Genomic DNA, 1,042,950 nt, shown 5'->3' with positions numbered 1-1,042,950 from the left:
CATTACCCCTATGCTGTAGAAGTTCACAGGAGCAGATGACTCCTTCAAGGGCAAAGGGTGTGGGTGTGGGTGGGAAGGGGACAACAGCAGGACTAGTTTGGCCAGAAGGCATTTGCAGCTCATAGAAGTAACAGTCATTCCTCATTCTACCCCCACCCAGGGTTCTGTCAGGCTTCACATGTCTGACTGTAACTTGGAAAGACTGTGGCTCAGATGTGGTAGAGCACTCCAGGTTCAATCCCCGGCATCACTAAAATAAAGACAGTTCATTTAAAAATGGTAAAATTCTGATTTTGCATATCTATATCTACCTCACATACACATCATGTATCTTTACCATTTATACTCTTCCTTTCTGTCAGTACAATCGAGGTGACTAATACTATTAAAACAGCACAGTTAAAACAACAGTCAATGCTGCATCATTAGAATTAATCCATAATTGACCCAAACCTGGAGGGCACCAGGTTGGGGAAGACTTGTGTAGACAATGTTGAGCTAGCAGGACTGACTCCATATGTTTCTTTATTCCAAAGGTAACGGTGGTCGTGGGGAAAACTGTGGCCCTCCAGATGTTTCTAGATTGCAACTCCCATCATCCCTGACCATGCCACCCTGGGCGCCTTTGGGAGGAAGGGCAGGACAGAAGTTGAAAAAATATTATTTATTTATTATTTCAGTTTGCCTCCTGCCCTTCCTCCCAAAGGAACTCAGGGCAGCATAGTCATCAGGGATGATGGGAGTTGTAGTCTAACAGCTGAAGCAGCCTTTCCCAGCCAGTGTGCCTCCAGATGTTGTTGGACTACAACTCCCATCAGCCTCAGCCAGCATTGCCAATGGTCAGGAAAGATGGGAATTGTGGTCCAACAACATCTGGAGGCACATTCGTTGGGAAAGGCTGAGCTGAAGGGTTCCCACCTTGGCTGTAGTCCAATGGTTTCAGGGAGAAGGGTTTGTGCCTCACATCAGGAAGGGCAGCAGATAGAGTAGCTGTCAGGTGGTACAAACTTGGTCACTTTATTCAACGGACCTAATCCTGAAGAATGGAGATGAGGCAAGTAGTAGCCAGCTTTATGCCCTGCAATATCACAAGATCAGGTTGCATGTTAAAATTTCATATACTAGCTTGCAGAAAACAATCAAGACAGATAACAATTATTAGCAAATACTCTTGATTAATTAGTGTGTGTGCTACTGAGCAAGAAACAGGCGCATCCCATTGCACACCAGAGATAATCTTTAAATCAGAGCACAGTTCAAAAGTTCAGGCACATCTTTTCTAATTAATCCTACCAATAGCAGTTTCTAAGTTCAGTGGTTTCCCAGGAAATGTCCCAGTTTTTCAAGCAGTATCTTCATCGCCTATAGCCAGGAGAATCTTGTTATATATAAACAAAATGTGTTTCTTCAAAGTAAAGCAAACTTTGATTAGAGACTGTGTGTGCTTGGCAAAAACATCCAGTATATTCTGTAAGCTTTTCAGCAAACGAGACGAGGCAGAAGATTCTGCCTTTTAGGTCAGACACAGGGCAGCCAAGTTAGGCCCTTACGTAGGTCTTTCACATGAATATATGACTTGGGGATATAGTTCCAAATCCGCACACTGACAAGCCAGGGTTTATTCTAACATCCAGCTAGACACATTTTGTGCAGTGTTAAAAATATTGCGCAGTGTGAAATAAGTTTTTGTGCATTTGAGTATATGGGATTTAATAAGGAGCTAGGCAGTTCCTAAAAAAAGAAATAGATGAGAAAAAGAAAAAGAAATAAGAAAATGAAGATAAATACTGGTTCCTTTCAAATCTTCATAACCTTCGAATCATAGAATTGTAGATTTGGAAGAGGCCTATACTGCCGTCAAGTCCAACCCCCTGCTCAATGCAGGAATCCAACTTGAAGCATACCTGACAGGTGGTGGTCCAGCTGCCTTATATTAATAGTCAGTGCTTTTTTGGTAAAAAAGTGAGGTGCTGGTACTCATATCTTGATAAAAGTACTGTGGGTGCCCGCACAAAATGGCTGCCACAGGCAGCAAAAAAGAGGTGCTGGTCCTCCATGGCAATGAGTATTGTCACAAAAGGAGACCTGCTAATAGTATATTATGGGACTAGTTCAGGAGCAGGCAGTGTGCTGGCTGCTTGTGCAGTATGAAAAAAAGCATAGCATAAACCTTCTGACAAGCTATTGTAAGAGAGAAGAAGCTGGTGTGGGTGGGTCTGCATTTAAAATCCATGAGGATCCATGAATATTTATGCCTTGGATCCACACACTGCACAGGATCACTTCACAGTCCAGTCCAAGGGCACCGAAGTAAGCTGTGATTAGGCAGTGGCTGTGGGGCATCTGAATGTAAGGCTGCATGAGGATTTGTGCCTTTCCTTTCCATCATGGTAGCAACACAAAAATCCCTAATTTTTAAGATGCAGTCCACAGGTGTGGGTGTCAGCAGCAGAGTACCGTCTACAGTTCTGGTCACTGCATCTAAAGAAGGGATATTGTAGAGCTAAAGAAGGGCAAGGAAAATGATGAAGGGTAGGGACTGGAGAAACCCTCATGTGAGAAAAGGTTACAACAGGGCTTTTTAGTTTAGAACAGGGGGGCAGAACTTTTTTCAGCTGGAGGGCCACATCCCCTCAAGAGCAACCTTCCAGGGGCCATATGCCAGGGGTGGGCAGGGCCAGAGGCACAAAGAGGGTGAAGCATTGGATGAAACTCTTACCTTTGTTCAATAGGCTGTATTCCAGCGGCACCTACGTTAGAGGTTTCTACACCCACCTGTCGCCCTCCAAGCAAGCAAGAGGCATCGTCACAGTTCATCCCAGCCAGACAAAAGCACTTGAGGAGGGTGCAGAGCAGGTCTGGGGAGGTTTATGGCCTGGAGACAATCCTGGGGGCTGAATAAAGAAGCCCTTGGGCCTGAGTTTCCCCACCCCTGATTTAGAAAAAAAAGGCAAATAAAGGGTGACGCAATCAAGGTGTATAAAATTATGCATAGTGTGGAGAAAGTGAGCAGGGGAGATTTTTTCTTCCCTTCTCATAATAATACTAGAACCTGGGGTCATACAATGCAGTAAAATGCTGAGAAATCCAGGGCAGGTCAAAGTATGTACTTCTTCGCACAGTGCATAGTTAAGCAGTGGAATTCGCTATCACACGATGTAGATGGTTTTAAAAGGGGATATGACAGATTCATGAATCGATGGTTACCTGCCAGGCTGTATGTAAGTATGTATTTTTACATTTCTATCCCTCCATTCCTAATTGGAGCTCAAGGTGGCATACAGGCTTTTCCCGCTCCTCATTTTAACCTCGCAACAATCCTCTGAGATAGACTGGAACTGGCCTAAGGTCACCCAGTGAGCATCATGGCTGAGTGCAGATTTGAACCCTGAACTCCCAGGTCCCAGTCCCACACTCTAACTGCAACACCAGACTGGCTGGGTACTACGTCCAGTATTGGAGGTGGTATGCATCTTTGAATACCAGTTGCTGGGTAGCACAAGAGGGGAGAGTACTGTTGAACTCATGTACAAGTTCAAGGTTCTAGTTTTGGTGTGCAAAGCCCTATACAGCTCAGGACCAGGATACCTGAAAGACCGTCTTACCCCTTATATGCCCAGTCGATCACTGAGCTCTGATACCATCTTATCAGGAGGTTCGTTCTGCACAATATAGGAAGTGGACCTTTAGTGTGGCGGCACCTACACTGTGGAATTCCCTCCCTTTGAATATTAGGCAGGCGCCATCTCTGTTATCTTTTCGGCACCTTTTGAAGACTTTCCTCTTTCAACAAGCCTTTTAAGTTGAGACCTATCCCAGTCTGCAATTCTGACACAGCTTTTAATATCTTTTCTTTAATAATAATATGTTTTTAACCCTTTTTTTAAAAAAAAGATGTTTTTAAAGCTTTTTTAAAAAAATGTTTTTAACATTTTGTTTTAATGTATTTTAAGGTCTTTTTATGATGTTTTAAAGTGTTTTTAGCATTTCTGTTTGCCGCCCTGGGCTCCTGCTGGGAGGAAGGGCAGGATATAAATCAAATAATAAATAAATGTACAAATCCTGAGGATTCACATACATCTATGTTTTTGTGCTGTGGTGGTGTCACAAATTGCTGGATCCATATTGTCTGCAGTGCAGTCACTGGTTATGGATGCTGAGCTCTGATAAGAGAAATTTGAGGCTGGGGGAGTGTCTTCTTTTTAAAATAGTGAAGATCCATCCATGAGAAGCAATGCATCGAATCTATGTGTTTGCACCACACAGCTTTTTGAGTCATGGCTATGAGCTGTAAGATGGTGGATCTGAGTCTTCTGCATATAAGTATCATGAGATTTGAAAAGGATCTGTGCAGTTCTTTCTTAATTCAGCTTTTTGCCCAGAGAATATAGTAAAAGTCAGATCGTTTTTACCCAGGGCTCCTCCTTTGTGGCTAAATAATGCTTCAGCCCTTTCAGCAGATCCTGGTAAGGTTTCAGTGATCATCCTTTGAACCCTGGAGCTTTCCCCTGGGATAACATCAGCAGCAACTGCAGGTTAGCCTAGAGGGAGTGATTCTGAGTGAACAAGGCAGGTGGCAGGCGTACCTGGGGTTGAATAACACAGTGGAGGTTGGCATGTGTTTGGACGTATGAGGGCAGATTTGCTCCCTAGAGCCAGATATGTGAGCAAAGAACCTCATCTGATTTACAAGAGATTTGGCTGAATTTATGAGGGTTTTGTATGAAGGTTTTTAATCTATGCTTTGGCAGAGCCTTGCTGGAGATCAAGACTTATTTCCCTCCTAGGGTTTTGCAGATTCCACATCTCCACACACCCCCAAACCCCCAATTTTCTATTTTAAAATGTCACAATGAGTCACAACTGGAGAAGAATATTATATGGAGTAGGCCAAATTGTGCTAAACAGTGAAGAAGATATGCCTCTTGCTTTGATGTGTAGCAGCATCTGCTTCCATTACTTGTTAATATCTTTGATGACTTGTTAGATGCTGTGCAGCCTACAGAAGGCCGTGCTTACATTCTGTGGTATAAGACTGAGATAAGGTGGACAAGGGTGAGGGCGGGGAAGCTTAAGGCTATTGTATAGGACATCTGAATGACTGCAATTCAATTTTTTTCTTCAAATATAATCTTCCCAAATAAATATAATCTAGAATACCTTGGAATGTTATAGGTGTTCTCTCAGGAGCATCCAGGTAAGGTTTTTCCTATAGTATCCAGGCAGATTCAGTTGTCTGAATAACCTGGGCTTGCCTTGTTTGGTAGGCATTTATGACTTGATGTGTGCACCTATTTGCTCTCTGGTTTTGGCACACCACAAACTGTTTTAAGACTAGGGTCGTATATGTAGCATACATTTAGAGCACTTTTATACCACTTTAATAGTCATGGCTTCCCCCAAAGGATCCTGGGAACTGTAGTTTAAGGGTGCTGGGAATTATAGGTCTGTGAGGTCGGCACTGTTAACAAATTACAGGTTACCAGGGCTCTCCATGATAGTTAAAGTGGTATGTTTAATGGTGTGGATGTGACTCAGGTGAGCTAAGTACATTCAGTGCCTACAGTTCTAAGATGCCACAAACTAAGTACATTCAGTGCTTGCATTTGTAACCTCATAGTATCAACCCATCTTCTATAGCCCCAACTGGCTTACTTGTCATTAAGCAAGTTGCTGTTCTATCCATAATGTGTATCATTACACACTATAATATATAATATAATATAATAATATAATATAATATAATATAATATAATATAATATAATATAATAATATAATATAATATAATATAATATAATATAATATAATATAATATAATATAATATAATATAATATACAACGCATTGCTGTATATTTAAAAGTTTCTAGTCCTGAAGGGTGTGAAGATAGGCTTGAAAGTGTGTGGGGGCAATGCTTGATGAAATCTCAAAAGCCCAGAGGTGGAGATGAGCAGGATTTCCAGTAGCTGGGGTGGGGTCTTAACCATTCTGTTTATAATTTTGCCCTTTGCCAGGAGGCAAATTCTATAGTTGTGAAAATCCCCAGGGCAACACTTTTCCTGTGTGCACATCCCTTGGATCTGATATATACGGTGAGTCTCTCTGAAGTGCTATTGCCTAATGTCTGAAGATGTCTCCTGTAATTAACCAGAGATCTGGGGCAAGGCTGGATTTCACAGAATTAAAATATTTTGAAACCTGCATCATATCTAGCAGACCCTTTGGCCTGGTGTTGCAGTTTGATGTGCTGAAGAGTCGACCAAAATGTACCTACTTCCTTCCTGGTACCAAGAGATGGGAGGAAGTAGTGCAGTCTAGTTGTTAGAGAGTTGGATTCGGAAGTCTGAAATGCAAGGCGTAGATCATATATATTGCGTGTTTTAAAACTGTGTCTCTGTATTACACAAGCTACAAACATGACAGTTGTGTTTCAAAACTGGGGGTGCAAGAGGAAAAATCCTAACTGGATGTGGCTCGCTTTGGCAGATAGGAAAACGTATTGTCTGAACATAATGTACAAAGTAACCTTGGAGGAAGTATCTTCTGACCTGTGTGTCCTGTCTCTGTAATCATAAGGATGAACTTATGGAAGGAAAGCACTCAGCATATGCTCAGAGACACACTTCTTGTTGCCTCAGATATTTCAGAGGATAAGACTTTGCATTATAAATACATTTGGAGGTTGAGCCCTAATGCAGCCCTCAACTCACTGCCTCTTGGCCTTCAGTCCCTATCTTGCAAAGAGGAATAATAGGAAATTGATTCAAACAGTGGTTGTATGGAGTTGAGTGTTCTTCACCTTGGGCTTTACAGACGTAAGGACCATAGCTCTGCACATAGAAGGTTACAGGTCCAAGTCCTAACATCTCCATTTAAAAGGATGCCAGATAGCCCATGATGTAGAAGGCCTCCCTCTGGCCTGAAACCCTGGACAGCTGCTGCTGGTCAATGCTGGAATAGGCAAATGTTGCATGTTCCCTTTAAAGGATATTTGGGGAATATCCCATGTACCTGTTTACCATGATGTAACTTCCTAATGGGTGGGGTTACTTACCTGACTTCCTCCTCCTTTGTCCTGGGGGATTTTTGAATATTCTCCATTGCTGATCTATCCACCATTGAGAGAGGCCGCATGGCACAGATGCTGTCTCTGAGAGCATCAATACTAAACCACTAAAATGAACTGAGACTCCTATTTTCTTTCTTCTAAGCTACAGCCTATGTTTCTAATGAGGTTGTAAGTAAACATTCTTTTCTTTTACCTAAAAGATTGTCTGTTGTTGTTTATATAGAGAAAGGTGGGTCCGGTTTATTCTCATTCTGCTGCTTGTGTTTTATATCTCTGCTAAGAAATAGGACCACCAAAACTTAGTTCCTATTTCTCTCTGGTATTTTTATAATACCGAACAGTCAACAGTAGACAATACAAGCCTTGATGGACAAATAATCTGCCCTGGTATCAGCTTCTTTTGTTTTTTCCCTTGGAGATCAGAATCACTGGGTGGGTCCAGTTGCTAAAATCCACCCGTCCCTCTCTTTATCCCATGCTGGCCATTTACCCATCTGTGTAGCAGAAGGGGACCACAATGGGAAGGAGCAGTGATGGTGGTGCATTGTCAGGACAATGCAAAGTTCAGCTTTGGGATGGGGTTGGCACATTGTACAATGGAGTTCTATTTCCTTAAATATGGAAATTTCCTTTTCTCTTCGGTGTGGTGGAACCTGATGGTTGACAGGGACAGTCAAAGGTCATTAATACCACTGCTTTCTGCTGGTGAAGGCCTCTTGCAGATACCTTATTTGGTCCCCAAGCCTCAGGTTCCCCATCCTTGTTGCAAGGCTCACGTTTCAGCTTATTGGCTCCCATCTAACCCATGCCCAAGCTCACACCAACGCCTGAGCTCTTCTGTCACCTCACCTGACTTATAGTAGAGAGACATACTTGTGGTTATGCTGCCTCCAGTGCATCTCCACCTCTCTTTTCTGAACCTAGGGACACACAATGCTAGTCAAACTCCATCTTCTTTGTTCCAAGATCTTGGGAGTTGCAGCTCCAACGGGTTCAAATCCCCACACAGCCATGAAGCTCACTGGGTGACCTTGGGCCAATCACTGCCTCTCAGCCTCAGAGGATGGCAATGGTAAACCACCTCTGAATAACGCTTACCATGAAAAACCCCTATTCATAGGGTCGCCATAAGTCGGGATCGACTTGAAGGTAGTCTATTTCCATTTTTTATTATTTTTTAAGCTACTTTGTACTTTGATGGGAAAATGGAATAAAATGTAAGGGCTGACATTCCTATCCCTATAACCCAGGGCCAAATGCACTCTTTCCAGGCCATGCCCATTGGGTTGCAGCTCCATTGGGTTTTACCTTGAAGTCAGCTTCACACAGACTTCTAAACTGATTGACCATCAATCCTGTTGCCACTCCAGGTGTGTCCCGTGAAAACACTTTGCTGTAGGCTCAGGCAGACACAGGGATTGGCCCAATGCTTTGCTGTGGGCGGTCCTAATCAGCAGTGGGGAATTGAGATGGTCTCCGTACTTTTGAAACAACCAGTGTGCACGTAGCCTTAGATGGAGAAATGGAGCTGACTGTAATTGGCAGCAGGATGGTTTTGTTTTGTGAACAGTTTGAGATTCCCCAAGGAGAGCTGCCTTGGCCTAAAACTGTGAAATGAATGGACACTGGGCACATCCCTAAACAAAAAAGGGAGGAAAACCCCACACAGACACCCCGGTCCTGATGTGAAGGAGAAATGAATGTTCAGCAGCCCCCCCAAGGTACCATGTAGAAGCTCAGCCTCTTCTCCCCTCCCACCTTTGCCCTTCGTTCTGAAAGCACCACAGAGAGTGTCTCTCTCTCTCCCACTCTTTCTCTTCCCCCCCCTTCACTGCGCTATTCTTGGCATGGCCTTGCCTCCCTTTTAACTGTGCTTCGTCTTGAAGAATTGATCTGTACACTCTCTGGCTTGATCAAAGGTTGACATGTGGGTATGTGCTTAGCACTGCCCTGTCACCGCCTGTTCTTTGCAGCCTCAATAATTCATCACAGGAGCCTGGAGAAACAGTGCCAGGCAAAACGGAGGGGGCAAAGCGGGGAGGGGGCGACTCTTTCTCTCCCCCCTCCCCTTTCTGCTGGAACCCGGTACAGAGGAGAGCTGCCGATAGGTTATCGCTTGCCTGTCAATTCATTAAGCTGGGTCCACCTTTAATTGGGTTTTACACGCTATGTTGCTTCTCCGGCAAGTTTTTTTTTCCTTCTTCCTCCTCACTCTCCTCCCTTAGTATCAAAAAGTAAAGGCTGTTCTCATCTCCCCGTCTCTCATTAATGTACTGGCAGGCTGAAATATGCATTCATGTTTAAAAGAAGAAGAAGAAAACGGCTTGTTTATTTATTTAATACATTTATATCCTGCCTCTCCAAAGCTCGGGTACAGGCAGTCCACCAGATAGTGCAGGCCCAAACTGTTGGACCCAGAAACACCCTGGAAGCCGGTATCGCTGGTATAATACAGGTGTTGTTGAAGCTGGCCACTGTACAACCATCAGGACTCTGGCAGCTGCATTTTGAACCAGCTGAAGTTTCTGGGCCATCTTTAAAGGCAGTCCCATGTAGAGCACATTACAGAAGTTTAGCCTGGATGTGACCAGAGCATGGATCACTCTGGTCAGGTTTGCTCTCTCCAGAAAGGCATAGCAGCATTGGGGTGCCAGCCAAAGGTGATAGAATGCACTCCTGATCTCTCCCCCCACATCAAATGCCCTTCTTGAACTTATTGGTCTTTGCTTCCAGGCATCCAGAGTCAAGGGGGGGGGGAGAAGAGAAATAGAGGCTTTCCTCTTGGATTACAGACACTCACTTAGTCAATTTCGCTTTCCTGCCTGCAAGGCTACTCTCTTTGAGTCTTGTCAATTTCAACCACAGCCTGCAGGTTCTGGGCAGCCCAGCTGAGCTGAAAAGCATACAGTTGCAAATATGGCAAATACAAGCAAAAAACCCACAGGAATTATTGGCATATAAGTGGTTTGCTAGAGCGTCTCAGCCACCCGCAACTATAGAGACTGGTGGTCTACCTTCCTAGACATGACACATCGTTACTTGCTGTTCTGGAGAAATAAGTGGAATTGCAATCATGTGTATCTCCAGAAACGTTAATATGTGTAAAGGTAGAAAAGCATACAGTTGTTTTTGCAAAATATCGCAAATACAAACAAACAAAAATACAGGAATTATAGGCGTATAAGTGGCTTGCATGTTTCTTTTATCAGAGGGAACACCACAAAGCCTGTGCTGGTCGCTTCAGTGCAGATTGACACGACAGCATGCAGGGCTGTTTGCCCGCATTCCCTGCCCGAGCCAAGAGCGGCCACCCGTGGGGGGGGCTGTTTGCTTCCCTCAGGGGCAGCATTCCTGCCACCGAGCCGCATAATGGTCCGGGGCTGAACCCTGCAATGAATGAGCCCAAGGGTTATGGGGGGATTCGCCCGGCGATTACAAGCGCTGATCCCTTGCACTGCCCACAATCCCCCTGGACTGTCGGGCACCTGGAGACACCCCCCCAGCCGGCACTGCTCCAGAGTGGTGAGCAACAAGGAACTCTATTACAGCCACTACTACCAAACCATCAGGAAATTCAAACTTTCGCGCTCATACGTTCAAGCGCATGCGCCTTGTTGTGCTTTGTTGCAAAGGGGGAGAGGAGCATACATCATATTTTTGTGGACCAATTGGCTGATAGGGGGAGTGTTATGGGCAGAGCTGGGAAAAAGCGAGAAGAAGTACGGGTCCACTTGCTACATGTGTGGGTGCAAAAAAGCGTTTTTTTTAATTGGGGAAGAGCAAACAAACAAGCAAAGTGAGGACTGTCAGATGACGAACTGGATATGGAAAACGTGGATTATCCCGCTCCGTTTGGATGAGCCCCCAGTCAGCACTGAATCCAGGAATAGCTCTTGACTTGGTCTTTCAGGGGGACCACTACACCGTCCAGCACCAGCTGGGGAAAATAGTTACTACTGTTTGTAAAATGTAGTTTGATCCTAATTTTTTCATTAATTTCTGCATAGGTTGATTTCCTTTGTTTTCTCAAAACTTGCTGATTTAATTGACTCAAATGTTAATTCATGGGGGTGGGGTGGGGGTACAGGGCAAAAGTAGAGCTTTGCGGTGTCCAAAATCTGTTCATGTAAACTGTGTGAACTCTGTCAAAATTGGTTTTCAGGTGATATGGAAATTCCCTTTGTGGTGGTGAACCTGTGAGATCTTGTTCTGACATGCAAATCATCACTTGATGTTGTCTAATCCTCTCAGTGACTGCATGTGTAACCAGTCTTTAGCTGTATGTTAAAAGTATGATTTAGATTTTTAAAAATGCCCAAATCGGTATTCTTTTCACATTTTAGTTCAGTTTTGTCCATCATTATGAGATGCCAAAGAATATTCCCCCATATAAAAATTGACAACTATATTATAGGGCTTTGTCATAGCTGATTTTCTGTATGTGTACTGTAGTGACTGCATGTATATATCTGATGTATTAACTGTGACCTCCATCCTTGCCACAGTCTGAAGTGGTACAGTCTAGGCACAGGATTCCCTGCTCTTAAGGTAGCCTACTAGGCTCAGGTCTGTTTTGTTTGGGGAACCACACCCTTGCAAAGCAACAAGGCTCGGTTGTGGAGGTGACAGGGGTTGTGCAGCTGTTATGGAACATATGTTGCTTTCCCGGATCTCTGAGGCAATTTGGTAGCTGACTCGAGGCTGGCTCTTCGCTCACACAGTTTTCATTAACCTACCTGGCTCATGGGCTCCTAGGAGACTTGCAAAGACAGCTCCTTAGATTAGGCTCTACATTCATTTGCTTCCTCTAGTTTGGGTGAGAGCTAAATTTGCTTTTTGATTGGAAATGGCATGCACACATGTATGTTTGTGGGGGGTCCTTGGAATAATTCTGTTAGTGCATGCACATAGTTGCACCTGTTTACTCTGGATCAATTAATTTGGAACCACTGTTGTCTATTGCTCCCTGAAGAGCCCAAATGCTATTAAGAATGATATTTTACACATAATGCATGGGAAGAAAGATGGGAAGATCTACTTTTTTACTGCCCTGAGTGTCAGTACACAGGGTGGCATTCCATGCTAGTCCTACTCAGAGCAGTAGACCTACTGACATTAATGGGCGCAAGCAACCTAGGTTCATTAGTTTCAGTGGGCCTGCTCTGAGTAGAACTTAGTTGTATACAATCCTAAAGCAGTGGTGGGTGGTGCCCACTGGGACTAGTGGAGCAGATGGCAGAGAGACCAGCAGGAGGTGGAGCCAATGTCCCCATCCTCCTCCTCCCTGCTGAGTTCTACAATTGCAACACTGAAACTAAAGGAGGGGAGGCTGACAGCCAGAGTCATCCTCTGGACTAGATGTAAGTAAGAAGGTAGGCAAGGGGGGGCTGGCTGAGAGCGGATTGAGGTTGGTGGGGCAGTGCCCCATTTGCCCTAATCGACCCAGCCTCCACTGCACTAAAGTGTGCTCAAAGCACAAGAAAGGGCATATCAGGGGAAAGTGAATGTCTGTCTTGCACGGCCACTTTTTAAAATAACTAGAATCTGTACGGTTCACCAGTCACCAGTGTGTGCTAAACTGATAAAGCAAGAGTGCACACTCAGAAGCTTTTAACAGCCAAGTCGTATGTAAATCTGTGTTAAGTGATCCAGAGGTTGCGTGTGATGATTCAAGAGGGGGAATTGAACCTATTCAAGGGGCAGCGAAAAGCCAAAGCCTTCGGCCAATATGACTGGGAAGAGATTAATTCCCAGTCTAAAATATGGCAAGCAGTTTCAAAAAAGTTTGGAGCGGGTGAGGTGAGAGGTATAAGAGCTTTTAGCACTAGTAGTCACTTTTATGCAACACGTTGGCTCTGGTCTCTCAGAGATGTTGGGTTCCCTCTTTGCAATACAGCCTCCAAACACACATTTTAGATCTCATAATCAGGAAGAGATGGCAAGTGAAACTCGTCCTATTCCCTCCTTTCTCCTGTAGCAGTCTGTTCTTTCCCTTCCTTTGCCATACGCCTAGACATGGGCAAACATGTCATTTCAGTTTCTTTCAAGTTTCTCACTTTTCCAGTCTTCAGTTCTCCACATTTCCACATCAATTTGCAATTAAAAAAAAGTCCTCAAAAATTTACTAGCATTTTAGTGCAAATTTCTCCTCATATACATATTTTTGTATTCCATTTTGCCCAATACACACATTTTCGCAAAACAGTTTCCCCTAATCTAATGCACTTATATGCACACTGTTTCCTAGTCTATGCATGTTTTTCATATTACTTGGCTGGAGAACGGCATTGCATCATTCAGAGAAGTGCAAATTTCTAAAGATGGCTGTGTTTCAGTGTGCATCTTGTTCCAGAAACTGTGAATTAGGTCAGCTCACTTTTAAATGAGGATTGAATCAAATTTCTCCCCCATCCTTACTGTCCTGCCCAGAGTAAGAAGCATGGAACGGAGGCGAGACTGGAATCAATTCTTGTTTTATTAAAGTAACATCAAAGGCACTAACTAGCTCACTGCAATCCCTAACTAACTACTCAGGCTTACTCTGCAGCATGTAAGGGAAGTTGACTCAGCACCCACAACAGGGGTGTGTGGGCTTATATAGGGAAGGTTTTCGCTCTCAACTCTGATTCCTGCATGGTGCCTCTTTTCTTGGCGTCGCGCACAGGGTGACAGAGGGCGTGCACATGTCTGTTCATCAGACAGTCTAGACTCCTCAGGTGCCAGCTCCATTGAAGGGGGAGGAGACGTTTCTGGCGGGGAGGCGTTTGAAGGGCCAGCCAAGGACTCCTGGGGTGTGTGTGAAGTTGCTGCGCATGTGAGGTCTTGCTCCAATGACTGTCCTGGGACGCTCGGTAAAGGAGGGGTCTCCGTGTGAGTGGGCGACATTCCTGTGGGAATCGGAGAGCGGTTGGGCATGTCTCCTCCCTCCAAATCTTCAGGAGCATCCTCCCCATCTGACATCTCTCCCATCTGCGGAGCTGGGGATGTGCACTCCCCCCCAGAGTCACTCTGCGCTGGGAAGGGATCCTGGGGCTCCCCCAGCCCTGGATCCAGGCCCCCCTGGGTCCCCTGGGTGTCGACACTTACACATACCAGAAGGCAGATGAATGGTAGGGATGGAAAGAGCTGTCAATTTTGGTTACCTCAGTTTCTCATTTTCCTAATCTTATATTCAGTTCTCTACATTTCTGCTGCAATTTGTGATTTAAAAAAAAACCACATGAAAATTCAGCATTTTAATGCGAATTTCTCCTAATAAACACATTTTTGTAGGCAGCTTAGACTAATGTACACATTTTTGAAAGCCATTTCTCCTAATATAATGCATTTTTGTTGGTTAATTTCATTGATATATTCATTTTTATGCACACTCTCCCCTAACATGCATTTTTGTAAACATTGTTTTGTTGATGAACTGCATCGCAAAATTCAACTAAGTGCAAATTTTGAAGGTTGCTTGTGTTTTGGTTTGCTTATTGTTTCAGAAAGTGTGAATTCAATCAATTCGGCTTGAAATGCAAATTGAATCAAAATCTAAGCCAGGGCTGTCTTTTCTCCAATTGCATAGGGAGATTTCAAGGTATGTGGCTGGTGTCTGACTTGTGAGATGGCAATCCTACTCAGTGGCAAAAAGAAGAAAGGTCCCTTCAAATGGCAGGGGATCTCCTTCCTAACTCAATTATTCCATAATTTTGTGTTTAAAAAATTTGCACATGTAACTGTGCTATTGGCGGCCACACAGATTTTCCATTGTATAATGAATCCTCAGCTTGCCATTCAAAATAAGCCTTCCATTAACTTGAATGAGGGTTTCATGTTAGATAGCCAAGTGTCTTTATCCACAGGAAGACAACAAATGACTTTAATGTGTACTGTTGCCTAATATGTTCCAGAGCATGGACATTTTGACTGTAAGGATGGATTCTCTGTCTGAATACCCAGAATTTATTCAAGTTGTTGAGTGGGGGGGGGGAGAGAAGGGGGTTCTAATGACGATTTGGATGAATGACATTCAGAAAATAGATTACAGGGCATGTAAACGACACCAAGTCAATGCAACATGTTCACTGCCTGGTATAAAGTTCAGGATGTCTTCTTTTGGCATTGGCTTTGCATAATTACATGCCACATCCACAGAAATGGATTAGCAAAGCATAAGTGCTTTCCCCTAACCAATATAGCTTTGTATAATTCATTCAAGTGAAATAATGCAATAAATGGCGGAAGAATTAATAAAACGAGAGTGGCAGTCTTCAGCTTACTCAACAGTAATCCCAAGTGGCTTATTTCAGCCACAGAGAGAGATTTATTCTACTATATCCCCTGTGCACAAAGATTGTCAACCCTCCTCACCCTGCCCCAAACACAGGCATCTACTGACCAGCCACAACCTCTGTGCCACAATCAGACAGTGGCTACATTGTAGGAAAAGTGTGGTGTCAGACTCTAGAGACCTAGTTTCAGACTCTCACTCAACTCTAAAGTTCACCAAGGCTAAGCTACTGCACAGGATTTCATACACTGAAAGCACAGCTCCTCCTTCCCCAACTACAAGAATCCTGGGAACAGTAGCTTTCTTCACAGACCTACAATTTCCAACACCCTTAACAAAGTACCATTCCCAGGATTCTTTGGGGGAAGTTGTGTGCCTTAAATGTTGTTCTGAGTTCCAGGGAAGAAAAACAGGATAAAAATGTAAGAAGACAAACAAACATTATGGTCCAGTAAGCCAAGCCACACACCACCAAGCTGAGGTCATGCTTGTATACGTGCACTCATGTACAAACACACACACACGCGCGCATGGGAAATCTCATAAATAGGTCTTACGAGAGGCCTTGAATGGATGAGTGAGAGCATTCCTGAGGAGCTCTGCAAGCCTTATTTATGTCTGGAAGCTTTTTTCTTCTTTTGCCACATGGGGGCCAGCAAAGGACACATTGCTGGATATTAAATGTTGAATCAGTGCTTCTGATACTGCCCCTCCAAGACTTATGGCTGGCTGGCAGTAATAAGCAGGGGCAGGCTACTGGCCTGTACCTTAAGAGGAGGGCAGACAAGGAATCTAAATGATGACCCCTTCCCTTGGGTGGAATATGACCAACAATTTAAATAACTGATAATTTGCCACTCTTTAAGGGTGCCCACCATCACTTTGTCCAGACTAGTGCTGAACTGCTCTTAATTAAGCCTATTCCGTCTTGTTCTGTGCTCAGGAAAAACCTTGTCCTCCTGGTTTGTGGCATCCTTTTATGTGCTCCAACCTGCTTGACCTCAGAAGCAGCCCTGGCTGCTATGAATTGACACCATTATGGGCACCCAGAGCTGCTGCTGTATAGCATCTTGATAACAAGGATGTGAGTTCCTTTCCATGCACCACCCGGCATCCTTGGGCAGCTGCTGGGGTCCCAGTGGCCCTGCAGGATCCACTGCTGATGCTGCCTCTGTCCACCCACTGTTTTAATTACAGTGTCTCCAATGTACCGATGCTTTGGGGCAATGTGATTGCAGCCACCCTACCATCACATGTAAGCCTGCTTGGGGGTAGGAGGCGGGAGGCAACACTGCTTTTAGGAGGTGACTCACTTGGCACTTTGTTGGGGACCCCTGAAACTTGGAGCTGACCTTGCCACCTGGTGCCAATTCCCTCTGACATTTCCCCCCCTGAACAACTGGAGGGGAGCTGAGATTCTCTCCTGTCTCTTGCCCCAACTCAGCTGAACTCCAGGCAGATCTGTGGGGGAGGTTCCTGGTGGCGACAGTTTTCCTAGGACATGTCACAGCCCTGCCTCCCTGATAGACAGTAATGGACAGATGGACACGAAGTCTACTGGGTGCTTCACTCCCAGGCCCGACAAGCAGCAGCCTGGCTGGCACTGAGTAGCATACTGGCTAAGCAGGTTGATGCCTGCCAGTCTTACTACAGCTCCCCAAATGCCCTTCAAGAGTTTACAGGATCCTCTTGGGCAGCCTGGAAGGACAAGCTACAAGGAGAGAGAAAAAAGAACAATGGGGCTTAATCCCATCCATTTGTGTTTAATGCAGCACAGGAGGAAAGGTCCACTGCAAACAAGGGCAGTCATTATATGACATGGGCTCTGACCTTGAGCTTTGAGATGGGAGGAAGGGAGGTCAATTTGTCACTTATAACAGGGAAGAAATCTCCCCCACTTCTGAGAACCACCAGCTCCAATTCATGATGCGCTGAAAATGGATCGTCCTGGCCCTCATCCTCCACGCTGACAACATGCTTCTATTATCTGTGCCAGGGATGGGGAAGTTGTGGCCCTCTGGATGTTGCTGGACCACAACTCCCATTATCTCTGGCCACTGGCTGTGCTGGCTAGTTCTGATGGGAGTTGGAGTCCAGTGACATCTGGAGGGCCACAGACGCTCCCCAACTCTGCTGTCTGCTCTCCTTAATGCTTCTAATTTTTAGCCTTTTCTTTTTCTTGTTAAATTCTCTTGTTTATGTTTGCTGCCTTGGGCTCCTTTGGGAGGAAGGGCAGGATATGAATGCAATACATCATCATCACCACCACCACCACCACCACCCAGCCTGGCAAAGTCTGCTTGTTAACTCTTGTACCTGCTTTCTAAAGTGGCATCATATTTATTTAAATAAAATATTTTTAGCCTTCCTTTTAGGGTCAAGGCTCTCAAGGCAGCTTCCCTGTATAAAAACACAGCATGCAGCCATAATAACCATAATAATGTCTCTATATAATAGCAAGGGAAGTGTTGAATAGTAAAATTCCAATAGACCAGCCATATCACTAGTAATAATGTTCAGTCCAGACAATAAGGATAAAACCAGATAGGATAGTTAAAACTATTTTAGCAACATATCAAGCAGCAGCAAGATAAAATCTTTTTAAGAGAAAGCAGTTCTAAACAAGTGGGTCTTGGCCTTTAAAGCCTGTTTGAAGGTTTGTCACAATGGAGCCATGTGAACTTCATTTGGACTAGAGATCCACAGGTGTGGGGCCACTGCTGAGAAGGCCCTGTTCCTTGTACCTGCCAAAGAAATTGATCTTACCAGAGGTTGCACGAGGAGAGACTCCAAAACTGTAGTCAGTCAGATATAGGTGAAGGCAGCCCTTCACATAATCTGGTCTCCAACCATTAAAAGCTTTAAAACGTGAATATCAGTACTTTGAACTGGACTTGGAAATGCACCAGAAACCAGTGCAAATGGAACAATTTTGGTGTCATATCTTCAAATTGCCTACCCCCCCGCCCAGTTTTCCACCAGTTGAACTTTCAAGACAGCCGTCAAAGGAAGACCAAGGTACAGCGCATTACAGTAGTCCCACCTGAACATCTCTAGTGCATGGATCACTGAGATCCATCCTCTCAAGATAAGGTTGCAGTTAGAGTACCAGCCTAAGCTAGGAAAAATCCCATAGGCCACCACCACCTCAGCTTCTAAAGATAGTGCTGAGGCCAGAGGCCTCTTCTGGACTTCAAAAAGAAAGTTTGAGGCTTCTAACTGGAACGGAGCATGTATGCCACTCCACCCCAACGTTCATATGTACATCAGGTGTGCCTGCTGCACCCTCCCAACTTTCCTGTACTGAGCAGGAAGGTCTAGAGGAGACTTAGGCTGAACATACTTAGAAGCCTCCCTGTGATCAGGAACTGAACACAGGAGCTCCCTGTGATCAAGAAAGCCTGTAACCACATCCAGTTCAGCACAGGAAGATTGAGAGTGGGCATGCCCAATGCATGTACCCCCCACCCCAGTCTGAGCCTCACAATGTTTTGAATGCTTGAAAAGGGCTCACGCGGAGTCCCAGACTGTGTAGTTGAATCTTCAAGAGGAGTTCAGCCCTGACTAATACCCACTGCAAACCTCCATGCAGAGCAGCTGGTTTCTTCATTCACTCGCAGCACCTCTGCCTTATCTAGATATTGAGCTTCCTTCACATCATTTGCTTCTCTTCTAGGAGATGGAAGGGTATGCTGAGTAAGATTTCCATGGGAAGTGGCCCGGAGAGTTTACTCATCTTCACCAATCTCAGGGGGGCGGGATTTCCTCCCAAGGCAAATACTAGTTTCAGAGGAGGGATTTTCCTCAGGACTGCATCAAGTGGAGGAAAGGGTTAAATTCCCTTTCTCTACACCTGATCTCATTAATCACCCCCCACCCCCACCCCCCCAGTAAAAAAGCATTTAATAGCATTGTCTAGTTTTACCCTTAGCTTCCCAGAGGCATCTGGCTGGTCCACCTTTGGATACATGATACTGAAGTAGGCTAGATCCAGCAAGGGTCCACTTCAGCTTTTTCTAGGATGGCTGGGAATAAAATAGTTGGGGTGGGACTGAAGTGAACATTTGAGGTGTAGTGGGCTGACAGGGTAGGTGTGACAGGCCTTGCTGTGTGTTGCATGTAAAGTGCAGGGTGGAGGCACCAGTTCATCTGGGACTGGCTCCTGCCTTGGCTGGCACTGCTTAAGATGCAGCCAGCACTGTCTAGGTGCCTGTCCTTGTCACAGCCAATTAGGATCAGGGCAGGCAGAACCACAAGGCCCCGAACAACATTGGAGCTGGCATCCCTGCCATATGAATATTAAAGACCCTGAGAACCTGGGCCCATCAAAATAATTGGGGAGAGAATGATAAGAGCGGGGAGTTCCATAATTAGAGCCTCCCCTAACTACTTTTGATTCCCTTCAACCTGTTGATCACCCTGCCCTCGCCTCACCCCACACGCTAGCTCTTCCAGTGCCCACCATCCTAACCACCTAGTCCTTCCTTTCCTCTTGTCCCACTGCCCCCTAACCTAAGATCCCAGCTCCTCTGAGATCCCACACTCCTCCTTCCCGCACATCTGCCCTCCCCCCCTCAACCCTAGCTTTAAATTCTTCCGGCAGCCTGAGTTGTTTTGGCTCTGCAAGCAAAATGAATGTCTTGCTACAGAAAGGGGCAGGAGTTGGGCTCCACTTCCCTGAATGGGAGAAAGTTTACAGGGTCTGTTTTCCCTTGTGATGGGAGCGCTGGAGAGGTTTGGGTGTCTGTGTAATATCTGTTTGTTTGCACATATGTGGTTTGTGCAATGAGGAGAGCAGGCAGGAATAGGTGGTAGAGCAGTGTTGGTGCCCCTCCAACATGACAGATCACGCTTTTGGACCGGCAGCAAAAGTCAGTCCTATCTCCTCTGCTAGCCATGTGTCAACAAAGACTGGGCTGAAAGAGCCCTCCTGGATTAGAGCAAAAGTGCATCTAGCCATAGTGACCAACCAGATCCCTCTGGATCTGGGAAACATCTGTGGGAGAGCTATGGGAAGCCTGTAAGCAGGACACAAGTGGCATGGCCCTCTCCCACTGCTGTTCTTCAGTAACTAGCATATTGCCTCTGATCCTGGTATGGCCAGCATGACGTAACAGTCATCCATAGCCTTATCCTCCATCAATTTGTCAGATCTCTTTTTAAAACTGGCTGGCTTGGTGGCCATCACATCATCTTGTGGGAGCAAATGCCATAGTTTAGTGCTGTGTGAAGAAGGACTTACTGTTGCCTGTCCTGAATCTCCTGCTGTCCAGGTTAATTGGGCAACCCTGGATTCTAGTACTATTGGAGAAGGAGAAGCAGGTTTGGGGGTACTGTTAACAGGCAGCAAATAATCAAATCATTTTGGGGAACAGTCAAGAGAGAACATATATATATTTGTTAAGGGGAATGTAAGTTGAGCTGTTTATGTGCATAATAGCTGGCCATTGTGCACATTCTCCAGGCCTCATGGAGAATGTGCACATTAATGTTCCATGAAGAGGGAATTGTGCATGTTTCCTGATAAATATACATAATCTCCTGGGAAATATGCATATATTGCCTGAATTTTGTACATTCTCCAGTCATTTTGCATAATCTCCAACAGGCCTTGAGGAATGTGCATATATCGCCTGAATTCTGTACATTCTCTGGCCATTATGGCAATATATGCACATTCCCCAAAGCCTTTTGGAGAGTATGCATAATGACTGGAGAATATACAAAATTTAGCCAAGATATGCACATTTTCCAAGGCCTGTTGGAGATTATGTATATTGACTGGGAAAGATGCACAATTCTCTCTTCATGGAAGGTTAATGTGCACATTCTCCATGAGGACTGATGAATGTGTTTAATGGTCATTTACTATGCACATTAACCGCTCAACTTACATTCCCTTTAACACACACACATATATAGATATCGATATATATATATATAGATTATTTTACCTTACACAGACATCAATCACTTCTAAAGATATACATCTCTCAAGACAGTTTTAAAAAGGGATTTAACAAATTAATGGAGCATAAGGCTATTGGTGGCTATTAGTCATGGACTATGGTGGCCATATATTACCTCCAGGATCAGAGGTGGAATGCTAGTTGCTGAGGAACAACAGCGGGAAATACACACTTCAAAAGAAGGATAATCAAAACAAGTGTTCTAGTGTGGATTAATTTATCACAATTAAACTAATATCAGACCAGTCAATTATTCAGACCAGTCAATTTACATTTACCACCATCAGGTGAAAGGCGCCATTTGCATCTTCTGCCTCAGGCATCAGAATGTCTCTCCCCATCTCCCCATCCCGAGTAGCACTTTCTCCCTGGAGGGGTTGTCTCCACCTCTTGCTGCTGCTGCTGTTGCAATAATCAGGGGATATAAATGCATCAAGCTGCCAGCACCCAACAGAACTGGATTATATGCTTTAACTCTGGCAATATTGAGACTTGCCCTTGATGCGAGAGATGAAACCTCAGTTTAAAAACACACACAGAGAGAGAAGATATAGAAGAAAAGCAAAACATTGTTGTTAATCAATCAAATTGTTATTATTATATTATTAACAACAACAACAACAAATTTATTGCCTGCCTTCACCATAAGGTCCCAGGGCAAGTTGCAACAATTTAAAATATAATATTAAAAGCAGTTTAAAACAAATCAGAGCCACAGGAATAGGGTGAATAGATCTTTTAATCCCACTTCATTCCACACCCACCCTAGTGGGTCTTCCTGCCATTGCAAAGGGTCTGCCAAGTGGTGCCAGGTAGGCCAGTTCAGGCTTAGAGATCTTCCTTTGAGTTCCCAAATCAAACTTTGAAAGATAGTGGGTGACTGTGTTATATTTGTGTGTGTGTGTCTGTGCTGTTCTAGGATAAGGGCCATGCCTTTTTAAAATGAGGGCTAACTGGTCATCTTAATTTGGCCCATACCTTCACACACACACTCTCACTCACACACTTCAGCAAGAGAGGCAGCAAGAGAGTTGCTTTCCTAACTAAAAGAAACAGCCTAGTATCGTCTTGATCCTTCCCCTCCCTTTTCTCCCATCTTGGCAGAGAAGAAAATGAATTTTCTGTGCTGCTACTTGAAATGGAAATAGAAGGGCTCACCACATAGGGACAGTTGCTCTGTCAGTGCTTACGAAACAAATTCAGTTGTACTTGACCTGGACATTTTTCCTGGTCCTGTTTTGCTCACCACTTTCTTCTCTTAGCCAGAGTGGGTGGATCCATCCTTCTCCTCCCTGCCCCTCTTTCAAAACAGGAATATGGAATGAGAATTCCAATCTGCATTTTGCTGGTGTGAAAATGCTCTTTTGCCTCAAACTGTACTTGCTATCCCATGTCCCAGTTCCCTCCCGCTCCCCGTCTTATTTTTACATTTGAAGAGGGACAGGGAGAACTCCATTCAGTTCACATTGAAAGGCAAGCTTACCAAAGCCAGGATGGTGTAGTGGACTATGACCTGGGAGACCAGGGTTCAGATCCCCCACTCAGCCATGCAGTTCACTGGGTGACGTTGGGCCAGTCACTGTCTCTCAGCCTAACCTACCTTACAAGGTTGTTGAGAGGATACAATTGGGAAGGGGGAAGCATGTTTGTACACCACCTTGAGCTCCATGAAAGAAAAGTGGGATATAAATGTAATAAATAAAAATGATTTGCACTTGCTGAAGAATACCTGAATTGAAACACAGGTATGCTTTGAAATTTGCCCTTGTCCGTATTTTGCAATGCAGTTCTCCAGGCAAGTAATGTGTACAAAAATGCATGTCCTAGGGTAAAAATGCATATATTAATGGAACTAACCAAAATGTGTTAAGAGGGGAAATTGCTTTGAAAAAATGTGTATATTAGGCAAACATTTAAAGAAAAATGTGCATATTAGGAGAAACTTGCACCAAAGTGCAGATGAACATTTATGAGGACTTAAAAAAAAAATCATGAACTGATGTGGAAATGTGGAGAACTAAACTTTAGACTGGAAAATGAGAAATGGAAATTGACAGATTCACCCATCCCTACATTTGTACATCACCCAGATAGCTCCTAGGGTGGTTCACACACACAGAAATACTCAGAAGCTCAGTCAACCACAATTAAAAGCAGCAGTTAAAATAGTTTAAAAATCAAGACAAAAAAAAACCCTGGGAGAACAGAAACTTAATTGTTTGGTGGAAAAGATAAATCAAAGGGCACAAGGTCAGCCTCCCTATGCATGGGAATCCATAAGTGGGGTTGCATCACCAATAAGGCCCTCTCATTTTTTTGCCACCCACCTCATCTCAGTTGGCAGAGACACCCAGAGAACAGTCTTTCCTGATGACCTCACATGCAGGCAGGTTCATGTTGGATCAGGTGTATTTTAAGGGACTCAGGTCCCAAGCTGCCTGAGAACTGTGTTTGCAAGCAGACTAGAAGCCAGTGCAATTCTTAAGCCCTGGCAACCATATAATATGTAACCCATTCATACAAGCAGCCTACCCAAGGACAGTGATGTGAGAGAATAACCCAATTGTGCAAAGCCCCTTAAGCTGCTCTCACTGTTTCTTCTTGGCATGGCTTCCTATCTATTTCCCAGGAGCCGTCTGATCCTTCTGTTTGCAGAAACAGTAACTGAGCCCTGATTTCAGTGGAGAACGGGGAACCAAAGATCTGTAGCTGGATGCCGAGGCTGGCTTGTGGTCAGAGCAGCGCAGCAATCTTGACTTCATGAACACCCCGCTAATAAAGTGGCCTCGCCACGCACACCACTGTCCCTTGGAAAAGCAATTGCGGCCTGTCCAGCGGCTCTGTGCTTCGGTTCAGAGTTAGTGAGCCAGGTCTGGGCTTCTAAGTCATCCTGCCACCTCTGCTGATTCTTCTTGATTACTGTAATGAAACGGTCAAAGGGTTATTCAACAACTTGCTCTTGATCTAAGGACGTGGGGCTGCTATCATGGCATCACCCGAGCCCCTGCCAGGCCCTGTAATAAAACAAGCTGAGAGAGACGCAGCAGCCCATCCCTTGCCATGCTGTTGGCCTCAGGCATGGATCCCATTGCCAGGAACCAGCACCTCAGTGCAGAAGAAAGAGGCTTGTGCATGGTAAATGCTGAGCCGTTGCACTGATCTCCTCCTCACTTCTCCAAAGGCCTGGCTGTGCTGGCAGTGTGGGTAGAACTCTGGGTTTAAACCAAGGACACCTGGGTTTGCATTCTTCTTGCAGCAGATAGTTAAATGATGGAATTCACTCTGGCAAGAGACAGTGACGGCCACACACCAACTTGGATGGCTTTAAAAGAGGATTAAACACATTAATGGAGGATGAGGCTATCAATGGCAACACAATGGCTATGCTTTTCCTCCACAGTTGGAGGCAGCATGCTTCAGAATACCACAGGAGAGGAGAGTGATCTGGCACTCAGGTCCTGCTTGCAAGCTTTCCGTAGGGGCATCTGGTTGGCCACTGTGAGAACAGGATGCTGGACTGGATGGGCCATTGGCCTGATACAGCAGGACTCTTTTGACTTTCTTATGAGTTCATGCTCACTCATGAAGCTCAATGGGTGGCCTTGGGCCAGGCATTTTCTCACAGTGTGACCTACCTTCCAGGGCTGTTCTGAGGATCAAATAGAGCAGGACTCGGGCCTCTCCCCAGGTCACACCCTTGAGTACTTTTGTCAGGCTGGAATGTCTCGTTGAACTGTGATGATGCCTTTTGCTTACGATGGATGGATGGATGGATGGATGGAGGTGTATGTCTGTAAACCTCTGGCTTTTCAGTGGCTGTAATGTGGCTTACAATGCATTGTAAAAGTTACACTCATTGCTCCACCCACTTTTGCTGACTGGTCCCACCCACTTTTGCCTCTACCACCATTGGGACTCACTCCCAAAAGATTGCTCATGATGGAACATGGGCCTCAGGCTGAAAAAGGTTTCCCGCTCCTGAAACAGAAGTACTATTTTTAATATCTACTACATGAAGATGCTCATTTGGAGATTTTAGCTGCAGATTGATGACACTCAACCCCATCTCTCGTTTTCATCTGATCCTAGGAAGGCAATTGAAGGCATGAACTGCTGTTTGTCAGCTGTGAAGGACTAGATGGGGTACAGCATAGGGTTGCCACGTCTAAGGTTTTTGCCAGAGCCTCAGGTTTTTGGGAATCCTCTCTGGGTCTCCAGGTGAGTCACCTTAATCTCCGGACTCTTAGGTTTCATTTATTAAAAATTAAATTTCTAAGTGGTCTGGTTCCAAAAATACAAACCAAAGTATCAGCCCCCCCTGCAACTTCTGTTAGTCCCAGCTGATCTAATCTCTGCCCTTTCAGGTTTTTAGCCAATAAGCGAAGTCAGGGTTGTGATTGACAAGGTTTGTTGACCCCAGGTAATAGCTAAACTCACAGTTTCCTTTTCCTGCTTGTCTCACATCAGGAATTCAGTAAATATTAACTAATATTTATTTTTTATTTATTTATTCGATTTCTTAGTCGCTCATCTGGCTGGCTACCCAGACACTCTGAGCGACGTACAAATAGGCAAAAAACCTTGCAGTTTAAGAACATACCTATATTTCTATCAAATTTTAAAAAGCAGGGAAATTGGGTAGCTATGCTAAACCAAAAATGGTTCTTTACATCTGGAGGAAGCTCCAAACACACACCAGATGGGAGACCAGAGTGTAAGTCAAAACCTTTATTGATTACCAATATCTTTTGCAAAAGGAGACTAGGTTGTTCGGCTCATGCCTGAAAACCAGTCTAAAGCATGATTACACAGGTACAAGTGATATATGCTCTCAAGCCCTCCTAACACAGCCCCTCCCGTCTTGTCAGTAACTTTCCAAGTTTCTCCATTGTCTTTCATTGAGCCAGCGCCCTGGCCTTGATCGCTCATCCGTGCTGTCTCTACCTCCTCCTCCTGACGCGATACATTCCAGCCCTTATCTACTTGGATAGTATCCCGTTACATGGGATGGGTAAGCTAGCATTTAAGTATCAAGCACCAAATGAACATTTGGCAACCACAGGCACCTTAGGAATTTTGTTTTTCTGGTTCTATGTTATATCAGGTTAACACATTATGTACTGTGTCAAATTAACACCATGTGCACTACAATTCCCAAACTATGCTATAGTGAATACATCAGGGGAGACCTGACCTGTCTGAGATATTGTACTACCCTACAATTTTGTCAAAACGCACACACAGTTGTAGATGGCAGGTGTTGCCACCACTCACCATATGCTCAGAGGCACAGGAAGTGGATTGGACTGTGAAAAACCAACCCAAATTGTGTTTGCATTTTGACCAATTTGTAGGGCAATACAATATCTCAGAGAGGAGGTCAGGTCTCCTGCTCCCCTGATGCATTCACTATAGCTGCCCAATTTCCCTGCTTTTTAAAGTTTGGTAGAAATATCTGTTGACTATAGGTATGTTCTTAAACCCCAATGTTTTTTTTTGCCTATTAGTGAATTTCTCTGCTTTTTAATCCGGGAGGTAAGAAATGGGATCCAGTTTGCTGAGAATGGATTGATTATTTGCATGCTTATTGGGTTCAGTGGGATTTACTCCCCTGCAATCATGCTTAGGATAGGTGAAACTGAGCACAGGGGGGATAGGGAGAGGAGGAGGGGAATGGGAGCAGACAGGAGGGGGAGGAGGAGGGCAGGTTTGATCATTTGCATGCTTATTGAGTTCAGCGGTATTTACTCCTGTGCAATCATGGTTAGGAAAGATAAAACTGGCCATGGGGAGGGGAGAGTAGAGGGAAGGACAAAGGGGGGAAAGGGGAGTAGAAGGAGGGGGAGGGGGAAGGAGGGGATTGGAAGGGAAGGGGCAAAAGGGAGGTGATGGTAGGGGGAGGAGGGGAGGGCAGGTTTGATCATTTGCATGCTTATTGAATTCAGTGGGATTTACTCCTGTGCAATCATGCTTTGGATAGGTAAAACTGACCATGGGGGAGGAGGAGGGGAGGGGATTGGAAGGGGATGCAGGAGGGGCGAAGGAAGAGGGAGGGAGGAGAAGGTGAGGGCGGGATTGATCATTTGCAAGCTTTTTGAGTTCACTGGGATTTACCCCTGTGCAATCATGCTTAGGATACGTGAGACTGACCTGGGGGTAGGGCAGGAAGAGGAGGAGGAGGACAGGAAGGGTAGGAGGTTTCATTTTTAAAAAATTAAATTAAACCAAGGCAGCTTATAACAAGAAATAAAGCCATTTAAAATCCAATAACCATAAAACAAGTATAAAACAGTTGCAAAACAGCTTACCATGGCATGATTCTGAATTTTGGTTTGGGTGAGTGAAGTTCCTTATCATTGAATGGCAGTTCTGTGCATCCTTCCCTGTCTGAGTAAGCCCCATTGAATACACTGGGAATTGCTTCTGTGTAAACATGCATACGATTGTACTATAAATATCTTTACAGGTTTTGTAAATAATAAACATCTTTTACATTCATGCTTATATAAATATTTCTTCATACTATGTGTTGATATGTATCTGATTTCACACTATGGTTGTAAATTATTATATACAAATTATTATTTCCTCTACATTTTAAATGTGCCCTTCCTTGGGATGGCCATGGTCCCTCAATGTTGTTTTCACCCTGAGGGGCAGATTAGGCTGAGAGATGGTGCGTAGTCCATGATCACTCAGTACACTTTGTAGCTTATTTCCATTTTAAAATTTAATTAAAATGATTTATATGCAGGCAAAGTTTATGAAGTAATGCAGCTCCACATAATACATTTAAAGCACATCTAACTCCCATTTAAAGCGTGTGACGTCCCCCAAAGAATCCTGGGAAGAGTAGTTTCCTCCTCACACTTATAGTTCCCATCATCCTTAACAAACTACAGTTCCCAGGATTCTGTGGTGGGATTCACATACTTTAAATGCATGTTGAATGTGCTTTAAATGCATTGTGTGGATCTGCCCTAGTATGCCAGTTATTCGTTAGTGAATTGAAAAGAACAGTTTTAAAAGGTACCTTTTAAACAGGACTGTAGCTCTGTAGGGCACATACTTTGCTTGCAAAGGTCCAAAATTCAATCTCTGGAAGAGACTATTGCCTGGAATCCTGGACCGCCAATGCTGCTCCATGTCATCAGTCCTGAGCTAGATGATACCAAATGGCCTGACTCGGTATAAAAGAGGGAAAAGACCCAAGGCCCACAGTGGCTCCAAAATTTATTTATGTATTTTATTTGCAACATTTATATAGTGCTTTATTGTAAAAAACCTCAAAGCGGTTTATAGAAGGAATTAAAATAAAATTATTGGCAAAATCATTTAAAGACAGGTATTTAAAAACATTCAAAATAATCAAACCAACAATGAGTTAAAAACAGATAAAAAAACATAATAGCATCAACATGCCTGGGTAGGCTTGCCTAAACAAAAAAGTTTTTAGCAGGTGCGAAAATGAGTACAATGAAGGCGCCTGCCTAATATAAATAGGCAGGGAATTCCAAAGCGTAGGTACTGCCACACGAAAGGATCAATTTCTTTTACAAGAGCAGAACATGTACTATGTGGAACCCGTAACATGGAAAGCACACCCTGAACTTGGCCTGGTAGCAAATCAGCAACCAATGCAGATTTCAGAGCAGAGGTATTATGTGCTGATAGGGTCTCACTCATGTCAGCAATCGTGCCGAATTGTAGCCCCCGGGTCAGGTTGTGCTGCACGGGGATTTCTGTGACCTTGGCTGACTGGCTGCCAGGGTTTTTTTTAGTTTTGGTTAGGAATCATGACTGGTTGTGGGATGCTGAGTTTTCTGTCTTACTCTAGGAATCTTCTTGTGGCTGGTATGGTACTGCATTTAGGAAATCATCCCTGTCTTTTCTTTTTCTATTTGCATTTCATATACCTTTGACCTTACCCCCTTACATCCATAGAAGCAACAACAGTGGTTCCATGTGCTCAGCTCAACTCCCTTAAACCCACTGATGATGCACCTTGTTATATGCATGATGGTTTGTTTCTTGCCCAATAGTGGTGAAAGAGAATTCACATACTGGGAAGTTTGGCTTCAGTTGCTGTTATTCTGTCTGTGAAGGTAGACCAAACCATGTGTGTTTTCTCTCTGTCAGTTATTACTGATTGGAATTGGGTTGGCTGTCAAAGTGAGTTTATAGCAGCCCATGGAGTAGGCAGGAAAGAGTAGATAATCTTCTTAACTCTTACTCATTTCTCACACCTTTCTCTTCAGTGAAGGGTCAAGTCTGTAAAGAAGTTTAGAGCAGCCACGTTAAAAGGCAGGCAGGGCATTCCAGGCAGGGGGTTGTCAACCTTGCTTTGATATGGAAATCATTGTAGAGGATCCCTAGTCAAGCCTTACCAACAGTACAATCCTAACAATATCTACTCAGAAGTCCTGTTGAGTTCCATGGGGGCTTAGTCCCTTAGTAAGTGTGTTTAGAATTGCAGCCTTCAGGGCATCCATCTTTACTCCTGAGTGCTGCCATCTAACATCTCCACAACACTAGGCTCTTTTCTTCCTATAATGGCCTTCTGGTGATTGGCCTCGCCAGAGGGCACTTAAACCCTTCTTGCCAGAAGCAAGTAGACTAGATTAAATGTTGCTTACCCAGGCTGTCTAAGCAGGTGAGAAGGAATGATCCTGTCACTTCAGCTAGACCTGGCAACACCCTCATTTAGCTAAGATTTCTATCTTAATTCCCAATCAGAGAAATTCTTTTGTTTGAGTGGTATGCTCCAAGCAACTGTGGGTAATGCTTAATATATCATGCTTAATTACATCACTAGGGCCCACCCGATGACATCACTAGCACTCGCCCCTGAAATCTGAGGGCTTGAGATGCTTCTGATCCGGCAACCGTAGTGCAACAAGCTGGAACTTAATCAAGACAAAACAGTAGTACTGTTGATAGGTGGACCACGTGACTAAGGTCTGGGTTTATATCCAGTTCTGGATGGAGCTGGACTCCTCCTGAAAGAGGAGGTACATAAATTTGGGGTACTCCTCGATCTGGCACTCATATTCAATGTGGATTGTCAATGCCAATGGATGCCTTTTGCCAATTTCTGCTGATTGGCCACCGACACCCCTTCCCGACAAAGGCAGACCTTTCCGTGGTCATTCACACTCTAATGACCTCCAGATTATTTTGTAACCCAATCTACATGGGGCTGCCCTTGAAAAGAAACTTCAATTAGTGCAAAATGTTGCAGCCAAAATACTGATTGGAGCTAGTAGTTCTGATTTTATCACAGCAGTTCTATGTGATTTTCAATGGCTGCCTATTAGTTTCTGGGCATCCCTTTGAATGCCAGTTGCCAGTTGCTGGAAATTACAAATGGTGAGGGTGCTGTTGTGCTCAGGTCCTGCTTTTGGGCTTCTCATAGGCATCTGGTTGGACACAGGGAAAGCAGGATTCTGGACTAAAAAGAACATTGGCCTTGCAACAGGTTCTTGTTATGCTGTGGAAGGGCCATAGGCATCTGCTTTGCATGAACAAGGTCCCAGGTTCAATCCCTGGCATCTCCAGGTAGGGCTGGGAGAGATTCCTGCCTGAAACCCTAGAGAGCTGCTGCCTGTCAGTGTAGATAAGACTGAGCTAGATGGACCAAGGCATCTTTCTGTGTTCCTGTGTTCTTATATCACACTGTTTGCTTCCTCTTTTCTACCAACACCCATTCAGAGTGAGAGCAATACTGTATGGAAAGCATTGCCGTTGTGTTAAATTAGCATGTTTTGCTCTCAAGGACATTGTCATGGAAACTTGATTGGCTATTTGGAGCGATGACATCATCAAATTCACTGTGTGATCTCTGATTGGTGGCAATTAAATAGTGATAAAGCAAGTTCCAATTGAGGGTTTTTTTTTTAATGATGCTGATACATTAGTAGTGTAATATTTGCAAGATTTGAAATGAACCACAAATGCTGGTTAGAAGGAACAAACTTTACTTCACAGTGTGTTGCTGCATAACCAAAAAAACTCTACTTTCGTTTTCCTACTGGTGCCTCTCCCAACTGATTCCCCCATACAACTATATCTAATTCACTTGAGTTCCTACTCACATTACAAGTAGCATATTGGGGAGACAGTGGCTTGTTACAGATGCCACACACACACACACATTTATAAAGGAGAGTGTGATATTTTGGCCCCCTCAAAATGACACCTTTTATTCCCAAGACATTTGTGCAAGCCCTAGCAAGTTAAGGCTAGTGTAGGCTTAAATTGAAGGTCTCTGCCATGAATGAGCTCTATTTACTAGAATGCTTCTTTAACTTCCCCTCTAAAATTGCTGGGTTCTGAATTGGCTTAATTGAGTATTTAATTGCTGCCATTGCATGGAGGGCCAGTGTGTGTGTGGAATGCCTCTTCATATAGAGGGTTTCTCACATAACCTCCATTGCTTGTTGGTTGAAAATAAGTACACTTTGATTTCATTTTGAGTAAGTATGATAGATTGTGACTGCTCATATTTATTGAATGTAGCACTCATTATTCCAATGACATCATGTTGGATGTTGTTTTTGTTGAATAAATCTTTTACTGTGACTTTATGTGAATTTAGTAGGTAAGTGAATGGAATATGCTGCATGAATATATGCAGCTGTTTTGTACTAAGTCAGACCATTGGTTCATTTCATTCTCACCCAATATTGCTTATACTCCAACAAGGATGGATTTCTGCTTGTCCTGCTACCTAAGATTATTTCAGCTGGAGACTGAATAGAGATTGACCCCAAGCATGCAAATGTGCCCTGAGCATCAGTTCTCTCTCCAAATGTTAATTTATAACATAAAGTAGAAAGGGATTTTATTATATTTTTTATCCTGCCCAGTGCTGTAACTAGGCAGGTGCAACAGGTGCACAGGCATAGGACGAAGGGGCCCCTGAAATGGATTTGCTGAAATGAAAATTATATATAAACAATTGTTATATCGTATTTGTTTTATTATTATTTCCCCCCCCCAAAAAAAATTAAGGGGCCCAAAAATAAAACCTTGCACAGGGCACATGAAAAGCTAGTTATGCTACTGATCCTGCCCTACCTTCAGAGACATCAACATGGCATACATGGCCCCCTGCCACGTTTTATACCCCCAACAACCCTGCAAAGTAAGTTTAAGGTGACAGGAAGTGATCACTGCCAGACTGTTGCTATGTTCAGGTGGGATTTACCCTCGTACAGGGACATTCAGGTTGTGCAATTGGGAGGTCTTGCACAGCAAACCTGCTTCCCCCAAAGATTGGACTTCTTACGATAAGGAAAGTGACAGGGGAAATGCACTGGAAAGTGTAGGATTTTGTTGTTGCTATTGCTGCTGTTGCTTAGTTTTACATCCTGCTCCCCCTCCCAGAAGGAGCCCAGGGCGGCAGAAAAACTGAAAACATTTGAAACATTTGAAACATCTTTAAAAACATATTTAAAAATAAATCTTTAAAACGTACACACACAAACACACACACACACTAGTTCTAACCAGATGCAGACTGGGATAAGGTCTCTACTTATTTATTTATTTATTGCATTTGTATACTACCCATAGCCGAAGCTCTCTGAGCAGTTTACAAAACTTAAAAACATTAAAAACAAATATACAAATTTAAAAACACATTTTTTAAAAAAGCAATTTAAAAACACATGCTAAAATGCCTGGGAGAAGAGGAAAGTCTTGACCTGGTGCCGAAAAGATAACAGTGTTGGCACCAGGCACACCTCATCAGTGAGATCATTCCATAATTTGGGGGCCACCACTGAGAAGGCCCTCTCCCTTGTTGCCAGATTCCCACCTTCCCTCGGAGTAGGCACTCGGAGGAAGGCCTTAGATGTTGAGCGTAGTGTACAGGTGGGTTCATGTCGGGGGAGGCGTTCCATCAGGTATTTGTGGTCCTAAGCTGTGTAAGGCTTTATAGGTCAAAACCAGCACCTTGAATCGAGCTCGGAAACATACAGGCAGCCAATGCAAGCAGGCCAGAATTGGTTTTATATGTTCAAACCAACTGGTCCCTGTTACCGATCTGGCCGCTGCATTTTGCACAAGCTGCAGCTTCCAAACTGTCTTCAAAGGCAGCCCCACATGGAGCGCATTGCAGTAATCTAACTTGGAGGTTACCAGAGCATGGACAACTGAAGCCAGGTTATCCCTGTCCAGATAGGGGCGTAGTTGGGCCACCAACCGAAGTTGGTAGAAGGCATTCCGTGCCACCGAGGCTACCTGAGCCTCAAGTGACAGAGATGGTTCTAGGAGAACCCCCAAGCTACGAACCTGCTCCTTCAGGGGGAATGCAACCCCATCCAGGACAGGTTGGACATCCACCATCCGGTCAAAAGAACCACCCACTAGCAGCATCTCAGTCTTGTCTGGATTGAGCCTGTTTATTAGCCCTCATCCAGTCCATTATCGCAGCCAGGCACCGGTTCAGCACATTGACAGCCCCACCGGAAGAAGATGAAAAGGAGAAATACAGCTGCATGTCATCAGCATACTGATGGCAACACACTCCAAAGCTCCGGATGACCGCGCTCAACGGTTTCATGTAGATGTGGAACAGCATGAGGGACAGAACTGACCCCTGTGGAACCCCATACTGGAGAGTCCAGGGTGCCGAGCAATGTTCCCCAAGCACCACCTTCTGGATCTGACCCGCCAAGTAGGAGCGGTCCACCGCCATGCAGTCCCTCCCACTCCAAACTCAGCCAGTCTTCCCAGAAGGATACCATGGTTGATGGTATCAAAAGCCACTGAGAGATCAAGAAGAATCAACAGAGTCACACTCCCTCTGTCTCTCTCCCGACAAAGGTTGTCATACAGGGCGACCAAGGTTGTTTCCGTGCAAAAACCAGGCCTGAAACCTGACTGAAATGGATCCAGATTGGTCTCATCCAAGAATGTCTGGAGCTGGCCTGCAACCACTCGTTCAAGGACCTTGCCCAGAAATGGAATATTTGCTACCCGCCTATAGTTATTAAGATTTTCTAGGTCCAGGGAGGGTCTCTTCAGGAGTGGTCTCACTACTGCCTCTTCCAGGCAGCCAGAGAGGCATTAATCACTTCCCTGGCCCAGCCGGCTGTTCAATCCCTGCTTGTTGAGCCCAGGGGTGGCGGACCCAGCCTCCTTCCCAAGGAAGGAGGGGAAAGGCATGAGTTTCAGAAGCCTCAGCCGTTAGGGAGCATGGACGATCCAGCTGTTGTTGAGTCTAACCCTGACCTTGGGGAAGAGAGCGAGTCGCCCGCCCCGCCAGTTCCTGTGGCTGGTCCTGCCCCTCAATGGAACAGCGCTCAGCCCCCCTGCACTCCCACGGGACTGTTGGGGGATGCTCCTGAGAGAGCAGACACTCCTCCTTCACCAAGCAGTATCTTAGAAACGCCCGACGCTTCCCCGCCCTCCGCTCTCCTGCCTGCCGATCAGGAACCTGTGCTTTCCACTGAGCCCCCAGAGACTCGCCCCCCCTCACCGCGCTCACGACTTCGGGAGAAGCGGACAGGGCAGAATGAGCCGTGTGTGCGATAGAGTGAGAAGTTATGCCCCAAGACCTCTCCTATTTGGGGCTACCGCGCCCGGAAGTGGGCACTGAGTCAACTTTCCTCACAAGTTGCAGAGCATGTCTAGAGTGCAGTTAGGGATTGTAGTGAGTTAGCATAGGGGTTTCTATGAGGCGCACAGCCTTTGATGTATCCATTACTTTAATAAAACAAGAATTGATTGCACCCTCGTCTGCGACTGGTGGTTCTCGCTCTGAACTGGACACTGCTAGCTGTTATTAGCCAAGAAGGGCAAGGATCCAGCACAGAAGTGGTTGCACGAACCTGTCCAAGCACCTTGTCAACATCCTCAAGCTGCACCAACTGAAACTCATCCAAAAAATTGGGACAAGGCTGTGCTCTGGATACCTCGCTTGATTCACCTGCTATAACACTGGAGTCTAAGTCCTGGCGGATGCTAAAGATTTTATCCTGGAAGTGCCTAGCAAATTCATTACAGCGTGCCTCAGATGGTTCTACCATGTCCTTGGGGCCAGCGTGTAATAGCCCCCGGACAATTCTGAAGAGCTCAGCTGGGCGGCAGATTGATGATTTGATAGTGGCAGCAAAATATTGGTTTTTTGCTGCCCTCACTGCCCCTAAATACAGCTTACCATAGGCACTTACCAGTGTATAATTGCATCCACTAGGAGTTCGTCTCCATCTGCACTCAAGCCATCTCCGATATTGTTTCATGGCTCTCAGCTCTGGGGTATACCATGGAGCCGTACGAGCTCTACACAGGAGAGGGCGCTCAGGAGCAATTATTTCTGTATTCCACAGTTCAACCCGGGTTTCGACAGGAGCACCAGCCCTATCAGCCGGAAAACTCCCCAGAGCCCTTTAGAAACCATCCGGATCCATTAGTCTCTGGGGGCGGACCAACTTAATAGGTCCCCCACCCTTGCAGAGGGGAAAGGCTGCTGTAAGTCTAAAATTCATCAAGCAGTGATCTGTCCATGACAGAGGGGCTGATGTAAGGCCCCCCACATTCAGATCACCATCTCCATGTCCAGTTGCAAAAACCAAGTCTAGAGTATGCCCTGCTACCTGTGTTGGGCCAATGGCATATTGGGACAGTCCCATGGCCGTCATGGAGACCATGAAATCCTGAGCCGCCCCGGATAAGGTGGCCTCGGCATGGATGTTGACATCCCCCAGAACCAACAGTCTGGGGGATCTCAACATTACACCTGAGACTACCTCCGTCAGCTCAGCTAGGGAGTCTGTTGGGCAGCGGGGTGGGCGGTACACCAACAGAATCCCCAGTCTGTCCTGGCTTATTGAAAACATTTGATGCAACATAATCTAACGTCCCCACAAACAAATCAGAATGAATGCTCATTAAGTGTCATCATCATCTAAACTCATTGCAAACAAAATAGGAGGAATGCTTAATAAACAGGTCATCTGGAAATGATGAGTGACTGACCTGAGATAACCTAGTGGACTTTATGGCTGAGCAAAGACTCACACCCAAGTCTCCCTGGTCCAAGTCTAACACCATATCCCCTACATTAACTCATCCCCGCACTGGGGAATTGAACAATAACAGCAAAAATAGAGAGAGAAATATTCCTCCATTGAGGCCACCTTCAAAATCAGCTTCAAAATTCAGCCACTCCTTCTTCCCAGAAGCACATATTATACTTTGTCAGACAAATTGCTTGCTAATGGCCTAGAATGATAGGTAGTGTGGGACTAAGCAATGACCACGTAACAATACAAATCCGTGTTTTTAAAAAATTTCAAAACATAGCATATCCTAGCAAAGGAGGGGGTAAGGGAAGCTATAATTCTATCATTCACACAAGAATAATTAGTGTGTGCTTCCAGCAATTTGCTCATTTATATAAATGTTAACAGTGCTGCTTTTTTTTGCCCCATGTGCCCCCCCCAGATCTCTGACAAACACAATAAAATGTTAAGAATAAAATCATTTGAAAAAAATTCAATAACTTACTACAAGCGACATAATCATAACAGCCTGTGTGGTTCCAACAACATCAAAAGCACATCTAAGCAAACATATGATGGGAGGAAGCAGCTAAATGAGCCTCTCAAGGGAGATCCAGAGCATAGGCACCACCACCGAGGAGGCCCTGTCCTGGGTATATGCCAAGCATACTTCTGGTAGTAGCAGAATGTGAGGAGAGCTTAACAGGCAGGCAAAGTCATGTGGGAGTAATCGAGGTGCTTTTGCAAAGCAGATGTGCCCATCTCTGTCCTGCTCACAGCTGGTCTGAAGATACCCATCCTTGCCAGACATCACTGGCAGAGTGGAAGTGCACAGAAAGACATCATCAAATTACACATTTATTGTTACAAGGATGGGGGCTGGAAGAAATGATCTGCTTGTCTGTTTCGGGGCCAAATTTAAATTGTTGGTTTTGACCTTTAACCAGAGATGGGCAGAAGGTAGATCAGGATCTACTGGTAGATCTCTGGGTGGTTTGCAGTAGATCAGCAAGAGTTTCTGACTCCCAATTGTTTAACAACAAACTGACTTCTCCCATCTAAATTAGGCAGTTGAATGAAGAAAGCTAACTGGGGTGGACTTTTATGTGAAAGGATTTTCAGGTAAGTTCAGTTCTGTTACTGAAAACAAATTCTTAAGTTCAGAATGTGTTCAGAAGCACCCTGTTTTTGAACATTTTTTTAATGTATCTTCAGCAGCTGACTCTGGTTAGTAGATCTTGAGATTCTAGTAAATATAAAAGTAGATCTGACGAGGCTGAAGTCTGCCCACCCCTGCCCTACATGGTTTGAGACTAGGTTATCTGAAAAAGTATCTGCTCCCATATCAGCCTGCCCAGATTTCAAGACCAGCATCTGAGCCCCTTGCACTCTAGCCTGTCAGTAAGAGATGTCAGGCTGATGAATACTAGGGACAGGGCTCTTTCAGTGGTGGCCTCATATTTGTGAAATCATCTCTACCAGGAAATAAGTGCAGCTTCATCATTGACAGTTTTTAATAAAAAAAAGATGTTTTTATTTCAACCTGCATTTTATTAAATTGCTGTGCTATGGATCAACCACTGCAGTTTGTTTTAAAGGGGTAATGCAGTTTTAATTTGATGGCTTTTAACGTATTACCTTTTGTTGAGGAATGTATACTGTCTAGCACAGGGAATTGTGCCCTGAAAGGCAGTCTAGAAATCTTTGAAAAAATAAAATGATCATGGAGTTGCAGCCGATTCTTGTAACCCCTACTTTTGCCACCAGATCTTCAGTTGGAGCCCTGCTCTGTATGCTTATGCTGGCCTTCCCCAACCTGGTACCACCCAGATGTTGTTGGATTACAACTCCCATCAACTCCTGCCAGCACAGCTAGTAGTTGGGGATGTGGTCCAAAACACTGGGAGGACACCAGGTTAGGGTCAGCCACTGTGAGAACAGGATACTGGACTAGATGGGCCATTGGCCTGATCCAGCAGGCTCTTCTTATGTTCTTATGTAAGGCTGGCCTATGCCTTTGGAGGCCAAATTGGCAGTTATGAGGAGGTTTCTCCTGCAGGGCCAGCGCCAGAGGGCAGCCAGGTTGGGCACCAGGCAAGGGCTCCTGCAGCACAGAGGGCCCCCTGAAGGTCCCTTCCTTAGGGTGGGAGGGTGGCGCTCCTATTCCATGATCCGCGCCAGCATCAGGCCCTGCAACCCAGCATCGGACCCTGCTGTGGATCACAGAGAGTTCCCAGGCACTCCCCCAATACAGATAGTGTGGGCGTCAATAAGCCTGCATGCACACTCCACCTACCTCTCCTATCAATGAATGCCATGCACACTGTGCACACAACGCTTGCCATTACCCAAAATAGCAGCAGGGGATTCCCTACGGGGCTGATGTCCCTGCCACCTTCTCGGTTGATGGCAGGCATGTGCGCTACATACACACTCCATTCACATGACACAAGAGGTAGATGGGCTTATTAGCCCCACATCACCTGTGGGGGGAGGTATTGGGCTATGGCATTGCAGGCCCAGGGGAGGCTGGTGCCCAAGGGCCCAGTCATGCCTAGCACCGGCCCTGCTCTCCTGTCATAGAATATAGTGGCTGCTTGGTCAGCCTCCCTCCCTTCAGATTTCAGAAGGGCTATAGGTCCCCAAGGGCTCTTTGGAGAGCTTTTACTCATGTCCTTACTCTAGTACTCCAGGACTTAGATAGGAGTCTGATTACTCTAGCTTTACTTCTGAGATTGTCTAAACTAAAACACACAATAAATTAGTAGAGCTGCCACCAATTATCAAGTAAGCAATCAAAACCCTTAATAGCTATGAGGAGTAGCTATTTCAATTTGGCAAATTACAGAACTATAGTCTCTAACCAACCAGCTTCTCCCCACCCCCACCCTTCTCATCCTCCTCAGTCATTTGACCAAAAGGACAAAGGAATTAATGTGGGATAAAATAAGCTTATTAAGAGTGTCCCCAGATCAGATATGGATTATTATTTAACACCCCACACAGAAAGTAACTAGAGGATAAGACTTTATACATCTGATAAAGTGGGCTGCAGCTCACAAAGGCATCTGCTGCAATTAATCTGTTAAGTCTCTAAAGCGCTGCTGGATTCTTCATTATGTTTGCTGCATGCAAGAGGCTCATGTGGCAATCTGTCTGGAACAGAACACAAAGTTGCAGTCAAAGAAATAAAAAGTAAAGCATTGGGTTGTATTCGACTAAGCCCTACTCCGAGTCGGCCTATTGAAATTGATGAACCTAAGCTAGCCATGCTTATTAACTTAAGTGAGGACGCCACAGACCTGAACTTACAAGATCTGAACAGGGTGGTTCATGACAGATGCTCTTGGAGGTCGCTGATTCATAGGGTCGCCATAAGTCGCAATCGACTTGAAGGCACATAACAACAACAAAATTTATATGTATAGATGTTGCTGGTATATTAAGATGGTGGGTGGGAGCGGTCTCACCTGCACCGTACCCAGCTGCCCTGTGCAGGAGATCTGGGTCCCATCACAAAAGACTTGCAGCTCGCTCATCTAGTTTCTAATTTACATGTGCTAGATGACATAGGCAGGCATTTGTGTTGCTTATGTGATTGCAGATCCACAGCAAGAAGCAGTTTCAGATCCATGCCCCCCCCAGCTTCCTCAATAGACAGATCATTGTAGAATTCAGTTAGTATAGCATTGGCTTGCTCCAGACTGAAGCCACCTTATGTTCTTAAAAAGAAAGTGGATGTGGAAACAAAGCAGCTTTCCCCAATGCCATGCCCTCCAGATTTCACTGAACTCCAATCTCCCCCATCAGCCCCAGCCAGCATGGCCAGGGATGATGGCAGAGGGAGTGGCGGGCCAACAACATCTGCGGGTCATGTTGGGGAAGCCTGGTGGCAGAAAGCCAACCAGAAAAGTTAAAAACAATTCCAGGGGTGGGGCAGGCAAGATGGTTCTTCAGTTGGAAGGTTCTTCAGTTCTTCAGTTGAACGGCACCGGAGCTACAGGGGGGCCCTCAGCCACCCCTCCGCTCCCCTTCTGTGATCCATGGGGGCCCCCACTCCCCCACCTACCTGTCTGCTGTCTTTTACCATTGCCCTTAACGAAGATGGCGGCTGCACTTTCCCTAAGGTCCTGAAGCCTCTGCCGCCATCTTAGTTGATGGCAGAGATGCGCGTGTGCAGCACGCACGTGTGCCATCAACAAAGATGGCGGCAGAGGCGTCATCCCCTTAGGGAAACTGTGGCCGCCATCTTCATTAAGGGCAATGGTAAAAGACAGCAGACAGGTAGGTGGGGTGTGTGGGGGCTGCGTGCATGTGTGAGTGTGCGTGAGAGCGCATGCACACACACACATGCCGGGGCCCAGGGCAAGCTGATGCCCAAGGGCCCCAGCATTCCTGGAGCTGGCCCTGCCACTATACTCCCAGTCTCCAGCAGCAACAGCCATGTCATCTTTTCCCTGCAGGCCCATGTACCAACATACGGTGTTAGGTGTGCATTTTGAAAGCTAACAAAGGTGTATAAAATAGGATAGGAGAGAGAAATTGTGTGCAAACTGGCCCTCATGGTAGTTCTACAGGTCTTTAGTCCCTGTAATAGTTCTACGGTTCTGGAGCCACTGGTAAAGTGGGTTAGTTGGGGATTTATAGTTTAATTTTACTGCTGGGATAAATGCACCCTAAAAGAAGCTGTCACCATCGACTTCAGGGATGGGGGAATGCTAGGCCCTTCAGATGTTGCTGGACTACAACTCCCATCATCCCTGAACATTGGTTGTGCTGGCTAGGTCTAATGGGAAATGGAATCCATCAACATCTGGAAGGCCACAGGTTCTCCACACCTGATCTACTGAGCGAGCAACAGAAACCCTTAATAGCTATAAGGGGTAGCTCCTTCAGTTTTAGCTCCTTCGATTTAGACACCTACTTAGGTTGAATTAAAAGATCTGCCCGCTTCCAGTCGCTAATGACCCAAATCTCCCACAGGGTTACTATACTGTTTCTCAATAATTTCACCAAAAGGGCAAAAGTATTACTGTGAGACAAGATAAGGCTATTAGAATCATCCTAGATCAGATTCATGGATTTAATCAACCAAGAGGTCTACTTTTTAAAATTTCAGACACATAAGAAGCTGCATTATAGCAGACAGATAATTTGACCCAGTAATGTCTAGTCCAGGCTTCCTCAGCTTAGTGCCCTGCCCTCTAGATGTTTTGGACTACAGCTGTGTAGTTGACCTGTTCCCTCAGTCAGTACTTCCCCCACCCTCCCTGACTCTCAAAAACCTGAGATCTGTTGTGGCCATGTGTGCACCTATTAGTTTACCTGTCCAGGTGCACCTTTTATTTTTAAAAAAACTATGCCAAAAAGCATAGGCAGTTGTCTAAAATTTTCTTGAGTAGCCACTAGCCAGTCATTTTATGATTGTTCTGTATTGCTTTGAAAGGTTTTCTATGTTGTTGTACACCACCCTGATGTTTTGCAAGAGGGCAGAACATAGATACTTTTATAAGTAAATAAAATAAACAAATATAAGTTTTATGATATACCAGATTTGCACAGAAGAGAGACTTATACTTTGAGCCTGGAAGGATAAACACCCACCATCTATCACACAATGGTCTGTCTGGGAGGGCTTCACTGCTCTGGCTACATTTAATGTATTTCTTATGGACATCAATGTTGTGCGAATATCTCCTTGGATGTCTGGAATGCTTATATTAACTTATATGTTTAACTTATAAACATTTTATAAACATGTTTATGTGTTGTAAATCTTTCTTTCCCCTTCTGATACTTTTTTTAAGCAGTTAGGCAGAGCTTACTTAGGTGTGACTGCTTTTATTTGGCAGGAAATTAATGCTCATTTTTAAAAAAAAATGTTCTGCAATGGCCAACTGGTTTTTGACAATAAACTGTTATATGGGGAGTATGTATCTTTCCATCTCCAGTGTGTGTATATGGAATATTTCCAACAACCTTGTGAGGTAGGGTTGGAAACCAAGGCAGCTCACAACAAGAACTAAAGCCATTTAAAACCCAATAACCATAAAACAAGTATAAAACAGTTGCAAAACAGCTTACCGTGGCATGATTCTGAATTTTGGATTGGGTGAGTGAAGTTCATTATCACTGAATTGCAGTCCTGTGCATGATTCCCTGTCTGAGTAAGCCCCATTGAATACATTGGGACTTGCTTCTGTGTAAACATGCATAGGATTGCACTGTAAATATCTTTACAGGTTTTGTAAATAATAAACATCTTTGACATTCATATTGACCCTCCGTGGCGCAGAGTGGTAAGCGGCGGTAATGCAGCCGAAGCTCTGCTCACAGCCAGAGTTCGATTCCAACGGAAGGAGGAAGTTGAATCTCCAGTAAAAGGGGTTGAGGTTCACTCAGCCTTCCATCCATCCGTGGTCGGTAAAATGAGTACCCGGCATATGCTGGGGGGTAAAGAAAGGCTGGGGAAGGAACTGGGAATCCCACCCCATATATACGGTCTGCCTAGTAAACGTCACAAGACATCACCCTAAGAGTCGGAAACGACTCGCACTATAAGCGCGGGGACACCTTTACCTTTTTGACATTCATGCTTATATAAATATTTCTTCATACTATTTCTTGATATGTATCTGATTTCACACTATGGTTGTAAATTATTATTTACAAATTATTATTTCCTCTGCATTTTAAATGTGCCCTTCCTTGGGATGGACATGGTCCCTCAATGTTGTTTTCACCCTGAAGGGCAGATTAGGCTGAGAAATGGTGCGTAGCCCATGGTCACTCAGAAAACTTTGTAGCTCATTTCCATTTTAAAATTTAATTAAAATGATTTATATGCAGGCAACGTTTATGAAGTAATGCAGCTCCACATAATACATTTAAAGCACATCCAATTCGCATTTAAAGCGTGTGACGTCCCCCAAAGAATCCTGGGAACAAACTACAGACCCCAGGATTCTGTGGTGGGATTCATGTGCTTCAAATGTATGTTGAATATGCTTTAAATGCATGGTGTGGGTCTGACCTAGTATGCTGTATATTCATTAGTGAATTGAAAAGAACAATTTTAAAAGATACTTTTAAAAACAGGACTATAGCTCAGTGGAAGGGCGCATGCAAAGGTCAAATATTAAATCTCTGGAAGAGATTATTGTCTGGAATCCTGGAGAGCCAATGCTAGTCCATGTCATCAGTACTGAGCTAGATGGTATCAAATGGCCTGACTCGGTATCAAAGAGGAAAGAGACCCAAGAGCCACAGTGACCCTGAAATTTATTTATGTATTTTATTTACAACATTTATATACCGCTTTATTGTAAAAAACCTCAAAGTGGTTTATAGAAGGAATTAAAACCATAAGATTATTGGCAAAAACAGGTATTTAAGAACATCCAAAATAATAAAACCAAGAATGAGTTAAAAACAGATTAAAAAATAATCGCTTCTACATGCCTGGGTAGGCTTGCCTAAACAAAAATGTTTTTAGCAAGTGCCAAAATGAGTACAATGAAATTGCCTGCCTAATATAAATAGGAAGGGACTTCCAAAGCATAGGTGCTGCCATGCTAAAGGATTGATTTCTTACAAGAGTAGAACAAGTACTATCTGGAACTCGTAACATGGAACGCACACCTTGAACTTGGCCTGGTAGCAAATCGGCAACCAGTGCAGATTTCAGAGCAGAGGTATTGTGTGCTGATAGGGTCTCACTCATGTCAGCAATCGTGCCGCAGGATTCTGCCCTACAGCCCCCTTACAGAAGTAAGTCCTGTTGAGTTCCATGGGGGCTTAATCCCATAGTAAGTGTTTTTAGAATTGCAGCCTTCAGGGGCATCCATCTTTACTCCTGAGTGCTGCCATCTAACATCTCCACAGCACTAGGCTCTCTTCCTATAATGGCCTTCTAGTGATTGGCCTGGCCTGAGGGCACTTAAACCCTTCTTGCCAGAAGCAAGTAAACTAGATTAAATGTTCCTTACCCAGGCTGTCTAAGCAGGTGAAAAGGAACGATCCCATCACTTCAGCTGGACCTGGAAACCCCCTCATTTAGCTAAGACTTCTATCTTAATTCCCAATCAGAGAATCTTTTTGTTTGAGTGGTATGCTCCAAGCAACTGTGGTTGATGGTTAATGTATCATGCTTAATTACATCACTAGGCCCCACCCCTATGACATCACTAGAGCATGCCCCCATGGCATCACTAGGGCGCACCCCTGAAATCTCAGGGTTTGGGATGCTTCTAACCTGGCAACCCTACCACACACCCCAGTGTGAGGGATCATATGGGTACAGAGCAAGTGAGGGTACCATGATGGCCTCATACAGTGACCCAAAGGCTACACAATAATCTAAATCTGCAATCCTATGCACGATTAAGTGGGAGTAGGGGAGCACACTGTAGTGCATACTGTTGACTAGATATTCATAGGATTGCATTGTAAGACAGCCCATAGCATGATGCCTCTACCACTACTACTCCCGATCAAACAAGGTTGGCATCTTTTGATTTCAAAAATTATGCTAGGGGATAGAGCCAGAGCAGCAGCTGGTGTCTAGTGATGAGGCCCAGCATAAGTTTGCCAGTTTGGCAGGTGACAGTACTGGTTATTTGACAGAGGTCAGCACACTGTTTTGTGCAGTGCTTGGAACGAACTCATTCAGATTTAAGTCATTCGCAAAATTAGTTCAAAAATCTCTGAATTACACCTGAAAGTAGTTCATGTAATTTCTGGATGAACTGAAAATGAAGTTCCTTTTGCAGTGGAACATTGGGCAATTTTAAATACAATTCAATTTTAGTTTTAATTCATATATGCATTTTTACCTATCTGAAAAGTGTTTCTTCTGTTTCAGTGTAAAGATCATGATTGTTGGGAAAAATGAAATAATTGTTCACATTAAACTGTGTGTGTGTTCTGGCATTTTCTTAGTCTTCTTAAGTAAATATTTTATACTTTTAGCACAGCAGCTTGCAAAATTCTGAAGGCTGCAACAAATGCTGAGGGCCATATGACATGAATTATGAATTGAACTGGAATGGAATTAGTTCCTTTTTGGGGGGGATTAACTTGAACTAATTTATTTTTGGAGAGGGTGAATTAGAACAAATTCCTTTTGAAAAGGAACTTTCCAAATACTGGTTTTGTGTCCACTTGTCAGACTGGTAAAATACTACTAACCGCAAACCCAATTAATCCATGTGGCATCAAAACAAATGGGGCAACTGAGTTGCTAGTTTTGGCTGTTGCAAAGCATCTGGGAATTGGGGTATCTCTCCTCTCCCCTCCCCTCATCTAACAACATTTGGGCCCAAATTACTCAATTACACATTCGTTGCCCTCGGTAAATTCTGGATGGATTGTTCGTTTACCTACAGGCTAAGATAACTCTTTCCTCTCATTCTCCCTCTCTCTGAGATATGCCAGGCAGCTTTTAAACGGCAAACCGTTACAATTTTCCACCTCATTTCCCATCTCGTCTACAGTTAATTTTTACCAGCCCTGTCTATTTATTTACTAGCGCCGCTCTGGATGGGCGTGGAGGTGGGGGAGAGAAGGTGTCAGCATCCAATTTGCTGCAGCTGGAGTGGGGTGTGTGTATGGAATGAGGAGGGGGAGACTGTGTGTTCAGGAAGGGGGGGTGGGGAAGGAAGCCAGCACCTCCCCACTTTAATTTAACAAACTGAAAAGAACTTAATTAGACTCATCTGGAAAATAACAGTCACGTCAGGCTGCTTCCGAGGGATGCGAATGGCAAGGCCGGGCCGGGCTGAGAAGACTGAATGAGCCACTGGGGCCTTCCGAGCCCTGCCTGCTCTCCCTTCACAGTCTGCAGGCTGTTTGCCTTTCCTTGTGAAGGAACAGAGCAGATGTCCCTCATTATAGGCAGGGCCTAATTGGATTTATCAGCAGTTAATAGGAAATTAAGCGCTAAAGCTTCAGAGCAGCCCTGTTGGGGAGGTGGTTATCATGGGTGCCCCAGGAAGCCATGTCCTGGGGCTGTGTGCATTTCTCGCCGCCATTTTTCAGGTTGTCTGCTTTTCTTTTCGACTGGCCCCTGATCGTGTACCTTGATCAGTAGACATTAAGCCATGAAGCTCACGGGTGACCTTGGGCCAGTTGCTGCCTCTCAACCTACCTCACGGGGTTGTTGTGAAGAAAAAATGGCGAGGGGGAGAAACATGTATGCCACTTTGTGCTCCATGGAAGAAGGGTGGGATATATATGCAATAAATAAATAAAATATAAGGTTTAACAATTCCATGCTAGGAAAATCTTTGCCTGCTACTTCTTGCTGTTAAAGGCACAGGAGTTTATATGGCTGCGTACACACCATACATTTAAAGCACATGGTGTTCCCCAAAGAATCGTGGGAACTATGTTTTGCCCCTCAGAATTTCAATTCCCAGCACCCTTAACAAACTACAGTTTCCAAGATTCTTTGAGGGATGTCATGTGCTTTACATGTATGATGTGCACTCAGCCTATATATTCCCCCCCCCTTTTCATCCTCCTCGCTCTTTTTAAAAAAGCTTTCTAGCCCATATGGCTAAAAAGTTAAGTTTGAAAAATATGTGGACGTTGCTTAGTGAAATTTCAGAAGCCAGAGAGGGACTAAACAGAGATCCCAAAGGTCAGAGAGAGTGGGCCATCAATGTATTGCACAACCTCCACACCCTACCCCCACAAAAATTATTTGCATATTGATTAGTTTGAATACTTTATTCATGTCTCAACACCTGACCTTGGAGAGAGGGCTTCCATGTTATATCTGTGTTTTTAAGAAAGGTTGCCAATGGAAGCAAGCAGCAGCAGTGCAAATTCCTGCTGGAAAAGTTATAAGGTACTGTTATACTGGAACCAGGATGTGTTGTCTGTGTAGAAATGGTGTTCGTCAGCTCAAAAACTGGGATAAGGGGGCCTGATTCATGTAATCCCAGGGCACATAAATCCTTTGACCCACCCAGTATGTCAAGGTTGCACAATTATTGGAAATTCATGTGGATTTTGCAAGAAATAGTGAAAAGATTAAGTCAGCCCTGGTTTTAGTTGCTTATGTTTTTTTTTTAATCCCCTTGGATTTTAAATATGTGTATATTGTCTAGAAGGAATCATTCCACAACCATGCCCGTAGTCTAGAAAACCATTTTGTCATCCTTATCTCTTAACATGTAACAAACAGCAGCTGGATTTGGCCTGATTTCATGGTGTGTGAAAATTCCCCAACTAACATGCCATTCTCATTCCCCTCCCCAACACACACAGCAAGCCCTGCTTTTAAAATCCCTCCCAGCCCATCTCCCCATCTCTAAGCCTGAACCCACTTGATTAATCACCCCTATTTCTCTTGACATCTCTGTAAAAGGTCAGGAGACATTGCAGGTAATTGAAAATACCACACTGGAGGCCGATCTATACATCATTAAGGGGCGCAATTAGCATCTGCACTTTGGAAAAGGGTTGTAGGGAGGGAAAGATGGCAGGAGGGGGGTGGAGAACAGGGAAATAAGCACAATGCCATATATCCCCTCTCACATTTTCAGGGGTGGGGAGACATTATACATAAAGTCAGACCTACTGTTAAGACAAATGGGACATTTCATATTTGCACCTGAAATTTAGGTGCTTGCCTCACTTCCCATGGCCAACTCTTGAATTCCAGGGAGAATTAATTGATTAATTGGTGTGATTAGCTGATTGGCAGCATGATGTAACAGACTGAAAACAAAACTCTAATTTAATGAGGTCTGGCTGTCGACTTTCCCACCGACACAGCTGGAGTCTGAAGAGTGGGTGGACAGGCCAGTAAATGAACGTGAAGGGCTTAACCAACCAGCTATTTTTAGCATATCCAAACACGTGCAGCCATTACTCAGGGGGTTCAGAGGTTACCCCTGTGATTAGTATCTAAAGCAGCCTTTCCCAACCAGTGTGCCTCCAGATGTTGTTGGACCACAACTCCCATCAGCCTCAGCCAGCATTGCCAATGGTCAGAAAAGATGGGAATTGTGGTCCAACAACATCTGTAAGCACACTGGTTGGGAAAGGCTGATCTAAGGGTTGGGGAACCTGTGGCCCTCCAGATGTTGTAAGACTTCATAACTAGTGTCCTTGCCTATAGGCCATGCTGTCTGGCGCTAATGGGAGTTGGAATCCAATATTCCTGATCTAAGCGGTCGAAGGTGGCTGGGTGGGGACGGGGTTCTTCAGCATGGCCATCAGCACAGCTCAGCCCAGAGGCCTGTGGAGGGACCACAAATATGACTGTCCTGCCCTTTTCTTTCCGTGAAATTATTGCCAATTGCTAGAAGGGACTTACTTGCTTTGTGTGCAGAAGTCTCCAGATTCAATCCCCAACATTTCTAGATAGGGTTAGAGAAAGACCCCTGCCTGAAACCCTTGAGAGCCACGGCTAGTCAGTGTAGACAATACTGGGCTAAGGCAGCCTCTTGTGTTTCTAGGCTGTGAAACTACATGAACCATAAAGCTAGAGGGATTCTGAGATGCTCCGTTAAAATGGGGTGGGGTGGGGGTAGCTTATATGTTATAATTGAATCATTTATGATACTTTTTTTTTTGCTCGTGAGCCATTTGGGGGCCATGAGGTGGGAAAGTGGCTTATAAATAAATAAACAAATTCTTCCATCAGTTGGCAGCTGCAGCTTTCAAATAGCACAGTTCTAACTTTTGAGTTATTTACAGTGCCTTGCAAAAATAATAGACCCCTGACCAATGCTCTCATATTACTGAATTACAAATGGTACCTTGTAATTTCATTCTGTATGATATTTTATTTTGAAACACTGAAACTCAAAATTAATTATTGTAAGGTGACATTGGTTTTATGTTGGGAAATGTTGGTAAGAAACATAAAAAACTGAAACATGTTGCTGGTGTGAGTATTCAACCATCCCCACATTAATATTTAGTAGAGCCACCTTTCGCTGCAATAACAGCTTTAAGTCTTATGGAGTAGGTATGTACCAGCTTTGCACACAGTGTTGGAGGGATTTTGGTCCATTCTTCTTGGTGGATTCGCTCCAGGTCGTTCAGGTTGGTTGGACGTTGATTGTAGACTGCAATTTTGAAAGAGCTCCACAGATTCTCAATGGGATTGAGATCAGGACTTTGACTGGACTACTGTAGGACATTCACCTTTTTGATCTTGAACCACTCCAATGTTGTTGGCCTTGTGCTTGGGATCATTGTCCAACTGAAAAGTGAATTTCCTCCTAAGCTTGTTTTTTAGTGAAGCAGGTTCTCTTGCAGTATTTCCCTGTATTTTGTTCCATCCATTCTTCCTTCAGTTTTAACAAGATGCCCAGTCCCTGCTGATGAGAAGCATCCCCACAGTATGATGCTGCCATCACCATACTTCACTGTACAGATGGTGTGTCTTGAGGCATGGGCAGTGTTAGGTTTTTACCACACATAGCGCTTTGAGTTTTGCCTAAAAAGCTCTAGGTCTCATCTGACCACAAAACCTTTTCCCACATCACAGCTGGGGTACTCTCAGGCCTTCTGGCAAACTCCAGACACGCTTTCAGATGGTCCTTTTTGAGTAACGGCTTCTTTCTTGCCACCCTCCCATACAGGCCAGTGTTATGCAGAGCTCTTGATAGGGTTGACTGGTGCACCATTACTCCACTCCCAGCCACTGAACTCTGTAGCTCCTTCAAAGTGATTCTTGGCCTCTCTGTGGCTTCTCTCACAAGTCTCCTTCCTGTTCGAACGCTGAGGTCTGAGGGATGGCCTTTTTTTGGCAGTGCCTGGGTGGTGTGATGCAGCTTCCACTTCCTGGTTATTGATCCAACTGTGCTCACTGGGATATCCAAAGACTTGGATATTAGTTTGTACCTTTTAGTCTATGCATTTGTATTATATTATCTCTCACTTCTGTAGAATGCTCATTTTCCTTCAGAGCCACAGCCTGACCAATGATCCTTCAGCAGTGGGGGTTTTTTCCTGAGAATGTGATAGCAACTTTAACTGTTCACAGGTGGAGGCCAATGGTAAGGTAATTGTGTTATCGATAAGGCAATTTCTTTTATCTGTGTAAACTGGGAGCTTCCATAGCACAGGGGTTGAATACTTATGCAAGCAACATGTTTCAGTTTTTTATGTTTCTTACAAACATTTCCCAACGTAAAGCCAACGTCACCTTACAATAATTGATTTTGAGCTTCAGTGTTTCAAAATAAAATATCATACAGAACGAAATTATAGTGTACTATTTGTAATTCAGTAATATGAGAGCATTGGTCAGGGTCTGATTACTTTTGTAAGGCATTGTATATATCTGTAGATTTTAAAAAAATACACAATTTACTCACAAAGCCATTTTTTCACATAAAAGACTTTGAGAACTTTAACCACACATACACACAGACACATATGCACCTCTGCCGTAAATTCTAGTCCTTTCTTGATTTCCTGTTGAAATAACCCAATGAGTACTTCTATATGGAAATGAGCGCCAAGGCTTCCACAGTGGGTTATCTGCAAAAAGGGGAGCGCCCATTCACCAATAGAGAGGAAATATCAAACCCCTCTTCTTCCCACATTGCAGTGAAGGAGAGAGAGAGAGAGAGAATAACCACAAGCCTGGGAGCTGATTTCCGGATAAATCAGCATAAATGTAATCTGCATATTCATGATATTTATCCACAGGCTGTCCTCTCTTCTCAGATTAAATGCCCCTTGGGGAGAGATGAGGGCTTGTTATATCCACTTAACTTTCAGAGATGGGTTTCTAGCAGAGGGGGTGGGAGGTGGGTGCTTTGAAGATGTAACACTATCTGCTTTAGATTCCTAGGCCAAGAAAGCAGATTTTCTTGCATCTTCTTGAGGCTCTGGTTTACACTACAGTAGGATGACCATTAGAGCAGAATGAAATTTAATTCCAAATTTTCTCCTCAAAATGCTGTCCTCACAACAACCCTGTGAGGTGGATAAAGCTAAGAGGGAAAGTCACTGATCCACGGTTCTCTCAGTTGAGTAGGACTTGAACCCGGATCCTTCCAGTCCTAGTCCCTGCTGCAGCAGCCTTCCCCAGCCTAGAGCCCTCCAGATGTTGTTGAACTACAACTCCCATCATCACTGACCATTGGCCATGCTGGTTGGGGCTGATGCGGATTAGAGTCCAACAGCATCTGGAGGGCCACAGGTTGGAGAAGGCTACTCAGTGCAATTCTTCATGCTGTCTTTAGTATTACAAAACTAGGGTAAAGCTTTAGAAATAGTAGAAGCTTCCATCACTGGTATAGGGGATTAAAAAGGAAACAAATGACTATTAAATGCTATTTTAGAATCTTCCAGGTGAAAATAAAGGTTCTCCTAGAGGGGAGGGGGGAAGACCCTCCCCTATCCTATGCAAATTCATACCACCATTGGCTGTTGTTGTTGTTTTGTCCCTTTCCACAATGTGACATTGTACTTCCTATTTGACAGCTGCTGTCATATCTGACAAAAGAGCCTGGACCAGGAAGGAACTTTGATGCTAAAGATGTGCCATTCAGCAACAACACCAAATGACCTTTGCTGGCCAACAGTTCCAAGCTGCTAAGACCTTGCAGGCAGCAATGTTGCCTGGCTGACTCTGTCAAGCTGAAGAAAACATATTTTTAAAATAAAAATAAAAACAAGAACTGGTTCTCCAAACGTTTTATACATCACTGTCTGTGTAGCACAGGCTCTCCTATCCAGCTAGCTTCTTCTCAAGCTTAAACAGTACCAGAGAGTCCTTTCTTATTGCCAAGATTGGCAACTGGAAACCCCAGGTCACTTCTCACCTGCTAGGCATGTCATTGGCATCATCCATTGCAAAGCCAAGTTGAAGTTTTCTCCTCCTGGCCTTGACCACCCTTTTTAGATACAGAAAAAGAACAAAAAGGAGATGTGGGTGTGGGCATCTACAGCCACCTCAAAATGGCTTCCAGTAAACCTAATTGCTAACATTTTACAATAGAAATAAGGAACTGGAGGCCCCAAGGACAAATCTGCTGCTCTGAAATATACTGGCTACCTCCCCAGCTACCAATCTAAAGATAAAAAAGTTGTGTGGAATAAGTTATGGCTCTAGCAATAGGACTTGGTGGTAGTATAGCTGTCCTACCACGCTCCTCAAAATGGTCTCCTAATTGCTCACCAGAGTCTTAAAAGGTACCTCATCACACTCACACTAACAGCATGGGTAGGATTGCCATTTTTTCCTCTGGCCCCTCTCTGTTGCTCAATCCTGAACAGCAACTCAAAGCAGGGGTGGTTAGCCAGCAGATGTTGTAGCACAGATGATTATCTGACCTCCCGGCAGATGAATCATAGAATCGTAGAGTTGGAAGGGGCCTATAAGGCCAGCAAGTCCAACCCCCTGCTCAATGCAGGAATGACTTGCTACTGCTTAGCTTGCCAGGAGAGGTGAGGTTGCAGGGAGGGCAGTGTGGTACAAATGTTCCAGAAGCACAATGCAAACACACCACCAGGAGTGCCGAATTGGCTTGGCTGGTGAGTTTGCACCACACCAGCCTCACAATCGCCTTGCTCCTCCCCCTCTCAGAAAATAGTAGTGACTCACCTACTGGGAGGTAAGGTAACTGCCTCCGTCTCACTATGCCATCTGTTACTGGTTATTGGACTCAAATTCCCACCAGCTCCAGTCAGCATGGCCAATGGTCAGGGATGATATACCTACAGTTCAACATGTGGAAGGCCACAGTTTCCCCCTTCCTGATCTAAAGTTTCATTTGCTGTTTTCTGCAGATCAAAACTGAAATTAAAGGTACAAGAGCAGATCATACTGTGCAGGTATTTTTTGGTTAGGTGCAATATTAAGCAATTGTCTGTACTTCAAACTTAAGCCAAGCTGGCCTTGTAAGAGACACATGAAATAACACACGAGATACAGGCCTCTTATCTAGAAGGGCCTCAAAAACACTCAATTTACATTGGGTGGTATTCAGCTAAGTCCTCAGAATGGACTCACTGAAATGAATGAACCTAAATTAGTCGTGTCTGTTACCTTCAATGGGTCTACTCTGAGTAGGACTAGCACTGAATACCACCTATTTAGGTAATTATAGTGAAATCTTAATTCTGTCAGTTGCTATCTAAAAGAATTGCTTTGATCTTTTAAACATGCTGTTATAGTATGCGATTAGGCTATGATTGCTAAATATTTATATTATCTTTAATATAAAATGTGTTGATATAATAGATAGCTTCCATACATTTATGACATGTTAAATTTTTCTTCAATAATTTATTGGAGGAGGATGCGTCACTTTTCAGTTTCCTCATAGGTGCCCAAAATGTGACCAACCCCATCCTATCCTCTCCCTCACAATGTTATGCACTCCTGCCTAGGGATGGAAGGATCTGTCAATTTCTGTTCCCTCAGTTTCTCTTTTTTCTAATATTAAATTTGGTTCTCCACATTTCTGCAGCAATCTGTGATTTTTTAAAAAAAATCCTCCTGAAAATTCTTCAGCATTTTCATGCAAATTTCTCCCAATAAACTTTTTAATGCCGTTTTGGCTAATGTACACATTTTTGCGAGCAATGTATCCTAATATAATGCATTTTTCTATGTTACTTTCACCAGTATATTCATTTTGTAAACATTTTCCCCCAATGTATGCTTTTTTGTAAACATTACTTGGTTGGAGTACTGCATCGGAAAGTTAAAATAAGTGCAAATTTTGAAGGGTGGCTGTGTTCCAGTTCTATTGTTTCAGAAAGTGCGAATTTGATAAATTTGACTTTAAATGTGAACTGAATAGAATTTCTCCTCCATCCCTAGCATGTGTACTCACACACATATGCGTGTTTCGGGAATAAGGGCTTATTTTAAGCATTTGTTTGCTTTTAACATCATTTCATGTTTAATTTTTTGAAGCAAAGGAATATGTACTTTTGACCTGCCTCCTAATGTGTAGGCCTAGTTAATCTACAACTAGAGTTGTATAGCTAGTACAGGTCTGCAGCACAGATTTTTCCTAAGCCAAGGGAAGAAAAGGAGTAGGAAGTCTGGAGGCTGGGCTATTTTGAAGGGACAGCACACAGATATTTGCTATGCCTCGATATAACACAGGAAGAATTGCACCTCTGCCCATGATCCTAGCATTGAACTTCATCAGCTGTGCCCAGCTCTGTCAGTTCCCCTACATGGAGTCATATCCTGACACACTGACATTTACACTCCTTGCTTCATTTCTGTGGACGCTTCTCCGTCTCTCCACCACTGTTACACCTTGTCCTGCTAAGGGTTGCCAGTTTTTAATTTAAACAAAGACAAAACTCCTAAGCAGGGGCAGGAGGGCAGGGCCTGGGCAGAATCCGGTGCCTGAGAGAGCGCAGCCTCGAGGAACCTAGCAGGGTCAGGGTGGAGCTATGGCAGACTCTGGCAGGTCAGACTTTGGGGCATAGTTAGAACTGCACCTGGAGGGTAAGCATGGGGGAGAAATTTGATGCAATTTGCATTTAAAGGCAAATCTATCAAATTTACACTTTCTGAAACAATATGAGAACCGAAACACAGCCATCCTTCAAATTTCGTACTTTTCCTAATTTTGTGATCCAGTTCTCCAACCAACCAGAGTTAACAAAAATGCATATATTAGGGGGGTGTGCATAGAAATGAAGTGGAAATAACACAAACATGCATTATATTAGGATAAACTGCTTGCAAAAATGTGTACATTCATCAAAACTACATACAAAAGTGTTTATTAGGAACATTTGCATTAAAATGCTGAAGAAGTTCCATGAGGATTTATTTTTTTAAAATTGCAAATTGTTGCAGAAATGTAGACAGCTGAATTTAAGGCTGGAAAAATGAGAAGCTGACAGAGCCAAAATTGACATAGCAATGTAGTAAGTTGCCTTATACTGAGTCAGACCATTGGTCCATCTAGTTTGGTATTGTCTACACTGACTGGCAGTCGCTCTCCACGGTTTCAGAGAAGGGATCTTTTGCAGCACTACCTGGAGATGTCAGGCATTGAACCTGGGACCTTATGCATGCAAAGCAGATGTGCTACCACTGAGCTATGACCCTTCCCCAAAAGGGGGAGTCCCTTCCGTACCTAGTGAATGGCTATGTAGGAGGTGGATGGAACTCATTGCCTTTTTCAAAGCCCATTAGTGGCCTGGCAAAGCTTGTTTTGATTAGTCAGACCTCTAAAATACTATCTGGTTATCAACCATAGTCCCAGTAAAATGTCTGAGATGCTTTTTATCCAGGATATTGTTCCGCTTCCCTTCCCCAAACGGCTTTGCTTTTCTGTTCTCTCTCTTCCCACCCACCCCTTCCTGGTGTTCCTAGACCAAAAAAGTGTGTGAAATCTGGTGATGCTCCTGTGATAGGTTTGTGAGCACATTATGCTAACAGGATTGAGTGGGGGAGAGACGGAGCAGCTCCAGGGGGTAATACAAATTTCACCACCCTGGCACTTAAATCTCAATCCATGAAAGGCCTATTAGTCTAATCACAGTGCTTCCCTGCCTTATATCAGCTGAAATAGCAGTTTTCTGTTCTCCCTGACAGATCAATAGCAGCAGGATAATAAATATGCCCAAGCGCTTGTGTCCAAATTTAATTTCCATTACAAGGCCCAAGGAAAGCAGGAGCGATGGAGCCTTCGCCAGGGATGGGTCTCATTGCGCCCAGCACTTGGATTTTCAAGCTGTTTCATGCTTTTGTGGCCGTGTTTGTGGGTTTTATGGTTTTTCTTTTTCTTTTTTTTCTTTCTCCTTGTCGCTTCTTGCAATGTCTTTATTAGACTCAGGGAAGGAGAATAAATGTGATGCTGGTGCGTCTGGAAGAAAACACACAGCTACAAAAATACATCGCTCAACTGATTTTGATGCTGGCAGTCCAAACGCATATCACGTCCTCTGCCAGTAGGGCCAAAACCCCAAAGTACTAATTTTAGCCCCCAATTAATAAGCTTTGTGTGAGATCTGAGATGCTGGGTTGAAGGGGAGGGCTCAGCTGCTCTGCAACCTAGTTGTGGACCAGAGCACACATTTCAGGGTACTGCCAAAAAAGAGTATGCCTCTGATGAGTTCTTTGCCTTTCCATGCTCCCCACCCCTGGTTACATTTAGCAGTTAAATGGTGTGGAGCACCAGTGTCACATTGTGAGTGTCCTTGGCCCTGCCTTTGAGTCTCTATGGAGACTCACAATGCAGAATACCACATGGAAAGAGTTTCTACACTGGGGGAGTGGAGAGCCTGCTGAAAGGAAGCTGTCAGTGGTAGAGACCTTGCATGCCAAAGGTCCCAGATTTGATCCTTGACATCTATAGTTATAAAGATCTTTGGTGGGTGGGGGAGGATCTCTGACTAAGGTGAGACGGTGACCACCCATGTAGTGCAATGGACAGAGTATGAGACAAAGACTGGGGAGACCTGAGTTCAAGTCCATGCTCAGCCATGATGTTCACTGGGTGACCATGGGCCACTCACTATCTCTCAGCCTAAGCTACCTTGCAGGGTTGTTGTGAGGAGATGTACATTTTCCTAAGCACCCTGGAGGGCAGGGTAAAAATGTAAGAGACAAAATAAAAAGAGCTTACATAGCATAATGGCTAAGAGACTAAGGCTACAATCCAATACACACTTACTGGGAGTAAGTCTTATTGAACCCAGTGGAGCTTTCTTCTGAGCAGACATGTATTGGATTGCAGCCTGAGCTAAGAGGAAATTCCTGGTTCAAATCTTGCCTGGGCCATGAACTGACTAGGTAGCTTTGGGCAAACTCTTAGCTTCAGTCTCCCGAGCTGTGATAACGGGGATGATAACACTCACCTACCTTACAGGGTTGCTATAAGAAATACAAGATAAATGTGTATGAGCAGGTTTGAACACTTGAAAGCATTCTACAAACGCTAAGTAGTATTAAGACTTTGGAGAGCCCTTGCCACTCAAAACAGACAGCAGTGAATTTGACTTGAGGTGGGGAGAGGCAGAGCAACAATCTTTGATGGATCCCTGGTCTGTGTCTGGTGACAACCTAGCACCTGCTGGTTGCTGAGATACTTGCAAAGGGACTTAGGATAGAGCAGCCTTTCCCAACTAGTGGGCCACCAGATGTTGTTGGACCACAACTCCCATCAGCCTCAGCCAGCATTGCCAATGTTCAGGAAAGATGGGAATTGTGGTCCAACAACATCTGGTGGCCCACTAGTTGGGAAAGGCTGGGATAGAGACACACTTGAGGTTGTGCTGGCTTCCACCCCCTTTTACTCCAGAACCTCGGAAGTTGCAGCTTGGAAGTTACAGCTTGAAGTCAGGCTAGAAACATACTCGCTGTTCTGCCAGTTCCAGTGCGTCTCCACCTCTCTCTTCTGAAAATGGGGGCACACAATGCTAATCAAATCCTGCCCCTTTTCACTGTAAAAGCTGGTGGGAGCAGCTTGGGTGCATTTTTTTTTTGGCTGTAAACATGCTAGTCAAATATAAAAAAAAAAGAGAGAGAGAGAGAGGTGAACTGGAGACACACTAGAACAGGCAGAAGAAACACACTCACTGTCCTGCCCGTTCTAGTGTATTTAATTAATACCCTTTAATTCAGCTCCAAAGAGATTTCGCAACTCATCAGTAGATCAACCCGTTCCCCCTCCAGGTGTAGCTAATGGAAATGCTTTGAACTGGCTAGTATGTTTACAGCCTCAGCTTCCCACAGACTTCAAAACTGATTGGCCATCAACCCTTTTGCCACTTCAGGTACGTCCAATGAAAACACTTTGCTGTAGGCTCAGGCAGACACCGGGATTGGCTCAGTGCTTTGTTGCGGGTGGTCAAAATCAGCAGTGGGGAAGGGAGATCAGAGTCATTTCAAAACGCAGCCAGAGAAAACCATCTGGCTGCTTTTGAAGCAACTAGTGTGTCTGCAGCCTTAGTTGGAGCTTGGCGTGATTTAAAAAAAAATTACATTGTATACCCTGCCTTTCCTCCGACGAGCTCAAGGAGGTGTACATAGTTCTCCCCATTTTAACTTCACAGGCACTCTGTGAGGTCGTGTCTGGCCCAAGGTCACCCAGTGAGACTCATGGCTGAATTCGGATTTGAATCCTGATCTCCCAAGTCTCCCACCATACAACTTCTCACGTTCTTAAGCAAGAGGGCAGATGTACCATCGTGTAACACAGATCAGTTATGCCATAATTCCTAAAAGATCCCAAATATATATGCACTCTCTCACTTTGTGGCATTAAAAGAATCTTGCGGCACCATGGAGGTTGCAGAAAAAATTAAATAGATCTAGATCACACAAGACTCTGTGTTGGCCACTGGTAGGGAAGAGGGGGGAATTTAATTCAGTTTGCATCTAAAGCTGAATCTATCAAATTTGCGCTTTCTGAAACAATATGAGAACAGAATCACAGCCATGGCTCAAAATTTGCACTGATCCAAATTTTGCGATGCAGTTCACCAAACAATGTTTACAAAAATACAAGTATTGGGGGAAAGTGTGCATTAAAATAACTATATTAGCGAAAAGAACATACCAAAATGCATTAGGGGAAATGTGTTGATTAGTCAAAACTGCATACAAAAATGTGTTTGTTAGGAGAAATTCACACTAAAATGCTGAAGAATTTTCATGAGGATTAAAAAAAGTAGCAAATTGCTACAGAAATGTGGAGAACTGAATTTAAGATTAGCAAAATAAGAAATGGAGTGAGCTGAAACTGACAGACAGGCTATGGCTCCATGGGCCAGGGCCAGGCATGACTGTGTTCTTGGGCACCAGCCTGCCCCAGGCCCATGGAGCCATAGCCCAACACACACACCCCAATACAGGCGGCGCGGGGCTAATAAGCCCTCCTGCATGCCCCACCTACCTTTTGTGCCGTGTGAATGATGTGCAAACGTAGCGTGCGTGCCTGCCAACAATCAAGATGGTGGCAGGGGCATCAGCCACTTAGGGAAGCCTGTGCCCCCATCTTGGATGATGGCAGGCGTGCATGCACAGCATTTACACTCACAGGAGAGTTAGGAGGGGTGTTTGGGCACACTTATTGAAGCCCGCGCTGTCTGTATTGGGGGGGTGCCTGGGAGCTCCCTCTCTGCTCTGTGACAGGGTCAGGTTGCAGGACCAGATGCTGCTGCAGATCACAGAACAGAAGTACCAACCTTGCCTCCCTCTGGCGACGGCCCTGCTGACAGATCCTTCCATCCCTCGTCACTGGTGTATCATCCAGTCCCTGATGGGCCAATGGTCTGAGCTTCAAGCCTACTCATATGTCCAATGCATAAGGACTTATAGGGGAACAAGTGTGGCTTTAGGAAAGCTGGAACTCCAGCCCTCTTAATCTGAGCTGTATCAAATGCTGCCCTCACGTCTTCACCATTTGTAGGGCAGAAAATTCTCTGCATGCTGAAGGAAAGATACTGGTGGTCCTTGGATCAATAAGAGGATATGGAGTCATCAAAGGGAGAGGAGAGGATGGGACGAGGCCGCGCTTGGACAGCTCCGTTACAGCTAGTAATGACCAGTACTGAGTCCTGCCTGAGGCCCCTGGGCCCAGCACTGAGCTCGTTAGGGAAGTTAATGAAGGACGGAAGCCAGCAAAGCCCCTAGCTATTTGCTCAAAGGCACTGAAACTTCATGTGTCTGTTTACTGGGTCTCAGAGGCTGAGCAAGCTCTCTTCCACCCTCCTTGCATGGTGTGCTGAACTATATGGTGAGCGTCCTGGAATGCACAGCTGAATGCAACCAGGGAAGATATCTAGGTGCATTTGCTGAAGTGTTTCGATGGTGGTTCACTGCTGAAATTATGGCTGTAAACACACTCATCGCCAGAACAAAGCCTTCCTATTAGCCATATGTGGAGGCGGAACGGGTTAATCTGCCGATCAGTTGCGAAATCTCTTTGAAGCCGAATAACAATAATAATAAAAAACACTCGAGCGGCTCCCACCAGGCTTTACAGTAAAAAGGGGCAGGGTTTGACTAGCATGGTGTGCCCCCGTTTTCAGAAAAGAGAGGTGGGGACACACTGGAACCGGCAGAACAGTGAGTGCATTTCTACCCTAACACAGGAAATGCCCATAAGATGGGGTGAGGAGGGTCTCCCCACATACTCTGTCTGGGGCCATCAGAGTCTCCCAGAAGTAGCAATAAAACAATGATGACGTTGGGTTGGAGTTAGTGTCTGAGTTCTCCAAAGGAAGAACAGGGTGTTTTATAAAACTAAAATTTCCCCTTAGAGAGGCTCTGGGAGATGAACTTTAGTGTAAATGTCCTCTCTTATCAGGGGAACTGTGCTTCAGTAGAGAGGGCTTTCTACTGGAGAATTTTCAGCACACTTACAAACCTACAATTCCCAGGATTCTTTGAGGGAAGCCATTGTAATTTAGCTAGAATGAAACCAATGTGTGTTTGCACTGTAGGCAGTACCTGAATTGGGAGACGGGGGATGGTTTTGAAGGAAGTGGGATGGTTTCAGAGTTGGGGGGGTAAAGGAAGTGCGATGGGCTAGGCCAGACTCAATAATGTCCACCTCAAAAGAAGTGGAATGGTGTCCCCTCACCACACTTTGGCCCCATCTACACTAAACATTTAATGTAGTAGCATACCACTTTAAATAGTCATAGAATCATAGAGTTGAAAGGGGCCTATAAGGCCATCGAGTCGAACCCCCTGCTCAATGCAGGAATCCAAATTAAAGCATACCTGACAGGTGGCTGTCCAGCTGTCTCTTGAATGCCTCCAGTGTTTGAGAGCCCACCACCTCCCTAGGTAATTGGTTCTATTGTTGTACGGCTCTAACAGTAAGGAAGTTTTTCCTGATGTCCAGCTGAAATCTGGCTTCCTGTAACTTGAGCCCATTCTGTATCCTGCACTCTGGGATGATTGAGAAGGGATCCTGGCCCTCCTCTGTGTGACAACCTTTCAAGTACTTGAAGAGTGGTATCATATCTCCCCTCAGTCTTCTCAAGGGTAAACATGCCCAGTTCTTTCAGTCTCTCCTCATAGGGCTTTGTTTCCAGTCCCCTGATCATCCTCGTTGCCCTCCTCTGAACCAGTTCCAGTTTGTCTGCATCCTTCTTAAAATGTGGTGTCCAGAACTGGACGTAGCGCTTAAGATGAAGCCTAACCAGTGTCGAATAGAGGGAAACCAATACTTCATGCGATTTGGAAACTATACCTCTGATAATGCAGCCTAAAATAGCATTTGCCTTTTTTGCAGGCACATCACACTGTTGGCTCAAATTCATCTTGTGATCAACAACAATTCCAAGATCCTTCTTGCATGTAGGGTTGCTGAGCCAAGTATTCCCCATCTTATAACTGTGCATTTGGTTTCTTTTTCCTAGGTGTAGAACTTTGCACTTATCCCTGTTAAATTTCATTCTGTTATTTTCAGCCCAAAGCTCCAGACTATCAAGATCCCTTTTAATTTTGTTTCTGTCTTCCAAGGTACTAGCCACTCCTCCCAATTTTGTATCATCTGCAAATTTGATAAACATTCCCTGCACTTTATCATCCAAGTCATTATTAAAAGTCATGGCTTCCCCCCCCCCAAAAAATCCTGGGAAGTGTTTGTGAAGATTGCTGAGAGTTGTTAGGAGACCCCTATTTCCCCTCACAAAGCTACAGTTCCTAGAGTGGTTGAATCATACATTCCTCTTCCCAGGGACCTCTGGGAAATGAATTCTGGCTATTTTGCCTCTCCGAGCAAAGAAATCCGAGTAAGCAGAAAACCTACTGGAACAGATTGGCAGGTATCCCTGATCCCACATAGCTCTGATCCCTTATTTCAGATCCACAGTTTCAAAATACGGAATATCCCTTATTTTAAGCAGTTCGTCTACTCATCTTCGGAAATTTAATCCGGCAGCCCCTTACTAGGAGGAAGAGGGTCTGCATAGCTCAAGGAAAAGTTTTCCCTAACAACACAGTTTCCCCCAGGGAGATCAGATGTATTTGCATGCATTATCAGACCTTATGATAGGAATTTTGCATATGCTAACAGAGGGCACCTGTCCCTGTGCTGCCCCAACAGGCGGTGCCTTTTGATAAGGGACTTGCTAGAGATAATAAAAAATGTAACACAGGATTCAGAGCAAAAGGTGTTGGGGCGCAAGATATAGCCACTTCCAAATGACATACTCCAAATTACTTTCTACCACCCTCCTCGATGTTAGGATATAGCAAAATGACGTCTGAGCAAAACAAGGAAAGGAGTAAAGCTGGCAGGATGGTAGCTGTCATCATGCCACTATTTAATTAATTATTTATTTAAAATATTTCTATCCTGCCCTTCTACCCTACAATAGGGCACACAGGGCGGCTACAATAAAATAGCACACATATATAATAAAATACACAATAAAAACACAAACATTACAGTAAATTAAAATGCATAAAATACAATTAAAATACATAAAATGCATTATGCATAGACATACACACGCATACAAACATACATACATGTATACATATAAAAGAGAATAAAAGAACTTAAAACATAAAAATAAAAGATAAAAAACTTTAAACAGTGTCAGACTGACCCGTCAGTCCCAACCAAAGGCTCTCCAGAACAAAATAGTTTTTACAAGTTTCCGGAAAACCATCAGGGAGGGAGCAAAGCCGGCTTCTTGGAGCAAGGAATTCCAAAGTCTGGGAGCCACAGTTGAAAAGGCTCTCTCCCTCAATCTATCTTATTTCATTCCAGGCACACAGAGGAGACCAGAGGCAGATGATCTTAAATCCAGGGTAGGAGCATATGGATGTAAATGGTCCCTTAAGTACACTGGTCCAAGGCCATTTAGGGTTTTAAAGGTCAACACTTTGAATTGGGCTTGGAAACAAATTGGGAGCCAGTGGAGTCAATAAAGCACAGGGGTGATATGCTCCATGCGCTGTGCTCCAGTTAACATTCTGGCTGCTGCATTTTGGACCAACTGTCGTTTCCGAATCGTTTTCAAAGGCAGCCCCACGTAGAGTGCGTTATAGTAACCAAGCCTCGATGTCACCAATGCATGTGTCACTGTGGCCAAGTCAGCTGCTTCCAGGAATGGAAGCAGCTGGTAGACCATTTTGAGATGGCCAAAAGCACTCCTGGCTACCGCAGCCACCTGATATTCCAGCAGCAGGGCAGGATCCAGAAGACCTCCCAAACTGTGGACCTGCTCTTTCAAGGGGAGTGCAACCCCATGCAGGACAGGTTGAAACCCTATCCCACTATGACCCAGAACAGGTTGCTATCCCCTATCCCACTATGAGAACAGGATGCTGGACTAGAAGGCCTTTGGCCTGATCCAGCAGGGCTCCTCTTACGTTCACACGTTCAGTGCTTTGAGGAAGTCTAAGATGAGGACGAGAATCAAGTTACCTTCCTGGGAGAGCCATAAAGAACCTTTGGCAATTTCTTGTGTGACCTCCTAGGCAGAGAACATGACCTTACCACCATTCTCGGACTCAGAGGGTGAATCGCCAGCAGCACTTCCATCTTTTTAACCTCATAGAAACCAAAGGATATGAAACCAGGCTAGGCGAAGCAGCAGGCTCCTTCAAGGAGGCGGGGCCTAATGCAGGGTAGGCCTTGCCAACTTTTATTGTGCTTCACCTCTCTGGTGAGGCGACGTCTCCCCATTTATTTCAGTGAGGGGAAAGCTGCAACCCCAATGCTCTGTGTTACCATTCCCTGAACATACCCATTACCTGATGTGACTCTTCTTACCTAGGGAGTGATTTCCTCATGTCATTCCTTGCTTTGGACTGCAACAGTGATGCCAACATTCTGGAGACGTCTCTACCATGAGGCAAGGTGATGTAGCCAGCTCAGTGGATTTGGGGTGCATTAAAGGGCAATAGAACAGGAGACAGACCAATCTGACCCACGAGGTGCTGGAAGTCAGTTTTTTTGCATGTCTCTCATTCATTTCCATGCAGCTTATACAGGAAAACGTCTCCGTAGGTTTCCCACCATGGTAAGTAGGTCGGTGGGTGCCACTTGGCTTTTCTGCTTCAAGCACCAAAAAGTCTTGGGGTGAGTGGCCACAAGAAGTGGCTGCAGGCCTTTGTAATCCCTGGGTCAGAGAGTTGAGCCGACTTGTAAGCAGCTCAAGTGGGAACTGGGGACCAGAAGCCAGAGATGGAAGGTCAGAACCAGAGAATTCGCCAAGAGGTAGTAAAGGCAAAAAGTCTTTATAGCCCTTCCTGCTGAGATGAGTCAGCAGCCCTCCTGTGTAGGTGGAGGAGTCACCTGGGAACCTTTTACTACCTAGAGTAGGGGTGGGGAGCCTGTGGCCCTCCCTCTGAAAGTAGGCACCAACTCCCATCAACCCCAACCAGCATGGCCAATGGTCAGGGATGTTGAGAGATGTAGTCCAACAACATCTGGAGGGTCACATCTCTGACCTAGAGGGAAATAGGCCTGTCATCCTGATGATTTACCATACGGGGAGCTGTGCACAGACATAGGTCTCTGGTTCTGCATTTGGCAACTCCTGATGTTTTGTGTTTTTCAGCTTCGTAAGAGTTTAAGAATGTCCCTCTTATTCTGATTGTACAAAGGGTTAGTGGGTGTTAACATCTTCCCCAAGACCACAAAGCCATCTTTGGTAAAGTTCGGACTTCAGAAGCAAATCTTCCAGCTCCCAGTGCAGTTCTCTGTCCATTAGGCCAAACTAGTCTGGTCATCAGACTGTTTTTCCCAAAGCTACCCGGTAGGATGGAATGATTTCTCTGCGTTTTTGCAAATCTAGCTGGAGTACTATCTTATGAAGTATTTTAGGGGAAAGGGAAAGGATCTGCTTTGCATGTATGTATGTATGTATGTATGTATTTATTTATTTTCATTTCTAGACCGCCCATAGCTAATAGCTCTCTGGGCGGTGTACAAAACAAGATTAAAATACAATATAGAATAAAATCAGTAACAGAGGAACACATTGAACTAAAAACATTAGACATAAAGCATTAAACATTAAAACATTAAAATGCCTGGGAGTACAGCCAGGTCTTAACCTGGCGCCTAAAAGAAAGAACCGTAGGCGCCAGGCGTATTTCCTCCGGTAAGCTGTTCCACAATTCGGGGGCCACCACAGAAAAGGCCCTAGATCTAGTAACAGTCCTCCGGGCATCCTGGTGAGTTGGTACCCTCCTGTGTAGGTGGAGGAGTCACCTGGGAACCTTTTACTACCTAGAGTAGGGGTGGGGAGCCTTAGATACAGAACAAAGTGAACGGGTAGGTTCATAGCGGGAGAGGCGTTCCACAAGGTATTGCGGTCCCACACCGTGTAAGGCTTTATAGGTCAACACCAGCACCTTGAATCTAGCTTGGAAACAAATAGGTAGCCAGTGCAAGCGGGCCAGGACAGGTGTTATATGCGCAGACCGATTGGTCCTTGTCAACAGCCTGGCTGCCGCATTTTGCACTAGCTGAAGTTTCTGAACAGTCTTCAAGGGCAGCCCTACGTAGAGCGCATTACAGTAATCCAGTCTAGAAGTTACCAGAGCGTGAACAACCGAGGCAAGATCATCACTGTCCAGATAGGGGCGTAGTTGGGCTACTAAGCGAAGGTGGTAAAACGCATTCCGTGCCACCGAGGCCACTTGAGCCTCGAGCGACAAGGAAGGGTCAAAAAGGACCCCCAAACTACGAACCTGTTCCTTCAAGGGGAGTGTAACCCCATCTAGAACAGGATAAGCATCCACCATCTGAGCAGGGAAAGAGCTCACCAACAGTGTCTCAGTCTTGTCTGGATTGAGTTTCAGTTTATTAGCTCTCATCCAGTCCATTATCGCGGTCAGGCAACGGTTCAGCACATCAACAGTCTCACCTGAAGAAGGTGAAAAGGAGAAGTAGAGCTGCGTGTCATCAGCGTACTGATGGCAACGCACTCCAAAACTCCTGATAACCGCACCCAGAGGCTGCATGTAGATGTTAAAAAGCATGGGGGACAAAACCGACCCCTGAGGGACTCCACAATGGAGAGTCCAGGGTGTCGAGCAATGTTCCCCAAGCACTACCTTCTGGCGACGATCCGCTAAGTAGGAGCAGAGCCACTGCCAAGCAGTGCCCCCAACTCCCAACTCCGCGAGCCTCCCCAGAAGGATACCATGGTCGATGGTATCAAACGCCGCTGAGAGATCAAGGAGAATCAACAGAGTCACACTCCCCCTGTCCCTCTCCCGACAAAGTTCATCATACAGGGCGACCAAGGCTGTTTCAGTGCCAAAACCGGACCTAAAACCGGATTGAAACGGATCCAGATAATCGGTTTCATCCAAGAGCGCCTGGAGCTGGCCGGCAACCACCCGCTCCAGAACCTTGCCCAAAAAAGGGACATTCGCCACCGGTCTGTAGTTGTTCATATAGAAGGTCCTAGGCTCAATCCCCGGTATCTCCAGGTAAAGATGGGAGAGACTTCTGTCTGAAATTCTGGAAACCTGCTGCCAGTCAGTGTGGACAATACTGGATGGACAAATGGTCTGACTTGGTATTTATTATTTATTTATTATTTGATTTATATCCTGCCCTTCCTCCCAGCAGGAGCCCAGGGCGGCAGGAGCCCAGGGCGGTATAATGCAGCTTCCTATGTTCAGAGATTATGTGTGGGGTTGGGGGGAGTTGAGAATGTATTTTCTAGGAATCTGTTGGGTATTTATTCCACGTGGCTCTGAAATATAAGGTGCCCCCCTCCCCAAACCCTTCAATAACTAGTCTTCTGGAAACTGAGGTACCAGTGCCAGATCTGTCTTCAGGCCAATCTTCGGTCTCATTTGAAAGTGAGTTAGAATAAAATAAAAGCCAGAAGGATCAACCTTCAGCAGCTGGGAAGTTGGATGCTGAATCCCTTTTTATCTTGCACAGATCATAGAATAATCGGAAGCTCCTGCATACTGCGATTGCATTTCACCCCCCTGGGCTAGTGGGGGTTGGCTGCTTCTTTCTGGGTCCCCCCTCCCTCCCCTGCAATACAAATGTAATTGTTTTTTGTCCAGAGGGGAACGGTGTGAAAATAAGAATCCGAGGTGACCGTGTGTGCTTTATTTGGGTTGTTATTTTTCCTCGCCGTTTTCAATGCATTAAGAGTAGCATATTCGTCGCCTCAATAATCTCCTTCTATTATTGCAAAAACCGTGGTGTCGGGTCCAATTACATCAAAAGAACCTTTCAGTGTTTTTTGAATGGGCTAGGAGGGAGAAGAGTGGGTGAAGAAAAAAGAGAAGAAAGCAAACATGATGGGAAATAAGTCCAAGAACCCCTTGGTTTGTTTGTGTGTTCCCTGGGCCCTGGAGCGCATGTGGGAAATTGATGAAAGCATTTTCACATAGCGCAGGTGGCAGGGATAAATATTAACCTCTCTATTGCCCCCCCCCCTTATCTTTCCCCAACTCACAATTCCCATCTGGCTGCCAAAAACACAGTGCCCTAGGAGCCATCTCTACATTGGAAGGTCTACACCTAATGTGCGTGCAGATGAGGAAAATCTGCTTCAGGAAGGGGCGCGTGCATGCTCTTTAGGTTGTTTGCTAATCTAGTGCAATTTTTTCCTTCTACTAAAACTTTTTTTTTTTTTGGCAAAGCGAGCAAAATTAGATGGTTCCCAGAGCTCTGGTCTCATAAGAACAGAAGAACATAAGAAGAGCCTGCTGGATCAGGCCAGTGGTCCATCTAGTCCAGCATCCTGTTCTCACAGTGGCCAACCAGGTGCCTGGGGGAAGCCCGCAAGCAGGACCCGAGTGCAAGAATACTCTCCCCTCCTGAGGCTTCCGGCAACTGGTTTTCAGAAGCATGCTGCCTCTGACTAGGGTGGCACAGCACAGCCATCATGGCTAGTAGCCATTGATAGCCCTGTCCTCCATGAATTGGTCTAATCTTCTTTTAAAGCCATCCAAGCTGGTGGCCATTACTGCATCTTGTGGGAGCAAATTCCATAGTTTAACTATGCGCTGAGTAAAGAAGTACTTCCTTTTGTCTGTCCTGAATCTTCCAACATTCAGCTTCTTTGAATGTCCACGAGTTCTAGTATTATGAGAGAGGGAGAAGAACTTTTCTCTATCCACTTTCTCAATGCCATGCATAATTTTATACACTTCTATCATGTCTCCTCTGACCTGCCTTTTCTCTAAACTAAAAAGCCCCAAATGCTGCAACCTTTCCTCGTAAGGGAGTCGCTCCATCCCCTTGATCATTCTGGTTGCCCTCTTCTGAACCTTTTCCAACTCTATAATATCCTTTTTGAGATGAGGCGACCAGAACTGTACACAGTATTCCAAATGCGGCCGCACCATAGATTTATACAACGGCATTATGATATCGGCTGTTTTATTTTCAATACCTTTCCTAATTATTGCTAGCATGGAATTTGCCTTTTTCACAGGTGCCGCACACTGGGTCGACATTTTCATCATGCTGTCCACTACAACCCCGAGGTCTCTCTCCTGGTCGGTCACCGCCAGTTCAGAGTTCTTAGGGCACCAAGTCAGTGTTGCTGTTGAATTCTACCCCAGTTGGCATCTGTGCAGGAACTCCATGTGCTGGTGAGGGTAGAAGGATTTTCAGAATGGAATCAGGACCCGCTGCCCTGTAGCAGGTTCCCTACCAATTCCAAAGATATCTGAAGTGTCCCTTGGACCTGTGTAGACTAGGGATGAATTGATCAGTCTAAATTTGGTGTATGTCAGTTCTGAATGTGTTCATAAGTCCATTTTGTCCCCATCTCCACATCAATCTGCTATTTTTTCTTTAAATGTTGATGTTGTTATGTGCCTTCAAGTCAATAATGACTTATGGCGACCCTATGAATCAGCGACCTCCAATAGCATCTCTCTTGAACCACCTTGTTCAGATCTTTTCAGTCCAGGTCTATGGCTTCCTTTATAAAATCAATTTATCTCTTGTTTGGCCTTCCTCTTTTTCTACTCCCTTCTGTTTTTCCCAGCATTATTGACTTTTCTAGTGAATCACGTCTTCTCATGATGTGTCCAAAGTATAATAACCACAGTTTCATCATTTTAGCGTCTAGTGATAGTTCTGGTTTAATTTGTTCTAACACCCAATTATTTGTCTTTTTTGCAGTCCATGGTATGCGCAAAGCTCTCCTCCAACACCACATTTCAAATGAGTTGATTTTTCTCTTATCCGCCTTTTTCACTGTCCAACTTTCACATCCATACATAAGAGATCGGGAATACCATGGTCTGAATGATCCTGACTTTAGTGTTCAGTGATACATCTTTGCATTTGAGGACCTTTTCTAGTTCTCTCATAGCTGCCCTCCCCAGTCCTAGCCTTCTTCTGATTTCTTGACTATTGTCTCCATTTTGGTTAATGACTGTGCCAAGGTATTGATAATCCTTGAAAAGTTCAATGTCCTACTTGTCAAAGTTGACAAAGTTACATAAATCTTCTGTTGTCATTACTTTCGTCTTTCTTCTTTAAATACTGCACAAATATTTGCATTATTTTTGTATGCATTTTATCCTAAAATCTGCATTCTCTGCATTTATCCTAAATCACATATTTTAATCTACATTTTAACCTTATATGCATTCTATAGTATTTTAATATATGTATTTTATAGTATTTTTTAAAATCTGTGAACTGTTGTAAAATGTGAAGATGTTTTTAAAAAAACAAAAACAAAGGATAACTCCATAATGTACAGATCAGATCAGTTTGCTTAAAAATGCAAATGACACAATATCCTCAAGCATCCCTACAGTAGACACCACCACAGCCACCATCTCGTAAGTATCAGGGTCTCTGATGTGACACAGTGCCAGCGGAAACTTCTGAAGGATTCAGAGACCTTGGATATTAGAATGGCTATCCATAGTGGATTTTAGAATCCATTCTTTACTTTGAGTAGAGTGTGGAATGGCAACATTTTGCTCTTCACCAATGCTTTTTAAAGCAAAATTGCCTGATTCTAAATAACGAATCTGAGTGACGGCATACATTTTTAAGGATAGGGGGAAAGGATTGAATGGCAGAGGGGAGAGGGCTTGTCTGCAGTGTCTAAACGCATAGAGTTAGGGTCCTGGATGGCACTGAATTGTACCTAATAAAATGTCCACCCATCCATCTGTCTGCCCATCACACTGGTGTCCCGTGGTGCCTCCAAGGAGCTTGGAACAGCATATATGAGGGGTTTGTGATGCAGGATTACATCAAAGCAACTTCTCTTACTCTGACTATGGGAAACAGGAGCCATGTCTCTGGATGCAGAAAGCAACTGGCAGCTGAGCCCACCTGCCCTCTGTGCCGTGGCAGAATTCAATGGCAGGATAAGGTCAGGATTGTGTCTGTCTGTGTTTTGGAAGCAAAGGTCAGTTTATAGAACTGGGTTAGCTTGTTCTGTGAGGAGGGAGAGGCTTGGAAAGTATCGGCTGAACTTGAACAGCAACACAGAAGGATAGAGACACCAGTGAAGCCAGGTTCTTTAGGGATCATGCTGAGGTGCCTCTGTGAGTGTGGAGACTGACACCCCTGCCTGCTTTGTCTCTCACCAGCTCAGACATTACACTGACACCTCTGCAGAAGCAAAGAAGCAGCTGTTCTTCCAGCTCATCAATAATCAGAGCTGGAGAGCAGGGATAGGGTGGGGTGGGATTGGAGCATTGAAGGTGGAGCAGGGAATTAATGTGCACAGAGAGCAGGCCTGGGCCTGGGACTCACTCCTCTCCCCCAGTGCTGGAAGGGTTATCAAGCCTGCTTCCCTACAGCGGGGGACGCTGGATGTCATCTCTTCCTTATTCTGTTTAAAAAAGAAAGAAAATGCAGTAAGCTGTGATTCTGTTAAGTTTGGCTCCATGTATACTTCTGCTTTGCTCTCTGATGAATTTGGACTGTGAAAAAGACCAATAATTGGGTGTTAGAACAAATTAAACCAGAACTATCACTAGAAGCTAAAATGTTAAAACTGAGGTTATCATACTTTGGACACATAATGAGAAGACATGGTTCATTAGAAAAGACAATAATGCTGGGATAAACAGAAGGGAGTAGAAAAAGAGGAAGGCCAAACAAGAGATGGATTGATTCCATAAAGGAAGCCACAGACCTGAACTTGCAGGATCTGAACAGGGTGGTTTATGCTATTGGAGGTTGCTGATTCATAGGGTTGCCATAAGTTGTACCCGACTTGAAGGCACATAACAACAACAACAATGGTATGGCAGAAAGCAGTCACTTCATTCCTCCAAGATTGTTTACCTTAGAATTAAGTCTGAGCTGAATTTTTCTGGAGTTTTGTTTCTCAGTCAGTAAAGTGATATTTTGGGGAGCGTGATGACGTTTTTTCTCCCAAAGAGTCACACTTCTCCTTAGAAATGAAACTGCCTTTTGTTGAGGAAGCACTTGCCCAGAGAAGCAGAAGGGCAGGGGCAGCCGTATCGTGCAGCCAAGGTGAAGCGAGTTGCTTCAGGGGGTGGAATTTAAGGAAATAGATAGGCAAAGGAGGCAGGCACTGATGTCTGAATGGTGTAACAAAACGTTTTAATAGTGTTGGCCTTAGCAGTGGGAGCAGGGACTTGGTGCTTTGCTTCAGGCAGCAAAATTGTCTTGGGGTAGCATAGCAAAAAGGCCCCCTTGACTAGGGATGTAAGAAGGCATAGTTTTTCATTTCACTGTATTCATCACATGCAGCAATGTTCCTGTACCACTGCAGTTCATCTTCCACCCAGAATCATGCTATTCATCTCACTGTCCACTGTGGCGAAATTACGTAACTCACTTAATTTACGCAATCAATTACATTGATTATTTTTATTTATTTATTTATTTAATTACATTTCTAGACCGCCCTATAGCAGAAAGCTCTCAGGGCGGTGTACAACAAATAAAATCACAATTAAAATATGAGCAAGTGTGGAAAATATATATATATATAGTACAATTATAAAACATTAATAAAATTATGTTGCCATTATGGTATTCCACCCCATTTATTTCAGTGCAAACAAAATTCAGTGCAAAGGGTGGGAGAACGTAATCAATTATGTATCATTTGTGGGCTGAAAGCAACAACAATAGCAAATACTGATCATATTCACTGGATTGATTTTCGTTCAGGGACAAATAAGTGAACATCTGCAATTTCCGCTCCTGTTTCCATTTTCCTCAGTATTCTCCAACATCCCGACCTTTGAGCTCCATATCAAGAGAATATCCTTTTCTCCCAGGTATTTTAGCATGTGTTTTTAAATTGTTTTTTTAATTTTTTTTTTTAAATTTAAATTGTTTTTTGTCTTTTAAAATTTGTATATTTGTTTTTATTGTTTTAATTGCTGTAAACCGCCCAGAGAGCTTTGGCTATGAGGCAGTATATAAATGTAATAAATAAATAATAAAAATAAATAAATAAATATCAAGATCAAATCCCTTCAGGTGACTGCTGTAACCACTCTTAAGGGAGGCTGTCCCCAACAATGTCTCCCCATCTTAGTAAGCATCAGGATGGGGATCTGATCACACTGTGCATACAACTCTGGGAATTAGAATCATAGTGTTTGAAGATACACCAGGAGGTCATCTAGTCCAACCCCCCAAAAAACCTAATGCATGAAATCCACTACTAGTGCATTCCTGATAAGTAGCCATCCAACCTCCGTTTAAAAGCTTCCAGTGGAGGACAGTCCACCACTTTTCTGAGGCAGTCAACTGCACTGTCAAACCCAGGTCTTTTACCTGGTTTATCTGTGCTTCATGGTTTTAAACTTTGTATGGTTTTTAAAATTGTATATTTGTTTTTAATGTTCAATGTTTTTAATTTTTGTAAACCACCCAGAGAACTTTGGCTATGGGGTGGTATATAAATGTAATAAATAATAATAAACCAGCTTGCAACATCAGGGAGTTCTTCCTAATGTTTTTACTCTGCCCATCTTTTAAAGTGGCTGCAACAACTACTTCAAACTTCCCTGTGCAATATGTGGTACCCACCAACAGTTTTGACTCAGCCACTAAATAAACCCCAAATTGTGTGCGTAGTCTGCTGTGCACCTCATCACTTGGGGAGGTGGAGTTCACACTGCCTTTCGTGGATTCTCAGGGCGCCTGTTATAATCTGATTTCTGCCTCCACAACAAGATGCGTAAACAGGAGCTGAAGCACACGGTAGACAGTGTTAATTAGCTAAATATTTGGAGATGACTTGATGAGGCACCTGGAATCTTAAAACAGACGCTGCCAGGATTGTGAGCGCTGCTGGGGCAGGGATGGGGCTTTCAGCTGTTTGCTTATTTCTGGGTTTTACTAATAGTGTCCAGGGACTTGGTGTTAATTAACATCATAGAGTGTGATTTTGAACCTTTCGCTGCTCGGTACTCCATCACAACACAGTTGTCACTAATGCACCTTGGGGTTCATCCTCCCAACATAAATGGAGGAATGCCAGGAAGGAACCAGGGGTAGGGAACCCGTGACCTGTAGATGCTGATAGACTGCAGCTCCCATCAGCCCCAACCAACAAGTTCATGGATGATGGGAGTTGTAGTCCAGCAATATATGGAGGGCTACAATTTTCATACCTCTAATCTGAAGAGACAAGAGGTGGAGCATCTCAAAATTAACTGCTCAGGGCATATCCCATAAAGGAGGAGAGAAGTGAATTGGGTATTCATCAGAGCTTGCTTGGAAAAGTTACTTTTTTGAACTACAACTCCCATCAGCCCCAGCTAGCGTGGCCACTGGATTAGGCTGATGGGAGTTGTAGTTCAAAAAAAGTAACTTTTCCAAGCTCTGCATCAAATACATATCTGATCCCCACTGCCTAGGTACAGGGGACCCTGAGATTGCTCTTAAAGGGGGTGATTTGATTATTGGTGCTTCCAAAGTAGTGCTTATTGAGATACTGCAGCTTCTTGTGCATGCAGGTTTTTCACAGCGCCCACATGACATTGTTGCATCGGTAAGCCAATCTGCATCCCCACACACGCACATTTAATATGGATTTACCCTTCCTGTGGAAAATCCAAGAAGGCTAAAAAAAAAAAAGAGCACAACTTGTTGCCAGTGACCTGCTTGTGATATCTGAAAGACCTGTTTGCAGTGTTAAGCCCCCATCTGGAGCACCCTCCATCTCTGAAAAAAAGCATTGGGCCTAGACAATACTTTAATAGAAGTCTCCCTCTGTATTGCATGCACACTCCTCTGGACTCCTTAGAGAAAAGCAGAATACAAATTTAGTAAATAAAGATATGGAGGTTTGAATACATCTGTCCATGCGACTACTAATCAGGCCATTCCAGGGCCAGCAATAGTGGATTCTAGAGATGATGCTGGTGAAGTTCCAGGCTTGGAAAAGAACTTCCAGCAGCTCTTAAAAACCCCAAATTCTGCTACAGCTTGGATTAAAATCTGAGCCAGATAAGAATTCCTGACTCCTCAACAAGATGATCAGGGAAGGCTGGCAGTGACTGTAAAGTTTGTTTTATTTTATTTATTTATTATTACATTTATATCCCACCTTTTCTCCAAGTAGCTCAAGGTGGCATACAAATACTGTTCTCCCTTCTTCCCCTCCTGATTTTATCCTCACAACCCTGTGAGATAGGTTAGGCTGACAGACAGTGACTGGCCCAAGGTCACCCAGTCAGCTTAATGGCTGAGCAGGGATTTGAACCCTGATCTCCCAGGTCCCAGTCTGACACTCTAACCACAACACCACACTGACTTGTCTTGTCTTGGAAAATAAACCGAGTTTCCAGTATTTTCAGAAAAAGCTCAGTTCTTTAATTTCTGATGCTGATGTTCTTCCACCCCCCACTCCCAAGATGCTTTTTGTCATTCAGAAAAGCTTCCACAGAAGGGTGCAGTTGATCAGGGCTGGTGCCAAAGGGCGGCCAGGTTGGGCCCTGGTCAAGGGCCCCTCGATAGGGTGGGAGAGGAGTAGTGCTCCCCTTCTGCGATCTGCGGCAGGGTAGCTGCTGCGGATCACAGGGAGGGAGCGTGCAAGCCACCCGCCTGTTCGCTGGCTCCACCTACCTGTCTTTCCTGTCTTTTGTGGCTGCATGCACTGTGCGCGCAGGGCTACCATTAACCAAAATGGCGGCCGAGGTTTCCCTAAGGTGCTGATGCCCCTGCCGCCATCTTGGTTGATGGTAGGGATGCACGCACATAGCACCATGCGTGCCATCAACCAAGATAGCAGTGGAGGCTTCAGCCCCTTAGGGAAACCTCGGCCACCATCTTAGTTAATGGTAGCCCTGTGCACGCAGCATGCACAGCTGCAAAAGACAGGAGAGACAGATAGGTGGGCCGTGTGTGTGTGTGCCGGGGCCCAGGGCAGGCTGGTGCCCAAGGGCCCTGGCATACCTGTTGCTGGCCCTGCACTTGATAATGGATATCAGACAGTCCTCCTGTACTTCATGCTCTGGACCACCAAGAAGAGTGTACCCAGCTGCAAGAACTTCCTACAGCAAAGCAATGACCACGTCTTAATTGTTCATGTGGGAGAGTTCTCCAGACTTTCTTTTACAGCAGACTGGCACAGGTGTACCTTTTCTGGTGGACATACATGGGATGTCAAGGCCTTATTGATGCAAAAGTGCCACATGTTTTCAATGTGCACACCTACACGCATTCCTCTCTCTTTCCAGGCTTCTTCAAAGGTCACCAGCATAACCCAATGAAAGTCAGTCATGACTACACCCCATTGAAAGGCTTGGGATGAGTAACATAAGCCATGGTTAAGATTTGCGAACTGTGCCACGCATGCCTAGGAGGCAAAGAGTTCAAGGTAGCACCATGCTAAATTGTTGTGCTGTTCAGAGACCTTGTGTTTAAACTGTATGATCCAAAGGGTTTCCCCCTCCCCTTAAATTAATTGCCAGTTTTTGCTGCTTGCTGTAGCATGGAGAGCATAATGAAAGGCCCAGACTGTGGCACTCCTACCACTGTTGCCTCTGTCTCCCTCTTTGGTGATGACGTCTGCAAATAAGATTGCATTGTTTCATGCAGCCGGTCAGATACTTGTAGCCCTGGACTGATCTTACACAATGATGTATAACAGGGTTGGGGAACCTCTGACCTGGGGCCAAATATGGCCCTCTGGGCCTTTCTGTCTGCCCCTTGGGACTCTCCCCAGGCTACACCCCTTCCTCAGCCACATGCCCTCTTGCTGGCCCTACTTTGCACTCTCCTTGAATGTTGCTTGCCTGGATGGAGGCTAGAGAGGGGTGTGTGAGGGTGTTCACCTTATTATACAAAGGTAACATTCCCATTTGTTGCTCTGCCCATTTTTGCCTCTGGCCCTGCCCACCACTAGCATGTGTCCCAGAAAGAAATGCAGCCCTTGGACTGAAAAAGGTTCCCCAGTACTGATGTGTAATGTTTTGACATCTCCGCATTTCAGGAAATCAAACCATCCAGCCAATAGGATACCAGCAGCACACATAATGCTGTTCCATCCTGATAGATTGGCATCAAGATATTGCTGAAGGATCGTGCAATGCACATCATGGAAAGAAATGGTATTTTGGAATGGCCACAAGAACGTAAAGTTGAATAAATAGGGTGGTAGAAATGGAAAGTAAAAACACAATTAAAAAAAGCAATAGATGCCTGAGCTGAACCGGAGGATAAGTTAGCACTTGCATTCGGTTTCAAGAGTCCAGACGTGCAGTATGAGATGTGATAACAGGGAGCCCAAAACAGGGACTGCATCCAGTCCCCAGCGTATCTGGGGTTTGGAAGGGGGGCAAAGGGATGAGGACTGGCTTCTCAGTGGTTTTGAATCAGCACCTTCCTTTTTGCTAAATTAAGCACTGGAGAAAAGGAAGTAGGTTCAGGAATTGGAATCAAGGGTGGTTGTCACAGCAGATGGAGAAAGAGTGACTGAAGGGTATCGGGAGGAGAGCCCTGAGCGGGGAGAAGGAGGATCACCAGCACAATTAAGGGGTCAGAGAGCATATAGAGCAAGGGCGTCACCAACACTCAGGATGGGAATATGGAGTACCCCTGGGAGAAATCTTAATGTTGGAGGTGAGCAGTGAGGGTCAGAAGGCGGTGTTTTTGCCTCTGCTTCCTACTTCCCCAGGCCCTGGTAATGACAAATGTCAGTTTCATGCAGTCTGTGCCATGTGTCAGGAGCCTGGGCTGTGGGATCCCTGGCTCGCACAAAATCATTATCTCAGGATATAAAAACTGAAAGACTGAGAGACAGAGCTCACCTCCCCTGCTTCTATCATCCCAGCCCATGCCGTGTGAACTAAATCCATCCTAATTATGGCTGATTTGCATGGGGAGATGAAAATTAATCTAGCCTAAGTTCTGGGCGTTTAGTGATTCTGCTTGGGCTTGTTAGAAGCATTTTTTTTTTCCCCCAAGAAGGCATGTTTGTCTTGGGGGGTGGGGGTGGGACTTCTTCATTGCACAGCCCGTGCACTGGGTACCCCGTTCCAAGGGTGTGCTCCAGTTTCCATCAGAGATCAATCCTTGTTAATTTCCCCAGTGGGCATTTCTTCAGAGAGTAGCTGAGACAGTTTGTGTGCAGAAGTGGAGGAGCAAACATAGCTGCCCAAAAGAGAGGGATATGGTTCTTCCAGGGCTGGGGAATTGGGATGAGCATAACTTTTGGAACTGAGGACAGGCATGACCCATTATCCACCACACTCAAGGAAATTTTGAGCATGTTATGTTAAGCGCTGCCTATTTATTTATTTATTTGGTTTATTAGTCGCCCATCTGGCTGGTTGTCCAGCCATTCTGGGCGACGTATAAAGCAAAAACATACAAAAACATCATAACATCAAGTACTGAAAATCTGAACAATAAAATAGAACCTAATTCTGTCCTTGTCCGAAGCCTCCTTACTCTTGCCCAACAACGACAGAGTAGACCCAGTAATGGTGTTAGTGGTGGTCAGCAACGGTGTATGGGCTGGGGGCCGGTATAGGCGGCAGCGTGAGGTTCCTGCATGATGACAAGGGACACAGGCCGGGCAGTGGAGGGGGGCTCCGCCTGGCGCTCGTAAGTCACGGTGAAATGCAACTTGTCCGTGAAGCGTGCAGCAGGCCATCACCGCACATCACCTGCCACTGCACAGCCCCGCCCCACCGCCTCCACCGTGTTCCAAGCCGCCGCCCATGGCCTCCCATTCCCATCGCCCACCAAGCAGAAAGGGTCGGCCAGAAACTCGTCAATTGTAGGCACCAAGATGGACACAGGCGCCCAAGTCGACAGAGCTCCCATATCCGCAGGTGTCCAGAGAGTCCGACGTCACTGAGCCCAAGCAGCTGCAGGTGCCACCACCACACCGCCAGACGCACGAGGGACATACGAAAGCATGATTCGCCCGCTCGAAAAAGTCCAAGACAAGACCACGGGGCAGGCAAGAGACCGACCAGAACAACCCAGCAGCTCAGAACATAGAAAACGCTGGATTGCAAAAGCGGAGAGGCGGAGACGCTAGGGAGCAACCATACCTGACATAAACAACGGCACAGCTCTCAGTGAATGGCTGGCATTCGTTCTATAAGTGCGTATGGCAACAGAGCCCACACATCCAAACTCATTCATGGTTTGGGGACCTTTGATGCTCCCAGAGCTTGGAAAAGGTACATTTTTGAACTACAACTCCCATCAGCCCCAGCCAGCATGGCCACTGGATTGGGCTGATGGGAGTTGTAGTTCAAAAAAGTAACTTTTCCAAGCTCTGGATGCTCCACAAATTAGAGGGAGCCTCCAGCTGACAAAGCATCTCTGTGAGTTAAGCAGCAGAGCAAGTTCAACAGCAGGGCGAGGAGGCCAGGGCACCCCACTCTGCCCGTCTGTGCCTTGACCTAAACAAAACCTAAATTTTAAATAAAGTAACACAATAAACTACAAAAACAATTAAACAGGTAGGAAGCCAGCAGGGGTGTGGGGGCTTTCCAGTGTTTTGAACAGTCTGCCTGTTGGAGAGAAGTTGTGGGTGTGCCCTCAGTGCAGTGAGCTCCTGACTCTCTGGGAACAAGTGTGTTTCCTTGCGGCCAAGGTGGCTGACCTGGAGAAACTGAAAGAGGCAGAGAGGATTGTGGATGAGGCCTTTGGGGACATTATAGGCATGTCCCACTGCCAAGATGATAGCTCCCCTGCTATCATGGAAAATGAGGGCCTCAGGGAAAGAGAGCATTCCTCCGAGGAAGAGGGAAATGATCCCTTAGAAGGGACCCATTCCTTGAGGGATGAGAAGATATCCTCTTGTGCCGAGGCTACTTCTCCAGGGGGTGGAGGGATCCTAGTAGTTTACATGACATTTGAATGACAAAAAGAAAAAAATACAAGGAATATTAGTGTGAGACAAAAAGAAAAGCTGGTGAGTATAATTCTGGAGATATTCAACCAAAAACATTCCTCCACAGAGAGTCATGGGTAGAGAGAGGACTCCAATCATCTTTGGTCTTTGCAACATAGCTAATAAACAAACCATTTATCTTCCTTTAATGAATCACATCATTTTCTTTGCTGTTGAGTTTCTCCATAAGGACTGTTGCCCAGATCTGTTGATACCATTCCTTCATTAAGTCATGGTCAACCGGTTTCCAGCGGTATGCAACTACAATGTGGGCTGCTACGAAAAAGTAACCATTAACTCTTTGAAATGTAGAGCCTCACTGTTCCCAAAATATTGAAGGAAGGGTCACAAGTGGATCAGGTGTTATTTGCTGCTCCGTAATGAGGCCAAATTCATGAAATATTTTATCCACAATAGTCTGGATGACCGGACATGTCCACCACATATGGAAGTAAGTACCTGTCCCCCCACACCCAAATGTATCTTTGAATTGTGATAATGTTTCTTGCTTGTCTGGATGGAGAGGAGTGTACAAGTGTGTATAGAAACTAGCAGAGCTTGGAAAAGTTACTTTTTTGGACTACAAGTCCCATCAGCCCACTCCAATGGCCATGCTGGCTGGGGCTGATGAGAGTTGTAGTTTTAAAAAAGTAACTTTTCCAACCTCTGGAAACTAGCCTACTGTACAAAGGTAAAATTCACATTTCGTTCTGCCCTTTTGTCTCTGCCCTTGCCCACTACTGGCATATGGCCCTGGAAGGTTGTCCAGAATGACACTTGGCCCTTAGCTTGTAGAAGGTTCCCCACCCCTGCTAGATGTACATACTTTGGAGTAAGCATGCATAGGCTGGGCTGCCCATCCTTTTATGGTTCAGATTTGGAGGGCAGACAAACTAATCTTTATTTGGCATTAACACTGCCTGTACGCTTGTTGCTGTGCTCCCCATAAAATGAGCACAGCCTGTACATTTATGAATTATGTACACAATCTGATTATTAGAAAGGCACTGTGAACATCTGGGGGTTCTTAGATGGGGAGGCAATCAGGAACATTTGCTAGGGGCCTGGCAGATGTGGGGGACCAACCTAACTGTGCTTGTAAAACACACCCAGTAAAAACCTCTCCTGCTTGGGGAGAACTCTGAAGGTGCTGATGCTCATGATCTGGCTGGCTGACAGTTGAACTGATCTATGTTTTCACATTTGAAGGCACAGATTGGGCAACAGGCTCAGTCCATGCTTTCAAAGGTGTCCTTCCTCATGTGGAAGGGTGCCCAGAGCTGATAAGCTTCTTACCTGAGAAGGGAAAGATTTTTTTTTTATCATTAATTTTTATTCAAATTTTCAAACAAAACAAAACAAAACAAAAAAGAAACAAATTAAACAATAAAATAAAATGTTGACTTCCGATTTGTTGCAGATCAGTTATAGGTCTATGATATATAACAAACCTGTCTCTTAATACATTACAAAATCACTTTCCTCCAGTAGTTATCTTAATTACCGGTAATCATCAAATCTCATTTATTCTTTCCGCAAAAAGTCAAAGAGAGGTTTCCACTCCTTGAGAAATATATCCATCGATTTTTCTCCAAATAAACATGTCAATTAATCCATCTCATCAAGTCTGCTAGGTCCAGTAATTTCAATAGCCATTTTTCCATTATCAGCGTTAATTCTATCTTCCAACTTCCATCCTTGCACCCATAATAATCTTGCTGTCATAGTCATAGTCATATAGTAAGAGTCTGATGGGAATTTCCTTCATCACAAATATTTCCTTGCCATCAATTCTGAATGTGTTGCTGAAATATTGTTGTAAAGTCATATCTCTGTTCCTCTTTTTTACGAAATGCACTAGCACATCTCTTGAGAGTTTTTCCATTGTCACATATCTGGAATTAATTCTATAAATTTTCTCTATTTCAAGTTCCATCAAATCATTCCAGTCCAGAAATTCCATTGAAACATTGATAGCTTTATCTCTGATATCTTCATCAATTTCTCCAGGGACAACGCCGAATTCCAAACAGTAATCTTTATCTCCAGGATCCACAAATTCCAAATATTTTTCCAGTTCCACACTTGATATATCTGTTCCAATCTCCAGGACTTGCATCTTCCCTTCAATTTTTGCCATAAAGTCCAAATCTTTTTCCAATTCCACATTTGATATATCTGATCCAATCTCCAGAATTTGTTCCTTCCCTTTAATTTCTTTTTCATCTTCTATTGCTTGTCCATCTGCTTCTTTTCTCATATAATCCTTTATTTCTTTCAACTCCTGTTTCACTTTACCAAATTCAGTTGCCATCTCTTGTCTACTCTGTCCCAGTTCTTGTTTCGTTATCTTAATCTCATCCATTATCTTCTGAAACATATCCAGAGGGGAAAACCCTTCCAGGGGTACATCCAGGGTCTCTGCCACTTCTTTGATTGTCATTCTTAAAGCCGAAAAAAAAAACCCTTCAAATTTCCAATATAGCCACAATTCCCAAGCAAAGAGTAATTTGCTTCTTTTTCCAGCAATAAGGGAGTTAATATTCCAGGCCTGTTGACATCATCTGGCCAGCACAGTTCTTATCTCCCGCACGTCCAAGAATGCAAAACAAATTTGGTTCACAGCGCCGAACAATTAGTAACATACACGAACAGCAGATTCGTCTAAAGAAAGTAGTCCAAGAAAAAGTAGTCCCAGACATATATCAATCAAATAATCATCTAAATCAGATTTTCTCTTCGGGTAAGTTGCCCCTCATCCGTTTTAATCTTTATAGTTTCCAAATTCAGGCCAGCTTTTTGCCATAAAAAATAAGATAAGCTTTTTAAATTTTCTTTCCTCCTCCTTAATTCCTTGTATAAAAGAGAGAAGTGTAACTCACCCAGGTATCTTAATTGCTGATTCTTAAACAAATCTCTTTTACTGTAGTAATTTAAGCGAAATGATAAGATTAGACAGAAGAAAGCTTGCCCGTTGTGGATCGTTTAAAAGAAAAAACGTCTCGCTTTTTTCAGCCCAGCTTGCTGGAAGTCCTAACTCCGTCCTCGGCTGCTAGGTATGCCTTCTTTTCCAAGGGAATTCCTGATCAATTCTAGCCACCGACAGCCCAACGAAGTCTTTGTGGATAATCTCTTCGGTTTACCCTTGCCTGGGAGAACATTTATACCCAGAGCTTGGAAAAGTTACTTTTTTGAACTACAACTCCCATCAGCCCAATCCAGTAGCCATGCTGGCTGAGGCTGATGGGAGTTGTAGTTCAAAAAAGTAACTTTTCCAAGCTCTGTTTATACCAGTCAAAGTTCCCTTTTGACTGATTTTAAACTGAAAAAAGCTTCCTCTGAGACAGAGCTCATCTCAGAGGCAGCCACAGGTGGAGCAATCCTTCCAGGAAGTCAGAGAAGGGAAAGATTTGAAGGTGTGGATCAAGTGGTGGACAGCTGGCCCAATCCACTCCTTTAAAAATGAAAGCAGCTCTGGTTGGCTGTTAGCTAGCCTGGTCCAGGCCTTCAAAGCTCTCCTCAAAGGGGAGGGGGGCGCAAATGCAATTCAAGAAGGGATAGGTTTCCCACACCTGGTCTAGAGGAAGGCAAACCTGACTGGGCATCATGGAGCAGAGACTGTCCCCAATGCAAACCAGTTATAGTGCCTGGGGGCGGGGAACAAGCTCCCAGCCCAGTGATCAGATTGATGGTGGTGGTGATGACATCATTTCCTCCAATCCAGCAAGGGAGATCTCCATGTCTGCAATGAATACTGAGGCCCTATTAAAAGTGGTTTGATGGATCTTCTATTGTGAACGGGACTGTGCAGCCACAACTGTAATCCGCAACTAGGACTCAGTTGGAGCAGCTATTTTTATATGTCTGTTTATACCAGCTTTCTTGACCTAATAAGGCCCTTATGGTGGTTCATGATAAAGTTTCATTAAAATACTAACATTAAAACCCAAACCCATCACAAAACAGCCAGAAATTATTACCAATTAAACCAAGACGGGGGGGGGGGGTCAACAAAGTAGATTACAGTAAAATACGGTCGAATGAATACAATTAAGCAGCAGCAAGAAGAATAAAGGAAATGGTTCAATTAGCCATCTTTGCTGGTCTACGACCGAAATAAATAAATTCATTCATTCATTCAATTAGCCATCTCTTAAAACCCTGCAGACCCAAATAGTCTTAATCACTTTTTTCTAAGGGTGAAACATACTGATTTTAATTCTGTGTGAACTTCACAGGGTCTGTACAAGGTGTTCTCTAAGCATTATCGACGATGTGTTTCCATTTTGTTTTATTTATGGGGTATGAGAGTCATAATGACCATAGTAGTTGAAAAAAGCATTCAGTGTTCTTAATAACTACTCTTGTAAAAGTCTGAAGGGAACCCATCTGAATATAGGCATCACAACCAAGAAATGTAGGGAGCTGCGTCACCTATTGAACCTTCTCGTTGAGTACTGCCTAAGCTGGTTCACAGCAGCTCTCCAGAGTTGCATACAAGGGTCTTTCCCAGACCTGCTTGGAGAAGCCAGGAATTGAACCTGGTAATTGGAACCTTCTGGCAGAGCTTGGAAAAGTTACTTTTTTGAACTACAACTCCCATCAGCCCCAGCCATGCTGGCTGGGGCTGATGGGAGTTGTAGTTCAAAAAAGTAACTTTTCCAAGCTCTGCCTTCTGCTTGCAACGCACATGCTCTGCCACTGAGCTATGGCCCTTCCCTTCTTGGTTGGCAAAGTGGCATATACATTTACTGAAATAAGAAAATGAAACAAAGCGCTTTTGCTCTATAATAATATCTGACCTCTTATTGTAAAGGCATAGGGAGCAGTCTTTGGTAATTGCACAATGCCTGGAAGCAATGGAGAGAAACACAAAATAAGGGCTTGTCCATATTTGAGACAAGCTGTTAATCCACATTTTCCTCATTTGAATTAAACCGAAGGAGTCCTCCACACACGCAAGTGTTTGAATCTGTATATGAGGAGCAACTTTGGTGTTTCCCATTCATAACAGTAGTGTTTCCTTTTGTATTTGTCCCTGCCATTTATTGATTCCGTTATGCCCCAAAGTACCGACAGGACATACCCACAGATAACTGCATGTGCATCTTGTTCTTTAAAAAAAACAATTCCCTGTTCAAGAAGTATGCAACAGCACAGAGTTAGGCAATTGTAAATGTGCTTGTGCAGTCTTCTGGTTATGTGCAAATCTGAGGGATCAAAAGAATATACATATGCATGTGTGTGTGTACAAAATAAGTAATCACACTGGAGTTCACTTGGCCAAAGACAGGTGATGCTGCAAACTACAGCTTGATTAGAAGCAATTGTGCTGGGTGGACGAGGTACAGAGCTAGCGAGTGAGCAAGGCTGGTGTGCAGAAAGCAAGGGAGCGAGGCAGGCAACCAACTGACCTGCCAATGTGAGTGGCCCAGCATCAGGCAAATGAGGCAGCAGCAACGCCTGGCATTTGGTGAGGGAGACGGGGTTACCTGTGGTTGTCATTCCTGGGGTTAGGTGATGGGGTTGGTGTGTGAAGCAGACGGGTTGCAGCCCCTATATGGCTAGTGCCATTTGCTTGTGCAGTTTTCTGGTTTTGTGCAAATCTGTGGGAGCACACCGGAAATAGTTATGATCACAGCCAGAAAAGAAATGAAAGCATTAAGGAAGCAGTGGTCATGTGAAGGGGAGTAACAGACAGTGACAGTTGATCCATCCACCTAAAAACATCTAAACAAATTGTTTGCAACCCTGAATGGAATGGTTTGGAGCCCAATTTTCCCCAAGTTATCAGATTATCCCCGTATCAAGTAAACCCAAACTTACAGGGGAAAAGCATCAAGATTAGTGTTGTTTGAGGGTAACGTCATGTGGACTTCACAAATTAAATGGGAATGCAAACAGCTGCAAACACAAAGGAAACTCCAGTGTGGACAAGCCCTAAATCTTGTAAATCCCAATTTCTTGAAGTGCCGTCCTGTAATTTGCCTGCTGTCTGCAGGTGGCCCTCTGTGGTCCATGGTATGTAAGTAGATCTGACTCAGCAACTTTATAGGACCAGGAGGAACCCTATTGGCCTCTTGTGTCACCTGATCCCAGCTGAGCAGTGGTAGCTGCAAAGCTACCCTATGGCTGTATGCAATGGTGGCACTGATGTGCAGCCAAGAACAGTCCGGTAGCCAAGGTAGAGCAATCTACCATGGTGATGCAGCTCTCTGAGCACCCTGCTGCTAAAACCACATTGGATGCAAGTGATCGTCTCATCTTCACTATATAGACTGCTGCTATACAGGGAGGAAAAACATTAATTTCCCCTAAACTGTGATAATCCCTCTGCAGGAAAATGCACAAAGTCTTTCATAGACTTGAGATGGGCTTGACAGAATAATAATTATTTTTGGTTGTGTGGATCCCCCACCCCCAGTGTTGCATTACTGTTTCTGGTCAAATAAGGTGTTCAGGTTTTCATAGTATTTGGCCAGAGATAATAAGGGGATGCATACACCACAGGTAGGGATGGGATTTGTTGGCCTGGGCCACTTCAGCAGCATTCCATTGATCTAACAGGCCAGAATTGATTAGTTTGTTCTTTATCTGCTATCCGCTGCTTTTGCTGACCTGTTTTTACTGACCCTCCACCAAAATATTGATATTAATATTGATATTTTGAAATATTAATATTTTGATAGGAAATATTGATATAATTATTGTTCTTCATATCGATATTTTAGAGGTGGGTTTTTTAAATTAAAAAATCATTTTTGAAAATAGCCGCAGAAAATCTCTACATAAACATCTGATTTGCAATGATAGAGAATAAGCGAATTAATGGAAAAATTCGGTACCAAATCCGAATTGGGGGGAATTATAGCACATCTCCAACCACAAGTAATGGTGGTTCTGTCATCCCATTCTCAGCCTAGTGGGAAAGAAAAAACACTGTTCTCTATCACTAACCGACCTTACAATTTGTTTGTTGCAAGAATACAGGTTGGTAAACTAACATGAAGAGTAGATGTCAACATCATGTACTCATGGCAAGATGAACACACATTTCATAAGTAATACTATGCAGCGTAGTTTTTCCTACACAAATTTATCTGTCTAGGAAGAACAGCATGTAGAAAATGGCCCTATGTCATACTATAGTACGGCTGTTTGAACCCAGGTAGACTAATTCCTACATCAGTAGCTGGTGGTCTGCTGGTACAATAGAATCACTAAATCTTAAAGAGTTGGAAGGGACCTTGGAAGTCTTCCAGTCCAACTCTCTGCTCAGGGAAAGATCTGCAATGGAGGATGCAACTACAGCATCCCTTACAGACGGCTTCTGCTTAAATACCTCCACAGCAAAGCAGAGTCCACCACCTCCTGAGGAAGTCTGTCATACAGTCAAAGAGCTGTTACCTTTAGGACATTTCTCCAGCTGTGTAGCTGAAATCTGCTTCCATTCAATTCTACTCCCATCCTTTGGAACAACAGAGGACAAATCTGCACCTTTTCCTGGGTGAAAAGCATTTCAGATATTTGAAGATACCTGTCAAGTTGGTTTATATTGTTGGGTGTAAAGCACCAGTTCTTATAACCTGAACCAATGAGGGGCAATAGACAGAAAGACAACTTATTCTTCCCTCACTAATTCCTTCATTAGGAACCACTTGTTGATAAGTAGATTTTCCTCTCGGGTTTTACTTCCTTCCTCATGACTCCTTAATGGCCACATGTATGTCTCTGTGCTCAGCATGGCTTTATTTCCCAGGTGTAATAACCCTTCTGAATTCTTTCAACCACCAGTCATACCAGACTATTCATTTCTGCACTCCACTGCTATATACCTCTCTCTCTCTCTCTCTCTTCACAGCGTTCTTTTAAAGCCAGCTCACTTCCCCCTTGGCCAGTCCCTATCTCTCAGCCTAACCTACTCCACAGGGTTGTTGTGAGGGTGGCATGGGCTGGCAGGAGGAGATGATGTCCATTGCCCTGAGCTTCTTGGAGGAAGGGAGAGATTTTTAAAAATGTAATGCAACAATAAATTAAACTAATTAACTTGCACTGTCTGATAGCTCTCTAGGTATGGAAGCATCCCTTGGATACCAATTAAGATTTTCTGTTGAGCTGGATATATTTATTTCTACAAGCTTGTGCCAAGAGTCTAGACTGGAAAGGATCTCATCTTCTTTCTCCCAGCTGGTACATCAGATACCATCCTTTATCATTATAAAGTGGCAAGACTGCTTTGGACAGATGTGTTCAGCAAGCTGTCTGGAGACCATTCTCTTCCCCGCCAGAGAGTTGCAAATGGTTTGAAATCACCAGTCATTGTGCTTACACTGCCACCTTGCATAAACAGGGTTGGCAGGTTTTAGTATTGTTTCAAAAACCTGCAGAATCTGATTGGGCAGAGATGAAAGTAGGAAGGAAGAAACACTTGTGCGTAGACCACATTCAGACCACTTTCAGTTCTTTTGTAAACTGTTCGTCACCATCTGCCCAAATCCCATCTATCACATTTGTGCGCACGCCAGGGTCTCTGGAACTTAACCAGGGCGTTTGTAAGAAATCTGAGGATTTGCTCTTGTATTACTATGACACCTACTTCTGGCAGTAGTTGAAAAGTTTGCATTTCCCCAGTGGTATTTTTAAAAATCCTACGTTGATGGTAGTAGTGCTGCTGCTAGGAGATCCAATTTGGCATGACTGGCTACCTGGCAGCCATATTGGCCACATGTGGCTGCCAAAACAATTTTATCTGGTCTTGGTATGGTAGAAACCTTACCTACAGTTTCACACATAGGGAAGGGGAAGAATGTTCCACATTGCGTTTTGGATTTCAGTGTAATGCCCCATCTATGCCCAAATGTGTGTGCACCAAAACTGCATAGTTCTCCCTTCTAGATGGCACCATCTTTATTATGGACCACGCATGAGGAGGTCCGTTTGTGCACAACAAATACGTTTTTGACCCCAGGAAGCATACTCTGTCTACAGTGAATATCTAGAGACGGTGTGGGGAGCCTTTGGCCTCCAGATTTTGATGAATGACGTCTCCCATCAGCTCTAGCAAGCATGGCCAATGGCCAGGAATGATGGGAGTTACTGTTCTAGAGAATAGGCCCCAAAGATACAGGAACTGGTTATTCCTGTTCTCCTTTGGGATCCAGCATCAAAAGGATTTCGTGGATCATTGTGGAATTAACCACCTGCATTTCCTGCCAATGACTGTGGGATAGCCATTCCCTGCCTGAAGTGCAGTGAATAGGGAGAGGGCCTATTTTCATAAACATCTCAAAACCAAGAGGAAAAGGGCCTGCCTATGCCACAGTATTATTTAACAGGAACATGATTCGTTGGTTGGTTGGTTGGTTGATATCCCATCCCTCCTCCCAGAAGGAACCCAGGGCAGCAAACAAAAACACTAAAAGCACTTTAAAAATCTTAAAATGAAATACTTTAAAACATACTCAAAGAAAACATCTTTAAAAACATATTAAAAACAAAACATCTTTAAAAACACAACTTTAAAAACATCTTAAAAAACAATTCCAGCACAGACGCAAACTGGGATAAGGTCTCTACTTAAAAGGCTTGTTAAAAGAGGAAGGTCTTCAACAGGCACTAAAAAGATAACAGATATAGCGCCTGTCTAATGTTTAAGGGGAGGGAATTCCAAAGTGTCAGTACCACAGCACTAAAGGTCTGCTTCCTATGTTGTGTGGAACAGACCTCCTGATAAGTATAAGGAAGCCCTCACCTGCAGAGCACAGTGATCAACTGGGTATATAAGGGGGTCCAGACCTTGGAAAAGTTACTTTTTTAAACTACAGCTCCCATCAGCCCCAGCCAGCATGGCCACTGGATTGGGCTGATGGGAGTTGTAGTTCAAAAAAAGTAACTTTTCCAAGCTCTAGGTAAGATGATCTTTCAGGTATCCTGGTCCCAAGCTGTGTAGGGCTTTGCACACCAAAACCAGAACCTTGAACTTAACCTGGTAGCAAATGGGTAGCCAGTGCAATTCTTTCAGCAGCGGGGTGACATGTTGGCAATACCCTGCCCCAGTGAGCAGTCATGCCACTGCATTTTGCACCAGCTGCAGCTTCCAGACCAACTTCAAGGGCAGCCCCACATAAAGCGCATTACAGCAATCCAGCCCAGAGGTTACCAGTGCATGGACAACAGTAGTCAGGCTATCCCGATCCAGAAACAGCTGCACCTGTCTTACCAGCTGAAGCTGGTAAAAGGCCCTGCTAGCCACAGAGGTCACCTGGGCCTCTATCAACATAGATGGATCCAGGAGTACCTCCAGACAACAAACCTGCTCTTTCAGAGGGAGTATGATCCCATCCAAAGCAGGCAATGGACCAATTATCTGAACTTTGGAACCACCAACCCACAGCGCCTCCATCTTGTTAGGATTCAGACTCAGTTTATTGGTCTTCATCCAGCCCACCACCGAGTCCAGGCACTGGTCCAGGGCTTGCATGGCCTCTCCCGATTCAGATGCTAGAGAAATAGAGCTGGGTATCATCAGCATACTGCTGACATCTCCCCTCAAATCTCCTGATGACTGCTCCCAAGGGCTTCATATAGCGCCTCACACCAAACCTGCCAGGGGATCGAAAGACAATCATCCAATGATATTATCTGAAAATTCAAATCCTTACTTGGTTGGGGAACTGCATCACAAAACTCAAAGTGTGCATTTCAAAAGATATTTGCATTTTGGTTCCCGTATTGGTTCAGGAAGTGTGAATTAGTTAGGTTTGCCTTGAAATGCTAACTGAATTTCTCCCCTGTCCCTTACACGGAGTCAGGCCATTGGACTATCTAACCTAATACTGTCTACTCTGGCTGACAGCTTATGTCCAAGGACTCGGGCTTAGGGAATTGCTATCTTGGGCTTCCTACCTGAGACACCCTTTTTAAGAAAAGAGCCCAGGGACTGCCTTAAGCATGTCCTCTACCCTTGAGTGATGGCCCCTCCCCACAAGCGCGTCATACTTCTGGTTTGGTAGCACAGTAGAAAAAGTCTCGAGACAGAGGCTGGCCGAGACCCTCTTGATGTTGTTTGCCTTTTCAATTTCTTCTTCTTCCATCAGTTAGAAAATTAGATCAGGAGAGGCACTCGGAGTGAATTTACCTAGATTCCAAAGGCAGAGCCCCTTACACATTCCAAACAGGAGGTCAGGTGGAGGGGGGCTGGGTAGGGGAGGAAGCGTGGCAGAATGACGGCAAGCCTTGCATGCCAAGTAGCCGCCAAGTATTTTCATTCTAGGTAAGGGCTGGGTTGCGCCCTCTTCAGAGACCTTTTGGCAGCTGGAAATATATGCACTCCCATGATTAACTCCTTCCCTGTGCCTGGTGCATTTCTGAAGCACTTCATTTGTATGGGATGCAGGCATTCGGCCGCCTGGTGCTGTTTATTATCATAACGCTTCATGAAAAATTAACCGGTGGGGGTGGGGGTGGGAGGAGGACTGGAGACTGCTGGAGTCGGCCACACCGCCTGGGGAAGGGATGTGACTTTGATCTTGGCTATGATGGGGAGGGAACATGGAGCACTCGAGGACCCAAAGGGATCCATATTCGGTGGGGGTAGGAGCGGGGAATCTTCTGGGGCAGCAAAAGGGCAAGCAGCACCAGGGGCAATGGAGAAGAGGATAGGCAAACGTTAGTTCTGTGAAGAATATGCAACTTGGTAAAAAAAAAAAAAAGGAAATATGATGACGATGACGAAGAAGGAATGGAAAGTTTGAACAAACTAGGCAGCTTCAGCTTCTGGATGAGAAGAATAGCACAGCTACTGTGCAACACTTGCAGCAAAATGTGCAAAGCTGAGGCAGGTTCTTGCCAAATAGCAGTGTAACGGCCTCACTACATGTTATGCATGGTGCATGGTCTTCTTCTTTTAAGGAGTGAAAATCCTTCAGGACATCCATTTAGTAAGGGGAACACTTCAAGTTGACCAAGTGGCCATTTTGTGTACATGCAATGCTTTCTGAGGCCCATTCTCCATACCTCTACTAGTATTCTCCATACTAGCTCTGATCTGGCATCAGGAGCTTGATCATGAGCTTGCAGCCTCCCAGTGGACGGTTGGAACTGGGACCTGAGATCGCATCACCCAGGTCAACAGGGCCTTAGGCTGAGGGTACCTTTGTCTGTGTTTTCCAGGAGAGGGAGGGGAGGGAAGGTATGCGCTGGAGACTAGTAAACCAACTGGCAAGTCTCCCAAAGGGTTTGATTTGTAGGTGCCCTGAACCTCCTTGAAGATATATGTCTTGGAAGATACAATTAATCTTTCCCTTTTCTAGAACAAAAGATGCAGAAGACAGGGGTTGTTGGGGATGGCTTAAAGAGACTGAGTCTCAGGTCTTTTGCACCAAGTGTAGGATCTCTTGCCATTTCCTATTTTTAAAAACTTTTTTTAAAAGGTGTTTTTTCAGGGTGGCATTCCTCCTGAAAGTCTGCAAATATTATGGAAATTTGTATCATGGGCCTGTCTTTAAGAACCTAGCAACACCTCTGCAGGATGGAATAAGGGCATAGTACATCACCCACCACTTGGCCCAGCATTCCTCCTGGGTACCTTGCAGCAATGACAATGAGAACAATGTTGAAATTGATTATGGAAAGGGAGCCTTTGCTTCAGAGGGGAAAGCTGGTGTGTCAGTGAGAAACACACACACTGTTCTGCCGGTTCCAGTGCATCTCCATCTCTCTCTCTCTTTAAAACGGGGGCACATAAGGCTAGTCAAACCCTGCCCCTTTTTACTGTATAACCTGCTGGGAGCTGCCGGAGTGCTTTTTTAAAAAAAAATTCAGCTTCAAAGAGATTTCACAACTGATTGGCAGATCAGCTCATTGCCCCTCCAGGAAACTTTGTTCTGGTGGCTAGTGTGTTCACAGCCTCACTTTCTGTGTGTCAGTTCCTAATTGCATCTGTTTCTTCTAAATCCAATGTTTCCTCAAGAGCTAAAGCCCAACGCGAAGGGCCATCTTCTCTTGTATATTCCTCCCCAAGAGCTTCATTCAGCATCCAAGGCTCTGCTTTGGATTTCCCTGCAGACTGAGGTATGGTAGATATCTATGCAGAGCAGGGCCTTTTTGGTTGTTGAACCAGCCTTGTAAAGTACCCCCACTGGGGAGATCCGCATGAGCCCATGCTGAATACGTTTAGATGCTAAGTGGCTGAAGGGCTTCTAGGTTATTATTCCTCTCTCCTGCTTTTGTTCCAGGAGTTGTTTTCCCCTTGAGATTTCCTGTTGCCTTGTTTTTATTATGTGCTTCTTTGTTTCTGCTCTTAAATGCTGCTGTTTCATTGTTATTATGATCTGTAGTTTGATTTTACTGTTGTAATTTTCATTTCGTTTCACTTATGTTGTAAGCCACTTCAGTTTCTGTTCAAAGAAAGGTGGGGTATATATATATATACACAGTACAGGCGGACCCCGCTTATACGGCAGGTTCCATTCCGGACCCCTGCCGTAAAGCAGAAATCGCCGTAAAGCAGAACCCCATTGAGTATAATGGGGCGCATTGTGGGAAAATGCAGCGAAAATGCCACAAATGTGCAAAATCGGCTTTAAAACGGGGAATGAAAGCCGCCACATTAGCAGAACGCCGGGAAGCGAAGTGCCAGGAAGCGGGGCCCTACTGTATATAGTTTCCCACTAAGCAATACTGTTTTTTCCTTGAAAACACATGCTTAGACCAAACAAGAACCAGTACCTAACCCTCTCTTCCACCTTTTCTCCCCCCTCCCCATTTCCCTACCACCACCCACCTCTTTCTCCCTACATAATGCTTACATGTTAAAATGGTAAAAACCATTATAAACAATAAATTAAAAAGTAATTGTTTGAAGACAGTGCCAGACAGAACATCCCAATAGATTTTTTAAAAAAGTTGTGAGCACAGGTATGGACATTCCCATTACAGCAGTTTTAGCACACACATTATATGAGGATGAAATGTTACACTGCCAGTATTAGATCAGGAGTTGCCTAAGTAAGGGGTATTCATTGTGCAGAATGACTCCAGGAGCAATTTTGTACTACAGGTTACCAGGAATGGATCTTAAAAGATCTGACTCCAGTGACAGCTCCCTTGATAAATCAAATCTGGAAATTGAAGTACCTCCATCCTCGCTAACACTACAGGGATGGCATGATTTCAGATGGGACATTTCTGGGGTACCATATGTGGCTAACTGGATTCTGTCATCTGGAGCCAAAGTTCCTGAGATCCATATCCACTAATGACTGGCTGTCAGACAACTCAAGACATGTTGGTACTCCCTGCTGAACGTTATAACAAACCAAGGAATTGACCGTTTGCTGCCCTTTAAATGGTGCTCACAAAATCTGCCAAATCCAGTCTGCTTAATGGTATGGCCAGTCCTTGCTCCACTTCTTTGTTGTTCAGCTCTTGCTGCCATTAGCATCTTTGCCCAGCTGAGCTGTTCACTACTTACCTTGTGGGCCAGGGGTAGTCCAGACATACTCTAAAACAGGAGCCAGCATAGGCCCAGCTTCCCACTCTGCCACAAATAGCACATGGTCACGCCACTAATAGCACACATATTGCCTCCATGTTCAGTTACCTTCCCCCACTCCTGCACATGAGTTTCAAGAAAGCAGTTTGCCTTTAAATCACTGCTAGTGCATGTATACATTTTTTAAAAAAAGAATTTATGTCTTTAAGAAACAAATTTTTTAAAGCTTCTTTGACATCACAAGCCTCCAGCCAATTGGCACAACACACAGCCAGCTTCTGCTGCAAAGTGGCAGGACTACCATCACCCTGGTTGATCCTATAGAAAGACTGTACTTCTGTTAGCAGGGTGGCGAGTGAGCTTACTTAATGGAATGCAGTGACTCCTGTTATTAAAGTATATCTGTACCCTCCCCTTGATCTTCCATACAGTGCACTCCTGTGCACGCAGTACCCAGAAGCATGTCGGGCCCCACCCCCTTGGAAACTTTGCCTCATGGATACCTCCACAGTAGGGTTGCCAGGTTCTTGGCCTGAGACTGATCCTGCATCTTTAGGAGAAGAGAAAGTCAGCCAAGTGCAGGTGTTCTTGCAACTCTACAATGGGAAAAACCACAAGGTGGAATTCTCCCCCCCCCAACTTTTAAAGATACAGAAGACCTCTTGGAGGCCAGGCCTGGCAACCAAAAGGTCTTCTGTATCTTTAAAAGTTGTGCAGGGGGAAGGGAGAATTCCACCTTGTGGTTTTTCCCATTACAGTGTTGCAGGAACACCTGCACTTGGCTGACTTTCTCTTCTCCTAAAGATGCAGGATCAGCCTCAGGCCAAGAACCTGGCAACCCTACTCCACAGATAGATGAAGTTTCACACACCATGGAGGCCTGGCATGCTTCTGTCAGTGGTGGCTTTGGAAGGGCTTACGGCAGAACACATGCAGCCTCCAACTGCTGAAGGGATGGGCGAGTGCTGAGGAGGAGGAGGAGGTGGAGGTGGTGATAGTGGCGCTGATGGGCCCCTGCAGCAACAAAGATGGGTGCTAGGAGAAGGTGAGCAGGCCTGGCGCTGGTGATGGTGAGGGGCCCACTGTGCCTGAGGACCTATAGAAACCTGGAATCGGCCCTGAATGTAATGCTATATCAGGGTCCTGTCAGCACAAGGATTACCGCTAGCACAATATGACTTTCCTCTCTTCTCTCCCTGTGCCCCCTAAATCTGTTCTAGGGGTCCCCCCCCAACCCTCTGGAGCATTTTTGGGTAGAGTGAGAAGCATGGGGGGCAGATGTGTGAATCCCATTGTGCTAGTGGTAATACTTCCACTAATGGGATAAGTTAGTAAAATACTGCCCAATATTAGTTATTTGCCTATATTTAAACCTGAATTGTCCCCAGTAGCACAGAAAGAGGAGCTTCGGAATCTGGTTTTAACTGCAAAAGCATTGCACGGGCAAGATGTGCAGTATCCTCCCCAATACACATGTGTAGTCTGACTGCCCCACAGTTTCCTATACTGTTCCTCCTCAGCCAAGCAGTAATGCCAGAGGTGATCTCAGCTAGACAAGAGAAATTGTGGGGATCTGCTGCGGGTATTACACACATGATCTTTTGCTGTTAATGAAGAGAGTTGCTTAATGCAGCAGAGTTCATTAGAGATATAAATCCAGGGTGGGCTTTTTCAGGAGCAGTTGGATTACTGCCTCTTTCAGGGTGGATGGAACAACACCCTCCCATAACGACGTGTTGATCGCACCCTGAATCCACTTAGTCAAACCCCTTCAAAAAGCTTTAATAAGCCAAGAAGGGCAAGGGTTGAGAGGATACATTGCTGGCCGCATTGTCACAAGCACCTTGTCCATGTCATCAGGCCACATTAACTTAAACCAATCCCAAGAAGTTGCATCAGTTGTTGCACTGGACAGCTCACTGGGGACTACAATAGATATAGATGTGGCATCAAGATTGCTACGGAGGCAAGCAACTTTACCGTCAAAGTGCCTTGCAAACAATTCACAGTGGGCAATATTGAAGATAAGCAAACTGCAAGTGAAATGCGGGAAAGGTTGAGGCAAGTTTTTCAACAAAGCACAATGAATACTCTAGTTTTCTTGATGCTAAAACTCTGTAACAAGAAGCTTAAAGATCCAAATAAACTATCAGAGCATATGAGCTCTTTCTTGGGAACAGGAAGAGAATTGGAGCAGCAGGAGATCAATTTACCTGAGGCAGCTAAAATTGGCCTTTGCCTCCAGAATATGAAGGAATAATTAATTTACTTCAAGTTAAAGAAAATGTAACTTTGAGTTTTGTCCAGGAACGTTTGCAATAATTTAATTTAACAGATACAAAATGATGAAACTAAAAGCCAAGCTTACAGAGTGACTCAAGGCAAGTATTGTTCGTTTTGTGGAAATAATCAGCATTCAAAAAGTGCTTGCCCTCACCTGAGAAAACCGCTTAAGGGCAAATTCCAAGGGAATGAGTCAGCAAGACCAAAAGACAAAGAGTAAGGGGGAATGCCTCTCCAGGAAATAATTTTGGAAAAGGAAATAAAATAAGTACTGCAAAAAAAATAATTTGTAGAGTTGATCCAAACCAAGCTCAGAACAAGATTTACATAGACAGTGGGGCAACTTCACATTTCTTCAACAATTTGGATATTTTCTCAGATATAGATATGGATTGTAAAGTCCCAGTTTATCTTACTGATGGACAGTGTATTTATACACAAAGAAAAGAGACAGTTCATTTAAAATGTAAACTGGGTGAAAAGAGCCCCAGTGATGTGTGCATTCCTGAAGCTTACTATGTGACATCTCTACAGAACAGTTTAATGAGTATAAAAACAGCTACAAGGTGAGGATGCAGAGTTTTGTTTAGGAGCTATCATTGTTTTGTGTTCAAAGGAAGAGAACTGCTTATGAGAGGACTTTTAAGTAATGAAGACCTTTATGATGTAGACTGTGTGAGACAGCAAGCTAATGCTACTAAAGAATGTCTTCAGAAAGGCTGCATGGGCTTGTGGCATTGCAGATTTGGCCATAGAAATGTTGAAAGCATTTCAAAACTTGTGAAATACAATTTTACAAAGAATTTAGATATATAAATGTGCAAATCTGCGTTCAAGTGTGTTGATTGTGTTAAAGTGAATGCAACTAGAGCCATCTGCTAAAGTGCAATCAGAAAAAACCCTGGATTTAATCCACAGTGACATCTGTGGACCCTTACCTGTAATGACACCAGGAAGGAATGTTTACTTCCTTACTTTTATAGATGATTTTTCAAGATATGCCTACACTTACCTCCTTAAAGAGTAAAATGAAGTTTTACAAAAGTTTAAAGAGTATGTGGCCAGAATGAGCAATACATTTGGCAGAAAGCCCAAGACTCTGTGCACTGACAATGGTGGTGAATACACACGGAAAGATATTGAAGAATACCTAAAGGAACAAGGCATTAAACATGAAAAAACTATACCCCAGAACAAAACAGAGTGTCAGAAAGGAAAAATAGAACACTGTTAGAAATGACAAGGAGTATGCTTCTCAATGTTGGACTGCAAAACAAATACTTGGGGGAAGCAATCATGATGGCCACTTACTTGCAAAACAGATTACCCACTAAAGGCAGAGAAGCAACACCAACTACCACCCAGTTGCAAATACTCCCTTTTTAGGGAAGGTGATTGAGAAGGTTGTGGTGCAGCAATTGCACGTACAGTAGGGTCCCACTCATACTGCAGGTTAGGTTCCAGACCCCTGCCAGAAAGTGAAAACCGCTGAAAAGCAGATCAGCTGTAGCATGGGGGTCTGGAACCCAACCCACTGATCGCACCAGAGGAGGAGAAGATCAGATCTTCCCCTCCTCCGGCGCAATCAGCTCGAGCAGGATTCTGACCACCTCCGAGGAGAAGATCAGCTGTAGCATGCTACAGCTGATCTTCCTCTCCTCCGGCATGATCAGCTGGAGTGTGAGAAGCTCCAGCCCCCCTCCAGCTGATCGCCCTGCTGGCGCCATATTAACGGAATGCCAAGAAGCGGGGTGCCGAGAAGCAGGGCCCTACTGTACTCTTGGATGAAACAGATTATCTTGATCCATTCCAATCTGGGTTCAGGCCTGGTTATGGTACTGAATCGGCCTTAGTTGCCCTGATGGATGACCTTTATTGGGAGAAGGACATGAGGAGTGTGACCCTGTTATTCTTACTTGATCTCTTGGCATCTTTTGATACCATTGACCATGGTATCCTTCTGGGCTGACTTGGTGAGATGGGTATTGCAGGCACTGTTTTACAGTGGTTCCAATCCTATTTCCAGGGCAGTTTTCACAGAATAGCATTGGGTGATTGTCTTTTGGCCTGCTGACAGTTGTGTTGTGGGGTGCCATAGGGCACCATCTTGTCCCCAAAGCTGTTTAACATCTATATGAAGCCAGATGGAGGCGCTGTGGGTTGGTGGTTCCCAAGTTTGGATAATTGGTTAGTTGCCTGCTTTGGATGGTGTCATACTCCCTCTGAAAGTGCAGATTCATAGACTGGAAGTGCTCCTGGGTCTGTCTTTGTTGCTAGAGGCCCGGGTAACCTCTGTGGCTATGAGTGCCTTTTACCAGCTTTGGCTGGTAAGACAGCTGCAGCCATTTCTGAACCAGGATAGCCTGACCATTGTTGTCCATGCACTGGTAACCTCTAGGCTGGATTACTGTAATGCGCTTTATGTGGGGCTGCCCTTGAGGTTGGTCTGGAAGCTGCAGCTAGTGCAAAATGCAGTGGCACAACTGCTCACTGGGGCAGGGTATCGTAAACATGTCACCCTGCTGCTGAAAGAATTGCACTGGCTGTCCATTAGCTACCAAGTTCAAGGTTCCGGTTTTGCTGTGCAAAGCCCTGAAAGCTTGGGACCAGGAAACCTGAAAGATCATCTTACCCCCTTATATACCCAGTCGATCACTATGCTCTGCAGATGAGGACCTCCCACACAGACCATCTTATTAGGAGGTTCATTCCGCACAACATAGGAAGCGAACCCTTAATGTAGTGGCACCTGTCCTTTGGAATTCCCTCCAATGTCCAATGTCCAATGCCAATATTAGACAGGTGCCATCTCTGTTATCTTTTTGGCGCCTACTGAAGACCTTCTTTTTTCAACAAGCCTTGTAAGTAGAGATCCTTGTAAGTAGTATCCCAGTCTGCGTCTGCATTGGAATTACTTTTTAAGATGTTTTTAAAGCTTTTTAATAAATATGTTTTTAAATATGTTTTGTATTAACATGTTTTTAAAGATGTTTTATTTTAATATATTGTAAAGTCTGTTTTTATGATGTTTTAGAGTGTTTTTAGTGTTTTTGTTTGCTGCCCTGGGTCCTACAGGGAGGAAGGGCGGGATATAAATTTAATGTATCAAACAGGCAGTTCCATGTTTAACAACATTGAACTGCTGTCATAATGTCTCACTTGGTTTTGAGCTCCCGAGGAGGAAAATGTTGCATGATCTGACTTCTTTTGATGTCTTGGTGAAGAGAAGTGCGAATCTCGAAGGATGTCTGTGTTTTGATTAGCATCTTGTTTCACAAAGGACAAATTAGGCAAGTTTGCCTTTAAATGCGAACTGAATCGAATTTATTCTCCTCCGCCATCTCTATACACAAGACATGGGAGACATGAGTGCAGCATCAGTCAGGCTTCCGAGGGAGGACAGTGTCATGGGGTCTGCTCTTTCAAGTTGCAATAAACAAACTTGAGAGGGTTCTGATGAGAGTGTCAAAGATAATCAAGGGTTTAGGGAACAATTTCTAGGAAGAGAGGCTGAGGGAATGGGACAGGTTTAAAATGCAATCATGAGAGGAGAAGGACAAAGCCCAGTGGACGTACACTGCAATAAGAGATATAATTCAGAGCTATACCAACCCCAGTGCTTCATCCAAATGCTTTAATTTGTATTCTTAATAACAGCACAGTCCTATACATGTTACTCAGAAGTCCCACTGTATTGATGGGACTTACACTCAGGTAAATGTGCATGGGATTGCAGCCCTGATCTATTTGCTTACTTGGTTTTTAATCATTTTATGATTGGCAGTTGCCTTTTCAGGTGGAGGATTTGCATAATGGGGAAAGTAAGTTGTGACTTGCAGAAAACTGTGGAGCAAAAGATGTATGGTGGAGGGGATACAACTGGTTATGGCCAATGAGACAGACTGAATGGCCTGTGATAAGTGAAGCCATCACTACCACTACTGGGAGTGCACATCAGTGACTTTCTGGGCACACACCTGGCATTCCTAAGCATTTAGAAAACATGTTTGGATGTTTTCCTCTGCACACATGAGGACTATGTACTTTAAAAAAACTAGGTTGCTCCGCCCAGGATTCCACAGGATTGCCTAGATTCTATTGCTATAAACTGTTCATACTTAATTATATCCAGCATTAATCATAGAGTAGACTTCAGTACTTACATCCACTGATTTCAATGGCTGCACTCTGACTAACCCTTCCTACACCAGGCTGTGTGGTGTGTGGGTTGATTTGAGTGGAGGTGTGCTTTGGCTCATTTCCCCTGGCTCAGCCAGCTGCTGGTTGCTGACAACAGAGTGTCACAAGTGCCACTTGTCAGCGCCGACCTCCGCTTTTGCACACACTGAATTTGCAGGTGGGCAGGAAACCCACTGGCAGTATCCTTGACAGCAGAAATCCCCCTAACTGGGCATTCTGAAGGCAAGGAGGGAGAGGGGCAGAGCTGGCCTGGATATGCTGGATTCTAAGTCAGTCTCATAGCCTTTGCTGGCCTGCATGGGGCCTGATCTGAACCCAGTCCCTGTGCTATCCTGGAGCTGGAGCAGGAGTATGGCCCAATCGTCCTGCCTTCTTCCACTACTGCTGCCATGAGTGGTTGTGAGGCAGATGCAGTGATGGTTCTGGTACTCCACAAAGCCCCACAGGTAGGGGGTTAGGACTGCAGTCTTAGTTAGTTATCATCCATCATGCACCTTCCTTCAGAGGCCTTTCTCTGGGCACCTCCACCAACTGAAAAATGGTGGGTGATAATTGGGGAGACAATCTTTTTGGTGGTGGCACCCTGGCTGTGGAATTTCAGCAAGCCTACCCAGATATGTAGTTATCTATATTAGGTTTAAAGGTTTTACTAATTCTCTCTGTATTTTATTGACAATTATCTTATGTATACTTGTGGGCTGTGATGTTCGTACCGTATGTGCAAGGAGCAAATCTTTTAGTGTGGCAGCTTCTATACTTTGGAACTGTCTGCTTACTGATGTTAGGCAGGCACCCTCACTATATGTTTTTGGATGCCTGCTGAAAACGTTTTTATTTCAGCAAGCCTACCCAGAGATATTATTTAATTATCTGTATTAGGTTTAAAATTTTATTGATTTTTCTCTGTGTTTTGACAATTATCTCTTGTATACTAGTGGGTGGGTGTTTGAAACGCTTTTTGGGTTTCGGCTGTGTTTTATTGATAATTTTATTATATACACCACTTAGAGAGTTTTGTGAGTAAGCAGCCTATACATCTTTCTCAATAAATAAATTGCATGAGTGACACTAACAAACCTTGTGAGTTTCCCGCATGTCACTCCTAAAGGTTATTTTTACTGCCAGAAGTGAGAGAAGACTAGGTTTCAGCACCTCTCATGTTGTCTAGGGATTTTAGCTGGTGCCCTCTGTCATGCAGGGATACAGAAAGCTACTCCTGTGAAACTCCTTCTCTTGCACAACTTGTCAGTGCCCTGCCTTCCTTTGCATCTGCTCAACCCAAAGATAAAGAAAGCAGAAAACAACCATTAAAAAAAAAAAAGCATTTTATGACTCTTTCTGTTTGGAAATTTAGAACTTTTACAGTGCAATCCTGTACCTGTCTACTCAGAAGTTAAACCCCATTGAGTTCAATAAGACTTACACCTAGGTACATGCGTATGGTCAGGGTTGCTAGTGCAATGCTCACAGGCACCAGTGCACCTGTCAGTACCCACTTTGGTGCTCTGCAAGTTCCCCAATAAGTACATCTCATTTTCTACTCTTTTAGATATGGCAGCCATTTTGAGTTATGCTATGCCCCGGTGGTGGCCATTTTGTGGCTGGCACTCAAAACACTTTTTTTCAAAATTCCAAAGGTGTCCACTGGCCCAAAAAGGTTGGTGACCCATTGTGTATAGGATCCCAGTCTGAAACACCATTCTTCACATTACTTGTTGAAGCATTCTTGTCTGATACCTGATTTGCTGTTCTTATCCGAGTCTTGTTCATTCATCTCCTTACAGATTTCACACCATCCTTAAGATGCAGTTTAAAAACACAGAAAGCCTCTGTTTAGGTAAACTGTTCTGACCAAGAAGCAGGTTGGGGAACCTTTAGCCCTCCAGATGTTGTTGGACTGCCAGATCTTACCAGCCCCAGCCAATATAGCCAATGGTCAGGGATGATGGGAGCTGAGGTCCAGCAACATCTGGAGGGCTGCAGGATCCCCATCCCTAGACTACACAAGTGTAGATTTTGTTATTTATTTATATTTATTTGTAAATATATTTGTGCACCACTATTTCATTAAAAATATCAAAGCAGTTTACAGTAAGTTGAAAACAACCACCATACAATAAAAACATTAAAAATACAATAAAAACAAAGGTTAACTATTGCAAAAATACATCTTCTTAATTGCCTGCATAAGCCTTGAAAACAGAAAGGTTTTCAGCAGGCGTTTAAAGGTTAAAACAGAAGGCGCCTGCTGAGTCTCTGTTGGCAGAGCATTCCAGAGAACTGGGCCGATGACACTGAAGGCTCAATTTTGTGCCAATGTTAAATGAGCTTCATCAACTCAGGGGACCAAGGCCACTCCTGCAGATGATCTCAGTGATCTAGCTCGGTTATAAGGGTCCAGTTGGTTCCTAAGATACCCTGGATCTAAGTTGTTCAGGGCTTTGTAAATTAATACAAGGACCTTAAACCCAGGTTCGGTAATGGATGGGCAGCCAGTGCAGATGATTTAGAGTGGTGTCACATGTTTTCAGCCATGTGCTCCCATCAGCAGTCTGGCCATCACATTTTGCACCAACAGCATCTTCCAAACCAGGGCCAATTTTGTTTGTTGAACAAAATATGTATGCTGCTTGATTGTGAGAAGTCTCTAAGTGGTTTGCAAAAAGATTTTAGGTAATCAGACAAAAAAAAGCATAACTTGTACAAACACAGTTGCTGGCTCAGCAAACTAGAGGAGAAGCTAAACCAGAGCATGGGGCATGTGTAATATGCATTACTGTCTCCTGTGCCCTGGGATAATGCTCTCAAAATTTAGGCTTGACTTGGGGGACACCCTTGTCAAAAAGATTGGTCACACCACTAGTTTTAATTCATCCTTGGATGAAACAAAATGTCTGTGGAAGTTCCTTTCCATCAAGGCAATGCAGTTGTTCTCAGAAGAATCGCCTTGCAAAGAAAGGCAGGCAGAGCCGTTGGGCCTACTGGAGCATTGGGCCACACGCACCTAGCCAAGGCTGAAGGAGCAGGGTGGGCGGGGGTGGGAAGGAGCCACTCTCCAACCTTCGTTCCCCTTCGCAGTGATGGCATCTCCGTTAAACCTGGCTGCACCTGTCTGTCAGGAGGAGAAAGGACATGCAGAAGCCACCAGAAAGGTGACTGCTAAGTGACAGCCACCCCCAGGAAAGCCTGCGGGGGGATTTCAGCCTGGCTGACAGGCACCCAGACCTTTGATACAACAGCTGTGGAGATCGGCATTAGCAAGTCAAACGAGGGACAGAGTAGGGAGGATGGACAAATATAGGAGGGTAGAGGAGGTGGAGGTGCTTGGACAGAAAGAGGGTAAGGGGTGGTGATGGCAGATATGGAAAGCTTTAGTGATAGTTATTAGAAGCAGTTTCCATACAACAAAAGAAAGGGGTTGGACGGGGGGTGAAGAGAGGAAACATCCCACAAAGGCATATATTTGAGTGTCATGTTGTAGCAGTTAGACTAGAGTTTCAAATTACGATCAGGGGGACTTGGGTTCAAATCCACACTCATCCACAAAGCACTCTGGGTGACCTTGGGGCAGTCACATTCTCACTCTAACCTTTCTCACAAGGTTGTTGTGAAGAGTGGCAAAGGGTGGGTTATAAACAGATAAATCCTTCTGTTCCAGTGTTTGCCCTAAAACAAAACCCCTGGTCTAATATCTGATAGCCCTCGCCTTTGTTCTGTGACCACAGTACCAAGTTGGCCACATCTAGTGGCAGGATTCTGCAATACTCCTAAATCAAAACCACACAAAAAACATGCACCTAGTTAATCCAAATTCTGCCCCAAGAAGCTGAATTCTGTGACCTCTCTCTGAATTACATAACTAGAGCAGATTAGCATAATTTCGCTTCAGCCATTTCTGTTGTTTTTGTGTAATTTCTAGTCATGGAAAGGGTACTTATTGGAGCTCTGCCCCCAGCTATTGAAAATCATATTGGCATCAGATATTGCTCATCTACTTCCAAGCTAATGTTTGGCACCATAAGGACTAGAACAGCCTTTCCCAACTAGTGGGCCACCAGATGTTGCTGGACCACAACTCCCATCAGCCTCAGCCAGCATTGCCAACGGTCAGGAAAGATGGGAATTGTGGTCCAACAACATCTGGTGGCCCACTAGTTGGGAAACGCTGGACTAGAAACTTGCTCTTTTTTAAAGAAAGAGAGAGAGATGAAAGCAGATGTTTATTAAGAATCTGAATTTATAAACCTACTACTACTACATGTGCTTTGTGCTTTGCCTCCACTCCCAGAGGATTGTAGGATACACACAGTCCTGTTTATGGAGATTTCCCTAGAGATTCAATGGACATCCTTCCTCCTTATGCTCCCCAGATGAGAAAAGTGATCCTTGCTGGCCTTGAGCTTCTGAGGATGGACCACAAGCTAGCATTCTAGGGGACGTGTGGTGAAAGAGAGGACCAGTCGGGGTTCTGATCCAGCACATTCAGGAGATCAGGGCAGGCAATGGATTAGCAGTGTGGTCCAGGGTGAGCAAATGGGAGGAAACTTAATAATTTTTTATTCAGTGAAAATGCAGGAAGAAGCGGTGCAGAATTTAAGGATCAATAAGATCATATGCTATGAGATAAGGAGATGGGATACAGCATACAAGAAATGGATGAATCGGTGAACTGTAGACTACACAGAATGGTGGAGAGATACGTAGGCCATAAGAAGAGTCCTGCTTGATCAGGCCAGTGGCCCATCTAGTCCAGCATCCTGTTCTAGGGATGGGATCCACTGGCCAGTGCCAGTTCGAAAGCATTCAGTTGAGTTAACAAGATCGTTTTGATCTGAGTTTGTTCTTCATCCGCTAGCTACGGCTTTTACCGATCTGGTTTCTCCTCTCACACACAAAAATTGATATCAACAATTTTAAAGGAAAATTGATAATTTTAAAGGAAATGTTGATTTTTTTTAAAGAAAATCCTACACGAGTACAAGTGGAAGCTGCAAAACAGCACCACGAGAATTATTTGGACTGACCCCAGAGTAGGATTTCTGAGGTAGGGCCAAGTCAGAAAAAGAGAGGTGCTTTTACAAAAAGCCTCCCCTCACGCAATGTTTGGGGGAATGCAGTGAAACACTTTTACCCCCACCAGCAGGGAGGAGGATGGTGGTGGAGGGAAACGACAACGCTACAATAAGGGAAAACTAACAAAAAGCAGTGAACAGGCTTGAAAAAAGTGACCGTTAAAGGGCTATTTCGAGGAGCCTTCTCCAACCTGGTATCTCCCAGAGGTTCTTGGACGCCCAGCTCCACCCCAGGCAGTGTGGCCAATGGTCAGAGATGATGGGAGCTGAAGCCCAACAATATCTGGGGGGCACCAGGTGAAGGCTGATTGAGAGAATATTTTGCTGTCGTTTTGGGGCTCCCCAAAAAAGAGGCAAATATTCAGCACAGTCCTAACATCATAACGATACCGTTTTTGGTTCCTTGTTAGCGCAACCAAGCCTCAAACACCATCACATAAAGATTCACAACACATCTGATATCGCCTTGTTTGCTCTCCAGAGGCCTAGTCCCTGTCTGACTCAAACCATTCCACAAATTCCCAGTTCCCACCTCCCAGCACACCCTCTGTCCTCTCCACCACCGCATAATGTCAAACATGCAATTAAACTGGGTTGGTGCACTCCCTCCTTTGCGCTCCTACCCGACGGTGTGGGAGGAGCAGACTTTCCCCCTCTGTGTGAGAGGTTTTGTTTTCCGATGGGTTTCTTCACTGCTGTTCCCCCCCCCCATTTTTTTGCCTGTGTACCTTCAGTAAACACTCAATTAGGACCATACGACTGTACCTGTCTCCCAGTAGCTGCTGGTAATTATGTAGGTTTTCGATGTCAGCGCAGCAGGGAAGTGCTATTAGAGCTAATTAAAGCGTCTCCCAAGCTCACCGAGTCCTGAACTCCTGCAGCTGTATCTGGTGGCATTTCGTGAACAGCTGCAAACACTGTCAGTCCCATCATCCTTCTCTCTGTACCACCTCCCCCCTGTCTCTACCACCATCAGCAGAGGCGTCAAAAAACCGTTCAAAGAGAAAGGCCTTAGAAAGTCATTTCCCACTCCCCACCCCACCCCCCAGGTAGGAAGAAAGGTGCACAGAGGCGGCTAAATATTTCATAGAGGATGCACCATTTTAAAATTTGAAAGCACTTTGGGATGGCTGTCGAAGGACAGGGACTGCCTGGTGCTAGGCCCAGCATGCCTCAAAGGCAGTTCCTAGAAAGACTTTGCTCAAGGAAACGAAGTGTTTCCCTCTCATTCAGGAATACTAGCTCTTGAGGGCATACAAATGAATAAGCAGCAGGTTCAGAAGCCAAGCCTGATGGTTGCACGTCTCTCTGGGAGACTTTTTGGCCAGTGAGGGGTATGTGTAAAAATGCTTAACTAACTAAGAATCTATTGCTTCCAGACAACACATTATTAATGTGTGTGTATGTTAGGTGTGTGAGTGTATTTATTGCCATAAGATGTAGCAAAGGCCAAAAGTCTAACAGAATTCAAAGAAGGACAGATAGATGCAAATGCATGGATGTCAGGTCCTTGAAAGCAGAGGTGCTGCATGCATAGAAATCTGTCCCAGCATGTGTATTCCTGAAGGCCAAACTGCACGCGACACGCATCTTGTAGCTTGACCTTGAGTGCAAGTTTTTACTTACAGAAAACAGGGAGGCCCAGTCAAAATCGCAGAGTGGTGGAAAAGGGGAGATTTAACCCTTTGCCTCTTGCTACGGTCCTGAGCAAAGTGGCACTCCCACATCACCTGCAATTTGCAAATTTGGGGGTGGAGGAGAGACAAAGCTCCAGTAGGAGTGAAACGGAACTTCCCCCCCCAATGCAAATTGTCGGTGCAGGACATCCAATCTGGAAGGTACCACAACTGGGGACCAAGGGTTGACGTTTCTACCCCACACATACACACATGCCAGGGTCTCAGGGGTGGGGTGAATCTGTCAATTTCAGTTTCTCTCTGATTCTTATTTTTCCAATCTTAAATTCAGTTCTCCACATTTCCACATCAATCTGCAATTTTTAAAAGTCATGAAAATTCATCAGCATTTTCGTGCCAATTTCTTCTAATATCCCCATTTTTGCAAGAAAATTTCTCTAATATAATGGATTTTTGTATGTTCATTATGTGTCTCTATGCACAATATACCCCAGTATATCAATTTTTGTAAAAATTTCTTGCCTGGAGAACTGCACTGAAAAAATTGAGAATGTGCAATTTTTGAAGAATAGCTGCATTCCGGTTCTCATATTGTTTTGCAAAGTGTGAATTAGTTAGGTTTACCTTTAAATGCAAACTGAATTGAATTTCTTTCCCATTCCTAGTCTCAATTGAGACTAAGCCCCCTGCACCTGGCGTATGTGAATGAAAAAGGTTGCACTAAAGGGCAAATTCCATTATAAATCTCACATATATTTTGGCCCTAAGCAGCTCCACTTTCAGTGTTTTTAAAAGCCAAGTTTCTAGTCTTCAGTAATTTGGCAATAAACTTGAAACCACTGCTTGTAGAATATTCTTTCCCATCCCCAAATGGGTGATGAATGAATATGAATGGGGTATTTAAAACTGTACCCATTCATACCCATTTGTTGGTAATTCCATTTGCTTCAGAATGAATGAATGAACCAGCTTGATTGTGCATTTGATATTTCACTTGTGGGTTCTAGGGATGGATTCCATTTCCCAAAAGGTTCTGCTCTCAGGTCAGTACTCAGTAGAGATGAGGTGGTTTATAAATGACCTCCTTTTTTATCTGTTGCAGCACATGAGGGGGGCATCGCTGCTGTGCCACCTCAGAGCTGTGGTGGCGCTGCCACTCACCAGGAACAGGATGGGTCGGGGTAGGACGGTGGTGAGGGTGGGAGAAGCAACTGGGTAAGTGGTGAGTGCAGATGCATGCATCACCAGTCTGATGCTCCCCCACTCTGGCAAGCAGCAGCCCACTGCAGCTGGGAGGACTGAGCAGCGGCAGCATATGCAGCCCACTGCATGAACAGTGGGGAGGAGAGCCTGGCTGGGAGTCCAGAGTCTGTGAGTTCAAATCCCCACTCGTGTCTCCTGGGTGTCAAGGGCCAGCTAAAGATCACCCCCACAGTAAGTGGCTCAGGAGCTATGTGCCTTGCCACCTGTGCAGCTGTGGGCAAGCTGCATAGTCCCAAGGAGCCCAGTTGCCCCCCAGCTGGCAGTTGCGGACAAGGAAGGGGCTGGCTTGTGCAGGCCCACGCCAGCTGGGGAGGACTAGCCTCAGAGGGAGGCAATGGTAAACCCCCTCTGAATACCGCTTACCATGAACACCCTATTCATGGGGTTGCCATAAGTCGGGATCGACTTGAAGGCAGTCCATTTCCATTTCCATTTCCATGCTCTGGCCTGGACCTGGGCTACAAAGAAAGTTTCCGAAACAGTGGAGCACAGCAAGGGAAGGTGGGGAATAGGGGTGGGGAAGAAATCCAATTCAGCTCGCATTTCAAGCCAAATCTATCAAATTCACACTTTCTGAAATAATATGAAACACAGCCATCCTTCAAAAGTTGCACTTATTTGAATTTTGTGATGCAGTTCTCCAGCCAAAGAATGTTTATAAAAATGCATAGGGGAAAGTGTGCATAAAAATGCATATATGAGTGAAAATCACATACAAAAAGGCACTAAATTAGGAGAAATTGCTTGCAAAAATGCATACATTTGTGAAAACCGCATACAAAAATGTTTATTAGGACTAAAATGCTGAAGAATTTTCAAGTGGATTTTAAAAAGATATTTGGACATTGCTGCAGAAATGTGCAGAAACTGAATTTAAGATTGGAACAATGGGAAATGGAGAGAACAGGAATGGACACATCCTCCCATCCCTAGTGGGGAAGAGGAGAGCTTAACTCCCCACAGCTGTCTGCTCCTTTTTACGAGGGGTTGTTGGGGGGAACAGACACACACACACTCACCTGACTTCTACCCCTGATCAGGGTAAATTCATCAGTTATGGCCCTGTGAGCCCCATCTCTGTAAAATGAGAATAACAGTGGCCTACCTCACAGGACAGGTGAGTGAAAGAACACCATACAAACGGGAAAGTATTTGCATGCTAAAATGTATTATTATAAGGGCAAACTGCATATCAACATCATGCACATGCATGGAAGGAAGCCCTGGCAATGTTTTTGTTTTTAAATGAAAAATAGCCTAAGCTGTCATTTTGAGTTGAGAAATAGGAAGGAGGTGAGGAGTTTGAACCTCATCCCTGCTAGCCATTTTCACATTTAAAATAATCTCCCAGCTGTTTCTCACACTCCCCCATCCTGCCAAGGATGAAGATGTACATTTTAATGCCCACCTGAAACTCCTTGGGGGAAGTCAATTCTTAGCAAAAAGAGACTTAAGGACTTTTCTCTTTCTACCATCACTCCTATCTGTTTTTCCTATTTTTAATTGTACTGAAGGTTTAATTGTTGTAAAGTGCATTGGGGAACCCTCTTAGGGACAAAAAAAAACACACCCTGTGTGTAAATAAATACACAATTGCAGCTTCCTGCAGTGGCTTTTCATTTAAAAAGAAAACATTTATTAAAATGCATTGAGATTTTGTTACATAAGTTTGTGGGCAACGTGCCTCTTGCCCCTCGGGATGGGGAAGAAATTCTGTTTAATATGCATTTAAAGGCGAATTTACTTCATTTGCACTTCCTGAAACAATATGCAAACCAAACTGCAGCAACCCTTTGAAACTCGTCCTTCTATGAATTTGGCAATTTTACCTAGCAAAGTAGTGTGTACAAAAATGCATTTGCTGGGATAAAATGTGCATAAAATGCAGCTATTCATGAAAATAGTATATAAAAAGGCATTAGGGGAAATTGCTTGCAAAAATGGGTATATTAAGAGAAATTCACAATAAGATGCCGATGAATTTCCATGAAGACTAAAAACAAAAAACATAATAGCAAACTGATGTGGAAAGGTGGAGGATCAAAAAATTAGACACTAAGAAAAACTGAAATTGACAGATTCACCCATCCCTATTTGCCCCCCTGCGTGATTAATGATTAACTGAACCAGCCTTTTCCAAATCTAAGATTCAGAAAGGGTAGCAATCCTATAACTTATACCCAAGAGTAACTCCCACTGAACACAGTGCCACTTCCTTCTGAATAGGAATGCGTAATATTGCACAGTAAACTCCACTGGCCCACTTTCTGTCAAGATTCCTTGCCCCCAAATCTCAAAATACCCCAGTACTTGAAATACTCAGCTCAAAATGATAGCATGCCCATTAACCAATGGCTTGCTAAATAATACACAGTGAAGATGTTTTATCAATCCATGTTTCCCCTACTTTAAATTAAAGCTGAGGATGCTGGGTGCAGAAATGTTTTGTCAGTGAACATTTTTGGACAGTGTTCGACCAAGCCACTCAATCTATCTACTGTAGGACTCATATAGGACATGGAAAACCTGCAAGCAGGACATGAGCATAAAAGTCCACTGTGATTCCCAGCAACTTACTCAGAGATGTGATACCTCTGATACTGGAGGTAATATAGTCAACATGATTAGTAGCCATTGATAGCCTTATCTTCCATGGATTTGTCGAATCCCCTTTTAAAGCTCTCTAAGGTGGTGGCATATTTTGTAGTAGCAAATTCATAGCTTAATGATGTGCTATGTGAAGTGGACAGTCAAATGCCCCGGGCAGTTCACAAGTGGGGAGTGATGAGAGACTCAACCATTACCTGTTGCTTGGCCCCTGAAAGTATAAGCAGAAGTATATTATCCTTGTACATGGAGGTTTTCTTACAGTAAACAGATTTCCAGGAATGCCTTGCTACCTCTTCTATACCTTCAAATGTCAGAGATAAGATAGTGAACTAGAGGACCCACAAACGCTTCCATGTCCTCACCAGGGAGCCCACCTGATCTTGGAAGGGCTGGTAGTGTTATCCAGATGAATATCCTTTCCTTGCTGTGTGCCTCAGTTTCAGTGCATTTAAGAGGCCAGATAATAAATTCCCATCTGACTTGTGGGACTCGTCGCTGCCGCTAATGCTTTTGTCGGTTTGATGCATGTAGACATTCTTATTATTTCTGCTTGTGTTTTGGAACCAAGGATAATTAAAATAAATTGCAAATCTAACTGTTTTCTGGATGCATTTCATGGATTTTATTCCCAGACAGGGGGAACGGACAGTGGTACCTTGGCTCCCATGTGAATTTTAGAATTAATTTCCTTTTAAAGTGACAACAGTATCATTCTCAGATTTCCTCTGAGTTTATCCCATTGGACTGGGTTGGGAAGAATGGGCATATCAGAAAAAGAAGCATTCCTTACAGATCCATTCTTATGGAATTTAACCCTCACCTGCAGCAGGGAAGCTCCTGTTCCCATAGGGTAAGCAACGTCATTTATAGGTGTTGTGGTGCAGAACAACCACCAGGGGGAAGCACAAGACAATGAACAAGTCCTGACAATGAACCACAGTTAGTTACCCCTTGCCGAAGATGGGGTAAAAGAGCTGCTGTTCACTTTATGCAACCTGTGATACACCAAGGATGGTTAGATGTTTGCTGCTAGAAACATATAGGTCCAAGCCTCATCGCACATTCACTCAGCAGCTGGGGCTATGCACTCATAGACCTGGTCAGTGTGCCGATCTACTTGGTGGGAAAAGGACTGCAGGTGGGCAGATGGAATCCAGCCTCTTCCCCCCCTCCATAAACAAATAAACTGATTGGGGCTACGCATGCACAGCCCAGCTGCGGGATCAGGCTAAAAACAATACACACACAGCATCTGCTTGTGTGCATACTTATTTCATTCTGCTACGAAGACTTCTGTGGAAGCCTGCCTCTGGGCACATATTCCTGCAGCCAGAGTAGCTGGATAAAGTGTGAAGGGGAGGTATGTTTCCAAACGCAGAGTGGATAGGCATCTGTGTGTCACAACCAATTCCTGATTGTTTGGATACACCTCCCCCTTCACACTTTATACATTTAGTGTAAAATATTTACACATTCAGCAAACACCAGAGTATCCTGCAATACTACATAAATGTGTAAAACAGCTCTCAGCTTCCTGTTGTAGAGTAAAATAACATAAGCTCCATCTGTTCTTCTGTTGGCCTTGAGCAGAGCTCCGACAGAACTCGGTAAATTCCCACAATTTCTTGGATTCCAAACTTCAGAGCAACACAAACAGCAACTGTCTGCTCTTAAATACAAAAGCCACAACTCTGAGAATATATTTCTCATGGTTAAGTCCCATCTTGTTGCTTGCAGTATGACTTAGCTACAGTTTAGGTTTTCTTGGATTGTAGTATTCAGCAGGAGGCCTACTTTTTTTAACCAAAAACTTCCCTTGTAGGAATGGATTAAATTTGCAGGGAAAATGAAAGATTGTTGTGTGATTTTGGCAGGGACTAGACCAGCCCTCCCTCCACATGTTGCTCTCTGTTCCCTTGCCAGTGAGATTCCAAAGGATGGAACACTGAATTAGGATACTCAGTTTTCCCCTCTGTAAAAAAGGAATCGGTATGAACTCCAGCAGGCAAAGTTTATCATGCTTTTCTGATAATCTTTTCTCTGCACAACAAGAGAAGCTGCACCTTCTGGTATCCCTCCTCTGCACAACGTTTACAGATACAAAAGCCCCAATAACATAAGAAAAGCCCTGCTGGATCAGGCCAATGGGAAACCCAAAAGCCAGACCTGAGTGCAAGAGCACTCCCTCCTCCTGGGGTTTCCAGCAACTGGTATTCAGAAGCATACTGTACAGCCTCTGACTGTCCTCCTTTGCACCCGAGGCCAGTGGTGGGGAACATAAGAGAGCCTGCTGGACCAGGCCAATGGCCCATCTAGTCCAGCATCGTGTTCTCACAACCAGATGCCTATGGGAAGCCCACCAACAAGCAGGACCTGAGCACAACAGCACTCTCCCCAGCAATGGGCATTTAGAAGCGTCCTGCCTCCAACTGATTTCAGCCCAAGGGTGTCGGAAGGCAGAGCTGGGGTCCCAATCCCGGGGAGCTGGATCCCGGAGAGTTGGGAGAAGAGTATTCGGATGGATGGCAGAGGGAAGGGGGAGGAACTTCCTCCCTATGGAGCGAAGACGAAACAGAGGAACTGCCAGTGATAAGGTCGCTTAGCAACGGGGAGCCTGAGCCCTCCCTGGACATTCTCATGCCTCCCCCTCTTTCAGGCTCAGAGCAAGAGGGGGAAGAGGGAGGGCTGCTCACAGCCGAAAAGCGGGGAGGCAGTTTACCATCAGCTCCTCCCCTATCCCCCATCCTGGAATCGGAAACTTCAGAAGAGGAGGGGGTGATGCTTCCCCCCTCACCGCGCACACGCAGACAGCTGAAAAGACAGGAGAGAAGGGGGGGAAGGCGGGCAGTACCTGAGGGGCAGTTAAGGAGGAGCGAAAGATTGTGTGCCCGTTTGGCCCCTTCTTAAAGAACAGGCGGGAAGAAGTCCCTTGCTCTGTCAACTTTCTCCCAATGCCGCAGGACCTGTATCCCTGTATTGATTCATGAGAAAACGCAGTCTTTGTTTGGACATTACCCTAATAAAACACGAATTAACTACAATCGTTGGTCTGGTTCCTGAGTCACATCCTGGGCCTGACAGCTTGACAGAGCCACCTAAATCACCCTCAATGCTCTCTTCACTTGACTGGGACAAGATGTCAAAGGGAGCAGCGGGGGGGACGAACCCCACTTCTGAGACGGAAGAAGTGGAACTCCTGAGGACTAAGGTAGCTGATTTGCAGACGGATGTTCAAGCCCTGCTAGCAGCAGTCAAGGCGCTGAAGACGGATAATCAAACCTTGAAGGCCACGATAGACCAGATGCGAACAGCCCCTCCAGCTGCCGTAGTAAAGGTTCCCATTGGATTGCCCCCAAAATACGCGGGACAAAGTGATCAGTTGGCAACCTTCGCGGCTCAATGTGAGTTATATCTGGATGTCAGGCACACGGAATTTCCAGACGATGGGGCTAAAGTAGCTTTCGTGATTAGCCTCCTGGAGGGAGAAGCTGCAAAATGGGTGACTCCGTATCTCGTGAGAAAGGATACTGTCTTAGGAAGGTACAGAGGAATTATACAGGAGATGACCGAGATGTTTCAAGACCTGCAAAGGGCTGAAACAGTAGCACGGCAACTAGGCGCTCTGAAGCAAGCTAAAGGGACTGTTTCCGAGTACACTAACGCTTTTAAAATTCTGTCCCAGGAAACTGGTTACAATGACGCCGCCCTGATGTTTATGTACCGGAGTGGATTAAATGCTGAAATCCTGGATGAGTTGGCCAGGACCTCCCCCCCCGCTGACCTACCAGAGCTCATACGGCTATGCCTACAGATAGATCACCGGATGGAAGGAAGGCGCCTGGAAAGGAAGCAGGAGGTCCCGAGATACTCAGCCTCGGCATCCCGCAACAAGACCCTTCCCACTGCAGGGATGGCAGGTAATGCAACTGAGGGACAGGGAGGGGCTAGGCCAAGACTGTCGGAAGAAGAAAAGGAAAGATGACGCCGGGAACGTTTATGCTTTTATTGTTCAAAGCCGGGCCATGTGGCCAGAGACTGTGGACTGAAAGGGGGGAAAGCCGAGCCGTCGGGAAACTAGAACACCCAGTCCACGTGCAGGCCGGTGGACTGGGGGCAGCGCTGTATAAAGGCCCCCCAACGATCCAACCTCCCTCAAAGGGGGTGTTGGTCTTGCCTATTTGGATTACAACTTCCAGAGGAGTGGTGTTTAATTCCACTGCCTTAATTGACAGTGGAGCCTCCACAAATTTTATTGATGCAAAGTTAGTCAAGTGTCATGGAATTTCCCGGTGGAAACTGGACGCTCCCCTAGCTGTGGAGACTATCGATGGGAGACCCCTGAAGTCAGGAGGGGTGACACAAGCCACGGAGGAAGTGAAACTTCAAATCCCTGGGCACGAAGAGTTCATTTTGCTATACGTGTCAGATCTCTCAAACTTTGAGGTGATTCTGGGAATGCCCTGGCTCGCAAAGCATGAACCCAAAATAAGTTGGAAGGAAGCGGTGGTGTGGTTCACCTCACAGTATTGCCAGGAGAACTGTCAACCTGAAGGAATCAAGAACACCTTAGCGGGGGCAGTGCAAGAGATCGAGCAAGTGACCCTGCCGCCAAAGTATGAAGAATTCAAAGATGTGTTTGATGAAAAAGAGGCAGAGACTTTACCCCCCCACCGCCCTTACGACTGTGCGATTGATCTAGTGCCAGGAGCCAGCATCCCATCAGGGAGAATCTACTCTCTCACAGAGAATGAGAGGGAGGCCCTGAAGGAATTCCTGGATAAAAACCTGAGGCGAGGATTCATACGCCCCTCACAATCCCCTGCTGGAGCGCCACTATTGTTTGTGAAAAAGAGGGGGGGGGAACTCAGACCCTGTAACGACTATTGCGCATTGAACCAGATCACCATCCCCAACAGCTACCCGCTGCCCCTGATCTCAGAGTTCCTGGACCGACTGCGCTCTGCAAAAATCTTCACGAAGTTGGATTTGAGAGGAGCGTACAATCTGATCAGAATGAAGGAGGGAGATGAATGGAAAACAGGATTCTTGACCGCTTACGGACAGTATGAATACCTGGTCATGCCGTTCGGGCTTTGTGGAAGTGCAGGAATTTTTCAAAAATTCATGAACGACGTGTTTAGAGACGTTGGACACGTATGTAATCTGTTACTTAGATGATATCCTGGTGTTCTCAAAGAACCAGGAAGACCACGACCAGCATGTGAAGACGGTGTTGAAGAGACTGAGAGAAAATCACCTGTATGCTAAATTAGAGAAATGTGGATTTGACCTCAAGTCTCTAGACTTCCTTGGATATCGAATCTCAGCAGAAGGCGTGAAGATGGACCCAGGGAAAGTAAGCTGCATATTGGACTGGGGCCAACCTGTCACCAAAAAGGATGTACAACGGTTTTTGGGGTTTGCCAATTATTACAGAAAGTTCATTCCAGGGTTTTCCAAATTAACAGCTCCTCTGACTGACTGTTTAAGGGGGAAGAAGAAGTTTCAATGGACAGAGAACGCCAACGAGGCCTTTGAGGAGCTGAAGAGAAGGTTTGCTACTGAGCCCATTCTGCGCTTTGCTGATCCGAACCGCCCTTTCGTAGTGGAAGCAGATGCTTCAGATTTTGCCATCGGGGGGGTCCTGCTACAATTAGACCAAGAAGGGAAGGAGCTGCACCCCTGTGCGTACTTCTCTCGGAAGTTAAAGCCTGCAGAGAAGAACTACACAGTTTGGGAGAAGGAGCTGCTGGCCATCAAGGACTCTTTTGAAAACTGGAGACAATACCTAGAGGGGACCTCTCATCGAATTGAAGTGCGCTCCGACCACAAGAATCTTGAAAGCCTCCAAACAGCCAGAATTCTGAACCAGAGACAGATAAGATGGTCCCAGTTCTTCACTAGGTTTAACTTCCAGATTACTTACCATGCCCAAGCCAAAAACCAGAGAGCGGATGCCTTATCCAGACAGCCACAATACAAAGAAAGTGAATCCGAGGACCAGCCTCAGTACGTAATCCCGCCAGAGAAATTAACGTTGGGAGTATGCCAGCCTTCATGGGAAGAGGAACTCAAAAAGGCACAACGAGAAGATGCAGACATGCTAAAATATCAGCAGGAGACGGGACAAGGTCAAGACTCAGAAGTAACCTTTCACTGGAGAAATGGACTGTTATGGTTCAAAACCGCCAGATATGTGCCAGAAGGGGAATTAAGGCTCAGAATCCTATGCCAGTGTCATGATTCCATCACAGCGGGACACTTTGGGATTTACAAGACCATTCAGAACGTGGCCAAGGACTTCTGGTGGCCTAAAATGCGTCGGGATATTGAGAGTTATGTAAAGTCCTGCTCTGTCTGTCTGCGGACAAAAACACAAACAGGGACACCAGCAGGACTGTTACAACCGTTGCCTGTCCCACACGAACCCTGGAAGGACCTCTCCATGGATTTTATAACTGATCTACCCAAGTCCCAAGGAATGACAGCCATCTTAGTAGTGGTGGATCTACTTACCAAAATGGCACACTTTCTTCCTTGTGCAGGGGCCTTAGAGGCTAAAGAAATGGCCAAGTTATTCATAAAAGAAGTCTACTGGCTGCATGGATTGCCAAACAGCGTAGTCTCAGACCGAGGAACTCAGTTCACAGCCAAATTTTGGAGAGCAATGTGGAAACAGTTGCAGACAGAATTAAAACTCTCCTCCGCCCATCACCCCCAGACAGATGGGCAGACGGAACGCTTGAACGCTGTTTTGGAAAGATATTTACGAAGTTATGTGTCCTATCAACAGACTGACTGGGTATCATATTTGCATTTTGCAGAGTTCGCCTACAACAATTCTCTGCACTCCAGCACTCAACAAACCCCGTTCTTCGCTAATTATGGATTCCATCCTAAAGTCTTTCCAAGCAGCTCAGAAGGAATGCTGGTACCGGCAGCTGAGAACTTCCTTAAGGAATTGCAAGCGGCTCAACAGACCCTGAAACAGCAGTTAAACGAAGCCAAAACGGAGTACAAGCGAGTTGCTGACCTGCACAGGAAGGAGGGCCCCCCCCCTTCAACCGGGAGACCAGGTATGGCTGTCCACCCGCTTCCTCCAGATGCCGGGCAAATGTAGAAAATTACAAGACAAGAGGGTGGGTCCTTTCGAAATAGAAACTCAAATCAATCCTGTGGCGTACCGACTGAAGCTGCCTGACACGTTTAAAATACATCCTGTGTTCCATCGATCCCTCTTAACGAAAGCCGCCCCTCCCAGTGAGTTACGGCCGGAGGAACCTCCCGGAGCTCCACTCCTGGTAAGTGAGCAGCTTGAGTTTGAAGTTGAGGAGATCTTAGATTCCAGGATCAGACGCCACAAGCTGCAGTACTTGATTCACTGGAAAGGCTATGGGGTGGCTGACAGATCATGGGAAGATGCAGCTGATGTGCATGCTCCAGAATTGGTAAAACTTTTCCATCAACGTTTTCCCCACCGTCCCAAGCCAGACAAGGGGAGGGGGGCACAGCCTGGGAGGGGGGATGGTGTCGGAAGGCAGAGCTGGGGTCCCAATCCCGGGGAGCTGGATCCCGGAGAGTTGGGAGAAGAGTATTTGGATGGATGGCAGAGGGAAGGAGGAGAAACTTCCCCCCTTTGGAGCGAAGACGAAACAGAGGAACTGCCAGTGATAAGGTCGCTTAGCAACGGGGAGCCTGAGCCCTCCCTGGACATTCTCACGCCTCCCCCTCTTTCAGGCTCAGAGCAAGAGGGGGAAGAGGGAGGGCTGCTCACAGCCGAAAAGCGGGGAGGCAGTTTACCATCAGCCCCTCCTCTATCCCCCATCCTGGAATGGAAACTTCAGAAGAGGAGGGGGTGATGCTTCCCCCCTCACCGCGCACACGCAGACAGCTGAAAAGACAGGAGAGAAGGGGGGGAAGGCGGGCAGTACCTGAGGGGCAGTTAAGGAGGAGCGAAAGATTGCACGCCCGTTTGGCCCCTTCTTAAAGAACAGGCGGGAAGAAGTCCCTTGCTCTGTCAACTTTCTCCCAATGCCGCAGGACCTGTATCCCTGTATTGCTTCATGAGAAAACGCAGTCTTTGTTTGGACATTACCCTAATAAAACACGAATTAACTACAATCGTTGGTCTGGTTCCTGAGTCACATCCTGGGCCTGACAAAGGGCTGCATTTCCTTCTGGACAAGCTCCCAAGGGGCACATGCCAATAGCTGGCGGGACCAGAGACAAAAGTCGGCAGGGGAATGCATGTAAATTAAGCCAGTTTCTACACACGTTCACACATCTGCCTCTGTTCTCCATCCAGGCAAGCAAGAGGCATTCTCGTAGGGTTGCCATATTCCAGTTCCACAAATCCGGGCAGGTTAATTTGGATATTATGTAAAGTATTTGCATATTATGCAAATTATTTGCATATTATTTGCATATTATGCAAATATTTGCATATTAATACTTGGATTGTCCAGTTGTTTTGTTTTTGTGCCTAGGAATTACCACCAAAAACTGGGGAAAGATGTGAGAAATCTTTTCTTTAAAAGCAACATTTTTAGCCTTAAATGCCTAGACTCTAGTTTCCAACACTATGGAGTATTTATTGATTGATTAAGAGAATTTATATCCTGCCCTTTTGCTGTTAAAAACAGAGCTCAGCACAGCTTACAAATATAATAAAAACAATAAAAATACACAATCAATATAAAAACATAATAAAAACACAAAATAGCAACAAACATAAAGTAAGTCAGGGCAACAGTACGGTTAACCATATACGATATATTTCAAAGATGCGGTGGGTGGAGAAAAACAAGAAGCCAAAATGTTAGGAAAAGGAGTCTTTCACACCACATGCTCAGTTGTAAATACTGTTGCAGCAAGCTTTACAAGTTCCTCCAGTATTCCACTGGTGCAGGCACTCAGACATTCAAAGTATCTGTATGTTTCTTAGGTTTTATAAAAGCAGAGCTTTGCTTAACTCAAAATTTCTTCTCCCTTTGATCAACCACATCTACACAGGTTCCAACTCCATACTCAAAATGAAACTGAGCCTGGAAGTGTACAACAACCCCCCACACACCTTGCTAATTAGATTACCAATGCCAGGATGTCTGTCTTATGGACTACTCTCCTGCTCCCCCCCCCCGGGCATCATGAAAGACCCAGTCCTGGGCTCAGAAAGAAAATAAATATCTGGTCCTCTTCAAAGTATTGATAAGCCTCCTGTTTTCATTGAAATAATAATTATAAATTCTTGTTCTTATCACTAATGGGAGTTAATTATCTTGCATATGCTGCTGTTGCTTCTATAGCTGTAACGGAGTGAGGTTAAAGATAAGTGAAATGCAAATAGGAAAAAAACAACACAAAAGGCAGTAACACTTTCCTAAGTGTAATACCATACCAACCACAACAAGATTCCTATGAGTAAGGCAGAAAACTAAGCATCTCACAACCAAAAATATGATAAATGAAGAAATATTTATATAAAAGCATGACTATCAAATATATTTATTATTTACACAAACTGTAAAGATATTTATAGTGCAATCCTAGGTTTATTTATTCAGAAGCAAGTCCCAGTGTATTCAATGGGGCTTACTCAAACAGGGACAGAAACTTCATTCACACAACCCAAAATTCAGAATCATGCCACTTTACGCTGTTTTGCAACTGTTTATACTTGTTTTTATGGTTATTGGATTTTAAATGGCTTTATTTCTTGTTGTGAGCTGCCTTGGTTTCCAACCCTACTTCACAGGGGTGTCGGAAAGATTCCATACACGCACACACATACGCACACACTGCAGATGTACATACAGATGTACACTGCAGATGTACATACAGCCCATATAATAGTTTATTGTCAAACCAGTTGGTCATTGCAGAAAAATCAGTATTAGTTTTTAAAAAATCAGTATTACTTTCCTACAGAATAAAAACTGTAATACCTAAGTAAGCCCTGCCTACTTGCTTTAAAATAGGACTGGAGGGCACAAACACAATTCTTTTTTACATTCACTCCAAAGTCCCATTGATTTTCAACACATTCATAACCATGTCTACTCAAAAGTAAGTCCTATTGAATTCAATGGGATTTACTCTGGGCATATGGGATTAGTATTGCTTTTACAAAAAGCAAGCATTGGGAAAGTTTTCAAAACACTGCCCAAGATCTGACTCCTGCACAGAAGAGGAAAAAAAACTGAAATGTATATACTTACCCAATTTATGAGATTTCAGATAAACAGGGGGTGAAACTACCATTTTGTTTTCTAGACACTGCCTAAGGTCAATGAAACTGAAACACAATCCCTGATTGGCTGCAATCCTGAACGGGCGGGGTTAAAGCTACGAAGTGCTATACAGTACTGTTTAAAAAAAGATTTAACAGTTGGGGGCGGCTGACGTTTTTATGTATATCTCGAGAACCGGACCACCTAGAAACTTAATTTTTTTTTTAAATTAAAGCTGAGAATCCGGGCCACCTAAAGGGCTAGCTGGGCGCCGGGTGGCATGCATAGAATCCGGGTAAAACCCGGCTAACCGGGCAATATGGCAACCCTACATTCTCGGAGTTCAAGGACACATTCCAGCCAGGCAAAAACATTCATGGGGTGAAGCAGGGCCAGGGAATGATGTGGCCTGGGGAAAGTGGGTCTGGCCTGGGGAGAGTTTAGGGTTGCCAGGTCTCAATTTTTTGCCTGGAGACTCCAGGTTTTGGGGGTCTCCGGGTCACCAGGTGAGTCACCTTAATCTCTGGACTCTTAGCTTTCATTTTTAAAAAAACAATTAAGTTTCTACGTGGCCTGGTTCAAAATATATAAATCAAAATGTCAGCTGACCCTCCCCACAACTTCTGCTAGTACCGGCTGCTCTAATCCCTGCCCTTTCAGGTTTTTAGCCAATACGTGAAGTCAGGGTTGTGTTTAGGGTTGCCAGGTTCTTGGCCTGAGACTGATCCTGTATCTTTAGGAGAAGAGAAAGTCAGTCAAGTGCAGGTGTTCTTGCAACTCTGTAATGGGAAAAGCCTGGAAGCAAGGGGTCTTCTGTATCTTTAAAAGTTGTGGAGGGGGGAGGGAGAATTCCGCCTTGTGGTTTTTCCCATTACAGGGTTGCAAGAACACCTGCACTTGGCTGACTTTCTCTTCTCCTAAAGATACAGGATCAGTCTCAAGCCATGGACTAGGGTGATTGACAAGATTTGTTGACCTCCTCCATGCAATACCTAAACCCCATTTCAAGTTCTGAGAACAGTTTCCTTTCCCTGCTTGTCTCACATCAGGAATTCAGTAAATATATAGCTTTCAGCAGCATAAAGAGTTCTTTCTCTGTACAGGATTGGGACTTGCTTCTGAGTAAACATGCATAGGATTGCACTACAACAGAAAATCACAGCAGGATCTTGGTGGGTAGACACAGTAAACATTTTAGTTATAGTTATAATAAAAGTGTACATGCGGTTTTTTTAATTACTTCCAAAAATGGCATATTATACATTTTATCTTTCAAATAATTTTTGAACAGACGTTTTTAAAAGTGTACATGCTGCAGTGTTATACTTTTCTAATTAAGGAGTCAAACAAGTTTAACTTTTACAGGACTGTTGTAGAGGGCAATTTATTTGTCTTATTCATAACCTGTTTTGAAAACCTTCCCAATATGAAGCTTTTCTGGGAGTAAAGCTGCAATGCTAATTCTACATACCTGGAGGTTAACCCCACTGAATTCAGTAGGAGCTACTTTTGAATAGACATGGTTAGGATTGTGTTAAAAATCAATGGGACTTTTGAGTGAACATAGAAAAGAATTGTGTTGTAAATCTTTCTCTCCTCTTCCGATCCTTTTTTTTAAAAGCAGTTAAGCAGGGCTTACTTAGGTGTCACTGCTTTTATTTGGCAGGAAACAAATACTTTTTAAAAAAAGAAATGTTCTGCAATGGCCAACTGGTTTTGACAATAAACTAGTATATGAGATGTATGTATTTTTACATCTCGTGTGTGTGTGCTGAATATTTCTAACAACGCTGTGAGGTAGGGTTGGAAACCAAGGCAGCTCACAACAAGAAATAAAGCCATTTAAATCAAATAACCATAAAACAAATATAAAACAGTTGCAAAATAGCTTAATGTGGCATGATTTTAAATTTTGGATTGGGTGAGTGAAGTTGCTTATCACTGAATTGCAGTCCTGTGCATGCTTCCCGAGTAAGCCGCATTGAATGCATTGGGACTTGCTTCTGTGTAAACTTGCATAGGATTGTACTTTACAGGTCGTGTACATAGTAAACATTTTTGACATTCATGCTTATATAAATATTTCTTCATACTATGTCTTGATATGTATCTGATTTCACACTATGGTTGTAAATTATTATATAAAAATTATTATTTCCTCTACATTTTTCCTTCTTCCTTGGGGTGGTCATGTTTTCACCCTGAGGGGAAGATTAGGCTGAGAAATGGTCTGGAGCTCATGGTCACCCAGTAAACTTTGTAACTTATTTCCATTTAATTAAAATGATTTATATGCAGGCAAAGTTTATGAAGTAATGCAGCTCCACATAATACATTTAAAGCACATCCAACTCGCTTTTAAAGCACGTGACGTCCACCAAAGAACCCTGGGAAGTGTAGTTTCCTCCTCACAGTTATAGTTCCCACGACCCTTAACAAACTACAGTTCCCAGGAGTCTGTGATGGGATTCATGTGCTTCAAATGTATGTTGAATGTGCTTTAAATGCATGGTATGGATCTGCCCTAGTATGTTGTACATTCATTAATGAATTGAAAAGGACAATTTTAAAATATACTTTTTTTAAGAGGGCTGTAGCTCAATGGTAGGGCACATGCTTTGCATGCAAAGATCCCAAATTAAATCTCTGGAAGAGACTATTGCCTGGCATCTGGGAGAGCCAGTGCTAGTCCATGTCATCAGTACTGATCTAGATGGTATCAAATGGCCTGAGTTGGTATAAGGCAGATTCCTTTGTGCCTAAAAGAGGAAAGAGATCCAAGGACCACAGTGACTCTGAAATTTATTTATGTATTTTATTTACATCATTTATATATTGCTTTATTGTAAAAAACCTCAAAGCGGTTTATAGAAGGAATTAAAACAATAAAATTATTGGCAAAATCATTTAAAGACAGGTATTTAAAAACATTCAAAATAATGAAACCAACAATGAGTTAAAAACATATTAAAAACATAATAGCTTCTACATGCCTGGGTAGGCTTGCCTAAACAAAAATGTTTTTAGCAGGTGCCAAAATGAGTATAACAAAGCGCCTGCCTAATATAAATAGGCAGGGAGTTCCAAAGCTTAGGTATTACCACACGAAAGGATTGATTTCTTACAAGAGCAGAACAAGTACTGTGTGGAACCAGTAATGTGGAAAACGCACCCTGAACTTGGCCTGGTAGCAAATCAGCAACCAATGCAGATTTCAGAGCAGAGATATTATGTGCTGATAGGGTCTCACTCATGTCAGTAATCATGCCACAGCATTCTGCATGAACTGCAGCCCCTGGATCAGGTTGTGCTGCATGGGGATTTCTGTGACCTTGGCTGACTGGCTGCTAGGGTTTTTTTTAGTTTTGGTTGGGAACCCTGACTGGTTGTGGGATACTGAGTTTTCTGTCTTACTCATAGGAATCTTGTTGTAGTTGGTATGTTATTGCATTTAGGAAATCATCCCTGTCTTTTCTTTTTCTATTTACATTTCATTTACCTCTGACCTTACTCTCTTGCATTCATAGAAGCAACAACAGTGGTTCCATGTGGTCAGCTCAACCCCCTTAATCCCACTGATGATATACCTTGTTATTTGCATTATGGCTTGTTTCTTGCCCAACAGGAAAGAGTAGAGAATCTTCTAAACTCTTATTCATTTCTCATACCTCTTTCTGCAATGTAGGGTCAAGTCTGTAAACAAGTTTGGAGCAGCCATGTTAAAAGGCAGGCAGGAAATTCCAGGCAGGGGGTTGCCAACCCTGCTTTGATATGGATATCGTTGCAGATAGTCAAGCCTTACCAACAGCACAATCTCAGACATTCTGTTGAGTTCTATGGGGCTTAGTCCCTTAGTAAGTGTGTTTAGAATTGCAACCTTCAGGGGCATCCATCTTTACTTCTGAGTGCTCCCATCTAACATCTCCACAACATTAGGCTCCTTTCTTCCTACAATGGCCTTCTGGTGACTAGCCTGGCCTGAGGGCAACTCTTCTTGCCAGAAGCAAGTAGGCTAGATTAAATGTTCCTTACCCAGGTTCTCTAAGCAGGTGAGAAGGAATGATCCCGTCACTTCAGTTGGACCTGGAAACACCCTCATTTAGCTAAGATTTCTATGTTAATTCCCAATCAGAGAAAAAAAATTGTTTTTGGAGTGGTATGCTCCAAGCACCTGTGGGTGATGCTTAATGTATCATGCTTAATGACATCACTAGGGCCCACCCCATGACATCACTAAGGCCCGCTCCTGAAACCTCAGGGTTCGGTATGCTTCTGACCTGGCAACCCAAGTTCTGGGGGCCAGACTGAGAGGCCTAGAGGGCCACTTTTGATCGTTGGGCCTGAGATTCCCCAACCCTGCCCCACAAGCAGATCACTTCAACAATGTCTGAAAACTGGGACAATACATTGGAGACAGGGAGAGAGAGAGGCATTTGGTTTCCTCTTTCAAACTTGGAAAGAGAATAACGTTTCCATGCTAATAAACAGAAGTTTAACCACCTATCTTTCCCAAGAAAAAGAAAGCTGCAGTTTTGCAGTTTTGAAGTTTCATCCCTTAAAGAGGATGGTTAATTGGCACAAACTCCCTACGAGGCATGAGGCAGCCTCAGGTAGCAACGAAGTGGTGCTTTAAAAAGGAAGCTGCATTTAACAGGCTAATTGGCCCATAATTATTGCTTGGTAGTTTAAAGGCTATGAAGGGATGGGGCGAGGCTTGGCAGGAGCAGAAAGGAAGCCGTCTCCTTTTAGAAGAAAAGGCCTCCATGCCTTTTTCTGTGCATCGTGCTGCCGGAGCTGTGAGAAGGGGAAGGAAGGCACTGACGTGACACAGTCAAATGTGTGACAGCACTAGGTCTGCTGCAGTGCAATTTGTTACCTTGCAGGCACCTGTGATATGACAGGGGGAAGCTTGCCATGCAATGTTGCACCACACAATGGCAAGCAGGGCTATGCAATGCTGTGCAGAGGAACACAGTGTGATAGAAGGATGCAGTTAAAGGTGAACTCAGACATATTGATCAAATTAATACTCTTAAACTCACATTTTTCATTCTGCTCTTCCTGCAAGGAGCCCAGGTTAAGGTGCTTTGCTGCTCTCTCGCGCTCTCCTTGTAATATCACTGTGAGGTAAGTTAGGCAGAAAGACGGTGATGGGCCTGAAGCCACCCACTGAATTTTGAGGGTGATTAGGAGATTTGAACTTGAATCTTCTTGGCCAAAATCTAACACTTTATCGGCTGTAACACATCACATAGCAGGTTCTTCACTCATGGTGTGAAACGGGCTTTGCAATTTACTTTGCAAAAACTTAGTTGTCAGCTTTTAAGTGACTGCTCTGTGTCTCGCTCTGGGTTGTTTTTTTTAAGTGGCACATGTACATTTATGAGTTCATCCTTCACCATATTTGGAAATATACCAGAGATTGGTGAGAAGGAATATTGGTGACATCACAAGCACTAACCAATCATTGCAGTCCATAGCCTGCTTGACATCCCTTCTCTCCCACTGAAATGGAATCAAGCAGAAATGCTGCAAACAGGTTTTTACAGAGCTTACCCCAGGGGAGAAACAGTTGTGTTTGGAATGAACGTTTGTGAGGGCACTTCCAAACAGCCCCTACCAGTAGTGGCTGGTGAGGCACCCTGGGTGGGGCTGCAATACTCTCCCGGCTTCCCAACTCTGCGGGTCATTGCCACTTAGGGGGAGCGAGAGGGAGAGGGAGAGGGGTGATGTGTAGGGAGCTCAGCATGCAGTGGTGTGTGGCAACAGACCCAATCCGACACTGCTTCCGCTGTGTGTCACACCACACCAAACTCCCCGCGCCTTGCCCCTCTCAGTAAGCAGCAGTAACCCGTGGTGTTGGGAAGCTGAGACAGCAATGCAGCTCCACCAAGATGGTCCCACCAGCAGCCACTGGCTCCTACTTTGCTCCAAGTTGCAGTCTCATCTCTGCAGTGTCATAAAACGCAACACAAAACAACAAAGATGCACTTCCCCTGTCAGGAGGGCGGCTCGTGGCACCGCCCCGCTGCGCTGGCTGCTCCTGCAGCTGAGCTGCTTCCCCTAAATGTTGGAACAGCTTGGCGAATTCTGAACTATTCTGCACTTGCTAACATTTTCCTCTGGTGCAGCCTTTCAAAGCGGCACCTGTGGAAGTCAAGTCAGGGTTTATGATGACTGTCAGTTTTTGCATAGGGGCTGATTTGAAATACCATATTCATCACAACTGCTGGGAAGCAAACTCCCAGCCCTTACATGGGAACCTTCTGGCTCAAGGGTCTTCAGTGGTGGTGGGCTGCTGTTTGCTTTCAACCAGGCATTTAGGGGGCAGGTTGTCGGCTGGGAATCCTTCTCTGGTTCAGATTCTAATCTGAGCCAACTAACAATTCAGGAGGTTCTAATGTAGGGATAGGGAGCCTGTGGCCCTCCAGTTGTTGCTGAACTCCAATTTCCATCAGCCCTAGCCAGCATGGCCAATGATCAGATGGGAGTTGTATTCCAGCAATATATGGAGATCCACAGATCCCCCATGCCTGTTCTAGTGATCACTGCTCCTTTGAGCTAAATGTTACTGAGTCCCTGAAGCTCATTTCTGCGTCCAAAGCTAGCAAACTTCACTGGCATCTCTAGTTTTAGGCGTTGTGTCTTCATTGATTAAAATGCCCACCTTACACTGCTTACGGTCCACCTGAAAAGAAGTGGGATGACATCCCACTATGTTTCAAGTACTGGCCTTTTCCATTGCTGCATTAAACATCCCTAATAAGTAATCCACAGCCACTGTGGATGCATCTGAGGAGCCATTAAAAAGCCAGATGGTGCCAATTCTGATTAGAAGGATCCCGTTGAATGGATGGATCTTTCTAATCAAGAGCTGCACACCAGCTGAATGGAAATGCTTATATCTGGAAAATGCAAAGGCTTGAAAGGTAAACAACTCTCCGTGCTACCCAGTGTCTCTGTATCAACACTGCAGTTGTGCAACATACGATTAAGTGCGAAGGAAAACAAATTAAAATTCATTTAAAAGCAAGAATGCTATATAAATAGATTGTATTTTGAAACCAAGTAAAATTAGAAAAAGTGTCATTTCAAAATGAATGCATCAAATTGGGAGCGGGGGGAGGGATCTCAATGAGTTGATAGAAACCTAACTCCAGGAGTGAAGGAACTTCCACTCATCTATTTCACACTAAAAATATGCTGCCCCTGCATTGGTGGCTTGCAAATCAGGTAGTAGTCACATTTGACCCATGTCCAGTAGTGTAGTGGCAAATTCAGAAGTGCAGGGTCCCTTACAATCATAGAATTGTAGAGTTGGAAGGGCCTGTAAGGCCATTGAGTCCAACCCCTTGCTCAGTTCAGAAGTCCAGCTTAAAGCATACCTGACAGGTGGCTATCCAGCTGCCTTTTGAACACCTCCAGTGTTGGAGAGCCCACCACCTCTCTAGGTAATTGGTTCCACTGTCATGCCACTCTTACAGTTTGGAAGTTTTTTCTGATGATCAGTCGAAATCTGGCTTCCTGCAACTTGAGCCCATTATTCCGTGTCCTGCACTCTGGAATGATCGAGAAGAGATCCCGGCCCTCCTCTGTGTGCCAACCTTTCAAGTACTTGAAGAGTGCTATCATATCTCCCCTCAGTCTTCTCTTCTCCAGGCTAAACATGCCCAGTTCTTTCAGTCTCTCCTCATAGGGCTTTGTTTCCAGTCCCCTGATCATCTTTGTGGCCCTCCTCTGAACCTGTTCCAGTTTGTCTGCATCCTTCTTAAAGTGCGGTGTCCAGGACAGAGCTCAGATCAATGAGTTGAGAAGGCTCTGATGGCTTCTTCCCAGAAGGAATCTCACACACACTCAGAGAAGAAGGGGCTTCTGGGTAATGATGGAAGCCACAAGGGATGGATGTGTCATAGATGCAATTTTTAGGAGCCAAAAAATTGTGTAAGGCATCCATTTTGGAATCTGGAGTTTGGTATGGAATGTAGAGGCATGGGCGGGAGTGTAGTGGCTGCTGGTCCTGCCGGGTCATTGATCCCTTACTTTTCTGGGAGCTGGTTCCCAGGCGGATCCCTATCTCAGTGTCCCACAAGCCATCAGAGTGGAAGCAGGTGAGTCACACACCTTCCCTTTCATGCTGTTTGTAGGGACATCTGTTGTGGGGAAAGGTGCTCCTTCTCAAGCAAAGCCAAGCCCCTCTGAAAGGAGCTCAGAGACGACTGGCAGGCAAGCCCAACCCTTTTGGTGCCTGCTTTCCTGCCTTCTCCTTTCAGAGCATCTTCAACAGAGAATGCTGGAATCCTGTCCCCTCCAGACTTTCAAAAGCTCTCTTTCCCTGCTCCTGCCTGCACGTGACTACCGGTGACTGCCTACAGCAGCAGCAGCAGCTGCATGCTTGCTCACCGAGAGAGCAAAGCCTTATGCAGACAAGTGCAGCAGCAGCTCTGCATGCAGCATTATTTCCCCCAATGTCGACAGGCTCTGCTATACTGAGGATGGACACCAGTAGTGGTTAAACTGCATGCAAGAGGAGGGAAGAGAGTACACACACACAACTAAAGCGATTCTCCTCCTTCGCTCCTCACTCTTTTCTGTTGTAAACCCCCACAGGCAAGTTAGCAAGGGGCAAGGCTTGCCCTCTACCAGCCCACAGCTTGGAAAAGTTACTTTTTTGAACTACAACTTCCATCAGCCCAATCCAGTGGCCATGCTGGCTGGGGCTGATGGGAGTTGTAGTTTAAAAAAAGTAACTTTTCCAAGCTCTGCACCAGCCCAACAATAATAAATTAATAAACACTACACAGTATGAAGAGGGCTTCGTTGCTGGAGCTCATTGCAGTCTCTTCCTCCATGGGGAACCGGGTGGGAAGGGAAATGGGTGGGAACTAGTGCTGTCTTGCTCTGCAAGCGACACCTGAAGGGAGAGGGGAGCGGTGGCAAGTGGGCAGCTTCTGCCAAGAGGAGGTGGGGGCTGGCTGGAGGTTGTGGGAAAGCCAGTTACTGCTCAGGTTTCCTCAGGTTGGCTTTTATCCCAGCCCAGGCTATGGCGTTGTCTTGGAAGTAAGCCCTACGGTGGTCTGTAGGACCTGTTTTCTGTTATGCACACTTCTTTCCAGCGGTAAAGGATCACACATGAACTGTAAGGGTGTCTAAGACTGAATCCAGTCTCCCCTTTACAGGAGAGAGGGAGACTTTCCATATGCACAGTGTGTGGCATCATCTTCAGTGACATCCATCTAGCCTAGAGTTGCCAGGTTCTTGGCCTGAGACTGATCCTGTATCTTTAGGAGCCTGGCCTCCAAGAGGTCTTCTATACCTTTAAAAGTTGTGCAGGGGGAAGGGAGAATTCCACCTTGTGGTTTTTCCCATTACAGGGTTGCAAGAACACCTGCACTTGGCTGACTTTCTCTTCTCCTAAAGATACAGGATCAGTCTCAGGCCATGGACCTGGCAACCCTAATATACAGGTAGGGCTGAGAAAAGACTTTGCCTAATGTCTGGGGAGTTTCTGATACCTAAAAGCATAGATTGGATCAAATGTTGGATTACTTTGGGCTGGAAAGGCACACATTCATATCGCTGGGCATTCAGGAGGCTACTAGGTGGCTTGAGCAACTTTCTCTCTCATCCGAACCTACCTCACAGGGTTATTGTGAAGATCAAATGAAATAACCCTTTGTATATGGCCCCAGGATCAAAATAGATGTCAAAACAGATGTCAAAATAGATTTCGGTCTCCCAAAGTCTGATTGAGTAGCTGGGGTATGGGGACATTTAGAAGGCCTTTTCTGTGGTTGTACCCCAACTGTGGAACAAAGGACGTTCAGCTAATGCTGACACCACAGTCTTTTCAGGAAGACATTTTTATTTGCTCATGCATTTTCAACTTTTTTGGGGGGGGCAAGGAACTACTCTTTGCCTTATAGTTTTATGAGAACATCAGAACTCTACTGGATCAGGCCAGTGGCCCATCTAATCCAGCATCCTGTTCTCACAGTGGCTAACCAGATGCCTATGAGAAGCTCACAAGCAGGACATGAGTGCAAGAGCACTCTCCCCTCCTTAGGTTTCCAGTATTCACAAGCATACCACATCCAACTATGGAGGCAGGGCATAGCCATCATGGCTAGTGGCCATTGATAGGCCTTATTCTGCATGAATTTGTCTAATCCTCTTTTAAAGACATCCAAGTTGACGGCTATCACTGCCTTTTGTGGGAGCAAATTCCGTAATTTAACTGTGTGAAGAAGTATTTTCTTTTGTCTGTCCAGAATCTTCCAACATTCAGCTTCATTGGATGTCCACGAGTTCTAGTGTTATGAGAGATGGAGAAAAACTTCTCTATCCACATTCTCCATACCATGCCTAATCTTACACATTTCTATCATGTCACTTCTCGCTTGCCTTTTCTCTACAACTAAAAATCCCCAAATGCTGCAACCTTTCCTCACAGGTTATATTGTTTGTTTATAATTTGTTACATTTCAGTTTTAGTATTCTATTACTAGAGCCAGTGTGATGTAGTGGTTAAGGTGTTGGACTACGACCTGGGAGACCACGGTTTGAATCCCCACACAGCCATGAAGCACACTGGGTGGCCTTGGGCCAGTCACTGCCTCTCAGCCTACAACTCCCATCAGCCCAATCCAGTGGCCAAGCTGGCTGGGGCTGATGGGAGCTGTAGTTTAAAAAAGTAACTTTTCCAAGCTCTGGTAATGTGGCATCTTTTAGTGGTGCAGCTTCAGTTAGAAAAAGTGCAGCAAAAGCTTTTGGGTTACATAGAAGCTCATCTTGAGTCAGAAAGTATTAACTCTCATGTGCTTGTATACTCCTCTTCTCTTGTTCTGAGGGGTAGAGATGGGAAGAAATGTATCCAGCTTGTATTTTAATGTAAACCTAAATTTGCACTTTCTGAACCAATGCATGAACAGAAACACAACCAAAATTCACACTCTATTTTTTGCGATACAGTCCCCCAACCCAAAAATGCATTACAGTGTGTCTATTTGGGGAAAGTGCCCACACAAAAATGCATTGATTAGTGAAAATAACATACAAAAATGCATTTTATTAGGAATCATTGCTTGCACTTGGAAAAATTCACTCAAAAATGTGTACAATTTTTTATGTAGACTTGTTATTGTTATTTTGTTATGCAAAAATGGTCCAAACTGAACTTTGAAGACTGGAAAAAATGAGAAAGCAAGAAAAAGTGAAACGGAACGTTTCGTCTACCCCTACCCTGAGGCCAATTTGACAACAGTTGCCTCTACCAGATATTTAGCTAAATGTTAATGTACAAGGAGTGCCGTGTTAATGATGTGCTCCTCTTCCACTGTCAGAGGCAGGATGCAGGGTGCAAGATTACAGAGAGGCTGGCAGTTGCTTTGTTCGCTGTGCCACCAGCTGCTTGAGTTTAGTTCCCTTTCCCACAGCTGCTCCCTTGCTCCCGGGGGGGCGGGGTGGGGGGGAGTCAATTGCAGGGGATGATGAGCCAGTCGCACAGAGACTCCCCATTGATTTCCTATTATGAAGTTCAGTAAGAAAAATGACATTATCTCGTTACGGAACCAAAGCTCTGATTTGTCACATTCCATTCGTGTCCTGGCTGGAATAGGAATTGATTTTGCAGGCTCCAGCACCATATTACTCACGGGCAGGGCAAGTGGTGGCTGGGGAGGGGAGGAGATGGAAAGGGTCAGCGAGGCTAACCGGCCTCGCTTCTGGATAATGGAGACCTAGAGTGACCCACGGCGAAACATCGGCGCCATGCGCTGGGAAATGGGCGTCTAGATCTTGTCGGCCTCTCCCATGCAGACGGGGCAAGTGTGTGGGCAGTGAGCGAACGAGCTTCAGGGAAGATCATGTTTACAAGAGCAGGTCTAGGCTAATCTGGACAGAAAGAGGGAGATGCTGGTTTCAGGTCACAGGTCACATTTTAGAAGCATTACCTAAGCATTGGTTCTCGGGAAGCTGCCTTATACGGAGCCATTGGTCCATCTAGCTCAGTGTTGCTGACAGTGGCCAGCAGCAGCCCTCTGGGGTTTGAGGCAAGGATTCTTTCCACGCCGTACCTGGAGATGTCAGAGACTGAACCTGGGACATTCTGCATGCACAGCATGTGCTCCAGAGCTGGGCACTTAGAAGACGCAGGGCACGGACCCACACATCTGCAGAGCCCTTGCCTATGCTAGTAGATGTGTTTGGTCCCAAACGGAAGCCCCGGAGCTAATAAGGTGGCTGGGGTCTCAACAGCAGTACACTCTGCAGCACCCCCAGTTTTCCTGTAAGAAAAGGGGCAAGATCTGAGGCCCAGTATAAAAGAATGAGGGTTAGGCCTTCAGGACCATTGAGAAAGGGCAGCTGTAGCTCAATGGAAGAGCATCTGCTCTGCATTCAGAAGGTCCCAGGTTCAATCTCCACTATCTCCAGGTTGGGCTGAAAATGTCCTCTGACTGAAACTCTGGAGAGCTGCTGCCAGTCAGAGTAGACAATACTGGGCTAGACAGAGCAATCGTCTGACTTAGTAGAAGACAATTTCCTATGTTCCTTCCTATCCCAACGATGCCTCTGATGTGCTCTACCACTGAGAACCAGTGTGGTGTAGCAGTTAGAGTGTCAGACTGGGTTCAAATCCTTGCGTGGCCATGAAGCTCGCTGGGTGACCTTGGGCCAGTCACTGCCTCCCAGCCTAACCTGCCTCACCGGGTTGTTGTGAGGATAAAATTGGGAAGGGGAGAACCATGTTTGTATGCCACCTTGAGCTCTTTGAAGAAAAGGTGGGATATAAAAGTTATCATCATCATCATCATCATCTGCAGCCCTTCCCACCTTCCCCTTCCTAATGGACCTGCTAAGCCCTAATCCAGATGCGTGGAACCTTTCGCCCTCCAGATGTTGCAGACTACAGCTCCCATCAGCCCCAGCAAGCAAGGCCAACGGCCAGGGCTGATGGGAGTTATAGTTTAGCAACAGCTGGAGGACCAAAAGTTCCACACAACTGAGTTAATAGATACCACACTATGGGATGTGTGGGAAAGAATTTTCTTTCCAGTCACATTGTTTTGGGAACATTTTGCTTTTTTAAAATCCTTCCTCTCTAGTGTATGGCTTGAATCATCTGAAGGTATTTGCTCCGATAGACCTTTTGGGGCAATGCACAGTGCATCTGCTTTGGTATGGGTTTCAGGGTCAACCTGAAGGGGTGAGGTTGATGCTCTTGCCTTGCAGAGGAGGCTGACGTTGGTGCCCTTTTACCCCTTCTTGTCTGTGATACTGTGGATGCCTCTGAACTAGTTCCATCTGCCCACACAAAGCTGGAAGGGCAGGAGGTTGGCAATGCAGGTTTGAGGAGAAAGTAGGCACTGCAACAATTACAGAGACACCCTGTGTGAGACCGTGAGGACTTCACTGGAACTGGCGGCGTGATGTGACCACTCCTATCTGGACAAAACGAAAACTAGCAACAACGTGAGTAGACCAGTACAAACTCTAAAGGTCATGCCCATTTCAAAAGGCAAATATCAAGGGCTGTAGCTCAGTGGCAGAGCATCTGCAGAAGGCCTCTGTTTCAAAGTGCAGCAGCACCCGGTAGAGCTGGGAGAGACCACTGTCTGGAACTTGGAGGGCTACTGCCAATCAGTGCAGACAGTACTGAACTAAATGGACCAATGGCTCTAAATCAGTATAAGGCAGCTTCCCATTTTCCTCATTTCCCAATGGCTCACAACTGATGCTCCTCACAATATAACCAGTACTTTCCCTGTGCTTGTCCTGTATTCATCCTTGTCTGCAACATGGATGAAGGTGGGAAGGAGAGAACCAAAACAGGCAAGAATTGCCTGTCTAGATGACCTGTAGGAGGATCAGCAGATCCACTAACAGTACTTCCATCTTGTCCAAGAAGATCATCATAGCTATTTTAGAAATGGTAGTTGGTCACATTAATTTTACACAACAAAGCATCCCAAAGAAGGGAAATGTTATCTTTAAGTGATCAAGTATTGCCTATCTATCGATCTATCGATCTAATCGGTCTTGGAGATCCTGAAGTCCCCAGTTTAGAGTTCAAAACACTTCCAGCTGTGATCACCTTACTTCTGAATCAACACGGTGACGACTGCAGCCCAAGTTATCAGGATCCCTTTTGCAAAATATAAATCCTTAATAGGATTCAAATCAAAATATTTGTGAGCATTTGCAAACACATACAACCCCTCCCCACCAAACCCCCAAATCTTAGCCCTGAGCTAAGGGCTACTGGGAACAAGTCTAGCAAGATGGAATTCTAACCAAAGGTGTTTTTTAAAAAAAATGAAACTGGGGGCTCTTCACAGGATGCATATGTAGACTTCTGAGTTACACACAGACCTGTTTGTCAGGCAGAGTGGAGATGCATATATTTCATCTTTTGAAAATGAAATTTCAGTAACACAGACAATTGCTGTGCTGGGCACACAATAAATGGCACAATAAGAAAAGTCATTCTTTTTCTTTGTATGTGTGGATGGGTGAGGTTTAGCATTTGCTCAAACGCCACAGATTGGTATATCAGCCATGTACTTCTTCAGATATTGATTCATTAACCGTACGGTTCTAGTTGTAATTGGAAGAGGGGAGAGCAGTGGGAGGGGGTAGGGAAGTGGGTGAGAACGTGCATATGTGTGAAATGTATGTGTGTAAATGGGTGTGTGTGAAATAAATTATTAACAACCAAAAAAAGGAGTTATTTAATTCTGATTCAATATGTACAAAGCCAAATGGGAGCTGGGGTTGTATCCAATGAAGTCATCTCATTTGCACAAGGACTTCCACTTGTGCAACAGAACTTCCCCCTACTTCTTCTCCCCCATGCCCCCCCAAATCTGTTCTGTGTTTCTCCCCAACCCTCCAGTGCAAATTTGGGGGAACAGGGAGAGGAGAGGGAGGGAAAATTCCATTGAGCAAGTGGAAGTCCTTGCACAAATGGGATGATACAACTCTTACAGTGCGATTGTGTTATCATTATCATTACAATCAGCAGTAGCAGTACTATGATTCAGAGGTAAGTGCCATTGTTTCAATGGATTCTATGCAGCTTACTCCCAGGTAAGTGAGTATAAGTTGCACCCTTAGGCCACTATCCCACCTACCTGGGCATAAAAAAAATGTACTGCCTTCAAGTCGATTCGACTTATGGTAACCCTATGAATAGGGTTTTCATGGTAAGAGGTATTCAGAGGTGGGTTTACCATTGCCTCCCTCTGAGGCTGAGAGGTAGTGACTGGCCCAAGGTCACCCAGTGAGCTTCATGGATGTGTGGGGATTCAAACCCTGGTCTCCCAGGTCGTAGTCCAACACTCTAACCATTATGCCACACTGGCTCTCACACCTGGGCATAAGACCCATTGAATTCAGTAGAGCTTACTTCTGAGCAGGCATGGTTAGGACTGTGGCATTTAAGTTGAGGGGAGCCCTTCATCAAGGAACTTTTTTTATTAAGTGTTTGATCATTTACAAACAAAGCAAAAATATTCTCCTCTAGTTTTAAGCTTATTTCCACGTTGATGACGTTTCTGAATAGGGAGCTTGAATCAGAGTGGCTCTAAAACTTTTTATAACTCAGTCTTGTTCCACATAGTTCAATGGGCTTTACTCCTTGGAAAGTGTGTTTAGGATTGCAGCCTCAGATGAGTGATAGATGAATCTGCTGATTTCGGTTTCTTTCGGTTTCCTCATTTTCCCAGTCTTTAATTCAGCTCTCCACATTTCCATATCATTTTGTGATTGATTGATTTTTAAAAGTCCTCTTGAAAATTCATCTGTATTTTAGTGCACATTTCCCCTAATATATACATGTTTGTATGCAATCTTTTCCAGTGTAAACTTTTTTTTGCAAAGAAATTTCCCCTTATATAACACATTTTTGTATATTATGTTCACTATGATATGCAATTTTATTCATATTTTAGCCTAGTATATGAATGTTTGTACATGTTACTTGGCTGGAGAACTACACTGTAAAAGTCAGCGAAGACGAATTTCGAAGGATGGCTGTTTCGGTTCATGTACTGTTTTGGAAAGTGCAAATTAGATAGATTCGCATTTGAATGTGAACTAAATTGAATTTCTCCCTCTTCCCTACCTCAGACTATACTTTTTTTTACTATATTTGGTTTGGTGATGTAGCACTGAAGGCTTCTGAATCACACAGAATTGTTCTTTGAATCTCAGAAGCTAGCTATCCTACCCTACCAGTGACGAATCTAATAATATTTTCACCATTTTGAATCCTCTCCCTCTTTGGGGGGGGGGTGAAATGCTAACCACTCCTTTAACTAGAGATGAGGGAGAAATTTGGTTTGGGATGAACCAAATTTGCGGTTCCGGAAACAACACACAAGCTGAAACACAGCCATCTGTCAAAATTTGTTCGTCTCTGAATTTTGTGATGTATTTCTCCAACCAAAATTGTGTACAACAAAGCCTATATTCGGGGAAAGTGTGCATAGCAGTGCATATATTGGTGAAAAGAACATACCTGAATGCATTCTACTACAGAAAACTGTTTGTAAAAATGTGTATATTAGGAGAAATGTGCACTTAAACACTGATGGTTTTTTGTAATGACCTTTTAAGAAAAAAAAAATTGATCCAGAAACATGGTGGGTAATCATGAGAAACACGGAGAAACAGAACTTGACAGATTCATCCCTTTCCCTGCCTACAAATACTATGGGTTACCTTGTACACTTTGTAGGAACATAGGCAGCTACCTATACCAAGTCATTCATTCATTTGTCCATGTCATTCAGTGTTGTATACACCACCTTGCAGTGGCTCTCCAAGATTTCAGACATGGACTTTCCCAGCCCTACCTGGACAAGGCAGTGATTATATCTGTTGTATCAAACCTAGGATGTTGTAGAGCTGGAAAAGGTTCAGAAAAGGGCCAACAAAATGATCAAGGATCTGGAACAATTCCCCTATGCGGGAAGGTTACAACATTTGGGGCTTTTTAGTTTAGAAAAAAGGTAAGAGTAGACATGATGGAGATGTATGAAACTATGTATGGTGTGGAGAAAGTGGGTAGTTTTTCTCCCTCTCTCATCATACTAGAACTCAGGACCATCCAATGAAGCCGAATGTTGGAAGATTCAGGACAGACAAAGGAAAGCCATTTGTCATACAGCATACAGTTGAACTATGGAATTTGCTCCCACAAGAGGCAGTGATGGTCGCCAACTTGGATGGCTTTAAAAGAGGGTGAAACAATTTCATGGAGGATATGACTAGATAGGATTGCTATATTCTGCCTCCACTGTTGGAGACATTCCTCTGTATACCAGTTGCTTTTATGCTCAGCTTCTACTTGTGGGCTTCCCATGGGCACCTGGTTGGCCACTGTGAGAATAGGATGCTTGGACTATTCTTTTGATTGATCCATCAGGGCTATTCTTATGTTCTTATCTTGTCTTATCTCTTATCTTGATCTTTTGCTTGCAAACCTATGTGCTCTACCATCAAGCGATGTCCCTCTGCCTTTTATAAGGATCGCTATAGTTTGCTCCTTTTCCTCCGTTACCCATCAGGACACTGTGACAGGTAGAAAACACTGCTTTCTCATTCAAGGTCTGGATATTTGGGGAACCATCCTAACAAAATTGGAACATGTGCTAGCACCACTGGACACTCCTCAGCAAACTCCGCAGCACAAGCTACCCTAGAAGTGCTCTGTTGTAACAAGGTACAATAAGGTCACTGAACATTTTCTAGAAGACTGGTGTATTTTTATTTTCCAGATAGAGTATAAATAGTTACTCAAGGATAGCCAGGAATGCTTTCACAAAGCAATCGCTCTAGGTTGTCACAGAGCCCTGCGGGTTGCTCCAAACCATCTATAACACAAACGGATCCGGGTCTGCTAGTTCTCGCATCTCTTATTCCACTCTCAATCCTCAGGTGGACAAATGACAAAGTCAGAAGGAAAAGTGTTCAAGGCAAGTTGCAGCCATATGGGAACTAGCCATGTAATCTGTTGCTTGTTTGGCTGAGTGGTTGAAAGTGACCATGTGCAGGGTTTGTTTGTGACTTGACTAATGACTGCCATGTGTCTAGAAAGACACGCAGAGGCCAGCTAACCCTTGAATTATAAATGTGCACCTGTGTGCATGCACATATGCACGCACACACATAGACACCAAAATAAAGAGAGATAATGGAAAAGGGTCCATCTCTGCTGCAAGGGAGAAGCAGTGCCACCACTGAAATACTTCAGAGCGTTTGGGTCAACTATAGACACATGACAACAGTTTTATCCTAACCATTCTTTTAGGCTTATGGGATTCTGGATCACATTAATCAAACCCGCTACGCAAACTCATCCAGGGAGCTGCAGAGTATGTTTTTACACTGCAATACTCCATTTTGTATTCTCATAATATTGTCTTTTTAATCTTCCTCCTGCCAAGCCTTTTAATCTTGTCTCCATATCCCAGATAGCAGTGCATCTTCAAGCCATACATGCACAAGAAATGATTTCTGCCAAGCTTCGAACACTCCAAGCCCTGTGCTGCGGTGTACACTCAATCAAATATACATGTGTGCAACAGTGACAGAGCCACTATTTCTGCATCTTAAACATTATGGGTCGTATACAGTGGTGTCACTTGATTGACTGTAAGGCTTCTGGCAGTGGAATGGGGGAGGGAAGCAATTTTCAGCTATTCTCCCTTCCCTTAAATCTGCTCTGGGAAGGTCCCCCAATCCTCTAGAACAGATTTGGTGGGATGGGGGCTGCAGTTGGGAGGTGGATTGCCAAAAATTGCTTTCCTCCACTGGAAACCCTGTTTTGGATGCAGCCAAATGACTCATGCTGCAGTGTGGACCCTGATCAAAAAACACATTTAAAACTATTTCTGGGCCCTGCATGCACCTGTTACAGCAGTGATCCTTAAACTGAGAAGCAGGCCTCCCTTGTGGGGATGAAACATCTAGGAGAGGGGGGTTCAAAATCCCAAAGATCCTGAGGCAGGTGGAGATCTGAGAGGGCAGTGGCATTCCAGAAGGAGGTGGTGACATTCAGGCATGTCTGGAGGAAACTGATTATGTGGATTCATTCTGGTCTGGCTTCAGGTCCAGCCATGGCTCTGAAACCACCTTTGTCACCCCAGTGGATGATATTTTGGGGGAGAGATAGAGGGGAGTGCAACCCTGCTTGTTTTCCTTGACCTCTTAGCAGCTTTTGATAAGGTATCAATCTTTCTGGAGTGGCTTAGGGAGATGGGCGTTGGGGGCACTCAGTGGTTTTGTTCCTTTCTGCAGATCTGTTTCCAGAAAGCAGTTATGGAAGGCACTGTTTGGTGCCATGGGCGTTGTCCTGTGGCACCCCACAGGTTTCCATCTTGTTCCCCATGCTATTTAACATCTATCTGAAACCCACTGGGAGCTGTTATCAGGAGATGTGAAGTGTCACCAAAATGCAAATGACACCCAGCTCTATCTCTCTGAGCCATCTGAACTGGGAGAGGTGGTGAGGTGTTAAACTGGTGCATGGAGGCAGTGATGGGAGTGGTCCAATAAGCTGAATCCTGAAAAGACAGAAGTATTTTCCAATGTGTTCCAAATTCTTGAGTCTGGGAGGAGGGGAGACGGCTTGTTCTGGATGTGGTTGCACTCCCCTGGAAGCAGCAGTTCTGTAGCTCGGGGGTACTCCTGGTTCCAACATTGTCACTGGAGGCTCAAGTGGTCTAGGTGGCTAGGATTGCCTATTTCCAGCTACAGCTGGTTTGCCAGCTCCCATAACCTGTGGAATTCCCTTCCCACAGAGGTGTGTCTGGCACATTCATTATGTATTGTTCATCATATGATGAAGACACACCTCTTCATCCTGGCCTTTGACACCCCATTTGTTTAATTTATATGCAGAACATATCATACGGAAAGCGAGATTGGACCAAGATGAAGGTGGTGTGAAAATTGGAGGGAGAAATATCAATAATTTAAGATATGCAGACGATACCATATTACTAGTAGAAACTAGTAACGATTTGAAATGAATGCTGTTGAAAGTTAAAGAGGAAAGCACAAAAGCAGGACTACAGCTGAACATCAAGGAGACTAAAGTAATGACAACAGAAGATTTATGTAACTTTAAAGTTGACAATGAGGACATTAAACTTGTCAAGGATTATCAATACCTTGGCACAGTCATTAACCATAATGGAGACAATAGTCAAGAAATTAGAAGAAGGCTAGCACTGAGGAGGGCAGCCTTTAGAGAATTAGAAAAGGTCCTCAAATGCAAAGGTGTATCACTGAGCACTAAAGTCGGGATCGTTCAGACCTTGGTATTCCCAATCTCTATGTATGGATGTGAAAGTTGGACAGTGAAAAAAGCGGCTAAGAGAAAAATCAACTCATTTGAAATGTGGTGCTGGAGGAGAGCTTTGCAGATACCATGGACTGCGAAAAATACAAATAATTGACAGAACAAATTAAACCAGGACTATCATTAGAAGCAAAAATGATGAAACTGAGGTTATTATACTTTGGACACATAATGAGAAGACATGATTCATTAGAAAAGACAATAATGCTGGGAAAAACAGCAGGGAGTAGAAAAAGAGGAAGGCCAAACAAGAGATGAATTGATTCCATAAAGGAGGCCACAGACCTGAACTTACAAGATCTTAACAGGGTGGTTTATAACAGATGCTATTGGAGGTTGCTGATTCATAGGGTCGCCATAAGTCGTATCCGACTTGAAGGCACACAACAACAAATATTCTCTTGATTGTAATGTCTTAACTGTTTTTAATATTGTATTTTTAAATTGTTGTAACCCTCAGACCTCATGATGAAGGACAAGTAAGAAACACATTATTGTTGTTGTTAATAACAACAACAATGACAACAACAACAATAATATAAAAGCAACTTCCAAAAACTCAAGATCTGTGCAATCCCTGAACTTTAGGAGAATCAGTATGTCCAGAATAGTTTTGAGAACATTTCTCATAAAGCCTGGCAAGTATCCTTCTCCTCGGCTACTGTGTGTATCGCACGAATTCACAGATTCACTAAACAAGAAAGCACTTGTGCCCTAAGCATCTGAAGCCTGATTTAAACATGGCATTGGGAACATACCAAAACATGCCTGTATAGCACACCAGGTGTCTTATTTTAAAACCCAATTACCCCACTTAGTTGTGTAGGGTAGCATCTCAACAAATCACCCATATCGGCAACAGATCCCTGGCATGCTCCTGCTGCGTGCACAGGCAAGGCAACCCAGTTTAAAGGATTTCCAGATGAGCAGCTACTGTATACTAGGGTGTTGCAGCAAAAATAACAAAGAGCCTTGTGGCACTTTAAAGATCAACACATTAACCATGGCATAGGTTTTCATGGACTCGAAGGCTTGTGCCTTAATGTGCTTTAATAAGTGTGTCAGCCTTTGAGAGGCCACAGGACTCTTTGTAATTTAAGGAGGCACTGGGCACAAGGAATGCTGCATAGGCATGGTGTTTTGTATGCATGCCCAGCAGCACATTTCAATTGGCCATCAGCTTTTATTTTTTAAAAAGGGTTTCTAGCTCTTTTGGATAGGGAGAACAGTCTGGACATTCCAGAAACCAAAGGTTTTAGGTCTGGGGTATCTTCAGCAAACATGAGAGGGGACTTCAATTTCCAGTGTCTCTACTAGGGATGGGCAAATTGGTCAATTTTGGTTTCTCTCAATTTCTCATTTTCCCCCAGCCTTCAGTTCAGTTCTCTACATTTCCACATCAGTTTTTGCATCCAATTTTGCCTAATATACACATTTTTGCAAGGCATATTTCACCTGAGACATACATTTCCCCTAATATAATGCAGGTTTGTGTATTATGTACACTAATATATGCATCTGTATGCATCGTTTACCTCAGTGTATGCGTTTTTGTGTCTGTTATTTGGCTGGAGAATGCACTGTAAAATTTGGAATTTCGAAGGATGGTTGTGTTTCAGTTTGTGCATTGCTTCAGAAACTGCAAATTAGGTACATTTGCCTTTAAATATGAACTGAATCCAATTTCTTCCTCATCCCTAGTCTTTGCTATCTTAAAAACTGATTTGTATCAATGTTCGCTTTTAGATTATGCTTTTCTTGTGCTGATTTGTATTGCTTACAACTGGTTTTATTGTTTTAAACTTTGGGTTGGATTTTGGATTTTTAATCATTTTTGTAAGCCACCCAGAGGCAGTAATGATTTCATGGGTGGAAATTAATGCAATCAGTCAAGAAATACAGTGTAGCCCTTCCACTGCCCACGTTGTCCATCTATTCCACACCTCTTCTTATTTTCCCTTTGGCATCCCAGCACTTCTTTGAAAAACTAAATCCTGTGATCATAAACATATGGCAAAGATGGGGAACTTGATACTGGACTCCGGTTGCCCCTAATAATTGGCTATGCTGGCTGGGGCTGATGGGAGCTGAAGTCTAACAACTTCTGGAAGGCCACAGGTTCCCTATCTCTGGCATATGCAAAGCATCAAAACTCAGGATTGTCAGTCCCTCTAGGCAGGGCCTGTCCTCCTCCTTCCCCCTTTTTTGAGGCTTACATTTGCTATATAAAGTGCCATGCATATTATTTATTTATTATACATAATAAATATACATGCACTCAATTTATTTGCATAGTGCAGAAATTGGAATTACCTGGGTGCAGAATCTGAAGTTGTTGATTTATCTGAATACAGACAGCTCTCATTACTAATTTTTTCCCCCAGCAGACAGTCGGATTGCTAATCCCAAAGGATAGGAGATGTGAGAGTAGGTAAAATGATAATAAAAATAGGTTAAATGAGGCAGTATTGAAAGACAGAAAAATCATCAATGTGTCTATGAAGCAAGCTCGGATCAGTCACTTACAACAGCTTTCTTGAGACTTCATTGTATCTCCTTCCAGAAGAAGGGTTGTGTGAAACTCAAATGCTTGCATACTCCTGCAAAAAAATGGAAATGGACTGCCTTCAAGTCGATCCCGATTTACGGCGACCCTGTGAATAGGGATTTCATGGTAAACTGTATTCAGAGGGGGTTTACCATTGCCTCCCTCTGGGGCTAATCCTCCCCAGCTGGCTAGGGCCTGCCCAGCTGTCTGCACAAGCCAGCCCCTTCCCTGTCTGCAACTGCCAGCCGGGGGGCAACTGGGCTCCTTGGGACTATGCAGCTTGCCCACAGCTGCACAGGTGGCAGGGCACGTAACCCCAGTGCCACTCACTGTGGGGGTGATCTTTAGCTGGCCCTTGACACCCAGGAGACACAAGCGGGGATTTGAACTCACAGACTCTGGACTCCCAGCCAGGCTCTCCTCCCCACTGTGCTATACCAGCGGTTACTGCATACTCCGGCAGCAACATACATTTGTCCAATAAAAGCTATTTTACCTGTTTTGTGTCTTTTACAATGAACTTTTACATGTAAATGTGGGGTGGCTGGGAACCAGTGTCCATCTTGTAGGGGGTTTCAGGGCGCAGGGTAGCTCTAGCCAGCTATCCTGGGAAAGCAGGGCTCCACTACTGGATCTAGAGAAGGGACAAGGAACCTCGGGCACAGGGGCCAAATGTGACCCTGCAGGTTTCTCTATCTGGCCCTTGGGAACTTTCCCTGAACCACACACCCTCTCAAGCAACTCCCTCAGCAGCTCTGTTTCACAGCCTCCTTGAGTGATTTTGCTTGGCTGAAACATGTCCCTGGCTTCTTCTTTGCCTGGATGGGGGATAAAGAGGGGCGTACAGGCATGGGTAGCAAACAGCCTGCTGTACAAAAGGTAAAATGCACATTCAATGGCTCCTCCCCCTTTTGCCTCTGGCCCCACTCACCACTGCTATGTGGCCTCCAGAAGGTTGCTTAGAAGATCATGTGGCCCTCGGGCAGTGGAGGCTGGTCCATGAGAGCAAGTGGGACACTGCCCCACCAACCTTAGACAGCCTTCAACCAGCCCTCACCTACCTGCCTGCCTCTTTACGTACAACTGGTCCAGGGGGTGGCCCTGTCAGCTTCCTCCTCCTCCTTAGTCTCAGTGTTGCCCCTTGGCAAACTCAGCAGGGAGGAGGATGGGGACAAAACTAGGATTAGTTGGCGCTGCCTGTCCTTGGCTCTGGCTCCACCTACTGTTTGGGCGCTCTGCCTTCTGCCCCACCAGGCCTAATGAGCACCGGCCTTCCCTGCCCTCGGGTTGAAAAAGGCTCCCCATCCCTGATGTAGAGGCTGTCTGGAAAGCTAGCTGAGGATGTGGATCGCCAGGTAAAGACTCTGCAGGCTGTGGCTGCAAGGACAGAAAGTGAAGCAATCCTTGATCCACCCTGAAACCATTTCCCGTTGTTGCCTTTTGGGGACTGGTAAGGCGAGATGGGGCTCAGCACCCTCACGCCGAATCCACTGTGACAATGAGACCGATTGCTACGGTGCTTATCTTTGGTGTCAAAATGACCTGACATGTCACATTAAAGACACATGGGAGTCACTCCCACAGAATAAATGTGTGTCTGCATTAAGGCTGAGTTACTGCAGGCAGCTGTCAGAGGTGAGCCAATCCAAACAAGAAGCCGTCTATATCCCTTTCGGATCAGGAGCACCTGTCAGGTGGGCGGGGCCAGTCCAGAGCCTGAGACTACTTCACTGCCAGGAAGATGTTCCAAGCTGCAGTTCTGAAAGCTCACCGCGTGGGGCAGCTGCCCACAGAACCGAAGATTCACGGATCTAGTCCTAGCAGCTCCTATGAGAGTCTGCATAGATTGCAGTGTGTGATGCTACTACATGTGTGCAAACGGAGTCACTTTCAGGTTATAATCTGAACAAACTTGTTGATATACCAATGTTATATGTATGGTGTGTTAGCAATCTACATGCAGGATGCGTGCAGATTCCTAAATGGGATTGTCATGTGTGAAGTGCCTCTTGGAAGGTCAGAAATCTAGGAGGTTCTAGAACACTCAGAACTGGTCAGGAATCAGAGAAGGGCATGAATAATAGCTTATTCTTTGGGTACAAACTTTAAGGTGATGTGATAACACTTTAAACATCCCAGTACACTCAGTCATATTGTTTCCCCCTGACCCAGTACAGTCTCTGGTCAAACAGGTTTCGCAGGTTTTTGAAGATTACAAAAACCTGCTTAATCTAATTGACTAGAAACTATAGTGGGAGAGATAAAATGGACATCTGCACTTGGGTCAGTGATATCTCTATACGCCATCATTAAAACTCTGGCAGGAAAAACAACACTCTATTACCTATTCCCCACCTCAGATTCATAAAGTGGATCCAGCCATTGAGATTATGCAAAAAAGGCTGATTATGCACAAAAATAAAATTAAAAAGTAGTGATCTGGGCACAGCATTTCCTCTTTATTTTAGGATGTTCTCTCATTATTTTTAATTTGCCGTCAGGGCCTACGTGCAGATGCCAGAGTGTGTGACCCTTGCATTACAGAACAGGAATGCTGTGGAGAGGTGTGAAGAGTTAATTCTAACAGCACAGAACTTCGAAACTGAGTCACGTGGACTCTGCGTGCATTTTCTCCTTGGAAGCTATACCCTTCATTGGCAAAGTTGAGGGGACGGCAGCAAATTACCACAAGTAAAGAGCGGGGGGGGTGATGGAGGGGAGGGAGGAGAGCTGGGAAAAGAGGAAGAAGACAGCAAAGGAGAAGAATTCATAAACTTTTCTGGCAAGAGGTTCAGAGGTTCCCCCCTCCTTTCTTTTTCTTCTTTTGTTTCATGACATATAAAGACTGTCAAAATAAGTAATTAACAGCAGGGGTAAGGAGAAACTTCCTTGCACAGCTATAATTGCCAGGGAAAAAATAACGCTCTCCTGTCATTGCTGGGGCCCAGGCATGGGGATGATGAGGGGGGTTCGTTGTTTTGCAATCAGCACCTCCGGAAACGGCCTAATTGCCAAACCAGATGAAGGTTATCTGAAGGTCAATGTGGAATCCCTGCCCCCTGCAGCACGTTGTCAGGAAGAAGAATGAATTTCCTCCCCTCTCTGCCTTGCATTAATTTATATCTGGTGGCGTCCTTTAAATGTGACCAGAAAGAGAAAAAGAAACCAAGAAAACAAAAGTGGGTTGCAGTGGCCAAACTATATCTGGATGATGCTCTCCATGGTGGACCTATTCAGGGTGGAACCCAGCAACTAATGGGAGGAAGGTGCAGAAGACTGCAGGCTGCCTTACACTGAGTTCTTATTCCGCAGGTCCATTAGCCTCGTATTATTTACTCCAGGAATGGGGAAGCTGTGATTCCATCAGCCCCAGCCCACATGGCCGATGGTCTCAGGGATGATGGGAATTGTAGTCCAGAAATATCTGGAGGACCACAGGTTCCCTATCCCACATCCCTTTGAGGTGTTTCCCCAAACTGCTACCTGAGATATTTTAAACTGGAGATGTGAGGGGCTGAATCTACCTAGGACCAGTAGTGTAGTGGCAAATTCAGAAGTGCAGGATCCCTTCATGATAGCCACACCACACCCCCTCATAGTCACACCCTCTCTCTCGCTTGCTTGCTCTCCATCATCACCTCCACAGTCATCAGTCCTTCCCACGCACACATTCTCCCACAATAACAGACGTCCCTAGGAGCCAATCAACATGAAAGGAGGGTGTATTAGCTACTGAGAAGAGCCTTCTCAATGGCTGATTCACCTCTTTTCACTCTGATTGGCTTCAATCAGCAGGAAAGGACAAGGAGGCATGTTAGAAGATTCTATTCAGTGGCTAACACACTCTTTCATGCTGATTGGCTAGCTGGACACTGGAGACATAAGGACCTGGCTGGAACCCTGCTCCCCAAAAAGTAAGGTGTCTAAGACTCCCCCTCCCCCAAGACTCTGGAGCACTACATCCCTGCCTAGGACATTCTGTAGACTAGGTGCGGGGACCTTTGGCCCTCCAGAACAGTCCCAACAAAGATGGCCAGTGGCCAGAGATGATGGGAGTTGTAGTTCAGCAACATCTGTAGGGCCACAGGTTCCAAACACCTGCTGTAGACAGAGCCCCACCATGGGACCTGAATGTATATCCCCATGAGGCAGACAGCAGTTTCAGGGGGTGAGAAATGACTCAAGGATGAGAAACTCCCTTCCCCCGGTGCAGTTGTCCCAATTGGGTTTGGGGCCCTTGCAGTTGCTTCTGACCTTAAAAAATGTGGGAGATGTGGCAGTCTCTTGTATATTGTCTAATTGCACCCTGATTGGGTGAGTAGAGCCAATGTTATTAGATCTTCAGCCCTTCAACTCAAATTCACTGCTCATCAGGGATTCTGTAGGAAGGATTCTACAGCAGCAGTTCCCAATTTTTTTTTCTCCATGGACCACGTGAAAACTGCTGAGGATCTTGGTGATTTTTCTGCCTTCTGTAGCAATTGTAATGTGCTGTGCTAGATACTATCACTTTTAATTGTATTTTTGCAGACACGCGGTGTAGCACCTGAATGAAGCTTGCAGACCACCAGTGGTCTGTGAATCACAGTTTGGGAACCCCTTCTTCTAGAGCATTTATCTTTAGCTGTTAGGTTTGGACTCGCTACTAGTTCACAGCCTGACAAAGTGGGCCACATCATCAGTACTACCACTGTACAAATATATGGTAAAAAAAAGATTGTGGTGATTCTCCAACTTTTTCAGATTCAGAACCTACCTTGAGCTTAAACATGCATTTGGGGACCCCCTTTTTATTTTCTTATTCTTATTATTCTGGAGCATTCAAGAGGAGCGACAAAAACTATTTTTACTTTGACAATCAACAGAAAGGGCAGGGCAGATAGCTCACTGCACTGATGGGACAGGGAAAAGTGGCAGTGGGTTATCATTGTCCAGTCACAAGACAGAATGGGCGGGCCTAGGGCTGAGTCAGCAACTCCACTAGCAAGTGTTTTGCCTCCCACTTGGAGAATCAACAGTGATTAAAACTCATTTCTCTAGCTTTGGATCATATATTGGCAGGCCTGTCAGTGGTGGGACCTTTTTTTTGTAATGCTACAGTAAACTATAGTTTGGCTGGCTGCTTTCCATAACTCAAGCAAACTATCAGATATCCAAAATCTCTCTAGTATAAGCATTCCCAAACTGTGGTCCGTGGACCACCAGTGAGCCATGAGCTTCATTCAGGTGGCCCACGGCATGCCTGTGGATTGGTGGCTGAAGATGGGAGAATATTTGCATTAAATATTCATACTGATTTCTTATGGTGTTTTCATTTTTTAAATTTCTTACATATATATATATTATTGTGTTACAATTTGAAATGAAAATACACTTAAAAATCACACTACATGTAGCACAGTGCATTACAATGGCTACAACAGGCAAATAAATCATTAATTATCTGCCAAGACTCAGCAATTTTCAAATGGTCCATGGACAAGAAGGTTTGGGGACCACTAGTCTAGTGATTATGCTGTGAGAGTGCATCTCCACTTGGGACTATAAAGGGAAGAAAAATAACTGTACAGAGACACCAACAAATGCCATTTCCCGACTTTTCCAAGGTCCCGCCAAGAGTGCAGAAGAAGCCCAAGTTTCTTTGCTACCATCAAAATGCAATTGACTCTGAGACAGCTTTGTATCCCTGATGGGCAGCTCATGAGCTCGCTCCCAATTCCACATAGACAACAAAGGCTGTGCAAAAGAATACAGCATTGCCAATGCACCCGCGTCTTAATTCCGCAAGTAGCACTGCAACTAATGCTTTAAGATAAGGAAGATTTGCCGGATTGTTATTTCACAAATGAAATTTATCCCAGCCAGCTCTACTTCTTCCTCATGGAAGTGCCCTGCCTGGATCACACATAGTAATTGGATGCCCGTGCCATCGCTTCTGGGAGCTATGTGAAGGTTTTATATGGGGCAGCTGGTATTTTCAAAACCAAAACTAGACTCAAATCCTATAAATTGAATGTTAAGGGTTTATTGTATCTAAATTCAGCAAATTTGCATATATTTGCTTCCTTTGCATAATTTAGTGATCTCATGAAGCTGGAAGTTGTGTCAAAATGACCCAGTCATGTGCTTGGGAGCCAATCATGTGTGACTTTTTCATGGAATTGACATGGGCTCTCTACCCATGCATTTGGGACATGTTGACGTTCTCCTAGCCCAGTGGGATGTGCTCATGTACAAGTGGCTGCCACACAGTGGGGAGATTATTTATAGGGTACATTATGCTTCTTTCACCTCTTTCTGTTCTATACTCTATGTTCTATGTTCCCAGCTTCTCCTGTCCCAACAGGAGACTGAGGGCTATGCTCATACAAAAAGCCAGATATTGTGCAGAGACTCTTGAAATCGCCCCATTAGGACAGCAGATATCCTCACCAAAAGGTTTGTTCAGTGGCCACTAAGGATGGGAGGGAAATTTGATTCAGTTTGCATTTAAAAGGAAACTTACCTAATTTGCACTTTCTGAAACAATACGTGAACTGAAACAGAAGCATTCTTTGAAATTCGGACTTCACCAAATTTTGAAAGGCCATTCTCCAGCCAAGTAAGGTGTACAAAAATGCATATACTAGGGTAAAGTGTGTATATAAATGTATATATTGGTGAAAATAATGTACAAAACCACATTATATTAGGGGAAAACTGAAAATGTGTCTATTGCACAAATTGCTTACAAAAATGTATATATTAGGGGAAACTTGTGCAAACATGCTGATGAATTTTCATGAGGGCTTAAAAAAATTGCAAATTGATGTGGAAATTGGAGAACTGAACTTAAGACTGGAAAAAATGAGAAACTGAGAGAACCCGAAATTGACATATTTGCCAGTCCCTAGTGGCCACAGAATGATGGCTGGCTGTTGAAAGAGAGAAAATGGAAAACTGAAGTAGGAACCTGTAATGGAGTGACTTAGAGGGGGGCATGGCTGGCTGGAACCCTGAACAGGAGCAGTTGTTACAGGCCCCACTTTGAAGGTTTCTAACTCAAGTTCCAGTCATGGACACAAGCTGACCCTGCATATGCCACAGAATGAAGTGGCAGAATGCTGAGGTGGTGGAATGGACTGTACCATTCAGTCTTCAGGTGGGGAATACTACTTTTGAATGGTTTCCCATGTAAATAAAACTAGCACACTGGGGAGAAAAAGATGAAGCCCTCCTGTACTGTTTTGTTTTTTAATGCAGGAAATATTTGATGTAGGGGGCATGCGATCTCCCTACCTGCAGTTTGAAGTGGTACAGTCCATTCTGCCCCCTTCAGATTATATTACTGCTTTCAGCTGTGTGTGTATAAACCAGCCAATCATAGATAATGGCTTCATGAGCAGTTTGGGTGAATTCCCATGATCCTGTTGAACCTGGCTTAATTCCAACACCCCACACCTACTCTCCTCATCTAAGCTGTTCTGGGGAGTATGCCTCTGGCTACTCACCTTCCAATCTTAGCAAGTTAGTGTCTTGCACCCCCCCTCCCCCAAGTAGCTACTTTGGGGGGGGGATGAAAGAGAAAATACTTCACCAGCTTACTAAGGTCAGTGTTCCCTTTTGTGGACAGTTCTCAGGCATCAGTGTTAAAAAAGAAAAAGGAAGGAACATGCTGGGTTGAAACAAGAGAATGATTTTGCAAAGCAGAATCCATAGCATGAACGAGGACAAAAAGGTTTTGGGTTGCTGCTGAAGGCAAAAAGGTGGGGGCATGGAGATAAAAGGCAGCTTTGTGCTAGCAATTCCCTAACGGTGCAACCAACACCAAGATGGTTAAAATATTTTAAATGGCTCAAAGCGGTTTAATACCAGCAAGCCTTTCATGCTCACTGAGTGTTTCAAAGCATTTTTTTTAAAAAAAAATTAAGCATTTTCCTTTAGACTACCTCCCTAGGTGATCTAAAACAAAGTGCTTTAATGTACAGAACTACAAACACAGAAGTTGAATGTTTACAGTTGTTTCCATCTCCCCACTTGACTGAATGGAATGAAGTTCCAGGGGCAGGCACTTAACACAGTCATTCTCCTTATAGGAGAGAATACTGCAGGACCGATATATGGTGCATTTGCTAATATTGATTTGTTTTACAGATATACAAGTTGAGCATGAGGGAATCAAGCAGACATGCAGAGAATGCTCATTATTAAAGAAGCATCAGTTCCCCAGAAGCAACATTGCAAGCTGCCTTTTGCCAGCCAGCTGTATAGACACAGCTTCCTGTCTTTGGGCCCGTCCACATGGCAACTTACTGTGAGATTGGTGCTACTTGTATCCCTGTTTAATTTGAAGGATTCACATGATGTTACGGTCAAGGTGAAGGTATGTCACTGCTTTCCCCTTTAGAAAATGAATGGAAATGGACTGTGTTCAAGTCGATTCCGACTTATGGCGACCCATTGAATAGGGTTTTCATGGTAAGCGGTATTCAGAGGTGGTTTTACCGTTGCCTCCCTCTGAGGCTGAGAGGCAGTGACTGGCCCAAGATCACCCAGTGAGCTTTGTAGCTGTGTGGGGATTTGAACCCTGGTCTCTCTAACCACTACACCACACTGGTTCTCTTATTTTCCCTTTAAATCGGTATTAAACCAATCCACTGAAAATGCGAAAAGTGACAGAAAAACCATCTCTCCTTTGCTGCGCTCCTCCCATGTAGGCACTTTGCTCCGATGTTTTTTGCTGGGTGGGTGGATCATCACTTCAGATGCTCCCCTTTCTCCGCCCACTAAACTCTGCATGAATTCCATTTTTGCTCCCATCAGGTTAACCAGCCACTTCTGGTCGCTCTAGCCTTCTTTCCCTCCCCCTTTTCCCCCTGTTAAGTTCCTTCCCTCGCTCCTTGAAACCAGCGTGACAATCAGAAGCCAACACCCACTGGAGCAATCCAGAAATGAATTACAGACTTGCTGCAGTTAGTGAGGGAATAAACTCAAACAAATGAAAATGCATATAAATGAAAGTGGAGCTGGAAATCTGTATTAACAATAAGTCTTGCTTTGCTTTGTTTACCCAGGACCACCTGTGACTTATAGAAACCGCAGTTTTGCATGTCAGTTCCTGTGGAGATTTTTTGGCGATGGCTGTAAGAAACTTAAGTAGCCCCAGGACCACCCCATACTGTAACAAAACACCATGTCTTGAAGGTGGGAGATAGACTAATAACGTAGTTGTGTGTGTTCCTTCCCCCCCTTTCCCCCTGTTAAGTTCCTTCCCTCATTCCCTGAAACCAGCGATCAGCTTCCACGTTATTTGTGCTCCCCTGTCTAATGGTCAATGGACCCCCCCCAATATCATTGTATCACCCAATTACCGATGTGACAGAAGGAGCGCATGCACGCACGCACACAAACACACTCTTCCACTAAAAATTGCATTTCATATGTACTTAATAAAACACGGGGGGGTTGCTAGAAATATATCAAGAGGAAATGAAACTAACAGAAAAAGAGTTTTCGTTTCAATTGCACCCCCATGCTCTTCCAGCTTCAGCGTGCAATTGACAAGAAAAATGAAACAACCCCCTCGCCTTCTCCATTAGCAATACTCCAGATGGAGTAAATATGTAAATTTGGGGGAGGGGCCACAAAGAAACAGCAATACTAAACCTTTCTGTAGGAACACCAACTATGTGAATGGAAAACAGTGGATTGAAAGGTAGTGTGAAATCTATTGTGATGGCAAAAGTTGTGTCTTTAATCCAAAGTTTACCTCCCGTGTGAATCAGCCCTTCTTCACTGGCTAGATCTAAACTGCCAAAACCGTTTCTGTCAGACACATAGACACACACAAGCAAGCAGAGTGCGTGCAGTACTTAGTAACCACCAGGTACCCAAGACCGTCAAGCAGGCACCAAGCCACAGAAAAGCCTAGAGATGATTATCTCACTTGAAACTATGCAAAAGCATCCCCCTTGCACCACATTATAAAATGAGTATCCATGAAGGACAGGCTATGCCTTGGGGTTAGATAGCCATGGCCATCCTGACAAAATCTCTCATGGGCCTCTGATTGTCAGAGACTAGGGATGAGGGAGAAATTTGATTCAGTTTGATTTAAACCTGAATTTATCAAATTATGCACTTTCCAAAACGGTATGAAAACTGAACATGGACATCCTTCAAAATGCGCATTTATCTGAATTTTGCAATGCAGTTCTCCAGCCAAACGTTTACAAAAATGCATTATATTAGGAGAAATTGCTTGCAAAAACATGTACATTAGTCAAAACTGCCTATAAAAATGTGTTTAAGAGGAGAAATTAGCACTGAAATGCTGAAGAGGATAAAATTCATGAGGATTAAAAAAAACACCAGAAATTGTTGCAGAACTGAACTTGACTAGAAAATGAGAAACAGAGAACTGAAATTGACAGCTCTTTCCATCCCCCTCGGGGACATCACTGATTTAAGCCTAATGGCTTGTCAAAGCAGCAACACAACTCTGTATGCAGCTGTCCTGTCTGGTGAACCAGTACAGATGTCCTTTGGGTCATCGTTTAGGGCAGGAATGGGGAACTGCAGAACCAGGGGCCAAATGCAGCCATCCAGGCCTCTCTTTCTGGCCCTCAGGACTCTGCCCAGTCCACACCGCCTATACTCAGGCTACCCACTTCCACAGCCTTACTCTGTGCTCTCCTCAAGTACTTTTGTCCGGCTGGAATGTGTCCTTCAACTATGATAATGCCTATTGCTTGCTTGTAGGGCTGTGGCTCAATGGTAGAGCGTCTGTTCTGCATGCAGAAGGTCCCAGTGGCATCTCCAGGTAGGGCTGGGAGAGACTCCCTGTCTGAAACCCCGGAGAGCCGCTGCCCGTCAGTGTAGACCAGCCTTTCCCAACCAGTGTGCCTCCAGATGTTGTTGGACCACAACTCCCATCAGCCTCAGCCAGCATTGCCAATGGTCAGGAAAGATGGGGGTTGTGGTCCAACAACATCTGGAGGCACACTGGTTGGGAAAGGCTGGTGTAGACAACAGTAGATGGGCCAGTGGTCTGACTCAGGGTAAGGCAGCTTCTCATGTTCCTATGGAGGGATGCGTGTGAGGTGAATGTAGAACGTGCTGACTCTTATCATACACAGTTAAGTCACACCTGTTGCTCCAGCCCCTTTGCCCTCTGGCCCCGCACATCACCAGCATGCAGCCTCCTGAAGGTTGTCCATGTGGGCATGCAACCCTTGGGCTGAAAGGTTCCTTTCCCCTGTTTTAGGGCTATGAAGTATTCCCAGGATCTGGGCCAACCCTACATACCCACAGTGACCATTGGATCCTCCTAGGCAGGATGGCTTCCTGTCTGGAATTGCCACCTTCTTGGCTCTGGTGTGTTTTGGCTCCAACTCTTGACTTTGTTCTTCAGTTCTGACTCCCATCTCTAGCACTAATGCTAGCTCCCTGCTCTTGGCTACTCTCTGACCACTGCCTTTAGCTTAGCCCTGACATTATGGCTGCGTACACACCATACATTTAAAGAATCCTGGGAACTGCAGTTTGTTAAGGGTGCTGGGAATTGTAGATCTGTGAGGCGCAAACGACAGTTCCCAGGAAACTTGGGGGAAACCATGTGCTTTAAATATGTAGTGTGCATGCAACCTACCTCTCTCTGGGCCATTATTTTCCTTGCTAAACTTAGTAGGGTCACCTCTAGACTGTCAGTATTTTGTGGGAGGGATTCAAGCACATTCCAGGAATTTAGGTTTGCAGAAGTGGATTAACATGCTGCTCTGTCACTCTAGCAAAGGAGCAGAGAACCTTTGGCCCTGTAGATGTTGCTGAACTGCAACTCCCATTAGCCCTAGCAAAATGTAAAGGGACCCTGCCTTAATAGCTTAGATTAAAATGGGTTTAACAGTTATTCCCTCTCATCATGGAATCCTGGGATCTGTAATTCTATGAAGTGATTTTTTTTAAAAAAATATCTTAGTATACTATAATTCCCAGTGTTCTTAACAGTGACTGTTAAACTGCCATGAGTGGAAGTTGCAACAAAACGTTGCAGTGTAGAGTACTCATGCTCAGGGTGTCAACCAACCAGCCATGTCGACTCTATTCCGTTCTCCCTCCCCCCTCCAGCAGTCAGCATTCCATGACCACTGAGTCCTTATTGGGGCATTATATGTCCCCCCCCCATTTCCCCCCCATAATTCTGCAAAATACGATGTTCCCACAAGCCTGCTGAGACCTTCTTCTTGGGCGTGGATGACTACATAAGGATCAACACTTGGAAAATGGGTTTGCTACTAGTATATATGATAAAGCCAGCATTATGTGCTCTAATGCCCTCTGTGTCTAATAATCTGATGAGCAGGCTGGCTTTGCTTCTCCCTATTCCTGTAACATGGAGCGGTCTTTCAATGCCTGATTGAGTTTTCTTTCACCTGTAGGAGTCATAATTCAGTTAGGGCTGAGTGAAAATGGAAGCTGCCTTATTCCGAGCCAGAGCGCTGGTCCAGCTAGCTCAGTATTGTCTACACTGACTGGCGGCAGCTCTCCAGGATTTCAGACAGGCTTGTCTCCCAGCCCTGCCTGGAGTTGCCAGAGAGTGAACCTCAGACTTTGTACGTGCAAAGCACACGCTCTACCATTGAGCTACGGCCCTTCCCATAGAGGGCTGCACACCCAGTTTCACAGATGACATATCTACATAGCAGCATTATCATGAACCAGAAAGAGTAGGAAACATACCTGCACACATCCCATGGCTGTGTTTGGACATTAAGCAAAATCATTAATGAAGCCTAAAAAAATTAGGCTTGAACCAGGGATTGTCTGAATGCAATGCAGATGCTCTAAGTTATCCCCCCCTCCCCGAATTGGGAGGGGGCAGTATTTTGTCAAATATTCTTGGGCAGGGGAGATGAAATGTGTACATTATTTTCTCTCTCTCCAAAAATCCCCTTTTGAGAAATTTAGGCTCACTTAATGTTAAATGAAACTATTGTTAGTTTGTCTTGTGGTGGATGAAGGAAACGACGGCTTAAGAGAGGAGAGACTGGAAGCAGAGCTTGGAAAAGTTACTTTTTTTGAACTACAACTCCCATCAGCCCCAGCCAGCATGGCCACTGGATTGGGCTAATGGGAGTTGTAGTTAAAAAATGTAACTTTTCCAAGCTCTGACTGGAAGTAGTAGAGTCCAGTCTATTGCTTCCTTCAACAGCATTACAAAATAATATTAAACAATATTAAAAATGGAACCACAATTCCACACAAAATTAATGGATGGCAAAATTGGAGAGGCCATTTCACTGAGTATTCCACAGGGAAGGGCTGAAATTCTTCACCAAAGTTCAGGAGGGACTTGAAAAAGCCCCCCCCCCAACACACTCACAAATGTCAGAAAAGTCTTTCCTGGAAAATTTTGACTCAGACATCATTTCGATACTCTCTCCAAAGAGAGTTGCCCTTAGCAGCCATGGCCTATGCTATTATTAGTTTACTCAGCTACCTGGTAGAAATCCTCCTCTTCTCTTCATCATTTTTACCCTTCTTTGATTAATATTCCTTCCAAGTACCTTCCTCCTCCCTTGGAAAAAAAAACAACATGAAGGGAACATTAATCAAAAAGTAAACGTGATGAAGAAAACAAGAATTTGTGAATATTAAATATGCGTGCTTCAATAAAGAAATGGGGGGGGACATGTCACCCCTCCAAAATTTGAATGGGGAGAATAGTTCTTCCCAAATGGATCACAACCTGCCCTGACCCTTGTCTCTAACTCTGACCCCCGTGACAATGCACACACAGAGAGACACAGGGACACACACACACACTCTTCCTTTTTAAACAAAATAATTCAGACTAGCATACAAGTCATGTACTGAAGAGCAGAGAGGCACCTTAAAACGCTACCAAATGTACCGTAGCATCAACCATCTTCTTGCATCTATCCGTACAAGTGCATGCTTGTTTCTCGCACATCTGGCTTTTACAGCAGACTGCTAAGGTGACTAATTGCAATAATGTCTTTTATAGAGCTGAGAGGTAGCCAGTGTGGTACCCTCTAAATGTTGCTAGACTACAGCTCCCATCAGCCCCAGCCAGCATCGCTGATGGCGATGCATGATGGGGGTTGTAGACCAGCAACATCTGAAGGGCACCTCATTGGCTAGCCATGATATAGATAGATGTGTATAGGACTTAATGTGAGTAGCATGGTGTCACTCAGTCTTTCTCCATGCCAGAACATTTTACCATCTGGTTTTGAGTATGCACAGGGGAGCCATTTATGAAGGACAGGGAGGGTCATCATATCCTTATTAGAGAGATCAGGAGCTGCTAAGTCTGTGACAGGCCATCTGTTAGGGATTCTGCAGCAGATGAACATAAGAACAGCCCTGCTGGATAAAGCCAGTGGCCCACCTAGTTCAGCATCCAGTTCTCATAGTGGCCAATCTGATACCTATGAGAAGCCTGCAAGCAGGACCTGAGCTCAAGAGCACTCTCCCCTCCTACAGTTTCCAGCAACTGGTATTCAGAAACACACTGCCTCCAACAGTGGCAGTAACAACATAACCATCATGGGTCAGTAAGAATTCCTGCACTGACTAGATGACCTTTGGTGTCTTCCAACTTTGCCATTCTATGAAATGATTTATTTATTTAGCAGTTTCATCTTGAGTTTATTCAAGAGCGAGCCCTTAAATCTTGTTGAAAATCTTGCCTCCTGTTGCTGAAATCTCATTGCCGCCCTGCCACTGAAATTTAAGGCGCCCCCCTCCATTGTGTGCAGAGTGGGGTGGGTTGCTGTTACTGGGTAATCCTAGTCAGGTCCCATGCACCTAAGAAAAGGGGGGCAGTGCTCCCTGTCAAGTATGAATCCTTGTACCTCCCAGTTTGGAACTGAAGCACTGGATACCATGTGTATGTGTGAAAGTTGGCTACAGAGGGTCCAGAACCACCATGGCAAGCTGCAGCCCAGTTATACACAACAGCTAAGCATGGGAGTAACCCCACAAGTAAAGGTACTCACAACTGAAATGGTGGGATCAGGACGTATCATTTTCTTATGCTGTTGTTCATGACATATTCCTACAATATTCCAACATCAAAACAATTCATTCTTATTCCTCTCTCACATCTAACAATAGGACTTACAAGCACCATGCTATTAATGTGTCTAATTAAAACAGCACTTAATTTCATAACATTAGACTGTAATGTGCCATCAAAGCGATGTAATTGATATAAGCCTTATAATGGATTCTAGGATGTTAATTTTCAGGGATGTATTTACAGTGGGGACAGAAAACAATGGTACAATGCCACAATAATACTGTTATTGAGCAAGAAGAATCTTAATGCAGTGCCTGCGCCAGAACAAATCAATCAGTTTTACAGCAGAGTTGCAATCAAATTATGGGAATCTCACATTCAGCTTATGAGTTGACCACCTATCAGATGGCCAAGTGGGTCATGAAATCTATTTGTGCAGTAGGTATGGCCATTGCACTGATATCCACAAGACCCTATTGTACTTTGTTCCACTCTTTCTGATGCCCAGGGCTACGCATTCACCCTGCAGTTGCTGGTGGTGCATAATTGGCCCTAAAGTAATAGTTTTCAAACCATGTTCTCAGGGAGCCCAGGGCTTCTCCGAAACTAATCAAGGATTCTTCTAGGGATGGGCAAATCAATCTAATTCTGGCCCTTGCCACGTTTTCATGTGCTCCCCCTTAAGTCCATCAGTCCTGTTTCCACATTAATGATATTGATCCTGCACCAAATGTGCATTTCAATATGTATGAAAATACGTATTTTTAAATATGTTTTCTCAAAATATGCATCTCTACACATATTTTGATACTTTTTTTCCTTTTTTTGGTGATAATGGCTTCAGAACATCAGAGAAGGGTAAAAGCTGGTGGATAATATAAGTTCTGATTTGCCCATTAGTCCAAGAAGTGCAAATTGGGTCAGGTCATACTGGAATTCACAAAGATCAAATTCCTTAAGCATCCTAGACTCCTCAGGGAGAAAGCTAGTAACAGCCACCACTGATCTGCTGCAGTGTGCAGTCAAAGCGGAATATCTTGACCATATTCTAGGTCACACATGAGGTCGTGGTGTAGCTCAATGAGCCTGGCCAGTGCCCTGCATGAACTGAGTTTATGGCTGCGTACACACCATACCTTTAAAGCAGATGGCTTCCTCCCCAAAGAATAACGGGAACTGTAGTTTGTCAAGGGTGCTGGGAACTGTAGCTCTGTGAGGGGTAAATCACAGCAACCTCGGAAATGCAGAGGGTTCCCCATTCTGTAATTGTTTGCAATGGATTCTTCATTGTAAAATCACAATGAAGTGGGCCACTTCAAGTCTTCCTCATCTTCCTCTTTTTTCCTTTCTTCCATTGTTTGCAGCTGGTATTCATGGACCCATCTCGCTTTCCACTCTTACCTTTATTCCCCCCTCATTTTATTTCTGCAAATCTTGAGGTGCAGTCAAACGGCTATTCTCCATACATGAAAAGGTTGCCTTCTCTACCATTTCCTTTCTGCCCCGTTCCGGAGTCCTCATCACCTGGGCTCAGTTTTCCCCACTCATAATCACTGCACACAATGCCTTATCCATCTCATCTCTTTCCAGCCCTCATTTCATTTATTCTTACAGTTTTGTTTATTTAAAGCAGGGATGGGAAACCTGTGGAAATCCAGGTGATGTTGGACTACAATACCTATCAACCCTGATAATCAGCAATGCTGGGCTGATGGGAGTTGGAGTTGAACAAGAAACATCTGCAGAGATACCGGCTCCCCATCCATGATTTAAATGCTGCAACCATTCTGCCACTTCCCTGACAGGATGCTGCCCTTGTGCCTGACAATATGTTGCATTTCAGTGGGTTGTTTGGGAAAGAAAGGGATATATACATATATACTTTTTAACTTGAACAATTTGGGAAATATGGAAGTCCGTTTTAGTAAACTTGCATTTGCAATTGCCCTGGCTTGAAATTATGTGAAAAAACATTGCCTTTCACATAGTGCGTTCTGCCAATTTATGTGAAATTGCAGTTGCCTCAGCTAAGGTTGCTAGGTACATCAGAGGGCTTGTGGCACTTTGAGAAAGGAAATGGTCTTTTTAAATCAAACATTTCCTAAAAAGAAGTCAGTGAACTCTAACAAACTTTTCCATATGTCTTCCCACACACACATTCACAGATACTGAACTTCACCGTTTTACCTGTTATTTGTTGGTAGTGTAGTACACCACAGCAAAGTAGTTGTGGATGTTTGTGGGGAAAATACTGTTTTCTAAAAGAACAGCAGCAGCAACAACAAAACCTGACTCCCGATCTTTTGAAACATAGTGCAGGGCGGCTAGGCAAACTTGCACATAAAAAGGTTTCCTTTCTCTGGTTGTATATTCTGTCATTTGTGAAGATGTAGTAGAGGCTTTAGGCCAGGGATGGGAAACCTAGATCCCTCCAGATGTTGTTGGACTCCAACTCCCATCTTCCCTAACAACTGGCTGTGCTGCCTGGGGCTGATGGGAGTTGGAGTCCAACAACATTTGGAGAGCCAAAACTTCTCCATCCCTTTAGGGCATTGTTGGGTAAAAACTGGTTTGTTTGTTTTTAATTTGACAAGATATGTGTGTGTGTGTGTATGTTTATATTTGGAGTTTAGTCGACCAGGTCTTGGGGGGATCTGAGACCCTTTACTTGTTTGGGAGCAGTGTCCCAGCAGGGTTCCTATGTCTACAGCACCTATGAGCCAATCAGTATGAAAGCTGAGTGTGTGTTAGCCATTGAGAAGAGTCTTCCAATATGCTTCCTTGTCCTTTCCTACTGTGGGAGCTAATTAGAATAAAAGGAGGTGAGTCAGTCACTGAGAAGACTCTTTTCAGTAACTAACGCTCTCACCTTTCATGCTGATTGGCTCCTAGGAACGTCTTTTGTTGTGGGAGGTGTTGATTCAGCAGCAAAAAGAAGGGGGGAGATGGTTGTGGCTATCATGCATGGACTTTGCACCTCTGAATATGCTACTTCACTACTGTTTGTATTTGATAGCTTTCATTAAACATATCAGAAAGAGTCCCTCACTTATCAGGCATATCCACTCCCCAGTAGACCTCTGAGCCTCTATATATGATTGAAATACCTTGAGTAGGGATGGGCAAGAATTTAGATTCAGTTCACATCTCAAGCTGAATTTGTCACATTCGCACTTTCCTAACAATATGAGAAACAGAACACAGCCATCCTTCGAAATTCACACTTATTCAAATTTTGTGATGCAGTTTGCCAACCAATGTTTACAAAAAGCATATATTAGGGGAAAGTGTGTGTGTAAAAATGAATATATGAGTGAAAATAACATACAAAAATGCATTATATGATGAGAGATGGCTTGCAAAAATGTGTAGTTTAGTCAAAACTCCCTACAAAAATGTGTTTATTAGGAGAAATTCACACTAAAATGGTGGAGAATTTTCATGAGGATTTTTTTTAAAAAAATCACAAATTGTTACATAAATGTGGAGAACTGAATTAAGACTGGAAAAATGAGAAACTCAGAGAACTGAAATTGACAGATCTTGGCGCGTGTACTTTCAACCTGGGGTATCATGGTGGCCTTTATCACCCTACCAATGGTATGGAGAATCTATACCACCTGCCAGATACAGATGTGAATTAAAATATGTGGTAAAAGTATCATCTGTATGAGCTCAAGGGATGTTGGCCTCACTCTTCCAGTAAAAACAACAACAAATATCTGAGTAGCACCTTACAGCAGGTGTGGGGAACCTTTGACCCTGCAAATGTTGCTGAACTATAATTCCTGTCGGCCCTGGCCATTAGTCATGTGTGCTGGGACTGACGCGAATTGTAGTTCAGCAAAATCCTAACTACAGGAAACAGGCGTAGCTTAGGTTGGCATAAGTTACTCCTATTCCAAATTCTGTTCAAGAGCCTCTAGGAGGGACTGTTGTCATTTGAGCTGGCAGGTGAGTGTGGGCCCGAGTTTTGACTACTGGGCTCTAAGTCACATGACCAAGCTGAAGAGGGTTTGGAACAGGTGTAAGTCTTTCCTTGCCTTGATCCACCATGCTACTGGAACACCCCTTTTGGGGAGCTCTGTCGGCTGAGCCCTGGCCGAGCCAAGGTGAGGAGACTTATGCTGGCTCAGCTGGGAAAGCCCAACATCTGCTGAATCCAATTTTTTTCACCCTGGGTTGCTGCTAATCAAAGAGCTCTGTAAGTGATGTAGATAAAAAAACAGATACAATTAACAAAACAATTAAAAAACACAAATATACACAAAGCCATCATCATTAAAACAGATAAAATTAGTAAAACGTCTAAAACAAACATAGATAACTAAATTGTACTGTATGTCTGGGTAAGCTTGCTGAAACAAAGATGTTTTCAGCAGTTGCCTAAAACAATATAGTGAGGGTGCCTGCCTAATGCCAACAGGCAGGGAGTTCCAGAGCACAGGGCCTGCCACACTAAAGGATCGAGTCCTCACAAATGTAGAATGCACATTATGTGGCACTTGCAAAAATGCAAGCTCTGGAGATCAAAGTGATCAGATAGACACATAGGGACAAGGCAACATGCTACCATACTAAGGTCCTATTCTGTACCTATACCTATACCAATTTAACAGACAGATTACACCAGTCTTTCGTGGAAAGGGTGGTGAGGTTGAAGTTTGTGGTTCAGAGGGTATATCTGACCCAGGCTGAGGCAGACTTCCTGGGGTTACCTGATTTGGGAATCAGGAGATGGCAATTCCAGAGACACAGGAACATCACACGATCCCTTAAGTAAAATGGTCCCATTAAAAAAATAGTATGAGCTTTCTGAGCCTACTTTTTCAGATGCTAAGTTGAAATAGTTAATATTGTTATTTATTACCTCATCATCATCATCATCATCACTACTACTACTTAGTGAGAGAATTCCCAATTTCTATTTATTTATTTATTTATTTATTTATTTATTTATTTATTTATTTCTATCTCACCCTTCCTCCCAGTAGGAGCCCAGGACGGCAAACAAAAGCACTAAAAACACTTTAAAACATCATAAAAACAGACTTTAAAATATATTGAAACAAAACATGCTTAAAAACATTTTTTTTAAAGCTTTAAAAACATCTTTTTGTAAAAAAAAAGCTTTGAAACATATGAAAAAGCAATTCCAGCACAGACACAGACTGGGATAAGGTCTCTGCTTAAAAGGCTTGTTGAAAGAGTAAAGTCTTCAGTAGGCACCGAAAAGATAACAGCTTGTCTAATATTTAAGGGAATGGAATTCCAACGGGTAGGTGCTACTACACTAAAGGTCCGTTTCCTATGTTGTGCAGAACGGACCTCCTCTTAAGATGGTATCTGCAGGAGGCCCTTACCTGCAGAGTGCAGTGATCAACTGGGTATATAAGGGATAAGGGTCTATGTAAGGGTCTTTCACATATCCTGGTCCCAAGCTGTATAGGGCTTTGTACACCAAAACCAGGACCTTGAATTAAACCCAGCAGCTAATAGGTAGCCAGTGCAATTATTTCAGCAGCAGAGAGACATGTTGGCAATACCCTGCCCCAGTGAGCAGTCTTGCCACTGCATTTTGTACCAGCTGCAGCTTCTGTACCAACCTCAAGGGCAACCCCGCATAGACCGCATTACAGTAATCCAGCCCGGAGGTTACCAGTGTGTGGACAACAGTGGTCAGGCTATCCCAGTCCAGAAACGGCTGCAGCTGTCTTACTAGCTGAAGCTGGTAAAAGGCACTCCTAGCCACTGAAGTCTCCTCGGCCTTCAGCAGCAAAGATAAATCCAGGAGCACCCCGAGACTATGGACCTGCTCTTTCAAAGGGAGTACAACCCCATCCAAAGCAGGCAACTGACCAATTATCCAAACTCAGGAACCACCAATTCACAGCGTCTCCATCTTGTTAGGATTCAGACTCAGTTTATTGGCCCTCATCCAGCCCACCACTGAGTCCAGGCACTGGTCCAGGCTTGCATGCCCTCTCCCAATTCAGATGTTACAGAGAAATAGAGCTGGGTATAATCAGCATACTGCTGACGCCTCCCCCCAAATCTCCCGATGACCGCTCCCAACAGCTTCATATAGATGTTACACAGCATGGGGAACAAAATGGTACCCTGCGGCACTCAACAGGGGGTGCCTTTCCATGTGGCATACATAGAAAGAAACAGCTTCAAATGATGCAGACCAAACACATTGGTTAATGAGAAGAAGTGAAGGAAAAATAGCGGGGAGCAGAGAAACAAAACACAATTATGCATTCACACCCTTGGGTGTTGCACTCTAGCTACCTTGTTCAAAAAGGCCCATCCCTCCAAGGATTATGGTCCTATTGTCTCCCCCAGGAGCCTGACTGCAGAAGTGAATGTGAGCTGTGACAAATGTTTGCTTCCAATCCCTTCCCCCACTTCCCACTGTTTTTTGTCCTAGCCAGTCTTGGAGCCTCACCAGGACAATATCAACCAGGGAAGGGGGCATTGCAGTCAACAACTGCAGGTAGAGGCAGTCCTTGAGTTATGGGAGAAAAGGAACATAGAAAGCTACATTACACTGATTCAGGCCCATCTAGCTCAGTATTGTCTTTACCAGTAGTATAGTGGCAAATTCAGAAGTGCAGAGTCCCTTCATGTTAATCACAGCCACACACACCCTTATTTTGCTGCTGGATTGAGAATGAGATCCTAGTTAATGCCTTCTCCCACAACAACAGATATCCCTAGGAGCCAATAAGCATGAAAGGGGAGAGTGTTAGCTGCTGAGAAGCTCCTCCTCAGTGACTGACTCACCTCCTTTCACCCTGATTGGCTCCAATCAGCAGGAAAGGACAAGAAAGCATGTCAGAAGACACTTCTCAGTGGCTAACACACTCCCCTTTCATGCTTATTGTTTCATAGGATGCTGAAGACATAGGAACCCTGCTGGGATCCTGCTCCCCCCAAAAGTAAAGGGTCTAAGACCCCCCAAGACCCTGGATAACTACACCACTGGTCTTCACTGACTGGCAGCAGATGTTGCGCCCCAGGCGCAAGGGGAGTTAGATCAGGGAGAGGAGTCAGATGAGGACAAGGTCCCTGGGGACATTGAAGGAAGGGGGAGTGCTGCCAGCCCACAGACTTCTTCGGCCAGCCCTCCCATCGAGGCAGATTCTGCTCCACCTGCGAGCTCCCCGCCTGAGCTGTTGGGAAGCGACCCCTCACATGCGCCACCCCCACAGGAATCCCCACCTGGCACTTCAAAAGCTTCCCTACCAACCAGTTTCCTGCTCCCTGAAGCCGAGCTCTCACCTAGCGAAGCCCTGCTGTCAGATGGACCGTTGGAGGCTCCCCCCCCTCACCCCACACGAGACGGCACGAGAAGAGGGAGTTTCAGAGGGTGGAACTTCGGAGGAGCTGGCATTTACGGGCAAAGACCTCTACTTAAGCAGGTGCCCACCCAGACTCTAGTGCTGAGTCAACTCTTCCCACACGCTGCAGAGACTGTTTAGGTAGCTTAGCTAGGGAAAGTAGTGAGCCAGAGTAGGGAGGTTTATGAAGCGCACTGCTTTGGATGTAACCGTCACCCTAATAAAATGAGAATTAAACCAAGCCTCGCCTCCGTCTTGTGTCTCGGGCTCTGGGCAGGACAGCTTGACTCAGCTATCACCTCCCTTCACCGATGCTCCCATGACCAACACCATGGAGGCTAGTGCCGCTGCCGAAGGGGGACTTCAAGGAACCGTCGAAGCCTTGTACACCCAAGTCCAGAATCTCCAGGCAGTAACCCAGAATCTCCAGCTTGAGAATCAAAACCTTTGAGCCCTGATTGCCAAGAAGGCGCAGCACCGGCGGCTGTGCCACCCATCAGAGTTCAGGCGCCAGTGGGACTACCTCCTCGCTATGGTGGCCAGAGTGACCTGTTTGCCATGTTCCTTGCCCAGTGTGAACTATACATATGCATACGTCAAGCCGAGTTTCCGAATGATGATGTATGTCATGGCCCCGTCAGAGGACTCATCAGACGAGGATGACTCGGGAGTAACAGCAGCAGACCCAGAAGGAGAAATGGAGGAAACTCCTGAGAACCCAGCTCCTTCTCCCCCTCAGCTGCAGAGCACCCCAGACACAGCTGAAGCCCTTCAGCCAGACGCAGCCAGTGAACAGGATACTCCCCCCTCACCTGCAGAATGTAGACAACAGAAGGTCAGGCAGAAGAGGGGCAGGCCTGTCCACTTAAGGCCAAAACGCTGATGGCTCACACCTGCTGACAAACCTGCTCCTTAAAAGTCAAACCTTGGCTTCAGCTTGTTGTTGACTACAACGTCAGGCGTGACCACTGTGTGTCTTCCTATCCCCTGAACCTTGACTTGGACTGATCTCTCGGCAAACTAGACCCGGACCTTCACTGACGTCTCTTCTGGATTTCTGGCTTGGCACGTAAGCTTTGAACGGCCTCTGCCCTTATCTTGCTTCCTCCTTGCTAGCCTGGCAGATTTATAGCCAAGCTGCCGGCTGAGGACTTACGGCCTGGCAATTACCAAGGAATCTCCAGCCCTGCCTGCACCCCCACCGACACTGCTGTCTCAGTGAAGAGCTGACAATGTGAAGGTGGCTTTTATCATCAGTCTCTTGGAAGGAGAAGCAGCCAAGTGGGCAACCCCTTATCTGGTGAGAAACGACCCTGTCTTGTGTCAATATGCCGCCTTCGTCATAGCCATAACAGAGATGTTTCGTGACCCTCAGCGTAAATAAACGGTCGCCCACCAGCTAGGAGCCTTGAAACAGGGGAAGGGCTCTGTGGGGACCTATACTAACATGTTTCACATCTTAGCTCAGGAGGTGGAATACAATGACCCGGCTTTGATGTGCTTCTACCAGAATGGGCTTAGCCCAGAGGTGCTGGATGAATTGGCGCACACCTCCCCACCCGGCAGCCTGGCAGAGCTGATTCAGTTATGTCTGCAGATAGACAGTTGGATTGAAGGTCGCTGCTTGGAATGCAGGGTGGAATTTCCACGTTCTCAGGCTCTCCCACCTCTCCCCCAAGTCCGTTTCCCGCCTAGCGTGGGAACCTCGACTTCGTCAGGGGTGGAGCCCATGCAGATTGGAGGGGCTAGACCACACCTGTTGGATGAGGAGAAGGAGAAGCGCAGGAAGGAGGGTTTATGTCTTTACTGTGGGAAAGGGGGGCACCGGCCCAAGGATGCCCCTCCAAAGGAGAGAGAGCTCTGGTGCAGGAAAACTCCAAATCCCAGCTCTCATAGAGGCCCAAGAGTTGGGAGCAAAGCAGGCACCACGGCCTCGCCAGCAACCCCTCCCGTCACAGCCTGCCCTTCACTTGCCAGTTCAGCTGACCTTTCCCTCGGGGCAAAGTCTCCAGGTCAGTGCCATGATTGACAGTGGAGCTGCATCAAGTTTTATGGACTGGAATTTCGCTCAGGAGCATGGCGTGCCTACCCAAATGCTCAAGCAGCCATTGTCCATCTAGACCATTGATGGGCGGTCTCTGAAGTCAGGAACTGTTACCAGGGTGACAGAGATGCTGGGAATGGAAATCCTGGGACGTGTGGAGAGACTGTCATTCTCCATGGCTTCCCTGCCCCACTTCCCAGTGGTGTTGGGAAGCCCTGGTTGGTTCAGCACAACCCCACAATTTTCTGGGATGAAGCGGTGGTGGTGTTTACCTCAGGATATTGCCATCAGCACTGCCAACCATTGAAGAAGCCTCCCCCTGACATCGTAGCGGGAGTTGCACCGCAGGAGGGAGTCGCCCTGCCAGCCAAGTATGAGGAGTATCGGGATGTGTTTGACAAAAAGGAAACCGATCAGTTGCCCCCCCCCATCGACCCTATGACTGCGCCATAAATCTGATGCTGGGGGCATGTATCCCTGCAAGATGGATTTACTCCTTGTTGGAACTGAAGCTGGCGGTGCTAAGGGAATTCCGGGAAACTAACCTGAAGAGGGGCTTCATTCGACCCTCCCAGTCTTCGACCAGGGCCCCTTTGCTGTTTGTTAAGAAGAAGAATGGGAAGCTTTGCCCGTGTAATGATTACCGAGAGTTGAACAAGATCACCATTCCCAACAGCTACCCCCTGCCACTCATCACGGAGATGCTGGAGCGACTGCGGTCGGCCAAGATTTATACCAAGCTGGATTTGAGGGGAGCTTACAATCTGGCACAAATCAAGGAGGGGGATGAGTGGAAGACAGCGTTCAAGACACAGTATGGACAGTTTGAGTACTTGGTCATGCCATTCAGACTATCCAATAGCCCAGGGGTCTCCCAGAGCTTCATGAATGACATATTTAGGGATTATTTGGACCAGTTGATGACTGTGTATCTGGACGATATCCTAATCTATTCGGACTCCCCAGCTGAGCATGAGAGACACGTGCGGGCGATGCTACAGCGTCTCAGGGAACATTATCTCTATGCCAAGCTGGAGAAGTGCGGTTTTGACTTGACCACGCTGGACTTTTTGGGGTATCGCATTTCTCCCACTGGGGTGGAGATGGACCCAGGCAAGGTCCACTGCGTCCTCATGTGGCAGCCTCCCATAACAAAGAAGGATCTTCAGCGGTTCCTGGGGTTTGCCAACTACTACGATCGGTTCATCGCTAATTACTCTCACAAGACTGCGCCCCTCAGAGACTGCCTAAAAGGCTTGAGTCCCTTTCACTGGACTGACGCTGCGCAAGGAGCCTCCGAAGAGCTGAAGGTTCAGTTCACCTCAGGACCCATACTGCAACACACGAACTCTGCATGCCTTTTTGTGGTGGAGACAGATGTGTTGCACGTGGCCATCAGTGTGGTGCTTTTACAACCAGCACAGGGAGGGGATCTGAGACCATGCACATACTTTTCGTGGAAGTTGACAAGTTCAGAGCAAAACTATACCAAGTAGGGAAAAGAGTTGCTGGCCATTCGAGATGTGTTTGAAACTTGGCGACATCTTTTGGAAGGAGTGCAGCTCGAGATTGAGGTGCGCACTGATCATTGGAACCTGGAGACCCTCCACACTGCCCATAAGCTGAATCAGAGACAGGTGTGCTGGGCTCAGTTCTTCACTCTCTTCCACTTCAAAATCCATTACATCCCTCAGGCGTAGAATAAGCGAGCAAACGCTCTGTCCCGCAAACTGGAATACCTGGAGAACCCGACTCCAAGACCGCCGCAACTGATTATACCCCTCAAGAAGATGGTGGCAGGGGTGTGCCAGGACTCCTGGGTGGAGGACCTGCAGTCAGCGCAAGAACAAGATCTGTTTGTCAAGGAGAAGTGCTGAGAGCTAGAGGAGCAGCCTACTGGGAGTGCAGAGGGCTTCACGCTGAACGGGGGTGCTGTATCATCACGACACTATGTACGTGCCCCCTGGGAACATGAGAGCCAAGGTCCTGTGCCAGGGTCATGACTCCCCCACTGCTGGGCCTTTGGAGTCTTCAAAACCTTGCAATCCATCACCAGGGAGTTTTGGTGGCCCCAGATGAAGCAGGAGGTGGACCACTATGTCCAGTCCTGCCCTACCTGTGCCAGAGCCAAACACGTCACAGGATGGCCAGCAGGACTCTTAGAGCCACTCCCTACCTCCCAGGGTCCTTGGCAGATGGTAACATTGGACTTTGTCACTGACCTTCCCTCCTTGCAGGGGAAGACAACAGTGTTGTTGTTGTTGGATGCTTTTACTAAAATGGCTCATTTCATTCCGTGCTCAGGACTCCCAAACGCACAAGACATGGACCAATTGTATGTGCAGCATGTGTACCGGTTGCACGGCCTCCCAGAGAGTTTAGTTTCGGACTGAGGCCCACAATTTATGGCTCGGTTTTGGCACGCCTTGTGGCAACTCCTGCAGAGCGAACTCAAACTGTCATCATCTCATCACCTACAGGCGGATGGATGGTCAGACCGAGAGAGTGAATGCCACGTTAGAGCAAAATCTCTGCTGCTATGTCAACTACCAGCAAGACAACGGGTGTCCTTTTTGCCCTTAGCGGAGTTCGAGTACAACAATGCAGTGCACACTACCATGCAACAGACTCCATTCTTTGCCAACCTGGGATACCACCCTTGAGTTTTTGCTACCCCACACATCAGCCCCACCATTCCGGCAGCTGAGGACTTTGTGCAAGAGCTCCAGGCAATGCAGCAGCTGTTGAAGGAACAGTTAGAGAGGGCGAAAGTGGACTATAAGAGAGCTACAGATCAACATCGACAGGAGGGGCCCATAATCTGTGTGGGAGACAGGGTGTGGCTGTCCACGCATTAACAGCCTACACGGGCGCGCTGCCACAAACTGAAAGACCGAAAGGTGGGTCCCTTTGAGGTGGAGGCTCAGGTTGATTCACTGGCTTTTCTTCTGAGGTTTCCTCCCTCCTTCAAGATACATCCAGTGTTTCATCGCTCCCTGCTTACTCTGGAACATCCTCCGGATCCCCACAGAATGCCAGAGGTGCCTCCACCCCCCATTGCGGTGAATGGGCAAGAGGAATATGAAGTGGGGCAGATTTTGGACTCGCAGAAGCACTGAGGGCGGCTTCAATATTTTATCCACTGGAAGGGGTACGACCAGATAGAGCGTTCGTGATAATCAGCTGACAACGTCCATGTGCCGGACTTGGTGAGGGAGTTCCATGATGCTTACCCGAACAAGCCCTAGCCCAGGGGGTGGAGGGAGATGGTGCATGGAAGGGGGGATGATGTTGCACCCCAGGCGCAAGGGGAGTTAGATCAGGGAGAGGAGTCAGATGAGGATGAGGTCCCTGGGAACGTTGAAGGAAGTGGAGCGCAGCCAGCCCATCGAGGCAGATTCCGCTCCACCTGCAAGCTCCCCGCCTGAGCCGCTGGGAAGCAACCATTGCTTGGGAATGCATTGCGTTGGGAAGCAGCTGTTGGAGGCTCGTCCCCCTTCACCCCACACGAGATGGTGCGAGAAGAGGGAGTTTCAGAGGGTGGCACTTCGGAGGAGCTGGCATTTACGGGCGAAGACCTTCCCTGCTTAAGCAGGTGCCCACCCAGACTCTAGTGCTGAGTAAACTCTCCCCACACGCTACAGAGACTGTTTAGGTAGCTTAGCTAGGGATTGCAGTGAGCCAGAGTAGACAGGCTTATACAGTGCACTGCTTTGGATGTAACCATCACCCTAATAAAATGAGAATTAAACCAAGCCTCGCCTCCGTCTCATGTCTCGGGCTCTGGGCAGGACATTAGCTCTCCAGGATTTCAGGCAGGAGTCTCTCTCAGTTTGGAGATATCGGGCGCATCATCAAGCTATGACCCAAAAGGTGGAGAAGCCTTAATGAAATCCATAAGCACACCTCTTGAGTCCTCCAGATTTTAGTTAAACCATGGGCACCCCTGTAACCTTTGAAAAGCAGTAGCAAATGCACCATTAGAAAAGGGGTATCAGGCCCTCTGCCCCCCATAATTCAAGCAGTGGGCAGAGGTAGGGTTCAGCATGCGCATGCATACCCTGACCGCTGTTTAAGGAAGTCAGAAGAATCTGTTGAAAACACACGGATTTCCTTCCATCCACACATTTGATCTCCACCATGGCACATACTCTTGCTATGAATGCTTTTTGCATTAGTTCTCTACAATGAACATTTTTTTAAATAGGCGCACATTATACATATTGGTGTATATATTGATGTATAACTGCTGCAGTCCAAACAGATGCCATATGGCTTTTCTTTTTTTCTGAAGTGTTGTTAATCACTAGGGGTAGCCTATGTCCACTATTTATTTATTTATTGAAGCATTTATAATACGCACTTTCATAAAAGTATATCAAGTCAGGGCACAATGTACAAAATTGTAATAAAATCAGTTAAAGCATCCATAAAAATATCAAGCCTAACCATGTTTGTTCAGAAGTAAGTCTCACTAAATTCAATGGGGCTTACTTCCAGGTAAGGTGGGTCAGAGTGCAGCCTTAATCCACTACCGTGATTTCTTTTTTAAAAATTGGAATGCATTGTTCATTTCTGTTCTTTTTACATGGAAAGAAGTGTTCTCTTTAGTTACCTGTAGATTTTATCTGTGCTCCTCAGTTATCTATTGATGGCTAAGATATGTATGCCTATGGTGTGCTATGATATATGTAAAAAAATGCATTAAAAATACAACAAAATGGAAAAAAAGACTTCTGTAAAATAAACCAATTGCTGTGGAATGGAGAATACCAGATGAAACTGCATGTGAATGTCAGAACAGAATGAGGCACATCTGTACATCTCTGCCACTGTTTCTCCACTTTAAATCCTGTATTGTAAATTTAGTAGCATCCAATGCTGTTCTGACACATAGGTCTGCATCTATCATGTATGAACCAGCACTTGGCATGAGACCCCCTTCAACAGCATGACACACATAGAGTTAATCACCTCAACAGTCCAGGCATCTACACTAGGCCCATAACCAGACTCCCCCCTCTCCCCCCCTCCTTCCACTGCACTGCCCCCAGGCTTTGCGACTCAAGAGCCTTGTTTCCAGGGTATCAAGTCGACAGCTCATTAACTGTGTCTCTCACATGAGATCACAAGCAGGGCAGGATGCACGATAAGCACAAAATAGTGCTTCAGAGCTGAGCGATGATGATGCTGAGCCATGCAACCGTCAGTGCCAAGATGGACTATAAATCACACACACACACACACACAGAGGAAGCTGGTCTGGGTCTCAGTGTTGCAGGGGACTGCGCAAGGCAAGGCCATGATAGCACTAAGCTCTGTTGGGCTAAAAGTCAAGGTATAAATTAAACAAACAAGGAACTAAAGCCTATTTATGTGGGGCTCATCTACACAGGGTTTTACTATGCGTCTGGTGCTACTTGCATCCCCTTTTAATTTGCATGGTTCACATGATGTTACTGGCAAACAGAAGCTATCACAGTTTCCCCCTTGTAAATCGTACTAAGCCAATCCTCTGATAATCTGAAAGGGAAGGGGAAAAGTCTTCACTCCATATCTCTAGGGCTTGCAGATGCTTTGCTCCAGTGCTTTTAGGTGGGTGTGTCAATCGTTCCCCTCTCCATACCTATTCCCTCCTCCTGCATTCTTTCATTTCCTTTCCTGTGGGCTGAAGAGAAACTTCTGCTGCTTTCTTCCATTCTGCAAGCTCCTTTTATATCGCTGCAAACGGTGCCTTTATTTTATTTCCCCCCCTAACTTGTGCACAAAAGCATAACACTGCTCAAACAAAGATTTGTATTTCATCTGTATTGTACCAGTGAAAATGCAAATATACACACTTCCAGGTTGTTGTTTTTAATGAAACTTACTGGTAGAACAAATTGAGCATGCTCGGTTGCCAGGTAAACAGAGGGAGTGGAAATCTTAAATTAGAGGGTGTGGTCTTTAGGAAACTGCGTGATTGATGCTTCCTCTAAAGTGTGACTAGAAAACACAATGTTTGCAGCTGGCATTGATCCCTTATTGTAGATGGTGCAAAGAGAAAATGGAGGTAAAAACAGTGTCTTTAGTACGAAGTTATGTTCCCATGTGGATAAGCCCATGGTCTAATCCAGCCTTTCCCAACCTTTGGGTTCCCAGATGTTGTTGGACTACAACTCCCATGAGCCCCAGCCAGCATGGTGGTCAGGAAAAATAGGAACTGTAGTCCAGCAACATCTGGGGACCCAAAGATTGGGAAAGGCTGGCTAATCCAACATGAGAGGAGATGAAGTAGCATAGGGACAAGCGCATTAGCTCAGTGCCCTCAACCTAGGGTTGCCATATTGCCCGGTTAGCTGGGTTTTACCCAGATTCTATGCATGCCACCCAGTGCCCGGCTAGCCCTTTAGGTGGCCCAGATTCTCAGCTTTAATTTAAAAAAAAAATTAAGTTTCTAGGTGGTCCGGTTCTCGAGATATACATAAAAACGTCAGCCGCCCCCCCAACTGTTAAATCTTTCTTTAAACAGTACTGTATAGCACTTCATAGCTTTAACCCCGCCCGTTCAGGATTGCAGCCAATCAGGGATTGTGTTTCAGTTTCATTGACCTTAGGCAGTGTCTAGAAAACAAAATGATGGTTTCACCCCCTGTTTATCTGAAAATTTCATAAATTGGGTAAGTATATACATTTCAGTTTTTTTTCCTCTTGTGTGCAGGAGTCAGATCTTGGGCAGTGTTTTGAAAACTTTCCCAATGCTTGCTTTTTGTAAAAGCAATGCTAATCCCATATGCCCAGAGTAAATCCCATTGAATTCAATAGGACATACTTTTGAGTAGACATGGTCATGAATGTGTTGAAAATCAATGGGACTTTGGAGTGAATGTAAAAAAGAATTGTGTTTGTGCCCTCCAGTCCTATTTTAAAGCAAGTAGGCAGGGCTTACTTAGGTATTACAGTTTTTATTCTGTAGGAAAGTAATACTGATTTTTTAAAAACTAATACTGATTTTTCTGCAATGACCAACTGGTTTGACAATAAACTATTATATGGGCTGTATGTATTTGTACATCTGCAGTGTCTGCGTGTGCGTGTATGGAATCTTTCCGACACCCCTGTGAGGTAGGGTTGGAAACCAAGGCAGCTCACAACAAGAAATAAAGCCATTTAAAATCCAATAACCATAAAAACAAGTATAAACAGTTGCAAAACAGCGTAAAGTGGCATGATTCGGAATTTTGGGTTGTGTGAATGAAGTTGCTTATCACTTGAAGTTGCATTTCTGTCCCTGTTTGAGTAAGCCCCATTGAATACGCTGGGACTTGATTCTGAATAAATAAACCTAGGATTGCACTATAAATATCTTTACAGTTTGTGTAAATAATAAATATATTTATAGTCATGCTTTTATATAAATATTTCTTCATTTATCATATTTTTGGTTGTGAGATGCTTAGTTTTCTGCCTTACTCATAGGAATCTTGTTGTGGCTGGTATGGTATTACACTTAGGAAAGTGTTACTGCCTTTTGTGTTTTTTTTTCCTATTTGCATTTCACTTATCTTTAACCTCACTCCGTTACAGCCATAGAAGCAACAGCAGCATATGCAAGATAATTAACTCCCATTAGTGATAAGAACAAGAATTTATAATTATTATTTCAATGAAAACAAGAGGCTTATCAATACTTTGAAGAGGACCAGATATTTATTTTCTTTCTGAGCCCAGGACTGGGTCTTTCATGATGCCCGGGGGGGGGGAGCAGGAGAGTAGTCCATAAAATAGACATCCTGGCATTGGTAATCTAATTAGCAAGGTATGTGTGGGGTTGTTGCACACTTCCAGGCCCAGTTTCATTTTGAGTAGGGAGGTGGAACCTGTGTAGATGTGGTTGATCAAAGGGAGAAGAAATTTTGAGTTAAGCAAAGCTCTGCTTTTATAAAACCTAAGAAACATACAGATACTTTGAATGTCTGAGTGCCTGCACCAGTGGAATACTGGAGGAACTTGTAAAGCTTGCTGCAACAGTATTTACAACTGAGCATGTGGTGTGAAAGACTCCTTTTCCTAACATTTTGGCTTCTTGTTTTTCTCCACCCACCACATCTTTGAAATATATTGTATATGGTTAACCGTACTGTTGCCGTGACTTACTTTATGTTAGTTGCTATTTTGTGTTTTTATTATGTTTTTATATTGATTGTGTATTTTTATTGTTTTTATTATATTTGTAAGCTGTGCTGAGCTCTGTTTTTAACAGCAAAAGGGCAGGATATAAATTCTCTTAATCAATCAATAAATCAGAGCTTGGAAAAGTTACTTTTTTAAACTAAAACTCCCATCAGCCCCAGCCAGCATGGCCACTGGATTGGGCTGATGGGAGTTGTAGTTCAAAAAAGTAACTTTTCCAAGCTCTGCAATAAATACTCCATAGTGTTGGAAACTAGAGTCTAGGCATTTAAGGCTAAAAATGTTGCTTTAAAAAAAAAGATTTCTCACATCTTTCCCCAGTTTTTGGTGGTAATTCCTAGGCACAAAAACAAAACAACTGGACAATCCAAGTATTAATATGCAAATATTTGCATAATATGCAAATACTATGCAAATAATTTGCATAATATGCAAATAATTTGCATAATATGCAAATTAACCTGCCCGGATTTGTGGAACTGGTAGGGTTGCCATATTGCCCGGTTAGCCAGGTTTTACCCAGATTCTATGCATGCCACCTGGCGCCCAGCTAACCCCTTAGGTGGCCCGGATTATCAGCTTTAATTTAAAAAACAAATTAAGTTCCTAGGTGGTCCGGTTCTGGAGATATACATAAAAACGTCAGCCGCCCCCCCGACTGTTAAATCTTTCTTTAAACAGTAGTACTATAGCACTTCGTAGCTTTAACCCCGCCCGTTCAGCATTGCAGCCAATCAGGGATTGTGTTTCAGTTTCATTCACCTGAGGCAGTGTCTAGAAAGCAAAATGGTGGTTTCCCCCCCTGTTTATCTGAAATCTCATAAATTGGGTAAGTATATACATTTCAGTTTCTTTTCCTCTTGTGTGCAGGAGTCAGATCCTGGGCAGTGTTTTCAAAACCTTCCCAATACTTGCTTTTGTGGGGGTAAAAGCATGCTGATCCCATATGCCCAGAGTAAATCCCATTGAATTCAATAGGACTTACTTTTGAGTAGACATGGTTATGAATGTGCTCAAAATCAATGGGACTTTGGAGTGAATGTAAAAAAGAATTGTGTTTGTGTTCTAACTCTTTCTGCCCCCTTCTCCAGTCCTATTTTAAAGCAAGTAGGCAGGGCTTACTTAGGTATTACAGTTTTTATTCTGTAGGAAAGTAATACTGATTTTTTAAAAAACTAATACTGATTTTTCTGCAATGACCAACTGGTTTGACAATAAACTATTATATGGGCTGTATGTACATCTGCAGTGTGTGTGTGTGCGTGTATGGAGTCTTTCCAACACCCCTGTGAGGTAGGGTTGGAAACCAAGGCAGCTCACAACAAGAAATAAAGCCATTTAAAATCCAATAACCATAAAAACAAGTATAAACAGTTGCAAAACAGCGTAAAGTGGCATGATTCGGAATTTTGGGTTGTGTGAATGAAGTTGCTTATCACTTGAGGTTGCATTTCTGTCCCTGTTTGAGTAAGCCCCACTGAATATGCTGGGACTTGCTTCTGAGTAAATAAACCTAGGATTGCGCTATAAATATCTTTACAGTTTGTGTAAATAATAAATATATTTGATAGTCATGCTTATATAAATATTTCTTCATTTATCATATTTTTGGTTTTTGGTTAGGAATCCTGACTGGTTGTGAGATGCTTAGTTTTTTGCCTTACTCATAGGAATCTTGTTGTGGTTGGTATGGTATTACATTTAGGGAAGTGTTACTGCCTTCTGTTTTTTTTTCCTATTTGCATTTCATTTATCTTTAACCTCACTCCGTTACAGCTATAGAAGCAACAGCAGCATATGCAAGATAATTAACTCCCATTAGTGATAAGAACAAGAATTTATAATTATTATTTCAATTAAAACAAGAGGCTTATCAATACTTTGAAGAGGACCAGATATTTATTTTCTTTCTGAGCCCAGGACTGGGTCTTTCATGATGCCCGGGGGGGGGGGAGCAGGAGAGTAGTCCATAAGACAGACATCCTGGCATTGGTAATCTAATTAGCAAGGTATGTGTGGGGTTGTTGCACACTTCCAGGCCCAGTTTCATTTTGAGTATGGAAGTGGAACCTGTGTAGATGTGGTTGATCAAAGGGAGAAGAAATTTTGAGTTAAGCAAAGCTCTGCTTTTATAAAACCTAAGAAACATACAGATACTTTGAATGTCTGAGTGCCTGCACCAGTGGAATACTGGAGGAACTTGTAAAGCTTGCTGCAACAGTGTTTACAACTGAGCATGTGGTGTGAAAGACTCCTTTTCCTAACATTTTGGCTTCTTGTTTTTCTCCACCCACCACATCTTTGAAATATATTGTATATGGTTAACCGTACTGTTGCCGTGACTTACTTTATGTTAGTTGCTATTTTGTGTTTTTATTATGTATTTATATTGATTGTGTATTTTTATTGTTTTTATTGTATTTGTAAGCTGTGCTGAGCTCTGTTTTTAACAGCAAAAGGGCAGGATATAAATTCTCTTAATCAATCAATAAATACTCCATAGTGTTGGAAACTAGAGTCTAGGCATTTAAGGCTAAAAATGTTGCTTTTAAAAAAAAGATTTCTCACATCTTTCCCCAGTTTTTGGTGGTAATTCCTAGGCACAAAAACAAAACAACTGGACAATCCAAGTATTAATATGCAAATATTTGCATAATATGTAAATAATATGCAAATACTTTACATAATATGCAAATTAACCTGCCCGGATTTGTGGAACTGGAATATGGCAACCCTACCTCAACCCCATCTCTGGAGACTTTTCTACCTGTGTGGACTCACTACACAGTTTAGAACCCTGGTACTGTGGGAGGTGACGAGGATGTGGAGCTAGCATGCATGGTCATCCCTGCTTTCCCACCCCAGTTAGTAAGACTGTGGTCACCTCCATATTGTCAGTATTTTGCAGGAGGGATTCAATTGTACACCAGAAATTTAGCCTGTGAACACACTAGTCACCAGGTCAAAGCATTTCCATTAGTTGCGATAATCTCTTTGAAGCTGAATTAAAAAACAAACAAACACTCAAGCTGCTCCCACCAGGTTTTACAGGAAAGGGGGGGGGGTTGACCAGCATTGCATATCCCCGTTTTCAGAAGAGAGAGGTGGAAATGCACTGGAACTGGCAGAACAGTGAATGTGTCTCTACCCTTACGTTTGTGTGATTAAAGTGGATTAAAGTGCTCTGGCATAACAAATCCCACCTTTTGTGTGTGCGGTTAGGGAAGCGAAGGGGAAATGTACTAAAAAGTGTGGGATGAGCTACTGACGATGAGAAAATGTATAACCTCCACTCAAGTAAATCAGGATGAATGTTTATTGTCATATAACCCCACCCCCTGCAAACAAACCTGAACAAATGCTCAATACAGAGCAGACCTGAAGGAGCAAGTTCCTGCACATGTTAAAACCAATACATCACAGAGAGAGAGGGAGAGAATGATGTGCTAATCTTTTTCTCCAGTGTACTAGTTTACTAAATGCAGGGAGGTGGTGTTTTTTGGGGGGTTATTGCTGTTGTTATTATGAATAGGGGAGCATTCAAAAAATATGACCCCCTTCAACTGGAATCGCTAATGTGGTGTGGTCCAGAATTTTACCACCTCATTCCCTGTGACATTCAGAATAGCTCTTAGGCCGCTTGGAACATTTGGGGATTGGTTTTCAGGAAGAAGCCATAGAGTGGTTCTAACCTAGGCGATGCCTGCTCGAAAATGCTTTGTGCTCTGAAAGTTAAAATAAAATTGAAATCAGAAAGGAGGAGGAGGAGGAAGCAAAGAAAATAGTTTGTTCCACCATTGGGAGTTATTTATCTGAGGATCCTTGTTAATGTTGGGGTGTGAAGCTGCTCAGCTGTGTCCTGTGGCCCTCCCTGTTGTCTCACTGGCTTTGTTAATTCCATGTGCCCAAAATGAAGCATGTGCAATGTATAGAACAGCACATTTCTCCAGGGACCAGGACCTTTGTGACATCCCAAACAGATTCTGTTCTTCCTTCCGTTCCCAGTTCTGGGAGGGTAGCAAGCTCCAGTGGGATGGAGTGGGGTCTGGGAGTCAGACCTTCTGGGCTTTCTCTCTGCCTGTGCCATGAACTGCTGATTGACCTCAACAGGATCTGCAAGACAGGGATAATAAGAACTGTGTCTCCCAGTGGGTTGTGTAGTTTTGCTAATGAAGTCTGTGAAGTGCTTTAGCATCCTCTGGAGAGCACAAGGGGAAGCAAAGGGTTAGCCCTGGTTATTTATAGTCTTCACATTTGCATAAGCACTTCTATATATCTGTGGGTGCACGTTTTTTCTCTTTGTGTGCATTTGGGTGGCTTGTGATTTCTCTCCCTCTCTCTTAGTTTTTGAACATGCCTATAGTGTATACATAGTTTTGACTGGGGTTTTCCTTGTGTGTGTGCATTTACACTATTGCCAGTGTGAAAGAAAGAAAGAAAGAAAGAAAGAAAGAAAGAAAGAAAGAAAGAAAGAAAGAAAGAAAGATTGAAAATTTGAAATTAACTGCACTCTAGACAGAAATCCACAGTTCTTTACTGTTGTTACTGCAAACAGCACCTTCAGAAGAAATATTAACCCTGCACATCATGGTCTCTGCCTGGACCAGGCCTCCATGCAGGCAACAAGCATTTTTTAAAACAACAACACTGCCTAATGCTTCAAAAGAAGTCAGATGACACCTAAAAATATGGGATATTTAAGGGCCATATTATGTGAGAGATATCTGTTATGTTTTCGGCGCCAGGTAAAAACCTACCTTTTCGCCCAGGCATTTTAAACATTTTAAATTTAATATTTTAAACCTAATATGGATCTTAATTATAAACTCAATGGCAACTCTATTTCAGATTTTTATCATGTTTAATGTTTTTATAATTGTACTATATTTTTCACACTTGCTCATATTTTAATTGTGATTTTATTTGTTGTACACCGCCCTGAGAGCTTCCTGCTATAGGGCGGTCTAAAAATGTAATTAAATAATAAATAAATAAAATAAAATGTGTGGATCTCCTGAATTTGACTCAAATCAGTGAAGGAGTTGGTTAACTCTCCCTGGCCCCCATGGCAATGCCTCAGTCTAAGCTGACCCAGAGTCAAAAAGAAGAAACACTTCTGTACATCAGCATTTGCACATATGTTCATCTATGTATATGTTCTAGTGTATGTATGTGCTTCCATTGTTTTGCACTTGGGCCACATCTGCACCATATATTTAAGGCACTATTATACCACTTTAACAGTCATGGGTTCCCCCAAAGAATCCTGGGAACTGCAGTTTGTGAAAGGTGCTGAGAGTTGTTAGGAGACCCCCGCCCATTCTCCTACATTTCGCAGAGTGGTTCAACATTCAATCCCTCTTCCCAGGGAACTCTGAAAATTGTAGCTCTGTGAGGAGAACAGGTGTCTCCTAACAGCTCTCAACACCCTTAACAAACTACAGTTCCCAGGATTCTTTGGTACAACCCATGACTGTTAGAGTGCTATACCAGTGCTTTAAATGTATAGTGTGGATATGGCCTTAAACATATCCCTGCAAATTTTTGCATGTCTGTGTGCTTGTCTGTGTAGAGTACATGTATGCTCTTCAGTGGGTGCTGCATATGTTCTCTGCGCTCACATTTGCAGATGTGTGCTTCCTAATGCTTTGCACTTGTGTGATGTGACAATGTGTTCTGCTTGGCACAGATCTCTCCCAGCCAGCGCTTCTGACACAATGAGGGAAGAGGCTATTATGTTTATTAAATTGTATTGAGGCTACATTAAAGCAATTGGCAGCTGGGAAGCCTGGTTATTTATGAAATGTGCATTAGGAAACACAGCTCCCAGGGCTGGATTTTTGCTTCTGAGAATATGGGGGGAGGGGGAAGGGGTGGGAATCAATATTGCCAGGCACGAGCCAATCTGTTTTTAATTTGATATTCACTTACAGAGAACACCGCCTGCTGATTTCTCTTGATACCAACAACAGCAGCTAAATAAATGAACCTTCTCTGGCCAGCCCAACACCCTCCTGCTCACCCAACATCCACTTTTGATGATCCTCCTTAGCGCCACCTCCATGCTTCTGGGGTGCCACCTTTAAACTCTGTCCATACTCTTCTGTCCCAACACATAAACTTTTATATCAACGCAGCCCCACATTACATACCAAAGAATAGCACAGCTCTTCTACTGGAGAAGACCCATGGAGGGCATGGTGGATTCATTTGCAGTGGTAATTCTCAAAACAAGAATACATTAAACCTTGTGGGCCCAACAAATGGGCCTGGGCTAAGGGAAGCCAATCTCACATCATAAAAAAAAAGTGGATGCAGATCTGCGCAAAATTTACCTTTGCTAATATATATATATATATATATATATATATATATATATATATATATATATATATATATATATATATATATATATATCTTAAAATACATTAAAACAAAACAGCATTAAACAGCGTTTATATGGAAGGATTCATTCTTTACAATCCCCAGACCACTGAAAGGCTGAGGAACTTCAGCCTGTGAGATTAATGCAACCCTCCAGGCTATAGGGGATTGTAAAGAATGAATCCTTCCATATAAATGCTGTTTAATGCTGTTTTGTTTTAATGTATTTTAAGATCTGTTTTTATGATGTTTTAAAGTGTTTTTAGTGCTTTGTTTGCCGCCCTGAGCTCCTGCTGGGCGGAAGGGCAGGATACAAATTAAATAATAAATAAATAAACCTTCCTATATGTTACGATATTTGAAAGAGGCCCTGCTCTGGGTCCTTTTTCCAGCAGGTGATCATTACTGCAGGGCCTTTGCAGAAGTGGCACTGTCCTTCTGGAACCAACTTTCTCCTCTACAAGATTCCCAATTATTTTCAAGACGTGTGTTAAAATGTTGGTTTTTTTACCAGGTTTTTGAGGGTGGCTAAGAGAGGATAGCTCCTCTCTCTTGAATATTGATTAATTGGTCTTGCAGGGTTTTTGAAACACTGGTTTTATCAACTGATTTAACTGTCAGTTCACTGTTCCCTGAATTCTAATATACTGTTGTCACATTGTGTTTATGGCAAGCTGCTTTGGGAGCCACTGGCTGAAAGGTAGGGTAAAAATATGATGAAGAAACACACTGTTTTAATGGGGCTGTAGTGGTGTAGATATAAAAACTATATTCACCAGGATGCTCATTTGCATTACATATGCCTCCCCTCTGTTTTCTCTTCCATATGAGCACCACAATCAGATGTAATATAAGTAGTGGAGAAAGACTGAAAGGCAATTTAAAACCTCATGTATGAAAATGCTCACAGCCCACCCCACATTTCAAGCTCATGTTTGCTGGCAATTATAAGGAGGAGGGTGGAACAGACCACCATCAAAAATCAAAGGCATTCTTTGGGTAAATGCATACTAATAGTGTAATCATAAAACACTTCATTAGCAAACATTGTCATTGGTGTCACGAATAAAGAGCTGCTCCGGGAAACAAAGGCAATTTGCTTGGATTTTCTGAGAGATTGGACCCTGAGTCTTGCCTAATGGGAAAAAATCCCAGGGATAGAGACATATTTGCAACATCCCTGTTCTTGGGAAGTACTTAAAGGAGGAGCTTAGTACGAGAAAGAGACTCATCTAAAAGAGGAGAAAAATGCCCAGTGAATTGATAGTCACTGGGGAGTTGAAGGCAGAGTGAGCTGCCATGGCAGAATTAGAATAGGAACAGGATGGAATGGGGGGGGGGAGAGGAAGAAAACTGGGTGTCCTGCAGCTGGCCCAACATTTTCTTCCTTTTTTCCAAATGAAGCTTCAGAGAAAGCACAGAACAAGCAGAGACCAACATGCGCACATGTGTGTATGTGTCTTCTCTTTCGTAGCATCTGCACAGTACTTTGGGGTGCAATTCTATCCACGCTTCCACGGAAGTAAACCTCACTGACTTCAATGGGGCTAAATTCTGAGTAGGCACCCATCAGATTGCGCTATTAGAGTGTTCAAAGCACCTCTTAGACAATCTTTGCAACAACACAGGTAGATCAGTATTCTTTTTCCCATATTGCAATTGGGGCGGGGGGGCTGATGTCCCCTTCCTAACTTTTCAATCAGCCCATACCTTTAGTGGCGATCTGCAGAAATCACCACGTGAAGCTTTGAATCACCTGCTGATTTCTGCAGATGATCAAGCAGCCATTAAAGGCAAAGTAGCAGAGAAGGCTGTTTTCTTTGGGTCAGTTGGCTCCCTCAGACTGAGAGATAGTGGCTTACCTAAGTAAGCTGATGGCAAAAAGGTGAGATCATCTGACCTAAGGACATCCCAGTTTCTATAGCTCCCTATGCTGGATTAACCATAATGCTAATAAGCACTTCATGTGAATGGGGGTCCAGCTAAACTGGGACTCCTAGGCCCACAGGGAAGCTGCTTTACAGCATATACTTTATCCTGGGCTGTAGCTCAGTGGAAGAGCGTCTGCTTTGCATGCAGAATGTCCCAGGGTCAGTCCCCAGCATCTACAGGTAGGGCTCGGAAAGATGTCTGTCTGCAATCCCGCCAGTCAGAGCAGACAATACTGAGCTAGATGGATTGATGGTCTGACTCAGGATAAAGCAGCTTCCTATGTCCCATTTAACAGAGAACGCTGCTGCTCATAGCATACTGTGCGGTGTCCATTCGCTCACTCACCAGACATAGGCAGATTTTAAATACTAAGGATAGCCTGATCAGCAGGGGGACCAGAATATTTTCTGAGAATGCCAGAAGACAAATTGGATAGGATGGAGAGGATGTCTTTGTCTGGCTCTTTGTGTGTAAACAACAGTAGATGATACGTTGTTATTTGCTGTATGGGGGAGGAGGCAGAATATAACCACCTAGTTCATTGCTATTGGTCATTTCAATATAAAATTGCAGATACACCTTTTTAATAAATATAAAATACTGAGTGCAGCAAATGCTGTAATCTCTGATACATGTGTCTACCAATATACTTTTTTAAAGTTTATGCAACACTTTTGTTAATATACGTATACAAAACAAGCAAACACATAACAGTACTCACCCCATCCCCAGAAAACCTACCCCCTCCAATGACACCAAACCCACAAGAAAAGAAGAAGAAAAGAAAGAGGATAGTACGAAAGAGAGGAAGAAGGAGGGGAGGGGATGCAAACTGCAAGTGAGCGCCAGAAATGAAGGGGGAGAGCAAGATCCAAAGGGCTGAAAGAATTCAGACCAATATCACTGAATGGAGTGCTAGAACAATACTACTTGTGACATTAATACAATGTAAGAAGGAACAAATAACCACAAATTTCTATTTATTACATAGCAAATGACATGAAACGTCACAAATGCAGGGGTAACCAACATCATGCCCTCCAGATATTTTCAGTTCCAACTCCCATCTTCCTTGGCCATGCTGTCTGGGAGACTGATGGGAGGGCATCGTTTGATCACCCCTGCATTGAACAAATCTGTTAGTCCACTCTTTCCATAAACCAATGGAAGGGGGAGATTGGTGGATCCAAGCCTCATTGGCCAAATTACTAATCTCTTTCTGCCTCCCATTGCTTTTCCTAATCTTGCCTCTGCCTTTCCCTGCCTATCCAGCCTCCTGCTGTCCTGTTTTCCTCCCTCGGCAATAACAATCCATCATCCTCAGTGACAATATAGCATTTGTAACTTGCAGGTGCTGCTATTGCAATTTCTCTACCTTTCCTCTCAAAATTCCTTGGCCCTGTCGTATGTTTGGGAGGAAGATAATTCTTGGTCTTCTAAGCTCAACCCAATGGCCCATCTAGCCCAGCATCCTGTTCTCACAGGGGCCAACCAGATGCCTATGGGAAGCCCACAAACAAGACCACAGCACAAGGGCACCCTCCCCTCCTGCAGTTTCCAGCAAGAAGCAGAGCACAACCATCATGGCTAGTGAAACCAGTAGCATTTCAGAGAAAGCTGCGTTGGAGGACCCAGCTTACAGCATCCTACCTAGCAACTTAAATTTTGCTTCCAGGACCTCATGTCTACATCTTCCCATGTCATTGGTGCCAATATGCACCATGACCACTGACTCCTCCCCAGAACTATCTACCAGGCTACCTAGACAATGAGTGACATCTGCAGCCTTGGTGCCAGGGAGGAAATTAACCCTATGATCTGTAAGCCCATCACACACCAACTATCTATGTTTCTAATCAAATCACCCACTACCAGGTTCCCTCCACTTTGAATTGCATGGGGGCTACAATTGATGTGTGGCTTGGCTACCCTTTTCTCAAGGCAGATTGTAAAAATGTATGTGAAAAATTAAACCTAGGCAGTCCCAAAGTCACGGCAGCCATGCTGAAGAGATCTACAGGTGGGTTAGGCTTGGCACATCTCTCCAAGGGCCCCTGTTTATTTTGGATCCCAACCACTGACAAAGTGGATTATCCTGAAGCTGTGTTAGATAGTATCCCTGACATGCTGGACCCATTGTTTGTACTCTGATTTCTGTTATTGTCCTAAAGCTATCAGGGGGTTGGCCAAAGAAACAGCACGGTGCCAGGTTGAGCCCCAATGATGAATGGGTGGAATTACTCTGATAATAGCACTTTAAATGAAGGTGCCACTTGGAGATGATGTATTTCTGTGCACAGATGATGGATGCAGGCAGATTCTACTCCTCATTGCCAGAGGCTGTGTATGCTAGGAAACAAGTTAGCAGTGGGACAGGGAGAGAGGGAGCAACAGGGAGGGGGAGCTGGATGGGATTCCAGATCCTGGGATTCCCTTGGGAATCCCTTCCTGGACTTGCCTTTTGCGGTGATTATATCAATAAGTGACAGCATAGACATGCAAAACAAGTACTACAGCATATGTGGGAGAGGACATTGTTAATCTTTGAGTTCATACAGTGATGCTGGGATGATACTGTTAATAAGTGTGTGGCATAATGGCATCTGAGCTGTGCATTTGATAGCTAGCACATGGGCATCAGTACTGTGTTTAATACATGACAGCAGTAGCAGCACATCAAGTGCTCATTGCCATGGTCTTTGCCTGGTCTTCACAATGTACAGCCAGGTAATCAAGTGAGCGCAGGCAGGCACATAGCAATAAATATAGGCAGGCAGGAATTCAGCAGACACAGAGATGTAAGCTCTGGGGTTTATATAGGAGGAAATGGGAAGTGATTGACTGCTCTTGATCACCTGACTCTGTGGCTAAGAGGGCTGCTATTGGTCAGAAATCATGTGCAGTTCCCCATTCTGACCAGTTGCAGTGACAATGGTGTTGGTGATTGAAGCAGATTTCACCCTTCCGTTTAAACTGCTTTTTGAGTCTCTCTCTCTCTCTCTCTCTCTCTCTCTCTCTCTCACACACACACACACACACACACACACACACACACACACACACACACACACACACACACACTGGTGTGCATGTGTGAAGGATAGAAATGCAATTTCAAATGTGACTGTATTGGATTTTTAATCAATTAATGGTCATGGAAGAAGGTGGCTTTACTTCAGCCATTGGTGTCACCTATGAACAATGGCTTCTGTCTGAAGTGCACTTTTAGTCCTCCACTCATAGTGTTTTCCTATAGTTTTGTACACACCCAGGTTTGCCTTTCACACCAAGGCAGAGGTTTGCCTTTCATCTGTATAGAAGGGGGGAGAACAACCTTGTCAGTTTCACTGATACAGATTAACTTCTCTGCCAGCATTCTCAGGGGTCTGGTGAAATTGACACACTATAGGAAAGCCTTCTCAGGGTCCCCAGCCTTGGCTTCTGACTGTCCAAAGAAGGAAACAATAAAATGATAGCGCTTTGTCAGTTTCACTGGACAGTGATTATGTCAGGACATGGGATAAGTTTTATTACACATTATGAAGAACTCAACATGGGGATGCTGTTCTGGGGCAGCAAGCCCTATGTTATGATCACACTTTCTGGGTCAACCAGAAACATACATGGATCTGAATTCCTTCTTCCCCAGCTTCCCCCCATCACCCTCAAATTCACATGTATGCATTTTTATTTATTTATTTCCTCATGCTTTTATCCCACCCTTCCTCCAAATGGAAGCACAGAGCAGCAACATAGATACTAGGGGTGTGCATTGGCTCTGTGTGTGGGCTAATAGCAAGGTACAATGGAGTGATTCAGGGGTCTCCCCCCCAAGTCCAACCACAATGTCAACAACATACACACACCAAGTTGGACCAGGGCCACCACAAAGCTTCAAATCACTCTGTCTTTCTGTGCTTTTCTGTGCCATATGCCACTCTATATTTTTGTATATATATATATATATCTGTTTCTCTAGGTCCGAGATCCACTGTGGCGTAGTGGTTAAGGTGTTGGACTATGACCTCGGAGACCAGGTTTCGAATCCCCACACAGCCATGAAGCTCACTGGCTGACCTTGGGCCAGTCACTGCCTCTCAGCCTCAGAGGAAGGCAATGGTAGAACCACCTCTGAATACCGCTTACCATGAAAACCCGGTTCATAGGGTTGCCATAAGTTGGAATCGACTTGAAGGCAGTCCATTTCCACTTTTTCCCCTCTAGGTCCATGGAGTTTGTAAAATGTGAGGCTGTCCAAAATGTTATCTGCAAAGCACTGAAGAGGTCTGGTTTGTTTTGTGTTTGTTTTGTGAAAACAAAGCAGCGGAGGATTTTTTTTTTTAAATGTGAAAACTTCATTTAAGTTTTTTTAAAACCCTACATTGCTCTGCTTCAACAAAAACAAAAACAACCCCCCCACACACAAAGCTTTTCAGATCTCCACAGGCAGCATTCTATTTAGCCTCACATTGTAAGGCCTATTGGGAGGCCTGTAAAGCCTATCAGAGGTCACAAACAACCACCAGACATAAAGGACAGCATGAGACTGCAATGTTTTTAAAATGTACAAGCAAGAATACATACCACCTCTTAATTGTTTTAAGGTAAGAAACAAACAAACACCTGCTTCCCCCCCCCCTTTATGGAGGAAAGTGAATCCCTTTTACTTCCCCCATAAAAAAGCCCCTGGACTAGGGTTGCCAGGTCGGAACCATTCAAAAACCTGAGAAAATGGAGGCGGTCCCTAGTGACGTCACAGGGCGGTCCCTAGTGACGTCACTGGACGGTCCCTAGTGATGTCACGGGGCAGGCCCTAGTGACATCACGGGGCGGGCCCTAGTGACATCATGGGGTGGGCCCTAGTGATATCATTAAACATGATACATTGTATCAACCACAGTTGCTTGGAGCATACCATTTAAAAAAAATTCTCTGGAGATTAAAATAGAAATCTTACCTAAAATAGGGTGTTCCTAGGTCCATCTGAAGTGACAAGGTCATTCTTTCTCACAAGCTTAGGGTGATGCAAAATGGAAATGGACTGCCTTCAGGTTGATCCCAGATAGGGTCTTCATGGTAAGCAGTATTCAGACAGAGGTGGTTTACTATTGCCTTCCTCTGAGTCTGAGAGGCAGTGACTGGCCCAAGGTCACCCAGTGAGCTTCATGGCTGTGTGGGGATTTGAACCCTGGTCTCCCAGGTTGTAGTCCAACACCTTAACCACTACACCACACTGGCTCTCTTATAGGTAGGGGGGGCGGTAATTGCAAAAGCTTTTTGTCCTGCCTGTTCTTTTTATAGATGCTGACATACATGGAAAGCTGAGCCTGATGTGAGGTGAAGTGTGGGCTGTGGAAGCACCCCACACTTGTAAGCTGCAGTCTTAGGTTTGAACTCATTGTTGGGGTTTCAATGACCCTTGCCCCTCCCAGCCTATGCAGTTCAAGCAAGGAAAATGCTGGGGATGGGCTGATAGCTCAGTGGTAGGTCCCAGGTCCAATCTCCAGCATCTACAGTTAGGGCTGGGAATGTCCCTGTCTGAAATCCTGGAGAGACGCTGCCTGTCATTGTAGACATTACTGAGCTCAATGGACGAATGGTCTGACTCGGTATAAGGCAGCTTCCAATGTTTGTTTATTATTTACTTATTAAATGTATATGCCGCCCTTCCTCCCCACTGACCTTTATGCTGCGGCTGACCTTTACTCAAAATGACAATAATAACATTCCAGCTTTACTCAGAAAAATCTAGCAACCAACCCAGTTTTCTGACTTTTATACATACCGACAGGTTTTAATGGGGGCTAATGTTTTCCTACTTTGGACAGAGAGACAGAGAGCCCCCCACCCTGGGGAAATAAGGGAAGGGACGTAGTTCAGTGGGAGAACATCTGCTCTGCATGCAGAAGGTGCGGGTTCAATTCCAGACATTTCCAGGTAGGGCTGGGAGAGACTCCCTGTCTGAAAACCTTGGAGAGCCACTGCCAGTCAGTGTAGACAATATTGATCTAGACTTGTCATAATGCAGCTTCCTGTGTTCCTATATTCCTAAGATAATGAGCCTTTAGCATTCCTGTAAGATGGCACCTATGATGAGACTCACAGCCTCTTATTAATCACAGCCTTGCTAAAGCTCATACTCAACATAGTTGCCTTCACCAAGCAGTAAAACTGTGGATCCTGCATCAGATTCCACAAAGCAACTGCATGGGGCCCTCACCCCACCCTTCAGTCCTAGGCTGCTTCTCATTTAGCTAACTCCAGCTAAAAAATGCCAGCTCCTTGTTGACCATTGAACCGCACTGTCACTGAGTCTGTTTTCCATCAAGTCTGAAAAACTGTAACTAGGGGGAGTTATGTCTTTGCCCAGTCTGGGAACGGACTGCCAAGGCCGTTGCTATGGTAGCCATCGCGATAAACTGGGAAAAGTTCTAGCAGCTATCTGTGTTAAGCTGTTGTCTTCTGTGTATTGCCTCTGAACTGAGAGGTTGTCTTCTGTGTTTACCTTTGGAGAGAGAGGTACCAGAAGGGGGGTGACTGAAGAAACTCTACATGTATTTACTCTTAAGCCTTTGGCCATAATGTCTTAATAAAGACTCTTAACATGCTCTAATGCTCTGAAGAAGTTTCTTGCTCAACTTAACTCCAACGTAATGTATGCTGTTTCACGCAACAACGCACACACGTCAACAGGGTTATGGGCCCAGATCCACAGCGCATTACACGGGAGTAAGTTGCTGGTCTGAACGGCAGACGGAGTTCCAGAGGGCAGCTTGATTGATTGTACCAGACAGAGGTGAGCAACATGGCTGTAAACCTGTCTGGGGGAGGCTTGCCAATGGAAAGATTGACGGAAAAGAATTATGGCAGCTGGAAGCCGAGGATGCGGGCTTTGCTGATAACAGAGGATTTATGGGACATTATAGATGGACCACCCCCGGCGGTATTGACCGCGGCCTGGAAGCGTCGAGACCAGAGGGCGCAGGCGTTTATAATCTTGGCTCTATCGGATTCTCAACTGATGTGTGTGAGAGATGAGCCGTCGGCTAAACAGATGTGGGACGCGTTGCAGGATTTGTCCCAGGAATGGCAGCGGAGGCAGAAGGCGCAGAGAGCCGAGCTGATGGAAGCTGTCAGAAGCAAGGAGGAGAAAAGTGCCGAACCGGAGGAGGCAGCCGAAAGCAAACAGGATTACAAGCATCAAAGGCTGAAGGCTTGTTATGCCTGTGGGACTCGTGGGCATCTCCAGAAAGACTGTGCAGTCAAGCGAAACTCCAGGGACGGAGGCTTGAAGCAGGGAAGTGTGAACTTTGTTTGTAAACAGAAGCCACAAACTTTAGCACCTGTTAACTGGCTTGTTGACAGCGGGGCAAGCCATATATTAATTAAAGACAGAAGTTTGTTTTATGCTTCAGAAGAAGTGCAGGATTTTGTGCAACTTGCTGATGGATCACAGAAACGGGTGGAAGCCCGAGGACTGGTGAGATTTAATAAACTTGGGATAATGTCAGAATGTTTGTTTGTTCCAGAATTGGCTCATAATATTTTATCAGTTCAAAAACTGATGAATTCTGGGTATTGTGTAACATTTGATAGAGGAAAATGTTTTATGCAGAGAAGAGGCAAAGTTGTCTGTCAGGGTTTTATGACACAAGGGCTGTTTAGAATGACCGTGGGTGTGAAGTGTGCTGATGCCTTGAGTTTAATGGGGCGGAGAGAGAATGACGGTCAGAGCTGTAAGAAGACAGCTGTTAAAAGCACACAGCCACAGTATTCATGTAATGCAGTCAGGCTGATGCCTAAAAGAGTGCATCGCAGCCGAGTTTACAAGCCACAGGGTAAGAGACGTGGCAAACGTGCGCCTAGAGCACAAGAGAATGCATATTTCAGAGTTTGGTGTCCAGAAACACAAGCGCAACCATTTAAACCAGATCTTGACATAAATCTGAAAGGCACGGAGACAAAGAGTCTGGTTTTGTCAGGAGCAAAGACAGGAGGTCTTGAATGTTTTGTGGATGCAGATCATGCAGGGGAGCTGAGCAGTCGTAAGTCAACCTCTGGCATAGTTGTGATGTGGCACGGGTCATGTATTGACTGGAGCAGCAAGAAACAAAATGTGGTGGCAACCTCAAGTGCAGAAGCAGAGTATGTGGCTCTATCACAGACTTGTAATGAGCTACAATGGTTCTCAATGCTCATGCAGGAGATAGGCATTGATATGCAATTTCCGATTACTGTATATGAAGACAATCAGACCTGCATCAAGATAGCCACATCAGAAGCTCATACCAAAAGAACAAAACATATTAGTGTCAGATACTTTCACGTAAGGGATTGTGTGCAGCAGGGGTTTGTTAACCTGACATTTTGTGACACTAACAACATGGTGGCTGACATAATGACCAAGCCTTTGTGTGAGGAGAAATTTGGCACACTGGTGACAAGGCTTGGAATGAGTTGAAATTTGATTGAATAAAGTTCTAGCTAAATGTACAGAGATGTTCTGAAATGTACTGTAATGTACTGAGATGTAATTTGGAACTGTATTGCAAGGTGTATTGGAGAAATGTATTGTTGTTATTGTTGTAATGAGTTACAGACATGATGGGAAAAAGGGGGGATTGTTGACCATTGAACCGCACTGTCACTGAGTCTGTTTTCCATCAAGTCTGAAAAACTGTAACTAGGGGGAGTTATGTCTTTGCCCAGTCTGGGAACGGACTGCCAAGGCCGTTGCTATGGTAGCCATCACGATAAACTGGGAAAAGTTCTAGCAGCTATCTGTGTTAAGCTGTTGTCTTCTGTGTATTGCCTCTGAACTGAGAGGTTGTCTTCTGTGTTTACCTTTGGAGAGAGAGGTACCAGAAGGGGGGTGACTGAAGAAACTCTACATGTATTTACTCTTAAGCCTTTGGCCATAATGTCTTAATAAAGACTCTTAACATGCTCTAATGCTCTGAAGAAGTTTCTTGCTCATCTTAACTCCAACGTAATGTATGCTGTTTCACGCAACAACGCACACACGTCAACACTCCTTCCCTTCTCCTAGAGTGCAGTGTACGGGTAGGTTCATATCGGGAGAGGCGTTCCATCAGAACCTTGGCTTCCTCTGCGTCATTCAGCTTTCCTCCACTTGCTAAAACTCAGGCCACATTCACACCACACATTTAATTCACTATTAAACTGCTACATCACACAATAATTTGCACTAATTAACTTATTTTGTAGAACCCAAACTTTCTTGTAGACCTGAAGGAGTTTCATAGGCAGTAATGCAGGGGCCTAGTGGGTAATCCAGACCTGCACACAAGTATGCCACAATGCTGCTGGAGTAGCCCTGTTGGATCAGAGTAAAGGCCCTTCATATCACAAGCTATATGGCTCTGTGTACCATTTGCTGGGAATCACAAGTGGGGACAGTGGTGCTGCACTCGAGTCCTGCTTGTGGGCTTCCCACAGGCATCTAGGTGGTCACTGTGCAAACAAGATGCTGGACTAAATGGGCCTTTGGCTGATCCAGCAGGGCTGTCCTTATGTTCTTCAAACCCAGCATCCAACCCTGGCCAGTCAAACGCATCCTGTAAGCTCACAACCAGACAGCAAGGCGATAGACCAGGGATTTGCAAACTCACCACCACCACTACTTGAACATTACTGAGGGTCTTGGCAGACCACTTAATGACTTTTTTGCCTGCTGAAGCAATTGAATGGTTTTTAATTGCATCAAGATGAAACGTCTTATAAAAGATTATACAAAACAAGAATAATATTTTATAATGCTTGGGAAAATAGCAGGGAGTAGAAAAATAAGAAGGCCAAACAAGACATGGATTGATTCCATAAAGGAAGCCATATGATTCCATAAAGGCATGCCTACCAAGATTCTGCTGTGCGTGCTTCTTGAATGTTCTGGACCTCGTCCCAGCTATCTACAGCAAGATAAAGGTGGAGGTGATCTCCCTGCCTTCCACCCTACCAGCCCCATGGGCACCAGCCACCAATACTACTCTGTGGCATTGTTTTGAACCTTGTAAAGATATTACACTACCAGTGCTATAATAAACAGTTAAAACTATATTACATTTCATAGGAAAGATGAATGCCCTTTGTGTTGTGCTAGAGTAGACTCTCTTTCCTTGATTAAGAAAATGCTACTAACCACCAGGGAATAAGTTGCATGCTGGCCTATTTGAGTCTGGAAAATTGGGTCTGTTCTGCCAGATACTGTATTTTTATTTTATTGCACATGATATTTTATTGCCTGTAGTTCTCAACATTTTTTCCCTAGCAGTTAGCAACACATTGTTTCACTGCCACAGAAAAAGAGGACAACTAGATAGGTGGTTTTCTATTTTATTAATAGATTTGAAGGTCAGAGCATCAAAATGGTAATTTCAATCAGGGCTACTCTAGTGGTTCAACAGACTAATGGAGCTACAGTAGGCTGTAGATCTTAATGCACTCAGGAGACTGCAGTCTAATTGTGAGGTTATGCAGCCATCTCCCTGAGGTTCTTCAGCCCCTCTCTGAGTTTATGCAGCCCTGTCCCTGAGGGTTCCTCAGCCCCTCTCTGAGGGTTCCTCAGCCCATCTCCCTGGGGTTCCTCAGCCCATCTCCCTGGGGTTCTCGCCTGCCTGCCTGCCTGCCTGCCTCTCTCTCTCTCTGTCCCTGCAATATCCCAAATGGCTTCCCCTCCCCTCTTTGGGGGGATTTAACTGTGCAGTGGATCCTAACTTAGCAGCTTCTAAAAACCTCTGGTTTCTTCTGCATTAGTGCTCCTAAAGGATTCCCTCCACAAATCTCAGGACTCCACCATTAAAGACATAGGGCTAAAGTCATGCTTAAATTAATTTGAATAACTGCCCCCAATAGCCAACCTGTGTTCTGTGTAAGAGAAAAGAGCAACCTCTCCATGTAAGAGGATTCTGTTGTCTCTAACAGCGAAACCCCTCTTGCTTGCATCCTGTTAGCGTCTCTCTCTCTCTCCTCTCTCTCTCCCTCTCTGTGCGAGGGCCTACCAGGCCTGTTCACCCCAGAGCATGGGCCTAGCTACCAACGAGACAAGCCGGCCTCTAACAAGGCCTTCTTACTTGTGTGGGTGGGAGCAGGCAACGAGCCGAGCCGGCCTCTAACAAGGCCTTCTTACTTGTGTGGGCGGGAGCAAGCAGGGGCCTTCTTACGTGTGTGGGCGGGAGCAGACACCTCCTGTCTCTCCAGTGGTCCCTGACTCCATGAGAAACGGCGGGAAGGCGGCCAGCCACAGCCCAATGTATGCATGTGTCAATCACGCATGCGTGGCTGAGGGGGCCAATGAAAAGCCGGAGATCATCCAGTTTAAACAAAGTATTGCCGGAGGCCGGAGATGGCCCCCTTTTGCCGGAGACTCCGGCAGAAAACCGGAGACCTGGCAACCCTACCCTGGACCTATTTGTCTGCAATTTGGCTGGCTTAATCCAGTGTGGACCAGAGAGCCAGTGTGGTGTACTGGTTAAGGTGTTGGACTGCGACCTGGGAGACCAGGGTTCGAATCCCCACACAGCCATGAAGCTCACTGGGTGACCTTGGGCCAGTCACTGCCTCTCAGCCTCAGAGGAAGGCAATGGTAAACCACCTCTGAATATTGCTTAGCATGAAAACCCTATTCATAGGGCCGACATAAGTCAGGATCGACTTGAAGGCAGTACATCATTGTCATCAATCCACTCTAGAGGGCTCCTGTGCCTGTACATTTCATCCACTTTGACCAAAAGGGGAAAACATTATAGACGTTTTCAGATTTCCCATTAAAGTGAATGGGGAAACATGGTGCTTTGGCTTGGAACCCCAAACACAGATCAAATCGGAAAGAGGATCAGAAACAGATCGGATTTTCTAAACACACACACACACACATACAGAGACAAGGCATATCTTGGGGCCTCTGCACACTCCTAATATATATACTGCCTGACTTACTAGTGCATGCAGATATCCCTTATCCTTTTCATATAACAGCCAGGTATAGAAACCAAAGTGTGGAAGGGGCATCATGCCCTTTCAGAAAGTTGCAAAAGAGTAGTGAGGATATGAAAGCAGGCAGATGAACTTAGAGTGCCAGGCTGGGAACCAACCCTGAAATTTTCATATGGGATTGTGGGGAAGGGCTAACAAGGCTGCGACCCAGTTCTCTGAACTGCTCAGAAAACCATGCACAAGCACTCCAGTGAGGGGGACTTTGAGTTTCTATTAAACCTCAGCACAGCTGCCGGCTGTGTACCTTTGATTTGTATTTTTTTTTAATTCTCTTCTTCCTGTTCCCCCAAAGAAAGAGGGCAAAAAATACAGAGAGAGAGAGAAATCTACAGAAGAGGAACGCAATTTGATGCAGTATCTCAGCCTTCGCCCGCCGCATTGCCGGGATTGGAATAAAGAATCTATTAAAATAACAAAGCGAAAACGAAAGGGAGGGTGGAGAGAGAAATAGACGTACACACAGCACAAACAATAGTCAAATTGGATTTGAGATAGCAACAGGCACGCGGGCAGGAGGGCTTCGGGTGCAGCGAGGGGGTGGGGGGAGACAATAAAGATGGGAGAGACAAGCTTGAAAAGCAAGCTTCTCTCTGGCTAAGGTGGCCATAGGGCCAGGTTTCAGATCTGGAGATAACAGACTGTGAACCCTTCAGGGATAGGGAACCGTCTCTTTGATCTATAATTATAGTTGTATGTATAATTGTGTTACTTACCCTGAGCCTTTGGAAAAGGATGTGGTCTCAGATTTATATATAATTCTCTAACTCACATACCTTTTTATTTTTAGCCTGCCCTGAATGAACACATGCAATGGAAAGCAAATTAAAAAGCAAACATAAACATCACTTTAAAAAAACCTAAACACATAAATAGGTATTAAATTCCCCAGTCCTTTAACTCAGGTGTGGGGAACCTTTGGCCCTCCAGATGTTGCTGAACTACAACTCCCCATCAGCCCTTGCAAGCATGGCCAATGGCTAGGAATGACGGGAGTTGTCGTTCAGCAACTTCTAGAGGGCCAAAGGTTCCCCCATACCTGTGCTAGCTGAATCCCAAAAGACAGGTTAAAAAGGAAAGATTCTTTGGAGTCCTGTAGTTGTGTGGCAGATGACAAGGGTGTCACTCTAATCCTTATGGTACGCAGAGAGAAAAGTCAAGAGCAGGGTTTGCCAACTTGTCTCCTGTGAGCACCATGGCTCCTGAGAAGGCCTTCAGTGGTGCCCCAAGCAGGAAGCCCAAAACCAGAGCTTTCATTTTTTTAAAAAGTAAATCTCTAGCCCTTCGAATCTCTCTAGTTTGCCTTTCCTTTTCCCCTAACAACAAGGATGCATCTTCCCGTTGCTGGGCTGTCCTGAGATCCAGTAGTCAGATATTTTTGCAAACACAATTTTCACAATAAGTTGGGTGAATGTTAAAGAATCCCCTCCCCCAAAAGGCAAATGTGAAATCCTTGCAAAGAGGCTTAGGCTTTGCAGGAGCTAAAGACTAGGGGCTCATTAACAATTCACTGTATAATTAACTTACTCTTTGTGTTATTTAGCCAATGAGTGATATCAGAGCTGTGATTGATAAGTGAGTTGTTTGAACATGAGGCAATAAGAATCCCTGGAGTCCTAAAGACTGTTTTTTTGATGGTGGTGGGGAGGTAAATTACCGACTGCTCCTGTAGGTCCCCACTGTGATTCTATGAGATCAAAGGCTTGTTTTGTGCTCCCCCAGCAACCCTGTCTGTCCATTATTTTTTTCATTACTTAATTTTACCATGAATAATGAATGATAAAATAATGATTTAAAACTGTGCATTTATCATTCATTATTACATTCAGTAATGAAAAAATTAATGGAAAAAATTAGGGGGCTGGAGGAGTAGCAAAAAATCTTTTGGAAAGCAGGCTTGAGTACTGCCAATTCTCACCACACCCACTTTTGCATTTTGACCATGCCATCTTTGACATGTGGCCCCTCCGAGGGTTGACCATGGGTCAGTGTAGCCCTTGGGCCAAAAACATTTAGCCATCCTTGACTTAAAGCATCCTGGGAATTGCAGTGTGATGAGGACATGAAGAACTACTAGAAATCCCTGGTCCCCCTCACAGAACTACAGCTCCTGGCACACTCTGGGGTGACGGAATAAGATTATAAAAGCAATTGGGGTGTGGATTTGCCCTGTTTTGTGTATCCAAAGCTAGGAGACAGTATGAAATTCTAAACCATCTCTTTTGTTGTTGTTATGTGCCTTCAAGTCAATTGCGACTTATGGCAACCCTATGAATCAGCAATCTCCAATAGCATCTGTTATAAACCACCCTGTTCAGATCTTGTAAATTCAGGAAGAAATTGTCTGCTTCTTTCAAACACCCCAGAAAGATACCTTCTTTGAGGCACTGGGACATGCAGATTTCTTACTAACATTTGTATCTCACTCTTCCTTTGAGATTTACAGGAGATCATACCATTTTCTCTTCATGACATCCCTGCAATGTAGGTTAGGCTGAGAGATCATTGGATTTCCCAAGCATTTCAACCCAGGCCACCCTGCTCCAAGTCTACAACTCACAGCCTCTTAGATTATTTAAAGGCAGTTAAGAGGGGGGTCACCAAATTGTTGCCTGCAGGCACCATGGCACCCACAAAAGCCTTTAGTGGCACAACCCAGAGGTAGTCCAGAATCTGAGCTTTCATTTTTTTTTTAAAAAGTAAGTCTCTAGCCCTCCTAGAAGGAAAGTTGTAGAATAAAACATGCAGGCACCTTTCTAAGCTATATCTGTGAAATTAGCCAGTCTGGCTGATCCTGCCTGTCAGCCAATCAGTGAAGTCAGAGTTATGATTGATAAGCAAGTTGTTTGGACACCAGGCAACAGGAATCCCTGGAGTCCCAAACAGCTGCAGTTTTGCCCTCTCTTTTAGAGCACTTTTTCTGCTTCTCCCCCCCCCCCAGTTCCTTGGATAGTCTTAGGGATGGTCAAATCTATCATTTTGGTTTCTCTCAGTTTCTTTTTTTTTTTATAATAATTTTTTATTATTCAAATTTTTATAAAAACAAATACAACAAAAACAATACAACAGAAAAAAATAAAATAAAAAGAAAAACTTGACTTCCGATTTGTTACAGATCAGCTATTATATAATATATATCAAACCTGTCTCCTAAAACATACGAAATTCACTTTTTTCCAAAGTCTATCTTAATTAATCGTCAAATCCCATTATCATCATTTCATTTTTTTCTTTCAACAAAAAGTCCAAAAGAGGTTTCCATTCCTTAAGAAATGTATCTGTCGTTTTTTCTCTAATAAGACATGTCAATTTGTCCATCTCAACTACGTCCATTAATTTCAATAGCCATTCTTCCATTGTTGGTATCGATTCCATTTTCCACTTTTGTGCATATAGTAATCTTGCTGCCGTGATCATATATAATATTATTCTTCCATATTTCTTTTCCTTTTGTTTATCCATAAAACCCAATAAAAAAAATTCTGGTTTTGACTGAATATTTATCTTTAAGATTTTTTGCATCATCCTACCTATCTGTGCCCAAAATAATTTTGCCTGTTTACACAACCACCACATATGATAAAAAGATCCTTCTTGTTGTTTACATTTCCAACATACATTAGAAACATTACTATACATTTTTGACAACTTTTCTGGAGTCATATACCAACGATACATCATTTTATAAAAAATTTCTTTAAGATTATAGCATAATGTAAATTTCAAACCTTTTTTCCACATATTTTCCCATTGATCCATTTGTATATTATAACCAAATTTTTTTGCCCACTTAACCATACACTCTTTTACTTGTTCTTCTTCCATGTCCATTTTTAGTAAAAATTTATACATTTTTGCAATTATGCATTCATCATTTGTACACAAACCTATTTCAAAATCAGATTTATTTATTTCAAACCCATACATTTTCTTCTCTATTTTAAATCTTTCTAACAATTGTAAATAGGCAAACCATTGTGAACTATATCCTTCCTTTATTAGTTGTTCTCTCTCTTTCATTATATATTCACCATGCACATTTTCTAATAGTTCTTGGTAAGTTAACCATTTCTCTTTTCCAGCCATTTCTCTTCTATAAAATGCTTCTTGACTTGAAACACATAGTGGTATTTTCGAAAAAAACCTTGTTTTGTATTTATTCCATATTTTCAACAAAGGACGTCTTATAAAATGATTATTAAAATCCATATTAACTTTTACTTTATCATACCATAGATATCCATGCCATCCCCACTTCAGGTTGTGACTCTCCAAATCCAATAATCTTTTGTTCCTCAATACAATCCATTCCTTTATCCAGACTAAGCAACAAGCAGCAAAATAAAGTCTCAAATTTGGTAATCCCAGCCCTCCTCTTTCTTTGGCGTCCTGTAATAATTTAAATTTAACTCTTTTTTTTTCCACTGCCAAACAAATTTAGAAATATCTTTTTGCCATTGTTTGAAAGGTAGATCAGAGGATATGACAGGTATTGTTTGAAATAGAAACATCATTCTCGGCAATACATTCATTTTTATTACAGATATTCTACCCATTAATGACAACTGTAATTTATCCCATTTTAACAAATCTTTCTTAATCTCTGTCCATAGTTTTTCATAATTATTATGAAACAACTTTGAATTTTTATTTGTCATAATGATACCTAAATATTTCACCTTTTCCTCTATTTTAAAACCTATCTTCTCCATTAACTCTTTTTGATCTCTTAAAGATAAATTTTTCACCAACATCTTCGTTTTTTGATTATTGATCTTAAATCCTGCTAATGGTCCAAATTCTTCTAATTTATCCATCAATACTTTGATTCCTTCCAAGGGATTTTCTAATACAATTATCAAGTCATCAGCAAATGCTCTCAATTTATATTCCTCTTTTTTTATCTTTATTCCCGAAATCCTTTTGTCTTGCCTTATGTCTCTAAGCAGCACTTCTAAAACCAGAATAAATAGAAGGGGGGACAATGGACATCCCTGTCTTGTACCCTTTTGTATTTCACATGAGTCCGTTAAATCCCCATTGACAATTATCTGTGCCTTCTGTGATGTATAAATCGATCTGATCCATTTTATAAAATTATCTCCGAAGTCCATTTGCTCTAGAACCTTAAAGATAAATTTCCAATTCAAGTTATCAAATGCTTTCTCAGCATCCAAGAAAATCAAAGCAGCTTGTATGTCATTTTGTTGTTCTAGATATTCCAACACATTCAAAACATTCCTGACGTTATCACGTAATTGTCTTTTAGGTAAAAACCCCGCTTGATCTTCCTGAATAAATTGTTGCAATATTATTTTCATTCTTTCAGCCAAAATCATTGTAAAAATTTTATAGTCATTATTCAGTAAAGATATTGGCCGATAATTTTTTGTTTTAGTTAAATCCTGCTCCTCTTTAGGTATTAATGTTATATTGGCATTTTTCCAACTATCCGGTATCTTCCCCTCTTGTAAAATAGAATTCATTGTATACTGTAAAGGTAGTAAAAGTTCCTCCTCCAAGCATTTGTAATACATTGCTGATAGTCCATCCGGTCCTGGCGCCTTTCCTAATTTAATTTTACTTATAGCCTCAGATATTTCTCTTGACGTAATAGGACCATTAATAGCTTGTCTCTGAAGATCTGTAATTTTAGGCAAATTCTGTTTGGATATATACTCTTCTATTTTTTCTGAGGGAATTTCCTGACACTTGTACAAAGTTGAATAATATTGAAGGAAAACCCTTTGGATTTTTAAATTGTCTGTCAACATCTCATCTCCTTCTTGTATCTTTAAAATAAGATTTTTTTGTCGTTCTTTTCTTAATTTATATGCTAGCAATTTCCCCGGTTTATTTGCAAATTCAAAAGTCCTTTGTTTAGCAAAATTTAATTTCCTTTCAATTTCTCTAACTGTCAACATTGACACTTGTTTCTGTAACATTTTAATTTGATTTACAGTAGAAGCTTTAGTTGGATTCTTTTTCAATTCTTCCTCTTTTCGTTTTATTTCTTCCAAGATCAATTGCATTTTCTGTTGTTTCTTCTTTTTTAATTCAGAATTACATTTAATAAAATATCCCCTCATAAATGCTTTACTTGTATCCCAAACAATATTTTCATCTGTTCCTTTATGTAAATTGTGTTCAAAAAACTCTTTTAATTTCTTCTTACATTCCTGCACTATTTTATCATTCTGTAATAAAGATTCATTTAGTCTCCATCTAAATCCAAGATTTTTTTTTTAAGTCAATATCACTGGATTATGATCCGAAAAGGTTTTTGGTAACACATCCATCTTGGAAATATCTTTCACTAAATTTTTAGACATCCAAATCATATCAATCCTCGAAAATGTTTTATGTCTTTCTGAAAAGTAAGTAAATTCCTTTGCATTGTCATTTATATATCTCCAAGCATCCACCAATTCTAAATTTTCCATCAATTCGAAACAGATCTTCGGCAATTTGCCCTGTGTCTCTTTAATATTTTTCTCAGAAAGTCTATCCATTTTTGGTGAAATTACCCCATTCCAATCACCCACGACACACCAATGATCATATGCAAACTCTGATAATTTTTCCATAAGTCCAGTATAAAACCTTGTTTTATCTTCATTAGGAGCATAAATGCCCACTATCAAAATTTTTGTACCCTGAATGGTGATTTCAACTCCCACAAATCTACCACTATCATCCAATAATATCAATTTAGGAGACAATTGTGAATTAATATAAAGAACCACACCATTTTTTTTTAATCCTGCCGAAATAAATTCTTCACCCAAATTTTTACAAATTAAATATTTAGAATCTTTCTTCTTAATATGAGTTTCTTGTAAACAAATTATATCCAATTTTAATTTTTTCAAATAATGAAATACTTTCTTTCTCTTCTGCGACGAATTAGCTCCATTTATATTCCAAGTTAGATATTTGTAATCCATTTTTAAGCATGTATTTTAGAAAAGTCTGTGCCTGTTGCTCCCTTTGATCCATCATCATCCTTTTCTTCCTCTACCTGTTTCTGTTGACTTTGTTTCCCAGGAATTATATCCATATCTTTGAGTTTATCTTCTTCCATGTCTTTTGAAGCTTTTCTCAAGAAATCCCTTGCTTTTTGAACAGTATTTAATCGATACTTCTGTTGTCTAAATGTAAAAATCGAACATCCCATCTAAACTGAATTTTACATTGTTTAAGTTTTTCTGTGAAGAAAGCGTAATCTTTTCTCTTACGTAGAAGCCTAACAGGAATTTCCTTCATCACCTGTATTTCTTTACCGTCAATTTTGAAGACATTGTTAAAATGATGTTGCAAAACCATATCTCTGGTCCTCTTTTTTAAAAAATAAACAAGCACATCTCTTGGGATTTTTTTTATTGTTGCATATCTGGAATTAATTCTATAAACTTTGTCTATTTCAAATTCCATCCGATCTTCGTTCCTGTCAAAGGATTTTGCCAAAACATTAACAATTTTCTCTCTGATATCTTCACCTGTTTCCTCAGGAATTGCATGGAATCTCAAGCAATGTTCTTTATCTCTAAGTTCCATAACAGCAATATAGTCCAATTTTTTTTTCCAATTCCATATTTGTAATATCTATTCTATTCTCTAAGGTCTGCACCTTATCTTTAACATTTTTTACATCCTGTGTTAATTGCCCAATGTTATTTTTAATCTCACCCACTTCTGTTTTAATATGATCTTGTAAATCTTTAAAATCCTTTTTCATATTGCAAAATTCATCTTTAAGTTGTTGTCTGTCCTGTTTCATCTCTTGTTTCAACTCTTGTTTAAAATCACTAAATCCCTCCATAATTTTCTGGAACATGTCCATCCCTTCCTGTGTATCAATTGAAACTCTTCGCTCCAAAACTTTGGCTGCTTTCCTAGTTGTCATTCTTGAAAAAAAAAAACCTTTTCTATTATTAGCCAATGTAGAGGTAAACAGTTTCTTTTCTCCCAGCAACAAAAAAGTTAATATTCCAGGCCTGTTTAACCAACACAGTTCTTATCTCCAGCACATTCAGGAATGCAAAACAAATCCATTTCTCAGCATCCAGCAGTTAGTAAGATACACGAACAGCAGATTCGTTCAAAAAAAAAAATTTAATCCAAAAAAAAAATTAAAAAAAATATTCTCAGATATATTTCCTTCAAATAATCAAATCATCTTATCTAATAAGTTGCCTCTTATCCGTTTAATCTTTGTAATTCCAGCTTTAAGCCAGCTTTTTGTCATAAAAAATAAAGCAGTTTCTTTGAATTGCTCCCTTCTTCCTTAGCTTTGTATAATACGAAAAAAGTGTGACTCACCCAAGTTTCTGAGTTGCCGATTCGTAAACAAGTCTCTTTTACGATAGTAATTTAAGTTAGTTGATAAGATTTAGACAGAAGGAGGCTAGCTCGTTAAAAACGTTTTTAAAAGAGAAAGAAAAAAAGTCTCGCTTACTTTCAGCACAGCCTGTTGGAAATCCAGACTCTGTCTTCCGCTGCTAGAAATGCCTTCTTATCTCAGGGGGATTCCTGATCAAATCTAGCAATCTACAGCTCGACAGAGTTCCATGGATAATCTCTTCGGTTCCTCTTTTATCTTGGAGAACATTTACGCCAGTCAAAAATTCCTCTTGACTGGCTTTTAACTGAAATAAGCTTCCTCTGAGATAGAGCTCACTCAGAGACAATCACCAGCCAGCACTCCTTCCGGGAAGTCGGTTTCTCTCAGTTTCTAATTTTTCCACAATTGAGTTCAGTTCACCCCATTTCCACATCAATCTGTTTTTAAAAAAATATAAGTCTGCATGAACATTTGTGTTTCCAAGCTCATTTCTCCTAATATATGGATTTTGTATGCATTTGCCTAATACTTTTGCAATACATTTTCTCTCATATAATGCATTTTTGCATGTTGTTTTCAGTAATATACACAATTTTGTGCACACTGTCCCCTAGTATTTTTTTGTGTGCAAACGTTTTGGTTGGACAACTGCATCACAACATTCAGAGAAGTGCAGATTTCAAAGGATAGCTGTTCTTTGGTTCATGTATTGGTTTGGGAAGGACAAATTAGGTCTGTTCCCCCCCAGCCCTAGCTGCTCCACAGACAAGGAGTCTCATACCTATACTGGGCCAAAATTAAAACATAAAAAATCATTTATACCAGGTGTGGGAAACCTTTGGCTGCCCAGATGTTGTTGAACTACAACTCCCAACATCCCTGGCTATTGGCCATGCTTGCTAGGGCTGATGGGAGTTGTACTTCAGCAACATCTTGAGCACCAAAAGTTCCCCATACCTGTTTTACACATTACATGTTGACCACCAAGTGTATATGTTTTGGAGAGCTGCACCCAATCCCACCTTTCTGACAAATCCACCTGGATAAATACATAAATTTGCAAGCATATGTTTGTTGATTTCATTCATTACATTTCTGCATATACACATGACACAAACAGATACACTTCCAAAAGATAATATGTGAAGTGGCCATAAGGGCTGCTTTCAGTGTTGCTTTTATACTACTCCTGTCTTAAATAAGAGTATAGGAAAAAGACAGGTTGGGGTAACCTGTCCCTCCAGAGTATTCATACTGTCAGATGTGAATCCTGTAGTCCTTCCACAAGGCAGGATCTACTCAGTATCATCATTATCACAGTCTAACCTGTGGATCATTCATCATTCTGTAAATTCACTGTTCAGTCATTTATTTATTTATTTTAAATCCAGTCTACCATTCTTGATAGTCTGAGCACTGAAACAAATATTTGGAATTATTCAGATATTTGCTGACTGCTTCAGGTTCACACTTGAAAATACACATTCCAAAGTCACACTCCAGTGGCTGCCTTAATTTGACTTTAGTGTAACATTTCCTAAGTGTCTTTGAAAAACATTTGCCATTTAGTATTTCTCATGTTGCCTGATTATATTATTTCTCATAATGTTACCTGTTAATCCCCCACTGTGTGAAGGATGACGATCTGAAGTAGGGAGGCTCACAGAGGCTCCTCACACAATTTAGAAATCTGGTTATGCAGGGTTCTAAATCATGTGCAGAGCTCCCCACAAGTAGAGGAAGCTCACTGCATCAGACCTTTACTTTCCATGAGTTGGGAGGATGGAGACAGGGAGCAGAGCTTAGTATAATTATCCCTACTCAAGTTTTACCCCAAGTATGGGAAATCTGTGGCTCTCCAAATGGGTCTGCAACTCCCATCATCCCTGACCATTGACCATGCTGACTGGGGCTGATGGGAGCTGGGAGTCTAACAATATCTGGAGGGCCACAGGTTGTATGCCAGACTAGACTGCTTCTATGCCAAACTACTCCAACAAATTAACATGGAAAACTTTATTGAATTGCCAAGCATTGAATATTAATATTTTCACACTAATCAAACTAACGACTATTCTCAATTGAAGCAATATCTATTATAAGGCCAATCACACAAATCTATACTGAACAGTAAATTAATTAAAACAAATTGCCCTAATGAATATCACTTACTGAGATAATGAACAGATAATGCCAGATACGCTGGATTAACCAAAACCATGATTTAAGTGAATTTAGTCACAAAATCCACCAGGTGTAGCTTTTTGCATTACTGCAGCACTGATGTGGGAAAACTTATGGCTGAAATTCTCCCAAAACTACAACAGCCATCTAAGGATCTGGAATAGACACCCTGGCTCATTTATTAACCCAAATTGGGAAATAGCTTGGTTTATTCTGCGCCCAGTTCTAAATCAGCTATGCCCCTGCTATGCAACAAGGTCTGATTCCTCCCCTAGTCTACTTACTGTGAACTTCCAAAGCCCCCTCCCTCTTCACTATATTTTCAAACAGAGAACAGCCATGCTTCTTTCTCAGTAGCTTCTGGTGAAACCTAAAATCTATTTTGCATTTAGCAAGATCGAACACAGGCTGAGGAACCAGTGGCCCTTCCAGATGTTGTTGGACTCAGGGATGATAGGAGTTGGAGTCCAGCAACATCTGGAAGACCATGGGATCTGACATAATTAAAAGCACAATGCAATATATATCTAATCAGACATGTAGGGCTCACTCTTAAGTGTGTATAGAACTGCAGCCCATGTCTGCATAAGGCATTCTGTACTCCATCTTAAGACTGCAACAAACTATAGACTTTGGGGCTTTTGTCCCCATCATGTCCATAATCATATTTTTCCCCTCTTCTCTTTCCTCCTCCTCATTTATTTCTTTTTTAAACTAAACGTCTAGCCTAAAGAAGAGTTTTGGGGGAATTGAAAGCTTGCTCACTATTTGATATTTTAGTTCAGCCTTTGCCAACCTGGTGCCCTACCCCAGTTGTTTTGGACTACAATTGCCATCAGCCCCAACCAACACGGCTGCATGATGGCTGGGTCTCAGTGAGTTGCAATTCCAAAACATCTGGAGGGCACCAGGTTGGTGAAGTCTGTTTTACTTGGTCTTAATGAAAGAGATTACACACATGCCTCAGCTTTTATTTCCTCGCAGTGTTGCATTTGGGTGACACTGCGACTTCAGACTAACATTAAGGGACATGCATCCTCTCTGGATGCTTCTTTGTAACATCTGAATTCCCTGTCAATTCCTTGTGGGGTGGAAAATCAATTCCATGTGGAGTCACTAGCCAGCCAGCCAGCCAGCCAGCCAGCGAAGCTGGTTTCTTATCTCTACCATGTCTTACAACCCTCCCTCCGTCCCTCTCCCTCTCCTGCAAAGTCCTTTGGGAAGCTCTGCTGAATGAATGTGCCTCCAACAGAAGCTCATTTCTCTCTCTGAGAGCCGGTGGCAGCTCAGGAATGAAGTGCAATTGCAGAGCAAGGACGGACTCATCAAAACTACCATAATACGGACAGGGGCGAAGCGAGAAAGGAATGAGGGGGGGAGAAGAGGGGAGGAAAATCAAAGAAATATTAGTGCTATATAATAGCCAATACTCAATGTGAAATAGGAGCTAGGGAGGGTGGCTTTATGAGCTCCTGACTGTGGTCGAAAAAAGAACTAGAGGCAGGTGCACAGGAGGAATGCCACATCTCCATCTTCCGGATGAGACAGGGAACCGAGTCCCTCATTATTCGGGATCATCAAAGACACTCTCGTACTTATTGCTCAAGTCAGGGCAGCTAGCGCTCTGAATACAAGCAGGGCGAATGGAGGAGAAATGACAGGCTACCCAAGTTTCCTTCTTTTGTGAGGGTAGCAGGGGAGAAACCATGATCCGGAAGATGGTTTTCCCAGGGTGAGGCTCATCTTGTGCACTCCAAGTGTGCTGACCCCTGCAATTTCCCCAAATGTGGGAAACTCAACGGTATAATTTGTGGTAGTGGGGGACTGCGTTTGCACTTAAAATATTTTGTACATCGTCTTGAGACGTATATGCGGAAGGCAAAATAACAACAACAGAGTGCCCTTTGAATCATTTTGCTCACATGTTCTGAGCGGGGAGTGGGGCCACATCAGTTCACCCCACATTCCCCTTTCCCCCTCCAAATGTTACATGACTTGCCCTCATTGCCTGCGCGCACTGAACATAGATGCATGAAGAAGGGATGCAGGATGCCACATGGTCCAGAATGCTGCAGAATTGGGGTCCAGATTGCAGGAAAGCTTACCCACATAGAGCTGGATGTGCATAGGCTCCTCCCCCACCACACACCTTCAGATGTTCCTGCACAGTGCGCAGTCATTGTGGGGCTGGGGTTGGAAGGAAGGGTGACATCAGGGACAGAGACTAGTTGTTGCAGCCCCACTCTGTATTCTTACATTGATAGCATATGGGCAAAAAAAGTCTGCAAGGACCTATCGCAGAAGAAACTCAGGTCATTTTTTTAAAAACCATGCCCACTTGCCGATCACCTAAAATCATCTGATGGGTGGGTGACATCACCTGATGGGCGGGGTTCAGTTCTGCTCATTTCAGTAGCATACGCCACTTCCTTGCAGGGAACTGGTATACACAGTTGATCCATGCAGAAAGTAGGATTCATCAGTTGACGGGGGGTGTTAAATCTTAGTGGATTTGCTGTGGGCACCAGTTCCCCACAGGGAAGTTCAGCACCCACCTCAATCCTACATAAAGCAGGATTTAACATCAGCTGATCAACAGGGGGGTTAAATCAGTTTATCTGCAGGTGCCAGTTCCCTATGGGGATCTGGTGCATGCAATTGATGCCTGCAGAAAGCAGGATTTAATTCATAACAGTAGGTTGACCCCAGTGGGGTGAGGCATTGTGTTCTGGAATTATACCTCCATAGACAGTTTTATATCCAATAAAATGTGGACCAACAGCTGATGAGCGGGAAGTTAAATCCTGCTGGGTTGGCTGCACATGCCAATTCCATCTTGCTGGGTTGGCTGCGCATGCCAGTTCCGCACAGGGAATTCCCGCCCGCAGCTCAACCCTGCAGAAGCAGGATTTAACGTCTGCCCATGAACTGATGAGCAGTTCAACTACCTCCCACAACCCCAAGGGCCAACTTTGTGTGCCCATCTGAAAATGTGTCCTTGAACTGTAATAATGCCTCTTGCTTGCCTGGATGGAGGATGGAGATGCAGTGCGTGTATAGAAACCTCTGGTTTTTGCATGGCTGCAACGTAGCCTATTGTACAAAGGTAAGAGTCACATCCATTGCTCTGCCCGCTTTTGCCTCTGGTTCCTCCCACCCCTGGTTCCCCACAAGGGGATGTGGCGCCTCAGGCTGAAGAAGATTCCTGGCTCCTGGACTAGAAAAGCAATGCCATGTGGAGGTACCAGCCAGCCAGCCAGGTTCATCTGCCACAAGCATGGAGCAACTGCAGGGGCAGCCCAGGATGTTTTGCTGCCTGTGGGGAGGCATTCGATGGGGCCTCCCCTGCCTCCATTCCCCATGCAGAACATCACTGGCTGGCAACTGGACCTTACTCCTTTACTGACAATGGGGCAGTAAATGAGGCAGTCTTCCCCTCAGAGCAGCAGGCCAATGGGGGGGTATGTAAGGCTAGACACATGACACGCAGCACTCTGTTCCCCCTCTAACATCTTGTCATGACTTGCTCACTCCTCTATTTGGCATGGGCTCTCTGACCACTAAAATAAATGCTACAGTGCAGCAGCAGTGGGATTAGCATGCATACTGTGAGCAGACCAATGCATGCAGGGGCAGCGTGTCCGCTGGAGTGTATGAGGCTCCCTCTCCGCCTGCTCCCTCAGGCAGACACCTTTCTCAGAAGCATTACCTGTGAGATAACCAGCAAGCCAGGCTGATACCACTGAGGTATACTACGCACTCTCTGAATGTAGAACAGTTTATAAATTCTGAAATAAAACAAAAATAAGTAAAACAAGTAAGTCTGGTGAGGAAGGATGGCCACACCTTTGACTAGCATTTCAGAAAGATGGGAGCTGCTCCAGAAGTGGGAACGGCCTGGGAGCTGAGGACGAATAGCCCAGGGGACAGCCACTACCACCTTCCCCAGCATCTGCTGAGGCAGCCATGTCATCTGCCTAATGATAGGGCCGGCCCTGAATCGGCCACATGTGCCTAAAAACCAAAGGGATGTGTATTCGGCATTAATGCACAAAATGAAACATCTTCTCTCTACTGCAGCCCCATCCCTCAGCCCAAGCCGTCAATGGAAATAAATCCTGTTAATTCACTGTTTAATTATTGCCTACTGCTTTATTGTTTGTTTGCATTAGTTCATATGAATTTTTTATTATTATGAGACAGAAAACAAGCCTCCAAGATTTACAGCGTGGGGATCCCATTCTGGAGCAAGCCGAACTAAATAACAGAGGAGGCAATCGGAGATTCGTTACATAGAGGGAGGAGGAAATAAATAGTCATGAAACAGAACCTGATGGCTCACTGTTTGAAATATATCAACGGAAAGGCTGAAATGCCAGGAAGTTGTTTATGGAGTTAAAGCAAACTCAGTTGGTTTTCTGTGTTTTGATGCATCTAGGTCAGACAGCCGTTTTCAAGTTTCTCCCATCAGGGAACCCTTTCCACATTGACGTTTCTGTCAAGGAACCTGGCATATTTGCCATTGAGTCCCTGGGCTTGTCGGTGGGGCTCTGATTCTCACTTAGGGCCTGAGAGGTCTGGGGTTCAAATCCTGGACAAGCCCTGCTTGTGAATAGAATGGCTACCTCTTCAAGTAGCACTCACAGTGTCACATGGACAGGTCCTTCTTGGTCTCTAGTCTTATGGTTGCCCATTTGTATCCCTGCCTCCCCCGGAACTGCAGCCAAAGAGATAAGGGAGGCTGCACCTTTATAGGAGGGGCCATGAAGCTAACTGGGTGACCTTGGACTAGTCACTGTCTCACAGCCTAACCTACTTCACAAGGTTGTTGTGAGGATAAAATGGATGTGGGAGAACAGTGCCATGTACACCACCTTGAGCTCCTTGGAGGAAAGGTGGTATATGAATGTAATTCAATAAATAAATAAATAAAACCAATGGCAGGGGTGTTATTAGGGGGTGGCTCAGAGGGTGTAAGCCCCAGGTCTTTTGCACCAGGCCCTAGAACTCCTGTCACTTTGCCCCCTATTTTTTAACTGCCCCAAACAAAGGTTTGGCACAAAATTTGATTCAGTACACATTTCAAGCCAAATCTATCAAATCTGCACTTTCTTTTTTTTTAAATAATTTTAATTCAAATTTTTCAAAAGACAAACAAAACAAAGTCAAACAACAAAAACATAACAATACAACAAAAGAAAAAAATAAAATAGTTGACTTCCGATTTGTCGCAGATCAGCTAAAAGTATATAATATATATCAAACCTGTCCCTTAATATATACATACAGGATCACTTTTCTCCATAGGCTATCTTAGTTAATCGTCAAATCCCAATATCATCATTTTATTTTGATCTTTCAACAAAAAGTCTAAGAGAGGCTTCCATTCCTTAAGAAATGTGTCTGTCGATTTTTCTCTAAGTAAACATGTCAATTTATCCATCTCTACTAAATCCATTAATTTCAATAGCCATTCTTCCGTTGTTGGTGTTGATTCCATTTTCCACTTTTGTGCATATAATAATCTTGCTGCCGTAATCATATATAATATTATTCTTCCATATTTCTTTTCTATTTGTTTATCCATAAAACCCAATAAAAAAAATTCTGGTTTTGACTGAATATTTATCTTTAGAATTTTTTGCATCATCCTACCTATCTGTGCCCAAAATGATTTTGCCTTTTTACACAACCACCACATATGATAAAATGATCCTTCTTGTTGTTTACATTTCCAACAAACAAATCTATCAAATCTGCATTTTCAAAAACCATATGAGAACTGAAACACAGCCATCCTTTGAAATTTACACTTATTTGAATTTTTTAATGCAGCTTGCCAGCCAATGATCACAAAAATGCACATGTTAGGGGAAAGTGTGCATAAAAATGAATATATTGGAAGAAATAACATACAAAATTGCATTATATGATGAGAACTTGCTTACAAAATGTGTGCATTAGTCAAAACCGCCAACAACAATGTGTTTATTAGGAGAAACTTGCACTAAAATGCAGGGGAATTTTCACGTGGAAAAGAAATCGCAAATTGCTGCAGAAAAGTGGAGAACTGAATTTAAGTTTAGAAAAATGAGAACTGAAATTGACAGATCTTTCCATCCCTACCCCAAACACTCTACCAGCTCATCTGTCAACCACACAAGACCTCAAGCTGAATTATAACGAATCAAAGGAGTTTTTTTTAAAACTGAGCTTAAAATTAAGTGTGGTGTGAGGGACAAATATCATTTGTCTATATCTGTATTCGATTTGAAATAGTCTTTTACATGTGGAATTGTCTGTATATATGGAATTTTTAGTTGTTTTTCCATATGGAATGATGTTTGTTTTGATGACTGATGCTTTTTCACAGCACGAAGGTGAGTGCTATTTCCTACTAATGACTGTTGAGATCAAGCTGCTGTTAAAGGTATCAGAGGAGGAGCCTGTAAACAGTAGGAAACCCTGTTGCACTGGCATGATTATGCAAGGGGATGGTATGTTTAGTTTTGCATTAGATCCTTTAACTAAGGTAACCCAGCCACTGGGAGCTTGGATTGAGTCTTTGGTAACTCTGCTTCTTGGGGTGATCACAGAGTCAGCCTTCCCAGGGCATCCCAACAGTTGCATGGAAGCAAGCCTCATCCGTCCCCTCAGAGCACCCCAATAGAATGTACTTCTAGTTAGACTCAACCTAAATCATATGTGCAGCTGATCTTGCAATACTGTAAATTGTTATTCCCCCTTTCCTGTCCAAAGGCCATAGTAGCAACCCGAAGCAGAGTGGTATTGTTATTATTGTTAGTCGCTTTTCTGACCAGATGATCCAAAGCAACTTACATAAGCAATTAAAACAACAAAGTCCATAAAACGTAAAAACATAAATCAAAACAAACACAGTCAATACAAATAAAGGGCAGGTATACCAGTCCCGACTCACTAAAAGAGGTCATCAAGGGCCAAAGGGTCTTTGTTTGGCACCTAAAAATAGATAAAGATGGTGACAGGCATGCTTCCCTGGGGAGAGAATTCCACAGCTAGGAGGCCATCACAGAAAAGGCCCTTTCATGTGTCACCACCCTCCAAACATCCTGTGGAGGGGAACACGAAGAAGAGTCTCTGATGACAATCACAAGGTCTGGGTTGGTTCATATAGGAAGAGGCGGTCCTTGAGGTATTGGGGTCCTGAGCTACTTAAAGCTTTAAGCACTCTGAATGGAGCCCAAAAACTAATTGGTTGCCAGTGCAATCATGCCACCATTGGCGTTATATATTCAGACCAACTTATCCCGGTCTGTGATCTGGCCACCAAATTCTTCACCATCTGCAGTTTTCGAACTGTCTTCAGAGCCAGCCCCATGTATAATGCATTGCAGTAGCATAACCTAGAAGTTACAATAGTACAGACATCAGAGAGGGGCATAGCTGGGCCAACAGCCAAAGCTGATGGAAAACACTCTGAGCCACCAAAGCCACTTAGATTCAAGAGACTGTAATGGATCACCTCCAAGCTACATACCTGCTCCTTCAGAGGGAGTGTGACCCCATTCAGGGCAGGGCACATCTCATCCATGCAGTCCAGGGAACCACCCACTAACAGTGCCTCAGTCTTATCTGGATTAAGTTTCAATTTATTGGCTCTCATCCAGTCCATTACCGAAACATGACACCAACCTAGTACATCCACTGCCACACCGGCAAATGTAAAGGAGGAGAGCTGTGTGTCACCAGCATATTGCTGACAACATACTCCAAAATTCTGGGTGATCCCATTCAGTGGCTTTATGTAGACGTTAAATTGCATTTGGTATACAATCGAACCCTACAGAACCCCACACTGAAGGTTCCACTGGGCCAAACAACATTCCCTAAGCATCAGCCTCTGAAGATGACCATCCAAGCAGGGCTGGAACCACTGCAAAGCATTCCTGCCCACCCTCAACTTGGACAGCCGCTCCAGGAGAACACCATGAGATCAAGGAGAATTAACAAGGGCACATGCCCCCTATCTCTCTCCTGACATAGGCCATCATACATAATAATTATATTTACTAAATAATAATAATTCAAAAGGAGCCCAGGGCAGCTCTAAGCAGCTATGGCTGTCCCTCCCCTTGCAAACATTTTATTTTGTTATGAAGTGCATCGTTTATAGAACTTTTTTGTCACATTAACAACATACAGCAGGGGTGGGGAAGCTGTGGCCCTCTTGATGTTGCTGGACTCCCAACTCCAGACAGATCCAGCCAGCATGGCCTACAGTCAAAGATTATGGGAGCTGCAGTCTAGCAACTTCTAGAGGGCCACAGGTTCCCTTACTCTGCATTGCATGGTACAAGGATAGCCAAATTCCTTGTACCTAAGATCACAGCCCAGGAATGTAAAATAGTAAAAAAGAGGACCATCACTGAGCATGTGCAGAGTATGTTTCCATTACTAGTAAGTGTCCATAGTACACCCCCTACATTGCGTACTGTGGAATTGGGGGCAAGGCTTCCAGTCCAGCCAGAAAGCACGCTTTTAGGCACCTCTCTGTTTAGAAAGAAAGTACCACAAGAAAGAGTGTCAAAACAAAGATCTTCATGGAGCCAACAGTTGCTAATGCAACGTGGTTGCCATTACCCCTTCTCCCTTTCAAACTATGCTCATTGATTTCCCTGACATTCTCCCCACACAAAACATCCTCATAGTCCCCATGCCTCTGTCTCTACTCCTCCAAAATTCCCATTACAGGCATAGAGAAAGGCAGGATCACTAGCTAATAATGTCTGCCAATCAAGCTGCTGTTAAAGACACAAGAGCAGAGGCAAGTGAAAAAACAACCGTTTAGCAAAGCAGCAGACCCTGTTTTTTCTTCCATCAGTCCCTTATTCACCCCAATCATTCCTTTAGTTGTTGTTGGACTCCAGCTCCCATCAGTCTCAGCTCTTAGCCAGCATTGTCAGGGATGATGGGCACTGTAGTCCAACAACATCTGGAGGGCCCAAGATTCCCCATTTCTAACTTTAAAAGATCTCAGATTACATAGCTGGGAAAGGCCTCTACCATCCCTACTCTAAACCCCACTCCCCTCCTCAGGCAGGACTAGGAATGGAAAGATCTGTCCATTTCGGTTCTCTCGCTTTCTCATTTTTCAATCTTAAATTTACTTCTCCACATCTCTGCAGCAATTTGCATTTTTCAAAAAAAGAAATCCTCATGAAAATTCTTCAGCATTTTCGTGCAAATTTGTCCTAATAAACTCATTTTTTATGACTGACGTATACAGTTTTGCAAGAAGTTTCTCTTAATGTAATGCATTTTTGTATGTTATTTTCACCGGTATATTCATTTTTATGCACACTTTCCCTAATATATGCATTTTTGTAACCATTGTTCGGTTGGAGAACTGCATCACAAAATTCAGTTTCGTGTGAATTTTAAGGATGGGTGTGTTTCAGTTCTCACATTGTTTTGGAAAGTGTGAATTTGAAAAATTTGGCTTTAAATGCAAACTGAACTGAAATTCTCCTGCATCCATAGTCAGGACTGTCTCATTTCAAGGGCAAGGGCAAAGTTGTTGATTTTGATGCCATGCATATTCTGACCCAAAGAACTGCTACGGTAGCCTGCATTTTTCTTCTACGGCACATAGATATTTTATTACAGAAATATGGGCAACAGAGATTCCCTCTTCTTCAGAATACTGAGATGCTCCCTGTAAAACAGGGGCCTAGAGGAAGTGCCTCCTGCCCCACTGTTGTCAGTGCCACCACTTCTGACTCTTCCTCAAAAGTACGTGGCCGGGTAAGGAGATGGAGAGGAAAGAGGCAGACGACTCTATTGTACTTTTATGAGTTCTTTTTTAGACTAATCACTTTGCTCGCACTCCCCCAAAGCTTTCGCATGAAAACATCTTAATTACTAAATTGCATTGCAATCAACAGAGTGTGTTTCTCTTTTCCCTGACAGCACAAACTGAAGAGCTTCCTAACTCTAGGGAAGCCTCATGATAGCAATGCCTGTTTAGGGTGCCCAGTTATGCATTGCCAAAAAAAAAGAAAGGAAGAATTTGCATCACCTAAAATGAGGACAAAAGAAGACATCTATTTCCATTACATTTTCATATAGTAAACTCAACTATAGAAATAATCACTATAATTTAAGTAGAAATATAATCCATTTTGCTATAGTGGGGTAGACACCAGGTGACTTGGGTGGCTGCTCAGTCTATTGACCAGGTGCTGTTGTTGATGGGCAGCTTCAAGGTGTCTCCTGCTCTCCCTTCTCAGGGTTCCTTTTCTTTAAATCAGACTCAGAGTGGACACCCTTCAAATAGAGCAGTGATTCTCAAACGGTGCGCCCAGGCACACTGGTGCACCCTAAGAGGTGGCTAGGTGTGCCTCAAATATTATGAAACTATATTTTAAAAATGAGAAGAAACCCATTTGTATAGGGTAAGTAATAGTTTTCTATAATTTATTTTTATTCATAGTTTAAAATATATTAATATATTTTTAATTTTGTACACGAAGTGCACCAGAAACTTTTTATATGTTTTACAGTGCGCCGCAAGCCAAAAAAGTTTGAGAACCACTGAAATAGAGGATACCTTCAGAGGGCTGTCAAACAAATGCCACTGTCAGCTTCCTTGGAGGCAGATTTACATAACACTGTTATGATACACACAAAAGCAGCCCTGATTGTCCTCATGCCGCCCCTACGATGGAAAGGGCCAACATCATGTGTGAACTGGGCTATCACAGAGCCCACACAGACCAGCATTTTATATTACAATCTATTCTGCACCGGTACTTGACTGTGCTACCGGGTGTGTAAGAGCTCATCACAGGGTAGTTTGGCTATTATTATTATTATTATTGTTATTATCTGCTGTTCACTGAAAGGTCCTAGGTAGTTTTGCAATTTAAGATGCAACATTAAAAACAGTAAAGAGGTGTGTCTTCATCTGTTATTGGCTAACAGACAGTCAGCAACATTTCCCATAGTCTCAGAGGCAGAGCTTGGAAAAGTTACTTTTTTGAACTACAACTCCCATCAGCCCCAGCCAGCATGGTGCTGGCTGGGGCTGATGGGAATTGTAGTTCAAAAAAGTAACTTTTCCAAGCTTTGCTCGGAGGTTGTGAAATGTACCACAATGATCACAAGAATTATACCGGCTATCCACAATTACTTGGTTCACACATTGGCTTAGATCCTAAGATAAGTTCTCTTAAAGATGTTCACACAGGTTACCATCCCATCCTCACCCCTGTAGCTCCTTCAGCTCTCTGAAAACCTTTCTGGGAGGCCAGGGACAATGTGAGATGAGGCACAGAAGGCTGATTCTTCCCAGTAGCTAACACATTTTCCTTCAGGGGTGTAGTCATGTGGGGTCTCAGGGGGTCTTAGACCCTTTACTTCTAACATACTTCCTTGTCCTTTCCTGCTGACTGGAGCAAATCAGAGTAAAATGAGGTGAGTCAAACACTGAGAAGACTCTTCTCAGTGCTAACACTCTCCTCTTTCATGTTGATTGGCTCCTAGGCATTCTCAACCCCATAGCAAAAAAAAAAGTGGGGAGAAGGCACTGCTATGATTAACATGCAGGGACCCTGCATGTCTGAATTTGCCACTATACTACTGCTCCCCTTTCATGCTGATTGGCTTGTAGGATGCTGGAGACATAAGGAGCCTACTGAGACCTACTGCTCCCCAAAAACTAAGGGGTTCAAGACCCTCCAAGACCCTGGACGACTACACCCCTGTGCATGACTTCACAGAAGAAAAGTTTCTCAGTTGCTCCTCCTCTGGCAGCTGCTCCCTGTATTTTTCAGGAGGGCCATCCAATCCTCCAGAGAGGTTTTTTGAATATTGGAAGCAGTGGTGTCATCAGGACTTTGGGGGAGAAGTGCAGCCCCCCCCACTCAGAAGAATGATCAGGAGGGCCCCCAAACACAGCAGGTTTGGCATCCCACACTTTGAAGTAAGTAAAATAAAGGTGGGCATAAGACTATTAAGTTTAACATTACCAAACGGCAGCACTAGTTGCAGGTAGAAGAGAGAGAGAGAGAGAGAGAGAGAGAGAGGTAACTTTCCTCCTGTGAACTTTCCTAAGTAAACTTATCTTAGGATCCAAGGCATTATATGTATGTATATGAGTGAGGCAGGAGGTTGGTCAGGATTTAGTTGTGTCTAAAAAAAGAATGTTAACCAGCTAAAAAGCTTGGTATACAAATGAAAACAGAGATCACTAATTGAGGATTTGGTGCCTTTAAAAAAAAAGCTAAACGAGTACTCAGGTAAGATGACACATGTGACATCCCTTAATTTCATACCTAGGTTTCTAAATGACAGCCCAGAAAAATGCAATACTTTGTGTTTGTTACACCAACTTGTGGTGGCTCTCTCTCTCTCTGGGAGCAATCCAGTCCCAAGATCCACTGGGATGACAGGAATTTGGGATAGGCACATCTCCAGCTGAAGTTTCCCATTCTGGCTCAGCTGGAAATACACTCTGGTGTAAGTCCTCCATCCCAGTTCAGCCAGAGCTCAACTGGAGAAAGTCCAGCAAAAGGGGCATTTGGGGATGTGGCAAAGGCGTGGCAGGGCAGGGGACACTTACCCTGATTCCAAACTCCTTTTAGCTCTGTCACATGACTTAGCAACCCCGTGGAAGTCACACTGGCGAAAAGAACGGTGTAAGCCAAACTCTATTTTAAAGGCTTGTTTTCCCTCTGCAAGGCTGGGGGGGGACGACGACGCTCAGACAGCAATAGCCATGCTCCTGGAAGCAGATTGAAACAGGGGCAACTTACTCTGGCTTAATGTAGGCTGGTGTCAGTTTTGCTAGCTTCCTATAGTGTGGATTGCTCTGTTCCCTTCCCCCCATCCCTCTACCAAGAATGCTAATTGGTAGGTGACCTCTCCATGGTGTTCTCCAACTCCAAGGAGAGTTGGGAAGTTCAGGACAGCTTTTAGAGAGGGTAAAGCTCCTTTTGGAGGATTAGGGCACTGGAGATTTTATAGCATTTTCATCATGTATTTATAAATTTAAAGGCTGAGCAAGCATTATGGAAAGGCACAGAAGCAAGCACACAGCACAGTATCCTAGTCGCTAAGCAGTATCCTAGAACTGAACACCCCCCAGCTCTTCCAGCTGACAACTTGATAAGACTCAAGGTATATTCCAGATGCTTACAACAAAGGGCCCCCTCCCCCAACACTGCAACCTATTGCCCATTAGTGCCCATTGCCAGGCATCAGCTTCTGGGCCATAACAAAAACCATTTTGCATGAACAGGACAGCATGGCTCATAGCGTTAATCTGAGGACTGGGCCCTAGTATTGCACATTGCTAGAAAACCCTCAGCTAATGGGAAATCACTGTGCTATAAGAATCCAGTTTAATAACCTCTCAGGGATGAGAGGCAGGTGGGGGCTCCTGTCAGGGTGGGGGAAGGGTTTTTGAACAAATGGATGTACGGGGATGTCAGGTGTCAGGGAAGCTGTTGAATCCGCCAGCATCTGAGCAGTCGCATCTCCCATTAATGAAGCACTTCATCACGGTGCAGGGAGAGGAGTCCCAATTCAGGATGATATATTCCCAGCGACGGCCTGGCGCCTGCACGAGCTATGATTCTCCTTCATCTTGAATAATATTTTTGGAAAGGCTGTAAAACATGCCACTCGGAAGTGGTTCTGCGGAGAGAACGCCAGCACTCCTAGCTTGGCAGCCGGCCACAGCAGTGGGGTCAGTTGGCAAAAGGACTCAAGGGCAGGTGTGCAGTGTGGAGGGGAGGGTGCAGGGCCAGCCCAACCGTTAGGCAGAGTGAGGTATAGGGATGGGCAATCGATCCATTGTGGTTTCTCTCCGTCTCTCATTTTTCCAACCTAAGTTCAGTTCTCCACATTTCCACATCAGTTTGTTATTTTTTAAAGAAAACCAGCATTTTAGCCCAAATTTCTCCTTATACACATTTTTGTATGCAATTTTCCTTAATGTATACATTTTTGCAAAACATCTCCCTCATTTTATGCAATTTTGTATGTTATCTACACTAGTATATGCTTTTTTATGCACACTTAATATATGCATTTTTGCATGCGTTACCTGGCTGGAGCACTGCACTGCAAAATTTTGTGGCTGCATTTCGGTTTGCATAGTGTTTCAGAAAGCACAAATTAAGCAAATGCACCTTTAAATGTGAACGGAATCAACCTTCCCTTGTGAGGTGGCTGCCTCAGGCAGCTAGTTTTGGGTGCCACGAAAGGGCAGTAAATTACAATTTATTTACTATAGTTGCACTTTACCGCTGGGATGAGGAAAAGAGAGGCTTGTGGAGTTTCTCCCTCAGGTGCCAGAATAACTCCACTAACCTTGGGTGCCATGCACCTTGACTGAGGGGTGGGGGGTGGATGGAGGCTGCTGCTCACCTCAGGTAGCAAAATGTCTTGGGTCGATCCTGAGATGGAGGCAGCCAAGCCAGGCTTAGAGTGAACCAGTTACAAAAGCTCCAGCAAATGCCAGCCCTCAGCCGCAGAACATAACATAGAAGTGAGCATCCATGTCATTGGGTGGGTACAGCAGAGCTGGGCGGTCTGCAGTCTTATTAGACCTGCTTTTTTTTTTTTTTTTTTACTAGCACCCTAAGATCTTCTCTAGGTTTTCATTGGTTGTGTTTCTTTTAAACTGGTTTTAATGTAAGTTGCTTTGGGTCACTTCTGTGAGGAAAAGCAACTAGCAAATTAATTAAACAAATAAATAATAAGTCTTCAAACCAGAGCCTGGTACAAATAGAATTAAAGAACACATCCTGTGCACATTCTGAGCCTAGGAATCTGTTTTAAGTATCCAAACGAAACTGAGCTCATTTCCCTTTCACACAAAAGACAATTCCTAGTTACTTTACTTCATTTCAGTAGCTGAACTTGGCAGGAAAAGTCTTTTGTTGTTGCTATTGTAAAACAACTGGGAATCAGAAACCCTTGCCAATCTACAGCAAATCCCCAAGACATGTATCAGTAGATCCTGATCTATCTTCTTCTACTCACCTATGATCAGGGCTTGCCTTTCCATTTGGCAAAATGAGGCAACTGCCTCAAGTGGTGGGGATGGGGTAGTGACAAATTTGTGCCCCTGGGTCTCCTCTCGATTGCCTGGCCGGCCAGCCAACCCACCTACCCAGCTCTTCAGAACTCTCCAAGTGCCACATCTCCACAGTTTGCTTTCAGGAAGGAGGTCCTTCCTCAGAGCAAGGCACTCTGAATGAGGTGCATTTCCACAGTGGCTAGATATTCTTTTTTTAAAATTAGCTTACAGTTACTGAACTGACTTTTAACTTTTCACTAAATTTAAAAGAGAATTTCTACCTTTAGCGGAAAAGCTGTGGTGGTGCAGTCACTTCTCCAGGCCCCTTTGCTCAGAATGTCTCGCTCTGAAGGAGGACCCTTTCTTCAGAGCAAGGCTGAGAGGATAGGATGGCGACAGACTGCCAGCACCGGCATCAGGTTAACAGCGACAAGGTTCTTTAAAACTCTTTAAACTCTAACACACAGTTGAGGAGACAGAGTGAAGCAGCAGCAGTGAGGGGGCAGGGTCGGAAGAGAGAGAGAGAGAGAGAGTAGGGGGTGGCAGCAGAGCTGCCCACTTTGGGTAACATCATGTCTTCCACCAGCCCTGCCTCTGATCTACAGCATGCTCCAGTCTATCCAAGATTGATCAGACCAGATTGTTTCAGACAGTGCGAATTAGGTAGCTTCATCTTTCACTGTAAATGGAATCAAATTTCTCCCCCATCTCTAGCAGACAGACAGGTCACCTGGTCACAGTCTTCCCCTCTATGGTAAGATCTATTTATATTTAAATTATATTTTCCCCTAAATTTGCATCTACAGATATAAATGAGTATGGGCAAATTTTATCCAAATCTATACTCTCTTTCTTCCTCTTTCTTTTTGGCAATTCATTTCTCCTTTTCTAGCAATGAGTCAGTTCCCCCCCCCTCCCCATGAAGGGATGTGGTGGGAGGAGTGCTAGAGATGTCTAACAGAGGCGTCTCCCCAAATTAGACTTCCCAGGATTGTTTGAGGGGAAGGCATCATGTCAGTGAAACTGATATATTTTTTAAAGTGTAACTATGCCTGCACAAGGAGGCTCGGGTGCTGGGCAAGTGTGAATGTCTAGAGCCAATGTGGTGTAGTGGTTAGGGTGTTGGGCTATGATCTGGGAAATCAGGGTTTGAATCCCCACTCACCTATGAAGCTCATTGGGTGACCATGAGCCAATCACCGTCACTCAGCCTAACCTACCTCACAGGGTTGTTGTGAGGATAAAATCAGGAAGGGGAGAACCATGTACACTACCTTGAGTTCCATGGAGGGAAAAGTAGTACAGAAATGTAATAAATAAATAAAATTGATTCCATAAAGGAAGCCACAGACCTGAACTTACAAGATCTAAACAGGGTGGTTCATGACAGATGCTGTTGGAGGTCACTGATTCATAGGGTTGCCATAAGTCGTAATCGACTTGAAGGCACATAACAACAACAACGTCTCAGCTTTTGCAGCAGGGCATGATCCTTTGCCTTTGCTGCCAGTCACCACCACAAATGCTGCAAACCCACCAGACAGAAGATTGCCGGTATCATATATACTTGCACCTCAAAACATAACCCACAAGGGGAAGTTCCTGGCATGAATGAAGGCTGTGCAGTAGCACAGCATGCCAGGTAACTTATTCATTCTTGTCCATGCCTTGTATAATTGGCAGGCCCCATCATTATGCATAGCAGCGGTGAGGAACCTGCGGCCCTCCAGATGCTGTTGGACTGCAACTCCCATCAGCCTCAGCCAGCATGGTCAAAAGTCAGGGATGATGGGAGTGGTAGTCCAGCAATGTTTGGAGACCCACAGGTTCCGCAGCCCTGATATATAGACTCCTATCTCTGTAATACCAGTGTTACAGGTGAGTACACAGATGCCTTATGGTAAGGACAGGCAGGTGGTAGCGCCTGAGACCAAATCCAGCCTCCAGGGTTTTGGCTCTCCATATGGATCCAGACCCATATGACCCATCCCCTTTTCTTCTTGAGACACGTGCAAAGGTCTCTCTCTCTCTCTCTCTCTCTCTCTCATTCACTCACTCATTCACACACACACATACATACACACCACACACACACACCACACACAGACCGCACACTCTAGCCCAGCTTGGACAGCAACAGAGGCCCTGTCAAATTTCATTTATTTACAACTTTTTTTATCCCACCTTTTCTTCTTGGGGTAGTGTATACTGTTTTCCCTCCTCCAGTCCCTTGTATCATCACAACAATCCTGTATGGTATGCCTGGCCAATCCCATGAGCATCATGGCTAGTAGGGATTTAAATTCATCTACATGAAACCATTGGGTGCAGTCATCCGGAGCTTTGGAGTGTGTTGCCATCAGAATGCTGATGACACGCAGCTCTATTTCTCCTCTTCATCTTCTTCAGGTGGGGCTGTCAATGTGCTGAACCGGTGCCTGGCTGCAACAATGGACTGGATGAGGGCTAATAAACTGAGGCTCAGTCCAGACAAGACTGAGATGCTGCTAGTGGATGGTTCTTCTGACTGGATGGTGGATGTCCAACCTGTCCTGGATGGGGTTGCACTCTATTCCCCTCAACATAGAACAGACATTCTTGAACAAGTTTTTATTTTAACCTGGATGGTTTCTTTCTCTTTGCTTGCAAAAACTGCTGTCTGAAGGGAGGATACTGGGGAGAGTGAACCCCTGATCCCAGGCTAGGAACATAAGTGAAACCTCTCTGCACAGACTGAGAGATGGAAACATCATGGAGTCAGCTCACATCGCCTCAGCCCCAACATCTCTGCATCACATGTGTGTGTGTGTGTGTGTGTGTGTGTGTCGGGGGGAGGGCCCAAGTGCCTGTTTCATGCCATTATTTTCTCTGACATTTTCCTCCCCCACTCCCAAATCTCCCCCCCACCCCGCTCAAAGCATTTCCCTGGGAAGTGTATATTTTCCCCTGACACCTCTTTTTTATTTATTAGCCTGCGGCTGGTGGCAGTAATAACATCCCTTGGCTGTGTACGGATCAGGCAAGTGAAGAAAGAGCAACGCAGTCTGCCCCACCCCACCCCATCTGCTCTTTCCTTTCATTCATGACAGTGACATTTGATAATAGCAGATGGGGGTTTCGGGGAAAGGAAAGGATTGAGAGTTGTAGCCAATGCTAGTGCTACTCAGAGTAGACCCATTGAAATGAATAGACCTGAGTTAGGGTTGTATTCAACATAGCATTAAGCTGAAAGTTCCCTCAGTGCAAGCATTTCTTCTTGCCCAAGCGCCCCTTAAATCTCTTCTGTGGGTTCCCCAGAGGAGATTTGGGGGTTCCCCAGACCAGGGGGAGGAGAGGAGGGACTCCCATTGTGTTAGTGGTAATCCTTGTGCTATTGCTTTTATTTACTGGAATACCGCCCTTCGTCATGTCTATTTATTTCAGTGGGTCTGCTCTGAGTAAGACTGGCATTGGATATAACCCATAATCTCTTTTTGAGTTATCATGCTGTGGTTGTTGTCTGTTTGTTTTTTTTAAACAACTTTCCCATTTCAAGACCATTTTGGAACAGACTACAAAAGCTGGACCATTTTTAACCCTGGGCTGAACAGTCTTATGGGGAAAGCCAGATGATAATGTGTACCACTTCACTTACTACAAAGTGTAGTAAGCTGGCCCTACTGCATTTTAGGGGTCCTTCTTGTTCATTCTACCAAGCGGGGCCCTGGACATCTGCCCCAAAGTCCTGCCCTGATGGTGCCACTGGCTGGGCACAACAAAGGGCTCCAATCTGGGACAATTTTCTTTAGTTATGTATTTAGTGCAAGCCTGCAAGTCTGGTGTCTGGACACAGATGGAGACTGCTTCCTTGCTGCATGCTTCTCATGCCCCACCTGTACTGCATGTTTCTCTCTCTCTCCCCCCCCAATATACCTGTCTCATTTTCTAAACTAAAAAACCCCAAACATTGCAACCTTTTGGGCTAGGCAAGTTGTCCCTGCCCCTTGAGCTTGTTGGTTGCCTTGCCCTTTTCTCCACCTTTCCCAGCTCCACAATATGTCTCTTCTGCATCTTTATTAAAGACTAGCAAAATGCCTGACCTTATGCCAGACAGAGTATATGTAAGACTTGTATGTATCAGCGGGAGAACATCTGCTTTGCATACAGAAGGCCCCAGGTTCAATCTCTGGCAAATCCAGGTAGGGCTGGAAAAGATCATTGCCTGAAACCCTGGAGAACCACTGCCAGTCAGTGTAGAGAATACTGAGCTAGGTGGACCAATGACCTCATTCAGTATAAGGCAGCTTCCAATGTTCCTGTGTGGAAGGGACCCCTGGATAGGGATGTAGTTCATAGTTTGATGCTGGTTCAATTGTCATTTTGATGAAGTGGCAGCTCACTGCAGCCCATTGTTATCTTCTGCTTTTCCCATTTCAACCTTTTCCATTGGCAAAAAAATGACATTATTGTTTTCCGTTTTTCTAACAGTGGCCTGTGATTTTTTAATTATTATTCAAAAGTAAATGAGCCAGGTTATTGCCCATCAAGTAGACATCTTGCCTCAGGGTTATTGTCGGTCCAGGGTTATTGTCTGAGTTTTTCCCCAACAGCTATATGATGTAATTTTGAAAGTTGAAAACTGAACCTAATTTATTTTTGAGCCTTGAGTACTACTATCTGCTGAATTCTTGCACTTACACTTAGCCTGTTTTAAGTTAACCGTCTTATTTTGCTTCCTTCCCCTCGCTCCCCACAGCTTGGTGAGTTTTTCAGTGTGCTGGTGGCAAGATACTCTTTGCCCACCTGAGGCAACAGACTAGCCAAATACATAGTCAACTCACTTTGACACATTGAGCCCCTTCCTCCCATGGGGCTCTTCATCTCATGGATGCTGAGCAAGTTTTGCCTCTACCACAACATATATCCCCTCATTCATTTACATAGTGTCCCTGATTGCAGCCCAGATACTTTGTCCCAGGGGATTCAGTTGGATCCAGTGATAAGAGTCTGCCCTGTCTCCTTAGCCCACCCTTTCATCTGCATAACCCCACCCTTTGTTCTTGGTGACACTACCGTGTGACGGAACCCAGAAATTGGCTTCCATAGGAGCTGTGCCCCCCTTTGCATCTACTTAACCTAACAGTTGGCTTATTGAAGTTATATCATTGTCATTGATTTTGTCAAAGAGAATTTAGCTAGAAAGAGTCTCCCAAAGCAATGAATGCTATTGATGACAAGTATAAAATCAAATGACCCTTGCCAAATGGCATACATTTGAAATCCCATTGATCAGGGTTATTATTGAGGGGGAGTTTTGTTTTTCGGGTCATTGGTTCAATATCAAAATGACACCCATCCCAAATCTATTTTCCTCTAGTTGAAGCTCAGTATTTGTTGTGTGTGTGTGTGTGTGTGTGTGTGTGTGTGTGTTGCTGAGGTCAGACACAGTAATTCTTTCATCTCTGGAGAAAGATTCTCAAGTTGTCTCTCGGCTTTTTTTCAAACTGCTGAGCCATCAGATCTCAAAGGTAGCTCGCAGCTAGGAAGGGAATCCATAAAAGAACAGAAAATTCAAACAGATTCCATTTTGCCTGTTATTTATTGCATTCCATATTTAGGAAGAAGGGGGAGGGAAGGAGGAGAGAAATGGTGTGTGTGTGTGCGTGCATCCACCTGTATTTGCGTATTTTCTACTCAGCTGTTTCAAAGTTGAACTGTAAAAGTTGCTCTTGAAAGCATTTCCCTCCCAAGGAACCAAAGAAGTGCTCAGCTCCCCGTCTGTAATTAACAAAGAGGAGGAAATGACTGGGCTAAATTAAAGCAGATCTTAATTATAATAATTAACAATGGAGGGCACAGCTGCCTGGGGTTGTGGGTTAGCACACAGGAAATAAAAGCTTCTTCTGTGGGTGCAGAGGGATTTCAGAGCTGCAAAGTTAACTACTCTGGTTCGTCCTGTGGTCTTCTCTCACTGTTACCACTACCACCAACTCTTCCCCCTCCAGTGTCCCAGCATCTTCTAAGAGGACATTAAGCAACGCAGCCAGCATCTGTCATGTGTGATCTGCTGCCTTGTTACTAGAGGGCCAGCCATTTGGGCTCTGGGCCACAAGTCAAGAAGAGCTGGGCTCTGCTCCAAGTTCTGCCACACATGCGCAACTCGTGTGTGACCTTGAGCTAGATTCCCAAGGACGCTAGAGAAGTTTCCAAAGGCGCTTCTTTTTTCCTGGTGTCAGCCCCCGCCTGTTCTGAAATGGACGATTCAAAGTGCTCACGTGTAAAATAGGAGCGGGAAGGACTCTAAATGGCCTTTTTCTTTGTATCTGAACAGTGTCCATCTTCTCTATTAATCTCTCCCTCTGCCTCTCCCCATCCCCACATGAACGTATTGTCTTAGGATAACAAGGCTGCCAGGTTGTAAGGAATATTCTCCTGCTTTGCAACCTCTTGAGATAGATTCTCATGGGAAGTAAACACATCATCCAAGCTTGCTACAGTGCCATCCTCTGCTAAGCAAGGAACATTTTTATTCATCTGCCACCAGTTTTTCCTATTTTTAAATACAAGTGGGACCTGTTACAAAATGTTGCAAGGGGGGAGTGCACCTGTTCGGGGTGCCAGCCAGCTATGCCCTTTTCCAGAATACTCCATTCCATTCCCTTTCCTGGGAGTTATATGATGCCATGTTGAACACTCATCTCTAGCCAAAAGCAAGTCATGGAGCCACAGGTTGTGTACACACCATACATTTAAAGTACATGGCTTCTCTCATAGAATCCTGGGGACTGTAGTTTCCCCCTCACAGAGTTGCAATTCCCATCATCCTTTACAAACCACAGTTCCCAGGATTCTTTGGGGAAGTCATGTGCTTTAAATGTGCGATGTGTAGCAGTCTTCAGTCACTTCCAGATCACCTGCTTATTGAGCATTCACCCTGATTTGTTTGTCTAAACTGCCTGCAAATTTGGTGCAACGTCCACTATTTATTGAACATTGATTCTGATTTGTTAGCTGGATGCAGTTTCCTGTCCCTGATGTAATCAATGAGGGCTCCACGAACATCACAGAGCAAGGAGGGCAGGGGTGGTCATCAGCGTGAGGGAGAGAACATGAAGGAGAACTTGCAGCTGTCTTGTCTCCTGCTGCACTGGGAGATTTAAAGGTATGTGGGAACACTCTACAGCAGCCTTTCCCAACCAGTGTGCCTCCAGGTGTTGTTGGACCACAACTCCCATCAGCCTCAGCCAGCATTGCCAATGGTCAGGAAAGATGGGAATTGTGATCCAACAACATCTGGAGGCACACTGGTTGGGAAAGGCTGCTCTACAGCTTTGAACCATCAACCCTGATAACCAACATAGGGTTAGGTTCATCACACAAGTTTAATAAGTAGATTAGCCAGCAAAATATTTAATTAATAAGTGGGGATGGGCAATTTTAATCAGATGACCTGCAAGTTAAGAGCATGCTTGTTAGTTTGTTTTGAGGCTGTTTTGGGGGTTGTTTGGGTTTTTTGCTCTGTTACTGTCACAGGGAAATATGAAAAAAGCAAATATTAAATATGCCCTTTCCTTTTAATACTGAGCAGTAGCTTTTGCTTATTAAGTTATCTCACACTTTCTTCAATATCTCAGAAAGGTGCCTATACTGAATACAGATGCCATATGGAGATATTGAAGGGAGTGTGAGGTAATACACTGGGTTGAGATAACGTGCAAGTTTATTTAAACTTAAATAAATCGCTAGGCTAAAAGGCAGCACATTTTCCAACCGAAAACAATAAAACTTTAATTGGTTCACAGCTCTAATAATAACCCAGCTTCATTTGTTCTCTCAGTAAGTCCTTGGCATTCCTTTCTCTTTTTCAGGTTACCGGAGTGTTGGTGAGGGTAAAGCAGACACAGACAAGACTCAGTGTCAGCACAGGCAGGCAGCTATCTAGGCCGCACTACCCAAGCAGGACCAATTGCTGACACCTGCTTAGATCTTCCTTTAAATAAATAAATAAATCCAAAGTCCAAATTGGTGCCATGCGGCCTGGGGGCTAGCCGAGTATCATCCCAGTGCATTTTGGGAAATTAAAATGGCAGTTCCCAGCCACTTGGCTCTGATGAGACACTCATGCCACTGCTTACTACCACCAAGGAAACATGCTAGGGTCACCCACATCATGAGAGGATCCACAGGCAGAGGAGTGGTTACCAGAGAGTCCTCTGGATGTTGTTAGACTCCCATCAGCCTCGGCTAGGGTTACCAACCGTACTCTTTTAAGAGTACATGTACTCTTTTTGAGATGGTGCAAGAGCACACTCTTACTTTTCACTTATCGAAGCCAAATGTACTCTTTTTGAAATGACAAAATGATGGTAACCCTAGCCTCGGCAGTCAGCATAGCCAATGGTCAGGGATGATTAGAGTTGTAGTCCGCAACATCTGGAGGACCATAGGTTTCTCATCTCTGCCTTAAAGGCACAGAAATTCCACCAGAAAGAGAAAAAAGGCGGCAACCCTACAGCACGTTTCACAAGTACCTTGGTAGCAATTTGGCTCTCTTCCCAGTATTGACCCTGGAGTATATGAAAACTGATACACAGTGGAACCACACACTAACTGGCCCTTGTGTCTTTTCCCAGGCTGTACACCCCTCCACGGCCCTACTCTGTACCCTCCTTGAGTTTTGTTTTTGTTTTTTGGCCTGGCTGGAAAATGTCCTTGAACTCTGATAATACCTTGTACCTGTCTAGATGGAGGATGGAAAGGTGTTTGTGTGTGTGTAGAAACTAGTCTACTATGCAAAGCTAAAACTTACATTCTTTGCCCTGCCCACTTTCCCTTTAGCCCCACCCACCACTGCCCTGAGGCCCCCAAGATAGTTGCCCAGAAGGGAATGCAGCCCTCGGGCTGAATGAAGGTCCACCACCGCCGTGATAGATGCACTGCTCCTGTCTGTGCTGATCCATGTATGTGCGGATTTCATCTACTCATGATGTCCTTATGATTACAGGAACATGGGTTCCCTGACCACACGGGAACACAGCCAGAGGTAAATACAGAAGCCACAGCAGTTAATGAAAAATACAAAGCCCCCAGGATCCGATGCCTCTGTCCTCCCAACTGCAGAGCCAGTAAATCTCAGCCACGTGAAAGTTCCTGCCAAGATAGAAAGACCCCAGGGTCATTTGATGACTACAGATAACCCAGTGGGCTCTTGGAGAAGATTAGTGTGATGGCACAGATCCTGAGCTCTGTGAAACCGGAGGGAAAGCTGGAACTGGCTACTAGTTGATATGATTGGTCCTATTGTGAGGACAGAGCTGCTGCTTTCTTGTTACCAGGAGATATTGATCTATATGTTAGCGTTGTATTTAGTAGGGAATGAATAGCCCTTTCAGATTCACAAATCAAATTAAAATATTTACTTCTGCCAGAGAGTACTCAGGGCCATGTCTTGTGCTGCAGAATAATAACTTGCTTCTTTTAGGCTACAGTGTTGACTTGCACAGCTTATGAAGTACTCATCACCTACTCTTTTGTGCATCCCAGGGTTTTTTTACACATCGTTGTGTTCCTCCTCCTAGAGCCAATGGGGATATATCCCTGAGGGATATGCAGAGACACCTTGGTTTTTGTCATATTCCCAACTAAATCCTCCAGTCTTTTGTTATCAATATTAGTAGTACTGGGCAATCATTTGGGGCACATGTGCATTGAGGGATACATTTGCAACTGCAACATCTTCTCACAGGCAGGCTATTCCCCCCAGCAAGCATAGTCCTTACCAATGCAGTGCCTGCTACGCTGCACGTGGGAAATACGGGGTTGGGACACAAACTCTCACGGGCACAGAGAGCTGTATCAAATTGTTCACCAAAGGCCTGTAAAAGACTTCTTCGGTGTTTTAAGGATGCCCTGTATGAATGTGAGGCCCTCTTTCCTGACCTCCAATCACTTTACATTGTACTGACCCCTTGATTTCCCACTGCTTACCCACCCCTGTCACTGCACTGCTCTCATTGCAAAATCATTTTTTAAAAACCTGAAAAGAAAAATCCAGACTCTACACAACATCAGATATTGAGCTCAGAACACAGCATACGAATTGAAGGCATTTATGCAAAATAAGCAATTTTGCGTATGTGGGATTGATTTGAATAATTTATTCTGCACCAACTCATCTGCTATAGAGCCCCTTCCTTCCCTTGGTTGCTGTCTTTGCCTGCTCCTCTCTCCATGCCTATGTCTGGAACAGCCAGAAAGAAAGAAAGAGATTCAGCTTGGGGGAGGAATAACACAATCAGGTGTCTACCTGTTCATGATATTAGTGATTTGGAGCAGGGCTGTACAGCAGCTACACATTTCCTATACAAAGCAGACGGGGACAAGCAAGTGGTGAACAATGATAGTGAATAGAGCTACTCTGTACTGAGGATCGGGCACAACCAGGGAACCACGTGGGAATCAGACTGTGTTGATTGTGCAGCATTAATGTAAAAAACCAGAAGCTAAGGCAGCAATAAAACCAGTCAGCCAGCATTTTCCCAAACTGCTTTCACTGGCTGCCGAATAGCAAGCAGCAAAAGAGCCAGGAGTGCAGCTAGCCTCAGAAGGCATTCAGCAGGACAGGTGCCACAACTGGAAAAGGCCCTGTCCCAAGTACCCCTCCTGCCCCCCATATCTCAGAGTGGAGCCTCAGATGTTGATCTGAGGTTTGGGGTAAGTGCATATACGGGAATAGGTGGTTAGGTGTAGCCAAGGTGGTGGCCCTCCAGATGTTGCTGGACTCCAACTCCCACGAGCTCCAGCCACCATGGCCAATGGTCAAGCATGAGGAGAGACGTAGTCCAGCAATTTCTGGAGGGCACTATGTCAGTTACCCCTGCTTTAACCTATCCTGGCCCCAGGATTTTCAGAAGGATTATGCTGCACATAATCCTCTGTTTTGTCCATGTGCAGATTTCCCATTCAGATGCCTTGCACACACAAAAAGCATCACATAGATACGGCAAGTTGGACGTCTGTAAAATATGTTTCAGTATAGCACTCCAGCCAACATTAAGTTAGCCATTAAAGAAGCCCTTCATTCATTAGTATCTGTGCCCTTTGAAATCTTTCAATTTTGTGTTTTAAAAGATACATTACTGATGTCACATTCAAATTTTGATTAATTTTTTTTAAAAATCAAACCTAGTGAAGTCTAAGTGTGACTTTGCATCAAATGGCAGTCACAAAGTCAGTCACACACACACAAACTTGCTTGAATGGTCCCCAGCTGTCTGGTATGTGGCTGAAAGAAACCTTGAGCCCATTCAAGTCAACATGGGCTTTGTATTGAGTTACACATTAATAAAAAGTCACGACATTCCAGACTGAGATGCAGCATCTCGGAAAACACAAAATCCATCCTCTTCCACTGGTGCTGGGTGTGTGAGTAGCTATCCCAAATTGCTGCACCTGTGCTTCTCTGCTATCACTGTGTGGCACAGCTGTACTCCCATCCGTGCCATTTGGGAGAGGGGAGAGAAGAGCTCCCTATAATAACCTCTGGCCCTGGATCTGAAGGTCTACCAAAGCAGCCCCCTGAGTCCTTGAATAGATTGAAAGCCCTTTCCCCCATTTCACAGCCCCTTAAGAGTAGGGTTGCCATATTCCAGTTCCACAAATCCGGGCAGGTTAATTTGCATATTATGCAAATTATTTGCATATTATTTGCATATTATGCATATTGTTTGCATATTAAAATTTGGATTGTCCAGTTGTTTTGTTTTTGTGCCTAGGAATTACCACCAAAAACTGGGGAAAGATGTGAGAAATCTTTTTTATAAAAGCAACATTTTCAGCCTTAAATGCTGTCAGGCCCAGGATGTGACTCAGGAACCAGACCAACGGCTGTAGTTAATTCGTGTTTTATTAGGGTAATGTCCAAACAAAGACTGCGTTTTCTCATGAAGCAATACAGGGATACAGGTCCTGCGGCATTGGGAGAAAGTTGACAGAGCAAGGGACTTCTTCCCGCCTGTTCTTTAAGAAGGGGCCAAACAGGCGTGCAATCTTTCGCTCCTCCTTAACTGCCCCTCAGGTACTGCCCGCCTTCCCCCCCTTCTCTCCTGTCTTTTCAGCTGTCTGCGTGTGCGCAGTGAGGGGGGAAGCATCACCCCCTCCTCTTCTGAAGTTTCTGATTCCAGGATGGGGGATAGGGGAGGAGCTGATGGTAAACTGCCTCCCCGCTTTTCGGCTGTGAGCAGCCCTCCCTCTTTCCCCTCTTGCTCTGAGCCTGAAAGAGGGGGAGGCGTGAGAATGTCCAGGGAGGGCTCAGGCTCCCCGTTGCTAAGCGACCTTATCACTGGCAGTTCCTCTGTTTCGTCTTCGCTCCAAAGGGGGGAAGTTCCTCCCCCTTCCCTCTGCCATCCATCCGAATACTCTTCTCCCAACTCTCTGGGATCCAGCTCCCCGGGATTGGGACCCCAGCTCTTCCTTCCGACACCATCCCCCCTCCCAGGCTGTGCCCCCCTCCCCTTGTCTGGCTTGGGACGGTGGGGAAAACGTTGATGGAAAAGTTTTACCAATTCTGGAGCATGCACATCAGCTGCATCTTCCCATGATCTGTCAGCCACCCCATAGCCTTTCCAGTGAATCAAGTACTGCAGCTTGTGGCGTCTGATCCTGGAATCTAAGATCTCCTCAACTTCAAACTCAAGCTGCTCATTTACCAGGAGTGGAGCTCCGGGAGGTTCCTCCGGCCGTAACTCACTGGGAGGGGCGGCTTTCGTTAAGAGGGATCGATGGAACACAGGATGTATTTTAAACGTGTCAGGCAGCTTCAGTCAGTACGCCACGGGATTGATTTGAGTTTCTATTTCGAAAGGACCCACCCTCTTGTCTTGTAATTTTCTACATTTGCCCGGCATCTGGAGGAAGCGGGTGGACAGCCATACCTGGTCTCCCGGTTGAAGGGGGGGGCACTCCTTCCTGTGCAGGTCAGCAACTCGCTTGTACTCCGTTTTGGCTTTGTTTAACTGCTGTTTCAGTGTCCCGTCTCCTGCTGATATTTTAGCATGTCTGCATCTTCTTGTTGTGCCTTTTTGAGTTCCTCTTCCCATGAAGGCTGGCATACTCCCAACGTTAATTTCTCTGGCGGGATTACGTACTGAGGCTGGTCCTCGGATTCACTTTCTTTGTATTGTGGCTGTCTGGATAAGGCATCTGCTCTCTGGTTTTTGGCTTGGGCATGGTAAGTAATCTGGAAGTTAAACCTAGTGAAGAACTGGGACCATCTTATCTGTCTCTGGTTCAGCTTTCTGGCTGTTTGGAGGCTTTCAAGATTCTTGTGGTCGGAGCGCACTTCAATTCGATGAGAGGTCCCCTCTAGGTATTGTCTCCAGTTTTCAAAAGAGCCTTGATGGCCAGCAGCTCCTTCTCCCAAACTGTGTAGTTCTTCTCTGCAGGCTTTAACTTCCGAGAGAAGTATGCACAGGGGTGCAGCTCCTTCCCTTCTTGGTCTAATTGTAGCAGGACCCCCCCGATGGCAAAATCTGAAGCATCTGCTTCCACTATGAAAGGGCGGTTCGGATCAGCAAAGCGCAGAATGGGCTCAGTAGCAAACCTTCTCTTCAGCTCCTCAAAGGCCTCGGTGGCGTTCTCTGTCCATTGAAACTTCTTCTTCCCCCTTAAACAGTCAGTCAGAGGAGCTGTTAATTTGGAAAACCCTGGAATGAACTTTCTGTAATAATTGGCAAACCCCAAAAACCGTTGTACATCCTTTTTGGTGACAGGTTGGCCCCAGTCCAATATGCAGCTTACTTTCCCTGGGTCCATCTCCACGCCTTCCGCTGAGATTCGATATCCAAGGAAGTCTAGAGACTTGAGGTCAAATCCACATTTCTCTAATTTAGCATACAGGTGATTTTCTCTCAGTCTCTTCAACACCGTCTTCACATGCTGGTCGTGGTCTTCCTGGTTCTTTGAGAACACCAGGATATCATCTAAGTAACAGATTACATACGTGTCCAACAAGTCTCTAAACACGTCGTTCATGAATTTTTCAAAAATTCCTGCACTTCCACAAAGCCCGAACGGCATGACCAGGTATTCATACTGTCCGTAAGCGGTCAAGAATCCTGTTTTCCATTCATCTCCCTCCTTCATTCTGATCAGATTGTACGCTCCTCTCAAATCCAACTTCGTGAAGATTTTTGCAGAGCGCAGTCGGTCCAGCAACTCTGAGATCAGGGGCAGCGGGTAGCTGTTGGGGATGGTGATCTGGTTCAATGCGCGATAGTCATTACAGGGTCTGAGTTCCCCCCCCTTCTTTTTCACAAACAATAGTGGCGCTCCAGCAGGGGATTGTGAGGGGCGTATGAATCCTCGCCTCAGGTTTTTATCCAGGAATTCCTTCAGGGCCTCCCTCTCATTCTCTGTGAGAGAGTAGATTCTCCCTGATGGGATGCTGGCTCCTGGCACTAGGTCAATCGCACAGTCGTAAGGGCGGTGGGGGGGTAAAGTCTCTGCCTCTTTTTCATCAAACACATCTTTGAATTCTTCATACTTTGGTGGCAGGGTCACTTGCTCGATCTCTTGCACTGCCCCCGCTAAGGGTTCTTGATTCCTTCAGGTTGACAGTTCTCCTGGCAATACTGTGAGGTGAACCACACCACCGCCTCCTTCCAACTTATTTTGGGTTCATGCTTCGCTAGCCAGGGCATTCCCAGAATCACCTCAAAGTTTGAGAGATCTGACACGTATAGCGAAATGAACTCTTCGTGCCCAGGGATTTGAAGTTTCACTTCCTCCGTGGCTTGTGTCACCCCTCCTGACTTCAGGGGTCTCCCATCGATAGTCTCCACAGCTAGGGGAGCGTCCAGTTTCCACCGGGAAATTCCATGACGCTTGACTAACTTTGCATCAATAAAATTTGTGGAGGCTCCACTGTCAATTAAGGCAGTGGAATTAAACACCACTCCTCTGGAAGTTGTAATCCGAATAGGCAAGACCAACACCCCCTTTGAGGGAGGTTGGATCGTTGGGGGGCCTTTATACAACGCTGCCCCCAGTCCACCGGCCTGCACGTGGACTGGGTGTTCTAGTTTCCCGACGGCTCGGCTTTCCCCCCTTTCAGTCCACAGTCTCTGGCCACATGGCCTGGCTTTGAACAATAAAAGCATAAACGTTCCCGGCGTCATCTTTCCTTTTCTTCTTCCGACAGTCTTGGCCTAGCCCCTCCCTGTCCCTCAGTTGCATTACCTGCCATCCCTGCAGTGGGAAGGGTCTTGTTGCGGGATGCCGAGGCTGAGTATCTCGGGACCTCCTGCTTCCTTTCCAGGCGCCTTCCTTCCATCCAGTGATCTATCTGTAGGCATAGCCGGATGAGCCCTGGTAGGTCAGCGGGGGGGGAGGTCCTGGCCAACTCATCCAGGATTTCAGCATTTAATCCACTCCGGTACATAAACATCAGGGTGGCGTCATTGTTACCAGTTTCCTGGGACAGAATTTTAAAAGCGTTAGTGTACTCGGAAACAGTCCCTTTAGCTTGCTTCAGAGCGCCTAGTTGCCGCGCTACTGTTTCAGCCTTTTGCGGGTCTTGAAACATCTCGGTCATCTCCTGTATAATTCCTCTGTACCTTCCTAAGACAGTATCCTTTCTCACGAGATACGGAGTCACCCATTTTGCAGCTTCTCCCTCCAGGAGGCTAATCACGAAAGCTACTTTAGCCCCATTGTCTGGAAATTCCGTGTGCCTGACATCCAGATATAACTCACATTGAGCCATGAAGGTTGCCAACTGATCACTTTGTCCCGCGTATTTTGGGGGCAATCCAATGGGAACCTTTACTACGGCAGCTGGAGGGGCTGTTCGCATCTGGTCTATCGTGGCCTTCAAGGTTTGATTATCCGTCTTCAGCGCCTTGACTGCTGCTAGCAGGGCTTGAACATCTGTCTGCAAATCAGCTACCTTAGTCCTCAAGAGTTCCACTTCTTCCGTCTCAGAAGTGGGGTTCGTCCCCCCCGCTGCTCCCTTTGATATCTTGTCCCAGTCAAGTGAAGAGAGCGTTGAGGGTGATTTAGGTGGCTCTGTCAAGCTGTCAGGCCCAGGATGTGACTCAGGAACCAGACCAACGGCTGTAGTTAATTCGTGTTTTATTAGGGTAATGTCCAAACAAAGACTGCGTTTTCTCATGAATCAATACAGGGATACAGGTCCTGCGGCATTGGGAGAAAGTTGACAGAGCAAGGGACTTCTTCCCGCCTGTTCTTTAAGAAGGGGCCAAACGGGCACACAATCTTTCGCTCCTCCTTAACTGCCCCTCAGGTACTGCCCGCCTTCCCCCCTTCTCTCTTTTCAGCTGTCTGCGTGTGCGCGGTGAGGGGGGAAGCATCACCCCCTCCTCTTCTGAAGTTTCTGATTCCAGGATGGGGGATAGGGGAGGGGTGATGGTAAACTGCCTCCCCGCTTTTCGGCTGTGAGCAACCCTCCCTCTTTCCCCTCTTGCTCTGAGCCTGAAAGAGGGGGAGGCGTGAGAATGTCCAGGGAGGGCTCAGGCTCCCCATTGCTAAGCGACCTTATCACTGGCAGTTCCTCTGTTTCATCTTCGCTCCAAAGGGGGGAAGTTCCTCCCCCTTCCCTCTGCCATCCATCCAAATACTCTTCTCCCAACTCTCCGGGATCCAGCTCCCCGGGATTGGGACCCCAGCTCTGCCTTCCGACAAATGCCTAGACTCTAGTTTCCAACACTAGGGAGTATTGATTGATTGATTAAGAGAATTTATATCCTGCCCTTTTGCTGTTAAAAACAGAGCTCAGCACAGCTTACAAATATAATAAAAACAATAAAAATACACAATCAATATAAAAACATAATAAAAACACAAAATAGCAACAAATAAAGTAAGTCAGGGCAGCAGTACAGTTAACCATATACGATATATTTCAAAGATGTGGTGGGTGGAGAAAAACAAGAAGCCAAAATGTTAGGAAAAGAAGTCTTTCACACCACATGCTCAGTTCTAAATACTGTTGCAGCAAGTTTTACAAGTTCCTCCAGTATTCCACTGGTGCAGGCAGTCAGACATTCAAAGTATTTGTATGTTTCTTAGGTTTTATAAAAGCAGAGCTTTGCTTAACTCAAAATTTCTTTTCCCTTTGATCAACCACATCTACACAGGTTCCACCTCCATACTCAAAATGAAACTGGGCCTGGAAGTGTGCAACAACCCCACACATACCTTGCTAATTAGATTACCAATGCCAGGATGTCTGTCTTATCAACTACTCTCCTGCTCCCCCCCCCACACCGGGTATCATGAATAGGGTTGCCATATTCCAGTTCCACAAATCCGGGCAGGTTAATTTGCATATTATGTAAAATATTTGCATATTATTTGCATATTATGCAAATATTTGCATATTAATACTTGGACTGTCCAGTTGTTTTGTTTTTGTGCCTAGGAATTACCACCAAAAGCTGGGGAAAGATGTGAGAAATCTTTTTTTAAAAGCAACATTTTCAGCCTTAAATGCCTAGACTCTAGTTTCCAACACTATGGAGTATTTATTGATTGATTAAGAGAATTTATATCCTGCCCTTTTGCTGTTAACTCAGCACAGCTTACAAATATAATAAAAACAATAAAAATACACAATCAATATAAAAACATAATAAAAACACAAAATAGCAACAAACATAAAGTAAGTCAGGGCAACAGTACAGTTAACCATATACAATATATTTCAAAGATGTGGTGGGTGGAGAAAAACAAGAAGCCAAAATGTTAGGAAAAGGAGTCTTTCACACCACATGCTCAGTTGTAAACACTGTTGCAGCAAGCTTTACAAGTTCCTCCAGTATTCCACTGGTGCAGGCACTCAGACATTCAAAGTATCTGTATGTTTCTTAGGTTTTATAAAAGCAGAGCTTTGCTTAACTCAAAATTTCTTCTCCCTTTGATCAACCACATCTACACAGGTTCTACCTCCATACTCAAAATGAAACTGGGCCTGGAAGTGTGCAACAACCCCACACATACTTTGCTAATTAGATTACCAATACCAGGATGTCTGTTTTATCGACTACTCTCCTGCTCCCCCACACACACTGGGCATCATGAAAGACCCAGTCCTGGGCTCAGAAAGAAAATAAATATCTGGTCCTCTTCAAAGTATTGATAAGCCTCTTGTTTTAATTGAAATAATAATTATAAATTCTTGTTCTTATCACTAATAGGAGTTAATTATCTTGCATATGCTGCTGTTGCTTCTATAGCTGTAACGGAGTGAGGTTAAAGATAAATGAAATGCAAATAGGAAAAAAAAACAGAAGGCAGTAACACTTCCCTAAATGTAATACCATACCAACCACAACAAGATTCCTATGAGTAAGGCAAAAAACTAAGCATCTCACAACCAGTCAGGATTCCTAACCAAAAACCAAAAATATGATAAATGAAGAAATATTTATATAAGCATGACTATCAAATATATTTATTATTTACACAAACTGTAAAGATATTTATAGTGCAATCCTAGGTTTATTTATTCAGAAGCAAGTCCCAGCATATTCAGTGGGGCTTACTCAAACAGGGACAGAAATGCAACCTCAAGTGATAAGCAACTTCATTCACACAACCCAAAATTCCGAATCATGCCACTTTATGCTGTTTTGCAACTGTTTATACTTGTTTTTATGGTTATTGGATTTTAAATGGCTTTATTTCTTGTTGTGAGCTGCCTTGGTTTCCAACCCTACCTCACAGGGGTGTTGGAAAGACTCCATACACGCACACACTGCAGATGTATAAATACATACAGCCCATATAATAGTTTATTGTCAAACCAGTTGGTCATTGCAGAAAAATCAGTATTAGTTTTTTAAAAAATCAGTATTACTTTCCTACAGAATAAAAACTGTAATACCTAAGTAAGCCCTGCCTACTTGCTTTAAAATAGGACTGGAGAAGGGGGCAGAAAGAGTTAGAACACAAACCCAATTCTTTTTTACATTCACTCCAAAGTCCCATTGATTTTGAGCACATTCATAACCATGTCTACTCAAAAGTAAGTCCTATTGAATTCAATGGGATTTACTCTGGGCATATGGGATCAGCATGCTTTTACCCCCACAAAAGCAAGTATTGGGAAGGTTTTGAAAACACTGCCCAGGATCTGACTCCTGCACACAAGAGGAAAAGAAACTGAAATGTATATACTTACCCAATTTATGAGATTTCAGATAAACGGGGGGAAACCACCATTTTGCTTTCTAGACACTGCCTCAGGTGAATGAAACTGAAACACAATCCCTGATTGGCTGCAATGCTGAACGGGCGGGGTTAAAGCTACGAAGTGCTTTAGTACTACTGTTTAAAGAAAGATTTAACAGTCGGGGGGGCGGCTGACGTTTTTATGTATATCTCCAGAACCGGACCACCTAGGAACTTAATTTGTTTTTTAAATTAAAGCTGAGAATCTGGGCCACCTAAGGGGCTAGCCGGGCGCCAGGTGGCATGCATAGAATCCGGGTAAAACCCGGCTAACTGGGCAATATGGCAACCCTACTTAAGAGGCATGTTTACATTGGCTCCTTTCACACTACACTTTATTCGGTTATTCTGACGATTTCTTACCTGGTAATTTGCGCATTATATTTGATCTTTCACACGACGCACAAGCTAGCTCCAGAATTCTAGTGGAATGTAGTGGAAGTTTAGCGCTAATTTCTGTGATAAATGATACCAGAAATAATCCATTATCAAGGCTGGGAACCTGGAAGATTTCAAGAGTTTATTGCTATCTGCAGCCACTCATGTGGCAGGCATCCCAGCATGCAGTGCGTTCCCGCCCTTTAGTTGTGTGGGTTTTTGAACGCTGGCATCAGTGCAGATAGCAGCAGCATTTCCCACACATACCCTTGATACAACTAAAACAATTTAAAAAGTCAGATCCTAAAGGGAGAGGGCTTTCATGGTGACGGGACGAGATCTTAGACCTCCTACACAATGAGGAACAGTGTGCATGGGTGAGGGATGAAAACAAGCCATGTGAAAGACAGTTGCGCAAAATGCCGGTGTATCGGCTGAAAAAGCTGCTGTTTTCTTATCGCAAGAGGTACTGCAGTGTGAAAGGTATTTTAGAAATCGGGACAGAAGCGCTACCTTTTTAATCCATTAAACTAACGCAATCAGCCCCATGTGTGAAAGCAGCCATTGTTTGCTCCCATTTGCCAAGCATTGAATGCAGAGCTCTGTTGCTTTAACCAGCTCTCTATTTGAAGAGCTGCCCAGTCCATGTCCAGCTTCAAGATAAAGAACTCCAAAAAGGGAGAACAGAGGCCTTGAAGTTGCCCCAAATTGTTAGTTAGCATTTGGACAGCAGACTGAGCAAGCACTCAGGTCACCTGGTCACAGTCTTCCTCACTATGGTGAGATGCATTGTTGTTCTAAAGAAAGTATAGTATAGTATAGTATAATATAGTATAGTATAGTATAGTAATTGTGTCTAAATTTTCATCTCTCTAATATATATATGCACACACTATGGGCGGCTCTATTCGCTTTGCTTACCAACCCCATTACTGTCACCAAAGCTTCTACCTTCCTCCACATGGGTCGCCAAAGCTGCCCCCTTCTTCCCCGGGTTGCTAAAACCCTCCTCTGCCCCTTCATAGGGGTCACTAGAGTTCCCACCCACAGGTGTCACAAGAGATCCCTCCCGCCCCCACTTCCCCTTTTGACAGCATGACACTTACAAATATGTGCGTGTGTGTATTAGTGTATTTGCCCCAAATAGGCAGTGGTGCCCTCAGGACAGGCCATTGGGGGCGAGGTCAAGGGCCCCACTCAGAAGAATGAACAGGAGGGCTCCCCAATGCAGGAGGCCTGGCTCACCGCATTTTGAAGTAAGAAAAGCAATACAAATCACCTTTTAAAGAGTCAGGCCTTCAAAAAGACTAAGTCCAGAATCTAAAATTATCACAGTGCACTACAGCCAATAGGCTACATGTTTAAGAATACTATCATTAGATCCAGCTAGAAGGTGGGGGAAATCAGCAGTTGGTTTGAGCACTATGCACTATTGATAGTCAGTTGTGCATGTGATGTTTCACAATGTTTCAAATCAGCTTTATACTGCTGCTATAAGATGTAAATGCTTTTAAAGGGGGAACATGAGGCGCAACTAATGCAATTTGTCTAATATGTACATTTTCGCAATCTGAACAACTGCATATTTTGAAGGATAGCCATGTTTTGGTTCGTATCTTGTTTTAGGAAGTGCTAATTTGACAGTTTCACACTGAAATGGGAACTGGATTTCTCCCCCATCACTATGTACAACTGAACCTAATGTGGATAATAACATGTATTCAAAACAGAACAGTGACGTGGATCTGCTGCTGCATTGTTTAAATCATTGTACAGAAATGTGCAATGGCAGCATGTACGAAGACTCTCCCTCTCACCCACACAATACAGAGGGGTCGGGTGTCAATTCCTGCCTATGACCATTTCTTACTTGGTGAGGAAGAACACCCTTGAAGTTACACGGACAGTAGGTACATTTACTGATCTGTCTGATAGAAATGGTTTAGCATTTCTTTTATCATTTTCTGTCAAGTTTTTAATGTGATTCATTGGGGGAGGCATGATCCAGCCAACATTATGCAATTTGAAGGCTGTAATGCTATGCCCACTTACTAGCAGTAAGCCCTATAAGAATCAGTGGGCCTTTCTACACAGGTTTGTGGTACCTATCCCATTGATTTCAGTGGGAGAAATTTAAGCACATGCTTAACTCTCCCAATGAAACCAGTGGGACTAAGACTGTACCCCTAAACATCCTCACTAGACAATAAATTCCATTGAACTCATTGGGGCTTACTTCTGAGTAAACACAAGGATTGCACTATTAAACTTTGTCTGGATCGTGCCCTTTATGTATTTATCTATTTGAGGTTCATTAAGTTTATTGAAATGGTCTAATTGCTTATGTATGATTACTTACTATTTGGACATGAGATCTGTGGATTTTATATGGATGTTCTATTTTATTTTTTATGTGTATTTTCACTATTTAAAAAAAAAACTTGGCAAATTGCTTTTGCCTGTGGCTAATGCAATAAAGTTGCATTCAATTATTCTGATAACTTTCAGACTCTGATTTACAATACAAATGTCCAAGGCTATGGTCTGAAGTCACATGAGGCCACCACCTTGCTAAAGCGAAGCAGGTTTGGGTTTGGTCAATATATATATATATATATATATATATATATATATATATATATATGTACTGCCTTCAAGTTGATTCCGACTTACGGCGACCCTATTAACAGGGTTTTCATGAGGCTGAGAGGCAGTGACTGGCCCAAGGTCACCCAGTGAGCTTCATGGTTATGTGGGGATTCGAACCCTGGTCTCCCAGGTCGTAGTCCAACACCTTAACCACTACACCACACTGGCTCTCGGGTTTGGTAGGGTATAAATGTAATAAATAAATAAATGGAGATTAGCGTCCCCACTTTGCCCATGCGAGTCACATGCATTGAAAGGGAGTATGTAGAATCTACCCTTTTAACACCCTTGCTGGGACTTCAACAGGGCAGTGAAAGGCTATAAGGGGTAATAATCTGCACCACATATTCGTGCAAATGTGCCCCTAGCCAATTATCAGGCAGATGTCAGGGCTAGAATGATCCATGAACGCTGTGCACTTTAAAACTCTTGAAGGAGTGACCAATCCTAGGAATTGCATTGCCAGGGAATCTTATGAACTCTTATGAAAACCCCTGATATGATGCAGGTGGTACACAATTACATCTTTTACATCTATCTGCATGTGTATATATCCAGTACTGCCCACACAAAAAGGAAGGAAAGCTTTCACAAAAGGTACTCCCTCTTGCCCCCCTCTAGGATGCACACCTTAACGTGGTGAGGGGGTTTAAGAATGTTGAAGAAGCTGAGAGCAATGCCGTCATCATTCAAGGCCAAGAGGCTAGACTCCTAGCAGAGGCACCCAAGGCAGAATGGTCAAAGCTGAGACACCAGACTAGGATGCATCCAGACTCAGAGGAAAGCAATGGTAAACCACCTCTGAATATCTCTTACCACGAAAACCCTATGAACAGAGTATCCAAAATCCAACACGAGATAGTGCTGGAAGATGAAACCCCCAGGTCAGAAGGCACTCAACGAGATACTGGGGAAGAACAAAGGATGAGTAGCGCTGTGACTAATGACTGATTTTATGCCTTCTGCATTAAACTGATGACCTGATGACGTGGACAAGGTGCTTGCAATGATGCGGCCAGCAACATGTCCTCTCGACCCTTGCCCTTCTTGTCTTATTAAAGCTTGCCGAGGGGGTCTGACCGAGTGGATCCAGGGTGTGGTTAACGCATCATTGCGAGAGACAGTGGTTCCAGCCACCTTGAAAGAGGTGGTGATTCGACCACTCCTGAAAAAGCCCACCCTGGACCCATTGGGTTGTGACAGCTACCGACCGGTTGCAAATACCCCCTTTTTAGGGAAGGCGATTGAGAGGGTTGTGGTGCAGCAACTGCAAGTACTCTTGGATGAAACAGATTATCTTGACCCATCCCAGTCTGGGTTCAGGTCTGGTTATGGGACTGAATCGGCCTTGGTCACCCTGATGAATGACCTTTATCGGGAGAAGGATGGGGGAAGTGTGACCCTGTTGTTCCTTCTTGATCTCTCAGCGGCTTTTGATACCATTGACCATGGTATCCTTCTGGGCCGGCTTGGTGTGATGGGTATTGGAGACACTGTTTTACAGTGGTTCCCATCCCATCTCCAGGGTCGTTCGCAGAGAATAGCATTGGGTGACTGTCTTTTGGCCCCCTGGCAGCTGTGCTGTGGGGTGCCACAGGGTACCATCTTGTCCCCCATGCTGTTTAACATCTATATGAAGCCCTTGGGAGCCGTCATCAGGAGCTTTGGGGTGAGACGTCAGCAGTATGCTGATGATACCCAGCTCTATTTCTCTGTAACATCTGAACTGGGAGAGGCCCTGCAAGCACTGGATGCCGCTGCCTGGACTCAGTGGTGGGCTGGATGAGGGCCAATAAACTGACTCTGAATCCTAGCAAGATGGAGGCGCTGTGGGTTGGTGGTTCCCGAGTTCAGATAATTGGTCAGTTGCCTGCTTTGGATGGTGTCGTACTCCCTCTGAAAGAGCAGGTCCGTAGCCTGGGGGTGCTCCTGGATCCCTTTGTCGCTAGAGGCCCAAGTGACCTCAGTGGCTAGGAGTGCCTTTTACCAGCTTCTGCTGGTGAGACAGCTGCGGCCGTTTCTGGACCGGGATAGCCTGACCACTGTTGTCCACGCACTGGTAACCTCTAGGCTGGATTACTGTAATGCTCTCTATGTGGGGCTGCCCTTGAGGTTGGTCCGGAAGCTGCAGCTGGTGCAAAATGCGGCGGCAAGACTGCTCACTGGAGCAGGGTATTGCCAACATATTATCCTGCTGCTGAAAGAATTGCACCGGCTGCCTATTTGCTACTGGGCCAAGTTCAAGGCTCTAGTTTTGAAGTACAAAGCCCTATACAGCTTGGGACCAGGATACCTGAAAGACCGTCTTACCCCTTATATGGCCAGTCGATCACTGCGCTTTGATACCATCTTATCAGGAGGTTCATTCTGCACAATATAGGAAACGGACCTTTAGTGTGGTGGCACCTACCCTGTGGAATTCCCTCCCTTTGAATATTAGGCAGGCACCATCTCTGCTATCTTTTCGGCGCCTTTTGAAGACTTTCCTCTTTCAACAAGCCTTTTAAGTTGAGACCTATCCCAGTCTGCATCTCTGTCAGAATTGTTTAATATGTCTTTTTAATAATGTTTTTAACCCTTTTTAAGGTTGTTTTTTAAAATGTGTTTAATGCTGTTTTGTTTTAATGTATTTTAAGATCTGTTTTTATGATGTTTTCAAGTTTTTTGGTGCTTTGTTTGCCGCCCTGGGCTCCTGCTGGGAGGAAGGGCAGGATACAAATCAAACAAACAAACAAATAAATAAATTTTGCCTTTGTAGTCCCTTTAGTACCAATCCCTATATATATGTATATATGTGTGTGTATATTGCATTTTATGTATTTTAAATTTATCTTAATGTTTTTGTGATTTTACTGTTTACAATTTTATTATGTAAGTGTTTGATTTTATTTTTGTAAGCCGCCCTGAGCGCCCTATTATAGGGCAGAAGGGCAGGATAGAAATATTTTAAATAAATAGATAAATAAAATAATGATGCAGCTGGGTCAAAACCGAAAGGAAGCCCAGAGACTGATGTGCACAGATGCGAAAGGAGAGTCCGGAGTTGTACAACACACACAATAGGAACGAAGCATGAACCAGGGAAAGTAAGAAATTGTCAAGCAAGAAATGGAATGTATCAACATTATAATACTTGGTGTGAGTGAATTAAAATGGACAGGAATGGGATATTTTCAATCAGGCAACTACAAAATATTTTATGCAGGAAATGAGAAATTAAGAAGAAATGGGGTTGCTTTAATAGTGAGAAGTGATGTAGCAAAATCAATTAGGAGCTACAACGCAAGGTCTGAGCAAGTGATATCAATGAGATTAAACGGGAAACCTATCAACATAACCATCATCCAAGTCTACACTCCAATGGCAAAAGCAGAAGAAGAGGAATTGGAGAGATTTTACACAGAGGTACAGGAAGAAATTTATCACACACGAAAACAAGATGTTCTGATAATCATGGGGGACTGGAATGCAAAGTAGGGAACAGAGAAGAACTAGGTATTGTGGGGAAATGGGGCTTAGGAGACAGAAACGAAGCAGGAGAAAGACTTATTGAATTCTGTGAAGCCAATAATTTGTTTCTTGCGAACACATTTTTTGAGCAACCGAAAAGACGACTGTACACGTGGACATCACCAAATGGTCAATATAGGAATCAAATTGATTATAGAATTGATAGCAGAAGATGGATAAGTTCCATACTTTCTGCAAAAACAAGACCAGGAGCAGACTGTGGTACAGGTCATGAACTGGTAATATCAAAAATCAGAGTAAAGCTAAAGAAGAAGAACAAAGCAATCATAATGCCAAAATACAATTTAAATAACATCCCAGAATAATATAAAGATCAAATAAGGAACAGATTTGAGGCTTTAAATTTAGTTGACAGAGAACCAGAAGAACTATGGACTGAAGTCAGAGACATTATAAGGGAAGAATGCACAAAGACAATACGTCTAGTTAAAAAGAGAGAAAGACTTCACTGGATGACTGAAGAAACTTTTTAAATGGTTAAAGAGAGAAGGAAAGCAAAAGCAAAAGGAGATAGAAACACGGCTAGAACCCTAAATGCAACAATACAGCGACTAGTACGTAGGGGCAAAGAGAACTATTACAATAGTTATTGTATAGAAATAGAAGAGGACAACAAAAAGGGAAGAACAAGTGCCCTATTCCAAAAGATTAGCAGTGTTTCTCAACCGGTGTGCCTCCAGATGTTGTTGGACCACAACTCCCATCAGCCTCAGCCAGCATTGCCAATGGTCAGGAAAGAAGGGAATTGTGGTCCAACAACATCTGGAGGCACACCGGTTGAGAAACACTGGATTAAAGGGAGATTTAAACCAAGAGTAGGGATGTTGAATAATCAACAAGGAAACACACTGATTGACCAAGATGAAATAAAAGGAAGATGGAAGCAATACACTGAAGAACTCTATAAAAGTGATGCAAGGATGACAGATTCATTCATAGAGGAACTGTATGATGAAGAACCAGAAATTTTAGAATGTGAGGTGAAAGCTGCTCTTAAAATACTTGGAAGAAACAAATCACTGGAAACAGATGGCATACCAATAGAGATGCTATTCAATATACATCCCAATCCCAAAGAAAGGGGATCCCAGGGGCTGCAGTAATTATCAAACTATTGCCTTAATATCCCATGCAAGTACAGTAATGCTCAAGATTCTACAACAAAGGCTCTTACCATATATGGAGCGAGAAATGCCAGACGTCCAAGCTGGATTTAGAAAGGGAAGAGGCACCAGAGATCATATCGCAAACATACGTTGGATAATGGAACGGACCAAGGAATTTCAGAAGGAAATCACCCTGTGCTTTATAGATTACAGCAAAGCCTTTGATTGTGTAGATCATGAAAAACTATGGAATGCTTTAAAAGAAATGGGGGTGCCACAGCATCTGATTGTCCTGATGCACAACTTATACTTTGGACAAAAGGGTACTGTAAGGACAGAATATGGAGAAACCAATTCGTTCTCAATCGGAAAGGGTGTGAGACAGGGGTGTATTTTATCACCCTATTTGTTTAATCTATATGCAGAACATATCATACAGAAAGTGGGATTGGACCAAGATGAAGGAGGTGTGAAAACTGGAGGGAGAAATATCAATAATTTAAGATATGCAGAAGATACCATACTACTAGCAGAAACCAGTAATGATTTGAAACGAATGCTGATGAGTGTTAAAGAGGAAAGCCCAAAAGCAGGACTACAGCTGAACATCAAAAAGACTAAAGTAATGACAACAGAAGATTTATGTAGCTTTAAAGTTGACAATGAGGACATTGAACTTGTCAAGGATTATCAATACCTTGGCACAGTCATTAACCCAAATGGAGACAATAGTCAAGAAATCAGAAGAAGGCTAGGACTGGGGAGGGCAGCTATGAGAGAACTAGAAAAGGTCCTCAAATGCAAAGATGTATCACTGAACACTAAAGTCAGGATCATTCATACCATGGTATTCCCGATCTCTATGTATGGATGTGAAAGTTGGACAGTGAAAAAAGCAAGAGAAAAATCAACTCATTTGAACTGTGGTGTTGGATGAGAACTTTGCACATACCATGGATGGTGAAAAAGACTAACAGGGTGTTAGAACAAATTAAACGAGAATTATCACTAGAAGCTAAAATGATGAAACTGAGGTTATCATACTTTAGACACATCATGAGAAGACATGAGTCACTAGAAAAGACCATAATGCTGGGAAAAACAGAAGGGAGTAGAAAAAGAGGAAGGCCAAACAAGAGGTGGATTGATTCCATAAAGGAAGCCACAGACCTGAACTTACAAGATCTGAACAGGGTGGTTCATGACAGATGCTATTTGAGGTCACTGATTCATTGGGTCGCCATAAGTCGTAATTGACTTGAAGGCACATAACAACAACAAACTCCCTCTTGTATGTATAAAAGCCCTATTCAGTTAGTGTACCCCAAGCCCAGGAGAACCTGTAGTCTTCTGGATGTTGCTGAACTACAATTCCCATCATACCTGTCCAATGGCCACGCTGGCTGGGGCTGATGGGAGCTTGAGTCCAAAAACATCTGGAGGTCTCCAGGTTCCCAACATAGGAAGCTGCCTAATACTCAGTCAGACAATTGGTCCATTTAGCTCCATATTGTCTACACTGACTGGCAGCGGCTCTCCGGGGTTTCAAATGGGACATTTCCAGCCCTACTTGGGGACTGAACCTGGGACCTTCTACATGCAAAGCAGATGCTGTACCACTGAACTACAGCTCTTCCCCAACCCCTGCCCTAGTTTAATGATCCAAAAGTTACATACCATCCAGGGGATAAACAGGTTCCCTCTTTCATTATAAGCCATGTTGAAGCATCTGTATCCTAGAATCCTGTAAACTTATATGCAGCCCCTACTTTTATCTCAAAAATTCATAGTCAGTCATCTTTCTTCCTTTGATCACCTCTCTGGGGAAATTCCTTTGTCAGAGCTTTGTCCTCCCAGTCTACAGGGACAGTTCTAATATCTACACCACCACCTCCATAGGCACCCCACACTTATCACCAGGGCCAAGCCCAGCTCTACCAAAGGTACATCACATTGACATCACCTTTGTCTTTCTGTCTAAGCTTTCTTTGTTCACCTGGATTGGCAGGGAAGCTTGTCTGATACTATGAATGCTTTGATTCTGCCAGCAGCTGGTGTGCAGGGATTGATCCCTAGCCGATTAACTTGGAGGGGCAGGCAAATATGGGGAAGTCCAGTGCTCAACAAAGGGTGTGACATTCCTTATTATAAGACTGAATAAAATGTTTAAGGGTGGAGATGCTTGTGGAAACTTGTATAAAAATGTTACCTCTGCACCTCTGTGAGTTATCAGACATGGATGGATCGAACCCTTCCCTCCACCCCCCAAGAAAAATAATTCTCTGGCATGACAGCATGGAAAATTGTTGTAAGCTATTGTGGCAGGGAAGGAGCAAGTCTTATCAAAGGTTCACATTGGAGCAAGCAGATTATACAGTGTGGGGCTGCCACTTTGGGGGACCTGAGCAAAATAAACATACAGATGGCTGATAAGAGGCAGGCTGAAAGCAAATGGATCTCATAAACTAATTGATCAGATAAATGGAAATCAGAATAAACACCTGTGCTGGGCTCTTGGTTATGTTTCCCCATTAGTTTATGAATCAAGATTGTCACATTGGAAAAGTTGTTTCCAAACATGGGAGAACTGTTAGTGTGTCATGAGAAATAGAGTCATTAAATCATTATAGATGCATGTGAGCTCAAAATACCTATCCACACTGGATGTTGCCTGCTGTGTCTCTGTTTGATTCATTGCTCTAGCCTTGCCTTCTTTCAATTAGCCTCCATCAAGACTGGATAATTTATTTATTGGATCATGCAATCGCTTCCAACATAGAGGTGCATCAGAACTCAGTGCAGCTTAGTGCCAGAGCACACGATTTGCTTGTAAAAGCCCCCAGGTTCAATCTTTGACATCTGCACATAGGGCTGGGAAATGCTATCTGAAACCCTGAAGAGTCCTTGACAGTTAGCAGCATAGTCAGTGCTAAGCTAGATGGACCAATGGTCTAACTCAGTATAAGGAAGCTTCCTTTGTACCTCATCCTCAGAGGAGGCTGCTCCTTGCATCTCTGGATGAGTCACTGCATTGAGATTACCTCTGTCCAACTTGGAACTGTGCCCAGAATTGTGATTCTTATATCAACTGAGGTTGGATGAAATGCTACTCTTACAGACTGCAAAAGATTTATTGACATTGTTTTTTCCAGGCAAGAATAAAGCGTGCTTCCAATTTTAATTGGGGGGGGGATGTATTCCACAATTATCAGAAATTTTGGAAACACTTTAATAAACAAATGCAAATCCATTGGGTTTTGTGTATGTGTGTTCTGGGTTTAAAAAAAAACAAAAAACAGCAGAGCCAGCCCTACCAAGAAGCAAGACACAAGAATCATGTCGTATGGCACCCCAGGAAACAGAATAGTATACTGTCAGTATTCCACTATCAACTGGAAAGTTCTTACATACAAGTCCTGTTGAAATGAATGGAAGCTGCACAAGAGCATAGCTGCCCATAGCCCTGGCAAGAAGGGTACCTCTTGGCAAAGACAGATGTATTGAGTCCAAGGATACTCGTGGGCTGAAAAGCTATGCAGAGTGCACAACTCCATGCTGATCCTACAATGGTCCCTAGAGGGTGCTGCTGAGAAATCTTTCTTAGGAATTCTGAATCCCATCACAGAGCTACAGTTCACCTCCTACTAGTGTTAGTGCTGTGTAAATTTGTATAAATGTTAGCAGAGATTGTCAACGGTCTGAGATGCGTGTGTGACAGTGTGTGCGTTTACCTAAGTAGCAGGCTTTTACCCTGCATTTAGATTACTGAGGCTTAAGACTTATTAAAATAAGAAAAGCTATTTTATTTATAGAAATACATAGTAGATAAGAAAGGCATACCTAGTTCTAACTAACTAACTAAGTTGGAGGTGCAACGCCCAGGTTTGGGAGTTGGTCATGGCTCAGGAGGGAGAGAGCAGAGACAAAGGTGTCTCCTCTCTCTCGGACAGTCGAAGAAGAGAAGAGAGGAAAGGGCGGAAGGAGGAGGGGCAGATAAGCTTCGCTAAGCATATCAGTCTGCGAAGGAAGGAAGGAAGTCAGAGCATCACAGGTCAAGGTAGGCAAGCCTAGCCACCTGGAGGACCCTAACTCTATCTCCCTTCTGGAACATAAACAAAAGAACAAAACAGGAGTTGCTCTTGCCCCACTTCCAACAGTTAGTTGGGAGCTTTGAGGAGCCTTTAAATTCTCAGTGCAGGTGTACCCAAAAGTGAGGGCAATAGACTCTGTTAAGCACCTTCTACATAGGGGTGCTTGAGGAATTTGCTCTTTGAAAAATTCTAATACTAACTGATCCGGAATTTAGTTATCCACCAGTTCTGATGCATTTCGTATATTCCAATGAAGTTGTCTGCTCAAAAATGTTATCAGAATACTTTTTTTAAAAAAGGATATTCTGAGGGAAATAGCTTTACAAATCCATATTTAAATAAGAATTTTGTGGAGATTTTTTAAATTTAAAAAACACAGATTAATGTGGAAACTGGTGGGACAAACTTATGAGTCAACAGCTATGAAAGAGACTGATTCACCTATCCTTACTTCTAGCAGGCAAAGCTCCTGCATTGTGGAGATAGTGTGGTGTAGTGGTTCAAGCGTTAAACAAGGGCCTGGGAGACCTTGGTTCAATGAAGCTCACATGGTGATCTTGGGCCAGTTGCCAACTCTCAGCCTAGTGTACCTCAAGATTGTTGTGATTATAACATGGGGAGAGGGAAGAGCCATGTACACTAACGCGCTCCCTGGGGAAAGGTGGGTTATAAATGTAATAATAAATAAACATGAAATGAAATGAAATAAATGGGAAGAAGGAATCAAAACTTCCAGAATTTAGTAAATGCATGGGGGGGGGAAGCCCTGCCCCATTTTGGCCAGGCATTTACACACACATAGCCAAACAAGGGGGATATTAATGCTTCCCTCCCCTTGACTCTATCCCCCAAAGGTGTATATATTTTCACCCAATCAATTAGGAAGAGCTCCACAGCACCTAGGGAAGTTATACGAGCCCCCACAATTGCCAAGTACACCTGCCAGAGCGAAGATATATGCACCTCATCCCCCCCCCCATATTGCCCATCATGTTTTTTCAAGTAAAAGGAAAGATTGCTCTGCACTCCCGATGATTGCTAAACCCGTCTCTGCAGTGCCGGAGCTGCGTCTAGGGAAGAAAGGATGCAATTTGTCTTTGGGAGTGGCACTTGATCAATTCTATTTCAAAACTCTAATTATATCAACAAAGGGCTCTACACGGCGCCGCTGGCTGGGATTCAAGTTTTTGTTTATTTATTTCCATGCACATCCAAGAAGTTCTCCCCTTTGTCCTTTTTAGACTTGCTGGAAGAAATGAGGTCAGGTTGGAGGCGCATCAGCATAACAGCGCATGCAGGGAGGGGGATGAAGGGTTGGGATTGCTAGGGGCTGTAAATGCAGATGGGGTGAACCGTGGGCAGAGCTGGAATAATGACAGAGGAGGGTTGCAGGTGGAGATTCAGGGTTTGCAGGAAAGGGAAGGGAAAGACCAAGGAGACTGAAGTGGAATAACAGAGCTGGTTCCCACATGCATCATGCTCGCTGCCTGGTGATGACTGCCACATCCAGAAATTTCATGCATGTGCAAATAGCCCACCACAAATCTAACAGCAGAGACAGAACTCTCACATAGCCAACATTTTAAAAAAAATGGAGCCAGTTCATACATTGGGCTGCCCCATAAACATTAAGGGTATAGAGAAATTAAACAATGTACATGTAGGTATGAACCAGCGCAAAATTCAGGAAGCTAAGGAATGGAAAAACCAGGCATAGGAGACATTTGGACATGATTCGGTTTGTATCTAGGGTAACCAGAGTTTTGCTTCAGGGCCTGTTTGCACTACCATTCATCCTTGGGATATGTGCATCAATATAGAATATACTGTCTTTCAGCATGTACAAAGTGCCTTTCCCTCAGGAGCAGATGACCAACCACAGCTAGCTCTCAGACATCAAGGTTCAGCATTTTTTCCCCATTTAGAGGGCAGCTCTCATTTTAGGTTAAGTGTGGGTAATGGATTGAAACTTACACCATTGGCAAAATTGAGATAAGGCTGGGGTCAGAAACCTTGGGCTGGTTTAGTAAGAGGATACTGGAATGGAAAGATAGGTAAGGGAGCCCAGGATTTAAACAGCAGGGGAGGAACAATATTGAAGCATATGGGGGGACTGGGGAGGGAATGAAAACCAGGGCCGGTTCTAAAGGTTGGCCAGGTTGGGCACTGGCCCGAGGGCCCCGGAGCTACAGGAGCCCCTGAGGGGCCCTCTGCTCCCCTTCCACGATCCGTGCCTCCCCACACTTACCTGTCAGCCGGCTTTTTAGCATTGCCCTTAATGAAGATGGCGGCCGCAGCTTCCCTAAGGTACTGGAGCCGCTGCCGCCATCTTAGTTGATGGCAGAGATGTGTGCACATAGCACGCACGTGTGCCATCAACAAAGATGGCGGCGGAGGCTTCATTCCCCTTAGGGAAACTGCAGCCGCCATCTTCATTAAGGGCAATGGTAAAGACTAGACAGGTGGGGGGGCGTGGGGGGGCATGGGGGCACGCACACCCACCCACCCACCAAAGGGCCAGGGAAGCTGATGCCCAAGGGTCCCCGCATGCCTGGAGCCAGCCCTGATGAAAACTGTATTTGTGGGAGAGAAAGGACACATTCTGATCTCAGCCACATTATCTCTTCTTTCAACAATTGTGCCAGGCATTCGCCCACATGCATCAGAGATCAGCCAAGTATAGAAAACATGATAATGTGGCAGGATGGTCTGTCATCCACAAACCAGTATGCATAAGCAAAGCATAACTAAAGAATTTGATAGATGGCACAGAATTCAATTCCTTGAGAATCTCGGCTTACATCTGGAAAAAAGCAAGTTTCTAGCCCTTATGGATGCTAAGATAGGCTTCTGAGCAAGGCTACTGAAATTTGCTCAGTTAATTATGGTCCGTTTGTGAGCCCTCTAACCCCTCTATATTTTTGTTTATTTTGACTTACCTTTTTGGAGGTAAATAACTGACCACATTAGAATCAGTTACAATAAAAATCAACAACGGAAACACACTAAAATAGCGGGGGAGAAGAGAGAACACTGAGAGGAAATGAAGGTAGATAAAAGTGCTAATCAAAGACTAAAACACACTGAAAAGCTTGAGCCAATAAAAAAGTCTTTATCTGGTGCTCAAAAGAAAGCAGAGTTGGTACCAGGTGAGATTCCCTGGGGAGAGCATTCCAAAGATGGAGCCACCACAGAGAAGGCCCTGTCACAGGTTGCCATCCACCTCATTTCAGATGACGAAAGGACCCTGTAAAGAGCCCTGAATGAGGTCCTTAACACTTGAAGTCTGAACTTTTTGGGAAGAGTATTTGTTGTATAAAACCTCCCAATCAATTATAATTGCGCAACCTGAATTTGCCAGTCTGTGACTGAATCCCACTCAAAGAATTACAACAGTCTGGAAGCACCCTGAGTTATTATGAGGTATACAAAAATAACTACAACAAACACTCTTAAAATTCGCTGCTTTCTTGCAATTTAATCTTGAATATACCCTTGAGCAGGCTTTTGAATCTCACTGTAAAACTTTCCACCCATACCCAATAGACCAGGGGCAGCCAACGTGGTGCCTTCCACATGCTGCTGGACTCCAGCTCCCATCAGATTTGGCCAACTTGGCCAATGGTCAGGGATTATGAGCTGTAGTCCAACATTTGGAGGGTCTCATGTTGGCTCCCCCTACAGTAGACATGTGAAATCACTCCAGAGTTAAACACTTCTCACCACCACCACCACTCAGACATCTACTGTTCAGGGACACAGCAGACATTAGTAACATGGACAGACACAGACAAGTACATTCCTTCTACAGTTGCCAGATCTCTGGTTTTTGCCCAGACAGTCCGGTTTTGGGGGCCCTCCCCGGGTCTCCAGGTGAGTCACCCCAATCTCTGGACTCTTAGCTTTCATTTAAAAAAATTAAGTTGTGGGTGTGGCTTACCAGGAAGCAGAATGGCCACTTAAACAGGAGTCTCTGAGACCCACGGAAAGGTTTAAGGCAAAGAGTGGCACATAAGCATTGATGTTTAACTATCGATCATCAAAACTAAGAGGTAATGCTGCAGGGATTACGTGGCCCAAAAACAAAATTGGCAAGATTAGACTTTAGGAGTGAAATTGAAGCTAGGCTGTCAGAGCTGTCAGATGAAGTTGAAACTGACAATATGGCATGGGGTGGTTCAAAGGCCCCAAAAGGTGCGAAATCAGCAGGGACCTCCAAAGACATAAAAGTCTTTGATGAATTCATTGATAAGATTAGGAGGGCCCTCATAACAGACTGGACGTCCGTCTTACAAGTGCTGGAAGCAAAAATAGGGGCTTTATCTGACCAAATTAATGGCATTACTAAGACAGCTAATACAGCCTTGAACCTCGGTCTGGACAACAAGTCCAAAATGCTATTGCTAAGGATGGCGACAGAATATCTAGAACTAAAAATAGAAGAATACTCTGACGAAGAGAGTTGCAGAATTTTCGTATCCGAGGGATCCCTGAACAGGAAGGGTGGTCGATGCCCCCCTACTTTTGACAGAATGGTTAAATAACTTGCAACTAGGGTTCCCAGTGTCAATCACTGATATACCACGTAGGATCCCAGGTCCGGGTTCAGAGCCCTGCAACTCTGTTGTTTGTTTTGAACATTATCGTATGAAGGAAAAGACCTTTAAGGCACTGCACAATTTATGTGAGTTAAAATACGGAGAACAAACACTGGAAGTCTTTTAGGACATAAGTCCTGAAACCCTGTGTTGATGCAGAGCTTTTGTCCTGTTCACAGCAATCTTGAAAAAGGCGGGAATTGCCAGCTGATGGGGATTCCCTTTCAAGTTAGTGGTCCAATATAATGGCAAATTCCTCAGTGCTGGAGATGAGCAACAATCTAAGAACCTGCTGCGTGAGTTGAAATTGGCACCAATGGAAGGAATGGATGATGAGTGGGGGAGGTGCTCCCCCAGACACAGCTCAGAGCAACCATGGGCCATGAACCAAAAGAAGGGAAATAAAAGGAAACTCTGTCCTACCGCAACACTATGAATACCGGTACTTATTGGGACCTTGCTATTTTACTTCAATTATCAACCAATCTACGTGAATCAACAGTTATACTTTAGTGATCTGCAGTTCCCATGGGAGGAAAATGGACGTCTCTGCTCATAATCAGTGCAGACCCCCATTACCCCGATTGATCTGAGGCACCATATTATATGGTTTCAAGCCCTGCCTGTGGGCAGTTGGCTTCAGTCCAGGCTTCAGTTGCAGACTGTTACTGTTATCTTTCCAGGTTGTTATGTCATGTCATAGATCATCACACCATGCACAACCCTCCAATCCACTTTTACACAGGGCAGAGGATGATGCTCTCATGATGGATGGAAAAGTGTCAGAGGATGTCCTGTATTCGAGTCATTTCACTCAATGTGAGAGAGGACTAGGTTCAGCGGTTAAAAGGGCATGAGTGGAAGCGGCTTGGAAAAGAGAACATCCAGACATCATATTTTTACAATAAATGCACCAAAATAAAAATCCTAAATTCCACTTGTAAAATGTTCCTGGCTGGGGGGGACAATATTGTGCTCAGGGCTCCTCTATCTTCTCTAAGACATGTTCATTCATTGTTGAAGACCACATAGCTGACCCAGTGGGAAGGTTTGTTTTTGCAAAAGGTTCATTGGGATCTCAGAAATTAATTCCAGGTTGCATTTATGCACCTAATGTGGGGCAACACAATTTTCTCAGCTTAATATTAACTATTCTCCAACACTTTTGTGAAGGCAAAACTATAATAGGAGGCAGTCTTAATCTGTGCCTCAACGATGCATTTGATAGACCTTCTAACTGAGCTTTCCCAGCCCTGGGGGGGGGGGGGGATGAAGGATCTCATATATAGACATGGCTTGCTGGATACTCCAGATATTTCTATGCAAACACTATGGGATGGGATGAAACCAGGTATCAGAGGTCACTGCATCAGAGAGACATGCAAGCGAAAGACAGAACAGGAGGCTACCACCAAAACAATACTGCTAGAAATTGCTTCTTTACAGTGGTTGTACCAAAATATTGGTTCAACACATACTTATAAGGCTTTAAACGCCAAATGAGCAGAGCTGCAGATATTAGAAACAGAGGCAATAAATGTAACTATAGCACATCTATGGAACAAATATTATGAATTCGGCAATAAGGCTTCTCAATTACTAGCATTGGCACTTAAAAAAAAGAAAATGGGGAACTATGTGACATCCCTAAAAGATGATAAGAGATCACGAGTTTATGATACCAAGACAATCAGCAATATCTTTGTAAAAATTTTCTCTGTTTTATACTCATCTGACAACCCCTCTCAACTTCCAGGTAAATTTGGAAGCGTTGTCTGATGCACAGAGATTTTCTAGATAATGAGATCACAGAGCAGGAGGTAGGAGAAGCAATTAAAAGGCTGAAACGAGGCAAAGCCCCAGGACCAGATGCCTTCACCAGGGACTTTTACATGGCATACAAAGATAATTTAACACCTGGGTTGACTAAACTATATAATGGGATACTCAAGGGGGAAACTATACCTGAACTTTGGAAATTTTCAAAAATGGTATTATTTCTTAAACCTGGGAAGGACTCAACTCAGGTTGGATCTTACAGGCCAATTGCATTAATTAATGTTGATGCAAAACAGCTATCAAGTATTATGTTTTCATCTTTACTGACAAGTATATCTCTCCAGACCAAACGGGCTTCATTCCCAATCGCAACATCTCAGATTCTATTTGGAGAGTTCTGAATGTCATTCACAAGGTCCGCCAATCCAGATCTTTGGCCACATTGATCTCCTTGGATGCATTCAAGGCCTTTGATAGAATTGAATGGGCTTTTTTAAAGGTGTAGAGAAAATGAACTTTGGAGAAAACGTTATGCATTTGATTAGCCAGATTTACTCAGAGTAGCTGGCAAAGACAGTGGTAAATGGGGCAGAATCAGCAGAGCTCACCTGGCTAGAGGCACTAAGCAGGGGTGCCCATTATCCCCTCTGCTTTTTGCCTTGGTGATGGAGGTGTTGGCCAAACAAATCAGGCATGATTCTGCTATTCAAGATATTCAGATCCGGGGGTGGGTGGGTTGAGCATAAATTGAATCTTTTCGTTTATGACATCCTGCTAATGGTTGCGAACCCTGGGGCAGCTGTCTCCCCCTTGAAACAAATCTTGCTGCAGTTCCACCAAGTGGCTGGACTGGAAATCAACCACACTAAATCAATGGTCCTTCCTATTAATTTGCCTTCTGCAGAACAGGACTGGATCTTTTTTGCATCTGGATATGTTCCTTGCTATGGTGGACTCAAATACTTTGGGGTCATTATTCCGAAAGCCTTACAACAGATTAGGAATAGGAACAGATTAGGAATAGCTGCTATTAAGATGTTTATTCTCCCAAAATTCCTTTATTTCCAGCCTTGACTGTACATATTCTCTACCCCTTTATACCTACCTTGTGGGCTGCTATAAACTTTCTTTGACAGCCAGCCCAATTCCAGTGAGTAAGAATTGCCAGAGAGAAAATACACATGGTTTGGTCTACCTTCACAGGCAATAGCTCGGGAACAACAGCAATTGAAGCCACGCTTCCCAGTGTGTGAATTCTCTTTTACTGCAAGAAACAAACCATCATGCAAACAACAAGGTGCATCATCATTGGATTGCTCATTTCTCAAACCTCTCTCTGTGGTTGATGCTTAACATATGTTTAATGACATCACTAGGGCCCACCCTGTGACATCACTAGGGCCCATCCCTGAAATCTCAGGGTTTGGTATGTTTCTGACCTGGCAACCCTATTTCTTTCCCACATGCGGAAGACTGCAAAGCAGAGGGTGAGGCTGCTTAGTTCTTTCCCCTCTTGCCATTTATTTCACTCAACATGTCTCTCACCCCCCACCCCACCCCCGCATCCCTCTTCAATGCTGCTTTGCTACCTGAGGTGGAGCGGAGGCAGATATGGTTGGCAGCTTCAGGTGAGGGCAACTTTGATAGGGAAAACACCATCTCCACAGCTCTTCCAATCTTTGCAGCCTGCCACAGCTCCATCTCATTAAATTTTAAAAATGGGAGGTGGTAAACCTAAATCTGAGACGCACCACTTCAGTCTATAAATGGGGTGCACATTATTAAATGTTCCTCCATACAACAACAACATCCAAATAGAAAAACAAATGTCTGAGAAAAGGGTTCTAGCTAGCGTTCTCCTTGACATGGCACATTGCTATGTACAGTATTCCAACCACTCCCACAGTCTGAGGTAGCACAACCCACACACAGGTTTACTAGCTAGGCCTGAGTAAGCCCTTCCTGCCTGGGTGGTCTCACCAGTGGAGCCGGGTCCATTAGAGCAAGTGGGGTGCTGCCCCACCCACCTCAACCTGCACTCACTTGCCTGCCTTTACTTACAACCAGCACTGTCAAACTTCCACCCCTTTAGTCTCAGTATTGCTCCTTGTAGAACTCAACAGGGAAGAGGTTGGGACAAGATTAGATTTGGTTGGCTTTTCTGTCATTTGCTCTGGCTCCACCTACTGTTAGCCTCCCGGCCTTCTACCCACCAGTCCTATTGGGCACCAGCCACCACTGGGTGAACCAACTCCCCCCATCTCAACTCTGGCACCAAAGCTAGAGAGAGAGAGTGGGGGGACATTGTTTTTGAGGGACGCAAGCAGAAATGGAAGCAAAGAGGAGTCCAGGTCTTGGGATTTTGATAGGGAAAACAAGCTGCCACTCAGAATTTAGGCATGAACCCAATGTGATGACCTTGCCTGGCATGGAGCCCACTTCTGTCCTCGGTTGGCACATGTCCACTTGTGATGTGCATCTAACAGATGATCTGGGGTGCACCCCAGTGATGGAAACAGGCACAGCACATGCTCCTGCTATGTTATCTGGGCTTCCTACCTGCTCCCCCTACTCCCATCCAACATCTCTCTCATCTCCTTGTAAATACCCATTAGGAGATATTATCCAACCGCTATGCAGAATATTAAAAAAACTAATTAGAGCTACGGTTAAAGCCAAACTGGGCCTCTGTTCCTTGCTCGTATAATAGTTTAAGAGCCCTCCTTTCAGGCACACATTCTGTCAATCTACAAATCTTTTGTTAAGAGTAAATGGATACAAATAGCTGTTTTCCATATGCACAGCAACATCTGTTACTGCCAGGAAAATTTGCATGGCTAAATGTAATTTGCATATTATGTCATTTATCAAAAAAGTAGGCGATGGGGAGGGAGAAGAAAGGAGATCAAATACTGATGAGACAAACAGAAGGAGAAAGGGATGGTGTCCCAAGAAGTAAGCAGGAAGTAACCTTTCCCCCCTTCCCTCTTTCTGTCTGTTTAGAGACGTTCTCTTTAATAGATTACAGTAATAACCAGATGCAACGGTTGAAGAAACAACAGGGGAAAAGTTTTGGGTGAACTCACACATGCATGTTCAATGCTGCTTGACTGCAAGCAATAACTTGCTTGCAATAACTTGCAGATGTGAATCACCCAGCAAAGATCATATCTCCTCACAAATGCAGTACTTTTTGGTGGAAGTGATTTGCACATTTGGCTATTAGCCAGAGGATGAAAACAAGCCACAATTGTCTAAATAGTAATTTACTCTATGATGTTCATGTAACTACTAGCTAAAGCAGGGGTGGGGGACCTGTGGCCCTCCATATGTTGGTAGACTACAGCTCCCATCAGCACCCACCAGTATGGTCAATGGTCAGGGGTAATGGGAGCTGGAATCCAACAATGTCTGGAGGGGCAGAGGGTCCTTATCCCTTTTGCCACTCCGCTAATCAAGGACCATTTCTCACTGACCCATAGCTGCTTAGGAACAGCTTTCCCATGCTGAAGCCCCATACGGCTATGGTATATGTGAGAATACATAACATGTATTGGGCTGATAATGGGAATGTTTGCCATCTGGTGGGGCAGCAATTGGCCAGGGGAGGAAAAGCCAGGCAATCAGCCCAGCCCAAACATTTAGTGCCCACGTCATGGGATTTTCATTATGGCAGGGGAAGTGGCTCTCACATGACAGTGGGCACAAGAGAAGTTAGGCTAGCGGTGGGGCAGAGGGGAAGAATCTAGCTCTCTGGGTGTTGCTGGACCACGAGTCCCATCATCTCTCCCTGAACACTGACCATTCTAGCTGGGACTGAAGGGGAATCCAACTACATCAGGAAGGCACCCAGACTCAGTGCTAATGGCCTAGATGGCTGGACATCAAAAGTGGTACATGTGCATGTGTGAATCAGCCCTGAACCTGGAACACACTGTATATATCACTGATAAGAGAACCTGGAGCTGCACATAACTGAAGTTCCTCCACGTTCCCACATTTATTTATTTATACTACTACTACTACTACTACTACTACTACTAATAATAATAATAATAATAATAATAATAATAATAATAATAATAATAATAATAATAGGAGGAGGAAGAGGAGCAGAATGCCCAGCATTATGACTGGAGTATTTCTGCATTTGTACAAATGCTCACAGAACAAAAGCACATACATTACAAGAACTAAAAAAGGAATTCAACCCACTGTTGTAGGATCCCTGTTAGAGTAGGAACATACTAACTCAGCCTTTCCCAACCAGTGTGCCTCCAGGTGTTGTTGGACCACAATTCCCATCTTTCCTGACCATTGGCAATGCTGGCTGAGGCTGATGGTGGATTGTGGTCCAACAACATCTGGAGGCACACTGGTTGGGAAAGGCTGCACTAACTGTTATGCGTCTCCAGTGCATCTTCCCCTCTGTTTTCTGAAAATGGGGGCACTTGACACTAGTTCAGCTCTGCTCCTTTTTACTCTTAAACCTGGTCAGCTCAAGTGCATTTTTTAAAATTCAGCTTCAGACAGATTTTGCAACTGATTGGTAGATCAACCCATTGCTCCTCCAGGTGTGGCCAATTAAAATGCTTTGCTGTAGGCTCAGAGATAGTGATTGGTCCAACACTTTGCTGTGGGCAGTCCTGAAATATCTGAAGTCAGCAGTAGGAAAGGGTGGTGTGTCAAGCCAAGGGCAGAGTTGATTCAAAACACAGACAGAAAAATAATTCTCGCTGCTTTTGAAGCGACTAGTGTGCCCACAGCCTAAGTGAAGGCTGGGCTACCCAACGTTATGAATAGCAGCCAGGTTTTGCTGCTACCCCACCGGTTTCCCCAAGTATAGCCCTTGAATTTTTGTAAACAGGGATGAAAGAAAAACATGTATTTATACAACCAGGCATTTTTTATACAATGACAAAGGAACCAGGTACCTTCAGGAACACCAGCGAGTGTCAGGGCTAAACCTGCTTTCTATGCACCCAGAATCCCAGTGTATGGAAGAAGAAGCTGGCTTGCACCCTCTTAACTATGTTCTCCTGGGTTAGATCCGATTTACTTTGCTCCATACAACATTCATTGAGAACTAAACCTGCTCTTCTCTGCAAAGCCCTGGTTCAGTTTCCATTTCTTAGTCACTCAGAAGTGTGACAAAACTCTGGGAGAATGGGACAGAATGGAATGTTGATGTAGGAAACTGGCTTTTATACATATGCTGTCAAATATTAAGCACTGTGGTGTTTCTTCAAAGTTCTTTTCTCTCTCTAAACAGCATCTTCTTGCATCTCTGCCCTTCTCCTCAAGCACCATTCTCTATCTGTTCATCCTATAGGTTCCACTCTGTAACTTCCTTCAATTTCCCTGCCTCTGGGTTCCATGTCTCTTTGCTTTACTATATCCTGGGATCTCTTTTCCAGACCTGTTTTCCACTGTGTAATTAAAAAAACCCCTCAGCTAAACTGACAGCTTTTCCTTCCCTCACAGAACCTGAATTGCAAATTCATTCCCTGAACATTCTGCGCCATCTCACTTGCTCAGTCAATCAGTGTCAGAGGCTTCATCACCACAAGCTCAACACAAGACTGAAAGATCATTGCACTTTTCACTATACATTAGAAACTGCATCATGATTTAGCTTCCCAACACATCCACAAGCTGAGTTAGGCTGAGTGGCAATGAGTTGCTCAAGGATATCTGGTGTGCTTCATGAATGAAAAGGGGATTTGATATGAGGCGCCTTTCATGTCTAAATTGAACAGTCTGGCCACTTCACCTGCCTTGCTGTGATCATTTGTGATGCTGTCCCCTGTAAGGCAGCGGGGGGGGGGGAGCCTTTTACACCTTTTCTTCCATGACTGCCAGTCTGGGTAGGCCAGTTGTGCCAGAGTCAAGTAGGCTGCCACCACACCCCTTATGCTTCCTCTAAACCCAGATGGGAGTGGCTTTTCAGGGATCTAAGGCCAATACTTACAAGGAGAAAAACAGAGACAGTATCCAGCTTACCTGTCCCTCCCTGGAGGCCAAAGTAGCTTGCTTTCCTCTGTTATACACAAACATAGAACAAACCATGTGACAGGCTGGAATAACCCTGGGAGTTTTGGCACAAATGGACCCAAGCCCCCAACAGCCAAAATTTATGAGGTTTATTTATGGACAATGGAAGAAGCAGGATGCTGCTTCAAGACAATAACAGAGGAAACTTTTAGGTCAAGTCTATCTCTCCTATTACAGTTATTTACAAACAGGCTTCTGGTCTGTAAGATCATAGATGTTAGTTGTGGGACTTTGAGGGACAAAAGGACTTTATGGTAACAATCCACATTCAAGAGTTTTGGCTCAGGTGGGTCTTGACTGACAGCTGGCATTCTCCAGCCAATCACAAGGCAGTCATGTATCCAGGAGAATATCCAGGGGCCTCAACAATCAAAGTGGCAATGGGCTGGAGATGGGCCATCCAGGTAGAAACAGGCTGGAGATGGGCAATCAAGGTGCAGAATAGCAGCCTTCCCTCAGCTCTTACACCTAACTCCTCCATTTTCAGACAATGGAGGACTGGGGAGATGGAGCAAATTTAAAGGGACAGGCTGGGGACAACAGAACTGTGCCACACCCCTTCTATACTTTGCTCCTATCCTAAGAGCCAGTGACACAACCCAGGATGAGCCAGGGATGGCTCATGACATTTTGGTGCCTACTGAAGTAAAGAAAAAAATCTAAGTGGCCCTCCACATGGTAGTAAAAACAAACAAAATAATTAACAATTTGATGCCCCAAAATCTTCTGTCCAAGGTGGGCTACCTTACTCTGCTTAATGTCAGGGCTGTCCTCACAGAAGTTGTAGCTCACCATGTTTTCTACCTGCTCCAATCAGAATCCAGGACATCATGATCCTGCCCCAGGACTGAATATCCTTGGGCAGTTGCTGAGAAGTCATGTAGCTGATGTCTGCTTGCCCTGGACCCTTTCACCCACAGCTTAAATCTTTTTGGGCCCAGCACTCCAAGCAGTGACAAATGGATGGATCTAGCAACCCTTTTAATATCCCACAATGCTCCTGACTTAGCATCACTCTGGGGCATTGAGGGAAATTTAGAGGATAGCTAGACACAACTGTTCAGTGTTGCATGGAGTGGTGCCATCATAACCAGCTGAGCCCACCATGGCCCACTGATATGTGAGGGGCTTTACCAGAGGATAGTGAGGAGAGTGCTGTTGCACTCAGGTTCTTCTTGCAGGCTTCCCATAGGCATCTGGTTGGCCACTGTGAGAACAGGATGCTGGACTAGATGGCCCACTGTCCTGATCCAGCAGGGCTCTACTTATGCTCTTACTTTGCCCAGGGCCCCCTCAAGCCTGGAGCCAGCCCTTTTCTGTCCCACCTTACTCCAACCAAAGGATTTCACTGCATATCCAGATCTGACAGCAAAGCATAAATCCCCATGTTCTAACCGGCAGATTTGTACTTGAGGAGTAATCTCGAGGTTCCTCTTTCCCCATTCCTTCTCTCTCTGCAACCCTCAACCTAAAACACCCACACATTGCTCTGGCCCAGCCTTCCCCAACCTGGTGTTTTGGACTACAACTTCCATCATCCCTGTCCATTGGCCTTTCTGGCTGGGGCTGATGGGAGTCCAATGTCATCTGGAGAGCACCAGGCTGGTGATGGCTGCACTCTAGGTTTTGTGAGAGCAAGAAATAAGACTGGACATCCTGCTTTTTCATCCCATCTCATTACATTTCATAGCCCATGTCCCATCCCTTGCACAAGTTGCCCTCATTTTCCCCTGCTCTAGCTCCTAGATTTTGCAGTCTCTACTAGCAACAGCAAGCCGGCTGTTAATGAAGGAAAGGTTTGTTTCCATCCAAGCAGTCAGGTGGAGGATATATATATATATATATACTTATATATGCGATGCAGGTTGATGGCTCCATTAGTTATAAATGTCACCCCCGCCTGATGTGAAGTGTAGGGACCCAGCAGCAAACATACCTGTGTTTTGTTTGTATGAAAAATAAATTGATTGCAGGCTGGCATATGGTGGAGAGACGTGCATTTTGTCGGCCTTGGCAAATATCCCTGGCTCAGCCCTGCACAGGTTGTGGAGAAGCAGTCATGGAAATTGTGCGTATCTCAAAGGCCGTGCAAGAGGAGCCATCCTCACAACTGAGCCTTCCACTGCTATGAAGATGGGGCAACAATCTGAGCTACATGTAACATTTACTCATGCCGAGACAAGCAATGTAACATGTAGTTCAACTGTTAAGTGGAGAGGTGTACATCCATCTCCCAGGAAAGTGCTTTCTCTTCCTTTTCTTTTCTTTTACAGCTTTTGTTATTTTAAAAAAGCAAATAAACAAGGAAATTAATTGCAAGATAATGACATTTTGAGTGCCCTGTCAACAACGTGGATAGGATTTGACAGGCTGTGGTTTCCTAGTGCACACAGTGATCGCATCTTCCAAATGCCTCCATCCTGTTTAGGACCAATTCACACGTTAAAGTTTTTAGACACAGGATGAACCTTGTGAGTAATTCACATGAGCTCCAAGCCTCCACCTTCTTTCTAGGCTTGTGGCTCGAGGCTTCCTTGGGCTCAGAGCAACCACAGCCTAATGGGATCATGGAGGGCATTTACTAGCTTCCTCAAGATTGCTTGGTCTTGCATCTCAGGAGTATATATTTCAGTATATCTCAGGAGGACTGCCATAACCAGCTCCTAGGATGCTGGGATACCTTTGTAAACCCTAGTTGAGTTGTTTCCCTTCCTGCTGTAGCTGGAGGCATCAACCAGTTTTCTCAGTGGTTTACTGGATTAACAGCCAGTGCTCACTAGGGTTGCCAGATTGTTGCCTGCTCCTCTCCTGTGCTTTTCACAGCAGCTTGAGATGCAGGTGTTTGCAAAGAATCATGCTTGCAATTTTTTTTGCTGCTGTTGGGCATGGGAGCATGACAAGCTGCTTTTTCTTCTGGTCATTTGACAATCTCAGTGCTAACAGTTGGCAAAGTGGGCCTCTTGCAGAGGCCCCAGAGAAGGTGAGGGCCCTCAAGCTTGTCGCAAGGGGATTTATTTTTTTACTGCTCTCACAGCTAGTCCCTGCTCTACACACACTTTCTTTTGTTATTCACCAGTGTCTAATATTACTTGGCAAAGCGTTTCATAATCTACGGCAGTGTCTATGTCAGAAGTTGGTCTTGAACCCAAGTTCCATTAGTCTAAACAAGCTTCGCTAGTCCAGCTTTCCCCAACCAGGTGCCCTCCAGATGCTTTGGACTAGCTCCCAACAGCTCAGGACAGCATTACTAACAGTCAGGGATGATGTGTTATAGTAAAAAGAAAAGATCTAGAGGGCACCAGATTGGGGAAGGCTACTCTAGACTAACTCCACTCTTCCCTCAGGTTTCCTTCTGCAATCCCCACTCTTTCCCTTGGTTCCCCATATGCCACACCTTCCCTCCTCCTATCTCTCTGGACCTGGAGCCCAGTTTTACCCTGCCCCAGCTCCCTCACAGAGCACCCCTCCCCCAGAGAGGTTCATGAGTCTTTTCACTGCTCCACGGCCGGCAGAAAAGCAACAGGTGAAACATCGTCCTGTCATCAAGTTCCATGCTTGCAGGGATGGGGAGCGTCACCTGCTGAATTTCTGCCCGCATTAATTAAAAGCATTGACCCTTTTCTTATAACGACTCTCCCCTCTTTCCTCTAGTTCCTCCTCCCTGACACAAATCCTAATCATTGGGGGCGGGTGCCTCCTCATCCACAAGGACACTCTCTTGTTCAGAGTTTTTCGGTTTTAAGAAAGATCTCTCTTTTTCTCTGGGGGGGGGGGAGACTTGGCAACATCTTGTAGCCTCACTGAACAGACATTCACGCCCCACAAGCACACCCAGCTCAATGGACCAAACTTTTCTCTCTTCCTCCCCCCCCCTAACTATTTGATGTCCCAAAACTCCGATCCAGTGGTCCCGGAGCCTCCCTCCCTCTGTCCAGTCCGCACCCCAAGATGAGAAGAAGGAGGAGGAAGAGAAGCCCCCCTTTCCCTTGGGTCCTGGAGGCGGGGGCAGATGCATCTGGGACGAGCTGGGCTGGCCAAGCGGCAGCTGGGCTGTCTGTTGCAGCCGCCGGAGCCGAGGTGAGGAGATGGGAGTCAACGAAGCCAGCGCAACTCCTCAACACAGCCCCGGAACGAAGGGCGCCCCACGTACGGGCTTGCTGTTCCGGGAGATCAAGAGGCGTCCATCAGTAAGTCATCTCTTCCCCTCCCCTTCACAACCCTTGAACTCCTCTTCCTAAGATTAGTGACCCTGAATCCTACTCCTCACCTACTTTTCTAGGTAGCCCCAAACCTTCAATGCATGCATACTCCGACCCATAACCCAAACCCTCCTTCCCTTCTCTCCCACTCACCCCACTGCCCAGAGGGAACTCCAGAGCTCCCTACTTAGTATTGCCACATTTTACTCTTTCTGACATCGCTGCTGCCTCAGTGTTAATAACTGCAGGCAGAAAGCCAACAGGTGCAGCTTCCCCCTAAATTAATAAGGAGATACAGCTTTCCTCTCTTTACTGTATCTCTATGGTTTGGAGGAAGAGAGAAGCTGCACCCTTCCCCCCCCCTTGCCCATGGCACACAAGGCACAGGAGCCTGACCTTAAAAGAAAAGTGGCAAACCACCTCTTCCCTTCCCCTGGTCTAAGGAATGAGATGTTCCAGGCCTCTTTCTTCCACTCTCCCATTCTCTACACTCCCCCAGAAAGTTAGCCATCAAGCTCCCACTCCTACCTTCCCCATGGGACGGGCCGTAGCTCAGTGGTAGAGCATCTGCCTTGCATGCAGAAGGGCCCAGATTCCATCCCTGCCATCTCCAGGTAGGCTGAGAGAGAGTCACTGTCGGGCAAGATAGACAATACTGAACTAGAGATGGACCAGTGGTCTGATCTTGGACAACAGAACTTCATATGTGCTCCTTCTTCTCCTATAACCACCCTCCCATAAAGACCCTAAAGACCCACATTCCCAATCCTAACTCTGTACATTCGAGAGGAGCATACAGTCCCTAACTGCTTCCTTCTAATTCCACCCAGGAGGAAACCTACCCACCCCCTCTGCCTGCAAGATTCCTATCAAAAACCCCTCCCCTCAGTGATGCAGTCAGGTAACTGGAGACCAGGTGTGAGGAGCCTGTGGCCCTCTAGAGGTAGCTGGACTCCCAAGAGCCACAGCCAGAATGGTCAACCGTCAAGGATGGGGGGGAGTTGTAGCCCTAACATCTGGAGGGCCCACAGGTTCCCCATGCCTGGTTTAGATTCTGGACTTAACAGCCTTGTGCCCTACAAGAGGGGTAGCCAATCTGGTACCCTCCAAATGTTGTTGAACTCCAGTTCCCATCAGCCCTAGCCAGTATGTTCAGGGATGATGGGAGTTGTAATCTAACAACATCTTTGGCAGGTGCACCACATTGGCTACCCTTGCCACACCCACTCACCTCTTGATGGTAATGTGTATTATTATCTTTCTGCGAAATGTGGTAAGCCTGCTGTCTTTTCCGGTCCTCCTGTTTATTCAGCTGAGTGGAGTCCTAGGCTTCTGCCTCAAAGTCCTGCCCTGATATCAGTCTCAGCCTACTCTTTCCTTTCCATCCCATGAATGGGATGAACCTAAATTCCAACATCTACCCATTGCACTCAGGGACAAAAAACTCCCTTAACCCTCAATTTCCTATTCTGCAGGGGTGAGTAGCCATACTCAGTGTTGGAGGGGACCTTGTGGCTCATCCTGTCTCCTGCCTTACTCCTTAAGTATCCCCTAACCTTCCCCTCGGAACAGGTGCTTTTGAACCTCTCTTGGACTATCTGTCTAGATGTATGAATGTTACTAGTGCTGGACAGAAAGTAAGGGTGCTTCCAAACTGTCCCTATTTTCGAGTAGAATTCAGTATCATATTGGTAAATTCAGGTTGCACAATTATAGTTAATTGGGAGGTCTCTTGTGCAACAGCCCCACTTCCCCCCAAAGACTGAACATTTACAATAAGGAAAGAGACAGGGAAATGCACTGAAAAATGTAGGATAACACTTGATAAGACCCTCTGTGGCGCAGAGTGGTAAGCGGCGGTAACGCAGCCCGTGGTCGGTAAAATGAGTACCCAGCATAGGGGGGTAAAGAAAGGCCAGGGAAGGAACTGGCAATCCCACCCCATATATATGGTCTGCCTAGTAAACGTCGCAAGACGTCACCCTAAGAGTCGGAAACGACTCGCACTATAAGTGCGGGGACACCTTTATCTTTTAAACACTTGCTTAACTTCCTCACAAACAAATCAGGATGAATGCTCCAAAACAGCCAACATTGTCCAGCCTCTCTGAAAACAAATCAGGAAGAATGGATGCACCCTAAGAGAACATTTTTTTTAATCAAATCATACATTTTAAAAATCAGATTGTACATTTTTAAATCAAATTGTACATAGCTACCAAGTGGATGGCTTTAAAAGAGGATTAGACAAATTCATAGAGGATAAGGCTATCAAGGGCTATCAGCCACGACAGCTATGCTCTTTCCCCATGGTCAGAGGTACCATACTTCTGAATACCAGTTGGTGGAAACCACAGGAGGGGAAAGTGCTCTTCAGCTGAGGACCTGCTTGCAGGCTTCCCACAGGCATCTGGTTGGCCACAGTGAGAGCAGGATGTCGGGCTAGATGGGCCACTGGCCGGATCCAGCAGGGCTCTTCTGATATTCTTATGCTAGCCAGTGCAGTTATTACACTATAGTATTATAGATACTGGAAATGCAAACAGTGATTTTAAGTGACATGTCTGAAAACAGCAGAAGGGAGAGGATTCAACAACAACCAGCTTATTTTATTCTTGAACCAATCCCAATGTTAGTATGTTTTCTGTACTTTTACCTAAATCCACCAAATGCTTAATTTCTAAAATGGTGGGAGGTGCTCAAGATCCAAGCCTTTTTGCTCTGGACATCTTATTCCTAAACCCAGCTATGTGGGAATTGGTGGTGTGGTTCCTCAGAGGGAAGAAAGGCTCTGTGCACATATGCAGAGGTGATTTTCACTTACATCATTACTTCCACTGTGCCATGGCAAGGCTGTGGGCTTTAAAACAGCTTTCTAGGGTCCCTAGCAGCCTTGCAACAAACTGCTCTGAATCCATCTTTCTAAAATTGCCTATTCTATCTTCTTTTCCAAATTCAAGATTAAAATTTTTTTTAAAGGAAGGAAACAAGCAGTGTATTTTAGAAATATTTGCTGTAGTTAAATGCTTTAATAGATACGTCTTAATAACTAGACCAACAGCTGGTATAGCACAGTGGGGAGGAGAGCCTGGCTGGGAGTCCAGAGTCTGTGAGTTCAAATCCCCGCTCGTGCCTCCTGGGTGTCAAGGGCCAGCTAAAGATCACCCCCACAGTGAGTGGCTCAGGGGTTACGTGCCCTGCCACCTGTGCAGCTGTGGGCAAGCTGCAGAGTCCCAAGGAGCCCAGTTGCCCCCCAGCTGGCAGTTGCGGACAAGGAAGGGGCTGGCTTGTGCAGCTGTGGCAAGCTGGGGAGGACTAGCCTCAGAGGGGGGCAATGGTAAAACCCCTCTGAATACTGCTTACCATGAAAGCCCTATTCATATGGTCACCATAAGTCAGGATTGACTTGAAGGCAGTCCATTTGTTGGACTACTACCTGGGAGACCAGGGTTCGAATCCCTACACAGCCATGAAGCTCACTGGCTGACCTTGGGCCAGTCACTGCCTCTCAGCACTGCCTTCCACCATGAGTCGGAATCGACTTGAAGGCAGTCCATTTCCATTTTCAACTAGACCAATGTTCTCAACACAGGTCAAAAAGTAAAAAACGGATGTGTGCCTAGGACACAGGCCTGTTGCATGATAGAATAAAGAATCACAGAGTGTGAAGATACCTTGGGAGGGTCATTCAGTCCAACCTTTTGCTCCAGGAACTGTAATGCAGGATATAACTACCGCATTCCTGACAGATGGCTACCCATCCTCTACTTGAATACCTCCAGAGAAGGAGAGCCCGAACCACCTCCTGAGGGAGCCTGCTGCACTGTCAAATAACTCTTACTGTTAGTTTCTCCTAAAATCTGCGTCCATACAATATCCACCCATTGGTTCTAGTCCTGGCCCCTAGAGCAAATATGCTCCATCTTCTGTGTGATGACAGCTCATCAGATATTTGAAGACAGCAACCATGACTCCCTTTAACCTACTCTTCACTAGGCTAAACATACCCAGCTCTTTCAACCATTCCTCACAGGACTTGATTTCCACACTCCTTGTCATCCTGTTGCCCTCCTCTGCCCAGACTCCAGTCGGTCAATGCCCTTCGTAAAATGTAGTGCCCAGAATTGGAACACAGTGCTTTCAGAAGATGCAGCCTGACCAGTACTCACTCAGTGGGTAGAACAAGTGAGTTAGCATGAAGTATAGGTGCTGCTGAGAAATAATTATATGTGTCACAGTCTTCTGAAAAGCAAGGGGAAGCATGCAACACACACACACACACACCAGACCTTTCTGTTTCTCCCTGTAGACTCTATGTTATCCAAGAGGGAATCACTTCCTCTCTTAACCCTTTCCTCTCCATTGTCTAAGGCAGAGATTCTCAAATCAGTAGTCATCCCTGAGCTTCATTCAGAAAGTTTACAGAACCATTGAGAATATATGTACTGGGACTCTGTACTTGATTGATTGACTGATTGATTTCTGATGGGGAGAAACCAAAGCTGCTTTGAGCTGGGCTGGATTATCACTAACAAAACTCAAATTTAGGGCCTGTTTTTTCATAATGCAGTGCTGGGTTTGGCAACTGGGGGGGGGAACTGTTATTAAAATTGTGAGATATATGTGTGTTTTAACTTGTGAAACAATAACAACGAAAAGTTGATTAAGTGGAACATTGCGACTCCAGGCAATTTTCAAGTGGTCCCCAGGAGGGGAAGGGAGAGCATGGGAACTTAATTCTGTACCCTAAAATTGCATGCTCCTCATCCAAAGTGGAAACCTTCCTATAGCTGAACTAAATGGAAGCCTCCTGCTTCACCTGCTATCACTCCTCCTCCTATATTGTCCCTCTGTAACTGTCTCTTAGACATACAGGAAGGGTTGCACAAGGGAAGGAGGCTGTGCAAGCAACTTTTTTTGTCTTAATACCCTTTTCCAAAGAATGAGCTCTCAAAAGTAGGGAGGCATGGTCTTTGGGGCCACCTTCTTCAGTACAAGTCCCTGCTAGAGATGTGAAGACCCGGGGGGGAGGAAAAAGGGGGGGAAACATTTTTTCCAGGGTTTTTTTTCTGGGCTGCCACATCTCTAGTCCCTAACTGCTCCACCCCACCCCCATTATTTCTGTTTGCTGTTGGAGTATGATCAGTCGTTCTACTCCTTTAATTGCAATTTGGTGAGATTCAAAGACTGCTTCTTTGTCTTTCTCTTTCTCAAAAAAATATTTATTTGATGACCCAAGCTTTAGAGCTTTTCTCTCCCTCTACCCATATAGACAAGCTTATGCATATTTAAAGCTCAGTAGTTTGTTCCCTAACCCTAGATGTCCGTGGCTGGCTTGCACACAATTGGCAAGAGGGTGGATTTGATGTGTTGTTATTTACCTTGTTATAACTGATGCCTCTAAGGGATTTTTCTACACTCTAGGAATAAATCAACACACAGCAGGTTTCAACTCTCCCCCTCTCCTCTCACATTCGAATGCCAGCTTAAAGTCCCCCCATCATCCTTTGTGATCTGACTCTTCCCCCTACTTCAGGATTTAAGTGACAGACTGGAAAACCTACAATCTACCCCTACCCCCACCTTTTATCCCATCTCCCCAAAGCCATTGTCTCGCTTTCCATCAAAAATTCATGACAGGGATTTTGTTTACAAATATGAATAGACCCTGATAAATTATATATGCCCGTGAGGCCTTGATATAAATACAATTTCCCCTCTCACAGGCTACAGGAGGGGAGAGAGAGATGGACTTGTTTGAGCTGGCTTCTCTCTCTCTCTCCTCTCTCTCACTCTCACTCTCTCTCTTACACACACACACACACACACACATTCAGGTGGGGGGTGGGGGGAAGACAGCACTGCTTTTTCATTCCATACAGGCAAGGATGTTTAAATACCAAAAAACCAGATTTTCTCTTGAAGGATACTGATTTTCACTTTTTATAGGACGGCATTTTGTCACACCTGACCAATTTTATTCAAATGTTGACAGCAATGGACAATCTAACCAACCTCCTGGAGACTATCTAATCCTCAGATCATCCACATTGCCCCTCCCCCACAGCTGTAGACCCAGAACCATTCACCAGTCAGCATCCTGAGGGTCAGTTGATACACATTCGGCTGAATGAAGTGGTAAAGCTTTTCTGGACTTATACCACTTTAGATGGCAAGTGAGGGGAAAGGAAAAAGCACATTTGAATGCTCCTTCATATTTTTAAAAAACCTTCCTTCTGCACATTGAAAACCAGCATGTCAGGGAGGGGAGTTCAGAGATAGCCTTCTCCCTGACATGCTATTTTTCTATGGTAGGGAAGCTCCCCCCCCCCCCCAGTAAGCATCCAAACATACAACCAGAAACGCACTAAGCAAGATTTACAGAAGGCATTACCTCTTTGCCCCTTCTTGTAATTAACAGAATTGGCTTCATAGCCACAGCTCTTTGTCCCTTTCCCATAAGTAACAGAAACAGCCTAAATTATGCAAAATAAATGCATATATGTATATTTGCTTACTTTACATAAAATGTAAGTTGCAAAATTCAGTTTTGTGTGGTGCAGAAATGGAGTTTGTTTGTTTGTTTGTTTATCAGCCTCCAAGTACACATAGTATTCTCTAACTGTACTTCAGTCCAGCAGGCATCCTTAACACGGCCTCATCCTGGAACAATCTTAACACAGCCATGCCATCCCGCCATCCCCATGGCAGCTTCAGAAAAGAACAGCCATCCCCCTAGCAACTTACAGCCAAGTTAGTGATGTAACATTCTATCCCCACAGAATGATAGTGAGGGGTGGCCACTGACATATCACCAAAAAAGAGAAGAGTTGCCTCGCCAATAAATGAGGATGTGGCAATTTGCATAAAATATGCATATGCTAATTTATATGGCCAGATGCAAATTTAGAAATAACAGCTATAACTGAAGTAGAAATACACTACTTCTCACCAGGCTATGACCAAGCCCCATCTGCGCTATACATTTAAAGCAGTATACCATATCACTTTAAACAATCATGGCTTCTCCCAAAGAATCCTGGAAACTGCAGTTTGTGAAAGGGTGCTGAAAGTTGATAGGAGACCCCAGTTCTGCTCACAAAGCATCAATTTATCAATCAATCCCTCCTCCCAGGGAACTCTGGTTTAAGTGTATAGTGCAGATGGGGTCCAAGTGATTTCTGGGGGCCTGCTCCTTCTGCTGTGCAGGTGCTACTCACTGTTGGGGGGCAACTTCAAGGCCCCTGTCCTCCCTTCTAAGGATTCTTGGACTGGACAGTCCTTCAAAAAGGAGATTCCTTCACAGAGGACTTTCTTCTGACAGCCCTTCAATTTGTATGTCATTGCAGGCTTTACACAATAATCGTGCATCAGCGGTGGATGTTTTCTGCTTTAGTTTGTTCTTCCACAACGCTACCATGTTCTTGCTACCTGGAGGAGCTATAGCGAAACAACAGCAGGACAAAAATAAACCAGAACATTTGTGGTATAACAAGTTATGGGATTTTTCAGTAGGAAGTTAGGGGATGTCCACTCGCTGGAAATGAAACAGTGTGCCCCGAAGTGGGATTGCATATGACTGCCCCAATAGCATCATGAGCACAAACCATCTGGAATGCACTATAAAAAGGGTGTCTGGCGGGGTCCTCAGCATGCCCTGTGCTGTATTTATTTATTCTGCAGCAGCCTATCCAGCACTGGCTTCTGTAGCAGCAGTATTAGTAACAAACTGACCTTAATGGCTTCCTTTATATATATAAAAAAGGAACCTAAGAAACCCTAACAGGGTGTTTAATATTACTGTGTATTTGGTTGTAGGGCTGAGTGCAAATGGCCTGCCCTTAGTCACCATTCCATTTGTGACTTGTGGAGGGCATCTGGGCACTTTTGGGGGTGGGGGTGGGGACAGCAATATTCTTTTTTAAAAAATTAAATTTGGGGAGGGGTCATAGCTCAGCCGTAAAGCATCTGTTTTACATGCAGAAGGTCCCAGGTTTAGTCCCTGGCATGTCTGGTTAGGGCTAGGAGAGTCTCCCCGCCTTACATCCTGGAAAGCTACTGCTGCCAGTCAGTATAGACAATACTCAGCTAGCTAGACCAATGGTCTGACTCTCTATAAGGCAGCTTCCTATGTCCCTGAAATCTTCATGGAGGCAGCTTACTATTAGCATCAGCACCAACAGCTTTTTTTTAAAAAAATAAAAAATTAGTGCCACCACATGAGCTGGTGCAGCCCCTCTTGGTGGCCATGGCTGGAATGCACCAATTCCCATCCCCTGAATGTCTCAAAACAATGCTGTATTTGGGACGTTTTGGGGGTGTGGGGAACAGCAGGCAGTAGCTGTTGAGAAAAACTGCAGTGCTAAAAAAAAGTGGAAAAAATAAAAGGAAAAAATACCTGCTGTCACTGCTACCACACACGCAAAACATTAGGGGTATTTTGTGGGAGGGCTTTAGGGGCATATGGGCAGATTTAGGCATGCACAATTATAGTGGATTAAAGAGCTCTGTCACCTTGGAGGAACAAATCCCCTTAAATAATAATACAAAATAATTTTTGCAGTTAGGAAAGTCACAGGGAAATGCATTGAAAAGTGTAAGATTATTGAATGATAAACAATAGAAAGTATGAACACCCCACAAGCAAATCAGGATGAATTCAGGACAAATGCTCATTGTTGTATAACCACTCTGCAAACATGCTCAGTAAAGACCAGGCATAGTCTAACCTCCGCATAAGCTTTTAAAAGTTTTTTTTGTTTTTTAAGTAAGCAGGGTCAGGATGACTGCTGAATAAGCAGGTCATCTGGAGAAGCCTCTGAAGGAACTTTGCTTTTCCCTCTGAAATTGGTCTCTCAGTTTTGATGCCTTCTCCCCACCAAATTCACCCTGTTGCAACTCATTCAGCAAGATTTACTATCTGGACAGGCAGTTAAGGGGAGTGGGAAAAGGTTCAGAAGAGGGCAACCAGAATGATCAAGGGGATGGAGCGACTCCCTTACGAGGAAAGGTTGCAGCATTTGGGGCTTTTTAGTTTAGAGAAAAGACGGGTCAGAGGAGACATGATAGAAGTGTATAAAATTATGCATGGCATTGAGAAAGTGGATAGAGAAAAGTTCTCCCTCTCTCATAATACTAGAACTCGTGGACATTCAAAGAAGCTGAATGTTGGAAGATTCAGGACAGACAAAAGGAAGTACTTCTTTACTCAGCGCATAGTTAAACTATGGCATTTGCTCCCACAAGATGCAGTAATGGCCACCAGCTTGGATGGCTTTAAAAGAAGATTAGACCAATTCATGGAGGACAGGGCTATCAATGGCTACTAGCCGTGATGGCTGTGCTCTGCCACCCTAGTCAGAGGCAGCATGCTTCTGAAAACCAGTTGCCGGAAGCCTCAGGAGGGGAGAGTGTTCTTGCACTCGGGTCCTGCTTGTGGGCTTCCCCCAGGCACCTGGTTGGCCACTGTGAGAACAGGATGCTGGACTAGATGGGCCACTGGCCTGATCCGGCAGGCTCTTCTTATGTTCTTATGTTCTTACTAGTAATGAACTCTACTGTACATGTATGCCACTAGCATTTTTTTAAAAGGCATTCCCAAATTCTTCCCCCAGAGGCCAAAATATAAAAATAAAAAAGGAGACAGTGATTTACCAGAGACAGATGCCAGAAAATAGGGACTGTCCCTGGAAAAGAGGGGCAGTTGGAGAGGAAACAAATGGTTAACTGTGAATGCCAAGCCCAGGTTGCCTTGGATAAGTTTTTTTAAAAAGTGAAGGAGCTGGTGCAGCATAGACTGCCAAAGAGATCCCTGACATGCCATCCATTATCCACAATCAGCTGTTCTTTGCACCGTCCATGTAGATCAGCATTTTCACCTTGCAACAGCTTCTCCTGCTGAGGTGTGGTTGCGCTTCCCAGGGTGCCCAACTGCCTCAGCCTGTGATTAATGCCAACTCCACATCTAATGCCAACTGAGCAAAATAAAAAAAAATGGTTTGCAACCCCAGAACTCTGCTGGTGGGACAGAAATGGAGCAGAAACATGCCGTTCTGGCAAAGCAAAGTTTGGGGGGAGGAGCAGCAGCAACAGCAGCAATAACAATGTAGCCTGGCGGTTGTGGGATTTTGTGAAGTCCTCTTTCTCAGGGTAGCAGGAATATAATGGTCTTGGTCTTATAGTTTTATAATGTGCATCTGATGTAAATAAATGATGATAATGTGCACGGGGGGGAGATGAAGAAGAGGGGTAGAAGAAAAGTCCCACAGCCAGTTGTTCTTAGATGCCAGCCATGATCCTGCACTCTCTTTCCACAACCATGCGTCCATTGCTCTTCCGATCTTTTCATCATTTTACTGTCCCCTATTTCCTAGGACAGGGGTAGTGGACGAGGTGCTTCTCTGGACTATAGCTCCTATCATCCCTGATTATTGATTGTGCTGGCTGGGGCTGATGGGAATTGTCCAACAGCAACTGGAGGGCACCATGTTGACTATGCCTGCTCTAGAGTATTTAACAAAGTAAGAACATAGGAACACAGGAAGCTGCCTTACATTGGCCCATCTTGCTCAGTATTGTCTACACTGACTGGCAGGGCTCCCCAGCCCTACCTGGAGATGACAGGGATTGAATGTGGGACCTTCTGCATGCAAGGCAGATGGTCTACCACTAAGCTATCAGGGGTCTGGGAGAAAAGACGAGCCAGAGACAAGAGTGTGGGTTAAACAGCACCACAACTTTATCGGGAGCAGTACATCTCTAGTTTGGTGCAGCATAAGGCATCTGGCAGTTTGTCAATGCCCTCCACACAGCCCACCTGCAGGAAGACTTCCTTCAGGCTGTGACCCCAGAAGCTGGCCACCAGGGCCACCTATTGGCTCCTGGAGGAGCAGCAGGATTGGCCTGAGCTGCAGCGCAGAAGCACCTCCATCTGGCAGCCAGGTATCTCCTTCCTGCCTGCCCCTGCTGTACCAGTGCACAACAGGGGTGTACCACAGAAAGCCAGTTTTTCCCTAGACATTTCCTGTGGCTCCCTAAGCAGATCTGCCAGTCACATCGCACGTGCCTTGACTAGGGCATCACATAGGGCTGTAGCCTCTCTGAGGCTGTTCCTACCACTAGCTTGCTACTTGATACCATTTACTGTGTCCCTTAATAACTAATACCATTTACTAAGCCTTCAGAAAACCACAGGAGATGGTGCTTTGAGAGCCTCTGTGGTGGAAAAGCAGGGCCTACTATACATTTAGATATGAATGAATGAAAAACAGAGGGTGAGAAGGAATCAGCCCCGAAGATTTGTTTGTGCTACGTTTCTGAGATACTTTCTGGAACTCACACTTCAAAAGTATTTTGAATTGAGGGGGGTGGGGACAACATACATTCTCTATAATCTGGAGAACAAGAAAGCAGTTTGGGAGACATGCCAGAAGTGCAGTGTTCTTCTGTACTCTGCATGGTTCATATGCCATAAAGCCATAGCAACTTATTTCCAGGTAGCAGCCAAATTCAGACGTTTATCCCCAGTGAGTTGCCCATCCTCAGATGTTTCCCCAGAATTAATAACCCAGAAGGTGCCAGCAGCAGATGGTGAAATACGTCTGTAATCCCTGATTCTCTGCAGAGGTGCCAGCAGTCCCAGGGACTATGGCGTCATTCTTTATTATCCAGTGTATTTCGACTAGAAGCCACTGCCAGGTCCACCTGGCACAGGGCCGGCACACAGTGCAGAAAAGGGAAAAATCATTATTTCCTGACATCTCTAACCTCCTGAATCCCACCTGGCATCTGCTGAAAGATGGATACACCAAAAGATGTGAAGCGGGGAGGGGAGGGCCTCAAACTGAGCATGTTAAGGTGTTCTGTTTGGGGGGTTACGATTGAGGGAGAAGTGTTAGCAATTGCCCTTATACCAGGCAGATTGGCAGGGGGCATGACTTCTGCCATGAGCAACTCAAATGGACTTCCACTGGCGGGGGCTGTCTGCCTGTGGGTGGCATTTCTATTAATGTAGGGTCTCCTCCACCAGGGTTGTACCATGTCCTAATCCACTCCAGTGTGGCAGATTTGAGGTTGGGATGGCACAGTAGTTGCATGTTCCTCTATTGTATGATGAGCCCAAGAGTTCTCTCAACAGTTTATCAGGGGTGGGGCTCTACCACGAACAGTGGCAGGGGCACAACATCTTTCTTTTTCCCCAATGGGTCTTTTATTTATCTATTTTGCTGCCACTGCAAGAGACAGCAGCAGTGTGTTGGCCATCGTTTTGCATCCTCCACAATATCCCAGATTTAGTATTGTTCTGGGGTATTAATGGGGGAGGGGATGGCGGCCACCACAAAAAATGGTGACAAATATTCAGGGAAAATTCTGAAAGTACCATGGGGGGGGGTCTTAGAAAAATATATGTTGCCTTAGCACTGTTGTCTCACTGTAGTAGGGCACTGTTTATTCCTCCAAGGGTTATTCAGTCATTCCCACCAACAGATAAAGAGTTTTTAGTGCCTAGATTCCTAGCTCCATGAAGTACCATGGACCAAAGGACACAGCTCAAAATAGCGTGTCCCAAACAGTAAACCCATGTTTACACGAGCACTTTGTCTCTCCCCACACTTCCCAGATTCCGCTTGGTGTTCTGGGATAGACAATGTTTTGCTTCATCTTTATGGCAATAGTTAGGATTATAAATACCTGGCCAGCTATTTAGTTTCTTAGAGGGCAGGGAGGGTGAATGCATAGGCTCATTATGCTTCAAACACCTAGCTAGGCACGAGGGGCCAGTGCAATTTGGGAAAGGTCAAGCAGCTGCTGTATCTGTTTGGATTGAGGCTTTGCACCTTCAGCCTCCTGGGGATTCATATAGCAGGCTGGGAAGGAAATTACCTTGGAATTGGATACAAAAGCTGTTGGCGTTCAGGGCAGCTTCGTTAAATAGGGATGGTAGCTGGGGCCCAAGAGGCAAGCAAACATAAACATTCTCTGTATGTGTGTGTGTGCATATGCGTTTCAGGGAGTGGCAGAAAGAGTTGCTGCAGAAAAGAGAATCAGAACCCAGTTGGCACACAGAGTAGTCAGTACTGTACACCAAGTTTGTTGTTATATGGCTGGAGAGCAAGCAATAGTTCACAAGAGAGTTGAAAGTGGTATGGCAGAGGGATTGGTCTCCTTGCTGTACACACTCAGAGCAGGTTTTTGAAACACTGCCCAAATCTGCAAAGCCTTTTTGCCAGAGGCAGTAGTTGGGATGGGGTGTATACCACAAGCTCTATCATATCACTTTCAACACTCTGAAAAACAACAATCATCTGTGTCCAGCCTCATACTCCCTTCCGAGCCAGCAACACTAACTAGCAATGCCTACCCAATGCCCAACCTGATTTGTAGGGAACACTGTTGAAGTTTGGGTGCCTCCTATGTTGTCCAGGCCAGCCCATCCAAAGGTTAGATGGGAGTTTTGACCTAGCCATCAATACTACACAGTGCACAGCTGTCCTAATGGTCAGTCTGCTCCAATTTAGGCATTTGGCCAGACGTTGAAAGGGAAAAGTAGAAGACTGGGTGCAAGGTAGCTATGATGTGTACTCCCAAATTATCTTTGCATCCTGAGAAGTGTATTCAACAAACGTCTAGTAACCACATGTATTTGCCATTCCCCTAGCTATGGAAAATGGATAAAGGAAAAAAAAACCCTCTCTCAAAGCACTAGAACTTGAGGCCACCCAATGAAGTTGATTGTTAGGAGATTCAATACAAAGACAAAGCATTCCCTCACACAGCATATGGGAAAAAGCAAGGAACTATGCAGCGACATGCCCTGGCCACTGGAAATCCTCCTCAGCCACACCTTCCATATCAGCATCAGATTTCACCATGCATTGCCCACATTCTTTCAAACTAGGAACGGGAGAGAAATTGAGTTCACATTTGAAGCTGAATCTATAAAATTTGCACTTTCTGAAACAATATGAGAACTATAACAGCCATCCAGAATTTGAGCTTATCTGAATTTTGCTGTGCAGTTCTCCAGTTCTGGTCGCCTCATCTCAAAAAGGATATTATAGAGTTGGAAAAGGTTCAGAAGAGGGCAACCAGAATGATCAAGGGGATGGAGCGACTCCCTTACGAGGAAAGGTTGCAGCATTTGGGGCTTTTTAGTTTAGAGCAAAGGCGGGTCAGAGGAGACATGCTAGAAGTGTATAAAATTATGCATGGCATTGAGAAAGTGGATAGAGAAAAGTTCTTCTCCCTCTCTCATAATACTAGAACTCGTGGACATTCAAAGAAGCTGAATGTTGGAAGATTCAGGACAGACAAAAGGAAGTACTTCTTTACTCAGCGCATAGTCAAACTATGGAATTTGCTCCCACAAGATGCAGTAATGGCCACCAGCTTGGACGGCTTTAAAAGAAGATTAGACCAATTCATGGAGGACAGGGCTATCAATGGCTACTAGCCATGATGGCTGTGCTCTGCCACCCTAGTCAGAGGCAGCATGCTTCTGAAAACCAGTTGCCGGAAGCCTCAGGAGGGGAGAGTGTTCTTGCACTCAGGTCCTGCTTGCGGGCTTCCCCCAGGCACCTGGTTGGCCACTGTGAGAACAGGATGCTGGACTAGATGGGCCACTGTCCTGATCCAGCAGGCTCTTCTTATGTCCTTAATTAAACAATATTTACAAAAATGCATATTTTAGGGCAAACTGTGCATAAAAATGAATATATATTAGTGAAAATAACATACAAAAATTCATTATAAGGAGAAATTGCTTGCAAAAATGTGTTTATTAGGAGAAATTGCACTAAAATGCTGAACATTATTCATGAGCATTTAAAAGAAGATTACAAATTATTGCAGAAATATGGAGAACTGAATTTAAGATTGGAAAAATAACAAACCAAGAGAACAAAAATTGGCAGATCCTTCCATCCTATTTCAAACTAACTGTTGTAACCATATAGAGAAGGAACTTTTTAAAAAAATGAAAGCTGAAATGGTCAGAATGATTATTCATGTGCATCCTTATATTCTCCTTATCCACATCCTTATATTCTGTATCAGTAAACTGTGCATTAAATCTGGTTCTACAAACTGGTTCCTTTAAGGAGGAAGCCAGGTGGATCTCCAAGGGCAGCAAATTCCATGCCCTGGGTGCCACACCAGAGAAGGCTCTTCCTCACATTGCCACCAAATGTACTTAAGACAGTGGTAGGTTACATAAAAGGGCTTCCCACATTGACATCAGCGGATGAACAAGACTGTATGGAAGGAGACATTCTTGCCATAAGTATCAATCTAATCCATCCTTTTATTGCACTCCACTAATTGTGAGAACAACAGACTGGCTAAAAGGTGGTTAAGGAGTAAATGATATTCAGGAGGCATCCAAGAAAGAAAGAGATTGGGGGGAAGAATGCAGTGTGAACAAGAGAGGTTAAGAATGGGTAAGCAGATGGATAAAAATCAATCTGAGTTGGATGGATAGGTGTGAAAAGGAAGGTACTAAGTGTATCACGATAAATAATGGCTTTAATTTAGCAAACAAAGGTGCTCATGTCCTCATTTCCCACCTCTCCCACAAATGGTAACCAATGCCCCATCAGTTACATGCATCTCTGTTGACAAAATGCCTCACAGAAACATTTCCCTAAGGACTCCCCGGGCAGAGGGAGAAAATATGTGTTTCCTCCTACTGTCCTTAGACTTTTCCACTCACCCACCAATACACTCCAATATCCAACGTTAAAAGGCCTTGCTGTCCCCCATCCGGGGAGTGGGGGGTGATTTCTCATCCCCAGATCCAATTCCTTCTTGACACATGCCTATTTTTCTCCCCTTCTTTTAATTCAGTCACTCAAACTGACAGCTACACTGTGTACTAGTGCTGGGCTACACAATTGCTGTGCCATATTTTCCCTGTAAATCTCTCGATGTGTCAGGGCTCTCTTTCCAGTCCCCCCTGATAAATATTCATTTTATTTAAGTATTTTTCGTCTCTCTTTCTCTCTCCAGCTCATCCCCCTCATTGGCTTCATTGGACTGGGACTTGGTACTGCTGCCCTCTATCTTTTGAGGCTGGCCATCTACAGTCCCGATGTGAGGTATGTTTCTGGAGGGCAATTACTGCTAGACTGAAGCAAGGCTGGGTTAGTCACAATATAGTTTATTACAAGACATCATGGACATCATCATTGTCATCAGTTTATTGGTATGCCACTTTTCTGTGGTAAATCATGCTCAAAGCAGTTCACGTTAGAAAGGTTTATGTAATAAGATATAGTAACACTTCAAGAAAATATAAATAGTCCTACATATATTCATATGTTTTGCATTATTAGATGCTAGCAGCCTCATACCTGGCATTGCTCAGGAATTCTAAGAAACGGAAAAAAATCAGTGCAGTTTTGAAAGTTTTGATTCAAAGTGGCATCCAGTTGTATCCACATCTAGATGAAAACCTGCTCCTTGATTGCAGGAACCATCATGCAATATTGATTAAAATCAGTGCAGTTTTGAAAGGTTAAGCACACCATCATGATTCAAAATGGCATCCAATTGTATCCAAACATAGATGAAAACCTCCTCCTTGATCTCAGGAACTGTCATACAAAATTTGGTTACAATATCTTAAGAGATGTCTAAATGCATAGGGAACAAACCAACAACTTACCAAGGTATATATGATACACAGAAATAAAACAATCCACTAATAATTCATGCTAAGGTGTAACCAGTGGCAGCTGGTATCTGCACATCAGTGGAATCCACTCTGGGTCACTGGGACAACTCCTTGAAAGTTCAGACTAAAAGCCGCAGTGGATTCCACTACCCCACTGACATGGAACCACCAGCTGCCAGCAGGCCAAACAAGAGAAATACAAAAATGGCAGCAGAAACAGTACACCTTATTAAATGAAATATTGCCCTCGATAGCAACCACTAAGTCAGTCAGAGCCCAACCCTGCTAGGCCAGACTGATATGAGTCAGACAGAGGAGCAGAGGCCAGTGATACATCTGCGTTAGGAGTTCCATCTTGATTTATAATGCTTTGTTCACTTGCTTTTTACGGGGGATTCACAGGACGCCATCATCCAATCATTGCCATCCTGAATTTTCCCTGCAGTTCTTCCTTTTTTCCTCAGATGGCAGAAAATCTAACTTTCTTCAGAAGAGTGGAAGAGGAGCTCAGTCTCAGCCTTTAGTGCCGCTGTTCTTTCTTTTTAAAAGGGCAGCTCCGTACACATTCATTATCCCATTTGTGGTGGGCACCATTTTATGACCTCATTTTTGTTTTGTTTAATCTGTCTTTTAATTATTGCTAAAATGCTTTTCTGACTACTTTTGTTATAAAAGAGAGGTATGGTGCTACAATACCATAATGCTATAACATTATTGTAGTAAAATAATGCTACAGCATTATAGGACCATAATTAATTAACATTATAGCAGTATGATGTTATCAGGCTATACCTCTTTTTCATATTAAAAACCCCTAATATAGTAGGAAAGCATTTTAATTATAAGTGTTTTTTAAAATTTATCAAACGTCATAAAATGGCATCCAGCACAAGAGTTATAGTGAATGTGTGCTGAGATTCAAATGGCTCCACCCACAGCAGCAGTCTCATGCCCATTCCTGTAGACACGATACAGGGGGATGTACACATTTGCAATACTCCCAAATAGTGTGGAAAGTCTGTTGAAATTCCCCTTGTTGCTTACAATAGAAGGACAATGACTGCTAAGAGCCACCTGTCTGGAAGTAGCCCAGGACAGCTAGATGTAAAAGCAGCTCACTGTGTGCAAGCCGCTATGCCAGCTGTTGGGTTGCTGATGTTTACCAGGAGGAAGATGGGCAAGGTGGCAAGGAAGTCTGTGCAGGGCATGCACACCAGCAGAGTCAATCCAGTGCTCTTGCAAGTCCCTTTGCACCGAGCCAACCTCCCTGCCGCCTGGCCCCATCACCTCCACCTTTCCTCCCAGGAAGCAACAGTGACCCATCTGTTGGGAATTCCTGCCCCCCCCCTGCTTCCTGCCTTGCAGTGTATTCTGATTTGATACAAAGGTATGCAGCTGCTTTTAACTTTGGTGAGGGTGGGGGATGGAAGTTCTTATCATGGCTCTCCTGCCAGCATATCTAGTTTGGCTATAACAGACTAGAGGTTGGGGGGAGGGCATGTGTGAGTGCTGCCACCAAGCCATACTGCATACACATTTTCCCCAGTAACATCTCATAATCAAGGGAGTTGGAGTCCAGCAACATCTGGAGGGCCACAGGTGGTGAAGGCTGGTCCACTAGGGTAAATGGGATGTTTCCCTACCAACCACAGTCTGCTCTGAGCCAGCCTCCATCAGCCTGCCTTCTACCAGCTAGTTCAAGGTTCTAGTTTTGATGTAAAAAGCCCTATACAACTTGGAACCAAGGCACCTGTAAGATCATCTTACCCCTTATATACCCAGTCAATCACTACAGTCTGCAGGTGGGGGCCTCTTGCATATACCATCTGATTAGGAGGTCCATTCCACACAACATAGGAAGCGGACCTTTAGTGTAGTGGCATCTACCATTTGGAATTCCCTCCTCTTAAAAATTAAACAGGTGCCATCTCTGTTATCTTTTCGGCACCTACTGAAGACTTTCTGCTTTCAACAAGCTTCTTAAGTAGAGACCTTATCCCAGTCTCTGTTTGTTTGAATTGCTTTTTAAGAGGTTTTTAAATATTTTTTCAAAAAATATTTTTAAGATGTTTTTAGTGTTTTGTCCCTTGTTTGCCACCCTGGGAGGAAGGGTGGGATGATGATGATGATAATGATAATAGCAGTAGCAGTAGTCCAGGGAGTAGCACTACCTATCAGCTTCTTCCTCCTTAGTCTTTCAGTTTGGCCCCTTGTAGAAGTCAGCAGGGAGGAGGAGGAGGACCAAACTAGAATTAGTTAGCTCTGCCTATCATTGGTTCTGGCACTGCCTACTGTTGGGCTCCCTGCCTTCCACCCTACCAGCCTCAATGGGCATCAGTCACCAGTTGGCCAAAGGTGCATACAGGAGGAAGCTTTTCATTAGGTACCAATAAGATTTCAGAAGCAAGGCTGAACATTCTGTTGTCACTGCAAGCCATGTGATCGTTTTACTAATAGTAGGAAGACATGCATGAGATAAGCAGGCTGATGGTGGCCACATCTCCCCTAAGCTCTCAGATAATGAGAAAACACATTGTTGTTCTTGTTGTTCCTGTTCTTTTTGTTGTTCTTATTACAGCAATTTAAAATTCAGTATTAAAAACACTTTAAAACAAATTACAGCCATAGGAATAGGGTGAATCCTAAAAATATATATCTCAGATGCCCAAGGTCAGAGTAAAGAGGTGCATCTTCAGGGAAACACATCGACCTTTTAAAGGGAACAGAACATCCTCCTACCTTTCACATATGTTACGATTATGGTAGACTAGGTAGACTTGTAAGGAGGCCAGATGTGTGATCTGGTTCACACATGCATGTCCATCAGTTATTTATTTTTTTATTAGATTTATATCCCGCTCTTCATCCCAGTAGCTCAGGGCGAATCATCAAAAGATCATTTGCATGTGCAAATGTGTCATTTCAGGTCAAATGCAACAGACAGAACTTTCTACTCATCTCATATCACCTGCGACCCAACACTGCAATGGATCGTGGAGCAGGAGCTACCAGGCACCCCCCAATACAGGGGGCACAGGCTTAAAAAAGCCCACCTGCCTCATCTACTTATCACGCTAGTGCATCAGTAGGCACAGCTGTGTGATTCGTGTGCATGTGTGCCATCACCCAAGATGGTGGCAGTGCGTCCCTAAGGGGTTAATGCCCCCACTGCCATTTTGGGTCATGGCAGGCATGTGCTCACAGCTCACAGGACATGTACAATGACAGCAGAGGTAGGTGGGGTGGGCAGGCCTATATAGGCCCCATGCTACCTGTATCGGGAGGGGGTGCTGGGGCAAACAGCGCTGCAGACCTGGGCAGGTTGGTGCCCAAGGGCCCAGTCACACCTGGCCAGCCCTGCTGACCTGCAATAACACCACTGCAATCCCTGGCAGACTCCAACAAATGGAGTCACCAGTTGATCTGGTCTGCTGCTGGGATCCTGTAGTTCCCAATGGCACATTGGCAAATAGCCAATGTGCAACCAATGCATGGATTTGAAGTTTACACCTATGCATAAATCCCTGAAAAGATGCGGGATAGAACATCAAAGGGTCGAATGGCTACTTATCCCTCTTTCTTAGTTGTCCATGTCTGCCTGCCTGCCAAGCACCAGGTCACTGTGCTTCTGGCAAGTGCACAGTGAGTCACCCTTTGAAGATGCTTAATGTTTTTATAATATCTGTTTGCTCCTGCTAAAGCAATCATTGATTCAATTTGACACCAGCTGCCCTGGGCACTTAGCACAGCAATTATCATATCTAGAGCCCACACGCCTGGGAGAGAGCTGAGCACACTACACTTGAACAGATGTCCAGGGATGGTCACCAGCCTCTTAACAGGCATTGGCAAAGCCAGGTTTTTGTGGGGCCCTTGGGCAAGAGGCTATCCATGGGGCCTCCTAGTCCCATTGTGCCCCTAGACAAGAGAAGACCATGCCCTTTCCAATGCATAACCAGTCAGCCTCAAAACATCAGAGAATAGGGGAAGGGGCTTCCAGGGCAAAGGCTGTTATTTCCACCTCTCATGTCATCAGTTTATATTTATTAGGCCCATAGTTCTCACCCAAAGCAGGGGATCATAGCCTGTGTGTTTGTGGTGGGAATAGATGCTGCTCTCCTTAAGAGTTTCTGAGTTCTCCCAGCAAAAGTCTGGCACTGCCAATTGCTGAGACTAGCCATTGGGGGCAAAAATAAAACCCAGTAGGGATAGAGCGGAATGAGGTAAAGGCATTCAGACTCCCTTTTCTCTGCTGTTGCCAAAGCAAGTGCGTTCGTTTATCAGTGCCTGATTCCCACATGGAAAGTTTGGTCTCATGCTTCCTGTCTAGGGCCAAAGTGTTAGAGAAGCAGGAAAGAGCTATGAGTGTGTGAGAAACAGTTTCTCGTGGGAACTTTCCTGGCCTTGATCTCCAGGACTGGTTTTACTGAACCTCCCCCCATCCCTATCCCTGCCCCATCATGAGCTGTTCATTCACAAACACCTCAAAGAAAAAGAGAAAGGCATTTCTGAGATACTTAATGTTTCCAATAACAAACACCCACAAGAGATGAAATGATAAAGACCGATTCACCCTTTCCCCTCCCAGCTCAGCCACTATCCCATGAAAGCCCATCTCCAAGTTCTGAAAGATCCTGGTCACTGGCCCACCAATCCCCTTCCCCTTACAGGCCAACCATCCTCTATTTTCTTTTTTTGTGTGCCACAATGTGTCTCCTGTAGCCTATAGACATGTCTAAATTACAAATTTACATCAGTTTTATACCAGAGGGATAGCTGTTGCAGCAAAATCAACAAAGAGTCCTGCAGAGAATCCTGGGAATTGTCATTCAGGAAGATGCTAAACATTCTATTAAAGATCCCCTAGCCTTCCCCCAACTTTAATTCCCAGATGGCTTATAAGATGGAATGGTTATTAGACCAGCTGAAGTCTGTGGTGAAGAAATATCCAGTGTTTATTCCTTCCAATGGCAAGGAGCTCTTTCCAGAATGGTTGGGTACTCTGCAATTAGAGCTAAAGCCATAATAATAGAAAGTGTTTTTCTTTCTCCATAAACCCTCTTCATGATTGAATTTAAAATTCAAGAGAAGAGAGCAGATAAGCTAAGGACGTTCCTGCCCCAAATTGACTGATGTGTGCCCAGTATAACCTTCTGCTATCCAAGTGGTAGGCAACTGCCAGGCTCTGCTCATTTGCTCCAGTGTTGTTCCTGATAACACTTGCATTTCAAGTACACTTTACTTTAGAAATCTGTGATTAAATTTCTGGATTTTTTAAAACTGAAATATGGCTGTAGGAGACTGAATGGGATTGGGGGACATGTGGCCTTCCAGAGGCTGTTGGACTCCCAACTGCCATCAGCCCCATTATCAGTGATCAGGGATGATGGGAGCTGCAGTCTAGTGGCATCAAGAAGACCACATATTCCCCACCCCTTGCTTACACAAAGTGTGTGTGTGTGTGTGATTATCTTGTGAGAGTGTGATTTTGATGAGAAGAACCATAGTAAATGGGCATAATGTTAAAAACACCCCATCACTGCTGCAAGCTCATTCACTTTTTTTAATTAAAAAAAAGTCAGGAGTTCTGATATACATTTCCTGTGCTTTGGGAATTAGGTTGGTCTTGTGAAAGACTCATTTACAGATATGTCTTGGTTATATTCATACATAATAGTTACCAGCTTGTCAACCATCCTCTATAGTTGCAGTGCGTTTAACAGCAGCTTGAGATCTGCAGACATCAGTGGCAAACTATCTCCTTGCTATAGAACATTTCATCTGCTGATGTCTTCATATCAAGCTGCAGTACTGTCAAATGCACCAGGCCAGGCTGGAGAGGGTTTTTTTTCCTGGTCAGTTGGCAGCTGTTATTATTCTATAATGACAGAAGTGTCTTCTGGGTCAGGGATGGGGAGGGACACAATGGAATAGCTATGGATATGGAGAGATAGATTCAGGGCCAGCTCAAGACATGTTGCTGCCTGAGGTGAAGGACGTTATGATGTCTCCTCCCCACTGACTGGACTGGCAGTTGAACCTTACTTCAACAACAGTGAGGAGATAGCATCTTCCTCTACCACATCTGTGGCAGTAGGCCACATTAGGAGGCCCAGGACAGGTTATGTGGCAAGAAAGGGGAATGGCTGGGGACCTCAGGAGGAAGAGCCAGGTGGAGCTGCTGCCGACTCCCAGCATCTGCTGCCTGAGACACTTGTCTCGCTCTGCCTAATGGTTAGACCAGCACTAGATAGATTTGAGAGTTATAGACTGAGGTCTCTTGATAAGACTTGCATAGCTTCTGACAGTGGTATATGCAGAATTAGACAGATTGAATTTCCCTGTCAATTCAAGAGGATCTGGCTGCTGACCTAGTTCCTTTGACCTTGCCCAGGAGGAAGACCTGGAGTCACAGCTACAGGGAAAAGCAGGAGGCTACAGAGCCTGGGGCCAACCCAAGCCACTGGTGCTCTCACCGCAGGGCCTGACATAACGTCTCATTGTCAAGTCCACAGGCATATGGCAGATAAACAAGCAAGTAATAGGGATCACACGCACATTCCTCAGTGAGGCATGAGGGGCAAAACGTACCTGAGCCATCAATATGGTCGCCTACTACAGCCTATGTGGTAAAATAGCGGCAAAAGCACATGGTTGTTGGGAATTCTGTCTTGATGCATAAGCAAAGTGCCTGGGACGGCCTCCACAGGTTTTCTCCTCTGGTGTATCTGCACTCACACATGCCACAGCAGAACATCCCTTCGGCTGATGTTGGAGCCTCAGGTACAATTCGTAGCCTGTCATTAACTTGCAAGGTTAGCCTTTGGCAAGTTGCTGATTCTCAGTCCTAGTCTCCCTATTGCAAAGATGGAATAATAATGACAACTCAGAGATTTACTGAGGATGGTAAACTCTTTTGCAGTTTGCAAGGGCTTTGTCCAGGTCCGGCACCAGACTGCCAGGGTCTTTGAAGGAGGCGGCAACGCACCTCCACTGCTGCCGTGGGCTTAAATAGGCTCAACTGCATCAGTGGATTAGGGCGCTGCATGTGCCTGCCACCATGATGGCAAGCATGCACGTGGAATGTGCTGACACGGTGCCATGATGCCTCAGGAAGTTGCACAGCCAGCCTGTGCCTGGGAGGGTGGCTGCCATTCTGCGATCTGCATCAGCATTGGGTCATGGGGCACATGCTCCACAATGATGCTAGTGTAGATTGCAGAGCAGGAGCTACACCTGCCCAGCCCCTGCAGCAGAAATCCCTCTGAGTGCCAAGGCCCCTCTCAGCACCAGGGCCCCTCGGCCAGTGCCCAACCTGACTGTCTGCTGGCACTGGGCCTGGCTTTATCAGTAATAATTATCAACAAAACAAAAGATAGCCATGGAGTTCCATCAGGCTAAGCCCCATTCCATTCCCCTCCCATTCCAGGGATTCTGTGCCATTTGGGCACTGGGCAAGCAGAGCTGAATTAATGCAGTGCAGAGGGAATGTGCGGATAAAGAAACAGCGACCAAAGGGTTTAATAGCAACATCCAAATCCAAGATCTGCCAGAATGACCGAGTTTGGGATAGATAGAGCTTGAGCTGCCCTGGCTCAGCCAAGGCTATGTTGGCATAACTCCATCCCAGCCCAGCTGGGACCAGGGGCTCAGCCAGTAGAACTCAAGCTGGCAGAACTTACATCAGGTAAGTCCCCAAAAGGGGCATTCCATGGTTGTGTCGGGGCAAGGAGAGACACCTATTAGGGTGGGGTAAGTCAAATTCTATTTTAAAGGCTTGTTTTCCCTCTGCCAGGCTCAGCTAGCACTAGCTCCACTCCTGAGTGGAGTTGGAATAGGGGTAGCTTACAGCCTGCCCTTGTGTCTTTAACAGCAATTTGATAAGCAGAAGTGAGGAGATGAAACATGGAGATAAAACATTATCATTTGGTCTTCTGTTGGCAGGAAGGGCAGGATAGAAATAAATAAATAAATTTTATAACTTAGCTAACCCTTGTTAGCTATATTGTTATTTGTATTGTTGGTTTCAGATTAGCAGGCCTACCAGGATTTGTTGCAATGATAGCTGAGTTACTGTATATAAAGTATTTTGACCACTATGAAGTGCAATGAAGCATAGTTACCTGGCAACTCTCCCTCCCCCCCTCCCCCTTCTTTTTTATTCAAAGATTTTGGCATGGGGGAGTCAAACTCAAATGAGTTAGAGCAGCCTTCTCCAACTACCATCACTGGCCATTCTAGCTGGTACTGATAGGAAATGTAGTCCTAAACATTTGAAGGGTGCCAAGTTTGAGAAGGCTGGGTGAGAGGGCCAAACTCCCTACTCAGCAGATGCATCAAGGCCCAACCGATAATATACTACCAACCCCCCTCGCTAAACAAAGTGCTGGAGGGCAGGCACTCATTGTAGAGATTCAAAGTGGGAGGGATGAAGGATGAAACAAAGATCAGCAGACATTTTTAAACACACAGCCTGATCCTGGTTATGTTTACTCTCAGAAGTAAGTTCCTTGACTTTAATAGGACATACATCTAAGTGGGCATAGGATTGCAGCCTAAGGTAGAATATAAAGATGTAGAAGAATAGATTGATTATGGGTGATTAGTGGGGGGGGTTCCCCCATCTCTAACTGCCTGGTTAGAATGTAGAGGTGGGCAAATCTGTCCATTTTAGTTTCTCTCAATTTGTCTTTTTTCCAGTCTTAAATTCAGATCCCCACATTTCTATCACTTTGCAAATTATTTTTTTTAAGTCCGCATGAAAATTCATCAGAATTTTAGTGTGAATTTCTCCTAATATATACATTTTTGTATGCAATGTTGACTAATATGCTCGATTTTGCAAAGCAATTTTCTCTAATATAATCTTGTATGTTATTCTCACTAATATATGCATTTTTATGCACACTTCACCCTGGTATATGTATTTTTGTATGCATTACTTGGTGGAGAGCTGCAGTGCAAAATGTGGAGAAGTGTGAATTTGGAAGGATGGCTGGGTTTCAGTTTGCATGATGTTTCAGAAAGTGTTCATTAGGTAGTTTCACCTTTAAATGTAAACTGAATCTAATGTCTCCATTATCCCTATTGGCAGGGCCAGTTCTAAAGGGCGGCCAGGTGGGGCACTGGCCTGAGGGCCCCTGGAGCTACAGGGGCCCTGTGACGCCCTTCCCTGGCTCTCCCTGTCAGGTTCCTACCTGCGCGTGGCTACTGCCTGTCACTAGGCACCACCAGGGACTCCACCAGTCCGGACTGTCCTTTTTTATTGTTTCTCTCCCCGCTCTAGCACAGATCTCAACAGATCCCCCTGCTAGGCAACTACCAGTCACGTCCTAATACTAGTATTCCCAGAGACTCTGAATACTGGTATTGTTATTCTCTTCACCGCTGCCACCATTTGTTACAGTTTCCCTTCAGCCTTGCTCATTACCTTACCCTCCCTTCTGGTCTGTGAAACCCCAGCCAAGGATCAGGCCTTTGGTAAACCAAATTAAGTATTTATTAAAGATAACAAAGCTAACAAGATTAACAAGATTTCTTCTTAAGGCACATAAGCATATGGTTTTACTCAATACTAATCCGAACTCCACCCCCCTCCTTCTCCACTCTCTCCTGGCAAACCACTCTCTCAAACCCACCTAACAATCCACTCTTTCTCTTCTCCCTCCAGATTCCACTCTCACTCTTCCTTTTATACGTTCAGCCATTTTAAACACTCAGCCAATCATCTAGCATTCTACTGCCCATTCACTCCCCCTCCTCTTTCACTCCACTTACCATGTATCTTCTAAACAACCAACACTTACCATATATACATTAATATAGGAACATCACAGGCCCCTCCACTCCCCTTCCGCGATCAGCTGCAACAGCCACGGATCGCAGGGCAGGAGCTTTCACCTGCCCACCATTCCCTTGCCCCACCTACCTGTCTCCTGCCTTTTTTCATTGCCCTTAATGAAGATGGCGGCTGAGGTTTCCCTAAGGTGCTGAAGCCCCTGCCACCATCTTGGTTGATGGCAGAGATGCGCACGCATAGCACGCACGCATGCCATCAACCAGGATGGCGGCAGAAGCTTCATCCCCTTAGGGAAACCCTGTCCACCATCTTGGTTAATGGCAATGCTAAAAGACAGGAGACAGGTAGGTGGGACGAGGGAATGGTGGGCAGGCAGAAGCTCCTGCCCTGCAATCCGCAGCTGTTGCCGCTGATCGTGGAAGGGGAGTGAAGGAGCCCCTCAGGGACCCCTGTAGTTCCAGGGGAAGGGGAAGTGGAGACAGGTAGGTGGGGGGCATGAGGGGGCATGGGGCTCCCATGCACACGCACACACATGTGCACATGCTGGGGCCCGGGGCAAGCTGTTGCCCAAGGGCCCCAGCATGCTTGGGGCCGGCCCTGCCTATTGGAATGCACAGGAAAGTTGGACGAATGTAAAATCTTTGGCCAGGTTTCCTGAAATTTAGAGTAGCCAGATGCAAAAGAGAAGAGAGCTCTTATCTATACTTTTAATAGCATAGGGAATTCTGGATGGGTCAGCTTTTCATCTCACAGTGATGTACAGGTAAGAAAAGCTGGACCTGTTGAAATTTCCTCTGTTGAATATCTATTAAAAGTACAAGAGGGAGTCCTACCCTCCTTGGCATCTATTCACCCTAGTGATGAAATTCTAATTGTCTGTCTCTTCTAAAGCACAACAGTAGAACTTAATTTGAAAGTACATAGATGAGACAACCAGCAACAGAAGAAAAAACAGGAGGAATGCACACATGGATCTTAAGTAGAAGGACAGAACAAACTGTAGGACAAAGAATGACCCAAGGAGACCTGTGCATCGGAGGATCCCCCACAGAAGAGCTCAGAGGAGGGATGTGTGGGAAGGGGGGGTTCATTTGGTTCACATTGTAATGTGCACCTGCCTACCTAATTCATATTTCCCAAGCCAATAAGGGAACTGAAACACTACTATCCTTTGAAATTCACACTTCTACATCATCTGGGATGCATTTCTTCAACCAAAAAAATGTGTGCATTGGGGGGAAGTTTGCAGAAAAAGGCATAGGTTCATGAAAATAACTATGTAGGAAATTAGGAAAAATTGCATACAGAAGTATATATTGGGGAAAACATGCATTAAAATGCGTAAGAATTTTTGTTGTTTTTTAATCATAAACTGATGAAGAAATGGGGTGAGCTGAATTTAAGCTTGGGCGGGGAAGAAACTGAAAGAAATCAAAATTGACAGATTTGTTTTGACAGATTAATTTATTCCTTGCTCAAGAGTATAAACAGCCGCATATAGGATGGAGTGGTTTTGTTATTTTAAAAGGCTGGACATCCCTGACCCAACAGGATTTGTGTCTGAGTGCACAGAATGAAAGAGAAGCACTTAGTTTGTTATACACTGACAGGCAGATACATAAATATCTACACATGCGAGACCAGACATGTAGATCACTGAATAACCAGGAGAGAGGCACATGTGTGCCTCTGTGGCTGAGGGCAAATGTGGCTTTTCCAAGGGACCCACGTGCTTGATTCATTTCCTCTTTTTGGATCCACTGCTAAAAGCAGCTGGAGTTCTAATATGGCTCCATGCCTGCCGGTCTCCCCAGCAGCCAGTTGTCATAGCTACAGGAGTTCACAGGAGTCTCTCAGGTTTTTTTGGTGTTAATTTTGAAGGCTTAATTCTATCTCTTCAGCTTCACATATGGAGATCTTGTTCTTGTTCTGTTTATACTCTGTGTGAGGTAGCTGTAGACTGCCTCAGAGTACGGGGTGGGGGGGTGAACTGGAAGTTCGAAGCTGAGTGGTAGGTGCTGTAACCAATTTGCTTGAAAATATCTCCTCAGAGAATTGGTATGCAAAATGGTCATGGAATATTATCTGAATATTCAAATATTTACTGGATTTTCTCTGAATAATTGATATCTGCATAGGACACCTGGTTATATTTGATCTGAGTATTTAGTACTGGACAATTTTTGAGCACTGTTACATAATGGTATTTTGTATTTCACAGTTGGCACGCAATAGTATTTTAATAGCATTTCTCTGTTTTGGATCCAATATAATGGTTAGCATGTCAAATTAGAATCAGGGAAATGAGGGTTCAAATTTCCACTTAGCCATGAAGCTCGGTGGGCGGCCATGGGCCAGATATTACAGTATTATTGCTATTAACACTAATATTAGTATTATCTTTATATCCCTCCCAAAGGAATCCAGGGCAGCACTCACTACTTTATTCCAAGGACAATGGGGAGCGGGAGGGAATCATGCGTTCCTTGGAGGAAGGTTGGAATAAAAATGTAATAAATAAATTTTTAAAAATTGTCCATATTTGTCCATATGACATACAGTGGTGTGGATATTTGCCTGTATTTGAAAGATGTCATGCTGTAGCATTAGCATTTGACAGTTAGCAGATTGATTAAATTTCCTGTTTGATGCCTGCCAAAATCAAAGAAGTCAGGAAATGCTAATAAGGCTAGAGTCCTATAATTCTGAGGTAAAATTTCACATCCGGAATTTGAATGTCCCACTGGGAATGTCACTTTCAACATTTGAGCGACAGAATTTGAAACCTGGGAGAATGTCAAACATTTGCAGTCACCCACTCCAGCTCTACCTAGGCAAGCTGGGATACTCCACAATATCACAAAATCCAGCAATGTGCATTTGTGAGCTAGAATCTCACGCGTTATCTCTAAATGACTGCTCAAGAGATGGCTGTGATCCATCACAGCCCTGCCCACCCATGGTACTGCTGCTTCACCCACACTCATGCTGCTGTTGCTACTTCACCCTTCCCTTTGCTGGTTAGGCCACTCCCACTTTCTTGCCTACAACCAACAACGGGCTGAAATAGACACATAGTCTACATAGCACAGCCTTGTGTCAAACAAGGCAGCACTATAGCAGCTGTAGATGGGGCTCTTTTTGTCACCGTTCTTGCCTTAGAATTTCTGGCCCTTAAGCTAGAATGCTGAGTACATGCAGGTTAGTTCCGCTTCTAGTCGAAGAACAAGTAGCTCTAAAACCAGAAGGGAAAGTGAGAGGAGCCTGCACACAGCCTCCATAGCGCTGCCTTGCTTTCACAGGCAACATGCTGGGTCCTCTGTAGCATTATGCAGATACTCAAACTGAGTACTGTGAATGCACATGGCAGGAGTGGGATTGCAGCAGCAGGCTCTGCCCCTGACCTACATACATGCTCCATTGAATAATTGAACATCTTGCATGGAGCTTGTATGCACAATTATAACATTGGCTCAGTGCTTCCAAACTCTAGATACTGGAGCCAAGTTTATTTTCTTTTTTTAAAAAAATTCCCCTATGTTCCTTTCAGAGCAGGGAGTACTTTGCCCTCCGTAGCTTCAGACACATTAATTCCTCCCTTTGCTCTGCTTTATGATTGTATTATATTTTAAATGGTGATTTAGGCTCAGTGTTGACCTGAAAAAAGTTAAAGCAGCCCCATTATAAGAAGACAAGCCTGCAGCTGACAGTCAGCTTTCCATCTCCTGTCAGGGCTCAATATTGTGTCAGCCGTTGTCCTGGATATTCATTTAAATGGAAAGATGCAGGTTATTTCCCCCGGGCACCTCACCATGATCTGTGGCCATTGCCTGACAGGTAAATATGCATTAAAATGCCTTTCTTCAAGTCTATACCTTATCCAACTTACAACAGCCCCTGTTACCATAATATCAGAGCATCTTAATATATTTTCTTTTGCCATATTATTTACTCTCATGTATATATGCACAGACAAAACTGATCCCCTTGGATGAATGAGAAACCAAGATCTAGAAATGAGGTTTGCCAGCCTGCCAGTATTTTACTATCCCGACTACAGAGACCAGTGAAGCCACATTTTGTCAGGTAACCCACAGTGGCCCCGGAAAAGCCAGGAAATCCACATTCAGCCAGGCTCTAGCACTACCTTCAAATTGCCAGAATCTGTCTTGGCTCTGCACTGACACACCATGCTTGCTAGGAGGCCATCTTTACGGAAATCAAAGTTGGTATGCTCCATGCTACCACATTAGTCTAGTCTTTCGGACCTAATTTCCCTCTCCAAATCCTAACTCCCCATTCCAGCACAGCCTGCTACCAGACTGATGCCCCATCTCCAGTATACATTGAAAGCAGTATCATACCACTTTAAACAGTCATGGCTTTCCCCAAAGAATCCTGGGAACTGCAGTTTGTTAAAGGTGCTTATAGTTCTTAGGATACCTCTACTCCTCTCCCAGAGATACAGTTCCCAGAGTTCCCTGGAAAGAGGTATTGATTGTTAAACCACTTTGGAAATTGTAGCTCTGGGAGGGGAACTGGAGGTCTCCTAACAATTCTCAGCACTCTTAACAATCAACAGTTCCCAAGATTATTTGGGGGAAGCTATGACGGTTTAAAGTGGTATGATATGCATAATACACACGGGGCCCAAATATAGCATACAAACATTCATTCAAGCAGTCTGAAGTTACTACCTTGTCTGTAGGACTGACTTCCATGAGGTAGGGAAACCCTCTTCTCAAGTTTGGGCCCATATATGAAGTATGGGAAGGGATCAGGATCATTCTGAATGGTCCACCTGCCTCCAGCCTCTCTATATCTGTTGGCTCTGCCCTCAGCCCCCCACATGTTAGCTGAAGGTGAGAAGGAGTTCTGTGTGAATACAAACAATTGGCCCATACACACAACTGGGATCCCTGCAACTTACAGACCTTGTGCATGTACAGTTGCATGCAGATGGGGTTGAATCCAGTTAAGTCATACTCAGAGTAAATAAATTGAAATTAATGGACATTAATGGAAATTAAGTCCATTGATTTCAGTGGAACTACTCTAAATATAACACAGTAGAATTTAACACCATGGAATCCATTCTCACTTTTAGTCAACACTCAAAGGTTCAGGGCAAGGCCAGCAGATATATGTGATCCCATCTCTCCTCTCCTTGTGTACTTTTTACGCATGGATCCAAGTGTGAGAAGAAGACTAAAGAAATGGTTGTGTCAGACAGCACATTTAGGTGCCACTAAGGATGGGACAATGGGAGAGAAACAGAAGCCTGAGTCGTTGGACTCTAACCACCTCCAGGAAGTTCTCCAGAGCTGTGCAAGAGAACTTTCTAGTAGATTGTGCCCCATATGAGTTAGTGAAGAAGATGTAATTTTGTATTTTCTGACTCTATCATCAAAATATCCTAGGCTAACCTCCCTCTCCCCAACAACAGCAACTGAACTACTGGATTATATTGCATATATGTGGATTGCTCAGCAGTGGAAAATATTTATTATATTTATATCCCACCTTTTCTCTAAGGAGCTTAAGATGGTATACACAGTTCACCTCACTCTCCTTTTTATCCTCACAACAATCTAGTGAGGTAGAGATTGTGACTGGTCCAAGGTCACCCAGTGAGCATCATGGCTGAATGGGGATTTGAAACCTGGCCTCCCAGGTCCTAATCCAGCACTCTAACCACTACACCACATTCTAAACCTTTATGACAGAAGAGGAGATATACACAATACACAAATCTAGCCAATTACTTGGAGATATTCAATTGTTATTAATTATTGGGTACATACTAGTATATAATTAGCCATAAAATTAGATGTGAAGATGGGATTTTTATGTATATCTTGAGCTGGCCTTGCAGAAATTTCTGGAATAGTTTCACAAGAGCAAAATCATTAAAGATGTGGTTCACAAGAGACATAATGAAAAGATGTAAAGCAGATTTCCAAGCAGTCTGTATCCACACATCTCTCTGTAAAAATCATTAACCCATGGAATCCTCCGCCGTAAAACATTAAGGCCAATAGTGCAAAAATTATTTTATTTTATTTTTTAAAGGATAAAGCAAATTCATGGAACAAGGAGGGTTGGTAAGAAGGTAATAATATTGTTGCGTGTATCCCAATCTCTGAGCGGTGCAAAACTTTGGCAAAAGTGAAACCTGCAAAATTATTGTCAGAGTCTTACCTACTGCTGAACTGATTTACCTAAAATTGTGGCATTGTTGCATGCACCCCAGTCCCAGGGTTTGGTTTTCTTGGAATGAAGGTCAGTGGAGACTGTGGTGTCTTTATGATATATGATTTATTTACACATATATACAACCTGAGCATAAGATGGAAGGGTTCTCAGCATTAACAGTCCAACTGATGTTGCTTCCCCATCAGGCTTCCAGGGAGGCTTGAGATTCAGACACAGAGAGCAGCAACAGGATCTCTCTGTACTACATCCATATAAATTCAAAGTGGTCCATCTAATGAACAAACAGACTGACCAGGCCAGAATGATTAACTAATCAAAGGAATTTGACCAGTGAAGCAGGTTTCTCTGCTACAACTCCCTCTTGTACAGGCACAGAATTATAGGAGGGGACTCAAATACATAATCCAAACCAACCCCCAATCCTTTAACAATATTTTAGAAGATGGTACATGGAGACAGATGTAAATGATGGGTTCCTTCTGGGAGGAAGGGTGGGATATAAATTTTAATAACAATAATAATATCTGTATCAAATATTATTACAGTACAATAGTATTTACATTTTTATAATATGTTATTTATGTTATATATTATATATGTTATATAAGTATTATAAGATATTTTGCCTATATTATAAATTTAATAAATGTCACAAAAACATTCATGGATTTTTACATTTCAGGCATTCTGTGAGACTGATGGAGTTTGAGAGTGACCTACAAAGGATGGGTTGCTCCTTAATTGTCCCATAGTGTCTTGTATATTTTTCTCTGAAAAAAAATCTGTTGTTGATCAGTTCCAGGGGTAACATACTGGGATACAGGAACAGTTGGTTTGATCTATTGTGATAGCTCTTATATTCTATAGTTGCCTCTGCCCTCAGGTTGGATAGATGCTCTTCAAATTTCCAGGACTACTCCCTAGCCTCCAACAAAGTTCATGAACCATACAAAAGATGAGTAGAAGTTTACTAATAAGGAGGAAGTATGCTCTTGTACTACCAGCAGAAGCTAAGCTGCATCTTTGTGTGTTGGGCAAGGAATAACTCAGAAATACTCAGCATCTTGCTTTTCATTAACTTTCATTGTAGTAAGATAAATTTTCACAACTTGGCTACAAATCTCCTCCTGGGCTTCATTTAGCTCTCCTCATTTTAGTTATTGTGTGATTCTTCTCATTAAAGTATTCTCTATTGACTCATCCAGTCTTAAAGTTTTTTTAAAAAATCTGCCATCACTCAATCACACAACACTTCTTATCCACCTATTCCCCTCCCCCCCTTTATTTTTTTTACTCTGTATCACAATGTTTCTTTTGGTGCTGGCTGTAAAATCTTGTACTTCCTGAACCATATCAGAAAGCTCAGTGGATACAGCTTACCACCAGAGATGGAGAAATCTGTGGCCCTCCAGGTGATGTTGGACTGCAGCTCTCATCATCCCTGATGATTGGCCATACTAGCTGCAGCTGATGGGAGTTAGAAACCAGCAACATCTGGAGGGTTACAGGTTCCTCATTCCTGCCTTATGCAGAGTCAGCCCATATTAACATATTAAGATGAGAATATGCATGACACAAAACACAGGATGAAAGAGGATGCCAATTTACATAAAATGTGCATGTGGTAATTTATATGTATAGGCTCAAATTTAGAAATAATGACTATAATTTAAAGAGCATGCAACATGTATCATGGTAGTGGGGAAGACACCAGGTGACTTGTGTGGCTGCTCCATCTGCTAATCAGCTGCTGCAACACTATTTTTTTTTATAATAATTTTTTATTATTCAAATTTTTATAAAAACAAATACAAATACAACAAAAACAATACAACAGAAAAAAAAAAGAAAAACTTGACTTCCGATTTGTTACAGATCAGCTATAAGTATATAATATATATCAAACCTGTCTCCTAAAACATATGAAATTCACTTTTTTCCAAAGTCTATCTTAATTAATCGTCAAATCCCATTATCATCATTTCATTTTTTTCTTTCAACAAAAAGTCCAAAAGAGGCTTCCATTCCTTAAGAAATGTATCTGTCGTTTTTTCTCTAATAAGACATGTCAATTTGTCCATCTCAACTAAGTCCATTAATTTCAATAGCCATTCTTCCATTGTTGGTATCGATTCCATTTTCCACTTTTGTGCATATAGTAATCTTGCTGCCGTGATCATATATAATATTATTCTTCCATATTTCTTTTCCTTTTGTTTATCCATAAAACCCAATAAAAAAAATTCTGGTTTTGACTGAATATTTATCTTTAAGATTTTTTGCATCATCCTACCTATCTATGCCCAAAATAATTTTGCCTGTTTACACAACCACCACATATGATAAAAAGATCCTTCTTGTTGTTTACATTTCCAACATACATTAGAAACATTACTATACATTTTTGACAACTTTTCTGGAGTCATATACCAACGATACATCATTTTATAAAAAATTTCTTTAAGATTATAGCATAATGTAAATTTCAAACCTTTTTTCCACATATTTTCCCATTGATCCATTTGTATATTATATCCAAAAAATTTTGCCCACTTAACCATACACTCTTTTACTTGTTCTTCTTCCATGTCCATTTTTAATAAAAAATTATACATTTTTGCAATTATGCATTCATCATTTGTACACAAACCTATTTCAAAATCAGATTTATTTATTTCAAACCCATACATTTTCTTGTCCATTTTAAATCTTTCTAACAATTGTAAATAGGCAAACCATTGTGAACTATATCCTTCCTTTATTAGTTGTTCTCTCTCTTTCATTATATATTCACCATGCACATTTTCTAATAGTTCTTGGTAAGTTAACCATTTCTCTTTTCCAGCCATTTCTCTTCTATAAAATGCTTCTTGACTTGAAACACATAGTGGTATTTTCAAAAAAACCCTTGTTTTGTATTTATTCCATATATTCAACAAAGGACGTCTTATAAAATGATTATTAAAATCCACATTAACTTTTACTTTATCATACCATAGATATCCATGCCATCCCCACTTCAGGTTGTGACTCTCCAAATCCAATAATCTTTTATTCCTCAATAGAATCCATTCCTTTATCCAGACTAAGCAACAAGCAGCAAAATAAAGTCTCAAATTTGATAATCCCAGCCCTCCTCTTTCTTTGGCGTCTTGTAATAATTTAAATTTAACTCTTGGTTTTTTCCCCTGCCAAACAAATTTAGAAATATCTTTTTGCTATTGTTTGAAAGGTAGATCAGAGGATATGACAGGTATTGTTTGAAATAGAAACATCATTCTCAGCAATACATTCATTTTTATTACAGATATTCTACCCATTAATGACAACTGTAATTTATCCCATTTTAACAAATCTTTCTTAATCTCTGTCCATAGTTTTTCATAATTATTATGAAACAACTTTGAATTTTTATTTGTCATAATGATACCTAAATATTCACCTTTTCCTCTATTTTAAAATCTATCTTCTCCATTAACTCTTTTTGATCTCTTAAAGATAAATTTTTCACCAACATCTTCGTTTTTTGATTATTGATCTTAAATCCTGCTAATGGTCCAAATTCTTCTAATTTATCCATCAATACTTTGATTCCTTCCAAGGGATTTTCTAATACAATTATCAAGTCATCAGCAAATGCTCTCAATTTATATTCCTCTTTTTTTATCTTTATTCCCGAAATCCTTTTGTCTTGCCTTATGTCTCTAAGCAGCACTTCTAAAACCAGAATAAATAGAAGGGGGGACAATGGACATCCCTGTCTTGTACCCTTTTGTATTTCACATGAGTCCGTTAAATCCCCATTGACAATTATCTGTGCCTTCTGTGATGTATAAATCGATCTGATCCATTTTATAAAATTATCTCCAAAGTCCATTTGCTCTAGAACCTTAAACATAAATTTCCAATTCAAGTTATCAAATGCTTTCTCAGCATCCAAGAAAATCAAAGCAGCTTGTATGTCATTTTGTTGTTCTAGATATTCCAACACATTCAAAACATTCCTGACGTTATCACGTAATTGTCTTTTAGGTAAAAACCCCGCTTGATCTTCCTGAATAAATTGTTGCAATATTATTTTCATTCTTTCAGCCAAAATCATTGTAAAAATTTTATAGTCATTATTCAGTAAAGATATTGGCCGATAATTTTTTGTTTTAGTTAAATCCTGCTCCTCTTTAGGTATTAATGTTATATTGGCATTTTTCCAACTATCCGGTATCTTCCCCTCTTGTAAAATAGAATTCATTGTATACTGTAAAGGTAGTAAAAGTTCCTCCTCCAAGCATTTGTAATACATTGCTGATAGTCCATCCGGTCCTGGCGCCTTTCCTAATTTAATTTTACTTATAGCCTCAGATATTTCTCTTGACGTAATAGGACCATTAATAGCTTGTCTCTGAAGATCTGTAATTTTGGGCAAATTCTGTTTGGATATATACTCTTCTATTTTTTCTGAGGGAATTTCCTGACACTTGTACAAAGTTGAATAATATTGATGGAAAACCCTTCGGATTTTTAAATTGTCTGTCAACATCTCATCTCCTTCTTGTATCTTTAAAATAAGATTTTTTTGTCGTTCTTTTCTTAATTTATATGCTAGCAATTTCCCCGGTTTATTTGCAAATTCAAAAGTCCTTTGTTTAGCAAAATTTAATTTCCTTTCAATTTCTCTAACTGTCAACATTGACACTTGTTTCTGTAACATTTTAATTTGATTTACAGTAGAAGCTTTAGTTGGATTCTTTTTCAATTCTTCCTCTTTTTGTTTTATTTCTTCCAAGATCAATTGCATTTTCTGTTGTTTCTTCTTTTTTAATTCAGAATTACATTTAATAAAATATCCCCTCATAAATGCTTTACTTGTATCCCAAACAATATTTTCATCTGTTCCTTTATGTAAATTGTGTTCAAAAAACTCTTTTAATTTCTTCTTACATTCCTGCACTATTTTATCATTCTGTAATAAAGATTCATTTAGTCTCCATCTAAATCCAAGATTTATTTTTTTTAAGTCAATATCACTGGATTATGATCCGAAAAGGTTTTTGGTAACACATCCATCTTGGAAATATCTTTCACTAAATTTTTAGACATCCAAATCATATCAATCCTCGAAAATGTTTTATGTCTTTCTGAAAAGTAAGTAAATTCCTTTGCATTGTCATTTATATATCTCCAAGCATCCACCAATTCTAAATTTTCCATCAATTCGAAACAGATCTTCGGCAATTTGCCCTGTGTCTCTTTAATATTTTTCTCAGAAAGTCTATCCATTTTTGGTGAAATTACCCCATTCCAATCACCCATGACACACCAATGATCATATGCAAACTCTGATAATTCTTCCATAAGTCCAGTATAAAACCTTGTTTTATCTTCATTAGGAGCATAAATGCCCACTATCAAAATTTTTGTACCCTGAATGGTGATTTCAACTCCCACAAATCTACCACTATCATCCAATAATATCAATTTAGGAGACAATTGTGAATTAATATAAAGAACCACACCATTTTTTTTAATCCTGCTGAAATAAATTCTTCACCCACATTTTTACAAATTAAATATTTAGAATCTTTCTTCTTAATATGAGTTTCTTGTAAACAAATTATATCCAATTTTAATTTTTTCAAATAATGAAATACTTTCTTTCTCTTCTGCGACGAATTAGCTCCATTTATATTCCAAGTTAGATATTTGTAATCCATTTTTAAGCATGTATTTTAGAAAAGTCTGTGCCTGTTGCTCCCTTTGATCCATCATCATCCTTTTCTTCCTCTACCTGTTTCTGTTGACTTTGTTTCCCAGGAATTATATCCATATCTTTGAGTTTATCTTCTTCCATGTCTTTTGAAGCTTTTCTCAAGAAATCCCTTGCTTTTTGAACAGTATTTAATCGATACTTCTGTTGTCTAAATGTAAAAATCACTCCCTCTGGAACATCCCATCTAAATTGAATTTTACATTGTTTAAGTTTTTCTGTGAAGAAAGCGTAATCTTTTCTCTTACGTAGAAGCCTAACAGGAATTTCCTTCATCACCTGTATTTCTTTACCGTCAATTTTGAAGACATTGTTAAAATGATGTTGCAAAACCATATCTCTGGTCCTCTTTTTTAAAAAATAAACAAGCACATCTCTTGGGATTTTTTTTATTGTTGCATATCTGGAATTAATTCTATAAACTTTGTCTATTTCAAATTCCATCCGATCTTCGTTCCTGTCAAAGGATTTTGCCAAAACATTAACAATTTTCTCTCTGATATCTTCACCTGTTTCCTCAGGAATTGCACGGAATCTCAAGCAATGTTCTTTATCTCTAAGTTCCATAACAGCAATATAGTCCAAATTTTTTTCCAATTCCATATTTGTAATATCTATTCTATTCTCTAAGGTCTGCACCTTATCTTTAACATTTTTTACATCCTGTGTTAATCGCCCAATGTTATTTTTAATCTCACCCACTTCTGTTTTAATATGATCTTGTAAATCTTTAAAATCCTTTTTCATATTGCAAAATTCATCTTTAAGTTGTTGTCTGTCCTGTTTCATCTCTTGTTTCAACTCTTGTTTAAAATCACTAAATCCCTCCATAATTTTCTGGAACATGTCCATCCCTTCCTGTGTATCAATTGAAACTCTTCACTCCAAAACTTTGGCTGTTTTCCTAGTTGTCATTCTTGAAAAAAAAAAACCTTTTCTATTATTAGCCAATGTAGAGGCAAACAGTTTCTTTTCTCCCAGCAACAAAAAAGTTAATATTCCAGGCCTGTTTAACCAACACAGTTCTTATCTCCAGCACATTCAGGAATGTAAAACAAATCCAGTTCTCAGCATCCAGCAGTTAGTAAGATACACGAACAGCAGATTCGTTCAAAAAAAATTTTTTTAATCCAAAAAAAAAAAAAAAAAAATTCTCAGATATATTTCCTTCAAATAATCAAATCATCTTATCTAATAAGTTGCCTCTTATCCGTTTAATCTTTGTAATTCCAGCTTTAAGCCAGCTTTTTGTCATACAAAATAAAGCAGGTTCTTTGAATTGCTCCCTTCTTCCTTAGCTTTGTATAATACGAAAAAGTGTGACTCACCCAAGTTTCTGAGTTGCCGATTCGTAAACAAGTCTCTTTTATGATAGTAATTTAAGTTAGTTGATAAGATTTAGACAGAAGGAGGCTAGCTCGTTAAAAACGTTTTTAAAAGAGAAAGAAAAAAACATCTCGCTTACTTTCAGCACAGCCTGTTGGAAATCCAGACTCAGTCTTCCGCTGCTAGAAAAGCCTTCTTATCTCAGGGGGATTCCTGATCAAATCTAGCAATCTACAGCTCGATGGAGTTCCGTGGATAATCTCTTCGGTTCCCCTTTTATCTTGGAGAACATTTACGCCAGTCAAATATTCCTCTTGACTGGCTTTTAACTGAAATAAGCTTCCTCTGAGATAGAGCTCACTCAGAGACAATCACCAGCCAGCACTCCTTCCGGGAAGTCAGCTGCTGCAACACTATTGATGGGCAACTTCAAGGCTGCTGCCCCTGTTTTTCGGGTTTCTTGTCTTTAAACCAGACTTAGACCAGACAGCTGTCAAATAAAGGACACCTTCAATTTGAGGACTGTAGCAGTGGGGTGCGGGGAGTGCGAACCGTACCTGGGTGACACCATGAGGGGGGTGACACCAAGAGCCGCCCCGCCGCAGGGCAGGGCGCCCGCACCGTTGCCCGACAAAGGAGCCGAGAAACGCTCTGGGTCGGCATTGGAGCAGCCAACTCCTCCTCGGAGGCAGGCAGGTGGGCAAGCGAGACCGGGAGCAGCATTGGCGGGGTGAGGGAGGCGCGCTGGCATTCCCAGGCCTGCTACTCCGGCTGGGTGCCCCTCCAGCACGCGCCCTCCCAGGGGCATGGGTGGCTGGCCTCGTGTGTGTGCGCGCACATGCGCTCAGCAGGACATTTGGGGGCTCACCAAGGAGTTCCCGCACCGGGTGACACCAACCCTAGTGACGCCACTGGACTGTAGGAAGTAGGATACATGGCCACTTTAGTGGTCATTACAGAGGAGCAAATTGTTAATTATTAATTTATTATTGTTGCATGTTTATTGCTTGGGAGAGGGGAAATGCTCTTGTGGTATTTTTTCTTCAGGTGACAAAATAGCATGGCCAGCTTGGTAGGTAGGTAGCAATATATCTTGGGACAACATTGCAGAAGACACCTCATCGCTTATGTTGTTGTTGAACTCAGATTTTTGAATGGTTTTTTGTTCTCTTTTAATACTTTGTCAAAAGGCAATTTTGGACAAAAAAACAAAATCTCTCTCCACATTGATTATATGGTTAGTGCAGTCGACAGAAGAGGATTATAACAAGACTTGGCAGTTTGTGGTTTACAACCATCATCTTGTTAGCACATTGCATTACTTGCTAAGGAACCAGAGTTTGCAGTTAAACACCAAACACCCTGAAGAGACTGTGATTGCTGGGGAGGGGGGAGAGAGCAGGGGAATTGGAAGTTGATTTACCCAGTACAGGAGATAAGCGATATGAACACACAGCAGGGACTATCATGTGTGTATTCATCATTTATATCAGTGTACACAACTTTGTATATCTCCATGTGTTGTATGAAGATCCCCCTACCAAATCAGAGTTCTAGAAAAATAGCCCTGGTCTCTATGACTCCATAGAGAAAATAAGGGTTGGTCAGAGTAGGGTTAGAGTAGGGTTACCAAACCTCTGTTTTTCAGCCAGAGACTCTGGTTTTTGGGGGTCCCCTCTGGGTCTCTGGATGACTCACCTTAATTTCCGTACTTTCAGCTTTCATTAAAAAAAAATAAGTTTCAAAGTGGTCTGGTTCCAGAGATATACACCAAAATGTCGCCCGCCCCCCCAACTTCTTAGTTGCTCTAAGTTCTGCTCTAATCCTGGCCCTTTCAGATTTTTAGCCAATAAGAAATCAGGGTTGTGATTGACAAGGAATTATAGAGCCAAAACGTAGAGTCAAATTGAATTGTCTGTCTTCAAGTCGATTCCGACTTATGGCGACCCTATGAACAGCGTTTTCATGGTAAGCAGTATTCAGAGGGGGTTTACCATTGCCTCCCTGTGAGGCTGAGAGGCCGTGACTGGCCCAAGGCTCAGAAACATGCTTTTTCCTGCTTTTCTGAACATCCCACAGATTGAATAAGTAAGCTTTCAGTCTTTTTCTCTCTTGTATGTAGGAGTCAGAAAGGTTTAAATTTTGAAGAGGGCAGTGTTTTGCAAACTTTCCAAATCAAAGCTTTAATCCAGTACTTGCTTTTCCAGAGGAAATATACTCAGGGTAAACCCCATTGAATTCAATAGGACTTCCTTTTGAGTAGACATGGTTAGGATTGTGCTGTAAATTGATGGGACTTTTGAGTGAACATAGGAAAGAATTGTGTTTATCTTTCCCCCTCCAATCCTATTTTTAAAGCAATTAGGCGGGGCTTACTTAGGTATCACTGTTTTTATTATGTAGGAAACTAATACTGATTTTTTTTAATGTTCTGCAATGATCAACAGGTTTTGACAATAAACTATTATATGGGGTGTTTGTATTTTTACATCTCCAGTGTGTGTATGTGTGTGTGCGTATGGGAATCTTTCCAACAACCCTGTGAGGTAGGGTTGCAGTATGGAAACCAAGGCAGCTTACAATAAGAAATAAATCCCTTTAAAATCCAATAACCATAAAAACAAGTATAAAACGTTGCAAAACAGCTTAAAGTGGCATTATTCTGAATTTTGGGTTGCGTGAATGAAGTTGCTTATCACCTGAGCTTGCAGTTCTATTCCTGTTTGAGTAAGCCCCACTGAATATATTGGGACTTGCTTCTGAATAAATAAACGTAAGATTGCACTATAAATATCTTTACAGGTTGTGTAAATAATAAATATATTTGATAGTCATGCTTATACAAATATTTCTTCATTTTTCATATTTTTGGTTTATGGTTAGGAATCCTGACTGGTTATGAGATGTTTAGTTTTCTGCTTTACTCGTAGGAATCTTGTGGTTGGCATGGCATTGCATTTAAGAAATCATCACTGTCTTTAGTTCTTCTTTTTCTATTTGCATTTCATTTACCTTTATCCTCACTCCCTTTCATCTATAGAAGCAACAACAGTGGTTCCATGTGCTCCGCTCAACCTTCTTAAACCCACTGATGATGCACCTTGTTGTTTGTTTCTTGTAAAATAGTGGTAAAAGAGAATTCACATACTAGGCAGCATGGCTGTTATTGCTGTTGTTCCTAAACTACTGCCTATGAAGGTAGACCAAATCATGTGTGCTTTCTCTCTGTCAATTATATTCACTGGAATTGGGTTGGCTGATGACGTGAGTTTATAGCAGCCCACAGGGGAGACAGAAAAGGGTAGAGCTTACTCATTACTCAGACCTCTTTCTGAAGTGAAGGGTCAAATCTGTAAAGAAATTTGGATGTTAAAAGGTAGGGGCAGGGCATTCCAGGCAGGGGGTTGCCAACTCTACTTGGATATGGATATCTTTGCAGAGCATCCCTAGTCAAGCTTTACCAACAACACGATCCAAACCATATTTACTGTGAAGTAAGTCCTATTGAGTTCTATGGGGCTTAGTCCCTTAGTAAGTGTGTTTAGAATTGCAGCTCTTTGGGGACATCCGTCTTTACTCCTGAGTGCTCCCATCTAATATCTCCACAACACTAGGCTCCTTTCTTCCTACAATGGTCTTCTGGTGACTGGCCTGGCCTAAGGGCACTTGAACCTTTTTTGCCAGAAGTGAATTGGCTAGGTTAAATGTTCCCTACCCAGGCTCCATCTTTTAGCTAATTTCCAATCAGATAAATGTTGTTGTATGAATTGTATGCGCCAAGCAACTGTGGTTGATGCTTAATGTATTATGCTTAATGAAATCACTTAGACCTGCCCCATGATGTCACTTGGACCTACCCTGTGACATCACTTGGACCCGCCCCATGATGTCACTTGGACCCGCCCCATGACATCACTAGGGCCCACCCCCAAAATCTCAGAGTTTGGGTTGCTTCTGACCTGGCAACCCTAGTCCAGAGGTTAGTGTGGGCTTTGGGAGACCTGGGTTCAAACTGTACTTGTGCCATATTTTCCCAGAGGGAAATGTGTTAGTTCATTACAGCAGGAAAAAAAGTTAAAATACGTGATGCTTTTCTTAATGTACATGACAATATTTAAAAACAGTTCCTTACCCTGGGAAGCTTACATGTAAGGCTTAATTTGAAAATAAGGACTCACTAGTGGTTAGCTCTAGAATCTAGCTTTTTATGCCAGGATTCTGTCAAGTGCCATGTTGAATATAAAAGTACCTCTGAAAATGTACAAAGTGCTCTTTCTTCAACACTAACTAACTGCAATCAGTCCCCTTACATCTGGATTTAGAGTGGTCTTGTTTTTGCAGAAAGTATGGAACTTCTCCATCTTCTGCTACCAATTATATAATCAATTTGATTCCTATATTGACCATTTGGAGATGTCCACATGTACAGTCGTCTTTCTGGGTGCTCAAAAAAAGTGCTTGCAAGAAACAAATTATTGGCCTCACTGAATTCAATAAGTCTTTCTCCTGCTTCATTCCTATCTCCTAAGCCCCATTTCCCCACAATTCCTAGTTCTTCTCTGTTCCCTACTTTTGCATTCCAGTCCTCCATGATTATCATGACATCTTGTTTTGGTGTGTGATAAATTTCCTCCTGTAATTCTGCATAAAATCTCTCCAATTCCTCTTCTGCGTTTGCCATTGGAGCATAGACTTGGATGATGGTTATGTTAATAGGTTTCCCATTTAATCTCATTGATATCACTTGCTCAGACCTTGCATTGCAGCTCCTAATTGATTTTGCTACATCGTTTCTCACTATTAAAGCAACCCCATTTCTTCTTAATTTCTCGCTTCCTGCATAAAATATTTTGTAGTTGCCTGATTGAAAATGTCTCATTCCCGTCCATTTTAATTCACTCATGCCAAGTATTGTAATGTTGATGCGTTCCATTTCTTACTTGACAATTTCTAACTTTCCCTGGTTCATGCTTCTCACATTCCATGTTCCTATTGTGTGCGTCGTACAACTCCAGACTCTCCCTTCGCATCTGTGCGCATCAGCCTCTGGGCTTCCTTTCAGCTTTGACCCAGCTGCGTCATTAGTCACAGCACTACTCGTACTTGTCCTTTGTTCTTCTGCAGTAGTTTGATGAGTGCCTTCTGACCTGGGGGTCTCATCTTCCAGCACTATCTCCTGTTGCATTTTGGATACTCTGTTCATAGGGTTTTCATGGTAAGAGGTATTATTCAGAGGTGGTTTACCATTGCCTTGCTCTGAGTTTGAATGCATCTTAGTCTGGTGTCTCAGCTTTGACCATTCCGCCTTGGGTGCCCCTACTAGGAGTCTAGTCTCTCTCAGAGCTTGGAAAAGTTACTTTTTTGAACTACAACTCCCATCAGCCCAATCCAGTGGCCATGATGGCTGGGGCTGATGGGAGTTGTAGTTCAAAAAAGTAACTTTTCCAAGCTCTGGTAGACTCCTGACGGTGTTGCTCTCAGCTTCTTCAACACTCTCAAATCCCCTCACCACGTTAAGGTGTGCATCCTAGAGGGGGGAACAACTAGGTTTTCCTTATTGGAACTGTCCGCTTGTAGTCCAAACCTGATTGCTTTTCACTTTCTTTGTACTCAAATCAAACTTCCCCCATCCATACTTGTAAGCATGCCCTTTTTTGTTTGCAAACACCCTGTCCCTCCTTCTCATTTTGTTGTGTTGCTAATTGGCTCAGATCAGAAGGGGGAGTGTGAAGGAGCCAATGGAAACCCAACAGAAGCAGGAGGCATGGAACAAGGTTAAAATGTGAATCAATGCAACTGGCATCTCTCCTCAGCACCTCTTTGTAATCTTTGTTTCTCTCCTTTGGTTGGTATTGCAAACTCTGGATCAAGGGAGGGGAAAGTGTGGGAAGACAGTGACTGGAGGAGAACACCATATGGATGAGGGTGAATGAATGGAAGCACAAGGGGCTTACATTACAGATTATACAGATGTATTGATGAGTTGCGTAATGCTCCAGAGTAGGGTTGCCAGGTCAGAAGCATCTCAAACCCTGAGATTTCAGGGGCGGGCCTTAGTGATGTCATGGGACAGGCCTGAGTGATGTCATTAAGCATGATACATTAAGCATCAACCACAGTTGCTTGGAGCAAACAAAAAAAATTCTCTGACTGGAAATTAAGATAGAAATCTTAGCTAAAGATTTCCAGGTCCAGCTCAAGTGATGGGATCATTCCTTCTCACCTGCTTAGAAAGCCTGGATAAGGAACATTTAATCTAGCCTACTTACTTCTGGCAAGAAAGGTTTCAGTGCATTCAGGCCAGGCCAGTCACCAGAAGGCCATTGTAGGAAGAGAGCCTAGTGTTGTGGAGATGTTAGATGGGAGCACTTAGGAATAAAGACGGATGCCCCTGAAGGCTGCAATTCCATACATACTTACTAAGCCCCATAGAACTCAACAGGACTTACTTCTGTGCAGATATTGTTAGGATTGTGCTGTTGGTAAGGCTTGACTGGGGATCCTCTGCAATGATACCCATATCAAAGCAGGGTTGGGAACCTCATGCTTGGAATGCCCTGCCTGCCTTTTAACATGGCTGCTCCAAACTTCTTTACAGACCTCACCATTCATGCAGAAAAAGGTTTGAGAAATTAGTAAGAGAAAGAACATTCTCTACTCTTTCCTGCCTACTCTGTGAACTGCTATAAATTTACTTTGACAGCCAACCCAACTCCAGTGAGTAATAACTGACAGGAGAGAAAACACACATGTTTTGGTCGACCTTCACAGGCAGTAGATTGGGAACAACAGCAATTGAAGCCACACTTCCCAGTATGTGGATTCTCTTTTACCACTGTTGGGCAAGAAACAAACCATCATGCAAATAACAAGGGTTTAAAGGGGTTGAGCTGAGCACATGGAACCACTGTTGTTGCTTTTATGGGTGTAAGGGAGTCAGGTTAAAGGTAAATGAAATTCAAATAGAAAAACAAAAACAAAATACAGTAATGATTTCCTAAATGCAATACCATACCAACCTCAACAAGATTCCTATGAGTAAGGCAGAAAACTCAGCATCCCACAACCGGTCAGGACTCCTAACCAAAAACCAGAAGAAAAAAATCCTGGCAGTCAAGGTCACAGAAATCAGCACAACCTGACCCGGGGGCTACAGTTAATGCAGAATGCTGTGGCACAATTGCTGACATGAATGAGACCCTATCAGCACATAATGTCACTGCTTTGAAATCCGCACTGGTTCTGATTTGCTACCAGGCCAAGTTCAAGGTGTGCTTTCCATCGTACGGGTTCCAGATAAGTATTTGTTCTGCTTTTGTAAGAAACTGATCCTTTAATTTCTACTCTTTGGAACTCCCTGCCTATTTACATTAGGCTTCATTGTACTCATTTTGGCACCTGCTAAAAACATTTTTGTTTAGGCAAGCCTGCCCAGGCATGTAGAAGCTATTATGTTTTTATGTGTGTTTAACTCATTGTTGGTTTTATTATTTTGAATGTTTTTCAATACCTGTCTTTAACTGTTTTTGTCGATAATTTTATTGTTTTAATTCCTTCTATCTACTACTTTGAAGCTTTTTACAATAAAGCGGTATATAAATGTTGTAAATAAAATACATAAATAAATTTCGGAGTCACTGTGGCCCTTGGGTCTTTTTCCTCTTTTAGGCACAAAGGATTATACTGAGTCAGGCCATTTGATACCTTCTAGCTCAGTACTGATGACATGGACTAGCACTGGCTCTCCAGGATTCCAGGCAATAGTCTCTTCCAGAGATTGAATTTTGGACCTTTGCATACAAAGCATGTGTCCTACCACTGAGCTACAGCCCTGTTTAAAAAAGTATCTTTTAAAATTGCTCTTTTCAATTCACTAATGATGCACAGCATTCCAGGGCAGATCCATACCATGCATTTAAAGCACATTCAACATACATTTGAAGCATATGAAGTCCACCACAGAATCATGGGAACTGTAGTTTGTTAAGGGTGGTGTGAACTATAACTGTAAGGGGGAAACTACACCTCCCAGGATTCTCTGGAGGAAGTCATGCACTTTAAATGCGAGTTGGATGTGCTTTAAATGTATTATGTGGATCTGCATTACTACATAAACTTTGCCTGCATATAGATCATTTTAATTAAATTTTAAAATGGAAATAAACTGCACAGTTACTGGGTGACCATGGGCTACGGACCATCTCTTAGCCTAATCTTCCTGTCAGAATGAAAACAGGGGGAGACCCCAGCCACCATTTGAGTGTTGCTGTTACCATTACTGCCAAATACTCCTGAGGGAGGATGAAAGGAAGGGGGGCCCACCAGAGGGTCCTATCTAATTTTCTATCTTATCAAGTTATCAACAGGTTAGAAATGCCAGTACTTGGGCCTATAAGAGTTTTGCAGCCTCAGAAGAGACACAGAGACAAACGATAACCAGCGCATTTAGAGCACATGGCTTGCCCCTAAGAATCTTGGGACCCATAGTGTGTTAAGTGTGCTTGGAATTGTAGCTCTGTGAGGGGCAAACTACAGTTCCCATGATTCTTTGGGAGAAGCATGTGCTTTAAATGCATGGTGTGGATATGACCCATGCTTACAACAGAAGACGACTGGCTGAGACCTTGGTAGTAAAAGAGTGTAGGGAGAGGATGGAGGACAAATTAAATCTGCTCCAGGATGACAGAAGCCACGGGGTAGACTGGGGGCACAAGTCTGATGGGTAACGGTTATTACACATAATTTTCCTTCCCCCCCCTCCTTTCAGCTGGGATAGGAAGAATAATCCAGAACCATGGAATCAACTGGGTCCTAATGACCAATACAAGGTATGTTGAGTGATTACATGTTTTCATCAACCCAGCTCAAAATCAAGAGAAATAATAAAATGTCCAATAATTAATACTGGAACAATGATAAATGTGGCAGGGGGGGAGAGAGTCACAACTCTGAAGATTTATGGAGATAAGGGGAATTTGAGGAAGAACACCCATTGCCTCGTGCCACAGTAATTTTAGTGGGGCAGAGAGAAAGAAAACCGTCATTCATCAGCAGCACTTTCTTCCATAGTTCATGGCTGTCTCCACGGACTACAAAACTCTGAAGAAGGATCGCCCAGACTTCTGAGGGTGCCATGGCCATTTTCCAGCTCCTACCATGATCAGGAAACGAGTAGGACCACTTACTGCTTTGCACTGCCACATCCTCTGCTCTCGCCTTGGGCCTTTAAGTGCCTCCCACTTAAATTGTGTGTATGCCTTAAATTGTGTACATGCTGCTGCTTCCTGCCTCTGTGTAATTTGCTTATGCCACACCAAGGATGACCAATAAAATATCTACAGCCCATTTAGCAGAAGCAAAGGGAATTATTAACCTGTGCTTTCTCTATGAAATGCCTTGGATGTTGCAGTAACAAGCGACTCATTTATTAAAGGTGGTGGGGATGGGGATAAAATGAGAAAGATGGGAACAAAGCATGTTCCTTTTGGGTCCTATGGAGGCATCTCAGTTCAGTATTTTCCAACCCCTTCCTGTGAATGTCCCTGACCCCCATTTGCTGCATTTCCTGTCTCCCACACTCAAATTTATTATTCCCACAGAGAAAGGACAGCATCAGAAAAAAGACTGCAGAGCCAGTAGTGCTGACTGAGGCCTTAGGAGGGTGCTATCCATAAGAGAGTCAACTCTAGGTTTGGAGGTCCAAGAGGTCTTCTGTATCTTTAAAAGTTGTGCAGGGGGAAGGGAGAATTCCACCTTGTGGTTTTTCCCATTGCAGGGTTGCAAGAAAACCTGCACTTGGCTGAATTTTCTCTTCTCTTAAAGATACAGAATCATTCTCAGACCCTGAGCCTGGTAACCCTAATCCATCAGCAGTTGGCAATGTGGTAATTTGTAAGTCGGGCAATGGCACTGTTATCCTTATGTGTCTGAGTATTATTATATCTGCATTTGAATAGTGTGTGTGTATATATATATATATGTTAATTTGCACACAGATATTTGGGTACATTATGTTATATAAATATAAAAATATAAAGCACTCTGTGCTTACATACTATTGTGCATACTATCCATACAACTGAGCACCCATACAACCACCGTCATTTATATTATGTATGCCTTATTGTCAGGCTTTTGTTTTATTTGAACCAGGGCCAACTAAGGCTCAGAGCCAGAAATCTGCTTTCTGTGCCAAGCCCAAAACACAGCCTTGGAATATGCAAAGTAGTAATAAAGAGTGTTCCTTTGGGCATTTCCGAGTGCTTTTCATTCACCAACTAAGCACAGCCCATTTCTACACATGTGGGTTAAGCAGAAACAGAAGTACCGCTTCCTGTATACACACATACACAACTCAAGCACACACTATATGCATAAGAACAGGATTCTTGAGTGCACAAACATGTGCACAGAATACATACCTGAATAGGAAATAAATGCATTTGTACCTGTGGTGGTTGTTCATACATTAAAACATAAATGCATTCAGTAGTAATAATATGTGCAATAATGTATGAATATTATTCTAGGGAGAAGCTGCCTCTAAGACAAAATCCAGAAAGCCACTAACATATATTTATTCCACTCTGTCTAAGGAGCCCAGAGAGCTGTTTTAGTCTTATACCAACTGTGTTAAGCCCAAGAATGACTTGTCAAAGACCATCCACATAGCCTCTTAGTTGAGCGGGAATTTGAATTTGGATTCCATATAACAGTGGTTCCCAAATTTTTTCCCCCATGGACCACTTGAAAATTGCTGAGGGTCTTGGCTGGGGATGGAAGGATTAGTTGATTTCAGTTCTCTCAGTTTCTCATTTTTCCAGTCTTAAATTCAGTGATTCTTTAGCAATTTGCAAAATAATATAAATTCTTCAGAGTATTCTTCAGCATTTTAGTGCAAATTTCTCCTAATGAGCACATTTTTGTATGTACTTTTTGACCAATGCACACCTTTCTGCAAGCAATTTCTCCTAATATAATGCATTTTGTATATTCAGTAATGTATTCATATTTATGGACATTTCCCCCTAATATATGCAGTTTATAAACCTTGTTTGGGTGGAGAACTGCATCACAAAGTTCGCATAAATGCAAATTTTGGAGGGGAGAAGGATGGCTGTGTTTCAGTGCTCATATTGTTTCAAAAAGAATGAATTTGACAGATTTGGCTTTAGATGTGTACTGAATTGAATTTCTCCTTCATCCCTAGTCTTGGCAGACCACTTAATGATTTTTCTGTTGAACCAATTGTAAATGCACTAGGCTAATGCTTTGATACTAGCAACTTTGCGAGGATGCTACAAAAAACGTGCATGCACAAGGAGCACTGATCCCACAATAAAACATCCCTTTTGGGTGGTCCTAGACTGTTGCAATTTTCAGGTGGGATTTGATCACATATCAGTGAATTCATGTTATGCAATTAAAGTTGATTTGGAGGTCTTTGCATAACAAACCCACTTCCCCCACAGTGTGGACTTTTTGTGGTGACAGTAAAATTCACTGGGAAGTATGGAGTGGCACTTGCTTGTTGCAGAGTCATCTATAACCTCCCTGCAAACAAGTCAGGATGAATGCTCAGTAAACAAGTTATCTGGAAGTGACTTTAATTTTCTGTGGTGAATATGCATACACAGGACCGTCACCAGCCTAAAAGTTCGGGGGGGGGAGGCAAAAAAGGAGGGCAGAAAAATGTAATCTCTTCCTCTTGTAAAAAAAATTAGGGAGGCCAGAAAGATTTTAGGAGGAAGACCCCCCAACCCCCTCCTCCATGGCTACAGGCCTGTGCATACACAGTTCTTTTCTGCCACTGCCACTTCTGCTTAAGCTGGTGTTCTGGATATTTGAAATAAATACAATAACCTGCACAACCAAAGTGGAATCATGCAGATGTACACACCACAAGCAGCAACCTCCTCTTTCAAGCAGCCTTTTAAGGCTCTCAGTAAAAGTCCCATCTGCCTACCATCTAGGATTTTTGGTTTGGCTCCAAGAGGAAAAAAATACAAATAACAGACCAGATGTGAGAACAGGATGTGCCACTGTGCAAGGAGCTGCTTGAAGTGCTGAGGATGCTAACAGGGCTATTTAAAGTAAAGACCCAATGCACTAGCTAGCCTCACTCTCCACCAGGACTGCAAAAACAGGGAATGCAGCCACTTTCTCCGATCGCTTTCAACAGAGGTCAACTGTGGCTAAGAGACCAAAGCAGGCAGAACACAGGAGAGCCACAATGGGAATCTCTCACAACTTTTTCTTCCTCCAAATCAGCCGTGGAGAAGGAGGGGCTCTAATCTTAACTAGAGCAGGAACCTTGAGGGAGGGTCAATAACCATTTTGGAAGGGGAACTTTTCTTCAGGAAAAGAACACAGCAAGAAAAGGGTTTTTTTTTTAAAAATATTTCATCTAGTCCAGTCTTTGTACCCACCCCAGCTGTTGTAAAGGGTGGAGATGTCAGGAAATGTGATCACAGATCTTCTGCATCATTTCTGTTTGGGTCCTAAGCATAACTTACAAGAATTACAGTTTGCAGGTGTGCCCCCCCCCACTTCAACGTACTTACAATTTAGACACATTCAGGCATCCTGCAAAGTTATTTGCTGGCCTCCATTAACTTACCACCCTCTGCCAATTCAGTATGTGCAATAGGCTCCTTCACTGTTGTTGTTATGTGCCTTCAAGTCAATCATGACTTATGGCGACCCTATGAATCAGTGACCTCCAGTAGCATCTGTCATGAACCACCTTGTCCAGATCTTGTAAGTTTAGGTCTGTGGCTTCCTTTATGGAATCAATCCATCTCTTGTTGGGTCTTCCTCTTTTTCTACTCCCTGCTGTTTTTCCCAGTATTATTGTCTTTTCTAGTGAATCATGTCTTCTCATTATGTGTCCAAAGTATGATAACCTCAGTTTCATTATTTTAGCTTCTAGTGATAGTTCTGCTTTAATTTGTTCCAACACCCAATTATTTGTCTTTTTCGCGGTCCACGGTATGCACAAAGCTCTCCTCCAACACCACATTTCAAATGAGTTGATTTTTCTCTTATCCGCTTTTTTCACTGTCCAACTTTCACATCCATACATAGAGATCGGGAATACCATGGTCTGAATGATCCTGACTTTAGTGTTCAGTGATACATCTTTGCATTGGAAGACCTTTTCTAGTTCTCACAGCTGCTGTCCCCAGTCCTAGCCTTCTTCTGATTTCTTGACTATTATCTCCATTTTGGTTAATGGCTGTGCTGAGGTATTGATAATCCTTGACAAGTTCAATGTCCTCATTGTCAACTTTAAAGCTACATAAATCTTCTGTTGTCATTACATTTGTCTTTTTGACATTCAGCTGTAGTCCTGAGTCCTGCTTTTGTGCTTTCCTCTTTAACTTTCATCAGCATTCATTTCAAATCATTACTGGTTTCTGCTAGTAGTATGGTATCGTCTGCATATCTTAAATTACTGATATTTCTCCCTCCAATTTTCACACCTCCTTCATTTTGGTCCAGTCCCGCTTTCCGTATGACATGTTCTGCATATGGATTAAACAAATAGGGTGATAAAATACACCCCTGTCACTACTGTACTATTATTTGGGGGGAGTTGCTGGTTTATGATGTTTAGTTTTAACAATAGCAACAACCTGCAGTTGCTTTCATCCACCCCTTCACACTTTGCAAGCTCTAAAAATGATTATTTGAGAAGAGGGCAGGCAACACCACCTTCAAACACCTCTTCATTGGAGAGGAGTCACTTGTTGTCTCCTCCTGCTCCCCTAAATCTGTAGTTTCATCCAGCCCTCTAGAAGCAGATTACTGTTCTGCTTGAACAGCAGAGAGAAATGCAACAGTCACTATTATTAGTGGCCACCTTCTCCCTCCACTCCCCGCCCCCCAACAAAAGCCACACAGGCCGGAGGCAAAATCCAATCGCGTTGAACAAATCCAATTTGCAGTAGCAGCTAATAGAGTTTGTTGCTGGTTTAAGCGATGGCAGCGTCAGAAACACTCTGAAAAGCATCCAGGCCCCGGGCCAAGCAGAAAAAGAAGGCAACGAAACTTAACCATCATCCCAACACATTGGCCTGGCCAAGGCTAGCTTATTCTCCTCCCCCCCCCCCACCGGTCTTTTGACTATCCTCCATAGAGAGAGGACACACACACACACGAACAATTTTTCCAAGAGAACGATTTGGCTGTAGCAATAGAGGGGTGCATGAGAAGACAAGGGTGTAACACTGCCTGGACTTCAGGTTTCCTTTAGGGATCTGCCACTCAGGTAACAGAGCCATGATGCAGAGTACGGTGAGTCAGTCTACTCAAGGTGGGCAACCTGCATTCTCAAGGGACACGTGAGGCCCCTTGGCCATTGAATGCAAGGATGTGGGCAGGGATGGCCCTAGACATTTTGCTGCCTAGATATTTTGCTACCTGAAACCAAAAACAAAATGGCACCTTCCCACACACCCACACCCATTCCATATGCAGAAGTCAAATAAACTGGCAATCAAAACTTACTGGACAACATCTGCACCACACCTGAGGGCAGCAAGGTCAGGGGTCTCTGAGGAGGAATGGGGGGCTGCCTCTGTTCCCCAGCATCTGCTTCCTGAGGCAGTCACCTCACTCTGCATAATGGTAACACGGAGCCTGCCCAAGGGAGAGAAGACTGAGGAGAGGTGGGGAGAGAAACAGGGAAAGCTGAAATGGACTGAGGGAGGAAGAGCGGGGCAGGGAGGTCTGCAAGTGATCAGATCTGTAAAGTGATCTGTCTCTTCCTCAGCAGCCCCCTGTGAGGACTGGAGGCAGCGAGAGGAAGAAGAGGGTGGCACACAGAGAGGGGGAAGTAGTTCTTGCTTGGTCAGACTCAGTATGCTTCTGAATACTAGTGGTTGGCCACTGTGAGAACAGGATGCCGGACTAGATGGGCCATTGGCCTGATCCAGTAAGAGTCTTGGTTCTTATACCCACTTTTAGCCCTTGTCCTGCCCACTGCTGGCTTCAGTCCCAGCTACCATAGCTCCAGTCCTCCTTCAATGTCAGAATGAGGCCCCTGACAGATTGTCCCCAAGGAAATGTGGTCCTCGACAGAGAAAAAGTTCCTCCCCAGCATCTCTACCTCTTACTACCCCCTCCCCTTAATCTCTATGGGGTACATCCTACTGCCTTGCAGTGGTAGGCATGCCAATGATAGCCATGCATAATTGGAAACAGGAATTGATGATCAAATAGCATTGGGACCAGGACCCCCGGGGTGACAACTTTACCCCACCCACTTCCTCTAATAATACATTTTCCCCTTCGTTAAAGGAAACTCAGTTTAGGGTCACCAGACCATACCCCTCTTGTGCCCCACACAACCTTAAATGCGGCTTCTGCCTAGATCCCTCCACCATCCTTCCCACCTTTCCTCCCTACTAAAGAATCCTGCTTGTTCATTGGGGGGGGGCACTTCCTTCTTCCTCTTTTAGGTTTGAGAAGGTGATAGAACTGGGAATTAGGGTTGCTAGACCAAATCCCAGAGATCCTACATGTCTGTTTACAACAATAATGCCACATTGTATACAGTGAGATAATGTGTGTGTGTGTGAATGTCCATATACATGTACAGGGATGAATAACAATGATTTAATTAATTAATTCAAGCAGCCTTCCTCAACCTGGTGCCCTCCAGATGTTTTGGACTACAATTCCCAGGCCTGTCACCAGCAGGCGGCGAGGCCAGGTCCTGGCTAAGGGGCCCTGCTGCTGGGACTAGGTGAATGTAGCTCCCGCTGCACGATCCACACTAGCATCAGGCTGCAGATGGTGCACCCTGCATCCTGATGCTAGTGTGGATCGTGGAGTGGGAGCCACCCTCCCAGGCAACACCCCCCCATGCCGCCATGTATTTGTGCCAGTGTGTGCATGCAAGATGGCAGCGCCCCACTGCCATCATGGGTGATGGCAGGCATGTGTGCACAGCACGCTAATGCGCTGATATGTCTAGACCTATTTAAGCTCCCCATGGTGCTGCCTATTTAAGCTCCCCATGGTGCTGCCATTGCCTTCAAGGGCTCGCCGCTAGCCCTGACAACTCCCATCAGCCCCAGCTAGCACAGCCATATGGTGCTGGTGCTGATGGAAGTTGAAGTCCTAAACATCCAGAGGGCGCTAGATGGGGAAAGGCTGGACTAGAATCTCCTGTGAGCTCTACAGGGCCATGAAGTGAAGGAAGCTACTCGCTGCAATGTCTCTGTGCAAGTAAGGGCTCTGAACAGAGCTCCTCTACCAAAACTCTGCCATTCTGCCATACTTTCATATCCAGAGTGATCAAATGAGCCAATCACACTCAATGCAGAGAGAAACTGCCCATTTAAAGCGCATGGCTTCCCTCAAAGAAACCTGGGAACTGTAGCTTGTTTGGGGTCCTGAGAACTATAGCTCTGTGATGGATAAACTACAGTTCACAGGATTCTTTGGGGGGGATGCCATGTGCTTTAGATATATGTTGTGGATGTGAGTGCTTTTGAGTTTTCTTCCATTCAGGAGGTGTGTCCTGATGAAATGGGTGAACAGCACTGAGGGGAGGTTAGTGACTTTCTCTTCCACATTCTGAAAATAAACTGTCCTATATATACCAGTAGTGAACTCATTCTCCTAATCCTGATCCTTACATAGCCAAAACAGCAGCATCCAGGCACAAAAAGGAGGTTTTAACAAGCTTGGGAGAACCCCAAAGTTTGCACACACACAAAAAAACCCTCAGGAAAAACCTTTAAGAGTGGGGACCCCAAAACAACCCTTTGAGGTCTGAGCATATTAGAGGTCATGGAATGCTGACTAACTGGTGTTTGGGAAGAGGGGGAAGGGAAAATGGAATGGAGTATGCTGGAAGTTGACATGGCTGTCTGGCTGAACAGAAGCACTTCACATGGCAGCATTTTGTTGCAGGTCTCACTAGTTCTGGTTAAGTGTGCCTTTCGTTCGAAGTGAAGAGAGTATGTCTCAGCTAGTCTATTAGAAACACTGCTTTAACAGCAGCAAAAGAGAATTTCACCTCTGATTCTCCAGTCCTGCTCCCCCTACCAGTCCTGACCACTTGAGCAAGATAGACTGGCCCCCGAAGCAAGTGGGTGAGGAAAGAAGGCAGAAAAGCCAGGGAAGGAAGAAACTGCAGCTGAATCCTCATTCAGTGCTACCAAACTATTAAAGAAAGAAGCCTGTTCTCCAGCCTAGCAACCTCTCAAGCCACAATTCTACATTATTGCTTTAGATGTCCACACTGATCTACCTCTTCATTTGAACCTGAAATCCTGCCTCCCCATTCATTTTTCATGCAGTCGATTTCACTGAAGGGGCAGAATATGTACATAGGTTTGCTTGGGTCTGTCTCCTAAAGAATGTTATATTGCCAATTAAGATAAACATCGTTAAGAGCTACATTTCCTGAATCAATACTGCAAAATTTCACCATCACTGCAACCTGATTTAAGAACAAGCTTTTCGAAGCCATGAGCTGTTAGGTCAAAGCAGAGCTCTTTGTAATACTTTAGCACCTCTGTAATAACTTTAGCTCCCCTGCAACGCTTGACCATCATATATGCATTGGAAAGCACTCGCAAGAGGTTGCGTGCAAAAATTAGAAGTTACAATCAGGATTTACAGAGCCAGCAGCAGAAATACATCATCTTATGCCACAAAACATGGCAGTATTAAGCACCATGCAGTTGCCCATGATCCCTTTAAGGTAATGCATTAAGAGGGATGGTGTTAGTATTTACAGTAAACTTATGGGAATGATTGGATGAACAGTCCTGCTGTCATAGATGGGTGGGTCAGGTGAATCCTTATGGAGAGCAGGGTTGTGTTGCACAAATATCATCCATGCTCCCCACCTCCATTTTTATTTGAAGGTGTAGACCAAATTAGAGGCAAGAGCCTCATGCCTACCTTGGTCATAGTGGCTTCTAATCCTGATCTCAATGCTCGAGTATTTATTGCTGCTGTGAAGCGCCATCTCAGCTTGTGGCCCTTCGCAGAAGAGATACAGGACCAGTCCTACTATTGGGCAGAGTGAGGCAGCTACCTGAAGCAGCAGTTGCTGGGAAGCAGCAGTGGTTGTTCCCTGGCTGTAGTTCCTGAGCAATCAGGCATTGGCTGCTACTGGAAGACAAGCTGCATGTGTCACACAGCCTTGCCTGGGAACCTAAACTATTCTGCTGCTTTGGGTGCAATGAAGAATGCTATCCTGTCACCACGGTTGAAGTAAGATTTAGCCGCAGTCCGGTCAGGTTCTATATGTGGAACTGACCCAGTGGTGGTGGGGGAAAACATGTTGTCCTTCACTTCAGGCAGTAAAATAACATGGGCTGGCCCCGATGTTGTATACTTGCCATCTTTTTGTTGTGGCTGCCTTACCATTGCCATTCAAAGCGTGATTATTGCCTTGTGATGACACAGGGTACAAGGATGTGATCCAGGCCTTAAAAGTACATTAAAGTTACTCACATTTGCAATCATGAAACAGGACACTGTATGCAGACCAGACTGTTGTACCATATATACTGTAGGCTTGGGGAACTGGATTCATCCAGCTCCACAGGCCACTTTGGACAGTCACAGGACTTTAGGTGATTCAGCTTCAAAGGAATAATCAGAAGTCCACTCAAAGACTTTTTTCCTTTGCAGCCACTACTTGAATTCAAGTACGCTCACCCTTCTTCCTTTCCAGCTCTAATTTGGCACTTTTTGGATTTGGCATCTTTTCCTGTTGCCATCAAATGCTGGTAGGTGTGCGATACCTAGCTGGCCGGGACAAACATCAACTGCATCTTAGAAAGATAGCAGGGACAAATAGCAGTAGCATTTTTGAACTAGGGTAGGAGTCCTTCACCAAAGCTTAGTGGAAGCAGCAGTGTTATTGATAACGATGAAAAGGGTTAAGCTAAACAAGAAATGGAGTCTGCGTGATGAGTACATGAAAGCATAAAGGGAAATGGCCTTTACTCTGTTTCCAGCTTGCATTGTTTGTCCACATCATCTGATACTCTCCTGCTGCTTCTAGAGATGCAGTTTCCTGTTAGTAGCAACTGCTGGACCTATCCTCCATGGATTATAAGAACATTAGAATATTCTGTAACCAGAATGGAATTGTGCAACATAATTTGTGCATGCTGCTCTTTTGCATAAGCCACAAAGTGTACTTGTAGGATTTTGGATTAAAAACCTTAGACCTGCTGCTCATGGGCCTTGTACGTTAGGAAGACTTTACACATGTACTTAATTTTGTTAGTATAATGTGCGCCTCACCACCCAAAACATAGTGAATGTGTCTATCTACAGTAACATGTTTCCACCTACCAAGACAATGAAAAGCAGTCTAATGGCTGTACTGTAAATAGAGGTATGTCACTATAGCAAGCCATAGTAAACCACCAAACTCCTTTCTTTACACACATGTGCAGGATCATGTGTTGGGAGGTACCACACAAAAACAAGCTTAAAAACATGCTACAACATCAAAGCCAGTTGTGGCAGAGTGAAACTGAACAAGAACAGCTGGAAGTTAAAAGCAGGATCGAGTCAAATGAGAAATAAGGTATCCATTGTCACCAGTGAAAGCAATTAATCATCAGGACAAGCTGCCATTGGCTGGAGGAAGAAGAGAGAGAACAGAGTTCCCCATAACGCGAAGCTTTGCAGTGAATTATAGACTCCCTCCATAAAGCCAGATACAAATGGAGTGGGGTGATTTAGTAACAAGCAGAAGGAATTCCCAAGCACGAAGAAGAAAGGAAGGGAGACCAGATTATCTCAAAGGGATTGTTTGCCATTTGACCATTAATCTAAAAGATGAGGAAGAAAGGGAGAACAATGCTGCTGGCAGATGTTCCCAGCAATGTGGCTCCAAAGCCTCCGACTTGTATTTTATTCCATTTTTACACAGAATTTTTTAAAAGTCAAACATTTGCCCCTCCTCACCCACACCCATACACAAACCAGCATGACACAGAATCTAGAAGCTTGAGACAAATTGTTCTTTAAACTTTCCTTTTGGGTAGCAACAGACACACACTCCCTTTAAGTTACCTTATTCCACCCAAGATCCCTGTGCACAGGAACAGGAGAGATCCAGCAAGTACCAGCCTAGTAGCATCCTTTTCTGGAATGCTATAAAAAAAACACTCCCTTTCACCATATGTAATTTACTCCTGCATTTGTGGCCATCTATGTGAACACAAACGTGGACATGCACACCCATATATTCTGCAGCCAGGCATATGGCTGTATAGGATTAGCACCTACATTCATCCCTGCAGATATGCAAAGATTCAGCACAGTGCCCCCAAGAACAAAAAATAGATGGACAGAGATTGCTACTTCCTCAGGGAGTCATGCAGGAGCAATTACCCTTCTTTCTAGGTCAGAGATGGGGAATGTGTGGCCCTCCAGACGTTGCTGGACTCTAATTCTCATCAGACCAAGCTGGCAGAGCTAATGGCTAGGGAAGATGGGAGTTGTAGTCCAACAACACCTGCATAACCATAGGTTTTCCATTCTTGTTCCAAGTTGCTCAGAGACACCATAGAGAATATCCTACAGTTCTCCTTTACAGGTTTTTTTTTCAATTGCTTCCCCATCTGTAGTGAACAGGAAAAGGCGGGGGGCATGCAGATTACCGTTTACCATGTACAATCTTGTCACAGTCTGTATAAAGCCCCTCGATAAGATGATCATCTGGGGCACATGGGGAAAATATCTTAACCACACTTCTTCATCTGATCAGAAATTCAGGAAAACGGGTGGTGGTAAAGTTGCTTTCACCTTTGACAGGACAATGCAGAAGACCAGCTTACCAAGTAGTAAAGTTACCTACATTCACTCAGAGAGAGTGGGTGGTAGATGTGCTCCTATTTAAAAGAGCAGGGCCTGTCCACAAATCCGCTTTTCACACAATAAACTCTCAGTGAATTGATACTTTGTGCGATATTGATTCTGTGAAAGCAGCTTTACCTTGCATATGGCAAGGACACTTATCACCACATACTGGAAAACTTGCAGGAACTGCACTGAACACAAAAGTTGCAGCTCTGGCACCTGTGAGAAGCATTCATAGAATCACTTCCCCAAGGCAGAATTTCAGGGAACAAGCAGGACATATTGCCTTCACCATTTTGTCAAAGGAAAAAAAAGCCCTGTTTTCTCTTTGTCCAAGCTATTCAGAGGAGTTAAATCAAGGGGAAAGTCCATAGCTCAGCTCTTGCATGCATGTAGAAGGTCTAGGTTCAACCCCCGGCATCTCCAGGTAGGGCTAAGAAAAAGATTCCCTGCCTGAAATCCTGGAGAGCCACTGCCAGTCAGTGTAAACAATACTAACCTAGATGGACCAATGTTCTGACTCATTATAAAGCAGCTTCCTATGCTCCTATGTTCCTAAATCTATTATTTAACCAAAGTAAGCGTTCTGTGAACATGGTTAAAGGTCATACAGCCTCTGAATCTGGAGGTAACATATAGCCATCATAACTAGTAGCCACTAGTAGCCTGATCCTCCCTGAATTTGTCCAATCCCCTTCTAAAGCCATCTAAGCCTACCTCCAGGGTAAGAGGCAGCATATGCCTCTGAATAGCAGATGCTGAAGAACAGTAGGAGAGGGTGGTTGCTCTCATGTCCTACTTATGGGCCTCCCAGAGGCATCTAGTTGCCAACTGGAGGTAAACAAGATGTTGGCCTTTGGTATGATCCAGCAGGACTCTTCTTAGATTCTTACAAAGCATAATTTTGGCTACATTGTATTTAGAAGCTCACAGGAATCCTATTCACAATTGTGCATGTTAATAATGCTGGCTATGCACATATGGGCAGACAAGATATTTGTGCATGTACACATGTATACATGAACACCCCCAGGCATGGGTAGCAAAGGATGCTACACCAGAAGATACTTTCAAAAATGTTCTGTGCCTTCGTTCAGTCAAGGGAGAGAGAGAGAGAGAGAGAGAGAACGATGAAGCTGTTTAATTCTTACAACCCATCTTGCATAGTGGGCAGGCAAAATACTACACGAGTATTGTCGATCAGAGACTAGTCCTGCTATAAAACAAAAAGGAGGTCTGTTGTTTTGAGTCAGTATAAAATGGGCACTGGGAGAAGGAAGAAAGTGACCAAGGAAAAGGGCCCCAGCTGGCTGGCTCTTGGAGGCAGGACAACAGGGATCCCAAGCATCGGGCGACTTGCAAGCCCCACCCATCTGGGTGTAAGGAGCCAGTCTCTGGTTGGGCATAACATCAACGTTCATCAAAGCCAGGCATGGGGAAGGCACGGGCGAAGGTCTCAACACGCTTCTTAAGGTTTGACAGGCGCTGCTTTGTCTCTGGGTCAGCCAGCAAGAAGGATTTGAAATCTTGAAGCTTGGCTGTGGGGAAAGAAGAAGAGCAGGAAGAGAAGTAACACTGGGATTGCAAACACACAAGGAGACTGAGGCACAAAGGGAGAAGTTTCACTTACTTAAGAATGCACTTCAGAATTAGGTATGGTTTTCCAATCTCTGCCCCCCCCCTTTTCTTCCATATTTAGGACAGGATGACTGGCTTCCCAGCACTACACTCTGCTCGTGTCTTTTCCAAGTCTGTATGTTCGCTCTTTACTCGCTCACTCCCCAAACTGGGGCCACGCTTGAGTAATCAGGGGACCCCAGTTTTGCCACTTTAACCAACTTTTGGTTGCATGGAGACACATGGTGGAAAAATCTTGACCTGCTCAGTTTCTGCATGTTAAAAGACACAGAGCAGGACTGATAAAACTGTTGTGTGCATATCTGCATGTAAACTTGGCCTGCAGAGGATGCTTTATGGTCTCTCATGTCCCAGTTGAATCAAGGAATTCCATCATCAGAACACAGCAACTACTTATAATGAGCGTATCAAAAAAGATCACCTGGTTGTCCCACTAAAGAAGTTCAAATTTCTAGCTACTATAATCTCTAGCTGGTGACTGCAACAGAACATAGTCATCGTGCACTGCAATTGCAATGTGCAAGCATCCACCAATTCAGCATGCTAGTTTTTCCATAACACCATCAACAACTTACAGGTTTTCTTTTTGACGTCCAGTCCAATCTGGATTCCTTCATCAAAGAACTCCACCACCTTCTGGAAATCAGCTTCCCGGAATTGTCGGGAGGTAAGTGCTGGTGCCCCTGGGAAGGAACAGAAGAAAACTGGGTAAGAGAGTTGCTCTTATTATCCCAAGAATGAATGGACAGCCTGGACAATGCTATAGATCACAAACAAGAGAGCCCCCCCAAACTTCTACCTGCAAAGGAGTTCAAAGACAGACCTCAGTTCTCCTTCCTCTCTGTCTTAATCACATTGAAGGATTGCCTATACAAACAATACCTACCAACTATCCTTTTCGGGAATAGTTCGCATCCCAGTTCTGTGTGTTTGTGTGAGTGAAAGAAATAATCATTCTTCAGGTGAATCTGCATATAGGATGTCTTGCCAAGCTCATTTTTAGACAGATGCCAGAAAAAGGAAGGAAAAGTTTGGGGAGGATGAGGAGGGAGGGATTGTTGAGAACAGAATAGTCATGGATGGTAATGTTCCATTCCAGTTCAGCCCTCCTTCCCCATTAATATATAATCTGCACTAAACGTGAGTTAATGAATATATTTAAAAAATGGCCCAAGAAAAGCAAGAATCTGCAAACTAAGCTGATTTTGTATCTATTTACTTACTTTCCTTAATTTATCCTGCTAATTAGGGGCAAAGATCTACACAAGGTACTGAAGCTTTCTTTCCTCACTCTAGCTTCTAAGATTTTGAAGCCTATTTTGTAAGTGTAAGGGCTGGAAACATACTTTTTAGAACATGAATAAGATTCTCAGCATGCTGAACTCTGGGCCCTGTACTAATTTCAGTGCTTACAATATGTATTCATATAATGTGCAAAGTGCACCTGTTCCCAAATTTCCATATCCTTCCTTCTCCCTCCCCCCCCCCAGCAGTTCTGAACAAAACAATAGATATTATTTAAAAATCAACAGTCTGAAAGCAGGATTTAGGCTTTCATGATCTGGAATCTGGATTATTTCAGTGTAATCATATGCAGCTCTGAACATCAGAAACAACCCCACACACCTCACTTTTTTATTTAACTCACTGTTCTTACCAAGCCGCAAGCCACCAGGTGTCAATGCACTCTTGTCCCCAGGACACGTATTTTTGTTAGCAGTTATGGACACTAGCTCTAGCACCCGCTCAGCCCGGGCCCCATCAATGCCTTTGGGTCGCAGGTCCACAAGCACCAGATGGTTATCAGTGCCACCTAACCAGAGAGAGAGAGAGAGAGAGAGAGAGAGAGAGAGAGAGAGAGAGAGAGAGAGAGAGAGAGAGAGAGAGAGAGTTTACTCTTTATAACCTTCCCAACTTACATCCATCCTTTATACTCAAATTATAAGTCCAGGTTGTAACAATTATGATTATATTATAGAACTCCCTTGCTGGGTTAAACTGAAGGTCTTTCAGTTGCTTGCTGACAACACCCCTTTATCATCGCTGACATATATTGACAGATCAGTTCTCCATTAATTTATCTAATCCACTCATCCTAGCGACCGATTCCCCCCCAAAAACCTATGACAATAAATTCCATAGGTCAGTGGTTCCCAACCTGGGGGCCGGGACCCCCAGAGGGGCCGCGATGTAATCCAGAGGGGGCCACAAGTAAAGAAATGAATTATTTATTAATATTTTTAAAAAAGTCTTCACTCCCTCTACACTGTCTGCTTCCCACTGGCGCTGCAGATGACACCTCCCTCTTGCTCCAAACGAGAGGGGAGGCCTTTTGCTGAAGCGCCAGAGCTTCTTTCAGGCGCACTGAGGGCAGGCATCTGCCTATAAAATACATGGCGGATGCCAAAGGAGGCTGAGGGTGGAGCTACCAGGAAGAAGAGGGGATTACTATCACTGATTCCCATCTCCTTGCACTGCTTGCTACTGGCAACGCCCTTGCTTAGAATGAGAGGAGAGGGCTTCTTGTGAAGCAAAAAGAAGCAAGGCTGCAAAGAAAGGCTGCTTTCCCCCTTCCTTCCTGGCAGCCAGCCTGCCTCCCTGGGGGGAGGGGGTCACGATTTTTTTCCAGCTTATAAAGGGGGTCCCGTACTCATAAAGGTTGGGAACCAGTGCCATAGGTTATCCTACATGTTGCATTTTTGAGCAGGGGTGGCTAACCTGCAGCCCTACAGTTGTTGGATTCCATTGGCTGTGCCCACTGGGCTGATGGGAGTGGGAGTCCAGCAACACCTGGAGGGCTGCAGGCAAGCCATCCCTGCTTTAGAGTTTGATTCTAAAATTGCTGCTATTCAGTTTCATGAACAAGGGTCCTACATTATTATCATATCCCTAAAATTGAGCTGTTGTGCTTGGAACCACCTTATGATCCTTGGTTGAGGAAGGATTTGAGTTAGCACTCCATCCACTAATCTTAGTGTATTAAAAGCTTTTCTACAGCCCTTTTTATTCCACTCAACTCCAATACCATACTTCTGCCAACAGCTGCAGACCTTTACATCTCCATACGCGCAGCCCACTGGCCTAACATCTACCTTCCCACTGACCCAAAAGTAAATCCAAAACACAGAGTTAAAACGCACCATCAGAAGAGGCAAATGGCACAGCTTTGGCTGGGCTGTGCCATTTCAGACTACAGATGGAGAAGCACATGTCTGAATCCTATCCCATACTAAAAATTCCCTGCACATACCATAAAATTAGAAAGTCACAGAGATGGCTAGCCTAGAATTCATCTGCTCTACATACCAATGTCTGTACGTGCTGGGAGCTTTTCATGCAAGAGAATTCTAAAACATGCCATTGCCCACCTGCAGTCTGAAATGGTACAGCCCAGTAAAAACTCCTCCATGTGATTCTTCAGATTGTGTGCTTCAGCTCAGAAGCAACAGATTATTCTCACTATACCTGACACCAGAGTGTATCCTCGCTGCAGTAATGTCTCTGCCATGGCCTTGGCATTCTTCAGTACCTGCTGGCAATACTCCCGGAACATGGGTGAACTGGCCTACATCGGGGGGAAAGAAGGTGCAAAGTGGGCCAAAATCAGCATCTCTCCTTTAAGCAGCATAACCTACAATATTTCATCACACCATGGGGAAGTAGGGACAATGCCCCTCCATTCCATCCCACCCCAAGCTGGCTAAGCCCTTACCGCAGGGCAGGAGTGGAAAACCTTTTTCAGCCCAAGAGCCTCATTGTCTTATTATTATTTATTAAGTTTATACCCCGCCTTATGGCCAAAAAGCTCTCAAGGCGGCTTACAAAAACACGAATATAGCAATACATACATCAATAAAATAATGCAATTCTCAAAATTAAATAACAAATAACATTATGGATAACCTTTGAGGGGCTACATGCCAGTAGTGAGCGGAGCCATGGGCAAAAGTGGGTGGAGCCACAGGTGTGACTCCTCCCTTTGTACAGTAAGCTACATTCCAGCCATGCGAAGAAGTTGGAGGCTTTACATACACACACCTTTCTCCATCCAGACATGCAAGAGATGCGATCACAGTTCAAGGACAGATTCCAGACGGGAAAAAGGGATCAAGGAGGGTGGAGAGCAGGGCTGAGTGAGGGGTGTGGTCTGGGGAGGGGATATGGCCTGGGAATGACCCAGGGGCCAGATAGAAAGGCTGGGAGGGCCACATTTGGCTCCTGAGCCAGAGATTCCACAGCCCTGCTCTAGGATGTCCCTAACAGTGGCACCTGACTGGCCAAAAAACAAAAAAAAAGCAGGTAACTAAATTCAATTATTAGAGCAGCAAAAGATATAGCTGTGCTCTTGGCAACAAGAGAGGGGTTTTTTCCCCATCAATGGCACTCCAGCTGTGGAGTCCCCTCTGCAAGGAAGTTCATGGTTGTCTTTGAGGGACCAGACAAAGACATTATATTCTCTCAAGCATTTTAAATGAAAAAGTTCCCCCCTAAATATCTGAGAGGAAAGAAAGCTATATTTTAAAACACTAAGTTTACCCATTCCACTTTCCTCATTGGTTCTGAAGTTGTGGTGAATTTGTCAAGTACATCTGTCTTAATTGCATTTTTGTAGCATTTCATTTATCTAATTGTATTTTATTGTAAATGCTAAGAGAACGTGCCACCCTTGGATATGAAGGGCAGTATACAAATATCTGAAACAAAAATAAATAAAAAGCGAAGTCTTCCAGAAAATGGAAGAGTCTAGTCTCTCCCAGAAGAATTAGAGAGCCACCATGCCACAGAGGACATAGAGTCCAGAAGCAACTTGGGAAAGAGTGGCAGGACAGGGGGTGCCTACCCCAAAAATGTGGCGCTTGTGCCTCAACTCCAGCGGGGGCAAGGGGGGCAAAGGGACCTACTGCTCTTATGATGCAAACAAAAATAACTCCTCTCTAACACAAGAGAACTTCATGGATTGGCTCATACATCAGAAAAGCAATATATAAAATGTGTTAATAAATTCAAAGCAGGAAGTGTAGGCAAGCACAGGCTAGCAGGGGCATGAGCTGGATTTGAAGAATCAGGACCACGGCAGACAGGATTTTGGTCTAGGGCAGAAGATAAAGCACAGGGCTGGGTCCAGGCTACCAAGGCAAACAGGCAAGACAAGAGGCAGGAATTCAGAGCAGGCAGTGAGCACAACACAGGCCTAAAGCATGAAGGCAAGGCAGGTTTCAAAAGGAGACAGAGCTCACTCCAGGGCACAAAACTGTTGTGCCAAGGAATACCCTTGACTAGCCAATCAGCAGCTTTTTTTGCATGGGCTGCTAGGATGCCAAGAACCTACCAAGAGGGAGCTGTGGCTTGTTTCAGGTCACCAAGGGGACAGAAGCAGTTATACAAAAGTACATGTCAAAAATTCACTCCATCTCTTCCCACAGAAAAGGGTACAAGAGGCTTTATCTCCCTTTCCCACCTGTTTCAATGCTACAGCAACAGCCGCAATGGCATGGTTATGGGGCCCTCCCTGCAGAGAGGGGAAGACAGCAAAGTTGATTTTCTCTTCCAGATTGTAGGGAATCTCCTTGCCAGTCTTCTTGTCTACCGAACGGACACCTTTGCGGTAGAAAATCAAACCAGACCTGCATGTGACAAGGGTGTGGAAGTGAGAACATTAAGACCCTGTCAGCTAACACACCTATGGCCAGGGCCCCTCAGATATGGGTTCCAAAAGTGCCAGGCAAAATGTGCTGCATTCGGTCTTGGCTCAACAAAGCATCTGCGCCTACACAAAGCCCCACCAGCAGTGCTGTGTGTTCTGTAGAATTCTAAGAAAGCAAAGAAAATTCAAGAGAACGGCGCCAAATATAGCTCTTTGCCAATCTCTGTTTTCAATTTGTGTTTGTTTTTTTTAAAGCAAGTTTCTAGCCCTTGTGAGGGTGATTATGTACTTGAAAGGATCTGGGCAATGCCCACTGAAGCTTCAGAATCCAGAGAGGAGGCTGAATAGGTTTCCCAATAGCTGGGGACAGTAATTGCCTCTCCCATAACTCACAACACTGAAAATGGCAAAATATTGCAAGATGATTATGCACGTTGGCCTAATTTGCATAATTTATACAAATTGCCATGTCCATTTTTTCTTGGTGCACATTTTTAAGACTGCCTGCCAGCAAATTGGTGCCACATCAACCCTTCATAACGCAACATTTTTAAAAAAATTGCACAAAAATAAAATTACAAAATAAATAAAATATTTCTTGTTTCTATCTAAACATGAAATATAAATATTATTTCATAATATGTCTCTAAATACAAAAACTCAATTATGTTTTAAGGAGCACATACATTAATTAGGTGCTGCTACTTACTACTATATTTTAAGCAGAATGTCAAATTATTTACACGTGAAAACATATAAACACTCTCTTGGAATTTTACATTCCAATAAACAAACAGGCTTCATTTTTCAATAAATTTGATGCATATCCTCCAATATCTCTTTTATTATATGTAAGTTCTGGTCAATAATGCTGTATCCCACACATTTTTATACCACTGCAAGATATCAGCTGGTTTATCTGATTTCCAGCTTCTCGCTATGACTAGTCTGGCTGCAGTGAGTACAGCTGTTGCAAGTTCCACATCTTCTTCATTTACTATGTCTTTCAGTTATTCCAATAAAAAATAAATAAAGCATTTTGTGTGATGATAATATTATATTGGTACCAAGAATTTCATTTATAATCCTTAACGACTCTTGCCAAAAGTTGATCATGTTAGGACAAGTCCAAGCCCCAGTATCTTTGACCTCTCACTTTTAGAGCACTTTGCCCTCTAATTTTTCCTGGCACGTTATTACAGGTGAAAATGGAAATGGACTGCCTTCAAGTCAATCCCGACTTATGGTAACCCTATGAATAGGGTTTTCATGGTAAGTGTATTCAGAGGTGGTTTTACTATTGTCTCCCTCTGAGGCTGAGAGGCAGTGCCTGGCCCAAGGTCACCCAGTGAGCTTTATGGCTGTGTGGGGATTCGAACCCTGGTCTCCCAGGTCGTAGTCCAACACTCTAACCACTACGCCACACTGGTGGAGGACAAAAAATTCACAATCGGATCACATTCACATTTCCCCAGTGGCTCAAGTATCATTGTCAACACAGAGGGTCTTCACATCTCCCAAAGAGATGGAACATGAGAGGGAAGTAATAACATCCTCCTCCTCCTCTATTTGTATGCCACCTTTCCCTAACTAAACCAAGCTCAAAGAGACTTACAATATAAAAAAACATAATTACTCTAAAAGTTACAAAACAACACAATGTAAATACTCATAGACTAATGAAAACATGTTAATATACAATAAAATAGGCAATCCCCATACTCCATAATAAGATCTAACAATAAAAATACAAAGCCATAACCCCAAAAGCAAGAACAATGCATCTCTAAAATTAAATATTGACCCCCAACAAGACTTCCTAACACCCCACCTGTAATCCTTTTCTCCTGGGGTGGGGAACCTTTGGCAAGCAAAGCATGTGCTCCATCACTGAGCCATGGCCCTTCCTTGTGTACACACAGAGGAAGGATAGGGAAGCTGTGGCCCTCCAGATGTTGAACTAAAACCTCCCATCATCCCTGCTCATTGGCCATGGTGGCTGGAGCTGATGCAAGCTGGAGTCCAACATCTGAAGGGCATCAGATTCCCAACCCCTGGATAAGTGATGCTTCTCACCCACCTGTACACACACACTGTCCCTCTCTCTCCCTCCCTCCCTCCCTGGCATGCTCACCTTGCTCCACGAAGAGTTTTGTGAGTCGTGCTGGTCACCAGGTCAGCATAATCAAAAGGAGATGGGATGACTTTGGCTGCCACCAGGCCACTGATGTGGGCCATGTCAGCCAGCATGTAGGCCTTCACTTCTTCACACACCTGACGGAGAAGGGCAGGTCAGTCCCAGGCCCACACTTGCCTATTAATCTCCACCACATGTCTCACAAGAGAGAGGCACAGTCATTTTGTGCAGCACCCTGGAGCAACTGAAGGTCTACCTACCCAGACACCCAAAAATATTCTGCCAATATTAAAAGCAAAACAGGCTCCATTTTGGTCTTGACACCCAAGTTTCCATTGGATTTTACTATGTGGGGGGGGGGATAGAGCATTACTGCCATGCCTGTTTTAAATGTATGCAACTTAACTGTTGTCTGGCCTCCCACTGCACCCAGGGGCTACCTTCTTGATGCGGGCGTAGTCAATAAGGCGGGCATAGGCACTGGTTCCAGCAATGATGAGACGTGGGCGGAAGAGTCGGGCAGTTACTTCTAGCTGATCATAATCAATCAATCCTGTTGTTGGCTGGGGGCAAGGGGTGGGAGGAGCAATAGGTCAATGCATAAGAATTAAGCCAATACTGCTTCCTTGAACCACAAACACATGCACACTTGCGCACACACACAGGGAGGATGCATTTCCCAGAGGAGCAGTTACCAACTGGCTCCCCTGCCTTCACATCAAATCCAGCCCACATATGAACGCCAGCAATATTACTACTCACCTACCCCCTTGCACAGTGACTTGTTTAGCTACTCATAGTTGGCTGAGGCTACAGGCAGTTTTGGTGCCCTGCCTTTCTGAGAGGGAGACAACCGCAGGAACATCCAGGCTATGTAACCCATAGGTTTTCAATCCTAAAAAGGATTGCAGAGAGCCTGATTTGGATTCTTTCAGTTAAAAGTCAAGGATAATTAGCAAATCACCTTCCACAGTACAGACCAAGCTGAACTTTAAGATCCTCTAAGGAGTCCCTGCTGGTCATTCCACAACCAGCAGATTGTTATTTGGTGACAATATGGAAGCGGGCCTTTTTGGTGATGACACCCACCCTCTGAAATGCCCTCCCTCAGAGTCATTTGTAAGGCGGAGAGAGTCATAACCTTTAAATGCCTCTTAAAAAATATATGTCTACCCAAGCTTTCCTGGATTTAGACTCTTAAATGTTTAGTTTTGTATGCTGCTCTGTTTTATGTGTGATATATAGCTTTGTTTTTAATCTTGCCTTTAGGACATTTTAGTTGTTGTATCTCTATTGTTTTTATGCAAACTGCTTAGAGATAATTATATCAAGCATTTTATTTTTAAATAAATAGATAATGGATCCTTTCCTTTTCTGCTACCTCCAAACCCCACCTCCTTGCAACCAGCTCTATCGGCTTCCATTCTTGGAAGCGTAGCATTACATGTTTCTGCAATCTCCTCTCTCCTTTCCAGAACAAGGCAGCATCGCTAGCATGTTTTTCTCCACCTCAGGCACCTTTGCGTAGCAGCGCTGACAAGCCAAGTGGTTTGGGAAGGGGAGCAGAGAGCTGGCATTTCTTTGGGAGTAGAGAAGAGGAAAAGACTCTCAATAGAAAAAACAAACAACTACACTCAAGAGCCACTCAGGAAGAGTGGATGTGATCCAACTGTGAAATTATCTCCTTCACCCGTAATCTTGTGCCAGGGATAATCAGTGGGCAAAGTGCGCTCAAGAACTGATATGTTAAAGATACAGGAGGCTGAAGGAATGGCACAGAGCCATCCTGCCAGTATGAAATAACAGGTGCCCACAAAATCCAAACGTTGCAAATCCAAATAAGTTATGCAAATCAAGCACATCTGCCCAATTTCTCCTCTCTTTTTTTTTTGCATAATTTAACACAAACAGTAATAATAAAAACTAATTTTGACAGTAACAGGGAGGGACAAGAAGCTACATAGGCAGCCCACACTCCCTCCTCCTGGAAATTCTGGCTTCTAAGATTTCTGCAGGCATCACCCACACACTTCCAAGCATACCTATGCAGCCCAAAGGGCTTGGCCCTTGCTTGCTAAAAAACTTGGCTGGGGGAGGAGGCCATGGGGCAGTGGTAGGGAATCTCCAGTCTACGGGCCTCCCCATTTCACCCTCTCCCCACCTGACATCATAGGGTAGATAGTACATCAGCTGAATTGAAAAAGGGTTTGCAGGAGCCGTCAACCAGCTGATCAGAGGCACCAGCAAAGCTGTGTACCTGGATTCACAAGTTCCCACTTTTAGCAGATCCACAGAGCTTGCGAAATCAGTCTGACAATCAAATGATACAAGAGTCTTGAAAGCTCCATGAATAACACTTCTTGCAAGTCGGGCCTTCGCCTGCATGGTTTGATTTCAAACCATGTGGGCATTAATGGGTCACCTGATGTCATCATGACATCAGGTGACTGACAGGTGGGCAACTCTGTCCACCTGTCAGACTTGGCTTGTGGAAGGTTGGGGAGATCATTAACTTCCTCCTTTGATATAAAGAAAAAAGAAAGCCATACAAGGGTCTCTCTCTCCAGTCAAACTAGTTGACTACAGGGTAAAGGCAACAGAGGGTGTGTAGAAGAATTAGAATTGCAGGTAGGGCCCTTTGCAAACTCTCACCAGACACTGTCTGGTGAAGGCGAGGAAACCAGTTGGGGGAAGACTGCTAAACCCTTGCCACCTTTGAGATCTCAGAGTGATCAGCAAGGAAAACTGCATAGCTTTCCTAACACCCCCATCCCCTAACTTACTGCACACAATTTCATAAGTGATAATCAAATTGCCCTTCTAGCTTCCTACCACAAACGCAAAGCACACAACACAGCTAACACTTCACACACATAACAGCATACATTTCTTAAACAAGCAGGCAAAAAGAAAAAATCAACCTCAGAGCACTTGTCACTAAGTCCATTAGACTGGCAAGCACTGTAGGCAGGGCCTTCTAGGTGGTAGCCCCCACATTTGTGGAAATCCCTCCTAAGGCTGTTTTTTTGCTGAGAGGTTGGGCTAAACTTTTGATAACTGAACCACCCATGCCACTGCTGGTTGCAAAACTGTTTCTTCCAAACTGTTGAAACTGTTTTTATGAGTGCTGTGCTTGTCAGTGAAATGTTTTCAAACTGCTGCGTTTGAATGGTTTGGCTTTATTGGAACATGAGAATTAATGTTCATGTGTCATTTAAGCTGCTTTTGGTAGGACCTTGGAATAAGGAAAGACAGAGCCCATTTCTTTTAACTCACATTCAGTTTGTAGGGCATGGATTCAAAGAAGATGGACGTTGCTGAGATACGCTTGACGTCGGACATATACCCATGCGTCAGGCTGCCAGGAGGAGGGAAGACATATCATCAGAATTTAAGCCCCAATCACAGACCATGGGACCAAGAACCCCATCCAAATGAACCCACAGATTAGCTAGGTATCCTTCCTCAGCCACATCTGAGGGGATTTTCTGTGTTGCAGGGTAAATTCAGGTAAGTATACAAGGCACACTATGTCCCTGGAAAAGAAGAGCCATCTCTGCTCAAGATTTCCACAGACAAGAAAAGGGTACTAGAAACTTCTATAGACTCAAGGCTGAAAAACCAGTTGCTGACTGATTGAGGGTCGGCGAATTTCATTCTGCCATGGGACCATCATCCTGTGGATAATATTATCCCTAGTTTGAAGGAAAAACAACCCCCAAATCCCACATACAAGTCCTGAATTACCCCTTATCAGCACTGCCATTCTACCTCATCTTCCTCTCTATCCCAGTTCCATCTTCCTCACTTATGCCTTTGTTAGCTGCATCACTTACCAACCTACCCTCTTATACTCTCCCTCCCCTCCTTTCACCTCAGGTACCCCAACCATGACATCCCTCCTCTGCCATTCTGTTCCCTCAGGTACTTCATTAAACATTAAATGTTCCCTTGACTTCCCCCTCTCACAAGTTCCACTCCTCCCCAAGTAATACTCACTGGCCCCCATCAGGCAAGTCCAGGCCCATGAGCCGCTCGTGGGGTTGCAGCAAGGCCGTGTAGGCAGCAAAGTTGGCAGGGGATCCAGAGTAAGGCTGGACGTTCACTCCCCAGCCCTCAGGATCCAGGTCAAAAGCCTCCAAGGCACGGCGCTCACACAGCAGCTCAATGCGGTCAACCACTTCCGCACCACCATAATACCTGCATCAGGATGTAAATAGGAAATCAGCATTTTAAAAAAACAGAACCAAAACCCATCTGTTGCCCTAGTGCTGCCATAATCTATGAGCCAGAGAAAACATTGAAAAAGAAAACCCATCTATCGTCTCCATGCCACTGCAATGTATAAAGGAAGTTGCCAAGACAACCATCCCCTAACAAAGCCTCCTTGCCAATCCTTGTCTCCACATAAGCGCTCCATAATTGAATTTTCCTGCACCCGCCTCTTCATTACCATATTCTTTTCCCAGGCGGCAAAATTCCCCTTAGCCTGCCTCTCTCAATCTTAACATTGAATCCTAATATAGTATGTTTCTGTGGCCAGTGTCCAATGGCTCATACACCATCAATAAAGCAACCCCTCAGGACCATGACGCCAGGCCTAAGACAGATCCTACCCAAGCCTCTTTCACCGAGGCCTCTTCCAAAGTAGGGCCGTTCCATGAGGAAACACAAACACCAGGTACATTGGGAGAATTCAGTGGTGGAAGCATTCTCACAAGTCCCAAATTATCTATGGCAGTTTCATGAGGAGGAGAATGGATGACTTCTGTTCATCCCCAATAAAGCCAAAAATGGACTTTGCTCACCTTCTCCCCTGTCCAGGCATATACTCTTTTGGCTAATTTTCCACCTTCCTTTGGCTTATTCCACCTATTGCCCCCTTCCATCTCCCTTTCCCTGTGCCCTCAGGCACAAAGTGTGAGATGCTTTCCCATGGGTTCATCATTTAAAGGCTCACTGCCATGCTGGCTGGGGCTGACGGGTGTCCTGTAACATCTGGAAGGCCACCGGTTCCTCATCCCTTGCCTAAAGGGCACCACTATCTTGCTCGTCACCCATCTCCCTTAATGGTACTTCTTTCCTGTCCCTCACAGTCACCTGGTCCTCCTCTTAGAGCTCTCTTTCAATCAATTCTTCATTATTACATTTGTATCCCTCCTTTCCTCCAAAGCGCTCAAGGTGGCATACATGGTTCTGCCCCCTTTCCATTTATCTTCACAATAACCCTGTGAGGTAGGTTAGGCCAAGAGACTGTCACTGGCCCAAGGTCACCCAGTGAGCTTCATAGCTGAGTGTGGGGGGGTTGAACCTTAGTCTCCCAGGTCCTACCTAAACCAACACTCTAACCACTTAGCCTCACTGGCTCTCAAGACGACTGTATACAACTAAGTTCTACTCAGAGTAGACCCACCAAATTAAGTTACTTCATGTCCATTAATTTAAATGGGCCTACTCTAAGCAGGATTAGTGCTGAACACCACCCAGACTGCACTTCCTGCATTCTTGCCCTTTGGTGTTCCCTTAAATGTGGTTCATACTCAGCAGGCCCCACTTTATTCATTTTATCCACAATCCAGGGGGGGAAAAAGTAACAGAGCCAGGCCTAACATCCCTTGGCGTTCCTCTCATTTCCACAACTCCAGCCTCACTGATATCTACTTGACAGGTTTTTAACAACTTGGTATCATTTATCCAATGCTAAAGCTTGCAAGATAGTGTCCCATCACAACTGGCCAGTCTTTGCTTATCCATTTTCAGCCCCCTCCATCCCACCCATTACTGATTTCTTTTACCCAGATTGTCCCATTAATAGATGGCATTACCTCTTGCCAGGGTAACCCTCTGAATACTTGTTGTTAAGGCAGGATCCGAGAGCCTCCAGTGCAGCTCGGCTGCAGAAATTCTGGGTTGAGAAGAAAGAGACAGGTCCAAAACATTGGAGGGGGGGCTTGAGAATGGAATCAAACACAAACAGCAGATAGAGAGCTAGACACCTGCATCCCTTTTATGCCACAAGCTCAACACCGTATGCTTCTCTCACCAGACTAGATGAATAAAAAAGGAGTAAACTTTTTCACCTTGCAACTAAGACCCGATGAGATGAGGCAATATGTTTTGCCACACAATAGTCTACCTCAGGCTTGTATTTTTAAAGAGAGAAAGAGTAGCTGCAAGGGGGCAGGGAGGATCCAGACTGGACCATGGTGAGGTGCAATTTGCTGCAATGGCAAATCTGGGGGCAGGTAGCAGCTGAGGGAAATTATCACAGGGGGGAAAAAGACATGCGAGGGAGAATCGGACACCCCCCTCCCCATGATCCAGATCCCAAAAGAAAAACTTGGAACAGATAATCACATTGTAGAACTATTCCAGTTCCATGTCATATTAGAATTCCTCCTTATTCATCAGCATTTATTAAATTGGGGGGGGGGACTAGAAAGCCCACACAGTTTATCATTCTAGCTATTTGAAAGGTATTGGGGCCGGCCCTCCCATTAGGCAGAGAGAAGAGGCAGCTGCCACAGGTGGCTGATACTAGGGTGTGGCAGGGGGACAGTGTTAGGAGGACAGAACTATGTGTGTACTACACTGCCAGCCCTTTGCTCCCTGAGCTAGCCTGATGCCTTCAGGTGTGGTGGAGGACGCTGTCCCATCGCTGGTTTTGAACTTCTGTATGTGGAAAGGGGATGGGAAGCCTCTTGCCCTTTGCCTCAGACAGCAAAGTGTATTGGGCCAGCACTGAACACAAGATCATCATTCCTCGGGGATGGTATGGCTCCAGATTTAGTCATGCTTGGAGTAGACCCAGTGAAATCAATAGGACTTAAGGGCCACTGATATCTATGGGTCTAACTTTAAGCACGTCCCAGTCTGGATCCAACCCTATGTATTCTGCAATTCATTAACCCAGATTAACTACTTTTCCTCATTTTTGTATTTAAAATAACCCTGGTGCCTATGCAACCAGGATTATAAAAGCCACGTTAGAAACATCCATGACTTTTCATTTTTATTTGACACTAAAGAATGTCGAAAGCTTTTCCAGCACTGTTTTAAAAAAAACCATTCTTTAAACGTAAGAATTTGAAATATTTCCCCCCAACTTTAAATATTTTGCCTTTAAATGGTGCCTCTCCAGTGTTCATTATTTATTTCTCAAATTTTTATACCGCTTCAAAGCCAATGCACTTAAAAGCAGCTGACATAAAAACTTAATTAAACACAATAAAAATAACATCAGAAAACACCAATTAAAATCTAAGGGAAGGATTAAAGCCACAACCCAGTTTAAAAACACAGCAGATAGTTTTCATGCATTATTTAGTTCTCAAATGTACATACTTCAAATGACTTCCGAGGTTTGAGGAAGTCTCCCCTTCTGTTAACTTACTAAGAGAGAATGTTCAATCACATCCCCTGAAAAAGACCATAGCTGTATTCAGACTTTCACCCTAAAGACGTGAGGGCAAAAGGTGTGTAAGAGGCTGGTCTCACCCCAAATTTCCACTACACATGCCACCCCTCTTAAGAATATAAGACTGCCAGATCATGCCAAAGGTCCATATATGTTTATGTTTAAAGAAGATTTTTAAGTGCATTCAACTCAATAAGCTTTGAAGCCTCCCTGCATTCGAGAATCTTATGTTAATTTATTTATTACATTTATATCCCAGCTTTTCCTCCAAGGAGCTCAAACTGATGTACAAGGTTTTCCTCCCTCTCCATTTTATCCTCACAAAAATCCAGTGAGGTAGGTTAGGCTAAGAGACAGTGACTGGCCCAAGGTCAACCAGTGAGCATCCTGGCTTAGTGAGGATTCGAACTTTGGTCTTCCAAGTTCGGGTCCAACACTCTAACTACAATTGTGAGGAGACTTTTATGTAAACAAACACACTTAGAAGCTCCCTTCAGACCTTCCTGCTAAACACACAAAGGCTAGGGGTGGAGCAGGTGCAGACAGGGACGTTGGGGTGGGGCTGGTATGCCTCTGCCCTCTACCCAGTTTGGGCTCTGAAGTGTTCTTTTCAACACCTGAAGAGGACTCGATACTGGATAAACTTCCTTCTAGATCAGGGACGGGTCACCTGTGGCCCTCCAGATGTTGTTGGACTACAACTCCCTTCTTTCCTGTTCATTGTCCCTGCTATCTGGGGCTTATGAGAGCTGGAGTTCAACAATATCTGAAGGGCCACAGCTTCCCCATCCCTGTTCCAGATCACATCATGTGTTTTTACACTTTTGTGGTTTGCCACTTTTCTCGTTTGTCAAACTTCAACATGCAAAATTTTTCAAGTGTTTCATATACAGTACATCCTGTCAGTAATCCTTACAATGATCTTGTAAGGTAGGCCAGCAGTATCCCCATATTACAAGTGGGGGAATGAGGCCAAGAAAATAGTGGTTCACCTAAGGCCGCCTCCTGAGTTTGCAGCTACACTGAGATTTGAACCAGAGATTTTTCAGCTCCCATTCTTAGCCACTGTAGTCCACCACCACAAGATGTGACAATGGCCACTCACTTAGGCTTTACAAGGGGATAAGACTAATTCAGGCCCACCAATAGCTATTAGCCTGGATATCTAAATGGAACCTCCATGTTCAAAGGCAGTCTATCAGTTGCTGAAGTGGTGGACAACAGCACCAGCAGATTGGGGGAGGGCACTGCCTTCATGCTCTGCTTCTCAGAAGCATCTAGGTGGCCACTGCAGAACAGGACGACAGACTTCAGGAAGATCCAGCAGGACACTTGCTATGTTCTTAAGGGTTATACGTGCTGAAACAGTAACTCAATTGTCTCAGCCACTCTTGAGTTTGCACCCTCGGAGATCTCTTAGGGGTCCAGGAAGGAGACAACACTGGCCATTGGGGGTGTCCAAGAAATAACACACACACACCCTTTTATGCTGTGCTCCAGGGCTAAGGAAAGAGGTGCCACTCTCCAGTCACCCACCTCCGAGGCAATGAGCTCCAGTCCTCGGCACTGTCGATCCTTCTCTTGCTGCACCAGCTCCCACATCTCAGGGTCACTCTCGGCCAAGCTCTCTTGCCCGGTCCAGCCTGGCGTCTCCTTGGCAGCTGCTTTGCTGTGCTGGGCCCGCCAACTGCCTGCAGCCTGGCAGCATTTCCGCAGGGGCTGGCAAGGTGGAAGAAAAAAGAAGGGTTATATTAACAGGACCAGCCTAAGATATTTTGGTGCCTTAGCCAGAAAAAAATCCAAATGATGCTCTTTCCACACATTATAATGAAGATGGGGCAAAATCAGTCCACTAGGAAGTTCTCCTGCGCAAGTTGCAATCCAGGCATCTACTTTACTGGAACAAAGAACACGCCAAACCTGTTGGATTTCTAGGAGATCCTTACAGTGTATTCATGCAGCCAGCAAGACAAAAGGGTGGGAAACTTTTAATTTTGCAAGGCTGTTGACTCACAGGAAAAATAAATCAGGGCTATAGCCAGTGGGTGGGTGGAGTTTGCCACATTGTAGAATTGTATAGGGCAGGTTTCTCTCTCTCTTTGCCATGCCATCTTTCATCTTTATGCATGGACCACCCCATCCCTCTCTCTCACGTGTGTGTGTGCGTGTGTGCCTATGCCACTCCATATCTGCAAGCTGCAAGAAATTTGAAAGAGGGTGCATGCAGCCCGTGCAACACAGGCTCCCCATCCCAGTGCTACACAACACTCTTAGATTCTTGAATAAGTGACATCAAAAGCTGGGCACTGAGAGATGACTGGCACTGAAGCAAGGACCACCTGCTTCTCTACCATTTTTTTAAAAAAATTAACAAATGTCCACAAAAACAGCCAGAAGTCTTGAGGCACTTGATGGTCTCTTGACTACCAAAAGCTCATACAACAATATTCCCTATTTAGGCATTTTTATCTGTGTCACCTATCCTCAATGTGTGGTCCTCCAGATGTTGCTGGGACTCCAACTCCCATCAGCTCTGGCCAATATGGCCAGTGTTTAGGGATGTTGGGACCTGCAGTCCAACAATATCTGGAGGAGCCACAAGTTTCCCACCTCTGCTTTATTCCTGCCACATTGGCTCAGGCTGATGGGAATTGGAGTCCCAAACGTCTGGAGGGCGCCAGGTTGAGGAAGGTTGATAAAGAGGATAATGCCTGAATAGGGCTATGAAGATCATCCTAAAATGACCAAGTAAGCTGAGCAGGGTTTTCAACCCAAAGTCTCTGCAGCATCTACCTCCTGGGTTTGCTAACTGGGGCTTTACTTCTTCCTTAGCAGTTATGTCCATATCAGAATGAGGCTATTATCATGCAAACCAGATGCGTGTTGAGGAATTTATATTACAGCCTTCTGTAATCTAAGGCAGCTGTTGAGCACAGTGAGAGTTTCTGCAGTTTGGGGAGGGGAGGGGAGGGGAGGGGAATAACCTAAGCAATATAATATATATTTTTAAAAAAGACTAGAAGGAAGTAAAAATAGCTAAACTTAATCAGCTTCTTTCTAAGTTGCCCCAATGAATTTATAGAATAGCATTTGCTGTAAGGATTTGTGTAACAAATAGAGGTTGGAAAAAGGAACATATATATTTTTCTTGCCATTTCAGTCTCCGAAGAAGTAGCAGGGTGAGAACTCAAAAGAAAAAGGGGAGGCAGCTGGTTTCAAGGGCTGCTGAAACACAGCCGGCTTTGTTATGGGCAAGCAAGCTTCATTTGGCAGAATAGCAGAGACAACTTCTGCTGCTGAATGCTGAGTTGGCAAGGCCAAGGGGAAGTTTGTGTACACATACACACACTCAAAGTTCGCTTTCCTACTCCTGAGCATATGTTAAAGCAAGCCAGTACACAAATACCAACCAATAGCATTTGAAGGGAGGCAACTTTTATCTTTTTAAAAAAATGAATAGGCTGTACTTTTTTAAAAGAGCCTTAAATGCATCATCTCCTCTGCAGATGATGTAACCGGCTCATCTAGGTTGCATCAGCAAGGAGGTAGAACTCAGGAATACATCAAAGTTTGGCCTCTGAATGAAATAGTTGCAACACCATTAAGAGAAGACATTATTGCAGAATTGTTGTTTTTTTCTTGTAAAGCACACACATACATTTCTGGCAACAGAATACATGCGTTACAAAATCTTTACAGTGCACTGGCTGTAGAAGCTCTTTTCTTTTCAAGTTGCAATCATGTTACCCAATGCAGATATTACGCCTACAAATCAGAAAGCTACTTTCAGGGGGCAAATCATTTTATTGACCAGGTCCAAGAGATCAAACAGGAGAGATAAAACAACAGAGCTGGTGCCACAGATAGAAAGTTCTGCCAAACAGACTTTGGTAGGGTGATAAAGCAGCCGCAAAAGTTACACATTTCTGCCTGTTCCACTCCACTTTCTCACTCTGAAGGCCTCCTATCATTTCCCTTTTCTTTCCTCGAAGCTGCAATGTCAGATAGGACAGCGAGAAAGGGATGCTACAAAAATTAGCCTATAAAAGTCAGCAAAGCGTGACCGAGCCGCTATTATCAGCGGAAACCTCTTCAAGCAATCTTGAACGTCAAGATTCGCCTCGCTCGCTGCCGCATCCAAGAGCCATTAAGCCAGAATTAAATAATAATTGAGCAGCAGAATGGCACAGATCTGCGCTATCAGATCCCTTGCTTATAACCCTCAGGCAGGAATGAGCTCCTTATCCAAGAAGCTTGGCTTTCTAAACTTGCACGACTTAATATTCCCATCGGGAAAGAAAAGAAAAAGAAAAGCACAATCGATAGGGACAGATCTTCACTCACTGGAGGAGCAAAAACTTACTTTCCTCCCCCCGGTGGGGGAGAAGAGGTACACCAAACTGAACTGTTCGGGGAAAACAGCCACCATCTGCACAGGCCTCCTTGCCCCCCGGGGTGGCAGGAATGGGGTAGGATGGAGGTTTCGGTCAGATCAGTTCTACTTTGCAAACCAAACCATACGCGCTGGCCCAGGCGCTCAAAATATCAAAGGCCGCTGACCTCCGAAGCTGCCTGTGTAACTAAAGACCACCCGCTCCCAGCGGACCTCCTTTTGCATATCTCTACCCCCAACTCCTGTTACTCAAGGGAATCCGATCTCCTTCTCCAGCTTCCTCCTGCCGCGCTCACCCCCCCCCCAAAACGCACACCCCTTACCTTGGCAAAGTGCCTAAAAGGGAAAGGCAGCATAGCAGTGCAGAAAGTGCAAAAACTGTTTTGCTAGCTGTTGCTCACGTTAAGTGAGCCCCCAAGATCTAGAAGAGTGAGGACGATGGGCTGGAGAAAGGGAAACACGTGGCTCTTCCTCCGCCACTGCCAGTTACTACCGGGTGCAAAAGGCATCACGGGAGACGTAGTTTTCGCTTTCAATGCCCTCCCTCGCTCTGCTTTGAAGTCAGCCGAGCGCGTTCACGACAGGAATGAGTTGACCGCCCCGCTATAGCAGCGATTACTTCTCTTGCTTTTAAACACGTGGCCAGGAACGAAGAAAGTATAGGCGTCAATAATGTCAGAGGAGAGTGAAATTCTGTATCATTAGAAACAACGAGTTTTGCCGCTGTCAGCGGATTCAGAGTCACAATACTTTGAATGTTAGTGCCACAATTGAATTTAATACAGAGCAACATCTCCCTGTCCAGTCCACACATGCGAGATTTATATAGCTGCTCATCCACATGTATACTGGCCTTCCAGGCTTCTATGCATTTAAGAGCTACAAATTCAGCTCCCTCATTGTCACATCTCCATGCTGGGATGCCTTTTGAATTTCTGTTTGTTACGTGACTCTTGCTGGCAGAGGATCTTTGCCAGGAAAGAAAAGGGGGGGGGGAAGATGAGTAACTTTACTAGCAGTGGAAGGATGTCATTTTCTGTTCTCCTTTTCTCATTTTTCCAGTCCTAAATTTAATTCTTCATGTCTGCAGCAATTTGTGATTTTTTCTAAGCCTCGTGAAAATTCTTCAGCATTTTAGTGCAAATTTCTTCTAATAAACACATTTTTGCAAGCAGTTTCTCCCAACAGAATACATTTTGTATGCTATTTTTACTAATATATTCATTTTTACACACATTTTCCTCAATATATATATTTTTGTAAACATTGTTTGGTTGGAGACACGGCTTGGGACCACAATACCTGATGGACAGCGGTGTCACTAGCGGGAGTGCGGGGGGCTGTGGACCTCCAGCGCGCGCCCTCCCAGGTGCGTGGATGGGGGTGGCTGGTCTTGTGCACACTCACCACGCGCTCCAGGCTGGCGGTGGGAGTCCTGTTCCAGCTTCACCACCAGTGAGCGGGCGCCTGCTTTTGGTCTCGCCCGCCTGCCGCCAAGGAGGAGTTGGCGGGGGGCAACGGCGTGGGGTGGGGCGGCCCTGGGTGTCACCCCCGTCAGGGGGTCCGCACCCTCCGCATCCCAGTAGTGACGCCCCTGCTGATGGAATGCCTCTCCTGACACAAACCCACCCGTACACTACGCTCAACATCAAAGGCCCTCCTCCGGGTGCCTACTCTGAGGGAAGCTCGGAGTATAGCAACAAGGGAGAGGCCCTTCTCAGTGGTGGCCCCCCAATTATGGAATGATCTCCCTGATGAGGTGTGCCTAGCACCAACACTATTGTCTTTTTGGCGCCAGGTCAAAACTTTCCTCTTCTCCCAGGCATTTTAGCATTTTTAAATTGTTTTTCTAAAATGTGGTTTTAAATTTGTATATTTGTTTATTTGTTTTTAATGTTTTAATTGATGTAAACCACCCAGAGAGCTTCGGCTATGGGGCGATATACAAATGTAATAAATAATAATAATCACAAAATTTGGATAAGCGTACATTTCAAAGGATAGCTGTGTTTTGGTTCTCATGTTGTTTTGGACAGTGCAACTTTGATCAATTTTGTTTTAAATGTGAACAGAATCAAATTTCTCCCCCTCCCAAAACCCTACAGCTTCAGTACTTTATAGGGTGATACATTTTTCCCTCTCTCCTGGCAGGAAGGAAAAAAATTCAACAAATTTTGCTTTTCTTTTTCTTTTTTCCTTTTAACTTAGAAATGAAGCAATGGAGGAAAGGGTCTTTGCCTGCTGAATTTCTGCTTGCCACACAGGTATTAAAGGCATATGAGCACTTCCAAACAAAGAAAAGAAAGAAAATAGTCAATTCTACACACACACACACACATACACACACAAACACTTCTGCTCTTGCAACAGAACTTCAGCTTCCTATCCTCACCCTGCCCCACCCTGCCCGGGCACCCCTGTTTCCCACAATCTGCTCTTGGACTCCCCTCACCCTCTGGAGCAGATTTGGCGGTGGAGGAGGTGAGAGGGAGGGGAAGTCCATATCACAAATGAAAGTTGTTCCACTTGTGCATTGTTGGATTCAATCCAAAGAACTGAAGTTGCCCATCAACAGTCAGTAGCACCTAATTGGCAGACTGAGCAGGTACACATAAGTCACTTGGTCACATCCTTTCCCACTGTTGGGAGACATACTGTATTTCTCTTCAAAATCACAGTAATTATTTTGAAATTTGCATCTATGCATATAAATTAGCATAAGCCAATTTTATGAAAGCTTGTCTCCCCTTTTGGGGTGATACAGACCCTCTTTTTTGACAATGTGGCCATGGTATTTATTATCCTCATATTACAGAATGTGGCAAACCTAAAAATGAAAGCAAGCGCCTTGCCTAAGGATAAGCAGTCAGTTTGTGGCAGAATTGACTTTAATAGCTCCTACTCTTAACCATGATGCTCCATCAGCTTTCCTGAATGGACTGAATCAGCTGCACATCTGAGTCACAACAAAACCTCAGGCAGGCATGCCCTGAGTTTCAATTATACTGTGGTTGTCTCCTGACACTGTGAGAAGAATCCCTTCAAACCGACCACATTAAAGAATCTCCCGCCACCTGCTCCAAAAAGGTGGATTGTTCAGCCTGTTTGTAGACATTCAGAAAGTTTGCTTCTTTATATCTTAAGATGTTTAAACACTGAGTCATTTAATGCACTACGGGCAGAAGTTAGCTGGGGCATGGGCAAAGTATTTACCTTTTTTTTAACCCTAAATTTATGGGGGGAAAGTCACCAGTCTTCACTGTCGGTCAGAACCGGGGGGGGGGGGTGGCCATTAAACACAGCAAAACTAGCAGCCCAATCCTATACATATTTACTCAGAAGTATGTTCTACAGTGTTCAGTGGGGCATACTTCCAGGTAAATGGGCATTGGATTGCAGTCTAAATTATGCATTCCAGTGAACAACCCACAAACTAGGTTTTAATGACAATTTAAGTCAGGAAAGGGGAACCTTTTAAAGCTCAACGACCACAATTCCCTCCTAGGCAAACTTCCAGGAACCACATGCCACATGCCGTTGATAGATGAGGCCATAGGAAAAGTGGACATGGTTGGATGCAAAAGTGGGCAGAGCAACAAATTTGAATTTTATCTTTGCACAGTAGGGTAGTTTCTTCACATTCACACATGCCTCTCTGTCCTCCATCCGCAAGCAAGGAGCATTATTAGAGTTCCAACCAGGTAAAAACACTCATGGAGGGTGCAAAGCAGACCTAGTGATGGACATAGCTCGGGAAGAGGTGTGGCCTTTGGAAAGTTCTGAGGGCCTGATAAAAAGAACTGGAGGGCTGTATTTGGCCATCAAGCCTGAGGGTGCACAGTAGGGTTGTAGGCATCCTGGGTCCCAAGGGTGTGTGTGTCTTAGATCCTTTACTTTTTGGGAGCAGGATCCCAGCATGGTTCCTATGTCTCCAGCATCCTTTCTTGCTGATTACAGCCAGTCAGAGTGAAAGGAGGTGAGTCAGCCACTGAGAAGAATCTTCTCAGTAGCTAATGCACTCCCCTTTCTTGCTGATTGACTGCTAGGGATGTCTGTTGTTGTGGGAGGAGGCTTGTGAAGGAAGGATATAGCAGAACTTGGGCTGAAGGGGGGCTCTCTCCCTCTCTCTGCTACATGGCCTCCAGTTTGTTTGCTAACAAGGATCTTATTCTCAACCCAGTGGTATGATTTAGGGAAAGTACAGCATACAAAGTAAGAGACTGAAAGCTCATTTTATTGTATAATCTTAGAAGGGCGTATGGCTGCGTGGGAGCATGGCTGTGAGGGGACATGGCATGGCTATCATGAAGGGACCCTGCACGTCTGAATTGGCCACTACACTACTGGTCCCCATCCCTGTTTTAAGTTCACACGAACCCCTCCCTGATACAGGAAAAGTTCATGCTCCAAAACGCTTCCCTTGGTCATCACAAGGCCTGATGGTACTAGTTATTTCAAATACCATCCACACTTCCCTGTGTACATCACGTATCTCTGTTACAAACAGCAATGCATATGTACAGACATGCACGCTCACAAACCTCTAAGCTCCTTTGGCCGGAAGAGTGGGATATAAATTTAATAAAATAATTAATTAAATTAGGCCACAATGAAATATTTTTGCTCAAAGTTTTCTGGCTTTTGGACTTCCCAAGTGCACCTGGTTCAGGGAACAGATAGGCCTGCAGGATTTTTCTTACTTTCTTATGTTGGAGCTGATAGCACAGACATCTCCACAATTTCAAGTGTGGGATAAAGTATTTTGGTGGCTAAATTCAGGATTTTGAGCCAGAGGGGCTTAAACAGTCTCTCTCTCTCTCTTCACTCACTCACTCACTCACTCACTCACACACACACACACACCAGTTACTCATCCCATTCTACCTAATTACTTATCACAGGGATTGAAAAACGAATTCCTGACTCCATCTACCAACCAGGTATTTTATGACAATCTAGCACCTATACACCCAAGAAAAACAACAGCGGAGTGCATGAAATAAGGTTGGAGAACCACATCTTCAAGCAGCATTTGCATGGACACAAGCAAATTGCTACTTCTTGGGTGGTTATCCATCTACAGTGGCCATGTGCTGTACTTTACAGAGGACAGTCTTATTGTTTTGAATGGCTGTCAGGGGACAGCCTTCCATTTGAAGGTGTCCTCAGTTTGAGGGTCATCCAGTCCAAGCCTGGTTTAAAGATAAAGAAGGACGAGCAAGAGGAGCCTTGAAGTTGCCCATCAACAGCATCACCCAGTCAGCGGACTGAGCAGCCATATAAGATCAGGTGAGACGGACGGTATCCAGCTAGAGTTCTGCTGGTGAAAGGACTTTTAACTGTGCAATGGAACTCCCCTGCCCTCTCCTCTCCCCACGTGCCCTCTGCACACCCTGTGAATCCACTCCGGAGGGTTGGGGGAACTTCTAGAACAAATTTAGAGGTTTTTGCAGGAGGGTTATGGCCCTTAGTTTAGATGGCTTTAAAACAAGATTAGAGAAATTCATGGACAGGAATCTATTAGTGGTGACCGCCACATCTTGTGGCAGCAAATTCCATCAATGAATTGTGTGTCACATGAAGAAGCATCCTCTTATTTGTCTGCCTGAATCAGCTACCAATCACTGGATGACCCTGAGTACTTGTATTAATAGAAGAGAGGGAAAAGTCTATCCACTTCCTCAGTGCCATCAGTTGGAGCTGATGAGAGATATAATACAAAACATTTGGGGGGCACCAGGTTGGCAAAGGTCTATAACACCATCCTTCTCTCATCTTGTTCTGTTTAATTGAAAAGCCCTCCCCCCCCAAACCCCCACTTTAACCTTTATTTGTAGAGAAGGTGCTTTGACTCCCTGATCATTTTGGTCACCCCTTTCTATAAATTTGCAATATTCTTTTTGAAATGCAGCAGCCAGAACTGTAATCAGCATTCCAACATTGCAGCACCATAGATTTGTATAAAGATATTATGACACTGGCAGTTTTATTTTCAACTTCTAATAATCCCTAGCATTAAATTTTCCTTCCTTCCTTCCTTCCTCTAGGTTTTAACTGAGTTACTACTATAATCCTAAAATCATTTCCTGTGGTAGTTATGGCTTATTCATGTATATATCTGTGTATACATGGCTAGAATTTTGTCTCATTTCAATGTGCAACACTTTATTCTTACAGACACTGGACGTCATTTGCCATTTTGTTGCCCATTCATCCAGTTGGGAAAGCTTTCTTTGGGGGGGGTCACAATTTGCATTAGTTTTCACTACCCTGAATAACAGTGCCCTCAGCAACCTTGGCCATCCCATTGCTCACTTCTGACTCCAGATCACTTATGAACACATTAAATGGCACCACCAGTCCCAATACAGTCCTTTGGAATTGACTGTGGATCTTTCTCCCCACTCCCAAACATGAAATGGTACTCCTGGTTGCTTTTAATGTTTTATGCTTTTCCATTTATACTGTTCTAGGACTGGGGGGTTGGTCTGGATGATGTCTTTGGGTCTTCTAGCTGTAAGGATGGAATTTATAGTGGAAGAAAACTGCTGAACTGGTCGAACCAGTCTCTTTGTTCAGCTGGTGGGTTTAGCCATGTTTGTCAAGTACCTGATTTATATGTCTAAAGACATGGTCAAGAGCAAATGTGTTCAACAACTGTCCAGTGATGCTCTTTCAGGAGGGTATTCCCCCCCCACACACCCCTAGCTTTTATGTGTTAGTCTGAGCTGATCTGGAGGTAGGAAGAGATAGAGAGGTTTGCTTGGCCTCTGCGCTGAGTCTCAAGCTATGGCTTTGGGGATTCCCCTAGAAACCTAATGGGGAAGCAAGATATTGTTGCACGCCACCCCAATCTCTGAGAGATCTCCAAGGGTCCCTGCCCTTGCCTAGGGTTTCATTTCCTTGGAAAGAAGGTCAGCAGAGACTGTGGTGTCTTTATGAAATATGGTTTATTTATTTACACAAATACACAATTTATTTGGTTTATTTATTTACACAAATGAGTTTAAAATGGAGCAGTCCAATAGATCAGACTCCTCAGACTCAACTCCAAACACAAGCCTCTCCTTGGCCTCAGGAAGGGCGGGGGCTCCTGAAGAGTTTTGATAACAATAGGATCTTCCTGGATCATTAACCTGTTAATGGGCACTTGATAGGCCCATTAACTCACCTGGCTACTACAAATCAGTTCCAAATCAGAGGCTGGAAGGGGCTTCATAGAAATCATCTATCTCAACCCCCAAACCTATAACACTACCCCCTTCCCTGACAAAGGTCTGTCCCAGACTTGCAAACAAACAACAGAATAACAGCTTTTCCTACAAAGAAATAACAGATACAGGTTAGTAAGAAATACGCCAGTGTGGCATAGTGGTTAGAGTGTTGGATTATGACCTGGGAGACCAGGGTTCAAATCCCCACACACCCATGAAACTCACTGGGTGGCCTTGGGCCAGTCACTGCCTTGCAGCCTCAGAGGAAGGCAATGGTAAACCCCCTCTGAACACCACTTACCATGAAAACCCTATTCATAGGTCACCAGAAGTCAGGATTGACTTGAAGGCAGTCCATTTCCATTTTCCCAAGTAATTGAAATATACATCACTAAAAGCATAGTCATATTACAGTCACATTTCTACACAAGTGCAAAAACAGTCCATCCCTTTACAGCATGTTTTCAATTAGCTGCTCTCTCTTGAGGCTTCCTCTTCTTTCTTGGAGCTGCCAGTCACAGTCCTGCATCCAAACCGCTTACCCAGTTGTCATACTTGGCAGTGCCCAAGGTGTTCCTGACGTGTTTAAACCAGATTACAGCTTCAGTAGTGGAGCACCTATCGTGTGCCACTATAGCACAGCAGCCCTCAGACACACACTCCCCCAAACAGTTGCATACACGTAAAATCTAACAGACATAGTATAGTAAATCTTATACAATAAAATCTTACTGCAAAAACCTACCAGCATAATTCCTAAAAAATCATTACACAGCTCATATCCCCACAAACATGCAAAAAGCACAAATCAAAATCCAAAAAGCAATACTGAAACCATCAGGAAGAATTCCTACAGCAAATCAGTACACAGACCCATAAGCACAACCCCCACCCCCAAACCATGTAGTTGCCCACATGGCCCATTGTCTTGGGGCTTCATGGAGTTCCCAGCCCAAGCTGATCCCTGCTGCCGCCTGCAGGGTCTTGGGACGTATCTCCAGTGACACATTTGTTTTCTCATCAGCACACAGCAGACAGTAGCCACCTTCCTCCCACTCTCTGCCCTGGGAAAAGTCTTTAAGCCAGTCCACCTCATCTCCAGCCCCAAACTCCAAATCAAAGTCCGGCCACAAGTCTTTATCTGGGGGCATCTTCTTCAGGACTAGCTGGCCTAGCCCACCCAGGTTGGCAGAAAGAAATCTTCTCTGTTCTGCCTCCCCATCTCCAGTGTGAATCATGGGCCCAAACAGAGGCAGGTAACCCTCCCAGTGTCTCTTGCCCTCCAAACTCACAGGGTGCTGGGTGCCTCTCACTGCTGCAATTTGCTCAAGGACTGCACCCATCACAGGAGCTGCATCCCACCCTATAAGACCATTATGGGGCACCCAAGGGGCAAAGTCACTTGGGGATTTTATCTCACCCATCTCTGCAGGAGCTGGCAGCTCCTCTTGGACTTGCACTCCTACCTCAGGCTTCTCCTCCTGCACTTTTTCTTGCGCAGCCGTTTCTCCAGGTGCTGGTAGCTCCATTCTCACACACACATCCAACTTTTCCTCCTGCACTTTCTCTTCCACAGCTGGCACACACGGGGCGAAGAAATCCATTAACTGCTGTTCTTCTCCAGACTGTAGTTCACCTTTCTCCAAGGCCTTTTCTTCCTCCTGCACTACTTCTTCAACAGCAGGCTCACCTGGAGCAGAGAAATCTATCAGCAGCATCTCTCCTCCAGCCTCTACCCCACTTTCTTCCAAGGCATCTTCCTCTTCATTTTCCAGCCTGTCTTCCTTCAGTTCTTGGGGCTTTACTTCCAGCTTCCTGGTGTCTTCCCCCCTGGCAGGCTCCTGGACAACCAAGGCCTCTTCTTCCTCCTCTGCTACTGACTGCAGCTCCTCACAGTCCAAGTCCTCTAGCTGCCCATCCACTTTCTGGATCTCTTTAGCCACCCCAGTCTGGGTGCTCTGCAGCTGGACTCCCGGGTCACTCTCGACCCCTCGTAATGGCCGATCAAGCATGGCTCTCACATCCTCACATGCAGACTCCTTTTCCTCTCCAAAGAAGCTTCCAAAAATCTCCCCCATTCATTGCTGGTGCTCCTGGCGCTCTCATTGCCTTTGCTGCTGGTCCTCCTGGCACTCTCATTGCCTTCGCTGCCAGTTCCGCTTCCTTTGCTGCCGGTCCTCCTGGCTTTGCTGCTGGAACATCAATTTTATCTGTTCCAGGATGGTTGCTGTTTTCCCCTCCATTTTAACTCAGGCACACCTTGCTCCCAATGCTTCTTCCAGGAAACTCAATCCCACTTCTTACACCAGTGTTGCATGCCACCCCAATCTCAGAGCTGTGAGAGATTTCCAGGGGTCCCTACGCTTACCCATGGGTTTGGTTTCCTTGGAAAGAGGATCAGAAGAGACCTGAGCTTAAGCTGGAGGGGTTCAAAGCATCAGCAGTCCAATAGATCTTTCTTTTCCATCAGGCTTACAGGGGGTACCCTAAAGCCATGGTGCAGAGAGCCAGCCTCTCTGCCTGCCCCCAGCCCCCAGCTTTACCTCAGACTCAACTAAAAAACACAAGCCTCTCATTGGCCTGAGGAAGGGGGGGCTCTCCTGAAGATAACAGGAGATAACAATAGGATCTCCCTGGCTCATTCCCAAGTTAATGGGCACTTGATAGGCCCATTAACTCACCTGGCCACTCTGTTAGATTAACAAAGGAAGATCTGGCCAGCAGCAGAGCAGATTTCTCACCTCCAGGTGCAGGGTTCCAAATCAGAGGCTGGAAGGGGCCTCCTAGAAATCATCCATCTCAACCCTCAAACCCATAACAATATGTTGGACAGTTAATGCTGTGAGACCTTCCATCTTACAGGTTGTATATATGTGTAAATAAAACCATATATCTTAAAGACACCACAGTCTCCACTGACTTTAATGCCAAGGAAACCAAACCTGGGTAAGTCCTGGAACCCCTGGATTGGGGTGCGTGTAACAATGCCTACAATTTTAGATAATTGGCTCAGCAACAGGTGAGATACTAACATTAATTTTGCACATTTCACTTTTGCCAAAGTAGCCTAGCTGGGCAACATTTCTGTAACAGTCTAGTCTGTAGCTTACTTCACCCTCCCCCCCCCCACTCCTCAGTGAACTGTGCATGTTAGTTGCTGATCTAGCAGTTTGCACATCTTTCATTTTTAATTTTTTGCTCTGCTGATCCAAGCCTTCTTTAGCCCCAGCAGCAATGCTGAAAAGGAGTCAGTGCTGTCATTTTCCCCTCATCTCAGTTTTGTTTCTTATTTTACTGTGATTTGTGATAGACAGAGCCAATAGTGCTGCTGCTCCAATCCTGCGAGACATTGTGATTGGTTGCTTCCCATGTAGAGGGTGGACATGTTCAGCCAATAACAAAAAGTATTCTTACATTGCTTGGGGATTTTTCTTACTGCAGGAAATGTTGGGGAGTGAGGGGGATTTTCATGTAGGCTGGGTTGGTGGCTTGTTCCCTGGAAGACAATTGCTGTCAGCAGGAGTACATGATTGATGGATAGCTTGCTTGATTAACTCAGTGTTTTCAGCGGTGCCATCAGGGCTGGCCTTTCAGGCACAAGTCTAGGGCCCAGCTAAGCACATTTTGAAGTAAGTAAATAATACACACAACCATCAAAAGATTATTAAGATTATTAAGTCTAGAGGCTAAAATTATTTAAGTACTGAAGCCCAGAAGTTCCCTAAGCAGCTTATTGGGGTTCCTCATTGAGAAAATCAGCAATGGCAAACAGAATTCCCTGAAAGAGGAGAGCTTCACCTGCCACTACTGTTCTTCCCTTACAAAACATGGGAATGCTGAGATTCATGCAAAGCAACAGCAGGAGAGGCTCAATTATTCCTCACAAACGGATTGTCTTCCCAGCAACATGTTTCCAGGATCCTCAACAGCTTGCAAGAGATCCATGGTGGACAGGCAGGTCAGTTCAACGTGGAGAAGGTTTCTAGAGCTACTGGCAAAGTGTGAAGACCTCAAGATCTGGGATGGGGAACCTGTGGCCCTCTAGATGTTGTTGGACTACATGTCATGCCTGACCATTGGCCATACTGGCTGGAGCTGATGGGAGTTGTGGTCCAACAATATCTGGAGGGCTACAGGTTCCCTACCCCTGATCTAGATTGACAGGCAAGAAGGGTGTTCTTATTTTTTAATCTAGTTATGAAAGTGGATAGTAATTGGCACTTATGGACTGGGGGGGGGAAGAATGCAGAAATTCCAGAGGGAAGGGAAATGCCATTCGCTTTCATCAGTGTGGCTTTTCAAAATTCGTTCAATCTAAAAATGTATATTTTGCCAAGTCTCTACCTGTAGGTTTATCCCACCCAACCCACCTTTTCCTTAGGATTCAGAGGAGAACATTTAAAACCAAAATCACAAAATTGTTGCTGGAAAATAGCATATAAAACTTACTAAATTGAAATTCCAGTTACGTTTCTCCCAAGGGCCAAACTGTACATGACCTTCAGTTCTGTGCAGTTTTGTTCTGACTTTTTTTCTCTTTTTTTGGCCTAAGTGTAGCTGTACAGGTCAGATCTTCAGGAGGAGCAGGAGGAGGAGGAGGAGGAGGAGGAACTTCTTAACCCTTTCCCCTCCATTTAAAATCCCTCCTCTCAATCCCTACCCCCCAGCAGCTTTTGAGGTGTTGATTTTAAACAGTGTGTGTGGGGGACTCATTTCCATAAAATACATCCGTATTGGAACTGTTTTTAAGATGTTTTTATTGTTTTATTACTTGTTTGCCACCCTGGACAACTTTGGGCGAAAGGGCAGGATATAAATTTCATGGGAATTAACAGGATATAATATTGTCAGACCTAACCCTAGGTCTCACAAACAGCAGATGAAGTGGTCGATCTATTTCTGGGTCTTAAACTGTTAATTGGGGAGCTTTATTTTGAATCAAGTGGAGCTGCACGGCCAATGAGCCACTCTTTTCCAAAGATATACTGGAAGCTGGGGAGGAAAGGCATGAGATGCAATAGGACCACTGTGGTCTGTCTGCTATGCGGGGGGTGGTGGGGGTGTCCATTGCGACTGGTAGGAGGGAGGTCAGGAGACCAACAGTAGGTGAAGTCAGAGCCAATGACAGGCACAGCCATCTTCTGATGCATTGTAAGTAAGAAGGCAGACAGTTTGGGGGCAGTCTGAGGTTGGTGGGGCAGTGCCCCATTTGCCCTAATGGACCAACCTCCAATGCCACTGTGGTTAACCCTTTGTACCCAGGTGCACCTGAACAGTGCACACAAAAACCATTTTTAATAATGTTTTTAACCCTTTTTTAAAGTTGTTTTTAAAATGTTTTTAATGCTGTTTTGTTTTAATGTATTTTAAGATCTGTCTTTATGATGTTTTGAAGTGTTTTAGTGCTTTGTTTGCTGTCCTGGGCTCCTGCTGGGAGGAAGGGCGGGATACAAATTAAATAAATAATAAATAAATAAAAACCAGCGTGCTGGAGGTGGTTTTGAGAATTGGCTGTAAGTAACCACATCAAGCCCTTGGTCATCTATGGTGTGGATGGAGAGGTGTTAAGTCAGAGAATATGACTTCCAGGCAATCTCAAGCTTCTCACTTTGATTTTTTTTTTTTTTTAAGGACTGAGTGGTGGTTGGGTGGGGAGGTAGGAATCTATGCCTTTTAAGTCCTGTCCCCGTGCTACCTGCACCTCTACAGAAGTACCATTAAAATGATGGACAGTGCAGACTTATCATTAGGGCTGCAAACATTCATTGAGCAAAGCTCTGCTTGCAGATTAAAACTGACTGAATAAAGGAAATCTACTTGTCTGCAATGAAAATTATGAAAATGATGTCATGTTGCATTGAGATTCTGCTGGGTTTTAGTACTTAATTGATTAATTGGCTGGCATGCTAAAGTCAGTTGACTTTAATCAACCAAAACCATGGAACCAGTTGACAAGCCCTGATTGTTATATGTTCATTTCTTCCCCCACCCACCTGACACACACTCACCAAGCCATTATTCAAGTGTGTTTCTGCAAGGTGAGGGCCAAGAGCTGAGAAGTGTACAGGAGCATGAGATTTCACACTGTCCTGTAATATAGCTGGATTATCTATTAATTATTGCTATTAGTTTTTAGTTACTGTAAACCGCCCAGAGAGCTTCGGCTATGGGGCAGTATATAAGCACAATAAATAAACAAATAAATAAATAAATAGATAAATAAATAAATTAGGCAATGCTTGTGCTCAGTCCTGGTGCGGTAACACAACAACCTCAACTGAGAGGCAATTAATGTCACTTATGGCATTCCTTGCCACCATCAATGTCCTACTGCAGCTTACTTACCAATCAGGCATTAAAAATGAGAACATACAGAAGAATCACCAAATTTGCAAGCTGTCACTGTAGCTGTGTTTTTAAGAGAAGCTCAATGTGCAAACATTATTTATTAGTATTTATTCAAATGACATTAAATAAATAAATAAATAAATGCAATAATACATAAATGAGAAAATTTAAGTAAATGACATTAGCACGTGATCATGTCTTCTCTCCATGCTGTGAAAAGCTTCACCTGACATCAGTCTGATAAAGGCACAGAAACAGGCTAGAAAACAATTAAACAAAAACAAGACAGCAATAAACCCTTCAAAGCACACTGGAATGAACCGCACAATTAGGATACATTCACAAATCTGACTATGGCAGCAAAGCATACCCTTCTTTGCATGCGTTTACTCTGAATAATAGGAGGCCATACTACATTCAGTGGGACTTACATTCTAAGAGGTATGCTCAATATTATGGCTTTCGGGTCTTTCCATATTGATAAATCCACATTCTACCATCTTCACTTTAACGCTGCATCATTTTGAAAACTGGTCTATTATAAGTCTACTTAATAATGGACGATCAGCTAGCAAGTAAAAGAATTTTCAAAAGGAATGCTGAAGAAATTGCAACACAAAGGGGAAATGGCTGTCATACAAAATGCAAGATTCTCACTATGGCTCAGAGAAATGAAGGCAGTGCCAGCCTTGCACACTTCTGTGGCAACATTTGGTCATGCTCTAGTGTCCAGGTTCTCAAACTGCAGATAAGGACTGTGAAATGGGGAATCACAACTGCTGACACTGGAGGGAGCTGGGGTGTAAGGAGGGATGGACAAATAAGTCTATTTCAGTTTGTTTCTGTTTTCCTTTCCACAATCTTAAATTCAGTTCTCCACATTCTCGCAGTAATTTGTGGTTGTTTTTTTAATTGTCATGAAAATTCACCAGTATTTTAAGTGCTCATTTCTCCTAATATACACATTTATATGCATTTTGGCTAATACACACATTTTTACAATCATTTTCCCCAATGCAATGCATTTTTGTATGTTATTTATACAAATGTATACATTTTAATGCACATTTTACCCTACACTGTGTGGATTTATCCACATTATTTGGCTGGAGAACTGCAGCACCATGTTTGGAGAAGTGCAAATTTCAAAGGATAATTATGTTTTGGTTCACATATAGGTTCGAGGAGTATGTATGAGGTAGTTTCTCATTAAAATGCTAACAAAGTAAGATTTCTTCCCCTACTGTGATTGGAGATGTGTTGTTCCCTGCATTACGGAAGAAAGCTAGAAACTGTTGTATGCAAACAATGCATACATTACTGAGTTTTAATAGGAGACAGTTCCATCTCAGTTAACTTCTCAGTTTTGTGCTGTTCCACTCCCTCTCTGCAGATGGCCACACCCCTTCACTCCTTGATACTTCCAGCCTAGCTCTTAAAGGAGGCTTCACAAGATACATTTTGCGCACTCTTATATCACTTTGAACATAAGAAGAGCCTGCTGGATCAGGCCAATGGCCTTTCTAGCCCATCATCCTGTTTTCACAGTGTCCCTATGGGAAGCCCACAAGCAGGACGTGAGCATAAGAGCATTCTTTCCTCCTGTGGTTTCTAACAATTGGTATTTGGAAGCATACTGCCTCTGGCTATGGAGGCAGAGCATAGCCATCATGGCTAGTAGCCACTGATAGCCTTTTCCACCATGAATTTGTCTAAACCTCTTTTAAAGCCACCCAAGTTAGGGGCCATCAACTGCCTTTTGTAGGAGCAAATTCCTTAGTTTAACTCTGCACTGTGTGAAGAAGTACTTTCTTTTCTGCCCTGAATCTTCCAACATTCAGCTTCATTGGATGTCCATGAGTTCGAGCATTATGAGACAGGGAGAAAAACTTTTCTCTATTTACTTTCCAGGAACGGTAATGGCTTTTCCCCAAAGAATTATGGGCACTGTAGTTTGTTACGAGTGCTGGGAATTGTAGTTCTGCATGAAGTAAACTACAGTTCTTTGGAGGAAGCCATTATTGTTAAAGGTATAAATGTGCTTTAAGGGTATAGCATGGGTGTGACCTGACTCTCACAGTAGGTGGCTATATTGAAGTTTAGGAAACAGCAGATTGGCCATATTGTGCCACAGATTAATCTTGGACACTGTATGGTGAGATCCTGAGTAGAAACTCTGAAAGCGGGATCTAGAAGAGGAAGGTCTCTTCTGTAGGTCAATGCTTAGAGCAGCCAGGTAGGCCCTGTCACAAGCCAAGGCAATGCATGTTTCCTGAATCCATTGATCAGGGCTGGGGCCCTCCAGATGTTGCTGGACTACAACTCCCATCAGCCCCATCCAGCACAACCACTGATGAGGGATGATGGGAGTTGGAGTCCTGCAACATCTGGAGGTTGGAAAGTTTCCTATCCCTGCCATAGAAGATTGTGTGCTGTAATCGGTTACATACCCCTGCATGCAAGCAATCTCCATGCATTCCCCCATCAAACAGACAGCTGAGGCAAGGGGTTTTTTTGGGGGGGGGGAAGAGACTTGGAAAGAAGTTTGGAAGAAGGAGAAATCCAAGACGTTTGTGCTAAGTGCTACTATCAGCTCTGACCTCATTTTACATGAGGGATGTGCTAGCCGTCCTTTGGAGAAATTTCACGTTGAATTAATGCCCTCTTGGATTCTCTTTAAATTCCTCCAAGCGTTTTGCCTGAGGAAGAACCCCAAAATTTGCTTAGAAGTTTGCTTTAGGTGAAGTTTTGGTGTCAGGTGATGATGACAGACTCTGGCAGAGCAATGGATGTGTGAATGGCAGGCAGTGAAGAGCTGTGTAACCCCGAGAGTTGTCGACTGATTAAAGAAATCTTAGTTGATTAATTGTATGAGGTGTACCTGATTAAGCTATTGATTGAGTTTGCATATATTTGCATACAGCTAAAAGCAATCGTTCTGAAGCATTAAACATATTTTCTTTGTTTTTTGTTTATGCATGCATGTCCCATAGCTAAAGGTGGAGGAGGAATTCGATTCAATATGGATTTAAAGGCGAACCTTACCTAATTTGCCCTTTCTGAAACAACATACAAACCGAAACACCATCCTTCAAAATTCACACTTCTCCAAATTTTTCAGTGCTGTTCTCTAGCCAAGTAATGGGTACAAAAATGCGTATACTGGGGTGAAGTGTGCATATAATACATACATTCGTGAAAATAACATACAAAAATGCATTGTATTAGGGGAAATTGCTTTGTAAAAAGGTGTGCATTCAGCAGGGTTCCCGGGGGAAGAGGAATTGATTGTTATACCACTCTGAGAACAGCAGCTCTGGGAGAGGAATGGGGATCTCCGAACAACTCTCAGCACCCTGAACAAACTGTAGTTGCCAGGATTCTTTGGGGGAAGTCATGACGGTTTAAAGCGGTATGACACTGCTTTAAATGTATATTGCAAGATGGGACCTGGGTCAGTCGGTTGCACACACAGCTCGTGGAAGCCCTCTATACTAGAGGCCGTATGGTTAGATTGGGGGTTCTGCCTCTGCCCCTAAATGGCGGAGGCATTTCCAAGTGCTTCTGTTACATTTTCAAATGCATCTGGATACCAGGGGTAAACCACAGTGGACAGACCACAATGGTCCTGTTGCATCTCAGACCTTTTCCCTCCAGCCTCCATCACCACTGAGCGTTGGGCTAGATGAATCTTTGGTCTTATGCTGTCTGGCAGCTCTTATGTTCTTGCACTGCTTGATTCACACTAAGGTGCCCCAGGGGCCTCTTGTTCGGGATGAAAGGTGCTTTATGGTGTAGTTACTGCACAAACATATCCCAGCCACGAAAAATCATTCCTCGCAAGCATTGTGGCTTTAATCCCAACACCCTCCTGGCTCAAACCCAACTCAGGATATTGCTTTCTCACTCCGTGAGTATCCTCTTTGCTTCCCGATGGAGACACCCATGCTTGGTGGATGTTGCTGATAACTAGTTATATTGACCTTGGCCACAACGGGCTTCATTTCAAACTAGCACCAACAGCATGCCAACCCCAACTGTAGTTCAAGATATTGAATCTTGGGAACAATAGGAAGCTGCCTTGTACTGAATCCGACCACTGGTCCACCTATCTCAGTATTGTCTACACTGATTGGCAGCTGCTCCCTAGGGTTTCAGACTGGGAACTTCCCCACGCCTACCTGGAGATGCTGGGGATTGAACCTGCAAAGACCCGCCAGCTGTGGGTCTTCAGTTTTATTTCCTAGAGCCACTGGAGGAACATCTGCAAGCTTCTCTGTCTATGGGAGTAGTGAGCTCCAAATACAGGGAATACCGTTTTTTGGGGGGGCGGGGTTGCATATGGTATTCTTTTATTTATTTCACAAACAAGAAAGTAGCTGCTGAGGAGGGAACCACCTTCAACATATCTTTGTTTATGGAACAACAAGAAGAAAGGCATACAAATGATTGCCAGCACAATTCCAGAAGTCTATGCAGAAGTAAGTCCTATTGAATTCAAAGAGGCTTACTCCAAGTAAGCAGGGTTAGGATTGCAGCCTAAAATATTAGCCTCTGGTAAACAACTCTCCATCATTGAAAGTGGAATGGAAAATATCCCTGTGTAAGATTGTAAAGTAAGATATATAATGTTGATGATATCCACGAAAATTGGAATTACCTGTAAAGAGAATTGCAAATATTGCTTTAGATTGATTTAAAGTATGTGTAACTTGCATTAAAACATAATAATAAACTCTAGGAATCAATACCAGTTTTGGAATGGGTGCTTTGCCTTTTCCTTTGATTGGTGTGATCTAGCACTACAAGTCTTTATTTCTTCTTTGACATTTTCTAAACAAGGCTAGGGTTGGCAATTTACAAGCGGAGCTCATCCCCTTTGGAGGCTTTATTACATATTCCTACATCTAGATGTGGGTGACCTAGGTTTTTCTGTGCATCACTTAAAACCATTCTTATGTACTTCATTCTGTATATTCAGTAGTGTACAAAGTGTGTGCCCCAGTATGCACTACAGTACATATGCTTGCAGTCCCAATACTGCCTTTGAGAGCATTTTGGTGTGTCAGTGGTTGCAGATGCCCACTGGGACTGGCAGGGCAGAAGGGAGGAGGCCCAACAGTAGGTGGAGCCAGAGCCAAGGACAGGCAGAGCCAGCTAATTCTAGGTTTGGGTTCTACAAGGGCAGCATTGAGATAGAACAGGCGGAAGCTGACAGCCAGTGCCACTGGCTGTAAGAAGGTAGGCAGGGTGTGTGTGACTGTGGGTAGACTGAGGTTGAAAACAAGATCAACAACTCACCTGAAACACTGGGGGGGGGAGCCGAAGAGGAAGAAATCAGAGTTGGGGTGTTTTCAGGAGCTAAGTCAGAAGGTGAGTTCATTCAGCAGGTGGAGGAAGAAACAACAGCAATGTGTCTCCGTGAAGATGCATCTCTGTACCCTGAACCTTGACACCTTCTGAGATATATATTTTAGGACCAATCCTATTATTTTGACAGCAGTTTGTGTTCACTGATGTTACTATTGTGTTCCAAAATTGTTGTAACGTGTCCTGGGACCTCAGGCTGAAGGGCTTGTAAGAAATACCATCATTATAATCAACAATATTTAAAAAATACATCTGTATGTACACCACCTTGGGTTAGTTTTCCTCTACTGATTCAGGGAGAATGAAACATTAAACAGGATAGGAAGGCAGGTCTGACTGCATGCCACAGTAAAGTACACAGGCTCCCCCCCCCTCAAGGATTCCACAGTAACCCCTTGATCATTGCTTGCGCCACTGGTTATACCTGTTCTGCACATTGATCACCCATGGTGTATATCAGGGATGGGGAGCCTGTGGGCCTTCCAGGCATTGCTGGGCTATATCTCCCATTGCCCCTGATCATTGTCTAGGGCGGATGGGGCTGGTGGGAGTTGTTGTCCAACAACAACACCTGGAAGGCACCCCTGTGCTGTATATGTTTACAACAGCAGTTACCAAAGCTATTGGTCTTAGAGTTTGTGTGTGTGTGTGTGTGTATTGCAATGGAGTGCAGAAATAACTGATCTGTTAGGATGGGTAGTTGAAATAATAATTTATTATTACAAAGAGGTAAAGTCATACATGCTGAAGAATGTCTGGTCTGTGACCGCAATAAACTTATTGTATTGTATTGTATACATGCTGAAGCAGCCATGTGGCTTCCACTTAAGAGCCATTACTAACTGACTGAGAATGAAGAGAGGAAGAGAAGGGAGGAAGGGAAGGAGCAAAGCCTGCAAAAAGCAACTGAATATGAGGTCCATAGCTCCTTCTCCGTCTTGGACACTCTCTGTATTGAAACTGTCCCCTCCCCTTCTCTCTAGCCATTTCTCCTACATCCACTACCACCCTCTTCTTTTCCTCTCTCTCTCTCTCTCTCTCTGTACTTTGTACAAGAGGCAATAATGCTACTTTGTGAAAGCACTAACTGAACAGAATCTAATTACAACAACAAAACCAAACATCTGGGCTCAGGAAATAAAGCTTTCGTGGTGGGAAGCAAGGAGATAAATTACACGTGACACGTCAGCTGGCAAGAATCATTGCACAAGAACAGATGATGAGCAGAGAGAGAGAGAGAGAGAGAGAAGGAGAGGCCATTTGGGAGAAGATCATCTCTGTTTGTCACTGGTGAGGCTTTGAATGAGGGCACCATGTCTGCCCCAGTCTGGTGGGCATACCAGGCGGCATGATCCCCAGTGCCTTCCACTTATAGTTCATTTGCTGCACAGTTATGTTCCTTATCAGTAATGGGGTTGGGGAAACAGAGCTTTTGATTTAATGCTGACTCATTGATCCTGAGGGGAAAGCAGGAGGAGTATGGATAGTTTGGGAAATGAGGAAGAACCCCCTTCCCCAAATGACATGGGGAAATCTGGAAAAGACATAAGGGACTTGTCCCATAGCAGAGATCTGAGAAGGGAGTTGCAAACTTTCTTGTAGCGATGGGCAAACTCCCATAGAGTATATCTGAAACTAAATTACTCAGCTTACACAGCAAAGAGTTCTGAGATTTCTCCCCCCAGCTCGGGATGTGGCTGCATGCTTGCTAATGCAAGCCTGGTCATATTCTGCCCTAAGGATTATAGTTCCCAGCACCAGCTGTGGTTTAGAGCCACTTGGCAACTCAGCTCTCCCCAATGCAAACACACCTAGGAACAAGAGAGGGTTTAGATGGGGGCGGAAGGAGACAGCAACCACATAAAATGTCTGTCAGACCCAATCAAAAGACTTAAGCCAAACAGAAAATACTAAAAAGAGGGTGCTTATTTGGATGGGAGGTCTGGTCGCATAGTTCACACAATCAAAGAGGATTTCAGTTAGAATTAAGGGGATTGACAAACGAACATTTGCACAGGTAAAGCAGCAGGCTTTGGGCATGGGTCAGTCTGCTGAATTATAACGGAAAATGTGCTGATTTTTTATTTATATTCTCAGTTGGAGGAAAAAAAATTGGGGAGGGAAATGCTACTCAATTCATAACAGAGCTGAGCATTATGAGCTGGACCAGCGTTACTTTCTGATGTTTGGTGACATCACTAATGTGTGACATTAATGCATCCCATGTTAACACTTACATTGGAGGACCATCTCCCTCTCTTTTCTTTCTGCAAAGCCTTGGATAAAGCTGTTGTGTGCTGTTTGCAGGTATAAAAAATGTAATTGTACTGCCTTCAAGTCGATCCCGACTTATGGCCACCCTCTGAATAGGGTTTTCATGGTAAGCGGTATTCAGAGGGGGTTTGCCATTGCCTTCTGAGAGGCAGTGACTGGCCCAAGGTCACCCAGTGAGCTTCATGGCTATGTGGGGATTTGAACCCTGGTCTCCCAGGTTGTAGTCCAACACTCTAACCACTATGCCACACTGGCTTAACTTTGGGCTAAATATTGATTGGGAGTGGGAGTCATTGGTTCTCCACCAGTAGTGGCTGGTGGCTCCATGGCAGCAGGGCAGTGGAGTCTGCTCTGGGTTTTAATCTGAACCACTGCCCCACTGCCATGCAGCCACCAGCTACCACTGTTCTCCAACCCTTGGTTTGTAGAGACTTTATCCCTTTAAGTGAAAAGCCTCCTCCTCTTATCGAAAGGTCATGGCAGTAGTCCTATAAATGCTGATGCTAGTTGAATATTACATTTACCAATGTATATTGCAAAGAAATTCCATGGCAACATTTGTCTCATATCTGCTAATGTGCAGGCTTGATTCTTACTGTTGTGTGGTCGTCATGGGATTGCCTCTGAAGGTTGCAAGGAAAGTGCAGTCCTGAATGCAACCACCTGGCTACTGGCTGGGATTGGCTGCAGGGAGCATGTCATACCAGTGATGAGGGAGCCCTACTGGTGGCCAGTTTGTTTCTAGGCATAGTTAAAGTTGCTGACAGAGCTAGGAGACCTGTGGTCCTCCAAATGTCATTGAACTCAAACTCCTACCATCCTCCAGCCAGCATGACCAATGACCAGGGATGACGAGAGTTGTAGTTCAATAGTGTCTGGATGGCCACAGGTTCCCCATCTCTACCCTAAATGAACTGTGCCCCATACATCTCAAGGGGTGCCTGCTCTGTTATCGATCTTCTAAAGCATGGTGATCCAAGCGAGGCCCTGCTTGACTTGCATTCATTCAAGAGCTCGTTCAAGAGCTAAAGCCAAATTGGTGTCTGCTAGAAGCAGGACTCTTTTCTTTGCCAGTGCTTTCCAAACATCTTTTTATTTTACAAGACTTTTGGTGGACACCTTCTGGTGCTGCTGTTACCCTTTGTGATTTTAGCTATGTTACTTCTCATATGATGTTTTATTGATTTAAGGACTGAACTGTAGATGGTTGGTCCCAGGCTATGGTCTGAAGGCACATGAGGCCAGCTCCCTGCTGAAGCTAAGCAGGGTCAGGCCTGGTCAGTGCCTGGGTGGGAGACCACCTGGGAATCGTATGTAAGCCGCCTTGGGTTTCTATCATGAAAAGAAAGCGGAGTATAAATGTAATAAATAAATAATAGATGCTAGTCAGAGGAAAACCAGGAGTTGTACCGGGGAGTCAGAGCTTGAAGCCAGGAGCCAGAGCAGAAGAACACACCAGAGCCAGGAAGGCACTTATTGCTCAGGCAAAGTCCCATTCTAGGCAAGAAGCCCTCCATAGCCCTTCCAGTCCAGTGGGACCAGTCCAGAGCCTGACAATATTTCACTGCCCATAATAAAAATGCTCCATTGCAGAGTTTTGTGGCTCACATACATAAATGAAAGCTGCTTCCAGATGCCCCCCCCAAAAAATGGTTTTCTTAAGTGCAATCCTAATTGATTCAGTTCTAATTTCACAATATAATCTGCAGAAGAGATGGTAATGGGGAAACTTTGCTTGTCCATCCATCTCTCCTTTATTAGAGCATCCACTGCTGCTGGGAGAACTTTAACCAGCTACCCATTTTTCTGCAGATTGCCCCTTCTTCTATGCTGGATGCTCCTAGCAGGGAAAGACTGCTTCCTGCTTAACTAGAGTTCCCACAAGCAGCTGCCTCCCTAATGCACCCAGTGAGAGCTCCTTGTATGATTGCTGTTGCTACTCCATGGAAGGAGAAGACAACATTCAGGTGAGATTTATAAGATTTATAAATCCTCTTTAAAAAAAACCAAGGTAAAATAAAACTTGAGCCTATAGCTAGATCTTCAGCAGAGTCCAAGGGTACAAAGCCTTGTCAATTTCACTCCTTTCCAATCAAAAGCAGTATGTCCCCAGAGGTGACAGGGCAAAACCTTGTCAATTTCAATTCCCCCCCCCCATGTGGGTACCAGTACTGGGCAGAACACACACTTTAGATTTTGAAAAAGGGATATTTATTTCCTAACTTCACTCCTCAACAAGACTTTGAGACACAAATGAGGGAAACTGATAAATATTTCATCTTTTACTCCAGGAACTCCATAGCAGAATAGTTATAAATCCAGGGGTGTAGTTGTCCAGGGTTGGGGGGGGGGCTTAGAACCCTTACTTTTTGGGGAGCAGAGTCCCAGCAAGGTTCCTACATCTCCAGCATCCCACGAGCCAATCAGCATGAAAGGGGAGTGTGTTAGCCACTGAGAAGTGTCTTCTAACATGCTTCCTTGTCCTTTCCTGCTGATTGGAGCCAATCAGAATGAAAGGAAGTGAGTCAGCCACTGAGAAGACTCTTCTCAGTAGCTAGCACTCTCCTCTTTCATGCTGATTGGCTCCTAGGGATGTCTGTTGTTGTGGGCACATGGGGACGGACTGAGGCGTGCTGAGAAAAGGATGGAGAGCAAGCAAGGGGTCTGGCTGTGACTATCATGAAGGGACCCTGCACTTCTGAATTTGCCACTACACTACTGTATAGCACCGGAAGGAGAGGGGCAGGGTTACACTGCTGCACACCATTATCAGGCATGCCACAGTCTATTCACTAAAGAATTATGGAGAAGAAATACAAAACTGCAGCCTAACCATTGCATTCCAGTGTTTCTCTCTCCCCCCTCTTCCCATTTTTTAAAAGATCTGGCTTCTGGATATGTTTTTGACTTCAAATGCAATTGTACTGTCAGCTTCTCTAATCTCACTTGGTTAGGCACTATTGAGACCTCTAGGCACTATTGTTAGGCTCTACTGAGGTGCCAGCCCTTTAATTAGTTGTTTCCTGTTCCCTCCATACTGAACCAGCCTTTTAATTCCTGTTCACTACTGGTTGGCTCTTTAATTTCTTTCTCTTTCCAACCAGAGCAGTTCATTAATTTATACTTTTCTTGAAATCACAACAATTAAAAAATAACATTCATAATTAGTCTACTTTAAAATGAATAAACAAAATCCCAGCTAAAAATGGAGCTGTAGGGGGTAGACTCTGAAACATGTAATAAAAAAGTAATTCATACTCCTCAGGGACACTGCATGATTAGTGAAGCGCTAAACATTTAAATGTAATGTAACACTAAATAAAACCCCAGAAGCTAATTTGGATAGATATGAGATAAATTGTCAGACTGCATAAATTATCTGCTGTATTTGCTGGTACAAATCCACTGGTGCAGCCAACTCGTAGTGCAAAAGGTATACCATACTCTTACCATCTGGTCCTGGTCCTAAACTATGTTCAAGCTTATACAATGACTGTTATCTCAATCTGTGCTGAGCTCAATACACTAGGGGCATTTCCAGACTGTCACTATTTTTTGGTGGGATTCAATTACATACCCGTATATCCAGCCTGTGCAATTAAAGCTGTTTTGGAGCTCTTGAGGAACAAACCAGCTTCCCTAAAAGTTCAGACTTTTTGCAACAAAGGAAAGTGATGGAGAAAATGCACTGAACGGTGTGCAATAACACTTATTTGATGCAACATTGCCTCATCTCCCAACAAACAAATCAGAATGAATGCCCATTAAATAGGCAGAGTTGTCCAATCTCTGGCTGTAAATACACTGGTCACCAGATCAAAGCGTCTCCATTGGCCACACCTGGAGGGGGAACGGATTGATCTGCCAATCAGTTGTGGAATCTCTTTGAAGTTGAATTTAAAAAAAAACACACTTGAGCTGCTCCTACAAGGTTTTACAGTAAAAAGGGGCAAGGCTTGACAAGCGTGTGCCCCCGTTTTCAGAAGAGAGCACTGGAACCGGCGGAACAGTGAGTGTGTTTCTCGCAAACAAATCAGGATGAATGCTCAGTAAACAGATAATCTAGAAGCGACCTAGGAGACTACCGATATTAAAAATAACAAAGAGGCACCTGTATAGTTTAAGACATAGATTCAAATGAATTTCACAAGCACTGCACACACCTCTCCTATTCTCTGTTGGTCTAGCCTAGCAGCAAGGGGCACATCAGTGACACAGAGCCACAGAAGTCACACAAGCTCTTTCCTGGTGATGGTTCCATTCTGTTTAGTACTGAAAAAAATCCCCTGGGGCATAGAGAGAAAGTATTGGTAACAGCAGCTGGCAGCTCCCTTTGTTTTAATGCCAGGGGAGGAACAGAAGATTGGACTAGCAAAAATCTGTGTGACTATGGGGTATGAGGAAGCTCATACGCAGCACTGAGGCCTTTAGAACTGACACAAATGTCACAGTTAATATTGGATAACATCTTGCAAATGCAGAAAAAATTGCATCACACCGGAAAATTTCAGAGCAATAATTGGGAAACTTCCTTGTTGGATTCTATACATTTGTGCTCTGGATCCCTGTCACTTTTTATTTTAAAATCAGCCACAGATTTATATGGGACACCTCTGCTGAAAACTTAAAACTGGCTTTGTAGCCATTCCTGCTCCATAGGGAACTCTGGGAACTGTAGCTCTGTAGCGCAAAGGATCTCTGAGAGAGAATACTCAGTAGCCCCTCCCTAAACTATGCTCCCTGCAGTCTTTGGGGGGGGGGAAACTTAACAATTCTAACTATATTACCAAGATGCCTGCAGTGTAGCTATACTGATAACTTGTTCAGCTTTGCAGCTCTTCTGTTTCACTGATGATGGCATCTCATTTGCTCTTGTCCTCCTTTTGACTCTTTCTACTTAATCGTGCAGTTAATGCACTATTTGGGTGTTTGGGAGCTCTAGGAAAAAATGGTCTGGCAGTAGGCCGCAGGAGGGGTGGTACAGAGGAGTTTGTGCAAACTCTTCTATTGCCATTCCCTTTGGATCTGTTGCAAGCCCCCCTTCCCCAAACACCCAAACCACAAACTTTTATACTCAAATAGTGCATGAATTGCTATTGTGATTGCTGTGCGGAACAGGCAGGATACCTATTGGCTATTTCCTATGCTGTAAGGAGTAACAAGCAGCAGAACCCACCCACACACTCATCCTCACCCATCATGCCGGCACAATGTGATGGACACCTTTTTGCAGAGCCTGTGTGCTTCTCTGCAAACAGCACTCTCCATTACAGATGTATTCAGAGTTGATGGCAAAGGTCTGTATAAAACAAGCAAAACAAAACCCCTCCTTAGCTGTTTACATTGGTTTGAGAGCCCTTTGCCAGGGTCTTGAAATGAATGGTAGAGAGCCCTTTGCCCATGTCTGGAAATGAGCAAGTGAGAGTCCTTTCCCCCATGTCTTCAAGTCGAGTGGCTGACTGCTTGCGTCTTGAAATGAGAAAAATTAGAGCCTTTTGCCTGTCCCCTGAAGTGAGCAACTGAGGTGCATGTTCCCAAAGTCCCAGTTCACATTAGGAGGAAGGGGGTTTATTTTATTTATTTATTTATTATTTTATTTATACCCCGCCCTTCCTACCAGCAGGAGCCCAGGGCGGCAAACAGAAGTACTAAAAACACTTTAAAACACCATAAAAAGACCTTAAAATACATTAAAACAAAACAACGTTAAAAACATTTTTTTAAAAGAGCCTCTTACATGTGTGTCTCGATGCATAAAGAAGAAAGCTGCTGAGGTGTGTAAGGGGTATGTGTGGGATCAGGGGTTATGCTGAGGGCCAGATAGGATTGAACTGCTGGAGCACCAGATCCATTTTCTTGATCAAGTATGAGGAACCTTTGGTCCTCCATGTGTTGCTGAACTAGAAATGGCGATTGGCCATGCTTGCTGGGGTTGATGGGAATTGTAGCTCAGCATCATCTGGTGTGTTGCTTCATCCACAAGCATGTGTGGGGATGTAGAACCTCCACACACACAAACACATGACTATCACTGTAGCTAACATTTGGGAGAGAGTAAAGAATGTAGTCTACATGAGATAGTCTTTGAAACATAAATATTCTGGATATAGCTGGGCTACCCACAGTGCTTTATTGCACAGCCTTAAGTGATGAGGAGAAATATATAGTGAGAATAGGCAAGTCCAGCACAGATTCTGCAAGTTAGGATAATTCTCATATTTGTACCTTAGGCCTCCAATATGTCTGTGTTTTAAAGAATGCTTGGTGAAGCCCAAGACACAGCTTCCTTAAATTCATTCCTTGTGTGTAGTAACTTCCCACTTCATGGTCTGAGAAGAGTTCTCCTTGCCTACAGAAAAAAGATGGCAGGGGTAGAAAAATACTCTAAAAGGCTAGGGTGGCCAGTTTGTGTTGGCAGAGAGAGAGAGAATCCACATCACCAATTTGCATAAAATTGTATTTACATAAATGCAAATTTAGACCTGATTACTCTAATTTAAATATACATAGTCCATCTCATCATTATGGGGCAGACACCAGGTGACTTGTATGCCTTGCTCAGTCTGCTGACCAGAAGCTGCTGTTGATGGACCATTTTAAGGCTCCTGCTCTCCCTTCTTAATGGCTCCTTATCCTTAAACCAGACTTGGACTGAAGAGGATGCCTTCAAAGAGGACTGTCCAGAGGACAGCCCTACAGAGAATTGTCTTCAGCAGAGTAGGACATTTGGCCATGTTATCTAAGCCAGGTGTGGGGAACCTATTTTCTGTCAAGGGCTGCACTCTCTCTCTCTCTCTCTGGTAATCTGCTGGAATCCAAAAGTGGATGCGGGAAGAGTTAAAAATGGACAGGCCACTCCTTTTTTCTTTCTTTCTGGCCCGCCACTCCCTTTTCCCCCTCCTTGCCATGGAATTAGGAAGAGGGTCACCTATAGCCCTTGGGCCATAGGTTGCCCTTCCCTGCCCTCAGGGCTTGGAGGAGAGCCACCGGTCAGAACAGGAACACCTGGCTTAGACAACCAGTGTTCTGCCTCCGTATAAGGCAACGTCATGTGTTTCATGTATCTTTCCCATAGACAGAACTCCACTAGGGTGGCCTGGGGTTCCCCAACACTCCACTGCTCCCAAGGATGGCCTCTCCTCCAAAAGGATATTTCTCGTTTATTGAAAACAGTCTGAAAACTCAAAAAAAACCTCATCATTGCACCAAGCGTGTCAGTGCTTCTCTGCAGGAAGCCATCTGCAAGGAGAGGGCTCAGAGGAAAACCACAGAAAAAACTAGCAGCAGGTACACACAAGAATGTCAGAGCCCTGTGGAGTCAGACCAGAGGCCCATCTAGTACAGCACTGTGTTCTCACCATGGCCAAGCAAATGCCCCTAAGAAACCTGCAAGGAGAACCTGAGTGAAACAGCACTCTCACTACGCTGCAATTCCCAGCAGCTGGTATTCAGAGACAGCCATTTGCATACAGGACTTGGCTTTGTCCACCACCAAGCTTCTTCATTATCTCAGGACAGGGTGGGCACAGTGGACAGGACATTGTAGCCCACTGGTCAATTGCTGGTGGATTGTCTACTACAGTCTGCTGCTTGCTGGGAGTCTTGCAGAGAAGGCTGGGTAAGGTGCACTTATTGAGCAAGCGTGCAGACTCTGAATCAATTAGCACAGATTAGTTATGCCTTCACCATTAAAAGCTCTTGAGTATGCCCTCTTGCTTCATAAATGTAAAACACCTCAATGGCCGATGGGGATCCTAGTACAAAGAAAAATGAAACACTCAAGACTGAAGTCAACTCAGCGCTCTCTCTGTGGCAACATGATACCAGTAGCACATTAACCTCTGGAAGGTGAGCTCTCCTAATGGGCCATAGCTCAGTGGCTGGTAGAACACATGCTTTGAATGCAGAAGGCCCCACATTCAATTCCTTGCATCTCCCATTAAGACAGCAAGTGCTTGAGACCCAAGAGTTGCTGCCACTCAGAGTAAACAATACTGGGGGAGATGGACGAAAACTTGACCGGGTGGTACAAGGCAGCTTCTTATGTTTCTAACACCACATTCACAGATACGTTTACATTTTTTAAATTGTATTTTTAATTGTGGATTTTAATTATGTGTTTAATTTCCCCCCTGTAATTTGGTTTTATACTTGGTAAACCACTCTGAAGCCACCTTGGCAATTAAGCAGCATATATGTTACATTTTCATCACTACCTCCAATCACAAGTTGCCCCTTTCCATTAAAAAAAAATACTCTACAACTTTTCAGTTGTTCTCTTTTATTTCACTTAAATATATAAAAATATGAAGAAGTCTTCACCCTGGTAAAGGGCGAGGCGAGCAGGTGTGGGGTACCTCTGCAGAGGGAGCAACCCTGCCAAAGTAGGCTCAGCCACTGCCCCCTTCCTCACCCGTTGTCCGGTGGCCTGTTGCTTCTTCACGGAATAGACACTTTATAGATAAGGGCAGTGAGGAACGACTGACAGTCCGGGGGCGTGGGGTAGTGATTCTACAGGAGTGGAGGTGGTGGCAGTTTGTTCTTGCTTCCCTGTAATCGGACCTCATTTGCAGGCACAGCTCCAGTCCCTGGACAGAAGAGGGTGTTGTCTGAATTCCTGTCTCTGAGTTTTGAACTGCACTCACCAGCAAGGCCTCTTATCAGCTCGTGAGTCTCTGCCATCTCCTGTATGGGGTTGAGAAGTCTGCCATTGGCAACCAAAAGCATACTCTGATTTACACACACATACCGCACACGCCCTTGCTAGAGCTCCATACAGCAACTACATGCACATATAGTCACACATACAAGTAGATGTGTGCACACAACCTTACCATGTATACACTCACACCTAGGCACGCTCACAATATTAGATGCAGAAACAAGCGTCACGGAAACCAGACAAATGCAACATAAATCATCGCTGGTGTGAGGCTTTACACTTGCAGCAATGTGCCATACAATGATCTGATGCATGTAAATGAAGGTAGAAGGAAATGAAACGGGATTTTGATAGCACAGAGTAACATAATGATGCCTCTTGTGCCATCAGCTGTAATAGAAGACTCTCTGGATTCATGGGGAAAATAGTAGTCCAAATGTGAAAATAAGCTGTGAAAAAACAGCCCTGTTGAGAATGGATTGTACAAACCTTGGCCCCATGTTTGGGAAGAGACATGGTGATGCATACCAATACACAAGATGAGGGCACTGCAGTACAAACTCCAAATTACATGGCCACGTGTGGACTGCATGCCTCTTCCCTCCCCCAAGCTTCCTACTCAAAGGCTAGATTAAAAAGTAATGAGGTATTTACAAACGTGTGTGGTTCCTTCACAGTTCAGATAGAAGGGTACATTAAGAGCTTCTGGCATGTTTTCAAGCTTCGCTCCTCCGATGGCTAAAAACTGGCTGTCCTTCCCAAATGAAACCATTTGGGATTCACATTATTTCCTCATTAGCAGCCCCTACTATTGCAGTAGCGCAGCAGAACACATGCTTTGTGTGCATAAGATCCCAGGTCCAGTCCTTGACATTTTTGCTGAGAAAGATCATGGGTACCAGGACTGGGATGGACCCCTGCCTCAAACCTGGCATCAGCACCTGGCAAAACTGGGCATCTGCTGGGGCTCATGTGCCCTGGCAGGGCCTACTAGCACTGACACCCTGCTTGCTCCCCAGAGCCCTGGCAGGCTTACCCAGTAGCACCAGCACACTTCTACCCCTATAGAGCTACAATTGTCAGAGTTCTCTGAGAAGAGGGAACAACTGTTAAATCACTCTGAGAATTGTATCTCTGTGAGAACCGGGGTCTCCTAACAACTCTCAGCACCCAAACTACACTTCCCAGGATTCTTTGGGGGAAGCCGTGTCTTTTTAAAGTGGACTAATAGTGGAATAAATGTATGGTGTGAATGTGGCCTATTACAGCCTCTTGTGGGAGTTAATTCCATAGTTTATCTATGCTCTGTGTGAACAAATACTTTCTTTTGTCTGTCCTGAAACTTCCAACATATAGCTTCATTGGATATCCAGGAGTCCTAATGTTATGAGGGAGAAAAACTTCTCGGTCCACTATCTCTATACCATGCTTACTTTTATACACTTCTATGATGTCACCTCTTACTTGCCTTTTCTCTAAACTAAAAAGCCCCAAATGCTGCAACCTTTCCTCATAGGGGAGTCAGGATAGGACTGACCCTTGCAGAAGCCATGCTAGTTCTGCTTCAGCAAGGTTTGTTCGTCTATGCGCTTGGTAATTTTATCTTTAACAACACTTTCCAACACCTTTTTCTTTGGAGTATTCCTTCTCAGTCTCATGCTAATCACCCTTGGTCTCAGGTTTTGCCTCTCTTCAGGAAGTCATGAACTATTTCTCCCCAAGAAACCACATTGTTTCCCTCCGTACACATGGTGCTCCAAGGTTTTTGCTCAAGTCTGCTCAACCTTGTGGAACCTACACAAGAGTGGATCACCACACTTAAGCTAGCTCCCTTGCCTCCTCTACCTTTTTCCCTTGCCCCATTTCCATGTTTCTTATTTTCCTTGGGTTAGTTAGGAGCCTCAAAAGAACACAACTCACATGTTCTCCCTTGAGGAAATCACTCTGTTTTTGAAACCATATAGGGAGGATTTTCAGGAATTTACTTTTTGTTCCCACATCATTGCAAGGGTCCTGAATGATCCATAGAGATCTGCTCCTCAATATCAGCCGACTACAGCATGCACCCATAAAACTTGTGCCTAGATGTTCTAAGTGTTCCACTACACAGATGTGACCCCGTACTCTTGGGTCATGGTGAAACCTACTCCATCCCTCTCCTCTCCTCAAAGCAGGTAATTATCAGCATTTCCTTCCTTCGTTTTCTCTTTATCTCCCCCATTTAATAAATCTCAATATCCTGCTGCCCTGTTTGGTCTAAACCCATGTCATCTGAGTTCAAACATTCTTCTTGGCACATTGAGGGCTCCAGTTCAGTCTGCCAGATCCCTAGCACCACTCCCCACTTCTTATACAGGAGCCAGTGGATTCCCCACATCCGTCAATTTCTGTGTCTGTCATAGTAGCAACCTGGAGGTCCAAACAATATGGCTTTGTTTTTGTTGCTAATGTCCTCCAAGCAATCAAAAAGAGTGCAATAAGTTCTGGATTCAAGACCCCAAATATAACGCCTCCATGGCAACACATATAATCTCACAAGTTAACATAACGTGCAAACAGGGATATGTGAAGGCTTGGTAACAATGGCCCTCCAGATATTGTTGGATTCTAATTTTTATCAGCCGCAGCCAGCACAGCCAACAGTCAGGGATGATGGAAGTTGTAGTAGCCCAACAACACCTGGAGGGCCACAGGTTGCCCGCCCATGCTCTCTACAGTTCATATGGGAAGGCCCTGTGCAGCATGGATCCTTTCTTTCTCAGAAGTAACATTATGCTGAGGAAGGGAGCAGTAGGATTTACTAATGCAGTCTGACAGATGTGAGGAATCCCAGGAACATCTCATAGTCCCATCCACGAATGTGAGTGGGCAAAAGAAAGGGCAGGATCCTGGGACAGAATATGAACTGGGAAAACCTGCAGTTACAAGGAAATGGCTTCCCTTTAAACAGTGGGGGGGAAATCTTAGAAAACACTGGTATAGACTTGAGCACATCTGTGCAGATAGTTGCACAATCCTGCTTGTTCTAACACAAAAAGCACACCTATACAACACAAGCACAGACAGCAGACACTGTTGAAAGCACTTGCACAGTCATTTACATACACAGACACCAGCATGAGACACTTGTACAAGGATTCATGCCTATCACATGAGCTCACACTCACAAGCATTCTTGTGCATGGCTGTGTACACACGCACACACATATACATTCTCTAAACAGAGCAACAGAGACACAAGCTGTACACACTGTCACCCGGGCTGCTGCACTTTTCTGTTTTAGGTTTGATGCTGCCAGGAGTAGTGGAGGTACAACTTGTACCTCTAAAGCTGGCAACAGTGTGCAATGGGATTATTCACCATTTGGCCATGCAGATGCCAGGTGTGGTCCCCCCCTGCCCCCCCTTTATAGCTGGGACTAGCCTTTGATTCACAATCTATAACTCATGAATTCCAACGTGAATCTTTTATTTCATTTGTAAACATCACCCACAAAGGTCCCGGAGACATCAGTCACTTTGTTATTTGTGAATTCGCTGTGTTTCTGAATTTGTCACCTGCTGTTAGTACGAGTTCATAATTCACCATTTGTGTGAATCTAGCACGATGCGGCTTGCCTAAGATATTCCATGACTGTTAGCTGTGTGTCATATGTCCTTCGCCCATGGATGCAAAGTTGTTTTTAGGTAAAGGCAGAGTAAATTATTCTCAGTCAAAGCTACCTTCACACACAAAAAAGGTGCAAGTTAAAATTCAGGTCATTCTCCAAGGAACCGCATTTTGTCCTCAGGTTTAATTTGCAATTTTGAAAAGCAATCTAAAGTCTCATCTGTGGTCTCTAAGCTTTTGCAGCTGAACTACACATTCAGAAATAACTGGTGATACCCTACTGCCTTCCTTACTACTTAGGAATGCAAGGGGAGGAGTGAATGTCTGAACGTTCCCCTTGTTCAAACCAAACCAAGTCAAGCCAAACCATAAACTACCCAAAACCTGCACTGAGAAAGCTAGCATGTCAGGGGGAAGGCTAGGCTAGCAACTCTTCTCCCTTACATGCTAGCTTAGAAAAGACAGAGCATGATTGATACGGGGGAGAGGTCAAACATGCTACTGTCTAGAAAAGATGGAACCATATGATATCTCTGTACTTTTTTTGCTTTTAGCTTTGCTCTTGTTGCTTTTAAAATAAGGAAAGAAATGACTGAATCAATGACAGAATCAATGTTTTTGAAATTGGACATCAGAAAAGATCCTGATTGTCTGATTTTGTAATAGCGTCACATGGTTGAATTGTTCCTTTTTTGTCATTGCTTTTTCTGTTGTGTGCACTGAAAGTCAAAGACCCAAATGTGTATTGCAGCTTTGCTATTAACAAACAAACAAACGATTCTGATTGTCAAAAAAAAAAAGCACATCATTTTCCCTGTTCACTTCTACAGCTGGCCTATAGAAACCCCTAAGAACCACTCTGAAACTCTTTGTAATTCTTGCAGGAGGCAGGGAGGGTGGAGGTGGGGGCTTAGAAGCAAGAGAAGGTATCAAGAAAGTTCATAGTATCCCAGGGGCAAAATGTTGGAAGTAGCCAAAATGTTACTGGAGTCTATCCACCTCCCTGACGGCAGGACAGTCTATAGACTAGCCCCTCACAGACCACCCAAAGTCCTCCAGAAAGTGCTTTCTGTTCTAGATGACTCATCCAAGCAAACCTAGGTGCACATTCTTATGAGAAATGAATGTGGTCACTCCCTCTTGTGCAGTCACACAAGCCAAGCCCTCACACCACCTCACCAGCACATGCAATCACACACAGACTCCCATTAACACCATCTCACCTACACCACCACTGATGTATACAGACACTCCTTACTCACCAGATTCCGGATCTCTCTCTCTCTCTCTCTCTCTCTCTCTCTCTCTCTCTCTCCCTCTCTCTCTCTCTCTCTCTCTCTCTCTCTCTCTCTCTCTCTCTCTCTCTCTCTCTCTCTCTCACACACACACACACACACACACACACACACACACACACACACACACACACACACACACACACACACACACACACACACACACGGAAACATAAAATGTCTCTAGACCCTTTAACTAAATCTTTACATCTAAACATATGCATGTACTGAAATTAGGGCTGTCAATTGACTTTAAATAAATTTGCACGTTACCAGAATCGCAAAAATACAGGTGCCTTTTTTCTTTTCTTTTTTTCAAGATGCATCCAGAAAAACATGGCTTCCTATTAAATGAAAGATAGCTTAACATTTAATTAACAAAAGCTACCTCTCATTGTTATTAAGAAGGAACAAACATCCTTTACATTTTCTTTTTCGCACAGAGTATTATTCCCTATTACAGTGAACACATCAGAGCCAAGATGGCTTCAGAAATGAACAACTTCAAAATCCCAGAAGGATTGCCAAAGATCCAGAGTTAAAAGACAAACTGATGTCATTTTCAAGTGAGCACTTTCAGCCTCAGTTGCTTTCTGGTTCTTATTGCTGGTTGGAAAGCCCTGACAGGTTTTCACCCTGACATAAAAAATATCTGCAAACTTTAAAATGGAAAGAAAACCCATCCACAAAGAGGAGGGAACTGGGTCGCCTGTGTGGCGGCCTGCCCAGTGGTGTGCTGTTCAATCTCAGCCCCACCCCTCCATTGGAGGGGGCAAATTTTAATCTGAGATTAAAGGTGTATTTAATTGATTTGCTGTACAATAGGGCCCTACTTTTCGGTGGCCCATTTTGCGGCATTCTGCTAATACAGCGGCTTTCAATTAGAGTAAGGCCCCACTCATACGGCGCTTGTTCCACTTTTATGGCGTTGTTCGGGCATCAGGCGCCATTCTATTGAATGAGTTTCGCTTTTCGGCGGGGGTCTGAAACGCAGAGCTTGGAAAAGTGACTTTTTTGAACTACAACTCCCATGAGCCCCAGCCAGCATGGCCACTGGATTGGGCTGGTGGGAGCTGTAGTTCAAAAAAGTGACGTTTCCAAGCTCTGCTGAAACGTAACCCACCATATGAGTGGGGCCCTACTGTATAAATCAATGAATGCTTGCAGCCCTAATCAAAACTTGCACACATTTCATAAATGCAGCTACGGCATATATACGTGCCTAGTTACACATACTTATATAAATGCATTTGCAAATACATATGCCATTAGGGCAAGAAGAGCACACAAAATATGGCACATGTTCTTGCTAGCTGTCATGCTGTGAATACATACACATTCCTCCTGAGTAGCGCACACATACTTATATCAGTTGAATTTCAGTCTCTCTCACTGCCCTTACACACTCACTTGGATTTCTATTAACACTCAACTAATTACTCTGCTGAGAACATACAGTTCCTCTCTCTCTCTCTCTCTCTCTCTCTCTCTCTCTCTCTCTCTCTCTCTCTCACACACACACACACACACACACACACACACACACACACACACACACAGAGGAAATGTTACAGCTCCAGTTGCATCAGTGTGTTCTAATGCGCCTCCCGTTCTTTCATCCTCTTTCATGCAAACCCCTTGTGACACGGTTCTCATCTGCCAAACCCGATCTCTCTGTTTACACTCAGTTCAACTCCAGTTGATACACCTCCCCTCTCCTCAAATTTAATGTGATCTATCCATTGTACATTACATTCCTATACTATTTGAACGGGGAAGTTCATGTGGCTGACAATTTCTGCCCTATGCCACCCCACCCCACCCCCCATACTCTGTTGGTCCTTTCCATTCTAGAGCATCTGACAAGAGGTGAGTTGGCAGGCTGGGTTAATATGCCTTTTCCACATTCTCAGGCAGGCCAGTGACAGCGTCAGTCACAACTCATCCTGACACTTTGTGGCTTGGTCCAAGGCTAGGGGAGGGGGGGGAGAGAGGGAGAGAGAGAGAGACCTTTGGCTGCCACCAGGACCCTTACATTCCACATGGGAGGCATGATCATGAGGGAGGTGATCATGTAATCAGTGTTACAACCCCAAAGAAGCAGTAGGGTTCATTTATGCACAAAAGAGATAAAGCCACAGCAAGCCATTTCTTCATATTGCTGGGAACTCCCTTCAGATGCCCCCAAACAACATCAGAAAGGGGCTCAAAAGCAATAGTGTCCCTTTGGCCAATCTCCATTTTCTTCAAGTCCTGGGAAGTTTAGCGGCCACTGGGAGGGGAATGTCTTATCGGATAGAGCAGATCCAGGTCCTATGCCAAACCTGTCATTCTTCTCCCACTAAGCAGGGTCATGGTGGTGGTGGTGGCAGTGGCTCTTCTGTCTCATTCACTGTCAGCAAAAAATTCTTCCAACTCCCATCCTGAATTTGTAAACCCCTACACCTTCTGTAACCCCCAACATCCCCATCCCTCGGAAGTCTGCCCCCTCGTCAGCCAAAGTAGGGGTTCTCATTCTGGAAGTTGTAATCTGGACAGACCTTCTGGACCAGCTTGTAGTCAATGCTGAAGAAGGAGATGAAGATGCAGATGACCTTGAAAGGTTTGGCGCACAGCCAAGCAGCGTGGCTCTGCGTGTGCTCGGTGAAGCAGATCTTGGAGGGGTCATAGAGGCATGGTTTGTTCTTGCGTGCCCTGTTGGTCTTCTCGTACTCCACGTGGCAGTTGAAGGTCTTGGATTCCTTGGGCTCAGCTAAGGTGGACTGCTGGGGGTGAAGATGTTGGGCTTGGATAGGGGGAACCAAAACATCAAACTCCACCACCTTGGTGGGTGGCACGATGCTCACTGAGACGTTGCCCAGACTGGAGGAGTTGTGCCGGAAGTAGACGCTGAAGGTGCCGTTAATGTGATCCACAATCTTGCCTGTCACGAGCAGGCTGAACTTCAGGGTCTTGATGTTGAAATAGAAGTCTCCCCAGCCAAAGATCTTCTTGGTTCGGCCCGCCTTCAATGAGGGCTTCCTCTTGGCTCGCTGGTTGAAGTGCTCCATGGCTGTCTGGTTCTTTCTCCAGTCCCAGGGACTCAGGGCACCCCTGTATGGGTCCAGCTTGGCTTTGGATGGCTCGCTGGAAAATATCTGAGCAGGGCTGAGAGAGTGAGGTTTCAAAGTGGTGCCATACGACCCTGTCTTCAAGACACTTGAGGGACTCATCTCCAGGTAGTTCAGGGTCTTGGTCACATGGCCCTTCACACACACAACCTAACAAGGAAGTATAGAAATGGGGAGTTTAGGTTAGAACAGGCATACTTTGTCATTCTTCACTTACCCACAGTGCCCCGTGCACATAGAAAGCATAGAGGTATCTTCAGGGCTTAAAAGCAGTTTATAGCATGGGCCCCTCCTGGTGTTTTATTGCGGGTATATTCTGCAACATGTTCTTGACACAAAAATAGTGCATTAGAGGTGGATTTATTCTGCTTTAATTTGTTCTGTGACCCTTTCCCCAATGCTACCACATTATCACTGTCTGGAGGCACTATAGCGCCACAAAAGCCGGACAAAAATTAACCAGATGATTTGTGGGATAACCAGTTATGGGATTTCAGCAGGAAATTACAGGAGAGGCAATGACTGGAGATGAAACAAATATGTCCACCCCAAAACTCTTGCAGGAGCAAACAGGATTGGGTATAACTTCCTTGATAGCAAGACGAGCACAAAACATCATGAACGTGCAGTAAAAAGGATATCCAGAGGGGTCCCAAGTAGCCTGTAAAGTGCTTTATCTCTCTGCGTTAGGCTGGCTTAATCTGGCAACTTTGTTATGAACAATCAGTCAGCCCCTCTAACCAACTTTAAACCTTCTGTGCTTCCAGGTCTTCTCTGCCTCTCTTCTGTTCCTCTACATCTTTCCGTCTTATTCTCTCCCATCCCAGCTTAGTGTTAGCCACACATTCTGTCAGCAGCTCCCCCCCCCCCAGGAAAGCTTTTGTGCCAACATAGCAGCTGGCTGACAGGCCATGATGAATTGATGGCATTCTTTTGCTGTTTGAGTCATGGGTGTGTGGCCTGCTCATCAACAGCACCGGCCGCACATGGGGGACGAATACTTCCAAAGGGAAGATGTAGAAAGGTTTGTGAAGCGATCCTTGACTCTTTGGCTGGTGAGTCATTCCAGCAATCACAGAAAGGTCCCAAAAGCCATTCTTGTTCCCACCCACCCACTGTTCCCTGAGTGGAGTTGGGCAAGGGCGGGCAGGCTTGCATGGTCTAGGTTTTTTGTTTTCCTTTACTAGAACTTTAAGATCTACCAACCAGGGCAAGACCAAAAGGTGGCACAGGAGGTGGAGCAAGGCCCACAACAGCAGCACAGAGCAAGGTCCAACACATGGTGATGAAAGGGTTGGGCAGAGCAAGACCCAAAATGGTGAAATGCCAATTCCAAAAAATGCACAGGTTGTAAGACAGAACTATAGTTTTCTGGCTTCCATGATGAAACCTCTGGGAAATAGCAACCAGTTCAAAAATATAGCAAGATATCTTGCCCCAAGAATCTTTGTGGTGCCAAAGAACTGAGTAGATCAAGAACTGGATGGGGTCAGATGGTATGGACTAGGCCACTGGTCTTCAACTGTTGGGTTGGGACCCACTACTGGGTTGAGGCCTGTTCTATGGTGGGCCGCAACAGCACACTACCACCTTACAAATATATTAAGAAATAGGTCCCCAAAGGCATGTTTGGGTTAAAGGTCTGAAAAGGTTGGACTGCTGAACTAGACATACATCAAATTTAAAATAAGATATGCATGCCAATCTAAATGGAGGATTAGTCACACAGGCAAACTCTCTAATCCATGCCACTTTGGGATGTTCAAGGTTTTTGTTCAGTCTACCTTTTTAAGTGAACTGGCCTGGTTCACATTTGCCAGACTAATACATTGATTTGGACATAGTTCTCCTTTGGTTTTCACTCTTCCCCAAATTTTGCTGAACAGTTCTCCAAATGCATATCAAAATGTTTATTTTAGGTTAAAATGCATACAATTTTTTGAAGGATAAAATGTATACAAAATCTGTACTTTGGAGTAAAAATGAGAGGACAAACGTGTACAAAAATAGTGCAAATATTGTTTATAAAAAATGGATGTGGAAACCAGATGGGACTGATTTCTGAGTGAATGGATGAGAAACAGACTGATCTGCCTGTCCTGCATCCTTCTGTTCCAGATCCAGAGCAGAGTGTTCCATGCCAGAGTCCCCAGTGATATTTTCAGGGTGCAGATGTGTACAGACAGCAGCAGTCTAGTGTCCAACAGCGCAATCAGTCTCATCTTCCTGTGCATATAGGATTGCAGTCTAAAAGTATGAGCTAGGAGCTACTAGGTCCCTGGTTCAAATCCCACCTCAGCCATGAATTCAGTAGGTGGTCTTAGGCAAGCTGCTATTTCAACCCCACTTCACAATAGGGGGGGGAAATAATGTCAACCTGTTTTCCCAGGCTGTTGCCAGGAATACTGAATTATTAAATGTGATTGTACTGTACTGCTTTGAGAACTTAAATTGGGATATAAGAATTCTAAATAAATGAATACTCGTGTATGTATGTGTATAGAGCTTTGACCTCAGTAAGTATTAAGTAAACATTATGATTACATAAAGGTAGGAAAATATCTTTGGGTTTTACTTTATATGTTAGACGGATCGAGCTCTTTCCCCCTCTGCATGTGGAAGCAGGCTACAAAGGAGGGTGATTCTGAGAATGTGCAGTGCCTCAGTAACCTCATCACATCTGGGATCAGACCTTCCGTAGGTCAAATAGTTTGTGGTTTCAAGCAGGTTTGAGCCCAAGTTGTTGTTATGGTACACATTCAGCACTAAAAGTGTCTGCAGTGATCAAGCTACTCTCATTCCACTTTATCAGAAGAGTGCACCCATCTACTCTTCACCTGTCAATGTCACCTGTGATAGGACACCCAGATGCTGGTCTCATCCACAAAGGTGTCTTGTGGATTTGAAGCTGCTTGTGTCTGTTTTTTGGGCACCATGGTGTCTTCCTCATCCAACTGGCAGCCCACCCTTTTTCTCATTAAATTTGGATTTTCCCAATACATGGATAAGGGAAGTAAATCCAGTATAAATGTATTATTATATTGTAGTTTATACATCACTTTCCCCCCCCCAAGAGCTCAAAGTGGTGCACATGGTTCTCCTCTCTCCATTTTATCTTCACAACAACCCTGTGAGGTTAGGTTGAGAGACAGTGACTGGCCCAAGGTCATACAGTGAGTTTGTGGCAGAGTGGGGATTTGAACCCTGGTCTCCCAGGGCACAGTCCAACTCTCTAACCATTATGCCACACTGGCTCTTTTGCATGTTACCTGACTGCGGACACACTGAGGCGCACTGTGTGGGCGGGCTTTTTTTACTGTGCGCTGACATTTTGCTGTTTATTGCCACCCCTGTCATTCTCATAGCACTCCAACCCAATCACTATTTGTGGGTTTGGGGGGGAGGCATAAAATGGTGCCTGGATTCAGATATGACTCTGTCCACACTTTCAAGTTCCTGCTGCTGGTCTAGAGCTGCTTCCTGCTCCTGGATTAAACAGCCCACTAGCACCTAATGCTTCACCCCAGGGAAGGGACTTGTATGCTGTCATCAGACTTTTCTTAGGGAAAGTTGACAACAGCGGCAACAAGCAGCACACTAGTGAGCGACAGGCCTCTGACAGCGCTCTGTGGAGCCTTGACGAATGCCACATGAATGGCTTTCCTTCCCCCTCCCCTTTGCCTTGTCTGACCAGAATGACTCCACTCCTGAAGATATTTGCCTGAGGACATGGAGCAGCGCTTGGGGAACAACTCCTGTAGCTCATAGATCTCAGTCCCGTGTCAGCTAGCAGCACTATGAGCCACACATAGCCATCCCAAATACAAGGAAAAAGAAGGGCAAGTGTGGAGAGGGGTGAGGGAGAAAAGAGAGGGAATAAAACCCTGTAGCTGTGTGTCTCTGTCTTTAAAGCCCCACCACCTCCACCCCTTACTACCAACGATTCTTGATTGATTGGTTCCCAGCCCAAATCTCCCAAGGCGGCAAACCACACGCACAGCAGGTGGAGAGGAGCTACAGACACAGCGCTGTTCACAGGTACAAGGAGCATGCAGGGATGCTCATTAAAAGGGAGACAGGAGCAACAAGAGGTGATGACTGAAACCGCTGGGAGATTTGCCAGCTTAAGATCCAGGCAGCCTGGAGAAACAAGGGCCAAGGCCAGCCGTGGTGTAAACCTGGTCAAGTCAGCCTATTAGCAAGCCCCACTTCTCCCCTCCCCCCCCTTAATGGCAATTCTATTTTCCTCTGAGCTGACAAGATACTGAGAGTGGTCAGCTAGTTCCACCCTTCCCTTTGCCATTGAGAGGCTGGCTTATTAAAATGGCCAAATCACAGAGCAGGGAGAGATCAAAGGGCCATGTAGCCCCAAGAGCAGAACCCATCAGGGCACACGCACATGTGCACACATACACACACCTCTCTAGATCAACCTAAGTAATCTGGTCCACAAACCCAGAGCATGCCATGAAAATGTCCTGGAAGGGCAAACACTGCCACTTCGTGTAGGTGGGCATCCAAACTACCTTGATTGACCTACTACTTTGTAAAGCCTGTGAAGTTTCATAGGTGGCTTTCTTAGGGCTCCTAGCCCTTACCTCTTCCATTACCCATCTCCTACTCTTAACATGCTACACAACTTTGAGGTTCCCCCCCCCTTCCTCTAAATCTATTCTAGAAATTAGATCTCTTTGGAAGGAATCCAATCCATGGCATTTGGCCAATTGTTATGACCTATGGTGAAACTAAGGATGTGCTAGAATTCTGGATTTGGTACTGAATTTTCCATTAATTTGTTTGTTCTCTATCATTGAGGATCGGATTTGTATGTAGTGATTCTCCGTGGCTATTTTCAAAAACTGATTTTTTATTTAAAAAATCCGCCTCTAAGATATTGATATTAAGAACAATAATTTTAATAATATTTCCTTTCATTTATCTGTATTCCTTTCAAAATATGACATTTCCTTTAAAATTATCAATATTTTCTTTAAAATTATTGATATTATTTTTGTGAGGGGGAAAAACAAGTCAGTAAAAGCAGCAGCTAGCAAAGGACAAACTCAAATTGATACTGGCCTGTTAGGACAACTGAATACTTTTGAACAGGCACCGACCAATGGACCCTATCTTTAGATTAAACAACAAATTAAAGAATGGATGGGTTTGTGTTATATCCCTCTTTAAAATGGTTGCTCATGCCTTCCCCAGTGAGGAAGACGCATAGCCATCTCCTTGAGGTAATATGAGGTCAGTGTGTGATTTCTTTAAAAAGGGGGGAGAGAGGGACTCACTTGAGCCTGTATGGGAGCCAACCTTTCCACCTCCATTTCAAGTTCTGCTACTTCATTCAGTTTGGGGGAATGGCCAGTCTACAGTTGCTCAATATAGTAACAGAAAGGCACCGTGGCAGTGTATGTGTTCAAAGGTGCTTCTAACATATCTGCGATGGCTCCTAAAAATAATGATTGGCTACCAAGTCTGGCCCAGCCACAACTTGTAGATTACAGTCTGTTCTTCCCACCTCTCTTGCTTCACCTCCTATCGCCCCCACACCTCACAGAGACATAGAGAGTTCCGTTATACTGAGTGAGGCGATTGGTCCATCTAGCTCAGTATTGTCTACACTGACTGGCAGTGGCTAGACATAAGAAGAACTCTGCTGGATCAGGCCAGCAGTGGTAAAGCATCTAGTCTAGCATCCTGCTCTCACAGAGGCCGCCCAGATGCCTATGGGAAACCCACAAGCAGGCTCTGCAGGGCTTCAGGCTGTGAACACACCAGTCGCCTACAGCAAAGAGTTTCCATTAGCCACACCTGGAGGGGGAACAGGCTGATCTACCAATCAGTTGGGAAATCTCTTTGAAGTTGAATTTTTAAAAAATGCATTCAAGCTGCTCCACTAGGTTTTACAGTAAATGCCCCCATTTTCAGAAGGGAGAGGTGGAGATGCACTGGAACAGGCAGAACAGTGAGTATATTTCTGCCCTCAGATGTGGCTCTCACAGCCCTGCTTGGAGATGCTAGGGATTGAACCTGGGACCTTCTGAGTCAATGCCCTTTCTCTTCCTGTTCTCCCCCATTCAGCAATGCACAATTTGCTACCTTGCCAAGCATAGCACAGGGCAGCTGGTAACAGCCAAAGTGAAGGATGAAAGACTGGAAAGGTGTCCAATCTTCTTTGAGCTCCTTGCTCTTTCATCCATCACTACCAGTGGAGCATAGAGAGAGGCCAGGCTTCCTTCTCCAGAAGCAGCCATGCCCCCCCCCAACTTGCTGAAGTGGTACAGATAGATATCACTTTTTACCGCCTACCCAAATCAGGGAGCTGGTTCAGCTGGGGCAAAAGTCTGATCTTTGCTTGGGTTCCAACTCTGCAACTGTTGTTTGGGAGGAGAAGGGCAAAGGAGATTATGCTTCTGATACTTCCTCCCCAAACAACCCAACCCATTTTTGCTGAGTTACCACCAGAAGCAGCAAGAAGGCTCTGTTCAGGGCACAAAAGCTACAGCAATATAGGGCCTGACACTTTGGAGCATGGAAAGTGGCATCCCGTGGTACCTAGCCCCCTTCTCGATGCACTACACTGTGGCCTTCACACTATGAAAGAAGCCATCTTTGGTATTTGCAACTTCCAGGCCCTGGCATGTGGAAATGATGTCTGCATCCTTCTGGAGTCTAGGGTCACATGGCTTCCCCCAAAGAATCCTGGGAACTTTAGTGTACCTCTCACACAGCTACAATTCCCAGCAACCTTAACAAACTACAGTTCCCAGGATTCTTAGGGGGAAGCAATGTGCTTTCAATGTATGGTGTGGGTGTTTCAATGTATGGTGTGGGTGTAACCTCAGTGCCTAACCCAGAGCTTGGAAAAGTTACTTTTTTGACCTACAACTCCCATCAGCCCCAGCCAGCATGGCCATTGGATTGGGCTGATGGGAGTTGTAGTTCAAAAAAGTAACTTTTCCAAGCTCTGGCCTAACCTAATCAGGGAACATTAGCTTTCTAAACATCCAAGAGACATCTAGTGAATTCATCTGGATTATTTCTGGATTAGGCAGCAGATATGGGGGATGCCCACCTCTTTCTGTTTTTATGAAGATCCCACCCACTTCTCAGTGCCTGGGACAGTCTCTACCTAAATCCTCAACAGATTGTATGGCCAGTTCCACATCTGGAGACTGCACCTGTGCACTTTAAGTGATCTGGGTTAGGAAGCCAGCCTGCAGATATTATACCCCTTAGTCAAACAGCCCATTTGCTACCACCATCTTCTCCTGCTTGCTGTGAGATGAAATTCAAGCAGTGCCGTGTGCCAGGCAGGAGAGACAAGTGGGTGAATTAACCATTCAAGCACCAGGCCGGAGGCATAGCTCTTCCATAAAGATTTGCTGCCCTGAAGCTCTTCAGACTAGGCAGTCTTCTGGCCTGGAAGTGGCCACTCTAGGGGCTCATCCAGACGACTGTAAAATGTGTGACATGCCTGCTATGTGTGTTCATTATTTTTTGGTCGTCCAAATGACATCTCGTGCTGTTACGCATTTTCGCAGGTTAAATCCGCTCCTTGCAATACCGGCAAAACTGCGATTTGCTGTTTAAAATTGGGAATCATCCGCTGTGCCTTCAGGAGTTAGGATGCAATACCCCGGCCTTTACCGCTGATGGGCAGTTCTTGGGCGTTTCCCCTTGCCCCTTCTCCTCATTCCAGCCAATCACGTATCTGCACTTTTGCGAGAATAAGCCCAGGAAAATTGAACCAATCATCGCAATGGTGGGGTGTTGGGGGGGTGTCTGCAACTATTGCGCAGATGCATTTTATTTTTTGCCAGCCTGCAAACTGGGCAGCCGCTCTGGGTGAGATCTGCAATGCACAGCAAGCGAGAAAGGGGGAGTGGTCGGTTTCAGCCTGCCTCTGGAAAGCTTTGTCAATTTCATTCTACTTGCTGGGGTTTTTGCTTCAAATCAGAAAAGCATACATTCCTTTAAGTGTAATATCCCAAATACAAACAAGACAAGGTTTGCTGGTCGGTTTCAAGCCTGCTCCAGAAAGTTTTGTCAATTTCATTCTCCCTGGGAAGGAAAGGGAGAAGGAGGGTGTGCGTGTGACAGTTTCTTGCTTTTTTGGAGAAATAAGTGCAATTGCCAGCCTGTGTATCTCCTTAAATATCAATAAAGGCAGAAAAGCATACATTCATTTAAGCATAATATCGCAAATACAAACAAGGCAGGCGTGAAACCGACCAGCAGCCTTTCCTTCCGAGGCGAGAACTTTACAGCCATATTGTGCTTTGTTGCAAAGGGGGAGAGGAGCATATGTAATTTTTTTGCTGATAGGGGGAGGCTTTAGAGGCGGAGCTTGGAAAAAGCGAAAAGAATGTAGGGGTCTTACCACTGCCTGTGCGGGTGCAAAAAAGCATTTTTTTTAATTGGGAAAGAGCGAACTAAAAGGCAAAGTGAGGACTATCAGATGACAAACCGAATATGGAAACCGTGGATTATCTTGCTCCGTTTGGATAAGCCCTAGGTGTGTGTTGGGGGAGAAATTTGGGCAGGCGCCAAAGTGGGATGTGACTGGAGCTCTTAAAAGCAAGAAGCACAGCCTATGGGTCCAAAGCTGGCAACTGATGAGCAATACTTATCCCAAACTTTTTTTTTAGTGTGGCGGCACCTACCCTGTGGAATTCCCTCCCCTTAAATATTAGGCAGGCGCCATCTCTGCTATCTTTTTGGTGCCTTCTGAAGACTTTCCTCTTTCAACAAGCCTTTTAAATTGAGACTTATCCCAGTCTGCATCTGTGTTAGAATTGCTTTTAATATGTTTTCTTTAATAATATGTTTTTAACCCTTTTTTGTTTTTAAAGATGTTCTTAAAGCTTTTTAAAAATGTTTTTAATGTTGTTTTGTTTTAATGTATTTTAAGGTCTTTTTATGATGTTTTAAAGTGTTTTTAGCATTTCTGTTTGCCGCCCTGGGCTCCTGCTGGCAGGAAGGGCAGGATATAAATCAAATAATTAATAAATAAAATAAATAAATAAGCCTTGCTCACCAATTATAAGAAAAAAGTATTCCACAAGATCAGGCGTTGGATATTGTTTTTGATGCTTTATGGAAACGTGAATTACACAATCCACCAACCCATGTTTTCCTTTTTCTGGGAGACATAGTTTTACGGATGAATTATTTCTCATTTAATATATATAGGCAAACCAAGGGGATAGCCATGAGATGTCCATGGCCCCAGAAACTGACAATTTATATATGCAACATTTTGAGCAATAGTTCATTTTTTTAATAACACATCTGGTTGCAAATTAATGGGCTACGATATATAGATGATGTTTTCTTGATCTGGAAGGTTCATATAATGAGTTGGAAGAATTTGGACAATTGGTGAATACCAGAGATTCTCATTTTCGTTTTGAGACTGATTGCAGTTCTCAAAGACACCATTTTTTGGGACATTGTAGTTAAGAAATATGCACATAGTTTGATGACGTCTATTTTTCAGAAACCAACTGACAAGAATAGTTTTCTTAAATACAATAGTTACCATCCAATACATCTCAAGAATGATTTACCTTATAGCCAGTTCTGATGAATTAAATGTAATTGTTCACCAAATCAAGAATATATTGAAGAATCAGGCTTTAGCACAACGTTTAGATAAGAGAGGTTATCTAGTCAAGGTAGTAGAATCAGCTATGAATAGGGCAAATACTTGCAGAGGTGATTCTCTTTTATGCTCTCAGAAAAAAAGGTAAACAACAGGGTGTCACACATTCTTCCATTTAATCCAGTCATCAAACAATTACAAACATTCACACACCTCATACACTGGCATTTAGTACAAGAACTTCCGGGGTTGACATTAAGAACTCTGATAGTGTACAAGAGATCTAAAAATCTAAAAGACTTCCTGGTACATATAAAACATGCACGACATAAAAATATGGGCGCTCAGTCTACAGTGTTTCATATACCTAGGCCACAAGGATTTCATCCATGTGGCTATTGCATATATTGCAAAATTTCCTGTATATAATCTCAAACAGATTTCAGATGTTATGACCTGCGATAATGTTGGAGTTATCTATGTGACTGTTTGTCCATGTATTAATGTTATGTAGGGAAGACATCCAGATCTTTAAACGCAAGAATCGGGGAGTATCTCTACAATTTAAGGCACCGAAGAGTAGGGGCCACACTGGTTAAACACTTTGGAGAGAAACAACACAGACAGAATGATATACTATTTTGGACCATTGAAAAAGTGAGCGGGGATGAATGGTTGCTAAATATAAGGGAGCTGTTTGGATAATTTCTTTGAAAAGTCTGGCACCTAAAGGTCTCAAGGAGGAGTTAGACTTTTGTGGGCAAACGTAAGTAAAGCCTGGTGGATTAAATCAGTATAAGCTTAGAAATATTGGGACAGGGACAGTCATACAATGCAAAATTTGTTCAGTGCCTTAGTATTTGTCTATTAAAAAGGAATGGGCCAAATCCCATATGATTGCTTGCCAGCATGATTTAGAACAACAATGGTGAGGGACAGTCAACTGTATTATCAGAAGTACTGAACTGAACGGTAAAGGAGTAGGGCCCTTTTCTGTAGTGAATGCTACACTTACAGGGTTAGTTTTTCTTATTGTTATTGTAAAAAATGGCTACTGTAATGGATCATACTATCAGTTTGTTTTAATGATATGTTCAGTGTTGTACCTTTTTATTGTACTATTGTGTGATTTGGTAATGGCCTCTGGCTAAGCAATAACAATTTGAATTTGTATAGCACAACGTGACTGCAAAAACATGATTCAGAGGACTACTCAGTAAATGTACATTTGGGGAAGTGGGATCATGGCAGCAAGCCCCACCCTCCTGATATGTGTGCATGTAGGGACTGCACACATATTGCACACACACACACAAAATCAACATTCAGCCATGTAAACTGTGGTGAGAGCCAGTGAGGTATAGTGGTTAGAGCACCAGATGAAGACTAGGGAGACCCAGGTTCAAATCCCAGTCCAGCTCTGAAGCATACCAGGTGTCTTTTGGGCCAGGCACCATGGTTCAGCCTTACGTACCTCACAGGATTGTTGTGAGAATAAAACTGGGAAGGGAGTATGTGTGGGGGGAAGAACCATCTGCTATACCACCTTGAGCTCCCTGGAGGGTTAGGCTATAAATTAAACAAATAAATAACGGTGTTAATTAACAGAGCTATTATGGTTCTGGGGCATGGTCAGCAGATGGTGCAGTGCTTGCTGAAACCAAGGAGGCCTCATTCTGCTCAGGACTGGATGGGAGGTTGCCTGGAGATCCTATTTATGCTGCCTTCAGTTCCACAGAGGAAAAACAGGGATATATATATGCAATAAAATTAATAAAGTATTCCAGCAGTAACAGATGTTCTGATGAGAGCTTCCCTGCCCCAATAAAGAGCTACAGCCCCAGTTACGTTTTATTCCTTCCTTTCCTGTTTCTAGAAAAGACAGGATAAAGTATTTTTCGCTCTCTCACTGTCAGTCATATTTTCCCATCTTTGTACTATCCACATGGGTCCTTCCTCCCTGCATCATTTCTTCTGTGTCCTGTGGAAAATGTGGACAGTCATCACAAGGTGATAAGAAACACAGTAGCTAGCGTTCCTTAAAAGCTTCCCTCTGTCCCTGGCTTACAATTTGTCTGACACAGTATAGCGCAGCAGTGAAGAGCACCTGTGAGCCAGGATACATCTGGTTTAACTCCCCGCTCAGCCTTTGATACATTAGAACAGGGGTGGGGAAGCTGCAACCCTCCAAATGTTGCTGGACTCCCAACTCCCATCACTCTTGCAATCCACAACATCTGGAAGGCACTGCGTCGGCTACCTCTGCTTTAGGGTATATACAGAAAAGGAAGTAGATAGCAATGGAACTCTATGTACTCTCCGTTCTAAACAAAACACAGTTCCTGCTCATGATGGTCTGGTACCCTTTACCTGCCAAACAACTGCAGTTCCTCCCTAGACTCAGGGTGGCATCAAATTTCATGCAGCAAACAGGGTTCCCCCATGCTCATGTTTAGCGAAGCACAGTGAACTGTTTGAAAACATTCCGAGGACAAGCACTGAGAAGATTCTGCTACAGGTGCCCCTGTGTTCTTCTCACAGACACATAGTATTTGCCTTTTGAGTGTAGTGGACACATTGGAAACATACCTGTCGCATAATGGGCAAAGTGGCCTTCTGTTGCAACATTTTTGATATCTGAAGAGGCCAATTGCTATTTGGCCACACTGGAACTCTCAGAGGTGGAGAGGCTCCTATGAAAATTGCAAATGATCTAAGTGGATCTATCAGAATGGATCTGATGTGTGTCTCTGGGGACGCTTTCCTTGACTCATCTGGGACAGGTCAGAGATGCAATACCTGGGGCGGAAACACCATCACTAACAACAACCCACAAGTGTGTCGGACAGTTTTCATATTGGGACACTTTGCTCCATCATATAGGATAGGGGTGGGGAATCTCAGGCCCGGGGCTGAATGTTACCCTCCAGGCATCTCCAGCTGGTCCTTGGGACTCTGCCCAGGCCATGCCCCCCCTCGGTGCTTTCTCCTGGCTAGAATGTGTCCTTGTTGTGATAATGCCTTTTCTTTCCTGGATGTATGTATGTATGTATGTGAATAAATATCTGATTTTTGCAAGGCTGGAATGTAATCTAATGTATAAAGGTAAGACTCATGTGCATTGTCCTGCCCATGTCTGCATTTGGCCACACTTATTGCTGTCATATGGACCGCTGGAAGGTTGCCCACAAGAGAATGTAGCTCTTGGACTGAAAAATGTTCCCCACTCCTTGTACAGAGAGGTTCCTGCTTCCTTTCTCTACGGGATTAATTTTAAAAAATTGTAACTAAAAATCTGGTTTTGGGGTTGTTTTTTAAGCTCACTGGTATGGCCATCCTGAAGCACATACATTATATGTTTAAAGCACATTCCCTGCTCCAAGAATCCTGGGAACTATAGTTCATGCTTCAAAGAGCTACAATTCCCAGCACCCTTAACAAGCTACAGATCCCAGGATTCTTTTTTTTGGGGGGGGGATATGATTTAAACATGCTTTAAATATCATTACTGCATTTCTGTTCCCAGTATTTAACACAATCTCTCCCACACATGAGCACAGTAACAAAATGACTAATTGGATGAAGCAAAAGAAGTTCTTCACACAGCACATAAACTATGGAATCCCGTCCCACAAGAAGCAATGATGGCCACCAACTTGGATGGCTTTAAAAGAGAATTAGACATTCATGAAGAAGGCCATCAGTGGCTACTAGCCATGATGGATAGGGATTACTTTCAGTGTCAGAAGACATATGCATCTGAATACCAGTTGTTGGGAATCACAAGTGGGAGAATGCTGTTGTGTCCATGTCCTGCTTGCAGGCTTCCCTTAGGCATCTGGCTGGCCACGGTGAGAACAGGATGCTGGACTAGAGGGACCACTGGCCTGATCCATCTGGGCTCTTCTTACATTTATAAGTTCTGCCATGCCTAGTACACAGCCCTTTTGCTCTCAACATCCTGCTCTCAACACTCAGAATTTTCATTTGATGGCCCGTTTGTCTTGGGAATATGCAACCTTACATGCTACCATTAGGGGGGAGGACTGTACGGGTTTTAGTACAATTGTGGGGAGATGCCATCACTAGCTAGAATCAGCAAACTGTTTTATATACCTTGCTAAAGAAGACTGTGGTTATTTTGCTAGACTGTGTGAAGGGGTGGTAGGCTGATTATTGCTCAATTCTGGTTTTGCCATTTTACTCTGCTAGAGATAGAAATTTACAGTTGTTTTATCTCATAAACCCAACAGTTTAATTGTAACAGAGCAAGCACTGGGATTGCGGAAGACCTGCGTTCAAATGCCCACTTGACTATAAAGTTTGCCGGTTGCAGGGATGGAGGCTTGGATAAATCCGTCTCTCAGCCTAACCTATCTCACAGGGTTGTGAAGATAAAATGGGACAGCCCCCATGAAAGTGACACTGGGCACCTGCAGACTGTCGCCATTTTGCAGGAGGGATTTAAGTGCATACGGAAAAATGTAGCTTTGCACAATTGAAGCGGATGAAAGCGCTCTATACCCCTAGTACAACAAATCCACTTTAAAAAAGAAATTGACTTTTTGTACTTAGGAAAGTGACAGGGAAATGCGTTGAATAGTGTGGGATGAAGGACTGATTAATGGGAACATGTATAAGCACCCAGCCAGCAAATCAGGGTGAATGCAGAATGAACGCTCGTTGTCATGTAACTGCCCTGTAAACAAATCAGAATGGATGCTCAGTATTTAAGATGAAATATCTCACCTCTCCATAAGCTAAATCAGGACGAACGCTCAGTGAATACTCACCTCCACAGACTCTGTTGGAGGAAGAGTAAGATACAAATGTGACTGGTGGTGGACTGACTTGTTTTGAAGTGTTGCCGGCTATATGACGACAATCCCACTTCATAGGGCTAGATATTATCACAGCTCTGGAGAAGAAGAGTTCTGGGGGATGGGGAGATACAGACTCCCTTTCCCTGAAGACAGGAAGTCATGGGGATCGTCACTAGACAGCTATTCATATGATAAATGCATGGGATTGAAATGGTGCCACCTGTCCCTATTTACTAGGCACTGTTTTTATTTCAGGCACCCGACCCCTATTTTTGCCTTTTGAGGATGCCTTTTTTTGGGGGGGGGGGAATTCCTGCAAGTTATTATAGTTATTGTTGCTGGTATTATTATTAGATTTATTATTTGTTCACTACAAAAAAAGCCTCTAAGCAACTTACAACAATGAAGAGCCAAAGGCATAGCACAAGACCCAAAAGAATACTGTACATGAGAATAAAACCATTACAATGGCCTATAAACAAAAAACAGCAAAACTTCAGCAGTAGAAAACACAGGAAGCTGCCTTACACTACCACCTAGCTCAGCAGTGGAAAACACAGGAAGCTGCCTTACACTACCACCTAGCTCAGCAGTGGAAAACACAGGAAGCTGCCTTACACTACCACCTAGCTCAGCAGTGGAAAACACAGGAAGCTGCCTTACACTACCACCTAGCTCAGCAGTGGAAAACACAGGGGCGCTGCTGGGTTTCAGGCAGGAAGACTCTTTTCTCACCCTACCTGGAGATGTTGGGCTTTGAACCTGGGACCTTTTGCACGCAAAGCATGTGCTGTGCCGTTGAACTATGGTTGTCATTCTTCAGGGTAAGGGTTGGTTTATTGATCTATCAGTTAAAACCTATTAATCACCATCACACACACCAGCAGCATAGCAGATGGTTAAAAGAACAGTCAGCTTAAATTTCTGAAATAAATGAAAAGCCCACCTGAACAAAATTGTCCTCACCTGGCAGTGGAAGCTTAAAAAAAAAAGTAAGAAAAAAGGGGGGTCAAACAAAACTCCACTGGGAGCTGCAGCTGTAGAAGGTCCTCTCATGCATCACCCCACATCCAGATGCAGAGAAGGGTTTCTCTGCCATGAAACTGGAAGGATGATATGGGAGAAAGCAGTCCTTTAGGTGCCCTGGACCCAAGCCATTTAGGGATCAACTCCCTTCCTAGAGTCCCTAGAACGTCAGACTCTGAGCAGAGGTAGAAACAGCTTGTCTCTAATGCACATGCATATAACTGTAGGTGCATGAACAATAAGGTGCCATGCTGTGCACAGCCTACCATTTTGCACACTGCGGCTGCAGAAGCCTATTTCAAAGTGTTGATAATGTATTTGTAGAACAGCTACATGTGTAGCATACGTTTGCCCTCTCGACTTTAAAATCCGCAGAGGGTTAGGGTTATTGCTGTGTAAATGAATACAGTGGGCACAGCAGTTTTCAGCAATGTGCAAGAAATAAAAAAGGGTGGGCCTCAGGTAGCAATCCGTTTCAGAGAATTGGGGTGTTCCAAGCATGCTCCTATTTTCGTGGCAAAATGTGAGTGCGTGTGTGTGGGTATTTATTTGCTTACTTACTGTTTGTTCTTTTAGCTTGCCCTCCACCAAATAGCTCAGAGGCAGCTTAGTTAGGATTTAGCTTACTGGGTCCCCCCCTCCCCATCTTCCTAGCATTCATGCAAGGGTCTGAAGAGAGACTATGCACGTGCAAGCTGAATGCATAACCGTGTCAGCTATATGCAACTAGGAACACTGCATTTTGCACATATAGAGCTTATGAGCATCATAAGAACCTGTGAGATCATGTGTTAATATCCATGCATGTTGAGTGAACAGGGCTCCAGCCTTCAGGTTTCTAAAATGAGAAGTGTGTGTGTGTAGATAGATACAGTAGGGCCCCGCTAATACGGCGGGTTAGGGACCAGGCCCCTGCCGTAAAGTGGAAATCGCCGTAAAGCAGGGCCCCATAGACTATAATGGGCTGCGTCGCACAAAAATGACATCAAAATGACATCAAAATGGCGCGCAACGGAAAAAACCCGCCGTATTAGTGGAACAAGCGCTGTAAGAGCGGGGCCTTTCCCTGACTGAAAACCGCCACATGAACGAAGCGCTGTAAAGCAGGGCCCTACTGTACACACACAGTTTCTTGTGCTTACTCAGTGATGAAATAAAGGCACTCTGCATATACTCATGGGCAGCCCATCTACGACACTGAAAATTGTTCCAAGGGCTACAGCTTGATGCAATACAAGCCCTGCCACAACTCTCATGGAAGCTAAACGACTTGCTTTTCCATCCCTAAACGATGGAGCTGTTTGCTGAGCAGCTTCTTCCAGGAAGTGCTTCTTAGCAATCAGTACGGAAAGGAAGCCTAGCAGTTTGTTAACCCCTGCTCAGGAAATGCAAGAGCCCATTAAAGGCAGGTAGGAGGAGGGTAGCCTGCACAGCACACAGTGGAAGTTTGGAAGACCCCTAATTGTAGTATTATACAAAGGCTCTGATATGCTGCTTGAACTACAGAGCCCTCCCACTGGGCAGTGTGCAGCATCTGGGTGAAACCAAGCAATAATTGCATGCAGGACATGAGTGAAGGGGGCGGCTGACACACAAGCCAGGTGTGAAGTTGCAATGCCATGAGTTGTTAGGAGGCTCTAGTTTCTGGCACAAGCAAGAGAGAAAGGAAGACCTGCTATGGAACAGGCCTTGATTTTTACATGAGCTGAGGGTAGAAACGCACTCACTATTCTTCCGGTTCCACTGCATCTCCACCTCTCTTTTCTGAAAATGGGGGCACATGACTCTAGTCAAACCCTGCCCCTTTTTACTGTAAACCCTACTGGGAGCAGCTTGAGTGCTTTTCAAAAGAAAATTCAGCTTCAAAGAGATTTTGCAACTGATCACCAGATCAACCTGTTCCCCCTCCAGGTGTGACTAATGCAACATTTTGATCTGGCAACTAGTGTGCTCACAGCCTGAGATGGGAATCCCCCAGCATGGGGAAAGGGTTGTGGTCTTGTGTCTCTCTATCCTGGGGAAAGGAAGGAATAGGAATTGAAGCAGAAATCTCCCTGGGGAAGAGGTGAGCAGCCATTGGCAGCTGCATGTGGATTGACCTCATGTTGCATTCTTCATCACATTTGGTTTAATTGGTGCATTCGGAGAGAGCACGAATTAAAACTTGTGCACTCTTGGGAGGATGGCTGATATGAACTCCACACTGCAGAGTGGAGAAGAACAAGGCACAGAACTGGGAGAAGTTGCCTTTTGCTAGAAGCAGGAGCAGGCCCTATGAGTACTACAGCTTGCTTGTCCATTTATTCTTTAAATCTCTAAGGCTGCAATCCTAACCCCACTTACCTGGGAGTAAGCCCCACTGAATTCAATAGGACTTACATCTGAGTAGGTATTGTTAGGATTGTGCTGGAAGCCAGGAGCGGGGCACCTGTAGTCCTCCAGATGTTATTGCTGGCCCCTAACTCCCATCAGCACCAGCCAGCATGGCCAATGGGTAGGGTCAGGGTTGATGGGAGCTGGAGTCCAGCACATCTGGAGGGCAACAAGCTCCCCACCTCTGCTGTCCAGTAACTGCGGACACAACCCAGGAATCCCATCTATCCAGCAATACCTGTGCTGGATTAAATGGTAATTAGATCCCTAACTTCTGGCATTGCCATAAATTATGTCATAGCTGGGATGCCTCTATAGAAAGCAAAAAGGTTGTAAAAAACCTCACCTTTGATGGAAGTGTATTTGGAGAAGGGTGTTGGCTGATGACATGAATGTGTAGGAGAATGCACTCCTTCAAGTACTTGGGTCCCAAGCCAATGGGATGCCATACTGGTCCACAAACATGGATGGAGGTCTGGATCCAGATTGTCAATAGGTACACAATCCTTGTACACACAAACTTTACAAACATGCTCTTCTGATACTTACAAAGTCCTAGGACAGCCTTAGTCAACCTGGTGCCCTCCAGATGTTGTTGGACTACAACTTACATCAGCTCCAGCCAGAATTGGCAATGTCCAGGGATGATGGGAGTTATAGGTCAGCATCATCTGGAGAGCCACAGGTTCCCCATCCATGCCATGCAGCAAGGGTGGAGAATGGGTGGCCTTCTAGATGGTGCTGGACTCCAGCTTCCATAAGCCCGAGCTGGCATGGCCAGTGGTCAGGGACGATGAGAACTATAGCCCAAAACACCTGGAGGGCACCAGGCTGGAGAAAGTTACCCTAGGATCCTGCTCCTATGAGAGACACGATCACAGAGGTAGTACTTTTTACCTCTATAAATACAAAAATATATTTTTCTGTCTACAGACTTCTTCAGTGGTTTTATCTCCATGTTAGTAACATCATGTGGGGGAGAGCAAGGATGAACAAACTAGGCTCCCTCCCCCCTCCCAACTGCCCTTCTTGAGAGCAGGGAGCCTCTTGTACTTGTGGAGATTAGGTTCTATATTGCATGGTGAGCCTCCATGAGTACATGAGGCTTTCTGCTTCAGAGATTCCCCCTCCAGCTTGTGGAGGGTGACAGGGATGGTGATGGGAGCAGAGCTGAGTATGCTCATCCCTGCTCTCCCCCCGCCCACAATGCTACTCACATGTGGGATTAAAATGCCCGAAAAGGGCTCAAAAGAGGGTTAATTCCTCGCATCTGCAGTAAAAGGATCTTGGGTACCTGTGCTTGGAAAGACCTCCAGATCAGGTTCTGAAAACCGCTGTCAGCAGAGCTCTGGAGGAGGTACTGGTCTGTGACAATATCAAACAGCTCATTATATCCACGCTCTGCAGCCTGCTAGGAATTTAAATCTTTCTGCTTGAGGGCACTGTCCCATACACAGAGGTGACAGGAGTTGTTCTAAGGACCTCAGGGAATAGGACAAAGCTACTTTCCACACAGAAGTATTCTGAGTGTCAAAACTGCACGTTCATTAACGCCACACGGCATAGCCTTAGGATGGTACTGCTTCATGTTTGAGGATTGTATCTAAGTTTATCACCAAAACTCCTTCTCACAGAAAGCGAAGGTATTAGGAAAAAAAGTTGTAGCTTATCCTTCTCCCTGAGGGAGATTCCATATAAATCCTCAAGGTAAGGGTTCAATGGCCAAACTACTCTTAGCATCTAGACACTAAGTTCCTTTTCTGTGTTTCTCACCCTAGATGCGAAGGGTAGCCACACCAGAACGGGCCTTGTCAGTGCTGCCTCCTTTCTGTGGAATCCTCTCCCCAGGGAAACAACCCTGGTGCTATTATCATCAATTTTTAGGAACCAGGCTAAGATCTTTTTACTCACTCAGGCCTTTGGTAACTAAGTTGGCCTCTACGGTGGTGCTCATCTTTTAGCGTGTGGGGTAGGACTTGTCCATATTGTTATTGGATGAGCATTTTAGATATTTTGTATTGTATAGCGCTGAACCTTTTTTGTGTTTTTAAATTATTTTTATCTATTCATATTTTATCTTGCTACATCGCTTTGAGTCTTTTTCTGGATATAAAGCAACAAACAAATGTAAATCATTGTTATTCTGCTTCCTGACTCCTAACTGAGCAGAGCAGAAGAAGCTGCCTCAGTTGATCCAGAGGGTATACAAGTGAGCCAGCTCTCAGAGAGCAAGCTAACAGGGAGAGCTAACAGGAGTTTGACAACAGAGTTCAGCAGGGGAGGTCAAGGGGGAGATCCCTAAGAAAAATTTGCTTTGTAGTGTGCATTATATACCAGTGGGACTCTCCTGTTAACCTTCAAGGACGATAGGACAAAGCACAGGCTGTTCCAATACAAGCAGAAGATAGAAATGAAGGGTAACAGTCTATGGATGGAAAGGGCACTCCAGTGGTGATAACTTGCAAGGTGTGTGCAATGTTTGTTTTCTTGCCTGAGGACAACATAGCGTACACGTGCAACAAGTGCAAACTGGTTGCACTGTTGGAAGAAAAGGTGAGAGGCCAGGAGCAGCAAGTGGCTACACTCGAAGGTATAAGAGAAGACGAAGCATTCTTAGACCAAACGCTGGAACAACAACAGCAAAGAGAAGTACAGGAGGTGGAAGAACAACAGCAAGTTGAAGCAGAAGAGGAGAGTGTTGAGGTGAGGAAAAACGAAGTGGAGGACACTCCATGGAAAAGGGTGACAGATAGGAGCAGAGGATCTAGAAGACACTCTGCACTGGTGGAACTATGGAACTGTTTTCAGATGCTTGAGAATGAGACTGGAGAACAGCCTGCAGAGGAAGAATTACAGGAGACCCTGTGGGACAGTGAGCAAGAGGCTGAGGCTCAGTCAAGCAGAGGTAATGAAACCATGCCCTACAACAAGAAGAGAAGAGTAGTAGTAGTGGGAGACTCTCTACTGTGTGGGACTGAAACCCAAGTATGCTGAGAAGACCCATGGATTCACCAGGCATGCTATCTTCCTGGAGGACAGATTAAAGATGTAACTGAAGGGTTGCCAGCACTCAAAAATCCCACTGACACGTATTCCTTTCTTCTCATCCATGTGGGAATGAATGATACTGCCAAGCAGAACTACAAAGAAATCACAGCAGACTTTGAAGCTCTGGGAAGGAAACTCAAGGACTTTGGGGCCCAGTTAGTTTATTTATTTATTTTTTATTTAATTACATTTCTAGACCGCCCTATAGCAGAAAGCTCTCAGGGCAGTGTACAACAAATAAAATCACAATTAAAATATGAGCAAGTGTGAAAAATATAATACAATTATAAAAACATTAAACATGATAAAAATCCGAAATAGAATTGCCATTGAGTTTATAAATTAAAATCCATATTAGGTTTAAAATTAAATTTAAAATGTTTAAAAAGCCTGGGCGAAAAGGTAGGTTTTTACCTGGCGCCGAAAAGATAACAAAGAAGGCGCCAGGCGTATCTCGTCTGGGAGGGCATTCCATAGTTCGGGGGCCACCACAGAGAAGGCCCTAGATCTAGTTGTTGATCTCCGGGCCTCTTTATGAGTTGGGACCCGGAGAAGGGCCTTCGACGTCGAGCGTAGTGAACGGGTAGGTACATAGCAAGAGAGGCGCTCCACCAGGTATTGCGGTCCGATGCCGTTTAGGGCTTTATAGGTAAGAACCAACACTTTGAATCTGGCCCGGAAACATATCGGTAGCCAGTGCAGCTGTGCCAGGACAGGTGTTATATGGTCAAATTTCTTTGTCCCAGTGAGAACTCTGGCCGCAGCATTTTGCACTAGCTGAAGTTTCCGAACCGTCTTCATAGGTAGCCCCACATAGAGTGCATTACAGTAGTCCAATCTAGAGGTTACCATAGCATGGATAACTGAGGCGAGATTCTCCCTGTCCAGATAGGGTCGTAGTTGGGCTACCAGCCGAAGCTGGTAGAATGCATTCCGTGCCACCGAGGCTACCTGAGCCTCAAGTGACAGGAGCGGGTCTAATAAGACCCCCAAACTACATACCTGCTCCTTTAGGGGGAGTGTAACCCCATCTAGGGCAGGTCGAACATCAACCATCTGGGCAGAGGGCCCTCCCACCAACAGCATCTCAGTCTTGTTAGGATTGAGTTTCAGTTTATTAGCTCTCATCCAGCCCATTATCACGGCCAGGCAGCGGTCTAGTACATCAACAGCCTCACCTGACGAAGATGAAAAGGAGTAGTAGAGCTGCGTATCATCAGCATATTGCTGGAAACGCACTCCAAAACTCCTGATGACCTCACCCAGCGGCTTCATATAGATATTGAAAAGCATGGGGGACAGAACTGAACCCTGCGGGACTCCATATTGGAGTACCCAGGGACTCGAGTAATGTTCCCCCAGCATCACCTTCTGGAGACGATTCCCGAGATAGGAACAGAGCCACCGCCAAGCAGTGCCTCCCACTCCTAAATCCGTAAGTCGCTCCAGAAGGATACCATGGTCGATGGTATCAAACGCCGCTGAGAGATCAAGGAGAACCAACAGAGTTACACTCCCTCTGTCTTTCTCCCGACAGAGGTCATCATACAGGGCGACCAAGGCCGTTTCTGTACCAAACCCCGGCCGAAAGCCCGATTGAAATGGGTCCAGATAATCAGTTTCATCCAAGAGAGCCTGGAGTTGGCGAGCGACCACACGCTCTAGGACCTTGCCCAGGAATGGAACATTTGCTACCGGCCTATAGTTGTCCAAATTATCAGGGTCCAAGGAGGGTTTTTTTAGGAGCGGTCTCACCACCGCCTGTTTCAGGCAGGGTGGGACCACTCCCTCTCGTAAAGAGGCATTAATCACCTCCTTGGCCCAGCCAGCTGTTCCATTCCTGCTAGCTTTTATTAGCCATGAGGGGCAAGGATCCAGAGCAGAAGTGGTCGCCCGCACCTGTCCAAGCACCTTGTCCACATCCTCGAGCTGTACCAACTGAAACTCATTCATCCTTCCAATACTTAGAAGAGGAGTAAAAAGGGAAAGAAAAACACTCCAGGTGAATGATTGGCTACAAAGGCGGTGCTGACGCAAGAGATTTGGATTCTGGGACCATGGGCTACACTTCCTGGAAGACTGACTGCCGGCAAGTGATGGGTTACACCTCACAAGGACTGGGAAGAATGGGTTTGGCCACAGCATGGAGAACTTCATCAGGAGGGATTTAAACTAAATCCTAAGGGGGAGAAAGATGTAAACTTGGAGGTAATGATTGACTAAGGCAGCCTTTCCCAACTAGTGGGCCACCAGATGTTGTTGGACCACAACTCCCATCAGCCTCAGCCAGCATTGCCAATGCTCAGGAAAGGTGGGAATTGTGGTCCAACAACATCTGGTGGCCCACTAGTTGGGAAACGCTGGACTAAGGCTTACACAGAGAAACAGGAACGGAGAGAACGGCTCTAATGGGGCCCATTAATAGTCTTCATAAAAATGTTTGAAGCCAGGCCATAAATCACATGGTCTTCGATATCTATATACTAATGCCCAGAGTATGGGAAACAAACAGGATGAACTTGAACTCTTTATACAAGAGGGTAAATAAGACTTGATAGGTTAACTGAAACTTTATGAGATCTCCCGTGACTGAAATACAGCAACTGAAGGATATAACTTGTTCAAAAAAACAGAAGGAATAGAAAGGGAGGCAGAGTCGCAGTATATGTTAAATATATATATATCCCTGCACAGAAATACAGGAGGGTAACCTCGGTAGCCCCATTGAGAGCTTCTGGATTAAAATTAATGGGGCAAGGAATAGAAGGTACATGGTGGCTGGAGCCTACTACCGACCACCCAATCAAGGACAAGACAAGGATGAAACTTTTGAAAAGCAAATTGCCAATGTTTCCAGGAGACATGATATAGTAGTAACGGATGATTTCAATTACTCCGGTACCTGTTGGGAGACAAAATTCTGCCAAATATGACCCCTCCAAGAAATTCCTGACTTGTGTTGGAGAAAACTTTCTCCTACTTTCTGGAGGAAAAGAATTAGAGGATCAGCTATCCTTGACTTGATTCTAACCAACAGAGATAACTTAGTGGATGAAGTGGCAGTTACGGGAACTCTGGGGGGAAAGGGACCATGTTAAACTTGAGTTCTTGATTTTAAAGGAAGCAAAAGCTGAGACTAGCCATATGTGTACCTTGGACTTTAGGAAAGCTGATTTTAATAAACTTAGAATGATAAGTAAGGTTCCACAGCAAGCGACCCTAATAGCAAAAGGAGTCCAAGGTGAGTGGGAGTTTCTAAAAAAGGAAATTCTAAAAGCACAATTGCAAACAATTGCAACAAGAAAAAAAGGTGGAAGACAGCAGAAGAAGCCAATGTGGCTTCACAAAAAGCTTAGTGATACCTGAAAACAAAAAAGGACACATACAGGAAGTGGAAGGAAGGCCAGGCCACAAGGGAAGCGTACAGACAGGTAGCACAGAACTGCAGGGATGGCGTCAGGAAGGCTAAAGCTGAGAATGAGCTGAGGTTAGGGAGGAACTGTAAAAGCAAAAAAAAAAAAAAATCCTAGGTACATTCCTAGTAAAAGACAGAGAAAGGAAATGATGGTTCAGGTACTCAGGAAGGATGGCAAAAGGATAACAGATGACAAAGAAAAGGCAGAAGTGCTCAATTCCTACTTTGGCTCAGTCTTCTCCCAAAAGAGGGTCTATGACCCTCCTGGCCAATGTGAAGTACAAGGGGCGGATTGCAGCTTGAGATCGATAGAGAAATGGTCAAGGAATACCTAATTACTTTGAATGAGTTTAAATCTCCAGCGCCCAATGAACTGCATCCTAGAGTAATGAAGGAATTGGCTGAAGAACTCTTAGAACTACTGTCTATTAATCTTTGTGAAATCATAGATGAATAGGGATGCAGTCGTCCTGGGTCTTTGGGGGTCTTAGACCCCTTACTTTTTTGGGAGCAGGGTCCCAGCAGGGTTCCTTTACCTCCAGAAACCTACAAGCCAATCAGTATGAAAGGGTATGAAGTGTTAGCCACTGAGAAGAGTCTTCTGACATGCTTCCTTGTCCTTTCCTGCTGAGTGGAGCCAATCAGAATGAAAGGAGATGAATCGGCCACTCAGAAGACTCTTCTCAGTAGCTAGCACTCTCCCCTTTCATGCTGATTGGCTCCTAGGGATGTCTGTTGCTGTGGGAGAAGACAATAACAAGGAACTCATTCTCAACACAGCAGCAAAAGGGGGGGAGGAGGGGGTGTGGCTGTGACTATCAGGAAGGGACCCTGCACTTCTGAATTTGCCACTACACTACTGTGGATAAATCATGGATGGGTGAAGTGTCGAATGACTAGAGGAGGGCTAATGTCCCTATCTTCAAAAAGGGCAAAAAGGAGAAACCTCGGAACTACAGACCAGTCAGCCGGACATCAAGCCCTGAGAAAATTCTGGAGCAGATTATAAAGTGGTCAGTTTGTAAGCACCTTGAAAACCATGCACTGATTACTAGAAGCCACCATGGATTTGTCAAGAACAAATCCTGCCAGACTAATTTTATCTCAATTTTTTGATCGGGTAACCTCCCTGGTAGACTGTGGGAATGTTGTGGACATAATATATCTTGACTTCAGCAAAGCTTTTGTCAGAGTGCCCCATGATATTCCAATTAGCAAACTAGCAAAATGTGGGTTGGATGGAACAACTATCAGGTGGATCCACAGTTGGCCACAGAATTGTACTGAAAGAGTGCTTATCAAGGGTTCCTTCTCAAACTGGGGGGAGGCAACAAGCAGGAAACTGCAGGGCTCAATCCTGGGCCCAGTGCTGTTCAACATTTTTATTAATGACCTGGATGAGGAGGTGCAGGGAACGCTCATCAAATGTACTGATGATAGAAAATTGGGAGGGATAGCTAATACCTTGGAAGATAGAACCAAAAATCAAAGTGATCTTGTAATGCTGGAGCATTGTGCTGAAAACAACAGAATGAAATTTAACAGGGATAAGTGCAAAGGTCTAGGAAAAAGAAACCAAATGCACAGTTACAAGATGGAGGATACTTGGCTCAAAAATACTACGTGTGAGAAGGATCTTGGAATTGTTGATCACAAGCGGAATATTCGCCAACTGTGCAATGTGGCTGCAAAAAAGGCAAATGCTATTTCAGGCTGCGTTAACAGAAGGATAGTTTCCAAATTGTGTGAAGTACTAGTTCCCCTCTATTTGGTACTGGTTAGGCCTCATCTTGAGTACTGTGACCAGTTCTGGACACTACACTTCAAGAAGAATGCAGACAAACTAGAACAGGTTCACAGGAGGGCAACAAGGAAGATCAAGGGACTGGAAACAAAGCCCTATGAGGAGAGACTGAAAGCACTGTTCATGTTTAGCCTGGAGAAGAGAAGAAGTGAGGAGAGATACAGTAGCGGTTTTCAAGTACTTTCAAGCAGTTTTCACGAGGACAACAAGGATCTCTTCTCAATCATCCCAAAGTGCAGGACACAGAATAATGGGCTCGTGTTACAGGAAGCCAGATTTCAGCTGAACATCAGGAAAACCTTCCTAACTGTGAGAGCAGTATGCCAATGGAACCAATTACCTAGTGAGGTGGTGGGCTCTCCAACACTGGAGGCATTCAAGAGGCGGCTGGACAGCCACCTGTTGGGTATGCTTTAAGTTGGATTCCTGCATTGAGCAGGGGGTTGGACCTGATGGGCTTATAGGTCCCTTCCAACTCTACTATTCTATGATTCTATGATCATGATCATTGTCATAATTTCTTCTAATGTTCAACCAAAATCAACCCTCCTGTAACATAACCCTCTGGAGGAGCAGAGAACAAGTCTTTGCCCTCTTCTTTGTGACAGCCCTTGAAGAGTGCCACATATGTTCCTCCTCTCCTCCAGGCTAAAACATACCCAATTCATAGCAGGAAATACCTCTGAATGTGCATATTGACTCTTCGACAAATATACTACAGAAGGGATATCAATTTGCCTGGAGCCCTGTTCTATATAATTCATAGCATAATACTGACTCCATTAAGGCTCCAAGGGTCTCAAACCAAGGACTTGGGCAGCAGGAACCATACACTTTGTGTGCTGCTGAGGTAGATTGCCAAGGGGTATGTGGGGGGCTTCTGCTCTGCTCTCCACTGTGCTTCAGGTCCAACACTACTGATGGCCGGGGGGGGGGTGCTGCAGCTACTAACCTGGCAGGAATCAGATGACCCACAAGGGCAATCACATTCCACCTGGCCATAAAAGCTATTGACCCTAGTCTGGCACCTCAGTCTTGGGGTGTTGTCAGGCTGCCTCTTGGTTGCTGACTAGTACTGGATTGCCAGACCTGAAAAAACCAAGCCCTTTCAAAAGCTGTAGGTACAGTCTAGCAGCCCTTGCTTCTCCTTCTCACTTTTTCTCACACATACATACATGCATGCAAATCCTCAATGTCACTCCTACCTGCCAGCCTAGCTCCTGAATCCTGAATAGAAACCTAACCTCCTGACTGTTTTTGAAAGCATACCCATAACTCCTACACACAAAAAAGTCTAGCACCCACAGCCCAAATTTAGGTGGTGCCTTCAGAACCTGTTCAAATAAAGGACAGAGTGTTTTCACGTGTGATGCTTCATCTTTGCAACACCTCCTTTGTCAGGACAAATTTGTTTCCTACACTTGAAAAATAAGGACAAAGGGGAGAGAAAGAACACAGTGGCTAGGAGCATCAGGGTCTACTTTGAGCACTAAGTCCAATGTATTTTGTAAAAAGCAAAATGAGTAAAAACAATCTGCCTGATCCGCCTAGGTAGGTAGCAAATAAAACATGTGTAAATTAGGCACAGAGCTGATAAACAACAATGAAACTATAGGCACCCCAGAAGGTCAGTATTTTGTGGAAGGGATTCAAGCGCATACCTTTAAAGTGGATTAAAGGGCTATGTTGCCATAGCACAACAAATTCACTTTAAAAAAGAAATGGACTTCTTGCAGTTAGGAAAGTGTCAGGGAAATGCATTGAAAATATGGGATGAAGGAATTATTAACGGAAAGACAAATAAACACCCCATGAGCAAATCAGGAAGAATGTTCATTGTTGTATAACAAATCAGAATGAATGCTCAATAATGGCTGGATATAATCTAACCTCCACATACCCTTGGTGCCAGCAAATCAGGATCAATGCTCAATAAATAGGTCTGGAGAAGCCCTGTCTCCACCCACCAGCTCACTTTTCCAGCCAATGAAAGACAGCCTATTTTAAAGGACTTTTCAAATGTTTGAGAAGATTCTGAGGCCTAGGTCACATCCGCACCTTACATTTAAAGCATGTGGCTTCCCTCAAAGAATCCTGGGAACTGTAGCTTTTATGGGTGCTGGGAATTGTAGTTCTGTGAGAGCTAAACTACACTTTCCAGGATTCTTTGGGGGAAGTCATATGCTTTAAATGTATGGTGTGGATGTGCCTTTAGACTTTGGGAAGTCTCCTTGGGAAGGGCGCTCCACCTCCCTGTATGAGGCTCATGCCCTAACTTAGTGCTTAAGTGTTGAGAAGGCACTGTCAGTTAATGTTAGAAAGTGTGCTGGAACATGGGAAGCAGGATCTTAGCAATACCACACCCAAATCAAAGGCTTTGTAGATCAATGCCAAGACTCAACAGCAACGAGAAAAGGGGCGGGGAATCTTTTTCGGCATGAGGGCCACATCCCTCATAGGCAGCCTTCCAGAGGCTGCAGGCCAGTGGTGGGTGGGGCCAAAGGCAAAAGGTGGGTGGAGCAACAGATATGATTCTTACCTTTGTATGATACACTACACTCCAGCCACACAGAAGTCAGGTTTCTACAAAGCACACACCTCTCTCCATCTAGGCAAGCAAGAGGCATTCTCCCAGTTCAAGGAAGCATTCCAACCAGGCAAAAGCACTTGAGGAGCTTCTGGAGCAGGGCCAGGGAGAAGTGTAGCCTGGGGACAGTCCCAACGGTCAGAGAGAGATTCCCAGCGGACCACTTGACCCCTGAGCCTGAGGGTCTCCACCTCTGACCTAGAAAAGAGACCACCCAGCCCCCTGCACTCTGGTGTACATATGCAGCTCCTGTTGCCCTTTACTCTCCTGAGGCAAGCCACTCTGTCCTGCAGAACCGAAGCTTCCTCAAACTTTGTCTAGCCGAATCCCTTTAGGATACTCAGTACAACTGCAAAACAATGATTAATTATGTGGCTTAGTAACTAATTTTACAGGAGGGCCTCTGGCTCAACCTTCAGCCATCTAAAGTGGCCTGCCAGCAGGTCCCATTGCTACAGCCACCACTCCCTCACCCCTCTCTTTTACCTGTAAATTGGCAACTAGGGGGAGCAGGTGATATCCCTCCAAGGACTAGTTTGGACTTGAACTGCTACTGAAAACAGAAATCAATACACTAATAACACAAATTAATGAGTGAAGAATACTACTTTGGGTAATTGGCAATCAATCTGAGTGCTGATTTTGATTTCACAATTTACCCAACATGAACGTCAAATTTCTTGCAATGACATTGCCAAAGCGACCCCAACAAGACCTCCACAATCTCTGCTGTCTTCCCATCGAAATCTGTACCTTCCTGCTTTGAACCACATATGCCAGTTTTTTTTTTAATGTTTGCTTTTCCACATCCAAAAGGCTTTTGTTCAGATGCACTATTGCAGTGCTGCTGATTTCTGATATGACTCCTCCTTGGTCGGTCCACATAGTTGGTCTACAAAGTTAACAGCATGGCGCCTGCTTTCCAAATATCTGTTCTCCCAGCTGTTCTTTAACACCACATTATTATTACTATTATTGCACTTGTATCCCACCTTTCCTCCAAGATACTCACGATGTTGTACATAGCTCTCCCCCCTCCATATTAACCTCAAAACAACCCTGTGAGATATGTTAGGCTGAGAGTGTGCGACTGGCCCAAGATCACCCCGTTACCTTTGTGGCCGAGTGAGGAATTGAACCCTGGTTTCTCAGGTCCTAGTCTGACAACCTAACCACTATACCACACTGGGAGTTTGGGATTTACTGGCACAGGTTGTGCAGTCAAGTTGTTGAATTTTCCATGGAGAAGAATTTTCCTAGGAGGAAAGTTGCTGCTCCTTCCCAGGGGACGCACAGCTGAGCACCACGGTTGTTAAATGAATGCACTCTTTTCGCTTGTTTGAACTCTCTATCTGTGCTTGGTGACCTTCCAGATAAGCATTCTCTCAACAGTAAACCTTTCCAGCCTGCAAAAGAACTTGTGGCTTCGGCAACATCTTCCTTGCCAAATTATCCAAGAAAGCTTCCAAACTGTCACTTTCGAAGGTGAGATTCAGGTGCATACTAGCAAATTCAGTGTCCAATTTAAGTGGATTTGGCACTTTTGCGCAACAAACCTGCTTCTAGCGGAAAGAAACAGACTTTTTGCAGTAAGGGGAGTTATGGGAACATGCACAGGAAATTGTAGTATAACAATTGCTTGATATGACACTGTATAACCTCCCTGAAAACAAATTAGGATGAATGCCCAGTAAACAGCTGGCATCATATAACCTCCCTGCAAGCTTTATGGAAACAAATCAGATGAATGCCCAATAAACAGGTCATCGGGAAGCGAACCAAGACTAAAATGATCCACTTTGTTTGCAAAGAGGGAATACCTGTTCTAAGAGAGTGCCTGCTGCACAATAACAAACCTTCCAAACTGTTATTTTATTCATATGCAATTTAATCAACTCATTATTTAAAACTTATATGATTGACTGAAATTTATTAGTCTGGCAACAGCCCAACGTTTTGCTGTGGCTGTTTTTTAAGCACAGAATATGCAGGACAGTTAATATAGGAAGACATTGTTTACAGTTGGTGTTAAATTTGTTATTTGTTATTGTTTTATTACTGCTGTTGTATTATTTTATTATGAATTTGTTTTTGTAATTGTTTGCTTTTGTTGTAAGGCACTTTGAGCACACTTGTTTTTTTATAAGTCGCTTTGAGTTCGATTTTGGAAAGAAAGCGACTAATAAATATCATTAATAAAATAAATAAATCTACTAGAGGGTTCAAGAGAAGGGCTTGCCAAACATTGGGAAAGCTTACATTGCACAATTTGACCCTTCCACTGGCTGCTGGTTCATACATGCATCTCAGGATGACCACCACCACAAGTGAAGTGCTGGTATGTGTAGAAGGGCCATCACAGATCAAATGTTGCAAAGAGTGTTTTCATATTGCCTTAAAGAAGATTTTCCAAATGGAATCAGTTGACACATTCTGCTGCCAGCCAAAAAATGTAGATCAATCACCTCTTTTCTTACTCTCTCTCTCTCTCTGTGTATGCCTGCACTAAAAAGGATGAATACGCACAACCAACTATATGGAAAGAGATGGGCCCAGTGCTCAAATTACAATGGAGCCAGTGGGAGTTTGGTCCCCTTATTTTCTGCAATCCCTCCCCCCCAGTTACTGTTGTAGAAGGCTATGTGGAGCATGATTCGGCTACGACTTGAGTAGTCAGTGTGGGACTTGTAAATTCCATTAAACCTCCGCCTCCTCACTCTCACCCTATAATTCAAGCAGTGGATCATGGACCTGTCAGCATTTCCAGCCTCCCCCCCCCCCCCCGGTAGTCCCATGGTGCTATCAAACATACCCAACCTACTAGATGTCAAGGGTTAAGCAGTACCTAGCCTATTCATCACCTTCGTACCCATAGACCATTTATCAATCTTAATTTATATTGCTTGCTTCTCTGTCTTGCTACTCCCTCCCCCCGTCATCAAACCAGTCACAGGCAACACTGCTCCCATTCTCTTCCTTGACCTCTTCCTCATCCATCTATCAAGTGAAGATAGCTGGCTACAGTAGCTTTCGGTTCTCCCGATCCATCATGCGGGCGTCCGCTGTGATGCGATACGTCTCCCACCCCTCGGCTCCCCCCTCCCTTCCAGCTGCTTCTCACTGCTTGTTCCTCTGCTGTGCTCTGATGGCTTTTGATCATCGTGTGGGCCCGTGTCAGGCTCGTCAATCACTGTCATCTACCGTTGCATCTGACTTGGTATACTTTTTAAAAAAATATCTAGGCTTGGCTACGGACAACCCGTCATCTTAGAAACTGATGTGTTTGGGCTTTTCGGAAAAAGAAAGGGGGCAAGAGGGGTGGCTTACCAGTGGAGCAAGACTGCGAGGCTGGGTGGCTCAGTAGCTGTTTCCATTCTAATTTGTTCTCCAAATGAAAGCCCTCTCCTGCTGGCATAACAAGCCTCCTGTCTCTCAGCCTTAAATCCCTGTCAACAGGAAGTGTTGTTAGGCCTGTGGCCTAGCTGGTTTTAAACAAGTCTTTCCTTTCCTATTCTGAGCTGCCCTGCCTGACCGCCTCCAGATAAACTTGTGGGATTTGTATTATTATTTGTAATGATTATGATTTTCTTTTCCAGTAACTACTGAGCAGCACCCCAATGTAGGGTTACCAACCATACTCTTTTAAGAGTACATGTACTCTTTTTGAGATGGTGCAACAGCATACATTTACTTTTCACTTATCGAAGCCAAATGTACTGATTTTGAAATGACAAAATGATGGTAACCCTACCCCAATGTGCTTCAAAGGGTGTAAGGTGACTTTCTTTTTTGTTCCCCACTATGTGGTGGCTCAGAAAGGAATTTGGTAGGAAACCCCCTGCTTTTCAGTGTTGCCAAAGGAGGAAAATCTAGCTGACGGTATCTTCTGAACTTCAAGGGTTCTGGAAGATTCTGTGAATGAGGACTGCTCTAGATTAGACTGAAGAAGAAGAGACCATTTTAAATCCAAAACAGAACACTGGCTAGGATTAAGATCATGAAGCCCAGTTCCCAACTCAAAAGTAGTAGATCAACCCCCACCCCACCCTGCTGGTGTCTGCTGATCACATATGAGGTTGGAAAGGAATTTCTCCCTAGGTGTAATTTATCGCTAGGGTTATTTCTCTCTCCTCACTACTTGCATCAATCATCTCATGCTATCTGTGAGCAAGTGGTTTTTTTTGACAGTGCATCTACTATCTCCTTGTGGCCTAGACTGTGAGCTGTGATGTATGGATGATAGATAGTCTTGCCTTGTGGCAGGGGCCTGGTATAAATGACCTTTTGCCTCTCTTCCAACTGTAAGACTCCAAATATTTCAGTCCGGACCATTAGATAGGGCTGCCTGTTTCTTTCCCTCCCCCTGCTCCACCCTGGATCTCATATGTGCACAGATTATAGGAAATGGGCCTAATTTCAGTATTTCACCAGCTTCATAGAATTCCTTCATGTGTTTGAGCTTTTTGGAAGTAGAAAGTGTTGGAAGTGGGGCAAGAGCAACTCCTGTTTTGTTCTTTTGTTTAAGCTCCAGAGGGAAGATAGGGCTAGGATCCTTCAGATGGATAGGCTTTGTTTACCTTTTACCTGTGATGCTCTGACTGATTTCCTTCTGTTGCTAGACTGTGATGCCTTTAGGGAAGCTTACCTGTCCCTCCTCCTTCTGCCCTTTCCACTCCTTTCCTTCTCTGACTGTCCCAGAGAGAGGAGACATCCCTTTGTCTCTCTCTCTCCAAGCCATGAGGCTAACTCCCACACCTGGGCGTTATGCCTCCAACTTAGCTAGTTAGAACTAGGTACGCCTTTTCTATCTACAATGTATTTCTATGAATACAGTAGCTTTTCTTATTTTACTAAGTCTCCAGTCTCAGTGATGCTGATGCAGGGTAAAAGCCTGCTTTCTTAGGCAAACGCACGCACACGCTGGCACACTTGCATTTCAACATCTGCTGTTACTCTCTGCTGCTGTGGTGCTGCTTTTAAATGAAAATAAGCAACACAACTACACACAGCGCAACAGAAAGGGGGCAGAAGGGCTAAATTACCCCTGGAGCAAATAGATGGCCACTGTATTAGGAAGCTAGTAGCTTTTTCAAGAGATCATGGGGACATTGGGATAATAACCAAGTATTTAAACTGAATTTACAGGATCCAACCAGATGTGAGCCATGGAAAAGGTGGCATGGCACTGGACCTAAATGAGTGGGTGAATGAAGAAACCAGGAAGAAGGGCAACACAACATAACTTGTTATTTTCCGCCCAAATAACTCTTAATGGGACATGTGGCTACTGCCTCCCCATGTCTCCCCAGTAAGGCTCAATGAAAAGCCATACAAGACATGTCATCATTGCCCTCAGAGTTCTCCCCACAAGCAGCAGCCAATGAGTCAGAGAAACTTGGGGCATGATGATGCCCCATCATGTTCTTTTTTTATGAGATGTTACCAGGATTAGAAACAACATGCACCCCATGCAATATCTCATTTAGGTCTTTCTTATTAAGATACTAAGGCTGCAATCGTATCTCCACTTACCTGGGAGTAAAACAAAAAAACCCACTGAATTCAACAGGACTAAGTAGCCTCAGGCCCCATCTGCACCGTACATTTAAAGTAGTATCATACCACTTTAACAGACATGGCTTCCCACAAAGAATCCTGGGAACTGTGGTTAGTAAAGAGTTCTGAGAGTTGTCAGGAGGCCCCTATTCCCCTCCCAGAACTACAATTCCCAGAGTTCCCTTGGAAGAGGGACTGCTTGTTAAACCACTCTGGAAATTGTAGCTCTGTTATGGGAATGGGGAATCTTCTAACAGCCCTGAGCACCCTTAGCAAACTATAGTTCCCAGGACTCTGGGATGATACTGCTTTAAAAATATAGTGCAGGTGGAGCCATAGTTAGGAATGCACTGTAAGTTTATTGCAAACAAAGAAACCAATATTGTGTAATCCAGAAAAAAAATATGTAAGTTCACCAAAGCAAGGGCATTTTATGGAAATTAATGTAGATATTTTAAAATGATCTGCTGCACGCATGAGGAACCTGTGGCTCTTCAGATACTGTTGGACTCCAATGTTCATCAGCCCCAGTCAGCATGGTCAGGGATGACGACCATGCTGGGTGATAGCCCAGCAACAAATGGAGGACCACAGCTTCCCCACCCCGGTTTAATGCATCAATTAAGTTTGATTTATTAGGCATTCTATTCAGCACTAACAGGGGTGGTAAGAGTTTATCTTGAATCATGTTGGATTAAGCACTTCTAATTGCATAAGAATTGAGAGAAATGAACCTACAAATCTGACAAGAAGTAAGTAAACACAGAGGACCTAAGACTGGGATGCACAGGAACCTAGGAAGAGAGAATTGTTTTAAATTGTATTTGTATTAATGTTTTTAGTTACTGTAAACCGCCCAGACAGCTTCGGCTATGGGGTGGTATGCAAGTATAATAAAATAAATAAATAAAATAAATTGTGAAAGATCACTCATCCTAGTCACCAGAAGCCTTTGCCAGACTCTCTTTAATCCTACAGCCCTTGAAGAGCAGTGTCATCACATTAAAACAAAAACAAGACATGAGGGCTGGAATATTTTGCCACAGTTCTTGAGAAGATGCTATTGTGCAGAAATCAAACTCAGCTATATATAGCATGATCACAACCACAGAGGAAACAATTGAATCCAACCCCCTGTTCTGCCTCAGGCAATCTGAGCGGCCTTAGGCAAGTGATCCAATTATCATTCTGGGCCTCAGTTTCCCCCCTCTGTGAAACGGGAATGGAAGACCTGCTGCAAAGCTAGTGTGTTTAAATAGCATAGTGATGCAATTATTGGGAAAGTGACTCAAGATAAAGATTCTGGCTTTTGTTTCCAGTGGTGGTGAGTTCAGGTAATTGTCTGCTTTTCAGTCTTGGTCCCCAGTAGTTCTCTTAACTAGTGGTAATGCTTCTTGCTCCCAGCTCAATGACTTTATTCCCCATGAATACTCCAGCTGCTACTGGGTGAGTACATCTTATCTGACATGATCTCCCATAGTGAGGTGTGTGCACATCCATACACATAAGAATGCGTGCTTTCTGGTGGTAAGACTTTCTGCAGCTAAAGGGAACATTTCAGTGGCTGCTGTTGGGGATATAGGTAGTTTATAGTCTAGCAGAGGATAGCCAATGTGGCGCCCTCCAGATGTTGTTTGAATCCCCAGACAGCTTAGTTAGTGGTTAAGGATTTATGTATGTATGTATGTGTTGGCAAAAATTCTCAATCACCAACAATAGGAAAAATATCATGGAAGCAAACAGCATAAGATCAATAATCAAACTGCATCGAGAAAACAAATACAAAATACATCAAAAATCAGTAGATCAAATTAATACATCAACACAGCTGAATCACCCCTCAGGGAAAAGCCTGGATTAACAGGTTGAATTTTAAGCACATGCCTAAATGCCAATATTGTAGGTGCATGCCTGATGATCACTGGAAGCACATTCTGACATTGTGTGGATTTCAGTGTGCTGTGAAAATATTTTTAGTTCAGCCCTCCTAGCCGCTGAAGCCACTTGGGCCTCCAGTGACAAAGATGGATCTAGGAACACCTCCAAGCTATGTACCTGCTCCTTCAGAGGGAGTGACTTTTCCCCAGACCTGGAAACTGCTCGCCCACAGAGCCTCCTTCTTAGCAGGGTTCAAGCTCAGTTTTATGGCCCTCATCCAGCCCACTACTGTGCTTAGGCACTAGTCCAGTTCCTGTGTGACCACACCTAATTCAAATGTTATGGAGAAATAGATTTGGGTGTCATCAGTTTACCAATGACACTGCGCTACAAATTCCCTAATGATTGCTTCCAACAACTGCACACAGATGTTAAAAAGCACTGGGGATAAAATCCTGCCCTGTGGAAATCCTTAACTGCTAGGAGGGTAAAGAACCCTCCCCCCCGTGTTACTCTTTAGAATCAACCCTGGAGACTGGAATGGAATCACTGTAAAACTGTGCCCCTAATTCCATCCCAGGGAGCCAGTCTAGGAGAATACTATGATTGACAGCACAAACAACAGCAGAGAGACTGATGAGAAGGTTACGTTCCCTTTGCGTGTGTGTCTCTCACACAAAAAAAGTCATCCATCAGGGCGATCAAGGCCAATTTGGTCCCAGATGTACTCCAGCAGCATCTGGTGAGCACCATGTTGGATACCTCTATAGGCCAGGGGTGGGGAACCTTTGGCCCTCCAGATGTTGCTGAACTACAACTCCCATCATCCCTGTTGGCCATGTTAGCTGGGGCTAATAGAAGTTGCAGTAGAACAGTATCTGGAAGGCCAAAGGTTCCCCACCCCGGTAACAGAAAGTAAGGCTGTCCCAAAAGCTTCAGGTTTCAATCTTTCATCTCAAAATGCTTAGTTTTTCCCACTGTCAAAAGGGGCACTCAAAACAGGGTGGTGGTAGAATGATTTTTAAATTTTTTGCGGAGGGGGGCTTACTGTTGGCAGCTGGGTGTTTTCTTCCTTTCCTCCATCCCTGTTCTTTCTTTCTTTACTTTTTGCCACCAGCTGTGGCAGCAGAGCCCCTCATAATGGCAAGTGGTTACCATTTTTCTCATCTAGAATCATAGAATAGTAGAGTTGGAAGGGGCCTATAAAGCCATCGAGCTCAATGCAGGAATCCAAATCAAAGCATTCCCGACAGATGGCTGTCCAGCTGCCTCTTGAATGCCTCCAGTGTCAGAGAGCCCACTACCTCTCTAGGTAATTGGTGCCATTGTCGTATGGCTCTAACAGGAAGTTTTTCCTGATGTCCAGTCGAAATCTGGCTTCCTGCAACTTGAGCACATTCTGTGTCCTGCACTCTGGGATGATCGAGAAGAGATCCCAGCCCTCCTCTATGTAACAACCTTTCATGTACTTGAAGAGTGCTATCATATCTCCCGAGTCTTCTCTTCTCCAGGCTAAACATGCCCAGTTCTTTCAGTCTCTCCTCATAGGGCTTGGTTTCTAGTCCCCTGATCATCCTTGTTGCCCTCCTCTGAACCTGTTCCAGTTTGTCTGCATCCTTCTTGAAGTGCGGAGACCAGAACTGGACGCAGTATTCAAGAAGAGGCCTAACCAGTGCTGAATAGAGGGGAACTAGTACTTCACGCGATTTGGAAACTATACTTCTGTTAATGCAGCCTAATATAGCGTTTGCCTTTTTTGTAGCCACATCACACTGTTGGCTCATTTTCAGCTTGTGATCAACGACAATTCCAGGATCCTTCTCACATGTCGCATTGCTGAGCCAAGTATCCCCCATCTTATAACTGTACATTTGGTTTCTTTTTCCTAAGTGTAGAACTGCATTTATCCCTGCTGAATTTCATTCTGTTGTTTTCAGCCCAATGCTCCAGCCTATCAAGGTCCCTTTGAATTTTCTTTCTGTCTGGACATCAAGACACTCCAGGGTCATTTCAAGAGAGAATAATGACAGCCAGCAGGAGCTGGTTTGGGGAGCTTCACCACTAATACTTAACATTTAAAAAACCAAAGAACACCTTCAGGTTTTTTTTAAACACCATCCACTCCCAATAGTTTGAAATAAACCTAAGTATGCTTACAATTGTAGCCTTTAATCAGCAAAGATCTCCACATTTGCTGTGGTCTAAAGAGGCTTTTCTTGGTCACCACTGCTACTGAAATCAGCCCTTTGTAATTAGCTGCTTACTGTTGTCTTCCATCCCATCAACAACTCATTTCCTCTTTGCAGCCAAAAGAATCCCATCATTTACTTGCTTATTTTAATTTCGTTCTGTTTTCGTGCAATTGTGCTTTAGTAAGAGAGAGAGAGATTAAAAAGACAAAAACTCTGGCTTTGGAAGGAACCACTTAATATGTCATAAAGCCAGATCTACCAGGAAGTGCAGGGCGAGCAGTGCAGTAAAATGGGACATCACCCACCACATACAACTGTTTTATGGATCTCTCCTTCCACCAGGCTCATCAGTAGAACTTTGCCAGTCTACAGGGGAAAGGCTGGCATTAAAAATGTTTTTCTAGTTTTGTTTTTCGTTTTCACTGCAAGCTTCTTTGTAAGGGCTTGCCCTAAAAGATTGGGTAGAAATACATGAAATAAACAAAATATAATAATTGCCACAAAGCAGGACTTTAAAAAAATGAGAAGGCAACACTGAAAAACCATTGTTTGGCAGTGGGATTGTTTGGATTTGCCAGAGTAACTGGGTAAAAGCATCATGTCAGTTCCAGAGAAAGTGGTTTATTAATCCTCAGGGCGCTACTCTAAGGGATTAAATACTCTGAGATAGGTCAGAATTACCTCGTCATGCAGACAGAGAAGGCAGCTGAGTGGCTTGCCTAATAACACTGAATGGCTCAAACCAGGAATTTCTTAATGAACAGCTCATACTCTTCACTATTACACTGCATCATCTTGTGAGTAAAGCAAGACCATGTAGCACCCGTATTCTGTCCTGACTTCCAGACAGGGAGTGGGATATTCTGGGCTGGAACAGGGCATCACAATTTCTTTTCTAAAGGCAGAACTATACATTCTGTATAGATGTGTATGACCCAGCAGATGCATTTCATAGGGAAAAGCAATTTTCAGGAGGGGAAGCGGAGGAAGGTGCTTCTCTGCTCCATCTTTTCCCCCACAGGAACATAGGAAGCTACCTTATACTAGGTCAGACCATCGGTCCATCTAGCTCAGTATTGTATACTCTGGTAGAGGCTCTCCAGGATTTCAGACAGGGTTCTCTTCCAGCCCTGAGCCAGTGTGATGTAGTGGTTAGAGTGTTGGACTACGACCTGGGAGACCAGGCTTCGAATCCCCACACAGCCGTGAAGCTCACTGGGTGGCCTTGGGCCAGTCAGTGCCTCTCAGCCTCAGAGGGAGGCAATGGTAAAACCACCTCTGAATACCACTTACCATGAAAACCCCATTCATAGAGTCGCCATAAATCGGAATCGATGTGAAGACAGTCCATTTCCATTTTTCTCTCCCAGCCCTAGCAGGAGATGCCGGTGATTTAACCTGGGATGCAAAGCAGATGCTCTACTACTGAGCCCTTGAGGGTTTTAAGTAATTTGAGAGGGGCAAACACACATATGGAACCTTGATGCAAGGGGAAAAGGAGATGGGAAATACTAATTGGAAGGAGACAAGGCCAGAGCAATGAATCATACAGAGACCCAGCAGGCACACTCCTCTGGCTGGTGCTTTTGGCTTACAGGAAACTTTCGTAATTCAATCAATTTATTTCCTGCAGCGTATCAGCAGTTCTCTTACAGGGCACACTAATCAACTCTGAATTATTCATATACCCCACCATGATAGACTAGTGACAGACAATGGTCCAAATCCTGTCCAAGAATGATAACTATTTGTCCTATGGTCAGGATGGCCATTTCTCTTACTTTACAGCGGACAAGCACGAGTAGGTCTGTCACTAATGATGCAACCGGGTCAAAGCCAAAAGGAAGCCTGGAAGCTGATGCGCACAGATGTGAAAGGAGAATTTGGAGTTGTACAACATACACAATAGGAACATGGAATGTGAGAAGCATGAACCAGGGAAAGTTAGAAATTGTCAAGCAAGAAATGGAACGCATCAACATTAAAATACTTGGCATGAGTGAATTAAAATGGATGGGAATGGGACATTTTCAGTCAGGCACCTACAAAATATTTTATACAGGAAATGAGAAATTAAGAAGAAACAGGATCCAAGTCTATGCTCTAACGGCAAACACAGAAGAAGAGGAATTGGAGAGATTTTATGCAGAAGTACAGGAAGAAATTGATCACACACCAAAACAGGATATCATGATAATCATGGGGGACTGGAATGCAAAAGTAGGGAACAGAGAAGAACTAGGAATTGTGGGGAAATGGGGCTTAGGAGATAGAAATGAAGCAGGAGAAAGACTTATTGAATTCTGTGAAGCCAATAATCTGTTTCTTGCGAACACTTTTTTTGAGTACCCGAAAAAACGACTGTACACGTGGACATCACCAAATGGTCAATATAGGAATCAAATTGATTATATAATTGGTAGCAGAAGATGGAGAAGTTCCATACTTTCTGCAAAAACAAGACCAGGAGCAGACTGCAGTACAGATCATGAACTAGTTGTATTGAAAATCTGAGTAAAGCTAAAGAAGAACAACAAAGCAATCATAATACAAAAATATAATTTAAATAACATCCCAGAAGAATATAATGATCAAATAAGGAACAGACTTGAGGCTTTAAACTTAGTTGATAGAGAACCAGAAGAACTATGGATTGAAGTCAGAGACATTATCAGGGAAGAATGTAAAAAGACAATATCTCTAGTTAAAAAGAGAGAAAGACCTCAATGGATGACTGACAAAACACTTAAATGGTTAAGGAGAGAAGGAAAGCAAAAGCAAAAGACAGAAACATGGTCAGAACCCTAAATGCAATAATACAGCAACTAGTACATAGGGACAAAGAGAACTATTACAATAGTTATTCTATAGAAATAGGACAGCAAAAAAGGTAGAACAAGAGCCCTATTGCAAAAGATTAGAGAAATTAAAGGGAAATATAAACCAAGAGTAGGGATGTTGAATAATCAACTGGGGAACACACTGACTGACTGAGATGAAATAAAAGGAAGATGGAAGCAATACACTGAAGAACTCTATAAAAGAGATGCAAGGATGACAGATTCATTCATAAAGGAATTGTATGATGAAGAACCAGACATTTTAGAATGTGAGGTGAAAGCTGCTCTTAAAATACTTGGAAGAAACAAATCACCAGGAACAGATGGCATACCAACAGAGTTGCTACAAGTTACTGAGACTGAATCTGTCCAGATTTTGACAAGAATCTGTCAAGAAATATGGAAATCAATGGCCTACAGACTGGAAGTGTTCAATATACATCCCAATCCCAAAGAAAGGGGATACCAGGGAATGCAGTAATTATCAAACTCTTGCCTTAAAATCCCATACAAGTAAAGTAAAGCTCAAGATTCTACAACAAAGGCTCTTACCATATATGGAGCGAGAAATGCCAGACATCCAAGCTAGATTTAGAAAGGGAAGAGGCACCAGAGATCATATTGCAAACATATGTTGGATAATGGAACGGACCAAGGAATTTCAGAAGGAAATCACCCTGTGCTTTATAGATTACAGCAAAGCCTTTGATAGTGTAGGTCATGAAAAACTATGGAATACTTTAAAAGAAATGGGGGTGCCACAGCATCTGATTGTCCTGATGTGCAACCTATACTCTGGACAAAAGGCTACTGTAAGGACAGAATATGGAGAAACCAATTGGTTCCCCATCTTAAAGGGTGTCAGACAGGGGTGTATTTTATCACCCTGTTTGTTTAATCTATACGCAGAACATGTCATACGGAAAGCAGGATTGGACCAAGATGAAGGTGGTGTGAAAATTGGAGGGAAAAATATCAATAGTTTAAGATACACAAACGATACCATACTACTAGCAGAAACCAGTAATGATTTGAAACAAATGCTGTTGAAAGTTAAAGAGGAAAGCACAAAAGCAGGACTACAGCTGAACGTCAAGAAGACTCAAGTAATGACAACAGAAGATTTCTGTGACTTTAAAGTTGAAAATGAGGACATTGAACTTGTCAAGGATTATCAAAACCTTGGCACTGTCATTAACCCAAATGGGGCAATAGTCAAAAAATTAGAAGGCTAGGACTGGGGAGGGCAGCTATGAGAGAACTAGAAAAGGTCCTCAAATGCAGAGATGTATAACTGAACAGTAAAGTCAGGATCATTCAGACCATGGTATTCCCGATCTCTGTGTATGGATGTGAAAGTTGGACAGTGAAAAAAGCAGATAAGAGAAAAATCAACTCATCTGAAATGTGGTGTTGGAGGAAAGCCTTGCAGATACCATGGACCATAAAAAAGACAAATAATTGGATGTTAGAACAAATTAAAGCACAACTATCATTAGAAGAAATGGTGGCACAGGTACTCAGTGAGGAAGGCAAAATGATAACAGATGACAAAGAAAAGGCAGAAGTCCTCAATTCCTACTTTGGCTCAGTCTTCTCCCAAAAAAGGGTCTATGACCCTCCTGGGAAACATGAAGTAGAAGGGGCAGGATTGGAGCTTGAGTTTGACAGACAAACAGTCAAGGAATACCTAATCACTTTGAATGAGTTCCAGTCGGCAGGGCCCAAAAAACGGCATCCTAGAGTATTGAAGGAACTGGCTGAAGAACTCTCAGAACCGCTGTCTATTATCTTTGCAAAATTGTGGAGGACCAGTGAAGTGCCGGATGACTGGAGGAGAGCTAATGTTGTCCCTATCTTCAAAAAGGGCAAAAAGGAGGAACCGGGGAACTACAGACCAGTCAGCCTAACATCAATCCCTGGAAAAACTGGGGACTTCCGGGAAGGGTGACTTTGCCTGTGCCTGCTTATGAGACGAGCTCCCGTCTCAGAAGAAGCTTTTTCAGTTTTAAAATCAGTCAGAACATTCTTTTTGACTGGTAAAGATTTTCTCCCGGGCAGGGAGAAACGTAGAGATTAACCACAAAAGCCTGTGTTAGTTGGGAGGACTGGATTTCATTAATTTATGAGAGAAGGTTCAGCCAGCAATGCCGGACGGATTTTCAAACAAGCTCTAACTGATTAAGCGACACGTTTATCTTTTCTTCAAAGAAAAACGGATTCTAACAGGCAAGCACTCTTCTTTCTATTTTTTTCATCTGGTTTAAATTGTTGCAGCAAATAGAGATTTGTCAATGAATCAGCTATAAAGAATTTCTGGGTGAGTTATAACTCTTCTCTTTCATTCACGAAATTAAGGAGGAAAGAAATTGAAAAAGCTTATCTTTGTTTTGATTGCAAAAAGCTGACCTGGAATTGTGAATTTTAAAGATACAAACGGATGAGGGATTTCTATTCCGAGGAGATAAATAAATAAATTTGATTTATGAACTTTGGAGTATTATATGTCTGGGACTATTTTTTTTTGGTCTATTTTATTTTGACGAATCTGCTTGTTCACGACGCCACTAACTGTTCTGAAGCTGTGAACTAAATTTGTTTTGCATTCCTGAACATATAAGAGATAAGGCAGGCTGTGTTGTCTACACTGTGATGTCATCAGGCCTGAAATATTAACCCAATTGTTGCTGAAATAAGAAGTGGTTTTTCTTTTTTCTTCATGGTTTTAAGAATGGCAATCAAGAAAGTGGCTGAGAATCTGGAAGTAATTATGTTTCAGAAAATAATGGATGAGATTGAGATAACGAAACAAACCCTGAGACAGGGTAGAATGGAGATGAAAATTGAATTTGGCAAAATGAACCAGGAGCTTAAAGAAATAGGGGATCTTGTGAGAGAGGAGATTGATGAGATCAGAGATGAGAAAAGAAAAATTAAAGAGAAGATGCAAGCCCTGGAGATTGGAACAAATGTGGAATCGGAAAAAGACCTGGATTTTATGGATATTAGAGATAAAGTTTACTGTTTGGAATTCAACGTTGTCTCTGAAGAAATTAATGAAGATATTAGAGATATTAATGTCTTGGATAAATTTTTGGACTGGAATGATGTGATGGAGCTTGACACAGAAAAAATCTATGGAATTAACTACAGACATGTGACAATGGACAAACTCTCAAGAGATGTGCCAGTGCATTATGTAAAAAAAAAGAACAGAGATATGACTTTACAACAATATTTCAGCAACATATTCAGAATTGATGGCAAGGAAATATTTGTGAGAAAGGAAATCCCATTAGACTCTTATTATATGACTGTGGCTATGACAGCAAGATTATTATGGGATACTGACAATGGAAGAATGGCTACTGAAATTACTGGATTTAACAGGATTATTGAAGATGGAAGATGGAATTAACATTGATAATGGAAGAATGGCTATTGAAATTATTGGATTTAACAGATTTGAGATGGATTAAATATTTGTGAGAAAGGAAATTCCCATTAGACTCTTATTATATGACTATGGCTATGACAGCAAGATTATTATGGGATACTGATAATGGAAGATTGGACACTGAAATTATTGGACTTAACAGGATTATTGAAGATGGAAGATGGAATTAACATTGATAATGGAAGAATGGCTATTGAAATTATTGGACCTAACAAATTTGATGAGATGGATTAATCGATATGTTTATTTGGAGAAAAATTGATAGATATATTTCTCAAGGAAGTGAAACCTCTCTTTGACTTTTTGTGGAAAGAATAAAGTAATGTTTATGAGATTTGATGATTAACTAAGATAACTACTGGAGGAAAGTGATTTTGTAATATAATTTAAGAGACAGGATTGTTATATATTGTAGACCTATAACTGATCTGCGACAAATCGGAAGTCAACATTTTATTTTATTGTTTAATTATTTTTGTTTTGTTTTGTTATGTTTTTGAAAATTTGAATAAAAATTAATGATAAAAAAAAATCCCTGGAAAAACTGGAGCAGATTATAAAGCAGTTAGTCTGTAAGCACCTTGAAAACAATGCAGTGATTACTAGGAGCCAACACGGATTTATGAAGAACAAATCCTGCCAAACTAATCTTATCTCATTTTTTTATTGGGTAACCTCCCTTGTAGACTGTGGGAATGCTGTGGACATAATATATCTCGACTTCAGCAAAGCTTTTGACAAAGTGCCCCATGATATTCTGATTAGCAAGCTAGCTAAATGTGGGCTGGATGGAACAACTATCAGGTGGATCCACAGCTGGCTCTAGAATCGTACTCAAAGAGCGCTTATCAATGGTTCTTTCTCAAACTGGGTGGAAGTAATGAGTGGGGTACCACAGGGCTTGGTCCTGGGCCCAGTGCTCTTCAACATTTTTATTAACGACTTGGATGAGGAGGTACAGAACATGCTTATCAAATTTGCAGATGATACAAAATTGTGGGGCATAGCTAATACCGTGGAAGACAGAAACAAAATTCAAAGGGACCTTGATAGGCTGGAGCATTGGGCTGAAAACAACAGAATGAAAATCAACAGGGATAAATGCACAGTTATAAGATGGGGGATACTTGGCTCAGCCATACGACCTGTGAGAAGGATCTTGGAATTGTCATTGATCACAAGCTGAATATGAGCCAACAGTGTGATATGGCTACAAAAAAGGCAAATGCTATATTAGGCTGCATTAACAGAAGTATACTTTCCAAATCCCATCAATGGCAGCCAGAATGACCAATGGTAAGGGATGATGGGAGTTAGAGTCCAACAACATCTGGAGGGCCACAGGTTTCTCATCCCTGCACAAATGAGATCACAACAGTATTCCTTCTCTCATTAGGACTCTAGAGGTGTCTGTTCTGTTTTGTTGGGGGTCTTTGCCCCATTACCAGCATCTTTCTACTGTCTGGGTTGGTCATAGGTGTTTTCTACTGATTTAGTTTTCTTGCTATTTTGATATTGGTTTTAAATGTGTTTTATGCAATTGTTGTATGCTGTCTTGGGAGCATCAGCTGAAAAGTGGTAGAAAAATCTCTTAAATAAATACTTTAAATAAATAGACAAGTAACCATGCAGGCTCTTCTATTTCCTTGGCAGTGATGGCTAGGGGCTGTAGCATTCATTGCTGCATGGCCCACAGTTGCTTTTGAGGGTAGGCTTATCCCTTCTGCTTCTCAAGAGACAAGGCTGTGCATATTCTGCTTGTGGCTGTCAATTCATTAAAAAACACAAATGCAACATTTGCTATCATGCTTGGAATTTGGCTTCTTGGGGATCTCGGCTTTCATTTCCGGCTGCAAAGCCACAACAAAAAGATCCTTATGCCTTCCCTGCTCCCTTTTTCCTTCCTGGCTAAAACCATAAAATAACACTGCAGACTTGAAAACCTGAATGATGGAAGGACAATGAATCATTCAAAGATAGGCAAATGTATGCATATGGATTGAATTTTCATGATTCATTCTGAAGAACACAGAACTTGCAGCAATCAATTTCTTTCTTTCTTGTCTTTCTTTCTAAGGTACAGGATGGGGCTGAAGTGTAATCCTCAATGTGTAAGAACAAATTATTGATGCCCAGTATCAATAAGCTCCGCCCGTGGTCAAAAGTACAGTTTTCTTTAGTATTACTTCACTTGCAAAAATGTCCTTTATTGTAATGAGCTAAGATGGGGAGAGGACCCCAATAGAGCAGATATTTACATTTATATCCCACCTTTCCTCCAAGGAGCTCAAAGAGGCATACATGGTTCTCCCCGCTCCTCATTATATCCTGACAACAACGCTATGTCGTTCAAGCTGAGAGACTGTGAGTGCTCCAAGATCAACTAGCAAGCTTCCTGGCTGAGTGGGGATTTGAACCCTAGTCTCTTAGGTCCTAATCTAACACTGCGCACATTGGCTCTCCACAGGAGATGCAACACAGGTCTGTGTGCTCTGCACTCAGGGGCACCTTGCCACCTCACAGTATCTTTCACAGTGGAGGTTGAGCCATTTATTTATTTATTATACTTGCATACCGCCCCATAGCCAAAGCTCTCTGTGTGGTTACAGTAACTAAAAACAAATACAATTTAAAATACATCTTTTAAAAAACAATTTAAAACACAATTTAAAAATTTAAAACAATATAAAACACATGCTAAAATGCCTGGGAGAAGAGGAAAGTCTTGACCTGGTGCCGAAAAGATAACAGTGTTGGCGCCAGGCACACCTCGTGATGGTGTGTGTGCGCACATTTCCGAGTGCTGGCCCTACCATTAGACAGAACAAGCAGCCACCTCAGGCGCCAGATACTGAGAGCAGGGAGCAATGGGGAGGTGTTGAAGGACAGAGCTGTGTGTCCCACATGGCCTGCTCTGTGCCCCCTACACTAGTCTGCTGCCCTCAGGTATGGTGGAGGATGCTGTCCCATCACCAGCACTGAAGTAGGATCTAAACATCAGACTGTTAAGTGGCATGGGGGACGTTGCCTTTGCCACAGGCAGCAAAATGTCTTGGGCTGGCTCTACTCCCATCAAATCAGCATCCGTCCCCAAGTACAGTTGTTTACCTGTTGCCATGGAAATGAGGGTCAGCTCATTATATGAATGTCTCACATAATGAAGGGGTTTGCACAGGGACAGCACTGCAGCGGGGGAGCTGAACTCACCCCTCCTGCCTCTAGTTACCTCTTTCTTGGTGGTGCTAGTACAACACTGCCTCTTCCCACAGCCCTGTGAATGGCATCCATTTTACTTTGTCTCATAGAACAGGGGTGGGAGGGGGCTGTGGGCCCTCCAGATGTTGCACTCCAAATCCTATCATCCCTGACCACTGGCCATGCTAGCTGGAGCTGATGGGAGTTGGAGTCCAACAACAGTGGGAGGGTGAACAATGTTCCCCACACCTGCCAGAGAATTTAACAGGAGCCTCTGAGAACAGAGCTGCTCCACCTGTGCATGGCCCTAGAGTGTGACACAGAGGCGGACTTTGCTATGTAGATAATGTTCATCTTCCTAGGCTGATTCTCAGGACTAACAAATGGTTTCAGGGCTCACGCCCCACAACTGTAAGTCACAAAATGTGGCTTCAGATGGGTGGGGAAACAGGATTGGAGTAGCCAACTGTGTTGGAGTGTGTGACAACTGGGTTGGAAGATTTGCCCTTTAGCACGGCACAGCAATGTAGTTACTTTGATATCGCTTTCCCCATTTTTTCTGCAAGGGCAAGGCCATTGGCATTCAGGACTGGACCCAGTCTAGCCCATGGCTTAAGGCTAGGCTATTAAGCTGGGCGATATAAGGAACAATGGAACCTGGGGAAAACAGCAGTAAGTGGTCAAGCCAAGTACAAGTCAATCTCAGCTAGGCTGCCATGCCCTCCTCCCTCTCCTCTACTTTTTTACCTTCTCCCTCCTCTCTCTCTCTCTCTGCTGCATTGGGCCTTATCTATATTTCAATGCATCTTCAAAGGCAAGTGTCTAAAGAGAGAGACAGTGTGGGAGATAAAGGGGGGGAGATCCAGGCTAGGTTAATAGCTAATTGAAGAACAGGGAGGAGTAGCTTAACTATGTTGAAAGGAGGTGGAATATGGAAATGTAGCGCAGGGAGATAAATCGGTAACAGAGAATGCCCAAGTCCAGACGAAGGGGAAACTAGCAGATACAGTGACCACAGTGCTATTAAATTAAACATACATGTAACTGGCCAATTGCCAAGAAAATCCAACACGGTCACATTTGACTTCAAAAGTGGAAACTTCACAAAAATGAGGGGATCGGTAAAAAGAAAGCTGAAAAACAAAGTCCAGAGGGTCACATCACTCGAAAATGCTTGGAAGTTGTTTAAAAACACTATATTAGAAGCTCAACTGGAGTGCATACCGCAGATCAGAAAAGGTACCGCCAGGGCCAAAAAGATGCCAGCATGGTTAACGAGCAAAGTCAAGGAAGCTCTTAGAGGCAAAAAGTCTTCCTTCAGAAAATGGAAGTCTTGTCCGAATGAAGAAAATAAAAAAGAACACAAACTCTGGCAAAAGAAATGCAAGAAGACAATAAGGGATGCTAAAAAAGAATTTGAGGAGCACATTGCTAAGAACATAAAAACCAACAACAAAAAATTCTATAAATACATTCAAAGCAGGAGACCATGTAGGGAGGCGATTGGACCCTTGGATGATAAGGGAGTCAAAGCTGTACTAAAGAACGATAAGGAGATTGCAGAGAAGCTAAATGAATTCTTTGCATCTGTCTTCACAGTGGAAGATATAGGGCAGATCCCTGAACCTGAACTAACATTTGCAGGAAGGGATTCTGAGGAACTGAGACAAATAGTGGTAACGAGAGAGGAAGTTCTAGGCTTAATGGACAATATAAAAACTGACAAATCACCGGGCCCGGATGGCATCCACCCGAGAGTTCTCAAAGAACTGAAATGGGAAATTGCTGATCTGCTAACTAAAATATGTAACTTGTCCCTCGGGTCCTCCTCCGTGCCTGAGGACTGGAAAGTGGCAAATGTAACGCCAATATTCAAAAAGGGATCCAGAGGGGATCCCAGAAATTACAGGCCAGTTAGCTTAACTTCTGTCCCTGGAAAACTGGTAGAAAGTATGATTAAAGCTAGATTAACTAAGCACATAGAAGAACAAGCCTTGCTGAAGCAGAGCCAGCATGGCTTCTGCAAGGGAAAGTCCTGTCTCAGTAACCTATTAGAATTCTTTGAGAGTGTCAACAAGCATATAGATAGAGGTGATCCAGTGGACATAGTGTACCTAGACTTTCAAAAAGCGTTTGACAAGGTACCTCACCAAAGACTTCTGAGGAAGCTTAGCAGTCATGGAATAAGAGGAGAGGTCCTCTTGTGGATAAGGAATTGGTTAAGAAGCAGAAAGCAGAGAGTAGGAATAAACGGACAGTTCTCCCAATGGAGGGCTGTAGAAAGTGGAGTCCCTCAAGGATCGGTATTGGGACCTGTACTTTTCAACTTGTTCATTAATGACCTAGAATTAGGAGTGAGCAGTGAAGTGGCCAGGTTTGCTGACGACACTAAATTGTTCAGGGTTGTTAAAACAAAAAGGGATTGTGAAGAGCTCCAAAAAGATCTCTCCAAACTGAGTGAATGGGCGGAAAAATGGCAAATGCAATTCAATATAAACAAGTGTAAAATTATGCATATTGGAGCAAAACATCTGAATTTCACATATACGCTCATGGGGTCTGAACTGGCGGTGACCAACCAGGAGAGAGACCTCGGGGTTGTAGTGGACAGCACGATGAAAATGTCGACCCAGTGTGCGGCAGCTGTGAAAAAGGCAAATTCCATGCTAGCGATAATTAGGAAAGGTATTGAAAATAAAACAGCCGATATCATAATGCCGTTGTATAAATCTATGGTGCGGCCGCATTTGGAATACTGTGTACAGTTCTGGTCGCCTCATCTCAGAAAGGATATTATAGAGTTGGAAAAGGTTCAGAAGAGGGCAACCAGAATGATCAAGGGGATGGAGCGACTCCCTTACGAGGAAAGGTTGCAGCATTTGGGGCTTTTTAGTTTAGAGAAAAGGCGGGTCAGAGGAGACATGATAGAAGTGTATAAAATTATGCATGGCATTGAGAAAGTGGATAGAGAAAAGTTCTTCTCCCTCTCACATAATACTAGAACTCGTGGACATTCAAAGAAGCTGAATGTTGGAAGATTCAGGACAGACAAAAGGAAGTACTTCTTTACTCAGCGCATAGTTAAACTATGGAATTTGCTCCCACAAGATGCAGTAATGGCCACCAGCTTGGACGGCTTTAAAAGAAGATTAGACCAATTCATGGAGGACAGGGCTATCAATGGCTACTAGCTGTGATGGCTGTGCTGTGTCACCCTAGTCAGAGGCAGCATGCTTCTGAAAACCAGTTGCCGGAAGCCTCAGGAGGGGAGAGTGTTCTTGCACTCGGGTCCTGCTTGCGGGCTTCCCCCAGGCACCTGGTTGGCCACTGTGAGAACAGGATGCTGGACTAGATGGGCCACTGGCCTGATCCAGCAGGCTCTTCTTATGTTCTTATGTTTTTATGTTCTTAAGATGAGAGAAATGGCTGCAGCCCTTTAGGGAAGGACTATATTTCGGTGGTAGAGCATGTGTCTTTCATGCAGAAGGTCCCAGGTTCAATCCCCAGTATCTCAGGTAGGGTTGGGGGAGACTCCCGTCTCAAACCCAGAAAAGTCCCTGCCAGTCAGTGCAGGCAATACTGGACTAGGTGTCTGGGCTAAAGGATTGGCTCAATATAGGGCAGCTTCCTGTGTACCAGTATGGAGAATGTGAACTGCCCTCCTGGGGACAAGGATCAGAGTTTATGGGGTCCTATTTGTTCCCAGTCCCGGAAAGTAGAATTGGCCTTTCTGACATGAGTTTCCATGGGAAAGGGGTGAGATCCAAGGTGACGGTGCTGAGCTTAGACTAGAGGTGGGGAACCTATGGCCCTCCAGACGTTGTTGGACTCCAACTCCCATCAGCCCCCAGCCAGCATGGCCAGTGGTCAGGACTGATGGGGGCTGGAGTCCAGGAACACCTGGAGGACCTCAGCATGCCCCACCGCTAGTCTAGCACTTGTCATTCAGCAGGGTAAAGCCACCTTCTTCATTCAGTGTTATGAGGGTGTAAGAGATGAAGGCAGGAATCTGCATGGTGACCCCAGACTTGATGCATGGTGCAGCCCCATCAGGAAACCTTTTACAAGCCTTCCTATCTAGAAGGACCCAATGACCAGCCTGGGTGGGCAGAGCCAGCCCAGAGCCTCAGAAAACCTTACTGCTAGGAAGATGCTCTAAGTTGCAGTTCTGAGAGCTCGCCTTACAGCGTACCTGCACGCAGAGCCGAAAGTTCATGGCTCCTGATCTCTGGATTTTACCCCAAGAAAAATGACAGAAATGAAGATATTACAATAACGATACTTAGAATGTCTTGGTTGCTTTCTCAAGGGATCAAAGAGTTTCTCATACACAGGGAACAGTTTACCACAATCCTACAAGGTAGGAAAATATTATGAAGTCCCCACCACTCAGTGAGTTCATCATGGCTGAGGGGAAAATCAATGAGCCAAAGACTTCCCACTCACAGCTCACGCATGTAACTTCCATGGTAAGGTTAGACTGGCTCTATCACAGCAAGGAGGGGCTGTTGCTCCAAGAGATGCCACCCTTTTTCTGGCAGGTCCTCTACACTTTTTACTGCCAAAACAGGCAGAAATTAATCAGATGCAGTAATGGGGGAGCTTCTCCTGTTGAATTTCTGTTGTAAAAACACAAGTGCTGTCAAAAATATTAAAACAAACACAGAATGTGGTTGTTGCGTGTGTTTTTTAAACGTAGGTTTCTAGCTAAGTTTCTATGGCTGTCAAGATGAAACCTGAGAGCATGTGGGTAACGTCCGGTAAAATATCTGGCTCAGCAGGATTTTCAGTGATCATAAGTCAAAGCCTCAGTGCCCCACATATTTCCCTGCCCCTCCTGACTAGGAGGAGCATAATACATTGTGCAAAATAAGGAATATGCTTAGTTTACATATTTTAAACAGGCCATGGAAAATTTGGCTTCTCATGCCATAGAATTTGGATTTCTTAGGCAAAGAAATTTTATTTTATTCTGAATTTTTTTGTTAGCGACAAGGAAAACAGGTGTCTTTTTTGTTAAGAAAGCTCGTGTTGTGTAAGGGCTGAGAAACCAAGGCTAAAATCCTATACGTGCTTACCTGTAGGCATGTCCCACTGAACTCAATGGGGCTTAGTTTTGAGCAGTCATGTATAGGATTGTGCTATAAGCAACAAATCTGGTTGGCATTTTGCCTCTGCCAGGAACTTACTAGGTCAGGGGTAGCCAACATAGTTCCTTCCAGATGCTTTGGCCTACATTTCTCATTTGCCCCAGTCAGCATGGCCAACGATCAAGAACAGGCATAGTTGGAAGGTATTGGGGGGGGGACACACGCTGGGACTGCCAGATTTTAGCACGAGAGGGAAAATTAGTTTAGCTCGGCTTGCAGAATTTATTACTTGTATGGCAGCCCACTGATGGCCTGATAGATCTTCTACCTGTCTGAAACAAAAAGGGGGGAGGGGGAGGTTAGGAAGCACCTGACAGCAGGGATGGAAGGATCTGTCAATTTTGGTTGTTTCAATTTCTCATTTTCCCAATCTTAAATTCAGTTCTCCACATTTCTGCAGCAATCTGAGCTCAATCCTCACGAATCTGTTCAGCATGTTAGTGCAAATTTATCCTAACACATTTTTATAAGCAGTTTTGCCTAACATACACATTTTTGCAAGCCATTTCTTCTTTTGTATGCTATTTTCACTGATACTCATTTTTACGCACACTTTCTCCTAATGTATGCATTTTTGTAGACTTTCTTTGGTTAGAGAACATAATTTGGACAGAGCTTGGAAAAGTTACTTTTTTGAACTACAACTCCCATCAGTCCCAGCCAGCATGGCCACTGGATTGGGCTGATGGGAATTGTAGTTCAAAAAAGTAACTTTTCCAAGCTCTGAATTTGGATATGTGTGAATTTCGAAGTGTGGCTGTGGTTTTCAGTTCTCATATTGTGCAAAATTTGATAGATTCAGCTTTAAATGTGAACTGAATTGAATTTCTCCCCCATCTCTACCTGACAGGCCGGGACACTGCTCATGTCAGTGGATCATAAGTTGTACAGGCCTGATCTAACAGGTTTAGGGAGACTTAGGATTACAGCCCTCTCTACTGACTCAGGGAAGAAACAGGGGTGCATTGCAGATGGATGGTTAAGAAACCACGTGAACAAATAATAAAGCACACAAGTTGGGGCCAGGGAGATAATCTGCTGTCATCTTTTTGCAGTTATTAAAGTGCCATCTTATGCATATTTATCGGGCTCTCACAATACCTGGTGCAGGGGACCCCGCTGGCAGCACAGGAAATTACCAGGAAATTAGTGTTGTGGCTGATATACTATCAGGGCTGAGGCTACCCAACCGCCACCACTGAAAATGCATCACAATTGTGCAGGGAAACAGTGTGGGATGTCTGTTTTCCCTTCTCTGGGACGTCTCAGCTAAGAATATCAAGAGAACATGATGGTTTTTCTGACGCACAAAGTGCCATATAGGGTTTCCCGCTAACGGGCATTACATCTTTCCCGTGGCAGACACATGTCCAGCATGGGCGTCTCTTGGATTAGACACAATAATTATGATGCAATTCTGACATGTGTTTTCAGACATGTGTTTTCAGACATTTTCAGACATGTGTTTCCCTTTCCAAGCTGGGCGGTGTTCACTGCTTGATGTGTGGCAGACATGCCACAAACGTATTTGCCACATAGTGTAAAACAGTCCTTTGTGAACTTTACTCAGCTTATGGAAAGTCCAAATACAGAGGAGGGATCTGAGTCAACCCTTCTCTCTAGAGTATTTATTTATTTTTATTTATTTTATTTAATTTATATACCGCCCTAAGCCCGAAGGCTCTCTGGGCGGTGTACAGAAAGATAAAAACAAGCACAATATATGAATACAATAAATACAATGAATCAAGAAACAAAACAACAAACAATAAAAGAACCAAACAACATCCAGAATACAAAATAATGATGAAAATGCTATTAAAACACACTTTAAAATGCCTGGGAGTATAAAAAGGTTTTCACCTGACGCCGAAAAGATAGTAGCGTCGGCGCCAAGTGCACCTCATCAGGAAGGCTGTTCCACAGTTCGGGGGACACCACAGAAAAGGCCCTAGTTCTGGTCACTGCCCTCCGAGCTTCTCGATGGGATGGCACTCGGAGGAGGGCCTTAGATGTTGAGCGCAGTGTACGGGTAGGTTCATATTGGGAGAGGCGTTCCACCAGGTATTGCGGTCCCATGCCGTGTAGGGCTTTATAGGTCAGAACCAGCACTTTGAATCTAGCCCGGAAACAAATAGGAAGCAGTGCAGATGGGCCAGAACAGGTGTTATATGAGCGGACCTTCTGGTCCGCGTCAACAATCTGGCCGCTGCATTCTGGACTAACTGTAGTTTCCGAACTGTCTTCAAGGGCAGCCCAACGTAGAGCGCATTGCAGTAGTCTAGTCTAGAAGTTACCAGAGCATGAACAACTGAGGTGAGGTCATCACTGTCCAGATAGGGACGTAGCTGGGCTACCAAACGAAGATGGTAAAAAGCATTCCGTGCCACCGAGGCCACCTGGGCCTCAAGTGACAAGGAAGGGTCGAAGAGAACTCCCAAGCTACGAACCTGTTCCTTCAAGGGGAGTGTAACCCCATCAAGAACAGGATGAACATCCACCATCTGGGCAGAGAAGGCACTCACCAACAGCGTCTCAGTCTTGTCTGGATTGAGCTTCAGTCTGTTAGCTCCCATCCAGTCCATTATCGCGGCCAGGCAACGGTTTAGCACGTTAACGGCCTCACCTGAAGAGGATGAAAAGGAGAAATAGAGCTGCGTGTCATCAGCGTACTGATGGCAACGCACCCCAAAACTCCTGATGACCGCACCCAGCGGCTTCATGTAGATGTTAAAAAGCATGGGGGACAGTACTGATCCCTGCAGGACTCCACAATGGAGAGTCCAGGGTATCGAGCAATGTTCCCCAAGCACTACCTTCTGGTGGCGACCCACCAAGTAGGAGCGGAGCCACTGCCAAGCAGTACCCCCTACTCCCAACTCCGTGAGTCTTCCTAGAAGGATACCATGGTCGATGGTATCAAAAGCAGCTGAGAGATCAAGGAGAATCAACAGAGTCACACTCCCCCTGTCCCTCTCCCGACAAAGGTCATCATACAGGGCGACCAAGGCCGTTTCAGTGCCAAAACCGGGCCTAAAACCGGATTGAAATGGATCAAGATAATCAGTGTCATCCAAGAGCCCCTGGAGCTGGCCGGCAACCACCCGTTCCAGCACCTTGCCCAAGAACGGAACATTCGCCACAGGTCTATAGTTGTTCATGTTATCTGGGTCCAAGGAGGATTTTTTCAGGAGCGGTCTCACTACCGCCTCTTTTAGGCAGTCAGGGACCACTCCCTCTCTCAGAGAGGCGTTTATTATCTCCTTGGCCCAGCCGGCGGTTCCGGTCCTGCCAGCTTTCACCAGCCAAGAGGGGCAAGGGTCCAGCACAGATGTGGTCGCCCGCACCAGTCCAAGGATCTTGTCAACATCCTCAAGCTGTACAGACTGAAACTCATCCAATAAATAAGGACAAGACCATGTTCTGGATGCTTCATTAGATCCCACTGCCATAATAGTGGAGTCTAAGTCCCGGCGAATGCATGCGATCTTATCCTGGAAGTGCCTCGCGAACTCATTACAGCGGGCTACAGATGGATCTATAATATCCCGAGGGCCAGAATGTAAAAGCCCTCGTACAATTTTAAAGAGCTCCGCCGGGCGGGAGAGAGATGCCTTAATTGTGGCAGCAAAATATCTCTTTTTTGCTGCCCTCACCGCTACTATATACCGCTTAGAAGAGGCACTCACCAAGGCATAATTGCATTCGTCAGGAGTTCGCCTCCATCTGCACTCAAGCCGCCTCCTCTCTTGCTTCATCACTCTCAGCTCCACGGTATACCATGGAGCTGTATGAGCTCTACATAGGAGGGGGCGCATGGGAGCGATCATGATTCACAGCTGGAGAACATGCATTTACCTTTCACTCTCCCAATGGAGTAGGAAGTAAGGCAGCTGCAACTCCTTCTGCCCATTCTCCCCCAAGCCCTACAGATCACCACCTCCCACTACTTGTTCTGCAGCACAAGGACATAAGGAGAGCCCCTGCTGGACCAGGCCAAAGGTCCATCTAGTCCAGCATCCTTTCCTCACAATGGCTAACCAGAAGCCCACAAGCAGCGCCTGAGTGCAACAGCATTTTTCCCACTTGTGGCTCCCAGCAACTAGATGGCAGCCAGCCTTTGGACTGGCTTGGAAGAAGAGAAAAGGCCAGGGGTGGCTTAGTTAAGCATTTGTGTGCATAGATTGAGGGTGTGATGGGAGGCAGAAAATGGGGTGGTTGGGGTCTGGGGATGAAAAGAGGGCTCACAGGATGGACAGCAAGAGGCCAGAGCCATGGGGGAGAGCAAAAAAGGGCAGATGGAGCCATGGGAAGGAGGAGAATGGAGGCATATGGGTTTGTGTTGGATGAATACGGTGCATCCCTGTGAATGGGGTATGGAGTGCATGCATGCGTGTGTCTTGAGAGGATTGGGGGAGTGAGTTTACTTAGAGGTGAATTAAATTACTTGCCTTCTGAGTATTTTGTAGGGCAGAAAACTGGGTTCAAGATAATGACCCCAGCTCAGTGTTGTACTCAGCTTTTTGGATAAATGTCAACACCATAACAGCCATTTTGTGGTGGTGCCCACAGCAGATATCCAGATATGCCCAGAAGCCCCAAACAGCTGGCAGTGCCTGCATTTGCTTAGCAATCTCTGACATCTGGTGACTACTAGCTAACCCCTCCCACCTGCTTTGGTACAGACCTGAAAGAAACAAACTGACAGCTCGGAATAAAGCTAGCAAAAGTGAAAAAGCATGTCTGGGTTTTGTAGCTGGCTGATAAGAAGCAGCCTTGGAGCAGCTACAAAGGCAGCACAGTGTTGCTTTTGAGGGGGTAAACTGGTGCTGTTTAACTCACCCACCCCAGCAATTTATATCCACGTGCCTGTCTGTTCCCTGTCTGAGCGCTAAATGAACAAATATTACAAAAACACCACAAATTTCCAGTACTGTCCTCTCCTCATAAAGACGTTGCTGGACTACAACTCCCATTATCCTTGACCATTGGCCATGCTGGCTGAGGCTGATGGGAGTTGGGATGTGTTTAAAGCACATTATTTCCTCCTGAAGAATCCTGGGAACTGTTGCTTGTTAAGGATACTTGGAATTGTAACTCTGTGAGGGGTAAACTACAGCTCCCAGGATTCTTTGGAGGAAAAAATGTGCTTTAAATTTATGGTATATACACAGCCATGGAGTCCAACAACAGCCAGTGTGGCGTAGTACTGTAGGTAGACCTGAAGATCAGAGTTCAAACCCCCAGCCACGAAGCTCAGTGGGTGACCTTGGGCCTGTCACCATCTCTCTACCTCATCTACCTCACAGAGTTGTTGTGAGGATAAAAAGGCTAGGCAGAGAAGTGTGTCCACCACCTTGAGCTCCTTGGAGGAAAGGTGGGATAAAAATGCAATACATTGTCTTCTGGCCAGAGCTTGGAAAAGTTACTTTTTTGAACTACAACTCCCATCAGCCCCAGCCAGCATGGAGACTAGATTGGGCTGATGGGAGTTGTAGTTCAAAAAACTAACTTTTCCAAGCTCTGCTTCTGGCCACTGTATCTGATCATGGAAAAACAGTGGAGCAAAGGCTTCTTCATTCCTTTGTTTTCAGCAGCCGTTAGAAAGGCAGTTCTGCCCATCCCCTGAGAGGGGACAGGGACAGTATAAGCATTAAACCTTCTCGGTTGCTGCACCCAGAGCTTGGAAAAGTTACTTTTTTGAACTACAACTCCCATCAGTCCAATCCAATGGACATGCTGCCTGGGGCTGATGGGAGTTGTAGTTTAAAAAAGTAACTTTTCCAAGCTCTGTACCCTGACTTTGGAACGCCTTACAAAGGGACCTGCATCATGCTGTCTCCTTGTGGGCCTTCCATTGCAGCGTCAAGGCCTTCCCATGTAGGCTGGCCTTGAGAGGGTGCTCCTCTGCTTTTTTTAAAAAAATGCTGACTACCAACATGATACGTAATCCCCCCATTTTTACTGTATGGTGTGTGTGTATGTGTTTAACTCTGGCGTTTATGATGTTTTACTGTGCTTTTTGACTGCAGTTGCTTTTAAACAGTTTTACTGCTGGTTTTTATTGTTCTTTCTTTCTTTTAAGTATTGCTCTTTTCATTGTGTTGTATATTTCACTATCATTTTTGCAAGCCACCTTGAACTGAGTGACGAAAGGCAATTTAAATGAATCATAAATGAATGGCGGGCAACTTTTCAAAATTAGGTACGCGAGCTCAACGCTGTCCTTGGGAAATCTTGGGACAGCCTGTGGGGCATGCTGTATAAGTGGTGTCAGGATGGCAAAGTGCCCTACTTTACAGATGACAGTCTTCTATTTAAGGGGTGAGGGAACCTCAAGCCTGGGGCCAAATGGTGGTCTTCTGAGCCGCTCTGTCTGGCCCTCAGGACTCTCTCCATGCCCCTCTTCCCAGGAAACGCCCCTCACCGGCCGTGCTTTGCACCCTCCTTGAGCGTTTTTCCCCCTGGCTCAGATGTACCCTTGAACTCTAATAATGCCACTTGCTTGCCTGGACGGAGGACAGAGAAGGGTGTGTGAGTGTGTGTACAAACTAGTCTGCTGTACAAAGGTAACGTTTACATTTGTTGCTTTGCTCACTTTTACCTCTGGCCCTGCCCACCACTGGCATGTGGCCCCTGGAAGATTCACCAGAAGGGAATGTGGCCCTCAGGTTGAAAAAGGTTCCTCACCCCCCCCTCTAATTGAAGGGCTGTTTAAAGATAAAGAAGGGAGAGCAGGGGCCTTGAATTTGCTCATCAACACTTAGCAGCACCCGGACAGCAGACTGAGCTGGCACAGAGATCAGCCAGCCACAGTCTTCTCTACGATATGATGGTGAGATGTTTATTTCTATTTAAATTATAGTTGTTATTTCTAAATTTGTGGCTATAAATACAAATTAACACATGCAAATGCCATGCAAATCTCCGCCCCCTCTTGTCCTTTTTTTTTTTTTGCATAAATGGCATCCATCTACTCCTTTCCCAGCTTCCTCTAGAGAAGGCTGCTTGCACTGGCCCAAACCCAGGCACACAGGGAGCTGCAGTTCATCCTGCTCCCAACTTCTCTCTCTCTTTTTCCAAGCTTCCTTTCACAGCAGGAGTTTGCAATGGGCGTGATGAAAGGCAATTGCAAAACACCTGGCAGCCCAGGCGGTACCATCAATCAATGGCACACAGGCAGAGGAGGGCATCGGGCATAATAATAATAATAATAATAATTTAATTTATGTGTCGCCTATCTGGCCAATGGCCACTCTAGGCGACGTACAAATCAGTTGCAGTAAATGCAGCACAATAAAATACACATAAAATACAATATAACAAGGAAACTATAAATAGGAATGATAACAGTTCAGAGTAATAGGCAGTTAGTCCTGAAAATTAACCCTCCCCGGAAGTCCCAAAGGCCTGTCTGAAGAGCCAGGTCTTCAAGGTTTTGCGGAATACATTCAGGGAAGGGGCATGCCGAAGATCGTATGGGAGGGAGTTCCAGAGAGTGGGGGCCGCCACTGAAAATACCCTCTCCCTAGTCCCCACCAACCTAGCTGTTTTAGTTGGTGGGACTGAGAGAAGGCCCTGAGTGGCTGATCTTGTCGGGCGGCATAATTGGTGGCGCTGGAGGCGCTCCATCAGGTAAACTGGTCCGAAACCGTGTAGGGATTTAAAGGTTAGTACCAACACCTTGAATTGAGCCCGGAAAATAACTGGAAGCCAGTGTAGATCGAATAACACTGGAGTGATGTGTTCCCGGCGGTGACAATTTGTAAGTAGTCGAGCCGCAGCATTTTGTATAAGTTGTAATTTCCGGACTGTTATCAAGGGTAACCCCACGTAGAGCGCATTGCAGTAGTCTAAACGAGAGGTGACCAGGACATGTACTACCAGTGGGAGCTGATGAACAGGGAGGTAGGGTTGCAGCCTACGAATGAGGTGTAATTGATACCAGGCTGCCCGGCTCACTGCCGAAATCTGAGCCTCCATGGACAGCCTGGAATCAAGAACAACCCCAAGGCTGCGGACCTGGTCCTTTAGGGGCAATTTTACCCCATTGAACATCAGGTCAACATCTCCCAACCTTCCCTTGTCTCCCACAAGCAGCACCTCAGTCTTATCGGGATTCAACTTCAACCTGTTCCTTCCCATCCATCCACTCACGGATTCCAGGCACTTGGACATGGTCTCCACAGCCAACTCTGGCGAAGATTTAAATGAGAGATAGAGCTGAGTGTCATCCGCATATTGGTGACACTGCAGCCCAAATCTCCTAATGATTGTCCCCAGCGGCTTCATATAGATATTAAATAGCATGGGAGAGAGGATAGAGCCCTGTGGCACACCACAATTGAGAGGCCAAGGGTCTGAAACCTCCTCCCCCAATGCTACCTGTTGATGCCTATCGGAGAGAAAGGAATGGAACCACCGTAATACAGTGCCTCCTATTCCCAATCCCTCCAGGCAATGTAAAAGGATACTGTGGTCAACAGTATCAAAAGCCGCTGAAAGATCGAGGAGGACAAGAAAGGTGAATTCTCCCCTATCTAATTCCCTCCTCATATCATCAACCAGAGCGACCAAGGCTGTTTCAGTTCCATGTCCAGTCCTGAAACCTGATTGGTATGGATCCAAATAATCCGTTTCATCCAAGTGTGTCGACAACTGATTAGCCACCACTCGCTCAATGACCTTGCCCAAGAATGGTAAATTCGAAATTGGGCGAACGTTATTCAAAACCTGCATGCATTTGGGGAAGGGAGCAAGGAGCACCTAGCAATTACCTTGTGTGGATAACACCCACTTCTGATTCACAGGGGATCTGCCCCTTACCCACAGTGACAGTCTCCCTGGAGCAGGCTCCTTCAAGAAGTGCTGTGCCAAAGGCAACAGCAATTATTTCCCTGGATAGTATTTTGTTATACGTTTCTGAAGGGCTGCAAAAGCAGAGTTTAAAATACCCTCCCTCTCTTGTAAGCAATAGGAATTCAACTTGAGGCCCAGCAACCCACACCATGTGGAAAGCCCGCTTTAATATTTAATCTAGTGATGCTCATCGTATGTGCAGTTAAGTACAACCTTGTGTGGCTTTCTCAGGAGTTATGATGGCAAGTGTGTTAATAAACTACGCCTGTGACATTCTTGGTAGGATGAGCACATGCTTTTAGGTTATGTGGTGCATGCAGTGAAGTGCACTGAACCTGTGCAAATGTGTCAGCCGGCTAAACTTAATTGGAGTCAGGCAGGGCACCAGAAAATCTTAGGTGCCTGGTCAGCGCAGCTCCTAAAATGTGATGCTGTTCTTTACAAATTTTAAATAACCCCTCTCTTTTCTATACAAAACTAGTACTTAAATATATGATGGATTCAGTCTTGATTAGGTTTGCAGTGCTAATCTTTAACCAGGGAGTTTAAATCCTCATTCAGACAACAAGGCTTACTTTGGGTCATTCACTGCCTCTTGGTCTAACCTACCTCACAGGACTGTTGCGGGTGTAAGGGAGAGGGGGATGACACATGCTTCTTTGAGCTCTTTGGAGGAAAAGTGGGAGAATAAAAGCAATAAATAAAAATTATAAAAATAACAGAGCACATTGATCCAAAGCACAGGGCCTTTTCCACTGGAGTACAGAGTAACCACAAGCCAGTTAGTGAAAAACCATTTGTTATTACAAAGCTTTTGGAGGTTGGCCCTTTTTTTGTACCGTGGCTAAATGAAATGAAAATTGTTATGAATTGTTATGTATGTTTTGTATCTTGTAATATTTTCTTGATTTTTATTGTTATTGATGTTTGTTTTTATGGAAATCACCTTGAGGTCTACATGACATAAAGTGGTATATAAGAAACCTAAATAAAACAAATAAGTAAGATAACAGGAGGCTTCTCAATCAGAGGGCGAGGCGGGACTTCTAGTTTGCCATTTCTGTCCCTATCTGTCCCTTACTGTGAACTAGGGTTGCCAGGTCCATGGCCTGAGACTGATCCTGTGTCTTTAGGAGAAGAGAAAGTCAGCCAAGTGCAGGTGTTCTTGCAACACCGTAATGGGAAAAACCACAAGGTGGAATTCTCCCTTCCCCTGGCAGAACTTTAAAAGACAGAGCGAAGACAGAGATGTCTCCTCTCTCCTTGGACAGTTGAAGAAGACAAAGGAGCAGGTTTCCTCTTCTATTTCTCCATGCAAGAATGTTGTTTTTATATCCATGTGCTCCATCTGCATTTTCATGTTTGCAGCAACACTCAGAAGAGTTCTGATGGTAGTGTGTTTGACTACAGAAGCAAATGTTTGATAGTAGTCTTGTCCATACTTCTGAGAGTATCCTTTGGCCACTAGTCTTGCCTTGTATCTCTCATCATTTCCATCTAGCATTTTCTTGAATATCCTCTTGAAGCCCACAGCTTTTCTTCCTTGAGGAAGATTGGTCAGTGTCCAAGTTCTTGTGTAGAGCTTCCACAATGTGAAGCAACAGATCACCACACTTTCCCTGGGGAGATTGCTTGATCTGGTTCTCACCCATTCTTATACAGACTGTTCACACACAGTGTGAATCAACATTTTGCTGCAAGGTCAAACAGCTCAAGGCAACTGGAAGGAGTCCAATATGCTTTTGCAAAGTCTGGATTCTTATCAGGCTGATTAGGGATGTTCTCTGATTGGACACTGAAATACTCACCCACCAACCACTGGTCTGAGTTGGATAAGAGGGAGAGAGAAAGTATGGGCACTCAACACTCTTTTCTGAGCACTCTGTCTCCTGAGCCATGAGGGCAATACCCAAGTCTGGGCATTGCGCCTCCAACTTAGTTAGAACTAGGTATGCCTTTCCTATCTACTATGTATTTCTATACATAAATAGCTTTTCTTATTTTACTAAATCTTAAGTCTCAGTGATCTAAATGCAGGGTAAAAGCCTGCTACTTCGGTAAACACACACACTGGCACACCTGCAGCTCAGACGCTGAGTATCTCTGCATATTTCTATAATGCATCCCTTGTTGTTTATCTCCAGCTCTTCCAAGGGTGCCTGCCTCCACCTCTCAGCTTCAGCTTTGGGTAAGGCTTCAATCTCTTTCCAGGTCTCTGGCTCTGGAAGTTCATCTCTCACAAGGTAAGCAAATCTGTCTGGTGGTACACCTTTGTTGATGCGTTCAAAGCATCTAGGTGCTGGCACTTTGGCTACCCCTTCTGGCTCTGATGCCCCTTCTGGCTCTGATGCCCCTTCTGGCTCTGATGCCTCTTCTGGCTCAGACTCCTCTCCTTCCTCTGCTGGTGTATTACTGTAATTCCTTCTTGTTGTGGAAGAATAGCTCCATGCCTTCTTCCATTTCGCTGTCATCTGTTTGGTGTGGTGCCCCTTCTGGTCGGTGTACACACTTGCCTTCATCAAAGTAGACAGCTCTGTATACTCCTACTTCACCAGTGTTGGGATCTATGACTCAGTATCCCTTCTGTGTTGAAGAATATCCAATGAATATTCCTTTCTTGGCAGTGTTGTCAAATTTTGACCTCTTTTGTTTCAGGATGTGTACAAAGGCCTTGCACCCGAATACACGAAGGTGAGACACGCTTAGTGTCTGATCATGCCATAGCTCGAAAGGTTTTTGTAGGTTGCAGCTGCTGGACGTCGGTTCTGCAGATAGGTGGCAGTAATCACTGCTTCCCTCCAGTACTTCTGTGGTAACTGTGCATCTTCCAACAAGGAATGAATCATCTGTCCAAAAGTCCGGTTCATGCATTCCACAACCCCATTTTGTTCTGGAGAATAAACAACAGTAGTCTGGTGTTCTATGCCTTCCTCATGTACAAAGTCTTGCATAGCCCTGGACACAAATTCTCCTCCACTGTCAGATCTTATGATTTGTGGCTTTCTGCAAAATTTGTTGGATACAATTCTGACATAGTCCTTCAATTTTTGAAGTACTTGACTTTTCTCTCTCAGTAGGTACATAGTAGTATACCTCAAGCAATCATCTATGAAAGTAAGCATGTATAAATTTCTGCTCTGTGATGGCATTCTAATCGGTCCACAAAGGTCTGTGTGAATTCTAGAGGTTTTGTAGTTTTCCGTTAACTTTTCTTAGGAAATTTTGGTTTCACACTTTTTGTCTTTATACAACATTAACATTTTTCTGTGAATTTACATTGTCCAATTTTAATGTCTCTAGCCAAATTTTCCTTTTCTAGAGTATTGATTCTGGCTAAGCTGGCATGTCCCATTCTTCGTACACATCCAGAATCACAGGTTTCTTTGGCTGCATTTGCATGCATAGTTTCAAAATATTCCAAATGCAAAAGTTCATTTTTCAATTTTGCAGTACAACACCCTTCTCCTTCACCTAAAAGTCGACGAATTTTGTCACTTAAAAAAAGTTGACCTCCAAGCTGCATTATTTTAGTGGCACTTATTAAATTATCTTTAAATGCTGGAACAAATAGGCAATTTTTCAGTTCAAGCTCTCTGGCACCCTCTGGTGTTTTGCAAAGAAGCTCCACAGTGCCTATTCCTTGAGAAGAAAAAAATCTCCTGGTGCTGTAATTACATTCTGTGTATGGGGGCTAAAGTTCTTAAACAAATTTTTATTATTTACCAAATGTTTGGTAGCCCTAGTACTGATTAAAAATCTGGTTTTATAATCATCATTCTTCCCATCAGATACATGGTAACTGGAATGTTTCACTTTAGTTTGGCTATCTGATTTTCTTTCGGCTTGCTTCTGTTTAAAATCAACTCTTTATCCTCTGTCCCTTCTAAGACAATCTCTTTTAAGGTAATTAGGAGATTTGCATTTGAAGCAATTCTTCGTTTATTTGTCTGTGCCCTGCTGTGGCTTTGGGGCATGACTCATCTCTCTATCCTGCATTTGGTTGCTGTTTCTGCCCACAGCAAAATTTGCTCTTTCAGACAGAGCTTGTTCCTGACTGTCTTTGTAGTCCTGATCTTTCAGATATGCCATAATCTTATCGAAATTCTGATCTGTCTGTTGAAGTATGCAAGCCGTGATATAATGGTGTTCATTCAGAGAAGCCAGCAAAATAACTTTTTGTAAATATTCATCTAAAGATCTTCCACATCTTTCTAATTCTCAGGGCAGACCTATAAATCTCTCCAGATGTGGATTCAGATCCTCTCTGTCAGATTGTCTCAGCTTGTACAGTGACTTATAAAGAAACATCACATGATTATTAGATTCTCCCTGATACACTTTTTCAAGCTTTTCCCATATTTCTTTAGCATTCCTACAACCCATGCAAACATTTAGTGCCTCATCTGATAAAGCAGAAATAAGAAGAGACTTCACTTTGGCATGCTTACACTTCCAGGATGCAGTGGCTGCTTCATCTGCTGCTGAGGGTTCAGGATCAGTCAGGACTCCATGCAGGTTCTCCCCTTCCAATAATGCTGTCATTTGGAGACTCCAAATCGCATAATTGTCCTTTTCCAGCCTTGGGATGCTCGTCTTAAGTGTTGACTCTTCAGCCATGTTTCCTATCTTTTGTTCTGCTTTTCTTTCTCTAACTTAAAGTCTCCTTTTTATCTCTTTTGTAAATCATACACAGTAAGCCTTTTTAGCTTTCAGGCACAACTTGCAGTTCAATTTAGCTTACTGGGCAGCCATAAAACTTTGTTATGGAAATATGCAGAGATACTCAGCGTCTGAGCTGCGGGTGTGCCAGTGTGTGTATATACCTACATAGCAGGCTTTACCCTGCATTGAGATCACTGACACTTAAGACTTAGTGAAATAAGAAAAGCTACTTTATTTATAGAAATACATAGTAGATAGGAAAGGCATACCTAGTTTTAACTAACTAAGTTGGAGGCACAATGCCCAGACTTGGGTATTGCCCTCATGGCTCAGGAGAGAGAGCAAAGACAAAGATGTCTCCTCTCTCCTCAGACAGTTGAAGAAGAAGACAAAGGAAGGAGGGGCAGGTCAGCTTCCTGGAGCATCACAGTTTACAATGGAAAATATTAGGTAGAGAACAGCACAGTAAATGTAGGCAAGCCTAGCTAGCTGGAGGATCCTAATTCTATCTTCCTTCTGGAATACAAACAAAAGAACCCAAACAGGAGGTGCTCTTGCCCCACTTCCAAGAGGATGTGCTATCATCTTCATGCCCTACTCATATGCTTCCTAGAGTTACTTAGCTAGCTATTGTTGGAAACAGCTACTGTTAGATCCTAGGTCACAGGAGAACCCTGTGGCCCTCCAGTTGTTGTTGGACTTCAACTCCCATCATCCCTGACCTCTGGCCATGCTGGCCGGGGCTGATGGGAGTTGGGGGGGCAACAACATCTGGAGGCCCACATGTTCCTCATCCCTGAGGTAGGGGATTGCTAAAATAAATTACAAAGGGTAACAGAAGCATCAGAAGCTCTCCACCAAAAAGCCTCATAGAACAAAAGGATTTTTGGAAAGCACTAGCAAAGAAAAGGGCTCTGCTTCAGGTAGACGCCAATGTGGCTTTAGCTCTTGAATGAATCTGAAGCAAGGTCTGACTTGGATCACCGTGCTTAAGAAGACAGACAGGTGAGCATACACTTCCTGGGAAATGCTGGGCCCAGTCCATTTGTGGCCCAACAGATGCTATTGGACTACAACTCTCATCATTCCTGGTCAGTGGCCATGCTGGTTGAAGGGTGGCATGAACTGGAATCCAACAACATCTGGAGGGCCACCGGTTTCCTAGCCCTACTCTAGATAAATCCTTGCAAACACTCATTTGAGCTGAAAAATTAGTTGTAGGGGAATGAGTTAAGTGCACGCACGGACAAACCAACTTTCTACGTAGGTTTACGGCCTTCTGCAGATGCTTTTGGATCAAAAGAAAAATTGGGGGCAAACATACATGCAACTGTGCCATGTGCAGTTCTAGCCTCCAAGACTACGCTGCAAACCAGGAAGTCCCCAGTTTGAATTTCGCTTCTGCCATGAACTTTCTAGATGGTCTTAGACACATCACCCTTTCTCAGCCTTAGCCTCCCTCCCCACAACAACCTACAATAATAATAATACCAACCCATCTTACAGGTACAATCAGATAATGAATGTGAACTCTCTAAAGTGAGATATAAACGCCCAGGATTCCTATTATCAGCCTCTGTACTTCACCATGACCCAACGAAGCCCTAATGCTTTCCCCTATGTAAGTGTAATTAGATTAACTGGAGCCTGAGGGGGACAATCTCCAACAGGCCTATCCCTGCCTGCCCCTTCCCTCTTGCCTCCTCCCTCCCTCCCTGCTCCATCCTGCCGTTCAGAGCCAGGCAGTGTGGTATTTCCAAAGGGTTAGGAGTGAACACACAGTTGGTGACAGATCCATTTATCTTGGCTAGGGGAAGGACGCCAGAGAGGGTTTTAATGTGATTGCCTCAATGAGGCCAGGAGAAATGGCACAGCAAGACACATCTGTCAGGGCCTGACAAGAGCAGCCCAAGAACAAACCACAGCTGGGACAAGGAAAGGACGGGGGGGGGAAGGACGGACAAAACAGTCACAGGGGAGTCCTGTTGTGAGTACACGTGGGAGGGAAGAGAAGTAGTCCAGGCAATTTGCTCTCTAGCTCTGTGCCGAAATCTGTCCTCCAATTTCTCAAAAGTTTTCTTCAAATTTTCTGCCTCTTTCGCACGGCAGTTTAGAGAATCTCTTTACATTTTTGGTTGGGGGATTGAGCTGGCTTTATCATTGGGGGTGGTGGGGGTTGTGTTATGGCAAAGAGTGACCAATGGAATATCAGCATGCCAGTGAGAAGGGCCCAAGCCACACTTTCTTACCAATCTGCTAGTTTTTTATGAGTAGAGTGGTTTGGTTTGGTTTTAAGTGAAGGAGAAGCATTTGATCATGCAATGCCACATTACTTTTTTGTTTTGTTTTGGAAGTATACATCAACTTGAAGGGAACTAAGATAGCAGGTTGAGTGCATAAGTTGTGATAAGACAGAACCATTATCAGAGCTTGTTTACACTGGGATATTGCTGTGCAATGAATTCCTCATGAACTATTTCAGCTTGCAGACTCCACGGCAAGCTTGCTCATGCTTACCTGCCATTTCATGGCTTGGTGATCAACTAATGTATATCTTGTACATCAGTAGTTTGTATCTAGCGCTCTCTCTCTCTCACTCACACACACACCATCAAAGGTCAGGAAACACAGGAAGGCAGGAAAAGAAAAATATTTCACTGAGCTCACCTCTCACTCTATGATCCAGGAGAACTGGATGAATCATGCAGGCATCCAGTTTTTGTGAAAGAAACTCAGGGAGGCAGAGTTAATCAGAAACCCATGCAAGGAAGTCTAAACTGCTTGGCTTATATTGCATACACACATAAAGCCAAATTTCAAGTTACTGGGAGCTCCCTAAAACATGAAAGAACAACCCCCACATAGTGTGCAATGCAGTTACTTCTTTAAGGTTCAACCAAGGCTTGGGCCTGGCAATCCAGGTGTTTGCCAAACTTCTAAAGAGTCACAATGGGAGGATGTAATTCAGAGATGAGAAGTGTTGGACAGGGGAGCAGTGCTTAATCCTTCTCCGCCCACCACTTTCCCATTGCAAATCTCCTCCCGCTCCACAGCTACTTTCCTCCCAGCTGTAACAAACACATTTGGGAACCTTGGACAGGATGGAAATGTAAGGAAGGAGTAATGGATGGGGGAAGAGCTAGGTTCCTCTTCTGCTGCTGATTTTCACCTCAACTTTACACTCTCCAGTCCCCTCTATTCCCCTCTTTAAAGACAGAGGGTCCTGGGCTACAAACATAAACTTTGGTCCTGTGTTCTGGTCTGTGTGGATAGGCCCCTCATAATCCTAGAACTTGGGACTGTGCAATGGGGGAAAATTCAGGACAGACAACACTTCTTCAGTGCACAGTTTAACTGTAGAATTCGCTCCCACAAGATGTACTGATAGCTGCCAATTTGGAGGGCTCTAAAAGGGGATTAGACCATTTTATGGAGGATAAGCCTATTGGTGGCTACTAGCCACAATGGCTGTGTTCCACCTCCACTGTGGGAGGCAGTGTGCCTCTGAATACAAGAGCGCTGGGAATCTCAACCAGGGAGAATGCAGTTGCACTGGGTTCCTGCTCGCAGGCTTCCCATAGGCATCAGGTGGGCTGCTGTAAGAACAGGATGCTATCCTAGTAAGCCTTCAGTCTGATTCAGCTGTAGGGTTGCCAGGCTCAGGGCCTTGGAGGGTGGCAACCAAGAGGTCTTCTGTATCTTTAAAAGTTGTGCAGGGTGAAGGGAGAATTCCACCTTGTGGTTTTTCCCATTGCAGTGTTGCAAGAACACCTGCGCTTGGCTGACTTTCTCTTCCCCTAAACATACAGGATCAGGATCAGGCCCTGAGCCTGGCAACCCTAATAGTGAACAACAAACCAAAACCCCAAAACCCCAGAACTTTAAGTTTTTTTTCACAGCTCCCTATGAGCAGTGCTATGTATCCAAGACTAGGAGGGGAAATAGTGAAACCATAATGATTTTTGCATAATTTACATACTAATTCTATGGAACAATTCTCCCCTGATGAATGTGACACTAAAATCACAACTAGATAATTTTTTTCTCTCCCTCCCTCCCCCAAAAGTGTGGAGTTGAGAGCTGTGTCTAGAGCTGTTCTGCACTTGATCCACTCCAGAAGAGTCCCACTTGATACCCTCCCCCTCAAATATCTTTCCTACAGCACCTTGCCCTCTCCGAAGGAGCTCTGCTCATATATCTCCCCTTCCCATTCCACCTCTGAACACACATTAGCTCCACTCTGGTAAAGACAGAGGAGCCAACCTTCTGCAAAGTACTTCCAGAATCAAAGGCATTTGAAAGAGATTTGGTCTCTGGTGTCTGTTTGGGGAGCCAGCCAGCTACAGACTCATTTCATTTACACCCTGACTACTCCTTCCTAAACGCCTGTTAACCAGGCTGGACTCAATGTGCTTGCCATTTTGCGCCTATCCACTTATTCCCAACCCCAGCAGGCCCCAACCTCAAAGACTTTTATCTTAATTTCATAACTATCCTCATAATTAGTCATGGACACTAATGGAGCTGTTGCTGTCATGGGGGGGGGAGAGGCTCTCTGCTTTTTTCTTTCCCATCCTGCTCTTCCCCAGTGCAGAAAGGAAATCGGATTCACTACAGCAAGATCGAAAGTGATGGATGGGAAAGTAGAAGGCATCTCAACAGAAAACTGGTCCTCTCGAGGGGGGTCCTGGGTGCAAGGCAGGAGTTTGTGTGTAACAGCACTGGGGCTCAGAGCAAAAGATTAGGGAAGGGCGAGCAGTTTCTTGGAAAGGCACTTTGAGGTGTGTGTGTGTGAGGAATAACAGCAAGGATAAAGAGGAAAAGACTGGAGGAAAGGAAGCAGCATAGGCTGAAAGAGAAAAGAGAGAGAAAGCAAACTAGAGAAGCACTATTGTTGCAAGCATCCTCTTCTGAACATGCAAAAAGACCTAAATGTTTTTGCTAGCTAAAGGTGCTTGGCGAATGGCCTTTGCTACTGAGCACACATCTGTCCTACATGAGTGAATTGGGGGGTTGGGGGTGGTGGAAATTCATGCTATTCTAAAAATTAGCACCATCTGTCTAGGTGATTGTCTGCTTCCCACTTTTCAACTTGTATTTTGGGGGTGGGGGGAAATACTACAAAAACACTCCATGTCTCCAGCTCTCATTCTTCACAAGGAAACAACCAACCTTTTAAAACCCCAGTGCCTGAAAACATCCAGCTCATCAGGGAAGCACCAAGATTTCAACATAAAACACCTTCAACCCACAACCCCTCAAGTATGTGGGGCTGCCCTTGGGCCTGGTCCAGAAGCTCCAGCTGGTGCAGAACACAGGAGTGCTGATGGGGGCAGGCAGCTAACAGCATGCGACACCACTGCTGAAACATTTACATTGGCTGCCCATATCCTATCAAGGCTCTTGTGTTGATATACAAAGCCCAGAACAACTTGGACCACCTGAGCCCTTATATTCCAACCCGATCAACCAGAAAGGCATTTGGTGTCACTGGTCCCATGCTACAGAACACTTTCCAGCAGAGATTAGACAGGCATCCTTGCTTTTGATTTTCAGGTGCCTCTTGAAGACTTTTTGTGCCAATAGGCCTATGCAGCAGACATTTTAATGTCAGTTTTGTATTGTTTTTAAATGTTTTTATGTTGCTGTACATCACCCTTGATGTTTTGTGAGAGGGCGCTATATAAACACTTGGATAAATAAATATTAAAACCTTCACAAGTATACTTCACTGTCCCATCTTTTACCCTGAGTTTAGGCTTGCGAACTTTTGTCCAAGCAAGGCTCTTGTTCCTGTAACAGCGGCATCACATTCAGAAATTTGGCAAGGGATTCTGTGTGTGTCTCCCAACCCACATGCTGTGAAACAGCTGAATTTCTGCACACTGCAGCTGTGAAAGGCCCATGAGGTCTGCCACAAAAAAGTTGGCAACTCTTATACATCAAACAGAAGTACGACTGTGGAACCAATTACCTAGGGAGGTGGTGAGCTCTCCCAACACTAGAGGCTGGACAGCCACCTGCCAGCATGCTTTAAACTGCATTCCTGCATTGAGCAGGGGGTTGGACTAGATGGCCTTATAGGCCCCTTCCAACTCTACTATTCTACAATTCCCAGAAGGCAAAATTAACTTAGGGAACTAAATGGCTAAAATATGTTACATGAGTAGTTGTTTTAAGCTTTAAATATTCATTCATGAAGAACAGGTAGCCTCAAAAAGGGTCATGTCAATGGCTGTTAGCCATGATGGTTAGAACTAAATGCCAGTATTATTCAAGGGCAGCATAACTCTACTGTTGTCAACTATTTTTGTGATTTTAACAGCAGTCAGATTTGCAAAAATTCAGCAGACAATGCTTTCCCTAGAATTCAGAACAGAGAAGGCCTCACTGCTTGCTTCTTTACACCTTGACATGCGTGACCCCAAAGGAAACTATATGTGCCTTTGGGGCTACCTTGAGGACTGCACAGTGTGTCCTTTTCCAGATTACTCAGGGGCAGCCCCAGAAAACTGAAAAACTTGACAAATAACAAGAGGTGCTTCTGACTTCAGCAGCCATGAACCTCAAACTATCCAAGTGTTTACTGCTCAGCCCTTACTTCTGGCTTCCATTCAATGCCCTTCCCCCTTGGCTTTAACTACTTGAAGCTGCAATCCTAACCCTACTTACCTGAGAATAAGCCCCAAATGAATTCAGTGGGATTTGAATTCTGAGCAGACATGGTTACGATTCAGCCTAACTCTTATCTCTCACCTGCAACTGAGAAAGAACACCAAATAAGCCTCTGACGGATCTGCGTAAAACAGAGCCCTGATGTATCAAAAGAAAGGTCCATATTCTAGACCAGCACTAGTCTGCCTCTCACAGTGGCCAACCAGAGGCCTCTGGGAAGCCAGAAGCACGGCTGGCTTGAAGGCAGTAGTCCTCTCTACTATTGTCCCCTAGCGACTAGTATTCAAAGGCATATTGTCCTTGAATCTGGAGGCCCTCACATAGCCACTATGATTAACAGCCATTGATTGACCCATCCAGCACACATTTTGGTCATACAATTCCCAGATCCTTAGTCTTTCTCACGTAACAACAGCACATTCTTCTTTCTCTCTCACACACACCCTTCACAGCATCCCAGTGTATTTCTTTTCTTTCCCCCACTCCCCCAAATAGACACCTCACCCCTCTGACAGGAGCACCATGCAAATGTGGCTGTTTTATTAATGCACCCAGCACACTGCCAGCTAATAAATATTTCATCACTCCTCTCCCCACCACCACCACTTTTCTTCTGTGCTTTATCCCTGTCACTTGTTTCCTGCCTTTTCCCTTTTCTTTCTTTCTTTCTCTCTCTCTCTGTGTTTGAATATCTTTGGCATGGAAGAAATCAGGTATTGGGGGGGGCAGAGAGAGGAGGTACCACTCAATTCTACACACACCCCTTCCCACATTATTAACTACCAAACTACAAAATGGAAAAGCAGTGAGGGGAAGCAGCCGCCAAGAGGACAATGAATCTGGGTTGGGTGACTCATCGGGTGGTTTGGAAAAAAAACACACAGAGAGAGAAAAGAATAAATGAACAGTCGAATCTAGTAAATGGAGAGAGAAAGAAAAGCTAGGAATGTGGCATGTAAAAAGCTGGCAAGAGCTACAGGGCAATTGGTCAAGGGAAATGGGATGTTGCTGCTGTTGACATACCAGTGGTTTCAAACCTTCCACCACAGAAGCATCTAAGCTGGAAGCCCAAACTCCTCCTAGTTATGAGAATACCATTATTTAATTTCTCTGCCTGAACTCCCCCTGCCCCCGCAAATGATGGGTCCAGCCTCACCAGTGAGTCACAGAAGCTTTGAGGGGCTGCAGGTGGCCAGACTGCCAAACTCTGTGTGGGATATGCAAGTCAGGCCAATGGGACTGATAGACGGGAGAGATTTTACTCAGTGGTAAAGCATGCGCTTTGCCCCGGTTCAAGTCCTGGCATCTTTAAATTAAAAGGGTCTCAAGGCAGCCTAAGGCCTTGGAGAGTTGCTGCCATTCAAGATAGTCAGCAGCGGGCTAAATGGAATCGGAATGCATTCAGGTAAGTCCTGTTATAAAGGCCTAACGGTACTTCTAAACAGGGCATTTCAAGTAAGAGGCAAGCTGAATTAACACACCTAACAACTCCTGTGCATAGTCTGAGGGAAGAATAGCTGGTTGGCACAGGAAAGCCTTTGGAGATAGACTGGCTTACCATTGTTGCCTTGTTCCCACTCATAGGTCACATCTACCCCATACATTTAAAGCACTTTTCTACCACTTTGAACGTTCCCCAAAGAATTCTGGGAAATGTAGTTTGTTATGGGTCTCTTAACAACTCTCAGCTCCCTTAACTACCATTTTCAATATTCTTTGTGGGAAGCCAGGACTGTTAAAGTGGTAGAAGGGTGCTTTAAATGTATGGGGCAGATGTGACCTGAGAGAAAAGAGGAGCTATCACCACTGCCTCACCCCAACGTGCCATCCACAACAAAGGAAGGAGGCCTGCTATATCAGGCCTATCTAGTCCAGCATTCTGAATCTAGTCGCTTCTTAATTCCCTCTCCAGTGCTCCTCTAATCACCGGCAAGTCCTGATCCACTAATATAGAAATTGCTGAGGTATTGACATAAACTCATTTTGTTTCATCTTCACACTGCACAACATCCAGTATTGTGTCATGAAATTGAAAACTATTTCTATGTGCTGAACAAAATAGGTTCCTTTGGACAGTGACAGAGGGGGTTCATTTGAACCCACTCCTGTTTAAAAAAGCATGTGTAAGAGGGCTGTGGGGGTTAGTCCCATTCCTGTTATGCCTGTTGCTCATCCCCTGTGTGCTGGGCAACTGTGAGAAGGGCCCTTTCATGCATAATGATGCATATGCCTAGATTTCCACCATGCAAAGGGGGTGCCATGAGTTAATTAGCTTCCTCCCTTACATAGAGGAACTTGCAGCACGACATTCTCACACATGCTTTCAGCCCGTGAAGGGGTCCAAGTGAATCCCCTAGTGTAACCACATGTGGGATTGCATGGTAGTTGCAAGACAAGTGAATAACAGGGCTGGGATCAGGCTGGAAAATGTGTCTCAAATTTCTAGAAGCCAGTTTTGCAGATAGCTGGAAAAAAATATTTAAGGCCAGAATCCTAGACAGCTATTTGCATAAGTACAGGGGGAAGCATTTGTACTGCTGGAGGCGTTTTCTAGGTTTTTATTGCAACTGATTACCCGGATGAAGAGGCAAGCCAATTTTAAATAGAAAGTCAGCTTATCCAACCTTCCAGGCAATCAGTTGCAGTAAAAAATTCAGAAACACCTCCAGCGGAAGACATTCTTCTCTCCACCTGATTAAGAGTAAGGTCTATACAGATTAAATCTGTACTGTATTGCATTGTAGTGAGATATCTAACAATGATTGGTTAAACTGGTGTGTTGTCACAGAATGTGCTTGAACATTCCAAATGTTTAGGAAACAAAGTGGTCAGAAACAAAATATTCCCATACTGGCTTTTGTGATAAGGTACAGTTGTCAATTTATCTCCAACTGAAACTACACACAGGCCCTGTGGAAGAAGGGGCAAACTAAAAACCAAAAAACTGGCTAAGAGGAGGTTCCTTCTCCTGAAACTGGGAGGGTGGGGAAAAGATCTCAGTCCTGGGCAGAAGGGTATATGTATGTTGCAATCACTGAGAGCAGTTCCACATCAGAGTCACTCCTAAAATTATGTACACATCTGATTTTTGAGGTAAAGTAGTAGATTAATGTGTAGATTTGAATTCCCTTTAGATTTCATTTCAAACCAGGCTACTTTAAAAAAACACTTAATACAAACATATTTTTTTAAAATAAAACAATTATTAAATGTATTTGAATCCACCCTACTACATGGATTGCACACACTATTTACTTTGTACAATCCCTTTGGGGGGGGGTAGTTGTCCTTGGCAAAATCATTGCCTCTAATTATCTTTGGGACAGATTTCAGGATGCTATTCTGTTTTTAAAATGGTTGGTGTCACTTGCTGGAATTGCCATTCTTCAGGCCTAAGCCCCTCCCCTAGAGTTTCTAGAGGTCAACAGCACAATTCTGTGCATCTCTACTCAGAAGTAACTCCAACTGAGTTCAAAAGGTAACTCCCAGGTTAGGATTGCAGCAATCCTATATACTCTTACCTGAGGAGCAAGTCCTAACTGAACTTCTGAAGGTTTACTTCTGAGCAGACATGCATAAGATTACCAACTTTCCCCAACCAGGTTATCTCCATATGATGTTGGACTCCATCTTCCATCAGCCCCAGTTAGCATGGCCAGTAGAGAGGGATGATGGGAGTTGTAGTCCAAAACATCTGGAGAGCACCAGGTTGTGCCAGGGTGGATTACACTGTACATCTCTGAAGAGGGGGGGGGAGTGAGCAATGCATGTCACAAGCAAGAAATTGCAAGCATATGTAGACCCAAAACACCAGTGTGCTCCTTCCATTCCTGCCACATAGATGCTTATCCAGACAGGAAACGTTGGTAAACATGTTGGGAGAATTGCAGAGATCAAACTGGTAAGGTCTAATCACTAGCACACACTCCTTTAGAAGCTGATGCAGGACAGTCCATGGCAAAATGAAAGGACAGCAGGAAGAGCAAATATTTTAGCAAATGACTAGGGGATCAGGCACTGATTTTGGGTGTGAGAACAGAAGTGTTGCATGCAGAAAGGAAAATCCCCGTTTTAAACTATGAAATGTTGAAAAGCACAGAATTCTGACACCCACAGATTCTCCTGGTCTGTCAAGTGGACTAGCAACGATCAGTAGAGGGAGAATCAATGCATCTAATCTCCCGTGGAATCCCAGTACATTCCTAGAAAGACAGCATACAGATGGAAAAGCACCAGGATGGAAGGACAGAAGAACTTGCAAGTGGAGTCTCCAGCCTCAGAGCAGGAGAAAGGAGGATGAGTCTTTGTCTAGGACAGCAGACAGCTGTAGGTGGTTGGGATCGAGGCACATGAAAACAGAATCCCCTAAAGCCAAGTCTCCTGTCTGAAGGCAGTGGGCGGCTTCTGGGAAAGCAGGCCTTATCCATCCCTTTATCCCTGGCGGCAGTGAGATCGATAGAGGCTCATCACTTTGAAATCTCCATGCTGCTCTCTCCTTTGAGCACAAGCTTTGGCAGGTTATTAAGACTTCTTATTATCCCCTTGTAAGAACATAACCAGGCTACGGCCCAGCTCATCCCTGCTGGATTTTGGAGATGTGAGGCTGGGGCTTTAATCCCCTCTGACAAGACTCCCCACCCTGAGAGTCGAGGAGCCTGGACTTGGCTGATTAGCAGGAGCAAAAACGTGCCCACGCTTCTGTGCAACAATCTCTCTCCTCCATGGCAGAGCCCTATCTTTGTAGGCGAAAACTGGAATAGCTATAACATATTGGAGAGAGGGTATGGGAAGATAGGCATAATGATTCAGGATGCAATCCTATACACACTTATTTGGTGATAAGTCCCACTGAACTTAATGGGAAGTAGTTCTTTATAGACATGCTTAAGAGACATGCCTCTGGGGTCGGGTTGCCAGGCTCAGGGCCTGAGACTGATCCTGTATCTTTAGGAGAAGAGAAAGTCAGCCAAGTGCAGGTGTTCTTGCAACACTGTAATGGGAAAAACCACAAGGTGGAATTCTCCCTTCCCCCTGCACAACTTTTAAAGATACATAAGACCTCTTGGTGCCCTGAACCTGGCAACCCTACTCTGGTGTGAATTGAGTAAGTGGCTCTGGGCAAGCTGGACACGCTAACTGAAATTTGGCCCTGCTTACAGAAACATGGGAAGCTGCCTTATACCAAGTCAGACTATTGGTCCATCTAGCTCAGTAGTGTCTACGCTGAGTAGCAGTGGCTCTCCAGGGTTTCAGATAGGAGACATTCCCAGCCCTACCTGAAGATGCCAAAGATTGAACCTGGGACCTTCTGCATGCAATGCAGATGCTCTACCACTGAGCCACAGGCTTCCCAAGAGGCATCTGACTGGCCACTGTTGGAAACAGGATGCTGGACTTGATAGGCCTTTGGTCTGATCCAGTAGAGTTCTTATAGTTTTTAAAATGTGTGTGTCCACGCGCATGCGTGCACGTGTGTGATAATACTGACTTACCTTACAACGTGCTATCAGAAACACTAACATTACATATATTCTGAAAGCCTATGTAAATATTAACTGTTATGATTTCCTGATGATGTTCAAATATAGAAAAAAGAGATAAGAGTTAGGGGACATGGAGTGCAGTGGAACAGCAAGAACTTTAGGTTGAACACATGGCCTTGGGAGTACTTTCTTTCTAAAATTAAAGATTTTCCATGAAAATTCATGACCGCTACTCTGGAAATCATTATGATTAATCCTCTCTTCTTCTTTTTTGCTGTGTAGTTGTGGTGGTTTGATAATGAAAACAGAACTCTGCATGTGCTCAAGTGCACAGTTTATTATTATAGCATCATAAATTCCAAGTTTAAGCCCTAAAATTAACAAAGGGTCCCAGCCTGGGTGAGCTCTCAGCACCAATTTAGGGAAGGCTGGGCAGCACAGCCATAGCTCAGTGGCAGAGCATCTGCTTTGCATGCAAAAGGCTCAATCCTTGGCATCTCCAGGTAGGGCTGGGAATGTCAGCTGTCTGAAACTCCAGATAACTGCTGCCAGTCAGTATAGACTATGTTGAGCTAGATGAATCATTAGTCTGATTCGGTACAAGGTTATGTTTCTATGGTCCTCATAGTCAGCTGACAATTAAAAGCATGGAAAGTAGCCCAGGAAAAAGAAAGCATCTTCTCCACCCTACTCCTTAGTACTGCCAGTAGAAAACTGGCTGTGCACCAGAGTCATGTGTGCATTCCATTGCACACAACCAGTATCATAATCAAAACTGAGCAGCTGCTTAAATTTTTTAAAAAAGAAAAGGGAAATCAGATTTCTACCCCATTTGGATGCAAAGATAATCTTGGATGTGTGTGTATAAGGGCAAAGTCTGGTGAAATCTCAAAAGCAATTTCTTTGCATATGTAACAACACTTACAATGCTTGCGGGGGGAGGCAATATTTTGGTGTTCTCCATAGCATCTTGATTCTCCCGATGACTATAGCAAGAGCAGAAGAAATTTTGCAAAACAAGCAACTGGAAGCAAAATTGTGTAAATTAGTGTCACAGCATTGAGCTGTTTTTAGAGCAGAATTTACATTACAATTTGGTGAGAAGGATGCATGCCACAAACTCAGGCACTCAGCCTTGCTTATTACCCACTTTGGGTATTTCCCACAGTCATTCCCATCACCCATGTAGCTAAGCTGAGAGACAGCTCAGGCTGAAGAACTTAGTGTGCATAAACAATGGGCATCATATGCACAAGCATATAACTCTAACCCTAAAAATAAGTGCAGACTGGCCTTAAGGTATAGAATAGGAATTCTTCATTTTTATATTATACCTTTTTTCAGGAAGGAGGGGCTGGCAGATAGCAGGGCTGGCCCAATCGCTATACCTTTAGGGATCCATTGAAGCCATTGAATCTAAGACAATTCCTTGCAAAGGATGCTGGGACACAACACTCAGAGCTGCTAAATACTAGGGGTATACACTAGCAACAAGATTCAACTTTTATCTGTAGCTTTAGGAAGCAGTCCATTCAATCTGTTTCCAGGCCCCTCTGGGCAATATTCATCTAGCACGTCCTGTCAGCGCAAGGATTTCCAACTGTGCAACAGGACTTCCACTCCCTCTCCTCCCCCAGCACATGTCGTGTACCTTCCCCAAATCTGCTTCAGAGAGTTGGAGGAACCCCTAGAACAGATTGAGGGGGGGGGACTTCCGGGAAGGGTGACTTAGCCTGTGCCTGCTTTTGAGACGGGCTCCTGCCTCAAAAGAAGCTTATTCAGATATATCAGTCAGATTTTTTTTTTCTTTTGACTGATTAAACTTCTCCCGGGTAGGGAGAAACGAAGAGATTAACCTCAAAGCCTATTTTTGTTGGGACGACCAGATCTCATTAATTTATGGGACGAGGTCCAGCCGACGAAGGTGGGACGGATTTTCAACAACAAGCTCTATCTGATAAAGCGAACGTTCACCTTATCTTCTAAGAGAGAACGCACTAACAGGCAAGCACCCTTCTTTCTATATTTTTCTTTTACTTGACTTAAATTGTTGCTGTTTAAAAGAGATTTGCCAGATTGATCGGTTTTTGACATCTCACTGGGGAGCCATAACTTCTCTCTGCTACTCACTAATTAATAGCTTATCTCTGTTTTTGTTGCAAAAAGCTGTCCTGGATTTGCATTCTAAAGATATACACAGAAGAGGGATTTCTATTCCAGATTTTTATTTTGAAGAATATTATATTGTCTGAGACTACTCTCTTTTTGGTCTATTTTATTTTGACGAATCTGTTTCTTGACGACCGCCATTAATTGTTTCGATCCTGGGAACTGCATTTTGTTTACTTAAGCATGGAGAGATAAGGCTGTCTGCTCTGTTTATACTGTGATGTCACCAAGTTTGGAGTATTAACCCAATTGTTGCTGAAATAAGAAGTGGTTTTCCTATATTTTTCTTTTAAAATGGCAATTAAGAAAGTGGCTGAGAAGCTGGAAATAACTATGTTTCAGAAAATAATGGATGAGATTGAGATAACGAAACAAAACCTGCGACAGGGTTGTAAGGAGCTGAAAATTGAATTGAGTAAAATGAAGCAGGAGATTAAAGATATAGGGGTCCCTGTGAGAGAGGTGACCCTGGAAGGGGTCCCTGTGAGAGAGGAGACCCCGGAGATTGGAACAAACGTGGAACAGGAAAAAGATTTGGAGTCTATGGACTTTAGAAACAAAATCTATTGTTTGGAGACACAGGAGATTAAAGACATAGGGGTCCTTGTGAGAGAGGAGACCCTGGAGACTGGAACAGGGGTCCCTGTGAGAGAGGAGACCCTGGAGACTGGAACAGGGGTCCCTGTGAGAGAGGAGATCCCGGAGATTGGAACAAACGTGGAACAGGAACAAGATTTGGAGTCTATGGACTTTAGAAATAAAATCTATTGTTTGGAACTCAATGTTATCTCTGAAGAAATTAATGAAGATTCTAGAGATAAAGTTATCAATGGCATGGATAATCTTCTGGACTGGAATGATGTGATGGAGCCCAATATAGAGAAAATCTATGGAATTAACTGCAGCCATGTGACAATGGAAAAACTTTCAAGAGATGACCCAGTGTATTTTGAAAAAAAGAACAGAGATATGATTTTACAGCAGTATTTCAGCAACCTATTCAGAATGGATGGCAAGAAAATATTTGGGATAGAGGTAATTCCCATCAGACTCTTACTATATGACTATGGCTTTGACAGCAAGATTATTATGGAATACTGATAATGGAAGATTGGATACTGAAATTACTGGACTTAACAAGACTACTGAAGATGGAAGATGGAAAATGGAACTAATAGGGATAATAGAACAATGGCTACTGAAATTACTGAACCTAACAGATTCTGATGTGATGGATTAATTGAAATGTTTATTTTGACTATGGTTATGACAATAAGATTATCATAATTAGTAATGAGATGGATTAATCGATATGCTTATCTGGAAAAAAAAATTGATAGATACATTTCTTAAAGAATTGAAACCTCTCTTTGAATTTTTGTGGAAAGAATAAAGTAATGTTTATGAGATTTGATGATTAAGTAAGATAACTACTGGAGGAAAGTGATTTTATAATATGACTTAAGAGACAGGATTGTTATATATTATAGACTTATAACTGATTTGATCTTTGACAAATGGGAAGTCAATATTTTACTCTTTATTTTTTATTTTTTTTTTTATTTTTTTTCTTTTTGTTTAACTATTTTTGATTTTGTTTTTTGTCTTTGAATGTTTTATGATTTTGTCTTGTATGTTTTATGAAAATCTGAATAAAAATTATTGAAAAAAAAAAAAAAAGAACAGATTGAGGGGGCATTGTGAGGGAGGGGAGAACTTTCTGTTGTGCAAGCAGAAATCCTTGTGCTGACAGACCATTCACAAAGTGCTGCTACGCTGAATACAACCACCTGTATCTTTCCAGTTCGACTCTTTATTAAATTGGGACCAAATTAAATGTGTTAAAAACTGAGCTCTGTCTCCCCTCCTCATTCATTATAATAGGGAATCTAGAAACGACTGTAACTTTTTTTCCCTTTTGACAGAACTTAAAGAAATTTGAAGGCATAGGAGCCCCTCCAGAGTGGATTAAGCCTGCCAGATGTCAGGTGGATACAACCAGAGGGTTTCATGCAGAGCACCTTTAAAGGCTAATTTTAAGTTGGATTCCTGCACCGAGCACAGGGTTGGACTCGATGGCCTTGTAGGGCCCTTCCAAATGTACTATTCTATGACTTTTTAAACAAAGAGAAAGTTTATAACATTTTCATTTTCTATCAGACTTTGATGCAATATGCAGACACAGTCACCTTATCTGAGGGATGAAGCCTGCCATATTTTAGAAATGATAGCTGTAGTAGTTCTCCCGCTATTTTACTGTTTTGGGGAGGGTACAATAGGAATCAGAGGGGGTGGGGAAAAAGACGATGGATCCCCAGGAAAGACTGGGGTGGGAAAAACATCATGCACACATCCAGCAAGGACCCTGTTACTCCAAGGGGCATTGGGGAGGAAGGGCTTCTGCTCCCAACCCAATGGATATTGGGGATGCAGCCTCTTCTGCCTGGGAGAGAGATATCTCTCCATTGACTTGCATAAGGAAAGGAAGTAGTGGGAAATAGCATAAATCCCCCAGAAAGACTGGGGTGTGGGAGATGTCATCTCCCCGGAATAACCCTGTTACCCCAAATAAGGCTGGGGGTGAAGGGCTTCTCTCATCTCCCAGCTCAGATTTTTTGGGATACACTGGAGATCTCTCCATTGATCTGCATAGGGGAAGGCATAGATCCATGTGAAAAACAAACTCCGTTTTTAATCCCTCCCCTACATCACTGCGATTTGAGTGCTTTGGGGAAATAATTCACTGTGATTAAAAGCTAGATCTGTCAGACAAAACGAAATATCCCCTTCCCTCATCCCCCCCCCCCCCGTCAGCTTGGTTTTGTTTCTACAGGAGGAAAAACAAGCACCTATGCATTTTTGGACAGCTGAGGCCACTCACAAGTTTGGAAGTCCAGACCCAACTCGAGACACCTCGTTAATGGCAAGATCAGACTCAGAAACACAAGAACCTTCCCTGAATAATTATTTGCTTTGTAATTTGGGGTATACATAGGGCTGATGCACACCCCTACTAAATACCTTGGACAGTGCCGCTTCCTTGGCTAGCGTTTGTTACACTTTGGCACAGAACCACTATGTGGAGCTGCAAAGAAACCACGAAGAAGAAGAACTGGAAAGCAGAATGCGTGAGGAGCACAGGAAGTTCCCTTATACCATCTTGGATCATTAGCCCATCTAGCTCAATATTGTTGACACTGACTGGCAGTGACTCTTCAGGGTTTCACACAGGGGACATTCACAATCTTACCTGGAGATGGCATTGGGGACTAAACCCGGGACCTTCTGCATGCAAAGCAGATGCTCTACCCCTGAGCGATGGCCTTTCCCTTAATTTCCTTCTTCTGTGTCACCTTCCTTCTTCACGCCCCTACTCCTAAGCAGTACTTGAAATAGGGAAGGGGAACTGGCTTGGAAAACACCAGGGCTCATCCCTAGCACAGGGCGCCAAGCAAAGGCCCACACCCAGATGGGTGTTTGTTTCTGAAAAGCAAAGGTTTTGTCTGCTGCTAAGGGGGAAATGAAATATCTCAACACTCCCCACTGCACCCCGCCAAATCATTGCTGCCGCCGCTGCCACCGCCAGCCCCACTATTTCGCTTTATTATTGCAATAAATGTAGCCATAAAAGTGGCAAGTATCATATACTCAAGGAGATCAGTGCGACGGAGCTATGGAAATGTAATTTCAAGTGTGCCCAGGAAATTTTATAAGATCTTATCAGGAAGGATCATAAATTGCATTTCAAAGTTCTCTTTCCCTGTGCCATGCTGCACGCCCCTTGATTTGTATGAGAGCCGATCGCTGATGGCACATCCAGTCAGGCGACAGAATGAAAAAGTGGGGCAGCAGAGGGTGGCAAGGGGGCTGAAGGCAGCTTCCCTGGCTCCCCAAATAATTCCATGAAGGGAAAAGCTCCCAGCACACACAAACAATCTTGGTCAACTTACAGAAAACACACGCAGTCCAAGCCAGCTCCAATTTGTGCAGAGCTCTCACCCCAGGGGCGGCAGGTTGCTCCATGTCCAAACCATCAAGGAATTGTCCATGGCATTCTTTGAAAGTTTGGACCAATACCTGGAGCGGATCCCACTGCCCCACTAACCACTGCCTCATCCTACACCAAGGTGCATTCTCAGGCCCACTGGTGGCCCTCAGTCCCTATCTCCATCGTCCATCCCGGTGCTGATGTCGCACCTGTCCTACTTTTGCCTGCCCCAATTGGTTTTGTTTGGTTACATCTGCTTCAAAGGGTTAAACAAAACAAAACAAAAAACAGCCCCATTGCATCTTAAAGGCCCTCTAGGGAGAGTTGATTTGCTTGGCTCAGGTGGGACAGATATATTATTTGCACACCCTCTTAATCTACATAATCTTGCTCTTCCCTGGGGCAACAGGAGGGAGAAGAGGACCATGTGAGATATGTTGCTAAAAAAGGCAATCAAAGCAGAGAGACCACACCAGAGGGATGATCTGTGTTGCGGAAAAGTACAGTCAGACAAGGATGACTGAGTTGGAAGAACAGGGAGATCGAGCCATTTGGGCAAGCGAGGCAGGGGGACAGTGATACTGTTGAGCTCCTGGGATGAACTGGGAGAATAAGATGTTACCACTGGGAGTGGGGCTAGGGAGTGGGGGGAGAAGGATCTTCACTTTACTGGCTGGGATGTTCCAAATATTAAAGTGGGAAAGACCTGCAGTGATGGGAGTTGGAGGAAGAGATGCTGTTACTCATTTTTATTTCTCTTTAGATTTCTACACAGCCTTTATCTCAATGACCCAGAGCAAGCTGTGGTAATAAATAACCAAAAATGCCCTTTAAAACATTTCAAGACTGAAAGACCACCACAAAGAAGGAGAAGAGCTGAAACCAAATCCAAAGCATCTTCCAGTGGCCCCAATCCACAAATTCCCATCTATCTATCTCAACAAGAGCAGCCTGCTGCACTCCCACCAAAAACCACCCCAAGCCATATCCTGCCTCCTTCATCAGGTGGGAGAAAAATGTACCTTTCCTGCCCTCATCCTGCTTATCCTAAGGTCCTTTTTGAGAGCCGAGGTATTAGCTTAGAGCAGGTACAGGGAACCTGCAGCCCTCCAGACATTGTTGGACTCCCATGCCCATCAGCCCCAGATAGCATGGCCAACAGTCAGGGATGATGGGAGCTGCAGTCCAGCAACATCTGTAGGGCCACGAAGTCTCCAATCCCTATAGTATATGAGTCGTGAGCAGCAAAGTCCACAGCCCAAATCTCTTCTCACCCTAAAAACAGACTGGATGGTCTTAGGCAAGCTGCTGTCTCTCAGCCCGCACCCCTGGGCAATCTATAATATGGAAGAATTAATATCAGCTACCTTATAGGAGTCATGTTAAGTATTACTGAAATCATATGCACTTGGGAATAGTGCTCTATAAAATTTATTACCAATCTGCTCTTCAATACCTTTTCCTTTCCCCATCTAACCTTTCATGTAGGAGTCAGGAGATAACAGAAACTGGGTGTATGATACTGAGGCATCAGTTTTTCTGTGCATCAGTTCTCCTATCTGTAGAATGGGGACCGAAAAAGCCTTTTGGTAACTGCCCAGTAAATATAGTCTCCAGAAATGCATCACAATGGCAGAAGTCCCAAACCAAAACAACGGAAGGTAAAGGATATACACATATTACCATGCAGCTATCTCAACCCCGTTCCTTCAGCCAGCATATTTGGGGTGCCTAGGCAGCCTCTCCTTTTGCTTCAGAGATGGAACCACTTACATCCAGTGCCTTCAGATTGTTAGCTGGGCCATTAAACTGTTTAACATGTTCAGACACAACATTAATGGAGGTCACAGAGTTACCTTTAGATATTTCGCTCTTCTGTTTATGACCCATTAAAAACCACGCAGTGCTCCAGTATTCCAGTTAAAAAAAGGGGAAAAAGGCAGCAACATTTGCAGCAGACAGATGTTTGCAGAAATTCAGGAGTGCTATTCACATTACATATGGTGTGTTGCTGGCATAACATGGCTTTCTTTGGGCAGAATAGTAGGCTCAATCCACCAGAAACGTCGCTCACACAAACCTCAATGAAATGGATGGGAGTCGTTCATATGCAAAAGTATTTGTGCAAAATTCCTCATTTTCGTAGGGCTCGGAGGCAAGACTCATGAATTTCTGGGTGTGAGAAATCTGAGTGTATTCCCATGCATACACTTTGCATTGAATGAGATGTTACAAGAACAGTTACATTGTCAGTTGCTTTCCTCCCATGACTCCATCCCATGACACTTGAATAAAACTAATGTGAGGGAGCATTAATTGGCATAATTTGCTCCCCTGCCAGCCAGCAGCATGCCCCACACCCCACCAGAAATGTAAGAACCACCCCTTACTCTTGACCCTGGAAGGGTTACATTCAAGCCTCAGCACAACTGTGGATTTTTCAACCTCTGTTTTGCCCTCTGAAAAATGGAAGCTTCACTGGATTCTTTCTGGGCTGCCGAACAAGTAGTTGATGTATATCAGCAAGCCCAGTTAAAGCTTGCAGCAACCCAGTTATTGAAATAAAAGAAGCCTGCATGGTTTGGGCATGAGCCTAGCCCCATATTGCTACACTGACAAGAACTGCCCTTATATTTTCTACCCGGACTTAGTACATGGGTAGTAAGAGACTCATCCAAAACCTCTCCACCACTGCCCTGGCACAACTGGATTTCAGACTCAAATGCAGTGACACGCCACAAAAAACAGCATGCACAGAATGGCTCTCAGTTCAATGCCGTGGCCATTAAGGGAGTGTTGTTGCTAGATTCCTGAGGCCTAGCATGGTCCCACCTTGCAACAGATGGAAGGAATTAGGCCCACTCGGTCTGGATGTGACTAGAATCTGCCTAATAGGTTTCTACCAAAGGAAGAGGTTATTTCTTTAGTCAAAAGGAAGCCATTTTGTGTCATAGCTAGCTGAGAGCACAAGTGGCTACTTGTTTGGCACCAATGGGGAACCCAAAACACAGGCCTGACTCTCTCTTTTTTGGTACAGAATATACATGGCCCTGGCAGTGTCAGAGACAGACATTCCAAAGAGCTTTTTCACATCCACAGCATACATTTAAATCACATTTATACCACTTTAACAATCATGGCTTCCCTCCAAAGAATCCTAGGAGCTGTAGTTTACCCCTCACAGAGATACACTTCCCAGCACTTTTAACCAACTACAGTTCCCAGGAGTCTTTGGGAGATGCTATGTGCTTTAAATGTATGATGGCGATGTGACTGCTACGTGGTTCCCAAGCAGTCTCCCAAGGTTGCATTAAAGGGCAGATCTGCTTAGCCTCAGTAATACAGTTGAATTATGTGCCTTCAAACTATTCTCTGGGCCCTTGCAAAGATCTCTGTGGCACTGTCAAAAGGGAGGCTGAACAAGCAGCAAGAGATGAAAGTGAAATCTGAACAGCCTCCACTTCCAACACATTAACAGGGATAGGCGTTGGGGAATGCAAAATGCTTCGTCCAACCGCTCCTCCATCTAGATCTAGGAAGCTGCATCCAACTCGGGTCCCAGAAAGTTATGCAGCAAGGAAGATTCACCATGCAGAAGGCAGAAAGGTGCTGGATTTATGATTGCCGCTTCTGACTGTGAATCAGGGTCGGAGCTGCTTTGATAGATGGAATGTTGCTTCCCTTCCTGATCTGGAGAGGAAAACAAGCCATGGATAATTCTAATCTCTGAGAAAGTATCAAGGAACCAAACCTTCCATGAGCAGCTGTCAATGATGGATATGTGATGCAGGGTGTGTTTGTGGAGGGAACAGGCCCCTCCATGTCATGTTCTTAGGTTCTTACACTAGATCAGACTTCATGTCCAGCTAGCCTAGTATTGTTTACTCTGACTGGCAGCAGCTCTTCAGTATCCCCCAGAGAGAGATCTTCTCCATTACTCACCACCTGGTTTAATTTTTTAAAAAACTAGATGTACCAGCGATTGAACATGAGATCTTCTGCCTGCAAAGCATGTGCTTTATCTCTGAGCTCTGGCCCCTTCCCCAAGAGATCCTTAATCTGCTTTACTCTCTTACATAAGCACATAGATGTGCATCTACACTTGTCTACAGTGTCTTGTGCTAAGACTAGAGCACATGACCCCACTCCGCTACATTCAGCAAATACATAACAGCATCAACACACCCACTGGCCACGTCCCCAGCAGCTGTGCATTTGGCATTAATGTGAAAGAGGCCCTTGACACTAATCCTGAAAGTGCTGCATGGATGGGCATGGCCAGCAAGTGCATTGGTGTTAGGATGTGTGTGGCACTGCCTCCTTCAGGCATTCACTGAACATTTGTGTTGTGGACCTGCAGAGAGTGTGAATCAGAAATATCTATCCCAGGATTACAGTTCAGGAACGAGGGGCATAAGCATACCAGTATGCAGGACAACTCAGAATAAAATTACATTGGAAAAGCTGAGGACACCAAAGGCAAAGAACAGGAAACATGAATGCAAATCTGATATTTCTTTGCCTTCCTCCCCCAACAAAAGCACTCCTTGCGCTTATGTTTTTCGTAATCTCAAGCATAAAGCACCACACACGTCATCTCTTGGATTAAAAATGCCACTTCACCAAACTCTGAACTTCTCATGGCCCTGCCCTCTTCCCACTCAAAGGCACAATAGCGTCTCTGTTATCAAAAAGAGAAGGTAGAAAGTTCAGAAGGGTGAAGACACGTGTAACATTTTTAGATCAGTGAGGCCAACCTGGAAATGTACTCACTATCTTCCGTACAAATGTAATGTTCATGTCCAGGAGGGCGGGGGGGGGAGAGAAAGAGAGAAAGAGAGAGAGTACTAGTTCTGAAAATTTGGACAGAATATCTGTGCATGGTGCTGAGTGGCAGGCCCTATGTTATGTTACCCAGAAACATCCCCTAACAATTGCCAGAACAGTAATGTAATATTTTTTAGCTTTTGTGAGTTAAAAAATACTACAGATACACTTAAAATGTTCATTCAGGAGTTTTAAAAATAAAAAATGGTTAGATCACCTGAAACATGGGAAAATTGCAAGACTGATGTTCAGTCTCTAGTATGCACTTTATATAATTTCATTTGTAAAGTCAGGCTCACAAAAATATTTTCTTTAACGTTTTATCCCAGGTTTTCTCCAAGCAGCTCAGGGTGACATATATAGACTTGACATTCCCATTTTACTTTCACAACAATCCTGTGAAGGTTAGACTGAGAGACAGTGTCTGGTCCAAAGTCAGCCACTCAACTTCACATTTGAGCAGGGGTTTTAACCAGGATCTCCCATCGTAATCTGAAACTATACGCACAACTTGAGATCTATAAGAACACTCAGAGTGGGTCTCAGTCCCATTCTTTCCTAGTATTTTATTTCTAATAGGGCATACCTACACTACAAACTTCATATTGGTTTTTAAAACTTGTTTATCTGCCATGTCTTACTCCACAAAGAATTCCAGAAATTTTAATTTGAGAGTGGTGTGACTTTTCTCTTAGAGATCCCAAGCACATGCACGCACGCGCAGGCGCTCTCTCTCTCTCTCTCTCTCTCTCTCTCTCTCTCCCTCTCTCCTCCCCCGACTGCCATTCCCTGGGAAAAATAAATGACTGTCAAATCTCTGGTGTAGATATGCTCTGGTGGCTAGAACTGAATTTAACAGAAAGGAAAGATACAAGAAAGAGGGAAATCATTCTGTGATCTATCCTCTGGTCATGCACTTATTCCTGAGCATGAGATAATCTCAACTGTTGATAAATTATGCTATCCATTAATTTGCATAATGCTTTAAAAATACTATTTTTAGTAGTACGACTACGACAATATAATGCAATGCCGCTACTACTATTAGCCTCCATTGGCAACAGGTTCCATGAAACGTATTTCATTAAAAAAAATTACGTGTCAGAAATTACCAAGAGCAGGTATCGAGAATCTGTTGGCCCTCTAGATGTTGTTGGACTACAACTCCCACAACCCCAACCATTGGCCATGCTGGCTGGGACAGTTGGGCGTTGAAGTCCAACAGCATCTGGACAGCCACAGGTTCCCCATCCCTGACCTAGAGGTTGCTCTATAATTACCTAAAACCATGCCAGGACTGTGATCGGAGTAAGGACAAAAGTGGTCAAGAGGTTTGAAGCTAGTCTTCTGACATACTCCTGTTTTGGAGCAAAAGCCAGTATCCACCTGCAGGTCATATAAAGAAAAGAGAGCAGCAGTTTTGAATAATGTCTTGTCCTGTCCTTGATAAGAACCCCACAGGGCACAATTCTATCCTACAGAAAGCTGCAAATGAGCCATTTGCTCCAACTAAGGCTATGGGAACACTAGTCACCTATAGCAAAACGGTTCCACTGGCCATACCTGGAGGGGCAATGGGTTGGTCTGCCAATCAGCTGTGAAATCTGACTGAAGCTGAATTTTTTTAAAAAAACAACTGGAGCCAATCTGACCATGTTTTATAGTAAAAACAGGCAGAGTTTGACTGGCGTCATGTGTCCCATTTTCAGAAGAGAAATGGAGACACGCTGGAACTGTCAGAACAGTAAGTGTCTCTTCCCTAAGTCCAGGGCAGGACTGAAGCCCTTTATGCTTGCAGGGCCAAAGCATCCCTGGAGTGGTGGGAGGTTGGTTCTGGGTAGAGTGTGTGTGCAGGCTCTACGAGTGCAAACTCCAGAGGTCCCCTTAGGCTTGACTCCAGTCCATGATGCTGGGCCCCGGGGCAGTTTGATGCTGGGCCCTGGGTCAGTTTCTACCATTGCGTTTGGTGATGCTGGTCCAATGGATCTGGCCACCCCTTTCTTCTCCAAGACAGAGCCAAGGCTGCCCTTATAGTCTCCCCTTACAGGTTTTCCGCAGGGCTGCTGTTCTTGAGATTTGGATTTGACCTCTGTGAATCATACCTTATTCCCAGGGGTAAATCTTTCATATTTTAAGAATCTTGTAGTTGTGACAGATGCTTTCACTCTTGTTCCTCAAAGGCCTTTCCTTTGAAAATATATTTATTATTTTTCTTTCCCACTTTTCATCATGAGGTCCCAAGGAGGGCTACAGCAACTTATACAATAATAAAATTAGTTAAAACAAATTACAGTTATAATAGGGTGGATCCTAAAAACATTAATTTCTGGTGTCAAAGGCTAGGGGAAAGAGGTGTGTTTGAGCATATGACGCAAACTACATAATGAAGGTGCCAGACATCGTCCAATCCTCACAAAATTCAAACGAGTTTTATTAAAACAGACTTGCACAATGACCTAGCTAAGCACAGATTTCTGCGTCTGCGATTATATATATATATATATATATATATGGCAGATGTTCTTCTCCCCTTCAGGGGAGCAAAATAAATTAAAAAGTATTTGTCCGCTGCGAGTGCTAACTGTGTGAGCTCAGCTGCCTGCGATCAGCACTGAGGATGGGATTGGAGAGAAAGAGACAGCGGGCCCACAATGGGACAGTTTCCCCCCTTCCAAAAAAAACCCTCAAGAGCTGAAGCAGCAGCTCTTATAGTATCCCCACAACAGGCCCTGGGAGGAAGAAGGGGAAAATTAATTCCAATCCTAGAGCAAGCCTTGGCGGCTCTTAATAGCCGAGATTGCAGTCCCGGCGCTCATTTGCCGAATGGCTTTTCGCCCGGCGATCCGGGGGTTGATTATTTCTTTAGCATCAATCCAGCCGGGCGCGGAGAAAAGTTTTCATCTTCTCGGGGCCATTTAGCCTTGGCGGCAAAGGAGGAATGCTGAACAGGGGAAGCGATTCGGGGGGGGGGATGAAAGGGCCTTTCGATCACCTACAAAGAAAAGAGACACGAATCATTTGTTCCCAGGGTCTCACATTGATGCTGGCGACCTTTAAAAACATGTGTCGCCAACGCATGAGGGTTTGCTAAGGAGGGCTAATATTTCGCCTTGAATGTTCATTTTCAGCAGATTATGGTGACGAGTACAATAGGAGCCTGGCAAGGCAAATGCTATAGGAGCTGGAAGGACTACAAAGGCCATCGAGCTCAACCCATTGCCACAAAAGATGGATTAGCTAACTCAGACATCATCCTATGCAATCCAGACCACCAACATACGCCTATGAAAGTACGAATGTCTTTGTAGAAGAACTAGGTGAGGACGGCTCAAGTGAGCCAGTCAAGCTGCATGTAGCAGGGAAAGGCAAATACACCCCTTGCCTCTCCACAGCGCAGCCTGTCCCATAGCTCAATTTCTTAGCAGCTTTGATGTTTGGGGATGGAAAGAACTGTTTGTTTCAGGTCTCTCAGTTTCTCGTTTTTCCAATGTTAAATTCAGTCCTCTACATTTCTACAGCGACCTGCGATTTTTTTAAAAAAAAATCCTCATGAAAATTCTCCACTATTTTAGTGAGAAATTCTCCAAATAAACACATTTTTGTAGGCAGTTTTGACAAAGGTACACATTTTTGCAAGCCATTTCTCATCATTTCATGCCTTTTTGCATATTAGTTTCACTCATGTATTTATTTTTATGCACACTTTCCCCTAATATATGCATTTTTGTAAATGTTGTTTAGTTGGCGAACTGCATCCCAAAATTCTAATAAATGTGAATTTCGAAGGATGGCTGTGTTTCGGTTCTCATATTGTTTCAGAAATTGCAAATTTGATAGATTCAGCTTGAAATGCAAACTGAACTGAATTTCTTGCCCATCCATAGCTAAAAGACAACATGCTTGCAATTGGATCAGATTGGAACTAAATTGAAAATCTCACCCATCCCTACTGACGTTTCTGATTATGATCTAAGTCCATTTTCCTCTCAACTAAAGTAAAAACAGTCAACTACTCTTCATCTCTATCGGGTGGGTTCCTCTGATCCTAAATACTGGACACCCCCTCACGCCCAAGCACGAGACCAACAGTCTTCCCTCCGTGTGTTCCAGTAGAGCAGGAGGGGAGAACCTTTGGCCCTCCCTATGTTACTGAACTACAACTCCCATTAGCCTTAAGAAGCAAGGGCAATGGCAGGGGATGATGGGAGTTATAGTTCAGTAACATCTGGCAGGGGGCAAAGGTTCCCCACACCTGCAGCAGAGGAAATTTACACTTGCAACTGAGAGCCTGTATTGTGCAATGACTTGCATTAGACTTAAGGCAGGAAGATCTGAGTTCAAACACCAGCCACAAAGCTTTCTGAGTGATTTGGGGGGCCAATCGCCATCTCTCAGCTTAACCTACTTCACAGGGTTATTGTGAAAATAAAAGCAGGGATCATGTACTTTACCCTGAGCAACTTGGAACAAGAGTGGGCTAAACAAGGAAACTGGATTCAAAGGGAGAACCCAGGAATCCTTTGGAGAAGAGAACAGTCCTGTATGATGCCAAGACTCTTCTTGTTTGGTTCTCCAGGTAAATGCAGACATATTTTAAGACATAGGTAGGATGGGCATTGGTAGCACCCATGGAGGTGACTCATAGGCCTATGAAGGAGGCCCCACAGACCTACAGTCCCACCTGTCTGTTCTGTATTGCTGCCTACTCCCTGGCTGAGAAGACTTTAAAAAAGAAAACCCCAGCCCCAAGCATGGGGGTCTACATATCTACTTTCATCATCAGTTTATTTGCATACCACTCTTCCATGGTAAACAATGCTCAAAGCAGCAGGAAAGTTTGCATAATATAATATAGCAGCATTTCAATATAATTCACCAAGAAAATTTAAACTCCCATACAAATACGAAGAGGCTTTGAGGTGTACCAGAGCAACACTCTGGGCCTGTTGCACACTTGTGAAAAATATTGGCCACTGCTGGATTAGGTTTTTTTTATATATATATAGCACAGACATAAATATACTGCAAAGAGCATCCCAAGCTAGCATCCCAAGTCCCGCCTCTAATCAGCACTCCACTTCTGCATTTCTTTGCATGAAAGTTAGTGCCTCCTTAAAGAGGCACTAGCCTTCTCACAATTGGGAGAGGTAGTGCTTCTTTAAATCCAGTTGGGTTTGGCTACACAAACATCCTAGAAATGTTAATACTTGCAACAAGGGGGCACTGGTGGAGATGTGCCCTTGGGGCTGTCCTGCTAAAGCCCCACTGATTTTGCTACCCGAAACAATGCCCAAAAGGTCCCCATACACACACTAGCACCAGCACTTGAAAAATATCTCACTGATACCAGTTTCTGCCATCACCTATTTCACCCCCTTCCATCATAATGCTGCCTGAAGCAGGTCACTTCACCTGGTTGCGTGGCACAGCTAGCTCTGACAGGAACTGCTCTTGCACAGTTCCCATTCATTTCAGTGGAACTCTGTATGGGAGTTTCTCAGTGGGTTATGAATTTAACACACACTACAGTACATATACATGTGCATACCCACAAGCCTTGACATGGTTTTGCCTCTAGTCTACTGAATTGCAGAGAAGGCAGGAACCCAGTGCTTGAGATGAAGGCCAGAGTACAGGACTGATTTTCTGCTATAAGCAGACCACAGGTGCGCTTGTGCTGTCACCCAGGAGTGCCACAAGCTCCCTTTGCCTCTTGCAGCACTTGTGTCACAGGTTTCCCACTCATACTGTAACATGGATTTATCTTATAGCATGTCCATCCAACTGTTTCTGGCACTCTGCTTTTAGCAGAAAAATGGACATGCTTGAATCAGGCCATTTAAAAAAAAAAGAAGGCACTCAATGTAATGGGATTTCCATGTGGCAACAGGGGAAGAGCCCATGTGGTGTAGGGGTTAAACCAACTTTCCCCAATCTGGTGCCCTCCCAATCTTTTGGACTACAATTCCCATCAGCCCTGACCACTGGCTAAGTTAGCTAAGACAGATGTGAGTTTAAGTCCAAAACAGTTGATGGCAGAACTTGGACTCAGAGGATCAGTGTACAATACCCCATTCAGCCATGAAGCTCACTGGGTGACTTTGGGTCAGTCTCTCTCGCTCTCTCACAGCCTAACCTCCCTCACAACACTGTTATGATGACAAAGTAGCATAATCCGCATCCATTTATGCCACTGTGTGTTCAACGAGCACTGTGTGCTCCACGAGCTAGAGAGAGCCCCAGCTGACAAAGCGTCAAGGCGAGTTAAGCAGCAGAGCGAGTTCGGCAGCAGGGTGAGGAGGCCAGGGCCTCCCACTCTGCCCGTCTGTTCCCTGACCTCAACTAAACCGCAGTCTCCAACCCATTAACGTAATAAACCTTAAACAAAACTATGCAGGTAAGAAGCCAGCAGGGGTGTGGGGGCTTTCCAGTGTTTTGCACCGCCTGCAGCATGTACGACTATCTGCCTGTTGGACAGAAGTCGTGGGTGTGCTCTCGGTGCAATGAGCTCCTGGCTCTCCGGAAACGACTTCATTTCCTTGAGGCCAAGGTGGCGGACCTGGAAAAGCTGAGAGAGGCAGAGAGGTGTGTGGAGGAGGCCTTCAGGGACGTTATAGCTGTGTCCCACTCCAACGATGATAGCTCTCCTGCTATCATGGACAACGATGGTCTCGGGGAAGGAGAGCATCCAGCTGAGGAAGAGGGAAACGATCCCTTAGAAGGGACCCATTCCTTGGGGGATGAGCAGCTATCCTCTCGTGCCGAGGATATATCTCCAGGGGGTGGAGGGATCCTTGTAGTGGGTGATTCGATCATTAGGAACATAGACAGTGGGGTGTGTGATGGGCGTGTAGACCGCAAGGTGTTTTGCCTGCCTGGTGCGAAGGTTGCGGATATCGCCCGTCGTTTAGATAGTTTGGTAGACAGTGCTGGGAAGGAGTCAGTGGTCGTGGTGCACGTTGGCACCAACGACATGGGGAAATGCAGCCGTGAGGTCCTGGAAGCAAAATTTAGGTTGCTAGGTAGGATGCTGAAAGCCAGGACCTCCAAGGTGGCTTTCTCTGAAATGCTACCAGTTCCACGCGCAGGACCAGCCAGACAGGCCCAGCTTCGCAGTCTCAATGCGTGGATGAGACGATGGTGTCGGGTGGAAGGGTTCGGATTTGTTAGGCACTGGGGAACATTTTGGGACAAGCTGGGCCTGTACAAAAGGGACGGGCTCCACTTGAACCAGAATGGAACCAGACTGCTGGCACTTAAAATTAAAAAGGTAGCAGAGCAGCTTTTAAACTGACTGAGGGGGGAAACCTGACAGGAGCTGAGAAAGGTCCGGTTCGGAATAAACCTCCCCCCTGGGATAAAAACCAAAGAAATGATGAAATTTTAAAAGGGGTAGGCCTAGAAGTAGGCATTGTGAGAGCAGGGGCACAGGATATAAATTCAGAAGAGCAAAATTACCACAGGCCTAACCACAAGTGCCAAAGACACCTGAAGAGAGACACTGCTTACAAGTGCCTGTACGCTAATGCTAGGAGCCTCCGAACCAAGATGGGAGAACTGGAGTGCTTGGTCTTAGAGAAGAGCACTGATATAGTGAGCATAACCAAGACCTGGTGGAATGGAGAAAACCAGTGGGATACGGTTATCCCTGGATATAAACTATATCGGAAGGACAGGGAAGGACGTATTGGTGGCGGAGTTGCTCTATACGTGAAAGAAGGCATTGAATCCAGCAAGCTCGAAACCCCAAAAGAGGCAGACTCCTCCACAGAATCGTTGTGGGTGGTGATACCGTGCCCCAGGAGGGACTTAATACTGGGAACGATCTATCGTCCCCCTGATCAAAATGCTCAGGGAGACCTTGAGATGAGATATGAAATTGAGGAAGCATCCAAACTAGGAAATGTGGTAGTAATGGGTGACTTCAACTACCCGGACATAGACTGGCTGCATATGTGTTCCAGTCATGACAAAGAAGCAAAGTTTCTAGATATTCTAAATGACTATTCCCTAGATCAGTTGGTCATGGAACCGACCAGAGGGACGGCAACCCTGGACTTAATCCTCAGTGGGGACCGGGACCTGGTGCGAGATGTAAGTGTTGTTGAACCGATTGGGAGCAGTGACCACAGTGCTATTAAATTAAACATACATGTAACTGGCCAATTGCCACGAAAATCCAACACGGTCACATTTGACTTCAAAAGAGGAAACTTCACAAAAATGAGGGGATTGGTAAAAAGAAAGCTGAAAAACAAAGTCCAGAGGGTCACATCACTCGAAAATGCTTGGAAGTTGTTTAAAAACACTATATTAGAAGCTCAACTGGAGTGCATACCACAGATCAGAAAAGGTACCGCCAGGGCCAAGAAGATGCCAGCATGGTTAACGAGCAAAGTCAAGGAAGCTCTTAGAGGCAAAAAATCTTCCTTCAGAAAATGGAAGTCTTGTCCAAATGAAGAAAATAAAAAAGAACACAAACTCTGGCAAAAGAAATGCAAGAAGACAATAAGGGATGCTAAAAAAGAATTTGAGGAGCACATTGCTAAGAACATAAAAACCAACAACAAAAAATTCTATAAATACATTCAAAGCAGGAGACCATCTAGGGAGACAATTGGACCCTTGGATGATAAGGGAGTCAAAGGTGTACTAAAGAACAATAAGGAGATTGCAGAGAAGCTAAATGAATTCTTTGCATCTGTCTTCACAGTGGAAGATATAGGGCAGATCCCTGAACCTGAACTAACATTTGCAGGAAGGGATTCTGAGGAACTAAGACAAATAGTGGTAACGAGAGAGGAAGTTCTAAGCTTAATGGACAATATAAAAACTGACAAATCACCAGGCCCGGATGGCATCCACCCGAGAGTTCTCAAAGAACTCAAAGGTGAAATTGCTGATCTGCTAACTAAAATATGTAACTTGTCCCTCGGGTCCTCCTCCGTGCCTGAGGACTGGAAAGTGGCAAATGTAATGCCAATCTTCAAAAAGGGATCCAGAGGGGATCCCGGAAATTACAGGCCAGTTAGCTTAACTTCTGTCCCTGGAAAACTGGTAGAAAGTATTATTAAAGCTAGATTAACTAAGCACATAGAAGAACAAGCCTTGCTGAAGGAGAGCCAGCATGGCTTCTGCAAGGGAAAGTCCTGTCTCAGTAACCTATTAGAATTCCTTGAGAGTGTCAACAAGCATATAGATAGAGGTGATCCAGTGGACATAGTGTACTTAGACTTTCAAAAAGCGTTTGACAAGGTACCTCACCAAAGGCTTCTGAGGAAGCTTAGCAGTCATGGAATAAGAGGAGAGGTCCTCTTGTGGATAAGGAATTGGTTAAGAAGCAGAAAGCAGAGAGTAGGAATAAACGGACAGTTCTCCCAATGGAGGGCTGTAGAAAGTGGAGTCCCTCAAGGATCGGTATTGGGACCTGTACTTTTCAACTTGTTCATTAATGACCTAGAATTAGGAGTGAGCAGTGAAGTGGCCAAGTTTGCTGACGACACTAAATTGTTCAGGGTTGTTAAAACAAAAAGGGATTGCGAAGAGCTCCAAAAAGACCTCTCCAAACTGAGTGAATGGGCGGAAAAATGGCAAATGCAATTCAATATAAACAAGTGTAAAATTATGCATATTGGAGCAAAACATCTGAATTTCACATATACGCTCATGGGGTCTGAACTGGCGGTGACCGACCAGGAGAGAGACCTCGGGGTTGTGGTGGACAGCACAATGGAAATGTCAACCCAGTGTGCGGCAGCTGTGAAAAAGGCAAATTCCATGCTAGCAATAATTAGGAAAGGTATTGAAAATAAAACAGCCGATATCATAATGCCGTTGTATAAATCTATGGTGCGGCCGCATTTGGAATACTGTGTACAGTTCTGGTCGCCTCATCTCAGAAAGGATATTATAGAGTTGGAAAAGGTTCAGAAGAGGGCAACCAGAATGATCAAGGGGATGGAGCGACTCCCTTACGAGGAAAGGTTGCAGCATTTGGGGCTTTTTAGTTTAGAGAAAAGGCGGGTCAGAGGAGACATGATAGATGTGTATAAAATTATGCATGGCATTGAGAAAGTGGATAGAGAAAAGTTCTTCTCCCTCTCTCATAATACTAGAACTCGTGGACATTCAAAGAAGCTGAAGGTTGGAAGATTCAGGACAGACAAAAGGAAGTACTTCTTTACTCAGCGCATAGTTAAACTATGGAATTTGCTCCCACAAGATGCAGTAATGGCCACCAGCTTGGATGGCTTTAAAAGAAGATTAGACAAATTCATGGAGGACAGGGCTATCAATGGCTACTAGCCATGATGGCTGTGCTCTGCCACCCTAGTCAGAGGCAGCATGCTTCTGAAAACCAGTTGCCGGAAGCCTCAGGAGGGGAGAGTGTTCTTGCACTCGGGTCCTGCTTGCGGGCTTCCCCCAGGCACCTGGTAGGCCACTGTGAGAACAGGATGCTGGACTAGATGGGCCACTGGCCTGATCCAGCAGGCTCTTCTTATGTTCTTATGTTCTTAATGGACGAAGAATGGAATACGAGGGAATAATGTGAAGGGTAAGTGCAACCAGTGAATTCAGAAAACTAGGTGCTAATTAGTGTTTTCGCCCAACACCTTATGTAATCTTACATGAATGGAATTTTTATAGTATGGAACATCTGGTTTTTATTTGTACCCAGAACACTCCTCTGAGTACTTCCTTTGTTTTAGTTAAGAAAAAAAAACATTAAGAATCGTATCTGCTTGTCCTCATAAAACCCGTCCAAAATAGACCACGATCATCCCCATTTTGCAGGAAGTAAAATGGGATGGTAAGTTGTTTTCACACAACTTAAAATCAGGTTGGTTTCAGAAACATACATGTAAGATCTGCAAAGATTTGCCACCCTGGGCTCCTACTGGGAAGAAGGGCGGGATATAAATTTAAAAAATAAGCAAACAAATAAATTTTAATAATAAATAGATGTCTGAGGTGTCCATTTTCTTTTTCATCCCATTTGCTCCTAAATTAACAGCATTCATGTGCAATTAAAAAAGCAAGGAGGACAAAATAGATATTAGTATCATTTTTGGACACCCCCACAAGATACTGGCATGGCCAATATCCTGAATCCATAGCAGAAGTGGGTCTTGAACTCAAGTCTCCTGGAACCAATTCTGCAGTCCATTTTACAGAGATACCTGGGATAACAAGGATGTTCCTGCCTCTGCAGTTACTTCCATGCCCATCCAGAAGGCTAAACATCTCTGCCCATGCGGTTTTGCTTCATGGTGTTTGCATAACATAGAATACTTCCCAAGAGAGTATGGACATTGCTTCCTTGTTATAAAGCAAAAACTACACGGGTTGACTTCTTTAAATGTTCCTGAAATGTTGTGGGGAAAACCACAGAGACATCAGCAACCACATCGCTCCAGGTATGGATAAAGGAGCTCTAAATCCTTATCTGGACAGCCACACTTCTGACTATGAACTGGTGAATGCGAACACAACTGCCCCCCCCCGCACTCTGCTTCCCTGCTATAACATCTTCTGTGCCTGTCAATCTCCTCCCACACCTTCCGGTAACCTAGCTCTCACAGTGCCCCTCAGTTCTGACCTCCAGCCTCCCTGTTTATCCTGATTCTTGCAACGCTCTCAAATATAATCAACCACAAAGGGGGGGAAATGGCAAAGGGAGAATATTTCATTCTTATTAAAAAGCAAGTAGCATTTGTCAGGAGAAGGAGGATTTTGCCCCAGTCTAGCCCCAGCTTTCTATCCGATGGTTTGTTTCAATTCTAGATGAATGTGCTGTGTCCTGTGATATGCGCAGCACTTGTCTTGGGGTGGCAGACGGGGTCCTGTGCCTCCTTATTGAATTGCTCGCAGCCAAGGGTTTAAAGGCCGCAGCAGGGGGAGTGTTATTAAAAGACAGGGAAATGAGTCATATTGGAAAGCTTCAATCTGAATTACAGTGTGTTTGTTCGGCAATATATTAGCTCTGGAGATGACTTGGAAAGAGACCAGGCAGCACTCGGGTCTCTTGGAGACAGCTTTTCAATCATGCATAGTTCCTCACATCAGCACCTCCGCTAGCATCATAAGATGCAGGAATCCGGGCAGTATGCAACACTCGGAAAATAAATTTGATATAAGAGCACTTCAGAAATAATCATTACTCAGATTTATAGTTCACCCTGTATTCAGGACTGTTGTACACTCTGCCCACAATCACATTTGGTCCAAATTTAGCAACAAGAAAACAGATATTCTGTAAACTGAGTAAATTATGCAAATTAGGACATTTTTGTCTATCTGCTTTTATTTGAATAATGCATTTCATTTCTGCTTCTCACATGGGAGGGGACAATGAGCTCTGATGTGTTCCCAACCTCTGGTCTATGGAAAGTCTGTTTAAACCACTAACCCAACTTCTGAGAATTGACCAGGTACTAATCATAAATGTTCAGCTATAAGAGCTAGAAACTTGCTTTACTTTTTAAAAAGAGATTTCTCTGAATGCTAAATTCTGTATGAGACACCCAATCCCATGCTTACGGGGTGCAATCAGAGACTCATGGAGCAGGCCAAGCCCTTCTCTACATGTGATTCAAGGTGGGTACAGCATTCTTATCTCATTCAGGATCACAACAAACCATTCCAATGCCATAGGGGTGGGACCACAAGTGAGGCATTTTCAGAAGATCTGGATGCACTTCTTGCATCTCCTGTGACTGTAATATAAATGTAAAACTCACATTGGCTAGAATGTACATTAGGCTTAAAATTGCTCCCTTGGGGGACTTCCAGACAGGGGACTTAATATCACAAATGGCTTGTTCAGATCTGGTTTTTCTGTGTGGGCAATTGGTATGCAAGTTACCACATATTTTTCATAAACATTCTGTTGTTTCTCCTAAGTACCAGTGGGCGGTGCTGGGTGGAATGTTGTCTGTGTTGTGTTTTCTGGTCCTTCCCCTCAATCACTACTATCCCTCTCTCCAGTACCTTTTTCCATTCTAGGCAAGTATGCATGTATTTCTGTACTCGTACCCCTTAAAAAAAATCCACTGGAAGTGCTCAAGAGCACAAAAGCAAGCATCACCAGCCCTCAGTTACCACGTTTCACAATGTGCAAAATGCAGTCTTCTTCTTTTTCTTGGGGTGGGGGGGCATCCATTTCCATTTGTTTTTTTAAAAAAAAGTTAATACTGATGTTAATACAGTTATAAAGTATAGAGTTCTTGCGCAAGAGAGGAGTTGCACAAGACTTTCATATTATTGTGATGGTGATGGTGATGATGATGATGATTTAAAAATTTCAATATAAGTGCTGCAATTACATTCTCTGAAGTAATCCTCCCACATGTACCGTATGGAGATCTTGAGCTAATAGGTCCTCTGAACTGGATTTTTCAAATATAAGAACAACATAAGAACATAAGAAGAGCCTGCTGGATCAGGCCAGTGGCCCATCTAGTCCAGCATCCTGTTCTCACAGTGGCCAACCAGGTGCCTGGGGGAAGCCCGCAAGCAGGACCCGAGTGCAAGAACACTCTCCCCTCCTGAGGCTTCCAGCAACTGGTTTTCAGAAGCATGCTGCCTCTGACTAGGGTGGCAGAGCACAGCCATCATGGCTAGTAGCCATTGATAGCCCTGTCCTCCATGAATTTGTCTAATCTTCTTTTAAAGCTATCCAAGCTGGTGGCCATTACTGCATTTTGTGGGAGCAAATTCCATAGTTTGACTATGTGCTGAGTAAAGAAGTACTTCCTTTTGTCTGTCCTGAATCTTCCAACATTCAGCTTCCTTGAATGTCCACGAGTTCTAGTATTATGAGAAAGGGAGAAGAACTTTTCTCTATCCACTTTCTCAATGCCATGCATAATTTTATACACTTCTATCATATGAGTCTCCTCTGACCCACCTTTTCTCTAAACTAAAAAGCCCCAAATGCTGCAACCGTTTCTCATAAGGGAGTCGCTCCATCCCCTTGATCATTCTGGTTGCCCTCTTCTGAACCTTTTCCAACTCTAGAATATCCTTTTTGAGATGAGGCGACCAGAACTGTACACAGTATTCCAAATGCGGCCGCACCATAGATTTATACAACGGCATTATGATATCGGCTGTTTTATTTTCAATACCTTTCCTAATTATCGCTAGCATGGAATTTGCCTTTTTCACAGCTGCCGCACACTGGGTTGACATTTTCATTGTGCTGTCCACTACAACCCCAAGGTCTCTCTCCTGGTCGGTCACCGCCAGTTCAGACCCCATGAGCGTATATGTGAAATTCAGATGTTTTGCTCCAATATGCATAATTTTACACTTGTTTATATTGAATTGCATTTGCCATTTTTCCACCCATTCACTCAGTTTGGAGAGGTCTTTTTGGAGCTCTTCGCAATCCCTTTTTGTTTTAACAACCCTGAACAATTTAGTGTCGTCAGCAAACTTGGCCACTTCACTGCTCACTCCTAATTCTAGGTCATTAATGAACAAGTTGAAAAGTACAGGTCCCAATACTGATCCTTGAGGGACTCCACTTTCTACAGCCCTCCATTGGGAGAACTGTCCATTTATCCCTACTCTCTGCTTTCTGCGTCTTAACCAATTCCTTATCCACAAGAGGACCTCTCCTCTTATTCCATGACTGCTAAGCTTCCTCAGAAGTCTTTGGTGAGGTACCTTGTTAAACGCTTTTTGAAAGTCTAAGTACACTATGTCCACTGGATCACCTCTATCTATATGCTTGTTGACACTCTCAAAGAATTCTAATAGGTTACCGAGACAGGATTTTCCCTTGCAGAAGCCATGCTGGCTCTGCTTCAGCAAAGCTTGTTCTTCTATGTGCTTAGTTAATCTAGCTTTAATAATACTTTCTACCAGTTTTCCAGGGACAGAAGTTAAGCTAACTGGCCTGTAATTTCTGGGATCCCCTCTGGATCCCTTTTTGAAGATTGGCGTTACATTTGCCACTTTCCAGTCCTCAGGCACGGAGGAGGACCCGAGGGACAAGTTACATATTTTAGTTAGCAGATCAGCAATTTCCCATTTCAGTTCTTTGAGAACTCTCGGGTGGATGCCATCCGGGCCTGGTGATTTGTCAGTTTTTATATTGTCCATTAAGCCTAGAACTTCCTCTCTCGTTACCACTATTTGTCTCAGTTCCTCAGAATCCCTTCCTGCAAATGTTAGTTCAGGTTCAGGGATCTGCCCTATATCCTCCACTGTGAAGACAGATGCAAAGAAAATGGATATGCCTTTGGCATGCAGCAGTTGCTGGAAACGGACATTTTTTGGGCTGCTGGAAACAGAATGGCTGAGGTTGTGCTCAGCTGAGGAACAAACTGATATAGGGTGTGGTGATAGAAACTAACCCACTAAAATGTCACCATATACATAACAAAGCACTCATTAAAAATGCACTAATAAGCTTTCATACCAGCAGTGAAAGAGGAGATATAACAGGTTATTTTTACTTATTGGATTTTGGGGGGGGGGTAAGGGGTAAATCTGGGTTGACTGGAGACAAGATATGCCTTGGTATTTTGATGCTGATATCATCGTGTGAACACTGGGAAAAAAACCCTGCATGAATGAGCAGCACTGGTTCCAAAATAAACTCCCGTATGGAAGTGCTCTGAAACTTTTTATCCCACACTAACAAAATGGACACATATTGAACATGGAGACTCACTTTTAGCCTGGGTCATATGCAAAAAAATGCCCTAAGAGGCAATAATTCCCCTAAGGCCACTAAAAGAGTTTATGGCAGAGATCAGCAACCAGAGGCTTCCAGGCCAAATCCAGTCCCTTGAGGGATACCATTTGGCCCACCATTTCCCAACATGTCTGTGGCAAGAGGCTATTTTGAGGGGTTAGGTTGGAATCTCAGCCCTCTGCCAAATAACCCCATTATCAGTGGCCATCCTTTAAAACAATGTACTGATTGACCTTGGAGGGGTATAATGGTACATCAGGATTTGAACTGCACATCAAGTGAGCTCGTGGGATTCAGGGATGGAGAACATTTTTCAACTTGAGAGATACAATACCTCAGTGGAAAGCCTTCAAGGGCCACAGTCCAACAGCAGGCAGGGCCAGTTCCAGAAGTGGGCAATGAGTTTACTCTGTCACATACCCCATTGCCAGACTCAAAAAGGTAGGGGAACAAAAAGGACTGGGGAAATTAGATCCCCCCTTCTCCATGTTTCAACTGGAGGATATGTTAGGAACCAGGTTAAATCGACTCAAACATCCCCCCAACACACACATATAAAATGCTTTCTCTCCTCTCCCAGTGAAGAAGGAGATGCTGTTTCTGAGACAGCAAGTGTACCTGAGCAATTGGTACTGGATGGTAATACACAGCAACAATAGATAAGACCCAAATGAGTGACATTAACATACTCTCCCCTTACCCAAACAGAACAGATGTAGTCCTAAACTTGGGGAGTCCAATCCAGACAGCTTAGTTCTCTGGTCCCTTGACACAGAAGGTGACCTACAATTAAAAACTCTTTTTCTTTTTGTAAACCATTTAGAGAGTGTATGTACAATCAAGTGGTACATACATATTGTTACTTAAATATATAAATAATATTTTGCTTACATCAGGGGCAGGCAGAAGGCTGATCATGGTCCACTGGTGGCCCACAGGCCAATTTATGAAGGATCACCAAGCCCCTGCTGGTTGCTGAGATTCTTGTAAGGAATGCTAGATTAGCTGAACCTTGATCCAATCTATCCACCTAGTCACTCTGTACCTTCTTAAGATCAGAATCACTTAATAGAAATGAGTTTTGTCTTAATTGTTCAGACATCCTGTCCTGCGTATGCAGTGGTGCTTTGTCAATTTAAAATACATTTAAAAGGCACATTTGAGTGAAAAGAAAAAGAAAGTAGATCATGCAAGACTGATGCCAGACCATTCCTGGCCTATGAACCAGAGTTTCAGGGGTTGCTCACATCCATTTCCTTGGCGCTAATGGTGCTGCTGTTTTTTCAGATAGCCTTTCATCACCACCCCAACCAAGCAGAGTGGGGTACTATAGTTGTCAAGCAAGCCATCATCTCCCCCTTTCAATTCCCTGGATTGCCCAGTCAAGGGTACGGGACAAGGGAAATGGCTGACAGGATCTGGGAGGGAATAGAGCAAGGCAAAAGAAAACCATATGGGTGTGGAGTGAGAGCTGGGAGATAAGAACGCATGTTCCACTGAGGGTGTCTGAATGTTTGGGATCAACCCCAGGTGGGCTGCATTAAATGCTGGGAATTGATCAATCAAATCTATGGAAGTGGCATGAGGCAGGCATGTAAAACTGTGGCATGCCTTCTCTATATAGCTTTAAGGTAGGGTAGGAACCTCCCCCCCCCCCAGGATTATATTCCCTTGGGGAAAATGTTCAGGGACTACATACCAATGGAGGATGGGGCCAAACTTCATTGTGGGAGATTACTACTCAGCAGCTGGCTGAGCAGAAGGGGGGGGAGAGTGCAAGGTGGGACGTGCTGCTCAATTGTTTAGGGATTACAGTAGGAAAAAGTAGCAGGGAAATAGTGGCCTGGGCAAAGCAGGTGGGGCTTGAAGAAATGAAGTAGGATGGATTGAGAGGCCTGGCAGGGTTCCCCATCCCTGCTCAACAAGAACAGTAAGTTAAAATATGGGGCATCCCTTAATAAGGCTTCAGGTATTCCTATTTGAACATTTAATTAATACAGGGCAAAAAATACAGATGGATTCCCTAGATTTTTCTCTGGTATCGCTGGGGGCATGATGGCCAGGCCTGCTTATCCAAATCCTGCACAATGGAAACTCAAGGTTTTGAACTTAGAATCAAGTATATTATGAAGTCCCACGCAAACATATTCAAATTAGCTGAGTTTGCATGCCTTATTCTGAACCAGCTATCCTTGTGATTAACAGACAGAATCAAAGTAGTTCTTGAAGAATTGTGGATTTTTCACACATTCCCCAGGTGTCAGTAAATTACAGAAGGGGTTCAGTGTATACAGAGTATTACTGGAAGCTGTGAAGGAAGGGGCAAGAAAACAGCCAGAGCAAACTAGACATACATAGAAAAGACCCTGTACATTTGAAACACATCTCTCAACAGTCATAAGGGCTAGAAACTTATTCTTAAAAATAAAAGAAAATATCAGTAACAATATCATAAAACATAATAACCGCTGGGATTCTGAGGACTCCATATTCTTGCTGAAAACTGGCCATGCCAATTGCAGCCTGACCCCTCTTCTCAGCAAACTTTTGGAGTAAAAGCTTAAAAGGGGCTAGAATGGAGATTGAGAGGAATAGAAATCAAGAGCTCCCCTCACTGGACGGACATGGAGCATGCAGATACAAAGCAGAAGAGACGGAAGAAAGGAAATCCATGGCAGGTCCTTTTCAATTAGGGACAGCTGCCTATATCCACTTGCCTCTTGCCAGTCAAATGAATAGGTGTGGGAGGCTTGCTTAGATCAGTGACCCCTGGATTTCAAACACGAGCTTCTAATATTTCACAATGCTCTGTGTGTGTGTGGGGGGGAGCGAATAGGACTAACTATATGTTTTCAGAAAGTTTCTAACTATTTCTAGAATGCTTTTTAAAGAGTTGTCTTATCTAGATGTGTTTGCTGCCCTGGGCTCCTTTGGGAAGAAGGGCAGGATATAAACTGGAATAGGCTGGAAGTGTTAAATGTCTCCCTAAACATGCGCGCGCGCACATAAAGAAACATTTATTGTTTACATGCTGCTTATTTATAATATAAAACGCTTTATAACTTTGTCGTGGCCTTTCCAACAACCATGTGGGGATAAGGCATTTCTACTTCCATTTTATAAAATTAGGTTGAAAAAGAGTGATTTAGGCAAGCCTCCCACCCTCCCCAGGCAGAAGGTCCATAACCAAGCAGAGCTTTTAAATTCAGCCTCTGTGTTTGCTGTATGGATGACACCAGCTCTATGCAAGCCTGGGACTTAGAAATTCCCTCACACAAAAAGGGATACTACATGAAGGCTGCCTAGAATTCCATCTGCATGGCAGCTGATCCAGTGCCAGTGCACAGCTTGCCCAATATGTGGCTCCTGTCACACACACATACAGTTTTATGTAGCCTCCATGTGGTGGCCATTTTGAGGAGGACCCGATTCAGCCACAGAACGTAGGCATCTTGGCTCTCAGTCTACTCCTGTCTCTTCCAGTCCTCCCACACATATACATACACAATTTCCTTAACTCTTTGTCCCAATACCATTCTCATTCTCTCAGGCATTCGGGTGCTTTTAAACCTAGAAGCTGTCACCAACAGAAAATGCTGTTTCCTATGGTAGGAGATTGCTTCCCTCTCAATATAGGAGCTATGTTTTGTATACTGTTTTCCTGTCAGTCACATTCGCAATATGGGTGAGTCAGTCAGACAATAAGCAATAACAACACACACGTGTGGGGGGGGGAGAGGGAGAGGCTGAGGCTGTGGCTAACGAAGAAGTGTGGTCTTGCTGATAAATACTGCTGGTGGGAAATATTTCCTCTTCTGCTTAGATTTGCTCCTTTCAGATTGTGGTAGTATAACCCCTTCAACACTCCCCACCCCAGGCTCCTGGATGAGAGCACCAGTATCCACTGCACCTCTTGTAGGATTCTCCATAGTATTGCTACAATGGAGAGTGAAGCAGCTCCTTTCAATGTTCTGTATATCTGCTAAGGCAAAGATGCCCTACACTATGGTGCACTTGACAACTCTCGTGTCTGAATTCATTTCCCCTCCAGTTACAACCCAGACCCATTTCTCTACTGGGTAAATAAATCACCGCTCCTCAGATTCTTACACCAGTCCAGCATGAACGTGCAGAGTTCCATGCTACTATGTAGCATTGGCCATGAGTGGTAGGAGCCAGAAAGGGGTTAAAGGAGGGGGGATTTATTATATCTTCAAAATGAGGCTACGGCAGTTGTTTAAATGCAGGAACATCTGGCAGCCGCATGACCCTGTGAAACAGCAGGGCCAGACGGGGCTCCAGGCACCTATCAGTGGCTTTAAGCGGCTATTGAGCGTAATAAATGGAAAAGGAAAATGAAGCCAGCCCTTTCCCCAGGACAGGGCAGTGCCTAACACAGCAAGATAGCAAGCCCGGCAAAAGGACGGGCATTACTATCTGGGGATGAGGAGGACACATGCCTTTGTCCTTGGGTCAGAAAAATAATAGGATGTTCATTCTATGAAGCTGCTTCATAGACAGACACTTGTTAAATGTTACATTTTGCAGGAAGGCCCCTACAGTGCTGAGGAGAGTTAGACCCATTTTTATATGGGGAAAAGTGATGCACAAAAGACATCCTACTGAAGCAAGACGGGTGCACAGTCCGAAGCAGGACCAGGGGGGGGGGAAATCACAAGGTCCTCAACTTCCTGTTATCATAAGCCCCCACTGCCTCCAAAGAACTGAGGAGGATTCATCCTTCTTGATCGGCCTTTTGAACCACCGTTCCCCACGTACTTTCTGCCAAATGAATTTACACACTGATCGTGGAATGAATACTCTTGCCCGGCAAATGTTGTCCAGCCTAATGCTTGTAAAAGCAATCTCTGGGCTGCCAAAAATATGGCTTTCAAAGACCTAAACTGGAAAGCACACCAATTTTGTTTTATGCAGATTTAAATCCTAACAAGAAGTCTGATTCAGCACTGGGTCTCTTCCACAGTACAAAACTGTCTCAGCCAGTTATGACTTGGACCCTCACATGTATCTGAGATAGGGAGGGACTATAGGAAGCAAAGCTGGGATCAAAATAGTGGGGGAGGGATTCTGCTGTGGGAGTTTCCAAATATTTCTAATTCAGCATTTTATGTTTTTTCCCTATACATTTTTTAACACCGCTGTTGGTTTAATATTTGAGGACGTATTCTATAAAGGTGCTTGAATAAAATTACAGAATTTGGCTTTCTAGAATCTGCTTTTAGTTCAGTTCAGCCTTTATTTTTCAATAGGAACAAAATTATAGCCCTCAAAAGGAAAAGACTGCCACCCTCAAAAGTGCAAACGCGAGAAGCATCTTCTTAACCCTCCAAATGAGATTCTTAGGTGCTCAGTGGCCTAGATATTGTTGGATTCCAGCTCCCATCAGCCCCAGCTAGAATAGCTAGTGGTCAGGAATGGTGGGAGTTGGAATCCAGCAACATTTGGAAAGCCACAGCATTTACATCCTCCAACTCCACCTCTTTGTTAAATCTGTTGGTCTTCATTCTTTCCAATGCCTTATCCACCCAGTTTCTCTTTCCCACCAACACATTACAACACACTTGTCCCTGGTAAACTGAAAATTCTGTTTTGCAACAGCAGAGCATGCGCTTCAAGCAAATTTGTATTATGCTTTTTCCCCTTGCAGTGTTTGGAGGATTTTTATTTATTTATTTAGCTCTAAGCTCTAGACCCCGCACTCCCTCATAATCTGTCAACATCTGCTGTCAGAAATGTACACAAATGCAAAATTAGTTAATGGACAGGTTTCTGTTGTCCTAGATTGTGCTAAACCACAGGGGGCGGCCTTTTGCATGTTTTTTTTCTCAGTTTGCAGAAGCAAAGTTAGAAATATCGCAAAACATGATGTGCTGGTTAAACAGCATAAACAACACTGCCCAAGTCTGTAGATTTTTTTCCTAGTTAAAATGTAGTATCTACAGGTTGGTTTGTTAATCATCAGCGTTCTCATCTCAGTTTGACAAAATGCTCAAGTTGAAGGCTGATCAAGATAGAGAGGAAACTCTGGGCTGAGAGGCAATAAGACTTTCAGCTGAATCCCCTTGCAGTTCCTGCCATGTGCCAAAATGCTGGCATCTTCAGAGACAGGATGGACATCTGCGTCTTAGTAATTGCCTTGTGGGACACGTGTGCCTTTTCTACAAAGGACAGGTGTAGGTGGTGGATAGAGAGCCTTTCAGCACTAAGCTTTGGTACTGGGCAAAGCCTGATAATGGGAAAGATAGTCACGCCAAGCCATTCTCTCTCACACCATGTTTGCTCTCAGTAGTACCAAATCACTGATTGGGGCTTGTTTGAGGCAGAAAATGGGCACCCAGAAGAGCACGTTAGGCACTCCAGTCTTGCAAATGATCCCTTCTTAGGATACCAATAATCAAAGGAAGGCCCCTACTTAGAGCTGCAGAACAAGAAAAATCTCATATTCCATATCAATCATCAGATGCAGCCAACACAGCTCAGTGGTAGAATGCATACTTTGCATACAGGAGGTTTCAGGTTCAGTCCCTGATATCACCAATTTAAAAAGGATCAGGTACCAGTGGTGTAGTGGTTAAGGTGCTGGACTACGACCTGGGAGACCAGGGTTCAAATCCCCACACAGCCATGAAGCTCACTGGGTGACCTTGGGCCAGTCACTGCCTCTCAGCCTCAGAGGGAGGCAATGGTAGAACCCCCTCTGAATACTGCTTACCATGAAAACCCCATTCATAGGGTAGCCATAAGTCGGGATCGACTTGAAGGCAGTCCATTTCCATTTTCACCAGGTAATGGGAAAGACCTCTGCCTGAGACCCTGGAGAGCTGCTTCCAGCTCTGGGCAAACACTGGGCTAAATGGACAAATAGTCTGACCAGGTATTAGACAACTTTCTGTGTTCCTTATGGCAAAGGTTGCATAAAGTTGATTCTGATTCTCACAAAGATAGGAATGGACTTCACTATGAGTAAAATTCCACCTAGCTATGCCTTTCAGTCAAAGTCTATTCTGAACATTCACATTCAGCTACCTTTTGAAATTTCCCTAGAGTCACAGACAGGGTCTTTATATATAAATGATTGGCAAGTATGCATTAAAGAGAAACAAATAAATCTGAAACTAGAAATCTACATTCTAAGCCCACTAGGCAGCTTTGCGCAAGTTATTTTATGAGGATAAAATGAGACATAATCCCCATTAATGCTAGCCTGGACTTCTTGGAAGATACAAAAGTGTAAAGAAAGGTCTGAGCTTAATGAAGAAGACCCACATCCCTGACTAAAGGCAGATTAATTCCCTGTTAGTTGATGAATATTACCAGATAGGATTCATGCATTACTTTAAGTTGGCATCCACACCTTGAGGGCTAGGAAACTGCTGCTTTTCTTTTGTTGATTAAAGGGAGACCCCAATATCGATACCATGACATGTACAAGATTCTACACAATTATATTTTGGATTTCACAGCATTATCCTGACCATCAAGGTCTTAGATTTGCTTGTCTGCTGCTGGGTAGATTGCAAGCCAGGGAGAACAGAAAAATAACATGAGGACAAATAAAAATGCCAATGGCTTGAACATCTACCATTCTCAGATGAAAGAATGGCATACTGTCTTGCTCTGGTGTGACTATTCATAGCAGGGTTCGGGATCTATAGGGAACCACAAAATCTCATTTGTTCCAGTGGTATGGACAACATGGAAAAAGTTGGGATAAATCAGAAATGTACGTGAAGAGGAAATGCTATTTGCCTAAGATGACACTGCCATAGGACCACAGAGGAACTGAATGAAAGACCGAAATCCATAACAGCTTGCTTAAGCACCCCTATATTTTAAGGGGGTACTTCCACAGTAACTGAGTTGTGACTTGTGATTTAATATAGACCAGGCACTATTTTACTACATGGTAGTTTTTTCTCATTCCTTAACTTTGCTTGTAATATTTATTTCAAACAACTGAAGATCCAGTGAGATGTAGTTGGGGTGGGTGGGATTTCCCACCCAGATTTCGGACTTTTTTGAGCTGATGGTGCATGCACACCCATGCACACAACCTAGTTTGAAAACCAGAAAAGTATCACATTTGTTCCTCCCACTGCATGTTTTTTCTCTAATGCAGGGTTCAAAAACACACACAAAACAGTAGCTAAATCTCCTTTCCAAACCCAAAGCACACCTTATTCCTTTTATCTCTCTGCCTTTCACTCCAGCAACAAAAAAAATCACTGGTTATCTGATTAAAACATCCCCGCATCTTAAAAGCAGGGCTCTTAGGCTGATGGAAAAGCTGGGGTAGGCCCCAAATAATATTTCCCCTCCCCATCTTGCTACAGAGAACAAGATAAGGCCAAGGAACACAGACTAGTTAGATCTAACCTTGCAAAAGTCTGAATGCAGCTCCTTGGGAAAGAAAGAGGATGGTTTGGGGGGTTTGTTTTTTGCATTCATGAAACTGTTGAAAAGTAAAAATTGATTGTCATGAAAACCGATTCTCACTGGCCTAGTGCTTAATGAGCCCGTTTCTTATTTCTCCTTGCAACATTACAATGCCGTAAAAAGAAAAATAAGACACAGGGAGAAAAAAATAAAAATAAAGCCAAAGCTCTTAAGTCCTGATTTGCAAGCACTAAAACTTGCATTGCCAGTTACCTGTGAAAGAATTATTTTACACACACACACACTGAGGGATGTGTATGCAGCTGGCAGAGGAGAATCAAAATTTTATTATCGTTATTGAAAGCTATTGCTCAGCTGGTCTGAGGAGAAATAGGGAAGTTCTAAAGTTCCAAATCACAGGGGCCAGAACACTTTTTATTTTTAAAAAGTCACTTTTTTTTTTAAAAAAAGGGCATCATATTTGGTAGAAGAAAAAACATGCAAAGCCCAGGAGAATGGAAGTTTGTGGGGGTCTGAGTAGGAAGACCTCTGCAATTATTTAATAACACTTTGCTTTAAGTGCTTCTCTACTCAGCTTAAACTGGGTAATTTAGAGGAGCAAGGCTCCAAGTGGAACAGCTAATGGGACAGAGATATTCTTGGTTTCAGCAATGAGGATGCACTAGGCACAAAAAAAACTTAAAGCCAGAATTTGTGGGGCAGTAAGCATGTTAACTTGGGGAAATAACAGCAACACACTGTTATATCCTCTTTCATGTATCTCTCTGTGTGTGTACAATAGAGGAAATAATGAATTTTAGGGCAGACATCCCGTGAGACTGGATTGTCTCAAAAGATGGGTGTCAAGGTCAGAAGTTGGAACAGGTTTTGTGCCTGCATTAGGTGTACAAATATAAAGGTCCCTGTTTGATTCTTTTTGAGCACCTGCACCTAGCAAACAACCATTCTGTCCCCAAGAAGGAGCAAAGAAGATCTTGGAACTGGTCCCTAGGATCATAGGGCACTGCAGTGCTCACGGCACTGAGACTACATTTACACTCATGGGACTAAATCCACAACAGCAACAACTGATGCAAAAGGTCAGGGCTCTGTCTAAAATTACTCAATTTAGAACCAGAAGAGGTTTGGACTCCAGGAATAACCATTAGCACCTCAAAAGAGAGGAGCCAGACGAGTTGAATGGCAGAAGGAAATCATGTACCTCTTTTCCCAGCCAATGGAACTCTGTTCTGGAAAAGTGGTGGAAGCAGTTTTTACATAATGAAATGGAAATTAAACTTCAAATGCTAGGATTGTGGTGGAGGATCTGGGCAGATCTGTTCCGTGGGCCCCATCCCCTAGCAAATACTAGGTGTGTTTATACAGCTGTCTAGCACTTTACACGACCCACAGAACCCAATGTCTGGAATTGAGCATACCCCCAATACCTTGCAGGAAATCGTCACTGTATTGTATACACACACAGGTGGACTCTATATACCCTTGCATGATGTTCCCACCTGCAAACGCTGCACACTTATATTGCACGGATCATCCTGTCTCCATGAGCCTAGTGGGACTGCACGACCACGTGCGTGCGTTTGTACACACAATTGGTACCTGAGGGCGTGCGCCTAGGCTCGCTTGTGTCCTGCCGGCAAACGCGTGCCGTGCGCGTTTCAAGCCTATGGTAGCTGTGCAATATTAGAGTGGAACATAACACCAGGGGGCTGCTCAGTGTCTGATGTACGAACGTCTGAATTTGAGAAGCAAGATCCGCGCTGCACTCGACTGGACCGACCAATAGACCTCGGAGTGTTCTCGCGTCACCACGCCGATCTCCAGTTTTTAAAAATCCCATTGCAAGGCGCCGCAACGCGAGCAAAGCGAGCGCCCTTGACTCGGAGTTACACGTTAGCCGCCCCCACCCCTATCTGCGGGCTAAACGAGAAGAGGATCCGAACTGGCAGCAAGGCTGTGTTTACACGATTCACGTCTCGCGAGCCGCCTTCCGCGGAGCCGCCAGACAGGCCGTCACCCCAGAGTACAGCGAAGGCGGCGTTTTTTTCAGCTTGGCAATTACTCCCTCCTCCCCCACATACACAGAGCCCCACGCTGAGCGATGAACTTGGTACATTATCGATTTGTGTCCCACACTAAGAAAGCAGGACACACTCACGCACAAAACCCAGCCGCCCCTCCAGTTCGCCGAAACAGCTACGACTTCCCGCCCCTCCCCCCCAGAAACGAGCGTCTCCCCTAACTTTGGAGACACGCGTCAAGTCTCTGCAGTTTGCGTTCCAACAATCCGTAATCCAGTCGAGTCGAAGTTCGGGTAAAGAGGGGCAGGCGGAATTAAAGCAATTTCTCTTCCCAATATACACAATACTAGCCTGGCGTCTTCCGTCCTTTTTGGATCAGACAGGAATGTCTTGGGGTTCTTTTGGTAAATTCCCCGACTCTCGCGCAAAGGGGCAAGTTTGCTTTTGGCACGAAGCTATCGTCTCCCGCAACGCCAACTTCCTTTCCCCAACCTCTCCCTATTCAGCCCAACCACCCGTGCGTCCTTCCTTTACCACTCCTCCTTACCTTTTGCAAGAGCCACTGGTGGAAGATGAGATGCACCCAGCTAAGGATCTTCATGTTTCAAGGCAAAAAATCTTCCACCGGCATTGAGGGCACGGAGGAAAGGAGAAAATGAGAGAAGAGGTGCCTTTGGAAGAGATGTGGTGAGCTCAAAGAAAAGGAAGGCACCCTCCCCCGCTTCCCTAAGAGAAAATCCTCGGGGTGGGAAGGAGAAAGCAAACGAATTGTGCGAGACGGAGGAGCAGCAGGTATCCGGAGCAGCAATCCAAGATACACTGGGGGGGGGGAAAGAAAGTTGACTCTGCACTTGATCGGAGGGAGGGAGGGAGAGAGGGAGCGTGTTGAGAACAGAAGAGCGTGAGTTGCATGCGCCCTGCCCAAGAAGCTGGCAGCCGCGACGGGTGCTCTTTAATTCCCTAGTTCACCAATCCCAGTCTCTCCGCCGCTGATCGTAGCGGGTGTTGCAGTTTTTCTGCCTACACCACTCCTCTTCCTGGGGAGGGGATTGCTATGGGGAGCAGGGGGAGAAAAGACCCTCTCTACTTTATGCCCTTTGTAAAAGAAGAGGCTTGGGGCTATAAAACGTGGAGCCATTTTGGGGGGGGGAGTTAGTCAAGAAATGAATCTTGTATATATCTTATAGAGTACTTTTCAGAGAGAAGGAGGGGGCTTTAAGATATGAAGGCTTGCACCCCTCAACACACGCGCGCGGTGGCATGTGTATAAAATCGTTGACTTCAGTAGGTCTACCAGCAGAAATGTATAACCATGCGCAAGATTGCAGGCTGCAGTGTGTTAAATCTTCCAGTTTGACCAAGAGATGTTAAGAGACAGAAAATGAAACGGGTCAATGTATAGGAAGGGTTTAATATGAGCTCTAGAATCCCTTTCAGCAATAGGGATCAGCATCAGCCTAACGGAACAGTCTACCCTTACTTTTTATATAGATAATACTTCAGTAATGTTAGAAGATTGGGTTTCTTTTGGCAAGGGGCTGCCTTTGATTTTTCTTCTTTGTACAGCACCTACTACATTTTAGGTTTAAGGAAATTAATAACAATAATAGTAATAAATTTATTATTGTTGTTGTTATTGATTACAAGCTGCCCCGGGACATGTGAAGTGACAATAACAAAATTTCCAGAGGGGTAGTTCTGCCATAATAAATTTGTTAAGAGTTTTGTTGCCACAAGGCTCGTATTGATAAAGAAAATAGTGCCCTCAAGAGTTTGTGCAGAGTTCCTTTCACTCTCTACCAAGAAATCTTACATATCTTAAATTTTGGGAAGGGACTTTCACTGCAGAAGACATCTACAATTTCCAGGTGGACTTGAATCCCACCATAGAGCAATTAAATGTTTTGTGGCAAACTGGAGAGACCTTTCCCCGTCAAAATCAAGAGTTGCACAAAGGATGTTGCATCCTTACATTCAACAACCACCCACACCTACCTAGTGACAAATACTGCCCCTCCAAGGGCAGAATTCCCTCCCAAGTCCCCTCTAGCCTCCAGGTCCTACCCCTGAGCCAGCGTGAAGACCTGCTTCTTGTGTATGCACAGGGTGCCCTTTGAGAGTCTAAGGTGTCTGCCACCTCATATGCAGGCAGTAATTCTTTCATTTCAGCAAAAATACATATTCAGGTGTTATTTTTCTTCTTCCTCTCTCTCCTTGAAGGCTGCCAGGGCTCTGTCTGGTGTGTGAGCAGCAGGGGAGCGGAGATGGGGGGGCATCAAGGGAAGGGGGGAATAAAGAAAGGAGGCTATGCACCAAGAGCAACATGCAGAAAAACTGTCCCTTTAATTATGGCACTGGCAGGTGCTTGCCCTTTTAACTGGCCACCTGGCTCTTTTGCAGCTGGCACGAAGGACTCTCCTCCCATCCCAACACCTGCTGTCCAACCTGCCTGGCATTCTGAAGAGGTGGTTGGACAGCTCATGCCAAATGCATGGCCTCTCCCTCTCTGAGAGTGGCATATCTCCCATCCCACATAGGAATATCTCAGAACTGGACTTTCCATGGGCCCATGGGAAAAGGCACAGGCATGGCTCCCACCATTGGGAGAGGGCTTTCACAAAATCAGGTGCTTCTTTTCATAAAGCACCAGCTTCTGAAATTGTGGGATTTGGGGGGCCAGTCTCTGCTCTGAAAGGGGTGGCAGAGGGCTACCACCCACAGACACCCCTCCTCAGAGCACAGGATGAAATGATGCTCCAGGGGATGTGGACATATAGATGCCCCACAGGGGGGTAGTCTAAACTTCAGCTGTTTTACTGATCCAACCAGTAAAATCAGCTTGCCCTCAGGTCTGTTGGTACTGTTATTGAATATCAGATTAGTCCAAAATAAAATCTCTAGAATCTATGCATTAATTGTGGATGGTGGGGCCAATCTGATTGGTGTTATTGAGACCTGGGTGGGGAAACTGGGAGGAGTTTGCCAGCTGTGTCCTCTTGGGTATTTGGTGCAGTACCAGCATAAATTCAAGGGTTGGGAAAGGATGAGCTTGCAGTGGTCTATAGCAGGGATAGCCAATATGGTGCCTTCCAGATGTTGGACTCCCAATTGTCATCAGCCCCAGCCAGCAGGAATGATGGGAAATGTAGTCCAACAACATCTGGAGGGTGCCACATTGTCTTCCTGTTCTATAGTAGGGGGCACACCAACCTTTGGGGGCAAGTGGGCACCTCTGGAATTTTGAGAAAGTCCTGTTGGTACTAGTCACAAAATGGCTCCCATGGGTGTGGCACAGCACAAAATGGCTGCCACATCCAAAAGAACAGAAAAAGTGACAGGATCACAAAATGATGCAGGCCTACCCCCCTCCATCAACCACCCTATAAATGAGTGAAAGGGACTTGATCAGTCACCACTGCACTCTCTCACAGAGAGCAGCTCTTTGCACCTCTCCATTGCTCAATGTATGGGAGGGTGGATTTATTTTATTTATTTATTTAAAATATTTCTATCCCTCCCTTCTACCCTATAATAGGGCACTCAGGGCGGCTTACAAAAATAAAATCAAACATGTACATAATAAAATTGTAAACAGTAAAATCACAAAAACATTAAAATAAATTAAAACACATAAAATACAATTAAAATACATAAAATACAATATATAGATATAGATATACACATACACACACACATACACACACAGTCCTGGCATCCAACAAAATGTGGGTGAGTTTAAGGGGGCATGCTTACTAAAGGAGAGGCTGAGCCAGGGCACCGAGGAACTGAGCAGGAACATTGTTGTCTATAGGAATGCAATACCCCTCTCCAAATTTCCTGTCCACTTGAGAGTCAGTCTTGAGGGTTTTTATCTTGTGTTGTGTTCTCAGAACATATTGGGGATTCTGCTGGTATACCGTCCATCCCACTGCCTATCAGTCTTCCTTCCTCAGTTATTGGAGGGTGGTCTCAGGGCTTATCCAAACGGAGTGGGATAATCCACGGTTTCCATATTCGGTTTGTCATCTGATAGTCCTCACTTTGCCTTTTAGTTCGCTCTTTCCCAATTAAAAAAAACGCTTTTTTGCACCCGCACAGCAGCGGTAAGACCCCTACATTCTTTTCGCTTTTTCCAAGCTCCGCCTCTAAAACCTCCCCCTATCAACCAATTGGTCAGCAAAACAATTACGTATGCTCCTCTCCCCCTTTGCAACAAAGCACAATATGGCTGTAAAGGAGTTCTCCCCTTGGAAGGAAAGGCTGCTGGTCAGTTTCAGGCCTGCCTTCCTGGAGAATGAAATTGACAAAGCTTTCTGGAGCAGGCTTGAAACCCACCAGAAGCAGGTATTTGCTATATTACACTTAAATGAATGTATGCTTTTCTGCCTTTATTGATATTTAAGGAGATACACACGCTGGCAATTGCACTTATTTCTCCAAAAAAGCAAGAAAGGTGTCACCCCCCCCTCCTTCTCCTTTTCCTTCCCACAGATAATGAAATTGACAAAGCTTTCCAAGCAGGCTTGAAACCGAGGAGAAGCCTGTATTTGCGATATTACACTTAAAGGAATGTATGTTTTTCTGATTTGAAGCAAAAAAACCCAGCAAGTAGAATGAAATTGACAAATCTTTCGGAGGCAGGCTGAAACCGACCCCCCCTCCTTTCTCCCTTGCTGTGCATTGCAGATCTCACCCAGAGCGGCCGCCCAGTTTGCAGGCTGGCAAAAAATATAATGCATCTGCGCAGTAGTTGCAGACCGCTCCCAACACCCTACCATTGCGATGATTGGTTCAATTTTCCCAGGCTTATTCTCGCACCTGCGCAAAAGTGCAGATACGTGATTGGCTGGAATGAGGAGAAGGGGCAAGGGGAAACGCCCAAGAACCGCCCATCAGCTGTAAAGTCCGGGGTATTGCATCCTAACTGCTGAAGGCACAGCGGATGATTCCCGATTTTAAACAGCAAATCGCATTTTTGCCGGTATTGCAAGGAGCGGATTTAACCCGCGAAAATGCGTAACAGCGCGAGACGTCATTTGGACGACTGAAAAATAATGAACACACATAGTGGGCGTGTCACACATTTTGCAGTCGTCTGGATGAGCCCTCAGATCTGACAGTTGACACACTTGCACCCAAATGCCCTCTCCCACTAAGTAGAGCCCATGCAGCTCTTTGGTGTACTGTACTCCTAAGCTGAGGACCAAGAACCAGGTTGTGAGATGGCTAAAGTGCAGGTGAAGGAAGATGTGTGGCATGTCCAATTGCTCACAAGTTAGAGATCATTTCTGATCCTGCTGTATGGCACAGATGGTGCAAGGAAACTATTTCCACCATTGTGTCTTCTCAAGTGTTGTCCAGCATAGCATTTCTGAGTGGTTCAAGGCCCTTTCCAACCTGGGCGAGAGGAAGATATGGTGGAACCCTGGATAGCATGCTGTGACATGTTTGTAAGATACTTTGAGGATAAAATTTCCTACATCCACCATGATCTTGGACTCTGCAGCTATTGCATTTCAACCAATGGAGATGTCCAGAGCAATGTTTGTTTCAGCTTTATAGGACTACTTTCAGTTATTGAGGTCTGAGGAAATAGACAAGATGCTTGGCCAAGCCTTGCCAATCACCTCTTTGGTCAGCTCGTGTTCTTCTTAGTTTATATATGTAAGGAGAGGATATCTAGATCAGTTCAGGAGGTGGTAAATGCCTCTTTGAGAGAGAGGACAATTCCAGCTTCTTTAAAAGAAGCGATAATCAGACCATTCCTAAAGAAACCTCACCTGGACCTAGAAGAAACAAACAGCTATCGGATGCTAGCTAACATTCCCTTCTTGGGCAAGGTGTTCAAGCGGGTGGTTGCTAGCCAACTTGAGACATTATTGGATGGAACTGGTCTTCTAGGCCTAGTTTAGGACAGAAGCTGCTTTGTTGTGAGACAAAGATAGGATGCGTGCAGCCCCATTGATTCTCTTGGATCACTCAATGGTTTTTGATACCTTTGACCATGGTATCATTCTAGATGAGCTAGTATTGTTTTTCCGTAGTCCTGCTCCTACCTGGATGGCTCATTCCAGAAAGTGATTTTTTTGTTGGGGTGTGTGTGTTTACCGCTTGACCCCTTGGCACTTTACTTTGGTGCCCTGTAGGGTTTTAGTCCTTCCCCCATAGAGCTTAACATCAACATGAAACCACTGGGTGAGGTAATCCAGAAAATTTGATTGGGATGTCAGATATACTCAGATGACACTCAGCTCTGTTTCACTTTTCCATCAAATTCAGTGCTAAATCAGTGTCTGGATGCAGTAAAAGACTGGATGAGCACTAATAAACTGAGGTTTAAATCTAGGAGAAGATAGAGGAACTGCTAGTAGGTGGTTAATTCATGCAAGTGAGTGGTGTTTAACCTGCTTTGGAGGGAGTTGCTCCCCCTCTTAAAAATCAGGTTCACAGCTTAGGGGTGCTAATTGCCGCTAGAAGCACAAGTGGCCTTTGTAGCTCTGAATGCCTTCTTTCAGTTTATGCTGATATGCCAACTGTGACCCTGCCTGGACAGAGATAGACTCAACCTATTTGGATTACTGCAATGCACTGTGCATTGGGTTGCCTTTGAAATCGGTATGGAAAATTTATTTAGTCTACAATAGGGTTGTAAGACTGTTAACCAGAACAGGATGACTTGAGCATGTTAGGTCTGTGCTTTGTCATCTGCACTACTTTCAGTCCATTTCCAGGCCCAATTCAAATGCTGTTTTGGGGACCAGGTTTTCCAGCACCTACTTACCTGGTCCTCAAGATTATCATCTCTGGCTGTCCACACCAAGTGAGGTATGGCAGGTGATTACTGGGGAAAGGGCCTTTTTAGTGGTGGCATCCTAGCTGTGAAATTCTTTCTCCAGAGTGTCTCACCTGGCACCCACTCTATGGTCTTTTTGGTGCCATGTGAAGAACTTTTTATTTTCCCAAGCCTTTAAAAGCTCATTAAAGTCTGTTCACATTTTTATTTTCTCAGAATTTTAAAACCTTTAAAGATATATTCACATTTTTGGTGTTATCTGAGAGTCTTGTTTTAATGATGTTATTATCTGCTTTTTTGCAGGTTTTTTTTAAAATGCTGCAATAAAGAGAGAGGGGGGTAGTTATATAGTTATATATAGTTATAGTATGTTAGCTATACATTAAAAGCCACCCAGAGATTCTTGTTATGAGGTAACAAATATTGTAAATACATTTTTAAAAATTGGGATTGACCCCAGCATGGAGCTGCATCAGGTTCCACTCCACCCTGCAGCTTTTGGCTTTGCCCATGGAGGCAGCATGAAGGAGACCCAAAGGTGGCACCTTAACTGCCACAGGGAACAAGTTGTTCATATTAAAATAACTGTCAGAGTACTCTGCATATGATGCATTACCAGCCCGTGCTATGTTCTCTGTCACCACGAATTGAAAAAGTTGCTCTAAGTGGGACGAAGGGGACAGATAGCCCTGCACACTTAGGATAACATGTAATAATTCCTCAGGAGTACCTGCATCTCTAGTTCAGCATGCTGGTTCTATACGCTGAGTGAAATTGTCATATAAACATTCTAGTGGGCTGTAGTAATAATTAGGCATGCATGCCAAAACCACACATCCTTTTTGCTTATTGAAAGGGAGCACGATTGAGAGGAAGGATCTGTTTGCTGTTGATAACATTGCTTTAGTTCTTGAAGTATTTAAATAAACTAATCATAGCAGTTGTTCTTAAAATGTTTTTTGGGAGGGGCATTTTAACTTCAAATATATACAGGAGTAGACCTTGGTACCTTGCTGATGAAGGACCCAAGCCTGAGTGGGAAGAGTATGCTTTACTGCGGCCTGATAATCAGGGCCAGGGGCCAGTTTAGGCCTGCAACCTGTTATCATGAGGGGGGGGATTCAAGCTGAACTTCAGGTAATTCTTGAGAATATTTATGGAAACTTATTCCCTCTATTTATGGCCCGTTATCCAGTTTATCTTTCTGAACAGTAAAATGCTGGCTCGGGCCCTTGTCTAGAACAGAGTGTAGGCAGGAGGAATAAATGATAATCCAGGACATTGATCCATAGAACATGGAAACCAGTGCTGTTGTTAGATTTACAGGCCTCAAATGTATGCAAGGAAATGCCTAGTACATACACACACCATACTATCATATCTGGATATAAATATAAATAATGAGATTGCACATATGCAATCTATCTAATCATGGTATGTGTGCGGGAGGGAGCCCATGTAACAAGTTTCTACTGTTACCAACCCAGAATGATACTAGGGCCCTGTAGCTGAATCTGGATCACAGCCACTGCAATCTGAAATGGCAGCCCTGTTCAAATTAGGGTGGCTGCTCACTCGGTGCAAAGAAAGAGGACACACATCACCACAAAAAAGGACATAGGTAATTTATACTAATAGCTGCAAATTCAGAAATAATTACATGGTAGAAATTACATAGGAGAAATACAAAACTCCTCACCTTAGTGGGGACGAGTGTGACCAGCTGATCTGTGTGCCTGCTCATTCTGCTGTCCAGGTGCTCTCTGTTAGTGGGCAACTTCAAGGCCCCTCCTGCTCTCCCTTCTCAGGACTGGAACTGGACAGTCCCCTTCAAACAGAGGAGTGTCCTCTATAAAGTAGGATGCATGATGATCCTAGTTCACATTGTGATAATTCTACAAAGTCCTTTCAGTGCCATTCCTATGCCTCGCAATGCAATGCATTTTTAAATGCTGTGCATCATTAAGTCCGAAAATGCAGCACTGAATTGCATTCTGGGATACCATCTAGAAATATGACTATGGATGCAGATAGAAGTGTAGATGGTAGCCACTGGTCATGCATGATAGGATATGATGGGGGGCATGTTCAGCATTTGTCAGGGGTGTGTTCATACCCTGACATATGTAAAACATAACATATAATTGATGCTTTAGTCTCTTGAACTTTGGCTTTCCTGTCTCCACAAATGAGCTAACTGCCTTGCCACAATCTCCCAGGCACAGGCCTATGAATATAGATGTGATCAGGATCATGAAAGGCCTCTCTGTCCAAAGGTACATCTATCTGAATAATGAAGTATGAAACACTGAGCTAAGGAAGGACTGTAGCTCAATGAAGAAGCAACATGCTTTGAATGCAGGACATCCCATATTCATTCTCCATCATCTCCAGTTAAGTAGAGTTAGAAGGGCCAGATAAGGGCTTTGAGTCCAACACCCTGCTCAATGCAGGAATCCAACTTAAAGCATCCCTGACATTATAAGGTGCCTGCCAGATCAGGCCAAAGGACCATCCAATCCAGCATCCTGTTCTCACAGTGGTCAATAAGATGTCCATGGGAAGCCAGCAAGCAGGACTTCAGTGTGACAGCATTCTTCCCATTTGTGATTCCCAGCAACTGGTATGCAGTGGCATACTGCCTCCAAAAATGGAGGTACAAAATAGCCATTGTAGCTGGTAGTCATTGATAACTATATCCTCCATGAAGGTGTCTAATCCCCTTTTAAAACCATCCAATTAGCTCTTATGGAAGAACATTCCATAGTTTATATGCTGTGTGAAGGAGCTCTTTCCTGAATCTTTCAACATTCAGGGTTTATTTTATGACCTTGAGATATAGTGTTATGCGAGGCGGAGAAAAACTTCTTCCCTGTCCACTTTCTGCACACCATGAACAGAACATACACCCTATCATGCCTCCCCTTACTCGCCTTTCTTCTAAATTCAAAAGCCAAAATGTTAAAAGTTTAAAAGCAGTGCTGGGAAAGACCTCGGCCTGGGACCCTGGAAGAACAGTCAATCTAAGTAGACAGCACAGGCCTAGATGGTCCAATAAGTAAGGTACACTAATTCGTTAATTTCTTCTGAAATTAATATTTCCTTATTAATTCACCCAAGTTCTCAAAGTACATCACATACATCATTACAGCAAGCCATTACAAACATCTTCCTGGGCCAGTATTGCTACTACCCCCTCCAATACTGAACCCGGGTGATTAGCTCCAGATGAGAATGTAGCCACAATGGGGCTGCCAATAAACAAAAGGGTAGAATCAGCATGCTTAGGGAAACCCTAAGATTTGCAGAAGTACCCCCTCCCCCAAAATAGAATAAAACTCACAGGAGACAAAAACAGCTCAATGAGAGGACAGAGCATACTCAATGGCCACAGATCACAGAGTGTCCAGTGTGTGTGTGGTGGTTCGGTGGAAATGGAAAACTGGGGCTGGGAGGTAGAATGGGTGGCATGTCCTGAAAGAAGGCATGGATGGGTGACACTGAACACAGAGCACTCCACCCTGCAACATTTTGTTGCAGGCCCCATTATGAATGAAGTTGGGTAGGGCTGCCTTAGAAGACAATTCACAAACTTCAGCTGGTGAAGAATTCAGCAACCAGATTGCTGACCAGGAAAGTGAACACAGAACTACAGACAAATAACCCAGGCTTGTTTTGCAATTGTTGGCTTGCCCCAGTTTTTAGGAGATACGCTGTTTCTGCTACCAATATTTCCAATTTTCCCCATGTCATATTGACCAAATGCAGACGTAAACATTGAACTATGGTTTAGCACCATAGGAAAACACCACGGCAATTATGAGTTCATGTGTTTTCCCCCTCCTTTGCTCACAAAGGGAGGAAATTTAAAACTTCTAAGTGCAATTTGTAACAGCTGAGGAAACTAACCACGGTGAAACTGGTTTGATATTCTGGTTGTGTACAAACCACAGTTTTCTCAGATTCAGATGAAACAGGAAAGTGTGACATATTACAAACCATGTCCAGAAGATTTAAATCTCTCCCCTTGCACATGAAGAAAGGAGATGAATGCAAGCTCAAGACATAATGATACATCTGTACTCAGCCACTGACTATATATATGGATAGGAGTTATACTACCTTAACAGCAGTGGCCTCTCCCAATGAATCTTGGGAGTTGTGTTTTAGTGAGAGTGTCTAGAATGTTTCTTTTAGAGTTAAGACCCCCCAACTATGTTCCCAAGGTTCCCTGGGATAGGAAATGACTGTTAAACCCAGTCTGAAATGTTGATAAGCCCATGAAGTACAACATAGGTTGGTAGGGAATTGAATCCTACAATAAACCAAACATACATCATTAATGTTTGTCTTAGGCTGCTGTAGACTACTGTCAATGTTTTTCAGAAATATTGCCTCACAAATCTACAGCATCAGATGGAAGTTTACTGCAGTAGTGGCTAACCTGTAACCCTCCATATATTGTGGAACTCCAAATCCCAACCAGCATGATCAATGACCAGGGCTGATGGAAGTGGAAGTCCAATAACATCTGCAGACCTTTAGGTTCCCCATCCCTGACTTAGTGTAACACATTCCCTGTCCTTTGCAGCAGGAAAAAACATGATCAGTAAGTGGTTCTGTTTTTCAATCTTTGGCTCTCCAATGGCCCTTTCAGCTACAGACTACTTGCTGAGTATTCTAGGGTAAAACTTATCAGAGATGCATGCATTAAGTGACCCCACTGGATCATGAATACAGTGATAAGAGATGCCGTTCCCAGAGTTTTAGCAAGAGTAAAACATTTTCTGGAGGAGTGCATTGTAAGACGTGCACCGTCCACACAGAATGGATGAGAGGCTGAGTGACACCTGCCAAATTCCCTTGTGCATCTACTTCCTGGGCAGTGTGGGCAGTGCAATTCAGTGTGACAGCTGCAGCTTCTACAGGTGGGTGACGATGAAACTCAGCTTGAGGGACAAGCTGCTGAAGGAGCTGCAGACAAAAATCATAATGGACATCTCTCCCCTTGAAGCAGCAATGTCAAATTGGGTGTGACAGATGGGAAAGGAGCTAGCAGCATGAAATTAGAATGGAGTATGTGGGTAGGGAAAGACAGGGAAGAGGGAAAGTCCACTGTTGCCCCAATGAGAGCCAAGCACCAGATGTCTCAGGAACAGTTATGACAAGAATTCAACTTAGACAGCCCCATACAGGGTTGTGAACATTGCAGGACGTGTACAATGTTTTCTCAGCATGTTGAAAAAGAACCCAGGGCTTTGAAACTAAGATGGTATCTCAGGATAATCTGAGGTGGAAAAAGAGGGTTCAGAGGTACAGTCAGGTAGTTTTAGATTCAGGACCATGGCCTTGGGAGTAGGCACAGTGCCAGGAATTGGCATGTTGGGTACCAGCTGAGGGCTTGGGGACTCAGAAGGCCCCTTCACTGGTCTGAACTGGCTATGCTGCCACTTACTACCATCCCCATCCTAGAGTGGTTATTTTAACAGTGGTACTCTTGAAGAATCTTAAGTGTTTACCTGAAATATGTAAAATGGGAGGGAGTTTCCTCTGGACTGTTGGAATGAAGCAACAACACTTGTAGTTAGTTACCTGAACCAGTAGGAGGTGCTAGACAGAAAGTAACGTCCTGTGTTCCTCTTACTGACCACCTTGTAACTTGTTTGTTTGTTGTGCACCTTCTACCTGCTTCTTCTCAGACCACACATTTTCCCTTGTTCTCCTTCCATGTTGTGAGGACGTGTTCTCTCTGAGCTCTTACTCAGAGAGATGGCTATGAATGTCGTTGGTGAATAAACCTTAACTTTTCTTTTTCACCTCTACCAGTGGTCTTAACAGACTGATTTCTTGCAACTGCTGTGTTAACTGCTGACCTTCCAATAAGGACATGGGCAGTCAACTTGCAACACAGGTGCCACAATCAGGACAGATGATAGGAGTTTGTGACATAGCCACAGTCAGCAGGAGTGGGGCCCATCTAATTATCCTATGTTCATGCCTACCTCTCCAGCTGTGTCACCGCCGGCTTTCCCAAATCAGCAAACTAAAGGGGAAACCTTTTGATAGGGGGCAACATAAGTACCATAGCGTGCATTGCAGTAACACTTTCTTATCATTAGGACTTCACCAATCCAAGAATTGTATGTTCACCTTGGCCCTTGGACACCCTGTTTGCTTCCACCCCTTTGTACCTATTTAGTTTTCAGTTCCCTTCACCTTAGCCTTCTAGGTTGTCTGGGGGCCCCCATTAACACCTTGCTGGAGCCTTCCCGGTTGTCTTTGAAAAGTAACAAACACCTATATTAAATGGATCTATAGCAGCTCCGAGCCTCAGATCTATTTTCATCTTAGCTCTTTGTTCACTTATCGGCACTGTAAATCTTTTCTAAAGGGTTTATTAAAAAGGGGGGGGGAAGAGGCTGCTCCTTCCCTACCTCATCCTCCCGCCTCTTTAAAACTTCAGGCATTTCTCAAAATCCTTTTCATTCGATAATATTTTCAGCTGCTTTGGAACATTAATAACATAGGATATTTAAGCCTCATTGCATATTCCTCAGATTTCAGGCTAAAAGGAAGAACAATGGCAAATAGAAGAATTTCATTCCCATCCCTGACCCTCAAGTAAAGAAGGGGTAGGGAGACAGAGGTGGAAATAGGGTACTAGACTGGTGGTGGGTCCGAATTTTAACTTTTCAGGATTCTGGTGTAGTTTGGATTCTCTTTTAAGCAGCAAACATGGCACAGTGGGTAAACTGCTTGCTTTGCACACCCAGAAACATGAGTTTTGGAGTTAACTGGAGACTTTGAGGGTGTTTCCAGATCACCTGTTTGTTGAACATTCATCTTGATTTGTTTGCAGGGAGGCTAGATGATGTTGACTATTTAGTGAGCATTAGTCTGATTTGTTTGAGGGGACATTAGATGACATTGCATCAAAACAAGTGTTATTCCATACCTGCTAGTGCATTTTCCTATTCCTTTCCTTATCGTAAAAGGTCTGATCCTTTCGGGAAGCGTGTTTGTTGCACTAAAATTACCATTCAGCTGTAATTGCATAACCTGAATGTACCAGGTATGTAACTGAATCCCACACAAAAATAGCAACAGTCTGGAAGCACCTCGAGACTTGTTGCCGGTAGAGATTGTAGCTCAGGGCTGGAACACAGCCATTGTGTGACTATGTTAAGCCCCAAGTTCAGTCTCAGGCAACTCCAGTTAAAAGGCTGTTGGAGGGTACAGCCAGAGAAAGCCCTTCAGATTTTTGGGAAACTGTTGCTAGTCAGTATTGAGCTAGATGGACCACCTCATGAGAAAATAGTTTCTTATTGCTAAGAGGGATGTTCTAATCTATGTCCTCTCGAGAAAAATAATTAGTATTATAAAAATTCAAACTCCCCAGAAGCTTCCCCTGAGCAGGAATCTCCTCCAAATTCACCTCATTTAATTGTGTGCGTGATTCCTTTTGCAGGTTTTTAGGCTGGAAGTTTTTGGTTTAAATGAAATAGGAACAGTTTGTAGTCCTATTTCTTAGCAAAGTATATATGCAACAGCGGAACTGAGAATAACCAGTCCCACCTTCCTCTTATGCACACTAGTTAAATAAAGAAGAGAGACAGGCTTCTTAGGTAAAAAGAATAAAGAAGGTTTACTCACAACCTTTCATATGTTCAGAAAACATAGGCTCTAGCTTAGATAGAAAAAGTAGAAGTCTTAATCCATGGTAAGAATCATCTTGGAAGAGAAGCATGTGAAGTGTGTCTCACTCCTGAGCTTAATGGAGAATTATGCTAAAGAGGTCAATATCCCCTTAACAAAGAAAGAGGAAGAGAAGTAAATAACCCAACCCTTTAAGGAAGTTACATCATGGTAAACAAGCATAGAGATGTTCCCCAATTCTAGCTAGAAGGGACATCTTCCTATCAAAGGGGATGCATGCAAGCTTGTTTATCCCAACAGGAAGTGGGATGAGGGTAATTGATTTGCTTCATCCATCGCTGACTCTCAAAGGGGTACTGGGATCTAGGGGTTAGAAAAAGGGAGCTAGGAGGCTTGACTGCAGAGTCTTGCTCACACAACTGGAAGTCTAGGGCAAAGTTCCCACCAAGGTGGTGAACCTGTGTCTGGGTTGTAAGACTTCAGGTTGTAGGTGGAGGCCCATACAATTAAATACGCCTTTGTTAAAAACAAACAGCCACATTAGGATGGACATGTGCCCTACTTTACAGAAAAGAAGACAGTCCACTCTTTGAAGGTATCCTTTATTTGAAAGGCTGCCCAGCCCAAGTCCGGTTTAAAGATAGACCCATAATTAGAAAAGGCAGGAGGGACCTTGAAGTTTCCCATCAACAATTAGCAACACCTGGTCAGCAGACTGAGCAGCCACACAAATCACCTGATCACAGTGTTCCCCACTAGGGTGGGATGTATTTTATTTCTAATTAAAGGTTGGTATTTCTAAATTTGCTTCTATATATTTAACTTACCATGTGCAAATTTTATGCAAACCCACACCCTTTTCTTATTATTTTTTTGGTATGTGATGCATTTCCTCTTTTTTGGGGATGCATAAGAGCCCACCCTAATCCACACAGAAAACTAGTATGTCAGGATGAAAGGCTATGCTAGAACCTTTCTCCCTAACATCAAAGTTTTTAAATGCAGTGTTATGTATGGAAGAGCATTTGAAATCCAAGAGAGTACACAGCCCAGAAGTAACATATGCTCAGCACCTCTGGGAGAAAAACTAGGCCTAGACAGCCAGAACATCCCAGATTCTGTTTTAGGGGGAAGTAGATTATAGTAGTGGTATTGACAGAGGTCTAGGAAGTTACAGCAAGGAGGCTGAGAGGGGTGTGTGTGTGTGTAGTGTCCTATTTATTTATTTATTTATTTTTTAATTTTATTTTATTAAGCTTATATACCGCCCGACTAGCAACAGCTCTCTGGGCGGTGAACATTAAAAATACAATAAAAATAACACAAAACTGTACACAAAACTGTACAGTCTAAAATAAAAATATAATAATTTAGAATTAACAGGAATTAAATCTCATGAGTGGAGATGATTAGACAAGGAAGAGGAGAGCCAGGAACCAAAGCATCTGCCTTCTCTTGTTAGAACTTCTTCCTTATCTCCAGAAATTACTGGATGCTAAGAGGGATGTTCTAATCAAGAGATGGTTCTTGTTTCCCTCCTGGAAAGTCATGATAGGTCAGGAATACAACGTTAACTGTTCTGCTGACTATCAAACAACAGAGGAAAAAAATTAAAATAGAAAGAAATATTGGGGCATGTTGGCTTAGATTAGGTGTGGGTAGACATCTGGTTTGTTGGAGCTCCTCTGTCTGTGTGTGTGCACACGTGCACGCTCTGACTAGAACCTACTAACTGGGTCTAGGTATAAATCAGTTGGACAGGAGGGGGCTGGGGCTCAGAGCCAATTACTGACTACAACCCATCATGCACTGGGACAAGCTGCATACATGCTTGACCAAAGAATGTTATATTCCTTCTATCCAGGATGGCTGTCCTCTTCCACCAAACATGCCACTTCAGGAGGGATGCACATGGAGCAGTGAGGGAGGAAGGAGACATCTGCCTAGCCAGCCAGATCAGCCGAATCAACCCTGGCGATCAATGGAGTGACAGATGTTGCAGCCAGATTGCCCTCACATCCATATGTAAGTACAATGTATAACAATCTTGCTGCAAATAAGCAGTTCTAACAGGTTATTTGGGGGAGAAGGAAAGCTTTTTTATTTTGCACTGTTATTGAACCATTGGTAGTCAAAGGCCCTTGCTGATCTACTGAAAATCAGTCTACAAGTAGAATCCAATTTACCTTCTGTTTACGCCAGGCTTAACCCCAGGCTTAGACCACACTCACGCCTGTGGGAGAAGTTACCAGAAGCCTCTAAAAATGTAAATCTAGCATTTTCCCATCCTGTTGCTGTTCTTTGTAGTGTTAACTGGACCACAACAGCCCATCCCCTTGATAGATTATAGAGTGGAGGTTATTTCACAGTACTTTGTGCCTATCAATAACCCCAACAGCCACCTTATTTGAGCATTTGCTAGAAAGGGGCTCTGTCTTTGATGAAACATATCTGCTTTGTTATGAAATAAAAAATGCCCACTTTCAAATTTCTTCAACACGCCAGGCATTGTTGAACATTTTCCCCCTCTTTCCTTTAATCTACCTGCACTGTAGAGGAGAGTGAATGTTGCCTACTTGACCCTCCTGTGTTCACCTTACATTTGGGGGAAGCTTGACACCGCTTTCATTAAAAAGATGGAGAAGTGTGACTGACTGACATCACACCTTTATGTAACAGTTTTAATTGGGAAAGTGATTTACAATCTTAATTGGAGGTCCCTTCCACTGGTATAGGGTTGCCGGGCTCAGGGCCTGAGAATGATTCTGTATCCTTAAGGGAAGAGAAAATTCAGCCAAGTGCAGGTTTTCTTGCAACACTGCAATGGGAAAAACCACAAGGTGGAAATCTCCCTTCCCCCTGCACAACTCTTAAAGATACAGAAGACCTCGTGGAGGCTGGGCCTGGCAACCAAGAGGTCTTCTGTATCTTTAAAAGTTGTGCAGGGGGAAGGGAGAATTTCACCTTCTGGTTTTTCCCATTGCAGGGTTGCAAGAAAACCTGCATTTGGCTGGATTTTCTCTTCTCTTAAAGATACAGAATCATTCTCAGGCCCTGAGCCTGGCAACCCTATGTAGCACCCAGTCAGCAGACAGCACCACAGAAGTCACCTAATGACTTCCCAACTTTGGTGAGATGGGATTTCTAAATCTGCAACCATACATATAAGTTACCATATCTAGATTTTATGCAAATGGTGTCCTCTTTTGTCTGTCTTTTTTTTTTAGCAATGCATAACTGGACACCTTATCTCCCAGATGCTACAGTTCAATTGCTAAGCAACATTTTTTTTCAGTTTTCTACATATACATGCGCCACATCTCGCCATCCAGGCAAGCAAAAGGCATGATCAGAGTTCAAGGACACCTTCCAGCCAGGCAAAAAACACTTGAGGAGGGTGCTGGTGAGGGGTATGGCAGCCTGATGGGGACTAGCAGTACATCCTCTTGAAAGTGTCCCTAACTAAGTCACACCTACACTACAAACACAAATGGCTTTCAAACTAATGTAGCTTTCCCTAGGTGATACTGGGAAGTGGAGTGCTGTGAAGTTATTTACACTACTCTGTTAGAGATAGACTTATAGAGGTAGAAGGTCCTGTAGACCAACTCTTATGTCCAAACAGGACCCTGCAACGCCTCCAACAGTTAGCCTATATAGAGTGCAGGCCACATTGTGACACAGACTTGTAGGAGAGCAGGGTAGGCACATTCCATTATGGTACTGATAATGCAAGTAACCCCAGACAATAAACACGTTAAATGGAAGTTGAAAGTCCTGAGCTGATTACAGAATGGTTTAGTTTGGTGTGTCACTTTTGCCCTTGACAGAGAGGCACAACTACTCCATGACAGACAGAAATTTGGATGTAGTGTTTCTCATCCCTACACTTCATGCAAGCAACGGCTGCACCTTTTAAATTCCTGCATGTGACAAAGCTGTTAAAAGTAAAACGCCTCTGAGTGGAGAGGAAAAACATTTTCCAGGATTCCTTGCAGGGCAACCAAGGAACTTAACCGATATTTAATTTTTAAGAATGGTAATGACAACTGGGATTGATGGGAATTGTAGTCCCAAAACATCTGGAGGGCACTAGGTTGGGGGAAGCTGATAGGTGATGACCATTCACGCTCAGCTGCTGGGTTTTGCACGAGGCACACTTATGGAGGGCAGAATGGGCCTATGTTAAAGAAACATGGCCAGAAGCACAGAAAGGAATTGCTCAAAAAGTACAAAGCATTTTAGGCCAGCTTAAAGATTTTGTGAGGCAAAAGCCTTCATTCTGCTGAACTGTTCAGTAGATGATAGTGTCACAGAGATAGCCAACATGGTGCCTTCCAGGTGGTGTTGGATGATGGGGGCTGTGGTCCAGCAACATCTGGAGGTGACTTTGTTGGCTCCTCCTGGCATCTTGCCTGGCTATTGGTCCCCTTTCTTTCTAGGTTTTGGAAATTTTACTTAGTCAGTTCCTAAGCTTCTTCGGTGGTAGTTTCATCCGGACTACCCACTCCTGGTAATGCGCAGCTCTTCCCTTCCTTCCGTTTAGACCATTAACATTAGGGCTATTTTTGACCTTTCTGATTGTGGTGCTGTGCAGGTCCCACGTCAGGGGTCACCTTTAGGGCAGTGACAAAACCTGTTCCATATTAATACCTGGCACTGTCTGATCCATCATGTATCGATTTTTAATGCACACTGAGAAACAATTTGTTCTTAGGAGTGGCAGATGCATGTGAGAGTGAGATGCATATTGGGACTAGCGGAGGCTAGACAAATGACCTGTGGGCTGGTGACGCCCCTCTGGGCCTTTGTGGGCCATCCATCCACCCTGATGACATAGCCAGGTTCCCCTTGTCGTTGTCCTTGATTACTTCATGCAAGGAAGTTGCAAAACAGAAGCAAGGAAGAGCTCTCTCATTTGCTTTTTGGTTGCCAATACACTAAGCCAGGGTGGGGAAACTCGGGCCCAGGCCATAAATGAAGCCCTCCAGGCCTCAGAACTCTCTCTAGTAGGGTTGCCATGCTCAGGGCCTGAGAATGATTCTGTGTCTTTAAGAGAAGAGAAAATTCAGCCAAATGCAGGTTTTCTTGCAACACTGCAATGGGAAAAACCACAAAGTGGAATTCTCCCTTCCCCCTGCACAACTTTTAAAGATACAGAAGACCTCTTGGCCTCCAAGCTGTGGCTGGAATGTTGCCTGCTATACAAATAAGAATCACAAAAGTTGCTCTGCCCACTTGAGTCTCAGGCCTCATGCACCACTGGCATGCAGATCCCAAAAGGTTGCCCATGAGGGAAAATAGCCTTTAGGCTGAAGAAGGCTCCCCAATCCTGCATTAGGCCATGATGGCACCAGAGGTTTCACCAGGCCTGGCTTTGTGATGAAATGATAGGATGTTGGGGGGGGGCACATGGGATATCTTCCTGCTGCCAGTCTCCATCCCTGTGTGCCATTTAAAAACAAATATGGTAGGAGTGTTACTTTCAGGTATGACAGTGAATGAGTCTAGTACTTGTTTCAGCAACTGTTTAAGCCCTACCTTCCTCAGAAGCTGCCGTAGCCTCTTGGGAGTTATCCATGAGAGAGTTTTCCCCCTCCCCCCAGTCAGGCAATAAGAGTATTTCTTCATTTACATTTACTTTCCACATTGTGCAAAGGCTGCACCCCTATAACAAGCACTTACCTCAGAATAAGATTTGTTGGGGATTTACTTCTGAGTAGAGATGCATAGAATTGTGCTGCTGACTGCCATTTTATGCCTGAACATCCCTTAATCAAAACAGCCCAATTACTATTAGGCCCCAGCATTTCTTCCCCCCCAGGTTTGAGTCCTCAGTATTGATTCCTATCCTCCTTATCCCTTCATATTCCAAGATCAGCCTCTTCTTTTAGCCACTCTCACCCCCGATCTTGTGGATAATGAAAGCTCCCTCTTTGCTCCAAAATATTACCTTGGAAGGAAATTACAGGAAAGAAGGAGCCTACTCAGGTGCAGAACTTGCAAATCAACAGTGTGGCTGTGAGCACACTAGTTGCCAGAGCAAAGTGTTTCCAGTAGCCACACCTGGAGGGGGAATGGGTTGATCTGCCAATCAGTTGCAAAATCTGTCTGAAGCTGAATTTTTTTTAAAAAATGCACTTGAGCTGCTCCCACCAAGTTTTACAGTAAAAAGGGGTGGGGTTTGTCTAGTGTTGTGTGCCCCCATTTTCAGAAGAGAGAGATAGAGATGCACTGGAACCAGTACAGTGAGTGTGTTTCTACCCTCTATGTTGAGAAGAAATGGACTGCCTTCAAGTCAGTTCTGACTTATGGCAACCCTATGAATAGGGTTTTCATGGTAAGTGCTATTCAGAGGTGGTTTACCATTGCCTTCCTCTGAGGCTGAGAGGCAGTGACTGGCCCAAGGTCACCCAGTGAGCTTCATGGATGTGTGGGGATTCGAACCCTGGTCTCCCAGGTCGTAGTCCAACACTCTAACCACTACACCACACTCTATGTTAATGTGTAGCAAATTTACACATACCTATTTATCACACAGTGGCTGCAGCATCAAGCAACGACTTGCGTGAGTAAAACATTCGTTGTAGGTCAAACACCACAAAAGGAGTTTTTGTGGAATCATGCACTACCTCAAACACAATGTTTTTCTGTGGACCAGTTCACATATGAGGCTGAGTTCTTCAGTGTTTAGTCTTTTGAGGGGGAGGGCTGTAAAGGTGTGTGATTTCACCTAGGCACCTGTTTCAGGCAACCATTTTTTACATGTAAATGTCGCAACATTGTGAGTTTTCCCTTCAGTTTTAGTTAATGCTCTATAAAGCCATTCCTGTAACACATTTATATAGATCCTTTTCTATAGGTTTGCCACCTGGCTGGTTTTTGATGGCTTTAATTGAATACTCTGTCTATCTTAAATGCCCTATTCTCTGGGGTAAATTTTTTTTTTTAAAAAAGTGGAAAACCTGGCTTGAGAACATGTGAGGTCAAGACTGTTACTCTAGGCCAGCCTTTCCCAACCAGTGTGCCTCCAGATGTTGTTGGACCACAACTCCCATCAGCCTCAGCCAGCATTGCCAATGGTCAGGAAAGATGGGAATTGTGGTCCAACAGCATCTGGAGGCACACTGGTTGGGAAAGGCTGCTCTAGGCCAAAAGTGAAGGGGATATCTGTGAAGGAGTCTTGATATCTGGCCTTGGTTCTTAAAAAGGAAGAATAAGGGATATTGGGAGCTTCAAAAAGCTCAGAAAAGATGTGGTGAAACAGTAAACATATAGGTTAAGCTTTGGAGCACAGTAGGGAGTGCATGATGAACACTGGAGATTCATGTGCCCACAGAAGATGTGTGCAGTATACTGGGCACATTATGATGGGAGAAGCTGAAGAAAAGAACCTATTCTTGTTATGTAAATGTGATGCAGGATGGTGATTCATATCAAGGGAGATGCCAGCAGTGCTGCTGTTGTAGGGACCCTCATAAAAGCTCTTCAGCCCTATTAGCCCAGGAAAGACATGGTGTGAAAACTGAGATCTCGTCTACATCTTGCAGCTGAATGAGATGGTGGAGCCTTGAGAGGATAGTGAACTGTATCCTGTCATACTGCAGAAGGGCAATGCCATTTTTGAATGTTAAAAAACACTCCTCTGCAGGTAAAAAATAACTATCACAGGAGAAAGATTCTATCCCAACCCTTTCCTTGTTGTACTAATTTCCAAATTTAGGGAGATGTTTGTTGTTGTATGGGAGCAATAAAAAAGAGATTCCCCCATCAGTAATCTATACAATTTGTTCTGCCACCCAATTGGGTTGCACCTGCACAAATGTATGCCACACCCACATACATAATCTGTCCCAGGCATCAGCATACGCACACTATCTCTGAACTCCTCTAGTACTCCATGCAAAGTAGGACTTGGCCGTGCTGTTGGGGCAGTGGGCCATGCTAGGCTGGGGGCCTTGGCAAATGGCCAACCACCTTTGGGGCCAGGCAACAACGGTTTCTTTTTACCCAGGTGTTTGGACCATAATCTGGAGAGTCTTAGGCATTTGTGACCTCTTTTAGTGGGATGGGTTGTATTAGACCTGCCTTTATTTATATAAATATATATATATATATATATATATATATATGTGTGTGTTTATGTTCTTATTCTGTTCTGGTTTTTTATATTTGGTTTTAATGTTTATACTACTTTTGTAAGTCACTTTGGGTCACTTTTGTGAAAAAACGTGGCTAATAAATGCACTTAATAATAACCACCACCACCGTCTTGCTAGCTTCTAGAGCTAGTCCTGCTTACTGGAGCTCAAGCTTCTTACCTGGAAGCTATATTTCTAATTGGGATGTCCTCTGAATATCACATGACTGGGAGTGCAGAGGTGGCCCATTTTGTGGAGTGAACTGTGGTTATTTAGTGGTTAAATAAAATGTTACTGGATGTATTTTATTTTAAAGGGCAGCCCTCATTCAGTAGTACCTTTGGTTACCAGAGTGCCTTAAAACACTCCTTATTTTAGACACCACAGCTTCAAAATAGAAAACTGGTGCTGCATACTCAGCTGAGCTGTTTTATGTATCGGATGTGTATGTATGGCAATATCTGGAAGGATTTGTGATGTAGGGTGAGAAAATTGTTTGTTTGTATGCAGTGGTGCATGGGCCTGTGTACAAGGGCTGATCTCACTGTTGTGGCTGCTTAGCCACTGGCTATGACTTCTTCTATCAGCTTTGGATTCAGGAGGGACTGTTATCAAAAGCTGCTGGTGCCACCTTGTGGCCAGTATGGAACTTTCAAACTCCATCTGATGTCCCCCAAAGCTCAGATGAATATGATCAAGGCTTGCCTGCACTGGAGGTGCTTAACACCCGAGAACATCCGAGCCTAATCATATCAGATCTCAGCCTTGCCAATGTTATGGTGTTCATAACATTGCTTATGGTATCAAAACCTGTTTTGGTCAAGTATAGTAGGCCTTAGTGTAGACAGAAGCCAGAAGGGTAGCCGTCAAAAAGCAAATAAAATCCTGTTGCATATTAGAAAAAGCAGCTGGAGCATGCCACATCATGAAACTATTAATTTAGGAGCCCAGCTGTATAAACTGAATGTGCTCCAGAGAGTTGAAATTCCAATTTTCATGAAAAAATCCATCACTACACAACAAAACTGGGCACTTAGAAGCAAACCTTTCACCTCCACAGTACTAGCCAGACCAGCTATTGTTGACAGTTAGCAAGTCCGAGATCGTTCTTCCCACACCATTCCTCCCATTGCCCATTTTCCTTTTCCATCACCTCTTGTAAACAGGACTCTGGTTTTATGATTTATCCCACAGCAGATGAGGAAGGAGGGCTGCCAGCAGGACCGATGGAAAAAAGGAGAAGGGCATATGCAGTGGCAGCTTATTTTCTCACTGTATCAAGCGTGCTGAAGGGGCAGACAGGATGTCTGGGCTAGGACCAAGGTAGCTGGAGTGGCAGGAAGGAGTGCTTGAGTACATTCATGAAATTTGCCTTGATCTGGAACGTGATGCTGAAATGGGGAAATTTGCTCTTATAAGGATGGCTACAGAGGTTTGAAACTCTGAGGAAGTTCACAAAGTTGATTGATCCAGGTTGTTTGTATAATGTTTTAGACATCTTATTGTGAAGCTTCAATGTTGTCCCGTCTTGGCAAGTTGTGTTTCAACCCTGGTTCTCGTAAGACTGCTTCACTACAAATGAGCTTTGTAAAGGCATTAATGAGCCATCCCAGTAAACATTAATTCACCTGGTAGCCACAGGCAGCAAGGAATTCCATGCAGGCCAGTGAACAAGGCTGGCAGAGGACATATAGAGGATTCTGCCTCTTCTATATCCACTGAAGTGAGCTGCCACAGTAGTGAAACACCTTTTTACATGCCTAGCATAAAAATGCAGCAAGTTGCTGGAGGAGGCATTGAGTTCTCTGTGTGCCCCAACTCTACCAGATCTCAGCTGGCATGAGTAACCCTAACTCTAACCCTAACCTGGAAGCTAACCATAACCCTAAACCTAAACCTAACTCTAACTCTAACCCTTACCCTAACCTCAAACCTAATTCTAACGTTCGACCTAGCTGAGAATTTAACCCTAGCCCTAACCCGAACCCGAATCCGGACCTGAACCTGAACCTGGAAGCTAACTATAACCCTAACCCAAACTCTAGAATCAAAACTAACCCTAACCCTCACCCTCACCCTAACACTAACCTCAAAACTAATTCAAACACTCGACCTAACCGAGAATTTAAACCTAACCCTAACCCTAACCTCAAACCTAATTCTAATGTTCGACCTAACCAAGAATTTAACCCTAATGCTAACCCTAATGCTAACCCTAACCCGGAAGCTAACCCTAACTCTAGCTCCAACCCAAACCCAAACCCAAACCTGGAAGCTAACCCCAACCCTAACCCTGACCTGGAAGCTATACATAACCCTAACTCTAACCCTTACCCTAACCTCAAACCTAATTCTAATGTTCGACCTAACTGAGAATCTAACCCTAACCCTAACCCTAACCTGGAAACTAACCCTAATCATAACCCTAACCCAAAGTAGCCCTAGCCCTAACACTGACATTAACCACAACCCTAGCCCTAACCTGGAACCTAATCCTAACCCTATGCCTAACCCTAACCCTAAGTAGCCCTAACCCTTACACTAAGCTTAACCCTAACCCTAGCCCTAAACTGGAAGCTAACCATAGCCATGACCCTACCCTAACCCTAACCATAACACTAACACTAACCATAGACCTAACACAGAAATTAACACTAATCCTAACCCTAACCCTAGCCCTAACCTGGAAGCTAAGCATAGGGGTGACCCTAACCCTAACCCTAACCCTACTCCTAACCCTAACCTTAACCCTGACTTTAACCCTAACCCTAACCTTAACCCTAACCCTAGACCTAACCCAGAAATTAATCCTAATCCTAGCCCTAACCCTAACCCTAACTCTAGCCCTATATTTACCTTAACCCTAGCCCTTACACTACCAGTAACTGTTAACCAAACCCTAACCCTAATCCTTACCCAAACCCGAAACCTAACTCTAAACCTATCCTGGAACCTATTCCTAATCTTAACCCTCAGAAATTAACAATAATTGTAACCCTAAACCTAACCCAGAACTTAACACTAGCCCTAACACTAACCCTAACCCTTACGCAAACCCTAACCCTAACATGGAAGCTAACTTTAATCCTAACCCTAACCCTAACCGTAACCCAGAATTTAAAGTGGAAAGTAACAATAACCCAGAACCTAGCCCTAACTCTAATATTAGCCCTAGCCCTAATCCTAACATTAAGCCATAGCCCTAGCCCTAACCATCACCCTAACCTGGAAGCTAACCCTAAGCTTAACCTGGAACCTAACTCTAATGCGAGACCTACCCCAGAATTTAACCCTACTCCTAACAAGAACGCTAACTTGGAAGTTAACCCTAATCCTAACCTGGAATCTAATTCTAACGCTCAACGTAACCCCAAAATTAACCCTAACCCTAAGTCTAAACCTAACCTGGAATGTCACCCTAACCTGTAACCCAAGCCGAAGCTGAAGCTGGAACCGAACTCTAACCCTAGACCTAACACAGAAATTAATCCGAACTATAACCCTAACATGGAATCTAACCCTAACTCTAAGCTGGAACCAAACTATAACTCTAGAAATAACTCAGAAATTAACCCTAACCCTACCCTAATGCTAGCCCTAACACTAACATTAACCCTAGCCCTACACATAAGCTTTTCTGCCACCAGGTGTTCCCATTGACAAGCATGGGCTTTTCTGCCCCCAGGTCTACCTTTTGAAATGCATAGGCTGTTCGGCCCCCAGGTCTACCCATGGAAACCTACGGGTGTGTGGGATTCCAAGTCCACCCAACGAAACGCATAGGCTGTTCAGACACCATTCTACCCACTGGAATGCAGGGCCTTTTCTGTCACCAGGTCTTCCCATTGAAACGCATATGCTGTTTGGCAACCAGGTCTGCCCATTGAAAAGCATAGGCTGTTTGTCCAGCCTGTGCAGTTCAATGGGTAGACCTGGAGTCTCACACGCCCATAGGTTTCAATGGGTAGACCTGGTGGCTGAACAACCTGTGCATTTCATTGGGTAGACCTGGTGGCAGAAAAGCCCCTGCGTTTCAGTGGGTAGAACTGGTGTCCAAACAGCCTATGCCTATCATTGGGTAGACCTGGAGTCCCATACGCTCGCAGGTTTCAATGGGTAGAGCTGGGGGCCAAACATCCTATGCGTTTCAAAAGGTAGACCTGATGGCAGAAAAGCCTATACATTTCAACGGGTAGACCAGGGGGCAGAAAAGCCCATGCGCTTCAGTGGGTAGAACTGGTGTCCGAACAGCCTATGTATTTCAATGGGTCGACCTGAAGAACCACACGCCCCTAGGTTTCAATAAGAAGACCAGGTGGCAGAAAAGCCTATGTGTTTCAGTGGGTAGACTTGGTGGCCAAACAGGCAGTCCTACACAATGGGTAGACCTAGAGTGCCACAGGCCCGTAGCTTTCCATGGATAGATATGGTGGCCGAATAGCCAGTGCTTTCCAATAGGTAGACCTGCAGGCTGGATATTCAATGTGTTTCAATGGGTAGACCTGGTGTCTGAAAAGCCCATGTGTTTCAATGGGTAGACCTGGTGGCAGAAAAGCCCATGCATTTCAATGGGTAGACCTGGTGGCAGAAAAGCCCATGCATTTCAATGGGTAGACCTGGTGGCAGAAAAGCCCATGCATTTCATTGTGGAGAACTGGTGTCCGAACAGCCTATGCGTTTCAATGGGTAGACCTGAAGTCCCACAGGCCCGCAGGTTTCAAAGGGTAGACCTGGTGGCCTAACAGCCTATGCTTTTCAAAAGGTAGACTTGATGGCAGAAAAGCCCATGCGTTTCAATGAGAAGACCTGGTGGCAGAAAAACCTATGCTTTTCAGTGGGTAGACCCGGTGGCAAAAAAGCCCATCCGTTTCAGCAGATAGAACTGGCATCCGAAAAGCCTATGCATTTCATTGGGTAGACCTGGAGAACCACACGCCCGTAGGTTTCAATGGGTAGACCGGGCGACAGAAAAGCTCATGTGTTTCAGTGGGTAGAACTGGTGTCCGAAAAGCATATGCATTTCATTGGGTACACCTGGAGTCCCACACGCCCGTAGGTTTCAATGGGTAGACGTGGTTGCTGAACAGCTTATGCCTTTCAATGGGTAGACCTGATGGTAGAAAAGCCCATGCATTTCAATGCGAAGACCTGGTGGCAGAAAAGCCCCTGCGTTCCAGTGGGTAGAACTGGTGTCTGAACAGCCTATGCATTTCAGTGGGTGGACTTGGAGTCCCACACGCCCGTAGGTTTCTATGGTTAGACCTGGTGGCAGAAAAACCCATGCGTTTCAATGGGAAGACATGTTGGCAGAAAAATCTATGCGTTTTAAAGGGTAGACCTGGTGGGAGAAAAGCCCATGTGTTTCAATGGGTAGATCTGGAGTCCCACACACCCATAGGTTTCAATGGGTAGACCTGGTGGCCGAACAACCTATGCATTTCAATGGATAGACATGGTGGCAGAAAAGCCTATGCGTTTCAATCAGTAGACCAGGGGGGCAAAGAGCCAATGCGTTTCAAAGGGTAGTAGACCTGGGGTCTCAGAAGTCCATGCATTTCCATGGATAGAACTGGTGTCTGAGAAGGTCATGCGTTTCAATGTAGACCTGGTTTCTGAAAAGCCAGTGCTTTTCAATGGGTAGTCCTGGAGGCCAAACACTCCATGCATTTTAATGGGTAGATCTGGTGGCCGGATACTCAGTGCATTTGTGGGTAAACCTGGTGGCTGAAAAGCCTGTGCATTTCACAGGGTAGAACTGGTATCCAAACATCCTATGCAGTTCAATGAGTAGACCTGGAGTCCCACATGCCCGTAGGTTTCAATGGGTAAACATGGGGGTCGAGCAGCCTATGTGTTTCAGTGGGTAGACCTGGTGGCAGAAAAGCCCATGCATTTCAATGGGAAGACCTGCTGGGAAAAAGACTGTGCATTTCAATGGGTAGACCAGGGGGCCGCAGAGTCATTGTGTTTCAAATAGCACACATGGTGTCTAAACAGCCCATGCATTTCAATGGATAGACCTGGTGTCTGAAAAGCCCATGTGTTTCAATGAGTAGACCTGGAGTCCCACATGCCTGTAGATTTCAATGGGTAGACATGGTGGCCAAATAGCCTATGCATTTCAATGGGAAGACCAGGTGGCAGAAAAGCCCATGTGTTTCAGTGGGTAGACCTGGAGTCCCACACACTCGTAGGTTCCAATGGGAAGACCAGGTGGCAGAAAAGCCTATGCGTTTCAATGGGTAGACCAGGGGGCCGCAGAGCCAATGCATTTCCAAGGGTAGTAGACCTGGTGTCTGAAAAGCCTATGCGTTTCAGTGTATAGATCTGGTGGCAGAACAGCCCATGCATTTCAGTGGGCAGACCTGGTGTCCAAACAGCCTCTGGGTTTCATTGGGTAGACCTGGAGAAACACACGCCCCTAGGTATCTACAGGTAGACATGGTGGCCAAAGAGCCTCTGCGTTTCAATGGGTACACCTGGTGGCAGAAAAGCCTGCCTTTCACCTTGCAAGCAGATAGACAGACTTGAGGTGGGAAAACCATATTCCTTTTACTGACCAGGGTTGGGGAACCTGTGTAGCCCTCCAGATGTTACTGGACTCCAACTCCCATCACCTTTGGAGATTGACTAAGCTGGCTGGGGTTGATGGGAGTTGTAGTCCAACCACTTCTGGGGACCCAAGGTTGATGAACAGCACTAACCAATCTGTCTGCCTCACCCATACACAATGGTGCTGAAAACTGCCTGCTAAAGAGAAAAGGCAGAAACTAAATCCAGCTACCAGATAGTGGTATATATAGTTGCAAAGAGGCAGTTTCTGGTCCAAGCCAGTCCAGACTTGAGCATAGGCAGGCACATACTGCTGTTCACCTTGAATGTCACAGTACTGCTTGTTTGTAATCCACAGCTTCCCTAGGAATAAATTTTAGCCCAAAGTAAAGAAGCAACAACTTCAAAATAGTTTTTTAAAATTTTATTTATAACAATATCTGTTGTTGTTTTTTAATTTTTTTTGTTTTTTAGTTGTAAAGTAATCCGGCAAAAATTATTAAAACATTTGGCTCCCCCCTCCCACAAAAAAGGCTGAGGAGACCTCCTTCCCTCCCCCCACATGCGTGTAATTTCTACTATAAAAGCTAGTTCATCTTATTTATTTTTTGATCTGTTTTCATCTTTTAAAAAAGCATGTTGGAGAGAAACCAAAGTTGAAACAATGTTGAACCTCTTTTCCAGAAAAGGATGGCAGAAGTTGTAGTAATGGAGGGGTGGGAGGCAGGATAAATTGCTGTAAAGTCTTGTTTAGTCTCAGATGCAGGTACTAAAATAAAGTGATATAGTCAAAATAATAACTCCCCCATCCAAAGGAATAAAGATGATTCCTTGAAATAAAATGCTTTCAGTAATATGGTTAGTGTGAAGGTGAAGGGATGGTGGTGGAGGGGGAGTGCGTGTGTGGTGGTTGGTGGGTTAGACGTAGATTAGAAACTTATTGGTGGAAAAAAGATTAAGGGGTTGCAAAGAGATGCAGCATTAAGGAGTTGTCTGGGTGCAGTGACAGAAAAGGCTGTTACTGGTGAGGTGTGCTGAAGGCTGCTGGAAGAATGTGGTGTGTGCTTGATGGGATGTGGACATCTACACCAGGGGTTCTTAAAACCGTGGCCCACAGATTGCTAAATGGCCTCCAGCACACCTTCAGATGATCTGCCAGATGACAATGAAAATAATTAAGGCCCTTTTAAAAGCAGTGTGATAAAAGCCAAATTAAAAGCTTAGCTCCTTCTGCACTCTGACAACACTGTGCCAAATGTACACACAGAAGAGGAAGGGGAAGGTCTGCACATGCCACTGAAGGTTGCCACTTAAAGACATTACCATTCAAGGGCTCTTTCCTAGAATTGTCACAAAATGTGAAATACATTTTGAGGATCCTTTAGGCAAAATGTCTGAGGAGTTTAAAAGCGTTTTGGTAAGATTAGTAAAGTTACCCATAGGGGCTTCAAGCGTCCCGGTGTCACTGTTACGATTCCGCCCAATGCAAAATTTGAAGTGAATTAGGGGAAATTCCCTTTTCCTGGCTAAATACTTGAGGAACTCTGAAGAAGGAAACCCAAAGGGTTTCAATAAGATTAGTGAAATTTCTTGGAAGTGGGTGGGTGGCTGGATGGGTAATTGCACCTTCCTACCAAAAAATTCTCTCTTCATCCCAAAATGGATCTGATTGTAGAAGGAGTGTAGTTTTAATCTGGAACTTTTCAAGCAGCTTTCGAGGTGGGGGCCATAATGTAAGAAAAACAAAATAAACAAAACCAAAATTGTAATCCCCAATATACTGAAAATTTAAGAATAACTGGTGTACACAGCAGGGTGCCTTTAACTAAATTTGCATTAAAGTATTGTCAGATTGGTATTACAATTGTGGTCTACATTCTTTCAAGCCAGTAACTTTTTTCTTGTGCACAAAAGAGAAAAGGCAGAATTACCCCTTTACCCCCAGGATCTGACATTCCCTCAATTACCTTCTTCGTTTACCCCAGGCACCCCCCCACCCATTTGTCGGTGGCACCCTGACAAAGGTGTGAAATTTATTCAACTTTTTTTAAAGGCTGCACAAGGAAGCAAAGGAGAGTTGGTTTGTGCAGCAAGAAAAAGGATGTAGCCAGGTAAGACCACGGAGCCCTTCAACCCAAAGTAGGGTCTTCTTGGTTTGTGCCCCACCTCCCAATGTTGTCTTTAACTCCGCCCATCCCAAAGTCCAGTGACAGAGATTCAGCAGCTGGTAGATGAAAGGGAATATACAGGTAATAATACTGCTCAGATATAAAAGTAATAATCCTTCATTTGTACATTTATACAGTATCTCTTGCTGCCCCCTCCCCACCCCAAACCATCTTGTCTCTTTCCATCTGGCCTCTTATCTGGGCTAGTGGCCCATTCCCCCAGTCCCTATGCCAGGGGGTTGCCAAGATCATCATCTGCCCCTCTTGACAGCAGCTCCCGCTTTTCGTCCGTGCTGGCTAATGAGTTGCGGCTGTTGTGGGCTCCCATGTAGAGTGTGGCATACACTGGGTTGGTGAAGTTTGTGGGCTGGAGGGGAAGGAGAAAAAAAGAGACGGCATGAGAGGCTTTTGGAGAAGAGGGAAGAGCGGGCTTCTCAGGACAGGCCCCATCCCCTTCTCCTATAACTCTCCCTTCTCCCACATGCCAGGGAGCACCATTCCATACTTTCCCACCGTACTGTGGCAACAACTAAAAGCACATTCCAGCAACTAATTCTGAAAAGGTGGTGGTGATGGCCCTTTCTTTCAGATTGAGACCCAGCAGCCTTAATAAATACGAGGCTTAACAGGGGCAGCTAGCTTTCCTCCCAAGAATCCCAACATCCTGAAACAGTGTTGTTCCCAGGGGCATTTCTGTCTCAGGAATGCAGCAGAGTCACCAAGCCACTGCTCCAAGTGACAAGGTGCTTTTTTTATTGGTAAAAGAAATAAAACTAAAGAACAACAACAAAGGCTTGGTCCCTTCCTATTTAAAGGTAAGATCCCCCTGAATATTCTTAAAATTTATACCCTCGTCCTAACAATTAATACAATCTTCAGGGGGCATCTTTGCCCCATCCCCTACAACTAAGCTTGGCTGGTTTGAATACTTCAGCCTAACGCTAATTAAAGCAGTGAGGGCATAGAGGGAGAATTTTGCTCCCAAGACGGAAAGAGAAAGGAAACACATCAATCCCTCGTATGCTCGTGGCCTCTTAACCATGCTTAATGGATTGGCAGCTTTACATCTGCACTGGGCTTTAATGCCAAAGACTGTCATCAATTACATGGCTTTGTATATAAGTACCATGTTTGAGTTGTGAAGACACATGCAGAGGTGCTGCTCCACAGTGATGCAACCTCAAAGCCTAAGCATCTTCTGAGAGCAGTATTGGTTTGAGGGCTGTTTTTTTGGAATCAGGCAAAATTACACCTTTCATATTTTTGCAGGATTTGTAAACCTGTTCCTGGCTGCCCAAACTGTGGGGGCAGAACCAGGTATGCACTAGGATAAAGCTGTACTACCTGGGTGTGTGTAAGGATGCATGCGTTATGTCTTCTGAAGGCCCTGCACTCAAATCAGATGGTAACAGCTCAGCACCCTCAATGCAAAGGGTGAACAAGCATCCCAGCATCCTCTGATTTTCAACTGGTCTTCTCTTGGGTTCTACTCTTTTGATTCCGTCCTCCGCTCCATACACCCTGTTATCTTTGACTTTCAAATCCCTGCCGGGTCCCTTTCCCTTCTCCAAAGCCACCTCATGCAGTCTTTGCACGTTAGTCTATTCTCCCCACTCCCTCTTCCAAACCTTGTCAGGATCAAGGGCGAAGTCAGCATCTAGCAGCTCCCCCACGTCATCAGCGTCGGGGTCCCCTTCGTACATCTTGTAAGTGGGGTTGCCGATCTCCACATTCATGGCACCGTTGGTCATGCGCTGGTGTTGGAAACCTTTGGCCCTGGGGATGGGGAAGAATGAATACATACAGAGGTCAATGTGAGCCCTGGTAAGTGTATTACAGTGTTTCATTCCAGAGTGGGGAGGGAACTACAATTACTACATATTCAGGGCACTATCTCAGCAAATGCGAGCTCCCAAACCTATGTTGGCCAAGATTATGGAAATGCTACAGTGGGTCACTTGCAGAAAAGAACGGGCAGGAGGATGGGTCGCTTAATGACTTCTGCATCTACTGATTCTCCAGATGCCCCCCTCCCTCCAGAAAAAAGTATATTTAAAATATGTGTGTGCGTGTGTGTTTGCACAGAAGAACTAGCAGCAAGGGAATATTAAGTACCCTTCCCACCCACACTTTTTGTTGGAATGAAATCAGAGAAGGTTGGAAGCTCAGGTTTTCTTTTTGTAGTCCTGCCCTCAGTCTGAAAGATTATGACATCCCCTATTATGTGTATGTGCAGGAGTGATGCTAGAGCCACTACCTATCAGAGTAGACCGTTCTCTGCTACATGGGCCAATGGATAAAACAGCTGCATATGAAGGGAATGACACAGGCTGTCAAGTGGCATGCTGCACCTCTGACTGAACTGAACCAAACTTGAACTTGATGTAGCATGCAGCTCACCTGCAGACGAACTTCCAGCTTGGCCATAATGATCATCGTCCATGGACAGAGCTGGTCTGCCCCTACAATCCCAGCTACTGACTACCCTAACCCAATGCTTTTGAGCTGTGGCAGAACTCAAGATCTGTATAGTGAGATGACAATATCCTTCATCTACTGCAGTGGGGACAGGATAGCTTTTGAGTCCAGTGTTCTGCATTAAACTAAGCCAGACTCTCTCACACAAATAAGAAACCTTCCGTTGGCCCATGATATAACCACAATATAACCAACCATGAGCAAGGATTGAATCTTGATTGTCTCTACACTTCAATCTGCCACAATTCTAGTTTTCATTGCTGACACTACATTTGTCTTGGGTTGTTTGTGCAATCTATGGTGATATATTTAGAACCATGATGGGATAAATGGATTGGCCAGGGGAATGCAGATGGAGCTGGCCTGTCTGCTGCCCTCCTGGCCCATCCCTTTTTCAATCTCTTTCCATGCATGAATCCATGCCTCCAAGGACATGCTAAGAGGCCCCAACCCACAAAGAGATATACCCAGTACTGTAGTGGCAAATTCAGAAGTGCAGGGTCCCTTCATGATAGCCATAACCATACCCCCTCCTCCTTTTTTGTTGCTGCTGGGTTGAAAATGAGATACTTGTTAATGCCTTGTCCCACAATGACCCTAGGAGCCCAATCATCATGAGTGTTAGCTATTGAAAGAGTCTTCTCAGTGGCTGACTTGCCTCCTTTCACTCCGATCAGCAGGAACGGACAAGGAAGCATGTTAGAAGACACTTCTCAGTGGCTGATTGGCTTGTAGGATGCTGGAGACATAGGGACCCTGCTCCCAAAAAAGTAAGGGGTCTAAGACCCCCTGAGACCCTGGACAACTACAACCCTGGATATACTCACCCTCACACACCATCCACAACCACGGTTTCTCAGTGCTTTGCTTACCCTTTAATCCGTTTCTTGTACCAGACCACAGCTCCTGCCACCAGTATCACAAGGAGCAGGAGGAGGATTGGGATGACAATGGACACTGTTCCTACAAGAGGAGAGGAGACACCGGTCACTGACTAGGAACCAGCCCCAGTTTCCCCAAAGCAGAGCAAAGATTCAGCCCAGCTTTCATCGGCTTTAAACCCTGTCTCTTGATGTCTGCCGATATTCCCTTTTCTGGGCAGGATGGACACAGATGTATTCAAATATCCAAGAAGCAAAGGGATCACATTTCCTTCTGGATCCAAATGAGGGCCAGTGTGGTTTTATGGTTAGATCATCAGGCTAGCACTGAAAAGACCCAGCTTCAAATCTCCACTCAGATATGAAGCTCACTAGGTGACCTTGGGCCAGTTTCTACTATCTCTCAGCCTGACCCACCTTCACAAGGTTGCTGTGGGGATAAAGGGGGGCTGGAATGGGGTGAACCATGTCTGTCCCCCCTGAGCTACTTGAAGGTAAGGTAAGATATAAATGTACTGAATGAATACATTGTTTCTTTGCAAGTGAAGGGAATGCATTCACTCGTACAGGGAAGAGAAAAGGGAGCAATCTGAAAAACTCTTGATAAGGGTGGCGGCTTTGCTCTCTCTCCACCAACACACATCTAGCCAGGATGTGCACCAAAGAGCTCTTCACTCTTTGTGAAGACATTTCCCTTGACGTCTTACAGAATTCAAACCTATCCTGGAATTTTACAAAGTGAAAATGTTTTCTGTCCTGCAGCATTTCTGAGATGTTCCCTTGCAGGTTGAGCGTGCTATTTCTTGCCTAGAAAGTGGATATCCATGTATGTTTGTGGAATCTGGACCTACAAAGCTACTCTGCCCAAACTTCAAATAATTAACTAACTAACTAAATATGCGTATTTCTCACAGTTCCCGCATCCAGAGGCAAGGTGAAGTGGACACTCCAGGAGACCGATTTTGTCTGTCACCAAGAACAGCAGAGGAAGACAGAACTGAGCCATGGGGCACAATCTACTGAGAAGTTCTCCTGCACAAATGAATTGGAACTGAACAAGAACACAGTCATTTCACAGAAGCCAAGGCTATCAGTGGCTCCTAGTCAAGATAGTTATATGTTACCTCCAATATAAGAGGCAGCATGTATCTGAATACCTCAAGCAGGAGAGGGCTATTGCACTCAATTTCTGCTTGTTGGGCTGCCTGAGAGGCATGTGGTTAGCCACTGTGGAAAACAGGATATTGGACTAAATGGGCCCTTTGGTCTGATCCAGCAGAGCTCTTACACTCTTATGTTCAATGCGTCCAATTCATTTCAATAAGACTTGTGCAGGGGAACCTCCTACTGCAGTGGTTCCCAACCTTTATGAGTATACCTTTGTAAGCCCAAAGAATTTTGTGACACCCCCCCCACGCTAATTGTAATTTTAGTCTCTGTTAATTGAAAAAAATGGTGCGTGGCAAAATCACATCTCCAAATATCCCTTTCCATAAAAAGGTCCCTGCAGACAGGGAGGTGTTGCTTTTGTTTCTTGATGCAAAGGTCCAATCAAATTGGTATCCCTCCCTCCCCATCTAAAGATGTGCAGTCCTGTCTCCCAACACCAGTGGGTTACAGTGCTGGACTAAGATCTAAGTTCAAATCCCCAGCCAGCCATGATGCCCATTGTGTGACCTTGGGCCAGACACAGTCTCTCAGCCTAACCACTTTGTAAGGATAAAATGGAAAGGGAGAATATGTGCACCACCTTGAGCAACTTGGAGGAAAGGTAGGACTGAAATGTAATAATTAATTAAGTAAGTACATTTCAGCTGCAGTATGTGGGCCTCAGCCAACCTGCTAAGCTTTTTTAAAATAATAATAGTAGTAGTAGTAGTAGTAATAATAATAATAATAAAGAAGCATCAATGTAGTAATGGTGGAGATGCTAGATTGTGGAGACAAAAGGGTGGATAGGCTGAGGAGGAGGCTTAGTACTTTTAGGCCTTGGGATGATCATCAGAACGGATCACTTGCTTAGTGTGCACTTGGGGAATGAGAGTGGAACAGATCAGCACATGCACGCACACAGACAGACCTGCCCCTCCTGCAAGCATCTGCAGGTGTGCGTGCATTTGGGCACATGGGAGGGGGGAGGCCCTTGACTGCCGTAGCATTTTGGAGAGAGAGATTGGGGGGGGGAATGTAGGTAGAACAAAGGGGGGATGCTGGCACATACACTTAGCCTCAGAGATGGGGGGCGAGCAAGTCCTGAGCTTCCTCGCTGCTCCTTGACTCCATCTGGGCTGAAGGTGAGATCTGGGCGGCCTCGCAAATAAGAAAAATTTTTAAACGGAGGTGCCAGCGAAGCAGCAGCCAAGAAAGGTAGGCAGGCAGACTGCCAGGAAGGAAGGGGGAAAGCAGCCTTTCCTTGCAGCCTTGCTTCTTTTTGCTTCATGAACATCCCTCTTCTCTTGTTCTGAGTAAGGGCATCGTCAGCAGCGGCAGTGCAAGGAGATGGGAGTTGGTGATAGCAATCCCCTCTTCTCTATGGTAGCTCCACCCTCAGCCTCCTTTGGTGTCTGCCACATGATTTATGGGCAGATGGCTGCCCTTCGTGCGCCTGAAAGACGCTTTGGCTCTTCAGCAAAAGTCCTCCCCTCTCATTTGGAGCAAGGGGGAGGTGTCGTCTGCAGCAGCAGTGGGGAGCAGACAGCAACCAGGGAGTGAAGACATTTTTTAAAAAAATTAATAAATAACTAATTTCTTTACCGCTTGCAGCCCCCTCTGGATTACTCTGCAGCCCCCCAGGGGTCACGGCCCCAGGTTGGGAGTCACTGTTCTAGTGGATTGCTCCCCATGTAAATATCTTGGGAGGGAGGTACCATTTAGATGTTCTGTCTCAAGCCACAAAATGCCATGGGCCATGTCCCTCTAACTGTGTGGATAAGTCAATGAGTACTTGCATGAGTAGATACTCCCTGATCTCTCCAGATGCATCCCAAGCCCACCTGAAACCCACACATGCACTTCACACACACAATCCCTACAGTAGCTGCCCTTGATCTCCCACTCTACGTACGGTTGGTCTGCTGCTCACTGGCCACGGATTTCTCACAGTGCTCTCCTGTCATTTCCAGTGTGCATCTGCAGAGTGAAAAGCAAGAATGTGAGCGTATTACATGGGTATTTGTGGTTATGAGAAAAGCCCAGGGAAATGTCTTGCTAGACAGGGAATATGCTTAACAGTGGAGGGGGGGAGAAAGGAAGGGATTATGCTGAGCAGGACACCACGGTAGCAGAATGGAACTGATGAATGACAGGGAAGCCAGTTATGTGTTTGACTTCAGCAAACGGTTGCAGGAAGGGTGTGCGGATTCTGCCATAATCCAACAGGCAGGAGCTGCTGCAGCATCTCTCTCATGCAGAGCCCCTGTCAGAAGGAGGCTGACAGAGCCCTGAGATGGCAGGAGAGGGTACACAGGAAGCTGCCTCATACTGAGTCAGGCCATTGGTCCATCTAACTCAGTATTGCCTGCACTGAGTGGTAGCAGCTCCTCAGGATGTCAGACACAGGTCTCTACCAGAAGATGCTGGGGATTGGGCATGGGACTTCCTGCATGCAAAGCAGATGCTCTACCACTGAGTAACAGCCCTTCCCCCAAGACAGGGCAGTGGCAGGGAAGTCCCATGAGCAGGAAAACTATGCAATTCAAGGAGATCAGTTATTTGTGAGCACGTCAATCTTAGGATGAAGGTGAGCCTGGAATTTGTGGGTAAGACAGCACATCATAGAAATCCTCACTGCCAGGTGAAGTTTTACCTCATTGCAAGTAAGCAGGTATTACCACCCCTCCCACTCCCACTTTGTCTCCCAACTTACTGGCACTCCGGCATCACGGTTTCAGCATTCATGGTGCATGTGCCCCCATTCAAGCAGTAGTTGTTGCAAGTCAAGCAACTGGGGGCTATCCTGCCATCAGGACAGCTGCCAAGTATAGAATGGAGATGTAGGTCAGTGTGGCAGAAGTTCTCCTCTACCCCACAACCAGTCCAGCCTCACTAGCCCATCTGTTCCCAATAGGTGCCTGCCTGGAGTGATAGCCCCATTTTAGCCTTACTGATCCAGCCTCCTCTCCAGCACCATCTCACTGTGTCCCCCAACATACCTTCTTTCCACCATCCCCACCCTTTTTTTGTTTAGTTCTGCTGATGGGATTCTGTCCTAATCCCTCACATGCCAGCAACAGATCTCCCCACACAACTTAACACCTAGAGACACTGTGGATAGAACAAGGACTCCCATGCTATTCCCCTGGAAAGGGCTTAAGAACTCTGTGTATGTACAGAAAAGCAACACGAGTGTGTCCAGCAACATTAGCAGCCCTGTTTCCCCAGCAACGCTATCCTAGTCCCTCCTAACAGCCACTTGGCGTCTACAGTGGCCAACTGCGTTGCATTGTCCTTCTCCAATGCCTTTATGTACAGGAGACCAGCACTAGGGATCTGCTAGAACTCTGCCCAATTTGGATTTGGTACCGAATTTACCATTAATTTGCTTATTCTCAATAGTTGAGGATCAGATTTTAATGTAGTGAGAATTTCTGTGGCTATTTTTGAAAATAGACTTTTGTTTTTTTTAAAAATCCACCTCTAAAACATCAATTGTAGGAATGAATGTATTGATATTTCCTTTAAAAATATTGATATTAATAATTCTTTTTGAGCGAAGAAACATTGATTGGTAAAAGCAGTGACTAGCGGATACTGAACGAGCTCGAATCGATGCCAGCCTACTAGATTGAAAGAATGCTTTCGAACTGGCACCAGTCAACAGATCCCATCCCTACTCAACACCAGCTCAGCCCTCTTCCCTCCCCAGCCACCAACTCTGGGCACCTACGTGCAGGTGACGCTGCCAGTCTGATTGTTGATGGAGCAGTTGCCCTTGAGACAGCGGTCGCACTTCTTATGCTGGCAGCGGTCACCATAGTAATGTGGTGGGCAGCGGCACTGGCGAGTTCCAGAAGAAGTCAACTGGCACACACCATTCTCACAGTAGTTGGAGCACTGACCTGAAAGGTAAGAATTTTGCAGGATAGCATGAAGGATGCATTTCTAAACCAAGTCCTTCGCAGAGACTCTACCTTACCCCTATTTTCCTAAACTTCTCATTGGAATCCCTTTCAACCTCCATTACATTGTCTATTTCACATTTAGTTAAAGGTTGCATTTTTAAAAAAATAAAATGTTCAAATGCTTGACAGTTATCTTACTGATGAGTTATGTGAACTGGCCCTCATGATGGATGGAAATGAAAACACAGCGATTCCTCCTGTATTGTAATTTTTGCTGAAGATACCAAAAGGGACTTTGAATATATGAAGAATTCTAAACCTTCAATTTGGTACATTACAATTAAATCAGACACTAAAAGGGCTGTTTACCTGCAGAAATTAACAGCTTCCCCCCCCCCCAACAGACATGAATTTTACTCAGCTAAGATTTCAAACAATGCCACAGAATATCTGACCAGTAAACTCTTTAGACCAACAAGTTATTGGCTTTAGATATGCAGATCAGTCCATACTGAAGGCATTGTGCACTACATCTTTACTGCCCTTTACAAAATTCACCTAGGAATAGACTGGAACGTTGGTCACTTACCGTGAAGGGTCTTTTCCTGGCAGACGAAGCCCACATAGCCTCACATTGGGTTATCATCAGTCTCCTCCAGCCCAGGCAGGAAATCTCTCTTGTTAATTTGCATGCTCCTCCTCCCTATCCCCCTCGGCATCTCCTCAGTTTCCCTGCTGGCCCAGCCCTAAGAGCCCATGGACCTGAGTAGTAAAACCTTAGAAAAAACCTTCACACAGGAAAAACAGAACAGTGTAACATGTAATAGGAAGGACCTGAGCGTTGACAGAGTGAGAGGATGAGTGCAGGGTGAGGTGTGGCTATGTGGGCTTCGCCTGCCAGAAAAAGACCCTTCACGGTAAGTGACCAACGTTCCATTTTCCCGGCAGACTCGCCCACATAGCTTCACATTGGGACCTACCAGTGCCTAAGTCAGTTGTCGGGTGGGAAGGTGCAAGCTCGCTCACTATACAGATAGGACTGATTGCAGGACACGCCGTCCAAAGGCTGCTTCAGCGGAAGCATAAGTGTTGACTTTATAATGTCTGGTGAAGGTAGATGGCACTGCCCAGGTTGCTGCTCTGCAGATCTCTGCAATGCTGGCATTAGTGGCTAGAGCTGCAGAAGCTGCGGCTGCCCTAGTGGAATGAGCTGAAATATGACTAGGAGGCCTAAGTTTTTGAGATTTGTAAGCTAATGAAATACAAGCCCTGATCCACTTGGCAATGGTGGCCGACTTTTTCCCCATGGCGGAGGCATGGAAGGAAACAAACAGACTAGAGGTCAACCTAAATGTCTTGGTGCGTGTAATGTGAATTTCAAGTGCTAGCCGCACTTCCAAGTTGTGCCACAACTTTTCAGATGGATATGATGGGTTAGGACAAAAGGAAGGGAGGACCAGTTCCTCAGACCTATGGAAGGTCAAATTGACTTTAGGGATATACGAAGGATCAGTCCTGAGTACAACTTTGTCTGGATGAAAAATGCAGAGATCGCCCTGGATGGAGAGCGCGCTGAGTTCTGTCACTCTCCTGGCAGAATAGCCACCAAAAAAGCTATTTTGAATGACAGTAATCATAGGGACACAGAGGCCAGGGGTTCAAAAGGGGGTTTAGTGAGAGCATTTAGCACCTTATGGAGGTTCCATGAAGGAAACCTGTGAATGGTGGGCGGAGAAAGTAGAGTTGCCCCTCAGAGAAAACGTTTAACATGTGGGTGGCCTGAGAGTGCCACCTGTCCTGGCCTGGAACAAATGGACGACAGAGCCGTTACTTGATGTTTCAAGGTATTGGGCTTAAGCCCTTGTTCTAAACCGTCCTGTAAAAAATGTAAAATGTCTGGGATCTCTGGCTTGGTAAAGTCCACCTTTATCCTTTTGGACCACCTGAGAAAGGCTTTCCACGTTGCTTCATAAATCCTGGTAGTGGAAGCTCATCTAGATGCTAACATAGTATCTATGATTGCTGGCAGTAGTCCCACCTTGCAGAGATGCTGCCGCTCAATCTCCATGCGGCTAGGTTGAGCCACCCGGGATCTGGATGGTTGATGGGACCCTGTGTGAGAAGATCGGTGGAGAGTGGTAGTGGTAGTGGTGGAGACAGTGTTAGATGAAGGAGTTTGGAGAACCACTCCCTCCTGGGCCACTGAGGAGCCACGAGAATAATCTCTGACTGTTCTAGCCTGACCTTTTGAAGTACTCTTGCAACGAGAGGAGTCGGAGGGAAGGCGAAGAGTAGACCCGGAGGCCACAGAGTGTTGAGCGCGTCCGTCCCTTCTGCGTCTGGAGTCTGGTACCATGAGTAAAAGCAGGGGGACTTGTGATTGAGATGGGATGCAAAGAGATTGAGGACTGGATACCCGAGACGGACCTGAATCAGTTGGAATGCTCTGTTGCTGAGAGTCCATTCTCCCGGGTGAATCTGACATCTGCTGAGAAAGTCTGCCATCATGTTCCCCTCACCCTTGATGTGTTGTGCTGTTAGAGAGGCCAAGTTGCGTTCCGCCCATGCCATGATGCCCTGCGCTTCCAGCTGGAGAGAGCGAGATCCGGATCGTTTGTTCAAATGATACTTGGTTGAAACGTTGTCGGTGAAGACTAATACATGTTTGTGAAGAAGTATGTGCCTGAACTGTTTGAGGGCAAGAGCCACTGTCCTGAGCACCAATCAATTTATGCTGCACTCTCTCCCCCGCGCCCCAGGTCCCTTGGGCCGTAAGGTGTAGGCAGTGGGCACCCCAGCCCTGAAGACTGGCATCTGTCGTGACCTGAATTCGATGGAGAAGAATGAGTGGAACTCCTTTCAGGAGGTGTCAGAGGGACAACCACCACTGAAGAGCTTGTCTGAGAGCTGCACGCAGCCAAATCCATTTGCGAAGTTTGGCCGCAATTGCCTCCTGGTGGGGAAGCAGGAGCCACTGTAGCTGTCTGGTATGAGCTCTGGCCTATGGAATTAAGTCTATACAAGATATCAGGAGGCCCAGTAGATGTGCTAGGTACCCCAGGTCTGCCTCTCTGCGTAGTATGACAGTCTGGACTGTGGCTTGGAACTTGGCAATTCTGTCTGGTGCTGGTGTGATAATCCCTGTGGAGGTGTCTATCAAGGCTCCCAGGTGAACCAGATGGAGGGAAGGAACTAGGTGGCACTTGTCAACATTGATGAGGAATCCGTGATTGCTCAGAGCAGGGTTTGCTGAATATCACTTTGTGCCTGAAGTAGAGACAGGGACCTGATCAAGAGGTCGTCTAAATATGGGTAAATGTGTATCTTTCGTTGCCTGAGGTGTGCCGCCAATGCTATCATGAGCTTGGTGAACACACGAGGTGCTGAAGCAAGCCCAAAAAGCATGGCCTTGTATTGGTAATGTCTCTGTGCATAAGCAAACCGGAGAAATTTGCGATGGCCTGGAAAAATCGGGACATGTGAATATGCCTCCTTGAGGTCTATGGAAGCCATGAAGTCTCATAAGTGCAATGTCTCCAGGATGGATTTTAAGGTTTCCATCTGAAACCTCCTGTACCGAACATACTGATTGACAGATCGAAGATTCAAAACTGCCCTGGCCCTGCCCCCTTTCTTGGGGACCAGAAATAGATGTGAGTAAAGTCTCCTCCCCTCCTCTCCCCCTGGAACCGGCTCTATTGCTTCTGCTGATAGGAGATGTTCTATTTGTTGAGTCATGTTGTGAGCCTTGGTCTGATCGCTGGAGACCGGGGTGGGATAGAAGTGATGAGAAGAGAGAGAGGAAAGTTGTAGTTTCAGCCCAAGACACTGTTTGTGTTACCCATGCATCTGAGGTCGTCTACTGCCAGACTTGGGCGAAGTCCTGCAGCCTGCTGCTGACCTTCTCGGTGCTGGCATCAGAGCCTATTCCCCTGCCAGGGTTGGCTGGGTCCCGGCTTGGAATGGGGAATGCTGGACTTCTGGAGAAACGAGATCTGTTCCATGCTGGCCTTTGTCAACGAAAGTCCTTGTAACGAAACCCCCCTCTTTGCAGACGAAAGGAATAAGAAGGTTTCATGTTAAAACGTTTATCCTCTTTCTTGGGGGCCGAAGGCATTGCCTTCCTTTTATTTTTAGTCTCCGCTAAATTTTATTCACGTTTTCCTCCCCAAACAGGTTAAGTCCTTTGAAGGGAGCTGTGGCCAGATTATTCCCAGAAGTACTGTCCACACTCCAATAAGTGAGTCACAGGGCCCTCCGAGCAACCACATTGGTGGTCATATTCCTAGCCATGAAGATCAAAGCATCCAGGGAGGCATCCGTCATAAATTCCTGGGCCATCAACTTTGACAGTAAGGTGAATAATTTGTCAGCATCCATATCTGGATCAGCCATGCCCTGAGAAAGCCACAGAAGTGAAGTCCTAGCCACCAGGGAGACAGGGGCACACACCTGTAAATCAAGTTGGCTGAGTCATAATTACATTTGAGGGCCAGTTCCGCCTTCCTTTCCCTGGTTGTTTAAGGACCGCATCTGTAGATTTAGAGAAGTAAGTGCCAGTAGTAAGATTAATGCCTGGCTGATCCACAGATGGAAGATGAATAAATTATTCCATTCCAGGTTCTAATCTATAAGTACGGGCATAGGCTGTAGCCTTTTTGCTAGTTAAAGGGGCATCCCATTCAGCTATGGCCAGCCTTCTGAATGAGTCTGGTAGTGGAATGGACTTGGATGTGACCTCCAAGGGAGGGAGAACTGCCGCCCCTTTAAGGGGTGGTTCCTGAGAAGGGTGATCAGAATGTTTGAGTCCAATTGTAGAAACAACCTTCTGAAACAGAGGGGGGAAATCTTGCACTTTGAATGGGCATGGCTCAGGGGTAGGCGTGGGCTCCCCCTCCTGGTCTGACATCGAACTCCACTGCCCATCTTCCCCCTCAAGCACCACATTCGGCGTGGGTTCAGAGAGCACAGAAATATCCAGAGGGGGAACCACTGGGTCTGTAAGATCCCAATGTGGACTACTGACTGGCTGGTCACCCACTGGAGACATGGGCAGGACCCCCCCCCCCACCTGGCAAGGTGAATACTTGAGGTGCCCCCCCGCCAGGAAACCTAGGCTGGGGCGAGGCCTTGCTTTTAGCTTTGTTGGCCTTCTTCTTATGGGACTTTTTTGATGTCTTCCTGCGGTGAGGAGGGGGTGAGGAGGAGGATGAACTTGAAGAAGACGGAGAAGGCAAACGGTGTCTATGCTTTTTTGACTTATGCCTTCGTGAACCAGCCCTTTTACCAAGTGCCTCTTTAATGGCCTCCACAAAGCCTGGAGACAAAGGGGGTCTGAAGTGTATACTTTGTGATACCTCCTCTGGACGTGATTCTGCAGGTAGCTCATCCTGTGTTTGACTCACGTGGTCCACAAGGGGGGGGGGCTGGTGGACATCCATGGTAATGCCTTCCACCTCAGAGAAAGAATGGTCACTGAGGTTTGAAGGCGGGGGGGGGGGGAACAGCTCGCACGGAGGCATTTCCTCTCCCTCCCGGCTCAGGGAGCGTCTCCCTGGTTTGTAGAAGAGCCGGGATAGTCTCCTGTGCCTGATGCAGTGCCGCGGCAGCAGCCCTGAATGGGCAGTCAGCTAGCCTCGTAGAGGAATTTGCTGATTTGGCCGTAGCCTTTGCTGCTTTGCCTCGGGTCCGTTGGCTCCTCTTGGGAGACACGGCCCGCCGGACCCATAAGCATAGATGGGGGGGGAGGGAGAGAGAGATTGAAAGAACAAAGGGAGGAAGACGCTGAAGGAACAGTGAAAAACCAGGAGAATAAGGACAAAGTAGAGATAAAAAGAAGAGGTAAGAGGGAGAAAAAACGCCTGAGGGGAAAACCAAACTGAGGAGACGCCAAGGGGGATAGGAGGAGGAGCATGCAAATTAACAAGAGAGATTTCCTGCCTGGGCTGGAGGAGACTGATGATAACCCAATGTGAGGCTATGTGGGCTTCGTCTGCCAGGAAAATATTCATTTCAGAATTTATTTTAGAAGGTTAATCATATGATTTCAAAATTAGATGGTCACTGGCCGATGTAAACAAGTTTTACAGGATTGCTTCACACTTTTTTGACCCAAAACAGCGTTGACAACCAAGGAGATTTTTTTAATCTAAATGATTTGGGGAACTTTACTATAATTTGTAGTTCTGAAAATAGGTTTTAATTTTACTCCTTGATTGTGTTGCTTGTTTTTGTGATTTATATTGGAGGAAACTAAAAAATCTGATTGACTCATGGCCAAGATTGCATGTATTCTCACCCTGCAGAACACTGGCATTGTAACAGCCAGCTCCAATCAAGATGCGAGCCAGAGATGAAGCAAGGGCTAGGCCAAAAAAGCAGCAGGAAGTGTGTGGGCAGGAGAAGGAGTCCCAAAAACTAATCTTATTTACCTGGGAGTACGCCACATTGAATTTAATAGGACTGACTTCTAAGCAGACATAGTTAGGATTCCTCTGTAAGTTTCTGAGACTGAACAAGCCTGACCTGGAAGCATTTATATGGGTTAGCCAAAATCACCTCCACCAACATCACCATCTCATTTGCAGGTGTATTTATTTATTATTTGATTTATATCCCGCCCTTATTCCGAGCAGGAGCCCAGAGCAGCAAACAAAAGCACATTAAAATATCATAAAAACAGACTTTAAAATACATTAAAACAAAACATCTTTAAAAACATTTTTTTAAAAGCTTTGAAGACATCTTTAAAAAAGAAAGGTTAAAAACATAATTGTTTAAAAAAAAAGCTTTAAAAACATACTAAAAAGCAATTCCAACACAGACACAGACTGGAATAAGGTCTCAACTTAAAAGGCTTGTTGAAAGAGGAAGGTCTTCAGTAGGTGCCAAAAGATAACAGAGATGGCACCTGTCTAATATTTAAGGGTAGGGATTTCCACAGGGTATGGGCCGCCACGCTAAAGGTCCGCTTCCTATGTTGTGCATAACAGACCTCCTGATAAGATGGTATCTGCAAGAGATCCTCACCCGCAAAGTGCAGTGATCGACTGGGTACATAAGGGATAAGACTGTCTTTCTGGTATCCTGGTCCCAAACTGTATAAGGCTTTGTACACCAAAACTAGAACCTTCAACTTAGCCCAGTAGCTAATAGGTAGCCAGTGCAATTCTTTCAGCAGCAGGGTGACATGTTGGCGATACCCTGCCCCATTGAGCAGTCTCACCACCGCATTTTGCACCAGCTGCAGCTTCCAGACCAACCTCAAGGGCAGCCCCACATAGAGAGCGTTACAGTAATCCAGCCTGGAGGTTACCAGCGCGTGGACAACAGTGGTCAGGCTATCCATCCAGAAATGGCTGCAGTTGTCTTACGAGCCAAAGCTGATAAAAGGCACTCCTAGCCACAGAGGTCACCTGGGCCTCTAGCGACAAAGATGAACCCAGGAGCACCCCCAGACTACATACCTGCTCTTTCAGAGGGAGTACGACCCCATTCAAAGCAGGTAACTGACCAATTATCTGAACTAGGGAACCACCAACCCACAGAGCCTCCCTCTTGCTAGGATTCAGACAGTTTATTGGCCCTCATCCTCAGATGCTACAGAGAAATAGAGCTGGGTGTCATCAGCGTACTGCTGACACCTCACCCCAAAGCTCCTGATGACTGCTCCCTAGGGCTTCATATAGATGTTTAACAGCATGGAGGACAAGATGGTACCCTGTGGCACCCCACAGCACAACTGCCAGGGGGGCGAAAGACAATCACCCAATGCTATTCTCTGAAAATGACCTTGGAAATAGGATCGGAACCACTGTAAAACACTGCCTCCAATACCTATCTCACCAAGTCGATCCAGAAGGATACCATGGATCAATGGCATCAAAAGCCGGTAAGAGATCAAGTAAGAGTACAGTAGGGCCCTGCTTATACAGTGGGTTCCATTCCGGACCCCCGCCATAAAGCAGAAAACGCCATAAAGCGGAACCCCATTGACTTTAATGGGCTGCATCGCATGAAAATGAGGCGAAAATGGCGCAAAACCCTTTAAAATGGAAAACGAAAGCCGCCGCATCAGTGGAACGCCTTAAAGCAGGGCCCTACTGTAACAGGGTCGCACTCCCCCTGTCCTTCTCCCGATAAAGGTCATCCATCAGGGTGACCAAGGCCGATTCAATCCCATAACCAGGCCTGAACCCTGACTGGAATGGGTCAAGATAATCTGTTTCATCCAAGAGTACTTGCAATTGCTGCGCCACAACCCTCTCAATCACCTTCCCTTAAAAGGGGGTATTTGTGACCGGTTGGTAATTGTTGCAGACCAATGGGTTCAGGGTGGGCTTTTTCAGGAGTGGTTGGATCACTGCCTCTTTCAGGGCAGCTGGAACCACTCCCTCCCGTAATGATGCATTGACCATACCCTAGATCCACTCGGTCAAACCCCCTCAGCAAGCTTTAATAAGCCAAGAAGGGCAAGGATCGAGAGGACACATTGCTGGCTGCATCATCGCAAGCACCTTATCTACGTTATCAGGCCGCATCAACTGAAACCGTTCCCAAGAAGTTGCAACAGACGTTGCACTGGACACCTCATTGGGGACTACAGTAGATGTGGATGGGGCATCAAGACTGCTACGGAGGCGAGCAACTTTGCCCTCCAAGTGCCTTGCAAACAATTCACAGTGGGCCTCTGAAGGGTCTAAAACTCCATTTCCTGGAGTTCATGTCAACAGACCCCTGACAATACGGAAAAGCTCCACTGGACAGCTACTTGAGGATGTGATGGAGGCAGAGAAGTGGGGCTTCTTTGCCGCCCTCACTGCCACACAGTAGGCACAACTATGATGTTTTACTTGTGCCCGATCAGCCTCACAGCACGTCTTTCGCCACTTGCACTCTAGCCATTGTCCAGCCTGTTTCACTGCCCTTAACTCACTGGTGTACCAAGGTGCAAACCGGGCTCCACAATGCCAGAGAGGGCGCTCAGGCACAACCATGTCAAGAGCCCAACATGCCTCACTGTTCCACAGCATGACAAGGGCTTCAACAGGGTCACCTGCTCTATCTACTGGGAACTCCCCAGGGCATTCAGGAATCCTGTAGATTCCATTAGTCTCCGGGGGCGGACTATCTTAATCTGTCCATCACCCCTGCAGGGAAGGATCAGAGCCATAAGTCTAAACTTCACTAGGAAGTGGTCTAACCATGACAATGGGTTGACATCCACATCCCTATCTCCAGACCACCCCTTCCTCCATCTGGAGCAAAAATCAAGTCGAGGGTGTGCCCTGCCCTATGCGTAGGGCCGGTGACAACTTGAGACAGCCCCATGGTCGTCATGGAGGCCCAGAAATCCCGAGCCAGGACACTAGAGGCAGCCTCAGTGTGGACACTGAAATCACCAGGACTATTGTTCTGAGCTCCTCCAATACCACAGCCAAGATGGTCTCCGCCAGCTTAGTCAGAGAAGCTGCCAGGCAGCAGGGTGGACAGTACACCAGCAGCAATCCTAGTTTACTGTCTCCTTGGCTCAACACCAGGTGCAGGCCCTCACAGCCAGCTCCAAGACAGAGTGGTTTCCTGGTGATAGAGATGGAAGTTCTGTAGACCACAGCAACTCCTCCCCCCTGTCCCTGCAGCCTGTGCTGGTGTTGCACCAAGCATCCAGGTGGGCAAAGCTGGGTCAGATCAACTACTCCCAGCTCACCCACCCAGGTCTCGGTAATACACACCAAATCGGCACCTTCATCCATGATCAAATCATGGGTAAGTGTGGTCTTATTGTGTACCGATCTGGCGTTAAACAGCAACACACACATAGGCCAGTGGGCACAGCAGATGAGCAACGAGGAACCAATCCATGAGAGGAGTAGCAGCAAGGAACAAGGCGTAGATAGCCTTGCCCTCATTTTCTATGGTAATTCACCCATGCCTCTCCTTACTAAGACTCCTCCTAAACACCTGATATGGACCCAACAAGAGCCCACCAACAAAGCCTACCTAAGCCAATTGTCCCAGTAGGCCTCTGAGAGATTTGGAAACAGTCAGACCCACTCAATATTTTGCATGGGTGTGAGTCATTTCAGCAATTTCTGTGGGGTGGTGGCTGAACTTACTGCTGGCAACAACAGGTCTCCCTCGTCACAGTCTTGGCGGCCACCATTTTTTGCCCTCCAGCTTTCCCATAGACTAAGGCATCATCACATAGCATCATCTGTAGCCAATCCATGAAAGGCTGCAATGCTTCCTACCCACGCTTTGGGCATGGGAGGAAAAGATGGCTGCCGCTTGCTAGGACTGTGGGGAGTGCTGCTGCTGCCAAGACAATGAAACAGGTGGTGGCAATGGCTAAGAAGGCAAGTCAGGTTGGACGGACATTTTGAAAAATCCCCCCCCTCCCCAAGGCTCCCAAGTTTGAGTTGAATGTTGCCTTAGCAGAAGTTTCAGCTCAGCCTTAAGGGGGCCAAGAATAATCACTAGACTTGCTGTGGCCTATTCTTATGAAGAGGCTTCCTTGGTGAACTGGCTGATCTTCCTGAAACCCCCTCCTTTGGCCAGAGTTTGTGTGTGTCTGAGTCTGTGTCTGTCTGTCACACAAGTGGAATGTCGCACCTGGAAATCCTTAGGTGGCCTTGAGAGCTGGCAGATACTTACGGTATTGGCACTTGTCACCGATGAAATCGGCCAGGCAGCGGCAATTGGGCTGGTTACCCTGGTTGACAGTGCAGCTGCCGTTGTTGAAGCAGTAGTCTGTGCACAGCTGCTTATTGCACCGAGAGCCAGTGAAGCCAGTGGGGCAGCGACAAGTGGGCATTCCTGGGGGCGGGGGGAGAAAGCAGGTATCATTAGCAGGGCTGGATCAGTGTGGCCTCTGAGGCCAACGAAAGGCACTGCAAAGAGAGCATAACGCAGAGACGGGGAAACTGGCTGTACAGATGTTGCTGGACTCCAACTCCCATCAGCCCCAAGCCAGCATGGCCGATGGGCAGGGATGATGGCAGATGTAGTCCAACAACACCTGGAAGGCCACAGGTTCCCTACCATGCAATCTTTGAGGAAGCCTAACATCCAGCGGAATGTACGTGACACCTATTGGGAATTGGCTATCCAGTGATTTCCCTGGTCAGAGATTCCATTTATTTCAAAATGGAAACATGGCAAATAGGTACAGATTTGACTACATGGGTCTTTTTTCATTGGCAGAAAAGGATGCACCTCTTTGTCCCGGCTTTTGAGGAGGGGTGAGGTGTACTGAGCTTTTAAACTTCTATTGCTCCTGCAGGTTTTATTTGTGACTTAATTCTCTATTTGGTTTTTCCTTGTCTCAATTTTATTGTTCAATTTTACTGAATAAATAAATTATAAATAAAACAAATCCACAAAGAGTCTTTGGGTGGCAGGTATTTGATTTTTATACCCTGGGATCAATCTTTTACTGCAGGGTTGGGGAACCGAATCTGGAACTGGCCTACCCTCCATGGGCCACCTGACATCACATCACATCAGATAATTTAACTCCAAAAGAAGAATCAGGAGTATACTCTAAGTGTGTTCATGAATTTTCCTTTCTTCCTTTGTGGTTCTGGCTTTCATTTAAGCCAAGGCTGCAAAGAATCCTGCCAAAAGCAGGCCTTGCAGTCAGTGCTGAATTTAAATTTGGGATTGGCTCCACTCAGGAATTCCTGAGCACAGAACTAGTCCCAGCAGGGCTTGCAACTGGACACCAAATTTAAAAGGCACCGAACCCAAGCTTCACCTGTGCAGAGGAACAATTGGTAGCACATCCTGAGGCTCCTGAATGTACCATGGAAAGTTTGTTATTATTTTATTTATTGATTAAATTTATATCCCACCCTTCCTCCCAGAAGGAACCCTGGCGGCTTTACCTGCCCCACATCTGATATTAGGTGTGGTGTAGGTGAATGCGGCTGGAGAAAAATGGCCTCACGTGAGCCTAATTTGGCCGGCATGCCGGAGTCCCCCCCCCCCCCGCCCCATTTTACTGCCACAGGAAAAAGTGCTCAGCCCAATGTCAGTTCGAAGCACAGAGATCAGGGTTTTTTGGCCACAAACATTTGGGGGTCTGAGTTGAAAAGCCTTGAACAACTAACAGATTGCTGTAACATTGCAGAAGTCTATCCTTAGGATCATATGCTGAATATTATCTTCAGTTTCTGAAGCAACAGATCTCCCTGGTTGTCATGCCCTTTCCCTTGTCTCCACATCCTACCTAGGTCAGACTCGCTCCCACTACCATCACCACACCACTCACCAGATAGGGAAGCAGCACAGGTGCCCCCATTCTGGCAGTAGTCAGAGCACTGGTCATTCTGACACTTGTCCCCGATATAGCGTGGCTGGCACCGGCACTTGGGCTGCTTGCGGGCATTTAGGAAGCAGCTGCCACCATTGAGGCAAACCAGATCACAGGTGTCGATGGCTGGAACTACAAAACAAAAGAGCACACACAGGAGTAAGACCTTCATATAAATAAGGATGAAGGTCTATAGTCATTTACAGAGTGTCATCAGTGTGCATGGTACTTTACAGAGTACGAGAGAACAGGTCCCTGCCCCAAGGAGCTTACCATCTAAAATTCAACACAGGAAGCAACAGAGGAAGGATATGGAAATGGGAAGGAATGTGGAGTTGTTCGAGTTGCACATGCTTATGCTTTGTCACAGGCTTAGTTGCAGTAAGCAGGGCAGGAGAACTACTGGTTTGAGCCAAAGGCTTTATGGAAAAAGGTGGGTTCGGAACTCGTGGAAAATATGGGGGTTGCTCTGGAGTTCTGCATTATGCAATTCTACGGCACTGGATATGGGACCTAGGTCTGGATAAATTTGCCTACCCCCCCATCCCACCCCCACATTAGACAAGAGATTTGGAATGAGGTATTACTTGTTATACAGCTAGTAACTCCATGAAAAGTCAAACAAACAAACAAAAAACCAGGGTGTTTATATGATGGGAGTTTGTTTCAGCCTCAAACTGTATAGCCCCAGGGCACATATGCATTGTACACAGTATTCCTTGGCTACTGCACAAGCCCTTGAGTAATAACTCCTGCATATATGTCTAGGTGATGCAAGCCAACGTCTAGCTAGATATGAATCACTTCATGTAAGCACAAACCTGATGGAGTTCACTGCAACTTATCTCTCACATATTGTGTGTGTGTGGGAGATGACAACTGGTTTGGGGAAGGGACAGTAGCTCAGTGGCAGGGGACATGCTTTGCTTGCAGAAGGTCCCAGGGTCAGTTCCTGGCATCTCCTGCTTGAAGGATTAGATACTAGAATGAAAGATCTCTCTCTCTCTCAGACTCTGGAGAGCCACCACCAGGCAGAACAAACAATAATAGGCTAATATAACCTGGTGTAAGGCAGCTTTCTATGTTTCTATAGTAAACTCTGCAAAATAGGAGCCTTTGGGCCTTTTGAGCAGAACTGCAGAAGAGGCCCTGCTCTAAGGTATGTGGATGTGTGTGTGTCCACAAGCATCACAGAGCCTTTTCAGTAGTTGCCTCCATCCTTTGGGATGCACTGCCCAAGCAGTTCTTGAGTCTGAGCCTCCTTCCCCTAGGCAAGAACAAAGGTTTTTTTTAAGTGATTGGTGACTGTAGGATGTAATCCCTTTTTTAAAAAGTTTTGCTCATGTATCAAAAGATTTTTATTCCATTTTCATGGGAGTATTCTATAGGATTTTCAGAGTGTAAGCTGCATGGAGTGAGTTCCCAAGCAGGCAGCTTATTAACTTATCAATTATTCCCCAAAGTAGACAAAAGGATATGAGTGATAACAGCAGCAGGGAAGAGACTCACTGCTGCCTGGGGAATAGAGCCAGATTTCCATGCAACTATTAGCCTTTCTTTTGTTTCTTCTCCTGAAGAAGCTCAAACATCAGCTACCTAGACAAAACCCAACACAGTAAGTTCCAGGTATCAGTGTTGCTCCGTGGCTGTATAAAGAGTGATCTTCAGAGAAGCTGACTTAATACCAGGTCAGACTATTTGTCCATCTAAACCAGTACTGTCTACTCTGACTGGCAGCAGTTTTCTAGGGTTTCAAGGGGAAAGAACATTCACAACACCGAGTCTTTTTTAAAAAAATTGATATTCCATGTGCTTTACCACTGAGATACAAATCCAGAGGCAGCAAGATAACATGGCCAGGCTACATTGGATACACACTGGGGGTGACTCACAAGTTCACACTGGGAATTGGGGACAATCAACTCAAAAGAACAAATTGTGTATTTCACTTCTAGGGCCAAGGGTTAAAAACAACAGAAGTTGAACAAAGGGCAGAAGAGCGTATGTGAGGAAGGCAGAAAGGACTTCATTTTATGTATGTATCAGGTGAGGAACACATACCAACAGGTGAGATGGTAGGTGAGGGGGCGAGGACACATGTGCCGTTGTCCAGTCTCCTGCCATTGGGGCAGGTGCACACAGGGCCACTGGGGCTCAGGAGGCAAAGCCATTCACATTTCTTTCTGTCACAGGGGTTGGTCACTAGAGAGGAAACATCAAAAAGTAAAGAGTTCAGCAGAGGCCTTGGGGAAATCTGTCCCTTTCTTGCTATATGACAGACCCTCTGGCTCCCAAACAGGGTCTGAAAGAGAACTTTGGAAGGCAATCTTTCAGGCTTGCACTCTCCAGCCTCTGGACTACCTTCTTCCCACCTGGATTATACTATCAAGCCTACCCTTCTCTGACTCAGGGTCCATTCTGATAATATTTCCTCCATTAGCTTGCCATCAGGTCCCCTTATTATCAAACTACAGACACCTACAACCAGCAGCCTAACAAATATTGTGCCTTAATTATTCTTTATTAAATATATATCCCGCCCTTCCTCCCAAAAGGAGCCCAGGAACAAATTAATGTATCAACTTGGACTGAAGAGAATCTGTTCAGGCAAAATTGTGTTACTGAGCACAGAATTATAACTAGAAATTAATGCAGATGGCAGAAAACCAATGATTTATCTTGCCCACATTCCAGACATTCACCTGGATATCTGAACAGCATTCCTGACAGGTTTCTTTCCAAACATTTCTAGAAAGCCCACAAGGAAGGAGATTCCACTACCAGCCTAGGCAGCTTGTTCCACTGTAGTGTAGAATTGGTCTTAAGCTTAGGATATGACTTCCCCAATTCTTTCCCTGATTTTAACCTAGCATTGCTTTCGTGCCCTATCTTCCTTCAGCTAACACAAAAACATCTGAACACATTAAAAAATATCTGAAAACTGGCTTTGACCCAACCAGTCATCACTCCAAACCATGGTATGCACTAACCATAGTTCAGCATGCAAAGCATTGTTTAAGCCTCCAAATATATTGGCAAACGATGGTTAATCTTCCAGCCCTTCTGTTTGTATGGTACAGCTGCCTTCTGAGGCAGAACTATGACTAATTAGATTTGTCAGTTCAGACACTGGCTGTGTTCACACATCACAATAAACCAGGATTCCTGGCTTATGCTGGTCTACTGTGAATGAGCGGCTTGGTGTATGCAGCCCATTTGCTGCCACTTTGCCTCACCTTTCATGCAAGTGGATAAAAGTAACAAGAAGCACTAGCTTACTACAAAGTGTTCCTCCTAAATAAGCTAATTTCCAAGCCTGGTTTATGATCTTGGCTTCTTTGGGAACGATCTGCGAATGCCAGGTTTGCATGCCACTATAACCTAGCCCTTCCTGGACAGCTTTGCCTGCCTTTGTGAAGGGAGGGAGGGAGGGAGGGAGGAGTGAACTGCTTGTGACATCAAAACCCAATCACAAACCATGGTCTGACAATTTAGACTTCATACCAAACCATAGATTACCATGGTTGGTCTTCTCTTTGTCTTCTTTTCTCTGGCCTTCCTTGTCGTACGAAATGCCTTCACCGTCTTCTCTGACTCCTCTCCTGTCTGTCTGCATGCATCCTAAATTAGACCCAGACCTCCAACCAGCATCATACTAGTGCTTACTTGTTCACATCCAGAGAGTTCCTCACCCATCTTTATTTCTTCCCCGTGTTTGACATGTATGAGATCAACATGAGTCCCTACCCTCTTTAGCTAGGAAGGCCTGATGCCCCAAGATGCAGTACTAACCATCTGGCTGTTTGTACTGGTGGTAAAGTACCACATCAGTGGCATGGTTGAGCCCAGCTGTCAGGTTGGTGACAGATCCATGGCCGAACTTGTGGATCTTGAAGATGCGGTTGTTGATGTAGGTGACGCCATAGATGTAGTCTTCAAAAATGTCAATGCTGAAAGGGTGGCTGAGCCCTGGGGTAAAACAAAGTGAAAGAGGTCTTAGAAACTTCTGCTGAACACATTGCTTGGAATACTGAAAGGATCTTGAGTTCTGCCAGGTGTGCTGTGTATCTGTTTCTGGGGGAAGGGAGTGAAGAGAGACGCTAGAAAAGAACAATGGCCCCATTTTCGGGCACTGTGGGAACATAGAGATCCAGAGTCCTGTGGGAATGGCAGACATAAATACTCCATGTTCTCTGAAAGAAGAGCCCATATAATGGGTGGTGACTTCTTAGGTTACATCCAGATAGCATCATTCTCCCACCTCCAGCTGTAGTACTATTATTGGACAAAGATACCTCTCTAGGAGGAAGTGCCAACCACTGAAGGGGGTCTAGCACTACAGCTGCTGATTTGGGATAGGCTCCCCATGAAGATTCAGCCTGTGTCTTTGGACTGTGATCACTACCCTTGGCCTTATTTAGTTATTTTGTCAATAACAAAAAGGGCACTGGAAACGTCGAGAAAGAGGTGGAGGAAGAACTACCACTAGATCCTTTCAAAGCTTTTTTTTTTCCTTTTACCTTTCTTTCTGTCAATGGCCACCACGGGGTCAGTGCCATTGAGCCGGATGCTGCCAATCACAGAGAGCTTTGCATCAGCCCAATACAGGCGCTCGTTATGGTAATCAACAGCCAGACCTGCAGGCAAGCCACAGCAATCAATGTGTAGGTTTCAACAGTTAACTGCGCAAACAACTCTAAAAAAAACCTTATCAAGCACATTCCCACCTTCCCCATCGTGGGTTAGAAATCTGGGTTCTTAAAGCAGATACTGTATGTATGTGTCCAAAGTATGAAGTGGGCTTCCCCCAAAACATGAAACCTGTTGCTTGGGAAGGTGTGCAAGATCCTCAGAGGGCAGTTTTTGCACGTGGCTGTCTTGAACAGGGCAAGTGGAGGAGGCAAACTTTTAGACTTTCCACCCCTCCTAATCTCTCTGGTTGTGTGTCAGCCAAAGGCAAAAAAGCCCTTCTCCTAGCAGAACGCCCAGAGATCAAATGTAGGGGCTTGAGTATCCTCTGCACAGTTCCATGCCCCACTTTCCTCACAGTTCTTCTCTCCCCTCATCTCCAAATCTTGTACACTTTCCCCCTTCTTCCATAACCCTGACCCTTGCCATAAAATTCCAAAATCTTTGAAGAAAACCTGCATCTTGAATGAATGACAACCACCGGCGGGACCATAGCTCAATGGTGGAGCACACAAGGTCCCAGGTTCAATTCCTGGCGTCTCCAGCTAAGAGGAGCTCAGGAAGCAGGACTGGGAGACATTCCTGTACCTGAAACCTGGGAGAACTGCCAATAGCAAAAGACAATACTGGTAGACAGGACAAGGGCCACAAAGAAACTTCCTATGTTCCTACGTATAGGAAATATGCACAGTGCACTTCTGTTGCAGAATCTGTGGAGTGAAGATGTAGCCCCAAGTGTGGCTTCCTGTGTCAACTCTGGCTCAGCATGAGCAAAGGTTGAAACCACTCCCAGACTGGACTCACCTGTTGGCCACTGGATATTGTCCTGTACAAGCGTCTCCCTCAGTGTCCCATCCATTGCTGCTGTCTCGATTTTAGGATGGTTCCCCCAATCTGACCAATACATGGTACTGTAAAGATACAGATGTTCTGTGAGGTCACCCTGGAGGATCGAAGGGCACAGAAAGTTGCAAAGGTAAACCAGGGTAGGGCCTGTCTGTCTTACCCTCGGAGCGGGTCCACTACAATGGCATGCGGCTCATCAATCATGCCCGAGATCAGTGTCTTGCGGTTCTCACCCTTCATCTGTGCCACTTCGATGACGTCACGCCCCGAGTCCGTCCAGTAAATGTTCCCAGCCACCCAGTCAATGGCAATGCCCCGTGGCATCTTCAGCCCCGAGATCTGTGAAGGGACAGCAGGAGCAAGATGCAGTTCAACAGTTTGGCTAGCCACAGCTCCAGCCCTCTCAGCTGTATTTTCTCATGCACTCTTCCTGCCACTTACATTTAGGTGGGTGACACCACCATCAATCTGGCGTCGGTTGCGATTGGAGGCACTAGAGCCAGCAGAGGATGGCAGCTCACGGTAGGAGATGCGCCCTGTGTGCCAGTTGGTCCAGTAGATCTTGTTGCCCTTGACGTACACATCCATGGCAGCAATGCGGACATTCTCATCCCCTTGGAAGGCAGGTTCATAGGCCGAGTTGGGGTTGAAGGGGTACATGCTGCGGATCTTGTTGTCATCAGCAATGTAAAGTATCTGGTATTCGGACCCTGAAAAGGAAGAGGAAGAACCTTTGAACTGATCATTATGAGCCCAACATCTAAATGAGAGCTGTCTTCATCACACTTAAGCAAACAAGATGGTGGAGGGAGGGTGATGTAAGGAGGACAATCTTGTCAGAGAAGAAAGTGTGCAGTTAGAAATAAAGCACCGATGTACTCTGTGTCCTCATGCAGAGTTTTCACTTGGGAAGCAGCCACACACACTAAACACCAGATTGCAGTCCAGACCCTGCACTCTCATGGGGGTTCTTCCTGCCAGCTAGGGAGATGGAAGTACCCCATAGTCAACACTGGGGAAGCCCCACTTACTTGCATGTGTGTGTTTCTTTGGATGTGGCCTACAACTGAGGCCCTGGTACAAAAGCATACATGCATATTGCAGCATGTATCACACACGTAAAGGAAAAAAAAGGGGAGGGAATGGATAATTCTTTGGGTCCTAGGCCCAAAGAACATTGGCAGGGGTGAGGGAACTTATGTACACATAACAATCCTATCTGCTTACATTTTAAAGAATGAGAATCCTATCTATTGAAATAAGAGGACTGGGGGAGAAGGGACAGCCACTGGGCAAGATCCTGCCAAAATGAAGCACTCCCAATTCCCAGAATGTTCTGAGCTCCCTCCCACTGAAGTCAACTGGTGGAGCTTCTTCAATGGTGGCCACAGGGGTTGTAAAAATAAATGGCATCCTGGTTTTTTTTATTTGATCATGACAGAAGTAGAGACGAAGCTGAGATAGGGTGGTGGTGGCAGGTAAAATCTTTGGCTGGCTAAGGGAATCTACACGAAGAAGAGATTTTGGCCAGGGACATCTGCCCATGACAGTCATGCCTTAAGTTATATGTCACGCTAAGCAACACCTTATCGCACATGTCTGCTAAATATCATAAGCATGTGTACACATAGACATCACACAAGTGTCACCACCTCTAGGATAAAGTCCCCCTTAGCCAAGTGCACTGGTACCTTCTGCCTTGCACATTTGGTGGGTCTTCATGAAGTTCTTGGCACAAGTGCACATGTATGAGCCTTTTGTGTTGTTGCAGAGCTGAGAGCAAGCCCCAAAGTTCAGACACTCATTGACATCTGTGCAGAGGAGGGGAGACACAGATACAAAGTGACTGGATGCAAATGCCGTAAACTGAATTACAGAGTATAACATTATGGTAGAACTATGTTTTCCTACAATACAGTATTCCCCCCACCCCATTGTCTCTGGTCAAATTGAAGTAATTTCCAAAGCAATTCAAGCAGTGTACAGGAAGAGCCAAACTAGTTCCCAGCAGTTCCCTGAAGTACAAGACCGGCACTTCTGTAATAGAATTGACTATGGCTGTTACAGTCACCTACTACAGCATTTTGACCTATTGGATAGTACCTGTAACATCATTGGTAGAGAGCAGTATGTTCTTCCCCTCTCCCACCCTCTGCAAACCCAATTATTTTCATCCCTTTTTAAAAAAAAGTACAATAAATATGTGTGCCTATCCAGTACTATTAGTTTTTTAGAACAAAAGAGGGGTGGGATTTCATTGATAAGGAATAATACTCCCCCCCCCGCAAATGCTTGGAATACTTTTCAAAGTTTTTCCTAAACTTTTTAAAATAAGCTCTAGAAAAACTAGTATGTAAAAACTGGAGTGACTATGGCTGGGAAAATAAAAATGGCAGGTGAGATTCAATATTATAAATACTAAAGTGTCACTCAAAAGTGCATTGAGACATACAATAAATTGTCCTGGTCCCAATTATATAATGATGGGTTATGAATAGGACTGTTAAGTACTAAAGAAAGAGATTTTTGAACAGGATCAAAGCTCACTGAGACAATCAACTCAGGGCCAATTTGGGAATAATGTTTTCCTCAAGGGAAGTGCAATTCCTTTGAAGGAATGCATGTAAAAGAAAAAGAAAAAGTTGGAACAGAAAAATCCATTTAGATTTTCATAAGAAGGTCCATGAATAGGATGCTAAATCTGACTGCTGCTCATAGCCCCTAACCAGGCCAGTAGCCAGCCTAAAAGTTTTGGGGCAGATGGGACCAAAAAAGTAGGGGGCAGATTTTTCCCCCCAGTAAGAAATTTATTTATTTTTTTGAAAAAAATATGGGAGGATTTTTAGGGGGGCTGACCCTAACCCTAGCAATACACCCTTCCCTCACGTGACTCTTCCCCTTTCCTCATTTTGCTTGTCTTGTTATGGTTAAGTTGTGAGCCTGCAAGCAGGACCCATCTTTTAAAGTCCTTTTTGTACAGGCATTACAAAGAGATGCTATGGTTGTAGGTAATATTCTCTCATTATTAATTATTATTAAGAAGCTGGGAGAGTGCTCTGAATCCCAAAATCATTAGGACTTACGATGCCATTCTTATATATGTTTGCTCCCTGCCCCCCAATCTCCCTGCCAATAAGGTGTTAATTTACTGCTTTATAGTGGATTGCAAGAATTGACTTGTCCACAATCACTGTCATTAAACAGGACCTGGGATGAATAATGTAAAGTTTAAAGGGAGGCTCAAATGACAGTCACTGCATCCCAGGTCATCAGCCCACTTGATGACATTCATCAGGAGAGCTCTGCCGGGCAGCCTTACTCAGGGCCTTCTACTGGCTATATGTAGGGTCCCCTCCCCTAATTATGGATTCTTCTTCCCTTTTATTCACTGCAGAGGCGGCTCCCTCCCCAACTTCATCTGGTTCAACATAACTAGGTCCTTCAGTCTTCCCAGAACAGACACCAATTGAAAGAGCCAAATTTTTATTTTATTTATTATTTGATTTGCATCCTGCCCTTCCTCCCAGCAGGAGCCAAAACTGCAACTGCTTAATTGCAACAACCATCTACATGCAAACCTGCAGAATATTAACAGCTAGTGGTAGACGTTAAAACTCCTGAAGGTGAGAACCAGCAGGATAAAACACATCCAGTGGTTTCAGGGTTTGAGGGAGGAGGGGCCCTCAGAGGCCTCCTCCTCACTCTTGCTGCTACCCTTTTGCTCTGGGCCCAACCCACGCCATCTCAGAATCAACTTCAAAGGGACTCACAAGTTTTCAAGGTGACTTTGTTGGGTGTTCAAGTGACTGGCTACCATCTAATTTCACTAGCAGCAGTTTTTGCACATCCCTACATATGCCTGACAAGACTTCAGGGAAGGTGATTTTGCCTCATATCCAATGCATCTCTCTATAAACTTTACAGCAAGTTTTCAAGTTGACTCTGTTCAAGTGACTGGCTAACATCTGGCCTTGACAGGATCTATTACTTGGCCCAGTACCTTGGCAGGAATTCTTGTCTGCCACTTTCTGGAAGCCATTGCGACAGGTGCAGTACACAGATGAAGTGGCCTGGATGCATTTGGCCTCATCGCCGCACATAGTCACATTGGTGTGACATCCATATGCCTTGGTATCTGCAGGCAGAAAACAGAAACAGACAAATCCTGCATCAGGCAGCACCGATGGGAGAGACAAGCGAGCAGCTGGAAGCGAAGTGGGAAGCACATTTGTGACCTGTCAAACTACACACAGCTTCGTGGTGTTCATCATACCTGGGTTTCTAATGCTGCTCCTTCTCACTACACCCCTCTCCCACCTGCCCAGTGGCGCTACGTATTCATTTCCTCACCTCGTAAGCAACTGTCCTCATCAGACCCGTCTCCACAGTCATCAAAGAAGTTGCAGCGAAGCTCAGCATTGATGCATTTCCCATTCTTGCAGAGGAATTCATTCTTCTCATGGTTGCAGCTCCTGGGCCTGGTAGTTGGCAAGTCTATGAGATTGCAGAGATGACAGTGAGAAATGCAGGGAGTGTGCTGTGAAGTCAAAATTAGTCTCTGCCTATCCCTTGACTTCTCCCTCCCCTCTCCCCACCAAAAGAATAAGATACTGAATCTGGGAAGTTAAGAGTGTCTCCATAGTAGAGATGTGACTGGAACATTCAGTCAGAGAGATCCATAGATGGCCTTGCCTGTTGCATCTCTGCATGGCAAACTCAGAACAATGACATGCAGATACACCCCCCCAAAGCATGGGTAATTCTTATTCTTGCATACTCTGAAAAGCAAACTACTAGGAATCTAGAACTGAATGTTGCTTTCAATTTGAATTCATAGAAATATGAGTCTCACCTACCAGATGCCTGGGAAACGATGCTTTAGTACAGGGATGGGGAACCTTTTGCCCTCCAGATGTTGTTGGACTGCAACTCCCATCATCCATGTTCCTTTGGCCATTGCCTGGGACTGAAGGGAACTGGAGTCCAACAATGTCTGGAGGGCACAGGTTCCCCACCCCTGCTTTAGCTACCAAGGTTTAACTAATGGGGAATTTTATGTATCCGCACATATATAATCATAGATATTAACAAGGCACATTTCTTTTATAATCATAAGGAGTTAAGTATTGAACTTCAGGCCTATTGGGGCCCTGAGATTCATACGTATAGGGAACCCTAAATCTTAGCATTTAATTCATAGAGACCTTCTGTTTCTTCGCCAAGACCAGATGCAGAAAATTAATTACTTTATTGTTTGGAATCAAGGAATATATAAATTATGAGAAAAAGCTGTGATTGCCAATGTTTGATTCTTGAATGCCATCTAAAGGAGAAAAGTTTTATAGCATAATCAAATGTTTTAATGAAGAGAAATAGAAAGATTTTAATAATGATTTTAAACAATCCAGTGTATTAAATTTACAACTTTATAATTATGTTTTCAAAAAGAAAAGGGGACATCTGGGGTGGCCTGCTTGCCTGCCTCTATATCTCAGAGGCTAAAAAAATGCTAGTTAGCCAGAGTTAACCAGTCTTTTCCTTTAGTCTGTGTGGCTTCAAAATGAGCTCAAGTGTTTTAAATATAATCCCCTCTCTTGAGCTATGTATTTTACAAGTAAGGAAATGGGATTTCTGAGAAAGTATAAAGACATAAGAACCCCTATAGCAGGGGTGGCCACTCCATGGCTCTCCAGATGCTGCTGGACTACAGCTCCCATCAACCACTGGAGTTAGCTAATACTTTCTGATTGGTTTGGAACAATTGTAGAGAGGAGGAACTGTGATGTTGGGTGGGCAGGAACTCATAAGATTGGTGAAATCATTGTCACATGCTGTAACTGTACTCTATAAAAGAGCTTGCACACAGTGCCTCAGGGCAGTCTCTCCTGGATGTTTCTGGAGGTTGACCCTGCATGTGCATATGTATATGCTTGTAAAGAATAAAGGCCTACCTTTTTGCTTCAAGCCTGTGTCTTCAAATTTATTTAAGGACCTCCAGCAAAAGATCCCAATGGAGAAAAAATTCTCCTACATTTTTGGTGGCAGGGATGGGATTGCTGGGTACCAGGCAGAGGGCAGAGACTGGACTGGAGCAAGGGAGAAAGGACCAAGGAAGGCTAGGGTCTGAAGGCACATAAGGCCAGCTCCCTGCTGAAGTTAAGCAGGGTCAGGCTTGGTCAGTGCCTGGATGGGAGATCGCCTGGGAACCATATGTAAGCTGCCTTGGGTTTCTGTCATGAATAAAAAGGTGGGGTATAAATGTAATAAATAAATAATAAATAAATAAACAAACAAGCCTTTCCCGTATGAATGAAAACACACCCTGGCCAAATAAAGTTAAAACATACCCTATATGAACACATACCTGAATGAGCCCTTTTTCTGTGTGAAAGTATATGTGTGGCAGTGTGAAAGTTCTTTGAGTGTCTGTGTGAAAGTTTTCTGTGTGAATGTTATAAGGGTGGTGGGGGTGGGTGGGGAGGCACTTACCACAGAACTGCTCATCAGTGCCATCACCACAGTTATCGATACCGTCACACTGGCGGCCAATCCAGAGACACACACGGTCATTTTTGCAGCGGAACGGTCTGTTGGGGGGACACTGGAACTTCACTGCACCAATAAACAGAAACAAATGGTGAGAGTGAACATGGAAGCCAGAGGGACTCAGAAAAGCACAAGGCTACTGTGACTCAAGGCAGGAACGGGAGGCCAACAACGCAGGCCTTGTCTCTCTGTCCCTCCTCTCCTCCAAAACAATCATTCCTCCATTCCTGGCTTCCCACGAGGGCTGACATTTCAGCTTTGGAGAAAATGAACAGGGGCAAGACTTGTAAAACTCAGGATGCCTGCTGGTTTTCTGAAGGCCCACGTACTCAGTGAACTTAGAACATTTTTCTTGTGCTCATGATTGTGCATCATCAATAAATATGGATCCAGTACACAACAGAATATGAAAAGCCAGAACAGTAATCCACCTAGTCTGCTGTGACTAGCAATGTCTTTGCCAAGTTCTCAGGCTGAGGCCTTTCCTAGCCTTCCAACCTGAGTGGACCCTTCCCTATGACGCAGATGCTGAACTTTCTCAGTTCTAGAGAGCAGCATGTACATGTACAGAAATGAACTTTTGAGGTATGTGTCCAAGAAGGCAGGAACACTCACAGCATTCCTCATGGTTTTCGTCAGAGTTGTCACCACAGTCGTCCTCCCCATCGCATTTCCAGGCCAGTGGCTTGCACAGGGTGTTGTTGCACTGGAACTCATCCAGGGGGCAGGTCCGCACTGCAAAGGAAGGTGCATCAGCTACTTAACCCCCTCTGAACACTGTTGCTGGAGGGGGAGGGGAGGGACTGCAAAGGTATGATACTGAGAACCACACTCAAGCTACAACTAAATACCACAGGTCTTAAAAACATAGGTTATGAAGAGCTCCACAGCAAGTGCCTTGCGTGTACCACCTGATCGGGGCTGGTAGCCTCCGGCATCCTTGGGCACCTGACAGGAGACTAGGAATGGGGGAGGATATCCACTAAATCAGACTTAGTACCAGATTCCAACTGAATTCGTCAGTCTGCTATCTTTTCGGAATGGCACTGATTTTGCGGTGGGCTGCGGCTGTAATCGGCAAGGAGTTTTTGCGGTGGGCCGCGTTTGTAATCCGTGCTGATTTTTTTAAAAGTTCCCCCCAATTTTACATAATTATCTTTGTAATTATATCTAAGTTTATGCATTCATAACAGTGTGTAGGTGTGATAAATATTTATTTATTTCTTATTTGATTTATATCCCGCCCTTCCTCCCAGCAGGAGGAAAAAATAAACCACCATGATCATTTACATTAAAAACTATGCAATTTTTTTCGCAACCAAAAAACCAAAAACCAGCAGATTGAATTGGCAAGCATCAAAGCAAGCAGGAACAAAAAAGGGGAGATTGGAATGGAATGATGGACTATCAGAATACAAGCAGATCGGAACTAGGCAAAGAACCCCATTCCTACAGGGGACCCCTTAAAGTTTTTTGTTTTGGCCCAGCATTCCAAGCAGCTGGATCTAGCCACCCTTTTAATTTCCCAAAATGTCCTTCATCTAGTGTCACTCTGGGGCACTGTGGAAAATTATAAGGGTGGCTAAATCAAGTCACCCAGCACTGATTGGAGCTCTGCCATCACAGCCAGGGCCCAACAACACCCACCAGAGATGCTGCTGCTGCCCAGCACCCTCTCATACCCTGCATCTGCTTGCCAAGGGCAGCTTACACACTGGAGGGAAATGAGAGCACCCTTGTAACTTGCTATCTGCAGGTATACAGACATCCTTCCTCCAGTTCCGCTGCTGCTGCTGCTGCCTCAGCACTGATGCATCGCTGACATGAAGAAGCTGAAACCCAGTATCATAATCTCTTTCCCATGAGGGATTTTACCCCCAGTGCCGCAGTCCTCTTCATCGCTGCTATCCCCGCAGTCAGCATCAGCGTCGCAGCGCCATCGCAGTGGGATGCAGTGACCACTCTTGCAGTGGAATTGGTCTTGATCACAGCGAGGTTTGCATTCTTTCTGTGGGAAGGAAGGAAAGGGAACATGGAACAGACAGGTTTTATATAGGTAAGTGTATATAGGACTGCAGCGTCCCTGTACTATCCCCATGCTTTTTCAAGAGTTCTTATAAACTCAGCTTTTGCTACTGTAGCACCATATATCTCCGCAAGAATCTTGACGTACAAGGAGGCTTAGAAATGGCATGCACATGGCCTCTGCCCCGATTATTGCCTCAAACCCCTGAGTTATGGGGGGGCTGATTGCTTCTGCACACTGTCATTGCTTAGTATGGAAATTTAGGGAGCTCAAAGCACAGGCTTTGTGATATTATTTAGAAAAAACTGAAAAAGAAGTTTTACTCTCTCTGTATTCAGAAACAGCATTTGGGAAAGTTGTTCCAGTAATCAAAACAACCCAGCTTGTCACACACTCCTGCTTGCCAGGCCGGCTTGTGTATGGCAGGGACAGTCAGCTAATTGGCCTATGAATGTTCTCACTCTACTCATGTAAACAAAGCACTTGATAGTCAAAACAAGCCATTAAGCTGCATTCTCAAGCAGAAGCTGTACCACATGCATGGTCAGGAGAGATCACCTGAGGAGGAGAACCAGCTATCTAGGTGATGGAAAGATAATGATCTCCTAAGTATGAGGTGCCCCCTCCCAGGGGGTCTTTGAGGGATCAATACAGGACCCCTAGATCGGGAAGATTAAGCCTCCAGGGGGCTAACACAGCCTCGAAGTATCATCAAGAAGCAATTATCAAGATGACTGAAGGCGCAACCCCTCCCAGGCAAGCATCCTCAGTGTGGTGTTGGGAGGTTTCTAGCCAGTTAAGAGTGTAAGATTGGGGGGGGGGGAGGCAGAGCCCTGCTAGCTATTTAGTTTCATTTTAGCTGCTTGTAAATGCTGCTCTAATAAACCTTTAACCTTTTCACCACCAGCAGTGTTCATTATCCCTTTGAAATCTCAAACTCATATGTCTTGTGCTTGGCAAGGGCTAGCTAGGCCTTTGGTGTTACGAAGCACTCACTTACAGTGGCCAATCAGATTAATAAGCAGCAGCATTCAAATAAGTTTTCCTACACCTTTCATAGAGTTAACCTGCGAAGTTCTCTCCCCCAAGAAACCACAGAAGGCAAGGCCTTGTGCCGTCCAATCCGTCTCTCTTTGCGCCTTACTGCTCCTTACCTCATCAGAGCCATCAGCACAGTCATGGTCCCCATCACACTTCCAGCGGCCAGCAATGCAACGTCCGTTGGCACAAGAGAACTCGCTTTCAGAGCAAGGTCTGGGCTCTGCAGGCAGAAAGAGCGTGCAAATAGGTGAGCTGGAAGATCCCAACGACCACAGGAGAGGGGGTGGCGTGTGTCTTCAGGGATCAAACACTGCTGCTTATTATTCCCAGTGCTTCACTGGGGAGGCATAAGCAATCTTATTACTCTTAACAAAGCAGACTCTTTTGACTTCAACACAACAAAGAACACAGGAAAGGCCACAGAGGATCGGGGGAGAGGTAGTACAATAGTGGTTTCTGGCTATATCAAACCATATTCTCTGTATCAGCAGCTTCTGGCAGAGAGTAGTAGCTGCCCCATCCATCCTGTCTCAACTGCAAGTCCCAGCAGTGGAAGATATGACACCATGCTGCTTAATAGCTAAAGAAGCATCTTCACCACCACCACATAGCAGCCTTGCAGTCATAGGCAGCAAAGAGAGGAGCAGGAGAGTGACAGCTTATTTATGCCCTCTAGATCCCAGCTTTTTAGCTCTGTCATTTCTTCTCTTTTCCCTGTAATATCCAGACACATGGTGCTGCAAGTTTCATGGTCCTTTTCCTTGTTGCACTTAACTGGATGTCATTCGGGAGCAGGGAAACTTGCCACACGAAGGTGACGTGTACTTAATTTCACCTACAGATGCTACAGATGGGAGAAGGAGACACACCGTTGCCAATTTACTCTGCAATCTTGCTTGTGGTCTGATGGAAGCCTCTGGGAGTATTTTTTGATTAATGTTATTACAACTGTTACAAATGTAGGAATTTTGTCTTATACCAAGTCAGACTATTGGTCCATATTGGTCAGTACTGTGAATGTTGATTGGCAGTGGCTCTCTAGGGTTTCAAACGGGAGTCTTTTCCTAGACCAACCTGGAGACCCTGGGGACTGAACCTGGGACCTTTTGCATACAAGCCATGTGCTCTACCAGTTAGCTATGGCCTTCCCCCAATTCTGTTGTCCTTTGCTCAGCAACGGCCAGCACGGTAAGTGCTGGGCCACCACCCTCTTGATACCAACATAGTTGCAGCTGCAAACTTGAATGGTGTGTTGATTGGGCAGGGTGGCACTAAGAGTGACACTGTGCAGGCACACCAGTGGGAGTGCCAGATTGCTTCTGCTGGTGCACCAGTATGGCCGTACCCTCACCGTCACCCTATCCTTGCACTGCACCTGTGTGCTCTGCAGCAGTGTCCTGCCTGCTCTTGCCTTTGCTTTTTCGCAGACTAAGTTTACGACACTTGAGATGCTGCCTTAAAGGGATGCCATAGGAGCCCCATCCATTGGGAATGGAAGGCTTGCTAAGGAGAAAGTGGATGTATGCTTGGAACTTCACCACACTCTTCTAACTTTATCCTGCTGGAGAGGATTCATGTACTATTTCGCAAACCACTTTCTCCATCAAAGACAGATATAGGAGAGACAGCAGAGTAATGGGAGAAACATTATCCAGCCTGGTTTGTCCTACAGAAGAAAGGACTGTGAAGAAGGGCAGATCACTGGGAGGCAAGCAAGCAGCACATACAGAAACCCTCTCCATCCAATTCCTTTGGGGGTGGCGGGGGAAATACTTGGGAATGCAGATGAAATCTTAATACCTTTGTCCCCCAACCTGCTCCCTGGCTGCCATTTCTTCTAACTAACACAGTCAAGGATTTAAAGGGGAAGAAAAAATATTTTTGCTGGAAACCTACCTCTGCAAGCCCCGATACGACAGTGTGAAAATGGAGAAAAACGTAAGATGAGGTGAAATGGCACAAACTCAAATTACACAACATGGTAAAAAACAAACCGAAAGAAAGTCACGTCTAGAGTCTAAAGGAGTGGGCAAGGGTAGGGGGAGGTGGGAAGTGATGAGTGGCATCCATTGTAAACCTTTTTTTTAAAAAAATGCTTGGTGGAGGCCTGGGCTGATTTGCAACTTCCTTGGCTTCTAACAAGATGTTAGGAAGGAACCATATGACCACCCTGGGATGACTGCAATTATCATATGATAGGTGAGTCAGTCATTTGGGATTTCTCCTCCTCCTACCCCATATCGCTTGTTGACTCTCTTTTGGACCACCTTGTATGCTGTACAACCAATAACCAACCAACAGCAGCAAAGCTATTTGTACTACCAGCCAATGGGAGCAAAGCTCACCTAAAAGAATTGTAATTGTTGAACTCCCTCCCATGCTTGGGGATGCCAAAGGATGGGCATCTTTAAGATCATCTCTCACTTCAGTTAGGCTTGGGGAGGGGAAGGCAGACTTAAAATCAGCATTGCTGATATAGGGTGAGAAAAGTTAAATATCATGCTTCAGAAGTGGGGAGGTGCCTCCTAGTTCAGCCCCAATCAAACTTTTCTCCAAAAGATCCTGCCTCCTGAGATCACATCCACACCTTATATTTAAAACACTTTAACAGTAATGGCTTCTCCCAAAGAATCCTGCAAAGTGTAGTATGTTAAGGATGCTGCCTTAATTATGGACTCCCATAATTGACTCTCATATTGACCATTGACTTTGCTGGCTGGGGATGGGTGTTGGGAGCCCAGCAGCATCTGGAGCCCCACAGGTTCCCTATCACTGACTGATCTACCTCATTCCAGCTTCAAATCCACTTCCTGCTTCTTTACACTGAGAGGCATGAGCTTCTTTATAGAAAAGGAGATGAATGATTTAAGCATTTTACTTTGCCCTTTTCCCACAAGCAATGCTCATTTTACTTCCTCCATCCAACAGGGACCAAGCCAATCGAACAAGTCAGGAGATCATCTCCCTCTGCCCACATGCAAACATTTTGCTCTCCACGTTTAGTGCTGAAGGGGGCACATACTACAGTTCTCCTCATCTGAGTTGTCTCCACAGTCATTGTCGTAGTCACACTGCCAGCGGCCTGGCACACAACGGTTGTTCTTGCAGCGGAATTGGTAGGGCTCACAAGTGCGCTCGTCTGAAAGTAAAGGAGCAGCATGGGGAAGGGGGAAGAGGAAAGGGCAGGAAATGGATGGCATCAGTAAATGAAAAACATCATCAAAAATGAAGCCCATAAAAAAGAAGCCATCCATGCATACAAGACATCTTTTTGACAACTTCTAGTACACAGAGCAGCGTGAGCACAAATACATCAGAAAATGCTTTTATCATATCTCAAATGGAACTCTCTTATCCTCCTGAGTGGGCTCCATAGCGCACAAGCATCTCAGAGTACTTACTAAGATTTGGAGCCAGCTGTTGTTCATGAAACTAACTGCTTTGGAAAAAGCACTATGCGCATTGCAAAAGTGTGCTTACATGTAATTGTATGTTATTTGTAGTAGTGTTTAGTTCTTTTCTCTGTGTGTTGATATATGTGTAACAAAATTAATTTAAGATTTAAAAAGTGTCCCAGGGATAGTTAGATAACTTTTCTGTTGCATCATCTCTGTGCTCATTGTAGGAAAAGAGTTGTGCCTTTAGCTCAGGGTAGCCAATGTGATGCCCCACAGATGTTAATGCACTCAAACTCCCAACAGCTCCAGCCTGCATCGCCAATGGTCAGCAATGATTAACTCAGGCCCAAAATATCTGGAGGCTATCGTGTTGGCTACCCTTGCTTTAGCTAAATAGATTGTCAGGAACCAATCTGGACAGCAGCATGTGGAAATGAGAAGGGCTGATTTAGCAGCCAAGGTCTGAACTCAACTCAGAACAGTCTGGATGCATCTTAGTAAAAAATATTGGCATTCCCAAGGCCCCTCATTTGATTGACATCCTTTTTGATAAGATAGGACGAGGACCTGGGATGCAATTGATCTGCAGGGCTTATGGGGAGAGGGCATGATGGGAGCTTTTGCCTTGGGACTTCCTATCTAGGTCTGCACATGTTACAAAGGGTGTTGTTTCCCTTGTGCAGCATAGCCATGCAGACTCTCTTCAGGACTCTAGTAAACATGCCACTCCTTGCCCCTTTGAAAAATTACAGGAAACTGAGCAAGTCCTACTGGAGATCAGCTCACCAGTCAACTGCACCATCAACTCACCACATTCTTCCTTGGGCTCGTCTGAGCCATCCCCACAGTCATCCTCCCCATCACATTTCCAGCGTGCTGGGATGCACCGACCTGAATCCTTGCACCGGAACTCATCCAGCCCGCATCTCATTTGTGCTGGGAGAGTGAAGAGAGAAACATTTAAAAGGCTGAGGAGGTTAAATGTCACTGGAAGCCTGCTGCATCCATTTGTCCCAAAAATAAGAATAGGGGAGGAAGAGGAGACTGCTTTTCTTATAAAGAGCTGTTTGAACCTTCACATGTAAGTAACTGTGCACCAAATGCAGAGTCTGTTGCAGGACTTGGATCCTTGAGAAATTACATCTTCTATTCAAAAAATAGTAACCAATTACAAGATTAGTGGTTTTCAAACATCTGAGTTTCAGGACATCCTTTCTAAATTTGATGTTGACCAGAAAATCACTGTGCTGCTGTTGCAGATTCTGGGAAGTGTTATAGGGTGCAGGCCTCAGGCCTGTAGGTCCATTGCTCTCTGTCAGTCTTTCCCAACTTGGTATCCTCCATATGTTTAGGACTACCAACTCCCATCATCCCTAACCTTTGGCCATGTTGTCAGGGGGTAGGAGACTGAGTCTTAACAACATCTGGAGGGCAGCAGGTTGGGGGAGACTGCTCTGTATGAAATGACATTAAAAGTGCATCCTTGAATATACCCAATGCTCCCATTGTGACTGATAGTGGGAAAGCTCTTTTAGCAAAGCTTGTCTGCCAATATTGATTTTCTTATAAAAGAACCAATAAGATGCTTTTAAGGAAAATCAGGTTTCTCCAGAATAAAAGCCGCAATTCTAGACAGATAATAAGCTCGAGAAGTTCAGGTGGTGCTGAAAAATGCTCCAGGGTTTTGTGTGGGAAGAGGACTTTGAAGCTCTGAATATCTTCCTCCTTTTCTTCTATTACTTCTTCTTGTTGCTGTTAGATTTTTCACCTGCCCTTCACTATAAGGTCTCAGGGCAGTTTACAACAATATTAAAATTAGAAGCCATTTACATCAGAAGAATAGGAGAGGTCCTAATGTATCAGGTGTCAATGAAAAAAATTGAATGGACTGCCTTTAAGTCGATTCCGACTTATGGGCGACCCTATGAATAGGGTTTTCATGGTAAGCGGTATTCAGAGGTGGTTTTACCATTGCCTCCCTCTGAGGCTGAGAGGCAGTGACTGGCCCAAGGTCACCCAGTGAGCTTCATGGCTGTGTGGGGATTCGAACCCTGGTCTCCCAGGTCGTAGTCCAACACCTTAATCACTACACCACACTGGCTCTCTCATTCCAAAATGACTGATCAGGTGTCAAAGGCAAGGGTAAAAAAATAAATCAACAGCACATGACAAAAGTCATATAATGAAGATGCCAGACATACCTCTGTGGGGAGGGAATTCCACAGTTCAGTGGCTGCTATAGAGAATGCCCTTCCCTTGCCACCACCAATGACACGTCCCCTCCTGCGTTTCCTTTTCTACCTACAGGGACAGAGTACTTCCTATACACCTTTCTTCCTGTCACCATTCCATTCCTGGCTGGGTGGGGAGGCTCAATTTTTGCAGGAGCTCCAATAATGGAAAACAAGCAGGTTCCCACCAGCTGCACACCTGAGTACATTCTTGTTCATGTCTGTCAAATGTGGAACTGTTGGGATTTGTCTGAGCAAAATTAAAAACAGACCTACTTATGTGCCCGGCAACAAAACAAGTGCTAGTTCTAGATAGAATTTTCTGAAATTAATCATTTCTACGTCCAAACCTCTGGATCAGAGGCAGCCAATGAGGTGCCCTCCATTATTTTTTGTTGGACCACAACTCTTATTATCCTCGAACACTCATAATGCTGGCTAGGGCTGATGCGAGTTGGAATCCAACAACATCTGGAGGGCATTGCATTGGATACCCATGCTCTATACGAACTCAATCTGGAGCAAGAGGAAGGAAATCCTTGCCCCTAAGGATGTTGCTTGCCCATGCCTCTAATGTTAAATGTGCTATTGGAAATCTTGTCATCTTCTGCACACATGTCTAAGGCTGGCCAAGCTGTACGCATGAAGCACATAATCTTCTCAAAAGCGCAAAGGGGAGCCCAGACTTCTTACCCAGAAGCTATAGGCTCCTAGGTTAGTCAGCCTATTCTACCACCACCTTCCCAGGCTAAAGACCCTCAGGCAACCTCCCACAATGCATAGTAGACCCTTACTGCAGTTGGCGGGTTCGTCAGATCCATCTACGCAGTCATTGTCACGGTCACACACCCACACCCGTGGAATGCAGCGCTTGGTGATGGCACACTGGAACTGGTTTGGGGCACAAGTCACCTCCGCTGCAAGAGAAATAGGGGTCACAAGACAGCTCTGGGACAGAATGCAGAATATAGGTAGGAGTCTACCCACAGCAAAGGCTGACTCATTTACGCCTTGACAATAACCAGGATGATGCGATACTGTAATGGCTGCCACTCAAGTACAGAAACTGGTACTAGGTGAGAAATTTTCCATGCTCGAAATCCCACTTTTTTATATATATACATTTGAGTTTCTAGCTCTCAAAGTTGTGGAAGAAAAGTTTAAAATCATGTATGGGCTGTGTCCATTGAAGTCTTGGAAGCCAGAGAAGGGACTGATCAGGCTTTCCAAGGATCAGGGGTTTAGTGTCCTGCATGACTCTTTGTCTCTCACCACGACCAAATAAAGCAAAATGAATTATGGCTGATAAGCACATTTGGTTACTTTGTATCATTATTACAGGCTGTAAAATTACACTCTTGGGCAAAATGCGGGGCAGAAACATTAATATTTTTAACACAAAATATACACAATCCCACAGGTCTCAAGTCCAGTACATAAATCAAAACATTAATGCTTATTGTACTGATCAAAGACGACATCTATTCTTCTGAGACAGTGCAGTAGGGATAGGGAACCTGTTGTCCAACAATATCTGAAGGGCCACAACGCCCATCATCCTTGACCGCTGGGCCATACTGACTAGGGCCAGAGCCGCCTGTAGGCACCGGGAAGCGGGGCAGTTGCCCTGGGCCCCATGCTTTGGGGGTCCCCCACGCTTGGCGATCTGCTCACAAGCCGGCTCCTCCCTCCCTGCCTGCTCACCTTCACCACACCAGGCAGGGCACAGCACTCGCTCGCTCTCTTTCTCTTCGCCCGGGACAGGGGCTCGTTCGCCTGCCCGCCCGCCTGCCCTGCTGAAGCCACCGCTGCTACTGCTGCAGTCAGCGAGTGGTAGCTGCCCCGGGGACAGCGAGCTAGGCCAGCAGTTCCAGGACTGGTGCCTGCGCACCTACAGCAACTCGGCCAAGACCAAGACGGTGACCCAGAGCAAATGTGGTGGGGCCCCAACTATGCTTTTGCCCCGGGCCCCGCACATGCTAAGGGAGGGCCTGGCTAGGGCTGATGGGAGCTGGAATTTCCCATCCCTGCACCAGAGAGAGCAGATAGCCAAGTTATGTCCTCATTCTGATTCAAGCTTAGCTCTGTTCCAAACATGACTTACGACAGTCCTTCTCGTCCTCTCCATCTCCACAGTTATCCTGCCCATTGCAGCGGAAGATGCCAGGGATACAGCGATTGGTGTTGGTACATTTAAATTGGCTCGGTAGGCAGACATGCGCCGCTGTCAGGAGGGAAGCAAAAAGTAAAATGGCTTTAAAGGAGAAAGGACCAAACTCTTTAGCCTTCAGGCTTTTTGTCAGGGAGTCTAACAGGATTTATTGCCATTGAAGGGGTCTTGGAAGAACTATCACTCCCATGATTTCCTTGACTTTGTGTCTCGACACTCTTTTCCAGAGCATCAGGGCAAGAAAGGCGAAAGAAGGAAAGAAGGAAAACCTTCCCTTTGATCCGCTCTTCTCCTGCTGCTTCTGCTACTCAAAAGGTTAAGGACAGGGAAGGTGGGGTTTTTTGGGGGGGTGGCTGGAAAGGACTGAATGGGCTAGTGGGGTCATTTTTTCAAGCCCTTAGGTTTGTTCAGATAAATTATCAGAGATATTATTATTTAAAAAAAAGATTTCTGATAATTTCCAAGTTCACCCAAGTTGAGTCGGAGAAAAATTTGCCCATCTCTAGTATTTTACAGTTCTGAATTCCTTGTTGTTGTTATGTGCCTTCAAGTCGATTACGACTTATGAATCAATGACTTCCAAGAGCATCTGTCATGAACCACCCTGTTCAGATCTTGTAAGTTCAGGTCTGTAGCTTCCTCTATGGAATCAATTCATCTCTAGTTTGGTCTTCCTCTTTTTCTACTCCCTTCTGTTTTTCCCAGCATTATGGTCTTTTCTAGTGAATCATGTCTTCTCATGATGTGTCCAAAGTATGATAACCTCAGTTTCATCATTTTAGCTTCTGAATTCCTAACTTTTTTAAAAAAATAGATGATGTACATTTTAATTGCTTTACATTGTACATTGACCTTGAGCCTCTTCCATGGAAAGGTGTGTGAAACACTAAGAAAACATTAAAATAATTTTACCATTCGGTTTGGATTAGACAACTTACCACAGTTGGCTTCGTCTGAGCTGTCTTGGCAGTCATTGTCCCCATCACAGATGAAGGCTGGGTTGGTGCAGATTCCTGTTCTGCACTGGAATTGTCCTGGGCGACACTTGAATTCAGCTGTAGAGAGACGATAGCACGTGATGCTTTGGGAGATGGCCCTAATAGACTGTGGCTCAGGCATAGACTACATGCTTTGCATGCAGAAGGTTCCAGCTCCTATCCCTAGTTTCTCCAGGCAAAAGGATCAGGTAGCATGTGGTTGGAAAGATGCTAGAGAGTTGCTGCCAGTCAGAGTAGGCTACGCTAGGCTAGATGGAACAATAGTCTCACCTGATATAAGGCAGCTTCCTATGTTCTTCCTATGAAGTAGGGCCCCCTATCCCAAACTGCACCCTAGGGCCTGAGGCTTCTCTGACCCATACGCTGTATCAACCAGCCAGCCAACCCTCCCATACATCCTCATTTGGTACTAAGTACTCTGCTCCTTCTGGTCATTCACCTACAAATATTCTATATAGCTGGTAACAAGAGGGGGGAAAATACCACATCTTGAGAATAAGTTTTAAAGAATCCTTAGAGGAGAGGACCAAACTCATCATTCACACTAGTACACTTCCAAATTACTACTATGCCACTCAAGGAACCTAATTTGGTGGGGCTCCACTTTGCAGTTTAGCAAAATGGTTAAATTTAGCCCAGGGAATTCTCTCTCAGTTACCAACTGATAGGGATTAAATGTTGTGCCCAAAAGTAACAATTACTATCAGCAGTAGGAAGCTATTACTCTCTGCATGGAGCAGCTTCACTGAAAGATGTGACATATATAGCTGGCGTGTTCCACATACAATTAGTTCAGCTATCATCATTATGGCCTGCAGCCTGTCTTCCTTATATCAGGGCTCCCTGGTAAATGCTGCTAAACAGCAAAAGTACAAACTTGGGATGGAAAATGAAAGCAGATCTTGTGTGCAATTAAAGCAGGGATGGGGAGCCTGCAGCCCTCCAGATGGGGGAGCCATCAGCCCCAGCCAGCGTGGCCAATATCAGGAACTCTGGGAGTTGTAGCCCACCAACATCGGGAGGACCACAGGTTTCCCATCCCTGCTTTAAAAGCCCAGTTGGAGATTTTAGGGACCTTCTGCAATCATGAGGCATCCAAAGGAATTTTAGACGAACTGTTCCCGCCCCAACCTCCCAGGTGCCAACGCAAACTTGGAGGGATGAAAGCCATGGTGGATGTTCTCAACCCTTCACCTCTAAGTGATGTGATAGCCTGTGGAAAGAAGGGCAAGGGCCATGGAGAATTCCATATGAAAAGTTCAGAATGCTAAACTAAACACAGCCCAATGGACCCAATTGTGTCTGGTGCATCATCTACACTCCCTCAAGTATGGAATAAGCACTCCCTACTTAAATATGCAGACCCCAGAAAACATCAGCCAGGTAATGGATCCTCTTAACATTGGCAAATAAGCTTTCAGGGCCAAAATACACGACACAGGATTGTCTCCAACTAAGATCTACTCAGACCCGTTGAAATTAATGGACTTAAGTCAGTCATGTGTTGGGCTGGTGACCAGTAGGCATTACTGTCTCTAGTAGTTTTCCATGAAGCCTGCAAGTTTGAAGACGTAACTGTGGTTAAGAGGGAGTTATGTCTATGCTCTGTCTGGGAACGGACTGCCAGGGTCGTTACTATGGTAGCCATCTGATAGCGACTGGGAAAGTTCTAACAGAGACTATGTGTTCTTCTCTTCTGAATTATGCCTCTGAGCTGAGAGGCTGTCTTTTGTGTTCATCTATGGAGAGAGATGTACCAGAAGGGGGGGGGGTGACTGAAGAATCTCTACATGTATTTACTCTTAAGCCTCTGGCCTTAATGTCTTAATAAAGACTCTTAACATGCTCTGAAGACGTTTTCTTGCTCAACTTAACTCCAACGTAATGTATGCTGTTTCACACAACAACACACAAGCCAACAGTGGTAGCAGAGGATGGTTACGCTCCACAGCGCATTACACCGGAGTAAGTTGCTGGTCTGAATGGCAGACGGAGTTCCAGAGAGGGCAGCTTGATTGATTGAACCAGACGGAGGTGAGCAACATGGCTGTAAACCTGTCTGGGGGAGGCTTGCCGATGGAACGACTTAATGAGAAGAATTTTGCCAGCTGGAAGCCGAGGATGAGGGCTTTGCTGATAACAGAGGATTTATGGGACGTGATTGAAGAGAAACCCCCGGCGGTATTGACCGTGGCCTGGAAGTGTCGAGATCAGAGGGCGCAGGCGTTTATAATCTTGGCTCTATCGGATTCTCAACTGATGTGTGTGAGAGACGAGCCGTCGGCTAAAAAGATGTGGGACGCGTTGCAGGAATTGTCCCAGGAATGGCAGCGGAGGCAGGAGGCGCAGAGAGCCCAGCCGGTGCAGGCTGTCAGAAACAAGGAGGAGAAATGTGCTGAACCGGAGCAGGCTGCCGAAAGCAGACAGGAAAACAAGCGGGAGCAGCAGCGGCTGAAGTGTTGTTTTGCCTGTGGGGCCTGTGGGCATCTCCGTAAAGATTGTCCAGTCAAGCGAAACTCCAGGGACGGAGGCTTGAAGCAGGGACGTGTGAACTTTGTTTGTAAACAGAAGTCTAAAGACTTGGAACAAATTAACTTTATTGTCGACAGCGGAGCAAGCCATATATTAATCAAAGACAGGAGTCTGTTTTACACGTCTACAGATGAGCAGGACTTTGTTTTACTTGCTGATGGATCACGGAAATCCGTAAAAGCACGTGGTCTGGTTAAGTTTGACAAACTTGGACTAATGTCAGAATGTTTGTTCGTTCCAGACTTGGCTCATAATATTTTATCAGTGGGCAAACTGGTGAGTTGTAATTATTCAATTTTGTTCCACAAATACCAATGTTTTGTAATGAGGGGAGATCAAGTGTGTTTGCAGGGAAGCCTTGATGACTCACAGTTTAAAATGTCCATGGGTGTGAAGTGTGCTGATGTCTTGAGTTTAATGGGGCGGAAAGGGAATGACCGCCAGAGCTGTAAGAAGACAGCTGTTAAAAGCACACAGCCACAGTATTCATGTAAGAGGCAAGAGGGTAAGAGACGTGGCAAACGTGCACCTAGAGCACAAGAGAATGCATAGTTTGGTGTCCAGAAACACAGCAGTTAATTCTGAGCAGAAGCATTAAAGTCTCAGAAAAGTCTTGGGATCAAAGGGAGACAGTCCTTCTTACAGGAACAAATGACACACAAACACAAACACGAACACAATCACAGAAATTTCAGCCAGATGTTAACGTTAAAGTGGAAGGTACACAAATACCTCTCAGAGATGCTTTGAATGAGCTCATTTCTGGAAAACGCAGATCAAAGAAACGAAAAGCAGAGGAAATGGAAGCTCCTGCGCAGGTTGTGCCAAGCACAAGCACAAATGGGGGGGCAGAGAGAGCCGAGGCTCTGGTTCCTTTAAGACGCTCCACGAGAGCGAATTTAGGCAAACCGCCTGACAGATTTACTGTGGGATTAATAACAAGTCCTGGAATGAATAAAGTTGTAGACATGGATCCTGAGACACTTTATTTGACATGTGTTGAACCAAAGTTTGAGTGAATAAAGTTTTGAACTGTACTGAGATGTAAGTTTGCAATGTACTGAAATGTATTGCAAGAGGTATTGTAGAAATGTATGACTGTATGACTATGTATTATGGAGATGTATTTCATGTGTATTTTGCAGTCTTAATGGAAAAAAGGGAAGCTGTTGGGCTGGTGACCAGTAGGCATTACTGTCTCTAGTAGTTTTCCATGAAGCCTGCAAGTTTGAAGACGTAACTGTGGTTAAGGGGGAGTTATGTCTATGCTCTGTCTGGGAACGGACTGCCAGGGTCGTTGCTATGGTAGCCATCTGATAGCGACTGGGAAAGTTCTAACAGAGACTATGTGTTCTTCTCTTCTGAATTATGCCTCTGAGCTGAGAGGCTGTCTTTTGTGTTCATCTATGGAGAGAGATGTACCAGAAGGGGGGGGGGTGACTGAAGAATCTCTACATGTATTTACTCTTAAGCCTCTGGCCTTAATGTCTTAATAAAGACTCTTAACATGCTCTGAAGACGTTTTCTTGCTCAACTTAACTCTAACGTAATGTATGCTGTTTCACACAACAACACACAAGCCAACATCATGTTCATTTATTTCAGTGGGCCTACTCTGAGTATGATTAACACTAGATACAACCCCTGGCCATGCGGTAAATGTTTTGTGCCCATCTTCTCTGTACGTGTCAACATTCTGCCAGGACAATTATCAGTCCCTGTGATTCTCCCCAACCCTTGGGCTTTCTCCAAGCTGTTCACTCACGGCAGTTTTCGGGCTCATCAGAACGGTCCCCACAATCATCCTCGGTGTCACATTTCCACCAGAAAGGTATGCACTTGTCATTCTTGCAGACAAACTGTGGTCAGAAAGAAATGTCATGAAACTGAGACAAGGAATATGTAATGGGCGTAAGAATATCCCCTGTAGCCATCATCCTTTCCTCCCCTCCCCGTTCTACTAGAGGAAACACCAGCCTGCCAAGTCTCCCATGCTGGAGCAGTGAAACTGACCCACATGAGTGAGAGCAGTGGGCACCATCATTTTCTAACCACTCCTCAAATTTTCCTCTGGCTAACATGGATATTTCCAAAATATAAACATGTGGCTTCTTCAGTATTAGGAGGGCCAAGACAGGCTAGTTTAAGAGACAGCATATTGTCTTACTCTGGATCAGATGAATTTAACAGGCACCAGCCAGAAGACTCATTATGATGTCCCCCAACTCAGGGAGCTGAGCCTTCCCCTTTAGAGGGCTTATCTCTTAGCTTTGGAAGGCTTAGTTGCTACAGGATGGTGACAATCCCTTGATAAAGCATTGAATTAGGGAGCAGGACACATCTCAAGGGGAACTCTGCTGGATGGAGTAATGTTTATGTGGCGCCCCAGTTACCTGGCTGGCTGTGCAGTTGGAGATGCAAGTTCTGCCATCGGCACCCAGATAGAAATTGGTAGGGCAGGCACACTTGAAACCTCCTCCAGGTGACAACAGGCACAAGTTGCTGCAACCACCATTGTTGACTTTGCAGGCGTGATTTGGAACTGATGGGTAAGAGAAAAAGAAAGGGGGTGCAGGTTACAGTTTAAGGACTTATTGTGTAATTATCCTAAGCGAGTCCCATCTCCAGCTGTCCACTTGATGGAAGAAGAGACTCCCATTGAAGAGCCAATCAACATGTGTCAAGACTCTATGGCACAACAATCTCTCATTCTAACCACCACCCCAACTTGGAAGTTAAACAGCTACAAGGGGCATGTTTAGATCCTACTCCAGAACCCCTCTCCTAACGCCAACAAGCTGAGTGCTAGGCTTGCCAGGGATAGGTTCTTTAGGGACTGGAGTCCTCTTTCCACAAAACATGAGCTAGGGTTGGAGAAGGGTTGCTAAGATCCTGAACAGCATTCTACTAGCAGATGCCACACAGAGCTGCAATTGTAGCCCACTTTCTTATTAGGGCTTAAGTCCATAGTAGGTCTTTAAACCTGCGTCCTAAGGGATAACAGATAGGGGCTATTTAGTCTGCAAACTACCTCCAGGGTCTGAAAAAGAAGGGAAGTACACAGTAATTTTTCAGATCAGAAAAGAAGCCACCTCAAAAGCAATAGGCTTGGCCCCCTTTAAAGACTTACAGGTCAGACTTGCAGGTCTGAACAATGGAAGAGCTCTATCTTTTCCTGCCACAGACTTGCCTTATCGTGCCTGGCCTTGACATGCTCTGAAGGACATTTCCCCATTTATCTTGGCAGGTGCTGGGTCTGACACTTTAATGCATCTCTGCTGTGCCCTACTGTATGGTAATTGAGCCTGGTTCCCATGCAAATAACACCTTTACTATATTATATTGAAGCTTGGCACTCACCATCTGGTTGCCTATAGGGATGGAAGATGTGGATGTCCATGGGCCGATGCAGAGTGCTGATCAGCACAGATTTGTTGGTGCCTGTGGTCTTGTGGGCTCGGTTGATGGATTTGGTCTCCCAGTCAGTCCAATAAATGTAATCCTCAAAGAGTGTCAGGGCAAAGATGTGGGGAATATCCTGGCTTAGGACTAGAATGGTAAAAGAAAAAGATTTTCACTGGGTGGCAGGGAGACAGGCTTCAAGTGGAAATCTGAAATCGTGCAAGACTACTGGCCAAGGATGTGCCTGACTCTAGACCAGGGATGGGGAACCTATGGTCTTCAAGATATTGTTGGACACCAGTTCCCATCAGCCTCAGGGCAACATGGCCAAAGGAACAAGGATTATGGGAGTTGTAGTCCCACAACATCTGAAGGTCCACAGGTTTCCCGTACCTGCTTTAGACCAAGGCCATGGCACTCTAAATCTCCCTTTCTTGACATTCAGTGTTATGTATAGCAAATGTGCAGTGTGTTGTGCAGGGCTAAACTGAAATACCCCTTCAATTCACAGACAGTAAATGTTTTTTGGGGGGGTTCAAGGGCAGGGGCACAAGCTCACAGACGCTTCGTGTTCCAAGGGGCATTAGGAGAATGAAAGAGGGTGGCCAGCAACAATGAGTAGTCAGGAGGAAAGTGGCAAGTTTTGCATGCCACACCCTTGAAATTTGCCCCACCCTACCTTCCTGAATGTGAAAGAGGGGAAGTAGTTTTGTTTCTCTCTCTCACCAAGGCTCCTCACAGAGGGGCTGAAGTTTCAAAAGTCTGCCCCAAACCTAATTGTAGGCAATGTCCACCATCAAAGATGCACTTCTGTTTCAGGAATCTCTCATTCAGCCAATGCTCTATTTCATATCTTGAGGGGGGAAATGCAGTTCTTCCTTCAGATAGCACATCCATTGATATTGTGATTACAGCATGGAAAGCTTGGTTCCATTTATTAATTTGTCAAAATGGTCAGTCATAATAATGGGGAAAAATACAAATGTAGAAATATAAATCTTGTGGGTTAGTGAGGATTAAAGCAATCAACAACATCTCTATATTAGAAAAGAATCAGCACTCACATGCTACTGTAGAGACAAAAGAGGCAACTCTCTTGGTTATATATACCTTTCTATTCACTAACGAGAATTTTATTTTCTCTTGATTAGACCAGTAATTCCTTTCCATTGAGAAATTGTTTCAGATACTTTAATCTTAAAACTCTTATAGATAGAACAGTTCAACAGATAATATGGTATCTTTCACAACATTAAAATTAAATGGATTTTTTTCAGTAATCACCCCATCTAGGACTGCTGTGGACATCAACTGGAACCACAGGCCGGGTAACAGGCTCCTCAGTGACTATTTAGAAAGATCTGATAAATAACCTGCGTAGTTGTGCAATACTTAAAAATAAAAATAGAAAGGTGCTTTTATCCTGACCAAGTTAAATGATATGAGACCAGCTCTGTGGTATTACATAATCATATAATACCATGGAGCTGTTCTAATATCATTTAACTTACTCGGGTCAGTCTGGATAAAAACACCTTTCTGACTAGTTTAAACTGCATCTTAGCTACAGCCAGCCTAATACCCAATGACAATACAAAGGAGTATCCAAACCTATTAATTAAATGCTCATGGCTTTTAAAACTGACTTCTGTGGGGGAGGCGGGGAGAGGAAGAAAAAGTAACAGGTGCTGAGCATTGTCTACAGTTCAGAAGCACTCATCCCTTAAGGATGATGCTCTAAAACATTCCAGAAAAAATGACGATGAGTGCATGGGAAACTCAAGACAGCAAATAAGAAACAACTGAAAGGTCAGAGGAGAGATTAAAAGCAGACACAACATATAGGTAATTTATATGCTAATGCTGAAAGCCTCAAAGCTAGGGGTGGAAATACACATTAGGACAGGTTCAAAAGGTTCCCAATCCTGCGTTTCATTCATTATATTAATGCAGAGGTGGGGATTCGTAAGGAAGAATTGGTGAGCGGGTATCGGTGATTAACTCTGCCTGTACCTGCCAATTCTCCCCTGCTAATTCTCTCAGGCCATCTGAAATAATTCACCCACCCACCCCAGTCTCCAAAAACTGAAGAACAGGGAAGAACAACCAGCCAGACTATTTAAGTGAACTCTTGGCCAAGGCAAGGTTTGACTCAGGGGCCTTCTCAAATCATCCCTTTAGCATAGGTGTGGGGAACCTTTGGCCCTCCAAATGTTGTTGAACTACAACTCCCATAATACCTGGCCATTGGCCAGGCTTGCTGGGGCTGATGGGAGTTGTAGCTCAGCAAATCTGGAAGGCCACAGGTTCCCCACACCTGCTTTAGCCACTACACTGGAATTTTGCAAGGGCTCAGACAGAATGGCTTGGCTTCAATATTCTGGTTCTAAGCATCCCCTAAATCTAAGATACTAAACATTCTCCTCCCATAGCTTGGGTATAAGAAGTTGCTTATCTGCCAGGTCAGACCGTTGCCTCAGTACTGTCTATAGCACAGACCCACTTAGAGATTTCTGAAATATTAGGTGGTTATAAATGCTGATAGATAGATAGATAGATAGATAGATAGATAGATAGATAGATAGATAGATAGATAGATAGATAGATAGATAGATAGATAGATAGATAGATAGATAGATAGATAGATAGATAGATAGATAGATAGATAGATAGATATAGATAGATAGATAGATAGATAGATAGATAGATAGATAGATAGATAGATAGATAGATAGATAGATAGATAGATAGAGTGTACTGATTGGCCAGTGGCTCTGAATGTTTTTAGACAGTTCTATTTCCCAGCCTTACCTGGATATGTGAGGGACTGAACCTGGAATCTTTTGCATGCACAGCATGCACTCTGCAACTGAGCTATGGTCTCCTGGCATCCAACCCGTGATTGTCATGGCCACTGAAGTCAACCTATCTGCCTATGAATTTGAGGTTCACTATTCCTACATCTCTCTCACCTATGTGCCGGTTAGAGCCATCCAGGCTGGCAAATTCAATGTAGTCCTCCCGAGCATCAGCCCAGTAGATGCGGCTGTTAATGTAGTCCAAGGTGAGGCCATTGGGCCAGGTGATCTTTGTGTTCACAATGACGCTCCGGTTGGTACCATCCATGCCTATCTTTCCAATCAGGGAATGGTCACCCCAGTCTGTCCAGTACAAGTACCTGGGAAAAAGTATTATGAAGCAGGTAAGATAAATGGCAAGAAAATAGGACTGCACCTGTGACCACTCCCCATATTTATTTATTCAGCTGCCCAATAACAAGAGTTTTCTGATTGACTTTCAAACCAAAAACAAATTAAAAATCACTATTAACAATGACACAAAAGCTCAGTTAGCATGCAACAATAAACCATAGTTAAAAATAAATTATGGTTTAACACGAACAGCAGCATTCTTATTGCTGAAATTGTGCCCACTCCGCTCCTTCCTTTCCAAAGTTGGGAAGAAACAAACTGGAGGCTGGCCTAGCATTACGTGCAAACCAGCGTTTGGAGAGAAGCAAACCATGAAATCTTGGCTTCCGCTCATGGTTTGTTTAGAGAGAAACACACAACAAGTGCTGGTTGGCACATAATGCTAAACTAGTCCATGGTTTGTTTCCTCCTAGGTTTGGAACTATGGCTTAACATTATGTTCAAGCTGGGGCAAGTTAAGAACCAGCTGTAAATAAGGCAAATGTAAAATTAGCTTCTTGCTTTGACATTCTGTTCCTTTTAAATTTAGCCATGAGAGCAGCAGAGAGGGGCAGGGAGGGGAAACCTAGAGTATTATTCTGACTGATATCAGGGGGATACCACTATTTGGGACAAGAGAACAGGATGCTTAGACAAGAAAACTCCTGGATTTTATCTCCACCTTCCAGACAGCAATCAGGAGAAGTGGGCAGAGCCCTGTGTAACCCTTAATCTGTAAACCCCACACAACCAAGAGGTCAATACAGATTTGGGCAATTCAGAACAGTTGTTTTCTCTCAAGATTGCTTTAACTGTTACCTACAGAATACCTAGCTCTTCCTGTGCGCACACACAAAAAGCAGGGGGGGGCAGGAAAGGGATACAGAACGTTAATGTTCCTCGTGTAACATATTCTTTCTTGGGGAAAAAGCAAAGTGGTTATTAAAGCTGCAGCAAATTTGTTTCCCAAAATTCTCCTCTGAATTTTGATACTGAATATTCTCTGCATACTCCCTGAATACTCAATTATTTGCCAAATATGGAACAGATATTTGGTATCTGATTCTGACATCCTGTGATTTTTTGACAATATCTTGGTAGGCGACATGTAATGGTTATTTCATAATTGACAGTATTTAATAGCTCACATGCAGTGGTAATTAATATCTGATAACATTTGGCAGCTATAAAAAAAAAGACAAAAGCAGGGGGCTTCTGTCTCAGCTTCTTCCTCACTGATCCACTTGACTGACAGGATCTGAAGTGAGCCCAGTACAAGCAGGACAGACAGCAAGACTCTCTGTCTCAAATGTGAGCATTACAAGGTGTCTGCATTGAGTCCTTGTGCTTCTAGTTGTGCACACAGGAGTGGCAAATGGGAGAGCAGGAAACTCCTCTCAAGATACGCTCAAGTAGGAAATATTTACAGCATCTGACACAACTTGATCCCATCAAACTGAAGGCAGCTCACCAGCTGTGTAATGTGCCTGCTAGGAGCTTGACAATGCCTCCTACCCCGTTTTTAGAGATCCACGCAGGAAGCAAACCTAGGAAATTTACCGAGTCTTGGTGGATGACCATTATATGGCTGGTGGGTTGCATCTGGCTTCCTAAATTGTATGCGCCTGATCAATATTAATTTGTTTTGCCCAAATTTACATGACATCCTGATTGTATTGGGCATGCAGGTTAGGTTCATGCAGGAGTCTGCCCACCATGATGCAATTCCGTACTGGATTATGGTGAAATTCCACATTCCCCTGAAATCATCATCATCACCGTTAGGTTTTAGAAGAAAGAATTGGGAAGCACAGTATAATTCATCCATTGGGAGTTCATGGATGACGAGTATACATGGAGTTTTGTATGAACTTCAGGTGTTGTCTAGATTGGTTAAAACCTGAGCACTGCTCCAGACATGTCCAACAGACTTACCCATGCTGAACATCCACTACTAATGCCCGGGGCTCCCGAAGCCCTGTGTTCACCAGCACGGTACGGTAGGCCCCGTTGAGTTTTGACACTTCAATGGTGTCCCTTCCCTTGTCACACCAATACAGGTTCCCACCCACCCAGTCCACAGCTAGGCCATCAGGGTTGCTCAGCCCAGTCCGGTGTAGAACCTGGAAAGTGCACAAGGCAAAGATTAGCTCGAAACAAGATATCAAAAGGATGGTCTGGTCAAAGGTACATCTTCTCTGCTTATGGAGAGGCCCCTTTTAGAGTTGACTGCAGCTTGCAATCCCAAGAAAAAATGGGCCTAGGTTTTCTGCAGGGGGAGGGAGTGGAAGAGATGGAGGGAAGGAGTTTATCCCCAAGAAAGCCCTGCTGGTATCTGGGATGATCAGATCCTGAGCATACAGGGAGGAACACAGTCCTCAACCAGGGGAGATGCAGTTCAAATGACACTGGTTTCACACCTGTACATTGCTGCCATTGATGTTCATGCGGCGGATCATACTGCCCTGTGTTGTGACATCTGTCCAGTAGATCATTTGCTCCCGGTAGTCAAAATCCAAAGCCACAGCATTATTCAGCCCCTAAACCCATTGAGACAGAAAACAGGCATTAGCTCCTGTGTCACGTATACAATAACAGAGCGTCTAGGAGGTTCAGATCTCACCTCTATCATAAACTCATTAGGTTGCTTTAGATACGCCACTTTCTCTGTGCAACATAGGGGTTAATAATATTTCCCAATATAAGAAACTACTTCACAGGGTTGCTGTAAAGATTACAAAAAGATAATATATGCAAAGTGTTTTGAGCTCTTGAAAAGTGCTATACTACTACTACTAGCATGCAAAGGGTGTGGTCGCAATCAGGAGCGGTGGCTTCTCCCCACCATCCAAAACTCCAAATGCAGGCACAGTTCACTCTCAATCCCCCCATAGTTTCCTTTTAGGGTACTGGAATATAGAAAGCCGCCTTATAGCGACTATTGCACATCAGGCTCAGTATTGTCCATATTGACTGGCAGTGGCTCTTTAGGGTTCCAGGCAGGAGTCTCTCCCAGCCCTATCTGGACATGTTGGAGGTTGAACCTGGAACCTTCAGCATGCAAAGCATGTACTCTACCACTGAGCTATGGCCCTTCCTTGAAGGCATGAAAGATTCAGCCGTCAACCACCTTGTTTCTAAATAAGTCCCTAATATGGAACAGCCGGCATCCACTGAGAGTGGACAGTTCTGCTGCGTCTCTGCACTGGAAGTGAACCAGTTATACATGATGCTGAGAGACACCAACATTGGCAGGCCTCATCAGAAGCTGACTGAAAGAAGAAAATGGCAAGAGCAGTGACTCATACAAAGATGCAGCTGGCAGCCTCCTCTGTGAGTAGATATTTGAGCTCACCGGTGCTTTTCATTAACTTCTTTCTTGTAGCAAACCAGCAGTTCTCTCATGGCATAACAATGCATCAGAGAGACTACTCTGAAACAGGCTGCCATGGAGAAACTAAGCTAGTTTTACGCATAAGCTGCTCTTCAGCAAGTGGCTACTTCTGGAGTGAGAGGCTCTGCAAACAATTGTGGAGATGCTTTGCAATGAAGCAAAAAAACTTTTTACAGGTATGACACACCTCCATTAATAGACTTTTCCCACCTAAGCTTTCCATACAACTGGGAGAGTGCAGAAAAAAGCCACCAGGGTCAATGTCCAATTTTCTGTAAGAACGCTGTTTCTTAAGTGTAAGAACACTGTTTCAAAGAATATTATTATTTATCAGATTTATATACCACCCTTTCTCCCAGTAGGAGCCCAGGGCAGCAAACAAAAGCACTAAAAACACATAAAAAAACCAGACTTTAAAATACATTAGAACAAAACAACCATTAAAAGCGTATTAAAACAAAACATCTTTAAAAACATTTTTAAAAGCTTTAAAAACATATTTTTAAAAAAATGTTTTAAAACATATTAAAAAGCAATTCCAACACAGACACAGACTGGGATAAGGGCTCTACTTAAAAGGCTTGTTGAAAGAGGAAGATCTTCAGTAGGTACTGAAAAGGTAACAGAGATGGTGCCTGCCTCATATTTAAGGGGAGGGAATTCCAAAGGGTTGGTGCCACTACACTAAAGGTCCATTTCCTATGTTGTGCAAAGCGGACCTCCTGATAAGATGGTGTCTGCAGGAGGTGCTCACCTGCAGAGTGCAGTGATAGACTGGGTATATAAGGGATAAGACAGTCCTTCAGGTATCCTGGTCCCGAGCTGTATAGAGTTTTGTACACCAAAACTAGAACCTTGAACTTAGCCTGGTAGCTAATAGGTAGCCAGTGTAATTCTTTCAGCAGCAGAATATATATGATATTCATGGCAAAGAAAACAGGCTGATTTTATAATTCTAGGAAGGGAACATTCCCAGGAGCACAAGGAAGGCAAGGTAATTGGGAAAAGAACAGAAACGACAAGTGGCACAGCTGTGTGTCCCAAACTGCTGCCTGAATATTTTCTAGGCCACAAAACAGAAATAAACCACCCCAAAAAATCTGTTCATACAGTGCTCCCCCGTCTCACAAAGGCCATCACCTGTTTCAGCAATGTATAGTTGGATCCGTCCAGACTAAGCTTCCTTAGGTAGTACCGATTAGCAAAGATCAGGAAGGGTTCCTCTTCTGTGAAAGCAAGAAAGGTATTGGTGTCAAACAGGGGCACAGCATCCACTAAAGAAGCTGGCTCTAAATGATGGAGGATCCTGGTGCTGCTATAACTACAATAATGCCAGGTATCTCATATCCACCCCCATCCCTACCACTGCCACCAATCACAAAAGATAAATGCACTGCAAGGGAAGAGCCAGCTCAGACATGTATGCACACCACTTACTAACTTTTAACCTGTTGATTCTCACTCAGTTAGGGTGGCCAGATGCCAAAGAGGGCAGGGGGCTCCAGTACCTTTAATAGTTGTGTAGAAGAAGGAAGTTCAACAGGTGTGATTTCCATGACAAGCTACACTTACTGAAATTCCCCTCTTCTACATAATTATTAAAGTTGTAAGAGCCCCATCTTCTTATGCATTAGGCCACCTATACTCAATTCACAGACTAATTCCACCAAACATTAAAACAGGGACAGGCAACAGTTTTGCCCCCAAGAGTAGAATGTGGCAGTGGGCAGGTGGTTGTATTCCAGACTAATTGGTGGGGGGTGGCAGCATCCCCCTTGTCTCCCTCTGCCACACTCACTCATTCACCCATACCCTCATATTCACACTCACAAGTACACAGAGACAACACCCTCCCCACTTAAACCCAGACATACAACCTCACACACACACACACTTTAACCTCCCCCCACAATGCTCCTGATGCACCCAAGATCACTCTCCCAATTCTGTTAACTGCAATTTTTGTTGTTTCTGGATCGTGTGGTGGCAGTGATGAGCAAGATAAAGCCTCCACTCCCAAGCAACCCTGATGCAGCCAGGATTGCTGTCCCTATGTTGCTAATGGTGTCAGTGTGGCATCGGCAGTCTTTTGAACATTGGAGCTGCTGAGGAGTGGAGGCTTTAACCTTGCACCCTCCAGCAATGCAGGTGCAATGCCACTGCTAATAGCAACACAGGGACAGTGATCTTTTGTACACTGTGATTGCTGGGAAGTGGATGCTCTCCCTTCCCTTCCCACCCCCAGCAATCCCAATGCAGCCAGAACAGACATCCTTGTGTTACTTAATATGGGCAAAAAATGGTCAGGGCTCCTGGGATGCACAGAGAGTGGTCAAGGGCCACACATGTGGCCCATGGCCTTGCCTGCATGTGCCCTAAAGCTTTCACTTGCCCTAACAAATGATAGGCCCCTTCTGTTTCTTCAGTCGATCTCTAAGGACATTTGCAGTTCAGAGGATCAGCATCACCTGTGACAGCTTTGCAGCTCGTTGGATTGTCAGGCTTCAGCATGTAGCCATCCGCACACAAACATTTAAAACTTCCATAAGTGTTGATGCATATCTGGCTGCAGGGGTAGGTGGATGTGCACTCGTCAATGTCAATGCAAGTCTTTCCATCATCCTTCAGCCGGAACCCGGGGCGACATCTGCACTGCAGGGGGCAACAGAAAGTCATTACAGGTTTATAAGCAGTGCCCTGGGTGGGAACACCCACCTTACTGTATGTGTATGGGAAAGTATGGTATTTAAGAGGCACACATTCCCCAGCCACAGGAATATATCCTTTGACCTCTGTGCTCAAGTCTGACAGGATGTAGTTCTTTGCCCTACCACAGACCCATATTTTTAAAATGCATGTTTTGGGATAAAACCAAGGAAGTGTCAATTTACTTATTTATTTGCAGTTTAGTTTCTAGTTCTCACGATTACAGAAAAAGATTGGAAATGTTGCCATGACTCCCCCCACCCCATTCCTCATTTGGCAGACACAATTGGCAGGGTGGCAAAATCCTTTATTTAAATGCCAGGGGACTTTCTGCATGAAAACCAATGGGCTGTTCCCAACTGAACTATGTCTTCCGTACAATGTTTCCACCATGTTGGTAAAAATATGCTAAGGGTTGCATTAATCTCACTCATAGTAGACCCATTAAAATTAATGAATCAAAGTCATGTACATAAATTTTAATGTCTACTCTGAGTAGGACTAGCTTGAATACCACTCTAACAAACCAAACTAACAATTTGCTGATCTTTAACAGTACCACCAAAATCTGCCACCTCCTCCTGCCTGATGGTAGGGCTGGCCGAGACACAGTATCACCTTAAACATAAGAACATAAGAAAAGCCTGCTGGATCAGGCCAGTGGCCCATCTAGTCCAGCATCCTGTTCTCACAGTGGCCAACCAGGTGCCTGGGGGAAGCCCGCAAGCAGGACCCGAGTGCAAGAACACTCTCTCCTCCTGAGGCTTCCGGCAACTGGTTTTCAGAAGCATGCTGCCTCTGACTAGGGTGGCAGAGCACAGCCATCATGGCTAGTAGCCATTGATAGCCCTGTCCTCCATGAATTGGTCTAATCTTCTTTTAAAGCCATCCAAGCTGGTGGCCATTACTGCATCTTGTGGGAGCAAATTCCATAGTTTAACTATGCGCTGAGTAAAGAAGTACTTCCTTTTGTCTGTCCTGAATCTTCCAACATTCAGCTTCTTTGAATGTCCACGAGTTCTAGTATTATGAGAGAGGGAGAAGAACTTTTCTCTATCCACTTTCTCAATGCCGTGCATAATTTTATACACTTCTATCATGTCTCCTCTGACCCGCCTTTTCTCTAAACTAAAAAGCCCCAAATGCTGCAACCTTTCCTCGTAAGGGAGTCGCTCCATCCCCTTGATCATTCTGGTTGCCCTCTTCTGAACCTTTTCCAACTCTATAATATCCTTTCTGAGATGAGGCGACCAGAACTGTACACAGTATTCCAAATGCGGCCGCACCATAGATTTATACAACGGCATTATGATATTGGCTGTTTTATTTTCAATACCTTTCCTAATTATTGCTAGCATGGAATTTGCCTTTTTCACAGCTGCCGCACACTGGGTCGACATTTTCATCGTGCTGTCCACCACAACCCCGAGGTCTCTCTCCTGGTCGGTCACCGCCAGTTCAGACCCCATGAGCGTATATGTGAAATTAAGATTTTTTGCTCCAATATGCATAATTTTACACTTGTTTATATTGAATTGCATTTGCCATTTTTCCGTCCATTCACTCAGTTTGGAGAGATCTTTTTGGAGCTCTTCGCAATCCCTTTTTGTTTTAACAACCCTGAACAATTTAGTGTCGTCAGCAAACTTGGCCACTTCACTGCTCACTCCTAATTCTAGGTCATTAATGAACAAGTTGAAAAGTACAGGTCCCAATACCGATCCTTGAGGGACTCCACTTTCTACAGCCCTCCATTGGGAGAACTGTCCGTTTATTCCTACTCTCTGCTTTCTGCTTCTTAACCAATTCCTACTACCTTGTAGTCATAAAGGCTTAAGGGAAAAGATGCCACAATGGTGGTGATGATGGAACTGGACTCAGTGACTCTCTAGGGAGAGGATGTCACAGTCTTTGGCTCAGCTAGATATGACTACCAGTGGAAGAGAAGAAACTACCAAGCCCAACCTTGTAGCCAATTTTGAGGTCCTCGCATTCCTGGGAGCAGCCACTTTGCTTCTTGTTGAGACACTCGTTGATGAAACAATTTAGCTCATCGGAACCGTCGCCACAGTCATTGTTGTTGTCACAGAGCAGATCATTGGAAATGCAGTGCTCATTGTGGCACAGAAAAAAGGTGTCATTACATTTGCTTTCTGAAATGAGACAGGGAGGACTCAGGACAGAGACACCAGGGATGTTCTCATGATTCTTTCCACACTCTTCCTAAAAGCCATCCCCACCTAGTGGTGACGTACTTCCCACTATAGTCACACTTGTTTATATACTGCTTTTCCACAGACATTATGCTCAAACAGCTTAAGTGTCACACACGCACTTATTCTATACATTACTATTTGTGATATTTATATATAAAAAGACAATTCAAAAGTTTCACAATAACATTCATAATTAAGTAACTGCAATATCAAAATATCACAATATTTATTTATTCATTGCATTTGTATACCGCCCCATAGCCGAAGCTCTCTGGGTGGTTTACAACAATTAAAAGCATTAAAAACAAATATACAAATTTAAAAACACATCTTTTAAAAACAATTTAAAAACACATTGCAAAACAAAGCAATTTAAAAACACTCACTGGCAGTAGCCAATATTATAATTAATTCATAATTCAAGCTGTGACTGCAATACACCACATTACCAACTGGCAGTATCAGTGTGTGTGTTGAGGCAGAGGGAGGCGTCATCCTGTCTACAGAATGTCCTCCAACCTAATCTGACAAATCAGAACACCTCACACTAGTCAACAACCTAACTGTTGAATATGAACCAAGTGAAGCTTCCAAGTGCTTTCTTGAAGATGGCAACACACAGAGCACGTTATAATGAACCAACTGCACATACCTAGCACAGGAATTTTCAAAGATATCTTTGCAACCATCAAGGTGACAATTTCACTTAAAAAAAAAAATGGAAACTTGTTGCATTCTTAGATTTCTAACAAGATTTCACCAGCTGCTCAAAAAGAATTGGATCCATACTAAGTTAGTTGAGTTTGTGTCCCACTGAAATCAATGAGACAAATTAGTCCTGATTTTACTTAAGCTCTATTGACTCAAATGGGAAATAAGTGTAACTACCTCCAGTTTCTGGATCCAGTTCAAAACATCTCAAAGCTGGATGTGTGGTTTGCAGTATCAACAGATTAATTAGTTAAAGACAGTCAAATTAAAAACAGCTTTCATTCAGCTTTCCTAACTGCAGACTTCCTATACGACGAACTCAGCACAAGTGGTCACACCTATCAATCTCCCTGTTCATCATAGCACCTACCGGGGCTAGAGCAGCGGGGATTCTTGGGTGCTTCATCAGACTGATCGTGGCAGTCAAACTCGCCATCGCATTCCCAAAGCTTGTTGCTCAGGCAGCGGCCATTGTCACAGCGGAACTCATTGGGACCACATGTTTGGTACTCTGAGGGTAAAGAGGAAAAGAGGGGGAGATGGGAATGTCAGTCATGTGCCTCTTCTTACCATGTAACAAGCTCCAATGAATGGAAGGTCAACACACATGTGAAGGATGAGTAGATTAGGGGATGAAAACACCCTATGACAATGTTCTTCAACTTTGGGTTCCCAGATGTTGTTGGACTACATCTCCCATCAGCCAGCGCAGCCAATAGTCAGGCATGATGGGAGCTGCAGTCCAACAATATCTGGGGACCTAACATAGAATAACACGGCTATTGTAACCAACACTTCCCCCAGCGACTTCATGGTAGCATAAAAAAGCTTTCCCTCATTTTATCCTTCAAACAACCCTGTGAGCTAAATTAGGCTAAGAGATCATGCGTGTCCCAAGATCACCCAGTGAATTTCATGGTTGATCAGGGATTTGAACCCTTAGTCCAAAGCCAACACTTCTACACTACAATTGCTCACTCACCATATGGTATAAAATAGGAACCTAGGAGGGTGCTTTATACCAGGTCAGACTATTTGTCTCAGGCAGAAGCCTTTGCCTTCACCAGCAGCTTAGCCCTTTTTAACTGGAGATGCCAAGGACTGAACCTGGGTGGGACCTTCAGCAAGCAAAACACGTGCTCTGCCATTGAGCTATAGCCCCTGCTCACAAGGAAGCAAGCCTGACCTGACATGATAATCCTTTGAGAAGGAGCCAACATAAAAGAGCAAACTTTTATAAGATAAAGGAGCCACTATATATTTACTGATTTAATTATTTATTCATTTATAACTTGCACTTTGGCATAGCAAGCAACGACGTGGCTAACAACATAAAATCAATTAAGAAAATTACACACTAACAGCACAATCCAAATCCAAGATCTGCTTTGACTTTCTCAGCTGAGGTGGGGCTGAGCCAAGGTAAGTCCCTGACCTTGGCTGACCCGGAGATACACTGGCATACATCCCTCAACCTGGCTCAGCTGGTGGAACTTAAGCTGGTGCAACTTACAAGGGGCATTCCAGGGGCGTGACAGGGGTGGAGACACCTATTCTAAAACTTTTCAGCTGGGTCACATGACCTAGCAACCCAGTGGAATGTAGATGGCAAAAAGGGTGGTGTAAGTCAAACTTCTGAACAATATGGAATAGGGTAAACTTATGCCAGCTTTCTATAGTTTGGATTGTTCTATAAAACAGCAAAATACAGCACACACCTCACAAACTCTTAATACCAACAGCAACAGGTGAAAAGCACAACTCTATACATTTGTTAGTAAAGCTGACCACTGTCATGGGGGGGGGGGAAGTCTAGATATGTTTCAGTGCCTCCAAGAAAAATGTGATCCACCAAAATCAAGCAGGAGAAGCTTCTTACAGCGTGGAGATAAATGCTACCACAGGGTAACGTCTGCAAGTAAAACTGCTATTAAAGATACGGAAACAATGGCCAATAAAAAAAGTTGGCACCCCTGTTTCTTAGTCCACACTTTCACTGTATAGCTTGCCACAGCCTCAAACAGTTTACTAAAGGTTTTTCAATAGAAAAACAGCATAAAGAACCAATTAAAAACACAAGAAAATTCAAGCATGAAAATTATTTGGAAAACAACTGCTGACCATCTGCCTCACTCAGATGAATCTGAGCTTGACTGATGGTCCATCAAACTCAAAGCTTATGTTAAGCCTGGCTGGCAATGGCTTTTCAGAGTACCTGGGGAAACAGTGACACCAAGCATTATATACACAAAAATAAAACAGAAAACAAAGAACCCCAGATATTTGTACAATATATGTTTTTTCTAGAAATATTCCTCCCCACCCTGAAATAGCTATTTTCAATTGGAAGACTGGAGAATATTGAGTACCAGGTGCTTACTCTCTTGTTGAAGCCCCAGCTCTAGTTCTGTACTCACCACATTCTGGGGATTCATCAGAGCCATCCGCACAGTCATGGTCATGGTCACACACAAAATGTTTGGGGATGCACTGCCGGTTGGTGCACATGAATTCTCGTTCATCACATGTGTTGTTGTACACTGAAATCAGACATCACATGTGTAGTCATGTCCCCTTATTCCCTTTGGCAACTCAGCTCCTTTTATCCATTTATCGACATGGATTAAGTTTTTTAGCATGTAACATGTACTCCTTTCATACGTGAAAAGGTACCAGGTATCTTTTAACAGTGAGAAATGCTAATACAAATAGAACAACAACAACTCCTTCTTCTCTCAGGCCAACTAGCAATATTCATAAAAATATATCAGAATAAAAATAGTTAAAATCAACATCAACAGTAAAATCCAATGCAGCAGAGAGCGATACTACTGAGCTCCACTCCAGTTATGTACGACAGAGTTCCTTGTGTCTGGAGAGGCTGCTTAGAAGTGATAATGTCAATGGCCCATCTCTATACATTTCTCACCATTCCACAATGAATCAAGAGCAACCACAGGAGCTCCAGCCATGCCAACCGGAAAGTCCCCCAGAGCATTCGAGAAACCCTTGGATTCCATGAGTCTCCAGGGGCAGACTATCTTAATAAGCAGGGGGAGTTAGTCACAGCCAACCCAAACATCACCAGCGAGCAATCAGTCCATGCTAGACAGGTAACACTTATCTCTTGTACCACTCGATCACTCATAGTTCATTCTGTAGTGAAGACCAGCTCAAGAATATGAGCTGAAATGTGTATTGGGCGAGTGATGTATTGAGCCAGCCCCACAGTTGTCATGGAGCCATGAAGTCTGGAGCCAGTCCAAAGGAGGTTGACCTAGCATGGATATTGTAGTCACACAGAACTATTGTTCTGGGGTTCTCCAAAACCACACTGTAGTAACTGCCTCTCCTAGCTCAGTCAGGGATGTTGTTGGTCCTCACCTTGCTTCCTAATGAGAAAAACTGGAGTTTCTATGGATGATTGGAATGCCCCCCTCCCCCACAACCAGGATCTGTGTGGCACCCAATATCTGGGTGGGTAAAGCTGGGTCAAATCCATCTCACCACAGTTTCTGCAGTGCACAAGAGGTCATCCCTCTCATTCTCAATCATATCATGAATCAGTCATGTTTTATTATGGACCAATCTGACATTCACCAGCAGCACCACTAGGTAGGAGAGTTGGTTGGCATGGCCACCAGATGGGTGAAGGGCAATCCAGCGAGAGGAATAGACTCTGTCTGCAACCGCTACTACTCAGATGGCCTGACCTGACCCTTGCGCCATCTCTCCCCATGCCCACCATGCTAATGGCAGCACCCTGAGGCTCCCCACCCCTAGCCCCTTTGCACAGGCATGTACTCCTTTTTACAGCTAACTGCTGGTATAACAAAAAAATGTAAGTATATTTATGCAGCTGCTCCATTCTGTTGTGTACTGGATCTTACAACTGCTCCACAGCAAGACCAAAGACTTGTATTCTGCTCTCAGAAATTGCTGGGGCAGTACTGGGTGGAGATGGTAGGGGTTGACAGCTGACAACCAAAGAACTATCTCTCTCTCAGGACTTCCGGGAAGGGTTGCTTTGCCTGTGCTGCCTCTGAGATGAGCTCTTGTCTCAGAAGAAGCTTTTTCAGCTTTAAAATCAGTCACAACGCTCTTTTTGACTGATAAAGATTTTCTCCCGGTCAGGGAGAAACGTAGAGATTAACCATAAAGCCTGTTTTTGTGGGGAGGACTGGATTTCATTTATTTATGAGAGAAGGTTCAAACTGCAATGCCGGACGGACTTTCATCAAGCTCTTGCTGATTACAGCGACACGTTTATCTTTTCTTTAAAGAAAAACGGACTTCAACAAGCAGATAAGAACATAAGAACATAAGAAGAGCCTGCTGGATCAGGCCAGTGGCCCATCTAGTCCAGCATCCTGTTCTCACAGTGGCCAACCAGGTGCCTGGGGGAAGCCCGCAAGCATCCTTTTTTCTATTTTCTATTTCTATTTTCTTTTTTTACTTGGTTTAAATTGGTGTAGCAAAAAAGAGATTTGTCAGTGAATCAGCTGTGAAGATCTTCTAGGTGAGTTTATGGCTTTTCTCTTTCACTAACGAAATTAAGGAGGAAAGAAATCGAAAAAGCTTATCTTTGTTTTTATCGCAAAAAGCTGTCCTGGAGGTGCATTCTAAAGATACCAACAGAAGAGGGATTTCTATTTCGAGGAGGGGGGAACAAAAACTTTTTTTTGGTCTATTTCATTTTGACGAATCTGCTTATTCACGACGCCACTAATTGTTTTGATGTTGGGAACTAAGTTTGTTTTTGTATTCCTGAATACATAGAGATAAGGCAGGCTGTATTGTCTACACTGATATAAGCAAGCCTGGAACATTAACCCAATTGTGGCTGAAATAATTTTTGTTTCTGTGGTTTTAAGAAAGACAACCAGGAAAGTGAGTGAGACCATGGAAGAAATTATGTTTCAGAAAATAATGGGTGAGATTGAGATAACGAAACAAACCCTGAGACAGGGTAGACAGGAGATGAAAATTGAATTTAACAAAATGACGCAGGAGCTTAAAGAAACAATGGATTTTGTGAGAGAGGAGTTTGATGGGATAGGGAAGCTACAAGCCCTGGAGATTGGAACAAATGTGAAATTGGAAAAAGATTTGGAGTTTATGGATGTTAGAAATAAAGTTGACTGTTTGGAATTCAACGTTGTCTCTGAAGAAATTAATGAAGATTTTGGTTGTAAAGTTATCAATGTCTTGGATAATTTTCTGGACTGGAATGATGTGATGGAGCTTGACATAGAAAAAATCTATGGAGTTGGCTACAGATATGTGACAGTGGAGAAACTCTTAAGAAATGAGCCCGTGCATTTTGAAAAAAAAGAAGAACAGAGATATGACTTTGCAGCAATATTTCAGCAACATATTCAGAATTCTTGACTGGAATTATGTGATGGGGCTTGACATAGAAAAAAGTTATGGAATTAATTACAAATATGTGACAGAGCAGAGATGCGACTTTACAACAATATTTCAACAACATATTCAGAATTGATGGCAAGGACATATTTGTGATGGGGGAAATTCCCATCAGACTCTTGTTATATGACTATGGCTATGACAGCAAGATCATCATGGGATACTGATAATGGACAAATGGATACTGAAACCACTGGATTTAACAGGACTATTGAAGATGGAAGATGGAATTAATATTGATAATGGAAGAATGGTTATGGAAATTATTGGACTTAACAGATTTGACGAGATGGATTAATTGATATGTTTACTTGGACTATGGCTATGACAACAAGATTATTATGGGATACTGATAATGGAAGAATGGCTACTGAAATTACTGGACTTAACAGGATTATTGAAGATGGAAGATGGAATTAATATAGATAATGGAAGAATGGCTATTGAAATTATTGGGCCTAACAGATTTGAATTAGATGGATTAAGCGATATGTTTATTTGGAGAAAAATTGAAAGATATATCTCTCAAGGAATTGAAACCTCTCTTGGACTTTTTGTGGAAAGAATAAAATAATGTTTATGAGATTTGATGATTAATTAAGATAACTACTGGAGGAAAGTGATTTTATAATATAATTTTAGAGGTAGGATTGTTATATATTGTAGACCTATAACTGATCTGCGACAAATCGGAAGTCAACATTTTATTTTATTGTTTGATTGTTTTTGTTTTGTTTTGTTTCTTGTCTTTGAAAATTTGAATAAAAATTAATGATAAAAAAAACCAAAGAACTATCTCTCTGATGCTGTGCAAAGGGAGAGGGACAGCATGAGAGGTTTCTATACTGTAGAGAGAGAAAAGAACAAAGAAGAAAATAGATAGTAAAAGAAATCACTCCCCTGAAATCAGAGCTTGGAAAAGTTACTTTTTTGAACTACAACTCCCATCAGCCCAATCCAGTGGCCATGCTGGCTGGGGCTGATTTATTTATTCATTCATTCATTCATTTATTGCACTTGTATACCGCTCCATAGCTGAAGCTCTCTGGGCGGTTTACAGCAATCAAAAACATTAAAACAAATATACAATTTAAAACACATATTTTAAAAACAATTTAAAACACAATTTAAAAATTTAAAACAATATAAAAACAATTTAAAACACATGCTAATATGCCTGGGAGAAGAGGAAAGTCTTGACCTGGCGCCAAAAAGATAACAGTGCTGGCGCCAGGCGCACCTCGTCATAAAAATAATTCCATAATTTGGGGGCCACCACTGAGAAGGCCCTCTCACTTGTTGCCACCCTCCGAGCTTCCCTTGGAGTAGGCACCCGGAGGAGGGCCTTTGATCTTGAACGTAGTGTATGAGTTGGTTCGTATCGGGAGAGGCGTTCCATCAGGCTGATGGGAGTTGTAGTTCAAAAAAGTAACTTTTCCAAGCTCTGCCTGAAATACACACAAACTCAATAGTCAAAATGGATACCCTGTTTCTCTGCTCCTGAATATGGTGGCAAAATGAAGGGCCATTTCCGCTTAGCTCTGTGTGGTACCATGAAGCCTACCCACACAACAATGTAATATGATGACTCTGTAGGAACAAATAACCAGACCAGTGTGGAATCATCAACGGACCACTCAATAGCCTGTTGTCAGAGATTTGTGAAATACTTTGAGGGGAAAATTACTAGAATTTGTGCTGAATTTGATGCTACAATTGGTTCAGGCTTGTTGAAGGTCCTTAAAGCACTATCAAATTATAGTTTGTGGGATCCGTTTCAGTTGCTGCAGTCCGAGGATGTGGACAAGATGCTTGCGTCAGTGAGGCCAACTATGTGCCCTCTTGATCCCTGCCCATCATGGTTGGTAAAATCTAGTAGGAGAGGATTGACTAGATGGGTCCAGGGAGTGGTTAATGCCTCACGATGGGAGTTATGCCCACTACCTTGAAAGAGGTGGAGGTGTGACCCCTCTTGAAGAAGTCCTCCCTGGTTCCAGAGGTTTTAGAAAACTACCATCCAGTCTCTAATACTCCCTTCCTGGGCAAGAAGATCGAGAGGGTGATGGCCAACCAGCTGCAGGCCATTCAGTCTAGCTTCTGGCACAGAAACAGCCTTGGTGGCACTGACTGATGACCTTGATTGGGAGAGAGACAGGGGTAATGCGACCCTGTTAGGTTTTGTTGTCCTCTCAGTGGTTTGTGACACCATTGATTATGGTGTCTCGGAGTGACTGAAGGAGATGGGAGTTGGAGGCATTGTACTGCCGTGGTTCTGCACCTACCTGAACGACTGCTGCCAGAAAATAGTACTAGGAGATTGTTGCTTGGTTCCATGGCTTCTGTGGGACTGTAGAGTCCCACAAGGGTCCATTCTATCTCCTATGCTATTTAACATCTATATGAAACCATTGAGAGCTGTCATCCAGGGATTTGGAGCACAGTGTTGTCAGTATGCTGATGACACACAGCTCTATCACTCCATTCTGTCTGAATCAAGACAGGCTGTGAAGGACAGGTGTCTGGAGGAAGTGATGGGCTAGATGTGGGCCAACAATCTGAGACTGAATCCTGATAAGGCAAAAGTGCTGTGAGTGGGTGGTTCCTGTGTCTTGAAATTAGGTGTACGACCTGTTCTGGGAGGAGTTGTACTCTCCCTGAAGGAACAGGTTTGTAGTCTGGGAGTACTCCTGGATTCCAACTTTGCCCTAGAGCCCCAAGGGGCTTCTGTGGCTTATGGCCAGCTGTGGCTTATTTGCCAACTATGAACGTTCCTGGACTGGCTTATTTGCCAACTACGAATGTTCCTGGACCAGGATAGCCTAGCCTCAGTTGTCCATGCTCTGGTGACTTCCCATCTGGACTACTATAATGCACTGTATATGAGGCTGCCCTTGAAGAGGATTTGGAGGCTTTAGCTTGTGCTGGTAAGTGGGGCAGCCCGATGGGACCGTGTGTCACCAGTCCTGCCACCCTGGGCTCCTTCTGGGAGGAAGGGCAGGATGTAAATTTAATAAAGAAATAATAAAATAATAAATAAAGAACTGCACTGGCTGCCAGCGAGCTACTGGACCCAATTCAAGGTGTTGGTACTAGCATATAAAGCCCTAAATGGCTTGGGACCCAAGTATCTAAAAGAGCATCTTCCCCAGTATGTATCAACCATCAACCTTACAATCAGCCGGCAACGCCTTGTTGGTGGTGCCACCACCAAGCACTGCCCAATTGGTGACGATCCGTGACAGAGCCTTTTCAGTGATGGCTCCCCATTTGTGGAATGCCCTCCCCAGTGAGGTCTGTCTGTCTCCATTTTAACTTGCAGGAAGAATTTGAAAACATTCCCGTTTGCCCAAATATTTGATGGCTGAAGAGGACTGTTCCTGGCAACCTGAAGATCAATGACGGAAGAATGTTTTTAGCTGTGTTTTATAATGTTTTTAATTGCAATTGTGTTTTGGAATGTTTTTAACTGTTTTTAGCATGTTTTTCTTTATTAAATAGTTTTTTATGTTTGCTACCGTGGGCTCCTTTGGGAAGAAGGGCAGGATATAAATTCAAATAATAATAATACAGTAGGGCCCCACTCATAGGGCAGGTTATGTTCCAGACCCCCGCCGAAAAGCAAAAACCACCAAGAAGTGGATCAGCTGTAGCGCGCTACAGCTGATCTTCCCCTCCTCCGGCGAGATCAGCTGGAGTGCAGGAGTCTGACCGCCCCCGAGAAGATCAGCTGCAGCGCGCTACAGCTGATCTTTCCCTCCTCCAGCGCCATCAGCAGGAATGTGGGAGTTTGACCGCCCCTGAGGAGGTGAAGATCAGCGTGAGTGTGGGGAGCTCCAGCCCCCCCCCCAGCTGATCGCCCCACTGGCGCCGTATTAGCGGAACACCGAGAAGCGGGTCCCTACTCTAATAAAGAAAAAGAAGTAGTAGTAGTATTGCACCAAAGTATCTGTACCCCAAATCACACATTGGGAAGGTTTTCAAGTTATCAGCAAAGGAAGCCTGCAAATCTTGTGACTTATCAAGCCAAACACTGCCAGCCAACGATAGATATTGGGCCATTTTCTGTTTTGATGGCTGCCTGGAACTGTAGATGTAGGACAGTTGTCAAGCATCTGGCAAGGTTAGCAGGCTGTGTTCAGCCTGGTGAGTCATGTGTTGAGCTGTGTTAACAACACTGATTCAATATGCCAACATTTACACAGAAAGTCAACTCATTTCAGATTCAATATATTTCTTTTTAAAAAGAAAGAGAGAAAGATGAAAAATCAGTCCCAGCGTTCCCAGACCTTGGGACATATGCAGGTCACCCCTTTATATGAATAGGCAGTCACAAAAAACTGTGTGACCCAGATCAGAAGACAATGTCACTCAGCCCTATAGAGGCTGTGTTCACGTCACAGTAAACCATAACCCATGGTGTACTGTGCAAGAGCAAATTGCAGCCACTTAGTTCCTTCTCGCTATTCCCTACTCCATCTGGAAGGAAACAAGCCATAATGCCTGGCTTAAAGCTACATCTGAACCCAGGGTCATGGTTTGTTTACCTGCCAACAAGCCAAAATGTGCAGCCAATGTTTGTTCTTGGCTTATTGATCATGGTTTATTGGAGCAAAACAAACCGCAAACCTTGTTTCTGATATAATGTTAAGCCAGATATCATGGTCTGTTTCCTCCATACACTAGCAAGGGTGAGACAGACTACCTAGGTAGATATGTCCATGGTGAGCCATTAACTATGGTTTACTGTGACATGTTCACTGGGCCAGATGACATGTCACTAGGGAGACTCTGCTACACACCAATGAATCCCTTTTGCCTTTCCTCCACAGTGGACAATCTTTATCATTATGCAACATTCCCACCCAGAGATGAGGATTGTAAACTGAAGAGGAAGAGAGAAAGTGTGACACAAGCCAGGCCTATGTAAGACAACCAGTGGAGCAAGTCAGCAAGAGACCATCCAACAACCCAGCCCAAGCTCATGATCAGAATTCGAGCACTGAGAAGAAGCAACTCACAGCAGCCAGCAGCCACACTCTCATCAGCCCCATCACTGCAGTCCTTGTCTCCATCACACAGCCAACGTTCTGGCACACACATGTAGCTGTTTGGGCACTGGAAGGTACCTGCAGCACAAGTGGTGTGACCTGGAAAAGCAAAAGTTACCGATTAAAAGGGACAGATAAAGAGGCTGCAGAGTGCTCATCAGAGCCAAAATGTGCACCGAGATAGAGGGAGGTTGTGGTTTTGTTGCTGCTGTCCTAAACACTACCCACTCTCCCCCCTCCCTGTCCCCACACATCAGCTCTCCATGACTTTGCTAGTCCCCCTTGCTTTTCGAAAGGTGCAATGAGAACTCAGAAATCCCCTTCTTTGCTCTGCCCTATCAGAAACCACCTCTCTTCTAGAGCTGGGGGACTTTTCTTCATCAGGAACTGCTACAACCAGGAATAAGATGTTGGGATTCTGGAAGTTCACCCTGTTAATTTCTTTTGGGATGACACAATGGGTGGATTTTGTTAGAGATGGGCTCTGGAAAGTATTTCCCCTCAGGTCAGATGACATCAACATTATTTTTGTCTTCTGCTGTAGCACAGAAGCTTGGTTCATTTGTCCAAGTTATCCATAGTATTCACCCTGTAACAATGCCTCTGCCCCACACCTATATTCCTACCTACTGTCTGTCTGTTCCTTCCTTAATTTAATTTTTTTTTTGGGGGGGGGGAATATATCATCTCTCACTATGGTCAGGACTGCATTATGTTGACCTTTGGTTTGGGGGTGGTGGAGTGGATGGATGTCCCTGCCTTGTGGCAAGGGGCTGGATAAAATTGGGACTTTTTAACCCCTTCTATGATTCTATTAACAGGACCCAGAAAGCCCTCCTGTCTTCTATAAGCACTTGCCTTCTGCCTTCCTTCTCAAAACTGCAGATGGATATTCCACACAATTCTGCACTAATCCTTTGGAATTCCCTCCCCTTAAATATTAGATAAACACCACCTCTTATCAATTTGGTGCCTTCTGAAGACCTTCCTCTTTCAACAAGCCTTTTAAGAAGAGATCTTATTTCAGTGCATCTGTGTTGGAATTGCTTTTTAAAGATGTTTTTAAAGATGTTTTGTTTTAATATATTTTAAAGTCTGTTTTTAAGATGTTTTAGAGCGTTTTTAGTGTTTTGTTTGCCTCCCTGGACTCTTTTTGGGAGGAAGGGCGGGAAACCAACCAACCAACCCCTTCTGCTCCATTTATTTTGCGAACCACACACTCAATCTCTGTCCTCCTTTCTAAATCAAAATTGAAGGCTTACGGCAACGGTGGTCTTCATCAGAGCCATCTCCACAGTCATCTGCACCATCACACACCCACTGCTTGGAGATGCAGCGGTGATTGTTACATTCAAACTTCAATGGGAAGCAGAACTTATCTGGAAAAAGAAATTGTACACCATTACAACCAAAAATGAAACAACACTAAGGATTCAAGGAAAGACAGCATGTTTGCACAATAAATAATAATACATTTGACTAATTATTAATTATCCTATCTTGCATTGAGCAAGGGGTTGCAACTAGATGACTTCCAAGACCTCTTCCAACTTAACATTCTATGATTAATGGAAAGTAGGAGCCTTAGTGACCAATCAAATGGCTCTACAATCACAGTGCAAATATAGCACTTACTGCAGTGTGTCTCATCCTCGCCATTTTCACAGTCATTCTCCTTATCACATGTCCATGTCATGGGGATGCATCTCCCACTCGGGCAGGCAAAGTAGTTGGCCGGGCACTTGGATTTTCTCACAACACCTAGGGAAGGCAGGCAGGCAGGCAGGAGATAATTTATCAAGGAGTGATGGAAGCTTCTCAGTGATATTAAACTCATGTGGAAGAACACAGTCCTTTTTTTCTTCTTGAATTATGGCCACAGGGTGGGCAAAGTGAGAGACAGGTAGTGCCTAATGTGGATTTCCCATCTCATCTGGCTTCCCCGAAAGGAAGGTATATAAAGGCAGAAAGTCCAAAAGATGCCAACTAGAGTAGGACTTCTCCTCTAGCTTAAAAGCTAAGGTCTCCCTCTCTCCAAGCCAAAGTGTCCCCCTTCATCCCATCTCGGTCCAATGCCTGCTGGTCCTTGGATGGTCTCAAGGGTCAGTCTCAGCCAGACTTTCTCACCTGGGCAGTTCTGCTCATCTGAGTAGTCCCCGCAGTCATTGCTGCCATCGCACACCCAGGATGGTACATAGCACATTGATGTGTGTTCACACTTCTGAAAGGTGGCACTTTTTACTCCTAGTCTGAAAAAGCTTCTGCAATCAGTGGCAGCTATCAAAAGAGAGGAAATAAATTGTGCAATCATGCCAATTGTATGAAACTCACTGAAAAAGCAAGAGCAGGCATATCAGGTGCTGTTGGATGGGGAGGAGCCATCTGGAAGTGGCAGGGCCCTCTTTCTTGAGGTAGAGCAGCCTGGATTAGCCCAGGCCAATTGGAACATGGCTGACGTGCGAGCAAAAGGTTCAGGGGTGGGCAAGCACCCATATAAAAGTAAAAGGGGGCAAGGAGAGAGAGCCAGTTGCCCAGCCATTTCATATGCCTACAGAACACTCACAGCAGTTCATCTCATCTGAAGCATCCTCGCAGTCTATTTGTTGGTTGCAGCGGCTCGAGTTGCTAATGCAGGTCCCATCTCGGCAACGAAACTCTGTGGCAGCACAGCTCGTCTCTGAAATGAATGGGCAGCCCAGTAAGGCTCATCATCATCCTTGGGATTACATTCATTTTATATGCTAATATTGTTCCAAGGACTTCAGGCCAGCGTACATGGCCTCACAACAGCCCTGTGAGGGACTTTAGGCTGAGAGAGACTGACTGGCCCAGGTGACCACATGTGGACTTGACACACTGGGCTAAATCTGACACTCTAGTCAAATCACCACACTGGAATTCAGATTAGTAACCTCAGAGAGCAAAACTTGTGGGTATCCTCTTATGCATGCCCCTCCATGTTCATCAGGAGTAAGACAACCAACAATGGTTGGGTACTGGCCATGCTTAATTGTTATGTCTGCTGGATGCCCCGTATAGGCACTAGGTAACACAGGAACACAAATGTAACAAGATACGCAAAGGCTCAAAGTACAGCTTCACAAGGCCTGCGTTTGTGCAAACAAATGCTTAGTACAGTAGCGGTAGACAGTGAAACTTTTTTTTTTAACCTTAACAGTCAGCAGGGGTGGCCCTCCTGCCCGACTACTCAATCCTAAGCACTTACTGTTGCAAGGCACTTCATCTGAGTTGTCCCCACAGTCGTCCACCCCATTGCACCAGTCTCTGCTGTGCACACAACGCTTGTTGGTGCAGTGCAAGTAGCCCTTCTTACACTTGCGGCTGTCTGCAACACAAAGTGATTGAGTGAGTATGTGTGTGTGTGTGCGCGTGCAAGAGACAGAAAAGAGCAAGAGAGAGAATGAGTAGAATGCAAACTAGCAGGGTTCATCTGAGAAGGTTTTCAGCCACATTAAAGTTTCTTCACGCAGAATCCAAACAGGGCCCTGCCCCCAAGAATTCTGCTGTACAGTGGAAATCTCTAGGTGGTGTGGAGTGGCAAACAGGGCCTGCTTGTTTGCTCAGCTGGCAACCAGGCACGGCACCACGTGGGCCGTGGCAAAGAAAAACAGATGATAAGCCAAATGTGCCCTGTACCCTGTATGAGCTCACAATGCATTTAGGTTCAGAGGCACAGGTATGCTGGGAGTGGGGAAGTCAGGAACAGTGAGGGAGGACTATTCCCCTTCAAGCTCTGTTGGTGGGCTTCCCAGAAGCATCTGGCTGGCCACCACTGAAAGCACAGGCCCTCGGTTTGATCCATCAGGGCTCTTTTCGTGTTGTTTGCTTTAGCGGCCCCATCCACACAATGCTCAGGTGACAAAGAATCTGCTCTTCAGCTAATACGAGAGATTACTGCTACTATCAGGAAAGAGCAAATGGAATCCTTGGGAAGGAAGTTATTGCTGCGTTATCCCTGCCCCTAAAGCAACAGATTGCAGGACCAAGAACGTGTCATTTTACATGGAGATTATATAAAAGCACAAGGAAAGAAACAAAGATCAGCTGTGTATACAGCAGACCTTTAAAGCTCTTTCTCTCTCTCAAGGATATAGGAGAGGCAGCATTCTAGCCAACCCGACCCACTTCTCCCATGCTAACCAATGGATTAATTCTGTTCCACTGAATGATCAGAGTACATAGGAGAATGGATACTTAGCCCCTTTGTGCAAGCCACTACATTAGCCACCATGGGTACAAGATTAAGATTCAACTTACCCATGCGCAAGGTGGCAGAGGAGGAAATAAGCAAGCAGAGGGGCAAGGAAAGGAACCTTACTGCAGTAGGATTGCTTTTCATCCGACTTGTCCTTGCAATGGGCCACGCTATCACAGGTGCGGCTGAAGTCAATGCAGTCACCGTTTCCACACTCAAACTCATTGTGCACGTTACAGGTGGAGTTAGGTGCTACAGAAGGGAGAACAAAGATGAGTGCAAACATGATACCCTAGCAGCTCCTGCTTCACTGGAGACTGTTTTAGACACATCTCAAAAATTCACAACCATTTCGATGCTTGGACCTGACATATGGGAGGGGCAAGTGTTAAAACTGGCATCAGCAAGTGAAATGCACCTTCAGAATTATGCAGAAGGGCAGGGTGGGTGTCAGGCCAAAGTTATGCTCTGCTGTAATAGGAAGGTATTTATTTATGGGATTTATATGTCGCTTAATTGCTGGCACTGGAAGTTTCTAAGAAGCACTGGCATACAAACCAAAGGTAGAGACGCAGGCCGTCACAGAATAACTATATGCATTCGCTATGACATCTATGTAGGTCATACTTATGATGTAACGTCCTGCTTGTGATCTTCCCAAAGGCGTCTGCTTGGCCACTATGGGATGCTCGTCTTGCTAGGCCTTTGGCCTGATCCAGCACCACTTTTCTTATGTTCTCATGATGAGAAACATGAGGTGCCAGGAGCTCTGGGAAATTCATGCATCCCTCTCTCTAGGGAAGGGTGCCCTAATTTCACAGGTGGGTGCTTGATGCCAGTCTAGAAGTGAAGTCTGACGTTGATGTCTTTTTCTGTGCCTTTTTGCATTCCGCTCTTATGCACATCACTGAGCTCATGTTCTCTATCCGATTGCCAGACCAAGCACTCCTGTTGAGGTCTTCACAGAATGCTCAAGAAATTGCTGCGCACTCATTCTGGGACTTCTGTAACCCCACACACACATCCATAGCTACACTTTAGATGCATTTCCAGACAAATGATGTTTCATGCAATTCAGCACACCTGAGGCCCACGAGACACAAAAAGACCAGCACAAATGATAGACTGGTAGATCAGTGGGTGGTACAGCCCAAGAAAGGGATTGTTGCAGAAATTGTACATAACTCTGCAACCTGTGTGTGTGTGCGCATGCATGCGTGCAGAAACTACCTTGTATATCTCTGGTGCAATGCTAAACTGTGCAACTATCACTCTGGCAAACTGATATCCAAGCATACCATAAAAAATCAACACGTTACTCCGTGGCCAAAGAGAGAGGGGAAAACCATCAAGATCTGGAAATATAACAAATGGTCCTACCCTTTCCACCCCCTCTTCTCCGACATGCACACAACACTCAAGCTCTTGCCCTACTGTGTCCTTTAGCATGAATGTGTCTAATAGGAACAGACATTCACACCCACATGAGATTCATATTCCCCATCACATCCTTGAGGGTGCTCACTTGTGCAGGTAAGATCCTCCTGAAGGATCCTGCCACCACGGCAAGAGCAGGAGACTTCGCCCTTGGCTGAGAGGAGGCACAGGTCCTGGCAACCACCATTGTTCACTCTGCACAGAGAGAGCTCGCCTGGATGGAAGATAGCCAGAATGGGAGAGAAAGAGATACATATAAACACTTGAGTCGGGGGACATGGGTTGAACAGTCTGGCCTGAGATGTACAAAGTCAGATCTACAGCCCAACCCTGTGCATGTTTACTTGGAAGGAAGTCCAACTAAATTCAGTGAGGCTGACTCCCAAGTAAATATGCAGAGAACTGTAGCCTAAGTCGAATCCACCACCTCTTTGTGGATTGTTTTTATGCATGAGCTTCACACCACTGTGCAGCCTTCCTGAATGATGTGCCTAGAGCTGAAAGGTCTAATCATCACAGAGCCACAAACAGTGCTGGAACTGAACTCCCAGTGCTGTCATGCAGCAACTGTAGGTCGTTCCAGACTATGTTGCCCTCCTCCACCCTCTTTCTCAGCACTCCACAGCTGTTTTCTCAGAACAAAATTAAGTTGTGCAATTTATAGGTGCAGGATACTGTGAGAGTTGAAAATGGAAATGGACTGCCTTCAAGTTGATCCCGATTTATGGCGACCCTATGAACCGGGTTTTCATGGCAAGCGGTATTCAGAGGGGGTTTACCATTGCCTTCCTCTGAGGCTGAGAGGGAGTGACTGGCCCAAGGTCACTCAGGGAGCTTCATGGCTGTGTGGGGATTTGAACCCTGGTCTCCCAGGTCGTAGTCCAACACTCTAACCACTACACCACACTGGCTCTCACTGTGAGAGTTACTAGCATATAAAAAAGATTAAACTTACGAAGAAAGACTTAACCATGTATATTATTTATGACAGCTGAGAATGTCATTATTTATGATAGTTCAAAATGGAACTGCCATGTTCCTCTCACTACCAGATATCCAGGTAGGAAATGGAAATTTAGTGGAAAACTAACACCATTGTGCCTTGGTTGTGTGACTTCCTGGGGGGCTGCTGTTGGGAGTCAAAGTGCTGGGGTAGGTGGATATTTATTTGCAAACCTTGCATCCCAGTGCCCTAGAGAGACATCACAATGCTTGTCTGGGGACTCCCTCCCTCCTGGGAGCAACATATCCAAACAAAGCTGGGCTAAAGAAACAGCTATAATACATTCCAAGGGATGCAGCGTGCTCTGCTTGCCCAAATGGAACAATCCTCCAATGGGAGTTTCACTGGCACTACGGATGAACAACAGAGCAAGCTGTGCACATAGGTTCAGGCAGCTATAATAGTTATCCTGGGGGCCACAGAGAGAGAAAGGGCCACTTCTCCTTCTGAATCACTGAGAAGGGTGGCAATTCAAGTGCCTGCAAGGACTAAAGGAGAACTGGAGGGTAAGCAAAGAGAGGAATGTCATTCCATTCATGTGGCAGAATGGTCACCAGAGGGGTCACTCTAATTGCACCCCCACCCCTCCAAAAAAACAAGAAGTTCTCCTTACAGCTGTTGGTGTCGTTGGCCACAGCAATGATACCCATGGGTTGCTGGGGGATGTCAATGCGCAGGTGCTTCATACCAGAGCCCAGGTATTTGTTGGCACGCTGCACAGCACGGCGTACCCAGTCTGTCCAGAAGATGTAGTCACCATAGACAGCCAGGCCAAAGGGGTGCACGGGCTCTGCCTTCAAGATCACCTGTTGAGTATCACCATAATGTTAGTGGGGAGGAGAGAGAACCACTATGGCTACTGACCAAGCACTAACAGCATCTCAAAACTCAATGGTACCTTCACATGCACCTCTCAAAACAGGGTTAACTAGTCCATTAATATGCTATCATAGCAGCAGCAGCAGGAGCCAGCTTGCTTCAATGTAGTTTGTACACTGAAGCTCCTTGCTCAAGCGAGTATTCCTAATTTTCCTTTGTCTTCCATTCTGATTCTTCTGAAGGGTAGGGAACTATCCCATACCATTTTGTGGGTAGCTTACTCCAAAGTCATGCAACCAAATCAGTGAGATTGCTGAAGCTAAGCAGGTCTGAGTTGGTCAATGCCTGAATGGGAGACTGCCTAGGAACCACTTGTATGCTGCCTTATGCTCCATGACGGGAAGAAAGGTGGACTAACAATGTAAGAAAATTAATTATAGAAATAAGTTATCTTTCAATATATGTACAGTGCTTAGAAAATTGTGGGCCGTAACAACAGGAGCAGCAGTTTAGAATTGCCCTAGCCAAGACAGAGAGACTCTCCAGTCACACATTTCTATGCAGGTAGACAGAACAAATTGGCCTCAATTTCTTTCTTTCTTTCTTTCTAATTTGTCCCTATTGCAGGACCAACCACACTGTTCTACAATCTTTTTTTCTGCTGAATTATCTGTATATGCACCCAGTGACTTTCATAAATATATTTTAAAATGAAAGACTAAAACCTTGCTCCTTAATTTTGTTTAAAATCTGCAAGCTAAAAGCAGCCTGCAGTCAGCTACAGCTGCTTTATGAATAATTCAGCCAAACTGCAAATATACAGGGCAGAACACCTGTATAAGTTCCTGACCTCCTAAGAAAAATTTTGATTCTAGTACAGAAGCAACTGGGGGAAATCAAGCATTGCTGATTTATACTCTTCAGAAGTCTGTTCAATGATTAAGTTGCTTAGGATTGAACTCTCAGAACCACTTCAGCATACATTTTAAAATACAACTAGAAATTACATTTTGTGGATATGCTCCACACAGAAACAGTCTCCCAGGCTCCTATTGTATATGGGGGGGGGGGTTTGTCTGTTCCTCTGCCTTAGGGATGGGCCCCAGCCCATGCAAAATGACAGCTGACTAACATCGGCTATAACTAAGCAAGGCTGTTTGATCTAAATCAGGATGTGCCTACACATTTTTTAAAGCACCTCCCAACACTCATTCAGTTAGCACAAAACCAGCAGTGTTGGGAAACCACACTTGGGAAAGGATGTAGGGTATGTTCACCGCAACAGCGCTCCTTCCTTCATGCAGATTATCAACTGTCACCTGACAGAAGCCATTCCACCAGGTTACAGGAGAGGGAGTAGAAGGAGAAGAGATGAAGGGCCATTCCGTCAGCACAGCTGAGAGGTCAGCAACTTTTATCTCCTCCTCAAACTGTTTCTTTATTAGCAGAACTTGTAACTAAGAACTGGCACGTTTGCTTATTTCCTCCTCCTGACCAACCTATTTTATTTTTGTGTCATGTCGCTATCTTGTTTTTACTGATCTGTAAGTTACTCTGGGAGCCTCTTTTGGCTGAAGAGTGGAGTAAAACAAAATATTTTATGAATAAAATTAATAAAACTCCACTTGGATCCAAGCCCATTATCTCTGTGTCCAGCTACATCGACAAAAAGGGTAGGCTATGCAAGGAGGATAAATACAAACAAGGAGGATAACTATTTTCATAGTGCTAGACAAATGTAATAGGTAAGATAAACTGAAGACCCTCCGTGGCGCAGAGTGGTAAGTGGCGGTAACGCAGCCGAAGCTCTGCTCACAGCCGGAGTTCGATTCCAACGAAAGGAGGAAGTCGAATCTCCGGTAAAAGGGGCTGAGGTCCACTCAGCCTTCCATCCATCCATGGTCGGTAAAATGAGTACCCGGCATATGCTGGGGGGTAAAGAAAGGCCGGGGAAGGAACTGGCAATCCCACCCCATATATACGGTCTGCCTAGTAAACGTCACAAGACGTCACCCTAAGAGTCGGAAACGACTCACACTGTAAGTGCGGGGACACCTTTACCTTTTTAAGATAAACTGACCAACAGATGTACTTTCATCAAGTGAAAAAACTTACCATGTAACCCAAATGTTCTTGGACTACAGTTCCCTTCATCCCTAACCCCACTGGCCATGCTGATTGGGACTGACAGGAGTTGGAGAGTCCAGAAATATCTGGAGGGCCATAGGTTCCCAATTCCTGATGTAACCATCTGATTATTGAACCACTTGTTAAGCCAGTCATCTCTATCTCTCTGCCAAGTGGGAAGAAGATAATATCGTTCTCTTCCTTCTCCAGATTTCTCTGGTCAGGTATGGAAGTATGCTAAGATTCCCCACACCATTTGGCAGGAAGGGCAGCTTTGTGAGAAGTAACATATGTCCCACAGTAGGTTACCACTTGGTAGACAGCCCGAGTAATGTAGTGGTTAGAGCACTGGACTACTACTGGTGAGGCCTGGGTTCAAATCCTAAGTCAGACTTAATTTAATTAATATTTTATGGTAAAACCCTCCCAAGACAACTAACGAAAATCAATAACACACACGCACGCACACACACACACCCCATGAATGCAAGGATAAAACCATCAGCCAAAAACCAAGTGGGGCAGGGTGGGGACAGTCTTTAAAATCTGCTCAAATGTCATCAGCAGGCAGCCACAGGTACTTCCTGGGGGAGTTCTAAAGATGTGGGGTCTCCACTGAAAAGGCTCTATAACCATTAACAGAAAGCTGTTAATGGTGAGCTAGACAACAAGGCCTCTGCAGTGGATCTTTAGGCCCATACTGGTTCAGGAAGATGAAACCTAGTCTCAAACCTTTTATAGCTTTAAAGGCCAAAACCAACACTTAAAAATTGCACCTGGAAATGAATAAATATCTAATGTAACTGATAAACAATTGGTGTAACATGATCTAAACCTTGAACTTTATTAGTTAACCTTGACCTGATCACTCTCTGTCTCAACCTAATCCACCTCACAGAGTTGTTGTGAGAATAAAATCTGGGATGCAGGAAAAAGAGAATCATATTCACTGCCTTGAGCTCCTTGGAGGAAAGGCATGATATTAGCGTAATAAACAAATCCATGGCTCTCAGTATTTGTCTTGAGCCTGAGATACACTATTAGTTCTGGCAACCAGCTGATCCCCAGAGATTAATACAATGATGGCCAAGGATCAAAGCCAGCGAATAGCTTATAAAATGGTGCTAGCTTTTAAGAGGGAGAGATAAAAGGCCATATTCTTCAGCTCCATATTTGTTTCTCTGAAAGTCTGTCCATTATTCATGATGTGCATGTATCACAAAACAGACACGCCATTGCTGGGATAGTAAATACACAAGTGCTCTCTTATGCTGTAACTGATAGCTGTTTTATGGACCAGAAACAAACAGTAGCTTATAAGATAGTTGCAAGCTGTTTGAAAGAGGCTTCACTTCCACAGTGTACACCAGCCTTCCCCAAACTGTTACCGTGCGGCTAAACCTGATGGGAGTTATAGCCCAAGCCGTCTGGAGGGCATCAGGTTGGGAAAGGTGGATGTACACATACATTTCTTTTGTCCCACATTTGCCTTTGATTAAACAGCTTTACCAGGTTTTTGCAGCACTGCACAACCTATTTAACCAGAGGCAAAAGTGAGATGAGTGTACATTTTGTGAACAGTGATCCCTCGTTCAAACCTCCAGTATAAGTTCAAAGTTACTGGATAAAAGGGGTCCTCCATACACTGTTCTCCTGTCATCAAAAAGGGACAAGACCTTTACAGTTGCTACTGGACTCCAACTCTCAGCTACTCCAGCCAGCATGGCAAATGGTCAGGGATGATGGGAGTTGTAGTCCAGCAACGCATGGTGGGTCACAAGTTCCCAGCCTGTTCCTTAGAGCCTGCTTTTGCCAGACTCCCCGGGGAAGAGCCCTGCTGAAGGTGGGACTTACATATCGTTTAGAGCCATCGTATTCACACCGCTCTATCTTGTCCAGTGTGGCATCGGAGAAGTAGATCTTCTCTGCCTTGTGATCAATGGCCAGACCGTTGGGTGTGCGAATGTCTTTGTCGATGATGGTGATCATGTTGGCGCCTGACAGCGTAGCCCGCATGATGCTAGGGTGTTGTTCATTCCAGTTGGTCCAGAACATCAGGCTGAAGGGAAGGGGGAAACAGATCACTGAGAAGTACATAACGTAACAGCTTTCAAGCTACAAGCCTCCTCTTGACTTTCATAGACTGCTTTTGATGTAACACTAAACTATGGTCTAATGTAACATGGAAGAGACTCAGGCTAGTGTACTCTTCCCCATCCCTTCCTCTGACATGGGAAACAGAAGCTTCCACTTCATTTCTTAACTAAATATGATTTATTGTTGCATTCAAACCCTAAACTGTGGTTAATATTCATTATGTTTTATTGACACAAGCCAACTTCACAAATTATGTTTGAAGCGGGATTGTTTCACTAAACCTTAGCTAAGTCTAAGCATTTTTGTCTGGGTTCAGACATCATGCTAAACTGTGGTTAGTTAAAAACAGAAATGAAAGTTTCTGATTTCCTCGCAGCCATGTCAGAGGAGAGGGGAGTATGAGGGGGGGTGGGAGGTGTGTGTGAGCTTGAGGCTTTCCTAGGCTTATTAATTTAATGAGAAACCATAGTTTTGCATTACTTGCGAACACAGACCTTGTGTTCCCTCACATATATTAAGATCAGATGACAATGTCCTACTTAAGGCCCCCTTTTCCATAGAATGCAAATGTGAGAAGTTAAGACATTGGTTGGGCCTTCTTTGTGTTGGCACCCTCTTTGGAACAATTCCCCAAAATTGCACATGACTGACATTTCAGGAGATTAACTAAGACTTTCGTTTTTAGAAGGGTGTAGAATTTGCTGAGTTAGTGAACATTTTGGTGTTTCAAATTGCTAGTTTGTATAATGATGCTGTAGATTTTAAGTGTTTAACAATAATTTTAAATTGGTATTGTTTAAATGTGGTGAGCTGTTGTGGGGGCCCTCGAAGGCAGAGCATTTGCAGGCCATTCAGTATACAAACAAATAAATCAATGAATAAGAATAATCAGATTCTCCAGTGATTCCAAGGATTTGCTTTCAGGTTACCCAGGGCACATTGGAACCTACTTCTGGCATTCATCCAGTACAAAGGCTCGCGGATGGTCGTCCCCAGACATGGTGATGACAGTCTCCCTCTCAAAAGCTCCCTCGGGGGTCTGAGTCACAGTATGCCGGGTAATGGTGGATGTCGTGTAGCTTGTCCAATACAAGGTGTCCCAGCCTCGGTGGTAGGCCAGCCCTTCGACCGAGCCAACATCTATTGAGGGTACAGCATGGTGTGACTTGTGAGATACTTGTTTCCTTATATAGCCTGTTTCCCCTGCAGGCTTTAGCAACTGGATGTCAACACTATCCCTTCTCAGTCTGTCAAGAAGTCTGTCTCAAGTCCTGCTCTGCTGCACAACTTAAACTAACTTGGTTGCTGTCTCTCTTTGGCCCTGGCCTCGTCACACCACCTTGTAAAAGAAAGTAGGAAGAGGTTTTGGGGCCAATGGAATGGTTCATATGTAATGCTAAGCCAAACAATCATTTACTATGAATGAGAAAGTGTGCTAGTGCTTAGTGAGAAAGTCACAGCAGCTTGCTGTGCTACCGGAAGCTAAGCCATGGTTTGGCATTATGTCCGAACCAGGCAAATAGTTTGTCTCACTCCAAACAAACTACAACCTGTAACCAAGGTTTGGTCTTGGCTTACCATTCATGGTTTGCTTGCGTGAGACAAAACCTATGCTTGCTCATTCACAGTAAGCTATAGTTTGGCTTGACCAGTATGCGCAAACATGACCAACAACTCTCACCTGTGCCTTTTCCCATCTTTCAGATGGCTTCCTCTTTATTCCTTATTTGTATGCGACTCTGCCCTGCCCTGCTCCTTTTCCAAAGACTCTCATCTGGTGTAAAGCCTTTCCCAGCCTGTCTCACGAACCAGTTTATACAAACAGCAGAATCAAGTGGTGCAGCTTTTTCTGGACTGTATCACTTCAGGTTGCTGGGGTGGGGAATGAGCCATATTTAAATAGTTTCCTGCATCTAGAAAGCATGTGAGGAGGAAGGCTAGGCTGCCCACTTCTCCATGACATGCTACCTTTATATATGCCACCAGGGGACGCATTTGAAGCATGCAATGTCCCGTATGCACCTCAAAATGGTACAGTGCAGGAAAAGCTTCAGCACCAAATGTAGAAACTAGTCTTCAGTTTCCCTGCTCCTTGCCTGTACTACCTGGTTTTCCCCTAGTCTCAGTCTTGGCAAGCACTTCTGTTACCTCCTAGCCCTTATCCAGTAATATTGCTCCTGTTCCACTGCTGCCATCCAATGGTTTGCCCGCTGCTCTTTTTGCGCTACATCAGAGCTGCTGGTGCTCAAGAACAAATGTGAGCTAAAACTTCATCACAGGCTCGTAGCTGGCCTCCCATTTGTAACAAATGAAACAATGGAAGATTGCTAGGCAAGTCGCTCTTACTCTCCTTCAGGACACCGGCAGTCTGCAAAATCCCAAACATTTCCAATATTATAGATTCCAGAGAGGAAGTCTGTGAAAACTAAGGAGCTAGACTTTCCACCCCCATCAGTCAACAAAAATCCAGATAGCAAAACTCACAACACTGATTCAAGTAAAGAAAAATGTAAGATTTTATGAGCAGTCACAGAGGGTGTGTGCATTAGAGATTATATACATTTCAGCAAGCTGAATGCCCGATCAGACATCAGTCTTGACTCACCACTTGACTAGCAGGTGGGCTAACCACTTTTTTCCCCTTTAAGTGGCTTGTGGAACATTCATTCCATCTGTCACCTTTCCAAAATAAATTTAAAAACTCACCAACATTTGAAAAATTGGTCAAGAGATTGGGAGGAGGGGAAGGAGAGACAGATGCGCATTGGGCATGGCATGGGTGTCAGCCAAGTGGTGCCCTCCATTTCCAGCGTTTTCTTGGTGTGATGTGACAAACGTGGAAATTTTCAGACTCATTTTTTTCAGACCTTGCCCCAGGAAAGGGGGGGGGGAGGAAGGTGTGTTTATAACCAAATGGAGGCCCCTTAAACTGACCAGGCTGTTCTAAAAATGTTATCTGTGTGGTATGGGCAGAAATCAGCACATGTGCCTGTTTTAAACTATTCATATTTGACAACATGACATTATGTTGTGGTCTGGCCAGTGCTGGAAACAAATACCTGATAACAATTAAATGGGCATGTTTGTATTTCTGACAAATGGCCTAACAATCTAGCTGCAATAAACAGAACTTTATTAACTGCCTTTATTGATTCAGCCACTGACACTTTCAACACAGGGAAATTATTGGCTTTGTCTGAAAAACTGATTTTTTTAAAAATACCTGCAATTAAAATATTAACATGGGTTGTTCCATAGACTCGCAGCAACATTTCTTAATTGAGCACTCCATGATGCATCACAGCAAGGAGATAATTTTCTCACATTTGCCTTGGTAATTGAAAACTGCCCAAAGGAAACAATGACTCAGTGCCCCAAGCCAGTCCAAAAACAAGCCCCGTGTTCTCTGGCCTAGGCCAAGTTTCACCCAGCTTTAGCTTTAGCAAAGGTTGGTATCTCATCATGTCCCTTCAGTCCATAGTTTCTGCCTGGTTAGCATGCCAGTCACCTACGAAACAACATGGTAACTCTGTGAATGGAGAGAGGGAGGAGAATCTTCTTGGGTCATATATCTTTAGGGATGCTGCATAGGTTAGCAGAGCTGGAAAAAGCTCCTTCTTTGCCTGAGACCATGGATGGCCACTGTCAACCACAACAGTACTGGGATAGATGACTTGACTCGATATAAAGCAGCTCCTTCTTTTCATTAAGTTGGTCAGCAATGAAAGCAAATCCAATGCAGGCTCCCCTACCAGCACACCCGTGGATCTGCTGCTGGCACTTTGTACATTCCTTTTCATGAAGCTTCTGCTGCTTTTTTAGGTTTGGCCCTAAACAATGGCTTTGTTTGTATATCACATTAAACCACAGTTAAAATGAAAATGGTTTAATGTGAATGAGCAGTGTGCTGGTGCAAATTGCTTGAACCACAGGTGCTTCATTCCGCCCATACTCTAGCTCCTGTGCTACCAAGAAACAAACCATAGTTCGGCTTGCATTACATAGATGCTTGTGGCTTGTTCCTCTCCAAACAAACCACAAGCAGGTGCCTTGGAGGAAAACAAACCATGAGCCTGGGTTTCAATGACTCAACAAGTCAGTTGTGACTTGTTTCCTGGAACTGCAGCAGCAGCGGGAACAGGAGAGGAGTGAAGAGCCCACAGTTACAGCAGTGTGGACCAGCATGCTGCTCAGTCACAATAAGCTACAATTTATTTTAACTTTGGCTGAATGTGTTGTGTGGATCATGTCAATATGCATGAGAAATATCCTCAGCTATTCAGCTTGACTGATTTCTTAGGGCACTTCCAGACATTGGTTCTCTCCAGGTTTGTGGATGACCATGACTTGAAGGGACATGGTGTAGCAGCCTTGTTTAAACTGGAAACCTCATTTGTATGCAGCTTTGAGCTTTATTAAAGAAAGGTGGGATGTAAATGTAGCAAACGTATAAGAAAATAAAAAAGCAAACATGCTTGGCACCCACAAAGAAAATGGCAACAGTGCAGACCCATCTACTGACTGATGCTAGTAAAAATGCATTTGCATGAAGCATAGTGGGGACAACTTCCATTGTGCAAATCCAGCAACAAGAATTTCAAACCCTGAATGCGGTTAACAGATTGTTTCTCTCTTATAAGATAATCCTGTTTCAGTTTTATTATTAGCTACTATTGTTAATGTCTGGAAGTACATTTGGTTACATCAGGGGTAAGGAACCTGTGACCCTCCTGATGTTGTTGGGCTCCCAACTTCAGCTCCAGCTGGCAATGATCAGGGATGATGGGAGTTATAGTCCGACAACATCTAGAGGGTCACAAATTCCCCATCCCTTGGTTACATCTTTCAAATGTATGCTAATTAATACGGAGGTGTTAATACTGTACATGGGAGCAGGGAAGTGCGAGAGGCTTGAAAAGGCTGGGATTTTGTTTGTTCAGACTGAACATAAGAACTGTCCTGATGGATGAAACCAAAGGCCTATCCAGTTCAGTATCCAGTTTCCACAGCAGTCAACCACATGCCTAAGGAACTCCTACAAGCAGGACCTGGGAGTAATGGCATTCTCCCACTCATGATCCCCAGAAACTGGTGTTCAAAGGAATATTTACTCCAATATTTGAGGTGGTATATATCCAGATGGCTCAATGGGAAGTCCACAGACAGTTCCCTTCTATCCCTGCATTCAGTACATATGTAAAGATTTATTTTATTTATCCAAGCTTTTGTCTGATAGTTTTAGGAATTTTTTTATGCTGCTGGCTTTAACTGCAGTCTAAATATGTTATAGCATTGTTTAAAATTGTTTTTATGTAATTTTATTACTGTCAGCCACCCTGGGCTTCCTTTAGAGAGGAAGGGCAAGTTATAAATCTGAAGTAAATAATCATAATCACCATTGTGACTAATAGCCACTGGTGTCCTGTCATTAATTTATGGCCGCATGAGCTTTTGTTGGCCGACAATGTCAGATACTATAAATGAGCACTGTGAGGGAAGAATGGAGACTTAACCCATATCATCTCCCTATCCAGACTGAAAGTAAGATCTTCTTCCCAGAATGATGAACATAATTCAGAGTTGACTCAAACCAAGGCTGTGAACACACGCTTCTCGCTACACCTGGAGGGGCAACAGATTGATCTGCTGATCAGCTGTGAAATCTGTCTGAAGCCAATTTTTTTAAAAAGCACTCGAGCTGATCAAACCAGCTTTTACAGTAAAAAAAAAGGGCATGGTTTGACTGGCTTCGTGTGCCTCCGTTTTCAGAAAAGAGAGGTGGAGAAGCACTGGAACTGGTAGAACAGTAAGTGTGTCTCTACCCCAAGAGAGTACCACATAGCAGGTAGCTCCCAAAGATCACCAAACTCTCTGAAGTACCTGACGTAGCTCAGAGGCAGCGAAACTTACCAGAATTCATCAATCCTATGACAAGAAAAGCAGCAGCATGTTTTCTTCCATTGGACTGATTGTTCAAAGGAGCAGAGCCCTCACAAGCCACTTGGCAATTATCCACCTGGGCATGCCTGTATTTGTGCATCTCAAATCGCAAAGTTAATAAACAGAAAGGAACTAATTTGTTCATTTCCATATGCAACAGTACACCCTGCTGGTATGCCCAAGCCAGTGTTTGGAGAGCGAATGAGGCAGGCAGGGTGTGGGGCTCTATGTCCTTCCCTGCCACTCCAGAAAAAGAGAGGGAGAAGAAGAAAGAGAGAAACTCCTGGCTCATCCACACAAATTAGCAATGCAAACAGGAACATTCTCTGGCAATGCCTGGAGAGCAAAAGAGATTTAAATCTCATTAAACTCACTGCCACAATCCTAACTGATTTACACAATTCAAGATGCAAGAGAAGGAACAGGAAGGTAGGGATGAGATAGTGGAATGGACTCGGTATTGACTCTTTACATGCTCTGAGACTTTTTCCATGCAAACTGCCTATAGGAGACTTGGCTTAATACTGTTTCAAGCACTGTCTAATTTTCTGGCTGATGAACTTGGAGAAGGGCACACACAGAAGGCTACCATGCTATCTGAGAAGATGAGTCTGATCAATATGAGATCACTAAAGGCAAGTCTGTGAATGGCACTGAGGAAACCATCAGCAGCTGGAGATGCAGCCAAAAATGAACAGGGGCTGATCTGTTGTTGTCTTCTCTAAGAAGGCATTATGCTGGGGGTGGTTAGCATTATGGAACTGATTGATGGCAAAGTATCAGGTAAGGTTCAAATCCTCCATGGGGGAAAAATCAGTTGGGAATATTTGGCAAAAACCTGCACCCTTTCCACCGCTGTGGGTCAGTTGAAATTCACTGCTGACTAGAGCTGCAAGCTGGAAATCTACAAGTCACCACCCTGTAGCACTGTCAAGCACATGCCCTCTTGGACATGAGTCGGAGGGACCATGCCACCTGGCTATTACAGAGTGTCAGGGCTGTGCTGCTCAGCAGGCTAGAGGCAAATCCATGTTAATGCAATATATGCACTGTAGAGACTAGCACTATCTCACACCTAGCATCAGACTTCTGACACACTTATCAAAAAGGTTGATCACCACTGCTACAATCCATTCATCTGTCCTGTATTTTTGTTGCAATTATTTCTTTTCTTTTAAAAATTATTTTAAAGTAACAAACCGTAGCTGAGAATGTGGTGTCGGTGGCAGCACTTACCTAACCTCCCGATAGCTGAGTCGCTGCTTACTGGAAAGGGAGAGGGAGAGGGAGAAGGGTAAGGCAGTGGGAGTTTGGCACTGTGCAAATGCACTGGGGGAGTTCTCAATTGGCTCCACTGCCATGTTTGCACTACTCTGCCCTCCCTACCACCTCACCTTTCCTTCACAGTAAGCAGCAGTGATTCAGCTGTTGGAAGGTCACGGGAGTGCTGCAACCCCACCACAGTCTGTTACTGGTAGCGAATGCTACATAAAAATGAGCAGAAAAAAGAAAAACAAATATTAATACAGAATGTAGGATTATTGCTGGACATTGCTGCGTAAGCCTCCAAGCAATTACTTGTACCTCTCTGTTATCTATAATTTTTTTAAAATATGGTTGCAGTTTTTATTTGATTAATCTGATAATCAATTTAAAAGTGCCACCCAAATTAATCTGGCAGGGGGTTTTTTGGTTTGTTTTAATGCTAATAGTTAAGGCAAGAATGCATGGTAGGCACCATATTTTAAGAGACATTCATCTACCTCTCTCACACAGCAGGGAGTATCTGTTCTAAGGTGGTACCTGCTATGAAAAATATATGCATCATCTAGGAGGAGGAGGAGGAGGAGGAGGAGGAAATGATTTTTTTTCCTTTTCCAGCAAGTTTGCTGTTGCTGTTGCTTTTTAAAAAATAATATATTTTTCATTGTTTTTAAAATTGAACAGAAAAACAATTCGTGGATGGTTAAGTATACAATGCAGTTTTAAAAGAGCGAAGAAACTTATGATGATATATATAAAAGGGGGAGGGAGTAACAATGCCAGCAACAACAATTACAGTTATACATTACCAATGCTTACATAACTCTGTAGAAATGCAAAGTTGTTAAGAACTTCAATTAGTGACTAGTTTGACCAGGCCAGAAATGTAACTGAGAGGGTGGTGGTTTCTGGGTACAAACATCCTTACTAAGGAAAGTTAGGAATGGCCACCACATTTCATCAAATTTGTCAACTTTAATTATTCCTTGACTAAGTTTCCTTTGTTGAGTAAGCTTCTCTAATAGAGCCAACTTCCAAACCTTAAACCACCACCCGTCCATAGTAAATGAAGAGTTATGTTTCCAGTGGTGAGCAATTTCAATTTTTGCTGCAGCGTGAAGGAACAAAACTAGAGATTTATTGGACAATTGTCGCATATTTTCGGGACAGATAGAAAGCAATGCCAGTTGGGGGTCTGGAGGTATAATTTGTATAACTATATTAGAAATTTCCTGAAAGACCCTCTGTCAAAAAGCCTTTACCACAGGACACCCCACCACATATGAAAGAGAGCCTACTTGGTGACATCCTCTCCAACACTCCACAGTTTTGGTCAAGTTCATTCTGCAAAGTTTTACAGGAGTGAAGTACCACCACATAATCACCTTTAGCATGGATTCACGAACCCTAGCTGAAATGGTACAAAGAGGAGGCTTCTGCCAGATTGCTGCCCAATCCCCCTCTCTTCAATAATTACCCCTAGGTCCTCTTCAAGTTGTCAAGTTGTCTGCAGATCCCATAGAACCTGAGAGAAGGCCTTTATACATAACTCAGACTGAACCTCTTAAATTTCCAAGTGTCCCCATACAGACTTTCATAGAATGTAAGCTTGCGTAATGGCCCCAATCGAGTAATAGTTTTACAGAATTGTTGTATCTGTATAATCTGAAACCAATTAGTTTTGACTTCCCCCAATTTCACTTTAATTTGATCTATTCTCAGTGGATTACCATATTCAAATAAATCCACAAGATAGCATAATCCCTTCTCTCTCCATCCCCTAAACTGACCATATTTCAGTGGATCTCTAAACTGCGGATGCTCCAAAAAGGGGAGGATCAGTGAGATTGTTGGAGCTATCCATCAAACCCATCTCTTCCATATTTGTAGAGACATTAACAAAAATGGGTTTTCAATTCCCAACAGTAGCGTACTGGAAATAGTTCAAAATGGTAATTCTCTCTTATGAGGTGTACTCTTATCTACCTCTATCACAACCCATTCCACAGATTTGCTGCCCCTAATTACACTTATCAGCTGCTTTAGATTGCAAACATCATAGTAAAATAGCAGGTTGGGAATACCCAGGCCTCCTACCCTTTGATGTCTATAACAGGGATTACTATTTAGCCTTGCTCGTTTTCCTCCATGGATGAAATTGTCTAGTAGCTTTTGCCAGTTTTTAAGTTCCTTCACGCTAATTCAAATAGAAAGGGTTTGAAATAGATATAGGAACTTAGACAACATCATCATTTTCACCGCGGCGATTTGACCAAGCCATGAGAGGTTTAAGTTTTTCCATTTTTGTAAATCCCATTTTGCTTGTTTCAGAAATGGAGAGAAGTTATGTTTTTTAAGTGGACCAGAGTCTTTAGTAAGAACCACACCAAGATAGACAATACTGTACTACCATGTTGGAGAGCTAACCCCGCTGTTTGAGCAATCTCCTGTTACGTCCAATGACATCATAATACACAATGCTGACTTAGAGTAGTTAACTTCTACTCCAGAAACTTTCGCCAAGCATTATAGTAAGAGTTTTAATTCTAGAACTGCAATCAAGGGGTTGCTCAAAAACAGAAGGACATCATCTGCAAAAAGGCCAATAGTGTGGATCTGTCCCCTCACCTTCACACCTGTAATCATTGGATCATCTCTGATTGTATTGGCGAGAGTTTCAATTGCCTGAATAAACAATAGAGGAGACAAGGGGCAACCTTGTCCCATACCTCTGCTTAGAGAAAAGGGGAATCCACACCATAGATGGTATCACAGCTGAGGCTTCAGAATATATATCTCAAGTCACATCCAGAAATCTGTTCTCAAATTGCATAAACTCCAAAACTTTTGACATAAATATCCATTGTACAGGTCGGATGCTTTGAGGATATCTAACAAAAGTAGGGCGATTGGAACCTTCTTACTACTACCACAATGTATAACATCAAGTGCCTTACATATTGCATTCACTATTTGTCATTTAGGGACAAAACCTTTCTGATCTGATTTCACATAGACCCCTACCACCCTGCCCAGTCTTGACGCTAGTATTGCTGTTAAGATCTTTGCATCTTGATTAATCAGGGTGATGGGCAGTAAGATTCAAGTATGTGGGCAGTATGATCTCTCCCTGTTTTTGCAATCACCACTAGCCTGGAGGTTTTCTATGAGGGAGGCTGTCCCTCCCCTTCCATAATCAGATTAAATAGATTCATGAAATGTGGAGCAAGGGTCTTTGCAAAGCTTTTATAAAACTCACTTCCATCTAGATCCAGAGCATTTCCTCTTTTGAGGGATTTAATTACATCCAAAACCTCTTCCATTGAGATTGGGCTATCCATAAGGTTTTGGTGATCCACATAATGGTTTAAGTTTAGCCTGTGACAGATAGTTGTGAATCTCTTGTGGATTGGGATTGTCTGAGCAATATAATTGCTGGTAAAACATAAATATCTTATTTATGTCTCTAGTAGAAAAACATAAGGAGTCCTTCAAATCTTTTACATAAGAGATTCTGTTACGATCTAACTTTTTATGTAATGCCCTTGCCAGCAAATGTGAGCTTTTATTTCCAAATTCATAGTATGCTCTGTTCAGATAAGTCAATTGAACATTAATCTTTATGTCTACAGCAGAAACCTCACTGAGCTTTTGCACCAGTTGTCTATATAAGCGAGCTCCCCCTCTTAGTTTGTGTCTGTTCCAGCTCAGTTATATCTTTAAGCAGCTTCTTTTTAGCAAGATCTCTACTACATTTCAATCGAAATGTCTCCTGGATACAGTGGTCCCTGACCACCGTCTTCAGAGCATCCCAAACTACTGTGGGATGGACCCCGACATCTGTATTATCAGCAAAATACTGTAGAATTGTCTCATGCAACCTATCTTTAATTTCTTGTTTCAACAACAGAGAACAGTGTAATCTCCATGAGAAAGAAGGTGGAGTCACAGAACCTAACCAGATAACTACCACAACAGGGGCATGGTCTGAAACAGTAATATTGCCTATATGAGCATCTGCTATATTATCAGCCATCCCCTTAGTGGGGATGAATAAAACATGATCTAAACGGGAATATGATTTATGCCTACTTGAAAAGATGTGTAGTCCCTTACATTCGGGTGATCCAGCAGATCAAAATCATCTAAGAGATCCCTAACCATTGCAGTATTTCTGGGATCTCGTCTGGATCTATCACTATGATCTGAGAGTCCAATACCTCATTCAAATCACCACCCAGTATGATATCTCCCTAGCTAAAACTTCCAGTGATTTTAATGTGTCTCACAGAAATTCTACTTGATGTAAATTAGGTCCATAAATTGAGCCTAAGGTAAAAAATGCCCATCCAGAACTCCTTTGACAAACACATAGCGCCCCCTTGTATCTGCTAGTGAATCTTCAACCATTATAGGACAATGTTTTCCCAATATAATAGAAACACCCCTTGATTTCGATGAACCATAAGAACAATAAACATCACTCAACCAATTTCATTTAATTACATTTATTTGTGCTGTACTCTCATGTGTCTCTTGCAAGAAAATTACATCAGGGTTTTCAGCTTCCAGAACAGCTGCCACACGAGCCCGCTTGTGCATCGTGCCCAATCCTTTAACATTGTAAGTTGAAAATCTCAAATTAACCATTAGAGCTAGAAGAAGGCAACATACTATAATACTGCTCCTTAAGCTGCTGTCTATGAAAATACTCCATCCGTGAGAAGGAAAAAAAAACGTTTATCAAACCGTTGAGGAACAAAGGATAGTGAAGGTAATAAGAGAGAAGGGAGAAAAAAAAGTAACAAATCTCTCCCCCTCCACACCAGCGGCTGTAAGGCTTTCAAAAATGGCCTCAATAAAGGGGTAGCGTAATGTCTCCCTACCCACGGTAAAACTGCAGGGCTGGACTGCATCGGAGTCAGAAAAAGCGATACCGTTGCAAGAAAACACCCATGTACTCCTCCTGACCCAAGTGAAAGATACCAACTTCAATAAATAAAAACATCAGGACAGACTTCTATAATGCTCATGTATTACACGTAACACAAACATTCAGGTAAAACATTGGAATAAACTGACAGATGCTTAAAGCAGGTTAGTAGTTTTCGCTGATGGAGCCAGGACTGGATGTTCTCTCTGCATCGCGTTGCCCCAGTCTCTCCTCTCTTTGATATTTCTTCTTAACTTTCAACGTGCCCTATTGAGTTTCCCACTCTGAACCTCATCTATCCTTCCCGCCTCCTCCTGCTATCTCCTTTGTCAACACCTCCTCAGGGACTTCAAGATGTAAATCAGATAATAACGATTTTGCCTCCTTCAACAAAGTTGCTGAGAGGAATTTACTCTGATACCGGACCACTAACTTAAAGGGGAACCCCCAATGGTATTGGATATTCGCCATATGCAAAACCTCAGAAACAAGTTTCAGGTGTCCATGCAAACATCTTGAAAGACATACATATTTGTAGCCCTGTATTTCAGCACTCTGCAATTTCTCAGGGCTTTATAGACTGCATCTTTAAGATTCAGCATCACAAATCTTACAACAAGATCTCATTCATTACTGCCAGTCTGAGATCTTGGTCCTGGAGCCCAGTACTGTATACTTTTTCCGTATCTTGTGGAGACACCTCCACAGGTAGTTGCAGGTCTTTAAACCATTGAATTATAAAGTCCGCAGTAGCAGCCCCCTTCACAGAAATAGGGATTCCTCTCACACGAACATTTACTTTGGGGGCTTTGTTCTCCTGCTCCTCCCACTTTAATTGCAGCTCCTCGGTAGCAATTTTTAACTGCCTCAGCTTAGATTCCTGTTTAAAACTAAGATCCATAGCTTCATTGGAGGTGGTCACCACATTTATCATCTGAGACTGTAAATCTGTTAGTTTATGATCTATCAGAGCAAGCGCTGCTTGCCAATCTAGAGCTAGCTCTTTTTGCATGATTTGAAAGTATTCAGCTATTTCACGTTGTCAATTTCACGCCCTTTTCAGGGTGAAGGCCACTATGCGCCATGTCAGTTTCTTCTCCACTGGAGCCCCCCCCCCCTGATTCTTTAGGAGGCTCTGCTTTAACCTGGATTGCTTTAGAAGCTTTTTTCCTGCTTCTTACTAGAAGCGGATTGCGTTCCCTTACACATATCGATGAGTTATTTGAACTGCAGAAGTCTATGTCGTCCTTTTGCAAACAATTAGTTCCACTCGGGTGCAGGAGTAACAGATCTAAGCAGCCATTTTGCCAGATGGCAAGCCACACACTCTTGTTGCTGCTGTTGTTGAAAGGATTTCTAACCTGTCTTTTAATATAGTACAGTGTATACCCTTTCCAAGGTGAGTTAATTACAACAAAGCAATAAATTACAACATTAAAATCTGTAGATTTAAAATAGCAGCAAAAACAGCTATCAGTGTTGAAACAACAGCAGCATATAAAAATGTTCTTAAATAAAATCACCTGAATGCAGATTGAAATAAAAACATCTTTAGGATTTTGATACAAGCCATTAAGAGCTTATGAAAGGCCTTATGAAACAGGGTCACCAGAGAGAAGCTTTATTGGTTTATATAATAAATGCGAATTTGTTCAAATTAACTAACTGGTCAATTAAAACTTGATATATCAGTATGATTTTTTAAAAAAAACACACAAATGTGTTGTTGATTTTTTATTTCAGTTTGGGCTCCTCCATTTAAATGGCTACTGACAGCCCTATTGCTTTCATTGCAGAGTTGTAAAAGGACAGCAGTTAATCAAGAAAATCACTGGACTTGCATACCTTTTCTTCAAGCAAGAGTAATCTTACTTGAACAGAAGAATATAGAGCTCAGGCAATGCAGACACTGTTGTGTGTTCTGGCTGCATCAGTGCCTTGTGAAAAAGCGTGCAGTACTACTGGTATCAGGAACGAACGGCACCCGTCTCTGCTTTGCTACTGTTAAGAGCCAGTGTGCACAACAGCATGGCTGAAGAATACCTAGTAGCTGGCAGAACGCTGTCAGCCTGTGTTGCCTCTCAAATCAGCAGTTTAATTCAAAACCTTCTTCATACACTTGACAGAAAAGGAAAAGACTCCCGCCTGCTTTCTCTTTAACGGTAAGTGGCAGCTAATTTCTTTAAATCTGAAGTACTCCTACCGCTGAGAAGCTATCTACTTCATTTAGGAACCTCAAAAAGAAAAAAAGGGGGGAAGCACCTGGATTAAAGCGCTCCAATAAATGTGTGAACTTTCAACTGATTCTTAAGTTAAAAGCCAGACAGTTAATGAGGTAAAAGATCTGTAATTAATCAATGGCCCTGGTTTGAAGTAACTGTGAAAGAGCCTCCTAATCTCAAGAACAGCCCTGCTGAAGCACACCAATAGCAGACCAAAAGGTTCATCTAGACCAGCATTCCATTCTCACAGAGGCCAACATGAGACCGATGGAAAGCCCACAAGCAGGACACAGGGACAATAGTAGTGCTCTCCCCTCTTCAATTCCCAGCAACTGGGATTCAGTGGCATATTTCCTCTGAAACTGGAGATAATATTCATTCATTTATTTTACTTCTTAAAATTTCCTTCATCCAGTAGGATCCCAGAGTGGTTTACAAAAAAATTAAATATAAAAGCATAAATAACAACGAAATACTTAAAAACTTTAAAAGTTATACCAACAAAATTCAAATCAGTGTTATAGCTGCATTCTAGAAATTCAGTAATTCATCAGCAGACATATCAACGTAGCCTTCAAGTCGATCACGACTGACGGTGATCCTATGAATCAGTGACCTCCAACAGCATCTGGCATGAACCACCCTGTTCAGATCTTGTAAGTTCAGGTCTGTGGCTTCCGTTATGGAATCAATCCATCTCTAGTTTGGTCTTCCTCTTGTTCTACTCTCTTCTGTTTTTCCCAGCATTATTGTCTTTTCTAGTGAATCATGTCTTCTCATGATGTGTCCAAAGTATGATAACCTCAGATTCATCATTTTAGTTTCTGGTTATAGTTCTGGTTTAATTTGTTCTAAAACCCAATTATTGATCTTTTTTGCAGTCCATGCTATGCACAAACCACTCCTCCAACACCACATTTCAAATGAGTTGATTTTTCTCTTATCTGCTTTTTTCACTGTCCAACTTTCACATCCACACATAGAGATTGGGAATACCATGGTCTGAATGATCCTCACTTTAGTGTTCAGTGATACATCTTTGCATTTGAGGACCTTTTCTAATTCTCTCATAGCTGCCCTCCCCAGTCCTAGCCGCCTTCTGATTTCTTGACTATTGTCTCCATTTTGATTAATGACTGTGCCAAGGTATTGTTAATCCTTGACAAGTTCACTGTCCTTGTTGTCAACTTTGAAGTTACATAAATCTTTTGTGGTCATTACTTTAGTCTTCTTGACGTTCAGCTGTAGTCCTGCTTTTGTGCTTTCCTCTTTAACTTTCAACAGCATTCATTTCAAATCATTACTGGTTTCTGATAAGAGTATGGTATCATCTGCATATCTTAAATTATTGATATTTCTCCCTTCAGTTTTCACACCTCTTCATCTTGGTCCAATCCCGCTTTCTGTATGATATGTTCTGCGTATAGATTAAACAAACAGGGTGATAAAATACACCCTTGTCTCACACCCTTTCCAACTGGGAACCAATCGGTTTCTCCATATTCTGTCCTTACAGTAGCCTCTTGTCCAAAGTATGGGTTGTGCATCAGGACAATAAGATACTGTTGCGCCCTCATTTCTTTTAAAGCATTCCATAGTTTTTCATGATCTACACAATCAAAGGCTTTGCTGTAATCTATAAAGCATAGGGTGATTTCCTTCTGAAATTCCTTGCTCCGTTCCATTATCCAACGTATGTTTGCGATATGATCTCTGGTGCCTCTTCCCTTTCTAAATCCAGCTTGGACATCTGGCATTTCTCGCTCCATATATGGTAACAGCCTTTGTTGTAGAATCTTGAGCATTACTTTACTTGCATGGGATATTAAAGGCAAGAGTTTGATAATTACTGCATTCCTTGGAATCCCCTTTTTTGGAATTGGGATGTATAATGAACGCTTCCAGTCTGTGGGCCATTGATTAGTTTTCCATATTTCTTGACAGATTTTAGTCATAATTTGGACAGATTCAGTCTCAGTAGCTTGTAGCAACTCTATTGGTATGCCATTTGTTCCTGGTGATTTGTTTCTTCCAAGTATTTTAAGAGCAGCTTTCACCTCACAGTCTAAAATTTCTTCTATAGAGTTCTTCAGTCTACTGCTTCCATCTTCATTTTATTTCATCTCGGTCAGTGAGTGTGTTCCCCTGTTGATTATTCAACATCCCTACTCTTGGTTTAAATTTCCTTTTAATTTCTCTTATCTTTTGGAATAGGGCTCTTGTTCTACCCATTTTGTTGCCCTCTTCTATTTCTAGACAATAACTATTGTAATAGTTCTTTGTCCCTACGTACTAGTTGCTGTATTGTTGCATTTATGGTTCTAACCGTGATTCTAACTCCTTTTGCTTTTGCTTTCCTTCTCTCTTTAACCATTTCACGAGTTTCTTCAGTCATACAGTGAGGTCTTTCCAGAGCTTGGAAAAGTTACTTTTTTGAACTACAACTCCCATCAGCCCCAGCCAGCATGGCCGCTGGATAGGGCTGATGGGAGTTGTAGTTCAAAAAAGTAACTTTTCCAAGCTCTGGGTCTCTCTCTCTTTTTAACTAGAGGTATTGTCTTTGTGCATTCTTCCTTTATAATGTCTCTGACTTCACTCCATAGTTCTTCTGGTTCTCTGTCAACTAAATTTAAAGCCTCAAATCTGTTCCTTATTTGATCTTTATATGCTTCTGGGATGTTATTTAAATTGTATTTTGGCATTATGATTGCTGTGTTCTTCTTCTTTAGCTTTACTCTGATTTTCGCTATTACCAGTTCATGATCTGTACCACAGTCTGCTCCTGGTCTTGTTTTCACAGAAAGTATGGAGCTTCTCCATCTTCTGCTACCAATTATATAATTAATTTGATTCCTATATTGACCATTTGGTGATGGCCACGTGTACAGTCATCTTTTCAGTTGCTCAAAAATGTGTTTGCAAGAAACAAATTATTGGCTTCACAGAATTCAATAAGTCTTTCTCCTGCTTCATTTCTGTCTCCGAGGCCCCATTTTCCCACAATTCCTAGTTCTTCTCTGTTCCCTACTTTTGCATTCCAGTCCCCCATGATTATCAGCACATCTTGTTTTGGTGTGTGATCAATTTCTTCCTGTACTTCTGCGTAAAATCTCTCCAATTCCTCTTCTCCTGTGTTTGCCGTTGGAGCGTAGACTTGGATGATGGTTATGTTAATAGGTTTCCCGTTAAATCTCATTGATGTAACTCGTTCAGACCTTGCGTTATAGCTCTTAATTGTTTTGCTACATCACTTCTCACTATTAAAGCAACCCCGTTTATTCTTAATTTCTCATTTTCTGCATAAAATATTTTGTAGTTGCGTGATTGAAAATGCCCCATTACTGTCCATTTTTATTCACTCACACCAAACATTGTAATGTTGATATGTTTCATTTCTTTCTTGACAATTTCTAACTTTCCCTGGTTATTGATACCCTTAGTCTGCATCAATTTGTCTAATCCCCATATAAAGATGTCCAAAATGGTGGCTACCACCCACACTGCAGCAGTGAATTCCATAATTCTCCTACCATTCAGCATCATTGGATGACCCCAGCTCTGGCATTTAGAGAGAGGGAGATCTCCACCAGTCAAGACCAGTAAAGTTGGCCTACCAGCACCACGTGAGTAATAACAATAATGAATGATGTTTGGGATGGGTACCTGAGCTCTCTCATGAGACAAGGAGAGACATACGGAGCAAGACATAAATATCAGGGCAGGTAGAACTCAACTGAGAAAGAAAAATTTGCCCAGAAAAAATGTATTCTGAGGTATTTCTGCCTGGCTGTGCCCAACGCACACAATTTGCTCCTTCCGCTGGAGAGGCAAGAAAGTCATCATGCCCTCTGTTTACGGAGCAAGACAGTAGGTGCTCTGCCTACTGCAGAGATTGGGCCAGGACAGGAGAGCCAAATTGGCCCATTACATCACTGGCCCATGCAGGACAGCACCAACGACCATATCCTACATTCACACAGCCTTGCAATGGCTCCCCCCCAGCTCTCAATGAGATCTAAACATAATATATATATAATGCTGCACCTCTCTTCCCCAGAATAATCAGAATAAGCTACAGATGACTTTCTTGTTTATGTTGGCATTAAACAGCCAGGGTTATACAGCTGTGAGCGGATTTGCATTTCATATATAAGTATTTTAATCAGATTTTCTGTTTTTCTTAACACTGTTACCCAGCACAGCTCTTGAGAGGGTGTCGAATAGAAACTGAACTAATGAATTTAAAACCCTTCTATTCTACAGGGCGTGTCTTTCAGTAATGTGGGGTCATAGAAGTACCAGAGAAAACTCAACCCACATTCTGCAGGCCACAATATAGCACTTTCAGCATGAGCTGACTTTCCCTACCAATGCACTTGGTCTATAGAATAAATTGGCTATCCTCAAGTAATTAAGATTAGAAGAGCCACAGATGCAAAGTGTGAACATGTGCATTAGAAAACGTGTAACTCCTAATTGAGAGCTACCTTCGTGATGTGACCCTTATTAACAGCCACAGGAGGAACTAATAAAAGTTAATCAAGGAAAAGAGGAAAACTAGGGCCAGGAATAACTGCTCAGAAAGAGCCAAGGTATGATGAGAATTTAGCTATAATTTCTTTTTGTAAATGAAATCTAAGTCAGCAAGGCTGACAGCAGCCTGCCCCAGGCCCATGTGGCCATAGCCCAACACCCACGATACAGGCGGCACAGGGCTAATACGCCCACCTGCGCGCCCCACCTACCTCTTGTATCATGCAAATGATGCATAGCGTGCATGCCTGCCATCAACCAAGATGGTGATAGTGGCAGCAGCCCCTTAGGGAAGCCTGCGCCACCATCTTGGGTGATGGCAGGCAGGCATGCACAGCATGCAACACATTCACACTGACAAGAGAAGTAGATGGGGTGTGCTTGCGAAGCCTGCGTTGTCTGTATTGAGGGGCTGACAGCTCCTTCTCCACGATCTGCGGCACGGTTGGGTTGCAGGACCAGATGCTGCTGTGAATCATGGAATGGAAGCGCCACCCTCCCACCCCAAGGAGGGGCTCTTCAGGGGCCCCTCTGGGCCACAGGGGCCCTCGACCAGGACCCAACCTGGCTGCCCTCTGGCACCAGCCTTGTAAGAAAGGAGAGGTTGTTGTTTTGCTGCAGTGCCTCTTTGTTTCGGAAATGTTACATGCAGGGAATTCTTTGTGCCTAAAATTTTTCCTCCAGAAACCTACTGGCTATTTGCTTAGACTTTATTCTGAGGCCACTTTGTATATGACTTTAGAGCCTTTCAATTATGTGTAATGACAGCATATAGACTTCCAACATTCAAATATGAGGATATAACCCAGGTTATTTATTTCTCCTCCTGCACAGTCATTGACATTGATTCTAAGCTGCTCCTTCATTCACATAAGAGAGGGGGTGATTTCCATTAACCCCCCTCCATCTGCAGCCCTGAACACCATATCCTACACAAGGGAGCCCTCCAGATGTTGCTAGATTACAACTCCCAAGAACTCTGACGATTGGCCATGCTGGATGGTGCTCGGCGTTGGAATCCCAACAACATGTGGAAGGCCACAGGTTCTCCATCTCTGTCCTGTACCATTTGCCAAGGATTCCCCTTTCCCTAAGAGCAGCTTTTCAGAGGGGCAAGGGGCTGCAGGGAGGGAGGAGCGGGGGAAAGCCCTGGTTTGTGAACATGATCACTGTTCCATTGATGGAAGGGAGGTTAAGGTCCAAACCATTACCCTCAGTGCTGGGAAATCATTATCTGCAAAGAGACACTTATTTCTGTTATTACCAGGTGAGCATCTGCTCTGGGGATGAAACTGCACGTTACAAGAGGTAAGAAACTGCTGATACCTTGTGCCTCCTTCCTCAGCCTTCATCACTGTAATGTGATGTATTGTGCTTTGAGTTTTCCCACTCCATCCAATGATGTGAGGTAGGGGTGGGGAGATGCACAGCATAAAGGCATCACATTCACATCACATATTGTGTTTTATTAGATCAGGAGTCGGGGACCTGTGGTCCCCCTCCAGATGTTGCTGGACTACAACACCCATCAACTCTGATCTGTGGCCAGGCTGGCTGGGGCTGATGGGAGTCGGAACAACATCTAGAGAGCAACAGGTTCTCCACCCATACACTAGATGTTACCACAAAGGAGTATGGAGTGGGGGCAGCTCCATGTCTCTTGTGATGCTCTGTGTCTGCCGACAAGGAGGTGCACCTATACTATCATGGTGTTTTGCCAGCTGCTCTGGAACAAGCTGCTCTTGGCCATCAACTACCAAATAATTTCCAACGGGGGGGTCAAGATGCTGGGGGGAGAGCCTATTTTATTCACACTGTGCAGTGCTCTTGAAATAATTGCAAATGCCAATATAGTAAGACACTGCACTATTTTACAATCCAACAACAACAACACCTAAAGTACTTCTTGATGTTGACAAAGGGACCAGAAATTCAACTCACAAACTGGGTCTATTCACTAGATTCAAAGTAGGCATTTTCAGCCCCTCCCTAAGATTCCTTTCAATATCTAGGTCTGCTATGGATCCATCTTTTAACACGGATGGAAGCGACCTGCAGTCAAAGGAGGAAAAAGTGGAGGAGGTGGGGAATCCAAGCAAATTACCAAATTCAACAATCTAATACGCAGCCTTTGTCAGTAATGGATAGTGGGAGAAGGAGGCAAAACATTATTTCATGGTTGGTACATGTTTCAAACATGTACTTCAGCCTTTAAACAAGCATTTAATATTTGTGCAAAGGTGCATATTTGCAGATGAATGCTGCACAATTCACTGATGGACTGTTACTAAAGCAGTGGAACAAAATAAGCCAGAAAATGCTGCCAGGTTTGCCCCTTAAATCTCATGCTTCATCCTATGCTCAATCAACACAGCTCTGCAGCCCTTGCAACAGCCATTGTGACGTCTCCAACCTCAGGGACTCTCTCCTCTGGCTGAACAACCAGGGCTCATCTACATGGTGGTTTAGTGTGTGTTTGGTGCTACTCACATCACCTTTTAATTCGCATGCTTCACAGGATGTTACTGGCAAACTTAAGCTATCACGCAGTTTCCCCCCCGTCAATCCGTACTAACCCAATCCTCTGATAACATGGAAAAGGAAGAAAAAAAGTCTTCACTCCCTTTCTCTAGTGCTTGCAGACACTTTGCTCCAATGCTTTTAGGTGTGTGTGTGTGTCAATCATTCCCCTCTCCATGCCAACTCCCTCCACCTCCCTTCTTTAATTTCATTTCTTGTGGGCTAAGAGCAACTTTTGGCTGCTTTCTCCCGTTCTGCTGGCATTTTTATGTTGCTGCAAAGGGTGCCTTTATTTTATTTCCCCCCTAACTTGTGTGCAAAAGCACAACACTGCTCAAACAAAGATTTGTATTTCAGCTGTATTGTACCAGTGAAAATGCAAATAATTACACTTCTGGGTTGTTTCTTTTTAAATGAAACTAATTGGTAGAACAAATTGAGTATGCTTGGTTGCCAGGTAACCAGAGGGAGTGGAAATGTTAAATTAGAGCGCATGGTTATTAGGAAACTGAATGATTGATCCTTCCCCTCAGTGTAAATAGAAAACACCATGTTTGCTGCTGGCACTGAGCTGCTACTGTGGACGGTGCAAATAGATACAGAGGTAAAAACATTGTCTTTAGTACAGAGTAATGCTCCCATGTGGATAAGCCCTCAGTCTCCCTCTCTCTTTCTGTTGTTAATCCAACCTCTATCTGAAGGGAGCTGTAACAGTCAAAAACAGCATCAGTGGACTGAAAATGGATGGATCTTTTTCCATTAGAAGACAGATAGGCTTTGTTTGCACATCATGCTAAGCCCAAACATGCAAGTGTGCCAAATCCCTGAGAGGAGCTCACAGGTGTTTTGCTGCTCTCTGGTCCTTTGTGCTGCCATACTGTGTTGAGCTAAGCCAATGTTTGGCTTAGCATGTTGCCAAACCTGGGCTCATGGTTTAGCTCTCCCAGACTAACCATGAGCCATGAACCAAGAACAAACCTTGGTTACAGCTTATAGTTCATCTGGAGAGAGCTAAGCCTGTGAACCCAGGTTTGGATAACGTGCTAAGTCAAACCCTGGTTTAGCTCGGTGCACCAGTAAAAAGGACGGGGGAGGGTCAAAGCAGCTGCAGGCTCCTCTCAGGGAGTTGGCATGCCCATATGTTTGTGCTAAGCCATAGTTTGGCTTAGTGTGACATGTGAACCAAGTCATAGTTACAAAGCCCTGTCCACAATATAACGGGAGGCTCTAGTCACTCCAGGATGCCTTCCAACATCACAGGAGAATTCTTTCTCCTTTCTGCCCACAGCCAGTTCGACCCAGCAGACTTTATAATTAATGCCAGAGGCCTACAACACTCCACCAGCATCCTGGAGTTTTGCTAAAGTCTAGATAAACTCAAGCCACTTGAATCCTAGAGCACTAGAATCTAGAATCATAGCACACCCTTATATCTTGGATTCCTCAACCAAAACAAGATTATCCACCTGTAACTTATGTTCTTCAAGTGGCCTCTGTGTGGTCACAGATGCACAGGATCACAAAGTGATCCCCAGCGACCCCTCACTTTGTTTCCAAGAGTCCAGAGAGGCCAGGCTGCTCTCCTTCAAACATTCCCAAAGGGAAGCAGCCAGAAAAGCGCAGGGAGTACTCACTCTCAACTATGGTTCTGCGCCCACTTCCATCATCATTGATTTGCTGGATGTTGCCAAAGTGGATGTCACTGTAAAAGATACGGTTGCTGCCCTTGCTGCCATGGCGATAATCAAAGGCCAAGGCAATGACATTCTTCATGTGCTCGCCATCTTCAAACGGCTTGATGGGCGCGTTGAGATTGTTCTCATCAGACAAGTGGATACTCTTGAGAATGGTGCGTTCCGAGTAAAGCAGGTAGCCTTCATAGTCGCGGCAACTCACACTGTCTTCAGAGAGCATGCCATGGGCACATGCACATGTCCGCTGGCCTCCTCCCCGGTACAGGCACAACTGCTGACACCCACCATTATTTTGAGCACACACATTGGTACCTGCAGAAGGGAGGAAGAATTCAGTTGATTTTTTTACACTGCTCCTATCAGCGTGGCTGGCCTAACCACGAGGTAGAGTGAAGCCCCTGCCTCAGATAGAAAATTCCATCACCCCCCGCTACCCTCCACTGCTTGGTGAACTGCCAGTGCTTGGTATATAGGCCAACTCCTCTTCACGCACCCTTCTGCCTGGCTCTGTTGAACACCTTGATGTCTTTCAGCTGCACCCCTATTCCTGTGCGCAGAGACACAATATCTGAAGCATTATCCTTGCTGCCCCTCTTAATGGATCCATTTGCGTGGGTTCTAGAAAGAGACATGGTCAAGTATGTGAGCATGACGAGTACCCACAAAATATTAGCACAACAGCCACTTGGCTAAGCACAGACAGGAAGCAGCAATAGGTCACGAACTGAGACACAAATCTTCAGTATACACACCCTTAGCTATGCACACATTAGAACATATGAATCTACCTTGCACGTAAATATTTATGGATTATCCACGCACACATTTCTCTCTTGATTAACACATCTAAAATTAGACACGCATGCACAATACAAATATAATATATGCGGACTTCCGGGAAGGGTGACTTCGCTTGTGCCTGCTTTTGGGACGGGCTCCCGCCTCAAAAGAAGCTTATTCAGATATAAATCAGTCAGAACATTTTTTTTTTTGACTGATGAAATTTCTCCCGGGCAGGGAGAAACGTAGAGATCAACCTCAAAAGCCTGTTTTTGTTGGGAGGACTGGATTTCATTAATTTATGAGATAAGGTCCAGCCAACAATGCCGGACGGACTTTCTAACAAGCTCTATCTGCTTAAGCGATACGTTTATCTTTTCTTTAAAGAAAGAACGGACTAACAGGCAAGCACCCTTCTTTCTATTATTTTTTTTTACTTGGTTTAAATTGTTACAGCAAAAGGAGATTTGTCAGATTGATCGGCTTTGGACAACTTCTGGGTGAGATATAACTCTTTTCTGTTATTCACGAAATTAACAGCTTATCTCTGTTTCTGTCGCAAAAAGCTGTCCTGGAAGTGCATTCTAAAGATAATAAACAGAAGAGGGATTTCTATTCCTGATATCTACTCCGAGGAATATTATATTGTCTGGGACTATTCTCTTTTTGGTCTATTTTATTTTGACGAATCTGCTTCTTCACGACGCCACTAACTGTTTTGATGCTGGGAACTAAATTTGTTTTGCATTCTTGAACATAGAGAGATAAGGCAGGTTGCTCTGTTTATACTGTGATGTCATCAAGCCTGGAATATTAACCCAATTGTTGCTGAAATAAGAAGTGATTCTTCTTTATTTTTGTTTTGCTTTGTTTTCGTGGTTTTAAAAATGGCAATCAAGAAAGTGGCTGAGAATCTGGAAGTAACTATGTTTCAGAAAATAATGGATGAGATTGAGATAACGAAACAAACCCTGCGACAGGGTAGTAAGGAGCTGAAAATTGAACTGAGCAAAATGACGCAGGAGCTTAAAGAAATAGGGGATCCTGTGAGAGAGGAGAATGAGATCAGAGATGAGAAAAGAAAAAATAAAGGGAAGATACAAGCCCTGGAGATTGGAACAAATGTGGAATTGGAAAAAGATCTGGAGTTTATGGATTTTAGAAATAAAATCTACTGTTTGGAATTTAACATTATCTCTGAAGAAATTAATGAAGATATTAGAGATAAAGTTATCAATGGCTTGGATAATCTTCTGGACTGGAATGATGTGATGGAGCTTGATATAGAGAAAATCTATGGAATTAACTGCAGCCATGTGACAATGGAAAAACTCTTAAGAGATGAGCCAGTGCATTTTGTAAAAAAGAAGAACACAGATATGACTTTACAACAGTATTTCAGCAACTTATTCAGCATGGATGGCAAGAAAATATTTGGGATAGAGGAAATTCCCATCAGACTCTTATTATATGACTATGGTTACAACAGCAAGATTATTATGGAATACTGATAATGGAAGATTGGACACTGAAATTACTGGACTTAACAGGACTATTGAAGATGGAAGATGGAACTAATAGGGATAATGGAATAATGGCTATTGAAATTATTGGACCTAACAGATTCTGATGAGATGGATTAATCGAAATGTTTATTTGGACTATGGTTATGACAATAAGATTATTATAATTATTAACGAGATGGATTAATTGACATGTTTATTTGGAGAAAAATTGATAGATATATTTCTTAAAGAATTGAAACCTCTCTTTGACTTTTTGTGGAAAGAATAAAGTAATGTTTATGAGATTTGATGATTAATTAAGATAACTACTGGAGGAAAGTGATTTTATAATATGATTTAAGAGACAGGATTGTTATATATTGTAGACCTATAACTGATTTGATATGTGACAAATGGGAAGTCAACATTTTATTTTTTTTGTTTAATCATTTTTGTTTTGTTTTGTTTTTTGTCTTTGAATGTTTTATGATTTTGTTTTCTACGTTTTATGAAAATTTGAATAAAAATTATTGTAAAAAAAAAAAAAACCAAATATAATATATGCATATACAGGCTCAGCATTGATTCAAGTTATTTTTATTCAAGATACGTAATTTTAAATACAGAGTCCTGCTTGCTTGTTTTCACTCTAAGGGTGCAATGATACATGGGCCCATCCCTGGGCCAGCATAAAACAAACATCACAGCCTTTTGTACTCATGAACCATGCCTTCTTGTTACACAGATCCCGCCTTCCCATTATTTTTTCTATTTTCCCCTCTCTTACATGTGCACACACACATACCCCCAGATCATGAGCCATACCTCACAGGCATAGTCAGCTTTTGCGGACATGGCCACTTCAAAAGATTGAAATATATTCTAATATATAACCAGGTGCTAACAAAGAGCACATAGGCCTTGCCCACATTTGAGCATTACTTAGCTGTTAATCCATGTTTTCCCCATTCAAATTACACCCACACGTAGTAGTAGTTCACACCCACACTTATTTGAATTTGCACATGAGGAACTTCCTTTTTTCCCATTCATGCCTGTAGGCGTGACTTTTTGTATTTGATCCCACCTTCTAATTTGCTGATTCTATTATGCCAATTAAGTAACAACAGACATGCTCACAGGCAGCTGATCCTGCATCTTGGTTGTTTTTTTTTTTTAATGTCTTCGCCCAAGAAGTGTGCAAAAGGACACAGTCGGGCATTTGTATATTTGCTTGTGTGTTTTTCTGGTTTTGTGCAAATATGAGGGACCAAAAGATATATATGTAAAAGACTAAGCTTCTGACATGCCCTTAAGCAGCACTTTGGAAAAGAAAGCAATTGTGAATTCTCAGCACACACTTTTGAGATTTCTGCCCAATATATTCAGTATAGAAAATTTTCATGTGGTTTGCTTGTGCAGTTTTCTGGTTTTGTGCAAATCTGAGGGATCAAAAGGAAAAAAAAGTCCTCTGTTCAGGAGCACACCAGAAATAGTTACCAGCACAACCATAAAAGAAATGAAAGCATGGAGGAAGTAGTGGGCACAGAAAGGGGCGTAGCAGTGACATTTGATCCACCTACCCAAAAACATCAAAACAAATTGTCTGCTACCCTGAGTGGAGCAGTTTGGAGCCTAATTTCCCCCCAATTTATCAGATTATTCCCATATCAGGTAAACCCAAATTACGGGGGAAAGCATCAAGATTAGTGTTATTGAGGGTAACGTCATATGGACTACACAATTTAAATAAGAATGCAAACAGCTGCAAACACACAGTAAACTCCAGTGTGGACAAGCCCATAGGATTGTATCCTACTAAGCCATAGTCAAAGTAAACCCACTGAAATCAATAAACCTAAGTAATTGAAGTCCAATGGGTCCAAGTCTCAATATGACTTAGTTGCATACTACACAAATTATCCAGCCGTGATTATCAGCGCCATCAGAAAAGTGAACAGAGCCACAAAGCTGTTATAAAACCCTTTCAAACAGGACCCTGGGATCTCTCTGCTATAACAACCATAGCACTTGATAGCACTGAAACACAGACCTGTCACTCCAGTAGATGTAATCCTCAAAGACCGATACTGAGAACATGTCCATGTTGTTATTGGACAGGACAACCTCTCTTTTATCACCTGTCTCCAGGTCTATGCGTTCGATCACATCCATCCGGGCATCACACCAGTAAAGCTTCCCTTCCTAGAGAGAGGAGGACATGCCATCCATGTGGGTTACACAATATACACTATAGGACGTCTTAAGTGTTTTGCCAAAGTAGATCCAGACTAGATGCGGGGCAATCATTTTCTTCCCCCGCTGCAAACTTATATTGTATCCCAGCAGGAGAATAAATGAATATATGATATGCTACTATCTCCCAAGGCCCACATTACACATTACAACTGATCTCTCGACCTTTTTTGGTTTTGTTTTGCTTTCTTGTTTGTTTTACTGACATGTATCCACTAGAAGCTGCTGTCTGCCCCACATGAAAAAGGGAAACTGTTTAACCAGAGCCAGTGTGGTATAGTGGTTAGAGTACTAGACTAGGACCTGGGAGACCAGGGTTCAAATCCCCACAGCCATGAAGCTCACTGGGTAACCTTGGGCTAGTCACTGCCTCTCAGCCTAACCTCCCTCGCAGGGTTGTTATTGGGATTAAATGAGGAGGGAAGAGAATCATGTACATCACCTTGAGCTCCTTGGAGACAAGGTGGGATATAAATGCAATAAATAAATAATAAATAATAATAAATAATAACCTTAATGCCTGGTGAGCTCTTAGAAATCAGAGCTAGGGCTAAGCAGGACTTCCAGTTGGAGGGTTTCAGTATACCACATCTCTCCTCACCTCTCCATATGACTAACCAACACAAACTAAACTATGCAAAGTAAGAACTTGCCTGATCTGCATAAATTACAAAGAGTTGTCTTGCACAGATTCAAAGTTATTTTTATGCAAGGCTTTTTTTTTTTTTTTTAAAAGCAGAGAGTCCTACTTGCTTGCTGTCACTCTGGGGGTGCAACAATTCACAGGACGATCCTTGGGCTGGCATAAAACATTATAGTCCTTTGCACATCTGAACATGTCTTCTTGCTACGCAGATTTCCCCCCCCTTCATTATTATTTCCATTATTACACACACACACACACACTACAGATCCTGAGCCATACCTCGTAGTCAACTGAGATCCCATTGGGCCAGTTGATGCTGGTGTTAATTAGGACCACACGCTCTGTTCCATCCAGCCGGGAACGTTCAATGCGAGGGTACTGGCCCCACTCTGTCCAAAAAAGATACCTGAAGGAGAAGAGTGCCAGAACAGTAAATAATTCATATCTTCTGTTAAGCACTTACGTCTGATTCATAACTGCATCTTGTTATTATTTTATTTCTATTGTGTTTTTTTTAAATTACCTGCATTTCCTCAGAGGAATTCAGAGCAATGTACAAGTTTCTCCCCCCCCGCCCGCCCTTATTCCCACAACAAACCTGTGAGGAAGGTTAGGCTGAAAGAGACACTTTCTTGACCAAGGTCACCCAGTGAGCTTCATGGTTAAGTAGGAATTTGAACCCAGGTCTCTTTGGTTCTAGTCTAACATTCTTAACCATTATTCTACTCCCACAAGATGCAGTAATGGCCACCAGCTTGGATGGCTTTAAAAGAAGATTAGACAAATTCATGGAGGGCAGGGCTATCAATGGCTACTAGCCATGATGGCTGTGCTCTGCCACCCTAGTCAGAGGCAGTATGTTTCTGAAAACCAGTTGCCAGAAGCCTCAGGAGGGGAGAGTGTTCTTGCACTCAGGTCCTGCTTGCGGGCTTCTCCCAGGCACCTGGTTGGCCACTGTGAGAACAGGATGCTGGACTAGATAGGCCACTAGCCTGATCCAGCAGGCTCTTCTTATGTTCTTAACAACTCTCCATGTTCATCGCTTGATGACTGATGCTATGTGAATGGGCTACCAAGGTCAAATACTACAGACTGAATGTCCATATCACCTCACATCATTTGAAATGCAGGGTTTTTCAGTACAGTCATTTCATAGCCCTCTCCTGTGTAGAGCTCGTACAGCTCCATGGTATACCCCAGAGCTGAGAGCGATGAAACAATATAGGAGACGGCTTGAGTGCACATGGAGATGAACTCCTAGTGGATGCAATTATACACTGGTAAGTGCCTATGGTAAGCTGTATTTAGGGGCAGTGAGGGCCGCAAAAAACAATATTTTGCTGCCACTATCAAATCATCAATCTGCTGCCCAGCGGAGCTCTTCAGGATTGTCCAGGGGCTATTACACACTGGCCCCAAGGACATGGTAGAACCATCTGAGGCTCGCTGTAATGAATTTGCTAGGCACTTCCAGGATAAAATCGTTAGCATCTGCCAGGACTTAGACTCCAGTGTTATAGCAGTGAATCAAGTGAGGTATCCAGAGCACAGCTTTGTCGTGATTTCTTGGATGAGTTTCAGTTGGTACAGCTTGAGGACGTTGACACGGTGCTTGGAGAGGTTCATGCAACCACTTCTGTGCTGGATCCTTGCCCTTCTTGGCTAATAAAAGCTAGCAGGGATGGAACAGCCGGCTGGTCCAGGGAGGTGATTAATGCCTCTCTGCAAGAGGGGGTGGTCCCTGGCGGCCTGAAAGAGGCGGTAGTGAGACCACTCCTGAAGAGACCCTCCCTGGACCTAGAAAATCTTAATAATTACAGGCTGGTAGCAAATGTTCCATTCCTGGGCAAGGTCCTTGAACGAGTGGTGTCAGGCCAGCTCCAGACACTCTTGGATGAAACTGATTATCTGGATTCATTTCAGTCGGGTTTCAGGCCTGGTTTTGGCACGGAAACAGCCTTGGTCACCCTGTATGATGACCTCTGTCAACAGAGAGACAGGGGGAGTGTGACTCTGTTGATTCTCCTTGATCTCTCAGCGGCTTTTGATATCAACCATGGTATCCTTTTGGGAAGACTGGCAGAGTTGTGAGTGGGAGGGACTGCATGGTGATGGTTCCGCTCCTACTTGGCGGGTCGGCTCCAGAAGGTGGTGCTTGGGGAACATTGCTCAGCACCCTGGACTCTCCAGTATGGGGTTCTGCAGGGGTCAGTTCTGTCCCCCATGCTGTTCAACATCTACATGAAACCGTTGGGTGTGGTCATCCGGAGCTTTGGAGTGCATTGCCATCAGTATGCTGATGACACGCAGCTCTATTTCTCCTTTTCATCTTCTTCAGGTGAGGCTGTCAATATGCTGAACGGGTGCCTGGCTGCGACAATGGGCTGGATGAGGGCTAATAAACTGAGGCTCAATCCAGACAAGACTGGGATGCTGCTAGTGAGTGGTTTTTCTGACTGGACGGTGGATGTCCAACCTGTCCTGGATGGGGTTGCACTCCCCCTGAAGGAGCCGGTTCGTATCTTGGGGGTTCTCCTAGAATCATTTCTGTCACTTGAGGCTCAGGTAGCCTCGGTGACACGGAGTGCCTTCTATCAACTTTGGTTGGTGACCCAGCTACACCCTTATCTGGACAGGGATAACCTGACTTCAGTTGTCCATGCTCTGGTAACCTCCAAGTTAATTACTGCAATGCGCTCAATGTGGGGCTGCCCTTGAAGACGGTTCAGAAACTACAGCTTGTGCAAAATACAGCGGCCAGATTGGTAACAGGGACCAGACGGTTCAAACATATAAAACCAATTCTGGCTCACTTGCATTGGCTGCCTGTATGTTTATGAGCTTGATTCAAGGTGCTGGTTTTAACTAACCTATAGAGCCTTACATACTTAGGACCACAATACCTGATGGAACGCCTCTCTCAACAAGAATCCACCCCTACACTACGCTCAACATCAAAGGTCCTCCTTCGGGTGCCTACTCTGAGGGAAGCTGGCAACGAGAGGGCCTTCTCAGGGGTGGCCCCCAAATTATGGAATGATCTTTGTGACGAGGTGCGCCTGGCGCCAACACTGTTATCCTTTTGGTGCCAGGTCAAGACTTTCTTCTCCTCCCAGGCATTTTAGCATGTGTTTTTAAATTGCTTTTTAAAAAAATTGTTTTTAAATTTGTATATTTGTTTTTAATTGTTGTAAACCGCCCAGACAGCTTCGGCTATGGGGTGGTATACAAATGCAATAAATAAATCAATACACCCATTCAGTGGCAAGACACCCATGGGTTCGGAAATCAAATAATAAGAAATTAAGCTATTTACATGCATGTACTAGTCACTAAACTGACAGTCTGCCATCATTACCTAAGCTTCTTCATGAGCTCTCCCTTCAGTCAAGCAACTGGAGAATCACCTTTCTGGCTGACCCTTCCTTTTTGCTGCAGCTGCCATTTTGACTGAGGAGGGAGTGGCAGACGTCAATGATACGCCAGCACTTGGGGAAGTAGAATATTGTTGTCCCCAGGTCCTATCTCTAAATAATACCCACAACATATTCTCAGAGGAATTCCTCATAACTGTCTAGAGTAGAAGAGGGATGAATGCATTGTCCTTTGTGTTCTCTACAGTATGCAAAGCCTACTTTTAACAACTCAGTGAGGTGGTAGTGGTCTTTTTAGCCATTGTCCACTGTTTGCAGGCTGAAGGTGGAATTTCCATCAAGTCCGTATCACCTTAGATCTCTGCAGTATCTCCAATACTAACTGACTATAGGAGATATGGGTCTGAACTCTGGAAAGTGTGGGTCTATAGCGAGGAAGTGAGGTAAAACAGCTAGACAGTGATTTCCATCCCATGGATCTTGGACCACACCAAGAGTCCAACATCCATGCAAGATTGGGAGACAGTACCCAGCAGCAGTCTCAGCTTTCTCCAGTTCCAGCCCTTTGGCCCAGGCGTGGGGAAGCTGTGGCTCTCTCTGGGCTGTTCCTAGGCTCCATCCCCCCCTGACCGACTGAGCCATGCTGATTGAAGGGTGATGGCAACTGAGCTCCAACAACACTGGGAGCGCTACAGATTCCCCACCCCTGCCTTAGCCATTACGAGTCTCACAGAGAAATGTATCCCAAGCCTGTTCCTATTGTGACAGTATGCCCTGAGCTCTAACAAACCCCACTCATCATAGCCAACTCTTACCCTTTCTCTGGGTGCACAGTGATGGCACGTGGCTTGTCCAGCCCCTGTGAGATCACCACGTAGCGGAATGAACCATTGAGCCTGGCCACCTCAATGACATCAAACCCTTGGTCTGTCCAATAGATGTTTCCTGAAGGAAAAGAAGAGCAAGAGGTGATTATTTGGCCAGCTGTTCCTCCTTCACTCACTGTCGGAGACTGATATTTCCCCCCTTCCTTCCCCCACCCCAACTCCTGTCTCTGACAGATGCCAGCTCCACACTGCCTCACCTGCAATCCAATCCACAGCAATGCCTTCCACCCGGCCAATACCATTTGTCACTACATCCTCTCGCCATGTCTGATCCCGCTTGGCCCGACTGATAGCGCTCAGGCCCATATCCACCCAATAGATGGTGTCATTCTCTGAAGGAAGAAAGGAAGTGCATTTCAGAGTGATGATATGCAAATCTGTGGGACTACTCCTCTGCAGCACCAACCAGCTTGTATGTCATCTGGTTATAAGTCATCCAGTTGTCCCAGTCTCAGTTCGTCCCCAAAAGTCCATTTCTTCTCAGCAGCAAGAGACAGTGCACTCAAAGTAGTGAAAGCAGAAAAATAGGTTTACTGAACTCCTGTAGCACCACTGGCCAGGCAGGGCCACAAGCAAAGTCAACTAAGAAAAAGCTGTAGAATCCCAGTTCTCAGAGGGTTAAACAGAAGATAATTCTAGTTTTAAAGCACCAGTAAAATGATCACAGATAACACATCCAAACAATTGCAATACACATGAATGGTTCATTACACATGTATGTTGGTGAAAGGATGGGATGTTCCTTGATTACTGTACAACTAGCTTCTGTCCTGTTATCAGGCTCCTGGTAAGAGTGGCTGCTTAAAGAGCAACAAAACTTTGACCTCATCAAGGAAAATCTATTCTCATAAAACATGTTGGTTTTGTCACATGCTTATACAAAAACCGATGTCAGTGAAAGGCACTTCTTGCTTGTTAAAAACACATGTACCCTGTCCTGAACTGATATGAATGCTAGCACAGTATGTCCATACCTGTGTACGATGCCATTCTGACGTGATACAGCAGCAAACTGTAAAATAAGTTTCTCCTGGATGTGATACACAATCATGGGTATCTTTCCTTTTGGGAGATTGAGAGGTGGAGCAGAGGTATGGTCAGTGGAGGCAGGCATTAACTCTGTCCCCTCTGACTGTTGTTCTGCTCAAACTGTACCCCAGCTGATTTTCTCCCCACTTGAAAAACAATATGGTAGTGGATAGTGGCCTCAACTTCAGTGTGGGCTGCCAACAATCATTGTCTTGAGACTGTGCTGGACTTGGGCTAAATATAAATATATGCAGGATATTCAATGGGAGGACTGTGTTTTGGTTTTTTGCAGCAGAAGCAAGACAAGCTGCCCCAAATGCTGGCCCCTACAGAGCTCTGGCTTCCTCATGTGAGTTTGTTGCATGACCTCTCTCTGAACATGAGGATAAACAGTATATTATTTATTTATTTATTTATTTTATTTAATTTATATACCGCCCTAAGCCCAAGGGCTTTCTGGGCGGTGTACATACAATAAAGCAATCAAAATATATAAATACAATAATACAATATAGCAATACATACATCAATAAAATAATGCAATTCTCAAAATTAAATAAATAACATTATTAAAAGAAAAGGAAAAAAACATTTAAATGAGTCATGATCAGAGAACTTCATACAGCCAGGTTTTTTATACTAGATATGCTCTGCTCCGGAGGTAAGACAGTCTCAATTTGAAAGGACACAAATTGGCTCTTCTTCAGTATATCATATCCAGAAACCTCTATATTCATATCCTATGCCAGGGGTAGCCAATGTAGCACCCTCTGGATGTTGCTGGACTTGAATCCCCATCAATCTTAGCTAGCATGGCCAGGGATGATGGGAGTTGCAGTCCAACAACATATGGAGGGCATCACATTGGCTATCCCTGTCCTGTGCCATCAATGACACTACAAGATCCTTCCCATTTAGTTAAGTGGCCCCCATTTGCATTCCATTCAAATTTATCCCTCACACTCTAATAGGCAGCAGACTGGGAAAAGGGGGCCATAACATAGTTCACTGAAAGAGGGAGTGGAGGATATAGTGTAGAGGTCCTGTGTGCAAAGTGCAAACAGCCAATTTTCAGTTTCTCATCTTTCTAATATTAAGTTCAGTTCACCCCATATCAGTTTGGAATTTAAAAAAACACAAACTTCTAAATAAAAATTTGCGTTTTGAGTGCATTTCTCCTAGCATATACATTTTTTACAAGTTTTCCTAATATTAGGGATGGAGAAAAATTTATTTTGTTTCCCCATTTTAATACAAAGCAAACTAATTTGCACTTCCGAAACTAATACACATACTATAATGTAATTATCTTCAGAAATTTGCACTTCTCCAAATTCTGAAATGCAGTTCTCCGATAAAAAAAAAAGTGTATACTAGGGGCTGCCCCCCCCGTTGCTTCACTCACCAACCCCTCATGGGTCTCCACAGCTGCCCCTTCCACATACCCCTACGGGGGTTGCCACAGCTCCCCCTCTCCACCACGGATTGCCAGAGCTCCCCCTTTTGTATTTGTATAAATATATGTATATGCAGGAAGAGAAATGTGTATATTTGTCCATCTCTACCTAATATCTGTGTTTAGTGAGCAATTTCCCCTAGTATAATGCATTTTGCACATTATTTTCCTTAATATATGCATTTCTGTATTCATTTTTTGGCTGCAATACTGCACTACAAAATTCAGGAAAATGTGAATGCTGAAGGAGAGCTGAGTTTCATTTCATGTATTTCATTCAGAAAATGCAAATTAAAAGAGATTCACATTAAAATGTGAACTGAATGAATTTTTGCCTCGCAAAGTCTTGTCAGCAATAAAGAGGCCATCTGCCACTCACTCCTAAGCTCCTTGTTTCATCCTTTCTCCACTTTGGACAGCTGCTCCTCCCATCCCTCTCCCAAGGGGATAACCAATTCCAGGTATTCACTTACCAGCATGAAAATCGATGCCGACAGCCAATGAAGTCCCAGAGACTGGCACAAGCGCATCAGACCTATCAGTGGGATCCAATGGGATGCCCCGGATACCCTCATGGACAGAGTAGAGGAGGAATGAGCCAACACCTGCATGGAAGGGGGAAGAAAACAGTGACAGACTGGAAGTCTCAGTACAAAGCACACAGGTGGGGCCAAGGCTCAACGACAGAGCATTACACTTTTACTTGCAGACGGTCTCCGGCTTAATTCTCAGCATCTAAAGTTAGAGGACTTCCAGGAACAAAGCCTAAGTGGAACTTTGCGTGGAGACCCAGGAGAGCTGCTGCCAGTCAGAGTAGATAATGCTGACCTAGACCCAGCATTAGTTCAAAGGAAATGGGAAACAGATGTTGCTCAGTGGCTGAGCAAATGCCTTGCAAACAGAGATCATTACTTTAGAGGAAGGGGACTAATGAAGATGACATGAAGAGTTTTAGTTTGGCTTCCTTTGTTTCCTCAAGTCCCATCCACCTCTATTACGTAGTTGATGAGCCCTATGGGGACAGAGTTAGATACCAACAAAAGCGTGGAAGCTGCCTTTAGCCTCTTACATGGATTAGAGTATAACAAATTCATAGGTCGTGCAAGCAACTGTTCAATGTGCAGCCACTGAAAAGAATTAATATTTGTTCCATTTCATTTAATATTTGGACCCTGCTTTTCTCCCCCCAAAAGAAAGCCCAAAGCAGCTGATAATAACTAAAACATCAAAATTACAATCAATATAGACACAGTATAGAAAATATTGTAATTATATTGTAATAGCTGTCTTTTTCCAGGATCATATTAATTACTCACTTTGACCAGGACAAAAATGTAAGTAGCTTCAGGCTGTGACAAAAATAAGATTAAGAAAAAGGGCTAACGGGTAAAACTAGATAGTGGCGTCAAACTGAACAGAAAGGAGACTCCTTTAAAGAGATCTGTTGTTCCCTCTACTAGCGAACTCAGGCAGTGAGTGCCAACTGCTATGTAGCCCAAAATGGGCCCACTGAGAAACAATACGGATGTACCAGCATGTTGAGATTTCAAGAAAGACAAAACAAAATTTAAAAAGCAGGCAAAAAACAAAACAAAAATCAGCTCAATCAGGACTGAGCGTACTCAATAGCAAGGGAATGTTGGAAAAAGTTGGAAGAGAAAAAGGGGAAATTGGGGAGGTGGAGTATCCAGCAAGAGAACATAGTTGGCTCCCTGAACAGGAGCATTTTTGTCAACAGCTGGGGATATACTGTAACATTTTGTTGCAGGTTTCACTTGTATGCTCCACTACCGAAGTAGAAGGACCCAGCCACTGCTTCCCAGGGTGCCTCTCTACATCTTAGGGAGGAAAGCTACTATTTCTTCAGAGAAGGTAAAATGAGGGAAGAACGTTGGAATATTTTCACTTCATTGAACTATGCTGTACAGAAAAAGCATAAAGAAGGCTTCTGAGTAACCCCTGTAAGAACAACTAGTTTGTTTGCCTTCATATAAATGCAGTCTCCGACTATCCAATGTTGTTAGGTTAAGATATAGTTGGTCAAGAGGGCTTCTGAAGGCATTTTCTACCATTTTCTAGCCTGGCCATTCTATATTTTTGTCCTTTACATCTTAGGGCTGTGCCACACTTTTATGTTTTTATTAAGTGTACACCAAATACCAGTGTGTATGGAAGGGTATGGTAAAAAAGGAGGTATCACTACTCATATCTTGATAAAAGTGCTGTGGATTGCAGCACAAAATAGCTGCCATAGGCAGCAAAAATGTTGCAGGTACGCTGTCTACACCTAAAAACATAAAATATGAAGGAGTCAAAGTACATGTCTGGAAACACATGTCTCATGTAGGCAGAGAGAGCCAAGGCTGGTTGCAGCTCCCTCTCAAACCTATATGGTGTTAAGATGAGTTTTGCCACCACATGATATAGGACAGTTCCATACTTAAATCAGGGCAGCTGTAGCTTCAGTGCAAACAGCGTTGCACATTCAGCAGCCACTAGGTGGAGCTGTGTCACATCATTACTCTGAACAGCTTTGTTCCCAGGAACAAGGTATAACAGCCTCAGGCCACACTCCACAAAACCCACGAGTTTACTGATGACAGTTCACCTTCACATGACTGCTGCCCACTCTTCAGGCTGTAGCCAGCTGTACACATGCAGGAACGAGTATTCTCTGAGGTTGGAAGGCATAGCTGGGAGCAGTCACCATTGTTCATGCTGCAAGGGTTGGTACCTGTAACACCAAAGGTGTAGTAATGAAATTAAATGGGCATTGCTAACGCAGAGGCAGATAGCATCAGAGTTCAGATGATCACATGTATGACCATCCTGCTTCACAATCAAATGGGCCCAGAAAAAGGGAAGTGAGCTTTGTGAACAAGTCAGGGGAACAGTCATACAATGAGCCTGAATAGTTAAAGGTGGCTGAACCAGTCCCAAATCCCAGACTGGATTCCTATCAAATTGCAAGCAAGGCTTTTCCATTCAGTTATGTGAGCCTTAGTATACCACCACTGATTCTCTGCTTCCTGATCCAGGCGTTGGAATCAGTGAGCCTGAACAACACTCATATTTTCCTATGATGCTTCTTCAGGCCTTCCTGTTGCATAATGCAGTGCTGATGACCATTACAATCAGCTTACCATGTTGCTGAATGTTCTCATCGTAGATCTTCATGTGCATGACAAGTGTGGTGCTATTGCGTAGCACAATTGCCTCTGCTCCATCCTTCTTGTTGCAGGTGCCCACTTTTTCTGAAGCCTGGTCGGCCCACCAGAGTTTATCACCTGGGAGAGAAAGGGATTCTTATGTACATGAGGAAATGAAGATCATGTAGCTTGTCTTCACTTACAGGGGAACCCAGACTGAAAAAGCTGCTTAATACAGAACAACAGGCACTGTGACTGAGCTGTGACACACTGGCCAGATTCAGACAATCGTATCTCAGCTCAATTATCCAAGATATGAATGATCCTTGCTCACCTGTATGAAGCTGCTTTGCTCCTCTCTTCACATGAGTGAGCCAGGATCTTAAGCCAACTTTAAAGCATGGCTTCATATCCAGGTTTGTTTAGGAGCCACTACATGGCCTTTGATGTCTGTATGCTAATGCCCAGAGCATGAGAAACAAGCAGGATGAACTTGAACTCTTAATACAGGAGGGCAATTACGACTTGATAGGTATAACTGAAACTTGGTGGGATGACACCCATGACTGGAATACAGCAATTGAAGGATACAACTTGTTCAAGAACAGAAGGAATAAAAAGGGAGGTGGAGTTGCGCTATATGTTAAAAATAAATATCCCTGCACAGAAATAGAGGAAGATGAGCTTGGTAGCTCCACCGAGAGTATATGGATTAAAATTAATGGGGCAAGTAATAAAAGGAATGTAGTGCTTGGAGTCTACTACCAACCACCCAATCAAGGAGAAGATGAGAATGTAAGTTTTGAAAAGCAAATTGCCAATGTTTCGAGGAGGCATGATGTAGTAGTAGTGGGGATTTCAATTATCCTGATATCTGTTGGGAGACAAATTCTGCCAAACATGGCCCCTCCAAGAAATTTCTGACTTGTGTTGCAGATAACATTCTCCTACAGAAAGCGGAGGAAGCAACCAGAGGATCAGCTATCCTGGACTTGATACTAACCAACAGAGAAGATTTGGTGGATGAAGTGGCAGTTATGGGAACTCTGGGGGAAAGTGACCACACCATACTTGAATTCTTGATTTCAACAGAAGCAAAAGCTGAGAGCAGACATACGCGCACCCTGGACTTCAGGAAAGCTGATTTTAATAAACTCAGAACAATTGTAAGTACGGTTCCATGGCAAGCCACCCTAATGAGGAAAGGAGTCCAAGATGGGTGGGAGTTTTTAAAAAAGGAAATTCTAAAAGCGCAATGGCAAGCAATTGCAACAAGGAAAAAAGGGAGGAAACAACAGAAGAAGCCAATGTGACTTCACAAAAAGCTTAGAGAGGACCTGAAAACAAAAAAGGACACATACAGGAAGTGGAAAGAAGGCCAGGCCACAAAGGAAGAGTACAGGCAGGTATCACGGAATTGCAGGGATGGTGTCAGGAAGGCTAAAGCTGAAAATGAGCTGAGGCTAGCGAGGGATGCTAAAAGCAACAAAAAAGCTTTCTTCAGGTATGTCCATAGTAAAAGACAGAGAAAAGAAATGGTGGCACAGCTACTCAATGAGGATGGCAAAATGATAACAGATGACAAAGAAAAGGCAGAAGTGCTCCATTCCTACTTTTGCTCAGTCTTCTCCGAAAAAAGGTCTATGACCCTCCCAGGAAACATGAAGTAGAAGGGTCAGGATTGGACCTTGAGATTGTTAGACAAACGGTCAAGGAATACCTAATCACTTTGAATGAGTTCAAATCGGCAGGGCCCAGTGCTCTTTAATATTTTTATTAATGACTTGGATGAGGAGGTACAGAGCATGCTTATCAAATTTGCAATGATACAAAATTGGGGGGCATAGCTAATACCGTGGAAGACAGAAACAAAATTCAAAGGGACCTTGATAGGCTGCAGCATTGGGCTGAAAACAACAGAATGAAATTCAACAGGGATAAATGCAAAGTTCTACACTTAGGAAAAAGAAACCAAATGTACAGTTATAAGATGGGGGATACTTGGCTCAGCAGTACGACAGGTGAGAAGGATCTTGGAATTGTCATTGATCACAAGCTGAATATGAGCCAACAGTGTGATGTGGCTACAAAAAAGGGAAATGCTATATTAGGCTGCATTAACAGAAGTATAGTTTCCAAATCGCATGACGTACTAGTTCCCCTCTATTCAGCACTGGTTAGGCCTCATCTTGAATACTGCGTCCAGTTCTGGTCTCCGCACTTCAAGAAGGATGCAGACAAACTGGAACGGGTTCAGAAGAGGGTAACAAAGATGATCAGGGGACTGGAAACAAAGTCCTATGAGGAGAGACTGAAAGAACTGGGCATGTTTAGCCTGGAGAAGAGAAGACTGAGGGGAGATATGATAGCATTCTTCAAGTACATGAAAGGTTGTCACATAGAGGAGGGCCGGGATCTCTTCTTGATAGTCCCAAAGTGCAGGACACAGAATGGGCTCAAGTTGCAGGAAGCCAGATTTCGACTGGACATCAGGAAAAACTTCCTGTTAGAGCCATACGACAATGGAACCAATTACCTAGAGAGGTAGTGGGCTCTCTGACATTGGAGGCATTCAAGAGGCAGCTGGACAGCCATCTGTCGGGAATGCTTTGATTTGGATTCCTGCACTGAGCAGGGGGTTGGACTCGATGGTCTTGTAGGCCCCTTCCTACTCTGCTATTCTATGATTCTATACCCATTGTTTCCCAGTTTGCACATGACAGAAAACTATAGTTATCCAAGACTTTCATGGCATTCATTAAGGGAAGAGTGAAGTGGCTGCATGATGCTAATTCATATGATCATTTGGACACAGCCACTGACAAATCCAGTATCTTCTTCATATCTCTATCTATTGACCCACATTGGAAGGTGTTTAGGAAACTCCAAATTCCCCCTCTGTTCTACATAATCAGGCAAAATATGCCCTGAATGTGTTTTAGTTTTTGTATGGTAATTCCACAAAGCCTTCATAATGCTTCAGCATCATTCCTACACGCACATAACATGAGGGAATGTCTTGTGTGTGGGAAAAGCTGCATTGCTTTACAACAGTTGTGTGGGAAATACACACAGCATCTTTCTTCTTGATGTGTGTATTTTCCCCCCTTGTTCAAATACTTTCCCCCTGCTAGGTAAAAAGCATCCCTGAAGTCAATAGCTCTTACTTTCAAGCAAATATAGTTAAGGTCAGTGCACACCTTGAAAAGTAAAACGTAGACCACGTTTAGCTGTCACACTAAACCATAGTTTAACATGATGAGAACAAAACTGTTCTCATGTGGCTTGCCAGCACTGCTGCGTTGGGGACGGGTCCTGCTCATTCTGTTGTGTAGGGCCCTGGACCTCTGGCCCAAAGACCTCCCCTGATGGCACCACTGGCAACACTGGCTAGCCCCAACCTCTAAACATCACTGCTGCACCACGTATAACAATAATGGCTTCCTGACACTGTTGACAGGGATCCTTGCTGAAGTTTGCCACTTCAACAACAACAACAAAAGGCTAAAGTATGTACTTCCATGCTAAACCTATACAAGTAAGTTATTAAAAATAACTTTATAAATTTTTTTAAAAAAACTATAGAAGTTAATAACCATGTCAGTCTGCATTTGGAGATTTAAAAAAAGAGTTGGCTTTTCATAGCACCATAACATTTGATTTAAAGTGTTTATCACTTTAAGATGAAGGTGGTAATATATGAAAATTTATTCTCTTTGCGAAAATAGCGAATATCCTATCTACAACTAAAAAATGCTGCTTCAGTGTTTGCAAAATGCAATGCATCCAAAACAGAAGCACTGCCTTGAGAGAAAATGTGTGTACTGTGCATTATAAATAGGAAACATTGATTGTGCCCTACCCTCCCAGTACCTATACAGAAAAGCCCATAGACATGGTGCTTATATATGCTCTTCTCATCCTTGCTTACCAGACTGCTGTAGCAATAGCATCTAGACTCTTCACATTGACTCTTACCCATGATAGCCAAAGCTGTGGCCTTGCGCAACTGGTTCCTCATGGCCTCTAATACCTCAAAGCCACTGCCATCCAAGTTGCATCTGTTGATGGTACCATTGCCGGAGCTGATCCAGTACAGCTTGCTTTCCTGGTAGTCAATGGAGAGACCTGGTATGAGAGAATCATTATTCTAGCATGGAGGAGGAACAAGGGCATTATCAACGAAAGTCTGAAAATGTTAAATACAACTTGTGAATGTGCAATATGGATGGGCAGATCAGCCTGTTTTCGTTCTCTGTCATTTTCGTGTACACTCATTCATAAGACTCTTTACATACCATTTCTGCATTCATCTGTGTATATATATTTTTTAGAAAAATGTGCACACAAATTCAAATTTAAATACTTAATTTTGAACCAACTTTCTCATAAAATGATGTATTTCCTCCCCAAGTATGTCTTTCAAAGCAGATTTCATCCTAAAATACACATTTTATAAAGATTTCCCCACTTTTTCTGAGAAGAGAACTGCATTGCAAAATTTGGAGAAGTGCAAAATCTGAAAAATTACTGCACTTTGATCTGCACATTAGTCCAGAAGATGCAGATCAGATCAGTTCATATTGGACTTTGCAAAGAACCAATCCCTCCAACTTCCCTAGTATGCAATGATGGCTTCACCTATGCTTTGCCATTGATGGCCTGAAAATTGCTGAGTGTGTTAAGTGTGCTTCTAAGTCCTCTGCGTGTTTATAGAAGTGCACAATGGGATTTGTATATCTGGGTGTATTTGCACAATACATTCTTGCTGTAATTACAGGCACATCTCATGTCAAAAACAGGACTAAACTGACAGACTTCACCCTCCACCTCATAACTGCCTTGGCAGCTACAGCATTACAGTTCATTCTATTTAGACATCACAGCCCCTTAATGAAGCCTGTCATTCTAGTCACAGTCTGCAAGCTCACTGGGCTTCACAAGTGACAGAGGCTTCCATGGGCTCTAGTCAAGATGCGGAAAATGTTATGTCTATGCAAGTTAGTAACCTACAAACAAAATAATGAACTCTCTTCCAATTAGAAAACTTTCCCTGTCTAATTACCTGGAAGTAGTTCTTACTACAAGCTACCAGGCAAGTGACTATTTATAAGTCTGTGGTACTGCTGGGCAGGAATTGTCTCATGACAGCAGTAAGGTTAGAAATTTTAATGGAACTGTTTTATTATGTATTTTAATTATGGTGTTTATATTTTAATGCTTGTACAACTGATGTTTACTTAGAAGTCTATTTTGGAATTAAGCAGTATAATTAACTGTATACTCTAAGCACCGTTGAAAATTCTGAATATTAAGCATTATATACATACCTGAAATAATATAAATAAATAAATGCCATAATTATGGATGTAGCTGTCCATTTGTGCCTGTGGAATTCCATGTGACAGAGCTAGATATGCGATTTTAGGTCTTTGCAAAATTTAGAGAAAGGCTAGAATCTCTAGGATTTTCAATACGGACTGAAGCCTCACAGAAAGGCACAAATATTTCTGCAAGAATTAATACTGGAATTTTGTGCTTCGCTGCAGTATTTCTGTGAATGAATACAGGAGCACATGCATTGATTTGTGGAAAAAGAGAAATCGGGGCTATGAGCAATCTTTTTTAAAAAGTACACTTCTCTTCTTGTAATGTGCTTTACTCCACAGCTGCCTTCTGCAGTTTTTAATTCTTGTTAGTTTTTATAACTTAATACTGTTTTTACTATCTGTATTATATTTTATATTCTATTTGAGTATTCCACTTTTAATTATGCTTTATTATTTAGTTGCACTGTATTTTGTATCTTTATATGTTATTATGAGGTGGAGTTGGTTTTTATTTGAGACTATACACTGATATCATCCCCAAAAGGCAGGTTATAAATTTTAAATAAATAAAATCAAAATAGAAGTGGATGCAAGGTGAATTAAGTTCTTCAGCCCACAGAAACATTCTATTTTATGAGTGAATTAGACACAAAAAAATTAGAAAGAGGCATTATGGATGAAGGTAGTTCATTCCCATTGTGTGAAGATATATGGTATAGAGAACAAGTCTTATAAGGAAAGGTTGAAGGAACTTGGCATGTTCAGTCTGGTGAAGAGAAGGCTGAGGGGTGACATGATTGCACTCTTTAAGTACCTGAAGGGCTGTCACATAGAGGAGGGTACAGATTTGTTCTCTGCTGCCCCAGAGGGTAGGACTAGGTCTAATGGTTTTACGTTGCAGGAGCGTAGATTCAGATTGACATTAGAAGGAACTTCTTGACAGTAAGGGCAGTTCGGCAATAGAACCGACTGCCGAGGGAAGTGGTGGGATCCCCTTCACTGGATGTCTTCAAGCAGAGGCTGGACAGCTATCTGCGGGAGATGCTCTAGCTGTGGATTTCCTGCTGTGAGCAGGGAGTTGGACTCAATGGCCTACAAGGCCCCTTCCAACTCTATGATTCTATGATTCTAATAACCTCTTCAGAAACATTAGTACAGAAGTGGGGAACCTGTGGCCCTTCAGATGTTACTGAACCAGTTATCATCAGCTTCAGCAAGCACAGCCAATGATAATGGTAGTTCAGCAACATCTGGAGGGCCACAGGTTCTCCACACCTGCACTGGAGGATGGACTCAATGGGTTGTATGGGTCCAGGGCCATCCCAATAACTGCAGACAATTCTAGACTCAGAAGCATGCCAAGAGCTGCAGCATCCATAGTGATAGTGACATGGCAAAGGGCGGCTAGTGAGTTCTGCCTTCACCAGATACAGAGGAGTGCTGGGGCCTAAGTCGTTTGGCCTGTCCAGACAGTCATACAGCAAGGTACAATTGTCTCCATACCAACAGGCCCCTTTTGATTTGTGAAGAGCAGGGTACAGTTGTTGCCGTCCATGTTGGCAATGCTGATGTTGTCTCCATCTGTCCAATAGAGTTTCCTGCGAAAGAGACAAAGAGAAAGACTGTTCAGTGCTTAACCCTTTTTGTACACCTGCTGGCAGTCCCCTGCAAATGGACTGCAAATTGTTCCTGGGGTGTTTTTTCCTGTCTCAAGAGTTCATCCGTTAAAAAGAATAGCCGGAAAGGGCCAATTGTAGGGGAGAATCAGAAGGTGGAGAGAGAATTAACACACCAGTATCATCTCTCTCTCTCTCTCTCTCTCTCTCTCTCTCTCTCTCTCTCTCTCTCACACACACACACACACACACACACACACACATAAGTTACAAGGCAAAAAAATCCTATACAAATGCCAGATAATTTTAGTATGAGCTTTGCAAGTGCTCTGTCAAGAGAAGCAACTTCCTGCCAACCCAATAAGGTTTACTTTGCCAATCTGTCGTAAGCCAGCTGGCACACACATGAAGTCATGCACACCCCTTCTTCACATGCCTCAGGACATTCTCTCTTTTACTGCCTTTAGGAAGAAGGATTTGTAACACTCCAAGGGAGTCAAAATTTAAGTGGGGCCCTTTTAAGATGACTACTGCCATCACTGTTGGGCTATGCACAGATTGAAGGCAAAGAAAGGAAATGTATTTCCCTCGATGTAGCAGAGATGGTTAAAGGGCCTAGACACAAAGTAAATCCACTTAGGCATGTCCCTTGGGTTTTTCTGATTCATTCCTGCACTGTGACCTGCCTGAGTTCCCACATCAAAACTTTTTATAAAAAAAGAACCTAAAAGAAAACAACTAATTCTTTAAAAACTAAGTTTTAAAGGTAAAGATGTCCCCACACTTGTAGTGCGAGTCATTTCTGACTCTTAGGGCGATGTCTTGCGACGTTTACTAGGCAGACCATATATATGGGGTGGGATTGCCAGTTCCTTCCCCGGCCTTTCTTTACCCCCCAGCATATGCCAGGTACTCATTTTACCAACCACAGATGGATATGGATGGAAGGCTGAGTGGACCTCGACCCCTTTTACAGGAGATTCGACTTCCTCCTTTCGTTGGAATTGAACTCTGGCCATGAGTAGAGCTTCGACTGCGTTACCGCCGCTTACCACTCTGCGCCACAGAGGACCTAAGCTTTAGCATGCCCATAAAGATGTGCTTAAGGTAGGGCAGATCAATCAGTGCTTAAGAGCACCAGTACAAACCATATCACTATACCAATGTGCACATTTTTTTGTTTGTTATATAAACAGGAGCCAGAGGGAAGCTTGAGCAGCCTTGGCTGCAATGGGTGGGGAATTTTCTCTCATTTCAGATGAAGGGAACCTGTAGCCCTCCAGATGTTGTTCAACTATAACTCCCATCAGCTCTAGTCAGAATCTCATGGTAATTGAACAATATATGGATGGCCACAGGTCTCCCACCCCGCTTTATAACCTTGTTTAGCTAATAGCACCTAGTTATTCGGGGCACTTAATAGCTAACTATTATAAATATTACTACTATTGTTGCAGATACAACTACACATGGGGACATAACTTCTTTTCCTTACAAATCTAATTATTGCCCTCTATTTCTCACAGGTCAAACTACGAGCAAAAACATTTTAACACATCCTTGATTAAAAGTATTGGGGAAATGGGGAGAAAGACAACAGACTAAAAAAATTGTTTCAGATGCTGAATCCAGTTCATATGCTGCCAGTGACTCTCCTGAATGTAGAGAGATGTACCAAAAACATCTGGATAATTGGAAGTTCAGAAAAACTGAACAGGTTTATATATTGAGAAATATTATCAATACAGCTAAAAAGGCAGTAGACGGTAAAATCAGTTAGCTTTGAAAAAGCTATATTATCCTGAGGCTGTCATCTGAAATCTATCCCCATTGTCTAATTTATTTCTTAAGAATCTCTTCTTGTGCCAGGCTCACCCTTTGAGAGGATGTACAACCAGACAATGAGGCTTGTCCAATCCCTGGATCACAGCATTCTTAAATGAGCCATCTAGTCGGGCGACATTGATCTGCTTCTTGTGTGCATCATAGCTTGTCCAGAAAAGGTTCCTGGAGACCCAGTCCACAGCAAGGCCATGAGCATTGGGTAAGTCTGCAAGACAATGAAGGTGAAGAATTTGTCAAGTGAGGGGAGACAGGTAACGCCCAGAGAGAGCGACAAAGAAGGAAGATGCCTCTAGAGCAGTGGTTGCCAACCTAGGAGCTGTGACCCCCCAGGGAGGGCTGCGAAGTAATCCAAAGGGGCTACGAACAGTAAAGTAATGAATTATTATTATTATTATTAAAAGTCTTCATTCCCTGGATGCTGTCTGCTCTCCACTGCCGCTGCAAACGACACCTCCCCCTTGCTCCAAACAAGAGGGGAGGATTTTTGCTAAAGCGCCAGAGCATCTTTCAGGTGCACCGAAGGCAGGCATCGGTCTATTAAAACACGTGGCGAATGTCAAAGGAGGCTAAGGGTGGAGCTACCAGGAAGAAAAGGGGATGACTATCACCAACTCCTGTCTCCTTGCACTCCCACTGCTGACAGACACTCTTACCCAGAACGAGAGGAGAGGGCTTTTCATGAACCAAAAAGAAGCAAGGCTGCAAGGAAAGGCTGCTTTCCCCCTTCCTTCCTGGCAGGCAGCCTGCTTGTCTTTCTTAGCTCCTGATTCACTACCATCTTCTTTTAAAAATTATTCTTATTTGTGAGGCCGCCAGATCTTGCCTTCGGCCCAGACAGAACAAAGGAGCAATAAGGAAACTCAAGACTTGCTCGTCCCCCATCTCTGAGGCTGTGTGTGTGTGTGCCAGCGTCCCCCCCTTTCTTCCACCTACACTCTGCCCCCCCCCAATCTTTCTCTCCAAGATGCTGTGGCAGTTGAGGGCTTGCCCCTTCTCATGTGCCCAAACACATGCATGCCTGCAGATGCTTGCAGGAAGGGCAGGTGTGTTTGTGTGTGTGCAGACACTGATCTGTCTTCTCCTCCACTCTCATTCCCCAAGTGCACACTAACCAAGTCATCAATTCTAATGATCATCCCAAGACCTAAAAGCACTAACCCCCCCCTCCTCAATCTATCCACCCTTTTGTCTTCACAATCTAGTATCCCCACCACTACTACAGTGCTTTAATAATAATAATAATAATAATAAAAGTTCCAGATTGGCTGAGGCTGGGGTCCACATACTGCAGCTGAAATGAATTTATTGACTTATTACTGCATTTATATCCCACTTTTCCTTTAAGTTGCTCATGGTGGTGCACATAGTCCCCCTCACTTTCCGTTTTATCCTTACACCAACCCTGTGAGATAGGTCAGGCTGAGAGAGTATGTGGCCCAAGGTCACCCAGTGGGCTTTACGGCTGGGTGGGGATTTGAACCTGGATCTTAGTCCAACACTGTAACCCACTGGTGTTGGGAGACAGGACTGTACATCTTTAGACTATGTGGGCAGGGAGGGGGATTTTTTCAGATAACAGAGGCTAAAATTACAATCAGCATTTGGGGGGGGGTCATGAAATTTTTTGAGCTTATAAAGGGGGTCCAGTACTCATAAAGGTTGGGAACCACTGCTCTAGAATACAGGTGAAAAGCTTTAGGTTCATTTAGCACAGGGCATAAAAGGTAAGAGTCCCAAAAAAACCTCAAATTTCATCTTGACAAAGCCATGCCAAAGTACACCATGGACTGTAAGGATGCTGTGGGGAGGAGAGGAAACAAGGAGAGAAAAAGAATGACAGGTAGTCCCCCCACCTGCAGACACAACGGTTTCTACGCCTGTTCCATTGATGAAAGCCCGCTTGATGGTTTGCGTACGGACATCTGACCAGTAGATCCGCTGCTCCATGGCATCATAGTCTACTACAGTGACATTGTCAATGTCAGGCACAGTGAAGGAGTTGATGTAGTTGTAGTATGGGTTATCAATGTCAACCCCTCGGATCTCCATTTGGCGGGCATAGAGCAGGAACTTCTTAAACTCTGGAGAAGGGGACAAAGGCCAAGAACACATTATGGGAATTCACTCCACTTGGGGTTTAGCAAATAGAGAGCACTTCTGTTTGCCGGATACTAAGACCACAAGGCTTGTGGGCTGGTTACCCATAAAATGTGCATGGTTGATCCAAGCAATCTTCACTGTGAAGCAGTGCGACTGTGGAGTAGATGCATTTGTATCCTGTAGACCTAAACTGGTTAAACTGCTGTGGCTACCTTAAAAAGAATTGTAGCTTTGTTTAAGCTCCTATCAGACCTATGATTCTCAAGTTTCCTTAGTCAGAGAGCCATAACAGTTCCACAGGTATGGAACCAGTTTACATTTGTAGCTTACAATATGCCCTAAATATCTGCAAAGTATCACAGGACTGGAACTTGTAAAGCATTCTAGTAAGTTTGTTAGGGGTGCTGGGAATTGTTGCTCTATGAGAGGTTCCCAGGATTCTTTGGGGGAAGCCATGTGCTTTAAATGTATGGCATATATGCAACCAATGTAAAGCAATATGCTCAGGAGAGTCCAGTGAATGGCAAGATTGCACAACCAGTTCTGCTCTTCACGAGGCTTCCATCTAAGCAGGTAGGTCTGCCTTGACATCCTACTTACTTTGCTACTTTGGCATATAGTTTCACATAACGTTATGGAAATAACCATGTATCTAAATATGATACCATAGTATCTAAATATGAAGACAATAGTCTCAAGCAGCTTTCACTTCTGAGGGCTGCAAATGAACAAGCCTCAGGTTCATACACTCCCCCCTTCTCCTCTCCTCCTCTGACACAGCTGTGAGGATGACATTGGAAGCATCTGTTTCCACTTTCAAACTAACCAGAAAATTATTACATCTGAACTTGGGGAACTCTGGTTAATGAATTCATTTATTGTATTTAACAAAATTTATATACCACTTGATTGAAAAACCTCTAAGCTGTTTACAAAAGATATGAATAAGCCAGGATTATAAATCATTAATTGATCTTGACTTGTTGGAACGAACTAACCAGATTTCCCCCAAGTTTGGGTGTAACAAGGAACTCTGGTTACTTTAAAAGTAGATGTGAAAACTTCTGATCTCCTCTTGGCTGTGCCAAAGGAGAGAAAGACAGGAGAGACCAAACAAAGCTGAGACTCATGAATCCAAGAAGGTGCCCAAGACAAAATATTCATATTTAAGAGCTCCTATCCTCATCTGTAGCTGCTCTCTCACACTGAACAGACTGTCTGGGATGCAGGCTAAGGAGTCCTAGATGGACCCACAGTCCATGGATTGAATAAATACATCTAAGAGTGTACCTGTATGAGATTTTCAGTGCTCACTCCTTGTATCAGATCCACAAAGACCACAGACCTGTGGGCCTTCTGCTCAGACTGAGATTCACATCTGTCTGCAAAGCTTATGGGAATAATAGATTCAGGGAATCACATCACCCAAGACTGCATGTTTTTGCACTATTGCCCCAAATCTTTGGGGATGGGATTTCTTCTAAAAAGATGTACTCTGTGACCAAGAGGGGACCAAAGCCCTGCTCTTTTAATTTACCATAGCATGTGGTGTTGTCCTTGTCCAGCTTCATCAGGTGGGGACAGGCACAGGAGTAGGTGCTATTGAAGTTGATGAGGCAGAGATGAGAACAAAGGCCTTTTCCTCCATTCGCTTCACAAGGGTTGGGGGCTGCAATGACAAAGAAAGTGCTAGCAAGAAAACATGCTGAGATCCCCCCTGCCAAATTTCATAAAAAGCACAGTCCTACTCTAAAGAGAGGATGAAGCACAGCTCTTCTTTGGGAAGGTCAGGGCATTGGTTCCCCAGCCCTGTCCTACAGAGTCACTGCAGTGCACGTCTGCACACAAATATAAGGAATAATGAAAAAAGCCAACCCTATAGTCCCAAATAGGAACCCCAAATTACTGGCAAGAACCACTCTTCACCAAGGTGAAGTGGTGTCTCTACATGGTTTTAAAATCTTCATATGGATCTGCTGTCATGCTCTTAACTGATATACTGTAAGAAAGCCTAAGCATACTCACAATGCCAACATTCATTCCTTGTTACCTTTGCCTCCCTTCACTTTGCTGTCTCACCAACATCAAAACATAGATTGTTAGTCCTCAGGGTCAGGGACCTGTCCTTTATTTATTTCATTTATTTGCTTCTGTTAGTCTGTGAAGTGCCATGTATATTGATGGCACCACGAAAACAATCTTAATCCTTCTCCTCTTATTTAGGCAAGCTTACCAAGATACTTTAACACCTTTTTTTTGCCACCAGGATTGAACGCACAGAAGGATCACATCCACATTATAGCACATTGCCCAAAGAACCCTGGGAACTGTAGTTTGTTAAGAGTGCTGAGAATTGTAGCTCTGTGAGGGGTATAGTTCTCAGGATTTTCTGGAGGAAACCTTATGCTCTAAATGTGCTTTAAATGTATGGTGTGGATGTGGCTGATAAATTCAGCTCTTCACCACACAATGAGGTAATGGGTTGTATACCTTGTACGATGAAATGATCTCGCCATCTCTTCACCTGTGGACCCCTAAATCCATTCTGGGGGCTCCTACAACCCTCGGGGGGGGTTGGGACACCAAGGAGTATGCACAAGGGGAGAAGGGGGAACATATCCCAGAAGACAGTGCCTTAAGAGACTCTGCCTATATCCTTCAGGAACCTTGAAGCACAGCTGTAGCACCTTCTACTCCCAGGATCCAACAGCCCATTTACCCTCTCTTCCTATTACAGGGGACAATTATAGAGTCCCACCTACAGATCAAAGCAAGCATAGGAAAATGGATTGCTTGGAAGGACTAAAACTCTCAACACACGCTTTATACACAGAAGGTCACAGATTCTGTCTCTGTCATCTTCAGGATGTCGTTTCGTTGTTTTTTTTTAAGGATCAGCTAGTAGGTGCTAGGAAAAACCTCTACCTGAGCCTCTGGAGACCCACTGCCAATCCAAGTAGATAACATTTGGGTAAGAGGACAAAATAGTCTGACCCAGTATAGGGCATCTTTCTCTGTTCCTATGAATCAATCCTCATAACATAAAATACCCCTGGAGGGGTTTGGAGGGACTGCAGCTCAATTGCAGAGCACAATGCTTTGAATGCAAAAAAGCCCCAGGTTCAGTCTCTGTCATACCTAGCATTTTTGTTTTAAGAAGGATCAGATCAGGTGGCAGGTGATGGGACAGGCCTTTGTCTGCATGAGACTCCAGAGAGCTGATGCCAGTAAAAGGTAAACAATATTGGGCTAGATGAACAAATAGTCTCAACTGGAATAAGGCAGCTTCCTATAGTCCTATCACTTAAGCATCAGGAGAAACCACTGGTGCATACTATCCAACTGCATGAGAGATCTTGCAGCTTAAGACACCATGGTCTGGGCTTGGCAACCTTAAACAAAGCTGTGACTGAAGGAAGCTTCAGATTGCCTCCCCCCCCCCGCCATTGCAGAATTTCCTGTGGTGTCCTCCCCCTGCCTTTTCCCTTTGTCACATCTTACCTAACGGCTGGCGAGAGGGATGATAGACCTGCAAGTCAAAGGGCTGTGTGTTGGTTCTCTGCACGACAGTGACATTGTGGCCTGTCCACTTGTTGGCCTTGGCCAGGGTGTTTGTGCGCCAGTCAGTCCAGTACACTTCACCGCCATAAAGTGTGACAGCAAACGGGTGCGACAGGTACTCGTGCCCTCGGAGCACCTCAATGTGGCCTGTACCATCGTAGAGGGCAGAATAGATGGCATCTGACCTGTGGAAGAATGGGACAGGTTCATTTTAATTCCTTTATTTAGTTAGGTGCAATTCTTACTAGACTTTCACCCTAAGGTTCCAAGATAGGGTACAACAGTTCAAGAAAACGATAAAGTGACAATTAATACTGCAATGAAACAATCATCAAACAATGGCACCAAACAGGATTTTTTTTTAAAGAAAGATAAACATTTGCACATTCTGAACTGCTTTTTTGTGGAGAAAAATGTCCATCCTACCTAAATTACTAGTTAATACCAAAAAATCAAAATGAGAGAATATTTGTTGGAGGGACACTACATACCTGGCATCTATCCACAGAATGCGCTTCTCAAGGTAGTCAACAGTGAGTCCGTTAGGCCAGCCGCCTGAGCCGGTCTCCTTGTGGATGACTCGACGGCCCTCCCCACTCATGGAAGCGGCCTCTATGCGGGGCAGACTGGCATCCCAGTCTGTCCAGAATAGGATCCTGGAAGGAAAGAGAGAGGAGGTACACAAGTGGTAAGACAGACAGTTTGTCAACTCCTGTCCAGCTGTATAGGGCCAGGGCCTAAGTAGCTTCTGTAATTCTACAGGAGCTAAGGTCTTAGCAGCCTTTACCTTGAGATACTAAGACCTTGTCAGGAGATTAGTTATCAATCCTCATTTAATATCTTTTCCAGCTATTCAAGGCTGCCTTTATAGAAACAGACGCAAACAGCATGAGGTATCCCTGCAGGGGGTTGTTAAAAAAGGTCATGCTTTATCTTTGCAATGCTCACATAGTGTTTATGCACAGGATTACATGCTCCACTTCCCACCCCCTATCCTGCATCAGGGGAGCCATGTTTGGAAAACTGATATGAAGAATCCCAGAATTCTTTATGAAGAAAATAAGACATTCCCTCTATGGGAAAATTCATTGCCCCTTACTAGCATTCCATGCTTTTGCAACACTCAGATCAAAATTCCAAGATACACACAGCCCTCTCCTAGACCTCTTTATATTTCATGATAATTACTTCATCCATCAGTTCCCTCCTACAAAAAGCAATGAATAACGGACAACAGAAAAGTGAGCGTTTTGCCAAAGGTTGTTTGGCCAAGCTGTGGCAGAGCAGGAATTGGCACCCAAGGGAGGAAGCAACATCAGCTGTCCTTTTTGACCCCCTTGCCCCCCAAAAGGTTAGCAGTGCCTCTCAGCCCCTTTCGATTCAACACCATACCCGCATCGTGGATCCAAGGCAATGGCACGAGGATGCTCAATGTCCCCAGCCAGCAAGGTACTACGCATGGTCCCATCTAGCTTAGCCACCTCAATCTGGTCCAGGTTGCTCTCCACCCAGTAGATGTTGCCAGCAATCCAGTCAACAGCAAGTCCCTCAGGGGTGGCCAGCCCATACTGGATTACCACCTCAAAGCTGGTCAGGGCTGTGAGGAAGACAGGAGAAACAAGAGCAATCAGTAGCTATCAGTCTCACCCAGCCATTCAAAGCCAAGCTCCATCTTTATAGTTAAAGCCATTGTTCACAGCTCTGTAGCTGTCTGGCCCAACATCAGGAGGTCCTATTCTTCAACATACAGCCTGTGTTTAGGCCTCGCCAACTGAGACTCTTTGAGCCTCTGCCTCTTTACTTTCTCTCAGATTGCAAGTGAACCCATTTCTTTTGGTGGCTACTGGTGTCCTCCTGAGCTGTGTGCTTATTATGATGTAGTATATGAACATTTTCAGTATCTATCAGAGAACATGGAGGCCTGGAACTTATTGGAGTGACCTGATGTTATAAGACTGATTTTAGAAAGTCTTTGGGAATAAAAATAATGTGTAAAGTAACCACAGATAATTCCATGTAATTTGAAGGGGGAAAAAAACCCAAGGCTCAATACAGTGAGGTCGTATCTGCACCTTACATTTAAAACACTATTATGCCACTTTAATAGTCATAGCTTGCCCAAAAGCATCCTGGGAACTACAGTTAATTAACCCCTCTTCTCAGGGAACTCTGGGAACTGTAGCTCTGTAAGTGTCGAGCCCCAGCTCCCTCAGGGGGATCAAGGAGGGGGGCTGGATGAGTTTCAGCTCCCTCAGCTAGGGCAAGAGGAAGAATCAGAGGGTGTTGAGACTTTCGAGGACAATGAGGGAGGGGGTGTGGTTGACACTGTGCCAGTTCCCACAGACAGTTCTCCTGCCGAAGACGACTTCGCTCAACCTCCAGACACCCCAACACAGCCGTTGGGGAATGTCCTGGCTTGCATGCCAACTCCACACACCCCCGAGCTCCCCTCCTGACACTTCAAACGCTTCCCCGCCTCCTGAAGCCGAGCTGGCACCTATCGAGCCTGTACTGTCAGATGAGCCGGTGGAGGCGCGCCCCCTCTCGCCCTGCGCGAGACGTCACGAGAAGCACTTCGGTCAGAGGGAGAGTCTTCGAAGGAGTCAGAGATTACGGACGAAGACCTTTCCTACTTAAGTCAGCGCCGCCCTGATCTGGGTGCTGAGTCAACTTTCTTCACATGCTGCAGAGTATGCTTAGGTAGCTTAGTTAGGGACAGTAGTGAGTTAGCTTAGCTAAGTCTATGAAGCACGCTGCCTTTGATGTTTCAGTTACTCTAATAAAACAAGAATTAATTTCATTCTCGTCTCCGTCTCGTGACTCACACTCTGGGCAAGACAGTGAGGGAAACTGAAGGTCTCCTAACAACTCTCAGTTCCCTTAAACTACAGTTCCCAGGATTCTTTGGGGGAAACCATCATAGTTAAAGTGGTGTAATAGTTAAAAGTGGTATAATAGTGCTTTAAATGTTTAGTGCAGATTTGGCCTGTATCTCAGATATTGTTCATTAAGCTTATTGTCATGGAAAATACAATAAAATAAAAACTATGCAAATCAATAAAATACATAAAGTGTTGGAGACAAACAATAGTTTCCTCAGAATGCTTAAGCCAAGTTGAAAGAAGGTATTATTGTATAAGTTGTATTCTGGAAAACTATTTTTGGAGGTTTGGGTATTATTTAAAAAAACTACAAAACCTGTTGTTCAGAGGTGACAATGGGATGAAAGAAAAATATGTGTACATTATTGGACTTTCTTACAAACTATTTATTGCTTGTCACCAGCCTCAAGGGTGTGTGCTTCCATAATCCTTCCAAAATTAAGAAAAAGAATCAACCTCTTTATATTGGATTATATACACACTTCCTCTTTTTCTCTTTGATAATCATTGCCAACATGCACTAATACTCAGCAGCCGTCAGACTCCTCCTCACACTCCACACACGCTTTACTTCCCTCATTCTCTATAGTTATGTCTCCAGTCCGTATTTGCTTGTTTTGGTTGCTCAATTTGCAAGCTATATTCCAAACCCAATGTTCACCTTTAATTCCTTTTTCATTTTTGGTTTTTGCAAGGAATAGTATAGCAGCAAGAAGCTGAGATAGGTCTAAAGGAGGGCAATTATTAGAATATTGGTAAGGGAATGTTACTGGAGGCCATGGTGGACATAGAGGTACCCATGCCCTGGCAGTGTATTTTATATTTTAAGGCATATTTTATATATCCATACCCTGCAACCAAGTTGACTCTCCCCCAAACCATTTCTTCTCCCTCTCAGCCATTTCTGATACAGTTCTTCTTCCATTCCTATTTATGAAGGCAAATAAAACTGAACATAAAACACGCTAGGGAGATGTCCTGCCTTGGCCCCTGCAGGAAATGCAGAGAGAATCTGTGGCAGAGAGAGAGCACTTAGCCAGCTACATACTGTTGTTGTTTCCAACAAGCATAGAAAGCAGAAACAGTTCAGGGGCAAAAACTGTGCTTTCCAATTTTGCTGGGGAATGTTAAGGAAAAATGGGTTCATTCCAAAGGGGATGTTGGACAATCAGCTCAGGAATCAATTTACTGCCTATCCTCCCAAATGTCAAATGAATAATGATCTGGTCCTAAATTTTTCAATGATATTTTTCTGTTCTCTCCACATGATCTTTTCTTCTGTGTCATGTCTTTTACATTGTAAGTCTGCAGATAGGACTGTCTCACTTTTATTCTTATGTACCCTACTCTGAGAGTCTTATTGCCTGAAGGGGGCGTAAGGATTATATTTCCCCCTCCAGGATAAAACTGGATTTTCTCCCAGGTAGGTGCCATCTGTTCCCATTTCACTTAGAGGTAGGCTTCAGTTACACATGCGCATGTGTGTGCACATGCACACATGCACCAATACACACACACACACTTTTCGGTAGATAAAATGTAACACTTGCACTTGCTCAATGTAACATTGAGCCTCCAGCAAGCAAAACCCAGACAGAATGTCGTTACATCTCATGCCTCCTCACTCAGCATTCTAGTGCCTTATCAGGAATTGAGCCAGGGTGGTGAAGTGGACCTGAAGACACAGTTTCAAATCTGCCCTCGGCCATGAAGCTTATTGGTTAGCCTTGAGCCAGTCACTGCCCCACAGATTTGCTGTGAGGAAAAACTGAGAGGGAGAGGACCATGAATGCCATCTTGAGCTCTTTCAAGGAAAGGTGAGATACAAATGTAATAAATAAATCCTAGCCTTGGGCATATATAACAATCTGTGATCAGAAAAAGATTTGTGGAAGGCTAAGACTCCATTTTAGATGGGATCACTAAGACCATTGGTTATTATTATTATTTACTGAATTTATTAGTCGCCCATCTGGCTGGCTGTCCAGCCACTCTGGGCGACGTACAAAATAGGCATACAATACCTAGACATTAAAAATCTAAAAACAATGAAGATAAAATCTAGCCAACCCCAAAAGCCTGCCTGAAGAGCCAGGTCTTCAAGGCCTGGAGGAAACTCATCATGGAAGGGGCATGGCGGAGATCATTTGGGAGGGAGTTCCAAGGGTGGGGGCCACAACTGAAAAAGCCCTCTCTCTAGTCCTCACCAGTTTGGCTAATCAAACAGGCTCCAGACAAAAGGGCTGTCCCTTTCTGGAAATCCATTGCCAAATTAAAGGTGGATGTTCTTATTTCTAACAATTCTGCCTCCCTATGGCTGGATCTCTCCCAGCTGCAACCTGGCGCCCTACCATCACCCAAGGTCTCCATCTATCTGGTATCATCAGCCTTTTGGAGGCACTAATCAGGTTAGGATCTTGCTCTTTGTTGAGACAGCTGCCAGGCTGTAATTACCATTAGGGAATCTCCGGGAATGCTAATTAACTCCCACATAATGATCCACATTTAAAAGAAAGATGGTATCATTAACAAGAGGACTGAATGCTGCTGCTTATGAGGCCAGCAATACAGAGGCAAGAGAAGGGAGGGGGACTGGCTCACACTGAGGAGCTTCTATCTCCCCACGCCCCTCACTGCTTCCCAATTTCCCTCTTTCCCAAAGGACTGCCCCCTCTCTTGTATGGACAACATGTCAGACAAAGAAAGAAGAAAGCCATTCAGAAAGAAAATGTAGGATTCTTTTGGCCTTTCTTTTCCACTAAAATGTTTTTGAATAAGGAGACCAAAAGTAAGGATGTGATCACATTTTATCTTGGCTGTGCCCGAACCTACAGGAATATAGCAGAATTTTGGCACTGAGTCTGTGAGCCTTCTTGGAACCAACCAGGGCTGCAGACAGTAGGGTGGGGGAAAGAAAGCAAACCATCAGCATGCCACAACTTGCTTATCTATCCCATGGGTTATCTTCTATGTGTTTTATGTTCAATAAATCTGTGAGATTGCAGACCTTGTGGTTTTGAGGAAGTGACAACTGCCATTGCCAAGGGATTTAAAAGATAATGATGTGGGTTCTCTCTCTTGTTGGGTTCCTGGTAAAGAGAGCCCTGTGCTTCACATGTGCTTTAGTAATACTTGTCTGCCTTGTTTGAGGATAACGTTTCATTGAACTGGATTGAAACTGAAGGCTTGCCGTGCCTCAAGTTAACTGGCTGCCAATTACAATGCACAAATTAGAAATGCTAATCTAATCAACCTCAAAAAAGTTTGTTCCCCATCACTGGGGCTCAGTCTGTTACCTATTCACTTAGATTTCCAAAGCATTACGAGAAGCTTCCTGTTATAGCGCAAGACTCCAGCAATTGCTCAAAAAATATATATTTTGGTGCATGAGTGCCAATACGCCTGATCACCTAGCTCACAAGACTGTGTTCAGATGTACATACATTCAGCAATGAGCCCACTGTGGAAGAACACTCAATTGTGACACATTTACAGTGTTCTCCTGAGGATCGGACTGAGGGAGAACTCCTTTTTTAACCTGTTTGAGGAAAAGCTGGATTTGGACAACACTGATTGGCCAGGTCTTGAGTAAATCATAATGCAACTTTTTCATCTCTCTTCTAGGATCAGGGCTGTGCACAGTACTGATTGGCTGCCCCTCAGCAACAGGAAGCCATTTCCTCCTGAGGCCATTAATTTATCATGATCATGAATAGAATTTAAATCAATCTATCTATTGATTCATCCACCTACTTTTCCTTCAAGTAGCACAAGGTGACATACATGGCTTTCCTTTTTAAAAATCCTCCCAAATCCTTTAACTTTGCGTTGTGCTTTTAAAATTATAAGCCTAAAGGTAGGGACTGTCTTAATACTGGTATTTGCAAGCTGCTCTGGAAGCTTTTTGGGAGCTGAAGAATGTGGTAAAATACTTTAAACAAATGAATGAATGAATAAATGAATGAATAATGGACTGGTTGAAAAGCTGCTAACTTTCAAGTACAAAAGTTCTCCATTTGATCCACATTTAAAAAGTAAATGAACGAAGGGCAGGAATTTCAGAGTAAACTTCAGGCAGTTCAGGGACACTCCCTTCTGTCCTCACATATCATCTGCAACTTCAAACAAAGAGGATAAAGCCAAGAAATGTATTGCCCTGATAAGTGTGAGCTGTGAGCATGCCTCAGTCTCAGATGAATACTTTTTTAAAGGAAGTTAAGAGTACCACAACCCCCATTATATCATTTAATCACACACCCACCTCCATTCTCATGCAGCTTCCCCCGGTATATCTTGTCCTCCACCACATCAGTCCAGTAGAGGGAGCTCTGGTTCAGATGGAAGTCCAAAGCAATGGTGTTCCGCAAGCCTGGGACTAAGACACTGTAATCTCCCTTGTGCAGATCAATGCGCCGGATCTCATGGCGGTTGGAAAAGATGATGAAAGGCTTAAAAGGGTCTGGAAATTTAGACAGAGGTATGGATTACTGGTACCATTACATTTTTGCATACCTTCAAACCCATGGGGGTCTCCTGAGAATGCTCCTTTGTGTTTCAAAACTAACACAAGCATCTGAAATAATCTTGATAAAGAATTGAAAAGTTTTAAATGTTAATTTTATTTTTTGCTCTCCCAGCCTTTGAATTCATCCCTATCTGTTCATGTGATTATGAGCTAAACACTGGATTGTGGATTTAATCACTATCATTCTAATCATTTTCATAAATCATTATGACGTAAGTTATTGTTAGCATTGACATTTATATGAACAAGACTTTGCAGAGCTGCTTCCCTACTTATGTCCCAGGTAATGTATAAATGATGCTTGCGACAGGCAAATGCCCAAAGCCCTATCCTGATAGGGTAACTTAGCTTCTCCTTCTTCATTACAAAGACAATAATGGCTTGCTGAAACTGAAGAGCTTGCATCCTTTTAAAAAATCCACAGTCCTTCCCTCCCCTTTCCCAATTCTATTCCTGCCTGGGGCACTGGGAACAGAGCAGTCTTTCTTGTGCCTGCCAACTGCAACACTAGCTGGCGAATGAGGGCATGTCCCCAAATGACAGAAACATTGCTGTGTTTCTTGGCAGCCAGAAAACACTACATTTGGTTCACACACACATACCCTCGTCCACCCCTCCTTTATGGTCTCCCTTTTCCATTTAGTTTCACAAAAAGGCAGGAACCTTGAAGAGATCCTATATCCTTCATGCATACAAAGCAGGTCTGAGGGGCTTAGGCCACGCTCCTTCCTCCTCCACCCAGATCCAACAGTGCTTTGCTAGTTCAACAGAAGCCCTAGTGTTTCAAGGAAGATGCTTAGTGTTGCCACTGTCACAGTGGGACTGACTAGATCTGCCTCTGGGGCAGGACAGAGGTAGATATCCCAGACAGAGTGAACCACAGATGTGACCCTAAAGGGTGGAGGGCTCCATGTTGTCTTCTACCATTTACTTCTGGGACTAAAGGCAAGTTCATACCAAGCTTTCCTACAGGTTATGCCCAGGGAAACACTGTCGTTGCTTTAGCCACATCCTGGATGAAGTCATTTTTCCAAGTTTGGTTGCAAGGAAGTAAGCTCTTAATTAAAGCAAACCCGGAATTTTCCATATTATGCCTGATAAGGAACACTGTGCTTACTCATAACCAAGCACATCAGCCCTCCATCTAGTAAGTACTTAACTTTAAACCCAGAAAGTGCAGTGGAGTACTCTGGCCTCTGATGTCATGGAAGCTGCCCCACAGATCTTTGTGATGCCTCTTTAGATCTCACAAGAAACAGTGCAGGGAAATGAACTTCAAGAGGAACTCATTTTCTCCCATCCAAATCCAGAAGTGGAGCACTAACCAGCAACTCGTGAAGAGTAGCAGCAGAATATTTCAATAGAAATAGGGACAAGGGAGAATATCTTGTCCTTGTCCCAGAAAATAACTGGTTGTACAAACCTGACTGAAGAAGTGGAAGGAGCATACTGATACAATATGTATTCTGGGATTGATTCTGAACTCTGGCAGCCTCTCAGTGGGGTAAAGAACATATAGCCCTCCAGATGCTGTTGGACTCCAAATCCCATCAGCCTCAGCCAGCATGGCCAACGGTCAGGGTTGATGGGAGTTATAGTCCACTAGGATCGGGGGGGGGACCACAGATCCCCCACCACTGAATTGAAGGGATCAGGCAGGGAATGAAGTTAGAAGGTATTATGCGGCAATTCTTCAACTCCCCAGGATGATGAATAGTTGTGTGAATGTTCTTGATCTGTCACAGAGAAGCATTGAGATTTCAATTTGCTCTTGGCTCACTCAATATTTCCAAGGGATTCCAGGATATGATCAGCTATAAGCTCCCCACTTGTCTGTGATGCATCGGACCATTCAATTACCACTCCCAAAATCAATTCACAGTGGCTTCACTAGCTTAGCAAGAACCTTTTCACACAACTGTGTCTAACAGGTGTATTCCTAGGATGGTTTAAGTGTATACCTAAAAATGTAAAATATGCATGTGACAAACAGGTTCTTGAAAGCATTTGTATTATACAGTTATGTTTATCAGGGAGTTGAGAATGGCTGCATCTTCTGGTTATTGGACCTGCTTCTGGTTACTGGAACGCTTTAAAAGAAATGGGGGTGCCACAGCATCTGATTGTCCTGATGCGCAACCTATACTCTGGACAAGAGGCTACTGTAAGGACAGAATATGGAGAAACCGATTGGTTCCCAATAGAAAAGGGTGTGAGACAGGGGTGTATTTTATCACCCCATTTGTTTAATCTGTATGCAGAACATATCATACGGAAAGCGGGATTGGACCAAGATGAAGGTGTGAAAACTGGAAGGAGAAATATCAATAATTTAAGATATGCAGACGATACCATACTCTTATCAGAAACCAGTAATGATTTGAAACGAATGCTGATGAACGTCAAGAAGACTAAAGTAATGACAACAGAAGATTTATATAACTTCAAAGTTGACAATGAGGACATTGAACTTGTCCAAGATTATCAGTACCTCAGCACAGTCATTAATCAAAATGGAGACAATAGTAAAGAAACCAGAAGAAGGCTAGGACTGGGTAGGGCAGCTGAGAGAAAACTAGAAAAGGTCCTCAAATGCAAAGATGTATCACTGAACACCAAAGTCAGGACCATTCAGACGATGGTATTCCCAATCTCTACGTATGGATGTGAAAGTTGGACAGTGAAAAATAATAAATAATAATAAAATAAAATTTTATTTCTAGGCCGCCTATCTGGCCGAATTAACGGCAGATAAAAGCAGATAAAAGCAGATAAGAGAAAAATCAACTCATTTGAAATGTGGTGTTGGAGTGCAAAAAAGACAAATAATTGGGTGTTAGAACAAATTAAACCAGAAGCTAAAATGATGAAACTGAGGTTATCATACTTTGGACACATCATGAGAAGACATGATTCATTAGAAAAGATAATAATGCTGGGAAAAACAGAAGGGAGTAGAAAAAGAGGAAGGCCAAACAAGAGATGGATTGATTCCATAAAGGAAGCCACAGACCTGAACTTACAAGATCTGAACAGGGTGGTTCATGACAGATGCTCTTGGAGGTCACTGATTCATAGGGTCGCCATATGTTGTAATAGACTTGAAGGCACATAACAACAACAAAACTGGTTACTGGACTAAGCACTGAACCTGCTTGTTGCCGTTTAATGTGTGAATGGACCCCTAGAGCAGATGGCCTAGAGCCATTGCTTCAATCCATCTGAGAGTCTCATATCTACTGTTCCTTCCTCTGAGTAGATCCAAACCCCTTGTCCTGCACAACAGGTATGATGCTTATATGAAAGCTCTGGTGCACGTACTTACCCATGCTGCGGCAGCTCTCGCCATCAGGCTCCAGCATCCACCCGTCATAGCAAGAGCACTTCACATTGTATTTGTCCTGCTCGCACTTCTGACTGCACTTGAGATGCTTGGCACAGTAGCTCTGGATCTGGCAGGTCTTGTTGTCGGCACCCAATTCCATGCCCAGGGGGCAAGAGCATGCAATGCCCTCACCTGGTGCAACTGTGCAGTTGTGACTGCAGCCCCCGTTGTTCAGGGAGCAGAGGTCTGTAGGAGATCAGAGACACCACAGAATCATTAAGGGAAATCTGGCTACATGCCCAAGTTGTTTGCAACCAGCTGGTAGCCAAGCCCCCACAGGAAGAGCATCTTTGGATCTGAGCTTCTCATCCTTTCAGCTAGCTAATGGACTTCCTTTCCATTCTCAGAGCTACCAATACAGAAGTCTTAGCACAAGCATTTTCCCCAACCCCAGCCCAGCCCAATATATTTTGCCGCTTGAGAAGTTGTTCAAGATGGTGACTCTACCCATTCCATGTACAAAAGCTTGGCATCTGAAACTTCTTCAACACTGGCAACAGGAGACTGTACCTGAGGGTAGCAGGGTAGCTTAGAGGGCATACACAGCTTCACCATCCCTCATGGCATTTGTTGCCAGAGGCAGGTGCCTTACTTTGCCTAAACATAGGGCTGGGCCTGCAATTCTAACTCCAGGGTAGCCTCCAGATGTTATTGGATTCCAGCTCACCTCAGCTCCAACCAACATGGCCAAAGGTCAAGGTTGATGAGATTTGTAGTCCAACAACATCTGGAGAGCACAATGTCGGTGACTCCAGCTCTAACCCAATGAACTATGTGGTTCCCAAATGGCAAACTAGTACTCACTCAGTAGTGAAGAATCTATTTACTATTTGTTTCTAAAGATTTTTATCCCAAAGGTCTCAAAGTGGCTCATAATTAAAATTAAAAATGAACTAATAGCTATTTATTTTATTTATTCATTATTTACATCTTATCCATGGATTGTGCTTTTTATTTGTGTTAATTTTATATTGGTTTTAATCTTTTTATTGTATGTCATTTTGGGTTCATTTTGATGACGAAAAGTGACTAAAACATTTATTAAATATAATATGTATTTTTAAAATGTCCTTCTATCATTTTTATCATCAATATCATCATCATCATTATTCCCACACATTGTTATCCTCCACCTGTTCTGCCGTTGCACCGATCTCCCCACATAAAACAAATTCACGCACAGGCATCTTCCAACCAAACCATCATTATTCCCAGTGCCGTTTACAAAAATAATAAATACAAAAAAAAATAAGCTGAAAGCCACAAAATTATAACAGCAGTACAGGATTAAAATTGCATCTGAAAAACTAGGGAAAATAAAAAGGTCTTTGCCTGGCATTGAAAGGACAACAAAGTAGCAAATCAAAGAGCGAATCTCTCTGGGTTCTGCAAAGTACTAAAATGATTGTCATTAAAAACAAGAGAACACCAACTGACTCAAGAATATAACATGAGAAGGTCCTTGAAGGATCTAGTCCAAAAGCCAACCTAGTCCAGCATACTACACACAGTGGTCAATCTGATGCCAGCTACTCACTGCAGAAAGCCACAAATCCAATTTCAAACCACAGCAGAACAGCTCAGTCCAGTCATCAACCATGCTGGCATATCCAAAGTTCTCTAAGAAAGAATGGCCTTTACTACTCACCCGAAGGAGAGGAGTGAGATGCACAGCCGAGTCCCTTTGGGCAAAGAATTCCACAAATCGGAAACTACAACCGAGATGGCCCCAGACCTGACAGCCACCTGCCGCAGCCCACACAGCAAGGACACCCACCACAGGGGCTCCTCAGAAGATTAAGCACTATGTAGAATGTGTAGGCAGGACTTTCTGAACACTCAGACCACTTCACATATATAACTGCAGCAATATTTACAACATCCCTGTAAAGTAGAGGTGCTGTTTTCCCCATATTGCTGATGGGCACCTAAGATTTTATTTATTTATTTACGGTCAATGACCAACACTATAAAATGTTAAAACAGCAAACAATAAAAGATGTCAATATTATACAGAGAAGGAAACAAATGGCAGCAGCCTGATATAATATGGAACTGTGGTATTAAAATTAGGGGAACAATGGGGAATGGCCCACCCGAGGTTATCCATTATTGTTGTTCGTTGTCATCACTCTCCTACAGGTAACAGCCAAAGCGCAAAATCTTGCCACATTAGCTGTCACCTGCTGACTCTATCTGAGAGCACCTAAGATTAAGAGCATAACACTACAGCCACCTAGCAAGTGCATGACTGAGATACTATTTCAAGGGGGTGCTTCTTGGTACCTAATTCACACACTGCACCACTGTATCAGCTATGCCAGACTGATAACAATAATGTCTCTGCTACATCCAGCTTCCCTCCTGTAAAAAGGTATAAAACTGAGGACCTCTGGTTTCCTACAGAACATACACAAGCACACAGAGCACAGGAAAGCAGTGATGATATTCTGGGTCATTGTGCTCCAACCCCCAGAGAAAGAAAGAATGGAGAAAGTTCTCCATCTCACACTCACCACACAGCTTCCCTTCATCAGACCCATCCCCACAGTCATCCTTGCCATCACACAGCTTTTCAGGAGGGAGACAGATAGATGTGGTGTTGGCACAAGTGTGAGAGGGTGGCTTGCAGACAAGGGATTCACAGTTCTCTTCATCAGAGTTGTCCTCGCAATCGTTGTCCCCATCACATACCCAAGCCTTGCTGATACACCGGGCTGCAAAGAGAGAAGCAGAAGATAACATATATGAAACACCAGAAACACCAGAAGGGGAAGGAGGAGGGGAACTGACTATTTCAACACACAGCACCCAGTGACACTGAGGTACTAAAATGGGCATTTCTATGGTATAGTGACTGTGTGGGTATACACCAACTGGCTGAGCTGGTGTGATGACACAGAACGTTCATGAACATCCCAACTACTCCGGGAATAAAGCAGTCAGAAAGTTCCAGTCTAATTTATATGAGGAAAAGGAAATTTGCCAGTTTATCTGACAAAATAGAATTATTAAGGAAAAGGACAGAGGAAGAGAGGGCTCTGAAGAAGTATCTACATGTCATGGAATACTAAATACATGCCTGGAAAAATCAGAGGGTCTGCAGGCAAAAGAACATTCTTTTTTTAAAGAATTATCTATTTTTGTTCCTCTCTGCACTGCACATCACAAAGAGACCATAATCAAATTTGCATTGATAATAAGGGGATATGTTTGTATTATGCATGGCCACTCTTCTTTGTAGACAGAACTGTAACAATTCTGAAGATAAGGGAATACAAAGCAGGGTCTCATCCAAAGATCTCAAGGAGCAGGACTATATAGAAGACTTTCCAGAGAAGACCTTCCTCTTTCAACACGCCTTTCAAGTAGAAACCTTATCCCAGTCTGTGACTGTGTTGGAATTGCTTTATAAGATGTTTTTAATGCTTTTTAAAAAAGAGTTTTATTTTAATATGCTTTTAAATATGTTTTGTTTTGATATGTTTTAAAGTCTTTTGTTTTTAAGATGTTTTAGAGTACTTTCAGTGTTTTTGCTTGCTGCCTGGGAGGCCGGGCGGGATATACATTTAATATATATATAAATAAAGTCGTCTAGACCCCTGGTAATTCACCACATGGTGGCGCTGCAGGCCTCTGCAAGCCAGAGTGGAAACCTTGGCAAGCCAGTTGCAACCAGAGACTCCCAATCCCTGTAAGAGCAAACAAGAAGGAGCACAGGAAATCTCCTTGGAGAAGGTAGGTACCATTTCCCCTCATGGCAGAAAACTGGATGTGCTCCACATTCTATGCAGGTCACGCAAACATGTGTGGTTCAGATGTATTGTATTGCATTTTTAGCTCCTCCTTCCTCCAAGGAGCTAAGAACAGTGTACATGGATCTCGCCTACCATTTTATACAACCAATCTCTGAGGTCAGTAAAGCCTGAGAAATGGTGACTAAGCCCAAGGGGATTCAAACCCAGGTCTCCTCAGTTAGTATCACACTCTGACCACTTCACCACATTGGTTCTCCAGAGGTACTGGCACAGTGTATCAGAGGTATCTGGATGTATCTGTAGAGGCAAGAAATTCTGTTTCATCCCTTTCCCCACCCCTGTAATACAAAGCAATTACCAGAGTCCTTGCAGCCAAACTTGACATTTGGATCACAGACATGTGTGACACCCTCACAGTTCTTCTCATCACTAGAGTCCATGCAGTCAGTGTCACCATCACAACGCCAGCGCATGGGAATGCAGAGCGCATCTAGTCGGCACTGGAACTCATCTGTGTGGCAGCCTCCGGGTGGGCGTGTGGCTGGGGAATGAAACAGCAGAGACAAAATGTTAAAACTGGTCAGAGTTGTTGGCTAGGTCTGATACCAGCGAGCTGATGTTAGGTGGCCAATAAGATAAGCTAGCATGATATGCCAGGAACAATATGCTCCAGCAAGCCCAGATGGGTTGTCAGGGGCATCCCTTTCAAGGAAGTTTCAAATTCTGAAGGGGGTGAAAACCCACTCACAGTGAAAATCTTAAATATTCCATTCAGAAAAAAGAGAGTCATGCAAATGGCATGATAAAACACAAAAATCAGCAGACCTTTGCAAGTTGTGTTAATCTGCTAAATATATTTAGCAAATAAGGGCTGCACCTTGGTTGGTGCAGTTGGCATGGGTTTCGTCACTGTAATCTCCACAGTCATTATCCCCATCACAGGTCCAGTGTACTGGGATGCAGCGCCCACTGTTGCATTTGAATTGGTTGCTGGAGCAGGAATGGCTGCAGCCGGCTTCATCACTGTTGTCCCCGCAGTCATTGTCTGGGAGGAGGAAGAAGGAAGACAGGAAGGTCAAAGACTGCTCGGGTCTACGGGAGTAGAAGCTTCCCCTCCCACACACTCCTCTAAGCCACTCCAGAACTATAGGCAGACTCCTCCAGCTGACAAACAGCTGAAAAGTCTCAAGATATTTCAGCAACGTGCCCATTGTCTGAGCCAAACAGAAGGGCTGAGGGTGTCCCAACAAGTCTACTTTAATGGCACATTCTCCACCCCATGCAAACTCTAGCCAAATATGCTCCCTTTCGTCCCAAAAGTTCTTTCCCCTAGTAAAGCAACTAATAAGTTAGTAGTAGTAGTAGTAGTAGTAGTAGTAGTAGTAGTGCAGTAATAATAATAGAAAAATGAAAACACAGAAACTGCATAGATCACCTCATGCACCATGGGGCAGTGGGAATGGATGAAGTGAGAGGGCCAGTATCGCATTTGTGTTTGGGGGGGATCAGTGAAATGTGTGCATTCCTTCAAAACTAAATGTTATGTATACATGTGCACATGTGTGTTGGTGTACATACTTGTGAATGCCTGTACGTGTGCAATTTTTACCAGACCCTACTCAAGATTCTCGAGCTGCTTTTGACGTCTGTAAGGACTCGTAGGTTTCTAATTGGCAACACCTTTTCTTTAAATGGCTGTAGCTTGAAAAAGTTTCCAGCTGAATGCTATTTACCCCTGCATTATTGGATTTTCTTCAACCTGCAGGAACACTAGTGACCAACAACACTATTTGTATTAGTAAAGTTTCACTTGGCTTTGGTGATTTGAATCACTGCTCCTCCTCCCCCTCCCCCCCATTGCAGTTTTCACTCCAAATTCTGGAGCACAGGGACGCACACAGAATGATGACTGGCCTTCATCCCACCCCTCAGTTTTGCTTGCCAGCAGAGCTAACCTAATGTACTAGCATTTACAATGGCATGCAAATGTGGTGATTCCCCAGATTCAGTGTGTACTCATCTGCTTACTTCCACAGCACAATTCTATACATGTCTAATCAGAAGCAACCCCCCCGGAATCCCAACGTTAGTGTGGAGAACCTTTTTCTGTTGGAGGTAATCTATCAGGGATCACATGCTGCCACCCCCACGCCCTTTCCACCCCTTCTCTCCTTTTGTTTCTGCTATCCCTTTTATTCTGCTCTCTCCCACTTTTCCTTCCTGTCCAATGGGCTTGCTGGGGTAAACACAGATTACTCTTCCTAGACCTTTAGCAAGAGTGCTCAGTTTAGACTCTAAACCAGGTACGGGGAACCTGTGGTCCTCCAGATGTTGCTGGACTCCAACTCCCATCAGCCCAACCAGCATGGCCGGTGGCCAGGGATGGAAGCTGTAGTCCAATAACATCTGGAAGGCCACTGCCTTCTCGGCCCTGCTCTAAAGTGATTGCTTGCTAAGGGCTTTCTTTCTTTCCTCCTTCCATTGCTCCAGCTGCTTTAGTTTTCCCTCTCCCTCTCTTCCTCTAGACACCTACATACAATCAGTTTGCAGAATTTGATGTTCCACATCACAGATTTTCTCTTGCTCTGATACAGAAATTCTGGTGATTTTTCAGCTGCAGAGTACACACAGCCCTGCTTACATCCATCTCAAAGCTGAGGTGAGCAACTACACTGATTCAGCGGCAACATTAGATGATCACCAGCATGATCAGAAACAGGTAGTTTTGATCTGTTTTGGAAACTAACAGCTGCAGCTTCGGTCAGAAATACAGGAAGTCAAAGCAAGCAATATCTCAGAATAATAATTGCTCTGAGATAGTCATGCAAGATGCCAAAAGTAGAAATCAGTTGATGTGCCTTAGGCTCAGAGTATGTTGCACACATTGATCTCTCTAGTAGTCAGAGACTGCTACCAGTTTCCACACAGAAATAAGAAATGAATGAGTGGGGTTTGCTCCTTAAAAATGCCATTCTCGGTGTTGAGCCCCAGCTCTCTCAGGAGGATCAAGGAGGGGGGCTGGATGAGCATCAGTGCCGGCTGCTAGGGCAAGGGGAAGAATCAGAGGGTGTTGAGACTTTCAAGGACAATGAGGGAGGGGGTGTGGTTGACATTGTGCCAGTTCCCACGGACAGTTCTCCCGCCGAAGAAGACCGCACTTAGCTTCCAGACTAAGAGCCTTTGGGGGATGTCTTGGCGCACATGCCAAGTGCCAACTCCACCCCCCGAGCTCCCCCCTTGGTACGTCAAGCACTTCCCCACCTCCTGAAGCCGAGTTGGCACCTATCGAGGCTGTATTGCCGGATGAGCCAGTAGAGGCATGCCCCTTTTGCCCCGCGCCAGACACCAGGAGAAGCGCTTCGGTCAGAGAGAGGGTCTTCGAAGGAGTCAGAGATTACGGGCGAAGACCTTTCCTACTTAAGCCTGCTCCCCCGACCTGGGTGCTGAGTCAACTTTCTTCCTCACGCTGCAGAGTGTACTTAGGTAGCCTAGTTAGGGATTGCAGTGAGTTAGCATAGTGTGCCTGTGAAATGTATTGCCTTCAATGTTACTTTAATAAAACAGGAATTGATGCCATCCTCGTCTCCGTCTCGTGAGTCTCGCTCTGGGTAGGACACTAGGTATAACTTGAATAACTTGAAGTAATTACTATGAAAGAAATGGGATTACTGCTCAGGAAGCATGCTTAGGATTGGTTATAGATTGTACTAAGAGAAGCAGTTCCTGCCCAGAAGACAGAACCCATCACATGAGACTATATATTGCTGTCTCATAAAATATTGGGGTGGGTGTACAACAATATGTATGTCCTTCAATTTCCTTGCGTTCCAATGCCTGACCCAGGAAGCTCTGGAGCACAGGAAGCCAGCATGGTGTCCTCCAGATGTTGTTGCTGGACTCTAACTCCCATCAGCCCCAGCAAACATGGCCAATGGTCAGGGGTGATGGGAGTTGTAATCCAGCAACACCCAGAGAGCACCAAGTTGACAACCCCTGCTTTGGAGGTTTTAAGTGTCACTGAAGAAAGTGGGACCCACTTCCAAGTAATCATACATGGGATTGGGCTGCATGACTGAATACCATGGCTAAGTGAAAAAGGATTCGCAATTAAAAAAACCCCAGAAACAGTGAGGAAACCAAGGAGTAGTGTTGCCAGTTCCCTTCATAAAGGTGTCAATGACAGTGGCCAAAGCAGGCCCCAGAATAGAATGGGTGTATCAAATTATCTTTATCGGAAGCCAGAAAAACCAAATATAGGAGAAGTGGAATTTTGCTTTGTATTTTCCTGCAGTCATTAGAACTTTGCAGAAAAGTGACAGGCATTTTAGGGACTAGAAAGTGGAAAGGAGTTGCGGTGCATGTTGATCTATGCACTAACCGGTAGCTTTTGGACAATTCTTTTCGTCAGAGCCATCCCCACAATCCTTTTCTGAAACAGAAACCAACCAGAGAAGACAGAAGAGTGGGCACAGTGCGTGCACGCATGCATGCACAAACCCACACACATACACCAGAAATACCACAACAAAAAATGTCAACATGAAAAAAGAAATCAAGTATGAAAATGGAGACAAATGAATGCATTAAAGACAGAATATGAAGGGGGAGGGGGAGAGGAGAGGGCACCAGGAGACTCATAAAGGGGGAATCAGAAGCAGCAGATGGAGCCCACACCCCATATCACTGTCACCAAGGGAAAAGTGATTGGAGGAAGGGTGAGGCTGCGGGGCTCTTTTCATGGAGATTCTAAGCCCATTCCCTGAATCTTCAGCTTTCTTTTCAAAAACAAAAGGTTAAGCTCAGATCCCTTCTTAAGTGTATCAGGCAAGCAAGCACCTAGATCTTTTACTTATTTAAAAGCAAGATAAAATGCCAACAATATTCCAGGTTTAGAAACTCTGCTAGGGTTCCTAAAACTTATAGGAACCTAAGAATCTGCCTTATACCAGGTAAGGCTACTTGTACATCTAGTCCAGTATTCTCTACTTTGACTGACAGTAGTTCTCCAGGGTCCCAGGTAGAGAGAGGTCTGTCCCATCACATGCTACCTGAACCTCCTCTTTTTCCAAATGGAGATGCCAGAGATTGAACCTGGGATCTTCTCCATGCAAAGCACATGCTCTACCACTGAGCTATGATTCCTCCCTTAACTTGGCCTGCAGCTCCTTTCCTATCCCAGTGCTGACAGCATTCCTCAGGACTTGACTGGAGCCACAGAGTCAGAGGCCTGGGAAGGACCAAAAGATCATCAAAGTCCATCCACTCTGCCTCACAGCAGCAGTAAGCTTCTTCTCTCTTCTTTTCCTACCTCCAGCCTCATTCACTCCATATACTTCAAAATGCAATGTGTCAACACAGAGAGATAGAGCTGGCAACTGAGTGCATGTCACCAAGGTGTCTACAGGACAAATGACTCATACAAGTAAGCCCCAACATGCCCTCGAAAAGCAAGAAAAACATCAACGAAAATAGCATCAGGGTTAATTGCCATGGACTTGGGGAAAATATTCCTTCCCATTCCTTAATACTCGCAGTCACTTAGAGAGAGTACATATTTAGCAGAACTGAGTGGTAAAGTTTTCCTGGGAACTTTTTCCCATTCAGGATGCAGAAGAGGGTTGCAGGCTTGAATGCTGCCACCCTCAAAAAGTTCTCTGCAAACAGAAAGCTAGCATGCTAATTAGAGGCAAAGCTGAACCTTTCTCCTTGACATACAAATGTTCTACATGCAAGGGTTTGTTTTATTATGGGGAAATCATTCAGAAGTGCAACCCTATATCTGCACAGCTTAAAATGGTACAATCCAGGTAAAATTTGATCACTTCACTCTAGTGAATGTACTGGCCCTTAAAATTCTGAGCTTGAAGCAAACTCCATCCACTTATGAAATTATATGGGGGTGTAAGTCTATCCCACAATGACCTCCAACATCCTCTAATCTATTTTTCGCAGTTTTAAAAAAGAGGGAATTTTCAAAGCCCTGACATCTTCAGAGCAGTGCAGCCCAATCATGCAATGTCACTGATGAGCAGATGAGGCCTTAAGGTAACCTGTTTTCAAGTCCATGCATGCTAGAGCTTCACGGGTTCACATTAAAAGCCTTAGTGGCACTCAATTAAGCATCCAGCTCAACAAAAAATGCTGTAAATTGAGAAGCAGCTGTAAACCTGTCCTTGATAGTAAGGTCAGGATTGAAGGCCTGAGAAGATTTTGTGCCAAGACTATTGCTTGCATTGCATGGTGCTCCTTGGGGGAGAAAGAGATAGCACATGATACACCAGATACATAGCACCATTAGAGAGAAGGTAAACCTCCACTCTCATGTACACATGGGATGAGTAGGCAGCAGGTTAAAGCCAACAGAATGGTAACATGCAGGGACTGCAAACATGGAAAAAGAAGTCCATGTCCACACTTTCCAAAAGAAACTCATTTTCCATCAGCCTCCCTTTGCTGGTGATCTCACCATTCCAACCACCACAGCAGGGTATCAAGATGTCACTTACCATTGTCACATCTCCAATTGATGTTGATGCAGCGGCCATTGTGACAAGTGAATTGGGTCAGAGGGAAGCAAGTTGGGTAAGCTGCGGGGGGGGGGGGAAAGCACAGCATTAGGAAGATTTAACTCCATATCCAGGAGCCAACCCCTGCTGAAAGGCTTTGTTGGGTGCTGGGATTGACTGGCTCCACTTGAGCCTTGTATTCAGCAAAAAAGTAGCTGATTTTGGATCTGGACCACCACTTTAAAAGTGGAAACGAACCCTAACCCCATAAAGTTGTATAGTTTTAAAAATAAATACTATTTCCCTGTATCATATTAGCCCTATTCAGCTTAGAGGTAAGGAAACATATGAGGGCCAGCAATGACTTGCCCGTACCCACCCCTATTCTAATCAGCCTCCATGAGCTGGAGACCTGCTATCTGCATTAGGGAGCTTCCTTGACTCATAGACGTTCCCTGTGTGTTTTAGAACCCCGGAAAATCAGAGTTCTAAATACACGGGGTGCCTCCATGGGTAGAAGCTTCTCCTGACACTGGGGTGGGGCTTAGATCCCATAATCTTAAGAACACAAGAAAACCTCTGCTGGATCAGACCAAAGGCTCATCTGGTCCAGGATCCTGTTCTCACAGTTGTCAATCAGAAGACTTTTGGAAGCCAGCATGCAACCCTACTTGTGATTCCCAGCAACTGGTCTTCAGAGCTATACTGCCTTCAACACTGGAGGGAGAACATTGGCCTGATCATTGGCCATGTTGGCTTGGGTTGATGGAAGTTGGAGTTCAGCAATAACTGGTGGGCAACAGGATAGCCACCTCTACATTAACTTAGTATTACCATCTGTGTATTTAATACACTGGTACATATCTCATCACTCACCACATGAGGCTGATTCATCAGAGCGGTCCCCACAATCATCATCCAAGTCACAGGTCCAGGAGATAGGTATACAACGGCCACTGGCACAGGAGAACTGGTTGGTAGGGCAGGTACGAGCTGGGTGGGCAGGGAAGAGATAAGGAACAAAAGGAGCAATATTACTAGCAGAACTTGGAAACTGTGAGCACAGAAGCAGAAGACTGGCAACTGAACATGTCAAATAAAAAGATCTGAAGGTGCAGAAAAAACTTAAATGTAAAAGCAGCATAGACCACAGCAATGGAGCAACCACTGCCCCAACTAGCAGCTAAAAAGGCAATTATTAGGGATGCTTGAAGAATTCGATTGGCCTGCATTCCAATGTGAACCGACCCATTCCATAATCCCTGAACTAAGGTGAGGATCAGTATTTAGTTAGCCTTCATTTCTAAAGTTCTCAAAACATTTATATTTTTATAAGGTGGTGTGAGTGCTACCTTTTAAAATATATTCTCCCCCTCTCAGTGGCTAAAAAAAGATGGTGGCTGCTTTCATGCACTTCAGAAATGGAGTTGCAAGTGCTTCTGGGAGCAACAGACATGATGGCATGCCATTTCCCCAAGGATATTGTATGGAGAACAAAAGATGGTTACCACTATTGTAATCTCTTCTAAAGAGTTAACTGCACTTATGAATGGATATTGCCCACCCATTTTTAGTACTCTCTAAGGCCATCATATGTTATCTCATCTCTTGGCTAAGTAAGGGCAATTGTATGGTAAGACAACATTTGAAACATCGATAACAAATCACAAGACACTAAATTTGATTGGTAAAATAGCTTTATTGTTTGATTATAGGCCTTTGGTTCAAACCAGTACCTCCTTCAACAAAAACCGAATGAAAATTTAAACTTATAAACCCAGGAAGCAGAATGGTTATGGATATTTAGTAATATACCATCTCATCTGATAAATATAAACTTAAAAGAAAACTTCTCCAAGATTATATGTAAATGGTATCTCGCTCTACGCAGACTAAATAAAAATTACCATAACACCTCAGATACATACTGGAGATGTTATGGCTCTAAAGCATATCTTTTGCACATTTCCTGGTTTTGTCCACAACCTTCAAAAAATTTGGAAAGAAACCATGTCCACAATTCAACAAATCACAGGATTCCAGTTGCCAGCAACCCCAAAGTTATACAGCTAGATTATGCATTGCTCAATATTAAAACTGGCTACTGGAGTTCAATATATCCCTCAAAATGATAAATTCCTAGAGAAATGGTTCCTGTTCATTCATTTTTGGGATACCAGGATCATACGCCTTTATTTTTTTTCTATTTTGTAAATGAATATCTAAATGTATAACAATCCTAGCTAAAGTGATATCAAATAAGATCATTACAAGGGCATGATGCTGTACTATATTTTAATATTTCCCACTTTGGTTTGGTTTGTTTGTAAATAGCTGTACTAATATATAAATTTTAATATGACAAATACAACTGCTAATAGAAAATATGCCTGCCCCATGGCTTCATCCATGGGTCTCCAGTCCCCCCTCACCCCCCACCCCTGCGCAATCTACCTGGGAGGAATGGCATGACATCCCATCACTCCCAGTGACACTTGTAGCTCAGTTTACAATGAGTGCAGAAGGCACTACTGCATTTTTTTTATCCATCTGGAGTGGGGTGGGGGGGAGACTATTAATTTTAAAAGGCAGCTCTCAGACCACTATGTAACAGTGAGTACTGTCATGAAACCTGTTTGGCCTGAAAACATGGCTTTGCCATGGGGACTGTGGATAAACCCAGCATTTGCTGCTAAAATGCAGCCTTCTGGGTATCATCCTTCTGCTGAGAAGCAATCTGTTCTCACTAGGTGAGCCAGGAGCTCATCACTGAAAAAACCTGTGTTACCTAGTCTGAGACTGGTACTCAAGGTTGCCAGCCTCTCTGCTAGCTGTGGGAGCACACATCCAAGAAGGCGTGAAACCCACCAGGAATATTCCACCTTCCAGGAGCCTCCTGATTGGGCTATTAGACTCCCTTAGCTGTTGCTATGCCTTTCCCTATGAGAGTTGGGACTTTCTTTGTCTAGTTGCCCCTCATCTTGCTCTGACGTTACATCTTGGGTGGTATGTTCTGCTGTTCCTGGTCGGGTCAGGTATCTTTGCTATCCTAAGCTCTGTTGGCATGTTTCAGAGTTAGGAACAGTTAACTCGTTTGTTTTTGTCCTGTTGGTTAATTCTCAACTTTATTTATTTATTTATTTATTTATTGTACTTATATACCGCCCCATAGCCAAAGCTCTCTGGGCGGTTTACAGTAACTAAAAACATTAAAACAAATATACAAATTTAAAAACACATCTACTAAAAACAATTTAAAAGACAATTTAAAAATTTAAAACAATTTAAAACCCATGCTAAAATGCCTGGGAGAAGAGGAAAGTCTTGACCTGGCACCGAAAAAATAACAGTGTTAGCGCCAGGGACACCTCGTCAGCAAGATCATGTCATAATTTGGGGGCCACCACTGAGAAGGCCCTCTCCCTTGTTGCCATCCTCCGAGCTTCCCTCAGAGTAGGCACCCGGAAGAGGGCCTTTGATCTTGAGCGTAGTGTACGGGTGGGTTCATGTCAGGAGAGGCATTCCATCAGGTATTGTGGTCCCAAGTTGTGTAAGGCTTTATAGGTCAAAACCAGCACCTTGCATCGACCTCGGAAACATACAGGCAGCCAATGCAAACTTTGATTTTATTGGTGATTTATACATGTCTTATGGGTGTTATGGGTTTAAGGATTTTTATGCTGCTATTTTTATGCACTTTTATCTTTTAATAAAGCTACCTCATATTTACTCTGCTGTGTGTTCTTCCAGGTAAGCCTTGGGTACAAAGTCCAGCACTTTGGGCCTTTTGGTTAGTTACTACTGAATAGTCGTTTGGCTTGGAGCTCCAAGAAGCAGAGAGACTGGCCTTTAGTTCTTGCCTCCTTGGAATCCCAGGAACCCCTGGTTAAGGTATGGGTTTCCATGGCCTAAACTGGTGGACATAAGGGGTGGTGGCAGTGTGATCTACCTCACAGGGTTGTTTTTGGTTATTTTCTGGCTGTGGTAAGGTTGGCAACTGAGGGCGCCTTACAAGAGCTGTGGTTTCCAGGGGTCTGGAACCCAGTGATCTTGACAAGTACCTGTTTTCTATGTTTCTGGGTAAGAATTCCCAGCAGAATTCTGGTAAAAAATAAATAAATTGCAATTTAATGCAGGAACAGGACAAAACAGACTTTAAAAGGAACACAAGCGAAAGTGATTTGAAACAGAATTTGAGTGATTGTCCCTAGCAATTGCAGGGTCAAAACTCAGCTTGCAAAGATTTAGAATAATAAGAGCACACAGCAGAAAAGTAGAAGTATTCAATCACCTGCCATGACACTCTTTGGGCTCATCCTATTACATCCAACCAACAACCTCACAAAGTGTTTGTCAAGATAAAACGGGGAAGCACCCTGAGCTCCTTGGAGGAAGGATGGGATAGAAATATGATTCATGGATAAGGTAAGAGCTCTCACCTGAGCAGGTTGAATTTGACTCATCTTCATTATTCCCGCAATCGTTGTCCCCATCACAAAGCCAGCGGTTCGGGATGCAGCGGTTGTTCTCACACTTGAAACGGTCTGAAGGGCATGTGTGTTGATCTGGAGAATGGCAAAGGGAGGACTCTGTCTTACAACTTCAAAGTACAGGCCCATTCTTTCCCCTACATTCATTACAATACTCTGAAACTGGGTTAAAACAACCCTCCTCCCTTGGCAAAGTAATATACTTCAGATCAGAAATGGGAAGTTATTTCTTTAGTGAAAGCCAAGGCTTTCTGTGTTCTATGCCAAGATAACCAAATTCAGCAACCAAAGAGTATGTTACAAGATCTGAATAAATTTACTAATCCTCACTTAATATATCATGCTTCATAGAAAGTTGTTTTGTACCAGGTCATTTGTTTATCTCTGCTTCTCTCCGGAGTCTCAGGTACAGAAAAATGTTTCCTATTACCTTCTACCTGATTCTTGTAACTGGGGATGCCAGGGACTGAACCTAGGATCTTCCGCACGCAGAGCATGTGTTCTGTCATTGGGCTATGGACATGTAATCATTTCCAAACTTTCCTCTGCTACACTAAGAGATAGTGATTTGTTTGTTTTTAAATGAAGCCCTCAGGATGCTACATTTTAAACCAGACAGTAGATTCAACACCTGTATAGCAGCCTCTTGTATAAAACACACAGAGCCTTTGCAATGTCCAAAAGGAGGTGAGGACACACAACACTGACACAGACTAGTTCAGCCTCCCAACTCCCATCAGATTTGTCTGTTTCTGTAGACACAAAGCTAAATATGCAATCCAGAAGTGTCTCCCGCACTTCAACTCCAAAACCCCACCCTCACCTCCAGATTTCTCTGTCATCTGAAAATGCAGTCTGTATTCACCAACATTATGTGATCTGAGACAGGGCGCACCCAGTCTCTATGTGATAGGCACAAATGTGCCCACAGCATGTGTCTCATTTGCCCTACGGGAAGATGGAACTGGCCAAGGAGAGCCTCCTAGTGTTCCTCAAGCAAATACGTACGGCAGAGCTCAGGTGCTTCATCACTGTTATCCAGGCAGTCATTGTCACCATCACATTTCCAGCGCTCTTGTATACAGCGGCTGTTCTTGCAAGCAAATTCCCCAGGCTGGCACTGAGGAGGTGGGATGTAAGATGGGTTGGCTAGCCAGGGAAGAAAAAGAAGAGGGTTTGAGTGCGAGAGTTTAATGAGCAGCAGTTTCCATAGGAACAAGTGCAGGGTGTATTTTCCTAGAATATCTGCAGACTGGGCTTGATGAAGTTTCAGATGATTACAACTCCACTAAACATAACGAAGGTGCCACAGCCAGGGTCAAACTAAATGCGACTTTATTCACACAACTAATAACTGTGTTAGGTTTTTTTTAAGTAAATTGTAACTACAGGGGGCCCAATCCAGATCAAAATGGTGGCATGGGGTGGGGGGTGGGGAGGCTCTAATCTTTTGCTCCTGCTGCAGTCCCAATCCAGATTGAAGCTACCCACTCACCCACCCATAATGCACACACAACTGCCATTTGCATTGTAAGGGGAGTTCTGAGCAAAAGGCAGTTGCAGGGGACATCTCCATGTCAGAGAGTCATGCTAACTAACAACAAGAACAATTTCATGCAATCAGTAATTGTGTGAATAATGTCGCTTATGTCTATTTTGGTCCTGAAATACCTCAGTTTCACGGACAACTGCATAAAAAAACCTGCAACTCCACAGTGCAATCATCATCTATTACCTACTAGACAGTGTTTTTCTGCAGATAGCACCCAATACTTTAGAAGTGGAGAACTCAAGACACCTACAAGTGACCACTGCATGCTAGCTAGTCACTGGGAAGGAGTTAACCCAACACCAAACTGCGTGAAGTATCAAAATGGCTTTATATGCCACCTTCCAGGATGCAGAGCAGACAGTAACAATTTTAGGGAATGTTAAACCCTGGCAATCTCTGTCTATCACACTCGGTTCCTGCACATTGTTACATGGATTGCTACCTTGGCAGGTGACGGAATCTGGTCCCAAAATCTGGTCCTCTGCACAGGCACAGTGCCTGCCCTTGGGGATGGCCAGGCAAAGGCTACTGCAGCCTCCGTTGTTCACCCGGCAGCTGTTGGAGCCGACTGCAAAATGGAGAAGGAAAAGGAATGAGAGGAGCTGGGCTACAGTTCCACAGGTTAAGACTGCCTACGACATATACAGAAGGAGGAAAAACTGAGAAACACCAGGAAATGTTTCAGGGAGAGAGAAATAGAATGAATAATATTTGTTTTGGGAGTTCAGTCTTTAATTCTGTACTTTAATCACATTGCTCCTGGGACCTGTCTATCCTGGCACAACTCTGATTTCCCCTCTCCATCCCAAATATAACTACATTCACAGTTTTCGCACTGAAGACTTCTATCACACACAGATATCTGGAGATATTTTTGAAACCTCATACTCCAAGTGCTTTCTCTAAGTGCTTCTTCTTATATATATGGTAGTTTCTCTCTCTCTCTCTCTCTCTCTCTGTGTGTGTGTATATACACACACACACACACACACACACACACAGAAACTAACTTTTATATATACAGGGGGGGGGAGAGAGAGAGAGAGAGAGACTAACCTGAAATTGATGAATGCAAGAAGAAGCACTTAGAGAAAGCACTCGGAGTATGAGGTTTCAAAAGTATATACTTTTGAAACCTCATACTCCGAGTGCTTTCTCTAAGTGCTTCTTCTTGCATTCATATATTCATATATATATATATATATATATATACACACACATACACATACACACACTTTCTTCCTCCCCACTTCCTCTCACATTAACCCCTCTTTATGGTCCCTTTTGAAGATTCTCCAAGCTGCAAGGGAGCAGCTCATTCAGGAGCAGATCCCCATGCAGCTGGGGCCGTGTGTATGTCTCTCTCTCTCTATATGACTAGAATTTTGACATTTTTGGATTTGTTACTGAATTCTGTCAGAATCAGTAAATCCTGTATGTCTTCAGATCAGGTTTGACCAATGCTTGCGACTGTCAGCAACACCAGCTTTTTAAAAAAACAACCCACCAGCTAATTTGACATCCTTATTAAGGTAAACAGCTTTGCTCTTAAGTGCTGCAATTTCTCAATGAGGTGATAACAATCGCCATTAACATCTTTTGTCAGCACTGCAGTAACCTGAGGCAAGAGGCAGAAATGACAGGCAATGATCTGCCTAACTTAAATTTAAATAGAAAACCCAAGACACCAACCTAGAAAGATCACCAACAGCATTAGCAATTTCATTAGCTATTACAAGCGGACTGGAAATAGCAAAAAAAAAATGTGTGTGTGTGTGTGTGTGTGTTGCAGATCGTGACCACAACCCAGTTGCAAAAACCAGACCACAGAACAGAACCAAAGAGTGAATCCCATCCCTATAAATGGCCTAGCCACAGGGGCAGGGCCAATCACATGAGGATGCAGCCCCAGAAGGATGGTACGGATTCTATAGAAGAGACCCGCATGCTTGGCTCCAAGCACAAGGCTGGCTCTTTGAAACAAACACTCTTCCAGCCACATGGGATGCACTCACAGACAAGCGGTTCCCATGCACCTGGCGGAACAATTAAAAGGCAACTAAGTGACAACAGAACAGGAATGAAAGAGCATGAAGAGTTCATTAAACCAAGGAAAGCACCTTTTCCCTTGGCCTTTGGTACCTGAAAATATGGGAGAACAGCAGCAAATAAATAGGTGACCACAAAGGGGAAGTAATAAAAAGTAAACACCGCAGTCAGAGGTCTCCTTCAGCACAATTAAATCTGCATTAGTTTCCACATCTTTACACCCTTTACCACATTAACAAAGATAGGTAAAGAAGGGTGGAAAGAACATTTGTTCCCACCATAAACGTAAATGCAAAAAGTCTGATCTGTATTAGTGACTGTCAATACGGTGCCAGGGAGACGAGGTACAAGGTCTTGCATTTATATATCAGATCGACTCTTGGCAAGCAGGACTGTGTTGCAAGAAAGGCTTGCAGGTGACATCCACACAGCATGTGTGCTGCTCCACTTTCTCTGTGGCTAACCTACAGCATATTCATAGATCTAATATAGCAGGAGTACCTCTTGGATTCAGTTCACAAGGCGGGTTTTGTCTCTGATTCAGTAAAGACAGTGGCTGTCCTACAGATATCAGAAGCCCCTGAAGCTCTTGGAGGTCAATTTGCCCCCCTACTTCACACTCGGCGCATTAGATCATATCTACGTGATCTGACTAGTTTTATGCACTTATTACTGCAAGGACAGATGTCTATCCCAGAGCTTGGAAAAGTTGCTTTTTTTAAACTACAACTCCCATCAGCCCCAGCTAGCATGGCCACTGGATGGGCTGATGGAAGTTGTAGTTCAAAAAAGTAACTTTTCCAAGCTCTGGTCTATCCATGTGAAAAAGGGCCATGTGTCGGCTGGTATGAGACACCCGGTTCAAGGCACCTTCTCAAACTGCCCAGCAAACATCCATCCTTATTTGAACCTACCAGCACACCATTATGCTGACGGTTACTCAGACCAAAGATGTAACTACAAAGAAGGCTTTGTGCAATTGTGGAAGACTCTGCTGTGCAAAACTGTACTTAGGTTCTGCCTTAGCAGCACCTGGAAAAATCAGTGATCCTTTCTACACCACTCTGCTGGTCCCCAGGCTAAGATACCCTGCCTTACTTGGAGAGCAAATAAGAAATGAATTGACCACCTAAGATCCTGATTCCCAATAGCACCTTTCAAGTCTCCGCACAGTCTAATCTGACAGTAAGTTTGCCGTGGCTGAATCTCAAGAACTACCCTTGTGCCCACCTTGCTGCTGTTGAGCATCATACATGCGGATCTCAAAGATTGGTGGACGCTCATTGCGTAGAAGTGTAACGACTTTGGAGGTCTGGTCCAAGCGAAAGATGTTACCACTCCGGTACTCTGTCCAGAAAAGGAAGTTGTCATAGTGGCACAGCCCAAAGGCATGATTTAGTTCAGTACCATCATACACAATCTGCATGGGAAGGGAGAAAAAAAGACAAACAAAAGGGCCTTTCTAGATATTGCGACTCACATAGGGGGACCTGTGTAGCCATCAATTAACCACCCAGACATCCCTCCTCCAGTCCTTATAATTCAGCCACTCTAAGGGTCCCTTTTTAAAGCCAAAGATGTGGGATGGGCTGCAGCTCAGTGGCAGAGAATCTGCTTTGCATGCAGAAGGTCCCAGGGCAATCCCCGGCATCTCCAGGTAGGGCTGGGAGAGACCCCTGCCTGAAATCCTGGAGAGCCACTGCCAGTCATTGTAGACTGAGCTAGACGGAACAGTGGCCTAACTAAGTATAAGGCTGCTTCCTGTATTCCAATGATAAAAGCACTGATTTAAATATACTGTGCTTACATTGTGGGGAAATCCCTGTTCACCAGCATTCAAGCTGCAAACTTAAATAGCTGGTAAGCTTACGTTCTTATCTCTGCAAGGGCATGTTGCTTATGGGTGCGTTGCTGTGATTATGGCAGCTGCACTAGGGTTGCATGTACTTTATTGGATGGTGTCTATGACATTACAGGAAAGTGCATCGTAACTCCTCTCCCTCATCAATAAGCACCACTTTGAATGCCCCAACTATTTAAAATAGTGCTAAATCTGGATCTCCCCACCCCAAGCTCCCCTCCATCTACAGCCATATTTTCCTTTGGAGGCTGTACACTCAATCCTTAAAACACCACATCTAACAATTAAAATTATACATTATTCCTAACCCAACCCATGCAGCAGGGCAATCCCTACTGAACATGCACAGGCATGCATATTACTAGAAAGGCAGGAATATGTCCTATTGTGAGACACAGAGATTCAATTAACACTGACCTTGCGTTCTGTGCCATCCAGCATAACCACCTCAATCCGGTCATAAAATGCATCCACCCAATACAGCATCTTAGCCGGAATGTCCAGGCTCAGTCCATTGGGCCACAGGACAGTCTTGGAGGTTATAAAGACATTGCGATTGGAGCCATCCATCCAAGCTTTTTCTATCTTTCCCCTCTTGCTATCCTTTGGGTCTTCCTCCCAGTCAGTCCAGTACATCCACCTGAGAGTGAAAGAGTGGGTAGCTCATGTTTGATTCGTGTATTCATTATAGACAATCATTATTTTCTTGGATACAAGGCTCTGTACGAACTTGTTGGTGTTCTGGACAATAAAATATATTTTAGAGTGCCAGTTTATTTATTACTATTACATTTATGCCCCACCTTTCCTCTAAGGAGCTCAAGGTGGCGTATAAATATGGTGGTTCTTCTCCCAATTTCATCCTCACAACCTCGTGAAATAGGTTAGTGCTAAGAGACAATGATTGGCACAAGATCACCTAGCAACTTCAACCCTGGTCTCCTAAATACCAGTCTGACATTCTAACCATTATAATACACTATACCTATAAGGCCTCTTTCCAAAACAACCATTGTTTACTCCAACATTAGCTCTACCAGTAAAATATTTTATTTATATATTTATTATTTGACTTATACCCCGCCCTTCCTCCTAGCAGGAGCCCAGGGCAGCTCACATGTTCACTTCAGTGTATACAACTAACGCCATTCCGTTTTGCTTTGTCTCCAACGTGTAAGAGTAAATGGCAGCAAGCAAAGCAGCAATGAGCACATTCAACCTAGTCTGCTTGGAATCACCAAGCAGGATTTCATTATGAGCAAAAGTAAAAGGTAGACTGGTGTACAAAGCAATGTTCAGGGGACTGCAACAAAGCACAGCCAAACATAGACCAATCTATCAATTTCAGTTTCTCTTCATTTCTCATCTTTCCAATCTTAAATTCAGTTCTTCACATTTCTGCAGCAATCTGCGTTCGTTAAAAAAAATCCTCATGAAAGTTTGGCAGCTTTTTATTGCAAATTTCTCCTAATAAACACATTTTAATGCAGTTGTAATATACAAATTTTTGCAAGCAATTTCCCCTAAATTAATACACGTCTGTCCATTATTTTCACCAACAACGTGCATTTTATGCACATTTCCCCCCTAATCTAAGCATTTTTTGTACTTTGGCTACAGAACTGCAAAATTCAGAGAAGTGCAAATTTCAAAGGTTCATGTTTTAGTTCATGTATTGGTTGAGAAGTACAAATTAGGCAGTTTCTCAGCACAATGCAAACAACGTCAAATTTCTCAACCATTTCTACTTATAGTAAACTTGCTAACAACAACAACATCACCACCACACATACAGAAAAAAAACACAATTTGAGCTTTCACTTCAAACGAAAAGCAACAGTAGCGGTTTTGTTTGTTATAAAGGAGTAAGGCGTTGTAACAAAACGGAATATAAATATTATGCATCAAAAAAAAAGGAGAAAGAAATTATGTTTAAGTTCTGCTTCTTTTGTTTCCCCCTTTTTTCTTCTTTATTTTTATTTTCACTACATTCAACGTAAATTGTGTGTGTGTATAAATACATACACACACACACACACACACGTAATTGTGATTAACAAAACAGAGGTTTTTATTGTTCTACCAAAACGTTTTGGCTTCCGCTTGGGTGAAGTTCTGTTTGTTGCTTTCAAAACTGTCTATATGGGATGGGGGGGATAATATGATTATGACCCTACAGTGGGCTGCATCCCTATCCACAAAGTCTTTGTCTAAGTCTAGCTGCAAAAAAATCCAACAAACAGGGCTATATGTTTAAAGTTATGTATGTATTGGTGTTATTAGCAAATGTTTTAAAGTCTGTATCAGTGGCCTACTATTCTGGGGGGGGGGGAATAAGAAGACCCAGCAATTCGTCTACACATGTTCTGTAAGGAGAGCAAAGAATATATAATGAGGAAGCTCCTCAACAGGCCCTGAACCACATAGGTGAAATTTTGCCTGATAAGGTGCATTACTAAACCACCCTAACTGAACTGAACATTCCTTAGTTTGCAGTCAAGGAGAGATACTGTAAATGATTTTGTTTTATTTTTAAAAGACTAGACATCCGATAAATAACTTTATCTACTCTGCAAGTCTTTGAACATGCGATAACATCAATGGCACTCTTAACACGCACTGCTTTCCATCATCATCCTTGTGCTGTGAACATATTCAAGAGCGGCTTTTTAAACCTTACAGAGAATCTTCACACTCACACACTAAAATCCAAAATGGTTCAGCAACCTTTTACTTCTCAATGCTAGACCTGCTCACGGTAGGGACTTTGTTAGACGAGACTACCCTTGGAATGTTATCAGATGGGCAGCCAGACTTTGCCCAACTGGCACAGCAGAAGTGAGAGCCAAGAGGACAAACAATGAGGCTAAAGTTCAAGAAGGGGAATTCCCCGCTAGATGATGCTGAATGATGGGTGCAAGATAGCAAGGGCTTCTTGTCCCCCTTCCCTCCCTGTCTCAGGAACACATTCATTTCAAATACCTGTTAGGGATCTGCATGGCTTACTTCTTCACATTAACCAATCTGAGCATGGCTAATTCAATCCATGCCAGACACATTATTCTGTGCTGCCTGAAAAAGCATTGCATAAACAGATGAAGACATATGCAAACTTGACACGTCAGGTGGAACAGGGATCAGCTCTTCTGACTGGCATCACCAAAACCAAGACTTGGAAATTAAACATAACAAGGGGTTGTACTCAGCGTAGCACTAAGGAGATTGTTCCATCAGTGCTAGCATTTCTTCTTACCCAATGGAATGATCTCCCCTCTCTTTCCCCTGCATGCTGCTGCTCTGGAGGTTCTCCTGACCCTCCGGAGCAGATTTGGGGCAGGCTCAGGGGAAGTAAGTCGTGTTGCGCTAACGGAAAGCCTTGTGCTGGCTTCTGCTGGCACATTAGCTGAATATGGCCCAAGTTCCTTGAACACTGTCTGGAGGTGGGGGGAGGGAGAAGATGAGGAGAGGATGAGATGGAGAACTATCATAGCATGGGATGGGAACAAGGAGGAAACAGTTCATCCATGGGGATAAAGTTTACTCCCTTCTCTTTGCCTTCCCCACCTATTGAGCATCTACTCAGGGACAGTTTTGTGAGTGAGTGCGTGCGTGCGTGCGTGCACATTGCAATTTCACTCCTTGCTGGCTCTCCCTGAGCAACTCCTAAGAGCAGGATGTGCCTTCTAATCCCCCAGGAACTGGCAGCCCCAGAGATGCCAGTGTGAAAACAGAAGGGACTCTTGAGCTGAAGTCCTTGGAGAGTCAATGCAGCAGGAAATGAACCAAAACAATTCCCTCCTGCTGAGTGAAATTTCACCAGCCTGTATCACATATAAGAGTCTCAGTGAATTGCATGAACATGAGTGACACTATTTGGAAGGTAGGACCATAGCTCCAGAGAAATCAAAGTCCAGCATAACTCAGTCAGAAATAGATCACTACTATCTGGATCAACTTTATGCCAGGCACTAAAAAAGTTGCAATCAATGGGCAAAGAAAGGTTTATGATCAGGGTTACATGTATGTATACCCCACTTCCCCAAAAAGAAGTTTAAAATTTTGCACCTAAAAAAATAATAAATTCTGCAATCTGTATCAACTATGCACATAAAGAAAATGTGCAACTTGAATGACTGTTGTTTTAAATTATTCTTTCAGGATATATTTTAAAATGTTGTAACCTGCCCGGGGACCTCAGAGTGAAGGGTGGGTAATAATCATAATTATTCATTCTCTTCCATTAGTCATTCACAGGGAGATTTTAACCTGGATCTCCCAGGTCCTAGTCTTACCACTACACCATACCAGCTCTCTATTAGTATCTAGCAGAAGGGGATTTACTAACAGACCAGGCAGAGGGATCGTATATCACCTATGTTAACAACATCACTGGGTCCTGGTCTGTTTCTGAGCTCATTTCAAAGTGGTGGTGCTTATCTTTAAAGTCCTACATGGCTAGGGGCCTGGGTACTGCTTGGTCAATCTTTACCTGTACCAATCTGCAAAATCACTGAGATTTTATTCCAAAATTCTCCTCTGGTACCTCTGTTCTCTGTGGTAAGGTGGCCAACAGGGAAAGCATTTTTCAATTGCAAATGTTCTCTCTCAGGACCCTTGATGCCATTCTGGCACTAGATAAGGAACTCCCCCCCCCGATTAATTTTTTTAACCTTTTAAGCACCTGCGGTAACTATGGTTTTTATCTTCTGTGTTCTTTGTTTTATTGTAGTTTGCCATTTATCTGATAGCTGTTTTTAATTCTGATGTGAGCCACTCCCAAGGGCACAGCTGGGCTGAAGGTGTGGGACACAAGTTTATTGTGTGAGTGAGTGAGTGAGTGAGTGAGTGAGTGAGTGAGTGAGTGAGTGAGCCCTGCTCCCTGGGATCTGGAAATTTCTGCCTCCTTAGAATTTGTTACGCATGAGCCACCTGTTGCCGAGCCTGTCTTTGCAACCGGAAAGGCCACAAGCCTAGTCTTTCAAAATCACAGTAGCGATGTTCAAGATCTCAAATAATGTTGTGGTCCCAGGATTGGACCCTGATGATGCAGAGTATGGGGAAGTCTGTGGGCAGGAGCCATCCTCATTGAGAGCACCAGAAATACCCGCCTTACCAGAGACTCCCTGAGATAGGAGTATGAGGTACCTGCACTATTGGCATCTGCTTCACCTGAGAAGGATGCTCTGCCCCCTTCCTTTGACTCCAATAAGGGCTCCTTTGCAGTGCAGGAGGGTACTCCGCCACTGCCACCTACTGCCTGGAGAGGGCATCCTGGGAGAGGGCGTCCTGACATGGGTGTTTCCCTAAGCTTCACAGGGAAAGAGAACTCCATCCATATAGGGATGCCATTTGTGGCAGAAGCCTTGCATCATACATAATGTGAAGATTCCACCCACAGATGCTCAGCAGAAGGTAGCCAGAAATAATCTGCCAGGACTGTGTCTCAGAAAGGGCTCAGACATCAACCTAAAGAGCCTGCACCAAAAGCTGTAACCACTAAGGGGCAAACTATACATTAAATGCTGAGAGGTTGAGAGTGACATCTGCAATTGATCTCTGGGCCTTTTTTTTTATGCAGCTGCCAGGATGGGTGCTGCTAGGTTTATTGGGGAAGTGGTGTGTGTGTCAGGGGTGGGGAATTAAACTCTTTCTACCCCTGTCACTTTTCCAAATCTGAATCCTCCTTCCCTCTTTGCATGATATTTTCTCTGTGGGGGAAATAAATAAATAAATACGGGCACGAAAGAGGTTTCTGAAATCTTCTCCCTGCCCCCAACACACACATACAGAGCAACTGCAGTTTCACAGGGGAGACTCAGAGCAAGATAATAGTGTAGGAAAAAAGTTTAAATGTCCCCTGCCCCAGTGCCACTCCTCTGTAGCTCTGCACAACTACATTTTCTTAAAAACACCCACATGCACACACGCTCACACCAGGAGATCAGTCTCAAATCTCCTGACATAATGTGTGATTTGGTCCTAAATCACTCTCCTGCCTTCTGCCCTATCGTTCTTCCCATCATTACATACTGCAATGCAGTTTTATGTACTGGAATAATTCAGAGGTCATCCAAACTCATACTGTCACAAAGTACAAATTACGAAAGTTATAGTGACGTAAAATTTCCCAAGGACAGAGCTCTACAGAAGAAAGATGGGATTTTTTTAAAAATGTAATAAACGCATAAGTAAATAGAAAGACTAACACAGTATAAACAGTTGGAAGTATAAAACAATTGAAGCTTGAAAAAATGATGCTTTGCATGTTCACTTTTTGATTTGTATCCCTGTAGATACACTCCCGCCCCCATTCAACAGCAGCCAAAAGCAGACTCCTTGGTCCTCACTGGATTGGTACAGTGACACCCACCCATTCAAGGGGTCCACCACAATGGCTCGAGGGTGAGTCATCTTCCCTTCGATCAGCGTCTTCCTGGTCTGGGCAGCCTTCTCCAGCCGAGCAACGCTGATGGTCTTCTTGGGCCCATCATCAGTCCAATAGAGATTGTTCCCCATCCAGTCCACGGCAATGCCTTCCACGTTGTGAATGCCTAGAAGGAGTTAAATCAACAAACATGCTCAGCAAGACAAAGCCAGGCAGATAGGGAAGCATCAGACACTGAGGGCTGAAGTGAAAGTGACCATATGAATGGTGCCATGCGCTGTGTGAAGTGATTTCTACTGAAACAGACAAGGCACGAGGCATGATGGATACACATGTGAGGACCACACTGCCTACTCTGCAAAAGATGCAGAGAGTGAGATATTCGAGCAGCGGAGCAGAGCATTCAGGTTTGTACCACAGGCAACATAAAGAAATTCAACATGCATGAAAATAGTAAAATCTGTGCAGTGTACCTTTCATATATCCTACCAGCTGAACTACAATATGAACAAAAATTATGTGCAAAAATCCAAATTCTACCCTATGTAATAAGTGGGGACTTGAACCCTCCTTTCTCTGTTCCAAGCTGCAGGCACCAAACCCTTCCCTCTACTCCAAGCCTCTTCTTGGAAACCACACCAGCACCTAACACACTGATGCCAGCTACTGGCTGGACAGAAGGTTGGTCACATACCATCTTTCAGGATTGTTTCCCTGTCCGTTCCATCAATCTTCTGTCGCCCAATCAGGTAGCTAGTGGTATCAGCAAAGTAAATGAAGCCAGTCTCTGCATGGAAATCCAGGGCCCTGGGATTCATCAGGTTTTCAATGGGGATCATGTGCTCATCAGGGACTTTGGCCCCCATGTCCATCCCACGAATGATGCCTGGCCGACCTTTGCCATAAACAAGAAACAGCTCGTGCTCTGGCTCTGGAAAACAACAAGGACAGAGTCAAAACAAGAAAGATGGGCTAGCCTTGATTTGCACCCAAACTGATTGAGAAGGCTGGCCCCCCATTTTCCACAATAGCTAAACTAAGACACATAAGAAAAGCCCTGCTGGATTAGGCCAATTGTACAGCTAATCCACTCTCCTGTCTCCAATGACAGCCAATCAGATGCCTTTAGGCAGCCCACACGCAGGGCATAAAAGCAATAGCCTCTCCCACTGCTGTGGCATACTGGCTCTTAACTTGGAGATTCCATCTTGATCAGTAGCCACTGAAAGACTTATATTCCATCATTTGTCCAATCAGCTTTTAAAGTCAGTCTCCATATGGGCAATTAATTTCCACCAATATCCATGAAAGAACAGATGGCAATCATCTCCATTCTTGAAAGCACAGAGGACTAGAGCTTTCCACATAGTAAGTCAGAAAGCAGCTCTCTGAAAACTATGACATCTGCGTATTTGAACCTCTGTTGGATTCCTCAAGCTCGTTCCCTTGTTGCAAGCATATACTTTGCCTTGAAAGACTGAATGGCTGCAAATTCTCCCCCTTGCTGCTTAAAGAATAAAGAAGTAAATCTAAACAATGAACTTAGAGAGTGAATAGTTCAACAAACTTAAAGTCATATACCATTGTTATTTTTTTAATATGTGCTGATCATAATATTTATATTTGAATTAGATTTGAAGAATAGTTAAGGGAGAAGAGCTGGACATGTGATTTAGGTCAGATCCACACTATATATTTAAAGCACTCTTATATCACTGTAATAGTCACAGCTTCCCCCAAAGAATTCAGGGAACTGTAGTTTGTTAATGGGTGCTGAGAGTTGTTAGGAGACCCTTAAACTACAGTTCCCAGGATTCTTTGGAGGAAGCCATGACTCTTAAAAGTGATAAAAGAGTGCTTCAAATGAACGGTGTGGAAGTGACCTTAGTTGTGCATGAAAGAATACCTGCACAGAGAGGCACAAAATTCCCCTGGTTTTTGGACAACACTCCCTTCTTTGGACTATGTCGCATGCAATGACTTCACCTGTCTCCATGTCTGCTGTATGGACAAGTGGGAATCACAGTCCTAATGTGGCTAGGTTGGGTTTTTTTAATCCTAATGTTTGGGAGCCCAATAGAAGTCACAAAGTGAGAGATACAAAAGAAAAAATCCTACTCCTTTACCCTCACTGCATTTATTATCCTTCAGCAATTCTGCTCACATACCAGCAAGCTCTTGTTCAGAATCATAAGGACTATGGGGCATTTGTTTACTCCGGCTGCTAAACATTTGTCCTTCCACTTCTAAGCTATTTTTTTTTCATGTTAAGTCTACAGCCACTGGTTCTCATTATGCCACCCTCTGCTAAATTAGTACTGGCTCTTTAACACTCCAATTGGGAAAGGTAGGAGGTATGAATATAAGCCAGTGCCCCAGGAAACACAGCCAACTGCTTGGTCCTTGGCCCCTAGGGTGTGATCAGTATCTATGAGACTGAAGGAAACCACAGCATCAGCAGCTTTTGCAGATCCTGGCCCTTCCCATTAAAAAGAACCAACACATTAAAAAAAAGTAGGACAGATGCTTGGTGACTAATGGCTTTTCATACTCTGGTGTTTTCCTGGCAACCCATTCTTCTTGTGCAAGAATTTTTCCTAGCCTAAAATCAACCACAAGTCTGACTCTGACCAGCAGTTTTATATCTACCAAAGGGTTGGCTCACATAGTGCATCTGTCATGTAGCATCATCTGCTATTCTGAAAAATCTAGCAGGGGCTGGGTTCACATGTACCCTTGCTCCCTTTCAGCCAGACCACATGCGCAGGAATTCAGAGGGCATTTGGGGCTTTTCTTTATTGCAGATTTGATGGCGGGAGGAGGCCAGTATAACAGCAGGCCTCTTGCCCTCCCCCTTCCCTCACAGATGGAATATTAAAAGAATCAGCTTCCCAAAAGGGGGAGAACTATTAGGTCATGAGCCACAGGTTCCTGAAATAATGCTGATATATTCAAGGCAAAGATAGGGAGGACAAACCATCCAGGGAGAGACAGAGAGCTCAGTGGGGAGATCTGGGCTCCCTGTTGCAATTTCAGCATTCTCTCTGTGCTGCCTATCCTCTTGGTCAACAGGGAGTTTGGGACCAAGACTGACAACAATTCACAACAACAATTCACAGGGCCAGACCATTAGGGCAAACTGTAATGTGGCAGAACTGATTCTAAATTGAAAGGTAAAACTAGATTCTCTTCAGTTCCCTTCCCTCCCCACCTCACTCCAGCCTCAGTGTCTGCAGGCTACTCACTTTTGCAAGACTTTCCATCGCTGCCTAGGCTGAATCCTGACCGGCACCGGCATGTCCGGGTCTTGTGGCTGTTTCCAAGGAGGCAGATGTCAGAGCAGCCACCTGGTTTGCCAAACTGGTCCTGTTCACAGGCATGACTCCTCACTGTAACAACAAAGAAAAGTCCATATGGTTTATTAACTACAAAGCCTACATCTTTTACATTCCATTGCGATGTTTAAAATCAACCATGAGCACGCTGTTGACGTACCCCAAATTTGATCATCAGGACCATATTAGAGAGATGCCAATTGTGCAGTAGAGCATATGTATTAATCATTTTTATTTCATTTTTATTTTCTTCTTACATTTATATCCCATTTTTCTTCCATTGTAGAAACCAAGGTGGTGGACATGTGCTTCCCAAGCAGTCACCCTTCCAGGCACTAACCAGACCCACATCTGCTTAGCTTCAGCAAGGTGGCTGCATCAAGTGTTTTCAGACCATACTTTGGCAATCATGCACAGTGCCCAGTTATTGTAGGTGCTTTAAAAATAATGACATCAACAACTGTGGGACTCAGTTATATAGATGTGTCGATCTGGATTTATATCCCACCTATTCACATTATTTACATTTGATATTAAAGGTGTATGACTTTAGTCTGACCTAAAGCCAGATGTGACTGGTTAGCAGAAAGACTTATAGGAAGTTTCTGTCAAGCACACAAAGTCTATGGTGTGTCATAATCAATGCTGAATGTTATTCAATTAGACAAGATTTTACTGTCTGCTGAGGAGGGATTAGAATAATCTCTGTTATTTTAACTGTTCTTTCAAAAGGTACTATCCTGTCTAGAGGTGGTGCAACTACTGGTTGAGAAACTCAGATTCCTTGGGAAACTTATTTATTATTCATATATTTAAAACATTTATATATTGCCTTTTATCAACGATTTCAGGATAGTTTACTAAAATGTAAAGAGCAAGTAAAACAATAAAATACACTTGAAACAACCAGAAAATTATAGTGCAATTATTAAGCTACAGCAATTAAAATACTTACACTATAAGAATGTTTTAAAATGTCTGGGTCAATACAAATGTTTTTGACTGACACCTGAAAGACAGTGAAATTGGCGCCAGGCATAATTCCCTGCGTAGTGGCTGGGCACCACTACAAAAAAAAAGTCCTTTCCCTTGTCTTAACAAACCTCACCTCTGATGGAGGTGATATTTGCAAAAGGGCAAAGGGATATTTGCCTGTGCAGAGGGTGGTATGTGGTGAGGCATTTCTTATATCATTTGGGCCCTATGTCGTTTAGAGCTTTAAAAGTAAGCACCAACACTGTGAATTAGGCCCAGAAGTGAAGAGGCAGCCAATGGAGTTATTTTAAGAATGGTGAGATATGATCTGAGTGAGTAGTGTCAGTCTAAACCTTGTGTTCTGCACCACCTGAAGCTTCAGAACCATTTTCAGAGGCAGCAACTCAGAAGTTGATACCAATAGGATTAATAAGGACTGTTAAGGAAAGATGTTCCTTTCGACTTTTGAACTGTACTTTAATTAATTACCACCCTATTCCCCTTTCAAATTTTTCTCCATCCAGAAGTTTATCAAATGCACCTTAGCCTATTTCAGAAGAGTTGCAAGACTTCCATTTGGGGGCTGGCTTTCAATGGCCAACTGAGCAGGTGCAGGACAATTTTAAACACAGCTTCATTTAACAAGGCTTTATCTGCAGTATCTTTTAACTCAAATGGATCACTGCAGCGAGATGCTCATCTCCTTGCAGGCTGTTGCACAAGATTCTGCTTAGATCACTATTCATATACTTGGAAACAGTGTATGTACATTCCTTTTTTTTTTTTTTGCACTTCTGCAGGCCTGAACCCACATCACATGTCATGAAGTTACGCAAAATGACAACCAGTGACCTATATCCTCAGCAGAAACAAATTTGTCTTAAGACATGGATGGCAAACCTGTGACCTTCCAAATGTTGCTGGATTACAACTCCCATCATCCCTGATCATAGGCCATGCCAGATGGGGCTGATGGGGGGTGGAGTCCAACAGCATCTAGAGCAGCCTTTCCCAACCAGTGAGCCTCCAGATGTTGTTGGACCACAACTCCCATCTTTCCTGACCATTGGCAATGCTGGCTGAGGCTGATGGGAGTTGTGGTCCAACAACATCTGGAGGCACACTGGTTGGGAAAGGCTGATCTAGAGGGATGCAGGTTCCCCAGCCCTACTGTAAGAGAATCCTGAGTGCAGCAACCCATTAAACATCCCAGTCCATTTTACTCCTAGTTGCAGTAGCCATGCCTTTTGATACAGAGGCTTCTCACCCCAAAATCTGCTGATTAGTTTTATGGTTCAGTGAATCCTAAGCAGCAGACCAAAGACTCTAAGAGGATTTTCAACATGCAAACTAATTAACTACAAGGTACAGAAGGGCTTTGGAGGGGGAGAAGAGGCAGAAGAGTGTGTGATGCTGACTGATCTGAAGGGAAGGGAATGAACCACACCACTGAGCTCCAGAAAAACTTTCAGCCATTGTGCAAGGATTTTCCTGGGAGTACTGTGACCTAGTCAAGTATCTCTGCTCTGGGGACGCAGCAAGAACAACCCTTGGAGGAAGCCGTTAATATTTCAAGATGGCACATCTGCTTAATTCTTCCCTTTTCTGCAAGGCAGCAATTAATCAATCAATCATATGCTGCAGAATCTTCTCTGGGGACAGCTTTTGGGCCCTCTCTCTTGCTCTCTCTGAAAGAGCTGCTGGGAGATAACTCTTCTGCCAGGCATTTTAGCATATGTTTTTGTTTTTTTTTTTTTTAAAAATGTGTTTTTAAATTGTTTTTTGTCTTTTAAAATTTGTATATTTGTTTTTATTGTTTTCAATTGCTGTAAACCACCCAGAGAGCTTCGGCTATGGGGCGGCATATAAATGCAATAAATAAATAAATAAACAAAAATGTTCAAGAGGGCCCACTTGGGGCACAGCTGATATATTAGATTTCGTGGTTAGACCTGGGGTTGGGAACAGCCAATATTTAAATGCTGGGCATATTGACAGTGATTTCCAGTAAGTTTAAAAAACAACCCATAGTTTATTAGAGTTTTCACATTATTATAATAGAACAGAACAGTCTGTTATTCTCCCCTCACAGCTCCCCCACTCCTCTGCTCTCATGCCTTTTTAAACTGTTTATAGTTACAACATTTTCATTTCTGATGCTCAGTTGTTTGGCGTGTTACAGTGTTCAGGCTCACGTGCTCAGATAACGATTACAATAAATTAGTGTCAATGGTCTGCTGGGGTCTCAGATTAACTTTAATTAATACATGAGGCTCTTTGAAACCAATGCATACGTATCTGAGAGAATTTCATAATCACCTATAACAAGAGCTGGAGGAGGTTGAACCACGGTGCCACTTGAGAAGGCCACGAGAGAGGGGGGAATGGTTAGAATCCCCCCCAACCAATCGGTTTCAGACAAGATGCGATCAGCTTCCAGGAGTGCTTATATTCCTGGCCTACGCACTGGTTCAATACACAAAGTGGCTGAATTCTTCATACACAGACACAAATATGAAATGGCATACTGGTCCGAACTGCCCCTCTCTTCCTAACATCCATTCAGAGGCCAGCATCTCTTTCACCTCTAGTCTTATGAAACAGAGTTTTGTCACAGATCTGAACACTGTAGCACAAATGAAACCACTGTTTGATGGCACATGCAAGCCTACATTTATATATCTCCTGATGTCCTCCCCACTAGTTCAGCATGAACGTATTTGACAGAGGAACTCTGGGTGTAATAGCAGCAACAGCAGGCAAGTGGCTACCAAGAGCCACTCGACAAAGCAAGAAAAGAGGGCTTGTCCTATTTTGTGCTGAGCTGGGGCATAGAGTAGTAATGAGCTTTTTTGGCCAACAGACAGTATAAATATGGTAGATAAATTTTTTAAAAGTGCTTTCAGGTGTACAGAGGACTTCACATACATTGGGTTGGATCCAAACTAAGGTGAATGTAGGTCCTACTGAAATCAATGGGACAAGTTACCCATGATGACTTGTGATGACTTAAGGCCATTTGAAATAAATGAGAATTAAGTTCAAGTAACTCTGTCTGGATACATCCCATTTTCTTGTAATCCTTAAAACAACCTTGTAAGGTAGGTGATTATTATTGTCCCCATATTGCAGATGGGGTGACTGAGGCTGACAGAGAATTACTGAGCTATAGCCTCCCAGAGAGTTCATGGCAGAAGTGACATTCAGACATGGAACTTTCTGATTTGCAGCTCCATCTCTTTGTCACTAAGCTACACCAGCTCTCTGAAAGGGCAATTGCTTGGGAGGAATTCAAACTAAAACATGGGTTCAAAGATTTATGGGAGCTCAGTTGGCAGGTGCTGTGAGTAAACAGGGAGTAGAAAAGGCAAAAAAAGAGGATAGGCAGCCATTTATATGAAAGAGGATGAGCACCATGGCAGGAGCAAGATTCAGAAAGGGGGACAGTGAAAGGGGAGCTTTAAAAACAGCAGGTATGAGAGTACAACAAAAGGGACCAGAATGCATAAAAGGCAGAAAAGTGGGGCATCTAGTAAGCAGTGTCCAAAGCAGCAACATTTTTTATTAGATCTGCTAGGCTGAAGTAGGTACTTGACCCTCCTTTGGTGAAGGTGCTGCTAAGCTTTTAAGATCTGTAAGATGTGTTGCTGCTGCCTCTGGCAGAAAATGCTTGCTAAGCTAAGCTGAGCTCCTAACAGCCTTTTGAATCTAGGGGGAAATAATGCAAAGTGACCCTTCAATACCCCAACTAATTAGCATTCGTGAAGCAGCTAGTGAGAGGCAGCAGGAACAATACCAGGCACTGGCAGCCTTCTTGTAAAACCAGAAGAAGAAGGAAGTGTGTACTACTCATGAAAGTATATTGCTGTGTTAGGACTGGCTGCATGTCACAGTAAACCGTGGTAAGCAATACGTTATGCCTTAGCATGAACAAGCCACATGCATGCTGCTTAGTTGATCTCGCTTTGCACCGCCCTGCCCAAAGCCAGATGAACAAACCACAAACCGTAACTTCCACTCATGGTTTGCTTGGAGCAAAACAAACTACCAGTGCTGGTTCACACATAAAGCTAAATCAATCCTTGTAGTTTGTTTCTCCCTGCTCCAGGCAGGGAGGAGCAAAGTGGGAATAATAGGGCAGGATGCACTAGCATGCTGCTTGTTCATGGTAAGTCATAAACCATAAGTTACTGTGACATGTGAACCAACCTGTTGTTTGTTATAGCAAAAAGACCATAGACTCTTAAAGACCAACACATTTACAATGCAAATCTATACATGTTTATTCAGAAGTGAGTTGCATTGTTTTATTATGGGCTAGAGCCCACTTCATCAGATGTGTGACACTGGCAGGGGTTCTGCACAGCTAAGAGAAAAGGGGTGGGGAAGTGGCTTTCTAAAGAGGGAGACCAAACGTTCATGACATGAAATGGACAGCAGTAAGTATGCCACATTTCTATGCAGAACTCAAATAAATAGAATATTCAGTCAGAATGTCTCTCCCTTCCCCAACAGTTGCCACTAGCAATAAAATAGCATAGCAAGACAATAGAGGATCTTCCTCACTATTTATTTGATTGCTGATTGTCCTACGCTGCAAAGGTAAAAATATCTTGCTGATATCTTAAAGAAAAGCACGAATTAGTCTGACCTCCAGAAATTAGCTTTAAAAAAAAAAAAAAAAGAATGACTTCAGGATAACAGGTAAAGCTACTACGTTTTAAATGATGTTAGCTAAGATTTTGATAAGTGCTGGGGGGTGGGAAACATGCAAGCCTGAGGCTTGCTGCAGCCCATTTGCATCATGCTAAACTATGATTTAGTGTGACATCTGAATACAGCCTGTGTGTTCATGCAGTGAATGCTAACCAGGATAACACCTTTTGTGCATTATACCAGGAGGGAACAGGATAGCGAAGCATTCTAAAGTGGCTAGTGCATGAACCCAAAAACAGGACGAGGGAAAGAGGAGTGAAGACTAACTTTCTTGGCCACACAATGACAGAAGCAAGAACTGTATGGAACCTTAAACAACTTACCCTTTAATACTATATATGGCATTAGCTGAAATCCAAAATAACAGTTCACACATGAATCATGGGGCTTTGTAGTCCATCCATGAAAAGAATACCCAGAGCATCAGCCATGGAGGAAGGCAAGACCTTCCTATGCTGCCATTTGGCAGGGTTCTGATAAAAATGGACCATCTTTACAATCAATCATGGCAGGGAGTGTGGGGGAGTGGATCAATCAATCCGATATTATTTGATCACAACAGAGAGACTAGTTAGACCAATACTATGCAGATGAATAAAAACCACAAGAATGGACTGACCAGAGATTGGTGATTAAATGGGTGGCAGGATTAATGGCGGGACCATTCTCTGTGATGCTCAGTGAGCAGGACATGGAATGCAAGAACAGACTGAGTACTTAATCTGATGCGATACGGATAATAGTTGTGACAGAAGAACAGGTACAGCAGCAATGAATGGGATGCAGAGAATGGACTAAGCCCTCTGGATAAAATGAAATGCAAAGATTTCTAGATGGAGCCCATGTGCCGTTGTAAATTACCTTTAATTATGTATATCATTCAGTTGAGACGTGTGGGGGTGTGGGGGTGCATGGGGAAAACTCTTGTCCTGCTTTACATACCACACTTGAGCAGTTGTCAATGAACACAGATCTCCAAAACCAAACTAAAGATGATTCAACAAAACAAACCAACAACTGTAGGGATGAGACTGTGCTGGGACCATCAAGGGGCAAGAATTTCCACCTGCCTTGCCCCACCCCTCTGCCTGGGCCTTATCAGGAGGAGCTGCAGGCTGAGTCGTGCTGCTGCAGGGATGAGACTGTGCTGGGACCATCAAAGGGCAAGCATTTCCACCTGCCTTGCCCCCCACCCCTGCTCTTAGTGACATTTGTTTGGGGACTGTCCTTTACCAGGAAGATGAATGTTTTTGGTTTGCTGTTCCTGTTTTTTTAGCTTTTCCGTTATTGTTAGTTTTTATTGTTAGACTCTTAATGTTTTGATGTTTGCATGTTCTGCTTTGTACGTCGCTTAGAGTGGCTGACAATTCAGCCAGATAAGCGACTAATAAGTCGAATAAATAAATAAATAACAGTTTTGCTGGGCATTATCGATCGCGCCACAGCCCCCGCAGATTTCACTTCTTTCCCTCCAAACACAACCCCTCCCACACAATTTCCTTCTCTACCTTTTGGTTGCCTTCGCTGGTGATAGACGTGCAGAGCTCCCCCCTTATCCACCCGGGTTACCACCTGGAAGTCGCTGCTGTTGAATCGATTGACACGGATGACGCTGGTTTTCTGCTGAGCATTGGCATTGTCTGAGTTGGTGGCATACAGGTAGTTCTCAAATACGGTCAGGCCATAGAGATGCTCTATCTAGAAGAGACAAATGTGATTTTTTATCAGTGAGACTGTCTAGTGGACGGAAAGGTTTTTCACTTCACTCTTTTACTGTGTGGCTTAATAATCTTAAACTACTTCCCCTTATGATACCCTTCTTCGTTGCACCTGTTCCTCAGTTATGGCACGCTATGGCTCAGAATCTAGTTCAGCCTTCCCCAAACTTGATACCCTCTGGAGGTTGCTGGATGGCAACTCCCACCATCCCTAATCATTAGCCATGCTTTCTAGGGCTGATGGGAATTGCAGTTCAAACACCTGGAGAGCATGAAGTTGGGGAAGGCTGCTCTGTGTGTTCAACTTGAGACGGTTATCTGGAGGGGCATATCCTACAGCCTTTAGATCTCTTACAACTCTTGTGATTCTTTGTATCACTTATAATCACTATATCACTTGTTTCTGTGTGCAGATTCTTCTGCACTGAATATTAACACTACCTTCATGTTTAAGGAACTAAGAGCAGCTTTCCATCTCACAACACAGGCAAAGACCTGGCACCAGACAAATATCTTTTTTTATTTTCCCAGGACTTTTAATATCTCTTGAATCTTTAAAAAGTTTGTTAAAGCCTGCAGTTTTTTTGCTTCATGGCTGGTTTTTGTATTGTAGTATCTTTTTGATATTGCTCCAGCTCGCCCTGACAAAGTGAAGCAGTCTCCTTAATAGGCAAATGCTCAGAGGAGGGGCCAGAGCTGTGTAAGCCACATGGCCTGCCCTGTGCACCCCTAAGCTAACTTGCTGTGTTCAGTTGCACTGGATGAAGCGTCAAAGTAAGATTCCAACTGTCAGTTGGGTCATTTTTGTACATGGAATGGGGGGAGGGAGGTGCTATCTTGTCTTTCGTCTCAGGGAGCAAAATTCCTTGGGCTAAACCTAGGAGTGAAACAAACCACAACCCTCTGTTCAGACATAGCACTAAGCCAGGGATCATGGCTTGGGAGAAGTGGGATGGAGTGAAGTGGAAGCAATATGGTCATCATATACAGTAAGCCATGGTTTATGGCTTACTGTGGCATGCAAACAAGATCATAGTAAGACACCCAGAGAACATCATTCTTGGGTGGTATATAAATGTGGTAAATAAACCCTAATGAGAAAAAGGCAAGGCCAACAAATGGACTTCACTCCTGAGTAAGGAGCTGAACCAGGATGTTCTATGTATAAGCCCAGTTCTTCATTTATTCATTGTTTTTAAAATTTATACCCCGTCTTGTTTCCCAAAAAGGAACCCAAGATGGCCATCAAAGTAGAAAACGTCATACAATATTTAAAAGCAGGATATCATACCCCATCTTTATTTACCACAACAATCATCAACCCCAATATTACTTTTTTTAAAAAAAAAAAGGTAGGAGGGGAGACCAACAGCTACAACAATAGTAGTAATAGTAGTTGTTTCAGGAAACAGAAACAAAAAAAGGAACAGCATTTAAGAAATAAGCCAGAAAAGAAATTATGTCTTTTGAAAAGCAAAGCTTCTGCCACCACTTAAAACAACCTCCCAAACACAGTAGATCTAATCACAGTTTAGAGACGAGAGAAGTGAGGAGACAGCAAGACCAAAAGGTTACTCCCTCTTGTATTTATTACAGCAGGGTAGGGAATCTGTGGCCTTCCAGATGTTTTTGGACTCCAATTCCCTTCAACCCCAGCTAGGCATGGTTAGGGATAAGGGCAGCTGTAGCTGAGCAACATCTGGATGGCAACAGGTCCCCCCACCCTTAGCCTAAAGAAAAAGAGCATTGGCCTGATGGATCTCATTTGGCAGGGCCTTCCACAGAGTGGGTACCACTACAGAAAAAGCCCAGCTCCTTATGGCTGCCCTCCGTGCTTCATGGAATCACAAAATATGGAGTAGTGTCTTAGATAACAATCAGAACATGCAGGGAGGAACGTGTGGAAAAAGGCAGTTCTTAAGATACCAGGCACCCAAGCCGTTCAGGGCTTTTAAAGGGAAACACCAGCTCCTTGAATTGAGACTGGAAACAAACCAGCAACCAGCACAGATAAAACCTAAATAGCCATGATCAAAATGCTGGCTCTCCATAACTGCAGCTGCCCAGCACGAGATACTAGATTCCCCTGCTTCATAAAGATGACTCACCTGCCACTTTACTTATTGACTGATTGATATCCCCCCCTTCCTCCCAGCAGGAGCCCAGGGTGGCAAACAAAAGTACTAAAAACACTTTAAAACATCATAAAAACAGACTTTAAAATACATTAAAACAAAACAACTTTAAAAACATTTTTTTAAAAGCTTTGAAGACATCTTAAAAAAAAGTTAAAAAACATATTGTTAAAAAAAGTTTAAAAACATATTAAAAAGCAATTCCAACACAGAAGCAAACTGGAAGAATCTACTTGGGAGAATCTAGCACTGCATTCATGCTAAAGGCTCTACCACCCTTTACACCCAACTCCTTCAGAATCCTACAAATTAGGTTATAATTTACATTGCTGCATTTAGGTATCTTTCAACATAAGTTGAAGGATGATAAGGCAAAAGCACAGATGTCCGTGACACTGATTTTCCCAAAGACAGCAGTGCACCAGAAGGAACAGGATATGGGCTTAACAACTCTGTGGTTCCAAAGGACTCTATCCCCCCCCCCCGCAGGATCTCCAAAGGAACACTCACCAAGATGCCTTGAATGATGGTATGCCGGTTCTTTCCTTCATAATCCACCACTTCAATGTAGTCGAGATAGGCGTCTGCCCAATAAACCAACCGGTTGACCAAGTCCAAGGTGATACCATGGGGGAAAACAATCTTGGAATCAACCAGCTTTGTGCGGTTCTGCCCATCCATGTCACAGCGCTCCACCTTCGGTATCTGTCCATAGTCGGTGAAGAAAACTTTCCTATAAGGTAAAAGAGGAGCAGATGAGAAGTTCTTCAAACAGAAGGGGAAAGCAGTGGTTTCTCATCAAAGTAAAAAGGGAATATCATACACTCAGAGCCAGACATACTAATTAAATCACATACAAAAGCATAAAGTTGTATATATGCAATGCATTAATGCTATAAATAGACATGATATATATCACTACAAATACAGGCAGTGCCAGCTCCTGGTTTGGGGAGGCCTTTGAACAAGGTGTTCCCTCCTCCTCTCCAAGACACTACTGCCCACTAGCTTGCCTTTAGTATGAGGTGTGCTGATTGATAAGCATGCAAATAGGTCTGAGATGAAAGTGGGAATTGGAATAATGGTAGCTGGTGTTCCAAAGCCACTGGCACCTCTAGCAGGAATAAGCAGTATTATTCATGTATGCCATTCTTATAGTTAGGGGAAGGGGAAATTGGTGCATTTTTCCCAGGTGAAAAAGGTCCCCCAAGTTCTCCCGTTTCCCTCTCAGCTTCTAGAACTCTCCTCTCCCGCATGCACTGATAAACAGTTTAGAAGAACGAAGTGGACATTCAGATACCCTTCCAAAAGTGTAGAACACTAGTAGATAGATGTGTAAGTGATTATGTCTCCTCCTGATCTTATTGATCTGCTGCATTGAATTAGAATGTTAAGATTTTCCTTTTGTCCTAATGTAAGCACTAGAGATGGCTGACGTGTCATATCCACATCCATAAGGAAGCTGTGCTCCTATGTCAAAATGTTTTGTTTCATGCATACTTTCAAAAACTCCTTTGACTGGACAGTATTATTTATTTTCCCAGATGTGGAAACCACCTAGGAAATAATGTTGGATTTACAGTACAACCTAGTGGTCCATACATTGGTAACCTTACAATTAGACTATTGCAATACACTGACCCTTGTACCTGGTTTGGAACTGCAACTAGTGCAAAATGCAGCTGTTACAATGCTTAGTCATTACACCAATGTTGAAAGAGCTGTGCTGGCTGCCTATTAGCTCTTGAGCCAAGTTCAAGGCTTTGTTGTTGCCATTTAAAGCTCTTGACAACTTGGGACCTAGCAAGCTGCCTCTCCTAGTACAGACCAAGCCAATCTTTAATATCTTCTTAGGAGATACTGCTGGTTGTTTCACGACCAGGAACTTATGACTTGTTGACAATGCAGAAGCAGGCTTTCTCAGTGATAGCACCCACCCTCTGGAATACCCTCGAGTAAATTGGGAGGTGAAGACAATAATGACCTTTAAATGTCCCTTACAAACTTACATATTTACCCAAACTTTCCTGGCCTCTTGACTCATAATTTTCATTTTGTTTTATACACTGCTCAGTTTTATTTGTAATAGATAGTTTGTTTAGTTGTTATCTCATTTTTATCTAGTTTTTATGAAATTGTATTGAATCTTACCACTGTATTTTTTGTTTTTGTTTTTATGTAAACCGCTGAAGGTTTTTATTATATTGTGATATGCTGTTAAAATAAATAAATAAATATTCAGATTTAATCCAGATCTCTATGTTAAAATATCTTTTCAATTTCCCTCGGGTTTTCATTAAACATACACATACAGGAAGGCTGCAGTCCTATGCATATTTACTTGTAAGGCCTACTGAATACAATGAAACTTACTTTCAAGTAATTATGGAAAAAATAAGCCTTAGTGAACTGAGCTGGACTTGCTTTTGGTTAAACATGGATAGGATCAGCCTGTAAATGAAATCCAGCTTCAAAGCTATTATTTCCCTTGGTATACCAAAATCTACCAGGACAGTAATTACCACAGCACAAGTTCATTAGGTGAGAATTCCCAGATCAAAATTTCTCTTTCAATTAGATCCTTTAAATAAGTATTATTCCATTACTCCAGAAAGGTGGGAGACTACAGTCTATAGGGAACTGTCCAGCCATGTAGTAAGAAACTCTGAAAGGGGGATGGTAATAAGTCTTCAGCTCCACCCAATTAATGGAGGGTTATAAAACAGACTGACAGCACAATCCTAGAGCCTTCCCCCCATATTGATTGCTGGGGAGGAGGGGTGAGAATGTGTGTAGATGTCTCCTCACTGGTGTCCATGAAGAGAAATACTGGGGGAGGGCGGCAGCCACCACCATAGCGGCCCAAGCTTTACTGTAGTGGGTAGAAAGCTACTGGCATTGGCAGTCAGCAAAGAGCTCTGAAAGTGGAGTTTTTCAGGGTGGGTCACCAAAGTGCTTGGATCTACTGGATCCAAAGCTTTGTGGGCCTCTCAGCTATGCCAATCTGGAAATGGTGCAGCAAAATGGGGGGAATACACCCCTTCTTCCACCTTTGACAGTGCAAGCAGAAGGACTTTGGATGCAGCAGTGGATTCACTGCTCCACTCTGCCCCACTGAGATGTGGATTGCTCTGAAATACTGTTTTGCTAGAAAATGTGGAGCTGAAAGCCAATTTTGTCACACACATACAAGTGACAAATGCATAAGAAGGGAGATACATAAGGGTTTTTCCAGCCATGTCTGTTTTTCTCTATGTAGTTAGTCCCTTACAATACATTCATTCCTAAGGTTTTATGGTTTTAAAAGTTGTCCCTGTCTGTGTATGTTTTATTTGGATGCAAGACCCATTGAGTCCAACAGGGATTATTCCCAACTGCACAGGATGTGGCCTTATGTTGAAGATGTCACTGCAAAATTCCCTTGTATGCATGGGTCTTTAGATGCCTAGCTTCTTAGTGTTTTAGCCTTTACTGGTTGGTTGACAGGGCTGGTAACAGAGCACTACTTGTTGTTAGCTTATCTAGCTTCCATCAGCTCCACCTGCCAATCTTCACAACCGAGTGTTGAAAACAAAATTGCTTTGGCTATCTGCCAGGAAAAGTTAAAGTGAAGTACAGCTTTTGGCCCTTGCACTTGCCTAAGAAAAAGAGGAGCAGGGATGTGGGTAAGAGAAGGGATGATCCTCTTCCTCCTCACCACCAGTAATCATTCCCACCAATATAAAAAGTATTGTTAGAGCAGCATATTTTACACATTGTTTTATTTCTACTTTTTGCAAATCCAAATGCACAGATAGGTATATCATGACACCTATCAGAAAGTCCAGGCAAACACTAGGTGGCAGTCTAAGGTATGTTTTGCCCACACAAAACCCATTTTCAAATACCGTTCTTTCACCCACACAAGGAAGAAACACAGCAAGTTCAGAAAAATGCTTCTTGAGCATCTGGGAGACTTGTCAACCTGATGCAAAATGGTGCAAAATACATACTTATAAACCCATTCTCTTTTTTACTTTAATGCTAAAGTCAATCTATTTGGGTTTAAGGCAAGGCTCTCATAAGGCCAGATCAACCATATAAATCTACCACAAGGTCCTCAAGGACACTTAGATTATTGAACCTCAGGCTTGACACAAATGAACAATCAATAACTAGAATCTTTCTGACACATTGTCTGCGCCCTCTGGTGCACTTATCTTCATACACAAACACACACATACATGCACACACACAGAGGCAAACAAGGCTGAAATCTTAAGTTAGAAATTAAGTACTTGAAAGTAAAGCCCATGGAGAATGAGTGAGACTTACTTCTGAGTAAATGTGTTTAAGATCTAGCAGTAAGTGATTTATTTAACTTATATAAGACACTTATGGAAATGGGGCTCAACAACACGTTACATGCTAATGCACTTAAAGAAAATTCTGACAGCCCCTTACTCTCCTACAAATCAATGCAGGGAGGGGATGATTTGGATCAGAGAAGCGGCTGAGTATTGGTGTCTTAAATCCTTCCCCCACCCAATGCACACCACCTCCCCCAGCCTAGCATAAAGGGGGTTTGGATTGCACCCTAACACCTTATTAGCACAACATAGACTCTGTAGTTTCATTTAAAGTGCATTACAATGTACTGAATGTGTTTCACCATCTCCCAAAACTGCCTACCCTGCCCTTGATTCCAAATATGCATCTGGAACTAACACAGGAGGAGAAATAGCAGCTGCAGGTGGTTGACTTTCAAGGGAAATCAGCAGACAGGTAGTCAGTGGGTTAAGCCCACCCACTTCTCTCCTGTCCTGCAAAAACACCCTCTCTCAGTGCTGCTTGGATACAACGAGGCATGTATTCTTGCATATATAATATATAGTCAAGCTCCCATAGGTCTTGAACTCTGGTCTCCCAATCTCACACGTGGATTCAACCACTCAATCATGCTGAATTCCATGGCTCTTATGACTGTGCTGCTAAATAGTAGTGGTATTTAACATCTATTTAATGCTAGCCTTATACAAAGTAGTGTAGAAGACACAGAAGTGGTCCCATTTCTGCCCCTAGGGCTTACAGCAACCTACCATAGACAGACAGGGGAGAAACTTAATGAGTCTATAAGGATTAGGTGCCAGTGGAAATGCTAGTAAGGTTTGGCAATGGAGCTCATGACAAATTTGGTAGAGAACTGAGCTTGAGGGTAGACTTGAAGGAGGTAGCTTGACTGACAGAGAGGGGGAAGACTGCAGGGAGCAACTTGGCAGAAGGCAGAAGCACATGACTGGAAGAAGGAGGCAAAGGGTGTTAACAGAAGCTCCTTCCTTGGGTGTAAGAAGGTAGCCAGACCTGATTGAACCAGAGCACCTTGCCTTGTCTGCATGCAGCTGCAAGTCTCCTACTCAGAGGAGAAACACACCCTGGATCTAACTTGCATGAGCAGAGTACAGCCATGACCTGGCCAAGACCGTTAGCACAGATTATGCTTCCCGGACAAGATGACTTTCCCCTTTCTTGCAAATAATTTTTTCAGTCAGTGATGCAATACACACATCTGCACATTCAAACATGAATAGATGTAATACTCAGCTCCAGCTGAAGTTCAAGTGTCATGAACTTCCATTTATATCCTCCTCCCCCCGGCAATATTTTCAGTTTGTTCAAGCAACGCCTGGACATGCAGATGATTCAGCATTACTTTCTTCCTCTTTTCCATGAAGATTTCGTCAAAAGCAGCTAACTAGCTGACCATCCAACACAACATGCAAAGGCCAACTGAAGTATGATTATGCCTCTATACCAGGTAACATGGGCAATGCTAGTTCCTTACACTCTTGAACATATCACATAGTTTCTGGTCACTAATACAGAGCTACTTATTTCTTTGCTCAGTGAGGTGGGGTGTTCTCATCTAAATGTGATGCAGACTAAATGGGATGGCTACACATCTAATGCTCACCTCAAGATATAGCGGGGTTCTCCACAGCACATCCAGACACCCACTGGTGGAGAGGATGTGAGGGCCAGGCCAGGGGAAGGGAAAGGCAGTGATCTTCCCCATCACTCCTTCTCCATCCAGAATGAATGAATAAAGTTTAATGAATGAATAACTTACATGAATGAAGTTTAATCTGTTGAATTGTTTTACCATTTTCTGAGAGATCCCCACCAATACCAGATTCAAAAGCTTGACTTTGCCTATAGCTACATTCCCCTTTCACCTGTGGCCTGTCCCTGTATTCTGATTCTTCATGAACTGAACTATTTTGCTAAAGACAGTGAGCTCCTGAGCTTGGCTTTGATGCTGCATTAGGTGTCTCAGTTTTAGATTCCACCTGAAAAATAAACTTGTTCATACAACAAGTTTAGGGAAGGGCAGAGAGAAAATAAATACTAGAGGGTGTGTTTGTTAACTCCTCCTTGAGATTCCCTTCTTCTAGTCTTGTTCCTGGCCTTTAGATTTTTCTTCCTGTTGGACAATCAAGGAAAACTCTTTAACTGGCTGCTATATAAAGGATGAACTAAGCAATTGGAAACTAATTGTGAAAATGCAACTGAGTTGCTTTTTCTGTCCAGAAACCCTGAAGAGGCCTCATGCTGAGCTGCACATATTGGGAAAATCAGAAATTAGGCCCTAGTTACAGCCTAAGTAACCAGCTAGTCAGCTAGCTAACTGTAGCGTACACAGCGATATTTCTATTCCTCTAGGGTTATTTTCATCCTTTGCCATTAAGTAATCCAGTAAAAAAATAAAGAAAAAGAAGAAAAAGTAGCCACTATGATTGTGAGTTCCTATGAGATTCATAGGGTCGCTGTAAGTCATAATCAACTTGAAGGCACATAACACACACACATGATTATGAGTATAGTAAAGGCTTTAAAGGAGTAAAGGGTAGCCATTTTTTCAGATCACTTTTAAGTTATCTCTTTATTTCACCCAGTTCTGCTCTACTCATTATAACAACTGCAGAATAAACAAACTCTCACTTCTTACTGCAAGCAAACAAACAAACATGCTTTTTTATTGTTGGCTGGGTAGACACCACGATGTAAACTGAAAATGAAAAGCAGAACAAAGGAAAGCCCAAGAGGTAAAGTCTAACTCTAGCCCATAATATAAAGTTCTAATATTAACTCTTCAAGGGTCATGTCCCTACATAGACTTTTTCTTAAAGATCACTTAAGTAATTATAGGGTGACTGTGATCATGAAAAATCCATTCTTAGTCAGAGAAAGTCTTGAGAGCAGACTTTCAGGAGTTCTTCCAGATGAGGCCTGCCTTATTCACTGAATTTTTTCAGAGGGCCCTACTCTCAAATTGCTCCTGTTGTTAAAACAAGCTATCATTCTTTAAATGGAGGTTATCATTGTCTGTCATGTCACAAATTAAAAAGAAGACAATTTCCCAAAAACTCCTGGAGGGGATGAAGCACTAGGGGGAGCAGTGCCCCCATTTGGCATCCCCCCCCCCGTTATGGGCCTACACCAGCCCATGCTTAAATCAAGAATTCGGATGCAACAATACCAAATTTGGTAAGAACACAAATTCAGTTTGTGAAAGTCATAATTAAGCTCATTCGTTCTTTCAGTCTCTGATTGGTTACTTTTCACAAATGTCAGAATAAGTCCCAGCTTTGCCATGGGGCCATGTAGGTGCAACAGATTTGCCATGCATTTCCTCCAAAGCAAGGAAGGAGGACAAATTTACCTTGGAGGGTAAAACTGGTTAACAGTGGCTGTCAGGGGTTCATTAAAAATACAATAAAACAAAGGTCAACTATTGCAAAAGTATATAGAGTTCATGTAGCATTAATTGCAACATTATTTCCATCCTTCCCAAACAAGTATCTTCTTCATGCACATGTCACACACATAGATTCTCACCCCATGGTTGGGTCCAGTGCAATGCCTTTGGGGTTGTAGAGCTCCAGGTCAAGCAGTGTAACACAGGTGACCCCATTTTTGTTGCACACAAATATCCGGTCATCAATGTCATCCACAAAGTAGAAGTTGCCTGTAAGCCAGTCAATAGCCATCTGCTCCACATCTAATGGAAGAAAACAAAGATGAAGTAAACTGTTGGTCAAGAAGAAGAGTTCAGAAAATCACCCTCTTCGCAATGCCAGCACTCTGGAGTTGGGATCACTACAACATGGACAGATGTTTTATCTGTTGATACTTTTATCTGCAGAGACTTTCTCTGTCTTACTTACATGGCCTTCCTTGTATGTTATTTTGTTATGAAGCAGTGTTTTTAATTATTATAAGTCATCCTGAATAATGTATATAATGTTTTCTATGTAAATCAACAAAAACTAGAATACGGGCAGAGATGTCATCCATTAGCATGCCAGAGTTTGGACTTTGGGGGGACTCTTTTTGAAAACTACACATATGAGAACTAAACTTTGAGAAATCTTGGCTCTTCATTTGATTCTGTAAAGTCTCCTTGGAAAACATGGTCCACAGCATCCAAATAGCAAAATGAATCCTCCAACTACTACATCATCAAAAATATTTACAGCCTGCCCTTCATCTACACAGACACATCTGATCAGCTCATTTCTCAGAGCAGGAAGGAGCTAAATCACAGAAGTGTTGTCAGTGTATCTCTGAAGAGTCCAGCACACAGAACCACTCACAGGTCCAAGAGTCCCATATTATCCAGCATTATAGAAACAATGTTCACATTCCCTGACAGAAAGTACTATAAAAATGCAAAAGCCCCACAATTTCAGACTGCTAAAGGCGGTGGTGGTGGTGGTGTGTGGAGAGATCTTCAGAACTAGTGTGTCACAGAACCTCCTCCATAGCATGCTAGTCTTTAAGCCTACTAAGTATTGCCTGTGAGGGAGCACTCAGACATCTGTTTCCCCCGTTTGCAATCTGAAATGGCTTGGCTCAGCCACACATACATCACATGGAGCTTCTGTCCATCTTTTTCAGCTATGTCTTCCACATTATGTTCGCTATCAAACCTCAATTTCAAAAAATGAATTCCCTTGAGGGATTTAAAAATGGTGGTGGTGGTAGATTTGGAACATAATAAAGTTCTCCACTCCTCTCTTCGGGTTGCCATATTTCGTACCTTTAGGATAAGCAACCGAACTGAGGATTTAATTAAAGGCAATTCCCCCAACACAAAGCAACAGTGACAGGAGAAACTACTACTACTGGTGGACCTTTCCTTTCGGTACAACCCTTTCAAGGTACAGGAGCCTGCTGAACGTAAACCCAGTGACCCTCTTAAAAGCATTTGTTTGTTTTTAAAATTTGTTAGCTGCCTTTTGAACAATTGGGGTACTCAAGACAATGAACAAACCTACAATCATCATACAAACTACAGCAGTAAAACAGACTAACACGCTCAGCACACACACACACAAAAGAAAGGGCTTTCCAAATAAGAACTTTTTTTCACTTGCCAGAGAAAGCTATATTATACCCTGAAAAATGAAACAGCCTTATAAAATTAGGCCTGTTTAGACTGTTTGCATTTAGACTGTTTGCACTTTTCTGCAACAATACAAAATTGCTAGCCAGGGCTTTACAGCAGCCCTCTTGCATCAGGGGACTGGACTGCCTGAATGCTTGCACATTTAAAACAGCCCTCATACTCTTAATCCCAAGACGAGTACCCTTTGTCTTACTAGCGTTGTTGTCTCCACCTACACACACACGCACACACACACCCCACAACCTGGTCTGTTCTCCTGTCACATCTTGGCCCCCATCACATGGTTTCCCCCCTAGTTTTCTTACCACTGAAGGAACCATTCCAAAGTAACCTCTTCCCCTTCCAAAGGCCTTGTTCTGTGTTGCTGAAGAATAGAGAACCAGGCAGAAGATTGCTCTGACACTGAGATACAGTTTTCAAAGCTTTCTTCATTTCACAGGGTTTTCTTTTTTCTCCATTCCTGCCATCCATGGACTCCTGAGAGTACTAGGTCTCCACAGTCTATTGCTACATTCTAAAAGATTTTGTTGGCAGAGGCCAAACACTGTGTTCCTATATTGCAGTGGTGGGAGAGTTTCAGGAAGTGGCAGCAACTTGTCCAAAAAGGGCCCCCAGATTCTGGCTGGGTTCAGAAGCTCAAGTCCTGACTTGCAAAATCTCTTGAGCCTTCTTCTTTCCCTCACATTTATATCCTGATTTAATTAAACCAGTTCGTCATTATGTCCAAGATTGGGGACTATAGTTTAATGTGAGTTTACAAACCAAGATCTTAAGACAACTTCAACCTGTGGTTAAGATCCTGATTAGTAAACTGACATTAAGCCACAGTTCCCCATTTCAGACTTAATGGATAACTGTGATTTGATTAATTAAATCAGGATGCATATGTCGAAGAAGGGAGGCGTCAAGCCCATGGTCCTATTGCTTGCTTCCAGCTGCTAAATTATGGTTTAGTTAGGGTGGCCACTTATGGATCACCAAAAAAGAGAGAACAAAAGAAGATGTGGGCTTTCATAAACTTTGCATATTCTACGTAGAGATGCAAATTTATAAACAATTACTATAATCTAAACAGAAGTACAATACAGCTTGTCACTGTGGGGAAAACTATGACCACGTGACCAGTGTGCCTGCTCAGCCTGCTGTTCAGGTGCCGCTAAACTATTGACGGGGAAGTGCAAGCTCTTCCTTCTTCTCAGAAGGGTATTGTTCTTTATTAGACAGCCCTTCAAAAAGAGGACTCTGCTCTGGAAAGTAGGATACTTGTCTACCCTCAATTCAGTACAGAAGTGAGGAACTTGTGGCCCTCCAGACATTGCTGAACTCCAACTCCCATCAGCCCCAGCCAGCCTGGCCAATGGCAATGGAGGCATTGTGGGAATCTATTTTTATTTTGCTTTATTTAAATATAATCTGCTTAAATTTGAAAGACAGTCAAGGTGGTTTTGTGGGAATCTATTTTTATTTTGCTTTATTTAAATATAATAATCTGCTTAAATTTGAGATTCAAAGTGGTTTACATTCCAGAACACACACACACACACACACACACACACACACAAATATTTAACAGACCCCATTAAAATCACAAATATTGACACTGAAGCCAAGCCCCAATAATAAAATCCAAAATAGCCATTGAAATTAAGGCAAACAGAAACCAGCAAGGGAGAACAATCAAGTAAAAGCCTTTTGAAATAGCTAGGTTTTTACAGCTGCCTAAAACAATGCAGTGGCAGGGGTCTGATGCACCTCACTTCCACAAAGTGGGTGCTACAACAGAAAAGGCCCTAAACCCTCACAATTACACTTCCCAGGGCCGAGGAATCTAGAGTAGGGCTTCAGCTGGTAAGTGGAACATCTGGGGAGAAACATAAAAAGAAAGGCAGTCCACAGGGTACCCAGCTCCCAAGCAAAAGGTAAACACCACCATCTTAAACTGGGACTGAAAACAAACTGAGCAGAATGCTTAGCACCTATCAGCACCCTCATTGTAGCATTTTGCATTCATTGCTGTTTCTAAACACCTTTCAAGGACAGTTCTACATACAGCACATTAAATTCAAATGGCAGGTCTCAAATTCAGCCAACCAGCATGGAAGAATCAGGGTAGGGGACAATACTGGTAGACTCTGCCAGGCTTCTGTGACCGCAACAGCTTATGAATGGTCGTGGGTGCTGCAGCTGGGGTCGCAGCCCTAGGGTGAGAACAAGCACAGAGACTGCTGCCGTGCCAGCCATAACAAGACCTGCCCCCCCAACTTTCACATGCAGTAGCCCTATTGAGAACAGGAGAAAAGTTCACAGAACCGCTGACTGGACTGTCATACTATCATCTCTAGGGGAAAGGACCATTGTCAGTGCTCTGTTGCTGATTAGGGAGAGAGGGCAAAGGCAGGTGTGTGTGTGTTTTCTGAAGACTGGGGACACAAAACCCCCAGAAGCCAGCAGAGCCACAGTGCCTACATGAGGCAGCTTTGATTGCTGGGGTCTCAGCAAACTGGCCTACCAACTCTTCTTCATTGTTCCGCAGACTTTCACAGAGTAAACAAAATTTCCCCAGCTAGATCTGGGGAAGAACTACTCTCCTTCTTCTTTCAGACATTTTTTGAATATCTAGAAAGTACAAACACATACAACTTCATCTCCTATGCATCAGACCTTCCATGACAAAACATCTCCACAGAAAGGAATATCCTTTACAAATGAGAGAACACTTCTTTGCTTATTCATATGTCCAGCTTAGAATACTGTGCTGCCCAAAACACACACCCACTCCCATTTCAGAATTTGGTTCTCAACAAAGTATAGATCAATATTTTTATTATTAAATTTCTAGCTGGCCCTTTCTCCCAAAGGAGCCCAGGGCAGCATTTTAATATAGCACTTACTAATGCTTAAATTACCAATAAAGGAGTAACTGCAGATGGCTAAACAAATTGTTAGTTTGTTCTTTCCATTTGGTTTGTAATTCTGCAACAGAGATCTGAGCCACACTAGATATAAGGGAACACTATACTTGCTTCTTATATTCTATATGCAAGAGAGCACTATCATACTTCTTAACTGAACATCTTAGTTATAGACCAGTTCTCTAAACATAAATAGGTATGTTAGATAGAAATATAACTTGTGGTGGAGTGAGAGTGGAGCTGCTTGTTTCTTTATAAACCACCTTTTCTCCAAAAAGTTGAAGGTGGCATATATGGTTCTCCCCCTTTTCCCTCCCTCGATATTTTATTCTCACAACAATCCTGTGAGGTAGGTTAGGCTGAGAGAGAGTCACTGGCCCAAGGTCACCCTATGAGTTTCATGGTTGAGTGGTGATTTGAACTTTGGTCTCACAGGTCCTAATCCAACACTCTAACCACCATACTACACTATCTCTCAAAGGATTAACCCCCTCCCCCACTGGCACAGTCCCAACCTATATCATCTTCCCCACATAGCTGCTATTGGTCAAAATAGAGACACTGGGGAAGGGCTATAGCTCAGCGGTAGAGCATCTGCTCTGCATGCAGAAGTTCCCACGTTCAATTCCAGACATCTTCAAGTAGGGCTAGGAAAGACTCCTGCCTGAAATCCTGGACAGCCACTGCCAATCACTGGAGAGTAGGTAACACTGAGCTAGATGGGACAATGGTCTAACTCAGTATACAGCAGCTTCCCATAGTTCTACAACAGGATTACGCTAATGAATCTCTGTAATACTGATTTTGTTGGACCTCTAGTATCTGCAGGGTCTTCATCTGTTACTTTGTCTCCCCCCCATTTCCCCTCCCGCCTAAGGCCAAGAAGGACCTGAGGGACTCAAATCACCAGCAGCGTGCAGTTGTGTAACTGACTGGAATGCGAAGGAACCACTTGGCTAAGATAAAAGAAAGCCACTTACTATGCAATGCAAGAACCAGCTACCCACCGTAGCAGACATTTTTTTGTGCTGGCTAGAGCATTAATATTGAGAAGGTCTGATGGTGCTGTAGTGACAAGAACACATTGTCTCTCTTCCCCACCCCCAGACTGTGTGATGTAACATGAATTGGCTTCACTTCCCCAAGGCTTTGTCTCAAGGGATGGAGGTGCTCTGAGCAAGTCAAACCACTAGGTGCCCTCCAAGGATGCCTGGCTAATACCTAAGTGCCAGCTTTGCTTATAGTAAAAACTGACTCATTGCAAATTCTGCTTTTCATTAATGTGCAAAGGGAGAACAAATTTCTCCTCTCAGCTGGAAAAACAATTTAGTGTTTTGTTCTTCAAAAACTGGAGTCACCAGGCTTGTAAACTGCAACATCTGAGCAACATAGGAACATAGGGCATAGGAGCCTCAACATGAGTTTGTTAGAGGAGAATTCTGGGAGGAAGAAAAGGTTACAAACTGTTATTTGGTTGTGTGTCTGTCTGTCTGTTGTGGTTTGTGTTCAAAAACAAACCACCAACACAATGGCTCCAAGCTGTGAAAGACCAGACAGCTCTTAATTAAATGTAATTGGATGTCAAGTTGTACTCCAGAAATTTCTGGACCCCTGGGATGGAGGACATTCTTCTGGGGTAAAATCAGAGCTTGGAAGTAACTTGTTATAAATAACGAGTTACTTGTAATTTATTCCTTTTTTGAGTAACGAGTGGGTAACTTCGTTACATTTTTGCTGGTAATAGAACGAGTAGTCATTTCATTACTTTTGAGCTGCAACTTTAACATTTCCATCATTACTTTTGGACGTTACTTGGGAGGGAGTGGGGGAAGTCTTGGTCTTGGGTGTGCGGGTTTGTACAGCTCCAACTTGCCACAACACAAACGTCCAGGTAAAGAAACCCTCCAAGGGTCTCCGAGGAGATGAAGGCGCAACTTGGGCCAACCAGTGAGGACACCTAGGGTTGGCCGCACTGTCCCGGGGCTGCAACTTCCTTCTCTCCTCCCCAACGGCAACAGAGTCACTCGGCCGAGGTGATGGCAGGCACTGGATTCATCTAGATCGGCATGGACTCCTTTTTCGGTATGGTCTCTGCAAGCCAGGGAGCTGCAAAAGGCTGCCGGGGAAAGGCGAGAGCAGGCAGCTTCCAAGACCCTCGCTTGGCATGTCCTCTAGCCCCGGGCTGCAGAAGCAGAGGACGGAGCCTGGATCCTGTGGCAAAGCAGGCGCCGGCTCCCTCTCCCCCTTCCGGGGCTCTTGCAGCTGACTGCCTCGGCTCCACTGCCTTCCAGGTGGCGCCTCCTGCTCCTGCCCTCGTTTCTTGGGCGCTTTAAAGAACAAGGTGGGGGAGAGAAGTGCCCAAGCTATGAGGGAGGTAGAGAGAGAGGGGGGAGGGGATCCTCCTTGTGCAAGCCTGCATGTGTCCAGCTCTGCGCGGGGCGCATGTGTCCCGAGCCGTGCCAGCCAAGCCTCTTGCCCTTACCTTGCCTTACTTTGCCTGGAATGAAAGGGAAATTGAGGCGAGGAGGGGCTGTGAAAGGCTGGTGGCGGCGGCGGCAGCAGCAGAGGACCAGAGCAGCTCGGTGGTAAAGCACATGCTTTGCAATTGCTTTACAATGCAGAAGCACACAGGTTCGATTCCCTGGGTGTCTCTGTGGGTCTCTCCTACTTCCAGGAAAGCTGCTACCAATCATTGTTGACAATACCTAGTTGGTCTCACTACAAAGCAACCTCCTGTGTTCCTGGGAAGAGCCCAGTGGGAGAAAGTCCCAGCTCCTTTTCTGATGTTTAATAATTATTATTTTTGGTTTAATCTTTTAATTGTGTTCCTATTTTTTAATTTCAAAAAGTATAATGAAATACTCCTGAATTTCATCTAGGATAAACATTGCTTCTATTTTCTAGATTAATATTGACAATAATTAAAGGGCCCATAAAGAGTAAAAGCACCAACCTAATTAAATTTGTTTAAAAAATGGATAAATGCTAGAAACAAATTGCGATCACTGTAGAACGTTTACAGTAGTATCCTACACATAGCCAACTGTCATGCCAGAACAATTAACAATTAATAATGTAAGTGGGAGAACTTCAAAGAACAAATTCATTGAAATAAGGCATATAGGCACTTGTGGTATAATTCACTATTCACTCTGAAGGCCATACTGGGTGAACAGATCCTTGGAATGTTTGAGTCCATGAATCTTGCTGATTACAAATCTTGTCATAGATAATATCTGCCTGTCATGGATTAAGTCCCCTTTCCCTTCCCACCCCCAAAAGGCAGAAATTGTATTTGTTCTATATGTACTTCAAGTCACATAGATGTGACTAAGCAAAGCTGAGGGCTTCTGGGTCAGAAATGTCAGTTCCTAGATGGGCTCAAGCTACAATGCTTACATTCTGAAGCAGGTGTCGGCAACTTTTGGCCCTCCAGATGTTGCTCAACTACAGTTCCCATCAGCCTCAGCCAATGGCCAGGGATGATGGGAATTGTAGCTCCACAACATTTGGAGGGCCAAAGGTTCCCCGCAGTTGTTCTAAAGGAAGGCATTTAAGGCTGCAAATTCTAACTCCATTTGCTTGGGAGTAAGTCCCATTGAATGCAATAGGACTTACTTCTAAGTAGGCATGGTTAAGATTGTGCTGTCAGCTTTCCTAGATGTCATGCACAGCAGGACTTCCTTAATCAGAAATGTACCACACACCTTAAATATGTGAGATTGGGGTATGGAGAAAGGTGCTGGTTGGATGCTGGATGTTCCTGATGGTAAACCACAGCACAAATGAAGCTCGGCTCAGTTCAGCCATTGGTTTATGAAGGGCTCAGGCCTGCCTGGATGTCACGTCTGCTGATTTGGAAAGCCCCTGCCCTCAAGCGTGTGGGGGGCAGCTTCTAAATGTAGAATGCATGAGAGGCTGTTTTCAAATGTCCACGGTGGTAGCTTGTCTATGCAACCTTTTCACTAAGTTATCTAAAAGAGTTAGGCCTGCCACAAGGCCAGTTTTCTCAGTAACACTCCCCTTGCTGCTCTCAAAAATATTGCTTAATTCATAACCTTAATTCTCTATCTACCACGTTAATAAGTTTCCATTACTTAGGTAATTTGAAATGCTCATCCTATTGTCTGTTTTTATGATGCAGAGATCTGTTTTCAACATACATGCATCTCCTTGCAATGATTCAACATAATTAAATGTACTAAGATTCTGGTTCAAATGCTCTTTTGGAAATGCCGCGTATGTCTGGCAGGTAAAGATTCACTAGCAGTCCTAACACACTTAATCCCACTAGACTGAAGGTGAAGGGAGTCACCAAAACCTCAAATCACCCTTGGTTCTTGCATGTCATCTTTAACCCTCCCACCTTTTGTAGTTTCAGGTTAGGTAAGACCTGAAATCTTAGAGCTATGATATGCAGGAACCGTGCTACTATTAGGCAGAAGGAGGGATGGCAAGGTGCTGGAGGACAGAGCAGTGCATGCCACGTAGCCTGCTCTGTGTCCCCTCAGCCAGCCTGCTGCAGTGAGTTGTGATGGAGGACGATGTCCTGTAGCAAGTACTGGAAGCAAGATTCAGTAGAACGCCTGTTCAGTACCGGTGGCAACGTAATGACTGTAAAAAGACATTCCTTGTCTGACGTGCTCTTTAAGCATCTTGTTGTTTTGAGACATAACAGAAATGTATTGTAAAAGCAGCATTTTAAGTGTAAATGTGATTTCAAATGTTGGGGTATCATCATTGCTGGGGGTGTGGGGGGATGTGAGATGCTGTTATGCCATTCTGTTAAATCTTACAGATACAAAAAAATATTCTACTACCCTCTGTGTGTGCATGCTTATTTTTAATGTTGTTTTAGGCTACCTAGATGTGCAGCAGCCAAGGCCAGCACCTTGCAGGCATTTTTTTAAAGTAACTGAAATGTAACTGTAGTGATTACTTCTGAGAAAAAGTAATCAGTTACTTTCAGAGCAATTGTAATTGTAACAGTAATTACTACTTTTTGGGCCAAGTAATTGTAACTGTAATTTATTACTTTTTAAAAGTAATCTTCCAAGCTCTGGGTAAAATATAGTCAGGGGTTCTGGGATAAACATCCTAGAGATGAGCAAGTACAAGCACACCAATACAAATGGGTAATAGCTATATAGGACAGGAAAGGTGCACATGAATTAAACAAGAATGGAAGATATATCCAGATATTATGCATGTAATTTCAAATCAGCAAAGGAATGATATCAAGTTTTGCTTTGTTGATACAACCTCTTGACCATGCTTTGAGTTTTGTGAATGGAAGGCCAACAGACCAAAACATCTGGCTCTTTAATTTTGAAGCACCCTGCAAAATGGCTTTCTGGTCACCTCTCACAGCCGGACTCCCCCCCCCCCAACCACCACTATACAATACACACAATATCCCAAGCTTGTCCTGTCTTGCTCTGGGGTTAGGCACATTAGCCTGAGCTCCAGGGCAGCAAATATAACCAGTGAATAAATCTGCCAACCTAGTTGAAGACCATCGCTAATCTAGCTCGGAATCATAATTTCAAGCCACTGCCTCAAGAGTTGGCATCTTTTATCTGAAGCTGCTTTTAGCGGCTAAGTATTAAAAATAATTTAAAAGAGGCACATTTATCCATCCTGTGATATGCCCTTAAACTGCTTTGCTAGGCTTGTGGCTCAAGTGGGGCATTAAACTCTACCGGCAGGCAGCTCCTGTGGGGGATCCAGGGCAAAGTTCATGACAGAGCTAAGAGATGCTGCATAAGTGCCAAATTTCTGTCATTCAGAGGGAGGAAGGGATCAAGGAAGGAGGCTAGTGCTTTTCCTTTAACATCTGGTCAGTGCTTTCACTGAGTCATCCCCTTTGGACACTCTCTGGTGTCACAATGTCAGCTCCAGCCTCTCAGACCACAAGAGCAACTCTGCACTTTTATAAAGGTTAAGCAATCCAAAGCTGCAATGCTGCTGTTGCTGCTGCTGCTGTTGAATCTGTTCTGAGCCTCCCTAACCCTGATTCATTAATGTCTTGCACAAATGTTGGAGGCACAAGCACCAGGCAGGTTCCTGCACCAGAGGGAAATGACCTGTTGAAGCTACAGAAAAATGAAACAGAACTTGGCTGCAAACCATCTTTTGAGTCAGAGTCACAAGATTGCTTTTTTTTGGGGGGGGGGGAGAAAGAAAGAAAGAAAGAAAGAAATGGACATGAATGACAAAACAGGATAACTATGGAACCACTGCTATTTAGACTCTAAAACATTCCCAGTGATAATTTATATACACATAATTTGCAAAGCATTGTTCAGTCCTTACCATGCTAATAGAGAGCCAGTGTGGTATAGTGGTTAAGGTAGTGGACTACAACCTGGGAGACCAGGGTTCGAATCCCCACATAGCCACGAAGCTCACTGGGTGACCTTGGGCCAGTCACTGCCTCTCAGCCTCAGAGGAAGGCAATGGTAAACCCCCTGTGAATACTGCTTGCCATGAAAACCCTATTCATAGGGTCGCCATAAGTCAGAATCGACTTGAAGGCAGTCCACTTCCATTTTCACCATGCTAATTTCTAGAAGGGAAACTTAAGATGGAGAGCCTATGTGATTATTTAAGCACAGTAATAACACCATTATTATTGTTGTTGTTATTATTATTTATTAAATTGTTGCATAGAAACCAGAATTCAAGGCACTGCTCCAGCTATAGGAAAATAAATTTTCCCAACACTTCAACTGTAATGTTTTCTCACTAATAAAACACAAGTCTCTCCCCACACCTCAGCTAGCACTCCTGTTGAACCAGCAAGATCATCACCTTCCCCAGAACCTACACTTTTGCCATTCTGCAGAGTTTTTCCTTTCATCTCTTCTTTGCTCTCTCTTTAAAGTCTAGCAATTTGAAGGCTCCATGCAGTGGATATCACTCCTGATTTTTTGTTTAAGCAAGAGGTCCCAGGCTATGGTCTGAAGGCACATGAGCCAGCACCCTGCTGAAGCTAAGCAGGGTCAGGTCTGGTCAGTGCCTGGATGGGAGACTGCCTGGGAACCATATGTAAGCCACCTTGGGTTTCTATCATGAAAAGAAAAGTGGGGTATAAATATAATTAATAAATAAATAAATGTAAGCAAAACTACCCACATACAGCAGTTATTCCCTGCCATCCGGTACATGGGAATGGTGATGAGCCACTGCTTACCAGTGTAGACACTACTGTGCTAGATGGACCCAATAGTCTAACTCAGTATAAGGCAGCTTCCTATGCCTATGAGCCATTTTAGTACACCCTAATTGGTTGGAGAACTGCAGTGTGAAATTTGCAGGAGTGTGAATTATAAAGGGTGGCTGCATTTCAGTCCATATGTTATTTTGGGAAGTGTGGACTGAGCAGACTTGCCTTTAAATACTAACTGAAACTGGTATCTCTCCCATCCCTAGTGGTTTATAAATCTTTTAAAATAAAAACAAAAAACTATCATTGATCAAACACCTTGAATGTATGGCTCGCCTACACAAGGCACAGTGATCACAATATATTTGCTTTTCTTTAATCCTTTTATAACTTTAATAATTCCTATAAGAAAGTCTTCCCTTTATTCTCTCTTATCAGACTGACAATTCTCTTCAGCTCTTTATTTTCAACATGGATAAGCCAGGACTGAACAAAAAGTCCAGACCAAACTTTTATTTTGTCTCAGCTGGATAGAATCTAAACCATTTTGGGGAAGTGTTTGCTCTTCAACTACAGTTTCAACAACCACAAAAAAGTTCAGCGTATTGTCTGACAGCAAGGGTTCGTCTAAAATGCAATGGTGCTGACATGGGTTTGTCAACCAGGAGAGAATCATAAACCAATTATCTGGCAGGACTTTTATACATTTCAATGTTACTTCAGGCTTCTGTACTTTGTCCTTTCCAAGGTCTTTGACTGTAATATTTAAAGGGGTAAATAAAAGTTACAGATTTACTATTCAGTGAGTATTTATTTATTTCATGCATGTTTTATATTTAACTGTTAACACTTTAAAGTTGCAGCAGATTAGAATCCTTGACTTATTCCACCTCGCTTGTCGAACAAGCATGATAATGTGAATGGTATTTTAATTTCCTCAGGTGAACCAATCTGAATTGATTCAGATAGGTCAGTTAGGTTTATCATTGTCATAGGCCCCATTGAGAGCTCCTGGCAGAGTGACCAAGAGGAGGATGAGGGCTGGGATCCAGGCAAGGGTCCCAGTGGTCTGCAGAAGGAAAGGGCTGAGACTGGGGAGCACTTTAGCAGTCTGGCGAGGGACAGCCTCACCTCTGAGGCTCCTGGTGCTGCCAAGGTGGAACTGCCTCCCATCACAGCTTCTTGGGGGGGAGTTGGAGGCGTGCCCTAGGGAGGAGACTGGAGAGGACTCGACAGAGTGGTCTCCTCACCATTGCCAAGGATGCAACAGTGGATAAGCAGGCACTAACAGACTTAGCCATCTCCGCAGCCCCTGTGAAAGAGTGCCCTTTGTTTGCCCAGTCCCAATCTGGGATACAGTTCCCACCAAGCAGTGTGCCCGCCCCGAGTCTACTTAAGTGGTCTTTGGGGAGCATGTCAATTTACTGCAACTATGTCTTAACTTGAGTAGCCATGGCTAGTGATGCTGTGTAGGATCGTAGAGACCTGTGTGTTCTGTAGTCTGTTCTATGAAACACTTTTAAGCTTAGATTTTGCATTAAACACAACAGATAAAAGTATACAAGTGAGTCTGAATCTGAATCTAATGGGCTGGCCACGACAAAATTAATTGACCAGACTCAGAACAAAGCCAAAATAACATCTATCACAAATGAAACTAAATTGGAACAAACCCACATTTGGCCCCTTAATGTAGGATGACTTAAATGCAGCTGGAGTGGTTGCATGCATGGAAAGTAGGAAGCTGCCATATTCCATGTCAGAGTATTTGCCCATCTAGCCCAGTATTGTCTGCTCTGACTGGCAGAGCCTCTTTAGGATCCTAGGAAGAGAAAGATCTTTGTCATTTCCTATTATTTGATATTTTTAACTGTAAATGCCAGGGACTGAACCTGCGACATTTAACATGTAAAGCATGTGCTCTACCACTGAGCTGGGATCCTTCCATGCATCCGCCAGAAACTACTGCAGGTGGTGTTGCTCTGTACATCAAAGAGAGCACTGAGTCTAGCAAGCTAGAACTCCCGAAAGGATCAGACTTCTCCACCAAATAATTCTGGGTGGTGATACTGGGGACGCATTATCATCCCACTGATCAAAATGCTCAGAGAGTTCTGAAGACATAGAATGAAATCGAAGAAGCATCCAAACTAGGAAATGTAGTAATGGGTGACTTCGATTACCCTCACATAGTCTGGCTGCATATGTGTTCCAGTTACAACAAAGTGGTAAAATTAAATGACTGTGCCCTAGAAGAGTTGGTCACGGAACCGACCAGAGGGACGGCGACCCTGCACTTAATCTTAAGTGGCGCCCAGGACTGATGCGAGAAGTAAGTGTTGTCAAACCAACTGGGAGCAGTAACCATACTGCTATTAAATTAAACATACATGTAAATGGCCAATTGCCAAGAAAATCCAACATGGTCCCATTAGATTATAAAGTAGTCAATCTGTAAGCACCTTGAAAGCAACGCAATGATTACTAGGAGCCAACATAGATTTATGAAGAACAGCAGGTATTGGGACCTGTGCTTTTTCTCTTGTTCACAAACAATGTAGAGTTAGGGGTGAGCAGTGAGATGGCCAGGTTTGCTGATAATACTAAATTATTCAGGGTCATTAAACCAAAAAGGCATTGCAAAGAGCTCCAAAAGGACCTCTCCAAACTGAGTAAAATGGCAAGTGCAATTTAATGCAAACAAATTCATGGAGAATAAGGCTATCACTGACTACTAGCCATGATGGCTATGCTCTGGCTTCATAATTGGAGGTGGTATACTTCTGAATAACAGTTGCTGGAAACTGCAGGAGGGGAGAGTGCTCTTGCACTCAGGTCCTGCTTGCAAGCTTCCCACAGGCATCTGGCTGGCCACTTTGAGTACAGGATGCTGGACTAGATGGGCCACTGGCCTGATCCAGGAGGCTGTTCTTATGTTCTTATGTTCTGGTACAGACACAAAGGCATTGCGTTTGCTCCATATACATGTATTGGATAAATGATTGTACTATGGTCATGTCTGTGGCCACTATACCTACGGCCGCAGTTGAAGTTATTTTAAGCATCACTGCCTCAATATTCACATATATAATCTCTTTTGTTCCTCTTCCATGAGTCCATGCCCTACAACAGAAGCGGCCTTGCTGCCCTTGTATGTGCACATGGATGATCCACTTCATGGATGAGATGGTATTAACTGTTGCCAACAAAAGTTCATGGGATATACAGTTGGACAATGCAGGATGCAACCACAACTCATCTAGTCTCTGCTGAAGTAACTTTTCTTGTACCACAGTAAACAGCTTGCAATGTACAATTGCACTTTTTGGCTTCATACATCAGGACCTAGTACTGTTTTCATTTATGATGAAAAATGAATATTCAAATCATACACTCAATGAATACGTCAGTTCTACATTAGGCAAATTCAAGATCTGCTTCCCATATAGAAACTTTGGGAAAAAATGTTTTGCAAGTTCCCTTTCCCTCACTGTTTTAATTTGTCAATAAGGTTATTCACAAACTGAACAGTACCAAGCAAGCCCAGTTCATTCAACCTCTTTCCTTCTGCAACTTCCTTGTTGCCAAGAATTCTCCCCATACACACAGACACACACAAAGAATGAAGACTATTCCACTCTATGTCCAGAAATACCTTCATTTCCTCATGCTCTCTCTTTCCTTTCCTTTTCTAATGTAACAAAACAGAAGGCAAGAAACACCATCAGGGTGTTTCTTTAGTTGCTGGAAAGCATTTCACCTGTGATAAAATAAACCACAAACATTCCAGGTTCTTCCTCCACCCCCTACCCAAAAAATTAAAGATAGCTTCATTCCTATATTAAGTGGGGGGCAGACAAACCCTTGGATCATATTCTGTAACCTATTTATTCTCTAGTGTAGTGCTAGCAGAGCTAGTGGAACTGCTCCAAAGTAAGCCAGCTGCTGACTGCAACCAGCCCCTTGGGCTTGTACCCCCAACTCCCTTCTAGGATTCTGAATTGTACAAGTGAGGTGAATCATTCTAGACACAGTTTGTTTTTCAAATAAGGGCTAGAACGGAATGGAGATGGGGCGCCAAAGGCAACAGGAGCAACACAGCCAATCTCCTCCCTTCCCCCACCCCAGTCTGTATTTTTGCAGCTGGAACACATTATACTTTCTCGAAGTCTTTTGTTTTTCAAATTGCTGGTTTGTTTTCCCTTCTCCTCTATCCCCTCCCCTCAATTTCTTTCCTCCATTTGCTCAGAAACCCATCTATTATTATTTTCAGCTTTCATTCACAGTTAAAGCTAAAATTTCCTCTGAAGCTGTATGAAAGCTACATTAGGAGGAGCCTTAACCCAATAGTTTCTCTCCCCCCCCCTCTCTCCCTCCCTGGCCTCAGCCCCCAAGATCATTTTCTTCTTTCGTTTTTGAGCTAGCTTGCTTTTGCAGGCAGGTTTTGTTTTGTTTTTTGCACAGTCACAGAGGACTTTGGTAAATTTGGAAGGGAAGCAAGTCCTGGGCCTCAGGAGACTTCAGCTGCTTCTGTGGCATACCAGAAAAGGGCTACAGCGGGGAAGGACAAATTGTCAAAGAGCTACCCTGATCGCAATCAAAGTGCAAAAGAGTCACAACAACATTGCTTCAATTCAAGAAGCTGTTACCTTGTATTAGAGGCAACATCTCCCTTGAAGCAAAGCTATGGCAGGGGAAGCCACTGGGTGGCCCACCTATGGCTTTCCTGTGGCTCATGATACACTTTGGATGTTGTTGCTGTTTTACCTTTGAACAATGGACTGTTAGATTGCTGCTGCTGCTCCTGCTTTAACTCCTAATCCACACCCTGGCGCCAGTTACATAAACACCACAGTAAATTATAGTTAATTTCACTCTCCACAATCACAGGCCCGAGGTGGGTATATTGAGTCCACTGAGGGTGCCTGCCCCTTGCATTATACATTAAACAGGTGTGTGAGAGAGGCAGGGGCAGAAAGGGAGAAGAAGAAACAAACTTTGGAATCAAGCAAAGTGATTGCTTTTTTAAAAAATAAAGCCAGCATGACATGCTAGGTACCACACCTATATGGTGCTGAATAAAGATGTCAAATTTCTAGGCACAAGCCTTAAATGTCTAAGATCCAGAAAATCAAGCTCCAACTTCAATGTTCAAAAATCACAGCTGAGCAATAATTTTCTTTAAAAAGTGGCAAGCTTCTGAGTTCTCTAGAACTCTTCATGAGGCAAGATGTTATTGAAAGCAAGGGGCAGGGAGGGACGGGGGGGAAGTACAAAAAATTAGGCTGGATGCTGTAGTCGTGGGGTTTGCTTGTAGACTCAGTTCCAAGATGAAGTCTATAGCTGTGTACACATTACTGGCTTTAAAACACAGCTAGGTTGCTTTTTTTCAATTTGGACTGGAACTGGTTTGGGGGGAAATTTTACAAGAAACAACAGGACAGATACGGGATTATGGCTAGCACTGTGGGTTCACCACTTACCAAACCAGCAGCAGGAGCACACTGGACGCAGAGCAAGCAGGAGTGTGTACACAGCCTGTATCTCACTATTGCTTCCTTATCCCAGAATTCCCGGTGTGTAACCTCAGGGCTGATTCCAGATTTCTGGGGACCACAGACACAGTGGGCCCACCACCACCACGAGGTCTGGTCACCTCCTCCCATCACCCAACTTTGTTGTGGCAGGGGCCCGCCGGTGCTGCTACCACCACCACCACCACCACCTCCTCCTCCCTCAGCACTCGCCCACCCCTTCAGCAGCTAGAGGTTCCAGGTGCTCCACCGCAAGCCCTGCCACAGCCACTGCTGCCAGAAACACGTCAGGCCTCCATGGCACAGGAGACTTCACCTCACGGACACCGTAGTGCAACAGTGTCTGCAAGGCAAAATTTCCCACCCCATGGAGGCGACTTCTAAGGGGGCAGAGCCCGACATGCTTCCGGTGGAGGTCACTGCAGAAAGGCTTGTGGTGAAGCATGCAGAGCCTCCAGCTGCTGAAGGGGTGGGCAAGTGCACCAGCAGGCTCCCACAGCAACTAGGATGGGCAGCGGGAGTAAGGGACCAGACCCAGTGCTGGTGTTGGTCAGGGGTCCTGTGAGCTCCTGGACCCTCGAGCCAGTCCCCAACCTGACTGGCAATGGGCCTGTGTAATCACATATCTGCATCCCCTGGGAGGGGCTTCTTCAATCTTCCATTAATTTAAAGTCCAATGACTATGCCCAATTATAACAAGAAACCCTGCCCTCTTTGTGAAATACTGAATTAGATAGGGCATCTCTGGATGCTTGTACTAGGCAGAGCTTTATGAGAGTAAAATGGGCAGCGAACAAGATATATTTCCAGGCAGGGCCAACTTATCCATTAGGCACAGTAGGCACAGTGCCTAGGGCCCACAATACTTTTAGGGGCCCACGAAAATGTTTTAATTTATTTTAAAATCAGAAGAAAAAAATGAACTTTTAGGGTCAAAGAAAAACTTTTAATTTTTTCCTCACATCAGAAAAAAAATGAAAATTTTAGGGCCCACGAAAATCTATTAAATTTTGCCTAAAACAGAAAAAAATAAAATGTTGATGTATTTAAAGTTATATCAAAAATAATTTTTAATATTGATATTATTATGGAGGAAGGGGCCCACGAAGACAAAAGTGCCTAGAGCCCATGAAAGTCATAATGCGGCCCTGTTTCCAGGCCACACTTATAACATCCCACAAACAATGCAAAAGGTGAACCTGGAACCACACTTTATAAAGTCTAGATGGCAACCATTTGCAATCTCTGACTCAGAAGGAGGAGGAACAAATTTCACATGGTTCTAAAAGGTCACAATATAAACCCATAACCCAGGGATAGCCAATGTGGTACCCGCCAGAACTTTTGAACTACAACTCCCATCAGCCCCAGGCTGTATGGTCGATGTCCTGGGATGATAGGAGTTATAGTTGAAAACATATGGACAGCAATCACGTTAGTTACCCCTGCCATAACTGGTAAAGATAGGCAATGAATAATTTCTAAAATAGAAGGTGCCAGGGCTCAAGATAACCTAAAATTCCTTTATCTAGTAAAAGCCCTGCTCATTGCTCTCTTCCCAAATCCCAGAGGTATCAGGAGTGCCTGTGATGTGCAGTGGTGTGAAGGATGCACTCTGCACATACTCAAAGGCATGCTATGCGTTATAAGTTCCAAACAGGATTATCTAGGGTAGAGCAGGATGTACTGTAGCGGACCCATCCTTGAAAGCATATCTTTATCTCCAGCAGCAGCCACAGTCTCCCTGGAGCTTGGTCTCAGGTACATCCAGTATCATATTCTCTAATAATCATTAGCACCTGTTTGGGCCACAATTCATATTTTTTTACTGTTCCTTGCCGCCTCTGGCTGGATAATGACCCCTTTCCTGTTTGGCGTGTGCAGTATACAACCAGCTGTCAATCTGTCACACACTATATTCATTTTGAACTCCTCAGACGTTTTAGTCTCACTTCTGTCTGAAAGCAGAAACACAGGCCCTGACATGAAGAAAAAGTGACAACAGAACCCCAAGGCTGGCTGCTTCGTTGTTTGCGCCCTCTGCCTGAAATGGGTTTGCTGGAGCATCTGGCTCTCACTGGTATCCCAACGACACAAATTAAGACAACATGTGTATGTGCAGCTTGGGGTTTTGTTTTTAACTTGAGTTTAGAGACAAAGCCCAGCTTTATTTATATCTGTATCTAAGCTTTTCTTCATTACTTTCAATAAGAAACCAGGCATTTTGCAAAAAAAAAAAAAAGGGTAGAGATAGCCAAGGGACTTTACCATTTTAAACAGGCTTTAAAAACCTGCCTATCTAGGTGGCTGTCATTGGCAGATTAACTCCACACCCTTTATCATTATGTGCTCCTCATTACAGGTACATGTATTTACTGACATTTTATATGAAAGCCAACGAAGTTCATGAAATGCTTCAGGGGGATCTCCCACAAACATACTTGTCAGACCCCTGTTTGTAGATTTATCATTATTTTACAATACACTTCAGTGATTTATTCTGTGCTCTGATCCCCCACAGCTGCATGAACAAAACTCCAGTTTCCATTTGACAAGCTATGATAATGCAACCTGTGCTGACGTATTAAGCTCTCCTGTGGTTCATCCACTCCTATTTCTCATATCAAATTAACCATCCTTAGGAGGCAAATTCAGTATTCTCCAATGCAGATAGCTGCATAAGATAATCAGCCTTCCTGAAGAGCTCCTCCTCGTCCTATTATATTGTCTTATATTTTAATAAAGGTATATTTTAACTGCATTCTTAACATACCCAACTTCTCATTTCTTTCAGGCTGACTCAGAAGCCAGCTGGGGTGAAGGTTTACTCCAAACAGGCTGCTAAAACACTGACCTGGCTTCTGCTTTATCCATGATGCCATGTGAAATCCTTATTTTATTGCATCATGCATCATAGATGGGACTTCTCAGCAAAAAAAGAAAATAGAACCACAGAGTTTGGAAGCATCACCTCCAGGAGCAACTGAAGAGGAGGAGGGCGCACCAGATTGTCTTTGCCAGTGCTTCCATACAGCAACATCTCCCCCTGCTTCCCCTCGGAAAGGGACAGACAAGCAGCTGCAGAGAGGCCAGTTGCACAGTCCTGCGCCTCCCTCCCGGCCACTCCTGATTGCTGCCCACTACCAACAATAAACTTTGCCACAATAAACACTGATGGGCAGAGAGCTCTCCAGGGTTTTAAGCAGGGGTCTCTCTCAGCCTTCCTGGAAATGCCAGGGACTCAACTTCCGCATACAAAGCAGATGTTCTACTGCTAAACTACAACCATTCCTCAACCATTTAGATAAGTTACAAGAGCAGTGTACATTGTTGTTGTTATGTGCCTTCAAGTCGATCATGACTTATGGCAACCCTATGAATCAGCGACCTCCAAGAGCATCTGTCATGAATCACCCTGTTCAGATCTTGTAAGTTCAGGTCTGTGGCTTCCTTTATGGAATCAATCCACCTCTTGTTTGGCCTTCCTCTTTTTCTACTCCCTTCTGCTTTTCCCAGCATTATTGTCTGCTCTAGTGAATTGTGTCTTCTCATGATGTGTCCAAAGTATGATAATCTCAGTTTCATCATTTTAGCTTCTAGTGATAGTTCTGGTTTAATTTGTTCTAACACCCAATTATTTGTCTTCTTCGCAGTCCATGGTATGCGCAAAGCTCTCCTCCAACACCACATTTCAAATGAGTTGATTTTTCTCTTATCCGCCTTTTTCACTGTCCAACAGTGTACATACCAAAGTGATAATGTGGATGTGGCTTGCATCGTTTTGATTTTTCCATGTGCCCTTTTGTGCATTTTCATCCACACAAGCACTTTCAGCTGAACTCTAGCTCATTGTTTCCCATTCACACTAATGGTCAGTGCTTGTTTGGACATTTTTGCACTGTGTGTTGTCCCCTCCCTTCAATTAGTACCTCCCCACCCTTCCAGAGTTTCAGAAACCTGAGGTTCATTGTGGGCATGTAGGAAGGTATTTATTTACCTGCAGCTCCAGCTACCTTTTATTTTTAGATATAAATTTTCAAATATACTGCATTTGCATAAAACAGTGGGTTAAAAAAATTACGTAAGTTCTGTATGTGTCATGCTTGGCCCCACCAGCAGCCCACTAAGGAGCACCTCACCAATGGAAGTAGGGGAGGTGGTGGTAGATGGCACCCAGGAAAACATCACCACATTATGTATAAACAAAACAAAACCTGCCCACACAATGCGCTTCAGTATATCCACAGCTGAGTAACATGAGATTTTGTTGGATCCCCTCCACCTTACTGTATTATTCACAGATCAGGAAAATCCAAATTAAATGTAGGAAATGTCCAGGATGCCACTTGGATGAGGACAACATTGTGTGGATGACATGCATGCATGCATGGGATCCATCAAAAATACTTTAAACAGCCGTATGGACACCACTTGAGGCACCAATCCTGTGTACATGTACTTGGGAGTATTCAAGGGGCTTATTTAAAAGAAAATATGCATAGGGCCAGGCTGCATATTTTCAAAATTCATGAGATTACTTAAAATCCATGAGTAAAATAAGCAAAGCTGTCATAGCACTGACCGTTTAGGAAACAGGAAACTGTGTTAACCCCCTCCTACTCAGTAGGTCTCAGGAGCTGGAAAATTTGACTCTTGAACAATGAAAAACTATCATTTGTGAGTTTATCATTCCCTGGGTTTTCATTTTACAGCGAAGGAAAAGAAAATGGCTACATCTTCTAGCCTAGTTTACTAAAAATATTGGTGAGTATGGGGAAATCTTCATTACTGGGCAATTTCTGAGAAGGCCCTGAATTCCAAATACTAACCCTGAAATTTCCAAATATTTGTGTGCATTGCTTTTGGACCTAGAGGCATGTAACAAATCCCACAGAATGACTAACATGTAAATGATAACGTCTTAATGTTTTTGCAAGCACAGATACAAACACACAGCAAACCAGAGATCACTTATTCATTATTTATTCCAAGAGCTCAATTTGGACATATAAGCAGCTGCCTTGGTATTTTCAAACCATTGGGCCATCTACCCTGTCTACTCCAGCTGACAGTAACTCTCCAAGGTCTCCAGAAAAATATATTTCCCAGCCCTGCTACCTAAGATCATTTTAAGTACCGACTGTATTTCTTACAGTTATATAGGAGACAGGAAGCTGCCCTCTTCCAAGCAGCAGCAGTTGATGTGGTGGGCAAAGCTGCAAAGCTACTCTCCCTATACCAGCATCCCTTCAGGCTTAGCTGGACAGGGCTGAGGCAGGGCAGAGTGCTAGCAAGGGCGAGGGTAGCAGGCACACTGGTGGAGTTCATCCAGTGTGCCTGCCAGTGTGCCTGTGCAGCCCCTCCCTTGGTGCCACCCTCCCTGTCTCAACCCCATCCAGGTAAGCCGCAGTTACATGGTGTTGGGAAGGTGGCTCTGCAGCTCCACCCCATCACACCAGCCGCAACTGATTTAAGCCAGATCAACAATCCATCCAGCTCAGAACTGTCTATATTAATTGGCAGCGACCCTTTTTTAAATTGTATTTGTACCCCACTCTTCAGCCAAAAATGCTCCCCGAGTGGCTTACATACCACCAATCAATACAGACAGCCCCTGCCTGAAGGCTTACAACCTTTCAGGTTTTTAGGCAGGGGCCTTTCCCAGCGCCACACATAACAGATGTCGGGCTCAACCTGGGACTTGTTGTATGCAAAGCATACATTCCTCCACTGAAGCCACAGCCCTTCCTCTTATTTTGTCTTTCCTTCAAAGAGCTCAAGGTAATTCACATGTTCTCCCACCCCACAACAAGCCTGTAAGGTAGGCTAGGCTGAAAGAGAAAGCAATTTGACCCAGTGAGTTTTGTGGGTACATGGAGATTTGAAACTTAGTCTAAATGTTACACCGTACTGGTCAGGGACTGAACTCATATATTTAGTTTATATTAAATAAACTAAGTTGAAAGGTACCCAAAGGTCTTCTAGCTCCATTGACTATCTGGAGGCAGGACACGTTATTCTGCCTAAAGCAGGGATGGGGAACCTGTGGCCCTCCAGATATTTCTGGTTTACAATTTCTGTCATGTCTGACCATTGGCCATGCTGGCTAGGGCTGATAGGAGATGGACTCTAACAACATACAGAGGGCCCTCAGGTTTCTCAGCCCTGATCTACAGCATTCCCAAACACACACCTGCCAAGCCTTTTTATGTAGAACCTTTAAGAAAATGTTAGCCTAAATAATGCAGTCCATCGCTGAACAGTTCCCTACAGACTACAATTTTTCATAGGAGAGGATCTGAAAAAAGTTCAGCCTTGGAGATTAAAGTCTGGCCCTGTAAAGAGGAAAACAAGCTAAGCTGCTGCTCTGAAAACTGGGACACCAAGTGGAGTGAGGAGAGTGGGGAGGGGGACACACAAATCAAGCACATCTGGTTCCAAGTTCATGCTAACCTAACTCATTCTTAACCTTCCACACACCCACAGAAACCAGATCAGAGGCACTGAGCAGAACTGCGGAAAGGAGGAGAGAAAAGAAGAATGTCAATACATCCAGCAAATAAACATTAGGCAGCCAATTCATAACCAACATGTGTGCTGCAGGGCAAATAGCAGTCAAACGTTTTGACAGGGGAAATAGTTTCTATGGAAGAACAACTTGAGAGGACAGTGCTGCTGACTGCAGAAATGTCTGAGTTCAAAACACCTCTGAGAGGAGGAATGAAACCTTGCCAGGAATGCAGTCCCAAAGGTCTGAGTTTCCTTTCCTTTTCACTTACAGGAACGATCCTTTGGATACATTTACATAATGCCATGATTTGAAGGAATCCCAGTCCTCCAACTCTTCTTGTTGAGAACAAGACAACCTCTGTCACAGCATTTTGACAGCATTTTGCCTTAATTAACTAGGTTAAAGACATGTATTATCATGGCAAGCTAAAAAGATGGGGTCCTAACATTCTCTTGTGACTATAAAGTATTAAGAAGCTTTGGAGCCTTGGATCAGATGGCTCTCTTCATTGACTCTTTGAGAGAAGCCAACTTGACAGCAAAGCCATGTCAGTATGTGTCTGCCAGAAGAAGTTATGTTTCTGAGGAAAGATGCTGGACTATCAGTTTAATACTAACAAACCTAGCTATTTGGAGATTATCCTATTTATACACAGAGACAATAGAGATGTATGGAGATATGGACAACTCTCTGAAGAGCAGGAATTCCTTGGTTCTGCCTTGTTTTTCAGTATCCCAAGGCCAAATAGTGTGGATTTTTTTGGCTAAGAGGAGAAGATGCAGGAAGAGGACGGGGAACAAAAGGAAACAATTACTTTTGCCTTCAAAATTCCATATTTCTCAAAAAAACAATGGCAATTATCACTAAAGTAACTACAGCTTATGCTACTAGTTCTGTTGTCCAGAGCTTGGAAAAGTTACTTTTTTGAACTACAACTCCCATCAGCCCAATCCACTGGCCATGCTGGCTGGGGCTGATGGGAGTTGTACTTCAAAAAAGTAACTTTTCCAAGCTCTGGTTGTCACAGAGTAAAAAAGTGTGGAGGGGACAGCAGGTGTGTTTGTGACAAGCGCATGATAAGAGGCTATTATTTACTGCCACAGAATGTAGTGGTGGCCATTTGCTTAAAGGGATTTAGAAAGATTCATGGGGACGAGGATAGATCTATATCAACAGCTATAAAGTCCATGCACACAGGCAGTGTATCTCTGAACATAAGTTTCTTGGGAATAACAGCAGGCAAAGGCTGTGGCCTTCATGCCATGCTTGTGGGCTTCCTGGAGTCATCCTGTTGTCCACGCTGGGAAGCAGGATGTTGGACAAGACAGGCCTTTGCCCTGATCCAGCAGAACTCTTATGTTCTCATGATCACAGAGGTTGCATGAGTTAAATGAAGAAATGGTTATATAGCAAGGATGTCTCCAAGGATCTTAAAGTAAGTCAACCCGACAGCCACCGTGGTGGCTACCAAGGCCACATATGTATCCCACCCTCCTTCAACCACAGGCTGTCCCTGTCTGTATCAGTCTTCTGTCGCACTCAGACTAGTTCAATGTTAACATCATAAATTTTCATTCCCTGCCACCCCCTGGCAATTCACAGCAAGCTTTCCATGACAAAGGCTAGTTAACGGCAATAACAACTCTATCATGAGAAAGAACTTCAGATCTCTTTCACAACAATACATGTGGCAAACTGCACAATGACAGTACGAAAACAAGAGAAAAACTGCTTTTCTCAAGAAATACCTAATTCTATTGACCGCCTGATGTATTTTAGAAAAGAATTGGTTCCAAACCATGCCGGGCAGCAATAACATTTTACACTTCTTGTGGAAAGCTGTTGCTTTTCTCATTTTTCTGGCAACCAGTGTGCCTCTCCTCTCTTTGTTCCAAACTGCACAGTAAGCCATTTGTGTGAAATGAATTCAATTACCAAAGGAATTCATTCTTCTCTCTTATTTTAGGAAAAGGAGGGAAAAACTTGAAATATACACTTTAAGAAGAACCTCTCCTGGTTTCTGTCTGCAGAGGTAGAGTAGGTGGGGGGAGGGGAAGAAGCTCCTCAGAACCATGCTGGAAATTATTGTCAGCCATTCTGAGCAATACCTGTTTGGAAAAAATAAGTGCTGAGAGGTGGGTGGCAGCGGCTACAATGCAGGGCTGTCATCCTGATTACTACCCAGCCAAACTAAAGGAATTATGTAACCACACAGGCTAACTCGGTGAGTTTTGCAAGTTACTGTAAAACTCCTGGTAGGACTGTGTAGACTGTAGCTGTCGGCTTTCCCAGAATTTGCATTTTTGACAGCTGTCTAACAAGGCTGTGGTCCCCCCAGTGAGGTAACCTAAAGCTGTTCTCACTTGCTTTCTGTCCTCCCCTCCCCCCTGCAAGATAAAAGCCTAACACAGACCATTTAACCAGCACTTGACAGCTGGCTCCTTGCCAAGCTGCCAGGCCTGAATTGCTTCTGCAGATGCAAAGCCCGTACTCTCAACATCCTTGGAATGTAGAACCACATCACCTTCTCTTTAACTATTAAAGAGCAAGGAGACAGACTCTCCTGGAAGTGTGCACTACAAAGAATTCAGAAACTGAACAATGCTGAGTGGGAAATCTAGATAAGCCAGAGGAATGGCTTTGCCATCATAGGAAAGCATCTCATGTATGAGGAAAAGATTACCCAAGGCATGGGTCTGTCCAGGCTCCCCAAAGACAGTTTCTGCTCCATCAATTTCACCAGGGCCTCTTGGCTTTACCAATCTGATATGCTGCTTTTGTACAGCTGCATCCCCATCTCTGGGAGCTTCAATAGAGCCTTCCAAACTGAGAGGAAAGCATCCAAGGAAACAAAGAGGCATGCCCCCCCTTTCCACTCCCAACAGTACCTTCCTCTTTGGAGTTAAGTAGGATGAGACCCAACCATTGCAGGGGAAGAGAAGGGCATGTGTGGCAGAGACAGTGTGTCAAAATGTGCACACTTGTATGCATGTGTGTTTATAACATATGCATGCATAAGAAGTAGTGCATTAAAGTAGTCTTGCAGTTAGCAAACTCCTTCCTGAGGAGCCAGGTCCATCATTCAGGTTACCCTGTAACACATTTATTTATTTAAAAGCATTTATAAACCACTTCATATTTTATATGGTGGCGTACAATACAGAATATGAAGTGGTTTATAAATGCTTTTAAATAATAAATGTGTTACAGGGTAACCAGAATGATAGGCCTGGCTCATCAGGAAGGGGTTTGCTAACTGCAAGACTACTTTAATGCACTACTTCTTATGCATGTGAGAGCCAGTGTGGATAGTGGTTAGAGCAGCCTTTCCCAACCGGTGTGCCTCCAGATGTTGTTGGACCACAACTCCCATCAGCCTCAGCCATTGGCAATGCTAGCTGAGGCTGATGGGGGTTGTGGTCCAACAACATCTGGAGGCACACTGGTTGGGAAAGGCTGTGTTAGATTGTTAGACTACAACCTGGGAGACTGGGGTTTGAATCCCCACACAGCCATGAAGCTCACTGGGTGACCTTGGGCCAGTCACTACCTCTCAGCCTCAGAGGAAGGCAAAGTAAACCACCTCTTAATACCGCTTACCATGAAAACCCTATTCATACGGGTTCATTCATTCATGCACACCTTAACGTGGTAAGAGGGTTTCAGAGTGTTGAATCTGAGAGCAATGCCATCAGGAGTCTAGACCAAAGGCTAGACTCAAAGCAGGGGCACCCAAGTTGGAATGATCAAACCTGAGACACCAGACTAAGATGCATCCAAACTCAGAGGAAAGCAATGGCAAACCACCTCTGAATACCTCATACCACAAAAACCCTATGAACAGTGTATCCAAAATGCAACATGAGATGGTTCTGGAAGATGAGATCCCCAGGTTAGATGGTACTCAGTGAGCTATTAGGGAAGGACAAGGAGTTATCCATGAGATTTAATGGGAAACCTATTAACATATCATCCAAGTATACGCTCCAACAGCAAACATAGAAGAGGAACTGGAGACATTTACACAGACGTACAGGAAGAAACTGATCACACACCAAAACAAGATGTTATGATAATCATGGTGGACTGGGATGCAAAAGTAGGGAACACAGAAGAACTAAAAATTGTGGGAAAATGGGATTTAGGAGATAGAAATGAATCAGGAGAGAGACTTATTGAATTCTGTGAAGTCAACAATTTGTTTCTTGCAAACACATTCTTTGAGCAACCGAAGAGACTGTACATGTGGACATCACCAAATGATCAATAAAGAAATCAAATTGATTATATAACTGGTAGCAGAAGATGGAGAAATTCCATACTTTCTGCAAAAACAAGACCAGGAGCAGAATGCACTACAGATCATGAACTGGTAATATAAAAAATCAGAGTAAAGTTAAAGAAGAAGAACAAAGCCATCATAATGCCAAAATACAATTTTAATTACATCCCAGAAGCATATAAAGATCAAATACAGAACCAGAAGAACTATGGACTGAAGTCAGAGACATTATCAGGGAAGAATGCAAAAAGACAATATCTCTAGTTAAAAAGAGAGAAAGACCTCAATGGATGACTGACAAAACTCTTAAAACTGTTAAAGAAAGAAGGAAAGCAAAAGGAGATAGAATCACGGTCAGAACCCTAAATGCGATAATACAGTGGTTAGTACGTAGGGACAAAGAGAACTACTACAGGAGTTATTGTACAGAAATAGAAGAGGACAACAAAAAGGGAAGAACAAGAGCCCTATTCCAAAAGATTAAAGAAATTAAAGGGAAATTTAAACCAAGAGTAGGGATGTTGAATAATCAACAGGGGAACACACTCACTGACCGAGATGAAATAAAAGGAAGATGGAAGCAATACACTGAAGAACTCTATAAAAGAGATGCCCGGATGACAAATTCATTCACAGAGGAACCGTATGGTGAAGAACCAGAAATGTTAGAATGTGAGGTGAAAGCTGCTCTTAAAATACTTGGAAGAAACAAATCACCAGGAACAGATGGCATACCAATAGAGTTGCTACAATTTATTGAGACTGAATCTGTCTAAATTTTGACAAAAATGTGTCAACGAATATGGAAAACTAAACAATGGCCCACAGACTGGAAGCGTTCAATATATATCCGAATTCCAAAGAAAGGGGATCCCAAGGAATGCAGGATTTAGAAAGGGATGAGTTACCAGAGATCATACCACAAACATTCGTTGGATAATGGAACGGACCAAGGAATTTCAGAAGAAGATCACCCTGTGCTTTATAGATTACAGCAAAGCCTTTCATTGTGTAGATCATGAAAAACTATGGAATGCTTTAAAAGAAATGGGGGTGCCACAGCATCTGATTGTCCTGATGCGCATCCTATACTCTGGACAAGAGGCTACTGTAAGGACAGGATATGGAGAAACCGACTGGTTCCCCATCGGAAAGGGTGTAAGATGGGTGTATTTTATTACCCTATTTATTTAATCTATATGCAGAACATATCATACGGAATGCGGGATTGGACTAAGATGAAGGAGGTGTAAAAATTGGAGGGAGAAATATCAATAATTTAAGATATGCAGATGATACCATATCATTAGCAGAAACCAGTAATGATTTAAAACGAATGCTGATGAAAGTTAAAGAGGAAAGCACAAAAGAAGGACTACAGCTGAACGTCAAAAAGATGAAAGTAATGACAACAGAAGATTTATGTAACTTTACAGTTGACAATGAGGACATTGAACTTGTCAAGGATTATCAATACCTCAGCATAGTCATTAACCCAAATGGAGACAATAGTCAAGAAATAAGAAGAAGGCTAGGACTGGGGAGGGCAGCTATGAGAGAACTAGAAAAGGTCCTCAAATGCAAAGATACATCACTGAACGCTAAAGTCAGGATCATTCAGACCATAGTATTCCCGATCTCTATGTATGGATGTGAAAGTTGAACAGTGAAAAAAGTGGAGAAGAGAAAAATCAATTCATTTGAAATGTGGTGTTGGAGGAGGGCTTTGCAGATACCATGGGCTGCGAAAAAGACAAATAATTGGGTGTTGGAACAAATTAAACCAGAACTATCATTACAGTCTAAAATGATGAAACTGAGGTTATCATACTTTGGACACATAATGAGAAGACATGATTCACTAGAAAAGACCATAATGCTGGGAAAAACAGGAGGGAGTACAAAAAGAGGAAGGCCAAACAAGAGATGGATTGATTCCACAAAGGAAGCCACAGACCTGAACTCACAAGATCTGAACAGGGTGGTTTATAACAAATGCTATTGGAGGTCGCTTATTCATAAAGTCGCCATAAATCGTAATCGACTTGAAGGCACATAACAACAAACAATACAAAAACAATAAACAATATCATTAAAACAAAAATAAAATATAAAACCCGTAAAAGAATAGTACAAAAACATTTAACAACAAACACAAACAAGAATTCAGGGTATTTAGACAAATGAATATAGGGTCCAATCTAATGAGTCAGCGAAAGAAAGAAATGTCAAGATGTCTGAAGTAACACAGGTACATGAGGGCAAATGGGCAAGTAAACATGTTTAATGAGGTTTGTGCCATATTCAAAAGAGTTTATCTGCAGGTTTCTGCAGTTTTGTGTGCAAGACAGAAGATTGCATTCACATTACTGTGCCTCAAATGTTTTTCATACTTTTAGGGCAATCTTAATGTTTTTGTTAGCTTGCTAACCTGGATTTTAAATACTATATGAAATGTGTTGATAGATTTATGACTACATTTATATTACACCTACATATTGATGAATTGTTACTTGACTTGTGAACTACTCTGAGTATAATATGGCAAAGTAGCATAGAAAGAAACTTGATGACGATGACTGTGTTCTTTCATATGATCTGCTGGCCAGAAGACTGGCACATGGTCCTCTGACAAAAACATCTCCAACCATTCACGCTTTAATTCAAGACAGACAGACCTCTTAATTTCCTAGTAGAAAGATGCAGAAGAGAATGCAACTTCATGCTCAAATTGCCCCTAATCGTTTGGCTGCTGGAAGCGAGCAATCTAGGGATTTCTCTTTGACTGTGATGTTTTACCTTGAAGCATAACAGTGCAGAAAGAGGAACATAGGGCAGAACAGGTCATTCATCTGACCCTAAAAGCTATTCATTCTGGTGCAAACAGGACCTGGGAATAGGAAAAGTTCTTTGCAATAGTAATAACAAGTGGGGCCTGCAGCAAAAAGTTGCAGTGTGCAGTGTTCCTGCTCAGGATTTCAGCCATCTAACTATGTTCACTTCCAGGACACTCCGTTTCATGTCATTTCCCCAAGTTTCCCATTTCCCCCCAACAGATATTCAGCACTGCATGGCCACTGAGCATATTCAATCTTTATTGGGCTGTTTTGGAATAGGATTGCCCTTTAGATTCTGCCGCCCCCCCTTTGAATATTTGGTATACTTCTGTAAGCCTTGGAATGTTCATTATTAAAGGGATAGGTACTTTAGTATTTATAAACCACTGATACAACATTTTTAAAGTGTTCAAAGTGCTTCATCTCAATAATCCTTACAACAGCCCTGTGGGGTGGCTATACCAACTGTAGCATGTGTGCGTGTGTGTGCATGCCACCTTCCACATCTCATATATCAACCCAGTCAAATACACAAAGCACATATCTAGATTATCAGTCTTGTATCAGTTTAATTCTCAAGGTTTCCCTCAAAGAGTGCTGGGAATTATAGTTGGTAAGGATGCTAGGAAGTCTGTAAGTAACCTCTAGCCCACTCGCAGAATTACAATCCCTAGGATTCCTAGGTAAAAAATATTATGCAGGCATACCCAGAGGACTAATGTTGAGTTTACACACTTATCACTCCCTCTCTCTTTCTCTCCTTCCATATTCCCAAGACTCTCTTAAAAACTTGTCTTGGGATGAGGGAAACCACTCAGACAACTCATATGCCAACAAGGGTTAAAGGGAATACACAGCAGATGAAATTACCAAGTGCTCCATTTTGTTGCCAAGTTAGTTCAAATCACTGCCTCTTTACTGCCTGAAAGAGTTAGGCAGCCTGGGGACAGAGGAGGAGAGGGAGCAGTTTTTTCAATGCAAAGGGGAAAACTATACTTGAAATTCTGTTTCTATACACACACAACAACGTGTCCTAAATCAAAGAGAGCTTTCTGCTTATTGGCACCAGAAAAAGTTTGGGATTTGTGGTTGGGCTGAGGGTAAATTTGAGCCTCGCAGACATATTTGTTTTGAAAGATGCTGCTTGCCTCACTCTTTGGGAAGACATTTTAGCTGTGGTCAGACTGCTCGCTTGGAAACACAATCTAGATGAGCCTTTCCCAACCAGGTGCCCTCCAGATGTTGTTTGAACTACAACTCTCATTGTCCCTGACCACTAGCCATGCAGGCTGGGGCTGAAGTGATTTGCAGTTCAACATTTGGAGGGGCACCAGATTGGGGAAGGCTAATCTAGATCAAGAATCCTGCTGTTTTTCTCTTCAGTGCTACTTTGTATCCCCCCTTCCTAGTGTCACAAATCAAAACAAAAGCAGGAAAAAGCAAGAAGCAGCAGAGAGAGAGAGAGAGAGAGAGAGAGACTCAGTGGACATTTTCCAGAAGCCTTGGAAAATGCTCTCAGATGGAATAGCAGACAACATTCCAATCCACACAGCTGGGAACATGGGCTGCAATAACCACAGCATCACTGAGCAACAGCACACAATCAATTCAAGCGTACATAGAGAATAGGGGTAGGGGTGCAGAGCACATATTACAGTCTTCTCACATGCCAGTGTACCATCTTAGAATGCAGAGAACTCACCCATTTCAAACATGCTTCCTCCATCAAAACCTTTTCCTGCACATGGAAAACTGTCATGCCAAGAATTTAGCTGCCTTCTCTCTGACATGTAAACTTTCCCATGTGCAGTGCTTACTATGAAACAGCTTAGTAAAACAATCCAGATTGCTCAAGCAAAACATCCAAACCGTATGTTTCATATAAAGCCATTTCTTCTTGACCACAAAGATGGTGATCAGTTAAACTCAGAAGAGAGAGCAGAAACCCATCTACAGAGCCTCTTCAAGGTAAATATTTGGACAATCTAGCACAAGTCCACCCCACCCAACATCTATGTCCAGTCATGACAATCAAGGAAGGAACCCAAGACTTTTGGAAGAGGGCATTTATTTAACCCAAGTAGATTACATCTCTAAATCAAAATCTTTAATTTTAACAAATTTAACAAATCCATCTGTTATTAAAGATTGGCTGGCAGTTAATGGCCATATAAGCCAAGGGTGACAATCACGTTCTGTCTTATATTTAGAGGTTTTTAATAAGCTTGCTTAACACATGTTTACCTGCTCTGGGCCTTTAGGATTTTAAATCAATGAAGAAATAAATTCCATTCCTTTTAGGGGGCTATGTAAAGGCAGTCTCTATGTTCATTCCATGGAAGGTATTCATCATACCACTTCAATGGCTTCACAACATATACTTTGATGAATTGGTACAGTTTAACACTAGCTTTGTGTCATTATTTTCAGTATGTTATATTTTATAGTAGCATTTGGGTGATTTATACTGGCTTCCTGCTCACCACAGCAGCTATAGAATCTTGAAATATTTTCTCTGAAAGATACCATTTGAACCCTGCTAAATATTCTAAATATAAAGCAAAAACAAAGTGAATGAAAGCCTCAAGTCTTTTAAAAAATTACAGCAAATCTAGCTAGATAAGAATATGTCCAAGGCCAACAGATACAAGAACAAGGAGCAGTTTGACAACCAGAAAAGAGGGATGCATCACAAACAGCAAAGGCGGCAACACTGATTGCGCAATGCAGGTTTATTGATGGAAAACCATCCAAATATCCTAGAACATTTCAAACATGAATTGCCTTCCTAAGGAGAAAATATTTCACTGCTTCTATGGTTGTGTAAGTACTATATAGGCTTGCTTCTGCTCTCTTGTTTGGTGAAAAAGCACAGGATAAGGGGAGGTGTGCAAGCCCAAGGCTCACTCATTCAAGTCATAGTAAACCAGAGTTTCTTGTTACGTTCAAATGCAACCAATAAGGCGACAATATTTCTATTGTTTCAAGACTGACTAGCAAAGAAATGGGCAGCTTTTCACTAATTCTTCTCATTCAGTTGGACAGAAAATTGGCTAACCTATTATGCCGGTGAGAGAGGGACTTGGTGGTGCCCCAATTTCAGGAGTCCGAGTCCCCTCAGAACAAGAACTGACAGCTCCTGACTTTTAAGATTTTGATTGATAGTTCTGCTATCCTTCTGCCAAGACAGAAGTAGCTAGACTCATTAAGGGGGAAGAGGTAGCCCAGCTTACTCTCCCCACCAGTTCCAATATCCCCAGAGTCAGGGTTGCCTTCCTCACTTGCCTTCTCCTCCCCTCAAGAGGCAGCCTCCAGCCTTCTCTTCTGCCTCCTCTCTCCCTTTTGTGACTCCCTCTGAGGCTTATAAGCCATTGGGAAGGTAGTCTGGAAGCCTGCAGTTTCATACCAGCCTCACCTTTCCCCAACTGCAGCCTGATTAAGCTGATTGCTGGTCACACTACTCATGAGGAAGTAGCTGGTCCAGTGACTTCTTCCTCCTGCTCCCTCCTGTGGAAACATACCCTAACAGTATTAAGAGAGGAAATGTTTTTTCCACATCAGCAAGCATCCCCGCCTGTGGGGGAAAATCCCATTATCGCAGGAATGGGGAAACTGTTGCCCTCCAGATGTTATGGGACTCCAACTCCCATCAGCCCTAGTCAGCACAGCTAATGGTCCAACAACATCTGGAGGGCCACAGGTTCCTCATCCCCACATTATCAGATAGTTGACACATCATTTGCTTTTGCGGCAAGATACCCATGAAGGAAGTTGAACTATTCTCTAAGGTTTTCTGCTTGGGGGTGGGGGAAAGGCACACCTAGGTCTCAATTTTTTAGGACCCTATCCAAGTGTGTGAGTGAATTCTGTCATATTTTGGCTAGCAACATTTCCATTTCTCATTCTGTGCCACCAGAAACTGCTTTCATAGTAAACCATCAGTATCTAGTTGCCACCCTTTGCTGCGATCACTGAAAACACACTATTCATGTAAAGCATGGCATTAAGAGGCAAGCAAGCTGCACAGAGAATGGTATTAAATTATTAAAAGTCTGAGAAGCCAGCCTCCTGCTGTGCTATGAGTATTTAGAGGCCTAACAACCGGAAGGCGGATTTCCTTCTGAAATTGTTTGCAGGATCAGTCAGAAAGGAACCTGGTGGCAAATGAATGCAGGTATTGCCAATGGGCCACAAGGCTGCAGAAACCACATTCATAAACAGGAGGTTTAAATCAAGATTAGAAAAGCTAGTAGCCATTTCAAACTGTTCAATGGAAGAACAGATCCAGCAATTGTGCCCTGTCATAGATACCCAACCTTGCACTCTAGATGCCTTTAAGTCAATAGTTTGCCGACCTGGGCTCCTACTGGGAGGAAGAGTGGGATATAAATCTAATAAATAAATACATAATTTCCAAAACTGGTGAGGGTGAGGGAAAGGGGAGGGTGCGATGCAAAAGTCTAAGAGGAAATCACAAGTCTACCAGCAATGGTTTCTGGGCACAATATGGAATGCTAACATAACAGGTCTTTACAAACAAATCGAACCTGACACAAAGAACTGGTTCGTTATCAAGGCAAACATTCTATTTCTATATGCTATAGAAACTGCTCTTAGGGCATATCTGCACTACATATTTTGTATTAGTTGTACATCAATTTAACTCAAAGAATTACATCTTTGAGTTTAACTCAACAACTTCAAAGGATGAAAGCTCAACCTTAACTAAAGCTGAAATACAAAATTAGGCTAAGTAATATACTAGCTTGAGTTACTAAAATGATTATTATAATTTAATATAAATTTAATAATTAACACCATTAAACATAATGTAAAACAACCAATTTATATAATTAAGATATCAATACATATACAAACATACACAGAGATGGAAAGCTTTCATAACAAGCATGACCTCTCACTGTCTAAAATATCTAAACATGCCAACTTCAATAAAGTCCTATTGCAAGGACTTTGCAAAAGAACAATGCACACAATCAAGACAGTCTGATCTTAGACTAGCAGTGCAATCCAATACGTGTCTACTCAGAAGTAAGCTCCACTGGATTCAATGAGACTTTCTCCCAGGTGTGTGTACTGGATTGCAAGCCTAAGTCTCTAACCAACACGTTTCAACCTTTATCAGATCGTCTTCAGTGGACAATATGAATTGGCTGTATATTATTTAGCTCCTTTTGGGTGTTTGATAGTGATATAATATGTATGTATCCTACCCAGTCGATTGGTCTAGAACTGCTCAATGGATGTTTTAAATTCTTTGTAATATGAACCTCTTTGACTCATTCATCATTTCAATAACCCAAGCTAGTACAGTATATCACTTAGCCCAATTGTGTATTTCAGTTTCTCCCAAAGAATCCAAGTAATTGTAGTTTGAGTAGAGGGGAGATGCTGGCAATTGTCTGTTAGGTATCTGTGGCCCCCTACTTCATGAGCTACAGCCACCATGGTTTCCTAAGAAGAAGCGAGTGACTGTAAAATCAATTTTAAATTGGTAGTGTGGATATGCTCTTTGGAGGATCTTTAAGCAGACATCAGCTAAGACTTACTCTGTTACTTTGCACCTTCAGCAAATACAAATTCCATTGCTTGTTTGTCAGCAAATTTGTGTTTAGTGAGTCTCAATGCTTGTCACTTCAAGTCCTCAGAAAGAACAAGGAGTTAGGAGGGGGCAGAAAAAAAAGAGTACAGGTGAACTGACAACAAACCCAAAGGTTCAAGGCAAGGCTAGCATCCAACCTCTGCCACAGACTAATGCTATGACATTGGGTGAGTCATTTTGTGTGTCTGAGCCTTATAAAATGTGTGTTAAGTGTTTTCTTTTTAATAGAGGCTATGTGTGAGGTTGTGATATGCTCTAAGGCTCCTATGAATCTTATTCAGAGGCATTATTTGGATCCCATCAACAGAATAGTGCTGCATTGAAAAGACCTGAGGAACTGGACTGGAAGGCAGCAAACTATTTTCTTGCCCACACGTACAGCTCTAGCTTGTCATGCAGATAAGTCCTTCTAGAGCTTACTAGAACAAAGACACCATATATAGATAGTTTTCTTTCCTTGCATGATATGATATAACATGACATGGAATGGCCCTTACAACCTGCATAGCTGTAAACACACAGAGTTCTTCACAGCCTCTTGACTGCCCACCTTACCTCATCATCATGTTTCACATCTTGCATGTTATTGTGGGTTTGATCCCCACTTCTTTCTTTCTTTCTTTCTTTCTTTGTGGCAATTTATGCAAGCATTAACCTGATAGAATGGGAAGACTGGAGTCTGCTGATTAAAAATGCTTTGTAAAGCAAGCCTTTTTGTAAAAAAAACCTGGTCTTGATGTCAAGCATCAAGGATTTTTTGGCCTCTTGGGAAATCCAAGCCTCCATGCTGAACCTCCAAACTACACCCACTGAAGCTAATAAGAGCCTGAGTGCTGATTTTGTAACAAGATGGGAATCGCAGCCACAAAGCTGGTTGCTTCTGAAACTGTGCACTCCGCAGAGTTTTGAGTCCCAACCCTGTAATGATGGGCCCATAATTACAACTAGGAGCTCATTATGGGTGATTTGAAACATCTCCTCTGCTCAGCAACTACTTGAGTGTTGTTGTTTTGCCTGCATGGGAATTGGTTAAAGAGGCTTGCTCCAAATCAGCAATCTGAACCAGAACAAATGCAGGCAGAGATGGCCAAATGTTCTGGATGGGTCATAGGAAGGAAGAAACATCCCAGAGAGAGGAAGAATGACTCCTTTTATGTCCTTAAATTTGAACAAACCTTCTACCCAGGATTTCCTTCACTAGAAACAGGTGCATTCAGGCAGAGAAAGAGAAAGAGAAAAGAGGCAGGCTTGTTGAAGAGAAGTCTTGCCTACTTAATAATAATAATAATATTTAATTTGTTTGTCGCCTATCTGGCAATTAGCCACTCTAGATGACGTACATTAAAAGAGATAAAATACAATAACTGATGTAATCACATTAATCACAATAGGTAAAATACTGGACAGTCATCAATACATATAAAAGCAATTATAATAACAACATACGATAAATGACAGAATCATGGTGATTTACCCAATGACCTCAAAGGCTTGCTGGAATAGCCACGTCTTCAGGGCCTTGCGGAATACATCTAGGGAAGGGGCATGTCGAAGATCATATGGGAGGGAGTTCCAGAGAGCGGGGGCCACCACAGAAAAGGCCTTCTCCCTAGTACCCACCAACCTAGCTGTTTTGGTTGGAGGGATTGAGAGAAGGCCTTGTGTGGCTGATCTAGTTGGGCGGCATAATTGGTGGCGGTGGAAGCGCTCTTTCAGGTAAGCTGGGCCGAAACCGTACAGGGTTTTAAAGGTTAAAACCAACACCTTGAATCAGGCCCGGAAAACAACCGGCAGCCAGTGTAGGTCAAACAACACTGGCGTGATGTGATCCCGTCGGCGGCTGTTGGTAAGTAAGCGCACCACCGCATTCTGTATAAGCTGTAATTTCCGGGTTGTTTTCAAGGGTAACCCCACGTAGAGCGCATTACAGTAGTCCAATCGAGAGGTGACCAGGGCATGCACCACGAGCGGGAGCTGTTGAACAGGGAGGTAGGGTTGCAGGCTGCGTATAAGGTGTAATTGATACCAAGCTGCCCGGCTCACAGCCGAAATCTGAGGCTCCATGGACAGCTTGGAATCAAGAACAACCCCGAGGCTGCGGACCTGGTCCTGTAGGGGAAACTTCACCCCACCAAACACCAGGTCAACATCTCCTAACCCTCCCTTGTCTCCCACAAGTAGTACCTCGGTCTTATCAGGGTTCAACTTCAACCTGTTCCTGCCCATCCATCCACTCACGGATTCCAGGCACTTGGACATGGTCTCCACAGCCCTCTCTGGTGAAGATTTAAATGAGAGATAGAGCTGAGTGTCATCCGCATATTGGTGACACTGCAGCCCAAATCTCCTGATGATCTCTCCCAGCGGCTTTACATAGATGTTAAATAGCATGGGAGAGAGGATAGAACCCTGTGGCACACCACAATTGAGAAGCCAAGGGTCTGAAACCTCGTCACCCAATGCTACCTGTTGGCGCCTATCAGAGAGAAAGGACTGGAACCACCGTAAAACCGTGCCCCCCAATCCCAAACTCTCCAGGCGATCTAAAAGGATACCGTGGTCGACGGTATCAAAAGCCGCTGAGAGATCCAGGAGGACAAGGAAGGTGAATTCTTCCCTATCCAGTGCCCTCCTCATATCATCTACCAGAACGACCAAGGCTGTTTCAGTTCCATGTCCAGTCCTGAAACCCGATTGGTATGGATCTAGATAATCCGTTTCATCCAAGTGTGTCTGCAACTGATTTGCCACCACTCTCTCAATGACCTTGCCCAAGAATGGTAAGTTTGAAATTGGGCGGAAGTTGTTTAAAATCTGGAGATCCAAGGAGGACTTCTTTAAGATGGGTTTAATAATAGCCTCCTTGAGGGCTAGTGGCATAACACCCTCTTGCAAGGATGCATTAACCATTGCCTTGATCCCCTCACCCAATCTCTCTTTGCAGCTCATAAGGAGCCACGATGGGCAAGGGTCATTTAGACAAGTGGTAGGCTTTACAGATGAGAGCACCTTGTCCACATCCTCAGCAGGAAGAGGCCGGAATCGATCCCATTTGACCGGTTTGCAACTGGTTAACTCTAGCTCACTCACTGTATCCACGGCGCACGGAATCGAGCTCCTCAGGTGTTCGATTTTATCAGCAAAGTGCTTTGCCAGTTTGTCACAGGAGGCCTTAGACTGTTCCAAGGGTTCCTGAGCAACTGGACCGACCAGGCTTCGGACCACCTGGAACAACCTCCTGGAACAGCACTCAGCTGATGCAATAGAGGCAGCAAAGAATTCCCTCTTTGCTGCCCTTACCGCCACTTGGTAGGCAGCTATTGCTGCTCTAACCTGTGTCCGAGCATCTTCAGAGCGCGACTTCCGCCACCGGCGCTCTAGTCGTCTCACCTCCTGTCTCAAAGTACGCAACCGTGGTGTGTACCATGGTGCTACTTGAGTTCTATTCAGGGGGAGAGGACGTTTCGGAGCCACTCGGTCTAACGCCCCGGCGATCCTCTCATTCCACTCCATCACCAGGGCATCGACCGGGCAACCTTCAGCAGGTTCCAATTCCCCAAGCACTGTCAGGAAACCATCTGGATCCATCAGGCGTCTGGGGCGGACCATTCTAATAGGACCTTTACCCCTGCGGAGGGCATGCAGCATCGAGAAATCCATCTTTACCAGATAGTGGTCTGATCATGACACGGGTAAAAGAATTAGCCCCTAACTTCAGCACACTACCCTCCCCTCCCGGGACAAATACAAGGTCAAGAGTATGACCGGCTACATGGGTGGGCTCAGTATTACTAAGGCGCAGTTCCCAGGAAGCCATGGTTTCCAGGAAATCCCGAGGAGCTCCAGTGAGAGTGGTCTCAGCGTGTATGTTAAAGTCACCCAGAACTAACAGCTCCGGGGACAACATTCGCACATCTGAGATCACCTCGAGCACCTCGGCCAGGGAGTCTGCCGTGCAGCGGGGCGGGCGGTACACGAGTAGGATCCCTAAACTGCCCTTCGAGCCCAACCTCCAGTACATACAATCAACAAAGCTAGTCCCATGAAGGGGAGGTCTGGCAAAGAACAACGACTCTCGATAAATAACTGCCACTCCCCCTCCCCGCCTTCCAACCCTCGGCTGCTGTACGTAACGGAAGCCTGGTGGGCACAAAGCCTCAAGAATAGAAGCTGAGGCTTCGTCCAACCAGGTCTCCATAATACATGCCAGGTCTGCACATTCATCCAAGATCAAATCATGAATGATAGATGTTTTTTGTGCTACAGACCTGGCATTACACATCAGCAGTCGAAGGTCAGTAGGAATCCTGCGTCCCCCAGCTTCCTTCTGGTTCTGGACAGACCTGGAACAAGGGATGGATATTATGTATCTATCCCTTGTTCCTCTCCGTTGACATGGTCTACCCCCAGCACCATTCCAGCGCCTGCCACCCAATCTTGTTATACTTTGGCCCCCAACCCCTCCCACCTCTTCCCTCCCTGGTTTACACATGCCCCTATCTCCTCCGCAATCAATCAACAAGCCCAGTTGAAAAGGTCAAAGATGTTGTAAAAAATATTAAGGGATGGGTAATCAGGTCCAGTAGGGTTAGTCAGTCCTTCCAATCATGCGACTACATATACATAAACAATCATTCAATACCTTCATACCACAAAACAACCAATCATACAACATTCACACCACACTAATCCATGCACACATGTACACAACACAACCAACGTTAAAATTAGTCCTCTTCCAACATACAACAGCATAACAACACTTCAGTAGCAGCAGCAGACGGCCCCACGCCCACATGAGCAGCACCGTGCCTGGGTACTCCACTGGCGGCAGGACCGGCATGCAAGCAGGTAACGACAGGCGATGGCACGACCACAGCATCTGCAGAAGGTGCTGTCCTTCACAATGTTCTCCTGCCGCTGCCGTCGCCGCCAGCCGGGCCGTAATGACAGCCTGGTCTCCTCCAGCGATGCTCTCACCACCGCCAGGCCAGGATGCCTCCTCCAGCGGTGCTCTCACCACCACCAGGCCAGGATGCCTCCTCCAGCGGTGTTCTCACCACCGCCAGGCCAGGAAGTCTCCTCCAGCGATGCTCTCACCACCGCCAGGCCAGGATGTCTCCAGCAGGACTCCACACTCAGCCGCTCCGTGTGGCGCTCTCTCGCCGCCGCCACTCCACGCCAGCCGCCCCGAGCCGCGCCCAGAGCCTAACCAGCCTATCAGCTCTCCTGTTGGGCTATATTCAATCAGCGTCCTCCTCCACTCAAGACTGCTGAATCATAGATAACAAACCATGGCCTACAGAGGCCTCTCACAACCATTCATCAGCAGTATTCACCCAACAGGGTGGAACCAGCTCAACAGTCAAAGTAGATGATAAACTTAGAATATCTTTTTGTCTTTTTCTTCTTAGTTCCACAGTGATTTAGTTATAGTGTGGGTTAACTCCTATGATGTTCCTTTCTGAGTTGTTTTTGGTTGCTCTCAATAGCAACCCCGGCTCTGAGCTGCTCTAAGCTGCTGTAGACGACCAACAGACCAACAGCCACTCCCCGGCTGCAATCTTATCTTCAAGGCCGCTCAGTGGCGTTTTATAATCTCATCCAAGACAGAGTGTAATTAAATAAAAACTCTTAACTTACACTCTCCTCAGGCAATGTTCCTTTATAGGCCCCTTCCCAGCTGCAAGCAAGTGCTGTTTTGGAGTTGGAAGACAATGTTTTGGTCTTTGTCACAGGAGAAAGGAGAAAGCGTGCCTCTCTTCGGCTCTGTGGCTATCAAGTTATGAGCGAACCTCATATGTTCTAATCTACTTACATTCTGGAGGACAGAAACAATCCTTCCAAACTGTGATTTAGGGGTGGGGTGGCTCTTCCAATATTGCTGGACTCCAACCCCCATCATCCCTGACCACTGGGCATGCTGGCTGGCGCTGATGGGAGTTGGAGTCCAACAGCCTCTGGAGAGGCTCGGGTTCCCCACTCCTGCTATGATAAATATGAGAGGGACTGACATCTTAGTTTTGCTCTCCCCTCACTTCCCTCCCCACACTGCCCTACACAATGTCCAGATTTACTGTATTGGGGGAGGCTATTTTTTTAAAGTTAAGAGCAGCTGCAGGGAGTGGGGCAAACTGGATTGAGGCCTTGGGAGTAGCAGAGGGCACCATGCTTTTTTCCAATCTAAACTGCTCACCGCTAGAAAAAAAACCTGTAGATTTTGCTGTAACCCTCACTCCCCATCTCTCCCTCTGTGCAATGGGGAACTCTGGGTTTCCTCAAAAATTCATCAAGGATTCCTCAATGAAAAGAAGAACAGTAACTATGGAAAAGCTACCCTGAAAGAAGAGCTTGACCATCATTCCTGATCTTCCTTAGCTGGGTGTGCTTCTACGCCATGCTCTCCATTCAAGCCGAGCATCTGTCTGCCCAATGCCCCACACAAACCGAGTGGGCACTCTAGCCTGAAATATATCCCACAATATTCTGTAACATACCATAGTTCCAAATCAGACAAATAGGTGTGAAAAGAGTTCCTGAAGTTGGAAAGTTTAAAAACATCTCAATACTTAAAGTATAAAACCAGACACTGTTTATTGCATCCCAACAAACTATCGCCAAGATAACAATTATGTGCATTGCTTCCAAAACACACTCAGGCTCAATCCTTCTGTAGAATTTCTGGGAGATAATTTTAAAGTTAGAGAGGAGCCACCAAGAACGACTCTTTTAATGTGTTTTTGCAGCTGATGCACAGCTCATTATCAAAAAGCTATCCTCAACAGATTGCATTTGGGTAAAGGAGAGGAGACTCTAAAGGTATTTCCAGATGCTTAATATGCATTTCAATTCTTAACGCAGATCTAAAACCAGCAACAGGATAACATGCAGCAAAATAATGGACCGTCTTCCTATGGTCAATAGCCACAGTCACGTTTTCCACTTTTAATAGTCATGCTCTCCAATTTTCTTTTTTAAAGCAGTGGTGATATGTCTTACAGTGCTAGAGAAGGTAGCACATAAGATTCAACAATTAAAGGGAAAAGGACCACAAAATGGCAGCAAATTGCAGGGAGTGGAGGTGACTTATGCTTTGCCAGGTTGCATGAGGTCTCCTGCACTTGCAAGGTTCAGTGGGACAGTCTCTAAACCATAAAAAAAAGATTTTAAGTTTTTTAAATGTTAACAAAATTGTATGGGTATTGGGGGAGGGGTGTTGCTCTATACCAAGGATAGCCAATGTGGTGTCCTCCAGATGTTGTTGGACTCCAGCTCCCATCAACCCCAGCCAGAATGACCAATGACAGCCAGCATGATATAGTTAGAGTGTCAGATTAGAACCTAGGAGACCAGGATTCAAATCCCCATTCAGACATGAAGTTTACTGGGTGACCTTGGGCCAGTCACCATCTCTCTACCTAGCCTGCCTCACAGGGTTGTTGTGAGGATAAAATGAGGTGGGGGGAGGGAGAACCAGGTATGCTATCTTGAGATCCCTGGAGGAAAGGCAGGATGTAAATGTAGCAACTAGACAGATATAGTCAGCAATGATGAAAATTGTAGTCCAGCACCATCTGGAGGGCACCATGTTGGCTATCCCTGCAACATACTTTGCCTCATATGCACTATCCATTTGGTATCCATACATCACTCATCATCATAAAATACATGGAAGGGGGACAAAAATACATTTTCCAGCAACAGTTTGAATGCTAAGGAAATTTGGGTGTGCTCGTGCTTGTTTACTGTGCAACAGAAGTGATAGGTGGATCCCAATGCATCCAATGAACAAGTGCATAATGACTGTGCAAAGGATGGCCTGGAGATATACAGTGCGTAAGTTGTTTTGAGCTTTATAGGTCAAGTGCCAGCTCCTTGAAAGATGTCCAGGAGATAACTGATACTAATCCAGGAGCACCAGCTGAATGTGCTCCTGACAAGCTGCTCCCTGAAGAGGCAGGCTGCCACATTTAGTGCAGGCTACAGCTTTCAAAGAATCTTCAGCAGCAGCGTAGGTAGAGTGCTTTACAGGAAACAAGTCACAAGGTGACAAAGGCTCTGCTCAATCTGCTTTGTTTGCCCCCCCTCCTCATTTTTTTGTTCTTCTCAAGAGTTGATATGGTTAGCTTAGAAAGGCCATTAAGGGAAGAAAGTGTTGGCTGTTAAAGGCTCTTTAATCAAGACGTTTAGCCCTAACAACAGCAGGCTGGTACAGCTGGGTATAACCCAACACACAACATTTCCAACAGTACATGAAACTAACTATTGAGGGAGCCTGCTTAGAGAAAGCACTTAAGATCTTCTCTGCATGCTACATCTAAATTTAGGCTAAAGATGCTCTCCTGGAATTTGCTTCAGAAAATGCAAGCAGCTGGGTGTGGATTTACAAGTACCTGGACAAAATTTGTCATCTTGTAAAGGCCAGTAGAAGGTATCATTGGGTGCATTCCATGCAGAACACTGTATGTCAGGTGCATGATTTGGCTGTGACTTCTTTCTCTGTTATATTTAAAGCAAATTTCTAGCCCTCATGCATATAGAGAAACACTTTAAAATGAGTAGATGGCACCTAGTGAAATTGCTGTGTCCAAGAGGGCACTTTAGTTGTCAGGGGGACGAGCTGCAGCACCCTGAGCAGCTTCTTGTCCCTCCCTTTGACCTGACAGCCGACCTATCCCCACCCCCACCCCAGGCCTTCAAAACACTTTCCTTCTTCCATTCTCCCAGAAGGCCAACTATTTTAAAAACAAAAATTTGGCAGAAGAATAAATGATGCAAAATAACAGCTATGTATACCATATGCTCACTTTAAATACATATTTTAGGGTTGTACAATTTGAATTCTCTCAGTTCAGAGAGAGTTTGACACAACTACACACAGGAGGGGGGGAGGGAGGGAGGGAGGGGGGGAGAGAGAGAGAGAGAGAGAGAGAGAGAACGAAGAAACACTGGAAGACCCTTTTATCTTCCACAGGGCAATATTGCAGTGCTTGAAAGCAAGGCCAGGAGGAAGAGGAAGATTCCTTTTGCTTTGAAGCTGGAAGTGGAACTCACTCAGTTCATATATGGAGAAAGGAAGCTGTCTTGCTGTGATGAGATCTCCAGTCTGACAAAGAATGGAGAGGAGACAGAGGAACAACAAAAGGAAAGAAGCTTGCTCAATAATAAAAAAGGGATGCAATTTATTATTCTCTGACCACATGGCTCCATATCCAATGCACATTTATTTTAGGAAGAGTCTCCATTAAATTCTATGGAACCCAGTTCAGAGTAAATTCACAGGACCAGACTGTAAAAATGTTAACTCTGGAAATTGCATTAAACCCTCTTTTGGAAATAAGTACGCAGATGGAGCATGTGGGCGGAAAGTGTTTGTCCCTTCTCTTGTAGACTGCTTTCCCCCTCCAATTCTCCCATCCCCTTGGGTCTGGATTCCAGATCCATGTATCTGCCAGTGGGGTGGGAAGTGGCAAGAGAAACCAGTGGCCTGCTTGATGGAAGAGTGGGCAGTCATGCAAGGACCTGGCAGAACACTAAGGCCGTAACCTCTAAGTTAACAAGGATCTCCCCACCCTCTAGACAAAACAAAATCATGCATTAAAGTCAGCAGCATTCATTGCACTCTGTTGTCCAGATGCAGAAAGACCAAAGGAAAAGGGAGGGACCAGTACCACATGGACAGCTGAATGCTTGTATGTCCCCAACACAGGCCTGAAGACAAAGCAGAATACAGCTAAAGGGGGATATCACTCCTTTAGCTACATTGTGCTTTGTCTTCAGGCGAAGAGGGAAAGTTCTCTTATTAGTTCCCCAAGCATTACCAAATAGCATAAGCACCATCTTTTGGGCATGGGGCATAAATTCTGAACTTGGTCAGAGAAAGACGACCACACTTCCTTCAGCAATTCCCTGTGCCTCTTTAGGGATGTCCATTTCACATTTTGAAACCGAGCTGAGGATTCCCATTTAAGGGCCGAGGGGCGTTAAGCCTATTCATGTGCAGATGTGAATGGTTAAAATAAACCACCCAGATGAAATCTCTAACACAAACAAGGCCTTACTGTATGCTCCACAGAACTCAAGGCCAGGAGGGCCCCTATGGATTATTTAGACTGACATTCTGCATAATTCTAGGTTGTGAATTCAACCCAGTGCTTCTCAGCCAAACAACCTGTAACTTTCTCCCACTGCAACAGGAGCTGCTTTTCGTGCTATGCAGGCAGTGCTAAGTTCTCTCATTTTAATCCAGGGTGAAAAATGGATTGTTGTTTAACTTCTTGAATGATGGCTGCCTGAAGAAAAACAAGTATAGTGAGTTGTTTTGAAAACAACAGTGAAACCTCATAGTGAAGTGCCTCCACTACCATGGGCCATGAGAAATGGCTCAGTGACAGAGCACATCCTTTGTATGGAAAGTCCCCTATCTGAAACCCTGGAGTACCACTGCTAACCATTATGGGCTGGATCAGAGGTGGTAAATGGTGGTTCTCCAGGGTTTGTTGGACTGCAGCTCCTATCAGCCCCAGCCAACATGGCCAGTAGTCTGGGATGAAAAGAGTTGTAGTCCAGCAACACTTGGAGGACCACAAGTTAGACACCCTTAAGCTAGATGGGCCAGTAGTCTGAATTGGTATAAGGCAGCTTCCTATGTTCCATATGGCAAAGCATCAAGGCAGACCTCACACAGAAAAGCATGCACAGCATTTGAAGCACATACACAAACACCATTTGTCTCAGTGAAACATTCAGGTCTGCAAGGCCTCAAAAAAGGGGAAGGTTTTACAGACTGACAGGAGCATAGCAACTAAGAAGACATAGACACCTCACCATACCAAGGCATGCCAGCATATGTTCAGAGGCTAGTCAGTTTCAGACCCTTTTGTGATGCCCACCATTTGCAGAAAAATGCCCTTGAGAAGACAAGCACCTGTCGGGGAGCAATTTTAGTAGCGAAAACAGCTGGAAGATGCCAGTAATCAAATGGGGACGCTAGAAATGCATGGCCTCCTTTACAAAGAAGGAAACATGGCATATAAGGACCTGGTTATTATCACCTGGTTGTTCTACACTTAATAACAGGCTGAATGTAAATTAGCTCCCTGGTGAAGCACTGGTTGCGTACACACATTGTGGTAAAAAAAACATTGCCTTAATAAGCCAGGATATGCAGAAGTGGCATGCATTCACAGGCAGCTCTTTCCTGATGCTTCGCTCCTCTCTTTATAAGACTGGCAAAACAAGCCAGGATTCAGCAATTAACCATAGCTTCCTGTGTTATATATAAATCTAGAAACTATGGTTGGAAAAAATGGAAATGGACTGCCTTCAAGTCAATTCTGACTTATGGGGACCCTATGAATAGGGTTTTCATGGTAAGCAGCACTCAGAGGGGGTTTGCCATTGCCTTCTTGTGAGGTTGAGAGGCAGTGACTGGCCCACGGTCATCCAGTGAGCTTCATGGCTGTGTGGGGATTCGAACTCTGGTCTCCCAGGTCATAGTCCAACAGCTTAACCACTATACCACACTGGGTCTCTCTAGAAACTATGGATAATGGGTTCCAAATGACAGAGGATATGAAACCAACTTTAAACCATTGCTTCATATCTTGGCTTGTTTGAGTCCCATTAAACATGGTTTACGGGTTCACACATAACTCTGGTTGAGTGCTGCATCCTGGCTGGTTTTCCCACTCGCACAAAGGGAGGAACAAAGTCACAGGGAAGCAGCTACATGCAGGCACACACTACTTATGCATATCCTGGATTTTTAAACAAGGGTTTTTGGCTTCCTGTGATATGCAAGCTTGGTCAATGTGTTTCAGGTGATAAAGTCATCGCTCAATTGTGCTGTTAACCTAAAGTAAAAATGCACATAGAAAACAACACTCGATTGTCATTTTTAAGTTGTAAGGGAGTAGAGAGAAAAACAGTTGTTCTGACAAAAACCAGCTTGGATTCTGCACAGTATTTTTTCTGTGGGATGAAAAACAGAGGAGGAGGAGGAGGAGGAGAGCCCTTTTTAATTCCTAAGCTTTGAGGAAGGCTAAAATAAAACAAGGCTGGAGCCAAACTACATATGGGCTGTAGTTGGGAGTCTTTTTTCTCATTTTTATTTAAAAACAAAAAAACAAAACTTGGTAACCAAGCATCAAGTTGGTACACAAAGGGCTCAGTAAGAGGCTGGTTGCTATGCAAGCTGCGCAGTAACTTCTCAGTTTCATTTTCCTTCAGTTTAAGAAAAGGAGGAAAAAGCCATGGTACTGGGAGAAAATGGTCATTGTGAAAGCCAGTGGTTCTCATCCATATAATGGGAACAACCTCAAACAACCTTGTAGAGCCAAATGAATGCTACAGAGAAGCCACCATCCAGACATTGCTAGAAATAATCAGGATTATTTCTTTCACAAATGCAACTTTACAGACGTGCCTTTAGGTTCCTGCTGTTCTTGGAGAGGCACAGCACATCCCAAGCTGCACAGAACCTTTCACTAAGCCTCAGCCTCATAGCTTCTCATTAGTAGGCCACCTGATGCTGGGCACGTCTCTTGTTTTGACTTGAATGGGGGAAGTAAGCGGGGTAGGAGTTGATGATGGTGTTATTTACAAAATTCCGATTCCTTCCACATAATTAAAAGGCTGCACTTCCCCAGGTACTATTAAAAACCAGCTTGGTGTCTCAAAGCAACCTTGGAATTAACTTCCTGAATGCATAAATTCCTCAACATCCAAATCAACAGAGACAGCCTCTAACTGCCATACAGTGCTGCTCCCCAATACAGGACTAGGAAGCCAAAAGATCTGGGTACTATTCTGAACTCTGTCACTGAACTACCAGATGACCTTTGAAAAAATCCTTAACTCTTCTCACCGAGGAATCAGGGCTCTGTAACATGAAACCAGCCACTGTAGTGTAGAAGGAGTGTCAGACTAAGGCCAGGGAGGCCCAGGTTCGAACCTCCACTCAGCCATTAAACTCACTGGACAATCTTGGGCAAGTCACACACTCTAAACCTAACCTACCTCATGGAGTTGCTATGAGAACAGAATAGGAAGTATAGATCAGTGTATCCCACACTGAGCTCTTTGGAGATAATGTGGGAAACAAATGTAATAACTAAATAAAATGTGTTCTGTAATTCTGTAATGGCATTGTGATTGCCCAGCACTATCTACAGAGGGATGGAGCACCTTTTCTGGCTGGCGGATCAGACAGTTCTCTCCGCACCCCTTGGTGAGCCAAATTTGACAGGTGAGCAGTCAATCATTTGACATCACTATGATGGGCTCCTTCTGGGAGGAAGAGCAGGATATAAATTTAATTAATAAATAATAAAACAGTGACTATGATGTCAGGAGATACTGCACTTTGAAGCGTAGATTGTTGAAACTTTAAAGTGCAGCGCAGTGCTGTTTGAAAGCCCTTTGGCTGTTTGCAAAGGGTTCTCAGACTTCTCCCACATTCCTGTTTGGGCATCCAGTTTTTGAAGGCTCAAACAAGAATGCTGGGCAGCTTGAAAGTGCTTTTGCAAATGGATTTCAGGCAGCCTCTCGTTGCTCCTGTTTGAGGCTCTGAAAACCAGAGGCTCAAACAGGAACTCTGGACTGCTTGAACTGAGTAAGATTTAACCTCTGCTCATCAGATGATCAGCAGGATTTAAATCCTGCTGCCTTGGCTGCATGAACCTGTTCCCTTCTAGGAACAGGCACATGAAGCCAATGCAGAGTTTAACCCTGTCTTCTTTTCCATCAGCTGATGTCACCAGTGGCAATGGGTAGATAGGCGTGGCTTGGGGAAATTAACCTTGTGGGCTAAAGTAGACTCGCTGGTGGGCCAGGATCGCCCTGTGGGATGGAGGTTTCCCCCTCCTGGCCTATAGCATAACATAAGGCTTTCCTCTTTTATTATTTATTTATTAGATTTATATCCCACCCTTTCTCCCAGGAGGATTAATTATTTAATCATTGACTGAAGCCGAAAGGAGGAGTCAGAAAGGGTTTTGTGTGCCAAGAGCTAAATCCAAGGGAGGAGATTTTGTAGAAACTTCCCTAATAGCCCAGCCTCAAATGGCTGCAAGCAAACCTCAACCTGGAGCTTCTCAAAACCCAGTTTTGGAAAGGGGATAAAAAAACATATAGTTCTAAATTGAGAAGGGCCATAGTGCAGACCTAGCTTATAAAGTCAGCCAGTGTTTCAGAGGAAGCTGCCTTATACCAAGTCAAGCCATTGAACATAAGAACATAAGAAGAGCCTGCTGGATCAGGCCAGTGGCCCATCTAGTCCAGCATCCTGTTCTCACAGTGGCCAACCAGGTGCCTGGGGGAAGCCCGCAAGCAGGACCCGAGTGCAAGAACACTCTCCCCTCCTGAGGCTTCCGGCAACTGATCCTTGAGGGACTCTACTTTCTACAGCCCTCCATTGGGAGAACTGTCCGTTTATTCCTACTCTTTGCTTTCTGCTTCTTAACCAATTCCTTATCCACAAGAGGACCCCTCCTCTTATTCCATGATTGCTAAGCTTCCTCAGAAGTCTTTGCTGAGGTACCTTGTCAAACGCTTTTTGAAAGTCTAAGTACACTATGTCCACTGAATCACCTCTATCTATATGCTTGTTGACACTCTCAAAGAATTCTAATAGGTTACTGAGACAGGACTTTCCCTTGCAGAAGCCATACTGGCTCTGCTTCAACAAGGCTTGTTCTTCTATGTGCTTAGTTAATCTAGCTTTAATCATACTTTCTACCAGTTTTCCGGGGACAGAAGTTAAGCTAACTGGCCTGTAATTTCCGGGATCCCCTCTGGATCCCTTTTTGAATATTGGCATTACATTTGCCACTTTCCAGTCCTCAGGCACGGAGGAGGACCCGAGGAACAAGTTACATATTTTAGTTAGCAGATCAGCAATTTCCCATTTCAGTTCTTTGAGAACTCTCGGGTGGATGCCATCTGGGCCCGGTGATTTGTCAGTTTTTATATTGTCCATTAAGCCTAGAACTTCCTCTCTCGTCACCACTATTTGTCTCAGTTCCTCAGAATCCCTTCCTGCAAATGTTAGTTCAGGTTCAGGGATCTGCCTTATATCTTCCACTGTGAAGACAGATGCAAAGAATTCATTTAGCTTCTCTGCAATCTCCTTATCGTTCTTTAGTACACCTTTGACTCCCTTATCATCCAAGGGTCCAATCGCCTCCCTACATGGTCTCCTGCTTTGAATGTATTTATAGAATTTTTTGTTGTTGGTTTTTATGTTCTTAGCAATGTGCTCCTCAAATTCTTTTTTAGCATCCCTTATTGTCTTCTTGCATTTCTTTTGCCAGAGTTTGTGTTCTTTTTTATTTTCTTCATTCGGACAAGACTTCCATTTTCTGAAGGAAGACTTTTTGCCTCTAAGAGCTTCCTTGACTTTGCTCGTTAACCATGCTGGCATCTTCTTGGCCCTGGCGGTACCTTTTCTGATCTGCGGTATGCACTCCAGTTGAGCTTCTAATATAGTGTTTTGAAACAACTTCCAAGCATTTTTGAGTGATGTGACCCTCTGGACTTTGTTTTTCAGTTTTCTTTTTACCAATCCCCTCATTTTTGTGAAGTTTCCTCTTTTGAAGTCAAATGTGACCGTGTTGGATTTTCTAGGCAATTGGCCATTTACATGTATGTTTAATTTAATAGCACTGTGGTCACTGCTCCCAATCAGTTCAACAACGTTTACATCTCGCACCAGGTCCCGGTCCCCACTGAGGATTAAGTCCACAGTTGCAGTCCCTCTGGTCGGTTCCATGACCAACTGGTCTAGGGAATAGTCATTTAGAATATCTAGAAATTTTGCTTCTTCGTCATGACTGGAACACATATGCGGCCAGTCTATGTCTGGGTAGTTGAAGTCACCCATTACTACCACATTTCTTAGTTTGGATGCTTCCTCAATTTCATATCTCATCTCAAGGTCTCCCTGAGCATTTTGATCAGGAGGACGATAGATCGTTCCCAGTATTAAATCCCTCCTGGGGCATGGTATCACCACCCACAATGATTCTATGGAGGAGTCCGCCTCTTTGCGGGTTTCGAGCTTGCTGGATTCAAAGCCTTCTTTCACATATAGAGAGACTCCGCCACAAATACGTCCCTCCCTGTCCTTCCAATATAGTTTATATCCAGGGATAACCGTATCCCACTTGTTTTCTCCATTCCACCAGGTCTCCGTTATGCTCACTATATCAATGCTCTTCTCTAAGACCAAGCACTCCAGTTCTCCCGTCTTGGTTCGGAGGCTCCTAGCATTAGCGTACAGGCACTTGTAAGCAGTGTCCCTCTTCAAGTGTCTTTGGTCCATCTAGCTCAGAACTGTCTACACTAACTGTGGCTAAGGTTCAGGTTTTTTCCCCCAGCCCTTCCTGGAGATGCCCAAGAATAAAACTGGAGCCTTCTACATGCAAAGCATGTGCTCTATCACTGAATAACAGCCCTTCCCCATTGTTCCTACTGTGTTCCTCTTAGTTCAGCCAGAATGGGAGATTAAAAATTCCAACAGCTCTTGTTCTCAGGACATGTTCATCACAACAACTTCCTTTGCTTAGTACTACCAAGCATAATTGGTAACCTGGGCAGGTAGCTTTCCTTGGGGTAGCCTGCACTCAATTGGGAAGATGGCAACACCAGCTCTATCACTTGGACTGATCCTACAATGGTCCCTGCCCACAATACAGAATAGTAAGAAACAGGGCAGCCTAAAGCATCCTTGATGCTGCCCTGCTGGGAGTGGATGGTGAAATTGCATCTATGATCCCTGAAATAAAACCATTATCAACATGCTCCAACCATTTCTTCACCAGGAATTTATGCTTGTGGATCTTCCTTTAAATACCTACCCCACCCTTTCAACATTTTCAAGGCAGCAGAATTAGACAGAATAGCACACCAGATGTCCCGCCAACACCATACAGAGAAGGTTATTAATCACCTCAAGGACACATTTATATTTATCCTAGGTCATCTGCAACTTATACAGCATCATCAAGAGATAGTCTTTCCCATTTCTTCAGTGAACTGACTGCCTCAGATCAAAGTGAAAACATAGGAGGGGTGCTGTTTCCATACCCTTTTCCAGGTTCAAAGGATTCAGACTATTTTTGTCTGGCATAAGAATGAAAGGAGAGAGGCAGCCCCTTGGAGAGACAGCAGTGGAAAGAAAAAACTTGACTTGAGCTTAGGAAGGAAGGAAGGAAGGAAGGAAGGAAGGAAGGAAGGAAGGAAGGAAGGAAGGAAGGAAGGAAGGAAGGAAGGAAGGAAGGAAGGAAGGAAGGAAAGGCAAGCCTCAAATCTTGCTGCTTATTCTTGAAAAGGTACACAGCATTTTAAAAGCCGTTGGGCACATTCAAAGCTGTGATGGCTGCAGACCCACAATTTACAATGACAGGCTGCATCCAATTATGTTCAAAGTGCGAATTCAAAAATAAAAGTGGTGTGCAGGTGAAGAGTACAGAACTATCTATCCATCTGCATCTTGCCCCCACTGTAGTCACCCCACCCTGACACCCATCTGTACCCCCAGCCAGTTATTTCCATTATCAGTATTAGGCTTAAGAAAAAATTTCCATCAGGGCAATTCACCTGCTTAAGCCACAAGAATAGGGGTGGTTCACCATGCCCCACACTCCTTTTGCTCTTCAGATTGGAGCCCATCAGGTGACAGGGCAGCATTTTGCTACCTAACAGCACAAGCTGCAGACAAAGTGAGGCTATGGTAGTTCAAGAAAGGATTTGTTAATGAAGGATGGGGGAGAGTTAGATGGCATTGAAAGACAACACGGCAAGGGGAAACTATCCCAGGATGACAGAGTAGTATCTCAAGAGCTTGAATGGGACAGCAACAGAAGGCAAGCAAAAATCATGGAATGGAAAGGAAACAGGAGTAAGTTAGGGTGAAAGGTGTTCCTTCAGCATCAAGTTTATTTGATTGTTAGATATGCATCGCAGCCTTCTCTCAAGAAGCTAGTAGCAACATACATCAGATTCCCAGGTGGCTGACAGGGAGCCCATCCAGAAATCTAAGGAACGGGATGGCATAATTGGAGTGAGCACAAACTGGAAAACATGTAAGCAGCCCTCTGTCACTCTCCAAAGGCATTCAGTGGACCAGGAGTAGAGAAGTGGATGGCATGGGTCTGCCACCACTGGAAGGGCCAAAACAAAACACAATACAATATGCCAACCTAGTATGTTCTATCAACTACTGCTGGCAATATGGCAGAGTCTCCCTATATTAAGTCTCTTTCTTTGCCTGCTATGGAAAAAAGCAAGCCACAGACAACCAGCAGCACATTCTTAAAGCAAGGGAGCCCAACAGAGAATCCAACCACAGTCTGTGCTGCTTGTTCTGTTATGACTCATCCTGCCTCCATAAAAATAAAAATAATGTATTTTCTAAATCACTACCTTCAGGCTGAGAAACAGAGACTATTTGGCCAACAATTATACAGTACTAAAATAAATAATAATAAGCAAAAACAACAATGCACGCAAGTTACTTGAGCAATCCTAGATTTCAACATGTGACATGATCTTTCTCTGAAATTACACAGCTTTTTGGAAAAAAGGCAAAAGGGGAGCCAAAAGAGGGCTGAGTGAGAGCATGCAGCAAACAATGGAGCCTGGGTTCCTAACAGCTACTTACAGCTACTAAACGCAATCTGTTTCCGTGAGACAGTGGGGAGAGAAGATAAAAGACTAAACTCTAAACAAAATAACTGAAAACACTAATGTGTACTGTTGAGAATGTACTCAGATCCCATATTTTAAGAATATAAGCATGTGAAGAATAGTTCAGTAAATTGATGCCTAGATTAAAGTCTCTTGCCTTACTATAGATTTCCTACAAACCTTGGGCATTGTTTCTCAAGCTTTCTGAACTTGGGCCCATCTTTCAAGCTTGTTCTATTTTCTGGAACTAAATCACACATTCCATGAGTGAACATGCTAAGTTCCTTGCATGCAGCCACGTGCATACAGCCTATTGGCTCTATTTTAGATTGCTTTCAAGCTGTTTTTAATTTCATATTTTAAAACTGTTGGGACTCACCCTAGGACCTTTGGGTGAAGGGCAGAAAATAATTTTTAATAATAAGAGTAAGAATACCTGAGATTATATGTGTGGCCTAGGGTACTGAGCATTAGAACAGAAATAGCAAATGGTATCCCTGGCTTCCTCCTAAAAGCACACACAAGGAAACAGCATAAAAAGCAGCTCTTTCTGAATCATCTGCTTCCTAAATCACTTGAGGTGACTAAGCAATGAGATTACAATCCCCCCTACAAATCCAATGTGGATCAATGAGGCCAACCCACCAAGATCTTGGTGGGATCCTAATCCCCCATGGAGCTTTGCAATCCCACCCCATCCAGGTTCCTTCTGTCCCTCAAAAGTATTCTACCCCACAATGTAAGAACTACTGACTGAGGGGTAATTTTTCAAAGGCAAGCAGAGTGTTTCACATGCCAGCTTCCCACTTAAAAGAGACGGTTTCTGGTTTTGCAAATACCTGTTCTTTACAATTGCTGCCTCTTGCTTCCCTATCCATCAAACAATCATCCCCTTTTACAGTTTTTTTTTTACGGTTTTTACCCTTGAAAACGGTCCGGAAATTACAGCTGGTACAGAATGCGGCGGCGCGCTTGATTAAGAACAGCCGTCGCCATGATCATATCACCCCGGTGTTAGTGGATCTACACTGGTTACCAGTTGTTTACCAGGTCCAATTCAAGGTGTTGGTATTGACCTTTAAAACCCTATACAGTTCCGGCCCAGTTTATCTGAAGGAGCGCTTCCAGCATCACCAATTATGCCGCATGACAAGATCAGCCACACTAGACCTTCTCTCGGTCCCATCAGTTAAAACAGCTAGGCTGGTGAGGACCAGAAAGACGGCATTTTCGATTGTGGCCCCCACCCTCTGGAACTCCCTTCCTTTCGATCTTCGCCACACCCCCTCCCTGACAGGTTTCCACAGGGCCTTAAAGACCTGGCTATTCAGGCAGGCCTATGGGGTCTCTGGGGATGGGTCAGTTTCTAATGTTGTTTAATGCTGTTTAATTTTATTATATTTTTGGTTGTATTGTATTTTATCATGATATTGTACGTCGCCTAGAGTGGCCGTTTATTCGGCCAGATAGGCGACTCAAAAATAAAATTTTATTTATTTATTTATTTATTTACAGAAGGGTGCTGAGACAAATTAGAAAGTATGGCTATGATGATGTTAATTACTTCGTTAGATATAAGAAAAGCCATACTGGTAGGATTCAAAAGCCATCCTTCTTAAAAGTAAATTCAGATTCCAGTGGGTGGCTAAACTATCCCTTCATTTTGTTCTTATTTGGCCTTATGTACCAGGGTATTATGTTCCTAGCAAACAGACATTGCCTATTAAGAATTTGTACTTTCCTGCCCACATGTCTAATTTCAACCTGACCCCACATGTGCCAGATATGTGGGACATCTCCAGAGTCTTGCTGGATCAAACTGAGGTCTTCTCTGGCATCCTTTTCTCAACAGTAGTCAGACAGATGCCACGGGAAGGCAGCAAGTATGGTGTAAAAACAATAGCTCTCCTCTGTATAGTACTGATTTCAAGCATGGCAATTCCACTTAGTTATTATGGAGAGTAGCTCTATTTGCTTCACAATTTGCAGAATCCTCTTTTTTAAAAGCTACTTAAGCAAATGGCCATTATAACATCTTGTGGCACTGAATTCCCTAACTATGGGAAGAGACAGTAGTCAAACCCCACCCCCTTTCACTGTAAAACCTGGTGGGATCAGCTCCACTGTGTTTTTTAAAAAATCAGCGTCAAGCAGATTTCGCAACTGATTGACAGATCAACCTGTTGCCCTTCCAGGTGTGGCCAATGGAAACACTTTGCTGTAGGCACCTAGCGTGCTCATAGCCTAGGTATTGTGTAGATTAGTACTTCCTTCTGTTTGTTCTGAACCTACTGCTACTAAGTTTAAATGAGTAAACTTGAGGTTTTACAAAGAAAAATCTGTCCCTATCCACCCTCTTTCCATACCATTCATAATTTTATAAGCATTTATCAGATCATTCTTAGTTGTCTTTCTACTATTCAAGTAGGCTTTTAATGTTTAGTCCTGCTGCTACTTTTAATAATTTTAACTACTACTGCAGTTAAAGGTAGTTGTATTAATTTTGGTTTTAATATTGTGCACCATATTTCTGTTTCTTTTGTATGCTGCTTTGAGCCTTCATCTGAATAAAACAGGGTAGCATTAAAATAAGCAACAACAAAAACACAGAGGGCCCAAATGCTTCAGCTCTTTGTCATATTGAAAGCGCTCCAACCCCTTCATCATTTTGGTTGTTCCTTTCTTAGATGGAACGTATTATTTAGGATGAGGAGTGTGACTGGTTCTTTTCTACCAGGGATGGTAGATGGGGAATCTGTGGCCCTCCCACCAGCTTCATCCAGCATGGGATGAGAGGAGTCCAGAGACATCTGGAGGGCCAGAGTTTCCCCAGCCCTGATTAAGATTGGTTTGTCTTTGCTGCAGCATGCTGCCATTGGTCATGAAACCTGAAGTGTGTGTGTGCAAGGCCTTTTCCTACACCCCTTTCCCCATCACTACTTGTATCTTATGCAAGCTTCCTTGTAGGTAATATGGTCTAAAAGGCAGCCTATAGACAAGTATATTAATCAATAAAATAGACATGGCCTTTATAAGGGAACACAGCCACACTCACTCTGATGCTCTCATCCTGAACTCTACCTCTGATTATGCTGGCTGGGGACAATGCAGCCAGAATGGCACATGTCCTGCTTGCAGATCTTGGAACCGCTGCTGGCAATGTAGCCCATCAAGTGTGATTGTCGCCTGCTCTAAGAAGGATTAGAGGCACCGAGTAAATTACCTAAACGTTTTTCCTTTTTTCTGTTTAATGACTAAGTACTCCTCTTCACTAAGCATAAGGGATCTGAAAGAGATTATTCTGGAATAAACTGGCTCTACCTGTTTTGTCTCACTGCCTAGCCCTATGACATCAGGAAAACTTCAGAGGTGCATTCTGCCTGAGAAATAAACAAGCAATACATGGTGATGGACGAACACTAGTATAGGGACTGTCTGAAAACCAGTTTCCCCTAATGTTTGGGCTATATATCATATACTGGGCTACAACTTGGTCCAAGGCTAAGCAGAGGAGAGAGCAAACTTAAGTGGATCAGCCTGAAGGATAGACGCAATTAAAAAATGGTTGCAAGAAGGAACATTGTTTAACCCATCAATTGTGTGGAAGGTGACTACCAAAAGAGGCAGCATTAACCTATCTCTTACCATCAATAAAATGAATGCCAAATTTATGGGGGGTTTTAAACTCCAAAATAATGTTTACATTCTTTCAGCATTAATTGTGCAACTTGCCAGGAATGAAGAGGCAGAAGACAGTAATGAACATGTTGCAGACAAGAGAGACAGGACGGTCTCAAGGGTCTGAAAAATTATCCTTATTCAGTCATTGTCTTCATTTGTGACCAAGCCAATTGTTCAATCTCCCCATCCAATGGTTTACAATCTGTACAGTAAAGATAAAAAGCTTTGCCTCAAGGGACAACACCTACCAAAGATGATAACCCTCACCATCAAAGTTCTCCTTTTTTGCTTATTTGTTTCGATCAAGCAATGATAAAATAAATTGTTGCCTTCTTGGCTAAAAGTTCTGTTTGCTACACCATTTTGCCAATTGAATAACTACCTTTTTATCATCTAAAAACAACAACAAGCCAGAAGGGGATGTGGGTGGGGAATCAACCACCTGACTTTTTCTAGAAAAGTAAATTGGTACATTAATCTAAGGAAATGCAAGTTTCCATGAGGGAGATGCCTGTTCATCATATACAACAAGCAACTACTTACGATGCAAGCTGAGAGATATATTGATGGTCCGCTCCTCAACAAAGCCCTTGAGATTGGGGATCTTGGCACATTTCAGGATGGTTTGGGAAGAACTGTCACCAACATGGATCCAGCAGACTGTGTAATCTATGTAGTTGAAGTCCATGGCAGTGGTCTGCTTGGTGCTGGTGGGAGTGATGTTAGGGACGGACCCACCGTTCAGAAAAGTTGCCATGATGTTCTGAGAGTTGGCGATGAGTAGGATGGGAGGTCGCTCTACTGGTTCTGTTGAAGAAACAGCCAATGGAGAAGCAAGACTTAGGCACCAAGGTCTATGTCATCTTAGGATAGGGCCCACCAAATGCACTCCCAAGGGAGACCTCAGAGTGACAAAGTAACAGTGTGCACATAAAGCCTCAAGCCCCCACCTGTAATATCTAAAGAAACAAAAACTATTAGGCAGGCAAGGAGGGGAAACAAACTGTGGAATGGATTGGTTTGTCCTATCATGCTGCCCATCATCAAGAAAAAATCTGTCTCAATGTGACAAGTTACTTGTGTTGCTCTGCAAGTAGCAAATCCCTACAAATGTGCATTATATCATTGGCAAGGTAACTTGGCTCAAGGGGATCATGTGTAAAATGTGAAGGTAAAGGGCAATTTAGGCCCTAAATGACATTTATTTATTATCTATTTATTACATTTATATGCCACCCCATAGCCAAAGCTCTCTGGGCGGTTTACAGCAATTAAAAACATTAAAAACAAATATGCAAATTTTAAAACACAAAAAACCAATATAAAACACAATTTAAAAAATTAAAAACAATTCAAAAACTTTAAAACATTCTGGAAGTCTCCAAGGAATAAAGCTGGCAACTTTCTTTATGAGAGCCAACATGAAATGTCTGGCATCCCAAAATATTTGAGAAGTTTTACCAAACTGGGCTGTGCAGAAGTGCTTTATAGGGAATAATGACACCACTGCTTGCCCACAGGGTAGAAAAGCAAAGGGCTGGGAATAATTACAGATCTCTTACCATTCTTGGCTTTGCATGATTTGTGATCAGGCTGGAGCAGATATCCCTCAACACAACTGCATGTGTAGGAACCATGATGGTTGGTGCAGGTTTGGCTACAGGTGCCATAAACAGTACATTCATCAAAATCTGTTAAGGAGAAACGGGGGGGGGGGAAATACAACACCTTTAAAAAAATCCCAACAAGAAGAAAAATAACGTTTACACTATAACAACATTTCCTTAATATTGCTAAATGATCTCCCCCAAAATAAGCAATTCCCATGAAACTAACCAAACACAACCTTATTACCATATTAGATATATAACATGCCCCAGCAAAATGCTATTGAGGGAATGAATGACTGGAGTGGAAATACTATAATTTTAAAAACAAACAGATCCATCATTGGATAAAACAAAGTAAGTACATGCTCAGTTCTTCCAAGGGCACAGTTCTCTGAGAAGCTGTCCTATACAGGCAATTCTAAAATGAATGGGAGCTGCCCAAGAGCAAAGGAGTTCCCATAAATTTCCATTTGAAAAGGTCAAGATTCCAGAGCATCTTACTATAACTTGCAAGGCCTCCAAATGGAACACGTCTTAATACTCAATTTTTAAGCATTTTATCTGTGTCACTTTTGACTCGTTAGATGCTTACAAATCCCATACCTGTTTCTGGGTCTGCTAAAATGTTTTTTACAAAGTGAAAGTGGCATATAGCTGATGTACTGGAAGTGACACCAATACAACTCTCTTGTCCATCACAATTAAAAGCCTGATACCAGAACATATTTACTGAAAGCCATCCAATTACTACTGAAGACCTGGATCCAGAATTTGGAACTCCTGAATGACAGCTTACAGCACTAGTTCATTACTTCATGGTATCTCTCAAGCTTGATATTTCTTGTGCTTCGTGTGAAGGGGGAAAAAACCATACACAATCATTTAAAAAGCCACAACACAAATCAGTCAACCATGAATTCCCACTGACAATAAAAATGATGATTGGCGGGGGGAGGAGAGGAAGAGAGACAGACAATGCTCTTACTATGGGGAAAGCAACAGTTATAGCACAAATGTGTGTTTTTACTCCCTAGAAGCTACTGGCAGAGGTCTGTCTTCTGCACCCTCTCCTGTTCTGTATTATGGCTGCCACCTACCTTTACAGCTTTTCCCATCTTCAGCCAGCTGGAAGGTATTGTTGCAAAAGCACTCTGGGCCATTCAGAGTCGGGACACAATTGTGCTGGCAGCCCATTAACGAGCAGTTTCTAAAAAACTCTAAAGAAATGAAAAAAGGGGAATGGCATCAATTGGATACTGGGAAAGTGATTTAGGTTAGAGCAGGTGTGGGAGCACCTGTAGCCCACCTGACATTGCTGGACTACAACTCCCATCGTCCCTGGCCACCAGTCTGCTGGATGGGGCTGATGGGAGTTGGAGTCCAACAGGCTCCCCACCCCTGGCTTAGAGCATTTCAGAGAAAAATTAACCCTAGATTGGTGTCAATATTCACTGGATATATTTTCTGCCTTAATATTCATACATGGCACAAATAGTTGTGCAAGAATCTCCAAGGCTCATGTAAAGATCTTATTGTGTTTTGTTCTGCATATATAAATTGTAAATAAAGTTCCCCTATACATCAGGCTGGCATACAGCAAAGAATGAATCTTGCTTCATCAAATTAGTTACAAAATGTTATTGTTCCAAATGAACACACTCCATTTCATATTCAAAAGGTTTTCAGCAACGCAGCTCTTTCAAAGGCATGGCAGGCAAGCAGCTAATGGTCAAGCTCCTTCTGGGCAAAACTCTGTAATATTTCTCTATCTGCATGTCTCCATAATATAAATTCTTTTGTATTTTTTAAATTATGCACCAGAATCTGGGAGTGAAAAGCATAAAAGATCTCAGAGGATGCTGGGGGGAGGGGGATATCTCATATTGTCTGGAACTGCTCATAATCCAGAGTTGTCACCCCATAATCCTTTGCAACACTGCAAGGACTCCTGGGGTGTTCCACTTGGTTTGACATGGCAAAAAATCTTGGCCCAGCCCTAAATCAGACACACAGGTAACTAGTAAGCAACTTAAATGTAGAAACTAAATCCCTGATCCACTAAGGCTATCATAGTTAGGCAGCATTGGTTTCCATACTCAACAGAACACAAAGGAATGCAGTGGCCTCCATTATTCCTGTCATCCCAGATTTTCCCAATAAAGTGAATCAGATGCTAAAATTTTACATGATTTCTCATTCATTGTTAAAACTGTCTCTCAAGTGGCCCCTGACTCCGATAACTTTCAGAAGATGCATGCAGGTGCCTTATTTATCTACTCACTCATTCATTCTGACATTTTACTCACTTAGCTACCATCCCAAAGCCACTGTGACTATGACAGATCCATCTATTCTAGAGCTAGTCACATAACTGACTAGATACCTGGTGGGAATGGCTTTTTTGATCATCTGGGACAGACCAATCCTGCAAGTTCCCAGACACACGAACACTCACACAAATTAGATTCAACCCAGAAGGCTTCGAAGTGTATGGGGGTGGGAGTGAAGAGGCAGGGAATGAAATGTTCCAGCTTGCTAGGAATGCTAGCTACTCAAATAAAGCAGCAATAAGATGAGCTTCCGCGGCTCCAATTAATGAACAAAGGGACCAGCACTGTAGCCAAAATGTGTGCTACTAGAATGCACTTAACCTACAAACGGTTCTTTGTGTCCCTCCCCTCCCCCCCATTATTTCTATTGTCACTACTGCCACTTCAGAGTTCAGCATTTTGAAGCTGTTTTAAGATGACAGTCCCATGCATATTTATTTACACTGAATTAGTTCACAGCAATTTCAAAATTGAATTCATCATGAGAAGAGCCTTGGGGCAAGTTTCTATGTGACAATTTCTTCGATACACAAGCAGCCCTGAATGATCTTCAGTCACAATTAATAATGCAACCTGGACACCAGGCAATCATGGATATAGACTCCATCAGTGGCTTTTCCATCTGGCAACTGTCCAAAAGGGAAAGGAGTGACAGCTTTGCACGAGCAAATGCCATTTCCCAGAATACATGCCATCAGTGGCTATTCTACCTGGTAATTGCTTAAAGGAAGGGCAAGACCACTAGGCCCCTCTTGATCAGTCTGGCTAGGATCAACTGGGCTCCTGCCACCCAGAATATGCTTCATTAGTGGCTACTCATAAAGTGATCGTATCTGACCTCTAACTCTGCATGTCTGACTTCCTCTACTCTCTACTATCCCCTGTTCCCTTCTTTGTCAAGTCTATTAGTTTTATAAGCCATTCTGGCAGGGACTTTCTGATTCTTTGCATATAGTGCTTAGCAGAATTTCAAGGGGAATAATCATCACAGTTGTAGTATGATGGCTGGTAGTAACAATCATTTTCGGGGGGGGGGTTGGAAGGAAGAGTCATCAAAAACACAGGAATTGCTGACTGCTGCTTCTGTAATTGTTAGGTTCACAAGTTTATATTTGATCAATAACAATGGCTGTTTGTGCATAGATGAAAATGTCACATGAATGGAGTTTTTGGGTTTTCTCTCTTATTTTACCCTTCCATCCCCATGTCAGCACAGCACCTGATGGCAATGGAGGATAGGTTTGCCATGTGCGCTTCTATAATATGTCATTGCAAGCTACTCTATCCACTGTTGTACCTACCAACACTTCAAGGAATGGGATGGCTACAGATTCTCATGTAGAATCTTGTAATTTCCTTAGTAATTTCCAGCCTTATGTGGATGTCACCAAACAAAAATGGTCTGTGTTTTTTTCAAGAGCGCATGAAAGAATGTAAAGAATCTGAAAAGCCCTTAGCCAGGTGTCCCATTGAGCAATGGAATGGTTTCATGGCCTTCCCAAAAACAGATTAATCTCTTAAATACCAAGGTCATGAAGTCTTGAGCACCAGCCTGAGGGTACTTGAAGAAGTGCTTCCAGCAAGGTTTCCTGATATGCCTGGCTTTCACAGTTTAATTGGTATTAATGGCTGCAATAAATGTCAATAACATTCCCATCTGCCTCACATTTCCCGCAATGCAAAGAGAAGATAAGCTCGGGCCACAACGGAGATTTCCCTTCCTACCTCTCCAATAAACCATGACAATTCAAAATTCTGCCAAAGTCATTTAATGGCTAGCTTTCTTGCACAGTAGAAGAGACTTTTTTTCTTTTTCGGCAAAGAAAGCAGTGTGAATACTATTTAATCTGCCAGCAGCTACTAGCAAAGATGGCCACACGATGCAACAGGATGCCTAGGCTATCCTTGAAATTCTGATGCCGGGGAACATGGAAGTAAAACATCCATTACCCACTCCTGTTCAGTTGTACTACTGAACATGATGTACTACTATTTTATGTTGGATTTTATTTTTATTATTATATTTATTAGTCTCTTTTCAGAAAAATGAGCTCAAAGCAACTTAGAAAAACAAACATTAAAGCAAGATAAAAACAAGGATAAAACGACCTAAATACACAGATCCAACTCAACCCCACTCGACTAAAAGATAAGCAGAAATTTAAGGTCCAAAGGCCTGGGTGAATAATAATGTTTCTGCCTGACGCCTAAAAACAGAGTGCGCGCCTTCCTGGGGAGAGCATTCCAGAAAAGGGAAGCCACCACTCTTGAGTGTTATGTCTTTAAATTGTACACAACTGGCATTATATGTTGAACAGTACAAAAATAAAATAAATAAATACACAAATAAATAAAAATGGTATAACACGAGTTTCACATGTTAAACGTCTCAGGTTTAGTTCCTGATATTCCGAGTTAAAAGGATCTCAGAGAACAGGGCTTGTCAGAGTAGACAATATAAACTGAACATGGCCTGACAGTATAAAAAGTGAAGAGAGACGTACATTCTGAAGTGTTTGATATTTCAGCAGCAATGGGAAACGGGATCATAGCTGAATGGTAACAGAACATCAGCTTTGCATGCAGAAAATCCTGGGTCCAATTTATGGTACCTCTAGGTAGGGCTTGGAGAATCCCCTGGCTGAAATCATGGATCACTGAATCGCTGCCAGTCAGAGGAGGCAATAGTGAGTTGGACCTAGTATATGACAGCCTCCTGTTTCTATGAATGTGTCGTCAGATCAGTTCCATCACACTTAGAACATCTGTCTATATTCACCATAAGGCAGCTTCATGTGTTTATATATCTAGTGGCTGTGACAAAAATCTGCTCTTTCCCCTCCATTTTGCTTATCCCAGTCCAGCACGTAACTCCTGCGAATTTACATGCTAAAGATTAGGATGTGAGGCAGGAAGATGGAGAATCCATTGACAATTTCCCCAATGACAGCCCTCTTCCTACACACCATGGGGTCTATCATCTTCCCCCTCACATCCCAAAAGGTGTGAAAAAGATACCTGAGATTCATGCAGTGAGACTTGACTGGCTGTCTAGTAACAGCTGCCCCTCAGTCAAAATGGCCAATAAGCCCTTGAAAGGGGATGGTAAAACCAGTTTTCTTTATCCCTCACCCACCACCATGAAAGCCTGCAATGGGCCATCCACCCAGCTTTACACACAAGGGGACAGAAAGTCTAACTGTAAGCAGTGGCTTAGGATCAGGTAGTTAGTTGAGCTAAAGAGGTCCTTTTGATTTCAAAATTCTCCTCTGTTCATTTGGCCTATCTCGCCGCTGTTGTTTTTAATGAACATTAGAGAAATTAAACATTTGGGGCACTTGGGATTCGCACTACCAGGTAAAAGGATTTTGGGGTGTGAAAAAGCAGATTTTCAGATCACTGGGAGCAACAGAGGGAGCATTAGGTGCTGACTCTAGCCTCCCAGTAAATTGCAGAGGAATTGGCTGCAAATGCAGGAAGCATTGAACCAGGGTTCTTGCATTTAGTCCTAAATTGGGTTCCCCAGATTTTTCCTGTCTGGAAAAAAAGGGTGTAGGAAGTGCTGGCAGCTCTACCAGATAATTTAACAAACACAGCTGGCCTATCTTGCAAGGCAAGTGTGCAAGGAAGGGAGTAAGTAGGCTACTCTGAGTCTCCCCTTCTGTCACAGTGGCCAGTCAGAAGAAGGTACAGCTTATGGTGACTCCTTCAACAATGGACAGACATCCTTTAGGTCTTGGCTCAAATTCTCCATGTGTGTTGTAGACTTCCTTGAGAAGCATGTACAGCTCTATGGGGAAGGAGAGCAAGTTTTCTCTTGGCCCCCTCTAGTACTGTTCAACAGCTACATGAAACCAGTGAGTGGGGTCACCAAAGTTTTGGAATATGCTATCATCAATATGTTGATGACACATAGCTATTTCTTTTCATCTCACAAGCAAATAGAATCATGGATGTGCTGAGCCAGTCTCTAAAGAGGTTATGGACTGGATGAGGGCCAATACACTGAAGCTCAATCCAGGTAAAACAGAGTGTTCGCAGGTAGTTCCTCAAACTTGATAAGTGATATGTAACGTGATGTGGTTGCATTCCCTCTGAAGCATTTGATGTGCTGCTTGGGAGTACTCATGGACCCATCATTGCCACTGAAGGCAAAAATGGCCTCTGTGGCATCAGGTACTGCGTCTATGCCCTTTGTAGCCTTGTGGTTGGATTACTGCAATGCGTTGTACGTGGGGCTGCCTTTGAAGACATTTTAGAAACTGCAGCTGATCCAAAAGTCAGCAGCCAGATTATTAACCAGGACCACAAGACCTAGACATACAACACCCCTTCTGGCCTGATTGCACTGGCTGGCAATTCATTTCCAGGCTCAATTCAAAGAGCTGGTTTTAGCCTACAAAGCCTTTCACGGCTTTGAACCCCAATAACTTCTGGAATGGTTTTCCCATATGAGCCTGCCTGAACCCTGAAATCATCATAAGAGGCCCTTCTCAGAGTGACCCCTCTGGCAGCTGACCAGAGGGTGGAGACAAGAGGATGGGTGTTTTCAGTAGTGGCTCCCCATTTATAAGAGGCTCGCCTGGCACTGACATTTACATCTTTTCAGTGCCAGGTGAAGGCATTTCTTCCATGCATTTGCCTGTTTATTTCTGCAGCAACTGATGGTACTTTTCGTGTGTAATTCTTTGGTGATCAACTTTATCTTCCAGGGGAGGGGTGCAGTGTCTGGGCACCTTTAGAGCTTTAACCTGGTTTAAGATTTTACTTTCTTGTGTGTTAGAATGTTTGTATTGCATAGTGTACCACCTTTTTTATTGTGCGCTGGTATTATATTTTTGAAAGCTGTTTTAACACTTCTTGTAGAAAGCAACTAACTAAATTGTATTTTGTTTATGTGAGCCGTCATTGGGCCAACATCAGGAAACAGACTGCTGTGTTCCTTTCAGTTGTTTTAACTACTGCCATCCAAATGCTCTCAGTTTAGCAGGATGTTTTGGGAAGGGAGGGATTTCTATCTTAAATTTCCAGTATCCATTACGTAACTGGTGTCTGCACATTCATTGAAAACAATATTCGGTTGTGACATCAAAGCAAATGAAAGACACTGCTAAACCAATATACACTAAGATGCAGGGTTTTCAAGTTTTCTCTGAAACGTACATTCCTAAAAAATGCTGTAAAATTGCTATGATCTCAAATTTCATTCTAAAAAGGGAGGGTTGAAGTTCTACAAGTCATAATCACAGCAGGAAAAAAATCAGGAAGATAAAATGATTCATGGGATATCACATGCTTTTTTAAACTATAATACCACAGAGTTGAAGTGGGGCCTTGTAGCCTCCAATCTTCCGCTTGATGCAGGAAATCCAGAGTTAGGGCACCTCCAAGAGATGGCTGTCCAACCTCTGCTTAAAGACAACCAACCCCACCACCTCTCTAGGGCACTGGTCCCATTGCCAAACTGCTCAAGATTGTTTCTCCCAATGTACCTCTAAAATTTACCCTCAGGTAACTTAAGCCCATTAGATTTAGTGTGGCTCTGTGAGGCAACAGAGAACAAAGGCACTTTCATGTGCTCACCTCAACATGCATGAGATAAAACTGTGGATGCCGGGGTACACATGCAAATCCTACTCCCAATGTCCTTGCGTCCATGGCCCCACCCACACTTTCCCTGAATTCTTTGTTTGTTTTGCCAAAACGCAGAACTTGCTTTTCTCTTTCTTGGATTTCGTTTTGCTTGTTTTAGCACTGTTTTCAATTTTGTGGAGGTTATTTTTAATCTATTCAGAAACTTCCATAGCAGCCCCCCTATTCAACTATGTATAATCTTTTATACCAAATCATATTAATGATCCATCTATCACAAGGACTGTATACTCTACCTACTGACCGACAGTGGATACCCAGACTCTCAAAGAGAGGCCTTTGCTTTCCTAGCCCAGCTACCTGAGATCCTTTTATTTGGAGATGCCACAGTGGGACTGAATCTGGGACTCTCTAGGGCCCATCTTTCCATGTAAATTATACACAGCAGTAGTAAGTAGCAATTTTTTCTGAATTCACCAACTAGAAAGTATTGATGTAAGGTTATTAATGCAAGCCAAGCCCACTCATTTCTGGTAAATGTCTTCATTTGATCATTTTGTGATAGTGAGGAATGCTAGGGTACCTAAAGGTCAACTGCCAAGGGCACTTAATGATACATGGGGATTGGTGAATGCTGGTATCACTGTTTGCAAGCAGGGTTTCACAGTCGAGAGAGAGGGGTTGTCATGACTGGGCCTTGGCCCAGAGAGACAGGATAGGCTCACTAGGACTGTTTGGGCAGACAAGCAGTTGCCACCTTCCCCTGAACTTGTGAACTCCCAAACGTTACCTTGCAGCTAATGCCTCCCAACTTATAGTGTCTTGCCTGGGGCCCCATAAACACCTGGGCCACTGCCAGAGTTAGTTCTACTCTTTGTACAAGTTGCTCTGACAAAGTAGCAGTCAAAGTGAGGACTTCATCCCAAGGTGACAACCTTTCCTTCTTTTAATTACTGAACTGAGCGAGCCAGTGTATTCCAGACTAAGGCTAGGGGGACCCAAATCCTCACAAAGCCATGAAACTCAGAGGGTGATTTGCGCCAGTCACTCTCTCCCTTTCTCTCAACCAAATCTACCTCACAGGGTTATTGTGACGATAAAATGGGGGAAAGGGCTTTGCGACACACCATGAGCTCCTTGAAGGAAGAGTGGGATAAAAATGTAATACAGGCACATGTGTACATACATACACACAGAGTCATCTATTTTGGTATTGTTGGATGTTTTTAAAGCAGAAAACTCCAATTACCAAATAAAAAACAAAGAACAGCAAATCACCATTCAGCCCCATGCACGTGGAGGTGCACCCATCCACAGTATTTTGGCAGCCAGCCGACACAATGGAGGACCCCACCTCGCCATTCACTTGATGCTAATGGAATTACACATAATAAACAACATTGATTAAATTCAGGCCATCACCACAGCTATTTGGGGAAGAATTATTTTGCCTTATCCTCTCTGACAATGGCAGGTTTTTTTTAATAAGCTCTGAGCAAACAGCCTTTTAGGAAAGTTTGTTTGCTAAGTATACAAGCCCAGCGGGAATGGAAGATGACTGTTTGCAGAGGCTGCCTACGGATATCAGAGCTCCAACCAAGCTCTTGCCAGAACATGTCCTCACTCCCACCCTCTGCATGGAATAGTTATGCATTTTTGTTGCAACCCAATAAGCAACATCCCCTTGGGATCCACCACACTGTGTTGCAGCTCCAAGAAGAAGATCCCAAAAGTGCAGTAGCCAATGCAATCCCACTGACAATTTTGCACTCTTCTGGGGGGGGGGAAGAATGGGGGATGGAAAGCTGGCAGTCTTCCTGCTCCACCCACCCCTGGCTTTCAAGGTATTATATGCCTAATAACCCCTCCTCCTGCTTTTGTTTATTTAAAAGCAACAGGCAGAGCAGTGCAGTCATAGCTTCAGACAAAACTTCCTTTCCTTTATCAAAAGTAAAAAAGGGCCTTTACAGAGTATATAAACCATGACTGAAGTTCGTGAGACACGAAGATGGGTGGGAGTTTCTAAAAAAGGAAATTCTAAAAGCGCAATGGCAAGCAATTCCAAGGAAAAAAGGGGGAAACAGCAGAAGAAGCCAATGTGGCTTCACAAAAAGCTTAGAGAGGACCTGAAAACAAAAAAGGGCACATACAGGAAGTGGAAAGAAGGCCAGGCCACAAAGGAAGAGTACAGGCAGGTATCACGGAATTGCAGGGATGGTGTCAGGAAGGCTAAAGCTGAGAATGAGCTGAGGCTAGCAAGGGATGCTAAAAGCAACAAAAAAGCTTTCTTCAGGTATGTCCATAGTAAAAGACAGAGAAAAGAAATGGTGGCACAGCTACTCAATGAGGATGGCAAAATGATAACAGATGACAAAGAAAAGGCAGAAGTCCTCAATTCCTACTTTGGCTCAGTCTTCTCCCAAAAAAGGGCCTATGACCCTCCCGGGAAACATGAAGTAGAAGGTTCAGGATTGGAGCTTGAGACTGATAGACAAATGGTCAAGGGATACCTAATCACTTTGAATTAGTTCAAATCGGCAGGGCCCAATGAACTGCATCCTAGAGTATTGAAGGAACTGTCTGAAGAACTCTCAGAACCGCTGTCTATTATCTTTGCGAAATCATGGAGGACCAGTGAAATGCCGGATGATTGGAGGAGAGCTAATGTTGTTCCTATCTCCAAAAAGGGCAAAAAGGAGGAACCGGGGAACTACAGACCAGTCAGCCTAACATCAATCCCTGGAAAAATTCTGGAGCATATTATAAAGCAGTCAATCTGTAAGTACCTTGAAAGCAATGCAGTGATTACTAGGAGCCAACATGGATTTATGAAGAACAAATCCCGCCAAACTAATCTTATCTCATTTTTTGATCGGGTAACCTCCCTTGTAGACTCTGGGAATGCTGTGGACATAATATATCTCGACTTCAGCAAAGCTTTTGACAAAGTGCCCCATGATACTCTGATTAGCAAGATAGCTAAATGTGGGCTGGATGGAACAACAGATGGATCCACAGTTGGCTCCAGAATCGCACTCAAAGAGTGCTTATCAATGGTTCCTTCTCAAACTGGGCGGAAGTAATGAGTGGGGTACCACAGGGCTCTGTCCAGAGACCAGTGCTCTTCAACCTTTTTATTAATGACTTGGATGAGGACGTACAAAGCATGCTTATCAAATTTGCAGATGATACAAAATTGGGGGGCATAGCTAATACCGTGGAAGACAGAAACAAAATTCAAAGGGACCTTGATAGGCTGCAGCATTGGGCTGAAAACAACAGAATGAAATTCAACAGAGATAAATCAAAGTTCTACACTTAGGAAAAAGAAACCAAATGTAGAGTTATAAGATGGGGGATACTTGGCTCAGCAGTACGACAGGTGAGAAGAATCTTGGAATTGTCGTTGATCACAAGCTGATATGAGCCAACAGTGTGATGTGGCTGCAAAAAAGGCAAATGCTATACTAGGCTGCATTAACAGAAGTATAGTTTCGAAATAGTGTGAAGTACTAGTTCCCCTCTATTCAGCACTGGTTAGGCCTCATCTTGAATACTGCATCCAGTTCTGGTCTCCGCACTTCAAGAAGGATGCAGACAAACTGGAACAGGTTCAGAGGAGGGCAACAAAGATGATCAGGGGACTGGAAACAAAGTCCTATGAGGAGAGACTGAAAGAACTGGGCATGTTCAGCCTGGAGAAGAGAAGACTGAGGGGAGCTATGATAGCATTCTTCAAGTACATGAAAGATTGTCACATAGAGGAGGGCCGGGATCTCTTCTCGATTGTCCCAGAGTGCAGGACACAGAATAATGGGCTCAAGTTAGAGCCATACGACAATGGAACCAATTACCTAGAGAGGTAGTGGGCTGTTCGACACTGGAGGCGTTCAAGAGGCAGCTGGACAGCCGTCTGTCAGGAATGCTTTGATTTGGATTCCTGCATTGAGCAGGGGGTTGGACTTGATGGCCTTATAGGCCCCTTCCAACTCTACTATTCTATGATTCTATGAGGGAGGCTTCTGTAAGTCCAATTGCTAAGAGAGACATAAGCTTTTCTTTGAATTCCTCCCAAACTGGCTTATGTGTACTGTATATTTCCTCACAGTTTAAGAGCTGGATTCCAAAGATGCTCCCACTCCACCCCACGCCTATCAGTGCAATACAGGTGGCAAAGGTAAGCTGCATGCCTCACTTAATTGTTCCCCTGACTGTCAGTGTCAATGGAGTACCCTTCCTAGGATTCCTACATCCTTGTGATTTATTCTGCAGAACCCTGAAGTTTACTTGCCCAGATAGATTGACACTGCAGCTAGTATTGCCTTTCTCCCCCTCCTTCACCTTAGCCACAAGGGCCAGTCTTGTGACCTCCATGCAGGAAAGAATGGATCAGCCTTGTATTAAGATAATATATATATTCCTGACAACTCTGCTGTATGCTTGGAAAGAACCTCCCCAGCTTTGCACATTGTACATATCATGGAGTCCATGTGGTGACAGTATATTAATAAAAGTAGTTCTCTTTTGCAAGGAGTCAGCAGCATGCAAGTGTGTTGCTGACTTTGGTCTTTGGTCTTCGAAGGACTCATCATGTTGTCATTTATACTGCTGGTTTCACAATCTGAGGATCTTTGTATTTTTAGGTGAGCGGGGAGAAGGAAGGGGATTCTGTTCATCAAAGACTCATTAATTCCATTACAGAGAGTATCATCATTTTGGGTTTCAGGGTTTTTTGCTTCTTTTTTAAACTCCTGTAATGCCTCATGCTGTGGCCCAAGATTTCACATCCATACTGAATACATAGTTGGGTTGGCTGATGGGCAGAGTAATCCAAGTCAGGGGAAGCTGGTGTAAGTTGTGCTGGAGCAAGAGAAACCAGTGTAAAGTTCCACCGAAACCAACTACCATGCAGGAGCCTTTGGGTTAGCTGAATGCTGGCTTAGCCAGGAGCTGTGCGCAGGGACCAGAAAGTAGAAGCCTGCTCTCCAAAATACCCTTAATTGGGGAATAAGTCCTCTCCATTGACTTCTATTGCAATTATTTTCTCATACCAACCTTTTTTCTGACGTAACTTTTGCCTGGATTGGGACCTGAAGGAGCGCTCTAAACATGAGTTGGATGTGGCCTAAGTTCCCTCACATCAGTCCCACTGCTGACATGTCCCTTTTTGGGGTCTTACGCCAGCTCCACTGGCACCAGTCTTGCCTGAGCTGACTATGGCCTGGCTGAGCTGGGCTGAGGGACTTACACTGGTGTAGCCCAGCTAAGCCGGGACCCAGACGGCTCAGCTAGAGATCTGCTGCATCTAACTCCCCTCAGCCCAGTGCAAATATGAGTTAGATTGCACCATAAATGATAATGTTAGAAGGTTTCACCAAAAGCTACAGCGGTAAGCAGGGAAGATCATTATCAATTGTTTTTACATATTTTTTAAATTTGAGGGGTTTTTATATTTAAATATGTTATTTAAATATGGTATTTCACATTTAAATTGGATTTTTAAAAATCAGTTACATTGTCTCAAAAATCATAACTCTGTTTTACAACAATGACATTTAAATGTAACATAGATGTCTGCACTTACAATCTCTTAAAGATGAATCTATGACCCTCTTCTCAAACACGAGTGAAAGCCTGAACTATGTGGGAAAATACCTGACTTAAAGTCAAGCACTATAAATATGACACTACTGTTCATGAACTGTAGTTATTATTATGGAAAGTTATGAATACATATCCTTCTACTAACCCAGCTGTAGGGGACATTAGCTTTCCATATCCCAAAGTGTGGATCTTTGGGGCATTTAAGACAGGATCCCAAAAGCTGATTAGACCCCTGCAGTAGCCCAGTGGGACTTTTTTAATTTTCCTTTAAACAGCTGTCCACATGCCATCTCACAAATTGCTTTTTTTGACCGGGGGGGGGGCAAGGACACAAATTTGGCAATTTTATCAGGGCCCTGGCAACCCTGCCAAATTTTAATCAAATAACATGAGGAAGTCAAACACCACAATGGACAATATACAACATGGTGAAAAAGCATACCTACCCTAGGGAATGGTGTTAGCTCACCAGCAACAACTTCAGTGTGATGTGATGCTTCACAGATGGGAGGGGGTACTGTTGTTTCCCATCCCATCTCTCCCTGTATACCAACCTTCCCCAATCTGATGCCCTACACTACAGCTGCCATCAGGCCAAACAGAATGGTCAACAGCCAAGGAGACCCTTATTCCCCTCACAGAGCTACAATTCTCAGAGTTCTACCTATTATACCACTGTGACAACAGTAGTTCTCTGAGAAGAACAGGAGTCTCTTAACAGCTCTCAGCACCCTTCACAAACTACACTTACCAAGTTTCTTTGGGGGAAGCCATGCCTGTTTAAAGTTGAAGAATAGTGGCGTAAATGTATGGTGTGAGTGTGGCCATAGAAAAAGCCTGCCAGTTGAACCACAGGACACAAAAGGCTGGGGGGGGGGAACCACACGCAAATGATAACTTGAGAGAAATGAAAGCACATTAAAAGAAAGGCAGATGTAACTGCAGAGGAGAAAAGAAGAGGATAAAAACTAAATAAAACAAAGAGAGGGCTTGTGTTATAATTGCCACAGGAAAAGAACACTCTAGCCAGAGAACAGTTCCTTTAGAGCAGAAATTGGGAACTTGAGATCCCACAAATGCTGTTGAACTATAACTCCCATCATTCCTGACAACTGGCCAAACTGGCTGGGGCTGATGGGAGTTGGAGTCCAACAGCATCTCTGGAGGGCCACAGGTTCCCAACCTTACTTTAGAGGCTATCACTGTGGCTGCCAAAAGCCATATCCCTTGATGTGTATATATGGAAGGTGGAGGAAGGATGAGCTTAGAACATAAGAACATAAGAAGAGCCTGCTGGATCAGGCCAGTGGCCCATCTACCTTGAGAAATTTCTCAGATAAGATTTTGCACAGGTCCAGAACCCATGTGTGTGATTGTACTGAGATCAAGTAGAACAGCAGAGTCTACTTGTCCCTACGGCCACAGACCTTTACTAGATTTCCAAATGATCTGATAAGAGTGGTGTTCTCTTTTTTTCTATTTTACTTTTAGCTCAAACTCAGCACCATGGACCAATCTGAAACTTACTTAGATTTACATTATGCAACTGAGAAAATACAAAAGGAAAGGTTCCCCCCATTCCTCCTTGGAATGAGAAAGCAAGATGGAAGGCAAAGGGAATAAGAAGCCTTTAGAAAACAGAGGGCTGAACTGTGAAACACCTGCCTCCCTATTCACAAGAAGACACCTAGAGCTTTTGAGGAAGATCCACACCACACTCTTCATAGTGTAAGCCTCTAGAAACTGTTGTTATGTGATCCAAGAATTCCTCAGACTTACTACTGGTAAATAAACTGTGACTGACCCCTTAGAACATCCCTACTTTTCCCTTCTCCTCAGTCCAAAAGCTTTATTAAATGCCAAACTAGAGGGATGCCATTGCACAATCTCTGGCAGCTTCCAGCCTAAAGCTCAGGCCATAGGAACGAGTGCAAAGGTAGGTCCTTGCCAATATGGCTGCCCTTTGACAATGAGATGACAACATTCACTATGACAATGAATCCATCTGGAAAAGAACAGCTTGTTTATGTGCAGCAAGAGGAAGCTGTTTCCTGGGATAAAGAGGTTTAAAACAATCCTGTTCCAGTTGAGTGTTCCAGAACAGACATTTACAAGTAACAAGAGATGCAGCTGGCTTTGTCTAAACACTTGCATCGGGGGAGACAAAAGGGGAAGCGGGAAGGGACACAGGGAATTGGGGAATTGGTGAGAGGAAAGGAAGATTATGCTGATTTAACTGGCAGGGCTACCTTTGGCCAGAGAAAGGATTTTTAACTAGTTTGTTTCAAGACTTCAAAAGTGGCATCTAACCTAGCCCTTTCCCCATGAAGAAGGCCAGTTGTATCTGTTCTACAGCATGTGAAAATGTGAGGGGATGCCACCACAGCTATCAGCCAGGAGCTTGGCATATCAGCTTCTCATGCTACTGAAAAATGACCAGATGCTGCACTTTCCAAGGAGCAGCGGAACAGCTGCAGAACCTACACTCATGATGCCCAGGAATTGCTGGCTTGGTCCACAGCTCAGGATCCAGATCACCTCAAGCAAGCCTGCAGAAGAAGAATGGGAGACATGCAGAGGGAAGAGGACAGAACCCAGAAAAAGAAAGTAGGGAGGAGTAAGAAATGAGGTGAGCAACCCTAAGAGTACCAGTCTAGCGCCTAAAGGAAGGTCAGCCCAGGTTAGGTCAGAAAGATAGTCCAGGAAGCTTGGAGGTTCCTCTATCTAGTTTATCCCCATGCAAACTCCCAATCAAGTTGAGTTGCATCCCAACACTCCCAACAGCTTCCACCTTCAAGAAAGCCAATATATCCCTACTCTTGTTGGGCAGGGACAGCAGCCAGATATACCAGAGATCTTCTCTGCTCTGCTTTCTGAAGAGGAAACAGTTCTCTCTATGGTAGGAAAAGGTGTTTTGAAAAATGTGTAGTGCCAGCCCTAAATTTTGTTAATGTTCATATGAGCACAGTTCTAAACACAGGACCATGTGCTCCTTTCTGATCCCTGTTTTAATTCTTCTCTTAAGGATGCTTTAAATTTTACTCAAAGCAGCAGCAAAGAATATACACATGATTCATCCCTCCTCAAAAACCCTGCTAATGCCAAAAGCCTTGTAATCAGCATGAATTAAGCAAACTGATGCAAATAACACTTTATCTCATAAAATGTTCACTTGGCACATAACTCTGACTGAAGTGTTTTTAAAGATTTTTAATAATTTTTTAAAGAGATGTTAAGATGTTTTATTTTTAACATGTTTTAAAGATGTTTTTAGTGTTTTGTCCTTTGGTTGACATCCTTCTGGGAGGAAGGGCGGGATAGAAGTAAGTAAGTAAGTAGGTAAGTAGGTTGGTTGGCAGGTTGGTTGGTTGGCTGGCTGGACAAACAAACAAACACTTCCTTTACAGTTCAGCTCCCACAAACTGTTAGCAGTACTAGAGCTGTTAACATTGAATTGGACGTAAGAGAGAAAAAGATTCTATGTGTATAGTATCTCACAAAGTTCTTATCATAAAATGTAATAAATATATACACTGGGATATACTGGTTAGGGTGAGTGAAGAGAAACAATAACTAAATATGCCAGATTCAAATTCTGAAGAGTTTTTGAGGAAAAAGATGGGAGATCTGAGGGGAAGAGATCAAACTATGGACTAAGGTTGCCAGGTCAGAAGCATCCCAAACCCTAGTGATGTTATTAAGCATGATACATTAGGCATCAACCACAGTTGCTTGGAGCATAGCATTCAAACAAAAAAAAATTATCTGATTGGAAATTAAGATAGAATAAATGAAGGTGTTTCCAGGTCCAGCTGAAGTGACAGAATCATTCCTTCTCACCTGTTTACGGAGCCTGAGTAGGGAACATTTAATTTAGACTACTTGCTTCTGGCAAGAAGGGTTTAAGTGCCTTTAGGCCAGGCCAGTCACCAGAAGGCCATTGTAGGAAAAAAGGAGCCTAGTATTGTAGAGATGTTAGATGGGAGCACTCAGGAGTTCAGATGGATGACCCTGAAGGTTGAAATTCTAAGCACACATTAAGGGACTAAGCCCCATAGAACTCAGCAGGACTTACTTCTGAGTAGATATGGCTAGGATTGTGCTGTTGGTAAGGCTTGACTAGGGATCATCTACCAAGTTATCCATATCAAAGCAGGGTTGGTAACCCCGTTTGGAATGCCCTGCCTGCCTTTTAACTTGGCTGCTCCACTTCCTTACAAGCCTGACCCTTCACTGCAGAAACAGGTTTGAGAAATCAGTAAGAGTTAAGAAGATTCTCTACCCTTTTCTGCCTAACCTGTGGGCTACTATAAATTCACGTTGACAGCCAACCCAATTCCAGTGAGTAATAATTGACAGAGAGAAAACACACATGGTTTGGTCTACCTTCACTAGCAGTAGCTTGGGAACAACAGCAATTGAAGCCACACTTCCCAGTATGCGACTTCTCTTTTACTACTTTTGGGCAAGAAACAAACTGCAGTTAGTGTAGAATGCTGTGGCATGATTGCTGACATGAGTGAGACCCTATCAGCACATAATACCTCTGCTCTGAAATCTGCACTGGTTGCCGATTTGCTACCAGGCCAAGTTCAAGGTGTGCTTTCCATGTTAGGGGTGCCACATAGTACTCGTTCTGCTCTTGTAAGAAATCGATCCTTTAGTGTGGCAGCACCAACACTTTGGAACTCCCTGCCTATTGACATTAGGCAGACGCCTTCAATGTACTCTTTTCAGCACTTGCTAAAAACATTTTTGTTTAGGCAAGCCTACCCAGGCATGTAGAAGCTATTATGTTTTTTATCTGTTTTTAACTCGTTGTTTATTTTATTACTTTGGTTGTTTTTAAATACCTGTCTTTAACTGTACTGTTTTTGCCCATAATTTCATTGTTTTAATTCCTTCTGTAAATCCCTTTGAGATTTTTTTACAATAAAGCGGCATATAAATGTTGTAAATAAAATCCAAAAATAAATTTTGGAGTCACTGTGGCCCTTGGGTCTCTTTCCAATTTTAGCAACAAAGAAATCTACCTTATACCAACTCAGGCCATTTGGTATTATCTAGCTCAGTACTGGTGACATGAACTAGCATTGGCTCTCCAGGATTCCAGACAACAGTCTTTTCCAGAGATTGGATTTTGGGCCTCTGCAGGCAAAGCAAGTGCCCTACCACTGCGCTACAGCCCGTCCCCTGTTTAAAAAAAGTATATTTTAAAATTGTTCTTTTTAATTCACTAATGCAGAGTACACCTAGGGCAGATCCACACCATGCATTTAAATCACATTCAACATACATTTGATGCACATGAATCACACCACAGAATCATGGGAACTGTAGTTTTTTTAAGGGTGGTGGGAACTGTAACTGTGAGGTGGAAATTATACTTCCCAGGATTCTTTGGGGGAAGTCATGTACTTCAAATGTGAGTTGGATAGTTGGATGTGTTTTAAATGTATTGTGTGGATTTACTTCATAAACTTTCCCTGCATGTAAATAATTTAAATTAATTTTTTAAAATGGAAATCAGCTCCAAAGTTTACTGGGTGACCATGGGCTCACCATCTCTCAGCCTAATCTGCCCCTCAGAGTGAAACCAACAGAGGGGGACCAAGACCACCCCAAAGAAGAAATGTGCTCTTAAAACGTAGAGGAAATAATCATGTACAACCATAGCGTGAAATCAGATACTTATCAGGACATAGTATGAAAAAATATTTATATAAGCATGACTGTCAAAGATGTTTATTATTTACACAATCTGTAAGATATTTATAGTGCAATCCTACATTTGTTTACTGAGAAGCAAGTCCCTATGTATTCAATGGGGCTTACTCAAACAGAGAAGTGTGCAATTTGAAACAAGGAACTTCACTCACCCAACCCAAAATTCAGAATCATGCCATTTTCAGCTGTTTTGCGACTGTTTCATACCTGTTTTATGACTGGGTTTTAAATGGATTTATTTCTTGTTATGAGTTGCCTTGGTTTCCAACCTTACCTCACAAGGTTGTTGGAAAGATTCCATATATACACACACTGTAGATGTAAAAATACATACACCCCATTAAATAGTTTATTGTCAAAACCAGTTGGTCACTGCAGAGCATTTTTAAAAAAAATAAAATCAGCATTAGTTTCCTACAAATAAAAGCATTTGACTCCATCTCAAGAGAACACCTATGAAGAAAACTTGAAAAAATCCAAATTGACAAACGGTTACTTTTCTTAATTTATAATTTACATTGCCAAAATTCAATGCAGGTTCGTTGCGGTCCTGAGGGCAGTTTAACAAATTCAATTCCCATAAGCAAAGGGGTAAGACAGGGTTGCATCTTAGCGCCCCTGTTGTTTACACTTTATCTTAACGACTTAAATGCGTCATGTTTAGCTAGTGACTATCATCCCCCAAAAATCGGGGAACAGCCCTGCCCACTTCTTCTATATGCAGATGACGCTGTCCTTTTATCCCTCTCCAAGGTGGGACTCAGACGCTTAATAAGAACCTTTATGATTTATTGCACACAAAATTTCTTAACAATAAATTACTCTAAAACTAATATTTTAGTGTTCTCTACAAAGAAAAATACGGGTTTTTGGAAAGTTAACGGACAACAAATAGCCCTGGTTTCCCAATATAAATATTTGGGTATAATTTTCCATTCGTCCTTAAGCTGGAATGCTCATATAAAAGCCATGGTAGCTAAGGCAAGAATCTCAGTAAACCACCTACTCCATTATTTCTTTTACAAAGGGGGGAAATATATTCCAGCAGTCATCAAGGTTTTCAAATTAAAAATTATCCCCCAGCTGTTATATGGTTCCCCAATATGGATCCACGCCTTTAATGCTTCAATAGAAGCAGTACTCACCAACTTCCTTCGCCGCCTTCTGGGTGTGCCCAGATGTGCCCCGGCGGCAGCTCTCAGACTGGAGGCTGGTATTTCGTCCTTAGAATCCCAGGAGTGGTTGTTAGCCTCAAAATATTGGATTAAAATATCATTTGAGCAGCCCCTGGGCTATTTAAACCAAATGTGGAGCGATTCATATGTGGCAAGTTGGAATAGAAATATTGGGTCGAAACTTTCTTCTATAGGGTTATCTACAGCCTATTTATCCACACAAACCCCCTCTATGGCTAAATTATCAATTTGTACACGTCTTAAAGACATTGATTTTCAAAATAACAGCTCAATGGCCACAAAGACCTGTTCACCATTGTATTTTAATTTAATCCCTACACCGTCCCGTTATGCTGCATATCTAGATCTTCTTATACTCCCTAAATTGCGTCTGGCTTTTACGAAAGCCAGATTCAATTCTTTACATTCAGCTCTTCTCTTAAGGAGATTCCAAGGTATACCATATGAAAAGCGTATATGCCCCTGCGCGTCTGGAAAAACTGAAACGTATCATGTAATATTTGATAGTTCTTTGTATGATTCTATACGGGTTTAATTTCTATCAAAAATTATAGAGAACATTTCTACAATGCCTTCAAAAAATAAGCTGCATTATTTACTATCTGGTCAGAACAAACAAACTACTTTGATAGTGGCTAAATTTATATATACGGCCCAAGTACAACGCTTGGAAGCTCAATAGTCCTCGAGCTTTTGAAATAATAAGGTTTTATTGTTATAAATTAAATGAATTGTTTAACCAATGTTTTTAATGTAAATGTTTTGTACAAGGTTATAACAATTATGCTGTGTGTAACAGATTGGGTCTACGACCGTAAATAAATAAATAAATAAATAAATAAATAAAAAGCAGTGACACCTTGGTAAGCCCTGCCTACTTGCTTTAAAAAATAGGATTGGAGGGGAGAGAAAGATTTACAACACAAACACAATGTTTTGCAATGTTCACTCAAAAGTCCCATTGATTTACAGCACAATCCCAACCTTGTCTACTCACTTTAGTCCTATTGAATTCAATGGGGTTTACTCCCAGTATGTGGGATTAGCATTGCAGGTTTACTCCCAGAAAAGCAAGCATAGGATTAAAGCTTCATATTAGGAAGGTTTTCAAAATAGGTTATGAATTAGACAAATAAACGGCCCTCTTCAACAGCCCAAATACCCGGAGTCTCTGGGCAAAAATCAGAGACCTGACACCCCTACTATGGATAGTTATTTCTTTAAAGTCACAAGGGGTGAAATATAAATTGTGAAGACCAGGCCAGACTGTAAAATCACCTAATGCAACAGTGTTACAACAATCCTGCTACATTTTAGACAAAAGATAAGAATCTGAAATTAATATCCTCCCAAGCATCCTTGCCCTCCTCCCCAGAAGAAATCTGATAAAACCTTGTAAACAAGTTGTTATGGCCATGTAGCTTATTAAACCCTGTAATCTATAAGAAATAGGATTTAGAAACAGGCTTCAGAGCCATTTGTACCACTATACCAAAGAAACAATAGCTCTTTCCCCTTCTGTGTTAAAATTCAGGCCAAACAGCTAAGGGACCTGTAAACTGGTCAGCTGAAAAGACCCCAGCCTCTCCAACAGGCAGTAGTTCTTGCTGCTAGACTATCTCACACAAACCCTTAAGTTTGTACATCACATTTTGACAGTCCTTTAGCAGAAATATATTTATCTAAAATACTTTTAACCTGTGTTTTAACAACACAGTTTTGAATAAAGAAATGCATTCCATAAAACCTTTAATGAAAATACAAATCAGACAAAGAGATTGTCCCATGATAAAACTTGTATTTTAAGGTCTGTTTTTATGATGTTTTTATGTGTTTTTAGCTCTTCTGTTTGCCGCCCTGGGCTCCTGCTGGGAGGAAGGGCAGGATATAAATCAAATAATAAATAAATAAAATAAATCTGTGCCTGGGTTGAAGCTAACCACTTCAGGCAGTTCGTTTTGATGACAACGGCTCTTTTGGCATCACATTTTGAGATCCACAAACCTAGAGCAGAGGATGCTGGCCTGGTGGAGACATAGTGACTACATTTGCCCGAACCACTAAACTATTGGCTTGAATATTCCCTCCCCCTTCCTCCCAAACGATCAGAAAGAGAACTTGGGCAGAGTTGAGTTTCACTTTCACTGAACTGCAGCCCAACATTACATTCAAACCAGGCATCCTGGTGTAAAAAAATAACTCTTGTAAGTTCATTAGAAACCAACTGCAAACCTCAGGTTATGAGGTTGGCTTATTAAACTAACCAGAGTTTCTTCGAACATAATACTACAGGATTCAATAAAAGTGAGACTTAACTTTGCAGTACTCTTCCTCCCAACTGAGGAGGAGGAGAAGTGGGAACAAGCCAACCTGACACTTTCGGCTCATCCACATGATTTTTATATGAAAACAGCCACTGTTTAACCATGATTAACCATAATCCTGTTTTGCTGTTTTAACCCTAGTTAATTAAGCTCTCCAAACAGAATAGGAAATCATAGTTTAACTTATTGAGCTAAGCCCTACTGCCTTGAAGTCATGAAAAGGTAGACACCACTGAGACCTTATTGTCACTTTCTAAGTGGAGTTATAGAGATACTGCTTGGAATAGATAGAATGCCTTATATATAACCATGGATAAATGCAAACCATGGTTTGCAATCCCACATCTCAAACCATAGATTTACATAATGTAGTTATTAATGGTTAACCACAATTCAGGGGGGAAAACCATAGTAAAGCATCATGTTTATATACACAGAATCTGTCACAATGGGCTTCTCCCAGCAAACAAAGTAATTGTCAAACTTTTCTGAAACGCTGGAAGCTGGATTATATGCTCCTCCATTTTAAGAGGTCAGAATAAAACTTTGGGGGAGGAAATGGATGAATGAACAGATACCCAACCACTGAGAGCACATTGGTTGGTAGTAAGATTCCGGGCACAATCAATATATAATCTTGAAGGAGACCTGGAAGTAGCCTTGAGTTTCTCTGGCAGCTAACCCCACTTTTCACTTTGAGAGCCACAGGCCTCAAACAACATCCCTAAGAGCAAGAAGTCAGCATTTAGCCCAATCTCTTGCAGAAGCACTATGAAACGTGTGGGTAGAACCTTTGGCCCTCCAGATTTTGCTCAATTACAATCCCCATTATCCCTGATCATAAGCTATGTTTGCTACGGCTGATGGAAGTTGTAGTTCAGCAGCATCTGGAGGGCCAAATGTTGTCCACCCTGCTATGAAACCTCATATGCTTTAAAATAATGTGGACATCCAGTATCAGGCAAGTCTAGGATAATGTAATAGGCCAAGCACAAACATCTTTCTTTTTGCAGCTCTGCCCTGGGGCAAGAGGCTGTGGCAGGTTTCTGTTGGCAGCCACAAAAGTGTTACCACTGCTCTACAATTCCATTGCCTGAAACGCTCAAAGAAGAAATGCTTCCAAAAATAGAGGCTGTGGTACAAGCAAAGAAGGGTGCTTCTCTGAGAGCTGCAAGACATTCCTTGTTTTAAAAGAACTTCCCTTATTTCAAAACACTACACCTCCAGAAAACACAGGAAGTCCACTGTTGCACATAACAGGCACCTCACAATGCTATGTAGCATTTAAGAGGACCAGCCTTAAAGAATCCACATCTTGCTGCTCTCTAGAACCTAGCAGAAGAGATATTACATAGGCCTTCTTGCATTCCTTAAATATTAAACTACGCTTTGCCTGCTAGACTACCTTCTTTCATGTCTAAATGAAATGCTAAGTCATGAAGCTAACCCAGTCTCCCTTCTTCTGTCTTTTAAAAGAGGGCCCTGTCCCTTTTCTGATCATATGAAAATTTTCATTCCTCCAAGGTAATTTCCAGGAAGCCTTGATCAGGGCTTGAAAATTCCACACAAAATTAATGAACATTCTACATCTAGGCAATTCAAATTCCATGACATGGAAAGATGGATTTAGCACCTACACAAATTATGCAATAGATTTACCTAATTTATTTTGTTCTGTTTAAATTGTGTTTTGCCACATTTTGCCATTTGGCATAATTTATTCTGATTTTGTTAATCATGGGGAGGGAAAATGTCATTGAAGGCCTGCCCTCAAGCACTAAAAGTCTTAATCAGCCATTGATATGGTTTCCAAGATTTCAGCAGGTATTGTCCAGACACTTCCAAGAAAAGGTTGACATCCATAAGGACTAGAAGCTTGTTCTTTATTTTAACAGAAGAAAACTGAAATTCTGTGAATCACAAAATACACACAACCTTGCCTAGGAACTGTGGGGTGAAGAAAGGATAATGAGGTTTTCTTTAGTTGCTGCTTCACTTGACAGACTACGGCTTAAACCTGCTAAAGCCCTCAAACAGCCAGCCAGGCTGGTTAAGACAATCACGTCTCAGCATGCCTTGTTTCAAAGTTGGTAATCAAAGTTTCCTAATTCAGACAAAAATGGAAACTATGGTTAATTAGAGACTTCCTGGTTTAAACTGAGGGCCATGTGAAGGGAGGAGTAAAGGGGCTGCATGAGCAGGCAGACGGCTTGTCCACATCTCAGCATGTTGAGACGTGATAATTCAAACTGGCTCCCCATGTACCATTTCAGCTAAACAAGAAACCTGTGGTTGCAGGGCGATAGTGAACCTGCATTTAGCCTAATCAGACACAGAAAGGCTGCCCTTTCAGTGTTGTCATAGTGCTACTTTCCAGAGATTCCATTTTTCTGATATGGCTTATTGACAATAACATATATTTTCTCCTCAAACTCCTCAAACTTCCCCATTGCCAATAGGCTGTATTACAGTAATTCACACACTGTGAACCAAACCATGACAATGGTTAGTGTCAAGGTTAGATGAGTGACAACCTGTTAAGGGTTTCAAGAAGCAAGGTTTGTTAATCAATTATATTATAGAATGCATGTCTAATTCTCCTAAACTCTAATTTAAAAACACACACAAAAACACTAGGGCTACATAGTTTATCTCTGTAGACTGATTTGCTGAGTATGTTAAAAATAGAACAATTATTAAAGAAGCAGTTTATAAAAGTGCCGTTTTCAAGAGACAGGCAATAATGGTTAAGACCTGGAGTTTCTGAATCTTATTGTAGACACCTAGTGTGATTCTTCAGAGTACATTTGCACTGCAGGGTATGCATCTTATCTGCCACTTATTTGCATTGCTTGTGCAGAATGTTTATGTCTGGCCAACAAACAACTGGGCTCCACCTCCATGAGAAGCATACTCTAGGCTTCTCTAATGGGGGAAAGGCTATAGCTCAGTGGCAGAGCATCTGCTTTGCATGCAGAAGGTCCCAGAAATGCAGCAGGGCTGACAGAACAATCCCTACCTACCTCCCCTGCTAGCCAGTTATGTTTTTGTGTTGGCTGCACAGGAAGAGAGGGAAGCCCCTTCTTCGGTGGCCAGCATGGAAACACAGAGGAGGCTGACAGAAGAGGGGCACATTGCTCCATTCCTCCTCTGCCAGCCCGGTTGACATTTTTTTTGAAGTAGCTTGCAAAGAGGCTAACAGTGTGGATTTCCATGGTAGCCATGGAGGAGCAGAGGTTCCCTTCTTTCCCTGCCCATGGAAACACAGGTTATTAGCTTCTTAGAAACCTGGCACTAAAACCTTTGGGTCCCCAGGTGTTGTTGCATTCCAACTCCCAACAGCTCCAGCCAGAATGGGCAATGGTCAGAAATTATGGGAACTGTAGTCCAGCAACGTTCGGGGACCCAAAGGTTGGGAAAGGCTGCTCTAGTGTTGCGTGGGGGTAAGCCAGAGAGATATAATACAGAGGAATGCAAGTACTCTGGCCAAAAGTAGAACATCAAGGTGGAAGACTACATAGCAGGGCTGAGGCTTTTGCCACAAGCATGCCAGAAACTGCTGCCCTGGCATCCCACTCCAAAGCACCTCAAAGCGGAGGGCTCTGCTTGCAAGTTCACTTCAGGACAGATGCCTGCAGGTGAGTAATCTGCTCATGTGACAACCACTTAAATGCTCAGATATTCAAATCTGCTAAAGGAGCAAGTTTTCCAATAGGATTACAGAGCAGGGTTAAAAAAGAAACAAGCCTGTTTTATCTGCACCAGAATGAAACCTCCCAAGAGCCTTAAAACCTCCAGAGGACAATGTGGCTATTTAGCAGCCTGCAGGGAAACAGAAACAAGTGGCTTTCTCCCTCACCTTTTTCTTTTCAACCCTTGTTTCTCTGAGCTGTGCCCGCGCTGTGTTAATGCAAGCCACTTTTTGACAGTGCAAGCCTACATATGTGTTCCACTCATGACAAAGGAGCAAAATTTCTAGATACCATAAATGACTGTGCCCTAGAACAGTTGGTCATGGAACGACCAGAGGGACAGCGACCCTGGTCTTAATCTTAAGGGGCACCCAGGAACTGGTGTGAGATATAAGCGTTGTCAAACAAATTGGGAAGAGTGATCATAGTGCTATTACATTAAACATACAAGTAAATGGCCAATTGCCAAGAAAATCCAATAAGGACCCTTTAAAAAAGAAAACTTCCCCAAAATTAGGGGATTGGTAAAAAGAAAGTTGAAAAACAAAGTCCAGAGGGTCAATTCACTACAAAATGCTTGGGAGCTGTTTAAAAACATAATAATAGAACCTCAACCGGAGTATATACTGCATTTCAGGAAAGGTAACACCAGGAGGCCACCTCTAGGATGCACACCTTAACGAGGTAAGGGGGTTTGAGAGTGTTGAAGAAGCTAAGAGCAATGCCATCAGGAGTCTAGACCAAGAGGCTAGACTCCTAGCAGGGGCACCTGGAATGATCAAACCTGAAACACCAGACTAAGATGCATCCAAACTCAGAGGAAGGCAATGGTAAACCACCTCTGAATATCTCTTACCACGAAAACCCTATGAACAGAGAATCCAAAATGCAACACGAGATAGTGCTGGAAGATGAGACCCGCAGGTCAGAAGGCATTCACTGAGCTACTGGGGAAGAACAAAGGACAAGTACGAGTAACGCTGTGACTAATGACGTAGCTGGGTCAAAGCTGAAAGGAAGCCCAGAGGTTGACGCGCACAGATGCAAAAGGAGAGTCTGGAGTTGTACGACGCACACAATAGGAACATGAAATGTGACAGGCATGAAGCACGGAAAGTTAGAAATTGTCAAGCAAGAAATGGAACACATCAACATTACAATACTTGGTGTGAGTGAACTAAAATGGACGGGAATGGGATATTTTCAATCAGGCAACTACAAAATATTTTATGCAGGAAATGAGAAATTAAGAAAAAACGAGGTTGCTTTAATAGTGAGAAGAGATGTAGCAAAAGAAATTAGGAGCTACAACTCAAGGTCTGAGCGAGTGATATCAATGAGATTAAATGGGAAACCTATCAACATAACCATCATCCAAGTCTACGCTCCAACAGCAAACGCAGAAGAAGAGGAATTGGAGAGATTTTACGCAGAAGTACAGGAAGAAATTGATCACACACCAAAACAAGATGTGCTGATAAACATGGGGGATTGGAATGCAAAAGTAGGGAACAGCGAAGAACTAGGAATTGTGTGGAAATGGGGACTAGGAGACAGAAATGAAGCAGGAGAAAGACTTACTGAATTCTGTGAAGCCAGTAATTTGTTTCTCGAGAACACATTTTTTGAGCAACTGAAAAGACGACTGTACACGTGGACATCACCAAATGGTCAATATAGGAATCAAATGATTATATAATTGGTAGCAGAAGATGGAGAAGTTCCACACTTTCTGCGAAAACAAGACCAGGAGCAGACTGCAGTACAGATCATGAACTGGTGATATTGAAAATCAGAGTAAAGCTAAAGAAGAGCAACAAAGCAATCATAATGCCAAAATACAATTTAAATAACATCCCAGAATAATATAAAGATCAAATAAGGAACAGGTTTGAAGCTTTAAACTTAGTTGACAGAGAACCAGAAGAACTATGGAATGAAGTCAGATATGTTATCAGGGAAGAATGCAAAAAGACAATACCTCTAGTTAAAAAGAGAGAAAGACCCCAATGGATGACTGAAGAAACTCTTCAAATGGTTAAAGAGAGAAGGAAAGCAAAAGCAAAAGAAGATGGAAACACGGTCAGAATCCTAAATGCAACAATACAGCGACTAGTACATAGGGACAAAGAGAACTATTACTATTACAATAGTTACTGGATAGAAATAGAAGAGGACAACAAAAAGGGTAGAACAAGAGCCCTGTTCCAAAAGATTAGAGAAATGGAAGCAATACACTGAAGAACTCTATAAAAGAGATGACAGGATGACAGATTCATTCACGGAGGAACCATATGATGAAGAACCAGAAATTTTAGAATGCGAGGTGAAAGCTGCTCTTAAAATACTTGGAAGAAACAAACCACCAGGAGTAGATGGCATACCAATAGAGTTGCTACAAGCTACTGAGACTGAATCTGTCCAAATATTGACTAAAATCTGTCAAGAAATATGGAAAACTAAACAACGGCCCACAGACTGGAAGCGTTCAATATATATCCCACTTCCAAAGAAAGGGGATCCCAGGGAATGCAATAATTATCAAACTATTGCCTTAATATCCCATGCAAGTAAAGTAATGCTCAAGATTCTACAACAAAGGCTCTTACCATATATGGAGCGAGAAATGCCAGATGTCCAAGCTGGATTTAGAAAGGGAAGAGGCACCAGAGATCACATTACAAACATACGTTAGATAATGGAACGGACCAAGGAATTTCAGAAGGAAATCATCCTGTGCTTTAATAGATTACAGCAAAGCCTTTGACTGTGTAGATCATGAAAAACTATGGAATGCTTTAAAAGAAATGAGGGTGCCACAGCATCTCATTGTCCTGATGCGCAACCTATACTCTGGACAAGAGGCTACTGTAAAGACAGAATATGGAGAAACTGAGTGGTTCCCCATCGGAAACGGTGTGAGACAGGGGTGTATTTTATCACCCTATTTGTTTAATCTATACGCAGAACATATCATACGGAAAGCAGGATTGGACCAAGATGAACGAGGTGTGAAAATTGGACGGAGAAATATCAATAATTTAAGATATGCAGACAATACCATACCACTAGCAGAAACCAGTGATGAATTGAAACGAATGCTGATGAAAGTTAAAGAGGAAAGCATAAAAGCAGGACTACAGCTGAATGTCAAGAAGACTAATGTAATGACAACAGATTTATGTAACTTTACAGTTGACAATGAGGACATTGAACTTGTCAAGGTTTATCAATACCTCGGCACAGTCATTAACCAAAATAGAGACAATAGTCAAGAAATCAGAAGAAGGCTAGGACTGGGGAGGGCAGCTGTGAGAGAACTAGAAAAGGTCCTCAAATGCAAAGATGTATCACTGAACACCAAAGTCAGGATCGTTCAGACCATGGTATTCCCAATCTCTATGTATGGATGTGAAAGTTGGACAGTGAAAAAAGCAGATAAGAGAAAAATCAACTCATTTGAAATGTGGTGTTGGAGGAGAGCTTTGCGGATACCATGGACTGTGAAATAGACAAATAATTGGGTGTTTGAACAAATTAAACCAGAACTATCACTAGAAGCTAAAATGATGAAACTGAGGTTATCAGACTTTGGACACATAATGAGAAGACATGATTCATTAGAAGAGATAACAATGCTGGGAAAAACAGCAGGGAGTAGAAAAAGAGGAAGGCCAAACAAGAGATGGATTGATTCCATAAAGGAAGCCACAGACCTGAACTTACAAGATATGAATAGGGTGGTTCATGCGGAAGTTGCTGATTCATAGCGTCGCCATAAGTCGCAGTCGACTTGGAGGCACATAACAACAACAACACCAGGGCCAAGAGGATGCCAGTGTGGTTAACAAGCAGAGTCAAAGAAGCTATTAGAGGCAAGAAAGCTTCCTTCAAAAAATGGAGGTCTTGTCCAAATAAGGAATATAAAACGGAACACAAACACTGGCAGAAGAAATGCAAGAAGACAATAAGGAATGCTAAAAAATAATTTGGGGAGCACAAAAAACATAAAAACCAACAACAACAAAATATTTAAATACATTCAAAGCAAGAGACTGTCTAGGGAGGTAACTGGACCCTTGAATGATAACAGAGTCAAAGGTGGGAAGATGCCTGAGCCTATACTAACTTTTGCAGGAAGGGAGTCTAAAGAACTGACACAAATATTGGTGACAAGAGATAAAGTTCTAGGCTTACCAGACAAAATAAAACTGACAAGATTGTCAGGTCCAGATGGCATCCACCTGAGAGTTCTTAAAAAACTGAAATATGAAATTGCTGATCTAACAAAAATATGCAACGTATTCCTCAGCTCTACCTCCATACCTGAGGACTGGAAAGCGGCCAATGTAATGGAAATCTTTAAAAAGGGATCCGGGGGGGGGGATTCCAGAAATTACAGGCCGGTTAGCTCACTGTCTGTCCCAAGAAAATTGGCAGAAAGTATTATTAAATATAAATTAACCAAGCATATACAAGAACAAGCCTTGCTGAAGCAGAACCAGCATGGCTTCTGCAATGGAAAGTCCTTTCTCACTCACCTATTAGAATTCTTTGAGAGTGTAAACGAGCATATAGATAGAGGTGATCCAGTTGACATAGTGTATTTGGACTTTCAAAAAGCTTTTGATAAGGTACCTCAACAAAGATTCCTGAGTAAGCTTAGCAGTCATGGAATAAGAGGAGAGGTCCTCTTGTGGATCAGATATTGGCTAGGAAACAGAAAGCAGAGTAGGAATAAATGGACAGTTTTTCCAAATGAGGGATTTAGAAAGTGGAGTATCCCAAGGATTGATATTGGGACCTGTGCTTTTTAACTTGTTCATAAATGACCTAGAATTAGGGGTGAGCAGTGAGATGGCCAAATTTGCTGACAATACTAAAACGAAAAAGGATTGACAAGAGCTCCAAAAGTACCTCTCTAAACTGAGTGAATGGGTGGGAAAATGGCAATGCAATGAAATGCAGACAAGTATAAATTTATGCATATTGGAAAAATCTTAATCTCACATATACGCTCATGGAATTGGAACTGGCGGTGTCTAACCATGAATGAGATCTTGGGGTCATAGTGAATAGCTCGATGAAGATGTCAACCCAGTGTGCGGCAGCTGTGAAAAAGGCAAGTTCCATGCTAGGGATCATTAGGAAAGGTATTGAAAATAAAACTGCTGATAAAATAATGCCATTGTATAAATCTATGGTGCAGCTGCATTTGGAATACTGTGTATAGTTCTGGTCGCCTCACCTCAAAGGATATTGTGGAGTTGGAAAAGGTTCAGAAAAGGGCAACCAGAATGATCAAGGGGATGGAGCGACTCCCCACTGAGGAAAGGTTGCAGTACTGGGGGCTTTTAAGTTTAGCGAAAAGGAGAGTCAGAGGTGACATGACAGAAGTGTATAAAATTATGCATGGCATGAAATGAGTGGATAGTTTTTCTCCCTCTCTTATAACACTAGAACTCATGGACATTCAATGAAGCTGAATGTTGGAAGATTCAGGGCAGACAAAAGAAAGTATTTCTTCATGCAGTGCATAGATGAACTATGGAATTCACTTCCATAAGAGGCAGTAATGGCCACCAGTACGGATGGCTTTAACATAGAAGATTCAACAAATTCATGGTGGATAAGGCTATCAATGGCTATCAGGAATGATGGTTGTGTTTTGTAACCATAATCAGAAAAAATATGCTTCTGAAAACCAGTTGCCAGAAACCACAGGAGGCAGTAGTGCTCTTGCAATCGGGTCCTGCTTGCTCCCATGGGCATCTGGCTGGCCACTGTGCAAACAGGATGCTGGACTAGATGGGCCATTTGGCCTGATTCAGGAAGCTCTTCTTATGTTCTTATGTACAATCCTATTTGGGACCTAAGCCCCATTCAACTCAGGAAGGCTTCCTTTCGAGTAAGCATGCACAGAGTCGGGCTGCAGAAGTTAGCAGGATAAATCTGTCTGCTAAATATCCATCTCTTATTTCTAGCAGGAACATGTCCACATTCACCATCTAACTCTTCTTAGGATTAAATTGTTAAATTAAAAAACTAACAATCATCCCTTCCCCCTACAAAAGGCATTTGGGCACATTCACTTCAAACTTCCTAGGGTTTTTGCCATGGCAGACTTAGGGTGCTTCCAACTGACCTGTTCATTGAGTATTCAACCTGATTTGTTTGCATGGAAGTTAGACGATAGTGGGTATTTGTTTAGTGGCCATTTATTCTGAATTGTTTGAGGGGAGGTTAGACAACATTGTGTGAAAGCAAATACTATGCTGCCCTTTCCAGTGCATTTTCCAGTCACTTTTCATATGACAAAAAGTCTGATCTTTTAGGGAAGCAGTTTTGTTGCACGTGACTTCCTAATCAGGTATAATTGTACAACCATATTTTGTTCATATGTGATTGAAACCCACCCCAAGATAGCAACCTGGAAGCACCCTTATTTTTTTAGAATTCAAATAATTCTCATAGCTCTTCCATCCGCTCTTCTCAGCATGTCTTCAAAAATCTCAAGTCCCAACCACCTATATTGCTCTTGCAGGCACAGATCAATCAACTAATACATCCCTTTACTTACACGCACGCATACATGCACACACAGAGAGAGAATTATCTGAAGATACCTGAACCCTCAATTACGTGCAACTTTTACTGACCATCTCCAGCTTGTATTCCCCTAGTTTTTTATAGCCTCAGCTTGCTCCTTATTGTTTGTCTTTCTTTCCTTTTACACCCTCTTTAGTTGCATTTGTGTTTTATTAAAACAACAAAAGTTTCTAATAAACATATCATTATTAAAAAAAAAAAAGGAAAGAAAAAGGTCACAACCCCAATCATAAGACACATTGGCTGCAGTCACCACAAAGCCAGTACATTAACTTGGAAATCTGTCAAAACTGCCAGGTATCTTGTTTTTTTTAAATCCCAGCTGATGTTTCTCCTCCACAACATGATGTCAGAAAGATGTAATTTGCAGTGGAGAAGCAGAGAGGGGAGATATTTAACCTTCCCCCTGCTTGACATTATTCTCCCACAAGCTTTCTGACCCATCCCATCCCTCCAGCCTCTTTCTTTGCAGCTACGGCTCCAGGCCCATATTTCTATTGCAAACTTGGGCCTGGAATCCCAAGGCAGCAAGGAGGGAGAATTGCACACATGCATAAAAAGATGAGGTAGCCCAATAACATGAACTTCCAGCATGTAACTTGAAAGCTAATTGCTGTGGGTTGTTTTTCATTTACTAGAATTTTATATCATAATGACTATAAATAAAGGAAGTATCAGTTAGATGTAACACACTAATATAAATCATTAACGCTATATTGTTTTGCAGTTTGTAGAAGAATAGCTTCGCTCTGTAGTAATAATTTTAAAAATTAAGTGCAATGCACTGATTGAAAACTATACCCACCCTTCTCTTTAACTGTACATCTGTTAATATATCTAGTTCCTGTTCACTATGCTTCTGAAATTAGTAGCTATTCTGCTAACAGCCACAATTCTTATTCAACATTCCCTTCTTAATATAGCCAAGTTTGCAACAGTCCCTTTGCTGCAACATGGCAATTCAGCAATTCAAGATTTAGCACCACAATTAGTAGGTTCTACCCATATATATCCCACCTCTTTTCCTTCATGGAATCCAAGACAACATATAGGTGGCTCTCACCCATCCAGGCACTGACCAGACCCAAACCTACTTAGCTTCAGCAAGGTGGTGACCTCATGTGCCTTTAGGCTAAAACCTGGATGACACTGATCTTCACTTGCACCCAGCGCTCCCTCACTAGCAACAGCTTATGCACAGTAAAGCAGGCAAAGCTGGATGACAGCTTACCTTGGCAGTGAGGCCCTTCATCTGAACCATCCACACAGTCACGTTTGCCATTGCACAGCTTGGTCATGGGGATGCAAAGGTCAGTGCCCAGGCAGCTGTGCTCATTAGGCTGGCACCTGGACAACTTGCTCTGTGGACCTGGAATTAGGAAGAATCAGAGGAGAAGATATTAATATCATCACCACAGGTCAGAAAAAGATCCTCTTAAGTGTGAGGCAATGCTCAGGCATGTAACAAAACAGAAACTCATTACCCTGTATTTGGTTGCATTAGGGGGAGGGGACGTATGTTATTTTCCTGAGGATTTGAACCCTGTCTAACCACTACACCACACTGACTCTCAATTAGCAAAAGAAAACACACAAAAACTACAAAAAGACCTAGATTCAAATGCATACTCAGTACAAGATCCTCCCGTGAGGGTCTTGGACAAAGGCTAACTTCCTACATTCTGTTCCTGGCGATACTACTGACAGCGCTATATTAAACTATGCATTTTATTCCTCTCAGTGTCTACATTACATGCATTCATGACCTGTTCATGGGCTTCCCATATGGGCATCTGGTTAGCCAGTGTGGGAACAGAATGCTGCACTAGATGGGCCTTTGGTCTGATCCAGCAGAGCTCATCTGATGTTCTCCACCTCTCCCAGGTGCTACCAGCCCTAAGACTAGCTTCCAAAGAAAGCACAGAAAACAAATCAGTTCCCTTGAGTAGCTTTACATTAAGGGCTAATTAAGTAGGATAGCTTACAGCCCAAGGGAGGGGTCATGAAGTGACCTTGCCCATCAGTCACAAGTGGTTGTGCATGTATAAAGAGCCCCCTCTATCAACCACTTAATCACAACTGGGGTGGGCATCATTAACAAGTCACTTTATTTCTTGAAGAAGCTAATAAATGAGCTAATTTATTTCATGTGACAAGCTTGTGGTACACCCCAAAGGGCTGCATTAGACAAGAATTTTTAACCTTAGAAAACCACTTTAAAAGTAGCTGTTCTTTTGCCCATAAATATATGCCCTTTAATTGATTTGGCTGGAACCCAAAGACAAATAAAACTGGGAAGGCCACAACTATGGAAGTAAGAAAGTCTAGATAGACTGAGAGCTGGGAGAACAAGCAAACTATGAAGTTCAGGGGCAGGAAGCAGCAGAAGATTCTATTATGTTTGCCCATGGTGATTATACATATCATAGAACATTTCCATTGATGCTTAAATCAGAGCCATTAACATCATGTGATGGTTTATTGCAGCCTCCCCAATCTAGTGCTATCCAGATGCCAGCATGGCCAATGGTCAGGGGTTATGGAAGTTGCGGTCCAACAACATTTGGAAGGCACCAGTTTATGACATGTTTAAACTTTTATTTTGAGGGCGAAGCAACTATGTGGGCTCCCAATCAGATCAGGACTTGTGGCAGTCTCTCACCAAACACTGCCCTCCCGCAAGTGCTATTTGCAGTATAGCCTCAGACCCACACAATCCGCTCCTCCTCCTCCTGTGCTGCTGGAAGGACTTCTGAAGCATTTCGTTGCACTTTCCATGAAATCTGGTTTGTCGTTACTTACAGACAAGAGATTGTAGTTGCAACTTATGCGTGTTGCAATACACCATGGTTTAGTGCTGTATGCGGACCAGCCCAAACACAATTAAGGGAAGCCAACCCTAATTAAGCAGTATCTGCTTAGCACACATTTCAACAGCAATTAAGACAAAAGTCAGCCATCCTTTACTGCCCCATAAAATTTCAAAAACTGTGATAACCAATCCTAGCCATAGCCAATGCAGCAAGACGAGGGTTGGATTCTTGCTACTGAGCAGACAGCAACAGAAGACTTGGAGGAAGCAATGCATGCATTACACCTGTCCCTAAATGCCAACTGTTCATTTTTCCAATCAAGTTGCTTCGATTCAATTATAGACCTTTGGTGCCAGCAGAAATGACACAAGCACTGTCAAAATGCTAGCAAAGAAACAGATCTGAAATTGTGAAGCAGCACACTGCTGTGACAATTTGTCATTGTGCTCTGAGCTACAGGTTGCTTCACACCCTCTTACTCTATTTATTAATTTGTTTGTCTTTTGTCAGGACAAAGCATGCCTCTCATGCCTCAGCTTTATGATCAGGTGCCCTACGTGCTGCCTGAGAACCTGAGAAAACATGCTCAAGTTTGATACAGAGGAACAAGAAGTGTACTTTTGCTCTTTTTTTTTCTGTACAACACAGTACACACTGCACCAAAAATGTGCCTTGGACCAAGATGTGCTTTTAATGGCTGTTTATATAGTTTTGATTACCGAAGTCAGGGCACTGGATAGCATTGTTAGATATGACTTTTATGTAAGCCTCATACATCTAACACAATCAAATCCCCACATTATCCTCATTTATCATGAATAGAATTCCTAAATCCCACTGCACTGCAGAACAGTAAGAACATAAAGAACATAAGAAGAGCCTGCTGGATCAGGCCAGTGGCCCATCTAGTCCAGCATCCTGTTCTCACAGTGGCCAACCAGGTGCCTGGGGGAAGCCCGCAAGCAGGACCCGAGTGCAAGAACACTCTCCCCTCCTGAGGCTTCCGGCAACTGGTTTTCAGAAGCATGCTGCCTCTGACTAGGGTGGCACAGCACAGCCATCATGGCTAGTAGCCATTGATAGCCCTGTCCTCCATGAATTTGTCTAATCTTCTTTTAAAGCCGTCCAAGCTGGTGGCCATTACTGCATCTTGTGGGAGCAAATTCCATAGTTTAACTATGCACTGAGTAAAGAAGTACTTCCTTTTGTCTGTCCTGAATCTTCCAACATTCAGCTTCTTTGAATGTCTACGAGTTCTAGTATTATGAGAGAGGGAGAAGAACTTTTCTCTATCCACTTTCTCAATGCCATGCATAATTTTATACACTTCTATCATGTCTCCTCTGACCCGCCTTTTCTCTAAACTAAAAAGCCCCAAATGCTGCAACCTTTCCTCGTAAGGGAGTCGCTCCATCCCCTTGATCATTCTGGTTGCCCTCTTCTGAACCTTTTCCAACTCTATAATATCCTTTTTGAGATGAGGCGACCAGAACTGTACACAGTATTCCAAATGCGGCCGCACCATAGATTTATACAACGGCATTATGATATCGGCTGTTTTATTTTCAATACCTTTCCTAATTATCGCTAGCATGGAATTTGCCTTTTTCACAGCTGGTGCACACTGGGTCGACATTTTCAGCGTGCTGTCCACTACAACCCCGAGGTCTCTCTCCTGGTCGGTCACCGCCAGTTCAGACCCCATGAGCGTATATGTGAAATTCAGATTTTTTGCTCCAATATGCATAATTTTACACTTGTTTATATTGAATTGCATTTGCCATTTTTCCGCCCATTCACTCAGTTTGGAGAGGTCTTTTTGGAGCTCTCTGCAATCCCTTTTTGTTTTAACAACCCTGAACAATTTAGTGTCGTCAGCAAACTTGGCCACTTCACTGCTCACTCCTAATTCTAGGTCATTAATGAACAAGCTGAAAAGTACAGGTCCCAAAACTGATCCTTGAGGGACTCCACTTTCTACAGCCCTCCATTGGGAGAACTGTCTGTTTATTCCTACTCTCTGCTTTCTGCTTCTTAACCAATTCCTTATCCACAAGAGGACCTCTCCTCTTATTCCATGACTGCTAAGCTTCCTCAGAAGTCTTTGGTGAGGTACCCTGTCAAACGCTTTTTGAAAGTCTAAGTACACTATGTCCACTGGATCACCTCTATCTATATGCTTGTTGACACTCTCAAAGAATTCTAATAGGTTACTGAGACAGGACTTTCCCTTGCAGAAGCCATACTGGCTCTGCTTCAACAAGGCTTGTTCTTCTATGTGCTTAGTTCATATAACTTTAATCAGACTTTCTACCAGTTTTCCAGGGACAGAAGTTAAGCTAACTGGCCTGTAATTTCCAGGATCCCCTCTGGATCCCTTTTTGAATATTGGCGTTACATTTGCCACTTTCCAGCCCCCAGGCACGAAGAAGGACCCGAGGGACAAGTTACATATTTTAGTTAGCAGATCAGCAATTTCCCATTTCAGTTCTTTGAGAACTATCGGGTGGATGCCATCCGGGCCTGGTGATTTGTCAGTTTTTATATTGTCCATTAAGCCTAGAACTTCCTCTCTCATTACCACTATTTGTCTCAGTTCCTCAGAATCCCTTCCTACAAATGTTAGTTCAGGTTCAGGGATCTGCCCTATATCTTCCACTGTGAAGACAGATGCAAATTCATTTAGCTTCTCTGCAATCTCCTTATCGTTCTTTAGTACACCTTTGACTCCCTTATCATCCAAGGGTCCAATCGCCTCCCTACATGGTCTCCTGCTTTGAATGTATTTATAGAATTTTTTGTTGTTGGTTTTTATGTTCTTAGCAATGTGCTCCTCAAATTCTTTTTTAGCATCCCTTATTGTCTTCTTGCATTTCTTTTGCCAGAGTTTGTGTTCTTTTTTATTTTCTTCATTTGGACAAGACTTCCATTTTCTGAAGGAAGACTTTTTGCCTCTAAGAGCTTCCTTGACTTTGCTCGTTAACCATGCTGGCATCTTCTTGGCCCTGGCGGTACCTTTTCTGATCTGCGGTATGCACTCCAGTTGAGCTTCTAATATAGCGTTTTGAAACAACTTCCAAGCATTTTTGAGTGATGTGACCCTCTGGACTTTGTTTTTCAGCTTTGTTTTTACCAATTCCCTCATTTTTGTGAAGTTTCCTCTTTTGAAGTGAAGTTTCCTCTTTTGAAGATACACAGCAATAGAGGATAAGCCTACCAAAGGCTAGGACATATATAGTTCATATAGAGCAGCCTTCTCCAAGCTGGTGCCCTCCAGATGTTTTGGACAACTGCCAACAATCCAAACCAATGTGGCTGTTCTGGGTGGGTACCAATGCAAGTTGGGAGTTCAAAACTTCTGGGGAGCACTTGGTTGGGGAAAGCTGAACTAAACCTTGACACCTGAATGAAACATCTGCGTTCAGAGGCAAAATAGTACTGAGTAACATGTGTTGTAGTAACTAACATGTCACAATCCATGGTGCTCAGAGAACAGGTATGTATAGAAGAATTTTGCAGAAGGGGGGATTTCAGCAGGTGTAGCTTGCCAAAGGTGCAGAAGCCCTGTTCTCTTTTGCATCTAGCCACTCTAACATTATGTCAGCAGTTGGCTACTGTCATAGGAACCCCTACACAATCTTGTGGCAGTGAATCCACAGGGTTAGTGTTCTGTTAGGAAGTACTCCCTTTTATCTGTCCTAAATATACTACTTGCCAGCTTCATTGGGTAACCCCAAGTTCTAGCATTGAAAGAAAAGGAAAAAAGCTCCCTCAACAGCTACAAATGTCTGTGATGTTCTCTGTTATCCACAACCTTCTTTCAAACCAAAAAGTCCCAACCCAACACTAGGAACATAGGAAGCTGCCTTATAATAACTCAGACCATTGGTCCATCTAGCTTAGTACTGACTACACTGACTAGCAGCAGCTCTCCAGGGTTTCAGGGAAGGTTCTCGCCCAGCCCTACCTGGAGATACCAAGGATTGAACCTGGGACCTTCTGCAGGAAAGGCAGATGCTCTACCACTGAGCTATGGCCTTTCCCCAACAATTGTTGGGGAGAGTTTGCACAGCAACCATTGGTGCTGCTATGCAATCTTTCATTTCTGCAGATGTACTTTGCTGTTGGGAGTGTGTAAGTGTCTGACTACCTCTCTAGTGTTAGCCCTGACATACAGGCCACTCGGACAGCAATAGCACAGGACTGGGCTACCAATTTCTAAACCACAGAGTTCTTCCCTTGTGCACCTGAGCCACTCATCCCTTCCCCAAGCCAACCAAGCAACTGACGTGCATAAGGGATGAAGTCTCACAGAGCCACTACTACTCTTCATACTAGGGAAACAGGGTTACAGAGCCATCTGCCTGTGTCCTGGAGCAAGAAATCAAGTTGAATAATGAGGGAAGGGCTCTGCCAAAGCCTCTGTTTCTGAGGATAGAATGAGGTTTAAAAAGCTTTTTGTCTGTGTCAGAGAGCAAATTACTGGACAGAGCTCATATTGCTGCCACTTCAGTTCAAAATATGCCCCTTGTTAAAATTAGTTTTCAACTAGAGCTCTCACTGCTCTGCCGCTTCAGCAACCTTAAATTGTGGAAGGACCACTAAACTGCAGCAGCATGCTGATCTTCTCTTTTGCAAGACACACTGGCTCCTTCTCATAGGCAAGTGTGGCCCAGAACAGTTGAATGAGTTGATCACAAAGCATGTGACCCTATCAAGTACAGTAGGGCCCCGCTTGTCGGCGTTCTGCTAATACGGCGGCACCAGCGGGGCAATGAGCTGGAGTGCGCGAGCTCCCCATGCTCCAGCTGGAGCGTGCAAGCTCTCCCCGTGCTCAGCTGGAGCAAGGAGCTCACGTGCTCCAGCTAATCGCTGTCAGCTGCAGTGCGGCAGCTGGAGCTCCCCACACTCCACCTGATCAGCTGGAGCACACAATCAGCTGGAGCGCAAGGAGCTCACACACTCCAGCAGATCCCTGTCAGCTGTAGGGCAGGGAGCTCACACGCTAGAGCTGATTGCTATCAGCTGGAGCGTGGAGAGCTCCCGCGCTACAACTGAGTAGGGCCCCACTTTCTGGCAGTTTTCGCTTTTCGGCAGGGGCCTGGAACGGAACCTGCCGTATGAGTGGGGCCCTACTGTATACACTTGGCATTCTGAGCCCCTTGCATACTCATACAAACCTCCTTATCCTCCTACTGCAATTATGTAGTCTAGCACCAAAAAGTGAACCCTCTTATCACCTCCTAATCACCTAGAATAACCAGATAAGATCCCTCTTCAGTGTATTGTCCGATTGCCAAAACATAGCAAGTTGCCTTACGCAGACTCAGACCATTATTTCATGTAGCTCAGTATTGTCCACAATGACCGGCAGCAGCTCTCCAGAGTTTCAGACAGGGAACATTTCCAGTGCTATCTGGAGAGCCAGGAGATTGAAGCTAGGACCTTCCACATGCAAAACTTGATCCAGTTTACTCCCAATAAGCATAGCTATAGCAGGAGTGGTTGTGGCAAGACAATGGCAAAAAGGAAGGCCATTTCACTGAAATTATTTTTTATATATATATTGTTTACATGTATTTCTATGGAAATACCTTGTCTGTAGTAGTCTCAATAGTAGTTATGCTCATATGGAATCTTATACGTCACGCCTTGGCCAGAAATGTCACAGGAAAAACTGTGACTTCATGACTTCCAGGATTGTCCCAGATCTTGTCAGCAGGCCACAAACAATTAATTAATTATTAATGCCTGCATTTAAATCAGTTTGTGACTTCTGAGGCCTATGGATTCTGAGGCACAGAGTACAACTGCCATTCTCTGGTGTTTGCATGCAAATGCGCATCAGCTTGACTCCATCTGCCTAACATACAGGGGTATTAACAGTGACACCCCACAACTCCCACCCCTGTTTCCTTTATCTCCAAATTTTGCCTGTGTCAAATCTGTCCTGTCAGCGCAAGCATGGGACTAAAGAAGTTCTCTATCTTCTGGGGTTGTTAGCTGGCCCTTTCTCACGCCACTATGGCACCGGACTCAACACTTCCTTATCTTTCTGACAAAGGGAGAAGACAGCATTATGAAGTCCAGGATTGAAGGACTTGCTCTTGTAGGCATCCTCAATGAAACCCAAGGAGCCCCAGTGCAAGGGACAAAAATAGTTCTGTTGATTATTACAAAGGGCAGGAGGTTTTTAGTTTACCTTTCTTTTCTTTTTTTTGCAAGGCCCAGAGCTTGCAAAGACTCTCTTACGTAGTCTTAAAACTTCCAAGAGATGCTGAACGGTATGGTACACGTGTTTCAGAAGTGTCAACTTTATCTGTATGTGGAGAAAAAACCCTACAAACCATCTTACAGAGACCAAGTTCTCAAATTAAATCATGTTTCTCATTCCCTACATCTGTAATTATTTGCATGTTTGTTTTAATATCATAAATTGCTGTAAACTGCCCAGAGAGCTTCGGCTATGGGCAGTATATAAATGTAATAAATAAATAAATAAATCACATTCTATTACATAAATAACAAAAGCATTCATTGCACTTCTAGAACATACACTTTTATCCCCATTTTCATAATTTTTATACTGATATATTTTTAAGTTCAGAATAATAAAACTTGTCTTTGCAGTATTCAATAAATAGGTTCCAGTTAATTCTGAAACTATTCCAGCTTTTGTCTGTTCCCTTTGGTTCTTACGTAATGAGTTAATTTAGCCATAATATCTCATTCTATGATGGCTAGAGAACATGCATTGAATTATGTTTTTTAAACACTCTGTTCTACTTTCTGGTTAAAGAAATTCTTAATGTCATTTGTGAAAGCACCTGAAATCAGAGTGACAGTCCATCAGTCATAGCAGTCAATCAGGGTAGTCCAGATGTTGTTGGACTTGAACTCTCAACAGCCTCTCTAGTGAGGCCAATGGTCAGCAATGATGGGAGCTGTAGTCCAACAACATCTGACAGCACATGGCTATCCTGATCCATCTAGTTTTGTACTATTGAGGTAGCAGCTCTCCAAGAACTTAGGCAAATGCATCTCCCAGCCCAACAGGCTAAAATGCACTAGACAATAAGTGCTATGACAGGTATTACATTCCAATCCTTACACATGCAATCTGTTAGAATAAGCAAACTTGCATGTTCCCTTTAAGGGATATTTGGGAAATATCCCATGTACCTGTTTACCAGTGATGTAACTTCCTAAAGTGTGGGGTTACCTGGCTTCTCTTCCTCCTCCTTTGTCTGGTAGTTTTTGCATATTTTCCATTAAGTCTGAGGAGAGTGAAGCATGCACATACTCCTCTCCAAGATGACCGTTATTATGGACTGAGACCCCTTTTATTTCATCTAAGATAGAGCCTATGTTTCCTGAACATATGAAAGGTCGTGAGTAAACATTCTTTATCTTTTACTTAAGAAGATTGTGTCTGTAATTATTTGTGTCTGAGGGAAAGGGTGGACTGGTTGATTCTCATCCCGCTGCTTGCATTTATATCTCTGCTAAGAAATAGGACCACGAAACTATTTCTATTTCACATATATTTTTAAAACACCAAACACAATCTACCTCTGCTGAGCTAAGGCAGAGGCCTATGCTGTGTATAAACCTGCAAACTCACAAAATGGCTGCTTGGAGCTCTCAGAGAAAAAAAAAATAGGGAACCAACTGACCTGCTATAGGAGGATGACAGGAAATCACTGAACACACTTATGTCTGCTTAGCTCCTCCATTCACAATTTCAGAGGAAAATGGAGATCAGTTGCAATTTACTGTTATCCTGCTACAATAAGGCTCTCATTCCTCAAAACCAAATAACTGGAGGTACATCCACTCAAAAACATTTAATTCCTGGCCTCTGTCAAATTATCCCACAGTGAACACCCTCTTTGAAAAGCTATGCATTGACAATTGGCAAACATCCTGGGAAAATCATCTCTCTTATCTTAATCAGAAATGGCTCTAGGACAACTAATGAGAAACGGTGTTGCTTTTATTCTCCAAGAATACCTGCCCCTAACCACAACTAAGAACTTAAGGAGAGCCCTGCTGGATCAGACTAAAGGTCCACGTAGTCCAACATCTTGTTTCCCCACAGCACCTCTGGGAAGCCCACAGTCAGACCAAGAGAGCAGCAGCCTTCTCCCACTGTTGTGGGGAACCTTTGGCCAGGGATGATGCCAGCTGTAGTTCAGCAATATCTGGAAGGCAAAGGTTCCCCACACTTGGGGGGGTCAAAAATTTCTCACACCTGCTCTACATAATTCCTTCTTGACTGCTCCCTTACAACTGCCATGTTCTTCTTGTAAATTGCTTCCAGGATGTCTGCTCTTGGCTCATTCAAAAAGGGGCAAGAAAAGAAGATGCTTGACACATGAGGAAACAGCTGCAGAGATTGATCCATCAGACCTTCCGCATTCACTTCTCCCTGAAAAAGATAAATCTGCACAAGGGAACCAAAGCAGAAGCTCTGCTACCAGGGAATGCGTAACTGGGGCCAAAGGAAGGTGCTGATTGTGCAAGCAAACAGAAAGGATTTTTGACACTTGCAGAACACATGGTCTTCCTGGTTTGCACCAACTAATCTCACCTGGAATCAAGTCTTAGATTACTAGTAAGGCTGTCCATGGATTAAAGAATGTTTAGTCAACTAATCATGTACTGTTAAATAATAGATTAAAATTAAATACATTTGCTTATATCCAAAGATGTCAGCATAGGTGGCTTTTTAAGATACTGGCCAGTTTACACATTACAGTAAATCATAGTTAATGCTATATCATGGACACACCGATCTAACTAACACAGAAAGGAAACCAAACACAATCCCTGACTTAGCGTTATATCAGAATTAGGGATCATAATTTGTTTCACTCTTACAAACCACAAATCAGTAGGCCAAGAACAAACCTTGGCTACAGATCATGGTTTGTTTGGTGTGAAATAAACCATGATATCTGGTTTGGACATAACACTCAGTCAGGGACCATGGTTTGTTTCCTCCCAGTGCAAGCCAGGAGGAATGGAGCAGGCATGATTCACTCATGCACAGTAAGCCATGGTTTATAGCTGATGATGACATGTGAACACTGCCATTGAAGGAAGTGGAAGATAACTTACAATTGAACAAACAAATTCTACCACAAGATTTGATAGAAAGGCTATCTAAAATTAAGTGAAGGTACATGATGCAGTGTTGTTGTTTAAGCTAAGGTGGGGTTCCAGATCTGGTCAATACCTAGACCTGGAAATCCCATGTACACCACTTTTGGTGCCATGAGGAAGAAAGACAGGACATAAATGTAAAGATAGGATTTTTTAAAAGAACAACTTTCTTTTCTTGTTACCCCAATACAGTAGGCCCCCACCGTAAAGCAGAAATCGCCATAAAGCGGAACCCATTGACTATAATGGGTTGCATCGAGCGAAAATGCCGCAAAAGCGCAAAATCGGCTTTAAAATGGGGAATTTCCCCTAATTGAAAGCCGCCGCATCAGCTGAACGCCGGAAAATGGAACGCCGTAAAGTGGGCCCTACTGTACACCAAAATAGCCTAAAAAAACAAACATGTCCTTAACTTTTAAGGATTCCCAGTCAATAAACTAAAGCCTTCACTGACAAATCTGCTAAGAAACGGTTGCAGTTCTAATGATTCACAGCAAGCATGGTGCAAGAATTTAGACTTCGCCATGTCTAAAATGATGGTGACATGACACACTGAGCTGGCAAACATCTCCAATATTGTATTTATTATTGCTGAAATGCCTAATGCTACACTAGGCATTGTAATGAATGTCACACTACTCACCATCTTCTGGCCCTGTTTCATCTCATGGCTTGACATTTTCTCATGATGTGAGAACAATTCCAATCCAATGGTGAAAATGGGTTATATCTAATGTTTGGTATACTCAGAGTGAACCCACAGAAATTAATGGATGAGATTAACTTAAGTCTGTTCATTTCAATGGGTCTACTACTCAAAGTAAAACCTAGCTGGGTACAGCCCAGTATCATGCCTAGCCTCTCCAAAAAGTATAAATTCCCAGTTAATTCGCCACATAACCACCATAAAGAAGGAAGAGGAGGCGATGATGCAAGAATAACAAAAAATAGAAAGAATGCAGAGAGGGAACATGGTTTTAATTTACTTTTATGTTTCTGGAATTACAAAGACGGAACATATTCTTACCCAGTTAACAGTATGCAAACAAAGTTGCTCTGTTGTAAGAAGCAAATAATATATTTTTGGTATGTTAAAGCTACTTACATGGGTAAGGCAGGATTTGTTTCTAGGTCACAAATACTTTCTGCCACAGCCTATAACCTGGATCACTCATTTAATGATTTGTGAAGCAGCTGAATATTTGACAGAGATCACTCCAAAAGTCCCACATGGAGGAGTTCGTAAACAAGCTTCAACATTTTGGGAAGTGGTGAGCAATCGGAAACTGGTCCTGAATTCTCCAGAATTTCAGGCATAGCTTGTAAATTGCTTAATGTGGGATTAGCAATCCCTACTACCAGACAAGCCTCCTGACTCTACTCCACTCTCCTTTCTCAAAAAGTTACTGAGGGCAGGGGGAGCAACAGGGGTGGGCTGGTGTGAAAGCACTGCAGCAATGGCACAGGCCTCACCTTCAAGGCCTAAAAACTGCCAGTTTCTTCCAAAACCTTTCAGATTGCCACTCAGGAAATTGACTTCTCAATGCCTCTTAGCCTGAGGTATTCAGCTGTGAGGCACTAAGAACTCTTATATCCCCAGCAGCAATGGATTTTTCAGAGCATGCCGTGAACATTAATTTGAACAGATGACTTTGGAATTCCAAGCAAATTTGTAATGCAGAATTGGTTCACAAACACAGCAATGGAAAGAATCTAAACAATCCCTCCATTCCCTGCTATGAGGTAGAAAGCAGTAATGGGAACAACTTCACCCTCATACCGCTATGATCACACTACTCTCAAATCAACTTTGGTAGCTTGAAAAATGTACATCATAATGGAAATCAGAAGGTTCCCAGAAGGGAAAAGTCTGTTTTAACTCAAGTTTCTTAATTCCAATTGCTTCCAGTAGTTTTATACTGTCTAAGAGTCCATAAATTTATGACATCAGTTCTGAGCTAGTCAATTTCAGTCCTGCTTTGTGCTCACCTTTTCTTTAAGGCATGTATGAGCACATACATGGATGTGTTTGAAGCATAGAAAGTGCAGGACTCATCATGGGTACAATCTAATAATTACTCCCAACCAGCAATATAGGGCAGAACATTTTCTGGTAAATTTTCCAGTGCTTTATTTTTCCATGAAAAATTTTCTGTTTCAATAAGTTCATTAACAACAACAAGTACAGTATTAGACAAGCTTGGCAGTTTCAGGTCTTTCGCTTTGTTTCCCAAACACAAATAAAATAAACATGCTGAATTAGATGATTCTCTAGGGCAGGTATGGGGAACCTTTGGCCAGGCAGATATTGCTAAGGATGATGGGAGTTGTAATTCAGCAATTTTATTAAATAAAACAGTAGAAATTACATGTGTTTTAATCTGTTTTAGTTTACTGCTGATTTTAATTAGATTTTGAATATTTTAAATACCTGTTTTAATATCTTTAATTGATAATTGTAATGTTTTATTTTTATGTTTTTTGCAAACTGCTTTGAGGTTTTGTACCGGTCAAGTGGTACATAAAGTTTGTTAAATAAATAAAGTAAACATCTTCAGGGGCAAGTTTCTAGTCCTGCTGTACGGCATGAGAAAATTTTCCAATGCAAACTGAAAATGTTTTGAGGCAAATTACGTTAATTTGTGTAGGAAAGTTTTCCAATTCAAAATTTTCTGGAAACCCCACATGACTGTGTGCTTGCAAATGTGCATTCAACTATTGCAATTCCAGGGGCTTCTTTCAGCTTTCCAGAGATCCATTTAAAAGTATCCAGAGATTGATGGGGGATACAAAAAAGGAACGTACATGCCATAGGAAATGACAGATTGATTTGTGCACATCTTCACACAGAAATAAAGCCACCCACTTCACACAACAAATAAAGCCCCCCCCCTCCAAATTTTGCAGACTCACTGACCAATCCGGCCTGGGAAAACTCCTTCACAGCTGCAAATATGACAGATGCTGAATTCCAGTGCCATGTGATCAGCGTGACTCTTCTTTTTTTGCTGTTTCTATTATACTTCATATTTCTCAGTATCCAGTAGCTACACCCACAATCTATAGCCTCCTGACCTTGGGCTACCCTACTGAATGTAATAACACCCTTCAGGAGTAAATGAGTGTAGGGCTGCAACTAATATTTTTTACAAGGAGCTCAGCATAAAAACATTTCTGTCATTTTCTGCATAACATCAAGTAATACCAGGAGACAAGATGACAGAGCATAAGAAAAGCCAACCTAATAAAAGCAAGGGCACTAAAAGCAAAATGACTGCTGATAACTATCTAGGCTTTCTGAAAGCTGGTAAGTATAGGTGTGGAACTGGTGACTAATCATAACTACATCCATTTTAATAGCCAGCTTTGCCTTCACATTAATTTATTAGCAACAGAAAGTACATTATCTGATGCAATCTATGCAGATTTTCAACAAATCATTTCTGTCACATCTGATTAATGATTACATTAATCAAATGTGATTTTATCTAAATATAACATCCTCCAATTTTCATTTTCATCTTTAAAAGGAAATAAAATGCTTGCTTAGAGGAAACACAGTCCAATTTCCATACAGTGTTGTTGATGTGCATCACTGCTGCCCAAATGACTGTACGTCCAGAGATACAGAAAGGTCCGTATGGCAGAGTTCTTCTTGTAATAGTGGTTTGGGGTTATTTTTTCATAAGTAAGGCTGTTTCTTGTAGTGATGATTTATTCACATAGGGCTTAAAATAAAACTAGTTAATGTGAGCTATATATCCATGTCTAAATGTATGGAGGACCCGCCATTAGTGCTTCCATGATGCATTCGTATTTATTTTGTCAGTTAGACAATACATCCATGCTGTATGCTATACTCAAGGCCATGGAGCTAGAGAAGTATGTGCCAAGGTTGGTTTACGTAACTGCTCCCTTTCCTGAATGCTCCAACCAACATCTAGTGTACCAGAACTTTAGTCCACTCCACTTATTGTAAGATCTGGAACACAGGAAGCCACCTTATCCAAGTCAGTCCATTGGTCCATCTAGCTACCTATCGTCTACGCTGACTAGCAGCAGCTCTCCAGGTTTTCAAGCAGGGAACATTCCCAGCCCTGTCTGGAGACATCAGGGATTGAACCTGGGACCTTCTACATGAAAAGCAGAAGCTCTACCACTGTGCTATGGCACTTCCTCAATGTAAGCAACTTGCATCACAAGCAATACCTCTCTGTGGTCCAACAAACACAACATTATTTTATTCATTTATTTTAGATATTAACATCCCATCTTTTAGGACAGAGGTGGGGAACCTCCAGGCTGTCGGCCAATCTCACACAAATGGAGCACCAAAATTTCAGGAATAGTGCATTGTACAGATCAGCTAGGAATATGCCATTTCATAAGGGAGGCAGAGTTTTGGATTCTTGCATGCTCTCCTATATCAAAACCTCTTGCACTTGGAAAGTTGGCATACCAAAGAGAAGGCTATACTAGAAAGTTTCTATGTGACTTGTGTGTGTGAGTGTGAGTGAGAGAGAGATCTGGCTCCCAGAAATTTCCTTTGAGGAGCAGCTAACTCAGTTTGCAGAGACATAAGTGGAGAAGCCAAATGTAGGTGTGAGCTAACCTTTATCAATAGAATAATCTTATGTAAACCTCTGTTGTGAGGTCCACCTGAAAAGCAGTATATAAATGTATTAAATAAATAAACAATATTCAAAAATGCCCAAGATAAGATGCTGTAAGGTTGCACTAGCACATAGGTTACATGGAAGCAAGAGTACTGGATACTATATTCCATAACTGGATGATGCTATCACTACCATCATAGTGGTGATGGTACTTAATTTTAATATGGTAGTTGGTTTTAATATTTTCAAGGCTGAAAGGATGCCATGAATCATGGCATGTAGGGAGGAAGGGAATGGGTAGAGAGGACTATTATCACCAATACAAGATGCTGGATGGGGTACAAAAATAATTACCAGAGGAGGAAAATAAATAAAATATACATACATATATCTGGTGATTCATCAGAACCATCTGGACAATCCTTCTCTCCATCACATCTCCATCCTTTAGATATGCAGGTGATCTGATCTTTACATGCAAACTGTTTGGGGCTACATGTCTTCGGTGCTAGATAAAGAAAGGAACAAATGGAAAAGAAAGAAAAACGGTTAGTTTCTTCCTCAAGACATGTCTTTAAAAATAATTTCAAAGATGGCAACTTAAAAAGCAAACTGACTCTGTCCATGGCACTGGGCTCATCCATAATCACAACACTTCAGGAAAGTGCAAGAATAAAATATGAGGTATTAATCATAGTAAAGCGGGAGCCAAGATCCAGAGTGCAAAACAAATTTTAAAAGACCATTTAACTTGAATAACTCATCTTTTAGAAGCCCAATGCATTTTCTTTTATTTACATCTTAAGCATAAATGTGTGTGAAGCACTGCCAAAAAAGAATAAAATGGGAGGTATGCACTGTATTTGTGGAAAATCTGGATATTGATTAATTGGTAGATGGAAACAAACCATAGAGAGCATCCATTCTACAGAAATTACCAAAATACAAATAATGGAACTCTAGTTTTAATGTTGGGTTGAACACTGACTTCATGTAGGCAGCATCTCAGCCACTATAAAGGGGTGTACAATTATTTCCTATTTAGGTTACCATTAAAAAACAACTGCTGTTGGATAATGCAATCTTGGGAAAATCTTCACTAACTGTCTGAACATTACCAAAAAAGGTCATCCTTCACCCCCATACTGGACAACAGAGGACAGGTAATCTAATATCACAATACTTTAATGCAGGAAAGAGGAACCTTCCCCGCTTCCGATGTGTATTGCCACCCTGGGCTCCTTTTGGGAGGAAGGACAGGATATCATCATCATCATCATCATCATCAATAATAATAATAATAAAATATAATATAATATAATTATATCATTTTTATCTCCTGCCCTTCCTCCCAAAGGAGCTCTGATAGACATCAACTCCTATCAGTTCCTACCAGCATGGTTATGGGGTTAGGCATTATGGGAGTTGTAGTCTTGCAACACATTCCTCATCCCTGCTCTAATGTGTCAATAAACCTATGCCTGCTGTCTCTGCAGTTGAAAATGGGCTTTTGATCACCATTTAATGACCACATAACTCCAAACTCACTTGACATGTGGGCTTATCCCCATCTGCAAACATGCAGATACATACAACTGTGAAAGTGGAAAAATCAAGCAAGACAAGCACCTGGAGCCCTGTTGTCTTTTAGCTGGTTGTTTTTGTTTACTGTTGTTTGTTTGTTGGCTTTGTATTTATGTATTTAAATCTAGGTTATTTCTTCTGTAATACTGAATTTATTTTATATTTGTTTAATTGTTGGTTTTTGTCCTATTTGAATTTATTATGTTTTGTAAACTGACTTCTCTCCCATACCCCAATGATCTGTATTTTAAATGTTTTTTGTAAGCCGCTTTGGGCACAGCCTGTTGTGGAAAGGCGACATATAAACAAATTCAAACTCAATCAATCAATCATGCAGTTACACGTTTATGAATGTAAGTCCACAGTTCCAATGTCACCTCAGTCACAGGGTGACTGGATTCAGACCTCCATGCCATCTGGCACTAATGTTACACAACTGCTGTAAGCCTTACTGAGATACTGGACAGGAAGCACACTGTACATCTGAAAGGTACTATATATCAGCCTTGGAAAATATTAGGCATTATTGTTGTTATACTGTTTTCTCCTCTCATATAGGTGGAAAGGATAGGCTTATTCCTGTAGGAACACACCAAGATTCAGAAGAGATCCAGACCACAATGCCCTGGAACAGAGGTGGCTAACCTGGCTGGCCATGCTGGCTGGGGATGATGGGAGTTGTAGTCCAGCAACATGAGGACAGCCACAGGTTCCCCATCCATGTTCTGGAGTGCCTATTACGAGGACAGGGTTAGGAAAGGGCCATCTTTACCAAAGGCTTGAAGTGCTGGGATTCCCAATGCTGCCATATGAGTGTGGGAACCCCCTTCCACCCACACATACTCCCAAGTCAAGGCTGCAGTCTCTGCTGTTGTTGTCTGCTGTTGTCTAGTAAGCATACAGGGAGCTAATTAATGTGCTGCCTGACAGAGTGAACGTGAACACAATCTCTTCCTCAGCCCACTTTGTTCGATTACACTAAGTAGTGTCTTCTCTGTGGGATGCAGCACACAGAATAGCCTCCACTGAAGTGGTGACTGTAAAGGGAACATCTGATGTAATTATTTCTGCATGCAACGGTTACTCTGCGCAAACACAGCATATGTTTGGCTAAAGGGTGTCTTTCAGAAGGCTGCCCATCCCTTCCAAGCCTCCGGCATTTGAAAAACAGGTACACTTCTGTTGCGTGTTGTTGATATGGTGGTCTGTGAACCATATGAGCTATTTCCAAGGGAAGAGGTAAACACTGAAAGTAATGTTTTCACATAATTCTTTTTTCCTCCAATCTAGAATATTGAATGCTGATGAGACATCAAATGAAGCTCTGTGAGGATGAATGTTCTCAACTAATCTGCACCAGTGATGGTCAGAAGGAAACTGAATGAGGGCCAAAGTAGACATGCACTTTAATATGTTTCAGGCAGCTATATTACCTTGTTTTTCCTTAAACAGTTACAGGGGTGGGGGTAGCTGGATCCTCACTGTGAAAGTAGCAAGCAGGAGGCTTATCTTGTCACTTGTCCACTGATGTTGGAATGGACATCAGCCCCCATCATCATAGGACTAGGAGCCTTAGGAGAAAGAGTCCATGCCAATGGGGGACCTTCGTAAGGCTCCTAGATACACTTGGTGGTGGTGGGGATCTTAAAGGGGGTTAACCCTTCCCCCAGTCAAAGCCCCCATTAAACACTCTCCCTCCCCCCCCCCGGCAAGCTGCTACTGGCATCAGGACGGAGTGAAGCCTCTGTTGGCACTCTCCCCCTCCAAACAAATAGCAGCTGGGGAGATTTTTTTTCCCCTTTGGTAGAGAATGCAACAGGGGAGGTTGGGGGAATAAATATTAAAATCTCCCTCCCCACCCAGTCCTGGTTAAGCACACACACAGTGCCTATTTATTGTATAACATCACATGTATGTTTGGCCCCAAGATCTTCAAATGCCTTCTGTTTAAAAAGAAGAGAGAACACTTAGTGGACCTCTTCAGGCAGGAAGTTCCAAGATAAGGATAATGCCTCTGAAAACACCCTGATTTTTATTATCATCTTTTTATCCTTACTAAGCAGTGAAATACAAAGCAGAGCCACAGCACTCAATCCTGAAGCTCAGTGGTGATCCTGGGCCAGTCACACTCTCTCTCAGGCTAAATAAACCTGTTTCCTGCTTTCTACAGCCAGCAACATGGGCAGAAGTTGCCTTGTTCAATTTTTTTTGGGGGGGGGCATCTGGATTTGTGCATCCCTGCTCATGCTTAGCCACAACTATACATTATACCAAGATAGTAAGTGGAAGGCAGCAGTTTTCCCCACTGAAAGTGCATTCGTGATCAATGTGGCAGAAGAACACCCAATGTGGCGCTTAGCCAATATAGCCTATAATCCAAGACTACATCAGCCATTTTCTGATCTATATTTTAAAAAGTGGATATTTCTTTATTCTCACAATAAGCTAAGGACCTGGGTAAGTTCTTCTACAAGATGGCAGTTAGTAGGTTTGACATTGTTTGGGAGCCTAACCCTCAAAGCCATGCAAATAATGATCCATCTAAAGGAAGGCTATTCCTTTCTCTTTTTTTGGTCCCTGTTTGATGACTGGAAACTCATTCCTTCTCTGATTCCACCTGATTAAGCAGTATGTTAATGGCACAACAGGTCAAAGGTGTTTGCCAAAACTAAAGATCAATACATCATACATACACAGCTTCCATACTTGGTGTCTCTGCCTTCCACACATGCACGCATGCACTGACCACAGAATACAAAAGGACAGGGAGGTTTGATAATTTCCCATGATGGAAAAACCATCATTAAAAGGTATTTTTCCATGCAGTATATGGCTGATCAAAAATCTTACTAGAATCAAAGATATAGATCTATGGACAGGAGAACAACCAAAGCTAAACAGTTAATGGTGCTGGAGCAGTTTGGGAAAGGAATTCAAGAAACTCTGCTCCAAAATTAATATTTGTTATAACTCATAGTAAGAGACTGCCTCCTTTGTAGTTCCCCTTTCGACGTAGTAACAACTGGGGTCTGTGCAAGTGATATCACCTCTCAAGGGCACTGATATCATTTGCCCAGTAGGTTAAACCTGTGTTAGAGAAAACACAAGGGCAGAAACCTTTGCACAGGCAGACCTATCAATGGCTATTTGCCATGGTAGCTAAATAGAACAGGAGTGCTTAGACTACTGGAGACCCAGGTTCAAATCCCCACTAAGCCAAACCTTGGGCCAGTCCCTATCTCTCAGCCTAACCTACCTCACAGAGTTGTTGTGAGTATAAAGGTGGACTTTATACATGGACTTGAGATCCCTGGAGGAAAGGTGGGATATATTGTGTAGTAAATAAATAGAAACAAACAAACCTTAAATGAACAATACAATTCCAATGTCCCAGATGCTGAGGGCAAACAGCAGAGGTTGTGAGTTTCCAGAGGCCTATGACTACTCACTATCAGAAACAGAATACTGGGCTAGATGGACATTGACCAAGATCAGAGACTTGTGGCTAAAGGTTTACAACCTCCCCTGTAGTTCATCCCCACAATGTGGTACATCAAAGTGTTCTGATAGTCTAAGGTGAGATCAGACACTACTACATTCAAATTATATAACAACTGCCTCCAGCCAGGGCAAATCAGATTTTCCCTCTTGTTTACAAGTATTAAACCAGGAGAAAGGATGCAAGAATACAGGGCAGGCAGCAAGGATGCTACTGCAGAAACCATATAACCCCTTTTTAGGACATTTTAACACTGCTTGGTAGCCCATTAATTCACACCATGTCTCCTGCTGCTAGAATCTATTCTTCAAGGAGGACATTCTACACGATGCAGCTGCTATCTGCTAATTGCTGCCTATCTTCCATGCCTTGGAGCTTTGTCCAATCATACATGTACAAAACAAATAGGCAAAGAAAGCCAAAAAGTCAATGCTATTAGCACTGACGGAGGGACTATGCTGCAGAGGAGCAATTAAAGCACAATCCAAAAAGTATCACAGCACCCAAGGAACAAATGGATTTGGAACAGGGGAGGGTCTCTTGCCTTGCAGGAAACACGCTCCTGTCATGTCTGACCTAGAATACTGAAGTACAGGAAACTGGCTGATGGATATTTCAGCCAGGATGTTACCATCAAACTACTGATTATTTCAGGGGGCTTCCCCTAACCAAATCTAGGGGACAGAGACCTGGCTACCTGCAATAAACAGACCTAAAGTCACAATCATAATTTATCTGACCTAGAAGCAAGCCACATTGATTCCAGTGGAACCCATGTCCAAATTACAAGTCCTTAGGATTGGGGTATAACAGAGTCCTGTGGCTTTCAAGTACTTCAGCTTAACCAAGCTGTGAACTGGACAATAAGGCCTAAAATGATGGCAAATGAAATCTCTACACAAGCAACTCTTAAGTGGATAACCTCAAGAGTCTGTAGCAGGGGAGGGAGGTGAGACTGGTGCCTACAGCATACCCAACAGCTGCAGATCAGCTTGAGAGTTATAGTGCGGCTAAAGCTCTAGCTTATCTGTTATTATAATTGGATATTCCTGTTAAACCATCCCTGTGGCTGACCCCTGGGACCTGCCACAAACACAAAAGGAATCCCACTCCTCCTGCCTTTCTCCAACACAGAGAACCTTCTCATCTATGCCCCCCCCCGCTCCTCCCCTCCCCAAATTAATTTCATCCTGACAAGTCTGTCAAAGTGCTTTTGGAGAATCCCAAGCCAAGTACTGGATTTACAGAGCCTGTCACAGCAAAGATATCCTCCAAGGCCTCAAAATTGACGAAGCATGACCTCCTGCTCAATAGCGCCATGGGGAGCAGCCTCCAGAAGAAGCAGCACACCCTCCTCCCTCTGCCTCATACCTTGGGAAAGTGGCAGCAGCTTCCTTTCACCACAGCCAGGCTAGCTCCTCACAAGTGTCATGTGCTTGCTCAGTGCACACACCAGAACATAGGAAGCTACCTTACACCAGGTCAGACTATTTGCCCACAGAGCCCAATTTTGTCTGCTCTGACTGGCAGGGTTTCAGGCAGAGGTGTTTCATTTTACCCTATTATCTCATGCTTTTTTTGAACTGTGGACACTAGGGATTGAACCTGGCACCTCCTGCATGCAAAGCATGTGCTCCAGCACTGAACTCTGGTTCTTCCCCCACCCAACCCTGCCCACCCGACCCCACCCCACCCCCACAATCTGAATGGGAGGCCTCTAAACTGTGAATGAAGCTCAAACTTACAAGCAAAGCATGCACTAAAACAACCCACAAGTCACCCTGCCAGGCTTGGCAACCATCCAAAACTGAGAGCCTACTTTAGTAAGACGGAGAAAATGGTAGCAACCTACCAAAGCAGTGGAGAATGCTAAGAATAACAGTATGACATAGAGGAAGAGCAATTGTAAGTAATATATGATGCAGCACGTTGTTTTCCCAGGAGGCCCCTAGAGCTCCCCACAACATAGCTGCCACTTCAAAAACAAGTGCCACTGAGAAAGCAAGTACCAATTCCCAGAGAGTGGGTTAGATTAGTTTCTACTTCATCCAAGAATCCCCATCCTGGTTACGCAAGCGAAGGCAAGCAGGTTTAAAGGCCAGATTAATTATCTGTTTGGTTTCATTCTGCTGAAGGCTGAAATATGTATAGGGGCAAAAAAAAAGGGAAACAAGAGTTATAATGACGCAACTAGGCCACTTGGCAGAAACATACTAAAAGAACAAGCTGACACTTTGTGGAACAATCTATGCAATCCATCTGAAGCAGTACAATACCAGACATCTGGTTGGCCATTGCGGGAAACAGGATGCTTAACTAGATGGACCTTTGGTAATTCAGCAGGGCTCTTCTTTGTGGGATTCACAACATCATAGGAGCTAGCCCAGCAATAAGGAACCTGTGGCCCTCCAGGTGTTGCTGGACTACAACTCCCATCATCCCTGATCATTGGCCATGTTGGCTGGGGCTGATGAGACTTGGAGTCTAACAACTGCAAGGTCACAGGTCCCCACCTATTGGCTAGCTCTTCTCTATTCAAGTTCCACCGCACTGAATCCAAGGCACAGGTCATTCTCAAGGCTGCAATAATTCCTCAGCATCTGGTCTTCCCTGTTTTAAGAAATCTGTTGTTAGTGCCTAAAGATTTGAAGTATTTATTCATTTCTGTGGGGAGCTTTTGCTTAAAAATGTAAGTTGGGGTAAAAAAAAAAGTTAGGATAGCCCATAAGAATTTGACCAGCGATTTCCCAGCTGGTCATAACACCTTTTTGCACAAGTTGTATCCCTAGTGGCTTTCCTAGAACATCCAGTCAAACGTATTTATTTCTGTACAAAAATCATGCAGGGCCCCCTCTAAATAAAAATAACAAATGTAAAGCACTCTCAGAATGAACATGTCAGAGTGCCCAAGATACCAAGAGAGACATTGGGGCTTTTTTTTAAAAAAAGGGCAGGATACAGTCCGTGATGAATCAAGGTTTTTGCTGTGGCTATAGTGCTTTTGAAAGTTTAAGTACAAGCAGATGTACCAGAGAAAGCTATTCTCTATGCAGAATTAGATGAGTTCCCAACTTTGGGAAGAAAGAGCCCTTCATACTGGGTATAAAGTCCAGTTCAGATTGCCAGGAACTATACAGCTGCAAGGCCTTCCATTTTCAAATGCTCCCCTCTTTAGCAGTCGAGATATTCAAGCACCAATTTGCTAAAAATAAAAAGCAGGAAACTATTCCGGCAGAAGAGAAAGGATCTCTCTCTCTCTCTCTCACTTGCTCGGGAAGTTGCTAAGCATGGCCAGCTTTTTCATTGCTTTCAGGACTCCAATGTGAAAACTCAAAGGCACTATTGGATAAAACCCATGGGTCTTCAGCTGACTTTTCTTTTCCTCTCTAAAATGTTGTATGCCAGAACCTTAGCAGTTACTCTGGCTCCTGCAATCTTGACATTAGCAATCCAAGCACTGGGCAAAAACAGGACTTTTGTGTAAATGGGCCACCCGTTGGTCTGATCTAGGATCACAAATCTCTTACCACCACCCCCTTTGAAAGACATTCCTGATGAGATCATCCCAGAAATGTGGACCAAAAAGGAACTGATGCAGCCACAGATGACTGCAGACCTTGAAAAGCCTCAACTGTGCTATTCCCAAGACATGTGTCTAGTTCTTTTCAAAGCAGTTTCTGTGGATGTTTGGGTTCTGTGGCCCTGTCGGCATCCAGCCACAAAGCCAATTCTCAGACACCTATTGGCCATGATTCTCTGAAGGGATGCAAACAAAGCAAACCATCCAAAACAGAACAGAATGTTCGTTACATGCTGGCAAGTTGGGCAGGAATGGGTAGCGCTGGAAAAGCAACATCCTGTGCCTTTGATTCAACATGTTCTAAGAGCCAGTTCAGACAACATATTAGCCACCTTTTTCAGGTAAACAATTGCTTGCAGAAGTGTCCTGCTCGAGGGGGCCTCATGGCTCAAACTACAGATTATATTAATATGATGTTTTTGTCCTTCTCCGGCTTCATTGTGTTGTTTTTATAAATCAGGCTGGGCAGGCTGCGAGTTGGGATAGCAAAAGGATGGGCAGAGAGATGGCTTCCTCCTCCCTCTGGTACAGTTTTCCAGCTCAGACATACTCTTCCTAAAGATGCTTCTTCACCCATGGGAGAAAAGATGCAGAGTTTCTGCATCACCCTGAAGGAGAAAAAGCAGTTTGAGGGAAGATATGCTTGCTCTGAAAAAATAAAACCTACTGGGGGCAGGAGGGAGAGGAGGATCAAAGAGCCTCTCTGCTCGCCTTTCCTCCATCCCAGTTCATAGCTTAGTGATAATGCTCCTACCAAACAAACAAACATGGAATTCAACTGTAATGTGCAGTTTGAGCATCAGATTGAGCATTAACAGAACAAGAGTCGCAAAGCCCAATGCTACTCTTACTTACACAAACAGACAGCTCATATAAGCTATTGCTTGCATGAATAAGCTGAATGATATATCATCTGACTTGGCTCTTAGACCACATACCTAGCTATATATTCCTATTCTCACCCATTAAATGAATCAGGCACACTAGATCCCTTTCCTTCATTCTTTTTATCTTCTTTCGTGACCATTTAAATCACAAAGTTTGTCAAAGGGAACCTTCATCAGATTCAGGAAAAGACTCAGGACTTCAGTGCATGGTAAAGATAGAAAAGAGCTGTATATTGCAATTAGGAATGAGGCATGAGGCTATCAGGAATGAGAAAAGCACAGCCACCAGCAGGAGCTAACTGCAAAATATTATTGTGCGTGCTTAATATTTAGATACGTATTATATGATTAAATGATTTTAGTAGATTGCTTAAAAGTTTCAATCCTATAATGTCAGTGTTTTTTCTAGTATTCTGCATTATGTAATTATATAACATGTAATAATTTATTTTTAATGGTGCATAAATAGGCATGCTTATTTCTTTTCTTTTTTTTAGTTATCTCTGAAGATCAACATCTGGTGATTTCAAAATACATTAGGGACTTGCTTTGTTTCAGCATTACTTTGACGTCCATATTCCCCACCATCACCATCCTGTTATAACCACAGTGTCAAACAATGATTCCGCATTATCCTGGTGTGCCTTCATACACATACACCAAAAATGGTGTTCTAAAGTGCTGCTGAGAGGGAGAAGAGGCTGAGCAGAAAAAACTGGAATCTGTAATTACATCCATAATGCTGGTGCTACTAGCACTACCAGAATCCACAAGTACTTATAAATTCTCCCTCATGGTAGAGCACAGTGAATGATCTAGAGCACCAGATGTTGCACTAGCTAAGCAATTATTGACCTGCTGAACAGTCCTTTCCATAACAGACTACCAGGAGACCCATGAAATAGTTGTTGTTGTTATTATTGTTATTATTATTATTATTAGAAGGAGAAGGAGAAGGAAGAGAAGAAGAGAAGAAAGAGGTAGTGGTAGATCCTCTCCATGGCAGGCTGTATTCTAAGGGAGCATACACAACTCACCATGAACACTGGAAAATTTTCTCCATGTTGCCATTATTGCAAATTGGCCCTATAACACATCATAGTAAGTACAGTAGGGCCCCACTCATACAGCAGGTTAGGTTCCAGACCCCCAGCGAAAACAGCCAAAAAGTGGATCAGCTGTAGCGCAAGAGGGTCTGGAACCTAACCCGCTGATCGCCGAAAAGCAGGACGCTGAGAAGTGGGGCCCTACTGTATAGCAAAAGCAGAATCATCACAAGATACTTGCCAGATTAGGCCAAAAGCCTGTCTAGTCCAACAACCTATTCTCACAGTGACTAACCAGATGTCTATGGGAAGCCTGCAAGCATGACCCAAGTGCAAGTGTACTTCCCAGCAACTGGTATTCAGAGGCATACTACCTCTGACAGTGGAGGTAGACCTAGAGACCATGGATAGTCTTATCCTCCATGATTTTGTCTAATCCTTTTTAAAGCCATCTAAATTAGTGGCCATCTCTATTAGCATCTGTGAGTGAATTCCAGAACGATGTGCTTGACACTATGTGACGAAGCACTTTTTTCCCCTTCCCTGAACCTTCCAATATTCAACTTCATTGGATGGCCACTAGTATTACAAGAGATGGATCTCCATACCGGTTCATCCACCCAAGAAGCCCTAAGGATTGCTTCAAGGCCATGCTGCAATTTAAACCTATGGGGACATTCTTAAAGAGAGCTGGGGAGTCTTGAGATATACATTCAGCCATTCCATCTCATTAAAACGTATGGGAGATTCTAGAGTATAAACACACTTTTTTAAAAAAATTAAAATTACTCGATTTCCTGCCTTAAGCATGTAGAGCAATCTTTGAAATTTTTAATTTGGCACCATGAGGGATAAGGAGTCTCACCTCAAGCAGACAATAAACCGCCTTAAGCTGTCAGACATTATGGAAACCAGTGTTTACATGTTTGAAGCTCACCCTGCTGAGATACAAAGGCCCTAAACAAAACAACAGATACTGTTCTTAACCCTAATAGAACCAACAGCAAGATAAAGTTTTTGTAGATAAAACCCAATAGGAAGCCACCCCAGTTATGCTTCCCACAGGCTTGCTTTACCTTGACCCAGTCTCTTTTTCAATCTCTACCTCTCTCTCCTCCTTTGATAGAAAGTTAAAAAAGGATGCTTGGTCCTGACTTTAGCACAGGAAACAGCACTGGCAATAAATATGGATAGGAATGAGGCTGATGTGCAAAACAGATGTTCCTAGAGGCACAGCAAAACATGGCATCTTTTCCCAGATCTTCCCCTCCTGTACTCTCTCTCTTGTGACAAACCATAGCACAGGAATTACCAGTCCAGTCTACCCCTGCTAGACATCTCTGCATCTGCCAGCCAACTAGCACTAGGCTTGCTGGCCAGAGACTAGGAGAGAACCTCTGAAAATGACACAACCAAATGATTAGGATCACCTCCAGACTGTCACTATTTCGGAGGAAGGATTCAACTGCATACTTGAAATGTAAGTTTGTACGATTAAAGTGATGAAAGAGCTCTGTCCCCCAGCACAACAAACCCACTTTAAAAAAACACACAGACTTTTTGTGGTTTGCAAAGTGATGGGGAAATGCACTGAGAAGTGTAGCATGAACAAATTATTAATGGTAGAAGATGTAAATGAATGTTTATTGTCATATAACCGCCCTGTAAACAAAACAGAATGAATGCTCAATAAAAGAGTGGACATAGTCTAACCAACATGTAAGCTCTATTCGAGCAAATCAAGCTGAATGCCTAATAAACAGGTTGCCTGGGGGAACACAGCCCACACACAGGTGATGCCATTAAGGGGGAAAAAGCCCACACCATCTCCACCACACATGCCAGGCATAAAGGGATGCCCCTGCCAGAGGGCAGGGAAATTGTACTTTCACAAAGGAAACAGCACTGGCAATAAATATTGATAGGAATGAGGTTGATTTGCAAAACAGATGTTCTTCAAGGAGAAAGAAATCCATATGGCATTAATTATTGAGTCCCCCGCATTCCCCACTTTCTTGTTATGCGAGTTCATATGACCCTGCCAAAAAAACAAAACCCAAGTCTCCAGAAATGCTTGACTCAAATAGTTTAGGGCTAGATCGTCTACCAATGTCTACTGAAGTTCACAGAAAATGGAACTCTATGGCATTCTAAGAGTGATTCTACCATCTGAGTTATGTAGGAAATGACCAATGTTTCAGTTATCAGGGATGGGGCCATCCATGGGTTTTTGCAAAGACTGGCAAGGGTCTAGAATAATATTAGCTAGGTCTAGAATAATATTTCAAAGCATCAACATTTTTAGCAGCCAGCATCTAATTTTTGGGCGCAAGTCCTGCCCAAACCTGAAATATTTTGAATTTTCCTGTTACCAGCATCGAAACCTTAGGATTCTGGGGCTTTTCCAATCCATCCTAAAGCTCTGATAGCTGAAAGTGAGTGGCAGGGGAGTTATTCCTCACACACCCTGAGGTCTTGCCAATCACTATTCTCTGCTTGTTTTTATCTACATGCTGCCTTCCTCCACATGCACACATGTGCGCAGCACACACACACAAACAGTCCTCAGACAAAAGGACAGAATGATTTCTGTTAACACACCTCGAGATACCATAGCAGCATAAAGAAGTCCTTTTATACAGGTGACTATCTGTGTGTGGTGGGCCATCACACAGACACAAACAACTACACTGCTGAACATGCAAATCCACCCCATATCAGTGTACTGAGCAGGACAAACAACTGACCTGGCCCACTGTGACCAGTCCTATGTTCAATTAATATAAACCATCCTTTGCTGGAATTGCCTCCCCAAACACTTGAGTGATACCACCTTATTTCTTTGAAATCCCTCCTCAAAGCCCATGTTTTCTGTGAAGCCTCAGCAACACCCCCTAATTCCCAATCTTCTATTAATACTAAATTCTCTAACTCAGGAATAAGTCCCACTGAGTTCATTAGGGCTTACTCCCAGATAAGTAGTTACCTAAGACTGTAACTAAGCCTAATTTTCCCCTCGTTTCCCTCCTCTTCCTCGGTTGTTGCCTGTATGTTGTATTTTAGATTGTATATGTTCCTCAAGGCAGGCACTTGTCCTCTTGTACTCTGTAAAATCATCATACTCACTGATGGTGCTATATAAATGCACAACAGCAGCAGCAACAGTTTAATTCTCTCAGGTTGCAAAGGACACTGAAATCTTTGTTCTATCAAGTGTCAATCCTTGTTCCATCCTCTTCTTGACAGAGGCATTTATTCGTATTATCAACCCCTTAGCTTTCTTACATTATTAGACTATGTAGAGAGGACTAGAAAGAGCCTAAGCTGCAGCCACAGGATATCATCATGTTACAGAACCTGGACAGTGCCTGGCCCTTCCCATTCAGCCTTGCCAAGGCTGCGTGATAAAACAGCATCACACAGGACATGGCACAAACCAGAATGGCAATAGTAAATGCATGCTGCAGTGAAGATGCATGGTAACAGGACTCGACTGCCTGAAATTTCATTGTACACATCATTCTACACCTCTTTAAAAAGACAGAAGAGAGCACAAAGGTGATCTACACCTGTGGAAATCGTTCTGCTTTCTGTTCCTCCCCCCCCCCATTTCGGATTGTGAGCTCTCAAAAGAATTGGAAGTAGTATTAGGAAAACACAAGAAAAGGATTATAGTGTCATACCCCATACAGTACAAAAAAGGTGCTTCCAGATGGGTGCTTAGAACATAAGAACATAAGAAAAGCCTGCTGGATCAGGCCAGTGGCCCATCTAGTCCAGCATCCTGTTCTCACAGTGGCCAACCAGGTGCCTGGGGGAAGCCCGCAAGCAGGACCCGAGTGCAAGAACACTCTCCCCTCCTGAGGCTTCCGGCAACTGGTTTTCAGAAGCATGCTGCCTCTGACTAGAGTGGCAGAGCACAGCCATCATGGCTAGTTGCCATTGATAGCCCTGTCCTCCATGAATTCATCTAATCTTCTTTTAAAGCTATCCAAGCTGGTGGCCATTACTGCATCTTGTGGGAGCAAATTCCATAGTTTAACTATGCACTGAGTAAAGAAGTACTTCCTTTTGTCTGTCCTGAATCTTCCAACCTTCAGCTTCTTTGAATGTCCACGAGTTCTAGTATTATGAGAGAGGGAGAAGAACTTTTCTCTATCCACTTTCTCAATGCCATGCATAATTTTATACACTTCTATCATGTCTCCTCTGACCCGCCTTTTCTCTAAACTAAAAAGCCCCAAATGCTGCAACCTTTCCTCGTAAGGGAGTTGCTCCATCCCCTTGATCATTCTGGTTGCCCTCTTCTGAACCTTTTCCAACTCTAGAATATCCTTTTTGAGATGAGGCGACCAGAACTGTACACAGTATTCCAAATGCGGCCGCACCATAGATTTATACAACGGCATTATGATATTGGCTGTTTTCTTTTCAATACCTTTCCTAATTATTGCTAGCATGGAATTTGCCTTTTTCACAGCTGCCGCAAACTGGGTCGACATTTTCAGCGTGCTGTCCACTACAACCCCGAGGTCTCTCTCCTGGTCGGTCACCGCCAGTTCAGACCCCATGAGCATATATGTGAAATTCAGATTTTTTGCTCCAACATGCATAATTTTACACTTGTTTATATTGAATTGCATTTGCCATTTTTCCGCCCATTCACTCAGTTTGGAGAGATCTTTTTGGAGCTCTTCGCAATCCCTTTTTGTTTTAACAACCCTGAACAATTTAGTATCTTCAGCAAACTTGGCCACTTCACTGCTCACTCCTAATTCTAGGTCATTAATGAACAAGTTGAAAAGCACAGGTCCCAATACCGATCCTTGAGGGACTCCACTTTCTACAGCCCTCCATTGGGAGAACTGTCCGTTTATTCCTACTCTCTGCTTTCTGCTTCTTAACCAATTCCTTATCCACAAGAGGACCTCTCCTCTTATTCCATGACTGGTAAGCTTCCTCAGAAGCCTTTGGTGAGGTACCTTGTCAAACGCTTTTTGAAAGTCTAAGTACACTATGTCCACTGGATCACCTCTATCTATATGCTTGTTGACACTCTCAAAGAATTCTAATAGGTTACTGAGACAGGACTTTCCCTTGCAGAAGCCATGCTGGCTCTGCTTCAGCAAGGCTTGTTCTTCTATGTGCTTAGTTAATCTAGCTTTAATAATACTTTCTACCAGTTTTCCAGGGACAGAAGTTAAGCTAACTGGCCTGTAATTTCCATGATCCCCTCTGGATCCCTTTTTGAAGATTGGCGTTACATTTGCCACTTTCCAGTCCTCAGGCATGGAGGAGGACGCGAGGGACAAGTTACATATTTTAGTTAGCAGATCAGCAATTTCACATTTGAGTTCTTTGAGAACTCTCGGGTGGATGCCATCCGGGCCTGGTGATTTGTCAGTTTTTATATTGTCCATTAAGCCTAGAACTTCCTCTCTCATTACCACTATTTGTCTCAGTTCCTCAGAATCCCTTCCTGCAAATGCTTATTATGAGAGCAGTGCTCCTCATGCATACGAATTTTTCACAGAGTCCACACAATGTGGTTGGCATCAAAATGCCAGCATGTTTTCACCCATCTAATCCAAATTTATCCTTTCTGAGGAGGAAATATCCAATAAATGTTTTAAAAAACTGTTGTAAATGGGTCATTTATGATTCGTTTACAACATTAACACACACACTCCAAAATCGCACCGTGAGTGAACAAAGAGTGTCAGTTCCCGAGTAAACACACAAGTGTTGAAGCATCCTTGATCTTTCTGCTCACAATAATATGCACTTTTATTCAGCAGGGGACTGCAAAAAGATTGCAAAAAGCGCACCAAAACTGCACACAATTAAGTGGGTATGGAAAGAAAATAAATCACATCATAAGACCAGAAAGTTCTAACTTACTTTCCAGTTGACTAATATGCTCCAGGAATCTGGTACCTTTCAAAAAATCTATAGATTTAATGCCTTCCTAACAGAATATTGTTCATGTAACGTTCATATTTGTCCAGAGTTCTTCTTCCATGGAGCACAGTGAGGCATGTTATTCAGTAGGCTAGTCTATGAGATAATAACTTGCCAAGGCCACTTTAACAAGCTGTATCATCAAATGGGAATTTGAGGCTGCAGTCCCAACAAGACATGATACAGCCACATGCGTATCTTTTCCCAGATAAACTAAAAGCAGCTTCATGAGATTGTGACTTTAAGCAGAGGAAGGGGGGGGAGTTTTCTTTTCTTTTTGCATACATATATGGGGAGGGAGGAGGCCATTCACAAATGTCTAGTTTGGCACTGGATTTCCACACCCAACCCCTAACACACTAACTACTGTACCACATCTGGAAAATTTTGCTGCAGTCCCAAAAGTCTAGGCAATCTGTATTTAAGATGATATAAAAGGTAAAAAGCTCCAAGCTTTGGTGAAGTGAAAAAAAAGGCAAAAGAAATCTCAGAGGAAAAACAGATAAATATCACTAGGGAAAATGTTAAATGGCTCAATTTAAGACACCTGTGCCCTTCTGAATTAGTTGGCCTTTATAATAATTATACTGATGCCTTTCAAGAGACCAAATGAAACATGCATCTAGTGGAAGTGTGACTGAACTGCTAAGGAAAAACAGCATTTTATTTCAGTCACGTCTCTCTGGTATGAATGCCATAAAGATGCAGAGGCAGTTTAATGGATTCTAAGCATGGATGAAGCCAGAGATGAGAATGCCCTGTTTATTTTTCAAATCCACTTTTTAATAGCTTTTAAATACCCCTGGATTTAAGCATCTTGATCTTAAAATGCAGAGCCTAACTGCCATTCTGTTATGCCTCTGGATAACATTGCTTCTTTTAGTTTCATGTAAGAACGAACTTTAGGCACTTTATAATTATTCCCATTGTTGCTACTTCCTTGCCATTTCACTTGTAGGTTATAATAATTAAAACTTCCCCTTTAACCCTGGGGTGGGGGGTGGGGAGTACGTTGTAACATTTTCATCACTGTCTCACCCCCATCATTTTAAGAGAGACTGATCTTCAAAACTCAGGACAAAGGTCCAGAATTACCATTCTGCAATTAAGAAGCCACAAAGAGACTTAAACGGGCACTGTTACAAGTGCCACATAATACTCGTTCCTCACTTGCAAGAAATTATTTGTTTGGCAGCACCTATTCTTTGGAACTTCCTGCCTACTGACATAAGGCAGGTGCTTTCATTGTATTCCTTTCAGTGCCTGCTTAAAATTTTTTGTTTAGGCAAGCTGATCCAAACTCATAGATGTTGATGTGTTTTAATCTTTTTAGTTAGTTGCTGTTTTAATTGTTTTAAAAATGTTTTAATGACTTCTTTTTAATTGTTTTACTGATAATTTTTAATTGTTTTGTAAATTGCTTAGAGGGGTTTTTTTTATAATAAAGCGGTCTATAAATGCTAAATAAAATAAAATAAACAAACTACATTCTGCTGGAAAGAAGGATAAAATCTCAGCATGATCACATACTGGTTTGCCCATCTATCCTTCCTTTCTGATACTTCAGGCATTCAATCCTTCCATATTAACAGTGTGAGGTCTGTATATTGAAGTTCAAACTTGTGAAACTTGAAAATTCAATCCAAACCCCCAAACACAAGCCCAGAAAGTTACAGTCCACATTTTCCGGTCTTTAAATCAGCTTTTGGGAACCAAGACTAAAGCCATTAGGCCTTCACAAGCATATATTTTCCCCGTGGTTACTGTCCGTCGCTTCTGTTTACTGTTTCTTCAATTTAAAAAAGCTGGTACTGTATTTCAAGGCATACAGCTATGATAGTGTTGGTGGCCATCATTACATCTTATACATCATGAGCTGACCGCAAGGCAGTGTATCTAAACCATATTTATCAACTATGACAGCAATTTTAGGGAAGAGCCATTTTAAGCAAATTACTCAAGATGACACTCTTAGTGAGTTAAGAGGCATGGCTTGTCATTTGGGAGCACACAGAGGCTGAAGTTACAGATGGAAGTTCTTCAATAACACCAGAAAAGAAACAAGAGGCCCTTAGAATAAGCAAACTAAACAATGCTTAGAAAGGAGGTAGGCTTTCCATCAAAATTACAGAAAGAAGGAACCAAACTGAATTCCATATCACACAGAGAGAGAGAGAGAGAGAGAGAGAGAGAGAGAGAGAGAGAGAGAGAGAGAGTTTAGATTAGGACCAGAGCTTGGAAGTAACTCGTTATTTTTAACGAGTTACTTGTAATTAGTTACAATTTTAAATAACGAGTGGGTAATTCCATTACATTTGGCAAGTAAAGGAACGACTAGTAATTTCCCTACTTTTCAGCTGCAACTTTAACGTTTCCACGTTAGGTTGGACGTTACTTGGGGGCGGGAACAGGAGGAAGTCAGCTCCTGGGTGTGATTGGTTAACACAAGACATGTGCCTCACACTGATTGGACTTCTGCGCAGACTCTCTCTTCCCTCGTGATCTGTGTTAGGATGGAGGCACGAGGGAAGAGGTAGGCAGGGCCTGCTAGCGTCTGAGAGGACAAAATGGACGCCGGAGGAAAAAGCCAGGACAACGGAGGAGAAGGCCTGGCAGCAGCAGACTGGCGAAGAGCTGTGGAGGTGAGTGACGATGATTTGTGTGTGTGTGTGTGTGTGTGCCCCGGTGTGTGTGTTTTTGGCTGGAGTCTCTGGTTTTGGGGGGGGGCTCTGGCTCTCTGGCTACCAAACCTTACTCTCCGGACTCTCAGCTTCAATTTTTTTTAAAAGTAAGTTTCTAGGTGGTCTAATTCCCGAGATACACACCAAAACGTCAACCGCCCCCCCCGCACAACTTTTTTTTAAACAGAGCCATGCTCTAGCTACAACTCCCATCAGCCCAATCCAGTGGCCATGCTGGCTGGGGCTGATGGGAGTTGTAGTTTTAAAAAGTAACTTTTCAAAGCTCTGGCTGTAACCCCGCCCTTTCATGATTGTAGCCTATGATGCCAGAGTTGTGACTTGTTGATCCAGGCATGCCTAGGCTGAACGTCAGAATATGGTGGCTTTGAGTTTTTTGCAGTTTGCGTAAGTAATATGGCTTAATGTTTTTTTTCCTCTTCTGTCCAAGAGTCAGACCCTGGGCTATGAAATATGAAAGTATTTAATCCAATATCTGCTTTTCTGGGAGTAAAGCATGTACCTGGAGTAAACCCCACTGAACTCCATTAGGACTTGCTTTTGAGTAGACATGGTTAGGATTGTGCTGTAAATTAATGGGAATTGTGAGTAAACATAGTGCAGACTTGTGTTTGTGTTGTAAATCTCTCTCCCTCCAACCCTATTTTTAAAGAAATTAGGCAGGGTTTATCACAGTTTTTATTATGCAGGAAACTAATACTCATTTTTTTTAAAAATGAATGAAGCTTATTTGTTTATTTATTTTTATTATTTGATTTATATCCCACCCTTCCTCCCAGTAGGAGCCCAGGGCAGCAAACAAAAGCACTAAAAACACTTTAAAAATCATAAAAACAGACTTTAAAATATATTAAAACAAAACATCTTTAAAAACATTTTTAAAAGCTTTAAAAACATTTTTTTTAAGAAAAAGTTTAAAAACATATTAAAAAGCAATTTCAACACAGACGCAGACTGGGATAAGGTCTCAACTTAAAGGACTTGTTAAAAGAACAAGTTCCTTATCACTTGAGGCTGCAGTTTTCCCTGGTTGAGTAAGCCCCATTGAATACATTGGGACTTGCTTCTGAGTAAACAAACATAGGATTGCACTATAAATATCTTTACAGGTTATATAAATAAACATATTTGATAGTCATGCTTATATAAATATTTTCATAGAATCATAGAATAGTAGAGTTGGAAGGGGCCTATAAGGCCATCAAGTCCAACCCCCTGCTCAATGCAAAAATCCAAATCAAAGCATTCCCGACAGATGGCTGTCCAGCTGCCTCTTGAATGTCTCCAGTGTCGGAGATCCCACTACCTCTCTAGTAATTAGTTCCATTGTTGTATGGCTCTAACAGTTAGGAAGCTTTTCCTGATGTCCAGTCGAAATCTGGCTTCTTGCAACTTGAGCCCATTATTCTGTGTCCTGCACTCTGGGATCATTGAGAAGAGATCCCGGCCCTCCTCTGTGTGGCAACCTTTCAAGTACTTGAAGAGTGCTATCATATCTCCCCTCAGTCTTCTCTTCTCCAGGTTAAATATACCCAGTTCCTTCAGTCTCTCCTCATAGGGCGTTGTTTCCAGTCCCCTGATCATCCTTGTTGCCCTCTTTTGAACCTGTTCCAGTTTGTCTGCATCCTTCTTGAAGTGCAGAGACCAGAACTGGACACAGCACTCAAGATGAGGCCTAACCAGTGCTGAATAGAGGGGAACTAATACTTCACATGATTTGGAAACTATACTTCTGTTAATGCAGCCTGATACAGCATTTGCCTTTTTTGCAGCCACATCACACTGTTGGCTCATATTCAGCTTGTGATCAACAACAATTCCAAGATCCTTCTTGCATGTCGTACTGCTGAGCCAAATATCCCCCATCTTATAACTGTGCATTTGGTTTCTTTTTCCTAAGTGTAGAACTTTTACTTCCACCCAGTTTTGTCATGCTGTGTCCCTATAAGTATCCAATTGCATACTATGGTTGTACAATACTTCCTTTACATTTTAAGTATGCCTTGGGGTAGTCATATTTCTCCATTGTTTTCATCCTGAGGGGCAGATAGGCTGAGAAATGGTGAGTAGCCCATGGTCACCCACTACACTTTATAGCTTATTTCCATTTTGAAAAATTAATTAAAACAATTTACATGCAGGCAAAATGTATTAAGCCGATTCACACAATATGTGTAAAGCACATCCAACTCGCATTTTAAGCGCATGACTTCCCCTAAAGAATTCTGGGAAGTGTCATTTTCCCCTCACAGTTATAGTTCTCACCACTCTTCACAAACTGCAGTTCCCATGATTCTGTGGTGGGATTCATGTGCTTCAAATGGGTGTTGAATGTGCTTTAAAGGAATGGTGTGGATCTGCCCTAGGTATGACGTTCATTCAAGAGTGAATTGAAAAGAACAATTTTAAAAGATACTTCTTACTCTTACTCATTTTTCAGACCTCTTTCTGAAGTAAAGGGTCAAATCTGTAAAAACATTTGGAGCAACCACATTAAAAGATAAGGGCAGGGTATTCCAAGCAGGGGGTTGCCAACCCTGCTTGGATATGGATGTTTTTGCAGAAGAACCCTAGTCAAGGTTTACCAACAGCACAGTCCAAACTATATCTACTTAGAAGTCAGTCCTGTTGAGTTCTATGGGGCTTAATCCCTTAGTAAGTGTGTTTAGAATTGCAGCCTTCAGGAGCCTCCATCTTTACTCCCCAAAGCTCCCATCTAACATCTCCACAACACTAGGCTCCTTTGTCTCTGCTGTGGCCTTCTGGTGACTGCCCTAGCCTGAAGGCACTTAACCCTTCTTGCTGAAAGCAAGTAGGCTAGATTAAATGTTCCCTACCCAGGCTCATATATATAAAAGATAAAAGATAAACGGCATTTTGTCAAAAGTATTTTTGTCTACATTTTATACCTCATCCTTGGTTTTCCAAGCTTGGCATGGAATGCTTCTCATACAGAATTAATTTGAAATGCTGCATATTTATTATCATAATCATCATATTCAAAATAAAAAATATATGTACCGCCTTCAAGTTGATTCCAACTTATGGTGACCCTATGAATAGGGTTTTCATGAGGCTGAGAGGCAGTGACTGGCCCAAGGTCACTCAGTGAGCTTCATGGCTATGTGGGGATTTGAACCCTAGGCTCATTTTGTTCTCACAACAACCCTGTGAGATAGTAGGTTAGACTGGCCCAGGCAGGGTTATTCAGTGAGCAAAAATGATGCAAATAGGATCTCTTTTAATTGTGCTATCAACCAGCTTACTTCCACTCTGACTGGGGGATCTTGCAGCATGGGGAAGAGATGGGGGCACATCACAGCTGAAGTTCACCCATATAGGAGCATTATCTCTTGTTTATTACAGAGATGCCTGTTGCAGGTTTTGCTGCTGAGAGCAGCAGTCAGTTAGTGCGGCCACTTGAGTCACAGCTTGTTGATCCTGAGGAGGCAAAACTAGAAAGTGAAGTTCAGAAAGGAGGTCCTGTGCACGAGGAGGAGGAGGGCATGAAGCAGTGCCAGTTGCCCACAGCCACATCTGCAGAACAGCAAGTACCATGGTTTGGCTTTGAGAAAGCTTGTACATTTGTGAGCCAGAGTGGGAAAAATGTTGTTGTACGATGCAATTACTGCCTTCCAAGGATCAAAAATCTGAGATCAGCTGTTTCCTCCTCATCCAATGTGAAGAAACATTTTGAGGTAAGCCTTTGTCATGCTGGTCCTCAAAGAGTGTCCATTGTCTATTTATGTTTAAATTGTGAAGTTCCTCTTCCATTTTTTCTTGGATACATGCTTTGTTCTTCTTCCTCAGAGGGCACACCCTGAGAAGCTGAGAGCAATTGAAGAAGCAATAAAGGCAAGGAGACGTGGCCTTCCTGAACCAATGCATGACACCCCTCCTCCCAAAATGCTGAAGCAGCAGCAGACAACCCTTGAGAGGTGGGGATCTGGCAGGGAGCCTGTCACCCAGAGCAATCTCGAAAGGAGAATCATTGATTTCATTGTAGAGGAGACATTACCACTTCAGACTGTGGACAAACCATCATTCATTAATCTGGTTCGCACTGGACTCCCCAAAGATCTCACCATCATATGTGCCAAGACTCTGAGAGACAGAATTGAGAAGAGAGCATGCCACATGAGAGAAACTCTTGCAAACCGAATGGGTGCTGTGGCATATATAGCAACCACTGCAGATTGTTGGACCAATGGCAAGAAGAGTTACTTTGGGGTAACAGCCCACTGGATCAACCCAACTACCCTGAAACGTGAGGTCGGGGCCTTGGCTTGTAAGCGTCTGAAGGGGCGCCATACATACGATGTCCTTTCAAAAGCACTGCGTGATGTACATGTGCAGTACAGGATCCACAACAAAGTTATGTGCACTACTACAGACAATGGCTCCAACTTTGTGAAAGCGTTCAGAGTTTTCATGGCCAAAGAACCAGTGGAAGCTGCAGGCACCAGTGACGATGATGGTGAAACCAGGAGGAGGAGGAGGCTGAGGTGGAGTTTGTGCCTACCTGTGAGATCCTGGACACAGGACCTGAGGCAGAGGAAGAAGCTGCAGACTCAGGAGAGGATTTTGTTTTACCACCACACCAGAGATGTGCTAGCCACACCCTCAACCTTGTGGCAACACAAGATATAGAGGCCATGCTTTCTGACTCCTCCAAAAGTAGTCTTCTTGGTCCTTTCAAGAAACAGTTTCGTTCCTTGATGGGAAAGTGCAGCAAGTTGTGGTCCAAGCAGAACCAGTCAGCACAGATTGCTGAGTATATCCATGCGCAATGTGGTGTGTATCTGAAGGTACCGAATAAGACCAGGTGGAATTCCACCTTTGATGCGTTGAAGCAACTACATGAGCTCCTGTCAACTGTGCCACTAAAAATGCATGCCATAATGGACCGCTGCTCCTTGTCCAGGATCACAGCTGCTGAGATTGAAGTGGTACAGGAATACACAGAGATTATGGAGCCACTAGCCCAGTCCCTAGATATCCTGCAACGGGAGAACGGCATGTTCGTGGGGTATTTGCTACCAACGCTCTGCAATCTGGACCGCAAGTTAGAAGGACTGGAAAACAAACCTGAGAGGTACACATACTGTTTCCAGCTGCTGAGAGGTGTGCACAAAGTCCTAAGAAAGCGGTTTGCAGCTATCTGGGAGGACAAGAGGCTTCTTCTGGCAGCCTGCCTACACCCTCGCTTCAAACTAGATTGGCTGGAATCGTGTCAGCCCACCACCCATACCAACAAGTAAGAACATTAGGGAAGCCCTTTGGGTGGATTACTCCAAGGGAAATGTTGTCTCAAGGGAGGCATCAGAGGGCTTAAGGTGGTAGGCAGGGGCTGGGCCTTTTCTTCCTGGGGCTCCTCATCACAACCTTGGGTTGCTGCAGGTAATCCTTAAGGGTCTGCTGTGCTGCCCCATGAGTGTGGTGACTTGGTCACCTTCCTACCTTCCATGTCATCATCCACAGGCTCAGGCTGGACCCTGAACCAGGGGACATGACAAGCATCAGGAAATGAAGAGCAGATGATGGTTTCCTAACATATATGTGTTAACATATCCTCTCTCTTTCTTAGATACACAATGGAAGCCTTGCTGAAAGCTGAAATAAAGATGGGTGTACTTAATGAGGACAGTGATCAGTCTTCAGATAAAGACCAGGAAGGAGATGACTTAGCAGATGACTTCTTTAACTTTCTGCCCCAGGGCAAGAAGTCAGCAGTGGACACTGCTGAGGAGGAACTGGGGAGGTACCTGAGGTCTCCCAGCAGGGAAGTGTCATCACTCCATGGCTTTCCACGTGTGCTGCGGTGTTTTTTGCAGCACAACACAGGCATGCCTTCAAGCGCCGCAGTAGAACGCCTGTTCAGTACTGGTGGCAACGTAATGACTGTAAAAAGACATTCCTTGTCTGACATGCTCTTTGAGCATCTTGTTCTTTTGAGACATAACAGAAACATATTATAAAAGCATTTCAAGTGTAAAATTTGATTTCAAGAGTTGGGGTATCTTCATTGCTTGGGGGGATGTGAGATTCTGTTATGCCATTATGTTAATCTTATGGATAAAATTTTTTATTCTACTACCCCCTGTGTGTGTGTGTTTATTTCTAATATTGTTTTAGGCTTCTTAGATGTGCAGCAGCCAAGGCCAGCACCTTGTAGGAGTTTTTTTTAAAAAGTAACTGAAATGTAATTGTAGTGATTACTTTTGAGAAAAGTAAAGTAATCAGTTACTTTCAGAGCAATTGTAATTGTAACGGTAATTACTACTTTTTTGGGGCCAAGTAATTGTAACTGTAATTTATTACTTTTTAAAAGCAATCTTCCAAGCTCTGATTAGGACTTTGTTCCAAAAGAAAAAACGCAAAACAAAATGATGGCCTTATTATTGGAAATGGGGAATTTGTGCAGCCAGGAAGAGGAGAACCCCAAGTCATTTAGCTAGGTTTTCTTTGCGGTTTCAAAACCCTCCATCTTTTTTATATTTCTAGACTTTTAACAAATATTTTCCTGCTAAGTGCTTGTTAGGCTAATGTGAAAGGATTAAACAAACAAAATATACACACTGCATACAAAGAGCTCAGAAATGCGAAGAAAAAACTTTTTTTAAAAAAGTGGTGATAAAACTAATTCACTAATTCAAACATATTTTTGCAGCTCCTTTCTTTGAATCTGTGAGAAAAGCAGCCTTGAACCAGTATGGTTTTCTGAGTTCATGAGTACATTTCTGTTAACTATTCAGTTTTACATCCAGTTGCAAAAGCCACAGGTATTTGTTCAGAAATTTATTTCAGTTTGGGGAGGGGGTGGTGAGGTAGCAGTGGGTGACGTACAATGTAAATATTTACTTTAAACATGTATACCTTCTCCATCCCCACACAATATGCACCAAAATCGCCAGCAAACTTTCGAGTCATTCTAATGTTCCTAATCTAAGCCACGGCAAAGACCACCACACAACATGCCAAAATACTGGGAGAAGATATTGCATTACTTTAAAGGGCCCATAATATTAAAAAAACAGAAGCAAAGGACAACATACATATGATTGCCCATGAACCAAGTCATGTGTTCACCAAAGGCAGAATAAAAAGCTATTGAGAGGGAAGGTAAGATGAGACCCGTTATAAAATGATGATGATGATGATACCCTGCTCAGTTTGGGGTGGAAAGGGGGCACTTATTTAAACATATAACAAGAAATTATTTCAACTCTTGTTTCCAAAGTTCTGTGACACTTTATGTGTATGCAGCTCCATCTATGGATCATAACTTCTTTATTTAATGAGATATGCATGTCATGAATGAAGGGCGGACACCCAAAGAGCTGGAAACCTACACTGTGAGGAATCTAAGCTGTGAACCCGAACTCTGAGAATCTGGCCATTTTTCCTCTATCCCCGACACAGGGTTAGCATGAAGGGACACAGGAAGATGCCTTAAACTGAATCAGATCACTGGTCCATCTAACTCAGTATTGTCTACAAAATAACCTTCATGAGATTGAACCTAGGGCCTTTAGCGTGCATAGCGTGTGCTCTACCACTGAGCTATGGTCCTTCCCAAAATCTAGAATGTGATACTGGCAACACCTAAAAATATAAATTTTCCAGTTTTGCCATCCAACTGATGAGAATGGTAAAATATTGAAATTTCTTGTCAGAGAAGATGGTTGACCTATGACAAGTGGCTTACAAGCCAAAGGAGCATCTGTTAGGAGACAAATTCTGTCAAACATGGTCCCTCCAAGAAATTCCTGACTTCTGTTGGAGATAACTTTCTCCTACAGAAAATGGAGGAAAGAACTAGAGAATCAGCTATCCTTGACCTGATTCTAATCAACAGAGATGCCTTAGTGGATGAAGTGCAGTTACAGAAACTCTGGGGGAAAGTGAGCAAGTTATACTTGAGTTCTTTATTTTAAAGGAAGCAAAAGCTAAGAGTAGCCATATACAGTCTGGACTTCAGGAAAGCCGATTTTAATAAGCAGAACGACGATATGTAAGGTTCCATGGAAAGCAACCTTAATGAGAAAAGGAGTTTCTAAAAAAGGAAATTCTAAAGACACAATTGCAAACAATTCCAATAAGGAAAAAAGGAGGAAGACAGCAGAAGAAGCCAACGTGGCTTCACAAAAAGCTTAGGTTACTTGAAAACAAAAAAAAGGACATACACTGTACAAGAAGTGGAAGGAAGGCCAGGCCACAAAGGAAGAGTACACAGAGGTGGCAGAGAATAGCAGGGATGGTGTGAGGAAGGCTAAAGCTGAGAATGAGCCGAGGTTAGCAAGGGATGCTAAAAGCAACAAAAAAGCTTTCTTCGGGTACATCCATAGTATTAGACAGCGAAAATAAATGGTGGTACAGCTACTCAATGAGGATGGCAAAATGATAACAAAGAAATGCCAGAAGTGCTCAATTCCTACTTTGGCTCAATCTACTTCCAGAAGAGGGTCTATAACCCTCCTGGCAAATGTGAAGTTGAAGGGGCAGGATGGCAGCTTGAGATTGATAGACAAATAGTCAAGGAATACCTAATCACTTTGAACAAGTTCAAATCTGCAGAGCCTGGTGAACTGCATGCTAGAGTATTGAAGTAAGTGGCTGAAGAACTCTTGGAACAGCCATCTATTATCTTTGTGAAATTGTGGAGGATGGGTGAAATGCTGGATGACTGGAGGAGTACTAATGTTATTTAAAGAGGGCAAAAAGGAGGAACCTGGGAACTACAGACCAGTCGGCCTGACATCAATCCCTTGGAAAATTCTGGAACAGATTATAAAGCGGTCAATCTGTAAGCATTTTGAAAACAAGGCAGTGATTACTAGCAGCCAACATGGATTTATCAAAAACAAATCTTGCCAGACTAATCTTATCTCATTTTCTGATCGGGTAACTTCCCTATAGATTGTGGGAATGCAGTGGACATAATATATCTCGACTTCAGCAAAGCTTTTGATAAAGTGCCTCATGATATTTTGTAAACCGCCCAGAGGGCTTTGGCTAAGGGGCGGTATATAAATGTAATAAATAAATAATAATAAATAAGTAAATGATATTCTGATTAGCAAACTAGCTAAATGTGGGCTGGATGGAACAACTATCAGGTGGATCCAGTTAGCTACAGAATTGTACTCAAAGAGTGCTTATCAATGGTTCCTTCTCAAACTGGGAGGAGGTTATGAAAGGAGTCCGCATGGCTCGGTGCTCTTCAACATTTCTATTAATGACTTGGAAGAGAAGGTGCAGGGAACGCTTATCAAATTTGCAGATGATACATATTGATACAATATGATACAAAATGGACTGTTAGTGTAGTGGTACCTACCCTTTGGAATTCCCTCCCTTTAAATATTAGACAGGTGCCATCTGTGTTATCTTTTCGGCGCCTACTGAAGACTTTCCTCTTTCAGCAAAGCCTATTCTATTGGTGGGGTCCATCCATGTGTTGTTTGGCTTACATACATTATGAAAGGGTGCCAAGAGTCCACAAAGGTTTCTTTCTTCAACTCTCCCCTTGCTATTCGGAGCTTAGATGTTAATTTTTCCATGAGTGCTATATGCCATACTTTCTGTGACCAAAATTTTATTGAAGCACCTTTTAGGTCTTTCCAGTGCGTGGCAATCGTAAGACATGCTGGCAATTGTAAGACATGCTGCCATAAGTAGATGACCTATCAAGTTCTTACACTGTACATTCTTATTGGAATCAAGAAAAATCTAAAATAGCAAGTTGTAATGTTTGAGTGATGTCTTGATGGGTTATTTGATTAATTTCTTTCAAAACAGCATTCCAAAAGGTTTTAACTTTTTCACATGTCCACCACATATGATGGTACGTACCAATTGAACCACATCCTCTCCAACATTTAGGAGAGAGGGTGTGGTTTACCCTCAGTAGGTATACTGGAGTAGCATACCAGCAATGGGCAATTTTTAACATTACCTTCCGAAGTTCATGGGAGGAAGTGGGAATCAAATTATTATTCCATAATTGTTCCCAATCTTTCTCATCCGGTTCCGTCAACCAATCTCCCTCCCATTGATGTTTGAGTCCTATTAGCTGTTCTGACCCCATATCTAAAAGTAAGTTATATCGTTTAGAGATAATCCCTTTTTCTCCGCTTTGTGCTTCCAAAATTATATTTTCGAAAGATGATAGGTTTGATATTGCTTGTGCTTTGATTTTTGGGTTGGAAAGAAAATCATGAATTTGTCTCCAAACAAGCTATTTAAATCCTGATTGGCCCACTGTTCATTTAAAGTTTCTTTCTCTTATTAAAACTTTATTTGGGTAAAAATCTCTTAAACAAAATAATCCTTGTTCCTGCTACTGTTGCCATGATAAATATCTATTTTTATTGGAAAAAGTCCAGGTGAAAGAATAAAGGGACTAAAGGAGAAGGTTTAGGTATGAATCATCGTGACCATTGTCCCCAGATCCTAAGCAAAGCAGTTGCACGTGGGTTTTTCTTGACTTGCATTATTGTTTTATTTGCCTTTAGTCTAAGGAGCCATATTCCCAGCAGAATGCCTTGTATTTTGGTGTTTTCTAATTGAATCCTTTTTTTATTATTTTGAGTTGTTTTTCAGCTACAGATACTGGGAGTGCATGACAAATAAATGTTAATTTAGGTAAAACATTCATTTTTATTGTGACTATTTGAGCAGATAAGAGAAAGTTTTAATTCGGTCCACCTGTTCATATATGCCTTCATGTTATACCACAAGGGCCTATAATTAACTAAAAACAGTTATATTCATATTTTTATGTATCTGTATACCTAAAAATCTCAATTGCCTTGAGCATAAACTAACCCCCAGAAGAGATGAGAACTGCCTCTGGGCCGCAGGGGGAACATGGAAGCATAATGCTTCAGATTTTTTTAAGGTTCACCCGAAGCCCAGAGACATTTGCAAACGTTTTCAGTATATCTTTGATATGAGGTACAGCTTCTACTGGGTTTTTAATAAGTAGGCCTGTATCATCTGCGTACATACTAACCAAATGCGTTTCATTCCCAATTTCAATTTCCTTTATTTTATTGTTGTTCCTCAAATGTTGTGCTAACAGTTCTGTTGCTAAGAGGAATAAGAGAGGTGACAACGGGCATCCTTGTTTGGCATATGTCACTATAAGATGAGTTAATCCCATTACTTTTTACAGATGCTATTGTTCAGGAATAATTTTCTTTAAGTGCTATAAATTCATTACCAAAATTCATTTTTTGTGTTACTGATATTAAAAAAGGCCAATGTAAGCAGTCAAACAAATATCTAAAGATAAAAAGGCTAGGGGCAATTGATTAATTTTACAATTGTTGCTGTTATGTGCCTTCAAGTCGACTACGACTTATGGCGACCCTATGAATCAGCAAACTCCAACAGCATCTGTCATGAACCACCCTGTTCAGATCTTGTAAACTCTTGCTTGGCCTTCTTCTTTTTCTACTCCCTTCTGTTTTTCCCAGCATTACTGTCTTTTCTAGTGAATCCTGTCTTCCCATGATGTGTCCAAAGTATGATAACCTCAGTTTCATCATTTTAGCTTCTAGTGATAGTTCTGGTTTAATTTGTTCTAACACCCAATTATTTGTCTATTTCACAGTCCATGGTATGCGCAAAGCTCTCCTCCAACACCACATTTCAAATGAGTTGATTTTTCTCTTATTCGTCTTTTTCACTGTCCAACTTTCACATCCATACATAGAGATCGGGAATACCATGGTCTGAATGATCCTGACTTTACTGTTCAGTGATATATCTTTGCATCTGAGGACCTTTTCTAGTTCTCTCACAGCTGCCCTCCCCAGTCCTAGACGTCTTCTGATTTCTTGACTATTGTCTCTATTTTGGTTAATGACTGTGCCAAGGTATTGATAATCCTTGACAAGTTCAATGTCCTCATTGTCAACTTTAAAGTTATATAAATCTTCTGTTGTCATTACTTTAGTCTTTTTGATGTTCAGCTGTAGTCCTGCTTTTGGGCTTTCCTCTTTAACTTTCATCAGCATTCGTTTTAAATCATTACTGGTTTCAGCTAGTAGTATGGTATCATCAGCATATCTTAAATTATTGATATTTCTCCCTCCAATTTTCACATCTCCTTCATCTTGGTTCAATCCCGCTTTCCGTATGATATGTTCTATGTATAGATTAAATAAATAGGGTGACAAAATACACCCCTGTCTCACACCCTTTCTGATGGGGAACCAATCGGTTTCTCCATATTCTGTCCTTACAGTAGCCTCTTGTCCAGAGTTTAGGTTGCGCATCAGGACAATCAGATGCTGTGGCACCCCCATTTCTTTTAAAGCATTCCATAGTTTTTCATGATCTACACAGTCAAAGGCTTTGCTGTAATCTATAAAGCACAGGGTGATTTCCTCCTGAAATTCCTTCGTCCATTCCATTATCCAACGTATGCTTGCAATATGATCTCTGGTGCCTCTTCCCTTTCTAAATCCAGCTTGGACATCTGGCATTTCTCGCTCCATATATGGTAAGAGCCTTGTTGTAGAATCTTGAGCATTACTTTACTTGCATGGGATATTAAGGCAATAGTTCGATAATTACTGCATTCCCTGGGATCCCCTTTCTTTAGAACTGGGATGTATATGGAACACTTCCAGTCTGTGGGCCATTGTTTAGTTTTCCATATTTCTTGACAGATTTTTATCAAAATTTGGACAGATTCAGTCTCAGTAGATTGTAGCAACTCTATTAGTATGCCATCTGTTCCTGGTGATTTGTTTCTTCCAAGTACTTTAAGAGCAGCTTTCACCTCACATTCTAGAATTTCTGGTTCTTCATCATATGGTTCCTCTATGAATGAGTCTGTCATCCTGGCATCTCTTTTATAGAGTTCTTCAGTGTATTGCTTCCATCTTCCTTTTATTTCATCTCGGTCAGTCAGTGTGTTCCCCTGTTGATTATTCGACATCCCTACTCTAGGTTTAAATTTCCCTTTCATTTCTCTAATCTTTTGGAATAGGGCTCTTGTTCTTCCCATTTTGTTGTCCTTTTCTATTTCTATACAATAACTATTGTAATAGTTCTTTGTCCCTATGTACTAGCCACTGTATTGTTGCATTTAGGGTTCTGACCGTATTTCTATCTCCTTTTGCTTTTGCTTTCCTTCTCTGTTTAACCATCTAAAGAGTTTCTTCAGTCATCCATTGAGGTCTTTCTCTCTTTTTAGCTAGAGGTATTGTCTTTTTGCATTCTTCCCTGATCATGTCTCTGACTTCAGTCCATAGTTCTTCTGGTTCTCTGTCAACTAAGTTTAAAGCCTCATATCTGTTCCTTATTTGATCTTTATATGCTTCTGGGATGTTATTTAAATTGTATTTTGGCATTATGATTGCTTTGTTGCTCTTCTTTAGCTTTACTCTGATTTTCAATATCACCAGTTCATGATCTGTACCGCAGTCTGCTCCTGGTCTTGTTTTCGCAGAAAGTGTGGAACTTCTCCATCTTCTGCTACCAATTATATAATCATTTGATTCCTATATTGACCATTTGGTGATGTCCACGTGTACAGTCGTCTTTTCAGTTGCTCAAAAAATGTGTTCTCGAGAAACAAATTACTGGCTTCACAGAATTCAGTAAGTCTTTCTCCTGCTTCATTTCTGTCTCCTAGTCCCCATTTCCACACAATTCCTAGTTCTTCGCTGTTCCCTACTTTTGCATTCCAATCCCCCATGTTTATCAGCACATCTTGTTTTGGTGTGTGATCAATTTCTTCCTGTACTTCTGCGTAAAATCTCTCCAATTCCTCTTCTTCTGTGTTTGCTGTTGGAGCGTAGACTTGGATGATGGTTATGTTGATAGGTTTCCCATTTAATCTCATTGATATCACTCGCTCAGACCTTGAGTTGTAGCTCCTAATTTCTTTTGCTACATCTCTTCTCACTATTAAAGCAACCTCGTTTCTTCTTAATTTCTCATTTCCTGCATAAAATATTTTGTAGTTGCCTGATTGAAAATGTCCTATTCCCATCCATTTTAATTCACTCACACCAAGCATTGTAATGTTGATACATTCCATTTCTTGCTTGACAATTTCTAACTTTCCCTGGTTCATGCCTGTCACATTTCATGTTCCTATTGTGTGCGTCATACAACTCCGGACTCTCCTTTCGCATCTGTGCGCATCAGCCTCTCAGCTTCCTATCGGGTTTCACCCAGCTGTGTCATTAGTCACAGCGCTACTCACACCTGTCCTTTGTTCTTCCCCAGTAGCTCGTTGAGTGCCTTCTGACCTGCGGGTCTCATCTTCCAGAACTCTCTCGTGTTGCATTTTTATTTTACAATAATTAATAAGATTTAAAATTCTTCTTATGGAGTCAGCAATTTGTCTGTGTGGCACAAACCAGATTGATCAGAATGAATTAATCTTGGAATTATATACTTTAGACACATCATGAGAAGACAGGATTCACTAGAAAAGACAATAATGCTGGAAAAAACAGAAGGGAGTGGAAAAAGAGGAAGGCCAAACAAGAGATGGATTCATTCCATAAAGGAAGCCACAGACCTGAACTTACAAGAGCTGAACAGGGTGGTTCATGACAGATGCTATGGGAGGTTGCTGATTCACAGGGTCGCCATAAGTCGTAATTGACTTGAAGGCACATAACAACAACAAAATGCATCCACGGCTTTAAAGTGGAAGGACTCACCCACTTTCCAATGGTACTCTGGGAAAGAGAGTGAAGAGAGCTCCCGTTTGCTGCTGCTGAAAAGTTTATAAGAGCAATACCAGTCAGCACAGCTGCTTTAGCACAGTGGGGAGGAGAGCGTGGCTGGGAGTCCAGAGCCTGTGAGTTCAAACACCGCTCATGTCTCCTGGGTGTCAAGGGCCAGCTAAAGATCACCCCCACAGGGAGTGGCCCATTGGCTACGTGCCTCCTGTGCAGCCGTGGGCAAGCTGCATAGTCCCAAGGAGTCCATTTGCCCCCCAGCTGGCAGTTGCGGACAAGGAAGGGGCTGGTTTGTGCAGCTGTGGCAAGCTGAGCAGGCCCTCGCCAGCTGGGGAGGACTAGCCTCAGAGGGAGGCAATGGTAAACCCCTTCTGAATACCGTTTACCATGAAAACCCTATTCATAGGGTAGCCATAAGTCGGGATCAACTTGAAGGCAGTCCATTTCCATTTCACCACTCAGCAGCTCTTCTTTTTGATGGCACCAGAAATGACAGAACATCTGGGAGTACGGGGAGTATAATATATGGATTTCACATTTCACTTTCCAAAAGATTGTCTTATTTGTAGAGGGTTCCCCTCTCCTTTTCCCTTATGTATGATTAACTGAAAAATGACAATAAAATATGTTTAAATGTTTTTCAAAACCAACATATAAGGACTGAACATCTAGCATGAATAGCCCCACTGAGTGAGCATTCTGGGGCAATTCTCAAGGCTCAGTTTGAGTGCATTTGTTCATATGGTGCCCATGTCCTACCACTACTGATCTTCTTTTGCCTATTTGCACAGGTTGTTCCTTTTTTTTGTGACAAGCCTTCTTCGACTTCCCTTTTTACAAAGTGCAGAATCAGAACAAAAAGTGCCCTTAAAGCCACATCCGGAAATATTGGGCAAGCATTATCCCCGTTTTGCAAACAAAGCAAAAATCCTTGCCCAAGATTGCTAGTCAATCAGTGGCAAGGACAAAAATAGAAGCCACAGAAACAGTTTCCCAAGCTCTTTCTTCTCTTAGCCCTTTCCTTTGAAAAATGATAATAGAATTCAAGTGACTATTCTCTAGATCCTCCTAACCATCTTAAAATACACTGTCTCTCTCTGTCTCATGCACACGCTCCCTTGAAGGTCTGATAGGAAAATTAACCTGGTAGGGCAGCTGTAAGAGAACTAGAAAAGGTCCTCAAATGCAATGACATATCACTGAACAGCAAAGTCAGGATCATTCAGACCATGGTATTCCCGATCTCTATGTATGGATGTGAAAGTTGGACAGTGAAAAAGGTGGATAAGAGAAAAATCAACTCATTTGAAATGTGGTGTTGGAGGAGAGCTTTGCGCATACCATGGACTGCGAAAAAGACAAATAATTGGGTGTTAGAACAAATTAAACCAGAACTATCACTAGAAGCTAAAATGATGAAACTGGTTATCATACTTTGGACACATCATGGGAAGACAGGATTCACTAGAAAAGACAGTAATGCTGGGAAAAGCAGAAGGGAGTAGAAAAAGAGGAAGACCAAACAAGAGATGGATTGATTCCATAAAGGAAGCCACAGACCTGAACTTACAAGATCTGAACAGGGTGGTTCATGACAGATGCTGTTGGAGGTCACTGATTCATAGGGTCGCCGTAAGTCGTAATTGACTTGAAGGTACATAACAAGAAATTCTATTCCAACCAGTATTTAATCTCAGCTTTGTTTTGTTTTGTTTTTCCAAACAAGACTAAGACCCAGAATTTGTAAACACAACTTAAGAACATACTTTCAGTGCCAGGTCTCCTATCCTACAACAGGTAAATAATAAAAGGGTAGAGGAACATCTGCGCATGCACAGAGTGAATTTTCCTCACTACTAAGTAACAAGAGCCTGCTATATACAAATTGGATTACAGATCAGGAACTAAGAATCAAGCCTTGACTCACTAGCACCTCTCTTTTTAAGAAGTTAAGTGCCAATTCATCAAGCTATTTCTTTATTGCTATGATCTGTCACGTCTTCTTACAGCTCTCTGTTCCAGCTCTCCCAATCCAACAGCAGTATCAAATTCTCGCAATTAGGGTGAACAGCAATTAATATTCAAGGTCCAAAAGCCAATCAGAAAAGAGGACCACCACATCAACCCAGGATAATATACTTGTAAGGATCAAAAAACCAAAGGTCCAAGCTTTTAAAACAAATTTGTAGTATGGGGGAGCTAGAAAAAGAAATAACACATTTCATTATTCTTCATTAAAAACAATTTAAAATAATTTTAACACCTTGGTTAAAGGCAAGGATGTGTAGGAAAAAATATAACCATCTGTCAAAATAGTGTGGATTTACACTCATATGATTATTTAACAGCCGGATCCTACTCACTCTCAAGGTATGCCTGAGCAAGATATAATAATGGCCAAGTATACTCCTGCAAGTGCAAGGGCACTGTTGCCAGCTTGCTCCAACGTGACTCTGTAACACCCATGCAAGGAACCCACAGCAGCAGAAGGAATCTAGCTTCCCCCATACCAGCAGAGAGATAGGGCAAAAGACAATGTGGAATAACGGTCAAAGGACACAGAACCTAAAGAGCAACACTAGCCCAAAGAACAAATGCCCAAGGTAAGCTGAGTCCCACACAAAAGAAGAGCATCCACGTAACATGCGTTCTCAGATTTCCAGGAATGCTATGTCTGGAAACAAATCTCTCTCCAGGGCCACCAGAGGGGGTGCAAGGACAAACACTCCTCCAGGAAAAATCCTGGGCAAATTGTGTCTGAGGCCCTGTTTTTCTCTCTTCTAGGACAAATCATGGACAAATCCATAACACCCAATCACCAGCCCTCCCCCACATTCATATACATAAGAACATAAGCAGAGCCTGCTGGATCATGCCAGTAGCCCCTCCAGTCCAGCATCCTTTACTCAGAGGCACAGCTTCAAACAGGCATAAAAGGGAAGGCACACAAGATCCCCCCCATGTGCAGTGGGAACAGAAAATACAGGCAGACACAGAGCAGTGTACCATACACACATCTCTGAGCATTTCTAGCCAAAAGCTTACCCCAGAATCATTGATTCTCCCATTTAAAATGCCTCTGATGAGAACAGCCTGTTCTAAGCCAAGAATAAGACTAGAAGGGTTCCAGACAATTCTAGTATGTATTATTACTATGAAAGGATATTTTCCCCCTAATTATTGTTATTAATTAAAAGTTATCAAATTTCCCCCTACTCTGGGATAATATTTAATCAATCACAGGCCAGAAATAATTTTCTATAAATAAATAAATTGTCTCTTAAGACCACTTACAGATAAATAATGCCTCAGGAGTATTTTAAAATGGAGTTAAATGAGGCAATCATACACTTTAAATAAAGACTTTGAACATTTATCATTCTTTTTACCACTGCTTTATGAGTACTAGCCAGGCTTCAAACCAACTTTCAGGGCCTTGGAAAGGCCACCTCAAATGAGAGGCAAGCTTTACAAGCTGCAAAATTATTACTGAGTATGGATCAAAATCCAAGCTAGAGAAGAATCACCATCTACCCATCTCTGCTGTCCTCTCCCATTCTCAAAAGTCATCCCCTGCCTATCCTCACTGAGGAAAGCACACCTTCCCTATATTTCTCTTTCTTTTAAGTGATAGCAACAGCAGCAGTAGGAACACAAGGTAGGAACAGAAGAGGGGAGATTCCCTGCTTTTCTCACCCTTGTCCTAGCCCCTGAGATACTTGGTAAGTGCATGCAGGAGACAAGAAGACATGCAATCCTTAGGAAAACTACATCCCACATGTTTGGTCCCAGGCACCCAGGCACACTGCTACCCAACACACCCAAGACAACAAAGAGAGAGGGAAGGAGTGGGAAATCTCTTTCATCTTGTCATGTGTGCCTCCACTGCTTAAAGGTTTAAAAAATGGGAAGGGGGTATTTTGGGAGCTGGGGAATGATTTTTTGGGCACAGCAGACAGAGCTGCAAACAAACCGAATATTTCTGATTCCTCAGATTGTCCTGGGGAAAATTATCCAAAGACCTCCAACTTTTTCCAGAAGAGCTAAGATAAATTGCAATAGTTCACCCATCTCTAATTAGTACGTGGTATCCCTTTTGGTCCATTTTAGATCAACTACTAAACAGATTTCTACCAAGGCGAGCCATAGCAGAACAGCAACCATCTTAGTGGGACCATGGGATTAGGATGCTCCAACAACTTAGCGCTACCAGAACCAAGCATGGCTGTCAGTGTTGAATTAGGGGTGCAAATCTGAGGAAGAGAAGGGCAGTAGCAAAAATCTTACATAACATTTGTGAGGTAGAGCTCTCCAGGGCTTGTTCCCCAATCTTTGGAAGTGGTGCAACATAGACATCAACCTCCTCAGATAATGCTGCAGAAATAAGAAAAGGGGAGAGGGTAAAAATTAAAACACCAATTTAAATAATTCCATGTATCTTTGGATGGAAAACAATGGGTAGCAGTGGAGGAGTGTGAACTTGTTTTATAAATATATCTCTAGAAACTGATTCTATGAATTGAATAATGTATGTTGAGAATGATATATTTTGAGAAACTTGCTAAAAACTATCACATTCAGATGTCAGTGCCTACATCATATTTCCACAGATACAGATTTACAGTCTCACTCACACACAAACACACATAGACTTCTAACATAGTCTTTTTCTAAAATAAATAACACATTCAAAGTAGCCACTTGCCGCTATTTATTTACTTAAATTGGTCCACCATTCTAGTAACCAATGCAGCTAACAAAAATAGCTTAAAACAGTAAATATATAGTAATCACATAAATGAGATAATTTTTAAATCAGCCAGGTGGTAACCTAGTACTTGAAGCCAACTAATACTATTTTAGCTTGCTGCTGAAAGGATAAGTATAGAGATCACAACAACATCTCTAAATTTATAAATGTATATAAATAGATAATAAATAAATAAATAATCTCTAGCGAATGAATTTTACTGCCTGGGAATCACTGGTCACCACCTGTCTGACCTCTGGTTTCTAGGACACCCAGCACAAAAGCTCCTGATGAAGACATCAGCCAGAGGACAGGTTTAAATGGGGAAAAGTCCAGAAGCGGGCAAACAAGTTGGTGAGGAGTCTGGAAACCAAGTCCATAAGGAAACAGTTGAAAGAGCAGGATATGTTTAAAATGGAGAAGCAAAGATTAAGGTGAGACATGATAGCTGTCTTCAAATATCTGGAGAACTGTCATGCAGAAAATGGAGCTGATTTCCGCTCTGTTGCTCCAGAGGGAGGACTAGAACCAACAGGTGGAAATTGCAGGGAAACAGATTTCAGGTTAACATTAGGGAAAACTTCCTAATTGTAAGAACTGTTTGATAGTCAATGAGACTCCTTTGGGCCCTCAACTGAGACTGATGACGATCTGTCAGGGATAGTGTAGTTGCATCCTGCATTGAGCAAGGGGTTGGACTAGATGACCTCCAGAGTACCGTTCCAACTCTATGGTACTATGAAATATTTTGGTCCCACATAAATTCCTCACCCCAGCCTATACTTGCAACATATACAAGATTAAGACATCAACAATGATGCTCTGGCATCCATAAATCATAGTCCTAAACCCACAAAGTTGTACCAAAGCTACTTTTGAATTTTCCAGGTGCTTGATGGTATTCAGTGATTAGTGTGTCTATAAGCAATGTGCACCCTATTGTGTTTTAGATTTTTTTCATGTAAAATGTCATTTTTACTCGAACAAAAAAATCTGCTTTTAAAAGTCAGTTTTAACTGGAATATAAAAGCAGTATTCTTTAAAACTGTAAGATTTTTTTAAACTAATAATAAATGTTTTTTTTAGGGCATGATGGAAAGGGTTACAAGTCATGTAATAGTAGTGTAACGTTTTCTTTCCTTCCAAATAGCAGTATTGGAAAACACTCCATTCCCATCCCTTTAAAATAAAGGAAAACCACTCTTTAAAAATGACACCCTAACAAGCTACAATCTCAACCAACATAGACTCAAATGTAAACATACACATCCCACCACACTGAGCTAGGGAGGAAGCGAAGGTGTAAGTCAAGCCCGTAAGGATTGGGGGGGAGGATGAACTGATCTGAAGGACACCATGGTGAGCATTTCAGATTGAATAAGTAATGTTAGTGAGGGGGTTTGTTTAAAAAAAAATAACATAAAATACAACCCAGCCTATAAGACTCTTCTATTAAGATGTGGGGCAAGGAAAGGACAGCAAGCCAGGGAGTGACAATTTGTGGGAAATCAAGCCAGATTTCCTTAAACCCTGAATCTTTTGGGTTGCAGGGAGAGGAAAGGTAGATAAACATTTTCTTCTCCCCTTCAACAACTTTTTATTTATAAAAACACAAACAAAAAGAAAGTCATAACAGTCACATTCAGGATCGTACAGTAATCTTAGTACCGACACATACAATGGTCATACCATGCTTACAAGAAATTCAACAGATTATTATAACAAATTCTTCATCTAGTATTTTGCAGGTCATCAAATCCAGTTCCATACTATAGATATCATGTAGAAAGATGGTTGCAGTAAAAAATCCAAATAGAGTTGACAATGAAAATGTATCAATAAGGTATTCTCTGTTCTATGTGATTCAAAAATTAAATTAAACTATTCCAAAATGCATAAAACTATTGCATAATGCATGGAAATCTTCACATGACTCCATTCCTCTAAGTATCCTCAGCTGATGGATTAGCAATAGCTATAGCAATATTCCCAACATTTTGAAACTGCAAATTCAAATCTAAATCCAGTAACGTTTTCCATCATTATGCTATTCCTAAATATACACGCACACACAAGCAGGTCCTTAAGATTTTTTTTCAAACAAGGTCAACAAAAGAAGTTGTGGGGTAAAATCAATAAGAAGTCTAACTATTTCTACACCACTTTCATCAAGAATTGGTATACTACTGGGCAGTTCCACCAGGTATCTATGTTTGTTCAATTGCTCATACAACCTCGCCAGCAATGTGATGAGACTTCCTGTATGATATGTGACAATTGCACCACGCTCCTAAACCACAAATGCCATAACTTAAGAGTATATTCTTCAATACAAAGTGATAATGAATAGGAACAGAATTTTTTGGATCATTTTCATGTTCTGCTGAGATCCTTCAAGGTCTTGTCCAGCACTTTTGAATCAATCATTTGTAATACAAGGTATACAATTTCTATATAAGGGATCTGGACCCCAACTATCAAAAAGCCTTGTAGCAAATCAATATTATAGTAGTACTTTAAATTTCTTGCAATGTCACAGGGTCTACATTTATACAAATTATTTCCAGTTTCATGTCATTAATTTGGATGCCAGCCACCTCCCCATATTTCCTCAATTCAGCCTGCAATTCTGGCACTGCTGTCAGAGTCACTCAGTATTAAAGCCACATCACCCATTAAAAGCAGGTGCTCTCCACCCGCACCCTGATGGCCCTGTGTACTTGGGAGTTTGACACAAACATACTGCTAAGGGCTCCAAGGAGAGGAAACGGGGGCAATTCTACTTAGTTCCATGACTAAGTAAGATAGGTAGGAGCCAAATCCAACAATTTGTCCTTACAACTGCAATTTTTTTAAAAAAATTAAGTTTATGCAGGACATGAATAAACCTATTCCCCAGTTGATTAGTGTTTAAAGTTCCAAATAAAAAAAAATCCAAACGCTTTGTAACCATCTAACATTACCAGGGTCAATGTGTTCTTAAGTTTTCTTACTATAATGTATGATGTTAAGGAACCGTCATACAGGGTCCAAATTTTTTAATATAAAAATTCACTAAGAAACTCATCAAGGCTTTGTTATTTTTTAGCTTATGGACTGTATATGAAAATTTCCTTCTCCATTATTCAGGAATTCAGGGATCCTTGTTCCACAGATAGTGGAGAGATATGTTTTTGCTATAGCTCATGGTTAGCAGGAAGAGAGCATAACACCAAGTCCCAGTTCAGATGGCACACAAAGCCAAACCTTGATTTTTGCATGGCAGCAACAAAGGGCCAAGGAAGAGCAAAGTAGCTGTGAACTCCTCTCTGGGTCTTGCTAACCTAAGGTTTGGCTCAGTGCATTATGTGAACCAGCTCTGTGTGTAAAACAGGGGGGGAAAGGTAAAGGTGTCCCCGCACTTGTAGTGCGAGTCGTTTCCGACTCTTAGGGTGATGTCTTGTGATGTTTACTAGGCAGACCGTATATATGGGGTGGGATTGCCAGTTCCTTCCCTGGCCTTTCTTTACCCCCCCAGCATATGTCAGGTACTCATTTTACCGACCACGGATGGATGGAAGGCTGAGGGGACCTCGACCCCTTTTACCGAAGATTCGACTTCTTCCTTCCGTTGGAATCGAACTCCAGCCATAAGCAGAACAAAAGATGGATTGATTCCATAAAGGAAGCCACAAACCTGAACGTACAACATCTGAACAGGGTGGTTTATAACAGATGTTATTGGATGTCGCTGATTCATAGGGTCACCATAAGTCTTAATCCACTTGAAGGCACATAACAACAACAACAACCCCACCCCACAATTTCATCTGGCTTCAAGTGTTACAGTAATGCAATGAGCCGACAATTTTAGCTAGGATAGGAGTGGTTACTGAAAAGGATTGTGAATCCAGAAATCCTCCGTTCAAAGGTCACCTCCGCTATGGATTCACAAGGGGGCCTTACATAAGCCACTCTTTCTCAGCCATTCATCTGCAAGAAGTGAACAACAGTATACCTCAATGTTTTAAATACTACAAAACATTGTCGAAATGCTAAATGAGTAATTATTTTTCAATTGGGTTCATTCAAAATCAGGGGTGAGAAATCAGTGGCCCCCCAGAAGTTGCTGGATGACAGACAACTCCCATCATTTCTGTCCACTGCCCATACAGGCTGGAGCTGATCGAAGTTGGAGTCCAACAACATTTGGAGGGCCACAGGTTCCCCACTTTTAATTTAAAGCACAGTTGACAAGCTCCTTTGCTTTGGGGCAGGGAAACCTCCAGAATTGTGAGAAAGGACCTGGGGGACCGTCGGGACACAGCTGTTATTCAGTAAACCCCAGGAATTCAGCTCCCATATTCTAACAACTGGTTCTTTTTGAAGCACAATGAGAATCCCGTTCCGTGCCCGGTACTTGCCGGGCAAAGGGGCGAGTTTGCGGCCGCAGCCGAAGCCCAGGCCGCCATCAGGGGTGTGAGTGTGTGCACGCGGCGCGCCGGCACGCCATCGTGACACACAGAAAGGAGGCAGGGCAGCTGAAGGCTGCTGAGTTTTGCCCTTTAAGTCAACTATGCAGCAGAGCATTACCTATGGGCTGCTGTATTCTTGCATGGAGCACTTCAGCCCCTTCTTGGAAGGGACAGTCAGGAGATGAGAGGGCTCAAAAGCAGTGGGGCACTACTTTCATGATTTACAGTTCACGGGTAGGGCAGACTTTGGGTGCATGTTAGCACCTGATGGCACAGTTTATAGCGTAGCTATGAACTGGGGGGTTCCTTTGGCAGCTGGGGAAATGGAGGATCCTGCCCCAATGTTCACCTTCCAGGGTATTAAGATTGACTTTTGGACCCAGGGCTGCAGGCTGCCCGGGAAAAGCTTGAACTGTTGCAGATCAAGATCCTGGAGTTTTCAGGGGCTGGGGAAGGTGTTTGCTTTCTCCCCTTAAGGTGTTGGGGGCCTTCTACGGTGGGGTTTATGGTGCCATAACAGGGATTTCACAGCCTTACCACAAGTTCAAAGTTTTTGGCTGCCTTATGCGCCAACCTGTGGTGTGGCCCCCTCCTTTCCTGCGGTGTGTCAACGGTGTTTCAGTTAGAGGAAGGACCGACTCTGCTAGTCCCATACCGCATACTGGGAGATGGGGGAGGGGAGTCAGAGATGGCCATATGCCTATCTGCTGCCCCAGCATGCTCACCAGCTATCAGAGGGCAGGAGGGGATTCCTGGGAGTTAGGGGCTAGCAGGGGCTATGCAAAGTGTGGCCTATTCCTATGAATCACATGCTGGAATTCATCACAGATGGTAGGAGTGTAGCTTGTCTGTCAGTGTGTCGCAAGGTAGGCTGGCAGGGGCCTTTAGGACCATTCAGATGTTTTGGGATATGTCATGTGCTGGCCAGCTGGCCCATGCACACCCCCATACCCCTTATCCTCATCCTCCATGTTCACCTGACCCGCCAGGGATTGTTGATCAGGGAGGTGCCCTGTGACCATCATGCTTCAAAGCTCAGCAGTTGCATGTAGCAGCCCTCACACTTAATTTTGGAGCCTTCCGGATGGGGGGCGAGGGTGTTTGGGGGCCAGGTCAGACTTCCCTTTGAGCCATCCTGCGGTCCAAGGTTTGTTTCCAGGCAGACCAGGGGTACAAGAGTCACTCCACATTATTTTACCCTCCCCCTGGACTGGACACTTCCCCATGACGGCGTCATAGTGTTTTTGGCCTGAAGCTACAGGCCTGGTTGCCTGATATTCAGGGGGCGGGATCTTCCCTCATAAAGTTTCAGTCTAGTGTCGCAGTGCCTGGGAGCAGACCCATGGGGGTTTGAGGGACATGCTCCTCCGGAATTGGGGTTGCCTACCCGGCAGTGGAATTGCCTACCTGGGACGGTCTATTTGGTTTTGGTATATGCAGGTGCACGCCGTCGGGAGGTGGAAGTAGGGGGCGCATGGAATAAATTCACCCTGGGGGCGAGTCTGAAGGTCCGCGACCCAACTGTTCACGATTGTTTCTGTTTTGGCAGGTTGCTGGATGGGAATGGAGCAGATGCGCAGCCTACTCTGCAGCCATGGCATGATCTCATAGGCTGGCCTCGGGGCCGCAAACGCACATTGGTTCACAGCTGGGCCTCTGATGGTGGCCCACGGTTTGGTGGCTGGGTCGACAGAGTATGCACTGGAATGGTCTCCTACCCACGTTGTTCCAGCAGGGTTCAGGGCGGAAGGTTCTGCAGGTGGTGGTCATTCCCCTGGGTGGGAATTACCTTGGATACTGAAGGGCAAGACATGTGAGGACATGGTCGTCTGCTGTGGTCAGACATGGAGGGCAAGGCCCTCAGTGGGAGGCATGTGAGGACATGCAGTTGAGGCCTCGGTAGCCTTGGGTCGTCTGCTGTGGTCAGACATGGAGGGCAATGCCCTCAGTAGCAGGCATGTGTGGACATGCAGTTCGTGGGGCAACGATGGCATCTTCCTGATGGACCTGCAGAGGGGTCTGCACGAGATTCTTATCGGGTGTGGGGTAAAGGAAGACTAAGCAGAGGCTTGTCCCCCTTTTGTGGCAAAGAAGTGCGGGAAAAGGTTTAAAGGGAAAGGGCAGCTAGGTGACACCTTTAGGCACCTTTGGGGGTGATTGGCGGTCCGGGGGCCTGCAGCTCAGGGCTATACGGCCCGGGGGGCAGAACACGGGCCGCCTTTGGGGCCAACGTGCCTCATCCACTCGGAGTTTCAGGGCTCCGGGGGGCGGTGATGTGGGTTGGACCCCCTACACATCTTCAGGGTGTGGCCTGAGCTGGGGTCTGGCATAGGGCAGCCCCAGGCTCAGGCAAGGTTTGGTCGCCCTATGGCTGCAAGCAGGCTTTGCCTGGATCATCAGAATGCTCCCGCACTTGATTTCCCCTCTGCAGGTTCATTATTCTAATTGATTCCGTTTAATAAAGTGGCCCATGATTTAACCCAATGAATGGTGTTTGTGTTTTATTTCGGCAATAGGCCGCAAACACTGCCTGCCTGGTGGCAGTAACTAAGATTGCTATTTCCAAGTTCCTGCCCAGGGGGAAGACAAGGACCAAAATAAAATGTCAAAGTCGTTCAGAGTCAAGTCAGCATAATAAATTAACTTGGCAGAAAAATGCTATGGGTCCACTTCATATTCCATGAGTACAAATCTCTCAGCTTCATTCACTATAATACACTGTCAGCTGATGGAGCTGTGTTCTCACTGGAGTCCACCTATCAATTAACAAGTAAGACCAGTTGCTTGTGAGACTGAAACATTTGCCCCTAAGGCAAGGCCACCAAACCGACACTGCCCTAGCAGCAAAGCTGTTATAACATCTCCATCACAGTGTGGTACAAATTTGGCTGCAAGAGAACAGGGCTCAAAGTCACAAGGGAAATAACTCTGACAAGACTCATCCCTCCCAGTTCTACCCATCACACAACTACCTCATTACCAGGAGCTCTGGAAATCTGTATGGCTGTGATCCAGGAGAACCAAACATTAATACGGCAGCAAAATACAGCTTCTTCTGTGGTATCCAGAAGCTTCTGCCGAATCCAGAAAAATCTCAACTTTTTATGGAACATGTGATTTTAAGCCTTAAGAGGTTGCAGAGGAAAGAAACCGAAACCATGTGGCATCATTGTTGAAGAGATTTAAAAAAGAAATATAGCCAGGATTTCAAGGAATGAGACTTTTGACACAGCTGTCAGCAATTCCCCACAGCCCTAGACTATGCCTCTTTGCTTGACCTTTCAAGTCTCTTCCCAGATCTCTTTTCCAGTTCCCCATACTTTTCCAGGGGTCCAAATCAAAAGTCTTTTGCAACAACAAAAGCATCAAAATTCTGCAGCTACACAGCTGAGTGAAAAACTCATGGGGTTGGAATCTACCTAAAAGCCACCTAATTCAGAGACAGTCTATGATTGTGGGTCCAGACTCTTCCCCTAGCCAAACCATTCAGTCAGGAGAATAGGAGTGGTAATGAGATTATTTGACACATTTTAAAAACACTTAATAACTAAAAAAAAATCTCTAAGGGGCATACAAAAATACAACAATAAAACAGTATAATAAAAGCAGATAAAGCCAAGAATGCAGTAATAACCAGTTGCTATGTTATGGGTCAGAGAAAGCCTAGGCAAAAAGATATACCTTTACAAGCAACTGATGGATGATGCTTCATGTACGGCAGAGGAAAAGGCATTCCACAGTGCAGAGGCAATTATGAAAATGGCGCCCGCCCAGCTACCCACCACCCAGGAGCTACACGCCATCCTTTACGGGTCCATACCAGGTGTGAGGCAGCAGTGCACCATCTGGGGAGTCGGACATCCTCCCTGTAGCCCGAGCAGGCGGACCAGCTCAACAACAACAATGGCCACGTGGAGGTGGAGAGGGGCAACTTGGCCGATGACATTACGAACTTTCGAGAAAAGAAGGAATGTCTCTCCTAAGGACATTCAGGAGATCCAGGAGAATACTGTGGTCAACAGTATTTGAAAGCTGCTGAGAGAACAAGGAAGAGCAACAGGGTTGCACTCCTCCTGTCCCTCTCCTGAAGACGCTCATTCATCAGGATGACCAAGGCCAATTTTGTCCCCAAACCCGGTCTGAACCCAGACTGAAATGTGTCAAGATAATCAGATTCCTCCAACAGCAGCTGCATCTGGACTGTCACCACTCTCTCAAGCACCTTACCCAAAAAAGGGGGTATCTGTGACTGGGCTTTCTTTAAAAGTGGCTGCACCATTGCATCCTCCAAGGTATCAGATATCATCCCCTTGCACAAAGATGCATTAACTGCTCCCTGGACCCAGCCAGTGCCTACACACACACACAGGTCAGCTTATATAAGCCATGTGTTATGACCCAGGACTGGGGGGGGGCTTCGAGAGGGGGGTTTCTGACTTTGAGGACTGGGGAGATGACTTGAGGGAGGAGGGCTCACAGCATGCCCAGTTACCTGACACCCCCCCATGGAAGCGCAGCCTGGGCAGTCAGAGGCTGCTCTTTTGGACACTCCCCCCTCACCTGAAGTGCCGCCTTGCCAACTTTCTGATCCCCAGCCGGACGCCCAGCCACTTCCCATGCCTGAACAGACTGTTAGCCCCCATCATTCGGAGGGGGAAGCTGAGGTCCAGCGCCCTTCGCCCTGTTTCAGCCGGCTTCTGAGGAATGAAGAGCAACGGTCGGGGTTAAGGAGGAGCCGTCATCTTCGCACAAAAGAAAAACCTACTTAAGTGGACGCTGAAGGGAGAGAAGTTGCTGCATCAACGTCTGTGGCTGCGAAGACATGCTTAGTAAGTAACAGACAGGGAATTAGTTCCTAGAAAGCACTGTTAGGTGAAAGAGTTGGAAAGCTTTTGACCTGAGAGAAAATCTCACAGAACTGTGTGCATCTGCATCTCTCGGCTTTGGGCAGGACACCATGATGGGAAGGGTCAAGAGAGTGTATTGTGCGGTAAATCAACGCAAGCATGTATGGAGATAGCAGGATACTAAGTAAAACCACACTGTGACCCTAATGCTGTCCATGAGCTAACAGATGAACTGCCTGTCACCGACATCACCCAGACTAATGGTGTCATTTACGCACTACACCAATGGCACCAGAACTAATTTTTTTCATGGGTCCTTCCCATGGCATTGCTGCAACATTAAACTGTTGAGCAAAGTGTCTGGGTTCTTCCAACTCTATTATTATTACCACTGATCCTGGCGAGGCAACAATTACCTGGGATTACCACAGGATGAGCCCATGGACAAGTAGTTCTCACACCACTGTTATAATGTGTTAAGCAGGGTGTACCACACCAAAATAGGCTTGCACAACATTTTTGAGGTTTGCGCTTGAGGAGGGCTATGTTCACAAGTAGCTTTCATTTCTTTCTTTGCAGGCAGCAAAATGGATGTAGTGGAAATGTTATGTGTCCAAGAGCCTCAATCCTCGCAGGGCTGGGATATCAAGATGGGACATCTAAACACTTCTTTCATCTTGGAGCAAAAAAGGCATCTGTGGCCATCTGACTTCCAACAGGAGGGAATTCAGATGCTCACACACGCCAGGAAGTCTGGACCTACTCTAAGAGGAATGTGCCCAATTTCACCTCCTGCCTCAGAGTTGTATGTAACACATAAGATCTGCATTTTCAAACTGGAATCAATGCTGTAAAGAAAAATTCCAAGAGCTGGAGGGTAGAATTCCAACCCAGCAGTGTCCAGCCCTACTCCCACTCCAGATGTGTCTTATGGAGGATGTGGGGAAAATTTATCAGACTGCTGCCACCGCTTTGACAATGCAGAGTAAGAGCATGGGAGGAAGGACAGCATTGCACTGCAAACACAGCAGCTGTGCCTTGCCGAAAGGAATTCCACAAGCAGCCATACATTTTATGGCTCATTTGCAAATTAAATATGTGCAGAAAAGCTAAGGGCATTTTTTTTGCTAAGTGATGCTTTGGGAACTTAAGTTTTGGTTGGGCATAACTAACAAGAAAAATTAAATAAAAAGCTCTATGAAATGACCAATAATTTTGGCTCTAGAGACCCTTCCAAATATGAAAACCAAATATATAATATTAACTGTGAAGGATATCTTATTTTTAGAAGTTGTTATTTTGTTATTCTAAAATGCCACAGATTTGTAAGGCATTGCTGTTCTCTCTTACTTGAAATAAAGCAGTTGTTGGATCATTATTGATTTGACAAGCATATGGATAGTCCAGACAACAGGTTCAAGCAGTGAGCAATGGAAGCACAGGGTCCTTGGATATATTTCCAGTTCTGGGAGGAAATCGGAATCTAGTGTTTGGAGCAATACTTTTGGTATAGAGAAAGTACCAGGAATTTGAATTAGGCTCAGGGTACCAGTCCTATGCACGCTTATTTGGGAGAAGCTCCACTGAAGTCAACAGAACTTACTTCTAAGGAAATATGTATAGATTTACACCCATGGTGGAGAACCTGTGGTCCTCCATATGACATTGCACTTCAACTCCCCAGCCCCAGCATGGTCAATGGTCAGGGATAATGGGAGTTGTAGTCCAACAACACCTGAAGTGCTGCAGATTCCACAACCCTGGTTTACATGGTCAGCTTCTATCTGTTCCAAGCTTAGAGAAGCATGGAGGGTTAGAGAAATGAATAATTTGGTAGAAGAGCAAATTAGAGCAAGGCCAACTCGGAACCAAGACCAGAGTTCTATTTTTTGCTCAGCCAATAATGTGAGCCTTTCCTACTGAGTTTCAATAGGCTCCAATAAACAGTGGCAGGAGAGAACTTCTAAATTCTATTTTTGGATCTGTTATTCCAGTACAGTAGATGAGACAGAGAGAGATCGACCAGAAGAGGCTTTCAAGCAGATCCTTAGTGCAAAGATTCATTCCTAAAGAACAGAAATATTTAAAAGCCCAATGCATTTCAACAAGCACCATCCTCAGGGTAAAGTGAAACCTTATTACAAACTCTTTTGCGCAAATGCTGGATGAGAGCAAGTTTAGCACAATGGCTAGATTGACAGGGCTGTGAACCAGGAAGCTCCCAGTTCAAAGCTCACCTCTGCTCACTTGCTGGCCTCACACAAAAACCACCATCTGTCACCTTTAGTCTGCCCCATCTGCAACACATGAACAACAAAAACTAATCTACCTTATAGTGCTGTTTTGAAATAAATTCTTGATTTATATGAAAGGCTTTAAATATGCTAAAGTTCCAGTGAGGAACATGTGGTCCTCCAGATGATGTTGCACTCCAACTCACATCAACCCTGATTACTGGCTGTGTTGGCCGGGGCTGATGGAACAACATCTGGTGGGCCACAACTTGTCCATTCCTGCTCTAGAGCACTACATGCAAATACACGTTCAAGCTCTTTCTTGAGATCCTTTCTCTAGGCCATAGGAGTCTAGGAGATTGTGTCTCCAAGCCCAACCTTAAGAAATGATGTAGAAGTTCTCTCTTAGAAAGAAAAAGCACATCAGAATTTAGCAGTTGCCTCACTTCAATCTGCCTCCAAGGGATATTTTTTATCAAAACACATTGGGCTTTTAGGTTTTTTTTTTACTTTTCAGGGATAAATCTTGTCCTTTGGATACCAGCTTAAGGTCAACTCCCTTTTTGTGCCTTCTCCTTTATTTCTATCTTATCAGCCAACTAAATGTCACAGCAAAGAAGATGCACTTATCTGTACTAATCTGCATGCAGATTATAGATGCAGATTATAGATGCATTTATCTGTACTAATCTGCAAAGCTGACAAAAAAATTCTTTTCCACTCAAACCAAAGAGCTCTAGGCAAGTCATAATCAGGGCTTTGTTTGCGTAGAGGCTCAATTGGCCTTAGCACTGGAACCGTTTTTCAATGCTGGATCAACTTTGGAACAAGAGTGAAGCAATAGTAGAGAAGAGGGCACCTCTGAACATACTGAAAGGCCATACTCAACCAAGTAACTACTAGAGCTGCTTGAGCTTATCCTGCTCAACAAAAACTGGGGCGAAGTTCATCCAGCCTCCCAGCTTATTTATTTAAAATATTTTTATATCACCTTTAAAAAGGTAAAAACCTTTTCAATGTGGTGTACAAAATAAAATCATGAAACAATTACATACAAAAGCAGCATTAAAATGACATTCCAAATAAAAATAAAATTATGAGTAACAACTGAAACCATAACTATAAAATGTAAAATCAGTTATCAGTTGAAACCAGACTGAAGTCACATCCACACCATACATGGGAGGTTTGCCTCGCACTCTCCCTGACTATTTTTAAACAGGGCTTAAAGTCATGGATGCTTTACCATACATTCAAAGCACATCGCTTCCCACCAAAGAATCCTTAGTCCTGTGGTTTGTGAAGGTATTGGGAACTGTAGCACTGTGAGGAGTAAACTAAAGTGCCCAGAATTCAGCAGGGGGGAGCAAGCATTGTGCTTTAAACATACAATGAAGCATCCAGGTCTTTAAAACCCATTTAAAAATAGATAGGGAAAGAGCCAGGAAAACCCATGAAACAGTTTTCCACAAAGATGGAGCCACCACAGAACTTGTCCAGCTCTTCTTGTAACAGTGTGGAACTATGGGTACACTGTGTATTGGTTCTGGAATCATAGGAGTTAGGTTTTGAAATCCGCACTGGGCCATGAAGCCTACTGGTGGCCTTCAGTAAGCTATTAACTCTTAACCTATCCTATCCAACAGAACAGTCTTGAGCATTAGATTAAAGGAGGTAAGAGTATTGTTACCAGTCCTTCCGTTTGCATTCAAGTAGACAGAGATCTCTTTTATGCAAGAGCCAAGCAACTAACTGAAGGGGATTTGGTCGGATTGTGTTAAGTAGGACAGGGTGTGTTAGAGAAGAAGTGGTGTTAGGAAGGGTGAGAGTTAACCTGGGGGAAGAATTATTATGGAGAGAGAGAGATGAAAATGCAAGTGTATTGGGAAAATGCAAGTATATTTTTGTTTTGAATGTTCTTCCTTTGCCCCCCACCCCCAAGTTCTCTGTCTAATGTAGAACATGGGCCACAGAAGCAGGGGACAGGAAAGCGAGTGTGGCCAAGCCTACAAAGGCCTCACAGCAAGGTGTTCTTTACCACTTTAGACTGCAGGTTGGGGGATATGATGTTTAAATGCTCTCCTACATAAAAAAAATCACCACCACAAGAGAGCTAGCATAACAGGGAGAAGACTTCCAGCCCATTTCCTGTCCTCTCTGCTAGTTTCTCTAACTGCAGGGAATTCATGTAGGAAAGCACTGGAAAAAAATCTTGTTACTCCACTTGCAGTCTGAAGTGGTAGAGTCCATTTTACCACTTCAAATTTCTTCCACCTCATTCCACTGCACATGAACACCCAGCCTGTAGCCCCATTCACATATTACTCACATAGCTGCGGAGCGGAGACACACTGCCCGTACATTATGACTCCTTGCTCTAAAACCCACAGGCTGCATTCACAGGATTGTCTGTAAAGCAACCACAACTGCAACATGTGAGCTCTCGCTTATGGTCTGGGGCTCCAAGTCATGCAGGTATCCTGACTTCATGGAGCCCTTACAACTGAGAAGGAGGTTACAGGCTGAAGTTGCTTTACAGACAAAGCTTACATGCAACTTGCAGTTGTTAAGAGGAAGGAGACAAAATATCAAGGGCAGGGCTAAAAGCACAGTCCCACTCCCAAGTAAAATATAGCTAAGCCCTACAGCATATGAATACAGGCCTTTCATATTGTGCAATGCTGTTGTCAATAACATGGTTTAATGGTACAGCACAGGTCTAATCCCTAGCAACTCCATTAAAAAAAAAGAGTTAAGGAGGTAGTGATGTAAAAAAAAACAACTCTGCCTGGAGAGATGCTGCCAGTCAGAGTAGGAGGCAATACTAGGCTAGATGGAGAAACAGTGTTATGAGCTGGTATAAAGCAGCTTCCTACATTCCTATGACTAAGCATCACACATCATAACTAATTTGAGCCCTTTAGAATAAGGCAGGCTATTGAACATACTCTCTTATAAACTAACCCACAATGAAGTGGCAATGTATTACTGACGGTGTCCTGATCTGGCAATCTCATAGTCGAATAATTTTTAATTTTTAAAAAAAGGGGGAACTATTCCTAGGTCATACACACACACACAAAGATGACCATATGCTGACTCCTCAGACTTTATCGGATAGGGCTGTGGGCTCTTTATAGCAGCAATAGCAAAAAGCATTTATAGTATCTGCAGTTAAGAGCAAACCCACACAACATATTTTTACTACACCAGCCTCACATTATTTATGGCTCACAGTCCAGACACAGATTAAAACTTCCCCTGGGGACATGCCTGCATCATGCAATAAAGCAATTTCAGCAGGGTGGATTAATAGGCAATTCATCTCACAGTGGCTGAGTCACTGGGCAGCGCTTGAGGATGCAGTCAGAGAGCTGGTGCTGCCCCTGGGAGCAAACTGATGAATTGGAGAGTGGGGAGACAGGGCCCTGGAGCAACCCGATCACAAGAGCTGATTAAAGGGCCAATGGCTAGAGACACAGCCATTACCACCAGCTAGAGATTCTGATGCACTCACTATTTTGAGGAAGGGGGAAAGAGGAGGGTTAGGGTGGAGTTCTAAATGCATGACACAGACAAAAATGCCACTTAGAGAAAGGCAGCTCTTCCCAATCTATTTTCCATGAACTTGTACACCACAGAAGATGTCCCCAAAGAAGTTACTGTTACCAAAATGTCCATTTCAACAAAGAAAACGGCTTTGGCTGGACAACTACCTTGGCTTTTTCCAGCAGCTCCAAACAGAATCCATTTACTTCATTCAGGAAATTGACAACTATTGGCCATGGTATTATTAGGACCATTTTCTGCTTCAAAACAAGCCTGCAATCTACCCACCAACCCCCCCACCATATCCCATCATTCCATCCACACCCCTTCAAGCTGTTTTTCAGGATGCTGCCCCTTTTAGAGCAGCAGCTTGCCTACACATCACATCTTTCTGGAAGATTATATGGCTCCATTCACAGCAGGGCTAAAAATCTGATGCACGATTCTGTGCAAATAAAAGAGGGCAAGAAATAGGTCGTCCTCCTCCTCCTGTCCCAAAGTCCTGACTGCTAACTACAGAGTGAATGAAGCATAAAACACAGACTACTGCTCTAGAAGACCACAGCAGTAGTGCCTGGAAGGGTGTGGGGGAGCAGTATTGTTTCCAGACAGCAGCCACGTTAAATGAGAATGAGGATTTTGTTGTTAGTTGGAGAAGAGCTTTGCGCATACCATGGACTGCGAAAAAGACAAATAATTGGGTGTTTGAACAAATTAAGCCAGAACTATCACTAGAAGCAAAAATGATGAAACTGAGGTGATCATACTTTGGACACATAATGAGAAGACATGATTCAGTAGAAAAGACAACAATGCTGGGAAAAACAGAAGGGAGTAGAAAAAGAGGAAGGCCAAACCAGATTTGGATTGATTCCATAAAGGAAGCCACAGACCTGAACTTACAAGATCTGAACAGGGTGGTTCATGACAGATGTGGAGGTCACTGATTCATAGGGTCGCCATAAGTCGTAATCGACTTGAAGGCATATAACAACAACAATAGTAGGCGAGCCCTAATTGAAAGCTAATTGCACAATATTCCATCCCCAATAGCCTTCCACAGCTCTTCCCACAGCCACCCAAAAAGACATGTGATACACCCCGCAGCACTACTCTTGTACACTACTCTCAAGGAAGAAGGGACCATTTGTCGCCAACCCATCACCAAGCAACTGTAGCTCCTACCCCCAGCACCACTGTTGCTGTGACTGCTGCCCACTGTGTAGCTCCAGCAGACATTCACTGGGGATATCTCACACACCCTACTCCTAAATGGGACATGTGAGCTCTCTCAACACTTCAGAGAGGCAGCACACTGTAAATACATAAACAAACAGATAAATAAGTAACATGGGAGGAACAATTTTAGGAGATAGCAGGGTTTCAGGGGGCCCAGTAACTATAAGGAGGTCTCCATAGCCACAATCCACACTGCACACATTTTGTAACAATATAGCACTAGCTGGAATGGGGCAGGAAAAAGAATCACATTGTCTTAGCAACTCATTTGCAGAGGTTTGCTTGCAAAATACGTTTTGATAGCAGCAGAAATGTTACTTTTTAAGTCTAGATCTCCAGGAATAAAATTTAACAAAAACTGCACATTCCAAGCAGAGAAATATCCTCATCTGGAAATCCCACACAGATAAAACCAGATTGTGTTCAGCAGCAGTGGAGAATCTCAGGCCCAGGAGCTGCATACAGCCCTTCAGGCCCCTCTATCCAGCCGTCAGGACTCTCCCCAGGCCATGCCCTCTCCCAGCTAGCTTCCCCCCACCAATTCTGCTCTGCACCACTGAGTACTTTTGCCTGGCTGGAATGTATTCTTGAACTGTGATAATGCCTTTTGCCAGGCTGGCTGGAAGATGGGAAGATGTGGGTGGGCATGTAGAAACCTCATCTAGACTTTTGTGTGGCTAGAATGTAGCCTACTGTACAAAGGTAAGAGTCATATTCATTGCTCCACCCACTTTTGCCTCTAAAAATGTAAATGTACTGCCTTCAAGTCGATTCCAACTTATGGCGACCCTATGAATAGGGTTTTCATGAGGCTGAGAGGCAGTGACTGGCCCAAGGTCACCCAGTGTGCTTCATGGCTGTGTGGGGATTCAAACCCTGGTCTTCCAGGTCGTAGTCCAACACCTTAACCGCTACACTCTAGCTCCATCCATTTCTCTCTCACTCAACCAAACACTGGCATGCAGCCCCCAGAAGGCTGCCCATGATGGAATGCAGCCCTCAAGCTGAAAAAGGTTCCCGGCCCCAAGTCTACAGCCATGTTCTCTTTTTCACTGAGACAGCAGTAGCATCCAGGAGGCATGAAATGTTACTTCTTCATGCAAGCTGAGGAGGAGCTTGGAGGCTTGTAAAAATGATGCAGAATATTGTCAGGATTTTCTACTCCACAGGAAACTCTCCTGTTACCCACCCCCCTTCTACAAACAAGCAGCAAAAATCCTGCTGCTGGGAGGTACAATGGAAAGGCTGCAATTGCCAATGAAATATCCACCCAAAACGTTAAATATAGGCCTGCTGTAGGTCTTTGTTAAAATACAAGCAGCTTTTTTTCCCCCTGCCCAACATCTGGCAGGAAAACTGACTTGACAGCCTTCTGAAATGAACCTGTATGGCTCAAGCTGAGACAGCATGTGCCCCCAGAGTGGGGCATTAACTTGGATACAACCCAATAGAACCAAATATGCAAAGTTCTATTCAGAGTAGACCCACTGAAATAAATGGGCATGATTAATTTAGGTTCATTAAATTCAGTAAGCCTACTCTGAGTAGAACTGAGTTTGATACAACCCATGGTACATCTGCCTCAAACTCCAAGAGGAACTCTGGTTGGAAAACAAAGAAACAGGTATTCATACATTACCTTCAGCAAATTTTATTGGAAAAGAAAGGGGGGGGGAAACACCCTTACAAAAACCCTTAACTGGCCCCTCACACACAGGCTTCCAAAATATACAACTGAATAATCAGGCCCTGCACCATCAATACCTCCAGTGCAATTTCCAAAAACAGCAGCATTGTAAGATTCTTCAAGAAAGTAAAAGCCTCCAATCCTACAACAAGAAACCATCAGTGACCCACAACTGGCAGCTCTGGCTCTCCAGGTAAAATGTGGAACAAGGAGTCCAAGAGGAGTAGGTGGCGCTCAAGATTTGCAGCTGCTAATCACCAAGCTCTCCGTTGTACATTAGCAGATCCATCTCTACCCGTCTCATATGATGTCAGATGTGGGGCAAGTGGGATTGGTTTGGGGGGAAAAGCCTCATGGGCCAAAGTGAGACTCTGTGCCAGGCCTTATTAGGCCCACAGCCCAGATATTTGAAATAATATATTTGGAATAATAGTGGAATAAATGTATGGTGTGAATGAGGCCAACCAGAGGTTTACACTAAGGGCAAGACGTTCTACTGCTTGATCACAAGCTAGAAAGGAGGTCATAAGCATCTCACATATTTTGGGCTTGTTTTGCGTGTGTGTGTATTTGTTTCTAAATCAACACTGTTCTTTTCTTCCTTCAAAAGGTTACAAATCAGGGAGGAATGAGGAGCGGAAATGTATTTGTAATTTATCCCAAAAAAGAACACTGTGCTCTACTCCCTCCATCCCCAAGGGAAAATGAATCCTGATAAAAATCATCTCCTCCGCATGCACGCACTCTCTCTCTCTCTCACACACACACACACATACCTCTCCCCTGTCATATATATATATATATATATATATACACACACACACACACACACACACACACACACACACACACAAAAGCATCGCACTCAAACCTATGGACTTCTCTCAAGGTTTATAACTGCTGAAAGAAATAGTCTTGAAGTCTACAGCTGCTACTAAAGATATCAGTAAAAGTCCTTATTTAATGTGTATATTTTTATGGGATTCTTCAATAAGAAATCCATAGGTAACAGTTTGATTAAAAATATTTTAAAAGTAATTTACTTTCCTAGCTCATTAATACTTATGTGAGTCAGATAAAGGGGACTTAAAACAGACATTGGCTTGCTCAAAGGTATTCAGGCTGCAATCCTATACACCCCAGGGAGTAAGCCCCACTGAACTCAAGGATTACACAAGATTGCTCTGTCAGTGACTTTGCTAACTATGCTCGTTCCTGTAGTGACTGACTGACTGAAAAAATGAATGAATGAATGAGAGAGAGACTGTGGGATGGGGGGAGAGGGGCTACAGGCAACAGTTACATTCTGGGCTCATATGCACAATCTAATACCACTGTAATTTTTGTAACTCTGCCTGAAGCTGACAAGAAAGGTTACCACTGGTGATACATAGTAATAAAGACTTGGCTGTACTGGTTGTGGGCACACTCTCTTGCAGGAGTTACTATTAGCAATGTGTTAAGCTCACTGCTGTCAGACAGATAGCTCATCATCAATGCCTAAGGAAGATTCCACAATTTTCTCCTCCATAGTAAGTGGGGAAGTTTTTTAAAAACTCAGATTATCAGAAAAGGCCTGGTATCTTATTGTGATGAAGTTTAAAATACAATTTGACAAGGCATAAGAAGTACTTTGAACAAGCTCTTCAGTGGAAGGGATTTTAAGGAGCAAGAGCTCAACAATAAAGCTAGATTAAGTATAAATCAGAAATTAAAGCATCACTTCTTACAAGTGAGAGGATAGACAGTGAAAAGCAGGAGTGGATTCTATGTCATTTCTATTCTTGGAATCAAGATTAGCTATATTTCAGAATGGTCATTCTGAAAGGTTCTTTTAGCTGAAATACAATTTTGAAAACTTACTGTAAAAATGCAAGGAATTCCCTTCTTTTTGTTATGCAGAATGTCAACCAGCGTGGTTGTGATGAACATATATCAGAGTTCAATGAAAGGTCCACAGCTCAGTGGTAGAGTACATGCGTTGCATGCAAAAGGTATCAAGTTCAATCCTTGGAATCTCCAGGTAGGGCTGAGAAACTCCTACATCTGCAGCGCCACTGCTAGTCTTTATAGACTTTACTGACCTAGATGGGCCAGTGGCCAGACAGTGGTTCCCAAACTTTTCCCCCCATAGCCTGAAAATTGTTGAGGGTCTTGACAGACCACTTAACTATTTTTCTGCCTGTTGTAGCAATTGTAATATGCCATGCTAGATGCCACATGACCTTTAATTGTATGTGCATTGCTTCTTTTATTTCTTACATATTGTATTTTATTGCATTACAATATGAATTCCATAGACAATAACATACAACATAAAAATAAAAGCAATGAACATACAATTAAAATCAATATAAATATTTAATGCAATGGTTGTGCTATCTCCCATCTTTAACCACAAATCCACAGACATTCTGCATCCACAGATCACCGGAATGATGTCTGCGGACCACAGTTTGGGAATCCCTGGTATAAGACAACTTTCTATATTCCTACATACAAATCTGAAGACTAGTCAAATGGTTAGCTTTCCCACTAGCATCACTGGCTATTTTGTGAGGGGGCTTGTCATCACTCTACAAAGCAGGCAAATTCAAGGCCTCCCCCCTCCACTAGGTCTGCTTCACACCCCAAATGTTTTTGCTTAGCTGTAATATGTCCTTGAACCCTGATAATGCCTCTTGCTTGTCTGAGTGGAGGACAGACAGGAGGGTATCTTGTAGAAACTACAAAGATTAAATGTGTTGCTCTGCCCACTTTTGCCTCTGCTCCCATCCACTACTAGGATGTGGCTCTCATAAGGTTGCCCAGAAGGGATTGTGGCCCCTGTGCTGAAAAAGGTTCCACACCACTGCTGCAGACCAAGCAAAATCTGTGGCAGAGTTCTAAAAATATGAACCTGTGTGTCTTATTTGTTCTTAAGACAGTTCTCAAAATGCTGTTCTTTACTCAATGCATGGTCCTGGTTTTCCTCTTCTGCGGGATGGGAATGATAGTGTCACTTCCCTACCCTAGGGCATTTAAGTGTTTGCTTTATATTAATTATAGTGCTGCAGCAACACTTTATTAGGTTCATAATTCAAAGTGAAATATGAGGTTCTAGAGGCAAAAAAAAAGTCTCCAAATATTTCCCAATCCTTTCATTCGTGAAACTGATTTGGCTCCATTTTCATCATTTTGGGGCTCAGGATTGGCTGCAAACTACATCTTAAAAATGTTATATAATTCTGTAAAATATATAAAAGGTTCCATCTTTCCATCTGTATTATTGTTTTTGTTCTACTCATGGAAAGGGGAAAAAGAAGAGCAAGGGAAGTGATTGCCTCCTACACCAAATAATGCCACTAGATCTTCTCCAAAAGGCCACTGGGAATGGGGCTGTAATTTACAAGATATTTGTACAACTCCCAGCACATCCTGGCTGAGGTCTTTAGGCAACTAATGCAATATAAACATCTCAAGCAATAATAATAAATCCTGCTCAGGCAATCATAAAAGTGTTGTAAAAAGGGGGCACTGCTGGGCTGGGAAGTTGGTCGTTGCATGGTGAAATCATGAGCGAGGGGAGCTAGTGTAACAGGGACCCATACTGAATGTCTTCACAGGTTTTGCACAGTGGGGAGAGGAAGAGAAGAGGGAGTAAATAGCTGTGTCCAAATACCCACATTTCCTTAATATAAAAATGTGAAGTCTAACTGTGAATCTTATCCCACTAGCCTGACTGGATGTTAAAAACTTTTTAAAGAGAAAAAGCCCCACTCAGTAAGCTCTCAGAGAACTTTAGTCTCATGCCTTACATTCTTCTACATTTTACAGTTTGTGGCAGCCCATCCCTGCTCAGTCTTCCTTTACCCAGCCAGTGATAGGGTAATTCCTATGCAGCAGCTGACACAGAGTTAGACATTTCAGATGCAAGGGCTTGTGCCTGGGATAAAACCAAGGAGCCAAGAAAGCTCAGTAAACAGACCTACAGTGTATAAAAATCAAGGCTGCCACCCAAACTGCAGAGGTTCTGCAATAGAGAGAGGAAGGAGAAATTATTATGTGTCCTAGGAATTGCCACACAATGCCAGGGCTTGTTATTACTGCTGGCACAGATCCTGTCCCATAAATACATACATAAATTGCATAATAAAATTAAATGGGCCTAGATCCACTTGTGCAGAGGAAGAACAGCTGAATGAGACTGCAAGACAATGGGGCAACACTTGGTAGGTGTGACCTTCTCTGTTCATTAGGCTTAAGACTCTCATAGTGACCATGACTATAGCGTACACTTTGAAAAGGTGGGTTTCCTTTACACAAATTAGTTTATGTGAAGAAACCTACCATTGTTATGCATTGGCTCAGTGTTGCTGGTCATATACTTGCATGCAAATTACCACTTGGTCTGAACAGTTTGTACAGCTTTGTTCAAAGCCAGAGCTGTTCCTGCTTTGTACCCAATACTGCAGGGCCAAAAACATTCACCTTGAGGGTAGCCCATGCGCATGTGCCTCGGCCTGAAGCAAGGGCTTGTTGTTCTGGAAGACTAAGAGACACATGTATTCCTTGCACAACAACCTTTTGAAAAAGAAATACTTCCTCCACCACCACCCAGATTTGCTTTCTAAGGGTAGGTGGGGGAATCTTCATTTTCACTCTTGGTATCTACCTTGACTCACAAAGAACACTCTCGTTTCACACATTCTGCTATTAAGAACAAGAAATATTTTGCTCCTTACTGCAAACACAAGCCAGTAATTAAAGTAGAAGAAGATATTCCATCTACAGCTATATACAGTGGGGCCCCACTCATATGGCAGGTTACGTTCAAGACCCCCACCTAAAAGCAAAACCCGCTGAAAAGCAGAACTCCTTCAATAAAATGGTGCCCAACACCCAAAAAAGGCAGTAAAAGCGAAACAAGCACCATATGAGTGGGGCCTTACCCTAATTTTAGCCACCGTATTAGAGCAACATCAAAAAGCAGGCCGCAGAAAAGCAGGGCCCTACTGTATATCTAATGCTGCAAAACAGAAGTGGTTTCTGATATACCATCTGACCTTATCAGGATGGATAATATCACTTCATTACTTCACTTAACCTCATAATCAAAATGCAGGTCATTGCTATTCCTCTCCTACAAGTAGGAAGTCGAAGCCAAGAGGGACAGCAACTTCCCATGATGACCCAGAGAAACCATGGCCAAGCACTAGAACCAGGCAAAAGTCTCCAGGTCCAAAACCAATGCTCTATCTGCTGGGCCATAAAAGGTCAAGAGTAGACTCCTAAGTTGAAGTACGTTTCCTGGTATTCTAAATCCACCAGACACTTGGGCACATATAGGCTATGTCAAGGCAACATTCACAAAATAACTTTGCTGTTCTTTAAAGTGCTTATGAGATCACACCCATGGCCTTCAAAGCAAGGTAAGAAACAGCCCTAGGTTTCATAGAGGATCATGGAGAATCACACCAAAGCCCAGCTGTATCCAGGAAAGGAATGAGGTGGCACAGCGAGGAACAGAAACCTGCAAAACTATGGAGCTTTCCAATCCCATTAACAGCTCTGCCTCTGCAACCTCAAGACCAAGCAAGTCAACACCATACATTCAAAGCGAATCCACCACACATTTACAGCACCAATTAATCATGGGAATTGTAGTTTGTTAAGGGTGCTGGGAACGTGTAGCTCTGTGAAGGGAAAACCACTGTTCCAACAATGTTCTGAAGTTATTATCCAGAAACTGATTTAAAATAAAGCCAACAGTATCTCTTTTAACCCAAGTGACACAGCTTTGTAAAGTGGCCTGAAGTAGGGGGTCAAAGACTTACTATGCTATTTTTATGCTGGACTGTTTTAGGGAACTTAGTTCCTCATAAGCATTAGCATACATTAGACAAAATTAGAAAAGGACACATTTGGAGAGGTACCATGATACTGTGCATGTAGGAAATAGTGTAACACACAGGGAAGGAAAACAAATACATACCCACCACAATTTAAGTCAGAAAAACTTGTAAATGAAACAAGGGGGATCATTTATTTAATTTAATTTTTTAAAAATCCAACAGTAACCAACAAGCCAAGCCAAGTTATTCAATATGGTCTTCCTTTAAACAAATGCTTCCCCACCCCCCAAAAAAATACAACAAAACATGCAGGAAATTTTGCAAATGCTGGCCTTGCTAAATCTTCTACTTTTCAACGCAGCAAGGGGGGAGGGAGAGCCAAAAAGCTCTAGTACACATAACAACTCTCCCATTTACAAACTAAATAAACTCAGACACAGCCTTTTCAAAAGCTCAGCCACTGTGTTCCAACACCACTGGTATTTGGCAGCAGCCAAGTGGGAACGCAAGGAAGCAGTAGGCATTTCTGATTAATAAAGCTCTCACATAGAGGTGCCTTGCATCCAGAGCAAGAGGATGAAGTAGACCAACAAACAAACTCTCTCTCTTGCTTGCTTGAGAGAGAGAAAAAGTAATAAATGTCTCTAAGACCTGTCACTTGCGGCTTCATCTCCAAGCATAGTGCTGGCTCATAGTTTTAAGAAGCTTACCCAACAAAGTAGCCACACAAACACAATTGGGCTACTGCAGGACAGTGAAACCCTGCCCAGATAGAAGATGGTTAAGCTAGATCAGGTAAGGGGAACCTTTTTCAGCCTGAGGGCCACATTTCTTTCCAGACAACCTTATGGGTCCACATGCCAGTGATGATTAGGACCAGTGGCAAAAGGGGGCAGAGCAACAAATCTTACTGTTGTACAGCAGGGTAGTTTTTACATACACCTCCCTATTCTCCATCAAGGCAAATAAGAAGCATTCCCAGAGATCAAGGAGCCTTTCCAGCCAGACAAAAACACTAGGCTGGTGAGGGATGTCACCTGAGGAGAGGGTGTGTGGCTGGAGAGAGTCCCAAGGGCCAGGCAGAGAGGCCTGGGGGTCAATTTGGCCCAGAACCCAAGGTTCCCCCTCCCTGAGCTGGACATTGCAACTGCTAGATAAAAAGTTTGCAATTCAATTCACCTCTTGTTCTGAAGCAGGAATATTTTATCTCACAATGTTTAGGAAGTTACCTCCAAAATGTTGATGAGGGCACACCTTGAAATGCAAATAGAAAGGCAGGAATTATCGGAGCCCTCCCACCCCAAGGCAGTAGGACAATTGGGAGAATTTATGCAGAGCTGGATTTGTTGATGTTTGCACCACAAGCCCTTATTCCTCTTGCTTAATAGTAAATGCCATTCAACAAAGTCAGCAACCCCTCACTCTTCCCTATACCCCCAAAGAGCATATATAGAGCATCAGGCTTTTACAGAGAATATCACGCTTGGGGGTAATCTGATGTGGAAGTGGGAGACAGGAAAAAGAGACAAGAGACAGAAAGAGCACACAATGAGGCAGTCGTTCTGCTCTGATGACCGTGACTGGTCATCCATGCAAAATGTTTTTTTCCTACCAAAAGACTGGTCCTTGAGCCGGTTCCAAGCATTCGGGTCTCTCCCTTTGGGCGGTGTAGGTCTAGGCTGCAGCACCCACTCCGCACGTGGGGAATTGGGAGGTTTTGCTTTGAAGGAGTCTTCTACTAAAGAAATAATAAGGTCACTTTTTCTTGTTGTGTTTTTTCCTCCCCAACTCCCTTTAAAACCATTTTTTTAAATTTAAAAACCTTAGGCTTGAATACACACACACACAAATCTGAAATCTGTCAGACATCCTGAGTGTGTTTAAAAATAAAGTCATACAGAGAAAGCTATGAAAATGTGTCAGAAAAGTGCATCACGGTCAAATGATCTCTAACAGGACAAGACCTCCTGTTTCCCAGGTCCCCTTTAAGTGCTGACTTGTGCAAAGTTTTGTCTCCATATAGCTGTTTTCCATTTCCTGAAGTGAACCATTGATCTCAGCACCCTTCAGTTTTATTTTACATGTGAAATGAAGTACCATTGCAGCATTTAAAAAAAGAAGCTGAATTCTCACAAGGTGCAAGTTTCATCAGAACCAAGAAATTGTTTCCAGCTAGCAGAGATCAAAACCATCAGTGCTAAATAGACTTTTAATTTATTTACATACACAATGTGTTCATGCCACACATCAAATACCTATTGCACACTTGTGCAGGATGGTAGGATACCTGTACTTTTTCTAGTTCCTGTACCTATCCCAGATGTATAGTAGGAAAGCAAACTGCAGCAGACATAGCTTTTCTCATCCCTGCAGGATAAGCTGCACATATCAAAATTCCGCATTCTGCAAAGTTATGAACAATGCAGAAACTCTGCCCTCTTGACATCAGATAATCTTACATATGAAAGGCTTGGCCTACCGCCTCTCCCCAGACCACACAGCTATCAGGGAAAGTTATCAGCAACCTACAATGTCTGCCTCCTACCATTGCCACAAGAGCAGTTAAGCAGTCTATAGGGCACTCTTGATTGCAGTACCATGCTTTGGTGATCAGACATCTGAATCACACCAAGTTCAGGACTAAAAGGATCTTCTAGCCCAGTGCTCAAGGTAATTAAGATAATCAAATCAAATTAAGGTAATCAAATTAAAATACTACAAAATACTACTTGTGGGGGGTGAGGAGAATCCAGTCAATTAGATAACCTCATATGGAATGACTGGTCTTCAAATGTGTCAGGTGTGTGGAGCTTCTCTTTGTTATTGTTATGTGCCTTCAAGTCATCGATGACTTATGGCGACCCTATGAATCAGTGATCTCCAACAGCATAAGCCACCCTGTTCAGATCTAGTAAGTTCAGGTCTGTGGCTTCCTTTATGGAATCAAACCATTTCTTGTTTGGCCTTCCTCTTTTTCTGCTCCTTTCTGTTTTTCCCAGCATTATCTTTTCTAGTGAACTTCTCTACAAGTTCTAGTGAGCTTCTCTAAAACGACCCAATACACATATTGTCATTGCTCAGACCCCTCTCCTCAGCCTAGATTATATCTGCCTTGATAGGCTATCAGGAACTGAAGCAGTCTATTTCATTAGACAATTGCCAAAGAATGGCCCCTGGATTTGCTGCCCTCATGGCCCATATACTCTATCTTAGGCTGACTCTACACACGCAGTAAACAAAATCTATTCACATTCACCAATATACGATCACCACTCCTATGATCAGAAATGGTGCAGTCCTCAATTTTACTACCTTATTCTGCATTATGTGTAGAACAGCTGTGGTTTAATAGTACACAGATCTGCAATGAGAGTGTGCATCGCCGGCTGATACATCTATCTTTGCTTTGTCTCCAGTAACACTGGAACGGCTCAGAACTGGGTTTTTGTTTTAATGACTTGGCTCACTAGGGCAAAGTTTGAAAACCTGTGATCTAGTTGCTTGCTCCTGCTGAACCGAGGCTGGATCAGAAGTACTTTAATCATCCCAAGCAGATATTTCTCCAGCTTCTCTTTAAACCCTTCAATTGTTAAACCCTTTAAAACCAACCTTGGGAACATGTTCCCCTGCATAATCTCATAGTCAGAAAGGCTTGCTCTAACACTTAACTTCAGTCTTCCTTCCTGTACCTTAAGCCCATTTGAAAACTGCTATTTCTCCTCCTCAGGTCTGAACATGCCCAAATCTTTTTTTCTTTTATTCATTGTTCTTGACTTTCAAACTTTTAATCACCTTTGTTATCTTCCTGTCACATCTTCTCTCCAACAACCCATCTCTACCTTTCCTAAATGTACAAGGCCCAACAGATTGACCTGTGCAATTCTCTTCCTAAGATCAAGGGAAATGTGCCAACCACATCCACAAGGCAAAACCAGATGTGATTGTGAAATAAGCATCTTAACTGCCGGCAAGCCTCTAGTTCAATTTAAACAGCAAAAAAATCATATAGGTGAGGTGTACTGAACTGCTTACTTCCTTGCAGTCAATCTCCTCAAAAACATCTTCCTACCCACTTTCAGTATTGTAACCCAACTGGCTTCATATGTGATTGGGACTGGTCTGCATTTTAAAAAATAGGTTTGCTTCCATCTTGTTTAACCCACAATGACAACATTTTGAGCCTTCTCCCGTCATCACAAGCATCAAGCCTTAGTCCTGCATACATAAGAAATATGCATTGTATGAAAGTGACCACTAAATTTATCTAGTGAAGATATTAGCTTACCCGAAAGTGAACAGAAGAACCAAGCCTGAAGTACCCAGATTAAAACAGGAGCAAATCAAACCTGTTTTTCCATAAACAAGGGTTTTGTACCCAGGAGAAAGAGGGGAAGAAACATCTATTTTGTTCCAAAACCCAATTTAGCAGCCATATTTTTAAAAAAGGATTATTTGGCATCATGAAATGTTCCATCCATTTATAACTAGTAAAAATGATTAAAGAGAAATCTGGTCTGGTCTGGAACTCAGAAATCAGACATTACCCTATCCGTCTTGGCATTCACACCAGCACTGTTTGGCTATGAGACCAATTACCTACTTGTCTAAAACTGAATGGCCTGTTGAAGAAAACTAGGCTTAGTTTTGAGCTTAAGGAAAGGTTTGTTTTTAGTTAGCATTTATCTTCTTTTGCAAATTTGTGGTCTCACACACGCATATACACATCAGTCACAAAGTTTAAAGCATGAAGAAGGAATCAGTGTGAACCTATGAACCAGCTTCCACTCAAAGAAAAATCTTAAAGGTTCCTTCATTTAAGAGGTGAGAACTGGAGGAAGACACAGAGAAAGTGCTTCATTAACATGTGTACTGCAGAATGGTACCTAAATGAAGAAGAATTTCTCATAGAAATGCACAAAATGTGTCCATTATAAAGGATGAACTAGAATTGAGATGGATACGTAGGGTAGTACAGCCATAATGGACAACATAAGAAGTGGGAGTTATGGCATGCCTGAGCAGGAGAGTCTGTGCATGTAGTATACACTATGTATTCAGGGAGGGACTGTGGCTCAGTAGTGAGAACATGGTCTGCACGCAGAAGGTCCTGGGTTCAATCCCTGTCATCTCCAGGAATGCTGACAAAGTCTCCTCTGAAATCTTGGAAAGCTACTGCCAGCCTAGAAAAGTTAGGCGGACAAATAATCTGAAGACAGCTTCAGTGCTTGTGTGTTCAAGAAATGTACAGACACTAAACTGAAAAAATCATCCCACAAACAGAAAATACACAGGGTTGACCAATACCAATTAGTCCACTGTCTAGTTTAGCCCTAAATGAGACACAACACAAAATATTAAAAATATTAGCACTCATATAATTTAAAACAGCCAGGGGGATGGGGAGGGGGAGAGAAAGAGAGATTGGAGGGCTTTAAAAGAGGATTAGACAAACTCACAGAAGAGAAGGACATCAAAGGCTACAGCCATGATAGCTATGCTGTGCCTCCAGTCAGAGGCAGCATGCTCTCAAATACCAGTTGCTGGAAACCATAGGAGGGGAGAGTGCTCTTGCACTCAGGTCCTGGGTACAGGTTTCTCACAGGCTTCTTGCTGGCCAGCATGAGAACAGGATGCTGGACTAGATGGGCTACTAGCCTGATCCAGCAAGCTCTTCTTATTTGTATCAGGATCATATTAGTGAGGACTTTTTAAAACTCTTCTTCCTACCATTTAAATCCCATCCATCCCCAAAGTTGATATTTGTCCAACAGGGAGGGGCAGGGGAAGTTTGACCTCTCATTTTTATACTAAAAACAAAAATCAATAAAACTTAATCAAAAAGAATCAATTCAGGCTCACACTCACACAACATACACTTCAAAAGCATAAAGTGTAAGAAATTCAAAAAGACATCTTACTTAAGCCCGTGCCATAAAGCAGCACAGGATACCGTGGAACTAACTGGCTAGAATAATAATATATTAGTTACAATACTCTGCCACTCAAGGAGGCTTGGGAACTGGAATGGTATGAAGTGCCTGCCTCCAAAGGGAAAGATATTCACTGTTTTCACATCCTGCAGCAGGCACACACAGCCTTTGGAATAGCCAGCATTCTCAGGAAGCAATTTAAAATGGAATGCTTCCTTTTCCAAACAATAAAAAAGTAAAGTGAAACGAAAAAAAATGAGTTTGCATGATACTGGGAGCCCCTGGACATGGTTCCAAAGATAGGATTTATGCCCAAAAAGGACAAGAAAAAGTAAACTGGGTGGGAGAGAGGACTTTGAACTGACAAGAGCTCAAAATCAACTTGCCTTTATCTCTTTTCCAGGAGTTCAAATGTTTTTTTTGTAGATGGGCCAGGTTTTAGCACAAAATATAGTCACAAACGGCCATTTCTTCTGTCACTTTCTGCTACTCAACAACAGGATTTTGAGTCTCTTTTCCACCCCAACCCACCCCTCACTCACTACCAGAAACTATTCTTAAAAATTACTTTATAACTTTTTGAAAAATCCACCATTCTATTGCAAGTCCCTTAAAAACCACAGGAGAGGAGATAAGTCCTTGACTCAAGAGTAGTTAATGGGATGGGCAAATACTAATGAGACCCACCACAAGGAGCTCCAGATTGCATCACCTATTGTTGCTACTTAGCAAGGAGACGTTTGTCATGCTGAGGGGAGGCAGAGATATCTTCCCTTACTGTTACAAGAGCCCTTGACCACCGAAACCAAACAGACTTCCAGAAAAGTAGAAGGAATCTTGGGAAATGTTCTTAACCTGCAGGAATTTAAGCATTCCTGTTACTTCAAGCAATTTAAACCAAAATCAAACCTTGACTAGAGATGTCAGATGGCCTAGCAGAGGATTCTGGGTTGAACATAAACCATGCTAAGGCCCCTGAAGTTGGATGGGGAAAAGAAGTCCCCAGAACAATGTGTGTGTTTTTATGGCAACCTTCACCTTTTTTAAGGCCCCACTGACTTTATTCATTTAAAGCATTATAACAACACTTTAAACAGTCATGGTTTATCCCAAAGAATCCTGGTAGACTGTTGTCTGATAAGGGTGCTTTAGAGATCTCTATTCCCCTCACAGAGCTACAGTTTCCAGAGTGGTTTAACAATTAATCCCTCTTCCCAGGGAACTCTGGGAATTGTACCTTTGTGAGGGAAATTAGGGTCTCCTAATAACTCTCAGCACCCTTAACAAACTATAGTTCCATGATTCTTTGACTGTTTATAGTGGCATGATAGTGCTTTAAATGTATAGTGCAGTTGGGGTCTAAGATAGCTTGCACAGTCAGTGAGAGCTGCCTCTTAAGCCTTACAATACAGGCCCAAGATGGCTGCCCAAAATGCATAGGCATGTAATCAGTTACGCTTTGAGTAATGATGAACTTTTTTGACTGGGCAAAAAAACCTCGAGACACTTTCTTCAATTTCATCTCTTTCTCACACAGTAACCCCTGCACCTGTGTGGGGTTTGTTGGTTTCTACAGGGTTTTTTTTGTGGAACAGTCCATAACAGAACCTGGCAGCTTTCCCAAAAATTACTACGCAACTGACTTCTCTAGTAGCCTAGCACCTTTAAAAACCTCAATATGCATAAGAACCTAAACTAGATGTAACCAAATAGGGGTGGAGTGAGGGAAGAGAAATCCTGGCTTTGATATATTCATCTTTATAATCACCACAGCTTTATTAGGCACGTAATCATAAGAGGGATTTGTTAACAGGTAGAACAATACCACTGTTCTTGGCACAAGCCCACTAAATGAAAAGAGGGGGAAAGATACACTTGTCTGACTGTTCCGCCAGACACAATAAGCTGCTGTTCAAATCCATTATCCAAACTCGTTATTCACTGCACCAATCTCAGATGTCTAAACTAGCACTAGGGGAACAAAGCCTTGCATGGAATTAAGTAAATGGATGAGATTGATGGGCTTCAAAAAGCTCCTGAACACATTAAAACAACAATTTTCCTAGAAGGCCATAATAAAATGGGAGTCAGAGTCAACCGCACGTAAATGCCAGTGTTGCTACTGCTATCCAGTGTATTCTGCGCAAGCTTCCATCTATTGCTTCATCTTAAGAAGCAAAAAGGAAAGTGCTACCTCCTCAAGCCAGTCCTTTTAACTGAAGTTGGCTTAACCACTTGATTTATTTGCCAGGCTTGTTTTATTCAGGGAGTGTTTACCAAAGAAAAAGAAGGGGGGTTGCTCATCCGTTTGGCTCACAAAGGAAGGAGTCTGCCTTAGTCTCCAGAAGGATCCACATGGGCAGGGATGCACAGCTTCTCAGTCGCCTCACTCACCCAAACAAATGCTTTATACTCTAGTCTAGAGGACGTTCACACCAATTCTCCCAAAACACAAAAGCATTTACTTTCCAGGATAAGAATCATTGGGAACATGGCAGCATTAACCTATGTGATTCTTATGCATTCAGAGTGGTCATAAACAGATAACTCATCACAGCCTCAGCACTGTTTCAGCGCCAATCCCACATACTTAACAGTCAACACCGAGTTGAGTGTTTTAACATCTTTTTCTTCTGCTTTGCATGCAGAAGGTTCCAGGTTCCCCCGGTACCTTTAGGTAGGGCTGGCAATATCTGGAGCCTGAAACCCTGGAAAACTACTGCCAGTATGTAGACAATAATAAGCTAGATGGATCAATATCTGACTCAGTTTAAGGCAGCTTCCTGTGCTCCTAACTATTTTGTTATTCATTATTGTGTTTTCTGGTTTTTAAATTTACTATGTCTTATATATAGTTCTAGAGAGCCAGTGTGGTGTAGTGGTTAAGGTGTTGGACTATGACCTGGGAGACCAGGGTTCGAATCCCCACACAGCCACGGAGCTCACTGGGTGACCTTGGGCCAGTCACTGCCTCTCAGCCTCAGAGGGAGGCAATGGTAAACCACCTCTGAATACCGCTTACCATGAACACCCTATTCATAGGTCGCTATGTGAAAATGGCCGATTTTTAATTAATTTCAGCAGATTATGAGAACTCTGACAGAAAAAAGTCCAAAAGGACTCTGGGGGTTTTCCCCTCTCTTTTTAGAATTTGAACTCTAGATTCTCTCTGACTGTTTTGTGTATTGCCATGAAAATTTAGAGGGTTGTTAAGCAAGCGTTTCTGAGTTCAGGACTATACGTTTTGTAAGGTTTTGTTTTGAAATCAGCTTATGGGAAGCATCAGAATGGCATGGGGGGTATTTTCAATATAACATTGCGGAATGTGAGAAATCCCTGCTGGCTATAGTATACAGCCAGTCTCGTGGCTGTATAATTTAGTAGTCAGACCTTTGGCTCCCTTGTTTTATTATGGTCTGCAAGGAAAATTAGTGGTTAACATGATCAATCCTTCACATAAGCACTTTTCTTCCAATTACATTAGCCTAGAGTATTCTTTAAGTAAGGTGGGTAGGACATGTTCCTTTTAAATATATTTTAGATGAGTATTTTAGTTTTTTGTTTATTGTTGTTTTTATATCTGTTTTAATGACTGTGATATTTCCATTTTTATTATGTAAACCATTTTGAGAACCAAAAGTACAAAAATGTTACTAATAAATATAACAAATAAATAAAAATAGAGCAGGAGTGGGCAACTGTGGCCCTCCAGATATTGTTGGACTACAACTCCCACCACACTTGACCATTGGCCATGTCTGCTGCGGGTTGATGGGAGTTGGAATCCAACAACATCTGGAAGGCCAAAGGTTCCCCATCTCTGACCTAGAAAGTACATACACCTAGGAATAGCTGTTATAAGACACCCACTCACCCAGAAAGTTATCTTTGAAGTGAACAGTCACTTTACCATAGTATGTACATAAGCATTCCAACAAATCTCATTTGATAGCACAAATAATAATTGGGTTTAGAACTTGTCACTTGTGTTTATTTTTGACACAGTCACATAATTTAGCTGCATTAATTGTTTTGTCTAGAAAAGTCAGCCCTAAACTCAATTAACCACCTTTCGCTGCAAACAAGATACGTCCCTTAAACTAAATTAAAGGTCTGCTTTCTGCCTTCTGTTTTAGATATTCTTAGCCTTGCAATCCTATACACACTCAACTGGGAGTAAGCCCCGTTGAACTCAATGAAACTTATTTGTAAGTAGAAATGCACACAATTGCACTCTTAAGCAGTTTTTAAGTGTGCGAGTGGCACTTTTGATTTCAAGTTAGAAAAAGATTCAAGTGTTTTTGAGTATGCACTCTTTATTTTGCCTAAGAAGCAAACTGCTGTTGACTACTTAGGCAAAGTAAGTAAGTAAAATTACTTTGTATTCTATATTAAGCAAAGGAAACAGGCAAGAATACTGAAAAAGAGATCCTTATTCAGTGAAGTAAGATTCAGCAAAACAGCTCCGGAAAGCAACTTTACCACTATGGCTCCCCCACTTTTTTTTTAAAGGTGGGACAGGACAAAAACAAGAAATTTTAGCCTAACTAATGCAGAAAGTATTTGCTGTTGCCCAGAGTGCTCTGCCAAGGTGTATTAAATATAAATAGCTGTAAGAGGCAAATCAACAGGAAAAACAAGAACCATAAACTTAGTCTGCAAATAATTCTGTTTCCAACTCTTACTGGATTGTGGAAAAAATTTAACTCTTCTCCCAATAATGCAGCCAAATTATGACCAGCAGAATATTTGGGGGATGGAGGTGCACTGCTGCTGAAAATAATAAACTGCAGGATGCCCAGAGTTAATTGCCTTAGAAAGGTTCAACTCTGATGGAAGCAGGAGTAGGAGATGCAATTGCAAGAAAAACCTATTTAGCAGCAAAACTCTGAACACACCTGCCATCCCTCAAAAAGAAAGCAATTGCTGTGAAATTTGGTGTGTAAGGTCCAAATAAATCTACCCTCTGCCATAGGAGTAATAAGAGACTGTTCAAAGATGGAGAAAAGACATGGCACATGAAAGGAAAGAATGAGCACTGTGTTCATTTAGTTGACTAGCAACAGATGATGCAAAAAGGAAAAAGAAAGATTTCTAGAATTTCTACACCATCTTTTAAAAGCATAGCCAAGGTGGTTTCACAGCATTTAGAATGAATGGTCTGCAAGTTGTTCATCAGCTGATTCACACAACCTTTACTCCCCAAAGTTTCTTAACTTCATACGAGTACCCTTACTCACACAAAATAACAGACGGCATTATTTATTTATGAAGTTACAAGTATGCCATTTTCAGCCCCCAAATCAGCTTAAATAAAAATGGGGGAGGGTACAATAAAGCTAGCTAAAATATATTGGGTGGTATTCAATTCTAAACCTACTCAGAGTAGACAAAGTTAATACATGACTAACTTAGGTTTATTCATTTCAATGGGTCTACTATTCTGAGTGAGACTTAACTGAATACCACTGAGTTAAACTAAAAAGTTGACCATGTAATTGTACAGCCAGGAATCCCCCACCTCTGAGCTCTGCTTCCAGTCCACTACTGATACTTCTGCAGCACCCAAACACCCCCAGCTTAGGAGAGAAGGCAGAAAACACAGAAATAGCATGGCATGAGATGCTGAGTTTACCCCATTCCCTCCCTCCCCCTGGAATCTATCAAAGCAGGGGCAGGGGCAGATAAATAATCACTGGAGTTGGGCTGGCTCAAAGACTGCCAGAGAGTCATCCTGACTCTAAATGAATCTTCATGTCCTTCCCTGGTTTTGTTTCCTTATGCTTATCAGAGCTCAGACAGCCATTTTAGAAGGCAGAAGTGGAGGAGGGCAGATAAATAGCTTCATTCTAAGATACCTTTCTTGTTTAGCCATGTAAGTACAAGTTATGCCCTTACTCTGCAGACTGAAGTGTATGTCAAGCACCCTACAACAGTTCACATGTATTCCAGAGGATGGAGATTTAAATAAGTACATGCTTTCTATGAAATAGCAAATGAAATAAACAAGGTTTTAATGCTGCTGTATCTCTGCAGCCTTTGAGATCAGACAGAAAGACTAAAGAATCTGATGAAATAAATAATTCTTTTGCTCAAAGAGAAAGAGGTGTGTGTTTTCAGAGCAACAGGAGAGCAGATTCCAAGTCCAGGCTCTACAGCGCAATGAGCATCATCATGCCACAAAAGAAGTGGAATGACAGAATTCCACTACAACACTAAAGTGTTACTATAAAACAAGGGCCATACCACACCTGGGAACAATAACAGCACAGCTGAAAGTAAAACTCTGGAAGCCACTCTAAAAATCAACAAGGAGACTTGGCCAGGTGCAGAGTAGAGTTTGCTCATTCGGCTTGTTGATTCAAATCAATAAATTAATTTGAGAATTTTTTCATATGAACTCAGAATTTTATTCCAGTCTTTTAAAAGGCACCACAAGACAAAGGTTTGTATCCAGTGTTAGTCCTACTCATTAAAATTAATAGGTAGGACTCCCTTAAGTTCATTAATTTCAATATGTCTACTCTGAAGAAGATTTAATTAGATAAAACTCACTGGTTTGGTAAAATGGAAGGCTTATGTTTGACCCGCAGCCAGCGGGTATATTGACCAAAATAAATTATTCATTCATTCACCTATCATGAAGGAGACTCCTCCTCTTCCAGAAGAAGTCAGCCCCTTCCTTCCACTCAGCCAATCAGAATGGAAATGAAGAGTATAAACACACTCCTTCCGGATCACAACAGAACCTAAAATGCAATTTAGAGACATTTCCTTACAAGAAACATTGAGATGGGAGTCTAGAGATGATCCCTGAAGAATGGAATGAGGGGGTGGAGCCTGGCTGACAGGAAGAGGAGAAAACATGGTGGTGTTGTAACTACAGTAGGGCCCCGCTTATACGGCGGGTTCCATTTTGGACCCCCACCATAAAGCGGAAATCGCCATAAAGCGGAACCCCATTGACTTTAATGGGGCGCGTTGTGCAAAAATGCCGCAAAAGTGGCAAAATCGGCTTTAAAAGAGGGGAGGAAAGCTGCCGCATTAGCGGAACGCCGGGAAGCGGGGCCCTACTGTACTACTTAATAAAATTACCTTAACTGTTGGCTGTATATATATCAAACCCAAACATATTACATGCTGTCAGAAGTGGAGGTTACAAGGCTTCTGAAGCAGCGTGTAGCTTTCTTCTGCCTTGGGGTAGCTGAGTGCTACAGGAAAAAAGAGCCGCACCCAGAGGCCTGAGGCCTGGTCTAAATTTAACAGCAGAAGAACCACTAGCTTCCTCAGCACAACAGTCATTACGGAACTTTTACAACCTCCATCAAGCCTGATAACGTCTGGGAACATTGCAGAAAACTGGAGAAAATTCAAGGAAAGACCTGAGCTCTTATCTGGCAGCCACAGGGGCTGAAGGAAAACCTGATATAGTAAAATCATCGATACTGTTACATGTGGTGAGGGAGGAAGCATTGGAGATTTACAATAACTTCCAGTTTGCAGAGGGTGAGAATATGTTCAGTGCAGTAATGGCAAAATTTGAGGAGTATTGTATAAACAGAAAGAATGAAAGCTTTGAAAGGTATAGATACTTCACGTGTATGAAGAAAATGGATGAAATAGAGCAATATGCTACAGAGCTAAAAACCCTTAGCAAGAGCTATGCTTTTGGGACCCTAACAGATTCTCTGATCAGAGACAGGATTATTTGCGGCATTAGGGAGAATGCAGTAAGGGAAAGGCTGTTGCATGATGAAGATCTCACACTAGAAAAAGATGTAGAACAGCAGAGGTAGTGAGAGCCCAAGCAAAAGAACTGAGGCCAGCTGAAGAGACTGCCTGTGTACTAACCAAGCAGCAACAGGGACAGCAGAAGCCAGATCAGAGAGTACAGCAGCCACCTAACAAAGCTCCTGGGAAAGGAAACAGGGGCTTGAGGCAAGCTTGCAGAAACTGTGGCAGGCAGCATGGTCAGAAACAGTGTGCTGCATTTGGGAAGGGCTGTTACAACTGTGGCAAGCACAACCACTTTGCAAAATGTTGCACGTCACAAGCATTGAAATCCCAAGTGCATGCTGTTGAGCAGATGCAGGAGGAACCATTTTTTGTGGATGTAGTGGAATCAGAGAGAGAGAAGGGGAAGGACTGGAATCTGCCAGTGGAAGTACAAGGAACAATGGTGTCCTTTAAGCACGATACAGGTGCTCAGGTGTGTTGTCTGAAAAGGATTATAAAAGACTCGACCAAAAATACATCCAACAAGTATTAAACTAACTGGGTATTCTGGAGTGAAGATACCGATAAAGGGACACTGTATTGCCAGCATCAGATACAAAGACCATGTGTACAACCTGGCATTTATTATAGTTCCTAAAGAGGTAACTCCAATTCTGGGTTTGGCAGCATGTGAGAAGTTTCATCTGATTAAACGGGTACTGGCCAGGCAAGCCAATGGGGAACAGGAATATGAGACATTGATTCAATCACAATAACTCAATCACGATATATCTGAAGGACTTGGCTGGTTACCAGGCTGTTTACCAGATGAACATACAATCCAAATAAATATATCAGTTTCCCCAGTGATCCATCCATGCAGAAAAGTGCCTTTTGCACTTCGTGAGAAACTCAAGAGAGGAGCTATCGAGGATGGAGACTTTACAGGTCATTGAGAAGATTGAGGAACCCACAGAATGGGCAAGGTCTCTCGTTATTTTAGAGAAACCTAATGGCAAGTTACAGGTTTGTCTTGATCCCAGAAGCCTTAACAAAACTATAAAGAGGGGAGCATTTCAAACTTCCCACTCAGGAGGAAATCATGGAACAATTTGCAAACGCTTGTTTTTTCAGCAAACTTGATGCCTCCTCTGGCTTTTGGCAGTTAAAACTCACAGAGGACAGTTCTAAACTCTGCACATTCACCCCCTCTGGGAGGTATTGCTTTCTGCAGCTCCCATTTGGTGTGGCTTCAGCACCCAAAGTGTATCATAAAACAATACACATGCTATACAAGCAATTGATGAAGCTGACAGCTCAGGGGATGATATCATTGTGTAGGGTTCTACCAAAGGTGAACATGATCTGTGGCTTCAGAAAGTCTTACATGCAACAAGAGCAGCAAATCTGAAATTAAATAAAGAAAAATGTGTATTTGGGGACACTGAACTGACATTTTTGGGAGATGTGATCACTACAGAGGGAGTAAAACATGGCAAGAGAATGGTTGAGGGCTACTGAAATGATGTCACAGCCCCAATCCAAGAAAGATGTGCAATGATTCCTATGGATGGTTAATTACCTTGGGAAATTTATACTGAATTTGTCGTCTAAAGCAACACCCCTCTGGGCACTTCTTGAACACAAACACGAGTGGGATGCACCACGGGAGGAAGCCTGGGCCATCTTGAAAAAGGAACTTAGCAGAGCCCCTTTGTTAATGTTATATGATCTTGGTAAGTCACTCAAGATTTATTTGGATGCCGCTGTCTGGGCTGGGTGCAGTAATTATGCAGAACCATGGCGGTAACTGGCAACCAGTGGCGTATGCATCTAAGGCACTGACTAAGGCAGACACCAGGTATGCAAAGATTGAAAAAGAGCTTCTAGGTATCCTGTTTTCTTGCCAGAGATTCCACCAGTTTATCGATGGACAAAAAGTGCAAGTAGAAACTGACCATAAACCTCTGATAGCATTGTTTGAAAAGCCATTAAATGATTGTACTTTGAGAATCCAAAGGATGATGCTCAAATTACAAAAATATGACTTGATAGTGCCCTGTACACCAGGCAAATTGATGTTTATAGCAGATGAACTGTCCAGGGTAACACAACCTTCACTGTACCCAGAGCATATTTCAGATATGGAGGTACAGGCATATGTAGACCCGATAGGACAGTCACTTCCAATAGCTGATAGAAAATTACAGCAAATTTTAGCAGAAACAGAGAATGATGATGCTATGTACCTCGTAAAAAACGTTTACTTGAAGGTTGGCCACAGGACCGCAGCAGCTATGATCCAAGCCTATGAGAGTACTAGAACTGCAGGCATGACCTCTCAGTGAAAGATGGGCTGATTTTCAAAGGCAGAAAGGTAGTGATTCCAAGGACCCTCCAGCATGAAATGCTGAAAAAGAACTGGGCACTGATCAATCAGGACATTGCGAACACAGTAGCAAACTGTTCCACTTGTTTAAAGTTCCAGCCATCCCAGCAGGTGGAACCTCTGCATCTGCACCCTGTTCCACAGAGAGCGAATGAGAAGGTAGGCACTGATCTCTATTTGGAATTCACAAGCATACTTGATAGTTACTGATTATTACTCCCTGTATCCAGAGATCTGCATTCTGAATGGTACAAGCAGTGCATCAGTAATAGCCAGCCTAAAGGCAGTGTTGCAAGGCATGGAATTCCATGTGAACTTTTTCATGACAATGCACCTCAGTTTTCCAGTTCAGAGTTTAAGCAGTTTGAAAAGGATTGGGACTTCCGTCACAGTACATCCAGTCCCCATTACCCCCAATCCAATGGCCTTGCAGAAAAGTCCATCCAAACAGTTAAAAACCTGATGAAAAAGGCAGCTGACAATAGAGGAGATTTATATAAGGCATTATTGGCTTACTGCAGTACACCATTGAACTACGGCTGGTCTCCAGCACAGTTACGCATGGGAAGAAGGATACGCTCTACACTACCCTTAACTGAGGAATTACTTTTGGAGGAACATGACCATATATAAGTTTTTTTTAAAAAAAAAGCTCTTAAGAAGCAAAAGCAAAAACGGTATTTTGACAAAGGAGCTCCCTGGGTGACAAAGTGTGCTTGAGAAATTACAGCTCCAATCTCTTAGATCAGAGGGGCACAGTCCAACAGCTAGTGTACCCACTATTATATTTAGTTCAGACAGCTCGAGGAGAGACTTTTCTACATAATCATCGGGATCTCCAAGCACTTGGAGCACAAAGAGTAATCCAGATGCTCCAGAAGGTGGAAATGGGGCAGACTCTACATCAACACCTCTTGTATGTTCACAGGGGCAGAAAGAAAAACAATGACATTGTGGAAGATAAGGTGAAGAGATGCCTCGGCAGTCAGAAAGGAAGGTGAAAGCTCCACAGAGACTTATAGAAACTTGCTGAGAAGACTGGGATAAAGCAGGGAAGTGAGTGGTAAAGACTCACTCTAGAGTGATGTGCTAGTAACCTCTCCTCTACAGAATTTAGTTCTTGTTTGTTGGTTGGTGTTCGTTACTTTGGCTGAGAAAAGGGGAGATGTAGTGATTGTAGTAATTTAGAGACACTTCCTTACAAGAAACATTGGGATGGGAGTTTAGAGATGATCCCTGAAGAATGGGGTGAGGCAGTGGAGCCTGGCTGACAGGAGGAATTTGAGGAGAAAACACAGTGTAGTTGTAACTACTACTTAATAAAACTACCCTGTTAACTGTGGGCTCTATATATCGAACCCAAACATATTACAGAGCATAAAACACACTCCTCCTTCCTGATCACACCAGATCCTAAACTGTTGCATAGGGCCTCTCGTCCAACATGTGGATGGACTGGGGGAGGGAAATCTCCTCTTTCCTGTGTGGTGATGGCACTCTTCTTCCTACTGCATGGTATACAGACACTGACCACGGCACTGTCCATAACAGAACTGGAGGGGGGTGGCTGGAGGGAATATAGCCACTTTGTGAATTTTCAACTGGCCTCTGACCTGTACTGAAGAATACAGGTCAAACACTGTCATGAGCACTCACACACTCTCCTGCACATAAACACACACAGTATCTCTCTCCCTCCGTCATCACAAATATGCCCCATGATATTCTGATATAAAAGTGTGCCATGATATTCTGATTAGCAAGATAGCTAAATGTGGGCTGGATGGAACAACTATCAGGTGGATCCACAGTTGGCTCCAGAATCGTACTCAAAGAGCGCTTATCAATGGTTCCTTGTCAAACTGGGTGGAAGTAATGAGTGGGGTACCACAGGGCTCTGTCCAGGGCCCAGTGCTCTTCAACCTTTTTATTAATGACTTGGATGAGGAGGTACAGAGCATGCTTATCAAATTTGCAAATGATACAAAATTGGGGGGGGCATAACTAATACCATGGAAGACAGAAACAAAATTCAAAGGGACCTTGATAGACTGGAGCATTGGGCTGAAAACAACAGAATGAAATTTAATAGGGATAAATGCAAAGTTCTACACTTAGGAAAAAGAAACCAAATGCACAGTTATAAGATGGGGGGTACTTGGCTCAGCAGTACGACATGTGAGAAGGATCTTGGAATTGTCGTTGATCACAAGCTGAATATGAGCCAACAGTGCAATGTGGCTGCAAAAAAGGCAAATGCTATATTAGACTGCATTAACATAAGTATCGTTTCCAAATCATGTGAAGTATTAGTTCCCCTCTATTCAGCACTGGTTAGGCCTCATGTTTACTGCGTCCAGTTCTGGACACTGCACTTCAAGAAGGATGCAGACAAACTGGAACAGGTTCAGAGGAGGGCAACAAGGATGACCAGGGGACTGGAAACAAAGTCCTATGAGGAGAGACTGAAAGAACTGGGCATGTTTAGCCTGGAGAAGAGAAGACTGAAGGGAGATATGATAGCACTGTTCAAGTACTTGAAAGGTTGCCACACAGAGGAGGGCCAGGATCTCTTCTCGATTGTCCCAGAGTACAGGACACAGAATAATGGGCTCAAGTTGCAGGAAGCCAGGTTTCGACTGGACATTAGGAAAAACTTCCTAACTGTTAGAGCCATACAACAATGAAACCAATTACCTAGACAGGTAGTGGGCTCTCCGACACTGGAGGCATTCAAGAGGCAGCTGGACAGCCATCTGTCGGGAATGCTTTGATTTGGATTCCTGCATTGAGCAGGGGGTTGGACTTGATGGCCTTATACGCCCCTTCCAACTCTACTATTCTATGATTCTATGGTTGGAGTATGTGTTCAGTGACTCCAAAAAGTCTAATCAGTCTCCCCCCCCTCTCATGCTCCATAATGACACTGAAGTGCTTTCACCTTCTGACGCAAGCAAAGGAGGCTGATACCCACGTAGCCTGCTTGGTAGAGAGCAGTTTAGTGGGAGTCTGGAAAGTGGGCAAGAACATGATGTTGCAGAAAGTCTTAGAGTGGAATGCGAAAAACCTTTTCCTGAGCACCATTTAAGGTATGATGACTTTTGAGAACATTGAGAATCCAGCGGAACTAGGATTCCAGAAAGGGCCCAGCCTGGAACTTGTGCAAAAGATGATGGCTCTGAAATTGCCCCTCAGGCAATGTAGCTCTATAGTGAACACTATATGTACCTCTATAGTGAACATTTTTTAAAACCACATGGAAAGTGGCATAACCACCATGACCACCTTAATGGGAACCACGGTAAAAATACTTTTTGTTTAAAATCCCTGTAGTCCCTGGGGTTCTTTGGAAATGAAAGCTTTAAAAAAGGCTTTAAAGAGGCTTGAAACTGATTTAAATCTGCAAGAGGAATACGTCACTGCTGCCATTGTATTATGGGTACTTTAGTTATTTCAGTAACTGAGGTGGGATTGGTTGTCAGAACCAACGACTTGGGAGAAAGCTTTTTGAAGAGCAACTGGAATCTTTGGTGGTAGTCTCTATAGCATGAGAGGGTAGAAATATTGAGGAGGAGGAGCAGATCAGTCCCCTCTCCAGGACTACAGGTTAGCCACCCCCAATTTAAATACGGTTACGAGCTTGCTAAGTGTAGATGTTAAAAGACCCAGCTTGCCTACAAGGGTATATTTGTCACAGTTCCAACATTGTTTCAGTAGTCTTTCCCGTATAGGAGCCAAGAGCCCTTGTGTTTTCCAAATGTAGACACCACAGGGTATTCAGCAATGAAAATGGTAACATAACTCTATGTTCCAACCCATTCAGGCATGCATTTGAACACAAGAAGAAGCTATTGTGAACAACCAAATTGATCTTCCATAGGGCACATGCCGAAGAATGGCAACCATGCATTCATGCCACAAGACAAGAGTGGCTGGTTGGGCTGTCAGAGCAAAGTGTGCTACATGTGCACAGGATAAACCATGAGAGGATAAACAAAGATAACCACTACATTTCAGACTGATATGCAGTAAAGGGCTTAAACTGAAGCTGGTTGGTGTTTGAGTATCAAAATGTTGCCAGAACAAAATATTTGGCAAGAAATATTAAATGAGGGACGGCCAAGAGGCACTCTATGGGCCAGATATGGCTCCTGGAGCAATTTTATCTTCTCCCCACCCCTCAGGCAGATAAAATTGTAAAATTGCAGACCATTCCACTTGCGTAGGAAACAGGAAGAATGTTTTCAAATTGCACAAGGCCAAGATATTCTACATCAGGGTAGAGAACCTTCGGCCCACAGACTTAATTAGGCCCATCAGGCCTCCCGGTTTGGCCCATGAGGCCATTCAGCCAAACCATACCCACCTGCCCTACGCCTGACATCATATATGATGCCAGGTGTGGTGCAGGTAACAGCCTGTCTCGGCCAAAATGTGATTTGCAGGCATTGCAAAGGAGCTGATCAGTGGTTCCTGCAAAGCCCTATGCAAAGGGCTGGGAATGACCGCACTTTTGGAAGGAGCTTCTGAAGAACCAATAATCACTGGGCAAGACAGCACTTTGAAAGGAGCTTCTAAAAATCTGACAATCTTGCCCAGCAATTATATTTTCAGAAGCCCCTTTCAAAGTGATAATTTCCCCCAGCACTTTGAAAGGGGCTTCTGAAGACCCCACCTGTCAAACTCACCCCACTCTGGGTGGGGAAGATAAAGATTTGGCCTACTGGCCAGATCCAGGTCCCCTCCCCAGCTCTATATCATGGATGGGAAACAATTGATCCTCCTGATGTTGTTGGATGCCAACTCTCATTAGCCCCAGTCAGCCCCAAAACATCTGGAGGGCCACATGATCCCCATCCCTGATCTATAATTTGATGTTATAACTCTTTTTGGATTTTAAATTTAACGTCCTGGTTACGCTCTGTAATTGTGAAGCTTTTCCTGCTAGATAGCACCCTATTTATTATAGAGCCTGAACATTTAATTAGAAGGTCCAGCTCCTGGTTTAACATCTGGAGAATGGAGAGGCTCTTGAGACTATAGCAGTTGGCCATTCCTACTTTAAATCACAGATGCTACTCATAGGGAATCATCAACTAAATCTAAAGGCTAAACTATGCGCATTTTGGAAGATCAGCAATTTGAATCTGTTTTAATCATCCTGGGCAATGCTCATCTGACCTGCGAACTAGTCCCAAGGGCAAAAAAAAAAATGTGAAAGGCTTTGCAGGTATTGCTTGGTCACTCTTTATGTACTATGTAAATCCGCTGGAATAAATGAGCATGCAATGATACACACACCCGGAAAAAGATAATAAGGAGGGAGGCTCCAGGTTGCCCAGGCCAATGATCCACATAACCACACCCACTCATAGAGAGCATATTTACAGCAGCTCCACATGACAAGCAGAGAGGGAACTGGAAAATTGAGTGATCCTGAGCAGCCATTTTTTATTTTATTTTGGCACAGACTAGGTAACAATGAGCAAGGTCTGCAGCAGCTGAAATGCTACTACTGGCCTTGCAACTGGGGCACGCCGTGTGACAAGCAACAACACTTAGTTAAATAGGAGAGAAAGAGAGATTTGTAAGTTCCAACAAAACACTTAAATAAGAGTGAGCTGGGAAGGGAAGAACATAGAGAGACAAGCCAAAATTGCATTCCTGTTAGGGTGGAGCTTTGTTTTTGCACAGCTGGTAACATGTACTGCCTCATGACAGGGCACCAAGGCTAAAGCTTTGAAGGCTGGAAAATAATGTTCAATTTGTAGAAACGGAATTGTGGGTGGGAAATGTTGCACCCCACCCCACCCAGCGTTCCAGAGAAAAGCAAAGTAAAACTAGAATAGGAAGGCATGCCTCTCTGTGGTTGCTCCAAAGGAATGCAATGAAGACTGTATTCATGTTAACTAAGATTTGGAAAGTAGATAGAAATAAAAAGAGTTGTCCCTTCGCAATCCATTCATTCCCCCAATACACCTTTTCACATCCAGGAAAAAAAGGAATTCCTCTCCACTCTGCATGCACGTCCTACTAAGACAGGTGAGAGAGCGTTCCACACTAAGAACTGCGGAAGCTCTGTTGCTCAGTAGTAGAGTATCTGTTTTATATGCAGAAGGCCCTAGGTTTAATCCCCAGCATCTTCGGGTAGGACTGGGAGAGACTGAAACCCTGGAGAGCTGCTACCAATCAGTGGAACCAGCACTGAGCAAGATGGATCCATGGTCTGACTCAGTATAAGGCTGTTCTCAAGACAAATCCTATACATCCTCACGTATGCACCCACATGCACACCCACGCACACTGCAGCAAGACTGTAAATGTAATTTGTGGGTTTCTGCTTCCAAATGTGACTCCCCACTAACCAGCAAGACTCCCCACTTCCTCCTCCCTTTCCCCCTCCTCTGAAGCTATTTTGAGGAGTTATTTTTCCACTCCACTCCCAAATTTCCACCAAAACAGCTGCCATTTTTGCAAGAGATTTTTTTTAACAGACAGAGCACTGCCCATTTGCTATGTAATTGCTGGTCTTGGACCGAATTAAATAAATTTCATTTGCTATGTAAAGTTTTTCACCTATGTAAGCTAGCCATGATTTAACATGAATGCTGAGTTGTAATTGCAGAAAAGAGAGGATCTGATCAACAACATTGCTTAAAACAGCCTACTGCTCAGAAAGATTCAAACTGCATGGTACATGGATACATCCATGGACTCTGCCAAGCTCAGTATCAGGCTACATTTCAACGACCAGATATTCCAGTGGGCAACACTTAGTATACTTTGGGTGAAAAGACCCAGCACCTTTGTTCTTAACAAAGCTGCATAAAGGTTTACAAGGCTTTATAGGTCCATTAAAGCAGGGGTGGGCAGACACTTGGCTTGCAGGACCTACTTTGTATTTGTGTTTTTTTGTTTTTGTTAACTAGAACCCCACTAGATCCATCATCAGGATTATTAGATCTAGCATCTGGAGTAAAGATGCTTAGAATTAATTCTTTGTTCAAGAATTTGTTCTGTGTACCAGAACTGAAAGGAGCTCATACAGACAAGAAAATTGACTCCTAATCATCCCAAGCTTTCTTCACTTCAGCAGTATAATTTTTTGGGAGTGGGGAGTCCATTTTGTTGCTACTCTAGCTAATCAATTGGGAATAAGAAATTCTTAACGATCTATTGCAAAACACCCAGAGATCCAGCTATTGATCCAGATCTGCATTTTGCCCTTTTCTGCAGTAAAGCAAGTTAGTTAAATCGTACTTGTAAACTGCAACTCACTTACAGCAAGTTAAGAACTGTCTCTAAGCAGCCAGAAAAGGAAGTCTGTACTAAAAGCTAATTTTCTCCCACTCCTTTTAGATTGTTGATGAGCCACCTCACAAATGATTAATATTTATATTTATAAACAATAGCTAAATTCTTATAACCACATTAACTTATGTGGACTTACTTTCACGGCTCTACATTACAAACACATTTTCTAATTTACAGAAATGTTACTGCTGGTCACCTGGAGGGGATGCTTATTCACCAAAGACAACACACACACATTCCATTTCCAAGTGACTATTTACAAGCTTGCAAAACCACATCCTACGTAGCATTTACAACAGCAACTGATTCAAAAGGGGAGGGGGAAATCACTTTTTCCTAGCAACTAAATACTGTTTGAGAAATGGGAAAACAATGTCTGCAACAAGAGTTCTTTCTCACTGACTCTGTTCAGATTCTGCTCAACTACTGTGCAAAAGAAAAAAAAGGTGAAAAAGCCCTCAGACATATATCATTTAACCTGCTCCCAGTGTATGTGACACACCCTGTAATTTAGCCGCTAATCGTTTAACAATGGCTTGGAACGGGGGGGGGAATCAAAAGCCCTTTCACATTATATTTTGGAATTAAACAAATAAAAAGGGAAGATTTGGTAAAAACAAAAAAAGTTTTTAAATTTGTAGGCAATCTCCAAATCCCTATGCTTTATTTCCCACTCTCCACCCATTTGTCCTTTCACCCCCCAAGTGCTGAAATCTTTCAAGATTCCAGGATCCAAGTAGATACAACAGGAAATAATAAGATAAACAGGATGTCATTTGAGCCAGCAAATAGCAAGATTGTGGTGGACAGACTAATATTTCATACTGTTGTAAGAAAGTGGCTTTTCAGATACTCCCCTTCTCACAAGGGAGATATAGTAGTGAGATACAGCAAGGGGCTATTAGCATAGCTAGTTCCCTTGTGCCCATCAATACAGGACTGTTTTCCTGCCTAGAGCATTATGTCTACCCTAATTTTGGTGCATTTATTTTTGCCCAGAAATATTTATCTGCTCCAAAGGCTTTTTGTGGGTTACCAAAACTTTAGGACAGAAGTTTGTGGGTCCCCCCCAACTATAAAACTCTTACTGAATTGCAGTAGTTCCATATCTGCTGAAAAGTTAGCCACACAAAAAATTGTAAATGTACTGCCTTCAAGTCGATTCCAACTTATGGCAACCCTATGAATAGGGTTTTCATGAGGCTGAGAGGCAGTGACTGGCCCAAGGTCACCCAGTGAGTTAATGGCTATGTAGGGATTCCAACCCTGGTCTCCCAGGTTGTAGTCCAACACCTTAACCACTACACCACACTGGCTCTCAAAACACAAGTTCATATGGAAAGGTCTTTCATTCCTTCCATTGCTTACAGTTAAGGCCACTTGTCATGTTACTGGCAAAAGACAGAACAGAACTCTTGGGAGAAACATCCATCTGAAGACCCAGGGGAATCCGATATTGCCATTACAATGTATGTCTGTATTAAGAGAGAAACTTCAGGTTCCTTCCCGATTCTTTCCTGACACTAACGTTGCATATTAATTCTTATAACCCACCAACAAGCAATTTAGCATCTCACTTACCTGCCTGGACCAACGTGTAAGAGCATGGTTTACAAATTCAGCGTTTGCCAATGTGGCACCCTTGAGGTCCTTGGGGTCTTCCCATGGTGCTCACAAAGCCTCTTACTCCCTCCACTCACTGCTCCTTTGGTCATGAGGTGGTAAAGGTGGTTTACCTTTTGTCCCATGAAAAGTACATAGAACTCGAGGAAATTAGAAAAGTGATGTGCTCTTCCTCTCACTCCCTTTTTCACCTCTATGTGCTTTCCAAGGCTCAGATTTATTTTACCCAGATCCCTCAGAAAAGCAAAGTGTGTGGGCGTACATTTTATCTTTCTACGTCTTGGGTTGGGGGAGGTGAAAGAATGATCCGGGGGAGGTGAAAGAATGATCCAGGGGAGGGGAGAAGAGACTTGTGGGCACGGCACTCACCCAAAAAACCAAATGTGCCCACAGGGATAAAAAGGTTGGCAATCCATGGTTTACATATACTTCTATTAATAATTTGTAACTCATCAACCATCTAAAAAGAGGTAGGAGGAAACTTACTTTAGTAACCACCATCATTTTCTGCTCACAGGGTGGGTGACAGCTGTGGTCTGCTTTTTTTTTTTTAACTGGATAGTATCTGTATTGGGGTGTGGGAAGTGTTTTGCTGTTGTGTGGGGGGAGTTGAGCATCACCACTTTTTCATCTATGAAATGGGTTATTTTGTGGTGCCCACCAGAGTCTCTTAGATTTCCAAATGTGCTCCCAGACCTAGAAAGGTTGGGGACCACTGCCATAATCAATCTATTAAATCTCTTTGGTGCCAGAAGGCTTTGTTGTTTTTTCCTATCAATTAAGAATGCCATTTTTATTGGTGCCCAAATGAGATTAGGACACCATGTTTCTGTGCAAGAAGGGGACCCTGCCGCAAATCATCTAAAGATAAAAAGCAAATCATCTAAAGATAAAAAGCAAATCATCTAAAGATAAAAAGCTAGTATCGGGAATGGCTGATAGCATCCCAGAGACCTTCTGAGCCTACACAAAGACAATGAGATAGGAGGACCATTTGTGTGAGGAACGATTCATATGAGGTCATCTAGCTGCATGACCAGCATCTTCCAAAAAAGCCCTCCCCCATATAACAATTGGGTTACCTTAGTAACGTTCACAAATCTTTATCTCCTTCTGTTAAACACACAAAAAGCTAGCAATTCAGATGCTTTTGCAAACTCTTGTGATTAACAAGCTATTGCTCTTTCAGTGAGAAAATGCTCAAATTTCACTGTCATTCCAAAAGGAGATGGGGTGTGTACGCGAACAACTCAATTCTGATAAACAATTGCCTATGAGATCCTTTTCTTCTTCTTGGACAATTTGTGCTGTTCCTTTGACAACAGGCAGTGCAATCAGGTTGGAACAAGCAGCCCAAACCACAGGAGATAAGATTCTGATGGGTGGGTGACTCAGGAGACGATGAGTCCCAGTCCAGGATAGACCTCTGGAATAGACCTCTATGACATGGTAATTCTCACTAGCTGTTTCAAAAAAAGAGAAGACATGCTAAACCAATATGGGTTGTACCAGTTAGGACTGCAAAAGGTGGTACATGTGTCACGTGGTCTGGAAGAACATTCCATATATATATATATAGCCATCACACACACACACACACAAACCATGATATTAGGAGAAAGGGTATAGACAGCCCTTCTCCCTGACATGCTAGTTTTCCTCTCTCTGCAACATGTAATGGCCTATGTGCAAGCGGTACTTTTCCACTGTGAAGTATTCAGTTGTGCAAGTCCACCTGCGGCTTGAAGTGTTATAATAAAAACCAAGTTTAAGACCCTATAGGAGACCTCTTCATGCATTACTTGCTAGGAAGCATGGTGAAAGGCTTTGATGCACGTTTTGTACCAAAGTCCCATTCCTCCTCCTGCTCCCACCATTGCTGTCATTGTGCTCAGCATATTGGCTGTAGCAGGGAGCCTTCTTAGAGAGTTTTTTTTTTTTTACAATCAAGCAGTATATAAATTTTGTTAAATAAATGTGGGAGACCCTCTGTGCAAATTAGAACCATGATCACCCAGGATTCTAAATTGTGCAGGAGGCTTCCACATATAGAGAAGGCTCCCCGATGTAGACACCAGGGCTGTGGAGTCGGTACGCCAAACCTTCGACTCTGACTCCTCTAAATTTCTACTGTCCGACTCCGACTCCTTCATAAATGGCAAATGTATATTAACTAGTAATAACAAATTTACCGTAGTAAAATGGTAGCACAAGGCATTTCATCACCACCACGTGAATCATCAGGCTAGATTGATAGAACATAAAATATATTTATTTGATTAAAATTTCTGAACAAGAAAACTTTCCTAAACTCCTATGAAAGTTTTTATTTTGAAGCCGGAGTTGGTGCATTTCTACCGACTCTGACTCCAACCAAAATTGCTTCCGACTCCACAGCCCTGGTAGACACTGCACTCAGCACAGTGACAGAGACAGTAAGGGAAGGAAAAGCAGCACAACTCTGGATGTGCGGCTAAACACACAGTCCCTTTCACTCTGTTCACCATCTCCACGAGACAGTGTGCATGAAAGAGAACTGCACTGTTTGTGAGAGTTAGGCCTACACAGTGCTTTTTTTGGAAAAAATGAGGTGCTGGTATTCATACCCCGATAAAAGTATTGTAAGAGTCAGCACAAAATGGTTACCATGGGCAGCAAAGAGAGAAAAAGAGATGCCGGTACTCCACACCAGTCAGTTCCATCACAAAACAACCGCTTGGCCTATGCATGATATGTATGTGTCACTGAGGCCATACACAGAGTACAATATTCTATGCAGGTTTCTTTGAACACTCAAGGTATATCTGCACTACAAACCTATGTTGGGTTTATATCAGTTTAACGAGCGCAGACACACACCAGCCAACCCCATGAACTGTAGTTTAGTGAGGTATTGAGAATTCTCTGTTACATATCTGTAGCCCACCCCTCCTCACACAGAACAATCAATACGAACATCAAAATATAAGAAGAGCCCTGCTGGATGAACCAAAGGTCCATGTGGGTCCATCCTGTTTCAAACAGCGGCTAACCAGAGACACCCATAAGACAGGCATAAATGTAGTAACTCCCCAGTTGCATGCTCCTTCTGAACCTGACAGTTCCATATAGCCACTGATATCCAGTAGCCACAAAATTCCCTGTCTTAAGAAAGATTGTGAAAACAATTTAAATCTGTAGGTGCAGATAATCCCTCAGAGGATATACTCCGGTCTTTATAACATACCTTGTAGAACTGATCACTGCTACAGTAATCGTGGTTGGGATTATATTTACCACAAACTAAACTGAAGGAGGATTGCATTAATGTAGTCTATAGAGTCTAGTAAGTATATTCATGGAAACGAGGACAGTGTAATTAACAGGGAGTTTTTCAACACACACACCTCAGGAATGACAGACCTAGAAGGGCTGTGGCTCAGTGTGTAAAGCATCTGCTTTGCAAGCAGGTCCCAGGTTCAATCCCGGCATCTCCAGATAGGACTGAGAATGCCCTCTGTCTGAACTCCTACACAGCCGCTGCCAGACACTGAAGACAAAGATGAGCTAAATGGACAAATGGTCTGACTCAATATAAGGCAGCTGCCTATGTTCTCAGCTACAGCACTGTGTCACTAAGACCAGCCTTCCCCACCTGATTTGGGCTACAATTCCCATCAGCCTCAGTCATCAGAGCCAACTGTTAGGGGGTGATGAGAGTAGCAGTTCAACAACATCTGGAAGTTTGGTCACATAGGCAATATGCTGGGTTGGGATACTCAGAGTTTGGAAAAGTTACTTTTTTGAACTACAACTCCCATCACCCCAATCCAGTGGCCATGCTGGCTGGGACTGATGGGAGTTGTAGTTTAAAAAAGTAACTTTTCCAAGCTCTGGGGATACTCAATCTACACTCAATAGAGGTGAGTCTCCAGCTCCACTTGGAGATGCTGGAGACTGAACCTACGACCTTCTGCCTGCAAATCATGTGCTGTGCTCTATGACTAATTTCTACGCCTTCCTCAAAATAGGAATTTCTGGTCCCATACCACCCTTGAGGGCCCCATGACAGGAATTTCTGAAGCAAGTCAGTGGCCAGTTCCACGTACTCTTTAAAAAAAAGGTTTGCCTCACATAACATGGAGTTTGGCTCTAAACAATAAAGACAGAAACATTCAATATACTAACTTTGAAATTGAGACTCCAAAACACAAATCAGTATCTTCCTGGACTTTTTATTATTTTTTATTACATTTATATCTCACCTTTCCTCCAAGGAGCTCAAGGTGGTATGGATGGTTCTCTCCCTCCCCATTTTATCCTCAAAAACACAGTGTGAGGTATGTTAGGCTAAGAGACAGTAACGCCCCTGAGCTTCATGGTTGAGTGGGGATTTGAACTCTGGTCTCCCAGGTCCTAATCCAATATTCTAACAACTATACTACGCCAGCAGCATTTTTTAAAACTGCTTGACAAAACACAACCTGCTCTGCTGCTATGATTCCACCACCATATACGAGACTGTTTTACTCTAGAACACACGCATGCAGCTCCACACCCAAGTTACACATACACTATCACTTATAATTATTGGCCTACATTAGTAAACACAAAATACTACCCCTGAAAATCTTGCTTCATTATGCCCTTTTCTACTTAAACTAATCTGACTAGTTTTACAAAGAGATGATTAGTATATATTAAAGAATAATTAATCCACATTAAGTGAACCTGAGTGTGCATTGCCCATGGATTGTGGTCCAGTGTATCCTACTAAATATTATTTCATCTGAAGGAACTATCATCTCCTAGTTCTGGACTTGCAGATTAGAATTCAGTTTCCTCCATAAATCTGCATTCAATTATTGCCACCTCTGCCACCCCCGGCCGCCATTTATTCTTTCCCTGCTTCATAGGTGCTACGGTACCAGTTCTTGTTGAGGGGCCTTGAGGATGCGGCTCTAGAAATCTCCCCACCCTTTTCCATACTGTGAAGGTCCCCATTGCCAAGGTATGCTTTGCTAGCAGACACAGGCCAGTGGGTCCTCTAGTGTTTGTGCAACATTTGATAATGCATTGATGAGAAAACCTATGTTCAGAATAGGCTGGTGCCATTTTTTTCTTAGAACACCACTGTGCTGATGAATCCCATCTGCTCAGGGCAGCCGCATGCTTCAACAGGATGAGCTGTATTCGTATTTCTATTCATTCAACTGGCAAGTCCAAGGTCCGTACAGGATCAACCAACCATTAGGCAGAGTGAGATAGCTGCCTCAGACAGTAAATGCCCAGGATGGGAAGCAGCAGTGGAGAAACAGAACTGTGTGTGCCACACAGCTTGCCCTGAGCCTCCTAAGGTAGCCTGCTGCCCTCGGGCGTGGAGGAAGACACTGTGCCAGTTGAAATTCATTGCTAATCCAGTTCGCTTCTGTATAAGGAGCAAAGGGATGCCATATTGTCCTTTGCCTCAGGCAGCAAAACGTTTTGGGCCAGCCCTGGGTGTCTTGGTGTCCTGGTGACCCCGAGTTCAAAATTAAGCCCCAAGAGATGAGACCATTCAAAGAGACTTAGCATGAGAATTCTGTTTGTGGGCTTCCCAAGAACATCTTGCTGGCCACTTCAGGAACCACAGTGCCCGATTACATAGGCCTTTGGTCTGATCCAGCAGGGCTCTTCTTATGTTCTTAAGATAAGTTGGTTTATATCAGACAAGAAAAGGAGGTCTTTGTTCCATGAGAGTGAAATCATTTTACATGCCTACTGGGCTTTATTTGAATCCCCACTCTCCGTTAGCCCAGCTTAACCTACTTTATTCCCTATATGGTACAAGACTATCTAAGGCAACACAGGAATCCAGCAGTCTTTTGAAATGAATGAAAGCTCCCCACACAGGAAAGGAAGGGAGGCTTTCAATTAGTGAAATATTTCATTCCATGAGGAAAAAAAGTATATATCAAAGCAAGCAAGAATACAACAATGAAATGCTCAAGGAGCTCTTACAGACTGAACTACAAACTTAAAACAGGTTTCATAGTTATCCCCTCTTCCCAGGGAACTGTCATTTGAGAGGGCCTATCGCAGAATATTCAGCATCTTCACCCAAACAACAATTCTCCAGATTATCTGGGGAAAGCAATGAGCGTTAGATTGGCGTAAGATTGATATATATATATTTGCAGTATAAATATACTCCAAGGCTTAGGGAGGTGTTAAAGTTCAACAGATTGCACCAAAGCCTAGGAACCTGGAGGACTCTCAGGATTTCCAGAGAGAGGGAATTAAGTAGGATGGGTTTCATCATACCTTTAAAATTTATCTAGTTTTCTGTTCCTATGTCAATATTTTACACACTAACCTTTGGTCTTCCGGGATTCTCCTACATTCAGATAATCACATCCCACAATATGTGAGACACTACACTGTAGTTTCTGCAGAGGATTTCCAGGGATTTGTTTGCACTATCTGAAGGCATTTTACAACACCATGCCAAAGCAACGGCTTAAAATACATTGGAACTTGGTGCCTCTGACATATTCAGACATAATTTTCCCCATGTGATTATACCAAGTCAGGAGGAAGCCACACCCCTTTCTCCACCGTGGATATTCCACAGCTTTCTTTGAATTATCTGTTTCATCATGATGATTTAAAGCCTAATCCTTTCACTTACTGAGATGAAGGCCAGTCCTATCATTAGGCAGGATGAGGTAATCAGCCTCAGGAGGCAGATTTGGGAGTGCCATTAAAAGGCACCTGGGTATGTTTAGCCTGGAGAAGAGGAGATTAAAAGGAGAAATAACTACCTTCAAATCTCTGAAGGCCTATCATGCAGAATACTTGTTCCTCAGCTGCTCCTGAGGATAGGGCTATAAGCAAAGGATAGAAATTTCAAGGAGCGTATTTTAGCCTCTAGATCAGGACAGCCTTTGCCAACCTGGTGCCCTCCAGCTGTTTTGGACATACAATTCCCATCAGCCCCAGCAACAGACTACCTCAGGAGGCGAGGGACTCTTCTTTGCTGAAAGTATTTAAGCAGATGCTGGACAACCATCTGTCAGGGATGCTGCAGTTGCAAGATTCCTGCATTGAACCAGTTGGATTAGATGGTCAGCAAAGCCCCTTCCAACTCTAAAGTTCTATGTAGTAATCAGTTGTTTTAACTTCTTATTAGATGTTTACTCCAAAGGATGCAACATTTGGGATGTGGGCCTTGGTCGTTATAGTATCTTTTTCATAGATGGCATACAATAATGACAAATATAAGGACAAAGGTAATATCCACTCAGCTGCTCAATCAAAAAAAAAAACCTAACCTGCTTCTGATTTCCAATAATCTTTCTATCTCTCTTCCTGCACAGGTATAAACATCTACAGAGTAACTGTACTTACCAAAATCTTAGAAATGGTAGCTCATGCCCAGAATTGCTGATTATTATTTTTAAAGGGGACATCTTTTGTTAATTTATTAATTAACAGTACACTTCAGAAATAACACAGCTGGTATAGCACAGAGGGGAGGAGAGCCTGGCTAGGAGTCCAGAGTCTGTGAGTTCAAATCCCCACTCGTGTCCCCTGGGTGTCAAGGGCCAGCTAAAGATCACACCCACAGCGAGTGGCTCTGGGGTTACGTGCCCTGCCACTTGTGCAGCCGTGGGCAAGCTGCATAGTCCCAAGGAGCCCACTTGCCCCCCAGCTGGCAGTTGCGGACAAGGAAGGGGTTGGCTTGTACAGCTGTGGCAAGCTGGGCAGGCCCTCGTCAGCTGGGAAGGACTAGCCTCAGAGGGAGGCAATGGTAAACTCCCTCTGAATACCGCTTACCATGAAATCCCTATTCACAGGGCCGCCATAAGTCGACCATAAGTCAGGATTGACTTGAAGGCAGTCCAATCAAATCAGAAATAATGATATAAAACATGACGCTGTGTGTGTGTGTTTTTAAAAGTTAATTCTATTCATGGTAGCATTCTAGCTGCCCTTTAAAGCAGGGGTATCCTTTAAAGCAGGGTAGAGAACCTTTCCCAGCCGGAGGGCCACATTTCCTTCTGGACAACTTTCCAGGGGCCACATGCCAGTGGTGGGAGGGGACAAAGGCAGAAGTAGACAGACAAACAAATGTGAATTTTACCTTTGCACAGTTGAAGAACCTATTCACACTGACACAACCCTCTGCCCTCCATCCAGGCAACCAAAGAGAATTATCAGAGTTCAAGGACTCATTCCAACCAGACAAAAAGATTTATAGAGGGTGTAAACCAGGGCTAGTGAGTGATGTGGCTCAGGGGAGTGTGTGGCTTGGGGAGGGTCTCGAGGACCAGAGAGGGCCACATTTGGTCCCTGGGCCTAAGGTTCCCCATCCCTGCTTTAAATCGACGCTGTAAATTTGCAGCAAGGTTTAGTGCCCAACATCTTCCCATCCAAGTGAAACTGGCTTGTGTCTGAATGTTAGAATGATAGGTGACACATAACATCTAATCTAGCCTGGCAAATTTATTTTACATGGCAAGTTATTTAGACGCATGACAAGAGCCAGTCCATCTAACATCCTTTTATTTATGAGCCTGTTACAATGATTCCCAAAATACAGCTGGGGGCTTACTGCCAAATTTCAGGGGCCTTCTAAATGGACTGGTAGGCTGTCCCATTGGGGAACGCTAGGATACGAGGAAGAGCATAGGGTGCATCTATACAAAACAGCGGCGCTGCTGGAGGGCAGATTTAAGGGTATACCTCTGGCGCAACGCTTATGTCTGTGTAAGGAAGGACATGTAGAATCCCTTCCCCATGTTCTATTTGACTGCCTGTTATATGCTGAGGAAAGGGTCCAATATATTACACCTCTCATCCTAAAGTTTCCTAATAGATCTCCAGAGCAGCTGATGATACGGTTGCTATCTGGTAAGGACAGTACCCACTTGATTTCAGTTGCTAAGTATTTCTATGCAGCTCAGTGTAAACGATCGTTATTTGCCTCTAACTCCTCTCTGTAGATTTAATACTATTTTAGTAGTTTTAGTCCTTATTTTAGTTAAATTGCCGTATTGTCTGTAAATTTTATCTCTTTTGACGGGTTGTTGACCGTAATAAAGAATGTCTATACAAAACAGCTTCACTGCCCTTGCTTCTCTCAAAGCTCATACTGGTCTCTCCCATTTTATGAGGTTGCTCAGTATTATCCGTTCAAGTCCCTCAAGAGCTTCCAGGGCTCAAAAATGGGAAAAGCACCAAGTACAAAATGCACACATCTTACATTAGCTCTCGGTAGTGTACCCATTTCATATCTCTGTAAACTGTATGCAAGTGGTGGTCAAGGCCCCAGTTCTGCATGTTATGCCAAACCGAGTGCAAATCTAAGTGTGAGCCAATCAGAACCAATTACAAGGTGCTCTATACTTAATTCTCGGAAACCCGTCCCTAGGTGGAGACGCGAGAAACACCCTTCGGTGCAAGTTCTCAAAGCTCAGAACAATGCTCCATAAACCAGTTTGCTCCCTCACATTTCTTCCCTCTGAGGCACCCACTCCTGGGCAGTGTAGAGCATTGGATCACTGAGCAAAGCAAGCCAAATGGAACCCATGTTATTAGCTGGAGTGCTTATGACCCTAAGACAGCAACTCATTTAAAATTTAATAGGGGCTATAGTTTGAATTGAGCAAAGGCTAGACCAGGAAGTTTGGCTCCACCTACAGAGTTACTTCTGAGTGAGCTGCAAAACAGGCAAATGGTCCTTTTCTCCTTCTCCCTCCAGCACAAACTGCAACTGAGGCTTATTCTCTCCCATTCACCTTAGCTACCAATTATTTATGCATGCAAGTGAATAACTGTGGAGCAGAGAGGAAATATCAGTGTCAGACTATGACCGGGAGACCAGAGTTTAGATCCTCACTCAGGCATGAAGCTCACTGGTCACTCTCAGCCTAAACAACCCTACAGGGTTGTTTTGAGCATAAAAGGGGAGGGAACCAAATAAGTTGCTGTGAACTCCTTGTGGAAGGGTGAGAGATAAATTTAATACATAAAATTCTAACAGAGCATCTCTTGTTGATCACAACAGACAGTGAGATAGAGAAAAAGGCACTATTTGATCAATATACTCCTGGAGTACGTTACTGCAGGTATCCGTGGTGGAAATAACATGCTTGAGTAGCACACAGAAAGAAAAAAATAACCATCCCACACTGAAAGTTAAGTGAGAACCCTTCTGTCTGACATCATGTTCCTATGTGCAAGAAGTGTTTTTGTTTTAATAGAACAGAATCATGCAATTCCCACACCTATAGTCTAAAGTGGTACAGTAGAGGAGCGGTATCACCTTATCTATATTGTAAACCAGATTACTGTGCTACTTAAAAAGCATGTGTATGTGTTTTGCGGGGTGGGAGAACAGGGGTATCCTTGGGTACAAGACTTATTCCAGGGCCCAGATAGGAAAACTTTTGGGGCCTCGCTTGAACCTCCAGGCTGTTGTTTGTCTAACCCTAATATAAGAGCTATTTATATGATAAAGGACTCTTCATACTACGAACCAGGGTGAGACCTCCAGTTCACTAAACTTGCAGACAAGTAATCCTACAGATCAACAAAGCCAGTCTCACCCAATCATACAACATAGATGCATGGCCATGGAAGACTTACAAGTACTAACATGCAGCACTCCATAACATCTCCCAGCTCACATATATAATAATCCAATGTACACACACACCTATCCACCCATGTTATATAAGATTTAGGGCGGCAGCAGTTATAACCAGTTGTCTGACTAGTTTACAGTGCTTCAGCTGGAGAAAGATAAAGATAAAGCACATTTAAAGTAGACTGGAGCATTCACAGAAGGCCCTGTTCTCTACTGGCTTCCAGTCAAGGGCAATTCCATTCTTGATTCTGTAGCAATAAAGACTTAAGAGTATAAAACAAGGGCTTACAAGCAATAGCTCAGCAAATAAATCAACCTGCAAATAAAGACTCTGGGGCTTTTTTTTATTTCAATACAAAATAAAACCCATGTGAGGGTAATTACCGTTGAAAAAGAGTCGCCTAGAATTGGGTAAGACAACATGTACTCTTGTAAGGTCATTTCACATAAGAACTGCACAGAGACAAATGTGGGTTCGCCACTGATTGTACACTCAGGAGCTGCTGCCAATCACAGGCCCAACAAATGGACCTTTGCAGAACACAGAAAACTGCTTTATACAGAGTCAAACCATTGGTCCATCAGACTGGCAGCAGCTCTCCAGAGTCTCAGGTGTCACCTGTTACCTGAGATGGCAGAGACTGAACCTGAGACCAATCAAGTTGGGGGAAGGGCCATAGCTCAGTGGCAGAGCATCTGCTTGGCATGCAGAAGGTCCCAGGTTCCAACCCCAGCATCACCAGGTAGGGCTGGGCAAGAATCTTGTCTGAAACCCTGGAGAGCTGCTGCCAGTCAATGTAGACAATAATGAGCTAGATGGACTAATGATCTGACTTGGCATAAGGCAGCTTCCTATGTACTACTGGTATTTAAAGCAGGTGCTCTACCACTGACTTATAGTTAACCATGGATCGGGATCGTGTTTCATACATTGCATTGTTTGGCTTAGACCACATTCACACCATACATTTATTCCACTTTAAAGAGTCTTGGCTTCCCCCAAAGAATCCTGGCAAGTGTAGTTCGTGAAGGGTGGTGGGAGTTGTTGGGACACCCCATTCCCCTTACACAGCTACAATTCCTAGAGTTCTCTGGAAAGAGGGACTGTTAAACCACTCTAGAAATTATAGCTCTGTGAGGCAAATAGGACAACTCTCGGCACCCTTCACAAACTACACTTCCCAGGATTCTATGGCCATGACTGTCTAAAGTGGAATAAATGTATGGTGTGAATGTGGCCTCATACCTAAACAACCATGTGACGTGCCCCTTAGGCTAAAATCCTAAGAGCACTTACTTGGAAGTAAATGCCATTAAAATAAATGAGCAAATCAGTGTGCCTAAGATTAGTCTTACAGATTTTGAAGACTTTTTTATGAAAAGGTAGAATTGTCTGCCTTGTGGAATTCAGTAATGCACTGTCTGTCACATAGTTGTATCAGATTCTGATATTCATGGCTGAATTCTGAGCATCTCAAATTGCTTTTTTAAAAAAGGTTTCTAGAGCATATGGTTGAAGAAATAGTGCATGCATTAAACACTTTCACTAATTGCTCCAGTGGTGCCAGCATAATGCCTGAGTGACAACAACACAATGTTTTGTCTTGTGACACAGTGCTTGCACAACCGCTTGGAGATCCATCCTAAGCATTTATATGCTGGCAGAGCATGTCTTAGGAACAGGCTACAAGGCAATTATAAAAGCTTAACTGTTGGCTGAGCCAGAAGGGGAGAAAAGAAAGCTATTAGCTGCTTGTTTTCAAGATTCTACAAGCCAGTGGAAAGCGCCAACCTAATTCCAAAGAGGATAACTCACAGGGGGAAAAGGCAATAGCTCAGTGCTAGAGCACATGCTTTGCATATATGAAATCCCAGGTTCGATCCCTGTTAAAGAGCCCTGTTAAAGAGTCTCTCAAGTATCAGAACTGGGAAAGACCTCAGACTGAGACCCTAGACAGCTGCGGTCTATGAGAGTAGGCAACCTCAGTCTGGATGAACAACTGATCTGATGTGGTACAAGACACTTCCTTACAACCTATCACATTAAAAACAAAATAAACAAAAATCAATAATAAAGTGTGGCTTTTCAAACCAACTGGAGGACAAGTCAATTAGTTTCCTCTACAAATGCCTTTTGTTGTGAGGTTGGTTGCCGTAACTTGGAAAGTAAGTTCTGGAACTATCAAGTGTGTGACACAAGCTGAATCCAAAGAATGAGAGGGTGCTACCCTAGTGGACCCTACAGTACAGGTACAGCTGGCCCATCTTGGGGTGCCTCCCACATTTAATATACTGTGCTGGAAAGAAGGCAGCAGCGACACAGCACAGAAAAGATAGGCCAGAGTACAGGCTTGACTTTTATGCCAGATCCATAGCACAGGAAGCTGCCTTATATCAGATCGGATTATTTGTCCACCCAGCCCAATATTGTCTGCTCTGACTGGTCCGGGGTCTCAGGCAGAATGTATCTTTCCCATCATCTCCTACCTGAACCCTTTTAACTGGGATGCACCAGCGACTGAACTTAAGATTTTCTGCTTGCAAACTACATGCTCTACCACTGAGTCACCGTCCTTCCCTGAATGCATTATGTACATTACATCCACAGGCTATCCTGCTCCTGTCCAGACATGCTATAAACCCCAGCTTCCTGTGCCATTTGTGGCATCTAACAATGACCATTGCTTTGCTATTCTACACAGCCATCTCAGTTCTGGTTTCCCCTCTATAATGGACAGATTTTGTTCCTGACTACAAGAAGTTCTGCTTTATTCAAGCAAAGACACTTGCACATGTGCATTAAGTGAACCCGCAACTCTGTATGGTCTCTGAAACCCATCACTTACAGAGCAAGGAAAGCCACAGTTACATACAGCACAAAGATGGATATCCAATGTTAGAGCAGATCCATTGGATATTCACGGACTTAAAGTAACTTAAGTACACTGGTTTCAATGGATTTACTCCGAGTATGACTTAGATGAGTATTATCCCAAGCCTGCTTACGCCCACCTTCAAAACAGCCAAGCAAATGGACAACTGAAAAATAGACAAATTACTGGAGCCTCAAATGAATAATGGAGAGTCTAAAGATGTTTGGAAAACCAAAAAGAGCCATGATGGGTAAGATAAGCCAAGTGACAGCAGTACAAATGCTTACACTGCATGCCAAGTAGGACTAAACCAGAAAGGTCTGAAGGGGTACAGAAGCTGCAAGAAAGAGATGCTAGGTGACCAAAGTTTGAAAAGCAAACTACAAGAGGCATGCTCAGGATTGGGGAAGAGATGACAGTGACCCAAAGTGTGGAAGGAGGGAGGGTTAGATGAACTCAGTGCTTACTTAAGGGCACTTAAGCATGTTTGGAACCCGCCTCTCATAGGCCTTTCTCCTCATCCCTAGGCACCAGCCAATTAGAGGGAGCTAGCACACTCTGCACATGCTCAAAGGAACTCTTACTACTCTGCATGTTGCAAGTCTGAGTCAGTGTGGGGTGAGGCACTAAAAACAGTAGTTCCTAGGCTAAGATGTTTGCCATGAGCCCTGGTTCAAAATAAAGCCCTAAAAAGGTGGATGGTGTCCAGTGAGACTTGGCAAAATTCAAAGCAGCCCAGCAGCTCATGCGAAGGCCGTAAAGAGTAATGGCGGTGAGATGGAAAAGCTATCCTACACAACTGCAAGGGGAGAAAACCCAAAGGAGCAACGGAGAAACTGCTGAGTTTAGAATCCACACAGTAATGATAGATTACTCAATTATGGCTCAGTCACAAGATGCACAGAAGTTTGTCATTAGGCACCACCTGTTATACCTACTGTTGTGTCTAACCACTGATCCACAGCGCTGACACATTACAGAAGTCATTTATGTGACTTCAGTGAAAAAATACACCCATGAATAACCTCTAGGGAGTCTGAACCACGAGACTACTTCAACATGTTACATGTAAACAGTCAGAAGAACACCACGAACATGGCAAATTCTTTTTAAAGAATGGACACCGTGTTCCTAAATGCAGTAGTCCACAGGCCAAAAAGGGAATGCTCCAAAAATGTGAGTCGCAAAACCCAGAGTTATGACTCGCATAGCAGAACTTAGCAACAAATTCCATTAAACAAGCTCAATTGAAGGAGGGCTTGGGGGAAAAATACTAATGTTACACCAATCCCTTCAGGTATAGTGATAATTACACAACTTTTTTGTTTTCACTCAGGGGCAAAAATCTCTGTGATGCAAAAGGACAGGCTGGGGTGGGAAACACTAAATTAACTCCTTCTCTGCCATCATTCTGCAGTTTTGCAGCTACCACTCCAGCTAAATATATGACAGGCAGCCTGTTTGCCTGTCCTCTGTTCCTTCACACTAAAGTTCCCCGTGTCAGCAGAGTAAATAAGCACATTCCTAAGCCCACTGACGATCCACAGCTTTTTCGTTTGAAACTAAGCAGCCACTCCCCACCACCACCTTCCTGCACCCACCCCCAGAAAAAAGTATTGTTTTTTCTCTTCTTCCAAAGTGCCTTGAAAGCTTCGTATCTCTTAAAACTCTACTTCGCTATCTCTAGGATATGCTATGTCATGCACCAAGGGCACAGTGCAGCCTCTCCTGTGGCTTGGAGGAAAAAGGGAGGGTGAGAAAAGTGGGTGTCATAAAACATTGCATGAACAGATGCTCTTTACAGCTGAGATTCCATCATATTTAAATTGCTCTCCAAGCCTAGATGTCTCCAGCTTAACCAACTGCATCATAGGGCATTCAGCTACATCTTCAGGTCAATCAATTAAATGTTGAAACTGTACTGCCTTGTCATTTCCACACACATTCACAGTGTTTTTTGCAGAGGATTTTCAATCCCTGTTTCATAGTATTCTGGTGAACAAGAGGTATGATCTAGCTGAGGTCTGATCTGAAGGCCAACACCATAAAATGCCAAAGAAACAGACTCCATACCTCAAAGGGATCAGAGAACTACAGAGGTACTGAAAAGCCCAGAGCAAATCATTTGTTTATTGAAACTGGACAGGAAATGGAAAAAGCGTTCAGTATTGAGCAACTACTTCACTTCTTCACATACCATGGATGGTACAGACGTGAATGTACCAGTAAAACTAGAGGTGCAATTTTTAATAAAAACTAGCGGGTGTGTATTTGGAGAAAAAATGACGATCTTCCAACACAGCTTAACTACAGTTGTCTTAAAGCTACACACGGGCAGTGTGTGTGTGTGTAAACATTCCAGTGTTACCTCCATTCAACACTACAAACAGATTTCATTAAGAAATATTTCTCACAGAATGAGAAGATGATTTTACAGCCTCATCCTCCTGGCCCATAAAAAAAATTGCAATCCCTACATTATTATACATATTCATGCAAACATTCTCTCCTGAAAAATGCGTTTTTTTTGTTAACATGAGCAAGGGGTGGGAGAAATGCAAGCTAGTGGGTTTTTTTGCAGCTTTGTTTCTAATTTGCAAAGAATATGAATTCCCACGAGCAACTGTCTCTCCATCCACCCCTTCTCGTTTGGGGAAAAAGCAACCATCATAATAGCCCTGCTGCAACCTAAATAAATAAATAAATAAATAAAGCCAAGGGAGTCTTATTGTTTAGAGTGAGGAAGATAACTGCAGGCAGACAACATAATAAATGAAGACTGTTTGGCATTTGTTCATTTAAACAGAACAGAATTAGACAGAAGGCATGGAAGAAAGGGAAAAGGTGGGGGAGAAAAGGATTTTAACTCACCTTCAAGGGCAAAAACAGGGGCAAAAACTACTAGTATGTACAAAAATCCTAGCAAAAGCAGCAAGGGCCCCATCACTGCTTCTAGCCTGTGGGCCAGCATGCTTGTGCAAAGAAAAATAATAATTTTTAAAAATCAGGTCGCTAGACAGTCCACACAAGACTTGCGGCTACAACCGCTTTCTTTTCTTCTTACGTCTCCTTCGTCACCTCCTCTTCTTCACTCTTTTCCTTCCAAGGGTCTTCAATTCTTTCACCATCCACTGAAGGAGGAATTGGGGGGGGGAGATTGCAAGGAAAATCCCCTCTCCCTCCGCCTCCTCCTCCTCCTCCTCTCCCTCCCAGCCCAAGAGATGAGAGGACCCAGCAGCAGCAAAGGCTGGAGGGGAGAGAGGAGGGGGTTCAGCCCTGCGTAGCAAGAAGCGGAGGTTGCATGCAGTAACAATAAGGAGTGGGCAGAACCAGCAACCCACCGCCACCCTTCTGCACTAGGTTAAAGACAAGGCAAGGTAACTGCAACGCTCATCAGGGGCTCCCAAGAATGATGCATGGAGGGAAAGAGGCAGGGTTGGGAGGGGGAGAAGGAATGAGGAAAAGAAAGAGGGGTCCTTCTGGATCCAGAGAGAGACGGAGAGGCAGCAGCTCCTTTCCCTTCCAAGTCCCTCCTAGGTGATGCAGAGGGGAGGATGCACACACTGATGCCGTTTGCACCCCAATTGCTCTTGATGCACGAGGGGCTGCAACGCCTGCCGCTGGACGCCGGAAAATCAACCCCTGTCCGGCGCACCAGTAGCCTCAGCCGCCTGATGGAGCTCGCGCCGCCTTCTATCTGTCTGACGTCATGGGCTCCCAGGGAAAGGCAGGGGAGGGCGCAGCAAACGGGGGCTACGCGGCAGTGGGCTTAGGGCGCATGCGCTTCCCAGTCCCCTGCTGCTGGAATGGGAGAAACAACGGCTTCTTCTTTCTCGCTCTTCCCCCCCTCTTTTTTTTAAACCCTCAAAGCAGCCATCATCATATGGGGGTGGGGCGGAAATAGAAGGGGGGTGAAGAATGCACGTGGATGCAACCCACCCTCAAACTAACAGGTTCTCATCGGTGACACCCCCATCCCAAAACGGACTCCATTGCAAAAACTGTCAAATTTACTGAAAGAGTAAATTTGTTTTTCTCCTCCCTGTCCCCCACCAAAAAAAAAGGGGGGGGAAGCTCTCCGTGTGTGGAATGTTGTGCTTCCTGAGATCATCCCCTTTCGTTTTGCACAAAGGGAATGCATTGTAGGGTCTTCTTGCAATGAATAGCTGCAGCCCCCGTCGTTGCATGTGGAGTGGATGCAGCCACTCCTTGAAAATGTAGTCCCCCGCCCACTCGCACATTTCAAAGAGAATACCTGCCTGTGTGTAGTGTACATGTATTGGCTCTCTCTCACACACACAAACAGTGGTCATTATCCCCAATGCAACCTCCCTTACAAAAAGGGATGTGTGTAGGCATGCAAGACACCAGTCGTCGTTGCAAGAGAGGGGCCACCTCTGGAACAAGAATGCACGTGCATGCAATGCAATTCTCAATTCGACTGCTGAAATAAATGTGGCCAAAGGATACAGAGGAAGAGACTCTCGGAAACGTCAACGGAGCTGAACATCAGCTCCTGAGTCTGAAATTTGATTTTCCACATTGCGAGGTGCCCGTCATTAATACAGTGGAAGGCTGCTTCAGAAAACACTGCCATTACTCTATTGTCTGTCTCAAAAGGTGTTCTCTTGTAACATCACCCTTCCAGAGTGAAGGTGCCAGAGCTCTACGGTAAACTAAATAAATGAATAAACCAGTGGTTCCCAGACTTACTTCCCCACCAACCACTGGAATATAGCTGAAGGTCCTGGTGCACCACTTTTTCTCCTGTTGTAACTGTTATAACACATTGTGCTAAATGCAATATGATTTTTAAATGTACTTTGTTTTCTTTTTTGGACAGTGTATTTTATTTCTTAGATTATGTATTCCATAGCATTCAACTTGTAATACAATAAAATACAATCAAAGAAATAATAGATGCAATAAAAATACAATTAAAAATCAATATGAATAGTTAATGTGATGGATGTGCCGTCTGCCATCATCGATGACAAATCCATATGCAGCAGAGCAGACCACCTGAATGAGGCTCACAGACCATTGGTGGTCCACAGACCACAGTTTGGGAACCCCTGGCATAAAAGACAATGTGACTACTTTTCCTCCCTATGTGAGTGCATGGGGCACATTTTAATCACTTCTGGGTAACATTTCGTTGTTGTTATTAGATGGACCATCATCATACCTGGAAGTCTGTTTCTCACATCTGATTCGTGGGGTGCTGTTGGATAAAGTATTATCTCTATCTGTAACTCACTAGAACAGTGGAAGGGTGAGATTTATTCTTAAGCAAACAGGAATTGTGAGTTATTCCAATAATTCCCAAAGAAATTTGTTATTTTAAATATTTATATGCTGCTTATGTATTAAAATATGTAAACACATTTTATAGCTTCAGTATAATCCCTTCATAAAACACAAAAATACTTTATTTTAAAAACAAATTAGACAAAGCATTTTACTTGAAGGGACTTTTTTCATTTAAAATGTAAATGTTTCAGAGATCAAGCTTGCTTCTCTCTCTCAAAGTCTTTTCCCCACTCTAAGCCCCAAACCTAGGGTTAGTTATGGTTAGTCAGTGGTACACAGGAAGCTTGCCTTATACACCAAATCAGACCACTGATCCATCTAAGAGTCAGCTGAGAGATCTGTTTCCATGGTTGGCCACACCATTAGGTAGAATGAGGTATGGGTGGGTATGTCAGTTTCAGTTTCTCTCGGTTGGGAGGGTTGCGTCTTTAAGCATACTTTTCCCCTAGTATATGCATTTTTATACATGTTACCTGGCATTACTGCTTTGCAAAATTTGGACAAGTGTGGAAGTAGAAAGGTGGCTATGTTTTGCTTGCTTCAAAATGTGCTAATTCAGTAAGTTTGCCTTTAACTGAATTTCTGCCCCATTCCTATGCGTGAGGCAGCTGCCTGAGGCAGCAGATGCTTGGAGGCAGAGCAACATTGAAGTGTAAGAATACAGAGCTGCCCTTTCTTCCCTCAGGTGCACTATTTATTTATTTATTTGTTTGTTTGTTTGTTTGTTTGTTAATTAGTTTATTTATATCCCTCCCTTCCTCCCAGCAGGAGCCCAGGGCAGCAAACAGAAGCACTAAAAACACTTTAAAACATCATAAAAACAGAACTTAAAACAAAACAACGTTATCTCAGCACCAGTGTTGAAGTGATATTCAACTGCCAGTTTTGGGGGGGGGAATCTTGTCCACCATCTTCTTTTGGGCTGGAGCTGTCTGTTTCCTTTAATTTTACCCAATTGCAACACCCCCCAAATAAATCCACTTCTGTTCATATTCCAGGCAACGCCATAGTCATGCAGTAATTGTCTGACACTTGTTTTTTTCTTCCCTCATGCACACATTAAGACCCAGCCACCATTTCCTGATTTACAACAATTATGCGTCTACTGTCCACATGTCTCCGTTGCTGCTTTCCGTGAACTTCTCTGAAACAGTCAGCATGGCCCCAACTGTGACCTTTGTTCCTCAGCCACTATTAAATCTCCTGCTCCCTTATACAAATCTGGTCTTCCTTCTCTCTCTTCTGCCTCGTGTCCTCTCCCATGAACTATTTTCTCAAAACCTACCTTGTCCCTAGGCTCATGGGGTCAAACTAGATTGTTTGTTAAAGATATAAGAAGAGCCCTGCTGGATCTGGCCAAAGTCTCATCTAATCCAGCATCCTTTTCTCACAGCAGCCAATCAGATGCCTAAGGCTGCCTATATGGTAGTGCGAGGATGCCACTATCAAAAAGCCCAACTAAACAATGTACTTCACCCAAGGATGTTGAATTTATAACCCCTGGGCTCCTGCTGCCGCCCTGGGCTCCTGCTGGGAGGAAGGGTGGGATATAAATCAAATAATAATAACAACAACAACAATCCGCCTTTCATCACTCAGCAATCTCGGGCAGGTTGTAGTAAAACCTGAACATACAATAACACCCACTGAATAACAAAAAGAGAAATCCTCTGCATATAATACCAAAACTGTTCCTGCAAATAATACATCACCACTTCATCTCGCCTTCTCATGACCCCTCCCTAACAAAGGCCTGGATGAGGAGGTTGGTTTTAAACTGGCAGCTAAAACAAAATAGGTGCCAGTTGTATATGGGGAGGGAACAGCATTCTGAATAATGTATGCTGAATAATGTTCTTCACTCAGTGATGCAACAACAAGAAGCCTCCCCACCCCTGAAGTTCCTAAAGCCCAGGAAGGATGGTACAGCAAGAGGTGTTCCTTCATATTCCTGGAGTTGTTGTATACAATGGAGTACTAAGAAGATCTGTCCGTAAATGCAAGTATTTCTACTTGCCCAAACAAAACAATCTCTCCTCTCCCCATACACTGTTCTGGGATTTAACCCCACCCTCCGGAGCAAATTTGGGAAAGGTGTCGAGGGAGAAGACGTGGAAAGTCCCATTGGCTAGCTGGAATCCTTGTGCTGGCTACTGCTAGCACAAGTTAGTTGAATATGACCTCTGGATTCAAAATCATTTAGGGGCAAGAGTTTTCAGACTTTCTACCCTCTTGAGACGGCTAAAAATTACAGAGGCCCACCAGTCACAAAATGGTGGCAAATGCAGGCAGAGCTTGGCATAATCAGCTGGCAATTACGGACATCACTTTCTACTGATATCTAAGCCATCTTTGGAAATTGCTGAATTCTTTACCACTGCATTTTCCCTGTGGCAAGGGATTCCATAGCTCTGCATTACTCAAGCTAAGCGCAGACCAGGGATGGGAAGGTCTGTCAATTTCTCTATGTTTCTCACTTTTCTGATCTTAAATTCAGTTCTCCACATTTCTACAGTAATTTGTGATGTTTAGAAAAATCCTCATGAAAATTCTCCAGCATGTTAGCGCAAATTTTTCCTAATAAACACTTTTTGTAGGCAGTTTTGACTAATGTACATATTTGTGTGTGCAATTTCTCTTCATATCATACATTTTTACATGTTATTTTAACTCATATTCATTTTTATGCACACTTTCCCCTAACATGCATTTTTGTAAACATTGGTGATTGAACTGCATTGCAAAATTTTAGTAGGTATGAATTCCTAAGGATTGTTGTGTTTTGGTTCTCGTTGTGTTTTGGAAAGTACAAATTTGATAGATTCACCTTCACATGCAAACTAAATCAAATTTCTCAACCATACCTAGTGCAGACATTTGCTCAGGAGATATTGTTACTCAGCTTCTCCATTTTAGGCAAAAATTTGCGGATCTAGAACCTCTAAGTGGAGAGGACTTTTTCTTTTATATTTCCCTTTCCCTTTTCAGTATATGTATTCTTACCCATATCCTGTCATTTCCTCTCCCATTCACATTCAACTTGTAACTTGTTCCCATTTCCCCAAACTGCCTGTTTTTTTCCATCTCTCCTCCTGGGTCTTTTTACTTTCACGTCTTCGTTCTATTGCAGCTTTCCTCTTTTATCCTCTTCCTTTCTATTCCCTGTTTATTAATGATAATGATAATAGATATTGGCCTTTTGGGTTGTAATCAACTAACTTTGACTCAGAGCAGACTCACTAAAATGAATGAACTTAAGTAAGTCATAGCCATTAATTTTCAACGGGTCTATTTTAAGTAAAGTTATTTTAATACATCCCTTTATCTTCCAATTTCCTTCAACACCTCCTTTGGCCCTTTCTCTTCTATCACACCTCCTGAACTTCTCTGTCTCCCAGTCACCATTATTCACCATGCAATGAGTTGCTGGTACTGTCATTAAGCCAACCAAAAGACTGTGGCATTGAAGCCTACCTGAGATGCTGCGTGATCGCCTGGTCTGTGGGTTGCATGATGAGGGCCTTCAAAAGTGTCTGTTTGCAAAAGGACAGCTCACATTCAAGACTGCATTAGAGGAAGCTCTGGCTACAGAAGCAGCAACAGCAGCAAGCACCCAAAAAGTGCACTTGGCAAGAAACTCACCCTGTTCAGAAACCCAGCCGGCTAAGGATTCAAATCAACAACTTCTAGAGATCCACAGGCTGCAGTGCAAATGCGAATCAACCAGAGTAGGTGCTGCAGGACCTCCAAGATCCAGACAAGTTTCTCCAGTGAATTGTAAGAGCTGTGGAGGATCTCATGAACATCGTGCCTGCCATTTCAGAGGTGCACAGTATCGCTATTGTCAAAAAGTTGGGCATATTGAGCAAGTATGCCAAGCCAAAGCAGAAGCAGCCGCTCCCAGGAGTGCGGTGAAGGGAAAACACCATCAAGGACACAAAACAGTACCACACACACTGTACAGAAGTTGTCCACATATTTATTTATTTATTTATTTTATTTGTTTCATTTATAGACCGCCCATAGCGAGTGGCTCTCTGGGCGGTGTACAAAAAAGTTAAAATACAAAGTATCAACAATAAAATCAGACAACAAACAATAAACACAAGCAGCAACAAAATAAAAAATAAAAATATAAAATTATAACATAAACGCTTAAAATGCCTGGAAGCATAGCCAGGTCTTAACCTGGCGCCGAAAAGATAGAAGCGTAGGCGCCAGGCGTACTTCTTCGGGGAGGCTGTTCCACAGTTCGGGGGCCACTACAGAAAAGGCCCTAGATTGAGTAACTGACAACATAGAGGAGGAGATTAACCACATCAAGCCAGGGTTGCAGCACTCTGCCAATGTGAGGAAGGTGAAGGTGACAGTCACCATCCAGGGCACTCCATGCACCATGGAAGTTGATTCGGGCTCAGATTATACTATCATCTCATCGGAAACCTACCAACAAATATTTCCTTGTCGGGGCCCACAAATTGTCCCTTTGCACTCCAAACTTACTGATTACCAGGAAACTCAGGTTCCAATAAAGGACATCTGTGAAGTTGAGGTGTATTACCAAACTTTCCATGGAACTTTACAGTTATTGGTTGCTCAAGGGCATTGCACCAGTCTCCTTGGCTTAGACTGGTTTGAGCCATTGCTCTCACAGGGGTCCACCAGATTGGTGCATCCTTATGGGATAGCATCCTAAATGATTTCAAAGCTGTTTTTGATAAAGGTCTTGGGAAATATAAGGGGCCTCCTATTTCGTTGTTCTTGGATCCTACTGTGGCCGCCATCCGTATGAAACCCCGTCATGTTCCATTTGCACTGCGAGCAAAGATTGATGCTGAACTTGATCGCCTCATCAGGCAAGGCATCTTGGAGCCAGTGACACACCCTACATGGGAGACACCCACTGTCACTCCATTGAAGGCCAATGGTGACATCCGCATTTGTGGTGACTACAAGTGTACTATCAATAAAACCCTACATCAGCATCCATATCCAATCCCAGTGATTAATCATCTTTGGGCATCACTTTCACAAGGAAATTTTTTTGCGAAGTTTGACCTGGCCCAGGCCTATCAGCAACTGTCTGTGAATGATGCTACTGCCGATGCTTAGACTATCACCACTCATCGTGGAGCATTCAGAGTAAAACGCCTCCAGTTTGGTGTTTCTGTGGTCCCCGGAACTTTTCAGAGCTTAATGGAGGACATTCTTAAAGGAGTACCAGGTGCCATACCGTATTTTGATGATATCTTGCTTGCCGGCAACTCCATTGCTGAACTTGCCACACAGGTGCGGGATGTACTGCACCGTTTTGCTGTTGCTGGTCTCAAGCATGAGAAATGTGTATTTGGTGTTTCCCAAATTGAATTCCTTGGCTACAGTATTGATGCCGCTGGCATTCGAGCTACCCAGGCAAAATTTACAGTGATTCATGAAGCTCCAGTGCCCTGTAATAAACAGGAACTCCAAGTTTTCTTGGGCCTCTTGAATTTCTATCACACATTCTTGAAACATAAGGCTACAGTGGCAGAACCATTGCATCACCTTCTTGACAAGCATGCTGCATGGTAGTGAACAGCCCGGCCTGATGAGGTTTTCCATGCTGTAAAACACCTGTTATCATCTGACAGCATCTTGGTGCCTGATGAACGGAAGCCCTTGATTCTCACATGTGATGCATCTCCATACGGTATTGGAGCTGTCCTGAGCCACCGCCCTGAGGACTCTCGTGAGTTGCCTATTGCTTTCTACTACAGAACAATGTCTTCAACAGAACGGAATTATGCCCAAATTGATAAGCAGGCCCTGGCTATTGTAGCTAGTGTAAAAAAATCCCATGACTATGTCGATGGTCAACCATTCACTATTGCTACTGACCACAAGTCATTATTGGGATTGTTTGCCCCTAACCAGCAGACACCTCAAATATTATCTCCATGCATGTTGCGGTGGGCAATTTTCCTGAATGTGTACGATTACACCTTACAACATCGGCCTGGCAGCAGCATTGCCCATGCTGATGCTTTGAGCTGCCTCCCTCTCCCTTCTGCTGGGGTTGATGAAATCCCTCCGCTGGATGTGCTGTTATTAGAGTCGTTACCGGAACCACCCCTCCATGCTGGGAATATTGCCACTTCGTCGTCCAAGGACCCAATTCTTGCCCATGTTCTCAACTGGGTGTGGAGAGGATGGCCATTAGGGAAGCTTGAGGAGAAATTCAGACCATTTGTATCCAAGCAACATGAACTATCAGTTCACAGGGGATGCCTCCTGTGGGGAAATAGAGTTGTCATTCCTACTGTGTTGAGACATCAGGTGTTGGAGGCCCTACATGTGGGACACCCTGGTATAGTGCTAGTGAAGGCTCTGGGGCACAGATATGTATGGTGGCCCAAGATGGACAGCAAGATTGAAGAATGTGTCAAGAGATGTGAGAAGTGTCAGGTTTCAAGACCAGCTCCATCACATGCCCCAGTGCACCAATGGGAATCAACAAAAATGCCATGGTCCCGGCTTCATATCGACTTTGCAGGCCCCTTCCAGGGACAAACCTTCTTGACTGTTGATTCATACTCCAAATGGTTAGAAGGGGTTCCTGTATCGTCAATGATGTCCCATGTTGTTATCAAGACCTTACGCAGGCTTTTCACAACACATGGGTTGCCCAACACCATTGTCTCAGACAATGGGGCCCAGTTCACATCTGCAGAACTCTGCATATTCCTGCATAATGGACTAATTCGGCATGTCACTTCAGCCCCTTTTCATCCAGCAACCAATGGCCAAGCTGAGAGGATGGTCAGAACAACAAAGGATGCATTGAAATGGATTGTAGAAGGTGATTGGGACTGACGCCTTGCAAGTTTTCTCCTGACACAACATATCACACCTTGTGCCACAACTGGAAGGAGCCCAGCTGAGCTATTAATAAACAGATGACTGATGACTCTGCTTGATCAGATGCATCCTGACTTGACCGAGGACCAACCAAGAGAGTCCGCTGCAGTTCAAGAACCTGCATGGGTGTTCACTCCATGTGACCCTGTGTATGTCAGGAACTACAGTGCTGATGAAATGTGGATTCCTGCCACTGTGACCTAAGCCACAGGGCCATTGTTCTACAGGGCTCAAACACCAGACAGCCATGTGTTACGTTGATACGTGGACCATATGAGAGGATGAAGCCCAGCTCCATCAGTTCTCTCTGAGGGTGCCGGAAATACTCAAGTGGGAAGAGAAAATGAGCCAGTGGCTGCTCCTGATGCCAGAAAAGAGCAGTTGCGCCTGGACCCTGAAGTGGACCTGCATGAACCAGAGCCAAACGTAGAACTAGGTGATGCACTATCAGTTTTGATGCAAAACTGTTGCCGATCGACCTGCATTAGGGCTCATCCCAAGTATCTTCAGGACTATGAGAGCTAGGGGGGAGAGGTGTTGTGTATTGGGCCTTGTTCTCTTCATACCTTTATTGATAGTAAAGTTCTTGTTGTTGTATATCCTCTGTGTGGCCTTTTCCTTCAGAATACTTTTTAAGCAATATCTGAAGGGCCACAGGTTCTCTACACCAAAGGTGAGGAACTTTGTCCACAGGCTGATTGCAGCCTTCCAGGCCTCTCTTTCTGGCTCCCAGGATTCTGCCCAGGAGACAGCACTCCCCAGCTCTGTTCCATGCTCTCCTCAAGCGCTTCTCCCTGGGTGGAATGTGTCCTTGAACTGCAATAGTGCCACTTGTTTGGATGGAGGATGGAGAAAGAGGACCGGAACGATATATGTAGAAATCTCTGACTCTTGTGTGACTGGAATGCAGCCTAGTGGTCAAAAGTAAGAGTTTTACCTATTGCACCACCTATTTTTTATTTATTTATTATTTAATTTGTATCCCGCCCTTCCTCCCAGGAGGAGCCCAGAGCGGCAAACAATGTGCTAAAAACACTTTAAAACATCATAAAAACATCTTAAAATACATTAAAACAAAACAGCGTTAAAACATTTTTTAAAAAAACTTTTTTAAAGGGTTAAAAACATTATTAAAAAACATATTAAGCAATTCTAACACAGACACAGACTGGGATAGGTCTCAACCTAAAAGGCTTGTTGAAAGAGGAAAGTCTTCAAAAGGCGCTGAAAAGATAGCAGAGATGGCGCCTGCCTAATATTCAAATTTTTGCTTCTGTCCCACCCCCCACTCCACTGGCAGTCCCTGTAAGATTGCCCACAATGTCTACACTGACTGGCAGCAGCTCTCCAGGAGTTTGCAGAGGGCTCTTTCTCAGCCCTACCTAGAGTTGCCAGCAGTTGAACGTGGGACCTTCTCCATGCAAAGCAGGTGCTCTGCCACTAAGCTACAGTCTAGCCTGGTGAGGGAAAGGCAGAGGCTTATTATTATTATTATTATTTATTAACAACAACATGTTTCAGTGATGAGCCTGATACTGAAAACAAGTTCTCTAGTTAAGTTCAATTACATCCTGGATGTCATGTTCAGGGCCAATGCCAGATCCCACAGAAAAAGAGGCGATGGACAAAAGCTGCCAGACCACAGAGAGCTCCGAGTAAGCAACATGCTCCAACAAAGGTTGGCAGCAGATGGGCCTTTTAAGCCTCTGTTTCAATATGACCTTCTCTAGGTGCCACCCCCTTGTAGAGAGCTTCAGAGCCTTAAAGGGCCACCCCTCTGTCCAGCGGATGGGCACTCTTCCTCCTTTCCATAGCCTTCCTTCTGGTGTGCTCCCCGCTCTGCCAGATTGGTGATATGCGGTGGGAGGCTTCTAGCTTCTAGTTCTTCAGGGGAAGGTGCCTATAAGGAGTCAGACTCTGGCCCTATAGGCCCTGGTGATCTGGGAGGTTCCTCTGGGGGCTGCTTGCCAACAGACTCAGTCAACTCCAAGTCCTGAACCTGACCTAGCTCCCCATCTGGTAACCCTGCAGCCTCTGACTCTGTGTCCAGATTACTGCTAGATTCAGAGGTCATGACACTGGGGAACCACCAACAGATATTTGTCTAGGTTAAATAACTAACTGATGGTTCCTATCCCTAGACCAGAAATGAATATAATTGTGTTGTCTCTGGAGTGATCTTGACCACAAAGTGAAATGAAAGTGAAACAGTCACATCAGATGGCAAATCCCAGAGGGGTGAATGTTTGTGTGCTATTTCCCAGCCTGCAACTTTCATCTCTCCATGTCATTAAAATAATTTTTTACTTTTAACTTCAAGCACTAAAAAAGAAGACTCCCTATCCCCATCTTCATTTGGCCACTCAAAATTTATCCTTCAAATATATATCTCCTCACTCTATACCTACATATACACACACCAAATCCAGTAGCAAATACTCCAGTTAGTCTACAGAGCTGGGGGGAAGGGGCCATGTATTTTCCATTATGAGTACCATTTATTCTTATGAACCTGCAGAATAGGGGTGGCTAACTTTATTTTTTTTGCCCCAAGGGTATACACTCTGACAGGCCAAATGCCAGGCCTGGATGTTCCTATTCAACAAATGATTATTCAGCTAACTCATTCCACCAGTGCAAGGATTTCCACTTGAACAATGCAACTCCCCCCTTCCCCTTGCAGACCCCTAACTCTGTTTTGGGTTTCTCCCCAATCCTCTGGTACAGATATGGTGAGGTGACAGGGACAGGATGAGGGGAAAGTTTCATTGCACAAGCAAAAATTTCTTATGCTGACTGAACAAATTTGTTAGATACCAACCTAAGAGAATCAGCCAGGGTCAGCATCATTGGATGCCTGGTGAGGTCCACACTAGGAACATAGGAAGGTGCATTATATCGAGTCAGCAATAGCCCACAGATATGTAGATAGACTTGTAATGTACTTCGAAGAACAAACATAAAAATAGGACAATGAACAATACTACTACAGAACAACCAGTCATAGATCCATTTCAACTATGCTGAATGTGTCCAAATAACTCCTCTTGTTCATCAATATGGGTGAAAACTCTTTTACCAGATCAGCGTTCTTTTTGGTGAGAAGCTGAATAATATTTACGTATCTGTGGGTCATTGCTGGCTGTGTATGTTACATAAGGACCCTCATTGCATATCAAGTCAGACCATTAGTTCATCCAGCTCAGTACTGTCTTTGGTTTTTTTTAATTATATTTATTCAGATTTTAAGAGGTTATAGAAAAGCTAAAAATAGGCACAACTTACAAACAGAAGAAGAAAAAGGATACAACAATTGGTAAGGGGGTGAAGGCTATTAAGTCTCAGAAACACAAACATTGCTAAATACAATCCTGTACTGTTTTCCCCCAGATAAACCCATCATCCAGGTAAGTATGAAAGTGAGGAGCCATAAAAGTTACAATATGCATAACTCTATGTAGGATGAAGGCAGAGACCTGCCATGTTCCCTTTGGTTGATATAGTCAATAAAATCAAACCATGTGGCCAAGAAAGAGTCTTGTCAACTTTGTCCCCTGAGAACTCTCAGCCTCTGGGACAGTTTTTCCTACAATTCAAGCTGCCGCACACTTGCATATCACCTGTCCAAGGAGACATCCCCTCCCAAACTTTTCCACTCTCTAGTAATAACCGCCCGTTCAGCTGTCGCTAGATATTGAATCAGTTCATTGGACTTACAGTCCCTGCTTTGCTCTGTAAGCAATCCCAATAAAGTTAACTCTGGGGTCCTGGCAACAACCTGCTTGGTGAAGTCCTATCTATCTCAGTATTGTTTACAACTACTGGTAGCAGCTCTCCAGGGTTTCAGATAAGGGTCTCTCCCTGCCTTGCCTGGAAATTCTGGGGACTGGACCTGGGACCTTTTGCATGCAAAGCTGATACTCTACCACTGAACCACGGCCCTTCCCCTTCACACTCCTGCAGAGGACCATTGCTGATGCCCTGAGACATCTTGTCCTGTTGCTCCTCCTCCTTGCTGTCTCTGCTCATTCACCTGACCACTCTGAGCATGCAAGTAGCAACAAGGGTGAGGGGATGAAGCAGCATCTTTTGCTTGCCTTGTGGTCTCCTCTCCCCGGATGGTTGTGTGGATTGGGCCCAGAGGGAGAGGGCAAATGGGAATCGTTGGCTGTAGTGAGGAGGTAATGGACCCACTCAGAGACAGGGGCCTAAAGAGACCATGTTGCCAAGTCCCCCCCCTCAAAAAAAACCCTGAAACCAGCAATGGGATCAGCACCAAGTGTCTCTAGGGCAGCCTTGGCCACACTCCAGGGAGTTCAAAACATTTGGAGGGCACCAGTTTGGCCAAGGCTGTCCTAAGGTATGAACTATGTGCATATGGATTTCCTTATGTAAATGGATTCGACATTGGGTTTCTCTGCCAGGCTATTTTGCAGAGTTTGGTCTCTGAATGAGCAGCAGGATATGCCAAGAACAGAAAGATTTGTATATTGTCACAATCTCCCTGAGTCAAGAGAATTCTGAGCCTTTTAACCTCCAACTACGGCAAGATGAAGACAAACTCAATTGCTGAAGGCTTTATCTTCCCTTTGAGTACTTAGCATGATAGGAGGGAGGAAAGGCTACATGGACTGGCAGGATTCTTCAAGGAACTGTCCCTAACCACCACATCATCCCTGGCTATTGGCCATGCTGGCTGGGATTGCTGGAGTCAGGCTCCAAAATAAGAACATAAGAACCCTGAAGGATTAGGCCAGAGGCCCATCTAGTCCAGCATCCTGTTCTCACAGTGACCAACCAGAGGCCCTCATAGGAAGCCCACAGGCAGAACCTGACTGCAACAGGCACTCTCCCCCCTGCGGTTTCTAACAACTAGTATTCTGTCGTGAGCCATGCAGGGAGGGGGCGGATAGATGAGGGTGAAACAGACGATGAGGATTTGGACTGGGAACCCAGGGAGAGGGCGGACAGTGGGGCAGACTCACAGGATGCCCCAGCCCCCTTCTTTTGACAGCTCAGCCCCTCAGCTCCTGACCCCCCTGTGGAAGCTCCACCTGGCCTGTCTGACACTCTTCAATTGGACACGCCATCACCACCCATGCCAGAGGCTCAACCTTGCATGTCAGATGTTGCCCAGCTAAGTGTTATCCAGCTTCCCACGCTTGAACTGACTGTTAGCAGCCCCCCTCTGTTGGAGGGGGAAGTTGAGATCAAATCACCTTCGCCCCGTGCTTGGAGGCGCTTGAGGCGGGAAGTTCAACAGTTGAAGTGAGGCAGAGTCTTTGTCTGTGCACGTGATCTAAGCCTAAGCTGACTTGGGGGGGGGGGGAAACCCGGTTGCTGAGTCAATGTCTTAGATTCGTGAAGTCATGCTTAGTTAGAGTTAGAGCAGAGCTGAGTTTCTAGAAAGAGTAGTTAGGTTAATGAGGCAAACTGTTTTGGATGTATCTATTACTTTAATAAAAAGCCACAGCCGAGTCTGAGTCTGAATCCCTCTTCTTCGGGTAGGACATATTCAGAAACATGCTGTCTCCAACTGTAAAGGCAGGACATAGCCATCATGGAGGGTCACAGCCTCCCTATCTCTGCACTAGGTAGACAATTTTTTAGACTTGCTGCATCAATGAGTCCAACATATATCAATGACTACATTTAGGAGTAAAGACTTTATTAAACTGCATATCTAACTTCTCAATTATCCTTTAAAATAAAACATTTTCAGTATTTAAATAGCATATGTGGTTTGCATGTCTATACAGAAGTGCCTCTTTTTCTCCACTGCTTTCCACTCTAGTTGAATGTGTGAGAGTCTATCCCACATCCAGAGCCAGCCCTAAGATAAGTAGCATCCTGGGTGAGGAGTGCCTATGCCGCCCCATCAGCTTTGCTGGAGCACTCAGAGAATAAATGGGACCTGGTGCAGGTGTCATGTGGTGGACATCACTGCTGCTCCCTAGAAGGATGCATGCATGTGTGTACAAAGCTGAGGTCCACATGTAGGAATTATTGTATGTACTGCCTACATATGATAATTCTCATCTGCAGCTCCTCATTGCCCTGGATCAAATGGGCCTGGAGTTCTTTTTGTGACAAGTAGCCCACCTACTCTGCCACAGAATCTCTCCTTAAAGCCTTCCCTGTTCCTCCTCTCCTTACAATAACTCTGTAACTGAGACTACTTAGCCTGAGCCAATCATAAATCTGCCCAACCAATCTTATCTCTGTTGCTGCCCACACATAAAGAAAGGTTTTACCTTACTGTGATAGGTTTAGCCTCCCTTACAGTTGGGCTGCAGGCCTAGCTAATAAGCATAGTCGTCCCTTCCAGCCTCCCAAGGATACATTTTACGGTCAGCTTAAGCCTCAAATTAGTATCTATTGTGTTTCACACACAATTATGTAAAATATTTACTTCATCATGGCCAGGGAGAGGTCCTATTACATCACAGTTACTTTTTGAGATTAAATGTCATCTTACACTCTAATATACAATTCCCCCACGCACACACACCCACGGACCCCCTACCTGTCTAGTCTTTACCATTGCCCTCAATGAAGATGGCGGCCGCGGTTTCCCTAAGGGAAATGAAGCCTCCGCTGCCATCTTTGTTGATGGCACACGTGCGTGCTATGTGTGCACATCTCTGCCATCTGGCTTCAGTACCTTAGGGAAGCTGCAGCCGCCATCTTCATTAAGGGCAATGCTAAAAAGCCGGCTGACAGGTAAGTGGGGGGTGTGGGGGGCGCGGATCGTGGAAGGGAAGCGGAGGGCCCCTCAGGGGCTCCTGTAGCTCCGGGGCCCTTGGGCCAGTGCCCAACCTGGCCGCCCTTTAGAACCGGCCCTGCCTGTGATGAAAACAGGGTGCATAGAGTTTTCCATAGGATCTTGTATTGCAGTCTGCTGGAAATTAGGGGTATGACCTGTTCTGAGAGGGGTTGTACTCCCCCTGAAGGAACAGGTTTGTAATCTGGGAGTATTCCTGGATTCCAACTTGTCACTGGAGTCCCAAGTAGCTTCTGTGGCTAGGAATGCTTATATCCAGCTAAAACTGACTTGCCACCTATGGCCGTTCCTGCACTGGGATAGCCTGGCCTCAGTTGTTCTGGTGACTTCCTGTCTGGACTACTGTAATATGGTGTATGTGGGATTGCCCTTGAAGACGGTCCAGAGGTTGCAGCTAGTGTAGAATGTGGCTGCTAGGCTGGTAAGTGGGGCAGCCCTATAGAACCACATGTCACTCATCCTGAAAGCACTGCACTGGCTGCCAGTGAGCTATTGGACTCCATTCAAGGTGTTAGTATTAGCATATAAAGCCCTAAATGACTTGGGACCCAAGTATCTAAAAGAGCACTAACACAACTACTTACTGGGAACTGTAAATAAATGTGTTATGGGTTTGAAGGAATTAATTGAATGCCTGGGAGTATGACTGATGTAAGATTGCCACGTGGGAGGGGTATGTGCGTGAGAGTTCTAACAGAGGTTTAAATAAAAAACAGTTGGTTATGACAGTTAGGAGTTTGTTGTTGGGATTTGGAATGGAAGGAGAGAGGTTGTGTTGTGGCAGTAAGCTGGGTGGAAAAGGGTGGATTACATATTAGTTAGACTATACATCAATATACTATTTATCCTATGGAAATAATCTATTAAAAATATAAGTTTTTAAAAAATAAGATGTTTTTCAAGCTTTTAAAAATGTTTTTAAAGATGTTTTGTTTTAATATGTTTTTAATGGTTGTTTTGTTTTAATATATTTTAAAGTCTGTATTTATGATGTGTTAAAGTGTTTTTAGTGCTTTTCTTTGCTGCCCTGGGCCCCTACTGGGAGAAAGGGCACAATATAAATCTAATAAACAAATAAAACAAACAAATATTTAACATCTTGTATTTAATAAAGTTATTTTGTTCATTAAAATTCCTGCGTGTCTGCCTGGTCACATGTGCTACCATATCAGGGTCCTATCCAGTTCCTGTACCTATATCCTATTGCCAGGGCCAGCGCCAGAGGGTAGCCAGGTCGGGCCCTTGAAGGGCTCCTCCTTAGGGTGGGTGGGTAGCACTCCCTTCTGTGATCCGTGGCAGTGTCAGCTCCCGATCCTGCCACAGATTGCAGAGAGGGAGCTCCCAGACACCGCCCCTACTGCCGTGCATGCCCCTGATGCCTGCATGCATGCCCCACCTAGCTTTTCCTTGAAGTAAATACTGGTTGTACTGCAAGCGCATGCATGCCATCAACCAAGATGGTGGCCAAGGTTTCCCTAATGGGCTGATGCCCCTGCTGCCATCAACCAAGATGGCAGGTATGTACATGTGTAGCATGCACACTGTCAGCTCTACACTGCGTCAGCAGTGCTGGTGGGGGGCTGGAAATTCCTGGGTGGTTGGCAGGGAAGCAAAGTCCTTAGCCGGCAGTCTGGCCATAAATCTGCCAGGTCTAGGAGGAGGGGAGCTGATAAGGGCCAGGCTTGTCCGAAGCGTACTTGCCGAGTCAGGAGTCCAGAAGTGAGGTCAGTAGAGGTCCGGGATCAAGTGCCAAGGGGTCAGTCCAAAAGAGGGTGCCAGGAAACTAGGAACACACAAGCCACGCCTGACGTTGCAGTCAGCAGCAAGCTGCAGCCAAGGTGTGCCTTATCAAGAGCAGGGTTGACAGCAGGTGTGAGCCCTCAGCGTTTGGGCCTTAAGGAGACAGGCCTGCCCCTCTTCTGCCTGACCTTCTGCTGTCTACGTTCTGCAGGTGAGGGGGGAGTATCCTGTTCACTGTCTGTGTCTGGCTGCAGGGCCTCTGCTGTATCTGGGGTGCTCTGCAGCTGAGGGGGAGAAGGAGCTGGATTCTCAGGAGGCTCCTCCGTGTCTCCTTCTGAGTCTGCTGCTCCTGGGTCTGCTGCTGTTACTCCCGAGTCGTCCTCATCTGAGGAGTCCTCTGACGGGGCCATGACACACGCATGCAATCAACCAAGATGGTGGCAGAGGCAACAGCCCCTTAGGGAAGCCTCAGCTGCCATCTTGGTTGATGGCAGGCATGTGTGCAGAGTGTGGGCAGCATTCACTTTAAGGGAAAGGTAGGTGGGGTGTGCGTGCAGGTGCCGGGGCCTGGGGCAGGCTGGTGCCCAAAGGCCCTGGCATGCCTGGCACTGGCCCTGCCTATTGTGCTAACAGGGCACACTAGTAGGACAAAAGTGGAAGGACTGATACTTGTGATTCAGAGAGTATATCTGACCCAGGCTGAGGCAAGCATTCTGCTGGGTGGGGATTTCCTGAACCAAGCATGGGGTGTCAGGAGGGATAGTCCCTGGTGAAGGGCAGGTTCGTGACAAGCACCTTCCTCAGCATCAACCATCTCAGATCTTACGACTGGCAGACGAGGCCTTGTTGGTGCCGCAGCCACCAAGCACTGTCTGTTGGTGCTGATCTGGGACAAGGCCTTTTCAGTGGTGGCTTTCTGTTTGTGGTTTGTGTTTGAGATGTATCTGTCTGTAATGAACATTCAGGAAGAATTTGACAACATTCCTGTTTACCCAGGCATTTGATGGCTGAAGAGGACTGTTCCAAGCAACCTGAAGATTACTGTTTAAATAATATTTTAGCTGCGTTTTAGAATGTTATTAATTGTAATTGTTGTTTTGGGATATTTTTAATATGTTTTTCTTGTTAAATTGTTTTGTCTATGTTTGCTGCCCTGGGCTTTTTTGGGGTATGAAGGGCGGAATATAAAGTCAGTCAGTCAGTCAGTCACCAACCAACCAACCAACCAACCAGATTAGATAGATAGATAGATTGATAGATATCCTCCCACAAAGGTCAAACTATATAACATCTCAGTACACCACAAGCCTGAACATCAGGATTCCCAAGATGCCTTGTTACAGCCTTCAACCAGCTGATGCCCTCCAGATGTTTTGGATTACAAATTGCACCAGCCCCAATAAGACTGCCTTACAATCATCTTATACAAAGAATTCCAATAATATTTGGAGAGCAAACCTGGTAAAGTGAGCTAGCTGTGACCTGGGGCGGCAGAGGGAAACCCATAATGCACAGGATGCAATAAGAAAGCAAAAAAGAATGAATTAAAGCAAATCAGAATATACATGGCATTTTCAAGATCAAAATGGGGTGAGAGAGAACCAAAAATGGCAAAACACAAAAAATTATGACATAGCTTTGGCAAGATACTATTTGTTTTAATTTTGGATAGCATTAGATATTATTGCTAGCAGATTTCCCCAAAAACTCACCTGATTTTCCAAGAAAATTTTGTTCAAGCCATTTAAAAAAAGAGTTAGCAAGCTATTCTCTCCCTCATCTCCAGGTCCATTCCCCCATCCACATATAAATAAAAGAAAGTAAGTTTACCCTGTGATGGCCAACACATTGACTAGAATTACTCCAGCCAAAGGAGAACCTTCTTTTTGAGTCACTCTCACCTGAACTTTGGAATCAGCTACTTATGCATGTATTTGACAGCTTAAAGAAGCAGAATTAGTAGAAATGATTCTTTAGCTATGGAAGGAGTGGAAAATTAGCCAATCACAGAAGAGTAGGCAAGTGAGGTTTTAAAATCTCATGCAAATACCAAAGGGTATTTGCTCATCCTGTTATATGAGCTGAAATATTGATCTGGTAACCTAAATGAGATGGTACAATCTCATGCAGACAATGAAACTGTTTCCAGGGGAGTTTTAGAAATGTGGAGCTGGCCCAGTTAAGTTGATCAAACCTTAAAAATCAGGTCAGTGTAAGCCGCTTCCATCATACTTAGCTAAAAAGTGAAATTCAAGCCAAGGAAATGGTCTGAAGGCATATAATGCAGCAACCTTGCTCACGTTCAGCAGCAGTTCAGGTCTGGTCAGTATGAGACATTTGGCAACCCCATGCAGTGCTGCCTTGAGTTCTTCAGAGGAAAGGTGGGTATCTGTCTCTCCATAAATGTAGTAAGCAATTTATATTTTATTTTATTTTATTGTTCTTCAGAACTGTAGTTAAAACTGATCTGCTCTGTCAGGCAGGTCAGAGTCTAGGAATCCAGTAACCTTAAGTATCATATTTAAAGATACCTACATGGAAGCAGATATGTTCTTTTCCTTCCTAGGCCAAGGAACTCTTAGCCTTTTCTACCAAAGAGAAGGAAATTTGGAAATTATTCTTGCCTGCTGGGTTGTATTCTAGAGATCTGCAATCCCTCATTTTAGACCTAATGAAGTTTGATTAGGTTTGTCACATTTTGTTCTGTATGTCTGGACCCTTCCCCCTGCCCAAGAGATGGCTTGGGACAAGATGGCAAGCATTCACTCAACTGGAAGAGAGAGGCTTTAACACCACTCTGAGCTGACAGATTGACTGCACAACAACTGGAACGCATACATGTGCAGTCTTGCTAAGTGTACCTTTCAGAATGATACCAGTTGCCTTTCTCATCTTCTTATTAAGCAGAACAGCACAGTGTACATTCACAATGCACAACCTTCACAGCATACACACACATGCACAGTCCGCTACAGACTGCAACCATGACCCCTCTGTGACACACATTAGCGCACAGTCATACTATATGCCAGTATGTGTACTAATAGTAAGAATGACTCTGCTGTATTTTTTATTTATTTTGGAGTAGGGTTTTGCATTTTCCAATTCCAGCAAAATGATCAAGAGGCTAAAATTCTGGTTGTGGCTGGAAAATTCTGGCACAGTGGAAACCCTAGCCTTGATGTGTAGTCCAGAAACTGGGGACCTGTGACCCTCCAGATTATATTGGACTCCAGACTCATCTACATGGTGGTTTAGTGTGTGTTTGGTGCTACTCACATCTCCTTTTAATTTGCATGGTTCACATGATGTTACTGGCTAACAAAAGCTATCACATAGTTTCCCCCTATAAATCTGCACTAACCCAATCTGCTGATAATACTAAAAGTTTAGAACAATACGGCTCCATTCTGCTCCACATGTCTTTGAAGACTGTTTGCTTCAATGGTATTTAGTGGGCAGGTGAATTGTCACTTTCAGCTATTCCCCTTTCTCCACCCGCTAACTCTCCCATGAATTCTATTTTGTTTCCGGTGGTTTATCTAGCAGCTTCCAACTGCTCTATCCTCCAGCCCTCCCTTCTTTCCTCTCTTTCTTCCTGAGTAAACTTCCTTCACTCCTTGTACCTAGCAATGGGAATTGCAATTGGATTTTATAATTGGTTCTTGTATTGTCTATCTTTGCAGAGAGAATTTTGAAGTAACATCACTCCATGCCTGGTTTCTGTTTTTCCCCTCTAAAAAATCTAAAGTGGATTTTTTTTGGGGGGGGGAGTCTCAAAAATATGAATATTGATATTTTGAGAAAATATCAATATTATATTGTGTTTTTCCAAAGGGGGGGGGGAAATGAACTCACAAAAAGCAAGGGGCAGTGGAGAAAGGGGGGCACTTCTTTTCAACTGCCAAACTTCAGGAAGTGGTGGGGGCAGGAGGGAGTGGAAAAACTGTGCAGGTCAAAAATATTTGCACATGCCAAGTAATTGAGCAACCAGAGGGAGTAAAAATGTAATATTAAAGGACAGGGCCACAACGAAACAGCGACACTAATCCTTCCCAGAGGAATGCCTACTTGTGTGAGGCAAACAGTGGATTTGAAGCTACCATTGAGTACCAAGTGTGGAACTTTCAAATGTATTACGACAGTAAAAGCAATGTATTTGCTACGAAGAAATGCTCCCATGTGGATAAGCCCTCCAACTCCCATAAAGCCCAACCAGCTTGGCCAATTATCAGGAATGATGGGAATTGTAATCTAGCATTTGGAAGGCCAAGCTGGAGCTATGAAGAAATCACATCAGACTTTGACGCTCTGGGAAGGAAACTCAAGGACTTTGGGGCCCAAATACTTTTCTCAACCATCCTTCCAGTATTTAGCGGAGGAGCAGAAAGGGAAAGAAAAATTAGTCTGGGTGAGTGACTGGATATGAAAGTGGTGCCAATGCAAGAGATCTGGATTCTGGAATCACAGCCTATGCTTCCTGGAAGATGGACTGCTGGCAAGTGATAGGTTGCACTTAACAAGGACTGGGAAGAATGTGTTTGGCCACAGCATGGAGAATTTCATCAGGAGGGCTTTAAATCCTAAGGGGAAGGGAGACGTAAACTTGGAGATAATAATTGATGAAGTCTTATGTAATGAGCAAGGTACCGCAGGGCTTGGTCCTGGGCCCAGTGCTCTTCAACATTTTTATTAATGACTTAGATAAAGAGGTGCAGGAAACACATAGCAAATTTGCAGATGATACAAAATTGGGAGGGATAGCTAATAATAATCAAAGAGTGATTATCAATGGTCCCTTTTCAAACTGAGGGGATGTAACGAGTGGGGTATCACAGGGCTTGGTACTGGGCCCAATGCTCTTCAACATTTTTATTAATGACTTGAATGGAGAGGTGCAGTGAATACCTATCAGATTTGCAGATGATACAAAATTGGGAGGGATAGCTAATACCCTGGAGGACAAAAACAAAATTCAAAGTGATCCTGATATGCTGGAGGATTGGGCTGAAAACAACAGAATGACATTTAACAGGGTAAGTGCACAGTTCTACACCCGGGGGGGGGGGAGAAACCAAGTGCACAGTTATAAGATGGGGAATACTTGGCTCATGCAAGAAGGATCTTGCAACTGTTGTCGATCACAAACTAAATATGAGCCAACAGTGCGATGTGGCTGCAAAAAAGGCAAATGCTATTTTAGGCTGCATTAACAGAAGTATAGTTTCCAAATCACATGAAGTATTAGTTCCCTTCTATTTGGCACTGGTTAGGCCTCATCTCAAGTACTACGTCCAATTCTGGATACCATATCTTAAGAAGAATGCAGTCAAAGTGGAACAGGTTCAGAGGAGGGCAACAAGGATGATCAGGGGACTGGAAACAAAGCCCTAGGAGAAGTGACTGAAAGAACTGGGCATGTTTAGCCTTGAGAAGAGAAGACTGAGGGAAGATACAATAGCACTCTTCAAGTACTTGAATGGTTGTCACAGAAGAGAGGGTCAGGATCTTTTCGCAGTCATCCCAATGTGCAAGACACAGAATAACAGGCTTGACTTATAGGAAGCCCAATTTTGGCTGAACATCAGGAAAATTGTCCTAATTGTTAGAGCAGTACAACAATGGAACCAGTTACCTAGGAAGGTGTGGGGCTCTCAGAGAATGGAGGCATTCAGGAGGCTACTGGACAACCACCTGTCACGTATTGTTTAAGTTGGATTCCTGCACTGAAGGGGGTTGGACTTATTGGCTTTATAGGCCCCTTACAATTCTACTATTCTATGATTCTAGGTTCCTGATCCTTGCATTATTGATGTTTTAATGTATTTTAAAGTCTGTTTTTATGATGTTTTAAAGGGTTTTTAGTGTTTTTGTTTGCTGCCCTGGGCTCCTGCTGGGAGGAAGGGCGGGATCTAAATCAAATAATAAATAAATAAATAAATTATAGCCACACACCCTCAGCCCAGGCAAAATGGCAGCCACTTTCAGATTGGAAGGCAAACAGGCAGGCAGACAGGTTGTAGGGCTGGTTGATTAGTTAAATCAATACAAACATATAATAATCAGTCTGTAGATAGACTGCTGGGCATTTTTAGACTAGATAAATGAGAGCATTTAGACATGTATAGGGTTTAACAGAGGTTTACGTTTGATGGTTCTCTCATGGTTTTTCCAGTTTGTTTTTCATAAATGTGTCTCCCAAATTTATTCTGTCTTTAGCAACACCCTGTTCCTATGAATGACTTGCAGATCTCATGTTGTTTACAGAGCAGAATGGCTAACTATTCCAAGAACTGTGGGCCACACCCATGAGCTCAGCAATACCCATCTGGAGGCTAGAGGCCCTCTTGCAATTTCCCCCCCAATGAACTATAAATAAGAAACCTGCAAACTCCCTGCCCTAGTGAAAGTTGTTTATAATGCAAAGGAAGGGGAAGATTAGGTTTCCAGATCCTAAGGATCTGCCTCATTTTGACCCAGACTATTAGCCAGTGTGGTGTAGTGGTTAAGGTGTTGGACTACGACCAGGGTTCGAATTGAGGTGCTCCAAGGAACAGCATTTATTGAGACAATACACAGACCAATAGCACAATTGGGAGAGCAGGTCCACGAGACCAAACTCTAAAAATCACAGGCAATGCTTTTTATAATCATTTTTACATCACACTTCTAGATTGTCCATATCCAGCCCCTTTCCCCTCAGCTGATATCTTAGATCATCCAGGCCTAGCCCTCTTAATGTGTCTAGGTGTTACTCCTTCATTTTATCTGTTGACAAAGGGAAAATGCTCAAAGAACATAGACAATCTAAACTTTTCTTGTTACATTGCAACAACTATAACTGCTGATCAAGCTTAATCACAAACTGTCAGCAGCTTGTTACTTTCGATTCTCAATCATAGTTCCTTAAAATACTTTTCATACACTAGTAATGCATTTGTAATAAATCATAGAAAGAAATGATTCCTTAATAATTATTTAGCCATAAGCAATAATCAAACCATGAACCATGAGTCAGAAAACTCTTTCCTCGCTCACTGGGTGACCTTGGGCCAGTCACTGCCTCTCAGCCTCATGAAAACCCTAGTCACAGGGTCGCCATAAGTCAGAATCAACTTGAAGGCAGTACATTTACATTTTTATCATAACACAGTTGAATTCAATGGATGTCCCTAGCATCAGACACGAGCATGGCAGAATATCCCTCATTTTTCATTTTTTGTTTCAAGTCAAACAGCTATAAGAGACAGAGAGATAAATGTGTCTGGTGATAGATAACACGAGCAGCGGATAGGTAGGGAGAGAGATATCCATCAACAGCCACTCCCAGGGACAAGGATTTTGTGGTGGGGTTGGGGAAAGAGATACAATGTTTTTCTGTCCAGAGGCTTGGAACACCCACCTCACAATGGCCTTTGTGGTACATTTACCTTCACTTCACCCACATTCTACCCTTTTAATTATAGGTATTTTGTTTAATAGGGAAGAATCAGCACTGCAAATTGAGCTGAGAATCCAGCTTCCAGCCATTGTAGCTCATGGAGAAGTGGTTATAGAGGCTCCCACCTCCCCACATCCATCAGTCGGTGGGCTGTTGCATTCCAATTCTGAAGCATTTAGAAAAGGCAGCTGTATAGAGAGTGCAGTCTAGCCATCTTCTCTGTTGCTTCAAAGACCTCAACACCTCTGTGTACTCTGGAAAGATCATCAACAAAACAGGAGGAGGAGGAGGATACCAACCAAGGCAACAGTCATGCTCAGTCTTGTTCTAGAGCAGCAGTAGCCAATGTGGTGCCCTACAGCTGCTGTTGGACTCCAGCTCCCATCAGCCCCTGCCAGCATGGCTAATAGTCAGGAAAGATATCTGGAGGGTACCACACTGGTTACACCTGTTCCAGAGATTGACCAGGCCAAAAACAAGGTAATTACTTAGAGTGAACAGACAAATTTCCAGGAAAATTCTGTAAACTGTCTGGATCCATATGTTCCTAAAGGCAGACCATCCTAACTTAAGAAGACCCCTGCTGGATCAGGCAAAGGCCCATCTAGTCCATCAACTTGTTCTCACAGTGGAACAAACTTACTTCCTAACTGCCTTGACACCTCCACATGGGCTTTGAGCTATGTCAGTCTGCCTCTGCTATGCTCCTCTAAAACTGTGAGGAATGTGCCTCTGCCCCCTCCCCCTTCCAACCTTGGTAAAAACAGAATGTAAATCTAACTCTTAGGATCAGGAGAAATATTTTCTGATGCATCCGACTTTTTTCCTTTCAACAGAATAAGTGATAACCTAATATGACATTTTAAAATAAGCTAAGAAGAACAGGTTCAAATATCACAATGAGATATGAAATTAACCACACCAGTTCTGTTCCAATAAATAGTTATTTTACATTAAATTTTTCAGTTCAAGAACTGAATTTAAGAACAGCTAAAGGGTGCTGTTTTAGCTCGAGCTTTGCAGTAGCTTTTTTAAAGCCTGCCTTGTGTACAGACATTCTAAATGCTAATTAGTTGTTGGAGAATACATTTCAGATCCTGCAATTAACTATTTTAAATTTGCACGAACACATAGTAGGTTATGTAAACAAGAGTTGATTTGCACACATACATACAGGACATTTGAAATTCACAGGCATAAAAAGCCACTGTGTTCACTGCAGAAATGGAGAGACTATCAACTTGTGTTGATGCAGGTTTCGACATAATGACATCACAGCTTCTCTGAGATGAAAAGGATATCCCGGAGCAGGAGGGAGACTCATGAAGAAGGCAAATTGTGAAAACAGGCTGATTAACTCTGAGATGCAAACAGCATCAAGGGGCGATTACTTCTCTGGGGATTATAACATGACAGATGTTTGAGATAGAGGCCAGACGTTCATTCTAGGTATGCACTAGCATCAACAAGAGGAAAGAAAAGCACATGCTCAGAAATACCCACAGTGAGCACAAATAGCTAACGGCTTGGAAGGGCTCTTGTTGTCTAGAAACATATTACTCTGATTCACAAGCTGCAGCTGCCTCCCTGCACTGAGAGGAGAGTGGGCTGTGCAGGTAACCATAGCATAATGCTGCCAGGCAATGAGAGAACAACACAATAGAATCTGTATCTGTTAAGATACATCCCATACTGGGAACAGTGGGGGCTGGCGAGCTTTATAGTTGAGGAGCTACAGGTTGTTGTTGTTTGAAAAAGCATCTTTCATTTCTTCTTACCCCCTACTCTTCTGCCTATACAGGCCGAAGCCTACCTGGAACATACATATGAGTTGGCAGAGGAGCACAGTAACAAAGATCTTGAGCTATAAAGTTCAATTTTTTAGATACTGAAAAGGAAACTCATATTAAGGCTTTATTGAACCATATCTAGTAATTTTTGCTGTTTTTTAAAAGTGGCAAAGATCAGAAAAGGTGAAGGAGACTTCCTCAATGCAAAAGGTGATATAGTATGGCAGCTAAGAGTTGGAGATATGCATGTGCTCACTGGGTGGCCTCAGCTGCCACCTGAAATATGGAGATAATAGTATTGGCCTACATTACAAAGTTGTTCTAAGAGTTACCGTAATACTGTACATGAAGTTCTCTGATTATTGTCATCATAATTCATACTGAAAACAAATTCCTATTTCTGGCTGGGGAGGTATATTAGTGTCATGCTACAAAAACAAGAAAGAGTACTATGGCACCTTAAAAGACTAACAAAATTTATTATGGCATAAACTTTGTGGGCTATATAGTCCATGTCATTGGATGCATAGAGGATTGCAGATTATACACATACAGAGGGATCAGCGGGTTTCTCATTAGTGAGGTCAGAAAGAGAAACAGAAAACTACAGTCATCTATAATTAACAGTCATCATTCAAACAAAAATCAGTTGATAACACAGCAATCCTGGGACTGGACTGGTAAACCAATTAACACATGTAGCATGGTTTAAAAAATCCATTGTACAGATTCAGTACACAAGTGATAGCACTGAACCTCTTGATAGATTGTAATTTCAGCTGTTTCATGTGGCAGTCTACCTTTAAAGTTCCTTGGTTACAGTACGACCACTTTAAGGTCAATTACAAAGTGTCCTGGGAGATTATTATATTTCCCCACTGACTTTTGCATATTGCCACTTCTGATGTTAGATTTGTATCCATATATTCTTTTGTACAAAGGCTAACCTGTTTTGATCTGTGTAGAATGCAAAAGTGCATTGCTGGCAGATGATGGCATATATCATATTCACTAATAGGCAAAAAACCTTGTGGGTTAAGAATGTACCTATAGCCAACAGATATTTCTATCAAACTTTAAAAAGCAGGGAAATTGGGCAGCTATAGTGAATGCACCAGGGGAGCAGAAAACCTGATCTCCTCTCTGAGATATTGTACTGCCCTACAAATTTGTCAAAATGCAAACACAATTTGGGTTGGTCTTTCACAGTCCAACCCAATTGCTGCGTAGCTTGGAAGAATTTGGTAACATGTGCCTCTGAGCATATGGTGAGTGGTGGCAACACCTGCCATCTCCAAAGATGGAGAATTACATTTTTGCATGTTTGTTGATGTTCTTCTTACTTTGCTTCTTTTCTGTGTTACTACTGTTTCTACAGAGAATCTAACCTAGAAAATTATATTTCCCTCGTTATTCATCGTAGAAATCTGTGTCAAATTTATTTTTATTAATTTCAAAGCCTTTTTATTGGTCGATGTCATATGATGGTGAAGATAGCCTTTTTTGTTTCAAACTGGAGGTTATGCTCTATTTCTATTTTGGGCGCGCATTAACAGTTGAATCTGAAACTGCAGTTTGATATAAAATCAGACGGATTACAATATGTTGCTACTTGAGCAATGACTAAAGCTGTTGGAAAAAACAAACCTTTTCTGCCCCCAAGATGCAAGTTTTTAGCCTGCTATGCTTAAACTACTCCACTTAAGGAAAGGTGGGCATAGTCAATTAAAACATAGAGCACACCTAGAATTTTGCTAGAATATATTTCACCTCCGACTGTTTTATCTTTATTTATTTAAAATATTTCTATCCCGCCCTTCTACCCTATAATAGGGCACTCAGGGCGGCTTACAATAAAAGCCAGCATGTATGTAATAAAATTGTACACAATAAAAATCACAAAAACATTAAAATAAATTAAAATACATAATATATATACATCTACACACACATACATGCATATATAGGGAGTGTTTCTGAAAGGACTACTGAGGTAAAAATTAACATAGAAGGCATACAATCAGTGTCAGGGTCTACAGTCCCTCCCAAAGGCTCTCCGGAATAAGATCGTTTTCAGAAGTCTCCGGAAAACCATCAGGGAGGGAGCACAGCGGGCTTCTTGGGGTAGGGCATTTCAAAGCATGGGGGTACCCTGCGGTACCCCATAGGCCAATGGCCAGGGGGACGAGCAGTAGTCTCCCAGCACCACTTTCTGGGTCCTGTCCTTCAGGTAGGACTGGAGCCACTGTAAAACAGTGCCTCCCAATCCCATCCCAGCTAGACAGCCCAGAAGGATACCATGGTCGATCGTATCGAAAGCCGCTGAGAGGTCCAGCAGCACCAACAGGGATGCACTCCCCCTGTCCAATGCCTGGCGTAGGTCATCAAGCAGGGCGACCAAGGCAGTCTCTGTCCCATGATCGGGACTGAAGCCCTATTGAAAAGGGTCTAGATAGTCCAATTCATCCAGGAAAACTTGGAGCTGAGCAGCCACTACCCTCTCAATCACCTTGCCCAAAAAGGGGAGATTAGAGACTGGGCGGAAGTTGTTAAGATCCACAGGGTCTAACGAAGGCTTTTTTAACAAAGATATTATAACAAGCTCCTTCAACAATGTTGGCATAGAACCTTCCCTTAGGGAGGTGTTAATTAAATATGCCAACCAGTCAACCACTTCCCCTCTGGCAGATTTGATCAGGATGGGCAAGGGTCAAGGGAACAAGCAGTGGCCCTTGATTCTCCCAGAATCCTGTCCACATCCTCAGGCTTTACAAGCTGAAACATATCCATAGAAAAATGGCCAAAGGAAGCCTCAGGGACATCTGGCGCAACTGTAGTTAGTGAGGAGTTCAAGTCAGTCCAAATATGAGCAATTTTGTCTGCAAAGTGTCTCGCAAACATGTCACAACGAGCAACTGAGGGCTCAGAGTCTAATGTAGGGCCAGAGCCCAAAAGACCCCAGACCACCCGGAAAAGCATCGCCAGACGACACTGAGCAGACGCAATGGTGGCAGAGAAGTGAACTTTCTTCACTGCCATCACTGCCATATGATAGGCTCGAAAATGAGCTCTAGCCTGTGTTCGATTGGAAGCAGATTGAGTTTTTCTCCATCGTCGCTCTGGCCGTCGTCCCTGCCACTTCATTAGACCCAAGGTTTGAGTAAATCAAGGTGTATGATGGGCCTTCCCTGGTGGGAGAGGGTGCTTTGGAGCAATAGTGTCCACCACCCGGGTCACCTCCATATTCCAAAGATTGACCAGGGCTTCAGCAGTATCGCCAGCCATGCTGGGAATATCCCCCAGAGCATTCAGGAAACCATCTGGATCCATGAGTCTCCGGGGCAGACCATCTTAATCAGCCCTTCACCCCAGCAAAGGTTACATGGGGCACAAAGTCTAAACCTTGTCAGGTGGTGATCTGTCCATGACAATGGAGTCACTAAGAACCCCTCCACCCTCAGATCACCTTCTTCCTGTCCCAAATAAAACACAAGATCAAGTGTGTGCCCTGCCACATGTGTTGGTCCAGATGATATTAGAGACAGCCCCATGGTTGTCATGGCAGCCATGAAGTCCTGAGCCAGGCCTGTGAGTCTAACCTCGGCACGTATGTTGAAGTCACCCAGGACAATCAGCCTGGGGAACCTCAACACCAATGCCGAGATCAGCTCCACCAGCTCAGGGAGGGAGACTGTTGGGCAGAGGGGTAGACAGGGCACCAACAGAATCTCTCATCTGTCTCCCTGACCCAACGCCAGGCACACACACTCAAAGCTGGAGGTGTTAGGGACAGGGTACCTGACAGGGGAGATAGATTCCCTGCAGACAATTGCAACCCCACCTCCCCGTCCCCTGGATCTAGGCTGCTGGAGTGCCACAAAACCTGGTGGGCAGAGCTGGGGAAGTCCTACTGCACTCTGATCATTTAGCCAGGTTTCGGTAATACAAGCAAGGTCAGCGCATTCATCCGAAATTAAATCCTGAATTAAAGTGGTTTTATTAGTCACTGACCTTGCATTCATTAGTAGAACAGTAAGATCCAGGGAGTTCCCAACATAGCTACCAGTGTTGTAAAGGTTGGAAGGGGGACCAGAAGGGATGCAAGCACGAAGATGTCTTGTATTCCTTCCCCTTGTGCAAACTGAGACGCTCCTCATGTTCATTGGAAACTATTCTGCAGAGTAGTCAGTGCCATCATTCCACAACTGTTTTTGGAGCTTTTTTTTAGTGTTGCAAAGTGTTGTGTAGTTCACATATTCACAAAAACAGAAGCAAAAGAGAATGATTTACTACAGGAAACTTCACTAAAATTGCAAAGTAAATCAAACATATTTAAAGTGACTATCTGAACGATATCAACTGTTTTAATATAGTTGCTTCCTCCCTGCTAAAACAAGATCAGCACAGCACATGTCTTGTTTCTGTTATTTGGGCTGATTGCAGGAGTTGCCACCACTCACCATATGCTCAGAGGCACATACTAAATTATTCCAAGCCACATAGGAAGTAGATTGGACTGTGAAAGACCAACCCAAATTGTGTTTGCATTTTGACAAATTTGTAGGGCAATACAATATGACTTGCATGTTTCTTCAATCTGGTTTTCAGTCATTTGGGTGAATTTCCACAGAAACACAAATTTCTCAAGTAAAGCTTCACAGTTTCATAACAAATTTTAAGGCTGGAAATTAGATTGTCAACAATTACATATTAGTAAATGTTGGTGCTTATAGAAGACTTGGATACGCTGAGATTTAGCAACAGATGTTATACCCACTCTCTGGTCTGTTGAGATACCAATGTTTATTTTGTAAAGTATTGTTTGTTTTTTCACAATCCAAGTCCCCAGAGGCCTGGACCCTGGCGATTTTCTCCACCCCATCCCCTCCTCAGCACTGAAAAATCCTACCCTTTTTTCTCTTGGTTCACTACTAGGAACCTTACCTCAATTTTTGTATTTCCATATTCTGTACTGTCAACATAATATCTGCACTGTCTATAAAGTACCTTAGGTTTTACACCAATTTTCCTTCTGCTTTTTATCCCACCCTTACAAAATTCTAACATGCTAAGCTTACAGTTTTTAAAGAGTTGTGTGGTGAAAAGTGTGTCCCCTCTGCTTCACTGCCAGTCCCAATATGATGGAAGTTTAGAAGAGCCTGGTATAGAGAGGGAATAGTTGTTTTGATACCAGCAATGACATAACTAGAAAGTAGGTGCCTTTTAAAAGGACAACTTTGGATGGTAAAAACATGTGCAAGCTTTCAGGTTTCACAGAACACTTTTGTCAAGCAGACTGGAGAGAGAGGCAACTCTGTTCCCACTCTGTATTTTCACTCTGCTATGTTAGAAGATCAGATTACTTCTAAATGGAATACTATATGTACATTTACTCACAGGAAATCCCATTGTGTTTAATGTGACTTACTTCCAGGTAAGAGTGCAGAAGGTTACAGCTGTAATGTAGATAGGCTAATCACAAACAATATAAAATGCAAAGAGCATACACATACCAATCACAGCGGGATACATTATGCGTAACACAATGCACCAAATGTACCCATGGTAACAAGGATGGAAACCAAGCAGCCCTCTAGATCTCAAATTAAGCAGCACAAAAATTTATTAGGGTCAAGAGCAGTTTGTCACTTGAGGATAAGCATTCCCCCTCCGCACCATAATCCAGACAAAACAAATTTCACCATTTTATGAGTATAAGGCTCCAAAGGGGAGTTACCAAACATCCTAGCAGAGTCATACATCTTCCTCTTCCTTCGGGGAGCTCAGCAATGCTAAAATTATGATGGGGAGGAGGGAAGGGAGACCTTAATACATTCACAACTCCCTGCCTCCTGACTCCCCACTACTTTTAGCCCAAGACTCCTAAAAAACACCCTTTTGTACAAGCCTCTGGGTTAAGGGGGCTGCAGGACCAGCCTATCATTTATCAGAGTGAGATAGCTGTCTCAGCGGTGGCTGCTTGAATGTGAATGTGGGGGAGGCAGCAGCAACAACCTCCTCTGTTCTGGACAGACCACTGAGTGCCACCTGTCCTGTCCTGGGCCCCCAAAGCTTGTCTGCTGCCTTCAGGTGAAATAGAACCATGTGGACTTTCTCCTTATCTTATGCCTTCCCAGTCCCAGTGTTTATCTTTCCTTCCAGTTTTATTATCCTGCTAAATGTCCTTTGTTCCCTCTAAGTAATTATAAATATTTATTTTACCTTTCTGGCAAATATTATTTGTCCTGCTGTTGTCCTTCCTTTAGGTTTGTAGCATTGCTAGTAGTGTGGTTACTGGAAAAGACAATTCTGCTTTTTCTGTTTAGACTGAAGACATTTCTTGGGACACTGAAAGGCACGCTAAAGGTGAGGGAAGATAGCTCATCACTTAACCTTAATTTTAAAAAAGCACACCAAGTGCTAGCAATTAGGGTGGCTATGTGTCCTATTTTACGAAGGACCACCCTCTATTTGAAGGAGTCCTCTATTTGAAAGGTTGTCTGGTCCAAGTCTGGGTTAAAGGTGTTGAATCCTAAGAAGGGACAGCAGAGAGGACAACCATCTGTCGGGAATGCTTTGATTTGGATTCCTGCATTGAGCAGGGGGTTGGACTTGATGGCCTTATAAGCCCCTTCCAACTCTACTATTCTATGAGAGGGGGCCTTGAAGCTGCCCATTAATAGTTAGCAGCACCTGGACGGCAGACTGAGCAGCCAGGCAGATCACAGGCAGGTCAGGTAGTTTTCTCTACTGTTGTTAGATACATTATGCTTCTATTTATTTATTTTATTTATTTATCATTTGATTTCTATCCCGCCCTTCCTCCCAGCAGGAGCCCAAAGTGGCAAACAAAAATGCTAAAAACACTTTAAAACATCATAAAAACAGTCCTTAACATACATTAAAACAGAAAGTTAAAAACATTTTGTAAAAAAAGCTTTAAAAACATCTTTTAAAAAGGGTTGAAAACATATTGTTAAAAAATATATTTAAAAGCATTTCTAACACAGACGCAGACTGGGATAGGTCTCAACTTAAAAGGCTTGTTGAAACAAAGAAGAAAGTCTTCAAAAGGCACTGAAAAGATAACAGAGATTACTTATTTCTAAATGTGTATTTATACCGACATAGATTGAAGCTCTTCCCCACACTACATTTTATTTGTATTTTGAACCCCTTTCTAGATCCCAAGATACTATTCTAACAGGATTATACTCAAAAACTACCCCAGAAAATATATGCTATTTTTTTTCCTAAGGCACTGACTTATTGGCGACTTGTAGAGTCTCCATTTTTGCACTGACTGTTGCAAGGATTTGTGTAAAACAGCTTTCAGAGACAGCTATAAATTGTCATGGTGATGCCCTGACTTGATGATTTTATTACCATTTATTTTATTGCTTAAATTGTCATGGTGATGCCCTGACTTGATGATTTTATTACCATTTATATTATTGCTTTTCCTTATCCTTCATTTTGTTATTAGTTATTTTAATCCTTAATTCAGCTTTTTATCTATTGCGTTTTAGATAAAGAGTATCTTCAGTATTTGTCAGCATAATTTGTTATATATATGTGTGTGTGTGTGTTATATAGTACATGTACAGCTGCTATAATTCCTTTTAGTGTATAAGGTATGTTAGCAGCTCATGAAGGCAAAAGCCAAAACGTTTTAGTAGAACAATAAAGAACCTCTGTTTTGTTAATCACAATTATGTGCATATATTTTTAGGTGATTAATGGAATCCTTATAGAGATCCAGAGCAAGCTTGGGTGAAGTTCTGTGTGTTGCTTTCAAAACTGACCATATATATAAGTTTGTTTGAACCTTTGCAAAGGCCTTTGGCTATAAGCAATATAAGTTTGACCTACTTAACTTTCATACGACTATTATATTTCCATTTATAGACTGATTACTATCTGAAAGATCTCAAAGCAATAAACAACAAAACACACAAAGTACAACAGCCATATCATTAATTTACAAAGCAAAACTCATCGACAATGTCCATATACACAATATAAAAGAGTATTATAAGCAGTGTAATATAAATAAGAACCAGCGTAACAGTCATACCATTCACCATCCATTCCATACAACCACTATCACCATTCACTACCTCAAACATATCAACCACCCGCACTCAGCAATGTTACAACAACCCACATACAAAATAACTACGAAGCATACAAATGTAAGATACTCTCCCCATCTCTGAAGGACTAAAGGACTCATGCCCCACACCCAGATAATACTCCTCTCCCACCTCTCACATGAGAGGGGCCCAGTTCTATATCAGAGCAGGCTCTCACCCAGGCGGGGGGGGGTATAAAGCTGCTTCCAACTACTCGCTACAAATTAACTACAACTACAAATTTATTAACCCCTGTTTTTGTAGATATGTGTGAGGAAGGGACTGGGCAACAACACAAAGAAGAACAGGGGTGGGTAACCTGTGGCCCTCCAGATGCTGTTGGATTCCATCGCCCATACCCTCAGTTTGCATAGCCATGGATGATGGGAATTGTAGTCAATTAATTATGGTCACAAGTTTCCACTCCTGCTCTAGAATAGGATGGCTCAACTGTAGTAGTAAAGGGGTTTCTGTGCTGAACTTGGTGGTTGGTAAGATTATATCTGCACAAAGGAACATCTGTTTCATCGTTGTAAGTTAATATTTCACAAGAGTTGTCCTCTTACTCAAACATGACCAACATCACATCTGAATCATAGCATTTTGCAATACTAATGGAGAGATTAATTCTTGCATGCCCTTTCGCCTGTCCTGACACCAAGGTTCCTGGTAACTCTGTTTCTCTAGTGTGAAACGAACATTTATTTATGCATCCATCTGTTTCTGTTTTTTAACCCACTCCACCAGCCTAGTTAAAACACAAATGAAAGCAGCAAAATAAGATTGTGGTGTTAGCAGTATAAGAACAAGGGCCAAGATGACGAAGAGAGAATAAATTAAAATTCCCCCAATACCTGCTTCACCCCATCTACCAAAAACACCCATAGAAGAAAGTCCTAGGGCTTAACTAGAATTTACACACACATTTACTGAAACCCAGAAGACTGCTCTAATTAAGGAAAAGTCATTTTTAGAGTGGGTGATTTTCAGTGGATAAGTGGAGGGGATGCTTCATCATTTCCTCTGGATATTTTTCTGCTCAAAATCAGCTCCCCTGACAGCTGCTTTTCACCAGAGGTGTAGTCGCCCGGGGTCTTTGGGGGTCTTAGACCCCTTACTTTTTGGGGAGCAGGATCCCAGCAAGGTCCCTATGTCTCCAGCACCCTATGAGCCAATCAGCATGAAAGGGGAGTGTGGTAGCCACTGAGAAGAGTCTTCTAACTTCCTTATCCTTTCCTGCTGATTGGCACCAATCAGAGTGAAAGGAGGTGAACCAACCTCTGAGAAGACTCTTCTCAGTAGCCAACACTCTGCCCTTGCATGCTTATTGGCTTCTAGGAATGCCTGTTGATGTGGAGCAAGGCACTAACAAGTATCTCATTCTCAATCCAGAAGGAAAAGGGGGGAGGAGGGGGCATAGCTGTGACTATAATGAAGGGGCCTGCACTTCTGAATTTGTTACTGTACTTACGCTTTTCATTCCCTTGGGTTCCAATGAACGTGCATCCAGAACGCTGTGAACAGCAAACAGCAGCTTTGTCAGGGAGTTGCCACTGCCAGCCAAAGATGTTTTGCACCCTGAAGTGGAGCCAATAATATATAATTTATTAAGACAAATTACAAAATGCTTGCTCAAAAACATAAGATCTAAGCAGTGTACCATTTATACTGTATATAAAACATGATTAAGATACACAAACCAATCAAAACAATACATAAGACTATAATTAAAAACAAAGATATATCTCCCTCCATCATAGGGTCAACAGTTTAAAAACTTTTATACCATTCTGTCACTAGCCCCTACCTTCATATACCCACTATTGGATGGTGCCACTTGAACAGGCCACTTAATCTTACTGCATGGCAGGGCTGGCCCCGGGCATTCCATCAGGGTAAAAAATGGTTAAGCAGTCCTCCCCAGCCACTTGCCTGCTGAAAATCAGACCCCCTCCCCACAGTTGCTACCCTTTATTAAAAACAGCTTTTGGAATTTAAATACATCTGAATGCATGCAACATGTAGTTACACCGTTATAATTCTTCCAGAAGATGCTCTGGTTTGAAATGCCATGAGTCTCCTCCACAAAGAAGTTTCACTGTTGTGGGGCAGCCATCAATCACCTTTTTGTGTGCTCAGCCATTTGGACTCAACATGTAAATGGCACAGTCAAGAAGGTGTTGTTAATTGACTGCAGAGGAACCTAATAAAGCAGAATGTCTGTAAGGGTCAGCCCATGGCATGTTCAGAAACTTCTTTTGCCATTGGAGAAGCACATGGCTGAATATTCCCTCCACATCGAACCCCCCCCTATAGAAATCTAGGTTTTCAAGAAGAAAGGCTTTAGTTTTGCCTTTGCTTAATGAACTGATACAAGTAGTTTTTGTTTTAAAGGATTAAACACATGGTTCTCACACACACCTGTGTTGTGAAGCATTGTAGTCTCAGTAGGGCTGTAGCTATCCATAACCTGGTGTAAAAACTGGAGCTAAGCCATGAAGTTCTGGGACAAAGTAATTGGAGGTTAATGAGCACTAAAGGGAGCTGTTAACCCAGCAAAGATACAGAGAACACTGAGAGACTCACACTTGCTGCCAACTCTTCCTTTATCTGGTCCTCTGCTGGATCATTATTTGCAGTTGGGTCCTCTACCTCCTCCTGAGTAGAGCCTTTCTCCTAAGTAGAACTTTTGCAAGACAGTTGCCTGGTAGCCAAAGAGATACTCCTTCAGTAAGTGTAGAGTTTCTGTCAGGTCCACTACCACCTTCACCCCCGAGGCCCAGGGACGATGCGGAAGAATCAGAGATCAAGGCAGAATTTGGGATGAGGTCCAAAGGGGACTCAGGTGATGCATCCCTGAGATGGGACTCTTCAGGCTGATTTTGGACTGCTGTATTATTATTTTTATTATTATTATTATTATTATATTATATTATATTATATTATATTATATTATATTATATTATATTATATTATATTATATTATATTATATTATATTATATTAATTAGTCGCCCATCTGGCTGGTTGCCAAGCCACTCTGGGCGACGTACAAGTAAAATACATTAAACAATAAAATGTTAAAATATTAGAACCCAATAATAAAAACTTAGCCCAACCCAAAGGCTTGCCTGAAGAACCAGGTCTTCAAAGTCTGGCGGTAGCTCATCATCGAAGGGGCATGGCGGAGATCATTTGGGAGAGAATTCCACAGGGTGGGGGCCACTATTGAAAAGGCCCTCCCTCTGGTCCTCACCAGTCTGGCTGTTTTAACCGGTGGGATCGAGAGAAGGTCTTCTGAGGCTGATCTTGTCTTCATGTCTTTCTCCATGTCTTCAGTTGGAATAGGGTTCTCCATGGAGCACCATGCCTCCAAAGAGGTCTCTCCAGGGTCTGGGTTGAGCAGTATCCTGGCAGCATCATATAAAATATGCTCTTCGACACTTTTATTAACGACTTGGATGAGGAGGTGCAGGGAATGCTTATCAAATTTGCAGATGATACAAAATTGGGAGAGATAGCTATTCTAACAGGATTATACTCAAAAACTACCCCAGAAAATATATGCTGTCTTTCCAAAGGCACTGACTTCTTGGCAACTTGTAGAGTCTCTCTTTTTGCACTGACTGCTGCAAGGATTTGTGTAAAACAGCTTTCAGAGATAGCTATAGATTGTCATGGTGATGTCCTGACTTGATGATTTTGGGACTCCACAATACTGCATGTGAGAAGGATTGTGGAATCGTTGTTGATCACTAGTTGAGTATGAGCCAATGGTGCGATGTGGCTGTAAAAGAGGCAAATGCTGTTTTAGGCTGCATTAACAGAAGCATAGTTTCCAAATCACGTGAAGTACTAGTTCCCCTCTATTCGGCACTGATTAGGCCTCATCTTGCACTTTAAGAAGGATGCAGACAAACTGGAACAGGTTCAGAGAAGGGCGACAAGGATGATCAGGGGACTGGAAACAAAGGAGAGACTGAAAGAATTGGACATGTGTAGCCTTGAGAAGAGAAGACCAAGGGGACATATGACCGTACTCTTCAAGTACTTGAAAGGTTGTTGCACAGAGGAGGGCCAGGATCTCTTCTCAATCATCCCAGAGTGAAGGACACGGAATCATGGGCTCAAACAGCAGGAAGCGAGATTTCAGCTGAACTTCAGGAAAAACTTCCTAATTGTTAGAGCAGTATGACATGGAATCAATTATGTAGGGAGGTTGTGGGCTCTCTAACACCAGAGGCATTCAAGAGGCTGCAGGACAGCCACCTCTCAGGTATGATTTAAGTTGGATGGCCTTATAGACCCCTTCCAACTTTACGATTCCATTAATATCTTAACATGTGTAGGTTAATATTTCTAAAGTTCTGAGCAATGGGAAGGAACCAGCCACTCAGTTTCACCTATGTTCCTGTGCAGGGCGACCTAGTCTGAGGAACTGGGATTTTTCATTTACCATATTTTTATCCCACTTTTCTTCCAAGAAGCTAACAGCAGTGCACATAGAGATCAACCTGTTTTCTCCTCCCAAGAAGGCAAGTTGCAGATGAGATGGTGACCCCTCAAGCTCAACCTTTACCGCCATGTATTTCATTCCATGCATATATATGCTGCAATCATAAATACATTTAGAGGGACTAAGTCCTCTTGAATATAGAAGATTTACTTCTGAGTAAAAGCATGCATAGGATTGCACCATAAGAGAGGAACTAAATGCTATTTGAGCAAATATGTGGTTTATTTTATTTATTTCTTAATTATATTTATATCCCGTTCTTCCTCCTAGAAGGAGCCCTGGGTGGCAACCCCACATTTACACATAAAATGGAAAGCAGCCAGGTCATTTGGCTATCCAACTCAGTATTGTCCACATGGACTGACAGTGACCCTGCAGGATTTCAGACAGTGGTCTCTCCTATCTCTACCTAGAGAGGTCAGGAATTGAACCTAGGAATTTCTGCACACACAGCATGTGCTCTACCACTGAGCCAAGGCCCTTTACCTAATACTTCACTAACACTGCATGTGAGAGAAGCTCTTCAAAGAGATATCACAGCAGGATATATTGGCCGCTATCCATACAGTCAGGGGTCCATCTTTCCCTCACTACAGAATTGTGTAAATCTTGACTTTGGCATACACATGCCATCTCCTGGGCAGCACAATTTGGTTTTCTAAACATCACTTATGCATACATTTTATTTACTTTGCACTGTGTCACACAAATGATAGAAGATTATAAAATTATGTGTGGTGTGGAGAAAGAGTTTTCCTCACTAATAATACTAGAACCTGGGGTCATTCAGTTAAGCTGAATGAGGGAAGATTCAGGACAGACAAAAGGACACACATGTTGTAAAGGAAATTTAAACCAAGAGTAGGGACAGGGCCGGCTCTAAAGGGCGGCCAGGTGGGGCCCTGGCTGAGAGCCCTGCAGCCCACAGGGCCCCCTGAAGGGCCCCTTGTTATGGTGTGGGGGAAGTAGTACTCCCCTTCCACAGCAGCCTGCCGCAGATAGCAGGAAGGCCAACCCGCCTTCTCACCGGCCAACCCACCCACTCACCGGCCTGCCCACTCTCTCCCCCTTGCTTGCTCGCCTGCTGTCCCAAGGGCCCCTCGTTATGGTGGGGGAGTAGCACTCCCCTTCTGCAGCAGGCTGCAGCAGATTGCGAAGGAGGGAGCTGCCCACCCGGTCGCTAGCCCACCCATGCCCACTCGCCCGCCCGCCTGCCTGCCTTCCCGAGGGCCCTGGTTATGGTGGGGGAGTAGTGCTCCCCTTCCACAGCAAGTTCCCTGCCGCGGATCTCAGGGAGGGAGCTGCCCGCCCATTTGCTCCCTCGCCTGTCCGCTCCCTCGCCCCCGCCTCCCCCTGCTTGCTCACCCTCCCCCCCGCTCGCTCACTCCCTCGCTCACCCCCTCCCTCCCTCCCTCGCTCACCCTCTGCCCCTGCTGGCTCCCTCACTCGCCCTCCCCCCACTCGCCTGCTCGCCCAACCTGCCACCCAACCTTCCACTCCTCCACCTGCCAGGTAGGTAGGTAGGTGGGGTGTGTGTGCCAGGACCCAGGGCAGGCTGGTGCCCAAGGGCCCCGGTATGTCTGGGGCCAGCACTGAGTAGGGATGTTGAATAATCAACAGGGGAACACGATGACTGACTGAGATGAAATGAAGATGGAAGCAATACACTGAAGAACTCTTTTAAAGAGATGCAAAGATGACAGATTCATTCATGGAAGAACCATATGATGAAGAACCAGAAAGAAACAAAAGGTATAAGACAGTATGAATGGGAAGGATACTCCAGTGGTTGTGACCTGTAATGTGTGTGCCATGTTTGTTTTCTTGCCTGAGAACAACATGGTGTACACGTGCAACAAGTGAAAGCTTGTGGCACTGTTGGAAGAATAAATGAGAGGCCTGGAAAGGCAGGTTGCCACACTGAGGACTATAAGAGAAGATGAAGAGTTCTTAGACAGAATGCTGGAACAACAGCAGCACAGAGAAGTGGAGGTGGAAAAGCAACAGCATGTGGTAGCAGAAGAGGCGACTGCTTTGGAGAGGAACAACATAGTGGAGGAAACTCCATGGGAAAGGGTGACAGGAGCAGAAGAGCTAGAAGACACCCTTCACCAGTGGAACTACGGAACCGCTTTCAACCACTCAAGGACGAGACTAGAGGACAGCCTGTGGTGGAAGAATTGCAGGAGACCCTGTGAGACAACGAGCAAGAGCCTGAAGCTCAATCAAGCAGGGACAAGGAAACCACGCCCCACAACAAGAAGAGAAGAGTACTAGTAGTGGGAGACTCCCTACTGCGTGGGATCGAAACCCAAGTATGCAGAGAAGATCCATGGACTCGCCAGGTATGCTGTCTACCAGGAGGATGGATTAGAGATGTGACGGAAGGGTTGTCATCACTCATCAAGCCCACTGACAGGTATCCCTTTCTCCTCATCCATGCGGGAACAAATGATACCGCCAAACGGAGCTATGAAAAAACCACATCAGACTTTGAAGCTTTGGGAAGGAAACTCAAAGACTTTGGGGCCCAGATAGTTTTTTCATCCATCCTTCCAGTACTTAGAAGAGGAGTAGAAAGGGAAAGAAAAATACTCCATGTGAATTAATGGTTATGAATGTGGTGCCGACATGAGAGATTTGGATTCTGGGACCACAGACTATGCTTCCTGGAAGATGGATTGCTGGCAAGTGATGGGTTGCATTTCACAAGGACTGGGAAGAATGTGTTTGGCCACAGCATGGAGAAGTTCATCAGGAGGGTTTTAAACTGAATCCTAAGGGGGAGGGAGATGTAAACTTGGTGGTAACAACTGATGAAGGCTTGTGCACAGTAATGGGAACAGAGAGATAGGCTCTAATAGGGACCAGTAACAGTCCTCAGAAAAATGTAGTAAGGAAGCCAAGCCATAAATCACATGGTCTTTGATATCTGTATACTAACGTGCAGAGCATTGGAAACAAGCAGGACGAACTTGAACTCTTAATACAGGAGGGCAATTACGACTTGATAGATATAACTGAAACTTGGTGGGATGACTCCCACAACTGGAATTCAGCAACTGAAGAATATAACTTGTTCAAAAAGAACAGAAGGAATAAAAAGGGAGGTGGAGTTGCGCTATATGTTAAAAATATATATTCCTGCACAGAAATTCAGGAAGATGAGCTTGGTAGCTCCACCGAGAGTATCTGGATTAAAATTAATGGGGCAAGTAATAAAAGGAATGTGGTGCTTGGAGTCTATTACCGTCCACCCAATCAAGGAGAAGACGAGAATGTAACTTTTGAAAAGCAAATTGCCAATGTTTTGAGGAGGCATGATGTAGTAGTAATGGGGGATTTCAATTATCCCGATGTGTTGGGAGACAAATTCTGCCAAACACAGCCCCTCCAAGAATTTTCTGACTTGTGTTGCAGATAACTTTCTCCTAAAGAAAGCGGAGGAAGCAACCAGAGGATCAGCCATCGTGGACTTGATTCTAACCGATAGAGATGATTTGGTGGATGAAGTGGCAGTTACGGGAACTCTGGGGGAAAGTGACCACACCATACTTGAATTCTTGATTTTAACAGACGCAAAAGCTGAGAGTAGCCATATGCGCACCCTGGACTTCAGGAAAGGACACATACAGGAAGTGGAAAGAAGGCCAGGCCACAAAGGAAGAGTAGGTAGGTATCACGGAATTGCAGGGATGGTGTCAGGAAGGCTAAAGCTGAGAATGAGCTGAGGCTAGCGAGGGATGCTAAAAGCAACAAAAAAGCTTTCTTCAGGTATGTCCATAGTAAAAGACAGAGAAAAGAAATGGTGGCACAGCTACTCAGTGAGGATGGCAAAATGATAACAGATGACAAAGAAAAGGCAGAAGTCCTGAATTCCTACTTTGGTTCAGTCTTCTCCGAAAAAAGGATCTGTGACCCTCCCGGAAAACATGAATTAGAAGGTTCAGGATTGGAGCTTGAGACTGATAGACAAATGGTCAAGGGATACCTAATCACTTTGAACGAGTTCAAATCGGCAGGGCCCAATAAACTGCATCCTAGAGTATTGAAGGAACTGGCTGAAGAACTCTCAGAACCGCTGTCTATTATCTTTGCGAAATCATGGAGGACCAGTGAAATGCTGGATGATTGGAGGAGAGCTAATGTTGTTCCTATCTTCAAAAAGCGCAAAAGGGAGGAACCAGGGAACTACAGACCAGTCAGCCTAACATCAATCCCTGGAAAAACTTTGGAGCAGATTATAAAGCAGTCAGTCTGTAAGCACCTTGAAAGCAATGCAGTGATTACTAGGAGCCAACATGGATTTATGAAGAACAAATCCTGCCAAATTAATCTTATCTTATTTTTTGATCGGGTAACCTCCCTTGTAGACTCTGGGAATGCTGCGGACATAATATATCTTGACATCAGCAAAGCTTTTGACAAAGTGCCCCATGATATTCTGATTAGCAAGATAGCTAAATGTGGGCTGGATGGAACAACTATCAGGTGGATCCACAGTTGTCTCCAGAATCATACTCAAAGAGCACTTATCAATGGTTCCTTCTCAAACTAGGTGGAAGTAATGAGTGGGGTACCACAGGGTTCAGTCCAGGGCCCAGTGCTCTTCAACCTTTTTATTAACGACTTGGATGAGGAGGTACAGAGCATGCTTATCAAATTTGCATATGATACAAAATTGGGGGGCATAGCTAATACCATGGAAGACAAACAAAATTCAAAGGGACCTTGATAGGCTGGAGCATTGGGCTGAAAACAACAGAATGAAATTCAACAGGGATAAATGCAAAGTTCTGCACTTAGGAAAAAGAAACCAAATGCAGAGTTATAAGATGGGGGATACTTGGCTCAGCAATACGACATATGAGAAGGATCTTGGAATTGTTGCTGATCACAAGCTGAATATGAGCCAACAGTGTGATGTGGCTGCAAAAAAGGCAAATGCTATATTAGGCTGCATTAACAGAAGTAGTTTCCAAATTGTGTGAAGAATTAGTTCCCCTCTATTCAGCACTGATTAGGCCTCATCTTGAATACTGCATCCAGTTCTGGTCTCCGCACTTCAAGAAGGATGCAGACAAACTGGAATGGGTTCAGAGGAGGGCAACAAGGATGATCAGGGGACTGGAAACAAAGTCCTATGAAAAGAGACTGAAAGAACTGGGCATGTTTAACCTGGAGAAGACTGAGGGGAGATATGATAGCACTGTTCAAGTACATGAAAGGCTATTACATAGAGGAGGGCCGGGATCTCTTCTCAATTGTCCCAAAGTGAAGGACACAGAATAATGGACTCAAGTTGCAGGAATCCAGGTTTCGACTGGACATCAGGAAAAACTTCCTGTTAGAGCCATACAACAATGGAACCAATTACCTAGAGAGGTAGTGGGCTCTCCGACACTGGAGGCATTCAAGAGACAGCTGGACAGCCATCTGTCTGGAATGTTTTGATTTGCATTCCTGCATTGAGCAGGGGCTTGGACTTGATGGCCTTATAGGCCCCTTCTAACTCTACTATTCTATGATTCTATTAAATTTTAGAATGTGAGGTAAAAGCTGCTCTTAAAATACTTGGAAGAAACCAATCACCAGGAATAGATTGCATACCAATAGAGCTGCTATAAGTTACTAAGACTGAATCTGTCCAAACTTTGACAAAAATTTGTCAACAAATATGGTAAACTAAACAATGGCCCACAGACTGGAAGCATTCAATATACATCCCAATTCTAAAGAAAGGGGATCCCAGGGAATGCAGTAATTATCAAACTCTTGCCTTAATATCCCATGCAAGTAAAGTAATGCTCAAGATTCTACAACAAAGGCTCTTACCATATATGGAGTGAGAAATGCCAGACGTCCAAGCTGGATTTAGAAAGGGAAGAGGCACCAGACATCATATTGCAAACATACGTTGGATAATGGAATGGACCAAGGAATTTCAGAAGGAAATCACCCTGTGCTTTATAGACTACAGCAAAGCCTTTGACTGTGTAGATCATGAAAAACTATGGAATGCTTTAAAAGAAATGGGGGTGCCACAGCATCTGATTGTCCTGATGTGCAACCTATACTCTGGACAAGAGGCTACTGTAAGGACAGAATATGGAGAAACCGATTGGAAAGGTTGTGAGACAGGGTTGTATTTTATCACCCTATTTATTTAATTTATACGCAGAACATATAATACGGAAAGCGGGTTTGGACCAAGATGAAGGAGGTGTGAAAATTGGAGGGAGAAATATCAATAATTTAAGATATGCAGACGATACCATACTACTAGCTGAAACCAGTAATGATTTAAAATGAATGCTGATGAAAGCACAAAAGCAGGACTACAGCTGAACATCAAAAAGACTAAAGTAATGACAACAGAAGATTTATATAACTTTAAAGTTGACAATGACATTGTGCCAAGGTATTGTTAATCCTTGACAAGTTCAGTCATTAACCAAAATGGAGGCAATAGTCAAGAAATCAGAAGAAGGCTAGGACTGGGGAGGGCAGCTGTGAGAGAACTAGAAAAGGTCCTCAAATGCAAAGACGTATCACTGAACACCAAAGTCGGGATCATTCAGACCATGGTATTCCTGATCTCTATGTATGGATGTGAAAGTTGGACAGTGAAAAAGGCGGATAAGAGAAAAATAAACTCCTTTGAAATGTGGTGTTGGAGGAGAGCTTTGCGCATACCGTGTCATGCATAAAAGACAAATAAGTGGGTGTTAGAACAAATTAAACCAGAACTATCACTAGAAGCTAAAATGCTGAAACTGAGGTTATCATACCTTGGACACATCATGAGAAGACGTGATTCACTAGAAAAGACAATAATGCTGGGGAAAACAGCAGGGAGTAGAAAAAGAGGAAGGCCAAACAAGAGATGGATTGATTCCATAAAGGAAGCCACAGACCTGAACTTAAAAGATCTGAGCAGGGTGGTTCATGACAGATGCTCTTGGAGGTTGCTGATTCATAGGGTCACCTTAAATCATAATTGGCTTGAAGGCACATAACAACAACACACATCCCACAGTTAAATTATTGGAATTTACTGGCTCAAGATGTGGATTCAAAATGTAGATGGCTCCAAAGGCGCTGGACAAATTCATGGATGATAAGGCTATCAGTAGCTACTAATCATGATGGCAATATACTACCTACCAGAATCGGAGGTAATGTGCGTCTGAATATCAGTTGCTGGAGCATATAACAGTGGGAAAGAGTTATTGCTGGTTGTGAGCTTCCCATAAGCTGGGGTCGCCAACTCGGTGCCCACAAAGGAGCCCAAGACTGTGAACTTGGATTAAAAAAAAAGTAAGCCTGTAGTCCTCCTAGAAAGAAAGTTATTCAATAAAATGTGCAGGCACCTTTCTAAACAATTTTTGTGAAATGAACCAGCCTGTCTGCTTCAGCTTGTCAGTGTTCCCATGGTAAACATGAGGCTATCTGGAGGTGGGGGTGGGGGGGAGCAATTATTGTACTCTAATTTTGTTTTGTATGATGCCCCCCAAAGCAACCATTTTGTGTTATGCCAGGCTCACATGGCAGCCATTTTGTGAATGGCACCCTCAGTACTCTCTCAAAGGTCAAAATGATCCCACTAACGGTTGCCACTGTCATTTGGTTGGTCACTGTGGGAAAAAACATGTTGGACTAGCTAATTTGGTTGGTCACTGTGGGAAAAAACATGTTGGACTAGCTAAGCCTTTGATCTGATCCAGCAAATCTCTTCTCACTGTATTTTGTTATGTCTTCATTATTTATTTATTAATTAAATTTACATGCCACTCTTCCACCCAGGAGCCCATGATTATCACGGTTAATCTCCAAAACCCAAAACTTGAGCCTCCCTGGAACCTTGTGGTTAATTAATTAATGAAGACATAGAAGCTATGTTTCTGAATCCCAGATGGGTAGGAACAAATGACTGCCTTGACTCAGTAGTTAAATAATGACATTCCCTCAATACATGCTCAGATGTACCATTTAAAAATTATTTCAGGTGTTCCAGGGTTAAGAACTGGCACTGGGAACATGTTCTGTAAAGCAGATAAGGAGGACTTGCTGTTGGCCAAATATTGTTTTAAGAGTTTGTGCTCAAGGGCCATTTCATTTGTTCTTTAGAGAGATGTTTCCAGTATGTCCACATCTCATTCATTCATTGACCTAACATTTATCTTCTTTTTATCTATGCTTCATCTATTTGTGCCAATGTGAGTAGATTTTTAACTAATTACGTTGGTTAATACAAAAAGGCATGATATTTTTGCAGCTGGATAGTCAGCTATCCTGGTGATCAAAAATCTAAGGACAGAAACACCTGCACTGTTCTGCCGGTTCCAGTGTGTCTCCACCTCTCTCTTCTGAAAATGGGGGCACATGACACCCCTTTTAACTGTAAAACGTGGTGGGAGCAGCTTGATTGCATTTTTTTAAAAAAATCAGATTTAAAGAGATTTTGCAGCTGATAAGCAGATCAACCCGTTCCCCCTCCAAGTGTGGCTAATGGAAACACTTTGCTCTGGTGACTATTGTGTTCACAGCCTTAGTATCTTAGTATCTTATGGTTTATTCAGGAGACTATTTGGGTGGTTATGGAGCAAGCCATCTCCACAGTGTGGCCAACCAGTCAACTGCATCTCCCATGATGTGGATAGTGTGAATGAAGGATTCAGCTTTCAGTACATTATGGTCATAGCTCTTTTTTGGGGTACACAATGCAGGGTGTACACAACTGACTTGCCCTAAGAGGGACCATACATAGCTTAGTGGGAAGGCACATGTTGTCTACGCAGGTTGCAGGTTCTGTCCCTGGCATCTACAGTTTCTAAAGGATCAGGGAAAAGGTGAGGGGAAAGATTTCTCTGTCTGAGACTCTAGAAAGCCACAACCAGTCAGAGCTGGCAGTATTGGGCTAGATGGACAAATAGCCTGACATGGTGTTAAGGCAGCTTCCCGCATTACCTTTTCAAGTGTGTTTACCCTTAGCCATCACACCACATAGACGCACACACAAACAACGGTGGTATGAGTAGGCCCTAATCACAAACTAACATACTTTGTTAATGTGCTCCTGTTTCCTTGCCTTGTATAGGTTGTGGCTGGGCACCTGATCAGCTGTGTCATTGCTATTAGCTAGAGTAACAAATTAACTAGATGAGAAATCGGTTCACCACTTCCCTCATTCCCACACAATTTTCGCTCCTCCCTTTCTCCTCAATTCTGAAAAGCAGCTCAGTTAAAGAACTTGCAGGTCATTTGAACAGCTTCCTAAATCCTGGAGACTGCTCCCCAGTATGTATAGAGCAGGCTTCTCCCTCCATAATCCAGATGTTTTGGACTACAGTTCCCTCCCATCCCAGCCAGTATGGGCAAAGATAATGGGAGTTGTAGTCTGAAACATCTAGAGGGTGTCAGATTGGGAGGAAGGCCGGAATAGTGTGTTTCTGATTTGTTAGTGGTCCTAGAACATTGGCCTTTAGCTTGTGATGAGACCCACAGGTGATTCTCACCAGTGGCAGTGTAGTGTAAACAGCTTCTGTCTCTCTCTCCGTCGTCTTTGTTTTTATTTTAAAAGGTTTTTGTTTGCCAGAACATGTGTGGGGAAAAGCTAGGCTTTTAAGCGGGATCAACTGAGGGATACACAACCTGCAAGCTCCGTAATATCTGTACTGGCAGGCTGCTGTTCCATTTCCCAAACACACCTCAAAGTGCCAGTGACGTCTGGCAACTGGAGTGAATGAAGCATTGCCCCACCAATCCCAGTCTCCCTTCAGTCAGCCCTGACCTACTTGTCTTCTTATTTATAACCAGTCAGGGGGTAGTTCTGCCTGTCATTGGCCCTAGCTCTCCCTACTGTGGCTTTCCCTGCCTTCTGCCCTAACAGTTCCAATCGGCACAGAGACACCACTGGCTTACCTAAAGCCCTACATTGCTTGGTTTCTGGGTACCAAGCTTTCTTCTACATGAACCTGCCTGTACACTGAGGTCATATTTGGAGGCCATTTTCAGTGTCATCAGTGGTGGCTGGTGCCCATGCAGAGCTTGGAAAAGTTACTTTTTTGAACTACAACTCCCATCAGCCCCAGCCAGCATGGCCACTGGATTGGGCTGATGGGCGTTGTAGTTCAAAAAAGTAACTTTTCCAAGCTCTGCCATTAGGATTGGTAGGCTGAAAGGCAGGAAGGCCAACAGTAGGTGGAGTCAGAGCCAATGACAGGCAGAGCCAACTAATTCTAGTTTTGTCCCCATCCTCCTCTCTGATTTGTAACACTGAGACTTAAGGAGGATGAGGCTAAATAAGGCGGCAACCCTGTGAGGGCTGGTTGAGGACTGAGGTTGGTGGTGCAACACCCCATTAACCTGTATGGATCAGACTCCATTGGGTGTCACCAACTTCTGAGGTGAAGTGGGTGGGTGAACAAAAAGAGGGCCTTTTTGGTTGTGGTACCCCGGTTTTCCCAGAGGGGCTTATCTAGTGCTTATTCTTATGCCATTTCAGCAGCAGGCGAATACCTTTTAAGACATTTTTTGGAAGCTGTCTTCTTGCTGCCTTTGCTGTTTTAATGTGTTTTTCTTCACTGTCTTGATATGCTGTTTTGAATTATGTATTTATTATCTTATCAGATACCCTGGTAGTAGAAATACTGAAGGGCGGGGCATGCATTTTAAAATTAAATACTCAAATAAGTAGATGACTCACAGAGCAGCAGGCAGAACAACTCTTAGGTTGTCCAGGCAACCATCTACTATGTCTTAAAAACTGACTAACCTTGCAAACGAGATATGACAGTTGGCAGCCATGTTTGCTTAATCACATGATTTTTGATGTTTACAATTAGACCCCCATCTCAACTTTATAAGTGAACAGACAGATTAGTGGGAATTAATGTAGATTCTACCATCATTTCTGGTCCAGTGCTAAGGAGATTCATTGTAAGGCACCAAAGCAGATCATGAACTGGGCTTCCAGCAGCCAGCCCAGCACCTTGCTTTATATAACGCCAGTGCTCTGGCTCTTAATCAGCAAGCCAGACCAGACTCTACACGGAAGGAGCACCCTCTACATGAGGGGTAACCAACGTGGTGATTATCTGAGCAGCTCTCCCATTGAGTAACAACACAGATTGCGCCTCTGTCTGGTTGTCAGATCTGGTATTTGGTCTCCAGCCTGTTCATGACTTTGTCTCCTGCCTCTGGCTCATGTATCCATCACTCTATGTCAGAACCTAACTCTCTGGCAGCCTGTTGCAAGCTAGACCTCTGACCCAGCACTGATGGCCTACCAGAATGCTCAATGTTGTGTCCTTCTCTACCACTAAAGATCCCCAAAGGGCTTCCAAAGTCGTTGTCACTGAACACTCCAGGTATTCATTAAGCTGTGCTCCTGATACTCAACTTTTCAACCATCTGCATTCTATACAAGTTGGTAGCTCTGCAGATGTGAGCAAGGAGATACTGCTAGTTGTTCCCATGCTATGAAAAACTTTACCTACTGATATAAGCAAATCAAGCAACTGCTGAAGATACAAGAGTAGGGACAGGTGTCCTCCCCCATTCTGGACAACCCTATTGGTATCAGAACCAGAGCTCCCAGGTCCACAGCTTGCTTCTTCTACCAGGAGGTTGTTTGCACCCATTTTAATTGTTTGGAGTGAAGTGCTTGAGAACCCAGTTATTCCAATCCAGGGCTCCCAAGGAGCTCCATGCTTGGGACACAACAAGGGCTCTCTAGGATCAATGCTTGGAGCCTGCTGTGACTCCCAGCAGAGAACAGCCTGCACATAATCCTCAGCATACATACTGGAGTCCAGTGATGTTGTGGACTACAGGCCCAGATGTTGGGCCAATGTGGTTGTGCTGCAGCAGGTAGGGAAGTCAGGGAGGCTGGGCACAGTCCTCGTCAAACCACAGAATGAAGAAGACAGAGCCAGAAAGGGCAGAGTGTGCAGAATCTGCCTGCGCTTTCTGAGCAGCAGGGACACATCTGCTTCTCATAAAGCTGGAGAGTGATTAACGCTCACTGTTAAATGTGTGAAGTGCAACAAAAGGAATGCAGTGCACTGCTGGGGCCTGGATTCCCCCTGCCAACCCTCCCCACCCATGCACTTCATCTCATGTAACCCAGGTTGGAAAGATCACCATTATTTTTTATGGGAGGTAGGGCCAGAGCTGCCATTGGGCTCAGGATGCACAGTTTGTGTGTGCTATTTGCTTAACTTCTCTCTCTTTTTGCCCTTGCATAATTCTTTTCTTAGAAAATACTAGAGACCCTACTAGCATGCATCCCCTCTCCCTCACCCCTTCTCTTTACAAAGATCCAAACTATTTAATATATTTCACACAACACAGATGTTCCTAGCAACTGCTCCAAGGGCTCAGAATCTGCATCTGTACTTCCCAAACTTCTGAGAACGGAGGCACAGTTCTTTCCTCTCCCCCAAACAAACCTGGAAGCATACATCACACTTTACCAAAAGTGCAATGCCTAAGAGTAAAAATCACTTGCAGTCAGAGGCCTTGCTTTTCTGAATCAACCACAGCTTTAGAGGCATACCCACATCTGTGATTCATACAGAGATGCAATGGGCACTCTCCTCTGATGGTGGGTAATTCTGCTGATTCTCTGCATGTGACTCAAAGGAGGCAAGGCCCAGAGCAGTGACTCATGCATAAACACAGCATCTCTGCATTGGGAGTGGCTGAATGATAATCTAATCACAGGCGATTTACGTATGCAACTGAATGACCTGCCCTGCTGGAAGTTGCGGTAGGCCAGAGCAGTGCATCATGGGAAATGTGGCAGGCAGTCTCCTTGTTGAGTGGGTACTTTTTGGCTCATAGGAGCCTTCAGTTATTTAGAGACATATTAATAGCTTTTTCCAGTAAAAAGTTTGGAGAATTAATCTATATTCAACAGATGAGATCCAGGGTGTGGCTCAGACTTGTTGATTTTAATAGTTCATTCATTGCATTGCACTGCACTGCACTGAGAGCACACGTTACGCTGAAGGTGCAGGATAAAAATGTAATAATTAAATTAACATTAGAATGAAGTAGGAGAGAATAAAATGGTAGTGGAGGAAGAAATACTGTAAGACTAAGGTGGAATGTATAAGATATAAGGAGCTGCCCTATATCAGGTCTGACTATTCCTCCTTCTAGCCCAGTAGAGTCAACTCTGATCGGCAGCAGCTCTTCAAACCTCCTACCCGACATACTTTTTAAAGCTAGGGATCAAACCTGGGACTTCACCCATTAAAAGCATGTGATCTGCCCTGATCTATGCACTTCAAGAAAAATTTGCTGAGTATTTTACAGAATTTAGCCCAATGAGGGGGGGCAGTTCTTATATTAAGCATTCCATATGTAACCCCACTAGAAATGCCTTCACATGGTGGTGGTTGCACATAGGAGATATACCACCATATGTTAAAGTACTACATATTATATAGATGGGCCTAACTACTTCCAGACTCTCAGGGAAAAAGTGGTACCCTGCCTAGAGACTCTCTGTGTGATTCCAACATTCCATATTTTGAGCTGTACATCACTACTGCTATAAGGCGTTGCTACCACATGGTGTGCCAGGGTGGCTTAGTAGTTTGGGTGTTGGACTTAAGGGAACTGGGTTCAGATCTTTGTTAGCCCTGAAGTTCCCTAAGTGACTTCAGGCCAGCTGCTGTCTCTTAGCCTGCCCTAAGCTACCTCACAAGGTTGTTGTAAGGTGGAAGGGGAATTGGAAAAATCCTGTGCACACTGCCTGAAGCACCTGCAGTAATAAAAATGTGGAGGAGCCATATCACAATGACAGGGCACATATTTTAATGGGAAAGGGCCTGTGTTCAATCTCTAGAATCTCCAGGTAGGGCTAGGAAAGACTGAAATCCTGGAAGAGTCACTGCCAGTCTATGTAAACAGTATTGAGCTACATGTCCCAAACATCCAGCTCGTTATAAGCCAGCTACCTGTGTGCACTATTAATACAGATGTGGCTTCTTTATATTAGCAGTATTGCAATAAGAAATAGGCCTCCAAGAATAACCTGCTTGCTTCCCCCAGAATGCACCAGTTCTAAAGAAATCAGGGCTTCTGTTACACATAACAAACCCATATAGTGGGAGTATTAAGGTCACCTACGGTATAGGGGAGAAAAAGCAAACTGAAGTGTAATTAATTTCAGTTCTAGAAGGATAGTGGCTACAAAGAGTGTGGTGTTGGCACCCTCTGATGGACATTGCATAGATTACAGTGAGTGAGTAGCTGGTAAAGTTAATTTTACAGTCTGGTACATCCATTAAGTGCATTTAAGACTATTTACCACACAAATAATTATCACTGTACTAAAGGTGTGGCTGTTACCGTTTGTCACCTACAATCCAGATGAGTTCCCTCAAGGCTGCACTTCTGTCCAAGAGTTGCTGCATTTTCGCATCACTGGTTATGAGTGGCATTTTGCAATTTGGAAAATGGGCTTTTAATTTTCCCTAGATAACACTCCTCCATTGATATGGTTTTTGGTTCTTTCTTTTTTCCCCTAACAAGGAGATAAAGTGACAAGAAAAACTTCACTTCCTGAATCCTGTGTGTCAGCCTCTTGTAAAGAGAAAGGAGTAGGTCTGGTGTAGTAAAAGTAATACAAAAAGGCCCATTCTGCATGGTTTGTGGTTGAATGTCAAAGGCAACTTCTCCATTAATACATCACAAAGGTCTGGGTTGAGCCCTGGCATGAAAATTAGCTCTGAGACAAAAGAAGTCTAGCCAGCGCTGTTTCCTATCCAGGTTATCAGCCAACAGTCTTTTCCTCCAACCATCTGCCACCTGATCCTTTTAACTGGAGATACTAGGATTGCACGCAGCACTACTGAACTAAGCTTCCATTCCAGCAACTGAGGCCTGTCTTGAATCTAACCCAGCTCTGGAGAAAAGTGCCCTTTAGTGAGCCTCCTCTTAGATTGAAGGGTCCCTTCAGGCTTATCTAGCAGTGATGGCAACAGCAGCAGGGTTCCAAGGGCAGCTGGGAACTGTCACCCCTAAAATGCCAGCTGCTGGCTCCAGGCCTCAGCATCAGGAAACCACTTAGTCAGGATAAGTGAAGGAAGTGTTATAGAGTAGGCAGCAGACTGAAAGCAGGGAAGAAGAGAAAGAGAAAACAGATGCCCGGAAGGCAGAGCATTCATAGAGAGAAATGTCTTGTTCTCACCAGGCTCTTAAAGAGACAAGAGACTTACCAGCAAAACACAGATGAGGGCAACACTAAAGCAACATCCAGAGTCAGTCCGAAGGCAGAGTCCAGAGTCTACCACAGCAGCAAAGGGATCAGGCACAAAGCATGGTCACAGTAGTCCAAAGTGAGGAGTCAAACAGTCTGTGGCCAATGCAGGTAAGGGGCAAGGCAAGAAGCAGATCCAGAATAGTCCAAGGTCAAGTCTGAAGTCAACAGTCAGTCCACATCACAAACAGGTCAGGTACAGAGCTGGTATATAGACATTGTTCCAGCATCATGGGGTTTCTGTGCTGGAGCTACTGAACCACGCCCCAAACCTCAGCTGACTCCCATTAATCACCTGCAGCTAGACCTTTACTCCCAAGGGGTCCTTTACTCCTAAGGAATCCCTTATTCCCAAGGAGTCCAGACCTGTAGCCAGGCACTAGGGTTGCCAGGCTGAGGGCCTGAGAATGATTCTGTATCTTTAAGAGAAGTGAAAATTCAGCCAAGTACAGGTTTTCTTGCAACACTGTAATGGGAAAAACCACAAGGTGAAATTCTCCCTCCCTGTGGTTTTTCCCATTACAGTGTTCCAAGAAAACCTGTACTTGGCTGAATTTTCACTTCTCTTAAAGATACAGAATCATTCTCAGGCCCTCAGCCTGGCAACCCTACCAGGCACTCCTCCCCAGAGCTTGGGAAAGTTACTTTTTTGAACTACAACTCCCATCAGCCCCAGCCAGCACGGCCACTGGATTGGGCTGATGGGAGGTGTAGTTCAAAAAAAGTAACTTTTCCAAGCTTTGCTCCAGACAGGCCGGATCTCCATGTGGCAATTGCACTGGCTGCCAGTCTGCTTCCCGGCTCAATTCAAGGGGCTGGTTTTAACTTTTAAAGCCTTACACGGCTTGGGCCCCCTCTATTTATCTAATCGCTTATCTTTTTATGAACCTTCCCAACCCCTGAGATCCTCTGTGGATCCTCTTCTTACGATTCCTCCATTTTCCCAAGTTCATCAGATGGGAACCAGAACTAAAGCCTTTTCAGTGATTGCCCCTAAACTTTGGAATACTCTTCCAGTAGAGGTGCGACTGTCTCCCTCTCTTGTAGTATTTCGTCGCCAGGTTAAGACGTTTTTATTTCGTCAAGCATTTCATTTGTGATGCATAGGTTGACTTTTAATTTTTGATTTATTCTTGGTGTTAATTGTGTTTTTTAATTATGTTTTTAATATGTTAATTTCTCTAACTTTTATATGTGATTGTTTCTTCTTTTTCTGTTTGCCGCTCTGAGTTCTTTGGAAATACAGCAGGATATAAATATATTAAATAAATAAAATAAATAAATTGAGGCGAAGCCTCTCCCTTGGGCTCAGGGACCATTCTGCCTTGACGTCAGAGGCCAAACTTGCCCTGGGTGCCGACGGCCCATCCTGGGCCTCATCATAGAACCCTGACCCCTACCCCTCAGATGGAGCCTGAATCAGGGCTGGGTCCAAGACCGGAGCCTCCCGGTCTTCCTCCGACAAGGAGTCCTCTGATGAAGATTCCCCTGGCTGGGACCTGATACAGGCCAAGTGGAAAGAAAGGCTGGCAAAAAAATTCACCAACAGCCAAACACTATAAATCTCAATTTATACAACATAGGAACATAAGAAGTTGCCATATACTGAGTCAGACCACTGGTCCATCAAGCTCAGTCTACATTGCCTACATTGATTGGCAGCAGCTCTCCAAAGGTTCAGGCAGGAGACATTCCCAGCCCTACCTGGAGATGTTGGGGATTGAACCTGAGACCTTCTACATGCAAAGCAGATGCTCTACCACTCAGCTACACCCTTTTCCTGCTATTAAGCTAGTCATGCTGAATGGATTTCAAGATGGAACAGAAAGGATAATTTTTCAATACTGACTGAAGTCCTTGGCCAAAGCTCTCAAAGCGGCTTAGAATAAATTAACCGTAAAAATGAAATGATAAAATAAAAACAAATCTAAAACCCAGACCTTAACAGTAATGACACAACAGCAGAGATATGACCCCACAAAACTAAAATAGACAACAGCTTTATTCCAGAGCTCCGCCCCCACAATCCTTCCAATCAGCTTAACTCTAGAAGGGCAAATGCCCTCCAGAAGAACATAAGTTGTTACCAATTTGGGAAAGGTGCTGTCCAGGCAGGCCTCCCAGGGTAAAAGGGTAGATGGGGCACCACAGTGATAAAGACCAAATTAGGCAAGCTGACATTCACAATTATCAATTGCATAATAGGCTCTTTTGATGTAAGCAGTAGGTGTGAAGGGCCCGTTTGGGATCCTGGCATAGGAGTTGGGGGGATTTAACCCTTTGCCATCCACTGCACCACAGTCCCAATCAGATCCCCTCTCAACTCACATGCCTATTATTTGCATTGGAGAAGGGGTATGTGAAAGTTTCCCATTAAAACAAAACACAGGAAAGGACATAATGGGAGAGGCACTGCTTCAGAGAACCAGCACTTTGAATGCTTCCAGAAACAAAGTGTTAATTAGAGCAGCCCCATTAAGGATAGGGGTAAACTGTCCTCTTTTAGGGGAGTTTAACTTCTAGTTAGGCTGCTAACTTCTGCTTTCCAACTAGGCCTGCTCACCCCAAGTAAATAGTCCAATCCTTGGGTTTCTATCATGGAAAGAAAGGTGGGGTATAAATGTAACAAACAAACAAATAAAATCATTACAGTAACATACTGAACTAGAAATAATTGGTTTTATATTGACACAAATGTGCAGGCTTTATTAGGCTTGTAAAAATGCTTAAAATGGTAAATTACCATGCCTTTTAGAAAAACAATGTGAATAATGACTGATATGCTACAGATAAAATCAGCAGAGTGGTCCCATCATGCAAGTGAACTTTCTAATTTACCAAGATTGGCGTTAGGGTTTGATATGAGGATATTGTCAATCCCTCAAAATGGCTCATTAGTCTTGTTATTTATGGTTATAACTTCGATCTAAAAGGAGAATTAGGTAGAGTTAGTTTGTGGGATAAGTACAACAGATGTCTAGTCTCTGTTAATACACTATTTAACACATGGTACATTTGGATGTAAACATGGACAAATCCATCTTGGTAGCAGCGGAAAATAGTATAAAACAAGTGTGATCTGCAACACAATGTTGCAGTGTAGAGTACCCCTATTCAGGCTTCTAGCCAGTCATGGCCTTTTCCATGACACTCCATTCCATTCTCTTTCCTCCCCCGTTTTCTGCTCCTCCCCCACAAAAATCAGCAGGTTACCAGGATCTCTGAGCATGCTCAGTCCTCACTGGACTATTGTTTAGGCCCCTCTTTTAGACTCCCTCCCCCTCCCACTAAAGATTTCTTATACTTCTGCAGACCTTGAACTTCCTCAAGCTTGCCAATGCTTCCTCCTTGTATGGGTGGTGCTGTTTTAGCTACATAAGGAAAGGGAATCGGAGAACTGAGTTTGCAATTGGTATATATTATGATGTTGGACATTCACAAAAAGGGATGGAATCTGATCCGTAATGGCAAACATACACCTATGAGGGGGGGATCTGGAATTACATTAGAGCTGTAATGAGTGAAATATTAAAAAATACCGAACAACTTGTTCTTTTAAGGCTCTTATCAGCATTCACAAAGAACTACACATATCAAAGCCAGCTGTTGTCTGTTCTTTTGCAGTCTGGCATGATTACCAAAACTCAAGGTGGGGCCATACACAGGTGAAGAGGTAAGGTTATGTAGATAAGAGCAAATTCAGTACCAATGGACCCCTCTGAATTCTATTATTTATGTATTTGTCACATTTATAATCCACACTGTTAGTGTAAATGGCTCAAGCTAATTATGAGAGTAACAGTGACACATGATGAGTAAGTGGGTCAGTGCGTGGAAGTAAAGGAACGATGTTGACCTGTACTGTACAAAAAATGCCAAAATTAACCCCCGGGGGGGGGAGAGAGAATGTGGAGACTCAGATTCATTAGATTGCCACTAGATGGCAGTGTAGCACTGACATATCCCCTAACTTCTCTTGAACTTCCTGGAGCAAATGGAAATTTGGATTTTGCACGTTGCCACAACACTATCAGATCAAAACAATGACCATGTCGGCAAGCCTTGCGGAACTGGAAACTTTGTGATGAGAGGAGTACACATAGTGGCAGAGCTTGGGAAAGTTGTTTTTTTGAACTACAACTCCCATCAGCTCAATCCAGTGGCCATGCTGGCTGGGGCTGATGGGAGTTGCAGTTTAAAAAAGTAACTTTTCCAAGCTCTGCATGGTGGGGTACATTTGAACTGATGCACAACACTTAGAAACTAGTTTTATAAAATTTTAAAATGCACCTATTACTTGTCAATCATCCCAATGATTTTGGATTCATCGGGCAGAACACTAGAAGGAGGGGTGAGTGAACAATTGGGTAGAAGAATCTTACCTGCACAGTTTTCCTTATGTCCTCACAAATAAATGGGACACAAGTAAATTGTTTAATGTAGACATTTTGCAAGCAATTTGTCATATAATGCATTTTTGTGTGTTATTTTCACTCATATCATTTTTATGCACACTTTCCCCTAACATATGCATTTTTGTAAATATTGTTTGGTTGGTGAACTGCACTGCAAAATTCAAATTCATGCAAATTTTGAAGGATGGCTATGTTCGGTTGTCATATTGTTTTGGAAAGTGTGAATTTGATATATTTGGCTTGAAATGTGAACTGAATCGAATTTGTTGCCCATCTCTAATTACAACATATATAAACACAGAACAAAACCATATAAAAAAATTAAAACCAGAAATCAATTATCTAACTATTTCAGAAGATATTGTCTCAATTGCCTGCATAAACTTGGGGACATAGAAATGTTTTCTGCAGGTGTTTAAAAATCAGAACAGAAGGTGCCTGCTGAATCTCTGTTGGCAGAGCATTCCACAAGACTGGGCCAATTAATAAAGGCTCGATTTCTTTTTGTGTCAAATGAGCTTTGCCAACTCGAGATGATCAGAGATGCTCCAGCAGATAATGATCAAGCTGAAATATAAGGGTTCAGGTGGTTCCTAAGGTACCCTGGACCTAAGTTGTTCAGGCCTTTGTAAATTAATACAAGGACCTTGAATCTGCCTTGGTAGTGGATGGGTAACCATTACAGATGGATTAACAATGGTATCATATGTTGTCAGCTATGTGAACCCATCAGCAGTCTAGCCACCTCATTCTGCACCAGCTGGAGCTTCTGAACCAGGCCCAAGGGCAGCCCCACATACAGTCCATTGTAGTAATCCATTATCACGGTTACCAATGCATGGACTACAGTGGTCAGGCTATCCCTGTCCAGGAATAGCTATAGCTGGTGAACTAGACAAAGCTGGTAAAAGGCACTCCAGTCCTAGCCATAGAGGATACTTGAGCCTCTAGTGACAAAGATGTATCCAGGTGTCCCCCACAAGTTACGCACCTGCTCCTCCAGAGGGAGTGGAAGTCCATCCCGAACAGGTAACTTGCCTATCTCCAAGACACAGGAACCGAGCCTTGATCTTCCCACGATTCAAGCACAATTTATTGGGCTTCATCCATCCACCACTACATTCAGACAAAGCAGGTTTTTCTGACATGACATTTTTGCATGGGGAATGCACAGTTATTCTTTGGCAGCAGAGATCCAGGTAATGTTTCTCAGTAGTGCACTCTTTCCTGAAAGTGGGAACTCTACATTTTCCTAACATTAAAACTGCTGTGAGCTGCTGCTGGCAACATGCAGTCTCCTCTGACCCCTTTAGCAATTATAGTGAAGAATGTTTGATGATTCATGATTATGGTAATGTCTGAGTCATCTATTAGATGCTATCCGTGACATTACTACAACAAATCCATTCTTCTATATACGCCATTTTGAAAAGTTTCAATGTCCTGCCATTTCTACTACTTTTTAAAAAAAGGTTATTTGAATTGCTGAATTAGAGCTTTGCTGAATCAAGAAGTGTTATTCTGTTCCTTTGGGCAAGAATATACACCATGGTTTCATGTCTCACTACTGGTGTTGCCAAATTTAGCAATGCCAGGATGACTGTTATCAGCAATTCTAATCATTATGAATGTTCACTATATTTGAACTAGGACCTGGAAGACCCAAGTTAACTCCCCACTCAATGCTGAAGCTCAGTTAGGCCAGTAATTTTCTTAGCCTCTCCTACCTCATGGGATGAGGATGTTGTGAGGATAAAATAGAGGGGAACTATGGATGACACCTGGAGCTCATTGGAGGAAAGGATGAATATAAATGTAATGAATAAATTGAACTGAATTTGCACAGATTGTATTTCTTGCATTTGAGCCCACTGTTTACTCCCCCCTCATTATTTTTTACTCCTATGCATCTATCTGCCAACTGGAATAACACTCCAGAATCATAGAATAGTAGAGTTGGAAGGGGGCTACAAGGCCATCAAGTCCAACCCCCTGTTGCATAAGTTGACCTAGTTCAAACATGCTGGAGCCAAAATAGATGTGATAGTCTTCATCAGAATTGGCCCTGTCACATATGCTATTCAGTGGAAGGAAGGCAACCAATGGGAGCTTTTCTTCCATGGCAAATAGGAGGTGCTGGGGAGGGACAATTACATTTGGGACTGTGGCAGGGGCAACTGTTTTTTTAAAAAAACACCACCATCATTCATGCCACAGGCCCAATTTGTCTTGGGCCAAGGGGACATATTGGGTATTAGTTTTTTGAATCAAACATGCCAAGGCAAACTACATGGCAAACATCATGGGCACATCCACATACATGTAAAGTACATGACTTTCCCCAAAGCACTCTGGGAACTGTAGTTTGTTAAGGGTACTTGGACCCTTATGAGGGTAAACTAGTTACTGGGATTCTTTGAGGGAAGCCATAATAAAACATTGGGGCACTGTCCTTTTAAAGTTCTTTCTTCCAGATTGTTACCACAGAATCTCTTTACGAGGTTCACTTTCTTTTGAAACGTGGCATTGCTGGCCACAAAGAAGGAAAATTGTCTCTGTTTCACTCGCTGCAGTTCCAAAGCAGTCTTTTTAAAATGGCTGCCAGTGCTAATAGCTGCATGGAGAAAAGGAAACTTACAGACCCTATCCCTAGGGGTTCAGAGCTTTACAGAAAGGAGGCACCAGGAATATTTCATTCTGTCTAATTCCTAGGGGTTCAGAGCTTTACAGAAAGGAGGCACCAGGAATATTTCATTCTGTCTAATTCCTAGGGGTTCAAGGCTTTACAGAAAGGAGGCACCAGGAATATTTCATTCTGTCTAATTCCTAGGGGTTCAAGGCTTTACAGAAAGGCGGCACCAGGAATATTTCATTCTGTCTAATTCCTAGGGGTTCAAGGCTTTACAGAAAGGAGGTCTAACCTATCTACACTGAGGAAACTGCCCATAATGGTGCCTGCTCCACGCTTCAACTCACTGAGCATGTGCAGCAACGAAATAGCCTCCATTCAGAATTTTTAAAGAAGCATAAACAAATGGATTTTTCTATGTGCAGTTTTGTTCTTCACTCCTGGATTTGCTCTCTTCCTCTTTGGCACAACTCTTGAACACTGGAGAGGAGATAAGTTACTTAGTTACTTAGTTTATTGTTATACAGTCACAGACACGTTAAAATAAATAAAATACATCATTGATAAAACATCAAAATAATTAAAATACAGTAATACAGAAGATAAATCATGGAAGGAAATACAATTAAGAAAAATGAATCCTCTTGCGACTCCTTTGGGCAGGAAAGAGGAAACTGATCACTGACTCTGTTGTTAGCGTATTGGTATCGGTCAAAAAATATTTCAAGTACCAGTCTGATAACCCACCGGGAAAGTTCCTCATGCCAAGACTGTTTGTTATGCTCCTCCCTATAAAAGTTACATGTAAAAAAGATGTGATCCAGTGATACAAAAACTTCATCTCTGCAAGGGCACAACTGACCGCCCCTCCAAGAGTGCAGAAGAGAGACAATTAAATCCAGCCCCAGAAAAAACATGGCAATACCTAGGGATAGTCAGATTTTCCAAATATCTAGTATTTAAATTTACTTTAAAAAAAATAGGCTTACCATGTGAACTATGTTGCTGCTGCAAATATCATCTACAAGAAATACCTTACAATCCTTCCATAATGCAGCAAGATGCAAGCCTATATAAACATAACCACTAAGGATTATATTCCAATTCAAACAAGAATTTAAAAAGAAATTTATCTCAATAATCCATGAGAAATTTCCTCACCCAAATGTTTGACTTCTCACTCTTGTTTTAGCTCCTATTCTGCATGCAATGCAAGCTCCTCTGCTGGTCTATGACCGAAATAAACAATTTATTCAATGCAAGCTCCTATTCTTGCAGTGCAAGTCCACACTAAAAAATAAGCTGATTTATATATATTTTATGGGGTTTTTTTTATAATGACTCAGCATCTAATGTAAGGATGATGCAATGTTTAATCATCCAGGGCTGATGCAATACTAACACCCCTGTGTATGGGCTTCATTCTGTCAGTACTTAACATATTTAGTACAGTGGTTTAAATTTACAGAACCTGACATGTAATGCAATATTATTTATTTATTTATTATTGCATTTATACCCCCCTTTTCCTCCAAGGAGCTCAAAGTGGCATGCATGGTTCTCCCCCTCCTAATTTAATCCCCACAACAACCCTGTGAGGTAGGTTGAGCTGAGAGACAGCAAATGGCCCAAGGTCACCCAGTGTGCTTCATGGCTGAATGGGGATTTGAGCTCTGGTCTCCCAGTCCTACTCCAACACTCTAACCACTACACCACACTGGCTCTCTATACGATCATCAACCATTTTAACAGAGCCAAACCAACTCATAGACAATGGCTAGGAATAACCAATAAATGAATCTATAAACTGGATAGATATAGTTCTATATAACAGGCATCCAATCTAACTCTTCATTTAAACTATTTGGCATTAAGGTATCTAACTTATATATCCAAAATATTTCCCTCCTTCTTCACTGTCCGCACAGTTCTTTTCCTGAAGTGTTAATTTTTTCTACACTCCAAAGTTGAAGAGATTTCTAATACAACTTTTATGTTCATAAATGCGTATTTTAATTTTCCTTGTAGTCATACCCACATATAAAAGTGGGCATGGGCAATGCACATTTGGGTGAGTAAACTTTTCATGGATTATTGAGAGAAATTTCTTTTTAAATTCTTGTTTAAATTGGAATATAATCCTTAGTGGTTATGTTTATATGGGTTTGCATCTAGCTGCATTAGACCATATTTTCCACTATTGATTTCTGCACATTTTTCAGAAATACATCATGTTTTATTAAACCTTGACTTCATGTGCTCATTTGTGTCAGCTGTATTGTACCAGTGAAAATAAAAATAATAGCATTTCTGGGTGTGTTTTTTAAATGAAACTAACTGGTAGAACAAACTGAGCATGATCAGCTGCCAAGTAACCAGACAGAGTGAAACTGTTAAATTAGAGGTCATGGTCATTAAGAAACTGAATTATTGATCCTTCCCATCAGTGTGAATAGAAAACACTGTATTTGCAGCTGGCATTGAGCCCTTACTTTGGATGGTACAAATAGAAAACGGAGGTAAAAACAGCGTCTTTAGTACAAAGTAATGCTTCCATGTGGATAAGCCCTGAATTAAATCCTTGAATCCAGATCGGAACACCATACAGTAGCCGGAACACAATTGTAGCCTTAAATACCTGAATAGCAGCATGTATATACTGTATTGATCTCCCTTTGTATAGAAAAAATGAAAAACTGCCTTACTAGTATTCTGAACTGCTGCACTGCATACTGTCTCTGGGTGACCCACGAAAGAGTAGAAAAAAACATGCTGCCCAAATACTTAAACTGCTTAACTTGATCTATGTGCTGCCCATCAATTATCCACTCATTTGTCAGAGCACGCATAGAAAAAACATATTTGTTTTACTAAAATTAATTGTCAACAATGTGTCCTTACAATAAGTCATAAAAACATGAATGAACTGTGTCATCCATATATAGTAGTAATGGGCAACCAAAAAGACGACTGTACACGTGGACATCACCAGATGGTCAATATAGGAATCAAATTGATTATATAATTGGAAACAGAAGATGGAGAAGTTCCATACTTTCTGCAAAAACAAGACCAGGAGCAGACTGCGGTACAGATAATGAACTGATTGTATCAAAAATCAGAGTAAAGCTAAAGAAGAACAGCAAAGCACTCATAATGCCAAAATACAATTTAAATAACATCCCAGAAGCATATAAAGATCAAATAAGGAACAGGTTTGAGGCTTTAAACTTAGTTGACAGAGAACCAGAAGAACTATGGACTGAAGTCAGACTCATGATCAGGTAAGAATGCAAAAAGACAATACCTCTTGTTAAAAAGAGAGAAAGACCTCAATGGATGACTGAAGAAACTCTTAAAATGGTTAAAGAGAGAAGGAAAGCAAAAGCAAAAGGAGATAGAAACACGGTCAGAACCCTAAATGCAACTATACAACAAGTAATATGTAGGGACAAAGAAAACTATTACAATAGTTCTTGTATAGAAATAGAAAAGGACAACAAAATGGGAAGAACAAGAGCCCTATTCCAAAAGATTAGAGAAATGAAAGGGAAATTTAAACCACGAGTAGGGATGTTGAATAATCAACAGGGGAACACACCGACTGACCGAGATGAAATAAAAGGAAGATGGAAGAAATACACTGAAGAACTCTATAAAAGAGATGACAGGATGACAGATTCATTCATGGAGGAACCATATGATGAAGAACCAGAAATTTTAGAATGTGAGGTGAAAGCTGCTCTTAAAATTCTTGGAAGAAACAAATCACCAGGAATAGACGGCATACCAACAGAGTTGCTACAAGCTACTGAGACTGAATCTGTCCAAATTTTGACAAGAATTTGTCAAGAAATATGGAAAACTAAACAATGGCCCACAGACTGGAAGCGTTCAATATATATCCCACTTCCAAAGAAAGGGGATCCCAGAGAATGCAGTAATTACCGAACTATTGCCTTAATATCCCATGCAAGTAAAGTAATGCTCAAGATTCTACAACAAAGGCTCTTACCATATATGGAGCGAGAAATGCCAGACATTCAAGCTGGATTTAGAAAGGGAAGAGGCACCAGAGATCATATTGCAAACATACGTTGGATAATGGAACGGAGCAAGGAATTTCAGAAGAAAATCACCCTGTGCTTTATAGACTACAGCAAAGCCTTTGACTGTGTAGATCATGAAAAACTATGGAATGCTTTAAAAGAAATGGGGGTGCCACAGCATCTGATTATCCTGATGCGCAACCTATACTCTGGACAAGAGGCTACTATAAGGACAGAATATGGAGAAACCGATTGGTTCCCCATCGGAAAGGGTGTGAGACAGGGGTGTATTTTGTCACCCTATTTGCTTAATCTGTACGCAGAACATATCATACGGAAAGCGGGATTGGACCAAGATGAAGGAGGTGTGAAGATTGGAGGGAGAAACATCAATAATTTAAGATATGCAGATGATACCATACTCTTAGCAGAAACCAGTAATGATTTGAAACGAATGCTGATGAAAGTTAAAGAGGAAAGCACAAAAGCAGGACTACAGCTGAACGTCAAGAAGACTAAAGTAATGACAACAGAAGATTTATGTAACTTTAAAGTTGACAATGAGGACATTGAACTTGTCAAGGATTATCAATACCTCGGCACAGTCATTAACCAAAATGGAGACAATAGTCAAGAAATCAGAAGAAGGTTAGGACTGGGTAGGGCAGCTGTGAGAGAACTGGAAAAGATCCTCAAATGCAAAGATGTATCACTGAACACCAAAGTCAGGATCATTCAGACCATGGTATTCCCGATCTCTATGTATGGATGTGAAAGTTGGACAGTGAAAAAGGCGGATAAGAGAAAAATCAACTCATTTGAAATGTGGTGCTGGAGGAGAGCTTTGCATGGACTGCGAAAAAGACAAATAATTGGGTGTTAAATCAAATTAAAACAGAACTATCACTTGAAGCTAAAATGTTGAAACTAAGGTTATCATACTTTGGACACATAATGAGAAGACATGATTCACTAGAAAAGACAGTAATGCTGGGAAAAACAGCAGGGAGTAGAAAAAGAGGAAGGCCAAATAAGAGATGGATTGATTCCATAAAGGAAGCCACAGACTGGAACTTACAAGATCTGAGCAGGGTGGTTCATGACAGATGCTCTTGGAGGTCGCTGATTCATAGGGTCACCATAAGTCGTAATCGACTTGAAGGCACATAACAACAACAACAACAAAGTCTCTGCCAGTTTTAAAGGATGAAAACCAGACTTTAAACAGCATCCAATCAAATCAATTAGATAGAGATTGAATAATGAAGGGGCTAATATACAACCTTGACAAACTCCCTTAGTGGCAGAAATAGAATTTGTCAAATTACATTCTAGTCCACACCTTACTCGAAGCGCAGTATGCTGATAGAGACATTTGAAAAGATAAAGCAATCTCTTATCAATAGAAGAATGGAATAGTTTAACCCACAGTTTGTCTCTTGGGATTGAATCGAAAGCAGATTTCAAGTCTATAAATGCAGCAAACAAACCAATTCCAAAATAATTCATGTATTTCTCAGCCAAATGGTTTAAAACCACACAATGATCAATTGTGGATCTGCCCTTTCTAAAGCCTGCCTGTTCATATCCCAAATGTTTTCATCCTCTATCCAAAAGGCTAGCCTTAACTTTAAATAACTAGTATACAGCTTACTCACTATCAACAATAAACTGATGGGTCTATAGTTTGATGGATGCTTCCTATCTGCTTCCTTTAAGATTGGTATCGCAATGGCCTCTAGCCATGCTAGAGGAAATTGGCCAGTGATATTAACATGCATAAATAAATTTGCCACAAGGGGAGCCCATCAGGCTATATTTGCTTTCAAGATTTTAGGGGGTATTATACAGCCACGAGAGTGGCTGTATACTATAGCCAGCATGGATTTTTCACATTCCACAATGTTAAATTGAAAATAGCCCCCAAAGCCATTCTGATGCTTCCCAGAAGCTCATTTCAAAACAAAACCTAACAAATCTTATAGTCCCGAACTCGGAAACGCTTGCTTAACAACACTCTCAATTTTCATGGCAATACATAAAACAGTCAGAGAGAATCAAGAGTTCTAAAAAGAGAGAGAAAACCCCCAGAGTCTTTTTGGACTTTTTTCTCTCAGAGTTCTCATAATCTGTTGAAATTCATTAAAAATCAGCCATGTTCACAGAATACCTGTAATCCTAATACTGACCTTGCCCCATACTCTGACCTTCATCTTCTGCAGTTTAAAAGTTAAAAAAAATGCCTGGCTGATTTTTAATTAATTTAAGAAATTTTGGCTGGCAACCTATGATAATGCGGGGCATGCTCAGTAAGAACCAACTGTCAGTGTTCTAAAAGCCTCACAGCTGCTTGGCTTGCCTAATCAGGGGGGGCCACCCACACCAGACATTGATTTCACTTGAGACAGTCATGGCTTCCCTCAGAGAATCCTGGGAAGTGTAGTTTGTGAAGGATGTTGAGAGGAGACTCCTGGGAACAGGGCGTCTCCTAGCAACTCTCAGCACCCTTCACTAATCACACTTCCCAGGATTCTTTGAGAGAAGCCATGACTGTCCAAAGTGAAATAAAGGCCTGGTGTGGATGTGGCCAGGGAAAGCTTTGGTTTAAATTTGGGTGGGAGGCTACATGTGCCTGCTGTAGAATAAAAAGGTGGGGGAAAGCCTGAAAAAGAATTATACTGTTCACAATGTTTTCCTTTTGGAAAGGGAAGGGGCTTCCCCTATGCTCAGTGCCCACCTACCCACCCAATCTCCTCCCCTCCCCCTCCCCTCCCTGCCCCTCCCCCAGGTCAGTGTTGGACTACGACCTGGGAGACCAGGGTTTGAATCCCCACACAGCCATGAAGCTCACTGGGTGACCTTGGGCCAGTCACTGCCTCTCAGCCTTAGAGGAAGGCAATGGTAAAACCACCTCTGAATACTGTTTACCATGAAAACCCTATTCATAGGGTCAACATAAATCAGGATCGACTTGAAGGCAGTCCATTTCCATTTTCAAACATGATTGCACAGAAATAAATCCCACTGAACTCAAAAAGTATGCAAACGATCAAACCCATCCTCCTTCTCCCTACTATCCCCTCCCTCTTGCCCCTCCCCTCCCCCTTCCTTTGCCCCGTCCCTCCCCATCCCCATCCCCTTCCAATACCCTCCTTCCCCTTCCCCCTCCTCCCCCTCCCCTTCCTCCTCCCCATGGTCAGTTTTACCTATCTTAAGCATGATTGCATGGAAGTAAATACCATTGAAGTCTATAAGCATGCAAATGATCAAACTTGCCCTCCCCTCCCCTTCCTTTGCCCCCCTTCAATACACTCCTTCCCCTTCCCCCTCCCCTTCCTCCTCCCCCATGGTCAGTTTTTCCTATCCTAAGCATGATTGCATAGGAGTAAATCCCATTGAACTCAATAAGCATGCAAATGATCAGACCTGCTTTTCCCATCCTTCCCCTCTCCTCTCCCTTCCCCTCTCCTCCCCTCTTCCTTCTTTCTCCTCTCTTGCCCACTCCAGTCCTCCCCCTCCCCCCCGGTCAGCTTTACCTATCCTAAGAATGATTACACGGGAGTAAATTGCACTGAATTCAATAAACATGCAAATGATCAAACCTGTCCTTCTCCTCCTCTCCCCATCCAGCCTGCTCCAATCCCAGTCCTCCCCTCTGCATTTCCTCCCCTCCCTCCTCCTCCTCCTCCTCCTCTCCCCATCCCCTGTGGTCAGTTTCCCCTATCCTAGCCATGATTGCAGGGGAGTAAATCCCACTGAACTCAATAAACATGCAAATGATCAATCCATTCTCAGCAAACTTGCACAGGATCCCATTTCTTACCTCCCAGATTAAAAATCAGGGAAATTCACTAATAGTCAAAAAACCTTGCAGTTTAAGAACATACCTAATTTCTATCAAACTTAAAAAAGCAGGGAAATTGGGCAGCTATAGTGAATGCACCAGGGGAGCAGGAGACCTGATCTCCTCTCTGAGATATTGTACTGCCCTACAAATTTGTCAAAATGCAAACACAATTTGGGTTGGTCTTTCACAGTCCAATCCACTTATTGTGTAGCTTGCAATAAATTGGTAACATGTACCTCTGAGCATATGGTGAGCATATGGCTACGTTCTTAAACCGCAAGGTTTTTTGCCTATTAGTGAATTATATCTATTCCCGGAGCCTTTCCTGATTGAAGACGAATAATAAGATACTTTATTTCATAACTGGAGTCCATACTGGCAGATCATTTAAATCTAAAAAAAGGAAAAACATTTGTTGGCTGCCCCCTAACATCTGCATACATTTCAGAGAAATATTGCTCTCAGATGTCAGGAGAGATATTACAACTAAATGAGCTCTAAGAGGTACATAAGGCCTTTGGTCCTTTACCGGGTGTTGAGCCTCAGCTGTCCCTGAAGGAGCAGGGAGGGGAGAGGCATGAGTTTCAGGCACCTCAGCTGCCAGAAGACGCGGAAGACCAAGGAGTTGTTGAGTCTGCTCGGAGCCTTGAGCGGAGCAGTGAACTTGAACTCCAGCCAATTCTGACGGGTGGCACAAGCTCTGTAGAGAGTGCGCCACCCCCAGTCGTTACCGAGGGCCCGTCAGGGGATGCCCCAGAGGTTGTACTAACTCCTCCCTTGCCAAGCAGTTCCCAGGACGCTTCCAGCGTGCCGCCACCTCCTGACCTCGAGCCTGCAGCCCAAGAGCAGGTGTCTTCTGATGAGCCATTGGAAACACACACCCCCTCGCCTCGTGCCCGCCGCTGTGAGAAATGGACAGGGCAGAGACAGGATTTACGAAGGAGTCAGAGATTACGATCGAAAACATTCCCTACATAAGCTGGCCTCTCAAAGAGGGGAGTCGCTGAGTCAACTTCCTTCACGCGCCGCAGAGCATGTCTAGAGTGTAGTTAGGCGTTTCTAGTGAGCAAGGCAGGTTTCTATATGAAGCGCAATGTCCTAGATGTATCCATTACTCTAATAAAGCAAGATTTAATTGCACCCATGTCTCCGTCTCGTGGTTCCAGCTCTCAGCAAATATATTATTTATCAAATAGCCACTCAAATCAATTTTCTTAGTAAACCAAGTTCCCTGAATGAAAATCAGATCATAAGATCTTAAAAAATCCAGAACCTCAGAATCACTTTGTTTGGAGGCCCAGCTTGCTATGTTCCATGTGAGGACTTTTAAGCTGGCAATTGATGATGTCCAGATCTTTCTGTTTATCCTTAGACCGTCTGTTGAACTGAAGATTTGAAGTTCTAAATAACTGTTAATCTTGACAAGTAGTCTCTCAATCGAGCTCCCCATTCTTATCCACAAAAACAGACCCAATTCGTTTCAGGGGCTTAAAGGGCTCCTTGTTAGCTGTTACATTTTGATGTCTTGACAGAGATTCATAATAACCCAGTTCATCTTGGTTAAGATGTCTTCTTTGCAGCCATTCTACACTCAGCCCCTGAAGGTACACCAAAGTTGTATTCTTAAAGGGGAGAATATCTTTCCAGATCTGTTGTCATTATTTATGTGACAATTATTCTCCTCGCTTTTCCGCTGTTCTGAACTTACTTTTCTGCATAGTATATTGGTGACCCTTGCCTGGGTCATTGAATCTTTATTCAGAATCCCAGGATGAATAAGAGTTATCTTGCAAAGATGATAATCTGACAGTCCTTTCTTCCTGTGACTGATGTGGTAGAGCTAAGAGTTTAAAAGTTCCTTTTCTTCTGGAACAAGGAAAACTCTTGTCTCATTTACTGTGTGGAGTGTTTCCTGCTTTGCACTTTGCTGGTTTAGATTATAATGATGGCCATCGATCTGAGTGTCTTCCAGGGCAATAAATTTACCAGTTCCTTTATTTTTGTGGTCAGATCTTAAATACTTATGGCAGAAAGATGTAGGAATATTATTCTCAAAAAATCTAGTCACAACCAAACCCATGTTTAGAAATTTAGCCTTTTTGTCATATATTTCTGTAGTGATCTCCTGACTCCTGCATGCCACCACAGAACGCATATGATGGTAATCATAGAATAAATACTCTATATTTAATAAATCATCAATATTAAGAGTCTGTGGGATCGCTTTATCCACTAGTTGTAAAAAATGAATTTTATGCTGTAACTGGGAAAACGAACTTTTGATTATTCAAAATCAATTCCCACTTTTTAGGTGTTGTTAATTTTATTCCTTCTTGCTCCACCTTCTGTTTCTTGTTAATTGGACATGCCCTTGAGTAGAAGAAATATTGCAGTGGATCTTGTATTTCTTCTGCAGTAACTGCTAAATCCATTTTCCCACTTACGGATCCAGATGATTCTGAATCTTTTTGATCTGCAGACCTTATATAACCAGGTTGCAATGCTTCACGATTCTTAGGTTTCTGCTGGGTTGATTTTGATATCTCCTGTGGTGAGTCCACTAATAATTTTTAAAAGAGTGTTAAAGTTCATTTTCTTGTATTGTTGATTCATTTTTTGACTTCTCCTAGTGGTCTCTTTTGTGGCATTTCCTTTTGGCTCTTTTCCTTTCCTTTCTAGTTTTTGTACATGCTATACCCTTTTTATGACCATCACGTGCACATTTCTCACCTCTCACGACTTCACTCTTGGCATCACTACTCTTAGGACACACTTGCCCTTCATTTTTTGTTACACAGTTCAGCCATAATGGCTAACAAACCTTAACGCTCAGACAAAAAAATCTTAATTAATTCCAGTTCTTTGATTAATAACTCAAAATATTTCTTTTGAATCTGGGTTCTCTGCATAAAAGCTCTGTCTTGTCTGTCCACATTAAAACAGGGAACTGGATTTATATTCTCAGGAATCTCATCAAAAGATCTTAAATCACTCCATGTATTTTGGATCTCAGGGGCTATATATGTACCATAATGAGTGCAAGAGGTTTCTGAGTCCAGCTCTAGCACTCTTCCTTTAAATAATGAGCCACATTCCCCAGGGGTTAAACCCTTTGAATTTCAGTTGCTAAGTTTCTCTCTCCTTGTAATTCCCTTTCTTTAAACAATGTTTCAAATCTATTTCATGCACCCAGAGCTTGGAAGATTACTTTAAAAAAGCAATCAATTACAATTACTGTTACATGGCCCCAAAAAGGAATAAATTACCATTACATTACCATTGTTCTGAAATGAACTAATCACTCAAAAATAATCGCTACAGTTATAGTTCAGTTACTTAAACAACAACTAGAGTGCCAACAAGGTGTTTGCCTTGGCTGCTGCACACCTAAGTAGAAAACAACATTAAAAATAAACACCCACACTAGGGATGGAAAGATCTGTTTCGGTTCTCTCAGTTTCCCCTTTTCTCGATGTTAAATTCAGTTCTCTACATTTCTCCACTGATCTGCGAATTTAAAAAAAATCCCCATGAAAATTCTCCACCATTTTAGTGCGAATTTCTCCAAATAAACAATTTTTATAGGCAGTTTTGACAAAGGTACACATTTTTGCAAGCCATTTATCACTTCATGCCTTTTTCCATGTTATTTTCATTCATATATTCATTTTTTATGCACACTTTCCCCTAATATATGCAGTTTTGTAAATGTTGCTTAGTTGGCGAACTTGCATCCCAAAATTCTAATAAATGCGAATTTCAAAGGATGGCTGTGTTTCAGTTTGTTTATTTATTTATTTATTACATTTATATACCGCCCCATAGCCAAAGCTCTCTGGGCAGTTTACAACAATTACAAACATTAAAAACAAATTTAAAAACACATTTAAAAAAAAAACAATTTCTCATATTGTTTTGGAAATTGTGAATCTGATAAATTCTGCTTGAAATGCAAACTGAATCGAAATTCTCACCCATCCCTAACACACACACAGAAGGTAGTAGAATATTTTTTTAAATCCATAAGATAGCAGTGGTGGTCTCTCAACTGGAAAAGGACGTGGGCAGGGAGGTAGAGATGCCACCACTCAGAGCTTCGTGTGCCACACCAAGTGCAAAAAACCTCTCACACACACTCTCTCTCAGCCAGCAAGTGTTGTCTCTCTTACTCAACCACCATCCAGACCCTGCCCTGCCACCAACTAAGGCACACTCACCCAATCAAACATTTTCCCCTGGGGTGCAAAAAAGTTAAAATACTGCAAATGCAGGAAAGTAGCTGCTTCACACATAAAAGTGCAAACACAGTATTAACACACACACACATTGTCATCTCTCGCCTTCACAGGTCTTCATTTCCATTCCACTGCTGCCTCCTTCATCCACATCCTTGCCCTCCAGCTCCTTTCTTCCTCTACCCCATTCTTCACCACTACCATCCATTATAACAATTTTTTCTCTCCACTCTACCCTGTCTCACTCTCAACCTCCTCCATTGTCACCTCCTAAACACCCACAGAGCACGAGGGAAGAGTGACACTGAGCAGAAGCCAAGTTTGAGGCACATGATTTTCATCCACAAATCAGAGGAGCAGAAGACTTTCCCTGCTTCCCCTTCCAGTAATGCCCCAAAGTAATGCTGGAAACATTACAATCACACCTCAAAAGTAATAAAATTACTCCTATTGCAATCAAAATGTAAAGAAATTACCAATCTCTCCTAAAAAAAGTAATAAATTACAAGTAATTCATTTTTCCTAACTATTTGCTTCCAAACTCTGCATGCATGATCAGGCCAATCAAGAGTACTGGGCTCCTGCTCAGAGGAAGGGCAAGTTATAAATCAAATAAATAAATAAATAAGTACTAAGTGCTTCTTCTTTCTTGCCTTCATTTTTTGAGGGAAAAGGGTTAAAATCTTTGCTTGCTTTTTCCTTTTCCTTTGAAGAAGGCCAGGCATTGAAAGTGGGGAAAAGCCCCAAGCTCTTATACCCCTGTCTTGTCATGACTATATGGTTACACTGTTTGTACAGATTTACAGATGAAAAATTAAGGCAATTGGAAGCTTTTCCTGAAGAGCTCCTTGTCAAGAATAGCTAACTAAGGAGGGGGAGATCAGGTTCTGTGTGGATTACAGGAAGCTGAATGCTATCACCCAGAACAACCCTTACCCTATGCCTCGCATGGATCATCTAATAGAGCAGTTGGGAAGTGCCAAATATATTACTACTCTGGATCTGCCCAAGGGGTATTGGCAAGTGCCCTTGGATCAGGATGCTGCTCTTAAATCCGCTTTTGTGACCCACATGGGGCTGTTCCAGTTTAAAGTGTTACCATTTGGGGTCAAAGCAGGGGCAACAGCCTTTCAGAGGCTAATTAACACAATGCTTAATGGGTTAAATAACTTTGCTTGCGCTTATGTTGATGATATAGCAATATTTAGCTCTGACTGGGATTCTCATGTCAACACCTGACAACTGTATTTAAAAGGATCAAGGATGCTGGGCTTACTGTCAAGGCTCAGAAATGTCAGTTTGGCTTGGGACAGGTAATTTATCTGGGTCATTACATAGGTGGGGGAGAAATCAGACCCCTGGAAGCAAAGGTAGAAGCCATTCAGAAGTGGCCAGTCCCTCGAACTAAGAAACAGGTCCAGGCATTGTTAGGTCTGGCTGGGTATTATAGGAGATTTGTGCCTCAGTTTAGTAATGTGGATGCTCCTTTAACTGACTTATGCAAAAAGCAACAACCTAACAGAGTTCAATGGTCTGATCAGTGTCAGAAAGCCTTTGACACCCTGAAAACCTTGCTGGTGCAGTATCCTATCTTGAGAGCACCTAACTTTGATGCTCCATTCGTAGTCCAAACAGATGCATCAGAATCTGGAATTGGGTGTACCTTGATGCAAGCCAGTGAGAAGGGTAATTTGCATCCTGTTGCTTTCCTTAGTCGGAAACTGGTCCAAAGGGAGAAGGTTTTATCCACGATAGAAAAAGAGTGTTTAGCCATATTTTGGGCATTATACAAGCTCCGCCCATACATATGGGGGAGGCATTTCCAACTACAGACAGACCATTCTCCTCTTTGCTGGCTTTCCAAGATGAAGAACTCTAACCAGAAACTTTTACGTTGGAGTTTAGCCCTACAAGATTTTGATGTACAACATATAGCAGGCAAAGAAAATGTCCTCGCCGATGGCTTGTCACGTGCTAATACTTCTTCTTCTTTTTTTTTTACAATAATTTTTATTCAAATTTTCATAAAACATACAAAACAAAATCATAAAACATTCAAAGACAAAAAACAAAACAAAACAAAAATGATTAAACAAAAAAATAAAATGTTGACTTCCCATTTGTCGCAGATCAAATCAGTTATAGGTCTACAATATATAACAATCCTGTCTCTTAAATTATATTATAAAATCACTTTCCTCCAGTAGTTATCTTAATTAATCATCAAATCTCATAAACATTACTTTATTCTTTCCACAAAAAGTCAAAGAGAGGTTTCAATTCTTTAAGAAATATATCTATCAATTTTTCTCCTAATAAACATGTCGATTAATCCATCTCGTTAATAATAATAATAATCTTATTGTCATAACCATAGTCCAAATAAACATATCGATTAATCCATCTCATCAAAATCTGTTAGGTCCAATAATTTCAATAGCCATTATTCCATTATCCATATTAATTCCATCTTCAATAGTCCTGTTAAGTCCAGTAATTTCAGTGTCCAATCTTCCATTATCAGTATTCCATAATAATCTTGCTGTCATAACCATAGTCATATAATAAGAGTCTGATGGGAATTTCCTCTATCCCAAATATTTTCTTGCCATCAATTCTGAATAAGTTGCTGAAATATTGTTGTAAAGTCATATCTCTGTTCTTCTTTTTTACAAAATGCACTGGCTCATCTCTTGAGAGTTTTTCCATTGTCACATGGCTGCAGTTAATTCCATAGATTTTCTCTATATCAAGCTCCATCACGTCATTCCAGTCCAGAAGATTATCCAAGCCATTGATAACTTTATCTCTAATATCTTCATTAATTTCTTCAGAGATAACGTTAAATTCCAAACAGTAGATTTTATTTCTAATATCCATAAACTCCAGATCTTTTTCCAATTCCACATTTGTTCCAATCTCCAGGGCTTGTATCTTCCCTTTATTTTTTCTTTTCTCATCTCTGATCTCATTCTCCTCTCTCACAGGATCCCCTATTTCTTTAAGCTCCTGCGTCATTTTGCTCAGTTCAATTTTCAGCTCCTTACTGCCCTGTCGCAGGGTTTGTTTCGTTATCTCAATCTCATCCATTATTTTCTGAAACATAATTACTTCCAGATTCTCAGCCACTTTCTTGATTGCCATTTTTAAAACCACGAAAACAAAACAAAACAAAAATAAAGAAGAACCACTTCTTATTTCAGCAACAATTGGGTTAATATTCCAGGCTTGATGACATCACAGTATAAACAGAGCAGCCTGCCTTATCTCTCTATGTTCAAGAATACAAAACAAATTTAGTTCCCAGCATCAAAACAGTTAGTGGCGTCGTGAAGAAGCAGATTCGTCAAAATAAAATAGACCAAAAAGAGAATAGTCCCAGACAATATAATGGTCCTCGGAATAGAAATCCCTCTTCTGTTTATATCTTTAGAATGCACTTACAGGACAGCTTTTTGCAATAGAAACAGAGATAAGCTGTTAATTTCGTGAATAACAGAGAAGAGTTATAGCTCACCCAGAAGTTCTTTAAAGCTGATTCATTTGACAAATCTCTTTTTGCTGCAACAATTTAAACCAAGTAAAAAAAATAATAGAAAGAAGGGTGCTTGCCTGTTAGTCCGTTTTCTCTTTGAAGAAAAGATAAACGTATCGCATTAATCAGATAGAGCTTGTTCGGAAGTTCGTCCGGCATTGCTGGCTGGACCTTTTCTCATAAATTAATGAAATCCAGTCCTCCCAACAAAAACAGGCTTTTGAGGTTGATCTCTACGTTTCTCCCTGCCCGGGAGAAATTTCATCAGTCAAAAAAAAAATGTTCTGACTGATTTATATCTGAATAAGCTTCTTTTGAGGCGGGAGCCCGTCTCAAAAGCAGGCACAAGCAAAGTCACCCTTCCCGGAAGGTCACGTGCTAATACTTCTGATGACCAATGGTTTTATGCTTATGTGTGTAAACAGTTATGTAACTATGTGGTTATGCATGATACTGCTATTGTAGCTATTCTAGAAGTTTCCCCCGAGATGGAATCGAAATATTTGCTCTTGGATTCCATCTTCCCAAAAAGGGGCATGTCAAGAATAGCTAACTTTGGTAAAGCTGAAGTGGGTCAACCAGAGAGAATTCTGGGAGCCCGGGATTACCTAGGACTCCCTACTAGGGGGAGATCCGCAGCCATGTGTCAGACAGACAATTTGCAGCCTGGGCAGGGGGATGCAACTGATCCCTAGCTGTTATCCCTTATCGGCTTCCTGGGATTAAAAGTCAGGAACAGGGGGTGCTGTAATCAGGACCCCTGGGTGATGCTGTTTAGCTCCCTTATCTTCAAAGAGTTCAAAGGAGTAAATACCGGCAGGGGCGGAAGATGACTATTTGCTTCCTCCCCCCTCCTTGTTGACCGATAAACTCTATAAAAATGAAGGATTCTCTTTCCGTCTTTGTTCCCTATTTTCCATCTACTCGACTTGTCTGAAGTATGGCAAAGAAAGCCTTTTGGGGAACCAGGCTGATCTACTGTAAGTATAGGACTGAGCTTAGAAAGTTCTTTATTTTACTCTTTTGTCTGTATTGAACTCTCCTTTTGTTATGCCAATGTACCTCATGTAGCCCGCTTGAGGGTGGTTAGCTTTAAGGAATCAAACTATTGTTCTCTTTGTATATACCATTCTGTTTACCTTTAAATAAACTATCCTTTGATAAACGGTGTGTATTGGATTGGAACTAAGGATTCTAAATCTAGTCCTTGATTGCTGAATGCTACTGTTATCATGGTTAATGAGGGTTAATTCCTTACAATTCACATTGGGCTCTGAGATCCCTTCTCTCAGAGTAAGAAATCCAGAGGAAGGGTGGTAGCAGTACTACTAAGAGTAATTACTCTTGAAAGAGGGAGAGTTTTTGCCTGAGAAGCAGAGACCCAGCAGGATCGGGACTGTTCTCAGAAGCAAAGAACCTCCCTTGGTGAACTAAGGACAAGGGACCCTAGGGGGACAAGTCTTTGACAATGCCAAGAGTAGATTTGCCAGAGCACGGGAGATTGACAGAATAGTATTCAGGATTCTCTCTATGTTGAAATTGCGTATGGAAGTATATATGGGACAGGAAAGAGTGTGGCTTTCAGATTTGGGGGGAAACTTTAAAATAAGTGCTGGGGATTTCACTTGGCAGGGCTACACCTCAGTAGCCTTAATAGACCAGTCTCCACTGTCCATGAGCTCCACATTGTCTGACCCCCATCTCACAGTAGTTGAAATCAAAATAGCTGCTGCCCTAGGTTTCAGTTCTCTGCTGGTGGTCTCCCAGAATTGTGTCCCTCCATGTTCACAGTTCCTACTATCATGCACCAAGGTGCTTTAAGAAAATATTGGTCAAAACTCTCCATAGGCTTCCAGCCTCATACCTTAAATCTTAACAATATTTCCCAACATACTGCACTGCTTTTGAAATCTGCACATATCAAGAAAGAGAGAAATGCAGGATTAGGAGAGAGAGTTGAAATGGACTCATGGGGAAAGGTGGACTCCAGTGGTCTCCCATGTCTCCCCTGCTCTGCCGAGTTCTGTCTGAAGCTTTCTCAAACCTGTGGTTGCAGAGGTAATTCACAAACAGTTAATAGCTCTTCTCTAGGTGCACTTGAATCACCTGACTTTCCATTACTTTTGGCCATGTCATGGTTCCCACAAAGTCTTATCAGTAATTTGCTTACTTTGGTCAACAACTGCCATACTTAGGGAAGGTCAGTTTATTTTTTATTCGTAACCCATGGGGGACTGATTTAAAATTATACTCAACAGTTTGGTCACAATTACCTGCCATAAAGGTATAAACCCCGCTTTTTTTATAACGGCTGCAAAATCAACATTTATAATAGGTCCACTTCTGAAACTAAACTGTTCATTACTCATCCCAGCTCCCCAACAGACAGTGGCAGAACCTTAAAATGGCTGGGGGCTTTTGTCAGCTTTGTTCCTTGTTTCAGGTTCTTTACTGCAATTTTAAAAACCGTTTTATAAATCTTTATCAGCCACCTTGGAGGCCAGTATTGGTAGAAATAGGAAGCTGGACAGCCACCTGTCAGATATGCTTTAATTTGGATTCCTGCATTGATCAGGGGATTGGCCTTATAGGCCCCTTCCAACTCTACAATTCTATGATAGGCAGTATATACAGGTTACAAATAAATAAAGCAACTATAGTTGGTATTAATATTTATTTATTTTATTTATTTAGTTTAATTTATATACCGCCCTAAGCCCGAAGGCTCTCTGGGCGGTGTACAAAAAGATAAAAACAAGCATAATATATAAATACAATAAATACAATAAATCAAGAGACAAAACAAACAAACAATAAAGAACCAAACAACATCCAAAATACAGAAATACTGTTAAAATACACTTTAAAATGCCTGGGAGTATAAAAAGGTTTTCACCTGGCGCCAAAAAGATAGTAGCGTCGGCGCCAGGCGCACCTCATCAGGGAGACTATTCCACAGTTCGGGGGCCACCACCGAAAATTGTTGTTCACCCGTCCACAACACACTTTCATGCCAAAGCAGCTGTACATTTTTTTTAAAAAAAATCACTTGTTTGACATGTTAATGAAAACTTTTTAAGTCTACATATTTCACCCCAAGTCTTTTCGTGTATGTATCAAATCTTGAACCTCTGTTATGTAGTCTGGTACACCGCCTGTGACTGTGAGGGCAGTATTAAGCAATAAGGACAATATTCTAGGAACAGCACATGTGAAACATTCTCATTGGTTAACAAGAAGCTGCACTTTGATTGGGTTTTCTTCCTACAAGTGTAGAAGGTTCTCACTGCCCCTTTGTTTGTTTAGTTATTTATTCTATTTCTATGCCGCCTTTTGGCCAAAAGGCCCTCAAGGCGGCTCACAAAAAACAAACACAAATACAAAATACACATCAGAAAAGAATACAGTGCACAAACATTTAAATAACAAAATATTAACATTGTTAAAAAAAACAAGGTTCTTTACAGACCTGGAGATGATCTGTCCTTAAAGTGTAGTACTGCCACTTCAATAATTTTAGTCCTCGAACACTGAGCAGCTGTTGCAAAGGATTCGCTCACCAACATCATCGGATTCTTCCCTGTCAGAGCAGAGGGAAATTTGGTGTCAAATTTGTTGCTCAAGCCAAACCACAGTCTCGGACTCGGGCTCCTCCTCCTTCTCCTCCTCCAGCTCATAGATGGTGTCAAAGTCCGCCATGTTGGGGAGCAAGATGCTCATTGCCCTGTTCGCCCCCTCCCTCTCCTGCTCCGGTGCACAATTTTCTCCTTCTTGGTGCTGGAGACAATGACGCCCTCCGCCTGCTCCACGCACTTGTTGAGCTTCTTCTGGCAGGTGATGGCCACTGCCTCCTTTGCAGCCTTCGTTGCTTTTCATACAGTTTTGCAGTTGTTCCTCTAGAAACTATTAGGTAGCACAAAAATACAAACAGTATAGAAGTGCAGTTTAGCATAGGTGATCCCCAGCACACAAGACCCCCATATTGTGCAATGAAATTCTGACTGATCCATTGAACTGCTAAGGTGAACATAAACACCTTACATGTCGTGTATTTATCCCCATCCATCAGCAAATAACAGATTTTCTCCCTGTCATTCAAAAAAGAAAATTTCTTTGAGAAATCTGTCCCTAGGAGAATTGATAGAGGGAGCAATACAGAACATACTGCACTGTATTTTCCACCTCTTCCTGGATGCAGATGCACAAACAATGATTTATAGGTATTCTGGCATATCTCCCATCGAAATATGCTACGGGCATAATTTGAAATCACAAATGCCTATAGATGCCTTCCTCAACACATCAATCAAAAATAAATTAAAAAAAGAATCTGGAAGAACTTAATAAGATTTCACAGAATAATAAATAGTAAGAATTTCATAGTTTGGAGATAACATCTGGCTAACAGAAGGTCTCGCTCTTTAGCTTTATTTTTGATACACAGCTTTGCAACTTAACCTCCTTAAGAAGACCTCCTTGGGCCCAGAAGTGTTAAATAACTATCACCCAGTGGCAAATATCCCCTTTTGGGGCAAGGTGCTTGAGAAGGTGGTAGTGGTCCAGCTTCAGGCATGCTTGAAGGAGAATGAATATCTGGATCCATTTCACTCTGGCTTTAGGCCCGGTCATGGCACTAAAACTGCCTTGGTCACAGGTTGATGCCATTTGTCAGGAGAGAGATGGGGCAAAGTGCAACACTGCTTGTTCTTCTTGACATCTCAATGGCTTTTGATACCATTGATCATGATATCCGTCCTGTCCCCTGTACTATTTAACATCTATATAAAGCTGCTGGGAGCTGTCATCAGGAGTTTTGGAGTGAAGTGTAACCAATATGCGGATGACACCCAACTCTACCTCTCTGTGCCTTCTGAATCAGGAAAGGCAGTTGAGGTGCTGGACAAGTGTTTGGAGGCAGCAATGGGCAGGATGTGGCCAACAAACTGAAACTGAATCCTGAAAACACAGAGGTGTTATGTGTTCCAAGTTCTTGAGTCCAGTAGGTAGGAAGACAGCCTGTTCTGGATGAGGCTGTACTCCCCAGGAAGGAGCAGGTTCATAGTTTGGGGGTACGCCTGGCTCCATTATGTCACTTGAGGCCCAAGTGGCCTTAGTAGCTAGGAGTAAAATTTCCAGTTCTGGCTAGTTCACCAGCTACGGCCTTTTTTTGACAGAGACAACTTCATGCTCTGGGAACTTCCAGATTGAATTATGGCTACATGCTCTATATGGGACTACCCTTGAAGATAACTCAGAAACTTCAACTGGTCCAAAATGTAGGGGCCAGATTATTGACTGGATTTGTCTTTAGAACACATATAACCCTTGTTCTAAAACAGATGTATTGGTTGCCAATTCATTTCCAAGCCCAATTCAAGGTGCTCCTGTTAGTGTATAAAGCTCTAAATGTCATAGGCCACAAATATCTCAGAGACCACCTCCCACCCTACAGAGCTTCTTGGGTGTTAAGATCAGCAAGGGAGGGCTTCTTGGTTGTTCCGCCACTCTCAGAAGCAGGGCTGGCTCCAAAGGGTGGCTAGGTGGGGCCCAGGCTGAGGGCCCCTGGGGCTACAAGGGCCCCTGAGGGGGCCCTCCTCTCCCACGATCCGCAGAGCTTCTGAGCTGCCCACCATTCCCTTTCTCTTCTGACTTCTTTTGCAGCTGTGCGCAGTGTGTGCACAGCGCTAACATTAACCAAGATGGCAGCCAAGGTTTCCCGAAGGTGCTGATGCCCCTGCTGCCATCTTGGTTGACAGCAGCGATGCGTGTGCATAGCATGCATGAGTGCCATCAACCAAGATGGCGGCAGAGGCTTCAGCCCCTTAGGGAAACCCTGGCCACCATCTTGGTTAATGGTAGTGCTGTGCAAGCAGCCCACATAGCCGCAAAAGGCAGGTAGGTGGGGTGCGCGCGTGGCTGCTCATGCATGTGTGCATGCGTGTGCACATGCCAGGGCCTGGGGCAAGCTGGTGCCCAAGGGCCCCGGCATGCCTGGGGCCAGCCCTGCTCAGAAGTTTACCCTGGCCTTTGGCATTTGAGATGTATAGGACCCACCCTATTTTTGTTATTGAGATTTGTTTTAATTGTTTTTAATACTGAATTTTAAGTTGCAACCCACCCAGGGACCTGCTGGTGAAGGGTGGGTGGTGATGGTGGCGGTGATGATGATGATGATAATATTGGGGTAGCAACCTTGAGAAAATCAACAGTCAGACCATATTTGGTTAGAAGGGTTTTCCTTTCATTCACTCAGTTTTGTACAGATCTATTACAAATTTCTAATAGGAAATGGAGTTTTAGACCTTTCAGAGGCCCACTGTGAATTGTTTGCAAGGCACTTTGAGGGTAAAGTTGCTTACCTCCGTAGCAATCTTGATGCCCCATCCACATCTACTGTAGTCCCCAGGGAGGTGTCCAATGCAGCGTTTGCTGCAACTTTTTGGGAATGGTTTCAGTTGATGTGGCCTGATGACGTAGACAAGGTGCTTGCGATGATGTGACCAGCAATGAGTCATCCTGACCCCTGCCCTTCTTGGCTTATTAAACCTTGCCAAGGGGGGTTGACCAAGTGGATCCAGGGTGTGGTCAATGCATAATTGCGGGAGGGAGTGGTTCCACCCACCCTGAAAGAGGTGATCTGACTGCTCCTGAAGAAGCCCACCATGGACCCATTGGTCTGTGACAATTAGCAACCGGTTGCAAATACCCCCTTCTTGGGAAGGTGATTGAGAGGGTTGTGGTGCAGCAATTGCAAGTACTCCTGGACAAAACAGATTATCTTGACCCGTTCCAGTCTGGGTTCAGGCCTGGTTATGGGACTGAGTCATCCTTGGTCATCCTAATGGATGACCTTTATCGGGAGAAGGACAGGGGAAGTGCAACCCTGTTACTCTTCCTTGATCTCTCCCCAGCTTTTGATACCATTGACCATGGTATCCTTCAGGGCCAACTTGGTGAGATGGGTATCAGAGGCACTGTTTTACAGTGGTTCCGATCCTATCTCCAAGGCCATTTTCAGAGAATAGCATTGATTGTGCTGTGGGGTGCCACAGGGTACCATCTTGTCCCTCACATCTATACGAAGCCCCTGGGAACAGTCATCAGGAGATTTGGAGTGAGGTGTCAGTGGTACATTGACGATACACAATTCTGTTTCTTTGTAACATCTGAATCGGGAGAGGCTGTGCAAGCCCTGGACTGCTGCCTTGACTCACTGGTGGGCTGGATGAGGGCCAATAAATTGAGTCTGAATCCTAGCAAGATGGAAGTGCTGTGGGTTGGTGGTTCCCGAGTTCACATAATTGGTCAGTTGCCTGCTTTGAATGGGGTTGTACTCCCTCTGAAAGAGCAGGTCCTTAGTCTAGGGGTGCTCCTGGATCCATCTTTGTCGCTAGAGGTCAAGGTTACCTCAGTGGCTAGGAGTGCCTTTTACCAGCTTTGGCTGACAGCTGCGGGCATTGCTGGACCAGGATAGCCTGACCACTGTTGTCTATGACCTGTTAACCTCCAGGCTGGATTACTGTAATGCGCTCTGTGTGGGGCTGCCCTTGAGCTTGGTCCAGAAGCTGCACTGGAGGAGGGTATCGCCAACATGTCATCCCACTGCTGAAAGAATTTGACTGACTCCGCACTAGCTACCGGGCTATGTTCAAGGTTCTGGTTTTGGGGTACAAAGCCCTATACAGCTTGGGACCAGGATACCTGAAAGATCATCTTACCCCTTATATACCCAGTCGATCACTGTGCTGTGCAGGAGAGGGTCTCCTGCAGGTACCATCTTATCAGGAGGTCCGTTCCACACAACATAGGAAGCCATCTCTTTCGTTAACTAGAGATGGGGATGGGGTTTGCAACAATGGGAAAGGAAGAGGGCTGAAGCTATAGACAGGTTTGCAGTTATACTGGTTTCAGTGCATGTCCCCTCTGTGTTGTGAATCTGGGGACACATAATGTCAGTCAAACTCTGTTTACTCTAGAATCTGGGATTTTGGAGGTCGGATGCATTTCCCCTTTAAGCCAGTTTAACACCAACTTCAAAACTGTTTTGTCATCCCTGCCCTGCTCCACCCACTGGTGTGTGCACAAAGTCAGTGCAAAAAAACAAAACAAAACCATAAATCAAGCAATAAAGTTGTATACAGCTGGGTTTAGATAGATTCATTTCAAAGTGCACCCAGACAAAATGGTCTCATTGCTTTTTAAAGAGCTTGTTTGTGTGCATGTAGCCTCAGTAAGTGAAAGGAATGGATTAAAAATGAGGGTATTATAAGATTGGGAATTTGCGCAGAAGGGAGACTTTGGCTGTAAATGCACTAATTTCCAGAGCAAAGCGTTTCCATTATTTATTTTATTTATTTAAAACATTTATAACCCGCTCTATTTTCCCAGAAACTCAGAGCGACGAACAACCTAATAAAACGTATAGATAAAAAAAATGTGGGACACAGCTGGGGAACAAAGGAATAATTTTAGAGAATGCAGCTGTGAGGAGTTGCCTTAAAAAAAGTATTTAATTAATTAATTGCTTCCTTTCCTGGGACAAGCTGGCCCTAACATTCACCTGCTGTTTGCTTTTTTTTATATATATGAAAGTGCAAGTACAATGTGAGGAAATTCTAGTTGTAAAACTGACAAAAATCAAATCAAGGGGGAAGGAGGGTTTAACTCTGTTGTGAAACTGATAAGAAAAGGCAGGACTTGCAGTCTGATTCTAACAATGTTTACCTGGGATACAACACTGTGATCTGCTTGCCCTGTGCTGCCTGCTGGCACTCATTACACATGCGTGTGCATGCATGCTCGCAGAAACTTTTAGAGTTGTGCAATTTCACTATGATGGAATAACCCTTTTTTTAAGGATAAAAGTGCACGTGCACTGATTCCAAACTAATAAATAAACTCACTCACCCACCCAAACAAACAAGGTGCTAAAATTATGGTGAGAAACATACACTTCAAAATGTCAAGGGGAGGGGTATGTGGCAACCCCATGAGGAGTCAAGAAAGGGGAGAGAACACTGTTCCCTGGGCTGTGTCCTGCCCACTGTGTAGATGGAGCATAGTGAGATGCGCGCGCGCGCACACACACACACACACACACACACACAAAAGCACTATATCCCCTGGAGAGTGAACAGTGAACAGCAATTGTGTTTGTATCTTCTGATGGAGGAATAATTATTTGCTAGGACTAGGAAGGCTTCCATCTGGAAGCACCCTAAAGGTCTATACCAGGGATGGGGAAACTGTGGCTCTCTGGATGTTGTTGGACTCCAACATGCATCAGCCCCAGCCAGCATTGCCAACGATGATGGGAGTTGTAGTTTAACACATCTGGAGGACCACATGTTCCCCACCACTGGCTCTATACATAGGGACATCATTAGGGCAATGTATTTCTGAATGCAGAGCAGCCAAGAGGTGAGCACAATATATAGGCCCTCTGTCCAAGCACAATAAAGGGCATTCTGTTACATCTGCAGTTATAATGAGTCAGACCATTGGTCCATTTAGCCCAGTATTGTTGTATAATCTGCCTGGCAGCTATTCTCTAGATTCTCATGCCTGGAGATGTCAGGAACTGAATCTGATACCTCCTGAAGCAAAGCACGATCCTTTGCCCTGAGCTTTGGTTCCTCACTCAAATAAAGATGTAACACATCATGTAATTCTCTTTTGATTTGTGAAGCCCAGATGAGCAGTAGCTACAGTGTGTGTGTGTGTGTGTGTGTATGTGTGCGCACATGCTTAGGAGGCCTGTGCCCTTCACGGAGATTTTACGACTCTTCTCTGAATGTTCAGTTTTGTTGTTTTTTAAGTTGAGTTCCTAATGCCTGCAGAGATTTAAGAAGGTGTGTGTAGGCCACATTCTACCCATGTTCATGCCTAATGTTGCACATTGTCCAACATTGTGGGATCAGTTTCAGTTTATGTGGCCTGATGATGTGGACAGGATGTTTGGCAGGTATGTGCCTGACTATGTGACCTCTGGATCCCTATCCATCATAGCAGGTGAAATCAAGCCAGTGGGGGCTGACCTGGTGGGTCCAGGGAGCAGTGAATGCTTCACTGGGAGAGAGAGTGGTACCTGCTGCCTTTGAAGGAGACTATAGTGTCGTCACTACTAAAAAAGCCATCCCTTAACCAAACTATTGCCCTGTTGCAAATACCCATGTCTTAGGAAGGTGATTGAGAGGGTCATGGCTGAACAACTGCAGTGCAGACATTCCTGGATGAGACTGATTATCTGGATTTGTTCCAATGTGAGTGGATAGGTCCCATTTCCAAGAGATAGGTAAATTACCTGTTCTGGATGGGGTTGCACTCCCTCTCAAGGAGCAGCCTGGGGATGCTCAGCCTGGGGATACTCCTTGATTTGAGTTTGGGACTGAATTGGCCTTTGTCATCCTAATGGATGGGCTTTATAGAGAGAAGGACGGGGCGTGCAACCCTGCTCTTCCTCCTCCTTGATCTCTCAGCGGTTTTTGATACTATTAACCATGGTATCCTTCCGGGCCAACTCTGCAGGATGGGCATTAGTGGCACCATGCTGTGGTGGCTTCATTCCTACTTGAAGGGTTGTGCCCAGACAGTAGCATTGAAAGAGTGCTCTTGAGTCCCCCTGGTGTTTATGCTATGAAGTGCCACATGGCACCATTTTGTCCCCAAACCTGTTCATCTATATGAAGATGTTGGACGAGGCAATTAGGAGTTTGGGGCAAAGTGTCATCAGTATGCTGATGATACCCAGTGTTACGACAGGGGCCCTTGGGAACATGAGTGTGTGAACCTGCCACCCACATGTCCCATGAAACACACCTCCTTGAGAGGAGGGGGATCGTTTGCTGGGGATAAAACAAGTGCTCTGCCCTGAAATGTGCTTAAATGGTGCATGTATAACCCAAGAAATGCAGGTCCAAACCAGACTAAAGCAAAGTTTTCTTTTATTGAGATAAAAGAGCAGAATAGCATTACAAAATTACTGGGTGTGTGGCAGCATTAATCATTAATATCCTAACCCATTCATAACTTTAAACTAAAGAGATCAAAGGACTCTGTTACTATAAAGAGTGACAGGTAGGAAAGATTACCTATCCTAGGCCCAGGAGTGGGCAGCTGAATACAACTGAAGCGATGTGGAAGAGCTCTGACTTGAAATCAGGAAGGAATCTGTTTGCCTCAAAGCTTGAGCCGAGACACAAAATCCCTTCCTGGTTCTTCTCCTTGCAATCCTGTGTGGAGAGCGTTGTTACACATGTTGGAGCTCGGATTGCCATTCCCCCCGCTTTCCTAGATTCAAGCCTCTTTCTAAAATACTTTTTCTCTCTCACCCCCCTGCAAAGGAGGGGTCTGGGTATGAGGCCATTTTGTGTGTGTGTTTCTTGCTGACCCTGAGAAACTCAGGCTACTTTCTCTAAAGTTTTCTTTGAGCAATGGAATGATTCTGCCAGGAGTGAGGGAAGTATGCCAAGGAGAAGATAACATGTATTCAATTGCTCTTGGTTATTTTTTGTTTCTCACAGAATGACCTTGTTACCAGGGTCGGATTAAGCTGAGGAGGACCCCTAGACTGATTCGGAGCTGCCCACCCCACCCCATCCCCCCCGCTTCACCTACCTTTCCGCTTTTTTTGCGGCTGCATGCACTGCACACACAGGTTTGCTATCAATCAAGATGGCGGCCGAGGTTTCCCTAAGGGACTGAAGCCTCTGCCGCCATCTTGGTTGATGGCAGCAATGCGCACATGTAGCACGCATGCGTGCCATCAACCAAGATGGCAGCAGAGGCTTCAGACCCTTAGGGAAACCTCGGGCGCCATCTTGATTGATGGCAAACTGCAAAAAACAGCAGAGAAAAAGGTAAGTGAAACAGGGGGATGGCGGGCGGTTCGGAACCTCTTGTCCCAGGATCTGCGGCTCCTGTCCTGCTTCTGCAGATCGTGGGCCCCGAAGAGCTCCGGGCCCCTAGGCTTCAGCCTACTAAACCTAATGGATAATCCTGCCCTGCTTGTTACACAGTACCCTCAGGAACGCATAGCCAGCCATACAAGGGGTGTGTGGGGTGGGAATTTTAGTCGGCCAGCTCCAGGGCCTTGCACCTCCTGGGTTCCACTTCAACCAAAATGGGGTTAGCCGAGCAGTTGTAACACCAGCTCTATTTCTCCATTACATCTGAGTCAGATTGCACTCCCTCTGAAAGAGCAGGAGAACAGCCTGGAGATACTCCTTGATCCGTCTTTGCTATTGGAGGCCCAAGTAACTGCTGTGGCGAGGAGTGCCTTCTACCAGCTGCAACTATTCCTGGACTAGGATAGTCTGGCCATACATTGGAAATCTCATGACTCAATTACTTAATGTGCTTTATGTGGGGCTGCCCTTGCATCTGGTCCAGACTACTCACAGTGTTACACTAGAATTTAAGGTTCGTGCCTACTGGATGAAGGCCCCAATAATCATTCAACAGGAGACTCATAGAAAATGCAAACCAAGGCTTTATTGTCACTTGCAAGTGGAGAACTCACATAGACTCGTGTCAGTCTTGTGAGTTCTGAAGCACACATATCAGAGGCATACAGTTATACCCTATCTTCTAAGCATTTGGCAGCACACACAAATTCCAAAGGTGGGGGTAAATCATGCTCTGTGCTTTTGCACTGTGCACAAGGCTACAAGATAAGCAAATTGCAACGTCTAAATCACTCATTGTATTCTTCACAGTTTTGCTGACTTCTTAGCAAATGGTCAATGACCTCATGTTGCCAACTTACCAAAGATCATTGTCATCTTTCTATATGTATTGTCAGCATTTCTATCAATCAATAATCTATATTTATATAACAACAGGAGTAGGCTACTGTCAGCATGTTACTCTGCTGTTGAGAGAGCCACACAGATTACCAATTTGCTGTCAGGCCAGGTTTAAGGTTCTTGTGTTAATTAACAAAGCCTTAAACAACTTGGGCCCAAAATGCCTTAAGGACTGCCTGATGCCTTATGCTCCACCTCAGTTGTTGAGGTCTTCTGAAGGGGCATTTGTGGTGGATCCACATTTCCTGAACTTCAGCTGGCTTTTGCTAGGGAGTGAGCTTTTAGTGTCACAGGATCCGTCTTTTGGAGCTCCTTGCCAATGGACATTTGGCAGGAGTCATCCCTGCTCATTTTTAGATGTCTTCTAAAAACTGTATTATTCAGGTAGGCCATTCAGATTTGAGATTCTTTGCCAATCAGCTTTTACTGATGTGTTTGACATTTAAAAATTGTTTTTACTGTTTTTAAAAATTGCATTTATTTTTTATGTTATATACTGCCTTGTGATGTTTTATATGAAAGTATGGTTTATAAATATTTAAATAAATAAATAGGGGGGAATAATCATACATCTAATTAGCCGTTTTCTGGCTAATGGGTGCTAATGAGTGCAAAGACAATTTTAGCATGTGTTTTAAATTGTTTTTATATTGTTTTAAATTTTAAAATTGTGTTTTAAATTGTTTTTAAAATATGTGTTTTAAATTGTATATTTGTTTTAATGTTTTTGATTGCTGTAAACCGCCCAGAGAGCTTCGGCTATGGGGCAGTATACAAGTGCAATAAATAAATAAAATAAATAAATAAATAAGACACTGGCATAAGAGGCAATCACTTATTTTTAGTTATATCCCATTTTATATAATATTTAGTACAACTAATTAATACATTAGGGTAACTCCGTTTAACTTCTGGCTGTTTTGCATGGATTATCGCCAACTATCCCTTCCCCCATCCTTTCCCAGTGTACACATAGACCTGAATACAACATGTAGCCCAGATGGCAGTGAGGAACTGAGAAAATATGCTCGAAGGTTGAAACCGGATGAGAAGTTGTGAAATGTGGCAAGAAATTTCCCTTTGCTGATTGCAGCTTAAAGGGTGAATTGTAGTGTAGTTTTTAAGGTGTGTTGCAGCTTTTGCAGTTTTGTTTGGTTTTCCATTTATATAACAGAAGCAGTTTTGGTTTTGTTTGTAAATGGAACCACCACCCCTCCTCTGCCACATGCACATGATGAGTTTTAACATTTTTTCTGGGAAGCTTCAATGTTTGTTTATTTCCATTTTTTTAAAAAAAATCCTACTTTTAAAAATAGACAAAGAAGCCACTTTACAACGATCCAAATCACAGTAGTAAGAAATTATTCCTCATGAGTAAAGCAAAAATCCATATAACTAATTATCCATATAACTAATTACCCCCCGGCATATGCTGGGAGGTAAAGAAAGGCCGGGAAGGAACTGGCAATCCCACCCCATATATACAGTCTGCTTAGTAAATGTCGCAAGAAGTCACCCTAAGAGTCGGAAACGATTTGAACTATAAGTGTGGGTGTGACACTGAAGTCTACTTAAATATAGATATTGCTTGGTTTGGGAATTGTAGCATCCCTCTGACAGTTAATTTGCTTGTGTGATAATCTGCTGACAAGTTTATTTATTTATTTATTTATTTTATTTAATTTATATACCGTCCTAAGCCAAAAAGGCTCTCTGGGCGGTGTACATAGAGGATAAACAAGAAAATATATGAATAGAACAAATATAAGAAAATCAAAAAGCAAAACAAACAAAGAACAGAAACCAAACAACATCAGAACATACCAGCAATGAAACACTGTTTTAAAATACACTACAAAACAATTTCTTTAAAAAGAATATTTAAAATTTTTAAAATGCCTGGGAGTATAAAAAGGTTTTCACCTGGCGCCGAAAATATAGCAGCGTCGGCGCCAGGCGTACCTCATCGGGGAGACTATTCCACAATTCGGGGGCCACCACCGAAAAGGCCCTGGATCTAGTCACCACCCTCTGAGCTTCTCGATGTGATGGCACTCGGAGGAGGGCCTTAGATGTCGAGCGCAGTGTACGGGTAGTTTCGTATTGGGAGAGGCGTTCCACCAGGTATTGCAGAACAGGTCCGCGTCAATAGTCTGGCCGCTGCATTCTGGACTAACTGTAGTTTCCGAACTATCTTCAAGGGCAGCCCAATGTAGAGCGCATTGCAGTAGTCCAACCTAGTTAATTTAATTGTGTGTGTGTAAAGAGAAATGCTAATTTGCTGACTGGTATTGTTTGTATAAAGCTGCGTTTGCAAAATAACTATAGCTGGGAAAATCAGGTCTTGTTACAATATGCAGCTGTGTTAGTAGAAAAAGGTATCAGATATAAGTGAAACATCCAAGGTTGAAATGAGCAAAACAAGTTGTGAATAACAACTCCAAAGATGGACTAGGAAGAGAGGGGAAGGTACCAGTGGGCATGGATTACAGTGATGTATGGAAAATGAAAGTGATGTAGTTATGATGATAATGATGCTAATGTAATTAACATAACAAAGCTGATAAAAAGGCCAGCAATGCATAGTTTTGCCAAAACTGGCCTGGCCTCTTCTCCACGTGCACGTGTTAGCAATAAAGATACTCCTTCTCCATCATTGTTTCGTCGTTTCTGAGACTCTATTGGGTGAGTACTGGGAGCGAACTCAAGCCATTAGGACCCCTAAAAGGGGCTAAGGAGTTTTGTTTGTAACATGGGGACACCTTTACCTTTTTAATTAGCAGGAAGAAAAACGGAAGAGAGGCAATTCAAACCACAGTAAAAACCATACATTAAAAGCCCGTTAGAATATTTTGTGTGAGAGAGGAGATGCCACCTAAACACAGACAAAAAGAAGACCTCATTGATCTCCCTTGGGTGGGTGGGTGATCCTGAGTTGAGGTATTGCCATTAAGAAGCCCTGTCCCTGTTACCTGTCAGTCTAGGGCCCCTCCAGACAAGTGTTTTCTTGTTTTCTTTTGTGTGGGTATATTCTATAACATGGCACTGATGCAATAATAGGGTGGTTTTACCCAGTCCCACACACCATTGCACTTTATTAGTTGTTTTTGATGCTTCCCCAATGTAACTGCATTATTGCTATCTGGAGGGGGCACTCTTGTACTATAGCACTCCAAAAGTGGGACAACCCTCCCCCTTTCTGGAATATTTGTGGTATGAAAAGTTACATGATTTCACCTGGAATTTATGGGACATGCACCAATTGGAAATGAAGTGGTATGTTAGCCCTGAAACTTTAGCAGGCTCAAACAGTACTGAAAGCCAGTGTGTGTAACTGTTCATATACAACCATGGTCACAAATCATAATGAATGCACAATATAAAGCTATGTTGTTTAAACCATAGGTCCCCAGGGGTTATTGGACAACAATTCCCATCATCCCCAGACAGCTTAGCCAATGATCAGGAATGATGGGAGTTGTAATCCAAGAACACCTGGGGACCAAAAGTTGAAGAACTCTTATATAAAGGATGCCTGGAGGGGCTGCTCATCTCTGCCAGAGACAGTTCAGAGCTTCACTCCCCTATTACTCAAAGCCTAGATCTCTTCCAGAGTTGATTTAGAGCTGGTTTGGTTTTTTTAAATTTCTCAGTGGATGGTACAGGATAACTGGGGGGGGCATATATGGTATAGGACTAATTTCTGTAAGTTCAAAAGGGTGACTAGGACATTTAAATAACAATAGTCATAAGAGACAGTTGGTAGGTGGTCCATTTGAGGAGGGGGACAATTTATTTATTTATTTTATTTATTGAATTTTTATACCGCCCCACTAGCATAGCTCTCTGGGTGGTGTACAACAAATACAATAAATACAATAGAATCACACAGAACAATACAAAAAATATAAATGCAAATTCACAATCTAAAACCAATTAAAACATGTTTAAGAAAAGCTAAAATGCCTGATAAAATAGGAAGGTTTTGACTTGGCGCCGAAAGGATAGCAATGTCGGCGCCAAGCGCACTTCTTCAGGAAGTCTATTCCACAGTTCGGGGGCCACCACTGAGAAGGCCCTAGTTCTTGTTACCATCCTCCGAGCCTCTCTATGAGTCGGAACTCGGAGGAGGGCCTTCGATGTTGAGCGTAGTGTACGGGCAGGTTCATATCGGGAGAGGCGTTCCGAAAGGTATTGTGGTCCCGCGCTGTATAAGGCTTTATAGGTTAAAACCAACACTTTGAATCTGGCCCGGAAGCATATAGGTAGCCAGTGCAAGCGGGCCAGAACAGGTGTTATGTGTTTAGACCACCTGGTCCTCGTTATTAGTCTGGCCGCCGCATTTTGCACCAGCTGTAGCTTCCGAACTGTCTTCAAAGGCAGCCCTACATAGAGCGCATTGCAGTAGTCCAATCGAGAGGTTACCAGAGCATGAACAACTGAGGTGAGATCTTCTCTGTCCAGATAGGGACGTAGCTGGGCCACCAACCGAAGTTGGTAGAACGCATTCCGTGCCACCGAGGCTACTTGAGCCTTGAGTGACAGAGAAGGATCTAAAAGTATTCCCAGACTACGAACCTGCTCTTTCAGGGGGAGTGTAACCCCATTGAGAACAGGATGAGTATCCACCATCTGATCAGAGAAACCACCCACCATCAGCATCTCAGTCTTGTCTGGATTGAGTCTCAGTTTATTAGCTCTCATCCAGTCCATTATCACAGCCAGGCAACGGTTCAGCACATTGACAGCCTCACCTGAAGAAGATGAAAAGGAGAAGTAGAGCTGTGTGTCATCAGCATACTGGTGACAACGCAGTCCAAAACTCCTGATGACCGCACGGTGGCTTCATGTAGATGTTAAAAAGCATGGGGGACAGAACTGACCCCTGTGGGACTCCATATTGGAGGACCCACGGCATCGAGCAATGTTCCCCAAGCACTACCTTCTGGAGACGACCCGTCAAGTAGGAGCGGAACCACTGCCAAGCAGTACCTCCAACACCCAACTCCACAAGCCTCTCCAGAAGGATACCATGGTCGATGGTATCAAAAGCCGCAGAGAGATCAAGGAGAATCAACAGAGTTACACTCCCTCTGTCTCTCTCCCGACATAGGTCATCATACAGGGTGACCAAGGCTGTCTCAGTGCCGAAACCAGGCCTAAAACCCGATTGAAATGGATCTAGATAATCGGTTTCATCCAATAGTGCCTGGAGCTGGCTAGCAACCACTCGTTCCAAGATCTTGCCCAGGAATGGAACATTCACTACTGGTCTATAACTATCAAAATTTTCTGGGTCCAAGGAAGATTTTTTCAGGAGTGGTCTCACTACTGCCTCTTTCAGACAGTCAGAGACCACTCCCTCTCATAAAGAGGCATTTATCACTTCCCTGGCCCAGGTACCTGTTCCATC

The 1,042,950-nt window shown here is 43.7% G+C and overlaps 4 protein-coding genes, 1 long non-coding RNA gene, 1 other non-coding gene and 1 pseudogene across 15 annotated transcripts; 3 read left to right on the top strand and 4 right to left on the bottom strand.

The window, feature by feature from the left end:
- The first annotated feature begins 209,405 nt into the window (after positions 1-209,405).
- On the top strand, positions 209,406-209,555 carry LOC133382626 (U1 spliceosomal RNA; annotated as a pseudogene).
- Positions 209,556-269,889: 60,334 nt separating this feature from the next.
- NDUFA4L2 (NDUFA4 mitochondrial complex associated like 2) lies at positions 269,890-320,537 on the top strand. Its single transcript, XM_061621711.1, has 4 exons — positions 269,890-270,389; positions 286,407-286,495; positions 318,946-319,006; positions 319,248-320,537. The coding sequence occupies exons 1-4, from the start codon at positions 270,288-270,290 to the stop codon at positions 319,302-319,304; spliced, it is 309 nt and encodes a 102-aa protein (XP_061477695.1). The 5' UTR covers positions 269,890-270,287; the 3' UTR covers positions 319,305-320,537.
- Positions 320,538-332,157: 11,620 nt separating this feature from the next.
- On the bottom strand, positions 332,158-352,761 carry SHMT2 (serine hydroxymethyltransferase 2). 2 transcript variants are annotated; one of them, XM_061614626.1, is made up of 12 exons: positions 352,584-352,761; positions 349,404-349,586; positions 346,276-346,355; positions 344,450-344,650; positions 343,727-343,808; positions 340,891-341,013; positions 340,448-340,587; positions 338,128-338,293; positions 336,135-336,234; positions 334,327-334,482; positions 333,245-333,352; positions 332,158-332,569 (listed from the first exon to the last, which is right to left on the bottom strand). In XM_061614626.1, exons 1-12 carry the CDS (start codon positions 352,614-352,616, stop codon positions 332,442-332,444), a joined length of 1,500 nt encoding a protein of 499 aa, XP_061470610.1. In that variant the 5' UTR covers positions 352,617-352,761; the 3' UTR covers positions 332,158-332,441. The 2 variants fall into 2 exon arrangements, with proteins under 2 accessions (XP_061470610.1, XP_061470608.1); XM_061614624.1 differs by lacking the exon at positions 352,584-352,761 and adding an exon at positions 352,231-352,330.
- A 36,155-nt stretch (positions 352,762-388,916) lies between these two features.
- Positions 388,917-506,751, bottom strand: NXPH4 (neurexophilin 4). Of its 2 annotated transcripts, none has more exons than XM_061621710.1 (2): positions 506,459-506,751; positions 388,917-390,293 (listed from the first exon to the last, which is right to left on the bottom strand). In XM_061621710.1, exons 1-2 carry the CDS (start codon positions 506,510-506,512, stop codon positions 389,526-389,528), a joined length of 822 nt encoding a protein of 273 aa, XP_061477694.1. In that variant the 5' UTR covers positions 506,513-506,751; the 3' UTR covers positions 388,917-389,525. The 2 variants fall into 2 exon arrangements, 1 of the variants encoding a protein (XP_061477694.1); XR_009761775.1 differs by lacking the exon at positions 388,917-390,293 and adding an exon at positions 482,283-482,755 and having other exon boundaries at positions 506,459-506,547.
- A 12,529-nt stretch (positions 506,752-519,280) lies between these two features.
- LOC133379418 (uncharacterized) lies at positions 519,281-541,911 on the top strand. Of its 2 annotated transcripts, none has more exons than XR_009761175.1 (3): positions 519,281-519,336; positions 522,225-522,385; positions 541,495-541,911. It is a non-coding gene; the product is annotated as an uncharacterized LOC133379418 (long non-coding RNA). The 2 variants fall into 2 exon arrangements; XR_009761174.1 differs by lacking the exon at positions 519,281-519,336 and adding an exon at positions 520,771-521,148.
- Positions 535,463-983,794, bottom strand: LRP1 (LDL receptor related protein 1). Of its 7 annotated transcripts, none has more exons than XM_061614615.1 (91): positions 983,701-983,794; positions 907,285-907,410; positions 881,366-881,452; positions 843,491-843,613; positions 827,740-827,877; positions 794,532-794,651; positions 793,387-793,515; positions 792,368-792,631; positions 733,014-733,176; positions 725,649-725,871; positions 722,794-722,983; positions 715,505-715,648; positions 712,954-713,190; positions 712,245-712,425; positions 706,292-706,514; positions 705,244-705,433; positions 702,407-702,532; positions 701,421-701,561; positions 700,362-700,487; positions 696,799-696,915; positions 695,923-696,003; positions 690,294-690,461; positions 689,775-689,957; positions 688,175-688,375; positions 685,599-685,844; positions 682,010-682,207; positions 676,259-676,463; positions 675,358-675,522; positions 674,807-675,051; positions 672,843-672,974; positions 671,059-671,286; positions 669,236-669,410; positions 667,248-667,342; positions 664,393-664,542; positions 660,409-660,552; positions 659,874-659,999; positions 657,739-657,870; positions 654,978-655,112; positions 654,709-654,838; positions 650,799-650,925; positions 649,671-649,822; positions 645,826-645,950; positions 645,273-645,644; positions 623,178-623,367; positions 621,985-622,189; positions 617,798-617,990; positions 616,270-616,395; positions 614,868-614,996; positions 613,755-613,874; positions 613,092-613,205; positions 612,656-612,805; positions 612,164-612,289; positions 611,791-611,907; positions 610,499-610,627; positions 602,468-602,590; positions 600,421-600,561; positions 599,089-599,276; positions 596,886-597,069; positions 595,558-595,643; positions 593,444-593,563; positions 592,959-593,146; positions 590,805-591,010; positions 587,791-587,979; positions 586,824-586,972; positions 586,196-586,289; positions 581,839-581,955; positions 580,835-580,954; positions 579,525-579,647; positions 577,310-577,435; positions 576,124-576,240; positions 573,215-573,321; positions 571,910-572,042; positions 570,650-570,769; positions 569,978-570,100; positions 567,839-567,982; positions 567,489-567,623; positions 565,180-565,299; positions 563,930-564,198; positions 563,649-563,827; positions 563,447-563,553; positions 562,474-562,590; positions 561,746-561,922; positions 560,015-560,155; positions 557,912-558,085; positions 556,294-556,455; positions 545,466-545,637; positions 544,446-544,550; positions 543,645-543,709; positions 540,572-540,662; positions 538,850-538,997; positions 535,463-537,588 (listed from the first exon to the last, which is right to left on the bottom strand). In XM_061614615.1, exons 3-91 carry the CDS (start codon positions 881,370-881,372, stop codon positions 537,448-537,450), a joined length of 13,557 nt encoding a protein of 4,518 aa, XP_061470599.1. In that variant the 5' UTR covers positions 881,373-881,452; positions 907,285-907,410; positions 983,701-983,794; the 3' UTR covers positions 535,463-537,447. The 7 variants fall into 7 exon arrangements, with proteins under 7 accessions (XP_061470599.1, XP_061470593.1, XP_061470594.1 ...); XM_061614609.1 differs by lacking the exon at positions 983,701-983,794 and adding an exon at positions 947,001-947,793; XM_061614610.1 differs by lacking the exon at positions 983,701-983,794 and adding an exon at positions 947,001-947,793 and having other exon boundaries at positions 907,285-907,407.
- TRNAE-UUC (transfer RNA glutamic acid (anticodon UUC)) lies at positions 833,290-833,358 on the bottom strand. The gene has a single exon. It is a non-coding gene; the product is annotated as a tRNA-Glu (tRNA).
- Positions 983,795-1,042,950: the final 59,156 nt, after the last annotated feature.

Source organism: Rhineura floridana, chromosome 3 (genome assembly GCF_030035675.1).
Source record: "Rhineura floridana isolate rRhiFlo1 chromosome 3, rRhiFlo1.hap2, whole genome shotgun sequence".
Lineage (NCBI taxonomy): Eukaryota > Metazoa > Chordata > Lepidosauria > Squamata > Rhineuridae > Rhineura > Rhineura floridana.
This window is presented reverse-complemented; position numbering and strand designations above follow the sequence as displayed.

Bases quoted from the DNA above. Each gene is read 5' to 3' on its own strand.
- NDUFA4L2 (XM_061621711.1), top strand. From the start codon at position 270,288: ATGGGAGTCAACGAAGCCAGCGCAACTCCTCAACACAGCCCCGGAACG. The intron at 270,390-286,406 runs GTAAGTCATCTC...TTCTCTCTCCAG, and splicing joins AGATCAAGAGGCGTCCATCA to CTCATCCCCCTCATTGGCTT. The intron at 319,007-319,247 runs GTATGTTGAGTG...TTTCTTCCATAG, and splicing joins GTCCTAATGACCAATACAAG to TTCATGGCTGTCTCCACGGA.
- SHMT2 (XM_061614624.1), bottom strand. From the start codon at position 352,296: ATGGTGGCTGTTTTCCCCGAACAGTTCAGTTTGGTGTACCTCTTCTCC. The intron at 344,651-346,275 runs GTAATGCCATCT...ATCCTGATGCAG, and splicing joins GAGGGTTACCCTGGCAAGAG to GTATTATGGTGGTGCGGAAG. The intron at 338,294-340,447 runs GTGAGCATGCCA...TGTCACATGCAG, and splicing joins AAAACTCTTCGTGGAGCAAG to GTCTGGTTTGATTTTCTACC.
- NXPH4 (XM_061621710.1), bottom strand. From the start codon at position 506,512: ATGAAGATCCTTAGCTGGGTGCATCTCATCTTCCACCAGTGGCTCTTG. The intron at 390,294-506,458 runs GTAAGGAGGAGT...CTTCCTTGTTAG, and splicing joins ACCAGTGGCTCTTGCAAAAG to GTTGTGTGTGTGAAGGGCCA.
- LRP1 (XM_061614609.1), bottom strand. From the start codon at position 947,100: ATGCTGGCCCACAGGCTAGAAGCAGTGATGGGGCCCTTGCTGCTTTTG. The intron at 580,955-581,838 runs GTAAGTTGTCTA...CCCTCCTGACAG, and splicing joins CTCAGACGAAGCCAACTGTG to CGGCGCATGTCTGCCTACCG. The intron at 564,199-565,179 runs GTACCAGTGCAC...CTTCCTTTTCAG, and splicing joins CCAAATGTGCAAGGCAGAAG to GGTCCGAATACCAGATACTT.